This window comes from Sciurus vulgaris (genome assembly GCF_902686455.1).
Source record: "Sciurus vulgaris genome assembly, chromosome: 9".
NCBI lineage: Eukaryota > Metazoa > Chordata > Mammalia > Rodentia > Sciuridae > Sciurus > Sciurus vulgaris.
The window spans coordinates 25,636,591-26,790,023 of NC_136469.1; the positions used below are offsets into that span (position 1 = coordinate 25,636,591).

A 1,153,433-nucleotide genomic window follows, 5' to 3' on the forward strand; every position below is an offset into this window, starting at 1 on the left:
AAAAGACTGTCAGCTTGCCAAGCTATGTGCCCTTTTTTAATACAAACTAAGGCCCTTACAAAAGTTATCAGTTATTCTGGCTGGTTAACTCACCCTCCCAGAGAAGCTATAGATACACTAGATTAACACACAGGGTAATACCTAATCCAATAGAACCAGATGACTAGATGACCACTTTCAATGGTGGTATTCTGTGGGTCTCTTTGACAGTTTTACAAAATGATCCCTAAATTTTTCGACACTCCTTGAACTAGCAGGCGGGTTCTTTATGATCTCACTTGGAATCTGGGATCAATGACTGCTTGACTAATAAAATTGATCAGAGGTAACATTCTGACAGTTTCTGGGCCCAGCTCTCAAGAAATTGTCAGTTTCCACTTTCTGTCTCTTGGGACACTTATTCTTGGATCCTACCCACCACACTGTGAGAAAGCCCAAAACTACTTTTGTGAAGAGACACAAGGAGAAAAACCAACCCTCAACATCAAGCCAGTAAAGTGCATCCTCCAGTCCTGGTTATATAGAGCAAAACTGAAGTGTCCCAGACGAGCCCCACAGATTACAGACAGATGCGCCAAGTTGTTTTAAGCCGCTATGTTTAAGGGTGACATTCAATGGAAATAATCAGAGCAGTCTGTGATGTGTGTCCAGAATGCCCAACCTCACCATTCCTGGGTATGTGGAAACCAGCAGTCCACCGAGGGACCCCAAGGCAGACTTCCCTGCAGAGCCCCCAATGGCCTTTGCCCCTCATCTTGTCTTCCACCGACTCCCAACCGGAATTTAGGGTACAGGCCCTGCCTGTGATAAAGACACTGAAACCACTCTCTATGGGATCTGCATCCTCATCCTTTGGACTTGTTGAGGAATCCCCGATTGATTTCGCTGAGTCACAGACTCTCCTGGGCTTTCCTTCTTTGCCCGGGGCTAGAGGTATGCAGTCTTGGGGTGTGTGGCTTCAAGGGACAAAATACAGACAATCGCTATTGGATCTAGCAATCTGCCTTCTACTTGAGCTTCTAAACTTCCTCTGAGCTGAAGGAGTTTTGCCAAGCAAAGTTCAGTAGCTCCATCCCAGATCAAAGCGCCTGCACTAACTGACCAAGGGGATGAGTTTGTCGTCGCAAGGCCTTTCATTATTCCCGTCTTGTTTGTTAAACCCAACCCTCGCTCCTCCACCCACCCCCAGCTTCACTTCAGGAAGGAAATAGTTAAAAGACTCCTGCCCTTCGGGGCCTGGAAGGGGGCGGCAGCTTAGTGCTGTTTGGTGCGGGCTGGAAGGTTGGGACGCCCTTGCGGTCCCACAGCGGAGAAGGGCTGGGAGCTTTGGCAGAAGCGGAGGACAGGCTGGAGGCGTGTTCCTTCGGAGTTTTCTTTTTCTTGCGAGTCCTTGCGCGCGCGTACACTCATCCCTCTGGTCTGGCGATCGTGGAGAGGAGTCAGGGAGGCTTCATCCTTCCCACCGGGACATCGCAGGAGGCTGGAGGCTCGGCAAGACCTCCCCAGAAAAGCCGTGCCCCACCAGGGAAGTTTTCCGCAGCCAACACAGCCCTGCAGCTGGGGCCGCCGGCGCGCCGCAGCCCGGGACACCGGCCACCCTCCGCGCCACCCACCCTCGCCGGCTCCGGCTTCCTCTGGCCCAGGCGCTGAGCGAACTTGGCAGCTGCGCCCACCTAGCTCCACGGTCGGTGCAAGACTTTCCTTCTGGGGATCGGAGTTGGGGCGGGGACGTGGAGACGGCTGGGTCGCTCAGTTGGGAGGAGCAGGGAGCACACTGGCCCGGCCACCCGGCTGCTGGGTTGCTCGAGGCTGGCACCCACCTGCCTGAGATGCCTGGTGGGGCCGGCGCCTCCTGGGAGGGGTGTGATGAATGAACGTTTGGAGTTTGGAGAACTGATCTAAAGCGTTCTGCCTCTTCAGAAGGGATTCGAATTTTTGGTAAAGGGAAGCCTAATGGTTCTTCCTGGGTGACCCTTTTTCCGCAGGCATACCAAAACTTTGCACACATGTCCTTGTCGCTTGCTCCAAAGCGTACTTGTTGGCTCTGCAGCCTTCACTTACTTTCTTGTTCTCCCCATACAGCCCGGATATGCCAATAGTAGCCAAGGGCACCCGTGCAAGAAACTGTTGTCTTCTGAGAAAACCCCGAGTGTAGCTAGCTCTGGAAATCTGCCTGCCCAGGTCTGGAAGTTTTTTTCTGTGCTCTCCTTTAAAAGCCACTTGTTGCCTTTCACATGCAGAAAACGAGGACTGGTTTTAGATAACTGGCCTCTGTTTACACCATCCTAATGTCTTACCCCCCCCCCCCCCCATAGAACTGGGGTGGGGGCTTATTAAAGTCAAGCGATGTGGCTAATTTCTTACCCAGAGAGCAAAACCACAGAAAATTTCTAAAACGTTCCCAGTTAATTTTTTCCCTACTTGTGATTGTCTAGATTCCTCACCACCACCCCTTCTGTTTTAAGCAGTCAGCTAATTCAGAAACACCTTGGCAATCATTTCATGTAAATTGCCTGCTCTAAACTTGTGCCATTTTGGTAAGGTTGGAATTTCCAAATTACTAATTACAGGTGAACTTTGATCCTGAGAGTCCAATAGGTTAAATGGCTAGTGCAATCATGAGAATTCAGTCTTCTTCTTTAATATCCTGTGCACTCCAGAAAATTCTTCAACTCCAAGTAGGAAGAATGCTGAATCTATTGACCATGTCCTTTAGGTTTGAAGCTGAGATACTTAATAGAGCTGTGACTGGTTATGGCCCATGAGTCAAAGCCCAGCTTGTCTCAGAGGCATGAAAGTGAGCTACAGACCCATCCTTGGAATAGCATGCATTTGAAAGGGTTCTTTCATTTGGTTTGGCATGTTTCACTCAATGACAATATGGTATCCACATGCCTTTGACAAACGTTCCTTAACTTTGCAGCTTAATGTGTGTGGAGAGCTGACAGAAATGTCATCAGAAATTATTTCTATGGTAGTGTCATTGTTGGAAGGAAGGAAGATGGTTTTAATGATAGCTGGCTCACCCCATGATAAGAACCCCCAGCCTTGGCCTTGTTAACTCCTGCCATAATCAGCTGACCAATTAAACCGGTGCATTAACTTTCAAAGCACCAGAGGGATCTTTGATGAGTGGCAAGGTGCCCATGATAGCCAGGTCAGTTCCTAGCTGACTCTAATGGGCAAAGAGCCATTCCATTTCTGGAAAAGGCCTTTGTCTCTCATTTCTAAGAAAACTATTACTGAATATTCCATTCCAATTGGGAAACTGGGAGGCTAGTCACTAGGCAGCACAAGATGTTAAAGAATTTCTTTCCACTACTCTCCCTGATCCAAAGAGGAGGAGGGCTATGAGTTTTGTTCTTGATCCTGCTTTCCATTTTGGGATGGAAGAAGTGGCATTTTGTAGATTACTGATATTTGGTCAGGTACTCCAGACTATAAGAGGCAGGAAAAAACTGAAAACTAATTAAACAAACTAAGCCCTGGTAAAAACTGACAGTTACACAGCAAATCCCTAGGTTTGAAAAAAAAAAAATGATATTCTTATCATCTACTCAAAGCAAGTTAAGTCTATAAACAAATTAGGAGCTATTATAGCCATTTGCCACTTCTTGGTTGTGAAACCTTGACATAGTCACTTCACTTCTTCAAGACTCAGTGTCCCTCAAGTAAAATGAGACATTGCTTCTGCCTGTCTACAGTTGTAAAGCTCAAGTCAGATAATAGGTACACATAGTTAGTATCCGTATTATCTCAGGTTCCTGGAGAAAAGCAAAGTATGCAGTGCTTGTAATTTGGTGTTACCTTGCACCTTCTGTACAACTTGACTCTATCTTGTTTTATACCTACATTGACTAAACATAAACTTTGTAATTTCCTGTGATAACTGTCAAAATTCCCAAAAGTGGCCACTAGCAACCTTTAACAAACTCTCAAAAAGAACACAATTTTTAAAACTTAGATTAGGACCTGAGTATGTCATAGATGTATACACACGCCATGATATAAATGAGGTATGGCCTTCACTTAAATATTAATAAAAGCCCACAGGACAGGAAATGTACAAAATATTGAAAAGGGAGGGGACATTTTTATTACTTTTGATTGATTATTCTGACACCACCAGCTTCCCTCATTTTCCCAAGGAAGAAGAGCAAAAGTTCAACTAGTTGGGTGAAGAGGGATCACTTACTTGCTCTTTGCAAGTAACAATAAAAAAAAAAAAGATGTACAGGGTTGGAGGGGAGGCAAATGGTCTGTTGAAAATACCTAAGTACCCTTCCAGTCTGTTGCTCCATCTAAACTCTGGAGATTTCCTTAAAACACTATAGGTACAAATAAAGCATGGGAATGAGAGACAGCATGGTCTAGTGGTTAAGAAACCAAACTTGGAGTTAGACTGACCTACCTTAGGATCACAGCGTTGGCACCACCTGCTGTGACCAGAGGCTTGTCTTCCTAATGGAACTGTACATCTGCTTCACAGGACCACAATATGGGTTCAGTGGCGTTGCACATAGAATATATTCGGCACAGTGACTGACACATAATACATGTAACTATAGAAAATGTCTTAAAGAGCATTGGGGACAGATATCCCTTAAAGAGAAATGAAATTCTGACATTTGCTGGTAAATGGTTGGAGTTAGAGAATATAATGCTAAGTGAAATAAACCAAACCCAAAACACCAGAGGCCTAATGTTTTCTCTGATATGCGAATGCTAATTCACAATAAAGGGGGGCATGATGGGGAAGAATAGAGTTACTTTATATTAGGTAGACGGGAGTGAAGGGAGGGGAAGGAGTATGGAGTATGGAGTAGAAAGGATAGTAGAGTGAAACAGACATTATTACCTCATGTACATACATGACTGCATGAGCAGTGTGATCCTACAGTATGCATCACCAGAAAAATGAGAAATCACATTCCATTTGTGTATGATCTATCAAAATGCATAAATGCATTCTACTGTCACGTACGACTAATTAGAACAAATTTTTAAAAAATTAAAAAAAAGAAAATCCAACAGCCTGACCAGCCTGCAAAAGTCCATTACCCCTATTGCACTCACTGACAAACATTGCGATGATAATTTCTAAAGCATGAAACCACAAGAAATCTCCAGTTAGGAGATGTAGATTTTACACCTTAATCAAGGTTTTCAAAATGAATATTTTGTCATTCTCAATTACATCATGTTTTATTGAAACTAGGATTGTTAAATGTATTGATGGCATTAACTAGAGTTCTGGGTTTAAATTCAACCTTTTTTAACATTTTAGATGGCTATCTGAACCCCATTCTATTCCTGTGATCATTATTTACCATGTGTAACACATGACACATTTGGGAATACTGGATTTTTAATTACAGAATTTGATAATTTTATTTTATGCTATATCTCTAATAATATATACATAAGATGTTTTCTCTTTCAATTTTACACAAAATTGTGTATCTCAATTCTGGAAGGTTTTGTAATTCAAATTCTCATCAACCTGGGTGAGGAGAAAAAAAGTAACTATCACTTGAAGGGAAGCAGTCATACCTCACCCATATTATGAGTTTGATATAAGTATAGCTTGGCTATATCCAGAGATGAAATACAGTTGGGGCTGGGGAGAGGGCAGAATCTTACCCTCGGGTCTTTGGTCTTTTCTAGTTTTGTTCTGCTATGGAGTAACCTGACATAGATTTATCTAATTACCAAACATTCTGCATTTTAATTAAAGCAGTAAATAATCATTGACTATCATCACTGGATTTTGTCATGAAAATAATTTTTCTCCTTCCTTTTTCCAGGTGAAAAAAAAATAGAGACTTGTAAAAGCCACAATAAGACTTTTCTTCAAATTTGCATCAAGATGGAAATGTTGTGCCTCAGGGCATCCTTTTGGCTGGCACTGATTGGATGTGTAATCAGTGATAATCCTGAGAGATACAGCACAAATCTAAGCAATCTCGTGGACGACTTTACCACTTTTCGGGGGACAGAGCTCAACTTCCTAGTGACCACCCATCGACCCACGAATTTGGCCCTGCCCAGCAATGGTTCAATGCACAACTATTGCCCACAGCAGACTAAAATTACTTCAGCTTTCAAATACATTAACACTGTGATATCTTGTACTATTTTCATCGTGGGAATGGTGGGGAATGCAACCCTGCTCAGGATCATTTACCAGAACAAGTGTATGAGGAATGGCCCCAACGCACTGATAGCCAGCCTTGCCCTTGGAGACCTTATCTATGTGGTCATTGATCTCCCTATCAATGTGTTTAAGGTAGGAAGTAACGACAAACGTATTTGCAGGTTTGAACACATGCTCTGATTCCACAGTAAGAGTCTCTGACCTTTGAAATTTTTTGCTCTGTGATTTTATTGAAAAGTTATTTCTGCTATCTTAAAACTCCGTGACATTTTATGATTTTATTATTTGTTATGTATTATACTTATTTTCTAATTTAAGTGTTAACATAAAACAGTATCTCAGGGATGACTTCAAAATTATGGTGTTTCATGAACTGGATTCTCATGCCAGTACTGGACTTGATGATTAGTTGGACCATTTTGGGAAGATGACTGGATTTTTCTGAGATCCAATTTCCAGGGTGATACCTACTGTGCCCCTAAAGTACTTAAAATAAATATATTTTTAGTTTTGATCACCTTTTTTAATGTGATACTGTTCAAAATCCAGATATCCATAGTACAGCTTGAAATGAAAAGCACCTAGTTTATTTCTGATTATCTGGATTGATGATTGAAGCCAAAGGGTATGCTGGCTTTTCTCAGTTATCTGGGTGAACTGGTGATAATGGGGTCCCTGTGATAGCAGGCCAGGATTGACCTTGCTGAGCAGTTTTACTAACTAAAACCATTCAAAATAGGCCTTATTTTTTTCAGTTTGCATTTATTGAGTGCGTACTGTGTGCCCACCTCTGAGCTAGGCAATAGGAATTTAAAGATAAATAAGAAAAGTTAGTGCTTTGGTGGTAGAAGAAGATAACTATCTACCCATGGCCAGATCATTTTGCTTTAGAGACCATTTAGCACCAAAGCAAACTAATACCAAAAGGATTTTCCATATTTGGTATAGCTGTTGTGAGGCAAAATTGCTACAAGAATTCAAATATACCAAAATTCAAATGGAACTGCATGATGTGTGCCACCTTTGGTGAAATATCTTTGTTCTAGACACAGGGAAATCATTTTCCTCAGGCTTTTTTTTTCCTCCCTCATCTTTTCTTTCTCCTTTTCCTCTTTCTCCTTTGGGTTATCCATAGAAATGAATTACTCTAGGTCATAATATTCTGAAATATTACTTTAAACAACAAGAAGTTTTGTCAACTAAATTCCATGTAGAAAAGTAGTCTGCTGACTTCCAATAGATACGCTTAAATCCTTTTGAAATTATTATAGTTAATGAGAAAAAATCAATAAAAGTGAAAATGACTAAAATTTTGAGCATTATGAATAAACACCTTTCAAATATATACCATACACTTGCTTGCAAAATTGAAGAATTTAGACAATAGTGGAAAAAAAATCACATACCATCTTTTTCCACAGAATAGCATGAATACATGTGCTTTCCATTTGAACTTAAAACAGGATTTTGGAACTAAACTATGATGCAAACTTGAAAATGCATAATTAATTTAAAATGTTCAGCATATGCTACAGAAATTATTTTTTCTTTCTGAAAGTTTTTAATTTTTCATTTATGAGACACGATGGGTACTCAACCCTTGACTTTCTCATGACATCTCTCTTTAATGATAGATTTGAAAATGTTGATGAGATTATTAGTTGAAAATGAACACTTTAGCCACAGGATGGAATTTAAACATTGATGGTTGCTACGTATGCACTAATCAACTAATCTAACTTTTTTCAAAACAATAATTAACCATCTCTGAATTAATATGCTATTCTTGACTCTGAAATACACTGCATAGATGTGACCATATGCACAGCAGTTTCTTGGCAAATCAATATCTGCAAATGCGGGGAAAGAAACCTGCTTATCTTTGATGGGGCTATTGCCAATTACCAGGCTAAACTTCATTTCTATTCCCTGGCAACATTTGAAGCCAGATTTTCTGGAATATCTCAAATTTGGCAAAAAATCCAAATAAAGCTTTAATGTTCATATAGCAATGGGTAAAAATTCACACATCTTTATTTGAACATATGGTTCTTGGGAATTCAATACATAATGTGCCTTTAGACTAGTTCTAAATAATGTGAACAGTTTGACTACGGTATTTTTACATCACAGGAGTACACTTTTGTAATACCTGTTTTTCTAAAACTCATGGAATGTGAATCATTTAAACAACATTGATTTTAGAAAGTAAACCTTGTGGATTAAAAAAAATACTCTTCAGTCATCTTGGTCTTCTTCCAGAGGAAGAGAAAAGTATTATAATGCGCTAAAAGAGCACCAGTATTTAGAGAATATCTCTACCTCTTTCTATTGTCCTCTTCCCTTAGTTATGAGACCATAACATGTGGCTATTGCCCTGACTTCTGCCCAAGGGATTAAGAGATATCTTTCCAGGAAATGTGAGGTCAAGCCTCCATTTCTTTTCTCCACAGCTGCCCCCTGTCATTAAGATTCTGATGCTTTGGGGTCTGCCCGTATCTGGCCTTTGAATTCCTCCAACCATGTCAAGTTCACTACCTGTGTTGCAGGGAAAGTAGCAGCTCTCCATCCTGCTTTACCGCTGTATTTAGGTACCTATGAAAATAATGCACATACTTGGAGAAGATTCTTCTAAAAGAATAGATGCATGAGCCTTCTTTATCTTCCCCACTATTAAAAGAATTAAGTTAAAAGAGGAATAAGAAAGATGAGTTTTCAAATCACACATATTGTTGTGTTTAACATCATATCAGTTCTGTGCTCAGTCCTAAAGTGTCTCCAGGCAGAGAACGTTGCGTTGAGTCATATCAGAGTCAGCGAACGTGGAAGTAGACAACGTGAAGATTGTGTCTCAGGGCAAGCTAGAATAGCCAAGTCAGCTTTAGTCATGTTACAACACAAAGGACGTTGGGTGATAAACTTTTTTTTTTTTTTTTTTTTTACTATATAAAAAAAAGAGATTTATTTAGCTCAGAGTTTTGGAGGTTGGAAGTCCAAGATTGGGCGTCCCATATTTTCTGCCTCGGAGGAGCCCCCCAACCCGCTCTGTGTACCAACATGTGGGGAAATGTAAAGGGGACTGCACACATGCAGAAGGGGCCTAGCAAGTGGGGTAGCCCAGCTTTATGGACAATCCACTCTCTCAGGACTTCCCAAGAGCAAAAATGTTTCCCACAAGAAAAGCATTGATTCCTCATGAAAGCGTAAACTCTTCCACTAGACCCTTCCTCTTTTTTTTTTTAATTTGTTCTTTTTAGAATTACATGACAGTAGAGTATATTCTGACATATTATGCATACATGGAGAATAACTTATTCTAATTAGATCCCCTTCTTGTGGTTGAACGATATGGAGTTTCGCTGCTCGTGTATTCACACACGGACATAGGACAGTGATGTCCCATTCATTCCACTGTCTTTCCAGTTCCCATCCCCCTCCCTTCCCTTCATTCCCCTTTGACTAATCCAATGAACTTCTTCTTCCCTCTTCTCTCCTCTTTGTGTGTTAGCACCCACATAACAGAGAACATTTGGCCTTTGGGATAAACTGTTCTTTATATTAACATTGTATTCCCTTTCTCTCACTCAGAAAGAGATCGTACTGAAACCGCTTCATAGATCAGTGAGTGTGATGGAATACACAACTGAGAAGCAGTACAGCAAGTACCAGACAGCCGGGCTGTTTCTGATTTGTGATTAGCCCCTGCAGCTGGGCTAGGTTGCTCTGAATGGTCTGTAGGTCAGAAGGGGGCAGGCGGGATCACTCCACACCTGACTTTCCAGAAGTTTCTTCATTGGTTTCCTTATCTTCAGAGTTACCTCCCCTAACCTCTCCTGAGCTCTGCTCTACTTAGTCAGTTGACACTGCTTCCTAAAAAAGGCCCAGGAGCTCCTGGGCCCCACTGCCTCCCATGCTGAACAGTCAAGGCCTTCCACACGCCTGCCAGGCTCTCCCCACTTGGTGTCAATTCCCGACATGCATGCTGGGCTCTTGTTGGGACACCATCACTACCCCTTCAGAACATTCCTTCCTAGATAACTTTCTGAGAGGCTACATGTACTCACAGATTGCTGCTGCCAGGCATTTCAGACCTTCCACTGAAAAAGGAGTTAGGTCTGCAGCTGTATATGTGGCATCCAGAAGAAATAAAGAGAAACAAAGAGAATCCCTCTGGCCCCTGCTTACACACACCCACACACCCACTCACACACACAACCTGGTTACAAAAGAAAATCCAACATTCGAGAAAGAAAATTGTAAAGCAGAGGAACCAGAGAAAGCAAATGAATGCCAGTTATCTTCTTCATTTCCAAACAAAGGCCTTGCAAGTGGTAATGCTGATGGTCAGTTATTCAAAAGAACAGATAATCGCCCTAATTGCAAAAGAAAACTGATAGAAATGGGAGGGAGGGAGGAAAAGAGCTAGCAGACTTTCATATACTCACACTTACAGTCTGAACCGGAGATGGATTTGATTTGTCAGGAAATTGTCTTGTCTAATGTCCTAAAATCTCAAGAAATGCAAAACCTTGGCCAAGTGAATTCATCTATACAAGAAATATTTACATTTGTTAGAATGGCAAGATAAATTAAAACATTGTCTCTGTATTTGGAGATCCAAAGTAATACCCAATTAGGAAATGGCAGTATTGATTAGAAACACTGAATTTAGGGGCTGAGCTTGTCGCTCAGTGGTGGAGCGCTTGCCTAGCATGTGTGAGGCACTGGGCTCGATTCTCAGCACAGCCTATAAATATATAAAAATAAATATCCATCAACAACTTAAAAAAAAAAAAAAAAAGAACTACAGAATCCTTGTTCATAAGGAGATGAGTCATAATTTGTAAAAGAGGTTTGTGTGTGTCCAAGGCTTGGCCCATGCAGTTTCAGGATAACAGCTCACCTCCATATTCGTACAGAAATTCCCATTAACCACTCTACCTGTCTCTTAAGCAGAAATAAGAATAGGATAAAATATGAGATAAACAGGGTTAAAAGAATGAGCAGGATGGGCCTGGGAAGAAGCATGAGTTGAGACAATGGCTTGCCAGAGGAACTTCCAGAATGCTCTAGAAAATAGTGTAGGTAAGTCATGTCTCCACTTAACCTACTGCAAAGAGCCGTGAGACCCACCAGGGCAGGATCCAGGATCACTGACTGCTGATTACTAATTCTGTCCCACTCCAAGCAGCCACCTCTTCTTGAGGACAACGATAAAAAAACAATTTCAATTTGTGGATGAAGTTATTAGGAATGTTTTGTAATGAAAAGTCGAGACTCCCAATATGTTTCTCTGGCAGAGGATCTGAGCAGTGTGCAAACCAGAGACATTCATGCACAGCCAGTTTTCTCAATAGTGACACAGCCTTTGATATCTTGTGCCACAGGAATCTAACTTTAGGGGCATCCGTACGAAGTTGTTTCTTGACACACGGAACCCCCAAGGCAATTTGTATCTCAGAAATCAATTGCTGTGACGTATTGACTGGATGCCTCAAACACAGATGTTGAAGAATGCTCCTTGTTGTGATTTAATTTGATTAGAACCTTTATTATAAAATTTCTAATCAGCATTCTCTTCAAGTCTCAAATTAGCATGATGATGATGATGATGATGATTGACAGTGATGATGGGTCAAAGGGATTCACTTGCAGACAAGGCAGAAGATGCGCCCTGTGGTCTTCGTGTACTATTTTCCAAGTTAATCAAATTGCCCACTAAATTCCACATGTGATAAGCATATTATTTGCCTTTTACTGAATCATCAAGCAATGAAAAACACATCTTTCTCAGGCACTCCAGTTGTAGGGCTAGGATGATAAAATTAACCATAGAAACAGCATTCCCTGGATTCTAAGAGAGAAAATGTGTCCCTTGATTGAGATCCCTGCCCCTTGTGGGTGCACTGCATTCCTGATAGACGTTTCCCTTCAGGTAATTCTGACTCTGCCTCCCCCCCAGCACCTGTCTTCCCAAGGTGGACACCTCCAGCTAACCTGGCCATCCAAGGATGATACCAAGATGATCCTTCCACCTCAAATCACTTTCCTCTGCTACACACACACGCACACACACACACACACACACACACACACACACAGGCAGCTTATTGCTCTTTATTCTTATGATCTCCGTCACAGCATCTCTTTGCTTTGCCTGGCAAGTATCCACAATCCACCCTGGGTTACTTCCTCCCCGATGCTCCCAGGACGCCTCCCACAACCCTATGAGAGCCAGGAACGCATGCTCTGTTGCTCTTGCCCACTGCTCTGCTTGTCTGCAAGGTTCTTGAGGCAAGCAGCTATCATTCCTGTTTATCGTTGTTTCTCCTGTGCCCAACTTAAAAAATGGTTGATGACAAGGAAGAAAAGAGAAAACACACTGTAGTCGCCGCTACTAAAATGCTTTTCCCCCCATGCAGTTCCAGACCTAAAAGCAGGCTTGCTTATTAAATTTATTGAACTTTTACTTTTTTTTCCCCCTTGTAAATCAGAATGTCTTGGGGTTTATTAATCTGAGAAACTTACAAAAAGCAGAGCAGCACATAGCAGCAAGATGACTTTCCCCCTTCTCCTTGTCCCTGGAGGACAAGAGATCTTTTCCTAAGGTTTGGGCCTTGTGCTTTTAAATGATTTCCTCTCTCCTTGGGGATACATTACCCGTTTAAGAGTCTCTTCCCAAGATTTCTGGGCAATGTTCATTCTTTAAGCATAGTTGTAATTGTGGTTTCAATTGATACAGTAAACCTGCGAGTGATTTGAAATATAAGGAACAGTTGTAACACAAAAGATTTTATTTGCACTTTAGAGAATAGAAAGTAGGTTGATTTTTCTGGCATTGCCAAGACATAGGCCCATTGCAAAATCCATTATGCTAACTAGTTTATTTAAGAATAAATGTTCATATAAAATGACAGAGTGATAAATTTATTAGGCAATTTTCTGTTTGTTATGAGGAAGTTGCTGTCTGGAAAGACTTCAGAACCCTGTCCAGCTGTACCTCCCCTTCTGACTTTTCGTTTCCTGTGTCTGGGAACCTCGGTGCTTTCTCTCATGGTCATGTTAAGTAATTATTCTCATGTGAGGCTACTCTGCTACCCTCAGCATTTGGCTCTCAGCACAGTTATTCTCGTTTCATGTGATGGGGGATGGGAACCCTCCATAACTGCACGATTGTTCCCAGAGCACAGGAGAGAGAGATGGGGCCAGGTCCTGTTTGTATCAGTAAAGCATCCAGATGTGAACAGATTGATAGCCGGTGATTCCTCCATCAAAGAGTTCAACTCGCTGGAAGAGTTCACCATATTCCAAGTTGAACATGGACTAAAGATGCAGAAAAGTTTTGGGTTTGAGAAAAGAATTTTCACATGATCCACATTTTGTGTGTATGTGGTGTGTGTTTGCATGTGTATGTGTGTGTATGTATCTGCATGTGGAAATGTCATGATTCCAACATTCTGATCAATAAAAATAGATGTTCTGGCTATTTTATTCTCAAATATTTCTACAGTGTAATCTTATGAGTTGTTTAATTATTATATAAAGTGTACACGGTTGGAATAGAGTGTGCGAAATAAGACAAATGGAGAAATCAAGTGTAGTGTCTGAAGTTGATGTTAAGACTATAGTGGTTAAATAGGAATGTTCTAAGAAATTCCATCAAAATAAGTCTGATATAGTGCCAAAAATTCTACAACTGCCTTCTGGGGCTGCCACATTCTCTTGGGAATTAGAATTATTACTTTCTTTAGCTTCAATCAATTTTTTTTTAAGCTAGGTCTAGTTGTAAAAACTGCTTTAAGCTAAAAAGTTAATGGTTGAGGTTAAAGTCAATGGCAAAACTGAAAGCGTAATTCAGGGTTCATTTTTGATAGCCCTATGTTTACAGTTGAGCATCAAAAATAATATAAACCCACATGCTCTGAAGTGTTAATTTAAATTTGGAAGACTTGAGACCCCAAATGTTCTTAGACTCATGAACCCAAAATCACATGTGCCCTCAGAAAGCCTTGATATTATTTGCACAAATATTTGTGCAAGTTTAGATGTCATCTTTCAGAATGTAAACACCTTGAAGAGTTTCTTTGACATTCTAACGTTTCAAGCCACTTACTTGGAAACTAATACCAATACTGGAAGCAAGTCAGATCATTCTGCTCATGATACTGGCCCTAAGCCTGGAATTTCTATTATTTTAAATCAAATTTATATGACCAGGCAACAGAGATGGCAAATAATTAGTCATCTGGTTACTCAATTACATTAGGTTTTTCCTTACATTTTCTTCATTTATTCATCCAATAAAGACCTGGGGAAATAGCAGTGAATATAGCAGATAAACACCCTTCCTTCCCCCCACAGAGCTTACATTCGAGTAGAAGAGTAAGACAAAAGGAAGATAAATGAGTAAGCTAATATATAATGTGTGAGATAAGTGCTAAGGAGAAAAGTGGAGAGGGAAGGACAATAGACAGAAGGGAGATATTAATTTCCCTCTCACCTATCTAAGGTGAGAGCATTCCAGTTAAAGAAAACAGCAAGCGCAAAGGCCCTGAGGCAGGAGTGTGCCTAGAGTGTTGAAGGAACAGCAAGGACAAGGCCACAGGATGTGAGGGTTGGGCAAGAGTGGGTGTGAGGCACATCACATGGAGCCTCCTATCAGGGTTACTATTTATTATCCAAAACAGAACTCTTTTGAAATATAAAGAGATACTATAAATAATCACATCTTTGCAACAGGCATAAACTGAGACTATCCTGAATAAAGTAGGAAAAATGAACACCCTACCTATAAACCTATATATCTTTAAAACCTTGATTTTTTTTCTCTGAATGAGATAGAAATTTGGCTTGGGAAGGTTTTTTAAAAATGGGTGACATGATCTAATTTATTTTTTTAAAATCATTTCTTTTTTTAACCTTTATTTTATTTATTTATTTATTTATATGTGGTGCTGAGGATCGAACCCAGGGCCTCACCCATGCCAGGCAAGTGCTCTGCCACTGAGCCACAACCCCAGGCCCTAATTTACTTTTTAATAAGAACATTCTAGCTCTTATGTCAAGAAACATTTCCTAAATTAATGAAGGAAAAATATGCCACCTTAGAAGATGTTTTGTCTAGCAATATTTAGCATGAGAATAATATTACCTAAAACTTAGTGTTTGCTCTATCTCATGTGATCCTGTTGCATGCATTTTAAAATGAAGAAATGGAAACACAGAATTCTTTTTTTTTTTTTTTATTGTAAACAAATGGGATACATGTTGTTTCTCTGTTTGTACATGGCATAAAGGCATACCATTTGTGTAATCATAAATTTACATACAGTAATGTTGTTTGATTCATTCTGTTATTTTTTCCCTTCCCCCCACCCCTCCCTCCCACCCCTCTTTACCCTCTATACAGTACTTTCTTCCTCCATACTTGCCCCCCTCCCTAACCCTAACTCTAACCCTAACATTAACCCTTCCCTCCCCCCCTTTATGTGTCATCCTCCACTTATTAGCGATATCATTCGTCCTTTGGCTTTTTGAGATTGGCTTATCTCACTTAGCATGATATTCTCCAATTTCATCCATTTGCCTGCAAATGCCATAATTTGGTCATTCTTTATGGCTGAGTAATATTCCGTTGTGTATATATACCACAGTTTCTTTATCCACTCATCAATTGAAGGGCATCTAGGTTGGTTCCATAGTCTGGCTATTGTGAATTGAGCAGCTATGAACATTGATGTGGCTGTATCTCTGTAGTATGCTGATTTTAAGTCCTTTGGGTATAGGCCAAGGAGTGGGATAGCTGGGTCAAATGGAGGGTCCATTCCAAGTTTTCTAAGGAATCTCCACACTGCTTTCCAGAGTGGCTGCACTAATTTGCAGCCCCACCAGCAATGTATGAGTGTACCTTTCTCCCCACATCCTCGCCAACACCTGTTGGGAAGCACAGAATTCTTAAGTCACTTTCTCAAAATCACACAGTGCACAGAAACAGTATGTGGATTCAGTCTGATGGCAGAGGCTATGCTATTAACTCAGCTGCCACACCGCTTCTCTGCCATATACCTCAAAAGACAAAGTTTACCAAATGTCTCCTAGCACAGAAAGGTATTTTGAAGACTGTTCAAAGATGAAAAGCATTCCCCTTTCCCTTCTCCACTAAATCTAACAACTTCTTCCTTTTTTTCCTGCAGGGTTGGGGATCAAACCTGGGTCTTCACACATGCTAGGGAAGTGCCCACCAGGAATCTACACCCCAGCCACCCCCCCACCCCCAAATGCTTTTTTATAGATCCTTGTGTAGAAAAGAAGTAACATTCTAATGGATAAGGTGTATAATGCAGATATTTCACTCCAAAATAGCATCTATATTGTACATCTGCATTGTGCCTCAGAACATCTGGCAAACAGGATTTTTTTTTTACCCTATACTTGTCATTGTGACATTGAATGACAGAAGAACCCAAAATAAAATGCATATAAATAAACTGAGAAGAAAGATTGGGTTCTTGATGAACTGGTTGCCTAGACACGTGACCTTAGAGCAATACCTTTTGCCAAACTGATGTCTCATTCATTTATCACCTCAGGCTGGGCAGTGTGTCTTTGGGCATAATACAGAAAAACGAATGTCTGTGGCCAGATGAGCGAAGGAGAGAGTCAGGGATAAAATATATACTCCCCAAAGCACGCCCCCAGTGAGCCTCTTCCTCCAGCCGTGCCACACCTTGCCTGCATTTACCACCCAGTAACGCCCTTCAGTTATTAATCCATCAAATGGATCAGTCTATTGATTAGGCTGCAGCTGTCATAATCTAATCATTTCACCTCCTGCATTAACACAGGAGCTCTCTGGGTACATCCATGTTGTCCAGGCCATAATGCTATCCTAACTCCCAAGGCACCCACTTTCCTGACTTCCAACAGCATGAATTGGTTTGTCTACTTTGGCATTTCATGTTTGTGAAATCATACAATTCATATTATTTTTGTCTGGCTTCTTATGTTTGTGAGAGTGTTAAGTCAGCTTTCTTGCAGCTGTGACTAAATGATCTGACCAGAACAATTATAGAGGAGGAAAGGTTTAATTGAGGGCTCACGGTTTCAGAGGTCTTAGTCCATAGAAGGCTGGCCCCATTCCTCAGAGCTTGAAGTGAGGCAGAACATCATGGCAAGAGAGTGTGGCAGAGGAAAGCAGCTTGCATCACCAGGAAGCAGAGAGAGACTCCACTCTCCAGATACAAAATATATACCCCATGGTCACACCCCAATTCCCACCTTCTCCAGCCACACCACCACTTCAGTTCATCCTATCAGGGATTAATTCACTGATTGAGTTCAGACTCTTAAAACCCAATCATTTCTCCTCTGAACCTTCCTGCATTGTCTCACATGTGAGCTTTTGAGGGACACCTCCCATCCAAACAATAACAGAGAGTCATCCCTATTGTTGTTCTTGGTTGTAGTTCATCCACTCACATGATTGTGTAGCACATCAGAGTGTGAATCCATTCTTGTAGGTGAGCATTTAAATAGTTTCCAGTTTTGAACTATCTGTGGACCTTCTTGTATGCATTTCTTGTGCACCTATGTATGCATTTGTTTCATATAAAGCTATATTCTAAATATATACTTACCAAAATTACTTATCACAGGCCATTTATAATTTAATTAATAGTTTTAAAGAACTCTACCAGGGCATGGTACAGAATTAGGAACTAGGCAGAGATTCCTAGACAGAATTCTAATTCTAAATATTTAAAGACTTGTGATGTATGAACTTTGTCCATTATAATAATTCTTTTTCTTTCAAGAAAAATACAGTATCTGTCTCCATGTGGATAATTACTAAATCAACTCACATATTGACTAAGCATCTACAGAAAACATAGAGAAATATAGGATAGTCATGACTTCAAGTTACTCCTATTCTTTAAGGATACAAACACATATTCAACAAAGTGGCCTGAATCCAAGAGGCATTTTATACTGTTATTTTGTTGAAATTTTTGAGACTACAGAACACATAAAAATATTATTTTAATGTGAAACACCTATAAACATTTATTTAAAAATAGAAAAACTGTCATCTCTCCTTCTCCCAGAGTAATATACCCAGCTAAAACAAAATCAATCAAATTGATCTTAAGAGATACAGAAATAAAATTAGGTCTCCACATTTTCCATTACTGTTATAATAAATGGTTATTTTAAAACTTTAAGATTCACTATGAAACACAGTTAAGAAGTACCTGATTACAGATAATAAATGTTCTAAGAGTTAAAGATGGATTGATGAGGTTTTTCAAAGAATAATTCTATTATTTTTGTGAAAAGGCACATCCTGGTTTTGCTGGTTGGTGAATAAAACTTCCAGGTTTAGTTGAAATCTGGTTACTACATTATACTAATTCTAGACTGGTAGAGTGAGGAAGGTTGGTGATAGAAAATTACAATCTTGTAAATGTGAAGACAGATCTAAAAGAAATATTCTTCTTAACATCACCAGAAAAAAAAATTGCATTGCAGTATCCCAAAAAAGAAGTTTCATTTATCAAAACCACTGGTCACCTATTAAATGGAATTGTCACTGGCTTTTACAATATTATGAACAAAGTTCAAACTTTGGTGAGCATCAAAACTTTTCCTGCTTTTTATTCTGTGAAAATACATAAGCCACAAGGTAACATAACATTTATGGAGTGACGTCAGAGTTGCTTCCAGCTACCGCATGCGATTAGCAGGAGAAGGAAACCCAGGAGGAACAGCTCTACTCACCAGTGATCTTTCCAGGTCCCAATTTGCAATTGCAGTGGTTACCACTTCTGCTTTCTTGTCTGATTCTCCTACTCAAGGGCTGGCACACTATAGCCAAGGAGTCCATCTGCTCCCTTACCTGTTTTTTAAATAAAGTTTTATTGGAACACAGTCATACCCATGGCTTACATATTTTCTGTGGTGATTTTTGTGAGTAGTTTCAATAGATGCCAGTTAGCTGCAAATACTGTCTGACCATTTACAGAAAAAAATTGTCAACTCCTGTGACATCTCAGCAACCTCCCTGCCCTTGCCTTTCATCCTTGCTTCTCATATACCTCCATTTTGTCCCATAGACAGAGAGACAAAACTCAAGCTCTGAACTTCAAAAATTTGAATAAGGCCTCATAACCTTTGATATTTTTAAGTGGTTCATGCTCCAACCTCAAAACTAATTAGGCATAATTCTAAGACATCAAAATATATTTCCTTTATAAAAAATGGTTTATTGCTAATCTTGAATCAATCACTTGCTCTCTCAATTGTCTTCCTAAGAAAAGATAAATAGGGCCCATCTCATGGAGTTCCACTATGCCTGACACAAGGTAGGCCTATTCCTGAAGTGACGGTTCACATCAATCACAACAAACAAAGTCCGTGGTCTCTTTTTCTTTCCCATTTATTAGTGAACATCAGAACTTTGGTCTCAGTAGAGGGGTAAACAACCAGGTATTCTTGAAGCCCATGGACCATTTCCTGATCCAAAATTGGACAAGTTTTGAATATTTTGTCAGGTGCTGAGAAATGTTCATTACATCAACTTTCAAGTAATTAAGAACAGCATTAAACCAGGTGGCCAGATTTTGGTGTAGACACTCTAGTTTCCATTAAAAAAAAAAAAAAAAAGAAAGAAATAAAAAGGGAGAAGGTGAAGAAAACTTTTTCATTTATTTTAGGGAAATTTTATACCAAAAAATAATGACTCTCTAAAGATCTTGAAGGATTAAAAAAAAAAAAAAAAAAAAAAAAAAAAGAACTTCATACACTTGAAATTTTTCAATCAAAAAATTGCTATGCTTCATAGTTCTTTGCTTGGACCAATTAATTATATGTGACTGTCAGAATAAAAAAACAGCAAATTTTCTTCCCTCTATGCTACAAAGTCCAGGGACTATTTCTTTCAGAAGAGAAGGAAGGCCATGTGACAAAGGGAAAGGTGGAGGGTAATAAATACCCTACGTATTCCTTGTGGGGAGGGAAAAAGGGGGCTACATGGGATGAGGGAAGAAAGCAGAGTTGGGCATGGAGCTCCGCCTGGGGATTCGCTGCGTGACTCAGCCAGCACGCAGAAGACATCTCCCACGGATCTCAATGCTGTGGGGCACAACTTAAGTACAGACCAATCACCACTGAGAAGTCCAAGTTTGAAAATCTTTATCAGTCAGCAGGCTGACTGTCTCACACAGTGCCCCAAAAATGGCTATTGGGAGAACAGCCCTGACCATAGGGTTGCAGGGGGTTTTATACCATTCAGTCAGTACATCAATCATAAGTGACTGTTGCTATGATTCTAAACTACAAATTAACATCATGAGATCTAAAATCATAAGCAGAAGGGGAAGTGGGTCAAAATGACCTTAGTTGGGCACAAGTTAAAGAATGGTTACTAACATCTAGACAATCACTGTTGACATGGTACATTGTTTAGGAAAAATAGGAATAAAAAAGAGAACAATTTTTCATTATATAAGAATTGCCATTTTGTGTTGCCAAACATGTCATGCTAAGTAACTGTTGATGGGTTCAGAGGTGGGGTGTTCCCACGGGAGAAGTATTTCCTACATAACATGGAGTCTCAGGATAAAATGGAGTCTGTTTAGTTATTGCCCACAGAGCCTAGCCTGTAACATTTCCATGGAGTCAAATATGTCCACGTCATATTAAGGAGGGAGCACAGATTCTCAGGCTATAAGAAGTCAACGTCTACAGTTCCAGTCATGTGAGAAGAGACTGAAGAACCAGATCATTGGACTATTTATCATTTTATAATAGCCTTCATTCAAAACCAGCCTTGCAGGCTGGTGTAGCAGAGGCAGCCTCTCGGTTGCTACATCGGAGATCTCTTCTCCTGTGGTTTTGAAATTCTTCACTTGTTTGCAGTAACTCTAATGAATGCTCAGCAAGTGATAAACATTTAGTTTCTTCATGGAAATGGCCCAGAATGGTACCAGAACTAAAGATGTCTTAGAAAGTTATTTCCTAGCCAGAAATTTTGAATTCATGAATGAGTGGAGAAGTGCCTTCAGGCTCGATGCTTGTCATCTGTCACTTTTTAGGTTCTGTGATCCTTGGTACATCCTCACATCCTGTTCAGATTATCTATATGCCACTAAAGGCATTCCTTTGCAGAGACAGCTCCTAAACTAGCAATGGGTACACTCCCACACACTGATGCCTTTGGCATTGGACAAATAAGAAAAATCCTAATTTTTTTCTTTTTTGACTAAAGAATACATTCACATGGGACAACAACAAAAATAAATATAGGAAGAAGAAGGTATGTATTGAGAAGACATCCTCCTATACCAGTCCCTGACCACCCAATTTCTTAACCCCACCCACCACAGGCAATCACTTTTATGAGGTTGTTTTGTATCTTTCCAAAGTTTCTTCATGTTAATATAAGAAAATCCAAATATGTATTATTATTCTGTCTCCTACTTCTTATACAATATTCTGCATCTTGCTTTTTTAATTTGTCATTATGTTCCAGAGATCTTTATCAAAATATAATAATATTTTAGCATCTCAATATGGGAGATGCTATATAATATAATGCTATATAATTATATTATAATATAATTATAATAATATAATGCTATATAATCATTTGTCCCAATTTTATAGGCAAGGATACATTTATAAACATATACATGTCATATTTATATGTATGAATATAGCTATATGAGAAATTTCCACACACAGGATTCCGACATCAAAGGTTAAGTGTACTACTTTGATAAATATTGCCAGATTGCCCCCAAAATAATTGTTTGTATTACCACCAGCACTGTACAAAAATCTCAGTTTCCCCACCATCTAAACATATTTTGAGATTATGTATTTTTCTTTCCTTTGAAATATCTCTAAGTATAAAATATCTAGGAAAAAGTGGTTTTTTTCCCTATACACCAAGATTACTTATAAAAATGGTGGGAAAATGGAAACCAATTTTGGAAAATATATTGGGTCACGGAGTCAAATCCCCAATGATAAATTAATGTGTCATTTACTTTTGCAGAAGTATACATTTTTACTCAAAATGAAGAAAATAATAATTTGAGAAAATATAATAGAAAATTAAATAACGATTTTCTATTCTGAGGCAATTGCTGATATACATTCTAAGTCTGTGAATTCTATACACTCAATTGTTTCAGAATTCATTCACCTGAAAATTGACAAAAACGTGAATCCTAAATATTAGAATATTGATAATAATTAGAAAAATGGTTTCCAATGAATTTATGGAAACTTTTTCCTGTGTATTATATATATCACAAAAATACTCAAAATGGAATGAAATTATTTTCATCTTCAACCTGAAAGGATTTTTTGGTGTTTCAGGTTGAAATGAAGGTGAGCCTGTTCCTCGAAGCTAGAGAATTATGCTTCTTCCCAAAACTAAATTATGTATTGTAGCAGGTGAACTCCCATCCAGTTCATCAAGTTTCCCCCCTCCCATTTTTTTTTTTTTTTTTAATACATGATTTGTAATGAAAAACTCAACAGCTAATGTACAAACTCAGCCAGACCCTTTCCCCCGGTCTGTGGGAAGATGGAAGCCCTGGATGACAACTTGTGTTAACAACAGAGGGTTGATATCACAGAATCTGCCTCCTAACATTGTTAGAAATACCTGCGATGATAGAACAGCAGGTATCCCTGCAAAAACATGCATTTAGTCTCATAGCTGAACACTATATTTTTAAAAAATTGGCATGGTGCAATTTTTCACTTTTTAGTGTATAGTTTTATTTGTGAATATCACTTGAAGTTGACAGAAAAATTAAGTTTTATGGACTCCAGGAAGAGAGTGGGTCCTCTCAGAGAGGAGAGGGACAGCATATCTCTCCTGCACTCAAGTTTTATTGGGAATCCCAGAGAAGTTTCCAGAGAGTCCCACTCAGGTCCACCTCTTATCTTTAGACTGACAGCGGGATGACATCAGATTTTCAAGTCCCTACTGTCATGGTAACTCTAGGTCACTTTGGCCTATTCTGACTGGTCCTAATTGGATTCTTTTGTTTTTGTTGTCGTTGTTGTTCTAATTAGTTAAACATGACAGTAGAATGCATCTAGACACATTGTACACAAATGGAACACAACTTCTTCTTCTTCTTCTGGCTGAACATGGTGCTGAGTCACACTTGTAGTGTAATCATACATGTACATAGGGTAATAATGTCCCTCTCGTTCCTCCGTCTTTCTTATCCCCACACCCCTGCCCCTCACCTCACTCCCCTCTGCACAATCAAAAGTTCCTTCATTCTTCCCCACCCATCCACCCCTCAATATGAATTAGCATCTGCTTATCAGAGAAAAATTAACCCTTTGGTTTTGGGGGGTTGGCTTATTTCACTTAGCATGATATTCTCCAGCTCCTTCCATTTACCTGCAAATGCCATAATTTCATTCTTCTTTAATGCTGAGTAATATTCCATTTGTATATGTACCACATTTTCTTTATCCATTCATCTCTTCAAGGGCACCTAGGTTGGTTCCATAGTTTAGCTATTGTGAATTGAGCTGCTATAAACAGTGACTGCATCACTGTAGTATGCTAATTTTAAGTCCTTCGGGTATAAACCGAGAAGTGGGATAGTTGGGTCAAATGGTGCTTCCATTCCAAGTTTCCTGAGGAATCTCCATACTGCTTTCCAGATTGGTTGCACCAATTTGCAGTCTCACCAGCAATGTATGAATGTACATTTTACCCCACATCCTTGCCAACACCTATTGTTGCTTGTATTCTTGGTAATTACCATTCTGACTAGAGCAAGATGAAATCTTAGTTTTGATTTGCATTTCTCTAATCGCTAGAGATGACGAACATTTTTTCATGTTTGTTTTCATTCACTGTTTTTCATGTTTTTTCATGTGTTTGTTCATGTTTCATACATTTGTATTTCTTCTGTGAAGTGTCTCTTCAGTTCCTTCGCCCATTATTGATTGGGTTATTTGTTTTATTGGTGTTAATTTTTTTGAGTTCTTCATATATCCTAGAGATTGATGCTCTATCTGAGGTGCAGGTGGCAAAGATTTTCTCCAGTCTGTAGGCTCTCTCTTCACATTATCGTTTCCTTTGCTGAGCTTTTTAGTTTGAATCCATCCCATTTATTGATTCTTGATTTCACTTCTTTTACTTTAGGAGTCTTGTTAAGGAAGTCAGGTCCTGAGTTGACATGATGAAGATTTGAGCCTACTTTTTCTTCTATTAGGTACAGGGTCTCAATTCTAGTGCCTAAGTCTTTAATCCACTTTGAGTTGATTTTTGTGCAGAGTGAGAAACAGAAGTTTCATTTCATTTTGCTACATATGGATTTCCAGTTTTTCCAGCACCATTTGTTGAAGAGGCTATCTTTTCTCCAATGTATGTTTTTGGCTCCTTTGTCCAGTATGAGATAACCATATTTATGTGGGTTCGTCTCTGTGTCTTCTATTCTGCACCCTTGGTCTACATCTATAATTTGGTACCAATACCATGCCATTTTTGTTACTATTGCTCTATAGTATATTTTAAGGTCTGATATTGTGATACCTCCTGTTTCACTCTTCTTGCTAAAAGGATTGCTTTAGCTTTTCTGGGTCTCTTATTTTTCCAAATGAATTTCATGGTTGCTTTTTCTATTTGTATGAAGAATGTCATTGGGATTTTAATAGGAATTGCTTTAAATCTGTATAACAGTTTTGGTAGTATGGCCATTTTGACTATTAATTCTGCCTATCCATGAGTATGGGAGATCTTTCCATCTTCTAAGGTTGTCTTCAATTTCTTTTTTAGCATTCTGTAGTTTTCATTGTAGAGGTCTTTCACCTCTTTTGTTAGGTTGATTCCCAAGGGTTTTTGTTGTTGTTGTTGTTTTGGTTTTTTGAGGCTATTGTGAATGGTTTAGTTTTCCTCATTTCTCTTGCAGTGGATTCATGACTGTTGTACAGAAATGCATTTGATTTACCTAGTTCTACAAGACCTTCAAAGAAGAATTAACACCAGTACTCCTCAAATTCTTCCATGAAATAGAAAAGGAGGGAACCCTTCCAAACTCATTCTATGATGCTAGTATCACCCTGATACCAAAACCAGACAAAGACACATCAAGGAAAGAAAACTTAGACCAAAATTCCTGATGAACATAGATGCAAAAAATCTCAATAAAATTCTAGCAAATCACATATGAAACACTAAAAAGATAGTGCACCATGATCAAGTGGGGTTCACCCAGGGATGCAAGATTGGTTCGACATATGAAAATCAATAAACATAATTCATTCCATCAATAGACTTAAAGATAAGACTCATATGATCATCTCGATAGATGCCAAAAAAGCATTTGACAAAATATAGCGCCTCTTCTTGTTCAAAACAAAACTAGGGATAGTAGGAACATACCTCAACATTGTAAAATTTATCTATGCAAAACGCAAGACCAACATAATTCTAAATGGAGAAAAAATGAAAGACATGCCCCCTAAACACTGGAACAAGACAGGGATACCCCTTTTCCCTGCTCTGTTCAAGAGTCCTTGAAACTCTAGCCAGAGCAATCAGACAGATGAAAGAAATTAAAGGGATACAAATAGAAAAAGAAGAACTCAAACTATCACTATTTGCTACACTATGTCTCTATATTTAAAAGATCAAAAAAATTCCACCAGAAAACTTCTAGAATTAATAAATGAGTTCAGCAAAGTAGCAGGATATAAAGTCAATACCCATAAATCAACTGCATTTTTATATATTAGTGATGAATACTAATTGGATTCTTAACCATAAATTCTTACAGATTTTTATGGTTAGGAGGAATTATCCTTATCTCCCTAAGTTTTCGGATCTGGTCTATATGAAAAGGGTCACAAAATCTCCCTCTTCGGCATAACTTGGACTCCTCTTATTGACATTATTTTAGGCCTGCATTTCTCCTGCAGATAAGTGGTAGTTTGCTGAGTAATGTAACATAACCTGTCCATTTAAGCCAGGCAGGGCTGCAGGTAAATTGCTTCTTAGGAAAGAAAGCATATGAATGTCAGCACAATGGGCCCATGTTATACCTTAATATAAATGAGTATTGAACTAGATCAATATTTCTTATCTCAGGACCCCTCCTAACAATTATTAAGGACTCCAAAACTGTTGTTTATGTGTGTTACATCTATTGACATCATATTACAGGTTAAAATGATAATTGTATAGAATATGTATGTATTAATTCACATAGGAAAAGAAACCCATTAAATATCAGCATAAATATCTTAATAAAAACTTGTATTTTCTAAACAAAATTTTAATAAGAATAGCATGCTATCGGTGAAACTGCCTTGATTCATGCTAAGGCACTCTCCATTACTTTTTGTTTTGTTTGCTTTGTTTTGTTTTATGGAGTCAGATCAGAATGATTGACAACATCTTTTTCTGTAACAGATTAACTGAGGTACGATCTATAGACCATAATTATACACACTGTAAATCTGCAACTCAATGATTTATAGTAAATTTATAGTTATACAACCATCACCTGCAATTCAATTTTAGAACACTTTAATTACCTAAAAGAAAGATCCCTCATTCTTGATTACAGTTAATCCCCACTCCTATGTTCAGCCTCCAGCAATAATCTGTTTTTATACATTCAACTTTTCCATACATTTCATGGTAATAAAATCATCTTCTGTGTGGTCTTCTGCATCTGATTTTGCTTATCATAATATTCTTAAGGTTCATCCATGTTATAGCATGTATCCATGGCCCATTTTTTATTGCTGTATATTATTCTGTTATGTGAATATACTACATTTTGTTTACCCTTTTACTATTCAATAAATATTTGGGTAATTTCTAGGATTTTTTTTGCTATTATGAATGATGCTGCAATGAGCATTCATGTATGAGTCTTGTGTGGACATATGTTGTTACTTTTTGTTTGTTTGTTTGTTTGTTTGTTTGTTTGTTTTGGGGGGGTGCTGGGGATCAAACCCAGGGTCTTGTGCTTACAAGGCAAGCACTCTACCAACTGAGCTATCTCCCCAGCCCCTGTTGTTACGTTTTGCATGTGAGGTGTCCCCCAAAAGCTCATGTGTGACACAATGCAAGAAGTTTCAGAGGAGAAATGATTGGGTTGTAAAGTGTCTTAACCCAATCAGTGAATTAATTCTCTGATAGGGATTAACTGAGTGGTAACTGAAGTGGCGGGGTGTGGCTGTAGGAGCTGCGAATTGGGGTGTGGCTTTGGGGTATGTATTTGTATCTGGCTGGTGGCTCTCTGTCTGCTTCCTGATCACCATGTGAGCTGCTTCCCTCTGCCTCTCGCTCCCACCATGACATCCAGCCTCACCTCAAACCCCAAGGAATGGAGCTGGCCTTCTATAGACCAAGGCCTCCGAAACCTTGAGCCCTCAAATAAAATTTTTGTCCTCTATAGTTGTTCTGGTAGGATCCTTTAGTGACAGCAGTGGAAAAGTTGACTAGAACATATGTATTAAACATTAAGACTAGAAGTAAAACTAGATTAAAATCTATTACACTTGACTAGTACAACCTAGATTTATCTTATTTCCAAATGATCATAAATAAGACATAAAATAATATTAATTAATTCTCAAAACTTTTTAAAGAAGTTTTCCTGTTACATAACAGACCCTTGATCAGAAACTTAAAGCAGCCAGTTAACTGATATTTTTTCCTGTGTTTCATATAGAGTCCTTACCACATTTACAAGGCAATGCATTTTTTAACTGGGCAAATTTACCATACACTTCAGCTTTTTCTTTGAGAGTATTAAAATACTGGTTGTACATTCAAAGCAAATAGTACTTTGACTTCAATAGGTGAAACGCCACAATTTCTGACATGCATAATTCTTTTGAGATAGGAAAAAAGGCAAAAAAAAAAAGACTAAAGTGCTCATTGATGGAAAGAATAAAAAAGAAACTGAGGACTGGGCATGGAAGCACAGACCTGTAATCCCAGCGGCTCTGGAGGCTGAGGCAATTAGATTGCAAGTCGGAGGCCAGCCTCAGCAATTTAGCAAAGCCCTAAGTAACTTAGCAAGACCCTGTCTCCAAATAAAAAATAAAGGGCAGGGATGTGGCTCAGTGGTAAAAAGCCTTTGGGTTCATGCCCAGCACCAAAAATAAATTTTAAAAATCGAGAAAAGAAAATTAGTCATAAAGAATGGGGGAAAGCCTAGTGGTTAGATTGGGTTAAAGATAGATGGAGTTAATGGTTTCAGAGGAACTGGTTACATACTGGAATTCTGATAAGCAATCATACAGTTTAAGAGTTGTCAGAGTTTAGAGATGATCATGTTCTAGCCCCATCATTGCTCAGCTGACAGAGGAGGGAACCAAGGCTCTAGGATTTTTGACAGGTTAGGACTGGAAGCCAGATTTTCTAACTACCCTTCCAGAATGTTCCATCCTCCCATCTCAATACTAAATGGAACTTTTATTGTTTTAATATTCTCTACACCACATGTAACATTTCTGTAGAAGACAGCCAGGCGTCTAAAACTTTAATGGGGGACTTGTTAAAATGCACGTCATTCTTGCGTGCAATGTCATAACATCACCAGTAACTTAGATTACACATCTTGAGTTTGTCTATTTCAGCTGATGCCTCCTCTGCTGTTACAAATCATGAAATTTTATTCTCTGATTAATTTCTGTCATTGAATATTCAAAATCACCTCCATCTTCTTTATTGTCACATGTCAACTACAGCATCAATTGAATTGTTCCCCCAAAACACACATATGGTATCATTTTCTTCGCGCTGCATACCGTATCTTTAGGGGCTACTCTGTTTCCATTCACACACAGGATAATTGAGACCATATGACACACTTTACAATAAAGAACTAACTCAAATTCTTAAGGATTTATACATTAAATCAATAAATAAGCTGCATATTCTCAAACAAACCATCGTTTTTCCTTTTCCACTTTCATCAGTTATGTTTTGAAGGGTTACTTACTTAAATCTGCATGTGGGGAATCTCTGCTTACTTGTTTTGTTTTATTCTGCTTTCTTTTTTCCTGTTGTTTTTTGGTTTTTGGTTTTTGGTTTTTGGTTTGTTTTTCTTTTTTTTTTTTTTTTTTTTTTTTTTTTTTTTTGGTTTGGTTTCTTTTAAATAAGCCTAAGTAGACTGATGATTAAAATACACTATAACATTTTTCCATTAAGTTTTAGGCTTTATTATATGTCCTAGCAAGAGCACTCATTTTTTATAATTAACTTTGTTGGCTCTTTGTTATTACAAAATGTAAGGCTTATTTCAAGACATATGTATGAAATCTTTACCCCATTCAGGAAAAGCCGGGGTTCCTGTTTCCAACATAACTCTTCTTTCTGTTATGAACTTAACCTTTAAGTATTGACACATGCATTTGGCACTAATGTGTGTGATTTCATTATTAAGGATGTCTAATTTTTTTGCTTTAAAATTTAATTTTCTCCATCCAATGATCCTTTGGTTTTATGCTTGCAAAATATGTAGAAGTCATAAGTCTTTTGTTCCTAGATTTAGATCCTTACAGCGAACAGAGTTATTAAAAAGAGATATTTTGCCTGATTCCCAGTCTTCAGGTTACTGAAACTCCCAGGAAGAAAAGCCCATGTCTTGAGTGAACATTCTCTCCTTTAAGAAAAAAAAGTCATTCTGGAATTCTTGGCATTAAAAAATTTCTCAGGGCTGGGGATATAGCTCAGTTGGTAGAGTGCTTGCCTTGCATGCACAAGGCCCTGGGTTCAATCCCCAACAGCACCCAAAAAAAGAAAAAAAAAAATTCTCTTACCTGCTCGCGCTCTCTCTCTCTCTCTCTCTCTCTCTCTCTCTCTCTCCTCCCCCTCTTTTTCCCACCTATTTGTTATTAGCATCTATGTATTCCACATCTAGAAAGCTAAGACCTCAGCAAAGACTGAAACAACAAATATTCAATAGTGCAAGATGTGTTGCAAGTAATAGCAACAATTCTGTCTTCCAGTGTAACTGCAGAGGAGCAAGAAGCAGATCCTAAGAATGCATCTCTTATAAGAACTAACATTTATGATTCTTCCATGGGCCAGGCCCCATCCTGAGTACTTCGAATGCATTAATTCATTCAATACTCACATCAGCCATATGGCATGGGTACTCTTCTTATCTGCAGTTTTCATTGAGAAATAATTAGCATGTCTGAATGATTTCAGGGACAAACAGCCAAGTTCCTGAGCCTGTTCCTGTCATCATCATCCCACATCGCCTTCTCCTTCTGTTAAACAATCTCAAAATATTGCATAGAGCTTCCTTAGGAGCCTTTATTGCTGTTCTTCTCCTGCGGAGTGAACTCCTTGAGAATGGGGTCTTTTGTACTCGTGAGGCCCACCACTACCCTGCACCTGGTGACCTGGATGACCCTCCTTCATTATTTGCTACAGTTAGGATCTTATGTGTTCCCCAAAGGCCTGTGTGCTAAATAAAGGCTTGGTCCCCAGTCTGGGGCATTATTGGGAGATGGGAAAACATTTAAGAGGAGGGGCCTAGTGGAAGGAACTTAGGTAACTGGGGGCATGTCCATAAAAGGTATTGGTGGTACCTTGGCTCCTCCTCTTCCTTTCCCTCTGCTTCCTGACCACCATGAGGTGTGCAGCGTGCTCTACCACACATGATGTGCTGCTTCTCCACAGCCCCAGAGGCAATGGAGCAAAAAGACAGTGGACTGAAGCCATGAAACAAAATAAACTTCTTCCTCTTTATAGTCTGATTTTTCTCAAGTATTTTGTCACAGTGATGGAAAACTGACAAACACATCATCTCAGAGGAAAATGGAGACCAAAAGCAGAGATAGGCAACCATAGGCCATCAGTGGTTAGGGCTCACATTTCTGGAACCTTTCTGTGCTAAGCCCTTTAGAGAAATTGACTCTTCTGTTGCCCACAGTTATCCTCTGAGGCAACTACCATAACTCATGATTTAATAGAGAACACCAAGAGGCAGAGAAGTAAACCAGCATGCCATGCTCAGATGGCATAGCTCAGATTCAATCCAATCCAAGGAACATAGCTTCAGGCCCATGCTCTTAACTGCTATGCCAAGTCCCTGGTTTTAATTAAAAGGAGGGCTTCTCCATCCCCTAAGTCATGAAGGGCGCCCAGAGCCTGTCAGGAACACTTCTGGGGCTACTGCTGTGATCTGTATTTGTCATACACTCCAAATTCTTGGCCTATTTAGAATCCAAAAGTCTGACCACATAGAAAGCTATGGATAGTGTAGAAGTCACAGTTTTTATTACATTTGTATGAAAGTTTTGCCTCAATCCTGAAGTAATTAAAGCATAATGGAAGAGAAAGAAAACATTCTCAGTCATGCAAAGTGATTCATTTTCTAGTATCTGATTCGAAATTTGCAATAGCCAGAGAGCATGTACTCAGTAAATGCTTGCCCTGGGCATCATAGGAAGATGGTTTTGTTTACTGCTGATTCAATTTCTACATCCCAGCCCCTCTCCCAGAAAGAGAGAAAACACCAGAACCTCACTTCTTGAAGACCCTTACCTGGTCAGTCATGTCCAATTCAAGTTACTCTACAATAGTTCACTTTGGAAGAAAGATAACATTTTATTATTAACTTTGAGGTTTTCTGCTTTTACAGACTGTATTCATAAATCCCTCATGCCTGTCCAGGATGGGAGGGGTGAGATGAAGGGGAAGAGGAGACACCCACAGCCTCGCCAGTGGGCATAGAGGGAAAATCAGCTGGAAGGAAAGTGTGCTACTAGTTTTATTTGTACTATTCCAAGATGCCATGACAATAACAAAAATAATACCCAAGTAATGGGAGTAAGTAGCAGAGGATACTAACATCTGGAGTAGATAAAGAGGGGTAAATTTGTTTCTATTAACCTTTTCTTTCATTAAGTCATACATAAATGGTGTATTTTATGATTACACATTTTAGCAATTCCAAATAACTAACATTGGCGTGATATATGTACTGTTTTCAGAATTTTTTAATTTGCTTGGTCGTGTTTGAGACTGCCAAATGGGCACCATACCATGGTGACAGGTCTGAGAACCAACCCCTCTTAGCTAATACAGAAGCAGAGGCTTACAGTGGGTTAGTGGCTTACCCAAGGTCACAGAGCAACACGTAAACATTGCACCTAGGTCTCTGGAGTTTACAACCTATCCTGGATATGGGGAAAGAACAAGTAGTGTCACGACAGTGAGGCCTGGGACATTAAAGTGCCTGATATCAGACTGTAACTTTATCTACTGATGCCTTTAGAGATTACTGGAGTGTGAGGGAAATGAATGCAAGCTACCTGCCCCCAAACTATTAAAATTATTTCTTTCACCAGGCATGGTGGCACATGCCTGTAATCCTAGCAGCTTGGGAGGCTGAAGCAGGAGAATTGAGAATTCGAAGCCAGCCTTAGCAACTTAGCCAGGCCCTGAGCAACTCAGTGAGACCCTGTCTCTAACAAAAGATAAAAAAGGGCTGGGGATGTGACTCAGTGCTTAAGTGTCCCTGGGTTCAATCCCCAGGACCAAAAAATAAGCAAAATAAATTCTTTCTTTCTTATGACCATATTGTATACTTTTTTCCTATTTGTCCTGTACAATCTGGTTCTCAGCTACCATTTTTGCTGATCACGATGCCTCTGGAGAAGTGATTTCCACTGATGGTTGGTGGACCAAAAGCATCAGCACCACCTGGGAACTTGCTAGAAATGCACATCTGCAGGTCCTACCCCAGACCTACTGAATCAGAAATTCTGGGGATGCAGTTGAGCAATCTGTGCTTCCATGAGCCCTCCAGGTGACTCTGCTATTGCTCAGTCTGGAGGACCTCATTCCTCCAGAGCATGACTGTCGACCTTGGCTGCACATTGTCACCTGGGCAGATTTAGAAATTGCTGATGCTGGTGTCCCAAGTCTTTGGAACACAAATTTAGTTTAATTGATCAAGAATGGGGTTTTCCAAAATCTCAGAACCGATTAACAGTTGGGGTTGAATGGTTATTTGTTGGTACTGCAAGATGTTCAGTGGTACCCCTGGCCTCTGGCCCCCAGATGACATAGTACACTTCCTAATTGTAAGAAACAAAACTATATCAGACACTGTCACGTGTCTCTTGGGGCAAAATTACCCAGGGTTAATAAACACTGGTCTAGGGTCATGGCCCAGACACCATCCTAAGAGCTCCCTAAGTAATTCTTATATATATCCAAGACTGATAACTAGTACTCTGGAGGGTTTCCGCTGGGGAGCAGCCTTGAATGTGCAGTAGACTAAAGAACAATGGTAAGCTTTAATGCCTGGGGTAAAGTTAAAATAAATCAACCCGTGGCGAGGATTCAGGCAGTTTGCCTGTGTGAGGACGTGATCTTTAGGGCATGAATTTCATATCGACTCCTCAACTCCACGATTTTGGCTTCGTCTCTTGTTGTCAAGTATGTCCCAGAAAACTGGCACCATCAGGTGTGCCACACATTTCTGAAAGGCCCCAATCAAGTGAGCTAGTACTCAATATGGGGGTGGATGTAAATGCTGCCTCTGGACTAGCCAATTCTAAACACAGGGTGCTCCTCGGTGAGTCATGTATTATAAGTCCTGAAGTAAATCTGTTTCTCTGACAGGTTAAAAAAAGCAGCCTGTCAATTTTCTGATGTTGATTTTGACACAATCCAAATCAGCCATGTGAATATAGAATTTCTACCTTCATTTGTGCCATCTTAGGAGTGTTTTAGTCTTTACGTGGTGATCAGAGACTCCAAGTATATTTCAACTGCAGAGAAATCCCCGTGGCTGGAGCAGAGCCAAGTGTCCTCAGTATGCTCAGCAGGTTGCCGCCATTATCTCTGATGCCTTCTGGGATGCTTCCCCGTGATGCACCTAAGAAGGCGAGAGCATGGTGCTCAGTTAGACCACAGTATGTGTATCACCTCAATTTGTGAGTCAGAATCATCCATTTATTTAACACCTACTGTGTACAAAATATTACATGATGTTCTTGGAAAGATATGAGAGTTACAAAGCAAAGACCCTTTCATGGCAAAAATAAGCCATGACTACTCCAGAATAACCAGAATAACGGATTTGACTTCACAGTCAAGGTTTTTCTTTCATTAAATTGATAATAATGAAATTAACTAGTTGTTTTGCCATGGTCTAGACATTATCCCAAATAGTAGCTTATGAATTCATATCCTAATTGTTTCATCGATGCACTTTTAAAAATTGAAACTTTTTAATTTGGCAGTGCTGCTTCCCATAAAATTACTCTAAGAAAAAAAATCATGACTGTTAAAAAGTATTATTTCCATAAGTTCCCACTTGTTTTAAAAAATGCATATGCTTTTGTATACATAGGAAGTTTTCTGAAAGAAAACAATTGGCAATTAATACTGGTTACCATGGGGCAGTAAGTTAGAGGCCTTAATAGGGAGATATACTTTTCACTATATAAATTTTTATACAGCTTAATTTTTACCATTTTAAATATTTTCATTCTTAAGTGCTGGTAATAACAAAGTATGCATTCCAGTAATCTTCAGAAGCTCCAAATGCCTTTTCTAATCAAGAGAAAAACAGGTGAGCTACACCATTTGCCTCCATGATGCCCACCCTTCTTTGATATTTGTGTTATTACTGAAAGAGAGTGGGATGAAAAGAGACTTCAAATGTAAGATTGCTCCAACACTGGTTCCATGAAAGAGATTAACAAGCACATCTTACTTGAGATTGGTCTAGTTAAACAGGGTGTGTTAGCTCTCCATTACTGTAACAAAATGCCTGAGACAATCAACGTAACAAAAGGAGAAGTTGCCAGGTGTGATGGCACACACCTGGAAGTAGGATCCCAAAGGCAAAGTAAGCCTGGGCTGTCTCAAAATTTAAAGAAAGATCCTGTCTCAAAATTTAAAAGGGTTAATGCTCAGTGGTAGAGCATTCCTGGGTTTAATCCTCAGTACCCCACTCCCCCGCCCCCTACATACACACACAAAAGGAAAAGTTTATTTTGACTTACAGTTCTAGAGGTTGTCCACGGTCAGCTGGCCCTGTTGCTTTTGAGCCTGTGGCAAGGCAGCACATTGTGGTGGGAATACATGGCAGAAGAAACTTGCTGACAGTGGACGAGCAAATAGAAAGGAGAAGAGGAAGGCCCAGGGTCCTGTTACCCCCTCCAAGGGTACATCCCCAGTGATCTGACTTCTTCCACTAGGTCCTGCCTCCTAAAGTTTCTGCCACCTTCCACAATGCCATGGTCTGAGGACCAAGCTTCAGCACATGGGCTGTTAGAGGAACACTAACAATCCAAACTATGGCAGGGGGTCGTGTTCGGGAAACTGCATTTAACCAGAGAGGAGCTCCCTACGTAAGCAGGCAGAGAGAGGAAAAGTGTCGCCTAGAGGCCCGGGCCATCTTCTCCTGGCGAACTGTTATCCATTTAGAGTGGTATGGATTTAAGGTAGGGAAGTACAGTACGACTTCACCTAAAAAGTCCCTCCAGTGATTTATTTCATATGCTGTTTAATTCCCAAGGAGAGTCAATGCTCACTCCTAGATAAATAGAGATAACACTCCCCCCACGACCACACCCATTTCATCAAAGAAAGACAGTTCCTCCAGCTTTTTGCAGTCACCAGTTCCCTGATGTGCTTTTCTTAGTTCCATTTACACCAAACCCCAATCTAAATATAGTTAAAAGTTAAAAGAAACATGAAAAAGAACTTTAATTGAGGTTGGAAGAATCTGAAACAATCCATGTGCAGGTTTGGGTTTGTGGGATCATTTTCCTACCACCTGTCACTTAGACCTTCACAGGTTTCAGGGTCTCCCTATAAAGAAAGGCATGCAAATCAAAACTACCCTAAGATTCCATCTCACCCCAATTACAATGGCAATTATCAAGAATACTAGCAACAATAGGTGTTGGCGAGGATGTGGAGAAAAAGGTACACTCATACATTGCTGGTGGGGAATGCAAATTAGTGCAGCCACTCTGGAAAGCAGTGTGGAGATTCCTTAGAAAACTTGGAATGGAACCACCATATGACCCAGCTATCCCACTCCTTGGCCTATACCCAAAGGACTTACAATCAGCATACTATAGAGATACAGCCACATCAATGTTCATAGCTGCTCAATTCACAATAGCCTGATTGTGGAACCAATCTAGATGCCCTTCAATTGATGAATGGATAAAGAAACTGTGATATATATATACAATGGAATATTACTCAGCCATAAAAAAATAATAAAATTATGGCATTTGCAGGCAAATGGATGAAACTGGAGAATATCATGCTAAGTGAGATAAGCCAATCTCAAAAAACCAAAGGACGAATGATCTCGCTGATAAGCGGATGATGACACATAATGGGGGGTGGGAGCGGGGCAAGAATGGAGGAAGGAGGGACTATATAGAAGGATAGGAGGGGTAGGAGGGGTAGGGGGGAAGAAAAAAAATAACAGAATGAATCAAAAACTATTATCCTAGGTAAATGTATGATTACACAATGGTATGCCTCTATTTCATGTACAAACAGAGAAACAAGATGTATCCCATTTGTTTACAATAAAAATGAATTAAAAAAAAAAAAAAAGGCATGTCCTTGCCTTGGGCTGGGGTTGTGGCTCAGTGGTAAGCACTTGCCTTGCACGTGGGGGGCACTGGGTTCATCCTCAGCACCACATAAAAATAAATAAATAAAATAAAAGGTACTGTGTCCATGTACAACTAAAAAAACAATAAAAGAAAGACACAATGAATCAAAATGCAGTCTGTAAAAAATTAAAAGCTAAATTTAAAAAATTATCCAAAAAAATTCCCTTTTGCCCATACTGTTTGTGGAATTGATACCTGTTTAATACTGAGATCTGTTTCACAGTATCACAAAAGCCTTGAGTAAAAACTGTTTTTACTGCCTTAAAAAAAAAAGAAAAGACAAAGAAAAGAAAGACACATCCTTTTTCCTTTTCTCTCATTATTGGATGTGTGAATTGAGAAATCCATCCATGTGAATTTCAGGATCCTCTTAGCCTCTGGAAGTGAGCCAACAGTACCATTTCAATTATTCTAACACATTCCCCATAACAATTCCTACACATTCTAATTACATTTCTGTGGTCTTCAGTGAAGAATTATAATTCTGGGCCAAAACACTAAACTCTTATTCTGTTTAAAAAAAATGTCATTTTTTCAAGTTTTCTTGTCTTTATAGGGGTGATTCATCCCAGAAACTGTGTGTTGTTTCTTTACTTGCACCAGACGTTAGTAACCAGCAGTCACCAATGGTACAAATGTTCATTAACTTCATGAAAACCATCAGAAGTCAGGGTAGCGTTTCTGTAAAGAGTCTGGTAGTTGTCCTTGGACAAAAGCTTACGTGGAAATTCTGAGAATACACCAGTTGAGACCAGTTATAGTGACATGAGGAAGAGACCAGAAACCATTGAAAGAGAAGTTTTTTTTTAGAAAAATATTCAAAAGAAAGGGAAAACTTTTGGAAAACCAAAAAGGGAACATCTCTGAAACTAAGTCCTTAGCCATAATAACAGAATTATAGAAAGCCCTATGCTACTAAATTCTCAAAATGCCTCAGATTGTGATTTCAACATCTTTCAATGGGCTCATCTCAATGACCACACGGACCATGAAATTAAACCTCACATACTCTTTCAGAAATGGTAGAACAGAAATTCAAGCTCAACTTAGAGTTACTGTGGCAAAAGTACTTTGCAAGTAAAGGATTGTTTGTCAAGTTAGTAGAACACTCTACTCTTTCCTACTGTAGTTTAAATGCTGAGTCAGCAAAAAGCAGAAAGGAAATCAACACCATTTTTACCTTTGAAAAGTCATATGTTCAACAGGGATGTCCCGCCTTCTTTCAGGTAACAGAAATTATTTAAGCCCATGTTTCTAGTATAATATCTAATTAGATAAATAGCAGCAAGTCACAGAGGACAGTTGGTTAGCTACTATGTTCCTATTACCCCAGCTATTAGAGAGCGACACCCTTGCCTTGGGACTAAGATTTTAAATTGTCTACGTGAAAGAGTAGATTTTCCTGTAAACAAATCACAGTAACCACATATTCCTATATGAGGAGAAATTTAATCCTATATAGAGAGCCACTTGGGTCACATTTATGAAGCAGTCATCCCCTTACGTACAGTTGGGAAGTTAAAGTTTTGGTGCTTACCAGCTGGCAAAATCACCATGTCCAAAGTCACTTCATATTCCCAATATTTTTCCAGTATTCTTCCTAACCCGTCATTTTTGCTTTGGCTATTTGTCAGGAGATAATATCTTCCAGTGCCACTCATTGAAATAACTTGTTTTCTTTGTGGTTTAATAAGGTTCCATAAGAGACCCCTGCCAGCTTCTGTCAGTTAAGCTGTTATCCAAAACACCAATGTTTTGCTACTTTTTGAAAAGTAGACAGCATGATTCCTTCATCTGAGAGCAAAGGTTTTTCTCTTCTGTTATTACATTCTATTACCTATAAGGAACACAATGTATTTAATATATAATACATATTTTATATCATATATTACTCTTGCGTATATTATTTCTTAGGTATATTTTTATAAATTTATATTTAAGATACATTAATAATTATAATATATGTTAACATATTATAATCTCCCTATCTTTCCAGATCAGAAATTGCTGAGTCTTTAAAACACAGAAGAAAAAATAATGCTAGTGATACTCTCTATTTCTATCGTGTTAGCCGGAAAGTAAAATAAGGAATAAAATTTAGAAGTTGGTACATGTAATTAGAAATATAAGTGCCCACGTATTCTGTGCCAGCTCCGCCGCTTCTAATTCCCACGTCTCCTCTTTTCAGCTGTTGGCTGGGCGCTGGCCTTTCGACCACAATGACTTTGGCGTCTTTCTTTGCAAGCTGTTCCCCTTCTTGCAGAAGTCCTCGGTGGGGATCACCGTCCTCAATCTCTGCGCTCTCAGCGTGGACAGGTAACAGGGTCTTTCCTTCGGTTCTTCAGCTGGGTTTAGGAAGGCATGTTTCTCAAAAAAGAAAAGCCAAGGGAGTTGGTGTCCAGAAGAGCTGTTTACTCATTTCAAATAAATTAAAATGTTAACAATCTTTCCTCTGCTGTTTAGAATTGCTTCACACATTTGCTGGTTATTAGCCGTCTTTGGCTCAGGCAAAAAGTACTTAGAGCATTTTGCCAACAATATGCAGTTGACGTCCTTAAGGCAGCAACAACAACAAAAAAGTATATGTTATGGAATAAAGTTTGTGAAAAAGCGATTCCCTAGGATATGTAAATTCGTTTTAAACTAGTGATTTTATTATTATAAAAACAAAGATACTTTTGTTTTATTTGCAATGATTGATTGCTTGAACTAAGTGGTAAATATACAATACTGTTATATTATTCTCCATGCTCTTTTTGAATGCCTAAAATGTTTCATAATTTAAAAAAGAAAACACCAATAGCAGTATTCCTTTATCCAAACGAAAAATCCATCAAGCATCTCTGAGTCTTTTCAGAATCCTTATACATGGCCACTAAGAGTTTTTTAAAGAGACCCTTCTGAATTCTGAGAATTTCCAGAACCTTCAAATTTTCACAGGAGGAATTGTAAAACAGTGAAGTTAGAAATTCCATAACATATTCCATAGAACTCTTTTATACTTAATATAATGTTAATACAATATGTATAATGTCCTATTTAATTGATTTACACATACAACTAGCCATATATACAATTTAGAAGAGATTTCAATTTTTTCCAGCTGATATCCCTGACAAGCACTTTATCAGACAACCAGAGTCCCATCACAATAGAAATAAAAAGCCTGCTCTCTTAAAGAACATTCAGATGTTTACAGAGATATTCTGTCATTCATCATTTATAATTAATTTTAGAACCAAAATCATAGTTAAAATGTAAAATTATTCATTCCATTGGTAGTTAAAAATTATTATGGTGTTCTGTTTATTATTTTTATAATTATAATAACAAACAAAATAATAAGATGTTTAGTATTTTTCATTCATTTATTTGTTGTAATTAAAATGCACCAAAAAAATTCCACTAGTAGTTTAAAATGCGTTAGTACTATACAGAAAAACATTCCCACTGCAATAGTTAAACAAAGATCAGAAAGACTTTCATTACCAGTAAGAATTGCAGTGATTTGTGGGAAAACCTGAGGTGCATATCAGGTGTTAAGGCTACTGAAGACCAGAATATAGTTTCCACTGACTAAATAGTAGATTTGGCACTTGCGACCATTTCCCTAAAAAGTACTCATGTCCTGCCTTTGATTCACTAATAAATTTTCACTCTGATATTCCCATCCCAACGTCATTTCTTTTTTCAATTTAAGTATATTATTATCAAGTGTTGGTGTTACAGTTGTGTGGATAGATGCCTTCCAAAGTATTCTATTACCTAAAAATCAAAGGCTTTAAATTATATCCATTACATTGCTGGCACGAGTAAAATTTTCCTGTATTTATCAAGGTACAAATTTAGAGATGGATTTCCATTACAATATCCAATTTAAGTTTTTAATATAACTCTAAAAGCCATGTGGGAAAAAGAAGTGAGAAAATTATCATGACATTTGGCCAAAAGAACAATGTCTACACGTATGTTCTTCCTTTATAATACTGTTAAACATTATAGTGCTACAATATTTAAAACAATGCGGTACAGACATGCATATTATGAGAAAAATCATGCATATTATGAGAAAAATCAATGGGTGTTAGAGTACACAGGAATATAATACGGGCTGAAGTCACTTTGAACATAATGGGGACAGGAAGAATTCTTTTACAAGTAGTGGTATTTAGTTTATTTCTGGCAAAAAATAAATAAATGAAAAGAAGCATACTAGTTTTACCTGGTGCTATATATCAAGAATAATATTCACCACTTCTCAATATTCAATAATACTCAATAATTTCCATTTATTGAATATTAAATAGGAGGCCCTCCTAAAAATACTTAACAGAAATTATTTGATTAAACGGCGATACTTGCCATAGTTTTCCCCACTTTACAGATAGCAAAGCTGGGGTCAAAAGAGGTTAACCAAGTCCACATGGCTACTAAGCATTGACACCAGTCATCAAATGCAGGTAGTCTTTGTTCTCTCTGTTCGTTATTTCTAGCATCAAGGCATGTGTGGTTTTATTATTCATTTCATAAATGGTCTCAATTTGTTTTTTGGTTGCTTCTTATCCATGATGGGTGCAAATCATGTTCTCCATGCCTGCATTCTGCCAAGTGACCATTATACTCAAACATGCAAAAATTCAAACCATAAAGCAGTGGAAGAAAATAAATTAATGTCCTTTTGACCTCTGAACTTAAATGGCAGAAATTCTGAATAAAATTACAAATGTATTTCAAGAGATGAAAATTTTAAAATTCAGGACATTCAAAAAATTCTAAAAAGAATGAATAGAGCAATAAGCTGGGGGAAATATTCATCACACCCCACCCTACCCTGCCAGGCCCTGGGCTGGCTGGATCCTCAAACTTTTCTTCTGCTCCCTCTTTCTTCCTTGGGGAATCTCAGAGGATCTTCTTACTAAACTTCAACCAGCCTCAGTGGAAGTCCCACAGGTGTGGAAGGAGGACAAACTAGGTCACCACACTGCCTGCTCTCCCCACGCCAGGCATGAAGGAGAATGGACGGTGTGTTCCATCACATCCATCCATTGTGTACCAAATGAAATGTGAGTCGTTCTTCATTAGGAAAAGGAAAATAATAAAATACCAGAAATTAAGACTTGGCCTGACATTTAGATCAAGGAGGTGGATCATTTTAAAATTCCAGTCCCACAGAAATCAGCCTTAATCCAGGAGGGTTTTCCCTGGTAATAAACTCATCATTTTTTGTTCTCTAGATCCATTCTTGACCCTTTTATATGTTTCATCTGGCATTGACTCTAAGCTTTGGGACCGTATGTAAGGCAATCTACTTGACATTTCTATTTCAAAAGCTTTCACGCTACAGAATGAATCATTCACACTTAACTCCTGAAGATAAGATACCATTTATTTTGAGTCTTCGATAGTCTACTAAAAATAAGAAAATCACTTTCTTAAAAGAATAAAAAGAGGGAAATTGGAACCTGTTACAAAACAATTTGCCATTTGTGAAATCCCTGCTTTCGTTGTCTGAGCTGAATCAAATTATGGCCCAGGAAAAAGAGTTCCCATCATTTTATATGGTATTTTTAAAATATAATAACTATTTCTCATCTTCAGTTGTTGTGAGGGAAAATAGTGAAACTACATCTAAGTTCTAGAGAATTTCTTTCGTACTTCATTAATCACTCAATGATCACAGAATGCTGTAAGATCAAAGAAAAGTTCCAGCTTGCTCACTATCAGTTTTTAATCTGACTAAAATAAACGAGACAAAATGAGGAGAGGGGCAGGGGTGGGGGAAGGAAAGATGGTGGAGTGAGAGAGACATCATTACCCTATGTCCATGTATGATTACACGAATGGTGTGACTCTACATCGCATGATGAACAGCCAGAGAAATGAAGTTGCGCCCCATTTGTGTACAATGAATCAAAATGCAAAAATAAAAATAAAATAAAATAAATAAATAAGAGAAAGTACATGGTCTGTACCAGAATGGATGAGCTTTCATCGTTCAACTATAAGCTTGTCTCAGTTTAACTTTTTTACTAATTCCTCCTCAAATTTATCTTTTATTTATTTATTTATATTTTTCTCTTCATGACTTGTAGGTTTCTTTGTCAAACAACAGCACAGCACTTATCAGGCCATTCTCTGTGTAGTCTGTACAATACAGTGCACTGTAAAAGGGAAATTTAAATTTATCTTTTATTTATTTACCTTTAATTTTACATTGTTAGTCTTTTCTGAAAAAGATAAAGCAGAAATTTCAGAAAAGTGATGAAGAAATTTAGGAAGAAATTTTAACCCCTCTCCCGCTTTATCAGTAAAATAATTTTTTAATGCTAAGGCCGTATACTTCTAAGATGAATCAGTTTTCCCCTCCCAAAATATGAATAGTCAGCCATTACTAAAAATTAAAATTAAAATGGATTTTCTTGAATGCCGTAAGTCACAAGTGTCAGGTGACTTGGAGTCTGGGAGGAAAGCTGGAGAGGGGGAGCCGGCGTGGGGGAAGGGCGTCAATCCTGTTCCTTGTGAAGTTAACAGTCACGTTAAAGTAGATGATGACACAGTCAGATCATAAAAGGGCCTGAGCACAGATCCAACTTGTAGTTAAAAGATGTCTGGGGAAGGAGGCTGTAAAAAGATAAAACTCTTTTAACAATGATTCCCGAGCAGGGTGTACTTAGATACCTGGAAAAGTTGTGAAGATCACTAATAAGGCAGCTTTGGTTTCTATGCTTTAAATTCCAGCTTTGGAGTTTAAGACATAAACATCAGCCCATCATTTCAAATAATTATTCAGTGGTCTCTAGGATATTCTCAAAGGATTATCCTAATTCAAGAAGCACCAAGGTGATTTTCTGGAAAACCTCATTTCTATTTAGATCAGTGGTTTCTTATTCTCCTGGTGTTCTGCTTTCCTATTGCTGCATAACCAAAGTGAAGACATGAAAGAACTGGCAGAGCCCCAGAGAGAGGCCTTGGAACTGGACAGAGACAAAGTCAAACGCTGGCCAGGGTGACTTGGGATCTCATCTTAGGCCTATTCCCTGTTGCACATAGTTCTTCCTTTTTAAAATTTTATTCCATTGTCCAAATCAGGCAAATGGTTAATTTGCTACCCCATTTCTCTTTGATGACAAACTGCCCCCAAACTTAGCAGTTTAAAACAAACATTTTATCATATCTCACCATGTTATGGGTCAGGAATTTGAGCAAGTCTTCTGCTCTTTGTCACTTCAACTGGGGTTGCTGGTGGATTTCAGCTGGTGCTGAGCTTGGCTCCTGGGTCCAAGACTCACGTGTCTGGCACCTTGGCAAGGACAGCTGGAAGTCTGAGGTCGGCAGAGTTCATCTCCCTCTCTTATAGACTCAGGGCCTCTCAACATTTGGCTCCAGCAGGCTCAGGGTTCCAGTGTGAAACCTGCCACTCCTTTCAGAAGCCAGGCCTGGAACTGGTAAAGTATCCTTCTATCTGCTCAACTGAAGCAGTCGCAGGCCAGCCCAATTTGAGAACTCAACTGAAGGACACCTGTAATCCCAGCGGCTCCGGAGACTGAGGCAGGATTGAGAATTCAAAGCCAGCCTCAGCAACATAGCGAGGCCCTAAGCAATTCAGCGAGACCCTGTCTCTAAACTTAAAAAAAAAAAAAAAAGGTTGGGGATGTGGCTTAGTGGTTAAGTACCCCTGGGTTCAATCCCCAGTATCAGAAAAACCCAAAACTCAACAAAGAAGTGTTAAAGCATTTGCAACTTGTTTTCAATATAACACACCCGGTTTCTCTTGAAGATCCTGCCTGCTTATGAGATTCCTCAAAAGACAGGAATAGAACCACCATAACACCCATGTATCACACTCGTTGGTATTTATGCAAAAGAACTCAAATCAGCATTCTATAGGGATATAGGCACATCAATGCTTATAGCAGTGCAATTCGCAATAGCCAAGTTATGGAACCACTCCAGGTGCATATCAATAGACGGATGGACAAAGCAAATGTGGTATATATACACAAGGGTATTTTAATCAATCATTAAAAAAGAATAGAGTATGGCATTTGCTGGTAAATGGATGGAACTGGAGAACATGACGCTAAGTGAAATAAGCCAGACTGAGAAAGTCAAGGGTCAAATGTTTTCTCTCATATGCAGAAGCTAGACCAAAATACAGGGGGAAAGTGAGGTGGTATTCCATGAAAACAGAAGGGAGATCAGTGGAGTAGAGTAAGGGATGGATGGGGGAGGAGGAGGAATAGGTAAAGGGAAGAACGGTAGAATGAAATTGACCAAATTATGCTATGTACATATATAAATATACCATAGTGAATTTCACCTTTATGTATATCTATAAAGCACCAATTTAAAAACAATAAATAAATAGAAGGAATACCAGTAGAATAGAGGAAAGTGAACAGGGGCAAGGAGGAGGGGAGGGGAAGAGGAAGTACTGGGGACTGAAGTGGAGCAAATTATATTCCATGCATGTAGGATTAGGTCACAATGAATCCCACTATTATGTAGAACCGTAATGCCCTAATAAAAAGATTTTTTAAAACTCATCACAAAGTCCAAAGGAAAAAAAAAATTATTCTTTCTGCTAGTCTTTTGACTCTAAACCTGGTATGATGATCAAGTTTGTCAGTCACATAAGAGAAAGAAATCATAACCAACCATTACAAATGGTCACTTGATATTAATTAGAGATGGGCAGAAGTAAAGATAGAAATGCCACTTTTATAAGAAAAGTTGAAAACAAACAAAAAAATTGAAAACAAACTGATAAAATCCTTTACAAGCAAGCATTCATTCATAGGCACTTGTTAGAAACACTTTGAAAGTACCTGAGCTCATTTTTCATTCCCTTAACCCAGCAATTCCACTCAAAAAAATTCACCCAGGAAAAGCACTCAGAGAAAAAAATCTGTATGCCTGAATATGTTTATAGGCATGTTATTCACAATCAAGAAACACTAGGGGTGATACAAATGTAGGAGAAAGTAAATTGTAAAAATACCTTGTTCTGGATATACATTAATTTGATAATTTAATTATGCCTAGAAACATGGGAGGGTATTTTTTCATTAAATAAAGCTAAAAATAAAATTATAACTCATATTATTATAGTACATTTTCAAACTATGCCTTTGAGAATAGCAGTGGTCAAGAAATAAGAAAAAAAAGATTTTGTTGAAGTGGTATCATTTGAGTTTTAGTTTTATTTTATAATATTTTAAATTTTTTTTCAATCATAAAGTTTTTAAATTGTAATGACTGTCTTAGACCATACCTCAAAGATTCAATAAAGAAGCATTAAATGCCTCTGGCCTTGAAAACATGTTTTTAAAAATCTATTTATAGACACGCAGTAACAAACATCTTTACATAAATAAAACATATAATTTATCCTTTCATTTTGGCATAGCACGTGACAGGGAACAAGGTGATGTAATGGGAAAAGACTCCCCTGGGAGCCAGCAGACCAGAGCCCTGGCCCGGCTCCTCTTGCTCACTGGAGACCAGGCAGAGGATGTGGCAACACGCCAGCCCTGCCTTTCCCTGTGCTCAGGATCCCATCTCAACACATAGGGAAGAAAGATCAGCCCAAAGGTGCCCCCTCGTTTTCAGGTTATTTGATTCTGAGTTTCTAAAAGTGCTAACTTTTTATCTATTGCCTAATTCAGGTCTAACTTAGAAAATAATAGTGTTTAGAATGTACAGCACTGCTGTTTGGGGACAATAGAGTAATAAAAGTGCATGGTAAGAAGCAAACCATCACAACAAAAGACACTCCACTCAGCAGATATTTATTGGGTATCTATAGTTCTAGGCTTTGGGACCAATCTACAGGATGCCTGCCCTCACAGAGCTTAGATTCTAAAGGGGGCATTAGCATAGACAAAAAAACAAAATCGATTGATAAACCATTTGATTTTTCACGTGGTATTGAGTGCTATGGAGAAAAATAAATCAGGGTAAGCAGAAGAGGAGCTGGAAATTTTAAGTAGGGTGTCCAGAGAAGGTGTTCATAAAAAGATGTAATTGAGTTGAAGACCTAAAGGAAAAGAAGAAGCAGCTCCCATATTCCCAGGATAGGAAATCACTGGGAAGGTTTTGAGCAGACTGTGTCCTAATCCAACTTAACAGGCTCTTCCTTGCTGTGCCCCAGGTGGGCTGTGGCTGTGGCAAGTCAATGCAGATACAGGGACCCTAGGTAGGAAACCATTGCCATAATCCAGGCAGAAAGATAACAGGTGAGATGCTGAGAAGTGGGTTCATTTGGATAGATCTTGAAGAAAGATGTTGCAAAGTTTGCAAAAGAATTGAAAGGAGTGAAGACAAATGCCAAGGTTTGGGGCCTAAGATGGTAAACACTACAAAAAGGACAGGTTTGGGGGTAAAGTCTGGCTTGGGTATGTCTGAATGCCCATTAGGTGTCCCACTGGAACTCTCAATTTGTCAATTGGATATACAAGTCTAGGATTAGAGGTAAGTTCCAGGCTAGAGTTACAAATTTGGGAATTATCAGCATATAAATTGTTTAAATGATACTAAGGCCATGCGGCTGGATGAGACCACCGAGAAACAGAGTGTAAACAGGGAAAAGGTCCAAGGACTAAGCTCTGGGAGATATCCAATGCTAAGAATTTTGGGACAGGACAGAGTCCAGCCAAGGAAAGGGAAACGGGTGCCAGTACAGCAGGAGGAAAAGCAGGAGAGTATAGTGGGAGCCAAATGAAGAAAGCATTTCAAAGAGGAGGGATTCCTTCCAGAATGTTTTTTTTTTTTTTTTTTTTTTTTTTTTTTTTCTTTTTTCTTTTGGTACTTAGATCTATCCTTGCAGATTTTCGGTGAAAACTGAAGATGTCATATATATACATACATATATGTTTATATATGACATATGATGTGATATAGATATCAACTAAATTAAAGGCTGTTTGTAATCACACCTGGTAAGAACACAGCATATTTGTGTATGTATGTATTATGCCATTAGCTTCCAAATGGAAATCAGTTTTGGAACACATAGGATTTTATATTTTCCACACCATTCCCCACATCCATCATGGCAAATGATTGTTTCTACTTGTTCTTATGGTTGTCTTCTTCTTACCTCATGAAGACATTTTCAAAGTTAGTGTGATTACGAATGGAAAATATGCTAATTCTCCATGATACGAGTTAATAAATAACCAGACTGACTATGAAGCTTTTGGCAAACTAGACACTAAATATTACTTCTATATATATATAAATGTTGAATTTGCTTAGATTAAGCTGCATGGGTCAGCTCTCCTTCACTGTTACAAAATACCTGAGATAAACAAATGATAAAGAGAAAAGATTTATTTAGGCTCACAGTTTGAGAGGTTTCCATCCTCTATTGGTTGGCCCTTTGCTTTGGGGGCTCAGGGTGAGGCTGTGTACCATGGTGGGAGTTAGTGGCAGAGGAAAACCACTCACCTCGTGGAAGCTGGGAAGCAAAGAGAAAAAGAGAAAGGCACTGGCATTCCACGATTCTCTTTAATGACACACCCCCAGTGACCTCACTTCCTCCCCCAAGGCCCCACCTCTTAAAGATTCCACTACCTCTCAATAGCACCACCACAGGCTGGTGACCAAACGTTTAGCACATGGACCTTTGGGGGACACTTTTCCAAGCCACAGCAGTGTATATACTACTCTGGGAACTCACGACATGTTATAAAATGACAATGGTCTGTGGGCATATTCATCATAAGAACGTGTTGGCCACATTTACTTACTTAAACAACCTTCCATCCCAAACCCTGGCTCTCTTACTCTCTGAGGAGATAAGGTATTTTATTCTAATCACCTAACTGAGCTTAGGGAAGGGGAGAAAAAAATAGATGGAACTCAGTTGACAACCTTGCAGTACAGACATCCCGTCTCCACTCCCTTTAGTTTTTCCTGGACATCAGGCTGCCAGTTCAATAAGGCAATAAAGAAAAGTAACTAGAAGGCAAAACAAACAGCAAGAATTATCTCACTGGAAGTAACCATAAATTTTAAAGTGCAATCTTGGCTATATCGTAAAAGGATTTTCTTGGTCTGTTTGCATAGCTGTATTTTATTACATTCTGAACTACTCTGGACTTTTTCTGGAGATTTATTTTGTATATCAATCTTATTTACCCTAAAAATCTTGTGCAATACATTTCTCCAGCAAACTGAATTGTATCCAAATCTATAGGTTCTAATCTCTAAGCGGTTCTGGTGAAGAACTAGGTAGCAAAATTAATTCCTCCAATTGTGTTTTCACAGCCATACTGAGACGGTGAACTAAATACTAGAGATAGGGTCACTTCTGGGTGGATATCGGTAGCACATATTGCCGTGGCTTTATTGCTTAATCTTCTGCACTAAGTTGCATGTTTGGCAAACCCACATGCACCTGACTCCAGTGCCTTGATCTGTCTTACAGCCTCCTTCTGTCACTATCTAATGAAAACTGTAAAAGGAAAATGTTTCTTTTCCATTACAACAGCAACAAAAATTTCAAGAATGAAGCCACAAAAAGACCATACCACATCACAGGTCTTTTCTTAATAGCAAGTCTGAAAGTAGTTAGCATCTGACCATCATAGCAGGTCAAAGAGCAGAGTTTCAAAACCAGACTTTCTTTATACTTAACATTTAAATGAGATTACTATCAGAAAACCATGAAAATACAAAATAACTTCTTAATACCAGAGAATTTTTGATTAAAATAATTGTTTAATTACATTTATACCCTATACTCTGTATGAATATTTTATTTCTGTTAGACTGTAAACCCTAAAGATTAGAACAAAGATATTTTTAATTCAGTTTTATGTATTCTAGGACTATAATGAGAGAGGTATAGTCATTCTTTGACATTTACTAGAAATACTATTTACTAAGACTGCCCCCTGGTACAGTTATGATAACTGTGATCATATTTTGAGGGTAGAAGAGGGAAAACATGCAATATTTATGGTCACTATTCATTCAAGGATATTGAAACCCATGCCATGGATAATGTTTCAAGTTTTCTTTTTTAATATCTAAAGAGGAACAAGATCTTACTACAACAGGTACCATTGGCTTTCACTGCCCTTTGCTTCTGATCTCCGCCAGTTAGAACACACAGCGTGCCTGCCTGTTGCTGCCACATTCTGGCCTCTCTGGGGATCTCACTAGGATTCAGCTATAGATCTCAGACTCCGGCCTAGCCCGTAATTGGTTTCCAAATGGATCCACTGGAATTCTTAATGGCACCATATGTTCTTCATGTCAAGACTCACAGAAAATTCCTAAAAAGTCACTGGCCAAAAGGAGGAGCTTTCCAGCATTTAAGATTTGTGTTTAATTGAAAAAAGTTTAAATATCATAGCAAATTGATTTTAGCACCCCTTCTTTCTTTCTTCCTTCCCTCATCCCTTCACTCCTTTTTTTCCCCCTTCCAGGTACAGAGCAGTTGCCTCCTGGAGTCGTGTTCAAGGAATTGGGATTCCCTTGATTACTGCCATTGAAATTGTCTCCATCTGGATCCTTTCCTTTATCCTGGCCATCCCTGAAGCCATAGGCTTTGTCATGGTGCCCTTTGAATACCGGGGTGAACAGCACAAAACTTGTATGCTCAATGCCACATCAAAGTTCATGGAGGTACTGATAGTTTTTACAGTTTACTGAGTTTGCTGAATTTTAAAATTTATCAAACTTAAAAGGAATTGACTGGGGGGTGGGGGCTTTATACTTCATCATCTTAAAACTTGGCATCTCCAAAATGCCGGTTGCCTTACTCTGTCAGTTCAGTCACACACCCTTTAGTTGCAGGAAAAGAGATGCTACACCAATGTGTAGCTTCTTGAACAGAACAACTGTTTTGCTTCTCTCTCACACATTGTGGCACAGCTGGAGGTATATCTCATTCTGTACCAAGCAACTGAGAATTCCAAAGCCCATTTACTAAGAAAGGGGGACTAGATTATTTTTTAAGACTGGCTTACTAACTCAAAGTAGGTAGTAGTACTTACATATATTTATATTAATGTGGATTCTGTCTGATATACAAATATAATAAAGTTGCAGAACTTTTTTTTATTTTTTAAATACCTTTTTAGTTGTCAATGAACCTTTATTTTATTTATTTATATGAAGTGCTGAGAATCAAACCTGGTGCCTCACACATGCTAGGCAAGCACTCTACCACTGAAACCAAAACTTTTTTTTTTTTCTGAATAAGTAGTAACAACTTTATTTTAACTCTACATGCTGAAATGCAAAAAATATTTTCAGCAACAAGATACAAATAGTATCTTATCACTAACATCAACTGATTAAAAATGAGGCTGAAAGTCTAATAAGATTTTATATATTTGAATCTTGAAAGTCAACTTCCTTTTGAACTAATATTTAAATAATATCAGCAGAACTGTATTTTCAAAATGGGACTTTTGTATCTTCGTTTTTAAAAACTGAATGCAAAATTAACTGGGTTACAGTATATAATGATAAATTCTAATAACAGAAAACGATTTGTAATATAAGAATTCCTTTTCAAACATAAAGTTCACATGCTATAAAGAGAAGACCCTGTGTGATTTCATTCCCAGGGAGTCTTGCATATGACAGAAAATGCTTATTCAACTGGATCTAAAATTTACATCATTCCATGAACATTTAAATAAAGTAGAGCTCATAATCTTATAAAAAAGTGTTTGCAAAATACTTTTATGTGTGCTGAAAGTGCTGTCTTTATAACCTGAGAACACTAAGACAAATCCATTCACCCACCCACCTCCTTTTGCAAGAAATACATTGAATTAAAATTGCAGAACTTTTTTAAAAACCGTTTTAGTTTAACAAATTCAGTTTTTCTTCAGTACACCTGACCACATTAATATTTCTCTGAAAAGCTTAAGCACATGACTGAGTGTATTGTTTAAAATGCATTATTTCCTTTGCAAAACTAGTTACATGTGGACTAAGGAGAACCAAAAGGATAACTATTTCTCTTAAATCAGCATAATTTAGTGCTTTGATGTAAGCTTCATGCAGCTCAGATTCCACATTTAATCATTTACAGACATTGCAAGGTATGCTTTCCTAAGCTGGAAGATGCACAAAATCCGAAGTTTTTCAGTTGATCAGTTTTCCTGTTTGGAAATTCTTCTTTTAAAATTAAAACTGCTCAGGAAAACTGCCAAACGGGAGACCTTAAAATTGAAGTCTGCTGTTTATCTGCTTTTTCTTTTTTAATCAGGTCAGTTTTCACAATGAAAAACAAGACAGTAGGAGATTATCAGAATTTAGCAGTGTGGATAAGTCATCTAGATATTCCAGAGAAAAGAAGCTCAGAGTAAGAAGGTGATAACTAATCACTAGAGCTGGACAAAATGAGGTGTTACTTTGTAAAGACTGAGTCTTCTGTATAAGCCATCAAGCAAAGGGGAGCTGCCATACAGACAGGGGTGGCCTCAAGGTGGTTGCGGTAGGGGCTGAGCTGATGGCATCTTAAGTTCATTCCAAGTCTCTCGAGTCTTGTTCTTTTTTTTTTCCAACTTTATCCCCTGTTTTTTCTCCACTCTTTCCACCTCAGTTTTGCTCTATCCTAGACTGACCTGAGGCCTCTTCCAATCCCTTGCTGATGATGTCACTTCAAATGAAATGTGTGACCCCTTCTCAATAGGATTGTGCCATGTAGGGGGCAGGGGAGCATCCCACCCCCTCAGGGGTCAGCTTCCAGACCCTCTGCAGCTGCAGACCTGAGGTCATTCACACCCAGCCAACAATGCACCAGGAAGAAGGGGCTGGGGACTCAAAGGAGTGTTTGTGTTGCACTTCAAAACAGAAAAAGAGAGCCCTTCAGTTTAGGGATGAAGCCTTCTCTGATGTGGCAGATATAGGGAAAATCTTCATAGAAGCAGATTTGGGTAAACTAACCCCTTTGGGAGTTTGTACTTAACCAGGGGTCTTTGAACTTGGATGGAAAAGAAATTGTGCTTGTTTCCACTAACTTCTAACTGAAAGTTACCATTTGCTTCAATTATGAATGCGGGCAACAAACCACAATAGTATTTCAGAGCGCCATGACTTTCTCGCTGAAAGAAATAGCAGGCATTTTCACACCGTGCCACACCTGTATCCTCTCAAAATATTCTTTATGCTCAACACTGCTTCAACATTCTGGTAGTTATTAGAGTCACCTGTAGGTTTGTTATTTAACTAGTTGATAAAAGCATGTATGTTGTATCAGAATTTTATCTTTAATACATTTATATCCATCTTGCCATGTACATATTTTAGTTGATGCGTGTAAAGTATTGTTCTCAGCTGGGTACTGAGGCACACACCTGTAGTTCCAGTCACTTGGTTGGCTGAAACAGGAGGAATCCAAGTTTGGGGTCAGCCTGGGCAGTTTTGTTTTTGTTTCTTTTTGCAGTGCTGGGGATTGAACCCAGGGCCTTGTGCATGCGAGGCAAGCACTCTACCAACTGAGCTATATCCCCAGCCCAGCCTGGGCAGTTTTGAGACCCTGTCTCAAAATAAAATATAAAAAGGCTGGGGATATAGCTCAGTGGTAAAACACTCCCGGTTTCAATCCCTCCATACCAGAAAGGGACAGAGAGAGAGAGAGAGGAGAGAGAGAGGAGAGAGAGAGAATATTGTTCTCCAAAGGAACTAGTATTCACCAGAATTCCAAAGGACTCTGTGGTATAGAAATAGTTAAGAACTCCTGCCTGAACTTTTTGTCTTCAGGAACCATTTTTAGATTATTTTAATAGACATATCGTAAATGTAACCCACTGGGCTCATTTCTATATTCAGAAACTGTCCAGTGGTTCACATAGCAGCATGATTATTTTTTACTGTGGGAACTGAAATATTACAGGAGCTGCATTTATCCTTAGTAAATAAACAATCTGAAGCAACATGGTAAGGAGGGAAAAAGTGTTTCTTTCCAAGATGGTGATTAATTTAGAATAAAAATGTGGATATCAGTTTCCAATTTTCATTTTTATGAAGTATTAAGTTTGCTCCTTTAAAAAGACATAAAGTTGAATAATATCAGGGTTCACGGATCCTTGCCCTCAGGGAGGGCTTGCTAAGCAGGCCTTTGGATAAGCTATGCTGCCCCAATAGTTTCCAGGTGACCTGTATTAAAAGAGAGAGAAGATGGTTATTGATGGCTCAAACTGTCTGACTTTGCGGTCACATAGTTGGCATACCAAGCAAAGGGTTAACTCCCATTAACCAAAGCTCCACAGATAAGCCAAGCAGAACCTTCCCTGTTTCCAAACAAGATATACACATTAAGTGCACTTTAACCACAATAATTAAAAGTCAACCAGGCACTAACAAAATTTTGAGGCTTGTCAATAAATGAAGATAAACATGTCTTGAGTCCTGTTTTATAAACCTTGAAAGGGAGTTCTTTTTATTGATTAGGGCTCTTTCATTGTGTCACTGAAACCAGCTTCAGCTTACAACAAAGATCCCTGTCAGGATGGTTTTTTAATTTGTAGTTTCTACGTGTGCTAGCATCAAGCCAGGATAATTTGGGGAGTTTCGAAGTTAATTGCCCCCAAACCCTTTACTGCAGGCAGAGATCATGAATATACAAATATACCTGGAAGGGCACAGATTCTGAAGCTACAGAGGCACTGCCCTGTTAATTGATGTTACTCTATCCCTCCTTTTCTCTTCACTGTACAGTTCTACCAAGATGTGAAGGACTGGTGGCTGTTTGGGTTCTATTTCTGCATGCCCTTGGTGTGTACTGCAATCTTCTATACCCTCATGACCTGTGAGATGTTAAACAGAAGGAACGGCAGCTTGAGAATTGCCCTCAGTGAACATCTGAAGCAGGTAAACCCACTGAGATCACAGAAACCTGGCAAGACAGTGTTGTCCTTGAAATCAGCAGACCTACAAATACAGTCACTTCACAACAGTAATTCAGTTGATGTCAAACTGAATATACGAGTGGTTCCATAAGATTCTAGTGGAACTGAGAAATTCTTATTGCCCAGTATTTTCGCTATACCTTTTCTACACTTAGATATGTTTGGATGCACAAACCTTGTTGTGTTATAATTGTCTCCAGTACTCAGCACAGTGACATGCTGTGCAGGTGTGTGGCCTAGGAGCAACATGCTGTACCAGATAGCTCAGGTGTGCAGTAGTTCCCACCACCTAGGTTTGTCTAAGTACAATCTATGATGTTCTTTCAGTGACGAAATCTCCTAACTATTCTTTTCTTGGGATGCATCACCGGGCTGGGGAGATAGCTCAGCTGGTAGAGGGCTTGCCTCGCAAGCACAAGGCCCAGAGTTTGATTCCCCAGTACCGCAAAAAGAAAAAGACAAAGGATGCATCACTGGCCTTAAGTTATATATAGCCACACTGTATGTAGCAGATTTAGGCTGGTTTCCTAAAAATAAAAATACTGTCACGTAACTGTTTTCTTTATAGTTGTAGGGTTAGGGATTTCTCCAGTGACAGGGGAGCCAGCCTGTGAAACAGATGGTCCCAGAGGCTGAGCCTGAAGAGAAACTATTCATTTACTTTGCCAAGAGTGTCTTGAGCACGTGTGTATGAGTGTCGATACACTGAACTGGGCTCGGAACGGTGCCCGGAGAGCAAGAAGCCTGTGACTTTCTCCCCTTTCAGGCATTACAGTCTAGTTATAGAAATAAAACACAAGTATGAAACAGAAAATAAAATGATAAAGCATAGTCAACGTAGCCTGTATGCTAGCTGTGTTAATCGGCTTTTTGTCACTGTGAGCAAAATGCCCCCCAAGAATAAGTTATAGGAGGGAAAGTTTATTTGGGCTCATGGTTCCAAAAGTTGAGTCCGTGGTCTACTGAGTCCATTACTCTGGACCAAGATGAGGCAGAGCATCATGATGGGAGGGTGTGGAGGAAGAGTCCTGTTCCACTCATGATTTGTAGAAAGCAGAGAAGGGGTAGGAAGAGGTCACAGGGCACAAACCCAGAGACCTACCTCCTCTAGCCACACCCTTCCTGCCTACAGTTACCACTCAATTAGTCCATTCCAACTGCGGGAGATTGATTAGGTTATAGCTCTCACAATCCAATCATTTCACCTCTAAACATTCCTGCATTAACATAGGAGTTTCTGGGGGACACCTCATATCCAAACCACAACACCAGGAAATAAGGTGGCATTGAGATAGAATCATAGAAAAAGTGTTCACGAATGAACAGGAGTAAACCTGGCCTTGGAGAATAAATGGGTTTTGATAGGGAAGCAGAGGACAGAGGGCATTTCACTTGAAAGAACAAGAGTCTTTCTAGAACATGAATGGCCATCACACATTTGGAGAGTAGGGAAAAGGAAATGAATTTCATTAGAGCAACATCTAAAGTAAGACTCAGGAAAGGAAATAGCACTGAATTCAAAAAGAGGCTAAATTTTGGAGGTTCCAAAGTTCTAGAAGAAATTCAAACATGCCAATGGGGGTTAATGTTGGTATCTCCTGTGAAGCAAAAAGAACAGATAATGCTTTGGGTTTTAGAAGGCATAACATGGTTCTTACACTTGTTGGTTGTATAACCATCAAATTGCTTAACCACGCTAAGCTTCCAGTTTCTCATAAGATGTATATAATAATACATTATGGGGATTACCTAAGGCATATAAGTTGCCTAATAATATCCAGTTCCTAGTAGGTCCTCAGCACATGTTAATTTATATTAATTCAAAAAGTAAAACTAGGACTGCAGGTCAGTTTTCGGTCACAATAGAGACATATGTAAGAACACCCAACCACACCAAAACTTAATGTGAGTTATGGATGGAGTCTCCAAATCTCTCCCATATAATTATCATACACAAACATCTTTCTTCATCAGCAACTCTTTTCAACTACTGTGATTTTCCTGAGCTTCAACTCCTCGTCTGTAAATTGAGCATAATGATATATGAATCAATGTTATTATGAGAATCAAAGGACTTGATGTACATGCATGTACTTTGTAAAATCTAATGTGTCATACAAACGGTAGCTATTATCTTTTATTGACATTTGGCAGTTTGATCACATTAAGAAACTAGTAGGACCTTGTCCAAGCATAAATGTTTCAAATACTTCAGATGTGAATATATTCAGCAACTATTAACTCTCATCCCTGTGAGGGAGGTAATTAGAATGGATTTATGAAAAACAGTGTTTTTTAAATGATGGTTTTTGTGTTAGCATTACTGAGTCTATTTCAGCTTTGAGTAGTGCTTGCTTCAGAAATAATTAAACAATAATAATATGTCATTCACATTTACATAGCATTTTAAGTTTTTAGAGAACATTTACATCTTTTTCTTATGTAAGTCCTCTAAGCACACATAGGGAGGATACATATTACTCTTGTTAAATTGATGGTTAAGAGATTTGCTCAAGCAAACTGAGATTAGAATCCAAGATTTGGTGCTCCCTCAAAGCTGAAACAGGTTCTCATAGCAATAAAGCAAGGTTGGCCGGAGGTCCTTCAGTGGGACTATGGGGCCCTGAAAATTAAAACTGCAAAGTGGATTATTATTTTTTTAGCTGACATGGCCCATAACTGATCCCAAAATTTGTGCAAACCATGTCTGTAATCTTGCCACTCCCCTCCTGAGGCTGTGCGTAAGGGTTTGAACTAACCAAGCGGATGATGTATCTGCAAGCGTGGAGTAGAAAGCCTTGCCACTCTTTGACTAATATTCTATAGAGTCTTTCTTTTTCCTTGCTTGGTTATCTCTAATTTTCTCTTCATTATAAAGACACTATCGGTTAGGGATTGTGTTTGGATGCTGGTAAGAGAACACCCCAAATAAGAGTGAGCTGACCAAGTTCAGGTTTATCTTTCTCCCACTGCAAAAAGTGCAGATGCCATTGGTTCAGTGGTCAAGGGGCTCAGAGGCCAGGTGCCTGATCTCTCTTTCAGCCTTGGCAGACAGCATGGCTGCTCTATTTTTATATCTGATGTTGGGGCAGCAAGAAGGGGAAGGACACACAATGCACGAGCATGTGTATAGCAGAGGAGGGTCCCCCCACTTTTAAGTAGCTTTTCAGAGAACCCACAAAATTTCTACTTAGGCTAGTTGGTCATAATCATGTTAGGTGGTCAAGTAGATGAGTAGGCCAGACTCCCCAGCTGCCATAACAAAACCAAGTATCTGAGTCACAGGAAGGAAGACAGGAGCAGGGATGGTGGTTCAGTGAAGATCAGACTGCCATGGGATGTGTTAATATTGCCTTTTGATACTTCTGATAACATGTGCAGGAAAGGCAACATCTTCCCCAATACCTTCCCTGTCTATTTTTCTGGATGCATCATCATTCTGTGTACACAAAATTACCCTTTAAAAAGTCCCCTATTTCTGGAGATTGGGATGCTTTATTTGTTGATGCCCTCTGGTGCCATATCCCAGCTAACCAAATAACTATGAAAGACTAAAGAGCTCCCAGTCCTTTGGACTAGAGGGACGATTTGTGACAACTGCCACAGATCTTCACATGGCTCAACTGATGGTGTGGGTTCTGTAGCTTTCCCAGACTTAGTGTTATAAGCTTTGTGTTGAACCAGCATTAATTTGCAACTCCTGTTTTCAGTCAGTTTTATTTTGACAGTAATTGAAGCCAGTTACAGACAAGTTGCATTCTATGTTCCTGGTTAGGCTTCTAAATGCATGCATTATAATACTCAAGCATAATGTGCCCAAATGAATGGCTGCAGGTCATTTCTAACCTATGGTTTTTCTCAGCCTGAGCAGACAAAGGCATGTAAACTTCCAATAGAAGTCAGTCCAGGGTCAGCGTGTTCCAGTTTTATAATCGTCACTCCTGATAATCCTTTACCCTCATCCCTCTGTTTGCAAAACAATGTATCTTTGGAAACTACGGTGTTGTTAATAAAGAACTTAAAAAGAAAACAAATCAATGCTAGCTTTCTTCCAGATCAGGAAAAGAAGAAAACTTGTTGCTTTTGCTTTTGCTGCTGTTTCCCATTTGTCCTAGTGTCTTTGTAGATGTGTCCATTCATTCCCACGCCATCAGTAATGCTCCTTATGTACCTGATATTGAGCTCATAGCTCACCCTTTCCCCATGCACTCACCCCCACCCACCGCGCACCTTCGTACAAGCATGCTCACGCATGCGCACACCTGCTGAGACAGCCACAGTGTTGGCCTCACCTCCTGCAGGTAACCTCTGTCCAGGCTCAAATAACAAGGCATCCCTCTTCCTGGCAGCTGCCCCAAAACATTCTCCAAATCTTAAGAGACCAAGGTCCTGTGAGGATCTGTTCTCGGGCTTTTCTCTATGCCAGTTCCATTCCCAAAATCTCTTACTTCCTTGTTGTGTGGTTCTTCCATCTAGAATCAAAACGCAAATGTAATGTATTTTATTTTCTTAACCTTCCTTTAGCGTCGAGAAGTGGCGAAAACCGTTTTCTGCTTGGTTGTAATTTTCGCTCTTTGCTGGTTCCCTCTTCATTTAAGCCGTATTTTGAAGAAAACTGTGTATGATGAGATGGACAAGAATCGATGTGAATTACTCAGGTACGATTCCACGTACCCATTCGGAAATTGGAGTTTCTCTTGCTTTTCACATTCATAAAATTTTTACATCTACTTTACATTCTTATTAGCCCTGAAAATTAAATCTGCAAAGTGGATTATTATTTTTTTAGCTGACATGGCCCATAACTGATCCCAAAATTTGTGCAAACCATGTCTGTAATCTTGCCACTCCCCTCCTGAGGCTGTGCGTAAGGGTTTGAGCTAACCAAGGGGATGATGTATCTGCAGACGTCCTGCAGATCTGAAACTGCCACTTAAACTAAGCACTTTTTACAAAATTCTAATTGCCCAGAAGACATGGCTTCTGGGCAAGAAAAATGCTTATCCTAGGGATAAATGCTACTTAGCAGATTTTGAAACAATATGTTCTAATTATTCTACACTATTTTCTTTTGCTCTAGCTTCTTGCTGCTCATGGATTACATCGGTATTAACTTGGCAACCATGAACTCATGTATAAACCCAATAGCTCTATATTTTGTGAGCAAGAAATTTAAAAATTGTTTCCAGGTAAGACTGTTTTGCAAGCATTTCTTAAAGACAACCAAATATTAAGTAGCTAACAGACACAGCCAATTCCAATTTTCATACTACTTTGATCAGCTACTCTCCTTTTCAGTAGGGAAGTGAAAAACCAATTTTTATTACTAGAAAGAGGGTCAGATTGTGGGCATAACAGAAAAGCAATATCTATTCAGACAACAGCTTATTCAGTGGTTAAAACTAAAAGGACTAACATAATTACGTGTCAGTTTAATACCATCTTTTAAAAAGAAATGCTCAAGAAGGATACAGTGGCGCATGCTTATAATGCCAGTGACTCTGGAGGCTGAGACAAGAGGTTTGCAAGTTCAAAGCCAGCCTCAGCAAATTAGTGAGACTCTAAGCAACTTAGTGAGACTCAAAATAAAAAATAAAAAGGACTGGGGATGTGGCTCTGTGGTTAAGCACCCCTGGGTTCAATTCTAAGTACAAAAGAAGAGGAGGAGGAGGAAGAAGAGAGAAAGCAGAAAATGCTCAAATGTTCATTTTTTACATTGGTTTAGACTTTAACCAAACTGACAAAACATAAACTCACAATTAAGAAAGCTCTCACTAAATTCTATTTAATAGTGAATATAGTAATGACTTTTTCAAGTCCAGTAAATGCTTACTGCTCTGGAATTCTATACTATTGTAATTTCATTTAAAATAAGTTTCCTTCTGTTTTTCAAACTTCCTTCCAGCTAAGCCAGAAGCTCCAAGCATGTTTTATTCATGTGTGACTTTTCCAGATTCTGGAATGATTTTAGTGTAGTCCTATGCCTGATGGGATTTTCTTATCTTTGACCAGGTTATTTAATTGTAGCTATTGGTGCATATTAGGCAGAGTAGCATGAAGCTCAAGGTACAAGCAATTATCTAACCCAAGTTCAGTTGGTGCCCCTATTGCTTCCTCAATTTCCCTGTCTATAAAGTTGGATGATCACGGTATGCATCTCAAAAGTAAGGTTCAATGAGTTAATATATGTAAACCTCTTCAAACAAAAAAGGCTCACTAGGAGTTGATTATTAGAGTTACAGGGGAAGCACAGCAACTGCCCCCCCACACACACCAAGAACTTGCAGTCTAAAAGGTGACATATGTATTAACCAAAAAGTCATACAAATGGAGTGAAACTTGGTATGGAAGTTGTAGCTGCCATATTTTTGAGGTCTCCTCAAAAATGCTTACAAGATACAAAATGCTGTGCCTACAATGGATTGACTAACCCACAAGTCACAACTAACGCATTTTATAAGCTGAAGTTTATATCACTTGCTAATTAGTTTACATATTAATTAGAGGGAAAGGGAAAAATCAAGGTACAAATTCTCAGAAATTCAACACATTTTTTAATGGATCTTCCTAAAAAGACAGCATACCCAAGGGAAAGAATTCAATCTAGAGTCCTAAGTTCTAATTCAAGTTCTGCTTCTTATTATCCTCTCTGGCCTTACTCGCCTTATTTATAAAATGGGAGAAATAGCATCTACCACTTAGGGCTGTAGTGAATATCACATGGGTTACCCGATGCTGAGAGCCACTTGGAATGCACCCTTTAGCCCCTCTCTACCCTTCCCCACCCATACCTTACTTCCATGGCCTGTGCCGTGGAGACTCGCCTTTTGGCCAACACTGCCTTCCCTTCCTCTTGCACTTGGTGAGTAGAATTGAAACAAGTAGCAAGAGATCTCTTTCTCTCCGCTGGCAGGACAGTTTAACTTCTGCCTCTAGATGACAGGCTCCATATTCAGATCACTCTCCAGTCTCACTGTCCTTAATCATGCACACACATGGATTCCTTATCAGTAGGTGCAAAGCCTCTGTGTTAGGCTGGGAATGGGTATGTGGCTTCGTGTTATTTATAGTCTGTTCCTTCTCCCAGTCATGCCTCTGTTGCTGCTGTCACCAGTCCAAAAGCCTGATGACTTCAGTCCCCATGAACGGAACAAGCATCCAGTGGAAGAACCATGACCAGAACAACCACAACACAGAGAGGAGCAGCCATAAGGACAGCATTAACTAACCATCTTAAAGACATTAACTGATACTCCTTCGAATCCTATTGGAGAAAAAAGATCACAGTGTCTCCAGAAGTTTCTTCTCTGATCCTTCTTCCTTCACTCAGTCCCCCACTCTGGGATAAAAGTGTTCTCCATATGTTTTCCAAAGCCATGGAAGGTGGACTGATTTATATCCACAAAGCCCATCAATCTCACTTCTTTAATTTATCTAAGTTACATATTCCATATGTTACTCCAACATCAAAAGGTGGTGGGAGTTGGAAGAGAATGGAGACTTATTACATGAAACCTGAAGGATATTTGCTAGTTTGCATGAAATTAAGAATTTTCAAGTACATAACTAGATTTTCTATTTTTTTAAGTGATTTTTTTTTTTCCAAATAGCATGGATTTAAGTCATCTTTTTTGAAATGTCATTCAGTGCCAGTATTTCTTATCTGCATGGTAGCCTAGAAATGATTATTTGAGCCTATTGACATGTATTCTGTAAAAAAAAAAAAAAAGAAAGAAAGAAAAGGAAAGAAAAAAATAACAATATTCAGGTGAGCAATTATGTTAATGTTTCTCAGTTTTATTTTTGAAACATGAATTCTAAAGCTGCAAGAAATACAGGCACATAAAGCACATACTGATAACCACATATAGTAGTCTAACAGCTGCTTATTCAAAGGATATTTAAGAGCCTGTATTTTCTTTTTTAATGGTGTTTTATTACAGAAGACCTTGAACATATTTTTATGTTAAATTCAAAAATAATGTTGGGATCAAATACATCTATTTTTCACAAACCCAATGTTTTTTTAATGTTAAAAAACACGTTAAAGTTTTTTTTAATGTTAAAATCATGTTCCAAAATTTAAATGTGTCATTAAGCTATGTCTGAGACTTTCAGTGCAATGTTTAGATGTCTAAAGCACAGCTAGGAGAAAAAGATTGAATATTTTCAGAAGAATTGGAAATTTTCACTGAGATTTCGGTAATAGCAACATACACGTGTGTGTCTCTGTTCTGTATCCATGTATATAGACACACACATCATCTTGAATTCTCTTCATTTCTCCTGAAATGTCACCTGGCCATAAGTCTTTTTTGGTCATTCCTTTTTGCAGTTAGGAAACATAATTTCCAAGTGTCCAGGCAAGGGTACCATGTCAGTGAACTATAGTTACTGCTACCATGAACTGGGTTACCAGAAGGAAGCTAAATCTCCACCTCACCCCCCGACGCCCCAGTGGTCACCATTTCAAAGGGCCCACAGTGACTTTTGCTGGGCATTGTCCAAGATGTTTACAGACTGAGTAACAGCGGAAACACTTTCACTATGTGTTTATATGTACATATATGTATATGTATATAAACAACTGTACGTTTCTTTTAGTCAATTTTTCTATAATTGTCTCTATGGAATGTATTCATGTGTGTGCGTGTGTGTGTGTGTGTGTGTGTGTGTGTGTGTGTGTATGTGATATGCATGTGTGTGGTGGTACACATGGATTTAATCTGATCTCATCATCATACCAAAGCACATACTCTGATGGAATCTAGGTGATAGTTCATAATGACGACCCTCCTGCATCAGTTGTCACATATAAGTACCTCCTGTGTTCAGAAATCTTGTGACCATATTACCATTGCAAATGGAATATGGGAGGCAGCATGAGAGGGAATGAGCCATGGGTTAAAAATATAGGGTGTTATTTGTTTGGTTGGTTTGGCAGAGCAGTGTTTGGGGTCACATTGTTTCATGAACTAGAGCAAAAGTCATTACATGTTGAAGTTTTAGGTTGTGCTAATTCTCAACTCAATGTGGTCATGAGTTTGAAAAGTAGCCTGATGTCTCTATCAAACACCACCAGGTAGATGGCTGGTGATACATTAGCTAAGATAATTTTTGGATCATATTTTAACACAATTATAGGTAAACTATGTCAGGTTCCAGTTGCTGGAATTGCGGGCCTAACAAATACTCCTCCATTGTGTGTTAGTAGTCCAATTCCATTATTCCACTCTTGCATCATATGCAATGATGGAAGCCTGTAATATAAATCATAGGCTCACACCATATTGTTTAGACAATTGTCTTTTTGAAGATGCTTTGTTTCTTATATATAAAATGCATTTTATAAATTCAGAAAGTTATAGATTTCTGAATAATTACACAGGCTTCAATGTACATTTTGTTTATGGTTTGGTAAATAACTGTGGTTTACTAGTAGGAATATTTCCAACTTTTACCTTTACCACATCTTTCCAACAAGTAACTTTGTAGAAATGAGCCAGGAGCTGAGGCCCTAAGTTGGCAGTGACCCTTAAGTATAAAATAAAGGTTTACAGAAGTTTTTTCAGTGTCTCTTCATTTTACGTTGTTCTTCCTAGAAACTGTTTGATACATAATGCCTATTGCAAATCTCTCCTTACAAATAACCAGGCAAGCAATTTTACTTTCAAACATAACTTCCTGTTTTCTTAGTCCATCTACTTTATTATACTGAACATTTAACTCTCTCATTCATTCCTTTAGTCATCTTTCTAGTAAACTTTATTGAGCATCTGCTATGCACCCGACATTCTTCTAGATACTAGGGATAGAGTAGAGAACCAAACAGGTCAAGTCCCTGTGATCTCATAGAGCTTACATTCCAGAGGAAGGAATCGGGCAATAAACAATTACAGCCAATAAATAACGTTAGGTGGAGGATACCTGGAGGAAGACATTCATACAGCCAACTGCTTATTTGACATGTCCAATGAGATGGCTAATAGATCACATTTCCAAAATGAAGTTCTTGTTATGTTCCAACCTGTGCCAACAATAATATTCCTCTGTTCAGTTAAATACAGCTCCATCCTTTGAATTATTCAAGACAAAAACTTTGGGTGGTGCACACCAGTAATCCCAGCAACTGGGGAGGCTGAGGCAGGAGGATTGCAAGTTCAAACCCAGTCTCAGCAACTTAGCAAGGCCCTAAGCAACTCAGTGAGACCCCGTCTCTAATAAAATATAAAAAAGAACTGGGGATGTGGCTCAGTGGTTGAGTCCCTGGGTTCAATCAGGTACTACATCCCTTTCTCTTATACCTTACACCCAACATCTCAAAAAATCCTGCAAGCCCCAACTTAAGACTATTCCCAGGACTGTTCCACTTCTCCACTTCTCCATCTCTATGTCCATCTCCTGGATCTGCACATCAGCATCTCTTGCCAGATAAAAGCAGCAGGCTCCTATCATACCTACTCGTTTCCATCTTGTCAATGGCCAAACTCCAATCTCCCATTAGTGTCTCTCCCTCCCCCTTTTCTTGTCCCTCTCTCCCTCCAATTCTTCCCACCTAAGTGAATAGGATTAAACTAGCCTAACCAGCATCCCACCACAGCAGGGCTGGAAGTTTGAACCTGGGAGCTGCGGACCCCTGTGATTGAGGCATTTACAATATAGATTTTTAAAAAATAATAAAGAGCATTTAGTCTCCAGGTCCAGTTTTCCTTGTTGCATTCCCATGGCTTGAGTAAGCAAGCCAACACATTTACCTCTCTGGAAGTCTTTGCTGGTTAAATTTCATTGTCTGTTACTTTCAAGAGACACATTCTAATACCATCTCACCTAAATTATCTCAAATTCATCTTTTATTGTTGTGGTTTGGCGTGGAGCAGTTTTAAGTTTATGGAGAAACCCATCCCAACCTGCAGAGAGATTCCATGTGCTCTCCTTCCTCCTCTCTCCAGGCATACCTCCCCGTTATTTACATCTTCTATTAGTGTGGTGCGTTTATTACTGTGGATGAACCAATATTGAAGCAATACTGTTACAAAAGTCCATAGTTTACAGTCAGGCTCTGCATTCTGTGGGTTTTGATAGTGTATAATGACAGGTGTCTGCCATTACAATTTCGGGTGGGACAGTTCCACTGATCCAACCATTTCCTCCCTTCTCTCTTCTCCTCTTGATTGACCTTTTCACTTAACACAGATCTAGTGAATACCCATCATATTACACTCTGCTAATTTTGGGGGAACATGAAATAAGATCTACAAATAAATTCAGTTAAAGTGCTTAGCAGTGACTTAGGCAGTGGCAGATGGTAAAGGCACAGAGGAAAGAACAGCAAGAATTCTTTCATTTTTAGCTGGTGAACATCAGTGAACAAAGTGTGAGGCCTTATTATCTACAACTCTTATTTTGTATAAATATTATATCATTGCTAGGGGAATGGCATAATAATAAACAATATGGTGTTGTGTCTGCGTTGTGAGGTTTATTTAAGTCACTAAACATTATTTTCCATTCAAAAATAAATCTACCCAGGGGCTGTGGGTGTAGCTCTGTGGTCAAGCACTTGCCTAACTTGTGAGGCCCTGAATTCAATTCCCAGCACCATAAATAAATAAATAAATAAACAAACAAACAAATAACCAAACTTCCCAATAAATTTAAAATTATTAGTATAATGAAATAAACTGGATATTTAAATCCAGGAAATAGGTAAGAAAAACATGTAAATTAGACTAAGCTATTGCCCCTATTGATTTCAACAGGATTAGCAGTTCCTGACATAGCATGATAACTGTATGTGGAGTGACTGCACTGTCAGTCTTCCTAAACCCCTCTAGGCTTGTGACTGAGTCTGCCATTTCTTTTTTTGAGAAATAATCTAGTACTGTGCTGTCTTTATTGATTTTACCTCATACTTCAAACAAGCAAAGTTAAATCAGAGCACAAGTCTACCATAAGCAGTTGGTTGTTTCTGAAACTCAAGAGGCGCCTTCATATTGAAAACTCCCAGAGGTTTTAAAAATAATCCTCCATTTGTGAAGCTTCTGTCACGCTTTCCTCTAAGTAGAATCAAGACAGCCCAGGGTCTATATTTGGTCACCACTGGAACTCTCTGACTTTTTTTGTTTCTAAAACTGAAAGGAGAGAGGAATCAAGAACTGAAGATAACTGCAAAGCTGATCTCTCCAAGAAGCATGCTGGTCTTTTCACTTCTGATTTGGTGAAGCCAGAACTCCTAATACCTCCTGGTTTCCTCGGGTTTTAACCTCAATTATATTCAGTAGAATCTGTCAACTGTGTCTTCCTGGGAGATAATAAATTAGGAACAGCAATGCCAGCTCCAAATATAAACAGAGGAGTTGTGGAATCTTCCTAGGGGAATGTAGAGAATTCCACAAATTTTTCTTTTTTACTTCTAAACCACAGTCCTCTTATCTAATTGATCTACATGGAACTGATCACTGTTTATTTTAATTTGATTCTGAGGAGGGAGCTACGATTGTATATTTGGTGTTGTGTAATGAGATTTGTCCCAGATGGCAGTCATGGCTTCAACATACAGTATCACGTTGTCAGCCACGTCACAGGCACCTCGAGGGCACAGCCCCGACCCATTCCATTTACACACATATTTTCCAGAATACAGCGATTTCTCCATGAACTATTAACTATTTCTCTCAAAGTACAACTATTAGGATTAACTTCAGTAAAGTTCTTAGGCTTTTTAATATCCAAAAATGGCAAAACATTCTAAATGTGAGCAGGTGAAGGGAATGTGTTCTCTTGTAGGCTTCATTATGTATACTTGTTCATAATGAAAAACTGATCTTCCAGGTCCATTGTCCATTTTTTCCCTGTTACAAAAACTATTGGAGGTAGGTTCATGTTACTGCCCTTTTCTCAGCCGAGGCCCACTGAGAAGGATGGAACTCTGCTGACCGACTTAGGCCTAGCAGAGCCAACCCCTGGAACTGCTCAGGGTGGAGGTGGGGTCTCCCCAAAGAAAGGAGGGAAATGGGGAAATGCCTTGTCACTCCTTTCTTCATCTTGGAAGAAATTGTTCATATATCCTGCTACTTCTTATTTCTGTTCCATTTTGACATTTTTAATTCAGCTAATTCTTCAGTTTTTATTTTCTTTAAAAATAACCCTTGGGCTGGGGTTGTGGTTCAGAGGGATAGTGCTCACCCAGCATGTGTGAGGCACTGAGATCCATTCTCAGCACCATGTGTAAATAAATAAATAAATAACTCTGGATTACTTATAATACCTAATATGATGTAAATGCTGTATAAATACATAGTCACTGTGCCATATTATTTGGGAATGATAAGAAAAAAGGTCTATAGACGGATGGATGGATGGATGGATGGATGGATGGATGGATGGATGGATAGATAGGTAATCTTACATTTAACTTACCCAGTCCTTTGCAACCATAAATAAGACTATACTGTACCTCTCTGTATAAGCGTCTATGGCAACATCTGTGATTTCTCTAGGACATTTAAGGAGGAGTAGGGCAGCTGCTGGATCACAGGACTTGTGCATAATTAATATCACTAGAAACTGCCAAGCTGTCTCCAGAATGGCACATTAGGCCTGGGTTGGTCCATTAATAAAGATTTCAGGTGCTGGGTGCCTTGCAATCGCCTCACCTTACCTGAACTGTTGCCCTGGAGTGACACACAGTGTTGGATAATCCCCAGTTGCATCTACTTGCACCTGTAGCTTTCAGTGCCTGCCCCTGGACACTGGAGCCCCTATCCCGTAAGGAGGAGTGCCTGGGAATTCTGCATCCTCCTCCACTTCCACTGTGACCTGTAGTCAATGACTCGATAGGGTGGGAGTGCAGGTGCCCAGCTGTCGCACCTCAAGGTTGGATAATAGCAAGCCCCCAGGAGATTAGGCTGAGTCTGGCACATCGCCTTAGATCTCATTTCAGCTTCTTCTCTTTTCCCAGCCTGCTTCATCTACCCCCTTAGTGGTTCCTTCTGGGAACTGTGCCTTAACAAACCACTCACACTCCAATCCTTGGCTCAAGTTCAGCTTCTAATGACCTTGACCAAGGATAGCACACATCTAATTCACTGCTGAACATTAATGACGGAATTCCTTACACTGATCATGTTAGAGTCTTCTGATTACTAAATTGGGGTTTATATTTGAAATCACCCTTTTAATTTCTTTATCTGGGGCATCATAAAACGTAGGGGATCTCTCTCCTAATTGGCAATCCAAACTTCCTCCCCTCAGCCTCAGTCCCAGCTGCTGTGGAAGGGGTGGCTTTTCTGCCCAACAATCTGATCCCTCTTGGAACTTCATTTCAGACCCTTTGGAATATGGCTTTGGAGTTTCTTAATGTCTCCAAACAGTCCTCAGATCAGAAATCAACTGCAATCACTCGTAAGAGAACATGCCCCTCCTGAGTAACTGCCAAAGAAAGGTCTGGGTCATTTGCAAAGCTGGAAACCAATAAAAGAAGTAACGAGGTTACGGAGGTTACTGGGCAGGGTCCGGGAGTACAGGGAGCCAGCCCAGGCCACTCCCCCGGGGAAGTGTGATAGCCAGAGCTCCTGAGAAGTCCAGGGACAGCCTGAGGAAAGAGTGGGGCTCAAGGGGAAGATTTTCTTCAAGGGAATAACAACTTCAGTGTATTTAAAACAGAAGAATTGGAGCCAGTGAAAGGAAAAGATCATGTGTGCATGAAACAAAGACAAGTGCTGGATCAAGGTCCCAAAATAGGTAGGAGGAAAGGAAATGGCAGTCTTGGCAAGAGTCTTTTTCAGTCACTGCGCGACCTGTTCATTCAGGGTGGTGATTACATCTGAGTCCCATATGCTCTGTCTGTATTTTAGGTTTAAGGACAAGAACACAGTCTGTTTATCCCATAGGTAGAAGAGTGCCATTTAAAACTAGAACTTAGGGGCTGGGGTTGTGGCTCCGTGGGAGAGCGCTTGCCTAGCTTGTGTGAGGCATTGGGTTCCATTCTCAGCACCACATATAAATAAATGAATGGAAAATAAAGTTCTATCAACATCTAAAAGAAATTTTTAAAAAATAAATTAATTAAATAAAACTAGAACTTGGCAAGGGCATCCTGGAAAGATAATTAGCCAAGTGTACCTGAATGTTTTTACTTCAGCTCCTGTCTGGGGGATTCAGGGAAGACCAAACTACAGCTGGAGTCTGAAGGGATCTCGTTTATATTCCAGGTTATCTCTGGGTACCAGTGGGAACATATCTGTGCTCCTTTTTCTATAGTGAATATATGGTGCAGTGCTGATCAGACAATGTGTGTATGTATATAATTTTTATGACAGTGATATTCAACCTTCCTCAGTGTAACAGCTAGTTATACCAAAATACCCAAGCTAAATCAAAATCATTTCAATACATGTGTGCATTTTCCTATAGACCCAATCAGGGAAAATTGATATCCAATAAGCTGAAAATACACACCATCTGCATAACTATGCCTTAAAGTCTTTATTTTACAGACATTTCCCAATCCCACAGCAGTTACACATTAAGGACCCTTTCTCAATAGCCCAAATCCACCAGAGAGGTGGCTGGGTGAGATGAAGTCCTGATGTAGTCTGATGTGCTTACCTCACCTTCCTGTGTGTGTCCATGGAGAATCTATAAAACAGAAGACCGTGTTCTAACTGCCCTCTCCAAGGGCTAGATTTACAAATAGTCTTGGGCCCAATATTTATTAGGCAGAAAGGATCCTCAAAGTCACAATTTCTCTATATTGTAGCTCTATTTCTCAGATTTTAGATCATTTGCAGACCCAACAACTGCATTGTAAATTGCAAAATTCCTTGGGCTTGGCTCAGTGGCACACCCACCCACTTCTGTAATCAACCTGGCATCCCAGGATCTTTTTAATAAAGCCACAGAAGGGTCGTGGGAACTTACTAGTCTATTGAACCATGAACTGGTTGAGGCAAAATGATGGCGTAACTTCTGACCAAGCTTGGGATCACTCATCGTTCCACCAGGTTGTCTTAATACTCCAGGGAATAGTCTGTGGTTATGCTTACGTACTCTCATCCAGGAACTGTGCCCCATAATATGCAATTTTCAAACTCTAACCTCTGTTGATTACACAGTATATAACAAGCAAAATGTTGTCATTCTGATTGCAGCTCAAATGTCACCTCCTCAGAGGGACCTTATCCCACCACACAATCTAAATTAGTTATCCAGTCAGTCTATCAGATCTCTCTGTTTTAGTTCTCTGCATAACACATACTGCTAAATGATGTTCTTCTTCCTCGTTTAATATTTGATTTATCTGTTGCTTATCTCTTCCCACTAGACAAAAGACCTGGTCTCATTTATTGTACTATCTACAGTGTCTAAAAATTCCACGAGGCTACCCTTAATTCAGGTTGAACATCCCTAATCCAAAATGCATGGGACAAGAAGTGTTTTGGATTTGGGGGATTTGGGGATATATGCAGACTTTACCAGCTAAATCTCTCTAATCCAAAGATCTGAAATCCTAAATTCTTCAAAAATTGAAACTTTTTGGTGTCCAAAATTTTCAAATTTCAGAGTATTTCAGCTTTCCAATTTTCAGATTAAATACTCAACCTCTACAGAATAATTAGAGAGGATCTCTCCGGGATGGGATTTTTTAGTGACACCTATGTAATGACAATCAGATGAGAGGGTGACAGTTCAATTATTATACTGGCCTTCTTATTAATATGATACTGCTCTTGTGAACCAAGGGCTTTATAACCATGGAAGAGTAACCAGGAGAAGTATGATCCTGGCCTGGTCCCAAATTTCAACAAAACAAAATCAGAACTAGACTTATGGGTGGGTTAAAAGAAGTAGTGAGAGAAATAATTCTAAATGACTCCCAGAACATTTTCCTTTCCTGTGATCTAGATTTTTTTTTTTTTTAATCCCTGGGACAGCTTCTACCATTAGGAATTCATCACCAGAAAAGAGGGGGTGGCAGGTACCACCTAGAACAACTCAGCCCTCAGTGGAGTATGATGAGAAACGGATCAGCCACCTGGAAAGAGTACATACTCTTCTAGCGGAGGAAGGTGGGGCTCAGGAGGGACAAGTACACATTTCACCTGGGGTCTTCAGGGTTTCAGTGTCCCCATGACACCCCTAAGATTTAGCCAGTTGAGGGGCTGAGTATAGACAGAATCAGAAAAAGAAGATAAATAAGATGGAGCCTCAGGTTGGTGAGTTGTGCCCCCTTTAGAAAAAGGCCCTTAATCACTACAGTTCTTACTTGGGACACAGGAGCAGCCCACCACGCGTAGAGCCTGCCACCCTAACCCAACATGAGTGTATGAGCTGAGGAAAAAGCAGCATGAGGAGGGCCAGGGATGTAGCTCAGCAGTACAGTGTCCACCTGGCATGCACAAGGCCCTGGGTTTGGTCCCCAGCCCCACACACACAAAAGGCATGAGGTATTAGAGAGGGTGGTGTGAGCTATCCTCAAGCTTCCTACACTCGACTATCTTTACAGAAATGATATATGTATTAGCTAGGTTTTCGTCATTGTGACCAAAATACCTGACCAGAATAATTTTAAGGAGGAAAAGCTTATTTTGGCTCATGGTTTCAGATGTTTCAGTACATGGTTGGCTGACTCCATTGCTCTGGGCCTATGGTGAAACAAAACATCATGGTAAGGGCGTGGCAGAGGAAAATTGCTCACCTCATAGTAGTCAGGACCCAGGGAGAGAGGAGGAAAGTCCAGGAGCAAAATATATAATCCTCAAGGTATGCCCCCTCAGTGATCCACCTTCTCCAGCCATGGCCCACCTGCTAACAGTTGCTACCCAGGTATCCATTCAAATTGCTAATCCATTAAATGGATTAATCCAGTGATTATGTTATACTCTCATAACCTTTTCATTTCACCTCCTGCATTAACACAGAAGCTTTGGGGGGACACCTCACATCCAAACCACAGTAACACAGAAGTTCCTGCTTGCTTCCTGAGAATGTCATGAAAGCTAGCCAAGCCAAGAGTCGATGAGCTTGCCTTTGGTTCACTGGAGAGAGAGGTAAGATAACATTGAAGCCCAGAAGTTAAACATAGAAGGTCAACAGAGGACAAAATGGAACATTTCAGCAGTGGAGTAAAGTCAAATTAGGTGAGTATATATCTCAACTGGTGATCAATAGAAAAACAGAACACTATTTCTTGGGCAAGAAACTCGTCCCCAGAGCTTTGAAGATAAGCTTCCCTTTGCTCCCAGACACCATCTTGGGCAAAGGGGAAAAAGAGGCTCTTCAGAAGAGAAACTGCTCTGATGGGAAGATTGGGTTTTAAACTGCTTAAGTGGTTGTGTGAGTGTGTGTGTGTGTGTGTGTGTGTAACCATTTAAAAGTAAACTGTTAAACTAGGTGAGACTAATTTGCCTCCCAATCATTCACTTTAAGAAATAAATTTCTACTATCCTTAAGAATTTAGGTAGCTCCAGAAGAAGGTAAGCTCAATTATAGAAACACAGACACCAAACTTGTCACGCTCACTTTAGATGACTTTGCTGTTGGCCTTTCTCTTATATACAGCACAAGTGTCTACTTCTGATGTTCCAGTTTGAGATGCTCAAGGAATTGCAAACCTCCTCACTAGGATTCCTTGGACTTAGTTGTCCTGGAGACAGAGGTAGGTACAAATAAGAGAGTAGATTTTTCTATTTGCTATACAGGAGAGAAGATGCAACTAGGTATTATTCCCATATCCACATTGGCTGTATGATTTATTGTCAGGACACTTGAGACCAGCACTGAAATTCCTGGTACACACCAGGACCATCAAGGTATGACATGGAACTTCAGCAGTGGTGCCTGCCCTCTCTCAAGCCCTTTGTGTTCATCTTCATATACCCACACACACTTTCTTCCTCCCTCTGCATCTCTCTGTTCAGCCTATGCACTCCTTTCTTCTATCACCATTACAGCGAAGTGCTATTTTCTCTGTTTCTAACATAGTGATTGCTGATGGCTACTAGGTAGACCTGTAATCATCCACTAGACCTGGAACCCAGAGCATCAATTCCTATTCTGCAAGGACAGGAAGATCTTTCTCCAAAACCACTATTTCTAGATCTCAAAGGCAAAAGAGAACTTTGCTTTCCATGCTGGAGAAGGTTGCTCTTTTGCTGCTACCTTCTCCTTATCCCCAGTAGGACAAATGACTTCTACTAAAGAAAAGAAAAAACAGTCCAAGGTGAGTCCGGGGAATCAAAGGATATTGAGGTGGTTAATGGAAAAAGAGAAACCGTAGAATTCAGGGAAATAGGGTCTCCAACAGAGGAAAGAAGCCAACTGACTTCCCAGAATAATGGCAAAGCGAAATCATGGGATGACAACTTTTTCACTCCCTCCAGATCAGGCCTGACCCAGCTTGGGGCAGCAGTGGGGAAAAGAGAATGTTCTTTCTCTTTCACTTTTCTTCCCTTGTTGCTGCTGGCTCAACCAGTGGCAGGGAGAGGTATGGAAAGGAGGAAGGAGGTGTTAGAGGAAAATAGGGCAAAGAAATTCTTATTAAATCAGATTCTCCTTTGGCCATTACTAGTTGTCCATGCCCAATGTTGTGGCAGGGACTCTTTGGGGGCATAAACAAGAGCCACACAAAAACCTGCAGAGATCTCCAAAACTGCAGCCTTTCCTGACATCTCACCACTCCAACCTGGCTCTGTCCTCTGGCAGTATCCCCTTGCATCCTCTTTCTGCTGAGGCCTCCTTTTCTCTCAGACAGAGATCTCTTAAGATGGCCTGGGCCCGGTCACCTGCATGGCATCCACTGGGCCCATGGTAGCCCTTAGTTCTTCCAAATGATAGAGGAACTGTGGTTTGCCCTCAGTCTTGCCCTCAGCTGCCATGGGAAACCTGTCAGTCTTCTCTTGTCTTCAAAATGATCAAGACATGAGTCAGGCACCAGACTCTGGAGCCACGTATGCCCAAACTCCAGGAAACACAGAGACGTTCTTCCCAGAATTCTCATCACACTCTACTGCAGTGCACAGAGCAATGATTCCACAACCCGGAGAGTGAGTCAGGATGGCTCCAGTCTTGATGGTGGCAGGGGAAATTTCCGTGGAAGCGGTCATCCAGCAAACACCCTTCTTTTAGGTAGGCTGCTGGAGGCGGTGGTAGCTCCAACAGTCTGGCTGCCGTGTAGCAAATCCTTAGCAGATGGTGATGTCTCTAACTCCTCTCTTCAAAATGTGGAGACACTGAACCAAGAATCTCTGCACGGAGAGTTTAGCTAAAATTCAGAACCAATAGGTAAATTATCTTTCTACAACCTGTTTGAAGAGAAATAAATTGCTCACTTTGGAAAAAGTCACAAAGACTATATGACTCAAAGAGTAAACCTGGAGCCCCTGGACAAATGTCAGTCATAAAGATCCAGCTGTGGTTTGCAGTGTCCGCGTTTTTGACTCTGAGATACTGGATTGGACTGGGTTGGGGAAGAAGGTAAAAGAGGGACCAGAAAAACGTGAGGAAGAGGGCCAGGATTGTAGCTCTGTGGTAGAGCACTTGCCTAGCATGCATAAGGCCCTAGGGCAAACCAAACAAGAAAACTAAGGTAAAGAAAAACTGAACAAACCTTAGGGAAAGGGTAGAGGAAGACTTTTTCCATCTCAGTAAAAAGAACTGAGCGAAACCTGACTCAACCAAAGCTGTCACTTGAGTTACCACCCCAGAGCGTTCACTGTCCATCACCACTGAGCATCTGATTTGCAATAATGCTCATCAATCAATGGCAACTTGAATATTTGGTGGAATGACAGTAACATAACAGGAAACCTCAACCTCCAATCAAGATGGAACCAGGAAGAATGATAGTAATAGAAATAAAAATAGATAGTAACAAATATTTCCCTGCAAACCAGAAGAGTAGTGAACTTTGCTTCATTTTGTATTTTGGCCTAGGTAGAGCATAAAGCATTTTATCTTCTGGTTGTTTTCCTTTTATGATTTTGATGACTGAAGAGAAATATGCTTTTGCCATGTCTTTAATTACACAAGCTGTGGATAGAAAAAAAATTTTTCCAGAACCACTGTCCTGTTCTATTAGGAACTATTATTGTTTAAGCCTTTATACAATTGTCGTCCTGCAATTGCCTTTCATTCAACTTCTGCCTTCTACTATTTTGGGATTCTGTATCTTCCTCTTAGAGTCTTCATTTTTTAGGATTTTTTTCCTCCAATTGAATATCCTTGTGTAATTTTTTCAGATGGAAGAAAATGACTTTATTCTAAAAGTATTGGGAAATATTTTTTATTTCTTTCCACATACCAAATTGTTCATATGGTTGGGTGACAAATTCTCTGAGAAAATCATTTTCCCTGAAAAGTCTGAAAGTATTATTTGTGTCATCAGTACCCAAAGCTGCTGAAGAGACATCGAGTAACCATCAACTTCTTATTTATTTGAAATAATTTGTTCTTTTATTCTCTCCTGACATACGATTGTGACCTTGCTTCTTGTCCTTGAAATTTTGAAGCTTTGTGAGGATATTTATTTATTTATTTATTTATTTATTTATTTATTTATTTATTTATTGGTACTGGGAGTTAAACTCAGTGGTGCTTAACCACTGTGTTACATCCCCAGTCCTTTTTTAAAATTTATTTTTTTATTTTCAGACAGGGCTTCTCTAAGTAGCTTAGGGCCTTGCTAAGTTGCTGAGGCTGGCCTCAAACTTACAGTCCTCCTGCCTCAGCCTCCCAAGTTTCTGGGATTATAGGCATGCATCTCCATGCCTAGCTCATGAGGATATTTTCATTGGTTCATTTATTCATTCATTCTCCAACCAATTTTTGCTGAACAAGTGATTCAAAAGTACAAATTATTGAGCTGTGATAAAATACATTAAAACAGTGTCTTCTGTTTTGTCACTTTATCTTCTTGGACCTCTGAGCCCTTTCCATCTGAAGACTGGAGTCTTTAAATTCAGGGAAATGCATTTAATTATCATATATTATATATTTGCATTTTTATTCTACAGAAGGCAGCAAGGTGTAAGAGTTAAAGGTAAAGATCTCTCAATTCTTCCAGGGCTAAGGGTGTGCCTCAGTGGCAGAGTGACAGATGAGGTTGTTTAGTCAGAGGAACTGAGACAGTTTTTCTCTCTAGTTGGGCAGTTCTATTTCATTTGAAATGAACAGCAGATAAATGGATAGAGTTGTGTTTACAGGCAGTTAATGTGGGTCAGGAGCCAAGAACCCTTTTAAATGTCAAATTATGAAGGGCTCCTTAGTGTTTTTACCCCTAGAAAACTTTCTTCTTCTCCTTTTTCTTCTCCTCCTCTCCTTCATGTTTTGTTTGAGAAGTCCAGGGTTATCTTAAATTACATGCTACTTTTTTCTCAGGCATGAGTAGTGTCTCCAGAGGCCTCAGGCAAGCCAACTGTTGGTTAAAAGCTGTTATTAACTTGGGCGTAAGGCTACCAGCACCCCACTTTAGAGGAGAAAGAGTAGTACTAACATGACTGGGTATATAATTTGTGGGCCTCGGTATAAAGGGAAATGCTGGATCCATTTTGCAGAAATTATTAAGAATTTCAAGAGCATTAAACCAAGCAAGTCTCCTAACCTCAGGACCCTGTACAACCAGAGTTCATATCCATGAAGATGGTTCTACGCCCAGATTGGATATTTCTCCAGGTTTTTTAATGTAAGTTTTATTTTGTTTTAATTAGCACATAATAGTTGTACATATTTATAGAATACAGTATGATATTTTGATACATATATACAGTGTGGGATGATCCAATCACAGTATTTAGCATATCCATCACCTTGAACATTTATCATTTCATTATGGTGGGAATATTCTGAGTTCTTCCAGTTATTTTGAAGTATATACTACAATATTGTTCAGTATATTCTCCCCACCATGCTGTAGAACACCCTAACTTATCCTCTTAGCTAACTAGAATTCTCTACCCATTGACCAATCTTTCTACTGTTTCACTCCCTCTACCCTCTCTAGCCTCCAGTAACCACTATTCTTTTTGTACTTCCATAAGTTCAGCTTTTTTACATTTCACAAATGTGTGAGATCAGGCAGAATTTCTTTCTATGCCTGGCATATTTCACTTAACACAAAGTCCTTCAGCTTCATCCGTTTTTTACAAATGACAGAATTTCATTCTTTTTTTCAGGTGGAATAGTATTCCATTTTGTATACATACAACATCTCCCCTATCCATTCATTTGTCCATGGATATTTGGGTTGATTTCATGTCTTGGCTACAGTGGACAGTGCTACAATAACATGGACTGCAGATATTTTGTCAACATACTGATCCATATTCCTTTGGATCAATAACCAGTAGTGGGAGTGTTGGTTCATATGGTAGTTTTATTTTTTTATTTTTTGAGCAACCTCCATACTGTTTTCCGTAATGACTGGACCAATTTACATTCCCACTAACAGAGTTTTAATAGTTCCCATTTCTCTGCATCCATGCCATCATTTGATTTTCTGTTTTGTTTTGTTGTCCTTTTGATAGTAGCCATTTGAATTGGGGGAAGGTAATGACTGGTAATACATAATGTTGGCCATTTTTTTATATACCTGTTGGTCATTTTTAATGTCTCTTTTTGAGAAATATCTGTTTGGGTTCTTTGTTCAGTTTTTAATTGGACTAACTTTTTGCTATTGAGTTGCTTGCATTCCTTATATCTTCTGTATATCAGCAGCCCTTTCAGATGCATAGTTTGCAGATATTGTCCCCTGTTCTGTTGGTCATCTCTTCCCTCTGCTGTTGCCTTTGTTTTACCCTCCAAGTTCTACACCAATAAATATTCTTAAATCCCTTGCCATTATCATTCTTCAGTTTTTCTAATGCTCTGCTTTTTTCCCACCAATATAACATCTTCTGTTTTCTATCATTCAGGAATTTTCCAGATCTTCTAGTCTGCTGGTGGTATCTTTCTTCATTTTCCAGCAATTTATGGTTTTATTATTTTGTAAAGTACATTTTCCATTAATTTGAGAATTAGGGAAAAAGAGAAAATAGATGTGCCTTTGAAACAAAACCTGATTTTTAAAAAATGACAAATGTTTACATAATCAAAAATATGTGGCTGGTATACTGGCTTTTAAACTATCCAGTCCCCTATAATTTGCTAACCTTATAAGTAGTAGTTAAAGCTTAAGTTTAGAAACACTATTAAAATTAAGTTGATGGGGTACTTGTGTACTTTCCCTTACATTTTTTCACATAATTTCTTACATGAATTTATTTTTTAAATAACTTTGATATCAATTAAGTTGTCAAGCTTTAAAATTGGAGTATCTCATTACAAAAAGAAACATTGTTTTACCAGGAAAGCTAACTATTTTTGAGGTCCATTTTTCTTTAGCCAAAGGATGTGGTTTATATACAGAGAGATAAAGGAACAGCTTAAATCTGAAGGGGAAAAAAAAGAGAACATTCTGACCTTAGCTTATTATTTTTTTGCTTTTACATGCATATCTCACAAACTCCACCCTCATTATAAGACAAAAAATTTAACTAATATTTTATTATCTAGTAAAGCCCTTAAGTAAGGCAAGATTTTCATGTGACTCTCTAAAACCTACTGCAATTTTGAGAAAATTTATCAGAAAGTGTTCAGAGTCCTAAGACTTTCTTGTACATTAATATCTTTTTTGATCATTTTCTTTTTGAAGGACATCTGCATTTAACTGTTTCTGGCTATACTCCAAGTTAGAGAGTAGTAGACTTTACTAGTGTAATGGCTTAAGAAACATCATCTCATGTCAGTTCTACTTGATTATTTTTAAAATAAGCCACTGATATCACAAGCTTTCTTCTTCCAACCCCCATAAATGAAAATTAACAAAGAAAGTGAGACATAACAATATTTATTATATTTTTTTCTAAAAAGATACAAATTGGTACACTATTTTCAGTGGACAGTTTTGCAAGAGCCTTAAATGTAATCCAACGTTCCAAATTCTAGGAATCTACCCAAAAAGGGATCTGAAAACAAAGTTATATGCTAAAGATGTTAGTTTTTGTCTTAAGAGCAAAAAGCAATATACCCTAAAATGTGTCTGAGCATGGATTCTAAAATAGAGCTTGAGATACAGACGTAGGCAGGTAATTTATTATAGAAAAGAAACCTCTAGGAAACAGAGTTAAAAAGATGGAACATTAAGAGAAAGAAGAAAGAGAAGGCAGAAGGTTCATTTTGAACTGGTTATGTCTGGCAACTAGGGTCTGATGCTGCTAATGAAGTGGTGTCATGCATCTCAGAATTGGAAGTCAGTGCCCCAAGCCCACGTCATCTCTAAGCTCTCATCTAGACTGAGCCCTCAATAGGCCATTCCAACACTGGACTGGACCATTATTTCCAAGAAATGTGGTATACTGATGTAGTCATGGCTCTTGTAGTCGTAGCCTCTGGTCACACATCTTTTCCCACCAAAATAGGTACCTTGGTCCATGGCAATGTTATGGAGGATCCATGTCAGGTACAGTAAGTTGCAAGACACTAGTAGTAGTAGAAAAAAACATGGGTAGAGAATGTAAATCCATATTCTGCTGTGCAACAGGTTGAACTAAATAACTGAGTCATGAGACTGAGCCTCAACTAACAGAGAGATCACACAAAAGACCATGGAAGCACTGAGCTGTCAGACGTGGGTGAAGGCTTCCTGAACCTACAAGACCAGACAAGCCACTAGCTGAATGTCTGACATTACATGCATCTCAGCCTGTCCCACATTTCTGACCAAGAGGAGGACCATAAATAATAAATCATTTTTATTATTATTTTGAGTCAATAAGTTTTAGAATGATTTGTTAGCATGAAAAACAAAACAAAACAAAAAAAAACCCCTGTACCTTCTGTTACCATGGCTTAGAAGGTTTCATTTTAGAAGCCAGCCACCAGGTAAAGAGTCCACCCCAGACCTCCATGCTATGGGGTAACCCAAGTTAGTTAGTAGAGATTTGTGGAGGAGTTCCATGGCTCCCTGGCCAATAGCCCAGACTTGCTCAGAGTCCAGCAGTGCAAAAGAATCGCCCATTTACTATACAGAACAATGACAATTTTTTAAAAGAATATTTATTATTTTAAAGCCCTTACATTTTTTTATTATTTCTTAAACAGCAATAGGTACCTGAAACACACTCCATAATGAGCCTATAACACAGCACCTATAGAGGTTCACTGACACCCACACCAGGTGCATTGATCCCACTTCACTGTCAAGTGTCCCCTTTGTCATGGATGCCCCCTAGCAGACACTCTCCTGAGCACAGAGGTTTTTGTGCCCATGCTCATGAGTCCATCCACTTTTTCTTCTCCCGACTTCCTTTATTTCAGTCTCTCCATGTTGTTTTTTTCAGATCCCTGAGCAATGAGCCAAGTCAAACTACTCCAACATACCAAACTAACACAAGTATACAGCTGAGATCTCCCCCTGGGGGAGGGCTGCACCTCATGCTGTACTTTAGGATACTCTCCACGTGGTACCATGGTACAGCTGCAGTCCATTTTCAAATACCACCAACAAATTAAGACAACCCACCCATGAACCAGGCTGGATAGTTTTCTCCTCTCTCAGATGGTCATAAGGAACTCAAGAAGACATGGAGTGAGCTGAGGGAGAAATATAAGTGAAGACAGGCAACATGGAGGTCAGGGCTACTTATCTTATTGTATCCTCTGACCAGCTCTCAAATGTACTATTTCATCATACAATATTATAATTTCACCCTCTAAATATTATGACTTGGGGGGTCTAACTCATAACAAAGTCCAAGGTTATTTGATAGTCCCATTGTCAGGCACTCAATTTCTATTGTCATGACATTCTAGAAACTGATTTTGAAATGGTGAGTACTATGATGCAGAAATTATATTTGTGTTAATTCTAGAAGTTTTCATTGTAGAGCTCTTACTGGGGCTTCCCAGAAACTCAACATCTCATCCCTTCCCAGCATCGTCACTCCAATTCCAGAGGATGTTCCTGGTCTTGTGGCCTGAGCAGTAAGGTAGCCTGCTGACAGTCTGGGCCTGCTTTTAAGCTCTCTTCTCTGAGCCTCACTCAAAATATAGTCTTCCAACTTACCTAAAACAGGAGTTGAAGAAGTGCTCTCAGATATAATATACACTGTGGGGGTTTCTCAGCCACATCCTACATGGCTGAGAAAAGGGTTAACTGCTGGAGGATGATGTTGGTTATAAATCAATCAGCTACCCATAAACTTAGTTAATCAATAAACACACAAGAGCCAATACTCTTTCCAAATGAGAGGGGTGTGACAGACCTGGCCACACCAGCTCTGGCCTCTAACAACGTGGAGTAGCCCAACTCTCTTTTATTTAGAGCCACACAGGTAAAGGGGCCCGGAACGGGAGGGGCTTCTTCTGTGATGAACTGAATGTGGTGGAGTTAGGGGAGCCATTTTCTCAGGGAAACTATCATAGAACTAGACAGGGAACCACTCCCACACAGCATCACATACTTCCTGGCAATCTGGGCCAGTCTTCAGTGGCAGACAGTTCCTAGAAGCCAGGCCTCTGTGTCCCATGGCTCAACCTCATCTGATTCTGCTAGATAAGGGTGGCTCTCCACAATACACCACCTCCAAAATCCAAAGTGGTCTATTGGCTACTGTGCTCTTTTTTTGTAGGAGGAATATCAAATATAATAACCTTTATATTACCTTAACAAGACTATCCTTGTATATCCTAAATCACTGAGTGCTTAAAAGCTTTATAAATATGGCAGGTCAGTAAACCACTGTTAGCTCTAACTCCCAAGATATGGCACCCATGGATTTTGCCAGATTACTTCCTACTTCCTACGCACCAGACCAATTAACGTGTGATGTCATCAACCTAATGAAGACTGTGATGTTTCTGTGGAGCATCAATGTCCCTTCCTACTGCCCTATGACAGGAAGCAGAGGACTTAACATTCAACATGGAATACATTATAGCAGTGAATTAAATAAGTAAATGATGGAGGCAATCATGTCTGCATTCTTTATAAATCCAAAAATAGTGTTAATTTCTGCAGTGCCACCCAGGATGTAACATTGCTTACTGTCTTGGTTAGGAAAAAATAATTTCAGAGATGACAGAATTTCAGAAACTGAGTGGTTGCGCTTGATCCACTGAACCTTCCTACTATAATAATTCTTGTGTGTGTGTGTGTGTGTGTGTGTGTGTGTGTGTGTGTGTTACTGAGAATTGTGCCTGGGGTATGCTACCACTGAGCTACATCTCCAGCTCAGCCCTTTTCTATTTATTTATTTTTATTTATTTATTTTTTTATTTTTTTATTTTTTTTTTTGAGATAAGATCTCACTAAGTTTTCCAAGCTGGCCTCAAATTTGAGATCCTCCTGCTCAGGCTCCCAACTCTGGGATTACAGATGTGTGCCACTACCCCTGGCTATTATAATAGTTCTTACTCCAAAGGTCAGAGAAACAATGTGGGGATTTTTCCAGTTGCTGAAAACACCACTCTCATTTATACACAAGAGGACTGGGGATATGATTGCAGATTGAACCTGTGGACCCACTGTACATATTTAATATAGATCTGAGCCAGGACTCATTTATCACCTAGCTACTATATATCTCCACTCTCAAGAGTATTTTCAGGTTCCCTGATATCAGTTCAGATCTTATATCTGATAGTTCTCCAAAGGCTTCCTCTTTCTATGGTAACACAATTACTGTTAGTCACAATCTTACCTTTGGGGTAAGATTGGGGAAGTATTTATTGCAAATACTTGTAGTTGCATTTAAGTATCCTTCTTAAGACAGAGCCTCTTCTTCAATTGGTCTCTGAAAATTGACTAAGCTATGAAGACTGGTTATGAGATCATAGTTTTCCAACATCATAGCTGTCATCAGTTTCCTTCTGAGCAGTTCTTGATCTTTCCCCTCAGAGTCAAACAATGCTTTAGTCACTATCTCATCCACCCCAAGGAATCCATGGTCTATTAGACAATGCCTCAGAACTCCGCAGGTTTCAGTGCTCTGAATGCAACTCTGGTCTGCCTGCCCAGCATGTCAATTATGTCCAGCATGCCTCTGATTGTTAAGCACTAACATCTGACTATTCTGCTAATTCCTCTAGTATTCTGGAATTCCATCATCACCACGGACATTACAGAACATGGTTCCATGCAGAATGGTGCCCTATGAATCCAGCCATAGGAATGAGTCACTCAGATCTCCTTTGAGGAAAGAAATTGCTGAGGCATGTTGTTAACTGACAGGCTCCAGCTGCCTGAGCACTGAGATCTATCACAGAATTAATTCCAAAGCTGCTTCTAGTCAAAGACTAAACATGACAGAGGCCTTAGAGCTGACCCATTCCTATTATGTGACTCTTTTTATGCTCCTTTTTTACTCTTTTACTTTAGAGTAAAAAGAAGAACCTGAGATCTTCTTATTTATGTTTATGAATTATGAATATTATGATGCTACTACACCAGCCATGGAGTCCTTGTTGCCATCTGGCTGTTGAATAATCCAGATCCACTGACAACCTCAGCCTAATTGTCCACTTTCTCTAAAGCCAATTTTCTTAGTCCATTTCTGTTAACTGAATCACATACACTAAGTAGTTCATAAAAAATAAAGGGTTATTCAGCTCAAGTTCTAAAGGCTGGAAAGTTCAAGATCATGTGGCTAAACATGGTTAAGTTCTTTCTTGTTAGGAGAAGACTTTCTACAGGGTCCCAAGGCAGTGAAGGGCATCACAGGTGAGACAGAACTTCTTAATTCAGGTCTGCTCCACTTCTTATAAAGCCACTGTCACATGGGATTAGGGCCTCATCTTTACAGTCTCACTTAACCTTAATTACCTCCCAAAGGGCCCACCCCAAATGCCATAGTCAGATTAAGTTCCCACCCTCTAAGATCTCACAATAGGTACTAAATTTCAATATGAGTTTTGATGAGGACAATTAAACCATAGCACCCCGGTCTTAGATACAGATTTGAGAGCAAGTGCCAGTAGTTCATTTGGGAAATGATCTCATGAACACAGAAATGAAGCAGAAAGAGGAAAAGAAAAAAGGTCAATGATGAGTATATTTTTAATATGTGAGCAATCAAGGTCAATCCTATTGTGAATTTTTTGAAAAACATGTAATGTATCTGAGAATTGTTCCCCCAAAGAACAGGAAGCTGAAGTATTTATCTTCCTTTTCTAAGATCCGGATTAGCCTCAAAAGGATTAACTGCTTCACCCTTCTAGGCTACACATTTTGATCTTCTTACTCCTAATACTTCCAATGAATCTAAGAAGTGTCTAAAAGGCATGATTTTTACAGTCCCAATCGCATCTTTTTATTCATGACTTTTCACTACCAGAACCAGCTTAAAGAAGGAGTAGAACAGAGAGTACACACCTAGCAGACAATTTCAGAAAGACATCATAAAGCCTCTCTGACTAAGCAATGGATCTCTCTTCCAGCTCTAGGATATCAGAAACAACTTCCACTCAGTGGAAATGACACACCAAATCCAAGACCCCTCAAAGTGGAAACTGATAGGCACAGCCCAAGGCTTAAACAACTGAGAAGAGATTCCAAAAGAGAGCAGAAGAGGGACCAGATGGGATATCAGATTCACAAAGAGAGGGGAAGGACATAATGAAGAGAAACAAGGAACCAGGAAGGAATTGTTAAAGGCTGGTATTACTTTCTTAGGGCTGTCGTAACAAAATACTATAAGTCGAATGGCTTAAAACTACTGAAATTTACCTATATGCTAGAAGGCCAAAATCCAGGTACAGAGCCTCTTCTAGCTTCTCATGTTTTCAGGCAATCCTTGGTCATCTTTGGCTTATAGAGACATCACTTCAACTTCTGCCTCTGTCTGTACATGGTATTCCCCTAAGCATGCCTGTGTCACTGTCTAAATTTCCATCTTCTTATAAAGGCACTAATTATTGAATTAGGTACCACCCAAATTTAGTAAGGCCAAAACTGGTTATATCTGCAAGGACCCTATTTCCATTTAAGGTCACATTCTGAGGTTCCTGCTGAACACAGATTTGGGGATGGGGGGACACTTCAACCCAGTTACAGGCTCCAAAGACAAAATAACTAACTACACAGCTCTGCTATTTTGGTTACATACATATGTGGCTTCAAGGGTCAACAGAATAGTTATTACCACATATTTATCATGGTTTACATTATTGAACTGAACATTCAAAGTCTTCCCCTGACATGTGCCAGAGTCAAAATATAGTGGTCAACCATGCCAAGAACATTCTCAACTTCAGTGGTTTCCAAACACTTTAGCCACAGAAACCGTTGTTCAAATGAAATTTTACTAAAGGTTTTCAGATAGACATAATGGATAAAAGTTGTTCTGATAAAAATGGGGCTGGAATAACCAGGCCTCCCTCTCCAGTGTCAGATTATGAGGGAAGGAGTTTCACAGAATATTACCTGAAATCCCTGCACACACTTTTCCGTTTAGCTCAGGAAGCAATTGCTAAGTGCAACTAACATACAGCAAAGTAAGTAAATAGAAGGAAGAGAAGAGATCCAACAAAGTGAATTTAGGAAAAACTAGAAAGGAAAAACTGTTATGGCTACCTCAAGTATTTGAATGCAAAATGGAAAGGAAAGTTCTCAGAATGTCAATCTGTGGCCTCCTGGTATTCCCATGGGAGAAGGTAAAAAGGGGAAAGGGAAAGGGAAGAAAGAATTTGGAGTGGTAACTAATGTTTGTATGTCCCTATTATGGATTCATGGATGAAAATCTGGAGTTTCCTGGGTCAAGTTTGTGGCAATTAGCTACGTAGTACAGGCCAGTTTACACTGAATGGTTCAGAGATCTGCTGTTTCCCAAATAAGAAGATAAACAGAAGACTTTGGTCTCCAGACTCATTAATCTGATAGCTTCTGTGAGCACTCAGCATGTATACAAGGCCAAATGAAAGCATTCAATATAAATACATCAATAATAATTTATATCTTTTGATCTCTCCAAAGAGAAATGTTGACATGAGGAGGAAACTAAATAAAATGACATTTAAAGAAAGAAATCACCCCAACCCACAACACAGAGGACATTTGAAGAAGTGAGTCACTAAGCCATTTGATGAGCTGATGAGCTTTAGAGTCTTTACCAAAGGGGGGACATATTTGTCAAAATGCCAAGGCCAGTGAGTCAACGAATCAGTTGAAATTTTCTAGCCAGACTCTCAAGAAAGAACTTTAATTTGTTGTCTGAAATAGTTTGGTAGTTAAACCTATTAGTTCTCATATTTTGGAACAAACTGAGCTTCATATGGAACAAAGTGCAAGTGGGGAGCTATTCTGATATCAATGTTGCTAAGCAGTATTACAATTTCATAAAATGCCTGGATAAAGGATTCAGTGTTCAATGAACACCACATCACCAATCCCACCTCTGTGTAAGGCTCTGCTTGTACAGGAGAGCTCTGAATTTTCTTTTGGTCATGAACCCCTTTGGAAGTCTAGTGAATAACATCATTAAATGCATTTTTAAAATGCATAGAATTATGTGAATGCTGATTATATTAAAACACAGTTATCAAAACATATCTTTAAAATACCAAATTTGTGATAAGACAGTATGCACCCTCTCTACTAACACACAAGCTAGGCTGGCAAGTCAGATAATTTGCATAACTTCAAAAGAGTAATGAAGATAGGAAGTATTTAGAAAGATCTGCCAGCAACTGTAATATGATTTGAAAATATCTGAGATTTCTATTGATGACAAAGTCAGGGTACTGAAGTAGGAGAGAAGAAATAAGAAGTAGAAATGAGACAAAAAGGAAGGATGAGGAAATATAATTTTAACCCAGAAGTTCCACATACATTTCCAGACCTGCCACTCCCAAATTCCTGGGAAATATGTAAAACTTAAACTTAACCATAAATCCATTCACTTTTACCTTACACACTGCTAGTTAACCACCCCATAGATTAAAAGATGGTATTTTGAGGAACTTATAATTTAGTGGGACTTTCCAGTGTTACTATTGATCAGGTAATGAAGACCACATCTGTCTAAGAATCATGAGACGGACCAATCACCATTCCTACATAACTTCACACACCCAGCACTCACCAAATTTTCTTTAAAAGTTGGGCTGGAACCCCAAAAGATGTCTCTCGCTCTCAAGATGACCTGCATTCTCCTTTGAATGTGTATTATTTGCTTTATCCCTAAAGGCTTCTCTGAGATAACCCAAAATATATAGCTATTTTCTTAAATAAACCTCTGCACTGGCACATACTGAAATTCTTTTCTGTCTCATGAGCCAAGGGCCCCGCTGATCTTGAGTCAACTTCCCTCCTCTTACTGGGAACCCCTCAGGACACTTCTCTGGAACTACCCCATTACACCATTGTTATGTGCTGCCTGAATTCATAGGAAACATAAATGAGGAAATGCTCATTTTAGGTTGGAGGTAAGTGAAAATAAAGATGCATTTTTTACCTCATCTTCTCACTCACATGTGGAAGCTGAAAAACTGATCTCACAGAAGTAGAGAGTAAAACAATTGTTCTCAGAGCCCATGAAGGGTACAAGGGAGGCGGGCAGGGACAAGGATGGTTAGAGGGTTCAGGTGCAGCTGCATAGCTTGAGTCACTTGTAATGCTCCACAGCACAGTAGAATAATGGTGACAGACAACAATTATTTGAATATTTCAAAATAGATAGTTGGCTTAGTCAGCTATTCCTCTGCTGTGACTAAATGACCCAACCAGCTCAACTATAAAGGAGGAAAGGTTTATTTGAGGGCTCATGGTGTCAGAGGTCTTAGTCCATAGAAGGTCAGTTCCATTCCTTCAGGCTCAAGGTGAGGCTGACCACCATGGTGGGAAAGAGTGGTGGAGGGAAGCAGCTCACATCACGGTGATCAGGAAGCAGAGAGAGACTCCAACTGCCAGATACTAATATGTATCCCAAACCCACGCCCTAATTGCAACCTCCTCCAGCCACACCCTACCTGCCTCCAGTTACCACTCAGTTAATCCCATCAGGAATCAATTCACTGATTAGGTTAGGACTTATAACCCAATCATTTCTCCTCTGAACCTTCTTGCATTGTCTCACACATGAGCTCTTGGGGGACACCTCACATCCAAACCATAATTATAGTAGAGGGGATTTTGAATGTTCCCAATACAAATGATAAATGTCTAAGGTGATGGTTATGCCAATTACCTTGATCTGATCATCACACTTTGTAGACATGCATTGAAATATCACCCTGTATCACATATGTACAATTAAAATGTGTCACCTTAAAAAAAAAAACTTAATGAAATTTTATGCCATCCATATACTCACACTCCTAGTTAGGGACCTCCTCCACAGGCTCTCTTTCATTACAGAATTTCTCATTTCCTCAATGGCTACAAGGGGAAAGAGGGTCCAATGAAGAAATGTACCCTCAGACACTCCCAAGGAGCTTCACAGGCTACTGTGCAACTGACCAACCCAGAGCAAACTCCCAAGCAGGCCAGGCACTGTGAAGGACTGAATGTTTGTGTTGCACCAAAATTCACAGGTTGAGACCCTATCCCCACTGTGATGGTATAATAGGAGGAGGGGCCTTTGGGAGATAAGCAGGTCAGGACAGTGGAGCCCTCATGAATGGGATTAGTGCCCCTATAAAAGGGACCTCAGAGAGCTCGCTTGCTCTCTTCCTGCCATGGGAGGATACAAGAAGTTAGCAGCCTGCAACCAGAAGAGGGCCCTCACCAGAACCCTGAACTCAGACTTCAAGCCTTCAGAACTGTCGAAAATGAATTGCCATTGTTCAAAAACCATATGGTCAGTGTTGCTTTGTTATAGGCAGGAGGATTAAGATAAGCACCTTAAGTTGCACGTGTGGTGTTTAAGTGCTGAACATGTGCATTCATTAAGGATTTCAATAACTCACACAATGAGCACTTCTGAAGGCCCACTTTGTGCTAGGCACTGTGTAAGGTGCTGAGCCTGGGTGCCAAAGTTCTCATGAATCTGCAGCCTGGAACTTTCACTGCAATTCTAGTGAAGAATATGAAAATGTCCAGGATCCCCAGACCAGGTCATAGCCAAGAGGTTTTTTTCCCCAAATGGTGCTATGGACCCAAGATGCAGTTTGGCAAAGATGACCGGGAAGACAATTAACAATTATTGAAAATCTCCTATGTGCCTGGGACTTGAATCCAGGCACTTTACATTCATTGTCTCATGATGTCTGTAGGAAAGAGTAAGAAAATGGGTCTGTGAGGAAGTAAATGGTTTAATTGCCATTTTTAGGCATGACTGGTCTTCGTTTTTAATACCAACTCTATGTAATAATCTTAAAGTGCACAATCAGAACTCACACAATGCAGACTTGGGCGAGCCTCTTGACCATTCACATGCAGGTTCCTTGTCTAGATATCTTGATACTTTGGACCATTTGAGAATATAAACACAGGTGTTCTATAAACCACAAAGTCCTAAGCACATTATTGGTGTTAAAATATATGCTGCTGACATGATTATTATCATCAGAAACTGGCTATGTAATAAACTTCAGATACCATTAGAAATCCTGGACACCTAAACAATTCTATGACAAATGTGTCTAAGCCAGGAGGATGACTATGTCATAGTAATATGGGGAACAATACATTCTGATTTTTTCCCTGGGAATTGTTTTATTATTTAAGGAAAGTGGGTCATTCCTAATAAGGAATACAGTTTGCAAGTTAAGTTCCCCTTGATAATATAATTCTCAGAAAGTTATATAAAACAATCCCCCCAAATCTGATAGAATTAATAATTTCCTAAATGTGATAAGGAAATCTCTTTTTCAACACTGAGGAAGGTTATCAACCTTATTCAAGGGAGCAAAATTTCTCTTCATTCTTAGACAACAGCTCTGTATATATGGACATGAGGCATCTCCTCAAATGAAAACTCATTCTTATTTTTTTCTCAAAAGGTTTCATTCTGCCAGTGTCCTTTGAAGTAGATATCCTTAACATTTTTTTTAAATGGTTTGCTTTGAAATGTTTTAATACACAGAAGGGGGTTCTGTTTACAAAAATAGCACTTGCTTATTGGGAGGAGGGAGGGGGAAAGAAAATACAGATAGAAATTAAAATTCAAGCAACAACTATTATTAATACATGACATAAACTTTTTGGATTTTTGAACTTCTCAATAAATTTAATACTTTTATTTAATTCTGACTGCTTTTAGCAAGCAAGTTCCCTTTAGTGGATTTAGCAACACTGACTTTAAATATTTTGGGCAAAAATACCTCTCCTGGGTAAAACAATGTGTTCCAATAATCCAACAATGCACTGATGACTTAGAAACACAGGAGGTTATGGTTCTTTTAAAACGCCAGTTAACTTACTACCTTAAACTCAGACTGAAGGGATATTATTAAGTCAGAAAACGTGAAATGTATCTGAAGACCTTGGGACAGAAGGGGAGGTGTACGTGCACCCAGGGTGTCCTGCTTCCTGGGGCCTCCAGGTGCCGCCCCATCCCCCTACACCAGTGACCCTCCCACATCCCCACTGTGGGCCCAGAGAAGGAGTGAGAAAACTTTGCCCCATTCCTTCTTATATTCATTTTTTCTTACTCTGAGAAGCAAAATTGATATTTAAGTCTTTGTGATTTGTTGGATTAAACAAAATGTGATTTCTGGAGACTACAGAACCTCAAATGTTGTCCCCAATTCACTACTGTTGGCATTTCTTTGAACCAAGTCTAAGTCTTTCACTTCACAAATAGCATGATTAATTTCTCCCAGTCTGACTAAGGTCATACTGCAGGAAAAATAGGGTTTAATCAAAGTGCAATGAGCTGAGACGGGGCAGCCATGTTGGATTCTGCGTGAGGGCAAGGAGAGACTTGGGTTGAGGAAGTTCACAAGGAGCACACAATCTTCCCCAGAATAAACTGCTTATGTCCAGCAAACTAGGAACAAATGAAGGCCAAGCCAAACCATTTTTGTCATTTATTTCAAAAGCAGACAGCGCTGCCATCCGTAACCTCAAGAAGCACCTTTGTCCTCATGTGTCACTGTGCCCGCCAGCATAGGGGACTTTCCTTGCAGTTTATTCATTCATCAAAAACCAAAGATTCTTGGGCTAGAAATGATTTTTTAAAATCATATAATCCAAACTCTTCAGTGTCTGAAGAGGAAAACAAATTCAAAAAAAGATAAATAATTGTTAAAAACCAGAACTCTAATCAGGAACTTCAGTGCAATTCTCTAAATGCTTATTGCAGCCTTGATCTTATATTGTTAATGGGTTCTCTAAGCTGATTTCAGCATTGAGACCTTTTCACACAAGCACTGAGGTCTACCTAACATGATAGCTGTCACATACATTTTTACTCAAGATGCTATTGTCCCACTATTTTTTTAACTGATAGATAAAATCATGAAAATTGAAAATTGTACATCTTTAATGAGGTACTACATAATGTTCTTATGTATGTATGTATTGTATAATGGTATAAATTCCCCACTGTTCTTAATAAGAGTTACACCATGACTAAAGAATTAATAGTGGTCATGAAATACAGAATGACTATGATGGTTAATTTTAAGTGTCATTTTTACTGCTGGCCATATGGGGCAGCTAACAGTGCTGATGGCAAGAATCCTACAGAGGCAGTGACAGTAGTAGTACCCTGACCAGAGGTGCTTACAGCATACCCTGGATATATTTCTTAAATCCTCCTCTTTTCTTAGTCTGATTTCCATTATTGATGGCTGAGCCAAAACTGGTTAGAAAGAACTTCCTTCAGTTCCAGTTATGTATTCCTACTGGGAAAATAGTTCAAGACTTTGGTTTAAAAAATAAATAAATAATAAATAAATAAGCCTACAAATTATCCTAACTGTCCTTACTCTTCCTGATTATCTCTACCTTTCATTTTTTTTAGCTATTTTGAAATTCTAAAATTTATAGAAAGCTGAAAATGATACAAATGACTCTCATTCATACAAATGCAAATTAGTCATGTCAGAGAGCAGGCAACCAATTATAGTCTGTGGATAGACCCCGTGTGACATGTTTACAAATTTGTTTCAGCATTCTTTATCTTCCTGTGTATGGATGTCTGTACTCTGAATTCTCCTTCAAATCAGTTTTAAATCACCGATTCTCTCGATAGTTAATAACTTAAATAAAATCTGTGCCAAGTCACATTTTTTGGTGAATTAATTTCAGCATTCCTTATCTACCTTTATGTATGCTGTACTTTGGATTCTTTCAACCAGTAACAAATTATTGGTACCCTCAAAATTAATGCACTAACTAAAATCTATGATGCATAGATTTATATTTATTTCAGAGGCATGATTTTGCTTGTTAAAAATATTAACCTTCAACACTATGAGAAGGAAAAGTTACACCACAGTCCTGTCTTCAGCTCACAGCTCTCCCTTGCTGACCTCTCTATATATACTTCTTGGGACAAAAGTCGGGTTTCCCTCATAGCTCTGACCTTATCCAATTTGTGAATTCATAAGTCTCCCTGGGCTTTGGTTCTCTTTTCTTTGAAATGAAGAAGATGGATTCTATACTCAGCTCCAATCTCTTGTGAATGATGTTCCATACGCTTAGGTTCTTTTCTCTCCATGATGTCTCATGACTTTCTCTTCCCTTTTTCCCTATACCCTTGTACAGATGGTCTCAGCTTATCATGGTTTGACTTGCAACTTCCTGACTTCATGATGATACAAAAGCAATAAGCATTGGGTAGAAACCATACCTTTCAGTTTGAATTTTGATCTTTTCCTGGACAAGGCTCTCTCGTGATCCTGGGCAGAGGCAGGAACCACAGCTCCCAGTCAGCTACATGATCACGAGGGTCAGCAGCCTACTCTACAGCATACTGAGGTGTCAGCAATTTTTGGACACAGGTACTCAAGTTACATGATTTATTCAATCTTTTATCATGGAATAGGCTTTGAGTTAGAGAATTTTGCCCAGCTGTGGGCTACTGTAAGTGTCCTAAGCGTGTTTATGGTAGGCTAGGCTAAAGCTAGGGTGTTCAGTAGCTTAGGAGTATTAGATGCATTTGTGCCTTATATTTTCAACTTACCAAGGCTGTATCAGGACCTAACACCCTCATAACTAGAGGAGCATCTGTATTGATTTCTTATTTCACTTTCCATCACATCAAACCTGATTTTCCTTCTCATACTTTCTCAAGGTTTAGTTCCTCTGTAATCATCTTCTGTCTCCCCAACTCCCAAAACACACTCACACACACACACAAGCACTCACACAAATATGAACCTCTTTGTGGGAATGAAAAGACTATAACAAACTTGTAGTTATTATAGGATTACATAGAAGAAACAAGTGATTTCCACTCAGCCTTGCCCTTAATCCCTCCAGAGAAACTACCTCAAAACAAAACAAACAAGAGCTTCCCTAAAAAACAAACTAGTACAACAAACAACCCACTTTGATCTCACTGTTCAGCTTAACCAGAGGTGGATAACAGCACAAGCAATAGACTTTCTTTTTTCCTCTCCACCCTAACTGTCAGGCTTCCTTAGCATCCCAGGTCAGGAGGATGCGCACACATTCTGAAGGTCACTGAAGTTTAGGTGGATGCTATGGTTCAAAGGTGCCCCCTTCAAAACACATGATAAAACTCTGTCCCCATTAAGGTGCTATTAAGAGGTGGGACTTTGGGGAATGGATTAGCCCTTACAAGGGCTGATGAGGGATGGGGAAACTAGCTTGGGCCACTTTTTTCTTTCTGCTCTTGTGGCATGTGAGGACGCAGCACCCACCTTCTGCCATGTAAGGACACAGCAAGAAGCCCTCAGTAGATATTGAGTGCCAGCACCTTCATCTTGGACTTCCCAGACTACAGAACTATGAAAAATAAGTGTCTATTGTTTATTGATTACCCATCTGAGATATTCCGTTACAGTTTCACAAACAGACTAAGGTAACGGATGGCTGCTCCAGCCTGTGTGGTAGGACTTCAGAGTTACTGATTCTTTCTCTGTGCTTTTCATACAACAGAGCAAGAAGCTGCAAAGTCAGTTACCCTTTGGGAATCTGCTCTTTCAAAATGTTTTTGTGTATATTTTTCTACCCAGTTCAGAGTTCAGATGGTATCTTTACTAGCCAAAGAAAAGATCCAATAAGAAAGGCAAATTAGATTCTCCCAAGAATTGTTTCCCACATTGTTGGCCAGTGTGATGTGATTTCTAAGGTTTTTTTATAGCTTATTAAATGACCTGGGGCTTTTGAAGGTTGAAGGAATTGGGTCAAATAAAATCGACAAGAGGAACTTCCAGGCCAAGGAAATGCAAGTGCAAAGCATAGGCTCCTCAGTGTTCTGAGAACAGGGAATACATGGTCCAATATGGCTACAGGGAAGCAGCTGTGGAGGAGAGTGGAGAGAGGGAGGAAGGGACAGGACCAGAAGGAAGGAAGTCTGTAAAGATAAGTGAAAGCTAGACTTCAAGAGTCAAACTGCCCCTGCATTGCCAGGGAGCTCACAAAAGGAGGCTCCTGTCCAATCTGCTCAACAAAACATTGAGATGTGACTTCTAAAATTTCTCTTTGTAAATATCCATTTAAACAGAAGAAAAATGCTAAGAAGTCATTTGACCCTAATTGTTGAAAAGTATAATTGTGAAAAATGGATGTGAGGTTGGGAGTTTTTTATTTGCTTTTCTCCATAAAAACGTGTGGGGTGGAGGATTTTTACTTCCCCACCCTGCACCCCTCTAGCACCAAGAAGTCATTGAGCAATCATTCTTAGAAGTAAATATGCATAATTGCAATAATTCCAAATGCTTTATGGTTCATGACTTGGGAAATTAGGTTTGAGAACATGATCATTTCCTATCAAAGTATTTCCAATTCATATTCACTTTGGTTTTGGTCTTATGGACAAGTGATATGTTGGTCACCTTGTTTAATGGCTATTATCTGGCTCTTTTCAGGGGCATGACTCCCCATACCTGGTGAAGACCTTCCTTCAAGGAGGAGTTCTATTCTGATAAAATCAAATCTAAGATTTGCCCAAATCAAAGATTTCTTGCTCCAAACCCTAAACAGGCAGTGGACAAACACAAAGCAGCAGAGCTAGGAATACAGTTCAGTGTTAGTGTGTGCTTAGCATGCACAAGGCCTCAGCTTCCATCCCAGCACCACCACACATGCACATGCACACAAAATGTAAGACAGCACATTTGCCTTCAGACCTTCCCACCTCATGCCCTTCATTCTTGTTCTGTCCCTTCCCACTGAGACACACAAGACATCTTAGTCAGTTCAGGGTGCCATAACAAAATACCATAAATTAGATGACTAAAACAACAGAAATTGTTTCTCACAGTTCTGGAGGTCAGAAAGTCCAAGATTAAAGTGCCAGCAAAGTTGGTATCAGGTGAGGGCTCTCTGTCCTTGGGTTGCAGATGGCCACCTTGGGTTGCATATGGCCACCTTCTTACTATGTCTTCATATGGTCTTTTCTTTGAAATCAAGTTGAAAAAAATAAGAAGAAGAAAAGAAAAATCTCTTCCTATTCTTCCAAGATCACTAACCCCATCTTGAGGTCCCCACTCCATGACCTCACCTAGCTCTAATTAGACTTCCCAAAGTACCCATATCCAAATATCATCTCATTTGGGGTTAGGGCTTCAACATATGAATTTTGAAGCAACACAAACATTCAGTCAATATTATTCTGCCCTTGGCATTCAAAATTCATATTTTTCTTACATGCAAAATATATTCATTCCATCCTTATAGCATCAAAAGTCTTAACTTATTCCAGCTTTAACTAAAGCCCAAAGTTTCAACTATATCACCTGAGTCTGATATGCATGAGACTTAAGGTATCTGATACATCCTAAGACAAAATTCTGGAGAGCTGTGAGCCTGTGAAACCAGCTGAGTTATGTACTTCCTAATTAGAATGGTGAAATAGACTTAGTAATAACATACTCATTTCAAAAGGAGAAACAGGAAAAAGTGTTCGACAAAATACAACACCCCTTCATGCTCAAAACACTAGAAAAAATAGGGATAGTAGGAACATACCTGAACATTGTAAAGGCTATTTATGCTAAGCCAATGGCCAACATCATTCTTAATGGAAAAAATCTGAAACCATTCCCTTTAAAAACGGGAACAATACAGGGATGTCCTCTTTCACCACTTCTATTCAACATTGTCCTCGAAACTCTAGCCAAGCAAATAGACAGACTAAAGAAATTAAAGGGATACAAATAGGAAAAGAGGAACTCAAACTATCCCTATTTGCTGATGACATGATTCTATATTTAGAGGATCCAAAAAACTCCTCCAGAAAACTTCTAGACTTCCTCAATGATCTCAGCAAAATAGTAGGCTATAAAATCAACACGCATAAATCTAAAGCATTTTTATACACAAGTGATGAAACACCTGAAAGGGAGATGAGGAAAACAACTCCATTTGCAATAGCCTCAAAAAAAAATAAAATAAAATATTTGGGAATCGATATAACCAAAGAGGTAAAAGATCTCTACATTGAAAACTACAAAACATTGAAGAAAGAAATTGAGGAAGACCTTAGAAGATGGAAAGATCTCCCATGTTCTTGGATAGGCAGAATTAATATTGTCAAAATGGCCATACTACCTAAAGTGCTATACAGATTCAATGCAATTCCAATTAAAATCCCAATGATATACCTTACAGAAATACAGCAAGCAATCCTGAAATTCATCTGAAAGAATAAGAAACCCAGACTAGCTAAAGCAATCCTTAGCAGGAAGAATGAAACGGGGTATCGCAATACCAGAAATTCAACTATACTACAAAGCAATAGTAACAAAAACAGCATGGTATGGGCACCAAAATAGACAGGTAGATCAATGGTACAGAATAGAGGACATGGACACAAACCCAAATAAATACAATTTTCTCATACTAGGCTAAGGTGCCAAAAACATGCAATGGAGAAAAGATAGCCTCTTCAAAAAGTGGTGCTGGGAAAACTGGAAATCCATATGAAACAGAATGAAGCTAAACCCCTATCTCTCACCCTGCACAAAACTCAACTCAAAATGGATCAAGGACCTCAGAATCAGACCAGAGACCCTGCACCTTATAGAAGAAAACATAGGTCCAAATCTTCATCATATTGGCTTAGGACCAGACTTCCTTAACATGACTCCCAATGCACAAGAAATAAAAGCAGGAATCAATAAATGGGATAGATTCAAACTAAAAAGCTTTTTCTCAACAAAGGAAACTATCAGCAATGTGAAAAGAGAACTTACAGAGTGGGAGAAAATCTTTGCCACACATACTTCAGATAAAGCACTAATTTCCAGAATATATAAAGAACTCAAAAAACTCTACACCAAGAATACAAATAACCCAATCAACAAATGGGCTAAGGAAATGAACAGACACTTCACAGAAGAAGATCTACAAGCAATCAACAGATATATGAAAAAATGTTCAACGTCTTTAGTAATAAGAGAAATGCAAATCAAAACTACCCTAAGATTCCATCTCACCCCAATTAGAATGGCGATTATCAAGAATACAAGCAACAGTAGGTGTTGGTGAGGATGTGGGGAAAAATGTACACTCATACATTACTGGTGGGGTTGCAAATTAGTGCAGCCACTCTGGAAAGCAGTTTGGAGATTCCTCAGAAAGCTTGGAATGGAACCACCATTTGACCCAGCTATCCCAAAGGACTTAAAATCAGCATACTACAGAGATGCAGCCACATCAATGTTCATAGCTGCTCAATTCACAATAGCCAGATTGTGGAACCAACCTAGATGCCCCTCAATTGATGAATGGATAAAGAAACTGTGGTGTATATATATACAATGGAATATTACTCAGCTATAAAGAATAGTAAAATTATGGCATTTGCGGCAAATGGATGAAATTGGAGAATATCATGCTAAGTGAGATAAGCCAATCTCAAAAAACCAAAGGACAAATGATCTCGCTGATAAGCGGATGATGACACATAATGGGGGGTGTGAGGGGGGCAAGAATGGAGGAAGGAGGGACTGTATAGAGGGAAAAGAGGGGTGGGAGGGGTAGGGGGAAGGAAAAAATAACAGAATGAAACAAACACCATTACCCTATGTAAATGTATGATTACGCAAATGGTCTGCCTTTACTTCATGTACAAACAGAAACAACATGTATCCCATTTGTTTACAATAAAAATAAATTAAAAAGGAGAAACAGGAAAATAGGAAAGAGTCCCAAGAAAATCAAAAACCTAGCGAGTTGAATGTCATATTACCTTAAAGCTCAAGAATAATATCTTTGGTCCAATGCTTTGCCTTCTAGGCCCACTGGGGTGGCAGTCCTAGCTCCAGGACCCACTGAAGGGGTTGTATACCCAGAGCTTTGGGTTCTACTGTGTGGGCCCATTCCTGAGGCTTTGTTTAAGGTCTTTCTGGCCCCTGAAACCAGAACTGTGGCCATACCTTTTGAAACCAAGGAACAACAGTCTGCCCCTGGGGTCTGTGGTGGGAGTAAGAGCCCTGAGGATCTCTGAATTTCCATTTGAATAATTTTTCCTTTTACTTGACGAATAGTACACTTAGCCATATAGCCAAAAAGTTCGTGTAGACTCCGATAACTCCAAAAGCCTTTCATTTCGTTCCACCTCCATCCCCTTCCATTCAAGCTGGCAGTGTCTCTGCTCATATAGTCCCATAAACTCTTCATCAACTGATGATCCATCCATATCATTGGCATTGTCTTCAGAACATGCTTATCTTTAGCAATATGGATAGACTAATAATTTTTCAAACCTTAAAGTTTGAGTTCCATTGTGCCTAACAATTCCTTCTTCAATTCATTTCTTTTTTCTCCCATTTTTCTATAAGCAGTCAGGAGAAACCAAGATGCTCCTTCAACACTTTGCTTAGAAATTTCTTCTGCTGTCTGAATTTATTGCTCACAGTTTGACTTTCTATAAACCACCGGAACATAATTCAACCAAGTTCTGAGTCATTTCATAACAGGGATTGCCTTCTTTCCAGTCTCCAGTACCATGTTCCCCATTTCCATCTGAGGTCTCACCAGAATCTCTCTTAATGTCCTTATTTCTAGTATGCACCTCAAAACTCTTTCCAGCCTCTATCCATTATCCAGCTCCAAAGCTGTTTCCACATTTTTAGGTATTTTTTTTTCATTAGCACCCCAATTGGTAAATGGAGATAAAGATGACATGGATATAAAGAGATTTAGTACAAGGAATTGACTCAAGAAATCATGACGACTAAGAATCCCAAGAGCTGAGTTGGCAATCTAGAACAGGAGAGCCAACATTCCCCTAGTCAAAATTCAAAGTCACTTAGAATCAGCATGAAAAAGCAGGAGACCTATATCCCCATTCAAAGACTGGCAGGGAGAAATAAGGCTTTCTTACTCAATTTTTTGTTCTATTCAGACCTTCAACGGACTGAACGAGACTCACCCACATTGGAGAGGGCAATCTGCTTAATTCAGTCTATGAACTCATGCTAATTTCATCCAGAAACACCTTCACAAAAATATTTAACCAAATCTGAGCATCCAAGGCTCAATCAAGTTGATGCATAAGGTCAACCATCACTTCAAGTTCATCTACCTTGACAGACTTTTTTATCCTTTTCTCACATATTCAATCCTACCTTTACCTATTTACTATTTTTCTAGTTTTGTCCAGTAATCGGGGCCTTGCTAAGAGACCCCTTAAGTGCTCTAAAAATTATTAGTACTATATTGACAAATGTAACATTTACTCTCCCTATTTGCATTCTACCTGTGCCTTACCTAAGAAGAAAACTGTGTGCTAAAAAAATTACTAATAATCATTTTGAAGTATACATTTCAGTGGGATTAAGTACTTTCACAATGTTGTACAAACATCACCACCACTTAGTTCAAGAACTTTTTCATCACTCCAAAGGATATCCCATATCCAATAAGTAGTCACTAATTCCCCTCCCCCACCCTCTAGCAACCACTGATCTGCTTTCTTTATAGATTTGCCTATTCTGGATGTTTCAGATAAAGGGATCATACAATATTGTGACATTTCATATTTGGTTTCTTTCACTTAACTAAGGAAGAATTTTAGCCTCCTTAAATAGGGAAGGTAAAAAACAATGAGTATATTTTGTGATATAACGATTTGAGAGTTGTCTTTAAAACTTCATCAACCCTTATACTTCATTGTTTTACCAAGATTTGGTGACCCTGTTTCACCTGCCCCAGACATTCTCTTCTGTGCTATCAGCTCTTTCCATGGGTATTTAAGGCAGTCTGATTCCAAGCTGTCACCGGACCAGGTTGGAAAATGTGAGGACACTTCAGGGGACTCATTCTCCTCCAGCAAGGACTTCCTTCCCCGAAAGTGACCAAGCAGGACCTTGAGTCATAAGGTTATACAGTCCTGAGGGCCCAGCGTATGCTTCATCCCTGACTCTTGATAAAAATAAAAGCAAGTATATCTCTGGCAGCAATGTAAATTATTCATAGACTTTAAAGAGAGACAGTTATTTTAAAAGAAAGAAAAATGGACACCATATCAATTCCCCAAAATCATTTTCAGATAAAAATTTTCCACCCAATGTGAGTTAAAGGTAATTGCACTCACGGTTTGCATAGCACAACTACTACTTTTTAAAAGGGCCCACATTTACTCAGATACTGTTTGGTACAACGTGGGCACATTGACAAATTCATAACTTTATAGGGATGTACCACATAGATGGCCTGTCGGGACTACAAGTCTACTGGGGTTTTGTGGGAAAGGAACAGCTTGGCAGCCCCCCAGTAAAGGGTCTGAGAATGGCATGCCACAAAAGCACAGGGTCCTTAAGAGCAGCTTTAACTCTGAAGCACTTGGAGGCCCAGTTCAGGGGATTCAGTCTGTGTCACAGATTTTATTTGCTGTAGACTCCCACAGTTTTATTTGGAATAAAGGAGGTACTTAAGCAGAGGCATGCCTTTTTTTTTTTTTTTTTTTTTTTTTTTTTTTTTTAACTTTTAGCTCTTCCTCCATTTTTCCTTTTACCAACCTCTCTTTTTTATTAATAACCAAACACAAATCCATTATAAATGTTTGTAATATTCATTTCTATCCTGTTCTAATTTACGTATTTGCTAAGATCAAAGTCTGGATTCGTCCTCAAACAAGCTCATGTTGTTTTCTTGCTTCTATTTCAAAATATGGACCATGCAGCCTTTATAATTTTATTCCATGATGACTCGCTCAGATTTAATCATATGCACAGGAACTGCAGTAACTCACTAAACAAATCCATGTGAGGATAAAAGGAACATCGCAGGCTTGATCTGGGCTCAGAGGCTTTTCTATTGTTCTCCTTTTCTTTTCAGAAGTTTCTGGGGTTTGTAACTGAACACAGAAGACCCTGGTTAAAAATTCACGATTCCTTTTTAAATAATAGCATGTCTTTTTATGAGGTCTTGCAGCTGAAAAGGATCATTATTTCACTCCATAAATATTTACATTAAAAAGGCATAACTAGAAGGTAATGTCACTGGGTTTGAAAAGATATACCTGAATTTACCCACACAAATGAATGAGTCCTATACAAGTAAGTAGCAGAAGTCCAAGGATTTTCAAAATAGTTGTGGATCTCCAATTAGAAACTGCCTTCCTTCATACACCGAAGCAATTGCTTTGAATGTCCTATGGTTTAAAAAAAAAAAAAAAAAAGAAGAATCTTTTCCTCATGGGAATAAGTTTATATTTGGAAATGATCAAGTCATTTATAAAGCAGATAATTGACTTGAGAGCACTACTTTAGCCTAAATAGGAGGTGACCACAGTGTAAGGAGACTAGCTTTTTCTTTAATATGATTCCTTAATGAATCCTAAAGGCAATTTCAAAAGAAGTTCCTAAGAGGTTTAGAACAATAGCAGCACTGTTGAAAGAAGTATATAAACTTCCAAAGCAACTCCTCTGAAAAAGATGACATTGATTTGAATATATGACCTTTTTTTTTTAGAAGAAAAATAGGCCGACCTCGCCTTTTTTGATTTTCACACTCCATGTTATTGGAAGCTAACTAAGGGAGTTGGCTATTTTTCAGCTTGGAACAGTACCAAATTTCATTTAACAATTCCATTTTGGGAATGAACATAAGTACAAAACCTGAAATACCTTCATAGAGCTGTTTTAGTGACCTCTTCCAAAACACACTTAAAATGTTCCTGCAGATATACAATCTGGAAATCAATGTATATTCTCTGCATAAATGATAAGTCTACATATGGCATGAACATTACTCACAAATTATGATAAATAAATAAGTTAAAATATGCATACAAATATTAACATACTAACACTCACTACCCACCAGAATTTACAATTTTAGTTTCAGAGATTTGTTTCCAACACTGACTTTAGTCAGCATATCTATGACTGAGCTGCAAGAATGGCATAATGGGACTAGGTGTAGCTCAGTGGTAGAACACATGCTTAGCATATGTGAGACTCTGGGTTCAATCCCCAGCACAACCAAAAGTAAAACAAAACAGAAAATATGGCATACACTGGAAATGTCAGGTACCATAGAAATTCGTTTAAACAAGTTTTGTATGACACCCGCCTAGAGGTATTTAATGCAAATAAACTTAGAATTGTTTTTCACATCCTATCACACATTGAGCATTATTATAAGACAAGAACTGAACCTGTTGATAATTTAATGCTCTCAACATCTCTGAGCTAAATATTTCTGTCTTCATTGACAGATGAAGAAACCAAGGCTGTCAGATTTAAACAGCAGAAAATACTGGCACACCAATAGCAAGAAGGAGAAATGCATTTAGAATTAGCTGATCACAGGCAGAAAAAAAAAAATCAAAGGCCACACCCACGTTTTTGGGGAATGAAATGAAGGTATCTTCCCACAGAGGTTTTTTTGTTTTTGTTTTTTCCAAAAAAAAAAAATGAATGCTATCATTTCCTCGATTTCTTTTTTCATTAATTTCAATAATACTTTCTCCATACTTTCCCCAAAATGAATAAGAAAATTACCTCCCAATCTGGGGAAATAAAATGTTCTACGAATTCTTGTTACTTCTACAGTAAGCCTTTGGAAACCAGTTAAGTGCTTGAACCAGTTACGTGTCTGGGTGGGACATTTAAAAATAAAGCAAGCTAAATTAGGAACTGTTCAAGTGAATATAACCAAAAAAAACCCAGTCCTTAGTAAAAAGACATTAGGAAACATAACCATCTCTGAGGGTAAACGCTTTAAGATTTAAATTGGGCGGGGGGCAGGGTGGGGAGAGACCATGTCTTTCAAATAAAACACCAGAGGAAATTGAGACTCAACGTCAGGGTATTTCATTTGACCTTAGAGACATTTTTTACTGGTGACTTTTTTGTTTTTAAAAGTGGTTCTGATTTGGTTTTGTTCTTTTTTTTCCCTAACTTGCTAATGACCCCAATTTACCAGCATACTTCTAAATGTCCCTGTATTCTGCCTAGTAAAGTTTGTTCATTTTTAGGTTTATTTTTCTGTTTAGACCCTACTAATAACTGGAAAGGGAAAAGAAACTAAAATAAAAAACTTAAATTAAATAATGAATTCCATCATCTTGATAGTAACAATTCGTTTTCAAAGTAAACATAAGCTCAATCACTTATTAATTTTTCATGATACTACCTTATTTTTGTGAGAGTTTCATGTTCTTCTGTCTGTCATGTTGAAAACTAACACTACCCAAATCCTATAAGGGGTTTACATGACTAAAAAAATACTCTTATCCAGGAACTTAGACTCGTCAATGTTATCAGAGGAGTTCTCAAATGTCTAAATTGTTTGAATTGATTCTGGCATTTTTTGTTTTCCCTAAGTCTGCATCTTTTTTTATACCGAAAGGATATACAGAAATTTGTATACATTGCTCGTCTTGAGTTGACAGCTTACGAACCAGAGCTCAGTACAGAATTTTCTTTCACTTCAAAGGATATACCCCAGGGTGCAAAGAGAGAAGGGATTGGGTCTTTCCAGCCAAACACTGCCCTCTGGCACTCAGACACAACTCTCCAGAGACAGAAGAGGGCAAACTCTGGCCCTAGTAGCTCTAGGTAACATTTCCCATAACCCCTGGTTCATAAATATTGACATTTGGGGAAAATAAGAGTATAAAAGGAAACAGGAGCTTCACACACAAAAAAATTTGAGTTGTTTTTAAGTTGAAATGTTTTTGTGTTTTCTAAAGCCTAATTTATATCTAGGAAACCACTATGATTTTTTAAATAAAATATACCCTACCTCAGAATTTTAAAATAGTATTATCCACCAACAACTAGAAAATATAAAAAACATTGAAAAGAATTTTATTTTTTCTTTTCTTTATTTTTCTCTTTTTTTGGCATCAGAAAAATACTTTCAACTAACAGAATTAGGTTAAAGCAATTTCTAAAAAGGACTTCAGCAACATTCAACATTCTCAGATAAATTTATTTGACTGAATATAAATTTTAAATCAGTGAATTTGGAATCATATACTTTCAGCAAAATATTTTCTTTTTCCTTTTAAATATTAGTCTCCACTCATCTATGCTTAAAAAAAAAAAAAATGGAAATAATGTGGCAACTAAGGCCTTTGAGAATTCCTCTCACAGACCCCAGACTGTTTCCATTGTGGAACTACAGCGCAACCTGGTGGGCATTGCTGTTATTATCACAGGTTATTGGATTTGAATGGTCAACAGTTAGAAAACCAAAATAAAAGAAAGTGCCATGTTTAGGCTTTTAGAAAATAAAATATCAGGAAAACTACTTGTATGACTCTTTTAACATGATAATTACAAATAGAAGTTTAATTTTTTAGTAGTATGACTTTGGGTAATACTTTAGTACCATTTCTGATGAGTCATTACATCAATTTATAAAATTTTTAACATTCCTTTATTTTCATAATAATCCCTTTTATGACTTTTACAATTATCTAAGTGATGTTTACAAAGCGTTTATGAGGAAAAATATAAATCAGTGACACAAGGAAGTAAATCAAGTAGTCTTTCAGTCCTGAGAGAAGTATGCAGTAAGCAAAGTTAAAAGAGAAGATGTATTTATCATAAGCCTTCTCCCCAGCCTCCAAACTCTAGCTAACAAGAACTCAGTTAACTAAATTCATTTCTTTTCTTACAAAGGAGATGTATTCTTTAAGTAAGTTCCTCAACACACATAGTTATTGCTACTGAAAATTGAAATAGCACATCAAAATTTCCTTTTACTGCTATTCAGATTTTTGAAAGCCAGAAAATATAATTCTCTGCCATAATTATTGTGCGCCAGTCAAACTAACCAATGTTCTCTTTGTATTCCTTCCCCACAAGTTACTTCGCTTCAAATTCTTGATTTGGGGTTTCTTCTACTGACTTCAGGGTTCTAAAACACACAGGAACACTTGACTCCACTTGTCTAATTTTTGTCAGATCAAAAATTAGATCTAATTGAAGTCATTAGAATGCATTCAAACTACAACATTCTTTACAAATCCCTGGCATCTAGGTAGGAAGGATGAGATACAAGAAGGAAAAGACGATATCACAGAATTCGTGTCAAAGTTTATCAAAACGATTAGTATATATTCTGTCCAAGCACAGAAAAGTTTTCTCCATCTGCTACATAAAATTATCAGCAAGAAAGAACAGGGTGAGAATAAGGTTTATGCCTAAATCCACTCAGAATCATAATTATCCTCCATTCTGACATTATCAGCAGAAGCCTACCTATGACAGAGGCAATGACTGTAGCCACATTTGAAAGACTCGTTTCTTGACTCATTCTGAACTGCCTTAGCCCAGTGTTGCTTAGCTGTTCTCTTTCAGGCTATGAAAAATCTCTTGATTAAGAGATATCTCACTGTTACCATCATTTTTTTTCCTCTGAGCTGATGTCCTCCTAAAAGGTAAGCCATCTCTGATTTCCTGGGAGACCTTTGCTCTTCTGTCCTACTGCTGGGGTGGACCTTCTGGTAGAGGGGGAGAGAATTTAGGACCAGACTTGAGAGTCAAGTTCCTAAGCCCCTTCTCTAACATTCCTGAGCAGATGGGGTTAGATAATACTGCTGAATCATCCAGGAATTTTCTTCAGAGGAGATCCCAGAAGATTCTAGAGTCTAGGTTGGGTTAAATTTGTGTAATGGGTCTGGTTGGAGATCTGGTTACAGCTCTAGGCGCTTCCTGGATCTTTGGGTTCAGCAATGAAAGATAGTGGAATGAAACAGACATCACTACCCTACATACAAGTATGATTACACAAATGGTATGACTCTACATTGTGTACAACGAAAAGCTGTACCCCATTTGTGTACAGCAAATCAAAACGTAGTCTGTAAAAATAAAAATAAATAAATAAATTTTTTTTAAATGTAGGGATATACCATGACCTCAACTAACCAGGAGAAAACACCAGACAAATTCAAATCGAGGCACATTCTATAAAATACCAGTATCACTGTAATGATGACTTTAATTCTTCAGGATAAATACTGAGAAGTGGTATAACTTGGTCTTATGGTGGTTCCTTGCCTAGTCTTTTGAGAAACCTTCCTACTCATTTCCATAGTGGTTGTAGTAATTTACGATTCCACCAACAGTGTAAAAGTGTTCCTTTTTCTCCATATCCTCTCCAGAATTTATGATTTTTAAATTTTTTTTTAAATTTTGATTTATTGTACACAAATGGGGTACAACTGTTGTTTCTCTATACACGAACTAGAGTCACACCATTTGTGTAATCATACATGTACATAGGGTAAAGATGTTTCTTATTCTGTTATTTTTCCTTCCCTCCACCCCTTCACACCCCTCTTTTTCCTCTATACAATCCATCCTTCCTCCATTCTTGCCTCCCTCCCACCCCCTGTTATGTATCATCATCTGCTTATCAGAGATTATTTGGTCTTTGGTTTTCTGAGATTGGCTTATCTCACTTAGCATGATATTCTCCAACTCCATACAGTTACCACCAAATGCCATAATTTTATTCTTCTTTATGGCTAAGTAATATTCCATTGTGTATATATGCCACAGTTTCTTTATCCATTCATCAATTGAGGGGCAACTAGGTTGGTTCCACAATCTAGCTATTGTGAATTGAGCAGCTATGAACATTGATGTGGCTGCATCTCTGTAGTATGCTGATTTTAAGTCCTTTGGGATAGCTGGGTCAAATGGTGGTTCCATTCCAAGCTTTCTGAGGAATCTCCAAACTGCTTTCCAGAGTGGCTGCACTAATTTGCAACCCCACCAGTAATGTATGAGTGTACATTTTTCCCCACATCCTCACCAACACCTACTGTTGCTTGTATTCTTGATAATCGCCATTCTAATTGGGGTGAGATGGAATCTTAGGGTAGTTTTGATTTGCATTTCTCTTATTACTAAAGACGTTGAACATTTTTTCATATATCTGTTGATTGCTTGTAGATCTTCTTCTGTGAAGTGTCTGTTCATTTCCTTAGCCCATTTGTTGATTGGGTTATTTGTATTCTTGGTGTAGAGTTTTTTGAGTTCTTTATATATTCTGGAAATTAGTGCTCTATCTGAATTATGTGTGGCAAAGATTTTCTCCCACTCTGTAAGTTCTCTTTTCACATTGCTGATAGTTTCCTTTGCTGAGAAAAAGCTTTTTAGTTTGAATCTATCCCATTTATTGATTCCTGCTTTTATTTCTTGTGCATTGGGAGTCATGTTAAGGAAGTCTGGTCCTAAGCCAATATGATGAAGATTTGGACCTATGTTTTCTTCTATAAGGTGCAGGGTCTCTGGTCTGATTCTGAGGTCCTTGATCCATTTTGAGTTGAGTTTTGTGCAGGGTGAGAGATAGGGGTTTAACTTCATTTTGCTGCATATGGATTTCCAGTTTTCCTAGCACCATTTGTTGAAGAGGCTATCTTTTCTCCATTGTAAGTTTTTGGCACTTTTGTCTAGTGTGAGAAAACTGTATTTATGGGGATTTGTCTCTGTGTCCTCTACTCTGTACCATTGATCTACCTGTCTATTTTGGTGCCCATACCATGCTGTTTTTGTTACTATTGCTGTATAGTATAGTTGAAGGTCTGGTATTGTCATACCCCCTGCTTCACCCTTCCTGCTAACAATTGCTTTAGTTATTCTAAGTCTCTTATTCTTCCAAATGAATTTCATGATTGCTCTATTTCTATGAGGTACGTCATTGGGATTTTAATTGGAATTGCATTGAATTTGTATAGCATTTTTGGTAGTATAGCCATTTTGACAGTATTAATTCTGCCCATCCAAGAACATGGGAGATCTTTCCATCTTCTAAGGTTTTTTTTTAATTTCTTTGTCTAGTGTTCTGTAGTTCTCATTGTAGAGGTCTTTCACCTCTTTTGTGAGATTGATTCCCAAGTATTTTATTTTTTTCGAAGCTATTGTGAATGGGGTAGTTTTCCTAATTTCTCTTTCGGAGGATTCATCACTTATGAATAAAAATGTATTAGATTTATGAGCATTGATTTTATATCCTGCTACTTTACTGAATTCATTTATGAGTTCTAGAAGTTTTCTGGTGGAATTTTTTGGCTCCTCTAAATATAGAATCATGTCATCGGCAAATAGGGATAGTTTGAGTTCTTCTTTTCCTATTAATATCCCTTTAATTTCTTTGGTCTGTCTAATTGCTCTGGCTAGAATTTCAAGGACAATGTTGAATAGAAGTGGTGAAAGAGGGCATCCCTGCCTTGTTCCAGTTTTTAGGGGGAATGGTTTCAGTTTTTCTCCATTTAGAATGATGTTGACCATGGGCTTAGCATAGATGGCCTTTACAATGTTGAGGAATGTTCCTACTCTCCCCATTTTTTCTAGTGTTTTGAGCATGAAGGGGTGCTGCATTTCATCAAATGCTTTTTCTGCATCTATTTAAATAATCATGTGATTCTTTAAGTCTGTTGATGTGGTGCATTACATTTATTGATTTCTGGATGTTGAAACAACCTTGCATTCTGGGATAAAACCCACTTGATCATGGTGCACTATCTTTTTAATATGTTTTTGTACGTGATTTGCTAAAATTTTGTTAAGAATTTTTGCATCTATGTTCATTAAGGATATTGGTCTGAAATTTTCTTTCCTCAATGTGTCTCTGTCTGGTTTAGGTATCAGGGTGATACTGGCTTCATAGAATGAGTTTGGAAAGGTTCCCTCTTTTTCTATTTCATGGAATACTTTGAGAAGTATTGGAATGAGCTCTTCTTTGAAGGTCTTGTAAAACTCGGCTGAGAATCTATCTGATCCCAGACTTTGTTGATAGGCTTTTGAGGACTTCTTCTATTTCATTGCTTGAAATCATCTACTAAAACTGTGAATGTCCTCCTGATTCATTTTGGGTGAATTATATGTCTCTAGAAACCTATGGATGTCTTTGAGATTTTCTATTTTGTTGGAGTATCGATTTTCAAAATAGCATCTAATTATGTTTTGTATTTCAATACTGTCTCTCATGATATTTTCTTTTTCATTCCAAATTTTAGTAATCTGAGTTTTCTCTCTCCTTCTCTTTGTTAGTGTGGCTAAGGGTTTATCAATTTTGTTATTTTTTCAAAGAACCAACTTTTTATTTTGTCAATTTTTTTAATTGTTTCTTTTGTTTCAATTTCATTGATTTCAGCTCTGATTTTAACTATTTCCTGTCTTCTACTACTTTTGGCATTGGTCTGTTCTTCTTTTTCTAGGGCTTTGAGCTGTAATGTTAGCTAGTTTATTTGTAGACTTTTTCTTCTTTTATTGAATGTGCTCCATGCAATGAATTTTCCTCTTAGTACTGCTTTCATAGTGTCCCAGAGATTTTGATATGTTGCATCTTTGTTCTTATTTACCTCTAAGAATTTTTGTTATTTCCTCCTGATGTCTTCTGTTATCCATGCATCATTCAATAGGGTATTATTTAATCTCTAGGTGTTGGAGTAGTTTCTGTTTTTTATTTTGTCATTGATTTCTAATTTCATTCCATTATAATCTCATATAATACAAGGTAGTATCTCTATCTTTTTGTATTTACTAAGAGTAGCTTTGTGGCATAACATATGGTCTATTTTAGACAAGAATCCATGTGCTGCTGAGAAGAAAGAGTATTTGCTTTTTGTTGTATGGAATATTCTACATATGTCTGTTATGTCTAAATTATCAATTGTGTTATTGAGATCTATGGTTTCTTGTTCAATTTTTGTTTGAAAGATCTGTCCAGTGGTGAGAGAGGTGTGTTAAAGTCACCTAGTATTATTGTGTTGTGGTCTATTTGTTTCCTAGAACAGAGAGGAAACATTCATGAATAGAGGTTCCATTCATGATTTCTTACCATCTTCTCTGTTTGGTCAACATTGTTTTCAAGATTAAATATTTTGTCTTCAATATCTGAAGTTCTGTCTTCCAGGTGTTCTAGCCTATTGGTTATGCTTTCTATGGAGTTTTTAATTTGGTTCATTGTTTCCTTCATTTCAAGAATTTCTGGTTTTTTTGTTTGTTTGTTTGTTTGTTTGTTTTGTTTTGTTTTTGGTTTTGGTTTTTTAGAATCTCTAACTCTTTACTGAAATGGTCTTTTGTTTCCTGCATTTGCTTTTTTAAATGTTGATTGGTGCGATCATTCAATGCCTGTATTTGCTCTCTTATCATTTGCTTCTCTGATCATTTTAATTATATACATTCTGAACTCCCTTTCTGACATTTCTTCTGCCATGCTGCCATTGAATTTTATTGATGTAGCATCTAGGTTTGTTTGGGACACTTTCTTCCCTTGTTTTCTCATATTGTTCATGTCTCTTCCCCTCTAGGAGTGCAAATCTGAGGTATTACAGTTTCCCCCTTATAGACTTATAGTGTCCCTGCAGGCTTCCAATACCTCACCTTGAAGAGCTAAATATATATTATTTAGATATATAGCTAAATATAATATTTAGTGAGAGCTAAATATTAGCAGCACACCATACAAAAAATATGCATCCTTAACTCAAATAGTACCTTTTAAGATACTATATTGTCTTAATAAACAGAGGTTATGAGTTCAATTATTATCTACAGCTTAGTCAATAGGTTTGGAATAAGGACCACAACTTCTGATGGTGGACAAAGAGGATGGGAGGGGTGTAGGATAAAATGTTAATGAGATAAGAAGTGTGTCTATAGAGGTACTATGTCATAGGAGTGTGAAAGTGAAATTAAAAGAAATTGTTTGTTAGCATGTGAAAAGGGAGAGTTTCCAAAGAGACAGATAGATAAGAGGAAAATAGGATGAGAAAATATTAATAAAAGAAAAGTAGGAATAATAGTAGGTATAATAAGAATAATGGTAATATTTCTACTAATTAAAAACAATCTACCATAAAACTATACAATACTGTTCAAACCTACTGTTCAGTAGCCTAATGTCTGGGAGGAACTTGATAATGCAGTAACCCAAGAAGGGTGCTGCCCCTCTAGGGATGGTGGCCTCCAGGTGGGGTATAATCCCTGCAGTGGGCAGAGGTGCTCCACGTGTTGACAGATGGTCAACCGCAGTACAGGCACTAGACTGCAGGCTGGGGCTGGGCAGGGCTGAGCTGGCCTGGGCGGGGCCGGGCCTGGGTCTTTGAACTTATTCTTGAGAAATAAGACAATATGCTTTTTTTCTGTTGCAATTAGTGTCCATAATATGGATTAAGAGTTAGAAATTAATGATGAAAGACCAAAGGCTAGGATGAGGAGTAGGAAAAATACCTAGCTAAAATGAGAAAATGAATCCTAGAAAAAGAACTTGAACCCCTGGAACCAGCCATATCTGACATTTAGTTGAACTTCTAAACTTTCAAATAATAGTATATCATCAAAAAATTCCCCCTTTTTTTAAAGGAAATAAAATTAGATTTCAATCACTTCACTGCCCAAAGAATTTTTATATAGCTAATTTTACTAGATTTTTATTAAAATGTGTCCTGTTTGTGTCACAGTCCACATGATCTTAAAAGTCACTTTATTGAAGCTTATTCTTGGTCACCCTACATATGTGACTCTTCCCCTCTCTCTGCCTCCTCTGCCCATGTTATTTGCATTTACTTTTGTGTTAGTCAGCTTTTTGTCACTATGACCAAAAACCTGACACAACTTGGAAAAGGAAAATTTACTTTGTCTCATGGTTTTAAGTATATAGTCAGCCAGTTCCATTGCTCTGGGCCTGAGGGGAGGCAGAACATCATGGTGGAGAGGCATGGTAGAGGAAAGCTGCTCAATTCATGGCAGGCAGGAACCAAAGAGGGTGAGAGGGCAAGGGGCTTGGGACTAAGCATAGTTCCCAAGGGCATGCCCCCAGTAACCTGCTTCCTCCAACCACACCCTATCTGCCTACAGTTTCTACCACCTCCCTGTAGTCCACTCAGTGATCAATGGATTAATCCACTGCTGAGGTCATAGCCCTCATGATCTAATCACTCCCCAAAACCCCACCTCTGAATCTTGCTGCATTGGGGACCAATCCTTTATTCAACACATGAGTCTTCGGGGGACATTCCAGACCCACACCTTGAAGTACTTTTTAAAAGCTGCTATTGTCCCTACTGTGCATGGCCACTAGGAAAGGACAATCTCAAAAAAAAGTTTCCAAAAAGGAGAAAGTGGAAAATGGTCACGACCAGATGGCAAACCACAGTCCTAGCCAATACCTTGACTGCAGTCCAGAGAATACCGAAGCACAAATCTAGCCATGTCATGCCAGGACACTTGACCTACAGAAATTTTGAAATAAACAATTTGGGTTGTCCTAAGCTACTAAATTTCTAATAGGAATAGACAATAGGAAACAGACACAAGCCAGATGCAGCAACTTGTCCTTCACCTTGGAAGGAATATCTTGACATGCTCAAAACTACTAGACCCTTAAAAAAGTATAATTGAGACAGGAAAATTCCAATGAAGTTGAGGACCTGGTATCCCTAAATTTGGTTGAGCTTTCTTTGCCAGCAGAAGTGGTCCTTCCAACTGTGCATAAGGATCTTGGTCTCCTTTTGACAGAAGAACTTTCTTAGAATACTATACAGGAAGGAATCCAAAGACTTTGGGAGACTGAGCTTAAATATTCCAGCCTCTGACACAAACACAACAGAAAACAGCTTTACAGAGACTATTTAGCCTGTTCCCACAGTTACCTAAGGTCAAATTTCTTTAGCAAATCTGTGGTATGTGCATATGGGTATGTGGAGGTGTGTTTCCGTTTCTGTTTCCCTGAATGAACCCATAAAGTGATGAAGCTAAGGTCATTATCACTAATTTCATGTTCAAGGTACATCTTCTTTACCCCAGGACTTGATGTCCTCCTAAAACATAACTTCCCCTCCAAGTGTTATTACCTACCTGTCTAGAAAAGACAAAATCACATCTATCTTCCTCAATTTGGCTTGAGAAGTTCAGCACATATTAGGCAATTTTAATAAAATCACCATGAGCTATCACCAACCTGTTCTTCATATATATAAAAAAAGAATGATATGAGAAAATCTATAAATTCTCTTCTTCAAAAGCATTATTTTTTTTTCAAAAGTGTTGTCTTGCTATTTCCCTTTCCTTTGGCTCCTTTTATTTAAGGAATGCAAAATTTCTAGAAAAAAATGAGCTATCATTTTAGCTTGTTAAAGAAACACATGTAACAGGGTTCAATCAGAGAAACAGAGCCACTGGAATATGCAAGTCAAGATTAATTATAGGAATTAGATCCTCTGAAACTATGGGAGCAACTGAGGAAATGAAGGTCAGAAGATCTGAGAAACAGGCATACACTCTTCCTCTATAAGCAATGGTGTAAATGGGTAAGTTGGAGCTACCAGGAAAGTCTGAGAAGATAAATATACCCAGTCACTTCAGAGGTACTGTGAAAATGGAGCTCACAAAGAGGTCTATAGAAAGATGTTCCCACTAGATGGGTACTATTATGGTTTAGATGTGGTGTCCCCGCAAAGCTCAGGAATGAGACAATGAAGGTTTGGAGGAGAAATGATTGGGTTATATACAACCTTAACCTAATCAGTGAATTAATCTCTGTTGGGATTGACCGAGTATTAACTGGAGGCAGGTGGGGTGTGACTGGAGGCAGTGGTTCATTGGGGCGTGGCTATGGGGTATATTTTGTATCTGGAGAGTGGAGTCTTTCTCTGCTTCCTGATCACCATGTGAGCTCCTTCCCTCTGCCACACTCTTCCACCATGATGTTCTGTCTCCCTCAAGCCCCGAGGAATGGAGCCAGACTCCTGTGGACTTCTTAGTCCATGCTACTTAGTCCATACTTACTCTGAAACCATGAGCCCTCAAATAAACTTTTCCTCCCTTAAAATTGTTCTGGTAAGATCTTTTAGTAAAAAAGATCTTTTAGTAAAAAAAGATCTGGCAAAAAAAGATCAGCAAAAAAAGCTGACAAAAACAGGTCAAGCATCTGGTTAGCAGAAGGAGGGAGCTGGGTCCACTTTTTGGTGAGCAGAGCTGGCAGTCAAGAAGAAGAGCTAAACACAGTATGGAAGAGATCAAGAATAAGTGACAATCCACAGGCACCTCTGTGTCTGTCATTCAGACTATGGTGACCTTCTACTTCCTTCCACCTTGAAAATCTCATACAAGTTCCTCTATGACCAATCCAAGCACAGAACCATCAGTGGAACATAATTCCCAGCATAACCAAGCTGCCAGATCACAATTGAGCATACTAGCTAAGACGAAGAAGAATTTATGATAAGGATCCTGGGCTTACTGATAGAACTGAGGACAAGAATGAAACTGGATCTCAGATGCAGACAAAAAATGAGCTTGGACACCGTGAGGGCTCTCTAGGCATCCTTGCTGCTCTCTACTCGCTGTCTCCCTGTACACAGTCCTATTCCACTGCAGGAAACCTAACTGCTAACAACCCCCAGGCTTTACTTCATACAGTTTCTTCAGCTCTTTCTCTTTGTGCTCAGTCCAGGAAATTCTGAGAAGGGACTCACTGGCCAGAGGGTTGGATGTCATGGTAACATGATTGCCCCTACTGTACAATGTGAACCCAAAAGTGAGGACAGCTTTCCAGAGGAATGTAGAAAGTGTTGAGCAAACTTCATAGGTGTCCACTGCATGGAAAAGGCCTGATTATCGTATGCAATATAATAGTCTGTATGCCAAGAGTTTTGGATGTATTATCTCATTGAATGCTTATCACCCTGTTTTGAGGTTATTATTATTGTTCCCATTTTACAGATGAGGAAATTCAGGCTCAGATACATTAGCTCTTACCTAAAGTCCTAGAACTAGCAAGTGGCAAGATTTTCCTGGCCCCAAAAAGTGCTCTTTAAACAATACCAGTAGTTTCCATTGTGCCAAGGAGCTCCAGTAGCTAGATTGTCATTACCAAACAACTGCATTTTTTAAAATATATTTTTAATTGACACATGGTAATTGTACATACTTATGGAGTACAGTATGGCATTTCAAAACATATATACAATGTATAATGATTAAATTAGGGTATTTGGCATTTCCATCACTTCTAAATATTCCATAGCACCGTGGTATAAACTATGATTGACAACAACTGATTGAACATTTCAAAATTGTAAAGGGGATATTTAATATTCCTAAAAAATGAAATGATAAATGTTTGAGGATACAGATATGCCAATATTTCACTTCCACAAAAACTCACCATGCTATTCTATACTGTCTCCTTTCTCACTTCACAGGCAGCAGAGACACAAAATGACTACCCATTTACATATCTAGAAAAACTAACTCAGTGATCATTTCTCTATTTCACACTTTCTCTGCATCCTTAATCATCTGCTGCAATAAATATAAAAGCCACTTTTGGTTAATTTCTTATAAGAAAAACGTGTTCTCTCAAGTACATTTAGTTTAGCATAATGAAAGCAAAATTTTATATTTGACATAATCATGTAAATTGCTACTGACACTACTACTTTAGACTACCTTCTACAGAAAAGAAAGTCCAAAGGCAAAATGAAACAATAGTTTGAAAGTGTGTTGTTACTCTCCTCCCAGAATTTCATTATAAATTATAATTAATAAATATTGAACATGCCATTACAAGGCACTGTGCCAGCAATGATGAATAGAAGTGAATGTGTAAGACACAGTCCTAAAATTCATTTGAGTTCATAGAATACAGACAGAATATAACCATTTGTGGTAGCCTATTCTAACCATTACATGAATGACCCAGCTGAGCCCTGGAACAGCCAGAAAAGTCACTGTAGAGGAGGCAGGAATTGAAAGTCAGGATTTTATCTAATATTTATTTCTTTGCTCATTCATGCATTCATTTATTTATTCAACATTAAGTTGGGCGTCATGCTTAATGCATAGAAGAATGGTGGGCAACCTGGATAAGACGTATGAGAGAATCATGAGAAACTTTATTTCACTATCAGAATGGTAAAATTCAAATGTGTAGTGTACTCTACTCTAGCACCTTGTCACTTGTTGGGTGTCTCTTACCTGCTGGTCATTGTGCTAGATCCCTATAAGAAGTAAAAGATAATCACTGCCACTGTTTATGAAGATTCACAAAACTTTTATTTAATAAGTTTTTATAAGAATAAATGTTCAAGTAGTCAGTCAAGAATGAGAACTGTATATCACACATTGTAGATTCAGAGAAATTCTACAATGGGGACACGATGCATGCAGTGCTCTAAACCCTCACCTCCCAACTACTGGAAAGGACACAGCTGGACACATAATAGTTCTAGCTCCAGGAGAAAGACATGAACCCCATGCTCCCTCACATGTTTATGAGTGTTGAGCGAAACAAAGCTCACTCAACTAAATTGAGTCAACCTAACTAGTACAAGAAAAAAGCATCCTTCTGTCCACCACTAGTTTGCATGTTAGCACTGGTGGTAGAGGTCTTGAAACTATGGCCCTCCCTGCTCAGCTAACTTATTGCTGGGCCACCACACTCATTCAGGGTATAAAATAATTTAAGTCTATACAGAAATAGAGGAGTTTAGAGTAGGGTGAGATGGGGAGAGAAATTCAGAGGTAGGATTTGAATAGGTGGGAAGAAGAGGGTCGGACATTCTAAAAAAGGGGCTGGCATAGGCAAAGCTGCGGAGGCAAGAATAAGGATGTCTACTTCACCACTGTAGTAACTAAGGTGCTTAGAACGATGTCAATCAACTGTAGATGGTCAGGAAATATTTGTTGAATGGCTTGAAAGACATTTGCTTGCCTACTACTTCTCAAAATTGGTACATAAAACAAATGGCAAAGTCTTGGGAAATATTCAAAGTCACAAGAAAAAAAGTGACAATCTCACCAGATTTATTGGTAAGCAAATTAAAACTTTTTAAAAATCAAAATATTTAAATTCTACATATTATTATAAATAGATATATGTATGTGGTATATGTGTAAATTGCAAAATTCCAATAAGTCCTTCAAATAAAATGTGAGACATAAGAGAAATGTCTCCCTTGTAATATTTTCAGGCAATACTCAAAATCACCGGAAAACACTTGTTCACTCTCCTCTGTCATGAGTAGTGGGTTTCTATTGAGAAAAAGAAAAGGGAAAAAAGTGACCTAAATAGCAGCTAAGAGATAAGTTGTAAATTTTCTAATCTTTTCCTGAAGAGTTGCCCAGATCTTATTTAAATCAGCAGTAAAGTGGATTATATACCCTTACAATAAATATGATAATCTATATTATGTAATAGATCATAGATGTCTGAAATAATATAAACATTATAAATTAAAATGAGTTCATATCGATATAAAAGTTATAAATTAAAATGAGTTTATATCAATAGACTGGCACAACAAGGAAGTATCTAGCATTATAAACCACCTTTGAGGAAAAACAAAAACAAAACCCTACTAGATGTAAGAATTTGTTATTGCATGCACACATGCACATACACACATACTCTCTTCATACTTAAAAATACTTCAAACTTAAAAATATCCTGACTATGAAATTATAATCCAGGCTGGGGCATAGCTCAGTGGTAGAGCACTTGCTCGTCATGCATGAGGTCCTGGGTTCACTTCAGAGAACCACACAATAAAAGAAACTATAATCCCCTCTTTAAGTTGAAATGCTTAAAGACCCTGAGTAAAGATAATACAAGAGATAATACAATAACTATACAATAATATACAATGCAATCATTGCTCATTATTAGAAATATTGGGGATTAACTATAAATGGAAAGAAAAGTGGGCCACCAAGCTTTATTTTAATATTTTTGCACAAAAATTTTTGCACAAAATCTTATTAGTCTTTAATTTCAAAATTTGCTCTCACTCTGCTTTGCTTCACCTCTCCCAAAAATATATGTGGTACAGTTTGGGGCTCCCTGTGGATACAGTGTGGTCAGCTGAGTGTTGTTATAAACTTCAGATCTGGATATTCACCCATTTGCTCTTTTCAAAGACAAAGGGCACTTATTTCAGGACACCTGTCGTATTATATTACATTTTTTTAAAAAATACTGATGACAGTGTAGCTGAAAATTCAAATGGAATGAATTTGAATGGGTCAGCATCTTCCCTTCCACTGATTTTTTAAAACTGATTCTGGAGAAGAATGTTTTCAGGGCAGGATGACCAGGCTGCACAGTTGATCCTATCATTGCCAGCCCCTTTATAATCAGTGTCGATGGCCACACAGTTCATTCAACCCACAGTGATGAGAATCAAACATGAAGATGGCTGAAATAATTGGGTCAAATCTGCAGCAGGCCAGTTTAGTGGTCACACATAAATGAGGTGTATTCAAAAATCACAATGGATCATATTCTCTATGGATAAAATAGGAGTCATGATGGTATGGTATCAGTCAATTTCAGAAGGGCACTAGCAAGTAAAACATAAATCATTAATATTTATACAGGTGCAGAATAAAAATAAACAAGACTGTATAACATAAATGTAAGCAGATTTATGTCCCAACTACCTAATTTCCAGTAATGGAAGCATTGGTGAGTCAGAATATTTTAAGTTAAAGTATTATTTTTAATATTTTGGTTTCATTATGTTGGGTTAGATTTCTTCCATTTGTCACACTGAGTCCATCCTGTCTTCATCTCTGCCTCCTTCCATGTTCTGGGAGATTAATCTGCTTGAACTTAAATCAACTGGCTCCCTTGTCTTCTGGCTTTCTCCGAGTTTGACCAACAGGGGGCATAAATGGGAGATCAGAGGAAAGGAAGAGAGTGAGATTGAGCATTGTTTCTGCTCCCCTTGTTGGGTTCATCTTGCACAGAAGGTCACAGCTCCTTCTAGATGGTCCATGCACACAGCCTATATCCATGTTCTAGTGGCCATTGCCTCCTCTTTGTCCTGTTACTCTGCTATCCCAAATGGTTTCCATCCTCCTCACAACTCTGCAAATAGTCCCTCTATTAAATGTTCCTCAAATCACTAAATTTTCCATGAGTTTTCAACTGGATTCTTGAATGAATCATATGGTCAGTAATCATGTTTTACAATTATTTGGTAATTAGTGTTCATCCGAAACTATTGTTTGATGATAACAAAAGGCATGACAATCTCTTTTCCTCTGTGCATGGTTTCCTTGATAAACCTTAGGGGAGAATGTACCTTCAATATTATCTCTGAACCCTTCTTCAAGGGTATGTGGCCTCACTTTTATTAAAACGGTTTTGGGTTTATGAGTTGTTTTCGGAGGTTGGGGGAAATAAGCAACTTTGCCAGGTTGGCTCAAGTCTACCCTCTTATCAATCAAATGTGTGATTTTTTTTTTTTTTTTTTTTTTTTTTTTTTTTTTTTTGGTGATACAAATCAACAAAGTCTTATTGGGACATAATTCCCCATGACATTTTTGCATGTTTCCATCCAGCTTTAGATCTGGACGATCTTTTCATGGATATTTATGCAGCAAATGGCCTTGGAGGATACAATGTCTGCATCTCAGACGGAGTACATATTTTCCTTTACCAAGATCTAAAAGGAAGCGTCTCCTTCCAAGGCAAAGGTAGAGCCAGTTTGTTTGCAGTTCATTTTAAAAGACAGGAATTCTAAGTTTGGAGTTCCTTAACTATGACACAAACCACAGACTGCCCACCACACATGTGGGACTCTCCACATCAACCTTAGAACTTGGAAGGCAAAATGAACCAATGAAAACATGCCCTTGTTCATACTGCTTGCTGTGCTGTGCGTACAAAGGCCTGTGTCTCTGCAGGTATTTCATGTTTTCTGCCAGCATCTATGAACCATGGTAATCTAAACAGCTAGCTTGTGTTAGTCAGCTGTCACCACAACAAACTGTCTGAGAAATTACAAGGAGAAAGAGTTTATTTTGGCTCACAGGGTTGTCGTTGTTTTCAGTAAAAATTATACATTTTTATTATCCTAAAAACAATAAAACGCACATGAGAAAAAATGGTGATAAAAATATCATTGGGAGAAATATATCATTGAGAGGCAAGTCCTCTTATTTCACTTGATTTAGCTATGTGAATATGATGTTTGCCATGCATGCATGGATCTGCAAGCACGTGGTTTTTATCAGACAGTTTTATGTTTTTACTCATTGACGTTATATATTTTCTATTGCCTTAAATTTTGTCCGCTATCATATTAAGTTGACACTAATAATAATTTTAATATAGTATGTGCCCATACAGTGACTTTTTTGAAGTTCCAAGTTCTTCTTGAACTTACTTCAACCTTCCTCACTTGAGTGATCTGTCAACTTACTTTTGACTTTTGACTTCTGCTACTTGACTTTTTGATTCCTTAGGTTCAATTCCAGTTTTCAGACATCAGGGGTCAAGTGCTCACTCTCTGATGTTTAGCTTTTTTGATCTGAGCAGTTTCTTCAGTGTGACACTGTTGTCTCCTCAGTAAGATGGGAACAGATCTTTCGTAGGTTTTACATTGCTGAGTAAGATTCTTGCCGTTCCTGTCTCCTTTTATTTCCTCTGCTTCCTCTTTCAGGATTTTTCCTCAAGCAAGATCACACTGAAGAAAAGTTCCAATAGAGCTGGGCATGGTGATGCCGATCTATAATCCTAGTAATTCGGGAGGCCAAGACAGGAGAATTCCAAGTTTGAGGCCAGCCTCAGCAATTTAGTAAGACCTTCATGGGAGACAAAAAGCAGAGAGGACTCAGTTTTAGAGGTTCTAGTCCATGAACTTGTGGACCCGTTGCTTTTAGGTGTCTTGTGGGGATGCCAGACAGAAGGGCAGGGCAAGCTGGGGACTGGAACTCAGTGGTAGAGTGCTTGCCTAGAATGGCAGGAAGCGCAAGGCAGAGCAAATAGCTCACCTTGAGTCCAGGACACAAAAAAGAGCAAGGTGAAGAGGCTGGGATCCTACAGTCCCTCTTGATGTCACACCTACAATGACCTAAGATGTACCACTAGGCCCCATACCTCCTCCCAATAGCACCACCCTGGGGAGCAAGACTTAAACACATGGGTCTTTGGGGAATATTCAACATTCAAACTATAGCATCTATTATATAGTTAAAATCTCAGACTCTTCATAATTCTTAAGTTTAATGACTCCCATCCCAGTTAGCTGCCATCCTGAAATCATGCCATTTGCTATCAGGCCTGCTACCTTTTATAATAACTGTCATCACTGCTCCTCTGACTACTGGCCATTAAATACACTAGCTGGCTTTTTCCATGTCTTTACCCTTTCACTTTTGATGATCAGAGGACTCATATTAACTACACTGCTTCCTAGTAACAGTTACAATTACCATTAGAGCACTCCAAAGATGGTGGCATTTATACCAATGTTTTCCTCTGGGCCCCTTCATGAGGAGATGAAATTAAAGATTAGGTAACTGGGTAGGCTACATATGAAAAGTCCACTCTTGCATCCTTATTTCCAAAGTCTTTACATCCCTCCTTCTGCAGTTTGCAAAAGAAATTTTAGCACTTGTACTTCTTCAGTGTGGACCCACTGAGTCTAGGTTTGTTTTTTAGGATCATTCAAACTGCTCTAGGAAGCATGGTGTGCTGAAGCAGGAAGAGTGTGAGAGGATCTTACACCAGCAATTAAATAGTTCAGCCATGAAGTGACACATGACTTTATTTGAAACCTACTGGCCAGAACCACATGATCCCTCCTGCAAGAGGGACAGCAAAGTGCAAATCTCAGGGAACAAGAGAACTGGATATTTGTGAGCAGCACACCCACATAATTTAGGGTTGTCACAGTGATAAGGAGTCACAATATCCAAACTATTCATACACCCTAGTGGACAGCCCCCTGCCTACAGGACCTACCTTCATTCCATCTGAACAACCACCAGAACAGAGTTCCTGAAATTTTTAATTTGAAGATTATGGGAGCTATGTTTTATATTCTTTAGAGTTTTTTTTTCTTCTTTCTTTTCTCTCTGCCAAAGTGGCTAATATTTCAGGTTTTCAAAGTGGGTGCATGTCTGAATCATTATCAATTCACATTAAGACACAAGTCTGAGCCATTTGTGGAGTTATTGGTGCCTTCTGGATCTGCTAAGGCCAAATCTTGTAACTGCTGCTTATGTTTTACACTGGAATGCTCCCTGGATGTGCTCAGTTTTATGGTTCAGTGATCATATAACAACTAGTTTGTGATGGGTGATTTAGGTTGTCTAGTCAATTGAAGTCCCCAAATTAGGTGTTTAGTTTCTATCAGAACCTAGTAGCAAGATAAGAACAGCTTTTCAAATGAAGAATAATTACAGCATGGCCTTCCTCCAAAACTGAGTTTGCTCTGTGGCTTGGCAGTCTCCAAACAGCAGCTCTGCTGCCATACCCCCTCAATGCTGTTGAATCTGCTGCTCATAAGACCCAAGAGCCTTGTCAGCGTGCATCCTAGCCTCAGTCTGCTGCAGAGCTTGTTCTTGTTCCAGGGCTCACTTAAAACTGGAGGTCTATGGTTATCTCATAAGTTGGTTGGTGCAACACTGCATCTCTTTCCTTATGGTGGATGGTGCAAAGTACTGCTGCCTGCTTCTCTAAATAGAAGGGATCTCCCAAAATGACCCAGACCAGATCCCTTGAAACTTCACCAAAGTGGCAGGGCCCTGAACTTTCATAAGGTTTGTCTTCCATCCTCTGGTGTACATGTTTTTAACTTCCTGCACACCAGTTCAATTGACAATGTAATAATCAGTGTCAAGGGACAAAGTGATGTGCTATAGAATACAATAAAGACAGACTCTTATCTCTGCCTCATAAACACAGACTGTTCTGAGTTTGCCTACTAATGAGAGTCTTTCTTCCTGAAGACACTGTTTACAAAGTCAGGGTTCCTGAGAACAGGGAGAGTTGAAAAGCTTAGTTCCAAAATAATAGCCTGAATTTCACATAGTAAAGATGCTACATAAATAGAAGCACTGATTACATTGGCCCAAGCCAGCTCCACTCAGAGCTATGCATTCACAGAGCATGCATTTCATAATGTGGGATGACACACACACACGCCCTTACCCACATGAAACCACATAGGAGATATGAGCATAGGATATGTGCTCATGAGTTTCCACAAGGAAATTAACAGCCTAAAATATATGACAAAAGTAAAGGTAAATAAAATTCAAGCTCCACAGATCGCTTTCTTCACAATCAAAGGATAAAACTATTCCTCCACAGTAGAACAAACCCTCCCATGAATTTTCCTTTTCTGTGGATATCACCACAGACTAGCATCTAATATACAAATAAATGACATATCAATTTTTACTTAAATCCTAAAAGAATGTCTCAATATAAACACATTTTTCCTTTCTCACATTTTAAATAATACACAGAATCTTTTTCCTAACCAGAAATACCTTTTTTCCTCAAATATTGAGTGATAAAGTTTTGAATCTATTATTTAAAGTTACTAAGGTTTTCCTCATTCATTTTAGCACACAACTGAGAAGTATCAGTTAAACCTCTCTGACTGATGGAAAAAAAAAAAAAAAAAAAAAAAAAAAAAAAAAAACTTCCTCACCAGATAGATACTGGAAAGCCCATTGGTAAGCCTTAATTTATAGAAGTAATTTATTATTTATAAGTTGTTTACACCACGCATAGCATCTCCCTTACTTCAGTGACAAAGGTTACATATAGGACCAAAGACGATCAGATGGCATAAGATATTTTATTCACCTTTCTTGTGAGGAAATTAGAGAACTTTATAGTCATTAATCCAGTAATTCTACTAACACACCTTTGAAGAAAAGGGTAAATGCTCTATTCTTTTAACTAATTAAATAAACAGCCTTTAGAGAAAACCCAAAATAAAAGTGAACATACTGAGGGGATAAACGTGGGTCAAAAAATGTAAAAAACCTATAAAGCAAAGAAAGCAATCAGAAATTATTTATATATGCACTGAAAATGTAAGCAAATTTATCTGGGAAAAAAAAAACAAGTACCAAGGTCAAGGACAAACCCAAGTCCAGATGAGAAACACATTTAGAAGACATTAGGGTTATAATTCCCAAAGTGTGCACTAAGGAGCCATAGGCCACTAGAGTTCATTGCAGCACCCTGGGATATTTTAGATTTTTTATTTTAAATTTTTGAGAGAAACAAGGAAACACCTGTCACACAATACATGAATGTCTACAATAAGGCTGTTTGAATCTAGTTACTTAATAAATGAACTATTAGCTAGTTCTTTGTCTGAAGCACACTATAAAAAAAATCACTGAGATTCTAAGGATACTATGAAACAGTTTGGGGACTTCTGCCTTGGCAACATGCTACGGGTTCAAGGACACTATCTGTTCAGGGTTAAATGTGAAAAGCAGAATAAAAGTGAAAAGGACAGAGCCTCCACCTTCTGACATAACTGGCTATGCATGGGCAGGGCCTTTTCTTTCTCTTGATCCAGGCTCTAAAGAACTCATGTCAAGGGCTGGGGAGATGGCTCAGTCGGTAGAGTGCTTGACTTGCAAGCACAAGGCCCTGGGTTTGATCCCCAGCACTGCAAAAGAAAAAAGAAAAAAAAAAAAAAAAAGAATTCATGTCAGGATCTTTTTTCCTTATACCAAAGGACTTAAAATTAGCATACTACAATAACGCAGCCACATCAATGTTCACAGCAGCTCAATTCACAATAGCTAGATTGTGGAACCAACCTAGATGCCCTTCAACAGATGAATGGATAAAGAAACTGTGGTATATATACACAATGGAATATTATTCAGCCATAAAGAATAATATTAAGGCATTTGCAAATAAATGGATGGAATTGGAGAATATCATGCTAGGTGAAATAAGCCAATCCCAAAAAACCAAAGGCCAAATGTTTTCCCTGATAAGTGAATGATGATATATAATGGGGGTGGCAGGTGGGAAGTGAGAGAAGAATGGAGGAACTTTAGAAGGAAATGAGGAGTATGAAAAATGGTGGAATGAGACAGACATCATTACTCTATGTACATGTATGATTACATGAATAGTATGAATCTACATCATGTACAAGCATAGAAATGAAATGATATACTCCATTTGTGTACAATAAATCAAAATGCAGTCTGTAAAAAATAATTAATTAAAAAAAAAGAATGTGTCCTCTTATCTGAATTTACTGCAGGATCCTTTTCAAATTACTGAATTTTGCTTGTAAATCAGTGAATCTCACTCTTATTAATAATAAAAGCAAAACTGCAATTTTTCAATGTTGGTTTTAGGACCAAACAAATAGATTTACCCAAATGTTTTGTGTGAAAAATCCTACTACAACTTAAATATCCCTTTCCTAATGAAGAAATGAATAAACCTATTGAAAAGTTTCATCAAGAAAGTGCGTAACAGCCCAATGTAACAGTTTTAAATTTTAATTAAGAATTGACAAACTTTTTCTAGAAAAGTCCAGATCAAAAACAATTTTTAAAAGTTCTTTTTATATAACTCTTCAAGAACATAAAACCAAATTGGAAACAAGGACTCAAATAGATATTCATATACTAATGTTCATAGTATCATTATTAATAGCCAAAGAGTAGAAACAACCCAAAGGATAATCAATGGATGAAATGGATACAGAAAATGTGGCATACACATACAATGGAATATTTTTCAATCCTAAAAAGGAATAAAATTCTGATATATGCTACAACATGGATGAACCTTGATAATGTTATGCTAGTCAAATAAGCCAGACACAAAAGAACAAATATTGTATGATTCCACTTACATGAGTTAACTGAATAGTCAAATTCATACAGACAGAAAGTAAATAATGGTGACCAGGGTCATGGGAATTGAGATTAATGGAAAGTTGCTATTTCATGAATGCAGAGTTTTTGTTTGGGATGATGAAAAAGTTCTGAAGGTCATAGTGGTGACAGTTGCACAACAATGAGAATACCACTGAATCATACATTCAGAAATGATTAAAATAGTAAATATTATATTATGTATATTTTACCATAGTGGAAAAAGAAGGTAAAAAAATATTCTTCACTCATGAACCATAAAGAAACAAACTACAGACCACAACTGGCTGCAGAACATAGTTTGCCAGATATAGTTCTTAAGTGTAAGATCCACTAAATGAAATAAAGTGTTATGAAATACTAAAAAAAAAAAATCCAAATCAGCATACTACAGAGATGCAGCCACATCTATGTTCATAGCTGCTCAATTCACAATAGCCAGATGTGGAACCAACCTAGATGCCCTTCAATTGATGAATGGATAAAGAAACTGTGAGATATATATATATATATATATAATGGAATATTACTCAGCCATAAAGAATGATAAAATCATGGCATTTGCAGGCAAATGGATGAAACTGGAGAATATCATGCTAAGTGAGATAAGCCAATCTCAAAAAACCAAGAATGATCTCGCTGATAAGTGGATGACGACACATAATGGAGGGGGATGGGTTAGTGTTAGGGTTAGAGTTAGGGTTAGGGAGGGGGGCCAGAATGGAGGAAGGAAGGACTGTATAGAGGGAAAAGAGGGGTGGGAGGAGTGGGGGGAAGGGAAAAAATAACAGAATGAATCAAACAATATTACCCTATGTAAATTTATTATTACACAAATGGTACGCCTTTACTCCATGTACAGAGAAACAACATGTATTCCATTTATTTACAATAAAAAAAACCCATCATTAAAATTCATTTTTATTTTAACATGGCATGTTAAAACTTTTCATATTTAATGTTTATTAAATTTACCAAACTATATAAATGCATCTACAGTATTTACCGAAAATATCTGAGAAGCCTCAAGATAAGGTAGAATATACATAAAGTCATATAGCCAAAAAGAGATTTGATGATACTTACCAAGTACCTCTAACATTATTTGTTATAGACAGTAGAGATGAGTAAGACATGGCATCTTCAAGGAAATTTAAAACTTAGCCTAAAATGTGATAAATAAAGCTTAATCTTGGAAGTGGAAAAAATACTCAGCTTCAAGGTTCAGATATGAAGTTTGATATTACAGCTTGTACCACTTCCATTATTTTCTTCCCTACTCATTTGGTGCAGAATAGATCATTTTCCCTCTCATTTGACAGGGAAAGAGAAAAAAAGAAAATATTGCAAATTGAAGCATACTGTAAGGACCTTCTCAGCTCTCTTACAAGCTTTGTATCTAAAACTCACTTAACTCATTGATTGGTTGGCATCATCTCAGAGTCTGCAGCCAAAATGTGCCTAAAAAAGAAAACTCGGAGGCATGTTTTCCTAGGGTGAGTCAGCAATAGGCAGAAAATCATTATAAGGGAGAAACGTCTTTCAGATTAGGTAAATATAAATACATGCAGCACGCCTGTAATCCCAGGGGCTCAGGAGACTGAGGCAGGAGGATCCAGAGTCCAAAGCTAGCCTCAGCAAAAGGGAGGTGCTAAGCAATTCATTGAGACCCTGTCTCTAAATAAAATACAAAATAGGGTTGGGGATGTGGCTCAGAGGTTGAGTTCCCCTGAGTTCAATCCCAGTACCCAAATAAATAAATAAATAGATATACAGATAGATAAAAGATCACTGAAAAAGATGTGTAACAAGCAACCCTAAACTCGGTGTGCATGGATTTTTCAGGTGAGGATACAGGACAAGGCAGAAAGAAGGACGGTATGCCTGTCTCTGGTCCTCGTGACTATGGCCTCAGCCAGGAATACTCAAATGGCTGAGGAATGCCTGGAATGCCTGGGAGCTGGAATCAGCTTGTTCACTCATGACTGTCACCTGGGCTGGGTTGAGCTATGACTGTCTGAGTACCTTCAAGGAGCCTCTCTGCGTGTCCTAGGCTTTCTCACAGCACTCTAACCTCAGGCAGTGAGACTTTTTTACATGATGGTTGAGAGTTCCAAAAGAAAGTGTTCCAGTAGTCAAGGTGGAGCTGCATGGCCTTTTATGACCTAGCCTCAGTAGTCACATAGTCACATAAGGTGACTGGTCGCTTTAACCATATTCTAATGGTCAAATCAGTCACAAGCCCATACAGACTTAAGAAGAGGGAATACTAACTCTATCTTCTTATGAGAAGATTGTCCAAGAATTTGCAGCCAGGTTTTAAAAACCACTATGGTGGACATAAAAAGTGAGAGAGAGATGAGGATACATGCCAAAGTTTTAACAGTATCTGATTCCCAGGATCCTTCAAAAGAAATTTTGTTAATTATTTTTATGTCAGACTAATCCAAATGTACTCTCCAGGGATGGCAAAATTCCATCTACATGTGTTGCAGTAACAGATAAACAAAAACTTCAATTTACCTACATAATTTGCATCAAGGTTGATGAACAGCTTACTTTTGACTCTAGTACCATCTTCCAGTTATAATCACCTCTTTATTTTTTAAAAACATCATCAAGCTCAAATCTACTCTCAGGCTTAGGCTAAATCATATCTAGAGTACAAAGAATATCTACAGCAAACAAACCAAGTAGATTAGGATCACACCAGCATTATGGTTGCTGACTGTGGTCATTTATTATCATTGATAACTATACTTCAGGAATTCATAGGCCAAAAAAATTTTTAAAACAAGCCACATGTTGGGCACATAAAGTCACCAATTTTTTATTCTCCAAAGTGAGAAAGAACATTTGAAAAACAAGTGCTATTGACTATTATTATCATCACATTAAACAAAAGGGATAGACAATTTCAAAATAAAAAACAATCCTTAGAATGAATAAATTTAACTAAATGAAAAATTCACTATGTTTTCATTTCTCTGCTGCTCTACAGAGGTTTCGCCACAGATGAACCCAGCTCAAAAACTGGGCAAAAGCATACATGCACCTAACATTTTGGTCTCTTCGCTCCCTTGCTTTCTTTTCTAATGGTTCTAGAACTTTATCTAAACCTATAGTCTAGAACCCACAGTCTAAAAAAGACAAATAAATGATTATATGCTAAGAATACAAGTAATACTATTTACTGTAAATATCATAAGAATACTATAAGTATCATATGCTAAGAATACCATATAGGGAGAGAGGGCAATCAATAAAGATTTCACAAATTAGATGAAAATGTTTTGCCCATGAGAAAGAAATGGGAAAGATTATTTCAGGCAGCAATACACTGTGGTTGAAAGCAGGGACAATCTACATACACAGACTATCCAAAGAAGCCTACCTTGTGTGCCAAAAATGAGTAGTTACACGTGGTTGTAGAGAAAGGATTAATTTCTTCTTCTTTTTCTATTTTCCAAACTTTTAACAATAGTGCATGCATGATTTAATAATCAGGAAAAATTTCTAACTTACTTTTTTTTTTTTTTTTAAATTAAAAGACACCATGTTGCCTAGACAGGTCCTGAACATCTGGGCTCAAGTCATTCTCTTACCACCGTCATGCATCTCAGCCTCCCTAGTAGCTGTGACTACAACCATTGCAATTCTGAAAGTTAGCTTAGGAAGACCCAACAAAAGGCAAAAGGCCTATTTTCCCGATAAGAAAGCAGTTAAGGAGACCAGGTTATAAAATGGAGATGTTAAAGATTGGAAAGAGGGTGGCAGAAGTCAAGTTCCTGACTTTGGCTCAAACAGATGACACTAGGAAAGATCATAATATTCCTTCCTTGACTATGTGAGAATCCAGGCCTCGGTGTACTCAATATTGCCGGTCTTTTCACCCAGGCAGTCATTAGGCAGAAATTCCCAAGAAGGGCAAGAGCTGACAGATCAAATGCTTAAACTTCAAATTTAAAAAAAAAAAAAAAAAAAAAAAATTAAAAAAAAAAAACTTCAAATCAAAAAATGGCCAAGGCTAGAATCTCAGCTCTACTACTTATAGCTCAGTGAGCTTGGACAAATTGTTCAACCCCTTTAAACATTTTTCATCTGCAAAATGGAAAACTGCCTACCTCTCTGTATTTTTGTGCTGATAGGCTGATATAAAATGTAGCACTTAAAAGAACTTAGCACAACACCAGAAAATAACAATCATAATAAGGGTATACTCTTATATCTAATTGAGAAGTAGATACTTGTTTGCTCTATTGATTGATAAAAGCTTTAAGATCCCATTTGCCACTCTGCAAATCTAAGTTTTGAGTGCATAAAATACCTTTCTCAGCTAGAACGTCAACCTTTTAAATCTTAAATGAATGTGATTTTTTAACGTTAAGTTCCAAACACATCTGGTATTTGCGGTTGCTTCTAAAAGTAAGCTATTCTTAGGATGATTGTCCTGCAGGGTGCAGAAAGAACTAAATGGAGCCTGCCTTAGTCCCCTAGGTTTCTAAAATCTGACTGAAAACCAGGCAGAGGTTTCCTCATTCTCCTCTTATTCCAGCGGGCTTCCGAATTCACTTAAAGAGAGGCGGAGGTTTTTCTTTGGAAAATGCCTTCTGTCTTCCAGTTCAATCCTAAAGTAACCGTCCCTTACCCAGGCTTTCTTTTAGCGGGAGTAAAGCCAGTAGAAGAAAGTAATGTTCTCCAACAATTCCTGCAGCTTCCAGAATTCTTCTCAAGAGCCACAGAACATCACCTTCCTCCCGCCTCCTCGTCTTCCTTCCTACTAATCTCGTACGCAAACGATGCAGCCCCGCCCCCTGTAGATGACCAATCAGGGAGGGGAGAGCTGCCCGGATGGGGCGGTTCCAGCTTTACGATGACGACGAATCACCTGCCTCAGACAGCAGGGGCGGAAGCGGAAGAGAGCCCAAAGTCCTGCTTTGGCCTTGGGTTCCGCCGGGGGGGGGGCATGTCCCGTGCAAGTGAGTGAGGAAATCCTGGGCCCCTGTCTACCAACCGAGTGGGGCGAAGAGACGCTTGGGAGCGCAGGAGGGAGGAAGCTCGATCCCCAAAGGAAAGAACGAACCGGCAGAACCGGAGTGTGCAGGGGCCCTAGAGAGCAGACCTGGTCGGCGCCGCTCTGCTCCAGGCCATGGTGCAGGCGGAGCTCTGGGCGATCCCCAGGTGAGGGCAGCGGCTCCGCCCGGGGTTTCCACCGCGGCAGAACCGGGTAGATGAGGGGTGGGGAAGAAAGGATGCTGCCCGCACTGCTCCGTGGTAGCACCCTCAGCGGCCGCAGTTGCATCGGGAGCAGCAGAAAGCACAACGCCGGCCGAGGAGGCGGCTCGAGCTGTTGGTAAAGTCGCCTAAGCAGCTCTTTCTCCGTAGTATGCGAGTTGACAAAACAACCACAGAAAAGGGCTCCGTATTACAATCTCCTTTGAGCTTTTTTTCCTCGCTGCGCGGATCTGATTTATGCGAAAACATGCCTTGCACGTGTACCTGGAGGAACTGGAGACAGTGGATTCGACCTTTAGCTGTGGTCATCTATCTGGTGTCCATAGTCGTTGCGGTTCCCCTATGCGTGTGGGAATTACAGAAACTGGAGGTAAGAGGGTCCTGCACTTTCGGCCTCTACTCTTTAGTCTACCTAAGGTTGGGGAAAAGATACCCTTTCCTTTTCTACCCTAAACACCCAGGTTTGGTATCTGAAAACCATCCCATGTAAATGAGACCAGTGTTTGGACATGAACCAGCCCGGTTTGTTCACTGTTCTTCAAATCATGCTACAAGTGGAAGTGGGGCCGGGTGGAGAAAATAGGATATGTTAATGTAGCTGCTTAGAAGAACACCGTTTTGCAAGAATTCATCATTTCCCTGAAAGCAAGGTAATCTTATTCCTGAAGTCTGATCTGCTGTTCAGGTATTGGACTTAGTCATCAAATAAATTACCTTGAAAACCATGTATTGAATTTTACTAGCTTTTATAGCTTCCTGAATTAAAGGATTCTGGTTGGTTTGACTTTGTTGTTTTTACTTTTGAAATTAGCTTCTAACCAAAGCAAAGGTTTTGCAAAAAGTCTCTTGTATATTTTTTGATGTCATATTCTTATTGTGACATCAGTAAAGTACTACAAACTGAAAAACCTCCAGGTAAATACTTAGCTAAGATATGTGCTTTATTTTAAAAATATATAGTGAACTTTAAATTCTGATTTAATAAAAATCAGAAAATACTTCTACTAAGAAACACTTATTTTACAGAATCTATGGCTATTTTAGGCCCTCTTTTATTTTGGAAACTTTTTAAATGTTAAACAATGTATTTTATACATTTGTGTTCTGTGTGTTCACTATTATTTTTTTGTTGACTTTCTGAATATATTCTGCTACAATAAGTATTTCTCACTTGTTAGATGTTTAGGTTATTTGAACTTGTTTGACAAACAAGTATAAACATCTTAATACAAATAGTTTTCTTACTTTAAATAATTGTTTCCTTGGAATATGGTATAGGAACCATTTTTAAGGTTAATGAAAGATATAATATCACCCCAGTTTAAGATTTCTTTAGTTGTGAGTTTCAACTTTAGTTTTTAAGTACCACTAACAGTTAAGAAAAATTGTGACCCCAGAGAATACCCTGAGCCAAATTCTGAACATTTTCCCTAGACTTTTCTGAATACACTATTCAGAATATCAGCTAAAATGTGTCAGTGTAAGTGTGTCCTTTCAGTCACTTGTAGCTCCACAGCAAAAACCAATATTCCTAACTATGGCTATCAAGACCCATGATCTGATACTACTCCCTTGAACTTTCTCTGCTCATGTTCTGGGCTTCCACTGCACTAGCTTTGCTCAACTTGCTGGGCATGCTCCCTCCTTAGATCCTTTGCTCTCCTTCATAGAATGCCATTTGCCCAGAAGTTCTTACTCCTTTAGGTGTTTCAGGTCTTTACCAAATGTTATCTGGCTGCACTATTTAAAATTGCAAGGTTCTTCTCAACTCTTCATATTTCCTTCCCTGCTTTATTTTTCTTCATGAAATTTGCCATCTACCACAATATATATTAAACTTAGTTTTGTCTTCCTTCTCCAGCACAAATGACTGACACTTGAATTAAATGATTGAGTCTCAGTGATGAATCAAGTTTTTTGTGTACTATATGGTAAGAAATATAAAAACATGGCACCTACCTTCTTTGAACTTAGTGGTGAAGACAAATGCAGCCACCAAAAAAAAATAAATAAATAAAATAAAATAATATGGAAAAAAACTAAAAAAGGTCTGAGAAGTAAATAAGAATGGCAGGGTTAATGCACTACTTCCAAAGCTCAATCTGTCAGCTGTGGAAAATGAAGTGACATGAAGCTGGAAAGCTCTTGTGGTAGTTGAGAGGTAGTGGGTACCTGGGATGTAATGATTTATGACCCAAATCAGGATAACAGAAGTGAATGAAGAAAGCTGAATTTTAAGTGTCCTTGGAAGTGAACAAACAGGACCTGGATTAGGGAGAAGAGATTCAGAGAAAGGGAGGAACCAAAGATGAGTCTGAGGTTTTTCGCCTGAACAGCTGACTAAGTGATGGTACCAATTACTGAGATGGAAAAATTGAAGTTTAAGGATGGGTTTGAGAGAAATTGAGTTTTGTTATGTATGATTAGTTAAATGAGAGACATTCAAATGATCATGTCATGTATGCAGTTGGATATACCTATAATCCCAGGTTTGCAGGAGGCTGAGGCAGAATCACAAGTTCAAGGCCAGCTCTGGAAACTTAGCAAGACCCTGTCTAAAAATAATTAAACATAAAAAGAACTGGGGATATAGCTCAGTGGTAGAGTGCCCTGGGTTTAATCCCCAGTGTCGTGCAAAATGATTTTTTTAAAGGAAGAAAACACCGTAGATCAAGTGGCTTAAACAACAGCAGGATTAATGACTGGGTGAAGGCCCTCCACAAGGATTGCAGATAGTTGCTGTCTTGCTCTTTCCTCACATGGTACAGAAAAAGCTCTCTGGTGTCTCTTCATATTATAAGGCCACTAGCCCTATCAGATTGGGGTTCTACCCTTACCACCTCATTTAACCTAAATTATCTCCTAAAGGCCCCTTTTCCAAATAAATGTTGTCATTTGCATTAGGAGTTAGGGCTTTAACATACAAATTTTAGAGGGAACACAGTTTAGTCATTTAGAGTTATCAGAATGTAGATGGTATTCAAAACCATGGACAAGATTATAAAGAAATGGCAAAGGACCTAGCACCACCAAGCATGGTGGCACACATCTGTAATCCCAGTGACTGGGGAGGCTGAGGCAGGAGGACCACAAGTTTGAGGCCAGTCTCAGCAACTTAGTGAGGCCCTGTCTGAAAATTAAAGGGCTGGGGATGTGGTAAAGCATCTTTGGATTCAGTCCCCAGTACCAAAAAAGAAAAAGGACCTAGCAGCAATTTTAGAGGTCATATAGAAAGAATAGAAGATAAAGCATTGGGAAAGTGAATGCCACAAGACTGCTCCAAGAAAGACAAAGTGAACAGTGTCCAATGCTGCTGCAAGATCCATCACTCTTCTTGTTGGTGATCTTAGTAATGGTTTCAGTGGAATTTTAAGGGCTCAAACCAGAGTAGAGTTATTTGAGGAAAGAGTATGAGTTGAAAAAGTGGATTCAGGAGAGAAAAATGAGCTATGTGTTTTTTTGTTTTGCTTTGCTTTGAGAATTTCAACTCTCAAGGGACCTGAGAAATGAATGGTACAATACTTGGAGAGGAGTGTGATTAAGAAAAGGTTTTCTGTTCCCTTAAGGTTAGAGATGCTAACTAGACCATGTCCCCAAGATTTAACTCTAGCTATAATTTTATGCAATTCTCTTAAAAGCCCTGAAATAAGTATCCATATTTTATAGATATAAAAATTGAGAAATAAGTGACTGAATTGGCATTGTGCTAAGGGCTTTCTATATGGTATTCTTCTGTTCATCATTTCTCACTAAATGAGTTTATGTATATAAAATTCTTAATACTATGCTCAACAAATAGTAGGTGCTCAATAAGCCCTAGTTACCACTATGATTTTTTAAAATATCAGTATCATTATTGCATTGAAACATTTTTACTTGTGCAATAACAGCTTAGATGGAAGTAGGCTCTCAAATTGAGAACCTAAAGCAACATTACATGTATCTGTTTGAGCAACTAGATATACTTTGACTTATGTTTAAAGACATTTTGTATGAAAAATACATGTCTTTAAACACTAGAAGCACAAAGCTCAGGCTGTGAGAAGTCAGTGGGAGCCAAGACTGTAAAAAACAGGAGGTCCATCCCATGCTCATGGTAAGGCACACACTCATTATTGGAATAGCGGGAGGACCATGTGCACAATTTAAACCGTTTCCTGCACTCTTTTGGTCTAGTATGTGTCATCGAAGTCAAATAAATTAGATGCATGCACGATGACACAGTGCTCTGTAGACCTTTTTACTTGCCTCATTCGTCCTTATGCTCCAGGAAGCTACACTTTTTCGATTCTGCTCTCTTCCCTTCAGAAGGATTGGGCCCAAAAAGCACTTCCTTCTATTTGGCTTTATTCTGTTTTGAAGGATTTGACCAAGGGAGAATTCACTTACTCCTGGAGACTTACCTTTAATGTTTTTTTTTTTTTCTTCTTTCTTCTTTCCTCAAATTGCCTTAGGAAAAAAAAATCTACTCTACTTCTCTCCTTCTCCTTATTTTGTGAGCCAAAACAAAACAAAAAACAGCTCATGACTACAAAGTTTAAGGATATCGTTAATGGTATTTTCATATCAATGTGTCTCAAATTTGAATAAATTATTTAGATAAATATAATTTAAAGTAAATGTAGTGATTATATTTCTACAGATACTAACATTGACTTACTCTTTGGTAATGTTGCTTAAATATGTAAAATATATAAAATAGGTTAAATTATTTATGCATGACTCAAAAAACAAACCAACTGTAAACTAATAATTGAGATTAATGCCATTAATGCGGACAAATGTTTTTCTGAAGCTAAATTATCACTTGCACAGTAAAAACGATACTGTGATACAGAATTTTTAAAATTTGGCATGACCGTACTATGAGTCATTTCTCTAATCATTTGTTTTATGATTGTTTGAAAAAGAACTTTCATCTTACAGCACACCATGAGGATTCATGGCCTTCTTTAGCCACAAGCGCTTTCTTCTCTTTTAACTTTTTGGCACTAAGACAGTCATAAAAATAAACAAAACCACTAGGTGATACTGTTCTTAAAGATTACCTTGTAATAAAGAAGCTCTAAAATATGCTTGTTATTATTTTCTTAGATCATCATTAAAATGAACACTTGATTTTTAAAAAAATGAATACTCAATTTTAAATGAAATCGAGGAAAGCAAAAAAGCCCTAGAAAATGAGTACTCAGACATTGCTTTTGAAGTCTTCATCTCTACACATCTTTCAAATTCTCTACACATTTTAATGTAGAAACGCATTGTAAAAATATACTTGTTCTCCATATTTTTGTTTTCTACCACTTTAATCTTTGACTCCTGGTGGGGGGAAAGAATCCTGTTTCAAACAGTGAAACTGGAAGCTGTGTACTTCAGTTCTATTTTAACTGTTAACTACACAAACCCCTCAACTACCAAAAAATAACTGTACATCTTTTCCCTGAAGATTTAAAAAAAAAAAAAGATTCACTCTTTTTGAAACCAAATAACAAGTTAGTATAAAATTCTTGCCCTAGTGCTGCCCAAATAGAAATGGGGTTCAAATAAGGGTGTTTTCATCAGCAAGTAGATTTTACTTCAACTCTACAATGAGATGGCTCCAAGTATAATGTTAGAAATGAGCTTTCAGAAGATAGCATATTGATCAGATATTTACCTTAAAAAAGAAGTTAAAGATTTTTAAAATGATAATATCCTGAATAGACATCATTATATAAGAGGAGTGATAGATATATTAACATGATTTGTTTGGACAGTAATAATGGCAGAAATCAATTGAGAGGGTTCATAGGGATAATGTATGTAAAGAATTTAGCAAAATATCTGACAACACTTAATAAATGTGCATTGCAATTTTCATACATACAAGACTTTACTAAAATGTTTAACAAAAATTTGAAGAAAGTATTGGTAGATTTTTACCTATGCATGCATAAAAGGAAAGAAATAAGCCATAAAAATATTTTTAGATTTGACTTGTAGAAAAATTTTAAACTTCTGCATATCTCCAAACACAATAATTAGATATAAAAGGCAAATAGCAAGCACGAGGTGGAGAATGGCATGATGTTATACTTTTAATATATGAAAAGCTGCTGTAAAGGGCTACATGGTGAAAATGCTCAACCCCAGTAGGGGCTGGCTTCTCCCTCCAATTGTGGGAATAGGCTGTTTATTTTAAAGGTGGAATAAAAATATCTACTAAGCCAGGCATAGAAGCACATGCCTGTAATCCCAGCAGCTCAGGAGGATGGCGAATTCAAGGCCAGCCTTAGCAAAAGCAAAGCACTAAGCAACTCAGTGAGACCCTGTCTCTAAATAAAATAAAAAATAGGGCTGGGGGTGTGGCTCAGGAATTACATGCCCCTGAGTCCAATCCCTGGTACTCCCCCACAAATAATAATATCCACTGATCATTTAGCAAATACTGAGCCTCATTAGTAATCAAATGAAAATTTAAGAAATAAAAGTATTTTATTCTCTTTAGTTTTCATATCAGAATCTGTAGTAATGTGTTCTTTTGTTTCTTAAGGTTGGAATACACACCAAGGCTTGGTTTATTGCCGGAATCTTTTTGCTGTTGACTATACCTATATCGCTGTGGGTGATACTGCAACACCTAGTGCATTATACACAACCTGAACTACAAAAACCAATAATAAGGTCAATCCTAATATATTTTGATTCTACTTGTGTTGTGTTGACTTATTTCATAATATAACATAAAATGTTTTTAATTTATGTTTTGCTTTCCAAATAGGATTCTTTGGATGGTACCCATATACAGTTTAGATAGTGTAAGTATATTTCATTTTATTTCATTAAGAACTCTTTTGGTGATGCTAACTATGCTTACTACAGAATGCTTCAGGTTATGAAAGTACATTATTGACAAGGAGGAGTTAGATTAATAAGAAAAGTGAAAAATTTCTTGTTTTTAATGACAAAGAAGATAAAAAATGAAAATGTGGATTTTTAAATTTTTTAAAATTATTTTCTTAATCTTTAAAGTTTTTCAGATTAGTACCCTTAGTCCTTTAAGGAATGTAATACTTTAAATTTTAGTCATTTCTCAGTCTCCACATGGGATTGGTTCCAGAAACCCACACACACAGATTCCAAAATGCACTGATGCTCAAGTCCCTTGTATAAAATAGGTAGTATTAACATAATACTTTTGCAATCCTCCATATACTTTATTCATCTCTAGATTATTTATAATACATAATATAATTTAAAGGCAATGTAAGTAGTTATTACACTGTATAGTTTAAGGAATAATGATCCCAAAAGTCTGTGCTTATTTAATGAAGATGCAGGTATTTTATGTGTTAGTGGGTTTTTTTTGTTGTTGTTGTTGTTGTTTTGTTTTGCTAGGGTGGGAGGCATATTGGAGATTCAACCTGGGGCATTTTACCACTTAGCAACATCCCTATCCTTTTTTTAAAAATTTTGAGACAACATCTCAAAATAATTATTTTCTTTTCTAGGTAAATATCTGATCAATATTTTATGCTCTAAATAAGGATTTGCTAAGTTGCTGAGGCTGGCTACCAACTTGCATTCCTCCTACATGAGCCTCCCAAGTTGCTGAGATTATTGGCATGTGTCACTGTGCCCAGCTGTTTCAGATATTTTTGAGCTATTTTTGAGATATTTTGGTTGAACCTGCACATGCTGATTCTGCAGATACTGTACACTATTAGGCTTTTTTATTTATTGTCTTTTATTTGGACCAAAAAATAGATATACTTTCTCCAGTGGTAGAGAGGACTACTGCGCTAATTTGATTAGATATATTTTTTTAAAAAAGTCTCAAGCAGCATTTTCTGTGATCATGTTAAGAAAAATTTCAGATTACATTTGATAACTCAAGTAATTTTGTTTCTTGATGTTCATTATTTACTACAAACACTTATCTTTTTATATATCTATATCTAAGTTGCTTAATCCTTTTAAAAATGTGTTTCACAGGACTGGGGATGTGACTTAGTTATAGAGCATGCACAATGTCCCACATTCAAGTCCCATCACACAAAAATAATAATTCATTTCAGATTGTCTGGTAACCATCATAATGATAAATTTTAGAGAATGTAATTTAAGTATGTGAAATCTCAAGTTTCAAAACTAGCTTATTGAAGTGGTAATTCATTTTTTTCCAAGCTGCAACTGTTTTTAATATCTGTGCTTTTTCATAGTGGATAGCTTTAAAATATCCCAGCATTGCAATATATGTGGATACCTGCAGAGAATGCTATGAAGCTTATGTCATTTACAACTTTATGGGATTTCTTACTAATTATCTAACTAATCGATATCCAAATCTGGTATTAATCCTTGAAGCCAAAGATCAGCAGAAACATTTTCCACCTTTATGTTGCTGTCCACCATGGCCTATGGGAGAGTAAGTATGTTCAACTTTTAATTCTTTGCTATTTTGGTTTTTTTTTAAGCAGTGTTTAAGTACCATTCAGCTCTCCTATGAACAAAGGAAAATAAATTAATAAGACAGAGTCTGTGCCCTGATATAGTTCAGTCAAGTTTGAAGATTAACAAAACACATAATCTACATATTAGGTTTGTTTTACACTCTTCACCCAAATAGAAAAGCTCAACAGTGTATTACAAGAGGAAACCTTAGAAATCATTGAATCAACATTCTTTTATAATTGGGAACCAAGCTCTGCTGATCTTATGTAGGATCACACAGCTAATTAAAAGATGTGGTGACTAGATAGTCTAGATGGGAAAACAATGTATGATATGAAATAGAGGCAACAAATAGCAGTGTTTATTCTAGTGACACAGTAGTTTGTCTTGTTCCTGTAGGATGTGAAGGAAGAATAAAGCCTGTATCATTTATGGCTTGCATTTGAAAAATAAATTGAGGTTAAGATTACATTTATTAGTCAGGCGTAGTGGCGCATGCCTATAATCCCAATGGTTTGGGAGACTGAGGCAGGAGGATCCAGAGTTCAAAGCTGATCAGTAATTTAGCATAGTCCTAAGTAACTTTGCAAGACCCTGGGTCTCTAAATAAAATAAAGGACTGGGGATGTGGCTCAGTGGTTAAGCCGCCCTGGGTTCAATCTCTGTACCCAAAAAAAAAAAAAAATAGCAAAAAGATTTCATTTATTACATAAAAGAACGACCAGGTATTTTTTTGCAAGTCAACATTTGAAAGCAGCATTTTGGAAAGATTAATCTTGCAGTACTATTAAAGGTACATTGGAGAGAAAGAGATGGGGAAATGAATTAGGTTACAACAGTTAATTTGTGATATAAGCTGAAAAAGAGGGGTGAAATTGGAAAAGACAAGACAGTAAGACAATGCAACTGAAGAACCAGTATGATTTGACACTGGTAGGTGGGAAGCAAGGAAGATGTCACAAGCTGCCAAGGTTAATGAAATGATTCGGGGTATGGTGATCAGTATAGACATAACACAGGGATGGCGACCTTGCCTCCCATGTAGTAGAGAACCATTTGTACAACATTCTGACAAATTCTCTTTCTTCTTAATTTGGAATGAAAGGGAACTATCTGGCATTTTGAAATAATTAATGTTCATTTGATAAATATATGTCGAGCACCTTATATGTCTTAACATATAGATACACCATAGTGCATAAAACAGACATAGACCCCAGGAATTTAGCAGTTTGATTAGGATGGTTAGAAATTAAATGAAGATACAAACATTTAGTTGCCCATTTCAGGAAATGCAGTAAAAGAAAATTAACCGAGACCATGAGAGACAGTACTAAGAAAAAGGTTGGGGGTCAAGGGAGAGATACTGTGCTCAGCTCTGAATGCAAGAACAAAAGGAGATTTTTTTTTCCCTAAAGAACAGATTGAGGAGGTCACTGGACACAAAATTACTAAGAGGAGTCATGAAAAATACGGAGATTCTTGCTAAACTGACCTAATAGGATTCTTCCTGAAAGCAGACCGAGGGCTTAGATTTCAAGAGTAGAGGATGAGAAACTTAATTCAGATATCAGAGTGATCAAATGTCAAGGGGGTGGGGAAATGACTTAATGGAATTCTTTACTTAGACTGACTTAAAGCAAGCCAAGGACAGTGCCAAGGATGAGATCTAGTCAAAAAGAAGGTTCAAAGGAATTTGTCTCTACTGTGGTCAGTATAAGTTTATCAAGTGAGAGAAGCCATTATAGGATGGTATGCAAAAAAATACTGTGTGTATTTCATTTTCAAAAATTAAGTGGTTTGTAGAGACTGAATTGAAAGTGGGCAAGGGTTAAGCTGGGAGAGATAAGAGATTACACTTATCCCATCTATTTGATGATATCATATGGCCGCTTAGCTATCAGGACTCTTCTATTAATAGAGCACCTGAAAACAAATAAAAACAAAGAAACTGAGATGAAGCTATAGCTGCCTCTTCAAACTGGCTTATAATTGGGAGGTGTCTAAATTCACCCCAAAGCTTTTATAAATGATACTACTGATCAAAATTCTTATACTGCATGCCTGTGCACTTCATTTGTTCCTAACTATAACAGTACATTTATTCTTATTAAGTCTCTTTGTGTTGACTTCATTTCTACCTGAGGTTTTTTATTTTGACACTTGCTGGTTGAATAATATAACTAATGATCAGCTGATAAGTCACAATATAACTCGTTTCATTGCCTTTGAAAAAAAAGTGATTTTACCAAAATCAAACCATGGGAGGTTGGTTATGGTTTTAGTAGTAATAAAATTTTTCATTCTGTTGTATATGAATACAGTTTGGATTACTCATCTCCCTCTAATAGATAAATGGTATTAATATATCTGATAATCAGGGGATTGTTGTTTAGTATTAAACATTCAGTATAATGTTTTAGTTTTAAGATTCAAATGCCATGGAAAGTTTGCAGTGAGTAGATGATAACAGTCTGCTTTTTATACTCTGATTTCTGTAACAAATAAAGAGTGCCATCAGTTTTCTTTTAATGCATGTTCAGTTTTATATAGGTGGTTCCTGGAGAGTGGGGAAACAGTGACTCAGTGCATTTACAATTCTGTAACTGGGACAGATATTTTCATGAAATAATACTAACCCGTATTACTATTCCTCCCTCTCTCTTGTTTTTAAAATTGGGTTATAGTCTACTAAGTTGAATTTGACACAGTTTGAAAAATATTGCTCTAGGTTTGTACCTTGGCATGTATATATTAGGTTTTTTAGGTTTTGTTCGGCTTTGATAGTCAGTGGCAAATTATTTTCTGAAGTGTTTTGAGTTGGATGTGAGGTGTTCCCCAAAGCTGATGTGTGAGACAATGCAGGAATGTTCAGAGATGAATAATTGGATTATGAGAACTGTGATCTGGTCAGTGGATTAATCCATTTGATGGATTAATATTTTGAAAGGACTACTATACTGGGGGTAATTATAGGCAGGTAGGATATAGCTGGAGGAATTAGGTCACTGAGGGCATGCCTTTGGGGTTTTATATTCTAGCCCTGGGAACCTGTCTCCCCCCATCCCCACCTTCTCTCTGCTTCCTGGCTATGAGTTTTCCTTCATCATGCCCTTCCACCATGATGTTCTGCCTCACCTCAGGCCCAGAGCAATAGCAATGGAGTTAGTTGACCATGGACTGAACCTCTGCAACCATGAGCCCAAAATAAACTTTTTGTCCTCTAAGTTGTCCTTGTCAGGTATTTTAGTCATAGTGATGAAAAGCTAACTAACACATGAAGTGTGCTAAAATTACTGTCCTTCTAACATTATAGAACAGTTTTGATTAATGGCATCCGTACCTACTTTTGGAATTATCCAGACTTCATTATGTTTGCCTATCACAAGCATGTACAATGCTATACCACTGTAGTCTTAAACTGGATTTTCCTGATAGTAAACTGGTTGAGCATCTTTCCATAGCTTTGTTATTCACTTGTATTTCCCATTCTGAGGAATGCTTGCATTCTCATTTTTTTAATGGGTGTCTGTATTGTAGAGTTAAAGGGGTCTTTAAACATTTTTACTCTGCCTTTCTTGATATGTTAAAAGTATCTCCAATCTCTTATGTACTTTGTCACTTTCATTGTTATTTTTTGATAAATATTATGTCTTTTGGATTTTAATGTATTTGAATTTATCAGTGTTATTTTATATTTAGTATTGTCAGGGTCTTATTCTAAAAATCCATCCCTGTCTCAGGATTAAGCAAGTGTTCTTCTTTCAAGCACTTCAATTTTTGCTATTAAGACTTAACAGTTAATCTGCCTTTGATTTTGTGTTTTGTTGTTATTTTTTGTTTGTTTTTTTGTATGTATATGTTTGGAGGTAGGAATGCAATTTCATTTTGTTCTGTTGGAAAACTTCCCCATTGTTATCTTGCCTTCCTCATTCCATGAGTATGGGTCATGTTTTCCTTGATTTGTTAGTTAACTTTGTATCCCTGAGCCAATTCCACACATTAGTTATTAAACTTCATCAGTAAACCTTAAAACCCAAGCTCTATTGCCCTGGTTATTCTTGCATCTGTGCTCTTAGATATTTATTTTAGAATCAGCTCGTCAAATTCCCTGAAAATGCCTGTTTGGTTTTGGTTTTTTTGGAATTAAAGTCATTTCTGTAACTTTTTTTTTTTTTGCCGTATCGGGGATCGAACACAGGGCCTTGTGCTTGCGAGGCAAGCACTCTACCAGCTGAGCTATCTCCCCAGCCCTAAAGTCATTTCTAATACATTGACATCTATATGATTTTGGAGTCTTCTTATTCATGAATATAATGTGCTTATAATCTTTCTAAAGTATAATGTTCCCCAAATGATCTTGCACATCTTTTGTTGACTTTTAAATACATTTTATTACTGTTATAAAGGACATTTTTTTAAAAAACTAGTTTAACTGCTACCTGTGTATAGTGTAGAAAAGCAATTGATTTTTGCATATTTATCTTATGTCCAAAAATCTTTTTAAATTTTCTTAGTCTAGATTTTTTAAGTTCTCTGGAAGACAGTCATCTGCTTATGCTGTATCTGTCTCCTTTCAGTTCTATAAGTCATAAGCCTGCCTCTGCAAAAGCGAGGTGCTAGGCAACTCAGTGAGATCCTGTCTCTAACTAAAATACAAAATAGGACTGGTCAAGTGCCCCTGAGTTCACTCCCTAGTACCCAAAAAAAAAAAAACAAACAAACAAAAAATTTGTTTGCATTTCACAAATTGGTTATGATATATCATCTTTTTATACAAGATTTGGTTTGCTAATATTTTGTTTAGAAATTTTGTATTTTACTGATGAATAAAATTCTTTTTCTGTTCTTGTATACTTTTCATATCCAGGTTATACTGGATGAATAGAAATTATTGACTTTATATATCATAAGAAGAGACTGTATACTATGTTTTCAAAGTTTGGACCTGAATTTTCTTTGTGAGAAGTCACTTGTAGAACCTAAGGCTTCCTGTTGTTTCTGGAATCATTTTTTAGAAAATTGTAGTTTTGGAGAATTAGGCAAAACAAAAAGTTTTTCAATATCAGGATGTACATTAGTTTATATCTTCTTAATTTCTTGGATTTGTCATTGTGACCTTCCATTGCTAATAGGAAATATATATATATATCTTTTTTTTTTCTTACTCAGTCTTGCCAGCAGTTTGTCTATATTTTACTACTCTTACTACTCTTTTCAAGACTGATCTTTGGCTTTGTTCATTCTCACAGTAGTATGCTTGTTTCAATTTCATTGATACCTGCTTTATTTGTTTTCTGCCATTTCCTTTCGTTTATTATGTTCTTTTCCTAACATGTTAGATTCTTAGCTTATTAATTCGCACCCTTTAATACTGCAAATGACTGTAGTTTTCCCTGCAAATATTGTATTTACTAAATCCCATGTCTTTATTATTTAATATATTCATTTATTCCAGCTTAAAGTTTTCAAATTTTCATTGAGATTTCTTCCCCTTTTTTTCTTATTTTTTTGAGTTATTTTGGAGTTTTTAACTTTCTTTTTTTTTTTTTTTTTTTTTTTTTTTGTGGTGCTGGGGATTGAACCCAGGGCCTTGTGCTTGTGAGGCAAGCACTCTACCAACTGAGCTATGGAGTTTTTAACTTTCTAAACATGAGCATTTTGCTTTGGTTTCTTCTTTTATTTATTTGCACTGCAGTTGAAAATATACTTTGAGACAGTCTTTGGAATTCACTGAGATTTGTTTCATGGTTTCTAGTTCATGATCAGTTTTTATAAAAGTTAAATCTGTGCTTGAAGATGATGTATATGTGTTAGGGGGTTGCTGTGTTACATGTTTGTGAAGTCATTTTTGTTTTTCAGTGTTTCTAGGTCCGTTGATTTTTGGTACTTTTTCTATCAGGTACTAAAGTGATGCTTACATTATGCCACTGATAATGGATTTTTTAATATCTTCTTACACTTCTGTCAAGTTTTTTTACTTTCTGTATTTTGGTGACATTTTAGTAAGTGCATGCATGTTTGAGATTAATTTTCCCTATGAATTTATCTTCTAACTTTATGCCTTTTTCTATTCTAAATAGTCTTTCTGGTTCAGTTTTTTTGTTGTTGTTTTGTTGTTGTTTGTTTGTTTGTTTGGATCTTAAAGTCATTTTGTCTGTATTAGGTTTCCAACTTTCCATTGTTTAATATTTTCTGGATATACCTTTTCTACCTATCTTTCTGTTTTTGTTTTCCATTTTTCTCACTTTTATTTCTTTCCCTTTTCCATTTGTTATATTCTTTTTTAATAATTTTAGACTTAAGGAAAAGTTGCAAAGACAAGACAGAGATTTCACATATGTCCTTCACCCAGATTCCCCCAATAATATTATATATTCATGACTCATTTATTGTATTGGAGTTCTTCAAAGAGATAGAACCCATAGGATATATAGTACAGTAATCCCTCAGTATCTGTGAAGAATTGGTTCCAACACCCTTAGCCATACCAAAATCTGTGATGCTCAAGTCTCTTATATACAATGGCATAATATTTGCATATATCCTGGAAGCTACTGGTTAGGTCCTGGCATCCAAAGACCAGAAATTCTGTATGGATAGGAGAAGCAACTTCAGGGGAGAGATAAACACTGGTACAATACTCTGTACAGAATCTGTTTGGATTGCCCAAGTTTTTCCACTAATATTTATTTGCAGTTATAAAATATAAAAGCAAATAACCTTGAAAATCAAAAACTTTTTCAAAACTCATTAAGTGGCAAAACTATAATCTTTGTCTATTTATAATTTTAGTCTGATGATTGTACGCAACATGAAATGTTTGTTTTCATGGCAGTTGTAACTGTGTTTCATTACTAGTGCTACTCTAGATCCCACTAGTAGTGAATTAAAGCCTTGTTATTTTTCATATTGTTTTTGTTTGTTTTTTGTTTGTTTTTTTGTTTTGTTTTGTTTTGTTTCAAGGCTGTTTTAGAAATTACATTTTCTATTTCTAGTCTTCCTACCATGACTCAAAAGTCTCAATTTTACCATGGTACTTAAAATCTAACTTTAGTGCTAGGGCTGTAGCTCAGTGGTAGAGTGCTTGCCTAGCACGTGTGAGGTACTGGGTTTGATCCTCAGCACTACATAAAAATAAATAAGTAAAATAAAAGCATTTATAACCACAAAAAAAAATCTAACTTTGAATTAGGCATCATTTTTTGAGTAATTTTTTAAAGTTCTTTGGATTTAACTACCTCTTTAACAACTGTCTTACACAGGATGTTTGGTTTTATCCTTTCAGTATATCCAGGCAGTAACATTTACTCCTTGTAATGACATTTAAAAAAAAAAAAAAAAAATTGCTGAAAAGAAACCAAGTCCTAAGTATTCCCTAAGGATAAATAATACTTTCTAAATATGCATTCACATACACAGATGTGCTCATGCATGCACCCATAATTCATTAGTTTTTCTCCTAGAAAAGCAGGGACTGTTAGTCAGCTGTCATTGTGTCAAAATTCCTGAGAAAATTAACTTAATAAGAGAAAGGGTTTATTCTGGCTCATGGTTTCAGAGGTTTCAGTTCATGGTAACTTGGCCCTGTTCCCTTGGTCCTGGGAAAGCAGCACATTACATGACAGGAGCACAAGGTAGAGGCCTATTCACCCAGTGGCAACGAGAAAACAGGAAAAGGAAGAGACTGGGGTTCCAACATCCTCTTCAAGGATACATTACCAAAGACCTAACTTCCTTCCACCATCTCCCATTAGTGCCACGGTCTGGAGACCAGCCTTGAACACATGAACCTTTGGGGAACTTTCAGATCCAAACTGCAGCAGAGATCCACTCTGTTCCTTTTGTTCTGATCCATTATTCTGGAACTTGAGACTGTACATAAAAGGGGATCTTTCAGAGGACAATCTTTGTCTAATAATTTCAGAAATCATTAATAATTTCAGAGGTCATTTGTTGGCTGCCATCCATGTTCTTCCACTGCCATTTAGGATGACTAAAGTAGAGGAATTAAAAATAGATATGTTGTCATTTATCAAAGTGGGTTTAATTTGTAGGCTTTGAGGATATTCTGATGGTATTTAAGTAGTTGAAATACTGAATTTATCTTCTTTTTCAGAGTATTGCTATTTAGGTGCAAACTGGGTGTACTGCAGTACACAGTCGTCAGGCCCTTCACCACCATTGTTGCTTTGTGAGTATACAGATTTCACATTTACAAACGTGCTTTCTTTAATCCTTGTATTTTGATGTGGAAACAACTAAATAGAAAAACAAAAAGTAATAATTTACTTTTTAAAAAAAATTTAACCTTTATTTTTTATTTATTAGTTTTTATGTGGTACAGAGGATCAAAACCCAGTGTCTCACCCATACTAAGCAAGCACTACCACTGAGCTACAACCCCAGCCCTTAGTTTACTTTTTAATGATATAAATCTAGTCTGCTTTAAAAAGCACAAATTAGAAAAATGCTACTCTATTAAATAATGTGACCATTTATAGGCAATCACCACAGGATTTCCATCTTCTAGAGCATACTATAAAACTCTTTGAAAAACATGCTTCCTTTTCAAAGTTAGTGTTCACACAACTTTACAGAAACTATTGCATCAAGCTAAACCATGCTACTTTAGGACTTGCTTCCTACCTAGTTAATTTATAGTATATTGGGAGCACCGTCTTCCAAAAGTAAATCATATTTTTCTTGAGGTAAAAATGAGGTATTATTTGCTGCCTGGGAAAACTATCCCATAAATATTCAAGAATGTACAAATAATTTAAAGCAAGTAGATTGTATGTTTTATCTCCTAGTCCTTACATTCTGCATAATCATAAAGGAAAGATGGAAAAACAGGTGAAAGAAAAAGTCAATTCTTTATCCTGCCTTTGAGCTAGGATTTAGCCAATGAACACTAATTTATTTATTTTTATAAAGGTCAGCTTTAATTCTCTACAGTTTAGAAACTGAGTGAACATGTAACTTAATACTCATGGTAAAATTTACTGGAGGTGTTTTGGGTCTTAAAATATTTATCTCCAAGATAATTAGGGGGAAAATTGAACTACATTTCAACATTGTATGTTTAACAATTTTTCAAAATTAGGCAACACTTAAAAAAAAAAAAAAGTTAATGATTACTCTTTCTAGTGCAGTGTATGGGTCTTATTTTGTATTTCCTTCAAATTGGTGGAATTAATCATATGGTAACATCTCTAGAAAAATATTTTTCTTTTCATTTTTTCAACCAACTCTCTGACCAAAGTCAAGTATTTATTTATAGGATAATTCAAATAAGCTGAATTTTGGATTTAAGAATTTCTGTCATTGTACCTTATGATACATGTCGATGTAATTAATCATAAAGTTGTCTCATTTTTACCATTGTATTAGGATCTGTGAGCTGCTTGGTATATATGATGAAGGAAACTTCAGCTTTTCAAATGCTTGGACTTATTTGGTTATAATAAATAATATGTCACAATTGGTAAGTAAATACTCATTTTCTTCTAAATTAGTCTATATATAACTAAATTTTTTAGGCAGAATTTATTTTTGCAATAAAGCTTAATTGCTTCCTTTTAATCGTGAAAGTTAATTTATACAAAAAAAACTTTAAAAAATTTCATACCTTTATACAAAGATAAATTATCTTTGCTAATTATTTGGTGATTGTTCATTTATCTCTGATTCTCATTGCATAGCTATGTGGTTATGTCATAAACAAAAGCACAAAACTCTACTAAGTAAATAAAGTGCACAAACACATACTAGGCTTATTCAGTGAGAGAAAATATCTGATGGTTATAGTACAGTAGAAGGTTTAATTTAAAACAGGGCAGTAAAATTCTCTGACATCATATATTTGGAATTAAAGCAAATTAAGACTCCCAAGTTTTAAAAAATGGATGATGTTTCAGAAATACTGTTAAGACATATCTATCTTGTCCTGTGAGCTTAAAATGTGCATTTTATTTGAAATCTTTTGTTAATGCTATCAGCAAAATAATTTAGATGCAGTGGATGCACCTATGGTATTAGAGCTGTAGAATAAAAACTAAATGTCTGTGTATCTAAAGCTTTCCCCCATGTTCTTCTTTGTGACCAGTAATTGGAAATCTTTTTCTGGGACTGGTCAGAAGTATTTTGGCTTTGAGTATGAAAGCCTGTTAGAGCAAATGGCTGCAAACAATCCAAAGCCCAGTGATAGAAACAGATTAAATGTATTGTGGTCTTCCCATTGCACAAAATATTAGGCAGTTATGAAAAGTAATCCTTATTAAACAGAAAATTTGGTAGTAAAGTGAAAGATATGCTAGGCAGTACTATTTTATATTTAGTTTATGACAAGTGTTTAAAAACCAGCTTATAGCTAGGGGTGTAGCTCAGTGATAGAGCACTTGCCTAGTACTTGCTAGACCCTGCCCTGGGTTTGATCCCCAACACTGGATGTTAAAAAAATTTAAAATTATGTGTACAAAGAAATGGTTGGATGATAGGAGTCTGAGTAATTTTTATCCTTCCTTTACTACTTTCATGTTCTAAAATATTTTAAATCAGCATTTTATAATTTCAATGGGAAAAGTAAAATTTTTTAAAGTTCATTGCTATTCACATACTATACTAGGTTATTATATTGAGTTCTAAAATAAACCTTGAGCATTTATTACTTTAAAGAGTAAATTCAACTGGACTAGCATACTGCCTGCAAGAAAAATTGTTTCTAATTCTATATTTTCAGATTTTGGGTTCACAATTTTATTGAAATTGTATTTATTTAATGTGTGACTTATAAATAAAATGCATACTGTTATGTAAGTCACAGTTGGGGATGTAGCTCAATGGTAGAACTCTTGCCTAATGTGTAAGGCCCTGGGTTAAATCCCCAGCATCACAAAAATAAAAAAATTACAAATAGATGTTTTTTTTTATTTTGGCTGACCAAGAACCTTTTCTTCCATTCATATTAGGCATTTATTTATTGTTCTCTGTTAGAGACCCAGTGAGTACTTTAAAACATCAAAGAGATGTTATAGATCTCTCATGAGAAATTTCATGTAGTGTAGATTCAGCAACATCAATTGTTAAAGTCTGTTATTAATCTAAAAATTCTAGAAAACTTTGCCTGAAACATTACTCTGTTCCAGGTCTCTGGTTTATGATGTTAATGTTTCCATTACTATAGTTACTCTTACTGAGGAAGCTTAAATACTGATCTTATTTCTAGTTTGCCATGTATTGTCTCCTGCTGTTCTATAAAGTATTAAAGGAAGAACTGAGTCCAATCCAACCTGTTGGCAAATTTCTTTGTGTAAAGCTGGTGGTTTTTGTTTCTTTTTGGTAAGTGTTGCTTTCTCTTAAATGGTCTCATTTTTCTAAAGGGCAATAAAACTGTCAATTAGGGAGGATTTTTAAAATAGTGTTCATGCAAAGGAATTAAAAATGGCTCTACTCACCTTACAAAAATTCATCCCTTAGCCCTTCTAAGAGTTTCAAAAAGAAATAATCAGATGGTGATTATAACATGTGTAAGAAAATAATTTGTATTAGCCTAAATATTTCAAATATTAAAGGAATCATTCAAGTAAATTATGGCCCTATCATATAATAGAATAAATACTCCACAGTTTGGGAAAAACCTGACATAGAATATTTAGTGATATGAGGAAATGTTCATCAGTAAGTATTCTTCAAAATATGAGGCAAAAACTCCACATGGTTCGTTTAGTAAAATGGTGGGCAATAGGTCCTAGAAACAAATACACAAAATAGAATTTAACAAAAAAGAAATAATACAAAAAGGGAAAAAGGAAAAAATTAAAATCCCACTGCTGGAAAGATTTCCTTTTTGATGCATATGTCATATGTAAAACTCCACAGAAATAGTTTAAAACTAAAATCTTGTGGTACTCGGCAGTTTGTTCAGTGTTTTGTAGTTCTTTTGTCAGTAAATACAATTTTCTTGTTGCTTGGATTATTTATTTTTGCTTAGAATTCTATTATGTAGGTAAAACTTAACCTTTTAGTGATACTTAGATTGTCCCTAACATTTTTCACCATTATAAGCAATACTAAAGTGAATATCCTCGTGTATAGATACCTGAAAGCTTGTCTATCTCATTCGCTGTTGAAATTACCTAGAGCATTATCTCTAGATGTGCCTGAAATGCTCAGCATGACTCCCTACTTTAAAAAGTCAGACCCCTTCTGAGTTTGTCTCTAGCTCTAATACTTCATACAAGACTGGTTTCAAAGTTATTGCTTTAGCCAGGCATTGAGGCGCACACCTGTAATTCCAACAATTTGGGAGGCTGAGGCAGGAGGATCACAAGTTCAAGGCCAGGCTTAACAATTTAGCTTGACTCTAAGCAATGCAGTAAGACCCCGTCTCAAAATAAAATATAAAAAAGACTTGAGATGTAGCTTAGTACTAAAGCTCCCCTGGGTTCAATCCCCAGTACCAAAATAGAAAAAACAATTACTGCTTTCATGAATGACTTGAATAATTCACACATGTGCAAACATTTATGAACATTTGAGTGTCCTTTATTTCATCTTAAGTGCCTATTTTACAAGGTGTTAATCACCATCTATGTATAGAAAGAACTTAAAATCTAATTATTTGTACATACTTTCAAAGCAAAAAAAATATGTAAACCAAGTACTAAAGTTCTGAGAATACATCATCAAAATTCATCAGATGAAACTGTGTAATTGAAGAGTGAATCCGTAAAGGAAATAAGTATATTTAATATAGTTTATTGAGAAATATGCTGTGCAGGCAGGGGGTGGTGGTCCACAGGCTGCACTGGGATTTTAACTTTTTTAAATGGAATATTTTTAAAACAACTGCTCATTTTATGCTTGATATAGATTTGGCGTTTACCTTTTCCTAACATATAGGCAAGCAGTAGTTATTGCTTTGTTGGTAAAAGTTGGCGTTATTTCTGAAAAGCATACATGGGAATGGCAAACAGTAGAAGCCGTGGCCACAGGACTCCAGGTAAGTAATGCTTAGACTCTGAACTCAATAGAACTTCACCATTTGTTAAGTGTTTATATATATAATCTCACTAAACATGACAACATGCAGACTATGGGGCCATAACCATTATCTTCACTCAATAGGTGAGGAAACCCTAGAGAAATCTGCTGTAACTACTCATTTGTATCAACCAGAAATAAAACCTGGTTTTTGGTCTTCCTAGTTCACATCTTCCTGTAGTTTCCTTCTTAGTCCTTGGGTGACGTATTGAGAACACAGTGTTCTTTGCTGCTGAAGTACTTGATTGAGATAATGTTTTTTGAAAAGTGGAAAAATGGATATAATATGGGGAAAAAAACTGTTGAAACTTAACGTACTTTTGAAAAGTACTTGGAGAATAATAGCAGTGTAGAAAACTAGATTTAAGTACAATGATGCTAATTTTGTTGCTGTTGTTGTTATAGGACTTTATTATCTGTATTGAGATGTTCCTTGCTGCTATTGCTCATCACTACACATTCTCCTATAAACCATATGTCCAAGAAGCAGAAGAGGGCTCATGCTTTGATTCCTTTCTTGCCATGTGGGATGTTTCAGATATCAGAGATGATATTTCTGAACAAGTGAGGCATGTTGGTAAGTACCAGTGACTTAATTCTTCTGAAGAAGTAGATTACTCTATTTCTCCTACCTAGGCCATTTACTAGTTATTTAAGAAATGAAACAAACATATTTAAAGCAGTAATAAGGTACAAGCCCTTCAAATGGGGGGGGGGGGCGAGGTAAACGGTGGGTAGTGGGGAGCTTCTTTTTATAATGGCTAAAATACCTTTTGGCTAATGTGAAAACTTTTGTATTACTTCAAAGGACGGACAGTCAGGGGACATCCTAGGAAAAAATTTTTTCCTGAGGATCAAGATCAAAATGAACACACAAGCTTGTTATCATCATCATCACAAGATGCAATTTCTGTTGCCTCTTCTATGCCACCTTCACCCATGGGTCACTACCAAGGTTTTGGACACACTGTGACTCCACAGACTACACCTACTACAGCTAAGATATGTGAGGAAATACTTAATGATGCTACAGAAGAGAAAAAAAAAGAGCCTTTAGGTAAATCTGTGGACTCCTGAACAGTGTGCAGAAGCAAACTGCTACAACCATGTTATTCTAAGCCTGAGCCTGGTGTCCCTTGGCTCAGGATTTTGTGCTTGGGACAAGCCATGAATGATGGAAAATTTCAACATAAACACAGGTGAAAACCAAGTACAACTACAGGATTTATACATGTGAGTTTTGTATATCACAAATAATCAGTCTAAATTTCCTAGACTTAGACTTGATTTCTGAACACTAGAACATCAATACTCAAATGGTAGAAAATGACTACAGCTAAAATGCTCCTGATGTTACACTGCATTATCAAGAGGATGGACCTAAATGAGGAAAATTTAAAAATCAGTGCTTCCTACTACTGCTGCATGAATACAATGCTCTGGACAGAAAGCATAAATTCAGAAATTAGTGGAACTTAATCATAATCATGTGCCATATAAGCTTATCTAACAATTATTTCTCTACTTCCCAACTGAATGTCTTTCAATAAAGAAGTTTATCATTTATTTTCTGCAACTTTTTAATGTCTCTCATTCTTTAAAACCTAATGCTTTAACAAAAATTTTTTGATTAGAGGCACAGAGCAAAAAAGTGAAACAAGTTTTTCCTCAGTGCTATTAAAAGTGGCAGCAAATGTAAATCTTGGCTGAATTATCTTGATTATTCATTAAACCATACTTAAAAGACTTGTAGGTGTTATTTGGGAGAAATTTTTTATTTAGTATGCAGTTTCTCTAATTACTAGTCATGTTTATACTATAAAAAGAAAATGACATGGTAGTACCTTGCAAATATCAAAGATGAGTTGTTTCTCAAAACTTTTGCTTTAAAACCTTTGCTTTATATATACACATATACACACATTCATATGTGTGTATTTCATAAAAGTAATTCAGGTACAAAGTCTTCATTCTGTCCACTATTATAAATTAAACATTTCTATTGAAAGAAAGTTGGGTAATATATTAAAAACCTCAAAGATTCCACAAAATAGGATCAGAATAAATGAGCAAGATACAAAAACCAGCAACATTTTTATACACAAATAATGGCTTAACTGAAAAACAAGAAAACAATTCCACTTATGGTAGTATCAAAATACTTAAGAGGTAAATTAACCAGGGATCTGAAAAACTATAATACATTGATGAAAGAAATTGAAGATGCAAACAAATGGAAAGATACCCTATGTAATGTAATTCCTATCAAAATCCAGTAGCCTTCTTTAAAAAAAAGCCTAAGATTAACATGGAAACACAAAAGACCCCAAATAGAAAAAACAATTCTGAGTAAGAAAAATTGGAGGCATTACATTTCCTGATTTAAAATTGTATTACAAGCGAGGTGCAGAGGCTCATGACTATAGTCCCAGCTTACTCAGGCGGCTGAGGCAAGAGGATCACCTGAGCCCAGTAGTTCAAGATCAGCCTGGGCAACATTAGGAGAACCAATTTAAAAAGAAAAATGCAAAGCTGTAGTAATCAAAACAGTATGGGATGGGCATAAAAACAGATACTCAGACCAGTGGAACAGAACAGAGACCATAAATAATTGTTGACAAGAGCACCAAGACGACACAATGGGAAAAGGACAGTCTTCTCAATAAATTGTGCTGAGAAAACTGAATTTACACAAGCAAAAGAATGAAATTGGAATCTTTCTTATACCAGACACAAAAATTTAAAATGTGCAGGAAATGTAAATATAAAACCAGCAAGTATAAAACTCCTAAAAGAACAAAGACAGCTCAACGACTTTTTGAACGTTATACCAAAAGTTTAGGCCCCCAAAGCAAAAATAAGTAAATGGAACTGCAAGAGGCCCTTCAATTCACATGTTCCCCATCTACAGATTCTTATCAACTCTAGATCTGTATTGAACACATACATATATTGAATGCCATCATTCCCTGAACAAAATGGTATAACTACTACTGTGTACAATATTTATGCTGTGTAAGAACTAAATAATACTTACACTGTATTAGGTATTATAAATGAACTAGAGATGATTTAAAGTGTAAGGAAGGATGTATACAGGAAATATACAAATACTGCACTATTTGACATAATACTCTGGTTTGCATGGGTGGTCTTGGACCCTATCCTCTACTGAGGGACAACTGTACATCAAGCTAAAAAGCTGCACAGCAAAGGAATAATCAAAATATAATGGCAACGTACAGAAGGGGAAAGAATATCTGCAAAGAATATATCTAATAGGGGTTAACATCTAAAATGTCAAACAACTCAATGGTAGAAAAACAACCCTATTAAAAATGGGCAAAAGGTCTGAATAGACATAGCTACACAGAAGACATGAAAACAGCCAACAAGTACATGAAAAGGTTCTTCATATCATTAAGGAAATGCAATTCAAAACCACTGAGGTACCAACACTCACCTGTTACCCGTTAGGATGGCTATTTTCAAAAGGTCAAAAGATAACACGCTGACAAAGTTATGGAGAACAGGGAGTTGTACACTGTTGGGAATGCAGATTGGTACAGCCATTATGGAAAACATGGAGGTTTCTGAAGAAATTTAAAATGAAACTATGTGACCCAGCAATCCCTCTTCTCAGCATATACCCAAAGGAAATAAAATCACTGCCATAGAGACACCTGCAATTCTATGCTCATCAATCAGCAGTATCACAATAGCCAAGTGATGGAAACAACCTAATTACCTGTGCATGGATGAATAAAGAAACTGGTGGATTTATATAAGAGTTGTATTCCGCCCTTAAAAAGAATAAGACCTTGCCATTTGAAAATTCAAATATACAGATACAGAATGAAATGATAGTTGACAAAGGGCAGTGCAAGTGGGCAGCAAATAGGGGAAATGTAGGTCAGAGGACACAGCAGACAGAATGCCTAAGTCTAGAGAGCTAATGTTCAACATAGGACAGCAGGTAATAAAATGTGGGAATCATGCTATATGAGATCTAAGCTGCTCTTGCCACAAAAATAAAAACTAGGTAACTGAAATGATGTATGTTAATTTACTTTACTGTAACTCTTTACTATCTGTGTCCTAAAATCTGTTGTGTATCTTAAATACACACAATAAAATTTAACTAAAAAAAAGCTATGAGTATAATAATAGTTTTGTACAAAGAATCATCTTTGTGCCTTTCTTACAAAGCATGACAATAAGTTCCCTATTTCAAAAGTCTAAAAATGGAAGAATTATTATATTTCTTATTGAGTATCCAAATCAAAACTGAAAAGTACTAGTTTAGGATTAAACTAGTACTAGTTTAGGTTTAATCCTCAAACTTTGTTATCAGCTTTTTAATTTTTCTTTGCCAAAGTGGGGGAAAATTTATTCCTTAATTCATGTACATTTTAAATACATTTGAGTATTTAAAAGAAGCAAGGGGTTTACAGGTAACCATAACCCTAAGTCTTCAGTGGAAGCCTACTTTTAGATGTTTTCCAAAAATAAGATACCTAAAAAATTAAAAGTTTGCCTTACTTACAGACACATGACAAAACAGACAAAACTTAAAATCTATTAAATTGCTAGGTTCAGTGGAGCAAATATCTATTCCCAGCAATTCAGGGGTGTGTGACAAGATTTGAAGTTCAAAGCCAACCTCAGCAACTTAGAGAGACCCTGTCTCAAAATTTAAAAATAAAAAAGGGCTGGGGATACAAAAGTGCCTTTGGGTTCAACCCCAGTACCACACACACAAAAAGAAATCTATATAAGATCAAGTAAAACTAAAGTACCTAAATTTAAAAAAAACTAATGATGTCCTTTTCCTGAAAGCAAGTGTGCAACAACAGTTTTAAAATAAAGCTATTTTTTATGATCTTTTAAAATGTGCTTTATTAATGTTATATTTTAAAAATTACAAGGAGTTAAATTTTATGTACCCATTTTATGATTACAATCCCACTAATTCAGACAAGAACTTTGTGGTGATACTCTAAACAATTTTCACTACAAAAATTCTCCTCACTGCTTCACTGTGATGCTGACATTGCTTTTATGGTGCTCAACACTAAGAACAAGTTCCTCTCCCATTTCAACCTGGATGGGATTATCTAACACAACTGCAGCCTGTTTCCAGTGGGAGGCTTCACTTGAAGTGTCCAACCTAATCTCTTCATCAAGGTACATATGGTACCAAAATGGAATAGCAGTCACTTGTCCAGATTTACAAATGCGTACCTATAAGAATTAAGAAATCAAGAAAACTTCATCAGGATAAATGAATAGACTTCAGTGAGTCTTCTTTCTCATTATACTCAATTTTGAATATAAAAATTCAAAAATACATTTCTAGAAATACATTAATCACTCAATTCAAATTAATATTAACCTGTTTTATTCACTAATACTCAAATCCATTTCTGTATGTTGTTTAGAAAAGAAGCAAGATTTAAATCTTCAAAGTGGCTGAAGATATGTATATACAGTATTATTTAGGCAAAGGTAATTATTCTGACCATAACAAGAGTGATCATTTTGTGTGTTGTCCTTACCTTCACTTCTCTGTTGGAGGTGTTCAAATATGGAGTCATTAAATCTAGTCTTAAGAGTTCCACTGGCTTGCTTAAAGGTGTACAGGGCAATGAAGACAGGTCCAAAAATACACGGATAGGCACCTATACAAAGTGTAAAATTTTCACTTTTACTCCTTCTTTTTATGGTCTGGGCTCACCAAGTGTTCAATCTATACTTGGCTCAGTGTGACAGAATGCTTTTTACATCTATTACCTCATTCTATTCTTAGCATCCCAAGTGATAAGGGCCTTCACTATCCAGTTTTACAGGAAAAATTAACAAACCAAGACTTAGGTTAAATACTTTGGTATGGTTTCAGTTACCTGTACATGTGTCACTTTGATGAATGCAGATTCAACTAACTTAAGCCAAAAAGCTCCAACAAAATGTAAACCTGGGGTTTGTTTATGAACAAAATAAGCAAAATAGTACATCAAGTATTAAGCTGTTTCATAAAAATATGCCAAGTTCAACCAAATAGAACTCATTTGGAAAAATATGTTTATTTCTGAAGGCAATGGTTCCAACTTTGGCACAAACTGAAGTCACCTGGGAGCTTTTATAGATTTAATTGCTCAGGCCACACTCCATACCAATCTGGAGCAGGCATCCAGGTTTCAGTTCTGAAAGTATTCTGAAGTTTCAAATGTACAAAGTGAGAATCACTGCTATTAAGTTTTTTAGCCCTGCTACATTAATAATTTTTAGTGTCTTTCTCATTTGAAACATAAAGGAAACTGTTGCTTTCCTTTCTATAAAATAAAAGTCCTTCATGGTGAAATATGCCACAAATACATCAAACTCTCCTTGAAACCATCCAACCTTTATTCTCCCTATAAACTCACAGCGATCCCCATCCCATTCCCAGAATTCTTCATTATGCTCTTTATTCCTGTTTCCGTCCATCAGTGAAAAAGCCCTAGACTTGCACATCACCTCTCATCTCTTGGACACTAATCCCCTCACAGCTGTAGCTGTACCCATACCTCACAATATGTTCCCATTTTTGTTTCTCAATCTAACCTACTAGCCACTCCTATCATCTTTGTTAATTCCTTCTAGAAAAACCAATCAAGAGCTCATAACTTCATGAGTTCTGTAGAGTTCAGTTCTCAACCTCTTTTTCTACCCACCCCCAAGGAGATTTCATCTCTCTATACCGCCTATAGACGGATCACATACCATCTGTGCTATTGACTGCCAAATTTACATCTTCAGTCTACAGCTTTATTTGAACTCTTATCCAACTGCTCAAATGGCCCCTTCCACAAATGAGGAATCGTCCTCCGACTTCCCCCAGTAAATAGTATTATCATTACAAGTGCTTTGACCTGAAAAAACACTGCAACACCTCCATTGCTATCACTTCAGGCTAAGCCCTAACACCTCTCTCCTAAATTACTACAATAATCTGAAGTCTCTGCATAGCCTCCCAAGTGTTCTATTCCTAACACAGCAACCAAAGTGACCCTTTCAAAACAAGTCACATTGTGTCCTGCCTCTGTTCAATACCCACCAGTCGTTTCCTACCCCTTTCAGAGTAAAGGGCAAAGTTCTTAAAATGGCCAAGAGGCTCCACAGGATCTGGTCTTTTTTTTTTTTTTGTCTCTCAACTCTGAACATTCCAATCATGCCCCAGGCCATTTAATTTGTTGATCACACATCATTTGCTTCCTATTTCTTTCTGATCTGTTTAAACATCACTTACCCATGAGTCTTTCCCTTAGATATAATCTATATAAAACAGTATATATCCAACATCCCCATTTATCTCCCTTAACCTGCTAATGTCCATAGCATGTCTCACCATCTAGCATACATTTTTACTTCTTTATTGTCTTATCTCTTCTGATTTCAGTGCTATCTCCATAAGTGTAAGAACTTAGTTTCACAGCCATATTCTCAAAATCTAAAATAGTGCATGTAATAGACATTTTAGTAAATAGTTGCTAAATGAATATAGTTCTTTATTGTATTTTTTTAAACAACCTCTCATTATGTTTGACTGATTCATTTAGTTGCCTAACAGATAATCATATTAGAAGAGAGGCAATATTAACACCTAAGCAAATGAAACAATAAGCTATAGCATGTAAAACTACCAGGAAAGATTATGGAGCCTCTTTAGATGAATGGTCATCTACTGAAGTGAGATCACAGTATTAGGGGTCAGCCACAGGGATACTGGTACAAAGAACGAATGCAATGTTGGACTTAACCCACATAGGGTTCTCCAAGGCCAGCAGAAATAATGAAGAGAAATTTATACTTCCACGAAAAAGTATATGAAAAACAACAGTCCATGGAATATATCTATTAAAGGAGGAAGAAATGATATAAGATGGGAAATATAGTAAAAAAGATGGCATATGAACATGTATAATCCTAGCAATCCACAAAACTGAGGCAAGAAGATCACAAGTTCAAGGCTAGTCTCTGCTACTTGGTGAGACCCTGTCTCAAAATTTTAAAGATCTTTTTTAAAGATCTGGGGGTATGGCTTAGTGGTAGAACACCCCTGATGGTGGAATACACACACACACACACATACACACACACAGCAGAATCAATATATTGTAAATTCTGGTAGAATCAAAGAATTGCTGATATCAGGATCAAGAGGGAAAATAAGATAGGAAGATAAAAGATGGCATTTTTAGAGCATATAAGAAATTATCTTCTGCTAAGTATATTCTCTTTATTAAAACCTCCAAAAGGTGAGATTAAACTAACTGTAAAATTTTAATTATCCAGTCCTGAATAAAACAGTTCCTTAATTAATTTAAATTTACCAAGCAGATACTGCTCTTGGACAATCTAACTATGAACACGTAAGTACTTAACTATCTATGGCATTTAGATAAAATTTTAGATATCACTTCTTTAACTCTACTCAACATCCTACCTTCCAACATTCTGCTTTGGCCTACCATAACCCAACTATCCCCCTGTCTGCCCCCACCCCCATCTTCAGCCCAAAACCTCTTCTAGAAATGTTCCATCCACACCCACTATTTTAATTCACAAATCTGTAATTTTCTGCTAGTGACTATGTCAGTTTCACCCTCATTTCTAAATCCTGGCTCCTCGTCTCTTGGCTTGCCTTGCTCCAACTTCCTAGTCTCCTAAATTCCTGTCTCTGTGGCTGAACTTGACCCTAGTTGTTAAGTTGCTCACACCTATCTGCTGAAAACCTGAGGTCTTGATGTAAGGTTCAAGTTTAAAATACAGATCTTGTGGAGGCTTCTTTCTTAGACAAGGAGCACTATTTTGTTTTGCAAGACTAAAACCTAGCACCCTACTTTTTGATTCAGAGGAATACCTAGAAACTTTAGTCAATATTCATGGTGATATACCTTGGTTATTTTCTAACCCCTAAATTGATTTTTACCCATAATAAATTCCTGTGCTCTAGGAAACTGATTACATTCTAATCAAGCTAAACAGTGACTCAATAAAGCCTCAATGAGAGATAAGGGTAGACTACAGATAACAGTGACCTGATTAAATCTTCTTTTCTAGATATTTACCTGAAACTGGTTAATAAAAGGTGCTATATTTAACCCAAGGGTGCGTTCCAATCCTTGAACAGCATTCTCTTCCACTAATGTTTGTGATTCCACCAGCAGCCCAAACATCAGAACATACTGAGGAAAGATCTTGCCTCCAGACTGTAGTAAACATCTAAAAAAGAACAGATATTTTTTTAAAGGTTTTTGATTTCCTACATTTTATAAATTTCAAATAATTTAAGAATCATGAGTTAGAGAGCCACAGATTTATACAATCTATTGAACATTGTATTATCATCAGCTAGTGGTTCAGAATGGTACACCACTGGAAATATTTCCCAACAAGTCACACTTAAGGTGACCACTGACCTATGAAAAAAAAGTAACCAGTTAGTAAACGAACACAAGTTCTCAGATGCAGTCAAGAATCATCCATGGATGTGAAAATTACATGTTAAACATTCCTATCCTAAAATCCAAAATCTAAAATACTCCAAAATCAAAAACTTTAGGAGTGCTGATATAAGTGGAAATTTCAACACTTGATATCATGTAAAATTGCCTTTAGATTACATTATAAGGTGTGTATAAAACATAAATGAATTTCATGTGTAGACCTGGGCTATATCCCCAAGCTATCTCATTAGGTATATATGAATATTCCAAAATCCAAAAAAATCAGAATCATTTCTGTTTCTAAGCATTTCAAGAAGGAGGTACTCTAAACTATTTACATAGTTTCAAAATAAACACCCCCAAAGATGACTTGTTCATTACAAAATGGCAAATGGTGGACCAAAAGGTGATATAACTTAAACCAAGTGATCTGAATTAACCCTAACAATAATGGGATAAAGCAAGACTATGTGCCTCCAAATGTGACAAAACTTCTGTGGTAGTCATTCTTCTGTAAAATGGATAACCTGGATCTAATTATAGGAAAATATGAAGGATAACCTATAAAATAAAGGGTTTATATTCTTGAAAACTGCTAATGTCATGAGAGACAGGATTTTCAAAATAATGGAGACTAAGGAAACATAAAAATTATCAGAATAAAGGAGACATGAACACTCAACATAAAATGTGACTCTGGGTTGGATTCTGGACCAGGAACTAAAAAAGTTATGAAGGACACTGTGACAAACAGTGAATTGGAATAAGATTTTTAAGTTAGCTGGGCACATTAGTACATATCTATAATCCCAGCAATTTAGGATGCTGAGGCAAGAGGATCACAAATTCAAGGACAGTCTCAGCAATTTACTGAGACCCTCAGCAACTTAGTGAAACCCTGTCTCAAAATAAAAAGGGCTGGGGATGCAGCTCACTGGTAAAGTTCAGCTGAATTCAATCCCCAGTACCAGGAAAAAAAAAAAAAAAAAAAAAAAATTGTAGGTTTAATAACAATATACTACCCATGTAAATTTTCTGATTTTATTTATTGTACGCTGCATAGATGAATACCTTGTTCTTAGGAAATATACTCCTAAGAAGTAGGGGTTCAATGATATCCAGAACTTACTGTAAATGGTTCAGGAAGAGAATCATAAAGCAGATGTGGCAAAGTATTAATCATATCGGTGAATCCAGGTTTGTGAATCTGGGTATAAAGTAGATGTTAAGTTCTTTGTCTTTTCTTTTTTTGGTACTGGTATTGAACCAAGTCAGGGGCACTTAATATTCCCATGACTCACTATTTGGTTTCAATAATTTGCTAAAATGGCTCACAGAACTGAGAAAAAAACACTTCACTTACATTAATTGGTTTATTACAAAGGATATAATTCAGAAACAACCGAACAGAAAGCAAAGGTAATCCTGTGATCTAGAATTAGATATAATTCACCATCAGTCCCAATAACTACTTGCTTTCTCAAAATAAAAATTTTTTAAATTTTGTGTGTTAATGTAAGTTAAGTGATTTCCTGAATTTTGTGACCTGTTCTAGCAAATTAATCAAACCTGAAGAGGGGATTTATAAATTGCTAAATTTATAGCCAGCTGGTGAGAAATACAGGTAACAACCTACTATGTGGGACACACCTGAAGTTGGAGGCAGTCCTGTAGAACTGAGTCCTCAACCTGTGGGGATCTGATGACATCTCCAGGTAGGTTATATCAGAACTGAATCTGAGGACACCCAGCTGGTGTCCACTGGAGAAATGCTTAGGGTGTGATGAGAAATCCCTGCACATTTGATGTCAGAATTATTATACTGAGTGGTTTGTGAGTAAAAGGAAAATAAAATTGTAATTTTTAAACCAAGGTATGGGAGAAGAGGGTACAGAGCTCCCACGGCCTCTGCAGGCAAGCTATCCTCCAGCACCTCAATGTGTTCACCAACTTGGAAAGCCTGTGAACCTTTCTGTTCTGGGGGAGGGGAGGTTGTTTATTTGTTTGTTTTTAATGAAAATACCATTACACTGGCATAATTAACTCACTGGTCATTGATGATTCATTATTCAATTCCCAGTCCCTTTCCCCTCTCCAGGGCTGAATTTTCCAACCTTCTCATCACATGGTTCCTCTGGCAACCAGCCCCCACCCTGAAGCTGTTTAGGAGTCCATCTAGAGAAATCTTATTAGAATCAACTCAGATACGGCTGGATAAAAAAAGGAACTAGTCCTACCCTTATCACTCACAAAATTCTAAAGGTTTTAGAAGCTCTTCTATAGGAACTGAAGAAGACCAACATATATTTCTTATTATAATATCACAATATCCTAGGTAGTAACAAGAAATAATAGGCTGAAGAAAATGTCAACTTCACCTACTAAGCCCTTTAAAGTGAGAAAATTCTGAATCACATACTAAGAACCATGCCAAAGACACAGCAGCACATAAAAATTAAAAGGTGACATTCACACTATTTTAATCTAAAACATTCTAAAACTATATCTTAACCTCAATGTTACTGTCATAAACAGGAATGCTTCTTCAGTTATGTTCAGATAAAATAGCAATTGCCCTGAAACTCTGCTTATCTTTACCAACATCAAGTATTTTGCCCTTACAGCTCTACCGCTGCCAGATCCTTAATCCAATCCTTTAGTTAAATGATACTTCAGAACCATCTGTGCTTTCAGCAATGAAAAAATATGTTCCCCTTTACAAGTCTAACCACAAATAGCAAAAATACTGAAGTTTCAATGTTTCTTTGTAATCCAACCCCCAAAAATTGTAAAATATAAGAAAAAGGCTAACCAAGCCTTCAAGCTTTTTTCTGTATTGTAATCTACATGAATGAACAAGAGTCTAAGAATGAACATTTAAAAATAATGGCAAATATAGTCATAAACACTTAAGCTTCTAAGTGACTCATTTCTCCTGCCCCATTATTGCAGTCCAGTGAGAGAGATGCCCTTTATCATTCAGTCCACTTCTAACTTCATCCTTGATGCATCCTGAGTCCCCCTCACGTCACCACACATGGTTAGAGGCTCAAGACAATAAGAGCAAGGACTGGTGAGAGTATCTGCAAGCTTCTGGCCCCATGCTCAAAATAAGTCTACACATTTGGAAGTATCTATAAAGGAGACTGGGCTGCTGCTTGGGCTGAAGTATTATTCAAGAGGTATATGAGAAGGAGAGTGGGGAGAATCCTGGTTCAAACAAGAATCAACACTGTTACCAGCATTTAGGGCCTGGAGATGCCAGACATCCTGCAATGCTGAAGGCAATCCTACATAAGAACTGTCCCAACCAAAATGCCATTAATAGCAACACTCCTTCCCCATCACTGAGAAACACTGGGGAGTTGCAGGTAGCCTTCACATAAGTTGTTTGTTACTAGTATAACCAATCATTCTGACAAAAGAGAACCCCTGACAAATTGTCTCATTAAAAATTTACTGCTTTTTAAAAAATCACTTACAGGTTCCATTCAAATAAAACATGACTAACTAAGCTTTTCCACTAGGACTAGGTAAAAGATAAAGAGTACACACTTTGGTTAACTGCTATTCAACAAAGTACTGGAGTCCTAGCCAGAGCAATCAGGAAGAAAAAGACATCCAAATAGTAAAAGTGTCTGATTGTAGGCAACATGATCTTACATGTGGAAAACACTAACAATCCCAAACAAAAAAAAAAAAAAACAAAAAACTGAATAAACAAGTTTAGCAAAATTGCAGTATACAAAAAATGCACAAATCACTTATGTTTCTATAAACTATCAATGAACAGTCTGAAAAGGAAATTAAGAAAATAACTCTATCTACAATAGCATCTAAAATAATAAAATATTTAGGAAGAAACTGAACCAAGGAAATAAAAGATTTGTAGATTGAAGCCAGGCATAGTGGCACAAGCCTGTAATCCCAAAAACTCAGAGGGGCTGAGGCAGGAAAATCTCAAGTTCAAGGCCAGTTTCAGCAATTTAGAGAAGCATTCAGAAGTTTAGTGGAATCCTTTTTCAAAAAAAATTTTAAAGGGCTGGGAATGTAGTTCAGTGGTAAAGTGCCCCTGGGCTCAATACCCAGAACCAAAAAACTATAAAACTTTGCTGGAAAAAATTAAAGGCATAAAGAAATGTATAGACTTTCCATGTTCATGATGTTCATGGATTCAAACAAAATATCGTTAAAACGTCCTTACTCCCTAATGTGCACATTCGCTGCAGGCCCTATTAAATACCAATGATGTTTTCTGCAGAAACAGAAAAATTCACCCTTATATTTATATGGATTCTTAAGTGACCCTGGAAAGATCAATGGAGTAGAAGAGAAAGCCTGTAAATTAACCCAAAAATCATGGTGGGAAATTTGGGTGTCTGTACACAAGAAAATTAAGATGGAACTTTACCTGACACTTTATATAAAAATTAACTTGCAGGCTGGGGTTGTAGCTCAGTGATGGAGCGCTTGCCTCACACATGTTAGGCACTGGGTTTGATCCTCAGCACCACATAAATAAATAACTTAAATAAAAGTATTGTGTCGATCTATAATTAAAAATTTTAAATTAACTCACAATGTATTATTACCTTATATATATGTATGAAAAGAATTTTTTTTAAATTAATTAATTAACTCACCATGGATTAAACATCTAAGTAGAAGACCTAAAACTATCAAATTCCTAAAACAAAATATTGGGAAAAAGCCTGAGGATATTGAGTCTTGGAAGGTTAAAGCAGGAGGATCACAAGTTCAAGGTCAGCCTGGACAATTTAGTGAGACTCTGTCTCAAATTAAAAAATAAAAAGGGTTGGGAATGTAGCTCAGTAGTGTAGTGTCCCTGGGTTCAATCCCCAGTACCACTAGGAAAAAAAGAAAAAAAAACCAATAAACTAACACTGACCCCCAGTTAGTAGGCTAGCTTTCCACAGTGGTATAGTTTAACAAATCTGAAACAATTTTATACATACTCGAGGCATGAGCAAGTGAGTGAGTATACTGATGTTCGTGGGAGCCAGACTTTCACTGATAAGAGAATTACAAATATGAAAAGGGGGAAGACTACAATGAACACTGTAGTAATGGATTGAAAGTAAACGGATCAGGATGAACTCACAGGTTTTTTAACAAACAAAACAGATACAGAAATTAAAATACACGTGTACGTGAACACATGTATGATTATGGAAGTATGCATGGGTGTAACACACATTTCCTAGCTTTGAACATTTAAGAGGGCCTAAAAGCAATGACCCATCATCAGCAATGATCACACCTGTCATCAAAAATCTTGGTTTCAAAATATAGATCTCCACTAAAAGGAACCAGGGTTCCTTGGAAAAAGATTGATTGTAAGGCTAAGCAAAAAAAAAAACATAAATATAAAACATCTGGTTGTACAAAAGTTAGTATATGCTCAAGAATGATAAGAACACATCAAAAAGATATAGAAGCCAATATGAAGGAACTCCCACTGGCCAAATCTGGGACAATTTGAGCATCAAAATAAATACTTATAGATAGATAGCTCTGAATTAGTTGGGCACAGGTCGGACACCTAAGACCATCAGAATGTATTGATTAGATCAAAGAAAGTATCTAACACATGAGTACTGGAACTGTCACTCACTTCACAGGAGGAAGGAATCTAGAAAATGAACCAATGGTGTGTCAAACATTTCAGTCTACCTCTTCATTAACTTACTTCAGGCCTACAAGCAGACAAATATGTGGCTGTTTTTATTAAATCAACCTTCTGTCCTGCATAATCACCTACTTACATGCAGTTGTAAGAAATAATACAAGGAGATCCCATGTTCGCTTTACCCAGTTTCTCCCAATGGTAATATCTTGCAAAATAGAGTACAATATCATAACCAGGACGTAGAAAATTGTAAAATGAAGATCCAGAACATTTCTATCACTAACCACAAGATCAATGTTACCCTTTTTAAGAAGCCTATAAGTATACCCTTATACTCATTTACCTCATGTACTTTTATAGCTGCACCCACCTTCTTCTTAATCCCCAGCAACCATCAATCTGCCCTCCAAATCTGATTATATGTTCTTTGGGGACTATTTTCACTTGGCATAATTCTCTGTTTTTTTCAAGTATAAATAGTTCTTAGTTTTTACTAAGTGGGTATGTCATGATATGGGTGTACTATAGTAACCACAGATGCAAGCATATTAATATTCTGGTTTTCAAGTATTATAAATAAAGCTGCCATAAATATTTGTGTACAAATAAATATAAGAGTAATGGTATTTTATAACTCAGTAGAATTAGAATTCAAGAGTCCATATAAATATAAACAAACATATTGGACAGAAGGGAAAAGCTCTTTCTTAATAAATATTTTTAAGATGATGGAATTTAATCATCAATGGAGGTTAAAATCAGCAAATAATGGCTTGATGAGGAATGGCACATTTATATTGTCTCAAAATATACTTCCTAATGAAGCATTAACTACAAAGCGAAAAAATTTCAAAATTTCAGTGGAGAAAATCAGTTTACACCATTAATAACAAATCGAATAGATATGTGTCTTCTGATACAATGCACTGGGATCTCAAACATCATTTCTTTGATATCCCACCAAAAATACATAGCATAAATATAATCATGAAGAAAAAAATTTAAATGAAAGGTCATACTACAAAACTGGCCTAAATCCTTCAAAAATATCAATTCACAGAAGGCAATCAAAGCTTAAGGAACTGCTCCTGATTAAATCATTATGTCCCACCATCCTGTATAGAACACTCACAAAAACCCTATAGGACTAGAAGCACACCTATGAAATTGCTCAGTTTTCAGGTTTCTAGGTATCTAGGAAGCAAATTCATGACAACTGTAAAAGCTAGGGCTACTTTTGTTTTCTACAAGATGGAAGAGAATAAAGTAACTAAAACCCCTAATTTTATTTCATGTTACTGAACACACAATGCACACACGTGTAACACTGTGACATCAGTAGCTGTGGGTGTGGGGTTGCAGAGGTGGAGGAGCAGCATTCTGTATGCTACTGGTTACACTGCTGTAGAGTGACAGTGATATATAGTGTATCCCTTTCTCATATAAATGGAACACCTACCGGAACCACAAAGAAACCTACGGAACATACCCAAAATGAGAGGTAAGGAAATAAAAATGTTTCACTACAAACATAAACAAGAGAAAAGAAAATCATGTAAGGACAACAAATCACACTCAATTAAAGCTTGCCCTACTCTCCTTATAAGGATGCAAGCCCCAATGAACCATGAATGAGTCCACCCCAGTCCCTTAGGTAATTAAATCATAATAATGCCATTTCAGGAGGTGGCAGGAAGAAGGGGTGACTTATTCATAGATATGGAGTTGGAACCTAAATATATCTTCTGGGAGATATAATGTAATCCATAACACTCTTTATTCCTTTTTTTTTCCTGAGAGTTTTTAATCAATGGGTGTTGAATTTTATCACGATTATTTACATCAATCCATACAGTCACGGGTCTTTCTTGCTTGTCAGTAAAATGAATTATATACACATATTTGTGGGTCTAGACAGGATGGACTTTGGTCTATCAATTTTGGGTTTCTTTCATTGTTTTATTTTTGCACTGTCTTTTCTGAAACAAACTGGTAATACCAGCTTCATAAAGTATTCTGTGAATTGCTCCCTTGTTGTTCTAACTGGAAATGTTTGTATAGAATTAATTCTTCTTCAAATGAATTTTTCAATGACAATATCTATACCTGAGATCTTTTTAGAGACTTTCCTATTAGGAATTTATTACTTTAATGGTCACTGGACCATTCAAATGTTCATGTTCTTGTGGTAGTTCATGCTTTTCCAGAAACTCATCTAATACATCTAAATTATACACTTCATACAACATGTAAATGATTGCTAGTGTTTATTAAGTTTATTTTGATCATTTTTCAATTCTGAAGGAGAAAATTTAAATTATTGATTTGAGAACTTGTCTTTTTAGTTAACATAAGCATTTAATTCTACAAATCTCTAAGCAATGTCTTCATTGCATCCACAAATTTTTATACGCAGTATTTTCCCTTTTGTTCAGTTCTAGATATTTTCTTGGTTTTTCCTTTTAATAGTCAAAATCTACATTTAAAAAGATAAAAAGAGTATAACCTCTTATATTTATCCATATATTTGTTATTGTGTTGCTTTCTCTTTATCACTGATGCCCAATTGTCCTTCCTGTATCATTTTCTTTCTGAAGAACAATGATTATTTTTTAAACAAATCTGCTGGCTCTTAGCTTTTCATTATATGAAAATATATTTATTTTGCATTCCTTACCAAAGAATATGTTTCTAAATATAAAATTTCAGTTTTACTATGTTTTTCCTTCAGGCACTTCAAAATGTTTTGCTTTCTTCTATCTCATTTATTAAAATGTTCAATGTGCTAAAAGAAGATCTAAGGAATGAACTAAGAGAAAAAACAGGGCTGGGGTTGTAGCTCAGTGGCAGAGCACTTGCCTTGCAGGTGTGAGGTGCTGGGTTCCATCCTCAGCACCACAGAAAAATAAATAAATAAAATAAAGGTATTGTGTCCATCTACAACTAAAAATTTTTAAAATTTTAAGAAAAGAGCAAATACAGGTGATGACAGACCACTTCAATAAAAAACTACAAATATGGAAAAGAAACCAATCAGAATTCCTGGAAATCAAAACCACAATGAATCAAATATAAAATTCACTTGAAAGCATAACCAACATATTAGACTATATAGAAAATAGAACTTTAGCCCCTAAAGGTAAAACATCAGGGCTTAAAGACAGGGTACAAGAACTTGAGTACATAGTATTCAATAAAGGGGGGGAAAATGATAGAACACAATCAGAATACAAAAGAACTCTGGAACAACATCAACAGATCAAACTGGTACAGAAGAGAACATGAAGATACAGTCTAAAAGCATTAAGAACACTGTTCAAGGGCTGGGGATATAGCACAGTTGGTAGAGTGCTTGCCTTGCCTTGCAAGCACAAGGCCCTGGGTTCAATCCCCAGTACCGCAAAAAAAATAAAAAAGAACACTGTTCAAAATATATTAGCAGAAAATTTTCCCCTTATTAGAAATGAGACAGCTATCCACACACACGAGTCAAACAGGTCCCCAAACAGACTAGATCAGAAAAGAAGTTCTCCAGCCAGGCGCAGTGGCACACGCCTATAATCCCAACGACTTGGGAGGCTGACGCAGGAGGATCGTGAGTTCAAAGTCAGTCTCAGCAAAAGCAAGGAGTTAAGCAACTCAGTGAGACCCTGTCTCTAAATAAAATAGGGATAGGGATGTGGTTCAGTGGCTGAGTGCCCCTAAGTTCAATCCCCAGTATCCAAAATAAAAAAAAAGAAGAAAAGAAGTTCTCCAAGACACATCATAATAAAAATGGCTAACATAGAAAATAAGGAAAGAATATTGAAAGCTGAGAGAGAGAAACATCCAGTCACATTTAGAGTCAAACCAGTAAGGGTCACCTCTGACTTCTTGCCTCAGGCACTAAAATCAAAGAGGTCCTGAAATGAGAATATTACAAACTCTAATAGAAAAGTATTGTTGGCCAAGACTGCAAAGATCTCTTACAAATGGGGAAATAAAAACTTTCCATGACAATGATAAGCTAAGAGAATTCATGACCACCAATCCAATACTGCAAGATAAACTGCACACAGAGGAATCTGTTATGGTTTGGATGTGAGGTGTCCCCCAAAAGCATACATGTGAGATAATACAGGAAGGTTCACAGGAGAAATGATTGGGTTTTAAGTCTTAACCCAGTGAATTAATCCCTGTTGGATTAACTGAAAGGGTAGGGTGTGACTGGAGGAGACTGGAATTGGGGTACGGCTTTGGGGTATATATTTTGGAGAGTGGAGTCTCTCTCTCTCTCTCTCTCTCTCTCTCTCTCTCTGCTCCCTGATGATGTGAGCTGCTTCCCTCTGCCACACTATTCTGCCATAATGTGGAGCCTCCTGAGGAATGGAGTTGGCCTTCTATGGACTAAGACCTCTGAAACCATGAGCCCTCAAATAAACCTTTCCTCCTCTATAATTGTGCTCATCAGATCATTTAGTCACAGCAACAAAATAGTTGACTAAAGTGGAATCCGAAAACAAATCCCAAAGTGCCCAAAGAAATGCATATCAATAGAAGAGGAATCAACTAAGTAAGAATGAAGACAGAATTAAAAATAACAAAAAATCAAAATGGCAGGAAACCACAAATACATATCTATAAAAAGTCCGAATATTAATGGTCTCAACTCCTCAATTCAAAGACACAGACTAGCAGAATGGATAAAAAAAAAAAAAAAAAAAAAAATTAAAAAAAACAAGATGCAACTAGATGCTGTTTGCAAGACTCATGTCATTAGCAAAGACAATCAGGCTGAAAGAAAAAGGATGAAAAAAAAAATTCCATGTGCCAATGAAGTCAGAAAACAAGCAAGAGTAGCTATTCACATATGTGACAAAGCAGATTTCAAACAAAAATTAATCGAGACAAAAAAATGGCACTACATCCTGATAAATGGATCAATTCAACAAGGTATAAAGTAAATATATTTTCCACAAACATTAGCACACCCATTAAAAATGTTCCCTGACATTGTAACAGACTTCCCCCATAAAGTAATACTGATAATACTGTGATTTCAACATACCCTTATCACCAAGACAGGTCTTCAAAGCATAAAATAAAGATATTTCAAACCTAAATAATACTATAAATTAAATGGACCTAACAGACATCTACAAAATGTTTCACCCCAAACAGCTGAATTTCCCTTATTCTCAGCAGCTCATGCAACCTTTCCAAACTGACCATATTCTAGGTCACAGTGTAAGTCTTAGCAAAAAAGAAAAAAAAATTTTTTTATATAATCCCATATATCCTATCACATTATAATGGAATGAATCTAAAAACCAACAACAAAAAAATAATAGAATCCACATAAACACATAAACATTGAAGAATACTCTTAAATGAAGAAGGATCAAAGAATAGTGAAGAATTCAGGAAAAATTTTTGAAGCAAATGAGGACTACAACATATCAAAATCTCTGGGACAGTATAAAAGCAGTTCTAAGAGGAAAATTTATAGCATTGAGTACCTAAATTAAAAAAATAGATCCCAAATAAATAAGCTTATGCTCCAATTCAAGGCTTTGGTAAAGGAAGAACAAACTAATTCCAAACTCAATGGAAGATAGGAAATAAGTTAAGATCAGAGTCAAAATTAATGAAATAAAGACTAAAAAACAAAACTATTTTGAAAAGTTATACTCCATAAACTGGAAAATCTAGAAATATTGACAAATTTCTAGACATATGACCTGCCTAAATTGAACCAGGAAGATATAGAAATCCTAAACAGACCAATATCAAGTAATGAAATTGAAACAGCAATGAAAAGTATTAAAAAGTGAAATTAAAAAAGGCAAACCCAGGAAAAATGGATTCTCAGCTTAATTATACCTGATCTTTAAATCAGACCTTAATACCAGTCATACTAAGTGAAATAAAAAAAGAGCTAAATGTTTCTCTCAATGTGGAAGCTAGAGCAAAATAAGGAAAAGAAAGCAGTAAGGGAGGGAGGTTAGATTATGATAAAGACATAGGGAACATCAATGGAATAGGAGGAAGAGATTGAGAGGGAGGGAGGAAAGACAGGAAAGGGGAAGAAATATGGAATGAATTTAACAAAATCATATTATATGCATATATGATAGTAAATTTCACCCTTATGTACATGTAGAAAGAACCAATCAAAAATAAATAAATAAATGAGTGAAAGGAATATCAATAGCATAGAGGAAATATAGTGGGAGGGAGGAGAACAGGGAAAGGAAGAAAGGGCTTAAAATAAAATTCCTTACATGTATGATTTTTTTCAAAATATACCCAACTACTATGTGCAACTATAATGCTCTAATCAAAAAAGAAAATATACACATAAGTATGTAGTAGTAAAGGGGTACTATGCTTCTAACCTAATCTCAGAAAAGAAAGGTAAAGAAAAAGAATCAAAGAGAATGATAAAGCAAATAAAAGAAAATGTACACAACTGTAAATCTGTGTAAAAAGTACTTTGTACTGTTCTTTCAATTTTCCTGTAAGTTTAAAATTAAATCAAAACTAAAAATAAATTAGGGAAATATACAGCTTTCCAAGATGACTATATCAAGTAAGTTAAACTTCATTGTGCAAGAAATTCAGAGCTCAACTTCTTCAAAGGCATTTAATCCAGTATTCTCATTTGACAAAAATATTATACAGCTTAGAAAATTTGATGACAAATATGATACTGGATCTCAACTCTTTTAACACCTGTTTCAAGTCCATCTGTTTAAAATTTTATACACACATACACACACACATATATTTATATGTATATATACTTGAGCCTCATAACTCCATAATTTATATGTACAAGATTGTTTAAAAAGAAAACCACAGTGGTTGTTTATATTGGTTAACACACACAAGCAATAAATTTGAATAACAAAAGAAAATACATATAAAATCTGAATATAATTATGTAAGCTAAATACTTTTTACCCAGGTTTTATCAAATATCTTTCTTGAATAGATAATTTAACCTTATGGTATTTGAATCTTGGATCTGCACCACTGTTTCTTTTACTACAAAACAACCCTCTTCCAATAATGTAAAATTTTAATCTGTGCACATTTATTTTTCATATATTTGGGCTTCCAAATGTTATATATTGCCTTCTTTGCAGGTCTCAGCAACAGAACTAACCGCCTTTGAAACACAATAAAATTTACTTTCAATATTAAACAATAAGACCAAGTTTACCTCTAGGAACCTAAGTTAAAGGAGAACTACTTTAAGCTTTAGAGAGAGAACCATATTATAAAATAAGAATTTTAAGACCCAACAGTACTGGGACTCATTCTCAAGAAGCTCTGAGTTCTCCCAATATGTCATCAAACATGGCCATGTTTATTACATCGTAAAAGATAAAATTTTACTTTTTAAAATCTTTTGCACCCTGAATGTCTTATCTGTTTTAATAGATTTTGACCTAACTCCTTACATTAACATAGGCTATCCCAACACAAAGTAGGCTCTCTTCTTCACACCTACAGTTCAGAGATTTCTTCAGGGAAAAAAAAAAAAAAATCAGCAATAATATGCACAGAAATAGATATGAAATCACAAGTCCTCAAAAGCAATGCTTGAAAAACACAATGGTCTTGACTCATTTTTATGGTTGTGAAATTGAAGAACTAAAAGAATTTATATGAAGTTTGAAATCAAAAAACTAAAAATTTATATTTTGTGGTTTACCTTGATATTGCAGCTTTTTCCATTATTTCCTGCTGAATGAGCCCAGATGGCTCAATGACATCCAGTATGATTATGCTCCACAACTTGTCTGATTTGGGCCTTTGCAACACAGCAGATTCATCCTCCACATGTCTCAGCCAAAATTCAAGTGTTTCTTTAGGAAAGTGATTGGCTTCAGATATGAGGTCCAGAGCAATACGATGCTGGTCTTTCTCCACAGAACTGTAAGGCTTAACCTGCCCAAGTGTGCCAGCAATTATAGGCAGAATAGAGAAGCCTTCAGACACATCTAACACATAGAAAGGTTCAGGGGTGCTCTTCATGGTGTTATGCTTTCCAGTTCCACAGCTCATTTCATTGTTCTGACAGTGAGGATCCATTACCGGACACAGTTTTTCTGGAGTCAATGAAGAGAACACCTTCTTCATTGCCATTTTAAAGCCTTCATGATATGGGATGTTATTAAGCAAAGCAATTTCTGAGGATTCCAATACACATATTTGCTCTCCAGCATCTGGTTTGCTGGTCTGAAGATTAGCCAGGGCACTACAGAGTTCAGCCTCATTTCCTAACGACAGTAAGTCTGTAGTCTTAGTAAAACTTTTCGTAACTTCCATTTCTTGTTCCAAACCCAAAACACTGATACTCTGGATTCTTAGGTAACAGTCTTGACAAGACACTTCCATAGTCACATGATCCCCAGGCTTCATCCAGTAGTCTTCATTAGTAAGAGAGAAAAATAGTATAATTAATATTAATAGTATGATTAATATGGAATGCATGTGAGTCTGAGGATCACACAAACATCTCCAATCCCCCACCTAATCCCCAATTCTTTTAAATAACTACAGGAAGGATTACATATATTAACTTACTATTTTAAAAAACTAAGAAAAATCTCACCAGCTTTACTAGGCAAAAACCAAAATTTGGAGATCAAAATAATTTGTATCATAAGAGAGAGATTTAAGAACTCTATTATTGAACCCTAAGACTATCAGTATTATAGGTATGTTTTGTTTACAGCTATCAATAGGTATCATCATGTCCCCAAATTGGGGAAGTTGGGCAGGAGAGGTGAGGCAGATGGCTGCAGGGGACTCTCAATCATTTTTAGTAATAAAGCTAACAAAACCAAAGAGAGACAAAATTCAGGGATCTGATGAGATTGAACACGTTCAAGGTGATATGACCATAAACAAAATTCAGGGATCAAACCCAAAATTCACTTTAACTTGACATTCTTTTCTCTAAGAGAAATTTCCAAAAGAACAAGCCAGCATTTGTCAGAATCCTGTCTGAAATATTTTTTATCTGTGAGTTTTTATATTCTCTTACATCTTTAGGAATTTCAAAGTATGAGGAAGAACTAGGTTCTACAATAAAGGTTATATCATACTCTTTTCTGAGTTTCACATGTGGTAAAACTTTACAATGACAATGTACATTCTCATCAGCTCTCTAGAATAAGTTAAAAGTACAAGCTGTTTTTCTTTCATTTAAACATTTAAAATGTCCCTTCTCCAAAATTAATTATTTTAAAAAAGGACATTTAAGTTACTATAAGAGAAAATAGAGATAAAATACATGAGCATGTATATATTATATATAATTATATAATAATCTCTGTGATACACACTTTATACCCTTTAATAATTCCTATAACAGTACTGCTATAAGGTAGACAGTGCCATCTCATTTATATATATAACAAAACAAAAATGGAGAAATGAATAGCAAGGCCACTCTGCAGAGAGTCAGTAACTAGCAGATCTGAGCTATGAATCTAAATCTACCAATTAAAAACACTACACTAGGGCAGGGGCTGTAGCTCAGTGGTAGAGCGCTTGCCTCACATGTGTGAGACACTGGGTTTGATCCTCAGTAGCACGTATAAATAAATAAATAAAGATATTGTGTCCATCTACAACTAAAAAAAATAAAAAACAAACCAACAAACATCACACTAGCCACAACACTAATGACCTTGCCAAATTAGACTCTTAGGGAGACTAAAAGGAAATGTATTACCTTCCTACTTTAAAAGGGTAGAGTTTTGTATATAATTCAACTGCTGTGAACTCACTGCAACTCATCAAATTGCTGTAAAAAAAAACATTTCTATACAAAAATTAACTTTAATATAGAACTTCCTTAAGGAAGTTCATTAATCCATGAAATCCCTCGAAGTGCAGCTTTTGTGCTTAAAAGAGTATGCATATTTTTATGACTAGGACTCCACAGATGTCATCAGATACCCAAGAAGGTAAAAACCCCTGTAGCAAAAGCATTTTTCCAATACTTTCCATTAAAAACAAACAACAAAAAAAAACTATTTCTTTTACCTACTGATAACTAAAACTATAAGTGATGAATTAATGATAGGTATTTTTGAGTGGTTGTAGCAGAGTTGGTTTAATCTCTCTTCTTTACTTATATTAACTATGTATATACTTTTAAAAAAGAAAAAACTCAAAGATTTAACCAACTTCCCTTGCTGAAAACTTCATATTCCCAGTTTTTTGGGTTTTTTGTTTTTTTTTCCTTTTTGGTCATGATTTGAATATTCTGTGCATTAAAGTAACATTAAAAAAAAAAAATTAGACAAGACCTACCTGGAAGGTCCTGCACAGGATAAACAGCCTGTTCCCAACACGTTTCCTCACTAGGACTTGTGGATAAACTGTGTTCATCATCAAGTTGAAGCACAAACCAAACCACAATAGCATCTAGTGTGCCTTCTTTAACAACAGGAATACTAATTGGATCAGGTTTTTTAGTTGCAAGACTTTTTAATTCCTGAGGAAAAAAATGTAAAAGGAATAAGAGGATTTCATCCAGCAACATAGACGCATACAAACTAGGGTGATCAACTTGTCCTGCTTTTTTTAAGATCACCCTGGTTTTAAAACTGAACATCTGTGTCTCAGGAACTCTTCGGTCCTGGGCAATGGAATGGCTGATCACTCTAATGCAAGCATAACCCTGAAATTTGGATTAGTGTTCATTTCAAGAAATATTATTAATTTGAAAAGACAGTATGACACGGGGTGGGCGGGGGGGGGGGCGCGACTTGGTCTAGAACTCTTGCCCTTGCATTTCCATGCTGAATAATCTGAAGGAAGCTGTTTAATATGATCAATAGTTTCCTCATCTGGGGCTGGGGCTGTAGCTCAGTGGTGAAGCACCTGCCTCGCACATGTGAGGCACTAGGTTCGATCCTCAGCACCACATAAAAATAAAATAAAGGTATTGTGTCCATCTACAACTAAAAAAAAAAAGTTCCCTCATCTGCATAGCACAAGGATAATTATAATTCTCCTGAAACATATATTAGAGCTCTATAAGACACATATAAAAGTATCTGGCATACTACACATTCTCAATCAATCTTAGGGAAGTTTTCCTTGTGTTTGAAGTAAGTGAAAAATTTCAGGAGGGAATTCTAATTACCCTCTTATCAATTTCTTTATATACCAGAAGCAGAATCTTATGCAAACTCATAAAATAAGACTGTCCTATCTGTTAAACAATGCATGAAATTTAATGCTTGAAAAAACAGTAATTGAACTTTTGTTTCTACCTGAAGATTGTTGAAATCTACTTTCATAATTTCAAAACTTTCCGTTAAAGCCAAATATCCTCCAGGAACTCGACTCATCTTTTCAGTTGTATAAGGTTCAACTGTTTCTTCAGTATCTACAGAAGAATAAGCTGGACTCTGAAATTTCACATTTGTTGGCAAATGGATACCAACAATTTCCTTAAGGCCCACTCTGTTGAGAGAGGAAATAAGGAAGTAGGGGAGAAAGATTTTTTTTTTTTTTTAAATCAAGTAATACCATCTAATATTGAGTACAAAAAAAGCAAATGCAAAACTAAGATAGCATGGGCAAAGGTTTCTTAAATTATGTACATAATCACTAACTATAAAAGAAGACAAATGACAGGTATAAAGTTAAGAAGAACTTCTCAGAAAAGGATAGCCTATAAGTAAAAATGAAAACCACTAAAGAAAATATTTGTAATACACATATTCAATTAAGGGTTCATATCCAAAATGTTCCTTAAAACTCCAACAAATTAATAAAAGACACACACAAAAATGGGCAAAAATTTTAGATACTTCACAGAAGAGCATATCTAATCAGGTGGGGTGGCATACAACTATAATTCCAGTAAAAGATGCTGAGGCAGAAGGATGGCAAGATCACAGCAAATTAGCAAGACACTAAGCAACTTAGTGAGACTGTCTCAAAATAAATAATAGGGGTGGGGGGAAAGGAAAAAAAATAACAGAATGAATCAAACAACATTGCCCTATGTAAATTTATGATTACACAAATGGTATGCCTTGACTCCATGTACAAATAGAGAAACAACATGTATCCCACTTGTTTAAATAATAATAAAAATAAATAAATAAATAAAAAATAAAAAGAGCTGGGGATGTAGCTCAGTGGTAAAGTGTGCCTGGGTTAAATTCCCAGTACCAGAAAGAAATTAATAAAAAAAAAATTCAATAAGTATATGAACAGTGGCTTGGCTTCAGTAATTGCCAGGGTAATGAAGAAAAACCATAATGCATAATACACAACCTCCAGAAGGGGGAAAATAAAATAGTCAAGTTTCATTTGTTCAAGTGTTGGTGAGGACAGAGTCCCATACTACTTGTAGGAATATAAATTAGTAAGATGACTTTGAAAGATGATTTTGTAGTATCCACTCAAGCTAAACATACCTATTATAGATTCACCCTTAATATGGTGTTTGGCATTTCCACTTCTGGGAATATAGCCAACAGACATTAAAAGAATGTTCAGGGATGTTTGCAGCCAATAATATTTCACCAAGAGTCCACTGATACAACCTAAATGTCCACGAATAGTAAAACACACAAATATATTCATACAATGGAATATTATATTCAACAGTGAGCATGAACAAACTGAACCTAACAATGTGGATATGTTAGACACATACAAGGCAGGCATAACACGTACAATCACACTGCATGATTTCATCAATGTAAAATTCAGAAGCAACACCATTATATAGTATTGGACCTAAGGATAGTGGCTACTTTTGGGGGAGCAGACAATGGCAAAGAAAAGGGATTCTTCCTGGAGACTATCCAGGGTGGCAATGTTCTGGTCCCTGATCCGAGTACTGGTTACACAGATGTATATCGACTTCATGAAAATTCACCAAATCTTTATAGATTCTGGAGATTAGTGCTCTATCTGAAGTATGATTGGCAAAGATATTCTCCCACTCTGTAGGCTCTTTCTTCGCATTGCTGATAGTTTCCTTTGCTGAGAGAAAGCTTTTTAGTTTGAATCTATCCCAGTGGTTGATTCTAGCTTTTATTTCTTGTGCTATGGGAGTCCTGTTAAGGAAGTCTGGTCCTAGACCAACAAGGTGAAGATTTGGACCTACTTTTTCTTCTATAATCTGCAGGGTCTCTGGTCTGATTCCAAGGTCCTTAATCCATTTTGAGTTTAGTTTCGTGCATGGTGAGAGATATGGGTTTAGTTTCATTCTGTTGCATATGGATTTCCAATTCTCCCAGCACCATTTGTTGAAGAGGCTATCTTTTCTCCATTGCATATTTTTGGCACCTTTGTCTAGTATGAGAAAATTGTATTTATTTGGGTTTGTGTCCGTGTCCTCTATTCTGTACCATTGATCTACCTTTCTATTTTGGTACCAATACCATGCCGTTTTTGTTACTATTGCTTTGTAGTAGAGTTGAAGATCTGGTATTGCAATACCCCCTGTTTCACTCTTTCTGCTAAGGATTGCTTTAGCTATTCTGGGTTTCTTATTCTTCCAGATGAATTTCATAATTGCTTGCTCTATTTCTGTAAGGTACGTCATTGGGATTTTAATTGGAATTGCATTGAATTTGTATAGCACTTTAGGTAGTATGGCCATTTTGACAATATTAATTCTTCCTATCCAAGAACATGGAAGATCTTTCCATCTTCTAAGGTGTTCTTTAATTTCTTTCTTTAGTGTTGTATAGTTCTCATTGTAGAGGTCTTTCACCTCTTTTGTGAGATTGATTCCCAAGTATTTTATTTTTTAGAATTCAAATAATCCAGTCAACAAATGGGCTAAGGAAATGAATAGACACTTCACAGAAGAAGATCTACAAGCAATCAACAAACATATGGAAAAATGTTCAACATCTCTAGTAATAAGAGAAATGCAAATCAAAACCACCCTAAGATTCCATCTCACCCCAATTAGAATGGCGATTATCAAGAATACGAGCAACAACAGGTGTTGGCGAGGATGTGGGGAGAAAGGTACACTCATATACTGCTGGTGGGGCTGCAAATTAGTTCAGCCACTCTGGAAAGCAGTGTGGAAATTCCTTAGAAAACTTGGAATGGACCTTCCATTTGACCCAGCTATCCCACTCCTTGGCCTATACCCAAAGGACTTAAAATCTGCATACTACAGAGATACAGCCACATCAATGTTCATAGCTGCTCAATTCCCAATAGCCAGACTGTGGAACCAACCTAGATGCCCTTCAATTGATGAGTGGATAAAGAAACTGTGGTATATATATACAATGGAATATTACTCAGCCATAAAGAATGATAAAATTATGGCATTTGCAGGCAAATGGATGAAATTGGAGAATATCATGCTAAGTGAGATAAGCCAATCTCAAAAACCCAAAGGACGAATGATATCACTAATAAGTGGAGGATGACACATAATGGGGGGAAGGGAAGGGTTAGTGTTAGGGTTAGAGTTAGGGTTAGGGAGGGGGACAAGTATGGAGGAAGGAACTACTGTATAGAGGGTAAAGAGGGGTGGGAGGGGTGGGGGGAAGGGAAAAAATAACAGAATGAATCAAACAACATTACTCTATGTAAATTTATGATTACACAAATGGTATGCCTTTACGCCATGTACAAACAGAGAAACAACATGTATCCCATTTGTTTACAATAAAAAAAAAAAAAAATTCACCAAATCACAACTGTGTGGTTTATGCACTTATTAAAAAGAATGTTTGTGTCAATAAAAATTTACATTGAAAAAAAACACTTCATGACCATTTTGGCAAAACCATGTTGTAAAAAGAAAACATTTCAACCTCATCTCACCTCACCTCAGAAGCATTTTTTTTTAATTTATTTTTAAAATATTTTTAGCTGTAGATAGACACAATATATTTTTTTAATGTGGTACTGAGAATCAAACCCAGTGCCTCGCACATGCTAGGCAAGTGCTCTACCACTGAGCCACAACCCCAGACCAGAAGCATTTATTTTTTAGTCTGTTTGCCTTCATAAAGTTACAAAAGTTTAGTACGCTTCTAGAAATTATTATACTCTCAAAAAATGAGTCATCAAATGAAATTAACAATTTTAATAAAAAGTCACAAGTTATAAAAACAAACATGTGACAAATAAGTCCTTTTTATTACTAAATACATGAATATAAACTTATTGCTAAAACTTCATATAGTAAAGAGAATGTCAACCTTCACAGTACTCCTATCCTTATTTCTTCACTGTTGTCTGATGCATATCTTTCCACACGTTTTTCTTTATATTTGAGCAAAATATGTATACATATTTCAAATATATATATTACAAATATTTTCCTATGTTCTTAACTTTTTAATTTTGTAAATTATTTCAATTTTACAGACAAGTTTGCAGGACAAATATAAAGAACTCTCATACCCATTAACCAGAATTTCTCATATCATATTTTTTTATATTTTGCCATATTTGCTTTATGGCTCTATTTTTTTCTAACCATCTGAGAGCAGGTTGCATTCATCATGCCTATTCATTCCTCAACAGATACTTTCAGTGTCTATTTATTACAAGTAAAGATATTCTCTTAATCACTGTAGTTATCAAATGAGTAGTTTCCTATCTATAATTCATATTCAATATCTCTCAACTATCTCTTTATTCTTTAATGTGGAACAGTTCCTCATCTTTGTTTTGTCTCTGATGACACTGACATGTTATAAGAAAGTAGTAAATTTTTTAGAATGCTCCCACTTGGGTTTCTCTATGGTTTCCTCATAATTGGGTGCATACTTCTGGGAGGCAATACTATATAAGGAATGTTTCCTCACCAGGATTCTTACTGGTGCTGTTAGCTTTAATTTGGTTAAAATACTATACGGTTTCTTCACTATAGACTTAGAATTTTCCTTCTATAAAAAGTACATTTAAAAGATACTTTAAAACCACATGAACACCCGGATTGATTCTCACCAAATTCCTCCCCTTGACTTAGCTTCAATTCATGATTCTTGCCTGTATCATCTGTGCATGAGGATTGTATAATAGTCATTCTGCACCATTTATTTCTAGATTATTAGTTAGCACTCTACTGGAAGGAAAAGGTAACTTTTATCCCCATTTATGTATTTACAATCTGTGTATTATACGCAGGAATTCATGGACTCTCATTCAACAGCTTCAATCATTAAATAACAGTCCTTATTTATTTTGGTGCTTAAACTGTTCAGGATCTGGCCAGTGGTTGACTCTTCAAGCATGCTCCTGTGTCCTTTTAAAATTCCCAGAATTTTTTTTTTTTTTTTTTTTTTGAGCATTCCCTTACTTTTTGACACAAGATGTTTCAGAATCATCTTGAATCTAGCATGCCCTGGTCCTAGAATCAGCTATTTCTCCAAAGAGCTGTAGGCCATTTTGGTGATTTAGAATCTCAGATCTGGGTGCTAGGAATGCTCCTTGCTCCTAGGATTATGTTTATCAGATTCAAATATGAAATACCATAAACCTCTTTCCCTTGTCCGTTCACATACCTTACTATTCTTTTGGACACTTATACTATAGTAGATGACTGTTCTAATCTATTAAATATTTTCTTGTTGATAATCAAATTTTTGTTTTGTTTTTTTGCAATTACAGTATTATAGTGAACACCCCTGTACATTAATCATCATACACATGAATGAGTGTTTGTCAGGAGAGATTCCCAGGCGCAGGAATGCCATACCAAGGACTCATAAACATCGCTTTGTTAGAAAATACCAAATTGAGCTACTAAAATGTTATGCCCAAGGTGTGTAAATTTTCCTTACATCTTCAAGAAAGCAGTTAAAAATATTATCCCATTCATTTTAATTTCCATTTCTGATAGACAACCATATTCATGCTTTGTTGTAAAAGTTGCAAATTTTTATCTCAGTCTGCCACTTGTCTTTTAACTTTGAAGTACAGTATATTTTACCAGATTGATTTTTTTTCTTTTTAATATAGTCAAATCTGTCAATAGTCTATGGCTTCTGGACTCTATCCTGTTTGCTAGATGTTTAATCCTTCTGAATTAAAAGTAAGGATCTGTTTTCCCCAAATGAAGCTAATACCACATTTACCGAACAGTTTGCTCTTTCCCTATTGATTTTAAATAATATATCTGTATCATATACTAAATCCATACAATTGCAAAGGCTTCTCTAGATTTCTTATTGTGTATCACTCATGCATTTTTCTCTGCATCAATGCATTACTGATTTTATGCCTAGCTTTTTATAACAAAAAGATGAATTTCAGCTTTCTCAGTTATTTTTAAGTATTTGCTCACTCAGGTAAGCAACAAGCTGATTAGATTCCACCAGGTAATTTTTATAATAATGACTTATAAATGTTTCTGCCAGGAAAAGCAATTGCACTCACATGTATCCTTTTTAGCACCTTTCTTCACAGTCCTCAACCCACACTGCTGAACTTCAAAACCAGATTCTGGACCTGACTCACACAGAGCTACTCATCAATATGAATGACATTCTCGGTTTTAAAAAAGCTCCTCTGTGTTTCTGTTTGCAGTCACTTGCTCATTTGCTATATAAGTGAATCAACAATGAAATTACCCTTTTTTAAAATAGTAGATACCAGCTACTTAACTTCTATTTGGCTTAGGCAAACAATTTTACTGGTTTTCCTATAAAATATAAAAAGGAACTATTGAAGGCATATTATAGCAAGAAATCTCAGGGACACAGCCTAGCTTTTCTGGTGGGCAATACAGCAACAAATCTTCTAGTTAAAAAGTGCACATCCCTTTAACACAGTAATGAATTTATGTCTCTTCTGAAGGAATTTATTCCAAGGAAAAAAGAAGAAAAGCTTTCTATATTTCTATAAGGAATGTCATTGGAATTTTAATTGCAATTGCATTGAATCTGTATAGCACTTTCGGTAGTATGGCCATTTTGACAATATTAATTCTGCCTATCCAAGAACATGGGAGATCTTTCCGTCTTCTAAGGTTTTCTTTAATTTCTTTCTTTAGTGTTCTGTAGTTGTCATTGTAGAGGTCTTTCACCTCTTTTGTTAGATTGATTCCCAAGTACTTTATTTATTTATTTATTTTTTTTTTTTTTTGAGGCTAATGTGAATGGGGTAGTTTCCCTAATTTCTCTTTCAGAGGATTCATCACTTATGAATAGAAATGCATTAGATTCATGAGTACTGATTTTATATCCTACTACTTTCTTGAATTCATTTATTAGTTCTAGAAGTTTTCTGGTGGAATTTTTTAGAGACTCTAAGTACAGAATCATGTCATCGGCAAATAACGATAGTTTGAGTTATTCTTTTCCTATTTTTATCCCTTTAATTTCTTTGGTCTGTCTAATTGCTCTAGCTAGAGTTTCAAGGATGATGTTGAATAGAAGTGGTCAGAGGGAATCCCTGTATTGTTCTAGTTTTTAGAGGAAATGCTTTCAGTTTTTCTCCATTTAGAATGATATTGGCCTTGGGCTTAGTATAGATAGCCTTTACAATATTGAGGTATGTTCCTAGTATTCCTATTTTTTCTAGTGTTTTGAGCATAAAGGGGTGCTGTATTTTATCAAATGCTTTTTCTGCATCTATTGAAATAATCACATGGTTCTTAACTTTAAGTCTACTGACTAAGAGACCCAGAATAGCCAAAGCAATCCTAAGCAGGAAGAGTGAAGCAAGAGGTATCACAATATCAAATCTTCAACTATACTACAGAGCAATAGTAACAAAAAGGGCATGGTATTGGCATCAAAATAGGCAGGTAGACCAATGGTACAGAATAGAAGACACAGAGACAAACCCACATAATACAGTTATCTCATACTAGACAAAGGTGCCAAAAACATAAAATGGAGAAAAGATAGCCTGTTCAACAAATGGTGCTGGGAAAACTGGAAATCTATATGTGGCAAAATAAAATTAAACCCCTATCTCTTACCCTGCACAAAACTCAACTCAAAATGGATCAAGGACCTAGGAATTAGACAAGAGACCTTGCACCAAATAGAAGAAAAAGTAGGCCCAAATCTTCATCATGGCAGCTTCCTTAATAAGAATCCCAAAGCTCAAGAAATAAAAGCAAGAATTAATAAATGGGATGGATTCAAACTAAAAAGCTTTTTCTCAGCAAAGGAAACAATCAATAATGTGAAAAAGAGAGCCTACAGAGTGGGAGAAAATCTTTTCCATACACTCTTCAGTTCAGATAGAACACTAATCTCCAAAATTTATAAAGAACTTAAAAAACTTTACACCAAAAATACAAAGAACCCAATCAATATAAATGGGCCAAGAAGTTGGGCAGATACTTCACAGAAGATATAGTCAATCAACAAATATATGAAGAAGTGCTCATCATCTCTAGTATTAGAAAAAAGCAAATCAAAAGCACCCTAAGATTTCATCTAACTCCAATTATAATGGCTACTACCAAAACACAAGCAACAATAAGTGCTGGCATGGATGTGGGGGAAAAGGCACACTCATACATTGCTGGTGGAGTTGCAAACTGGTGCAGCCACTCTGGAAAGCAGTATGGAGATTCCTCAGAAAACTTGGAGGGGACCCACCATTTGACCCAGCTATCCCACTCCTCAGTGTATACCCAAAGGACTTAAAATCAGCATACTACAGTAACATGGCCACATCAATGTTTACGGCTGCTCAATTTACAATAGCTAGATTGCAGAACAAACCTGGATGCCCTTCAATTGATGAATGGATAAAGAAACTGTGGTATATATACACAATGGAATACTACTCATCCATAAAGAAGAATAAAATTATGGCATATGCAGGTAAACAGATGAAGATGGAGAATATCATGCTAAGTGAAATAAGCCAAGCCAAAAATACCAAAGGCCAAATGTTTCCTCTGATAAATGAATGATGATACATAATGGGAGGGGAAGGTGTGGTGGGCGGGTGGTAAAAGAAGAATGGAGAAACTTTGGATTATGTAGAGGATAATGAGGAGGGACGGAGTGGGGGAAGAAAAGACTGTGGACTGAGACAGACATTACCCTATGTACATGTATGATGACACGAATGGTATGATTCCACATTGTGTACAACCAGAGACATGAAAAGTTATACTCCATTTGTGTACAATGAATCAAAATGAAGTTACAAAGAAAAATAAGTCAACAATTATATACTGGTAATTTTTATTCCAACTTCATCTGAAATCAGTCTTAAAATCATTTTTGTACATGAATCTATTACACAACTAAAGGACACTATGTTGCATCAAAATTAATTTTTCATTTTTAAAAATAAGCTGGCTTTAACCGTAGAGGTCTATTTTAAAACAAAATTTTTAAGTAGGCAAAAATAAAGACCAAATATTATGAATTTAAAGGTCAAAAAACTTCAAATCCCCACCCAAATAAGTATCCACTAAATAACCACTGAACTACAGTATTCTCCTTAAAATTACTTTCATTTTATATTTACTCTTTAGTCACCTACCTATGATGTCTTCTTATCTCTGCACATTCTACTGCCATCCCATATATAATAGCACTTGCTGGTATAACTTTCCCATACTTATCACAATTACCATTTTCACCTTTGGTCTGAAAATATAATAAAAATCACTATCACATGTATGCAATAAACATGGATGAGAAGCTATGAAAATTAATAATGGGTTCCAACTCCAACAACGCAGGGGCTGGGGAGATAGCTCAGTTGGTAGAGTGCTTGCCTTGTAAACACAAGGCCCTGGGTTTGATCCCCAGTACCCCCCAAAAAAAAGAAAGTCAAAACCAACTCCAACAACGCAAGGAAAAAGAAAGAAAAAATTTTAAATTTAAGTAAAAAACACTTTAAGGAATTTTTCTATAAAAAGTTATTTTCATTGCTATTTATGTATGTACGTTTTACTACAATTACAAAGGAGGGAGGGAGGGAAAGAAATGTAAGTCTACATAACATAGGACTTTTGGGTACAACTTTAATTGAAAAACCAAAATTATCATTATCTACTTGAAAAATAAGTTGCTCTTCTTTTCATTCTTTAGCTATTTTAAATCCAGATTATTTTCTATTAACAACAAATTTTTATTTCATGTTAATAACAAATAATAAATGTTACATATCTATAGTTTGTGACCTATAGAAAAGAATTTCAATACAAAATGTAAGCGTTAATGCTGCCCAGTCAGTAGCCTGAGTTCAACAATCACCTTAAAACTCTATAAGTCAGCTTCACTACACTCCCTTCTGGTGATTTGTCAAAATTCCAAGCAGTGAGGGCAGAGGGACTGAAAATAAGTACCTCCTTTTTACAACCACATTCAAGCATTCCATAGGAAGTTCCTCCACAAGGTAACCTCAATTCCTATGAATTTCTTTCTGGAGTATTTTTATCTTTATACCGCTCATCTGGGCACAAAACTGTACACTGCATATTGTTGCTATTCAAAGTTTTTGGAATGGATTTCTTTCCAATTACACAGTATATACCTTGACAGTCGAAAATATACTTCATATTGCTTTGCAAATACTCGAGGAGCTCAATAAATCTCTGCTGAAATAATTAATAATGAATTCCTAATAAAATTTAAATGTTTTCACGTTGCTTACCTTTGGCTGCAAAAGTAAATGCTCCCAAGCATGAATCAAACTCTCCACAATTCCTTCTCCAAATAAACCTGCATCGACAGTTTCGGTTACAACTAGGGACACTCTATAGAATGATTTTTTAAAGATATGTGTAAGTAAAATAGCATGCTATTTATATAAAGATGTAAAGCTGAGAGAAGAGAAAAATGAAGATATATTATAGAAGCAGTCCACATGTAAATTTTTCTAATACATTTAATTTTGGTATCTAGCCTAAATTTTGAGTAACTTGACTCTACTGTTCTTCAGGTCCCTTTGTTCTCCACTGGCTCCTTCCCCTTGGGTTGAGGGCAGGAGGACTGACAACAACTTCACCTGACACTTTGCCTGCTCAAGCTGTTCTTTCACTGCCTAAATCCTCAAGAGCTATTCATTTCCATTGCCTTTCCTAGTCTTCTTCCTTAAAGTCAAGCAACTGGCGTTCTAACACTCTAAAAATATTCTCTATCAACAATGACGCCTTATCAAAACAAATCATCTTGCTTAACAGTTATCATTTTTCTTGACCTACAAATATTATTTATGCCATTAAGAGCCTTTCCTCTCAAAAAGCCAACCTCTGTTTTATGACACTGCACTGCCCAGGTTTGCCTCTTACAAGTTTGCGCCTCTCATCACTTATCATTTCTTGTGTCTTCACAAAAGTCTACTCCATGTCTTCTGTCCATTCTTGGAAAATTCTACACAAAGATACATCTAAATAATTCCTCCTTTCTCTGAACTCCTTTGGCTCTTATTTCCAGTACCATGCATTTTTGCAGTCTGAAAATAAATGAATAGTCCTTATCTTCCTGTCTAGATAATAACTGAGAGTGGGAATACCTTTGGTATCCCCAACAGTGCCTAAACCCAATATTATACATATATACAGAAAACATTCAGTATTTAGAATTGCATGCATTTAGAATATGTAAGGTATCTCAAAACATCTATCCAACATCTCAAAACTACCAATCTGCTTAAGGTCAAAATGAATTAAGAACAAAGTCTGAAATGGAACTTCTTATTGCCTGATTTAAAAAAAGCTAGTACATCTTTCTACAACTTAATCTGTGAAAAACATATAAATTGAATTAAAGTTTTGATTCATACTATGGACTTAACTAAATCCCCAAAAATTCTTATGTTGAACTAATTAAATCCCCAAAAATTCTTATGTTGAATTAATTATTAAGGTTCCCTAATATAACTATATTTGAAGACAGAGTCTTTAGGAATTAATTAAGATTAAATGATGTCATCAGCGGCCCTAATCCAATAGGTTTGGTGTCATTATCAAAGAAGGGCCATTGGAGATCATTCTCTCATACACATAGAAAAAGCCATGTGAAGATGCAATGAGAAGGTAGCTATCTGCAAGCTAGGAAGAGAATCCTCACCCGAAAAAAGATCTATGGATTAAGCCACCCAGTCAGTGGTATTTTGTTATGGCAACCCAAGCAGACTAAGATAATTCAGGACAGTGTCTTTTTTTCCATAAAATGGATACATACCAACATTAACAATCTAATAGACTTTTTCATGAAAAACAAATATAGAGCCCATTGAAAAGTATGTAAGTACTATGCAAACATCATTATATATGGAAGATGACTTTTTAAAAAAGCAATCTTTAAAATAACAGTATTGGACAAGATGATTTTTAAATCCCTTCAAGTTCTAAAATTCCATTGCCCTCATGATATGGTTCACACTGATAAAGACTTATCGGATTATATTCAAAGCATTTAAAGGGCACAGGCCAAAATACATTGACAACTGATGCTTATAAAGCTCTCACTATAAACAAAGATATTAACAGAAAATGTAATAAGTCCATTTAATCTCATCTGTTCACGTTTTAAGTACAATTTTCAGAAAGAGTTATTGATCATATAAGATATATTATCCATTTTTACAAATTAGAAAGCTTAAATTAATAAAAGGTCATTTATATATTTATAATTCCTTTCACAAATTTTTCTCAAGACTTTTAATATTTTTATGAAGGATATGATGATATATTATGAAAATCTTTTATTAAACTATCATATAACCATATCGTTATAAAGACAGAATTTTGGTCAGGTCTAGAAACTAGAAAGGTACCTTAGTTTAAAAAAAAAAAAAAAAAAAACACAAAAAGCAGTGAATTCAGTGAATTATAAACACTAAAATCAATTTACAAAATAATACCTTTCAGGAATGTGTTTTGGAATTTCTATGTCAAGTGACTTCATATGTAGGAGTTTTATTCCTGCTTCCATCTTGTTTGCAGCCACTACATCACAGGCAAGTTCATACATGGTTTTAGATAACTCACAGGCATACACAGAGTGTGCTCCAGCTTTTTTAGCAAACATGCTACAAAGAAAAAAGTGTTCCATCACCCACACACACACTCAAAAACAAATTTTTCAAATTTCAATGGAATGATGATGCTTTAAACATGGGGTTTTCCTTTTATTCTTTTTTGTGTGTGTGTGTGTGTGGTGCTAGGGGATTCGAACCCAGGAAGCTAATTTCTCTGGCAAGCTTTCTGTGGAACTGCAATCTTCATGTCTTTTTTGTTTCAAAGGCAAGCATTCTACCGACTGAGCTATCTCCCCAGCCCTCCTTTTATTCTTTAACACAACTATTACTCATTCTGCATTTAAAAAAACAAACATTCTTGTCTAGAAATAAACCATGATATCCACCCTATTAAGAAGCACTACTGGCATGAAGACTGCTAAGGACTTTATAAATTCCAACAGAATACAAAAAAATACAATTTCAATAATAATCCCAAACTTTTCTTAGTTTTCTCCCCTGAATAAAGTAGAAATTACAGAGAAAAATATAGTAATAATGGATGCATAAATAACCCTAGGAAAATTGAGACATAACTGCTATTTTAAAATTCTCATGTTAAAATTTTCTATATCTGGCACATCCTTAATGAACATTAAAATACATGTATATATAATTAAAACAATAATAACAAACCTCAGAATTCCAGTTCCTGCTCCAATGTCCAAAACATTTTTGAACCCTGAGCATACTGCCTTTTGGATTGCTGCATTATAAATCATATTCCTTCTGGTGTCATTAAGCATGATAAAGTGCCAGCGTTCCACCAGCCAGTTTGCAACACGATAAAAATTCTCCTTCGCATCATTGAAATCAGGGTTTAGTTTCACTGCTTTATGAAAATACCCAGCTGCTTCATCTCTAAAGCCCATTCTAGAATAAAACAGTGAAAAACATAAAATACATTCAACAATTATTGCTTTTCTTCATGCCGCTCACTCACCTGGCTCTTACCAGCACCTCAAATCCTGAAGAAGGTGGGAAGCTAATTCCTCTGGCAAGCTTTCTGTGGAACTGCAATCTTCATGTCTTTTTTGTTTCAAAATACCTACTGTCTTTATGTACCCCAAAACCCAAATAAGTACTTGAATATGAATAAATATTGAACTAAGGTATAGAAGCAGCTCTTACAGGCATCCTCCACTTAACCGACCAGCAGTTAACCGACTGAAACACCAGTTTGTTCTAAAATCAATCCCCCTGTAAAACATACTAATGACCATGATGAGTGGGCTCCTCTCCAGTATGCCTGCAGACCTTTTCTCCTAGCAATTGAGTCAAGTGGACATTAAAAGTCAGTTGTATTTGCTGCCAGACCAGTTTACACCAGCTGAACTATTAAAGTTACATTTTAAGCTGCCAAAACTGTGTAGACCTACAATACTTTTCTGTTACATTGAGTTTATTCTGCAACACTGTCTTAGGTTATGATCACCTATGTATGTATAATCTAGAAATATAATAGAAATCCAAGAATAATTCCCCTTATATAAACCTAAAACCCCAATTTCAAATTTTGTAGGCTTTTACTAATTTGAGAAATAACTGAAAAATCTTTTTAAACAAATTTCATTTATACAAAAGGTTGCTAAATTTATAGAATAGGATGCTTTATCAGGCTAGTTGTTAATGTGAACAAGCCTCAGGTGACAATCTGCCTTATTTTTCCTAAGTCTTTTTTTCCCCTAATTCTAATTATACTAAACAACTAGAAACTATCAAATATTTGTCTGTTAAAGGAGTGTTCATTGATTACCCAGTCCAAGTTAATTAACACTGCTATCTCACTGAAGCTAACAATATTTGATAAAAGTATTTCTTACATAAAACTCTTCACTGAATAAAACTTAATGCAACCCAAAAAGGAAAGGAATAATACTAAAAAACAATTACTAGAATATGTTAAAATGGTGTTTCTTTAGAAAATAAAGTATTAACGGTGTTTCCTAAATAAGAATTTTCCCATCATTTTATACAAAGCAATAAGCCAAGTTATTAAGGAAAAACCCAAAGAATAGATTTTGATTTCTTCCAGTTTTCCTAATAATAATAAAGTTTCCGTGGGGAGTACACAAGAATTCCAATGTGGAAAAAGTCTGTTCTATAGAAAATAAGTCATATTTCACTTATTAAAAACACTTAGGTTTACATAATAAAGTACACAGTATAATGAGTCAATCTTTGCTCACTTTTCATCAACTTATTAAGCAACCTCAACAGAGGCATTCTATTTTGGCAGCTAAAAATGTTTTCAATAAATAATTACTAACAAAAAATTCTATACATCGAAGCTGGGTGCAATGACACACACTCATAATCCCAGCAGGAGGCTAAAGCAGGAGGACCACAAGTTCAAGGGCAGCCTGGGCAACTTAGCAGGACCCTGTCTCAAAATAAAATATAAAAGTTATTCATAAAACATTATTTCTCCATACTGAAAAAGTATGTATAACAATGAGCTGACTGAAAATTAACTTCTGAGAACTGCACAGATATATATATTCCCTTTTCCAGAGCCTTGACCTTGTACTATTGTTCATTGAGTCAAGTGAGAGGCTCATAAGCATCAGAGACAAAAGTATCAGATTGATTATTGAGAATTAAAAGAATCAAGATGTACATAAGAGAAATTTTTGTCCCTTAACAGCTTTGTAGTTCTTTATGAATGACATCAAATTTTAGATGGCTATGACTTTAATGAAGAAAGAGGCTTTTAACAGGGAAATGCACAAAAATAACTAAAAGGAATATGCAAAATGAGACTCACTCACTAAATTGTTAAAAATTTAAGCAACTGCCATTTCCCAACTTGAAATACTCTATATAATTTTACCAGAACCATGATTTTACCATATTACTTTCAAACTTTCTAATTCAGAAGTAGTGTTAACCTTCATTATATTTTCTGTATTTTCTCAATTTTTATTCACTTGTTGGAGTGCAAAGAGTTAACATGGCAAGTCTGACTGAGACCCTCTGAAAGTCCTGCTTACAAGGTTGGCTTTTGGCTGGCTTCTGGGATTTTGGGACATTTCCACTGCCCTAACTAGTATAAGCAGCTCAGTTTGTACAGTGTGATTCATGCTGAATATCTGCTTTTCTTCTGGGAGTCTAGAATTTTGGTATATGACACACAGAAGGTAGGTACCTAAGTGTCCAGAACACTGAAGAAAACATTGAGCATGGAGTCTCTAATGAGCTTCCCTGATTGGCAATATTTCACCTGTGTTGCCATGACTCACTGCAAGGTGAAGGAAGTACATCCCATGTGACTTCACTGAGACAGTACCTCAGGAGGGTTGCATCTGGTTTCCTTCAGACTGCCTCATGCACCTTTTCCCTTTGCTAATTTTGCTTTATGTCCTGTCACAATAATAAACCAAAGTCATGACTATAGCTATATGCTGAGTCCTGAGAGCCCTCCTAGCAAATCAGCAAACCTGGGAGTGGTCTTAGGGATTCCTAAGATAGCCAGTTATTGACTTGTTACTAAATTTACCCTTTTTGCCTGCGGTATGCAAAAATGTATCTTGCCCTTCAATATTTTTCCGACCATCAGTAAAAAAAAAAAATGCTGGGGACTCTGCAGGAGGAAAGGGTTTTGCTTCCAGGTTCCAGTGTGGCACAAAGCTTCTCCAGCAACAAGCTCCTGAGGAAGGAAACTGCATCCAGTGGTTGGCAGCATCCCCCAGGACTCCCCCTACTAGGTGCTTTGGTAACAGAATGCCTCTGATTTGACACTTCTCAATGAGACTTCCTCCAACAACCCAGTCAGCAAAATTCTAGCAAGTTCCAGAGAACCAACTGACAAGTTTTCTGGCAAGACACCATAGTGACTTCTCTGCCACCCTGTGAACCACAGCTGTACCCTCTCAGTGCACTAGGGGGACTCTTTCTTGAATACACTATCCCAGCCATAGGTGCAGGGATAATTATGTAGTATTAAAACTGATATTCCACTATCCTATATCTGCTATTCCCATATTCTTTTGAGTTCTCTTTACTTGTTATTAGCTAATCCCTCTTTACTCCAACCTCCTATTATGGTTAATTCTTTGCATTACACTTCCCCTATTCAAATTACTGTATAATTGATCCCTGATTCAGACTGATACAGAATAATTTTTAACTAGTAATACAGAAATTCATTACAAACCTGAAGAGATGTTCCCCCATACTATTGCAAATTACTTCATCATCAGGAAAAAGTTCCAAGGCCTGCTCATAGCAACCAAGCAAGTCTTGTGTTCGATTGAGTGCATCCAGCTCTTCAGCCCATCTCAAGAGCGTATACTGGAAAGTTTCCTTTATAAACAAGAAATGAAAGAATACAGAACACTGAAAAGTCCAGAGAATGAAACTTATTATTAAATAATTGTTTTAAGTTTCATTTAACTGTAGTAAGCACTGCTTATAAACACATACACAAATAAAGGAATTTTACCACCTACATGGCAATTATATACAGAACTAGACAATTTGGCCATTCTGTATACCCCTTCCATTCTCAGCTGCCATATCACTCTGTTGTTTCTCGACTTCTTTTTTTTTTGTGGACACCTGTGTTAATTCTGTCCTTAGCCATCTTATTTTACCCATTCCCAATGCATTATCACCTATGTGTTAATGGTGCTACATTTCCATCTCCAATTTAAAACCCTCTCCTCTGATCATCAGACACATAAATATAGATTCCTGCTAGTCATTTCAACCAGACAGGCATTGCATTCCTAGCTTTCTCAAATTTAGTTCAATTCAAATATTTCTGCAGCAATCAGTGTCCAAAGAACTGGCACTAAAACACAATGGGAACAACATATATCTTGTTCCTACGCTGAGGTCCTATAGAGAAAATTCACAAATAATTTTGAAAAATTTCAAAATGTTCTAAACTGGATCCACCACAGTCCTCAGAGGATCTAAGGTTTAGGTACAATCAACATCAATCCACAAAGTCGCCACCTTTTAATGTTATCTCAATTCCACATGTAATGTTTCAAATTCAGCCAATGTTCAATCAATTTCTTTAAGTCTGTCTCCTCTTCTCAAACACCACTGTTACAACCTAATTTGATTCTTATAATCACCTTCAAGACTACAGCAAGTCTCCTCACTGTCTCCCTAGCTCCAGTCTCATCTCCCTCAAGCCATTTTCCACACTGCAACACTGTGAAAAGAGCTGGGTGGTGGCAGACACCTGTAATCCCAGCAACTTAGGATACTGAAGCAAGAGGATCGCAAGTTCAAGGCTTAATAAGACCCAGTCTCATAATAACAATTAAAAAGGGCTGGGGATACAGTTCAGTAGTAAAGCACCCCTGGGTTCAATCTCCAATATCAAATATGAATAAAGGCAACTCTGTAAAGAGGGTATATTTCTGACATTCCATGACATTTTAAATCAACTTCATATATTCTATACAGAAGAGTTGATACCTGAAATTGAATCTGGATGGAAATTACTACACAGACAAGGATAAGAAAGGAGACTCTAAGGTGTGAGGGAAAAACAAATTATATGAAATGATCAGAGGCTCTACATATAAGTAAACTGATGGGCCTGGAGTGTGGGGATAGGAAACAGGGAGAAGCAGAAAATGAAATTTCTGCAATGAAACTTTTGCTAGGAAATATGAACTTGACAGCCAGGTGTGGTGGCACAAGCCTATAATCTCAGCAGCTTGGGAAGCTTAGGTAGGAGAATCACAAGTTCGACTAAGCAACTTAGTGAGCCTTTGTCTCAAAATAAAAAATAGAAATATAAAAGAGTTGGGATGTGGCTCAGTGATTAAGCACCCCTGGGCTCAATCCCTAGTACCAAGTAAATAAATAAATAAAATTAAAAATATACACACACACACACACACACACACACATGAACTTGGTTCTGAAGGAAACAGAACCAGTTACTAAACCTCACTGAATGCCAGGTATTGCAATACAAATTTCATATATGATTTTAAGATAGTAATTGTCCCTGATTACAGAAGAAACTAAGAAATAAAGAGCTGAGGAAAGAGGACTTGGGTTGATTCAATAGACTAAAGATGCCTACAGAGAAGGGTAAACTATCATCTTCCTCCTGGAGAAGCCAGTTGCTCCTGAAATTTACACCAAGTTTATGTCAACTATAAAAGTCTAGATGCTACTGACATCTAGTGGGTAGAGAACAGGAAAGCTGCTAAAACATCCTACCATGCACAGGACAGCCCCTCACAACAAGAAGTTATCCCACAAAAAATGTCAACAGGGCTGAGGACGAGAAACCCTGGGTTAAACTAGGGCAATTTAGCTTGCAGCTGAAAAGTGACTATGAAATTTAAGTTAAATCATTTTTCAAAATGTGGATTCTATAACCATTTGGGAAAAAAAAGAACAGTATTTCAACAGAGTAACTGTTGCAAATAATAACTGAAGTTTAGAGATGTATCATCAGATTATAATTACTTCAGGTTAACTGTACACTTTATTCAACTACAGAGACCCACAGTATTCCTCCTATACAATAATGCAAAGGGAGCTGGGGATACAGCTAGTTGGTAGAGGGCTTGCCTCACCTGCACAAGGCCCTGGGTTCTAGTCCCCAGCATAATAATAATAATAATAATAATAATAATAATAATGCAAAGGCTTCACGACAGGGGCATGTTTAAATTAGATACAGGGTGAGGAAGCAAATCACCTGAGGCCTCATTTGCGATTCGAGGGCTGTTGGAATTTTAAGGGAAATGAACGTTTCGAAACCGACGTGACATCGTTTGACTTGTTACAAAAAGATAGCCGTGTTGAGACCCACTGCAGGAAGGAACTCAGTAGAGACTTCACTGCAACAGTCTGCAGATGGGTGCTTGAACCAGTGTAGTAAAGGAAAACAGTAAGAGGCGATAGGATTCTGAACATAATTTTGCAGGTGGAGCCGACAGGATTTTCTGCTGGCAGGTCATGCATGTGAATAAAATTAAGGTCCCAAGGGTGAACAATAAATAAACACAAATAGCAACCACCAGGCACCAAGAACCGTTCGCCTCGCCCGCCCTTTTTTTTTTTTTTTTTTTTTTTTTTTTTTTTTTTTTTTAACTTTTTTACCAGAACGGAGGACATGCCAGCAAGCGAACAGAAGAGACCTCACCTTCACGTCCTCTTTCAGCTCCGGCGCCAGGCTGAGCACCAGGAGGTAATGGGCATAAGCAGTGCCAAAGTCCTGGGCGCCCAGACAATGCTCTGCGCTCTGCAAGGACCGCGACACCAACTCGTCCCGGCCTGCAGTGCCAGCGCCATTCCCCGCGCCCCGGCGAGGCCTGGACCGCGAGTTCGGCATGACCCAGTCACTGCCTGTACGACCGCAGAGAAGATGCTTGTGTAAAGAGAATCAGAAAACTCTCGACGCTACGCTTTCGCGTGATTACGGCTGGACAGCAAATACCGAAAAGTTACTGGTGCGCGGCAGGTGAACGCTCCCTCCTCGGTCCAGGCGGAAGCCCCGCCCTTGAGCGAACCGGCAGGAAGCGCGCGCGAGACGCACAGGGCAACGGCGGACGCCGACCCGCGGCGCGCGCAGTGAGGGCCTCAGCGCGCACGACGTCGGTACGTCGTGGCTACTGCGCGTGCGCGAGCGCAGGTAATTGCACTTTTTCTAGCGCTAGGCTTTTCCTCCGCCCTCCCGCCCGCCCCGGGCTCCCCCCGGCGGCCGAAACCAAAGTTGCCGGTTGCCTTTTTTTTTTTTTTTTTTTTTTTTCCCCCTTGAGGTGTGTGTGGCGAGACCTGCTATGCAGATTCTCTTTGCCCCGAGCTGCGCCCGCCTGTGCGAGACTGGCCTTTGTGGTGATGCTTAATAATCTGTATTGGCTAGTGATGCATCAAATCTCACAGTCTCCAAGACTGGAAGGAACACGGAGATAAAAGCACCTTGCATGTGGTAGAGAAGGTACTTTTACAGACGTTATTTTAAATCACCCTCACAAAACCCTGAGAGGCGGGCCTTTGGATTGCACTCGTTTTAGAAAGGAAAAGGTGACATTCTGAGAAGGAGCTTACCCAAGAGCAAGCAACCTTAGTGGCATAGGTACAGCTCCAATCCAAGTTTCCTGACCACCTGTTATATTAATCTAGAGAAAAAGTTTACTTTGAGTATGACCGCTAAGTTAGAAATTCTAAACTTAAAAAAGGGAGGCGTAGGAATTACAACTGGAATAAGTCATTTTTGTCCCCACTTCCAAATGCGTTCACGGTGACTATCTTAACAAGAAACGAAAAACAGCACTTTGCATATCAAACAAACAAACTTTGGGGGTTCCTCCAATTCTCAAAAATTCACTTTGAATGCCTTTTAGCCATGTCTTTTGATCTGCTTATCAAATCCCCCTCTTCCTTCTAAACGCCTGCCCATGTAAATCCTAAGCAGTTCAGAATCCAGTTCAGGACACTGACCTACTCCCCTGTAAACAAAGATCCTCAAAGGCAGAAACTAGTGCTAACCGCTTCTGTAAACTTCTCACCCAGCAGAGTATGGCACAAAGTAAGGACTTTGAAGTTTCTTGAACGTAATGGAAAGTACACTGCCCCCACCCGCCCCCGTTTTGCGTGCAAATGTTCCCTACTATTCATGTTCTTATTTCTTTTCCATTCTTAATTACTGTTTTCTGCACTAAGCAATTTAGGACTTAACTCTATGGTATTTCCCTAACAAGACAGAAACACCTAAGGCTAAGACCTTTTTATATCTAATAGGATTCCATAGAACATGAAAAGGCAACTAGACATAATTTTTTAAAGTGTATGCTTATCCAAGCTTGGTCCTTTCAAGTTCATCCAGTAACACTTCTTTAATACTTATTATTTGCAGAAAGTACTAATAAAGCTACCTTTCTTTCTTCAGTCATAAGATGGCTAGGATCACCAAATGAGATAAATATATAAAAGTAGTTTAGGGGGGGTGGGGGTGAGGTAGAGCCCTTGCCTAGCATGCATGAGGTCCTGGGCTCAATCCCAGGCACTGCGGAAAAAAATAAAAAAATAAAAAAGGAAGGAAAGAAAGAAAGAGAGAAAGAGAGGAAAGAAAAAAAAGAAAGAAGAAAGAAAACAGTTTATATGTAAGATACACAAGTACAGTTAATACTATTCATGTTAATATTATCTGGAATCATTTAAAATTATCTGGATTGTTAAAATACTAGGTTACTAACCCCTGTAGGGAAGCATCTGAACAGAAGTGTATGCAATCCATGTCTTTAAAAGTCAAAAGTAATTGCTTTCTAGGAAGCAAAGGAAGGCTTTGTAAGTCTTCTTTCCAGAGATTTGGATTGGAGGGGAAATCACTTAGACTTTATCATTCTACTAACCTTCATGAGTCCCTACTTCAATTGAATTGCTTTAATTTACAAATTTACTTGTACTCAAGGGCATGCTTTCACCTTCTAGAAGGGCAGAGGTTTTTTTGTTTGGTTTCGTTTTGGAGTCTGTTTCATTCATTGAGATAACCCAACTATCTAAAATGCATAGACTACATAAAGCTTGAAGGGGACATATTTCTATTAAATCAATGTAGGGTAAGAGATGGAGGAAGGACTTGGCAGGAAGTTGAGAGAGTGCAGATAAGAAAAGAAAAAAGCCAGCTTCAGTTGTTTCATTGTTTGTACAGTCACTTACAGTAGCAACCTGTGGGCAGTGATTACTGCTGAAGAGGTATGGGAAAAACTTCCTGCCCCTTATGAAATACTTCAGATAACTTTATGAGCTGCCAGGTCTCACAAAGATAAGATATTATTAAGCTAAATAGAGAAAGCACAGTTGTTTGCATTTCTTTGTAAACTAGAGCTTAAAGACACTCTCTACATAGGATAAGCCCTTTATAAAAATGGAACTGACAAAACATAGAACATTGTGTCACCTTAATAAACTGGAATAGAAAATATATTTGACTACTCTTTTCTGATCCTGTATTACTATAGTCCTAATTGAGACTGAGAATTATTTGATTGTTCCATCTTTATTGCAAATTAATTGTGCTTATGATAGTTGCCTTTTAATCCTTTTAGAAGAACCCTCTGTTCCCTTACAAAGAACTCAAAAATATGATGCAAAACAAATACAAAGTGTACCTTCTCCTTCTTGATCCTTAAAGATATCTTTTTTTTTATTTTAAAAATTTAATAAGTTGTTATTGTAACACATTAATTATACAGGTTAATGGAATTCACTCTGATATTTACATACATACATACAGCATGCATTGATCATATCTATCTACCTTTCTTCTCTCCTCCCCTCCCCCACAGCCAGCACCCTTCCCAGTCCCTAGTAATCACTATTCTGTTTTCAGGTTGACTTTTTTCTCTTCATTGATCCTTAAAGATATCTTTAAAAATATTGAAGGCATTACTTTTTGGCTCACAATAGCTTTTTCTCCACCCCTCACACAAATTACAAAACTCTCTATTTGACCGAACATTTATATGTTCATTTTTACCCTTTCTTAGGATTCTAAGAAAAAAACTCATGATGTAGAAAACCACTGCTGACTTGGGGGCTGGTTTAATTGTGACTGCCTTTCACCTTATTCTGGACAGCTTGTCAACAAACCACACATGCCAACAAGGAAGGCAAATCAGCTTAAGGGTTCTCAGTCACCTTTCCAATGAACAAAAGTTGAAGGTTAGTGGAGTTTTTTAAAATGTTCATAGAAAGTTTATTGAGAAAGAATCAACTTATTAGACACAAAATATTCTGTATGTGTGATCTGGTTTGTTTTATTTTTATTTCATAGCCTTTTTCTCAACTCTCCATTTTAGGATATTTGAAGAGAGTTTAAAACAGTATCAGTGTCTGGGCTCCATCCCTAGATTTAATTGACCTGCAGTGAGGTCTGGGCATGAGCATTTTTGAAACTCTTCCTGAGTAAATTTAATGTCCATTCTGGGAGTGGGGACCATGCAAGCAGGTTTGGATTAGAGGTTTGGATTAGAAGTTGTTAGGATAGGGCTGAGGATGTAGCTCAGTTGATAAAGTGCTTGCTGAGGCCCTGGGTTCAATCCCCAGCACCACAAAAACAAAAAAAAAAAAAGTTGTTAGGATAGTGGAGATATGTAGGAATGACATATGACCAATGTAGAGAGTAGAAATGTAGTTTGTTTATAGCTTAAAAAGAATTATGAAATTTCTTTCCACTGAATTCTTTTGAATTGAAGCAATTGCTATGTGATAAGAAATTTAATATTCACCATATTAAATTACTTGTTGGGGAGAAAATTTTATAATTATGTAAACAAACACTGACCAATTGAGCGTTGGAAGTGCTCTGATGCAGTCTTACTGCTAAGTATTCCTAGCTTATTAAGTCTGTTTAATTAAAGTACAATTAGGATTTTTGTGGCTTTATCATAGACCTTTCCTAATTACTCTATGGTATCCCCTAAAGAACTTAATTCAAGGGAGTTTTTAAAAAGGAACTATTTACAGAGGTGATAAAGGTAAGGAAGGGATTTATCAAAGTTTGTGAGGTACACAAAAACGGACTACATGTCTCTTGACCTTATTAGAGATTAAATGAGTTACTCTACATATGTGCCTAGAACATACTAAGCTAATAGAAGCTATTAACATCCCTAGTCCTAAAGAAGCAAAAAAAGGGTACTGGGATGTTGGTATATCTAGTGGTAAAGCACTTGCCTAGCTGTCACAAGGCCTAGTTTGATCCCTACACTGCAAGAAAAGATGGGGGAAAAGGGCTGTATTACCAGAACACAGAAAGAAATGTAGCCATGGAAGAAGGCCACCTGAAGTATGGCCAGTACCAGGCAGAATTTACTGACCTTTTCTTCCCTCTGCTCTACAATCTCTTTCTTATTCCTTCTGTTAGCAGAACCCAATCCAAAGTCAGCCAGTAAGGAACTTGTCTGGCATAGTCTGTAGAAGTTGACCTTCCTTAAGGGCACAGAGCAAGCCAAAGAAGAATAGGCAGCCAGAGCGCCAACCCTCAGTGCTTGTGTCCTGACAAAGGAAAATTTAGAGTAAGACACAAAAAGACAAGGGAGTTTTAGTATAAGTGAGAATGAAGTAAGGCTTAAGTGAAGAACACTGTCAAGAGAATGGGGCATCTTCCATCAGAGAAAGACAGAGAAAAACAAAACATTGGCTACTTCCAAATCTATTACTGTGTCCTGTTTGCCAGAACTGGGGTCTACTTTCTGCAGTCTTCACCAATTACATGTTTAACTCCTCCCTCACGTCAGGTGGGGGAGTTTTTGACCCTGGTTGGTCCTGTCTGGACTGTCATGGCACCATCCCATTCAGGGGGTTTTATCTACAAGTCAATCATGTTAATACAGGTGCCAGCGTCAATGATTAGGCAAACTACCATAATGCACCTGTTCTATTAGTGAAATTTCCCTTCTGAAATACATTGAAAAACCTGTGACCATAAATTCTAACTTTACAATGCCCCAGTAGACTCTGTTAGAAGTTAGCCCCATTGATCTTTCTTTCTTGACATCTTTCATAATTGGCTCCCTTTGTTTCATTGTTATATTCTCAGGATTAGTACACCTATTGTTTTTCTATAAGTTACTCATTTATTCATCAGCCTTAAAAACAATTTAAAGAAAACCCGTGACCCTTCTACGTTATTGGTTTGCATTCCACTGCTCATTCCTAAGTACTACCTAACACTTCTTAGAACAATCCTGTCCAAAGCCAGCCAATAAGGGAGCTTGTCGGAGATAGTCTGTGGAGGTCCACTTCCCTTCAGGACACAGAGCAGGTCAAAGAAGAGTAGAAAATGCTTCTGTGGGGCAAATAGAAAATAACACACATAACTTCTAAGTTTTACCTTTCATACTTCCTAAGTATTTTAAATATGCCATTCTTATCCATGTTTATTACCATTGCATTTATTCAGATTCTGTTCATCTTTCACCTCATTTGTTACAGTGACCTTTTCAAGGTCCATCTTTAGTCTTTTACCCTTTAAATACATTTTCCATGCTGCAGATAGAATGATCTAAAATGCCAGTCTCACATTCAGTGGCTCTCCAACACCTATAACTGTGTATTATAACCTTTTTATTCTTAGTTATTTGTGTGGAGAATTTCCTAAACCCTAATTAAAGATTAATTAAAGATGCAGTTGTCTTTTTTTAGAAAAGGGGAAGGAAGATTCATGTTAAGTAATAGGTTAGACATGAAGTTGTTTAGACTAGAATACATTATTTTGTAAATTAAAATCATACAAGGTTCCTTAGTGACCAAAACATACAAGAATACTTAGGTATAGTGTCCTTCCTTGATGAAATAAAATAGTTGAGCCAAATAATTGATCCTTAGAAGGAAAGGAACTGATGAGGACATAGCCTCAACTTTTTTAGGAGTCTTGGAGGAACTACACAATTGAGGTACATACTTTCTTTTCTAACAGCATAGATAAGATACATTGATTTTTAAAAGTCTGAGACCTAATCACAGCCTAGGCTTATTGGGATTGATTGATCTTTTGCACATTTTGAACTAAAGGAATCTCCTAAAAATCTATTTTAGAAGACACTATATCTCATCAATTAGAAGATCAAATACTGAGGCTGAGGATGTAGCTCAGTGGTAGAGCACTTGCTTAGCATATATGAGGCCCTGGGTTTAATCTCCAGCACCAAAAAAATAACAAAAAAGAAGAAAATCAAATACTATATCAAGACTGTCTGAATTTGAATTCTAGCCCTGCTGTTTACCATGTAGGAACCTCTATAGCTAAATTTCCTCGTCCATAAATGAGAATCACATAGTACATGTCTCTTGGCCTTATTAAGAATTAAATGAATTTCTGTACATCCATTCCCAGAACACACTAAGCTTCCAGTGAGTGTTAATTGTCATTGTTTTCTTTCTCAGTTTGCTCAGTTTTTGTATCAGTTCATTATAATTATAATAGTGGGATTCATTGTTAAATTTTCATACATACATACAACAATTTGTTGCCATTGTTGTTATTGTCATTCATCTATCATGGTTCTCAAAGGAGCTGGACTTCCACCGAAGAGAAGCCACTATCAGCTGCCAGTCAAAAAATTTTTAAGACAAATAATTGATCCTTAGAAGGAAAGGAACTGATAAGGACATAGCCTCAACTTTTTTAGCAGTTTTTTTAAGCTTGGCTCTTGAGACCTACAACTGGTAGAAAAGAACACAGTACTTCCTTGTTACTAGAGTAGCAATGAGTGCTTAATTTGGTTTTCTCCCACAGTTAAGGAAAGGGAACAAATACAGAGATTTTCATAGTGGAATGGGCCTTAAAGGATTGATCCTGGACTGCATGACAAGCCCTTGTGACCTGCAGAAGATTATTTTTTGTGCATAATACAGATTGGATATGAATCAGACATTAAAAGGCCTGCAAGGGCTGGCTGGGGTTGTGGCTTGGTGGTAGAGCACTTGTCTGGCATGTGTGAGGCACTGGGTTCAATACTCTGCACCATATAAATAAATAAAATAAAGGCATTGTGTCCATCTACAGCTAAAAAAAAATTTTTTTTTAAAGGCCTGCAAAAGTACTAACTGAATGTCTCATCTCGCGATTTGTCTTTTGAGCAGGAGACACGTAAACCATTCAGTCCTCATGCTTTTTGTTTTGTTTTGTATTGGGGATTGGGGATTGATCCCAGGAGCACTTTACCCTGTCTTTTTTATTTTTATTTTGAAATAGGGTCTTGCTAAGTTGCTGAGTCTGGCCTTGAACTTGTGATCCTCCTGCCTCAGCCTCCCAAGCTGCTGGAATTTCAGATGTGTACCACCATGCCAGCTATTCCTCATGCTGTCAAAGGCAAAGATAACTTTTTCATTTGCATGACTTTCATAAGCATCAAACACCTTTAGGTAAGGAAATTATGCAGATGTCATGATTAAGGTAAACTGAGCTGCTTCAGCCAGGGGCAGTGGTGCATGCCTATAATCTCAGTGACTCAGGAAGGAGGAGTTCAAAGGCAGCCTCAACCTAAAGCCAGGAGCTAAGCAACTCAGTGAGACCCTGTCTCTAAATAAAATACAAAACAGGGCTGGGATGTGGCTCAGTGGCCGAATGTTCCCGAGTTCATCCCCAGTACCAAAAAAACAAAAAACAAAAACAAACAAACAAAAAAAAAAACTGAGTTGCTTCAGTTGAAGTAGGTGTCAAAACCAAAGCTTGCACATTTGACCTCTTCCCCCACCTCTGAAGGGTCACTTTTAATATTAAGTCTAAATTATTTAATTAAGTTCAGACTGCATGATTTGGCTCAGCTACATAGGTAGCCTTAATCATCAACATTTTCTAATTCACTGCCTCCATTCACACCTATCCTAAGGCAGAGCTCTCTCCACCTCATGTTTTCCATCTCAGTTTGCTCTGCTCATTCTGTCACATCCTCACTCAGTTCAAGATTCTCCACCCACAGAAAAGCTTCTCTAAATTCCTGATGTAGGGAAAGCATTCCTTGTCCAGTTTGTCATAGTCCTCTGGGCATAACTGCTGTTATGGTTTGGATATGAAATGTCCCCTGAAAGTTCATGGCTATGAGAGCTATAACCTAATCAGTGGATTAATCCATTTCATGGATAAATAATTTGAGAGGACTCCTACACTGGATGATAACTGTCAACAGAGTAGGCTGGAGAAAGAAGATCACTGCAGTTATGCTTTTGGGGTTTATATTCTGTTCCTGGCACCTCCCCTCTCTGATTCTTGGTAGCCATGAGCTGAACAGCTTTCCTTTGCCACATTTTTCCACTGTAATATTCTGCCTCATCTCAGGCCCAGAGCAGGCTGACTGTGGACTAAACCTCTGAAACCATAAACCCCCAAAGTTCTTTCTGTCAGGTATTTTGTCACATTGATGAAAAGCTAACACAAATGCCATCCTAGCATTTGTCTTTTAAATTGAAAAGATCCACTTTTTCTGTCTTCCTAGAAAGCAACCTCTTGAACCTCAAGGAAGTTTATCTTGCTCATCTTTTATCAAAGTAGCAACTAGAATGAAGGAAGTTATTAAATATCCAATGATGAACTGAGATGAAAGAGGATAAGAGAAAGACCAAAATTTGAAAGATATGGAGAAAAAAAAAAAAACAGTATTTACAGAGGTTGACTTACATGATAGAAAGGGCAGGAACATTTGGAAAAGGGAGAAATTGAAGGTAGTGCCAAAACTTCTGGCATGAGCCACGAGGTCCGTGAAGATTTCTTTAAACAGAATACGAAGTATGGCGGGGGGGAGGTAGGGGGGTGATTTGAAGATAGAGGTGATTGGTTAAGTAACTGTTTGAGACGTCAATGGACTTTTAAGTGAAGACTTCCAATGGGAAGGTGACACTATGTATATAGCAAGATTGAGTCTAAAAACAGACATCTGGAGGTTTTAATTATGTTGATAAGTTGAAGTTGTAGAAAAGAGTACTAAGGGAAGAAGCACACAAATCAAAATGCAGAATGAGAAGAGAGCCACAAAGCCTACTCTATAACTGGTAGTGGAGGAAAGTAAGATAGTAGATAAGATGGCTCCATTTACAGAAATGAGCAGTTCTAAGAAATGATTTGCAAATGAGTTGCCAGTAAGACCAGGTCTTTCATAAATCTAATCAGAACAACACCATGTAGAATAAGTAAATATAAGGAATGTGAATGAATTATATGTTTTTCTCAATATATGATAATTCACATTTACAGTAAGAATTATTTTGTGACTCAATAAAAGTGGTAGTTGGAAAGTTAGAATTTTTTTGGTCTTTCTCCAGGGCAGTCTGTGCCCTGGTTCTAATATATGGTGTTCTTATATAAGCTCTATATTTGCTGGTATTTAATTAATTATGTACTATAAAATATAACAATGTAGTTATAAGACAATATAATACATTAGAAATCTTATCTTGAATACATTTGATATACTTAAAAAACTGGAAGTTCTTTTGCTTCCATATGTTTAAGGAAGCTTATACCCAATCATTAGCTGACCACCAAGGTTATGTACAAGGATTTCAGGGACCACACACCATAAAGAACAGATGACAGAATTAGTTCAGAAAAGTCACTAAGCAAATGATAACTAGAATAGCAGCCATGACACATCTTAGGTAAGAGGGAGAAGCTGATTTCCAGAGTGGCCACATTATAATATTCAAAATGTCCCATTTTCAACAACAACAACAAAAAAAGATAAGGCATGCAAAAAGTTTAAAAATTATGGCTCATAAATAGGAAAAAGAAATTAATAGAAAATGTGCCTAAGAAATCAAAGACATTGGGCTTTCTACAAAGACTTCATCTGCTCTTTTAAATATTATCGATGAGCTAAAGGAAACAATGTCAAAAGAACTAAAGGTAGGTTTAAGAACAATGTCTTACCAAATTGAGAAAACCATATTAAAAATATAAAAAGGAACCACCGGGCATGGTGGTACATGCCTGTAATGGCTCCAGAGGCTGAGGCAGGAGGATCAAGAGTTCAAAGCCAGCCTCAGCCTCAGCAACTCAATGAGACCCTGCCTCTAAATAAAATGCAGACCAGGGCTAGGGTTGTGGCTCAGTTGCCGAGTGTCCCCGAGTTCAATCCCCAGTACCAAAAAAAAAAAAAAAAAAAAAAAAAAAAAAATATATATATATATATATGTATGAGCCAAATTTACATTTTGGAATTGAAGAGTACAATAAATGAAAAATTTTACTAGATTCAACTAAATTGAGCAGACAAAAGAATGAATTAGAAAATTCAAAGATAGGTCAATTAAGATTAGTCAGTCTGAGGAACAGGAAGAATGAAGAAACATAGCAGGGCCTCAGAGATCTGTGAGGGACCATCAAGCATATCAATACCAGTAATGGAAATCCCAGAAGAGGATAATAAATATTGGAATAAATAGTGCCTGAAAACTTCCTAAATTTAATTTTTTTAATAGTACTTAGGATTGAACCCAGAAGCACTCTACCTTTGAGCTCTATTCCCAGCCATTTTTATATTTCACTTTAAGATAGGCTCTCCCTAAGTTCCTGAGGCTGACCTTGAACTTGTAATCCTCCTGCCTCAGCTCCCAAGTCATTAGAACTACTAGTGCATGCATCTGCACCCCACTCAAATTAGATTAAAAAAATTAATTTGCACATCCAAATTCAACAAATTCCAAATAGTATGATTCAAAGAGACCAACAGGGGCTGGGGTTGTGGCTCAGTGGTAGGGTACTTGCCTAGCACATGTGCAGCACTGGGTTCAATCCTCAGCACCACATAAAAATAATAAATAAAATAAAAGTAATGTGTCCATCTACAACTAAAAATATTTAAGAAACCCAAAAAGACCAACACCTGCACACATCATAATCAAACTATCCAAAACTAAAGGAAAAAAAATATTCTTGAAAGCAGCAAAGGGATAGCAACTCATCATTTACTAAGAATACTTAATAAGACTAGCAAATGATTGCTCACTAGAAACCACAGAAGCCCGAGGGTAGGGGGTAACATACAAAATGCTGAAAGCACAGTACTATCAACGAAGAATCTCAGTACCACAAAAATAAATAAATGAATAAATAAATAAATTGAAAATAAATTTTTAAACTTCTATATCTGGCAAAGTATACTTAAAAATGGAAACATTCAAGAAAAGGAAAAATTAAGAGTTTCTCTCTATCAGATCTGCCCTACGACATTTTCTAAAGGGAATTCTTCATGCTAGACAATAAATGAACTCTACATGAAGAAATAAAAAACACTTTTAAGTACAAAATCATATGTAAATATAAGAGCCAGTATTATTATACTTCTGGTTTGTGGCTCTTCTTTTTCTTCTTCCTGATTTAAAAGACAACTGAGGGGACTGATTCAAGACAGTAGACAAGAGGAAGGCTGCATTCCTAGTTGCTCCATGGCTCAGGATTCAAGCAACAGGAATACAGCTGCTCTGCGGTGTGGATGAAAGAGGGATTTGACTAAAACAATATTGTATAGTCAGAGTGTCTTAGAGACTCAGAAATTTGAGTACACTAAAGAAAGAAGAAGGAGTATATCGGCACTGAGCTGGTTTTGGCAATGGCAATGGCGGCAGTACTGCTTCACCGTGAATGGGAGAGAGAATACAGAGAGAAACACTATGGACCGATTTGTAAGCCCAGAAGTGACTGAGACAAATGCAGACCTCAGGAATTCAGCAAAGCCTTTATTCAGAGGTGGGGTCAGGAGTTGGAGGGCTCACTTTCTGGATAGAAAATGACCCTGATTACAGGGGAGGTATGGATTATATAGGTTACATGGGGGTGTCTTAGTCCTTGAAAACTTAACAAGATGTGGGCAAAATGTTGCAAACATCTGAAACTTGTTTTCACTGGACACGGTTTTTAATTAAACAGTGTTTTTACAGGGCAGAGATGGAGGATTCAGGGTTCAGAGTCCAGTGCTTATCTGACCTCCAGGGGTCATTGTATTGCCACGGGGACAAGATCAATGTATGGTTTCATTGTCACTGAGAAATGATTTTTTGGAAAGACCAAAGCTTTGGCTTAGGACAGAGAGTTGGGGCCGAAGAGGGAGGCTGCATTCCTTGTCACTCCATAACTCGGGATTCAAGCAGAGGAAATACTGTTTCTCTGAGGCAGTCCTCCCCAGCCCACTGATCCCCTGCTGTTTTACCCCATTCGTCCACCAGGATCCTCTGATCATCCGCCATCTGCCAGCATATTGCCTCCTTTTTGAGTGTAGATTGCTCACAGACTGCCACCTATCATTCACCATTTGCCTGTTTGCCTGCCTCTTTCCTACCCATTGCCCACTGCCCAACATCCACCCGCCTGCTGCCAGTTGCCTGGAAGTACTTTGTCACAGTACCTATAGGTTTAGTTACACAGGGCTGCCAACACTTTAGGACAAAAACCAAGACCTACAGGTTTGCTGCTGCAGCTGCCACCATCTTAAGGCATGGCCACCTCGGTCTGGGGACTCAGGCCAGGGCCTGCAGATACATCGGGGTACCTACAGGTCTGGTTGCACCCGAGGTCTCTGTGATAGTGGCTGCCACCTGGCTGCCTCTTTGCAGGGTTGCTTCTTTGTGTGAGCGCATCCCTGGTGGTCTCTCTGCAAGTTGAAAAGGCATTGAGATCTTGGGAGTGCAGCAAGACAGGGTCTAGGGAAGCTGAAGCCCAGGTCCATCAAATTGCAGCTGAATTTGTGTGGGCCAGTCTGGGTCTGGCAAGCCTGTGGAAAGCCAGAGACTAGGGGCAGTTCCCTGAGGAGAGCACAGGTTGAGGAAACTGGAGAAAACTTGGCTCTCTCCAGCTCAGGGAGTCCTGAAGTGCGCTGGGATGGAAGGGGCCAGCTACAACAGGTGGTGAAAGCACCCAGAAACCACTCTGGGTGCAGAAACTCACACAAGAGATTTTATTAAGTAGGCAGGCAGAGTGCCCGCAGGGTGAGAGAGAGAGAAAATGAGAGGAGGGGAAAGGTGGTGGGGAGAGAGAAAGAAAATGGTGGGGGAGCTATCCAATGACTGACTAAGGAGTTCACGGGCTAACAATCTGGACCAATGACTGCTGAGAATGTCCGCAGGCTGATGAGCAGACCAATGGCTGGCTAGGATGTTCGCAGACTGATGATGTGGGTTGTAAAATGGTGTGTGGGGGGGCAGAATACTGGCGGCACCAAAATGGTGAATCTGATGCCAATAGGTGGGAAGACTGTAAGAGGGTGTGAGAGCATCTTGCTATAGGCTCACCCACTGGAGCAGATAACATCAAACTTCAAACAACCCCCCCTATCAGTGGAGAAGGGAAGCTGAGAAATTTTTTGAAAGCCAATGGAAGCAATTATTCTATTTTCCATTAAGATTTTCCTCCTTTTTTAAAAAATTTTTTCACCCTATGTCTTAGACCTCTACCATCTTTGAATCCAAATTTTTTTCATGCATCAATTTATTGAGAAATGGGATGTCTGAATAGTATATGACAGTTTTGTTGTATATTCCTGTATTTTTACTTTAAAAAAAAATCTGTATTTTTTTCTCTCACCTACTTTTCTTCCTAGACTCTCCTTCTCACTTCTCTCATACTAACAGCCACCCTTATTAATTCCTCCCTCATTCTTACTCTGAATTTTTATCTCTATCTTCTCTCCCTGTCCCTCACAAACATCACATCTTACACTATTTCTGTTCCCTCATTGATCATCATTTGAAATGGTAAATCCTTTTATCAAACTTACTGTTTTATATTGTAGACATTAATTGAACACGTCATTTCTGTCTATTGTGACAAAACTGTAAATGCCTTAATAGGAGCCGTTTGGTTTAAGGTGGCATATCGTTTGCATTGGGTGCTATTAATATTGGTCTTCCCCTTAAAGGTGAGGTACTAGAAGCCTTCAGGAACACTAAAAGACTGCAGGGTAGAATCTGACTGCCTCAACTCCATACCACTAGATTATAAGACACACAAGCAACATAAAAAAGAAAGGAACAAAGTGCCTCAAACAAACCAAGATGTTCCAACAATAGAATCCATAGACAACACAGCATAAGAAATATCAGAGATAGAGTTTAGAAAATACATAGTTAGATTGATCTTCAAAATAAAGGATTGTATTGGAGACAAAATACAGGAAGTGAAAGATCACTTCAATAAAGAGGCAGAGATTATAAAAAGGAATCAAGCACAAATCCTCAAAATAAAGGAAACAATAAACCAAATTAAAAATTTAATGGAAATTATTACCATCAGACTAGACCACTTGGAAGACAGAACCTCAGATAATGAAGACAAAATATATGCTCTTGGAAATAAAGTTGACCATACAGAGAAGATGGTAAGAAACCATGAACAGAACTTCCAAGAAATTCGGGATAACATGAAAAGACCAAATTTAAGATTTATCAGAATAGACAAGATGTGGAGATATAAACCAAAGGAATGCACAATATTTTCAATGACATAATATCAGAAAGCTTCCCAAATCTAAAGAATAAAATGGAAAATCAACTATAAGAGGACCCAAATGTGCAAAATTACAGCAGACCCACACCAAGGCACACTATAATGAGAATGACTAACATACAGAATAAGGACAGAATTTTAAAGGCTATGAGAGAAAAAAATCAAATTACATATAAGGGGGAAACTAATTCAGATCTCAACTGATTTATCAACCTAGAGCCTCAAAGCCAGGAGGTCCTGGAATAACATATACCAAGCTCTGAAACAAAGTGGATGCCAACCGAGAATTTTACATCCAGCAAAATTAAGCTTTAGATATGAAGATGAAATAAGAACCTTCCATGATAAACAAAAGTCGAAAGAATTCACAACTAGAAAGCCTGCACTACAGAACATTCTCAGCAAAACATTCCATGAGGAAGAAATGGGAAAAAAAAAAAACAACCAGAAAACCAGCAAAGGGAAGAACTACACTTAAGGAAAGGTTGGTCAAAGGAGGTACTAAGTTCAGTTAAAAACCAAAAATAAACCAAATGACTGGGAATACAAATCATACCTCAATAATAACCCTGAATGTTAATGGCCTAAATGCATTAATCAGAAAATGTAGACTTCCAGAGTGGATTAAAAAAAGAGAGAGAGAGATCCAACAGTATGCTGTCTTCAAGAGACTCACCTCCTAGGAAAAGACATCCACAGACTGAAGGTGAAAGATTGGGAAAAAAAAATATCACTCACATGGACTGCATAAACAAGCAGGGGTTTCCATCCTCATATCAGACAAAGTGGACTTCAAACCAAAGTTAGTCAGAAGAGATAAAGAAGGACATTTCATACTGTTTAAGGGAATCATACACCAACAAGAACAATTGGAAATATATATGCCCCAAACAATGGAGCATCTACATACATCAAACAAACCCTTCTCAATTTCAAGAATCAAATAGACCACAACACAATGATACTGTGTGACTTTAACACACTTCTCAACACTGGATTAATCTTCCAAACAAAAATTAAACAAACAAAAACCTATAGAATTAAATGATATAATCAATGATTTAGACTTAATGGACATAACACAGAGTATTTCACCAATCATTGGGTGAATACGCTTTCTTCTCAACAGCACATGGATCCTTTCTAAAATTGACCATATATTATGCCACAAAGCAACTCTTAGGAAATACAAAAAATGGAAATACTACCCTGCATCCTATCAGATCATAATGGAATGAAACTAAAAATCACTGATAAAATAAAAATTAGAAGCTACTCCAACACCTGGAGACAAAATAGCATGCTATTGAATGATGAATGGATAAAAGAAGAAATCAAGGAGGAAATAAAAAAATACTTAGAGGTAAATAAGAACACCGATACAACATATCAAAATCTCTGGGATACTATGAAGGAAGTGCTAAGAGGAAAGTACATTGCATTGAGATGATACATTAAAAGAATAAAGAGTCAACAAATAAATGACCTAACATTAAACCTCAAAGCCCTAAAAAAAGAAGAACAAAACAACACCAAAAGCATCAGAAGACAGGAAATAATTAAAATCAGAGCTGAAGTCAGTGAAATTGAAAGAAAAGAAACAATTCAAAAAGTTGGTTCTTTGAAAAAATAAATAAAATTGATAAACCCTTAGCCACGCGAACAAAGAGAGAGAAAACTCAAAATACTAAAATTTGTGATGAAAAAGGAAATATCACAACAGATACTACTGAAATACAGAAGATAATTAGAAACTATTTTGAAAATTTATACCAAAATAAAATAGAAAAACTTGAAGACATTGACAAATTTCTGCAGACATGTGATCTACCCAAACTGATGCAGGAGGACATACACAATTTTTTTCCCTTCCCCCCACCCCTCCCACCCCTCTTTTCCTTCTATACAGAGCTTCCTTCCTCCATACTTGCTCCCCTCCCTAACCCTAACTCTAACCCTAACACTAACCCTTCCCTCCCCCCATTATGTGTCATCATCCACTTATTAGCGATATCATTCTTCCTTTGGCTTTTTGAGATTGGCTTATCTCACTTAGCATGATATTCTCCAATTTCATCCATTTGCCTGCAAATGCCATAATTTTATCATTCTTTATGGCTGAGTAATATTCCATTGTATATATATATACCACAGTTTCCTTATCCACTCATCAATTGAAGGGCATCTAGGTTGGTTCCACAGTCTGGCTCTTGTGAATTGAGCAGCTATGAACATTGATGTGGCTGTATCTCTGTAGTATGCAGATTTTAAGTCCTTTGGGTATAGGCCAAGGAGTGGGATAGCTGGGTCAAATGGAGGGTCCATTCCAAGTTTTCTAAGGAATCTCCACACTGCTTTCCAGAGTGGCTGCACTAATTTGCAGCCCCACCAGCAATGTATGAGTGTACCTTTCTCCCCACATCCTCGCCAACACCTGTTGTTGCTCGTATTCTTGATAATCGCCATTCTAATTGGGGTGAGATGGAATCTTAGGGTGGTTTTGATTTGCATTTCTCTTATTACTAGAGATGTTGAACATTTTTCCATATGTTTGTTGATTGCTTGTAGATCTTCTTCTGTGAAGTGTCTATTCATTTCCTTAGCCCATTTGTCGACTGGATTATTTGAATTCTTGGAGTAGAGTTTTTTGAGTTCTTTATAGATTCTGGAGATAAGTGCTCTATCTGAAGTATGATTGGCAAAGATATTCTCCCACTCTGTAGGCTCTTTCTTCGCATTGCTGATAGTTTCCTTTGCTGAGAGAAAGCTTTTTAGTTTGAATCTATCCCAGTGGTTGATTCTAGCTTTTATTTCTTGTGCTATGGAAGTCCTGTTAAGGAAGTCTGATCCTAGACCAACAAGGTGAAGATTTGGACCTACTTTTTCTTCTATAATCTGCAGGGTCTCTGGTCTGATTCCGAGGTCCTTAATCCATTTTGAGTTTAGTTTCGTGCATGGTGAGAGATATGGGTTTAGTTTCATTCTGTTGCATATGGATTTCCAATTCTCCCAGCACCATTTGTCGAAGAGGCTATCTTTTCTCCATTGCATACTTTTGGCCCCTTTGTCTAGTATGAGAAAATTGTATTTATTTGGGTTTGTGTCCGTGTCCTCTATTCTGTACCATTGATCTACCTTTCTATTTTGGTACCAATACCATGCTGGTTTTGTTACTATTGCTTTGTAGTAGAGTTGAAGATCTGGTATTGCAATACCCCCTGTTTCACTCTTCCTGCTAAGGATTGCTTTAGCTATTCTGGGTTTCTTATTCTTCCAGATGAATTTCATAATTGCCTGCTCTATTTCTGTAAGGTACGTCATTGGGATTTTAATTGGAATTGCATTGAATTTGTATAGCACTTTAGGTAGTATGGCCATTTTGACAATATTAATTCTTCCTATCCAAGAACATGGATGGAAGATCTTTCCATCTTCTAAGGTGTTCTTTAATTTCTTTCTTTAGTGTTGTATAGTTCTCATTGTAGAGGTCTTTCACCTCTTTTGTGAGGTTGATTCCCAAGAATTTTATTTTTTTCGAAGCTATTGTGAATGGGGTAGTTTTCCTAATTTCTCTTTCTGAAGATTCATCACTTATGAATAAAAATGCATTGGATTTATGAGCATTGATCTTGTAACCTGCTACTTTACTGAATTCACTTATGAGTTCTAAGAGTTTTCTGGTGGAATTTCCAGGTTCCTCTAAATATATAATCATGTCATCAGCGAACAGGGATAGTTTGAGTTCTTCTTTTCCAATTCATATCCCTTTAATTTCTTTGGTTTGTCTAATTGCTCTGGCTAGAGTCTCAAGAACAATGTTGAATAGAAGTGGTGAAAGAGGGCATCCCTGCCTTGTTCCAGTTTTTAGGGGGAATGCTTTCAGTTTTTCACCATTTAGAATGATATTAGCCATGGGCTTAGCATAAATGGCCTTTACAATGTTAAGGAATGTTCCCACTATCCCTATTTTTTCTAGTGTTTTGAGCATGAAGGGGTGCTGTATTTTATCAAATGCTTTTTCTCCATCTATTGAAATAATCATGTGATTCTTGACTTTAAGTCTATTGATATGGTGAATGACATTTATTGATTTCCTGATGTTGAACCAACCTTGCATCCCTGGGATGAAACCCACTTGATCATGGTGCACTATCTTTTTAATATGTTTTTGTATGCGATTTGCTAAAATTTTGTTGAGAATTTTTGCGTCGATGTTCATTAAGGATATTGGTCTGAAATTTTCTTTCCTTGATGAGTCTCTGTCTGGTTTAGGTATCAGGGTGATATTGGCTTCATAGAATGAGTTTGGGAGGGTTCCCTCCTCTTCTATTTTATGGAATACTTTGAGAAGTATTGGAATGAGCTCTTCTTTAAAGGTTTTGTAGAACTCGGCTGAGAACCCATCTGGTCCCGGACTTTTCTTTGTTGGTAGGCTTTTGATGACTTCTTCTATTTCAGTACTTGAAATTGGTGTATTTAAATTGTTTGTGTCCTCCTCGTTCAGTTTAGGCAATTCATATGTCTCTAGAAACCTGTTGATGTCTTCGAGGTTTTCTGTTTTGTTGGAGTATAGATTTTCAAAATAGCTTCTAATTATGTTTTGTATTTCAATCCTGTCTGTTGTGATATTTCCTTGTTCATTCCGAATTTTAGTGATTTGGGTTTTCTCTCGTCTTCTCTTTGTTAGTGTGGCTAAAGGTTTATCAATTTTGTTTGTTTTTTCGAAGAACCAACTATTTATTTTGTCAATTTTTTGTATTGTTTCTTTTGTTTCAATTTCATTGATTTCAGCTCTGAGTTTAACTATTTCCTGTCTTCTACTACTTTTGGTGCTGTTCTGTTCTTCTTTTTCTAGGGCTTTGAGCTGTAGTGTTAGGTCATTTATTTTTTGAGTTTTACTTCTTTTATTAAATGTGCTCCATGAAATAAATTTCCCTCTAAGTACTGCTTTCATAGTGTCCCAGAGATTTTGATATGATGTTTCTTTGTTCTCATTTACCTCTAAGAATTTTTTGATTTCCTTCCTAATATCTTCTGTTATCCATTCATCATATAATAGCATATTGTTTAATCTCCAGATGTTGGAATAGTTTCTGTGTTTTACTCTTTCATTTATTTCTAACTTCAATCCATTATGATCTGATAGAATACATGGTAGTGTCTCTATCTTCTTGTATTTGCTAACATTAGCTTTGTGGCATAATATATGGTCTATTTTAGAGAAGGATCTATGTGCTGCTGAGAAGAAAGTGTATTCTTTCTTGGTTGGATGGTATATTCTATAAATGTCCATTAAGTCTAAATTATTGATTGTGTTATTGAGATCTATGGTTTCTTTGTTCAATTTTTGTCTGGAAGATCTGTCCAGTGGTGAGAGAGACGTATTAAAATCACCTAGTATTATTGTGTTATGGTCTATTTGGTTTCTGAAATTGAGAAGGATTTGTTTGACATACATGGATGAGCCACTGTTTGGAGCATAGATGTTTATGATTGTTATATCTTGCTGATTTATGCTTCCCTTAAGCAGTATGGAATGACCTTCTTTATCCCTTCTGACTAACTTTGGCTTGAAGTCCACATTATCGGAAATGAGGATGGATACTCCAGCTTTTTTGCTGAGTCCATGTGCATGGTATGTTTTTCCTCATCCTTTCACCTTTAGTCTATGAGTATCTTTTTCTATGAGGTGAGTCTCTTGCAGGCAACATATTGTTGGATCTTTCTTTTTAATCCAATCTGCCAGTCTATGTCTTTTGATTGATGAATTCAGGCCATTAACATTCAGGGTTATTATTGAGATATGATTTGGTTTCCTGGTCATTTGGTTCATTTTTTAAATTTTATTTATTTATTTGTTTGACACAACTTGGCTCCTCCTTTATTTGGCAATTCCTTTAGGATAATTCCTCCCTTTGCTGATTTGCTTCTTTGTTTTTCATCTCTTCCTCATGGAATATTTTGCTGAGAATGTTCTGTAATGCTGGCTTCCTTTTTGTAAATTCTTTTAGCTTTTGTTTATCATGGAAGGATTTTATTTCATCGTCAAATTTGAAGGTAAGTTTTGCTGGGTATAAGATTCTTGGTTGGCATCCATTTTCTTTCAGGGCTTGAAAAATGTTGTTCCAGGCCCTTCTAGCTTTTAGGGTCTGGATTGAAAAAATCTGCTGATATCCGTATTGGTTTCCCCCTGAATGTAATTTGGTTCTTTTCTCTCACAGCCTTTAAAATTCTGTCTTTATTTTGTATGTTAGGCATTTTCATTATAATGTGCCTTGGTGTGGGTCTGTTGTAATTTTGTGTATTTGGAGTCCTATAAGCCTCTTGAACTTGATTTTCCATTTCATTCTTCAGATTTGGGAAATTTTCTGATATTATTTCATTGAATAGATTGTTTATTCCTTTGGTTTCTTTCTCCAAGCCTTCCTTGATCCCAATAATTCTTAAATTTGGCCTTTTCATGATATCCCATAGTTCTTGTAGATTCTGTTCATGATTTCTTACCATCTTCTCTGTTTGTTCAACTTTGTTTTCAAGGTTAAATATTTTGTCTTCAATGTCTGAGGTTCTGTCTTCCAGGTGTTCTATCCTACTGGATATGCTTTCTATGGAGTTCTTAATTTGGTTTATTGTTTCATTCATGTCAAGGATTTCTGTTTGGTTTTTTTTTTCAATATCTCTAACTCTTTATTGAAATGATCTTTTGCTTCCTGTATTTGCTCTTTTAACTGTCGATTGGTGCGATCATTCAATGCCTGCATTTGCTCTTTCATCTCATCGTTTGCTTCTCTGATCATTTTAATTATGTACAATCTGAACTCCTTTTCTGTCATTTCTTCTGCCATGCTGTCATTGGGTTTTATTGATGTAGCATCTAGATTTGTTTGCAGCATTTTCTTTCCTTGTTTTCTCATATTGTTCATGTATCAGTGGACCGCTGAGATATTGCAGATTTCCTTTATTGACTTACAATGTCCCTGAAGATTTCTCTATATATCCCCTCTTAGCCTTCAGTAGGCTGAAGTCTTGGAGGAAGTCGATAGTGCGGTGCTCCACAAGGAATCTGCCTCTCTAGGAGTGGTGGCCTTCAGGTGGGGTATATTCCCTGCTAGTGGGCAGAGGTGCCTCCACTTGTTGACCAATGGTCATCCAAAGGGGAACTAGGCTGCGGGCTGAGGCAAGGCCTGTTTGGGCCTGTGTCTCTGGTTTTACCGTCCTTGTGGGGAAACCTCACCCGGCAGGGAAGACTCACCCGGTGGGGAGGTCTCGCTGGTCAGTTCCCTCCTAGAGGTTCCCCTCAATTTACAGCTACCGCCTTGGCTGGGCTGCCTTCCTCTGCAAAGTTCCCAGGGGCCCGGCCCTACCTCCTGGGCCTGGGAGCCTCACCCTTCGCAGATGAATCTCCTTAGGCTGCCCCTCCTCAGAGAATCTGCCCGCAGGCCTGGAACCTTCGCTCTGCCCCTAAGCCTGTCTCTGTGCGGCTCTTCCACCAAGAAGCCTCCTAGATCCTGGGACGCTGCTCTGCACCTAATCGCCTGGCTATGCAGCCCCTCCTCTGAGCAGCCACCTGGGGCCCCCTTACAATCGCTCTGAGTCCCAGAGACCCGCCACACACCTCTTCCTCCAGACAGCTGCCCAGTATTCCAGTGCGGTCACTAGGAGTCCAAGCAACTCACTGCGTGCCTCCTCCTCCCACCGACCACCCGTAGCCCGGGGCAATCAATCACTCCCAGTCGAAATGACCCTCCCTGTTCCTCCTCCTCCTCCAGGTAACCCCCCGGGTGTTCAGGAGCGGTCACTCTGAGTGGCTCTGAATCCACATGACCCGCTGCACGCGTCCTCTGGGCAGCTGCCTGGAGCTCTGGTGCGGCCACTGGAGACCAAGTGATCCTCCGTGCTCCTCCTCCAGGCAGCCCCCCTGTGTTCAGGAACAGTCGCTTTAAGTCCAAACAACTCACCACTCGCCTTCTCCTCTGAGCAGCCGCCTGGAGCGCTAATGCAGTCACTGCGAGTCCAAACGCCCTGCCGCGCTCCTCCTCCTTCTACTCCTACTCCTCCGGGCAGGCCCCGGTGTTCAGAAGTGGTCTGAGTCCAAACAGTTCGCCATGCAGCCCCTCCTCTGGCAACCGCCTGTAGCTCTGATGCAGTCACTCTGAATCCAAGAGGCCGCGCTCCTCCTCCTCCTCCTCATCCTCAGGGCAGGCCCTGGTGTTCAGAAGCGGTCGCTCTAAGTCCAAACAGCTCGCCACGCGGCTTCTCCTCTGGCAACCGCCTGTAACTCTGGTGCAGTCACTCCGAATCCAAGCGGCCACATTCCTCCTCCTCCTCCTCAGGGCAGGCCCCGGTGTTCTGAGTCCACACAGCTCTCCTCACCGCTCCTCCCCTGGGCAGCCTCCGGAGCCCCAGTGGTTGCTCTGAGTCCCAGCGCTGTGCTGTGCGGCCTCCTTTGTGACGCTCCCAGTTGTCCAAGTTCACTGCTCCAGCGGGGGGAGGGGCGTCTCGCCGGCAGCTCTACTTCACAAAGTTCCCTGTGTTCCGGGACGACCGCCCCATCCGGGATGCCTCCCCAATGGGAGAGAGTCACCCGGCTGCTTTGAGTTGGTCCCAAGTCTCTCAATTTCTCCTCTTTTGAATCCTGAGTCCTGGAGCAACATGAAATGCAGCCACCCTCTAATCCGCCATCTTGAAAAACCGGACATACACAATTTAACGCAGATTTTTTTTTTTTTTTTTTTTTTTTTTTTTTTTTTTGTTCTGGGGATTCAACCCAGGGCCATGTGCTTGCAAGGCAAACACTCTACAAACTGAGCTATATCCCCAGCCCCAACACAGATTAATTTCAAGCAATGAAATAGAAGATGCCATCAAAAGTTTACCACCAAGACAAACTCAGGACCATACAGATTCTAGACCAAGTTCTACAAGACCTTCAAAGAAGAATTAACACCAATGCTCCTCAAATTATTCCATGAAATAGAAGAGGAGTGAAGCCTTCCAAACTCATTCCATGAGGCTAGTATCCCCTTTATACCAAAACCAGACCAAGACACATCAAGGAAAGAAAACCAGATCAATATCCCTCATGAACATAGACACAAAAATTCTCAATAAAATTCTGCCAAATCACATTACAAAAATATATTTAAAAGATAGTGCACCACAATCAAGTGGGGTTTATCCCTGGAATGCAATGTTGGTTCAACATATGGGAATCAATAAATATAATGCATCACATCAGTAGACTTAAAGACAAAAGTCATATTATTATCTCAGTAGATGCAGAGAAAGCATTTGACAAAATACAGCACCTGTTCATGTTCAAAACACTAGAAAAACTATGGAAGGTAAGAACATACCTCAACATTGTAAAAACTATCTATGCTAAACCCACGGCCAACATCATTTTAAATGGAGAAAAACTGAAAGCATTTCCCCTAAAAACTGGAACAAGACAGGGATGCCACTTCTATTCAACATCATCCTTGAAACCCTAGCCAGAGCAATCAGACAATTGAAAGAAATTAAAGGATCTGAATAGGAAAAGAACTCAAACTATCACTATTTGCTGATGACATGATTCTATATTTAGAAGATCCCAAAAATTCCACCAGAAAACTTCTAGAACTAATCAATGAATACTGCAAAGTAGTGGAATATAAAATCAATACCCATAAATCAAATGCATTTCTATACATAAGTGATGAATTCGCTGCAAGAGAAATCAGGAAAACTACCCCATTCACAATAGCTTCAACAAAAATAAAATACTTGGGAATCAATCCAATAAGAGGTGAAAGATCTCTACAATGAAAACTACAAAACACTAAAGAAAGAAATTGAAGAAGACTTTAGAAGATGACAAAATCTCCCATGCTTTTGAACAGACAGATTTAATATTGTCAAAATGGCCATACTACCAAAAGTGTTATACAGATTCAATGCAATTCCTAATAAAATCCCAAAGACATTCTTCATACAAATAGAAAAATCAATCATAAAATTCATTTGTAAAAATGAGACCCAGAATAGCCAAGGCAATCCTTAGCAAGAAGAGTGAAGCAGGAGTCATCACACTACCAGACCTTAAACTATACTATAGAGCAATAGAAACAAAAATGACATGATATTAGCACCAAGATAGACAAGCAGATCAGTGGTACAAAATAGAAGACACAGAGACAAACACACAAAAATATGGTTATCTCATACTAGACAAAGATGCCAAAAATATACATTGGAGAAAAGATAGCCTCTTCAACAAATGGTGCTGGGAAAACTGGAAATCAATATACAGCAAAATGAAACTAAACCTCTGTCTCTCACCCCGCACAAAAATCAATTCAAAGCGAGTCAAAGACTTAGGCACTAAAACAGATACCCTGTGCCTAATAGAAGAAAAGTAGGCCCAAATCTTCATCATGTTGACTTAGGACCTGACTTCCTCAACAGGTCTCTCAAAGTGCAAGAAGTAAAATTAAGAATCAATAAATGGGATGGATTCAAACTAAAAAAGCTCCTTCTCAGTAAACAATAATTTGAGAGACAACCTACAGAATGTGGAAAAAATCTTTACCACATGCACCTCAGATAGGGTACTAATCTCCAAGATATATAAAGAACTCAAAAAACTTAACACCAAGAAAACAAATAACCCAATTGATAAATGGGCTAAGGAACTGAGCAGACACTTCACAGAAGAAGAAATACAGTCAATCAACAATCATGAAAAAATGTTCATCATCTCTTGCACTTAGAGAAATGCAAATCAAAACTGCTCTAAGATTTCATCTTACTCTAATCAGAATGGCAATTATCAAAAATATAAGCAACAATAAGTGTTGGCAAGGATGTGGGGGGAAATGTACACTCATATATTGTTGGTGGGATGGCAGATTGGTGCAACCACTTTGGAAAGCAATATGGGTATTCCTCAGAAAATGTGGAATGGAACCACCATTTGACCCAGTTATCCCACTCCTCGGTTTATGCCCAAAGGACTTAAAATCAGCATACTACAGTGATGCAACCACATCAGTGTTTATAGCAGCTCAATTCACCATAGCAAAAGTGTGGAAAAACAAGCTAGATGTCCTTCAACACATGAGTGGATAAAGAAAATGTGGTACATATACGCAATGGAATATTACTCAGCCTTAAGGAAGAATGAAATTATGGCATTTGCAGGTAAATGGATGGGACTAGAGACTATCATACTAAGTGAAATAAACCAATCCCAAGAAACCAAAAGCCAAATGTTTTATCTGATAAGCAGACGCTGATCCACAGTGGGGAGGTGGGTAGGGAAAAATGAAGAAACTTTGAGTTGTACAGTGGGGAATGAGGGGAGGGGTGGGACAGGTGGGGATGAGAAGGACAGTTGATTTAGACAGACATTATTACCCTATATACATATATGAAGAAAACATTTTAAACACTGTCAAAAACATGAAAAAAAATAAATAAAATTTTAAAAAAATCATTATTGAATATAGAGAGGAAAAAAAGCTTTGGCTTCTCTTTTCCTCCTTTCTCCCAGGTCACACACTGTCTTGGGGGTTTATTAATTCCATATCCTTCAAGATTTTTTTTTACAGAAAAACGTGAGATCAGAAAAGTAAACAGAATTTAACGGATTCAAGACTGCACTCTGCCCTGGTGTTTGAAAAGTGCTCTCTGTTTCTCAGCTGACCATGGAGAGCTGAGGCAGAGCCATCTTGAGTCAGTCACACCGCAGCTGCTCCTAAAAAAGCCAGGAAATCAAAGCAAACACTGTCATGTTGTCCTGGCTACCATATGGCATAGGGTGTACCTAGCAGAATGTGAGTGAAACAGGCATAGAGAACATTGTACCCAGGTAGATTCAAGTCAGAAAAGTGAAGGGGAGTCCAATTGACTTCTCCTTTGAGTCTAATTGCTCACATGACCAGCTAAAGCAGGTCAGGAATCTGAACAGGCGAGTTTAAATACACTCAGGGACTAAGCCTGAGAAGGTTGTGCTTGTGGGCAGCACAGCATATGGAGGATTGGTTCACCTGCCCCATGAGTAGAATTCTTTGGAGGCCCCTGAGATCCAGAACCCCCACAACCACAGACAGAGATTGGAAACTGCCAGGTCCAAAGGGTGTATTGATCTAATTTTTCCAAAGTAGGAACCATCCAACCCTTGAGGCCTGAATAGAACAAGCCTGACCCACTGGAACTCCATTCATAGAACTCTATAGTGACCCCACCATGGGAGTAATCAATCTGGTCTGTATGAACAAAATTCTGACTGACAGTACTTCCCACTCTATCCTACCTCATATTGGTGGGAAGGGAAGCTAAGAGCTATTTCAACCAGCTTTAGTCTTATACCATTCCAGCTGACAGCTCAGAGAGGTACATAGAAAGAGGAAGGGGTTAACAAGCCCCAGGCCTTGCTCCCGCTATCAGTACATACTCAGAAACAAAGGGAAAGAAGGACTTTTGGGCATAGACCCTAACCATCCATTCTCATTAACTATTTTGACCACCTCAATGGAAACAAATCCTTCACTTTTAAATAAGAACATGTGCATGTGTATGTGTGTGTGCGTGTGTGTGTGTGTGTGTGTGTGTGTGTGTGTTCTTGCTGTGCTGATTGGCTTATGAACATATATTCATATACATATTTCTTTCCTTTTTTCTCACTTTTAGCATTTTTAATGCAGTTATTTTTCTTAGCCATGTCTTTTGAGGATTATGGTTTTTGGTTTATATATTTTGGTTTTGTTTTGTATTGTTTTTATTTGTTTCTCTTTCTTTTCTCCTCCTTATAACTACATATCTTCTGTATTTTCTCTGTTCAGTTTTTGAAATTGTAAACTCTTTTGTACCTTTCTACCACATTTTCTTGTATCTTAATTAACTATATTTTATTACCATTTAGAACTAACTGGTTTATGTAACTTCTACCCCCACTATCAATATTTTTGCAATTATTGCTGCTATGGATGTTATAGCTGACACCTGATACTTGCTTTAATTCCAGATCTAGTTTATGGTTACATATTGTTTTTGTTGTTGGCAATTGCTGACCCCACGATTTCTGTTTTTGTGGCAATTAACATTGTAGATATCATACTAGGAACCAGGTATTTATTTTAATGGGATATATTGTTTTCATCAGTTTGCTATTGTTTGTTGCCCCCCATTCTGTGAGGTGCTGAGAACCTGCAGGGACACAAGTTGGTGGGGTGTATAGAGATTCTACTGATGAACTAAACTCAATAAAAAAACAAAGCACCTGCTCCACACACAAATTAATGACATCTACCCTTAAGCTATGCTTTAATGCAAAGAATAGAAGAGACAAAAATACAAACTAATGACCAAGCCCCAAGTAGAAACAGCTAGGGGTTGGCCCCAGGTTCCGCCTATTGATATCTGTTGCTACAGCAAAAAAACAGAGAATTAACACAAAGGCTTTGATACCAGATCTACAAGAGTATCTCAGTGTAGATCACACTAGGACACTTAGGAGAGTGGAGACTATGCCTTAAAAAGGCCCACACAGATGAATGAAAAGAATCCCTCCAAACAGATGCTTAAGACCCAACACAGTAATACAAGAAAAATGAAATAAAACAAGGTAACATGACACCTCCTAATGTTCATAAATCATCAGTAACTGACCTCAAAGGCATTGAAGTGAATGAAATATCAGTAAAGAATTCAAATGAATGATTATAAAAATGATCCATGAATTCCAAGAGAACACAGAAAAACAACTGAATGAATTAAGAAAGTCAGTACAGGATATGAATGAGAAATTCAGTAAGGATTTAGAAATATTGAAAAAGAACCAAACAGAAACCTTGGAAATGTAAGGCATAATAAATCAAATAAAATGTGCAGTTGAAAGTCTCTCTAGTAGATTGGATTCTGCTGAAGAGAGAATCTCAGCAACTGGAAGACAAAGTGACCAGCCTTGAACATCTCGACAGCATTAAAGAAAATAAAATAAGTAAAAGATCAGAATATACAAGAATTCAGGGACAACATTAAGAGACCAAATTTGAGAAGGGTCGTGAGGTGTAGCCTAATGGAATAGATAACCTCTTTAGGGATGAAATGGACATCCAGATACAGGAGGCATTCAGAACCCCAAATAGACAAGATCAAAAAAGAACCACTGTATAACACATTATAATTTAAATGCCTAACATACAGAACATGGGTAGAACTTCAAAAATCTTGAGAGAAAAAATGCCAGGTCACCTTTAGAGGAAAGCCAATCAAAATTACTAAAACTCTAAAAGTCAGGAGGACTTGGAATGGTGTGTTTCAAGTTCTGAAAGAAAATAACTATCAACCAAGATTGATATGCCCAGCAAAACTATTGTTCAAAATTGAAAGGGAAATAAAAACCTTCCAAGATAAGTAGAAATTAAAAGAATTCTGGCATGTGTGAGTCACTGGGTTTAACCACATATAAATAAAGTCTATTGACAACTAAAAAAAGATGTTAAAAAAATACTCCACACAGTGGAGAAATAAACCAACCCACAGAGATCACAAAGGAACAAATCTCATTTGGAGAGTAGCTAAGCACGTGAGAAACAGGACCAAATTAAACATAATAATAAATAAACATGGCAGGAATTAATAACCATCTCTCTATAATAATATTGAATGTAAATGGTCTCAACTCTCCAATGAAAAGGCATAGGCTAGCATAATGGATTAAAAAACAAGACCCAACTATATGATGTTTGTGAGAGACACACCTCACAGGTAAAGACAGACACAGGCTGAAAGTGAAAAGACAGAAATTGAGATACCATGTAATTGGAGCATGAAAACAAGCAGGAGTAGCTACTCTCATATCTGCCAAAGATATCAAACCAAAGTTAATCAGGAATAAATGTAATAATCCAGCAAGAAGATACAATAATAATAAAAATTTATGCCTCAAATGTGGGTACAACTAATTACATAAAAGAGATACTATTTAAATTGAGGCCTAAGATAGACCCCACCACAACAATACTGGTTGATTTCAACACACCTCTCTCACCATTAGATAAGTCATCCAGACACAAACTCCACAAAGATTCTTTGGACCTGAAAAATATTATAAATCAAATGGACTTAAAAGACATCTATAAAATATTTCATCTGAGAGCTGAATACTCTTTCTTCTCAGCATCTCATGGAACCTTTTCCAAAAGAGATCTTATTTTAGGCCACAAAACATCTCTTAGCAAACACAAAAAAATACTGATATAATTCCTAGCATCTTAGCAGATCATAATGTAATGAAATTAGAAATCAACAGAAAAAACCCTACAGAAACCATATAGACATATGGAGATTGAACAACACTTCTGAATGATGAATGGGTGATAGAAGAATTCAAGGGAGAAATAAAAAAAAATTCTTAGACTCAAATTAAATTAGAATAGTGACATCAAATCTCTGGGGAACTATGAAGGCAATTTTAAGAGGAAAGTTTATAGGTAGGGATGCCTAATAAGAAAATCAGAAAGATCCCAAACAAGCTAATGATACCTTTCAAGGTCCTTGAAAAAAGAACAAACCAATTCCAAAACCAATAGAAGGAAGGAAATAATGAAGATCAGAACCAAAATCAATGAACAGGCTGGCAACCAAACCTTCAATAGGAGCCTTTGTGAGGCTCTCCAGGTCCAAACTATGGCAGTCAGGATGTAGAAGGTACAGAAAGAAAATATGAGCAAGAGTCTTTGCTGGTTCCGAAGGAAATAATGGCCAAACAAGTATAAGCAGACTTAATTTCAGCAGTGTCTGGCTTCCTCCTCTGGTACCTGGAGAAGGGAAATATTGACCTGGAATATAAGCATCTGATGGGGATGGTAGGGTGGAGTGGGCACTGGATTGGTTACATGTGAAAGCCATCCTCCTGCACCAGGCCTTTACTATTTCTAGGTATTATCAAACCCTGAGAGGGGCAGTATCTCTCAGGTCAGTAGAGCCCCAGTTACCAGAGCATTAAGAATACAGAAAATAAAGAAAATAGAGTTAATACAATCATTGTCACCCAAAGTTCACAGTTTTCCTTACAGTTCATTCTTGGTATTCTGAATTCTATGTTTTGACAAATGTATAAGGACATGTGTACAATTTTAGTGTTACATAAAATGTGATACTAAGTTGAAGTTTATAACCTGTGTTCTATTTATTACCCTCTCCCCACAGACCCTGGCAACCACTGATTTTTTTTTTTTCACTACCTGAATAGTTTTGCCTTTTCCAGATTGTCATAGAGTTGGAATCACACATATAATCTTTTCAAATTGACTTCTGTCACTTACTAAAGTGATTAAATGTTCCTACATATCTTTTCATCGCTTCATTAGCTTATGTCTTTTTATCACAGTTTGCATATACCACAGCTTATTGATCCACTCACTTTCTGAAGGACATTTTGGTTGACATTTTGGTAATTATGGATAAAGCTCCTATACACAGCTAGTGTTTTAGTCAGCTTTTTCACTGTTATGACCAAATGATCTGACCAGCACAACTGTGGAGGAAGAAAGGTTTATTTGATGGCTCACGGTTTCAGAGATCTTAGTCCATAGAAGACTGGCTCCATTCCCCAGGGTTCAAGATGAGACAGAACATCATGGTGGAAGAGTGTGGCAGAGGGAAGCAGCTTGCATCATCAGGAAGCAGAGAGAGACTCCACTCTCCAGATACAAAATATATACCCCCAACCACGCCCCAATTCCAGTCTCCTCCAGCCATACCCTACCACTTCAATGAATCCCACTAGGGATTAATTCACAGTTTGGGTTAAGACTCTTACAACCAATCGTTTCTCCTCTGAATCTTCCTGCATTATCTCACATGTGAACTTTTGGGGGACACCTCAACTGTAACAGCTGGGAACAGATTTTTTTATGGATGTAAGTTTTCTACTCATTTGAGTAAATCCCATGTTAAGAGTTTGTTTAGTTTTGTAAGAAACTTCCAAACTGTCTTCCAAAGTGACTGTACCATCTTGCATTCCCATCTGCAACAAATCAGAGAGTTCCGGTTACTCTACATTCTTGCTAATACTTGGTGCCATGGTTTTGATTTTAGATTTGGGTTGTTCTAAGATGTGTGTATAGTGATGTCTAAATGTTGTTTTAATTTGAATTCCCTATTGACATAAAATGTCTTCATATCATTTGACATCTATATACCTTCTGGTGAGGCATCTGTTCAGATCTTTCACACATTTTTTAATAAGGTGATTCATTTTCTTATTATTAATTTGAAAGAGGTCTTTGTATATTTTGCAATATACTAAGTCCTTTATCAGATATGTCTTTTGCAGATATTTTCTTCCAGCCCATGACTTGTCTTCTCATTCTGACAGTGTCTTTTATATAGCCACAATTTTAAATTTTAATGAAGTCCAGTTTATCCATTATTTCTTTCATGGATCATGAATATGGGTATTGCATCTAAAAAGTCTATGCTCGAGTTCATGCATATTTTCTCCCATGTTATTTTCTAGGAGTTTAAGAGTTTTTACATTCGAATGATTTTCAGGTTTATTTTTGTGAAGGATGTAAAATCTTTTTTTTTTCCTTTTATTTTCATGATACTGATAATTGAACCCATAGGCACTCTACCACTGAACTACAATCCCAATTCTTCTTTTTTTAAAAAGTATTTTCTATTTATTCATTTATTTTATATTTGGGGAGAATGAGGGGTTAGGGAATTGAACCCAGGGCACTTTACTACTGAGCTATATCCCCACCTCTTTTTTATTTTTTATTTTGAGATAGAATCTCACTGAGTTGCTGAGAGTCTCACTAAATTACTCAGGCTGGCCTCAAACTTGCAATCCTCTTGCCGCAGCCTCCGAAGTCACTGGGATTACAGGCAAACACCACTAACCCTGGCTTTATTTATTTATTTTTTTAATTTTGAAATAGGGCCTTGATAATTGCCCAGACTGTCCTTGAACTTGCCTAATGAATCAGCCTCTTGACTAGCTGGACTTGTAGGCATGCACCAGCATGTCTGGCTAAGGTCATTTTTTGTGTGTGTGTGCATATGACCCATTTTTCCAGTACTGTTTGATGAAAAAACTGTCCTTGCTCCATTATATCACCTTTGATACTTTAGCAAAGATCAGTTGGCTTTATTTATGTGGATCTAATTCTGATTTCTCTCTTCTGTTCCATTGATTTATCTATCTATTCCTTTGACGATATCGCAGTGTCTTAGTTACTGTAGCTTTATAGGAATTCTTAAAGTTGGGAAGTGTAATCCTCCAATTTTGTTCTTCTCTTTCAATATTGCGTTGGCTCTACTAGGTCTTTTGTCTCTTTACATAAACTTTAAAATCAGTTTGTCAATATCTAAAAAAAGAACTTCCTGAAATTTCTTTTGGGATTGTATTGGATCTATAGCTCAAATTGAGATATCTTGACAATATTGTCTTCCTATTCATGAACAATGGAATATCTTTCCATTTATTTAGTTCTTTGATTTCTTTCATCAGAGTTCTATGTTTTTTCAAATAAATTTTGTTTGTATTTTGTTAAAATTATCCCAAAGTATTTCATTTAGGGGGATGTGTGCTTCAAATTTCAAATTCCAGTTGTTCATTACTAGTACCTAGGAAAGGAATTGACATTTGTACATTAACCTTGTAACCTGTAGCTTTGCTGTAATTATTTCTAAGTACAGGAGGAGGGTTTCATTCTTCCTTTTTTCTTCCTTCCTTATTTTCTCTTCTTTTTTTATCTGTACCCGAGGGTACTTAACCACTGAGCTACATCTCTAGCCCTTTTTTATGTTTTATTTAGAGACAAAATTTCACTGAGTTGCTTAGAGCCTCACTTAGTTGTTGAGACTAACCTCAAATCCTCCTACTTTAGCCTCCCAAGCCACCGGGATTACAGGTGTGCTTCCAGTATCATGTTAAACCGGAGCAGTGAGAGGAGACATCCTAGCATTGTTCCTGATCTTAGTGGGAAAACTTCTAGGTTTTTCATCATCAATTATGTTAGCTGTAGGGTTTTTGCACATGTTCTGTAAGAGATTCAGAACGTTTCCCTCTGTGATGGTTAATGCTTTCTAAAATACATTTTTAGTTGTAGATGGAAACAATACCTTTATTTTATTTATTTCTGTAGTGCTGAGGATCGAACCCAGTGCCTCACATGTGCAAGGCAAGAGCTCTACCATTGAGCTACAATCCCAGCCTGGTTAATCTTCATTGTCAAAATTACTAGATATGTGAGCTCTAGTTAAAGTTTTCTAGTCATTAGGGGCATATCCTTGCAACTGATATTGGGACCCCAGCCTCTTCTCTCCCCTCTCTCTCTGATTCATGACTACCATGAGTACTGCGAGGTGAGCAGCTTCTTCCTCATGTACTCCACCATGGTGTCCTACTTTGTCACCAACCCAAGAGCAACAGAGCAACAGAGCCAACCATCCACAGACTAAAACTTCTGAAACTAAAATCAAAGTAAGCCTTTCCTTTAAAAAACAATTTTTTTAGTTGTAGATGAACATGATAACTTAATCTTATTTATTTATTTTTTATGTGGTGCTGAATTGAACCCAGTGCTTCACATATGCTAGGAAAGTACTCTGCCACTGAGCTACAACCCCAGCCCAGCCTTTCCTTTTTATAAGTTGATTTTCTCAGGCCTTTTCTCACAGTAGTAGAAAGCCAGTACACATGCCCTGTTTATTTGTTGTTGTTGTTGTTGTTGTTTTCAATTACTTATTTATTTTTAAATTTTTCACAGACTGCCTTTTGATTCATTGTACACAAATGGGGTACACACATACCCTGTTTGTAATGTTCTGATAGGGTTTTGTTTTGTTTTGTTTTAGTTGTTGATGTACCTTTATTTTATTCATTTATTTATATGTAGTGCCGAGAATTGAACCCAGTGCCTCATGTGTGAGGCAAATGCACTACCACTGATCCACAACCCCAGCCCCTCATAGTTTTTATCAAGAATGGATATTGGATTTTGTTTCGAAGTCTTTTTCTACATCTAATGATATGATATGTGATTCTCCTCATTGAACTAGTTGATTTGAAATTTGCACTAATTGATATTCAAGGTTTGAACCAACCTTGCATATCTAGAATAAATCCCACTTGGTTATAGTTAAGCTGACACAGGTAATATGCCCTTGAACCTCTAGATCGCTTTTCCTTATAAAATTAATTACCCCAAGTATTTCATTAGGGTAAATGAAAACTAACATACAGACTCTTTGAATTCAACAATTCAAAAGTAAATAACTGGGCTGGGGCTGTAGCTCAATGGCAGAGCACTTGCCTATCATGTGTGAGGCACTGGGTTTGATTCTAAGCACCACATAAAAATAAACAAATATTCTGTCCATCTATAACTACAATTTTAAAAAAACTGAATTTAAAAGCACACAAGGGAGCCGGGCATGGTGTTACATGCCTATAATCCCAGTGGCTCAGGAGCCTAAGGCAAGAGGATCAGAATTTCAAGGCCAACCTTAGCAACTTAGAGAAAATTTGTCTCAAAATAAAATAATATAAAAAGGACTGAAGATGTAGTTCAATGGTAAAGTACCCTTGGGCTCATACCCAGTACCAAAAAAATTTTAAAAAAAAGTCAAGCTAGGTGGCACATACCTGTGGTCCCAGCTGCTTGGGAAGGTGAGGCAGGAGGATTGCAAATTTCAGACCAGTATGAGCAAATTAGAGACCCTTTCTCCTATTTAAAGGGGCAAAGAAGCAATCAACAAACATATGGAAAAATGCTCAACATCTCTAGTAATAAGAGAAATGCAAATCAAAACCACCCTAAGATTCCATCTCACCCCAATTAGAATGGCGATTATCAAGAATACGAGCAACAACAGGTGTTGGCGAGGATGTGGGGAGAAAGGTACACTCATACACTGCTGGTGGGGCTGCAAATTAGTGCAGCCACTCTGGAAAGCAGTGTGGAGATTCCTTAGAAAACTTGGAATGGACCCTCCATTTGACCCAGCTATCCCACTCCTTGGCCTATACCCAAAGGACTTAAAATCTGCATACTACAGAGATACAGCCACATCAATGTTCATAGCTGCTCAATTCCCAATAGCCAGACTGTGGAACCAACCTAGATGCCCTTCAATTGATGAGTGGATAAAGAAACTGTGGTATATATATACAATGGAATATTACTCAGCCATAAAGAATGATAAAATTATGGCATTTGCAGGCAAATGGATGAAATTGGAGAATATCATGCTAAGTGAGATAAGCCAAGCTCAAAAAGCGAAAGGACGAATGATATCACTAATAAGTGGAGGATGACACATAATGGGGGGGAGGGAAGGGTTAGTGTTAGGGTTAGAGTTAGGGTTAGGGAGGGGGGCAAGTATGGAGGAAGGAACTACTGTATAGATGGTAAAGAGGGGTGGGAGGGGTGGGGGGAAGGGAAAAAATAACAGAATGAATCAAACAACATTACTCTATGTAAATTTATGATTACACAAATGGTATGCCTTTACGCCATGTACAAACAGAGAAACAACATGTATCCCATTTGTTTACAATAAAAAAAAATAAAATAAAAAAAATAAAGGGGCAAAGAAAGTAGCTATACAAATAACCAATAAACACAGGAATGATGCCAACATTGCTGGTTATTAAGGAAGTATAAATTAAAACAACAATGAGATATTACTTCATACCCACTAGGATGGCTATAGGCAAAAAAAAAAAAAAACCAAAAAACAATGAAAAAAATCAATTGGCTAGAATGTGGAGAAATTGAAACCCTCATATATTGCTGGTAGGAATGTAAAATGATGTTGAAAACCCATTTATCAGTTTTTCAAAATCTTGAATACAGACTTACCTTGTAACCACTCAAATGTACATATCTGCCAGGTCAAAAATGTTCACACAAAAACTATACATGAATGCTCACAGTGACATTATTCCTATTAGACAAAATTAAAATGATCCACATTCCCATCATCTGATGAATGAATAAAAAATTATAGTATATTTATTATAAAAATAAATGAACTACTGAAATTACAGCACAGATGAACCTTGAGGTTATATGCTAAGGGAAAGAAGGCAGTTTCCAAAGACTACATATTATGTGATTCCATCTGTATGAAATATCCAGAATAGGGAAATTGATAGTGGCAGGAAGTGGATTAGTAGCTTCTTTGGTCTGGATTGGGTGGGTTGAGTAATAAGGAGGGACTGCTAGAGAGTATAGTTTCTTCTGGGGACAACAAAAATGTTCTGGAATTAGATCATGGTGATGCCTGTGCAACACAGTGAATATACTAAACGTAAAGTATGTGCTTTTAAATGCTGATTTTCATGTTATATAAATCATCTCAATTTTAGAAAGTGTTATAAAGGGGGGAAATGACCTGAAAGAAGTTACAATTAACATTGAAAAACTAGAGAAAATGTAACCCTTTATTCAACTCAGTTGTTCATTTTGCCTTCCTCTAAAAATTGTACTAGAAATTCATTCAAATGGCAGATCAAGTGGATAGATATATAGGAAGATGATAGAATTTGAGTTTGGTCTGGAAGAATGGCTAGTATTTGGATTAGGCTAAGATGAAGGAAACAGTGTTATTCTAGAAGGAGCCCAGCAGAAGCAAAAAGGTAGGAATGGATTCTGGAAAGAGTGGAGGAAGCTGCTTCCACAGTAAGCTATTTAATTGAGTAGCAGTGGCAAATGGAATTGAGAGTGTGAAATTGGATCACATCATAGAAAACTGTAGGACAATCCAGGGCAGGCTCTCTTGACTCTGAAGATAATAACAGGATATTATATGTATATATGTACATATGTATGCACTTTATTTGATTTTATTCTTGCAGTGCTAAGGATGGAACTAAGGGCCTCATGTGTGCTAAGCAAGCTCCTACCACTAAGATACACCCCTCAGTCCCCACTTTTTGGTTTGTTTCTTTGAATAAAAAGAATTCACACTTATGAAAAGCTGTAAGATTAGTTTGGCATCAGTTGCAAGATAAATTGTAGAAGAATTCAAGCACAGGGTAAATCAAAGCTGAACTAAGGAAACAGCCCTGGAAGTAGAAGTAAGATTTAACAGGTTTTCATTTCAAAGATAGAAAGAAAGATTATTCAGAAACAAATTGCTGGTGATGAAGTAAAGAACTCAACAAAAATGAAACATTAGGTAATTAGGAAATTCGAGGGAAAAAAATAGAAACTGGGGAAGGATGACAACTTCAGAGAAGTTACAGTATTGAGATAATCATAGGAAATCAAATCTCAGTTAAATATTAAGACCAAAGATGCAGAATGGAAGTCTTTAGTACAGAGTTGATGAGTGAAGAAATGAATGACTTTTTCCCCCAAATGAATTCATAATTCTTTCAAAGAAATTTTAATAACCTGTGGACATTCTCCAATGTACTAAATAAGGAAAGAAGGAATAGGAATAGATATGGAACTTAGGCATATCTATGAATTGCCCTGTGCTTCATGTTCCTCTTTGGTAAAAGGGGCATAATAAGAGGACCTGCCTTATAGGGTGGTTGGGAGGATTTCATAAGCTACTACGCGTAGACTCTTGGAGTCATTCCTGATGTATTAAGAGCTCAGTACCTGCTGATGATTATTATTATCACTTGAAGTAACATAAAGCATCCATGAGTCTTCCTGGTGTACTGGAATACGCACAGCATCAGGAGACTTGGTTTCAAGTCCCTATTCTCCTTTTTTTAGCTCTGACTATTTGATCAATAATAGCAAGGAAAAGAGTGCTTAGTTTGAATTCCAAGTCTACCACTTATTGACAACCAGACCTCAGGCAGAATTTTGAAGCTTAGTTTTTTCATCAGAAAAGTGGATATAATAAATCTGACTTTGTATCTTATTGTGACACTCGCAGTACTATATATAAAGCACCTGGCACATATTAAGTGATTATTATTTTAATGTTTTTGTTTCCTATTGGGTTCCTTAGTTCGATACTTCAGTAATTAGGACAGATTACTCTAGAGTGGTTTTTATCTCAGTAAATGATGTGGAAATCACTCAGTGCCATTTCAAGGGAGATATATATATATATACAAAGAATAGGGAATTGGGCCTATAATCCCAGCTACCCAGGAGACTGAATCAGAAATATCTCAAGTTCAAGGACAGTCTCAGCAACTTAGAGAGACCTTCAGCAACTTTGCAAAAACCTGTCTCAAAATAAAATTTAAAAGGCTGGGGATGTAGCTGGGGATGTAGGTAAAGAGCCCCTGGGCTCAGTCCCCAATACCAAAAAAAAAAAAAAAAAAAAAAAAAGAATTAGGATATAGCTTCAGAAAATACCTTATCATGCTCACTGGTAAAGAAGAAAAGAGACAGAAAAGAGGAATAAATTATGTTTAATTATAATTTCAGAAGTTTCTTTCTTAGTCCAAGATGTTCAGAATCAAGCCATATGTTTGATGACATTGGTAGCAGAGAGGAATAGAAATTCCAGATGGTTCTTTGTAGCAAATGGAAATGCAATTTGGAGAGTTGATAGCAAATATTTGTCTTTCTCTGTGGTATGTAATAAATTATATATATGAGGGCTGGGATTGTGGCTCAGTGGTAGAACACTTGCCTATTGCATGTGAGGCACTGGGTTCGATCCTTAGCACCACATTAAAAAAAAATTTAAAAAGTAAACTTACAAAATGAGAATCACTTTATAAAAAAATTATATATATATATGATATGTGAGATTTTTACTGGATATTTGAATGTGTAGTCAAATTATCTTCAAATGTAAGTATGTATACTCAGATATTAATTAAACACTAAAGTAATATAAACAAAAAAAATTTAATTGTTCCTCTAATAAAGACAACCAAAGACAAGTGAAAGCTGTTTGATACACATCATGTCCATTTTCCTCCTAAAAATAATAAATATTATCAAGTATGAACAGTAATGTATTCCATAACTTCTTTAATAAAAGAGGTTAAAGCCAAGGAAAGCAAAGTGTATGTATTTGGACTAGTTGGAAAATATTAAAAGCTATCAGCTTTAATACTATCAACAGAAAATGTCCTCAACAGCCATGTTAACTATTGCTATTTCATAAAGTACAGTATTATTATATGCTATTGTTATATTATTATAATAAGTTCCTCTTTAAGGAATTATTATGTAAAGCTTTCAGTCCATTTGAACTAGTCACAAAATATTTCACTGATTATTACTAATTTTTTTTAATTAAATTCCTTTATTTTTGTTGGACATGGTGGTACATGCCTATAATCCCAGGGACTCAGGAAGCTAAAGAAGGGTCACAGATTTGAGGTCAGCCTAGGAAATTTAGCAAGACCCTGTCTCACAATAAAAATTGAAAAGTAATGGGGATTTGGCTTCTGGTAGAGTGTTCCTAGATACAATCCTCAATACTACAAAAAATATTACATTTATTTTTAACTGATGGATAAAGAACATAAAAATTATACCTATTAATGGATTATTATGTGGTATTTTGATAAATGTTTAATGTTTAAGTCACATTAAAAATATCTTTTAAAACATGTATTGTTTCATTATGGTGAAAACATTCAAAATCCTCTCTTCTAGATTTTTTAAAATTTAGGTTAATAGTGACTCTTATCAGAGGTGTGATATTGATGATCCTATAAATGCACATTGAGTTTATTCTAGATCAGTGGTTCTCAAATTACTTGGTTCCTTTACACTCTTAAAAATTATTGAAGACACCAAGGAACTTGTGTTTATATGGGTCACAGCTATGTCTTTATCGTATTAGACCTTAAAAAGATTTATTTATTAATTTATTGAAAATAACAATGGGGCTGGGGTTGTGGCTCAGTGGGAGAGTGCTTGCCTAGCACACTTGAGGCATTGGGTTTGATCCCCAGTACCACATTTTTAAAAAACTAAATAAACAAAATAAAGGTATTTTTTTAAAAAGAAAATAACAATGATAAATCTGCTACATATTACCTTACATAACACATTTTTCTGAAAAACGATTACATTTTTTAAAACCAAAAAAAGTATTGGGGAGACTGGCATTGCTTTACATTTTCAAATCTCTTTGATATCTAAGTTAATAAAATATAAACAAATCATCATATCTGCTTCTCCTTCTAACTTTTGCAATGTTTTTTTTAGTTGAAGTACATGAGGAAAATATGACCTGACATAGATATGTAATCTTGTAAAAGGAATACTCTAATAGCATTTATAATAGCTAAGGATATTTTTCTTTAATACAGTACTCAACAAGCAATAGTTTCTTAAAGATTAGTTGCAATATGCAATCTTAAAATATATCAACGAACTTCTCATACTATTACATTAAAATGTAGTGGTCTATCTCGCACTTGTAAAGGATTTTTAATCAACACATGATTTTGTAACATCACATATTGGTCATTTGAAAAATATTACTTTACTAAGTTGTGTAGATTTTCTACATGTTGGCACATTTCATTTCACAATATCAAAAAAATCACATTTACTAATATTACCACAAAAATCATTAAAAGCCCCTATGGATGGGCATGGGCATGGTGCCATACACTTGCAATTCCAGCTACTAGGGAGGCTGAGGCAGGGAGATTGCAAGCTTGAGGCCAGCCTCAGCAACTTAGCAAGACTGTCTCAAAATAATTTTTTTTTTTAAATGGACTGGGGATTTTGCTCAAACACTTAAATTTATCATTAACAACTACTGTCAAGTTATTTTCCTAGAATTTACAGACTTACTTGGTTCATTTTCAGAAAAATATCTGCAAAATTCCTAGTCTAAATAACCATAAATTGTCTTCAACTTGTCCTTTCAAATAAAGATAGTGCATCCTGAGAAAGCAAGTAGCTCAGCGTACAATCCAAACAATCAACACATAGTTTTGCTCAAGACCAACACGGTACTTACATAAGCAGCAGAATTGTTTTGTGCGTATTTCCTGTTTTGTCATACAGAATATTAAAAAGATGTGCTATCAAGGTGTGAAATTTAATAAACAGTGAGTAATCTTTAGCATTGAATACATCTTGAATGACACAGGCTTTTCCCCCTGCACATGGGTTATGGGAAGAATACAGTACACAGTTGTCACCACACACTTGATTCATGCTAAGGCACCAGCAATTTAACCCACATTGTTTTCGTACCATCAGTGCAAATGTGGATACACTGGAAAAGTCAAATGACTTAGTATTATTACAAAAATGCTTTTGAGTCTTGGATTTCCTGAGATATTTTTTAGGTAACTTCAGAAATCCAGGAAACTGATATCCTGAGAACTGATAACCTAGAGTATAAGCTCTGTGAAAGCAGTGAGCTTAATTTTCTTTTTCATTGTTACCTCTTCAACACCATTGTCTGTATAAAAGAGCCTGGAACACTGTAGATAATCAGTAAATATTTCTAAAGTATATTTATAAAGCAAGGACAGATGGGAAATTAATCATTTGTGGCATACAGAATAGTAACCTGAAATGTATGTTTTTTAGTATGTCTAGCTCAATAATTAACCAACACAGAATGATATGAAAATCTAGTTTCATGATACCATTTCCTTTGCTAAAGACTCCACTGACTTCTAAATTTTGAGCAGTCATTAAAATACCTATGTCAAGGAAAAGATGTGAAATGTGCAAGATTAAAGAACAAGGTGGGCATGGTGGCATAAGCCTGTAATTCCAACTTCTCAGGAGGCTGAGGCAGGAGGATCACAAGTTTGAGGTCAGCTTGGACAATTTAGCAAGATGCTTTCTCAAAATACAAAATAAAAAAGACTGTGGATCTAGCTCAGTGGTAGAGCACCCCTGGGTTCCATTCCCAGTGCCCCTCAAAAAATAAAAGAAAAAAAAATGATATAGGGGCTGGGGTTGTGGCTCAGTGGTAGAGCACTTGCCTAGCATGCGTGAGGCCCTGGGTTCAATCCTCAGCACCATGTGAAAATAAAGGTATTGTGTCCACCTACAACTAAAACAAAATACTTTAAAAAATAAAAATAAATAAATAAATGATATATATTCATATATATACATATATATATATTTGTTGGTTTAGAAGAAGGACAGAACTAAAATGCCTTTAGAGATCATTTAATACTCCTCCTCCCCCTCCCTCTTCTCCTTTTTCTTGCAGTGCTAGAGATTGAATGCAGAACACATGCGTGCTAGGTGAGTGCTACATCTCTAACCCAATTCAATCATTTTTACAAATGAGAAAACTAAGCAGCTTGGGGGACTAAATGGCTGAAAATCATAAAGTTAGTGTCAAGACCAAAATATAGGACCTATCACGTTTTCTGTTGCACATAGCAATGATAGGAATGACAGTGGGAACCGAGAGGCGATTTTTGTAATTCTCCTGTAGTGACTGACCAAGCAAGTCCTTAAGTTATTCCATGGAGTCAGGACAGAAGAAGGACCTGAAGTTAAAGGCTAGACCATCTAAATATTCTCCTGCTAGGGCACCTTGCTCCTCTCCCAAATAACTCAGGCAGGCCTACAAAGAGATGGCAGGGAGATTCAGGGGCTAGTCTCGTGGAATTGTGGAGAAGAAAAGGGTCAGGCCCTTAAGAAGGAAGCATGTAGGGCCTGATACCAAAGAGGGTTCTGGGGCTGTACTATAGAGTACCCATGGACAAAGCCAGAGACTGGAAAAAGCCCCAACAGGAGAATGTTTTTGATACTTTTCACCAGGAAGCTATCAGCATTTTCTATGGAATTGTTCTACATATTGTGGGATATTTACCATACCCACCCTCTACCCACCAAATGCCACAAATCCTTGTCTGTCTCTAACAAAATGTCCTGCACATTTCCAAATGCCCACTAGGGGGCCTGTGTCACTCTGATTACCATTTATCCACGCCCACACATTTGCTAAATGTAGTAGGACAATTCAGAGATCATAACTACATTTCTCTTTTCAGGTTTTTTGTTCCCCTCCCCACCCCCAGGTATCCCTTGATTGATTCTATAGCATTCATTGCATCAGGATGAGGGTAACATCCAATAACAAGAAAGAAGACAGCTACATTTCTGAATGGAGTTTAAAAATCTATGATGAAACCAAGGAGTTTTAAGGTTTTTTGAGAGAGGAAACACATTTTTAAAAAAAATTTTAGTATGCCTCTACTTCATGTACAGAGAGACAAGATGTATCCCATTTGTTTACAATAAAAATAAATTTTAAAAAATTTTAACTTGTTCTTTTTAGATATGACAGTAGAGTGGATTTTGACATATTATACATACATGGAATATAACTTATTGTAATTAGGATCCCATTCTTGTGCTTGTACATGATGTGGAAGGAAGCACATTTTTTAAGATCAAAATGAGCAAGAGCTTGGAAGACTCAGGGCGGAAAGATTACAACATAAACCTAAGGTATGCAGTTAGAAGGTATGCAGTTGTCTACCTAAAGGAAATGAAAGTTCAATCTGCAGGAAGGAGGAAGAAAATCTGAACACACATGACTAGAATTTAGGTCTCCAAAAAAGGGTGGTTCCCCTCCCACCTGTGCTCTCCTGAGTTATCTTAGAGGACTGGCTATTTCCTGGGCACAGGGAGGACCTAGAGCAGAGCCTTCACCTTGCTGCCAGCAGGGCTCATGGACAGGAGCCCTGCTCATTGCACAGCTGAGGCAGGTGATTCCCCACCCTCCAGGATGCTCAGCACCTATCAGTTTCCTGAACCCTCAAAGCAACACGGAAGAGTCTTAAAGCAGGATGGCCAAATGGAAGGAGCTTGTGGTCAGGGAAGGACCAGCAGACATGGGTGACAGGGAAAGGGGAGGATCACCCAAGGCTAGAAGGAACTGCCCATCTCAGCAGAATATTGGGCCGGGTTCCTCAAGGTCAGTACAACACAAATCATCAGAGGGAAAAAGAAGGAACAGGAGGAAGAAGAGGGAACAGAGGGGCAGGAGGGAAGGGAAAGAGGAAGGAAAGAGAAGGGGGCAGGGCAAAAACCCAGGATGTGCCAAGCATAAATCTGCCAATTGCAGAGTTCACACAGAAGGTCCAAAGTTTTAGCTCTCAAGTAGAAAGGAGCCTTAGCAACCAGCTGTAGTGCAAGAAGGCCCACACACTTAATCCTCAATGCTGTGATAAGTATTTACCCCTTGCTAGAGTTTGGAGGTTGAATGCCCCCCACAGACCTGTTACAAAAGGTTGAGGTACACCCTCAACACCCCTGTGGGGTGGCATTATTGGGAGGTATTGTGGAAAGAAAGGAAAAGAAAAAGAAAAGGGGCCTTATGGGAGGTCTTCAGGTCACTGAGGATGTTCCAATGGGGACTATGGGGTCTTGTCTTACTCTTTTTTTTTTTTTTTTTTTTTTTTTTTTTTTAATATTTTCTTGTTGGTGGTGTGGATGGACCTTTATTTTATTTATTTATATGTGGGTGGTGAGAATCGAACCCAGTGCTCACACATGCTAGCTAGGCAAGTGCTCTGCCACTGAGCCACAGTCCCAGCCCTTCTCTTACTCCTTTGCCTCCTGAACACGAGGTGAGGAGTTTGCTCTGCCACATGCTTCCAACCATGTTATCTCATACTTTATCATCAGAGATCTAAAAGCAATGAGTCTGCCTGATCATGGACTGGAACCTCTAAATCTATGAGCCAAAATAAACCTTTTCTCCTTATAAGTTATTTATCTCAGGTATTTTGTTATAGCAATTGAAAGCTAACATACTTCATCTTTAGTTAAATCTTTTAAATATGCAGGAAATATCTAGCAGCCATAAATCAGATATTTACCTCGTTTGGACTAATTAATTATGTAGTTTTAGGACTATGAATTAATCAACAAATGGCCCTTTTACTTCTCTAAAATTGTAAATACCACTAACTACCTCCTAATTGTATGGGGCTAAATAGATGAGATAGATGAGATATTTTAAGTTGTAATCTATCCACTTTTAAACCAATGAAATATATCCTATTTTGTACTAAGTATAGTTTTAAAATTAACTGTCATGAGAAAAACAACTGAAGTTTAGACCTCAGTTTTCTTGAACTCTCCCCCAAAGCATCACAATTCCTAAACTAGTGTAAATTCATAGAAAGAAATGCCACCTTAGGTTGCCTAAATGAATAGGAACAAATGGTTTTTCTCTTTGTCCATATTCATAGAGGTTATTTTTGTTTTTGTTTTAATCTAGATGTTAACATTCAAATTTTAAATTGGATAAACATACCCTATGCATATGTCTTTGGAGATAATCCAAATGGGCATTCCTTTTATTTTACTCGCTCCAAGTAAGATTGGAGTTTATCCATGTTTGACATTGTGAGAAGCTCATTTTTATGTTAGTAATTTCTTCTTTTCTCCCTCTCCAGGAAACAACAGAACTTTACCTTGTTCTCAACAACAGCAAAATAGTCTGGAAAAACAAGAACAACAAGTACATTATGTTACTCAGTTTAGAAATATTTAGCAAAAAACAGCAAATATTTTATTGATTTAAAAAATGGGCTGATTACAGCTTAAACAGTCTCATCTGTTGATAATGGCAGTCTTCAGCACTGATAGGTAGGGGTGATCCATGGTATTTGCCATCAAGGAGTAAAGGGGCACTTGGTTGTGTCAAGAGCAGGAAAGTTTTAAGCTCTCTTAAGTAAGTGGTCAGGTCTTCCCATGTTCCAGGGGTCTGTTTTCAGTAAATTCTGTTTTATGTTACCAAAGAGCAGAGTGCATATGCTCTAACATGGCCTAGTTTTGCAACCAAAGTCCTGTGAAATTTCATGTTCTTATTATTAAACATGTGGGTTATTTAACCTCCTTGCCTCATGTCAAAACCAAGTGATAAAACAAAGGAATGTGCTGAAGTCAGTCTGTGTAATTGTGTACCTGAAACTTTTATGGTTGAATTTTATGACTATTCATGAAAAAAAAAAAAAAAAAATGTCCACAAGCTGGGTTTCCAGGTCATTTCTGACGGGCTAGGGTTCCTGCCATTGTTTAGGAGTTTTGTGTCCTGCTTTTTATTTGCTTGTTTGTTTTACTTCTTGGTGAGAATGAACTGGTATTTCAGAGGGTATATATACTTTAGTTATGTAAAGAATAGAGAAGACTTCTTAGCCATCTTGGAAATTTCCTTTTTCTTTTCCTTTTTTTCTTTTTTCTTTTCTTCTTGGCACAGAATCTTGCTATGTTGCTCAGGCTGGCCTTGAACTCCTGGACTCTAGTGATTCTTTTACCTTGACCTCCCTAGTAGGTAGGACTTTAGGTGTACACTACCATGACCAGCTATCTTTTGTTGTTGTTGTTGTTGTTGTAGATGGACACAATATCTTTATTTATGTATTTATTTATGTGGTGCTGAGGATCAAATCCAGTGACTCACATGTGCTAGGCAATTACTCTTACCACTAAGCCACAACCCCAGCCCTGTGACCAGCTACTTCTTAGACTTCTTAATCATATTAATGTGTTTTCTTGGTAAAGTCTGAAAAGAGTTGAAAGAACTGTGAATTTGAATTTTCTTTTCTTCTTTTGATCACCTCATTTGTTAACCAACAAGAAACACAAAATATAAAATTTGAAGAACTTTCAAGTTCAAATGTAAAGTCCATGAAATGTGAAATCTGACGAATTTTTAAGTTCAAATTTAAAGTTCAAGAAAACTGTGAGTTAAAAGCTGGCTCTGAGGAGGACAAGCAACTTATATCTTGCACTTGCCAACTACTCTTTCAAACAAGTTAGAACTGATAAGAAGCTCTTGAGAAACTCTTATCAGTACTTGCAAAAATAGCTCAACCCATTCTAATCTGGCAAAGACTTAAAGGGTCTAAATTCCTGAAAGCATTAGGGGAATTTTTTTTTTTTTCCTATTTGTTAAGTATGCTGTATAAGATTGATTTTTTTAGAATAAATGCAGAGTTAAAATGCCGTTTTATTCACGTGAAACACTGCCTTTGCAGCCTGCATAAAAGATGGTTGCTTAACTGACACTGCAGAATGTTGCAGGAAGTTTTGATTAGAATTGGCACGTTTGTTCTGAGTTAGTGAATTCCAGGCAGGTTTTCTAATGGGTTTAGTAGGCCTATTCCCTGACTGTTCCGCTCTGAATCATGGCCACCTCTATGTGATTCCTAAGTGACAACTTATGCTAATATTCTGGTGCATGTCCTAAAAGTCTTTTCCTCTCTCTCTTCACATACATTTTTTAATTGTAAAGTTGATCTTGTAATGTACTTGATATTCCATAAACTTTTTTTCCACTAACAATGTGTGATTAGTTTTTTGAAAACAATGTTCAACCTTGTAAGATTACCTATCATCTAACTGTAACACAGTTTCTTAGTTTTGCTGGACACTTAGGTTATTTCCAATTTTTACCTATTATGAATATTGCTGTGATTAACGTCCTTGAGCTTAAAATTTAGGGAATATTCTGATTATTTCCTATAGGTAAGTTCTTAGAAGTAACATTACGGGGGCTGTGCATGGTAGCGCATGCAGGTAATCCCAATGACTCAGGAAGATCTTCAGCAGGAGGATTGCAAGTTTGAGGCCAGCCTCAGCAACTTAGCAAGACCCTGCCTCAAAATAAAAAGTAAAAAGGAGTGAAGATAGAGCTCAGTGCCCCTGGCTTTAATCCACAGTCTCCTCCCCCCATGAAAAGTAATATTACTGGCTTAGAAGGCAAATACTGTTAAGCGATGACCCACAATACTACTGCCCTCAGATAATAAGTGGAAACAACTTGGTGCATGTTTTTAACAATTTTTTTTGAAAAATTAATATGTATGCTCATGAAAGTGTGTCTATATAGTTTTTTTTAAAAAGAATTTATGTTATGTATGGGGAAATTATTATTGAAGAATTTTAATCAGAGGAATAATATGATCTGATATCATTTTAGAAAGTCACTTGGGCAACTGGGCTGCAAATAGACTGGGGAGCAAACACAGAAAGAAGCACAGTCCAGGAGGGAGGTAACAGTGACTTGCAGCAGCGGGCAGCAGTGGGGGAGGAGGGAGTGTGTGGTGACAAGATTCTGGATCTATTTGTGTAGGAAGATGGATTGGACATGGAGTATGAGAAAAAGAGAGGAGTGAAGACTATCTCAAAGTTTTTTGTTTGTTTGTTTTTTGTTTTTCTTGTGGGGGAGATATCAAGGATTGAACTCAGGGGAACTCAGCAACTGAGCCACATCCTCAGCCCTATTTTGTATTTTAGTTAGTGACAGGGTCTCACTAGTTGCTTAGCTCCTCAATTTTGCTGAGCTGGCTTTGAACTTGTGATCCTCCTGTCTCAACCTCCTGAGCTGCTGGGATTATAGGTGTGCACCATCACACCTAACTCCAAGTTTTTGTTTTTGTTTTTTTTTTTTTAAGTTGTAGACGGACACAATACCTTTAATTTTTTTTTAATTTTTATATGTAGATGGATACAATACTTTTCATTTATTTTATTTTTATGTGGTACTGAGGACTGAACCCAGTGTGTCACACATGCTCAGCAAGTGCCCTGCCAGTGAGCTACAGCCCCAGCCCACTATACCTTTATTTATTTATTGTTGTGTGCTGCTGAGAATCAAACCCAGTGCCTCACATGTGCTAGGCAAGCACTCTACCACTGAGCCACAACTCCAGCCCCAACTCCAAGTCTTTTAGATCTTACCAGTTGGAAGGATGACACTGACATCAAGTAACAGGGGAAAGGCTGAAGGTGGGACAAGGATCTTTAGGATATAGATGGCATGTAAAGCCAAGAGCCTGGGCAAAGTTACAAAGGGAGTTGATACAGACAGAGAAGAGAACTGAAGGTTGGGGAAGAGATGTTCCTGACGTGAAGAGCACTTACCACACATCAGGCATTATTGTATGTGCTTTGTGTTGATTATAGGTTGACCCATTTAACCTCCAAAGCATTTCACCAAAAAGGTACAATTATTGTTCATATTTTGTAGTGGAAGAATCAAAGGCACAGAAAGATGGTCGGTAAACAATATCTATTTGATGAACTCAACTGATAAAATAAGTCTTATATCCCTTATTGAATAATGCAGTCTTACTCTGAAGTCATCCAAAATGTTTTCCAGGATGGGGGTAAGGGCATGGGTTTTATCCAGCATGTCTCAAAAATCTTAGAAGTTCTGGGGAACATGCCAGTTATACTTTGAAGAATCAGCATGACTAATCTGTTCAAAGATATTTTTCTTTCCAGCTGACAATACAGTCTAGGGAAGAATATTGAGAAGAGTGATAAAAAATGTGTATGTTCAAATGAGAGAAAAGAGAACCATTTTTTGGGGTTTGTTACTTTTTTTCTTTTTCTTTCTCCGCAGTGCTGGGTATTGAACCTGGGACCTGGGGCATGCTAAGTGCGTGCTGTGCCACTAAGCTATAGTTCCAGCCCTTGTGTTCAGTAGTTCTCCAAGGTATTGTCTTTATTTGCTTTTAAGTGTCTCTTCCTCAAGAACTATGCATTCTTTAATTATATTTAGGGGTGGGAGAGGCAAGTCAGTGAAGGGGAATTGTCACACTCCTCCTACCCCATTCTGTAACATATTCAGAACATCTCAATGGAACAGTTTCTAAGACTATGCCTTACCCTAACAGACATGTGCATCTGGCAGAGAAATACAAAAAAACACTAATCATAGGTTAAATTATTTCAGAAGGTTTCCAGAAAAAATATTTTCAATTGTCTCGTTGATACCATGGAGCTTTTTATATCACTGCACAGAGAGGTAAGATAGGTGAATTTGCCCTTTGATCTTCAAACTTCTCCTCTTCCTTGGGAAAGGGGCTATTATGAAAGGGGAGGTGGGAAAGGAGAATTTGTTTAAAAAAAATGAAATATTTCAGGCAGATCAATTTTTGGAGAAAGAGAAATGGATGTTGAGGATTTAGAAATAAAATTATCCTTGTCAACTATGCTTCTTGGAAAGTCTTCGCTTACCTTTGGGGATTCCTTTAACTCAGGTTAAGTAGTATTGTCTGAAATAATCCTACCAGGGGAGGAAGAACGGAGAGGTACCTAAATAAGCCAGAAGCCAGAAGTGACCGCAGAGGTATTTTTCTAAAGGACACAACATAGAGACAATGGACAGATGTGTACATTTACCTAAATCCTACAGACCAGCATGACCCTTGAATAACAATATCAGGAAAGAGAACTTCAGGATAAGTTCAAAGGTGTGAAAAACAGTAAAACAACAACAAAAAAATGAATCCTTTAAAGGTTATGTTCATAGGAAGAACAAAAACAAAGACTTTATTTGGGGAAAGACAACATAATACTAAAATAATAACAGAGAGTACAAAATTGACCTTCCCCTCCATTCTTCTCTCAATAACTACCTTCAAGTGGGAAGGGCAAAAGAAGATTGGTCAAAAGGAAATCTAAATTCAAGAAGGGTAAGAAGTAGGAGATTTTTAACAATTTTTGTTATTTTAATGAGTTTGGCTTTAGGACCAGACAAATTATATCCTAAGACATTTAGAGAACTTGGGTTATAATCATGAAACTAATGTTAACAATCTTAAAAAGTAATCTTATGAACAGAAAGTCAGCATAAATTCCTTGAGAATCAGTGCTGTCAACCTATGTTACTTAAGTGAAAGTTAGAAAACTCACTAAACTCAATACCTAGGAGCTCAGTACTTAAGACCCGGGCTTCATATTTTTTTTTTTTTTCCCACTTAACCTTACATTGGAGCATTTCTCCTATGTCATTAAATATTCTCACACACTATAATCTTATGTGCCTACATAGTGCTCAATTACATGACTGCATTCTAAATTACTTAACCAATCCACTGTGGTCAATTTTAGTCTGTTTAAAATTCTTGACTGGGAGCATTTGTGCTGGTAGTCCCAGTACTTGGGAAGCTGAGGCGGGAGGAGTATTTGAGTCCAGGAGTTTGCAGTCTCAGCAGCATAGTAACACTTCTGTCTAAAAAATGAAATAACTAAGTAAATAAAAGTTATGCTGAAATTATGATTATTTTACATAAAACTTTATAAATTAAAACAAAATGTCAAATTCTTATAAGATGAATATATGTAGCAAAGGGCACAACATTTCAAAGATCTTTTAATAAGTATCATGAAATTTGCTCCAGAAAGAAGTATCTATTTATGTTCTCAGCAAGAACATATGGGTTAGCTGGACACATGGTGCATGCCTGTAATCCCAGCAGTTCAGGAGGCTGAGGCAATAGAACTGTGAGTTCGAAACCAGCCTCAGCAATTTAGCAAGGCCCTAAGCAACTCAGTGAGACCCTATGTCTAAATAAAATACAAAATTCAAAAAAGGGCTGGGGATGAGGCCAAGTGGATGAATGCACCTGGGTCCAATCCCCAGTACCAAAAAAACAAAAACAAAAACAAAAACAAAAAACAAACCCCAAAACGTATGGGTGCCATTTTTTTCCCCCTAACTCTCATCAATACTGGGATACTTTGGCAGAAATTTCTAAATTTTTTTGGAGCTATTTTTATAATGGTAAAATATATGTAACACACTATCTATCTGTTTAACCATATTTGAATATACAAGTCTCAGTGATATCAAGTATATTCAAAATGTTAGACAACCATTACCATATCCATTTCCAGAAACTTTTCATTATCCCAAATAAAAACTCTATACCTAATAATCAAAGAAAAAGAAAAAAAATTTAATCATGCCATTCTCTTGCTGTTATTCAGCCCCAGCAGTAGTACTTTTTGCTCTTCCTGAGATCTTGGAATTCTTGTGTATTAGCTGGAATGTGGCAGACTGCTCTGTGGTAACAAACAACTCTAAAACCCCGTGGCTTTTGCAAAAGACGTTTATGTCTCACAGAAGTTACATATTCCATGCTAGTAGTTAGTGTCTCTGCTCATACTTTCAGAGGTCCACACTAAGAGGGCACAATCATTTCACAGCTTCCCAATTTGGAACATGAGGAGTTCATAGTTCCCAAGCAGGGACAAAAAGCGTTGCACAGCTTTGCACTAGAATGAAGTACTTCAGCCTGGAAGTCACACATGTCACTTCCATTTACAGCCAGAAGAACTTAGAACTGATAACATGGCAGAGGACAGAAAGTGTATTTCTACTGTGTCTTATAGCACAGAAAACTGGACAGGGGTGTGCACTGAAAGTTTACAGCTTTATTTATATCTGTGTTGATACAAAACTGGCTTCATTTCTCTTTACGTTTCTTTCTATTAGTGAAGTCCATGCATTACTTTTTCAGTTTTTGTAATGCAACAAGACATCTTGGACCACGAAGTGAAAAAAATTAATTTAGAGCAGTCATTTGATCTAAGGTGAAAAGTTATGCTTCATCAAGAAATATGTAAACATCCTCCTATAGCAAAATGTGTTAAATTGACATCTTTCTGACTAGTTTTATTTTCACTTTTACATTTTGAAGTAATGCTGATGCTTTTCCAGCAGCATTAAACCCTCTGGTTTTCATATGGTTAGTCCTGTCACTGTGGATCCCCTAAGGAGGGTGACACATGTTGAAAAACACTGTTCAAGTTTATTAGCAACTTTTTGAGAAAATGGAAATCAATACTTTTCATTAAACGTGCACTCTGTATTTTATCTCAGTTTTGCCAATTTTTTTTTCCAAAAGAAAAAGTAGTACTAAATGGTAAGATATTTAAATAATTACATATTGGTGTAATCCAATAAAGGCAGACGAATGTAGTTCAGACTACTCTCCATATGCTCTATGGCAGCTTTGTTCAGCCTCCATTTTCTGGTACATCTTACACTCACCTATACTTTGCTAGGCTTCTTATTAACCCTGCTGACTGGTGACCTGGCATTTTTCATTCATGTTGCAGGTTATTGCATGGCCACTGTGAACCTGTGATACACCAAATAACCAGAGGAGTGGCAGTATTGACTGTTTCTCCTATGGCCACTTATTATTGGAAGGAGTCCCTGTCTCTTCCTAATCAAGTTCCAGAGAGCTTCATTTTGTGAGTAAGTGCCCTTCCTGCTGTTCTTGAACATATGTGTTGGTTGCCTATAAACCCAGAGACTAGGAAGGCTGAGGCAGGAAGATCCACAGTTCTAGGCCAACCTGAGCGACTTGTGAGACTATGTATTAAAATAAAAAGTAAAAAAGACCTGAGGGTGTAAGTTGCTGCTAGAGTGCTTGCCTACTTTGCATGAGGCCCTGGGTTTAATCTCTAGCACCACACACACGCACACACACACAAATAAGAAAGAGCAAGGAAGGAAGGAAGAAGGAAGGAAGGAAGGAAGGAAGGAAGGAAGGAAGGAAGGAAGGAAGGAAGGAAGGAAGGAAGGAAGGAAGGATTGGTTATATTGCTTTTGGAAAGACTGACAAAATAGGGATGGATTATTATTAGTTATCTTTCAGTTTATCTACATGTCAAAGTAAGAACTCTGTTTACTACACTTGTGTGTTAGCTTTTTGTTGCTGTAACTAAAATACTTGACAAGAAAAACTTAGAGGAGGAAAACTTGTTTGGGCTCGTAGTTTCAGAGGATTCAGTCCATGGTCAGCTGGCTCCAAGAAAGAAACATGGCAGAAGGGCATGGAAGAGAAAAGCTGCTCAGCTCACAACAGCCAGAAAGCAGGATGAGGAACCGGAAAAGGCTAGAGAGAAGGTAAAATTTTTCATGGTAAGCCTCCAGGGACCTCCTTCATATAACTAGGTAGGTCCCACTTCCAGGTAGACTATTCAGCTATGATCCATCATATGTATTAATTCATTGATGAGGTCAGAACCCTCAGGATCCAATCATTGCCTAAGAGCCCCACCTCTGAACCTTGCTGTGTTGGGGGTTGTTATGGTTAATATATTAGGTGTCCCCCAAAGCTCCAGTATGAGACAGTGCAAGAAGATTTAGAGGTGAAATAATTGGGTTATGAAAGTCTTAATCAGTGCATTAATCCTCTGATAGGGATTAACTGGGTGGTAACCATAGGCAGGTAGTGTGTGGATGGAAAAGGTGGGTCATTTGGGTCATTGCCTTTGGGGTATATATTTTGTAAGTTGAGTTTAGACTCTTCTTCTTCTTGGTAGCCATGTCCTGACCTGCTTTCCTCCACTGTACCCTTCCGTCACGATGTTCTGCCTCATCTTGAACCCTGAGGAACGGAGTCAGCTATCTATGAAATGAAACCTCTGAAACTATGATCCCCAAAATAAACTTTTCCTCCTAAAATTGTTCTAGTCAGGTCTGTTGGTCACATCAGCAAAAGAGCTGATTAAAACAGGGACCATGCTTTCAATACATGAGCTGCTGGGGGGACATTCTAGATCCAAACCATAATAATGTGTCTCACATACTACTACTAGAGGAGATCATGGCAGGAGTTGGGAATTCAGAGAAGGAGTTCAGCAAACCCTTCAGTTTATTTTTTTTTTTAATTTTACAAGTATTTTTATAGTAAAATTCCATTTAAAAATGAAAAATTCATGGGAAAATGACAAGAGGGAAGAGATACCAGAATAATAAGTAGAAGTGGGCAAATCCAGGCAAAAGAAGACTTAAGGTCATACCATTTAGAGCAAAGTGAACCAAGATGATAATTTAATGACATGTTTCTGCAGAGCATGTCATAGGCTTACAGGTTCCCCTTTTGGAATATAAATGGGAGTGTAGCTATTTCTTGTCCTATCTCAGTCAGATAATCAATTCCAAATACCTCATAATTTTCCTGAAGGTCCTAGGTATCTAATCTTTGGTTGCAAAGAAAAAGCATGGATTCTGGCAATTTAAGCCAAAAGGCATTTTATTTGAAGTATGTGAATTATTGAAGGAAGCCTGAAGAACTAGCCTGGAAGAAGCAGTTGGACAGCCTGCCAGACAGCAGGTCTCTTTCAACACTCTTGGCTAGAGCAGGTGAAGTTTGTTTCTTCCGTCAGTGCTTCACTGTGTTCAGAAGTCAAAGTCCTGAGAAGGAGTGTGTGGTTGGCTGAAGTTAGGTCATATGCCAACCCTTGGAGTGACAGGCCTTAGAAGAAGGCTTTCAGAGGAGTCTCTGGGGATTTCTTAGGCATCTCTAGTGTGGGGCAGGAACAGGAATCTTACCCCGATGACATGATATGTAGGAAAATGATTAACCAGATGAAAATCAGGGTGCTGTTGGGGAGTGGAAATGAAGGCTGAACATACACAAAATGGCAGTATCCACTACTTACAGCAAAAATGACCATTTTAATGACATCCAAACTGGTGAACCGAGTCTGTTGATATGTGCTGATTTACTGTCTTCCAATTATTAGACTGTGACGGCTTTTTCTCCTCTTCTCCTCTTCCTCTTTCCCCAAGCACATACATTGAAAATATATTTTCTCACGACACATTGCCAGGTCTAAAATTACTGGGTTAAAGGATAAGAACATGTATTTTTATCTTTTTTATTGGATTCAGAAAATACAACTCTAGTCATGGAAGTTGGCTTTCCACTGTCTGGGTATTTGCCTGGTTGGAGGGCACCCTTTGGAAATCTCTCTCTGGGACATTTGGCATGCTGGGAAAAGCATGCTCTTCTGAGCTCTTCCCTTTCTTTTGACTAATATCTTTTTAAATCTCAATTGATATCTGGATAAAACAAGTTTCAAGGTTGTTACTTATGTCAGTTGATGCATATGTCATAGGAAAGAGGGAAGCATTTGCTTGAGGGATCTGTGGACAGTGGGGTATGCCTGCTGATGTTTGTAGCACATGACCACATATCATATGGCCAACCCTGATCTCCATGCCAAGTTACTGCAAATGCCAGGGGTGGGGAAGCAGTGATTACACTAATGACAGGGGACTCCACCTGGGGAGGGTACTGGTGTGTGCCCTGACCCACATCTCCTTGAGCCAGGTTCTTCTACCTCCAAACTTGAAAAGATGAGTTCTGGATTTCTTCAGAGGATGTGAATTTAAATGTGGGAGGCTTGGAAAATTGTCCTCCCCCACTCCACACCCACTTCCCCACCTCTCCATCACCAGCGTCACTAGTGACACCCACTCCTCAGCCAGGCTGCAAGGCTGGCTGGAGGCAGCAGCAGTGTGCTTTGCTCTATAATTATCCATGTGGCAGTTTACCACCCCTGGCTAGAGTGTACCAGGTTCTTAAACACCTTCAGATTAGGGACTTTTTGCAGCAGTATTTCTTGTAGCATTTATCACAGCGTCTTGCCTGCCTCAGGTCGTCAATCAACATTTGCAGGCTGAATATCCCTAGGTAAGTGCAGGGGCTCTAGAACATCCCTGGGGTACCACACTCTTCCAAGTGATGATGTCTAGGAGTGCTTGAAAAGGTGATCTCGCCCTGGAAATAACCAGGGAAGCTTGAAGCTTGGGGTTCTCATGGGAAGAAGCAAGGCGTGTGCTGAGCAGCTGGGATGGGCTGTCACCACTTCTCCAGCCTCATCTCACCCACAACTCTCCAGACTCATGGCTTTTCCAGCTTCTTACTCTGGTCCTTTCCTAAAGCCTATTTTAGAAATGGTTCTTCCTTTCCACATCACATCCACTCCACCTCTACCCATGAACCCCTCACCATACAGGTTAGCTCAATCCTCACTGACATCTTAGAACTTACTCCAAAGTCCCCTATAATAGTGCTATGTTCAGCTTCCTGGCACTTATGAGAGTTTTTCTCTAACATTTATTTAGTCCATGATTCTCTCCAGAGTAGGAGGTTACTGCAGGAAGGCAGGAACTATGGTCATTTCTTCCACTGTGCTCATCCCAGTACCTGGCATGTAATAGGTAGTCAGTAAGTAGTGGAGGCATGAGTAACAGTTTCTGCATACCACACTGGTGCAACGACTGCAATGCTGAAGTTGAGAGATTCTGGGTTGAGTCAAAGTAGCACTTACCCAGCAAAATGCTCTCAGCATAGTCTTTCTCTAATTGCACAACTCAGATTGCTATGTCATGAACTCTCATTAGGTGTTCTGTGAAGAATAAAGCTCTTTAAAAATAGAGTTGTAATGAATATATCAGTCACATTTGAGCAGTTATTATTTTTTCTGTGATAATTTGTCTTTTAAAAAAAGGCACACTACCAACTGCTATTGTGATTATGTGTGGGTAGGGGAGAGAGATGAGGGAGGAGGTGGAGTCTTACTCTTCCTTCATTATACTTTTCTTTATGGTGATAAAATATACATAGCATAAAATTTACCAGTTTGACCAATGTTAGGTATACAGTTCAGTTAGTGCATTGTTGTGCAGGCAGCTGCACAGTTTACTTGGCCTCACTCATGCTAGGGAAGCACTCCACCACTGTGCTACATTCCCAGATCTTTTTATTTTTATTTTGGGACAGGGTCTCTGTACATTTCCTGGGCTGGCCTCAAATTTGTAATCCTCCTGCCTCAGCCTCCTAAGTAGCTGATATTACAGGCCTGAGTTACCATTTTTTATTTTATTGATTACTAGTTCACAAACTCATTGTGTAGCTTCCTCCTATCTTGTTGGATTAACCTGTCTCCGTCTCTGGCCCCTGTGTGACCTGGACTGTTTGGCATTGCCACCTATTGACCATAAGTAGTTGTTGAACCATAGGCCCCCAGGTCTAAGTGAGTCAGGGCATGGCAGTCTCATAACTTGGTTTGATTCCAGATTAAAGTAACTGGGACAGGGCAGACTGGAGTTAAAATGCAGTTTAGCATGGGCCAAACTCAGAGGATCTCACGGGGATGAAACTGGAGTGCTGATAACTGCTTTGGAAACCCAGCCTGCCTCTCCTTGGAGGTGTTCTTTGTGGGTCTAGTAGTCTATTGATGAGGCCGTATTGGCAGTTTTGTTTCTTTCTTGGTTTTGTTTTGTTTTCCTTAGTACATGTGAGAGAAAGCAGACTCATAGTCTGGAAGACATCCAAAGATGGATCTTTTATTTCTTTCCATTATATCATTTGTGTTTTGCTGGAGTTGTAATTAATCTACTTTGCTCATAAAGGTGTCAGTCTGCACTGGGGATTGCTAGATTCCTGCTTAAAATCTGTCCCTTTCTCTTTTTGAGTAAATTCAGATTTCATTTAGAGTGGCAATGTACCTGATAAAAGACCACATTTTTCCATCTTTCTTTGTAATAAGGTGTGACCCTGTGGCTAAATTCTGGTTTAAGGAGATAAAAAGCAAAAATGCATAAGATGCCTGGGAAAGCTGAGAAACCAAACTGACTTGGCTGGGAGGGCACCCTTTCCCCGGTCTCCTTCCTAGAAGGAGTCCTCTTGTACTGTGAGGGGCCACTGAGCATGGAAACCCCAGGCCCTGCAGTATCACATTAGTCTCTTGACTTCTGGACTTCTTTTGAGAAAGAGAGCGAGAGAGTGAGAGTAAGAGAGAGAGAGAGAGAGAGAGAGAAAGAGAGGGGGAGAGAGAGAGAAACACTTTAAAATGGCATTAGCCACTGTTATTTTGGATTTTCTGTTACAATATGTCTGAAGCTAACTCTGACTCACTGAAACATACCAAATATTCAGTGGAACTCATGTTTGACTTTATAGGTAGCAACTTGGTGATTCATCTGGGAAATACACTACTGCATATAGGGGAACCTACACAAAGAAGCTTTCCTCTGAGTTAAACCCCCATTACATCTAAACTGAAACTTGATCAGCTGCATGTATTCACACCTTAACTAAATCCACACACAGAGCAAAGCATAAAAATGCCAGTTTGAATGTGAGAGCCTGCTGTGAATTCTTGAGTGTCTTCTAGGCACCTCTCATTTCACAAATCTGACCCTGAAATTGCCCATCTCAGTTTCCACAACCCTTTCCTCATCAGCTTCTTTCAGCAAATAACATATCCGTCCACCCATCTTACCATTCCAGGAGCATAGGGACCATCTTTGACACTTTCTTCCTAAGGTCCAATATCCTGGTGATTGTCAAGGCCCAGAAACTACCTCTAAAATGTATTTCCTTTCTGTCCATTTCTGTCTCCAGCATCACTATGGAGGGTTAAGCTATACTATGTCTTGCCCAGACAACTAATACTCTTCTGAGTGAATTCCCATTCTCCCCACACTGCTAGAGAGAAAACACAAACTAGATTACATTACCTTAATGTTTAAAGCTCTGTAAAGGCTTCCAACAGCATTAGGATATTGTCCAAAGTTCCATATATGGCCCACGAGGCTCTGCATGATCTGGACCCTGTCTACCCTCCTCCACCCAGTGATGTCATGAACCAGTTTCTTCACTTACTGCGCTTTAGCCACTTGACCTTCTCTTTTAGTTGTAGAATGCACCATCCCAGGGGTTTGCACAGGCTGGTTCTTTGTCTGGATTACTCTGCTCCCACTCCCTATTTAATGATTAACTCCTTCTGATTCTCCTGGTCATTGATTAAATGACACATTTTCCATGAGGCCTTCCTTGACCCCATCCCCAACCTATATCAGCTCCTGCAATTAACCTCTTACAGATTTCACTTTAATGGTATGGCACTTTAGTTAATTTCTGTTTGCATGCTGGGGACTGAACACAGGCCCTCAAGCATCCTAGGCCAGTGTTCCACTACTGAGCCACACCCTGAATCCTGGCAATTAAATTTTAAATTTAAACCCAATTTTAATTCTAAATTGGGTGTGTCTGTGATATATATATATATATATATATTTATTATTATTATATATGTATATATTAGTCTCCATCCTGAGACCAAAAGCACAGTGAGGACCACACTCTTTTGTGGGCATTATTGCATCACTAGCACTTAGCAGGGGGGCTCATACATATAGAAGGTTAACACATATTTGTGGGAGGAATAAGTTTCTGTCTTCATTTTCTTGTCCTGACTCCTTCTCCTTCTACTGGGGATGGAACCCAAGGGTGCTTTACACTGAACTGCATCCCTAACCCTCTTTTTTTTTTTTTTTTTTTGCAGTGTTGAGGATTGAACCCAGGGCCTTGTGCTTATGAGGCAAGCACTCTGCCATTTGAGCTATATCCCCAGCCCCCAGCCCTGACCCTTTTTCTTTTTCTTTTTCTTTTTAGACAAGGTCTAAGTTTCCTAGGCAGCTTCGAACTTTCCATCCTTCTGTCTCAGACTCCTGAGTTGCTGGGATTTCAGGGGTGTGCCCTGAGCCTCCGGTGAAACAAGTTTCTTGATGAATTAAAGATGAAACCTGAGACCCCAGTACCCCCTGACTTTGTGACTACTTTCCTTGAATTCTAAGGGCTTCCCTGCCCCCAAATCTTTCCTGTAAGGATGGGATGTGATTGTCTCCTCCTCTCCCTTGTCCCTCTCTTCAGTCCATCCTCCACACACACTTTCCTCTTGATCCTCATCAAAGAACCTTACAAACCCAGTTTCATGAAAACTTTTCAATCAGTTCACAGCTGTGAGGCCATCGTCTTCATTTCATGGATGGTAAGTCTGAGGTTTTTAAAAATATTGTTTACTTATTTATTTTGCACTACTGGATATTGAACCCAGGACCCCACACATACTAGGCAAGCGCTCTGTTACTGAACTACGTCCCATCTCCAAGAATATGTACCTTTGCCATGGTCACAACTATTAAGTAATGAAGTCAGAACTGGCACTCCCAAAGAGCTATTTTTCTACTGTGACAGTGATTTCTTTTCACCTGGTCCTAATGCTCACTTCTTCTGTATTTACTGATCATCTGTGTCAGGCAGTGTGTGAGGTATATAGTTGAATAAAACAAAACTCCATAGGCCCCTCCACTCTTGGTGCTTACAGAATTAAGAGTCATATCTGTTTGTGTGGAAAGTGACAAGTAATGTTTTTCTTGGGGTATGCTGAACTTGTTTTACTCCAAATCTCTAAAGAATTGACCACAATGAATAAATTAGAGTTTTTATGACTGAAAGTGGAAAGCAGTAAGGATGAAGAGGCAGTTGTCGGGAGCAGCTCATCTTTTAAAAATTAAAAAGAAAACTTTTCATTAAATATATTTCACATGCGCCCCTCCCCCGTCCACTCATTTAACGTGTACAATTCAGTGGTTTTCAGTGTGTTCACAGAGATGTGCAACCGTTACCAGTTCTAACATATTTTTATCACCCCCTAAAGAAACCCCTTGCTACACTCTTCATTCTATCCCCAGCCTTGGGGGCAATTCATGCTCTACTTCCTGTGTCCACAGAGTACCCAGTTTTGGACTTTTCATGTGAATGGCTAATATGGAATGGAGCCTTTTGTGGCTGGCTTCTCAGCACAGTCTGTTCACAGTTAATTGTGGTTTAGCACACATTGATACTGCTTTTTTTTCATTGTGGATTAATTTTCCATTGAATGGATACATGCATTTTGTTTATCCCTTCAACAACTCGTGGATATTTGTGTTGATTACACTTCTTGGCTATTAAGAATAGTGCTCTCGATCCCCAGCACCACACAAAAAAAGAGTAATGGTCGTCATTGGGGGTGGCGATTGTATGTAATCCCAGCGTTGGGGAGGCGGAAGCAGGAGGATCTCCAGTTCAAAGCCAGCCTCAACAACTCAGTGAGACCCTGTCTCTAGATAAAATACAAAATAGGGCTGGGGATGTGGCTCAGTGGTTGAGTGCCCCTGAGTGCAATCCCCAGTAAGGCACCCCCCACCCCCTGCAAAAAAAGAATAAGGCTACTATGAACATTCAAGTGCAAATATTGTGTGTGGATTTGTGCTTTCATTTCTCTTGGTGTATACCTAAGAGTGCAATTGCTGGTCGTACACTACTGTGTTTAAACTTTGATGATGTCAGCAGCCCCGCTTTATGAGGGAAGGTTTAAGTTTTTGTCCAGAGGACTGAGTGCTGACAGTACTTGGCTCTGAGGCCCTTACTGTTTACCCCCCTTCTGTTCTTAAGTATCTTTCCTTTCCTATGCCTCTTTCATTCTCTTCTCTTTAGACTCTCCCCCATCTCCCCCAACTGATTTCAGGTGGAACTGAAGCTTTTAATGCTTAAAAGTTATTTGTAAAACATTTGGAACTCTCTGGAGGACCGGCATTAAAGTAACAATGTTTACCTGTGGGTTGGGGCACTCCTGGTGTTATTTTGTAACGAAGAGTTTATTGAGTAGGAATTCTATTTAACTTGATCCTGAGGGGTTACACTCCTACACTAATTGTCTAGATTCTTAATTACCCAGCTCAGAGTCTGAACGTTTTGAAGAATCACTTTGAAGTTTCTTGGTAATATTACCATCATTAGTAAACCTATATACTAAACAGGTGGTGTGAGTTTTTGAAAAATGTATGCAGAGTGCCTGGTGTGTGCCTGGCACATAATACTTGTTTAATAAATTGTTAGTTGCTATTATGAAAAATTACTCTAATTAACCATTCGTGTTTTCTTTCAGGTATAATAATTTAAAGTGTCTTAACTTTCGGGGGACACAGTTGAGGTCAGTTTTAGAATACAAGAGATAGGGTTTTGGGGGGTGCATTGACATGAATTCAAGCCCCCCCCCCCCCCCCCATGAAAAGCACACAGATCCTGGCATTTGTTTTCTAGCGGCTATTTTTAGAATAATGAAGATAGTCTCTCTATCCCCAAGTAAATGTAACCTGCTGAACATAACAGAAACAACTTTTCTGCGGTCTAGCCACTCGCTGGCCTCCCCTAAGCCACCTAAGCCATTTAGTATGGATACGCAGAGAAGCGTCCTAGGAGCGGCAGGGCTACCAAGAAAACTCTCAGGTGGAGCTACACCAAGCTTCTTACTATAAATGGGTGAACGTGGTTACGGAAAACGAGAGCCCCGCGTGCAAGCCCGTGCGCAGCCTCGGATAAATGATATTAAGTGAATCAATCATTTCCTCCGGCCCGCCGCCTCGGAGTCACGTCCGGCTGCGCGGATTAAGCATTGCTTTTAAGACTCTCGCTCTTTCCTCGTCAGGTCGGGTTCCCTACTTCGGGGAGCCGACTGTGAGTCACCCCGAACTTGGGAGCCGAAGAAAAGGGGAGGGGCAGGCGCCCGGGGGCGGAGGAGAACCGCGGGGCCGAAATTCTAGACCCAGGACGCCTCGGAAGGAAGAGGAGGGGCAACTGCGCGTGAGGAAGAGAAGGAAGAGGCGTCTGGGGAAGGAAGGGAGGAGAAGGGAGGGAGAGGCAAGGCGGAGGGAAGAAAAGGGGGCGCGGGCGGGCGCGGGGCGGGCCCGGGGCGGGGCAGCGCGGCGGGCGCTGAAGCTCGCGGGGCTGCCGGGATTGGGGCGCCGCAGTTTTCGCTCGTCTAGCCGGCGGCTCCTCGGTGCCGCCAGGCTCAGCTTTTTGGGACATGTCCGTGCCGCGCTCCCTGCGCTCCGGGTACTGCTAGCTTCTCCCGGGCTTCTGGCCCGCGCGACCCCGCACCTGGCCACCGGCTCGGAGCCGGGCTCCGGCTGTAGCGCGCAGCGGGCGGGCCGGAGACTGTGCGCCCCAGGCGCGGACCTTTGCAGTCATGGGGCTGCAGCCCTTGGAGTTCAGCGACTGCTACCTCGACAGCCCGTGGTTCCGGGAGAGGATCCGTGCCCACGAAGCGGAGCTTGAGAGGACCAACAAGTTCATCAAAGAGCTGATCAAGGACGGGAAGAACCTCATCGCTGCCACCAAGAGTAAGCAGGGACCCGGGCGCGGAAGGGCTGCGGCGCGGCGGGGCCGGAGGAGCTTCCCGGGCTAGCGGCCGGAGGAATTAAGAGATTCGTCTGGATAGTCCCGGGAGCCATTCCTCCCCCAGGCAGCCGGCCGCGAGTCCCTGTTCCCGCTCCTGGCCCTTCGCGGAGGCGGGGGCCCGGAGCCCTGCGTGGGAGCGCGTTGCCTGCGGGCCCCGCCTGGCCCCAGGTTGATCGCTCTTTCGCGCTGCGCTCCCTTTGGGACCGACCCCAGGCTCTCAGTAACGCGGGTCAGGTTTATTGTACTCTAAAACTGTCCAGTCTCCTGAACATACAAGTCAGTTTTCTTAGTTTTATCTAGTGACCTCTCCAAAAAACTTTCTTTGGGGATTCTTTGAAACCCCGTGGGTGTTGAATTCGTCAGAAGTCCCCTAAACTGCACCTTTTGTGTGTCATTTTTGATCTTTCCCGACAGTCTCCTCCCAGGTCCCTCACTGTGGCAAAACAGAAAGTCCACCTGGCTTTATGCTGCTTTCTGCACATTCCTTCCTTCTCTCCTCCAGTGCTGAGGAGGGTTCAAAGATTGGGGCTTGAAAAGGTGAGGGACAGCGTGTCCCCTGGCCCGGGTGGGTGGGGGTTGTTGCTTGTAAAGAGAATTCTATCCTGGTCAGACTTAAGGCCTTCCTCCTTTGATCTCTTTCTTTTGGAAAAACTCAAAAGAAAACACAAATGTAGATCGTGTAGCTGAGAAAATTCTTGGAGAGAGGTGGACTGAAATTTGTGCGGAAACAGTTGGTGATGCGGCTGATAATCTGGACTTAGGAGCGGAGCAGTTTGACCACTCCTGAAACCCATAGTCCCTTCTGAGGATGGCCTTGAGTGCGCCTTTTCATTCTTATAAGACGTCTGAGGCATGCAGCAGACAAGGACCTGGGCAATATCCAGCCTCCAGGTCCTGTTAGGGCCTTTATCACTTAGTTTGTCCATTGTACACTTGTTTATGACAGCACTTCTGGGAAAAATAACCCGTGCTACCCCTCACCACCACCATTTGTACTAAAGGAAATTAAAACATACTGTCTTCTATACCCAGCACAGGCCTAGCCAAGTTAATACCCATTTTAATGAATGAGTTGAAATACATTTTAATGGGAAGAATTTAGTGAGCCATCCCTGTAATTTTGGAAGCAAGTCATTCAACTTCTCTGGATGATCTCCAAGGTTCCTTTTGGTTCTGTGACATCTTTGGTGTTGCAAAATCAGGATCGGGAATCGCTTTGGGACGTGGAATGAGTGGGCTCATTTGGTGGATGCTCTCCAGGTCCTTGGCATCCGTATGTGTGTTGGGTGGGAAATAGGATGGGCTTTAAATATAAAGGGGTGGGCATAGAAAGGAGGAGGTGAGAAAAAGGAAGAGCAGAGAGGGTGGTGGAGCAAACTGGAGTGTTAATCAGTGTCACTGGGAGTGGGGGTCAGGTACCTTTTACTTGCTATAGCAGCTCCCTCTGGATTTGGAGATGTGGAGAGAGGCAGATGGCAAAGCCAGTTTGGCCACTGGTAAAAAGCTATTTCTGTGACTGCATATTAGCTCCCCTGCCAGCAGGAAAGTTGCCTCCTGTTCCAACAGCAGCTAGTGCAGCTGGGGGGCCAGCTGTTACCTTTCTCCCCAGAATGTAGGTTTCTTGGATTTGTGAATTAGTGTCTTACTCCTTTTGATTCTTTCACCATAAGAAGCATGCTTGGTAATCATGTTTAAGAGAAATAATGGAAAGTATCTTTTTTCTTGTTCTCTTCCATTAATTTTTTTCCTGTGACAACAAGACAAAAAACTAGCTTTAGCTAGTTGGATAGGACTCTACTTTCCTGCTCACTTGCTCCATAAAGCTTTACTTCTAATTCCTATCAAAGATTAAGAGCATTGGACCTAAGTCAGGAGACTCGAGTTTAATTCTTCACTGTTGAGGCCTTGGTATATATATGTCAGTTGGGCAGGTCACATAATTGTGTTCGGCTTCATTTGGATCTCTTTCTTGGAGGTGTTGGTGCGGTTCTGCAGTATTTCAAGTGATTCGATGTATCATTTTAAATTTTAGTCTAGGTCAGTTGTTACCCAGTTGAGGGTGTGTGCGCACGGGTGTGGGGATTGAACTTGGGGCGGGTACTCTACTACAGAGCCACATCCCCAGCCCCATTTGAGTCTTCCTAAAACATTGTGGTCCAGAGTCCAGGAAGGACAGGAGGGGGAGGATCTGTAGAAAGAATAGCAATCAATTAGGTCAGATTGATTGTATTTCCAGATATTTTACACTTTTTGAAAAAAGTGGCATTTTGTGAAGTTTCAGAATGTGTGTTTTTTTTGGCACCAGGGATTGAACCCAGAGGGGCTTAACCACTGAGCCACATCCCCAACCCTTTTTATATTTTATTTTGAGTCAGAGTTTTCCTAAATTGCTGAGGTTGGCTTTGAACTTGTAATCCCCTTGCCTCAGCCTCCTGAGCCCCTGAGATTCCAGGTGTGCACCACACGCCCAACTAGTTAGTGGTTTGCTTTCAATTGCCATGTAATGTCTCCTAAGTGAACTCAATACTAGTTGAATTTATGTAATTTAAATGTCTTGAAATGTCTTTGAAATCTTTGATAAATATTCAAAGAAGCTGAAGGCATGAAGGGCCTGAAGGCTTACTGCTGAATTCAATTATTTAGTAGTCAGCAAATATTTGGCACCTATGATTTGCTAAATGTAATTGGGATAACAAAATAGTAGTGGGAGGGCCTTGCCCTTGAGTTTCTGTCCTTGAATTCAGTTCAATCTAAGGAACATTTTTTGAGCTCCTGTCTGCAGTATGCTAAATTCTTGAAGAAACGGAGAATTCACAGACATACATGTTCAAAGGTCAAGTGACAAAGTATTCTAACTTTGCTGGGAACAAGTTTGTTGTAGATTAGTGGGGAGAATGGTTTGGAACTTGTTGGTGCTTTTAAGTTAGGAATAGAACCCTGTCAGATTGGAAATGGCTAAGAAACTGGAACACCTGTAGTATTGGAGTTTGACTGGAGTGGGGATTGCATTCAGGGAGTAGAGTGGGATGAACGAAAAGGTCAGTTTCAGATTATGGAGGGCCATTAAAGTAAGGTTAGGAATGTGGACTTTATCCCTCGGAGAGCTATTGAAAGTTTTCTGGCCGAAGCCTGACATGATGCGAAAGGGTTGGTTTAGAGTCAGTGTTGGATGGTGGCAGGTAGGTTGAGTTCAGAGATGGCAGCAGGGGTGGGAGGAGCTTCAGCGGGGAGTGGGGGGGGGGGAGCCATTGACGTGTGTGTAGATTTGGAGAGCATTCTTGCAATTCAATGGACCCTTTGTTCAAATGACTTTTTAGTTCTTTTGTCACTCCTTCCCTAGAACAGCCAGTGTCCTCTTTCAGTGTAACTTATACTTCTGGTAGGCTTTTCATGCGACATCTATGTAGTTTCAGGTACTTACAATTTTTAAATATTTTTTTTAAGTTGTCAATGGACCTTTATTTGTATATGTGGTGCTGAGAATTGAGTCCAGTGCATCACACATGCTAGGCAAGCACTATGCCACTGAGCTACAACCCCAGCCCAGGTGCTTACAATTTTATACAAACATGTTTGCTAGAAACAGCCATAAACCATATATGCTTTTCTCAAACTTTAGGCGTTCTAGAGAAAATATTCGGTAGGAAAAAAATTGTTTTAACAAGTAGTCCTTACTGTTATTAAACACTTACATGGTTATATTGAATTATTCTTAAGTAAACTTGAATTTGTGTAAGTATTAAGCTGAAGGGACCCTCATAAGTGAACCTGTTCCCACAGATATGGAAGAGGATATGAAGGACCTTGTTAGTGGCAGAGCCAGGACTAGAATTTAGGTCTTCCTAGACTTGGTTTTGATATTTAAGACCTTGGTATTTTAATGACTGTTGCCTTGTTTCCCTTAAGAAAACACACACACACACACACACACACACACACACACACACACCCCACAAACCCCACAACATTGTGCTATCTTTGTTTACTGTTTTGGAGAAATGTTTTTTATTTATTATTTTTTTGGATATTTCTTGATTTGCCCTTACATTAGACATACTGAAATTTGAAAGATAGCAGAATTTTCTTTGTAAAGTTGAGCCTGTCCCCCCACCCTTTTAAAAATGGAACTGATGCAGAAAGTCCTGAGGATTGAATAAAATGATTTGGAAGTGTATGGAAAACATAATTGTGAAGTAGTTGTGTAGATGCTCCTGTTGGTCCAGATAGCATTCTTTTCCCATTCCATCAACTCAGTTTTTCAGGTGTCTATCCCCTTTTTCCAAGTGTCTTGGGGAGAGGCAAGTAAGGATAATTTTTGACATGACAGGAAGTCTGCTGGAAACTTCAGGAAAAGATTTCCTTTTCTCAGACAAGACTCAAATGAAGATGGCGCTCCATTCTTCTACTAGATTGTTAGGTTGTGATTTACTGGAATTGCTGCCTATCATCTTGGGCCCTTGAGTGGAACCATCCTGAAGGTAAGTGGATTAGTGAGTTAATTTTATCTGCATTTTTGATACAATTGTAGGAGCCTTGGATTGTTCTATGTCTGCAACCCACATCTGGACAGTTGTTAAATAACAAGCTAGTTCGAATTGGTTTTTCTGCTGCTTAACACCCTAATAACAATGGCGTGGTATGTATAATTTTAAATTTTTGTGCTGTTGGCACCAACAGGAACTTAGCTATAGAAAATCGAATATTTTAAAAGCAAGTAACTTACAAATAAAAATTTTCCCTGAATGGATAGGAATATTCATGTACTCTTTACCCCAAAGAAATCACAGTGAACCCTCTATGGTTGGGGTGAGTCTTCAACTCACTTGGGTTTTTACTGCAGCTGACTGCTGTGAATATGATAGCCAGGTCAGACTTGAGCTAGTGAGGGGACCAGAAAGCCTTTAAAAGCTGAAGAGGTGGTCAGGTGGTCCTTGACTTTGTTTAGAGTGGCTCCTATATACAGCCTTGCCTCCAACACCAGCCTGGCCCTGTTTGTTTAGAATGTTTCACTGGTCAGTGTTCACAGTGTCTTTCTGACATACTGACTTTCTTTGTCCTCCTGTCTCCTGAGGTTCCTTTGGTCATCTCCTTTTTCAGCTGAGTTTTTTTTTGGGGGTGGCCCAGGGAACAGCATAGATATCTAGAGGAGGAATAAGAGGAGGGGAATTTTCTATTTAACTTTAAAATAGCCGATGAGAGAATACAGTTTAAAAAGATTGAGTTTAACCTGTAGGGGTCCCTGTCCTAACCCAGCCATCTACTAGCTGTGGAACCTGGCCTTCCTGTATCTGGTCTTCTCTGTAAATTGGAGATTATAACAGTACTGGTTTAGATTACTAGTTGGTCTAAATGAGTTGATATGTATAAAACACTTATGTCAAAGGTTAGCAGTTATGACATATCGCCTAAATTGCAATTTTATATTCTAATGTCAAGGTCCTTTTCTTACCTGAAAATGGCTGCTCTGGCCCATTGACCAGTTATCTAACCTTTTTGTACTTATCTCTTCATAGTGTCTCTGTTCCAAGTTATTACCAGTGACCAAGAGGGCAGAATTGTCCAACCATGGAAATGTTTCCAAATTTTTAATGTAGTTCAGAATATGGAGGATCTTGAAAATAAGTTGGCAAATTAAAGCTTGATTGCACCTTGGAAAAATATTTTCTAGAACTTATTCCTGATTCACAGAATTTTAAGGTGAAGTGGAAGGTGTCCCTTGGGCTGCTGTGAATCTGGTGAGCCAGCTGAGGTTCAGGCAGTGGGCAGGAGGCTTCACATTCAGGGAACTGATAAGAGTTGAGGGAGCACAGCTGCTCCCATGTGCAAGGTACTGAGATAAGAGTAACATCAATGACTGACGACTTCAGACACTTAAAGTCACAGTGATACTTTTTGAGGACATCAAGTTCAGCATTTCACATCCCGGAAACTCTACAATTTAATGAATGGTGCATGTATTTGCTATGGTGAATTCACAATGAGAGCAAGAAGACAGAGACGACTTCTTGTAATTTCTTGGGCAAATTCCTAAGAGCTGTTAGGTAATCTTGTTGTGTACAAAGGAATCCTCAATGTCCCTGGACAAATTCCCAGAGAAGCTGTTTTGAATTGACCCCACTAGCTATTTATCACCTGCCACATGTAGATATTCCTGTTTTGTGTGTATATAGAGTATTGAAAGAGCCAATAATTAGGAAAAAAACATAGTCTGTCAGGTTAAATCATACTCTGAGTGACTCTGTGGCAGTGTTCAGGTAAACAGTTTACATTTGGCCACAGTTGACAAAAATAGTGGTGCCTTTTGTCACTTCTATAAAGTTCAATTTTAGAAATATAACTTAAGACCTTGTCATGGGGTTCAGTGTCAAGTACTGCTTTTGACTTTTTATGTTTTGTTTAAGGACTTGTCAAGTTGGCTTAATTTCAGCTTTTGTAGGAAAGTGTTTAGAAATTTGTAGATAATTCTGAGTAAGGGTATCTTGAATGTTTTACTAGGTTCCTTTAAGAATTGCATTTGAGTCAAATAGGCAATCACAAACTACAATCAATGTTTTTATTTAAAATATAATTTAAATTTTAATAGTAACTGACTTTTAGTATTTACCACTTGCTTTACTTTGTGCTAAATTTGGTATAGGCTTTATATGCTAAGAATTAGCTAGGCATGGGGATGCACACCTGTAATCCCAGTGACCTAAGAGGCTGAGGCAGGAGGATCTGGGGCCAGCCTGGGTAAGTCAGAAAGACCCTGTCTCAAAAATAAAGGACTGGAGGGTGTAGCTCAGTAGTAAAGTGTCTCTGGGTTCTATCCCTAGTATGGTGGGGGTGGGGCAAGAATCAATGAATGTGGTGTTTACCACATCTTATAAAATTACTCCATTTCCTAATCTGTAGAAACTGATTTTAAGTGGATTAATATCTTGTTGGAATTGAACAGTTTGTCACTAGTGGAACTGAAATGTGAAACCAGGTTTGTCTGACTCCCCAAACCCTTAACCACAATAATAAGCTGTGAAAGGGTGTAACTTTGGTCTTCTACGCATGTTAGGGTGATTTAAATTTCAGTTATCTGGATCTAACATTTGATTTAGTTATGAGAATATTCTTATGGGCTTAATACAGTAACTATGATTTAAAATTTGAACTTTGAGGCCCCTTGGGATCATTATTTTATTTAAAATTGATTGCCAATTTGTGTTATAAGTATAGACATTCAGAGATTGTGTTGATATAGGATCCATGATAAGACATAGGCCTTCACTCACAAAAATGCCATTTCTTTCCCCTCTTAATCTCTCTACCTTCCTCCCCTTTTCTCATCCTTACCCTTTATCAAATTTTTTTTTTTCTTTGCAGTACTGGGGGCTAAACCCATGGCATGGTGCTCTGCCACTGAGCTACATCCCCAGATCTTCCTTTTTATTTTGAGACTTCTAAGTTGCAGAGGCTGAACTTGAATTTGGTATCCTCCTGCCTCAGCCTCTTGAATCCCTGGGATTACCAGTGTGCACTTTTTTAGCATTAAAAAGTTTGATATACTTCAGAAATATAAAAAGATATGAAGACTTTTCATGGCAAACATCCATGTATTGGCTCTCTAGCTTAAGAAATAAAAGCTTGGGCTGGGGAGATAGCTCAGCTGGTTGAGTGCTTGCCTTGCAAGCACAAGGCCCTGAGTTTGATCCCCAGTACCACAAAAATAAATAAATAAATAAATAAATAAATAAATAAATAAAAGCTTGTGTACTTTCCTGTCTTCCCCCCAAAGGCAGAAACTCTCAAATCCTGTTTATTTCTAGGCATTTTAACATAACTATCCAGATTCCTAAATATGTAGTATGTTCTACATGTTTTTACGTTTTATATAATGGCTTCAGGATACCTGTTTTTTTTTTTTCCCCCTCAATATTTGTGAGATTCATCTTTAATGGAATGAATTAGCTTTTTCATTTAGTTCAGTTTTTTTGTAGAAGTGACATGTGAACAGATTTCAGTTGATGTTCTATGATGCACCTTATATTCATGCTGGTTTCCATCCCTTTTCCTCTGTGGTGATGGGGTTTAAATTCAGGGCCTCATGCATACTAGGCAAGCACTCTCACACTGAACTATACCTTGGGCCCTTACTTTAATTTTGGTGTTGAAACAATTAGTATGGAGAATATTCTTTATGAAAGACTTTACTAAAATTAATTTTATAGACTTTAAAGTACCAGCTTTGAACATAATCTGTTACTAATCCACAAATCTCTCAAACATTTAAAACATTTTCTTGAGATGCTAGGGATTGGACCCAGGTACTCCCACAAGCTGGACAGATGCTTTACCCCTGAACTATATTCCCAGCCCTAGATTTTCTTTTTCTTTGAAATATTTTTAGTTGTAAGTGGATGCAATACCTTTATTTGTATGTGGTGCTGAGGATCAAACCCAGGGCCTCACACACACTAGGCAAGTGCTCTACCACTGAGTCACAACCCCAGCCCTAAATTTTCTTTTTGATAGTTTATCAACTCGATGTGGGTAATTGGAGTAAGCTGGTGTACACTTCAGGACTATAAAATATGACTTATCTAAGTCAAAAACAATCCCTCAAGCCTTTTTGCTTCATTGGAATTAGACTTCCAATGTTAAAATGTAGAGAAGTTTATGAATATTATTCACATTGATAAACAATGCACATGAAGATTTCTGGCAATTATTGATCCGGTCAGGTCAGATGAATGTGAACTTTAGGCAGGATTGGTTGGCATCTTGAGGTAAGCCTCAAAGCTAACAGGAATTATCCCTATGTAGGAATGTAATTCATACACTTGCCAAGTGGATGCTTTCACACTGAGAAAGCCTTGACATCCTCTTTAAATAAACACACACACTGAAAAACCCCTGACACTTGACATTCTAAGGGCAGGCATCTCTTTAAGGCCTGAGATGAGCAGGTATCACACCCCTAGTCAGCTGCCACCGTCGGGCCAGACTCCCTGGTCCAACTAGAATTTCTTCCGTGTCCTGAGGAAGATGTTAATCTGGTACCACTTAATATTTGAGTGTAATTTCTCCCCACCTGTTGACTTGTTCACCCACAGGCATCTTCTGCCCTTGGGTGCTAAGGCCTTAGTCCCTTATAGTAAGTCAGGGTGAGGTGTGTGGCTGGAGGAACTCAGTTTGGCCAGAGCATTGACCTAGATCTGCATGGTCTGAATATATAGGATGTTTAATGGTTTCTAAACAACTTAGTGTTTGCCACCCACCTCCCCCCTCACCACTCCCCATCGCTTATGTGACCTGGGGCAGGTTACTTAAGTCCTCAGTGCCTAAATTTTTTTTATAGTAAGACACAATTTTTCCCTGGGTGATCTTTTTTGTTTCCTTTTGAGTCACAGTTTCACTCTTGCTCAGGCAGGCCTCTAACTCCTGGACTCTAGCAATCCACCTGCCTTAGCCTTCTGAGTAGCTGGGACTACAGGTGCTTACCACCATGCTGGACTGGTTGATGGTATTTAACTCTCACAATAGGTGTTAAAAGTCTTAGAAATCTGCCCAGGGGCTTATAGTTATTTTTTTGTGGTGCTGGATTTTGAATCCAGGGATGCTCTATTCCTGAACTATAGCCCCAGGCCTTTATTTTGAATCAGGGCCTGGATAAATTGCCCAGGCTTGCCTTGAACTTGCAATTCTCCTGCATCAGTTTCCCAAGCAGCTGGCGTTACAGGCATGTGCCACCACACCTGGCTTATTTTATTATTTTTTAAAGGACTCTATTCTGACTTCCTTTCGTTGAACACATTTGTAACTTTATCAATAGGGACAACAGAAATAATCTGTGAATGTTTTCTTTAAAGCTAACAATATTTTGAAGCACAGAGCTCCATAGGGGCCTCATTTATGAAAAGGAGAAACCACCTATAGTTGTGTTGAAATCCAGAATATGACTGAAGACCTTCACTTGAAAGTTTGGAGGGTAAAACTACACGTACCAGCTAGGATGTCACTGACATGTCAATACATTCACTTAAGAATCTAACAGATAGTACTTCTGTGGTTCTGTTTTGCTTTTAGTTTGTGAAATGCAAGTCAGAAGCAGCATAAGAAAGATATTAAAGATCATGGTTTTCAATGTTTAGTTTATTTAATGTGTGACCTTGGGTAAATTGATTACCTCTGTATTTTTTTCTTGTGTAGAACATGGATAGTAGTCAAATGTTTAAAATGTTTCTAAAGATTAAATTATTTTTAAAGTACTTAGAAAGTGTACTGGAACCACAGCGAATTGTTTGGTAGGTGTAGAAAAGAGGAAAGAAACTGTTCACAGTCATCACTGAAGTAACATTATTTATGATAGTGGGGGACAGGTGTCATGCCATGACCTGACCTCCTGCTCCTGTGAGCGGGTAGCTGCAGGCTTAACAGTGAAGAGACCCCGCATATCTTTGCAGAAGGTAGAGCTCTGGCGAGGGAGACATAAATGAAATTGCTTTATAGATTATGTCAAATGGGATTCTGTGACTATAGTTAATAGGATTGTTTTGGGGATTCAAAGAAGACACCAAGAAAGCAGTTGCCGAGCATCTCCAATCCGAAGCTGAAATTCTCCAAAACCTGGAAAATGGTGATGACATGACACCATGCGTGGGAAATTCCACACTAGGGGGAAAACGCCACATTTTGTGAACAAAATTATTAAATATATTTTGTACAATTACCTTCAGGCTATGTATATAAGATGTAAGTGAAGCGTAAATGAGTTTTATGTTTAGACTTGGGTCGTATCCCCAAGATACCTGATTATGTATATGCAAATATTCCAAAATATGGGAAAGAAAATCCCAGACACTTCTGGTCTGAGCATTTTGAATGATACTCAGCCTGAAGTAACCGGTGGGACCAAAAGGAGGGTTACAGGCTTTCTGTGCTTAGAATGGGAAAGAGTTCAAGGGACAGTGCATCCAGGAGGCCTGGAAGTGGGGCATAGCCTGTCCTGTGGCTGGGAATGTGGAGCTGCAGTGTGCTGGGGAGCTCTGCTGGGTGGGACATGAGACTGCACAGGGGACCCAGGGTCCAGGGCCTTCCCCAGCAGGCTAAAGACTTCATCCTGTGGAGAGTGGGATGTGATGGAAAGATTTTGAGCAGGGGGTTGGCATGAGCAGAATTGCTGCTTAGAGAAATTTCTCGGGCATTGTGACTGTGGGAATGAGGTACAGGAAAGAGGGACTGGAGGTTGGGAGGTCACTCATTTGGGCCAGAGCCTTGGGTGGCAGGAGAGCAGTGAGGTTCAGAGGCCGCAGGCTATGGGGGTGAGGTGGTGCCTCAGTTCCTGGCTGTGGCAGGTGGTGGCTGCTCACTGGGGTAGACCAGCCAGAGGAACGGGTTTTGGTTTTGGATGATGAGGCTGAGGTACCTTCTGAGCTATCTAGTGGACGTGTTCAGTAGTTGGGTTCTTTGATGGGTGTGTATTTAAGGGTGGGGAATAGAGCTGAGGATTCTGGAGACACAGCTTAGAGCTAGAAAATGATGCCTTGCAACTGAATACTGAACCTGCCCAAAGAGGGGATGTAGAGTGTAAAGTGAGATGGCAAGGTAGGTCAGGGCGATTCCTGAGGACCATCAGCTTGTCATGGGTGGGAGAAAAAAGGACTTGAGATAGGAGGGAGTGAGTGTGAATAAAGAAACTTGAGATTTTTAGTGTTACAATAGGATGATGCTAGTGGCATCTAGTGGGTAGAGGCCAGCAATGCTGCTGAACTCCCAACAATGCACAGAACAGCACCCCAACACAGAATCCTCCAACCCCAAATGTTAGTAGTGCTGAGACAGAGAAACTCTGCCTTAGAGCTTGGCAGACTGCATTGGTCAGCTTTCTGTTACTGTGACAAAATACTAGAGAAAAATAAAGGGAAGATTTATTTTTGCTCATGGTTTCAGTCCATGGTTGCTGGTCCTTGTTGCTTGAGACTTGTGGCAGCACAGTACATCATGGTGGGAACACCAGGTTGAGGAGACCTGTTTGTGTCATTGTGGCTAGCAGACAGAGGAAGGGGCTCAGACCTAGTGTCTCCTTCAAGACACTTCTCCCACCCCCACCAGTGATCTAACTTCCTCTTGGTAGGCTTCCTTCCTGAAGATACCACTATTTCCTAGTAGTGACACCATATGGCAACCAAGGTTTCAGCATGTGGACCTTTGGGGGACGCTCCAGATCCAAACTAGTAGACCATATAGGCTCAACCTGAATACTTTTGAGAGTAATATGCTAGGACAACAAGCATAAATGGGGATTGTTGCAGTTCTGGGTCACTCGCCCAGTATGGATTTATCACCAAGACATGGTGGGTGGTGTACTTGGCCAGCCTGCATTGTGCACCTCCCACTGGGGTGAAGAAGCAGGCAGCCAGGGACTGTGTACTTGCATAGAGCCAAAGCTCACCACAGAGATGTGTAGAGACTGGGGATGGGGCAAGGGAAGCTGATTGTTGGTTCAGTGTGTGATGCAGCTCCTGGGCTCTACTGTACAGTATAGGACCTATGATTAATATACTTAAATGCTATGTAGGGGGTTAGGGGTGTGGCTCCGTGTGGAGTACTTGTCCAGCATGCGCCAGGCCCTGGCTCCACCGGCAGCATCACCTGCAGTTTTTAAAATTTTTATTTTTTTAAAGGAGGATAGAGATAAGAACTCATATTAAATGCTCCCACCACAAAAGGAACCAAGGCAAAAAAACACAAAGGGAGTGGGAGGAAACTTTCAGAGGTGGTGGCATTGATAGCGATGTTGGTTTGATGGTCTCACAGGTGTTTATCTCTAGACACATCAAATTGTAGACATTAAGCACAAAAAGCTGTGCATATGGGTTTTGAAAACTGATGTCCAATACAGAGAACTTTCACTTTTCAAAGTCACTTTATTACACCTGTTTTTGATCTGGGCCTTAGCACTGCATGTGGCAAATGAATGAGGACTTTATGAAGACAGTAAGTCAAAATAAATGTGCTATTTACCCCACCACTTGGCTGATTAATTTTAATCAGAATAAGTGAGACATTGCAAATGAAGACCCTGGGGATGGGGGCAGGAAGTTGGGGATACAGTGTCAAGGTCGTTGATCAGCGAAATGTGCCTCATAGTGCTTCACATTGAAACATGGATCATAGTGGAGAAAGATTAAAAGTAAATGTTTACAGCATTTTAACTTGTTATAGTTGAAGAAAATATTTTAAGTTTTTTTTTTTTCCCTTAAGTTTCTGACACTGGTAGCATTCCTGTTTATTTTTGGAAAGACAAAATATTAAGAAAACCTCAATCTTTGTGAATGTAATCCAGCAGAGGGGATCAAGTAATTTTGCATTCTTTTCCCTTTGAAACAAGACCTTTCTTGATGTGGAAATTAGAGCAGATTTTTTCTTTACATATTTCTGGTCTAACTTAATTTTTTTTTTTCTTTTGTGCTGGGGATTGAACCTAAGAACTTGACAAGCCAAGCACATACTATCATTGAGCTTCACTCTTAACTTGAAGTTTAAATTTGAGATCAATTGAGCAATCCTATAAACATCTAGAAAAGATGTCTTTTAAATAGCTTCTTTATTTTCTCTTGAACTTGTATGATTGTTTCTGATAATTTCCTTCTTCCAGTTTATTGTTAGGTAATATCTAAAGTAAGAATTTGAAAGTAAGTAGGTGATCTGTTTGCTGTTTTCTGTTCATTGATAATCTAGGAGAATGGAGATGATGAATTTTGTAGTCTGGAATCTTTTGGAACTGCTGTGTCTTAATTGATATATCTAAATGCCTAGTATAGCTATGCAAATTAGCCTGTTGATGAGCAGTGCGACATCCAGAAACAGGATGTATCGTTTAACCACAGTTAACAGTTTTTTTGTTTGTTATATCATGATTGAGTGCCTCCTGGCAGGGTCTGAGTATGACTGTTCTATCATAGAACAACAAAATATTTTAGAGTGCTTCTTTGTCCAGAAAACAGATTGTAAAGACATTTGAATTTTGTGACTTTGAAGTTTATTTTCAAAAGTGCTCAGGCTGAAAGTATTGTTTGAGTCTACACATCTGCTTATTGTATGCAGTGAGAGCAGAATGGAAAAGGTCCTCTTGGTACCCTGGTGGAAGCAGGCCCATCAGTGAGCAGTTGACCTTTGGGAGGTTTTGGAGGCCACCTTAAAACAGAAGGGTTGATTCTCTTGTCTTCTGGATTGTGGTGTCAGTTTAATGACTGTATTCTGAAATCCAGCTTCTATTAGGAAGAAGAGGTAAAATTGAATGGCATTATTACATATTCTTCTTTGTGGGTGTACATAGATGTAACTAAATTGTATTTATGTAAAAGGAAGATGACTGTTTCCTTTAAAGGAATCAGTGATTCACCTTTTTTTGTGTGTGTATGGGCATATATATCCATTTCTATATGTTGGAATTGTTTAAATGAAGGTATCTTTTAAATATCCCCAATTTAAAAACCGAAATATTATTCTATTAGAAATGTTAGGTTTCAATTAGTTTGTACCTAAAGGTTTAAGTGTACTAAATATTATGTGAGATCGAGTTGTACTAGAAATAATTTCCAAGTTACTGGAATTGATGATAATGGTGATAGTTGTTGTAGTAAATAGTCCCCCAACCCCAACTCTTACTGTGTTTCAGATACTGTTAAGTATTTCATGTGATAACAGCTTTTATTCTCACATCAATTCTATGTGAGTTATTCTTATAAATACCATTTTACAACTTGGGAACCTGGTTTTAGAGAGGTTGTCACTTTCCCAAGGGTGCTCACCTCTAAGGCTGGGGCCCCTGCCAATTGTGTTGTGTATGTACTCTGAAGTTCTTAGTTTTCTAGGATAACTTGCATTATTGCAATTGATACTGTCTTTTTTTTTTTTTTTTTTGTGAGCTCCTGGGGATCGAACCTATGGGTTGGTCCACTTCCACTGAGCTACATCCCCAGCAAGTTGCTGAGGGTTTTGCTAAGTTGCTGCGGCTGGCCTTGAACTTGGATCCTCCTGCCTCAGTGTCCCAAATAGCTGGATTAACAGGCACGTACCACCATACCAGGCTGCTATAGTGTTTCACAAACGTAATTTGGGTTATTACCTTTGTGAAGCCATGGGGTTATTAATGCCTACAAAGATTATAGGGAATTTAAAAAATTTCCATGAAGTGATAAATTTCCTTTAAGCTATTAAGAGTCATAGGAAAGGAAGTCATTTTCAGATCATCTGAGTTAATGATTTGTAGCATGCAAAATAGACTGCCCTTGTTTGCTTTTTAAGAAAATCCAGCTTTAAAAGCAAAGTTATTAATATCTAAGGGGTACACGCAGGTTGGATCTGTACTGGCTGCCTGTATTATGTGCCTACAAGGTTTGTCACTGATCAAAGGCTTACAAGATTTTTCTTAAAGGAAAATGCTTTTCTTTATTTTGCAGAATGACTGCTTTACTATAAATGTTGGTTTGGACCTTCGATTAAATTTGCTGCTTACCTCCTATCCCCAAACTGTTTCTTTGAAAATAACAGCTACTCTTTTTCTGTTTAATGTATTTATATTCTCTTAGGTAATGATATTCTGAATGTATATATCCCAAAATATGTTTTCTCCTAGCTCACCTATGAGGAACCTGTTATCTGGGTTCAGAATTTTGTTCAGAGTCATATGAATTCATAGACAATATAATGAATATGTTGTAGTCACTTTAAAAGTATTTTGTAGTTTGCCTAATCCTGATTTCAGTAAATCTCAATTTGCACATGGAAAGCTGGAATTAAAACCCTGGTCACCTGGCTTCCACTCCAGAACTGACCTTCTTTCTCTTCATGTGAGAAAATGTGCCACCATTGGCCACCTAAACATCTGCCATGTTCCTTCTATTGCTTCATGAAACTCATGTGTAGTGTTAAGTTTACATTGAAGTCAATTTTCCTGATGTTTGCAATACTAATGAATAGATAAATGAGGAAATACCTTAAAGGATGATTTTTTTTTCTTTTGAAACTATTTTCATAATACTAACATTCATGTACATTGAAAATTTACATTGGTGTGAGAAAATATTGACAACTACTTAATAGTTGACAGGAGAATCTTTCCTCTTGATGCCTAATTAGAAGTTAAAGTCAAGACCATGTGCATTATTTCATAATTTGGGGATTTCATTCATCTACTATAAGTTCTAAGAAAGACCCAACTTTCCTAAAGACCTTGACTCCCCTCTCCTTGTTCACCTTTCAGATCCCAGTGAACTTGGCCCTTTGAGGTCAGTGTGTGTTTTTGTCTCCCAGCCAGGTCTAGCATAGTGCCTGGCTCATGGGTGTTTGATAAATATTTGCTGAGTAAGAATTTGGCTCCTGAAATGTTATAAATCCTTAAATTCTGGAGAGGTTAGGTCCAGTAAAGAATTGGATAGGGAGTGAGAATCCAGGGCCTTTAATTCCTGTCGTGTTTCTAGGAGTTAAATAACTTACTGTCCAGTTCCTCTTGCAAATTTCTGGTAAGAACTTTATATCTGATGAAAACTATTAAAGCCATAAAGTGTGGGTGATTGAAAGGGGCCAGAGCCAGATCAGATGGTTATTTTGGCCTCAGTCGAGTTGATGAATCTTCAGGACATGAAGATAGACTTGGGAGGCACCAGGTCAGTTGGGATAGTGTTCAGATACTTCTCATGGCCCCACTCTGGAATGGAAAGGAAAGCTCCGTGGGGCTCGGCAATGCTTTTCTCTTGTGGTTGAATTTCTGTTGTCATTTCTCAGCGATTTACATTTAACATGCTGAAATATGTATACATTTTTCTTTAGTCTGTCACCATGTAGATATTGTGGGTGAGTTTTCATTGTTACATGTTAGTAAAGGTAGGTATTTGTGTTCTGTTTGTTTCACGAAAGTGACGAAAAGTAATGATTTTTGCAACAGTTAAGTTGTACATTCTTTTGTTAGATTTATAATGGAACAAAGTCCCTGAAGAAATAAGAAAATCCTGTCAAAATGACAGCTTTAAAAAATTCCCAATGATAAAATAAAAGCAAACTTATTAGTTAGGCATAACCAAAGCTGTAACGTTGGAAGTACTTGGTATTTTAAGAACAAAATAACATTTTGTTCTCAAGACATGTCATTTTGTTCTTATTAAAATTTTTACTTATTAAGTTTATTTTTACTTTTTCTTACATAACCAGATCTGCGATAAGCTTGGTCTGGACATTCATGGCATTGCTTCCCATTTAACGTCTCCTCAAATCGCAAGGCATTTCATTCTGTCTCACTGTTTGTAAACAGGAAGGGACCCTGGCCAAAGAAATATCAGTACCATGTTATCAAGAAGAAAGAGGGCTCTTTTTGAAAACACTGACATCATTGGCCCTTTTTTTGGCAAATGGCTGAAAGTATTTGAGACTTGCTTTACTTTTGCTTTTCTAAACAGTAAATAGTTGCTGCCCTCTTGTTCTTATATAGATGATACTTTCCAGTTCTGATTTAGAACCCGACCCAATCTCTAAAGAAGGCAGAGGTGCGAGGGTGTGGATGTAGATCCAGCCTGTTTGCTAGGTGTTTTGTGTCTGGTTGGTATTGCATTATTTATCCAACTCATGTGTTGAAGCAGGACATCAGTAACTGGCTGCATTGTCGCAGAAGAGCCAGTTGCCAGGCTTGGACCCAGTAGTACTTTTTCTCAAAAGTCAGTAATAGGTGGTTGGTGGCTAGTTAAGGTTGAGGATTCCAAACATTTGTTGGCTTTTTTCTCATGCTTGTAAGATGGCCTAATCATTATACCTGCATTTTTAGGGGTTGGGGGAAGAAAGAAGGAAATGTCTGTCTTAGAGGCTCTCCCAGGAATCCATCTCTCATGGTCCGTGGTTTTTTACATGACTTCCCCTTAGCCACAAGTGAGTCTGGGGAAGAGACATTTGTGGTCTGGCTTTTTGTTATAGAGGAAAGCAAGCAGGGATTGGGGCGGGGGGAGATTGGAATGACTGGGGAATGAACTAATTTCTGGAACTTCAAAAAATGGTTAAAAATTCTAGGTGAGCATCTTAGTGTTTCTTCATGTAACATCAGTTCATAGACAGGTTTTCATTGAGCCCTGTGGGTGATGGATTTGTTGCTCTTGGTCTTGGGCCTTGGAGCTATGCCAAGAATTGGAATTTATAGTCTAGTGGGAATGTAGAACACATAAAGATTCTGTGTAGCTAAGGGATATGTTTTCTCAGTTTGAGTGACTTCCGTGACTACTTCAGGTAATGAAGACTCACCTTGAAGAGAGGGCCTTGGTTGGGCTTGGTAGTGTCATTATAGAGAGAGCTGGAGAAAGAAATGAATGATATCAGAGGGCAGGTTAGTAGGATGCAGTGGCTTCTTCAGATTTGCTGAAAAATCTGAATCAAATATATTAATTTTTTTATGGCGGCAGATGAGAAAATTGGAGGTCAGAGCTATAAAGTCACTGGGGAACACAGGACTTTTGAGTTTTGAGCAGAAAGCCTTGTGACCCAGCTGGTTCTTAAAATCTCTCCTGTTCCGTGTCCTTCATCTTTACCTGCTTTCCATCTGCCATAGCACCGGTACCTTCTGATTCTTCACTGCTTCTGCTTCCTCTAAGCTTTGGTATTCTCATGGGGTTCTCTGAGGGTTACCTTGACTTCACCTGCTACTACTATGTGTCCAAGTGTCTTGTTGCTCTTCAGTGAAATTTCTAAGAGAACCTGGTTGGCTTAGACAGTTGCCATTGTGCTTGTTTGGGAAGAGATTGTCAGGCCTGGCTCATGCTGGTCCTTGGCCAGCCTGTCTATTGGCTGCCCTTGGGTCTGTGGCCTACTCCTGTCCAGTCAGCTGTGATCTGTGATACTGAACAGGTTTCCCAGGACCGGAGATGAGGACTGGTCTGATTGAGATGCAGGCATAGGACAGTTATGTGCTTAATATGTGTGCAGTAGCTTACTTTGTGTGCCCTGTTGATTCTCTGAATGTCTATGAAAAGGAACCATTTTCTGCCTCCATAGAAAGAAAGAATCTGGTTCAATTATGTGTAAATAAACCTTTAGGTTTTTTTTTTTTTTTTTTTTGACAGCTTTGAAATGTAACTCACTGTTCACCCGATTGAAGTGTACAGTTTGATGGCATTTTGTACATCCACAGATATGTCCAGCCATCACTACAGTGAACATGAGCACATTTTTATTTCCCGGAAGAGAAACTCTGCACCCCTTTGGCTAATATTTTTTGATGCTGATAATGCGTAGCAGCAGATCCATGCTTTACAGCTTTGCTCAAGGAGGCCTTTCTGACCACATTAAATTTGCACCTTTTTCTGTTCTCTCTTGCCTTCTTATTAGGCACCTCAGCATTAGCCAGCTAAGATATGGTGTTTTTTTTTTTTTTTTTTTCTTTTGTGCTGGGGATTGAACCCAGGGCCTTGTGCTTGCAAGGCCGGCACTTTACCAACTGAGCTATATCCCCAGCCCGATATGGTATATTTTTATGCATCAATTTAATGTCTTTTTTCTAAGAATGTGAGCTTTATGGAGGCAGGGATTTGTGTCTTAGTGTCTGGCACATGGTAGGCATGAAGGTATTTGCTGAATGAATGAATGAATGATCAATTCATTAAGCTTTCAGCTGCTGGTGTTATGCAAAGAACTTTACATTATTTCATTTTAGAGATTATCTTCATTTTACTTACCTAGAGACTGAGGCTGAAATAACTTGACCAAAGTAGGTAACTGACAGAGTATGTTCAAGAATCAGTGTAGGGGCTGGGGAGATAGCTCAGTTGGCAGAGTGCTTGCCTTGCAAGCACAAGGCCCTGGGTTCGATCCCCAGCACCAAAAAAAAAAAAACAAAAAAAGAATCAGTGTAGCTCACTGTTGTCCATTACAAATATGAGATAAGCCGTGTATATAATTTAAAAATTCCTAGCAATCTAATTAAAAACTTAAAGGAGTTGGGCGCAATCATTCATGCCTGTAATCCCAGTGGCTCAGAAGGCTGAGATGGGGGGATTGCAAGTTCAGGGCCGGGAATGTAGCTTAATGGTAAAATATCCATGAGTTCAATCCCCAGTACAAAAACAAAATCTAGAAGGAAGGTGAACTTCACTCATATTTTCCTTACTCCAGTATATCTAAAAATATTACTTTTTCAACATCATGTAATCAATGTAAAAATTGGATATTTTGCATTAACTTTTTTCAAATGGAATCTTTGGGTCCTCCCACCACACCCCCCCAGTGGTAGAGTGCTTGCCTTGCACATGCGAGGCACTGGGTTTGATCCTCAGCACCACATAAAAATAAAGGTATTGTGTCCATATATGACTTTAAGAAAAAAAAGTTAAAATATTTGTGAAGACTGGGTCTTGCTGAATTACTGACGCTGGCCTCAAGCTTGCAATCCTTCTGCCTCAGCCTCCTGAGCTGCTGGGTTTACAGACGTGCACCACCTTGCCCAGCTTCCACTGTGTGTTTTGTGCTTATGATATGTCTCCATTCAGACCAGCCACATTTCAGGTGCGCTCTAGCCACTGTGGTAGTGGCTACACTGTTGGATGGCCCAGGTCCAACTGACTTTGAATCCCATGATCTTGAATCTGTACTTTGCTGCTTCCCTGTGTTTGAGCTGCCACCCTTCCAGTTTGGGAGCATAATAAGTGATATTGCTCCTGGCATTTGTAGAGGCTAATCATTTACAAAGGGCTTAGCTCATTTGATTTTTTTTTTTTTTTTTTTTTTTTTTCAGTTACTGGAGGAGGTATGTCAGATTACATAGTCCAGTTGGTATAGAGAATTTTGGAATGATGATGTCAAGATCTTAGAGAGCTTGATAACTTGCCCCACTTGGTGAGGTTTCTGCTTCGTGGGTCAGGAGTCGAATCCAGCTCACAAGAGTCCACGGCCCTCTGTTCTACTTCCAGACGGAGCAGCAAACCCAGGAGCGGCAGCACAGTGGGGAAGGAGCAGTTCTATCTCTTCCAAGGCTTGGGACAGCCTTACAATATAAAGGGTTTATTTCTGTCCCAGGTCTACGCCTGGCCTTCGTGGAGGATCACTGTTAGGGATAACCTGAGATTCTTTGTGGATTTTAGACTGGGATTATTTTGATCCTGCCTATTTCCCACTCTTGCTTTGTATATTGTGCCTGATTCATGTGTCTTATTTTTCCTTTAAGACTGGGTTCCTTTCAAATCCTTATTTCCTCCAAAGTCTCCCTTGGAAGGTCCCTGTTTCTTTCATGATCAATAGCTTAAAAAAAATTGACTTGCTGTTTTGATTATCTAAGGGCCAATTAATTAGGAATTAGGTGGCAGGACAGAATGAGGGAAAGGAAAGATTTTCGTAATTGTAGCTGGTTTCTCTGTCACAGTGGAAGCGCTCTATTGGTCTGGAAGTGGTGGGGGAGGCCTGCTGTCCTGTGGGTGGCAGCTGGGGCTTTTGGTGGCTGGGGGATGGGAGAGCCTGGCTGCTGGCCTGCAGGCCCTGGAAGCCATGTGTATTGGAACAGAAAGGCTGGGTGTGAAGGGAACCCTCCAGTGAGGGCTAGAAGAGCATCACTAACATCGTTTCTGAGAGGCTGTTTGTTTTGTGAGTTAGGGTTAATCTGTTGCTTAGATCTTGGAGTTCAGTTTGTTTAAAATGGCTGTTTTCTAGGGGTTTCCCCTTTTAATAGTGATTTCTTCACTGACCACAAGTGTTCATCTCAGGGCGATTGGTATTTGTGGCCTCTTCGGTACTTTTGCGGGGGTGTGAGGACAGCATTCACTTCAGATCACATATTTTTTTCAGTGGGTTCCTCTCTGATTTAAAGCTTGATTTTTGGATTTATTCCTCCCTCTTCTCCATAGAAGCAGCAGCAGTCTTTCATGAGTGGAGGAAATGCTTTTGGGGAATTGGCAGTTGGGTCCGATCTCTAAAGTTCATCCTCATTAAGTGTGATTGGGATCCTGAAACAACTGTGTGAATTGGGAAATGTGTCCATTCAGAATTCGTAGGCCACTTTACCTTTCATAGTGTTGGACTCTTGAGAGTTAGACTGGGCTCATGCCTCTAATCTGACCCTGGTTCAAAAACTTAGGGAGGCTGGAGATGTGGCTCAGTGGTTAAACATGCCTGGGTTCAGTCTCTGTTATTCTCCCTTCTCCCCCTAAAAAAGAGTTGTGCTGATTAGCGCTAACCAAGTCTAAAGGTGGTTTCTAAAAGAAGGCTTCACTAGAACAGGAAAAGTTAAACGAGTTGAATTACTGCAGTATCCTCTTGCTTGGGCCTCTTAGCCACAGAGCTGCAGGAACCATGTTTTCTTGTTCGTTCCTTTGACTGTTTCCCATGCTCATACCCAGATCAGAAACAGATTCTTCATCACTAGAAATTCATTCCTTTTGAAATCTAAATATGCCACCAATTAATGTTCTTTTTTTAATCCAATTTTTACTGCATTATAGTTGTACATAATGGTGACGCTTGTTACATATTCATATTAATATGTTTTAGCTTGTTACACTCTTCAGCATTGGTAGATCTTATGCAGACTACTTGAAATATACAGAATGGTAGCCTGGTAGGGGTGTAAGACAGGGGAAATGAGCTAAGATAAGGAAAAAAATGTATTTAAGTAGGTAGTGGGGTGGTGGATTATTACCAAAGAACAGGCATCTACTCACTGATTTTTATACCATTTACCAGAAGTTATGATGGATAACAGTTTTTACAATGAAGACAGAATGAACCCCCCACCCCCGTGGTGCAGGGAATTGAACCTCAGGACCTTGTGCATGCTAGGCAAGCACTCTACCTACTGAGCTATATCCCCAGCCCCTAGAATTAACTTTGATGGCAGATAAATACATGGAAAGAAAAGAATGAGTTAACTAGTGATATGACAGTGGAAGACCCATAATAAGTATGTATACGATTTATTTCAAAATATGGTGGTTCTTGAAACTGCATTAGAACCACTTTGGAAGCTTAAATTACTGATGCCTTAAAGAGAAGTAGCCAATTTCGAACTTGCTTTGGGATGAAGACTGGGCTTTGGTACTTTTGAGAACTCTTCCAGTGATTCACATGTGTAGCTAGGCTTGAGGGTAATTGGTGTGGGTCATGAATCAAGCCTTACATAGGTGGTGGTTCTTGAACTTCAGTGGGAATCAAAATCCCCTAGGTGCTCACTAAATAAGCCTTTTCCTTCTCTCCTCAAATTCTCTTTGGGTCTGCTGCTGTGTCTTGGACTACCTTTGAGAAACACTGTTTTCAGTGAAGAATATTGGGTGGTAAGATCTGTGGGAACTGGCTGGGTGAGGCAGATTTCATGCAGAGTGGGATGTGAATGAGTTTCTAATGGTAAGATTTATAAGAAAGTTGGATAAGAAAGAACCGTACAAGTTTATTCGGGGCATTGATACAGTTTTGTGGGGAAGTCATATGAGGTAAGGTTGGGAAAGTAGCCTTCAGAGACACTTCCAGGGGTTTAGGTTTTATGTTAGATTTGGAAAGATGTGTGGCTGGACACCCTGCTCTGAGCTTGCCTGTGGAATGTTAGATCAGGAAATGGCCCAAAGGACAGCCACATCTGACACTTCACAGAGGGATTAGTCTGGGGGAGGTGCCTTGAGAAGTACTGGCTATTCCACATCAGCTCCCATGCAGTCCCAGTGACTTGTTTTTGAAGAGACAGTCCTGTGTGTTACCCAGGCAGGCCCTGAACTGCTAGGCTCAAGCTATCCTCCTGCTCTAGCTTCCTGAATAGGTAGGACTAACGGGTCAAAGCCTGTTCCTTCCTGGCTTAGTAATAGTGACTTTTGAGCTAAACCCACTAAACTTGGAAAATAATTTTAGCAAACATTTACGAGATGACTTTATTATATGCTGAGGAACTATTGGTTATCTTTTGATGCACACTTGTACCTTGGGAGTGTTTTAAAATGTTTTGGGCCATGGGATCTTTGAGTATGTAATAAAAGTAGGAGCTGCTTTTCTGTAAGATACCTATCATCTTAGAATTTGAGGGTTTTCGGATACTAAGTCAATAACTCCTGTGGGTGTTTGTACTCCAGGTACATTTTTAGAATGAACTGCAGACTAACTGATATCATGTTGCATTTTAGGTGAGTGGAGAAATAACCAGAGTCTGACATTTTCGGTTCTTTCAATAACTATAATTCATCATGACATAGGAAGTAATATAATATCTATGTAGTAAATGTTTTTGAATGATGTTTGCATAATCTGTAGCTGTTTCCGGATCGAAGTATCATGAAGTAGACTTTATATTCTGAAGTAGACTTTAGAATGGCAAAGTGGGTGTATCTCAATGTGCCACACCCATTTTTCATTCCTGACAGAGTGTGTATGTGGTGGGTGTGTCCATAATGTAAGATCCTTTGAAATAAAATATGAGATAGGATTTGATCCTGTGATTATCTGTGATTTCTGGGGAATGCTGGTGTTAATAAGAAGAAATTCTGTGAAAACATGTTGGAGGTTAGTCCTGTAACTCACAACATTTTCTGTCCTGTCTTAGACACTATGCAGTGACCACATTAAAGCAAGTCCAGCAGTAGAATAATCTGTTCAGCTTTGTATAAACCTACCGATTGCTAAGTTTATTTAACTAGGACCTCTTTCCTAAAACATTTTTTTACTTCTCAAAGGACAAAGATTGCTTATAAGAAGTTGTTAATATTTCCCAAAGTTGGTTGAAATATAAGTGAAGCCTTAGTATGTGTGACTGCAGAATTGACCTTTTTTCTTTTTAAATCCACATGGAAAATATTATGTAGTCACTCTGGGTCAGAACTTAGTCCCCTTGCAAATCTAGTGTCAGGCTTTTGAAAAACACCGTTAGGACTAAAATCTACTTACAAAATAACTTTAAAAAATAGTTGTATTTGCTTCTATAAAAGAAATTGAATATAGCAACAGATTATCAAGAATCATGTTGAAAATAAAAGACACTTTGGAACTTTTTCCTAACCTGTGACTTTTGTCCAACTGGAGTTCTTTCTCTCGTAAAAGTGCCTGTTTGAAAATAATCCTGATGGGGATGGAGGACCAGGAGATAACATATTAAAATGATCAAGGGAATGGTCTTACTAGGAGTGATAATCTACAGCATGCTATGACTTGTCACCTGAGGTCATGTGTTTGTAGTTTCTGTTCTCAGTATAGTGGTGTGGAGGTGATTGACTTTTAAAAAGTGGAGTCTGTGGGAAGTGCTTAGGTCATTGAGATGCTACCCTTGGAAGGAAATGGGAACCCCTGCCCTTGGCCATATGATCTCTTTGCATGTGTTTGTGCTATGATGCTGTTTGCTGTTAGACTTTTACCAGAGATTGAACCAGTGGGGTTGCCCGATATTGGACTTGCAGCCTTCAAAACCTTGAACTGAATAAATCTCCTTTTTAAAAATATAAAGTATTGTGTCTCAGGTGTTTCATTACAGTAATGAAAAATGGTCTAATGCAGAACAGTGCTATGTAGGAAGGGAGCAAAGATACAAGATTATGAAATTGTGGAACATTACTTATGAATACACTAGGGAATATTCCCTCCTCCCCCACACTAAATGGTATAGGTCTTAAGGCATGAGAGATATTTATTAACTGTTTGAATGACAAACATTTGATTTACATCATATATCAAACATTGAATAAACACCTGTATTTGGCTGGCCCTTGTCATAGGTGATATTCAGGAAAGAATGTGTGGCTCTCGACCTTGAAGCTTGTTTTACTGGTGGAAGGGACTTTCTCAGTGTGGTTGTACTATTGGTGGCATCTTTTTCGATGTTTCCTGATTGGGAACCTGTGAGTGGTTCGAGTATCTGGAAATACTGTAAACCTACTGTCAAATAATCCTAAAGAATTCACTCTTCACATTAACTTGATATATTAGTATTTTATTTGCCAAGTCCCTTGTTCCTATCAGAGTAGTCTCCTTAACTTAAAAATAGTAATTAAAGGTTGGAATTTAATGAATTTTACCTAATATTCTTAGAAACAATAGTCTTCAACATACAGCACAATAAAATTCTTGGGATCTCTTTTGCTGTTTTCTTTTTTTCAAAGAAAATGGCCATTTTTAAGATATTGACAAATTGTGGAAACTGAGTTTGACAACTTTCCTATTGTACGTTTTTGTTTAAGTACTAACAAATAAGCTCTCCAGTGTGATGTCATTTGCTCTCAGGAACTAGACAATACTTTAGCACCAGTGTGTTTCTCGGGTGAAGTTTTTGCTCACCATTATTTAGTGGTTCTGGTAACCACTCTGGGAAAAAGAAATTACTCAGTAAATGTTCTTGACAAGGAAGAAGAAAAATGAAAATATCTACCACAGCTCCTAACTGCAAACTTAAGGTTCTTTAATTTCCTTGTTCTGTGTGGTTTTAATCATATAGAAATATTAAAAATAACGTACATATCAAGGACTTTCTTCCAAATATGTCACAGGGTTTCTTTTCCCAGTAATTCCACATTAGCTGCCATCATTTCTCCGGATTTTCCTTATTAACCGGTTCTTTCTGCAGCAATGATTCATACTTCTAATTATTACCCTGAGGATCCACAAAATCCTCTTGAATCATCAAAGACAAAATTATATTGAGCATAGCTTTCATGCTATATATTTATTGTCTTCTAATTGTTTGAAAATTGGACATCTGGGGTGGGGGTTGTGGCTCCATGGTAGAGCACTTGCCTGGCATGTGTGAGGCCCTGGGTTTGATTCTCAGCACCACATATGAATAAGAAAATAAAGGTCCATCAGTGACTAATAAAAACATTAAAGGTCCATTGACAACTAAATTATTAAAAAAAAAATTGGACACCTATTTGTGATGATTCCTTTTAGTTAAAATGCCTTATATCCTGATCATTTCAGGTAAAAGGATAGGCAGCTATCCCAGAACCCATTTTCCCTCCTGTGCACACTTCTAATCCAGTGACAAAATAAGAAACTTGTTGGGGAGAAGAGAGCTTCAAGTGACTGCCGCATGTCTCTAACCTTGGAGTAAGGAGTATAATTTTGAGCCAAGAATGATGGATGTGGAGTACTGATAAATCATTTTCATGCATGTTCCAGCTAACAATATAAGGACCCGAGAAAGCAGAGGAAAAAATGTATTCTGGAGTTGTCATCTTTTTACTCTTTTTGAGGCAGTCTTGATCTCCCTGCCTCAGCCTTCTGAGTAACTGGGACCACCTGCATATGCCACTGTGTCCCCTTTGGAGCTGCCTCTTTGATCGTACAGAGGAGTGGCATGTGTTCACAAGCCAGCCACTCAATCTCCATCCTTGCCACCATGGCCTAAGGCCATGTGTTGCTTGGTCTGTAGCACAAATGACACAACAGGGGAATCCACTTCTGTTCTGAGCATACTTCCAACCTGTAGTCGCTGGTACAGTAGTTTTGGTTTATCACAGCACTTAGGAATTAAAGCCCTTATTACATTGTTTTATGGCTTTATCTCTGTATCCTGTAACTAACAGTTTTGTGGTGTAATTTAAAAAAATGTAGCCAGCATTTATTTATTTTTTTGTGGTGCTGGGGATCAAACCCAGGGCCTTGTGCATGCAAGGCAAGCACTTTACCAGCTGAGCTGTCTTCCCAGCCCCTAGCCAGCATTTATTGAGCATATACTTTGTGTAAAGCTGAATGCTTAATTTGGAAATCGTAGTTTGTATTTTCATCTGCATTCAAATTTTAATGCTGCCACATAGTAGCTCTGACCTTGATCAGTACTTGGTTTCTGTGAGCTTCAAATGTCTTTGTAGAGTAGTCAAATTAGTCTACTGGGATAGCCATAGCAAAGTACTGTAGACTGGGTGGTTTACACAGCAGTATGTTATTTTTTTCACAATTTTGAAGGCTGAAAATCAAGTCGTCAGCAGGGTTAGTTTCTTTTGAAGCATCTCCTTTGATTATAGATGGTGGTCCTCCTTGGTCTCCATGTCAGGTTTCCATTACTGTCTTGTAATACCTGAGATAATCAACTTATGAAAAGGAAAGGTTTATTTTGACTCAATTTTGAACGTTTCAGTCTATGATGGGCCTTGTTGCTTTGAACCTGAGGTGGCACAGTGCATCATGATATGTGGTGGAGGAGACTGCTCACTTCATGGAAACCAGGAAGCAAAGAGGATTAAGAAGAGACTGGTGTCCTGTAATTCCTTCAAGGGCGTGTCCCCAGTCATCCAAAAACTTAACACTAGACCCTACCTGTTCGAGGTTCTACCACTTTCCAAGAGCACCAAACCATTAACACATGGACACTTGGGGGACATTCTTGATCCAAATTCTAAGAATGTTATGGTTTGAATATGTTCCCCCAAATTCATATATCAGAAGTGTAATCTGGAATACAAGATTATTGAGGGACAGAGAAACAACATGTATTCCATTTGTTTCCAATAAAAAAAAAAAAAGATTATTGAGGGAAAGCTTTAAGAGGTGACTGGTTCACGACAGAGCTCTCATGAATGGGATTAATAGAGGAGTCAGTTCCTAATGAAAGGATAAGTTTGGTCCCTCTTTCTCCCTTACCACCATGTAGGTTGCTTGACTTGAGCTTTCTTGACTCCAGAATGGCAAAAATAAAGGCCTGTTCTTTATCAATTGCACAGACTCGGGTACTTGGACAGCAGCACAAAAGGATTTAGACAGGGTCCAACCTCTGTGTTTGTATCTGGGTGCTCATCTTCCCTCCTTTTAAAGGCACCAGTTCTATGGGATTAGGGCCTACCCTAAAGAATCATTTAACTTTCATTATCAATTTAAAGACCTGGTGTCCAAATACAGTCATATTTGGGAATTAGGAATTCATGAATTTGAGGCCCACAGCTCCACTGCCCATGATAGCAGTGAAAATAATGCATGCTCAAGTATCCTGGTGGAGTAAATGAAATACATATAAAGTCCTGGCAGGTAAGCTCGGGGCACACTTACCGTTCTCCTTCTCCTTGCTAGACCTGGGTAGAATCTTGATTTCTTTATATTCCATTCAAGTATAAGCAGCAGACGAATTTGTGTTTTGATGATGCAGGTGCCTCTTCGTGATTTTCCTCTTCTTCACCTGCATTCATGTGCCCCAATGAGTAATTAATATTGCTTGAAGGGTAATTCAAGGAGGTATCTCTTGGAAAGTTCTTTCTGCTTCTGCTTTCAGCCCACCAGGACATGCCACCTCTACTTTGAGACTAAGCTGGGCTCTTCTTTCCTTCCAGTTGGCAGGAATTTCTGAGATTTCTCCAGGGAACAGCAGTGGACCTTGGCTCCTTCTCTCCTTGGGTTCTTTGAGTGTTTCTACTGTGATCTGCTAGTGGACACTTTGCAAGTTCTGTGGTTTGTTTCTTTTGTCCTTTTGTGGTACGAGGGATTGAACCCATGATTGTACATGGTAGGTAAGTGCTTTGCCACTGATATATATCCCCAGTCCTTTTGATTTGTGTTCTTAGATTTCTGCTTTTCTCTTATGAAGCAGTTTTTCTTTTCTTTTTGGTGGTACTGGGGATTGAACCCAGGGCCTTGTGCTAAGCTCATGTTGTACAACTGAGCTATAGCCCCAGTTTGTGTGTGATTTTTAAACTATGCTTCTCTGCACACAGCATGGTAGAATAAGTGAGAAAGCAATGTGAAAGAAAAATGAGCAGAGGCTTTATTGATGTGCTGTTTTAGCTCAGACTTGTACCACGTGGCCTGTGAGGGAGCTGTAGTTTGTCCCAGAGTATGTGTGTCTCGAATGTTTGACATGGCATTTGCAATCGTTTATCAGCCAGTGAATTCCAAATAAAAACGAGTTTAAACTCCTAGGGTATAAATGGTCACAAAACCATTTAACTTGCTCACTGGTAGGGGAAGATATGTATTTTATAAATATTATTATAAAGCTTTTGCAGCCATTTTCATTATTAACGAAAGGCAGCATCCCATAGCATTCTCTGGAGTTGAGCATGCTTTCTAAATGTAGTTTTTCCAACTGGAGCTTGGTTTCCTGCAGGCTATTCTTGGTGTGGTAGCTGAGTGCAGCTGTTCATATCTCTCAATATTTCAGTTTGAGTCATTGGGTGGACGGAACTGATTAGGATTCCAAAAGCAATACATGTAGGCAGCTAAGGGGAACTCTGCAGAATTTACCAGGAAAGATTTTGATAGAATTCCTGCACTCCGGAGTTAAGTAGTCAAAATGAAACGAAGTACTTAATGTACAAAATATCATGGTAAATGCCTTTTGCAGTTTGCTTTAGTTTTCTGCCAGCAAGAAAGGGACCGGTTTCTTTATACTAAGAAGCTGCTAAAACACGCTGTCAGACTCAGTGAAGGGTCATATATTTTATCTCATGTGAAAGCTAGAGCAAAACAAGAGGAAAAGGAGGAGGGATCTGTGGAGCAGAGGAAAGGGATAGAGGTGGAAGGAAGGACGAGAGAAGGGGAACTGCAGAGTAGAATTGACCAAATGATGCTGTGTACATATATGAACGTACCAGTGACTTTCATCTTTATATCTGTAAAGCACCAATTAAAAATAAATAAATGGAAGACCTGTAGAGCAGAGGAAAGAGAATGGGGAGGGATGAGGGAAGGAAAGAAGTATTGGGGATTGAAATGGAGCAAATGATACATCATGCATGTCAAGATTAGCCCCAATATTGTGTATAACTATAATGCACTAAGAAAAACATTAAAAGAGTTGTCAAGATACAGTTCTTTGAAAATATTTAAAATAACAGCTAGAGATATCTCAGTTGTAGAGAATGTGCTTTGCAGATGTGAGGCCTTGGGTTCCATCCCCAGCACCAGAAAAATTTCCTTCCAAAAATATGTTTATAGTGAGTTAGTATAACTTTGCTTTTGTGAATGTTCATAGATGTCACATTGTCATTTCTTTTACACACACTACAGAGCTTCACAGTAGTTCCACTTAGTTCATCCTGAGTTTGAATTTTTCTCTACCCATGCATTACTTGGGAGAAGTTATATTTATTTCATGGGAACAGTTTTCAGGCGAGCTAATGTAAACACCCCTTGGAATGCTACCCTCCATAGTAAAGAGGAGACTGGAAGGCTTAGTGTTTTAGGATTCCAGCTGCCCAGGAACAGCCTGGGAAGCAGTATCATGTTTTAAAGTTTGTATTAGCAATCAGCTGAGCTCTGTGGGCTTCAGTGTTGCATTCTGAGTTAGGAAGTAACTTACTGACATAATGTTTTCTAGTGTGTGGTTTCCAGGGTTGCTGTGATGTTACCAGTAAGGATTGAAAAACAGTGATCTGTTTTTCATGGTCAGAGTTTAAAATGACCTATTAAAAAGCTTGTGCTGAGTCATAAAAGCCTTGAAGTGGAATGGTGGGGCACCCCTCTGGGGTACAGGGAAGAGGGAGATTATTTGTTCCCCACCTTGGATTTTCATAATGTGACTCGACACTCTGGATTGATCTAAAACAGAGGCATGTTTTGGAGCTCCTAGAGCCCTTTATGGGACTGTTTCCTTTCTCCCTCACTTTATCCTCAATCAGTTGCAGAGAATAGCCTGAAATGTTTTGCTTACAGGCTTGAGAATCCAACTAGGTGATTCATGCCTTGTTCTGATGCTCCATCTCTGATATTGGGCAAGTTATCTGCCTTTCTGCCCCAGTTTCTTAAACATTAAAATGGGGATAATTGTGTTGTAAGAATGAGATGAGCTATTATATGCAATGCATTAAGATGGATCCGGGCATGTAGTTAACCTTGTAGGGTTTCAATTATGTGTTTAGGGCAAGTGTCGTGTTAGGGTGATTTGGGGATCCAAGTTTTCTTTCTGATTTTTCTCTGTTCTATTGCATACACAGTTGTTTTTTGGTACCTGGGATTGAACCTAGGGCTGCTTAACCACTGAGCCACATTCCCAACCCTTTTTATGTTTTGTGTCAGGGCCTTGCTAAGTTGAGTCTGGCCTTGAACTCTCTTCCTTAGCTTCCCGAGCTGCTGTGATTACAGGTGTGCACCATCGTGCCTGACACACACATTTTTATTTTTAAAAAAATATTTTTAGTTACAGATAAGCACAATACCTTTTATTTTTGTGTGGTGCTGAGGATCAAACCCAGTACCTCCCACATGCTAAGCAAGTGCTCTACCCCTGAGCCACAAACCCAGCCCCATTTGTTTATTTTTAACCTTCAAGGCTCAGCCTCTTTAACTCCTGTGATTCTGTTTATTTTCTGGGTTGGCGACCACCCATGAGTCACAAAGCTTGTTGAGAAAGATTGTGCAAGCTTCAAATAATGCTTTTAATCCAGACACTTGAGTGTGTTTTGTTTTCTTCCTTGCATGAAGAGTCAGATCAGATGGGCATTTTGTCATTTATAGCACCCCTGTGGGACTCGACTCTGCATGCTGGTCCTCCGCCACTTTCCTCCTCTGTGGTCTCTAATTGCCCTCAGCAGCCTCACCCCTGGAGGCCCTAAAGCTTGCACTGCCCCTCCTAGAGTTTCCAGCCCTGAAGAAACAGGACAATGGAGATGCCCCTCGGCATGGGGAGAGGATGTTGGGAGACAGCAGTACCTGTTGTCTTAGAGGCTGACCTCTTGGGTCATTAACATTTCGTTCTTCCTGAAAGCTGCAGAAAGGCCTCGACTAAACCTTGTTCCCGTATGTTGAATTGGCATATTGTAATGGCCTGGTAGAAGGGAAATTGTCAGTACCCCGGCCTTATGTCTCCTTTTGGTTTACCTGTACGGCTCAGTGGGAAGATGGAACCGTCACGGACACTGTGCCAACCAGGATTTGAATTCTGTCATTCACCATATTACAACAAATAAAACACTAAGCCTTTATTTCCTGTTCTGAAGCATGGTGCTTCTCGTTCCTTCCACACAGGAATGTGATATTATGATTTGTAAAGTGCAGCACACCTGGACAGTGGCCCCCTCCAATGACGATGGTGGCATCTAACACCGATAGCGCTACCTATGTATGTATATTGTCCTGAGATATAGCACACACATTTTAGCCATATCACCACTGCATCCCTTTCATATAACACAGAAAAGTAAGTTGAACATGACACCATGGGGTCCAAAACCCAGATTTGAATCCAGGCACTCAAAATTGGCTTCTGTGGTTTTCTAGATGTGGAAGGTTTTAGTAATTTCTGAGACTTTTGATCATGTTAAGTATAGCTTCTTCTAATCTTTTATGATCTCTGCACAACGACTGACCTATTGCTGGTGCGTTTACCTGCTGTGGACCTGCTGCTGGGTTGCAGCAGATGCAAGCTGGACATGAGATGTGATGAATGGAACTTTAATGGATATTCTGGTTCAGTCTGAGACCTGTTCTAACCCCCAGACATCCCCAGTGGTGTTCCCACAGACAGCCTAGGAATTGTAGGACTTTCTGGAAAGAGAATCTCCATCCCTCACTTGCTTGCGTGTTTGTTTAATCCACACTGACTTGGAGCTGTGCTATTGGTGTTCCGAGTTGATAGGAAGCACTCATCCCTCGTGATGTGGGTCCGTTGGGAGCTCAGGGCATGGGGACTTGGATTGCATTGGATCATGAACTTATCCTTACCTGTTGTGAGCTAAGACATGTAATGAGGTTCTTTCTGATCCTCAGGGAGGGTGACGCTGTGGTGAAAGATTTGGGGTGGGTTCTCTGTGGTGGGGGAGTATCTTTTTTTTCCCCCCCTACTGGACTGGAGTCACACTGAGGCTCTGGAGTTGTAGGTTTGGCTATGTCCATCACGGACCAGTCTGGAGAAACTGCCTGGGCTTGACTGGGCAGCACAAAGTACTGTGATGCTCTCTGCTAACTATCAAAACCAGATTCTTTTGGACTAAGTATATGATATTAATGTTAAGCTTTTAATCCAGGTATGCCAGATTTGAGTTTCAGCTATATATCTGCGTGTCCTTTTACCATTAGGAAATTTGATTTCCTTGTTTTGCTGGTCAGGGTGTGTGCGGCTGGGTGGAATTGCCTGGTGAGGGTATGTTTTTCCAGCTTGGCCTCATGTTGAACCTAAGGCTTGGAGAGGTAACCTCGTCACACAGGCAGCTCTCTAAGTGTGAATCACTGGCCTTCAAGGGTGATTCATGTGTGTCTGTTCCCAGGAGCATCTGTAATATACCTCTGGCAGTGCCAGGCTGCTTCCCTAAATAGTAACATGAATTGGAAGGAGTTGGGGGAGGGTACTTTGCTTCAGATTACTTTGAGGAACATTCTCAAAGTTAGACCTCATCCTATTATACCATGAATTTTGCGTTTCTAATAACTTAAATTTCTAAACACAAGTCTGTTTCCTCTGGGTGGGAAGCTGTCTTGAGAAATTGGAATCTTTAGAAAAGGACTGCAGGCCCAGGTGCAGCCAATGAGAGGTTACTTTTTATCATAATTAAAATGAGATGATATGGGGGTCACAACATACCTGCCTTCCTGCCTTTGAGTTGTTCACAGCTTAGATGGAAATATAGAAAAACTACATAGGTTTGAAAAGGGGAGTATCCTGTTAAAAATGTCTGTTCACATTGGCACCAAGAGGAGAAAAGGATTTGAAAGGTGTGGATTGAGCCTGACTCAGACAAGATTTTTGTTTTTCTTGGGAGGTGAGTTTGAGAGAACAAGAGAGAAAACAAGGGTGGGTGATGTCCACCATGTGACAACTGTTACTGTTTTTGTCTGGAAATAGTCTTCTTGTCCTTTACATCGCCTAGGATAGTACATTTAGATTCTGGAAAAAAAACAGGAGTGGGTTTCTGATACGCTCTAACTCTTAAATCTGGTCTGTAGTATACTGAGATCTTCCGTTACATGGGCTGCTCTCCGAGACGTGTTGGAGACAGACCTACCTGCCAAGTACACAGATGATTAGAATGCTGATCAAAAGCTTGTTTTGTCTCTGGGTCTTTGGTGCACTTTTTCCTGAGTTAAAACTCTAGAGCAGGAGTGAGAAGTCTGTAGAAGGTATGCAGGTGGGTTCTCCCTCTTCCTCCCCAAGAGACTCCGAGGGCCTTTATAATTGGTGGGTCCAGCCTCAGAATCTTCCTTAGCACATGGTTCTTGGATGCTGCAGCTTTTTGCCCCAGCAGGGCACACCTTATGAAGTCTGGTCGTGATCTCTGCCCTCGAGGTTTGCAGTGTTGTCATTTTGCTCCAGTGTCATTTTAGGGAGTGTTGAGTGATACAGGGAATAAGTTCAGATGGAGTTCAAAGGTGACAACATCTGGAGTGATCAGTAAGACTGCATAGTGGAAGAAGGACTTGATCTGTGCTTTGAAGGGCAGACAGGTCTTAGTAGATGGCAGGGAGGAAGCTGTCCTGTGAACTCAGGGCACCAAGGATGATAGAGAGGAGAAGGAAGGTACACACTGTTCTGGAGACAGTGAGTCAATTTGGGAATTTTAGAGGTTTCAGTGGGGACATTTGGTCTTACCTTTAGTGTGCCAGTCATCTGCAGGGCCCCATCCTGTGCAGTAGGCCCTAGAATCTGTGCTTCTAGCAAGTTCCCAGGCTGTGGATGCTGCAAGAGCTGTATTGAAGAACCTCTATTGAAGGACCGCATGAAAGTGGAGGCTGGAGGAGTCCTGCTGGAGCAGGGGACATGTGTGAGTCAGCCAGTTCATCCAAGTCCCAGGCCACCACAGCGTGTGTGCTGTGTTCTGCCCCTGTCTACAGCAGCAGCCCTGGAGGCTTAATGAGCTGGCACTCTATTACAGTAGGGGATGCCACGGATGCATTTTGAGCAGGAGGAATGATGGGCATTCCCTTTCCGTGAGTTTGGTAGCAGAGTGGGGAGCGGTCAGAGGTGGCAAGGGGAGCTGTGGGCTAGTGCTCTGCCAGTTGGGTGGATTATCTCGGGAGTGCTTCCTAGAGGAAGAATCAGAAGGCTGCTTTGTTCGGAGAGGAAGGTGAGAAATAGGAAGCATGCAGAGGTGAGCCAGTGTTTCCTTCAGTTTGGGAGACTGGAGAACTACTGTCACACCGACATAAAGGGGGAAACCAGGGCAGAAGTTGCTTTTGGGGGAAAATTGTTATTTTTAAAATGAGTTCACTTTGTCTTTTATTTTTCATTAAAAATTTTTTTTTTTTTTGTACTAGGGATTGGGCCCATGGACACTTAACCATTGAGCCGCATCCCCAGCCCTTTATTTTTTTGATGGCCTCACTAAGTTGCTTAGGGCCTCACAAAATTGCTGAAGCTGGCCTTGAACTAGGGATCCTCCTGCCTCAACCTCCTGAGTTGCTGGGATTATAAGTATGTGCCCTGGTACCCAGCCTCATTGTCTTTTATTTATTTTTGGTTCAAGGGAATGAATTAAGGGGTACTTTACCACTGAGGTACATCCCTAGTCTCCTTTTTTTTCTCTTTTAAATTTTGAAATAGGGCCTTACTAAGTTGTTTAGGGGCACCCTAAATTGCTGAGCCTGGTCTTGAACTTGCCATCCCTCCTGCCTCATCCTCCCAAGTCTCTTTTAGAATTATAGGTGTGTGCCACCCTGCCTGGCTCATATCATGTTTTAAACTGAGCTCAAATGTTTTCTTTCAAAGAGATTGTCTATTCTGTTCTTTTAAAAAATTTTTTTTAGTTGTTGATGGACCTTTATTTTACTCATTTATTGATATGTGGTGCTGAGGATCGAACCCAGTGCCTCACAGAGGCTAGGCAAGCGCTCTACCACTGAGCCACAACCCCAGCCCCTCTATCCTGTTTTTTAAAAGGGTCAGTTGTTTTTGTCTTTAATGTTTAAGCTTTTCATCATCCTAAATGTTGAAATCTCTCTTTTCCCAAATTTCCTCTTACACTGAGGTTTAAAAGGGAGAATATAATTTTAAAAAGCCACTTGGTTTTTCTCTGCAATCTTCTCTAGGCTTCTGCCCCCTTATGGTCTTAAGTATGAGTGAGACAATATTGTTCTTGTCACCTGTGATTTTAGCACTGTATCCCTGATTATGAGGCTGTAATATCTGTAATTTTTTTTGTTAATGGTTTCTAATCATCCATTTCTTTTGAACATGTTTGTACTTCAGTTTCTTCTGCATTTTCAAAGTAATAAATGCTCATCATAGAAAATTTGCAATGTTATGAAGTAAAAAAATTAACCAGGCTGGGGGGTGTAGCTCTGTGGTAGGACATGTGCTTAGTATTCGTAGGGCTGTTGGCTTGATCCTTGGAACCAAAACCCCAAAACAAACCAACACCAAAAAACAGCTGTGAACTCCCTGTAAGGGATGCCTTTAACATTTGCCTTCATTTCCCTCGGCCTTTCTCATGGCTCCCTGTGTGTGGGTCAGAGCGCAGCCCAGTGTGCCAGTGTGTGGAGTTGAGTGACACGTTCTTTCCTGTCCAAGTATCTGGCTGTACCCCCTATTTTGCATAGGCCAGATTACTGGGAGTGACAAGGTCTGGGAATGAAAGAAATGCAGACAATAATTGAGGGACAAGTCTGGCAAGCAGGGCCCAAGGCAGAGAGGGCTTGTTGGCAGGTTTGGTGACATGCGGTGCTCATCACCATCTCTCTTAGGTCTATCCTTTCAAGGCCTTATGGCCTTGGGAAGGAAGAAGGTAGAAAAAAATCCAGACTGAATTAACCATATCACTGCTGGGACCAGGCATTTCTGTCCTGGGCTTCCCCATCTCCATGGAGAGGGACTTGAGAAGGGGAAGTCACTTGCTTGTTCCTCAGAGGGAGGAGGAAGCACTGGAGGTCATGACAGGTCAAGCCTCACCTTGTGGGTGGCTCTGGCACAGCAGCAGCCACCTTGGGGAACAGCTCTGGGAAGGTGAGAAGTGACTGAACTTGAGTCCCAGTGGGCAGGCAGATGCCTAGGGGAGATCTGCCAGAGCTGTGTCCTCTGAACACATCCAGTGGTGGCAGCTGGGCTGGGCTGAGGAGGAAGAGCTAGCTGGCGCCTGAGAGGCACCAGCAGAGAATGGCATGAATTCTGTGTGGGTTCAGCACTTTGTCCTCCCACTTTGTGAACTCCAGAGAATGACGGGAAAGACGGGCTCAGGTCTTGGATTTTTGTAGTCAGAACTGTCATCCTGCAGATTCAGGGAATAACAGTTAGTGACCTTTCTTACTGGGACCTAACAACTACTCAGGGAGAGGTAACCATTTTTTCAAATTTAATTTTTTTCAGATGTTGATAGACCTTTATCTTATTAATTTATCTATATGTGGTGCTGAGAATTGAGCCCAGTACCTCACATGCTAGGCAAGTGCTCTACCACTGAGCCACAACTCCAGCCCCAAATTTAATTTATTTTTTGTTGTTGATGCTGCAGATTGATTCCAGGTCCTCATCTATGCTGAGTACTTGCTCTGTCGCTGAGTGACACACCCAGCCCCTTCACCTTAACTGTCTAGTTTTCATTTTGACTTACTTGCTTTTGAAACTTTTCACCAAGTTGCCCAAACTGTCCTCGAACTCAATCCTCTTGCCTCAGTCTTCTGAGTAGCTGGAATTAGGCATGCTCAGTGCCAGCTTAGGGAGTTTCATGTTTGGTAAAACTGGGACACTATTCAAATTTACAATGATCGGGACCTAACCAGGCAGGTGTAGGATCCCCCTACATACTGAGAAGTATACACATTAGAAAAAGTTGGGGAGCTGCCTTATATCTTGAGTATTTTCTTCCCAGGATACTTAATCTGTGTTCCAACTGACCTTTTTACTTTGTTCGTTTTCTTTCTTTTAAACAAACTATATAATAGGCCTTATCATATCAGGACTGTTTTTGCCATACTGGATAATATACTAAAAATCTTGTTAATAGCTCGTTGTGTCTCATCTCCTGAGTGTACTGCAGTTTTCTTTATTAATTGGCATTAAATTTCCAACCTCGATTTCTTTCCAGGTACTTGTTACTATAAACCATAACAGAATAAACAAATCATTGTGTATGCCTTGGATTTTCCATTGAAGTCAGGTTCTTGGAAACAGAATAAGTAGGTCAGATTTGTATAGTCCTTGATACATATATGCCAAGCTTCTAGGCATTCGTTTTAAATCTGAATTTTTAAATTGAAAATTACTTTTTGTGTTGTTTGTGAAGTACTATAAAATAAATCATTTTTAAAAAGTCACTGAATAGATAAGCCAATCTCAAAAATCCAAAAGACGAATGATCTCACTGATAAGCGGATGATGACACATAATAGGGGGTTGGAGGGGGGCAAGAATGAGGAAGGAGGGATTGTATAGAGGGAAAAGAGAGGTGGGAGGGGTGGGGGGAAGGAAAAAAAATGGAATCAAACTTCATTCCTCTATGTAAATGTATGAATATGCAAATGGTATGCTGTTACTCCATGTACAAACAGAAACAACATGTATCCCATATGTTTACAATAAAAATAAATTTAAAAAAGTCACTGAATAGGTTTTTAATCCCTTAGTAGTGCTCTTGTGACCTTGAACTACAAAGGGGTGATACAGTGAAGCGCTAACTTGAATGTAGAGACTACTTTCATTTGCAGTGCACCATTTTCCACAGTGGCTTACAGTGAATGTCCCATAGTGACTGGATTATACTGAAATTGATTGCAGGGGTATGCAGGGTGCAGTCATAGAAATACTTGCCTCAGAAAATCCTTACTGTTTTTATTGATGTTTGCACAACCTGGTCAAAAGATCAAGTGTCAGGCATATTTAGCTGTGTGTCGTTTTAACAGGAGAAACCTGATTCTTTGTTTGACACACATGTAGTATCATAAGGCACTGGTGGCGTTTTCACATGGCACGTGTTTTATCGTCCAGGTAAAACTAGCACTTTTTCAGAAGTGGGTTCTTCCGGTGTCAGCTTTATAGCAGACCAGTCAGCTAGTCAGAAGTACTACTTTGTGGCCATGATTGTCAGCAAAAAAGAGTCTTCCTTAGCTCAGCAAGAAGTAAAGCTGAGAAATCTGCTTTGCGAGAACTGTGTGCAGATCACTGGGTCAGATGACTGGAAGGTGCTTTGTAAAGCTGTGTGTGCTAATTGGCTCAGTCATTGCTAATATCTAATTGCAACATGCCGGCTCTGTCTGAGATGTCCAATATTGACTTTGTTAGAACTTGTTCAGGGGGAGTCAGACCAGTTTGCAAACAAGAAGGAAGAGATTTCTGGAAAATTCATGTGTAGAGACTTTTGGTTGTTTTGAGAGCATTCCTGAGTTATTCACAGCTCAGCTAGTCTGTAAAGACTCGGAGGATTTTCTTATATGTGACAGACTGTAGTTGATTCCAAAATGAAACATGAATGATTCTTTTCTAACAGTCTGGAAGACAGAATACACCCAGATATGAGATCTAAGCTAAATGGAAAAAGAAGTCGTGAAACTGACTTGTTCAGCTCTGTTAGAACCTCTGTTAAGATTTGATTGAAGCATCTCTGAATCTAACACTCACAAAGGTGGAGTTCCACTTTCTGGGCTTTCCAGTTTTCCAATGATGGTCTGTAATGTTTCATGTGTTCTGCTGGGATCTGTTTTGCCTTTTTTTTGTTGTTTGGTCCCAGATAAGACACGAATTGATGCAGTTGTTTTTGAAAGGTGATTTGAGAACACTATGCATGAGTGGAAGTTGTGTTATGCCCTTCAGGTCAGCAGGTGTGACTTCTAGAACAGGGATAATAAATGATTATGATTCAAGTGTCTTGAGCTCAGTGGACGTCGCCTGAAATGGGTGTATGTATGTGATATCCAGAGAGATATGTGGTGGGTACTTGATACTTTCAAGCAGAACTCATCCTGGCAAGTTTCTCACATCCCTAAGGTTGTCATATTTGAGGCCTTTTTCCTTAAAATGAAAATATTAATCTTCTTGAAGTTTACTACTTAGGAGGAATGAATTTGATTTTTCCTTCTATCATTTTTCAGCTATGATTTTGGCCAATCATAGTGGATTTTCAACAGTTATTTCATGTAAGGAAGACTGTGCTCCTGAGATTTTAGTGTTATAAAAAGTTTAAATATAACTGAAGATTTGCCTCACTGTTGAGTGACACTTTCTTAATCCTTTATGCAAGCTACTCCCTATTTCCATAACTTAACACTGAATATATTAAGTCTGGGTAGTAGTAAAAATCTGTATGAACTTCTTTTACCACTAACTTGATTCTGAGTTTTGAAAAACTGGGGTCATTGTGTATCTATTGATAGAATTTTTCTGAGGTGGATCACTTAAAATTGAGTTTCTTGGTTTTTCACGCTTTTTTTTTTTTTTTTTTTTTTGTAAAAGTAAGACACAGGGAGATCCTGGACTAAAGAACTGTGGAAGTTCCAAATAGGATCTGGAAGTAGGTTGTTCAGGGGATCAAGGCTTATTAGCAGGCAGCTGGAGAGCCAGCAAGCCTTTCTCAAGCAGCTGGACCATATCAAACAGCTGACTTGCATTGTGAAGACAGACCAAGTAATTTTTTTTTCTTTATTTTACTGGTACTGGGGTTGGAAATCAGGAGTGCTCTACTACTGAGCTACATTCCCAGCCTTTTTGATTTTTAATTTTGAGACAGGGTCTTGCTGAGTTGCTGAGGCTGACCTCAAGCTTGTGATTCACCTGCCTCATCCTCCCCAGTAGCTGGGATTATAGGTGGCACCCAGCTCGAAGTGATATTTTTAGTCGTATTTGTCCATCTGGGAATACTATAATTCAAGTTGTGTGACTACCCTGTGAGGATGGAGGAGCTCAGAACCAACCTGCAGTGCGACTCATGGAAAGCAGCTCAGTTGTAGCCAAAGCGAGTGGTAGTGTGCCTTAGAATTGGCAGGAGGGATTTTCTTCTTCCTCTTTCCCTCATCCCAGATACTTCCCATCTGTAGGAGCACAACTGGGGGAGGGCTGGCACTTTCAATCTTGTTTCAGTTTAATAGGAAAAATGTTACAGTGTTTGAAATTGTAGTCCCAGCTACTCCAGAGGCTGAGGCAGGCGGTTGGCTTGGGCCCAGGGGTTTGAGGCCAACCTGGGCAACATAGTGAGACCCTGTCTCAAAAAAAGACAAAAGAGGAAAGATTTGTTTTGGACTGGGAGTAGAAGTAGAGTGCTTTCCTAGCTTGCGCAAGGTCTTGGGTTTCATTACCAGCATTGTAACAAAGCAAGCAAAAAAAAAAAAAGTTGTCATATTTCATAGGCTGACTCAGGGTAAAATGGTCACATTAAACCCTACGTGGAGATTATGCTGGACATGTGGACTGGATGGCAAGATTGAGTTTTTGTGTTTGAACTTACTAAATATCCTTCTCTTGAACATGTAAGACCGCTTAAAGTTATTTGGGGCACAAAAATATTTGTATCCAGTCTCCATCTTCTGACCTCCTTCTCCGTTTAACACCCCCCCCCAACCCCGTTTGTTTCCTGCCATCCCTACTTTTGGCAATGAGTGTCCTCACCAAAGTCTCACTCCTAACCTTGAGCTCGTGCTGTGTATACCCTCTTTCTTATTTTCACTTCTTGAGCAGCATTTGGTGTATTGTGAGCGCTCCTTTGTTCATGAAGCACTTTTTTCTTGGTCCTGAAGTGAGGGCAATGAGGAGTCCTTCTGCTGGAGGTTAATCTCAAATTCACCAGTCTTGTCTCCCCAACAAATAACCAAGATAGAAGCTAGAAAGTCAGGGTTGTAACCCGTAAGGCTCTGAAAGCCTTAGAGGGGAGGTTTTCAGCCGGAGGATCAGATGTGCTGCCCTGATGGAAGTATTGAATTTTTTTCTGTCCTGTAGTGGCATCAGAGATATGCTTGGCACAATATTTGAATGAGTAAAGGCGGGGTGTAAATGAGCAGATGGGATTAGGAAAGAGTATTTTCAATATTGGAAACAGCAAAGAGTATGTGTAGTATTGGAAACGGCCTGGGCAGAACCTCAGCAGAATGGGGAGTGGAGCTTGGGAGGGTAAACAGGGTCATGGGCACAGTCTGGGCTGGGTGGAAGGGAGGAGCTGAGCAAGTGCTTGTTCTCGCCAGACTCCAGCAGGCTGTGAACATCAGCTGAGGAATTTGGGGTTATGCTTGCTGGGCAGTGAGTGGACAGGACCCTGGAGGGTTCTGAGCAGCAAAGCTTTGCAACTGGAAGATTAATCTGGCAGAGGTTGATTGGGATTAGAATGAGAAAAACCTTATTTTGGTCTCACCTCTGGGCTCCTCTCAAGCACTTTGTCCTAGGACAGGGGTCAAATCCCAGACTATTTCCTTCAAGCTTCTGTGGCCCAACTCCCATGACCAGGGAGTTCCTGTCCCCTGTGTGCTCAGCCATAGAGCAATGAGCACCTTCCCTCTGCTGTTCTGATAACAGGAATGTTGATACAGTCCCCTTGGAGGGGCCTGGGAGTTTACTGAGCAGCACAGCAGTGTGTTGGAGTTCACAGAGCTGTGAGGGCGAGGGGGTCTGCCCTTTAGAAAGTGGAGGAGGAGGAGGAGGAGGCTGCCTTTGAAGGGATTTGGAATAAGGGGCTGAGGCGAAATCAGGGTGAGGAGTTTAAAACTCAGATAGTTCCCTGGTGAAAAAACTTCATGAGAATTTGGACAAAGTTTATGCTGGTTTTCTCCGTGCCTCCTTTCCTAAACCCAGAACTCCCCTCCCCTGACCTAGCTTCCCATCCCATACTGACACCATTACAGTGCTTTGTTTAATTTTGTTTTAGAGCAGGTCAAGGTCAAGTGTCGGAGGTCAAGGGAAAGAATGAAGGAACATCCTGAGGGTACTTCTGTCTGCTCAAAGGTTGAGGAACCCAGTGGCAAGGACCACCGTGTGGGGATGGGCATTTAGGACTGGGTAGGGCAGCCCCATGCACTTCACTTCTCCCACCCACCCAGACTGTTCATGCATGTTTGGTGGGGTCTGTGTGTACAGTGTGAGCAGTGGCTACTCATCACTCTTGTTTCAGGAACTGATGTCCATGCTTGATCTCTTGTTGGTAAAAATGGGAAAACATATTGACAAATTTGTTGCTAGCTCTAATTATCAGTACTTTGCTCTGTTCCTGTGACATCAGGAAAGCCAGATGTTTTTATATGCTTGAAGGGGAAAAAAAATGATGTTTGGTTGTTCATTCTGTACAACCATAAAACAACCACTGGAAAGGCCCTTAAATAGAGTAAAACGAGGTCTTGGTTAGCACATCAGTTAAGGTGAAAGAATAACAGCCGTGTTGCTGATGAACCCATCTAGTTTTTCCATAGCTCCTCTCAGCTAATGACGGTTTCACTGAACTGAGGAGAAGTGGAGGGTGGTGCCTAGCTTCTGTAGGGTTACCTTCCCTCTTAGTAGTTCCAACCTTTTGGGAGTGAGTCCTGAATAAAGACGGGTTTTCTCCAAGCATTATGTTTTCCTTTTAGTCATGTGGAACTCAGTGTAACTATAATCTTTTTAAAAATTTTTTAAAATATTTTTTATTAGCTGATGAACCTTTGATTTATTATTTATATGTGGTGCTGAGAATTGAACTCAGTGCCTCACATGCTAGGCAAGTGCTCTACCACTGAGCTGCAACCCCAGCCCCTAACTATAATCTTAACTTCAGTGTAGTATAACTGTTATTATAATATGCCAATATATTGTCAATGTGTATTTTTATCTAAGAGGGCCAAGTGCCATTTGGTTGTATGGTCTCCATGTATGTGTGTGTATGACTTTTTTTCCTTCTTGGTTTTGGGAATTGAACCCAGGGCCAGGTACATGTAGGCACTCACACTACCCATCCCCAGCCCTTCTTAAAATTTTATTTTGAGACAGCATGTCGCTAAATTACCCAGGCTGACCTTGAACTTGCAGCCTTTCCTCCCTTAGATTCTTGAGTACCTGAGATTACAGGCAGGTACCACCCTGTCCGGCTTTGTTCTTCACATGTTTTAAGCGAGAAGTTTAGAATTTCCTAATTCAGTATCCTCATTTTGAAACTGAAGAGACCTTGGTTACCTGGACCAGGCTTATGTTTTTCAGGTAAGTAGATTAACTCATCTGCACAGGGCCATGTGGCTAGGTGCTGTCAGAACTTAGGCTCTTTGTATTTTCATTTCCTACTTGGGACTTTGCCAAGTACACTAAAGGTTTGATCTGTAAAATAGTATGGAGGCCCTTTAAAATCGGAGCTTTCCTGTTGGTCCAGGAGATAGGACCCAAGTGATATTCTGGAGTCTCGGTGCTTGCCAACAGGGATGGACAACTGCTCATTCAAGGAGCTTTTCTGTTAGTAATTAAGAAAGGTGTTTTCCTAACGAGCAGAAAGTGTTTTTTTAATTTTATTTTTAATTTTAATTTTAATTTTTTAAGTCTTAGTGTCTTAGCTCTGGGTGCTATAATAAAATACCACAGACTGGGTGGCTTAGGAACACACATTTATTTCTCACCATACTGGAAACTGATGCTGGGAAGTTGAAGATCAAGGTGCCGATTGGAAGGTGGGGCCCACTTCCTGACTTGCACTACATCCACACTTATAAGGGCACTAATTCTGTCATGGGGGCTCCACCCTCATGGCCTCATCTAAACCTAATTACCTCCCACAGGCCCCACCTCCAAGTACCATCACATTAGGGTTTAGGACTTCAACATAGGAATTTTGTGGACATGCCAACATGTAGTCCGTACTGCCTAATAATGTTTTAAAAAAATGAACTATCTGGGAGAAAGGATCTTCAATTGAAGATCTAATGTGCCAGTAATAATCATGCAGCCTCACAAATATTCAGAGGTATGAGTAAACACACTTAACTATTTAGAGATGACAAGGTTAGAAACTGAACATTTTGCTGCCGGCTTGTCCACTTGATTAAGCAGATATTTATTTGAGCACACCTTTATGAGTCAGGCCATTCGGTAGCTAGTATTAAAATCATGCACTAATGATTACTTTCCTGCCAGTCTTCTGTCAAATTTTATCCAGCGGCATTTTTTTCCCTTCATTTGAATGAAATGTTGTAAACACATAGTATCTGGAGAACAATATAATGAATACCTACCTAAGCACCCACATCTGACTTTATTTAAGGAAATATATAAAAAGATTTTTTTTTTTTTTTTTTGGTACCAGAGTTGAACCCAGGGACACTAAACCACTGAGCCACATTCCCAGCCCTTTTTGTATTTTATTTAGAGACAGGGTCCCACTGAGTTGCTTAGGGCCTTGCTTATTTGCTGAGGCTGACCTCAAACTTGTGATCCTCCTGCCTCAGCCTCCCCAGCCATTGGACTTATAGGTGTGCACCACCACCATGCCTGACTGGGCCTTGATTTTTATCCATCTTAATACCTTAGTTGTATTTTATCTTGGTTGTAGTTTTAAAACTCCTCAGTTTAAGAACAGTATTTTTGTGACATATATCCACAGAAATTTGAAATTAGTCATCCAAGTACACAGAAGTACCTACATCTGCCTATAAATTAAACACTGAAGAAGAATATTGTCAACATTTAGGTACACCAACATAATAGAGCCTTTTCTTTAAATTGACTTATGAGTGAAAAAATTATATTTGATATTTGTTAAAATAAACAATATTCCTCAATTGATCATAAGATAAACTAGTATACACATACCGTCTTTTCTGAATATAATTAAATTTTCAGACACAAAGTGATGTAAGTGGAAATGAATAAACTGACTTTTCCTGAAATAAACTAGACAAAATTCAAGAATTTTTAGAAGTGCTAAAGACTAATTTTGTAAATTTCTCTTCCCTATCTTTTAAATATGGAAGTGGGCCTTATGGGTGTGCACGAGTTAAACCACTTCTAATCTGGACTGTGAGCTCCCGTGTTTGGGCTCTTGTGACTCAATGAAAGACCCTGGGGCAAAAAGACACGAGATGGTCCCTGTAAGCACAGAGCACTTGTCTTTCATCAGGCTATCCACACGGCCTTGTGGAAGAGGTAGATTGGATTATCTAAGTCTCAGTGACCTCGGTCATCACTGAGCCTTTGAGTAATGTTTACTTGATGGTCTGTCTTGTTCTAAATGGTTCATTATTTTTGTAACTGGGGCAAGAGGGAGGTTCAACTAGTCTGATAATGCTTTATGTACTGCGTAGCTATCCGAATCAGTCTTTTTTTTTTAATGCTTCTGCCAAACACAACTGATTTCTATCTACCATTATTTTTTGAGACAGGTCACCTAAAGAAAGAGCTTGGGCTTTGGGCTATGGAATGTTACCGTATCTTGGCACATTGACCCGAGGACTGCAGAGCCTCACAGTGGAACTCGGTATCATTAGTCACACCAGACATGGGCCCAGCCTGACTGGGCCTTACTTACGGGTGCTCTGCAGCCCCTGACACATCCCCGATCCACCAGTTCAAGATGGAAGTCATTTCCATAATGGGGATCTTCAGTAATAAGTTGTTTTTGGGAATCTCAGCTTTCAAGTTTAGTTTGAGCTTTGTAGTTTTTAACTTCATTACTTCTATTTAAGTGTGATTGCTTTCATCATATGTAGTGTATAACCCAATGTAGTAGACTTCTTGGGCAGGCTTGCCAGGCAACAAGACTCTTGGGAACACCAGGTTGCTTCCTGTGTTTTGCCTTTGATGATCGTTTTCTATTTCATGTGTGCATGTCCCTGCACTGTTGGTCCTCCAGTTACCTGAAGCATTTTGATCAGTTATAAGTCTCAGCAGTGGGTGATGGACAGCTGTCACCCTGACACACAAACGGGACTAACTGGGCATCTGCTTGCCCATCTTCCCATGGTTTCCCCCCTCCGCCCCTTGTACCCGGGATTGAACCCAGGGGTGCTTAACCACTGAGTCACATCCCCAGCTCTTATTATTATTTTTTATTTTGAGATGGGGTCTGACTGAGTTTGCTTAAGGCCTTGCGAAGTTGCTGAGGCTGTCTTTGAATTTGTGGTCCTCCTGCTTCAGTCTTGTGAGCTGCTGGGATTGCAGGAATGAGCCAGCACACCTGGCCGTAGTCAGTTCTTACATTAACAGGGTCTTGCTTTTTCTTATTACCCCTTATTAGTATGATTTATCCCAGTTATATTGATTTCGGTTCTTTTTCTTTTCTCTTTCTTTTGCACTTGGGATTGAACTCAGGTGCTTAACTACTGAGCACATCCTAGCCCTTTTTATATTTCATTTAGAGGCAGTCTCACCACGTTGCTGAGGCTGACTTTTAACTTGGGATCCTCCTGCTTCAGACTCACCAGTTGCTGGGATTACAGTCATGTGCCACTGCACTGGGCTTGAATTTTGTTCTTTTTCATTGTTGCATAACATACTCCATTGTTAATATTTTTCTTTTATTTCATCTCTGAATAGATATTTTAGTGTTGTGCTCTTATGAGCAGTTCTTTTTTGAGCATTCTTGTGAATCTTGCTACGAACAAGATGATCTCTCAAATACCTGAACCTGGGAATGCTAGATTAGATATTCTGCTATTTAACTTTGTTATCTAACGGGAATTTTTCTACCCACTTCCCAAAGTGGTACCAATTTATATTTGTACAAGCAGTAGACGAGAGCAGGTTTCTCTAGATTTTCTGCCCAATTTGTATTCTTTTTGTGGTACTTCTTATTAGTAAATATTGGTTAGTTTTGTGGAATTGGGTAATGAGGCTTCCTTGTATGGAGTGGGTGGTGGAGGACACATGAACCTACCCTGCTAACCGTTGGAGGTTCTTGTTTATGAAAAGAACCTACTATTTATTGGATGGGCAAGTGGGCATTGGTTCACTTCCATTGTAACTCTGCATATTCCCCTCCCCCCTTTGTACTGGGGATTGAACCCAGGGGGTGCTTTACCACTGAACTATACCCCTAAACCCTTCTGGTTTTATTGATGGTCGGCTTTTTCCTTGTATAGTTTTTAGTTTCAGATTATTAGATAATTGAGCTTTATGAGACTGTGGGAGTCCTGGGAATACCTGGGTTGAAGGTATATTAAAAAGGCAAGTGTTCCAGTTTACATAGTACTTGGCAATAGCGGGTAAACTCTAACAAACATTCTATTAAATGCATAGCTATGATTATTATAAAGAAGGAATAGAAAATCCTTTGAATCTTAGAGTGAAGAACACAATTGCAGAGCAATATTTTAGGAGTTGAATTTATAGTGGGGTGAAAAACAGGATGCCTGGAGTCTTAGTACCCATATCTATAGCAAGACTGTGGCTTCCAGCAAAGAATTGAACCTGGAATCTCATCCCATAGCTGATCAGCCAGAAATTCAAAGAGGTTTGCCCATCTCAGCCTGGGCTTTCAGTAGGGGATCAAAGTATTCTCATCTCTTCCTCAAATCAGAAAGCATTGTCTTTTCTTACTTCTTAGGGCTCATATGTACACTAGTCAAATTGTCTAGAAATCACCCAGTTAAGGAATAGGCATAAAAACAACCCAGAGCCAATGATTGATAGCCTTCTCCTGAGGCACCTCTGTTGCTCCTGTGCCTTCTGCCTCAGCAGTCCACTTCTTGGAATGTGGGAACCTGGTCTTAGCATGCATATGTTTGTGGAATGTGTGAATAAATGAACATGTGGACATTTTTATAGAACATAAAATTCTCCCACAAAGTAAGTTTGCAGTGCCTTAAACAATAAAGCTGGGAAGTGATATGTTGCCCAGGTATAAAATGTTCTACCATCTTCAAATAATCATTTGGGAACATTCTGCAAATCAGAATTGGCATCCTGGATGTTTATTGAGCATCCTGCTGTTCTGTATTGGGGAAGATACAAAGACTGTGATATGCCTTTAGGAAACTGTAAGTGTAGGGGAGAGGTTGGTAGTTTTGAACACAATTATGGTGCAAAGTGCAAAATAAATGCTTTCATAAATGTGCACAGTGGTTCTGGAGTTGCAGAGGTTGTGAGTGATTCATTTCACCTGAGAAATGTGTTCATTCTGCAAACATTTAATAGAGCTTCTCATGTGGTCAGCGTAGGGCGCATTGTAAGAGGGCCTAACATTGTGCACTGGCCCATTTATGAGGCAGAACACGTTTTATGGACAGTTAATCTCTATACCGTGATTTAAATTCTTATAATATCCCCATGCAGAGGATCCAATAATTATCCCCATTTTAAAATCTTTCATTGAAATGTAGCACATACATAGAGAAGTTCACTTCTTAGTGTACACCTGGATGGATTTTCATGAATTACATGTACCTAATAACTGGCATCTGGACCAAAACCAACAGCATTACACACCAGAAGTCTCTTGTGTCTCCTTTCAGTCCTTCCCATGCCTAGGAGTTGCCACAGTCCTGACTCCTAGTAGCAAGGGTGATTGTTTTTTGCTTGCTTTAGCGTTTTCTGGAAATGGAATTGTATACATTATTTTGTCATGTTCTATGCTATTGCATGTAGTTGTGGATTATTCATTCCCATTGTTGTTTAGTGGTAATTATAAATTATAATTATAAATATTATAATTATAATGATCCCCATTTTATAGATGAAGAAACAGACTGGGATGTCAAAGTAGTCCACGGTCTTACAACTAGTAATGAACATATCACAATGCCACTGTTTTTGGAAATATGATTTTTTAATGTTCTTGTGTTGTGTGAGTATAGTGTAATTTAACCAGTCCCCTTCTGATGAATATCTAGTTTTCACCACATCATTTACACTTTCCCATAAAGGGGGGCGGTCACTCAGTATTTAAACATGTTTTCAGGTTTCCAGCCATTTGTGCCATTGACTATAAGCACTTCTATTTAAGTACAGCAGCTAATAAAATGTTAATTTCTCCCATGGTTTTCTTTGTAAGGTAGCAGCTGCTAATCAAGGGTGGCATCTGTAGTTTTTTATATGTCATTTACTTGCCTTTTTGAAAGTGCCTTGTAAAAGTGTGCTGGTATTCTTGCTTTTTTGCTTTTATCCTACTTGTGTTCTTATTTACCTACTCTGCTGTTTTACTAGAAATCTTCCTGTAAGAAAAATCTCAGTTCTGCTGTAGTCCAGTGACATTCCTTTGCCGCCAGAGTAGCTCTGCTTGTGACTGGCTGATGAGACCTGTGGGGAATTCTCCATGGGACTGTCAGGGGAGATCAGCCTCTGTGAAACATTCTGTAGTGCAGCAATTCCCAGTAGGAGCAGTGGAATTCACCATGGTGCCTGGCACATAGGTGCCCAGCAAATGTGAGGGGGCTGAGGACCTGCTGGAACCTCAGATTTATCTTTTTCATTGACTTTTATAATGTTAGCATTATGCCTCAGGGGAACATGATTAATTTTCTTATTCTCTTCAAATAGAAGTAGAATGCTTAGAGTTGTTGAGACTTTTTCCTATTTTGCTAGTCGAGGTAGAGTGACCTAGGACTGATAGAAAGTACATTTATAATGACTTTAAATATGAGGGTTTTTCTTGTTGAATACTTGAAGTTCTGAGCTCAAAGGAATAGATTTGTAGATATGATAATTCCTATCTTTGATCAACATATAATGTATTGGGAGAGCCAAACACATGGACCTGTAATATGGCAGGATAAAATATATTTAGATAGCTCCCCCCTTCCCCCGCCAAGCACAGCAGAAGAGAACAATTGAAACTGGTGAGCAGGGCAGCTGTCAAAGGGCCTCCTGCAAGGGGGAGGATCTTGCAACAAGTCTGACTTTTTAAAATATTTTTTTAGTTGTTGGGCATTTTTTTCTTTTTAATGTATATATTTTTGTTTTAGTTGTAGGTGGACATTATACCTTTTTTATGTGGTGCTGAGAATCGAACCCGGTAACACACACACAGCCCCAAGTCTGACTCCTAAAGGTACCTAGTGAGTTCCTACTGTCTTATACCCAAATACTGTTCTCCCTCTTTTCTTATTTCTACAAAAGGAGAACTGCCTGTAGTTACAACATTGTTTCTGATGTGGAAACCTCCTTTTTGTCTTTTCCTACCTAGCTGCTCCTTCACAGGATCTAGCCTCCAGCTCTGAAATGCCTTAAGAATGTAGTTTGATCTCTTCCTTTCTTTCCTTACACTGTTATCTCCTAAATTTGAAAGAATAGTGATGGAAATCATCTTTGTGTTTTAAGCTCAGCACGTTGTGGAGTTCAAACTGTTGATCCAAAATGAACTGAATGATCTCTAACTGATCTTCCTTCCTCTTGTCCCCTTTCCTTTTGATTCTATTTCATGACCACAAGGTGATTAAAATGTTTTCTTGTGTACTAATCCTCACTTTGAAATTCTCCCTGAGGCATTTTATTGCCCTAAAGATGCAAATGCAGCTTCTCAGCCTGGGTCTTTGCCCTTGACCCCAGACTGCCTTAAGTACTCCTACTCTTCCGTCTGTCCCATTACATTGTGAGCCAGAACACCTCTGGAATTCTTTGATATTCTCCTACTCTGATGTATTCTCTATAGTTCCTAATTTGTTACTTCTGGGTTATCTTTTGAGGCCCAACTTTGCTGTCATCCACCCAGTGAAACTTCCTCTGCTGTTCTTAGAAAGACTGTCTGCTGTGTTCTCTTGAAGTTTGTGTGCACAATCCTCTTTTGTAACACCCTTTCTTCTGTTTTCATTTTTTTTTTTTAATGCTTATTTTTATGTGGTGCTGAGAACCATCGAACCCAGTGCTTTACACACGAGGGGCAAGCGCTCTACCACCGAACCCCAGCCCCAGCCCCTTTGTTTTGGTGTTTGAAATAGGGTTTGCATTGCCCGGGCTGCTCTTCCTGGGCTCAAGCCATCCTCCTGCGTCAGCCTCCTTAGTAGCTGGGACTACAGGTATGTGCTACCACACCAGGCTTATTACAGCAGTCCTAGCCATCTCTTGTTTTCTCTGCATTTCTTAAATCTGAGAGCCAGGAGTTGTGACTCATCCTTTGTCCCCTGGTTGGGTGCTTTGTAAATGTCAGAGGAATTGTTCCTCCTTGTACTCTCCCATAAACGTACTTTCTGCTTTCATATCTGTTTTGCTTGTGTGGTTTTTCAAGAGGGTCATATCCTTTCACAGCTCTATTTAAATGTAATGCAGTACTCAAAAGCCTGTTGAAGTCATACTCTATCTTTGAAATATTCTGATTATGGCAGCCTAAAAGATTAGTACTTACCTCTGCAGCGTCTTTGTTTGTTATTCCTTGGCTGTGGTACTTATTTCAGACCTGCTATTATTCTATTTTTGTTTCATAGATGTCATCTCTTCTTAGGTTATAAGCTCTGAGATTAGAGATCATTTTGTAGACAATTTTGAATCTTCCGTATTGAAAAGTTGAATTTCCTGTTTAGTAGTCATTTTTTCTTTAGGGTCTGTTAGTGAAACATTATTTTTGTTTTCCCTTTTTTGAGAGTCTCTTTGCTCTTGGATAGTTTTGTTGGGTATAGAATTTACAGTTGACAGTTCTTTCAGCACTTGAAAAATGTGCTACTTTGAGTCTCCATGGTTTCAGATGGTAAATGAATCATCAAATTGGTGCTTTTCTGCAGATAAAGTGCCATTTTTCTCTAGATTTTTCTTTTTTCCAAAAGTTTAGTAATAATTCTATCATGAATTACCATTGTTCCAGTCTTTGGCAAAGGTTTCTTTGGGTTTTCTGGTTGAGAAGTTTGTTTTTTAAATCTGCCTTTCACCTGATTTGAAAAGTTTTCAGCCGTGATTTCTTTGAATTATCTTTTTAGACCACTTCTCTGTCCTCTTTGCTGAGATTCTTTTGCTGAAGCATGTGTTGCATCTTTGTTTCACAGATTTCTGAAGCCCTGCTTATTTCCTTAACCTCTTTTCGCTCTGTTAAGATTGAGTGAATTCTTTTCTTTCACCAGATTGTGTTCTGACATCTACACCCTAATATTAAACCCCAGTTGTGAGTTTTTATTTCTTACTGTATTTTTAGTTGTATAATTTCTGCGTAGTCTTTTTAAAAATAACCTCCTTCACTGATATTTTCTGTTTTTCCATTTGTTTCAGCAGCATTTATAATTGATAAAGTACCTTTATGACATCTGCTTTAAAATCTTGATCAGATAATTCAAACATCTGAGACAGTGAGGGGTTAACTTCAGTTGATGAGCTTTTAACATGTAGCCTATTAGTATGTGGTGGGTCCCATTTAAATAGTTTCTTTTTCTGCGTGCAGTCACCCAGTTTAGTTTTATCACACAGGTCTTGGCTTACATTTGTGGGCTGTGGTTTTAATGACAGTTCAGTTTCGGAGCCCTCGTGATAATACTCGAGTCTGCTTGGTTGATCAGGTGTCTTTAGAGCTCATATTTCTTTGCTCCCTGCTGGTGCTGGCTGTATACATAGAAGGGATTTCCCTAGACGAGGCTATGGGGTTTCTTCCACTGGGGGGACAAGTGTTAGGCCTCTAGGGATTCAGAGGATTCCCCAGTTGTGGCAGGATCTCTCTGCCTGGGGAGGCCAGGGGGAACAGAATTGTCTTGAGCCAGTGCTCGTCACTGAGGGATCTCCTAGTGGAACCCTGTGTTTTTTCCCTATGGCTCTGGGAAAGGGAAGGGAGTCTTTGGCACATGGGATTGAAGAGGCTGCTTGGGTCAGGCCACTTGTGACTGACCCTCTTGTTGGATCTGCCTACTCTATATTGCATGTTGCTCGACTCCCCTTACTATTTGTGGGCCTTCGGACAGATCCTCATTTTGAATGGTGCAGGACTTGGCTGATGTTGTCAGAACTCTTGTTTGACCCAGGATGGGAATGAGCCTGCAACCCAGGTTGCCATTTGCTGCAAGGGTGGGGGTTGGGAAATGGCAGCATTGGGTGGCTGTCCTCTTTGGATAGAGGAGATGCCAGATACCTTTTTGCAGAGCTGTTACTATAGTCCTGTAGTCACAAATTGGTTGCTTTCTTAGTACCTTTCAGAATTCTCCCTTTGGGTGTCTCTTAGTGTTGGGGGAGGGATAGGGAGAAACAAGTAGCTATCCTACTCATTCATTCTTAAATGTGGGGTGTTTTAAAGCAACTTAAAAGGTCAATAAACTTTAGCATTTACTTTTCTACTTTCAGCAAATCTTATCATTCAGCTGTAGGTAAGGAAACTTGAGAATCCGATTAATACCTGGATCAGGGTTCTATTGCTATTTAATTGCAGAATCCAGATTGGAGCTGGGCACTGGATAAGGAATCCAGTATTCCTTACCTTGTAATAAAAAGAAAGAACCAGTGCTATAATGGTGTGGACTTTTTAATATTAACACACCAAAGAATTTATGCTTAAAGTTAAAACTTGTGCAAATAAGAAACCAGTCTTATGTTGAGATTTAACGACATGCTGTATCTTATCTTTTGTTTTTGCTATAAAATATCTGAATGACCTTTAACATATTTCTTCTTGCAAAAGAAAGTCCTATCACTGGTTATCATCACCATTCCTATTCTACTTCAAAGAAAGTAAATACTGTAATTAGGATTGGTGGCACCACCCATACAGATGAATCTCATAACTTGGCATTAAGTGGGGCTTCTCATCAGGTACTCCTTGTGTACTTGAACACCAGCTGCTATTCTGTGCAATGACTTTTTTTATACCAGGGATTAAATCCAGGGATGCTTAACCACTGAGCAGCATCCTCAGTTCTTTTAGTTTTTTATTTTCAGACGGGGTCTTGCTAAATTGCTTAGGGCCTCACTAAGTTGCTGAGGCTGGCCTCAAAATGGTATCTTCCTGCCTCAGCTTCTCCACTCAGTGGGATTATAGGCGTGTGCCGCCATGCCTGACTCACCAGGCACTTCTCAAAGTGTTTTCCCATAAAGCTTATTCCATTGTCACACAGTTGGAGAAATAGAAAAATCCAGCCATTCATTGGCCAGTTTCTCATTCTTTTTTTTCCCCAGTGTACTAGGGATTAGACCCAGAGGTGCTTTTCCACTGAGCTACATTCCATTCCTTTTTTATTTTTAAGACAGGTTCTTGCTGAATTGCCTTGGCTGGTCTGCCTCAGCCTCCCTAGTAGCTGGGATCACAGGTGTTATACCACCACAACTGGTTGTATGACTTATTTTTTTTTTTTTTTTCCCTCTGAAGTTCTTCAGTTTTGCAGAAAACTGGGTCAGAGATGAAGTCATCCCAAAACCCTTTGAAGATCTGTGACGGGAGGCATTTACTTCCTTTCCCTAGGCTTAGCAAGAAGCAGACTCCGACTCTGGTTAACTTCCTTTGAGCTGTGGTGCCTGAGGGGGGTCCGAGGAGTAGGGCTGTGAGCGAGGTGTGGATCTGCTCCTGTCTGCCCTTGTGTACCTTTATGTTTTTGTTTTTATTTCTGTTCTGTTCAGATAGTCTTAATGAAAATTATATCTCCTAACCTGTGTAAAAAAGGCTTTTAAACATACTGGCCTTTGGAAAATTCCTGTTGCTGAGGGTAAAGCTCCAGTATAGGCTGTCCATTTGCTGAAGTCAGTTGTTCAGAATTCGGAGTAAAGTTTCTTAAAAAACCTGGTGGTGTGAGGTCAAGTAGGCAGGCCTGTCCTCTCTAATCCATAATGCGGTTGAGCTGTGATGTGAGAGGCAAGATAGTGTTAATATTTCACCAAGGGATTATTGGTGTAGAGTCAGAATGTTAACTTTGGACAGGGCCTCTTTGGACCACAGTCTGACCTCCTGCTCTGAGCAGGCATCTCTTGGGTACCCACAGTGGTGTTTATACCATGATGGCTTGCAGTGAGGCAGTGCCTGTATTACATTTGTCAAACTCACCTTTGTAGTAGAGCACGTGTGCCTCACTTTAACTTCTCCATGGACTTTGAATGGGTGTCTAGGGTGAGTCTAATAATTGCTCTAATGAATGTCCCTCAAAATTCAGAAACGGGTGTTCTGACTCCGCCTCCCAAGGTTACTTATGAATGAACGTGGTGTTTTGGACTCCTTGTCATCTGACTTTTTTTCTGAATGTTCTGTCTTACAGTATTCTCTCACAAATTGATCCTCCATACTGAACATAGTACCTCAAGACAGTCTTCATTATGCAAGGAATATTATTCATTCGAAAAATAAAAGCTGGCAAAGCCAAAAAGATTATAAAAACAAGCTTGTAATAATGAGCACTTCTGTGCTCTGTAGCATCATGCTAGAGAGGAAGACCATTTCTGAGCTTGAATCTTTACCCTTGCCGTGTCTGCTTCCTCACTTGTGGAGTGGGAACACCAGCAGCCGTGTGGAGTTGCTAGAGGCCACGCAAGTCAGAGATCTGAACTTGGATGCCTGCAGCAGCCTGGAAAGTCAGTCTATAGCCAGCTGGTTCTAAGGATTCGTGATAGTTTTCTTCTCTGGATACACTTTTCTTCTCTGACTAAAGTAGAAATACTAACGATTCCTACTTAGGCATCAGGCATTGTGCTGTATGTTCATGTCATAATTTAATTCTTCATATAATTCTTAAATAGTTGCTATTTATCTTTAATAAATATGGTGTTTAGAATATGGTATCATTCTACATGTTGGAAAATATCAGTTCATTTAATCCTCATAACAGCCCTTACGAGATAAATGCTTAATTTTCTTCAAGTGAGAGATTTTGAACTGTAGGAAAGCTTAAGGAACTTAACCAAGACAACACAGCTATAGGTGGGCAAACTGGGGTTTGGTTGGTCTGTCTCCTGAGTAGGAGCTTTTAAGTCACTGTACCCAGTTGGCAATTCTGTCTTATCCCTGAGCATGCTTCTTTTTACAGCTGGCTCCAGCTACCTGCTCTGTCTTGGGGGCCACTTGTTTGCATAGTGGAGGTATAAAAGTGAGTTGATAACTGTCACGACCCTCTCATCTCTCTTGGCTGTAGCTGTTAAGGAGATACCGGATGCCCAGGAACAATGGGAGATAAAGGAAAGACAGACACACATAGGGAGAAAGGGCAGGGGCTAGGTGGATGCCAAGCCCTGGTGTGACTTGACTGACGCGAGAGGTAGTGCAGCAAGTTTATTATATAGGTTTTGTCAAAAGGTATTTTGTGGGAAAGTTTCAGCAAAGTAGGCAATCTGAAGGACACAGGACTGGTGAGACATTAGGACCATCTTGTTTTGCTCAGAATTCACTATCCCTGGGGTTATCATAGCAACTGGGGCATCTTGAGCTGAACCTTTGCACAGGCAGCTCCCAGTGCCAACGCAGCCACGTGAGTCAGACGAGCCATGATTTAGATCGCCGCTCTCCACAAGTATCTGTAAATTCCATTCATCAGATCCTCTTCATTTTTTTTGTTTTTTAAAACTAGTTCTTAGAGAAAACCTAAGCCAAAGAATAATCTAGAAGTTAAAATTAATGATCTCACTCATCTAATACTACTTATAGGGAACATAACCAACCCTGGAAACTTTATACTAATACAGAGTGCTAACCATTCCAGAGGTGTTTCAAACCCAGCATTGTCTGCTCTCCAATTCCATACACTTAAGGGTTTTTGTTTTTTTTTTTTTTTTTTTAATTTTGCAAGTTTGCACATATACAGTATTTTCTACCCGATGAGTCCTTTAATATAATAAAACTTAGGCATTTTAAAAATAATATGGAGGTTTTCATCCTCTAAGCCCTTATATTTGCCTCCCAGGAACTATAGAGTACACATGCTGAATGATTGGCAAAGCCCACATTTTAAATGTAATTGGGAAGACAGACTGTCTTTGCTTTGTCAATCTTTGTGAAAAGGAATGCCAGTATTTCCTTTTGGAAACACTCAACACCACCTCAGATTTGATGTCCTTTGAGCAGGAGCCTGGAAGTTACTAATGATGCAGAAAAAGTTCATGAAGTCCACATTCTTTAGTTGTGTATGTGTCTAGGGAAATGGGGAATTGATAGAATTCAATCTAGAATAACAGTAATAAAAACTTACAACTAGAAATATATAACTTCGAAGGCATATGGACCTAACTTCCTTTCATGGTTCTGAGAGACCAAATCTAGGGCTTTGGTCATGTAGGACAGGTGCTGTACCACTTCTCTGTATCCCCAGCCCAGCGTGTGGATCCTTGGTCAATTGTGTACAAAATTATTTTATAGTATCCTTTTTAGTTGTGTACCAATTTGGAATAAAAGCCAGTTGAAGTTAGGAGCTGTAAGTTGCATACACCATATTGCGGTGACACGCATCTGCTATATATACATTTAACAATCATGGAGTCCCAGTTATTAGAGCAGGCCAGGGTGAGTCTACTGAGAGCTTGGATACTAGGGGTTTCTCATTTGAGTTGTCTGAGTTTCAGGAAAGATGGCAGAAGAGCATTGCAGGCAGGAAGCGAAGTATATACAAAGGCCCCAAGGAAGGAATAGAGCATGGCATTTTCTTCCTTCTAGGAAGAGACGGGAAGCTGGAGTTAGGTGAGCCTAGGAGGTAATGAGTCTGCACAGTTGAGCAGGGACCAGATCATACAGGTTCTTTCAGATTCTGGCAGGGAGATTGGATTTTGTCCTAAGCACAACAGAGTAATAAAGTTTTAAAGCAAGTGGAGTAAGAGGTTATAATTTATTTTTTAAGTTAGCTTCTGCTGCTTTGTGGAAATTGGATTGGAGCAGCGAGAGTGGAGGCAGTGACCAGTCAGACGATGGTAAGTTGGGTGCTGTCTTTACAGCCAAGATGCAGAAGTGAGCAGACGCAGAGGGTATTCTGGATAGAGTTGTTGGAGGGAGTTAAGGGAACGGGAAGGACCCGACATGATTCCTCAGAGAACTATTTCTTGCCTAGCTGGTGTTCTCAGCTTTGTGCCTTTTCATGATTCTGGACTCTTTTTGTGCCTCATTTTAGCTGTCATTTTTTTTTTCCTGCCTTCACTGCATCTGTGAGTTTCCTTTATGGTTCTCTATTTTTGGCTCTAGATATTCTGTACTTTATCCTTCTAAAAATCATTCTTTACTTTGACTTCCTTTTTACAGGTAATCCACAAAGTCTCTGGCCCAGACCTTTTATTTGCACTATGTATAAAATTTTTGTTTAGCTATTTCAGAGAACAGTAGATTAAAGTGCACTTATTTTTTTCCTCACCCTAAAGTGGCTCTCTCTTGACTTCGCTTTGTCCTTTTAATGGGTCTGCCATCCACTCTCCCCCAGACAGGATCACTCAGTAAACTTGGATTCTTTATTTTCCTTTCCTATATATTGTTACACAAAATCCAGTATTCCCAAGTTGTCCACAAAGAAACTGCAGCTTGAAAGGGTGGCTGCCTGTGCTGGTGACACTGCCCTGTGAGCCTGAGGCTGACTTTAGAAGCCACCAATCAATCAGTGCTCTGTGGTCTAGGCTGAGCTTCTCTGAGATACAGTCTTTCCAAAAGATAGCTAATATTTGTTTTAGAAATGTCAAAGTTTTAAAGGTTGGGATTGATACTATTAATAGCATACTGTAAGCTATCATGAATGTTTCTCTGTAAGTACTGTGTGTACATATTTTTTTAAAAATAGATGTGAAAGGAACATTAGTATGTAGAGGGAGCTGAGGGGGGAGGGGGGAGGGAAAGGAAAGACAGTGGAATGAGACAAATGTCATTACCTTATGTACTCCTATAATTACACGAATGGAGAGAATCTATAGCGTGTACAATCATAGAAATGAAAAGTTGTACCCCATTTGTGTACAATGACTCAAAATGCATTCTATTTAAAAAAAAAAAAAAAAAAAAAAAAAAAAAAAAAAAGTCAGTCTGCCTGAAAGGTCATGTGCGTTCTCCTCTCTCCCAGGAGGGAAAGGATGATTGTGTTGAGGGGTGCAGGCTCTTCATTTGTCTCCCTCACCAGTATGTGAAAGGGCTCATTTGCCCACAGTCTCGTGAATACTGAATTTCATTATTTAAAATATTGTTGGCCACCTGGTGAAAATGGTTATTTAAAATTTTTCTTTTCTGTCATGACTAGTGAATTTGAATACTTTTGTGTTTAGTGGTTTCTAGTCCATTAATGAATTGCATTGATATTATCTTCCTTATTGACTTTTAGAATATCTGACTTGGTAACCATGAACTAAAAGGTATAATATCCTAACTTCTGCATCAGTAATCGGGCTAAGATGTCTTAGATTTATGTATAACTTCTAAGTTTTTAAAGAATTTTATGTTAATTCTGTTTTATTTCAGAAATTGGACTGAAGATGTCTTAGATTTGTGTGTGACTTTAGCTTTTAAAGACTTTATGTTAATTTAGTTTTATTCTTACATCTCTGTACAAATTCTGGAAAGTGGTAAGGAAGAGCCTCTGATTTGTGTGAGATCAGTGCTCAGCCAGAGGAGGCATGGGGCCTGAGGTAGCAGTGCAACTCTGTGTAGTTGTACAAAACTTAAATCCAAATACAGCATTTTGCCACCATGTGTGTTATGGTTTGGATGTGAGGTGTCCCCCAAAAGCTCACATGTGAGACAATGCAAGAAGGTTCAGAGGAGGAACGATTGGGTTGTGAGAGTCTTAACCCAATCAGTGATGTAATCCCCTGACAGGGATTAACTGAGTGGTATGAAGTGGGAGGGTGTGACTGGAGGAGGTGGGCATGGCACCTGGCTTTGGGGTATATATTTGTATCTGAGGATTGGAGTCTCTTCCTGCTTCCTGATCAGTGTGATGTGAGTCACCTTCTCCTGACATGATGGTCAGCCTCGCCTCAGATCCCGAGGAATGGAACCAGCCTTCTATGAACCTAGACCTCTGAAACCGTGAGCCCTCAAGTAAACGTTTCCTCTACAATCGTTCTTGTCAGATCTTTAAGTCGCAGCAATGAAATAGCTGACTAAAACAGTGCCTCAGAACTTTCTGCCGTGCTTGCAGGGTGGTGGCATGAGGGCCACAGCCCAGACAGAAAGCCCTTGGTGACCTTGATCTTTGAGGGCAGAGCCCAGAGTCTTGGGTTCTTAGGAGGTATAGGGCAGCTTTCGGAGATCATCTTGACAGGCTCCATCACTTCATTAATGGAACACGTGTTAAAGCCACCTCCTCTGTGTCTGGTTTTGTTCTAGGCCCTGCGATTCCAGCAGTGAGCAAAACCAAGGTTCTTGACCTTCAGAGTTGACCATTAGCAGCAGCTGCAGCCACCCTGAGGGCTCTCCATTCTAGACTTTTTCAAGTCCAATGCCTTCCTCTGCTTCTTGCAGGCTCCTTTGCCTCCATCCACTACCCACCCCCGGGCTGGGCAGAATGTTGCAATGGTTTAGCCTGGGAGCTGATCCCAGGATTCCATTCTTGGCTTCGCCATTTAACACAGTGTGCCCTCCCTCTGTTGCCTGTGCTTATCTGGAAAATAGCGTGTGAAAATGCCTACCTAGTTGGGTATGGTGAGGATTAAATCAACTAATAGATTAAGTACCTCTTGGAGCAGTGGTCAACCCTTTGGGGAGTGCTAAATAAATACTAGGTGGTTACTGCACACACCAAAACCATTTGGAAGCCCGGCCTCTGAAACCATCTTCTGGTTAATGATGTGTTAAAATTTCTTCATGTTGGGCACATTTCCTCATGTTAAGTTGGCTCTCCTGGGGGCCTGCCTATGGCCGTGTTTTAGATGGACACATTTTTTTCTCAGGACTTGCTTATTTTTTGGGGGGAAGGGGGTTTAATGGATCAATGTAGTAAAGTCATCAGAAATAATTTTGGCTTTGAAGGGACGCTTTTCGAGCTCCTTGACCTTTTATACCCAAGTTGTCACTGGTGGCATCTGCCAGTCCCTCACAGCTCCTGTCAGGAACCTGCACTGCTCACAGCCCCTGCTGAGGAGGAAGGACTCTGAGGCCTGTGGCCCTCCCTCCCTCATCTCCTGAGGGTGCTGACTGGATTGGTATGGGACCCCAGGCAGCTCCTTCTGTGGCCTTTGGTGGGAAAGAAACCAGGCAAATCGGATTCTCTAGAGAAATTTAATTTGTGAAAAATTGGAAAAGCCATGGGAGCTGAAATGGAAGAATGTTGCACGGTGCCCCACCAGGTAGTAACGCGGCTGCAGGCCCTGAGTCACCAGCTGTTCCAACCGCCAGGATTCATATGGAGTAGAGAGATGTGATAGTTGTATGGGACAGAGGCACAGAGAAAAGTAAACACTCAGAAGCCAAGTTGTGTTATGGTGGAGGCCCAGAGAGAAGGCTCCAGGACACGGCTGTGTAGCAAGTTCTTTCTCACAGCAAGGTTTTCACTTTTTTATGGGCTTTGCAATTGAGTTCCCATCATTCGAGTCCTCATTCCTTGCATTCAGAAGGTCTGAACTTATTTCAGCTTTATGGTGTGTAAGTCCTTCTCATGCGGTCATATGATATGTACAGTCCTGATTCCCATCTAACGGGTTCCTCTCATGTTTTTCCTAATGCCTTCACTGTCTCCTCTGAAGTTGACAGTGATGAAAAATTGTACTTTTTAAGGACCCTGTTCAAGACCACTCCCTGCCCCCAGGTTCCATGCTGTGTTTTCTGGAAAGCTATTCAGTGTTTTCTGAGTTTGTCTTCCAGGGAACCCCTGTGGAATCTGTAATTTGGACCCCTCAGTTCATATGCAATGTGATGACAATTTCCCTCTGATCTTTGGCATGAGCTACTTTGGAATATGAGTCCTGTTCTACTTGTATTTATGACATTTTGGGTTGGGCTAAGTAAGTGGAATAAGTTCTTGTAGTCCTGCCTCAACTTGGAGCACAGAAGAGGGTTTTTGGCCCTTTGTTCAGTGAAGGGGAAGTTTTTTTTTTTTTTTCTCTTTAAGATTTTCTTTACAATTTTAAGGAGTTGGACAGATATGGGGCAGTTGCACTTTTGGCCTCATTTGTGCCATTGGTGATACTCAAGTGGCAGAAGGTTGACGAGGCTCACATTCTTTAAGTCAGATGAACAACTGATCTCTAAATTCCTGCTAATATTTACTTTGAGCCTAACAAATATACTATGGTTAACAAGATAATTTACCTTGACATTACCCCTCTCTGTGCATTTGTTTTTCTGTTTCCCCTTTCTTAGGGTATTTGGAAGCCAATTGCCAAGTTACTATATTTGGTACCAAAATGTCTGAGTAATAGTTTTGTCATTGAGCTTAACAACCCTGATTTTTAAAAACAATACCTGAAAATAATGTTCTTATATCTATGTCGCTTTTAAGACCCCCTACCCTAATTCCTACATTTCTGTTAACCAAGAGTCATGGTGTTAGTTTGCTATGATTGCTGAAACAAAGTACCACCAGCTGGGGGACTTAAACACCAGAAATTTATTTTTATTGCTTCCCAATTCTGCAAGTCCAAAATCAAGGTGTCAGTGGGGTTGTCCCCCTACCCCTAGGGTCGTGAGGAAAGAGCTGTTCCAGGCCCTTCTCCTTGGCTTGTGTAGGTGGCCATCTTTTCCCTGTATTTCTTCTCATTGTTTTCCCTCTGCGTGTCTCTTGTCCATATTCGCCCTTTGTGTAAGGACACCAGTCCTGTTGGATTAGTACTACCCTTATGACCTCACTTTAACCAACCTGTAATACAGGGGAACATGAACACCCAACTCGTCCCCACAGCACTTATTCCCCAGGCTTTCTTGGTGTTGAAACCAAGAGGCTTTGGAGGTGATGCTATCCTTAGGGAAATTTTTGCACATAAATCTAAATTCATTAGGTTGAGACCTCTAGGCCTCACCAGGTGTTGGTACAGTTTCCAGAAACTCTTGAAAGAATTGACATCACCTCCCAACAAAATTGGGGCAGTAGTCTCCTAACCCACCTTTTTGCCACATCTGGCCACTTTGTCTTTTCCCAGCACACCAACCCAAATGATGCTGCTAAGGTTACATCATGTCCTGCTCAGTGTGGTTGGTGCTCTCCAGCGACATGCCTTCTTGAATAGGCTTTCTGTTGTTTCTGCTCTCCTTACTTACTACACTGACCATCCGTCCCTCAGTCACCTCCAGCCACACTGGCCCTTTGCGCTCCTTCTGCTTTAGGCCCACAATGGCTGCTGCTTCCATGTTGAAGGTTTCCAGGGTACTCCCTGGCCTGCCCCTTGCCTCCCTCAAGCTCCTGCTCAGAAGTTGTCTGCTCTGACCTACCCACCTTCTCGGCATTCCTATCCCTCCAACCTTTCCTCCTCTTTCTCATGGTGCTTATCAGTTCCCAGCACACCATGTAATTTACTTACTTTCTTAGTTATCTTCTCTCAAGTCCCCTTCCCACTTGGCCTATCCCCTTCTTTCTCTTTAGGCGATAGGATTTCTTTACTGCTGTGTTACTTGAACACTGCCTGGTTGGATGGTCAGTGCTCAAATATTTGGATGCATAAAGAACACAAATGCAGTGTGGATGTATAGAGGAAGGAATGAGATGCCAAGAAAAGAATATTTTCATTGCTGTGACCAAAATACCAGAGACCACAATTGTTCCTGGAAGTATAGGTATGAGATGAGGAGAGAAGGGTTGAAGGAAAAGGGTTCATTGATTTGGGTGTCTGTGTGTATGTATTTAAGACATAAAATTGTGGTTTTATTTTTAATTTTACTTTTTAAAAATTCACTGTAAAGGTTGCCAGGATAGAATAATGAACATAGATAAACCCTTCCCCGGATCCACCAATTATTTAACTTTCACTGTATTTACTTCATCTCTTTGTGTTCCACTGTCTGTGTTTTGGCCACCTTTGGGGTCAGCTGCCCATTCATATTCTACACCTAATGAAGTTGGGCCACTGTCAGATGTGCTGCAACCTGCCAGCTTAAGACTCGGGGGCTCTGGGTCAAGGAGTTTGCTTGAGGTGGACAAGTGCGAGGCCGTGTGTTGTTTGATCTGACATTCTGGTTTTCCATTTATAAATGGAAAATCTGCTTACGTGTTTGGTCCAAAGCTGCTCAGATGATATGGAGCCAGTATTTGAATTTGGATTTGTGAGGGAACAGAGCCTTTTTCCTTTGAATAAACTACATTGTCTCTTAATTTACTGTGCCTTTGATTTCTCCTCTGTAATGAGGACCATTGGACTAAATTGTTTCTAAGACCAAGTTACCTGCCAGAATTCTTTAAGTCAAGACTTGAAATCTGAATGCCTCCACAGGCCTGGCAGATACCTTAAATATGTGGGGCCAGTGAGCAATGATAAGTAACTGGGCCACTGGTAACCAGGGAGTTTGAGAGATTCACAGTAAAACCTTAAGAGTGGTCAAATAAGGGTATAGGACTACCAGCTTTGGGGCACCTGTATTTAGGTACAGTCCCCATGCCATTCTAATTTTCAGCATGTCATCTTGCCGTTATAATGTGTGTGGGTCTGTCAGCCATCCTTGTTTTTTTCTATAAAATGTCATTTTATGCCAGGTTAACATTTTTTATACCTTTACTTATTTTTATGTGGTGCTGAGGATTGAACCCAGTGCCTGTCACATGCTAGGCAAAGGCTCTACCACTGAGTTACAACCCAGCCCCCATCCTTGTTTTCTATGAAGTGAAATTAGAGAAGTTGGGTTGAGAGTGAATTGGCCTGAATATTCTTTTTCATACCTGATTGCTTCTCCTTACCCTAAAACACATGTGGACACACACACAATTATCATACAGTTCATGGATAGTAAGGAAGCAGCGTGTGTGTTGGGGGTGGTGGAACTGTACACCCTCAGGAGAAATGCAACCCTGATGACATCTTGGTTGTATCCCCATGACACCCATTTCAACTTTCGGACCTCCATGAACTGTATGATGATAAATTTGTTCTAAATCACTGTATTTGTGGTCATTTATTATAAGAGCAGAAGGAAATAAATGCATAGGTGTTAACTGTTTTCTCTCTTTTTTAAAAATTCTGTTCTCGCTGTGAAGATTTTCTTTGAAAAGAATGTATGTGATTGCCAGCATCCTCTTCTCATGTAATGGCCTATTGTGCAGCGTCGTGTCTCCCCGCCGCTCCCGCAGTACCTAGGCCCATTTGACTCTGATGCTGCAAACCGTATGCAGTGCTGTAGAAGTGTATAGTGTGGTTAGGGAAAGTTGGATGATATCCAGTGAGGACTTGCCTGCTGAACTCCACTTCCTTCCCAAGGGTTCTTAATGATTGGCAGTTTCAGTAATCGGTTATTTGCCTGTTACATGCCGTAATGGGTTTTGAGCCCTGCACTCCAGCTTTGACTTATTTTGGGGTATGTCTACCTCTACAGGCTTGGGTTGTTCTTTTATTCCATAAATTTGACACTTGAATCATTCTAGTGACTTTCGATGTTGTTGAACACACTTATACAGACAACCCAGGTGGACTAGGTTTGGAGAGTTAGGGGCAGGAGTGTTTTACCTTAATAGCACCGGGGACGGTGGCCTGTGAGCTACTGCTGGAATACCTGTGATTTGGCCTTTGGGCCTATATCAACCTTGTGCTCACAAGATGTTTGTATGATTTTTAAAACCTACAAAAAGAATTTCTTTTTAGATTCTTTTTAGACTGATAGAGAAGCCACATGCCATTCTTGCATAGAGTGAGTGCCACTGCTGGTTTCATAAAACTGAAAATATGAAGCCAATCCACAATCCTAGAGGAATTTTGTTTTATGTCCAAGTTACTTGGATTAACATCAGCATTATTTCTTTGGAAAGACTCTGGCATGAAAGATATTAAATTCTTAGTCTGTGCCCTGTTCCTTTTTAAATAAAACATTGATGAATGTTAGTACAAGTTTTGATGTGCAAAGTGGAGGGCAGTTTCCTTGGCAGACCTTTGCATAGTTGATAATCCAGTTATTTGAGTCTCAACATGAAAAGAAATGTGAACCTCTAGGTGCCATTTCCCTATTTAAAAAAGGCTTTGGAGTCCAATGGTTTGTAAAGAATTCTGTACCTCAAGATTAGTGAGAAAACTATTTATTCACTGTTTAGTTTTCATTTCAAGCCCACCGTTATAGAACATGCCACATTTCAGGTGTCATCATTGGTACTTTTGTTTTTTGGTCGGAAGTTACAGAAGATAGTTAACAACTGCATGATTGGGGCCTTGTAACTTCAGGTGTTATAACAAACCCAAATAACACCCCCATAGTGCTCCTGGAAGTACAGTAAAGGTGAAGCAACCTAAATAGGCTTCCTGTCCACTCTGGCCAAGTGCCTACATTTGTCTCTCATTTCATAGATGTAACTAAAAGCTATTAATAGATGACTCTGGTATTAGAAATCATTTTCTAATTTACAGAATCAAGGGCAAGCAGTGACACTTTGAACCAGGGTCTGGAGACTCTCCAAATCTAATTCAAACTGGTTGGTACAAAGGATCATTAGAAATTATGAACGACTGTATGCCAACAAGTTTGATAACCTAGGAGAAATGGACAAATTTCTGGATATACAAACCTTATGAAGATTAAATCATAATGAAATAGAATGCCTGAAGAGACCCAGTAGACACATTCTTGAGTACATAGACCTTGCCAAGAATGAATTATTAAGAAACAGAAAACTGTAGAGACCAATACCAAGTTTGTGATTGTATCAGTAATAAATCTCCCATCAAGGTAAAGCCCAGAATTCTGAGTTCTATGAGACATTTAAAGAAGAATGAATTCTACTTCTTTAATTATTAAAAAAAAAAAAAATTCTTCAAAACTCATCCTGTAAGACCAGCAATACACAGATACAAAAACCAGACAAGGACACAGCAAAAGAAAACTACAGGTCAATATCCTTAATGAACATAGATGCAAAATGTTGAGCAAAATGCTACAAAGTGAATCCAGTAGCACATTAAAATGATGATGCACCACAATCAAGTGGAATTCATCCCACAGATGTGAAATTAGGAAATGTGATACACCATATTAGCAGAATGAGGAACACAAACTATATAATTGTCTCAATAGATCCAGAAAAAGCATCTGATAAAATTCATTCCTCCATGACAAAAACACTAAACATTAGGTATAGGAAGAACATACCTCAATACAATGAAGATCAATACTATACTAAATTGGTAAAAGCTGAAAGAGTTCTTATTAGGATCTAGAACAAGATAGACCCACTTTTAACATTTTTTTAAAATTTATTTTTATTGTAAACAAATGGGATACATGTTGTTTCTGTTTGTACATGGAGTAACAGCATACCATTTGCATATTCATACATTTACATAGAGTAATGATGTTTGATTCCATTATTTTTTTCCTCCCCCCCCACCCCTCCCACCTCTCTTTTCCCTCTACAGTCCCTCTTTCCTCCATTCTTGCCCCCCTCCCACTCCCCATTACGTGTCATCATTCGCTTATGAGTGAGATCATTGGTCTTTTGGATTTTTTTTAAATTTATTTTTTATTGTAAACAAATGGGATACATATTGTTTCTGTTTGTACATGGAGTAACAGCATACCATTTGCATATTCATAAATTTACATAGAGTAATGATGTTTGATTCATTCCATTATTTTTTCCTTCCCCCCCCACCCCTCCCACCTCTTTTCCCTCTACAGTCCCTCCTTCCTCCATTCTTGTCCCCCTCCCACCCCCCATTAAGTGTCATCATCCGCTTATCAGTGAACTCATTCCTCTTTTGGATTTTTAAGATTGGCTTATCTCACTTAACATGATATTCTCCAATTTCATCCATTTGCCTGCAAATGCCATAATTTTATTATTCTTTATAGCTGAGTAATATTCCATTGTGTGTGTATATATATATATATATATATATATATATATATATACACCACAGTTTCTTTATCCATTGATCAATTGAAGGACATCCAGGTTGGTTCCACAGTCTGGCTATTGTGAATTGAGCAGCTGTGAACATTGATGTGCCTGTATCTCTGTAGTATGCTGATTTTAAGTCCTTTGGGTATAGGCTGAGGAGTGGGATAGCTGAGTCAAATGGCAGGTCCATTCCAAGTTTTCTAAGGAATCTCCACACTGCTTTCCAGAGTGGCTGCACTAATTTGCAGCCCCACCAGCAATGTATGAGTGTACCTTTTCCCCCACATCCACTCCAACACCTATTGTTGCTTGTATTCTTGATAATCGCCATTCTAATTGGGGTGAGATGGAATCTTAGTGTAGTTTTGATTTGCATTTCTCTTATTACTAAAATGGTGAACATTTTTTCATATGTTTGTTGATTGCTTGTAGATCTTCTGTGAAGTGTCTGTTCATATCCTTAGCCCATTTGTTGATTGGATTATTTGTATTCTTGGTGTAGAGTTTGAGTTCTTTATGTATTCTGGAAATTAGTGCTCTATCTGAAGTATGAGTGGCAAAGATATTCTCCCACTCTGTAGGCTCTCTCTTCGCATTGCTGATAGTTTCCTTTGCTGAGAGAAAGCTTTTTAGTTTGAATCTATCCCAGTTTTTGCTTTTATTTCTTGTGCATTGGGAGTCCTGTTAAGGAAGTCTGATCCTAAGCCAACAAGGTGAAGGTTTGCACCTACTTTTTCTTCTATAAGATGCAGGGTCTCTGGTCTGATTTCAAGGTCCTTGATCCATTGTGAGTTGAGTTTTGTGCAGGGTGAGAGATAGGGGTTTAGTTTCATTCTGTTGCACATGGATTTCCAGTTTTCTCAGCACCATTTGTTGAAGAGGCTATCTTTTCTCCATTGCATATTTTTGGCCCCTTTGTCTAGTATGAGAAAATTGTATTTATTTGGGTTTGCGTCCGTGTCCTCTGTTCTGTACCATTGATATACCTATTTTGGTGCCAATACCAAGCTGTTTTTGTTACTATTGCTTTGTAGTATAGTTGAAGTTCTGGTATTGCGATACCCCATGTTTCATTCTTCCAGCTAAGGATTGCTTTAGCTATTCTGGGTTTCTTATTCTTCCAGATGAATTTCATGATTGCTTGCTCTATTTCTGTAAGGTACGTCATTGGGATTTTAATTGTAATTGCATTGAAACTTTTAAGATTTTTATTCAGTGTACTACTAGAATTCCTAGGCAGAGTAATCAGGCAAGAAAAAAGACATCCAAATTGCAAAAGAGGAAGTAAAATTGTCACTTTCACATGACATGATTTTATATATAGAAAACCCTGGAGACTCTGCTAGAAAAGCCTATTAGAGCCAATAAAATAAATTTAGCAGCAAAGTTGAAAGAGACAAAAGGAACATAAATCGTAGCATTGCTATACACCAAAAGCAAATTATCTGAAATAGAAGTTAAAAAAAAAAAATCCCATTTACAATAGATACAAAAAATATATATAGGGATAAATTTCACCACAGAACTGAAAGATCTCTGGAAAATTATAAAGCATCAGTGAAAGAAATTGAAGAGGACACCAAAAAATGGAAAGATATTCCATGTTCATGAATTAGATGAACCAATATTATAGATGTCCATACTACCCCAAAAGATCTTTAGATTCAATGTAATTGCTGTAAAAAATAAATTAAAAAAAGCATTCCTCATAGAACTAGAAAAAAAATCCTAAAATTCAAATGGAACCACAAAACCAAGTAGCCAAAGCAATGTTGACTTGAACAAGACAGGAAGCACTGTATTGACAACAAAATATACTACAAAGCTATTATCAGAATAGCACAGTTTTGGCACAAAAGCAGGTATGAAGACCAATGAACCAGACCAGCCTAAAACCCACCCATGTACAACTGACTGATTTATTTTTTTGTTTTTAAACAAAGATCTTAAGAACATGCATTAGGCAAAGGATAGTCTTTGCAGTAAATGGTGCTGGGAAGATATGACATCCACACAGAGGAGAACGAAACTGTACCCTTATCAGTATCAGCTACAAAAATCAACTCAAAATGGATTGAAGATTTAAATATAAGATCTGAACCTACTGGAAGAAGACATTAAAAGAAACCAATTGCCCGTTGGTACTGGTTGCCCAGGTTGCAATTAGGAGTGAGAAGGTGGCCATAGTAACCATAATGTAGTATACGTTTCAAAAAGAAAAGAATTTTTAATGTTCGCACTATAAATGGTGAATGTTCGAGGAGTTTCAGGGATAAATAGTGAGGCTCAGTTCTGTTGGTTACTGGTGTTTTTGAATGGGACGAGGATGACCATGAGGAAATGCTGCCGAAGAATTTCCAGTAACAAGTGCTACCAGAAAATTTCTATGCTGTAAAATATCAAATCTAGAAAATGCAATATAACTTAAAATGTGAGGAGTTACACTAATTTTTAGTCTCTGAAGTGTAAAAGCATTGGTCCCTTCATGTGGTCACACCAGCACTTGGAGTTACCAAAATTCCTGCTGATTGGATGAGTATATTGAGGCCTCTTGAGGTGTTAAGGTTCACTTTTGTGGTTGCTAATGACTCCAGCGCCTTTCCATGTGGCCTCAGGCCATTTGATTCTTTCACTTGCATTTGTGAAGGGCCTATTCAAGTTCTGCTTAATGTTTTTATTGGCGCTTCTGCTTCACGTCATCTTACAAGCAGTAATTTATACCTTAAGGATGTGTGCTCATTTACCTCTTTAGAATTTGAACCCAAATTTGATTAGTCTTTCTACATTAGCTCTCTATTTCCTTTGTAAGTCATCACTCTTAACCTGACGACTTAGAACAGCAGCCATTCACATATGTCAGTTTGGGCTGGTGTCTAGTTCGTTCTTTGGATAGCTTCACACATTGCAGGGAGACTGCTTTTGCAGTTTGCAGTCAACTGCTGGGCCAGCAAGCAGTGACCAAGCCACATGCCTTTCATCAGTCTCACAGGCAGGCGGGCCTGGGCATGTTCACATGGAGGACAGTTTTAAGTGAAGCAGAGGTGTGCCAAGTTTCTTGAGGTGATGGCTCTATTGGCACAGTGTCACTTTCCCCATATTCTGCTGGCCATGGGACCATCCCAGATTCAAGGCCTGGGAAAACAGCCTCTAGTTATCCTTGGGAGGAGCTGCAAAGTCACACAGCACAGATGTGTCTACCAGGTTTGCATTCCATCTGGTTGTCCTTTGCTTCCATTCTCCAAGGGCAAGAAATTGCAGCCCTGTTTATCTTCTAATGGTTTCACAGTTTTGCCTTTCCCATTTAGGTCTTTCAGTGGGGTTTTTATTTTAAAGAGAAAACGTGAAAACAGCAAGACAAATGTCAATTTCATATCATTTGCTTGATATGAAATTTTAACATAGTGTCCACATCGTGCTGAGATGAGCTGTGGGGAATATAGGAGTCATTGAGCAGATTCTTGGAAAGTGCTTTAGATCAGAGGAACACTGACATATATTGGTCAGGGCTTGGGCTTTGGGTAGAGGGCTCTTGAGTAAAATCAATCCTTAACTGTTGTGGTAGCTGTGCAATCTTGTGCAGATTATGTGACATCTCTGAGCCTTAGGTGTTTCCTTTGGAAACTGAGATATCCATTTATATATCTTGCGAATATTGAATGAGGGACAATATGCATACAACCTGGCGCGGGGAATGGCCATTGAAATAAATGTTCACTTGTTATATTTTCGTGGTGCTGGGGATCAAACATTGTTCATTCCAGGAAAGTGCTCTACCCCTGAGCTTTATCCTTCAGCTCAGTAATTGTGTCACACTGGGCACGTCACTAAAGCACAGTTTTTTTTGTGGGTTTTTGTTTTGTTTTTTGATGGTGCTGGAGATGGAATGGAGGGCCCCTACATGATAGGCAAGTGCTTTACCACTAAGTGACCTCCCAGCTGTTGACCAGTTTTAAGAGTAGAGTTTCTGCTTTTCTATTAATCTCTAATGGAAAGAGTTGACCTGCATATTTCTTTTGTATAATTCTACCACTTGATCTTCCCCTCCAGTTATCCACTACCCCATGCTGCTTTTGGTGAATGTTCTGAGTCTTCTGGGTTTTTCTGGATGGAGGGGTTATCTGGCAATTGGTTCAGAATACATGGGTGGCTGACCCTGGACTTGTGAGACCCTCAGGTTCCATACCATGGCTGGCAGCCAGATCTCCTTGGTCCCCAAGCGCTATCAGGTGTGTGCTGCCCTAAGCAGATCCTGAGCTTTTGAAACGGGCAAGCTCTGACTTAAGCCAGCAAGGACAGTGCTGTACGGAGCGGTGTGAAATAATCAGAAAGGAGAAGGTGGGGAGGGAAGAAACGATCCTTGAGAGGTGTCCAGAGAGTGACAGATTGAGGGCGATGGGAATTGGGTTGACCTTCGGATTGGGTGGAGAGTTCTACAGCTCTACCCATCTTCTAAGTCTTGACTTGAAATCAGCCCCCAAGTAGTCATTGTACTTCTCTTTTCTAGGTCTTTCAGCTGCCCAGCGAAAATTTGCTCATTCACTCAGAGACTTTAAATTCGAGTTTATTGGCGATGCTGAGACTGATGATGAGCGCTGCATAGGTATGAGCACAGGTGTTTGGTTTACTTTTCTCTACTATGGCCACCAAATACTCACTCCTTTCTCCTTGCAGATGCCTCCTTACGTGAATTTTCAAATTTTTTGAAGAATCTGGAAGAACAGAGAGAAATTATGGTAAGTAGAGAGGGATTTAAATTAACAAGTCAGATTTCAAAGGGAGAACAATCCGGGCTTAAGAGCTGGTTCTGGTAGAAGTTTGGGTGCAGTTTATCTGTGGGCGCAGTCGGGCATTTAGAGGAAAGAACCATGGATAGATAAGGTTTCGGGTCCCCACTTCTAGGGCCGCTCTGGTGCTGACTGTGGTCGGCTTCTGGACAAGTGTCTGGACCTTTTGACTAAAGCCCTGTGTCTCCATCAGTAAAATGTGGGGCCGGGTGCTTTTTAGCTGTCAGTAGCGGAGCACTTTGATTTACGTAGAATCCTGTGCTGAGCCTTAACATTTTACAAAGCTAAAAGCAGAAAAGCTGAGGGCATGGGAGTGATGTTACAGCCTGACTCACAGCTCTGTAGGTTGCTAGGCTGTGTGGGGAGGGACAGACTAATAGGAATGTGCCCCTCCATCGGGTGCCCCCAGGTGCCTGGTGCTCTGCTGAGTGGCTTGAGCAGATGACCTTGTTTAAGACATGCTCAACAATGAAGTTGGGGGATAGCGAATAATATTTGTCCGCTTGTCCTAAAACCTTGCATTTTCTTCCTATTGACATTGAAATCAATGTCAAGATTTGTAGTAGATCGCCACTGGAATATGACACACTGTTCATCATGGTTTTTCCAGGCTTTTTGTTTGTTTTTAAATAAGCATACAAACTTTTTACTAGGTTCTTGAGAAGTAGTACTATCTAGAATTATATGAAGTGTAAGTGTGAGGGTTTCAGATGCAGTAGTAATGCTAAGAAAGTTAAAATAGTTAACCTTGACTGTTTCTCTAATACTGTCATTTAATTTTCACATCAACTCTTTAAGGTAGGTACTGTTATTGTACCTTAGCTTACAAACGAAGAAGCAGAGTCACAATAATTTGACAACAATCACCTGGCAAAGTGGGAGGTAGCCCTGGGACCTGGAAAACATGGGGAACTTGCTCCCCCATCCCCACAATCAGCTTCAAAGAGTGTGTGTGTAGTGTTGGTGATCCCAGGGCCTTGCACACATAGATGTTGTTTTAATTTCTCAGGTGGTGAGTGGTGGGGATTTCTGTTGGGTAGAATTACAGCAGGGGCAGAAGTAGGAGGGTGACACTTTTTTTTGGGGGGGGGGGGGGGGGTGCACTTGGGATTAAACCCAGAGCCTTGCATGTGCTAGACTAGTGCTTTACTACTCAGTTACTTCCCCAGCTCTTTTTACTTTTTACTTTTTAATTTTTTTTATTTTTTAAATTTTAATTAAAAATCATAAATTTACATAGGGCAATGTTGTTTGATTCATTTTGTTATTTTTTTCCCTTCCCACCTCCCCTCCCACCCCTCTTTTCCCTCTATACATTCCTTTCTTCCTCATTCTTACCACCCTCCTTATCCCTAACCCTAAACCTAACACTAACCCCTCCTGGCCCCCCACCCCCCCCCATATGTCCTCATCCACTTATCAGCGAGATCATTCGTCCTTTAGTTTTTTGAGATTAGCTTATCTCACTTAGCATGATATCCTCCAATTGCATCCATTTGCCTGCGAATGCCATAATTTTATCATTCTTCATGGCGGAGTAATATTCCATTGTATATATATGCCACAGTTTCTTTATCCATTCATCAACTGAAGGGCATCTAGGTTGGTTCCACAATCTGGCTATAGTGAATTGAGCAGCTATGAACATTGATGTGGCTATATCTCTGTAGTATGCTGTTTTTAAGTCCTTTGGGTATAGGCCAAGGAGTGGGATAGCTGGGTCAAATGGTGGTTCCATTCCAAGCTTTCTGAGGAATCTCCATACTGCTTTCCAGAGTGGCTGCACTAATTTGCAACCCCACCAGCAATGTATGAGTGTACCTTTTTCCCCACATCCTCGCCAACACCTGTTGTTGCTTATGTTCTTGATAATCACCATTCTAATTGGGGTGAGATGAAATCTTAGGGTAGTTTTGATTTGCATTTCTCTTATTACTAAAATGGTGAACATTTTTTCATATATCTGTTGATTGCTTGTACATCTTCTGTGAAGTGTCTGTTCATTTCCTTAGCCCATTTGTTGATTGGATTATTTGTATTCTTAGTGTAGAGTTTTTTGAGTTCTTCATAGATTCGGGATATTGGCGCTCTATCTGAAGTATGATTGGCAAAGATATTCTCCCACTCTGTAGGCTCTCTCTTCACATTACTGATAGTTTCCTTTGCTGAGAGAAAGCTTTTTAGTTTGAATCTATCCCAGTTGTTGATTCTTGCTTTTATTTCTTGTGCTATGGGAGTCCTGTTAAGGAAGTCTGGTCCTAAGCCAACAAGTTGAAGGTTTGCACCTACTTTTTCTTCTGTAAGATGCAGGGTCTCTGGTCTGATTCCGAGGTCCTTGATCCATTGTGAGTTGAGTTTTGTGCAGGGTGAGAGATAGGGGTTTAATTTCATTCTGTTGCATATGGTTTTCCAGTTTTCCCAGCACCATTTGTTGAAGAGGCTATCTTTTCTCCATTGCATATTTTTGGCCCCTTTGTCTAGTATGAGAAAATTGTATTTCTTTGGATTTGTGTCTGTGTCCTCTATTCTGTACCATTGATCTACCTGTCTATTTTGGTACCAATACCATGCCGTTTTTGTTACTATTGCTTTGTAATAGAGTTGAAGATCTGGTATTGCGATACCACCTGCTTCGCTCTTTCTACTGAGGATTGCTTTAGCTATTCTGGGTTTCTTATTCTTCCAGATGAATTTCATAATTGCTTGCTCTATTTCTGTAAGGTACATCATTGGGATTTTAATTGGAATTGCATTGAATCTATATAGCACTTTTGGTAGTACGACCATTTTGACAATATTAATTCTTCCTATCCATGAACATGGGAGAGCTTCCCATCTTCTAAGGTTTTCTTTAATTTCTTTAGTGTTGTATAGTTCTCATTGTAGAGGTCTTTCACCTCTTTTGTGAGATTGATTCCCAAGTATTTTATTTTTTTTGATGCTATTGTGAATGGGGTAGTTTTCCTAATTTCTCTTTCTGAAGATTCATCACTTATGTATAAAAATGCATAGGGTTTATGAGCATTGATCTTGTAACCTGCTACTTTACTGAATTCACTTATGAGTTCTAACAGTTTTCTGGTGGAATTTCCAGGTTCCTCTAAATATATAATCATGTCGTCAGCGAACAGGGATAGTTTGAGTTCCTCTTTTCCAATTCGTATCCCTTTAATTTCTTTGGTTTGTCTAATTGCTCTGGCTAGAGTCTCAAGAACGATGTTGAATAGAAGTGGTGAAAGAGGGCATCCCTGCCTTGTTCCAGTTTTTAGGGGGAATGCTTTCAGTTTTTCACCATTTAGAATGATATTGGCCATGGGCTTAGCATAGATGGCCTTCACAATGTTAAGGAATGATCCCACTACCCCAGTTTTTTCTAGTGTTTTGAGCATGAAGGGATGCTGTATTTTATCGAATGCTTTTTCTGCATCTATTGAAATAATCATGTGATTCTTAACTTTTAGTCTGTTGATACGGTGAATGACATTTATTGATTTCCGGATGTTGAACCAACCTTGCATCCCTGGGATAAAACCCACTTGATCGTGGTGCACTATCTTTTTAATTTATTTTTGTATGCGATTTGCTAAAATTTTGTTGAGAATTTTTGCGTCAATGTTCATTAAGGATATTGGTCTGAAATTTCCTTTCCTCGATGTATCTGTCTGGTTTAGGTATCAGGGTGATATTGGCTTCATAGAATGAGTTTGGAAAGGTTCCCTCCTTTTCTATTTCATGGAATACTTTGAGAAGTATTGGAATGAGCTCTTCTTTAAAGATTTTGTAGAACTCGGCTGAGAACCCATCTGGCCCCGGACTTTTCTTTGTTGGTAGGCTTTTGATGACCTATTTCATTGCTTGAAATTGATTTAAGTTGTGTATGTCTTCCTGGTTCAGTTTAGGTAATTCATATGTCTCTAGAAACTTGTTGATGTCTTCGAGGTTTTCTGTTTTGTTGGAGTATAGATTTTCAAAATAGCTTCTAATTATGTTTTGCATTTCACTCGTGTCTGTTGTGATATTTCCTTGTTCATTCCGAATTTTAGTAATTTGAGTTTTCTCCCTCTTTCTCTTTGTTAGTGTGGCTAAGGGTTTATCAATTTTGTTTATTTTTTCAAAGAACCAACTCTTTATTTTGTTAATTTTTCCGACTGTTTCTTTTGTTTCAATTTCGTTGATTTTGGTTCTGATTTTAACTATTTCCTGTCTTCTACTACTTTTGGTGTTGGTCTGCTCTTCTTTTTCTAGGGCTTTGAGCTGTAGTGTTAAGTCGTTTATTTGTTGATTTCTACTTCTTTTGTTGAATGCACCCCATGAAATAAATCTTCCTCTCAGTACTGCTTTCATAGTGTCCCAGAGATTTTGATATGATGTGTCTTTGTTCTCATTTACTTCTAAGAATTTTTAAATTTCCCTCCTGATGTCTTCTGTTATTCATTCATCGTATAATAGTTTATTATTTAATCTGAGAAGTTTCTGTTTTTTATTCTGTCATTTATTTCTAATTTAAGTCCATTATGATCTGATAGAGTACAAGGTAGTATCTCTGTCTTCTTGTATTTGCTAACAGTAGCTTTGTGGCATCAAATATGGTCTATTTTAGAGAAGGATCCATGTGCTGCTGAGAAGAAAGTGTATTCGTTCTTTGTGGGATGGTATATTCTATAAATGTCCGTTAAGTCTAAATTGTTGATTGTGTTGTTGAGATCTATGGTTTCTTTATTCAATTTTTGTTTGGACGATCTATCCAGCGGTGAAAGAGGTGTGTTAAAATCACCTAGTATTATTGTGTTGTGGTCTATTTGATTTCTGGAATTGAGAAGGATTTGTTTGACGTACATGGATGAGCCAATGTTCGGGGCATAGATATTTATGATTGTTATGTCTTGCTGATTTATGCTTCCCTTAAGCAGTATGTAATGTCCTTCTTTATCCCTTCTGACTAGTTTTGGCTTAAAGTCCACATTATCTGAAATGAGGATGGATACTCCAGCTTTTTTGCTGTGTCCGTGTGCATGGTATGTTTTTTCCCATCCTTTCACCTTTAGTCTATGGGTATCTCTTTCTATGAGATGGGTCTCTTGCAGGCAGCATATTGTTGGATTTTTCTTTTTAATCCAATCTGCCAGTCTGCGTCTTTTGATTGATGAGTTCAGGCCATTAACATTCACAGTTATTGTGATATGATTTGTATTCCTAGTCATTGGACTCATTTTTGTTTTTGACATGATTTGGTTTCTCCTTTATTTGGCTATTCCTTTAGGCTAGTTCCTCCCGTTGCTGATTTACATCGTTGTTTTTCATCTCTTCCTCATGGAATATTTTGCTGAGAATGTTCTGTAATGCCGGCTTTCTTTTAGTAAATTTTTAGCTTTTGTTTATTGTGGAAGGATTTTATCTCATCGTCAAATCTGAAAGTAAGTTTTGCTGGGTATAAAATTCTTGGTTGGCATCCATTTTATTTCAGGGCTTGGTAAATGTTGATCTGGGCCCTTCTAGCTTTTAGGGTCTGGACTAAAAAATCTGCTGATATTCTTATTGGTTTCCCCCTGAATGTAATCTGATTCTTTTCTCTCGCGGCCTTTAAAATTCTGTCTTTATTTTGAATGTTAGGTATTTTCATAATAATGTGCCTTGGTGTAGGTCTGTTGTAATTTTGCATATTTGGAGTCCTGTAAGCCTCTTGTACTTGGTTTTCCATTTCATTCTTGAGATTTGGGAAATTTTCTGATATTATTTCATTGAATAGATTGTTCATTCCTTTGGTTTGTTTCTCTAAGCCTTCCTCAATCCCAATTATTCTTAAATTTGGCCTCTTCATGATATCCCATAATTCTTGTAGATTCTGTTCATGATTTCTTACCATCTTCTCTGTCTGGTCAGCCTTGTTTTCAAGATTAAATATTTTGTCTTCAATATCTGAGGTTCTGTCTTCCAGGTGATCTATCCTATTGTTTATGCTTTCTATGGCATTTTTAACTTGGTTTATTGTTTCCTTCATTTCAAGGATTTCCGTTTGTTTTTTTTTTTTTCAGTATCTCTAACTCTTTATTGAAATGCTCTTTTGCTTCCGTTATTTGCTCTTTTAACTGTTGAGTAGTTCGTTCATTTAATGCCTGCATCTGTTCTTTCATCTCCTCGTCTGCTTCCCTGATTGTTTTAATTATGTACGTTCTGAACTCCCTTTCGGACATTTCTTCTGCTGTGCTGTCATTGGGTTTTATTGATATAGTATCTAGGTTTGTTTGGGACATTTTCTTCCCTTGTTTTCTCATATTGGTCTGATGTCAATGGGACTCTGTGATATTGTAGACTTCCTCTATTGGCTTATAGTGACCCTCTAGATTTCCAGTGTATCACCTACCAGCCTTCAGTAGCCAGAAGTCTTGGATTAATTTGATAATGCAGTGCTTCCGAAGAACGCTGCACCTAGCCCGCTACTGGTTCCAGGGAGAGAGACCTGGAGAGGTCTCTTGTTGCACAGCCCTGGTTCCAGAGTCTGGTTGTAGGTCAGAGGTCTCCACTGGCTTGGGGACTTGTGGCTGGCTCTGCGCAGACAGGCTCTCACTGGGCGGTTTGCCCAGAGAAGCCAGCCTAGAGAGGCGCTTCCCGCCGGAGGGGGCTGGGCTGCTTGGGGAAGTCCCTGGCGCTCTGTGCTGGTCACTGAAGCAACCTGCCGGCCGGCCGGAGCTGGCCGGGGCGGGCCGGAGCTGGCCGCGCTGCTTCTGTGCAGAAGGGCTCTCACTGGGGGGCCTGTTCCGAGAGGCTGGAGGATCTGTCCCTGTGGGCGGAGCCCACCGCCAGACTGCACCGAGCTGCCTGGGGGAGACGCTATCTGCCCTGTCCCACTCTACTAAGCCACTCGAATCCGGGCCTGCCACCCAGCTGAGCTTCGCTGGGTGGGGGAGACTCACCCCGTGGTTCTATTTTAGTCGGAGACTCTCAATCCCTCCCCTTCTTGAATCCTGGGTTCTGGGCGACTGGAGATGCAGTCACCCTCTAGTCCGCCATCTTGGATCATCCCGTGGAAAAAGCCTGCAGCTGGAGGGGGACAATGCTGCCTGGAGAGGTCTCTGGCTGCCCAGCCCTGGTCCCAGAAGCCGCTTGTGTATCGGATGTCTCCGCTGGCTTGGGGACCGGTGGTTGGCTCTGCGTCAGGAGGCTCTCACTGGGCGGTCTGCCCCGGGAAGCTAGCCTAGAGAGGCGCTTCCCACCGGAGGGGGCTGGGCTGCTTGGGGGAGTCCCTAGCGCCCTGTGCTGGTCTCTCTACTTTTTATTTTGAGACAGGGTCTTGCCGAGCTTCCCTTGCTGGGGTTGAACATGTGATCCTTTGCCTCAGCCTCCAGAATAACTGGAATTAGTCATGCATCACAGTGCTTGGCTAAGAAGATACTGAGTTTGATTTAAAAAGTGATGGACAGATGTATTCTAGAAGTCTTAATATAATTTATACTGTTCCCTAAGTTCTGAGATAATGGTATGTGTTGGAAATTCCATGGAAGAGATGTGAAGATATTGTGGTCCTGTTAGTTTTTTCCCATTAGGCACACAGTGACAGATCTGCTATTTGTGTGATTCTATAGTCACTGATTGTTGAACTATTTAGGGAAGACTAAACATGATAGTGGAGAAAGCGATACCAAGACATCTTTCTGTTGCATGAACTGAGTGTGCAGGGTGATGAGGATTCTTTGTTCATAGTGTCAACTTTCTTTGCTCAAGCCTCTTGGGTGTTTAGTTCTTTGTTGGGACCCAAGCATCCAGCAAATATTTATTGAGCTCCATCTGCGTTCCAGTTACTGTTTAGAATCTGAGGACATGGAGACAACCAGTTCAGGGTCCTTGCCTTCATGGAGGTTATCCTCCAGGGAGAGGAGCCATAATGAATGAACACAATAACATCTTGAGGCAGTTATAAACAAAACAGAATGTCTTGGGGAGAGAGTTGTGCTACAAAACATGATAAAGAAGGGTGAGGATCAGAAGTAGACCAAGTAACTGGGCACTGTGGCGTGCAAGCCTGTAATCCCAGTGGCTCAGGAGGATGAGGGAAGAGGACCTTGAGTTCAAAGTCAACTTTAGCAACTTAGGCCCTAAGCAACTTAGTGAGACCCGTCTCAAAATAAAAGGGCTGGGGATGGGATTCAGTGGTTAAGTGCCTCTGGGTCCCTGGTGCACCCCCACCCCCTGAAAAAAAACAAAACAACAACAAAAAAAGGAGACCAAGTGTGTTAACTCTGAGTGGTGAAGTGCTGAAGGCTGTTTCTTCAGAGGACAGTATGAGGCATCCTCCTGGTCTCTGGAGGAAGAGAGTTTTGGGCGGAGTGGGCTGTTTCTGCTCTATGGAAATATCATATGACCACTGTCTATTTTGATATTCGATTTGGTTTATGTTCCTTGGAATTGTGTGGTCAAAGTGTCATGTGGCCTTAGACTGTATGATGCAGATGGCGTGGTTCTCGGAGCTGTTAGGTGACTGCTTGATTTAATTTCGACTGTGATGGTGGTTGGTAGGGTCTCTGTTTTAGGTAGGACTAGTGTGACAAGGTTGGGTTGGCAGTGCCGGGTAAAAGTGAGAGTAGAATTGGGTCTGTAGAAGGCCATTCCTGAGAGGAATGGCACAATGTGTTCCCCCCATTTATGGAATCAGACATCTGCTGGGAAGCAGGAGCTCAGTGGAGAGCAGCTACTGCCAAGGAGAGGATTAACAGAGTCTTAAAGCTGTCTTCCTTTTTAATTTAAAAATTGCAAGCATACATAGAAGTAGAGGGGAAAATTCAGTGAAACTACATGTACTCTGCACCCTGCTTCACAGCCAATCCTGTTTCTCCAGAATTCCTTCTTGCTTCCTCCATTGTTTTAACAGAAAGCCCAGGATCATTTCATCCACAAATAGCTCAGATCAAACAATAAGTCTTAATTTCACTAGTAATTAGGGCATATTCAAATTTTTCTCATATTATTCAAACTGTTTCTTCTCCTCTCCCCTTCACTAACAATTGGTTAGTGAACCCAAATGAATTACATTTGATGCTTAAACTTTCTAAGTCTCTTTAAATCTGTAGGTTCTTCTTATTTTTCCCCTTGACAGGAATCTCTGGTACTTTTCTGGTTTGTCTGAAAATTTTTTTAGTACTTTCAAGATAGCAATGAGTTATAATAATGAAATTAAGAACAAAGTGTGACATTTAACCCATATGATGTTATTTGTAATCTTGGTAGTGGGCAATCGCTTATTTTTGGTAGTCATGAGAATTGTGTGGAATCACGGCTGCATTTGCTTTTTCAAATACCTCTGAATGCTGATGCATTACTATACACCAGCCTTCAACTTATAATAACAGATATTAAAGAAATTTCTAGGATCATCCTAGAGAATACCAGGTAGAATGTCAATTAAAATGGACTAAGCAATCCCAAAGGTTGACTGTGGCCACCATGGAGAGGGCAGCAGCTAAGCCTGTGACTGAGGAATCCCGGAAGGCGGAGCGTTGCAGCTGGGAGTTTGTGGGGTGGAAACTCAGGGGCGTGCCTTTCTGCAGTTCTGCAAGCTCATGTCTCCTGAACATGGCAACAACCAAGGACTTGAAGTAGCTAAAATGGATGCCAGTACATTTTGAGAAATTTCTGAAAACTTGTTTTATTAAACTTAGTGCAAATCAACATATTAAAAGCCACAGGTAAAAAAAAAAATGCAAAATGACAGTGGTCAGATGGAAGCAGAAGCAGAAGTAGTCTACAAATTACTTCCAAGAATTGAAACAATTCTAGGGATGGCTTGATCTCTCAAAGTAATTGGGTTAGTGTTTCCTGAAGTCCTAATTAAATAATGATGGAGCATAATTGAGTATTCATAATTAAGGCCGAGTCATTAGAATAAGAAATTTTTAAAAATCCAATTAGAAGGCAAAGATTGATGCCAGATACCTAGTTTTCTACATCCTAAACAAACCTTAAATAGAACTTTGTGTTTTAAGAGGATAAAGTTATCTATCAGGAAGCTCAAGAATCAGGAACATGTTCCTGGGTGGGGTGTGTGTGTGTGTGTTTTAAATGCTTTAAAATATATTTTATTAAATGTGGAGATGATTTTCAAAACGTTCATAGCTTTTAAACATGAGAATTAGGTATACTGATGATTCATGGTTATTATCCCTAGTTTTTTGAACTCCTAAACATTTCCATGACAATAAATTAAATATTATGGGTACATATATTTTTTTCTATGAAGAGTTCATCCAGAATACTGAAGTCTTTAAAAAAGTAGCCTCTCTTTTATTAGAGCATTCTAATTATACATAATATTTGAGTTCATTTTGACAAAACCATACATAGTGAGGAGTTTGCTCTCAGTCCCCATTCTTCCCCTTTTCTTCCCCTTTTCTTTCCCTTTTCTTTCCCTCCTCCTACTCTACTTTTCCTTTTGCTGCTTGTTGGTTTTGAGCCAACAGCTATATATATTCACATGCCTCATCTGTATACCCAAGCAGGGTGTATCTAGTTCAAGTATCACTGTGTGCCAAGCACAGGCTATAAAGATAAAGACATGGTTCCTTCCCTTGAGTGGTTAGCCTCCCCTGGGGGAGGTGGCAATTTTTATAGTAATGGAGGATTGGGAATTCAGGATAGGCCTCCTAGAGAGGTGAATCCCAAGAGTGAATCAGTTAGCCAGGTAAGGAAAGATGAATGAAAGTGCGAATTTCCTCCTGGACTGGGAAGAGAGGAAAGGATCCTTTCCTTTGTATCCTTGCAAACCCCCTCCCCCAGTCATGTGATATTAAAATTGATTTGGGGACTGGGGTGTAGTTCAGTGCTGGAGCATGTGCTTAGCCTGCTTTAGGCCCTGAGCTTAATGCCTAGTGCCCCCCCACCCCAAAACAGCAACACAACAACAAAAAAAAAAAAAAAAAAAAAAAAAAAGAATTATTGGAGAGGGAAGTGGAAAGATCACCAGTCTAAGAAAAGAAGTCAGTGTTTCCGTCCACACCCAGAAGTCCAGTTCCCATGAATGGATGCGCCTTGCCCTTTAAAATGTCAATATTGCCTTCAAAACAGTGCTCCGAAGAGAGAGTAGTCTTTACTGCTGCTGCTGATGCCAGCTTTGACTGTGGAAGTAATGTGGAGTCAGTAGGGTACAGCTGGTGGCCAGAGTTAACTGTGCTCGCTCCTGTGCATGTTCTGAGGGAAGTGCTGTGTGCTCTTTTGCTGCCAGCTCCTGGCAGTGTTCTCTGGCATGGCAGGACGTATTGTACTTACCGAGGTGGGCAGCTGTCCAGGAATCTAAGGACATTTAAAGTAGTGCAGCAGTGTTTATGATGCTCTTCAGAAAGCCCTTCAGATTGTATGGATCTCTTTACATGTGTCCTTTGTGATTTGTCCTGCAAATGATGGCTCAGTTTCTGAGGATCCTGGCACCAAGCCAGCCCTGGTGTGAGTGTCAGAGGTTAGGGAAGCTGCAGGAAAGGGAGCAGGCCTGGAGAGGGAAGGCAGTGCCTGCCAGATGGGGCCCAAAGGCACCTGTCCACCTGCTGTGCTCATTTCCCATTTGGGCAAGAGGCGCTTTGCAGACACTCTGTAATCCATTGAGACCTTACTTATTTCATCTTGTTTTTCTCTCATCCTTCACCCTTGTGAAAACACCAGGCCAGAGGACACCTGCTGGGTAACATGCCCTGAGTTTTGGTTCCCCTAGAGAAGGTCCTGAGCCGAGTCTTGAGGCTTTCCTCCTGGTTCAGATGGTCACAGGAAAGGCTCACACTTGACTTCCCAGCCCCAGTTCACTCCTTTCTCGTCATTCCCTCACGGTCTGCTGTCTCTTTTGTAACATTTTGGATTTTTTTTACAATGGTTTATATTTTGTTCCCCAACCCCCTCCCCTTTTAATACGTGTGTTATAAGTGGCGCACACCCGTAATCCCAGCACCTCAGGAGGCCAAGGCAGGAGGATCACAAGTTTGAAGCCAGCTTCAGTGAACTGTTACGATTTGGATATGAGCTTGTGCGTGAGACAATGCAAGAAGGTCCAGAGGAGAAATGATTGGGTTAGAGTCTTAACCTAATCAGTGAATTAATCCCCTGACAGGGATTAACTGAGTTATAGTTGAAGTGGTGGGGTGTGGCTGGAGGAGGTGGGAATTGGGGTGTGACTTTGGGTATATATTTGTATCTGGGGAGTGGAGTCTGCTTTCTGATCATCATGTGAGCTGTTGCTCTCTGCCACACTCTTCTGCCATGATGCTCTGCCTTACCTCAAGCCCCTAGGAATGGAGCCTGCTGTCTATGGATTGAGACCTCTGAAACCATGAGCCTCTAAACATTTTTTCCTCAAATTGTTCTGGTCAGATCCTTTTTAGTCACAGCAGTGAAATAGCTGACTAAAATAGTAACTTAGTGAGACCCTGTCTCAGAAAGTAAGGGCTGTGAAAGTAGCCCTCCTGGGTTCAATCCCCAGTACCTACCCCCACCCAGGAAAATTTTTTAGTGGGTATACTCCTCTAATCCTAGTGACTTGGGAGCCCAAGGCAGGGGAATTGCAAGTTGGAGACCAGCTTCAGCAACTATGTGAGACTCTGTCTCAAAATAAGTAAAAAATAAAAAAGGCTGGGAATATATAGCTGTGCCCCTCAGTTCAATCCCCAGCACTGCAAATACAAAAAAACCCAAGTGTTTTATAATAAAATATTGGTTAAAGTAAGTTAAATCTATTTTGACTTTTGGAGGAAATTTCATAGTATTCTTTCTTTAATATGCTCTGGACAGTTGTTCAAGCATGACACATGATCCATCTGCATCAAAGGGAAACATGTCAGAATGGCTTATTCTCTTGCCCGCCCCAAGCCTACCGAATCAAATTCTGGGTGGGTTCTGCCAGCTGGTGCTTTATTAAGCCCTCCAAGGTGATTGAGGCATATAAAAAATCAAAGCCCCTGGCCTTGGGTACTCTGAAATCTTGGTTGGCAATCCTTGCCTCAGAGCTAGATCTGTCTGAAAGTTGAATATACTACAGATTGCTTTTTGATGATCTCATGTCTCCCAGGAGGTTAAAGTAATCTTTCAAAGCTTTTACCTGACATTTGCAAAGGATCGGAGACTTAATGGAGCAGGTTTCTGCTGTTAGGCAGGCATTTCAATGTTGCTTAATTTGTGTTTAATACTGCTTGGAGTTCCTTTATGGTCATAAGTACTTAAGATACTGGATGCCATTGGAAAGATGCTTTTAGTTTGATCTTAAACTAATTATAATGATAACAAAGAGCTCTATCAAACTTGTTTTAATCATTTCTGCAGGTGAAGTAACACATTTTTACATGGGTTTGTGTTAGCAGGCACATTGAGAATGGGAAAAATCCATCTTATGCCTATTCATGCAAAATAATTGTATTTGCTTTAAAAGTTATCCATGACCTAGGTTTAGGAAGACTTTTTTCCTTGGAACTGACCATTACCATTTGACAATATTGCTTTTTCATGTCATTCATCTTTTCTTATAAACCCGTTGTAATTCATTCAGATAAAAACCTGTTTGTCAGGGATATACCTGTTGAGAGTGTATTATTTACTTACCTAGAATCCTATAGCAATGACAGTGAAGACTAATGCAAATAAAAATTCTGGAATGAATGAAGATTGTCTTGGGCAGGAGGCCTGGACTCCTTTCTGGAGCCCTCTCTGGGTAAGGCCTTGCCCTGTGACTCAGTGTCCTCTTTGGTGACTCATCATCATCTGTGGCCTCTCAGCCTGTCGTTACCAGATTCTACTTCCCCATTGAAACCTACATTTCCTGTATTTGATTTCCTTGGGGCCTGTTCTTTGCTTCTGAGGAATCAGCTGGCTCCAGACTTGTCTTCCTTCCCCACCCCAACATATACCCCAAAGGACACCAGAAGGGAGCCAGCCCATTCATTTAACTGTCCAATTCAGAGGGGTGATTCTGTCAATGGAAATTAGTTTAGCTGAATCTGCTGTTTTATGGGGCAAATATTCTGGGATGGACTAGGACACTGAGGGTCATTCTTTAGATTCTGTCATGAAAGTACTCAATGGTAAGGTCTCTGAAAAGAACTGAGAGAGAACTTAGGGAAACTTGTATTTAACCACATTATTAAAGAGAAATGAGGAAATTGGTGCTCACTGTAAGCTGGGGACAAAGACAAAAATATTCTTTCATCTTCTGGTGTCCTAAAGACATTCCTTGTTTTCAGGTCTTTGTAAGACTTAATACTGTTCCTACACTTCGTGTGTGCCTGTGCTGGGGATTGAACCCAGGACCTTGTGCATGTTAAGCACATACTTTATACTGAACTATACCCGTGACCCTTTCTTGTGTAGTTGTCTACCAAGCAGCTGCCATAAAGAGACAGGAATTTGGTTGTTACCCCTCCTGGCCTGTTAGACAACTGTGGCTTCTTGGTCTTCTAGTTTGCAAACCTTTGGAAGACCACTTAAAGAAGAAATAGAAGCCTGGTGGTGGTTGTAAACCTTCCACTGAGACCTTCTGATGTAGGTCAAGGAAGTACCAGAATCGGTGACTTAAAGACTATTGTGGAAGAAAATCCTGGATGCCATAGCAAAGTCCCCCTTAAAGAAATAATGCACCTCCAATGTTTTCCGTGGTGCAGAAAAAAAATGGGAAAACCAGATTTTACTATACAACATAATGGATTGTTTTCCACTTCATGGTGGAATGTTACAATCAAAGAAAGAGCATGGAATTCATGGTGTGGTTAGAGGGCCAAGGGAATGCCAGTGGCCACGGTAGAGTGAAAGCCTGTGGACTCTGGGAGCTGTGCCAGTAAGGAGACGCCTCTCAGATGCGGGGAGATGGACCATTATTGACTGTCGGGCCCCGCTGCTTTGATCTCACATTGCATTAATGTGAGGGACATGCCTCCCACAGTCTGCCCACAGCCAGTGACTAAGCGTGACAGGGACATTCGAGGTGACTCTTCAGGAGACACTGAATCTTCTGACAGGCACTTAACCCAGCTTTCCTTAGAACTACTCTGGGTGAACCACATCCACCTAGCCTGCCTTCCCTGCCTTCTCCTTTCCTGGGATCAGACCTACATTGGTATCTGGTGGCTCTCTTCTAGGCTTTTCCTCTCACCTCCCATTTTCACTCATTAATGTTTTCCCTAAAACATTTCTTGCATTTATAAATTGTTCTTGGTGTCTGCTTCTTAGAGGACCCCAACTGACACAAAAGCTGACGGTTTTGAATCAATGTGTCAGGGGACTTAAAATATAATATTCATTGTATTCGTTGGTTATTGTTACCAGTAGGAAGGAAATGTTGCATTTATATAGATTCAGGGTTTTTTTTTTTTTGTACCAGGGATTGAAACCAGGGGCGCTTTACCACTGAAGCACGTCCCCAGACCCTTTTTATATTTTATTTAGAGTCTTACTGAGTTGCTCAGTACCTGGCTAAGTTTCTGAGGCTGAATTTGAACTTTTTATCCTCCTGCCTCAGCCTCCCAAGCCACTGGGATTACAGGCGTGTGCCATTGTACCTGGCAGACTCACTGTTCTCTAAGTCACCTAAATGTGTGGGAGAATCTCTTGATTCATGAGATTGAATACCTGCTGTGGGCTGGGTAGTGCTCTGTGGATGCAGCCAGGAATTAGTCTCTCATCCAAGATGGTGGCTATAGCTGGTAGCCTGATGGAGGTTGTTAGCAACAGTGTTTTGGCCTCACACACATCCTTTCTTTTTTTCTCTTGGCCACTCTAGTAGCTTATGTATTACAGAAGGGCTGGAGACCCAGTCATTCTGTCATTGGTCAAATATGCTCTTAATATTTTTTTCAGTTTATTTCCTTATTATGCATGAGGTTCCTATTTCTAGCTATGGAACTAATACTATTCATTTAAGAAACAGATCCTTATTTATTTAAAACTAAAAATCCCTAAATCTCAAATTGTCTCATGATAATTTTATAGTGTTCTGACAGGCTTATCTTTCACTTTTATGGTTTTTAAAATCACTCTCATAATGTTCTGGCCAAGTATTTATTTAAAAAAAGAAGCAAGGTCCTTATTGCCCTTAAAGCACACAAGCAAAGAAGATTGAGGTTACATATCTATGCATCCTTATTAGGTTAACTCATTCCTTAAATACTTAGGAGCTTTTGTTTTATGATTCTCATTTTTTTCCTAAGCGTAATGAAAAAAAACTTTTAATGATAGAGGGTATTTCTGAAAAAAATTGTCACTTTATTTTAATTAGTCTTTTAAAATTGATGCTAACTTTCTCTTTTCTGGGAGTGGGGAAGGGGAAGGTGTAAACAGGCCCTAAGATACTTGTCTGTAGAAGAGATTCGAAGAGCATTTTAATCTTTGGTGAAACATAGACTTAACTTTTGCTCCCATCCTTTTGTTAGGATTTGGTATTGAAAGTTGATTTAAAACTTATTACTGGGGACGTTTTATCCCCTGGATTATCTCTCTGAAAGCAGAAGTGTGGTAAATGAACTAGTAAATTTGAAACATATTATGCAAATAGGAGCCCTGCACTGTTAAGTGAGGCTGCTGTGGGCTGAAAGACTTGGGCATTCAAGGAACAATTTTGTATTAATTGGCTCCTAATTTTCAAGTTTAAACTCTGTAGAGTTAATTTATAGCACCTCTGTCCCTGTTAGTGCTTTGTATATGGGTTCATTAAAATTCTCACTTGTTCTTAGTTTGAACTATTACTATAAAATTTAATTTGGTTTTTACAGTATTTTTTTTTCACACAAGGAGGATTACATTAGCTTGAGCTGTGCTTAAAATAAAATACTGTACAAGGATTCATTTAGAAGGTAAAAAGGCTTCAGGTTTGACATCCCTTTTCTTTCTTGGGTTAACATAGGTAGGAAGAAACTATCAATCCTGTGTAGCTGAGAATAATCATATAACACAGGAAATCATTTCAAGATAGGATAGTCAGGTGGAGTCATAGTGAGAAAATAGTGGATTCCTGGTTTTCACTGTGGCAGGGGGTCTTAACAAAATTGATTGTGATGCTTTTTCATATTTTGTCAATGTCAGAATCTTTGACTTTTATTTCATCTGTTTTTAAAAAGTAAGAGGACTTCATTGGTCATTTTAATCCTATTAGAACTTCAGCATAGATTGATGGGGGAGGATATAGTTCAGGGTAGCAACTGGCTAGATGGAGAAAGATACCAAATATGAGCATCCATGGAGAGTAATGTAAGTACTAATGAATCTGTTCAATCAGGAAAATTTTGGGTAGGAATTTTGACAAAAATGGTCTGAAAGCATTTTGACAAGATCATTTGTACAGTTGTGAAGTTTTAAAAATATTAAGCCTATATTGGTTTGGTTTCTCAGTGGCTAGTGCTAGCTCTTCTGAACAGAAAGGGGATTTATCAAAGACTGCAGGATCTTTAAAAGGTTTTGGGAACCAGGAATGACACCCAGAGTTTCATCACAGAGCTGGGCTTGGAGAGGACGCTGCTATTGCGGGAGGGTGTGGGTACTGTTTGCACCAGCAGCCCACTGTGCCTGGGGCTCTAGGTAGACTTGCTGCCTCTGGACACTGGAGTAGTTGCCACCTCACTGCAATGTCTGGTCAGTGATTTTTTTTTTTTTTTTTTAATATAAAAACAGGTAGTCTTTTTTAAAAAAAATATTTATTTTTATGTGGTCCTTAAGATCAAACCCAGTGCCTGACACATGCTAGGCAAGCACTTTGCCACTGAGCTACAACCCCAGCCCCTGATCACTGACTTCTTTGAAAAACTAGCTAGTAGTCTTAGGTGTGAACATGTGATTAATATTAGGTGACATTATCTTTCTACAAGATGTTTGGTAAAGTTGGAGTTTGTCATTTTTTAGCTTTTATGATGGGAGGTGAGCTCTATTTCATTTAGTAGAATTCTTCATATATGGGAAGGGGTTTCAAGTGCAGGTTAAAATGAAAGGACAGGTATCCGCTACCAATATACCTGTGTAAGACAACCATCTTCCCATAGGAAATTGAACAAAATCATTTCTGAATAGCTTGGATATGCACGTTTTTAGGTATACATTCATTTTTACTCGATAAACAGGTATCTGCTTTCAATTCTACACTTGATAAGATGTGTCTGTATTTTACAGTTGATATACAAGTTCAGCTTGTACTTTGGAAATATTTTTTCTTGTTTTGTAAGTTTTCTGAACTCTAGACACCTTTGATGTGAGTATGTTCATCCCAGACACATTCCGAGGTTTTCAGCACAGCTTTCCAGAGCAGATGGCCACATCTGAGGTTTTTGAGATATGGCACCTTTTAAAATATTTCCGTTGCTTTTGTAGGGAATGTTTTCTCAAGCCCCAAGTACCTATTCGCAGCACAGTTGAGCCTTTTTAAAAAAATATCCCTGAGATGTTTTCATGATTGCCTTAATGTATCCACTATCCTTGCTCCTTTTAAAGGGGTCTGTATTCCCAAAACACTGAACACAGAAATTCGAGGTCAACTCCAGAGTAACTAAATCTCTTAAATATTTCAACTTCCTCTTGTTTTTGTTAAGTATCTGAAACTAGATGTGATAGGGGCCATTTCAGGCTAGAATTCCTCAATTTTTTTTTTTTTTAATCAAAATAACGGGAAATACATTCCTTGAAGATTCTGGAAGAATCCTCATATAAAGCAAGTCCCTTTTTTCCCCCCGAGGGATCATTTTGGGGGAAAAATCTTATGTTCAAGATATATGTGAGAGTTCCTTGGTGCCTGTTCTCAAGGTTCTGTTTCAAGGAAAAAAAAAGACTAGCTGTACTGAGTAGTTCCTTTGCTGCTATTCTTGATGTCGGAATTGGAAAGTAGAGTTTTCCCTTTAGCATAATGTAATGGGAAGTGTCTGGAAGGTCATGAGAGAAAATAGTGGAAATTCTCCTTTGCACTCAGATTATGCATTCCTCTGGAGGTCAGAAATACTTGGAATCCAGGCCTAAAAAAAGTGAGGGCCGGGGAAAGGGCCTTAAGTCCTTCTGCTTCGTTGTACTCGGTCTGTCTTTGTAAGTAATTAGAAAGTCACGATTTAGTATTTATACCGACTTAATTGTTTTGCCTAGACATTTAAAAAAAAAATTGAAGATGTTATGGACTGTAGTTATGTTTTATTGTCTTGTTACTGAGCAGGGGTTTAGGGCTTGAAGCCCTTTTCTCTTGAGGAACGACGTCAGTACCTTACTGTTGATCTTAGATGTGGGGGGACAGTTTAAATAAAGCCTCTGCCGTACTCCCCCGCCCCCCCCCCCCCCCCCCCAAAGGTAGAGCCCTGTCGTCTGCTGGTCAGTCCTTGCTGGCAACAAATTTCTTAGCTCTGAATTGAACAGTCGGGGCACTTAAGATCTTTCATTCTTTCCTTACCCAGTTAAGGTTCTTACATGGCCAATGGAAAGGGATTTCAGTCCTGGGCAGTTAGTTGATGGAAAGGTTTTAATCCCCCAGAACCCTTATAATCCTTTGGTTCTTTTACTGAGTTATGAAGTTCTGATGGAGTCTTGAGTTTGCCATCACAGCATTTTAAGGTAACATGGGAATAGAATTTGTGCTTCTGCTTCTCCTGACTCACTTGGAACCCCAGAATATGAGATGGGCAGGGCCTTTGAGGTCTCCTAGGCCATCTTTCTGCCAGGCTGGGAATCTGTGATAGCATGCCTGGACATTGGTCCTCAAGCCTCCTCTTGTTCATGTGGAAGGTGCTGGAGGGCACTACCTCCTCATGCGGCCCAGCCCATCACAGTTCTTACCAAGTCCTTCCTGAGACTGAAACCAGATCTGCTACTCTGTAGCTTCTACCCATGAGAAGCAAATCAAACTGATTTTTTTCTTCTCTTACTCAGGACCCATTTAAATATTTAAAGACAGTTTCCTGTTCCTTCTAAATGTTCTCTTCCTCCCAACTCACATTCAAAACCTGATTTATTAACCTCTTCTGCCTGAACCTTTTAAGCATTCTGGTCATGTTCCTGCTTGACTCACATTAGAAATGTCTGAGCCAGGCACAGTGGTACATGCCTGTAATCCCAGTGTTTTGGGAGGTTGAGGCAGGAAGATTGCAAGTTCAAAGCCAGCCTCAGCAACTTAGTGAGGCCCTGTCTCTAGTTTTTTTTTTTTTTTAAGTCTGAGAACCTAGTACCATACTATGGAGATGGGTTCTGATCTGATGGGACGCAGTTGAATGGATCTTTTTTGGGTTTGTGTAATTGGTGTGTGCGCACATTATCTTCTGGGGCAGCTGGTGGTTTCCCTTGGCTCACACTGAACTTAATTAAAAATTTTAGGGGCTTTAGACCCATTATTCACGTAAAATGTTAAGACATATACATTTGAGCAGTTCCCTTTCAGCATTGAACTCATCCCAGGGACATTCTGTGACACCACTTTGGAGTCCCTCTTTTAGTGAGAGAGATCCTTGAACTGATTATCTCACTCCAACATTCCACCTTCCTTGCAAATTCTATTAGGCTGCAGATATGGCAAATGTCTTCTGAAAAAATGGAAGAACATTTTCTTGTCACGATAACTCAAGGTGATTTTCTCAGGTGGTGTTTGGCAGGCATGGCACATGGGCTAAAGCCACCCTGTCTCCTGTTTTTGTTCTTAGGTTTATTGGAACAAGCTACACCCCTTCACTTACATACTGTCGATGGCTACTTTTGTGCTAAAGTGGCAGGATTGAGGTCTCATGACTTCAACGCCTAAATTATTTATTACCTGGTCTTTTGTAGAAAAAGTTGGCTGTCCCTTGCTTTAGGGGGAGAGCAGCTGACACGTTAACTTGTTTTATGTTCATGGAGCTCCAGGTATGACTATCCAAAATCTTTTTCAAGGCTCATTAGCAACATAGGAATCTTGTGATTTCTTATTGTAAGAATTTTATAGGAAAAAAATATGGTTATATAACCTGAAGTGTGGTTGTAAAGTCACTTTCTGTATTGCCTCTCTTTTATCTGACTGAATCCTTACAAGTTAGCATTTGAAAGATTCATTACTAGAACTGTCTCCATGAAATTTGAGAAGATATCATCACTATAAATTGCTTTTAGCTTCATAGGGGCAGTTCTAGATTTTGTATTCATTTGTCTCTGGGGAAGAAGAATAGTGTTTTGGCATTAGAAGATGCCAGTAACACTAAGTACTAACAAATATCATTCAGTATTTCTGTGAAATTATACAAGACCCTGAGAAATTGCATGGATTTGCGTGAGAAAAAGAAAACCAATCATTGTTGCCCAACAGTGCCTTACTAAAATGTTTAGTGGCTGCTTCATTATTTTGTTCTTAAGTAGAAATTTTTAGGCTCCATTCCAAAGTTGCCAAGTCAAATTTTTCTCAAGAAAAATGATTTTTTTTGGGGAGTGGATAACTCGGGATTGAACACAGAGGTGCTTTACCACTGAGCTATATCCTAAACCCTTTTTATTTATTTTGCCACAGGGTCTGAGTTCTTAGGGCTTCACTAAGTTGCTGAGACTGGCTTTGAACTTGTAATCTTGTCTCAGCCTCCCAAGTTACCGGGATTATGGGCTATATACCATAATTAAAATTTTCTTTTAATTAAAACATTGGATATACTGCTGTCACAACTGCTACTTTTCTTGTTTTGGATATTTGCTTTATTGATCTGCAGATGATCAGACACAAACCTTTTGTACTCTTCCTGTGCTAGTGTTAGCTCTAGTGTTAGCTGGGTGAATATTGCATCAAATTAATTCTCCAAATGAAGGACAGATCTTGTGATCTAAAATTGCTCTCAAGTAATCTTTTAGCCTGGTCCTTTTCTGCAAAGAAAAGTGTTTGCTCCACGGCATGGAATCTGGGAGTTCACATTTTAAAGCATGTTGATGTATCCATATTATTGATGCCTGCACCTAGCATTTTTTTCTACCATTTCCTAGGTCCTATTCTGCTGACTAATGGGATCTAACTGATGTCTCTAGCCACCTCTTGTGATCCTCAGACTTCTTCATTGGCTTTATTGACACTGAATTACCTGCAGTTCCACGCTCTGAAATTGCTCTTTTGCTCTTCTCTACATGGAGGGCTCCTTGCCCCCAACCATGTTCTGGTTTGGATCTCAAATGTCCCTCAAAGCTCATGTGTTAAAGCCTTGGTCTCCAGACTGCATTGCTCTTGGGAGGTGGTGAAACCTTGAGGAGGTGGGGGCTAGTGGAGGAAATTAGGTCATTGGGTATGCTCTTAAAGGAGATCTGGGAACCTGGCTCCTATTTTTCTTTGACTTCCTGACTACTTTGAGGTGAATGGTTTCTCCACCACATGCTGCCTGCCATGATGCTGTGCCTCACCTATAACCCAAAGGCAACAAGGCCAAGCAAGTGTGGATTGAAACCTGTAACGCCACAAGCCAAAATAAATCTTTCCTCCTTCTAAATTGTTTGTCTGAGGTGTTTTGTCACATACCCTTTTTCCTTCTCCAAAGTGAGTCCGATTCAGCCCTGTGTGATCCCCACCAGCATGTCTTCTCTTACTCAGGGGCAGCCGCCTTCTCCCTGTAGATCTGTGAGGTTCACCAGTACTTCATATACCAAGTCATGTGATGCTTATTGAAATCCTCTCACCCAGGATGAACCCAGCCACCCGACTTCTGCCTTCATTGCCGGAGAAAATCCTGGAACAAGGCAGATGGAAACTCCTGTTCACCTCTCACAGGGCCCTCAGCCCTGCCTAGGAATGTTCCTGTTTCTCTGTTTATAGTGCTTCTTTCATTCATTCTCCTTGCCCTCCAAATTTGTTCACATGATCAAACTCTCTGGAAGTGACCTTTAGCCTTGTACTTCATGGAAAAAACAACCATGAGGTAGCTCCTCCCTCAGCCTTTCTTAATGACGTCTACAAGCTCATTGTGACTGGCACCTGTTAGAAGGGAGGAAAGTATCTTTTATTCATGATTGGAAAACTCTGCTTGAAGGTCAGCATCACATCTCTTACCATGGTAGAGACTTAGAATAATCTTTTATGGACTCTTCACATGGGCATTTAGACTGTGTTCATCTCTTAAATACTTCTTTCTAAAAAGAAATAGTCTTTCCCTTTATCTCAACTTTCTCCTTCTAGTCCTCACCTCTGAAAGGTTCCATTACCTCATAGGAGTACCACAGCTTGGCAGCCAAACCTTTAGCATTGGGGGGTGGTTTAAATCCAAATCATAACAGTACTGTATTGTCAGTTGCTCATGTGTAAATCTGAGTCTCCACCTTTTCCACATTGTGTTCAAATCTCTCTCAAATCTACGTTATTTCTGTCCCTACCTTTGTTTGAGTCATTGTAATATCTTCCTTGTACCCTTCTGGAATCCTCCTAATGAGAATTTTTCTTCCAATTTTCTGCACCTCTCTTTCTTAGAACAGTTTGAGTAATCTTTAAAAGGTCTAATTATGATTGTGTCAATTCCATACTTAAAAATCCTTCAGAGGCTTTCCATTGTACTTCAAACATTAACCCTTGCAGGGCATGATGGCACATGCCTGTAATTCCAGCCACTTGGGAGGCTGAGGCAGGAGAGTCAAAGCCAGCCTCAGCAACTTAGTGAGGCCCTAAGCAATATAGTAAGGCCCTGACACAAAATAAAAAGTAAAAAGGGCTGGGGATGTGGCTCAGTGTTTAAGGATGCCTGGGTTCAATCTCTGGTACCAAAAAAAAACCAAAAAAACCCTTTACCCAGAGCCCTGCATTCTCTGGTTGTCCACAGTTGCTGATCTCTTTGCTTTCTCTTCATTGTTCTTTACTCTGCAGCATTCTGGCACTTGACATTGCTGAAATTCCTGGATGACTTCTCACCTTAATCCTTTGCCTCTGCTGCTTTTGGGCCGGAGACAGTTTCCCTTGTTTTTTGCACCACTAATTCCTTCCCATCTTTCAGCTCTTAGCTTAAATGTCCCACTTTGATGAAGTTCACACTGAGCACGTTTCTCCTATGTTGTCTCTAATGAAGTCCTCACAGTACCCTTGTTCTTCCCCACCAGAAGGCATTAGTAGAATTTGCAATTCTGTATCTATTCAAGTGTTCACGTGCCCATTATGTCTCCTTTACTGAAAGTTCCACGATGGCAAGGGACTGTATTCTTGTAGCCTCATAGCCTGGCCCTAGATGCTTAGCAGATATTTCTTTCCTGAAATAGTTTATTAAGATAGCTATTTTGAACCAGTCAGTATTCACCTGTTTGGTGTCTTATTTGCAGTATTGTGTGGTGGTTAAGCTTGGGTTCAGACTAACATGATTTTTGAATCGCTGCCCCTGTCTTCCTTGACCTTGGGCAGTTATTATCTGTATCATTGCAGCATGCACTGCTGGGCTAATTTACTTCCTGAGCATGCCAGCTTCCATGAAAGACGTGTCACGTGTAGGCTTATTCAGGAATAGAAGTATGTCCAGATGGAAGCTTTGGAAGTGAAGGTGCTTGTTACTGTGACTTCAGTTAATTTATGCAAAAGTGTGTGTAAATTGAATCACCTTGAAAATGTATGACAGAATGTTGGGTATCTGCTTTCCCACATGGAACTGGGAAATTCCTTGTTATTTGGATGCTCAGGATTCCTGGATTGTGTGGCTTTGTCCCTGTTCTTTTCTTTAGTATGTGGGACTCCTTGCCATTGTAGGCTCCCATGGTCTAAGATGTCCAGGTGATAAAAGGAATGGTTTTGAAGATGATGCCTTCCCCCGATTCTAAATTCTTTCTTTCAAATCTGTTGTTCATCATCTCTTTTTTTTTTTTTTTTGTGGTGCTGAAGATTGAACCCAGGGGTACTAACCACTGAGCCACATCCCCAGCCTTTTTTTTTTTTTTTTTAAACATTTTTATTTAGAGACATGGTTTTCCTAAGTTGCTGAGGCTGGCTTTGAATGCATGATCCTCCTGCCTCAGCCTCCTGAGCGCTGGGATTACAGGTGTGTGTCACCATGCCCAGCGTCCCATCTCTTTTGAGTGGAACCCAGAAGCAATCTGGGGCAGAAAGCTCAGACTATGGACCTCTTGACTGTGGTTCTAGTCACTGAGTGTTCCTTATGTTAGTGCGACTAGTCTCCTTGGGAAAACATTTCTATCATAAGACACTGCAGAGGAACCTTCTGTTAAAATAAAAATCCTTCCCTAAGGGCTGGGGGTATAGCCCAGTGATAGAGCTTGCTTGGCATACATGAGGCCCTGGGTTCTATCCCCAGTTCTGTGTTTTAAAAAAAAATTCCTTTCCTATTCTAAGTCATTTATTTTGTTTTTCCTGTATTTTTAATCTTGGGTTTTTGGGAGGCTCTTGGGAAAAGAGGGATGACTTATTCTTGTGTAGTATTTTGGAGGTGGTTCCTCCCCACCCCCATTCTGGATATTCCTGGTCTCAGAAATGAAGGCTGATGGAGCTCAGCATATTGTTTCTGTGTTCTGCTTAGGTGAATATTCCCTTTGGTTTGCATTTTCAGTGTTCTGTGGCTTAGAACAAAAAGACCCAGATCAGCCAATGTAAGGAATGCATGTGGTTGTGGCTGGAGTTGGTGGGTGGGCCTTCCCTGATGTGATGTTTGCCGGCGCTCCCAAGTGTTTGCCTCCGCTTTCCTGAGCCTCCAGCAGTTCCACTGTGCTAATAGGCCTTAAATCCTTATAAGGAATTCTTTAGTAATGAAGGAATTCTTCAGACTGGTTTTATTTAAAAGAGTAGCCACAATTCTAGTCCTTTCCTTAATATAGTCTGATTGCCAATAAAGGAATGTAATTGAATTTTAAATTTCTGAGGAGGAGGAATTAAAAAAAAAATCTCAAACAGAAGTGTTCTGTTAATGGACGTGACAGACTGCTTTGTGTAAAGATGGTCCTCTTGCCACTTCATGGAGGAGCGTGGGGCTGCCTTGCATGTCACTCTGGCCAGCTGCCCTGCCTCCTCTCCCCTGAAAATATTTGAGTTCTAGCAGTTTAGTAAGTTGGGAAGTGATTTAATTCTTGGATTGGCAGGGTGAGATAAAGCAGTTAAATGTGTTGTTCATTTTATTTCTGGGTGGAGTGGAAGAGGGAAATGCAATACTAATGTTTTCCTTTTTGGAAACCTAATGCTATGTTCTTTTGTTATCGTTCTTGTTCTCTAGGCATTAAGCGTAACTGAAACCCTGATTAAACCCTTGGAAAAATTCAGAAAAGAGCAACTTGGAGCTGTAAAGGTTTGTGTCTAACTTGAGTACACTTGTAAACAGAAAATGTAGATGCCTCTGCTACTTCAGCGTACACTTTGTTCACATTTGGCAGCTTCCAGGGAGATGTTGGAGTCAACCATCTGTTGTTTTATGTTTTAAGTATGCTTTTCCCCCTTTGGGGAGGTGAAATTGAAAACAAAACAAAAACACCTGTACAGGGTAATAAAACCTCTAGAATCCTCTTTGGCTACACCTTCGCATATGGAGTTTTAAAAATATTTTTAACCAAACAACACATTACTCTGAATAGAAGGATCTTATCACTGTAGGGAATATAGTTATTTCCATGTACACCTCTATTTTATGGAGGAATGTAGCTTTGTAATTGGGCTTAAGGTTATAGAGATCCTGCTAGATCATGGTGCCATTAAAGCTAGGAAGAGTATTAAATTATTTTATAAGTGACATTGTTATTTTATAGCAACATAGTTTCCTTCAATTGAACAAATTTATTGAGCTTCTCTTACATACCTGGATTGTTATAGTATCTCATTTTGGCTGTTGTGCTGGGGATTCAGACATGAGCAAACCATAGTCTCCCCACACAAGGATCTGGGATTTAGCCAGGATTTCCGGGAATAATACAGTGACTTTGCCACAGGGAGCCTGGGATATATTTAGCAACTTTTAAAGTTTGTGATCTGAGCTTTTCAGCTATCCCAGAGAAATAATTTTCACCAGTCTTTCCTGAACGTTTTGTATGTACTTGAGGGGAGAAAAGTGACATTAGTGTATTGTGGACTACTTTTGACTTGGTCCGAAGAGAGAACAACATTAATTTTAGGTAGGGAAGACAGTTTTTATATTTGTAATTTTTTTCCCACATGCCTGGGGATGTGAGTCTCCCCCCCCCCCCCCCCCTTTATCTTCTTAAAAGAAACTATTAAAATCCCTTGGTACAAATAAACAGATGCCTCAATAGCTGTAACTACACAAATGGGCCCAAAGCATTTCAGCTTTTTAGTTTCAATTTACAGAATTCATTTTCCTTTAACTGATAAACTATTTGGCAGAATATTTTACAGTTTTTAATGAAGGACTATAAATTAAGATTTGTAGACAGTGAATGGTGTGTATGGGCACCTTCAGATTTTTCTGATGTTTGCTAAACTGTGTACAACTGGATAGGGCCCCCTGGCTTTGCAGCAGGACATTGGGGGCCCCATTTCATCTCTGAAAATAATTGACTTTATCTGTAAAAGGAAGGACTTGGGGATCTATTTTGTAATTTCATGACTTTTTTCTCTTTAAGCTATTTTAAACTTGAACATATTGGTTATTTTAACTAGTTGACCCATACTGCATGTATATAATGTTCATTTCTTGTGGATTGGGCAAAAATCATATGTTGTAAATGAAAAATGAGTGCATGTTAACCAGGAATGGAACCCAGGGTTGCTCAACCACCGAGTCACATCCCCAGTCCTTTATTTTGAGACAGGGTCTAACTAAATTAGATCCTTGCTAAGTTGCTGAGGCTGGCTTTGAACTTGTGATCCTCCTGCTTCAGTCTACCAAGCCACTGGGATTATAGGTGTGCACCACCAGAATCAGCAAGAAGCCTTTTTTAACTGGTAGTGTTTCGTATAGCATAAAAACAGTGGGGAGCAGGGGGTGTGGTTGTCTGTGCTCTACAGCAATATATAAATACCTTGTCTTTTCCATAGATTGTTAAATCCCTTAGATTGTTAAATCTTCAAAAGACTATGCTAACTTTCTTCATTTTCTACCAGCCTCTGCCCTGCCTTACTGTAGTAGATACCTGATAAGTAACCTAGCTGTAAGGTTGTTCTTACATCTATTTCCTTTAAACGTTCAATTCAGTTTTTATGAGCACTCACTTTTATTTCTCTATCAGTCTTATGTGGGACACTTTAAAGAGCTTTTTTAAAACGGCAAACAGTTTTCATGTGGAGATTTAAAAGTAAAAAATTCCCTTAACTGTTGACCACATCAGAATTTTGAGATGTCAGTATCAACATTTTTATCTTTTTTCCTTTTCTTCTTATCTGGTAATGTCACACCCTGTGCCTTTCTATCGATGCTCTTTCAGTTCCATGTACTTTCTCCAGTTTCAAGAAGCCCGATTACATGTTTAACTGTGGTTTTAAACATAATCTAAGCTGCTGAGTGTTTTTTTGTAAATGGGGAAATTTTCCAGAAGCCCCAAGGTGGTACTCTCCACCATTTTGCTTCTATTTGTATATGCCCTCCTTGAGTCATGTCTGTTTGACTTCAGCTCATCCCTCTGTTTTGTAGGTTCAGATGTGTTCTTAGATTCTCACCCCTGGGCAAAAGTCCCATCATAGGACAGAGGCCAGTCTGTGCTGCTTCACGTCAGGTGGCTGTTTGGAGTTTGCCTTACCTCCTTTTCAGGCTCTTTCCCTCCGTGGAGGAGGGTGTGCTTACTCTCCATCATTCCATTGTGCTTTCGTATCCATTGCTCATAACATGCTGATTTTATCCACAGGAAACTGGTATAGATACCAAACAACATAAGAACCAAACATTGAGTAAAATCTCTGAGAAATACCAGACCCATTCAAGAGTTACAGTGGGAAGCAAAAGACAGACTCCTGACCCAAAGACAAAGAACCTTACTACCCTCAGCACAACAAGCAGCCCGAGATTCTTAACATCATTACTCTTGACCCTTGAGTCCCAAGGGGGTAACAGAGTCGCTGTAGTAAATACTACAGAAACAGGGGTTCCATCACAGTTGAAGATCTCCAGTGGATTGCAGGCAAACTTGCCCAACTGTGCCTCAACTGAAGGCATGGACTTTATTATACTCTGCAGTAAACAAACCTTTTCTATGTTCCAGAGGGAGATATTAACTGTTTGCATAATGAACAACCTTAAAAGACATTCTCGAAGAAATAGTCCTTAAACAAAGGCTGTCAATGCCTCTGCATGGAGAGATGGAGAAACATGAGAGACTCTGGGGGTTTTTCTACTCACAGTATACACACCAGTGTATGCACCTGACCCATCTGTAGCATGGTGAACCTCTGACCTGAGCAGACACTCCTGTACTTATATAGAGACCCTTCTGTTCCTCTCAGCCATGATGACTTTGGATTTGGCTCTGCCCTTTGAGGGGAGGGAGTAATACATCCTATTTGGAAGAGCTGTCTACGAAGTCAGGCTATACAGGTTCAAATCTTAGCTATAATACTTAGTAGGTGTGTATCTTTGAGAAATGTATGTAACTTCTCCATGCCTCAATTTCCTTTTCTACAAAATGGGAATAAAACACCTGCCTCAAGGTTATGAAAATGACATGACCGAGGGGAGTGAGGGGTTGGGAGGGAGCATGGAAGTAGGAAAGATGGTGGCATGAGACATTTTTACCCTGTGTACATGTATGATTGCACGAGTGGTGTGACTCTGCATTGTGTACAACCAGAGAAATGAACTTGTGCTCCATTGTGTACAGTGAGTCGAAATGCAGTCTGCTGTCGTGTATAACTAATTAGAACAAATAAAAATGACACGAGATTAAAACATAGAAAATACTGTCTTCAGCAAATTTATGAGCACAAAATAGTGCTGGAACTAAACACTAGCACATCTACCCAATCGAGTAATACACATGTGATTTAGATCAATAGCAGCAGCATACAAACATCAAATGGACCCAACTAAACGGTATTGACATTGTCAATGAAAATGTTATTGAAAAGAGGCAAATATAATTTTATCCAATAGCATAAAATGTTTAAACAGAACTGAAAAAAAGTTTCATGTATTTTGACTGACCCTCTTAACTCCTTCACCAGACTCTCACCCAAATTTCTGTTGTATTTTTCCCAAGACTATGTCTAGTGGATAAATTTTTAATTAAAAAAAGTTTACTAATGTTCTGTAAATGACTGCAAAATATCAGTAAATAGCAAACCTACTTGAATTTGTCATACTAAATTGTTTGATAAAGCAGAAATGTTGATGTAATTCCATTTCTTTTTAGTAATTAAACATTTTATTGTCTATCATACAGCACAGTGAGAGAGACCCTGGGACATAACATTGAGTTAAAAACACTGACCTCTGAGTAGGTAGTAGTTGTGTGGGAATCTGTGAAATTAAAAAAAAATGGACCCCCCACCCCCCCCACCTCCCGCCTTCCCCTCAGGGTAGAAATGCTGCTATTTTCCTGATTTGAATCCTTTTTCTATGCCTTAACAAGCTGTGTGATTTGGGGCTAGTTACTTAAGGCCTCCAAACCCAGTTTCGTGGTCTGTAAAATGAGACCAGTGACATCTGTCTCAGAAGATTATTTTGATGATGCAATGAATTTGGTAATATATTTCCCATGTGTAGGCATGGTGTACATCACAGATTATTTTGCTAGCTTGCTCTGTATCAGCTTGCCAAACAGATTAGGTTCTTGTCTACTCTGCATTCTGGGTTCAGGAGTGACATGTTCCTTTTGGCCAGCTGGAGCTGAAGTGCTAGATAGGTGACTTTGGAGCAAATGGTCAGAAATTGATGGTGGCACTGCTGCAATCCTTAGTGGCTTATTGATTTGTCTGTGACTGGCATCTCCTGGGCGCGTGCTAGATATTGAATCGAGTGCTCAATTCTGTGGGAGGAGTTGAATTCTCACTGCTGGGGAGAAGATAAGGCAGCATAAAGGAGAGGACTGGAGTAGGGTTGAACAAGGCAATGCAGTGTTCCCTGAGAGGAGAGGACACCTGGTGGAGGAGGTGAGGGAAGTTGCATCCCCACAGGAGTGTGCAGGGAGTGCTGCCTAGAAGTGGCTTTGACCTTGGCTGCAGGATGTTGGGAGACACTGGAGGGAAGAACAGAGTTCGCATGCAATACTGGCATTAGCTTGGATATACAGGATCCTGTTATAAAGAAGTCTTCTGATGATTGTAGTATGGCTCTTGTTTCCTATGTGTGGGTCATCACCCAACTTCTTCATAAATAAAAAGGGAGAAGGAATTAGAATCTAAGAAAGCATTTGGGTTCATCTCCAGACAAGTCAGACAGTAAACATTATTTAACATTTACAGCTTGAAAATAAGCAATTTTATTTCCTCATCCTTAAAAATGCAGAAAATTCAATCATCTGGTAACTTAAAGTTCCTCCTCAAAACAAACAAACAAACAAACAAACCAACACCATGTTAAAATAATGGGTAATTCATAGTTCTGTTCAGACTTTCATGACTTTTTGTGTTCTTTATCCATTTTTCCATGGAGATAGTACCATGCGCTTTTTGTTAAATGTTGGATGCTTTGTGTTAAGAATGTTGATTTCTTTGCAGACATTTTGGTTGCAGCCTCCCCACCCCCTCTTTGTTTGCCTTATACTTTGGTGATGATGACTTTGCGATATCTAGAAGTTCTTACAGCTTCTTCTATTTCTTTTTTTACTCAGAAGGTCCTGGTCTTATTTGGAGCTCTAATGAAAACAATTCTCTTTATTATGGCTTCATTTTTTACTTGTGACTCTCTCTAAATCCATCTGGAATTAATTTTGATATGAGGTGGGGTTCTCTTTCTTGGTAGTTAAGCAATTATTCCAGCACCACTGGTTAATAATCTTTATTTTAAACCCTGTGATTGCTGATGGCACCTTTATGTATTTTACTTCTAATGGGTTTTGAAAGATCTGATTATTTGAATTGTGCTTCTTAAGTTCATGTACCCCCTCTGCCATTCGTACAATATAGGTCTTATTTTACCAGTTACCCTAGTAGTATCTCTTCTAATTTTTTTCCACACATGCAGTATTACAACGGATTATAAACTAATTTCCTGTGAGTCATATTTAGTCTGTAAACATAAGCTTTGTTTGGCTTACTCATTAAATTTTTGCAAAAATTTGTTGACACCCTTATAAACACCATTATGGTTTCTCATGTATTCCAGGAAAATTTGGAGATGGCCTTTGTAGTGGGTTTGTATCCCCATATGGCCGCTGTTATGGCCACCTTCCCTCTAGAATAGATGGCCTATTTTGGCTTCCATTGCCCCACCTCTTCCTAGTGTGTTTCTTTCCTAGCTGACTTCATGCCTTATATGATTGTCTGACCCAGACTCACTTGAGTTTGTAATGTCTGTTTTATTAGAAATATTTTCACATTGTGATTAATTTTATCTTCTTTGGAACTTTGTGCATTAGACTTATCAACTTATATCTGTTTCTTATACTCCAGCATTGGAAAGAAAATGCTACATTCTTTATTGAATACTGCAGACTATAATTTTCTTTAAAATTTATATGATTTCAAAATAATTCTTTATAATCACATTCAAAACAAATGCAGGAAGAAACAATTCTCTTGAGATTTTTCAAGCAAAACACAGGAGCATTTGTATAAGACTGTAGCATGTATGAACACATTATTTCTATTATAATTGGTGGGTGTAATGTTTCTTGGCTAAATTCTTTATTCAGGAAGCCTGTTGTCACCATTTTCTTTTCATTCTGAACTTTACCCACAAGTTAATTTACATGCCCCACTATTGCTGAGTGTGCTTGGTGCTTGGTCTGCTAATTTCAATTTTACTCCCTCCTTTGTCCCTTTCTGTGACACAAAGGGAATCAAATAAGAGAGTAAAAATGTTTTCTGCATTTCTGGTAAATACTAATGTGTAAAGGGGGTGAACCTTTCTTCTTATGATGGCTGTTTTGCAGCAGCCTTGTAATAAAAGAGCAGAGGTGTGACTCCCATTTCTTTTTTTAAAACCCAAGAAACATGCTCAGAGAATGACCCTAGTGCAAGGTTACAGAGCAGATTTCAGCCCTTAATCTCCTCTCCATACTGTTTTTTAAAAATATTTTTGTAGTTGTACATGGACCTTTACTTATTTATATGTGGTGCTGAGAATCAAACCCAGAGCCTCACATGCAGGCAAGCGCTCTACCCCTGAACCACAACCCAGCCCCACACTCAGCTTTTTAAGCTAGTGGAGGTTCTGAGGTAGCAAGCATGTGTTTGAGTTTATTTTCTGTCAATGAAGAACTTAATGACAAGCAGAGAAGAGACTGACAGTAAGATGTTAATACTTGAGACTTGAAATAAAAAGTTGTAAAAAAATAAATAAATAAATAAATAAATAAAAACTTAGGGCATAAAGAAGAATACAGGGCTGTGCTTCAACAAGAGTGACATGTACAAGAAGTTATAACTGCCTATTTCTTGGGTTCTTTCTCTGATGTAGATGGGACGGGATCACCAGGAGTGATTTTGGTACAAAATACTCCCTGATCTTTTGCAAGAAAACTTAGGTTCTCTCTCAGATGAGTGGTGTGTGTGTGTTTCTGTAAATTGAGACTTGGAGTAGAAATGGAAAGAAATTCCCATTCCTGAATCTCTTTTTTTCCATTAATACTGGCATTAATTTAGGATCCTTAGATGACTTGGTGAGGGTATACTGTGGGAGGTTTGCAAAACAACTTTGTGGTTCCATGTAGTGTGGGGAGATAAATGCAAAGTAGAATTCACATTAATTTCTGCCTGAAAGGGAAATCTCATTCCAGATAGAGATAGAATATTTGTTTGCTTAAAAGAGAAGTTGGAAAATGGACAGGAACGTATCTTCCCAGGAAGTCGTGATGAGTTTGAAGCTGATGGACATATTTTTTTTTTTTTTTTTTTTTGTGGGGAGGCATGGAAACTTGGATTGAACCCAGAGGCACTCCACCACTAGCCCAAACTGCCAACCTTTTTTATTTTGAGACAGGATTTTGCTAAGTTGCTGTCCTGGCCTTGACCTTGGGATCCTTCTGCCTCAGCCTACTGAGTTACTGGGATTACAGGCCTGTGCTTCTGTGCCCAGCTTGATAGACACATTTTGACATCATGAGGACATATATATTCATTGATGCTCATAAGTGTTTATTAATCACCTCCCAAGTTGACCCCCAGCCTAAGGGGCATAGTTTGTCTTTTCTGCACTTAAATTTTGCTTGTTTTTTCAAAAAGCTTCTATAGCAAAAGAAAAGCAAATACAGGTTCTAGGCAGTGCCTGAAATTGTTTGCAATGTTAACCATATTAGCTTAGCACTAGTATGTCAATATTTTTAGGCTCTGTTGACCCATTGATACATATTCTAGGCAATGTTAAAGAAATCACTGATAAGGTTTGGGTATATGAACAACGTTTCTGGCCAGAGGATCATACTGTTCATTGAGGAAAGAAGATGTTTCGCTGAATGGATTTTTCCTAACAGTGATTATTGTGATTTTTAAAAAACCAAACCATTCCATTCTAAATGAATTCCTTTTCTAAGCCAAAATTGGGACCATGTGTGCTTTTTTAAACTTTGTTCTTATGTATTCTTGTGTTTCCTTTTTGTGAGGGATTAATGACTGCATTAATTAACACTGATAAATGAAGAGTTGAAAAATACCATGCATAGGCTGGAAAGAAAGCAAGTGCATCTCCCATCCTAATGCTGACTTGATAAACAAGCTGTGGCTTGGGTGCTACAGATGTTTTTTGGATTGCTCCATCGTGTTCAGTGGTACTTTGTTTTACTTTCAGATATTTTTCATATTTTGAGCTTCCCAGTGGATTCCTGATGTGTATGAATTTTTTTCTGTTTAATCAGTTGTCTTTTTTTTTCTGATTTGTAGGAAGAAAAAAAGAAGTTTGACAAAGAGACAGAAAAGAATTATAGCCTAATTGATAAACATTTGAATCTGTCAGCCAAAAAGAAAGACTCACATTTACAAGAGGTATTCTTTTTTTCCCTGTTACTTTGCAAAATTAAAAAAAATAATAATAGTGCATGTTTTTTAAATGTGCTTTACTTTTGAGAACTTTTCATATGGAATTAATAGTATGGAGATGAAAAAGAATAGGTTTGCAATGAATTAAGAAATGGTTCTTGTGAAACAAGACACAAAATAATGAATATATCATATCTTGTGATTGATTAGTTGTGGATTCATAATAGTAAAAATTTAACGTTCTGTTTTTTCATAGGAGCAATAATTTTAACCAGCCTTACTGCAGAACAGATATTATGTGCAGGGATGAATCTATTAATTGGCTTTCAAGATTTCTTGAAGAAATGAATTGAATTTAATAAGCTCATTTATAATTTTGCTTTTATGTGAAGGCAGTATTAATCTTATTTAATGCCAGGGATTCAGGAGGTTCAGATTGGTTGGAAAGAAATCATCCTTTTTACTTATGTTAATAGACTCTTTTTTTGGAAGTAGTAGCTGTATGCAAGGAGAAAGGAATTCACATCTTATTTCTCATCTTCTCTCATTGTTTCTAAATCCCTTGCTGTTTGATTTTCTCACTCACAGGCTTAAATAGACACATAAGTTGTTCATAATTCAGAATGTACACTTTTTTAGGAAAATGCTTACAATTTAATATCCTGTCTTGTTTTACACAGTGCAACTCCTCCTTTGGGTTTAAACATGCAAGGAACCTGAGTAGAATGTGCCACTGTAATATGTACGTAGTGAAGTTTTATCCGAATGACACTAACAGCATTGACTCCAGGGTATATTTGAATTTCAAATGGTTGCAAACAGTATGTATGTGTGCACACATGTGGTTGATTGGATATTATCCCCATGTGACATTTTCTTTTGTCTCTCTAATACCTTTGACATTTGGATGGCGCTTGACAGTTTATGAAAGAGAAAGGAACTTCCATACCACTTAATCCTCAGTACAATACCTGAGGTATGGCTCCATTCTCTCCTTGTTCCACTTTGTAGAAAACCACGCAAAGTTACACATGCTTTCTCATCTCTAGCCTTCCGTCAATTTTGCAGTGACAGCTGTTGCATTTATAGACATGCTGGTAACAGTTTTAACCTTTATTCTTTATTATCTGTTTCCAGATATCTGGAAGAGAATTTTTATGCCCCAAGTAAATTTCCATCTCCACTTTCTAATTAGGTATCCAGATCTAAATGTTGCCCGTGCAGAATCATGGGAATCTTTCTTGGCCCTTTGTCTCATGTCCCACATCCAGTTTGTCAGCATGCACCATCTTTAGCTCCAGAACATCCTCACTATGTGGCCACTTCTCAGGACCCCCTCTTCTGCAAACCCTCCTGACAGCTACCTGCAGACGCCCCAGGTCATTTCCCTAGGGCTAAGCAAATTCCTTGCTCAGGGACTTTGTATTTGGTCTTCCTTTTGCCTTAGGGTTTTACATTTTTTTGTCACTGGGGATTGAACTCACTGAGCTCCACCACTGGCCCCTGTTCAGGATATTTTCAACCCAGATCCACACACTTCACTTCTTGAAATAGTAGTCCAAATGCCCAAATGCTCAAATGCTGTCTATTCGTAGGTTACCTTATTAGAAAAACTTCTGGCCTATCCTATTCATAATGTTTTCCTTACAGCCTTTCCCCCTCCATATTCTTTTCTTCCTTCTTCCTCCTTTTATTCCCCCTCCTCCTTGTTCTCCCCCTCCCCCTCCTCCCCCCTCCCCCCTTTATTCCCCCCTCCCTCCTTTATTCCCCCCTCCCTCCTTTATTCCCCCCTCCCTTCCTCCCCTCCTTCCTCCTTCCTCCTTCCTCCCCTCCTCCTTCCTCCCTTCTTCATACTGGGATTGAACTCAGTGGCACTTAAACACTGAGCCACATCCCCAGCCCTTTTCTTTCTCTCTCTCTCTCTCTCTCTTTCTTTCTTTCTTTCTTCTTTTTTTTTGAGTTGTAGATAGGCACATACCTTATTTTATTTATTCATATGTTGTGCTGAGAATCAAACCCAGTGCCTCACATGTGCTAGGCAAGTGCTCTACCACTGAGTCACAGTCCCAGCCCACCCTTTTCTGATATTTTATTTAGAGATGGGATCTCACTAAATTGCTTAGAGCCTCATTAAGTTGCTGAGGCTGGCTCTGAACTCTTGATCCTCCTGCCTCAGCCTCCTGAGCTGCTGGGATTATAGACCTGCACCACTATGCCAGGCTCATTTCCATATTGACAGTTGTTTGACCTACTATGTGACCTTTATGTGACTTCTTCCACTGGAGTGTGAGCTCCTTGAGGTCAACAAGGTAGTTTTATGCAGCATACAAACATTTCTGTCTAGAATAGTACCTGTCAGGAGTAGGTACTTGGACATATTTATGGCGAGAACAAGTGTGAAGATACATGTCCAATGAGCTAGGGCTTTGGTAATTCATCAATCCTAAAGCGCACTAAGCTCCAGATCAGAAATTTGAAGAGACCCTGAAGGTGAAGAATTTCAGTTTCGTGTAAATTATGTGTTCTTTCCCATCTTGTTCTGTTATTTACAAACTTACAGGTTTGTGAACTCACAGCCTTGAGAGTGAGGAGATTGTTTAAAGGGGAGAAAGTTCAATTTGGATTTTTATTACTTTTGCCAGTGGCTGAGGTGTTGCTGATCTTCAGTGAACTGACTCCAGATGTTTGAGATTAACTGCTAGAAATTACATTGAACAAAGACATAGCAATATGGATAATTCACTGTCTCCTCTTGTTTCAAATGAGAGAACAACAAAAAATTGTGGCATACAGAATGCTGGCTATTTTGGTAATTCTCTGACCTGCTGTAGTCATGTGTTTATTGGGTAACATAGCTTCTACCTCCATCAGCATCTCTAAATTCTACTTATTATTTACTCTGTAATAAGTGTTAGTTACTTGAGAAAATGGCATTTCTTTTAATTTCAAAGTTTTTCTTTACCTATCAACAAATGGTAATATTTCAATATACATACCACTAGAGAAGTAGCTCCTTTGAACAAGTTCATATCTAACTGGTCTGCTTATGCATACTGACAGCAGAAATGTCCAAAAATCAGATGATAATCAAATTGAAATTGTTTGTTAATTAATAGCTAGTGACTTTTGCTTGGTGTAGTGTATTATTCATTTTGTGTTGCTATACACTTGAGACTGGGTACTTTATTTGCTTACGGTTCTGGAGGTCCAGGAACATGGTGTTGGCATCTGCTTGGCTTTGCACAGGGCCTCAAGTTCAATGGCATCACCTAGTGGGAGTGTGTGGAAGAGAGATTGAGGGGAGATGCCAGGCTCCCTTATAACCTAGTCTCCCAGGAACTAATTCAGTCCACGAGACCTGCATTAATTCCCTCCAAGAGTAGTGCTCCCATGACCTGATTTCCATTTACTGGGCCTCACCTCTTAAAGACTATGTCACCTCAGTACTGACACATGAAAGGCCAAGCTTCCAGCACACAAACCTTTAGGGGACACACTCAAATCATATCCAAATCATAGCATGTAGTTAAGTATGGTGATGGCCTTTAGACTTGATCAGGGGTTACAGGAAATCATTCTGTGCCCCTGGGTAGGACTTGGATATCTCTGGCTGTATTGTAAGTCATGGGCCATCTCTGATCCCAGGGATTCTGACAACATAATTGTGAAGCACACGCACAACAGTTTTGGATATTCAGAACATGAAAGAGGTGGTGACGGAAGTTGACCAGCAATGCAAGGGTAACTGTAGTAGCAACAACAGCTAGGAGAGGGAATCGGCTCAGACAGAGCCACCTTGGTCAGTTTGGCTCTGGTGTGATAATGAAGCAACCATCCTCCTCTTCCCATGTCTTCATTTTGATATATACTCAAGAATTGCAGCGTTTTTGCTGGGAATTATAGCTATTAATTGCTGATGGCTGACCAATCAAAATCTGGTTATCAGGGGCACACAAGTAGGATTTTGAGATAGAAACTCTTGTTTTAGTTTAATAACACTATATTTAAACATTATTTTGTTAAATCATTTGATGGAAAATTGATGAGACAAATACTTCTATTTTCAAAAACTTATTCAACTGTCATTGCAAAATATTCATAACAAAATACAATTCTCACCATTTTCAAGTGTGTAGTTGAGTGACATTAAATACCTTCACATTGTTTCATAACTTTTACCACCTCCATCTCCAGAACTTTTTTTTTTGTCTTCCACAGATGAAACTTGGTATCCATTAAACACTAACTCCCTACTCCTCCTGACTTGACAAATAATCATTATTCTTTATTTTTGTTTTTGTGGTACTGGGGATTGAACCAAGGGCTGCTCTACTGCTGAACTAGATCCCTAGCCCTTTTTATTTTGAACCAGGGTCTCTAAATCGCCCAGGTTGGCCTTGAGCTGGCAATCCTGTCTCAGCCTCTGGAGCTGCTGGGAATACGGGAATTCACCACTATGCTCAACAAATCATTCTAGTTTGTCTTTGCAAATTGGACTTTTTTTGGCATCTCATATTCTTAGAATCCTACATACTTGTCTTTTTATGTGTGAATCATTTTGCTTGCATAATGTCCTCAAGGCTTATCCATGATGTATCATGTGTCAGAATTTAAGGCCATTGAATATCTATTCATTCATCTGTCCATGGACACCTGGATGGCTTCTACCTTGTGGCTAGTGTAAAGATTGCTGCTGTGAACACAGGTGTACAAGTATGAGTTCTGCTTTTAGTTCTTTTAGATACACCTTAAAGGAGAATTGCTGAATCACATGGAATTATATTTTTAATTTTTGAGGAGCTTCCAGGCTATTTTCTGTAGTGGTTGCATCATTTTTATTGCTACCAGTAGGATACAAGAATTCCAGTTATTTCACATCTTCCCCACCTCACCTCCCTTCTTTTCTGTTTCACAGTCCTGACTGCGTGAGGAGGTCTCTCATTGTACTTCCCTGATGACTATTTGAGCCTCGTCTCCTATGCTGCTTAGCCATTTTTTGTATCTTTTCTGGAGAAATGTCTAAATCAATACTTTTGAAAGCAAAATTAGGAAGTTAGGAGAAATACTGCATGGTGCCCTGTGAGAGTGGTTTCTGGGCTGAGACTCCCTTTCCTGTTGTTCTCTGTGGAACTGAACTCTTCTCCCAGTTCAGTTAGGTAAGATAAGCTGGCACCATATTTTTCGGAATAGTCTCCTGACCAGCTGTTGTTCCCTGGACTCACAGGGGGATCTGGCATGGTGAGGGCTTAGGAGCATAAGCACCCCCAGATGGGCCTCCAGCCCTGATCTGCCTCCAGGGCCAGTTTCTCCGATGGGTCATGGCTGCCAGTTCTTCACCTGCTGCTCTCAATCACCTAGTACTGAAGTGACTGGAATTTCTCCAGCTCCCTCTCTCAGGCCAACTTCATTCTTGGAGGATTTGTTCATGGAAATGATGTTGATATGATTTTGACTTGGCAGTAGTCAGGGTGGGAGCTAGCGTTTGATGAAGGAAGCCTAACTGTTGGGCCCTCAGTCCTTGGGGGACAGCTGTAGAATACAAGGTGGGAGTAGGGGCACTTTTTCTGCAGACTCTGAGTGTTACTGTTTTAGTCTCTTGAGGACCTCGAGGTCTCTGCTGTAGCTGTTCAATTCTGCGGTTATGGCAGGAGAGTAGATCCAGACCTCGTGTTAAACGAATAGCCTTGACTATATTCAGATACTACTTTATTTACAAAAACAGGCAGCATGCCATATTTGGCCTGTGGACTGAAGTTTGCCAGCCTCTGGTGTAGAGTTTCCCTTCTCTGTCTCCCATTTGACTAACCTCAATTACTTTAACACAGGCAGATCTCCAAGTGGAGCAAAACCGGCAGCATTTCTATGAACTGTCTCTTGAATATGTGTGTAAACTTCAGGAAATCCAAGAAAGAAAGAAGTTTGAGTTTGTGGAACCTGTGAGTATTAGAGAAAGTTGTTTGCTAATATATTTTTGTGATAAAAATAGACATATTTTCCCTCTTGGATCTAACATATGGTCGCTAGAGGCTGTAGTGCATAAACACCAGGGTGGACATTGTACATGGTAAAGGGTGGACACAGTCACAAAGTCAGAGAATTGCCTCTAAATCAGTGGTCCTCAGCCCCTTTTGCCCAGCAACATGTAATGAGTATTATTTCTGTTGGGACATGATCTCAAGGACTGTAGTCACTGGCAATTTTGGCTATTTTCCTTATAGCTTCCCTCTTTAAAAAAATCCCTCTGCAAGAATTGTTAGCAAAATGTGAGTGACAGTGGCATTTTATAGGATCATCTTTACTCGAGGTTATTTTTAAAGTAACTTTACCCATTCAAACTCTGGCCATTTAACAATTGTTTAAACATTTATTTTTATCATGATTTCTAACACTACTTACCATGGTTAAAGCAACCTTAGTTTGGAACCTGTAGGTGGAACATTTGATGTGATTTTGTGAGCGAATCTAGCATTTCTTATCTTTCAAGAAACACTTGATTTTTGTTATCACAAAAATGTTTTTCTAATATCTTTATTTTTATGTTCATATGCATGTATATGAATATGTGTATTTTCTGAGTCAAAATGCCAAGGCTATTTCATACTGAGAGTTTTAGCAAAAATAACCTGAGAAACATTGGAAGTCATTCACAATATTTATTTTAATTGTAATATAGGCTTTTTGTGCTTCTTCTTACACAACTTTTAGTTCTAGTTCAATATTATATAGTTTACCCATTATGTGGTTTTGAGAAATAAAAGAACTAAAAAGTACTGATTAATTAAAAACTGGTTGGAGTGATAAAAATAACCTATATTGAACAACTAGAGAAAAATTAAACCTCATTAAAGCTTTCTTTTTATGTGAAATAATAATGACCTCCACTTATTGGGCACTTACAGTGCTTACTCTTAGTTCAAGTCATTGTTCTAACTATGGTACTGTGTTCACTTTTTCATTACATGCAATAACTCCAAGATACTTTTATTATCCCACTTAGCAAATAAGGAAATTGAAGCAGAGAAAGTTTCCATGATTTGCCCAAGGCCACATAGCAAGTGATTGCTCAGGTTACGGATTGACCATGGCTGGTCATTTGATGTCAAAGACCCAAATTTCTGTTCTACTCTGGCGGTTTGGAAGAAAATCTTAGGATTTCTTAACTCTCCCTGCAAATCACCTCTCCTCACTTTTGATGCACTTACACATGGGGCAGAAGCAGCTTCCCTCTAAGTAAGAGGGGCAGGTTGGGAGTTGGTAGAAAACGTAGGGCTTAATTACTGCCCTGCTTTTGCCCTGGGCAAGTCGCCAAACATCACTGTCAACAGGAGTTGCAGTGCCCTGGTTGCCAGTAGAGACTGGAGCTCTGCTCTTTGAGTCCATGATTTTCCTCTTATGGATGGAATTGACCAACAGTGTTGAGTTTCCAATTACAGATGAATATTGGGATTCTCTTGACCAATGAGGACAAGTGGATGACTTAGAATTCCAATTTTCTTATGAGGCATGCTATAAAAATGTCTTCTGGCACTGGTATTTGAGAAAATATTTCTTCTTTGTAGAAATAAAGACCAATTAATAACGTGGACTTAGATGTCTTTGAATTATCTCGACTTCCTTTGAATAACTTCAGTGGGATGGCAGTGAGATGAGAGGGATACCCTTGGCATTGTCTGTGATTCTTCGCCTCCCATGAGGGATTTTTCCCCCCTGCTAATGTCCTCTTTTCTCCTTTGTCTTAGATGCTGTCATTTTTTCAGGGAATGTTTACTTTCTATCATCAGGGTCATGAACTTGCCAAAGACTTCAATCACTACAAAATGGAACTGCAGATCAACATTCAGAATGTAAGGAAATGAAAGCTTTCTGGTGTAAGAAAGTGTATTTTTTCATGCATTTGGCATGGGGAAAGCCTTAAACTAGACTGGTCTGTTGATCCTGAGAAAGTGGGGGTCTGATGCCACCTAGTGGTCAACTTTTCAGGTAACTAACTGCTCTTCAGCTAATTGAGCCTCAAGAAATTCTGCCACCTGGCGGCTCTTCCTGAACTTTCTGGACCGGTTTTAAAGATGAGCTTTGTTATGTTAACTGAGTCACTGTGTGTGAAACTGCTAACAGAACATGCCCCTTTAGCTTAAGGCTTTTAAATGATATTGAATTAAATTTCTTCTGTTAACTAAACTTCATGATTTTATTCCTGGACAGGCTTAGGTGTCCAGTGGGAGTTCTCTACATTTTAGGCATGTTCACTAACGTGCTGTTGTTCATGATTGCTATTGGTCTGCGTTGTTTTCCTTTGGAAATCAGAAGCATTTTGGCAGATCTTGAAAAGGAGATTTAGAGAATGTATCTACTAAGCAGTATGTTGTATATGATTTTAAGTGGCAGAAGTTATTTTTTCCTGTCAACATTTTAGTTGATCCTAGAAGTGTCCTCATGCAAAAGTTAGTCAGGGTATATTTAGCATATATTGAAGCCTTGTTAGAGATCTTGTGTCGTAGCTTTGGGCCAAACTCATTGCATACGCTGAAAGAGGCACAGATAGAAGGATGGGCAGGTTTGAGGCATTAAACTGCCTGTGCTTTTATTTATTGCACAATTTGAGGGTAAAGCCTCCCCCCAATTTTTTAAATCTAGTTCTCTGTATTTGGCAATGTAGATGATAAAATGTCTTATTTTTGCAATATGTCAGTTTTATTACCAGGCAGACCAATACCAGCTCAGGGAATGGAGTAGGTTTTAATACTTGCTGCCCCAGAAATATTTGGAGTCCAATTGGTAGGACAATTGGTTTTATTTAAAACTGACTTTGAAGGAAGATAGAAGATACTGTTTCAAAGGTTCCATCTTAGAAATCTCTGCAGGCTAAATAAGCTTTTAAAGAAGAGACAACAAAGAGATAAAAGGCAGGAAATATGCATGTGTAGATTTAGTCAGCCTGTGCTAGACAGGCCTGGGAGGAGACCATCTCCATTTTTGGTTTCCTTAGGGCCTGTTGGGCCATGGCAGGGTGGCATGGGCAGCTCCTCAGCTTCTAGTCTCCGTATGAGGAACTTACTCTTTATTTCAGTGGAGGACCCCCAAATTAAGTCCATTTTAGTTCCTATTCATGGATTGTTTGGACATTCAGCTGGGTCAAAGTTAATAGAGTCCTCATATATATTTTCCTCCTGCTGTGGTTCCTAGATCAGTAAATGAGTTATCAAATATGGCATGAGTATAATGTAACAGTTAAAAAATATAATTCCAAATCTACATAGATTAATTGTACTCACCTCAAAATCGTTCTGTAGGTAGTGGCATATTTATTCTAAAGAATGGTAAACTGTAGGGCTGGGGTTGTGGCTCAGTGGTAGAATGCTTGCCTAGCATGTGTGAGACACTGGGTTAAATTCTCAGCACTACATATAAATAAGTGAATAAAATAAAGGTCCACCAACATCTAATATATATATATATACATATATATATATATATATATAAAACAGTTTTGTAAGCATGTTAGTTTAGAAGATTACATTATTATTTTTAAGGTCAATATAATGCATCTTTTTTTAAAATTTTTTAATTTGTTCTTTTTAGATATACATAACAGTAGCGTGTATTTTGACATATCAAACAAACAGGGAGTACAACTTCCCACTGTAAGATTAGATTATAATTTGGATATTTTAACTCTTTCACCCCAGCTACTAACTGGGTATATGACTTGTTGAAATTGACTTTTTCTATCTGGACTTCTTCTGTCAAATTCAGGGCTGACCTGGAGGAGAGAACTTTCAGACAGGACTATGCATATAATTTGTGGGGCATATGTAAAGTGAAAAAAAAAAAATTGAGCTCTTTATTTAAAAAAAAAAAAAGGATGTAGAGTTTCAAGCAAAACATTACACCCAGTATGAGAGTTACTGAGCGCTGCCCTGTGAGGCTGCACAGCCTACCTGCCTGGGAAGCCAGCTCTGTGCCAACCTCTGGGGTGAATGTGTGGGGATACATCATCCTCCCGAGGCCTTCAGTGGAACTAACCCTGCACAGCTTGCTTGTGCCTGAAAGTATGTTCATAACATACCTGTAGGGAATAGGGGATCTAGTTACTTTATATGCACCAAAATAAATTCAGAGAGATTGAATATGTTCATGGAATTGAACCATACTCATATGAGAACATGTGAACTAGACTCAGGCAGGCTAGCAACTGAAATATTTCAGAGAATGACCTGGTTAATAGCCTTAGATTTATTAAGACCATACATTTTTGGCAATGATGTTCATTTCCTGTAGAGAAATGGGCAAATAACAATTTACTGAAAAAATATGGGAGCGAAAACCTTGTTTTTTTTTTTTTTCTTTTTAAAACATCTGAAATGTATGACTTGTCAGCAGTGATTTCCCTGAATTTCTATTCTGTTGAATACTCCTCTCTTGATTTTATTCTGGATGTTTCTGAGGCCACTCATGTAGCTCTCTCATGTAGAAGCTACTCTTTCTAATTCACCTTCATTATTGAGAATGTCTGATCTGGGGGTCATTTTCCCTCCCCTCCCCTCCCCTCCCTCCCTCCCTCCCTCCTTGCCTCCCTCCTTCATGCTGGGGTTGAATCCAGGTCTTGTGCGTGCTAAGCACATGTTCTACCACTGAGCTACACCCAGTTCTAGGAGGTGGGCTTTAAAATTTTTCTTCTATTTGAGAGTCAGGGTTTTGCCGAATTTCCCAGGCTGACCTGAAACTCCTGGGCTCAAGGGATTCTCCTGCGTCAACCTCGCTAGTAGCTGGGATAGTAGGCACACACCACCATCATGTCTCGTTTTCCAAGTTTGTTCTTAGCTAATATTCTCTTCCCTTCAGAAATCCCCTCACCTTTGAAACATGTCACTCATTCTGTACCATCTGTTCCACCTCAATGGTACTATCATTTACTTATTTCTTGGCTCTTCATCTTTTTCCCTGATGATATCAGCTTTTAGTATAATAAAGAGAAAATGCTGGTTATATAAAACTACATATTGTTGGAAGAAAATCCTAGTTTTTTTTTATGTGACACATGAAATATACTGAAATATTAAAACTAACTCTTAAAATTAACTGTTTTAAATTAGATACTTTTAGTCAATGTTTTGGGATTTTATTCTAGCAAATTAAGTAGCAAAATTACTGTATGATCAGAGAAAAGCTAATTTTTTTTTAAAGTGAGAACAATGTATTTTTCCCTCATCTGGATACATCTTTTTCTATTGCCAGAATGAAGTCTTTTTTGAGGGACTCTGTCTTCATCCATTTTCTATAATCTTGAGTAATAAATGGAAGCAAGAAAGTAGCAAGATAGCTTTTAGAAAATAGATTATCCAGAAGAATGGAAATTGCAATCAAATTAGAGGATATTTTATAAAAGTAACTGAAGTTTTGTGATTCTTTTTTCCCAGAAGAATGTGGGATAAAGGAGACTAGAATAGAATTTTTTGAAAGAAATACAGCAAGAAATTTTAGGATTCATTAAGAATCTCTAAAAGTTTAATCTAAAGGATACTAAGAATGGTTAAGAAGTTTCTAAAAGTATGAGAAAATATTTTTCCTTTGTTAGGAAATCAATACTGTGATTTTTTTCAGTGACTTAATTATAATAAAACAATAGTAAAAGAATATAGCCTAAACTACTTTTGTTACTGTGTGCTGATTATTGCCCTTCATGACTTAATTTGAACTATGCACTTTTAATCTTCATAAAAGTCCAATGATGCAGATTTTTATTCCTATTTGAAGGCAAAGGAGCCAAAGGAAAAATCCTGTGCTCCAAGAACAGGGTGAGGACTTTACTTGGGCAGACTTGCACTGAGTCCATGGTTACAGGCTCAACTTTGTGGAAGAAGATGGGTCAGACGTGTATCTGAGATCAGTAAATACAGAATTTGAGAAATATTCTGATATGACTTTCTGGTTTCTCTGGATCTTAACAGCTTGTGTGTAACACGGGAGTCCTATTTACCATAGGAACTCAGATTTAGGTACTGCTAGTAGCCTCCCACTCACTTCCATTTCACACTTATCCTAACCGAAGTCTGTCTGGTTTTCTGTGTAGGGTGTGTTAATGGTATTAGACCTGACCAACTCTTTACCCAGGATTCGCCACTCCACTGCTGCCCCCTGCCATCTTCCTGTGCATCAAGCACTTGTTGGGGTTACGTGGAATTTGAGTGAGTGAGTGAGAGAGAGAGAGAGAGAGAGAGAGAGAGAGAGAGAGTGAGTGTGTGTGTCTGTGTGTGTGTGTGTCTGTGTGTGTGTGTGTCTGTGTGTGTTTGGGAGGTTACTTGTGTAGAACTTTGTAGGGCTGCTCCTGGTGTGGAACAGGGTTTCATGAAACCCTCTTCATGTTTTTAATTAAATTCTGCCATCTTTTGCCCCATGAATGAAGTCATGGGGGCAGGATGGGAAAGCTTCAGTGAAAAAGGGCAATCTGTATATGGAATCACCGCCTCCACCCTAACAGCTTTATTTCTGAGTACAACTTGGTGCGCACAGCTCTTCCTTCTCTTCTGTTTATCCTCAGCATGGCACCTCAGTGTGACCCATTGGTTTTTAAGGCATGGTCAAATGTGTCTGGATTCCAGTTTGGTCCCCACATGCAACCCCTCCTCCATGACCACATGGGCACTGTAATAACAGTTTCAACTTGTAATGCTTCATTTAAGGCTGGTTTGTTTCAAAATGCTTGCCTGCTGAATCACCGAAGGAAAGGAAACGGGCAGTGGTGTTTCTGGCCTTGGGTGGCACTAGACTGCCACCTGCCTCTCAGGTATTGTGAGGGTTGAAGCACCATGGCGTTTTCAGCAGTGCTAGTGACAATGTGAAGTGCTCGAGTGTGACCTATTGTGACATTCATAGCCTTATATTAGAAGGCATCTTCATAAGAACCTAGACTTAGGAATTGTTCTAGCTAATCAGTTGATTTTGTGTTCCAACAAAAAGTGATTTTCACCCCAATTCATAGTTTACCTAAATTAAATATAGTATATTAAGTAAAGAGCTAAAGCTAGCATTTTCTTCCTTGCGAGAGACACAGGCCCTGAGGAAGAGGGCAGTGAGGTGGAGGCCCAGCATGGCGCCATCTGCGGCAGGGAATTGTGGAGGACTTGGAGGTAGCACGTAGAAGGTGGCTGGAGTGTTTGGGAGCTGGGTTCCATTCTGCCGGTAGGTTAATTGAACAAACTAAGCAAATAGGTTGAGGATAATGAGAACCAGGTCTCTGAGAAGAAATTTATAAATGTATGGAAAGGGACTAGGAAAAAAATCCTGAAGTGTTGGAGTAGAATTAGATTTATTGGTAGGAAGTGATGGGTTTGGCTCACATAGATGTGAAAGTACCGATACGTGTTTAAGTGTATGTGTATGTACATAGGAGTATTGCCCGATTCTGTCTCCTGAGAAGATTTAGAAGCAATGTCAGCCCCATATCTGTGAGCACACTGTGCTCAGATCTTTTAAATACTACCCCTCACTGAATGAGCCAAGACTTTTTTGGAAAAATGACTGATTCTAGGAGAGGGAGAGGGAAAGTATATCAACCTATGTCAGAGGATATCATAGCCAGATTGAAGGAACTTCTGCTGGACAAAGTTAGGGCAATTTGAGAATTAACATAAGTAATGAGAATATTGGATACAAACTCAGTGGGTCAGAGAGAATGAGAAAACGTGTATTTGTGCATGTGTATATTTTTTATGTACACACATGAGAGAAGCGAGAGTTGGAAGGATCAGCAGAATGAGGAAGGAGGGGAATAGAACAGAGGGCTCAGAATAAAGATGGGGCAGGAATCCCTGGAGAGGAGAGATGGGAAGGAGAGAGGGAACTTATGTGACAGATGAGTCTTACCCTTACATAGCTTTGTACTTTGATGAAGTATAAAAAAGATTTTTTATTTTTGAAGCTTCGTTTGTGTTTAAAATCAACCTCTGCAGATAGGTTTTTCTTTTTACAATCTACATTTATCAGACTCCCCATCCCTCAAGGAAATAAGGGACAATTCTACCATTTTTCCACTCTTAGGACTTTTGGTAACCCTTTTCATTGCAGAGAGGAGAGAAGAGAAATTTCAATAATAATTTTCTATCTCGGCTCTTCCGCAGTTTCACATCAGCAGTTTTTCAGTATTAATACAATTATTCTTGAGTCTGGATGAAAGAAATGTCCAGAAACCCGGTGGTGCTGATGCATCACAATTTCCTTGGTAATTCTGTCACTTCACCTTGCATATAGGTTCTCAGCGTAGCTGCTTGACAGATATTGGCATACCAAGTCCCCTGGGTTTTGGAAATGTGATTTGTCCCTTCAGATATCAAAGACATTATTTGTAGGTGAGATTTTTCCCCCTCCCTTCAGGAAAGAAATTTCATTTTCAAGTACAATTATCACAACCTGGAAAAACGGACACTTGTGTTTATTAGTTTGCAAAAAAAGAATTAAGATGTTCAGATTCCTAGTGCTCAGATTGCTAGGATAATTGTAACAATTTGAATCATGTTGGTTATTGCAAAAATCTTACTTCCCAAGTAGAAATTCTATGGCCTGTTGTTTTTGAAATCTAAGATTTAATAATGTGAGACCCAAAGGCAGGAAATTTTATGTTGAACAGTGAAATTATTTATGGTGTTAGAAAGTTTTAGAAGTGAATTTTTTTTGTTACTGTGACTTCTGCTTCTCTATTAGCTGTTTTACCACTGTTTTTTCCCCTTTGAATAAAGAATTGGGATATTTTGACAAATGCAAAAAAAGTTGTACAAATTCAACTATAGTTATCCAGAGACTTTAAAATTCATATGGGGGCTGGTGAGATAGCTCAGTCAGTAGAGTAAGTCCCTGGGTTCAATCCCCAGCACCGCAAAAAAAAAAAAAAAAAAAAAAAAAAAAAATTCATATGGAAAAATCTCATGAGAAATTGAACTTTTTTTTTGTCCATTTCAGACACGGAATCGATTTGAAGGAACCAGGTCAGAAGTGGAAGAACTTATGAACAAAATCAGACAGAATCCCAAGGACCACAAACGAGCAAGTCAGTTTACAGAAGAAGGCTACCTGTATGTACAGGAAAAAAGTAAGAGGCCCTTAGACCCTGGCTGAATGGCTAAAAACCCAATTGCAGTTGATCCTCTGTCTCTGTGGGTTTCACCAACTGCAAATTGAACATACTTGAAAAAACAGACCCCTGCATCTGTTTTGAGCACGTACATACTTTTTCATATCATTCTTTCCTGAACTATACAATGTAAGAACCATTTATGTAGCATTTATGTTGTATAAGTATCATAAGTAATTTAGGGAGGACTTACTATATGGGAGAATGTACATAGATTATATACAAATGACATGCAATTTGATATAAGGGACTTGAGCATCCCAGGGTTTTGTATCCATGGGGGATATCAGAGGTTCTGGAACTAAGACCCCACAGACTGTATTTAAAACTACTTACTATAATTACTGTGACATTTTGGGGAAGTATTCCTAACTTTCTTTTCCCCCTCCCATCCTGAGAGACATATTTTGTTTGCTTGGGAAAAAACTTTCCTACTCTGGAGAGGGCACAGTAAAATTAGGAGCAGATGTGAACACCCTGCCCTTCAGTCAGCACTGTGTTCTCCATGCTGTGCCTCTGAGAACTTGCTTATAAGGCAGCCGAGGCTGAAGGTGCAGCAGGATTAGGCCAGCGTTACCGTTTTCCTCCTGTCCCATCCCCTCTCCCCATAGTTATCACCAACACACACACTCATATATACATACATTCCTACCCCCACCCCACAACCCTGCCTCTCCCTGTGTTAAGGTCCAGATGGGCATCTTTCTCTTCTTCCTTCAAACTATTTTCTACTCACACCAGTCTCAGATATTTTAGTCTTATCAAAGTTATCATGAAGACTGCACATGGTCATTATAACAAATTTTCCTATGTGGCACCCTCATTTATTTTACAGGGTTTTTAGACAATGTGTTTTCTAGTTCATTTTGTGTTGCTGTAACAAAATACCAGAGGCTAGAGAGTTTATAAAGAAGAGAGATGTATTTGATTCACAATTCTGGTGGTTGAATAGCTGCATCGTAAGGTGGTAAAGAAACAGAAAGGCAAATGGCCACATGCAGAAGGGGCGAAGAGCCCAGAGTGACCTCACTTTATAAACTACTCCCTTGAGAACTAACCCAGTCCTGTGAGGCCTATATCAATCTCACTCATGGGTGGAGCCTCATGACCTAATCATTCTTAGAGATCTTAGAAACCTGTCACCTCAGTATGGTTGCTTTGAGAACTACACTTCCTGCACAAGAATCTTTAGGGGACAAACCATAGCAATTACTGGTTTTAGTGAATATGCAGCACCTTTGGTGGTGTTTGGAAAATAAAATAAGCCAAATCTCTTTCAAGCTTTAAGAATTTGGTCTCACTTTAACAGTTAAGCTCTTCAAGTTTAATTCTTCTGTGATGGAACCCTGTTGCTAGTTAGTAGGAAGGATAAGAATTTGATATGTGTCTATGTTCACTATTTTCCTCCCTTCTCATCCTTACCTGTACTTAAAGGACTTTACAATTTTCATTTGTTAAATGTGGCTGATTCACAGGACTTTGACCAATTTAGTAGTGAATAGTACTTGGAGAATGGTTTATGTGCCCTCTATGCTTTGAATTGAAGCTAATGGTATAGGTCATCAGGAGATTGTGATACTATTTCCATTTGCCCGTGTTTAATCTGAAATGTTAGTCTTCACTTCTCATCTCAATTCCAGTTTGTAAAATTGAATTTGAAATAACTAAATTAAAATCCAGGATAGAGTCATGAGAATGTTAGAATTCTTGTATGTATGATATGCCCGAGTGAAAATCACAGGGAACTTGAGAGATTCATAACTTGCTGGCTTTGAGAGAAATCGAGCTCAAATTAGACTGGAAGAAAGCCAACAAAAATGATAGTGGTTAAATTCTTATTTACTGTAGCCCAGGCACTGTGTTTAACTCTGTATATTGCTATGTTTCATTTAATTCATAAAAGAATTCTGTAAAGTGTTTCTACCCCCTTTTTCAATGAGTAACCAAGGAAGAGGTCACAGTGTTCCCAGATCATAGGGCTACGAAGTGCTGGAGTTGAGCATGTGAAACACAAGTCCATGTGGGCACTCAGGTGGACAACAGCATCTTTAGCCACTGTGCTCACAGCCTGTTGAGTAGGATCTGGTGGGTGGTAGGAGAGCACGGCAGCTTAATTAGTGGGAATACCTTGAAATTGGGTCCAGAGACACTGATCTGAGATTTGGCTTTGTCATTTCTTAGGCGTATGCTTGAGGCTTAAGTATCTACATTAAAAAGACAATGACATATCTTTCCTTCTTCAAGATTTTTTTTTTAAATTAAATGAACTCTCTATGCAATATCTCCAAAAAATACAGTATGGGCACTAGTTATATATGACATAAACCGCAGTAGTTCTCAAATTGAACATTTGCACCAATAATGGTCTGAGGTAAAATTTATTGTGGTCTGGTAATCCCTTTCAGTTGCCCAACCACACCAAGATACCATAATTAGCTTTCTCTAGAGTTGAATGCATTCCTTTTATATGAGCTCTTATTTTTTTAAAGCTCCTCAGTTTCTTTTTTGATTTTCAAGTATAGGTTTATTTGATTGTGTAAGAAATTATAGTGTTTACATTTTTAAAATAAAAGTCCTTACTTGGTAAATCGTCAACTTCTGTTGGTCTAAACTTTGATTTATGATGACTGGACTTTTTTTTGTGGTTGTTGCTGGGGATTTAACCCAGGGCCTTGTACATAGTAAGCACATAGTCTAACCTGGGCCACACCCCCAATCCTGATGACTAGACTTTTATTGGCACGTGATACTCTAGACGCCGTGTTCCTCTGACATAGACCACAGTCCTTGAAGAGCTCTGTTGGTGGGAATACTAACAAGAGCTAAAGGGGGATTTTGAGAATGTTTTGGTGCATGTATGGTTTGCATCTTAAATTCCTTAATTTTTCTTTTTCCTTTTTTTTTTTTTTTTTTTTTAAAGCAAGCAGCAGATTTATTGCAAAAGTGACAGAGATATAGAGATAGACTTCTCAGAAGAGAAGGGGCCCCAGAGCTGGGAATCCCTTAAATTCCTTGGTCTTCATTTCTATATTTCTCTCTCCCTTTTTCTCCCTCCCTGCCCCCAACCCAAGGTGGTGTCAAATCTAGGACCTCAAACATACTAAGCAGGCGCTGTACCTCAGAGCTACCCCCTTGCCACGCATACTTCATTTCCAAAGCCTACTTTTCCCATCGCTAGGGCAGCAGCTTGCCAGGGTGCCATTAGTGGGTTTAGAGCACTAGATGGATTTCTAGACTAGATGCTTTTTCTCAGCACTGTGATTCTACAATCACAAGTGTGCAAGAATCACATCCTAAACCATCCCAGACATCACATGGAACTTTTGAAACCCTTAGTGAGCTCCTAATATCCAGAAATAAGCACCCCCAAAGTAGAGCTTAAAATTAAGAGATTTTCAGGTGTGAGATAACTGTCATTTTTCCTAGCACACTATTTGAAAAGTGTGTTTTTAAATCACTTCTGTTTTTGTAGAAAATGTCTTACAATCATGTCTCCAAGGATCTCTTTGAGCTCTTTTATTTTCCCTAGTTTTCTCCTTTCATTGGAAACCAGTTTTATTGCTGATTTGTTTTATTGACCTGCACTGGTTGCCATTTATTGGGATCTTCTTTAGTAATGGGCTTAGAGTTATACGTATCTGCTTATTTATGAAGAAAAATATAAAGTTCTGTTTTTGTTGAAGGGCCTGCTCCATTTGGTTCCAGTTGGGTCAAACACTACTGCATGTATCGAAAAGCAGCCAAGAAGTTCAACATGATCCCATTTGAGCACAGATCTGGGGGGAAACTTGTAAGTATTTGGTTTTACTTTGTTCTATGTGAGAGATTCTTTGGAGAGATGTCACTTTTCTGAATTTTTTTAATTTTTAATTTTTTAAAAATGTCGACCTTTATTTCATTCATTTATTTATATGTGGTGCTGGAGATCGAACCTTGTGCCTCACAATTGCCAGGCAAGCACTGTACCACTGAGTCACAACTCCAGCCCTGGGGGTGGTGTCACTTTAATGGTTTATGTTCACCAAAGATAAATGAATTTTATTTTGTTTTTAGGATTAAAATGTTTTGTTTCCAAACAGACCTGAAAACAGAACAGTTGTATTTTTGGAATTTGGTTTGGGTCTTTCAGTCAGAATTAAAAAAAACAGAACAGTAGATTCCTTTTATGTCACTAGTTTTATAAAGTAAAGATAACACTTACAGTGAGCTTTTGTGACTCATTGGTCCCCCGTGTTTTCACAGAAGGTCTGACTTGCACCCTTAAGGTTTATTCATAGCCAGAACCACTACAGAGGGTTCTGTAAGGAATTTTACTCTCATTCATTTAGGCGCACAAAGTTCTCATGTAGGTATTTCCCAATTAGTCAACTACTACTCCCAAAGAAGTGAACAGCAAAGTCCAACAGTAAGAACAGAGTAAGCAGACCTCAGGTGTTGGCTGTGTGGGAAAGGCGATCTGTGTGTTTTAAAAGAAGGTACAGCTCAAGACAATAACCCATGGTCTGGAGAGAAAGCTCTTCTCACTGATGGGGAACACAATTGGCCACACATTTTAAGCAAGCAGGATAATTCATTGCTTGTTGGGTGGATGGGTATAGTTAGGTGAATACAGAATTAACCCGAGCTGACTTCTATTTAAATATACTTTGCTTCTGCCTGAAAAAGGTTTAAGGCAGGTTGTAATAAAAACATATTGATGGAGTAATGAACTAGATATGGCAGTGCAGGGTCCTGGAGAGGAGGAGGAAACAAGGATGTCACTTTGGAAGGTGGATGGGCTTATGACTGAGTACTGGATTTGAGTCTGAGTTTTCTGTCAGACTGAATTCAAATCTTAAGGCACTTCAGCTGAGTGGTGTCTTTCTGTTTTAGCCTCATAGTAAGAATAATAAATATATTTTAGAATCTGATATTTTGAATATTATATATTTGAATGTTTAAAAAAATCCTGGATCCTTATACTGTGTTCTAGAAGCATGTACTTGGACTTCTTATGGTTGTTCTTAGCACTTACAAAGTTGCTTTTGTGTTCTGTTTTCCATCCTCTTACATTGTTAGAAAGGGTGGTTTAGTGAGATAATGCATTATAGTAAAAGAAAATAAAAAGATAAACTCGGAGTGATTTCCTTAAGAAACAGAACTTTGTAGATTGAGTGGTTCAGCTTTACATGGTCATTATACCTGATCTAGGGCCCTTAATGTACTTTTGAGTTGTTTCATGTGACGTTGCAATGTTTATAGGTCAAAAATGGTCACTGCTTGAGTCAGCTTGACTGCCGTGACCAAAAGACCTCACAAGACCAATTAGAGGAAAAGTGTATTTGGGGGCTCAGGGTTTCAGAGGTTTCAGTCCATAGAAGGCTAGCTCCATTCTGTGGGGGCCTGAGGTGAGGCCGAACATGATGGCAGGAGAGTGTGGTGTAGTGGATTCAAGCAACTCGGGACAGTGCAGCTGGGAGCAGAGCGCTCCTCCCAGCAAAGACAAAGTCTATACCCCAAAGACCACCTCATCCAGCCATCCCTTCCTGCCTGTAATTACCACCCAGATAATCCCACCCAGATAATCAATGCACTGGTTAGGTTAAGGCTCTCTCAACCCAATCATTTCACCTCCAAATTTTCTTGAATTGTATCACACATGAGGTTTTGGGGGACACCTCACATCTAGACCACAATGGTCACATATTGATTGACTTATGGTATGACATGATATGAGGTAAAACAAAGTTGCACTGTTTAGAAAAGAGGATGTTAGGAGAATAGCATCCTGGCATCTGGAAACTGCTGTTAATTTACCTTTTAAACTTGGCATCTGTCCAGTCTGGTTTAATGTTACTATAGTCAGCAAGAGCTAGAAAACCTTAAGAACTGGAGAAGGACAAGGATGATTAACTGTTTAGATTCTAAATCGTGTTTAAGCTAGTTTGAAAGGGAATAGGGTAAAGAGAAGGTACTTAAAATCTTGAACCTTGACTCCCCCAGGATTGGTGGCTTGGTGTGCAGATGCTCACTCTGTAGTTTTGAGACTGTCATGCTTACTTGCAGGGTGATGGAGAGGTGTTCTTTTTGAAGGACTGCACCAAAAGGCATACGGACTCCATTGACAGAAGGTTTTGTTTTGACATAGAAGCTGCTGACCGGTAAGTATGGGGAATGATTGGATGTGATGAAAGAATTAAAAAATATGATTGAAGAACAGAGGTTTATTGAAACTGATGTTCATGGCCTTGAGAGTGTTCTCGTTATGTTTCCAGACTATGTATTTGTGGTAAGCCCTCTAGTCTTGGTCGGGATGTTCGGCTGTGGAGTGACTTGGCTGAAGTTTAGAGTTATCCTAACCTGTGCTCACTTAATAACCTAGTGTTTCACTGTTGCTTCAAGTCTAAGTCATGGCAGGAAGAGGACAGTGAGTGAGAAGGTGAGAGGAGGATGTGGCAGTGAGAGCTCATGTTGCAGAACCGTGTTCATTATGGGTTGTGTGAATTCGTGTCCATACTGTGTGTGATGGAGGGTCTCATGCCCACCCTGCCTATCTGTTCACAAGCTGGTCGTTTTCTCCTTATTGTACGAATTTCAGTTATTTAGTTGTAACTGTCAGAAGGAAGTAAAACAAGAAAATTGTTCACCTGTCAATATCACTGCTTGTCTGTCCTTCATTTCTGTGTCTGCCCATAGCACTGAGGAAAATCGTGGTACTCGGAGGACATTTCTGTTTGAATCTCTGGTGGGACAGGGATTCCTTGCTAGCCCCAGGTTTGGCAGCAGTGGTTTTTAGATAAATTTTTTCGTGTTTGTATTATGAAAGTTTACAAAATGAGATTTAAAAACCTCAATAGTCAAAACCCAAAGATTATTTTTAAAAAAGAGTCTATGGTGTTAGTACAGGGAAAGGAGATCTGTGTTTTACTTTTTGTTTTGAAGGCAAGACACATAAAAATGTGGTCTTAAGCACCACATTTGAAACATTTGTCACAACCACAAAAAGGACAAGAAGGCAAATAAGCTTTTGCCAAGACACTGAAAGAATGCTGTGTAAAAGAGGTTAAAAAGAGGTTAAATTTTAAATCAGTAAGAACTTCTAGAAGAGGCAGGTGTGGTGGTGCATGCTCATAATCCCAGTGACTTGGGAGGCTGAGGCAGGAGTATTGCAAGCTTGAGGCTAGCCTCAGCAACTTAATGAATCTGTATTTAAAAAAAAAAAAAAAAACAAAGGAATGGGGATATGATTCAGTGGTTAAGCACCCCTGGGTTCAATCCCCAGTACCAAACAAAAAAAAACTTAAGGAAGAGATTCATTCCATACTATGCCTGCAGCACATACCCAGAGTTAACTTTTATGGAGCCCTTTCCGGGTGCCAGTGTTGTGAATCTTGTGTCTTATTCGAAACGCCTGTCGGGTGGCTATCATTGTTTTCATTTTTTGGTGAGAAACTGAGGCAAAGAGTGGTCAAATGGGTCTCCAAAGGTCATGTAGCTGTTGAGTAGGAGAGCTGAGTGTTGAGTCTCTGTATTCTACCTCTGAGGCTGAGCTCTTAGCCACTCTGCTATGGGCCTCGGCAGATCACCATGTGATTAGGATGCTTCCTAAATCCTTGGCCAAGGTGAGGTGGAAAAGCATGCTATTCGAGGTGACCCTGATTTGTTTTGAAAACTGATACTTCTAATACTTTCATATATTGTCTAAATGTGACATTGTGTTATTTTTGCCTGACCCTGTGCCTTCTGGGAGACCTTGATCATGCCAAGTGCTTTGTAGCAACCATGATCTTTACTCTGATTGTAGTAAAGATCTCTGCCCTCATGAAGGTTGATGAGGGGTTACTTTCTGGTTATTTTAAAAAATAAAGGATAATACCTTGCATGAAGATTTTCAGAACTTGGGAGGGAGGAACTTACAGGCCATCTGTTCTAGTGATTTTTGAAGTGCTGTATAGGGAGACTGTCTTTTCAAATGAAATTTTACATCTGTGAATATATTAAATAAGAAAGTTCCCTTATTAAAGAGAGGGAGAGGGCCTGGGCCCTACTCTTTAGTCTTTTTCTTTTTCTTTTTTTCCATGTGAATTTCTAATTTCTTTCTTTTGAGACCCAGGGCTCCTTACTGGAAACTCCTGGCCAGAGGGGCCTAATCTCGTCTCAGTGTTTGAAGAGAGGCACGCAGAAGATCTGGTGTCTCAGTTGATCACTCAGGGGTTATTGGAGTCACGGGTCTGAGACTCGGTTTAGACAGCGGGGGTAGTTATATGTGGAGTCCTGGAACAGGAGAGGATGTGACCCGTGTGAGGTTCCCAGGGACACTGGAGCAGAGACCCAAGGAGAGTGGGGTCCGAGGCGAACCTTGAGAAGGGGCACGGACCCGCGGTTGAGGTTTTCCAGCTTAACCAGTGAAGTCTGAAGCAGAGCAGCGAGTGGCATGTTTGTATTTTTCAAAGCTCCCTTTGGCAGAGCAGAGAAAAAGGTTTGGAGTTGTCACAAATGGAGAAGAGTGAGTATTTTAAGAGAAGAGGAGAGGACCATGATTGGTGTGGTGGCAGTGGGAGTGGAAGCTACCGGGTCCATTCAAGGGAGAGGTTTAGAGACAAACTGGATGCAGGAGTGGAGGGGAAGGAAGGGAAGGTTCCTGCCTTGAGCAACTCCACGGTGCCGTTTACTAACACGCGAGAGAGTTTGGACTGAGGAGGAGAAGGGTGATTCAGGTTTGGTCATGTCGAGTTAGCTTGCTGTAGGGACCTGGGTTCGGTTCTTACTGCTACCATGGCGTTTGACCTAGACTTCACCTTCAGCCTCCTAAAACTCCCCCATTCTTTGACTTCCAGGGCAGTGATCTTGGGCTTCTCTCTACATCTCTTGGTCCTCTGTTTCAGCCATAGATTCTTAAACATTATTTTTCTGTGGTTGTCTTTTCTTTCCCTATCCATCCATTCATCCATCCTCATGGTTTTACCCTCCAAATCTCTCTATGATGTGCACTTTTCTTTTTTTTTCTGTGTTTCGAACTGCTTATAGAATTTCTAGTTCTTGTATGGTCATCTCCAACTTCCCTTTAAAAAATTCTTCGTAATTTGAGTATCGCTGTAGAACACCCTTCCAGCACTCTTGATGCCTGGAAATTGTCTCCTTCAGCGACTTCAGCCATTCTTCCCTCTAACCAGTCCTTAGATCTTGTTACTACATGCAACAGTCCTTTGGCAATCTTGGCCTTCCTTTTTCTGACACTGTCTTCTATCCTTATTTCTCTTTTCTAGTAAGTACCCTTAAATTCCCCAGTAAAGTCCAATAAAAGTGAACTGATCTCCCTATATCTTAGCCTATATCATGTACCCAGACTTCCTTAACTAGTGTAAATTTTATAGCCAGTTATCTCTTGTTCCCTTTTGGGGGCCCTCAACTCCTTGTTGGGACAGCTCCAACTTGAGTCACTCTCTCAAACATTCTACCATGTTCACCGGGATTACTTCAAATTTAAGACCACCGACCTCCAAGAGGTCATCAGTGCTAACCAGTGCGTGTGTTCTAGCTGATGAATATTTCATCTTCCTTTGTCTTAGTGTCTGATGCTGCCTGCCTTTCCTGATGACTTTGTCCTATTTGTTATGAAAAGAGAAGTGCTAAGGCGCCCTTTGCTGCCATGTAGACCCCCCTCCACGCCTCCACCGTCCATTCGTGCAGATCCCCTGTCTGCCGTCCCCTGCTGTGTGAGCTGCCATGCTCCTGAGGCCTTCAGGTCCCTCTTCCTGTCCTCTTTACCCTGCTCTACAGTACTTCTCAAGCACTTCTTTCTTCTTAACGTTGATTTTTGCCGCCCATAACATACAAAATGCTGTTATTTCATCCATCTTAAAAAAAGCAAAACCTCCTATTACCATCACTAATGAACTACCCGCTCTTTTCATGTTACCCATGTCTTTCCTCCTGTATTGAGCAGGAAATATTGAAAAAGCAGTCTTATCTGTTTGATTCAAATAATCAACTTTTCTCCTGTTGTCTTTTGAGCTCTCTGTTAGGCCTTGGGCCCCCCTCTCTCAGGTTCAGTGGGCTCCATATTGCTGTGTCTAATGGTGAATTGTCTGAGTTCATGTTCTTTCCTGCCAGCAGCCTCTGGCACAGCCCAGTGCTCTCTCCTCCATGGAGGGAGCCTCCATGGCGTTACTTAGTTCAAGGCCATCACACTGATTTTTCTGCCATCTTATTGACTTTTTTATTTATTTTTTTTAATATTTCTTCACCAGGTCCTCATTTCCTAGACCTTTGATGATGGAGTTCTCTGGGGCTCAGTCCTTAGAACACTTCTCTCCTTACATTTCCTTATGATCTTATCCCTTATATTTTCAAGGCTATTTCAAATTTAATTTTGTAGATTTCCATGCAATTCTGAGAAATAAAGATGAATCCTGGGTACCCTTTATTGTTTCCCCCAAGGGTAACCTCTTGAAACACTAGAGTACAACACCATAGTTAGGATATTAATATTCTTAAAATCAAGATATAGAACATTTTCATTTACCCCAAGGATCCCTCAAGTCATTTCATTTTTTATGAGCTTATTTTTTAACTTTTTTAAAAATATTGTTTTTGTTAGTTTTTGGGTCACCGTGACCAAAATACCAGTTAAGAACAATTTGGAGAAAGAAAAGTTTTTCTTGGCTGTTTCAGAGTTTCAGTCCACACTTGGCCAACTTCATAGCTCTTGGCCTCAATTAAGGCAGAACATCATGGTGGAAGAGCATGGCAGAGGAAAACGGGACATGGCACCTAGGAAGCAGAGAGAATTCCATTCACCAAGGCAAAATATAATGCCCAAAGGCATACCCCAGTGGCCTACTTCCATTAACCACACCCTTCAGTTACTGCCCAGTTAGTCCATATTAATGGATTAATCCACTGACTAGATTATATGTCTCATAATCTAATCATTTCACCTCAAAATTTTTTTATTGTCTCACATTAGATTTTGAAGGATGTCTCATTCCTAAACCCTAACAACACATATTAGTTGTACAAATTAATGGGTTTGACTGTGGCATTTCTGTGCATGCATATATCATGTTTTGATGGTATCCTTTATCCCACCACCCTCTGACTTGTCCCACTTTTGCCCATCTTCCTGATCCTCTTCCCTGACCCTAGCAGTCTCTCTACTTTCTGTTTTTATTTATTTTTTAAATTCTAGATCCCACATAGGAGAGAAAACATGTGATACTTGTCTTTCTGTGCCTTAGTCTCATTCACAGTGATAACTCTTTCAAACTCATTATTCCCAGGTTAACTCCAGGTTCTTATATTCAGCTGCCTACTCAATCTTGCCCCTGGGATGTCTAATAGGCTTTTCAAACAGTGAAGGGAGTTGGGGCACTTTGGTTTTTGTAAATTTTCTAAAGGTCATATTTTATTTTTTTTGTGGTGCTAGAGAAGGAACCAGGACCTTGCATACTTGGCAAGTGCTCTACCACTGAGCTAAGCCCCCAGTTCCCCAGAATTTTTTTAGGGGAGGGGATTTAGACTCTGTGGGATCCAACATTTTTTATAGGTGTACCAATTCAATGTTACATAAACATATCTAAATGTTTTCAGAATATATGCTTTTTGTTAGTTTTTTCTAAAGCTCTTTAACTTGGAAAATTATAATGTTCATAATATACCATATGACTTGAGTCTTCAGAGTTAGGCTTTTAAAAATAATCGCAGGTTATTGTTTCTCGTTTTCATTTCTAAACAGGAACATATCTATTTGTGCTAACTGTTACTGGTGGATAGTATTCACTGGGTGGGAGGGAGTTCCCTTTGTTGGTGGGCAGGAGGCCCCACCCCCATCAATATGTTGCTTGCTTGCGAAGCAAAAACTAATGGGAATGGGGTGAGGGGTGAATGTACATTGAGGTCTCAAATTCTGGAGCTTTGAAGGCATTAATTAGAAGTGTAAATGTGATAGTCTCTTACCTGTTTTCTTGATTCCTGGTCATGTAGACTACTAGGAATTATAAGTAAGCCATTATTTGTCCATTAGTTTATGAATTCCATGGGAGTCAGAAGCCTGTCTCACTTCGTAGTACTAGGTGCTATATTATCAAATGTAATGCTTTATATATGGTGGGCATTCACCAAATCTGTTCTGGATGAAATGTAATTGAACTTTGCATAGGAGTCATAGAACTAGGATTAGATTCAATCAAGCAACTGTCAGTTGAAAAAAGCTATCCTTTTTTCTACCACACTGCTTCAGTGAGCTCCAGTGTTTTCCTTCTGCCTAACGAAATAGAAATTTAACCCATTTTTGGAGTGTGTGGATATTGTAAATGGATTTCTATGGAGTTTGCATGGAATTCCTATTGGGATCCTTTGCGTAGCAATTTCACAGTTGCTGACATAGATTTAATATAAATTAATTTTGTCCTCTTACCAAGTATTCATTTTCACTTTTTATTATAAGAGTAGTAGTCAGGTAGCATTGGGATGGTAGGTGATACTAAACTGCATCGTGAAACCTGGATTTGCATTTGATCTGTGTAGATGTAAACGAAGAGCAGTCACTTAATTGTGGCATTAGTTCAGATCAGGTTTGACTGCCTATAACAGAAAAAGTCAACATGGTTTAAAAAACTGCCAGAGTTTAATTTTTCACTTGTGTGGGAAGCTGGAGCTGGCTAGGTCACAGTTGATGTAAGCTTTTCAGTGTCAGATTTTGGCTTCTGTTCCACATGGTTCACCTTTCCAGGTACCTCAGGTTCAAGATGCCTGCTCCCATTTATTGTAGAGTGTCGTCTTCTGTAAGGTCACTTTCCAGAGGTTGCAGACACAACTTTTATTCACACACCACTGACTTGAATAGAGTTTCGCCTAGTTTCATGGGAGGCTTTTATTTCTTAAGTTAGAAAATCTGTCTTATTTCCAGCATCTGTGTGCTGTTTTAATCGTTAATACTGAGAATGACTAATAGGGAGCAGAGCGGAGACCAACTAGCCGTCACTGCTTCTTATCAATTCTTAGGTGGACAGGTGCTTCACTTTTTCCTCTCAGTTCACCAAAAGGTAACTGAATATTTGCTTAGCTGAAAGGCAGCATTTAAGAACATGCACTAAGGACATCATCAAAAACAAACAAACGACAATTTACCGAATGGGAGAAAGTATTTGAAAATCATGTTTGATAAGGACTCTTATTTCCAGAAGATATAAAGAACTCATGTTAATAAAATGACACATCAAATTTTTAAGTGGGCCAAAGATGTGAAGTGAACCTTTCTCCAAGTGGCAGATAAGTAGTTTGAAGACGTTTAATAAAGACGTTTAAATAAGACGTTTAATAAAAAAGTAAAAAGCCAGCTAGTAACAAGTGTTGGCAAGGGTGTGGGAAAATTATAACCCCCATAAACTGAAGGTGGAAATTTAAAATGGTATGTCTGCTTTGGAAAACGTTTTAGAAGTTCTTCAAAAAGTTAGGCCTAACTTCACCATTTGACTCAAAATTCTACTCCTTGGTATTTCTATGAAAAAGTGACAGCGTAAGTCCATGCAAAAATATGTACACGAGGCCCTGGGGGTATAGCTCAGTGTTAGAGTGCTTGGCTTGCAAGTGTGAGACCCTGGGTTCAATCCCCAGTACTAGAAAACAAAACGTGTACGTAAATAATCATTGATGCATTATTCTTATCAACCAAAACGTGGAAACAACCCAGATGTCTATATGCTAATGAATGGATAAATGTGAAATGTCAATATGATGCAAATTATTTAGCAATTAAAAGGAAGACTAGTGTATGCTATAATACGATCATCCCTGAGAACAAAGCATACATTGATTCCATTTAAGTGAAATGTTCAGAACAGGCATAACAGACATTAAATTGGTGGCTTCTTATGATGGGTTTGGAGGGAGATGGGGAGCAATGGCTAATGAATATGGTTTTCTTCGCCCTGGGGTGATACAAGTGTTATTGATTTTGGTGATGATTATGCAAGTCTGTGAATATATGAAAAGCTGTTGAATTGTACACTTGAAGTGAGTCAATTTTATGGTGTGAATTATAACTCAGTAAAGGTTTTTTTTTTTTTTTTTTTTTTTTTTTACCAAAAGGAATCCTGCTACAAATACTTGCCATCACTAAAATAAGGGTATTAAGTGACTATAAATATTCACTACTTAATGCCAACCATAGTTCAAATACAATGGGCTGCAAAGTGATCATGTCACTCATTTTAGGTTGGGGAAATGTTTTGTAGAGTATCTTGTATACATAGTACTTTTGCATATAGAAAAATAGTTATTTTGGCACAGCAAACCGTAGTCTGTAAAGAGATATACCTACCTTGGAGGGTGATATTTCACACCCCAACAGTGTTGTTATATAACGTGCCCTTAGCTTCATTGGCATTCTTGCCACATGCCACATTGTGATGTGACCCCCCCACACATTTGCTTGATAAATAATTACCATTCTGTGAAATTCTCCCACACTTCACATTTAGGTTCTACTTAAAGAAAATGCTTCCCATTTGCTCTCATTAATCTGGCATTTTAAATACTACATGTGGTATGATTTTGCACAGTTCTAATGTGTTTCCCTTGAAGGGCTGGCAAGATGCTTGCTTTGGTAATTTACCCATCTAGAGTTTCAGGATGATGATGAGGGGGAGATACCCAGGGGTCTGAAGCACTAGGGTTGTAGAGTGCTTTTGCACCAACCACTTGCTTGGTATCTGTGTGCTGCTGTACTGTTTCTCACATTAAAACAGTAAGTCAAGAGCCTGGTGCTTCCAGAAGCCCATGCAGTCACACTGAATAATAATACACGTGTTTATGTAACACATTAACTAGGGAAATATTTGTAAGTAGCTTATGGTGCATCTCTTTGAGGTTACTAAATAATTGATTTGTGTTTGGTCCTGAGCATGCAAGAATAAACCAGAAACTAAAAGATCTGACCTTAGGGGAACATGCAGAGCAGGAGGGTTTATACCGGGTACCCATTCAGAAGCCCAAGGTGCCATGGGAGCAGAGGAGCATCAGGGAATGGGTGGCAAAGTGTTCAAGGAAGTGATTTTTAAATGTACTCTGTTCAAGAACAAAATTATGTCTTCAGGAAAATGGATGGAACTGGGAGCATTTTGTTAAGCAAAATGAACCAGTCTCAGAAAGTCAAGGGTCATATGTTTTCTCTCCTTTATTGTAGCTAGGGAGGAAAAAAAAAAGTTGTGTGTGGAGGGAAGAACCTCATGAAAATAGAGAGGAGACCAGTAGAGTAGAGGAAGGGAACTGGCGAGGCAAAAGAGATCCTGGGGAAATTGATCAAGTTATGTTAAGTGCATAATGTCACATAAAATGTGCATATGTGCATATGTCACAGTAAATTCCAGTATTTTGTGTAATTGTAGTAGCACTACAATTGAAAAGAAGGATTAAAAAAGGAGAAAAATTAAATCGGTTCTTTTCATTTTGTTTTTGTGTGGTGCTAGGAATTGAACCCTGGGCCTCAGGCACGTTAAGCATGATCTGTACCACTGTGTTATATATCCTAAGTCCCTAAACTGACTCTTGAAAATAGGTAACAGTTTAGAAACTCAGAGGAAGGCAGGCTCAGGATGAAAAGAATCACAGAAAATCTTGGGGAAACCAGTTGAGATAATTTTTTGAATCAGAAGCTTTCAATCGTGAATGACTTTCTGATGACGGGGATGAGGGTGGGCATTTGGCAGTATCTGGAGATATTTGACTCTGATAGTTATGTAGGGATTGCAGGGGGCAGGCAGCTGTTCCTAACACCCAGTGGCCAGAGGGCCACTATGCTGCTAAAAACCTACAGTGCGCTGGACAGCCGTCCACAACAAAGTACCCTCTGGTCTGGCATTGAGTAGTGCCACTGTTGAGAAGTCCTACTAAGAAGCATCGCATGAGACAAAGATTCCCCAAAATGTTTGTGGAATTGAATGTTTCTTTCACGTAAATATATGTATGAGGTGTATATTTCAATTTAAAAAGTGTAACAGTAGCTTAACTTGGGTATGGTATAGGCACTGAAGTAAAGCCAAATGTGAAGGGCTCCTGGTAGCTTTATCCTTTCAGAAATGGCGAGTCATTGACGAATTCTAGGATTCCCCGGGGGAGGTGGTTCAGTGATAGAGCATGTGCCTATAGCATATGCAATGGCCCGGGTTCTGTCCTACACGGCCAGATAGATAGATAAATGAATAAAATAAAATTCTCAGATTCCAACTTGGAGAGAATAGATAAGGACATTATTTTTAAAGACTTTAAGAAGAATTGGTAAAATATAGAGTGGGTAGAGTTAGAAACATTTCCTGTGTTTAGGCTTTTACCTTTTCATAGTGTTGTGTTGAAAGCTTCACTTTTTTCTGATAATTACAAGGAAATAAATCTAAATTGCCATTGATATCGACTTATTTTTCAAGTGTGTGCTGAAAGCCCCACCCCATTATGAATTAGTTTTACTTTTGTGAATAAAACTGGAATATTGAACTTAGTGCAGGCTTTGGTGGACACACCTTCTCATGTGTCGTGGGTAAACACTTAGAATGGCATTTGCTGGGTTATGGTGTGTGTGTGTGTGTGTGTGTGTTTGACATTTTAGGAAATCAGTTTTCCAAAGTATTTGTACTTTGCCTCCAACTACTGCTGTTTGATTATTTTAATCTTTTATTCATGTTAGCCAAACATAAGTAATGAAGTTGAGCAGTTTTTCATGTGTGATTGGACATTTATGTTTCTTCTGTTGTGAATTGTCTAGTCAGATCTTTTACCTGTTTAAAAAATTGTGTTGGGCTGGGGTTGTGGCTCAGTTGTAGCGCACTCACAAGGCCCTGGGTTCGATCCTCAGCAGCACATAAAAATAAAGGTATTGTGTCCACCTACAACTAAAAAACTTTTAAAAAATTGCGTTGTCTTTTTGTTAATTCTAGGAATTCTTTTAAGTATTTTGTATACAAATCCTTCATCAGATACATTAAATTTCAAATATTCTGTGGCTTGCCTGTTTTTAAAATTAGTTTTACCTATTATCTTAATGTCTCTTCATTTTGATGAAATTGAATTTATCAGTTCAAAAAATTTGCTAGGGTTTTTTGCTCTAAGAAACTTTTGTGTACCTCAAGGTTTTGAAGAATCTTTCCCATGTTGTCTTATAAAAGAAATAGACTTACAAAGATTTTTTTTTTTTTTTTGAGGGGGTTATACTATATGAGGATTAAAGTTTGTTTTCTCATATAGATATCCAGTATTTCCAGCACCACTTATTAAGAAAGACTTTAATCTCCTTTGTTTTTTTTTGACACCTTTGTCAAAAATCATTTGACTATATATGTATACATCTATTTCTAAATAATCCAATTTTTTTCTTTTTGCCAATTGTACACTGTCATGATTATTGTGGCTTTTGGTATAAATCGTCTGTTTTTAAAATTGTTGTGTACATCTTGTTATTGTACATCTTTTATGTTCCCATGTAAAATTTAGAATAAATTCATTCCTATAGAAAACAAAATACAATAAAACCAAAAATTGACAATTCAGTATTATGGATATAAAGCTTTACAATACACGGGCATGGTGATGCATTGGTTCAGATCTTTAGTTTCTCATAGAACTGTCAGAGTTCTCAGCATAGGTATTATGGGCCTTGTTTGTAACTTTTCCTGTGTTTTATGTTTTTAGATATTAATTTAAAAGATACTTGAACATTTCATTTTTCAACTGATCACTGTTAATATATAAAATGTAGTTGGCTTAATGTTGCTAAGTTGACTCATTAGTTCTGGTAGTTTCTTTAGGATTTATAAAAATATGCACAGTGATATATGTGAATAGACAGCTTTCTTCATTTGCAATTGTATGCCTTTTATTTCTTTTACTTGCTTTCTTACACTACCTAATTCCTCCCATAAAATGTTAAATAGAAGTGTCGATCTGATGTATCTTGCCTTATCATTCATTATTGACTGTTGAACATGACATTAGTTCAAAATGGTTTGTAGATGCCTTTTTAATCTTGTGGAAGTTTGTTTATTCCCAATTTAAATTGTGAATGAATAGGTTTGAATTTTAATGTACAATTTTTCAGTGGTTGTAGAAATGATCATCTATTTTTCTTGAATTTGTCAATGTAATGAAGTACATTGATTTTTTTTTTTTTAATATTTAATTTTCTAAGTTAAACTAATTCCCCCACCTAAGAGAAATGCTACTTGGTCATGATGTATTAACATTTTATATATTGTTTCATTCATTTTTTATTATTAGATATTTAGTTAAGGAATTTTGTATTTATTTACATGAGAGATGTTGGGATAGGTATTTGTGGTATGGGTGATTGAACCCAGGGATTCTACCACTGAGCTACATCCTAGATGTTTGTATTGATTTTGAGACAGGATCTCATTAAGTTGTTGAGGGTATCATCAAGTTACGAAAGCTCTCCTTGAACTTGTGATCCTCTTGCCTCAGCCTCTATAGTAGCTGGGATTACATGCGTGTGCCACTGTGCCTTGCTGTGTTCGATTTTTTTTTTTTAATAAAAACCTTTGTCTGATTTTTGTATCAGTTACTATGTTGTCTTCAAAAAAGAATTGGTACATTTTCTCTCAATGCTTTTTTGAAATTGTGCAGGATAAGATTGGTATTATTTCTTAAATGTTAGAGGTAATTTAACTGTGAATTCATCTTGGTCTGGAGTTTCTTTGTTGGGAGTTTAAAAATTATAGATCAATTTAGTGGGTGTAAGGATATTCAGATTTCCTATTCTTGCATTAGTTTTGAAAAATTTCAAGGAAATTTTCTTTTAAATTGTTGACTTCTTTAGCATAAACTTCATAATATCTACTTGTTTCATATCTATAGGATCTGTAATGATACCTCTTGTTTTATGTTTGATGTTGGAGACTTGATTTTTTTCTTGATACCTCTTAAGAATAGGTTCATCGATTTTACTGTTTGCAGAGAATACAGTATAATTTATTTTTTTTCCATTGGTTTCTGTTTTTGTTTTTTTTTTTTTTTTTTCTTTTTTTACTTTGGAGTTTGTTTTTATTGCTTCTTGAGTTGGAAACATAGATCATTGGTTTTAAATTTTATTGTTTTGCTTTTTGCAGCACTAGGGATTGAAACCAGGGCCACTTAACCACTGACCTCTACCCACAGCCCTTTTTAATTTTTTATTTTGGCACAGGGCCTCACTAGCTTGTTGAGTCTGGCCTTGAAGTAGCAATCCCCCTACCTCAACCTCCTGAGTTGCTAGGATTATGGGTGCATGCAAACAGTTCCTGCATGCACTTTAATTTTGAATGTTGGCATTTAAAGCTATAAATTTCCTTCAAGGACTACTTCAGTTTGCATCCCATTAATTTTAATTATGATTTTGTTCCAAATAACTTTTAAAATTTTATATCTGAGTATAATACAGGTGTTAATGTGCTATTTGGAAGCATCTTTAAAAAGATTCTTAATAGTTGGGGCTATTCTACACATAAACTTATTTTTTCTACTTTAGTACATTTTTGGTCAGCATGGTCTGTTTTATCAATACTTTGAAATTTATTAGACTTGTTTTATAGCTTCAGATTTAACTTAGTAAATGCTTTGTGTACTTGAACAGTGAGTTTTCTGCTCATTGTAGAATACTTGAATGTCAAGTGGATCATATTGGTAGGTGTCGTTCAAGTGTTCTGTATTGATTTTGATTTTGCTATTATTCTATCAATGACTAAAATAGAGACATTAAAATCTCTGATTAGGACTTGTCTACTTCCCTTTAATTCTGTCAATTTTTGTTTTATGTATTGAATATTCAGAAGGTTTTAGTGTTTGTGTATCGATCTGTTATAATGAAATAGCTTTGATCATTATTAGGGGCCTTCTGCTAGTAATTGTCTTGAAATCTACTACCCTCTTTGGCGTTAACACAGCCACACTAGCTTTATTATACTCGGTGTCCTCAGGTGTGGTGTTTTTCATCCTTTTTACATGTCTGTTTTTATGTTTAAATTTGTTTTTAAATGAACAGCATATAATTCAGTCCTGTATAAAAGAAAAGTAAAAGAAGTCTAAGCCAGGTGTTGTGACACAGGTTTGTAATCCCACTTTACTTGGGAGGCTGAGGCAAGCCATCCTTAGTAATTTAGCAAGACTGCCTTAACATAAAAAAGGCTATGTGTGTATCTCAGTGGTAGTGAACATGCCCAGCACGTGGGAGGCTCTGGGCTTGATCCCCAGAACCACGAGCAACTATAAAGCACTGCCAGCTTTTGTTTCTCACTCAGGGTTTTAATTAACTGCATGTAATGTGACTTTCGAGATGTGGGTTGAAGCCCACCATCTTGATTTTGTCTTCTGTGTGACCTTTTTTGCTGTTCTCTTCCTTGCTGTGTTTTTCAGTGAATCGAGTATATTTTAGTATTTCATTTTATCTATTCTGCCTGTTTTTAGTTATGCCTCTGTATTTTTTTTTTTGGTGTTATCTCAGAGTATAGCATGCATTTAAAACCTATCACAGTATCTACCTTTTTGCAGGCAGTATAAGAACCTTGGAGCAGTGTGCTTCTAACTACTACCCTTCTGCCCTCTGCTCGTGTTATTTTGTATTTTAATTCTGCATACCTTGCCAGTCTCTGAACTTTGCAGCATATAAACTACATATGCCATGAAGGGATTCACTGCATTCTTAGTTCATGAAATAGAAACCAGTGGTTTTTAAAAGAAGTTAAAGATTAGTGTTCATGTGTATCTTTTTAAAAAAAAATTTTTTTTTTTTTTTTAAGAACCTAGGGCCTCTTAACCATTGAGCCACATTCCCAGCCCTTTTTATTTAATATAATTCTATTTTGAGACAGGATCTTGCTAAGTTGCTGAGGCTGGTCTCAAACTTGCAATTTTCTTGCCTCAGCCTCATGAGCCACTGGGATTACAGGCATGCCCTGCCACACCTGGCTTTAAAAGTAATTTTTTATACCAACATATTTAGTCTTTCTGTTTTTTTTTTGTAGTACTGGGTGTCTGTCTAGTACCATTTCTGTTAAACCTCTTGAGCTAAGATGAGCATTTCTTATAATGTAGGTTCTGCTGGAGAAGAATTCTTTCATCTTGTATTTGCTGATGGCTTTATTTTGCCTTTATTTTTGATGAGTATAGAATTCTGGGTTGTAGTTTTCTTGCCCCAGTTCTTCAAGAACTCGGTTCTTGGTCTTCAGGCCTCCATATCTGGTGACAACTCATCCATTTTTCTTGTCATTTTCTTGCATATCTTCTTTTTCTTTTGCTGCTTTCAAGGTTTCCTTTTCATGTTTTCTTTGTTTTGTCTTGCTCACAATTCACGGAGACCCTTGGATGTGTGAGTTGATATTTCTTACCAGTTTTCAGTAATCTTATTATTTCTTTGAAAATGTCTTCATTTTTCTCTTTCTTCATTTTCTGGGATTTGAGTCACCTTATGTTAGAGCATATGACACCACCCTGGAGATTTCAGATTCTATATTCTACTTTTCATATTCGATTTCCCTTTGTATTTCAGTTTGGATAATGTCTGTTGATCCATCTTTGAATTCACAGATTTTTTTTTTTTTTCCTTTGCCGGGCTTAACATTTTTCAAATAATTCTCCATTGTTATTTTCCTTTTTTTCTTTTTGCATATCCACTTGTCTCTTTTTAATAGTTTTTAATTTATGCTGAAAATCTGCATCAATTTATGCATGCTGATCACTTTTAAAAAAAAAAATTGGATCCTTCAACATGTTTGTAATTTTTGAGGGTATTGTTCATTTTTTAAAAAAAATTTTTCCTAGTGTCCTTGGCTATTTCTTTATTTGCTTTTCTGGATTATTTCCTCTCTGGATGCTATGCTACATTTTCTTCTTTCATGTTTTATAATTTTTTGAGTGGATGCCAGATATTGTGTGTTTGAGAAAGAGAATAAAATATCACCCTTGCTTAGGCAAGGGCATGCCTGTCCTGTAGACCAAGTGTGTGGTTGGGCTAACATTTGGTGCTATTGCTCCTTTATTTATACTGAGTGTCTCACATGCTTCGTGTGCTTGGAGGGCACTATTGGAAGCTTTGCTGGAAGGTTTGGCTCCATTCTTTCTGGGTGTCCTTGGGCCCTGAGCATGGCCTACTTCTCTGTGCTGTTTCAGCTTTCCTCCCCTTCCCCAGACATAGGAGGCCAGTGTGTCCTACTTTGGAATGACATGGAGTACCTGAAGGCCTGTTCAGTCCTCCTGCCTTGTCCCTGCTGCTTAGCACACCCCTCCAGGGTGTGTCTTAGTGCTGCTCTCGGACTTCCTCACAAGCACTGGGTGGAACCCCATGAGGAAGAGTTGGAGGGTGGTTCAGGTACGTGTGTATGTCTCCTGGGAATCACAAACCATCACATCACCCTGCCCTGTGCTTGAAAACTTGTGTTAAAATTCCCGTTTTATTTGTCTCTGTTAGCATCCTCTTTGTTCCACCGCTGTCCAAGACGAAAGCAGCCATTGCGTGTGTGTTTGTGTGTACACACATTCTCTACAAAATGTGGCTTGTTGCTTTCTGGATTTTGGTTCCTTAGGGTTTTTTATTTTTAATATTTTTGTTTTAGTTGTCAGTGGACCTTTATTTATTTATATGTAGTGCTGAGAATTGAACCCAGGGCCTCACACATGCCAGGCAGAACTCCAACCCTCTAGAATTTTGGAGGTGTTTCATCCTCACCCCCATTCTGGATATTCCTGGTCTCTCAGAAATGAAGACTGATGGCCTAAAAATACAGAAAAACAAAATAAGTGACTTGAAATAGGAAAGGAAATTTTGGGGGGGGGGCATTTTCAACTCCTTATATTTAAAAAGAAAATTGAGTTTTTGTAGATTCTTCATCTTGTTCTTATAGTTATGGTGAGAATGATTTTCTGTATTCTAAGCAGAAGCAGCAGTTCTCCAGTGATTAATTGTTTGAGTTCACTTTGATTGGAACATATATAATTTTACTTCTGGCTGTATTACAGCTCCCAATGATTAATTGTTTGAATTCACTTTGATTGGAACATGTAATTCTGCTTCTGTCTGTCTTATGGCCCACTTCCCCAATTTGAAACAAATTTTTGGTGGATAGAAAAAAAAAGTTATACAACTTCACTCTGAGTAAAATTAGGCAGATATTTTGATCACCTCTGGAAAATATGATTCATAGATTTTTTTTTTTTTAATCTTTTTTTCCCTAGAAGCCCTTATGAGAAACTGATTACAGCTAGCACATTTCTTTAACCTTTCAAAGTCTTGCATTTGGCTTCCCTGTTCTCATGGTAACCTTTAGTGCGGGACTTGTAACATGCTGGTTTGGTTTTTCCTTTTCAGCATTCCTTTTAGAAAACATAAGAATATTCCTGATGGTTACCGTCATCAGTTTTGGTAGCTGCATTTTAGTTTTTTTCTCTTACCTTCTCCATTTATGATAATGTCTTATCAGACTTGTGTTGTGAATGGCTCTCTCTACTTGTGTCTGTGTATTTTCTGTATTTGTAAGCTTATCAAGTGAAATACAAGGAAACATAACTTGCATGTGTGTTGACAGAACTGTAAAAATGCAGAAGAGAATTAATGGATATGGGATAAAATATAGAATACAGACAATAGCTGCTGAGACTGCTTCTCATACCAGGGCCTAAGATAGTGCCTGATACATATACTATATGTTGTCATTATTACTATTTGAATGACTGAAAAGAGGTTGAGATACTGATTTAAGAACAAGAAAATGAGCTGGGTGCAGAGGCACATGCCTGTAATCTCAGCTGCTTGGGAGGCTGAGGCAGGAGGCTTGTGAGTTCAAAGCCAATCTCAGCAACTTAATGAGGCCCTAAGTAACTCGGCAAGACCCTATCACTAAATAAAATATTAAAAAAGGGCTGGGGATGTTGCTCAGTGGTTAAGCACCCCTGGGTTCAATCCATAGTACTAAAACCACAATAACAACCAAAACAGAAGCCAGAAAATGTTTATCACAACTGTTCCTTTCTGCAGATTTCAATCCCAACCTTAAACTCCATAGATAATAAAGTCTTGCCTGGCAGTTTGCTCTTTTACCTGGTTCATTTTTTTCCTTCCTGAGGTTTATGCTATGAGATTGTTGCCTCTGTATTCAGCAGGAATCAGTGTGTGGTGACTTAGAGCCAATATCTGGCTCATAGTAGTAGGCATCTAGGTTCTAGTTTGTCTGGAATGAGGTGTTGGATGCATAAGACAAGGCCATGTTCTCGGGTAGACAGTGCAATGTAGCAGCAGCTCTGGCTCCAGGAACCCTGAATTAGACTTTTTCAGTTCCACTCTAGCTCTGCTCTGGTCACTGATTTTGTTACCTTGAAATGAAGATGTAATGGCTTTTTTTACTCTTGTTATTTTAATGTGATAATCTAACACATGCCATAAAATTTTCTGTTCTTTATTTATTACCCATGTATTTGCCTGTTGTCTTATATATCCATTAAATTTTATTAATAAGACACCTTGTTTCCAAAACTACAGCATTTTTATAGTGTAGTTTAACAGAGATGCTGTTCCAGGTTAGTCATCCTTTGATCTGAAAGCCTCTTGTTGATGTTCGGAGTTTCAAGTTTCATGACTTCTGTTTTTTGGTGGTGCTGGGGATGGAACCCAGGGCCTCCTGCATGTTAAATACATGCTCTACCCTGGCCCTCTTTCTGATTTCATACTTTCAGATTAAGGATGTTGAACTGGTAAAGTCCTTGCAAATATTCCAAACTCCAAAAAACTACAGATTCTGAAACAGTCATGGTTCCAACCTGTAATATTTCAGTTTAAAATGGATTCAGTGTTTCCTAATGTCTCATTTTGCTTAACAATGTCCTAGCAATGGATGGCTTTAAAAAAAGAAACTTGAGAAATTTAAAATGAGTAAAAAGTGTTTGAATGCATGGCGTTTTATTTTTCCCACACCAATGTTTTAAAGAGAGGGTTCTGTACACAGGATGAGTGTGAGCAGTGTTGTGGTTGGATGGAAACCCAGCCTTAGGTAATGCTAGTAGCTGACCCCTTGAACGTTCTGAATAATGTGTAGCATGTTAAATTAAAAAGTGGAAGTGTTATGATTTTGTTTGTTGAAACGTAAGCAAACAGGATTTTCTTCCCTTGTGAATGATGTATTTCTGTTTAACCTCTCATCCTTCAGCAGATTTGTTTTCTGCTATTGTCTGCAAAGTGCTCAGCAGCTCAAGTTTAAGTTGCTGTTTGGAGGCAAAGCTTATAGTGATATTTAACTTTGTATGCCATGGCGGATTTATCCAGATATGGTGTGGCTCTTTGACCTGAAACTTAACAGTTAATCCTCATCCCTTGTGTATATAATTCTAGTTCATAGCTCTTTAAACTCTGGCCTTCAAAACTCTTTTTATGTTCTGCGTTACTGGAACCACTTTCTCATCTGTCCAGCATTTCTGTTTGCTGCCCTGTGTGTAACTGGGTTAGGAATATCTGACTGTCTACCTGGAGTTGATATTTCCCCTCACACATAAGGAAAGCCTTAGGGGAGCTCATATTGGAGAGTACAAAGAATTACTTAGGCCTGTTGTCTGGGAGTATAAATTTATTAGGTCCTTATTTGCTACTTTTTTTGGCTTTCACTGAACACCTTTACTAGTGAATGCTATTTTGTAGTTGATCTGGCATTTATTGATTTAAGTAATTAATTAATTCATACATACATGCATACATACCAGGGATTGAACCCAGGGACTCCTCACCACTGAACCACATCCCCAGCTCTTTTTATATTTTCATTTTGAGGCAGGGTCTCACTTAGTTATTAGGGCCTCACTAAGTTGCTGAGGTTGGCCTCAAATTTGTGATCCTCGGGCCTCAGCCTTCCCAGTTGCCAGGTTTGCAGGCCTGTGCCCCAACGTCTGAAACTATATTCTTGGAGTGACATCTTTGTTATTGTTGCCTACAGCATGTAGAATCACTTCTGGAGGCTTTCTCAAGCTCATTAGGTTTTTGGTATTTTACGTCTTGTTAGTCTTCTAGTATCTGTGTGCAGTCACTCTTGACTCTCTTCCATCTATTATGTACCTGGTACCCAGTGTGTTTAATCTGGTCACACTTCCCTACTAACCAAATAGGATTTGGCAAACCAAATCCTTAGCTGTAGCCAAGGAGGCTGTGTGTGGCTGGACCTGGTTGCCTCTTGCCCTTTGCATTCTCCACCTGGTTTATAGGACCAGTGATGAGGCTGACTATAGAGATTTCCTATTTACCCCCTGTACCCACACATGCACAGCCTCCCCTATAATCACTGCCCCCAACCCCCCAGCATCAGTCCATTTGTTGTAATTGATGAACCTGCTTTGACACATCACAATTGCACCAAGTCCATGGTTTACGTTAGGGTTCACTCTTAGAGTTGTACATTCTATGGGTTTGGAAAAATGGGTGATGACATGGATCCATCGCTGTGATGTCAGAGTGTTTTCTCTGCCCCAAAAATCCTCTCTGCACTGCTTATTCTCCTTTCCACCCAGCTCTGGCCACCGCTGACCTTTTTACCATCTGCTGTTCCGTGTTTTCCAGCATTGTCGTACAGCTGGACTCACACGGCATGTGACCATTTCAGACCGCCTTTTCATGAGGTCCCTTCATGGCTTTTCATGGTGTGACACGAATTTCTTTTTAGCATCGACTAATATTCCATTGTCTGGACCCGTTGTTTATTGATCCATTTAACTACTAAGGGCCATTTTGGTTGCTTCCAAATTTAGCAATTTGGTATAAAGGTGCTAGAAGCATCCTTGTGCAAGTTTTTGTGGGAATATAGGTTCTAAATGACTTTGGGTAAATACCAAGGCATTCCTGGGTCCTAGGCAGGAGTATGTTTATTTTCTTAAACTTCCAGACTCTTTCAAAGCATCTGTATCATTTTGCATTCTTATCAACACAAGTAAGAGTTCCTATTGTTCCGCATTCTCATCGGCATTTAATGTTTTCACTGTTTTAAACTTTGTCCTTTCTAATTGGTGCTTCGTGGTATCTTCTTTTAATTTGCATTTTCCTGATGATACATGATGGGGAGCATTTTTTTCTTGTGCTTATGTATCATCTGTATATACACATGTATATACCATATCACCTAGCAATCTCACTTCAGGGTATATACTCAAAAGAATGTAAAGAAGGGACTTGGAAAGATAATTGAAAACCCATTTTAGCTCGCTGTGGTGATTCACGCCTATAATCCCAGTGGTCCGGGAGGCTGAGGCAGGATTGCAAGTTTAAAGCCAGCCTGAGCAATTTAGCAAGACCTAAGCAACTCAGGGAGACCCTGTCTTTAAATAAAAATAAAAAGGTTGGGGATGTGGCTCAGTGGTTAAGCACCCCTGGGTTCAATCCCTGGTACCAAATCAAATAAAAAGAAATCATACCCATTTTCATACCAGCATTATTCACAATAACCAAAACATGGAAGCAACCAAAGTGTTCATGGATGTGACACCGAAGAAATAAAATGTGGCAAATGCATACAATGGAATATTAGCCTTAAAAGGACAAAAATTCTAATGCTTGCTCCAGCACAATGAGCCTTGAAGACATGCTACGTGAAAGAAGCCAGTTACTAAAAGACAAACTCTTCAATTCCACTTACACGTGGTACCTGAAATAGTCTAAATCATGAAGGTTCAAAGTAGAGTGGTGGCTGCTAGGGGCCGAGGAGATGGGGAATGGGGCGTTGGTGTGTAGTGGCTATACAGAGCTTCAGTTCAGGATGGAACGTTCTGGAAACGGATGGCACGTTCTGGAAACGGATGGCAGCCACAGTTGTGCAAGTGTGAATGCATTTGATGCTACTGAGCTGTATGTGTAAAAATGGTTAAGACAGAACATTTTATATGCAAAAATAAAATTTTTTTAAATTTCCAAGAGAAATTTTCAAAATGAAAAACATTCCTGGAGTTGGATGGTTGGGATGGTCGCACAACAATGTGAATGTATTTACTGCTTCTGAACAGTTTAAAAAAAAAAAAAAAGCCACACCACATATTTAAAATCTCACAGTAAACCCTTAGGAAATTAGGAAGTTTTTTGTTTTTGGTACCGGGTATTGAAACCAGGGGCACTTAACCACTGAACCATATTTCCAGCCCTCCTTCCTATTTTATTTAGAGGTAGGGTCTCACTGAGTTGCTTAGGACCTCACTAAGTTACTGAGGCTGGCCTTGAACTTGCCATCCTCCTGCCTCAGCCTCCCCAGCTGCTGGGATTGCAGGCATGTGTCATTGTGCCCGGCTTTTTAAAAACAATTTATTTTTGCTTTTTTTTAGATATACATGACAGTAGGGTGTTTTCACATATTATACATAGAGTACAGCTTATTCTAAGTAGAATACCATTCTTGTGGTTGTACATTATATGGAGTGACATTGTTCATGTATTCATTCACAAGCATAGGAGAGTTATGTCTGATTCATTCTACTGTCTTTAGGACGTTTTGTCTTGTGCGGGGGGGTAACCTGATCTGTTCCTGGTGTCTTTCAGGCCTGGCGTTTCCTTGACCATGCAGGCGTTTTCAGAAGAAGAAAGGAAGCAGTGGTTGGAAGCTCTGGGTGGAAAAGAAGCTGTAAGAATAAACAGTGGTTTAGCCTCATTTCTAAACGTGTAGTTCTGTGTTCATTTTTATTTTATTTTATTTTTTTTTATAGTCTTTGAGGCAAGTTCCTTGCTGACACTGGTATATGAATTCACCTTGGGAATATTCAGAGAATCTTCTAGTAATCTGGCTTGGGGTGGCCACAGCAAACACAAGACTGGTGTATCATTTGGTTTTACTTGACTTTTATTGACTTGCCACTCTGATTGACTGTTTGAGAAGTCATCAAAAAGATTCCATTTCTCCTTTTAATATCTGACAGTCTTTTGGGTGATGTGCATGATACACGGTTGGAATGTATTTTGATCTCTGCTGTAAGAACAGTAAATATGAGGCAGTGTTGACTGTTGTCATTATTTGGCTTGATTTAGCCATTTATGCTTTATTCTATTAATTTATACAGTATTCATTATGATAGCCTTATTCATACTGCTTTGAGGAATAAAAGCAGTGATACAGATCTAGTCACCCAGGTTCGTCCTGTTGCCACTTTCGATCAAGCACTACTGCCATTCTGGCACATTGCTGACCTTTTGGAGTTGAGAATTTGGCACATCATGTACTACATTGAAGAATTGGTGAGGATAATTGTTCCACGGTAGGCTCATTGAAAAGCATTTACTATTTCCAAAAGGTTTAGAATAAAGGGAAAGAGCATGATTTGAAAAGTGGAAGTGAGTTAATACAGTACAAAGAGATTTCAGCATAGAGGTTATAAAATGGGTTGATGATAGTGTCATTTTGCTAACAATCTAGGAAATGGGGACAACAATGCACATGGCAGTCTTGATGTGGATGTCAGGTATTAACCATATTCATGGTTATTGAGATCCAAAGCAGGTTATCCTAATCCTGTTTAGTAAAGGCAGTATACCAGAGAGAGGCTGTATATCCCTAGAGATTCAAGAAGTGTTTTGGAAAAGTGAGCTTGTACAGCAAAAAGATAGTGTGACTAAGTTGGCGAGAAGTCGGTCTGTTTTTAATGTGGTGTAACCTTGAACCTGTGTACTGTGTCAGGCAGTTAACAAAGGCAAATCTGCAGAAAGACAACATCTGTTTTGTTTTGCAGCTGCAGTATGCCTTGCAAATAATGGGGCAGCAGCACTCTTAGAGGCTGCTTAGGGTTACCATCTTGATATTTCAGGTGTAATTTAAATTATGGGCAGAGGGATTATTTCTTAAGTAAATACCAGATTTTAGAAATCGTGAAAAAATGAACTTGATCTTATTGGTTAGAATGCAGAAGAAGGTTTCTGTCCACTTGTCACTCTAAGAATTATTAATTTACATACATTTTCAGTAAGTTCCTTAAGAACACTAGCCCCTTCATTTAAGTTTTGCTCTTTTGGCATACCTGTGTGAGAGAAGGCCCTTTTTGTTGCATATCTTTGCATCTGAGCACTCGATAATATATCATGAACTCATAAAGACCTCACTTTTTCTGTGTTCTCAGAAGGAATACCAGATGTGTGTTATTACCTGATAAAGCACCCCACTTCTATGTTCTCAGAAGGAATACCAGATGTGTGTGTTGTTTTTTTTCCTACATGTACTAATTCTGTGACACTAGCAGGGTATTTTAGAATTCCAAACTGAAGTTCCTGATAGATCCCACAAGTTAAGGGCTCAGTCCCACGTGACTTCCCCCACTTGAGATGACAGTCATGAGTCTGGGTCTCTTGTAATTCTGACCAGCGGACTGTAAATTGTGAATTCCTGGGACCCCTTCCTCGGGTTTAGTAATTGGAATGGCTGAATGTATGTTCAGGGTGAACCTGCATTTACTGTGCATTATAAAAGAACCCCACAACAGCCAGGTGGTAGGGATATGGAGGGGGAGGGGCGTGGTGGGTGGGTGTGCAGAGCTTTCTTGCCTCTGTAGAAACACTACCCTCCCAGCACCTTGAAGTGTTCATCAAACTGGAAGTTTACCAAATTTCCTTGTTTCCGGGTATTTACAGAGCTTAATCTTCACCTCATCCCTACCAATGAATGGGACTGAAATTCCCAACTCATTAGTCACTTGGGATGTCCTGCCTGGTCCCATCCTAAGGCCATATCCAGGTGCCCTCTCCTAACTCACCTCATTAGTATAAACTCAGGTCCCTTCAAAAAAATTTCTTCTGAGTGACAGGGCACTCCTATCAGAAATTCCAAGGGTTCAGGACCTTTGTGCCACAAAGGCTATATTCCCTTAACCAATATCAAATTTATGAGAATGTATTTTTTTCATGATCCTAAGCATGCCTACTTGAGTCACTTTTACTGATTTGTTAAAAGTATTGTTTTCCCTTTTCTCTTTTACTAGCTGTTCCCCAGTTTTAATAGAGCCATCCTCCCGAGACCTGAAGGAAGTAAGTGCTAATTTATAAAAATGACTGTTTTTTTCCTTTTGCACACGTGAGTTGGTATTCATTACTGATGCCATTGCTGTTGCTGGGGGGCTGTCTTTCTGCACCCTCTTTTAGCTTGTCCTCTGTGTAGCATATACTTTCTGTCTTATCCACTGAGACCCCCTTGAAGTGTTCTGGACTGCTGGAGCCCTCTTTGATCTTTTTCATCTGTAAGCTTTTCTGTGAGTTTTTCTCTACAATTCACTAGGCTATTTATTCTTATAGCCGTAAACAACTGCATAGGCATTTTAGGTGTGCAACCTCTAGCCTGCTTCTGAATTGCAAGATCCTGTGAGTAGGAGCTGCTTCTAAGGTCCGTGTTCCCAACCCTCATCCCTTTACCCTTTGTCAATGTAAAAAAAAAAAAAAAAAAAAAAAAAAATAGGGTAATGATTTTTAGTCTCCAAAGAGTAATGATATTTATTGGGAATAGCAGCGCACCACAATGAGAATATGCATACCACAGTAATCTGTGGCTGTATTTGAGGAAGTTGAGGCAAGGAGAAATTTTTAAATGCAAAACCAAGAAGGATTATAGCAGATATTTTGAAACAATAGTCTTTGACCACAAGGAGTGTGGTCCTTATGGCATTAGTTGAGGTTGGACAGATAGGTGTGCTTGTAGAAGTACTTGTTGAGTTGGGTTGCCATGGCCTCTGCAAGCATGTGGTTCTGACAGTCTTCGGTGACAGTTGCTACCAGGCAGTCATGCCTAAGAACCTCCCAGCTTTATTTACAATTTTGATTCTGGCAATTTTGTATTCCTCTCTCACTTTAATATCATTTATCTTAAGGCCTCTGAGTGTGGGCTACACAAATAATCTAGCATTATACCTAAAAAAATAGCAACGACAAAAGAAAATTCAGCTTATTTATTTCCTTTAGGACAAGGGTCTTCATGTACATAGACTGTGTTGGAACAAAATGAAGTACTGCTTTGCTCTGTTAAATATTGAGATAAAGCAAAACTATAATCGGATGTCCTGGGCTTTTTATGAATTTACTTTAGATGTATTTGGAGAAATTCATGTTACATTGATCAGATGTCCACAGTTTGGAGATGCTTATGTAACATGATTTCAAAATAATCGTGAGCAGTTGTGCCAATGGTTGAAGAAGATACCTGCTCTGGCCTGGCACAGGACTTTGACAGGGGACCCCAGGAAGCAGCACCCCCATCGACGCCCTCCCCTCTTCCCTTCTCTCCTCTGCTTTCCCTGTCTTGTTCCTTCCCCTTCTCTTAATTCTCATCTCTCCTTTTTCTTTCCTTGCCTTTTTCCTTTTTTTTTTTTTTTTTTTTAAACTTATTTATTATGGAGAGGTTGAAACATGTCTTGTTTTTGTGGTGGTAGAGGATGCTTTTGCTTAGAGCAGAGAGCAATACTAGGATTTTTGTTGAACTCTGTGAATGGAAAGTTCCTGAACAGTAAATGGTTGCTCAGTTTTCATTAACATTCTCCCCAAGCTTAGCCTCATGGGTTACACATGGAGTTTACATCCACAGATTGCTCTTGAATTCCCGCTGAGAGCTGGGGGTTAGTGTTATAGTTTCCTGGGTTCTACATGCAGCAGCTCAGGGTAGCCACTTCTCTCGATTTCATTTTTGAAACAAGAATTGGCTTTCATTAAGCTATACAAATATGCCATCTTAATCGCAGGTAAGCATCTATATTAGAAAAGAGATAAAATTGTGTTTTCAAAATAATCTGTTCTGCCACATGACCATCTGTTTTTAATCCATTATGAAAATAGTAAAATATTAAAGGCTTGGAGAGAGGTATAAAATATCAAAATTTTAATGCAAGCTCATTTTCCAAATAATATTTTTAAAAAGCTTTAAACCCCCCCCCTTTTTTTTAAAGTTTGCATTTTTCAATGCTCAAATAATTTAAGAGACCCCCTATTTGTTTAGGTAGTTTTCATCAACTGAACTATTGTTAGAATTTTTGGCAAAATACATCTTTTCTAGATAGCTTTCCTTATAGATTTGTATCATTTTGTTTTCAACTGTTTAAAATAAACCTAAAATTATATTATGAACTTTTTAAATAAATTGGTGATAGATGTCCTGTTGTTCCAGCAAGTGGAATTCTAAATATTTAAGATTTTTATATCTTTACACAAGAAATAAATGGTCTTTAGGTTTTTTAAAATAATGACAATTGGATTCAATTAAATATTTTCCTGTTTTTGTGAGGAATGGAAATATGATAATTACTTGTGCCCTCAATATCTTATCACTTTGTTTTAGGTGCACAGTTGGATAAGATGGGCTTCACAATTCTCAGAAAGTGCATCAGTGCAGTCGAAACACGAGGTAATGTGATTGATCATTTTACTCATGAAAGGCTATAGGTAGGTAAAATCTAAAAGTCCTTTAAAATATGCATCACATGGTTATTGCATGAAATGTGTTCATACAGAATGCTCATGCCCGGTAAACCAGTTATTTATATGACATATTTAATTCATTATTACATATTGTATGTTCCAGTCCTGTTTTGGATGACTTAGTGGGATGAAGCACTGCCTTAACGTTTTCTGTCTCAAAACAAGGTCTTTGTTATGAAGCAAGACTTCTCCCTGTAAAATTAGAGTGTTGGATAATAAATGAGTACGAGCTGTTTTATGTTTTGGGGGTTTGCTGTCAATGATAACTCAAGGCACAGAAAGCGCCTTGTGGTGCTTACAGTGGTGATTCAGACTGACAGATCAGATTTTCATTTATTTCAAACTGTACTGAAGTTGAACTGACAAATTTGGTCATTTTCCTGGTGTTTTAAAAATTACTGTAATTTTTAATATTTCAACATTCGTGTTTCTTTCCTGAGGTTAAGTTAGATCCTTAATTGTGTCATTTGCATGCTTATTAATTTTGATAAATTCTTTCCCCAAAGGGTATGTTTTATAGATACTTGCTTCTGCCCGAACAAATAAAGATCTATCCAGAAGACTCTGATTTTGGGGATGTGTAGATTTATGGAGTGTTATGTGCAGTGAATGGATTAAATTTATCAAGATCTTCATGTAAATGTATTATAAATACACTCTTGTTTTTCACAGAAGAATGGGCCTACACATTTTGTTAAATTTTCCCATTTAAAAATTAAAAAAAAAAAAAAAAGTTTTTCTTTCCAAATCTTTTGTTTCCAAAGGTCTTCCTATACTGAAATCTCTTGCTTGCGGTGTAGTGATAGAATAAAAATAGTTTAAAAGAATCAACAGTCAGATCATATTATTAAAAAAAAGATGAGGAACATCCTAAAACCTCTCAGCCTTTTATCATAAATTTTGAAATTTCTTCAGGGAATATTGCTTTTAGTGTTTTTCCCCAAACCAGTTCTCCTGGCTTTTATTTATCTATTTTTTTAATGCTACGGGCATTGTCTTACTGTTGTCTGTAAGGATGGAGCTAGTTTGGGTTCCTGTAACAAGAAACCTCTAAGTCACTGTGGCTTAAATCCATAAGACTTATTTTCACTCATCAAGCATTAGTCAAGGGCTTTGCTCATCACTCAGATCCCGGCCTTATGGAGCAGCCATCCAAGTTCAAGGGTCCTGGTTGTTGCCAGAGAGAGAGAGTTCTAGAGGGCTTTGCACCAGCAAGTGGATGTTGTGGCCTGGAAGTGCATTATAGTTGTTTACAACTGAAGGACCATAAGTAACCACATGACCCCACTTAACCCCAAAGGATCTGGGAAGCACAATGCTGCCATGGGCCTGGAAAATAGATTGAGAAGTGGGAATAGCTGGTGAACATTAATGTCTGCCATGTACTTCTTGGATCTACATACTCCACGACCAGAAGCATTTAATGAGATATGATTGATGATTTTTTTTCTGATAGTTTTTAGTTTTTAAAATATGACTATCTTTGGCTGAAAACTTGCATTTCCTATGGTTAGGTTGAGGCAGTTAACCTTTTGCTTAACATGCTTTTGAAAAAAATGACATTTGGCATTTGTGTTTTTGCCCTTACTTGTGATATTACTGAAATAGTTACAAAGCATCAGCCAACGTCTGAAATTTAGTACAGTCCTTAGAACCCTAAGAACATTTTCAGTATTATAACATATCGTAGACAATATATATATAAAACATATATGATATATAATTAATACAGTGTACACATACACACACATACATATCTTGTCCTGTTTGGGTCTATTTAGCAGTTATTCTACTTTGAGATGGCAACAAATCCCATTTTGTTACATATCAGAACCAATTAATAGCTCATATTTCATTCATATAGAGGTGTTTGCTCATAAAGTCATGGTATATGGGAGACAGTTCCATTGTTCTTTCATCCATTTACCTAATATTTGTTAATAATCTGTACTGTCCCTACAAAAAGGGAATCTTGGCATATGTATACCAAGTTGAAGGACTTCTAAACAATTGGTCCCACACTTTACTGCAGATTTGTTACTTGGGACTGTTAAAAATACTGGTGTCAGGCTTTCATCTCCAATTGGATTTGATTGCTAATGGTTGTGGACTGGGAAGTGAGGTTTTTGAAAGCTCCCCAGGTAATTCTAATACATAGTAGCAAAATTTGGGAACCATTGTCCTGATGGAAATGTGACTTGTATATTGGGGAAATAGAATACACAATTATCTTCCTGTTAATGGTGTCCAGTTACATGGAAAACTTTTCTCTTAACTTCTTTTTAAAAATAACCCAACCTCAACTCAAGACAAAATAGAAACATTCTAAAGAAAATAGCACAATGTTCATTTCTTTCCGTCAGTAACAGGTGACCTATTGTAGTTTAGTCCTGACTCCAGTCAGTTAACCAGTATTCACCGAGCAATCAGTCTTACTCTGTGCCTTTGGAATACATATTTAACGTTGGTTCCATATAATCCTTGATCTAGTAATGGTAGATAGAACAGATTTATAAACAACTGAAGCATACTAAGTGATAAGATAAAAGTTCCAAGTTTGCAGGATAAAGAGAATCTTGAGTGTGTGTCGATGGATTGAAAAAGACTTTGTTAATTGAGTAGTGTGTTAAGGAATGGGCTTCCTTAGATTTAAAGAATAGGCATATATTTTGGCAGTCAGAGAAACTCTGGCAAAGATGTGGATGCAGAATGTGCTCCTAAGACAAGAAAAGCCAAAACTGATAAGGAAGCTTCAAGGAATAGTAAAAGCAGGTACTCAGTTCTTTTATTTATATTTAATTGTAGTAAGGGTGCTGGGAAACTATGATTAGTACCCATGTGTGGGGCACCTAGAATTCTGCTAAGGGTGGAGTGCTCCGTAAGTGAGCCAGATGACAGATTGGGCAGTAGTGTAGGTAGCACGCAATATCTGAGTGATTTTGCTAAAGTTCTGCTAGTTACATTTAGCAATTGGTTTGACATGGAAGATCAGAGGTCTGTAATGAATTTCACATTCAAGTTTTAGCTTGGAAAACAGATTATCAAGAAAACAGTGAACATGGCAATTTTATGGCATATACCAAGATCACCATGGGATGCTTTTTAACAATGAACATTCCTGGCTCAATCCAGATTTGTTGAATGAAAATTGATAGTACTGTGTTCCAGTGGGATCCAATAAGAATAGGTAAGTCAAATGGGCAGAAAGATTTTCTAATTTTCTGCTTTTGGGGTCTAGAAGTAGCCATGGGAAATTTCCTGGGAGAGTAAGTTTTATGAAGGCCCTATCTAATGGATTCATGTAGTTTTGGGAATTACGGGGGCAGGGAGAACATGGATGTAGAGTAGAACCTTGATCCTCAATGTGAGGTTAGAAGAAGAAATAACATGGCTAAAAGTGATGAAGTTTTAGTGTGTTGAAAGCCAAGAGCAATTCAAATGTCAAACAAATGCTTTGTAGGCAAATTCCAGGCAAATTCAGAAGGGTTCATGGCAGCTCTTGTTCACTCCAGCTGCCTCACTTCCAGTCTCTTCTACTATCTCTGCCTGGCACCAGGGATCTGCTGCCCTGTGGTGGTTTGTCCCTTTGTGGGAAAATACCCTGTTATACTAAGGCATTTTATACACTGTTTCCTCCATTGCCTTGGCCTTGCTAAATATGAATGTTAATGGGCCACCACCATGGTCTGACTTGCTGTTGATGGAGTTATTGCTCTGCCCATGTCTCTGGAGAAAGAAGGCAGATGTGGTATTCTCCTTTGCTCTTTCTGAAACTCTGATACGTCTTGACTCACGGCTTCTTGGAGGATCACTCTTGAGCTTGAATTCTACAGGACAAGAGGGATCATCCTGGTTCACAAGTACGTGGGGTGTTAGAAGGAAGGATTTTAGGCAGAGGAAATAGAGCTGTTTCAAAGAATGTGATGCATCTGGATCTAAGAGTGATTATGTAAGACAAACGCAGGGGAGGACTGCGCGAAGAGGAGAGGCACCCCAGTCATTCTGCAGGGTCTGCCTCACCGTTGGGTGGTAAAAAGTTGTCATGTTTAGATCATGATGTAGTGCACACGCCTTTAATCCCAGTGACTTGGGAGGTTGAGGCAGGAAGTTGTAAGTTCAAGAACAGCCTCAGCAAAGTAGGGAGCCTCTCAGCAATTTTGTGAGGCCCTGTCTCAAAATAAAATAGGCCTGGTAATGTAGGCTAGTGGTAGAGTACCCCTGGGTTCAACCCCATACTGCTTTAAAAAAAAAAAAAAAAAAATTCTCATGTTTAAGCTCTAAAGTGGTGTAATAAGGTGATTTGGAAGAATTCTTAACCTCTCAGGTCCTTTGTTTCTAAAAAAGAAAGTAATTGGTTTGTTCATTCACACTTTCTGTCCCCCCCCACCCCACCCAGGTTTGCTAAGGTGGAAAGGGCTGGCTTGTGTACACAGGGGATAGTCTGTCTTCATTCCTTCACCCATCCTTCCCTTGTACTGTTTTTGTCCAGAAATATGCAAGTTCTTCCTCATCTGGTAGTTACACTGCCTGGTACTGATAATTACATATCCTTCATTTATGTTGTTTTTGGAATTTAACTGTTTGCTTAGAATGAAGAAAATGCCTTATTCACCCATGTATGCCTCTTCTTACTTCCAGACAGTGCTTCATACACATATTAAGCAACTTAGTAACTGCTTGCTTTTCCCTTAAATGTTCAGAGATTTGACTAAAATGCCACATTGGCAATTTGACAAATTTATATTTTGTACAATTACTGGGAAAACGTATTCCTCTGTGTGATTGGAATTAGTACTTTTACATAACACATGTAGGATTTGCTTTCAAAACATGAATTTATGAACTTATAAATTTGTCAGCATCTTTCTGAATTAACAGGAATATATTAGACAGAAAGATATATCACATTACCTATGAAAGGGACTCATGGTTTCAGAATTTGCAGTGTAATAATATAATTTCCTCAAGTAAATCCCCTTCCTAAAATAGTACATTGTCTTTTTCTGGACCTGCATAGCACCTAATTTTCAGGTGCCTGCAATGTAAAAATAAGCAAAAACAAAGTAAGATTCTTTCGTTTAAAAACATCTTTTAGTTGCTATTTTTTAAAGAGTCATTATGACTTAAAACTAAATTTGTATGCCACTTTTGTTTATAAAGTTTCTCTTAAAAAATGTTCCATATGTGCATAATTTGAATATTCACTTCAATTTTCTAGAGTATGGCATTAAAATGTCGGTCTAGGCAAGCTGTCAGTTATCAAATTCAGCATTGTAACAAGCTGTGAATTCATGGGGTAGAAGTAGGAAGCCACATATAAGATGTGACAGTCCTTATTTGTCACATGTAAAAGTGAATTTCTCTTCCTTTGAAAAGCAAAGTTTTAGATTTTGGAAAAATCTTAATGAAGTTGGCTTGAGGATTATTCTGCTTCCAGAGTGCTTTGGGGTGGTGTGGGGTCTCAAGATGGGCTCTGGCAGAAGAAGATAATGTGAGTTTCAGTATTAATCTTTGGGGGTGTGTGGGAGAAAAGACCCCCAAAGTGAAGTCGCAACATACTTCGCCATGATTGCACATTAATCTTGAATTGCCAAGGGCAAATTCCATGCAAAATGAAGAAAATAGAGAACAGCTGTCCTCAGAAAATTTCCAGCAAGCAAACTAGAGTTTCTCACTCACTGTCTCTTTTTTTAATCAGAATGGGTGTGAGGTGAGTGTGGGTGGAAACACAGGACCGTCTTATGTGGGAGGAAACTGAAAAGTCTTGTGGTGTCTGCAGAAATGCAAATACAAAATGGAAATACGAAGTCCAGGCAAATCGGGACTGAATATTCATTTTCTCAATTACTAATCTTACTCATTTTAGGAAAACTTCGAAAAGCTATTAGCTTCCTAATTAATGACTGAGTTAAATTAGTACGAGCAAGTACTTCCAGAGAGACAGTGTGCCCATCTTGATCTGCCACTTCCGTGTGGCTCTGGGTTTGCTTTATGACTTTGGACTTTCCTCTTGTCCTCATTCCATTTCCAGCTTCCCTTTTTCTGTTACCTATGGTTTTATTCATCTTCTCCTCTTTAACACATCCCTAGAAGTGGAGTGAAGAAAATTAGTAGAACTTTATACACTCGTTATGTAAATCATCTTGCTTCTGGGCATATTTGGGGTTGGAGGTTGGATGGGCTCTTGTCCACAGTGCTGGAGGTATTTTTAGACAGGGGAACATGAAAAGTTGTCTTCCTGTAGAGTAGGTGGGCTAGGTTTTGTGTGTCTGCATTTAAGTTCTGATGATGTCCATGATATTTTAATACTCAACACTCTGAGTGTACCGTTGAAGAACATGATCTCCGAAATTGGTCTTGATTGCAATCTCAGTTTCCCCACTTACTAACTCTGCAGTTCTGGAAAGCTACTTCTTTCTCCACTTTGTGTCTCCATTTTACTATCTATAAAATACGATGATGATACTGTCTCCTTCACAGGGTTTTCGTGGGAATGAAAAGAGGCCGCTTGGGGCTTGGTACATGTCGAGTCCCCAGGACTAAGTTGCTTATTCGGAGTTAAATCTAATCATTGGAGTCAGTCCTAATTAGTCCTATTATTGATTCAAGTTTCTGGTAAGACTAAGGAAGGAACTTTGAATTTTTTCCCCCTTAATAGCAGTTTACATAGGGAGATAAATCAGCTGAGTTCATTTTATCTAGCAATTGTGGGTTGCTTTTGTAACTGTAGCAAAATGAACTGTTTTGGCCTTTAACCTCCTATTCCTCAGTGTCTTGTGGACGTTTGAGCAATAAACTGTCCAGTGAGTAAAGAAAGGAAAGGGGTTCAGGAAGAAGGCCATGGCTCTCTCATTACCTCCAGCTTTCCTGCAGAAGTAAAACAGAGCAAAGAGAACAATACCAAAACCAGAAAAGGAAAATGAGATTATTCCCTGTTGCCTGGCATTGATTTGATACCTGAAGCTGCAGCTGATCTGAGGCAGAGAGGCAGATGGCAGCAGTGAGACACCATTTAGACCTTCTGATGTTCTCATCTCTTTAGTGAAAAGATGAAAAAGAATCTTGTAAAAAAGCAACGGTGAACTTTTTCCTTGAGTTCAAGACTCTTTTCTAATTTAGTAAGATTTTGCCACTAAGAGTGGAGCCACATCAGTGAATTTGTTATTCAGCTGCTCATCCATTCCAGCTTGCTTACCCTTTTCCAGCTAGGTGTGTGTTAAATGGATTTTTGTCAACACTTTTTCAGTGTTTCCTTCAGAAAAGGTGGTGGAGATAGGGTTCCTACTCTTAAAAATTAGCTTCTTTCAGTGAATGCACTGAGACTTTGGGCTGCTTTCTTGTTAATAAGTAATTCTGCACAGTGTTGTGGACACTGGTAGAAGACACGTGACTCCTGGATTCGGAGAAAAAAAAGACAAAATATTGCCCTGAGTAGTCAGAGTATTGCATTTTGTGCCAGTTCCCTTAGCCTCAGTTCCCAAGGCCATTGCAAAGAGTGGCAGATGTTACCTGCAGATGATATGCACTGGGTTTGTTATAGGAGAGAAACTCTGAACTTAGAAAATTAAAATCTTTGGTAATAGACAGCCAGGAGGCCCTCTTCTCTGGAGGGTAACACTGTCTGTTTTCCAGGGATATCAGTAAACCTGTTGTTTGCTCCAGAGGAGGGATTGGAAGAGAAGGTGTTCACACCACACTGGAGGTGTTGGTGGAAGTGAGCGGGTGGTATGTCAGAGGATTTGTGAGCAATTGAATCCAGAGCATGGCAGATCCCTGGTGCCGTGCTGTATTGTTTGTCTTGCTTTTGCAGACTGGGGTGAACTGTTGATAAATCTGAGCAGCAGTGAGTTGAGACTTTTTAACTAGAAGTAGAGTTGGTAAGCATTGGATGGGTGGAGAAGAAAGAAGGCAAGATGATGCTCAGATTTTGGAAATAATTTAGGTAAGACATAATGGAGGTTTAAACCAGCATATAGACAGTATGGAAGTTCATCAAAAAATTAAAGAACTGCCCTATGATCCAGCCATCCCATACAGGGTATGTATCCAAAGGAAGTGAAATCAGTATGTTGAAGAGGCTTTTACCTGTTTCATGGCAGCACTGTTCACAATAGCCACGAAATGGAAACACCCTAAGTGTCCGGCTGATGAGTAGATAAATAAAATGTGATATGTATACACACAGGGAATATTACTCAGCTGTGAAAAAGAATGAAAAACTGTCCCTTGTGACAATAGGAATGGAACTGTGGATTCTATTCCATTCCATTCCATTCCGGAATGGAACTGAGAGATTAACTGAAATAAGCCAAGCACATAAAGACACATATAGCATGATCTCAGTCATGTGGAATCTAAGAACATTGATCTTACAGAAGTCAAGGGTAGAATGGTGGTTAGTGGAGGCTAAGGAGAAAGATGGATAGGCACCTTTGGTCACTGGGTACCAAGGCACAGTTAGATAGCAGTAGGAGGTTCTGGTGTACTGTTGGACAGTAGGGTCACTACAGGTAAGAGTAATGTGCTGTATATTTCAGAAAGCTAGAAGAAAAGATTTTAAATGTTTTCATCATAAAGAAATGATAAGTGTTTGTGGAGACAGATGTTTAACCTGATTTAAACATTATGCAGTGTAGTGTATTGGAACATCACATGGTACCATATACTTACATACGTTTTCTATATTTTTGTGTATCAGTTAAAAATAAATTTAAGACAGTATGGCTGTGGGAAGGAGGGATGACTAGGAGGAGAGATGTGGCAGAACAGATCTGATGACCTGCTGGACTTGGGAGGTAATAAGGGGAAGGGAAGCGTGACAGCTGGGCGCCAGCCAACCACGATGGCACCTTCAGCCAATGGGGAGAATATAGGATGAGCAGCGGGATTGGGAGGAGCAGAGATTGCCTGTAGGTACTTCGAATTCATCCTTGTAAGAAATCTGCAGAAAGGAGAGGTGGTGGCCATTGTTGGCGCAGCAGTGATGTCTAAGTGTCAGAGAAACCGTCCAGGTAGACAATGAGGTAAGAAGATAAGGACACAAAGGACAGAATCTTTGTGAATCCTGGCATTCATGGCATGAGAGGAAAGAGAAAATGGAGGACACAACGGCCAAAGCGGTAGCAGGAGAGGCAGGAGAGTGGCCTGTGAAGGCATCCTTGAGGGAGAACTCCAAGGAGGAAGGTGTCAGCATGTCAGACCCTGGAGAAAGTTCAGGTCAGAGCAGGACCAGACGCAGCCTCCTCCTGCCTCAAGTCAAGAAGTGGTTGGGAAGTCCAGAAGCTACGTGATAGCTGGGTCATACTTGGTTTCTCTTAGGATATTCTTCTCCCAAGAGCTCTGAAGGACAGCTGATGTTCCCTTCGTTTACATCAGCCAGTAACTGCCTGTAAGGGTTGTGAATCGACTTGTTCGAGTTCCAGAGCTAGAAAGTTTCAGACTCTAACTCCAACTCTAGACTGAGTTTTTTAGGCCCGTGCATCTGAGTGACCACAATGAAGTGGAGACTCCTACCTCCTCTCTTCTAAGGGTGTTGAGATGAAGAAATGAGTGAAAGGGGGGACAGGTTTTTAAAGAGAAATGGTTGGGACCTGTAGACGATAGAAAAGGAAAGTAGAGGAGATTGAAGTACCATCCCTGGATTTGCTCATCTAGATGGAGTTTAAGCCATCTTAAAGTCCCACCTCACTTCTTTCCATACTAATTCCTTCAAGGCCTCTTAAGATGCACGAGCAACCCAGGAAAACTTTGACCCTTGACCTTGGGAGGTCAGTTGGGAGCAGATACAATGTCAGTGAGGAATCTGCATCTGTCAGTCTTTAAAACCCTAATATACAGCATCTTTTGTTTTCAGAGGGTTTGGTGTACTGTCTCTTCCAATCTCAAACTCAGGCTGTTAGGAAAGTATGTATGATTCATTGGACTTGGCTGCATAGGTGTCATCTGAGGCTTGGAAAAGTTGGGGTAAACTGCGACAGATCACATAGTTGGAGAGTGGCACAGCTGGGTCTGGGATCCTGATCGCTCAAGTCAGAATTGTCTTGTGGCAATGGAAACGGGGAGAAGAGTTGGTCAGCCATGAACCTGGTGGTGACAGGGATGCTGGGTTCAGAAAGACACTGCAGGGTCTCTGTGAGGTAGTCCTTTGACCAGGACTCACACTGTGAGCAGACACTTCAGGGAACATGGAATGAGCCACAGCTGGTGCCTCTGTGAGGCCCTGGGACAGGTGGATATGAGTTTGGGTTCCCAAGTCTTACCTAATGCAAGAGGGCTCCCTGTAATGCTGCAGCTTTAGGAACTTGGCCAGTGGCTTGCATGGTTGTGTAGGAGTAGCAACAAGTCTAGTGGCCGTCTGGTCTGGAACTAAAGTGGTTTCTCTTGTGTTGGCTGTAGACTGGAAGTGAGGTCAGTCACAGGTAGCATACAGTTCATTTTGACCCTAAGATGAAGGTGGCAGCTAATAAACCAGCCACCTGTTGGATTTGAGATTTGGATGTGAGAGGAAGAGACTTAGCCAAGCCTGCATGTGTCTTTAAGAGTCTGAAATTAACAGTACTTCCAAAAGCACTGGCTCAGACCTGGAACTGGATAGCTGCCTAGTACTTCTTCCATCTTTCTCACCTAGTTAGGATGGGGTGCTGGGGCAGACGTGATGGACAGCCACGGGAGGCACCCTCATGTGCCAAGCTGTCTCTTTCCTATCTTGAGACTCTGGTTTGTTTGGATGGGGAAGGACCATGTGAATGAAACCCTGAGACTTGCCCCGCAAGTGCCTGCTGTCCAGGAGGCTGTTCGTTAGGATACAGAAATGGGTTTGCACAAGAAGCATATGGGAAGCTAGCATGGGAAAGTGCGACTCCATAGGAAGGGACAAGTTAGATAAGTTGCTGGGCGACTATCTGATATTTTTCTATCTGCTATCCAAATGGTTATCATGCATGGGAAGAAACTGCAAATGTTACTGGTGAACAGGAATTTTGTATTTTCCATGAGTCATTCCTATTAAATAAACGTTGACTTCCTGGCATATGCTTGGTTTTCTGAAAGTGGAGTGTGGACAACATGCCTTCCTTAGGGGGACTTTTAGATGTATTACTTTTAGATGTATAACTATTTTGAGATGAGGTTTGAATGTTAGGCTGTGGTTAAAGTTTTGGTGAGTGCTTAATTAATAAGGAATTAATTGCATGTGAGACGTGTGCCCATGCTTTACAAAATAGACTCCTTTAAATTTTCACAATGTCCCCATTTCACTGTCCTCTTGCCTCCCCTTGTGGTGCTGGGAATTGAACCCAGGGCCTCCCATGTGCTAGGTAGGTGCTGTACCATTGAGCCACACCCCCACTTCCATCTTACCCTGTTTTTCAGATGAAGCAGCTGAGTCATAGATAAGTGTGAGCAACTTGCCAGATTACACGTAGAGGAAATTTCTAGAATGTCAATAACTTTAACTTGTAAACAAACTCGTGTATCTAGTGTATGCTTTAAAAAAAAAAAAAAAAAACCTGGACCAAGGTCCAGAAAGGTGAAAAAGTTATTGAGTGCTATTTTGATCTTCTCATCTTTATATAGCTCAGTTAATCTTCTGTCTCACTGCTTAGGAATTGCTTTTACCTTTTCTTTGCAGTATTTAATGCAATGTAAGTGTTAAAAATAATCCATTCTTCTAGAGTTTTCAAATTTGGTAGATACCATATCTTAAATTCATGGCAGTGAATATTCCCCATTGATGGAACAGAGGAAAGGATTCTTGGTTCTCTCTGTGTATATTTAAAATTAATACAAATATACATCTTTGGAAACTGAAGATGTTACAAATTGCTAACTATTTTAAGGATATCTTTGTGTATGGAACTGTTTATGTAATGCGGAACAGTTAATAGCCTGGAAAGTGTTCACTACACCTTCACAGGCACTTAAACAGTGTTATTGAAGTTTAGTTGTAAATATAGGTGGGAACACATTGCCTTTTTTTGTAACCCCTGATCTGAAACAACATCCATGAGTTTCTTCATTGCTTTTCCTTGAGTCACCTTTGTGATTTTCTTACAAGTTTTTCTAATCATTTCCTGAATAGTGTGTCTTTTCATTTTATTGTCAAGTGTCTTATGTTTATAAGTGTTAATGTTTATAATTCTATGTAAAATATGTAAATAATTAGGACATTAAAAAATGATGAGAATTTACATATGCATAAAATCACACTTTTTTTTTTTATTACATAACCCATCAGGGAATTTGTCTTTACAGTGCTGGAGAGTCGTGTAAACCTATATTTGTATTCCTGCATTCACATGCTTACATATTTGCACATATGCCTCATTAAAAGTGAAATGTTGCAGACTTTTGATGTAAATCCTGTGAATGTGAACATGAACATTAATGACCTTTTACCCTGTTGTCACCACACGCAAGTGCAAATAAACGATTCAGTCACTCTGCAAATATTAAGTACCTCATTCCATGCCAGGCACTCTGCGGGTAGCTAGATGTGAGCTGAATGAATGTTTATAGACCCATGGAATTTGATCATTTATTTCTGTAGAATCATGCAGCTGCAAAATCTTTTAAAATAATTTTGTGCCTGTTACCATCAAAAGTGTTTACATTCCACATGGAGCCCTTCTCTTTCATCTAGTTTTATCTACACACACAGGAACACATGGGAGACCTTTTCTATCTTTTCTTCCCATATTTCATTTACTTCTTAATCATCAGTGTATTAATCAATTATTCATTTCATTCACTAATATATTCCATTTATTTGTTAAATGCATAGAACATGCTGAGCGCTGTGTGAGGTAATAGAGAATACAGAATTACCAAAGTTTTTCCTGAAGCCAAAGGGGAAAAAACCAGATTTCCTGACCTAGGTGGTATCAAGCTGATTTCTTAGTTTTAATTCTCTTTTTAATATTACCTAGGTCTTCACTTTATTCTATCTCAGTGCCTAAAATATAGTAAGTACTTGATAATTGTGGGGAAATTCAATGTTATGTACTGTCTCACCTGCTAACTTCATTCCTTTCTATTTTTCCCTTTTGCTTTGCATTCTTTGCCCTGTTCATCATTTGCAGGTGTGTGTAGGAGTGCATGCGTGTCTAAAATCCCCTTTACCTCTTCTTCCTTTAATATAGAATGTGTTTTCTTATTCATCACATTTACTTACATCCTGATGTGGTTTAAATATGTCCCCAAAGTTTAGGTGTTAAAAACTTAACCCATAATGCAATGGGGTTCAGAGGTGATTAGGTATGGAAGATTCTGCCCTCATAAATAAATTAATACTGTCATGTGGAGAATGGGGTAGTGATTGCAGGATGGGCTCCTGATTAAATGATGTGCTCCATTCTCATTCCTCCTTTCACTTTCCTTCTCCCTTGCTGATTTATCCTTCTGCCTTCCCCCATGCGATGACAACAAGAAGGACCTCATCAGATGTGACCCCTTGATCTTTCCAGATTCTAGAACCATAAGCTCAATAAATTTCTGTTCTTTATCAGTTACCCAGTCTGAGGCATTCTGTTATAGCAGCAGAACATAGACTAAGACACAGCCTGTCCAGTCTTACCTCCACTTCTTCTGAGTTTATTGATCCTCTTAAATCATATTTTCCTTTTCCATCTTTAACTCTTATTATCTGAGAGCCTCTTCCTTTCTCTCTTGCATCTCCCGCTTACCTGCAAGGCCTGTGGGTGCCAAATAACCTCTAGCTCTGGTGACATCTTTTGGGTTCTGTAAAGGAAACACCTGGATAGATATGGTGGTGAAACTTGATTCATTCCCACCTTTTGACTCTCCTCACAGAAGATGTGGGTCACATCCTGTGATAGCATGGTGGCAAGTTAGAGGAGACAGGCAATAGGAAGTAAGACCCGTAGGATCTTACCTTATCCACTTTACCTGGGGATATCTGCCATCAGCTGCTCTTCTTTGTATTGGAATTTGTTTATTTGTATTGGAATTTGTATATTACTAACCATTGGAACCAATCTCATCTATTAAAAGAAAAAATCTTCGGGCCTGTAAACACTTGGACCACATTATAAAGTTTTGCTAAAAACCAGAAAGTATTGTGTTAATGACATCTACTGGTCAGCCTTTATACACTCAAAAAATTAAAATAATTTGAGTTAAAATAACTCAAATTTGAGTTAAAATAACTGAGTTATTTTAACTCAAATTATTTTAATTTTGTTAGAGTAGTATATACATTTTGGTCCAATCTGTATCTGTAGTTCTAAGTTTATTTGAAGTCACGTCAACATAGCCATAGCTATTTTTATTTTGTGTCCAACTACTTAGTACAAGGTGCCATTAAAAAAAACAAAAAGAAAAAAACAACAAAAAAAAAAACAAACCTGAAAACCAAGGTTGACCTACTGGGAGAGAAGGTGGAATAGAGTTCCACAGTTGTTTGTTTGAAAATTCTAAGGCTGGATATGTTTTAGAACGTAAATTTTTTATGTAGAAAGGTAATACCAGGCATATATTGTATGGTATGTGCATCTCTATGTGAGTTTGAGGAAATTAGTTTTAACATGGTTGAATACGAGCATTCATTGTCAATGGGGAGAATCAAGATTTAACCTGATGTTCAGGTCAAGTATTGAGACTTTTGGTTTTTGCAGTTGTAAGTAAGAGATTATGGACTTGTTTTAGGATGTGACCAAGTGTTGAATTAATTAAAAGGAATTAATTATGATTTACATTTAGGGAAAGGGACTATTACTATGGGGTAGAAGCAGAAAACTTAGGGTTTTGTCTGGTTTTGAAGGTTTGGATGGAAATTGATTTTACTCATTGCTGAATCTTGAGCAGCTAGAATTGCACTTGGCACATATTTGATGAATAGATGTATGACAGGTGAGTAAATTTGGGTAGGCAAGGGACAGATCATTCCTGTCTGGGGAGAGACTTCAGCCTGAACGTAGTCCTGTAGGATAGAGTGAACTTGTTTTTTTTGTGGGGGACAGTAGTCTGCTTTGATTAAAATGAATGCTGTGTGGCAAATGTAAGCAGATGCGGTAGGGCCCCTTATGGCTACTTATGGACTTGTCAAGGCTGGGGAGGGGCTTGATCTGTGGGCATCTCTTTTTTGTTTTTGTTCTTTTGTGGTGCTGGGGATCGAACCCAGGGCTTTGTGCCTGCAAGGCAAGCACTCTACCAACTGAGCTACATCCCCAGCCCTGCTGGCTTGCTCTTAAAATGAGGACGGTGAGGACCTTAGATAATAAAAGTGATACGAACCATAGGAATTTAGAGGGGAAAGAGATGGTGGGGTTTGGAATGTTTGGATTCCTTAATGTGCGTGCAAGAAATTAAAGACTGTGTTGAAGAGGCAGAGATTAGTCTTCAGCTAGAAGAGAGAGTTGGACATTGACTGTTGAATTTGCAAAGTGACAGGGAGGAAGTCAAAACAAACTTCAAAATTCTAATCCTTGGTGACTAGAAAGAGTGATCCCTTTGGGCAGAAGAGGGAAATTTGGGAAAGAAGCTGGAAGGGATGTGATTAGCCCTACTAGTATGAATTGGCATGTTGGTCTATATTCTTTCAACATAACTGATATTTTTGTGTGAACACAAGTGTGTTCTTAGATATAAGTTCTACTCATTTTGTTAGTCCAGGGCCTTTCAAAACAGTGTTACAAAGAGAAAATCCCACAAGACTTGATTATGTCATGTGCCATTTCTGATCTGCTTTTGTATGAGGTTTATTTAAATTTCATTAAGAAAAGGAAAAACTGTGTTGAGGAACTTTAATTCCCCCTCGAACCTTTCATTATGCATTAGCAATTAACGCTACTCTTCTCAGGTTGATGAATTTGAACTTGATCAATTATCTGATAGTAATTACCAGCAGAGCGATGATTATTGCCAAAGTAACATTCTTATTTCATCTCTCCATATCTTTCGAGCACTTTTCACAGAGGTGTGCATATGTTTGTAGAATATGACGTGCTCTTTTTACTTCTGGCCCTGGGGTCAAGCTGTTGTAAGCTTCTTTAATAGAGTAGTACTGAACACAATCCTCTGGTATTTTAAACTCTCTGGACAGGGCCCCTGGCTTCTAGGGGAAGGAAGGAATGAGTAGCAATCTTTCTCCCTGAAATAGGCTCAAAATTCCTGATTTTTGTTTCTTGGCATTTTCCTTCTCTTTTTTCCAATTTGAGGCAGGGCTGTGGTGCCCCATTCTCTTGTCCTAGTCAGTGGCTGTCTTACATCAGGAAGGAGCCTCTTTGCTGCTGGGACTCTTTAGCATTCTGAGTAGACTAGGGGCTAGCCTTGACCCTCCTGGTTCTTGTAGCTCTAAAGAGAGAATGGAGAGAGAATGTGTATCAGTTGGCTAAGGCTGCTGTAACAAAGTCATGTATGGGTGGCTTAACAGAAATTTACCTTTTCCTAATTTGAGGGACTAGAAGTCTAATAAAATCTATCAAAAGGGTTGGTTTCTTCTGAGGCCTCTGTCCTTGGCTTGTAGGCCACTGTCTTTTTCTATGTCCACATGTCCTCTCCTTCCAAGGACACCAGTCATATTGGACTAGGGCCTGTCCAGATGACCTCATTTTAAATGAATTACCTCTTTTAAAGACCTTCTATTTGTATATAATCACATTTTGAGATATTGGGAGTTAGGACTTCAGTATGCAAATTTGTGGAAGTCATAATGTGGCTCATAATAGAAAGCAAAATAGGACATTTGAGAAGTTTGAAAGTGAGTAAAGACAAAAGTCAAAAAGGAAAAGAAAATACTGATTTTTAGCAAGAAGAAAAAATGAAAGTGGACCTGGACGTAGACTGCATTATAATGTACAGAACATGTTTCTAGCATCTCTTTTCCCTCCCAATATAGCAGGGCATATGATGTTACCCTTGATCTCATATGTGACCTTGAGACTCAGAGGTTTTCCCAACTTGCTCATGAGTGTCTGAGCTAGACTTGAAGCCAGTGCTTTAGATCCTATTATTCTTTTCATCAGCAGTGCAGGGAGGTGAGAAGAAAGTAAACCCCCTTGTGCAGATTCCTTGTCCTTTTTGTTGTTGGATTATTTTGTTTTGTAAACTTGGGAAATTAGAGATGTCATTTTCTTATCAGCCAGTAGTGTTCTTGTGAGCTTTAACATTCGTAGTGTAGAAAATAGACACGTAGCCAGGAGCTGTAACTCTTTGGAAGTAAAGATAAGAAGTCACATTTGGGGGGAGTCATTGCTGTATTATAAAATTTTTCAAGTCCAGTGAATTGGAGAATTTGGTACAATGAATGCCCACCTTCTGAACCACCCAGGTTCAACAGTTCTGTATATTTGGCCACAGTTGTTTCTACCATCTCTTCTTCCTCTTCCAGCAAACCTAAGATAACTTCTACCCCTTTCAGTGGGCAACATTAAAGTGGGCATTTTCTTATATGACCTGAATGTCTCTCAGACTGTCCTGATTGTTTCTGAAGTGTCTTTTACTATTGGTTTGTGTAGAAGAGAATCCAAAAAGGGAAATTTTATTCAGCATATGAAATTATGTTTGATGCAACTTTTTTTGCCCATTTGTCTATTGTACTCTGGGATCCCTGGATTTCAGGTCCCTACAGAAGAGTTTGTAGTGTGTTGGTTTATTTTGCTGTAGAATTTGTGGTGAAACTCATTTGGGCAGGACATATAACAACTCTTTCTTTAAAAATACAGTTCTGCTTTAGTCTTGACTGAATTTGCACGGTCTTTAACAGTCATCCAAACAATGATTTCGTTTTATATACTAATCGCCATATTATTTTTAAAAGGCTAAAACTTTCCAAGAGAAACATGAACAAGTGAACACAAGAAACCTAGGTTTTAATGTATCTTTACAAGTTGCATTGGGGTACATTTCACCATATCCATGATGCTCAACTTTCCATTAACATTGACTCATTACATTTTTGTCCACATGGAAGATTGTTTCAGGTTATTTTCCAACCATAGCATACAAATCCAAAGCTGGTAAAAACAAGTTGGTATAAACACTTGATTTTTGTCAAATGTTATTTTTGTAGTCAACAGGAATGTTGCTAATGTGAGTTAGCAAAGATTCTGACTGCAACTGTTTGATGACAGCTTTTAAAATCTGATACTGTTGTATTTTGCTAACATTTCATTTCTTCCAATAGGTATAAATGACCAAGGATTGTACAGAGTTGTGGGGGTGAGTTCAAAGGTCCAGAGACTTCTGAGTATGTTGATGGGTATGCCTCTTTTCTAATCATTTTTCCATGCATTATTTGTTTATGTTCATTGACTTCACAATATTTCATAGTAACATATAGCATACTTGGGAGTCCATTTTCTTTTCTCCATAGATGAGTTGTCTCCTGAGCAGAGATGGTTGACTCAGATGTAGATTATTAGTATTTGGATTTGCTTAGGTTATCTACGTTGCCTCTACTTAATAAGAAAAGGATGCAGCTCATGGAAGAATGTCTTTCACTGCTTGTTCCTCACAGCAAAGCAGCAGTCAGGCCTCTATGATTTGCATGATTTCCAAGTTGCCTGTCCAGAACCTTGACAGTACATTTGGTTGGACAAGACCACTGGGACTCGCTCATTTTTATGGAGCTTCCAAAACTGTCATTTGACAGCGAGGGTCTGACTCTCAGGAATTCATTGGTATTCACAGTGGCTTGTTTGTAGTTTGCACCAGGCTCTTCTCCAGAACCACGCATGCTCCATCTGTGCTGATAACACAGTGTTCTTTGGCATTGCAGACTAGAGGAAGCCAGAAAGTGAATTCATTTCATTACCCCAGACATTATGTGAATGACAAAGCGCTTTTGCATTACACATTGCTGTCAGTTCAGTGCCACCTGTAAGGCGCTCTGCTTCTCCCTTCCTCAGAGCAGGCTGCCTCTTGAGGAGCAATAACTCATTTGGCTGCAGGGCCTTGGATATCAAACCAATCTGTCATTCCGACCTTGCTACATATTAATTTATTTGCTGTCTCACTTTAATTAATCAATATTAACAATGCCTCCAGGTAGGCTGTGAATGAATTTAAGCTTGTCTGTATCTTAAAGCATTGTAGTAAAGACTCATTTTTAGAAAGCATAAACTAAGATGAACAAAATCAACTGACACATTATGGATAGCACTGCTTGTTGGCTGTATTTGAATTAAGGATTTCATAAGCAACAACCTTTTTTTGGCTATTAACCATAGGAAAAATTGCCCGTCATCAGCTGGAGAGCCTTGTTAGAATACATTTGCTTTCATGAGCTGTTTTCATTTTCTGCCTCTCTGGTTTGACTTGGGTGTACAATTCTGGCAGACAGATTTTCCTTTTCACCATTAGCAGGCTCCAAATTAAATAGACTCAGGTTGCCAGTGGTTCAGTAGCAGCTGGAAGAGTTTAATAGCACTGCAGCATCTGCTTTTACTTAATTTTAAAATTAGAAACACTTCTCTCGTTTCCAACATGGTGTTTTAATGATTAGACCTAGAAGACTCTGGGTATCAGAATGGGAGATGTGGACTGAAAGGCCCATTTTGGTGCTAAACTGGCCATAAAGATCTTGGCATTATTTTTATCATATTCTTGTTCATGATCAAGGGAAGCTTGAAGAAGGGTGTTTCTGTGGTCACCCTAAAGTGTTAAGCTGTCTCAAAATTTGTTCTTAATCTCATAAATCTTACATGCTCAGCATAGCTGAACTCGGGTGATGGTCTCCTCTCATGGGAAATGTCCCAAGACAGTCCTTAACTTCCAAGGTATTTTTCACTCTCTAAACCCTCAAAAATTCATGACCTGGAAAACTGTCCATACTTTCCATGAGCATCAGAGAAGAGAAGTCCAGGACATGGGCATGTCATAACCTCATTTGAGTTGCTGGCAAGGAAAGAGCTGTGTTTTTAGCAATATTCTGTGAAAAGAGGAAATTAGAGAATTGGCCTGAGAGAAGGATACAGACTGGTTATTTCCTCATTTAATAACTCATTTGAGGACTGAACAATGTATGTTTGTTTTTATTATATATAAATATTCCTTAGAATGAATTTAAGATTGTCGGTCAGAAATTTTGAATTTGCATTAGCACCATTTTCTTGTTCTTTGTTACCAATGCAAACCTTAGCTCTTGATAAAATAGGTTTATTCACTATTTTCTAATGAATTGAGGATTTCCTTAAGATATGTCCTTCTCATCCTGATTAAATCTTCAAATCAAAATAATTTGCTACCACTGCCAAAAAAGGATTTGGGTTCTGGATAGTCATGTCCGCATTCCCACAGATGTTCTTCCTCTCCAGCTTGTCCCACTTCTTTGTTGTTTTAAGGTTGTATGTCCCAAAGAGAAGAAAAACGGAGTGGAAATGCATGGGGCCTGCCAAATTTTTAAATTTGCTTTTTAAATCAAGTCATTGTCTTTTATTATTATTCCTGAAAGTAATACTTTTATTTTAAAATTCGGATATTTTCAAAGAGCATTTTGTTGGTGATGCATTTTTTTCCTTGTAAAAATGAAATATAATCTAAAATCTAAGTATCTTAGAGAAAAAGTTCCAAGAGATTTTGTTTTTTTGAGGAGAGCTGCCTTTACTTGATTCGTTTAGTTCTTGAGAGCTATTTACTTTAGATTTTTTATTATTGCCATTTTTACATGAAATGTTTTGCCTTTTCCGTTTAAAGTATTCTTTAAATACTTACATGTAGAAGTTTGTGGCGATTCCTAAAGAAAGAATCTATGCTTAATCCCTTGCATTTTCTCCTCATCTCTTTCCTTTCTGTGTTTTTCTTTCCCCTTTACATTTAAGATTATATAGAAGATGTTTCTCTCCATTATCTTTTGCCTGTTTCATTCTTCCTCACCCCTTCCTCTTCATCCCTCATCCCTTCTCCTTTCCTCATCCCTCCCTCCCTCTCCCTCCCTCGCCCTCCCTCTCCCTCCCCTCCTTTATCCCTCCCTCTTCCTCCTTCAACCTTCCCTGCCCTGCCCTCACCCCTTCCCTCACCCCTCCCTCCCTCTTCCCTCAACCATCCTCCCTCCTTCCTTCCTCTACCTCCTTCATCACCTCCTCTTCTTCCCTCTCCTCCTTCCCCTTCCCTTCCTTCTCACCCTCCTCATCCTGTGTTCATTCAACATGAAGAGTGATAGAAAGTTTTATAAATAGAGGGGTAATTTAAGCTCTTCCAGGCCAGGTGAAGAAGGCAGCTGTCATCCTCCTCTGGTGATGAGACTTTGTCTTCCATCCTGGGGCAGAACGCAACATTCTGCTGAATTTCCAGCAGCCTCTTGAGCCTTTCCCTGCACCAAGCTTCTTAAATTTCCAAAAGAAAATGCCCAACTGAGGGCCTGACTTCCTTTTGTTTAAAGGCCATTTTCCTTTTCCTACCCCTTTGCTGTCTCTAAGTCAGAGCCTGTCATCTGGTGAACGTTTGTTTAGAGACAGAGCAGTTGAGGGAAGTAGAGTGAAATAACACATAGGGTGTCTTTGGGGTGAGTCATGATTTTTTAGTAAATCAGGTGAGAATTAAAAAGATGAATCACAGTAGTTATAGATTAGGACTGAAGTGTGTTAGAGTTGTCCTGCATTCTTCTTAACACTTTAGAAGGAAAGCAGAGCAGAGGAAGGGGAAATTGAGAAAATGAGGTAGTGACGTGGATTGGGTAATTATTTCTAAATGTAATTTGCAAAAAATCCTGGGTGGTGTATATATTTTTAGACATAGAAACATAGAAAACAAGAAATAAAAATAATTTGGAAGAGTTTTGCTTTAAAAATATTACCTCATTTACTTTGTATTCAGGATAACTTTGTCACACAGATTGAGAGGAAAAGTGAACTAATGTAGCTGACAAATATTTCAGTTTATTACAATAAAGTGTATTTTCAGAACTCATCCCATCATTATGCTCCTTCAAGTACTTTGAAATTGGACCCAAGTTATTGTCAAGTGCAATGTTAGCTCTGCTTAAAATGGTACTTTGCATTTTGGTTGGGCCATACATTTCCAATTTCAAAGAAATGGCCAGTGGTTATGCTAATATGAAACATTCACCCCAATAAAAAGTCTGTCCTTTGTACTCCTTATTTTGGATTTTTAACTATTCATGAGATGTTGTTCTTTGGTGAGAAAGAAAGCAATAATTTCCCCTTCTTTAATGTAGAACATATATTTTGAATGAACACTCCAAACATATTTTTATATTTGAATCCTAAGTAAGTTCTTCACAAATTCCACCTAGTCCCAGTGCACCCACTGATTGTAAAGGACCGCTAGGGATGATTGAGTTATTTGAAAACAGTGAAAAATTTAATAGAGGATTAATAACATAGACACTATGTAGTCATTAGCTTCTGATGTGACAGCTGCTTTTTATCCCATGAATTTAGAAGGGTGGCTTATTTTTCCATGGAAAGAATATGATTCTCAAAATATAGAATGATAATTTGGTAGAAAGTTGGAAATAAAAGATTTCCTTTAGAAGCCTCTTGGATTTTAAAATGGTGATTTGCTGGTAGCAAGTTGATTGAAAATGTTATCTGACTTGTATGTTAAAATGAGATTTAAATAATTGATTTAATGAGAGACAGAATATTCAGTTACAGAAGTAATTGGTTGGCAAAGCCTTTAGAACAGAATTATTTAGTCCTTGTTATAAAGGATTGCATCTTTAATCAGGGTTCTTAATTTGATTTCTTGAATGTATCTGTGGCTTGTCTGACAAGCTCAGTAACAAATGAGTTCTGAATTGTAGGAACTGATCAAAATGTAATCAGTGTCAATTGCCATTGTTGTAGTTTATTGCATAGGGCTGTCAGTTGCTGTAATCAAGAAATGTTGAAGTGCTTTAAAAAGTCTCCAGACCTTTGAGTAATTGACCTCGTATGTATGATGTTATGGCTGTGAAATAACCATCACTTCCCTGTTTTACCTTATTTTCAAAAAGTTTGAGTCCAATATTGGGTTGTCATTCATTCTTCGTCATGCCTGAGCTTAAGTTTTTAGGCAGCATGAGTGACTTCACCGAATGATCACATTTTTGACTGCCTTTTCTCTTTTTGTGCTTTGAGAAAGAAAATACTAACAAGATGTCTTTTTCTCTATGTAGATAAATAGAGTGTAAGGAAGAGAGAGAGAAAAAAAAAAAGAATAACCCTTAAACAACTAGTGGGTTTTTTTTTTTTTTTTTTTTCTTTGTATTAATCTTGGTTGGGGCATCATTCTGAAGTGAGGGAGAAAGTATCTCTTCCATGAATCTTTTTTATTTTTTTTCTTCACATGATAGGAGTGTAGAAAGCCAGACAAGTTTCTGTCGATGACGTGCTACCATTCTTGTCCATTTCCCCCCTTCGGGTGGGTTCCACCACTGAACTCTTAGGCGTTTTAGCCCCTTAGCTGTGAGGGTAACCTGCTGTGTGTAATAATTTATGAAAGTTGACATATGTTCCTGCCTTGCTTTGATGTGCTCACTAGTTCTGTGAGAGCCTTTACAAGACCTCCATTGTGCAGGTAAAGGCCTGAAGCCCAGATGGATTGGAACTCCCTTGTTCAGAGTGGCTTTCTGGCCTAGGTTGGGGTGGATACTGAGGGATGACTAGGGTTACCCACACTGCCCTCCTCTGCACTACCAGCCATGTGGAGTAGTGATGGTATCCAGGGTACAAATAGCAAAGATGCCACCATACTCAGAAGATTGGCTTTTCTAACTATGTTGTCATTTTACTTCAACCAGGACCAACTTTTCCTACTCATTTTTTTTTTTTTTTTTTTTTTTTTTTTTGGTACCACACACTAGCGCTTTAGAACTCAGTAGCTATTTAAAAGAGCATTGGAAGCAACACATGAATAACACTTTTAGGACAAAGAAAACTAGTTGAATTTGGAGTGAATGTCAGAGGTATTACAGAATCATCCAATAAATATTTCCAGGATAAGTGTATCATTGTAATGTCAGTGTGAAATAGTACCCCTAAATGACTCTTCCCTCTTAGGCAACTTTTATTTAAAAATCAAATTTAGTTTTTGACAGGTACCTAAAAATTATTAATATGATAGCGTGGTGTTGATATAGTTAGTATACATTGTGTAATGTTTAAATTGGATAAAACATCAGTAACTTTTCAAGTCTGTTATATCTGTTTTGGTTGATCATGTGTTAAATCTTTAGAACACTAATGTAATGAATATAAATCTTGAAACATGGACTCAAGCTTATTCTTTCTCCCAAGTTGTTGCCTAAGAGTTTGCTATTATGCCACCTTTTGCTCTGTAATAACATGTAATAACAGTCGTGCCACCTGCAGTGAGTTAAACCACTCCTTCAACTGAAAAAGCCACATGCCTTGAGCCTTGGCTGCCTTAACATGAAGATGGTGTCGGTGATTCTGTTAGCTGTACATGAACAATAGCAGTTGAAGATGCTGAAATGCCACACCATGTCTTCACTCTTCCATACTCTGGTCTCAAACTTACCCTTTTGCTTTGATCTCTACTATGGATTTTCTGAAGTGCTAGAAATGTTTAGTAGTAGAACATCACAGATAGTATCATAAAGAACTTGCATGTAATGCTTTTTGGAGGGAAACCACAGGACTAATTATTTGTGATTTGACTATTTAAAAATGGAAGCTCTGTGAGGTAGTTAGGATGACCTCTGAATGTTCCAGGTTTTAATGAACTGTTCTTTCTTGCTTGTTCACTAGATGTAAAAACATGCAGTGAGCTGGACCTGGAGAATTCCGTAGACTGGGAAGTGAAAACAATAACAAGTGCCCTAAAACAGTATCTGAGGTAAGCTCCTCTCAGTAACAGGAGGGAAGAATGGGCAACATGGACATAAAGCAGGCACCTACTCTGCACATAGATACTGATACATAAATTAAATGTTATTGAAAAGGAAATCACTGATCTATCTAATAATGTTCCAAAATGTGAGATACATAGTAGGTGAATATCAGTTGCCCAGTCAACTGTAACAGAATAGCCTTTGGTCTTACAGAAGATAGGTCTTGTTGAGGTGAGTTTTATGAATAAACAATGTGAAACAATGAGGATTCATTAAGGAAGACTACTCCTTGGATTCATTGACACTCTTAATTGTTTTAAACTAATATTCAGAATTCTAAAAATTCAAAGATTTGAATAGAAAGGTTTATGATAACAGTCAAATACAAAGCTATTTGAAAACTTTACTTGGGATCTTAAATTTAAAATTTTCATTTATTATAGGAAATATAGAGTGGGACTAGAGTTAGAAAATGTTCAGCATTTTAATAAGTAACAAACTTTCTCTAAAAGAATTCAGGAATAAAAGTTTGGTTTGATGAAGAATAAAAATAGGGATTACAAAATCAAAGTAGAAGGGGAAAACATCACAACTGTAATCCCTGTGCTGTGGTTCTGTTGGGGACTTGGGTTTTTTATACACACCCCCTGTCCCCACCCACAAAAGGCAGAGCTTTCCCCGTTGTTATTAACAATATATAGGTTGTTTTTTTAATGTACAAATTACTTGACTTCCAGTGATCACATTAGAATCTACTTAAGTTACTCATTTTGCATTTAACAAATTATGAAAAATTTCAAATATGTAAGGCAAGAGATTAGTATAATGAATCCTCATGGCTGTATTACAGTTCTTCAGCTCAAACCCCATTCTTCTTGATTCATCCATCTCCCTATCTGCTACTTTTTGGAGATAATACTTTGATTTTCTACAAACTTACAGCCATATCTATAAATACTTGAGTATATGTTTCAAAAACAACAGACTTTGTAATCAGAAGATAATTATGATATCCAATAAAATTAATATCATTCAATATTCAGTCCTTATTCAGTTTTCACTAAAGTGAAAAAAGTCTCTCCCCTACCAAAAAAAAATTTTTTTAAAAAGTCTTTTTGGGGGCTGGGGAGATAGCTCAGCTGGTAGAGTGCTTGCCTCACAAGCACAAGGCCCTGAGTTCGATCCCCGGTACCGCAAAAAAAAAAAAAAAAAAAAAAAAGTCTTTTTGGTAAATGGTGTTGGACATTTCATGTGCTTGATAAGTTTTAAGTCTCTCTGAACCTGTACAGTTCCTTCCCTTCCTACCACTGGCATTTATTTGTTGATGAACCTGGCTTGATTTTTAAAATACAGTTTTCTGCATTTTAGATATGGCTGATTATATCCTTATGGGGTCATTAGCATGATTGTCTAGCCATTGTATTTTCTGCAAATGGTTGTAGTCTTTATTGAGTTCAGATTGAGTTTTTATTTACATATATCAAGAGTGTATCAGAGTGCTGCTATAGTCTTCCTGTTGGATCACATCAGGCAGCTTGTGTTGTCTGGTTGTCCTACTCTTTACATCATGAACATTTTTCAGTGGACTCAGGTGTACATTACCTGTTTTCAGGTACCTTTTTTGAAGATGGTTTTAGCCACTCTTTCCATGTTTTCTTCAATGATTAAGTCCCAGTCAATAAAGGGGCAAAATGAAGGCTGAATCTAATGTACTAAGCATCTACATTGCCACTGATTGTGGTTTAGATGAGGATAAAAATGAATTTCGTCAGTCCTCCACTGGGATTAGCATGTAGGCTCTCTGCAGATTGGCACTGTATATGTCCTGTGCATTGCACTGTTCCCAACAACTGGAGTTATGCCTGTCACTAAGCATTTAGAGAAATGCTACTGAACACAGGGTGATTTTGCCCTGTGGTGATGTTTGGCAATATCTGCAGACATCTTTGGTTGTCCTGACTGCTGGAGATGGTGCTGCTGGAATCCAGCGGACAGAGGGCTGGGCTGGGCTGAGCTGTTAAACACCCTATAGAGCACAGGGAGCTGAGCCTTCTCTGAAGAATTACTTGGTCTAAATTAATGGAAGTTGAGAAAGCCTCTATTAGATGGATGGAGGAAAGAGTGGATGAGGATATAAAAATATTACAAATTGCATTTGTTAACTTGACTAGCAGAAGATTCTATCACTCTAACAGATGGTAAGGGAATGGATCAAGATGACTGAATTATGGGTGGAAAACTCAGGGTAAAATCAATTCTTCCAAAGTAAATTGTGTGCTTTTTGCCTCTGATCCACATTGTTCTTTTCCTTTGTGGGAAAATTAGCTTCAAAACCAGAGGATCTTCTTACTTTTCATGTGCAACTTTTTTTCTTTTCTTTTCTTTTTTTTTGGGGTGGGGGTGCTGGGAATTGAACCCAGAGCTTTGTGCATGTGAGGTAAGCACTCTACCACTAAGCCACATCTCTAATACCTCTTTCAGATCTTGGTGTTCTCTGAAGCTAGTTCCTTATTGCCCCTGGTCTTGTGTTGCTTTTTCTGCATTTTTCTCTCATTATGTTGCTCCATCGTATTGCATTCCACTTTGAAGCAAACATTGCCTACAGAACGAAATTATGAGATGCTATTATTATATAATTTCACTCCTAACAATATACACATTCTGCCTGAATGTGATGAAGTGATTATCATAAGATGGCAGATGCCTTGGGAGAGTGGAAAGTTAGGTTGCTGTTCTTTTCCCCTATGTTATTTTTAGCAACTGAAAATGCAGTAATTAGGATTTAATTGACACTTTTTCTGGTGATGGACCAAATGGAAGGAAACGGAGTTTTTACCTAATACCACGTTGGCTACACGGTTATGGCCAAAGCAAATGTATTTCCCTCAGCCCGAGAGAGAATGCAGTGTGATGGTCAAGGGCACGAAGTCTGGAGCCAGCCTCCCTGCCAGCGTTGAAATCTCAGCTCTGTCTCTCACAGCAAAAGCCCAAATGCATTTTTTTTTTCTCACCAAGAAACAAGAACAACAAAACGACCAAATTTTTGCCTTGCCTTAAGTTCTTCAGGCAAATAACCCAGACACTATTGGATGGGAGGCTGGAAGTGGAGGAAGAAAGTAGCCAACCTCCAAAGCACCAAACTAAAACAGGAAGCAAAGCCCCCAGGGTCTTGGAGAAAGAAAGATGGCAGTGGACTCGCACATGGCATCTCCTTTTTTCTTCCTACTTGAGGCGACATTTTTACTCCATGCTTTGGAGGGACTGAATGTGAGCCCTTGGAATGATTTCTTATCTATGCAGACCATAATTTTGATTTCCAGCAATGTGTTCATCACAACAGTTTCCCATTGTGAGGTGACAAATGAGCTGTTTTGTGATGTTTCTAGTAAAATGATTTTACCTGGAGGAAACTTCTTTTAAGTCTGGAAATTGGAATGGGATTTTTGGGGAAGGAAATGCCAGTTTAGGTAAATATTATGATTTGTATCTCCCGACAGATCCCAATGGGTGGCAAAGAGAGGTGGCTTAAAAACATGTTGGGTGGGAGGCTGAGAGATGCAGTGACTCAGTGTAATAAATTCTGTATGGGGAGCTTGTCATTTTTATTACTGCTTCCCTAACATTAACGATATTTATTTTTTATGCCACATTGCCTAGCTATAGACATATGGCAATGATGTAAGTAGCTTGTAGAGCATGTTTAGGCACAAATTCATTTTTATTGGAGAAGAAATGCTCTCTGGTTTTTCTTGGTGTTCTTTTCTCTGTTCAGTTTTGCACCCTGTTTTCCTTTTGTGCTGGTTAACAATTTTTCTCCATTGCTCTTTCTGCTTGCCCTTTCTTTGAAACCAAAACCCCAGAGGTTGACTTCTGGTTAGTCTTTCTCCTGGTTTATGCTGTGATGTGTTTGATTCCTTTTTCCTTTTGTAAATGGGAGTGTAGGGGAAGAAGAGGAAGGAGAGCAGAAATAAGGGAAGTTTTCATTTGTCTACATTGTCATTTTGTATATGTGTGTGTCCTGAAGCATCGTAAGCTATGGGTAAGGGACATACTTGTAATCGTTTTTTGCATTTGTTTTTGGTTTTTATCCTTTATTATAGTGCAACTGACATATAATCAGCTAAACAGCTTTATTGTGTATTTGAAATGCAATGAACTCTCCATATTTGTAGTATACATTTTAATAAGCTTGATGTATTTATTTATGGTGATGTGTGTGAAACCATCACCATTATCAAGATGAACAGTCCTCGGAAATGCCTCAATTCTTTGTACCTCTTCCTTCTCAGGCCTCACCTTTAGGTAACTGTTTTTCTGCTTTATGCCATTATGTTAATTTGGATTTATTATAATTCTGTATAAATAAACTATACAGCATGTGTTTTAGAAAAAGAAAATCTGGATTCTTTCACTTAGAATAAGTAGAGATTGGCCTGTGTTGTAGTGTTTTTTCCAAAGTTTATTCTTTTTTTTGTACCAGGAATTGAACCCAGGGGCACTTAACCACCGAACCACCCCAGCCCTTTTTAATATTTTGTTAAAGATGGGGTCTGGCTAAGGTGCTAAGTGCCTCACTAAATTGCTGAGGCTGGGTTTGAACTTTCTATCCTCCTGCCTCAACCTCCTGAGCCACTGGGATTACACATATGTGCCACTATGCTCTGTTACACTTTGGTTTCTTATGAATAAATCCTGGGAGTAGAATGACTAGATTGTGCTTAACTTTTGGGGAGACTGACAAACTTTTGTCCAAATTTGATGTATTTATTTATATTTCCACTGGCAGTGTACAAGAGTCTTGCTTCCTCTTTATTCTTATCAACTCTTGATGGTCATATTATTTTTAAATTTTAGCTGATTTAGTAGGTATGTGATAACTTGTTGTGCTTTTAATGTGAACTTCCTCAGTGATTAATGTTGAACGTTTTTGGGTACGTAGGTTGTCTTATTCTTTTAACAGTGTCATTCGTTAAGAAATTAATAACTTTAATGAAGTCCAGTTTATCGTTTTTTTCTTTTTTTGGACTGTGCTGTTGGTGATAACAATAAATCTTGGCTTAACCTAAAGTCATAAAGGTTTTCTTTTATTTTTTCCTTGCAGAAATTCTGTTTTAGGTTTCTAAAACTTATCTGTTTTAAGTTGGTTTTTGTATAAGATATGAGGAAGGGAGTCAAATTCACTTTTACATATGGATATTCAGTACTTGCATTATCATTTGTGGGAAAGATGGTCCATTTTTCCACTATGTTATCTATTGTGATGATCATACAGGACTTTTTTTTCTTTTTTCGTTTTGCTTGTTGGTATTGCATTGATTTTCAAAATATTAGGTCCATGTTACATCCCTGTGATAAAGCCAGGTTGGCTGTGATTTTTTTATCCTTTTATTTATCTTGTTGAATTTCATTTACTAACATTTTATTTAAAGTTGCGTTTGTTATTAGTGGTGGTGTTCGGTCATTTTCTTGAAATTTTTTTAGTTTTGATATTCTACCTCACAAAATGAGTAAGTATTCTATTTTCTGGAAGAACACACGCTGATATTTTTCTGGAAAAAATATAAATAGAACTGATATTGTTTCTTCCATGATTGTTTGATAGAATTCACTACCAAAATCATCTTGGTCCTGAGCTTTCTGACAAACTAGATTTTTAACACAAATTCAGTTTCTTTAACAGATATAGAACTAACAGATATAGGACTACTTAGGTTATCTTTTATCGTGAGTGAGCTTAGGTAGTTTGCATCTTTTAAGACATTTGTCCATCTTTTGTAAATTGCTGCATTTATGGATATGAAACCATTTGTAATGTTCCCTGTTTTCTCTTTAATGTTGTTAGAACCCACAGTGATTCTGCAGTAACGGTTCTCCTTCTTGGAGAATGGCTGTTGATGTTTTCTCTATTTTCTAGTCACTTGGGTTAGATTTATCAATTTTATTGATCATCTTAAATAACTCATTTGGAATTAATTGCTCTATTTTTGGTTTTCATTGATTTCCTTTTTGGTCAATAATATATCTATTCTTTTTTTTTTATTTTATTGTAAACAAATGGGATACATGTTGCCTCTCTGTTTGTACACGGCGCAAAGGCATACCATTTGTGTAATCATAAATCCACATACAGTAATGTTGTTTGATTCATTCTGTTATTTTTTCCCCTTCCCCCCACCCCTCCCACCCCTCTTTACCCTCTGTACAGTACTTTCTTCCTCCATACTTGCCCCCCTCCCTAACCCTAACTCTAACCCTAACACTAACCCTTCCCTCCCCCCCATTATGTGTCATCCTCCACTTATTAGCGATATCATTCGTCCCTTGTCTTTTTGAGATTGGCTTATCTCACTTAGCATGATATTCTCCAATTTCATCCATTTGCCTGCAAATGCCATAATTTTGTCATTCTTTATGGCTGAGTAATATTCCATTGTGTATATATACCACAGTTTCTTTATCCACTCGTCAATTGAAGGGCATCTAGGTTGGTTCCATAGTCTGGCTATTGTGAATTGAGCAGCTATGAACATTGATGTGGCTGTATCTCTGTAGTATGCTGATTTTAGATCCTTTGGGTATAGGCCAAGGAGTGGGATAACTGGGTCAAATGGAGGGTCCATTCCAAGTTTTCTATTCTTATTACTTCACATTTAATTTATTCTTTTTTCCTCCCTTGCCTTCAGGTAGAAAGTAAACTCATTGGTTTAAAGTCTTTCTTCTTTTCTAATGTAGATGTTTAGTAGTATAAATGTACTCCAGAATACAGCTTTATCAGCATTCCTAAGACCGATATATTTTCATTTCATTTATTCAGAATACTTTAGACTCTCTTTTGGTGTTTTCCAGCTCTTCCTGTTACTGATTTTTTATAATTCAATTTTTATTTCAATGAAAGAACATACTCTGCATGAATTGAATACTTTAAATTTATTGATTGGTTTCATGGACCAGAATCTGGTTTATCTCAGAGAATAAATGGTTGCATGCACCGGGAGAACGTGTCCCCTTTGTAGTGCAGTGCCATTTAGGTGAAGGGTGTGTGGATAAGTGAAGTTGGCTGATGGTTGTGTTCACATCGTATGTATGTTGATGGATTTTCTGTCTACTTGTTCTAGCACTTATTCAGATAGAGGGATATTGAGCCTCTGACTGTGGCTGTGGAGTCATGTTTCTTATAGCAATTCCGTCAGTTTTTGCATGATGTATGTTGAAACTGTTCGATCCGTGAACATTTAGTTTTGTAGTAGCATCTTGATGAGTTGACCTTTTTATCAATATGGCATGACCTTTATCCCTGGCAGTATTCTTGACTTTTGCAGAAGTTTAAATTTTTTCGTGTGTGCGTCTGTACATCTTTGGTTTTCTTTTTAAACATTTGAAGAGGAATTTCTGGGTTACAGGATTTCAATCTTTCAGAAGTTCTCAATGTCTTGCCAGATTGCCCTGAAGAAAAACTATGCATATTGATACTTGTTGAAGTATTCCTTGACTTGTCACAAAGTCAGTATTGTACAATTTAAGACATTTGCAAGGTTTAATGAACTGTAGCATTCTGTTGATCATGGGATAGAATATACTACCATTTAATTTTGTTAAAAATTAAAATGCTGTGTATATTTTAAAGTTGTCATCAATCTAATTTTATAGACATAGACTTCAAAGTCATCAACTTTATAATTATCTTTTATTATTACATAGGCATAATGATTTTTTAAATACGCTGATTTTTAAAATGAAGATACTGAGAGGGAAGAGGATTTGGTTTATGTAATCTTTTCTGCATAATTTTTTTTAAGTTTTGTGGTACTGGGGTTTGAACCCAGGAACTCAGGAATGCTAGCCAGGCAAGCGTTCTACCACAGAGCTACATCCCAGCCATTTTCTATGTACTCCATGTGTGTGTGTGTGTGTGTGTGTGTGTGTGTGTGTTATCATTGACTAATATCTTAAAGATGATTTTCCAAATTTTGTGCTTATATTTGGATAGTGTTTGACTTTTAATATGTTAGTGTGTGAAAAGAAGTCAAATATGACACAAGATATTCCTAAAGGTACTTTCCAAGATTAGAGATGAAATGCTACATGCTTAGACCTTACAGAGATTTGTGGTTGCTTCAGCTTTGATAGTGCATAGTGCAGGTAGCAGCAGTTCATGAAGTGATTCATTTGATTTATATATCTTTTTGATATGTAAAGATATTCCCTAAGGAGGTTTTGCATGATAGCTAAGAAATGCCCAACAAATTTAACAATGTTTTATAAAAAGTAAACTCTGAGGTGACTTGTTTGGATTCTTTTGGTAATTAAAAAACTCTTCTTTTCATACAGGAGTCTTCCCGAGCCTCTCATGACCTATGAGTTACATGGAGATTTCATTGTTCCAGCCAGTAAGTAAATCACAGAGGTAGAGAGACATAGTTTTGTGGTTCATAGTGTGTACAGACTAAAAATTGAACTTAATGAAATTAAATTGATATCAGTCATGAAAATTTAATCTTCTTGAGGCCTTTGTTAAAAACAGAAATCATTATAAATGATGGTTGTCCCTTTCCCCCTTTAGAAAGAAAGTAAAAATGAGGACAATGGATTCATTCATTCATTCATTCATGAGCATTATTGCTTATTGTGTATTAGTCACAGGTAGACAACACTAGTAGAGTCTGGGTATGTAGAACCATGACAGAATTCCTGACCCCAGGAACCACTTCTATAGCAAGTATTGGGGCCTCCACCTCTCTCTCATTATACCATGAAATATAGAATAATGATAAGAAATGTTGTGGGAACATGAAGCGTTTAACCTGTGGGAGATCGGAGAGATTAGTGGGTTGGAGATGGCATCACTTAGATATTTAGATGGAAATTACAGACAGAAGGAATATTATGAGAAGGAGTATTATGCCAAAAGCCCAAGCAGTATTTGTTAGTGAATTATACGTGATAAAGTGTTAAATGAGAAAGGCCTGTTGGTGGTGGAATTTTAATTCACGATCAGATTTTTTATTTTGTGAGTCAGACACTCGAGGCTTTCTGGTTTTATTATCACAGAGCCCACTTTTTGTATTCAGCACTGTTTGATCATCCTCCTCTTCTGAAGTATACTGGTGGGGTATTTAATAGTTAAGGAAATGAAGGTTGAGGCACGTGAAGTCACTTGCCAGAATATAGGAAACTGTATTTAAAATTGAAAACCCCAGTTCCACTGGCTAAACTTTGCAGTATTGGTTTTCACAGGTGCACTGACAGTAGCTGAAATTGTATTTTCATTTCCTTTTATTTTTTCCCCCCCTTGGATGTCGTCCACAGTTTAATCTGTTGAAAAACTTAAAGCAATCCCTTTGGGTCCCATGTTACTGCTGCCCGAACATGGCTTTAAATGTTATCTTCTTGTGAGGTCTCTGCTCCCGTCAGTGTAAAGGTTCCTCGGATGTTGCCGAAGGAAGCAACGTGTAGGCTCCATTAGACGCTTGTAAAATAGGCTTTGGGAAAAGGCAAAAATGTGGTTCTGTTCAGCTTTATTTTTACATGGAAGAGGAGTTTTTTTTTTCTCCCCCAAAATTTGTGTGATCAAGGAAGTGGGGGAAGGTTTTCTTGGCCATAACTCAAGCAAATGCTTAGTTGTTTTGATTCCTTCCCTGTGGCATTTTTGGCAAACTAGGAAAAGAGAAATTAAACTTGGTTGGAGGACAATCATTTCATGTTGTTCGCCTTAGAGACTGGAAAAAGCACAAGAGTGCCAGCTTTCATCTCGAATCCTTTGGGAATTGAAGAAAGATAAAGTGATTATGGAATAAAGGTCTAAATTGCCACAAGTGAGTGTCAGGAGTATTGTCATGTCCATAGCCTAATGCCATGTGTTTGAAATTCTGATATCAGATTTTGCCAGATAAGGAATTTCCTACCTCTGGGGACCTTTTTACAAGGTAGTGAGAGGACCATGGTGGTAGAGGATCATGAAGGCATATTTGAAACTATGTTGTGCAAAGAATTGTGTGGATGTGAAAAGTCTCATTATCTGCTGGATGTGTGCCCTACTTGGTTTCCTGACTTTCTGGTGATGCTGTAAGAGCCTTCGTGATGATTTGAATAACAGGACTGTCGCAAAGGCATACTGTAGCTACTGTGGTTATTGGCATGGATTTGCACCTAACTGCAGTCGTGGTTGGAACAGGACCTATAGTAACTCTATTAAATGAGAAAAAGCACATGTACCAAATGGGATTCTTTTAGGGTTCGATGTTTCCAGGGCACAGCTTTTATTTTCATCTCTTGTGAGTACCCTCCTCTGTAGTCAGTGCCTCTTAGGAGTGAAGGAGCAGATCTCTAATCTTTTTCATATGTACCTCTAAAGAGTAAAATGGTCACAGAAATCAGATGCCCAAAATTAGTCTCCCCCTTTGAATATTGCTGGAGAATTGTGGTTACGCTATCATTTTCCATTAAGGGTGGCATAGCTTACCTTGTCTTGCTAAAATGTCTGTTAACTGAGCTGATTGCTAAAATTACCAAGCTTTACCAGTCTTTGTTACCGCCTCTCACACCAGCATGGAAACTAATTTTTGATTCTTCTCAGTCATGTGTGCTGGTTTCCATCTGTTCTGTGGTGTTGAGATCCTCTCTTCTCCCTGCCTGCTGTGAGTTCTGAAGGTTTCTCCTGGGTCCCTTCCTTTTCTTGAATCCGTTTTGTTCCTTTGGTTTTCTGTTGAAAACCTCTGAGTTAATTCCTTCAGGTCATGATAGAAAACTATGATCTATGTCATCACAAAAAACCAAGTATTCTTTCCTTGCTTTATGAAAAATCAACCTATGATTCAATGTTAAATGCATTGGAAGTAGACTTTTTTCCTTTAAGAAAATTAAGAGTTGAATTGGTAGCTGAGATCATTAAGATGACTTAAAGGAAGTAGAGACCATCTATCTTTCAAGGTACTGTACTGAGCTTTTGATATAGAAATTCACAACACAAAAATGCAGTTTATTTGGTCTGTGCAGGAAATCAAAAAGTTGTGTCCAATTTGGAAGGCCTCAGGCATCTACCTGGATGTCCTATGCATGGTGCTTATTACTTTTGAGAATGTCATAACCCTTGGTCTGTAGGCAGAGTCCTTGACCTATTATCTTGATAAGCATGGATGGACCCATCGTATGAACGATTCCTCAACTGTCTCTTAAACCAGAGTGCTTGTGTTGCCGTGTTCAGTATGTTTTCTTCCTGTAGTCAAGTTACTTGGGAAGCATAATCTTAATCACAAAGTTCTTAGGGTCATTTCTGACAAGAAATGTAACTATTGTAGGATCCAGTGCATAGGTGTGTTTGCTCAACCAGAATGTCCTATCCTTACTGGTAAACCCACATGGGAAGCAAGACAGGATCTAGGTGGGGAAGAATTTAGAAACCTGGAAATTAAAGTAATTGGCCGTCTAGTGACATTGGCCTCCCTCAGCCTGGTGTATTTGTTTGTCATGTGGATGGGGAACCCACAGAGGAATTAGAGTTCTGGATATCTGCTGTCAGAAGCCCACTAGTTCCTTGGAAAGTGCTGGGGTAGTTACTGCTAATGCTTTCCTTAAATTACAGTATGATTGATGTATGGTGTTTAAATATTAATATAACGTTTATTTACCTGTGTGTCTTTAAGAAGCTCCAGTAAGTTGATCATTCTTTTTGGTCTCAGTTGCCACAGCATCATAAACAAGTAGACACTAAAATGTGATAGATGCTGAGGTGTAGTTTCACAATTAAAATGCTTTTTTTCTATTACAGTAAACTCCTAATTCCCTGGCATATTTCATGAATTTGGTGTATGATTAACCCAGTGTCCAGATTTTTTTTAAAAAGTTATGCCTATTATTCTTTGTCATTGAAATATATATGTATAAAATGCATGAAGCATAAGCAACTAATGATAACTGATTTTAGATGAAAAAAATTCTTGTAGAAACCTTGAAGTCATTCTACTATAGCCATATAGAAATGTCTGTTAATAGAAAGTTCTGAGTAATGCCAAAATAAGACAGTATTAGAACAGATAGTTTTATCTTAAAAGGATTTTTTTTTTTAAAGAAAAAACAGGGAGAAAGCTTGGAAAAAAATGTGATTTCAGATGAGGTGGGGTGGGCTAGTGGGAGAGGGACTCAGAGTGGAAGGTTTTGACTATTTTTCAAGAGAAATTCTATTTTTAGAAATGAAGAACATTATCCCTAGAGGGTGGGAAACTACTTCTCTAGCTTGTGTTTGGGTAAGTAATAAATGCTAACATATTAAAACTAGGTTTTCATTGGAAAAAATGATTTTTAATGTCAAGATACAGACTTCTGAGTTAAAAGTAACTTTTTAGTGCACACTTTTCAAAAACTTTTAAGTGTTAAAATATGAAATTCTTATCCTTTATTCCCTTGGAATTCTTGATTATTCTTGCAGAGTTGATGCTTGTATCTTACATTTTGAAGATTAAAACTGAATTGAAATCATTGTTTTTGTTTCTTTCAACACTGATGAGTATCTTGGTTTTAACTCCAGATTTAGAACATGGTTGTAATTTATTACCTAACTCTTGAGACAGTTGTGCTCTTGTTTTCAGTGATAATTTTAGTCTATATAAAAGCTTTTTTGTTAGGTAATATGATTTTGATGATTTGCGTTCTGCCTCATCATGTGCTTTGTAGCTTTAGCCTTTTTGTTCCTTTCCCTTTAGTGACTACTGTCTCAGTGTCCTCTTGTAAAATCCCATTCTTCACTCTCCGGCACTGTTATTTGGGGTGTAAACTGGGCAGAGTTAACTTTGCCAACATTGGAAACAATGTACATTTCATAAAATTGATGGTGTGGCACTGGTTTAATGAGATGGAAAGTCGTCCATGCTCTGTTAAATGAAATGGGCTGTTTAAACATTTCATTCCAAGTAAAGGGAAGAAAACTCTGAAAGGATTAGACCTAAAACCCACCAGCTCATTTTACAATGAGATTTATTATGGGGAATTTGAATTCTAGTGAACTTGACTTGTTGAAACCTATCAGTGTACACAAAGAAGTGTACAGTCAATGCATTTTCACCAGGTGAACAGCCTCCAGGTCAAGAAATCAAACGTGATCCAAGGTGAAGCCCTTCTCACACCCATGTGGCCACTGTCCACCTTTTGGGGTGTGACTATTATCTGACTTCAGACTCCTTGGGTCGCACCGTGCATAACTGCAATCCGATGAAAACCATTCTGATATGTCTGCCTTTCTTCACTCAGCGTGTGAGCTTTGTCCTCATAGTGAAAAGCGGTAGAGCATTCTCGTTACGGTCCATGGTGTGGACATAGCATAATATATTGGTCAGTCCTACTTTTGATGGACTTTTGGGTTGTTTTCACTTTGGGGCTATTACAAAGAGTGCTGCTGTGAACATTCTAGCGTCTGTCTTTTAATGAACACTTGTGTGCGTGTCTTCTGGTCGTGTACCTATGAGTGGAATTTTTGGAGCTTAGGGTATGTGTTTGTTCAGCTTTAGCAGATCTGCCAAACACGTCTCCAGAGTGACTGTAAGTTATTCCCACCTACGGCCAGGCCATAGCTCAGTGAAGGAGAGCCGGCTGAGCCCGTGCAAGCCCTGGGCTGCAGGCCCAGCACCAGGGGCCAAAGCCACAGCTAGTGAGTATATGAATGTTTGGGTCGCCTCAGGTCCAACTTGGTACTCACTTAAAGCTATTCTGGTGGGTGAGTGTTGGTCTCTTGTGGGTTTAATTCTGCTTCTCTCATAAAAGCCAAGTCCATTTTCATATGTAATCATAGCATAAAATTTTTTAAAACCCCTTCTCCAGTCTTTCGCTTGTTTTTATTTGGGGTTTTCCCCCTCCTCTCTGGTTGATTTGTACAAGTTTTTATAGTCTGATTTTGCATTATCTCTTATATATTGGAGTGTTAGTGATTTTTAGTTGTCTTTATTATCTGTCATATAAATTTTACAGAGAAGATATTTAATTTTTATCATCAGAAAAATTAAAAACACAAAGGTATCAGTGTTTGAAAACAAAATAAATGTTAAAATAAACAGAGCCCCAAATTCTTCTCAGTCTCTTCTTTGCCACTCCTGGAAACTCTAGCATATTCCTCAGTAATGAACCTTGTCTTGATTTCTTAATTTCCCAGGCAGAAACATGATAAAGTTAATCAGGCCCACTGTTCATGAGAGCCACAGGTAATTCTCAAGTTTAAGGGGTAAAGGGAATATGTTGGTATTCCAGGGCTGCAGTAGCAAAAGTACCACAAGCCGAGTGACTTAAAAGAACAGAAATATATTCTGTCACAATACTGGGACTGAACGTCCAAATCAAGGTTTGCTCCATTGGTGACTGGTGGGAAGGGTCCTTCCTGGCCACTCACTCCCGGCCATCTTCAACGTGCCTCTGCTTGCAGATGCCCACTTTGATTGCTGGTTCTGCTGTCGGGGATACCCTCCCCCCACCCATCTATCTCCAGTTGACCATCTTCCCTCTTTGTTTTCTGAGGACACTGGTCTTACTGGGTTAAGGGACTCTGCCCTCCCCCATTATGATGTCATCTTAACTGATATCGCTAAGGACTGTTTTCAGATAAGTAAACTGTATTAAGCATGGCTTATAACTGATATTTTAGAACTTGAGCATCATGACCCCAGAAGATGGCCTCTCTCAGGCTAGCCCATTCCTAGAGATGCTAACCCCCAGCACTCTTTTCGTGTGTGAACTTCCATCTCCCACCCCTCCTTCAGTGGACTCTCTCTCTGCAGGCCAGTATTCTCCATCCCTTGTTACCCTAGGGCCAGGTACCAGACAAGTGGGGACAGCTCCTTTGCCCCAGAATCCTCCAAAGTCAAACTGGCCAACACTAAACCTGCTTGCACTTCCTTCCTGCAAAAACCTCAGTAAAGGCTTTTCCCCACATTTCCCCTCGCCCTCGGCCTCCTGATGACCCTGGTGCTTCCCTCGGCAGCTCTATGTGGCTCCCATGCCTCGTGTGTCTTGGGCACTGTGAGCCTACACTTTGACCTTCTGTATGTACGCAGTTATTTCCATGCCTGTGGTAAACACCTGATTAAAGTAAGTCCCAGGTTGAGTTTTTCGAGCAGGCACGCTCTGAGGTGTCTTCAGCATCTTCTGGGGGATACAGTTTGACCCATAAGAGGGAGCAGCCTCGTTGCTGGTATTCAACTTGCATTCCATGGCTGGAAGTGTGGCAGGGCTGCCGGAGAGGCGAGAGCAGCCCTCTGATCTACTTAAACCCAGGGAAATTACCTTACAGGCCAGGGTGTGTGTGTGTGTGTGTGTGTGTGTGTGTGTGAGGATGTCAGAAGATTAATGATACCGGGAAAGAGATCTTTTTCCTTTTCAAGGTGGCAAAATATAGTTAAAATCTGTTTTTAGACCATGAACAGATGAGCTGTTAGAATTATTGGTTTAGGGGAATATATTTGATTCCAAGTACTTTATTAACTGTTCTTTTCTTTCTTTCTTTCTTTTTCTTTTTTTTTTTTTTTTTTTTTTTTTTTGGTAAAGAAAGTGGCAGCCCAGAATCTCGTGTTAACGCTATCCATTTCTTGGTGCACAAACTTCCAGAGAAAAATAAAGAGATGTTGGATATTTTGGTGAAGCATTTAACGAAGTAAGTCTCTCTTCCCTCCCCGGAACTTTCTCTGCTGTGGGTGCTCGGCTCTGTGCTTGGATTTGGCTCGGGTGGAGCTGAGGCTGTATACACAATACCAGGGACCACACCTGGAAAGGGCAGGCTGGGCGCTTGACTCATTATGTGTGTCTTGGACAAGAGTGGTGAAATCCGATGCCTTCGTGAAGTTGTATAATTATTTGCTTAGCATCATTGCCAGCAACTCAGGGTTTGATTTGAAGTAAAAGAGGAGAATGCTATATATTGCCCATATACAGATTCTGGAAATGGAATTATAAATCCGTTAGCAAATTTAGCATGGTTTCACACCTCCCTAACTGAGTTTGAACATGTTCTTTGTTTGTTTAATCCAGTAATGGGGTGTTATTTCATAGGGTCCACTCTTTAAATAGCTAGCAAAATCTAATAAGTCAGCGGAGGATTAGCCCTTTCGCCCAAATATAAATGACTCTCAGATCACTATAACTATAAAATTTCACAGAGGAAGGCAAGGAACACTGTTTCAGAAACTTTATTTTACATAAATAAAATTAAAGGCCAGAAGATATTATGGCTCACTTGAGGACTTTCTGGTATAGCCTTTCTTTTATTTGGTTAATGCATATTTATTGAATGCCTTTTTTAGGTATCAATAGGTACACAGTTAAGCAAGACAGACAAAGTTCCTACTTTCACAAAACTTTTTAAGGTGAATAGATAAGCAGATAACAATAAAAATACAAAATTATTTCAGATATCAGAGTAAAAAACATAGTTGATTAAGGAAAGAGAGAATATGTGTTGATTGCAGACTATACAGAGGGTTACTATAAAAGATCTCTCTGAGAATGAGGTCCTTGAGTTGAGGCCTGAATTAAGTGGCAGGGCTGCTGAGGACGGCTGTCCATGTTGTTTACAGCACTATGGCGCTGGGCTGCAGGAGTGAGTTCTGATCATGTTCTGATCATGCTCTGCCTGTTTGTGAAGGCGATTCTTATGAAGGTACCACACAGTCCAGTAGTCTCTAGAAACAAGGATGTAATGATCTGGGGAAAGGTGGGGTATCCTACGTTTTGGGAGGAAACGAATTTAACGTATATACAGAATTATTAAGAAAGCCATTGCCACTATGGGAGAACATCAGAGAGAGGTAGTAGAGCAAGTGGGAGCCTCACCAAGTAGTGCAGACAGATCCCTGTGTTCAGAGGCAGATCCCGAGGGCAATTTGAGTCCCAGGAGTCTTCGTTTTAAAGAAAACATAGAATTGCCGAGCACTGTATGTTCTACAGTTATTGCTGCAAAATTAAACACAGATCTTTTCCCCCTTCTTCAATATTAGTGTTTCAAATCACTCCAAGCAGAATTTAATGACCGTGGCAAATTTAGGAGTGGTGTTTGGACCAACTCTGATGAGGCCACAGGAAGAGACTGTTGCTGCCATCATGGATTTGAAGTTCCAGAATATTGTGGTGGAAATCTTAATTGAAAATCATGAAAAGGTAAAATTGTTTTTTTCCTTTAAGAGAATTCCTCTTTGGGGCCTGTTACCATGTCATATACAACTGGCCCCTTAGAGTTCTCCTCTCTCCTTGTCGGAGTCAATTTTATTAATACTACGAAATTCTCATTGAGCGTCTGTCTTCTGATGGAATTCTATAAATCTGGACCTTGTCTTCTCTTATCTTTCTGGTTTAATGGAGAAACATGTAATCCAGATGTAGATAAATATTTGCAGTGTGTTTGGGAATTGAGATTCTTTTGTTGCTTGCATTCTTGGGTTTCTTACTGAAATTTTGTGTTGTAGCACTCCTAAACTCTTGATCAAGTTAGGGCTTTGGGGCTTTGAAAAAAGACAATAAAGCAAATGAAGGAAGTTGAAAGGAAGTGAGACAGAGCAAGAGGAGATCGGAGACAGCCCACTTACAAGGAGGAAAGTTTTCCTTTGACTCACGGTTCCAGGGGTTTTGGTCCATGGTTGCTTGGCCCTGTGGCTGTTGCGCATGTTGCAGCACAGACATCATGGTGCCAGTATGTGGCCAGGGAGCTGCTCTCTCATGGTAGCCAGGAAACAGGAAGAGCATGTGGGTTTTGACTGTCTCCTCTAAGGACATGCCCCAATGTCATAGGGACTTCTTCCCACCATGTTCTGCCTCTAACACATGGGCCGTTGGGAAACATTCAGGATCCAAAATATCACATGTATTGTTAACATCACTGAGAGCGAGTGTGGAGGAGCAGCTCCTGCTAGCCACTGGCTATGGCTGGCATCTGTTTGCATTCTTAAAGGTCACCTTACCTTGCAAAGAGTCTTCCTGGTTGAATCAGCCGTAGTAAATGGCAAGTGAAGGAGGAGAAGCCAGGGAAGGGTGAACTCCTCCCTTAGACTCCTGCATTACATCTGCAGGGGCGGGGAGGGGATGGGCTCATATACCTATAGTTTGGGGATGGGGTTAATTGGTTTGGATTAGGAGATCCTTGTCAGGGTGCGCAGAAACTGCTAAAATGCACTCTTCCCTCCCACCATATCCTTGTGACATTTTAAAAAAATTGTGATATGATATTCATGCATTCTATGGGGTGCATTATGGTAATTCAGTACATGTATGCAATACGTAATAATCAAATCAGGGTAATTAGCATTCCCTTCTCTTCTAGTATTAGTTGTTTCTATGCCCTGGGAGTTTCGTACTCTCCTACCATTTTGAAATATATCATAGGTGGTTTAACCTGCAGTTGCCCTGCTGTACTAGAGAAGAACCAGAGTAACTCCTTTTTTCTGTTTTGGTGCCCCTTACCTTCCCATCTCCCCACCCCCATCTCTCTAGTGACCACTAACCTATTCTGTTCTTCTACAGAATCAACCAGTGGGTTCCACAAATGAGCGAGCAAATGCGCTTTTTGTCTTTCTGTGTGTGACTTATTGCATTTAACATAATGACTTCCAGTTCCATGCATGTTGCTGCAAAATGACAGAATTTCGTTCTTTCTAGGGTCAAATAGTACCCTTTTGTGCATATGTATGTGCGTGCGCACGCGCGCACACACATATGTAAGTATACATACCACATTTTCTTTTTGCATTGATCCACTGAAGGGCATCTGGGTTGATTCCATATTTTAGCTCTTGTGAATAGTGTGACATTTTAAATACTTAAGTACTATTTGTTATTGTTGCCTTGTGATCCTCTTCCCAGATTACTGTTATTTTCTCCTCAATTACATATTATCTGTGGCTACTCTGATGACATATCTGCAGAATTGAGCAGTTAAAACAGAGGTCAGATAGCCCACCAGGCAAAATACATACTGTCAGACCCTTTACAGAACACACTTGCTGCTCCCTACTCTACGCACATAATTTTCAACCCTGGAGTAGCATCAGAATCACCTGAAGGTCACTTTTAACAGCTATCTTAGCCATGCATGTTGTGCTGTTGAATTTTCACCTCCCTTATAACTATGGGAAATAGCCAGCAGGGGGAATGGCCGACCTGGGGAGGAAGCATCTCCTGTCTCTGATAAGATCTCGGGGGAGAGCTTCAGTTTGGAACATGGGAGAAGGTTCCACTCATGTTCATCAGGCTTTTGTTCACAGCAGTTTTCAAGCAAGACCTGAGTGTGATTTCTGCTGGTGTTATTCTGACCCCTGGGAGCTTGGTTTGGACTCAGAATCTGAAGGAGTGGCTTGCTGTCCTGACTCTGTCTGGCCTTTGTCAGGGTCAGTAAATGTAGGTGGGACGGTCTGTGAAGGACATGTGGAGCAGGGGCTTCCTGATGCTCCCGTGTTGCTTTGCTCACCAGGACTGCCAGTTGCCTGCCTCTAAGGAAAGCCTAGTAAGAAAAATGAAGATGCTGACTCAGGATTTACAGTTGTGTGCTTTCTCTGTGGACAAAGATGTATATGTTCTTTTCAAAATCATTTATTCTTTAGGGCAGTGCTGCTTAATCTTCATGGGATTGTAGACCTCTTAGAGGCTAATGAAAGTTACTAACCCTCTTCTCATATAAAAGCACATCACATTCCCCCATTCTGTCAATTGTGTTGAGAATTTCAGCAGTTTCACCTGCATTGCCAAATTGATGGGCTCTAGGTCGAGAGACTCTGGTTGAAAATGAATGATCTCTTATCTGAGCTGTCTCACTTCTCTTTTCTCTAATACAGGGAATGCATAATTTTTAAAAACAACTTAGAGTCTTTTAGGAACTTCTGAATTTTACTCATCTTTCCTTTCAGCACTTTACTAGTAACTGTTCTTACAGGGAATTTGAAATTCTGAAGACACTTGGTCATTCCTTTGTGTATTGAGAGGATTTTTTAAAATTGGGATTGTATTGTATGCCAAACATGTAACAGCTGCCAAGGTGGAGCGATGAAGCCACAGCCTACATTGGGGAGCCTGTCAAAGCTGGGGTGAGGACCATGTTTTGGGACTGGTATCCCTTAACTCTTACCCAGCCAATACATGATGTAACTTGCAGTCCAAAACCAGTCTCAGCAGTGGCGAGGCACTGAGCAACTCAATGAAACCCTGTCTCTAAATGAAATACAGAATAGGGCTGGGGATGTTGCTTAGTTGTTTAGTGCTCCTGAGTTCACTTTCCAGTACCTCCCCCCCCCCCAAAAAAAAAAAAAACCCTACATAACTTGCTTTCTTAATTGTATTCTGTTTCTCCCTACTGCATTATTGAGGGCAGAGATGGTTTTGTACACTTACAACAGCACCTGGTGCATGTCAGGGGCTCAGTGAATATTTATTGCATGAGTTCATGCATTCAGTACATTTTGAAGGAGTCGGAGGACATGTAGTTCCTTTGAGCAAAGCACTGTGGGAGCATCTCTTGGGTCTTTGTTGCATTTGCTGGAGCAGTTCCAGCTGTGAGAATACTGCTCTCCACTGAAAAGTTAAGCTGGAAACCCAGTTTAGTGATTCCCTTTACCAGTATAGTCAAAGCAACTTGATTTTTGTGTGTGTGTGTGTGTGTAGTAGTTTTTTCCCCTTGTTTTTGTAGCCAGTGGTGGTGAATTGATGCCTCCATTTATGGTATTGTCACACTGTCATTAAACCTCATTAGTGTGCACTACACCCTTCAGACAGCTCATGGGAAGATAGCTACAGTTTATTTTCCAAAGAAAGAAATGGAATACAAGCTTTGAAACCATGTTCCGTTAAATCCTAATTTTGTTAAATCCTAATTAGGGAACTTTGATGGACCATAGCTGTGAAATTCAGGTTCTGTGTCTTGCTCCTAGGAAGAAGGGACTCCATGTCATGCTACAGCTTCCTGTTACCTTTCCTTATCTGAAGCTAAGGAAAAAGCACATGGTTTTTCTGTTGGAAATTAGCTGGTCCCAATGTCACCTGGTTAACAGATCTGACTTCCAGGTAGCACCAGCGAGCCATTATCATAGTCGTAGCAGATGGAAGTGTCCCAGCTGTGAGATGGAACTTTATAGAACTGAGTGGAGGGCTTTGTTTTCCTTTTTGAGACTGGACAGTGCTGTGACCACACAGCCTACCTTCCAGTTGAGAAGGGAGGCAGGGAGGATTGAGTTTCAGGTTTTCCATGGTGTGCATGGGTTAAGGCCAGGAAACAGCAGTGCCTGGAGGTGGAGGTTGTGGGGAGGAGCATCGGCATGGCTCGGTGAATTCTAAGAACTGAACTTCCCCGTCGCCTCGCCTTTTCTCTCCCATTTTACCTTGTACAGTTCCACTCCCAGCTCTGCTCCTGCTCAGCTGGACATCTCAGAGTCCAGGCTCTGCTCGGAGGGAGAACATTTCTGCTGGCAAGGGAGTTGTCCATGTAAAGTCTACGGACACGTGTGTGTGCACATGAGCCACAGGTTTCCCCGACAGCTGATGTACAGATCACACCCGAGCATCTTACCTTTCACTCCAAAGCAGTGAGCGGAGGGATAGAGCTCCTCTGAGTAAATGTTTGCAAGCAAGGAGGGGGAAAGAAAGTAAAAGAGGAAGGATGGGTAAGGCTGAAAGAATAATCTTGTGAGGAAGGAAGATATAATGGCAGGGGTGCAGGATTAAAGCAGGAGAGCTCTAGCTGAATTCTAAAGTTAGTCAAAGACCCCTAGTTAATCTGTTCTGGAGATCATCATTTTTCTCGGCCTCTTTGCTTTTTTTTCTTTTATTTTTATAAAATCCATATGTATTTGATAGGAAACTTACACCATATGTTTTGGCTTCATTGACATGCGAAACATTAAGATGTTTTAAAAGAAGTGTTTATGAGCCAAAAAAATCAAGGTCTTTCTAACCTTGCAAACCAGAAAATTGTGTTTCCCAGGTGGAAAGGGTACTGTAAACTTTCCGAGGAGCCTCGACTTGGTGTTGTGCCGTGGAGTTGGTGAGTTTTGCACAAATTTTGCAAAATGAACTTGTTATGCATTAATTCAGAGCCTTTTTTCCTGCATGCCTGCTGTGAGTCAGATGTGAAGTGAGATTTGGGAGAAATGATACCATAAGTTCTAGTAAGGGAAAGAAGAAATGTCCCAAAGGAGTTACATTTATGGTGGAAACTAGGTGTTCTTAGAGACTTTAGGGAAAGGTTTATGTACGACGAAGGGGAATCTGGAAAATTGCCCTGAGTAGGTGGTTTGAATAAGTTTTAGAGTGGAGCCTGAACAGGTGGAGATGTGTTAAGAGGAGACATTTCAGGTATGGGAGATCATGTAGTCAGAAGCCCAGAGAGGAAGCGAATGTTCTGGGAACAGTTCTTGTTGGAACATGGGCAGTGGCACAGGATGAGGTTGGAAAGAGATTTGGGCCAGGTGTGGGGAGGTTGAGAACACCACTTGAGGACTTTAGCTTTTAATATTACAGGTTCCAGGACCAGTCAGTTTTGAAGTAAACTGCCTCAGACAGCTTAATCTGACAGCAGGGTTTGTAATAGCTGGAAGAGGAATGAAACCCGAGAAGGGAAGTCAGTCAGGGCCTGCCCTGATTGGGGGATAGGGAAATCTAGGGGCTCATTTGTGGGTGTTCTCTGAGGAAAGTGTTGTAAGAATTCAATCCTAGGGATTGACGTTGGCCAAATGGTATTATTACATTCCATGTATGTATGAAAGGGTAACAGTGAATCTTAGCAATATGTATAATTATAATACACCAAATTTAAAAAAACAGAAAAAAATTAATCATGGAAGAATATTGGGGCACCCTTAATAAAAGAAAGAAAAAAAGGTTTGGAGGCGGAAATGAATTTTAAATTGTACACAATGAATTTTAGTTATCTGTATGTCCAACATAAACCCAGTAGACAGTTGGAGATATGGCATGCAAATTTGTTAAGAAAATTTTAGGGACAGAAGGTATAATACATAGGGTGTAGCCCAAGACATGAGGTTGGCATGAGAAAGCATTTATTGGATTCTTGTGACATTACCTGCTTTTGGATCACTAAGGAGTGCTCATCTTGTACAACCACACAGGTTTTTGTTATGTATAAACACCCTTAAAATACATATTAAAACCATAAAATGCCCTTTGTATCAATATGTGATAGTATCCCTATATAACTGTAACATTCTTACATTGTCCCTTGGTACCAGTGAGAGGATAGCTCACCTGTGAGCATACAGTTAGAAAGTGGCAGTGCTTAGGTTTGAACCGAGAAGGTCTATCTCCAAAGGCTTTGCTCTTTAACACTTGGAGGAGAACAATATCCTGGGGCCCCAGCAGCAGTCGCTGTGTCTCTTTGACAGAGGACGGTCCACGGCTCCCTTCCTGTTGCTGCAAAAGCAACATACATCTTATCACTCTTGCATTGGTCTCCATCATCCTTGAACGTAAACGAGGCTGAGTGAATAGTTTCCAAACCATTTTCAATTGAGTGCAGGGGATCTTCCAGTCATAGAGTGTGCTTGTCATTTAATGGGAAAAAGAAATCTTTTAAAAGAAAAAACAAACAGAAACAAACCTCCACTCCGAAATGCTTCTTGATTTAGCTTTGCTGGCCCTGAGTTGCTAAGCAGCGAGTTTTCATATGAGAGAAAAATATGTCTTAAACAACAATAATCATAAAAGTCCAAAGTTTCTCAAAGTTTTATGTAGGCCAAGTATCAACTCTTTGGAGTCAAAATCTTACAGCATTATTTGACAGAATTTCAGAGCTCCCCCTGCCTCGAGTTTTCATGAAGTTGGCCTCTTGGCATTAAAATATGACCTCTGTATTTTTTTTTTCTTTCTTAATATGGCCTTTTACTTTTGGGAGTGTTAAAAAAAATGCTTTGAAAACCCCAAACTTTCTAACTTCCTTTCTCCCTCCTTTAAGGAGAGAAGGGAAAATGAGGACATTGTCTTGCCCATTCTGCTGTTTCTGTTGAGCCAGGACATAGGAAGCCTCTGCTTTGAGCTTGGAGTGCAGCTCTGGAGATGGTAGATGGGGTTTTCCCATGGGGCTAGAGTGGTTTGATACAGGAACATGTGGGAGATGAGAGTCATTCGGTGGCGTTTGAGTGCCCAGTGAAGAAAAAGCACTGGGGCATTCGCCAGAAAATGGGAGCCCTGCCATCCAGAGGGGAGCAGATGTATTCTTCATTGTCATTCTGAGCATACTCAGTAGAAGGGAGTGGAACATTGCCAAGAGGTGAGTTTTTGATCAGTAGAAGCAAGAACAGCATGATGCTTTCAGTAATGGGAATGCTTCATGGTAGAGATGAGTTGGGGAGTTGGAGTGAGGTTGCTGGCCTCTGAGGTCCTGCCCACTCTGAAATTCTCTGCCAGAGTGTCTGGAGATGCAGGGCTGCAGAGATGGGTCCTCTGCAGAAATGGGCGCTTACTACTTGACCTTCAAACAGCATTTTCAGAAACAAAAGTGGTCATGAAGATTGTGTTCCTTATCTTCATCTCATTTTAATATGTGGTTTTTTGTTGTTGTTTTGTTTTTTTTCTCCCTTCTCAGCACCATGAAGAATACTTGCAAGGGAAAATTAGAACCAGAGAGTGAGGGGTGGGCACATGGTGTGTGTGCAGGTGGACAGGAGAGATCACCTCAGCTGACTTTCCTCTAGGGGGAGGTCAGTGTGGGGTGTGTATCAACTCGATTTCTTGCATGGTCCTACTGCTCACTGTTCTGTTCTTTGTAAAATAAATCTTCCAGAGTCGTTTCTTTCATCTCTCTCCAGATAAAACTGGAAATAATAATAATAATGATAATAGCCAACATTGATAGATGATCATGTGCCAGGCCTAGGGTCAACTCCTTATATGTCATTTCATTGAAGTTTTTGCAGACAGTATGGCATAATGTGACATGGTGGGCTGTAAAGGAAAATTCCTTGACTTGGGATCTCAGCTCTACTACATGTGACTTGTGTGATCTACTTCTTCTCATTGCCATTTTCCTTGTCTATAAAATAAAAATAACTGAAGTCCTCACCTGATAGAGTGGTTGCAGGGACAAGCTGGGCCGATTGTGCACGTTACTGATGGTTTGCACATGAGGGAAGTTGATTGATTTACTCAAGGTCATAGAATTAGCAAGAGACCCAGCTGGGATTTGAACCTGTCTGTCCAGCTCTAAAGCCTTTCTCTTAACCCCTGCACTGCTGCTGTCTGGTAAATGTGTGAATAATCACATTTTACTTTAAATGATTGTATTAACTTGTTTGCATGTTGAGAAAACTGAAGGATGAACTGTTTTTGACATCTGGTGGCTATAGTAGGAAAGGAAGGCCTCTCATGTGGATTTTAGTTTGCTGTCTCAAATGCAACAGGAACCCCACATCATAGATGCTACCTCTTCTGGGGCATTGGGCAATGTCAGGCCTGTCAGCTTCACCTCTCCTAAAGCTTTTGCTAAACTCCGGTTACTATCCTCCTCCTCCTCCTCTTCACTAACACTATGATTCATATACAGTAGCAGTATGACTGGTAGTTACAAATGCTCACACACTGTTATGTGCATGATCTCATTTGATATCCTGCTTGACAACTCTGGGGAGTAGATATTATTGTCCTCAGTTTGCAAATGAGGAGACAGGTTTAGCTTGAGAATTTGCCTGGTAAATGGCATTGCTAAGATTCAAATCTAGAACTGTGTGGCTTTGGAGGTGGTATTCCTAAACTTTCTTCGATCTTAAATGGCTTTAGAAGGAAGGCTTTTTGTCTTTGTTGTCACCAATAGGTTGAACTACTATAAACTAATTGTCAGAAATAGCAGATACAGAATAGTTGTGGATTGCACCAAAGCACTGAAAATAGAATGCTTTGATGTTGCAAAAATATTTTCATAAGTTTAAAATCACACCAAATACTATAAGTGGGAAACATAAACACAAAATATCACTTCATTAATACATTAAGAACTGATTTTTTTTTTCTCTGAACCATGGAATTAAGAATAAAAGTTTATAAATGTAATAATGGTTAAGTAAACACACAAAATGCTTGGGACCAGAAGTATTCCACATTTAAGGTTGTTTTTTTTTTTTAATTTTGGCATGTTTGTATAGATTCCACCAGTTGACCATCCCTAATCCCTAAATCCAAAATGCTTCAAGTTGTGAAACTTATTGAGTGTTGCATTGGTGCATTGAAGAGCATTTTCAGAGTTGGGATTTCAACTGCTCCACTCAGTCTGTGGGATGTTGAGACCTCTATAATAATAATGTTGCCATTAATACTTGTAAAGTGCTCTCCCATGAAAGATTTCCTGCAGAGCTGGGAGAAGGATACTTTCTAGACTCTGAACTCAACCACTTTCCATTTTTGTCTCTGGGTCCCTCCTCAATCTGTCATTCTTCCTAATAGTTTGGTACAAATATTTACTTTGGGCAGCAGCCCAGCCCCTCTGAGATCTGCTGGATGTGGAGATGGGCTTGTCTCATCTTCATCAGATCTGCAGGTGGCACCAGGGTTAAACAGTATCAGTCAAACTAGAAACCAGGCTGAGTCAGATTCTCTCTCCTGGAAGTTTGGAATCAGGGTGTGGAGAAACTGAGCTAGTTATGGTGAGATTGCCCATGTCCTGGGGGCGCTGAAAAAATCCCTTGTCCGTGGGTTAGGTGCAACAGGAAGACAGTGGCCAGAGAAGATCTGTCAGCCCCTGAGAGGGGAATGCACAGGCAGGAAAGGGAGGGCTGCTGCCTTGACTCTTGATCGCCTCTAGTTGCTGATCAAAGCAGTCTTAAATTCCAACTCTTGCTACTTCTTGCTGATACCTTTTAGTAAATCCTCTTATCTTTTTTTAAAAAAATGTTTTATTTGATTTTTAATTCTTTTTGTAGTTGTAGATGGACAGAATACCTTTATTTTTATGTGGTGCTAAGGATTAAACCCAGCACCTCACACGTGCTAGGCAAGTGCTCTTCCACTGAGTTATAGAACCAGCCCGGCATATATTATCATGATAAGGTTTTTGTCACAGATCACACTTTATACAGTGTGAGAAGATCCAGGATACAAAGCACCTGCATCCTCAGGAACACAGGTTATTCAGTGACTTATACTTCTCTTACCTGAGGTATCTCCTGCATGACCTTGAGGCAACATGTAGGCCTGGTCCTTATGAAAACAGATCAGGGGTGTGTATCAGATCAAGATAGTGTGAGGCAGAAACTGGTCCTTTGAAGGCACTCAAGCATGAACCTGTTGCTCTCTTCCCATAATTTTATGACAAGCACTTCTTTAATGCACTTCAGTTTTTAATGTTCTCAGCCCACAGCTTTAGCCAGAAGTAGCTTTCCTCTTGACTTGTGTATAATTTCTTTTACTGGGGAATTGTTTTTCGAAACCTCAGTCTGTATTCTGATACACCCTGCATTCTTCCACATCTCCTGGCTGACTGGTCCTCTGGTCTGCCATTCATGTGGACAGATAGCATTTGAAAGTCCATCCCTGTGTCTGACAGCCTTTCCCTCCCTCAGTTTTGAAGCTTTATTACATCAGTAGCCACTTCAAAAATTTAATGAAAGCCTTGGGTTTTGTCTATTATGTAGGCACAAAAGGAATGTATATACGATTTCAGGAATTTTGGGGACTCTGAGGTTGAGAACCTAGACCCCTAGGAAACCACAAGTTTCAGTATTGTCCATAAGAAGTTGGGACTGGGGACATATCTCCAGACTCAGCTTCTCTTGGATTTGCCAGTTGACTTGTTTCCCATGCTTCTGCCCAGGAAACTAGGGGAGCAGGAGGGAAGGATACCACACATCTGATTCATGGTTTATTCCCTTGAGAATGCTGTGTGGTTTTTGTTTCCCACCTGGGGCCAGCCTCCAAGGAAACCTTTTGAAATCCCTCACTTTGACCATGGAAGATATGAGTCCATGCTGAAATAAATAATAATAATTTAAGCAGGAGCAGCTTAAATAATGAGAGGGCCACTTTTCCATCATTTCGAGACGTACTGGTGTGCAGCTTTCTGTTGAAGTGGGGAAGTGGGAGAGAAGACTGAACGATGTCTGTCTAGATCAGCTCCTCGCTGTGCAAGCTCATCTTCTCAGTTCAATTCTTCTGACTTTCCTGCAGATCAAAAGCATTCTGAGTCACAACCACATTTAGTCAGAGGTACCTGACAGCTGGCCATATGTTAGTATCTCTGTTTCTGCATCATTAGAATGTCAGACACTAATGTCCCACCTGACTAAATGTTTTGGTAAATAAATATCAGCTCGACAGTGGCTAACCTAAAGGTTGATGTCTTAGCCCATGCACACTGGGGTTTATCAGTTTTAACTGTGCTATACTCCATTCATCCTCTAATTCCCACTGTCACTGAAAGAGTGGAGAAAAAAATGACTCCTTGATGAAGGAGGCCTCTACAGAGTGACCTCCAGTAATTCTAGGTCCATCTCTGAATGTGTCAGGGGCTCCTTAAGATGGCACCCATGTTCAGAGACTTGCTGGGATGATGCAGTGTGCTTAGCTTATGTTTGCCTTCACAGGTAGATCGTGAAGGTACCTTCACAGGTAGGAAAAGGCCCCCGGAGGGCGGGACCCAGGAGAATCTACATGTAGCTTCCTTATGCTGTCCTCCCCACAGAGGGTTACAGGGAGCATATTCTTCCCCCAGCAGCGAAAGTGCAGCAAGACGTGTTGTGCTTCTGTCGAAGGAAGTTGCTAGAGATTCCCTTCCTAGGATATTTGTCTGGGAGTAGTCAAGTGGGCATCTCTTGCCTAGTGTGTCCCAAAATTCAAGACTTCCAGAAGGCAAGCAGGTATAACATCTGCAAATTTTTTTTGTACAAACAGACTTGACCATTTAGGGAATGTTTTATATCGGCTTAAAGAACACTTTGCCATCCACCTTCCCAGATGCCCCTAAGGGCTGGCCTAAGGATAGTAGGGTCAGGCCTGCTGTGTTCACTCTTCTCTGCACACTGGGTATGGTATCCTTTAATTGCCATGGCAAGAAACTTGAGGGGCAGGGGTGAGGACAAGGCCTGATGATTTGGCAGGGATATTCATCGCTGGGATTCACAGGCTTTCCTTTTTTGCTTTGGAAGTATCTCTTCCCTCAGTGGATGGAGTGCATGTTGTCAGTTCCCAAACACAAAGAAATGAGAAATATTTAAGGAGAAGAAATGGTAATTACCCAGATTTGATCATTACACTTTGAATAAATGTACCCAGTTACCACACTGTATCCCATATGTACATATTATATGTGATAATAATCTGTATTAAAAAGTACATGATTGACTTCGGAGGAGCCTGGGAATCTCGAAGAATGTGGTCAGCACAGGTTAAGTAAATTACATGCCACACAGTCTTAAGTCACTAGGTTAACTTGGCACAGGATGAAAGTCCTTCAAAAGTACCCTTGTTTTAAGTTTCCACTTGGTTGATTTCCTTTTGAGAGTGACCTTGGAGGGCAGGAATCAGTTTTGTTAGCTTTATTTCTTTTTTTAACCCTAAACTTGTTTGAGTGCTGCCTTTTTGGGACCCACATTTTCTCCAGAAGGTGCCTCCATGCCTGCTCTTCCTGTCTCCTCTGCCTTTCAACCGAACTCCCCCTCTTGGTAGTACCTGTGCCACAGCGATTCCCTAGATTTCCTCCCTCCTCCATTTGTTTCAGATATTTTTCTTAAAAAATCTTTTTGTAAAAACATTCTTGAAGTGATCTGCCTCTGCCAGTATTCAACAGGTGAACTCGGCATCCTGTGCAGGCACCGTCTTCCTCTCATGAGCTCTTTTCGGGTTTTTTTCTTCTTCTGCAGATTTTTTTGGTATAATCATCTATTTTTACTATCCTAACTAGTCATACTAAAAGTCTCCCCTCATGGGTAGTGATTTGGGGGAAGAACTTAACTTACACTTTTGGGGCTGAGACTGCAGTCAATTCTATTGATCATTTTGCACTAAGACCTCAAGCTGAGAACACCCCGTAACAAGTGTTTCTTGTTACTATAGAGATACAGTCATCTAGAATTCCAGAGCAGAGTCATACCAAGTCATTCAAAACTTCCTTAAGATCTTCACATAGCCTGGAATTTTCTTCACAGTACTTACAGTGTAGAAATATAGATGAACTGACACTGGTAATAACTTAGAAATTGGTGTGGATGTTACCAGTTGTGTGTTAATCAGCTTTTCATGACTATCACCTGAATACCTTACAGAAACAAAGAAGAGGAAAAATTAATTTTGGCTAATGGTTTTAGAGGTGCAGTCCTTGTTTGGCCGACTCCATTGCTCTGGGCCCAAGATGAGGTAGAACATCATGGTGGAAGGGTGTGTTAAAGGAAAGCTGCTCAACTCATGGTCACCAGAAAGCAGAGAGATGGGAAGGGGCCCCAGGGAAGAGGCACACTTTAGGGCTCACCCCAGTGGCCTACCTCCTCCAGCCACTCCCCACGTGCCTACAGTTACTGCAATAATCCTACCAAACTAGGATGGCCTGATTGAGTGCCAGCTGTCACAAATCCAGTCATTTTACCTCTGAATATTCCTGCCTTAGCACAGGAACTTTTGGGAGGCACCTCAGATCCAAATCATTACACAGTGTCTTCACAGGAATTCATTATGTTCTTTTTACTAGTAGATATATGTGAAATTATTCATGGTAATAGTTAAATGATATGATGTTTGTGGTTGGTATCCTTTTATACAGTTATTAATTCACCTTAAACTTTAAACTTTTATATGCCTTGTACTGTGTGGACAGAAAAGAATGAAAACAACAAACATGTCTTACTTTTTGGAAGTCCAGAATTCAGTGAAAGAGCTAGCAGTGGATTATAAGGTCTAACTGATGGGGAAGACCCAGGGACTTGGCCCCAAGATTGTTAGAGTTTGATCTACAAGATGGTTGCTGTTTTCTTTATTCAGAGCCAAGTTAAGATCCCATACACTTTGAAGGCTTTTTGTACTAGGTGTTCCTTTGTGGGTCAACTCTGTTGTTGCCTCTGAAGAGACTTAGCTGTTCCATTCACAGTGGTGGGCAAGGGCTGCAAGGGATAGAATGGGTATAATTATAAAATGCAAGATTGCCTTTCCTAAGCATTCTAGTCTATGTAGGGAAGAAGTTGGGCACAGAAGACTTGTGGAGCACCTGGTGTTCCAGACCTGGAAAGTTCTAGATCATATAAACCATGAATCAACTAGTCAACCCTGAAGGGGTAGATAGTATTGGTTTGTGAGTAGTTCATAGGTGATGCAAGAGGCAAAGCTCAGAGCTGAATGAAGGTAACTCGCCCAAGGTCTCACAGCTTGCTTCATTCATTTATAGCCTGACTTGTTCCAAAAGGGATTTTAGGCAGTTGAACCACACGGTTAGGAAGTTCCTTGTGGTCTTTCTACTGTCCCAAGAAAAACACAACTATTTTTTTTTTCTCTTTAAGCTTAAATGATGCATAGTGTTTTAGTCAATATTAACTGGATGGATGGCTCCAAGTTTAAATTGCACAAAAGTGCTTATGTATGCCTCTGTTGGAATGTGTGGGAGTCAGAAAGGAAGTCCCTGTGTTTGATTTCATAAAGTCATGAGCTTTATATAGTCACTTGAACCACACATGCCAGTACCTGGCGGTGTGCACAAAAATGTCTTATTAATCACTGTGCAGCTGGCGAGTTGCTTGTCATCATTATTACTGTTCTTAATTACTGGAAGTGTACCCGGGCTGCAGATTGCAGACTGTGCCAGACCGAATCTCCAAAGTGGTTGAACGAGTAGGTTTTGAGGAAGATTTATAATCCTTTGTAAATAAATGATTCTTTATATGTTCATGTAAAGAAACTAACACAAAATCTGGACTGTAATCTTGAGTACATCATTCTCGGCATTCACCTCCCGTTCTAATGTGTTGCTGAATCAGCTCTGCTTTATTTAAATATTGAAAATAGAATTTATAGGTAGACTGTTCCATTTTTAGGTAATTGTCTTTCCCTACTTTAGCAATAAGTAAAAGTTGAGATATTCTCCTAAGGGAGGCTCCATCACTGAATTTCTCTGAAATGTCATTTCTATTTAGGTAGAAGTGGGGGAAATGACCACTAAGAGGATTAGTCATCATTTTCAAAATTTAATGAAGGAATTAGGTCATACGTGCCTAATGTGCTAATAAGTACAAGTAAGCTGGACTTGTGATGGATTGATGTGGAAAGGTCCTCAAGTGAGAATTTTCTTGTGTGTAACTATTTTGTGGTTCCTACTAGACTGAGTTTGTAGGGCCCAGACATATCTGCAGTCTAATTTTTTTTGGAAGTCTGCTGTGCTTTTCTCTGAATTCCATGTACCTTAAAGAAAACTTTTTGCATTATTATTCAGACAAATCCAAACTATTGCAAGTTGATTCTGCTGCTCCCTGTCTCCCATTCTTGGCAGCCGTTCCTCTCATTATTTGAGGTCAGTGTTTCTTGACTAGTTTTTGCTTTGCACTCCTTTGAGAATCTGATGAAAGGTAACAGTTCTGCTTTCTGAAAAAATACCAGTGCATCTTCACCATTTACATGTGATTGAAGGGCACGTAGCAACTCCAAAGATAGGAATCCTTGCTGAAGGTGAATAAACTAGGGGGCTTGTAAAATGATTTAATAAAAATATGTAGTCCATTACACATTTGGATGAGGGGTAGTGAAGCTTTTTAAGTTACAGTTTCCACATTATAGGATATTACTTTTTAACCTATATATTTGCAAGTGTTATTGTGCACTTATTATCTAAAACAGTTTTCACAAATGCATGTTTTAAGATGGTGAAGACAAGTTCTCAAAATCTCATAGTAAATCAAAACTAGGGTAAAAGAAAAAAAAAAAAAAAAACAAAAAACCCTAGGATCAAATGGAAGAAAAGGTTACTGACCAGAGAATGAAGTTTGCAAAAGTTTGCATGGTCTGTCTCTGATTTACTCTCAACTTGGCCTTTCACAGAAGGGACATGGGACATGCATGTGTGAACGCCTTAAAAACCACTCCTTTGGAGAGAGGGGAAGGAGATGGTCTGGGCATCTTTAGGTAAAGACTCGCAACCTTTACAAAAGTGCAGGCTCCCCTGATCCTCCTTTTCCATCCTAGAAAGAACAGAGCAGGTGTGACGTACTTGGGGACACCTTATCATAAATACCCCAGTGTTGGTGATCTCCAGCAATATACAGAAAAGCAGTCAAAGAGAATATCAAAAGCAATGCTAAATCATAAAAGAGCTACTGAAAGAGAGGAAGGTAGGAACCCCGAGTGTAAAGGTGAAAGGTGGTGGTTTCATTTCCTATCTTGATAACTTGCAATGTGCATTTTTAGAAATGACCTTCTTATCTTGTGCCTCAAGAATGATAGGAAGAGGTTGGTAAACTGGTTGCCCTCATGAGGGGTGGCGGGTAGGATCTCTGCTGGAATCATGTACAGCCCAGCCAGAGGGAGTGAACTCAGATAGGGGCCTGTTGGCAAAACCACTGAGATATAGGCAGTGACTGGGCTGCATGGAGGCCTGGCTGAACCCCTTGTCCTGCACCTACCTGTTGTGTGCTGAACTGAGCTAGCTGATCCAAACAATGAGGTCCTAATCCCAATGTGTATTTGAAGATTGGGTTTTAAGGAGGTGATTAAAGTTCAATGAGGTCATAAGGGTGGGTCCCTAATCCAGTAGGGATGGTGCCTTATATGAAGAGCAAGAGACACTAGGGTGGCATATGCACAGAGAAAAGGCCACATGAGCCAGAAGCTGTTATCTGCAAGTCAGGCCTCAGGAGAAACCAGGCCTCCTGCCACCTTGATCTTGGCTCTTCAGCCCACAGAACTGTGAGAACAGAGATCTGTCATTCGAGCCCCTATTCTGTGGTATTGTGTTATAGAGGCCCTAGCTCACCATTTTCTGAGGCTGCAGAACCCTCAGAAAAAGGGCAGGCGAGATCGTAGTGTGCAGAACAGAAGAGACTCAAGGAGATGTCACTCACAGTGGAGTGGTGCGAACAGCAACTGTTGACAGAGCTTCCCGTTTATAACATGAGTATAATTGAAACCAACCAACCAAAAATACCACTGTGAAGTTTGTGTGAATGTATTGCAGCAGGAGGGGAAAAATGTAAACTGTGGATCAAGAATCTATTTTGGAAGGAATACTGCTCCAGAGAAGAAAAGATATGAACTTACTAAAATTTTCCTATAGAAGAACTAAATATTAAATGGGAATTCAAAAATAAAGTGATTAAACAGAATTTTTTTAAAGGCACTTGTTGAGTTAGAAAAAAGACTGATGCCCAAAACAACATTTCAAACACATGAATAAATTTAAAATGGAAATGAAAAGAATCAAAAGTTAAAAATCAAGTTACTGTCATTGATGAAACAGTCACATTCAGTGAAAGGAGAGATGAAAGAAGACAAAGCAGTAGTTGTGTTGTGGAGGTAATGGAACCAAATACATAGAATGAAATAATGATAAAAGAACCTTTTTTTTTTTTTTTTTTTGAATCAGGGACATCTCAATCTTTTCAGAGTCCACTGAATATCAGGAAATATAATTCTGCATTCTAAGTCATTCAGAACTATCCATTATAGAAGGCATAATGTGGTTCAATTATTGGGATTTGAGCAAAAAGAAAAATCTGGGATGCATCAGGCTGCTACGTATTTTTTTTTTTCATACTGGGGATTGAACCCAGGAGTGCTTAACTACTGAACCACATCCCCAGCCCTTTTTATATTTTATTTTGAGACAGATCTCACTAAGTTGTTTAGTGCCTTGATGAGTTGCTGAGGCTGTCTTTGAATCTGTGATCCTCCTGCCTCGGCCTCCCAAGCCACTGGGATTACAGGTATGTGCCACTATGTCTGACTTGCCACATATTTCTCTATAGCAATTCAGAAGATAGTGGAGCTGTGTCTTCAGTGTTTTTTGGTTACAAAAAAAATCCCAAGTATCAAAAGGCAAAAATACCACTTGTTCTGACTCATAATACTCAGAATCTAGCAATTAACAACAACAATAGAAGCAAAAATATCTCCACCCACCTGGAAATCTGATACCTTTAATGATACCTAGGATCAAAATAGAAATTTAAAAAATTGTGGAACATCAAGAAAAACTTATGAAAACAAGTATATCAGAATTTGAAGGACTGGGCAAAGGTGATATTCTGAGAGAAAATTATGTATCATTAAGCCAGAGTGAATGAAATGAACACCCAACTATCCACTCTCCAAATTAGAAGAAAATGACAAATATAAAAGCAGAAATTAAGGAGTGAGAAAAGCCATCTACATTTTGAGGGAGGGGATGAGGGAGCACGAAATAAACCAAAACAGATAAGACTGGGGTGAGGCTATTCAAGATAACAAATGCCTGACCGGGAAGGCTCACGTGTAGATGCAGAGGTGCACTGTGGGTGCAGAGGGGACAGAATTTTGAAAATCTGAATGAAACTGGTGAAATAATTACAAAAAAGTGAGAATGATTTTCCAGGAGCATCCATCCATTCCCCTAAAGGCACCAGGCTCACGTATTTTCGCAGGTGAATTCTTTTAAACTTCAAAGAAGCAGTTAAATTCTCTTAGTGTTTAAACTGGTCCACAACCCAGTGAAGGGCAGCTTCACATTCTGTTAGTGATGTCAGCAGGGTACTGAGACCAAAGCCTGTGAAAGACAAGGTCATAGATCACTTATGTTTATGAATGTTATGCAGAGATATTTAATAATACATCAGCAAATAGCACCTTAACAGTACAATATTCAATTTAAGTTGGGTTCTTCCCAACTCAGTATTAGGAAATATATTAATATATAAATAGCACCTTAACAGTACAATATTCAATTTAAGTTGGGTTCTTCCCAACTCAGTATTAGGATATATATTAATATATTATTAAGTAAAAGGAGAAAGCCTTTCAGCAGATCTCTAAAAGCAATCAATAAAATTTACATCAATCCCTAAAATAGTATTTTCATGAAGCAGAATTTGTGGCTACTTCCTAAAGATATTTTAAAATTATCTAACCCTTAACTTGGTATTATGTTTAATTGTCAAAACCCTTAAAATATTGGAAACATGACTCACTGTTGTCTGGAAGTACTACATAGAAAAAAAGAAAATATATATAAAAATGGAAGGTAAAGAGGTTGTATACATAGACAGCCCTACAGAACAGATTGAATTATTACATGAGAATGATTCATTAGGATAGAAGATTAAAAGTAATTACCAAAATTGATAGCTTCCTTATATACAAGAGTCAGAAAATACAGTGGAAAGATGGATTCTATTAAAAGTGTCTCCAAAAAGAAAGATTACCCAAGTTTGAGCCTAAATCGACAGATGCAGAACACCTGTATGTGGAGAGTGTCGAAGTTCCACTGAGATACACGAAAGGTGGAAACAGGTGCTTTTATTATTGCTGAAGAGAGTGGATTGAGCATCCTTTCTAAGACAGTTTGGCATCGTCCAGCAGAGTTTGATGTTCTTATCCTTGGATTCCACATTCTCTCACTCATTTGTAGAATCTAAAAACCTGATCTTAGAGTAGCAGAATGGTTAGCCATGGAGCGGTGGGAGGGGATTGGTCATGTGGACAAAATTATAGTCAGACCACAGGTGTAAGTTCTGTCATTCTTCTGCCCAGCTGGGTGCCTAATGTGTCATATACTTCCAGATACCTGAAGGGGATTTTGAATGTTCTCACCATAAAGGATGGAACATGTGAGAGGAGAGAGATGCTCAGTATCTTTATTTGGTCATTACATGATGTGTACATGTATTGAAACCTCACACTGTACCCCACAAATAATGAACAGTTATGTCACTTAAAAGCTAAATAAAACTTTAAAAGAAACTGTACTTAGGCTTTGAAGATGGTCTCCCTGCTACACTGTACAGATAATCTCACGTTTTTACAGAAACATAGAGCTTCTTCATTGCCACATTGTCTCCTAATGCAAAAGTCTGAAACAGTTAAACTGTGTCCCTGAGAACACTCTGTAGTTCATTAAAAATAAGAATTTATTTCTTTTCTGATTGCTTCTGCTATCCGTTCATCATTCCAAAATATATTATTTAATCCCTATGTGTTAGAGTGATTTCTGTTTATCTTTTTCTTTTCTAATTTTATTCCATTATGATTTGATAGGATGCAAGGAATTGTCTTTTTTTTTTTTTTTTGTATTTTCTAAGATTTTGCTTTGTGACCTAAAATATGGTCTGTTTTAGGAAATGTTCCATGTGTGTCTGTGAAAAAGTGAATTTAGTCGTTGAATGAAATGTTCTATAGATGTTTTAGTTCTTTAGTTCAAAAGAATCTAAATTTGTATCTGGATGATCTATTTAGTGGTGCGAGAGGTGTATTGAAATCATGCAATATTATTGTATTGTGGTCTATTTGATTCTTGATGTTGAGAAGGGTTTTTTTCTTAATGTAGGTAGAGGCTCCATTGTTTGGGGGCATAAATATCTACAGTTATTTCTTGTTGAGTGATTCCCTTAACTAGTATGGAGTGTCTTTCTTTGTCTCTTCTGAGTGAAACGAGAACAGTGATACAACATGTCAAAACCTCTGGGACTGTACACGGGCAGGTGTCAGTAGAAGGTTTATAGCACCGAGTTCACACATGAAGAAGAAAGATACCAAATAGATAATCTAACATCACACCTCAAGACTGTAGAGAAAGAAGAACAAACTAATGCCAAAATCAGCAGAAGATTGGAAATTATTGAAATCAATACAATTGAGAATAAAAACCACAAAGAATTAATGAAACAAAGTTTTTTTTTGAAAGAATAAACAAGATTGATAACCCCTTAGCTAAGCTAACCAAGAGAAATCTCAAGTTAATAAAATTATACATGAAAAAGAAAACATCACAAGAGACACCACAGAAATCCGGAGTCATTAGGAACTGTTTTTAAAGTCTAAATGCTAATAAACTAGAGAGTCTAGAGGACACTGACAAATTCCTAAAGACATTTGACCTACCCACATTGAACCACATGATAGAGAAAACTTAGACCGTTATCAAATAAGGAAATTGAAGAAGCTATCAAAAGCCTTCCAAGAAAGAAAAGCCCAACACCAGGTGGATTCTCAGCCAAGTTCTACCATACCTTCCAAAAAAACTAAAACTTACCCTCCTCATTATTCCATGAAATATGAAAGGGGGGAACCTTTCCAAACTCACCCTAGGAAGCTACTATCACCCTCATATCACAAACAAAGACACACTAAGGAAAGAAAACTTAAGGACAACGTCCTTGATAAACATAGATGCAAAAATTCTTAATAAAATACTGGCAAATCGCATACAAAAACACATTAAAAAGATGCGCCGTGATCAAGTGTTTCCTCCAGGGAGGTAAGGTTGGTTCAACATACAGAAATCAATAAATGTAATTCATAACATAAAGGGACTTAAAGACAAGCATCACATGATTATCTCCATAGTTAGAGAAAAAGCATTTGACAAAGTACAGCTCCTATTTGTTTATAACACTAGAGAAGCCAAGGAGCTAGGGTTAGAAGGAACTTGCCTCAATATTGTAAAGGCTACATATGACAGACCCAAAGCCAATGTTATACTGAACAGAGAAAAAGTATTTTCTCCAAAAACAGAACAAGACAAGGATGCCCATTCTTATCACTCCTATTCAACATAGTCCTTGAGAATCTAGCCAGAGAATTGGGCAAGAGAAAGAAATTAAAGGAATACAAATAGGACAAGAAGAACTCAAATTATTCCTGTTAACAAGCGGGGAGGGGGGAAGAATAGAAGTTTAGTGGATTGGACAAAGGGGAATGAAGGGAAGGGAGTGGGTGATAGGAATAGGAAAGACGGTGGAATGAATTGGACATCACTTTCCTGTGTTCGCATATGAGTGCTCCACCAGTGAAATGTCACATGCACAGGATGGGGTCCTTATTAGAGTAAGTTATCTGTGTACGTATGTCAAAATATACTCTACAGTCAAGTATATCTCAAAAGAGCAAATAAAAACATTCCTGTTTGTTGATGACATGATTCTATATTTGGAAGACCCAAAAAATTCTACCAGAAGACTTCTAGAGCTCATAAACAAATTTAGTAAAGTAGCAGAAGATCCACATAAATCAATCACTTTCCTATACTCCAATAATGAATCTGATGAAGAAATTAGGAAAGCTATCCCATTAACAATAACCTCAAAGACACCTGGGAATTAATCTAATGAAGTATGTGAAGGATCTATGTATGGAAACTATAGAATGCTAAGAGAAATTAAAGATCTTAGAAGATGGAAAGATCTCCCATGTTCTTGGGTAGGCAGAATTAATATTGTCAAAATGGCCATACTACCAAATGCATTATACAGATTCAATGCAGTTTCCATCAAAATACCAGTGACATTCTTCACAGAATTAGAAGAAGAGTACTAAAATTAATTTGGATAAATAAGAGACCCAGAATAGCCAAAGTAGTTCAGAGGCATCCCAATATCTGACTTCAAATTATACTACAGAACTACAGTAACAAAAACTGCATGTACTAGCATAAAAACAACGTGAAGACAGATAAACCCACGTAAATACAGTTATCCGATACTAGACAAAGGGGCCAAAAACAAGCTGGAGAGAGGACAGTCTTTTTTACAGATGGTGCTGAGAAACTATATCCACAATAGAAGAACAAAACTGGACCCCTATGTCTCACCCTGAGCAAAAGTCAACTGAAAATGGGCTAAAGACCTAGGAATTAGACCAAACTCTGCAGCTACTAGAAGAAATGTAGGCCCAGCACTCCCATCATATTGGCCCAGGAACCAATTTCCTTAAAACCTCTCATGTGCAAGAAATAGAAGTAAAAATCAGTAGGTGGGACACCATCACAAATGAAAGGCTTCTCTGCAGCAAAGGTAACAAGCATAGAGATGGGTCTATAGAGTGGGAGATCTTCACCACCTGGTCCTCAGCATCTGGAATACATAAAGAACTCAAAAAACTTACACCAAGAAAGGGGAAGTAATCCAGTTAATGAATGGGCAAAAGAATGAAATAGACACAAATGGCCAACAAATGTGTGAAATTATTTTCAGCATCTCTAGCAATTAGGGAATGCAAATCAAAACCATATTGAGATTTCATCTCCAGTCAGAATGTCACTTATCGAGAGAACAAATAATAAGTGTTGGCAAGGATATGAGGGAAAAGGTACACCCATCCAATGTTGGAGAGACTGCAAATTGGTGCAGACACCCTGGAAGGCTGTATGGAGATTCCTCAAAAAACTCGGAATGGAACCACCTATAACCCAGTTATCCTACTCCTTGATATATATTCAAAAGATCTAAAATCGGCATACTATAGAGTTGCAGGACTTCAGTGTTTATAGCAGCATAAAATTCACAATAGCCAGACTATGGAACCAACTTAGGTGCCCTTTATCCAGATGAATGGATAAAGAAAAGGTGGTATATGTACATAATAGGGTATTACTCAGCCATGAAAAAGAATGAAATTGTCATTTTTTGGTAAATGGATGGAACTGTCAACTACAATGCTAAGTAAAATAAGCAAGACTCGAAGTCAATGGTCGAATGTTTTATGAATATGTGTAAGCTAGTTTAAAATTAGGTGGGGGAAATGAGAGAAAAGAAATAGGGGATTCCATCAAAATAAAAGAAAGATCAGGTAGAGAAGGGGATTGAGAGGGAGGGAGGGAGGGAGGAGGGTTAAGATAAGGGGAAAATAATGGAATGAATCTGACCTAACTTTCCAATGTGTATATATATATGAATATACTTCAGTGAATTTCAGCATTGTATACATCCATAAGCCACCATTTTAAAAAATGGAAAGATCAGTAGAGTAGAGGAAAAGGAACAGGAGAGGGTGACGTTACTGGGGATCTGACTGGCGCAGATTATACTCCATACATTTATTTCAAAATGAATCCTAAAGTTACATATAACTATTTTGAACCAATAAAATAATTTTAAAAATGAGATAGACTTGTAAATACCATCTACGATGGTGGCAGATGTGCTTGGCGTGACCCCCAGTGATTCAAGCCATTGTCCAGGGTTGGGATAGTTCGTGAGTGAGATAGCAAGTGAGATCGTGTTCTGTTGTGTAATACTCCATCTTATCATACCGGAGAGAGGCGTTTTCCCCTGGCCTGGAGACAATAGCCGTGTTGTGAGCTGCCAAATGGACCCCTCGGAATAATTCCAACCCCCATCCTACATGGCAGAGAAAGGCCTGCTGGCAACCCGAGGAGCTCAGAGAGGCCGGGCTCCAGGGCAGCCTCCAGAATGCAGCCTGGTAGGTGCCTTAAGAGCTGAGGGCCCCATGAGCAGGGTGCCTAACTAAGCAGTACCTGGACTCCTCCCTGTGGAGACGTGAGGTGATTGATAGCTGCCTCAGATACAGCTTGAATCAAAAAAGTACCATCTTGATAAGCACATCATTTTTACCATGGAGTTTGTGTTGATTTGTTAGGCAGCAATCAAAAATGAATACACTGAAATTGGACCGTCTCCAAGACACTGGCATCGGGTCTCACTCTGAATTCAATTAAAAAATCTCAGGCCAGTTGCTGATCCAACTTTGCATTCATGCCTTCATTTATTATGTTCCAGTCACACTGGCCTCTTAGGTATTCCTGGGACATGCCAGACTTCTGCCTCGAGGTCTTTGTACTTCATTTATGCCTAGTGTCTAAACTCATCTTGTCCCATAGTAGGCATTCAGTTAACATTTGAATGGGTAGTGAAGGATTCATGTGTGTAACTCTATCTGTGTTATGGCCCTCTGTGTGGTAAAATGCCTTCATAGAATGATACACACGTTAGCATATGCATAGACAACTTTTAAAAATTTTTCTTAAAGCAGCCAAACCATTGACAGTTGTTAGCTGGTAGAAGGAGGATTCTTGGTGTTTGCGGGGAAGAGAGACTTCAGTAAATGGACTTTGTGACACTGTATCAAAATCAGGCTTATCAGGATGACCTATTTGTAGATCTCTTTGGCTATGAAAACAAGGGTAACCACTAAATACTTAAATTTATATCACATGATAAATATTGTAATTCTGTATCTCAGTATAAAGATATCTGCCATTGGGATTAGTCTGTTGGATAGAACTGGAAATCACCAAAGAGATCAGATTTCAATTGCAGGAACTTGTGACAGTCCATTCTTTGTCTGAGCTCCTTATATTCTTCCATGTCCTTCCTCTCAGATGAACAAGGCTTATGTGGCTGTCTTGTCCTTATGTGACCGACACTTGAAGTAATGATGAGAGAAGTATTGTATATATGGTCTATTTATGTTTAGCACATTATGTTTATTGAGAAACATTTCTATCTTGGAGTTATTTTCAGATATATCTGATATCTCTGAAAATTTTATTGCTTATATCCAAACTATTTTCTGGAGGTATCTATATCTACCTACCTGTCTATGTGTATGCATACACATGTATGCATATGTGTATATATGTACGCATACGTATATATACACATATGCATATTTCTCATATATAAGAAATTAAATGAATTAAATGAAATATGTGTGTCTCGTTGTGGTAGATTTAAGACGGTCACAGATTATCTTGCATTCCTCCTATACAGTTGTGAGTGTCTGTATTTCCTTCCCTTGAACATGGATGGATCCTGAAACTGCTTTGACCACTAAACCGTGACAGATCTTAGCTATGACCCCAAGAGGCTGGAAGCTTCTGCTTCATTCCTCTTGAAACAGTCTCTCTGTGGACAGCTAGCTGCCATGTAAGATGTCCAGCTCCCCTGAGCCTGCCCAGCCCTGAGGAGCCTGTGTAAGGAGAGGAGAGGGAGAGGTGCCCAGTCAACCCTCATGTTCTCACCTTTCCAACCAGCGCCTCAGACACAAGAAAACACATTGGACATAAGAAAGACCATGTTGGTCATCTCAGGCCTCAGGTAACCCAGGAAACCATCTCATCTGTGTCCCAACCATCTCTGGCCTTTTGAGTGACCTCAGCTGAAGCTGATCATTTTTGCTATGCCATGTCCAAATTCATAAGCTAGAAAATTATGAGCATAATTGGGAGTTTGACACCACTGAGCGTTCGAGAAATCTTTCATACAGCAATGAAAAGAAGATACATCTCAGTAAAATAGCATTTTGGTTTTGTTTCCCTATTGACTTTCAGAGGAGTGTTCTTCTAGGGGGACACATGAATAGTTTTAAAGGTTATGTATTTAGAGAAGAACAGCCTGGTTATCTGCATCTTTTCATGCAATAAAAATTCTGAACCTGAAAGCATAGCCCAGGATCTGACAGATCATTAATTATCCCCTTATATTGTTCTCACCATATTGACAGCAGTGTTAAAGCTTTAGCCACTGAGCTAAGATTTCCACCTACCCCCCCATTCTCCTTCCCCAGTGTACCTACTTCTCAGCAGAACTTTCTGGCTTTTTTTGAACTAGATAGAATTGTAGTACCTGTATAGTTTTTCTTGGTTTATGCATTTTTTTTTTCATAGTAATATGTAGAAAAATAAGATTAAAATGAGTGTAGGTGCTGTGGGACCAAGTAGACATCAAGGTGATTCGTCACGCTCTTGGACCAAACTCCGTGTGTGAGAGAAGTCAAAGGTTAGTGTTCAGGGGGTCAAAAAAGGATGTGTGTCAAAAAAGGTCAATAATGAATGTGTGTAAGTAATGGTCACAGCTTGTAAAACCTTTTCATGTACTTATCTATCTGACTGGCTCTTTTTTTTTTTGAAAGAGAAAACCAGAATAAAAAAAACACAAAGATGAAATTTGTCCCTCCCTAAAACAATGGGGGTTGTCCCCCTCCAGCACTGTTGACAGTGATGTTGTGGATATAATCAGAAGAAGGAATTCAGATTCCAGTGATACACAGGTGTTTATCAGAGGTCAGGGGAGGGTTACCCAATTACACTCATAATTTTCTAGCTTATGAATTTGGATGTGGCATAGCAGAAATGATCAGCTTGATGGGATTGCTCTGTAGTGAGAAGGCGAGTCACTTGGTTCAAACAGCTTGGTGAGAACATCTTTAGGGGAGGTATGTATTTTCTTGCTCTCAGATTTCGTGGCTCAATCTTTTCAAGTGCAGCACGTGTGTATGAACCTCTTTGAAAGCCCCAGCCTTGGTTGTGAAACTCTGGTGATCCCAAAGCTGCTTTTTCCCCAAACTAACCTGCGCAAGGGCTACGTAACTTCAACAATTCAGAAGTTATTTGTTTGTTGTTTTTTAACCCTTCTCTCATGTTCACTGGACACATGCCTTATTTTTTCAGCCCATTTTCTCTGGTTTTTAACCTGTGGGCCCAAGTAAAAGATTAATGCCTCGTCTATGTGATGGCATTTTTAGAATTTGAGCATCAGTTCTGTGGCTTGCTGGGTTTCCTTCTGGTTCTTGAGGTTTATAACTTAGTTTTGAACTTCCCACCTTAATAGTTACACTCTCTGAAGCCACTTCTGTTTTTCAGTTTCCCTCTTGTTGCAGAACTACCTGTAACCCAGAGTGTGATCCCGTGGAGGAACAACTGCGGTTACCATCTTCCTCCTTCTGCTTCGTGTCTGAAACCATATCAAACTGCCAGTCACAACTTACAGTTCTGGGCAACTTACAGGACTGGTTCTGGGCTTCCTGTCCATGTTGACTTTCTGCTTTCTGCCACTGAGGCACACATTTCCCATACTGTTCTTGTGACATGTTTTGGTTTTGTTTCTATTGGATCTTGTATTGCTGGTTTCTTTGTTTGCAACCTGTTGAAAGCTTTTTGGACACATTACATGCTCAGGAAATTATTCAGTGTGTCTCCTGGTTTCATGTCATCTGCCATGAAAACCAGACCAATGCTAACAATTACTGAATTAGAGCCCTGTGACGGACTTCTAGAAATACTTCTCTAGGTTTATGGTGGTAGATCTCAACCATGAGCTATTTGGTCCCTAAGGGAACATATGACAGATGTGGAGACATTTTTGGTTGTTAGGACTGGGTATAGGGCTGCTTTTGGTGTCTGGATGCCAGGGAGGGTACTGAACATCTCATAATGCACAGGACAGTTACTCCACAATGGAATATTATCAGGCCGCAAGCGTCAGTAGTGTCAGTAGTGCTGAGATTGCAAAGCCCTTGTTGCTCTATTGAAGAGTGTCCTTTGGGGATGATGCCTTTAATCTTGATAATCAGCTAATATCAGCATCTAAGTTCAGGATCCTACAGGCGTGAATGGGGCATCCCATGAGAAACTTCCGGGGGTCTGTGAGGTCAGTGCTATTTTTATAACTGCTTTAATTATAGTTATAGAGTGGCATTTTCCAAAAGCAGGGTGGCATGTTGAATGCAGAAGCAGGTGGGAGAATCCAGCTGTCTCCCATTAGGTCAAACAGGAAAGAGATCCACAAAGTATAAAACGATGCCATTCTTCCCCCTAAATTATTTCTGCTTTGGAAAATAGTTATCTTTCATAAAAACATTGGTAGTGTTTTTTATGAAATAGTGATAGCTTTTTTCCTTTTTAAAATTAAGATTTTTTTCATATATGTATATAGGGTAGTAATATCTGTCTCAATCTACCACCCTTCCCATTCCCACCTGCCCCATCCCTCCCCTCACTCCCCTGTGTAGAATCCAGTTTGTTCTTTCTTCCCTACCCTCCCACCCTCTCTATAGATCAGCATCAGCTTATCAGGGAAAACATTTGGCCTTTGGTTTTTTGGGATTGGCTTATTTCACTTAGCATGATATTCTCCAGTTCCATCCATTTACCTGCAAATACCATAATTTCATTCTTCTTTAAGGTGGAATAATATTCCATTCTGGATTTGTACCACATTTTCTTTATTCATCTGTTGAAGGGCATTTAGGTTGGTTCCATAGTTTTGCTATCATGAATTGAGCTGCTATAAACATTGATGTGGCTGTGTCACTGAAGTATGCTGATTTTAAGTCCTTTGGGTATAAACTGAGGAGTGGGATAGCTGGGTCAAAATGTTGGTTCCATGCCACGTTTTCTTAGGAATCCTCACCAACACTTATTATTGCTTGTATTTTTGATAATTGCCATTCTGACTGGAGTGAGATGAAATCTTAGAGCAATTTTGATTTGCATTTCTTTAATTGCAAGAGATGCTGAACATTTTTTCATGTTTGTTGGCCCTTTGTATTTCTTCTTCTGAGAAATGTCTGTATAGTTTTCCTATTTATTAATTGGATTTATTTATTTATTTATTTTGGTGCTAAGGTTTTTTAGTTCTTTATGTATTTGGGTATTATTCCTCTGTTGAAAGTGTAGCTAGCAAAGATTTTCTTCCACACCATAGGCTTTTTATTCACACTCTTAATTGTTTCTTTTTGTGGGCAGAAGCTTTTTAATTTGATGCCATCACATTTATTAATTCTTGGTTTTATTTCCTGAGCTCAGAATCTGCTTTTAGTAAGTTCTCTAGGTAATTTGTATGTTTATACATGTTTGAGTAACACTGCTTTAGTGGGGGAGTTCATAGTTATATTTCACCTGTTCTCAAATGATAACCTGTGTAGAAAATCTCCCCAGTCTGGAATCCAACCTAGGATGATGCATTTGGTTTAATAATTGTAATGTCTCTTTAGTTTCCTTCAGTTTCATGTAGTTTGAGTCTGTTTTTCATGACATTGGCACTTTTAAAGTGGAAAGGGAAACTGTTCTATAGAACGATTTTTCATTTGACTATTCATGATTAGATTCAGATATGTGTTTTAGGGAGATATATAAATGATTGATTCTTTGTGTACAGGAGGCACTTGATACTGCTTTGTTCAATTATGGGTGGAGGTACTTTGGTGAAGTTGGTTTTCAGGTTATCATAGTATAGCTAAACCTCCAAGTTTAGTGTTGTAAAACAGCCAGTTTTGTTCTTATTATGATTATACAGAGATTCAGACAGTGCTAGTTGAGGGGAGCTTATCTCTGCTCTGTGATGCCTGGGGAGTCTTGAATGACAATGGACTGGAACCATCTGAAGACTTCTGTACTCACATCTGGTGCTGGGCTGACTTGGAGACTAGAGTCCCTTAGGATGTTTGAGCATGGCACTTACTTGGCCTCTTCGTGTAGCGTGAGCTTCCTCACAAAACTGGCTGCTGTGGGGCTCCAAGTGAGTGTTCTAAAAAACAAGGGGTTGACTATAGGCTGTTTTATGACCAGAAGCCCTATAGTTCACTTTCTTACATGTCACTGATTGAAGCAGTCATGAGTCTTCTTAGATTTATAGGTGTGTGTTGCGGGAGTGCTTTGATGCCACCTCTTGATGAAAAAATTGTCAAAGAATTTGTGGTGATGTTTTAAAATTGCCACAGATGGTGACTGCTAGATTTCTTAACTGTAAATATACCTGTTTTTTTCTTTGTAATTAGTAGTGATTCATCAGCAGATTTCCTGAGAATATTTGAGAATCCTGCTTCTAAGCAAACTTTCACTCTTGAGCTTGAACATTCACTGTTGCCTCTTCTACATTTATTAACTGGGATTAAATTATTTGAACATATTAATGTGTTTATCCATCAGTAGATAAACACATACAGGAGATAAGCACATAATGATACCTGACAGTGTTGGCTTCTTGAACTGCTTTCCATGACAAAGGTAAGCATGTGCAACCCAGTTTGACAGGAACTTGACATATTGACATGAGTGTCGGATGCTGGATTATTAGGATGTCAACACCAGTTCAGATGAAGAACTTCTGTTCTCCTCTGTGGTTCTGTGGCTCTTTTATTCTGAGTATTCTCTTGCCTTGCAGCTGAAGGAGTGTACCTAACAATGCAACAGCACACCCCTCATCATGTTTGAAATCTTTGTGTCAAACCTGGTCCTAGACCTGGGTGAGGTGAAGTCAGTTGAGTAAAATATTCCTCTTTGCTCTTCAAACCCATCTACTGTGACTGAGAAGCAGAAAGCTCCAAAGTGATGAACAGGCCAAGAATCTAAGCGGTAGCTGTCATTTCTTTGGAGGTGTAGAAACTAGGTAAAGATTATACTTTGTCATCATGTGTGAGACTTTTAAAAGTGAGTTCTGCCATTTACTCGAAAGGAGAGGCTGTGCCTAGTTCCCGATTGTGTGAGTTCCCCACAGAGGTAGGCTGGCAGGAGAGAGGACTGGAATGGCGGGCTGTTTGGAATGTTTTAAAAATCTAACCTTGGATATTTTTAAAACTCCTAATTAGAAATATTTCAAGTGGACGATAAAGTCTAGCTGGGTCCAAAAATGTTTAGAAGTCAAATCTTGCCCCAAAGCTAAGTCTTTACAGATGTATATAGCAGAGCCACATCTCAGGTATAATTAGGGGTTGGGCACTGGTAATTCTAGGAGCCTGAGTTCCTCATATAGTTATACAGAATGGATTAGCCATTTTATTCTTTGAGACAAAATATCATAAAGGAGAAAAACCCTGAAGAATAGTCAACAAAATCTTAACACTTTCCTGTGTGGAATAGTGGGTGGTTTTCATCTTCTTTTAGGAGTTCTTTTGTGTTTGTGAACATTTCTACAAGACATATAGTGTATATTAGTTATCACCTTTGTGATATGAATAGATTATAATATGGAAAAAAGGTGTTCTTTTAAGAAAATTCTAATTATTTCCATAAATTGCAGAAGTAGAGATTAATTACAAGGACCTGTGATGTCCATTCCATTTCCACACCCAGTTTGTTCTCCTATAAAGTGCTACTGTTGACCGCCTTCAGGACGTGGTTTTTACCTCAAGGCATTTTATTAGTGGCAAAAATGAGAGTTGTATTGTATCTTAAATATGTGGGCCATGCCAGCGGGCTGATGTGCTTAGAGAAGCTTTCTGATGACTCCGACAAATTCTTATTATGTGCCTTCAGCAGATGCTTTCTTCACTGTGATTAAAATCCATACACTTCCCACCCTGGACCCAATGACCAAAGTGTCATGGCTTGTATAGCAAAAGGAAAATGTGAGTCACCTTGAGAGTTGTGTGAGGTGATGGGTCAGTCAATTTCAATGTGTTTGCTTCTATTCAGTTTAAAGTTTCCCAAGTGACACTTGAAGAGGATTCTTTTTATCAGAGCTCACACTAGCCTGGGGATGGTGGTTTGTTTCTCCTTCGGGCCCCCCAGGTCTTTGGGACTGCAAATGGTAGGCTTCCTGTGTCTCATCATCTGTGCTGCTGTGAGGACCCAGTGGCCCCCTAAGAGAGGCATAAGGTCTAGAAAGAGAATGAAAAAAGAACGAAACTCGAGAGGTTGTGACCAGTATGAAGGAAGGAGGACAGCAAAGGGAAACCATGTATGCAGCATGCCTGGTGGTTGACATAGAGCATATTTCATTAATGTTACCCTAGACCTTCACTGCTGAAATGTGAAGTTCTGGTTTGCATGTGAGCAAAGGACACATTGAGGAAGCACTTTAGGCATTCACTCTTTGTTCTGGGAAGGATATTTGTAGACACTTTTGGGTTATGAAAGCCAAAGGTGCAGCTGTGTTTAGGAAAGTGGCTTCTTCTGACTTTGGAAACTATATGCTGCGTTTTCCAAATGTTTGCAGGTGCAAATGGATAAAATTGTACCTGAAGTGTTCTTAAAAGGTTTGCAAATCAGAAAAGAACATTTTGTAATTGGGAATCTATGTTCTCACCAAGTGTAGAAGAGTGATGTGGCTTTGGCTTAATCTGGAGAGGTTTTGTTGCATAGATTGGGAGAAAAGTTTAGTATGTGAAAACTTCTTAGCATGTGAAAACTGCAGTTTGTTTTTCAACGTTATTGGCTATTTATTTCAGTTCCCTTCTCTGATCTTTGTTAAACACTGTCAGGCACCCTAGTTAATGCCACTGAAAGTTTGTGTTTTGAGCAGGTAGTTCTGGGGTTTATGCCCTTGTATAAAGTCTTAATTGATAAAGGTTGTTTACCAAATTTCTAAGGTAAAAATCTAGAGTCAAGTATCACTAGTGTGTGAATGGGACAGAAATCAGTTTCCACTGGGACTTGGGCATGGGTCTGAAAATGTCTCCTAAACCTTAAAAATTGGAAAGGAAAACAAGAACTCTGCCAACTTTATATATTCCAAAAAGTGCGCTCTGCTCTTCTTTCTTTTTTTTTTAAGTTGTAAATCAGATCTGAAGTTGTTTTCCAAAATCTCATAGTAAGTTGTGGGCCTGTGAGATGAATGACCATAGGAATAGGAATGTCCCATCTTTTTTCTCTTACTTCCTGGCTGTCTCTCTCCCATCTCCTATGACAGCAGAAAGGGCCCCTACTGACAGGTGTCAACAGAAATCCAAACACGACTGTTAACATACTCCAGTTTTAGCCTTGGGGACCTGAAATAAACATGAAAGCTCTTTGAAGCTTTGTACCAATTGAACAAAATCTCCCCAGAAGACAAAGCACATTCTCCCTTGGTGTCTGTGGGGAATTGGTTCCAGGGTCCCCAAAGGCCCAAAATCCATGTATATTCAAGTCTGTTTTATAAAATGGGATAATATTTATATATTACATGCACACATTCTCCTGTATAGTTTAAATACTCTTTTACTCATGAGACCTATTACAATGTAAATGATATGTAAATATTTATATTGCATAGCTTAAGGAATAACATCAAAAATGTCTGTACCTGTTCAGTACAGAGGTAATATTTTTTCCTGAATATGTTGTCTCCACAGCTGATTGGATCCATGGATATGGCACCCATGGGTTCAGAGGGCCAACTGTACATGCGTGAAGCATGCTTTGTTGGAGAGAAAGGGTCTGAGCCAGTAAGATGAGGAGTTGACATTGAGGCCGTGGTCTGGTAGGACCCGAGTCAAGCACCAACTAGTAGTGTATGAGCAAATCTTTAGCCTGAGCTTGCTCAACTGTGAAATAAAGGGATTGGCCTAAGTGATTCCCAGGATACTTTCCAGCTATGCGGTTCTGAGTTTTAATGAACCAGGACCAAGATGAATCTTTCTAGCCTCAACCCAACTGGTATTTCACTATCAGTCTCTATTATCAATTTTAGTGAAATATTCCAGAATAGACCCATATTTAGTGCGACTCAAGGACAGACAGTTGGAAACAGATTGAGTGCTCTCTGTAATGTTGACATAGTACCTCAACTGAAGTGAGGTCACCAATGGAAGTTCAGGTTACCTTGGAGCCAACTTAGTCATACAACCCCAAAGTGATGCATGTTTGTCTAAACAAAAGTAATCTGCAGCCATTTTGTAATTATGCCTTTTAAAGAAATAAGATTGAATGTTTGATTTTTCCGTCCCTCTTTGTTCACTTTTGTTTAAGGTTTGCTTAAGTGAGTTTGAATTGATTTCCATCTATTTTCTGGATCTACCTCTTTCTGCTTATGGTGGTCATGGTTCTGTGAGATAAGACATCACCAAAGAGGATGTAAGATGAATGGGCTTAATATGACTTGGGTGGTGGTGTAGGTAGTGTTTGCCACTGGTGACTGAGACATGCACGCTGGACATGCACTGAAAATCTGGTTGATATCTTTGGAAGTCAAGGACTTGGTATAGTGGGGACATATTGCACGTATCCAATAATTTCACCTGTCAGTTTTAGAGATGCCAGGAGTATGCAGACATCTTCCTATGACAGTTAAAACTGGTGAACTCTTTTGTAGAAATATTTTTGCAAGAAACAGTGTCCTTATCTGCCCTTAATTTCCTTTATCCACACTATTAATTCAGTCGAATCAAATTCTGCAGGTTTGAGTTGGGTACCGGTGCAGAATTTTTAGAAACCATCTTTATTTCCTATTATCCATCTACAAAGTATTTCTGGCAGAAGCGGTGTAGTCATATCCACGTGGGGCCCCTGGCGACAGAGCATGAAGGATCTGCAGAGGGATGTATACATATGGCTGAGTCCCGTGGGCGTAGACATCCATCGTGTTGTGTCTGAGGACCCTGAGGCTGTGCGCAGCAGTGCCAGACTTCTGTTTGTGCTGGCACTCTCAGGAGACCTGAATAAGCAGGCGCTTCCTTACCTGACACACCTGCGCAGGGAGTTCTATTTTTTTTTTTTTTTTTTTTGTCATTGGATTGTTTGGTTTGAGTTTTTCTTCTGTTGTAAATAGGTAGGTGTGTGAAGATTTTACCCTGAAAAGAAAAAAAAGTTTGGAACAGACTTGAAATCTTTCTTCTTGGTATTGCTGAAGAGGCTTTCGTCTACTCTGGAGCAAAGGGAATGGGAGAGGCAGGATGCTGGGAAAGTAAGGGGAGAGGAAAGCAACTCAGAGATCCGGGTAATGAGATAGATTCACATCTGGGCAGGGTTCTAGAACGGGGAACTCTGTGTTGGGTTTAGGGATGGCACTCATCTTGGCAGTGTAGACAAAATGAGCTAAACGTTGACTTTTAGAATCCGGTTGCCAGAAAACGGGTGATCATTTTAAAGTTAATAGTTTTAATGTTTCCTCCTGTCATAGATGTAAAAAGCGTATCTTTTAAAATCATGGCTGGAGAAAAATTCTAAAAGAGTACATAGCTTTATAGCTTATAAAAAGCAAAACAAACAGAAAAGCAAACTTTAGAATTGAGGACAGTGAGCCGGACGACAAGGCGAGCACACTGGAAGCTGGTGCTTTCTGGAGCACCTGGGAAGGCCTGGTGCAGCCTGGTGGGCTTGTGTCCTAATTCTCCAGTATAACTTTTTCTAAGCAGATGTGCAACAGTACTGGCTGGTGACTTTTTTCCCACTAACAAATTTTGTTTGTTTCATAAACTATAATATTTTTTATAGTTTGGCATCAAGGGCTTGGGAATCAGCCGAGAGCCTTGAACTGATGGGTTGAGTTTGAGCTTTTCTTTTGGAAGAGTGTGGGAAACAGTCCAAGTGCTTCTAAATAAGGCTGCCACTTAGTAGGTTTTTATTAAATGTTAAATGTATTAAATGCAAAAGAGGTATTTTAAACCTAAAGTTTTAGTGCTGAATGTTGAAATAGACTGCTTGAGGATCGTGAATTGTGCTCCATTTGTTACTTTCCTTTAGCCCATTGCTTCATGTTCTTTTCCAGAACACTTCAGAATAATTTGGCTCAGATCATTGTATTTGGAGAATATTCAAGACCTTAAAAAAATGACTAGTGAGCAGAATAATGAGGATCTGAATTCATTTTTATTGTTATTTACTATAAGTGATGATAATATTGATAGGTACCATTTATTCTGGTTGCTGTTTGTCAAGTGCTATAGTTTGTAAGCATTACCTTATTTAATCCCTATCATAGCTTGAGATATAGGTGTAAACCCTCATCATACACATGAGAAGTTGATATACTGTGTTAAGAATTATGCCTCAGCTTTCATAGCTGGTGACGCTTCAAAGCCAGGATAGTGTCATCTCCAGCGAGCATCCGTGATTTAGTTACCATACTCATCTGGTGGGCAGTGTGACTCTCTGCGATGCTAATAGTGTATAGACCATATTGAGGTGGTGGTTGGTGGTTAGAATCTTTGAACTATGCCTAACTGGGATGTGGGATGATCCAACAAATTATGTATGCTCAATGACAGTTTTTCTGAAATTATTTTTCTGGTATTCTGATTTTGCCTTTCATCAATCTAAGACAGCTGTGAGAAGGACTGTCCAAATCAGTGTTTCTTTGCCTTGGCTACACAAAAGAATGACCTGGGAGCTTTAAAATGTAAACCAAAGAAAACAAAGCAAAACAACCCGCAGCCTAGTTCCCATTCCCAGATAGTCTGGTATAAACTAAACAGCCCCTGGAGTCTTCTGGAGAGCAGCCGAGTTTGAACCCAGCCCTGGGATCTGGACTGAGGCGCCGGGAAGGACTCAAAGGAGTCTCCGGGGATGGTTAAGAGTCACAGTCGTGCACAGTCTGGCTCTGCAGACTGGAGCTACCTCCACACCTCACTCCCCACACCCCTTCCCTGGACATTTCCACTCCAAAGTGGAGGAGGAAGAAGAGGCCAACAGTTTTCTGCATGTGCCATCCCAGTCAGCGTGATCTTCCAGAAGGGCCTGTTGCTAACTCTTCCAGTGCTTATTGAGGCCTTAGATGTCCTGGATCTGTGTATTATTTGGCTTTATACTCCGGTTCTCTCCCAGAGGCATCTGCCATATTGGTAAAACCCAAGCATAGGTAAGTCCAGGAGCTTTCCAGTTGTTGGTCACAGGTGCCATTTTTTTTTCCAGTGGAATTATGTAGCCATATCTCTCCTTCACTGTATGTTCTTCTCAATGAACTATCCTCCCTGTCCCACCACTCAACTTTGTTTAACTTGAACAACGGTAGATGGCTATAAATTCAGCTATGGACAATTATCTAGGCAGCGGAGGATGTTTAAGGCAGATAAGCAGTTTGTTATTTGCCAGAGTGCCCTACTAGAACACGGCTGCTGTGGAAATATGGTGTTAGCAGGTTACCAGTTGAGCAATAAATTAGATTTTCACTAGCAAATATTTGTCCACAGTAATTTATAGCATTTTTTATTCCATTTATACATGAGGGGGCAGTATGGTACTATAAAGCAAATACTTTGTTGAAATTGCTTATTTTTATTGCTATATAATAGTTTTTAGGTGAGAACTTTCAGATTGTGCAATTAAAACTCTGTATTAGTTTTTTTAACATCCTGCCCATGTGTAAGTGATACTGTCACTCTTATCACAGGTCATGTGCCTGTTCTTATTAAATGAATACGTATTTCCTTACAACACTGGGATGTTTGTGAAGTGCCTTAATTATGAGTTTTATGTTTATGTTTTGTTCTAAGCTGGCCGAATGGCTTCCTGCCCCCATCTGAGGAGCGTTAGTGGTTCTCAGATGTTGTGTCTGTTGGGTTGATGTATGATATACTTTATTTCTTAACTGAAGACTGAAGGGTCTCCAGTGTTGTTGGAGGGATGTCATGAAAGGTCTATTATAAATCATCCCAGTATGATAGACTTTCCTATATGGCATTATTACTTTGCTCCAAAGGGACAAAATTGCTAAGCAAAGAAGCAGCACATTTTAATTAATGTTATTGTTGCTGATATATGAACCACATTGTAGGTAAATCAAGCTGCTGATGTTCTAAGTTTCATCAATGGAAGGGGAAATTATTAAGAGAAGTTGGAGGGGATTAAATGAATTGATAAAATCTATAAAACATTTACATGAAAAAATGTAAATAGGAATTCAGAAAGGTAATTTCATAAGCACAGGCTCTTTTTAAATGTGTAAAAAATATTTGCAGTCAGATGATTCTGTTTATGTAGTTTGAAAAAAAAAAATTGAGACCAGCCTTTTGGCATAAATATAACCCTCTGAAAGTTTAATGGGGTATTTGTTTTTAGTGTTTTATCCTGGGTACTTCCTTTAGGAATGGAGAGCTATGGTGTTGTCTGTACATGGTCAAAATAATTTTTCTTGCTTAGTTTTAGGGGAAAATTTGTAAATATAATGATTTGCTGTTTGTACTTAATGAGAATTTTTACTTTAAAATCTTCTGTTAAAAAAAGTAAAAGGTTTCTGACCTATTCCCCAAATTTTGAAGGAATGGATTTTGGCTTTCATGACTGAATTCCAAATCAAATGTTGTTTGATGCTGGTCTGCTGTAGCAATACACAGGTTTCTGTTCATGGACAACAACTGATGTCTTTTATGCTTTGATGGCAGATTTTTCGGACCTCGCCTGACACCACGTTTCCTGAGCCCATCTGCCTGTCAGCTTCACCCCCAAACGCTCCACCAAGGCAGTCCAAGAGGCAAGGCCAGAGGACGAAGAGACCCGTGGCTGTTTATAATCTGTGCCTCGAGCTGGAAGATGGTAAGACGTTAATTATATTTTTCTGCATGCCGGCATGTTGAGAGTATGGCATATCGGATGTCTCCAGGGCAGGCCACAACTTTCTCTCCTCTGTGTTTTCATTTCTTTTTCCCTTAAGATTATAATTTTTTAGATTAACAGGGAGGGTAAAGCTATTTTATCAGGGAGAAAAATGCAAGTTTCAGTTTTGTGTTTGTCTTTGTTATGCACTTTTTTTTTTATTTTTAAAAGACAGCTTAAATTTCTTTTTTGGGAGACTTGTGTGACCTCCTGTGAGGTTACATAACCCTGAGACAAATGGGAGGGGAACTAAAATTAAAGCAGATCTTTTATGTGAGGAACTGGTAAGAGTCTAATGTTAAATGCGTCTGGATTAAAGGCACAGGCCACCATCACCCTGGGATTTTATGGCTGTTCTTGCACCTCACTTGTCCCAATTGTCTGGCTGTCTCTTAAGGCAGAACACTTAGTTGTCATATGGCAGGAGGCAGATTGACCCGAGTGGACTGGGCTGCAATGGGACACTGCAAATAGTAGTTCTCAGGACCCATCCCAAGGTCCATGTTCCAACTAATCATTGCTTTGTCTCCACACGGTCTCAGTAATGCCAGATCAACCAGTTCTTAAAGAGGGCCTGGAAATGTGAATTTTCCATGTTCCATCCCAAACAAGACTGAGCCACGTAGAGGACACAGTTGGTGATTTGTAATCATGCAGTTCTTGCTGCAAGAACAAGAGGATCCTGTCTGAAAGCCTGAGTTTTCACCTGCATGCATGAAAACTGACTCTTGTCATGGGGCTTCTCCCACTTTGAGGTCACTTCCTGAATATGACACTTGCCAACGCCCCCCTTTTCTTTTAAAAACTATCTTTCATTTATTCTCCCTTTGAATTCCTGAGGTTATATTGGTTTGGAAGTATGGGATGATTTTCAAAGGGAAGAAGGGAATGAGAATGTGAACCACAAGTAGCTACAAATTCAAATATCTAAAGAGTTAATATACAAAGATTCATGCAAGGAAGTGACTCAGAAGTATCTGCAGAGAGACCCAGAATGTCCCCATGTTCCCTGTAGTAACACTGGGGGACTGAGACCTGATGTTCTTTTAAATGGCTTACAGCAGGCACGTATGAGACAAATATTAGTTTTATAGTCAGATACTTATTTTCCTGAGGAAGGGCATGAATCATTAAAATCGTTTTATTTCAGAACTTCTTTTTGGACATTAGTTTCTGTTTCTGATCCTAGCTATTTTTTTTTTTTTTTTGGTCTTCTTCTCTCATTCTTTCTCAACAGAGTTGCTAATAAGGAGTAAAACTGACTGGTTTGAATTTCACCTTCTTTTGCATCTCATCTATTCTCTGGTTGAAGTGTTAATAAATAGTGAAGTAAGCAAATGTCAGAAGGTGGGAGGGGAAAAAGAAATCCAGAAGAAATGGAATCAGATCTAAATTGGCTCATTCACCCCTGAGCAAACCAGAATTGACTATTTCATAAAGGAGATGAAAGGAGATACCCAAAAACATTTATCTTAAAATCATGTGTACTTTTTTTTTATTGGCATTCTAAGGAATATTCAATCATATTTAGGGAGGTGCTGGTATTTTGGTTGCTGGCTTATTAAATGATTATTAATGGCTAAAATAAATCTGTATTCAGCACATCTTTTGTGAAAAAATCAAGATGGCATACAGTCATAGCTTTCTTTTCTATTTTTTAGGTGATAATTTCCCCCCCTTCTTTGCGATGCTGAAGATCCAACCAGGGCCTTGCTTATGCTAAGCAAGTGCTCTACCACTGAGCTACGCCCCACTATAACAGTCCCTTTTTTCCCCCATATTTTATTTTTTTTAAATTCATTTTTGTTATACATAATATTAGGGTTCATTTTGACATAATTATGCAAGCATGGAATATAATTTCCTCTAATTCAGTCCCTAATACTTGCCTTTTCTCTCTCCTCCTCCCTCACCCTATTCCCTTTTCTGTATTTAATTTTTAAAAAATTTATAGTTTTTCTATTTATAGTTTTTTTGTTTTTAATTAGTGCCTTGTGGATGTACTTGAAGGTGAGATTCACTGTGGTGTATCCACATAAGGACATAGGAAAAGTGCGGTCGATCATTCCACTCTTCTTCCTTTCTCATTCCTCCTGCTACCTCTCTCCTCTCTCAATCCCCTTCCCGATTCCACTGATCTCTCCTCTGTTTTCATGGAACTACCCCCACCCCACCCCCTTTTCTTTTTCCCTCTGTAGCTTCCATACCTGATATAATGGTCTTTTAAAAACTGTTTGGTTTTAAAGGGAAAAAAAGATCATCATACACTGGATTCCTTTAATCTGTTTTTATTTTAATTATTTGGTGATGTTTGATCATGCATTTTGTATTTTATGAAAAATTTCCATCTTTATATTAATCCTTGATTGCAGTCTTGATTTTTATTTTTTGTGTGTATGTGTGTGTAATTGTCAGAATCAGGGAAACCCATGAGTTTGATCATGGAGGGATTTTATTTTCTTTTGGAATCATAAGATAATTTAAAACAACTAAAAACAAAAAATTATCACCCCACCTTTTAAGCTTTAGTGAAACTCAAGTTGTGTAAAAAGAGGTATTTCAGAGAGAGAGCAAGTCAGGGTCTATGTTTCTCCACAGGCTTTCCTATTTTGCCTCTTTAAAAAATCTTGGGAGATAAATGGAGAGAGATGGAGAATATACTTTCTGGAAAAAAGCATATAGGGAAGGGATACTAAAAAATGATTCGTGTTATTAAATATTACTTAGCATATTAAAATCTCTGCCTCCTCAAAAAAGAAATATATTCTTATTACCAAGACTTAATTTTTTTTTTAGTAGCCCTAATCACCTAATTTCAACACTACTTAAACATTTCAAAAAGTGTAATCTTTTGTAGTATTTTTTCTTATTTATCATGGTAGAGTCTCTTGCCATGTACATCTAGTTTGAGCTAAAATGTGCATTATGGCCAACTTTGATAATTTTTCCGAAATTGTCTACTTTATGTCAGTCTGATAGGAAATTTAAATGCAGCTATGTCCCTGTCCCCTATATGACTCAGTACAATCCAGGGCAAAGAGCTTTTACTTAAAAGTTTGACAGGTTATCTGCCAGGTTTTGAGGAATTGAATGCATGATGGGAGATTATCCTGAGCCCTGTGATTTGGTCACACATGTGACCTTCGAGTGAAGTGGTGTGTGTTATGCTATTTCTTTGGCATTAAGTATGTAACTATGTGATGTACCAAACAGCCAGTCTTGGAAAACACTCAGAATTAGTTTAACATTCAAGCAAATCAAAAAGTTATTTGTGAACAGTCAGCAAGCCTGTTAATGTGAGCTACAATGGGACAGGCCTGGAACCCCAAAACAAGCATCATTCTGAAACAGACAAAATCTTGGCTGTTAGGCATGATTTTATTCTGCTTCATTGAGTCCTATCCCCAGTTGAGAGATGACCAGTTTAACTCAAGATACTTAGTATCATTATAAGACCTTCAACTGGTTTGGGTGCACTTATCTATACTGTGCATGCTCATTAGGTATGTTGCGTAAGATTGATTTAAACTTCTTGGAAAAGAACTTAAAATTCTAGTTATTTAAGATCTTTATTGATGATTAACATGAACCACAATGAATATAGCATCTAGCTAGCTTCCTTAATAAAAGCAGCTATTAAAGCTATACTGAGATTTTTGTATTATTATGTGGATTCCATATTGCTCCTGTTCTTGAAGCATTTAGTAACCTCATGAATGTCAAAGCTGAGTAGATTTATCTAAATCAGTTGTGAAATTGCCAAACGGATGGTAGGCTGCTCAGTGATAAGAAGATGACTCAAAATCCAGGGTTTGCTTTTGTTCATTCTCCGATTCCCCTTCTGTGTTTTTATTTCCTTTGCCTACCCCTTACTACCTTCCTTACTTACCTTTTATGAAAAGAGACTGTTGTGTTTGTTGTAATTTCCTCAAATATGAGGAAAGTCCATGAGGGTCATATAAGAAGAACGTGATCTTTGCTATTTTTCATTCACAGCAGGAAAAAAAAAAAAAAAAGCAATGGTTTGGATAGGGGTGGAGAAGAGGATTACCATCTGAATTTTTGATTAAGTTTCCTCTCTTTTCCTTTATACTAGTTCTAATTTTAAACCGAACTAGGCATTTATAGGACTAGTTTTTATATGTATCTTCTTGTATATAATTAGGCATTCTGCGCCTATCTTCTTTTTTGTACATGATATAACAGTTTACTTATTTAGGCAACTTTAGTAAGTCTGATTTCACACGGGCTGAAAACAAAATTATCTTGCAAGCCAATTGGCAGGATTTAATATTATTCTAGTGTTGGTCTTTCTTGAGTACCGTTGGGTTGGCACTTTTAACATTTGGATCAGGAATGTGCTAACTGCGGCACATTTTGTTGAACATGTGTTATTGTAGTCCTACAGCGTGGCAGATACCATGAGGAGGGTACAGAGACATAAGCCAAAAGGAAAATGCTCACTAGGATTCAGGGAGAGATGGATGAATGACCAAGTGTGATCTTTTCCTTTTGTTCTAAGTAGAATTTTATCCTGATCTGGGTCAGTCTCCAAAAGCTGAGCAGGAGCCAGGCACAATGGCCCACACGTGTAGACCCAGCAACTCAGGAGGCTGGGGCAGGAGGATTGCAAATTCTAGGCCAGCCTTAGCAACTTAGTGAGGTCCTAAGCAACCCAGCAGGACCCTGTTTCAAAATATAAAAAATAAAAAGGGCTGGGGATGTAGCTCAGTAGTTAAGCACCCCTCAGTTCAATCCCCAGTAGCTAAATAAATACATAGGCAACAGGATATAGCTCAGAGGTAAAGCACTCCTGGGTTCAATCCCCAGTACAAGAGGGGAAGAAAGAAAAAGAAAAATCAGAGCAGGACAAAAAGTTGCCTATAGATATCCTTTTATTCTCAATAATATCAAATTGGAACTTTGAATAATCACCTGACTTTGAAATATCACATGTCAAGAATAATGCTGATGATATAAATTTACTACCTTAGGTGGATTGAATGAGTCTGGTTCAGTTTTGAGTCATGAGCAAGCAAATAGAAAAGTAGAAAGCATGCCACCTTAAGGTCTTGTGAATGTAGAATTTTAATCCTAAAATATGGAATACTGTTAGCTATTTGGAGTTTTTCTGCCTCCATCATTTATTAGCAGTTTTTATGGTACTGGGTACTAACATGGAATATCTACTGAAGGACTTTTATAAGCTCCCCATCATGCCACGCACACACTGTCTCCTTCAAGGAGTTCATTTTAAAAAATGCTTATTGCTTGTCACTGTACAGTAGAATATGAAGCAGCTTAAGCTCCTTGGCAGTTGGTGCTTGGCGGTAGGCTGCAGGAGAGGGCGGAGCTCTGCGGGGGGAGCTTAGGGCTGTGGTGCATAGGGTCAGGCTTACAGTTTCCTTGAGCCGAGCCATTGGGTGGTTGGCTGGGGAAGGGTTTCAAGTGAGGGGGGCTAGCCCAAAAGAAGACCTGGCACAGCAGAGGGCGAGAGGAGGTAGCCTGCTGAGAAGGGTGATACCTTCCTTAGTGACAGGGAGCAGGGAGTGAATGGGTGAGGAGATCCTGGGCTGATGAGTATGCGTTCTTCCTCCCTCTACTCAGGCATGTTGATGGTGCTCTCTAAAGCTAGTCTCTTAATGCAGGTCAGGTAACGTCAGTATCTGCTGCTGAGGATGGTTGAGGAGGTTATGGCAGCTAATGTGTTTAGCACCATAGTAAGCACTCAGATATTAGCTGTTGCTCTTCAGTGTTATTCTCAGAGCTAGAGCAGCTCAGAGTAAGGACCAGGGGACCACCCAGTGTTGGTCAGCAGAGAAGAATTACAGCATTTTGATAATATTTAAGAATACTTACTCTGACTTAACCTGCCTGTAGGAATCAGGAAGGCCATGGTAAAAGGCTGGTCAAGTTAATTTAGGCTTAGGTAGGTGTGGGCTGGAATTACTACTAGGAAGGGGAAACAAAATGGATGACTGGGAGAGATGCTAAAGTATCTCTTAACTGACTAGATGGGGAAATGAAGGCAGTATCAAAACGGACGTCATCAGCCACCATTTAACTCTTGGGGGAATCTGTCCTTGTGCTTAGGTCTTCGTTTTGGCCGTAAGCTCCCCCACCCTCAAGCTTGCAGACCATCTTTCCAATCAAAAGAAGAAAGTGTATTTTGTTAGTGTATTCAACACTTACTCTTTTATGTAACTGCCTTGGAAAACAGGGTTAGTGAAAATAGTGTAAAAGTATTGGTATAAAGAATGTAAATGGAAAGTCAGTGGAAAGAGAAATATTAAATATTTTAACACATTATTAAAATGTTATGTTGTCTTAAGAGAAAGAATCGTCTCATAACCATAAACAAGGAAGAGCTTATTCTTCACAACTCCGTCCACATTTATCCATAGGCTCATCTTAAAAGAGAGACCACCACAACCCTGGGAGACTCATTTCTTTGGAGTCAGGGAAGGACAGCTGACATTTAGAGCAACTATGTGCTTACTAACTTCAGTTTCCAAGGAAATACCTTTAGAAAGTCCCTTATGAAAACATGCTGTCCTATCCTCACCCACATGTTAGCAGGACACACAAGCAGCATGGGAAGCGTGAGGAAGACCTCATGGTGGCTTGGATTTTCGTGCTATCCTGAAGCTATCGATGTTTCTTCACAGACATATCTGATCAGCTTGACACAGAACTGTCATCATCCCATCTTTTTGTTAAGCTTGGAGATCTTTCTTCTCTCCATTCTTTTTTTACATGACATTTCATGGGTGGGCTGTGGATAATAGCTTCCTGAGCATGAAGGCCTCTTGACATCTCCTGGGAGCCTGTTTGGATTCCTTGACATGGAATTATTGTATTATGAAGTTAAATCCAAGACCACACTTGAATCGTGACAGTTCATGTAGACAAATTCTCTCTTAATTCTCTTTTACAATGATGAGATCAATGGGTTAGAAAAGGCAGCCAGAAATTTCAGGGCTGTAATGGAGTTGTGGCATGCCTTAAACCATGTACCCCGCCTCCCGCACAGCACCTCCCAGAGCCTCCCATGGAGCTCAGCCCCCCAATGCCGGTGACAAAGCAAAGGCAACTTCTTTTGTGACTTCCTGTATAATCTTAACTATGCTTCTGTGTGGGATGAACATTTTCCCTTTTCTCAGGAGGAGGGGGAAAAAAAGCTTATTTAACGCCTTAAAAAATACATAGCTGCGTCTGTGGTGAAAATAAGTTCATGGCAGGTAACTAGAATTTATAGAAGAGAGAAAAATTCTTTAAAGCCTGTCTCCCTGTGGAGTGGTTTTTTTTTTTTTTTTCCCTGCTTCTAATAGCTTTTATTTTAATTTGTAGTTCTGAATTCAAGCAGCTGTCACTCTCTTTATAGCCCTCTTTGAAACTCTTGCAGCGTAGGAGGTAGCTGGGCTGTCTAAGAAACATCTTTTCAAACCAACCAAAGTATTGTTTATCCTGAATGAAGATTTCTTTAAGGCTGTCAAGAGTGACTGATTTGAAGAATTTTCTTGGTAGCCAGGAAGATAAGCAGAAATCTTGATGGGGAAGGTATTTGTGTGGCCAATTCCAAGTGACTTGTATCACTCAGAAAACTTTTATGGACCATGATAAAAATGACCATTGTGTCAGAGTGTGGTCTACAATGAATACAACAACACAAACCCATGGCTGGTTCCTTTTCACTTACTGCATCCTTACCAGCTATTAAGGAAAAAGCAGTCACGCAAGATGAAGTGAGCGACAGAGGATGCTCCTCCTTGTGTTTATCATGAGTCGTCTCTGGTTGGCTTTCATTAGCTCCTGTTTGTAGCATGATTTTTTGAGTTTGAAATGTATTTGTGGTCATGATTTTTTTTTTTTTTTTTTTTTTTTGTCTCTTCGAGTCTCAGTGGAAACATTATTTGGGTTTCCATTTGTTGTCTTGATTCTTTTAGAGATGCACTCTTGATGTAAAAACACAATATAAACTTCAGAAAGTTAGAATAGTGTACAGTTATATATTACTCTACTATATGCCAAATACTGTTTGTTAGCAATGTTTACTAAGCTCGGGTAATCCTCAGAAAACTCCTGTAGGTAATGACTGAGGCACAGAGAGGTCCGTGACTCCTCCATGTCTCACAGCTGGTCAATGACAAAGCCAGGATGGAACGTAGGCCATCTGGAATCTGGATTCTTAACCTGCCTGCTGATGTGCTAGACCCAAGTAGGGTGGTGAACTGTCTTTTCCTCCATGATGTTAGCAACCATTTTCAGTTTTCTTCTGAAACCTTTGAGAGGGATTCTGTGCATTTTTTGAAATGAACAACTACAGGTGGAACCATGTAGTTTCACTTTTTTATTCTCATGTTGATTTCTTTTTCATAATTGTAGGAGTAATTTTAAGATTTTTTTTATTAAAAAAAAAAAAAAAAGAAAGAAAGAAATGGCCAGCTTTGCTGTAAGGAAATCAGTTAGGGCAGGAGAGGAAGGAGGAGGGATTGTTGGCAGTGAGCGTGGTTTTTAAAGATGGGCCCATGGCACTGTCACAAACGCGGGCCCTCCCTGAGGAAAGCAGGTGCCCGTTTCTGTGGGAGAGGTGGGAGGAAGTGAGTCATGTTAATTCAGTGATACTCAGTCCACACAAGTATTTTTACTGTGACTTATGCCACACCTACCTAAGTGAACCACATCTGGTCTTGGGCTAGTTGTAGTGAGGATGGCTCAGATAACTGCTTGCAATGCAGCTGAGAATTGAACACCGTTGGGGATTCGTGACCTCAATATCCTGCATTTTGCTATTAAACCTCCCCCACTTTTTTTTCCTTTGTCTTTTTTGAGGGGGTGAGGGTGGTCCTGGGGATTACACCCAGAGGTGCTCTGCCACTGAGCTATGTCCCCAAACCTTTTTATTTTAAGACAGGGTCTCACTAAGTTGTAAAGCTGGCCTTGAACTTGGCAATCCTCCTGCCTCAGCTGCCTGAGTAGCTGGGGTTACAGGCGTGTGCCACCAGTCCAGCACCTCTCTTTTCTTCATACGATTGTTTTTAAATAGATAATACTTTCCTAGATTTGACAAATCAAACAATATAAGAAGACATAAAATGGAAAGACTACATATCATCCTATGGGCTCAGTTCCTGCATCTGCAAACCAGATCTAAAACCACTGAAAATAATACGTTAGCCATAGAAAATTGCCATCTTTTAGGACCAAAAGTATCTAATGTCAATAATTTTAATTTTTTTTTCTTTTCAGTTTTTAGGTCAAAAATAGTAAAGCATTGAGAATTTTGTGTAGTTCAGGCTGTGGTTTCTGAAATCTGTTGAGATTCAAACAGGATTTAATAATTAGTAAGTCTGTACCATGTGAAACTGCTGTCTGTGTAAATCAGAAATGATTATCAGCAGTTTCACATGGTTCAACCTGTAGTTTCTTACCTACCCTTCTGGAATTCTTGGTATTTGTATGTATATATGAAAGAAAATATGACTATAAACCCTTATTTACCATCTTCTATACCCAAGAGCCAGTTTTCTTCCTTTTTTAAAAAATTATCTGATATATTTCACATTCTTTTTCTGACAGTATAGAGCTTTCCTCTTTTTTTCTGAGCTCTATAGTATTTTGTGCATTCTGTCATACATACGTACTCTTAAGAGGACCTTGAGTTCAATAGCCTAGCCAAACACAGATTCCTAACTAACTAAACACAGGCTTTTAGTCTCCTAATGACAAAAATGTTCCCATAGAAATAATGTACATGGTATGCTTTTGAATGAAAACAGCAAGTTACAAAATAGAATTGTCAAAATAATCTTACTTTAAAGAAAAAACTGTGTAAATCCATGTTTAAGCATAGAAATCTGGATAAATGATCAGTTGTGACAATATCTTCAGGGGATGAGAATCTGTTGATTTATAAAAATATGTCTGCATTTCTTGTTTTCTAGAGTGATTACTTGTTATGCATATGCACACATGTAAATATGCACTGACAACATACATACACTTGTGTGCATGTAAATTACAAGTTTCACTTTAGCTCTGTGCTTCATACTTGGTATGTTGGGTATAAGTTTAAGGTTTTCAGTTAGAAGATATAAGCAGAGCTGTAGAAAGAACAGGTATGGTTCCAGACATTTCTGGCACGAGTCAACCTGGAGGGTCACTGTTGGCACCACATTGAGAGTGGCCAGCCCTTAGTGCTTTCCTGTTAGACTTGATGTGTCCGTCACCTTTTACCCAGGCTGCTTTCTTGAGTAGCATTGTCCTGACATTTCCAGGATCAGTATTACAGGAAATACTTAGGCAGCAAAGAGTTTTATTGAATGGTAGACTTATTTGTGGTTAAGTTTGGATTTAAACTAACCTGGATTGAAATCCCTGGCCTCCTCTTGATGACTTTTACGATCTCAGCAAATCCCCCTCTAAGCCTCAGGGTTTGGGCAATAAAACTTTGACGTGTTTTTTGCCAAGAATAACTGAGTTCATGGATGCAAACCCCCCATATGTAGTAAATACTCAAGAATTTGAGCTTTCATGTTTGCTCAAGGGCCTGACATCAAGAAGGAGGACTTTAATAATACTTTCATTTTTGGTATGCTTTCAAAGAAAATGTAATTTGGCTTTTTGGGTTGTTGTCCAGCTTAACACCATGTTTGTTGTTTCCTAGCGCCTCAGTTTGGCAGTTGATGATAGTTTCACATTCTTTAGGTGAGAATGACAGCTAGGAGCAGAAGGCGGGTAAACAGCTAGAACTCAAGCCACCCTCACTGTTGGAATCGTCCCGGAATTTGTTCTGAGCATAGTGCTCTCAATTTCTGGAGCTGTCAAAGTGGAAAGTGTCCACAGAAGTTTATGGAGGACAGTTTGATTGAGGATCAGTTTCCTAAGGATAGCAGTATGTTGTTGTTAGATTGTTTTGCTTGTTGATGTAGGCAGAAATCTGTCTCTAAATAATGCCCCAGGACTGTGATTATGATATAAAACTGCTCTCTGCTTTACTGAGTAAAGCAATTTCCCTTGACTTCTATTGACATTGCAACTGAACTGGTCTTTCTTGCTTTGTAATTGAATTGCTCCTGCTTTCCATCGACCTTTGCAAGAAGTAGAGGTGGCTCCTTGAGTTGTAACCCAATGCCTATCAGCTGCTGCTGTGACTTTATAATGGGGTCTACGTTTCTTGTCATGTGATTGATAACACAGCCAATTCCCTCATCAGCTTTTCCTACCATACACTTTGGGCATGTTTTAGGTGTCCAGTGGCTTTTTTAAGGCAAGCTTTATACTTAATTGTTTTAAATCTTTGGGCAGTAGGAAATAAAATTTTCTCTATTAGCTTATGGCAATTTCATTGCATTATTTCAGAACTTAATGTGGCATTTTAATTTAGAGCTCAGGAGTTGCTTTTCCTCTTGGTCAGTGTTTTGGGGAGGATCCAGATCTGCATGTAGTTTTGGTTTGGTGATTTTGGCATTGGAGGTAGGAGAGGCTGTTGCCCCGAGTGTCACATTTCCACTTCCTACAGACAATTTCAGATAAAGAAATTCTATCACGCAAGTGAATTATCCTTATCTACCTACTGACTGCCTCTATTCTGTATGTTGCTTAATTTCATTATGGTTTCCATTTTGGCTTTTCTTATATCATGAGATCAAAATGGAGAAAGAGGAATGGGGACGCTTTGCCCCCTACCCAGGGTGGGAACTGGGATAAGAGGGACTTTGGGAACCTCCCTTCCACTTAGCAGCTCTAACCTGTGTTGCAGGTACCTCCTCCTGCTGAGAGACTGTCAGCTTCCTTCCTTAATCGGTGATTGGCAGGGTTAATTTCTTCACCCCTTCCCTTTTTCCATAATGTAAGAGGGAAGGAAGGTTTTCTAAACTGTTTTCTGCCATCATTTACCACCTGCTACTCCATGGACAGTAAAGCAGAACTTCCTTTGATTGGATTGGATTCTGGGTTGGATTCACTTACTAAAGAAAGATACCCAGCACATTTGCAAATTTAAAAGTTCAGTCTTAAGGCCAAACTTTGATCCCCGCCCCCCTTTAACTTATCTTTATTTAAAAACTTGTTAATTAAGGAACTGCATGTTTATATGAGAGCAGGTACATTTTGAGGAGAATTTAATGTATGAGATAACATGATATAATTCTCTAGCCTAGAGTTTGAGGAGGATGGAATAGTCTGGCCTGAAAAATCTGGAACATCTCTCAATTTTATTTTTCGTCTGGCTTTGGACTCTTCCTCTGTATAGATCTTACCTGTATAATGCCACCTGTTGATAGTGCTTCATAAAGGGAGTTCTCTCACTTGGTTCTTAGGTCATTTTAGTTCAAGTTGACGAGCACATGGAAGGATGAAAGAGGAATACCAGGTTTTCTTTGGCTGGTAAGGTGCTAATTGGCTTTTGGATCAGACATGGCCCTTCTGAGCCATGCTGCTCACACACTGCTCTGCTGGGCACCTGTCATTTCATTTGTAGGCTGTAACTTCTCGTTATAGAAGGTCATAGGACTCCGTGGCATTCTGGTCCAGCCAAGCGTGGTTGAAATGTGAAGAAACAAGCCTGAATTGTTCAGCAACCACGGAATAGGCTACTTGAAGGAAGTCAATCTTAGATCATCCAGCTAGGAGAGAGATTGTTCTTCGATGTGGTGTGGGTATGGCCTTGGCCTGTTTCCCTCATTCTCACCATAAGTGTGGGTATCTGGCTGCCCTGCTTTCTGCAAGTCAATAATTATGGTGGTGCTAGTGCTCAGAACGAGACACAAAATGAAAACATTGAGTGACGCTGCAGTCTTGCCTTTGGAGCAATAGCAAGTCATGGTAAGCTGTTCTGAAGGTCATGTTCCTTTACTTGGAATCACATGTCTTGTAGGTTTCACTGTTCAAACTTAGACGAAATAGTTTGAATATCAGAAGATGTTATGATGTGCCTCTGAAGCTTGGTGAAGGAAGAACAAGGCCGTGGACAAGTAAGACATCCTTGGATATCCTTGTTAGAAAGCAGAATTCCTTGCTAGATGTGTCACTGTTCTGATCCAGTGTGGTGTACTGGTACCTGGTTTAGCCACATTTTAGGAAGCACTGCTTAGTGACCCCTTTGCACCCACTTATCTTTGAAGAGTGGAAGGTATCTATGTCCTTTGATCTCTATCAATCTTGAAATTCAATTGTTGGTCCCTATGCCATCAATTAGGTTGGGTGATGATTCTTGCTAGCTCCATGACAAATTTAACTTTATATAAGTCACCTCCACAATGGCTGTTCAACATTAAGTTTTATTTACAATGTCAAATCCAATAGCATCTGAGTTTGGGGAGGGAAAAGCCTAATTTGACATGTTCTAGTTACACTGGTCAGAGTAGCATTAGGCACTAGTTTTTGACCTGATAAAATTCAGCTAGCTACCCAGGCTTTATGTTAGCAAAATAGAAATTCTCTCTGAATGTATATGAAATGAGTTGGTGGTTCTGTTCCTGACATTAGGTGCTGCTGTCCTTTCTCAATACCCTGTATGTCCTGGGTAACATTAGGAGATTTTGTAGATGTCATAATATTGGCCACATTGTCAAAATTGGGGCATGACTCTCTCCTGCCTAGATCAAAGGTTATGTTTCAAGCAGACTTGCATAAGTTAGCAAAACACACCAAACTCTCTGCCTTCTGCAGATTTCATGTACCCCTCCCAGTTTCAGCCCCTCCCGTAGACCTCATTCCCTGAGCTGTTGACTGCTGACCACTGAGACTTTGGTCCAGTCATGTTTGTCATTGAGGTTTAGTCACATTTTAGGAAGCAGTACTGCTTGGTGCACAGTATAGCCAGCTTTCCTCCCTACCTTCTGAGCCCTCTCCACAGGTAGAAATGAAGCCTAGATTTCTAGTGCTTTAGTCCTTGGCTACAGCATCATTAGAAAAAACTCGCCCCTTGGCAAGGCCGAGACATTCTATAAGCAAGGGATTATAGGTCATTACGGGGTGGCCCCATGCAAAGACAAGAAATGCAGGAGGACGGGCAGGTGAATCTAGGCTAAAGGGAACAGGCCAGGATGGGTGTTAACCAGAGCTGCCTTGCTCGCCCCCTGCTGGTGAAGGTCTGCTTAATTTTGGTTGAAGTCACTGTCAAAAATGAAATAGATGTTTCTTTGAGATTCGTTTCTCTGTATTGAGAGTGAGTTTTTATATGTCAGATCATATTTTTTCTTCCATTTCCACAGTGATCTCACAGATTTTTCTCTAAAAGTTTGATGTACTAAAAATAATAAAAGTAGTTAAGAATATTAGCTTTTCATTTTATGGAGTAACTTGTGTGTATTAATTAGAGTGTACAAGTAATCCCTGATGAGTGAGTACACTAAAATATAGACACCATAATTCAGTGAATTCTCGTTTCATTGAGAGTTCAAATTGACTGAATTTAATTTGAATATTTAAGCAGTCATAATGACTGTTCTTTGAGTATCAATATTTAGGAAGAGTGTCTATTTAAATATGGCATAAAAATGTTCTTAAACTTTCTTGTTTTAAAGCTGTAAAGTTCTCTGGTGGTTTTTTTCCACCTGTCTTACAAATCTGAAGAAATGTTTTTAAGATTTCTTAATTTGTTATGATTTTTTTCTAACCATATTTAGGTGCCCAATGTAAGAAAATTGTAAAATACATTATTTTGTTTATTAGCTGCTGATTTTTCTGCAAGTCTGGCCTGAGAAGAGAATTGGCATAGTATTCTTCTTTTCAAATTTAAGACTGTCTAGCTTTCCTGCAAAAATATTCCGTGCATTGTTAAAAAGTGTGTGCATGTTTATTGGGAGGTTGTGTGTATGTGTACAAAATAGATAAGCTTTGCTTTGCTGGTTAGAGGCTATTTTGCTTCTTGCTTGATATTAGTGTCTGAGAAAGTGTGTTAAAACGTCCAACTACAGTGGTTGATTTTTCCATTTTTCCTTGAAGGCCTGTCATTTACTGCTTGAGGCTGTATCATTAGCTGTTTATCTTCTTGTCTGATCATCTTGTCCCTTAACCTGCATAAATGACCCTCATGTAGTTTATTAGGGTCATTAACTTTCTTTTGGTTGAAATTCCATAGTATATCCATCTTCTATTGTTCAACCTTTCTTTGTCTTTTTTACTTCAAGCATGTTTCTTATCATCAGCATATTATTGAATTTAAGAAATACATTTGGGAGAGTCACTAAATTGGTAAGTTTAATCCATTTTATGTATTGTAATTACCATTGTGTTAGGATTTCTAGCATTTTGCATTTTTCATTTAATGCATTTTGATTTGTTTCTCCTTTTTGCCTTTTTTTAAAAAAGCAAATGTTCTTCTGCTGTTTCCCAGTGATATACATTCTGGTTATTTGTTTCTAAAGTGGTTGTTCTTTGAGTCTTACCGCCTTATTTCTCTGTTGAGCTCTGAAGCTTAACTCTAGCTCCCTCTGACCTTCCTTCATTTCCACATTGGCATTTTTGTAGAATTTTGGTTCTGAATTATACTGGTTATTTTCTTTCTTTCTTTTTTTTTTTTTTTCTTGTCCTTTATTTTCTTTTTAGAGACCACAATAGACATTATCATGTTAGTTGAACATTCTATGTTGCTTCTTTTATTTAAATCTTGAGGAATTTTCTCACTGTTACCAATATAGTTCTTTGGATGTCAGACCTTTGGGGATTTTTATGTCTGATAATATTTTTATTATGCCTTCACATTTGAATGGCAGTTTGACAGTTTGAATATACAGTTCTCTGCTCAAAATTCTTTTAATACTTTAAAAAATTACTTCAATTTTGTTCTGCACTTAGTGTTGCTGTTGAGTAGTCTGATGTCAGTCTGGTTCTTTTTCTTTCCTTTTTTATGATCTGCTCTTTATATCTGTATGCATTTTGTTTTTTTTCCTTTGTATTTGACATTCGTAAATTTCACAATAACGTCTTACGGGCAGAATTTTCTTTATTCTCCTGTTTGGCACTCTGCATCCTTTAGATTGAATTCTTTCAAAATTTCTTTGGAGATCTAGGTCACGATTTTTAAAATATTTCTCTGTTCCTTCTGGAAGAAACAAGTTGCATTCTCTATACACATAATGTCCAAGTTTTCTTATTCTTTGTTTGCTGGCTATCTTTGTTTCCTTTTATTTCTTAGAACTTTGGGTCTCCATATCCTTGGTGAAGGAGGGCTGCTTGTGTGTGTTCTGGATCCTCCTCCTCACTCCTGTCCCTCCCCTGCTTCCAGCTGTTACTGCTACCAGTTTACCAGGTGCTTGATTCAGAACCAGGTCGTCTTACTGCGTGTCACCTAACTCTCATTCCATGGTTTGGAGGCATAGAATTACCAAATCCTATTTCCCAGGCAAAGGGGACACCTGATCACAGATTTTTGGCCTCTGTTCAGTGTGGAGAGCTTCTCCCAGCCCGCGGTTCCCTGTGGAGAGCAGGATTCTAACTTTCCTGCCCCAGGCCTGGTGTAGCTCAGGATCTGACACCCCCAAAAGATATCAATGTCTGGCTAGTTTTGATGGGACTTGGAACCATTATCCTTTCTTCTTCTTCTTCTTTTTTTTTTAATTAAAAATCATAAATTTACATAGGGCAATGTTGTTTGATTCATTCTGTTATTTTTTTCCCCTTCCCCTCCACCCCTCCCACCCCTCTTTTCCCTCTACACAGTCCTTCCTTCCTCCATTCTTACCACCCTCGTTATCCCTAACCCTAAACCTAACCCTAACCCTAACGCTAACCCGTCCGTACCCCCCATTATATGTCCTCATCCGCTTATCAGCGAGATCATTCGTTCTTTAGTTTTTTGAGATTGGCTTATCTCACTTAGCATGATATTCTCCAGTTTCATCCATTTGCCTGCAAATGCCATAATTTTATCATTCTTCATGGTGGAGTAATATTCCATTGTATATATATGCCTCAGTTTCTTTATCCATTCATCAACTGAAGGGCAACTAGGTTGGTTCCACAATCTGGCTATGGTGAATTGAGCAGCTGTGAACATTGATGTGGCTGTATCTCTGTAATATGCTGATTTTAAGTCGTTTGGGTATAGGCCAAGGAGTGGGATAGCTGGGTCAAATGGTGGTTCCATTCCAAGCTTTCTGAGGAATCTCCATACTGCTTTCCAGAGTGGCTGCACTAATTTGCAGCCCCACCAGCAATGTATGAGTGTACCTTTTTCCCCACATCCTCGCCAACACCTATTGTTGCTTGTGTTCTTGATAATCACCATTCTGATTGGGGTGAAATGGAATCTTAGGGTAGTTTTGATTTGCATTTCTCTTATTACTAGAGATGTTGAACATTTTTTCGTATATGTTGATTGCTTGTACATGTTCTTCTATGAAGTGTCTGTTCATTTCCTTAGCCCATTTGTTGATTGGATTATTTGTATTCTTGGTGTAGTTTTTTGAGTTCTTTATAAATTCTGGAAATTAGTGCTCTATCTGAGGTATGAGGGGCAAAGATATTCTCCGACTCTGTAGGCTTTCTCTTCACATTACTGATAGTTTCCTTTGCTGAGAGAAAGGATTTTAGTTTGAATCTATTCCAGTTGTTGATTCTTGCTTTTATTTCTTGTGCTATGGGAGTACTGTTAAGAAAGTCTGATCCTAAGCCAACAAGTTGAAGGTTTGGACCTACTTTTTCTTCTATAAGATGCGGGGTCTCTGGTCTGATTCCGAGGTCCTTGATCCATTTTGAGTTGAGTTTTGTGCAGGGGGAGAGATAGGGGTTTAATTTCATTCTGTTGCATATGGTTTTACAGTTTTCCCAGCACCATTTGTTGAAGAGGCTATCTTTTCTCCATTGCATATTTTTGGCCCCTTTGTCTAGTATGAGAAAATTGTATTTATTTGGGTTTGTGTCCATGTCCTCTATTCTGTACCATTGATCTACCTGTCTATTTTGGTACCAATACCATGCCGTTTTTGTTACTGTTGCTTTGTAATAGAGTTAAAGATCTGGTATTGCAATACCCCCTGCTTCGCTCTTTCTACTGAGGATTGCTTTAGCTATTCTGGGTTTCTTATTCTTCCAGATGAATTTCATAATTGCTTGCTCTATTTCTGAAGGTACATCATTGGGATTTTAATTGGAATTGCATTGAATCTGTATAGCACTTTTGGTAGTATGGTCATTTTGACAATATTAATTCTTCCTATCCAAGAACATGGGAGATCTTTCCATCTTCTAAGGTTTTCTTTAATTTCTTTCTTTAGTGTTCTGTAGTTCTCATCGTAGAGGTCTTTTGTGAGATTGATTCCCAAGTATTTTATTTTTTTCGATGCTAGTGTGAAATGGGGTAGTTTTCCTAATTTCTCTTTCTGAAGATTCATCACTTATGTATAAAAATGCATTGGCTTTATGAGCATTGATCTTTTAACCTGCTACTTTACTGAATTCACTTATGAGTTCTAAGAGTTTTCTGGTGGAATTTCCAGTTTCCTCTAAATATATAATCATGTCATCAGCGAACAGGGATAGTTTGAGTTCTTCTTTTCCAATTTGTATCACTTTAATTTCTTTGGTTTGTCTAAAGGCTCTGGCTAGAGTCTCAAGAACAATGTTGAATAGAAGTGGTGAAAGAGGGCATCCCTGCCTTGTTCCAGTTTTTAGGGGGAATGCTTCCAGTTTTTCACCATTTAGAATGATATTAGCCATGGGCTTATCATAAATGACCTTTACAATGTTAAGGAATGTTCCCACTATCCCTATTTTTTCTAGTGTTTGAGCATGAAGGGATGCTGTATTTTATCAAATGCTTTTTCTGCATCTATTGAAATAATCATGATTCTTAACTTTTAGTCTATTGATATGGTGAATGACATTTATTGATTTCCTGATGTTGAACCAACCTTGCATCCCTGGGATGAAACCCACTTGATCGTGGTGCACTATCTTTTTAATATATTTTTTGTATGCGATTTGCTAAAATTTTGTTGAGAATTTTTGCATCGATGTTCATTAAGGATATTGGTCTGAAATTTTCTTTCCCTGATGTGTCTCTGTCTGGTTTAGGTAACAGGGTGATACTGGTTTCATAGAATGAATTTGGGAGGGTTCCCTCCTTTTCTATTTTATGGAACACTTTGAGAAGTATTGGAATGAGCTCTTCTTTAAAGGTTTTGTAGAACTTGGCTGAGAACCCATCTGGTCCCGGACTTTTCTTTGTTGGTAGGCTTTTGATGACCTCTTCTATTTCATTGCTTGAAAGTGATTTATTTAAGTTGTGTATGTCCTCCTCGTTCAGTTTAGGTAATTCATATGTCTCTAGAAACTTGTTGATGTCTTCGAGGTTTTCTGTCTTGTTGGAGTATAGATTTTCAAAATAGCTTCTAATTATGTTTTGCATTTCACTTGTGTCTGTTGTGACATTTCCTTGTTCATTCCGAATTTTAGTAATTTGAGTTTTCTCCCTCTTTCTCTTTGTTAGTGTGGCTAAGGGTTTATCAATTTTGTTTATTTTTTCAAAGAACCAACTCTTTATTTTGTTAATTTTTCCGACTGTTTCTTTTGTTTCAATTTCATTGATTTCGGCTCTGATTTTAACTATTTCCTGTCTTCTACTACTTTTGGTGTTGGTCTGCTCTTCTTTTTCTAGGGCTTTGAGCTGTAGTGTTAAGTCGTTTATTTGTTGATTTCTACTTCTTTTGTTGAATGCGCCCCATGAAAGAAATCTTCCTCTAAGTACTGCTTTCATAGTGTCCCAGACATTTTGATATGATGTGTCTTTGTTCTCATTTACTTCTAAGAATTTTTTAATTTCCCTCCTGATGTCTTCTGTTATCCATTCATCATGTAATAGGGTATTATTTAATCTCCAGGTATTGGAGAAGTTTCTGTTTTTTATTCTGTCATTTATTTCTAATTTCAATCCATTATGATCTGATAGAGTACAAGGTAGTATCTCTATCTTCTTGTATTTGCTAACAGTAGCTTTGTGGCATCAAATATGGTCTATTTTAGAGAAGGATCCATGTGCTGCTGAGAAGAAAGTGTATTCGTTCTTTGTTGGATGGTATATTCTATATATGTCAGTTAAGTCTAAATTGTTGATTGTGTTATTGAGATCTGTGGTTTCTTTATTCAATTTTTGTTTGGACGATCTATCCAGCGGTGAGAGAGGTATGTTAAAATCACCTGGTATTATTGTGTTGTGGTCTATTTGATTTCTGGAATTGAGAAGAATTTGTTTGACGTACATGGATGAGCCAATGTTCGGGGCATAGATATTTATGATTGTTATGTCTTGCTGATTTATGCTTCCCTTAAGCAGTATGTAATGTCCTTTTTTATCCCTTCTGACTAGTTTTGGCTTGAAGTCCACATTATCTGAAATGAGGATGGATACTCCTGCTTTTTTGCTGTGTCTGTGTGCATGGTATGTTTTTTCCCATCCTTTTACCTTTAGTCTATGGGTATCTCTTTCTATGAGATGAGTCTCTTGCTGGCAGCATATTGTTGTCTTTTTCTTTTTAATCCAATCTGCCAGTCTGTGTCTTTTCATTGATGAGTTCAGGCCATTAACATTCAGGGTTATTATTGTGATATGATTTGTATTCCCAGTCATTTGACTAATTTTTGTTTTTTGACATGATTTGGTTTCTCCTTTATTTGACTGTTCCTTTAGGCTAGTTCCTCCCGTTGCTGATTTGCATCGTTGGTTTTCATCTCTTCCTCATGGAATATTTTGCTGAGAATGTTCTGTAATGCCGGCTTTCCTTTTGTAAATTCCTTTAGCTTTTGTTTATCATGGAAGGATCTTATTTCATTGTCAAATCTGAAAGTAAGTTTTGCTGGGTATAAGATTCTTGGTTGGCATCCGTTTTCTTTCAGGGCTTGGTAAATGTTGTTCCAGGCCCTTCTAGCTTTTAGGGTCTGGACTGAAAAATCTGCTGATATTCTTATTGGTTTCCCCCTGAATGTAGTGTGATTCTTTTCTCTTGTGGCCTTTAAAATTCTGTCTTTTTTTTTGTATGTTAGGTATTTTCATAATAATGTGCCTTGTTGTGGTCTGTTATAATTTTGTATATTTGGAGTCCTATAAGCCTCTTGTACTTGGTTTTCTATTTCATTCTTCAGATTTGGGAAATTTTGTGATATTATTTCATTGAATAGATTGTTCATTCCTTTGGTTTGTTTCTCTAAGCCTTCCTCAATCCCAATAATTCTTAAATTTGGCCTTTTCATGATATCCCATAATTCTTGTATATTCTGTTCATGATTTCTTACCATCTTTTCTGTTTGGTCAACTTTGTTTTCAAGATTAAATATTTTGTATTCAATATCTGAGGTTCTGTCTTCTATGTGTTCTATCCTACTGGTTATGCTTTCTATGGAGTTTTTAACTTGGTTTATTGTTTCCTTCATTTCAAGGATTTCTGTTTGGGTTTTTTTCAGTATCTCTAACTCTTTATTGAAATGATCTCTTGCTTCCCGTATTTGCTCTTTTAACTGTTGATTGGTGCAATCATTTAATGCCTGCATTTGCTCTTTCATCTCCTCCTTCAATGCCTGCATTTGCTCTTTCATCTCCTCATTTGCTTCCCTGATTGTTTTAATTATGTACGTTCTGAACTCCCTTTCTGACATTTCTTCTGCTGTGCTGTCATTGGGTTTTATTGATATCGTATTTAGGTTTTTGGGGGACATTTTCTTCCCTTGTTTTCTCATATTGGTCAGGTGTCAGTGGAACTCTGTGATATGGCAGATTTCCTCTATTGGCTTATAGTGTCCCTGTAGATTTCCAGTGTATCACCTCCCAGCCTTCAGTAGCCTGAAGTCTTGGAGGAAGTTGATAATGCAGTGCTTCTGAAGAAAGCTGTCTCTAGCCCGCTACTGGTTCCAGGGCTTGGAGTAGGCTCACTGGGGGGCCTGCTCCGGGAAGCTGGCCGTGTGGGAGGAGCCCACCGCCGGAGTGCCCAGGACTGCCTGGAGAAGACTCTAGTTGCCCTGCCCTACTCTAATAAGCTGCCCAAATCTGGGCCTGCCGCCCGGGCCGAGCTTCACCGGTTGGGGGAGACTCACCCCGTGGTTCTATTTTAGTCCGAGTCTCTCAGTGCCTCCCCTTCTTGAATCCTGGGTTCTGGAGCGACTGGAGATGCAGTTACCCTCTATTCTGCCATCTTGGATTGCCACCATTAGCCTTTGATGTGTGCTTCCACTGAATATTCCTCAGAGCATTTCTTGTTGCTTCTTGCAGAGACTTGAAACAAATTTTAAGTGCACTTTTAACTTTGTATTTTTAAAATGCCATTTAAAATTTTTTAATTACAGATGGACACAATAACTATTTTTTTTTTTTTTTTTTTTTTTTGTGGTTCTGAGGCTCGAACCCAGTGCCTCACATGTGCTAAAGCAAGTGCTCTACCACTGAACTACAGCCCCAGCCCCTAAAATGCCATTTTATCTTTTGGGTTTGCTGGGCATATGTGGGAGGAGGAGTGGGCATCTTCTTTGATTGCCATCTTGGCTGGAACGTGCTTGATTGGGCTTTATCATAACACTGTTACTGTGTTGTTATAAGTGCAGCAACTTTGTTCTCAGTACATCTTTCTTTGATCCTTGTGATTAACTGTTTGATAATTAGAAGCATCATAAGATGATTCTGGTTTGACACGGAACCTGCAATGTCAGCTTGCAGCTGTCTTCCAGCCAGTTAGATGCCTGTGAGCCTTGCATAAACGGAATCCAACTGATACATGAGATCTCTTCTTCATGCATTTTTTTTTCTTTCCTCTTTTCTGGCCTTTTCTTCCTTACTTTTGCTAGTACGTGAGCCAGGTATTTAAGAATGAGGATCATGGACTAGAATGAAATCAAGTAGCTGTCATGGAGACAATGCATACCCGAAATTGTGCAGATAGGGGAAACCTGTGGATTCACATCATCCCCATATCTCAGGCTCAGTGAAAGAAGAGCAATGGGAGCAGCCTCTGACTTTTTAGCTATTAGAAAATATATTTGAGAAGACAAGAAATGAATGAAGTGGAAGGGAAATATAAAATTTTGTTCTTTCTAGCAATGCAAGAGCAGTTCTGAAGTGAAATAACAAGAAGACCAATAGAACAGTCTGTCGTCATTAGAGGAAAAGTTTTTTTTTGTTTGTTTCTTATATGTATTTTTAAAAATTTGCTTTTTAGATATATATGACAGTAGAGTGTATTTGACATATTGTAATACATAGAGTATAACTTATTCTAGTTAGGATCTCGTTCTTGAGGTTGTACATGATGTGGAGTTTCACTGGTGGTGTATTCATATATGAACATAGGAAAGTGATGTCTAATTCATTGTCTTTCCTATTCCTGTCTCTCTTCCCTTCATTACCCTTTGTCTAATCTACTGAACTTTGAACTTCTATCTGCTCACCCCTCCTTCTGTGTTAGCATCCACATATCAGAGAGAGCATCCCACCTTGGTTTTCTGGAATTGGCTTATTTCACTTAGCATGATTGTCTCCAGATTCATTCATCAGTAAAAAGAAAAGTTCAACTAAAAAGCTTATCAAAGTATTGAAATTAAGGACATAAGCATCCTTTCAATTATTTGATATGACAGAAGTTCTTGTTCCCTTCTCTGGATCTAATTTTCTGCCAGTTTCTGAAAATCGTTTGAGTCTATCATGGTAAGAAAGCACTTGTTCATGGGCTTAGGCTCGTAAACAGATCAAAGTGGGACAGGGGTGTAGCACAGTGGTAGGGTGCTTGCCCCAAACCTGGAAGGCCCTGGGTTCCATCCCCCAGCACCACGGTGGGGAGGGAGGAAATCTGACTGAAGAATGAAATCAAGTAGCTGTCATGGAAGCCACGGCCTCTCTTGTGCTTTTTCGTATGATTTTCATGAGAACCTGAGAGTCAGCTGAAATTTCTCTCACCTTTCCCCTGTGTTCATTGAGTTCTAATGACTCTAAAGCCCGAGTGTCTCTTGACCCCATTCTCTGGATCATATCGCTCCCTGCTTAATCCCTTCAGGAACTCTCCAGCACCTGTAGAATAAATTCATATGCTCTGCTGTTATAGATAGAGCTCTTTCCCCACTTTCATACATTCCCAGTACACACACTCTCTGCCTCTGACCCTATCCTCGTGCCAAATCCAACTGTTTGTGGCTCTGAAATCTGCCATGGTCTCTCCTGTTTCTCTTTCAACCTTGAAAATCTAGCAGTGATTTTTCCCTGTTTCTGTTGCTTGACTCCCACACGTCTTCCACCCCTTCCACTGTCAGATTTGAAACTCCTTTTTCTGAATCTCAAAGTTCCTCAAGATAATCACATGACAGCAAACACCAGATTGTGGCCTGTTTCTCTTTACCTGTCCTTTGTGCGATACTGTGTGCACCTCTGGGTAGGAACTGAAGGTTGGCCTGTCTCAGCATCTTTGGAGTGTCTGGAACATAAGCAGAAGCTCAGGAAACACTGAGTGACTAAAGACTGTGAGAGATGCTTGTGGCTTGGAAGAGGGAGGGTGGGGGCTGGAAGCTGCATGCAGAGTTTGTGAGAATATTTTGAGGTTCTTCAGTCTTTTTCCCTTCTCGGTTCCTAGAGGCAATGGCTTTCCATATTCATGATATTTCTTGTGGCAAAGTCCACAGTATTTCCTGAAGTCTCCTGATGTGCCTGGCACTGCAGTGTATTCTTAAGGGATTACCAGGGCAGGCATGGCTTCCTCAAAAATGTATGACGGAAACAGAGATTAAATGGAGTTACAAAACTGTTATGCCACAGTGAAATGCAAAATCAACGCTGCTTAAGTTGTGGCAGAGAAGAGAAGAAACCTGCAAGGTGGTTTGGCGGGTGGTTTGTGGAGAAGGTGAGAATGAAGCTGGATGTGGAGAGTCTTTTTTTTTTTTTGTCATTGTGGTGCTAGTTCATTTTCAAGTGAGTTTTGTTTCTTCTAGTTTCTTCATAATGGAAGTCTTTTAGTGCCATTTTTGTTCAAGGGCTTCAACTATGTTTTTACTTACAGGCGATGTCTGCAGATGCCCAGTAAAGGGTAGCACCTGAGGGGAGCAGTCCTGTGACCACCCAAAAGAAATGATAGGTGGGGGCTGGGGCTGGGGCTCAGTGGTAGAGTGCTTGTCTAGCATGTGTGAGGCACTGGGTTTGATTCTCAGCACCACATTAAAAAAAATAAGTAAAATGAAGGTATTGTGTCCATCTACAACTAAAAAAGGAAATGATAGGTGGAAAATGAGGCTATCTGACTTTAATTCCCAATTAGGAGTTAGTTTCATAGGCTTTAAAATGCATTCCTGAGATGGTGGAACATAGAAGCTTTTGAAAAAGTTTTATTGTTGGATTAATTAGAAAGCAGTAATCTGATTTTGGGTGACTAAATCTTCAGAAGTGGTTATAAGCATTTAAGGTTTATGTATATAATGCTTCTCCCCAGAATTCAGTGAGTGTCTCCAGTAGATAAGCTCATTCCTGAACTGTGAAGGAGAAAGGAGTTTCGTGCACTTGGGAAGTGCCGTATCTCTTCATTTGCTCAGTCCGTGTAAACATATTCTCTTCGACCAATATTATTTTCACTTGAAGGTTTCGTTTGCCACTGTTTGGCAGGAAGAGAGAATACACTTTAATAGAATGTGATTCAATATGTTGAATGACAATTTGTGCTGCGTCAGTCTGCTTGGGAAATGGATTGGAGGCGATGTAAATCAGCTGCTGTATCTGATTGTGGAAACAGCTTGGCATCTTTTTAAAGTAACATTAGACCCTTGGTCTCCAGTTCCCTGAACTTGTTTCTCGTTGAGAGCTTTCTTCTGGTAGGAATGAGTCAAGGAATAAACTGGTCCCAGACTCTCTCTGGCTGCTTTTGCCACATCATGCCCTGCCCTGCAGTCAGGGAACATGGCCCAGAGGAACTGGGGCCAGGAAGCAGACTCCAGAAGCTGGGGAAACACGTGTGTCCCACTTATTCTTGAGGGGATCCTGCTCTGCTTCAGGACTGATGATATTTCGCTGCTTCTAGGCAAGCGCTGAGTTGGCAGATATCCTACAGATTCATATTGAGGGTTACATTAGAGACCCTCTTAGTTTCATAGGGTACAGTTGCTCATGATGTCTGAGGGATGCAGGGAAGGCCCAGGAGGGCTGGAGCTCTAGTCCTTGCTGCCTGGGACTCATTTGCAGAAAAGAACTGGATGGAGTTGAGCTCTCCAAGCACAGGGAAGAAGCAGTGTTTGTTCTGAAGTGAACTCTATCCCCCAAACAAAATAAATCAAAAGGGATCATAGCAGTGGTCTATCAGTGGGTTTTGATTCATTTACCTCAAAATTGGCCTTTCTGTTGGGGCTGAATTTCTTCGATTACTAAACCTGTTTGTGGTGAAGGGCTGTGGAAAAAGCGACTTTGCAGATAGGGCAGTCACACAGTTTCTAGACTATATGTTTGTGAACGAGGACAGAGCAAGACTTTATGGGGGCTCAGGCCAGGGGGAAAGATCTGCCCGTAGAGAGAGTTCATTCGTCTTTTATTCCACCTTTCCCTCACCCTCCCTGTAGCATACTTATAACAGAAAGAGCTCAAAAAACTCCCTACCAGAATCTCCTGCATAAGGTCTCACCCACGTTTCTCCTCCACACTGCCTAGCCACCACACAAGCAGCCATCACCACCGTCTCTGACTCCTGCTTCCCTGCATCCAACTTCTAGATTTCCATTTCTAGGATTCCCTCTCAGCTTTAGTAGTAAGCTGGTTCAGGGGTCATTAGGATTTATTGTCTACACTTAGTTTTCAAGACTAGGCATCTTGGGATCTAGCTTTACCAGAGCCTGGAATTTCTCTTATGCCTCATTTTTAGGAGAATTGAAATCCATCTAAGAAAGTTCTTTGCCGCTCCTAGCATTCATGTACGCTTAGTTCCTAGGGCCCTGGAGTGAGGGAAGGTTGGGCTAGAGCTGGGGCGAGGGACCTCCATGGTGAGATCATGTGCTTCCACAGCAGTTTGTTGACCCATCACCTGTAAAAGAGAAGCTAAGTTACTGTCCTTGAAACTGCTACCTCTGTAAGGCACACAGAGTTAATATTGACTGGGGGCTGTGGCTTGGGCTGAAGAGCCAAGCTCTATCGGGTGCAGTGCTGGTGCATGCCATGGTATCAGGGAGCATTTGGAAAGCAAGATCATCTCTGGAGGAAAGCAGCTGTTCTTGGGCTCTCTCCTTTCTGTCTTTTGTATTTTCTACCCAAGGCCATAAGGTCTACAGATTATACTAAATGTCTGTCCTTTGTGAAAGCATAAACCACACAACTCATTTAGGAAATCTTCTAGTGTTGCTGTACTGATTCTTGATATACCATCCTTCCTGATGCTCACAGGGAAATGGGAGTTTCCCTGTGCCTGGGATTTTAATTAATTGGGTATTAGAGATCCTAGTCCAAGATACCAACTCAGAAGACAAGGTCCCTTTAGAGTTGTTTAATTTATTATGTGCTAAGTGGTGACTGAGACCGACTTAAAGAACCAATAGGTCACTAGCCAGTGAGAGATTGGACCGTGTGGGCCTGGCCTGCTGCCCTGGTGCTGACCTGGTCTCCTTATAGGTCAGGAGGTCGTCATGGAGGTTGTTAAGGCGTTCGTCTTCTGTTGGGTCTGATTTTAATGATTGCGATCTCTTCATTCCTTACTGGGTATTCTCTCTGTCACAAATACCTGAGGTAAATCCTCTTTTACAGAGAAGAGATTTGTTGTGGTTCACAGTTTCAGAGGTTGCAGTCCATGAACCATTGGCCCCTTTGCATTTGGGCCTGTGGTGAGGCAGGTCATGATGACAGGGAGCATGTGACAGAGGAAAGCTGTTAGCTGGGAATGAACCAGAGGAAGAGGTAGGGGCTGTGGTTCCACTGCCTCTTCCAAGGGCGCACACCACCAAAGATCAGAACACCTCCTACGAGGTCTTGCCTGCTAAAAGTTCTGCCAACCCCCAATAATACCACAGGCTAGGGCTAAGTCTTTCAGACACAGGACTTTGGGGGACACTTCAGATCCAAACTACAGTAACCTATGGTTTATTTTAAGCATTTTTGGTTAAACATATACACACCCCTTCAAAGACAGGACACCCAAATATTTTCAGGCTGAATTGTACATGTAATTTGGAATATAATTTGATTGACTAATCAAGTAAAGCCATGTAATTATTACTGGAGTTATTTTTTCTTAGTGTTTGTTTGAAACTTGTTCTTTTCCCCCTAGGTGACAGTCCTAATCTTCCTAAGGAGGACACCCCGACTGGCAGTCAGGACTCACTTTCCTCCCCATCGCCCACGACTGCAACTGCCTGTGGGCCTCCTGGACCAGAGAGAAACCACCTTCTGGCAGATGGAGGGAGCTGTGGGGACTGGATGTCTACCACGTAAGTTGCTGTGCTTGGGTTTGGTGCCGAGGGAAGGAGCGCTGTGACCGTCTTCTGGTGTTTACTTGGCCAGTGGGCACCGAGGCCGTTAGCTCCAAGGACCTTGCCCTCTACAGTGGCGCTCCTGAGGAGAAGGGTCGTAAATCAATACCTTTCCTGCATATTGTCTCTATGTTCCCGGTCTAGAAGAGGGAATGGGTGCCACCTCAAATCTGATCCGGGTTCAGTTTGTGGCAGTTTGGGAACATGCAAAGGAAATCGTTACTCTCATACTTGGGATGTTGTCTCCCTAGCTATGCAAACTTTGAGAGGTGAGAATGTATGCATGGTGATGGATAGTCTTTCAAAATTGTCTATGGAATATTTTAGGCATATGAATTTTTGACAGCTTCATGTTAGCATTCTGGTCAATTTTACTCCTTAGCTTCTTGCATAATGGAGACTTGAAGAATGACATCTGACTGTCTCCTCTGTTTGATTTAGTGCCAGATATGTGCAGATCAGCTCAGGTTTATTAGTACAGTCATACTAATACAAACAAAATACCTTGGACTTGTTTGATTACATGAGGTTTTTTCTTGCTGTGTTGACTCAGGCAGCAGAACGAGTACAAATTCAGGGTGGGTAGGACCTCTACAGGGCATTTAGTTTCAAATAAATGCTCAGAAGACAAAAACAACTTCAGTAACAATTATAAGACATTACTTGATTAGTCAATCAAGTCACATCCAAAAATAAATTTATAATTCACCCAGAGAGTATTAAAATTTTTTTAAACCGAAGTTGCTTAAAATAAATTATAGATAATGATGTCATCTGACCCCAGCTGGGCATTCTTGGGACTTTAAATGGATTGGAAAGTGTTCCTCACATTACTTGGCTTTTTATAGTTACAGCTGGATTCACATGAAATCATTATGAACTTATTAAGTATTAAGAGACCAGGAGAAGTCTGGCATCTTGAAATTTTGGGGTGACCTGAAGACTCTGAAAAGCTTACCTAAAATCACAGTGAAACTCCAAGTATGGAAACGAATTCTCTAGAGGAACATGTCTCTCCTCACCCCAAGAGAATCATATATGTTTATTTTTTACATGCCAAAGAATGTTTATGGTGAATTTAAATTATGTATTTCTCAAATGTTCTTGCCACCTTTACTACTCTTTACCCACAATTAAAAAATCTCTTTCGCTTTAGCACTACCAGCAACTGTAACAGAACTCAGAAGCTATGATCCTGGCTGACTGGAGGTGGAATTTAGCCTTGTGTGTGTTAGTGAAAACCAGATCCCTAATTATTTCTTTGAGTAAGTGTGTATCTCAGTCGGTGGAGAACAGTTTAGTCATCTTTCTTCCATAGTGGCTCTACAGGAAAGTGACATCATGAGCCATGGGTGGCCTTGAATTCACAACACGTCTGGGCCTGAAACAAGAAGAGCCTGATATTTTTGGTCATAAATCAAATGAGGAGTAAAGTCCCCAGCTTCCTGTTCATACACACTTGAAAATGTCATGACAAGCACTCCAGCTTTGAGAGGCCAAAAGGGGCCGGTGGGGGGTAGTGGAAGGGAGTCTGGAAGGGAGGTTCTGTTATCATGTGGAATTGCTCCTATTTCAAGAACTTGACTTTCCTTATGCAGTGGACGAAATGCATTTCTGTTGCTCTTAAGCATTTGATTGCTTCTGGTATATGTTTTAAAGGATTTATTTGTGAGAGTATCAGCCCAGATTTATCTTTGGTGTAGAGATGACTATTCCTCAAATTTGAGCACATCTCAGAATCACCTGTAGGGCTTATTAAAATCTGTATCCTGGTCTGGGGATGCAGCTCAGTGGTAGAGTGTGTGTTCAGTATGCATGAGGTCCTGGGTCTGCTTTTAAGAACACAAAAAAATAGATAAAAATAACTCTCTGGGCTCCACCTCAGAGCTGATGATTCAGTAGGTCTGAGAAAAGGTCTTAAAGCTTGTGCTTCTAGCAACTTCCCAGGTTAAGGTTATGGGTGAGCCTGGGGACTGTTGCATCTCCCTCCCTGCCTGATTCTAGCATGTGTTAATTAGGGGACAGCTTTTCCAATGACAGTAATTAGGATAAGTGATTTCTTTCTCTGTTTTTTTTTTTTTTTTAATTTTTAATAGACACAATTATATATATTTGTGGGATATGGTGTGACATTTTAATACATTTATATACTGTATAACAATTGGATCAGAGTAATGAGCATGTCCGTCATCTATCTTAAACATTTATCATTTCTTTGTTTTGGGAACATTCCAGATCGTCTGTACTAGCGATTTTGAAACATAAAACCAGTTGTTGACCAGTTACCCTACTGTGCAGTGACACATTAGAAGTTATTCCTCTTGTCTATCTGTACCCTTGCGCACACTGACCACCTCTCTCCACCCCTCCCACCCACCTCCCTCTGTGTGTGTGTGTGTGTATGTGTGTCTGTCTGTTTCTCTCTGTCTCTCTCTTTATCTTTTGGTACTGGTGATTAAACCCAGGGGTGCTTAACCATGGAGCAACATCCCCAGCCCTTTTATGTATTTTATTTACATACAGGGTCTCATTGAGTTGCTTAAGACCTCACTAGCTGGCTTCGAACTCACAATCCTCCTGCCTCAGCCTCCCTAGCCACTGAGATTATAGGTGTGTGCCACCATGCCCAGCTCCCCCAGTCTCTAGTAGTCACTATTCTCTACTTTGAGATCAATGGTTTTACCTTCCGTGTGAGAAGTTTCATTTTCTAAAAACACTCATTATTTGGCACTAAGAATACTGCCTTTGAGCATTAGTTAATATTTGCCTTTTAGTATTATTTAATATTTGTATGTATGCATTTGTATATTTAATCTTTCCCTTAGTTCAAGCTTGATCACAGAATTCTCATTGGTAGGAATTTGATCTTTGGATCTTATATGCTTTGAACTTTCTTCTGTGATATCGACATAGTTATTAATAACTAATTTCTCATGTATTTATAAAAATTGCTTCCCTTTTAGAAAGCACATTTCTTTCTGAATATCATTGAGTATCTCAGGCCACTATGGTTGGTTTCTAGTCCGTCGTCTTTCTTCTCTTACAAAGACATATTAAAACGTTTTCCTCCAGGAAAGCTGAAGAATGTCTTATATTCTCTTTACAGCATTTTCGTTTCCTTAGCATTTATAAGTTTACTTTTTGTCGTGCGTGTGCTCTTTTACTCATCCTTCATCTTGGTCTGCCAGCTATAGAGTATTGGCTACAATGGGTTCTTAATAAATGCTGATTGTTCTAAAGTTGCTATGGAGTCATTAAAACTTTTCCCAGGGCTTTGAAAAGGAAACTACCTGTGCCACCTGGTTTTCAATCAGGGTGGTTGTCTGTATGTTCCAAAACCAACACTTGCCTTATCTCAGGTCCTGAGGAATGGAGTCCAAATACATGTGGATCACAGGGGACCCCTGTCTCCCAGTTGTATAGAAATGCCACAGCCTCTGCCACTGGAAAGCACATTTGCAGAGTAAAACCTACAGTAGCTGAGATTCTGTTAGAAGCACTGTGCAAATAGAGCTCTGGCCTCTGGCAGGTGGAAAACAACAGGCAGAATTGGCTTTCTTGGGTTTCTGCTGATGTTTATGACTTGTGGGTGTTATTCATTGCAGTCAGTCAATCTGGAGCTATTACTTACCTGTGCACTCAGTAAGGTGAAGGGTGACTTCGTTGCCAGTGAAGAATTGCTAGCTCAGTTTCCTTGGAGGACATTACATCATAGGTCAAGGTATTTCAAATGTTCCAAAGTCATTTCCACCCCACACCCAATAAAGTAGTTTTCTCTAAACAGGTTTTCTTCAATTGTAATTGATGGAGCCAGGTCCTTGACAAGTAATCCTTTTAGGTTCCCTGCCACAAAAGAAAATCTCTTTTAAAATATATCAGGCATTGCTCTCTACTTCCTCTGCAGATTTCAAATGAAAAGGCATACTTCCCTTTCTACCATATTCAAGATGGCAGCACGTTAGAACAGCTCTTTCTAGCTGGGGATGTGGGTACCCTGAGGTGCATGTCATGCTGGGCCTAGTGGCTCAGGAGGGAGTGTTTTTCTCTTTATCCACTGAGAGTTTTGGCTGTGTTTATCCTGAACATTAAGATATTCCCAAAACATCTATTCCCAGCTATTACCCACAGCCAGTGTGTGCTGCAGAGATCATGTCTACCCAGAATGGACGTTAGGTGGTTATTTATTAGCTGCTGGACCTCGTGCATGCAAAGTATATTCTCTACCACTGAGCTGTGCCCCCAGCCCGATGTTTAAAATCACCAGATAATTCAACTCTTCTTCCCATAGACAACCTTGTGCATGTTATCCACATACTTTGTGTGCCCCTACTAGTCACCATTTTTATTCTTGTCAATGAAATCACTTGCATCCTTTAAATTGGGCATATTGAAAGGAAGTTTTGAGGTTTCCCAGAGGCACTTGCTTGGCATTTCAAATTACTTGATAATTGCTCCAAGACTTCTTTTTACTTGATGATGAATTTTGCAGGGAGATGCCAGAGTACCCCTTAAATATGATTCGTGGCTTGGTATACCACAATAAATCATGAATGATCTGTCTGAAATTCAGAGGGGTAATCATTTTAAACAGTTTCTTAACAGATTTCTGAGGAATCTGGCACGTTTCTAGAAATTACAGGTCAGTGGTCATGTAGTCTTCACTTTCTTCCTCTCCCCTTTCATTCCTCTGTCTCCTAGAGGCCTTCTCAGCTGCGTCTACTTTCATTTTCATGTTTTGCCGTTTGGTGTCGGGGCTACAAAGCAGGGCTCCCACCACTGAGCCACTCCCAGCCCCACCTGTGCACTCTGACTTCAGTGCTGTTGAACCAGGGCAATCAGATCATCTTAGAAATTGGTACTCGGTATTTTTACCATACTACTGTGATGATTATTTCCAAAAGAAAATAAGGAATTTATTTTTTGCATGTTAGTTTTCTTGCTCACAACTAAAACACATATTGTTTTTGTAATAGAGGGAAGGAAGCTATGTAAATTTAGAAAGAGATCAGGAGAGGGTCATACTTAAACCAAAGGAATGAATTGCCCATCATGGAATTTCCAGTATCTTTATTGGCTCACGGGGAGGTCATTTCCTAATAAGGCTAGCAACTTTGCTCTGTTTACCCCTAAGCCTGCCCTGGTTACAGGATGTAGCGGGTTCCATGGACTGAGACCTCTAGCAGGACCAGTGTTTCCTTGGGAAGGGTGTACTGCCTACTAGTAGGAACTGTAAAGAAGGAATTGGGACCAACACCTGCTCCCATACTGAAGTGAGCAACAGTCTCTGGGTGGATTTGAAGAGACTGGAGTCCAAGGTGAAGTCTGAGGAGGAACAGGAATCAAGTGTTCAGGGGTTGCATATCAACTTGCTCTGAACCCATAGCAGCCTTTTAACTTCTGTAGAGACATTCGCTCCTTTCTACACCTCCTGTGGGACTGGAGACGAGAGGCTGGTGGTTTGAGACTACAGACAAGGTTTGATTAGTTACCGTCTTGCCTTTCTTACGATCAGAGACCATGGAACACCAGGTACTGTGGGCCACTGGACTTCGTTAGCTGTGCTCACACCAACCTGGTGGGATAGATGTGTCTTCATTTTTAAAGATAGGAAACCAGGGCACAAAGGGCACAGGAAGCTTGTCCTAGCTACTCGGGGATGTAGATGGAATTTGACCCCTGCCCTTTTTGCCCCAGTGACTTATAGTTTTTTTAAAATCATTTTACTGTAGAGGTTGAAATTGTCTAGATGGATATGGGTGGTCATTCAAATTGTAGGTCTTCTCCCCACCCCGACTTCTTTGATTGTGACTAGCATGGCCTTCAGCTGGTTGCTGCCCTTGTTTTGAAGAGGGACTGACCCTTCATTGGCTATGTGGCTGTGGTGTATGGGTAGTAACCACTTGAAGCTGGTTTTTCATTAGCCAGTACCTTGACTGAGAATTGGGGAAGAGGGTGTCTTGCCTCCCAGTGGAGCCGAGAGACTTGGAAATTTGCTATTTGCAGTAGAGCTGCATCATAATCTTCTAATGAGGAATACAATGTTCAGTTGTCTCCCTTTGGCTTCAGTAAAGCTCTTGAAGCTAATCACAGTGCCTGTGTATGTGGTCATTGACCATAAATGTCTACTCACAGTCCTTTTAGGGGTACAACTTCCACCTGTACATTTCCTTGAATTCTTCTCTCCAGCTTTGCATAGAAACTATGACCTTCCAGCTGCCTGACATCCTTACCTCCTGTGATACACAAGCATTGTGGCTAGCTAGGGTGATTCTGGTATTTGTGTTACTTACTTGGCATTTAGATAATTCGTAGGTTTTATTTTTAAGCCAAATATTGATTATCTATATAACTTTCTGTAAAGTCTCATGATGAAAATTTGACCGTCTAAAATAAAGGTACAGATCTGAATTTCATAGTAGCTTACCTACTGCTTAATACTTCAAAGAGAATTAGCTCACTTTAGTCTTGTAGTTTTGTTTTTGTATATTTTTTTATTTCAGTCATTTTTGGTATTATAGTAAAGATTTTTTTTTTTTTTTACTTGATGCCATTATTGGAATTTATTTTCTTTTCAAGAATCATTTGGCTCTGTCTCCATATCTAAATAAAGCAGGGGCCTCATGAGCTTTCTCTATAAGTTGAGGAGGCAATTGAGACTGGTAAAGTGTTGATTTTGAGTCAAACAGGCCTGGCTTTGCATCCTCATTCTGCTTCTTAAATCCTTGGAGATGGTATATAAGTTATTTAAGCAAACCAAGACTTAGCAAGATTGTCTGTAAAGGGAATAATATGCCTGCCCCCCCTCCCCTGGATCGGGTGAAGTTTCAACATGCTGCATGTAATAAACCCAATCCCTGTTCCCCTGCGTGCTTACCTGTTGGGATTTTCCTTTCCCTGAGAGCCTAATTTGATCTTCTAGTTTAACTTGACCCCAAATTCCTGGTTCATCAGCTGCATAATCGCAGTAGCTCAGGGACATTGCCTCAGAAGTCTGAGAGAAGCCCTACCTGGTGATGTTTCTAGCAGTGATTGGAGGGGCTCAGTGTGACCTCCTCTCCTGGTCTCTCTGGGAGTCCCTGAGAAAGGACCCTTAGGTACCACCTGGCCAGGGCCCAGGGATCCCCCTGGGATCCAGCCAAGTCTGTGAATTATTTTGAGCAAGATGGGTGACTGTCCTGTCCCAACAGGCAACCCATCCATCAGCTGGGTAAATAACCCCAGAATCTCTCTAACCTGAGCAGTTTGGTGCTGCTCTCATCTGTGCGTGTCTCCATTTGTATCTTCAGCCCTCACTTTAGATGCTTTTCTTTCCCATATAAGAAAACAGTGCAGGTAGAAACACTCTAATCAGTGACCCCGAGGACTGTAGTCCTCAGATCTTTAAAGCTCCGTAATTTTCATGAAAGGAAGCTATAGTTCCTTTTCTGTTTAGCTTCAAGTTCAACCTTCTTACCTGATTCCATTACAATTCACCTGGAAGGAAGAAAAATGGGATTCAAGGAGTAGTAGCTGAGGGGGAGATGGGTCAGAGAGACAATTCTAAGACAGTTGTCTTCTGGCAAAACCAAAAACGCTCGCCCTGGGAATGAACTTTTTGAGACGTCAGTTGATGAGGCAGCCATGTCCTTCTGTGCTTGAGGAAAGCCACCTGGGAGCTGGGAGCTCAGCATCCCACAGGTGGAGGACTCGTCTGCAGCCATGCCCTTCTGCACAAGCCACAGGGATTTCTTTTTTCTTTTTTTTAAAATTTATCTTTTAATTTTTTACAGACTGCATTTTGATTCATTGTACACAAATGGGGTACGTCATTTCATTTCTATGGTTGTGCACGATGTAGATTCACACCATTTGTGCAACCATACACGTACATAGGGTAATGATGTCTCACCAGGGATTTCTTGCATGCTGCTCCTCCTCCACCTGACCACATACCTCCTGGAAAAGATTGTTTTTTTAACTCAAGGGTTAACAAATAATTATTTTCATGAGCTGGATGGCTGGGTTGGCCAGCTCCCTTCCGCCTGAGAGTTGATGGGGACCAAAGAATGCTTTTGCCCCAGTACAGCACTGAGTATTTGCAGATGAGCTGTTGATTCACACTGGGGGTCCCTGCCACTGGATGAGTGAGGATCCAGGAGAGTTTGGGGGAGTTAACTGCATTGTCTTCATCTCTTCCATCCCCACCAAACAGATTTTCATCTGGTCCTTCTAATCCATGAGTGCTGGGGCCCATGGCCGCCTGTCTTTGTAAATAAAGTTTTATTGAAGTACAGCCACACGCAGGCCTTTGTGCTCTGTCTGTGGCTGCTGTTGCCCTACCACGAAGACATAGTGGAGTAGTTGTGAGAGAGACCCCAGGGCCAGCAAAGCCTGAAGTGCTTCCTGTTTGGCCCTTTACAAAAGACATCTGTTCTCCTCTAATCTGAAACCCACACTAGTCTATCTGGAAAAGCCCTTGTATCCTAAAACTCGGTTTCGGGAGTAGCCGTGAACCACCACCTGTTGCTCAGTGGGTGCTGCAGGTGAATTTTTCCCCCTTGGAGCTGGGGATTGAACTCAGGTGCTTTCCCACTCAGCTACACCCCCAGCCCTTTCTATTTTTTTATTTTAATACAAGATCTCACGAAGGTGCCAACGCTGGCCTCAGACTTGCAGCCCTTCTGCCTCAACCTGCTGAGTGGCTGGGGTACAGGTGTGTGCCCCTGCACCTGGCTATACGGGATTTTTTTTAAAAATGGAACTTTCACACATCTTTTCTTGGCATCGAAAGCACCAAGGTTTTTCTTAATGGGTTTTGAATGCTTTCAGGTATATGATCATAATTTCAAAAGACCTTTAGTTTTGCAGTGATGAAAAAGTTTACTTGGATTTTTTCTTATCTATTACTTAAGATAAAATTTTTATTTTGGGATAGTTTAAAATTATGAAGATAGTACAAATTTCCATGGATCCTTTACCTGTTTTCTCCTCCTGTAAATACCTTGGAGAATCATTGTACTTTTTATTTAAAAAAAAAAAAAATGATGGTATAGTACTGATAGTGACACTACAGACTTCATATAGATTTCACCAGTTTTTCCACTGCTCTTTTTCTGTTCCAGAATTCAAACCAGGAAACCACATTGAATTTAATAACCTTTTTTCTTTCCTTTTACAAGTATGAGATCCACTTTATATCTTTGTAAATTTTCCTTTTTGACCTAAGTTAGTGGCTCTCTTTTGGTAAGAAAATGGCTCGTTAGTGGTGATCTAGCCCTAGAACCAGAGGTGGGTCTGACTCACAAAGACAGCCAGCAATGAGGGCTTCGTTTACCAGCTGCTTATGGTACTCCGTCATGGTCATGTGCTTTACACCTGTTAGCTCACTTAAATCTCACAGTGGCCCAGGCGATGGATAATGACTGTTTGATCTGAGGAGAGTTTAAGTTACTTGGCCAAGTTCCAGTTGCAGATGACCCAGCAAGGGCTCATTGCACCCACTGTGTAGCAGCCTCTGGGGGGCGCTCATTCTCTTCCTTTTCACCACAGTCTCTAACTAGGAAGTAGCATCCTTTCTTTTATTTTCCAAATAAACAGATAGATAAATAAAATAGATATATAGATAATTAATAACGACAGTACCAGCTTTGGAACCTAGGTCTGTCCATAGAGTGACAAAGTGTCCTGTGCTGGTCATTCACGTGATTGCTGTCCCTCTGCAAGCCTTCCTTGCCATTAGTCCCTGGCCCTGCCTCCCAAGTGTCTGCACACACATCCCTTACTGATCTTCTCATGTTCTGTTCCAGCCACTCAGGTCTTGAGTGCTGTTTGTCACAACAGAGTTTACCATTGAGATGACCTGGATCAAATCAATCTCACGATTCTGAGGTTCTTTCATCTCATGTCATGGAATGGTGGAGTCACTGGTAAATCGGTGTGTTGTGTCATGCATGGTGCCAGAGACTGTACAGTGGTGGCCCACACCAGCCTGAGCGTGGGGAGGTGGGGAAGATATCTGCAGAGGTGACATCAGCCCATGGCGGACACTGCCTCCTCCAGAAAGCCAAGTGACGGGGGATGCTCTCTCCTTGTGTCTGTGAGGGCCCCGGCCCAGATTTTCCCGTGGCACTCCTCACACTGTGTTATGGTTATTAACTGGTCTTTCCCTGCTTACTTGGCTGGATATTCCTGGAGAGCAGCTAGTGTCATAGTCCTTGGGTGTCCCCAGCCCAAACCATGAGTGCATGTCAGAATTTTCCCAGTGGTCAGCAAGGGCCTCCTTGTCCAGCCCTGCGAATTATTTTGATGGCCACAGGCATTTGCTTCTCTGCATTCCCCACCCCGCCCCAATGTGCTCATTTGGAACCAAACACTATGTTTCTGTGGAATCTTCCCTCTCTGGTGCTTAAGGAATAACTATGGCATTTATTTGAACAGAGATTTCCCTATAATATACAGATTACAATATTTCCTTCTGTCTTTATTAACATTTTCAAACACTTTTGCCCAGGACAGCTGTTCTAGACTTATGCTGTACTGTTGTTTCCCAGACTGCCATGAAAGATCATTTCACTAATGTGTGAGCTCCTGCTCAGAGACCTTGCAAATGAGGTACAAAAATTTTTTGATTCCAGTGCAAACTTCTGCTTTGATTCTGATATCATATAGTTCTAGTCTGATATCTTGGTATTTGGAAGATTTAGTTATTTCAGATAAGCCGTTGTTTCTCCATACCGTTTTCCTGGCTCTGTCCCTTGAAATTTTAAATTGCACTCGGTGCTCCAAGAACCTGGGATGGGGTGCATGTGTCACTGGCACTGCCCACGGCCTGACCCGTCTGTGCTGTGCAGGGAACGTGTGTTAGACACAGGAGTTCTCTGGAGACTGGTGCAGCTGGTGGCTGAGTTTGAACAGTTAAGGCCCTCGCCCCCTCCCGCCTTTCTGAGATGTTTGTGCTCTTCTGATGCCAGAAAGTTCTTAATACGCATGGAGCATAGAGTCTACTATTGGAGAAGATTGGATCACAGTTTGAATCAGAAGCGGCCTGGACTGCTGATTTGTTACATCTTATACAAAAACTCTGTGAAGTGCACACGTAGACAGCCAGTGCTGTAACGTCACGTTTGTTTTTCCCCACCACCGTGAACCCTGTAGGGTCTTCCCCTGAAATGTGACTGCACCTTCCCAAGCAGGAGTGTTGATGCTTTTTAGAGCTGCATTCCCTCTTCCTTAGGCAAATGCATCTTCTGTCCCCTGCCTGTCATTCTCCCCAGGTCTTCCACCGCCCCGGCCTTCCCGCTCTTGGAAACTCCCTTTGCCTTCTGAAGAACCCTGTGCAGATGTCACTGTCCGTGTTTTCAGGAATGTGTTTCTAAGTTAGCACTTTGAAACCTTCATGTTTTCCTAGTGAAATGCTCCTTTTCCTGTTGAGAAGGAAATGATCCCCTTAAAGGCAGGCAGCAATATGGGCATTGAAATGGAGGAGCCCCGCTGCAGGAGAAGACTCTTTCAGTATAAATTGAGAGGATGGCAAACATATTTCAGTAGTTCTCTTTAATCCATTTCTGTTTTGGTAACTGTGGTTTCTGAGCTTTTTAGGAAGAGTTGACTTCTTTCTCCATTTTCATAAACCACAACTTGGCTTTGGAGAAACTTGTGGCACTTAGGTATTCTTTGTAATCGGTCAGTAGCTCATCATTAAATACAATTGGTGGTTTGTGCCCACGCCAGTCTTACCAATTAAAAATCCTTAAAGGGGCAGTGGGAAGAAGGAAATACATAGAATTTTTAAAACCTTTACATTTGAGAAGTGGTAGAGGTGGATACTATTTCACTGTGTCTGTACTGAGATATTTATTCTCATTTTTGATTTTTAACACAAAGACTTTGTCAGCTGGGTTCTCTCCTGAATCAGAGAATACTAAAACATGATTGATTTTTTTTTTTCAGTTCTCTCAAGAATGATACTATCAAGAACAGTGAAGACTGAAGTGTTACTCTGCTTGCATGCTACCAAGTCAGCCCGCCAGGGTTTTATGGATGCTGGCAGAAGATATGAGGTTCCCAGCCAGAGCCAAGGGCTCTCCTAATCAGAGCAGTAACAGTAGTCAAAGCACCAGCATTTCTTGCATCAGTTCCCAGTTCCCCTTCCCCACAGGGGGTTGCAGCCTGATCCATAACGCATGCCTATGGAATATTCTAGGTCAGGAACCCAGTGCTTGGAAAACCCAAATCTTTGCTGAGGACTGTAGCATCCTCTTTTCACACAATCTCTGTCTTCCAGGCTGTTTGCCCTATAGATACCCTGAAAATATAGTGTGGACCAATGATCGTCAGTACTTCCTGCTCAGTGCATGTGAGAGACATAAGAGACCCCCGGAGAACTGTCTTGCCTGGCAGTGGGTAGACCCATTGTAGGTGGATGGGAGAATGGCTAATGCATTACAGACGTGGATGCTAGAGGGCTCTGTTCTCTCCAGGAGTCCAGGTTGGAAACAACTGCCAGAACTTCGCAATGGGCTGCTGTCCCCAAAAGCCTGGTATTCCTTCAAATTGTGATCAAAGAAGGGAAAGAGAATATAAGAAACCTCTTTTAAGGCTAATATTTTTCTGTACTGCTTTTTGAGAAAATAGATATGATGTTTTAAAGTATTCACTATTAAAATGTTTTGATCCCTTATTACAAAAAATATTACCCCAGAGTAGGAGGAGATAGCTGTGTAACAAAGCTCATATCTACACGTTTCTGCTTTCAGGAAAGTTGGACAGTTTGCCTTTGTGGGACACCTGTGCACCATGCTACCCCCACCTCTGCTGTCGGAGGCACGGACTCATGCCTCCTTTCTTACTTCCTTCCTACTCTTGCTGTTTTGTCTGTCAAGCAGTGATTGTTTCCCAACCTCGTCTGGCTGCGTGGTTTGCTCTTTCACAGGGACTTCCTCTTCCCCAGGAGGCTTCAGCCTCACCCATAGAGACCTTCAGCAGACTTGTGTCCTGCCACCTCTTATAAACACTGGAGCTCACACAATGTGTGCCCACGTGGGATTCTGAATTCCAGAGACACATCTAGCTGAGGCTTTCGAGATAACTAGGGGAAAACTCACAAGGGCAGATTTAGGCCTAAGTGACAAGTCTGAAAGCTTACCTTGATGAACTGGTCATTTCAGCATGGCATAGCACATATCACAGAAGATAAAGTAAAACAGGTGCATTTTGAGAACTGCTGATTCCGAGTTCCTGATTTGGGGCAAGATGGAGAAAACCAAGTTAAGGGGCACATCTTTATCCTCTGCAACTCTTTCTATAATTCTTTACAAAGATTAAGGGGAATTTTTTCCCCCTAAAAACAAAAAGGAAAAAAATTACCAGGGATTTTCTTTTTCAAGTAAGATAGAATTAAGTAGATGATAGCTATACAATTTACGATCTTTATTTGGGAAGAGCTCTTAAATATAGTCACATTGTTTATCTTCACCCTTTAGCTGTCCTCCCTCCAAGCAGATGAATGGCCATCATTTGGTCACTTGACTATTTATGACGAGGCAGGGCTGCTGGGGGTGTGGTATAACATCTCATCTTTCACCACCACCACCTCCAAACACCTCAAATAATTGCTGGGAGATTAAATGGTGATTGTTTGGCTAACTGTGGCCTTAAATTCCCTGTCAGAGCATCACTCATCCCTCCCTGTCCTTTCCCTTCCTGATTAGTAAGACAACATTAAAGGTTCATTTTCTGCTGAAGAATGGAGTGACTTTTGTAGCTGGTGATTCATATCATTTGAAGATTTATGGGTTTCTTGGCAAGGGATAAAATGGGTTTTACGACTCCCAAATGAATGGCCAGATAGTGGAATTGTAAATAAGTTCTTCAAAGAATAACATTTTTTGAATGCCCTTCCTTTTATTCGTACCCCACCCCCCACCCCCACCACAGGGTTAGGAAACCCGTGTGTTAAATATCTACCAAGTCAGTAGTGCAGTGCTTCAGGCACCTGATTTGCAGACCCCAGTTTTGGCTTTAGGACTTCTCACATGGTTGCAGAGATGTTGGGTGAAGGCTGCTTGTGCCTGGTACTCCACTTCTGAGGGCACCAAAGAGTCGTAGACCTGATTTTGACACAAAGGCAGGAGAAACATGGGGTGCGTTGGGATGGGTTGTTCTCTGATGGCATGGAGACAGAGGGATGTTCTGGAGAAGAGGTGGAAGTATGGGAAGGTGCAGCCTGGGAGCTATGGTGCAGTAAAAATGGATAGAATGTGGTATAGTTCTGTTAGAGAAGAAGTAGTCAAAACTGCTCCGGAAGGGGAAGGGCGAGGAATCTGCTTCCAGACACAGGTTCGAGCTGAAGAGGCCAAGTCTGTGGGAAAGAGCATCTACGCGTGGTGCGTGGTGAACACTGTGTTGAAGGTGACTGAAGGAGGGGCCGGGTGCGGCTCGGTGGTGGGTGCTTTCCTACCACGTGCAAAGCCTTGAGTGCAATTCCCGGCACTACCAAAAAGAGAAAAAGTGATAAATAACAAATAGAAATAGGCAGCTATGCTTTTAAAAGCCTCTTCATATCCCATACTCCCAAGGTTCCAGGTCTAAAATACTTGACAAATAATTCTGATCAATAATGTGTTCGCTATTTAGATTCCCTCCAGGAGTCTGCTCACTGACTCTAGCTTTTTGTAATTTGGAAATATTAAGGAATGCTCAAGTCTCCACAGATCTGTTCATTGATTCCTCCCATCCACTCTAGTCTTTTGCCCTTGCTAGGGGAATCCTGGTTGCTAGTGGTGATGTTTTTCTTCTGAGTTGCTTCCCTCAGGAAGAGCTCAGATGAAGCAACTTTCAACATTATAATGCTTGGGCAACTGTAGGCCATGGACTTGACTCTAGATTCTGGTGACTTGACTTACAAGCAGAAGAAACAATCCATAGTTTATGAAACATTTAACTTGGGATCTGGTGACTTTATGAGGGTATGAATGTGATCCTTATTCAGTGGAAACCATGCTTTGAATTTTGGTCTTCTCTTGGGCTAGTGTTTGGTCCTCTCTCTCACCATGCTGGAGAGTGGCAGTACACCATAGATCCCAGTTAGCTTTGAGATCCTGAGAGGAGATCAGCCCTCTATGGTGTGCAGCGTGGCTCAGCTGTGCTGTTTGGTAGGTTAGGCTCATTGAATGCATTTTTGGCTTATAATGTTTTAATTTATGATGAATTTCTCAGAATGTAGCCCCACTGGAAGAGAAGGAGCATCTGTACCTATAAGTTCAAATCACTGAAGCAATTTGACTTTGGTTTTCTAAGTAGTGAACTAATATGGTGCTGGGTTAGGCAAGATTGGATTCACCACAGACCTGGAGAAGCACAATAACCATATCTCTAGTGTGGAGTTGTGGCTGGTTTTGGGGTGGTTGGTATCTGTCGTTTGAACTGTAGTCTTGGAAGAGTGCAGAGTGGACTCTGTCCCCACTGGTCTGGAGCTGGCACCCTGGCTGTTGAGGACAGCATTTTTTGTTCTGTGTCTTCTGTCCTATTAATCCTGTCCTTTAAACTTCCATCCCTAGTCCAAGCCAGACCCGGCCATCTATGGTCCAGTGGCTTAACCCACAGTCTCCAACCACACCAAGCTCCAACCTGGCTGTCACACCTCCTTCACCCAGACGGTCACCCTTCCCCATCTCTCCTGCTGCCACCATAATGGACAAGCCACCAGAAAGGTATGTGGAATATGATGTGAAATAAGATGGCAGCACACAGATGGGCTTTGATGGGCCTGTGTGCTCTGATTATAAAATGGCTCGACATGTCCCCCCAGCATCCTGAACTGTAAGGACAGCACTTACAACTTTGTATCAGAGCTGTACCTCAGTCCAATACCAAGTATAGTCTTCCCTTGGTATCTTCAGGGAATCCTCTGCACATACCAAATTGAACCAATGACTCAAGTCCCTTGTGTGAATGGTGTCGTCTTTGCGTATAAACCACATGTAGTCTCCTGTATATTTGTCATTTCTGGGTAGCTTATACTATCTAATACAATAAAAATGTTATGTAAATAGTTGTACCATATTGATAAGGTTGTGTGTACATATGCAGTACAGGTGCAGTTTTTTTTTTCTTGCTTTTTAAATCTGATCCATGATTGGTTGAAGCTGCAGTTGGGAACCCTTGGATATGCAGGGCCAATGTTCTTCAGAGGAATTTGTCTTCTATGCAACTGCTTGAACCTACTGGCTTTTTGGTGTTGGTTGTGCATTTATGAAATCACATAATTTGGAAGAACTTCTTGTACATGAATATAAAATATATTATTTATTTTAAAAGAAGACAAACTGGACACTGGCAACATTAATTTACGTGCCTCTTGATGACCAGATTTTTAGAGGACAGAAGAGCAGCCTTTAGCAGGCCTGCCTGCCTGGGGATCATGGGGTGGTTCTTAGATTCAGTTGCTTCCCCTGCTCCAGCGAGGTGGGGCGTTTTCTTCTGCATGAGTTTGGAACTGGCTGTATGGTTTCCATCCTTTCCCATGAGGGCACAGAAGATATCTTGACAAGGGGTGAGAAGCTGGCCTGGAGTGCCTTTCTGGAGGAAGGGGGTCAAAATAAAGGTGACCCAAGTTGGAAGGACAAGCCTCTTCCAGTGTCTGCAATACACATACATTGGGTCAATGGCTCACTGTGACTCCCGTGTGTGTGTGTGTGTGTGTGTGTGTGTGTGCGTGCGCGCGCGCGCGCGCGCACGCACACATTCCATTTCCCTCTGTTGCTGGCCTCTGGCTCCATGTGCTGGTGCATTTCCTAACACACAGCTGTAATGCTCAGGAACAACCATGCCGTGTGGTCCCAGCAATGCTAACAATAGAAAACAGCATCCCACAGGGCAGGGAGGAGAATTAGGCAAAGTGGTTCAGCGACAGCTTCCCAGAGAGCATCCCTAAGGAAAGGTTTCCACTTGAAACCCATCATTTACTTGAAAATCAAGTGCTGTGACTTTGACTTTTTCTGGTGTTCAGAGCCCTGAGCCCTTGTTTTTTGGAAGGAGTTACCCCACTGGTGACATATAAATAAGATTTGGGAAATGGGGGGCGGGGGGCAGAGGCCTCTCTCTCATCCAGTTTTTCACATTTTTCATCTGAGTGTCTCGTGTTCCTTCTGCAGCATTGTCAATCGGAAGGCTCGCGCAGTGTACCCGTGTGAAGCAGAGCACAGCTCGGAATTGTCTTTTGAGATAGGAGCAATTTTTGAAGATGGTAAGTATTGGTAGCAGGTTCATGGTGGGACATGTTCTGTCACCCCAGATGCCTCCACACACAGTACGCAGTCGTGTGGTCTTTAGGTGCTCTGGACAGGAGATACTAACCCCTTTGGTTCTCAGGCCCTGAGTGCCAGGGGGCTGTGTCCAGGTCTTGGAGCCCACTTCTGCTCTTGCCTTGGTTATTCTGCAGCCCTTTTATCTCATGTGGATCTTCATTGAGGTCATTCCTCCTCACGGATAGAAGCTAATGCCACTTGGAGTCAATACTTCTGATTTGCTTCCTTTGATTTCTAGGTCTCCCCAAGCAAGCCTCCAGATACCTCAGGTTTACTAACTCTGTGCTTTCAGAGAAGATTCTCACGCACAGAGCATTTTCATTTATAATCCCCTCACCATCCTCATGCTTCACGTTTTGGCCAACTTGAATAGTATGTGAATCTCTAGATATGGGTATTGACTTTGCATATTGGAACAAGGGTGTAGATTTTTGAGGGTTTAATATTCTCACACAAGCATTTTGCAGCTATAGTTGATTTAATATTTTAGAAATTTCTCTTATGGTTCAGTGTATTTTCCCCCCCTGGCTCCGGATTTCTACCCTCCCTAGTCCTGCTTATTATGAAATTCATTGGTTGCTGTGGAAACAGCGCTGTTGTGTGTGGGTGGAGCTCCCCAGAAGAGTTGGGTGGAAGCAGGGTGAACCTTGGATGCTTGGAATGGAAGGGCTGATAAGCCAGAATGTTTGGAGTCTGCAGTGTATCAATAATGCCTGTGGTGGTATGTTGTCAGTAATGCAGCATTTGCTGGTGATTATTTTTTTAGAAAGCATGTTGCTTCATTTAGAATAGATTTCTATATGTGTTTGTATGTGCTCCTGAGAGCCAGGGACTCTGGTCACATCAGAAAACAACACCAATACCCGCTGAACAACAGGGTTATACTTTGTGGAAAAATTTCGTTCTTGGGTTAGAAACAAGATCATTTCTCATCGCCCTAACATGCATGCAAAAAATTTTACCAGGAGAGTATGGCCACACAGCTGCCCTGCTCAAGGCCTGTCACACATTGGCATAGCAGATGGCAGATGGGAAAGCTAAGATGATAGTATTGAAATTCACCCATTCAAGACATGGTGAAGTGTTTTTGCTTTACATGTTTCATGTTTGGATCCAATGAGGATTCTCTGAAATCCCTTGCACAGTATTGTTTGTGATATAGTTGCCTTGGTCGAAAGTGTGTCTTATATGCCTAAGGCTGCAAGTAAAAATATGGACACAACTGACTAAATCAGTCAAAAATGGATTAGCTTTCAGGATAGTAAGTCTGGAAGCAGCGTGCTTCAGGGTCGATTAAGTCATATTCTTAAAGAACTCATCAGAGACCAAAGTATTTGCAACTCTGCACTAAACTGTTGTCAACTTGTAGATGCGGGCCTCGGACCCGTTTACCTGGTGGAGGCAAAGTGGCTGTCATAGTTCCAGGCATCATGATCACTCTCAAATCCAGCAGAAGGGAGCATTTCATTTTATGTGTTATTCATTTTTTTTTTTTTTTTTTTGAAGAATGAGAAAAAATTTCCAGAATTTTCTTCCTACTTTACCTGCCCTCAGATCTCAATGGTTAGAACTGTGTCAAATGCTCACCCTAAACCCAACACTAGGAGTGACACGATCAGTGAGAATCACCCTGGGCATGTGACACGGTCCCTGGGCCCGAAGCCATGTAAATAGGGTCTGCTAGCATGGAGGAAAGGAGGAAAGGCTGGGTGACAGATTAGGAGACTTGGGTCCTCTAGCTCTGAAGGTCCTCAGTGACTTACAAGACTCTTCCTAAAAGAAGAGGGTGTGTGTCTGTAAAAATATACATGTAACACACATACTACCAGATTCTCTGCATGTTTTTGAAGAAGAAAGTGCCTTATAAACTCTGCTATTTTGTCTGAGATCAGCTCTTGGCTCTTATTAATTTGTGTGACCCTGGACTAGTTCCTTAAGTATTCTTCATCTGATCTCCACGGATGTCTGCCTGATGGCTGTTACATCAGGATAGCATTTAGGTTCCTGGAAGACGGGACTTTGAGTGATTCAGACATTTGAGGGACATGTTGCTAACCAGGATGCCACGCTGAGCACATAGTGAAGTGCCGTGGATATGGCCATGTTCTCAGCCAAGTCATGTCTTCCTCAAATGTGGTGCCTGGAGTGCTGGTGTCCAGCTCTGGCTAGATTTGCTGGCTGGGGCACCCAGGGTGGCTTGGTAGTTCCTCAGTCCCTCCCCCAGAGTTCTCTACTCCAAAAATGCCTTGATGATGTGTCGACGCCTTCTCCCTGCCCAAATATATAAGCGTCTCATTTTTTGTTAGCTGTGTGTCTTGCAGGTTCATAGTGGTGCAGAGAATCTTAGTGGGAGGCATTCGGAATTGGCACTGTGAGATCTGCAGTTCCCTGGGGATGGTTCTTAAAGGCAACAGGAAATTGTGTGTTTACAACTTCCTGTTCTGTGCCCAGTTGACCTCTCAGGCAGCTAAAAGCACATGCTTGCTCAGAAGAGCCTGGTGGAGTCCTTCCTCCTGTGGTGGGTGTGGGGGGGGGGCGTTTCCCTTCTGACCAACACAGCAAGACACAGGGGGCGGGCTATATGGCCACAACTTCTGTGGAGCCGCCAGTGCTCAAAGTATCCACTGTTTACAGCTTGGACCACAGGAATGTCACCAGGAATTGTCTCTTTCTACAGACCAGCAACACTTAGTGTACCCAAAATACTCAAGACTTCATTCTTGTGTCACTTATCCATTAGGAACTGTCCAATATTCATACCATACGTTACATACTCCAGGTAACAAAGAAATCCAGCTTATGACATTTAGTGGCTTTGGAGAAAACAAAACACAGGTCAGAGTGACCCCTGGGTCGCAGCGTCTGTAGTTATATGGTTTGGAATATCTATAGCAATGAGAAATCCTAAACCAGAGTGTAGAAAAAGGGATCTTTTAGTAATGTTCTTCCGCTTGGACCTGGACTTCAGTTCTGAGTTCAAATCTTGGCTGAAGATTTGTTTCTGCACTTTGGGGAAATGCCTCCCACAACCCACCAGGAGGGCAATGTTTATAATGTCTCAGGGTAGCCGATATGACTGCCCCAGGGACCTTTTCCTTTTCTCTGGGACTGGGGAACCCCAGAAATACATTTTTTTAAAAATTTTTATTTTTTCTAATTAGTCATACATGACAGTAGAATGCATGTATGCATTTTGATAGATCATACATAAACGAAGTATAATCTCATTTTTCTGCTTACACAAGTTGCAGGATCACATGGGTCATGCAGTCATATATGTACATGAGGTGATACTCTGTTCACTCTACTATCATTCATTTTGCTGGTGGCCCTGCAGCTGTCAGGCTCTCCCATCTGGTGGGAAGTGGTTGCTTCCCCAGGACTGCCCAGCAGGACCAGAGTCATTGCTGGGCACAGGGTCACCAGGAGCTGGCCTGGCTCAGTAGCGAGGCTGGCTTTCTGCGGATTCTGGGCTGCTTGGACTTTCACATGTACACAAGATGTCTCCATTGCTTGGGGAGCATCAGGTGTGGACCAGATTAATCATTAAAAGCCACTGGTGGTTACTCTCAAATAGAGTAATCCTTAAGAAGCCGTTTGGCATTATCTTGGAAAGTGGATCATGTACAGACCCCACATCCCAGCAATTTTTTTCTAGATATCTTCCTAACATGGGGAATCTTGAAAAATCTTAAGGTACCAGATGATGATACCATCTTTCACCACATAATCATTGCAGATTTTATGCTAATTGTTTTTTAACAAAAAAGTGCGAATACAACCATTATATGAAACTTTTATTGAAAAAATTGTGCTGATACTACTTAATCATTTATTATTAAACTGGTTTTCTTGCAAGATTAGGAATACTTGTGAATATATGTTAATGTGATCATTCAGTGAAATATGGTGTATAATGTGATTCTGGTTAAGCAAATAAATAAGCAAAATAAATAGTATGTTATTTGGAATGTGACATGTGATAAAATGTGGGTTTAACTACCACAAGCCTCCCTGTGGGCCATGATGCCAATTATAATGAATAATTTGGTATTCATTATACTAAGAGGAAGTTTCAATGATTTAAGTATTTGGCACGTATATAGGTTATTATGCAAAACAAGAGACCCTGAGTCTTTTCTAATGAGCTATCCTTTACCTGCTCTTTTAGAAAGGTAGAACACTGAGGCTCTGAGAGAATGGGTTAATTATACAGGGTCCTATAACCATTCAGGAGCCAGAAACATCTAGAAGGATGTTTGATCAACTATCTGGACACTGCCAAGTTGACAAAATTAACCACTGCATTGCCTCTTTCAGAAGCCATTTGGTAAACTAAGTTTAGAGAAGAGCTTGGGGTGGGTACTGGGATTCAGTGCTTCCAGAGGAGGAGGGAGACCTTCTCAGTCCTCACCTGCAGCCTCTGAACCACCTTGTGTCTGGGGATGCTCAGTTATTGGTGTTCCAGGCTTTTCCATCCCATTCCATCCCACCTACAGCCTATACTTGGCCACTTTCAGGCTCTTGGGTATTGCAGCATGTCCCCTTGGTCTCCTCCCTAAGTGACATTTCTTTTGATACTGGCTCTTACCTTCTAGGGAGGCGGAGGCCGGGAGGAAGTGAATGAGGGTGTGACCCTCAGTATCTGGCCTGTCCTGGGGGCAGGGTTCCCAGCCTGTCCCTGGATTCCTATTCAAGTGCCCCTTTCACCTTTCTCCTCTGTCCAGCTTATCTTTTATTAGTTCCTAGTTTCTGTGCAAGTGTGTGTGTGTGTGTGTGTGTGTGTGTGTGTGTGTGTGTGCGCATGCATGTGCGTGCAGCAAGCATGTGCAAGTTGGCTGTATATAAACTCCTAGGGGTCAAGTCATACCCCAGTGGTACTCGGCCATCACATGCCAGCCTGGATCTCTTTCAGGCCTCTGACTGAAGCCCTGAGCCCCCTTCCACTCAGGTGGCCTTGTGGTCACGTCCCTGACGATGCCTTTTGCACAGGTTCCAGTCCTTTTCCCTGATGGTGACTGCACACTGGTGGCTTGGCCAGCTTGAGCGTTTAGTCAAAGTGAGAAGCCTTTAAAAACCTTTCCCTGAGAAACAGCATTAGGGTGAAGGCAGCGACATGCTGCCTTATCACTTTGAGAGCACATCTCTGATGCAAGTATTGATTCATTTTTTATTCAAACGATTGTGCCTGATGCTGCGAGGTGCTGGGCACGTGAATTCTCACGCGTGTTACATGTATGGTGTGTGTGCCATGCTGTGGCCCAGAGTAGGAGGGGCTCGGAGTTCTCTCACGCGCTGAATGTGGAGGTGGGTGGCTGGGGTCCCTGATCCGTCCTGGAGCCCAGACGTTGTCCCAGCGGAAGGGGATGCTGAAGCTGACATCTGAGGTATTGTCCAGGCTTGGGTATGGGGAGAAGAGCACTTGGGAGGCCTGTATTTGAAGCCAGAGGTGTGGTGATGTAAGGAAGTGACAAGGCCAGTTTCATGCAGATGGCACAAGTACACGTCTCTTCAAGGGAGGGCGATCGAATGGCTACTTCACTGAAAAGGACAACTGGAATTGGATATTGCCTTCCAAACTAGAAGTTGCTGCATGTTAGTGAGCCATGAACTCAATTCGTTGAATTGCAATCGGCATTCAAAAACAACAACAAGGAAGGAGGACGTTGTCTGCAGTGAGGGTTGGTATTGTTTCAGCAGAGGTGCGTTGTGCCCACGGTGTTGTACTTGGTTTTGGATATAAAATGGTTCTCATATTGGGATCAGAAGTTGTATTTCAGAGCTGGCTCCTGAGTTAGTCTGTGGGGTGAGCGAATCCCCTCTTTAGGCATATGGTGCCTCTCCTGCTCCTCGCCATGGTTGGGGGCTACAGCTGGGGGCTAGCAAATGTCTCAGTATTTGATTTCCAAACTGCTGGTGAGGGCCTTGACCCTGTGTCTTTCTGTCCAGCGTGTGGTTATTCCCTTAAGCGTCCATTATGTATATTTATGGACACTTGCAGTGTGCCACACACTGTGTGGGTGTGTAAGGCTCAGACCTGCCCTCTGGACCTCCCTATCCAGCGTGGAAGTTAGACCGGTGCCTGGAAGTGTGTGTAAGGCGTGTAAGTGCTGAGAAGGTTGGAGGTAGACTCCACAGTGGAGGAGCCATCCCTCCAGGTCTCTAAAGAGAGAACACACGGGTGAAGAAGCGAGGGAAAGGCATGCTGGGAAGAAGGAACTGTGCATGCCAAGGCCTGTTGTCCAAGTTGGGATTTCTCTGGACAGGTGGTTGACATGCCTGATGGGTGGTAAATGTGAGGGGCTACTGGAGATGGGGGCAAGACCCTGTGCACCAGACCAATAAGAGCCTGGCTTTAACTTTAAGCAGGAAAATGATGTGCTGGAACTGTATTCTAGAAAGTTCCCTGAGCAGCTTTGTGCCCAGTTGATTGGAAGAACCAGACTGGAAGCTGGGGACCAGTTACAACTATTATCTGAAGAGAGATGGACTGGAGTGTGGTGGCCTACCAGGATGGCAGGCCCATCTGGAACCCTCGTAGAGACCTGTGACTAGACGTTCCAGAAGGGGGCCCAGTTGTCAATTGGCCCCTCCCCAGTTGAGTCTTTGACACACAGCAAATGTAAGCATGTTGGTAAAGTGATTTCTCTTCCTTTCCAGTACAAACCTCAAGGGAACCTGGCTGGCTCGAAGGGACCCTGAATGGCAAGAGGGGGCTGATTCCACAGAATTACGTCAAGCTGCTGTAGCTCCTGGCCCTGGAGGGCCTCCCCACTGCCCCTGCACCCAAGCACCTGCTGGGAGAGACACCCACATCCTCACTGGGACCTGCAGATCACCATTGGCACTCCAGGGCTGGGGAAGGTTCTAGAACTCACTGCATGGGACTATGTAGATTTGCGGATCAGAAGAAATCAGGATTAACAGAATGGACATTTCATTGGTCCAGCATCCTGATTGTGATTTTTAATTATCCAGCCTATGGAACGAGAGGGAGGGCTGCTGTCTGCCACCCAACTGCCCGCTCTAGGAACACACCACCAGACCCAGAAGGATCCCTCTCTTCCCGCACACATGCGGTTGAGATCTTAAAGGGAACTGTCCTTCCTCATTGTGCTGGGCTTTGGTGGCCGTGGTGTGGAGCGGGCTGTTGCTGGAGCTGGAGAATTGGTCTCAGCCTAGACAGGAGCAGGGAGAAGCTCTTTCCAAGCCAGCTCCTTCCCAGACTGCCACGCTGGGCCTCTGCGTTCACTCCACCTACCCCAGGCACATGGGCATATTTATAACCGGCTTTTCCTGGTGCTCCTCACCTGTGTGCTATTTGTATAATGTCACCTTTTGGCCCCAAAGTCTCTCTGTAAATGAAATAAAATGTAATTTACTATTTGATTGGTCTGGCCTAATGTGGGGAAGAGATCATGCAGTTCTCTTACAATATAGGATGAAAAATCGCCTCCCTCTGGTGCCAGCAGACTGACTCAGTAGAATCTGTGGGTGGATCCTTGACTGTTGATAGCAGGGCACATTCCTGGGGGTGGAGGGGGTGACGGGGTCTGCTCTGATGTGCGAAATCCTGAGGGGGCCGCCCCCAGCCTCTGCACAGGAGCTTTCCCAGAGGCTGGCAGCACCCCCACGCGGGGGGGGCGGGGGGGTTTCCATCAACTGCATTCACGCTGGGTAAGTCTCTCCCCCGCCACCTGATAGGCTGTCTGTCCTCCAGGCACCATTCTCACTATCAGAATTAAGCAGGGTTTCAGGAAGGTCCGAGGCTGGCAGACTCAGACCATTTCTGGACTAGCCTTGGCCCCGACCCTGCCATACTGCCTCATTGCCCTCAGCTTCCAGCTCTGGCACAGGCTCAGCCAACCTCTCAGGGAAGGTGGGGCTTACCTGGTGGAGCATGGAGCTCAGTTTTAGCGGTCTTAGAATTCTGAAGCCAGCCCTGTGCCAGAGGCTGCTGGTGGTTGCCGGGTGAGGGTAGGAGCAACATGTCTTCCCGATAGGAGGTTCTGGACCTGTCAAGACTTCTGAAGAATTTATCCAGAGAAGGATGTGTCTGTTGCCTCTTCCTCAGAAAAGTGACTCAAGAGCTTGCTGTTTCCCTGATTAACAACTTTGGAGTCTCCTCATATGGACCATGTAAAGGGCATCGAGTTTGGAATTGCTGTAGATTGGACCTGGAATGTTCTCCAAAGGCCTATTAGAGGTTTGGTCCCAGCCTGTGGTTCTGTTGGGAGGTAGAGCCTGTGGGGGGTGGCTGGGGGAGATTTTTGGTCATTGAGGGAGTGCCCTGAGGGAGATTATGTGACCCTATTTTGTGTCCCGGCCATAAGGTGAAGAGTTTGCTGCCTCATCACAGGCCCAAAGCAATGGGGCCAGTTGGTCCTGGATTGAAACCTCTAAAACTGTAAGCCTAAATAAGTCCTTTCTTTTTATACATTGATTATCTCAGGTATTTTGTTACAGTAACAGCAAGTCAACTAACATAGGAATTATATATATAGGGGAAATGTGCTTACTGAAAAGCACTTATTTTGTAAATAAAAGTAAGGACAATTTCAATGCAGTGTAGTTGAAAATACAAAATCACAGGTCTCTTGGAAAGTACTGAGACTGTGAGGATCCCAGGACCTTCTCCAGCAGCCAGCTCTGAGGCTTATGCATGGGTGAGCTTTGCCTGGAGGTGAGGTGGCAGAACCTTCAGGGCTGCCATTTCCTGCCCCTGCTGGTGGCTTAGGGGTATAGAAGGGGAGCTAGGCTCCTTTGAAGAGGTTCCTGGTGTGTTCCACTTTACCAAAGCCCACTGTAGGACGCGTACACCTACAGGCAGAGGTGATGGGCTCTGGGCTGGGAGCAGATCCTGGCAGCATCCCTATATGGCGCATCCCGGGGGCAGGGAACGAGGGGCGTGGCATGAGGACTTGTTTTATTTGCTCGTTCTGGGAAGATTTCCTTTGTTCACAGTGAGGTGCATCCATGAAATGCCCCACCACCACTGGTAAGGAAGCCACCACTGAGCTTGGATTTTCTTTGTGACCTTGAACAAAAACAAACAAACCAACCAACCCCATCCTGATGATTTTCTTATGTCCTTAAATCATACCAACTGTTTGGAGGTGAAATGTCCAGACAGAAGTAGTGTGTCCAAGATCAGTATGTGCCTGGTTGATGGGGACTTCAGGTCCCTTTTTTGTTACCGTGTGACTGTGATCTGCATCCTTGTGAGGACCCTCTGTTGCGTAGAATGCCTGCAGCGTGACAGCAGTGAAGCTTCAGGGCAGTGTGGCTATAACAGTCCCCACAGCCCTCGGAGCTGCAGACCTATCCTGTGCTGACCGGGGAGGAACAGGGTAGTGCCAGAGTGGGCCAAGGCTGTTTCCTATGAGGATGTGACCACGAGCACAGTGTGGCCCTTTTTGCCAAGGCCACTGGGCAGGGAGCTTTCCCCTGGGCATGACCCAAAATATACTTAGTAATGGGATCAGGGTGTTTGCTCACGCTGGAGGATCGTCTTCACTTCTCCAGGAGTGGAGCGTGTGTTTTGCTGTGTTTTGCTAGATGGGCGTGGCCAGCTCCCTGGCCCTCTGTGGTGGGAGCCCCACCCTGCTTGGGGCTCTGGCCCTTGGCTCTGTCCCCTGTCCAGCAACTCCAGTTGCCACTGCTTGGACCACGCCTGCAGCCTGTGTGCAGAGAGGCAGGAGGATGGTTTGGTCAAAAGAGGGCACTCGTATTTTGTGTTTTGGGGGCTGGCTGTGGGGCTGCAACTGCTGCTGTCACCCACAGGCCTCGTCTGGGTGTCCCTGCACATGGGAAGGGGGTGCCAAGGGAAAACAGCCTGTGGGAATGCAGCCCCCCTCCTTCCTTTGCAGCAGCAGCAGGGTCTGCAGAGTAAGCAGGGCTGGTGGGGCCTTCCAGTCATGAATGTTTAACTCATTCTCTCTCTACCATGACTGGGAGCCAGAAGGTCACCCTTTGTATAGATGAGAAAAGGAAGTGAAGTACTGGCTGGGGTCAGTAAGCTAATTGAACACCTGTTGTGTACCATATTGTCTTGGGACAGTAGAGGACAATGGCCATTACAGAGTGCACCTGCCCCTGTTCGTACAGAGTGCATCTAGCCCCACTACATCCCAGTGGAACGTCATTTGGGAATAGGACCATTCCAGAGGTAACCAGTGAAACTGAGCACAGTTGGGTTGGGCCTCAATCTGATAGAACTGGTTTTTTAATGACAAAGAGAAATTTGGACACTGAGACAGACAGACATAGAATAAAAACAACAAGAAGAAACAACAGAGAGAAGATGACCATCTCTAAGCCAAGGAGGAAAACCTGGTGCAGTTCCTTTCCCAAAATACAGAAGGAGGAAACTCTGCTGACACCTTGATCTCAGACTTCCGGCCTCTAGAGCTGCGAAAAGGTGCGTTTCTGTAGCATAAGCCCCCAGCGTGTGGGCCTTTGATACCACAGCTCCAGGAAGCTCTTACAGTGGCTGAAGGTAATGTCTTGAGTTAAGAACAACCTACTCTGAAATTCTTTTTTATCTGTTTTGTACCTGGGTGATCTTGGCCAAGTTACTCAACCTTTTTATGCTTCAGTTTCCTTCTGTGGAATGGAGAGAGGAGTACCAACGTCTTGGGATGCTGTGACAAACAGAAGGTGATGTGCTCCAAGAGTGCACAGCAGGGGAGATGACTTTGATAAGTGGAAGGGATGGCAGAGGTTGGGCCTCAAAGGTGTGATGGTGGGTTAGCCTGTGTTCCTTTCTCATATCTTAGCCACTGTTAGAGTTTGGACCTGGAATGTTCGCTAAAGGCCCATATGCTGAAGGCTGGGTCCCCAGTCTTTGGCACTACTAGCACTTGGTGGTGGAACCTTTAAGAAGGGGAGCCTAATGAAAGGAGGCTAGGTTATTGGGGGTGTGCCCTTGAAGGGGCCATTGGGATTCTGGCCCATTTTGCATGTCTCTGCTTCCTGGTCACTGTGTGGTGAGCACCTTTGCTCCAACACACGTTCCTGCCATGATGTTCTGCCTTGCAACAGGGCCAACTGACTCTGGAACGAAACCTCTGAAACCATGAGCCAAAACAACCTTTCATTTTTAAGTGTTGATTCTCAGGTATTTTGTTATGGCAGTGAAAACCTAACACAGCTACCTCTACTTCTTTCTAGTGTTGCTTCTCTAATGACTATTCCTTGCTTTTGTTCTTTGTCCCACATTATTGAACCTCTCTTCTTCCCAAGGGTATTGTCTCTATAATCTTGGGCTTGTCCTTATTCCCCATTCACTTCAGTGTTGGGCATTTCTTCATGTTTTGTTTTTTCTCCTCCAGCCTCTCAAAGCCAGTCTGGCTATTCCTTCTTTGGCTAGATGGTTTCAATGATGTCTCAAGTCTTCTTCAGTCACACAACTTCCTTCTCTCTCCTCTGAGGATGTTAATCCAGGAAAGCGTCCTCAAACAGCTTTCCTGCTCCTTGTCCTGCAAATGTCTTCTCAGATGCCTGTCATCTCTTTCTCCTTGGCTGGCCTGGGCAATAATTTATTGCTACTCTATTTGGGCAGCCCAGCACATTCTCCCAATGCTTTAACTTCTGGTTAAAAGTATCTCAGTCTACTGGTTAGAGGAACATGTTGGGGAAAACTTTCTGTTAGAAGATCTCCTTGATTAATTGACAACTGCTCAGAGAGAGACCTGAGCTTTGAAGCTGGGGCAGTGAATATGCATGGGATGCATCTAGACAGCGTGGTGCCCTATGTTGGTACCTGGATTTCTTCTGTGAAGGGTTTAGCAACAGTGAAGTGAGAAAAGCATGATCCAACCCAGCTGGGTCAGGCTGGCCTGGGGCATGGAGATCTCCAGATCCAAACCAGGGGACACTTGGAAACTACTGTCAGCAACACATGTCCTGCAAAAATATAGCTGAGTAACTGCTAGTGGTAGGTTGATTTAATGATCCCAATCTTTCATCCCTCCCTGGATCCTGGAGCTCAATAATCTGACAGTAAGTTTGACCTTGTAACTTGCTCCTTTGACCAATGGATCAGGAATACACTTGGTGCAGTTAGAACCTTGAAAACACCTTGGGCTTTTCACCTTCTATCTGCCTAGGCTGCCCTGCTGGAGGATGAGCGGCTATATGGAGCAGAGCCATCGGAGACCAGACACAGATACACCGACAAGCCCAAGGCAGCCGAGCCTGGCCCAGGTCTGAGACCCCGCCTCTCCTCCAGGCTGACTCAGACTCAAGAGAAATAAGTGGTGGTCGATTTGGGCGATTAAAGCGTGGAGTGGCTTATTAAGTGGCCGTAGCTAACTGCCTGCTCCTCTGCTCCGTGCTCCTTTGCCTCGTGCTGGTCCAGGCTCAATGTTGAGATCAGGTCTTCATCTTCTCCAACACTGTTTGAGAAGCAGCTTTATTTTCAAGAGAAGTGCTGCACTACCAACTGGATGGCTTAAAATTAAGGTGCCAGAGACTTGTTATCAAGTCATTTCAATTTGTGTTCATATGTATGGTTTATCAAAAAGTGTGTTAGCATAGACTTTTACATAAAGGGACAATGTTGTCTAGTTGAGGGGCATTCAATGTACAGAAGCAAACAAACCCCTCATATATGCAGATATGGTTTTTCTGCTCTGGCAAACAGTAGCTGGCTGTCTCCGTGGCAGAGGCAGTTCTGAGCTAATGATTCCTAAATTCTTTGGGCCTGAGAATGCTTTTAGAAATGCCTAGCATGAAATAAAGGCACCCTTGATCCAAGAATAAGGCAATGTAATTCAGAAAGCACATCCACCCTAACCAAGGGTGCACATGGGGCGAGGGGGTCTCTCAAAAGGCTCACAGCCAACATGGCTTTGGTTCAAGTTAGGGGCTCCTTAGGAAAGGCACTGCTCTGCGTAGGTCTGATTTCTTAAAAATTTAAATATAAAATTGCCTTCATTTATAGATGTTTTATAAACAATATTTCTATGCCTCTTTTCCTATGCTGTGGTCAGTGGCTGTACTGTTTGCCAGAATTACGTCCACTGCATTAAAGCAGAGTTGAATTTGGTTTTCAAATGGTGGCGTCTCTCTGAAAGCAATTCATTTTAACAGTCACCAGTAAAAGGACACATTAAAAATGTACTTGAGTTTATCTTGTAGGAAATAGATGTTTTCTGTTTAAAAATGAGCTGGTAATTGCCTACTGCTCTTTTGGTGATCTTTGATAAGGATCAAGGTTGAGAAGTCCATGAGTGTGGGAAGTATGGTGATGGGGGGGAAGCTGACCTCTTTGCAGCCCAGGGTACGGGGTGAAAAATGAGACCACGTGGAGGAGCAACTTCAAAGACGGGGCATCCACTCACGTGAGTCTCAAAATCTGCATATTGAACAGATTTTTCTGTGATTGTGAAGATAAATGAGATAATATATAGTGTTTGGACTTCAAGGTAGCAGATATTAAAGTGTTACAGGGTATTGTAGTGAACTGCACATTGGCATCCAGTCTCAGAAGAGAATTAATGTATGCACTAACGTAGGGCTCTAATGTTGGACAAAACCCCCCATTATTCCATATTGGCTCTAGGCAGAAGTGCATCTAGTCAAGATCTGGAGAGGCAGAGTCAGGTGTACCTACTGACATTCAAATGAACTGTTTCCAAAACGACAGGTGATTAAAGTAAAGGATTTATTGTAATCTGCTTACAGTCCTTTGCAAAGACAGACATATGTTTTTGCATAAAGATATAAATTGCTTCATTTTAAACTAATTTAGTGTTTTTTTTTTTAATTATATGAAGAAGTTTTGGTGAATTATGAATTGTACCAAACCAAGATTTTTTAAGAGCAATATGGTACAAAAATAAGAGCAGACAGACAATTTGGACTGGGACAGGCATTCAACAATGAATTTAGAATATGGCTTTGCTGTTTAATCAAGCAAAGTTACCCGGAGACACACAAAGAGCCAGTAACTTTGTTAATACAAAAAGCTGATGCAGACCATCTTCATCCCAAACCTGGCTGGTTAAGCTCAAATTCCTCAAGTCTGAACTTGAAGCTGCTTTTGTAAGCCATTTCTTTTCCAGGATCTCCCAGTCTGCATGCTATGTATTTATCACCTTCAAAGTGTGGCTTTCATATTGCTGTGCATGTAAGTTGGCTTTATTTAAAGATCTGCCTATAAATTAAATTCTTGAAATTGCAAATTAGGTAAGAAAAACATCCTCCCTCGAGTGCAGCCTTCACAGGTTTCCCCTTGCATAAGGCAGGTGTCTTTTGAAAGACACAAGGTAATGTTGCCTGCATGGTGAAGTGTTGATCCGATCGCTGCCTTCGCCTGGCCTTGGACTTGAGCTGCAGCTTTTAGGTTTTGGAAAATGATGATTTCACTGAGTACCTGATGATGATCATCACCACTTTTAAAAGGTTAATTTGGCCTCTATGAAAGTAGTTTATTTAGTGCAATCATATCGTTTCCCCAAAGATCTCTGTTTGTGATTTGGGGCAAGAGAAAAGCCATAAATTGCATCAGTGCCAAACAGATTAATGAATTAAAAATTTTAGTGCCACTGTCTTGCTTATATGATCTGTAGTGTTTTTCTCCAAAACTGTTTATGTATAAAATTTTTTAAAACCTACCCTTAAAAAATCTAAAAACCCTCTAATGATCTTCCGGTCTCCACGCCATTCTGAATGACCCTTGCCAAGACAGCTTGTCCCAGTACATCCTGCCGTGATCTACGTGTTCCCATGGCCAGTTCCAGGAGTGCAGAACCCTTTCCAAGATCAGAGGTGACTATCTGATCTTTGACAGACGTAGAGAGTGCATGGATTTTTTTCCCCCCAAAGGAGAAAATTGGATTTTCTGAAATGGGAGGATTGTGCTCTCTGAGCCAAGTTTCCAGTCTCCCCTCCGAGAGCTGGTTCTGCTGCTTGTGGAAAAGGGGAGAGAGGCAGCTTTTGCAAAGCTGAAGCACTCCCAGGACCTTCTGTCCCCTGGGTGCTGTCAAAGGACACCTGCAAGGAGCTGCAGACACCGCAGTGTGTTGTCCCCTGATGGAAGGAGGACGAAGCAGAAACCGGAAAAACGTGCTCAAGTCTCTCAAACACCACAAGCGGGAGACCGAGAACAGAACAAAAAGTACAGAAAAAGTAGAAAGGCTTAAAGACAACCAAAGAGGTTTAAGTGAGGTTATTTACAACAGAGACTGTAAAATGGTAAATTAGATATGAAGCTAAAAAGGCACAGCTTTCCCTTTCTTAAATACACTGTAAACGGTTCATTATGCATGCATAACATTTCACTTTACAAAAAAAAATTTTTACCTTGTTTAGACAAAGATAGTACTTAAATAGTCTCCAGCAAAATAGAATTCTTTCAAAAATACTTTCCCATTCATCCTATTCACCATTAAAGTTTTTTTTTGTTTGTTTTGTTTTTTCGTATGTGTCTCATTTACAAAAGATCCTTACACCTTATTTCAGGTCCTTCACAATTTATACATACAGTAATGTACAGCACAGCAAAAGACTGCAAAAAATTATCTGTAAAGCCAACACAATAGATACTAGAAATCGAAACCAAGGCATTTAACATCTTATCCATCCTAATTAAATAATAAATGGACGCTAAGAGTGTGTATCCGGTGACGGAGCAGAGTGCACCCAGAGAGGGCCTGTTCCACGCCGTGAGTTTTGTTATTACACAACAGGAATCTGTATATGTTTTTTCTTTTTGTGTTTTTTAAATAACAAAAGGAATATTAATGCCCCATATTGACTATACGTTTTATGTGCAAACCAAGGGTAAGCTTTAAAAAGTTCGTTAGTCCTTGAACCCTTTTAAAACAAGCGAACGATACCAGAAACTACATGGCATAGTTAAAACCTCCATCTGTTAAAATATCAAAATCAGAGTTATTGACTAGATATGGCTTTTCATCCAGAGGAACAGGAACGTGTTTCCAAGCAGCGGGATCGGAGAGGGAGGAACCCTTCAGCCTGCTCAGGTCTTGCCAAGTCCAGGTCCACGGCGCCCCCGGCTCCAGCCCCACGACGTGAGTCCAAGCTTGAGACTGCTGAACCAGTCAATCGACCACCGCGTGTTAAAAATGTGATTTCGTGGGTCCTTCGCGGGTGTGGAATAACACGGGGAAACTTAAGGCAAAGTTCTTCTGGTAAGACGGCGTCGTCACTTCCTGTGAAAGTAAAGGGGCTTGGCGTTGCCGGACTCCACCTTTGGCAGCTGGTCGCTGATGATCTCCACCAGCATGGCAGGGAACTCCACTTTCAGGGCCTGGGACTCACGGAAGGTGTAGAAGCAGAATTCCAGCAGGTCATTCACCAGCTGCAACACAGAGACAAGGGCGTGATGTGCAGCCTCCCTGGACCCCCACCAACGACTGCTGCTGTGAACACCAAGTCATCTGATTGGGGGTGTCGTGGCACCTGGGTCACTGAACCGCTCTTATCAGATCCTCGTTTCTAAATGTGAGTCTCTGGCTGTTGGTGATGGTGCTGGCTCAACACCCACAAATGGCAAGAGGGTGAGAAGCAGGACGGTGCCTCCTTGGTGGAGTGTCCCCACAGCCGGTGGCCCATGGAGCTGTGGCCAAGGGAGAAGCCAGTACTTCTCCCAGCTTCCTGCCCTGAGCAGGGGGCAGGGCTGAGGCTCCTTAGCCCCTAAGTTGAGCCTGATTTCTAGAGGGTGAAAGCATCCAGTTTGGGCTTGTCCCTCCACTTCATTTCTCTGCCCTGTGTCTCAAGAACCTGTCCAACTTCCCTGGACCTGAGCCATTCCCAATTCTGTAAGTTAAAAACCATAAATATATTCTATTTTTAAATCAGAAAAACTGCACTTTTTCTTTCGTGAATTCCATATATCGTGCTAAAGTTTGAATCTTAAGTGTCTTGAGTTGAAGTCTTGCCCCCCATGATGGTGCTACTGGGAAGTAGTTGGGGGCTATGCCTTTGAAGGAGAGAGTGGGACCAGACCCACCCTTTCCCTGGCACCCCCGTCATGGTGGGCTGCCTCGCCACAGGCCTAAAACCCATGGGACCAACTGATTGATCGTGGACTGAAATCTCCCAAACAAACCTTTTTTAGTTACAATGTATTTGTCACAGTAATGGAAAGCTGACTAACACACACCACTGTGAGATAAGTGACTTTTGGTCCTTTCCTGTTGTATCACAGTGGATGATATTAACATCACCTGTCATAAAATAACTCATCTTAAAACAGTGATTCTGGTGAAACCCCATCTATATTTTCCCTCAGTTCTTAACTCCGCTATCAAGGTTGAATAAGATAGTGAGACTTTCAGTATGAGCCAAGAGACAAGAAAATCTCATCTGGGGGAAAAAACAGTGCTCTGCTTGTGGCTCTCTTCTTCCTGCTGAGTGGTGTCCCTCAGATTCCGAAAACATTCACCAAGTGTCCTGCCCCAGTGGATGCTGGAGGCAAACACACTAGGACCCAGCATGACCACTGCCCTCTGGACCCACCATCCAGAGGATGTGTGAACATCCAGATGGATGTTCACACATTCATCCGTGCCTCCGTTTCCTTGTTGGTAATATAGGGATATGGACAGTACCTGATCCTCAGAGCTGTTCAGAGGACTGAATGACCCCGAGGAAGTGCTCTGAGCCTCATCCAGCATGGAACAAAATGGCGATTGTTAGGCAAGATGCTAAGACGTACTGCTGGGACAAAACCCCTTCAATGCCGTCCTGCCCAACCCTCCCACCATCAAATGTCATTTCTCTATGGGACACAATTTGCACTTCCCACACTGGGTCTTCACAGACTTTGTCCTCACTTCTCCCTTCTACAGAATAGGGGAAGAGAAAGCGTTTCTTATATTTGATCATTTCTTACAACGAAGACCAGTGGCTATCAAAGCTGACCTACCCTGCGTATGGCTCTCCCACCATGGTGCCACCAATGTCAGCTAGGCCAACTGTGGGGTGCGACACCCCCTTCAGCCAGCCGCAGAATCCTGCAAGCTTATTGCAGTTTTCAGGATCAGTTTCCCTGAGTCCCTTGGTGGCATGAAAGCCTTCCTTCCCCGTCAGCAAGGCAGCTGGTGTGCTTCCTCCACAGCAGGTCACGGCCCCACTCAGACAAGTAACCAGAAATCTGCATCGTGACCTCGGTTTGGGAAAGCACCTCCCAGCCAATCCCAGGGCCACAGCCAGCAGTCATCTTAAGAAGGGAGCCATCCTGTGAATTGGGGCTGATCTGGGTGAGAAACCCAGGCACTCCCGTCTCTGGGCCCCACAGACGTTCCGCTGCCCTGGCCCCGAGGGCGCTGCCTCTGGAAAACAACTTGGCCCAGCAGAGTGACTGTGACCCCAGCCCGCCAGGCACTGGTGCTGTGACGCAGAGGACGCTGCCCTCAAGAACCACAAGAGCGGATGCCTGTCCTCTGAGAGAAGAGAGTGTGGCCGGACACCTGTGGACTCGGGCAGAGCCAGGACTAACGGTAGGTACTCGGCTGGTTCCTGGCACTGACCAAGCAGGGGAGTCACACCGAGGTTCCTGCTGACGTGGGAGAACTGGAGTGGCCGTGAGCTACTCCCTGACCCTGTCACCCTGCCCTGAGTTCCACAACCAGGAAGGGGCATGAGGATGACTTTGCCCAGGTCTGCTCCAGGAGAAGCTCAACAGCCAAAAAGTCCGAGGGAACAAAGCTCTGGCTGTGGTCCTCTGGCTGCGCGGTCACAGACGCAGCAGAGGTCCACCACTGCGGCTGCCACCCTCGACTTACTACACGCTGCTGTCAGGTCTGGGTGTGAGTGAGGTGGCGTGTTGGGATTCCTGCCACTGCATCTCCCTGCGCCGTGTCTGGGCTGTACCACTGACGGGTTAGGAGACAACCCAACACCGGGCCCTGCCAGGCCCTTGGTAGCAGCAGCAGCAGCAGCACCTGAGGAAACCCCCATCACTGCTTTTGTAGGGACAGCTTCAGTGCACCCCATGCCTACCACTGACTGCACCCCCCCACCTGGACTGCTATGGTGTCCCTACTATTGTGTCACCTACAGAAGCGTGGGTCTCCAAAGGCACCGTGGAATGTACTGTATCCCCAAAACAACCAAGTGACTACATTATGGTGCCCAGCTGGACTCAAAGCCAACCTTCCATAACAAGCTGATACCCAAGGACATGGTTTCAGGAGAAAGCCATTTGCTAAGGCCCCCCCCCCCCCCCCCCACAAAAGTGACAAAGTGCAAATAACACAGGAGCACAAGAAATATATCAACAAAAGGAGGTGATGACACTTCCAGAATGCCCCACCCCCGCAACAGAGTCCCAGGAAAGACGGGCGCACTAACCAACAATGGGATTAGAAGAGCAGTCGGGCAAAAGAAAGTAAAGGCATACAGATAGTGATAGCTTGAGCTCTTCTTTTCCTATTTGTTGATGACACGATTCTATATTTAGAAGACCCCAAAAAACCCTACCAGAAAACTTCTAGAAGTCAAATTCAGCAAAGTAGCAGGATATAAAATTAACACCCATAAATCAATTGTGTTCTTTTATAGCCCAAGGATGAATCAGCTGAAAGAGAAATTAGGAAGATTACCCCATTCACAATAGTCTCGAAAAAAAAAAAAATGAGTAAAATGCCCAGGAATCAACCTAACAAAAAAGAGATGAAAGACCTCTACAATGAAAACTATAGAACACTAAAAGAAATTGAAGACAACCTTGGAAGATGAAAAGATCTTCCATTATAATTATGTCAAAATGGCCATACTACCAAAAGTGCTATACACATTTAATGCACGTCTTATTAAAATTAAAATGATGTTCTTCGTAGAAAAAGCAACTGTGAAATTCATTTGGAAAAATAAGAGGCCCAGAATAGCCAAAGCAATCCTTAGAAAAGTGAAGCAGGAGGCATCACAATACCAGACCTTAAATTTTACAACAGAGCCACAGTTACAAAAACAGCTAGGTATTTGCACCAAAACAGACATGAAGACCAATGGAAAGAATAGAAGACCCAGAGACAAATACAGTTATCTCATCCTTAACAAAGGTGCCAGAAACATTCAATGGAGAAAAGAGCCTCTTCCACAAATGGTACTGGGAAAACTGGAAATCCCTGTGTAGCAGAATGAAATTTAACACCTGTCTCTCACCCTGCACAAAACTCAACACAAAGTGGATCAAAGACCTAGGCATTAGACCAGAGACCCTGCACATGCTAGAAGAAAATGTAGGCCCAACACTCCATCATGTCAGCTTAGGAACTGAATTCCTCAATTAAGAGTCCTAAAGCACAGGAAGTGAAATCAAGAATAAATGGGGTGGTATCAAACTAAAAAGATGATTCACAGACAAAGAAACAATGAAGGGCATGAAGAGAAGGCCTACAGAATGGCGGAAAAATCTTTGCCACCTGTACCTCAGAGCATTAATCCCCAGAATATATAAAGAACTCAGCACCCCAAAATACCCCAAAACAAAACCCAATCAATACATGGGCAAAGGAACTAAACACACTTCACAGAAAAAATGTTCCTCTTTAGCAATTAGAGAAATGCAATTAAAATTACAGAGATTTCATCTCCAGTCAGAATGGCAAAAATCAAGAATATAAGAAACAATAAATGTTGGTGAGGATGTGGGGGAAAAGGTACACTCATTCATTGCTGGGGACTGCACATTGGTGCAACCACTGTGGAAAGCAGTATGGAGATTCCTCAGAAAACTTGGACTGGAACCACCACTCCTTGGTGTATACCCAAAGGACTTAAAAATCAGCACACTACAATGACACAATATTTATAACAGCTCAATTCACAATAGCTAAGCTCATAGAACCAATTGAGGTACCCTTCAACAGATAAATGGATAAAGAAAATATGGTGTATATATGCACAATGGACTAGTGCCCAGTCATAAAAAATGACTTTGACATTTGTCACTAAATGGATGGATCTGGAGACTCTAATGATTAGTGAAATAAGCCAATCCCCAAAAAACCAAAGGTCACAGTTCTCTCTGATGTGGATGCTAACATGCAATAAGCAGGGAGGGGGAAAAACAGAAGTTCTGTGGATTAGACAAAGGGGAATAAAGGGAAGGAGTGGGGATAGCAATAGGAAAGACAGGGAATCTGATGTAACTTTTCCTATGTGTACATAGAGGACTCTACCACAGTGAATCTTCACGTCATGTACAACCATAAGACTGGAATCCTAATTAGAATAAGACCCCTTCCATGTACTCTCCTGTCATGTATAACTAAAAAGAGGAAATAACAAGCAACAAAAATAAAGGAACCAAACAAAATCTTGTGAAATAAAAAAATATAGTTGAAAGCCTCAACAACAGACTATTAAGTGAAAGGAAGAATATCCAAGCTTGAAGGCAGGGAAAAAAATTCAAGACTCTTGGGACACCATCAAACAAATATGTGCATTGTCCAAATGTGCTTAGTGTCTGAGCGTACAATTTTATGAAATGTTATTAGACCCCAATACAATAGTAGTGGGGGATTTCAGCATGCCATTTTTATCAAGGGACTTACCATCCAGATCACGCCCCACCCCACAAAAAAATCAATAGAATCAGAGTTAAACTACATTGTAGACCAAATGAATTTAACAGACGTTTACAGAACATCCCAATAGCTACGGAATCCATATTCTTTTTATCAGCATATAGAACCTTCTGTAGAATACACCACATAGTAGACCACAAAAACTAGTCCTAACAAATTTTACTAACTTGAAATCATATATTTTTTATTATGGAAAAACTACATACTAACAAACTGGAAAACCTAGAAGAAATGTACCAACTTCTAGACAAATATGACCTACCAAAATTGAACCATGAAGACATAAAAATAGAACAATATCAAGTAAGGAGATGATTGAATTAGAAATACAACAAAGAAAAGTCCAGGTCCAGATGGCTTTGCTGCTGAATTCTACCAGACTTTTAAAGAAGAACTAAGTCCAGTTATTCTCAAACCATTCCATGGAATTGAAACTTGCAAACTCATCCTATGAGGCCAGCATTACCCTGATACCAAAACCAAACAAGGATACAGCCAAAAAGAAAATTACACACCCAAGCTCTGATAAGCACAGAAGTGAAAATTCTCAGCCTGAGGCTAGCAAATCATACTGAACAGCTCAGAGAAAAGATCATTGGCCAGGATCTACTTTGTTTCATCCCAGGGATGCAAGGATGATTCAACACATGTAAATCAATGAATGTAACACATATCGGTAGATGTGTCAGTCATATGATCATCTCAATAAAGGCAGAAAATGCATTTGATAAAATTCAACCTTGCTTCATGGTAAAAACCCTGAACAAGGCTCATACCTCAACACAATGAGAACTATATGACAATTCCATAGTCTACAATATATTGAGTGGGGAAAAGCTGGAAGAATTTCTTCTAAGGTCAGGAACAAGAAACAGGCGTCCATTCTCAACATTTCATTATAGTGCTGTAGGGAGGGAGGAAAGTCGTCAGATTATCACTGTTTGCAGATAAGATTCCCTATAAAGAAGATCCTAAAAACCCTACCAACTAGACTATTTGAACTGATAAACAAATTCAGTAAAGTAGCAGGATACAAAATCAACATACAAAAATGAGTCACTTTTCTACACACCAATAACAAATTTGCTAAGAAATCATGAAAACATTCCCATTCACAGTAGTGCACACAAACAAAAAAACACCTAGGAATAAATTTAACAAAGAAGTGAAAGACTATCATGAAAATTGCAAAACACTGAGGAAAGAATCTGAAGAAGAAATGGAATAACCAACCAGGTTCATGGGTTGGAAGAATTATTGTTAAAAGGTCCATATTACCCAAAGCAAGCTACAGATTCAGTGCCACTGGTGATTTGATAGTGCTGGCATTCTGCACAAAACTAGGAAAAAATGCTGAAATTCATATGTAAGCCAAAAGAGTTCAAATGGCCAATGCACTCTTTTTCTGTTGTTATTGATGGACTTTTCTTTTATTCATTTATTTATATGTGGTGCTGAGAATTGAACCCAGTGCCTCACGCATGCTAGGCAGTGCTCTACCACTGAGCCACGACCCCAGCCCGGCCAGTGCATTCTTAAGCAAGAGAACAGAGCTGGAGGCCTCATGACATCTAAAGACATACTAAAGAGTGATAGGACCCCAAATACCATGATATTAGCATGAAAACAGACCAGTAGAACTGAACAGATTCCAGAAATAAATACACATATAACTAATCAAATTAATGAAGTCAGCAAAAATACACTTTGGAGAAAGGATGGTCTCTTTAATGCATAGACCTGGGAAAAGTTTCCATGTACACACGTAAGTCTGAAGCTTGTCCCCTCTCACCTAGTACAAAAGTCAATGGGTGAAAGGCTTAAATGTAAGATCTAAAACTCTGAAAGCACTGGAAGAAAACAGAGGAACTTTACCACATTGGAACAGGATGAGTTTCTGGATAGGACTGTCAACGAAAAGCTGAAACAAAAAGCTGCTTTGTGTTCAGCAAAGAAAAGAGTGAAGAGACAACCTACAGAATGGGAAAAAATATTTTCCGACTTTTCACTTGGGGGCCAATATGGAATACACAAGGAATCCAAAAAATGTAACCACAGAAAAACAAGTCATCCTCTTTACAATAGGCAAATGATCTGAATAGACAGGACTGAAAAGAAGAAATTAAAATGGCCAACAGATAACATGGAAAAAACACTCAGTCAACAGCCATCAGGGAAATGCAAATCAAAACAATAAAAAGTGCCATCTCACATCAGTTAAAATGGCTATCATAAAAACAAAACCAACCCCAGCCCCCCCAAAAAAACAACAACACATGCTAATAAGGATGTGGAGAAAAAGGAACATACATTGTTGCTGGGAATGTGAATTACTACAGGCATTATGGAAACAGAATGCAGGTTCCTCAAAAACTAGAAATAAAATTGCCAAAGTTCCATCTATCCCACTACGAGGAATATAACCAAATGGAGGCAATGAGAATGTCAGAGGCGTCTCTACTCACGCATTTACTGCAGCCCAGTAGCCAAGATGTGGAATCAAGTAGGTGTTCACGGACAGATGAATGGATAAGGAAAATGATGTACATATCCACAATGAAATATTATCCAGGATCAGACTTCCTTAACAGGACTCCCATAGCACAAGAAATAAAAGCAAGAATCAACCACTGGGATAGATTCAAACTAAAAAGCTTTCTCTCAGCAAAGGAAACTATCAGTAATGTGAAGAGAGAGCCTACAGAGTGGGAGAATATCTTTGCCACTCATACTTCAGATAGAGCGCTAATTTCCAGAATCTATAAAGAACTCAAAAAACTCTACACCAAGAATACAAATAATCCAATCAACAAATGGGCTAAGGAAATGAACAGGCACTTCACAGAAGATCTACAAGTAATCAGCAGATATATGAAAAAATGTTCAACATCTCTAGTAATAAGAGAAATGCAAAGCAAAACTACCCTAAGATTTCATCTCACCCCAATTAGAATGGCGATTATCAAGAACACAAGCAACAATAGGTGTTGGCGAGGATGTGGGGAAAAAGGTACACTCATACATTGCTGGTGGGGTTGCAAATTAGTGCAGCCACTCTGGAAAGCAGTATGGAGATTCCTCAGAAAGCTTGGAATGGAACCACCATTTGACCCAGCTATCCCACTCCTTGGCCTATACCCAAAGGCCTTAAAATCAGCATACTACAGAGATGCAGCCATATCAATGTTCATAGCTGCTCAATTCACCATAGCCAGATTGTGGAACCAACCTAGTTGCCCTTCAGTTGATGAATGGATAAAGAAACTGGCATATATATATACAATAGAATATTACTCCGCCATGAAGAATGATAAAATTATGGCATTTGCAGGCAAATGGATGAAATTGGAGAATATCATGCTAAGTGAGATAAGCCAATCTCAAAAAACTAAAGGATGAATGATCTCGCTGATAAGCGGATGAGGACATATAATGGGGGCTAGGAGGCATTAGCATTAGGGTTAGGTTTAGGGTTAGGGATAAGGAGGGTGGTAAGAATGGAAGAAGGAAGGACTGTATAGAGGGAAAAGAGGGGTGAGGGGAAGGGAAAAAAATAACAATGAATCAAGCAACACTGCCCTATGTAAATTTATGATTTTTAATAAAAAATCAACAAAAATAAATAAATTATCCAGCCATTAAAAGAATGAATTTCTGTCAGTTGCAGCAATATGGATGGAACTAGAAGATATGTTAGGTGAAATAAGTCAGGCACAGCCAGTAATGCACATTATCACTTATAGGTGGAAGCCAAAAATTTGATCTCAAAGGAGGAGAGGATAGAATGGTGGTTACAGAGTCTGCGGAGGATGTGGGGACGGAGGGATAGACAGGATAGTTCATGGGTACAGGGGTGATGTGCTCATGTTCTATAGCACAGTCTAGAATAACTGTGGTGGAGAACAATTAATTGAATATTTCAGAATAGCTAGTGGAAAGAATTTTGAATGTTTCCAACATTCAACTGATACGTCCGAGATGATAAATACGCGTTACCCCGATCTGATCATTACATATTGTATACATATATTTAAAAAAAAATTTTAGATGTTGATAGACCTTTATTTTTTATTCACTTATTCATATGTGGTGCTGAGAATCAAACCCAGTGACTCACACATGCTAGGCAAGCTCTCTACACTGAGCCACAACCCAGCCCTGTGCACGTGTATTGAAATATCACTCTGTACCCCATAAATATGTACATTACAATGTTTCTATTAAAAATAAACATTTAAAAATGTAACCCCAAGTTAGACAGCAGCCACCACCTCTAGAACAACCTGCCTAGTAGCCTTGACATTCACATTTCTTAAATGGGGCCCTGCTGATATGCAGAAATGAAGACTTCCTGTCCTCAGGTCATAGGGACTCTGGGGAGGGCTGAGGTCTGAATCCACAATGCTGCCTCATCCGCCCACCCCCTGGGACCTGCTCTGGCCCAGTGCTGGGGGGCCTCAGTGAGAGCAGCACAGTCCTGGTCTCCGGCGTCTCCCCCTGTTCCCGAGTGGAAATAATCCCCACAGAAAGTCAGATATTGCCAGTGCTGGCAAGAGAGAGAACTGGGTGCAGGAATACTGGGAAAGCCTGTCACTGACCCGGTGGCATCCCAGCAAGCTGCCCGGCTGGGCCAGGGCCATACGGGGCTTGTATTTACACACAGGAGACAGCCATGCTGGTTCATGTGTGATCGGAGGCGGGGTGAGTCAGTTCTTGAACGTGAGGCAGGATGTGGCGGGGAGAAATAATGGGGACAGATCCTGAGCCCGTTCAGTGCGTCTGTCTCTACCTGTAACACCAGCATAAACGTGGCCTCAGTGCTGAGCTTTGCCTGGAGACATGCTGAGACGACAGGCCAGCATGGAGAGGACGAGGGCTCAGCTGTCTGCCAGGCAGGTTGGCTGGGGACAGGTGTCCCAGACACTACTCACTCACCATGCATATTAGCCCTGGCTGTCCTCTCCCACCCACCTCTGTTCTTGTTCCACAGACGCAGAACACAGCTCATTCCCAGTCATGAGCTGATACTCGGGGCCTGTGTATGCCTTGGTCAGCTACAGAAGTGCAGGGCCATCTTGGGCAACATGGGCCCTGCATCACAGCCAGCAGGGGGACTCGGCTGGCAGCCATGGGCTGAGCATCTGGCTCTGCAAGCATATCATGCGTGTGTGTGGGTGGCGAGGAGGAAACGTCACCACCACGCACTCCCAGAAACAGGCTAACCCCTAATTGTTGGGGCAGCCTAGGTGTCCAGGGCTGGCTGCTCAGTGGGCCTCAGCAACTTGGCTCACCCTGCCCTGGGTCAAGGCTGAAACCCTCTGCAAGGAGGACTTCCATCTGAGTCAAGACTGAACTTGGTGGGTCCGGGGTCATCTGCGGGATTGAAAGCCACATGCCCAGTCACTGGGTGAGGACAGCATGAGTCAATCCAGTCCAGGCTGCAGGTCCTGCCAAGTGCTCACTGAGACCCCCATGGCACTCCTCCAACTCTGGCCTGCTACAGCCAGGGGTCAGTGGTCCTCAAGGGTAAGACTGGACACCTGGTCCCTGGCAGACCGTCAGGGTGAGGTGGCACCACAGTGCTTCCCTTCCCACTGGAAAAAGCCAGGCCCACCAAGAGCAGCTGTAGTAGTCAGACCTCAAGAAGGTGGGGGAGGCCACCAGAGGTCACCCACCAAGGAGGGTCAGCACAGATCCTGACTGGCAGAGCAGACACCAGTGTGGAAGCCACGTGCTATGTTCTGGTAGAGCACCTGATGGTCACCTTAAACGTCTGCACGGTGGCTGCTGTGTGCCAGCTTTGCACAAATGCATGGGCATGCACGGGTGTGGGGGACAAGGATGTGGACGGGTACAAGGCCCACGTCCTCTCAGAAGTCATCCCTCACCCTCTCGGTGCAGGATTGGCTACTGCCCCTGCACAGGGGTGGCAGGGGCAAGACGGGCAGAAGTCACATCCTGGATGTGACGCTGGGCAGCACAGGAGCACAGGCAGTGTCTGTCTAGCTGGACCCAAGCCACCATCCCCACTGTGACACTGAACCACCAGGGAGAGTCCAGCTCATCGGCAGAGTTCAGGGTTGGGGAAAGCTGGCCCTAAGTCGCCACTCAGGATGGCTCCGTGGTCACTTCTCCAGGAGCTTATCCAGCAGGATCTTGGACACATACTGGGCATGGAATTTTTCTGTTTTTTAATGTCACTCTTCAAATGCTGGGAGCACAGCTGCTTCTGCACGTCCCAGGGCCTCTTCCTGTCACCCGTCCTTCCCTGAGGGTCCCTTCTTTCTCCGCAGGAGTCTTTCCTCTCCCTGGGCCTCACAGATGACAGCTTTTGTCTTTCTGCTGCCTTGACAGTGAGCCAGAGTCAGGTGAGCCACTTCCTCCTGCGTCCCTTCTCTCAGGGCTCAGTTTTCCCATCTATGGCAGCAGGACCCCGGGAGGCAGAGCCACTGCTGTTCCTCGCCAGGGACAATGCCTGTGTGGAGGCGCCCTTGTGTCGCCCTGAGGCCTGGCCAGTCTGGCAGATTCCAGGTCGCGCTGGGTTCCTCTGACTTCCTCCACAGCCCCAGTGCTTGGAGTCACTTATTTTAACAGTACTTTCTCAGGGCAGCATGCTGCCAGTTTTAGTCAATGTACAAAACAAAACATGTTGTTTATATTTTTCTTTTTTGAAGCGTTGGGGACTGAACCCAGGGGTGTTCCATAACTGAGTTACATGCCCATCCCTTTGTATTTTTTATTTTGAGATAGGATTTTGCCAAGTTGCTAAGGGTCTTGGTAAATTTTAGAAGCTAGCCTCAAACTTGCCAACCTCCTGCCTAAGCCTCCTGGTCACTGGGATTGGAGGCCTGCCTCACAGGCTTAAAACCTGTCATTTAAATAAGCATCATTTGGGGACGCTAGATACATAATGCAAAGCTCCACACATGAAGCTCACCTCTCTCCACCTTTCTCTGGCATTTGGATTCCCTGAACTTGTTTCTGCTGGGTTTTAAGACAACTTTACATGCATGCCATGCCAAGGGGGCTAGGAGCCCCAGAGGCTGCTCGGTGGGCCTAGAGGCACAAAGTGGGGGGTCACAGTGAGGAAATAAAAGCTCTACCCTGTCTGTCCTCAGCTCAAATGCCTTCCTTGCAGAACAAATGGCCTGGTGGTGCTGCCGCCTCAGATGGAGCCCTGCCAGCCTCTCCTGCTAAGCCCCAGGCTAGAGGGAGAAGTAAGAAGCCAGTTATAACCAGCGACAAGTGCTCGTAGCATCAGAAATCAAAACCCTGCGCACCGACTCCTCCTGTGCAGAGCACACCTGCCGGGATCACAGAAGCCTAGCAGGGGCCCACACGACTCTGCAGGTCAACGGGCCACAGCGGTCAGGGGCAGAGGAGCCCAGCAGTCACGGCCGGCCGGGCTCTGCCCTTCCCTTCCCCTGTCCACTGAGTCACCACCTGTGGCAGGCCAGCAGCCTCCGCCCTCCCTGCTCCCACCACACGTGACAGCTTCTCAGAACGCCCCGTGGGACGGTCTTTGTCCTGCCCCACGTGGGGCCCGGGCTGCTCTTCTGAGGTCACTCAGTTGCTTCAGTGGTCATGAAGCCCAACTGGTAACACCCTCTCTGAACTAGGCCCACGGGGATTTCAAGAGCGCCCTCGTTTCTGCCGGCTCCAGAACGTTCACCTGATTGGACAGGACTTTGGCCTGGAATGAGCACTTGGGGGACCCTCAAAAGTTTTAAAGCAACTACAACAACAAAAGGGGCCAAGGCCTTCAACAGCCATTTCTCCAAAGCAAGATATAAAAATGGTCAGTGAGAAAAGATGTCTATCAGCACTATCATGAGAGAAATGCAAATTAACACCGAAACCACAATTTGTATTTCACACCAGGTAGGATGGCTATTATTAAAGAAAAAAAATAACTTTTTGCAAGGATGTAGAGAAACTAGAACCCGTGTACACTCTGGGTGGGAATGTAAAGAGGTGCAGTTCTGTGGAACTCAGTGTAAGAGTTTTGGATTAAATTAGAATTATGATTTAAGTCAGCATTCCACTGCCAGGTCTATGCCCAAAATAACTGAAAGATTTGAACTGGTGTTTCATACAGATATTTCACACAGATGTTTGCACACCTGTGTTCCCAGCAGTGTTATTCACACTATCCAAAACTTGCCAACAACCCCAATGCCAATTTAAAATGAATGGAAAAGCAAAATGTGGTATACAAGCACAAAGGAATATTATTCAGCCTTAAAAAGGAATGAAACGCTGATGCTAAATGAAATGAGTCCAATATAAAAGGACAAATATTGTACGATTCCATTTCTAAGAGAAACACAGTAATCAAATTCATCAAGAGAAAAAGGAGAGGAGCGTTTGCTGGGACAGAGCAGAGGGGGAGTGGGGAGTTAATGTTTATGGGGCACAGACTTTCTGGGTGATGGCTAGTGGCTGTGATCACACAATAACGTGAATGCACTTAGTGCCGCTGAATTGTACACCGAAAAATGATTAGGATGGTAAATTGCAGGCTATGTGTGTTTTACCATAATAAAAATCGGCTTTAAAAAATAAAAACCCCAGCCTCCTCCCAGGGCAGGTGAGCGGACAAGGTGCCTGTGTATGCACAGGAGGGCGTGTGTGGCCATGTGGCGTTGATTTTTCCTGGTTAGTTACATCTCGGCAAAACAGGACATGGCAAAAGCCCCTCCCCTCCAGCTCCATAGCATTTGATTTGTTTCTATGCTCAAATACAACCTGTAACAAAGTTTTATAGCTCCAGTTACTTGTGGATTTCCTTCTAGAAACCCAGGCTCCGTGGTGCCCCTAGGCTGAAGGTTCCTGGTGGGTTCTTCCTACAGGCTGAGTCTGAGAGAGTCCTGAAGGCCTCCGGGCTGGGAACCAAGAAACGCCAAAAGCCATTTCCTGGCCGAAAGATTGGCAGTGAGCATGCTCAGTGTGCTCGATCTAGGCATGAGGAGTGTCTGGGGCCTTGGGCTACGTTGGGGGCTCTGATGTATCACTCACAGTGAAGCAGCACCTGGAAAGGGAGCTGTTTGTGGATTCTGTATTTTAAGAGAGTGTTCTCTTTACCAAGGGCCAGCTAACAGTGGACAGAGGGCATCTGTATTCAAGTCTGTCCCTGTGGCCACTGACAGGCCTCTCTGGGGCCATCTGCTTCCCATCTGATGACATGAGTTCCACTCACAAATTGCAGGTAAGGGGACCCTAGTGAAGGTGGCCGAGGCTGCAGCCCTAGGCCAGGAGCTCTGCCACAGTGCTCAGAGAGGCCGGGCTGCCCACGGAGCTGCCCTGTGTGGCCTCCTGGCTGGCTCCACTGTCCAGGAAGGTACAGGCCAGGAAGTCTGGTCAGACCAGTGGCTGCCCAGGACTGGCCTAGCTGCTGGGATGGGAACTGGGTGCTGCCCAGCAGCTCCTGAGAAACAAGGGGCATTGCCACACACTCTCTCCACTCTGGTCCCCATCCATTAGCATCTGACCATTATCTAAATTATGCTTTGATTTCTTCTTCTTTACCACTCGTATAAAAATACAACAGCGACCACTGCCCTCTGGTCAATGATGAGCATTCACAGCCTCACAAGAGGCTGTTTGAATGCCATGCTAAGCAAGATGGGCTCATTTGCCTTCTAATTTTTTTGGTGTGTGCTTAAATTTATTTAATTTCCACCCTGTTTAAGTTTCCTTGCTTTACAAGCCTCGTTCCAGGCCGCAGCTCCGCCTTCTTGTGAATAAGGTCTATTGTACATGTGAGAAACACAAAGAAAAATGACACAATGGAAAAGAAGAAAGTGGAGCTTAAAGATAAAGGGGTAATTAGAACATTGCCGAACAAAGGAGACCTAATGAGAGGGTTGTGTCTGAAATGCATTGGCATGTTACTGTATATAGAAGTCTGAACTTTTCCTAATTTTGTTTTCAATATTTCCTAGATCTTTCCTGCAAATGTACACTATACCAACAAACTAAAATTCTAAACCAACTTGTGTTTATATGCTACAATTTTAATATTAAGTCTAGGATTTAGCAGTTAAATCCTTCTTTCATACTGAAAAGTAAAAAGAAAAAAAGAGAAGGGGGGACATGAAGCAATAAGGTGCAGGCCCCATGGGTCAGGGTCAGCCTTAAGTGGGAACACCTGAGACCAAGGTGACCCGTTGTCTTATTCCCTTGACTCTATGATACCACTAAATCAAACAGAGGTTGGTTACCTGTGACCTGCAGGCCACATCTGGCCTTATGTTTTTGTGAGTTTTTTCATTTTTTTTTTTTAATTTTTGTACTTGTAAAATTTGGACAAAGACCCATAAAATAACAATATTCTATGACATGTTAAAATTATGACATAATTTTATGTCATAATTTATGGAACAAGGCCACACTTCACTTACATGACTGCTTTCACCTTACAGGGGGACAGCCAAAGAGCTATTAGAAAGAGCATGTGACCCACAAAACCTAAAATATGCACTGTCTGGCCCATTACAGAGAAAGCATGTCGATCCCTGGACTGTAAGGCACCTTGGAGATTTAATAAGAACTTTGAGAGAACAGGTTTTGTTTATTTGAAAACCTGTACATTAAGTCTAAGATGTCTCCTGATTTCAGAAACATTAAAATGTTGGGTGCTGAATTAAGCAATATGGTGGCAGCTGGATATGGTATTCCAATTATTCTGTACTCTTCTAGTCTTTAGGAAATATTTTAGAACAACTCCCCACAAAGGGTACTGAGCAAGACAAGACATCATCATCCACACTAAAGAGTCCAGAATCTGTCATTTGAATAGAGCGCCTCCCTCCGGTCTTCCATTTAGTTGTTCCTTCAGGAATTCTTTGAGTCTACGTTTCCTGTTGGTTACATGTAGTCACTACTGAGTCTCAATATTTGCTGAAGTGATAAAGTCACTTTCAACATTGAGTTAGTGAATACTGAGTGACTGTTCCTCAGGGGAAGATGGAGTTTGATTCCCACAAGCTGCTGTTCACAGTATTTTCACCAAATGATCATCATGTGGCCGTGTTCTATACATGTCTCTCTTTAGACACCTCATGGAACATGTACTGCTGCTTCGTTAAGACTAAACTCCTGGCCTACAGTGCTGAAACTCTGAACAAAGCTTCTCTGATACACATTTTCTTCATAAGCCTGACTTCTTCATAGTCTGGAGGCCAAGTTAACAGAAAAATCCCTAACAACAATCCCCAGCTGCACAATAGTATAGATCTCAAAAAGGACTCTTCTAAATAGCAAAATGGCAGAAACAAGATGGCGGAGGCTCCTTGTCAACCCAGACCAGGAGCAAGTACACTGGGGGAAACCAATTTTTTTGCTGCTCTACACAGGTCTGTGAATGACTGAAAAAGTGCCCGAGTGCTGATTTTAGGGTAACACATTTTATCATGTAGGAGGACTGGTAAATATAGACTGTAAGAACAATGAGGACTCTTGGGACATAACTACCTACACTTTCTTGCCCCTTTACCCATGACCTTGACAAACTTCATTTTCCAATTGGCCTTTAATATCTGTCATTTATGGTTATCTCCTGTAGCCTCAGATGGCACTGATGAGGACATTCCTCCTGACCCTCCGCTTCCTGCCTTACACAGCCCTGCGCTCTCCTCCCGGTCCTGCACAGTGCTCCTCACACTCCTCGCATCCTCCGATCAACATGATCTTAGGTAGATTTTATATCATGCCCAGGGCAAGCTGGTAGTTTGTGAGCTTGGTACAAAATGAAAACATGGGGTTCCCTTGTTCAATCTTTACTGAGAATTTCAAGATGGTGACAGCCAAACATTACACCAAGAGTTGGGCCTTTTGTGGGGGGTGGGCATGGGGCAGCGCAGGGTACCATAGTGCTACCCCTGATGGTGCTCGCTTTATGGAGAGATCCAGAGTGACGCCTGACCTTCCAGGGGGAACAGAGCTAATCAGGTGGAGGGCTGGTCCTGACACCCACAGGTGGCGTCCCCCTTGGTGCTGCCTTCTCCTGAACCCCTGCCTTCTGCTGCCTGGCGCCTCATGCATGATCCTGGGAAAACGCACCTCACCACTCTACCTTAATTCCTTTCTCTATAAATGGGTAATAAAAAAAAAAAAAAAAACCTAAGTAAATATTACCATTATTCTCTTTTTATAGAGAGAGGAATTAAGACAGGGGATGATTAAGTTTAAATAGCAATATTTACTCATCCTCACCTCGCGGAGACATTAGAAGGATTTAATGAGGAGACCGAGGAAGAAAGGCAAGAAGTAAAGCCCAGGTATTACACAGCGATTACTCTACTGCGAGGAGGAGGATTTAGGCTGCATAAGAACGGGGATTTATTGACACAGGTGTTAAACAATGAGATAGTTTCCCGAAATCTCCCCTAGGTATATTTCAGATGAGCAGGAGATTCCTCGGTGTCAGGTTTGATTTAGCTGCGATCCTCTAGAAGCACAGCCCTCTGTGGTTTGTCCCTACCTGAAATTTTGGCTTTCCCAGAAAGCTCACCCTGTGACACCACAAATCTCATATGGTCAGGTGGGAATGGAATGCAGGATTTCCCCCCAGAACAAGGGCTCCGTTTCCCCCCAGCGTTCCTACAGAGAGTTACTGTCTCGTGCGCTTTCCAAACAGTGGCACAGGTACTGTAGGGATGCAGCTTAGGTGATGCCAATCAATAATGAGGGAAAAGGAGCAGTTAACTTCCGGAAAAAAATTTTTTTTACTCCCTCTCTTTAAATAAATTGAATCAGACACAACTTTGAATTTTGCCAATTAAGGATCAAAAGAAGCAAATTACCAAATGTTATCATTGTAAGTATAGAAGAGAAGAAAGATTTTGGTGCCCAAACCAAACCAAATGAAAACCAAGGAATGCAAGAAAATAGGTGAAAACTGTATATTTGATAATGGGTTAATACCCAGGCATATAAAGAGCTCCAACAAGTCAATAGTAAAAGACAAAACAAAAAACTGATTAAAAAGTGGGTCACAGCCAGGTGCAGTGGTGCACACCTGTAATCCCAGAAGCCCAGGAGGCTGAGACAAGACGATCACAGGTTCAAAGTCGGCCTCAGCAATTCAGTGAAACCCTGTCTCATAATAAGAAATTTTAAAAAGCTGGCAATATGGCTCACTTATTAAGCAACCCTGGGTTCAATCCCCTGTATCCCCCCACCTTGCTGCAAAAAAAATCTATTCACAGATATGAACAGACATCCTCCCAAAGATACACAAATGGTCAATAAACACATGAAAAGATGGTCACTATCACTAATCATTGGGGAAATTCAAATTGAAAACTATGTGATTCTACCTTATCACATGACGGTAACCATCTGTTATGGTCTGGATGTGAGGTGTCCCCCAAAAGCTGACATGTGAGACAATGCAGGAAGGTTCAGATTCAAAATGATTTGGCTGTGAGAGTCTTAACCCAGTCAGAGAATTAATTTCCTGATGGGGATTAAGTAAGTGGTAATTTAAGTGGTAAGGTGTAGCTAGAGGAGGTGGGAATTAGGGTGTGGCTTTGTATATATTTGTATCTGGAAAGTGGAGTCTCTCTCTGTTTCCTGATCGCAATGTGAGCTGCTTCCCTGTGCCACACTCTTCCGCCATGATGTTCTGCCTCACCTCAAGCCCCAAGGAAAGGGGCCTGCTCTCTCTGGATTGAGACCTCTGAAACCGTGAGCCCTTGAATAAACCTTTCTTCCTCGACAGATGTGATGGGCGGGTCATTTAGTCACAGCAGTGAAAAAGCTGACTAAAACACCATCAAAAACCAAACAAGTGAAAAACAGAAAATAAGTATCTGTGAGGGTGTAAAGAATTAAAATTCATATACATGGTGGAAATATGAAATGGTGCAGTTATGGTGGAAACCGGTGTGGTGATTCCTCAAAAATCAAGCATCCCACTATCATATGATTGAGCAATCCCATTTCTGAAAATATACCCACAACAAATGAAAACCAGTTCTCAAGGACACATTTTATACCCCACATTCATAGCAGCATTATTCTAACAGCCAAGAGGAAGCAAAGCACGTGCCCCTTGCCAGATGAGTGCGTGGACAGACTGTGGCATACACATACAAAGGAGCAGTGTTCAGTTTTTTAAAAGACGGAATTCTTCCACATGGGCAAACCTGGAGGATATTATGCTAAATGAAATAAGCCAGACATAAAAAGTCAGACACTCTAAGATTCCATTTATATGAGGTACCTAGAGCAGCAGAGGTGGAAAACAGAAGAGTGGGTGCCAGGGGTGGGGTGGGTGGGTACAGAATAGCTTTTGTTTAATGGACACAGAGTTTTGGTTTTGCATGATGAAGAATTTTGGAGATTGGTTACTCAAGGTGGATAATAAAAAATTATAATAATAAAGATGGAAGGACAGACTTCCTGTATTGAAGGATCACATCCCCTGGTTTCTCTAAAATCTTGTACAACTGCACCTTAGGATGTTATTTGACTATGGACCAATATTTGGCAAGCACTGTCATTCAAAAAATTAGCCATTGAAAATATTTAAATGTTTTAAAATAACCTTTTCCAAAGAGGGAAGGGAAGGACCCATATTTCATCTTAAGTCAATCATAGAGAACCATCGCCAAGCATGAAAAGCCAAGAGAGATGAAGGTTCTATGACTGCAAGTGGAAATGGGCTGTCACTATCACTGAGGTGTGCTGAGAAGGTGACAGCTGAGGAAGGGCTCAGGCCTGGGCTCACTGAATGAAGTCATGACTTGGAATCCAGAGTCAGCTCTGCAGCCTCGTGATGCATGCTGGGTCCGATGCCATGTGTTTGATGCTCAATGCCTTGCTGTGCCTGGTGCACTCTGTGCTCACAGACACACATATATGAATGCACAAAGTACATAATAAAGCTTTCACCAATCCAGATCTACTCATTGGGGGTCAAGGTATGGAACAGAGTGTGGGGTCATTTAGCAAGTTTTGCTAAGCTACTGAAATGTTTTTAGCTTACTTAACATAGAAACTCAAAATCTTTCCACGTTCTCTCAACACCTTCGGAATGCTCTTTCTTCTACGTCCTGTCACGTATCAGAAAGAGCCATCGTTCTTTTTCTATTAATGCAGTTCTACTAAGAAGCTTTGCAGGGCAACATGTCTAACATTCTTTATAAAGTAACTACCGTCCCTCATTGTTCTGTGGCTTCTGATACAGTTACTGGAAACCTCATGAGCTTTCAACACAACTCCATCTGCTGTTCCTCACAACCTCTCCTTGTTGCTATGGCTACTGAACAGCTTTTCAGACTGAGAGAGCTGACCTTCCGTCCAGGCCCTCTCTGGTGCAGTGTGGACGCTCTTTCTGGATTGTCTCCAATGTCCCTCTGTTTGCCTCCTGACTTCAGCCACAGCTCTTCTCAGACTCTGGGCACCCCTTATTTGGGGGCCTTCTCACATGCTTTCTGGGGGTTCAGTTCCAGGCACCCCGGCAGTCCCGCCCACCCCCAGGTTTCAGAGACACTCTTGTGGGGCCACCTGTCAGGCTTGCACCAGCAGGTTGTCCCCCTCCTCTTCATCCCCAGAGCTCTGTGTTCACCTGTTTCCCTGAGATGTCCTGAGGGCATCTCAACTCCATCCCTCCAACACAAGCTCCTCCCCTCCCCTCACGTATTTCTTCACCCATGTCCCCTCCCGGGTGCAGGCGCCACCCTGCACAAGAGTATCAGTTAGCTTTTCGTCACCATCACAAACACCTGAGAAAAACAACTTACAAGAGGAGAGATTTATGTTGGCTCATGCTCTTGGGGTCTCAGGGTGTGTTCAGGGCTTTGTTGCTCTGGGCCTGAGCTGAGGCAGGTCATGGTGGAAGGTGTGGCAGAGGAAAGCTGCTCAGCTCATGGCGGCCAGAAAGCAGAGAGAGAGAAGGGGCCAGGAACAAGACACAGATTCCCAAGGCAGGGTCCCGAGGGCCCACCCCTTCGACTAGGTCCCACCCCCTGCAGCCTCTACCACCTATGAATCCACTAATGGATTAATCCACTGATGATACAGAGTCCTCATGATCCAGGCTCCTTCCTTGTCTATACTGCCCGTCAGGCAGGGACCAGGCCCCTTTTGTCACTGCATTCTGACCACCAGTACAGCTCCTGGGACGATGGAGGCTACTGTACGTGAATCTCCCTTGCCAGCAGCTCACTGTCCCTGTGGCATGACCTCACTCTCAGAAGCAGAGCCCTGGGGCAGCCCTTCCCCCGGGGCTGTTTAGAACAGGTAACTGAGACAGGAATAGCTCCTTTTACACAGCATGAACCAACTGGGTACTGAAAAACCATCTTCTCTTATGTAGTTTCCTGGTTATTACAAGACTCCAACAGTTAAGGAAGAACAGTCACTGGGCTATTCTGTTGTCTATCACAAAATAAGACGCCAGCAAACTCTAGGGGAACTTAGACACCACCAAGGTCACTGACTGACGGCTCCCTTAACTCACTAACGTGAAGGAACACATCCTGTCTCTATGGGGAGTGACATCTTCCAGTTAGGCTTCCAGATCCAGCTCCCAGCACATAACACACCTCAATCCTTGGGATGCCCAGAATTTCCTCATGGCAACCAAAGGCATCAACTCCATATTTATCTGTCACACTGAAAAGCAGAAAGTTCTTATCCTTTCCCGTTTTCCCCCAGTTTTTAATTTTAAATATATCTGAGGCATTTTAAAAGAATTATACAAACATAAATGTGCTTTAAATGAAAATAATCATCTGTTAGCACAATTGGTCCAGAGCGATGCATGCTGAACTACTACCCTGTCCCCTTAAAATCAGAAATTTATAAGTGAAAATACCAGCTCTTACTTTACTAGGGAAATAAAAAAAGAGAAATAATATACACTGCTAAAAAGTATTCCATTGGTTACACCAAATACACAAAGAGTTAGAGCTTGCCTGTCAATTTGGCATTGAATTTGAAATCTTTACCTGTGGAGCCTTCAAGAAGGATGGCTGCCTGGGGAAGTTTGTGTCCTCCCCTCTCCCTGGGGGAGGATAAGGCTGTGCTCACTTAGCTGACTCTGGAATAAACAACTCTTCCTTTATTTAGAATCTTTCTTAGTCATGGTCTCGTCAAAGAAGGCGGTGGTAGAATGCTGCTAATGATTATATTAAATAGTTGCTTAGCTCAGGGACAGAGAATGTGGCTTTGGATCTGGGTCTGTCTTACACACGGATGTGAGCGTGTGGTACTGACAGCGTGGGCACTTTGTTATAAACACAGAATCAATCCCATTAATGGTCACCTGAGGAACAGGAAGGGAGGGTGAACGCTTACTCAGGGGCTGCTATGTGACAGATATCTCGGATATTTCACTCACTTCTCAAAAGGCCCAATCTGATGGGTATTATTCCCCTTTTACAGTTGAAGAAACTATAGGCCCCAAAACACGTAAGTCAAGTATTTACTGAGAGAAATGCTAACATAGCTCTGCAGGCCATTCTCTCTGTCTACGGTGGTCACACTTCTGTGGTGGGTTCCTATTTTGGCCTCAAAAGATTTTCCTGAGGAGAAACTGACTAGAAAGATGAAGACAAATCCAATGTGGAAGTGAGCGACTGCCCGAATAAATGGCGGAAGGAGCCAGACTTGTGGTGAGACATGCTTACAACAGGGTCATGTGTCTCTCAAACCCACCTGTGGTGGAACCGGGTAGGAAATCGCCACACCACAGCCTGGACGCAAAGGCACCAGCTGATTCAAAGAGCACCGAGAATCTCAAAATAATGTGCTAATAGTCTGGTTGCCTGCAGCACGATCTCTTGGTTATTGTGTCACTGAAACTTAACACCCTTTCCACCTAAAGGATGAAGTCTCCCCAGCACGCACCTGTGGGGTTTACCGTATCTCCAGGTTTCTGATTTCTGCTCCTCACACCACCTGCCATGGAGGAGGGAGACCCTGGCTCCCCGGGCCTGGTTAGAGAAGTGCCACCTCAGTTATCCAGGGTCCCCCAAGGGGCCACAGACAGAATGATGCGGCCTGAGGATACTCAGTGTCCCCTCCTGTCATGCGGAGAACAGCACTGAGTGACGCACTGCGGCCTGCCCAGCCGAAAAGGTTCATGATCGTGTGTACAAACGAGAGCCTTCAAACCAAAGCCCGCTCGGCTTCCCTTGAGGCGGGCCTAAGATTTTGTTTGGGGAACTGCTGAACACGAACGACACTTTAATACAAAGCCAGGTGCACGGACTTCAAGACGTAACGCTGCAGCTCACAAAAATGGTGTGTGCCAAAAAATGCTGGGGAAGAAGAGTCTGGCCCGCCTCGGGGCAGTACAGCTGTGTCCAGCGTTTCCTGATGGCCAAGATGCAGCCTACGATGGAGCGGCTGCTGCCAGCCACAGCGCCCCTCGTCACCATGGTGGTCCTTGGGAGCGCTACACAGAGTCTAGGAGACTCCAGCTACCCAGGAACCCTGAGAAATCATTCTCCCGGTTGTGTGTTGTCTTCCGCAAATGAATTCTCTGACACCCGGGAACGTCTTCCATGCCCCTGCCTGGCACAGCTGGCTGCCACACCCTCTCTGCAAGGCTTGGCCAACCTAGAACGAGTGCCCATGAGCTCACTGCTCACGGTGTGCTGTTAGCTCTTCGAGTGCTCCCCCATGGCTTCCGGCCACGGTCTGGCTGCCCTTCTTAGGTCTCCCCCATTTGTACCCTTTAGACCCACATGCGTGTCGACAGGAGGCACGTCCTTCTCTACCGACAAGTGAGGTCCCTAAGGACAGGCCTTCCACTCACTCCTGCATCTCAGAATACAGAGGAAGGAGCACACAAGCACCCACGTGCTCTCAGGGGTCTCACGACGACCCAGGTGACCGATTTCAGCACCTGAACCTTCTGCTTTGCACTATGGGCCAACTGCCTTTCTAGAATCCAAACTAATCAAGGGCGGGGCAGCAGCATCTGCTTATGTTGTATTCTCTGCAGCACTGTCTGTATTGCCAGGCACAAGGTACTTTTTTGCCAAGTGTATATCCCAAAATAAAACTGCAATCATATGCTGTTTAATAGGAAAAGGGCAATGTTTGCCTCAAGAGATGTTATTAATATGTCATCTTCAGTGTTTACTCTTCTGTACACTGACCATACATAAACAGCTCTTGATCTCTAAGAACGAATAGCAGTTAGTAATAAATCCGTTAGACACGTGCTTCTTACACCCGTAGGAAATTAACTGCTACTCCTAGTAATAGCTAAAAGTGACTATTATCAGTTCTCTCTAGCAGCGTAAGGGTCTGAATATTTTACACATGACACCCAAACATTGACAAAGCAAAAATACATCTACCTACTCCTCGGAGTGTTTAGCACAGCTGCTTTCTTTGGGGAAAGACTGATGTTCACAGGGCTCATGAAGCTGCTGGCCAATTCAAACACTGAACTGTCAAACTGTGCTTTCAGAGAATGTTCCTTTGGCCCACCTTGGCACTGTTCTGCCAACACATGTGTGCATCATGTGGAAGAAATCTGCAGGTGTCCTGACAGCGTGCACCTGTGTCCTGGGGGCCAGCATACCATGAACTCTTTTTTGTTATTGTTGTTTGTTTTGTTTATTTTGATACCAAGGATTGAACCCAGGGATGCTTAACCACTGAGTAACATCCTCAGCCCTTTTTGAAAGATTTTATATTGGGACAGGGTCTCACTAAGTTGCTCAGGGCCTTGCTAAGTTACTGAGGCTGGCTCTGAACTCACGATCTTCCTTCCTCAGCCTCCTGAGCTGCTGGGATTGCAGGCATGCGCCACCATGCCCGTGCACGCATGCTTTTTAAGCAAAACTGTGATCTACATTCCAATGGCTCTTATTTATGTGACCCTTAGAAATGAAGACTCTCTTTCCCATGAGGCAGCCCAAACTAGGCTCTAAGAATACAGCCAGGGCATGGCGTAGCCCTTGGCTCCTTTGAAGACTGCACAAATGTGGGTTCACTAATTTACTCTAATGAGAAAGCCATAGGTAGTCTCAAGACTGAGTAAGTGTGAATATTAGAAAGGTCCCTCCAGGCTTACCCTGCATTTTTCAATTTTCTCTCTGGAATAGAAATATAAATGGAGTATGCAAGACGCTTCCGTTAGGCTACCTTTAGGATCAAAATTTTTTTTTTTTTTTTTTTTTACAAATACTTTAAAATAAAGGTGTAGAATTAAAATAATTCCAAAATGTGTGATCTCCTCCCATTCAAGGTGGAATGAGATGAACCAAATTTATCTGTTTGCAACAGCCCCCAATGCTCAGGTGAAACAGAGAAAAAAACATGACAGAATGGTTTCTAAGACACTCAGTGTCAATGACAAAGATGCTGGAGGAACACGTGGGAGAAAAGCTGTGTGACAATGGCCTATACCAGGACTCCTTAGATCCAGCACTAAAAACACAGCCCATAAAAGTAAGCGACGGCCAACTGGACTTCACTGCTATAGTCTGGGTCTTAAGTGTCCCCACAGGCCCACGTGGTAGAGGCCTGGTTCCCCGCCTGTGGCACCAGCAGGAGGTGGTGGAAATTTTGAGAGATGGAGCCTAGTGGGGGGGTCTTTAGGTCACTTCAAGTCACTTTTTTTTTTTTTTTAAATGAGCCAAAAAGTATGACAGACATATCACCAAAGAAGACATAAAGATGGCAGATAAGAACATGAAAAGACAGCATCATTGATCACTAGGGAAAAGCAAAGTAAAAAGCACAGGGACTCGGCACTACATGGCGGCTAGGATGGCGAGAGCTAAAAAGACTCACCAGGCCAAGTGTGGCCAGGATGCGAGCCATTGTCCACTGCTCTTGGGAGTGTGAACCCGCACAACCACTTTGGAAAACATGTTGGCCTTTCCTTTAAAAATGGATATATACCCACGATACTAACCAGGCTTTCCACTACTCGACGTTACCCCAAGAAAAGGGAAAGTCTACACCTGAGCAGAGACTTGTACATAAATGTTCAGCACACATGCATCTGTGAGGCCTCAGAAACAACCGAAATGTCCATCCACAGGTGACTGAACAAATGAATTGTGGGATAAACACACAATTGGATATGACTGAGCAAAAACACCACTAACAACAAAAACCCAAACCAGAAACCACCACCTGCCCTGAATTCTTGATATTTGCAACAGCATGGACGGATTACACCCAGTGAAAGAAGACCAAAAAATAAGTAAAAGATAGAAAGAAAGAAAAAGAAACAACAAAACCCCAAATCTCCTCTGTGATACCATTTATATGAAACACTTTGAAATGTAAACTAGTCTATGTTGATAGAAAGCAAAAGGGGAGCAGGATGCAGGAGGAGGGTCTGAACCAAGGAAGAAGGAGACTTCTGGGTGACGGATACGCTCACTATCTTGATAGTGGTGACCGTTTCATGGTTGCATATGTCTGTCCAAACCTGCCAAGTGGTGCCCTTTAACTTTGTTCAGGTTATTGTATATCAGTTATACCTCTGTTTTTAAAAACCATAAAGATGCTAATTTGTTGTGAGAAATTTTGCAGTAAATCAGCACTTCTGATACAGTCATTTGACAACGCTTCACTGGGTTCCTGGCTTGGGACAAACACTGTGCTGGTGCTGAAAACCAACCAGCAGAAGAAGTTTTGCATGGATCATTCACAGAGGGGGGCACGGAGAAAGGGGTGGCTTCTCACTGCCTACACTGTGCTGTCCTGCTCAAGGCTCACCGATTCAGAAAGGGTGTAGAAGAAACAAGTTTTAACTTTTGTTGTGGGTCTCATCCACGCAAACTGCTTTACCATCATGCATTGTGAGGATGGTTATATACTAATTTTGATATTGTACTTGTGCCTGCCAAATAAGAGAATGCATTAAGACAGACCCACAGAGCCCCATCTGATTCTCTCCTAAGGAAAGCCTTTCAAAAAACCACCATGTAAGACAATGTATCTGCTGTGATGTGGAGCTCTGCTCAACACAGATGAGTGGGAAGACGTGGTCCTGCCTGGTTCCCTGTACTGCCTTGGGTGTGAGTCATGGAGAATGTCGTTGGCTGTGTTCCCTAAAGCCTTGCCTACCATCATCTCTGATTTCCAAGATTTTCCACTAAACTACACTCTGTAAAGCTCTTATTATTAGCAAAAGTACTGATGACTGAATTCACCTTGGACATGACTCACCATATGAGAAATTCAGAGAAAGCAAAGGCCCATGATACCCAAGGGTCTCAGGGTAAAACACCTGGAAGTGACACTCCTTTCCAACCAACTCTGTCATTAGCATCAGAGAGGTGACATTCTACTGGCATGAACTAACTTCTGAAGGACAAACCATTATTTCTACAGAAGTGCTATTACAGTATCGGTCACCAAATCTGTCAACATTTTCCTTCATAGAAAATATCTGAAAAAATTGTTATTTAAATCATACAGGCCAAATGTGGACAATAATTTCTCTAAAAGAAAGTATGGAAATTTTACAGCTATGTGGAACTATCTTGGCTTGACTGCATATCAATGTTCTTTAAGCCAGAGTTAGAAAAGTTGCTTTTAAAGTGAAACAAGAAGCGTACATTCGTGACACACAAAGCAAGTTATCCAGACCAATATTTTATAGAAACTGCTAACAAGCACCCCAACTACATCTTTACTTGATTAAATCAGAAACGAGCTCATAATCTATTTTCTGTATTTATATAGGGCAAGGAAGAATAATGAATATAGGATTCAAAATTTGGCAAAGACTGAGATGATCCACGCTGGCCCTCTACCACTAATAATGTTTTTGAAAGATTGGGTTATTAGATTAACAGTTATAGAAGATGGTCACTATTTATGCAATGTGAAGGCAAACATTTTTGTTAACCAAACATTTCCTAAATTGCAAGCAAAAAATGTGAAACTCAATCGGACACCTGTAGCAGATCTGAGGCCCTTCCCTGGTCCAGGGCACAGAGCCATACCCTTTGTTATAAATGAGGCTTCTTCCAAAGACTATCTGAAGAAAAATTTCCTTAACTGGATTTTAACTCTTGCTGCCTCCCTCTGAACACTTTACGCTCATTCTTCTCAAAGCCCTGAAGACTCAGCTCTCTGAGTTTGTTTTGCCCACTGTGTGTGTGTGTGTGTGTGTGTGTGTGTGTGTGTGTGTGTATGTTGCTCCTTCACTGAACAGAAACCAAGGGCTGTACTTACGTCATGCATGGAGTCTAGAAGTTTGGTCAGTTGGTAGAACCTCTGCCAGCTCTGCCCAGAATTGTTGGGACACTTAGTTACCATCTTCCTCAGTTCTTTGATGTAATTTGCCCTCATTTCTTCAAATGCAGCCTGGCTTTTGAGGCCATCCTTTGGAACTGTGTTAAGGAATACAGACATATAAATTGCCAGGATGAAAACAGCTTCAGCATCTTAGCAGTTAAATGGCCTTGAATACTTTAAGCTCATATACTGACTACAAGGTTGGATGCAAAAATCTCAATTATTGGAATTAACAAATAAATAAGGTAGTTATCTACCGGTAAACACTTGCACATATACCTACACAAAAGAATAATTTTCACATACCAGATACGTATTATTACTCTGCTCACTTAATCCTGATGCCAACAGTGGGATATAACCATTAAATTATTCTCATTCTGCAGATGAGAAAACTGGACTGGAGGTTGATTCATGTGCCCAAGTGCACAATAAAAAAATGGCAGAGTAGGGGTAGTGTAAACTGAGGTTTGTCTGTTTTCAATGCCTGTTTCTTAACCACAACACTACATGGTCTGTAATTAAGTGTTCTAAGAACCTTAACTTGCCAATACCTCAGAGGTAGGAAAACATATTTTTAATTTTCAGGACAACTGGAAGAGCCAGAACCATCTAATCTGGCTGGCATTAGAAAGCAGCAGCTTATACATTCAAGTTCGAATGTCAGACATTCTCAGAAGCTGGCCTACCAAGGGAAGGATGCTGCATACAAAGAAGCACTTTCTACATTCTTTGCTCCAGGACCACCTGACCATGCAGGCTCTGTCATGTGACCTGTGCACTTGGTCTCTATGCTGGTTTGTGAGGGAACACCCACAGTGGCTCTACACTGGAGACAGGTTTGAAACTTTCAGAGAAAAACTCCATGATCACTTTTGCATTTGGTGAGGTAAAATATTAAGGATTATGTTTTCGTCTCTTCTTTTACATAGTGGATAGGTTTTATATTGAAACAAAGTGAAGTTCATTTAGAAGGATTATTTGGGTGCGGCAGGAATATGACTCAGTGGTAGTATCCCCTACTTGCAAGGTCCTGGGTTCGATTTCCAACACCCTCTTTCTCTTTTCCCAGAACAATATTTAGGGATATAGGACTTCGAGAATGTCAAATGCCCCTGTCCTGCTCCTTCCAGGGCCCAGATGAAGACACTTTATCAAGAAAGGGGGTCAAGGGAGGAGGAGGAGGAGGAGCCAGGCAGAGTTTTCGTTTAAGGTGTCTCTTTTGACAATCTGCTTACATGTTTGTTTTTCACTATGGTCAACGGATGGTCATGTTTATGCTTTAACTCCCCAAAATAAGATCACCTACAGCTTTATTTTTAGGAGATGAAGACCTAATGAAAATTCATCTTCTGATATTCATCTCCTGTGTTTTGAAACTGCTTTTACTTCCACTTCTTAATTATATAATCATATTTGCTAATTCTTCGTAACTGGTGTAAATAATTTCCTTTGGTCATCAGCACTTTAGAATGGCTAAGGACAGTTTCTGAATATTATGTGTGACCCTGGAAGGCAGGTGTACCACTGTTTCCAAATAAACCCTGCTGTCCTAAATAAAGATATGAATTATCTTGCAAATTAACTTCTGCTATTATGTTAATAATCTCCTTGAGTTTAATTGTTGAGGCTTTTGATTTGAAGTTTATTTATATCTATTTTTGTAGGGGGAAAAATCACCCCCTAACATCAACTACTCAAATTACTGAGGCTGCTGAAGTATTAGTTGTGGTTTTAAATATCAGCCTTTCACATAAATAGTTAATGCCATCCATTATATAAGAAATAGGTTTTGCTTCCTTAAAATTAAAATCTTGTTTTAGAAGTATTAAAAAAAAAAACACACATAAGGAAGGATGGTAACAACCAGGAAGTTAATAGTAAAGCTATAGATCCACTTTCTGCCAAAATTTTAACATAAAACTTTCTAAAAGAAATGGAAACTTTGCAAATAAGAGATTTTGTTTCCCATGCAGATTAACATTTCAAAGTTATAAAACCATATAAGCAAGCCTTTAATTTTTTAATATGGATATTTATATGGATGAAACTCTATACATTAAAAATTATCTACCATTAAAATAAATAAATTTCCCTACTCTATTTCAACATTCTTTGATATGTCAGCTAAGATTAACTATATTTCTGATAGTTGTGTTATCAGAAAGTCTCAAATTTATATCTTGTCAAATATTATTACTTACATTTTACTGCTATAACTGAAATATACTGTACCAATTTCCCAGCCAGATTTTTTAGAAGTTGAAACAAACCAACAAATAAAGGGAACTAAAGCAAAACCTCAAATTTTGGAGGTCTGCCCAGAGTTTCTGAATTTGCTTATTAAATGCAGCAGGGCTGCTGGAAAGACTCCAGAATCTACGGACTGGAGAAGAGCAGAGACAACTGAAGTAGAAGTTGGTCGGCTTTCCTTTGCAAGCATAAAGAGCCTGAGAGTCTTTTGATGTCATTTCTAAAAGAAAAAAAAAACACCAAACCCACCAAACCTTCCTTGATATACTGGACATCAGGTGTGCATTTTAACATTCCTCAATTAGAACAATTTTCGTGCATTCTATCACAGACTGGCAAATCAAGCTTACTAAAGCCTGCCGTTCTGTGATTCATGAACTTCTTATGTTTCCTGCCTTTTAATTTTGCTTTTTCTGAATCTAAAAGAAGTCAAGATTTCAAAGTACTGAGCTACTTGGGAGCTATTAAATTAATTCAGGTAGTCTCAAAATGATATCAGAATCTATTAGAGGCTAAAAGACTAAATGGATGTAAAAGGATAAGACACCAATTAAGACTGAATAGTCAAAATTTATAAAGAATTAGTAGCAAAGGCATTTTTAGAAAATAGAATTTCACTTCAATGCTATCCATCGATCATACATCTTGGTGTGGATGTGTGTGCATGTGTGTATATATGTGTGCAATACATACATACCTATGCACATATATATTTTCTCCTTAACCAGGAGTGATTAAGAAAGATAGCTTGGAAAATGTAGTAAAATCACTTTCACTGAATTTAAAGGTCATGTTTCCAAAGTACATTCCAGAAAGGATAAATTTGGAATGGGAGAAACCTTGATGGAGTGGGACAGGGACAGAAAGCTTGATTCTGCTCTGTTGACCCTGCAGACAAGGGGTTGCAAACACCCAGGCTGCAGGAGATGGGGCTGGGTGCAATAGTGAGGAATGGTGGGGTCTGCGGCTAACTGGAGGAAACACGCCCTGCCCAGGGCAAATCACATTCAACGAAAACAAGACAAAAGGCCAAAAGCAACTCCAAACCTGTGTTGGCCAAACAAAACACAGCTGTGAACTGCTGGCTCCCTCCCTGCCAGGGCCACGGGTTTGCCCCCTCTGCTATGGCACTGCGATTTTGCCTGATCCATTCTCTTCCCTCCCCACTGCTGTCTTGCACCTCAGCCACCAATCAGCCTGTGCTCATGGCTGTGGGGAGGGCAGGGACAACACCCGAGGTGAAGCCCAAAGTCCAGGGTCTGATTCCTAACTCAAATAGGATACTGGACAAATGACACTGAGCTACTTCTGGTTTGTCAGTTTTAGAATGGGGCTGTCATGGGAGACGAGCTATCCCTGGAAGAGGGTCCCAAAGAGCTCCCAGGGAGAGCGGGAAGCTCAATGCAGGACATTTGGGGTCCATGACACATGTGATGGAAAAATGTCAGCACATGTCAGCAGAGGCACAGAGATTTACTTAGGAAAGCAAGAAATAACCATTCAAGGGAGAATGTGGGTCATCTTGAAAGGGAGATATGTTTTCGGGGCCCCTTTTGAAAGAAACTTGGTGAGGGATGGGCATGGGAAGGTATGTGGGGGTGACATCAACCTGGTAATCAGGAAATGGCTTATGGTGGTCTGGTTGCTCTCAGGATCCTGCTACGGGGGTGGTCTCCATGATCTGATCAGTAGATGACTTAGAAGGTCCCCTAAATGATTGGTTTCTCAAAATGTCATCGACTCTCTTTGCTTTATCTGTTTATTAGTAGGCTAATTAACAGTGAACAGGTAGATTTACAGATTTCCCAAGAAATGTGGAAGTGACAGGCTTGGGAGAGAGACTGGTTTAGGGAATGACAGGCCTGGAAAAGTATGCAGAACTTCTGCATGAAAATTTTATTTCCTTGTCCTCCCTTTATGTCTCCTTTCTACCTTTTCCTGTCTATCTAACCCCAGGGCTACCAATGTCCCAGAGTTACTGTAAGCATCGCATCCAGACTACGCAGAAACACACAGCCAGGTGCTCAAGGCAGAGAGGCCCGCTTGTTACCCACTGTTGCCCCTGTGTCCCTTACCACTACCTCACGGGGATCCCTCGCCCCCAGACTCGGTCTCTCTCTGCTCAAAATAACACATCTTCTGACCCATTCCACCTGGCTGCCTGGGCTCATGAAGCCATTTCCTCCAGAGGACTCTGCAGAAGACTGTCCCTTCTCCAGGTCCCTGGTGCCCAGGCCCCAGCAAGGGCTGGGTATGCACTGGATGCTCTCTTCTGCTTCACACACAATGACCTGTCCTCTGAAGGCCATGGTGCTCACGGTGGCAGCCTTGCTGGCTCCTGACATCCAGGACATTTCTCAGTTTCCTCAGAGGCAACGGCACTTGGCTCAGAGTTTTCCTCTCCCTACTGTCCCCTGGGCCTCCCCCTCATCGCGCGTGAACTTCCTCAAATTCTTTCCCTTCTGTTTGAAAAGGCCTGTGTCGTTGTCTGAGGAAAAAAGTGCCCAATGTCCTCGCCAAGGCTAATCCTGTTGTCCCGTCTGCCCTGCCACCTTATGCTATTGACTTTCTCTTCTCATACTTGGTTCCAGAAGCCCAAAAAAGCTTCTGTCAATCTGCAAGTTGCTGGCCACCTGGCACCTGTCCGATGCCTAATGGTCAACTCCAGTAGCTTCTCAGCTTCTCTGACAAGCCACACATTAGTCATACCCCTTCTGGGAACCCGCCACACCTGGCTTCCTTCCAGTTGCCGACCTCTCTGACAGTCTGTCTCTGTCCCTTTGGCCTCTGCCATCACCTTTACCAAAGTTTAAGAGGTTCTTTTCTTCTCTTTACGCCATGGCAACTCTGTGAAACTTCTGAGTGTAAACGACTATTTTTTTTTAATCTGCATAATTTATATTTCAAACGTGTCTTCTCTGTCCCCATCCCAAATCTTCCCCATTTGCTGGCCATCTCTATTAGGACACAGAGCTGACATCAAAACATTAACCCATCCAAAAATAGAACTCGTTTTACACTGTACAAGATCCTCTCCAAGTCCCAACATGTATTTCTACGACTGGCATTACCGTCACGGTAGTCATTTTGCTGTCACCAAACCTGTGTGTCACTTGTGACCGACACCACGCTTCCTCCCCCTTCTCGTTGGCTGCCAAGGCCAACTCTGCCCGGTTTCCCCAACACACTTGCTCTTGTCCATCACACAACCCATCAGCATAAGCCAGGCCTGCATGGCCATAGCCAGTCGGGCTGAGTTCTCTGCCCGTCTTTGCTTCTCTCCTTCCCCTTTAACCCACTGCCAGCTGCATCTTCACGAAGCCACAAACACAGCTTTGATCCTGCCAGTCCCCTGCTCAACTGCCTTCAGCCTTGCGTTCCTTTGCCTAATAAAAGTGTGGATTTCCTCAAAGGGCGCTGGTTGATCTGGTCCAATCTACTTCCCACCCTTATTGCAGTATCCCCTGCAATCCAACATAATCTGATGCACCTTCAAAAATTAAATGAACACATATTTATGTAAAATAAAAATTAAAAAATTAAGAGACGAGAAAACCCTCCTCCCCTAAAATTAATGCTACTGCTTAATTAAATTAATGCTACAGCACACGTCTGCACGTGTCCACACTCCCACTATCCCCTGACGGCATCGTGTGGTTCATACCCAATCTATAAACCTTGGAAAAACCCTCCAAGATCCAGCTGTGCCACATCTCCCTGCAACCCAGAACTTTCTGGCCCCTTTCCTCTATCACTGTAAATCATCACTTGTTACAATATATGAGATTATCTTTAGATGTGTCTTACAGGATAAGCTCGCTGAAGGTAGAGACAGGTGTGTTGTTCATTATTGTGTTTCCTGAGTTGCCCAACCCGACCACACACACACGACAGACACTTAATACATATTTAGTGGCTGAATGAAATAACGGTTATGGTCTTTCATGCGAACAAAGTTTCATATCCAGCAGTAACTTAGTTCATCAAAGGTCAAAGCCCTCCACCCATCTCCTCAACATTATCATCATTATCACTACCAACTCTGAATACTATTAATGGGCTACTCTTCTACAGGGAAGATGACCTGACAATGTAGAAAAAGTGCCAGGGCGGACATCACTATACCTGTGCTTAGGAGCAGCAAAACTTTCATTATGGTGTATTCTTCAAAGGTAAGCTGCAGTCGAACGAACTGAAGGCTGATCTGGTGCATCCCCTGGCACAGTTCATACATGGCAGACTGATGCATCTTCTCTCTGCAAAGAAAAAGCAGCAAACGTCTGAGGACACAAGGTTCGTTAGCAGACCCAGACTGGTGGCCCAAAGCAGCTTAATGAGAGACCCGAGTCAGGTTCGGTATGGAGCTGACGTCTACAAGACACACAGATGCCTTTCAGAGGAACTGGTCAACTGCTCCTGGACCAATGCTGCTGTTTCGCTTCCTACTACCCAGAACAAATGTGAGAAGCACTGAAGGCAACCCTACTCAAAGTGGGCCGGGATTTCATTTTATGCTCAGAGCAACACTAACTGATGACAGTTATAGTGACGTGGATCATCCAGAAAGCAGAGAAGCTGCTGCAATGTGAGCCAGGACCTGAGACTCTTGTTCCTTTCTGAGCACAGGCACAGAGCACTTCTGTACAGGACCAGGCTAGATGCCCCGAGTGGAGGACAGTGAGGGCGATCGTATTCCCACCAGGCCCTTCCTTCCTTCCTTTCTACAGCATAATGGAGTATGCTCATTAACTCTTTGCAGCAGCATGTCTAAAAAGAGAAGTTAAACAGAATTTTAAAAGGTGAGAACCCCAGGCAGAATCGCTCTGATCAAGAGAGGGCCACAGGGAGTTTGGCACCGTGTATACAAACATTTTCACACATGCAGTCCACCCGTCCCCGCCCTCCACCATCCAAGCACGTCTATGAAACACATCACAGGGCATCAGAACATCTTCTCTCTTTCCTTGAGAAGTAAGCAAAGCGTCACTTTTTAAGATGTTTTCCTTCAAAGTAGAAACCTATTGGAAGGCCCTGGGCTAACTGCTGGTTTATGATGAAAAGACTGCAAAGGTGAAGAGACTATCTGTGAAAAACGGGAAAGGACTTGACAGGTGGAAGACACGGGGAAAGAGGCCATGGTGGCTGGTGCGCTCATCGAGATGCCTGGAAGCAGGCGGTGTCTGCAGGAAAGCAACAGGCCAGCCCTCTTTCAGGCTGCATTGTGCTGCCCTGGAATGGCAGAAATCTCTTGCAGCCCAACTCTGAAGAAATTCATAATGCAGCACAACATGGCTTGCTCTGGATGATTGTTTCCTCTCTTTCCTGTCCCATGATAAGCTAGAAACTGTTTTTAAATTAAGAAAATATTTTTCACACACACATACACACACACACACACACACACACACACACACACACACAAATGGCACAAGCCCAAGCATCTACCACCCAGAATTAACAATGTGAACAAATGCTAATACTGTTGCCATATTTGTTTCAGAGTTTTAAAAAATTCAACATGGCCGCATGGAGCTCCACTTGGTCTTCCTCCCTGATCTGACCATCCTTTCATCACTCAGGAAGGAAACGATCCAGCTGGGGGTATTATTATTTCCTCTCAGAAGTGCACACTTCACTTACACATGCCTGCGTCTATAAAATCAGCTCATAAATACAGTGTTTTATGGAAATGTGAAATTAGATACACACATCCTTCTGCAACTTATTTTTACTGATGTGTCATTGTGAGGGGTATCTATTCCATTCAGGTAACTCTTCATTTGTTTTAGCTGCTTCAAGCTTTGTCTGAATGTAGCACAGCTTATACATCCACTCCCCATAAAGGGACACTAGGGTTCCTTCCTCCTTATTGCTGTTACCAGTGACACCCAAGGAATAGCCTTGTGTGCTTCCACGTGACTGAGCCAGAAAACAAAGGCTGGGTGGTGGCTCTGTGCACATCTGCTGCTCTCCCTCCCACCAGCAGGGCCTCGGGGACCTTCTACTCCACTTCCCACCAGAGCCCCCCATTATCCCATGCATCTGATGGGAGAGGGGGTTGAAAAGGTGACCCCTTGTTGCTTTTATTTCCATTTCCATTATCACCAGTAGGTTTGACATTTTTGCAAATGTTGACTGACCATTTAGGTTTCTTCTTGGGTGATGTTTCTTCATAACTGTATACATTTAAGGTTTTTTTTTTCTTTTCTCCTTCTATCATTGGGTAACACAATTTTTATTCTTTTAAGTCCAGGCTGGTCCAGAACCTCTGGTCTCAATCCATACTCCTGCCCTAACCTCCCAAATAGCCAGGGCCACAGGTGTGTGCCACCATGCCTGTCTCCTGTTTCCATTCTTAATATTTTTTTTTCCTTAAAAAATTTGATCTGCTTTTAATGTCTTTCTCCCTTTCCCCATTTCTTCCTCTAGAACTTGCCTAATATCTCCCACATCATCTATTAATCCCTTAGTTTCAAACTTCCCATGTGCGTCTTCTAAACAGCAAAAGGCTGAATTAAAAAAAAAAAATCTGAGTCTCTCACTTTTAATAGCCCAGTTTAATGTGCTTCCACTTACCACCATTACTGTTACGATGGTTCCTGCCATCTTAACTTCCTCCCCATCCCTCTTTCTCTTCTTTGCTTCTCTTTTTCTACTTTGATTGGGGTTGATCCAACTTTTGAACCCACCCTCCTCTACTGGATTTGGAAGGTTTTGTATTCTAATTTCACACCTACAATACTCATTCCTGAATTGAGAACTTGCTTACTTAAAGAATCTAAAGTTAGTCAACAGCTTTCCCATTGGCAACTGAGAAGGGCTCATTCCTTCTCTGCTTCCCTTCTTGCACAGAACTGTTCTCCAAGTATCCACAGCCCAGCTGCTTTCCAAACCACCACTGAAACTGGTCTGTCCCTCTCACACCTGGACATATGCCCTGTTTACTTACACTTACCAAAGTGGTTCTTTGATCCCTGTCACTTCTTATGCTTTATCCTCACCTCTGGGTTCAATTTCTGACTTATTAAGGAGTACATTTTAGTCATTCTTTCAGCAGTAGCTTGTAGCTGAGTGAAGTTCAAGTTTTTTAGTCTTAAGGTGTCTGAAGATGTCTTTGTTTCCCCTTAATTCTTACAGGATAATTTTAAAAGCTTGGCAGGTAATTTCCCTCAGTACTTTGAAGAGCGTATTCTGCTACACCTGGGCCTTAATTGTGGTTTTGGAAATTTCCAGTCACTCAGTCTCCCATAGGTAACCTGCATCTTCTCCGTGGTAGCTCCCCACCCCCACACTGCGTTTATCTGATGCCTACGGTTTTGTTATGATGTACTTAGATGCAGACTAATTTTTCTATTTTTCCTGTTTGAAACACAATGTCCTTATTTAATTTAAAGGGGTAGATATATATATTTTTTTCTGTCCTGAAATATCCTCGCCATTGCTTCTTCAAATGTCGCCCTAGCCCATTCTGGTCTCTCTCCGTTTTCGACCTCCTCTTAGCTAGCATTGTGCTGGATCTTCTCACCGTGACTTCCAGATGAAGTTCCCTTTCATCTTTCCTGTCTTCTTAGTTCTCTGTGCTGTGTTCTAGGTGGTTTTCTCAGATTTTCCAATCAAACTTTTTTCTTTATGTCTAATTCATTGTTTAATGTCTACAGTGTTTTAATGAGTGGCAGTATTTTTCATGTCAAAGAGCTTAGAAGTGCTCTAAGTTCTTTCTCAAGCCCCACCCCCAGGATGCTTCCTATGGTTCTTATAAGCCCTTCATATCTCTAGATATTTTAAACATGTTTTATTTTAGTTTCCTTTATATTTTCATTTTTTTGGGGATGCAAATATGACATGTCAAGGATGCATTTTGGGGGCCTATATTGTCTCCTGGGTGAGCCCCATGGGTTTGGGCTTGTGGAAGAGATTAAACCTGTCATGACTACAAGCATTTCACTTGTTCTGGACCAGTCTTTATGCTAAGTTATCAGCTGAAATGCTTCTGTAAGACTCGAGTAGTTTAAATTTAGACTTCACATTTGATGTGGTACCAGCTTGTTTCTTGTTTCTTTCGGCTTCCTCAACATGTCCCTGGCTGGCTGGTTGGTTGAGTTTTCCTGTCCTTGTAGTAGACAGTGAAATCTGTGCAGAGCTCCGAGTTCATGAGTCCTGTTTCAGGCCCCAGCTTTGCTGGAGTGGAAGTTCTTGCTCTGATTTCCTGTTTGTGTTCCAATGCCTGCCCAGAAAGCATATACCTGCAAACAATATTGTGCGGGCCAACTGCAGCTTCAGTTCTATGTCAAACCAAGCTGGCTATGAATTCCTTGTTCTTGCATATTTTTTTTTTTTAAAGTTTGCCTATGTACCTAAGACTTTCTTTCTTAAAGCAAAATTTCTATGTGTTTTGAGAAAAAAAATGGCTCAGGTTTGTTCCATCATTCTGACTGCTAACGACCAGCTTCTTAAAGGCAGGATCTATGTCCAACTGCGTTAAGTGTCCAAAAGTATACGATAGACAAGCACTAAGTGTCAATTTTTGCTCTAAAAGTATTTCACGAATGGATGAGAAAGGGGAAAAAGCAAAGATGACAATGTAACGAACCGAAGACATGCAAATTTGCATTTGATGGCAATGATTAAGCAAGATAATACTGCTGTTTACAGAGGCTGAGATACCAAGTGACCCTGAAATTAGATACGGCATTTGTGAAGTTCCCAAAAAGTTTCTGAGAGAGAGGGAGACAGACAGACAGTAAGTAAAATGGAGATAAAGCAGATGCCATGGACATAACACACTATGCATCTGACCCTGCACTCATGCATTTGATTTCTTAATCTACCTCATGTCACAGGCAGAAAAGATACCCTTGGCTCTGCCACGTAGGACCTACTGATGTACAGACCATCTGCCCTCCATGTACTGGCTTGCTGGTCCTTAATGGCATAACTTCTGAGACTTAGGCTTATCCTATGTAAAATAGGAATACTACATACATCTAATTCTAATCTTGCAGGGATAAAGGAACCAACTATCAGGAAGTTCTTATAAAGTATTATCTGAATGTTATTGCTTTCTTTTTAGAAAAAACATACTGGAGAAAATAAAATACTTCCTAAGGGACCAATGATAATTTGGCAGAAATAAGCCAAGAAAGCATCAAATTCTTAAAATGACTTTCATGAAAATAATATTTTATTATTATTTTTTCATTCCCATATATACGAAGGTGAACCAAGGCAAACACCAGAGATAAGGCAGATGTTGAGAAGGTGGAAGTGACTTGCCTAATGCCAAACACGAGAACTAAACACCTCCTTACCCAAGTGTTTGTTATTGCAGTGTGTTAACAAAACATCCACACACCACACAGGAGACAGGTTAGAGTTTACCTGAAAACAGATTAGATCGTTCACGTGTGAAAACACACCTAAAGAAAGCACTCTGTGCTACTTCACTGTGAATAGCATCTCTTTTAACTCTCTGTTGACCTAAGGCCTGAGTCACCTCCCTATCATACAGACACCCAAGCTGAATGTCCCCTTGCCGATTCTCATAATGTCTGTGAGGAGGGGTCTTCATGCTCATGATGGGGAACGTTACACCTAAGAAAGTCAGTATGCAAACCCAGGTATTTTACTTCAAGACCTCTCTTTCTGCTGCCAGCCCAAGTAAGAGTCTTCTTGCTCTTTGCTCCAGTCATCCACCTACAAAGGAATATTCAGTAACACATAGGTTTTGTTATTATAGTTACTCATTTATCCTGAGCTCGCCATTATATGGTAAGATCTCATGTTTCCAAATTCCACTGCTGTTCCCAACTGCATGAAATTGAGTTCTTTAAATGAGGAGTACTGGGTAGGCAAGATAGCTCGAAATTTCATGAAAACAGACCATCTTGAAAACACATTTTATATCACATCATTTTTGCACAATTAGATTAAATGTACAGAAATGTGCATCCAAAGAAGCAGAAGTGAGGACGATCTTTTTGGCCTGGTACTTGTATTAATGTCGCAATGCTACTTTGCAGAAATACTCTTCTGTGTGCTTTTATTTGTTTCATAATTTTACCTCATTTGGAACAGAATAATGTGAAAATACACTTGGCTAGTTTGGAAATGAGGAAGAAATCTGTACAAGGCTTCTAAATGACAAAAGCAAATGCATGACCAAAAGTCACCCTTGAACGGTGGACTTAAAGGTGGCAAGAGTGTTAAGGTGGATCTCAGAGCTGAGTAGCTGATGGTTCCTCCTCTCTACTGCTGGACTGTGGCTGCTAATATTCTTGTACATGTCATCCTCCCGTTTGTGGGAACAGAATAAACTCCACTTTGTAAATAAATACAAACATCAGAGTGAGCACAGAGACCCAGCTCCAATTCTAAGGAGCTTGGGTTAAAAATCCATGAAAAACAACAGCTCTAACATATTTTTAAAGAAATATTTCAACAGTTTGGTAAACGAAATTTTCTCCAACTAGAAAACCAAATATATTTGTAGCTACAACTTCATCTGGTCCTCTCTCAGAACGTCCATTTCACTAAATGAAAGTCATATGGTCATTTGGAAATAGTTTTAAACTATTAAATTAAAATAAACTAACTTCTCCAAATTTGATTCCTCTTGGAATGAAAGTGTATACTCGAGAGTTGACAAAAAAACACTTCTTCCCTTGCTTCTGAGAGAATTTGGAGTTATAAAATGTTAGAAGTGGAGCTTATTCACATAAGAGTAGCAGGAATTGGAAAAAGCCCCATTATATTCAGAGTGGTAGAACATTCATGATTTGTGTGCTAGTTGTCTGCTTTTAACTTAGTATCTAAACCATCTGAACACCTTTTGTATCGACGGGACTCATGCCATCTTGCCTTCTTTAATGTCAACAGTGTTGCCCTATTTTACATTGTGAGAGCAATCCCTGGACTCACTGGCCAATGGAACACCCTTGTTTTGGTATTCGGGTACTGGCTTACATTACCAAAATAAAAACCATTCAAAAAGCTTAGTCATTCTGTTATCTGGAGGTCCATCTGGAAACAGCTGATGGGGAAATCACGGCCTCAGAAATGCAACCCTAGACTCACGTTCACGTGCTACTCTGATATAAGCAGACAGATGAACTGATAAGCCCAAACAACAAAACACGGAACCTGTGGAACTCGAGAGCTGTTTTAGCCTGAACTCACACAGATACCTCCTGATGTGGCCACCTACTGTGAGAACACATGCTAGGTGCTTCCATCTGCCAAGAGAAATAGACGGGATGGTCTGATGGTCTGGACCTCCCACCTGCCTTCCCCAGGTTCTCACAGACAAACTCCATCTAACTGCTCCAGCACCCACCCTGCTGGGGGCTCAGCCGAGTTCACCTCTGTGTGGACGGTTTCCGGGGTATGCCTACCACCTATTCCTTCGTGGGCTTCTGTGTGTGACCCCGACACCCAGCCAGCTCCCAGAGAGTGGCCGTGGCAGGCTGCCAAGGCAGTGTATTTCGCCGAGACAGTTCTGAACACTGTGATGCTCCTCCGCCTCCAGAAACCGCCCTTTGTGGAAGATCTCTGCATCTTTGCCAAACAGCTGCGAGATGACTTCCCCTTTTACTCACGCATCATCCTTGTGAAAGGACTTACGTGATACACTGTTCTTGAACTCTGCTCCTAAAAAACCAACCAATTTACTTACTTTCTCCCCCGGAACCTCTTTCTTCCTACGGGGATGCTCTACCACTGAGTATATCTTTAGCCCCTTTTATTTTTGAGACAGGGTCTCACCAAGTCGACCAGACTAGCCTGTAGTTTTTCTTGTGCCAGGCTAGCTCACACGCGGGGTAAGGGCTGGAGTCAAGACCCAGACTCCGGGAGTTGGGTGGAAGCAGGCTTATGGCGAGCAGCCTGCAAACTCGTTTATTGCGGGAACAGCTATACATTTTATAGGTTTCTTGCCCAATCACAATGTGCCACGGGGGTCAGACCACCAGGTTCCTATATGGGCTCCCTTGGTAACACTGAGTCAATCTGGGGCAGTTGTTTACTTTCCTAGGTAGCCAAAGCGGAATGCTCCTCCCTGTAAGTTTCCCTTATACACTTGAGACGTTCACTGCTGCCAGCCAAGAACTAGGATTTCTCCCAACACTAGCCTTGAATTTGTGATCCTCCTGCCCCAGCCTTCTGAGTTGCTGGGATTCCAGGTGTGTGCACAATGCCCAGCAAAAATCAAACAAAACAACCCTTCTTTCTTATGCTAACTTCTATTTAACGAATCTCTGCTAGAATTAAGAACACATCAGTTGAAGAAGTTTGGTATACTCATGTTCCTGGCAGCAGGATCACAGCAGTCATAGGTGGAAGTAACCCATGTTTCCACTAATTGGGGAATGGAGAAACAAAATGTGGTGCATACACCCAACAGAATATTATTCAGCCTTGAAAAGGAGGGAAATTCTGACATACCCTCACATGAATGAACCTTCACGATACACGCCAAGCAAGATAGGCCAGTCACCAAAAGTCAAATACGTGCATGTTTCCAATTGCACATGCATCTAGAGAAGCCAAATTCACAGAAAGCAGAAGCTTCTACAGCTGGGGAGGCAGGAGGTGGAAATGGGGAATTGTTGATTATTGTGCAGAGAATTTCAATTTTCACTATTTGAATAAGTTCTGGAGATTGGTAGCAGGACCACGTGTTATACTTGATACTACTGAACCATGCACTTCAAAAGGGTTACGATAGTCAATTTTATTATGCAGTTTTTCACTACTAAAAAACTTAAAAATATGTTAAAAAAAATTCTCTGCAACTCACGATCTTACTTGCTACTCTTTGAAGAGACTGGGAAGCTCAATTTGTGTTTAATTATGTAACTGAGGGTTCAGGCGCTTCATTCTTCTTTCTCTTATAATATGGAAATTATGTCTTCTCTCCTATCTTTACAACTTCCTTTTTGTGTCTTGACAGACTTTTAGTCTTACTGTATCAGTGCCTGTATTCACAAGCTGCACTCAATGCCATTTGAAAGCAGGAAAGGGAAAAATTCTTTAATAAACCATGATTTCAAAAGGTCGCCGAGAAACAGTTCTCAAAGACCCATCTGTTGCAGGCTGGTACCCTTCAGGGGAATGGAAAACGGAACTACCTTTCTCGCTCCTTTCTTCTTCCCCAAATGCACGTTTAATGGACGTGATCCTTTAACATTGGCTGAGTTTGTAAATGCCAAAGCACAGGAAGTTCCCAACTCTTTCAGCCACGGAGTCTACGGAAAGTACAGTGAAGATCCTTTGCAATACTGCACTGAACTGTACCTCATCAACCGACCACCTTTCAGTTGTATGAGATGTCACTTCATGAGGAAGGCAATACAAAAAGAAGACTTTGAAATGCTTCACCTTAGCCCTTGGATTAAACACTGAGAAACTCTCATCCCTGTGGTCTGCGTCTTTTTCTTTCTTTAAAGGTATTGGGGATTGAAATTGGGGTGTTCTTCCGCTGGGTACATCCCTAGTCCTTTTTATTTTCTGAGAGAGGATCGAAGTTGCTGAGGCTGGCCTTGAGCTTGAGACCCTCCTGACTCAGCCTCCCAATTTGCTGGGATTATAGGCATGCGCCACTGCACCTGGTGCTGTGTCCTGTCTATGAACATTTTTATGAGGTATACAGGTGCACAATTACCTGAGTAATTAAATAAGTGTCTAGAGCAATGGGAAATGAATTAATTCAAAGGATTTCACAGACTTTGAGCTGTTATTTTTCTTGGCAGATATTAACGAAATGAAGCAATACTCAATGAGGGCTGAACTTCCTCAAGTCTCTGAACTCCTGGAGAGGAGGCCTGTCAATAAGCCTGTTTGCCAACATGCATTTACTTCAGTAAATCGCCTCTAGGAACGTGTGCGTTACATTGTCATAATGCAAGCAGCCATCCTGTCAGTCTTATAAGAGAGTTAATAACCTGAGATCAGAGCAGATCTGAAAGCCCAGACCTTCCATCTGATACGGCACACCACATCATTATGTCTGAATAAATCTAACATCTTGTTACATGGTCAGCGGAACAGATGGTCCCTGTCTCAGGCTTGTTATCTTCCTAAAAAACAGCATGCAGAAACAGGTTTTTCCCCCTTTCAGACCTTAATTAGAATAAAAATGACCTCAATTTGGGCATTCAAATCATTCCAGTTTACTGTTCTCAAATTTTTTTTTTAATGTTCTTCCTAGACTTGTCTTTAACTGATTAAAAAAAAAAGATAAGAGCTATTGGAGAGCCACTCTGGGTGGCTGTTGTGATGGCGGCTCATTTTTATAGTATTTATATCATGTATTTACAGACAGGGTAGAGTTCGGCCAGCAGGTCCAGGAATCCCCTGGGAATATGCTCTGTGGGTTGTGCTCCTGGACTAATGTCTCAGAGGGACTAGTGTCCCCCAGTCTCTGTGGCATTCAACTCTTCTCTACTAATTTCACATGGTCTGATTCTAGTAACATATAAAAGCCTATTCAGTGTTTTATCTGTCACCTTAACCGATGTCCCAAAAGGAAGAACTGCCCTCAGATGCCAGCATCACAATTTCCACAAACTTGAATGGATCTCACACGTAACAAAACAACCTGTGACAATCTGAAGGGGGGGCAGCTGGTTATGAGGAAGCCACAATTTACCACTGAGCGTCCTAGACGTCCAGGAAAAAAAAAATGTTATTATCATAAATATCATGTAGAGTATTTTCTAAGACATTTCTTTGTAACATAGAGCTTTAAATACTCAGAATGGTCAGCAATGTCTTTTTGGGTACAAGGATGTGTGCTTTTGGTAAAGAAAAGGAAGCGTGTAGCCAGAGCCCCCCCCGGTAAAAATTCAGATTTTTACAGAAAGTTAAATTGGGGTTATCTGTGAGAAATGGCATTACAAAAATATTTCTAATTGACCAGAGGTTAATGAATAGACTTTGGATTATGAATTTTCTCAGGCTAGTAACAATATAATACATTTGAAAAGGTGATTTCTAAGCAACTTTTCAGGACAGAATTTATTGTCTTGTGAAGCACCCTGTCCCTGAAATATGGGACCAGAGAATCCACGCTGCAGTAAAGAACATAGCAAACTGCAGAGGATTCCAAAGGAGTACCAGTTCACCCTCTATTATCCGTAAAGGCAGGGGGGCCTTTGGTACCAGACTACAGTGATTTACTTACTCCTAGAAATTGTTTGGAAGCAAGTGAAACCTCACTGAAAACTGTATTCAAGAACTTCAACTGAGGCTGTCTGGTCTTGGAGTCTGAGCTCTGAACTGCTATATGAAAGTTAAACCCCTAAGCACTATGCTTAGAACCTCATGGATACTTAATAAATGCCACGTTGATACTTACTGCTGAAGTATTGCTATGAGGTTGGCCCTCCATCTCTGTGGGTTACACACTCACAGACTCCACCAAGCACTGATCAGAAATTTTCAGAAAAAATATTACTTCTGAAGTGACTTTTTTCTTGTCATTATTCCCTAAATGATACGGTAAAACAGTTATTTACATGCCATTTACATTGATTTTAGGTACTGTAAGTAATCTAGAGATGATTTAAAGTACAAGGTAGGACACTCACACATATGTGCAAATCCCATAGCATTTTATACAAAAAACTTAAAAACATCTGCAGATTGTGGTGCTGATGGGGGTCCGAGACCCAATCCCCTCTGGATAACAAGGGATGACAGTACACATAGAAAGAATACAAAAGAACAATACACTCAAGTGAAAGACTTCTTTTTCATTATTAAGTCTCATACTTGTAGACTATAGTCTTCAACACTAAAGGTCTGGGAATGTAATGATTTGCAGACCTCAGATGGTTAAAGAGAAGACCATTTTCAGTGCGCTATTATTGTTTCATACATTTGGCATATAAACTTAAAGACACTGTCTAGTGTCAGTAAATGACCACAGTTTCTTTACTTGTAAAAAGAGGCCATAAAAAAGGGCAGATTTCTACTTGATGATAACTATTGAATTTCCAGAATGTGAACAAAGTTAACTGTTGATTTAGAAACATTGCTAGAGGGAGACAGCAAATCACTTTTCCTATTGCAAAATTAAAATCTTTATTAACCAGAATCTTGTGGAGTCAAGTTCTTTCTGGAAGAGATGTCACATTATTCTAGAACCCAAACCTGGCAGAGTACAGGGAAGGATAATTACTCTGATAAGGCCCAGGTGTGCAGCTGTGTCTCTGAGGTGTTGGCAGAGTAGCCTACACTGCAGAGGAGACCTGAGTGTGTGGGCAAGCCAGGGCTGGGGTATGGAAGGTAGAAAGCTATCACGCCCTCTCCACAGGAACACAGATCTCTTCCATCCCGGAAGTCTGACTTTGCAAGAGGAAAACAAAGCTCCAGAGATAAATGCTATATAAGGTCAGTAATCAAACTAGACTTTCAAAAAACATTTTTGGGGTATCACAAATCTGGATGAAAGGGAGTTGTGTTTGTTTGTTTGATCATTCTAAAAGCTCGTCTGCCTGAAGAAGAAAAAAAAAGATGATGTTCAACTCAATTAATTTATTAGAGGTTAGCCACGTGTCCTTTCTTATTATTGATTCCAAACATCTGTCACAAAGCAGATTTTGTTCAGGACATTATGAACAACTGCATCATTCATTACTGGGTGAAACAAGTCGAACGCCATGAGACCACTGCTCCCGTAGTAACATCCACTTCCATAGAATGTGCGCAGGGAATGGCAAGAACACAATGCTTATTCAACATGGAGCCTGAATATTTGTTTTATTTACTTGTATAAAATCACTAGTTGAGACAGCTGAGAAACACAGAACTGAGGTGTTCTGATCTTACCCTTTATTATGAAAACTGTGACCCTCCACCAATCAGAACTCAGTGGCCAAGCAGCTTCTCTTTAATGACAGATGATTTGTTGGGGTTTTGTGTTCAAGACCTCAGGAACCTTAATACCCTTTGATCCTTGAACAGGCAGAACCCCCTCCCCCGGCCCCACCTCCACAAAGCACCTGCTCTGTAAGCAACCTCACAGGAGAGGAGAGGGGAGGGCAGGAGAGGAGATGGGAAGAGAAGAGAATGTGTCCTCTGCAAATTCACATGTTGAAACTGACCTGCGAATGTGATGGTATTAACAGGTGGGGCTTCCAGGAGGTGATTAAGTCATGGGATTAGACCCTCATACAAGGGTTTGAGTGGGCAAGTTTGGCCTTCCCATGTATGTGAGGACAGTGTTCTTCCCCCTGGATGATGTGACCACAGGCTACATCTTAGAAGCAGGGAGCATCCCTCACCAGACACTGAACCTGCTGGCACCCTGACACTGGAGCCAAAATAATACATCTGTATTGTGGATGATTTATTCAGTCTTGGGTATTTTGCTGTAGAAGAATATATGCACTAAGACAAACACACAGGGGAAAAAAGAAAGCATGGTCATTCTATCAAGAAATGTGGGGAACATAAATTCCAATGATTTTAAGACCATGACCAAGACCAAGAGTGCTGGAGCTTTGAGAAAAAGTTTTCCAGTTGGGGTGACCACCTGAAAGAGCAGAAAAGTTCGTACTGGAGTTTAAAAAAAAAAAAGAGCATCCATATTGGAATTCTCTTCCCTCTGGAAAATTCTATAAAGCACACTTAATTTGAAAGTTAAGACAATGGAATGTAACATTTTAATTTAGTACCTGTAAGATGTGGCGGCATCATCCTTGTCTATGACAGCTATAGGGAATGGCTGCAGAGCCATGGGGGAGAGGGAGAGGGGGAAGCAGAAAGGGGAAGATGAGAAGGGGAAGAGGGAGAAAGGTCAGGGGTGGAGGACAGGGGGAAGGACAGGGAACACAGGAAGGCAGGAAGGAACAGCCCTCTCCATTCTGGACTGCAGACCCACAGCTCTCCACACATTATGGTTTGACAGCCTCCACTCTGGATTTCAGAGGCTCCATCCTCCTGCCTGGGTGCGCCTTCCCGTGCCCCCACTGGACATCCCTTCCCTCCATCTGTCCCGGCTAGACAATTCTGCCAGGCAGTCCTCCCTGACCACGTTAGTTGGACAACCGCTTTGTCTTTCCAATCTTCGAGCGGCCATCTATGACACTTGTTGTTTGACATTCAGCTTCATCTTGTCACTCTGCTAGTCGTGCGTCTGTGTCTTATTTGTCCAATAATTCACACCCACGCTACAGAGTTCTGGTGACTGGGAAGGGCGTCATTCCCTCTGGATTCCTTATGACAGCCACCATGGTATTTTGCATACTGTAGATATTCTCCATATTTATTACTGACAGGGAAAATGCTAGTCACTGCTCATAATTTTTTAGCTAAGTGATAACCATAAAGAGATTTAATCTCATATAATCTCCCTTCTTTAAACCTCATTCTTATCACAAATTCTTATAGCTGCATGAATAAGGAGTCTTGTTGGTAAAGAAGAACTATATATAAAATGAACCACGGGGCGTTGGAAGGGACTTTTGAGACCCTTCCATCTCCATTATTTTGCAGATATGTCCTAAGATATAACAGAAACAGAATACACTTTGAGAGAAATCTTTAGGAGATCCCCCTCTCAATGAACATGTGATCCTAGGTAAGTTACTGAATCTCTCTAGGATCAAGGAAGCTGCATCACTTATAAAATAGTGATAATCATATCTACCTTAAAATATGATTGTCTATAAATGTAATGAACCACACCAAAGTGTCAAGCACAATAAATGTAACATAGTAGGGACTATGTTCTATTTAGCATTGAATCTAAATGTGCCTAAAATGTGGATTATTGATTCTTTCCTGAATGAGGAAACAGAGACCCAGATCTTGCGTGAGGCTTCCCCAAGGGGAAGCAGAATTAGAGTGTGCATTGGGTTTTAAAGATCATCTATGTAAGCAGTTCTCCGAAGTGGGTTCTGACGGCTATAGGCTACCCCTAAGCCCTTCCCTCTTTTTCAAGTTCTTACCTGTGAGAGGCTGAATTTTCTTCATATGTTTTGCCCAAAACAACCTCTCACAACAGACTGATGAATGTAGGAAGCAGATAAGAGAATGCAATTGACTTCATTTAAGACAGACTAAAAAGATTTCCTAAAAAGCAAAACAGCTCCACTCTTCTAATTTTTTGGTTTTGAGAAAAAAATTTTCATAAAAACATTTATGTTATATAATGTTACTTATGAAATATGTAACAGGTTTATTAATTTTAAATGAATTTAAACAATTTATCTTTCAAATATTTGTTTTACTTTTCTGAGTTAAAAAAAAATCAAGCGATATAATGTGTGGAAGAGAAATTCTTCAGAACAATGATTTTAAGAGTATAAATCAGGTCAATGATTTTAAGAGTATAAAAGGAATGACAAGTTTACAAACTGATGTGGTCCAATTCCCTCATTTTGTGGAAGGGAAATGAAGACTTAGCAATTAACTCAGTCATTTGACATCATCAAGCAAAATCATGACAAAGTCAAGGACTAGGCTTTCAGATACCAGAACAGAAATAAAACAGATTTGGAGAAATAATTTAAACTTTGAACCTAAGTTCCAGTCTTTCTAAGAATATTTCATTTCTCACTGTAGGGTATATACAACTGGCATATTCTCACCTATTTTAAAGGACAACTTTTATGAGATGATATGATCTGTCACTAAGAGTTCCAAATATATATAGTATCTAAAACCATTATGAGGCTCCAAAAGTCTACTTATTAACTGCCTAAGAAAAAACCTAATCTCACAGTCAATGTAGAAGTCTGGATGGAGCTGAAAAACCCCCGAGTTTGAACTATGAGAGTCACTTGGGTTCAAAACTTTGAACCCCGTCCTCCTTATCCTTCAAAGTGGGGAAAGAATAAATTCCCACTTCAGAGTTGGGAGGATTAAATAAAATAACACACTGGAGACGGCGTTCAGCCCAGCACTGCTCTCGAGCGTCCAGCATGAGTTGGGTCCTCCAAATCCTTGTCAAGCACTTGATGTTGCTTTTGCCCCGCGGTTTCCATGTTAGTGGAGAGTGAGCTCATATCTGTAGCAAAAAGGAGGTGAGGAGTCTATAACCCACCAGTTCCACTGACTCCCCAGGAGAGGCGACTACTTCCAGGATGGTCAGACGCCATCGTAAGGAGGCTGTTAGGCTGGGCTGCCATAGTCAGTAGGCGCACTGGCTTGGCCACTGCTGATGATCCAAGTGCCCAGGTGTGCTTCCCAAAGGGGCACGGGGGTCCACCTGGGACCTTTGTGTGTGTTTGTTTTCTCCCTTCCATTATTCATTTGTTTCTTTAGGAAGAGACCAAGTGCCAGAACCTCAGGAAAAGTAAACAGCCTCTTCAGAGCCCTCCCACTGATAAGCCTACCGAACGAGCTCGGGGTTCATGGGTGAAGGCTGGGGAGAATATAAAAACAACATCATCTCCCTTGTGGGACGCAATAAAAAGGGATGACAATGTGAATCAGTTTTGGTTCTAGAAGTGTCTAATGATGCAAGTTTAGAAAACACTTTATTTATCAAGCCACATTCCAGTCTGACTCCCTGTTTCAATCTGGTTGGGTTCATTACAGCCACCATCTTTCTGTCCTGTGACAAATGTCAAGGGAGGAAGCCTGGAGATCTCCTTTGTTTTGACTGACATATTCCTTGTCACTTGCTCCAATCTTGCAACAGAATCAATGCAAAAAAAGTAATCTTTATCAGATCTTCAATAAAGAAATTTACTCTAGTGATTTTTATTTTACCTTGGAGATTTCATTTGCTTGAAGAGACCAAAGTCCTTGAGCCCATTAGCTGAAGTAAAAAGCAATATACTAATATATCAGCTAACCAAGCCCTTTTACAAATCACAGACAGTCTTAGCCTGTTTTTGACTGTTATTCAAAATGAAAAATAGCTCCCTCTAGTAGCCGGAGTACAGCCTGGCTATATTTCTTGCATCATTACTTCTCTATGGGACCCCAACATAGCTGTAGAGAGCTAGACAGTTTGTTCCATTTGCAGTCTCCTATTTGTTTTGCCTTAATTTCATACAATACTGGCAATTACCCAGCTTCATTAACTCCTTACAAAATTTGTCAAATACACTACAAGAAACATCACATAAGAAATATTAAGAGACACCAGTATTTTGGAAGGAAAATCTGAAAATGAATCCTAAAAACATGATAAGGAAAAGCCACATCAGGAATCTAGCTTCTGACCTTCGTACCAGAAGAAATGCTTATCTACAAACGAAAAAATATTTGCCGAGTGCCAACCATGCAAAAAGCATCCTGTGAGACTGTAGAAATAATTTTTAGAAGTATACTTTATGTAGTTTAGGAGTTTATACTATATCTGAAGTGATACCATAGACACAAAAAAGCATCAAAAGATGGATAAAGAAAAATATGGGTGCAAAGAGTTTGGCTGGGAGGCTGGGGCTGTGGCTCAGTGGTAGGCACTTGCCTGGCATGTGAGAGGCACTGGGTTCGAGGATCAGCACCATATACAAATAAATAAAATAAAGGACCATTAACAACTAAAAAAAAAATAAAAATAAATAAAAAGAGTTTGCCTGGGGGTGTAGCTCAGTTGTAGAGTACTTACCTAGTATGTGTGAGGCCTGGGTTTGATCCCTAGCACCCCCAGAAAGAGTCACTTTTTTGATGTCACTCTTCAACAGTAAGTCATTAGAGAGGACGTGTCCTTTGGATGGGACTAAGGGAAGAGGAAGGTAATTTGGTGGGAGTAGAGTTTATTTGGAAAGGCAGCAGGAAGTGGTATAAAAAGAGCATTTTAAAATTACTGCGTTCACTGTGCACTAAGGCCAGATGGTATTCTAGGTGCTGGCGATGCCAAGGTAGGCCAGAGGGCCACTCTCCTGCTTTCCCAGCGAGGCACCATGCTGGCAGCAGACCCACTAGGAAGAAAACTTACTTGTGATAAGATGGGAGGGCCTGGGAACACAGGACTACCCTGGCTCTGGTGGTCAGGCACAGCCTGTCTGAATAGAGGACATTCAGAGTGGACAGAGAGGTGAGAAAGAGCCCTCCTCCTGCACCAGAGAGCATCAAGGGTAAAGGACCCGGACAAAGTTCCCAAAGGAGGTCACTGCAGCCAAGTGCACCAGTGAACCCTCCCTGGGAATGCCAACTCCACCTTAGCAGTTTAAGTCCCACCTTTCTGGTGGACACCGGGATGGTGCAATGTCACCGCGCCACACTCTCTGGCAACACTGCAGGCAGCGTCTCTTCCCGTTGCTGCCTCATTTCTCCTACCCACCACCATGGAGCATGTGACCCAGCAAGGAAGGGACTTCCTTTCTCTTACAGCCGTATTCCCAGGGCCTAGGATTGCTTGGTATGTTGACACTGCTCAGTCAGCGTGTGCTGAATGAAGGGACTGAATGATCACTGAGCCCCTCTCCCGACAGTGGGTCACGAGGAGAGGCAAGGCTTGGTGCGAGCGAGGACAGGTCAGGTGGCGAGCTGGGAAGCCCACCCACGGTGCTGCCTCACAGCAACGCTGCATCAGCCTTTCCCGGCTCTGGGGAGGCCGTTCAGCACACTCAGTTTAGGAGCTTTCCTTAGTGTGAGCACTAACATGGAGGCAGCAAGCGACCCATTTCTTTAAAATCCCCCTGTCCCCACTCCTCCTCCTATGAAATGCCCAGAAGTAACTTTTTATACTGATTCTTATCACGATCAGGAAGGGGAAGCAATACTGGGGAAAGGAAGGAAGGCCGTGTCTCACGTAGAGGACAGTCCCTGCCTCTCTTCTGTCTCCACATATGCCGGAATGACTACCGATTGCGGATTGTAAAACCTCCCGCCGGCCTGTACTTCCCCCTAGACTTGGGTCAGCCTTCGTTCAGGTGGCGAGAAGGTCTCCACGCCCTAGCTTTGTGCAAGAGGAACACGATTCCATTCTGGGTGCTTCGGGCCTCTGCAGACAAAGGAGGACCTTTTTCTGCTTTTGACACTGTTTTTCTTTATTCAGGAGTCTCAAACCAAGGCCAGGGAGGAGTGAAGAGGCCCAGGGTGAGAACGAAGGCAGGCAGCGGCTGGAGGATGGTGTGCCACCTGCCGGGAGTCACCGTGCCACTGCTCCCAACCAACCAAACGATCGGACCACCCACTGTGGACTCTGGCCCTCCAGCTGCTGGTACTGGCTGGGTGTTCATAGGGCCCAATAAAAAGATAAGGCACCCAAACGGAATTTTTTTCTTTTTAATTTTAAAGTTTATTCCCTAATACTTACTCAGAAGCTAAAAGACAAACAATGGAAATTTCAGAAAGTGGCCAGCTTTTTAGTAACGGGAAAAAAAGAGGTGTGTGTGAGGGGGGGGGAAGGAGGAGGGGGGAGAGAGAGGGGGGAGAGAGAGAAAGGGAGAGAAAAAGAGAGAGAGAGAGGGAGAGAGAGACAGAAAGCAAAGGAGCAAAAAGAGAAGGGGAAGAAGAGGAGGAGAGTAGACGAGAAGGAGGGGAAGAAAGGTCAGATACTGCAGGTGACAGAAACTTGGCAAAACTGTTCCCCAACCAAGGGGAAGTATTTTTATTTGGTCTTAATTTGGAAGAAGGGAAAGGGTAGTGGGCCAGGGAAAGGGGCAGGGTGGGGTGCGCAGGACAGGAGCCTTGGAAGGGGAGGCTGACCGGGTGCCTCCATCTCCCCAGAACGCCTGCTGCTCATCCCCACTGGCCTGGCCCTGACAGCAAGGAGCCACGCACAGCCTCTGGGGTGTATCAGCCACTTCGTTAGAGGAGGGGAGGCGCGCTTGCTACTTTATAACTCAGGCTACCCTGGGCTCTGGGAAGACTCCCTTACTCCAACCTAAACAACTGGGGGGTAGTTGTGGGGGATACGCTGCAGCTCGCAGTTGGCCTCTTAGCCCAGGACTTCAGACCATTGGGTGTGAGGGACCTCAGGGGCACTGAGTTGTTGGCAGGGAGGCCCAGGGAGATCCCCAAGGACGTGGACCATACCAGCACACTGGTCCAGCAACTGGGAGCGCCCGAAGGAACTGACGGCTGGGCTGTCAAGGGTTCTAATGGTGCTTCTGGCATTGAACAGGGCTAAAGACCCGGAGAGCGGGGGCTGACTTCACCTCCCTCACTGATCAGCTGGGGGAACACCTTCCCGCTGGGAGATGACTCAGGACTGGGGAGAGGGTACCAAGGCTTCACCACCCTCTGGCTTCTACCAACAATCTTGGGACCCAAATAACACAAGGTTCAGACTCTAAAGACAGTGGAAGATCACCCCAAACACGTTTTTATTGGGCTACTACTTCAGAGGGCATACCCAGGCCTTTAACAGACTTTTAATTTTTAAAAATTGGCCAAGGCTTAAAAGAGTATAACACTGAAACTTCCTTGGCTTCAGGAAAAAAAAAATTTTTTTTAAACTTTCATTACAGGCTTAAGTGGGAGTTTTAATATTTGTACTGAGTTGATAGGAAATGTGAATAATTGCAGTCATCTGTAGCAATATATGATAAGTTGTTTCAAGGTAAAATTGAATGATTAATCATTTAATACATATTTGAAAAGTTTTGAGTTTATAATAAGAAAAGTTCTATGCTCAAGTATTAACTCATATTTTCACCCCACTGTTTAATTTAAAAAGTTGGAAGAAATGTTTCCTTTATTATTCCCTATTTCCTGCCTTTCCTCCAGCTCCAGTATTGCTAGTACACAGCTGAGGGTTAAGTTCATCAGGAATATTCAAATTCCTTTCTAAGCTGGAGGCTAACACAGATCCTCCACGAGTCAGTTCCGTTCTTCTGTTCTAAAGATGGCGATGCTTCGGCTCATGAAGACCTTACATTCCACACCACCCTCCTTCATCATGAACTTCATTCTCACAACTAGAAACACAAAAGCCTCTTTTCATAATGACTCATAGGTTGCTTGGTTCATCGGTTCAATAAGTCACTTATTCAATAGCAAATATTTATGGAGTACCTACTAACCTTTGGGCACAATATGAGGTGCTAGAAATTTAAAAGCAACTAAGAAAAACTGACTTTGCTGAGAAAGTACCAGTGAAACCTTCAACTCTATGGCACCTTCCCTAAGCTTCATTTGTTAAAAAAATTAATTCTTACGGTTATGTATTTTGGGCCCCTTGCACTGAGCAGTGTGCACTCAATTAAGAATTGGCAGATGACACACACACACACACACAAAGGCAACAGAAGGAAAAACAGAAAAGTCTGTCTTTGTTAAAATGAAGAACTTTGGGGCATCAAAGGACACTTTCAAGAGAGCGAAAAGACAAGTCACAGAGGAGAGAAGCTACTCGTAGATCCTACACCTGATAAGGATTTGATTCTAGAACATATAAAGAACTCCTACCACCCAATAGCAGAAAGATAAACACCCCAACTGAAAATGAGCAGAGGTCTTGACTGGACCCCTCTCTACAGAAAATAGAGAAAGATGCCCAACCTCATCGATCTTCAGAGAAATGCAAATCAAAACCAGAACGAGAGACCCCTTTCTACCTACTCAATGACAATTAAAAAGAAGTGCTGGAAGGAGGAGAAGAGGTTGTAACCCTGTACTCTGCTGCTGGAAGGTAAGATGCTGTAAGTGCCGTGGAAACAGTTTGGTGGATCCTTAGTTCAGCACGGAAGGAGCGTGTGTGCAGCGATTCTACTCCTAGGAGTATATCCAAAAGAATCCAAAGAAGGAATGGATATTTTGAGGGCTATTTGTACACCCATGTTCGCAGCAGCGTTATTCACGTTACCTGAAGGTAAATACGACCTTCGTGTCTACCAGCAGACACGTGGAGAAACACAATATGGTTGGTTTCCTCCAGTTTTGGCAGTATGTTCTATAAAGTCAAAGCCAACACCAAATCAGTGAATAACAAACCATTCCTCCTAGGGAGAATAAAGGATTAGGGTCCAGAACATTCTTGTCAACTGATCTATTCCTAACCTTGCCATGTGTCTGTTCAAAGACATCTTAATAAGTATTGTTGACTCATTAACACTGAGCTCCTGGCCAGCAGCAGAACAACCCATGCCTGAATGAAACTCCTCTAACGCACGTAATTCCCCCATCGGGCACAACTTACAGCCCTCTTGACCCCCAGAACATCACTTCCATACCACACTCAGGGCCATTTTAATCAGGGAAATCAGCCAGACATTTTGTTCTACACCTATCATCCCAACTCCTCAGGAGGCTGAGGCAGGAAGATGGTAAATTCAAGGTCAGTCTTTGCAACTTAGTGAGATCCTGTCTCAAAATAAGAGATAGGGCTGGGGATGAAGTACTGTGGTACAGAACCCCAGCACTTAAAAAAAAAAAAAAAAATCAAAGAAACCTGGGAAATCATCAAGAAAAAGCCCAAAAGTCCAAAGTCATGGCACTAAATAGAAGGTCAAAGTGTATGTGTGTTTGTGTGTGTGTGTGTGTGTGTGTGTGTGTGTACAGTGTGGTAATGCAGACACTGCCTTATCTGAGCTCTGATGGAAGGTGCACTCTTGGTGACTTGAACTTCTAGCCACACTGAATGTGTCAAAGACTGGTGGCTAAAACACAAGGGAGTATTGATTTGAAGTTGCGAATAAAGGTACCTAGGAGGCAAATTCACACATATGAAATACATGAACCATGAGGATCCACATACAAATAATGGGCTATCATTCAGTCATAAAATGGAATGCCATCTGGATGTGTGTAGCAACGCAGATGACCACTGAAGACATCATGCCAAGTGACAGAAGCAAAACAGAAGAGGACAAAGGTCACCTGAGTTCCCTCAATGAGACATCAGCAATGCAGGCAGAATCACTGACCAGAGGGTACCAGGTGTTTAGGGGAGGGGGACTGGAGAGTTATGTGAATGGGTTCAGAGTTCCAGTCTGGGATGAGGGAAGGGTACGGAGCTGGATAGTGGAGATGGTTGTTCGGTGAAGAATGTGATTGGTGTCACTGAACAACACAATTCAAATGGCAAATTTCATGTTACATTTTATGGAAAACATCATGAAGAAGATTAAATGGATCATATTCATCTCCTGTGCAAACAAAATCAAATGCAGATGCCCCGAGAAAACTAGGGGAGACAGTCTCACTCATCTGCACCTCCCATGAAAGCAAGAAGCTTCCGTAACAGGTTTTCTCCCTTGGTTTATAAAACCTCCTTTACATTGGCCTATTTAAAAATATCAGCTCATTACTGAGGAAAACAAGTACATTAAAATGTGTGTGTCCATTGTTCGGCTTTATTTCATGCTTTTGGTGAAGATTGAAGCAGAACGGGAACGATTCTTCTGGCTCTTTGACAAGAGGGGCCACTTTGAGAATTGACGGATATTCCTAATTTTTCTTTGGAATAGAACTGGAGTGGAGGGGTGGTCTCAGGTCAGTACTGAGGTACACTGGCACCATGTGCTCCCTTTTTGTCAGCACTGTCTTTCTTCTCTGCCCCCTTCCTTCCTGAAAGCCCTCTTCTCCCGTCTCTAGAGAGAGCCACGTGTTAAAATATAGCTGTGGTTGCCACCCCAAGTCCAGCGTTCCCTTATTCTTGACCCAGCATTGACAAAGAAGCGTGGCTGAATATAAACATGAGTGAAATGTGCTACTGTGGAGTGCAAACAGTATGAAAATGTAAACTTAAAATAGGAAGGAATCCATTGCCAAGGGGGGGAAAATCTATTCAAATTCTTTCAATCTCTTAAAATACATCATAAAATGAAAAACGTTTCACGACAGAATAAGAGTTTGGCTTCTCTTATGATCGAAAGAAGGGTAATCACGATGGTCAGGAAAACACACTGAGCAGCTGTATTCGGTTAACAAAAGATCCCTTACACGATGTGCGAGGAAACTGGCACTCCTCATGTTCACGTTTCCTAGAAATTAGACAGTCTTCCCAACTGGAGGAGGTACCAAAAGAGACTGTTTTCTATTAATTGTGGCTTTGTACCAGTTGAGTTTTCAGAGCCAATTGAATCATCTTTCTTTTGGGACAATTCCCACCTACTATTATATGGGATTTGCATATACTGATTTATATGTACGCTGAAGTATGTACTCTGTAATGTGGTACAACGTGGTTTTTAGGTTCTTCAAAATCATCTATTTTTAATGCTTACAAATGCCCATTTCAGTAGATTCTTTCACACATATACATCTGTTTAGAAATTATGGGGGAAAAAAAGCATAACGAATAACTCTGCAGTTTGTTTTATGAAGGCTAATTAATAGGTACTTACTCATTAAAGACTAGGTCTGGTGCAAAATAGAGAAATTGGCTGTTCGTATGTTTGTACGATCTCCAGCTCAAGGCAAATGATGATAGACACATCCAAGAATACTGGATTAGGGTAATTTGGTCCTCAAGAGGCAAGTTTTTAAATCCTGAAGAACAGAACAATTAATCACAGAAATACACTTAGCATTTAAGTACATTCCAGGAAGAAGCTCCTTAAGTCAGCCCCTAACAGCTACCTTTACTCTAATAGACTGGAATCAATTCAACAGACATTTACAGAGCACCCACCCCAGGCCTGGCCCCATTCAACACTCCGTGGTAAATTCACCCTAAATGCTCCATAAGGGTGAGCTGCCAGGGCCAACTAAACCTGCAGAGTCTGGGGTTAAGAGCGGATGGTGACAACACTTAGCAGAGGAACAGCTGTCCTTGGCACCTGGTCCCTTGGGGGCCTCCTTTTGTTCTTTCCTCCCTGCCTCTGTGCCCTGCCTCTTGTTATTCATCTGCAGAGTTTCCCCCAGGCAAGCTCCACTTGAAAAAATTGGTCATCAGAGTCTTCCTCAATGTCAGGTGTCCTAGCTGCTGACCCACCACAGGTAACCTAAGAAATTGCTCTGGATTCACCAACCAGGACAACTCGATGACAATTCCAAGTCATGCTTCTGTAGATTGCTAGGGGCCTTACTAATAAAATCCTGCAGCACAGAAGTGACCCAGAGGTAGGAATTTCACACACAGTGTTAAGGGGGCTGGGGTAAGTGAGAGTTTTTGGACAGGAGGGCTGCTCAGGGTCTCTTAGGACTGGCTTACTAGGCCTTGGCTTACATGGCCTAGGCATAGCTGAGCCCTGGTTATGAGCTGGTAATACAGGGCTCCATTGTATCTTGACCAAAATAATATATTTTTACCTGATTAATACTTTGGGGATAAAATTTCCCATTTTAATTGCCAGCATCAGAAATGTCGCTGCTCTATAAACAATACTGAAAGAAGAAAAGAGCCCCTTAACTAGCCTCTACCTTCACACTCCATCAACTGGCCATCCATGCCAAACTCTGGAATGGGGCTGTAAGGGGCTCCAATTCCGAGGCACCAGGCACCAGGACAGTCTGTGGCCCTAGGCGATCCGCTCAGGATGAGGACTGCGCAGGGGACACAATCCTACCTGGAAGTACCTTTGCCCACTTCACGACTTGAATCATCTGTTTGCCTGCCAGGCGGTTGAGCGTGGACAGCAGGTTCTCGGCCGTGTCTGGCTTCGAGCTGTCATAGCCCGCGTACACAACCTCAGGCTCGATGTTTTCCAGGACCATAGCGGGGGACGGTGTGAGCGCGCGGGAAATGGTGGAGAGCTGGGGAACCAGCGCCGTGTTGACGGAGGGCTCTTTGGCAGGAGCAATGTAGGTCGTTCCTTCCTCGGGGCTCTGGGGGGGCGGGGGCGGGGGCTGCTGCTGCGCTGGCTGATCCTCATGGATGCCTTTTAACTTTCCCAACTTCTTTGACTTTCGGGCTGTGCAGGCAAATCACAAACGATACGGGCATATTAAAACTGCACGAAGTAAATTACAATGAACGTTGACTTGATGTCAGTCAAAGCTTACTGGCAGCCTGTCTTTGCTTCTGAAGAGTTCTTGTTGCACCAACAGGAACACAGCCTTTTAGATGTTTCTAACTGAACGGTACAAAGCCCAGCTGTGATCACTTTGGACATGGGGATAAGGACTGCCTGCCTGCCTTCATTCATTCTAGAGATGTGCACCGTTTATCTCTTTTAGCAAGATGCTACTTGCTCTGCACAGGAGCCCAGCTCATCACTGCAACATGATCAAGCCTCATCCAGGTCCTCCAAGGTGTTCATCCCAGTGGGGGAGGAGCCAAGAAGTGTGTCACAAAACTGTACTGCAATGCAGATAGAGACGAATCCCATGATAAAGTAGCTAAAATTTAATGAATGCTTACTAACACCACTGTTAGGCACTGTTCTAAATGTCCTATAAAAATTAACCAATTTAACAATTTTTATGAGGACTATTATGATTCTCATTTTGAATAAGCAAACTGAGACCAGAGAAGCTAAGGAACTGATCTAAGATCACACAGCTCACAGTTATGAAGCAGAGTTCAGAGGAAGGACAAATTACTTCATATGCTAACATGTTAAGAGCTGGAGAGGTGGGCTGGGGCTGTGGCTCAGGGGTAGAGCGCTTGCCTAGCATGTGTGAGGCACTGAGTTTGACTCTTAGCACTGCATAAAAATAAATAAATAATTCTTTAAAAAAAGAGTTGGAGAGGTAGATGGATAGGTTATTGGGAAGATGAATGAATGGATGCGTACAAAGAGAAGAAAGCTCAAAAGTTCCTAGAGTTGTGATAGTAACTTGAATTGTAATGTTTCTGACTTATTTAAAAATTCTCAAAGAACCAGACACTTCTACTTAATCCAAATAGACAGAACAAACTTACAGGATCCAAAGTGAACACAGAACAGGGCTATGCTACACCAATTAACTTGATTTTTAAAATCCCCTTCATAGGCTGGAGATGTGGCTCGGTGGTAGAGCACATGCCTAGCACGTATGAGGCCCTGGGTTCGATTCCAGTACTGCAATCAAGCAATCAATCAATAAAACTTTAAAAAATAAAAATAACCATTTGTATTTACGATTACAGGCATTAATATTTATCACATTCATCCCAGAAAAACCTGCAATGCAGATCAAAGACAAGCCATCACCCCACAGCAGATATATTTGCTACACAGTCATTAAATATCTGAATTCTAAGGCATTTAAAATTAACAAAGCAATTTTGAAGTTTCGCTCATTAGTTTGTACACTGTATCTTTCAATAAAAGACTTGACAGACAAATCTGGTTTTTAGAAATCTGGTTTCAATGAAAAACAGATGTATCCCATTCATATATGCTAATAGGAAGCTGCAGAGAAAGTTCGGGCCAGCAGTGCTGAGCAAATCAGTAAGTTCAACCAGGATGCCTCTGATGAATGAAAGACTAAACATAAACAACAACAAAATCAGCAGAGAGCCTCAAACACCAAGAATAGAGAAGGAAAGAATCAAGATCCAACCTAATCCAAAATGCCAGTCAACTGGGAATTCTATGAGAGTTCAAGAAAATCCTCAAGAGCATTGGTAGGTCATTGGGAGCAATTAGACACTGTTCCTGGGTCACATAAACTTCTTAAGACTCGGTTGATTTGTCTGGAAAATGGGAATGCTAAGGTCCCTCTCCCCTCTCTCACAGCTGGCTGTGACAAACAACAACGTATTAGAAATGATCACTGATATCGGAAATGATATTTCAACGTCACTTTCATTCTCGCTCAGAATCTTGTAAATATTAAAAATATTCTAGTTCATCAAAATGGTCTCATCCTTTATAAGACTTGATAAGATTTGATGATAATCATAATTTGATTGACTAGAAACAGCCAGGGGTGATATTTTCAAATTTATTAAAAGTGATATTTGCTTGCAAATTAATTATAAAATTCCTATTTGTTTTAGGCCTTAGGTCTATAATGCTGTGTTTATTCTCAGGGCTGACTTAAGGTCAATGCTATGAAATTCCATGAAGAATACTTAATATTTTCTCTAGCACTTACCCAGGCATAACCTATCTATGGCATAACTTATTGAGCAGATTGTCAACATCACATTGAACATTTTGGTTTTACTGAACTTTATACTTTAATTTTGTGAATATGTGTGGGACACCTGGAATTCAGGAATAATCTATATTTACTTAAACAGTTCAAGGTAATCAATATCTTCAACATGCAGCTTCTTCAGTCAAGCCTATTTACCCAACATCTTTTCTAAAAGCCCAGGGAGTACAGTTTAAATAATTAATTACATTAGTCAAAGTAACCTTTTTAAAAATGTGTGAAAATTTTATACTAATACATGCAATCTCATTAAATTTAAACTTTTCAAAGTTGGCAATTATGTCTACATACTCCTAATAACACCATACACTCCCTGTGATGCTTACGGGTACTAAACAAATGGATAAGTTTGTTTCATCTCCAAATGTTAATCAATTTAACAAACTATTACATATAAAAAGAATTCATTTACTTCCCTGTGGGAAACACAGGCCAACTTCTGAGATTGTGAGATAAAACCTTGGAGTTGCCGTTATTCCTTTTCGAAATTTCTACTGTCTAATGATCCATTTGTGGAGTTATACTCTTAAATGTCTTCTCCAAAATACAAGCTAAAATTTATTGAACACTTAGTTTCTGAGCACAGTTCCACATGCTACTTATATGCTTTGAGCATGCCGATGCTCACCATGACCCTATGACCAGGCACTATCATTTATTTCCATTTTTTTCAGGTGAAGCACAGAGAGAGATGAAGTACTTTTTCACAGCTATAGAGCTGGTTAATATAGCACTGGGATTTGAATCCAGTCTTGGCTCAGAGCAGTAACTTCTATACTATGTAGTTCTTCTTCTAATCCTTTCCTCTAATTTGTATTATTTTTATACTTTAAGATTAGCACAAGTTTCAAATCTAAGTATATAACTAAGATGCTTGCTAATTACCCAGGAATATTTTTGGCTGAAGATAATAAGCATTGTTTCTATTATCCAAAGTATCAGTCAACATAAATTTTGGGTCTTATCACTGTTTAGCACCTTACTACCTTAAGGTGGAATTAATGGCCCCTGGGCTTGGGGACCTCATGAGCCTAGGAGGTCAGAGCTATGTTCTTTCTCAACAGCAGCTCTATACCCTACTTACATGTGTGCCTGAGCGTGCGTGTGACTCTCTCTCCCAATCTCACTTCAACTCACTGAAACGAGGAGTCTTGCTGTTCAACCTGGATGTTACCATAACTAGTCTGTGCTCAGTGACTGCCCTCAGGTGCCAAGTCGTTAATTACTAATGGCAGTGTCTTGGCAGCCAGGTTCCCCTGGCACTGTGAGGAGACAGATCTCCATAGATTCTCCACGGAGTTCTTGCCCCAGGAGCTGGCAATGGTGAGGCCCTGCTTCCTATCCTGACCAACATGTGCAACGCCTAGCAGGGAGCCTCTTGGTGGGGCTCTAAAATAATTGTGAAAAACTTCCAGTGGCACCTCAAGATTCACTAAGGCCTTGAAACACACTTGGCAAGATTTCCTGCTTGATCAGTACTACCTCCCGGGGCTGATGTGACCCTCGACACATCCTCTAGCCAAAGCACCCAGGGAACAGAAAGATGGCTACCCACAGCGGCCCCATGAAGACGATGAGATCCGCAGTGTTTCCTAATACTTGCATCACTTACAGACGCGTTTGTCCTGGAAATGGTGAGCAGGACAACTACCCACAACCCTCCACTAGTAGAACACAGGACGGACATCTAGAAGAATAGAGATTATTTTCCCCCCATCATATCCCTTCACGGGAAAAAATTAAAGTGAGAATTCTGTCATTTCACAAATGTTTTCCTGTCTTGAAATTTAAGGTCTTGGCAATAAACATCAGAAAATTATGCTAAAACGTGTATTTTCCTGTTCATGGGTCACGTGTAATTACAGCCCACAGGACACTGCCCCGCATCCTCCACCCACTGTAGCAGGTGATTTCTCTCACCACCCTCATACCTGGGGCATCGATTTCATCCAAATGACCCCGACTGTGTTTCTGTAGACTTCACTTCACCTTCCTACTGCCAGAGGAGACACAGGGGGCAACTAAAGATTCCTATGTCCTTTTTCTACAGGTTTAATTGGTTGTACAGAAAAACCCTCCTAATCTGTACTAATAAGAAAATGAACATCTAAATAGTCCTCAAGGCAGTGCCACTAATACAACAGGGAGAGGGTCCAGGGCAAGCTGCTCTCATGAATAAATAAATAGCTTCTCTACTGACTACAGCACAACGGCATTTCAACTGGTTAGATATTCCTAGAGTGGTTAACAAAGTTGAAAATGGGCTGTTTCCCACAGTATTCCCAAATATTCTCAGATCAATCTACACAGCTTAACAAATTAACATGTATTATTAATTTTGTTAGCCCTGAGAGCCTACTAAGGCAAACACAAACCCAACCTTTGGCCACTTTAAAAGACTTTCCAAATGAATGGATTTCCTCCACATATTAAATTTTAATGTGTATATAAAGCTATCCATATATATATCTTTATCTTTAGCCATAATAAGTACAAGTTTGTTGCTGTTGTTGTAGAATATGTTTACCAATTACTTAGCAAAAAACTAACATCCATTGTGTGGGGAGTTCCCAGATTTGCCAGCAATGCCATGTTAACAAAAATCTGAGCCCTGACAAGATTAGAATCTCAAGAGAAGCTGAATCAATAAAATAATTAAATTTATAAAGCTGATGATGATAATTTTTAGGTGAGGATGCTGACAATATATGTGGAGAGAAATGGCAGGGAGAAGTTTTCTCATCGCCTTTGGGGCTGCCACTTTCCTGCCTCTCTAGGGTAATTCCCACCGTGCTTTGGGCATGAGTTCTTGAGAACCAGATCACCTTCATATATGGAGATCTATCAACAGTCAAGTGCCACTAACCCACCCAAGGGAGCCTTCCTCAGCCAGACACCAGAACTGAGCAGAGGCTTGTGGGAATCAGAGGGAGTAGGAACAGGGTTCTCTGATTAAAAGGTTCTGGACGATGCCTTTCCTGTGACAGAAATCCACCTTTCCTGCTGGACACAGGGAGGCAGAAAGGGCCTAGCCAGGCACTTCTGGGTTAGACAGATAATCAATCTGATTATTTTATGGCACTTTTGTTTTCTGTATTCATATTCTCCCCAGGGAGAATTCTCACTTTTTGTCTTATACAGGAGTCAGATTCAGGAGTGTGCGTACACACGGGAACAGATGTGTGAAAACTCCATCCTGGCCCAGGGTTTTAAAGGTGAGACAGCTTCTCTTCAAGGTGTGGCCAGGCTGGGGGTTGTGTGAAGTCAAGCAAGAGCCTCAGAGGAAGAGGAAACAGTCAGGGAAGTAGCCTCTTGGTGATCAGCCCAGGGCATTGGAGAACACTTCCAGAACTTTCTTTGGCTGAAACAGTGGTTGGTTTTGGATCAGGACAAGCCAGAGCATCACTGGGCTGAAGCTCTCTGTGCACCTCTTAGGAGGGACAAGGGCAGGGGCGGGGCAGTGACATGACTGGAGCCTTAACACCAGGGTCCGGTGGACATTGGATTATTCTGAGTGACGATTCCTACATCCCCACCATAGCTGTGCTGAAGTATCAGAGGGAGCAACAAAGTGATAAAAGGTCCCCCTTTGCAAATCCCTGGATAAAACAGGAAAGCAACAAGGAGGGAAAAGACTGGAATTGACTTAGTCCGGAGTAGAGGCTAAAGGCGATGAGAAACCCGATAGCAGTTCTGAAAACTTGAAGGGACATTTGCTGAATCATGTTGAGTGGACACAATGCATTTTTTATGATCACTGAGGCCAAGATAAGATACGGAGAGTTTAGAAGTCAGAAGAAGGGGTTTAGATCAGTCCTCAGGAGAATTTCCTCCAAGCATTCTGGAATGTGTTATGGAGAGAGTCTGGAATGTACTACTCGCAGGAACATGCAACACTCTATAAACTCCGAATCGTAGGCAGACAGGCACCTGCTCCCAAGCACAGGTCTGCCCTCAGGATGAAGAGGGATTGAGCTCTGGAGACCCAGGGGCCCACCATGGAAGCCAGGGAGACCCACCAATGTACATTCCAGCTTCACATTCATCTGAAAGGAACATCTCTGATTTCTATTTGTCTGAGAAACAGGAATAAATCCCTTTCACTTACAAGTAAGGTAAGACACGATTTTAGAAATATTTCTCCACGATATGCACAGAGAGCAAATACTGTGATCTCAGAATACACACTTGAAGGAATATTCAGCATTGCAGAAAAAACAACAAACAAATCCACCTAAAGTTCTCTATGTTCCCTCTTTCACCTCACTCCTTTTTAGAAAGGAGTTTCATCACTGTAATGCACAGAACTGTTTGCTCAGTCCCATATTTAAAATATACTCTTTGGCTTCTCTGAATTCTACAAGTACACAATTTGCCTTGTGGGGAAAAGAGCTATCATTAATTGAGTATCTTTATGCCAGGCACCAAAATAGCATCTTTTAAAAAATACCCCATTCAATTTTCCTATGCACTGTGTGAGGTAGTGATTTGCTGAGTAAAAGCATAGTGCTTGGTTGTGGTAGTTAGGGTGAGAAGCACATGAAAATCTACAACAGAGAAACCCCATCATACCAGTAGTTCACATCTAAGCAGGTGGTCAAAGGGGCCAGAAGGGGATCTAGAGGCAAAACAACTTTCTCAGTTATCTGCAAGGTTATCACTGGTCACCTCTAGTGACAGTAGCTTGTCTTTTAAATAAGTGGCATATATCACCCTGAACCAATATGGCGGCTTTCTTTTCTAATTCCCTCGACAGTGCAGTCAACCTCTGCAGTCTTGGGGACAACCTGGGCTTTTTGCATCTGCTCTTGGTTAGGATACCTTAATTCTAACTGAGGAGAAATCTAAAAGGCAGAAATCAAACCAGTCTGTCTTATAAGATCTAAAATAAATTGGAGGAAGAACTTTATTATCTCTTCTTGAAAACAAAGTTTCTCCAAATTCCATCGCAACACATAATTGAGCTTTTTGGATATACATATCTTTTAAATCAATTAGCATTCTTTAGAAAATACAGATTATCTCCTTTGTAAATTATTCTCTGGGAATAACTGTTGGATTGATAAATGTGGGTATGCTAAGCCTCTAAGAAGTTTTATAACATACTTAAAATAAAATTTAAAAAGCTGGCTCTGTAATAGTTGTGGCCACCCAGCCAAGGGCCCCTCCCTCAGTTAAAAAGTGAATTCTTTTACAGCTGCAAGGGCTGCCTTCTTGGCATGTGTCTGAGCAGAGAATTTATTACACCAAGCACAATCTCATTGGGTATGCAAGGAAGACAGTCTCATTAGAAATGGTTAGAAACATTACTGTTGTAACAAGGTCACGGAGGTGAACACAGTACAAGTATGAAGCAGAAGGCGGTGACCTGGAAACAGGCCACGGCACCCCGCTTAATTGACTGAACTCTCCCAAGTTCTAGCCTGATCCTCACTAAACGTAGGCTGAGCAGGATGAGTCAGATGCAAGAACCCATGCTGGGTAGAAAACCCAAAGGGTGGGCCGGGCCGGGTACAGACCTTCTCAAACTGGAAGTCAACTTGAGAGGGATTCACTTTAAGCAAATACGATCTAGAAATATCAGAGTTGAGGGTTGGGGGCGTACAGCTCAGTGGTGGAGTGTGGGCTTGGTATGCACGAGACCTGGGTTCAATCCCTGGCACTACAAAAAAAAAAAGTTTACCAAAGAGATGTCTGAGGGGGATATTATGCTAGAAAATGGTATTTTTTCCTTACAAAAAATTCAACAGAATGTTCCTGAAAGAGGTGCCCAAAGAATATTTAAAATATAATACATGGACTTTGCTTTGCCCCTGGCTTTTCCAGCCTGTGTGGGTGATCGTGCTTGTTCTCCCAGCGTCTGCTGTCATTTTACTGCACTGGAGTCCACATCTTGGTCCCTTTGGTCCCCAGGTCCCTTGCAACTTGGGACTGGCCTGAGAACTGTGAGGTGACTAAGAATGTTGCCTGAACTCAATTTCAGATTTTTTCCTTTAAAGGATCAGCATCATTTATGTCCCTAAGAAATAAAAACTATTTATGAGGGATGGAAAAATATACAGATGAGGATACTAATCTAGTTTCATCTCAAATACTGATTTTCTTGAAAAATACTTTGACTTATTTTCTCCAAAAAATGTTTCTCCTCGTCAAACATATTCCTCATAGTTCAAAACTTTCTTTAAAATGATTACTCAAAGCTATATCATTATAATTTTAATTATTTTTTCAAGGATTATTCCTTAACAGCATATCTTATAAAAATCACATTAATTTGAAATAGGTCATAAATAATCCTTGCTGTTATTTATAAGAAAAGCAAACTGGGCAAATTTTACTCAAGACCATCAATGTTGCGACTACAACTGAATGATCAAAAAAATCATCAAAATTGTTTGCTAAGAAAAGGTGCTGAGAAGTCAGATAATCAAACAGAAAATAACACTCCTCTGAATGGATAGAGAAGTCATGTATTTCACAATTGGTATAACACAGAAGATAGGACATATTTCTGAGTATTATTACTCTAATATTAAGGACATTTTACAAATGCTAGAGAGGCCAAACAATTTTTAAAGTCTTCCAGTTAGAGGCTAACACCAACATAAAACAGGATGAACTTAAGTACAAATTAACAAGTTCACAGGATGCCACTCAAGTTGGGGGTGGATTAAATAGGCCCCGGGAAAGAGAAAACCAATGTTAATGTTTATATCTTTAAATAAATATTATTCCACATTTTATTCCACTGACATTATCAGGGTGAGTCTAAATTAAGAATTAATAGTAGCCAATGATGCATGTACTTGAAAAAAAATAGTTATTTTTCTAGGCTGGGTTCTCTTCAGGATACAGGCTGACTTGGTCTGGGAACTCCCAGATCAAGCAGAGCCAAAGCGAATGGCCTTTCTTGAATAGGTGACCCTCTTGTAGTTGCTCCTCAGTTTTCCATTCCAGCTTTCCTTTGCCCCCAGGTTTGGTCCTGCAGCATCCTGAGGCGCTTTGATGATGTCTTGGGCTGGCCAGTCTCAGGGACCCAGGCCAGGGAGGGGGCGATGCAGGCCTGCCCTGCCCAGCTCTGTTGACAAGGCTCACTTCTATTTTTTCATTTGGTATTCTGCCACAGTGTAAATTCCAGAGCTTTGATGACTCTCTCAAAACCTAATTCAGCACAGCCGGGTGAACAAAAGCTTCTTTAAAAGAATATGCTTTCCATTTTGGTTTCCAAAGTATTCTTCACATTTACATCATTTAGCAACACCAAAAAAAAAAAAAAAAAAGAATTTTCACTACAGAAAGATAGTTCTTAATAAACAAGATGCAAACTCATTGAAAACAAACTTGTAGGAGAATTTAACAGTAAAGGGCTTGCTATTTTGGGCAATTCCTTATAATGGTTATTTTCTCTTTCACATCTGACAATAAACCATGGACTTAGATGGAAATGAGCCAGCCCTTCTCCATCAAAGCTGAGAAGGTGCACTGCCCTGAGGACTTCTGGGAGGTTTATGTAAGTACTTCAGGAAGGATAACTGGACCTCTTGGGCAAGTGTTTTTTGGAGGGGTGCAATTCACTTTTAAAGCCAGTAATTCTTAAAGTAACATCACATTTATAATAAAAAAATTAAAAACAGTTTTTGTTTCTTCTTCTTGTTGGCTCTGTCCTTCAAGTATTCAGCTTGTGTTCCAAAGATGGCTTCCCTTTATCTGAAGCAAGACTGCAGGCACCTGGTGATTTTAACACTCCTATATGGAGCTCAGAGGAACGAGTGGGATCTTGGATGGGCAGATTCCACTGGTGGCTTTGCTAGTGTTAGAGCAACCCCTCCAGGTATGACAGGTGGTCCTGGGCTGTCACTCTGAGCAGGCTCTGGTCTAGAATCTTCACTGCTGATTTGGATTAAAGGTCAATTTTATGTTATAATTTTCAATTGAACAATGCTGTTTTAAGTCACATATCATGTAAAACACAATTTTTAATTCCCAGCATAATTTTTAATCCTCATATGAATAAGAATGATACAAGTCTATAATGTCTCTTCAGAGAATGGTACTTTTTTGGATCCACAGTTAAAGTTAGAAATTCTCTTTTAGATTTTGATAGTCTTCCTTCACAGATTTGGCCATGAAGAACAAGTCATGAGACCATGTGCAACATAATGACACTCCAGATTCATTTATTTGATTTCTGGATTATTATGCTTAGAACTTGTCTAAGTGCTCTTTTGCATGACCCACAGTATGCATTAAATAAGTGCTTTCTGAACACAGTGAAGGAAAGAGCATATGAATTGAATGGATATTTTGCTTATGCTCTACAACCACTTAACTTTCCTTCTCTACGAGGCTTTTAAGAGAAACAGAAAGAGAGGCTGTTAGGTTTCACTCCAAACACCAGGGTTGGCTGGTCTACCTAAAAAACATCTCTAGCCAAGGCTCAACCCAGCCTCGGTGTGATAACAAAAAAAAAGGAGCCAACTATTGCCCAAGAAGAAGTGCGTTGTGTACAGAAGCAGAGAGGGCTGGCAACCTGTGGCCAAGGGGCCTGCTGCTGGCTTCTCTGGCTGGGCAGCAACCAAGCAGACAGTTTTGCCACTTCTGACCTTGGGAGAGTCTGAAGGAGATGGAAAAAGGCAGAAGCCAAAAAAAAGGGGAAAAAAAAAAAAGAGGCTTTTACTCTTTAGCTTCATAGACTCACAGTCCAGAGACAGAATAGAGAAGCAGCAGCCTGTATTCCTAATCAGAGGGCCCAGTATGCATTGGTGAGACACAGCAGCCTCTCTGTGGGTAGAAGCAAGGTCCCTGCCCTTGACCCTTCCTATTCTTGTGGAAGGGCTGGGGGGAGGGGAATGTAAAGAAAGGCTGAAAGACCGTGATGAGTTGAGGTTCGAGTACCCATATTGTGAGCACCTTAACAGAATTATAGCTTTCTAAGACCAAAAGGGACCTCACAAAACAGCCAGTTTAATCTCATTTTAACTTAGAGGGTATAAGACACCAGGAAGATGAATGGCTGGCCTGAGATTCCAATTAGTAGAGGTGGTGTATACGCTGAGTGTCATCATTTCAAGTTCAGTGGCCTGTTAGCAGGGTCAAGCACAGAATTTGTTTTAGGTGGGCGGGGTTTGGAGGAATCTGTGGAACCACGTTTGCTCAGGAGATAGTTACCATTCATATTTCTTTATGGCAGGTTAGAAGGCATTGATAAAATTATGAGGGGGAGGCTAAAGACCTCTCCCAAGCCCACCTACAACTACTCTACTGTCTGCTCAATTTGGTGTAAACATAAAACCAAACAATTCCAGACTGCTAAGCAAAATTGCTTCTCCAAGATTACCGTACGAAACTGTTACAGGTGGAGATGACAAAGCTCCCCCTGCTTCTTGGTGGCTATCAGTCCACCAGTGTTTGTATGATTGCCAGCTGCCTTTTCTGTATAGAAGGACACTTGTGTTCTGGTAACGGTATACCAGAAGACGAGGCTGGCAAATCACCTGCTAACTGGCATGTACTGTTCCAACTGCAAATTTTAAGATGATCTTGAGAAACTGCTGCAGACTTCCCAGAGTCGAAATCAATACATGAAAGACAACTGGAATGTTAGCCACGAGTGGAATCCCAGGAGGGCAGCTATCCACACTGGCATAAACACGCCATTTTCCTAAGTGCCAAGGAGCATCAGGATAATGGACCTAAAGTACCCACAAACACCCTTGCCATTCTATCTTCATGCTACAGGGCATAAACTAATCTCTACGGGAGTCCATCTTTTGTGACACTGAATTTAAATCAGTCTGGTCAAGAAATCCTTTACCTGGATTATTCTCAATATTAACAGCTGTTACAGAGTTCACATTCCTCAATTTTCACATGCTTAAAAAACAAAGCAAAACAATTCTCAACATGTTTTCTGGGAAACTACTGTCAACCAGCTTCTTCAAAAAGATGGAAGAAATAAATTAAAAGTTTTGGGAAGAAACTATAAAATATACTATCCAGCTACCTGGGACAATTTATAAGGACCGAAAGTGATTATAAATAATTTCAGTTCTTTGTCCACAATTACGCTTTAATTTCTTTAATTACTGAAGTATAAATACTGATTAAAAGCTATGTGAATTTTTGTTATTGCTGTTGTTTTTTGGTATCAGGAATTGAACTCAGGGGCACTTAACCACTGAGCCACATCCCCAGGCCCCTTTTTATTTTTATTTTTTATTTATTTATTTATATTTTTCCGCTTTAACGAATTTTAATTTTTGAAAAGTTCACTGCATTTAAAAAATAGTGAATCTGCTTCTGTCAAAGCTAGGACATTAGTGTACAATCAGGCAGTTGCTGACAATGTTTCCTTTCTGTGGTCTCAGGAAATGGACAGTTCTCTCATACAGTTCTATCATTCGGCATCTCCACATAAAATGCAGCCAGCTAGTGTCCTGGGTGGTGTAATTCTTTCTGTGAGTCAGGGGGAGGAGGAAGGGAACAGAAGATGCCACTTGTTTTAAACTCAGTATGCTTCTTCCCTCTGTCCTAGTGAGCTCACAAGATTCTCAAAGGGAGTGTGGGCTTTGGCTCAGCACCCTCTGGACCTTCCACACTGTCCACCTCCTGCGGCCCTGGCAAGCACAACACAGCAATCTGCTGATCTACTGACTTCAGTGTAAACATCTATGCACAAGATTGCTCTCTAATCATGCGAAGGCAGCAGCCACATCTGCGTGTGAACGGGCACCAATGTCCTCAAAACCGGCCGCTGGTTTGCCCTGGCTGGTGGCCCCATTGCTCAGCTGCAGTTATGATGAGGAGGGTGTGCTTGCTACAGGCGATGCTGCCACAGGCTTAGAAAGGTGCAGGTCCCAGCTGCGGCTGGTCACCACCCCCTGTTGGGGAAGGGAGGCTGGCACTGCCATTCTCTCTGCCACCCACAACCTTCGACTTTATGGTCCCCACTCGGTCTTCAAACGACTTGAAGGTGGCAGAGTTCCTCATATCTCCAAGCTTCCTGCTGATGGCAGAGCCCATGGTAGACAGGGCAGCAGATGTCTTCTGTCCTGCCTGTGAGAGGGTTTCCTGGGTCTTCTTGTAGAGATCAGACTGGGTCACTTTCTCATTCCACTCTCTAAGTTTCTCAGAAGTTCTCATATAGGCATTAGAGACCTGCACATCGTGCCAGCTCCTGGACAGGTTCTGCTTCAGCCCCACCAAGGTGGAGAGGCCCAGCCTCCTCTTCAGCTCTCCACAGTGCCTCTCCTTGGCTGCCAGGACCTGGAGTAAAGTGACAATTTCTTCTTCCACCTTAGCAAGCTCAGCCCTCAGCTCCTCCTTCTCAGCCTCCATCAGACCCTCAACAGCAGGAGTCCGGGCAGTCACACCTGGGTCGACAGGGACATCAGTCATGAAGTCAGACAGCAGACCTTTGTTAGGAGAATTCAGGTTGATATCTTGGCCGGCGGAGTCCATGTTCATACGGCAGCCGGGCAGCAGCTAAAGGAACCAAGGGGCGGCACCAGGAGCTGCCCGCCGAGCACTAGCGAGCCACCGGACCCCTTTTTATTTTTATTTTGAGACAAAGTCTTGCTAAATTGCTTAGGGCCTCACTATGTTGCTGAGGCTATCCTCAAACTTGTGATTCTCCTTTCTCAGCATCCCAAGTTGCTGGGATTACAGGCATGTACCACCACACTTGGCTAGTTATGTGTATTTTAAAGACTTAATGAAACAGGGGGTATTGCAATACCAGATCTTCAACTCTACTACAAAGCAATAGTAACAAAAACGGCATGGTATTGGTACCAAAATAGAAAGGTAGATCAATGGTACAGAATAGAGGACACGGACACAAACCCAAATAAATACAATTTTCTCATACTAGACAAAGGGGCCAAAAATATGCAATGGAGAAAAGATAGCCTCTTCAACAAATGGTGCTGGGAGAATTGGAAATCCATATGCAACAGAATGAAACTAAACCCATATCTCTCACCATGCATGAAACTAAACTCAAAATGGATTAAGGACCTCAGAATCAGACCAGAGACCCTGCAGATTATAGAAGAAAAAGTAGGTCCAGATCTTCAACATGTCGGCTTAGGACCAGACTTCCTTAACAGGACTCCCATAGCACAAGAAATAAAAGCAAGAATCAATAACTGGGACAGATTCAAACTAAAAAGCTTTCTCTCAGCAAAGGAAACTATCAGCAATGCGAAGAGAGAGCCTACAGAGTGGGAGAAAATCTTTGCCAATCCAATCATACTTCAGATAGAGCACTAATCTCCAGAATCTATAAAGAACTCAAAAAACTCTACACCAAGAATGCAAATAATCCAGTCGACAAATGGGCTAAGGAAATGAACAGACACTTCACCGAAGAAGATCTACAAGCAATCAACAAACATATGGAAAAATGTTCAACATCTCTAGTAATAAGAGAAATGCAAATCAAAACCACCCTAAGATTCCATCTCACCCCAATTAGAATGGTGATTATCAAGAAAACGAGCAACAACAGGTGTTGGCGAAGATGTGGGGAGAAAGGTACACTCATACATTGCTGGTGGGGCTGCAAATTAGTGCAGCCACTCTGGAAAGCAGTGTGGAGATTCCTTAGAAAACTTGGAATGGACCCTCCATTTGACCCAGCTATCCCACTCCTTGGCCTATACCCAAAGGACTTAAAATCAGCATACTACAGAGATACAGCCACATCAATGTTCATAGCTGCTCAATTCACAATAGCCAGACTATGGAACGAACCTAGATGCCCTTCAATTGATGAGTGGATAAAGAAACTGTGGTATATATATACTATGGAATATTACTCAGCCATAAAGAATGATAAAATTATGGCATTTGCAGGCAAATAGATGAAATTGGAGAATATCATGCTAAGTGAGATAAGCCAATCTCAAAAAGCCAAAGGATGAATGATATTGCTAATAAGTGGATGATGACACATAATGGGGGGAGGGAAGGGTTAGTGTTAGGGTTAGAGTTAGGGTTAGGGAGGGGGCAAGTATGGAGGAAGGAAGCACTGTATAGAGGGAAAAGAGGGGTGGGAGGGGCGGGGGGAAGGGAAAAAAATAACAGAATGAATCAGACAACATTGCTCTATGTAAATTTATGATTACACAAATGGTATGCCTTTACGCCATGTACAAACAGAGAAACAACATGTATCCCATTTGTTTACAATAAAAAAAAAGACTTAATAACAGTAACAGCACATAATTGAGGCGTTCACATGATAAAGGCTCTAATAAAATGAGGATGCCAAGACCAGAGATCACAAAAACAAAGGTTATCATACTGTTTCTCCAACTGCGGTCCCTGGGCTGATCTTCCAGAGTCCCCCAGGGGCTTACTCAAGAGGCAGAATTTAGGTTGGCCCAAGGTCCACATGTCAGAATACAAGTGGAGGCTGGGAGACTTAATTTTTAATGAATTCTCCATGTAATTTTTCCTGCTCTTTAATATTGAGAACTGCTGGGGCTGGGGTTGTGGCTCAGTGGCAGAGCACTTGCCGGGCAAGTGTGAGGCACTGGGTTCTATCCTTGGCACCACATAAAAATAAATAAATAAATAAAATAAAGGTCCTGTGTCCATCGACAACTAAAAAAAAACATTTTTTTTTAAACTGACAATTACTAACCCTATAAAAGACTTTGAATGAGATCAGAAAAAGAGGGAAAACAGATGGGCGGAAGAGAATTAAAACACTGTTCTATCCTAGAGTTTCTCATTTTCTCTCTATTGGCATTTTGGGCTGGATGATTCTTTATTGAATGGACTGTCCTATGCATTGCAGAATGACTGGCAGTGTCCTTGGCCCTCTATCCACCAGATGCCAGTATCAGCCCCCTAGCCTCTAGGTGTGACGACCAAAATGCTTCCCGACTGCAGAATGTCCCTCCGAGAGGTTCCACCACCCCTGGTGGCAAACCACCAGTCTACACTGAAGAAGATGTTAAAAACAAGAAGAGCGAGCTAGGAGGATAACAAAATCCCTAGATGATATGAAAAAACAATGGAATGAGACTGGGGAAGAGAAGGGGGCTCATTCATTGCGCTCCTGTGGCTTCCTTAATAGCAGGTGTCATAAACTGGAAAGTGAGCTACGAATAATAAAAAATTCACTTTCATCTTCAAAATCTGACATATTTCACATGAAAATTTGCATTTCTGACATTTCTAAAAAAAAAAAAAAAGTTCATAAAATCTGACAAATACCTATTTCCTCCATGGCAACAAACAGCTGGAGCTGAGACGTGGCCCCTCCTACTGATGGAGCCGTGATTCCCACCCCACCCCCCACCCCCATGCTTATAGTTAGGTGAATTCTATACCAAATTCCTTAAATAGGTCATTAGGGTTGTAAGACATCAGACCCTACTTATTCATACAGTTAAACTTAAGTTTCGTTTCCTAGATGACCCAGACTTATTTGCAGTGCCACTCTTAAGTGACAGACGTAATTTGCAAGCAACACAGAGAGACCTGTGACGCCCCTAGAGAAATTTCCCAAGTTTTAGAGTAATCACAGCATCAGGCTTGTAATTCCCAAGGGGAGGACAAGTGCTCTGCCCCACCCCAGGGTGTATGTGTTGACTGACAAGAGCATATCCTGTACGCTCCTACACTCACAAAAAATGAGCAATGACTGAATGATTTCAACATTCCCCTCACATTAAAATCCAAGCTGGGCTTTATACAATAGGCCTCCTTACTAGTTATCCACTAAAAAGAGTATTTGTTCCTGTGATGAAATAGGATCTCTCTGCCACAGCTTCCTCTCAGCTGTGGGGCTGGTCTTCTCCCCAGGATCAACTTCCTGCTGACACCACCTGAAGGTAAGAGGGTCCATGCCCCTAGGTTTATAGCTGACTTCTCATCTTGGAAAGTGGCACCTCTTCCCCTGTCCCACGAGTGGCAGCCCTGCACCCGGCCCATTTCAGAGTACAATTAAACAATGACTACAAGGTAAAGGAATGGCCAGGTGACACCTTGAGCAGAGTTCACTCCATGCACAGTGCAGTTTCACAGTTCTAGTTATCTAGGCACACAGATGACTGGCCCCCAGGATCAATGCCTGACAGGTCCTCCATCACAATGTTCCCCTTTTCAGCTTGCAGACTTCTCTGCTTCCCAGAGTTGCAGCTGAAAGACAATCATTGCTGTCATGATATTGAACATGGTGCTCCTGATTTTCACTCAGTTAAACTAGTGCCCAGACATGGGCTGAGCATCTGTCAATCTTGAAGATCCTGGAAGACAGGTTTTCCTCCCACCTTAAATTAGTGTATTTCCCCCGACTTCGACCTTGTGAATGACAACTGTTCTGGAAACCAGGGGTTCTACGATTGGGCTGATAATCCCTGAGGTTTACTCCACTTAAGCTTCTCAACTAAATCTTCCTTAACCTGATCATCTTGGGCTCATTTCACTCCTCTGGCTTTCTTAGCTTCCATTACCCCTTTTCCTTGCTTCTTTACATTCATCTTGGTGGATCATTTCTCTACTCTTTTATTCTAGATCAACTCATCCTAACTTCCTTTCACCTTGGACTTAATGCTTCACCACAAACCACCAGGCCAAGGCTAGAATTCCCACCTGCACAGCAGCAATGGCTGATCCAATATCCCAATTCCTCCAGGCTGGTAACAGAAACTACTTAAATAAGTGCATCAGGAAGTTCAAACCTTACTTTAAAATTCTTTATCAGGAATGGTAAATAGTGATGCTAAACCTTTTCTTCAACTGATTATTGAAGAAGTTGTCCAGATTATACTACGGAAGTCAAATGGCAGGTCAAGACCTACACTTGCCTGGTACAGAGATGGAAAACATATTACGCCAGAACTTTGTTAAAACAGCATCTTTCGAATCTTTGTTACGGAACTAGTTTTAAAATAAGGCCCCTTTTTTTCTTTAATAGCTGCATAACCAAACTTAGGCTTTTTAGTTTTATTTTTTTAAGGATACAGCTCTGTAGTATGCTGGCAAGGTTTAACCACATTCTCTCATTCACTCATTCATTTATTCAGTAGTATTTATTAAGCAGTGACTGTACTACCAAGGGCTCTGGATGTAAACACAAAAGGACAATCCTGTTCTGGGGAAGTTCAGAATATTTGGTAAGAAATAATTATAATACAAATAATTATAATACAGTGTGATAAACTGGCTATAATAATTACAATACAGTGTGATGAATTGACTACAATAGAAACTTTTGAAGCACAGGGGAGGTACTAACTGACTCCATCAAAAGAAGGCATAAGAAGCTTTATAGCACAAGTGTGAATAAACTATACGTATGTGTCATACTTTAAAACAATCTGGGAGGGAAAGAAGGTCCTCCCCACTGGGAGGACTAACCTCTGAGGCAATGATACTTTTTGAGTGGCCTGAGTGAATTAGGCCAGGGAGGAAGGTGTAGGCTGCTTAAGAACTGCGTGGACACAGGCACAACTGGGAAGCCATGGGGAAGTGACTTGGTGGAGAGCAGGGTTAGTGTTGAGGGGAAGAACAGAGAGGGGGATTGAGAGGGGCGAGGATGCAGAGAACCAGGATCAGGGACACATCCAGAAGTCCCAGGGTGGCAGCGTGTTCCTCTCAGACATGAGTCATTACATATTATGTTAGGCAGAATAATGGTCCCCCAAAAATGTTCACCTCCTAACCTCTGGAAGCTGAGCATGTATGACCTTATATGGCACAGAGACTCTGAAGACTTACTTAGGGATTTCACAACAGGGAAATGATCCTGGATTATCTAGGCCTGTCCAACATGATCACGAAAGTCTTTATAAGTGAAAGGTGGAGGTGGGTTGCGGGAGGAGGAGCAGAGACCATGGCAGCAGAGGTAGCAGTGTGCATTTGATCTGTCTTTGAAGAACACGGTCGAACCCCTCGAACCTGGAACAGGCAAGCAGATGAATTTCTTCTAGAGCTCCTCACAGGAACCCAGCTTGATGACACACTGATTTTAGCCCAGCAAGATCCATTTTGGACTTCTAACCTATAGAAAGATGGGATCCTGCATTTATGTTTATTTTTAAACCAATAAGCATGTGATCATTTGTTGCAGCAGCTGCAGGAAACTAATACGCATAGGAATCCTGTTGGCTCCCTCCTGGCCTTCCTATGGGGCTGGTGTAAATGAAAGGCCACTGGTAAGACTGACAAAGCTGGACTTGTCAAACCAGCCACACAGACTTAGTAGAACCTGCCCCAGCCCTGAAGTTGTTGCCTGTGGAGAGGGCCTGGGGAGCAGGTGGCAGGACTAGTCACTCAGGACAAATCCTGGGAAAAGATTTGAAAGGGGGCAGGGAAGAGACTGAAAGGGGTGTGTGTCTGAGTTGACCACAAACCAGTGCTGTGCTCACGGCTTTATGTTCAGTCAAAAGATCCTTTTAGTTTGGATTTCAAATAACTCAAGGAGAGGCTTCGGATTTTATTTATTTCTTTGTAGTACTGGGGATTGAACCCAAGGCACTTAACCACCAAAACACATCCCCAGGCATTTTTGATATATTATTTAGAGACAAGGTCTTACTCAGTTGCTTATGGCCTCACTAAGTTGTTGAGGCTGGCTTTGAATTTGTAATCCTCCTGCCTCAGCCTCCCAAGCCACAGGATTACAGGCATGCACCACCGTGTCCCGTCAGATTTTGTTTATTAAAGAAAAAAAAAATAACATTAAATTGAGAAAAATTGATCCACAGAATATGAAAGTCTGTTAGGGAATAAAGTCCGGTTGCAGAGTAAATAAATCAAAAAGTCACCTCATTTAAGGTTTCCCCTTTGTTTTCAATCTGTTTTTCAACTCCAGAGTATCTTAATCAAATGTTTTAGCCACATAAGGATTTTTCTTTACCTATAAATCAATGGGAAAACAGTAGTATCACCAGTAACACTATCTGGAAAAGTTTAATGATGTGACCTGAATCTTCTAAACTGAGGATGGAGAAGAGGGTCCAGCTTCACGGTGCCCAACTTTCCTTTCTAGACGGCGCATTGTGTGAGCATCAGCAGGTGCCATGAAGCCTTTGGATGGAGTGTGTGTGCAAATCAAGTGTGGGATGAACTCACTCAGGCACCCAGGGGTGGGGCCCCACGAAGGCGCCCTGAGATCCTGCCCCCTTGTTTCAACAGGTAAAAGTCGTCAAGAAGTTGCTGATTCTGCTTCTAAAGCAGCAACTCCAGAGCTCTGAGCCGCCATCGGTACTAGAGGTGCTCTGTAAGTATGTTTTTCCTGAAGCTCCTCTGCTTATCTGGCCCACGACAACTCTTTGTTCTTAAAGATGAAAACCAGGCCAGCGACTACCTTCTCATAGCCATGCTGAAATTCTCACGAGCAGCACCTGGCCCCGCTGAGGCATGTGATCCTGGACGCTTGCCAAAGGACTGGATGGATTCATCAGTGATACATTATTAAATATCGTGATCCCTTCCTATAAAGTCTGACTGATCTTACCGTAAAAAACATTTGAAAACAATGTTTATTTTTTATCACTATTTAAAAGTACTTCATATCATGACATTCTCAAACACTGTACAGAACACTGAAGGAGGAACACAGGGCAACTACCTTTTGGAGTATTTTAATGACCTAAATCAGCAATTGCCTTTTACATTGTTGGTGACAGATCTTTTCAAAATAATGAAGCAGCCCATTCTGATGAGACCATTTCTATTAGCCGTGCTAGTTCAGCTTTTAAGAAATTCTCTATGAAATAGTAAATCATTATTTTTTAATTAGCAACTAAAGTGCTCAGAAAACATCTTGACTATTATTCTATCTTTATCCTCCCATGTATTACAGAAAACTTTTACTCCCCTTTATTAATCACTGTAGTGAGTATTTTATAAGTATTATTAACACATATTAATTGTACAAATTAGCTGGGTTCAGTGTGGTACTTCCATAAATACATACAGTAGGCACTGTCACATCTAATCACTTTTTCCCCACCCTCCCCAATCTCTAGTGACCACTGTTCTGCTTTCAGGTTGACCTTTTTAGCTTCTACCATAAGTGGTACTTGTCTTTCTATGTCCAGCTTATTGCACTAAACATGATGTCCTCCAGTTCCATTCATTTTGCTGCAAATGACAGAATTTCATTCTTCCTCATGACTGAATAATACTCTACTATCTATACTAACCACACTATCCTTACCCACTCATCTGTTGATAGGTACCTAGGCTGATTTCTTATCCTAGCTATTCTGAACACTGCTGCAATAGACATGGACATGCAGGCATCTCTTTGCTAGGCTTAACTTCACTTCTAAAATTATATGCCCCAAAGTGGGACTGCAGAATCATATGATAGATCTGTTTTTAAACTTAATTATTTAGCTAAATTAATTTTTTTGGTGCTGGTGATCAAACCTAGAGCCTTGTGCAATCTGGGTAAGGACTTTGCCACTGATTTACACCATGCCAGGTGGATTTACTTTTAGTTTTTTTGAGGACCCTGCACACTGTTCTCCCTATAGCTTTACTAATTTACATTCCCATCAACAGTTTCTGAGAGTTCCCTTTACTGGGCATGTTTACAGGATTTTGTGTCTGTGTGATTGTACACTATGTCAGGGCCTTGCACGTGCTAGACAAGTGCTCGACCACTGAGCTATATTTCCAGTCCCATTTTTTGTTTTTGGTAAGAGCTACTCTAGCTGGGTGAGGGGGTGAGGTAGTACCTCATTGTAGTCTGGGTTTGCATTTCCCCAATGGCTAATGATATTGCACGTTTTTCCTTTTTTTTTTGGGGGGGGGGCATTCGTATTTCTTCTTTTCAGAAGGTCGACTCAGATCATTTGCTCATCTTTTTAAGTGGCTTACTTGGTTTTTGTTGTTAAGCTTTTTGAGTTCTTTATATATCCTGGATATATAGAGAGGGTCATCGACCCTCTGTCAGACAAATAGTTGGCAGATATTTTCTCCTATTCTCTGGATTGTCTCTTCATATTTCTGATTGTTTCCTCGGCTGTGCAGAAGCTTTTCAATCTGATGCCATCCTATTCATCGATGTCTGCTTTTGTTGGCTGTGCTTTTGGGGTCCTATCCAGAAAATCCCTACTTGTATCCATGTCTTGAAGTGTGTTCCCTTTTTTTTCTTTTTTCTTCTGGTAGATTCAGGTCTTACTTTAAGTTCTGGATCCACTTTGTGAGTTAATTTTTGTACAGCCTGAGAAATAGGTCAAGTTTCAAACTTCTGCACATGAATATGTAGTTTTCCCCAGAACCATTTATCAAGGAGACATCCCTTGCTCTGAGGTATGTTTTTGGTGTCTTTGTTGAGAATCAGTTGGCTGCAGATGCACGGGTTTACGTCTGGGCTCTCTGATCTGTCCCATGGTCTTTGGGTCTGTTTTTATGCCAACACCATGCTGTTTTGTCACTGTGGCTCTGAAGTACTTCCGGAAGCTAGATACTGTGATGCCTCCCACTTTGCTCCTTTTGCTCAAGATTGTTTAGATTATTCAGAGACTTCTGTGTTCCTAAATTTCAGGGTTGTTTTTTCTAGTTCAGTGAAGAATATCTCTGGCTTTTTTTTTTTTTTTAGTTGTAAATGGACATAATAATTTTATTTATTTACTTATGTAGTGCAGAGGATCGAACGAACCCAGTGGAGCAGGTTAGTGCTCCACCTCTGAGTCACACCCCAGTCCATGTCACTGGCCTTTAGATAGGGACTGCATCAATCTGCAGTTCAGTTTGTGTAGAATGGACACACGTGGGGCAGCTATTGTGAATAGGACTTTCTTGATATCTTTCTCAGCAAATATGTTACTGAGTTTGCATTGAATAAAGAAAAGCTATTGGAGTTTGTTGATTTTGTATCCATGCTACTGTTGTGTTTTTTACAATTTGACAAATCAATCAAAATAATTTTAGTGTTAAAATTGGGTTAACCTTTAAAGGTATGTCATTGGTCCAGAAAAACCATCACTCTAAACTAATGATATTAAATGTTAAATAAACTTACTACTTCAGATTGACATAGAAGGACATTTACGGGAATGGTTTTCTGTGCCTTCTGGAGGTGAGACAAGAGGACTGCACAGTAACATGAATAGCTTTCCCTCCCTACCACAATCACACATTTCATTGTGAAGAGGGGGAAAGACTGCTTGTCCAGAGAGCCTACAAGCAGCAGATCAGTAGGCATTAGAATTTCAAATGAAGACAAAGTTATATTCCCTAGTTGTTGTAACTATCAACTTATAATAAAAAATTCAATGGTTGCAACTTTGAGATATCAGTCTGATACATGACAGACAGGCACATCGCCTCCCTCAGAGACAGGCAAGCACATCGCCTGGAGTGACCGAGGACCCCTTTCTAAAATGGCTGGGGCAGCACTCCCAGGATGCTTGGCTCCAAGTGGCTGGTTCTCCTCCCCCACCCATTCTACACCTGAGAACTCATCCCCCAGCTTAGAGTCTGGGGTCAGTGCTGGCATTCAGGGACAGAGGACAGTTCAGCTATAGACAAATGGTCCATAGGAGAATGTCCATCTTACACATTAATGGATTTCTTTGTAAAAGTTTAAGATTTGCTTTATTGATGATTTTTTTGTGTGTGTTTTGTTTTGGTTCCTGCATTTTCAAAGTAACCATATCAAAAAGTTTTCAACTCTAAAATAAGGCTTTTATTCTGTTCCAAGATGCATGAAAAGCTGCTATTTGTCAATTTGCTATTAAAAACTGATACGTTTTCATTCTTAAATGCATGGAAAGCTTTAAATAAAAATTAGGGTGTCAGAAAACTTGCTATGATTACGTTAATGTGGAATTTCCACAACTAACACTTGACTGTAGTTTTCCCATCTATTATCCTCTGCTATACTCATAGTCCTTTTCTAAAAACTGGATCACAGTGGCCTTGGGTTGTGGCTCAGTGGTAGAGCATTTGCCTAGTACATGTGAGGATCTGGGTTTGATCCTCAGCACCATGTGAAGACAAATAAATAAATAAAGGTATTTTGTCCATCAACAACTAAGATATATATATATATATATATATATATTTTTTTTTTAAATTGGATATTTTAAAAATATACTTTTAAAAACTTGGACATTTTTGAAGGTCATGGTGCTATCAACCACACCAGCCCAAGTAAAGTCAGGGAGGCAAAGCAACCATTTCTCTGATACTCTGGAGGATGCAACCCAACCAGAAGATCTGTTCCCACAGTGACCAACTGATTGAGCTGGACCCTCTCTTGGCACTTTTGAATGTAGGATCTCAAGTGACAATTTGGCCGAGACAGTCAAAGAGAGGCATTTAGTAGAAACGCACAGTGAAAACCAGGTGTCAGCAGAAGCCACAGTGTGGTGGGGAGAGGGGGCTGGTGAAACAGCAGGAGAGGGTAAAAAAAAAAAAAGTAGGGCTGGCTGGGGCTCAGTGGTAGAGCATTTGCCTAGCATGTGTGAGGCACTGGGTTCAGTACTCAGCACCACACAAAAATAAATAAAACAAAGGTATTGTGTCCATCTACAACTAAAAAACATTTTTTTTTAAATAGAAAAATTAAAGAGAAATGTCCTAGAAGTTAAAAGCCTGAATCTCAGTACTTCACGAAGACTAATTGTGCAATTATTAATATTCTCAGAATAGAACTCCGTCATCTGAGGTAGCATGACAGGATGTGACAATAATGTGAGGTGCCAAAACAACAAAACAAAAACACCCCCCACCATTATTTAAATAGAGTTAGAAAATAGGTGCGTGTTGCCAAAGCTCTCAGTTAGTGGGTAGACGGGAGGGGCACTGGGAGACTGGACCAGAGAGAGCTGTGCATCTGAGCAGGCCACTCAGAAAGGGGACAGCTGTGGTTCTGGGTCTCTTGAGACCACCAAGGACAAATGACAAGATTTCCTAGATATGAAAGGTTTGCGCTACTAGGCCCCAGGATCCTTATAGCAGATTGGGATGACAAGCACAGGAAAGACTGTAGGTGAAAGAGTTAAAGGAAACATGGAAGTCCTACCATATCCAAGCAGAAATTTCTAACATCCCTGGGTTTCATATTTTAAAAAATTCACAGAAAAGCAGTCTCCTTGGATTATCTCACCAAGGCGTGTACACATACAAATGTACACATTTCTGGAGACGGATGACTTCTCCGTGTATCGCCTGTAAGGCTGCTGTCCTAAGATGTTACCACTCATAAGATGATGATGATAAAATATAAGAACTCTGAAGAGAATAAATAAAACTATACAGTGTTTGCAAATTATAATCAAAGTAGCTAAAATTTGAAAGAAAAAATCTTAGCGTTGAAGAGAGAGAGAAAGATCTTTTGTTTTGTTGGAGAACAATCCCACACTTTCCTCCAGAAACTTCTGCAGGGTAAAAATATCAGTTAATTCACCAGTTACATTACTATGACAATTTACACAGTTTCACTTATACCTAAAGACTACCAAAACTTACTTTTCTTTTTTTTTTTTCCCCCCGGTGCTGGGGATCGAACCCAGGACCTTGTGCTTGCAAGGCAAGCACTCTACCGACTGAGCTATCTCCCCAGCCCCAAAACTTTTCACACTGATTGACAAAAATGTATTATTTCCTCCTTGACTTGACGGTTCAGAAATCCCATTGAAATTTTTATCGTCTATAAGCAAGAGGAATTAAAAGAAACAAAGCAATCTGAGGACTGACATCTCTTCACAAAACTCAGCATCCCTAAGTTTTCTAACTTCTATAACAGCAGAATATCCTGACGCAGGAGACCCTTAAAGATATAAACTGTGTTTTCCTTATTGAATTTCAAATATTAAAGCTACTCTCTCACTGGCATGGCTCCTGCGATTTCTCTCATCACACTGACACTGTGCGACTCTTATAGGTGACCAAGTCAACTAGTTACAGCAAAATGTTGCCAAGGAAAGCCAATTTTTCTCAAATAAAAAGCTCTCTCCTTCCTGCTTTCGCTCTGGGTTTGGTGGTCAGTCATAATTCTGTCATTCTTTGGTCTCTGGGTCTTTTGTTTACCAGCTCACTTCTCCATTTTAGTTTTTAAAGGATTTCACGGTAGGTGATGTACCAGTCTCTAAGTCTTTGTTTCCCCTCTTTCCTGTTCAGAAAGAACTCCTGTGGCAATCTGCGTGTAGAATTCTTTGCCTCTTCTGTTCAGAAATACTGCTAGTGGGTCTTTTGATGACTTTCTTCTTGAGACAAAACTGTGAACTCCATTTAAGTTTTATTATAAAACACGTTCATATTACTAATAAACTAGGAAAGAAAGAAGAAAAGCGCATTCGTAATCTTACCACACTAACAGACCATTTTGGTATTCAATTTCCTCCTAGTCTCTTGACTTATGCAAATCTTTTCATCAATAGTTGTAAGCAGAGAATAAGTAACCCAGATCATTTTACATAATAATTTTTCATTATAAGTTTTTTTTTTTTGAGAAAATGTTCTATGTGGTTATAAATTTCATAATCACAATTTTATTGGCTGATTAACACTGCATTGTGTAGATGAATTTTAATTTAAATATTTTACTGGCTGTGGTTCCATCTTTTTGGTAATGTATATGTATATCTTCCTCTGAACTTTCCCAGCCTTAGTGTTATGTTTTCCTTCCTCCACAGGCAACCATGATGCCCGCTGTTCTACTGCTTCCTGTGTTTGAGATGTCTCTCTTCACGTGACAGGTACCATTCCCCCAGGGGAAGGTAGACTCCATATGGCCACCTGTAACAGTTCCTACTAAATTGAGTAAAAATGATTTCTGAGACCAAGGAAAGCTACAGGTATGTGTTGGAAGTAATCTGGAACCAGAATTAGGAGCTGGTTTTAGGAACACCCTGTGGCTCTGAAGTCCATTTTTAAGATTTATTTTATTTATTTATTTTTAAAAATTTTATGGTTAGCTCTCCAAGGTTGGCTTCCTCTCAAGTTTACAGTTTTAAAGCTACAGGAAACAAGATTTTAATATTTTAGAGTCTTCATTAAAGGAAAGTGCAAGTAGACTTCTCAGCATGTTTACTGGAAGATACAATAACGTGAGGAGTAATTAAGAGAAGAGGAAAGAAGATGGAGTTAGGATCCTTCTGCGGCATTTTTCAGGTCTCTAACGATACCACGTTGGGTTCCAAGTTCCTCATCTGCGAAATGGGAGGGATGGAAGAGGAAGTCCTCTAAGATCCCCTCTTAAGTGGCCAGGGTGCAATCGAAGCTACAAACTCCATGGAGGGCTCATTCTTGGTCCAAAGGCCAGCGAGCTCTGGTCCTGGGTTCCACCCATCTTAGGAGAAACTAACAGACACGTACAGATCACTCTTTTCAGAACCCTGGTCTGTAAAAGTGAAGTGACTAATTCCTTGGGGGCAGGCTATAGAAAGCAGCCAATTCTCCCGTATGGAGCATCGTGACTCTCTCCAATCTACTAACCGGGGCGATAGCCAGAATGGCAGGCTCAGCTTGGGGCCAAAAGAACTGTTATTTTCCTTTCAATTTCTCGGTTGACATTCCTACATCTTCTGCTGTATTTTCCTTTGCATGCAGCCTAAAGCCCAGCAGGTTTTTTAAGAAAAATAAAAGTACTTGCAGGCAGAAGGGAGGGAGTGGATTTAGAGGAAAGGAGGAGAGGCACATTTTACAGCTTTAATTTTTGAGAAATACAACTCGACACACTTGCCTGCCTGCCTGTGTTTCTTCCTTCCTTCCACTTTGTAAGGTAGAGGAGAGTTTGGGGACATGGCTAGAATTGCGTGCAAATCAACTGCAGGAAAAAAACTACTCCAAAGTGCTCTGGATTTTGTTCCCAAAGTCATGACCATTCACTAGAGAATGATCTTCCAGGTAGCAGGATGCTAGGTAGCCATCTGTCTTATCTCCTAAGAGTGAAGATGTTGGTTAAAAAGACTGGACAAGCCCTGCTTTGCTGGGAAAACGGGTGAGATCAGAACACATCTAAAAAGGTTTTAAATCTAATTCACATTTTTAACTTTGGAAATCACTTTACATTAAAGGTCAAACATCACATTATCTTTTTTTTTTAAAAAATATATAATAAAATTACTTGTGTTTCTTTTCCCCAAATTGAAACTAAAACTTAAAATTTCTTTCAAGGTCTTGAAATGGGGGGGATGGAAGGCCTTGAAAGAAATTATAAAAGAAAAAAGAAATTACAGCATGTTACCACGACGGCACAATTAAAGTTAATTATTTAATTCGTGAACCAGAAGCTATAACTTAAACTATAACTTGAACCTAAGAAAAATATAACCCTCATAAATATCAATTTCCACTCTGCCCAGTATTGACTCACTACTTTCAATGACCTCAGGATCTGAGTGAGCTCTCTCTAGTAAAACCTTTTGCCGAAAACCACAAAACCCACCATAGGAACCAACGACAAATTGCATGAGTTTTCTATCACATATGGTGCCAAACCTCATTCGCAGGTAATTGTAGGCACAAGGAGAGCATCTGCACACCACAGCGCCAATCCCAGATCATCTGGCTATGTACAGTGGACTCTGAAAGTCAGTAATGGTAGGCCTGGCCTTCAGTGCCAGGAACAGAGATCTGAGTGCAACTGCTGCTCCCTAGCTGTGTGGTCTAGGAGCCAGTTCATTAGCCTCTCTGTGCCTCCATCTCCTCACCTATAAAATGGACATATTAATAGTGGTGCTGTGAGGCTTAAATGGGAGGACACAAAGTGCAAAGTGCTCTTGGGGCTCAGAAGATATACCCCAAAGTTCAACAGCTTGACGAGCCAAGTGCCTTGAACCAAAAGGCCAGGTGTCTCTGACCTTCTCTTACCTGCCTGTTTCCTCACCCCTTCTTCTCTCCCAAAGTGCAGGGAGGGCTTTTTCAGAAATTCCCCATCTACCTGAAGACCAGATCCACCAAAGGGGAGCATGTCTACCTCCCGTCCTGTGACATTTCATCAACCAAGGAGGAGTGAACTCATATCACAGAAGAGACTGAAAGTCAAAATCACACCCAGAATCCGACACACTTGGTCCCAGGCTATTGTCTGCCCTTCAGATCCCTTCGTCTCCCCGAGAATTAGTTCCACTTCCTATGGAATTGTGTAAACCTCCCTCTTCCCTCTCCCTGTGAGGAGGGTGGTTAATTCCCGCCATCTGGTTATGTGTCTGCATGTTGATGCACTTGCATGCCCTTTCTCCTACTAATCTCTGGTCAGATTGTTTTATAGATGGAAAAGACCAGGGGACTGAAAGGTAGTTCCCTTCACCCTCTAGTGCTTACAACATAGCAAGTCCTCAAAAATACCAGCCATTTGCTAATTTATTTGACAAACAGCTATTGAATGCCAATGGATCAGGCGCTGTCGCAGTCACTGGGGATAGAGCAATGAGAAAACAGACACAAATCTTTCCCTTGATGGAATTTACATCCCAGCAGAAACATAGTATCTAACACTTCAATTGTGATTACCATTGTTGCTTAACCAATGGGTCACAGTGCCTCCTCGGGATATTTGGCAATTTTAGATACATTTTTAGTTGTCATTACTAGGGGAAAGTGGATTGCCACCGGCATCGAGAAGACAGACACCAGGGATGCTAACGTGACAGAGGCCACCATGTGGAGGGGAGTCCTCTACAAAAACCATCCTGGACAAAATGTCCACAATTGAAGAGGCTGAGAAACCCTGTTCTAAAGGTTACTGAATCAATTAAACAACCCCGAGGGAAGATTTATAAATAGAGTTCTTTTCTTACTATTTTATAATAAGTAACTAAATATTATGAAGTGTAAAATACAATGCATATATGAATATTTATGGTAATAAAATTGATGCAGTCTTTAAAACCTATCTTCCTAGTGTGTGCCTTAAAAAAAAAATCAGGCCAAGCACTGTGGCACACATCTGTAATTCCAGAGGCACAGGAGGCTGAGGCAGGAAGATCTCAAGTTCAAAGTCAGTCTCAGCAATTTAGTGAGGCCCTGAGCAACTTGGCAAGACTCTGTCACAAATTAAAATTAAAATTAATTAATTAATTAAAACTAGGTTGGGAATCTGGCTTAGTGGTTGAGTGCCCCTAGGTTCAATTCCCTAGTATCTGCCTCTGTACCCCCTGCCCTTCCCAAAATAATCAGAGGATGGATTTCATGAAATGGTTTGGGTCCACTCTACAACCAATGGCAGTACCCTTGTACCATCTAGATTTTCAAATTTACTAATCTTCCTTGATCCTCACACACATGCTTATGGAAGGTGATCTTTTGTGTCACATCTGTGACAATTCTGGTATCAGAACCAGGGAGCTGTGTGGCACATCTGAAACACCAGACCAAGGGCCTGCAATATTCAGGAACAAGTCTCATTATCTTACTGCTGTGCCATCTCTGGCAAGTCACTTGATTTCTCTGCACTGAAGGCTCACCTTCACCAAAACAAGGGCCACTGGGAGTAAACTGGGACAATGTGTGAGAGTATTCGGAAGTTGCAGTGAACGCTTGCCTCAGTCTAAACCAGCATTCAAAATGATGCTGTTTTAAGTACTACTCATATTAGGTAGATGCATTCTATATAGAACATGGCAGAAAGATGAAAAATAACAATGATTAATTGGGTATTCAGAATTCATACCAATCCGTGTTGAAACTTAGTGCAAAAGCAGGAGGCAACATCCAGTGATTAACAATTTCATAGCTTTTGTATATCAGAGAAGTGAATGCTCAGATGAATTTTATCTTTGCAAGCATGTCTTTGTAAGAATTGTGGGTGTGCCTATCTTAACATTTGCTTTCTGTATTTTGAAATCAAGTATGCTCCACATTTTCTATGTTTTATATTAGAGATTTCTTTAATGCACACTTGTCATGTACCAATGTTACCTTTGTTGTTTTTAGATGTTAAGCGCATGCTCATGTTAGGTACTTACAAAAATTGTTACATTTTTTTCTTATGTAATTCTTTTTTTGTTTGTTTATGTCCTTCAAATATAATCTTTTCTTAATCTCAAAAAAAAAAAAAAAAATGTACTACCACTGCCTTCAATGCCACCACAACTGCTGTGGTTTTGGTAAGTGTCCCCAAAGGCCCATGTACTAAAGGCTTGGTACCAGCCCATGGCACTACTGGGAATTGGTGGAACCTTTAAGAGAAAGGGCCTAATGGGAGGTTTCTAGTCACAGGGGCTGTGCTCTTGAGGGGATCCTGGCACCCCAACCCCTTTCTGTGCCTCTCTGGTGTCTTGCTCATGAGAGGAAGAGTTTTGCCATACGAAACCACCATAATGTACCACCTTGCCACAGGCCCAATACCAACAGTTGATTAACAGTGAACTGAAACATCTAAAACTGTGAGCCTGACATATAGGAGGTAAACCTTTTCACTTTATAAGCTGATCATCTCAGGTTTTTGTTACAGTAGTAGAAAGTTGACTAATACAGCCATTGCAAGGTAATATACACTTAGTGATCACTTTATTTTCATTGTACATTTACTTATTTAATCCTTTCCACAGACCAAGAGATGGTATGTTGGTCCATCCAGGATAAAGATAAGAGAACTGGGGAACTAGCAAGGGGCAACCTGCCTGAGGTTTCAGGTCAGTGAATTGGCAGAACGAAGGACCCACCTATATAGTCTGGTTCCAGAACTTGTCCTCTTAACCTGTGTGGGTCTTTCTCTGAGATTGCAAGACTCTTGAGACATGCCCTTATACCAGCTGTCTTGCCTGGCCAAGGTCACTTCCTCTTGACCTCAAAGAGTTGCCCTGTTCCATAGGAAGTCACGTTTATCCCTACACCTGACCAGCCATCCAGATGACTCACTCATCAAAGGAAATAAGAATAAAGTCTCACTTTATTACTGTTTTGAATTACTTTATTTCTTTCCAATAGTTAATACGTGTACACAATATAGAATTTTAACACATTTGGAGATACGAAAGGATATATGGTGACAATCAGTTCTCCTTCCCATTTTTGCAATCCAGCTACCTAAGTTCTTTCCACTGAGACAAGTACTATAACTAGTTTCTTGCATAAGATTCCAGAAATGTTCTACACAGTTTTTTTTTTTTTTTTCTAAAATAGACCTATGGCTTGTAGCATACAAAATAACTTTTGCAACCTGACTTTTATTTGCTAGACAACAGTTCAGCTTAGTCCATATAAATGTATATAGACTCCCCTTTCTTTTCATTAATGTTATATGAGTACTATGAATTTATTTAATCAGTCCTGCATAGATGAATATTTTTATTTCTCATCAACAATGCTACAACGTGTATTTTATGCACATAACATTTCTTACATTGCAAGAATATATTTGGATAAATTCCCAAAAGTAGAACTGTTGAGTCAAAGGGTATGTAGCTTTTAACATTTTATTGAAATAGCTAAATTGCTCTCCATTGGGATTATACCAATTTATACTCCTACCTAAAATGCATGAGATCACCACTGAGTTTGACTTTATTTCTATATTCTCATAAAATAATGTCATAAAAAAGTTTTGCCTCTGCCAATTGGTAAAAAACTCTCATTACATTTTAAATTTCTCTTAGTGTGATTAGATTTAGGATTTCTTCATGTGTTTCAAGGACGAGTTGGACATCTTTAATCTGTGAATGTTCTGTTCTTAACATTTACCCATTTTTCTAATGAGATGGGTTTTTTCCTTAGGGAATTGTAGGAGTATCTACGAGAGACATAAACTCTTTGTATGTAAGTTACAAGTATTTTTGTCCATTTTTTTATTGTTTATCATTGCAGCAATACTAGAGCTATAAATAGTACTAATTTTTCCATTTTTTGCTTTTGTATCTTCAGATTTTATTTTATACTTGGTAGGACTCCTATACTTAGCATTTAAAAATACATGTTTTCTTTTAGTACTTCTGTGGTTGTTTTTCAAAGTTTATTTTAAAGTGCCAGAATTTATTTTTGTGTACAGTAAGAGTTCGGATTAAACATTCTCATTCCCAGATGATTATGCTGGTGTTACAATATTTTTTATTGAATACTCCATTCCTGCCCCACTGATTTGAAATGCCGACTTTCTTACGTACAAAATTCCCATATTACCTGGATCTATTTCTTTCTGTTAATCTTAAACATATACCACAGACCATTTTAATTACTGCAACTGTGTACTGTTTTATTGTCTGGTAGGGCTAGTTCCCTGTATTTTCTGTCTTTCCAGAATTTTCCTGGCTGTTTTTTAGGAATTTAGAATCCTCAAGTGGTATTTTTCTTAGGAAATTAGTTATTAAACTAACTTTAGGATGTTGATTCTTCCTATCGATAAACACTGTGCTCTTTTTTTAGTCTTTTACCCTCTCCCCCTGTTTTGGTGAGCTGCTGTAACATTTCAAAGTTTTTCCTTCATATAGGTTACCCTTGGAGTTAGGAATGTGTTACTATCTATTTAATGTTATCATGTACAGGTCTTATTTCTAAATAGATATGACAATAAAAACCATTAGTTGTGGGTTTTTTTTTAATTTAAAAAGTCATTCATTTTTATGATTTTGTTTTGGTTAAACACCTACTTCTTGAAACAATTTCAGGCTTGAAAAATTCAGTAGACTATGACACACAACATATCTTCTTTTAATTCCAGCTAAGACATACTTTCTTCCTAAAATGTTTTGGCATGAAAATAGAACTTACTAGATATTTAGAGAACCTTGGCTCCATGTTAGCTTCACCTTCGACTGTGGGAGTAGATAGAGTCTAGTGGTGTTATATTACATATTAACAATTTTTATGAAACTAAAACCACAAGACTTACCTCCTAGATTCATTCCAGCTTGAAGACATTTCTGAAGCCTGCAGGCAGGACAATTCTTTCGTCGAATCTTATCAATGATGCAGTCATTCCTTCCAGCACATAAATAGTTGTGTTGCCCTGATTTAATAATAAAAAACAATTGTTAGAATAAAGCACTATTACAGTAGTATGAAATACTAATGGCTATAATCAGAATATAAAATTTCCCTTTTCCTACCTGGAAATCTCTTCTTCAAAACACAAGGCAAATATGATTCATGGATAACACAGACAGCTTGATGCAGCTGAGACTTTGGTGTATGTGTGATAACACTGCCTGTACTTCTAAGCAGGCATCGTGCAAGAGCAACCTCGTCGATGGAGTCAGGAAATGGTGAATTTCCTTAGGACATCACAACAGCACCAATCCAAAAGCCCTACCACAGCTCTCTAAGCTGAGATGCCTGCCCACCATTGACAGATGCGATTTCACTGGGAAGACTTCCAAATTATACCACTGGAGATATTTAACTCTTTCATTCCATAAACCAATGGAAAACTGAACGTGAATCAGACTTAGGTGTGGCGCAGGCTTGGAGGGTGGCATCTACTGGCAAAATATGAAACTGTAACCTAGCTCTATTATTCACTTATTTATTTCAAAATATTCACTGAATATCCACTGGTACTAGACACTAGCAGAAGCACTGGAGATGCAACAATGAATCAGACAGACAAAAGTCTCTGCTATGGTTAACTTCCATCAATTTGGGGGAGACAGAAAATAGATAAGGTAATAAGGTAAAATGTCTATCAAAAGGTAGACAGTAGCCAGGTGTGGTGGCCCATGCCTGTAATTCTAGAGGCTTGGGAGGCTGAGGTAGGAGGATCTCCAGTTCAAAGCCAGCCTCAGAAACTTAGTGAGGCCCTAAGCAACGCAGTGAAACTCTATCTCTAAATAAAATATGAAAAAAGGGCTGGGGATCTGGCTCAGTAGTTAAGAGCCCCTGGGTTCAACCCCTGGTACTGAAAAAAAAAAAATTAGTTCTAATTATACAAAACATTAGGGTTCATTTCGACAAGATTATAAAGGTATGAAATGTAATTTTCTCTAATTCAGTCCCTAACACTTCTCCTTTCCATCCTTCCCTCCCTTCCCCTGTTCCTTTCCCTTTACTGATCTTTCTGTTATTTACTTATAGGTTTTTTAAAAAAATTATTGCCGTGTGGATATATATAATAATGAGATTCATGGTGGTATACTCATATATGTACACAGAAAAAGGAAATCAGGTCAGGTCACTGCACTGTTCTTCACCTATCCTGTCCCTTCTCCCCCCAATCCCCGTTCTCTGCTCCACTGATCTTTCTTCTATTTTGGTGGAATTCCTCCCCTCGCACTCCCTCCTTTTCTTTTCTTTTTTTTCCTTTCCTATTTTGGACTAGCTTTTGCACATCAGAGAAAACGTCTGACCTCTGACTCTCTGGCTCTGGCTTTATTACAGTTACCATTCTGGTCTCCAGTTCCATCCATTTACCAGCCAATGCCACAATTGCACAGTTCTTCATGGCTGAGTAATACTCCACTGTATAGATAGACACATTTTCTTTATCCATTCATCAGTCGAAGGACACTTAGACTGATTCCACATCATGGCTACCATGAAATGAAGTTCTAAAGAGCCTGCAGTCTAACTGTGTGAACAGCAACCCATTAACGGAACATTTCATGTTGCATGATATCACAGAGCAGAGGCTCCAACTTGAAAAAAAAAAAATTTAAACTCCTACTAGAGTGTCGCCTTACTTAAGCCATAGAATGAGCATCAGCATAGGAGAATTGTAAGAAACCATCAGAAATGTGGCATAATAAATTTCATACAATTCTGTCATTTATATTTTTAGTTGTACAAACCTTAAGTACTTAAGTGGTACTGACACAAATGTATAATGTGTGTCCTGCCCCTTAATTCACATTCAAATAATATCAACAGACAACAAAAAGAGAGTGCATCTAGAAGACTCGAGAGTTTCAATCATGTCCTTTTTAAACACTGTGCTTGCCTGGTGTCGAGATGGCTAATCCAGAGTAAGTCACATCTGAGGTTCTGTGGGGTAAATGGTTTTCTACTAACCTAGGACAGATGATCAGAATGCTGGGCACTAGACAGTGGTGGCCTTGAGTGACAAGTTAAGACACTGAGATTTCTATCAGCAGGCATTGGGGTGTCACTGTGGATTACAGAGCAGTGTTTTAGAGACACTCATCTTAGGGTTACGTAGCAGGTATGCCGCATGGAAGGGACACTACCAAACATCCACACAAAAGTTCTTGGAGATGGGCTCTGTGCACACTAGAGCTCTGTGTTTGTTAGTTGGAATACGCAGACCCAGGAATCATCCTGGGTTAAAAAGAAATCTCAGTGGTCAAGAAGAAAGACTTATTTCTCATTTAAGTTACGTCCAGTGAGAGGGGAATTCTATTTATGTCCAATAAACCTCCCACGGATACTTATAAACTGCCCAGCAAAGAAGCGGGGTGAAAGGCTTGAGGGCTTTCAGGAGTGACCAAGAGCAGACAGAAGCTGGAGGAAAACTGACTCCTGAAAAGAGAATCACTCTAGGTGAGATGCCTCCATGGAACAGCTTCTACCTTGAGTGCATGGTTCTTCCTGTTGTCAGTGATGAGTGGCTAGAAGCCAAGCAAAAGGTTTCAGCTTATTGGCCTAAGAAGGTAGAGAACAGACTTTGGGACTGCTATAAAGGACAGAAATTGGAGAAAATTCTGGAAAGGAAGATAGGGGGGTGGCTGGAAGATAAAATATACACATTAACTCCCCGGAAACTGTTGGGAGACTTCAGAAATGATCACAAGACTCCAAAGGTTTCAGGGGTAAAATAACAATTTAAGGTTGAGTAAGAGAAGCAGACATTTAAGGGGTTGCCCACCATGGTTAGACACTTTAAATCCCAGTAGATTAAGAATGTTCAATAAATACTTGAGACGTTCCATTGAAATTCCAGAAGGTTCATGCCTAGGAAGAAACGCTATAACCCATGAATAAGCCAAAACAGACTTATTAAAAAAATTTTTTTAAAAGTCAAGCGTAAACTCTGGATTTAATTGAGCTCAGGATTTAATTGAATACTAGATCAAAATGCAATATCTCTCAGAGAAATAGAATATAATTCAGAGTCTCCAGAATGTCCAAATTTCAATACCTCTTGAAAATATACAAAAACAGCAGAGTGCAGAGCCATAAGCCTATAATCCTAGCAGCTAAGGAGGCTGAGGCAAGAGGATCACAAGTTCAAAGTCACCCTTAGCAATACAGCAAGACCCTAAGTAACTTAGTGAGCCTCTGTCTAAAAACAAAAAAAGTGAAGAGGTTGGGATGTAGCTCAGTGGTTAAATGCTTCAACTGCTGGTACCAAAGTCACACACACACACACACACACACACACACACACACACACACACAAATACATGTATATATGTATATATATGTAAATACATATATACACACACATGCATATATAAACAGAATACTGTAAACCCAGTGAATAGAAAAATAAGTTAGAAAACATTAATAGAAACAGATTCACTAATAACCTAGAGGTTGAAATGAACAAATAAGGATTTTAAAATTGATGTTAAAATGTATTAGAAAAGATGACTAAAAGGGGTAAACAGGTGAGTTAGTGATTTATAACCTGTAGAAAATAAAATATACATAGACAAATGGAAAAGCATAGTGTCTAAAATAAAATATGTATTGGCCGGAATCAACAATATACAGGACACAGAACATGAATTGATCAATGAAGCTACATAAATGTGAATAGAAATCAACCAAATTGAAACACAAAGAGGAAAAATATAAAAAATAAATGACTGGGCAGCAGTGGTCTGTGGGAAAAATTAGCAATTTAATATACATGCCATTAGAATTCCACAAGGAGAGAAGAGAGAGAGCAGGTCAGGATTAATATATGAAAACCCCCACATTTAAATTTAAAAATTGTCAAAAGACAAATACAAAGAAAATTAGAGGCACAACATAGTTATATTTCTGAAATAAAGTATGAAGAGAAAGTCTTAAAAGCAGCCAGGGATGGAGGGGAGAATAATCTTATACAAAGAGAAAAAAGGTAAGAGTAATAATCAATTTTTTGTCAAAACAACTGAGGGCAGAAGACAATGCAAATATCTTTATACACTGCCAATTTAGAATTCTACAACTACTCAAAATATTTCTCAAAATGAAGGTAAAATCTTATAAAATCTTTATTTTACCTTCTTATTTATTCTACCTTTTTTATTTATCTTTTTTTTTGCTAAGTAAGAGTTAAAAATAACTTGTCACAAGTAGACTACAAGAAATGACAAGTTCTTCATGCTTAAGTAAAATGATAATAGAAATTTGGATAAACAGAAAAGAAAGCAGAGAATTTAAAATGGTACCTATATGGGAAGTTTTTTAGAAATTTTCTCTAAATTCCTTGAAAAGTCAAATGTCTGTTTCATATAAAAACAACAAATACACATTATGGGGATACACACACACACACACACACACAGACACTGAGTTCAGGATTTAATTGACAACTAGATACACACACACACACAAAAACAAACAAACAAACAAACAAACAAAATCTGTCAACACAGCACTAAGAACAGGATGGGATATAAATGAAATTCCATTGCTGCAAATTTCTTACATTAAATTTGAAATGGTATGAACTAACTCAAGGTAGAACATGAAAAGTAAAGAATGTATTCTGTGATCTCTAAAGCAATTTCTCAAACTATGCTTCCAAAACTAGTTGTATCACAGTCACCTAAAAACCTATCAGAAATTTAAATTCATAATCCCAGGTTGGGGTTGTAGCTCAGTGGTAGAGTGCTTGCCTGGCATGTGTGAGGAACTGGGTTCAATCCTCAGTACTGCATATAAATAAATAAAAGTAGTGTGTCCATCTGCAACTAAAAATTACTTTAAAAAAATAAATTCACAGTACCCCCTCCAAACCTATTAACTCACAACACTGTTTTATATAACCAAAATCTAATGCACACTAATGTTTGAGAAACACTGCCATGAAGCAACCCATAGGAAAGGTAACAGGAAATGTAGCACAAGAGAAAATAGAGGTATAATATGAAATACTGAAAAAGTATTCAACCTGAAAAGACATAAAAGAAAAAGCAAACGAACAAATAACAGAGGGAACGAAAAGAAAACAAATAACAAATTAAAAGATAAAAGCCCAAGTATAGCAACAATTCCATTAAATATAAACGGTCTAAACCCTTAAAAGTCAAAGATAGTAGACTAGATTTAAAAAGCAAGACCTAAGGATGTGTTAAGATATATTTTGAGTAAAACAAACAAACAGACAAAACACGGACAGGTTATAGGTTAAAGGCTAAAAATATACATACGATGCAAACAGTAAACATGAGAGCTGATGTGATTATATTAAAAATCAGACAAGGAAGACTTTAAGATGAAGAATAATGGCAAAGATAAAGAGTGCCATTTTATACTGATCAGAATGAGATATAATGATCCCAAATATCTAGGCATCTAATAGCAGAGTTTCCAAATCCATAAGGCACACACTTGAGAAAAAAATGACAGGAAAAAGATAAACCCAAAATCAAAGTTGGAAAATTTAAAACCTTTCTCTCAGCAAAGAATAAAAATTTTTTAAAAATAAATCAGAAAAGAAACAGTAGATTTGAACAATATTATCAAATACTTTGACCTTATCAGCATTTAGGTCATATAATTGCATAATATACATTTTTTTTTTTCAAGTGCATATGGATCACTGAGACAGGACATACCCTGAACTATGAAGCAATCTCAAATATGACAAGGACTGAAACACATAATGGTGTTTGGACCATAAGGGTATTCAGTTAGAAATCAGCAACAAAGAGGTACCTAAATGAGTCTCTCTGATTGGAAAATTAAGCAGTACACTTATATATAATCCATGGGCCAAAGAGGAAACCACAAGGGAAATGACTTTCAAATGAAATGATGATGACAATTCAACACATTAAATTTATGGGATAGAGCTTAAAGAGTACTTAGGGAATTTTTTTAGCCTTATATACTTATATTAGAAAAGAAGAAAAATTCAAAATTATTGCTCTAAGATTCTACATTAAGGAGTAGGGGGAGGGAGAGAGAAAGCAAATAATCCCAAAGTAAGTAATTCATGAAATAATAATGAGGAGAAATAAATGACAAAGTAGAAACAAGCAATAGATGAAAATCAGAATCAGTTGGTTCTTTGGAAAGATGAGAAGTTATGCAGACAGGCTGGGAATTCTGCTCCATATCTTCCCATCTCATGCTCCAGGATGATGCAGCAGCCACCACAGAGAATATTTCAGTGTCATGGCAAGTCTCTTGAATGACTCGGGGAATCTAATGCTCCAGCAGAAAACAGCTCAATCATCACCAAGATCCAGTGCAATGATCCCACCCAACCACAAGGGGGTCAGGAAAGGGCCTCAACCTAGGAAGGAGCAGCAAAGACCAGAAAATACATAGGGAACCTCACTGAATCCTACCACAGTGATGTGGAATGAAGAACATAAAATTCATCTCCCTATTAAGAGTTCTTCTCTAAAGTAAAAACTTTTACATTATTGTTGGAGTTTTTTGACAAATTAATTTTAACAGGTGAAGCTGAGGGCTATTGGTATAAATAGCTGGCACTTTTGAAATGTGAAAGAAGCTACCAGTATCTGAAATGATTTCTTTTTGAAAAACAATGAAATATTTCAATGTTCTATAGATACTGATATGCTAATATGCATACACACTCAAGAATCTCTACAAAAACTGAAAAATGAATTAAAAGCTTATAGGGAAAATGCAAATGTCCCACAATTTCCAAATAAATCCTAGTTACTTCTCCTCATCAAAATGTGAAGAAAGTTCTAGCTAGCTGGTAGCAGGCACTGTAATAGATGCTCCAAAGGGGGTGGGGGATGCACCCTTCTATAACATACAGAGAAAAAATTAGCCAGAAAAATAAATGGGATGTGATTCGAACTTTCCAAAATATTCCCTTAAAATAAACTTTCCTATACAATCTGAATACCTATCTACAGGCATTGTGGGATTCTTATTAAGCACTACTGAGGATTAGTCTGTAAGATAAAGGAGAAAGTAGAGATGGCAGAAGTAGCACACCACCCAACAATGCTGAAAGAATGAGTGCATGCATGCATGAGCGCTGCACTGATAAACTAAGATGCACCACGACATGCATGATTCCCATGTGCACATGGTAGGTCGTACAAACCCCGGTAACGCACGTTCACTCCGGGCCAGCCGGCTAAGTAGTTGGCTAACTAAAGATCCACATGACAAATCGCTTTGCCCCACCTCCAGCATTCTAAGCTCTGAAATCTCTCTTCACACGTATCACATTAATAAAAAGAGCTCTAAGGATCTGCAAGGAAGCAGCTAATAGATCTGTGAAAGGCAGAAAGAGCTAAACTCTCCTTAAGATGAGATTCTGTGCCTCTTTGGTGTCTTGGGTCCTAAATCCTTTACCCACTTCAGTCCACATCATTCCCAACAGAAGATGGTGAGGCGCCTTAACGCGGTAGCCATTACCAAGACATTCGGATTTAAGAGCATCTTGTTTTAAGAATGCGAATGGCCCAGTAGGGTTGGGGAACTCATTCACCTGTGTCATATCTCATTGTAGTTCCGCCTCAGGATGTGGCAGGTTCTGGGCGAGAAGTCATCCTAGAAAACAGGAAGCTTCCAGAACTAGAATAAATATGAATGGAGTACCAAGGCTAATAGTACATGGGCAACACAAACGCACAGACTCATAGGAAACCCAGAAGCACTCGTAAGCACTCAAAGGGAAAATGCCTTATAGACCCAAAGACAAAAATGATTTTGAGTGCCAAACTAAAAGCCAAATCTTGATTTTGTTCTATGGTACTGTTTTTAATTATAAAATAATTAATAGTAAGTGTTTAAAAGTGAACTCCGTTATTTAAAAAGTTCCTAAAGGCAACAAAAATTATCCTTAAAAATGTTTTTGATTACTTTGAAATCAAGAACCAACTTTCCGTAATACTTGAGCAGGCCCCACAGGAGGAAATGCAGACTGGGTGACATGTGGAACTTCAAGCACCAATAACACAAGAACACACAAGGGGAACACGGAAGGCAGTGGGGAGAAGACAGCGGGATGGGCCTTGGCTTTGTAACCAGAACCATGTGGGCTTGCATCCCCAACTCGGTTCCTGGGAGCTGTGACTCCATCAGGTTGCTAATGTTTCTGAGTCTTGGTTTCCCAGCCTATAAAACAGGGGCAGTACTGTCTACTTCATCAGATGTCACATGAAATCAAATGAATTCAAACATAAAACAGGAAGCACTGTTAGAACTCGAAAACACAAAATGGTAGTAGTGACATTTTCACCCGACTTCTATTAAAATAAGTAAGGTGAGAAAATTCAAAAAGTAAATATAGTCGACTCTTAATCGAATATAAGTGAGGAGAGAACTTTCCACAGGAGAGAACATGGCACTCAGTGAGGAAGACCTCCAGAGGAAAGGGGCCCACTTGAGACAAGGCAAATACAATTCACTTCTGATCCCATCTTTAAGTCTTAACTTTCTCTAAAAGCTGGCAAGGATGTGAGAGTGCTGAATGTAGATCCCTCGAGTAAACAGGACAAAAAGCTGAGACTCTCCCATCTGTCGTGGCTCTGCTAAGGTCCAAGACTGTAAGAGTGGTGTAAGATTCTGAAAAGTTATGCATTCCTTGTATTGTTGCTCTCAAGATTCCATTTTCTACTATTACTAAAATTAAACCTAAAAAGTCAGGAGGTGCACATGTTCAGGAGACTGGCTTCTTTGAGGGAACCCCAACCTCATGAGAAGGTATAGTAGCAGGTATTCACAGACAAGCAGGTTGAGGACCAAGGCTGTTGGAAAGAAGAAAAAGAGGTTCTGGGATTTAAAGTTTGGTTCCAGTCAATAATTTAACTCCATTCAACAAAGTTATTAATTTTTTAAAAATTTCATTTATTTATTTATTTATTTATTTTTTTTTTGCAGAGCTGAGGATTATACCCAGCAGGGCCTGATACTCTACCCCCAGCCCAAACAAAGATGTGTAAGCAGGGCCTAAGGAGGGAAAATGCAGGCCATTGCATCCAAGACCTTATGTTCTAAGGGGTGGAGTGAGATTGGAGAAATCGAGAGAATTAAAATAAACCCTGTGGTATTGATGTGGTGTGACTTTAAAGAAGGAAGTGATTCATCTGAGTTGGGGGATGAAGAAGCCTTTATGGAGAAAGAAAACATCGGAGGCAAGCCTTGAAGAGTGTTTTGAATTTGAATCATGGAGAGGACAGGTGTATGGCGTCCCAAAGGATTGGCCCAGGGAGAGACGGAACTCCAGTTAAACATGCAGGGAACAACTGGTCCAGCTGGTTGAAGCTCGGGCGGGCAGGAGTAGAGAGGAGCGAGCAGTTACCTCAAGGATGCGGTACCTGCAGTGTGTCCAGGGGCTTCCAAAGCTTCACAGAAGAAGCTCGTTCCTCTGTGCTACAGTTTTGATCTGGAGTGTCCCCAAAGGCCCACATGGTGGGCTCCTGGGGGGTAGTGGGACCTTTAAGAGGTGGGGCCTGGGGGGGAGTTAGGTCACTGGGGGTGTGCCCTTGAAGGGGATACTGGGACACTGGCATGTCCCTCCCTCTCTGCTTCCTGGTCATCATGAGGTAAACAGCCCTGTGACATGAACTTCCACCGTGAAGCACTGTACTGCCACAGGCCCAAAGCAATAGAGTGAAGTGACCATGGACCGAAACCTCTGTACCCATGAGTCAAAATTAACTTTTCCTTAAGTTGATTTATCTCAAGTATTTTGTCACAAGAATAGAAAGCTGAGTTATACACTCCCAAGGGTTTCAGACCTACATGTACACTTATGTTCACAGTCCACATTTAAAAACCCCGCCCCCTCCCAGCTTCCTATATTCCCAATTTTAAAGCTAAAGTCAGTTATTTGGGAAATCTTAGGATCATCCTTGATTTACACCTCCTACCCTCACAATCCTCTATGTTCATTTGGTCACAAAGTCCCAATGATTCTCACTCCTGAGTTTTTCCTGGATCCTATGTATGTCATCTAGTACACGCTCTTATTTCAGACTCTCCTGCGTAAAAATCTGAACTGTGGAGGTTGAAGCCTTGCCTTATCTACATGACTTCAGGCAAGTTACTTACCTTCTCTGTGCCTCAGTTTCCTAATTTATTATATGGGGATTATAAAAGCACCTTCCCTCATGAGTTATCTAAAGGCTAGTATACCAGACAAGCACTTGAAAGAGTTGCTGGCAAAGAGTAAGGATTTGACAAACGGTAGTACCTGTCATCACTGCATTATTGCTGTCATGCATTACTGTATGTTACCATCATGTATTACTGTATATTATCATTATTATCACAATGGATTTGTAACTAACCTATAGGCCTTTACTATGTTACTCCTTCTAAGTCTTAGACTTTTTTTAAAATTAACTTTTACATAGACCTCAATATGATTAAGAAAAAAGAGCTCCTCTAGGTGAAATGAACTCAAGGAATGTCCCTGGTGCTGCCTTCTGTGGGTACTCACCTGTGGCTCAGAAGGCGCCCCACTGGAGACCTGGGGCTCCTCCAAGAAGGCACCTGGGCTCCACAGAGGTTTGTCCATCAACCTTACAGTCTAAGCAGCAATGTTCTGAACCACAAATCTGATTCTGTCATTGTTCTTTTTACAGGACTTCTCAGACCTTAGTTAGCATCGTCTTCATCATATTCAAGATTGCAGGGAGCCACTGAGTCACATGGTGGGAAGACAGACAGGGCAGGGTTCAAGGTCATGCTTACCCAGACTTATGCCATTTCAGAAGTAGCCACAGCTTAAATCTGAGGCATATAATCCAATAACTTTGGATTACATTTACTGCTGCTTTCAGTTTTGGTGTTTTGTTCTTACTATTATTGGTATGAAAGGACAATATGTTTGTGGCCTTATTCTGAAGAAACTCAATTCACAGGTCCTTTGTGTACTTATATCTCTACGGACATGTGCAGACATAAGTTGGTCCTGAATGAATACAAACACCTCTCTCAACTCCATCAATGGTCCTCTCCCTGCATCTGGAAAAATATTCTATTCTTCATAAGCATGGCTGATAACCAGGGTAGTGTGCTTCTATCAAGGAAGTCACTGAAGTCCTTGGGAAAGCTAAATGTGAAAAGTGTCAGGTTCTAGAAGCTTTAAAACCCTGGTGAACACCTACAAACACTCTCAAGAATCTTTAAGGAAGAATTCACAAAGGAGGTACTTGGAACTTGATCTTAGGAATAGTCATTTAATCAGGTTGGGGATTAAAGGGATTCTAGACTGAACTGAATGCTCCAAATTGTTTTTAAAAAAACATGTTTCCTTTTACACATGGGGGCCTGACTTCAGAAAGTAAGAACATGCTGGACCCTGACACTGATCCCTGCTCCACTGTCTGCTTCTTGCCCAGCTTCCTAGAGAAGCAGTGCTGGGACCTCAGTGAGTCTTCAGATGGGAACATTTGTGCTCCAGTCTTGATGTTTCCTTCCAGGGAGGAAGCTTCAAGATGTCACACCTCTCTCCCTCCTCTTTACTTGCTTTGCTTGGATTAGTAGGTTTGAGAAGAAGAAATCTGGTTTGCTTATCTCAGCACTGTCTTCTCCTTGGGGGAGAACTCCCTGGGGGAGCAGAGAGATGCTCAACCTCTGAGGCACTGGGGGTGGCCCAACCTGATCCAGCTGTGCCACAGTCTATGCCTGGGACTCAGGTTGCAGGTCTTTTTTTGCTCTTACTACTAAGTTACAGTCTTTGACTTATTTACCTCCCCAAAAAGGCTGATATTTTCTCTTCCTCCAGCCACTCCTTTGTTTTTCAATCTATTAGGAATCGGGGTGGAGAAATACAGCAATAGTTAACAGGTCCCTTGAGGATTAAGAGCCAGACCAACACCAAAGCCTCTGAGACGCAGACCTCAAAAGCAGGGACACATGCAAACAAAGTTTCTGAGCTGGAATTCTGCAGCAAGGACCCTAAGGTTCCTCCTCAGCCCACTTCCCCCTTACCTTGCTTCTTAATTCCCTAGATATCCACATTAAAAGGCAGGGACCCCAAAGAAAATGATCACTGTGGAAATCCAAATGTTAGGGTACAAACCTAGCAGTTGAGACATAGTTTAAGCCCTTTTGTTGTTGTTAGGTTTTCCTTTTAGAAATCAATCTTTATCAGAAATTCCACTACTGACTTTCCTTTTTACAACAACATTTTTATGCTAACCATGTTATGTGAAATAGAATTCTTTTTCACACCTTGAAGCTACAGGAGAGTTTAATTAAAAGGGACAGTAATTTATAAAATAGTTTAATATTTATGACATTCATCTGAATGCTATATTGCTTAATAATTTGTTATGTGCCCAAAGTCAGCAAATCTGAGGGTTTGGTTGATGGTGCTGTTCATTAAAACATGAGAACTAAGTACTGTAGCAAGGTACCAAACTTGCTCAGAATACCTCTTCACTTAACTACAGTTGGCTACTCTGCAATAACCAGATCTCATATGCAATGTAAGTTTCCCTTTAAAAAAAAAAAAAAAAAGTCATTTTCAACATCATAAAGGCAATTTCACCAATTCAAAATCCCTTTTAAGATTAACTTTTTGCTTAAATCTCGTTTTCATTTCTAAAAGTCCATTTGTTGTCCTGCTGGAGGATTTTCTTTCTTTTTCTTTTCTTTTCTTTTTTTTTTTTTTTTTTTAAAGCAGTTGACAACTGCCCAGCAACAGCAGCCTGTGTTTGCAGTCACTATTTTGGGCTACATCACATGTCACTTACATAACCTTGTTTAACTGCTCTTGAACTGGTTCAAACAACCTGGGAAACAGACCAGGGCAGTCCAGCAAATTCCCGCATTGCAGATTCTGATGGGTAAGTTCCCATCCCCCACCCCATCTTATGATGTTGCTCGGTGAGTACCAGGGTGTCCAACAAGAACTGGTTATTCATTGTTAGAGCCAACTAAAACATTTGATAATTAACTTCCTCTGCTCAGTTAAAACCAGTCCAGTCTGCCCATAATAAACCAATGAACAATGATCTCCTGCTGCTGAGGTTTATGAGTGAGCCTGGATTAACATGCTTTCACATGCCAGCAGGGGAAAAGAATCAAGTTTAGCTTGCCTTTGCCACCTTGAAACACAAATCTTTTGAAGTTATGTTTTTAGGATTCTAGGATTTTAATTTAGAAATCAGATTGGACAATTTTTCCCCCCTGCGGTGTTTCAGGAGAGGTAAGCACAGAATTCCTAGATAAACATCTTTCTTGGTGTGAGAGTTATTTGTTGGTCACTACTTAAAAAATCATGTAACTTTATGTACATGTGCATATCTGCTAATATTCATGACAAATTTTAAGCATATTTTAGTAAAAGATAATCAAAGGAAATATATATAAAAATCCCAGTGCTATAAGATGAGAACATGGAGAAACACTTCTTATGGTATGCAATAAGGCAAGTAAGTTAGCAGCAAGGAACAAGGAACCCTTTTCTTCAGGGAGTGTGACTTACGTGTTACGCACGTTTAATACTAGGAATTTAACATAGCTGTACTTCACTATGCAAAAACATCTGTTACCTAGATAAACTAATAAGTTATTCAGGGCAGTGGGCAGGGAACTAACATTTGTTGAATTCCTATTATGTGACAGGTGCTTTACCAATCATACAATTGAATCCCTATTTGAAAAATCCTAAGGGGGGAACCTAATGAGATTGGTCATTTTATCCCCTTTTTGCCAATTAAGATCCACTGAGATGTTAAATCATGTGAGACGAGCTTCACTGGGATTCATACTCAGAGCTCTGTCCCAGCAGTTAATCTGTTGGTTCATATGTATTAGAAATGTCCTTAAGACACTTATACCTGGAGGGGGAAAAAATGGTACAGGAAAATCTGTGAACCACATGTTAGGCTACCTTAAAAGGATCAACATGGACTAAACATCACTACCTGCTCTGATGCAGGGAAAAGGAAGTCATGAATTTAGGTGTCCCTCCAATTCCAAAGTCATCATACATAGGATGCCAAACTTGCATCCTGCTGAATGTATCACTTTTTACCTGATATGAAGGTACCACTAAACCCTGGATTTCGAAGCAGATGTGTGCACAGTACTGCAAGAGTGGAAAAATCCTGTGTGCTAGGTTCCCAGGAATCAAATTTCATTCATTTTGCCCAACCAGCAAATCCCCCAAGATCTCAAAAGTAGAATCGAGGCCAGCACAGAGAGAAGGGACTCTTGTTCAGCCACTCTGGACTCAAACTATTTGTTAAATTTTGAAGGTTTTAATGGAGTTTGGTGGGTCCTTATTTGCCCTCGAAGACACAGCCTAGTTTCTGAATACCAATATAGCTCCAGACTTAAATGAACCCCAGATGAGAGCGGATATTGGTAACAAGGGACAACTATGTCACAAACTTCTACCAACAAACTAAATTTTTGCTAGGAAAGAAATCATGAAACCAGTTGATATGAGTTTGTCTGTACATACATACTGAATTGGACTAGTGTGGGGTATGTAATATAAAGCATGCCCACAGTACAAAATTCAAGAAGCACTGTGGGCCACATGGTAAAAAAGCTTCCTCTCCCCTAACTACCTAGTTCCTTTCCCGCAAGGCAACCACTGCAATCAATTTCTCTGTATCCTTCCAAAGGTTTTTCTAGGATACATTTTTCAACCACAGTAAATATGTTCTGTTTGTGGAGTTAGCATTATTAATTCAATACGCTGGCTTGTCCTTTTACTAAGTCAGCGGATAATTATTGGGTGCCTATTACATGCCAGTTACTGTGATCAGCACTGGGTGGAGAGGTGAACAGGGTGAGACCCTCTGTCCTAGAGGGACTCGTGATCCAGTGGGAGACAGGCTCCTAAACAAATTAAACCCTGGGGCAGGGAAGAACCACACTGGCATATGTGCCCTGAGAACACAGAAGAGAAGACACTATCTTTGCCACAGAAATCAGAAAAGGCTACAGAGAAGAAAGAACACCAGATTGGTGTTTTAAAGAATGTCCGTTGAGTGGAAAGGGATCAGAGGAGTTTTCTAACCAGAGAAATAACCTATTTTTTTAAGATGAGCATCATCAGAAGACATTGTATATTTGGGGATAGGTGAGTTCGGTGTGACTGGGACATGGCGGGTGGACGTGGGGAGGGAGTAGCCACTGAGACTGAGGCCTTGCTCTCCAGGGCTACGTGGTCTGCGGAGGCCAGTCCAGGTCTAATTTGTGTTGTAGGAAGTTCATTCTGGCAGCTCAGTGGCAGATTTCTTTACAACAGCTAAGGGATGGTGAAGCTCAGAAGCCAGACCATTCTTTCCAAAGGTGGTTAGGAGGTAATTTCCAATTAATCAGCATCATCTTTGTTATTCTCTAGCCCCAGACTTGTCTTCCCATGTCTTAACCACCTCTGAACCCATTCATTATCCAAGCAAGAAAAGCTGAACCCATCCTAAACTACTTATTTCTGGTCCTCCATGCGAATGGTCCACACTTCTCTAATTTTATAGCTCAAAGTTGTTGACCTAGGCCTCACTGGTCTCTTTTTGGTCTCCAAAAAGCAGATAATGTGGACGCTGGAGAGAAGAATGGCAGCCGCTGAACTAGCTCCTAATTGGCTTTAACATCCAAACTTGCCAGTTTCCCTTTAATCTGATTACTCTCAACAGAACTGACTTATAATTTCAGTATGTTTAAACCAAAGTTCCTGTGCGTATGAGGGAAAAAAATGATGCACAAGGCGAGCCAGCATAAGCTAGAACTTTGAATAAAGTTATTTTACCACTTGAAGTTGATAATTAGAAATTGATAAGCATGTGTGTTACTTTTCCATTACTTTAACAAAACACCTGAGATAATTAACCTACAAGGAGAAAAGGTTTGTTTTGGGTCAGTTTCAGAGGTGATGGTCCACGGTTGCTTGGCTCTGTTGTTTGGGCCTGTGGTGACACAGTACATGGCAGGGGGCACACGGTAGAGCAGGTGCCATCTCATGGTAGCCAGGAGGCAAATAAAGAGATACAAAGGGTCACAGTTCCACTATCTCCTTCAAGAGCACGTCCCTACTGACCTAATTTCCTCTCTCCAGCCCACCTCTTAAAATCCCACCACCTCTCCACGGCACCACAGACTAGGGACCAAGCCTTCCAAGGGGACATTCCAGGTCCCAACGACAGGAGAAAGGCTGGAAGGAAGAAGAATGTGGGAAATGAAGCACGCCCATCTCTGCAGGTTTTTGGCTGAGAATCAGAAAGGAACAGGGGGGCCAGGGATCAGCTCGTGTGTGGAGGGGGCAGCCAAAGATATAGGATAGACTACAGGAGACGGAAGCAGAGAGGGCACATCTGTGCTAAGCATGAACTATCTATCCTCCAGGCCATGAGGCTGGGGAAGTGACATCCTTACCATAGTTAATATTTATGATAGCCTTTTGGGGAGGCAATGTTATCCTTTGTCCTAACCCAAGAAATGAGTAGCGGTCTGCAGTACTTCACCTGGTCAGTGATGATGGTAGGATGTAAACCCCGTCTGACAAAAAACTAGGCTCACAAAAGGCACGTGGCAAGCCACTCTGAGGTCACAGTGAAGTCTTAACATGACACGAAACACCTAGTGCTTGCTTTCTAAAGAGACTGTATATATGTACACTTTAACCTTCCACATTTGATCATGTACTGCTTAAAATAGAGAATTTTCCTTCGTCTAGAAAATAACTTATTTCTTATTTACAGCTAAAACTCAGGACAAGAGAGGCTCCTGATGCAGTTTGTAATGCAGTGATGGACTCTGGGGGTCAGACAATGTGGGTGACATCCAGATTGTCACTATTGGTTATGTAGTTGAATAAACCACTTAGCCTTAGGTTTTTCTCATCTATCAAGTTAGAGTCACAAAACTTATCTCATGTGGGGCAAGTTTATAAAGATCAAATGCAACCATCTATTTAAAATGCCAAGCTCCATATCTGGAACACACCAAGTGCTCAACAAACCACCTGCCCTTCCCTAGGGTCCCAGCCCTGGCCATGGGCAAGCACCTTAGTGCTTGAGCACAGCGCTGTTCTGGAGCAGAATGTTTGGACCTTGGTTCCACCTCTCACTGACTGCCAGAGCTGGCTAGTCAGCCTTGCCAAGCTTTAGTATCTCCATCTGCAAAATGGGCACAGGACTGGCACCTTTCCTTTACAGCTGCATTTAGTCCTGTCCTGGCCATTCCCAACTGTGGACATGAGGATCTACTCCATCCACGCCAGATGTGGGACCTCAGCATTAAGTTCCTTTTCCATTAATTATGCTTGCATGTTGGGCTCAGTTTCTTTTAACTAGGCTCGAGACTCCTCCTCCCCCATCCTGTCCCCGCCTTGCCGTCTGCAGAGCACACTAACTCTTGCAGGAAAATTCTTAACACCCTGACTCCCTCCAAACCCCAGCCTCACGCCTGGGGTTCTGACATCTGCCTTTCTTAAAAGCCCACCTGCCTCTGGAGACTTCTAAATGTGGTCCTCCTCCTACATTCAAAGATTCTATGTCCTGCAGACCCCTGAGGGTTTCTTGTGCTATCTCCTGGGCTATATTTTCACATAGCAACTGTGTCCACCCTCCATTTATTGTTCCATTTCGTGACTGGGTCTGGTTCACACCTCAGGCCTTTTCAATGTGCACCATCATTAAAGCATTTCCAAAGAAATATTTCCTTTCTTTAAATCATTATCACCAATTCTCTTAAACAGAAGAAAATGCAAGAGAAAAATAATAACAATCTAGTTTATTTGCAATTATATATTTTTTCCTTTTGTCAGAGTTTGTCATGAAGAACTTGTAAAACTTACTTTCTTCCACCATTAATAAAGTATATAGATCCACAACTGATTGCCTTACTATCATTCGGATTGTCTGTAAAAGAGGAAGACCCCTTCATTTTAGTGGTCTGTAAGGTCCGGGGATGGTTGCTTCTAGTCCTTATCTGTCTGTGCCTTCCTCTGCTCTTCAGGTCTCCAATTACCAGGTCCTCTCTACCTTAGGTCTTGGGTTGGTCTTGCCCGGGGTTAGAAATTTCTAGAAGGGTTTAGCCCCATCTTATCCCTTCTCCCCCGTCCATGATGCTGGCCTGAAGAGTTTGATTAGGGCCGTTCTTTGCATCTCTCCCAACTCTATCTGCCCTTGTTAGAGAGCAATGCTGTCTGGCCATGAGTCTCCCAGTCCCAAGAGTCCCTGTTGAGCCCTAGGTTATGCGTCAAGGAGATTCTTCCATTCTGCACTCTCCTGTCCTTGGAGGAGGAACTGGCTGGGTCAGATTCTACAGGTCAAACCCTTTCTGCTAATAAAGAATGAGATGGGCAGAAAGAGGCCTGCCTTGGTGTCTACACTTTGTTAACTCCAAATTTCTAATACTCTCTCTAGGTGGAATTAGATGGATTTTGATGAGATAATTCAATTTCCCACTGGTCGATCAGTGGTCCCTTTGCATATTTCTAAAGGGAGAAAAAAGTTGTGGTTTGAGGCACGATTGGGCTTTTGCCCTTCATCTCGGGTTTCCTTCTTGGGTACTTGTCCCAAGTACTTTCTTTCTTGGGTACTTGTTTCTTTCTTGGGTACTTGTTCTTTCTTGGGTACTTGGGTACTTGTCCTGGTTTGACCTCACTAGCCCCTGCCCCCTTATCCCTGCAACCTGACAATATTTATTTAAGCTTCCCAAACCATGAGTAAAACTCCAACAGGCCACCTGTCCACCTGGATCTTCATCTGCTACATCATCTTGGAGGGTCCAGGTCAACCACTTATCTAAACTGCAGCTGGAGATCGCTATGCCTCTTTGACTCTAGACCTCATTCCTGTCTGTCCTGAAATTAGTTATAAGTACAGTACCATGCCACAGAATGCTGAATGAAGAAATTCTGAGATCTAACCATTGTAAAGCAATTAGAATGTTTTTAAAGTCTTTTCTAAACCCGAATACCAATATATTATTATTCTTAGTATGTCAGCCATTTTCACATATAAATTCCTCTGCAATCTGTAGATCATTAACTTGCTGGGTCATCCTGATCAAGTTACTACAGCCAAAGGCTCTTCTCTCATCTGTAAAATGTAGAGATGAGATTAGATGACCTCTGTTGTCCCTGTCCCTCTTTGCCTTTGCTCCTTTGGTCCTGGGAAGAGGAAATGGTGAAGAAAAGTCATCATTAGGATGACAAGGCCATCATCAGGTGATACAGTCTGGTCCTGTGGCCTGTGTAAATACACCCTGCACCTGGTAAAGCTCAACCAAGAGAAAACTGCTAACGGCCAGGGAGAGGGAGCTGTAATCACTGCCCTTATCCCATATCAGAGTCTTAGAATTACACACTGGTTAAAGGCATTCAAAGGCAGTCACTGCGGCCTTTGAGGAGAAAGGCAGTCAAAGATAAGGGCAATTACCTTTTAAAAACAGTTCCAAGGAAAGTAGTCCTGGAGATAAAATGAAAGAAACATAAGATTGTGTATATGTGTGTACGGATATCTATTCATATGCTTCTTTTAAATAGCTGCAACAGTGTTGAAAGCTAAACAGTAATTACACTAGAAACTTAAAAAAAGATCTAGAATTTTTCATTACATGAAAAATTAAGATGATAAAACACAGAAATGAGAGGTTCCCTTTACTCTTTGCTCTGTTCAATGCAGTCCTAGAAGTTTTTCTTTTATTACAGGAGGCTACTTATATATTGATTTTGATATTACAATTATGAAAAAAAAAGGTATTGGGAAAAAGTCTATTAGTAATATTTTTAAGTTAAAAAAAATATGGGAGACCATTATACTTGATCAGCTGTGATTTCCCTGGAAAAATATTGAAGAAAGAAGTACTTGGTTAACACCTCAGATCAAGTTACATGAAATAATGTGCCTTATGAAGCAGGATAGAGATAAACAAAATACAGCTTGAAGGCCAAAAATAGCCTCGTTTTTCCCAGCTCTGCATTCCATCTGTCAAAACAAGGTAGATGGCATTCATCAGATACCAGCAGTGCATATATAGTTGGACTTATCCAATCATTTTCTGATGAACTTAGTTTTATCATCCACAATAATAATCAACCATCAGTTAATGGAATTTGCATCAATATTTACATAAGGGAGCCTCTGGCCATTATCACCAGCTCACTCTTCCTTCTGGAAACTGAGGTCAGAAACGTTTACATCCTCTCTACACAAGTCTAAGAGCTTAACTCTCCTTAAAACCTTCCCTGATCTTTGATAGAAGTATGTCCTCTCTGAGAATCATCCCCACCCTTTAATAAACCCCAGGGACCCAGCTAACATTGGCTGAACACTATCATGAGTTGGGCACAGCATTATCTTAATTAAGTTTTGCCAGATACCAGAAGCTATTAAATCATTTTCATTTCCTGGTGGTGTTACTGTCCTCATGAGTTCTTCTTAGCAATCAGAGTTTTTGTCCCTATGTGAAGGTTGGGTGGTTGTTGTCATTTCTTATCAGAACATCTTCAAAATAGGAATCACGGCTTATGCATCAACAGAGCCCCCTGGTGCCTGGGATGTGGCTCAGACAGTTACGCCCTTATTCCAAGAAGTCAGGGCAGCCCTAGGCCCAAGAGCACAGTCTTCTTGTGTAGCAATGGCTAGTGTCTGGGGCAGAGGTGCCAACCCTAGGCTGTGATCCTGGACTATTCCTAAACCTCTTGAGACCCAGTCTGGCAGAGCACTATACATTCCTGTTTAGAATCTTGTCCCCCTATGAAATTGTCAGACATTGTAACACCATATCTAAAAGTGATGAAGATTCATGTGAATGAAAAGAAAGTTAAATAAAATACATTTTGATTGGTTGTAGTCTGCAGTTAAGAGGAAAAAATAGATTATAATTTAATCAAAGTTAATTTCATGATATATTTGTGATAAGAACAAAAGTATAATCTAGTTGCATGGTTTTGGCCTCTGTCCCTTTATAAGTTCCTGCTAAGTGACACACTTCATATTTACTGAGCATATAAAGGTTGGTAGCAAAAAATTTGCTTGCAAGGAGTTCACAGAACTACACAGAATCACCTACGATGAAATGTGTTCAGTACATTTTAAGGCATACAAAGTGTTAAGAGGCCACAGAGAAGAAATGAGAGAGGATAAAGTGGAGATTAGTGGTTTATGAGGAGGTCGTCTTTCATCTGAACCTTAAAGGAGAAATGCAATTTCTGCAAGGAGAGAAGGTAGAAGTATAACCATGCTTCTCCTTTGACAAAACCAAAGCCCTTGGGCCGGGTCATGGCTGCTGCCATTCAATTCCACAGTATACACACAGTCTCCCTCCTAGGACTCTGAACAAATCGTACATACAAGTGCACAGCGAAATTCAACGGACTCATGAAATTTTAAAATCACTGTCACAACAACAACAACTATGAGTGCCATGGTGTTTGCCTGTAATTCTTCATACTTCGGGGGGGGGGGGGGGGGCGGGGCGCTGAGGCAGGAGAATCACAAATGTGAAGCTAGACTGGGCAATTTAATGACCTGTCTCAGAATAAAAAAATAAAAAGGGCTGTAGCTCAGTGGTAGAATGCCCCTGGGTTCAATCCCCAGTGTTGCACATAAATAAATGAACAAATAAGTAAAAATATGAAAAAATCTAAGTAAAGGCAATCTTTATTGCCAAACACCAGGAAAAGCAGAAATCATTAGAGATGATGCTAAAGTCTAAGGACTGTCAAGCAAACGGTGAGAAACTGATCCCCAGTAATGACGGAATTCTTCCGTACATTTGAAGTACCATGATAACTTGATCGAGAATTGGCTTCCCACTTTACTATTTATAGTATTCTGAACTGAATATATTTATTCCCCGTGAAATTAAGGCTTAGCATTATTATGTGGCGGTCCCAAAGGATAAAGTCTTCACATGCACTCAACCTCTGAGTCGATACAATCTAATAGTTTAAGAAGACGTTACGTTTGAGACAGCCATTCTGCCTAAACATACTCTAAATTATTTAAATTGAATCTTGATGAAAGTTAAAATAAAATTTTCTTCAATAGGGCGTGCAAGGTTCTAAGAACTTTTGCAAATGAGAGCTCTGTAATCTGATTGTTTCATCCAGAATGAATACACCACGATACTGCAGCCCCTGTGGCTGTCTGCTGAACCCTTTCCAAGTACACCGCCTCCTTGATTTTGAATTCTAAAAAGGCATAGGGAAATGGTGCGAATGTTTCCCCTTGAAGTCTGAATATCGGCACTGCCTTGAATTACTCAAGTTTTCAGTCCACCATATTATCTAGGTGGTTGCTATTTTGCTTTGTTTTCAAGAAGTTCAAAAACAAACACTACAGAAAAGTAAAAGTACTATAACCACCATCTACCTGCTCTCCAAAATTTTGTTTTTCATTTTTGTTTTCTGTGATGCTGGGGAATTATGCCCAGTGCCTGCGCATGCTCGGCAAACACTCTGCCACTGAGCTGCACCCCCAGCCCTGTGTGGTTTTATTCTTATAAACAAAATCAGAAGATTTACAGATCACAATGACAGCATTTGGCTCAGTGACCTCATCTAGCCTTTCTGATGGACAAGTGAGAATTATCCATGACTAAGGAACCAATTAGAGAAGACAGGAGTCTAGCTGTCAACCACCTGAGCTGCGTGTGGGAAATGTGGGACCCACCCAACTGCAGGCAGCTGGGGCCATGAACTAAGGAGAGGCATGAAGCAGAGGGAGGCTGTGCACCCTGGCTCAAGGCAAGAGCAGCTGCTACAGCTGCCACCCCGGACTTGCCAATCCCTGGCATGCTGAGCGCAGACTCCATGTTGCCAGACCTTCTACTGCTTCAGGAGGCTGGATGTCCAGATTTCATATGAAGTCTGTTTTTTAAATATTGCCGAGTAACTTAAAAGTTAAGAAAAGAAAATTGCACAGGCCAAACAAAACACCTTAGCAGGCTGGATTTCCACCTAAAGAAATCAGATTAATGACCTTGAAAGGATAAGAGCACCCCAAGGGACAGATGGAGTTTGGGGATGAGGAGCACATTAGCCACTGAAGTCCTATGGGGCAGAAATCTGCCCTTCTATTTTCTTATGTATGTGGATTCTTAGTTTTATGTCTAAAAACTCAAAACAAAACAAAACAAAACAAAAAAACCCAGCAACTAGCATTCAGAGAGGCAAAAGCATGCACCGGGAACACGAAGAATCTAGAAACAGGCATGTCCCTGACCAGTGCTACCCTTATGTCCTTGGGATTCACTGCCCTGTGCCTCTGGTGATTCATAGAGTATTGGGTAAAACATTCAAATCGACCTCAGTTCTCTGGAAAACCATTCCAGTCCACTAAGCTGCAAATGTTATTAAATGCCCATGAGGCATTTATCCACCAACTGCTGTATGCCGGGCAAACTCAGAGGCAACCCAGACCTTCCCTGTGAGGAAGCAAATGATGTGGACAAGCATTATGGAGAAGGTGGAGGTGATTTATTAACCTGCATCACAGCAATGCTGTCTGAGACCAGAGACAAACATTTGTAGCATCAGGATCGAGACAGCCATTGAATCTGTGCTTCCTTTAATACAACCTGGAAAACAACACTGCGTAGCAAAAATGTGAGAACACAGAACACAGAAGCCTTCCTCATTCTTTGGCTCATTTGAGAAGGGGGTGATTAACCACAAGGATCTAGAGCCAGAGTTGAGAAGTTTCTAGAAAGAGACATGGAAATTCTGTACAACTCTTCAACCATGTCACTGCAATGTGAAAGAAAAGATAGATGATATGTCAATAAATAAGCACGGCTCTAGTCCTATAAAGCTTTAGGTACAGACAATGAAATGTGAATTTCGTGTATTTTTAATGTATCACAAAATAGTTTCCTTTTGATTTTCCCCCCCCCGGTTACTTAGTTCTGAGACTATGCATAAATTGGCAGTGGGCGAGAACTGGCCCCTGAGTTACAGTAATGGCCAAAACCAAGGAAACGGCCTTTCCTGGTCAATAACCATAAATCAAGGCTACGTTAAGCACTCCACTGATCGTTCCATTTAACCATGACACAATTCTTGAATATTCTCCTTATTTCTATTTTACCTATGAGAACTCTGAAGCTTGGAGTAGTCATGGTTAACTGAATGTGGACAGTATGGGAAGGAAGCAGAACTTGAACGCAAGCAGACTGGTTCTGGGCGCCGTGCTGCATTCTGACAGCCACAGAAGCACACGGTAGCTCTCAATCCTGGCTGGGTATCAGGAACTTCCTGGAGACTTCAAAATACCTGGTTCCCCAAACTTACCAAATTGGAGCTGCTAGACATAGGGGTCACAGGTACCTGTTTTTGTTTAAAAAAAAAAAATTGTTTTCACAAGTGTTTCTGAGGAATAATTGGGAGCTCTAATGGGCCCAGACCTTGGATTTGAGGAATGAAGTACTATTAGACATGGTCCTCCTGATAAAGAACTGATTTATCTTGTTATTTTGACCAGTTACTCAGTTCTTTAAAGGCATCAAATTATAGATCAGGCCCATAAGAAGCTAAGTCCCAGAGGGTGGCCAGAGTCATTTTACCAAAGTCATTATTTGTTGGAAAACACTGTTATGGAGCTGGGGAAGAGCCAAAGTTGAACTGAAACTGGATGCCGAGATTATGGCAAGAGCAGAAAGTGACAAGACACCTGGAAATGGCAACGAAATCATGCAAAAACTTAAACCTATTAAGCAGAGATAAACCACCCTGATTTGTGACACAGCATTTCCTTACATGACTTCAATGGGCTCCCAGGGGTCAGAATTCCCTACAGCTCTGGGGAGTAGTTAAGTCTTTGGGGGAAAAATGTCAGTCACCACATGAAACTCTTGTGAATTCCCTTACTAGATCTAACCCAGTGGACACCACAGGGGAAGGCAATGTCTGCCCAGAGAACCTGCTTCTATCTCAGAATGCAAATACAGATAGCTCTTAGGACTGGCACAGGAAAAACATCTCATGCCCTGCACATCCCCACCTGAGAGGTTTCCAACCTGGGCACAGGACAGTGGCATCTTCCTGAATTTCTCCCAAGGACAAGGCCATTTGTACAACGGATTATTGGAACTCAAATGAATGATGTGACTGTCCCTGTTTAAGTCTCCTAGAAACAGATCCACTCTGGTACCGTGATTTTTACCCTGCCAATGGAATGTCTGCCCCCTTCCATCTTTTCCTTCTGAATACTCTTGCTGATCTGTCTCTGTTGACATTAGTTGCTCTTTCCCTCCTTTTGTGTCCCTGCTATGTTTCTGATATCAATGTGGTTCCAGGTCCCGAGACCTCAAATAGTCTAACACCTTCCACTCTGACTGGACTTTAGTGCTTGCCGCAAATCAAGTCCTCAAGAAGCCTAGAGCTATAAAGAGAAAAGCAAGGCATGGAGAAGAACTGTGTATCTAAATGGCAGACAGAACCTATGTGTAATGGACTGCAGCCCTTGTAATGAACATCTGTAGCCACCAGCAAGAATTTTTAGCTTGGTACATTTGAACATAAGGACAATACATAGTTGTTAAAGCCAAGCAAATCTATCGCAGCTACACGTCTTCATTTGCAAGGAGGTTTACTCAATCAGATAAACGGTTGTATTGCCTTGTTTAATTTTCTATGTAACTCTGATAGAGTGATAGAAAAGAAAAAGTGACCAATATTGGAAATTAACTTCTTAAGACACCAGGAATCCAGTGTCTGGATCATATTAAGACTGGATTTGCTTAAGTTTAAGAGGAAAAACAAGTGAAAACATCACAGTTACAATTCATATATATATTTTTTTGCCTCAATGAGAAAAAGATGGAAATGAGATTTTAGTGACAAGAACACATCATTATAATACCCTGGCGGGGGAAATGGCAAAAACAAAACAACAGTCATTTCAGACCGTGGTCCAAAGTGAATCCTTACATCAACAAGTGAACAGCTGAAGAGTTCATCAGATACACAGTCCTGCAAAATCAGAAAGTGTCACTATTCTAGGAGACCTAAAAGGCTATAGGACATAACCATGAATTCTTTCATCAGCAATGAGAATTCAATATTTGCATGGCAGTTTTATTCCATTGTCTTCATTTGGTTACGATTTTGGTGTATTTCCTCTGTCTTATTTTTCAAGTATACATTTTTTGTTTGTTTTTTTGCAGTGCTGAGGAGATAAGCCAGGGTCTCATGCATGCCAGGTGAGCGCTGTACCACTGAGTCACATCCCCATCCCATCAAGTACATGTTTTCTAAAAACACAAAGATTTCAATTTTCTCTATCCATGAAAAAAAATTTTTTTGGATGTTGATGGATCTTTATTTTATCCATTTATTTATATGCAGTGCTAAGAATCGAACCCAGTGCCTCACACATGCTAGGCAAGTGCTCTACCACTGAGCCACAACCCTAGCCCCTCACAATCCATTTTAAACATACAATTTGATGATTATAGTCAGTTTACAGAGTTGTGCAATATCACAATTAAACTTTTGAATATTTCCATTTTTCCAAAAAAATTCCATGTGTTCATTTATATCTATTCCTCTTCCCATTTCCCCAACCACTAATCTGCTTTCCATCTCTTTACATTGTTTTTTCCTGGAAATTGCCTACAAATGGAACCAAATAATAAGTGGTATTTTGTTTTTAGTGTCTTCCCCTTAGCACAGTGCTTTTGAGATTCCATGTCACACCATGTACTAGCAGTTGACTCTTTATTGCTGAGTAATATTTCATTATGTGGATAACAGAATATTGTGTTTTCATTTACAAATTGATTGACATTGAACTGTTTCCATGTTTTTCTTAGACTGGATAATGCTCAAATAAACATCTGCACATAAATCTTTGTATGGCCATATACTTTCATCTTTCTTGATATCTAAGAGTTGAATTGCTGGGTCTTCAGGCTATTTTATGTTTAATTTGTTAAGAAACTGGCGAACAGTTTTGCAAATCTGCTACACCATTTTATATTTCACCAGTATTGTATGAGAGCTTTTTCCACATCCTCATGAACACTTAGTATTGGCCAGTTTTTAAAAATATTATAGTGATCTTATTGGGTGTGTAGTTATCTCACTAATCTCACTATGTAATTTTTATTTGCATTTCCTTAATGATTGATAATGTTGAACATCTTTTCACATGATTATTTAGTCATTCATGTATCTTCTTTGGTGTATGTATATTCAAACCTTTTATCCGTTTTTTAAAAGATTGTTTGCTTTCCTACTACTAACTTATTCTTTGTATATTCTGGATACATATCCCTAATTAGTGCTTTTGACTTTGCATGGAATTCTAAAATTTAAACTAAAATTTTCATTTGATGAGCTGGAACAGGATCCTCACATTATGCTCCAGGGTCTCCAGGCTGTTAGAGGGTACATGAAGTCAAAAGCACTTACAAAATTATATGAAGGCATTATGGGCCCTTTTCATTGGCATGCTTTTAATGGAGTTTTTGGGGGGGTAACAGAAGTATCCATAATAATCTGAAAAGGCTGTTAAAATAGTCCTCATCTTTTTAGCTGCGTCTGTGTGAAGCTGATTTTCTTCATATACCTTCACCAAAACAATGCCAAGAATCCAGCTGTCTTCTAGTAAAGTTGCAAAAATATAAAACAAAGCCATTCTTCTCATGGCTTTTTTCAGAAAAGTTATTTTTTTTCATAAAATATTTAATTTATGCTACCATGTAATGGATTTTTCTTGTTTTTTTTTTCAAGTAAAGGAATTATTATTCTATAGTTGTCTTTATAAAACGTGATTTATATTAACACAATTGATTCTTATTAGTATTTTTAGAGGAATTAACTGCTTTTGTACATCTGTTTTAATTTTTTAATGTGAAAAATATCAATTGCTGTACTTCACATAAACAAAAGCTCTGCAATACTTTTTAAGAGTGTGAAGGAATTGGGGACTGAAAGGCTTAGAAACCACAGAAGTAAAAAAGCCATATGCTAAGGAAACAGTGGAGAGACTTGTGACTCCCACACAGAGGCCACAGGAAGCATCTCCATATGCCAGAATTGGGGTACCTATGGCCACCGAAAACTTCCTCATGGAATCCAACCAGAGGTGTACTGAGTGGGAAAATGGCGCACCCCTGCAAGGAGAGGGTGAGTGAGCCAGTGGCAGGGGCTTGTGCCCCTCATGGGGAGCCATGCCTGGAGACTGGGCGTGCCTGCAGAAAGGGTACTCACTGGGTTGATGTAGAAGGATTCCAGAAACAGACCCCTATTAAATCCCGGGTTTTATCAGCATCTCGTTTGAAAGCTCTGAGGTCCTGGTGATCACATGTTAAGGAGTAAAATAAAGAAGCCAGCGACTAAGGAAGTATTACAAGGAATATCTGGAGGTGAGACCAAACTTCTGATGGGGTGATGTTGGAGATCTGTTGAACTCTGCTTCCTGTGGGCTGGAAACTGACAGCTCTGAGATGGTGCTCCCAGTGTAGGGCAGGGCTGCTCCTGTCTCCTAGAATGGTGCTGTCAGCAGGTAAGGGCTGAAGGGCTTGAGAGGTAAACCATATGCCTCTGTTTTCATATGAGCCTACAAAAGAGACTGTGGACCAGACCTGCTCAGTCTCCAGTGAGATCTCCAGATGGCAGCACAGGATGCCACAAGAGGTACACGTGCTACTCACAGGATGCTTCTTCCTCATCCCCATACTGATTCCAAGACAAGAGGGATGGTCTGTTTCATTACTGGTCACAATACATCATGAAATACCACCAATGAAAAATCAAACTGCTGATTCAAAGAGGAAATGACAGAGCAAATTAGACTAGCTTGTTCAAGATGAATCAGTAAAAGTTTATGTCTTTTTGATTTAATGACACTAGAAATGAATAAACCTTTAATAATTCTGAGTTAATCAGAAGGTAAAACATATGTATTACACCATGAAGTCGGTCTTAGAAGAAGGGCTACAGTTCTAGTACTCTAATGTGGAATACTTGTAGCAACCTGACGTATGGCTGTGGTGTGTGTGTGTGTGTGTGTGTATTAAACTAATGAATATAATGTAAAAAGCTAATGTCTGAAACACAGTAAGCAATTAAGTGTGAACTATTATTATTATTGCTATTGATACAGAAGGGGGAAAAAAGCCATTGATATCAAGAAGAGCTTTGGTTGGTTTATTGTATAGAACATCATCTTATATTGTCTTGCAACTACCTGAAACCTCTTTGAAATTAGAATGCATCTTATGAAGAGGCATAAAGCACCATATAAAATACAAATTTTCTATTATTTTCAACCATTGGGGAATAGGGAGAGTTTGAACAATTAAAATCCCTTATAAATTCCTTACTTAGAAGGAGATGGTATGAGTTGGGCATGGTGGTGCATGCCTGTAATCCCAGCTGCTCTGGAGGCTGAGGCAGGAGGTTCTGGAGTTTGGAGTCAGCAATGGCCAGGCACTAAGCAACTCAGTGAGAGCCTGTCTCTAAATAAAACACAAAAAAGGGCTGGGGATGTGGCTCAGTAGTTGAGTGCCCCCAAGTTCAATCCCTGGAACCCACCACCTCCAGCCAAAAAAGGCGATGGTGTGGTACATACTCCAAAGCCTGTTGATTTCATAAATGAGCCGAAAGTCTACCTTAGCCTCTAGTGACTATGTGAACTTAATTCACTTTGGTTATCCAAAGCTACTAAAAAGAAGAGGAAAGAAATTCTTATTTTCTTCAAAAGGAACTCTGCTCCCTTTCAAAAGTGGCAATAATTCCTGAAATTGCCAAAAGACGATAGTTAAAGAAGTAATGTACCTAGAAATGTGTACACTGATTTATTAACAACTGAATGATTGGAAACTCCCAGGATACTTTGTTTTTTCATTATAAATGATAGCATTTAGGAAATTAACAAAACATAAAAGCAACACAATTTAAAATGCAGGTTATACATTCTGTTTTATTGAGATTCCTATTTAATTCACAAGACTTTATAGCTTACCACTTGAAATGTTTACAGGGAAGGAGCAGAGAACGTAGAAATTTGCTATTTATTTTACTGCAATTCAATTCAACAACTGTTTATTGATCATGTACTGTGTGCCTACCAGCTTCTTAGATGCTACAGGATTACAAAAACATTTCAGATAACATTTTATGTCTTTGTGACCTTGGAATAGATTAGCTAAGACCTGTATATCTAAATGTGTGGGAGTGGGTGGAAGAGAGAGCTACTAGGAAAAGATGCTTCGGGCAATCAAGTACTGAAACCATGTGAACTAGGGTTTTTTGTTGTTTGTTTGTTTTTTAAAGGAACACTTTATAACAAATATTAAAACAGAGATAGAAATTCAATAGGCAGAGAAAAAGTTTTCGGTTCTGAGCCCCACGTATCTACCTTACCACTGACTCTGCCCTACCTTGATACACTTTTCAGCAATAGAGATCTATGCATCAAGTGGCAAATACTCCTTATGTCCCCTGCGAATCTCTGCTCACTCTCTCTCCAGTCTCCAAGGCATCTCTTTTTTCTGCTCACACACTCATTACTCTTATTACCCAAGATGCAGCCCAAGACTGTGCCCCGCCCTCATCAGGTACTGCCATGGCCTGTTCCCCCGCCCCGTTAGTGGTGTCTGCAAAGGTGTTTCAATGCTCCAAATGGACTACAAACAGGCTCAGCACACACACTGGGAATTACACAAACCTATGTATTCCCCACAGTGTTTGGCAGGCTGTCAGTGAACATTTGGTAGTTGATTAAGGTGGAAGCCTACTTAAGAGCAGACAAAATCAGACTTCATTGAACTATGATAAGCTCTTATTAAAGAAAGGCACAAAGGATCATTCACTGGTGAAACACTGAAGGGTAGACAGGGAAGAGTCTGCCAGCCATAAATGCCTGGATAGAAATTGGAAAGGAGGAGGAGGCAGAGCAAAAATTTATTTTAACAGAGGTTAATTTATGTCATTCATCCTTATTTAGTTTTCCTGAACAAATCTGCTGACACCTAATGCTATTTTTAATCTTGGTGCATTATGGGTACACATAATAGTGGGATTTGTTGTTACATATCCATACATGCTTGTAACATAATTGGCCAACTTCATTCCCTAGTATCCTCTCCTTTCCCTCCTCCACCTGCTGACTCCCTTCCTATACTGTACTGGTCTCCTTTCTATTTTCATGAGATCTACCCATTTCTTTCCCTTTTTCCTTTCTTTCTTTCTTTCTTTTCCTTTTTTTTTTTTTTTTCTTCTCTCTAGCTTCTGTTCATGAGAGAAAACTTCACTTTGATTCTGGCTTATTTCACCTACCATAATGCAGAGCAGATATTTTGAATGAAGAGTTAATAAGACTTGGAGACTTCTTTTACATAAAGAACAAAGGCAAGAGATGAATCACAAGTGACTTAAGGTTATAAACCTCAGTGCCTGAGATATGGTGTTATCATTAACAGTAATGTGGAAGCTGGAAAGAGCTGCCAAGTTTGCAGGAAGGCTCAGAAGCGACATTTTCATCTAATTATATTTGAGGCTTCTGCAAAATATAGGCACAGGAAGAGACTCTAGGCAAATGAACATACAGAACCTAAGAATTAAGCTAGAGAGGAAGACCATGATTAGGGAGATGGTCACAAACATGTGTTGACTGAAGAGACTAATTGCAAAAAGGGAGAAGACCAGAGTCATGAACCTAATGTTAGCTGGTTGCAGTGGCGCATGCCTGTAATCCCAGAGACTCGGGAGACTGAGGAAGGAGGATCCCAAGTTCAATGCCAGCTTCAGCAACTCAGTGAAACTCTGTTTCTAAACAAAATATAAAAAGGGGCTGGGGATGTGGCATAGTGGTTAAGCATCCCCGTGTTCAATCCCCTGGTACCAAAAAAACCCAGCCAAACAAAAAAAAACCCTAACGTTAAGTGGGAAGAATATGAATCAGAGAAAGATTGCATCCCCCAAAAAAGGAACTAGTATAGAAAACATGGAAGTTCCTAACCTTGGGAAGAGGTAGGCTATTCTATAGTAAATTAAATGAGTGAGATGGTCAAGAGTTTTATGGTTAAAGGAAAAATAGAATTTTAAAGATTTTACAAAAGAATATTTATATACATATAAATATTCATATACATATACATATTAGTCAAAATAGAATATATTGTACCATTTAATGACATTCAGAGCACATAATTTTTGTCTACATCATCTCCTCAGCCCTAACACAAAGTAGAGCTCAAAGTAAGCACTAAATAAATGCTTGTCACATAAATGTGACAGAGAAAGAGTCAAATCAGAAAGAGTGAGGGGGCATGGTGGAGAAGGAGACCTTCCCTCAGCTCTTCGGTGAATCCAACATTTATGTTTCAGAGCTGGAGATCATTTTAAATTTTTTCACTTTTTATGTACTTCCACAGAGAAAAAAAATATTGGAGCATTAAGAATAACAGTTAAAATCCCAGTTCTGACATTTCTTTGAAAATGATGAAGCTTCTGGAAGACACTTGAACGTCCTCATTTTAAAAATGACAATGAAAACAATGTCCGACTGACAGGATCGCTATGTGGAACCCAAGAGATGGGTGATAAGGCCTGCTACACAATGGAAATTAAGGAATGTTAATTCTCATTTCAGGGACGTTCCATTCAGATAAACTCCTCAAGACTTCAGCATCTTATTTCCACTGCATTCAAATACTTGCTCTTTCTGCTGAAGCAAGACCAAACCGAGGAACTTACCACTAGGAATTATAGCTTGGACAAGGATGTCATGAATAAAACTGGAGCCTTCAACCTCTGGATGGACCAGAAGTCATGACACTACTGACGAACCATTTCTTGCTTCCCCCTTTCTACTCTAGGCACCCTGTCCTCTCTGGGGTCCAGTCTCTGTAGCCCCCAGCCCAAGCTGAAAGAGTACTCCAGAGTGTTCGAAAATCTGTATGGTTCTGGGTGGACTGCAGCAAGCATCTTGAGGTTTAGCCATCTGACAGGGACTTCATGCTGCATGACAGATAAAACAATAGTCTATAAAATGCCCTGTGAGTCTACAGAAAAGCAGATCCACCTACACATCAGGAGGCAGCAGGCAGTGTTTGCCAATATAACTCATTATGAAACAACATAAAAACACGCCTCAAAAGACAGATAGAAAAAATTCCCTCATCTCCAGAATTTGGTTTACAAAAGTATATACATAACAACGTTATGAATTCTGTAGGAGTTTAATTTCTCTGCTGAAACTGACACAAATACTCATTTAGAAAATATTCATTCCCTTCGTCTCCTAATGAATTACATACAATTTGTGAAAATTAAATTTTGACTAATTTTGAAATGATTAGAGCTCTTTTGAAGAGAAAATTTCAATATCGTTTGTATATTGGTAACAAATTTCCTCAGTTCCAGAAAAATGTCACTGAAACAGCACAGGAAAAAATATATCTATTAGCAAACGCGCTCTCCAAAAAAAGGAAAAAAATAAATAAATAAAATTAAATGAATGGCAAAGTCCTTAACAGCAGATGCACCTAAAAGATTATAACCCTATGTCCTTACTTAAGCTGAACTCAAACACCTGGCATTCAACTGCATTACTAATTGGGGTAATTTTTTCCTCTTCTGACAAGTACTTTCTAATAAATATCCTAGTTTAATACAGAAATTAGCTTAAGAGCAGATATTTTTAGATCTCTATAACCCATAATATAAAATATTAATAGATAGAAAATAATACACAGTAACATTTCTTTAGATATCAATACCAGAACAGCTTTGCAAACATGAACATTGACACTTTAAAATGTTAGTAAGAGCTTATTCAATACCAGTCATTATGCTCTATTCTGGGTCTCTGATTTAACTAAAATAAATGGCATAATTCCATATGTTTGGATAAATATTTATGCCCAATAAGTCGGGAAGAACACAAAAAAGTCTCCAACACAAGTACACTCCATTGGACAAACACTGCTTTCTTTTCTTTTTTGGTACCAGGAATTGAAACCAGGGGTACCTAACCGGTGAGTCACACCTCCAGTCCCTTTTAAAACTTTTATTTTGAGACAGGGTCTCACTAAGTTGCTTAGGGGCTAAGTTGCTGAGGCTGGCTTTGAACTTGTGATCCTCCTGCCTCAGCCTCCTGAGTTGCTGGGATTACAGGTGCGTATCACTACACTCGGCAACAAGCACTATTCTAGTCTCAGTCACCAGAGTCTGGGGTTGGCCTTTCTATAAATGGAACTGCTCAGTATACACTCTTCTATGTCTGACTTTTTTCACTCAACATAAAGTTCTTAAAGTTCACCCATGCTGTTGTTATCTATAGTTCATTAATTTTCATGACTGAGGAGTACTGCATTGCAGGTGCTCTATGACGCAATAAGGTTATGTCCCAGCAAACCCACCATAAATTAAAAACATCACAAGTTTGAAAATGCATTGACATACCTAACCTACCAAACATCCAACTTAGCCCAACCTACCTTACACATAGGCAGGTCACTGATATTAGCCTCAGCTGGGCAAAACCATCTACCATCGAGTATGTTTTACAATCAAGCACCAAACATCCTGTGTCATTTACTGAATGGCAACACAGCACGCTGAGGAGTACCAATTGCTTCCCTGTGACTGAGTGGATAACTAGGAGCCGTGGCTCATCACCGTCACCCAGCATCATAACAGAGGGTGGAATCCATGCCCATGTTGCCTGTCCAGGAAAAGGGCAATATTCGAAATTTGAAGTACCACCTCTGCTGGATGCATATCACATTTGTACCACCATAAAGTGAAACAAAATCAGTAGTTGAATCATCCTAAGTCAGGAACTGCCTGCATATTAATATACATAGATGACCTGTACTGTGAATAACGATGCTATGAACATTCACAGCTTGGATTTGTGTGATCGTGTGTATCATCTTTGATAAACACCTGGGAGTAGAATTCCTGGGTCATGGGCATCAACGAGGTATACTCCTAGGTAGGCCTAGAAGTGTGTGTGTGTGTGTGTGTGTGTGTGTGTGTGTGTGTCAACGGCATAGGATAATGACAAACCGTCTCTGTCATCTGAAAGAATACTCAAGAGTATTGGAGAACCTGTATGGTTCTGGGTAGGTGCGTCATCTTGTACTCCCACCAGGAAAGAATGAGAGTTCTGAATAATAACCTGTATCTTCGCTGACATCTGATGCTGTCTACCTTTATCATTAATTTTGTGGGTGTTAAGCAGTATCTTACTGAGGTTTTTATTTGTGGTTTGTATTTCTCTCACTACTGATGATGACACCATGTTTCCATGGGTATGTCAACCAGTTATCTTCAGTTAAGTGTTTAAGTCTTCTGCTAATATTTTTAATTTTACATTTTGAAATAATTTCAGACTAACAGAAAAGTTTTAAAAAGTATCAAGAGTTCCTGTACATCCTTCTCTGCTTCTCCAAATATTAATGTCTTACATAACCATAATACAATTACCCAATTATGATCAAATATCATTAAATACCACAGGCCTTATTGATAGGCTGGTCAGATGTATACTGTCAATATTTTCTTTAGTCTGTGACTTTCCTTCGTGTTTTCTTAATGGCATCTTGATGAAGACTTTAAAAATTTGATGAAGTCCAATTATTCATGCATCCAAATTTTGAAAAAATAGTAAAGTAGAAGGTAACTTGAAAAATTCAGAAGAACTACTAAAATTCAAATATCTACTTTTTCAAGTGGACTGTATATGTAAAGCAAGAGAATACTGCTCAGGTAACCTTATACTCATGCCTGTATAACAGCAGTGTTCAAAGAATCAGAAAGTATATTTCTTCTGCCATCAGACAGTTGGCAGGAGACAAAGACCAGGGCATCATCCAAACTTCTGCAGGATGCCAATGAAAGAGTTGTGAGGCATAAAGGAGATTAACAATTATGGTAAAGAGCCAAGATTCAAGAGAGATACCCTGCCCAGGCTCCATGAAGGTCACTGAGCAAAGAAACAAGGTAATAGGCTAAGAAGCCATCTTCTAGTTTTCTGATGAAAGTAAATCAAAGAAAGTGAGATTACAAACCGGCACATGCGGTCAATTCTAACACTGGAAATTTCCAGATGCAGATTCTAAAGAAACAAAATGATATATGGGCTGTGGTCTTCCTGGAAGAAAGGTTGAGGCATGCCTCAGTCCACAGATACATGCCATGTCAGGCCACACATGGTCCTAGGACATCCAGATCACCCTGTTCTAACCTATCACAGCAAAGCAGAAGGACACCAACATGAAATCACCAGGGTGATCTTCAAAGATGCCGATTCAGAGGGTCAGAAGAAAATGTACTTTTTCATATGTTGCTTGCAATTAAAGAGACTTTGTAGTGGTATTATTGTAGCTCATCTGCCAACTGTTTCCTCCTCTTTCTTCCCCAAAGAACTCACATTCCTCTTTCTCCACCGCTTCCCATTCAGCTTATGTACTTGGAGGATGCTTCACACAATCTCAACAATAGGGAAGTGCTTAATTCTCCAGGATATTAAAATCCCCTCATCAGTGACTGTTTATATATGGCCATGTAAGTCTAAGGTTTGCTACAAACTCTGGGAGAACAAACTTCCATTATTATTATTATTAATAAATTTATTTATTTTTAATGACAGAAGTGTTTCTCTCTTCCAGTCCATAACAAGAAAGCACATGGGTCTAATCCTGGAAGCCTGCCTTGGGGTAAAATGGCCCTTTAGAGGGGAGAACAAAGATGGAAAAAACCTGTATCTTCACATGGCTTTTGTCCTGTATTAGACAATTTGGATCCTTGCCTCCCTCTGGATTTGCAATGATGTGAGCCAGTAATATTTTGTATCAGTGAAGTCAGTTTGTGTTGGATTTTTAAAAAATTAATTAACTATACAGCCAAAGCATCCTAAATTATAGAATATCCTGCTTAATTCAATGTCTCTGCCTTGGCTCTAACTGAATTCTTCCTGTGTTTAAGCTTGTGTGCTCAGTTATAATCATGCAGGGAGAAGAAATGGAGAGTAAGTGTAAGTTCCACATGAAAAATGGGAGAATATAATTATGCTTTAAGTCTTAGTTCTCAATCCAGCAGACCATGTGGTTTCCTAGTATTGCATTACAGTTTCGCATCAGCTAAAGAATGAAAAAGGAATGCTCAGCGAATTTTCAAAATTTAACTATTGATTATGAAAATAAGCTCCTGTAACATGAACTCGAAATTAAGTCTCAGATGTGCATGATGGTCACAAGGGCCCTGGAGAAGACAAGACTGTCATTTATTCTTAGTACCATCTAAAGAATGTTTTAGTCCTTTTTGCTAAGGTAATTCTCACCCAGTGGTGAGTATTTCAATTCTGCAAAAAATTAATCATCTCAAATAGTATTCTGATAGAAGCACACTGCTCTAAATTGATGAGTGGAAGAACCACTTTCTAAGACAGACTTAACTGTCAAATGCAAATAAAGACCTAGATTCTAGGTCCAGTAAAAAACCAAAAAACAAAAACCAAAAAATCTAACAATGATTTTGCACAATTAAAACTTTTTAAATTTAGCTCTTTTGCCCTAGAAAAAAAATTTTCCACAACTTCTGACAAATTCTGTTATGTTTGTGTGAGGATAAAATAATATCCTTATTTGGAAATACATCACTAATTTGAAATAAATGGCCCATATTCCCAAATAGTGATAGAGTTGACTATCATTCACAAGCAATCTCCTTAAAGCAATTTTCAGGTGTACATTTGGCTTCTGCCCTATACAGTTGAGAGTTCCAGCATGAAGCTTTCTGCCTCCTGAATACTTTGCATCAATATATTCAGTTTCTCTAGGCTAGACTTTAGGAAGATGGCATGTGTTCAGAGGCTTTTAAAACTTAAACAAGGAAGATCTCCTAAGTAAGAATATTTTCCCAGGGTATCTGCACTAAACTATATCTGCTGTTTTTTGCTACTATATCATGAAAATATTTTTATAAGAGCTTTGGTATGACTGATAAATCACATAATTACCCACTAAGCTCTTAGTTATGTGCTATTTAGACATTAAGATTCATGGAATGTACCTGGTTACAGATTTGAAAGTCATACAAAGACATTTATAAGATGATATTAAGGGAATTTTCAATGATTTCAATGATTAGTGTTTCAGTGAAAATGGTATTTTTAAAGTGACAATTATACTTTACAAAGAGTCCCACCTCTTAAAGGCACATATTGAAGATTTATGGCTATCTGGGACAGGTTTTCAAATAATCCAATAAGGCACAAAAGAAAATATGCTGGAGAAGCTGAGATGGGGACATGACAGTTCATTATATTATTTTACCCAGTTTTGTGCATTTTTAAAATTTTCCACTAGGGTTAAAATACATCTTGCTAATATAAGAATTAAAAAGAGAATGGTTTGGTGATCTTTTAGAATGTCCTTATAATACAACTGCTCTGAAATCTGATTTTACTTTTTTTTTTAATTCATAACTACTTTATTGCAGTATAATTTACTACATCTGTGCAATGCTTCCACTATCCATGTTCACAGACTGAATTTTTATTAAGTGTATACAGTTGTACAACCATTAGAACAATAATTTAATTTTGAACAGGGAGAACGTTTTTGCTCTTGGTTGGGGTGGCGATATTTTAAATTTTTTGTTGTGAAACAAGGTCACATTTAAACAATGGTCAGCAGAATAGCTTAGGCAGGCTTAAAAACCATGACTATTTTCCTCCCCTAGAATACCAGTCATCCTAAAACACCAGTCAGCAAACCAGATTTTGTGACTAAAGCCATCTTTTTCCCCCACTGTCCATCTCTGCTGACATACTTCTTCCTTGCCAAGTTATGAGAAGAAGTGTACAACTTCTCCCTTTTCCATATAACTTCTCTGCTGGCAGATGGCCACCAACAGCAGCAGAGGGTGAATGGGAGGGAGCTATGAATCAACTCCTCTGTTTCCAGGGGTGAACTAGGGCAGCCCCAGGGAGGATTCCAACCCCCACCACAGCTCCCCTGGGGGCTAGCAGAATTATAATATAATATTCCCATTGCTAAGGGAATGGAAAAAAATTGAGTGCACTACACTAGGCCTGAAAAAGACTACTTGCAGGTAAGGGATTGTGTTGTAGCCCCAATAGATGATCTAACCAAGCTTTGCAGAGTTGGCATAAAGTTAGCATCCCTTTGGCAATGACTTCTGGTATCTGTCTCTACAGAAATTGTTCTGTTACTTCAGTGCTCAAGAAAATGACGTTTGTTCATTCATTTTCAGGTTTCTGAATTTTGAACTTTCTTTCTTGACAATCCATTACTCTAAGAAATCCCATAGCCTTTCCATATGAGTGAAGAGATAACATCAGACTAGTTCATTTGGACACATACCATTTAAATATAACTAGCAGTTGATATATATATATATATATACACATATATATATATACACACACGCTCAGGAAATGATGGTTTGAAGATTTAGGAATGCATAATATATATGAATTTATAATCAGGAGTGATGTGTCTATTTCACTTTTTTGAACATTTAGGAAAGTAAAAGATTTTAGGAAAGTGTATGTAGATGGACATTGTGGTCATGCTTGATAATTTGCCATAGAGTAACTGCAGAATCTAGTTTTTGAGTGTGAAAGGAGGTGCTCTTTTTTTTTTAAGTTGTAGATGGATGAAATACCTTTATTTTATTTGCTTATTTTTTATGTGGTGCTGAGGATTGAACCCAGTGCCTCACACATGTGAAGCAAGTGTTCTACCACTGAGCTACAACCCCAGCCAGGAGGTGCTCTTAAAAAAAAAAAAAAAAAAAAAAAATGCACCAAAGGGCTGGAGATATAGTTCAGTGGTGGTGTGTTTGTTTAGTATATGTGAGGTTCTGGGTTCAATACCCAGCACTGCAAAAAACAAAGCAACGAACAAACCTACCAAAAACCATACTAGCACAACAGGTGTAAACTAAAACTACCCCAGGCAAAGTGCGACACAAGTCCCTCTAGTTACAAGCAAGCCAATGCAAAAACATCTAAAATTAATGGGACATTGCCAGAAATTTCAACTCTTCAAGAACTAGAATTAATTCTTCAATAGTTACTCTCAAATTCCTACTTTTGGAAAGCTTTAGCCACCAGTAAGACAGAAGCTAAAAGTAATCTCCTTTATAATCACATCCCTTGAGCGGTGACAATATTTTTACCTTAGTATCACTAGTCTCCTTATCTTCACATTTATAATAAGTATCACTGAACTATGAATGTTAGTGACAAATACTGAATATAGTAAAACAGGCACTAATATATTAAATGAGAATTAAAACAATCACCAAACACAAATTTGAGGGAAAAAATTCAACTCCAGGGATGATACCTTTCCAACTAGAAAATTTAAGACTCATTTTTCCAAGTCATCAAACATCAACAAAACAGAGTATACACTTCTGAAGAGGAAAAACGTAAACCTGGGGGTACCCCTCCCAAACTATTTATATCATTTAGACACTCTTAACAGTTGGAATAACATTTCAATTTCCCTTAAGGTCTCTTCATGCTAAAAATGTCATAATTAAAATTCTCAGCAGCACTTAGGTCCATGAACTTTAAAACCCAAATCAAACTAAAAAATTAAAAACAGCTGGAATTTATAAACCAGAAGGATTTTCTACTCTGGGAAAGAGATTATAATGAAGTATGGCACAATTTTATGAACTTATTAGTCCAACTAAATGGATTTACGTTCTGCAGCACTTCAATAATTTTATAAATTGGAGCACTGCCCAAAAATGAAATGGGAATTTTTTAGTTGTTTTATACAGAAGCCAAAATGATTTACATTTAAAAATTAAATTGCAGATTAAAATATGTCATGAAGCTGAAATGGTTTGTGATAGGTGAACAGTAACACAGTGAATTTCTTTCTTAAGAAATAAGCAATAGACATGCTAAAATTATTTCTGAATGAACTTCCAAAATGATTGGTACCATTCATTTAAATACTCCAATACTAAGATGGCACCAGCTTAAATACTGGTTCTGACAATTTATTCCATTTGCGCAAAATACCATGAGGAGAAATTTAGAAACATTCAGAGGATCTCAGACGAGAAACTATAGTATAACTTTCTGCTAACATTTAGAGCAAAATGAATCCCCTTTTTCCTAACTCATCACTTCTACTACTATTAATATTATTTTATATTTCTATTTAAAATTAGAAACTATTAGTCAAAGTATCTATTTTCAGACATCCTCACTAAAGAAGCCCTCAGCAGGAACTTCTCTGCAACCCCAGGTGGAAATGACAGTCAAATACATCTTTGCTGTTTGTTTCCCAAAGCCAAATCGGTGTTTCCCCTTAGCAAAATTCTACCATTGGATGGATCCTGTAAGCAAAAAATGACTTTTGTTTCTTAATGTCATCCCTAAGAATGTGAGAAATTTGAGTGAATTGCTATGACTACCTAATACCAGTGGCAACAACAAAAAAAAAGTTATTTTTCCAGACAAAGGAAGGGTCAGAGAAACCAACACAGAAATGGAACTGAAGCAAGATGGCAGAAGAGGGAGAATGATTCAAAAATAGTGATAGATATAAATTGCATCCAAAGACTATCATTTAACGTTGAATTACAGTGCACTACAGGGACTCAATTCAAAAGATAAGAAGCTGCTGTTTTTTCCCATTGTTAAATTTAAATTTTTAAGTATTATTTTCTCTAAGATCTGATACAAGACACACATTGAACAACTGTCCAGCATCCACATAGGGCTTTGAGGAGATCTGATATTTCAATCCACGGCTCTTTCATTCATTTGCCTAGAGTGCACTAGGTACTGTGTTATTTGTCAGGATGAAAGACTAAAGAAGACACACACAGAAATACACAGGCGATTTTAATAGATGTGTTAAAATCTGCAGTGGGTTGACTTTGGGTGCCTGGTACTACACACAGGAGTCACGAGAGCTTCCCAGAGGCAGCCACCTCCACACCCACTACTGAATTTTAGGATGGATTCACTGGAGTGAAGGAGGATAAAAGAGGAATGAAATAGAAAGGACTCTGAGAGCCAATGCCAGAGGGTGGGACAGGCAGCCAGATGGACAAATGAGAGGACTGGCACTTTCAGAAACTAAGTATAGCAGACGGAGAGGTTCTGAGGCATGAGTGGTGGAGCTAGAGAGGTAAGCAGGTTCCAAAGGTCAAATATGATGGTGAAGGGGTCTAGGATTCCCGAAAGGCAAAGCCAAATGGTTGGGAGGATGCTGGGGAAGCCCTTGTTCTCCTGATGCCTGCACCCCACTGCCACCCTCACGGCAAGGGGTTCCAAGTCGCAGTGTCTGCAACATTATGTAGTGGAATGGGTCTTTCAGTTCAGCCTGGGGTCTCAGAATGGCAAGCTGAGTTTGGTTTATGTGGCTTATAACATGAGCGTCTGCAGGCCCCACGCAAGGCATGACCCCTGCAGCTCAGCACTGGTCTGCCTTGCCCCAGAAGGCCATCAGAACTCCCAGATGCTTTCCTCACTGAGCGCGGGGGTGACTCCCACTGCCAGGGGATTCCTGCTTCATCTGGAAGAAGCATACACAACATGATTATCATCACACTGTGTGTGTATCTCCACTGAGAAGCACTACTTTCCACTAGACTGTGAGTTCCTCATGGGAAAGGTCTATAGCCCATATTTCTTTTCATTTCTATGGGCTCTGACTTTCTTAGACAAATAAAGCAAACATCAGAACACAAACTGGGGCTGGGGTTGTGGCTCAGTGGTACAGAGCTCACCTAGCATGCGTGGGGCCCTGAGTTTGATCCTCAGCACCACTTAAAAAATAAAATAAAGCTATTGTGTCCACCTGCAACTAAAAACAAAAAAATACACTAGAAAAAAAAACACACAAACTGTCACATCATATCTGCTGTTCTTTAAAGATAGACATTTCTCTTTCTTTTTTCCTAAAAAAAAGCATTTAATTTGTATGAAAATGCTTTCTTACACAAGCAGGGGAGAAGACTGCTGATTAAAAACAACTGTTTATAACTACTGCAGGTTTTCGGTCAATTCAGCTTCCTGTAGGATGAGAAGCTTACAGCCTGTTACAAAGGGAAGAGAAATAGTTCCACAAACAAGAGGATGAGGTGAGTGAGTAGCTATCACATTAGCCTTCAACTTTTAATTTTCTAAAATGTTCTGCTAGTCAAAAATTTTACGTGTCCTCAGTAAGAGTAACCTAAGACACAAAATCAATAGTATTATAATAATAATAAATCTAATAAAGTAGGGACACTAATTGGTCATAAGAAGGTTACTGTTTCCAATGGCAGGTTTTCTTCAGACTTCTGGATTTTGTTTCAGTGAAATAGCTGGCTATGAAGGCATTCTTTAAGTTTGGGAAAGATAGTCCCATGGTAAGTAGGATCTCCTTAAGTACCACTAATATGCTAATTATTATTGCAAAAAGTAACTCAAAGCAAAGTTAATTTTACTTTATTTAACCACTTCAATTATTAGTTTTTAAAAGGATTCCCAGAATCCACTTAATATACTGAGTTCTATTTGAGGCCAGACTTTCTTTCCTGAATTTCAAAGAACTCCGCTGCACTTCCAAATACACTAATAAACGATATATACCACTTGTAGTCTCATTTATATCATTTTAACTTTTAACAAATATGGATTTTCATGTAACAGACTTTTTTAAATGGGATATGCCTGAATAGCTCAGAACAGCACTCATGACTACCTTCCTGCTACCTGCTGTCAAAGAAAATATACAATGACACATTCATAGACTGAAAATATGAAGCTGTTCCAATGCATTCCAATAGACGACAGCATTTTGGAATCACAGAAAGCAAATCATCTGTTGATTTCAACATCATGCCAAGTGTGACTCTGGTACCACTCTATTGAAGAAAAATGCTGTATGATTACTGCCATCATCTCTGCCTCTGAAAAGTTTCCTGGGGTTGGATCATTTAAGAGTGGCACTCTGTACAAAGTTACTACGACAGGTTGTTTGAGGGACAGACCATCATTTACATAAGAGAATGAGTTCATATCACAGTAAATTCTGGCTAATATGTACCAAGAGGGTCAGTCTGGTATGGGTGGAGCTGGCAGTTACCTCCTGACAAGTCTATCACTTTGACAGATGGTGCCTACAGTCCTAGGCTGGCACATGTATTGACCCCCTTGGTATAAAAAGCCAGTAACATCAAAGCCATGAGCAAACAGTGCCCTCTTAATCTTAGTTTGCAGACTGGCTTCTGAAGAGTCAGCTACAGGTTTTGGGATGAGAGATGGGTATGCTTCCCAGGTATTTGCAGGGAAAACTACCAAAAGTGTTTTGTTTTGTTTTAAATGTGTTTGGACAATGTGAATCAATGGCCCATTTAACATCTGTAACCAAGGAGTGCTGCCTCCCTTCACTTTTCTCCAACGTACTATAAAGTTTCAGCTACTTTTTCAGGTTACAGAAATGGCTTTGAAGTCAGATGCAGATTTGAGTCTGTTTTGTCACTTATTAGTTGTAGGGTCTTGCCTAAGTCACTTAACTGCAGTGTTTACTGGCAGGGACACATGAACAAATATAAGCTATTATCATGACTGTACCTAAAGAAACGAAGGTGAGACACCTCGTGTTCCTTCCAGGAACCAGTCCACGGGGCCTACTGGATCTGCTTCCTGAGCCCTGGTCTCGAAGGAAAAGGAACTGCCTAATGTTTTCATGGAGTCTTGCATTTCCTTATTTTTCTCTGAAAGTTTTTCTTTCTTTCTTTTTTTTTTTTTTTTTTTTTCCCCTGAAACTGCCATCTTAGGCCTGTGTGGGCAGAATTTTGGTAAAATTTTGTTTCAAGTTAGAATTTAAATTACTCCTTTTAGAGAAATTACAGTTTAAGACTTTTGAACTGTGCCCACACCTAATATCATGCAGTGAATCTCATCTACAAAATAGTATTATAGCTTTTAATGTCATCCATCACCCTATTTGATAATAAAACAGTGCAATTTGAACAATTGGGAAAGCTGCTTGCTCTAGGTTTACATCCAATTTTAGTTTTTTTCCCCCCTCACCAGGGTTCAAAGCTGCCCCTATGGGTTTCAAATACACATTTTATATTTAGTGTGAGGGGGGTGGGGTTGGGTGGTATTGGAATCTGACATACAAAATTACTGTTCCCTTGACATTTTATATACTATTCCATCAAATAACCACTTAGGGAGCTTTGCATATTATGTGGTATATGTCCAGTTTGACAAGTAATAAGAGAACTGTGAACAGCTATCATTTATTTAATGTCTATAATGTGCCAAGTACTTGGCATACATCATCTCCAATCACTGAAACACCACGATAAGCCAGGTATTGCCTGAGCTTAATTTTATAGCTAGGAATCAAGGAGAGGTTGGGTACCCTGGCCAGGAGTATGTCACACTGTGAAATAAAGTAAGCCAGAGAATTTGGAATCAGAAAGACCTGCATACAATTCCTAGCTCTGGCCTTCACTACATGCCTCAGGGCAAATTTTATTATTTTTTTTCCTCATCAAAAAATTAGGATACTACTTAACTCCAACAGAAATGATAAAGAAATAAAGCCACATAATCTCCATTTTAGTGCTTGGCTCATAGTAGTAGTGTTTAATAAAAGTTAACTCTGATGAATACTACAAATGATGACATTAGAATTTGAACATGGCCTCCTAAGGTTATAATTCTTATTATGTAACTGGATACATCTAAACTGAATGAGGAAAATGGGATACTAATATCTAGTCTCACTTATAATTAAAATCAAGAAAAAGTACATATCAAACAAAACTTTTAAACATTTAGCTGTATTAGACCAAGTCTGGAAACAATGTCTTCTATGGAAATTTCTCAAAAGAAAACAAAATTGCCATCTACTTCACATACAATGTAATTATTTTATTATATGATCTTAAAAGAATTGTTAAGTGGATAAGAGATATTTATCCTATGATTTACCTGTGTAATATAGAATAAATGATTTCCTGGGACTAATTTCCCTCAACTTCTTAATTAGTCCTTCAGTTCGAATGAGTAGGTACATGTATAGTATGTTCTAGAAACCTAACTGAGGAAAATGGTTAATGTCTCCAAGTCAGATGTTAGGAAAGAAAATGGAAGGCACTTTTTTTGAGCCTACATGAGCCAATTTCTACTTTTAAAAAAAGACAGGCAGGGCATGTGTTGCCTTTTAGCTACACATCTCTCTGCTTAATGACTTGTGCTTAGTAATGATTCTTCCCAAGTCACAGAATATCCAAATCACCCAAGTGTGTGCTAGAAAAATGTCATAAGGCAATTGCTAAAGGAAAACCAATTTACAAAGTGAAAAATGAAAAAAAAATGTTTACCAATGTTTGAATTTCAATATATTTCAGTAACTAAAAAATATTTAAGACAGAGTTAAGGATTTAAAAACAAAGTTTTGTGAAGGTACCATATCAACAAATATCTGACATCACATTCCTCTTGCAGTCCAGTTAGCAACTGAGGATCTTCAGTGAGATCCTGATCAGATATATTAACATATTTAATTTAATAATATATTTAATTGCAAAATTTTAAAAGAAACTTTCTCAGAATTACTTAAAACAATTTATAATGGTATTTCTATAAGTATTTCTTAAAGTATGTTCCTTGAAGAACAATCTTTCTATTAATATCTATTAACTTTTTTATTACTACTATTCAAGGTGTAATTTCAGGTCCTACTGGATAGTTAAATAAAAGAAAAAGCACAATTAGTACTTATTTCTATGGTAAAGGCAAAACGGAAAGCACACTGTTTTTCTACATAAATGAAGAAACATACATTTTTTATGTGATCTCTCACTATAGGAAATGCAATTTGCTGACTTTTCACATAATTTTTAAAATGCAAGAATGTCCTGATTTCTTTTACAGAGAATGTGCTTTTAAAGAAAGAAAGAGAAAGCTCAAGAATGTATTAATGGCTGAACGGGGGTTAATTTTTCCTATTAAAATAATTTCTTTTTTTCTTCTCACATGTCTTCCTGGTGTGTTAGTGCTATAAATTACAACTTGGTCTGATAAAGAAAACAGGTACCAGTATCTGAATACTCCAATATCCTGCCTAGTGAACTGAGTTTCATACTGAGAAATTTTGCAAAAAAGGAAATCCTTCCTGGTTTCATTCGATTTTTGAACGCTTGATACTGCTTCACTGAAAAGAGACAAAGTTGATTCTTAAAGCTCGGTGTGATCATTCTGTGTTACAGGTAATTCTCGAAATACAGTAGGATGATTAGAAAATTACACACACTGCTGAGAATAAAGTCAATGTGGTATCTGAGACCCACATCTTTTTAATAGGAATGAAGTACAGTGCCTGGTACCCTGAGCACTCAGCATATGTGGCTAAAGGGACAGGAGGTGCTGGTGTGTGTGCCTGGCTCTGTGCTGTGGGCAGTCAGATGGGTTTCCCTTTCCATTTCCAATGGCTACTCTATCTCAAACTGGCTCCAGCCCTGTTGGTAACCTGCCTCTTCATTTGTCTTCTCAGCCACCGGTTCCTGGCTTGATTCTCGACGTTCTGAATCTGGGTTTTTATGTTTCAGTGAGATTTGACCTTAGTCGCTATTACAGTTCTGATCTCTGAGATGCTGGTTAAATTAGGAAAAGGTCAGCTATTTTGATATTTCTGAGATGCAACATAAACATACTGAATTTTAAGTATCACCAATTACAACAACTGAAGCTCTTCAAATGAATCCTAATTAGATGTGTCAGAAGTACACTTAATTTTAAAAAAGTGAAAGGGAAGGTTGGTTGAAGGATTTTTTGGGGATCTAATATCATTTAGCAAGGGCATTTCTATAAAAATTTCAAGTATTCTCTTTTAAACAGTGAGTTTTATTTAAGATTTCTATGTAATGGCTATTAATAGTCTTTTCATTCCTCTTTGTTTTTGAATGTGATTTCAGTTCATCCTGGATATCAACAAAAATAAAATGGAACCCAAACAAAAACCATTAGTACTTATGCAATCCTAGCAAAACCAAATTGTGCAGCCTGGTTACTAGGAAAATTCTATGGTACAAGTCAGATTAAAAAAGCAATCAACCTAGACTAATTCTGCACTGGTTTTCCAATTAAGTTGTTCAACAGAAGTGGGAGTGTAGGAGAATGCAAAGTGTTTTAGAAATCTTGGGACAGTTAATTAAAGATATAAAAGGAAGAAGTGGTTGTGATCTTTCCAATTGTTTAAGATCTACAGAGAGCATGCAAACTGGCTCTGGTTTTTCTACCATTTTTACCTTTTTCCTCTTTCAGATATGTATCATGTACAAAAAGGAGCTACCATTTAAATATCCTGCCTTTTATTGAGAACCACGGTATGCTAATTCAATTCTGAAGAAGGGGACATATTTTTAAATGGAAGGTATAAAGCAGTCCTTTGTTGTTTCCTAAGTGGTTTAAACATACCTGTACTAATTTTTATCTTTCTAACTCTGACATGGGCAGGACAGATACTTTTAAAGTTTTCTGTAGTTTATAGAGGAGGAAACAGAGTGGGCAGTGCCCTTCTTTCATAAAAATGACTCTGGAATCTATGTTGATGCCTTTGTTAAACAGCTTCCTTCTAGAGAAATTCATAATAAGGATTCAAATTGTTGAATAATATACAAGTGGCCTGTCACTTACTGAAAGTCTTTCTGAAAGGTTTCTACGATGGGGTATGAATTTCCAAACTCAAGTGCTGGTTCTTCCTTCTGAATTGGAGAAAGTAACATATACAAAGGGATCAGAAAGAAGGAGGAAGTATTTGTTGCCCTTATTTTCCCCCATATTATGTTTTCATTCCACTGAAATACATAAAAATAACTTACTGAGCCTACACTTTATCTACAGTGTGGTACAGAAGCACGAATTTATATCGCACTTCCTAAAAACCTTACACCATCAATTGCTCTGCTACTTGAGTATAAGTGACTTTCCAATTTTTGTTCCTAGGTTATGTCCTTCTAGATTCGTATTCTTCCATCTTTTGCATTATTTCCAGTTCTTACTATTGGAAAAGTAAATAAAACATTTTTATAAAGATGTATTACACTGTCAAATGGGAGTGATTTAAAGGTTCCACTAAAAACACCACAGACATCTTAGAGGTAGAAGGCTTCCTGCCTGAATGAGGGAAACACATTCCTCACTCTTTCTCAGGGGTCGTTCTTTGTGGTGTGGGATGTAAGTTTGCTGTTAATGAGCAACACAGCACATACAGGAAGCTGATGCTTTTATCAATATAGAGTCCACACATTCCAAGAGTTTGTGTTTATTAAAGAGCTTCAAATAAGGTCTCCTTAAGGGAAAAATGGAAAGGATCCACATCGCTCTGCCATAACTGTGAGCTTCACTCCTTGGGGTCAATCTGTTCTTCTCACCATGTGCATTTTGTCTATGGTATTAAAGATGCGAGTGTGAGAGAGAGAACCAAGGTAAACGCATACCAAATATCTTTATGATAATTGTGGGTGGTTCTGAGTTCTTGCTGAAATACAAGGATTTCTGCCTTCTCTTCAGCCTCAGAAAGCAATCCCTGAGCCACTGACTGAAGTGGGGCAGTTTTTTTTTTGGAAAAAGCATGTGTGTGTTTTCCATGTGTCTGCTTATCTCAAGAGTAACCATTACCAGGCCTCCCTCTCTCTCTCTCTGGCTAAGGAATCAGCATGGGCAGTGAGTGGAGATAGCAGGAGTGAGGTTAAAAGAAAACGACAGTAATAAAACTTACTGCACTCGGTGCACTCTTTAAGAGCAAAATATTATGTGAAAAATTTGGGAGCCTGGAAACACTGGCATCTTTTCTTGGGTTCCTAGAGAATTTTTCTGCCTTCCCAATCATGAGTAGCTCCATATTGTGGCTCCCTTTGGTGCCTCAAGTTTCTAAACTCGTCACTCAGTACCTCTACCATCAGGAACAACAACAGCACACAATTCCCCCACAATCCCTAAGTAAGCAGACCTGTCCCACAGGTTGCCAAGGGCCCAATACTTCTGCCAGCCTTTCAATTTCACAGCTTCCCATTAGCTGCACCAAACAGTCATGGCAGCCGCTGACATCAGGTGATCTACTGCCAAACTGCCATTTCTTTATTTTAAAGCTGTCAAGAAAACATCACCAGGAAAAGAGCAAATTTTTTCAATATTCTTCTCTCTGACTTTCCTATTCCTACTCACCTGAGCAGTTTCATCCCTTGCGAGAACTGGTCCCTACAGCCTCTATGATTCTCAACTCCTCTCCTGCCCTGTACTTAGTGTTTCTCCCCCAAATCTGTCAATGACTGCCATCCATCTCCAGCACTCATTTACCATCCAGTCCTGCCAGTTCTTCCCTCGGACCTCTTGAATCAGTTCTCCCCCTTCATTGGACCAGCTCCCTTTGCAGGCACACCCTTTTTACTCTCCTTCATTCACAATCCCACCCCAGGTGTCTCCTCTTCTAGGCAGTATCCTGCAGGGACCCCACAGGGCACCAAGGGACAACACTGCAAAGCCACTGGGTTGCTGTTCTACTGGAAAGAACTATATAAATTTAAGAGAAGGGCTGAGATTTCTCATTCCAGGATCACAGCCTGGACCTGGACCCCAGGGTCTGTGCTCAGTAGGTATAGACCCACTCTACCGGGCCAGGCCTCTGTGTGGCTGGCTCTGCTCGCAGGGATGTCTCTGGTCCCTAGTCTCCAGGTTTCCACTTCACCCCTGCCTCCTCTCAAGTCAACATAAACATCTACCCATCCGTCCAGGGCTCTATTTTGGTAGTCGATTGCAGTCAATTTAGCAATTTTAATTTCGGTGTCCGATAATCCCCAAGAATATCAAATCATGTAAGTTACATGATTTGATATTTCACCAAGAGAGCAAGTTCTAAGAGCAGCTTTGTGTCCTCAACTCCTGGGATGTTTCTGAGCCACAAGGCTTGAAACAGACATCAAAGAGCTGAAGCGTTAGTAGCACTTAGCTTCGTACAAGGAAGACCATTCTCCCCATGGTTCTCTGGGCCTGATAGGCTGCATGTAATTTTTATCACACACAGGAAATGAAACACAGGAAGATAAAAGTTTTAAATACAGCTTTAGATTAATATCAAGATGTTAAAGAGGTACTTCAGGATGGTAATGGTAATTTTTTTAAAATATGAAGTTCATTCCTTAAGAAAAAATAGAGACTACCCAATTTCTTTCCCATTAGGGCAACAGAAATTCAAATTAGAGTTTCAACTTGGAATGGCGAGGAGTTAATTATTTAGAGTATAGCAAGATAACTATTAAATTATAATGTGCTCTTCCTAAGTATTCTAAAGCCAGAGCTGTTGCTCTACTTTTTGATGGGTAAAAATAGTTGGGATCTGATGAACTCTGAGAGACAGGATGGCCTATGTGTTAAGTACACAGACTGGGGGAGCACGGGCCGTCTGGGTTCAAATCCCAGCTCTGTCACTTCCTTCTAAGTGCGTGACCTCAGTCAAGTTACTTACCTCTTACGTGCCTCAGTGGACTGACCTTTAACAGGAGGACATGCAAGGGTCCTACCTATGTCCTAGGATTATTATGAGGATTAAAATGAGAATACAAAGTTCTTGGCATAATGAGCATTAAAATAAGTGCTTAATAATAAATATTGACTATTTTTAAGAGTTGAAAGATCAGACCATATTTAAAAATCAGGGTTTTCTCTGTCATAACAATTGCTTAGAGAGTTCAAAGGTAGTGCCCTTCCAAATTCAAAAAACATTGATCTAAGAAGGTTGTTGTGGAGGCTGGGGATGTAGCTCAGTGACAGAGCACTTGCCTAGCATGAGCAAGGTCCTGTGTTAAAACTGTAGCATGCCCCGGGCCAAAATAAACACGCCCCAAAACAAAAAGCTTGCTTGTTATGGTTTGGATATGAGGTGTCATCCACATCTCCTGTTAATACAGAAATATTTAGAGGCAAAACTATTTGATTATGAGAGATGTGACCTAATCAGTCCATCCTAGTTTGAATGACTGGTTGGTAACTGTAGGTAGTGCAGGGGAAGGCTGGAGAAGGTGGGTCACTGGGGTGTGACCTACAAGAATGCATCTTTCCTGCAGTCCCCACCCGGCCCCTGCCTTCTGACCGCCAGGAGCTAAGCAGCTTTCCTTGGCTGGGCACTTCTACTTTACCTCACCTGGGGCCCAGAGCAATGGTATCTCCCATCTATGGGCTGAGATCTCTGAAACCATAAGCCTCAAATAAATGTTTCCTCAGAGTTGTTTTTGGTAGGCATGTTGGTCGTAACAACAAAAAGCTAACTAAAACAGCTGTTATAAGAAATAAATGAGAAAATATGGAGTACTTGCACAGTGTCTGGCAGTTACTAAGTGCACAATAAGTAGTAGCTATTATAGGAGCAACTGATTGACAGAATAAAGCCTCTTTTCAGCACTGCTCCTTGAATATAAACCAAAATACTCAATTAGCAGCTGTTATGGTCTGGAACTGGAATGTCCCCAAAAACTCATGTGTTGAAAGCCTGGTTCCCAGTGTGGCAAGGTTCAGAGGTGGGGCTTTTAGACAATGCTTGGATCATAAGGGCTCTGACCTCATCAAATGGATTAATCCACTGATGGCTGATGGCCTATCAGGAGGTGGGACGTAGCTGGAGGAACTGGGCACGCTATGGAAGGGCTTATCTTCTTTCCAGTCCCTTTTCTCATTCTCTCCTTCCTGGTTACCAGGGGCTGAGCAGCTTTCCTCTACCACACCCTTCGGTCATGATGCTTCTGCCTTGGACCGAGCTACCATGGACAGGATCCCCTGAAATGAGAGCGAAAAAGAATCTTTCCTCCTCCTCTTGTCAGGTGTTCCGGTCAGTATGGAAAGGCTGGCTGACAGGACAGCAACAGGAGAGCTACTTTTTTAATCTCAGGTTATGCTTCACAAATAGAAAGAACCAGTACCTTAAAACCAAAGAGCTCAATAAACCATCCATTCCCTTAATTAGCTTTTAAAGGATGGAAGGCCAGGTGACTCATTGACTTTGGATTGGCTGCTAGAAAACTGAGCCAAATGCATGGCCAACCTCCACCAAGACCTTGGGGCATACATTCTCAGTATGCTTCCCTGCCTGGCTCCATTCTTCTCTTCTCTGCTCTCCTCTTCCCTTTCTCCCACTTTTTTAATTTTAATTTCACTTTTTAAAAAATTTCACATTAACTCATGGAAATCGGTGAGCTGCTTGGATTTTTTTTTTCTGGGTCAAGTCGCATTGTAAACAAACACATACACATAGGGAATAACTTCGAAAATTACTTCCTGCACCTCTGTTACTTTTCAAATTTGCCCCATGAAGTGCACCTTGATTTAAAAAGGTAAGCTACAAGAAGCTCTCTGTAGACAATACTACTTACTTTTGGCTTCCATGTTCCTGTGTCAAATCATCTTCTAATAAATTGCTTCAACCTATTTTCTACTTCAGTGAAACAAATGTCATGGAGACAGAAATAAGGGTGGATTCCTTATATTTCTCAGTTATCAAAAATGAACAAAATTTTTAAAATTTTATTTATTTATTTTGGGGGTATGAGGGTAAGAGTTCACTTCTAGTTAGATTCATCGTCTTACACAAAACCTCTCTATATCAGGAATGTGGTCTGGTTCCTTATGTTAAATTCTACAGATGAAAGGGCAGACTGGAAACACCCGATCCTTTCCACTGGAACAAGCCTCTCAATTAATTTGATCAATTTTGACTGCCCTATTATTTAGATATGTCCTTTATGTTCTGGAAAAATTGGCAACTGACCCACCATCACCCTCTCACAAGTAGTACTGAGAAATCTCTTGGCAACAGTCTTGACCAGTAAAATATTTTCCAAATGAGCCTTTCAATCCCCACGGAAGACTTCTCATTTTTCAGTTCTCCATCCTTGGTGCTCAAATGAATAGATCCTGGAAGCTCAAGTGCTAACAAGGTGGTGAAGGACACACACCCACACTGGAAGTCTTGCTGAGATATTATGTCCTTTTGCTAGTAGTCTGTGTATTCTTCAAAGAATAATTTCTCATAGAAGCTACTGTGTGCCTTGAAGCTTTTTTCCAGTTTCATTAGATTACAGTTGATGAATTTTTCTTGCATGAAAAGCCCAAAACTTGTGATCAGTCAATGCCTGGAAATCTCCACAGAACAAGCGTTTCTTCAGTACCACCAATGCATTGGGCAGTGCTTCTATACTGGTTACCAAAGCACATCCCAGCAATGTTGTTTTCAGGGCTCTGGACTGGCTAAGTTTCCATAGTAATCAAAGGATAACGATGAATATAGAAACAAAACTGGCACTGAAAATTGTACAGATTCAATAATGTCTAAAATTCAGTAAGAATCATTAGATGCCAAGCAACTAAGTCTCTTCGGCATACGACTCGGAGAAGTACACATGCCATGTGTACAGTCGCTGTCCTAGATGTATGTTCTCGAAGGTTCTAACCTCAGCTTACTGTCTCTCTAAAAGCCTATTTCTTGGGCAACTGCATCTACTTTCATGAATGATGATTCCATAATCTTTACTTTCTATCCTGCCTTGTTCCCCAAAGCTGCAGTATCACACATTCACCTTCCTTCTAAGCACACCTGAAGGTTCCAGAGACATCTCAAACTCATTCCAAACCTCACTTCACCCTTTATCTGCTTTACCCTAATGAGCCTTTGTTGCATAGCACCTATCAACTTTTCCAATATTATATGAACAACTGATTTATTATGTATAACCTCTTAAACACTACCCTCTAGACTGTAAGTTCTATCAAGACTGGGACTACTGTTTATTTCATTCACTTGATCCTTGTCCAAGGTGTCCTAAGACATACCTACTATGATGTGTGGCATGCAGCCGGGAATGAAGAAATGTTTGCTGAATGAAAGGACATTTCCTAGATCTTCCATGTCCTTGGACAGGTAGAAGTAATATTGTCCAATGTCCATACTACCAAAAGTGCTAGATAGATTCAACATAATCCCCATAGAAATTTCAATGACATTCTTTACAGAACTAGAAAAAGCCATTCTGCAATTCATTTGAAAAACTAAGAGACCCAGAATAGCCAAAGCAATCCTTAACGAGAAAAGTGAAGCAGAAGGCATCTCAATACCAGACCTCAAATTACACTATAGAGCTACAGTAACAAAAACAGCATGGTACCAATACCAAAACAGGCATACAGACCAATGGAAGAGGACAGAAGACACAGAGAAAAATCCACATGAATACAGTTATCTGATAATAGACAAAGATGCCAAAAATATAAGGTGGAGAAAGGACAGACTTTTTAACAAATGGTGCAGAGAAAACTAGGTATCCACATGTAGAAAAATGAAGCTGAACCTCACTCTGAGCAAGAATCAATTCAAAGTGGTTAGAGTCCTAAGAATTAGACCAGAAACTGCAGCTACTAGGAGAAAATGTTGGTCCAGCACTTAATACATCAGCACAGGAACCAACTTCCTCAAAAAGACTCCTAAAGCCAAAGAAATAAAATAAAAAAATCAGTAAGTGGGATAACATCAAATAAAGCTTTATCACAGTAAAGGAAGCAAGAACATGAAGAGAGAGCATATGAAATGTGAGAAAATCTATCTGCCCCTCAGGGCATTAATATCTAGAATATACAAAAAAACACCAAAAACCCCCACAAATAATCCAATCAATAAATGGACAGACACTTCTTGAAAGAAGAAATACAAATGCTAAACATATATATGAAAAAATGTTCAACATCTCTAGCACTTATGGAAATACAAATCAAAACTACCTTGAGAATTCATCTCTATGAGAATGGCAATTATCGCGAATACGGGTAATAAATGTTGGTGAGGATGTGGGGAAACAGGGACACTCATAGATTGTTGGTGGGACTGTACATTAATTCAATCACTCCAGAAAGAAGTATGGAGATTACTCAAAAATCTAGTAATGGAACTGCTATCCCACTCCTTGGTACATATCCAAAAGATTTAAAATCAGCATACTACAGTGATACAGTCACATTAATGTTTATAGCAGCACAATTCATAATAGCCAAGGTATGGAACCAAACCTAGTTTCCATAACAAATGAATAAAGAAAATGTGACACACACACACACACACACACACACACACACACACACACACGGAGTATCACTCAGCCATAAAGAAAAATGACTTTACGGCATTTGGTAAATGGATGGAGACTATCGTGCTAAGTGATATAAGCCACTTTCAAAAAGTCAAAAGTCGAATGTTTTCTCTGATATGCAGAAGTCATTCCAAAATGGAGGTGGGGAGGTGGTGTAAAAATGAAAGAAAGAGAGAAAGAAAGGAAAAAAGAAGGGGAGAGTGAAATCCATCAAAATAGAAGAAAGATCAGTAGAGAAGACAAAGGAGAGGGCTGGGGCCTAAACTGGAGCAGGAGCAGGTGGTGTTCCATGCTTTTGTGATTATGTCAGGGGATATCCTGGTGTTGTATATAAATAAAAAATAAATTTTAAAAAAAATTTTAAAATTTTTAAATAAAAAAAAAAAAAAAAAAAAAAAAAAAAGACCTTTCCTCCCATGCCCCCAAAGCTATGCCACTCCAATATCCCTAATCTCAGCAAATGGCTTCAGGAGCCAGGTCTGGGAAATCATCCTAGAGTTTTGCTTTTCCCCTTCTAACATAGAGCTGCCAGTGTTTAGAGTCTTAGCTCTTCCCATTCTCAATCCCTAACACCTTGGCCTGGGTCTGCCCTAGCTCCTACCTTAATGATGAAACTAGAACTGTCCCCATTTGAATCTATAAAACAAAGCTGAACTTACCACTCTGCTGTGTGAAAACTCTGAGGTTCTGTGGTGCCCAAGGATGAATCCAGGAGTCCAGGACCTGGTCCCCATCTGCTCATTTACCCTCACTTTTAATGCTCAAACCTCAAATTTTACACAGTGGAAACAAGAAAGTGTTTCTGATGCCCTGTGCAGATCACCTGTCCTTATCTCCTCTAAGCACTGCCAGTTTTAATCTTTCTAGATTCAGTTTGGGGGTCAATTCTTTGAGAAGTCTTCCCTGACCTTCCAGGGTGACCTAAATGTCATGGCTCTGTGTGTTTCCACAGCAACCAACTGCAGGGATAGCAAACATCTGGGCAAACACTTGCCATTAACACTAAAGCCTCATGCTTATGTAAGGAAGGAAAGAGTTCCTAAAAATCAGAGAGATGACACACGGGGCAGATATTTATTTAATTTCTTACAGAAAATAATTAGAAAAACTGGGTTACTGATTCCTAATTTCTGGTAAAGGAAAAAAAATCAAAAAGAAACCTTCAACTCAATCTGTAGAATGTAAGAACACTGTAAGCCAAGTCCTCAATTTCCCTCCCTTGAAATAGCAGGTTCCACAGGTGTGACAATGTATTTGGATGCCCGTTAGCTTCCTCCTCCCGGTTCCTGGGAACATGAGGGGCTGTATCTTACATTATTAACTGAAGACATCTGACAAGTAGATATTAAATTATTTCCTAGCTTTATCATTGCCTTAATTTTGTACTGTCGATTCTACAGGGATAGTTATATTTGAGTTATTATTTTATATTCTGATTTAGCTTGTGTCCACTCAATTGAAGTTCTCTATGTTGTGACACAGCTGTCCATTGTGCCACCCAATGCACACACCTCCTGCTCACTCACACTCTTGCTTCCTCTTCCCTCTTGCTCAGGAGCATGTGCATACACAGTACTGGTAGAGATAAACTTGGGTTTAGACACAGTGAGACGCGCTTGACTCTGGGCCTGTTCATATCACCCGTTAACAGAAGCAAAGAAAATCAACTATTAATCAGCCATAACATTTCCTTAAAAACATTTTCCCCACAGACTAATCAATCAATCAATTTAAAGCTTCTTGACCTGTATGCTATGAACCACATGTGAAAGGAATGAGCTATCTGTTCACAGGGTTGGTTGTCTTAATACATTGCGTATTTTAGGAGTCCTAAGATTAACCTGCAATTATATCTCTAAAGCAATTTCATTTCAAGAAAGAGACTTACAGGTCTCCTCTTGCAAGGGAAAGGTCTGAGTGCAGAAATTGACATCAAATGATTTGGCTGACCTTACCAAGATAGCGACTCTTCAGCCTTACAGGTCTGCTTACAAAAGTATAAATCCAGTTGATTTTACATAATAATGAACACTCTTCCTCTTTTACAGTCTTAAAACTATTCAATGATTTGTGATAGCTGTGTCTTCTAGACACTGCTCATATACTGTGTATCTGAGAAGGAAATTAGGTTGTAAAATAGCATGCTGAATCTAGGCAGCTCTGTTCATTGAGGGATCACTGGTAAAACACACAGATAAGACGAAATAACAACATTTTACAGTTGGAAAGAGACCCAGTAAAAACTCTTGACTAGAATTAAAAAAATTACAGATTAGAAGTCAAAAGGCCTACATGAATTCTTGGATCAGTTCCACTGGCAATTTATAAATTTGGGGGAAGTCATTTAACTTTGATTGCTCATATGCCACAAAGGTACATTCATGAAGGCATTCAGATATTTATTTCCTGGGGTACTTAATATCTACAACTTTGCTAGGTTCTAAAGATAAGATCCTGACTTGACCCTAAAGACTTCTGTAACAAAGCTAAAAGACTAGCTGGTAGCTCTCAGTATTATCGCCACAGTGTGACTCCCAAAGGTGGGAACGCTGCCAATCAGCAAGGAAGCCCCTCGAGGGAGGAACACTCAACAGTCCAGCCGAGATGAGAAAAGCTAGTCCAGGAAATTTCCATACACTCTCAATCTCCCCGCTTACACCATTGAAAACTGCTAATCTAGAAGGATCTTTCCATCTCAAAGGGCAGCTCTAGACACAAAATAACATATTTAAGGAAGAAAATGACAATCTAATGAAGAAAAATGTACAGTTGAAAAATGAAGACCTAACAGTCCAATCTATCACTGACACCATCTCTCTGTACAGACATTAGCAGAGAACTTTACATTTGTTCTTAGAGAGTAATAATGACCTAATATTTTGATTCTACTTTGAAATTTATAAAATTTGCACTGTAACTGTATTTTCATAGCAATGTTAAGACAGGGCAATATTGCTTTTCCCATTTATAGAAAAAGAAACTGAGACCCAGATAAGTTAAATAACTTGCCTTAATCTCACATCCAGTGAGTGCTGTAAGAAATTGAAACCAGGTCTTCTGACTAAAGCCAGTCCATTTACCAACATGAGGAAGAAATAAAGTTTTAAAAATATATATGCTTACTCTTTTTCAAGTCAGAAAGGTCCTAAAAATCTTCAAGGCAAATAAAAGATTCAAATTTAAAGATAAAATTATAAACATCTGAGCTGGGGAGATAGCTCAGCTGGTAGAGTGCTTGCCTTGCAAGCACAAGGCCGTGAGTTCAATCCCCAGTACCGCAAAAAAAAAAAAAAAAAAAAAAAAAAAAAAAAAATTATAAACATCCATTTGCAAGGTACAATAATATGTTTATTAACTGGTAATATTGGCAAATAAGGTACTCTGGAGGAAAGTTCTAAGTATCTTACATATATTACATGTATAAGCAGAAATTAAGCACACATATACGTCGCATTAAGCAGAACACAAAGAACATAACTTACACTTTAAAAATAGTTTATAGTCACCTCTATGCAATTACAGCAAGCTTTAGTGTGACTTCTCAGGAGCATAAAATCTTCAGTCAGTAGCTCAGAGCTCAGGCTGCTGCATTTGTCTTCCTGTCTGCTCTGCAGTGATCATCTCTATATCTTTCCTTAGTGCTCTTAGTTTCTTTTAGTTTTAACCAAGTGCCCTCATCTCAGCAACCTCTATCCACTTCTGTTGTGAATTCTCAAGAAGGAAGGGAAATCAGAAAACCAAATATTCAAATACGCAAACATGCATACACGGGTATGCCATGTTACATAGTCACACATGTGCACACATACTAAGGGTACCAAACAACAATGCTTAAATTGCTTCCTTTATTACGCCCCAACAGGCATGAACAGATTAACACAGTGTGGAAGTTCCCTGGACTTGAGAATGAGATGGCAAAACACACTGTGAGACCTAGAATTCTAAGGCTTCAGGGTTGTGTCTACCTTTGGAGTCACAGGAGTCAGAATGGGTCTAAGTTTGGCCTTAAGATTCAGAATAGATTACTTGTCTGGGCTTGAGCCTACATGTCTTCATCTGGAAAATGGGAATAAAAATAACATGGATATATAATAATTTTGTGAAATGAATGCTGCAAACTATATAATGTATTATAAAAAGTCTCACATTTCTAATTCCAAAAGCTCTGATAGAAAGAACCTTTTTGCTCCCCTGTCTGTATTCTCTCTCACACACTCATGGGATAATATATACCAATATAAAATATGCCAATATAAAAACAAAGTGGTCTTTACTCACATCAAGTTTGTGTTTTAAATCTATAGCCTGTTTCACACAGATAAATGCTGAAGTTCAAATTCCCAAATAAATGGGGAATAAACTATATTAACAAAAATCCCAAAAGGCACTCAGCAAGTTCTATCTCCCAGTGACTGATCAGCTTTCCAAAGAAAGAAAATGATGCATCTACCTATAGGCTTGTCCACATTTGATTCTATCTGAGTTAAAAAAGCAACTCCTGCTGCTTTGGGTACTTAAACAAAAAAACACCAAACACAACAAAAACTAAGCAAGGAAATCTAGAAAACCTTTTGCTTCAGCAGAGAAGGGCAGATTCTTTAGAGTCACAATGTGGGTTTTGACATGAGGTTGACCCACAAGTGGAGGCAGCTGGCCTGCATGGAGGCTTTCCCTGACCACTTCAGAATGCCTTCCCACAGTGCTGTGTTTATTTTTTGAGTTCACTTTAGGTGCACATAATACTGGGGTTCATAATGACATAATCAAAATAACACTGCTCCACTTCAGTCCCCATTTTCACATATCACTTACTTTGTTCACTAATGAGTGAGCCTAGGAAGGGGAGCTCTTGTATTGGAAGGTATAAGATGGCATTAGGAAGGTGCCAGAAATATATTTCATCTATTTATCTTCTACGGAGTCAATCGTGTAATTGAGGCAAGAGAGGAGGAGGGACTAGCCTTAGAAAACAGACTGACTTCAGTACTTCACAAACTTACTTTTTCTGGTCTTTGAAAATCAGCCTTCTGATAATACAACTCATTGTTTCACTAGGGGAAACACCCTTCCCTTCTGGGTCTAGGTGGTTCAGGTTGTCTGACTCCAGTCAGATCTACCCATTCCATCACTGTGTCCCTCACCACAGGGGTTGGAGTGAATCCTGTGGGCCAAGTTCAATCTGAGGTGGTTTTATTGGGAACTTTTAAAGGAACTGTGGGAAGCAGAAAAACCTCCTTTTTACAGAGACCTGGTAGCTGTCTCAGCATCATGAATGAACCTACAAGAGAACAGGGCCCTGCAAGAGAATGGGACAGAGTTCTAGTGACCTGGCTTAAGACCACTGCTTTCCCGAAGCCAAGCCCGCTCTAGACCTTTCCAGTACAGGAGCCAACAGATTTCCACTGGCACCTAAGCCAGTTTATGTTGAACTAGCTGCCACCTGAAACCAAGAGCCCATATCTGGGAAAGAATTATTAAAGTCCTAACTACCGATTCAATGCTGTGTATGAGGACTATCAAATAATCAGTAGTATAAATAATGAAAAAAAAGTAATATCAATTAAATAATGAAAAGTCAATCCCAAAAGGAAAGAAATAATTACGTGGTTGGCTTTTTCATCCCAGAACTAAGGACACGACTTTGTGGTCTCTGGAAAAACAAAGGTGAAACACTCACATTGCTTTTGTTTGAGTCTCTGAAAATTTGATATCTCAAAAAACTTCCTTGAGAAATAAACCTTAGGGGGTCTTCATGTAGAGCTCTTTAGTGAACTTAAGTGTCAAAGATACAGTAATACTTCCACCGAGAGCAAAAGTACTACACATCCATAGTGTTCAACATCAATAAAATCATGCAGCCTAAGTGATATTAATTACTTATAAGTGAGGGTAGGGGAAGGCAAAAACATCTGTCTCTACTTAAGAAGTACAATTATTTGGACAGAAGCAAAAGAAAGCCTGAATATACTGGGTGAACTTCGAATCAACTTTTTTACTTAATGTACTGTTTGGAAATCTTCAGTAGGAAGGGTGGTAGGACTCAAATGGGGCCAGGAGTCTGAATTGCTGGTCTGTAAAATCACAAACTGGATCCCAATATTGAATGTTTTAAATACCACTGACACACATATTTATAAGGAAAAGGCAGAGATGCTGTATTCTGTGCGTGTCTAGTAAAAATGCTATTCTGGATCATGCAAATTAAGTTTACAGTGACACAGAATTATTTTTCTAAGTCTCACTGAAAAACAAACTGACAAACAACAAAAACAACACAGCCTTTTTGTCTGGTTGATCTGCTTGCAATTTTGCATTGGGCCCATTAAATACTGCTCAGTGGAAAATCTCCAGGTAGTTTTTAGATAAGACATTATTACTATTCATTTTGGATTAGATTACATCAAAAATATTTTTTAAGACTTTCCCAATAACACTGTAATATTAACCGTTCAGGTCAACGACACACGAGAAAGAATGCATAAAAGGAACACCCACATGAACATTTACCTTCCACTGCTCTTTTGAAGAAGACTTTGCAGCTGCCACAGGTCACTACCCCATAGTGACATCCTGAAGCCTCATCGCCACACACCAAACATATTTTGGAAGGTCTTGAGGATCCAGTAGAAACACTTCGTAAAGTAGAGCTGGGGAAAGAAATCGAGATTTAATAATTAAATGGTCATGGTACATTTCACATGCTGCTCAGCTTACTTCCAAATGTGTCAATAATCCCAGCTCCATCCATGGATTCTAGGGGGTCATATGCTATGTGACTCAACAGAATGAAGGCAAAACCCATCACAGGGTGACCCATCAAAAATGGCGCATGGCAAAGCCTCATCCCAACACCCAGAGAGAAGCAACGATTAGATGTGAACACTTTCCTTCCCTTTCTTAATGTTGAACATATTTACAATCTCCACCCCTCCCACACATATACGCAAAAAACGCACTCCCTGGGACTCTCTGAGGGCAATGAGAAAACTCCTGCACCAAATCATCATGGCAGTATTTGCTGTCCTTCTGTTTGGATACCAAAGAGCAGAACTTCTCAACACTCTTTACTCAGACTCTCATTATAGTTCTCTATAAACCAGATTTTTAAAAAACTCCCTCTTCCAAAATGATCCATTAATTGAATTGTTTCTCCTTGCTGTAACTGCCAACAATCTTACCTGTCCAAGCTCTGGAACATTTCCATGTTACCTTACATAGGTATGTTCAATTTACTTCATTTTGCTTATTAATTTGAAGGGACACAATACAAAACAAAAACCCATAGATCTCAGGTAACTTTCAACGTTAGACAGTGAAGGGCGCTGGGCAATAGCTTTTTAGGGACAAAAGTAACCCTGTAAGAAATCATCTGCTTGCATCTTCTTTAAGGGGATCATCTCAAGATATTTTACATATTACTATGTTAGTTAACAGTACGTTCCAAACAAACTCTTTTTAAAATTCTAATAAGGAGTCATAGTTTAGTGATGCTTTAGGTGTGTACTGAGCAGGAAATGTTCACATTTATAGTTCACATGCATTTATTAAATAGTTCACAGGCATTTATTGAATATTTACCCATTGAATCAATGTGAGGTATGGAAGAAAGAAATGCTTAAAAAAATCCAACCTCTGCCACCAAGATGGTAGGGGACATAAACTCCCATGGTAAGTGCTGAGGGTTCAGCTCTCCTTACTGGGAAGGGTGGGAATACAGGAGTCAGAAAACACTTGCCCAAATGTGACAGCTGAACAGAGCACTCAAGTCTGCCTAGGTGGTCACCAGACAGAGAAAGGAGGCAGAGGAAGCAGCACGTGCCATGGATCAGCAAAAAAGCGAGCTGCAAATGTTCAGAAGACTTTGGGCAGAGTGGTGTGTCTGTGCTGTCACCTGGCTGTCGGTGCTTCTGCCTGCGTGGACAACAGCAGGCACATGGAAAAAAAGAAAAGGGACCAAGAGGCCCTGCTGGCTGTGTAATGGTGCTGACTTCTGTTCTCCAAATTAGTTACAACACGGCAAAATCACGTTAATGTTTACATTTTTAAAAAACCATTTAAAATGTCTGAACAACCCTCTCACCAGAAATAGCTGAAGGAACAAACCATGCAGCGGCTCAGAGCGCTGTACCATGACGGCCTTGCTAGAAAATGACTTCTTAAATCAAGGACCGAAACAATGTTCTCCAAAGTTGTTTCTCCTTCTGAGAAAAGTACTCTTTATTATTTTTATTAGCGTCCTTTGACTTTTTTATGGCATTCAAAACATTCCATTTCAGCACCAGTAACTTCTTCAACATATTAGCCGGTAAAACTCAATTCACACTCCGGCTGACTCAGAGGGCACCGCACAGAGAAGCACCCAGACTTCGTAAATGTTTAGAATGTAATGTAAAATCATCATTGAAGTGTAATTGCTTTCTCACAATGACAAGCATATGTGGGATTTTTATTTAACATTTTTGTGGGCTTTGGTCTTGGTCCCAATACTTATTGGCCTCTTAGCATCACTCTCTGGAACTCTTCTCTTCTACTATTCAAACAGCTTTCTTGGGGAGCACACCTAAGTCTCTTGGTTTTAAATATTGTCAATATGCTGGGGACTTCCAAATGTTTATCTCCTGCCCAGAACTTCAGGCCTGTTCATCCAATGGCCCGCCTGGCCTCTTCACTTGAGTGTCTGATATATACCCCAAACTCAGTATGTTCAAAACTTTGCTGATCTTCTCTCTGCCTCCTACCCCGCCCCTCTCAAAGACCTCATCATCTCTGTGAGTAGCAACTATTTATGGGTAGAACTGTGCCCCCTCCAAATTTATAGGTCAAAGTCTTAGCTCCTAGTGCCTCAGAACGGGACTTTATTGCATCAGAATGTGACCTAGTTACTTCAGTAACTAGAGTAGGGTTGGTGAAGGTGTAGTAAGTTGAGATGAGGTTATACTGGAGTGAACCCTACAAAAGGAAGAAATTGGGACACAGATCCCAACACAAGGAGAATGCCAAGTTCAGATGAAGGCAGAGATCTGGAGAGGCATCCAGAAGCCAAGAAAGGTCTAAAACTGCTGGCAAACCTGCAGAAGGGAGGAGAGAGGTATGGAACAGATTCTCCATCACAGCCCTCAGAAGCAACCGATCCTGCCAAGGCCTTGCCTTTGGACTTCTGGCTTCCAGAACTGCAAGACAATAAATTCACTGCAGTCTGAGCCATCGAGCTTGTGACCCTTTGTTACAGAAGCCCCAGCAAACTAAGACGATGCTTCTTTTATTCCAGTTGATCAGGCTGAAAAACGTGAACTCCCCCGGAATCCTCCCTTGTCTCACACAACACACCCGGTCTGCTAAACCCTGTCCACCTCACTTCAGAACACACTCACACTCCGCTCACTCCCATGACTCCTCAGTACCATGCTAGTCCAAGCTGCCTACGCCACACCTCTTACCTTGGACTCTGCCAAGGCTGCCTGGCTGGTCTTTCTGTTTCTCTCTGCTCCCTTGTCCCCACTGCAGATAGAACGATCCCTATCCACCTTCATTCCTTTGCTCAAAACCATTCAAGGGTTTTCCTTACACTTGGAGTCCAAGTGCACCACGATCACGTAGTCACAAGCAGGCCTCTGCACCTTCCCTCATCTCTCTCTTGCCTTATCCACCTGAGCTCCTTGCCGGCCCTCGAACACAGCAGGCAGGAGCCCATTTCAGGGTCTCTGCACTTGCTGACTCCTCTTCACCCAGACATCTTCATGGACCCTGCCCTTACCCCCTTCTTAGGCCTCCACTGACCATCTGATTAGAAACACCTCTCCCCTAGAACTCCTGTCCCCCCACCAACTTTTTATAGCACATGTTATCTATTTGCTACAGTTTATTTATTGTTTGTCTCAACTACACAAGAAAGAAAATTCAGTATGGGTTTGAATTTTCAAGCATTATCCACTTATCTATTCTCCATGCATGGAACAGCACCTGTTATACAGCAGGCTTCCCTACGGCCCAAAGGCCCAGGTGTTAAAGGTTTGTCCCTAGTCTGTGGTGTTTTAGAGAGTTGGTGGAACCCTTAGGAGGTAGGGTCTCATAGGAAGAAGTTAGGTCATTGCAGGTGTGCCCATTATGGGGGCCCCGGCCCCTCTGCTTTTCTATTTTCCAAATACCATGAGGAAAACAGGCTTTCTCCACCCTGCAGCCTGCCATGATGTTCTTCACCACTTGACCCTGCTGGTCACTTGGACAGAGAATTCTGAAGTTGTGAGCCAAAAATTAACCTTTTCTTCCTTTTACATTGATTATCTCAGGTATTTTGCCACAGTGACAGAAAGTGAACACTATACCCAATCAACACTTGAGTCAGTGATCAAATAACTGGCACCTCCACAGTCTCTGCAAGACCCACCATGATATTGATTCTGATGTCTACTGCAGTTCTCATGCAAAGAAACATAATTTGCTTGTAACCAGCTGGAGGGTTACAAATACATAGCTGAACCAAATTGAGATATCAAGGAGGAGGTCTATGAAAAAACAGATGCATTATGAAATCCAAAGGAAAGCAATATAAATTCCAAAATCAAAGCAAACGTTAATTCTGGCTCCCCTTGTATTCACTAATATCTTTCAATGACAAAATGGCAGTTTCACCTAATTGTGCCTTTCGGTTTGTTTCTCCAACGCTATTCTGAGCTCCTTTCTTGTCCATCTCTAACGATGCCTCCTCTATTTTTCAGGCTCTTCTTCATCTTGCCGATCACTAAATTTGCAGTTCTATCTCTGGCCATCATTTTTCTCACTATCCCATAATGATCTCTTGCACTATCTCAGACTCAAATGGCTCTCTGGGTGAAAGATGTTCCAAATCTCTATAACCATTCCACCCTCTCCTTCTCCTTCCAATCTCATGTTTTCTCCTCCTGTACTTAACCTCCCGGCCTCTATGTTCTGTTAGCTTCTTAAACACAATGTGTTCCAAACCATATTTACCTTCTTTTTTCCAGATCTTGATGTTCTGAAAGGTACTGTCATCTGTTACTTACCCAGTCTCAAACCCTGTACGATTGAAACCCCTTGTCCAGGAAGGATATGTTCCAGACCCCCAATGGAGGCCTGAAACCATGTACCATGTACTGAACCCTCTATATTCTCCATGTACTATGTTCTCCCCCATATGCCCTACGATAGTGCCACAGAGCATCCAAGTTAACCTGTCTTCAAATATTTTGCCCTAGTGTCTCCTTTGCACCACTACTCTAGAACCTTGGGTTTATTATTAAGCAAAATAGGGATTACTTGAACACAAGCACTGTGACTCTGTGGTGATCAATCTGATAACTGAGTTGACTAAGTGATGAATAGATGGGTATCATATACCTCCTGGATACACTGGACAAAGGAATGATTCACCTCCCAGGCATGATGGAGCAAGACTGCCCGAGAGGCCATTATACTACATTTTAGATTTCCTGAGGCCCTCATACTGCATTTTAAAACTTATGAATTGTTTATTTTGGGGAGTTTTCCATTTGATATTTTCACGCCACAGGTAACTGAAACTACGGAAAGCAAAGCCACAGAGGAGTGGGGATTGCTGTCCTCTTCCACAACTATTCAACACAATCAGCTGCCAAGTCCTGCTCATCTCAGCTCTGCAGACCCCCATCCCCTCTCCACACCCCACTGTTGGGAATCCTGGTTCTGGCCTTTGCTACTTCCTAAGGGTTTTCCCGTCTCTAGCCTCCTGTGTCTCCAACTCATCTACAGCGACTGACCAATGAAATGGATGCTGCAGAGCTCTGACTGTGTTGTGCCCATGCTCAGAGACTTTCAATTGTCCTCACAGAATGTCACCATGGAGGAAAGCCTCAGCAGGACATTTACGTTGCTCTTCCTTTGATGGACCTTCTCCTACAGGGTCTCTCCATAATGCGTAGCTTTATGCTCAGCACATGCCAACATCCGTTCTGAGGGGTCTTAATCAACCACTGTTAACACAACTGAACATTCTCCCCTATTCTGACTAGCGGAAGCCCTTCCCACCCTTAAAAGTCTGAGGTCCCTAGAGCAGTCCACTCTCCCTCCTCCTAACTCTTCAGCTCTTTCAGCAGACCTCACTCTTGCCCTTGCGTTAGTGACCTGGGTGCTTATCCTAATCCCTTGAGGGCAAAATCCTTATCAGGAGGATCTCTGTGCTCGGCTGCCACCAGCCCTGGGTTGGTACTATTTATTGAATGAATGAAATCACACTCATAATCTCATTACAGTAGAACATAAATTTTCAGAGGGCAATTTTACAGAAGGTAAATTAATGAGGTCAAGGTTATAGGTTCTATTCCCACACTTAGTTTTGCACCGAGGAGGGAAAACCCACACAGACTATTCTCAAAAGCTCTGCCAGTTGTCTCACGAACACATACCTTCTTAACACAAGAGACAGGCCACAAAGTGTGGGTGGGTTTGGAAACTCTAGTCTCTACTGATAGTGCATGTACCTTTGAAACTGAAAGATGGCCTGTGGTTGGAAGGTTATATGCACCCAGTTTTGAGAAATGTATTTATACATTTAACAGGAGAGAAGAAAGCAAGGAGAGAGGGAGGAGGAGAGGGAGGGAGAAGTAGAGGGGCAGATCTTGAACTCACTTCTTAGACACTGTTCAAAACACAGAGGATATCTACCGAGTTGCTTGCCTTAATTCACCTTTAGAGTACAATGAACTTCCTAAGTTTCTGTGGGATGTGAGGCTCACACCCAGACATGCAGGGGTCAGAAATGGGGAAGAGGCTCAGTAAAGAGGCCTGGCTCTCATTTAAGGTCAGCGATTATTGGTAAGACGTTAACAAAATTATCTCCCTTCTTTAAGTCAAAATTCTCACCATAAAATAAGGAGGTTGAATTGATCTCTTAAGATCCTTTGCAAGAAAGCCTTTTATGAACCGAAAGTACCAAACAAAAATGGGATGGTTTCTTGTGATCAAGTTCAACCCAAACTGAGTTTTGAGCTCAAATTAAAGATAGTGTAACAGGACACATAGTCAGGAACCATTGTTTGATCTGGACCAAGCATAAAAATGTAAAAAAATTATTCTCTTTTGATTGGCTACTTATTTGGCCTTTAAAATCTTTTTCTACACCTATAATATCACAGTTATGCCCATTTTGACTAAGACTTCTGTACAAATGTATGCATTAGATGTTATTCTACCCCCTAAAAAACATTTTAATATTGATGAGCTGGAAAACCTACTCAAACTGGTCATTTTGGGTCTTGGTAATCAAAGAAACATTGTTCACAGAAAGAAGTTTCTCATTAGCAGACAAAGGTAGTTCTTAGTAGTGCATTCAAATGTTAAAATATTATGAAGTAGAAATGGGTGAACACTATAGTTCCACTTAGGAAGACAGTGTCTCTTAGGAAAGCACAAGTAAGCTGCCACCATTTTCAGTGCCAAATATAATAGTTCTAATGACCCTGTAAAGAGATTGAAAAGATTAGTCAAAGGTTCATACTGACTTGGGCAATGCCTGGAAGGTGGCATGAGATGACCATCAAAAACACAGGGCTTTTTCCCTGAAAGGGCTGGGTACTTAGAAGCAGTTAAGAAACTGCAGGGGGAAAAAAAATTACTGATTCCAAAACACAAAACAAAACAACAACAGAAACCTGAGAAAATGGCTCACTGAGAATCTATAATGCACCATGTCATTCTAGCAGTGACCAAATGTAAAACTCTTTCCCATCTTTACTATAAGTACATGATGAAGCAGCAGGGACCAATCCACTGTGGATAATCAGAAATCCTTCCTATCATGCTGCCTCATTGATTCAATTTACTCATTATGAATTCAACAAATCTATCTTCTGAACTACCACATAATCAGATATAGGCTCGACCACCCCCTGCCCACCGCCTGCTGATGTTTTCATTTTTCCAGAAATTCATGCATCCATTCAGCCATCATGAGCAGAGTGAGGATTTGGAGGAATACAAAAAGAACAGATCGGTAACCATCCTTGCATACTAGGGTGTGGACATAGGTTGTGAATTATTTATGGAAAGCCTACCCTGGGCCCCAAGATTCCAGGCACTTAGGTACACAAGGAAGAGAAAGTCTGTATCCTTATGGAATTTCTATCACTGTGGAGAGAGAGAGATGAAAAGAATTCCACATAACCATAAGTACTGGGACAAAACTGACAGGGACTGGGAGAAGGTAGGAAGTTAGAAGCACAGGATTCTTTAGATAAGGCAGCCTGAAAAGGCTCCCTTTTGGGGAGACTGAAATAACCAAGTAGTCAGCCATGTGAAGATGGCAAACAAAAGGGAAGCAGAGACAGAAGCAAGGGCAATGTGATTGAAACGCAGTCAGACAAGGAAGAAGGGAGATTAGAAGCAGGAGGACATGAGATCCAAGGACAGGGTAGGGCTGCATGGGTTCTGAAGGCTGAGAGAAGTGACACCTTTCTCTAAGGACCATCAGGAGTGACATGAACACTGGAGTGTCTGAAGGGAGGGGCAGCATGAACTAGTTAGTGTTTGAAACACGTACTCTGTCTGTTGTGGGGAGACTGGAATTTAGGAGTGAGTGACCTTGAGACTAGTTAAAGAGACTTCTGCAGTTACCCAAGCAAGAGAGGATGTGGCTTAGATTCCTAAAGACAGTGAGAAGAGGCTGCTTCAGAGAATTTTTTTTTTTTAAGTAGATAATAGGAGCAGGAATGGAAGAATGGTGAACAGTGGTACTGCTGATAGGTGCAGCTGGAGGAGGACCACACTGGAAACTGGGTCTTATTTTTTTTTTTTTTTTTTGCACCTGATAATTGTTCAACAGTATACATAGGATGGTATGTTACTATTCGTAAGTAATGTAATGGCAGTCATATTAAATGACAGTCTACCCCCAGGAAAAAAGGGGGAGTGACTTGTATCAGGTTCGCTTAACTATTCTGTGCCACAGTTTCCTCACCAGTCTTACAATCTGGTTGATGCAGATCAAATTACACAATATATTTAAGAACACCTAGAATACTGCCTGACATGTATTTAGTGTTATTTAAATTCTAGCTATTATTAATCAGTATTACTCTTAAGTCTATAATTCTTAGTGGTATCTGGTATAGCAGTAGAATCACAGGTAATTTTAACCTTTTTACAAAATTTTTTGTACTGCTTTTAATATGCATAAGCATGTGCAACATTGGGACGCAGCAGCAGAATAAGGTTTTTTGAAATACATTTTTAAAGAGTACGACAACAGTCATTTTGCTTATTCACTATACAGGCAGTGTTTGGGGTCCATATAGATTTGATTATTTCTTTTAAGAATCCTGGCCCCCTCTGGTATCTGTAGTGTATACACTGAGAACAGCCAAATTCGATCATTAGAATAAATCATTGCTGAAATTCAAATGCATACGCCTTTCTATAAAGTAACGGAAGCAAAAGCTACAAAACATAGATTTTGGAGAATACTCAATTTTAAAAAATACATTTCACAAACATAATCAACCTTTCAAAAATGGTAATGAAATCCTTATTTTTGCCCACACATAAGACATGCTAAAGAAAAGAAAGGAAGCCTCTTTGCTATTTTCTTTTGTTTTGAAAAGCTTATATTTTGAGTCACAATATTTAACCTGAAGTAGCTCATTCTAATTTTCCTGTTATTTAGGGGGAATATTTAGGAGTGATTTTATGGTGCATTTTCTTTGTGATGTTCTTCAGTGATAAATGAGTCATTAATGTTCTGGGGGATAATTCACTGCTAAATAAGAGTCATCTTTCTAAGTCACAGTTCATAATACACTGAAGATAAGTATTCAAGAATGGGGCTGGGGCTGTGGCTCAGTGGTAGAGAACTTGCCTAGCATGTGTGAGGCACTGGGTTAGATTCTTAGCACCGCATATAAATAAAGGTCCATCAATAACTAAAAAAGAAATTCAAAAAAATTTTTTAAAAAGAATTAAAGAATGAAGGCATCTTACGACCTGAACCAAGTGAATTATTACAGCTACAGTCACCTGGCCCTGAGAAAATGCAAGAGCATAAACACCTTGGAAAATAAAAATTCAAGTACTGTGATGGTTCATTAACCAACCTTAATTTTTATTTTTAAAAATTTTTTGGAGGGTACAGCAAGGTAAAAATGGAGCTGTGTCAAGAAAAATGAGAAGTCCAGACAATGGCAGAACACACTGGGGTCCAGAACTCCATGACCTTCACTCCAGAGTGGCCCAAATCATGGAGGTTCTCTGACATCAGAATAAGCACTTAGAATTCTGAGAGGCACCAGGTAGGAGACCGAGAACATGGTACAGAAAATGAAGAGAAAAAGGGACAAAAATCCACCATGCTAAAAGGACACAAAGTGACTGATCACAATTTTTGGTATGCAGAATATAGACAATAAAAACAGAAAGGTCTCATGAACTAGATAAATACCTCGGGACCACTGGATCAGGCAAGCGTGACAAAAACATTCAGTAAGAGAATGGTTGGAATGGAATGTAAAAGGTTATCCCCAGAGAGGCAGCAAGAGCCGCAGGATTTCTTCATGGAACAATGGATGAGCCTGCCCATGGAAGAGCGGAAGTAAGGCAGAAGGACAGACCTGGTTGGAAAACCAACATTTATGATTAGGTAGGGAAGGAAATCGAGGAACAAACTTAAGGAAGAAAAATCAAAGAAGTGAGAAGGCAAGATAACTGCAAGGAGACACAGTGGTGCGTGCCTGCAATCCCAGGTCCACGGGAGGCTGAGGCAGGTTGTTTCCAGGATTGAGGTCAACCTGGGCAACTGAGTGAGACCCCTACTTAAAGGACTGTGGACGTAGCTCAGTGGTAGAGCACTTTCCTACCAAAAACAAGGCCCTGGTTTCAATCCCTAGTGATGCAAAAGTAGTGATGATGATGATGATGATGATAAAATGATAATATTAATAAAATGATGATAACAATAAAATAAAAAGATAACTGCAGAGTCTTAAAACAGGAGCACATCAATGACTTGTTGCATATTAAACACACCACAAGGACAAGACTTCAGGTTGACCACTGGGACATGGGTAATTGTTGACCTCAGCAATGGCAGTATTTGATGCAGTCACATGGATGTATAAAATGCATACATAAGTCCTGTTGATGAGAAAAGCATTCCACATCTTTTAATGAAGGTGTTTCCACATTCAGGGGTATTACTTTTGACATAAAACCATACTTAAAAGAATTCTTCACTTGAGCATACACACAGTTTCTAAAAAGATCTAACACCAAATCCTTTCCAGAAACATGTACCAAGTGCATATACGCCAATCGCCAGTTGCTAATGTAACTGAATATATGTACTAAAAAATTGCCACATTCTACTTGCCAATCATTGACGTGTGTGACTGCAGTTACACATGTATATATTATATGTTTTCAGAATCCCTGGAAGGAATCGTGAATTTATCACTTCATCTACGGGTCAGTACTTTACAAACTATGCTACAAGGAGATTACTACCGAAACCCTGCTTGACTGTTTTTGAATGACTTCGCTTTTGAAAATATTAGTGTGTCTCTATAAAACATAATTTAACTCTTTTCCCAGACTATGAATTATCTTTATGCTACGATGCAGTCTTAGACAATGATACAGATGGTGCGAGACACTGGGGAGTGATGGGTTGGGACGTCCCCATGGATTTTGAACCTAAGTTATTACTGATTTCCACATGTTTTTTTATTTACCACATTTTCTAAAAGTTGATGTAAAATACACTTCATCACGGCTGTTCCGAGCAATACAATAAGGCTTCTTTCTATAAGTTTAATTAATGAATCAAAACTTCAAACAGCTGTTTCCCTCAGTGGCTCTTTCTGCATTCCAGAAATGATTTCCATTGCCACTGGTATTGCCCTGCTATTTACCAGTTCAGTTCTACTGGAACCACTGCTGTGCATGACTTGACAGCAGAGATCTCAGGGATTTTTCTGTGCCCTTTCACCCTCTCCTCTACTTCCATTATATTAAGTTTTTATCAGATAGGATAAAGTAATTTTTTTTTTTTAGAAATTTAGATGTGAATCTAGGCAAGATCATTCCAACACCTGTGAGGTAATAGCATGTCCTAATACTTCTGCTGACATGACACCATATTCTATGTATTTAAAATCTAAGTCTGAACAGAACTTCCATCTTTTAAAATATGAAAAATAGAATTTTAATATGACATTGGAAGTCCTACAGAATGCTTGTATTCACAGGATCATGCCCCAAGACTACAGCTGCTGAATAATCAATGCAGGTAGTACTTCAGAGGAAGAAAATGGAAAAAAAACAATTTCTGAGGCAGGAAACATTTTAAAAGGCTAATTCTATAATTGAGAAATAACTGCTTTCAGGTTTAATACTCTGAAGTGATCTTTCAGGAAAAGTATAAGGAATCAAAAAAAAAAAAAAAAAAAAAAAGCCCAAATCTTTCCCTCTCACTGATCAGCTTGCAACAGGTAAAAGAAAAATAAAAAGTCATTTTCAAAACACTATCATGAATTTTTCCAGGCACCAAGGGTTTTTTGTTTGTTTTGCTTTGTTCTTGATGGGAGCCTACACTGAAAGCACAGCAAGGAAAGCTCACTGCTGCCCTGTTCTGCTCAAAGGCGAGATGACTTCCCCCTGGCTCATTCTGCACAATGCCGCTCAGGGGACAGACCGGCTCCCTGGGACTCTCTGCACTCACACTACACACAGGATGAAGCACACACACATCAAACACGAGTGTGTCCTGTGCAGCGCTGGGATCTGCTGCCTTCAGGGATTTTTCTTTAAGACTTCCCCCCAGAAGAAAATGGCAGAGGCTTTAAGTAGCAGCCACCACAGGGCCTGGGTGGCAGCTTTAGATGACCGAGTCTGCAAACAAGTTCAGAGACGCCTTTCCAATGCTGCCCCCGCCGCCTGTTTCCGAGGCTGACCTTGAGTTTGCTACAGAACTGTCCTTGAAAATTCTTCCCCCTCAGGCACTATTTGTAGGATTACACCATATGAAATAACCACTCTCCACCTGGGTTCCACCTGCAAGATCAGAAATGTCTTATGGTTCCATTTAACACAGTTCTGGTCTCTGGTTTTTAAAACCAGGGTCTGCTGGGACAGCATTTCCAATTCAATAAAAGGACTAGTCGCTACCATGTAGCCAATAGGTATGGCCGGCACAGATCCAGGGTCCCACACTGAAGTATGGCTTCTCCCACTCCCAGAAAGTCAAGTTCCTTTCTGAATCACGTTCTCCATCAAGCTGGTTTTTATAAAATTTGTACGGTGTTCTTATTTTTACATGCGGCAGATTTTCTTTCTGATGAATTTCACTGTAAAGTGAAAAATGTTAGTTTTTTAAAAATGATTTTAATAAACCAAACTGCTCATTTCCTGACTTGGCATGAAGAGAACAATAAAGGAATTCCAAGTACTTTCTTTGGGTCTTTGTTTTTCTTAGCGTTTGAAGTTTGGGGCTATTTCTTTGATTTTTGTTCTTCCAAAAGCATTTGAAGACTAAGGTTTTGGAAGGACCGTTCTTTGCCTGCTAGGATTTTGCGCACATGCACCCCACACCTACCACCTAGTCAGTGCTGCTCCTTGGGGCCAACATTCTGTTGCGTAGAACCTCCTGTTCGTGTCCTTAGCCCCCATCTTTCCTAGACATCTTACACAATACCTACTTTTAAGGAAAATAAAGAAAAAAAATCTTCCAAATACTCTGCCTCTTCTCAACCCCTCCATGCGCCATCCATCCCTCATACATACTAAGGCATTGAGGGAAAAAAAATAAACCCTATCACCATTATCAGAGATCTGGGTATATTTGGCTGTTATTAGAGCAAATATTAAACACATTTAAACATTTAATTTGAATTAAAAGGACCATTCAGGTGTATCCCTGTAATTGGCACGTAAGGAGGAAGAACTAACCAGGGCCCACATCTTTTCTACCTACTTTGCTGAAACCTCTCACCTTCTCTCAGTTGCTTTCCTAGTGCTGAGAAATAAGGATAGTTACCTCCATCCTGAAGTCTGTGATTGTGTGTTGTGACAATAATCAGGTGCTGAAACAATGGTCTCCTCCCTCTTTTCAATTAATGAAGATATAATTTCTAAGCACTGAGCATACACCAGGCTCTGTTCTAGGTCTGTGATACAAACCAGCTAGCAAAACACACTAAAATTCTGACATCTGAAACTCTTTATCTAGTGCTAGGGAATAGCAGGGAAGGAAGGGATGTAGACAGTTCCCTCCTGGAAAATAAAGAAATTAACACACACTGAATATCTCTTATCGGAAATGCTTGGGACCAGTAGAGTTCTAAATTTAGGGTTTCAGATTTGGGAATATCTGCATATATGTAATAAGATAGCTTGGGGACAGAACCCAAGTCTAAACAAGAAATTAATTTATGTTTCACACATTACATTATATACACAGCTTGATGGCAATTAATAAATAATTTTGGTCATAAAACAAAGTTTCATGGTGTGGAATTGTCCACCTAGAACATTAAAGTGGCACTCAATGTTTCAGATTTTGTAGCATTTCTGATTTAGAATTTTTTAATTAAGGATGCTCAATCTGTATAGACATTAACTTTTACAACAATTTTATATTACAAAAATTTATCAGGCCTGCTTAAAATAGCCTTTCCTCAAAGCAAGAAAGTCAAAATAAAAGTTCTAAATTCAGTTCTGAAAGTTCTAACTTTAATGCAATTTTTATCTCTTATAAATGAGATAGGCTCATGGAGAATAAAAGAACATGCTCCCAAGAACACTGAGTCAGGATTTAAATATCTATATTTATTGCTTAGGCAATTTGTATACGTGTGTGTGTGTGTGTGTGTGTGTGTGTGTAAAGACCCTCAGAATTAATTTAAGTATATACTCTAGTCTTTTCTTGATTTCAGTGAGATTCAGTAATCTTTCAAATAAGAAGACATTCATAGTTTGCCTGCTGACATTTTTAATGCTCAATTTAATTATTTTCCAAGGTTATGAAAATGCATACTTTAAAAAGACAATTGTTCACTTACACTAAAATAACTTTTATCTTTTCCCTAACATTCTTAAAAGCAATTACAGATGGTTTTTTGTCAAAAGATTTTAAAATTAAAGTTAGGCTTTTGTTTTTGGAACTGATCTAAGAAAAGATGAAAAAGGTTTTTGAAAACAAGGCAAATGGCATAGAAATCAAAGCCAACATGACATTGTTTAGTGGTCAGAAGAAAGCAGTTCCACTGGGGTTTGTGAAAAAAGGAAAAGATTTCAGTGTACCCATAAATAGTGATGAAAGATAGTAAAGAAGGAAGGCCATTTCTTTGGTTTTAACAGCAACAAGGCAAGAAGCAGTGAAGAGCCTTAGATCTCTCTTGCTTCAAAATGTCTTGCGGCCACGTACTGCTGCCCAGTGAGAAACAGGACAGCCATCTGATACCATGCGGACAACCCATCACCAAAGACACAAGTGGATCTGGCCTTTCTCCTTCCATTTTATGAAATGGAAGTACACCTCAATGAGATCTATGAAACTTCCCATGTTTAATTTCATTGCCATAAAATTAGGACTGCTAGATGTTCTGGCTTCATTTCAAGGACATTGTCTATCACCTCTGGTAAAACTGTGCTACCAACTCCTGTTTGCAAAGACAATTTTGAAACATAGAGCAACATTCTATTTCTAGTATTTGAAACAATGCATATAGTGTATTTACTCTTTAGTTGAGGGAGAGTAATAGAAACTGTTTTGAATAACAAAGAATACCAACATGTGCCCATACAGGTACCATACTTTAAAGAATATGGTCACCAATTTACTTTTTTTTAATACAGTAAAATAACATTCAGATCAGATGACGAATTGGCCTTTTTTCCTTTTCCTTAATTTAGTCAAGTTTACTCAAACTGATGATATAATTTTCAAAGAGCCACAGAAGGAGAGGGAGTCAGCGCCAGGGGTGTTGGGCTATGTTCCCAGCTCCATAAGATGCAGGGACAGGCAACAACTTTGAAGAGCCAACACAGACACTTGAGAAGGAGCCCAGGGCTGGGACGCCAACCTGAGCAGGAAGCAGACAGAGAAGAATGATAGGTGGAAATAGCTCACCAGGTGAAGGTGAGGTCACCAGCTAGAGCCAGGGAGCAGAGAGATATCCAAGGTCATGACCAAGGAAAGGTTTCCAGCCAGAAAGGCCTTCTGGGCAACAGAATCCCAACAGTGGGAAGGGGTCAAGCTCCTGAGCAAAGACAAGGCAGTTGGATAGGCTGGGGTGAAGCTGGGGGGCAGGTACCCATAACAGATAAACTTTGAGGCCTACTAAAGCTGGCTTCACACTGGGAGTCCTGGAGTTCAGGCCATGTCACACTCAGCAAAGAAGACAATGTGTTCAACAGGAAAAGAGAGGTGAATCAAGGACAAAGATGACAGTTAGTACAGGTGAGAAAGAAAAATAAATCTTCTAGAAAAAACAGGTAGCCGGAAGTTGTGTCAACTCTGAATGCGGTTAAATGTTTCATGTGCACTCATGTTAAGAACAGATGGTGCTGAAAGTTACAAATGACAAATGATTTATTGACATCTTAAAAAGGTGAATATATACAGGTTTAGTCAGAAAATGTAGAGTGGCATGTATTTCCAAGAAAATAATGGTGACAGATTTGAGGTGGGGGGCAAATAATTCTAAAGTATACACCTAAGTTCACTGTGTATCTTCTAGTCATACAAAATTATTAATTAATTACAGCTACACTAAATGGAAAGGTCAGCAGAAATTTGTTTATGATAGGGTTGCCAAGGACTTAACAACCTTACAAGACACAGGTAGGCTGATAAATTTTTCTAACAAGTATTTAAGGAAGAAATTAAAGGTAGGAAAAAGAATTTGTTACAGTAGAAAAAAATCTCCACTATACTCTTGAAGTGTAAGAAAACAATCTGATGAGATGTAAAATCAAGCTAAAAGAGTTTTGTTTTGCTTTTATTTCCAAAATATAAATTACAGAAGCAAAGGGAAGTTTAAAAATTCAATTCACAATAAAGTAGATAATGGTAGCTTTATATTACAAATCATATAAAAACATAAAACAAAATCACTTTCCTATTTTCATATATGAATACATGACCAGTGAAACTCCACACCATGTACAACCACAAGAATGGGATATGAATTAGAATATTTATACTCCATGTATGTATAATGTGTCAAAATATATTCCACTGCCATGTATATCTAAAAAGAACAAATTTTAAAAATGAAAATATAATCAACACATGTTATTCATATAAGTATTGAGAGAAAAAATTCTGGAGTTTCCAAGAGTCAACAGACACCAGGTAATTCTGAACAAACCCCTAATTTGGTTTATAATCTCTGAAATATGGAATAACATTTCAACATCGGCTTATTTAAATTAGCACATTTTGTATGACTCATGAAATTCCATTGTAATAAAGATGCAATGATGTGGCTCAAGAAATTGCATATTTGGGTATTATTCATAAGCCCCATTTTCTTAAAACTATTAAAATAATTCCAAAATATGCGTGTAGTAAAGCCAATGTACATTTCTTTTTAACCTTACTTCTTAGAAGACTTGTGACTATGTGTGATAGTCTTAATATTTTAGACCCTAGAATGTTCCTGGAATGGAGAAGCGGAAGCATATTGGGGGAGGGGGATACTATGCAAGTGAGGTACTATTTGGACAATAATTTTCACTACTGGAATTCTGCAAATAAATTAGTAACTGCAGGTTCTGATGAATTGGGAGATAGCTGTGTTTTTAATTTTTTTTTTTTTTTTTTTAGTGTTTAAACACCCACATGTCTAACATAGTGAATTTTAGGATTTGTGTTTTATAGAGCTTGTAAGCTGACTCAGAAAACACCAATGAAAGGCCAAAGATAGGAGAGTTTACTTTTATTAGTTAAAAAGAAATATGAAGTGAAGATACTTAGTATCAGAATTAACTGATGATATTACATAAAATAGCATCAGGGATTTCCCCTTCTAATGATAGGTACAAGCAAGCTTTACTCAAAAGCTAGATAAAGGTTGTCCAGTAACAACAGCCACAGGAAGGTGTTTGTTCAGCAAGTGGAACTGGAGGAGGACAGATGGACAACTCCCCGCCCCACCTTTATTGGTAGACTGTCCTCAAGAAGTCAGAAGTATTCCATAATTTCCTACTTGTTCAAGAGAAAAGTGGGATTAGCACTTCACCTCTGTGAAGTCTATAAGGGAAGACAATAGTTTTACTATTTTTCTCTTATAGTATGAAATCATTCACTGTTAATTTATAACCTTAATAGCAAACACCATAAGATAAATTTCTTTTAGGGACAATTTCAAGAATATTGACAACTATCTTTTACTCAACTTTAAAATAGCTGATTACATTTGTTTGCTTCTTATTGTGGGCAAAATTAAGAACAAAAGCAATTTACTATATCTTGAGAGGCTTTATAGCATCTTTAGGGCAAACTTTTAACCAACAAAAGGAATAATATTAATAATATCTTCTGTACCAATCTGAAGAAATCAAATATTTTAGGGGAACCAGACAGAATAGCAACTTGAAAATGAATATCATCTTATTATTTTTTGTAAATGTCAGCAAAAAACTCCTACAGATTAGAATATTCTCCTAATCAATAGTTTAAATCTCAGCTTTAAAAGTGTGTTCCTTGATGAGAAAGACCCAGAAAAGCCATTTAAAGGCCTAAAACAATTTGAATTATTGCTGAAAAAAAAATAATCCACCCTCCAGTGTTTGTGGCCATGAGTCATCCTTCTAGGCATATAAAGTACAATATAATTTTAAATAGTATATAAAACTACCAAATATCCAACAAAGTAGCCTATGTCAAGTTTATATGTGCTTTTCATTTGCACTGTAAAGTTTAAATGAATAACAGGAAATAAAATTATACAAATGGTACCCAAATTTAAAATAACCCACACCTCAGGAAGGCTACTCCCATCGCTCTCCCCAACCTCAGCACTCATGCCAGAAATCTTGGTGGCTTCAAACTCAGGCTGTACTGGTCATCAGAACTGGTCAACAGCAAACCCTGAGAGCCAAGATCTAGCAAGAGAGGAGAAATGGTTCTTCCCTGCAGGAGGACCTGGTGAAAGAAATGTCCCCAACTTCAGACACAGAATGAACTATGCACCAGGCAGCCAATGTGTATTCTCCAAGAAGAAATGAGAATGTATTCCTGGTATCCCAAGATGGAGCTGTATGCTACTGACACCACTATGCCATTAGGGAAATATTTTTAAGGAATCTTTTCAAAGGACTTTCAGAATCAAGTTTTGAAATACAACCTCTTCCATTCAGTTTTTCTAAATAATGTGTAAAACTTTCAGAGGACCCCGGTCTGATTCCAAATGATAACTTGGGAAAATTAAATATAAATGTATGATCCTAAATATAGTGCTACATGCCTTAAAGACTGATATAATGCCTGGTTTTTCTCATCTACTACATGCCAAACCTTACCCCTCAAGAAAGTTCAATTTTTGTTACAACTTTGTCAGGAAATGCTCCCCTAATAAATTTTGGTGAGAAACATACTGACCTTTTAATTTAAAACACACACATATCTGCATATATAACTTAGGTAGACTACTATACTTCTAGTATTAAGAGACAATATGACAAATATGATCAAGTGGTTTTCATTCCAGGGATGCAAGGTTGGTTCAAGATGCACAACTCAATAAATGCAATTTGTCACTTAAGCGGAATCATGTGATGAAAGTCACATGATTACCTCAACAGATTCAGAAAAGGTCTTTGATAAAACCCAGCACCCATTCATGTTAAAAATGCTGAAGAAATGAGGTACTGAAGGAACTTACCTCAACATCATGAAGGCCATTTTAAACAAACCCAAAGCCAACATCATAATAAATGGAGACAAACTAAAAACATTTCTTCTGAAATCAGGAACAATACAAGGCTGTCTACTCTCACCACTTCTTTTCAATAGAGACCTCGAAACATTAGCCAGAACAATCAGGCAAAAGAAAGAAATCAAAGGGATACAAATAGGAAAAGAAGTCAAACTACCTGTTCACCAACTCTATGATCCTATATCTAGAAGACCCAAAAAACTCCACCAGAAGACTTCTAGTGCACATAAATGAGTTTAGCAAAGTAGCATAACGTAAGATCAACAACTTGAAATTAACAGCTTTTCTATAGTCCAACAGTGATTCAGTTGAGGAAAAAATATTAGGAAAATAGTCTTTTGCATAATAACCTAAAAAAATTAAATATGGGAATTAATCTAACCAAGGAGGTAAAGAGCCTTACAATGAAAATTATAGAACACTGAAGAAAGAAATTGAATAAGACCTTAGATGACAGAAAGACCTCCCATATTCTTGGATAGGTAGAATCAATATTGCCAATATGGCCATACTATCAAAAAGCAATATACGGATTCAATGCAATCCCCATCAATATAAAAAATAATTCTTAAATTCATTTGGAAGAATAAGAGACCCAAAATAGCCAGAGCAATACTAAGCAAGAAAAGCAAAGTGGGAGGCATCACAATATTTGATTTGAAATTATACTACAGAGCAGTAGTGACAAAAACAGCATGATATTGGCATAGGGTAAAAGGAACACTTGTACACTCTTGGTGTAACCACAGACTAGTACAACCATTCTGGAAAGCAGTATGCAGGTTCCTCAAAAATCTAGGGATGAAACTACCATATGACCCAATTACCCAACTCCTTGGTATTTTCCCAAAAGCTCTAAAATCGGCACACTACAGTGACACAGCTACTTCAATGATTATAGCAGCACAATTCACAACAGTCAAATTATGGAAACCATATATAAACATACACACACACACACACACACACACACACACACAATGGAGTTCTACTCACTCAAAAAAAAAAAAAAAGAGAATGAAATTATGGTATGTGCTGGTAAAGGATGGAAATGGAAAATATCATGCTAAATGAAATTAGCCAAACTTGGAAACTCAAAGGTTGAATGCTTTCTGTCATATTCAGAAGTCAGAGTAAAATAAAGGAAAGGGGGAAGGAAGGATATGATAACATAAATAACCAATAAAATATAAATTAATAGAGGAGAAAAAAGAAGTTTAGTAGAGTAGAGGAAGAAGAATAGGAGAGGGGAGGGAGAATGGGAGGCAAAAGGGGGAATAATGAACTGAAGTCAGTTATGTTTGTTGGGATGAACCCAACTACTATGTATAACTGCAAAGCTCTAATAAAAATAAAGAGGGGGGATGCATTCTTTTTTAACTGGCTCATCCCCTTTTTAATTTTTTTTTAAATATTCTGGTATTGAAATCAATCTTGAATTTTGAACTCAAACATTGTTCAAAGAAAAACTAAAAATGAAGACTGGTTCCTTGGCTTATAAAATAACCTCTTGGTGGGAAATTTTCAGAAATTGTTACTTTAAGGCAAAGTAAGAAGTCATTCAATTAGACCCAATCTTGAGAACAGCAGGATGTGAAGTGAGCTCAGTCTTTGCTGTTGGAAGAGAGGTAACTATCAAGAATTATGTTCTTTCTGCCAGGCTTATAGGAAGAGAAAAGATATTGTAAAAATTAATAACTAACATCTGAAAAATTCCATATGAGAAAAGCCAAGCCCCAGGTTCACAGGATCAAGTAGAAGGGCTCAGAGTCTTGACGTAAAAGTAACGCATATGTTGACAAATTTGCATATAAAACAAAATATACCTAATATCTCTGATGCAGGATGCAGATATAAGAATTTAATGACATCAAATCGAGCATTGCATGCATCTCCTATCACACTTCTGCTTTAAAGTGTGGCTACATTAAATCTGACAAAAATAAATTTTTACCCTAAAATAACCGTTTACCCCAGGAAAATGTAAACTTCATAACACTAGATAAACAGCCTTTAAAAGAATTCCATTGAGCTCCTATGGGAGAATAAATCTAGTTTTCAACGACTGTTCCAAGAGATCTTAAGGCAAAAAGTATTCTCCCGTTTTTTTTCTGACGCACAGTTTTTGCTAACTACCATCAGGGTTAATGTAATCCTGTTTCCCTGGAGAAGTAAAAATGTCTTGCTCTGCAGTTTCTCAGTTTATAAATACAGTTACCTGCTCACCTAGAGGAATTAACCTGGAAAGAAAGTTATGAGCAATACGAAAAAGAATGTCAATTATGGCAAAGAAAAATCCAGGGTTCTTAGAAATAACAAGAATAGCATAGGTAAAAACCCTGTGTATGTATATCAAGCAATAGAACCAATTCTGTTTTAGAATGTGAACATACACATACACGCCCAACCTGTGCACAAGATATTCTCTCTGTTAAACTCCTGCAAAGATAAACAGAGTAATGTGCGTACTAATTCCCCTTCATGCCAATTGTTGATTTTTAAATTTGTTTGAGAGGGGGTTGGGGATGGTTGGGGAAAACAACGAACAGAAAGAGAAACTGAGTCTCATGCTATTTCTGGGCACTGGAACGAAGGGGAGGCACCTATTGGAGCACTGGATCCACTCAGCATCTGTCCCTCCCTTTATTTTTTCTTGTACCCAGGTCTCAAACTTCAAGCTCTCATGGATTTGATCCCCTCTTTGCTTTTCTTATATCCACTTGTTCCATTTATAACCCCAAGGAAAGGACAGAGGACAGTTATAGCCAATTAGTGCCAGGGGGAAAAGAGGTGAAAGATAAAAGTATCTTTTTATCCCCATCTCAAAACTAGCACTTATAGTAACATGCAAATGCAGAGATAACAGTTAAACTGTAGCTGACTGCATTTAACTGAAATGAAGGTTTCAATTCACTTAAACATCACTGAGAACACTCTGTGTCTATGTAACTATAATAATGTTGTGTCTTGTATGAGTAACAAAACAATCACTTTATATGGTCACATACTTTTGGTCATTAGCAAATACTTTTATTTACATTTTCTCCATGAATTAATAAAATTAAATTGCAAAACATTCAAATTTTCATTGGGTATTTTAAAGCTTAAAAAAATCAGTGTTTTCTGAGGTATGTACTATACTTTGTGCTTTCTCAATTTAAGGTCCAATGTTCACCTAGGGTTCAACTACTTCCTTTTGTCTTATGAGATCTGGTTCAATTATCAACATTCTTTGAATTTCCATTTTCTACATTCATTAGACTTTTCAATTCAGCCTAACAAATATTCAGCAAGTATCTATACTATTCAGGGCGTGCTCCTAAATACTTTGGGAAATGAAAAGATGACTCCTGTTATTTCAAGGAATAAGGAAACACAAATACACATGAAGATAACCACATCTAACATTTGTGGGTGCTATAAAATATCTAGAAATTATGTCCTGAAAGTAAAATAGGAAGAGACGAATTTATTTTAGAGGCACTGATTCTTTGAGTGGGCCTTGAAGTATAGGTCAGATTTTAACAGCTAAAGGTTTTCAATAATTTTTCTGAATATCTGTTAGATTGCTTGTTTAATACATGATAGGTTTAAACAACAATTGAAAATAAAAAATTTTATGGAATAGGAAAATTCGAAGGAAATTTGTCTACGATAAATACTCAGGTAAAGCCAAGCACACCTTAGGATGTGTGAGTACGTGCCATAGGGATAAAAGTACAAAAGTCAAATAGATTATTCCTTGGACAAACATGCATTGAGCAAGTCATGTTAGCAAAATACAGAGAGGACGGTGACAAAGTCCCTGATGAGAAGAAGCATGGAAACAAACAGGAAAGTCCCAAATGAGACACAGGGCATGTTATGTGTGGGCAGGTAGGGTGGGAATGACAGCCATCCACAGGGACACAAATACCAGGATGTTGCCTAAGACTCATTTTACAAGAGCCATCCAAAGGATGACAAGAAGGCTGAGGAGGAAAGGAAAGGAAAATACAGGAGCAGATAAAAAGACAGAGCATCCAGGAAGTGATCAGAGAAGGTCACCAGCAAAATAGGATGTTTAGCAAGAATAGGGCTGAGGGGTCTGAGAAGAGAGAGCCAAGGCCAGGTCCAGGAAGACAAGAGCTGAAGTACTGTGCTGGAAGAACGAGGAATGAAAGAAAGCAGCAACGAAGTGGGGGATGAGGTTAGAGGAAAAGGAAGGGAACAGGGTTGAGTGGGAAAATTACACATGGAAAACCACCGGAGAAGTGATTTACAATAGAGATTATAATAGTGATTTACAACAGTGATTTACAATTTATCAAGTAGAGAACGTCAAGAAAAGTCAACGAAAATTCAAATGACCTTGCTTAAGAGGATGGTCATGTAAGCCAATTTCATCCACTGCGTGGAACTGAAAGGATAAGAAACACCTAAGCGTCAGGTAAATTACAACTTCTCTACAAATTACAACACTGGGAAACCAATGCGGTCTTCCAAAGGAGTACTGCACTTTCCAACAAATGATTCCCAGCTATAATTCCTAGGATTTAAAAAGTGTTGCCCTCTGCCAAGGGCTATCCCCATAAAGAACCCACTGATACCCCAACAGCTCTCAGTGGTGTTCCTATTGTGAGTGCTGCTGACAAGTGCTTCAAGAATCCTGAAAGACTGTCAAATTGACAGTTCACATGATGGTTGCTTTTCAGAGGAACTACATTTAACAGTCACACATTCGGCGCCTTATTATTTTTTCGTAATTCCATTGGCAGAAGGCACTTCTAATTTCTCTCTCCACTTTCAGAATACAGAAGGAAAAGGGCTAAAATGTATGCAATCTAATAAAAACTGGCACACTATAATTCAATGCAATTCTGAGTTAATGCATAAGTACAGCTTAGACAATAAATAACTTAGTTCATTCATTTATATTTGATTCCATTGGTTTCTGACAAACCATTAATCAACGTTTAAGAGTTATGACAAACTTAAAAGGATACGGACTCCTTCAAGTCAAAGAGGAGATAACTGAGGCTGGGGCTATTCCCTGCTCCTCTCTACCTGTGTGCTCATTACTGTACTGTATTCCCATACCAATTAAATTCACTTCAGGAATTACCTTCCTGGTTCTCGCCACATACCTCGACCCATGTGAGAAATAAGACTGTAAAGAAGGTGGGCAGTGTGGCAGCGTGGCTTCACCAGGTCCTAGTGAAGCACTTGGGAGTACAGTAGAGCTACACCTCGCTGGTATTTATTGCTCTTGGTTACTTTCCATACACACATATCCCCCATAGCCTATCACCTCCTTGAGAGTACAGCTGCCTTTCTAGTCTCTGGGTCTGCAGTAAAACATCTGACATATTACTACTCGATACATAGTTTGCTGAGATGAATACAGGAGTGAATGAACCAGAGAAGGAAAGAATATGCCCAAGTGTTCATTTAGAGCTCAGGCAGAGTCAAGTCTAAGTACCAGTTCCATGTTCAATAACATGAACAATCTTCACTTTTACCTAGAGGAATAGTGGATTTCTTCCTTTCTTCCTTAAAACAAATCAGTAAGGGAATAAAATACATTCAGGTTGTTTATTATAAGGATTCCTGGTAGTCCACCTTACTGTCAAGAATATCATGGTTACCAATGGCCTTCTTACTAGCAAGGAAGTGGGAAAGACTGGTAGCTTTCTTTCTTGTGAGTCAAGCTTTATTTCATACTGACAGGCAGACCTCCAGTGGCTTCTGCCATCTGATGGCATAGTGGCCCACAGTACTGTATCTCCAGGCCATCGTCAAACCCTCTGACCTTCAGGGAGAGAGGAAGGACAGTAGCATGTGCTGACCTTAAAAGCATGGAGGGTCTGGGGTCTTCAGTTATCATTTTATGTAATCCTTGAGTAAGTCTTCCCAGGAGAGATCACAGTTCCCATTTGGTAGATGAGGAACTCAAGAGAAAAGTAAAACACAGTGGCCTTCCAGTTACAGAGCAGGGGCTGGTAGGGGTGAACTTGAACTCAAGTTTGGAGAACTCAGAAGGCAGTTCTCTCCATCTCCCTGGACTCCAGCAGCATAGGGTTCATTTCCGGAGCCTGCATCTCATAATGTGAGTGCAACAGCTTTGAGAGTCCTATTCTGGAACTGTCATGGATTACATCATACTGAAAGAGAGAACCAAGGGTCTCAGAAGAAACCAGGATCCAGAATGTTTTCTGCCACAAGAAGGAAGTTATTTTCTCCTTGTTGCAAGCTTTACTGCAGACTTGGATACACTAAGAAAAATACTCAAGGCTTTCTAATCAGTAACTTGCATTGTGGAAGATGAAGAAAACCTGGTTCTTGCCCAAACCATGAAGCTGGAGTTGCTAAGTGGCATCAACACACCTGGCTTACAGATAGGGCCAGGGAGCATATTGCATCTTCTAAAATTAAAAAGCTCCCTCCTTAGGCATACACTGCAGTCACTTCAGCGCCCTTCATGTGGCTATGTGACAAAACAACTTCATCACACTCAAGACTATGTTACTTCAAAACATTTGTGCTTTCTTGTATAACTTCTGTCAACGTTCTATTTAATGCATGTAGTATGTCATAAAATATCTTTCTTTCAGAGACTGAATTCCACAAGAGAAATACTTACATGTTAGTTTTATCCAAAGAATGCTTTTAATAATATGTGTTTTTAAAAAGATAATTAAGTGAAATTTTATGGATCACTTGTTTTGCAATTGATGTATGACTAGGATTCAGAAAGCAATGTGTTAAACAGAAATAACTGGAATTTTTTTTTTTCTTTTATGTATAGTGACACTGCAGGATAGCCTGGGTGTGTGGCACAAATAAGTCTGCTATTTAAATTTCTCCTGTAGTTCAAACTCTCACATAGGACTACAAGGAAAAGGAATGCAGTTTCTTTAGTTCATACTAAACCACTAAAATATTGCCAAGATATAAAGCCAGGTGGTAACAGTATTACCGTATCTTCATATTGTCCAGGTTATTGACTTTTAAGTCCCTATCTGCTGTCTTCTGTAGTACTTTATTTGGCTGTTCATGAATATATAGGTCAATAAAAATCAGGTTGTGCAGACCTAAGAACAGATAATCTGATTATATGAATCAACTGTTTAGATTCTACAGTCATAAAAATTACTTGTGATTCACTTCTACAAATAACTGCATGCATCTTCACAATGACCATATGGTCCCTGAAAAAAAAAAAAGAAAATTCAGTAAAATCTGTTATTTCATTAAGTAAAATGGCCAGAGCAGTCATTCTTAGCTCATCGCACGGAATCCAGTGAAGGAAATATGTACCTCTTTTCTGAATAAATCCAGGAGAGGACCACGGATCAGATCAACCATAGGAAGTTATGTGACTGACAAGTGTAGACTCTTTCTAAACAGTCACAAGTGACCAATTTTAGATGTGAGACGGAATATGGGATAAAGGAATCTGAATCCAGTCAATGGAGCCTTAGAATGAATTCAACCTCTTATTTTACAGACATCAACATAAATAAAATAAATAATATCAATAATAAAATCAATAATAGCAGAAAGCTCCTAACATAGTTCTGCCCTTAGGACTTCTCCATCGTGGACAAAAGGAGGCAGGACTCTCTTCTGAATGGGAGAGTCTAGAGTCAGAGCTCCAGACGTTCCTGCTGCACCACATTCTTATTCTGCATCTGCATTTCCTGTTTGCTAGTGGCAGAATACTAATTTCAACTATTTCCAGTGAAAGCCCCACATAATGTAGCACTCCCATGTTCTTTAAACAAAAACTAGAGATAAGGGGCAAGTAAGGGATTGCCCAGGGGGGTCTGTTCAACCCAGCTTTCCATAATTGAACATAGAATTATCAGCCCAGCCTGGTAACCATTTTTTTAAATTTTCTTCCAACATTTTTGAATTCTGATCAGGCCTGCTGCTACTGTTTCTAACTTTGTACCCTCTTTTGCAAGCTTTCACAAGCCCCTCATTAAAGCCCTGGGAAGCCTTCCTATCTGATGCGCTGCCAGGCACTGTCCTTTTGGACACAATGCATTCAGGTTATTAGCTCGATGCGCATCATTCAGCAGGCTGTCTTACAATTTCACTGATCATCATCCAGTAAGAGGGAATTGCTGCCTTGCCCATGGCTTTTAGATTTATGTAATTAACCAAAATTAGCTAGATGTTTAAAACACAATGCCGGCCCACTCATTTATTTTTGGAAGAACACTTTAGTGAACACAATGAGTGGGCTGATTTGGAATTGCCAACTTAAACTGTCAAAGTTTCCTATAAAATTACTATACTTAAAAAATTCAAATTCTATTAAGGGAAATAGCATTAAAAGAAAAGTATGTGATAAAATAATCAGGTATAATATTATTTACATTTTAGTTTACTATTAGATTTAACTAAGTCTGAGTATGAACTATTTCACACAGGTGTGCATTATAAATATTATTCATTTACAGTAACTCTGGGGAAAGTATATACTGGTGTTTGGCTACATACCTCTACAAAAACATCACATGAACAAAATAACCCATAGAAACTGTATCATTCAGAAGTTCTTAACATAAGACAAAAAAATTAGAAAGTGCCAACTCATGCTAAACATTAAAATACATTAGATAATCCCTTAAGTAGGAGCTTCAAGTTTTTTTTTTCCCTGAAATACTTTTGCTTACATTTTATCAAGTTTACCTTTATTTAAAAAAAAAAAAATCAATGAAAACATATTAACTATATTTTTCACAAAGGGACTGAAAAACAGAACATCAGTATGATTTCCATATAATCATTTCCATAAAAAACAGTCTGTAAACAGCACAGAAAAAAGCTGAAATTAAAACCGGCTTTCATTACTCCTGGTTATTGCAAGTTCCATTAACACCACTGTACAAATAATATGAGCTTTATTTAAAGTTTGCCAAATCTTGTTTTGAATAAGTTGAGAGAAATCCAAACTATTCTATCGCTTATTTTCTTTCTGTATAAGATGGTGGCAGTAATACCCACCCTCGTAAGAATCTAGTAATACATAAATATCTTCTAATTAGTTATGTGAGTAGCAAAAAACAGCTGGTATAAAACAGGTGCTCATAACTCATTCATTTTTAATCAAACAGTCAATATTAATTCAGCATGGCTAAGTGTTGGGCATTGTTCTGGGCACCTGGAAGGACAAATCAGACCGTCCATGCCCTGGTAGAATGGCCAGAAGTTTGGCTCATGGCAGAAATGCCAACAAGTGGCCCCTCGGTCAACCTGTCCTCGTCCCTGTATTGAGCCCATGGTTACTGGGCCCTAGCCAATTCTTTGGAGCACATGGAAGGTTTTCAGATTTGACTCCTGTTCAGCAGCTTTACTTCTTCCCTCTGATACCCGATCTGTTCCTTTCTTTCTGTGGCTACCTACCCTGTCTTCCCACCTCCACCCAGTACGATGCAAAACAGTTGCTTCAGATTATGCCAAACACGGGAGTTCTAGCCAGGAAGGTGGCTGGGAGTAGGGACAGGGGTGGCCTGGGAAAACAATCACTCGGCCACACCTGAATCAGAGCAGCTGACTCTGTTTTATGTCTTTACATAATACAGTGGGCTTGCAGTGCAAGGTTCTGATGTGAATAAGTATGTTCAGCTCTGAAGGAACGTTTGGAGTGGAAAAGTGTCACTGGCTGGGGTGCAGCTCAGTGGAGAGCATGTGCTTGGCATGTGCAAGGCCCTGGGTTCAATCCCCAGCACCAAACACAAGTAAAAGATGATCCATTCTTCAACAGTGTAGGACTAAGAAATGAGGGTCAGGTAGGAGGAAATTAAAGAGATACGAGGCCGGAGGACTACAAGTGTGAGGACAGCCTGGGCAACTCAGGGAGACCCTGTCAGAAAGAAAGGGTGTGGGGCAGAGGCTGGGGGTGATCGATCGATAGAGCTAGGGATGCTGCTCCATGGAAGAGCACCCCTAGATTTAATTCCTAGTACTGTATTTTGAAAAGAGAGAAAGAGGGGAAAAAAACTAGCTCTTGACTGAATCCTGCTTTGAACTAGTCACTTACAAAAAGGCATGCTTGGGACAACCAAGGGAAATTTAAATTTAAAACTGGCATGTGACTGTTAATGGAATGGGACTGTTAATTTTATCAGGTATCAGTATGTCATGTGGGTGGCGAAATAGACATTTTAAAAGATGACTCCTGTAATATTTGGAAATAAAAAATCCATGACCATGATGTCTGTAACTTTGGTATTTACAGACCTCTCCAAATCTAAGATGACATAAATGTGACAAATAGTTAATAATTACTAAATCCTAGCCACGAGTATGCACTATATACCTCTCTTACTGTTCTGTATATTTAATGTTTTCTAATAATAGTCTTTTAAAATATAGCATGCTGCTTAAAAATAATATAATCCAATTACATCACTTAAAAAATATTAAAATGACTCACTGAAAACCACAAAGAAAATGAATGTTGTAGTGCTGATTCAAGCTGCTATAACAAAAAACTTCCATGGGTAGCTCACAGACATTGATCCCTTCCCCTTGAGGGATGGGTTGGCTGTAGAGACTCACTTCTAACAAACAGAACAGCATAAGTGATACTGGAGGAAATGAAAGAATGTCATTTCCAGACTCCATCCCTTCTCCCCCTTTCTTTGCTTTCTGGCTTGCTTGCTTGCTCTGATAAAATGTGTGGCCATGTCACATGCACACTGCCCTGAGGAGCAGCTCAAGTGGCAAAGAACAGCAGTTTCTAGGAACTGAGGTGCATAGCTCAACCACCTCTAAAGACCTGAATCCTGCCAACCAGCCACATGAGCACACCTGGAAGTGGATCCAAGGTAGCCTTGAGAGGACTGTGGCCTGGGAGACCCCATGTTCATCTACTAACCTTGCCAAAACAAAGTACAACAGACCTCAAGCAACAGAAACTTCTCATACTGCTGGAGGCGGGAATGCCAAGGTCAAGGTGTTGGCAGGTTTTGTTTCTTCTGAGGCCTCCTTCCCTCTCTTGCAGATGACCATCTCTTTTTTGTGACCCTACATGAGCTGTTCTCTACACCCTGAGGATACATGTGTGTACCCAAGTTTCCCCTTCTTATAGGATCACTGTCATAGGATTAGGGTCCTAACTGCTTCATTTTAGCTACTTAGCTCTTTGAGGACCTTATCTCCATAAACAGCCACATTCCAAGGTACAGGGGGTCAGAACTTCAATATACGGATTTGGGAGAGGGAGATGGGACATAATTCAACTTGCAATGGACACTAAGGCAAAGGCCCCAGCTAAGAGTTGCTTTGGGTTCCAGACCTAGAGAAAATAAACCTTGTTCTAAGACTCTAAGATTTGGGGTAAGTTATTATGCAGGTAACTAATGTATTAGACAAAATAATTTTCACCAGTGGAAAAAACCACTTTACTGAAATTTTCATACGAATTTAAACATTACAAGCCTAAGTTTTTATACCATACCTTTCTAGTTTTGAAGTTGTTATGCATGAAATGGCCAATGTCCTTTGAATGCAAATTTTTACTCAACAACATATCCATCTTATGAATATGCATTTCAGATATGAAATACTTCTTTACTAGGTTCCAGTTTACCATGACTTCTGGCACTATTCTTATATTTTTACCATTGAAATGAAGAATTTTGAAGACTTCAAGGTTCGTCAGTTCGAGAAGGGTATAATCACTGTATATTCTTTATTTGCAAAATACTTTCGTTTTTACATTTATAACCATCCATGTGAATGCACAATCCATTGACTTTTTTCTTCTCCATATTATGTTTCCCCATTCACCTTTGTATATAGTCCTGCCCTTGCCCACTTACAAATCATATCAATAAATTAACATTTTTTTTGAAGATGACACACATACCAGCTTTCTGGACCAACATCTATTCTTTATTCCAAGCATTACTTAAAATGAATGATTCATATCATTTAAAGGCCAATAAACATGTTCCCTTTTCATTTCATTTCCACTGCCTCCTTGTTAATTAGCAACCTGTAACTAGATTATGACTTAAAATTGGTTTTTTTAAATTATTTTTTGATAATTTTTTTTAGTTGTTGATGGACCTTTTATTTTCATTCACTTATTTATATGTGGTGCTGAGGATCAAACCCAGGGCCTCACACATGCTAGGCAAGCACTCCACCACTGAGCCACAACTGTAGCCCCTAAAATGGTTTTTTTCTAGTCATTCCAAGAAACTGTTTACCACTAAAGCCTTTGTGTCCAGGATTTATAGTTTGTTATAGAAGGAAAAAAATATGGACAATATCCCAAATTTACCCCTTTGATACACTTTGATATACATCCAAATATGACTCTGTGCCTCCATTCTAGGAGATGAAATTTATCTTAAGAGGACTGCTTTGTACTCTATTTTGCAAATGTACTGTTTTCATTGATCTTACTTTGGGGTTGATACCTTCTCATTACTATCGTCATTTCAGTCTTACGAGACAATAGTCCCTGAAGACCAGTCTGTGTCTGAAAGCATCACCTTTTCTTTAGTTCTCAACACTATTCACAAACAGCAAAGAGATTCGGCTTTCCATCTTCTATTCTCAGACTTTTATTCTCACTATACCGTAAATAATCTTCAGCTACTTTAATTTCTTAACATTTTTAAGCACTGGCTTTCCTATTGAGCAAATGCTACAGAAGCATCATCATTCTCTACTTTTGTTTACTTATAGTAATATACTTCTTTTTTTTTTTTTTTTTTGGAGACATCTTAATTTTCTTCACTATACTTTCTATTGTATTGTACACTTACGTTTTTATTTTTCCAATTTTTTTCTTTTAGTTTTTACTACACTTGATTACCACTATCTCTAGATGTTATTTATAGCACAGAGAAGATTAACCACTTTATACACACAGAATCACCTGTCATCCTGATTTTTCTGTAAGAAATTGTCATTCTCATTCTAGATTTATCTCTCAGGTTTTCTTAGCTGAAATGCTGTCTAACGCCTACTAAATATATGTTGCTTTATATAATCATATATTAAGAAGAAAAATGTAAAATGTCATGTTATTATTGCTAAATTCCTTATTATGATAAACAACACACATCACAGAAGGGATCTAAATGACAGAATTCTAATAGTCTATATAACATTTTGCTGTAATGATTTATACAGTCAGAAAGTGATGACCTAGGTATAAAAAAACTAGTTTCCCTGGGTCCCCATGTGATCAAAGTTACAGTCCATAGCAATCCCTTCCAGGTTGGTGGCCAGGATGTGAGTTTTCTCTAAGATTGTGGTTTGAAGGAAAATGAGGGTTGAGGATATAGGAAATTATAATAAAGTCTTTTAAGAAGTTCAAATGTCTGAGATCTTAACTGTCTCTCTACTATAGCTGTCAAAGGTCTCTGGACACTCAGGGCTATTACCAGGAACTAGGCAACCAGACATAAATCTGATATGACAGGTTAAAGTCTACAGAAAAACTGGATTTGATCAATAATCTCTTAGAATGCACCTGTTTTGTATATTCTGCTAAATAAGCAAAGCACACTCACTGCCTTCAAAATACCAGGACTACAATAGGTAAAGGGGATTGCAGAGGTGACACCAAGAAAGAGCTGGAAAGAACTCCAAAACATATATTGATTTAGAGCTTCTGAAAGAATGTATGATATGAAACCAGGTTAATAATTAACTTCATGGCTAGAAGACCTTGAAAAATCTCAAAATAACTATATCTGAATTCATAGCAAGCATTCTTCTGAGTTTTTAAATTTACACTGAGAATTATAATGAGCAAAGTTTTATACCTCTTTCCAACAACCACAAGGCCATGCACATCCATATGTAATACTATTAGAATACTGTCCACAGGGAAGAACAAACTAGATATAAGCATTCTCCAACAAAGCCAACCCAGTCACAACCATTCATTCAGAACATGAAACTCCTCATTTGCGTGTGAGAAAGGAGAGGATTCTCCTTTCTGGTTGGTTGTTCTCAGACAGGACTGAGCATCTGAATCCACTGGATAAAAGGGCATCTACTGGATTGTTCATCTAGAGACTCCAGGCAGTGACTGCTGTCCCCCAGACAGGGCCTACTGATGCCAAGATTGGTTCAGCATGGTGGGAGAGTCATTCCTTTCTCTAATCCATCACCAGCTAGAGATTGCCTTAACAATAACAGGTACGGCTAAAATACTGACATTTTAGGTTACACTCTACAACTCCCCAGGTCTTTCTCTTCACTGTGAAATGGCTTTCTTGTGAGAATTTCTGTGTTTAGAGTCCACCCCAAAGGTTGACTATGTTTCAGAGGTAGGAAAAGGGAACAAGTTAAGGGCTTGCCCCAGGACTTACTCATAGCCTCTAATGGGGTAAGAGGTCAGTTTGGTGATCTACATGTTGGATGTCATCACTCTGGATCTTCCAGAGATAATGGTTGCAAAAGTCCTGCCAGAAATGAAATTTGCCACCTACCAGTGACCCTGGCTTGCTGGAAGCCTCTGACCTGCTCTCTGTGTCAGAGCAAAATCTCTTTATGGGAACTGGTGCCTCTTGCCTTCGAAGACCTAAAGGTTGTCTTTGGTCTTGAAAGACCTTCCTCTCAACACACCCTGACCCTAGATGAGGTCATTGGCCCTAATGAGTGTCCTCTTGGGTATCTGCTTACTCTTTCAAAAACTGGTGGCTACAAGCACCAACTCTGTGCAAACGGAGCTAAGTTCAAATCACAGTGTGTCACTTAGCAACGTGGAATACTGCGTTAAACACAGATTGCCTTGGGGCCACAGTTTCCTCATCTGTACAGTGGGACTACTTCTTGTTCACTGTGGTCTTGAACATCAGCTGAGACAAGTGCCTGGCATAGTACAAGGAGCATGGTCAGCAGTCTATCTAGTTCCCAACCAAATACACGTCACAAATATGTACAAGTACTATAGAGAAGTCCCATCCTTCATTTTAAATAAATCTCAGTTGATTTCATCGATATTAGCAGTTATTTTTACATTTACATTTTACATTGTTATGTTTTCCCTGTATATAGACAATTTGTACTTCACTATTTTTGATAGTACAGAATATCAACCAGGATTATTTTAACTACATCATTATCTACTTGCTCACAAAACAATTCTTTATCCTGTTTTGTAATTTAGCAAGTATCTCAAATATGATCAAAGTCCCAATCTAATATTGCAGTGCCTGTACTTTCATTCTAGCTCAAAAATTCCTCTTAGAGTTCCTCATTGATATTAGAAAATATGTTATTTTCTAACACCATTAATCAAATGAAAATAAAATAAGCATTCTCATATTATTTAAGTATTGACAAAGATATGAAAACCACTTTAAAATTATCCACAAAAATGAAAACTATAAAAAATAAAAGAGGGGGAAGATTATTAAATCTTGCCTGAGTTTAGACATTTCACACAATGGAAGTTTTTCTTTAAGATATATTGTAAAGGGCTGGGGATGTAGCTCAGTTGGTAGAGTGCTTGCCTCGCAAGCACAAGGCCATGGGTTCAATCCCCAGTACCAAAAAAAAAAAAAAAAGATATATTGTAAGATGACCTTTCTGGAAACTCAGGATATATTGATAAAACAAAATAAGAAAAAGCTGTAAGAAAAATTAATAGAATTAAATGAGAAGTACTTCTAAGAATGAAAATGAGCATTGCCCTGAATAGAGTCCAAAATCCACAGCCAGCCAGCCCAGGCTGAGAAGCCTCACCATCAGACTTCAGCAGCAGTACCCACGTCCCTCCTCACCCATCCTAATTCACTATAGGAGCCTGAACTCCACAAAGTAAATGCAGAGACATTTTTTATATTTACGGTTTTCTGGGCCAGTATCTGTGTCATCCCTTCCATATCAAATGCCCGCTTCCACCAGCTCAGCCTGCCATAACGCCCATTCAACCTGAAGGTCATGCCCAAGGCTGGCTCCAATGTACGCCTGCCACTGCTCTTCCAAGATGGAGGAGTGTCTCCTTTCCCACATTCTCACCACTGCATTACTGGGAAACTGTCTAACATATGTCAACTCTCCTCTATTAGAACCCAAGCTCAACCAGGGCAGGAATTAGACCACAGTGACCATTCAGCTTCCCTCCACCACAAGCTTATCAGAGGCTCCTGCACAAAACTGCTGCAACAGACGCATCCCCAAAGGATTTTTCCAGCTGCAGCTGGTAGGATCCTCCCTGCCCATGGCAGCCTCTCAGCTCCATAGTACTTGGAGCACTCAGAGACCGCAGCTCAATAGTCTCTACAAAAGTTGTATTTCTTATTATAGAATCAACCCATTTCGCCCAGAAATACAGCAAGCACAGAACATATAGGACAATTTTACTCAAGTTAATACTTTGTTTGAAGCAAAGACATCCCTAAAATAAGTTAAGGCAAAAATAAAATTAAATTAAAAGGAGAGAGTAGAAATGAGTTGCTTTTGAGGCCTGGTCTTAAATGGCCCCCAAAGGCCATAATGCTAAAGGCTTGGGAACCAAGCCTGTGGCATTCCTTGGAGATAGTAGAGTCTTTAGGAGGTGAGAAATAGTAGGAGGAAGTTAGGTCAGTGGGGGAATGCCACTAAAGTGGATACTGGGACCCTACTCCTGTCTCTTTCTTTTTGGCTTTCAGCATGCCATGAGTTGAACGGCATTTTTCTGCCACATCCTCTACCATGATGTTCTGCCTGGCTACAGACTCGGACAACAGGGTCAAGCAACCATAGGCTAAAACTGTAAGTCAAAATAAATCTTTCCTCCTTTGATTTATTTCAGGTATTTTGTCACAGCAATGGAGATCTAACCAATATAGCCCCAACACAGGACCAGGGAGATCTAGAATGAACTTAGATAGATCACAAAATGTCTTACTGGATTTTCATTCTCCTTAAATCAATAAACAAAACGTGCTTATTTAGCAACACATTTTTAAAAATTATTTTGAAGGATGAAAGGAGTATTTTTTTTTTTTTCCCTTATACTGTCAACTTACTTATCTGCGCTCCAGCATCATTTAAGATAGTATCACACTTCTGGGAATTGTCCCCCCCCCCCCAAAAAAAAAAAAGCAGTATTCAGAGTTATTCCTTAAGATATATAAAAGATTCTAGAATGGAAAAGGCAGAAACAAGTAATATCTTATTTTGTCCCATTATATTCAGCAATAAAAGAGAACACTGTCTAATTAGAATCTTTTTTTTTCTTTCTTCACTTTGCAACATTACACCTTTTATAATCACATAATCATTGAAAACAAACGACTTCATTCTTAAGAATACTGGATTGTTTTTAATGATTCATTGTCTTTATGATTTCAATCTGCTCGGTAATGATCTGACCAATTAAAAGAACACATGTACCCGTAACATAAGTGAAACACATGAGAAAACTTTCTATTGCCGTACATGAGAGGGGGTCTAAATCAGCTGGCCATTTTGTTTTATGCACGGAAACAGACTAGTAGAACAAATGTTTGAAATAATAGCCACCCATAAAATCAATCTAAGTCTCAGACCAAGTATACACAAAACATAACTTCATAACTGGAAATTCTGTGTTTAAAATTCTAAATATTAAATATATAAGTAACATTAAAGACAGTGATTACCATTAGGCTTGAGATTTCTAGCATATAAATAAGAAACATATTTGCTTTGTTTTGTTTTACAATATAACAAAAGACTAAAAAGTACCTGAATATATTTATTTAGACATATATTATCCAACTGAATAGCTACTAGCCCTAATTATAAAACAAAATTTAAAAATCAGCTGCTCAGTTGTACTGGCCACATTTCAGCTGTTCCAAAGCTACATGCTAGTAGCTACTATCATGCTGAATAATTCAGAATAAACATGTCCATCAACAGAGAAAGTTCTACTGCACACTGCTGTGAGATAATCACAATAAAAATTGTTTACAGATGAATCAATGGACAAATAACTTAGCTAATGAACAAATAAACCTATTAAAATATAGATGTCCAAATTAAATATGAGGAAGGCTTCAAACTGCTCAGAAATCCATCATTATTTCTTATCCTTAAACATTGCAGCCTTTCATCATTAAATAGCCTCACCTAAAAAAAAGAACAAAAATGCGCAAGTTGGGAAAAAACCCATGTGTTCTAACTTTAAGAAATACCAAAATACACAGGAATAACACAATAACTCATAGACTTAATGATAGAGCTCTTTTAAAATACACCTAGATATTAGAAGTCACGCTACATACCTACCAGAATGGCTAAATAAGATGTAAAACACAAAACGTGGGTGAGAACATGGAGAGCTGTGGTCGGAGTTTAAAATGCTATAGCCTCACCGCTTCCTTCTAAGACTCAACACTAATGTGTCCTATGGCCCAATGAGTACCTTGTAAGTATTTCCTGGGAAAGGACACCATATGCGCAGAAAGACTTGCAGTAGAACGTTCAATGCATCAGCCTAACAACCAGAAAAGATGAGCCGTGACCCATGCAATGGATTCTTAGGCAGCAAGAAAACTGAACTATGCACAACATGAGAAAACCTCAAATAGGTCCTATTAAGTGGGAGCACATACTCTGTGATTCCCTCATGTGAAGTTACAGAACTCCCACTCACCTATGGTAAGAACAAATCAAAAGAACCCAGAACAGAGCTGGCCCATGGAAGTGGGCTGGGGCAGGGGACGACTGGGTGATGGCAAGATACTGCACTTGGTTCCCATTATTAGAACTTATAGGTTTGGGGTTTTAGCCCAAAATAAGGAAATGGCATAAAATAGGAACAAATTAACTGCTAGTTTAGTTTCCTCTTCTTACCAGCAAAGGCATGGGTAATTTAAAAATCAATAATGGAAAACTGCAATGAAATCTGACAAAATGATCAAATGATCTATGTGATTGTCTTAGAACAGAAAGCAGAACAATCAGCAAAGAGTGCTTTCTGCAGGCGACTACTCCCTATCAGTGTCTCCTCCTCCACTATTATTCAGCACTTAGGATGGCCACAGTTCAACAAGGAAAAAAGGTCACTTATCCTGTTGCAAAGTAATTACAAATGCTACTGCAAATATGTTTCATACTGAAAATTTACCTTTAATGAATAAGCAATCTACACACAGCATTCTACGTAATTTACCATCTCTTGCAGTCTTGAATGGCCCAATGAGATGATAAACTAAAAATATACTTATGTGCAAAATAATGGGAGGGAAAAACCTGCAAAGCATTTATGGGATAACTGGAATAATGAAAAATTCAGATACATATCCACTGAATAGGGAAGAATGAAATCATTCATTTTCTATCTTGCCAATTCAGATACTTTACTTTTTCTTAACTTTTGTTTTAGGCCACATTTCATTTGGATCCAAGAAAAAAATTTTAAAAAACACACTTCCTCCTCCTCTCTTCTAAGTATTAAAATACAGTCTTCTTTCCAGAAGGAAGCAGCAATAGTCAAAAGAGACTTTCAGAGGCTGCGGGAGGGCTTTCCTTTGCAGAGTTCTGTCAGAGGGGGTTCAGGGTCCCACCTCCTAGATTCCCACTTTCTAGGGCTGTACACACAACCAGATGCAGTGGTGCATGCCTGTAATCCCCATGGTTTGGGAGGCTGAGGCAAGAGAATCATGAGTTCAAAGTCAACCTCAGCAACTTAGCACGACCCTAAGCAACTCAGTGGGAACCTGTCTCCCAATAAAACAATAGTGCTGTGCAGACAGTCCACTAAGTCAGTTCCCAAGCATCCCTTTGTTTATTTTTTAAAATATTATAACTTGAGATACTTCTCTGAAAAATCCCCCAAATTCAGAAAAAGGTATATTCTGGGACAAAGTTCTACAGTTGTTTACATGTTCCTTTCTTGCCAGGTGAAGGGTACACCTGCAGCTACTCGGGAGGCTGAGACAAGAAGACTGCTTGAGCCCAGGTCTTTGAGGCCAGCCTGGGTAACATATGGAGCCCCTGTTTCTGGTTGAACAAAACAGCACATTATGCATGCATGGAAACAGGTCAGAGCTAAGAAGAGGCAGGACTGGCAGGCATCAACTCGGCATCAACTCAGTGTGCCAATATGGAATTGAAAAAATGTTACTGCGATCAAAACAGGTGAACATCCTCTCAGGAACATGAATGTTTTATAAAACCTCATGGAAGTTACAGATTCAATATGTGTCCTGGCTGCTCCAGCTGCTTTTATTGTATATGCCAAATAAACAGCTGCTCTCAGAGTTCTTAGAAAAGAGGCTTGCAGGAGCAAGAGTGCCATGGAAAGGATTCTGAGGACTTTGAGAAGAACAAAAGTTGATTCTATTTTAAAATGAAACAGTGAATGACAGCCATCTGGCCAACACTGCCTGCCCCTGCCCTGTATTTGTCTGCATAGCCCTTTATAGCTCCAGACTTGTTTTTGCAAGCTGAATTATTTTTCTGATGCATATCAGTCACTGTTCTATGCTCTCTTACCTACGTGTTCAAAAAGCAATGGAGGCCGGATGCAGTGGTGCATGCCTGTAATTCCCATGGCTTAAGACGCTGAGGCAAGAGGATCATGAGTTCAAAGCCAGCCTCAGCAACTTAGCAAGGCCCTAAGCAACTCAGTGAGAACCTGTCTCCAAATAAAATACAAAAAAGGGCTGGGGATGTGGCTCAGTGATTGAGTTCAACCACTGATGGATGGATGGATGGATGGATGGATGGATAGATGGAAGGAAGGAAGGAAGGAAGGAAGGAAGGAAGGAAGGAAGGAAGGAAGGAAGGAAGGAAGGAAGGAAGGAAGGAAGGAAGGAAGGAAGGAAGGAAGGAAGGAAGGAAGGAAGGAAGGAAGGAAGGAAGGAAGGAAGGAAGGAAGGAAGGAAGGAAGGAAGGAAGGAAGGAAGGAAGGAAGGAAGGAAGGAAGGAAGGAAGGAAGGAAGGAAGGAAGGAAGGAAGGAAGGAAGGAAGGAAGGAAGGAAGGAAGGAAGGAAGGAAGGAAGGAAGGAAGGAAGGAAGGAAGGAAGGAAGGAAGGAAGGAAGGAAGGAAGGAAGGAAGGAAGGAAGGAAGGAAGGAAGGAAGGAAGGAAGGAAGGAAGGAAGGAAGGAAGGAAGGAAGGAAGGAAGGAAGGAAGGAAGGAAGGAAATGGAAATTAATCAATAGTACCCAAAGAAGCAGAATTAGGGACAGATGTATCCCTCTTTGAGGCTTATCATACTATTCAATTATAAATTATAATACATGTTTTGCAGTTCCATTAAGCTGCCTGAAAATCAGGGACCCTGTTGTATTTGATTTTGAATCCACTCTCTATCTTGCCTTCTACAACTGAGTTTCTCAAATATGTCAATCAATTTATCACTCCTATATCTGAGGATAGGTTTTCCAAATCTATCCTTTCAACATAGCCTGAAGCTTAAAATTCTAAAAAATATAAACTGGATAATTTTTTTTCTGTCTTAGTAAATCATGAAGTTTGCTTTTATAGTACAATAATTCTGAAATAGGACAAATTACAAAACAGGTAGGGGTTGAATTCCCCTTTGGGAACACAAGAGAATTTATTTTCAACAATGTTTTTCATTTTCTCAGTTGTAGACTAGAAAGGATAATATTAAATGCTTAAATTAGGGAAGCACATATTAATGAGGAAAGTTTCTATTTTCCAGTAAGTTCTAACAGATGGTTTCCAAATGCATCCTATAGAATTAAAGGCATAATTTCACCCTATAAATAGGCGACAATGTTAAAAATAGATCATAGAATATACACCTTATGGGGAAAATGAAATGATAAAATTTCGTAGTGGATAAATTCCTAGTTAAGAGATTAGAGTTGTTTACAACTATGTATCCCCTTTAATAGATTAAATGATAACTTCATAACTAACAATTGGAACTATTCCCTTAATTTATACCTTAATATTTTAACATAGTATAATAGGAATACTATCATGAATTTTTTAGTGACAGCTTAGTGTTTCTTAAATTATTTTTTTCTATTTCTATCCCATTAATACGATACTGAGTTATAGTTAAGCACAAGGAGGTAACAATTCTACTACATTAGGAAAAATGCAGAAAGATAAAATCTGGCAAAGAGAAATGACAATTATCTTTTAAGAAATTTTTTCCAAATTAAGATTGTTTTTTGTTAAATTCTTTCTTGCCTCGGTCATTTGTGACAACTTCAGACCTAACTTACTGTAATAGTTAAAATGTGTTGTATACTACAAGGTAATAATGAGATGGTGAGCTCAGGAGTCAATCAATCATTCTATATTGTGTTTCTATTATACTTTATAATTTTATTTCAATGCAATTACCCAACTTCTTAACTCACAGGCTCACGTGAGGATCCAATGAGGTTTCTATGGGCAGTGATTGGCAGATGAACACTCAGAGAACATGAGAGACGTAAGCAGCACCCAGAGCAACTACTCACACATCTTTACGATGTAAATCACAAGAAGCTGTACTCCACGGGCATCTTCATGCATGTCTGGCACACAGGGTCTTCACTTCAAGATCTCATATTCATCTGTCTAACGTACAAAATGTCAGAGATGGTGCCAGCACTTCTGTGCAGGGGTCGGGGTGGGGAGCAATGCAGTTGGGAAATGCTGGAACAAGCTTCTTCCCCACAGGGAAGAGCAAATTCACAAAAGACGACAATAAATGTGCTAAGGCCGGAGGGTCCTACCTTGTGGCAACTTAGATCAGTGAAGGAAGCTGTTTTGTTTTAAGCCATCTGTATATTGGGGAAGAACCAGCGCAAACATAAGCTCCTGTACCATAGAGGATGGGACATCTGCAGAGCCTCTCAAAGAAAACCAATTATGACTGAGACACAAAGGACTCAGACAGTGGCATGGCAAAGGTGCAGGGCCAGAGAAGAGCACCAAGGCAACTGGCCCAACTCTGGAGACGGCTGAGAAGTTTACAGAGACATGCTGGTAAGTTCCACATGAGGCTTGAGGCTGGCACGTGCTGATGTATGGAAACAAGAGCCCAGTCTATAATGCTGCAAATACAAACATATTAGCGACACCCACATTAAAATCTGTGCATATATACACTGATGTAAAATTTCTAAAAAATAACCCTAAACGTGTGGATGCTAGAAATGTGCTAGGAAAGTTTGTTGAAGGTATGAATCCCCAAAGGTCCTCAGCAGTTTGCTTTCCACCTGAAGTCCACCAGCATAAAGTTGATATGTCCACTCAAAACAACTGGGGCATGAGCCCCGAAGAATCCCACATTAGCCATCAGAAAAGGGGGCAGTAAACAGCATATGTTATTGCATTGTGCTGGGAAAGCAATGCCTAAAATAGAGAGTAGACACGACACTGCCTCCTGAAGCTCTATGCTTAACATCACTGAACAATCACCTACTGACACTTCATTCTGTAGTTATGAACAAAGCACAGCTTAGTCCTTAAGGAATCCATGACCTTGACACATATACTCAGTGACAAGATGTAGTGTTTCCATGAACAGGAATAGACTTTGGAAAGCATCCTCATTTTACAGACCTCGGATTAGGAACAGAAATAGAAATTGTCCAAGTCCACATGGCTAAAAGTTGCTTTGTGGCATGTGAACCTCAATCCTTGACTTCTTTATCTCTTTATCTCTTAAAAACCCCTTGAAAGTGTTAAATGAACAATTAGATGATAATACCTGCTACAGTTTGCAAGTGGTCTGCCTCCCTGATTTTGCATATCAGCAGTTTGGCCCCCAATGTGGCAGTTTTAAGAGATGGTAAAACTTTTGAGAGGTTAAGCTATTCAGAGGTATTTGGGGGTGCTCCCTCAAAAGGGATTAAGTAGTTCTCCCATGACCCTGGTTAGTTCTTGAGAAAGGACTGTCGCCATGAGCAAGTCTGACACCTGGATTACTCTCCGTCTTCCTGTCTTGCCATCTGACCTCTTTCCCCTGCCATGATGCCATCCACGGTGGACTGTCTCCAAGACTGAACCAAAGGGACAACCTGACCTTGGACTTTCAGCCTTCAAAACCATGAATGAAATACTATTTTATAAAGTATTAACCCTCAAGTATTTTGCTGTAGCAATAGAAAACACAACAACACAATACCTCACATATCATAGGCCTTGATAAGTATATGGAGAAGTGATCAATGAGCCACAAATGTAAAAACTTAAGATTTTCCAGGAGAGAATGACAAAAAGAATCACAGGGCTTTAAAAACACTATTTTTGAGGGCTGGGGAGATAGCTCAGTTGGTAGAGTGCTTGCCTTGCAAGCATAAGGCCCTGGGTTCAATCCCCAGCACCGCAAAAAAAAAAAAAAAAAAAACACTATTTTTGTACATTAATATGTACCATTAATACATGTTAAACAAAAAAGTCAAAATCAAAATACAAATAATTTTAAATAACTTATTTAAAAGTCCAGATTTTTTTTTTAATGCTTAAAACTTTAGGGTTCTGTGACTTCCAAAAACTTTGCATAAAACATCTTAATATTTTAAGTCCAACATTTAGCCTGGATCTCAAAGTGATAATATATGAATGTGTCATCCTGTTGTCCCTTCTGGAAACATCTTTTTTGCTTGGTTTTCAGAACTGCACTTTGGGTTCCTCCATTAACACCTAGCCCATGCTTCTCAGCTCTTTTGCCAGCTCGTCTTCCCACTGTGTTGGATTCCTCTCAGACTTTTCTGCATTCTCTGGGTCAGTGAATCCATCTCTATTCTCATAGCTCTCAAATTTTTATCTCTAAATCAAATCTCTCCTCAAGATTCTGAAATCCAAATGCCCACTCAACAGGCATCTCAAACTTAACGGATCTAAAAAGACCACACACTTCTCCACTAACAAGCAGCAACCCTCCTCATCTCAGTCAATGGCGACTCCAACTTTCCAGCTTCCCAAGCACAACCTGTGGAGTCATATGCTCTTTCTCACATCCCACATCAGCAAATCCGGTCAACTCTGACCATCCAAATATATCCAAGAGTCCATCAAGCTGCACCATGTCCATCACTACCACCATGGCCCACATGCTCACCAAATGAATCACAGCAATGGTATCCCAATAGTCTTCATGATTCTGCCCTTGTCCCCCAGAATCACAGGGCAGCCAAGAGTAAACCTGTGACACCTGAGTCACCTATATTTTGGTTTGGACCCTAGAAACTTTTGAACAAATCACCAAAGGTGGCCTACAAGGTAAAGTCCTAAAGCCCTATTACCACCCCAATGCTTACTAGACTACCAGCTCATTTGGTCTGTGCCTGCCGTGCTGACTTCCTGGATGGCTCTGGAATGTGCCAAAGTACTCCTGTCTACAACATTTGCACCTACTCTTTACTCTGCTGGAATGCTCTTCCCATGGATGCTTCATACTATGGTTTGGATAAGTATGCTCCAAAGGCCCATGTGGCTTGGTCATCAGCCTGTGCTGCTACTTTGAAGAAGTGGAACCTTTAAGAAGTGAAGTTTAATTGGAAGTCTTCTGGTCCTATGGGAATGTGATCTTGAAGGAGATATAGGGACCCTGGCCCTCCTTTCTCTCTCCATTTACTAGTCATCATGAGCTGAGCAGCTTCCTCCACCATGTGCTACTTCCTCACAAGCCCAAAAGCAATGGGGCCAATTGACTGTGGAATGAAACCTTTTCCTCTTTATAAGTCAATTATCTCAGGTATTTTGTTACAGTAGCAAAAGTCTGACTTACATTATGTAACTATTTTCTTTATCTCCTTTAGAAAGTAGCTCAAACATCAATTTCTCAGGGAGGCCTCCACTGATCACCCTTTCTAAAAGTATATATATATATATATATATATATATATATATATATATATATATACACACACACACATGTGTGCACACACACACACACACACAAAACAATACTTATTTCCTATTTATGCTTTATTTTTTGGTAACACTCATTACCATTTAACCTATTTTTTGCTTTTTAAATCTATCTTTCATTTCATAGTTGTGCACTGGAAATAGCATGTACTGGCTTATGGAAGCCAAATCTTAAATTTTGGGTAACTTTGCAAACTAGTCCTTAAACCAGTTATCATCAAAAAACTGTAGTCTATAAACTTATAATTAATTATATTGGAAATGTAATAAATAACCCATTTTGTTCTTTATGCTGTTTATATTTACTTTATCAGCATGGGGGAAATGCACCCTGGGAATCACCAAACACTAAAACTCAGGGCCTTTTTTCCTTACCCAGAGCCAGCTGTTAATGTTACCATTACCAGCACTGATTCAGTATATCCCAGGACCTAGTCTAGAGCCTGGTATAGAGTTGCTAGGCCTAAAATATTAAAGGAATGAAAGAATTAATTTCTCTTAAAGTCACTTGCAAACATATAAGAAGAAACTGCAAAACAATAATGAATTTCCATTTGGAAGAAGTATGTACATTTTATTTGACACTCCCCATATTAAATAAAGGCAAATTAATTCAAATAAATGTTTCATAAAATGATGACTCAACTTAGCAACAGCTGGCATTTATCCAAATAAATAATCAGACTAAGTTGATACATTCTTGTTTCAGAGTTCTGTTTCATTTTACATTTCAGTAAATTTATAAAAAGCCTTTTCCTTTGAAAAGTGTATGTCTTTAGTTAAAGATCAGTAGCATAATTATTATGGGAGAAGAAAACTTTTTTTTTACTTTGAGAATAATTCACCTTTGAACTACTAGCTGCTATAAGCCTAGACAATAAGTGCATCATTAACCTACAACAAATAAAACCAACACTTTTCAAAGGCAAGAGGTAAATGGTCTTTTTAACTACTTTTTAGATGACCCAGGGATTTTTTTTTTACCAACTGCAGGAAATAAGCCATACATACCAAAATGAGGTAAAGCACGATGGATGATTTACCAGAGAAAAGAAACATTTCGGTATTTTCAAAGTCCTTGGGCTTACAATCCAAAAAAAAATACCTTGTGAATATTAAGCAGATTTATTTAAGTCTTCTAAAACATACACACATAAAATATGGCCACTGTGAGCATTCTTACAAGTCCAACGTAGTGCAAATTCCGATATATAAAACCATTTTCAAACCATCCAATGGATTCTACTTATGAGAAATTTACCTGGGGGATGGCAGGGACACACTTTGGCATGGTCCCTCAGATCTTATACTGAGGGGAAAAGATCTTGATTAATATTATGTAAACTAAAACGACTAACAAAACATTGTAAATTTAGCAATAAAAATGGTAAATTTAGCTAAATGCCTAAATCTGAGGGCAAACCCACCAGGTAAATATTATTGGCCCTATTTTAAAAATGGAAAACAACAAAAAAACAGAATTTGAGTGACTTACCCAGGAGTCTGCAGGTAAGTGGGGAAAATGGGTCCCAGGGTGTCTATTCTCTCCACTACACCATGATAAGCTGCCAAGAATTCTTCAAACACTAGAGTTTAAACTTTGTTTAGAAGTCTGCTTTGACCTTACCTACTACAGCCTGGATTCCCCCGTCCTCCATGGATTCATCTTACAAAGATGGCAAACACAACCTTCTTCTTCTAAGTTGAAGGGTGTAAACTCAGACCCCTTAATCTTTTGGTGAGCCTCTCCGGCTAGCACACACTTGAGAGTTTGATGAAGACGGCTTAAGAGAGCCTGTGTGTTCCATCTACCCTGGGAGGAAGGCAGCTGAAGGAAGGTCCCCTCTGCTGGAACTGCAAGTGTCCCAAGTTCTATTTGAAAGAGGTGTATTTTATTATCCCAGAAAACTTCAAAAGTAATATGATCCTGTAGTCTGAGGTGGAAATGAAAGAGAAGCAAGTGTGACGTGAGGGAGATGAGTGTGTCCGCCTTTCCACACTTCAGCAGAAATCAATGGCTTTGGAGGCAGGGACACCATCTTTAGCACAGTATTAAACCTGGCCATTTTCCAGTTCTGTGAAAAGCATAATCATTCTTTCAGATACAAAACCGTGCTTAAAACATGAGAACCCTTTCTTTTGCATTTAAGAGTTTTATTCAGTATTAGTCATGCGAAAGGTTTTGTGTACTTACTATGCACATTGTTTTATAGGTGTTTTACCATTAAATGGTCTATGTGGAATAAAATTTCATTTTATATTTATACTTTACAATTCACACAGTAATGAAAATGAAGTACCTAGAGCCTGCATTTAACAGCAGTTTAATCAAATACCATGAAGCTGCATGTACGTCCAATTTCAATCGTGATACTAATATTAACAATAATCAATTGCAAAGTTTGGTAATTTGCTAGAAAGGATAACTCTATTTGGAAGTATCTAATGTCTACATTGACTCTGAAGTGGGTCAATATATCTGACTTCCTAACAATTAAGAAGATATTAAAAGGAGAATGAAAATCTAGTCTTCCATTATAACTCACTTATCACAATAACTGCAAATCTTATATGTATCTCTGATACCAAAATAAATTACCATAATAGTCTCATAACTAAGAAAATACACTTGATAATTGCAAGTATCTTTACCATGATAAACACTTGGAAAGTTTCATTCTATAAAACAAAATGATGTAAACATCTCTAACATGTAAAATCCTAATGCAGAAAACATGTACCACAAACGTTACATGGTAAGTGATAATCATGTGCTTTAATGTGCATCCTTGATTATCTGTAATCCAGGCAAATAGAAGTTTTAAATAACTAGTGTTTTGACAGTATCAAAGTTGCCATGAGAATTTATTTTTAAGAAACAGCTTTTGCAGTATGTCACGGACCAGAATAGTTTGGGCCAGCTATCCATCTCCTCCTACGTGGAGGGCTCGCTATTCAGTTGGCTGGATTTGCCACTTATTTACCCAGTCCAACAGGTCTCCCCAGGGTTGACTGTATCCAGCACATGGTTATTCAGACATTCATTTCACAGCACACCACAACACTCGTGGTGGTTGGAAGCTGTCACTGTACCCCTGCCCACCTGCCTTGCAAAATGATCCCTGGTGTCACCTCCAAGCTACCACATGAAGTTGTCTTAAAATCCCAACTACCCAGCTTCTAAATAAAACTTGAGGAAGATGAAAGTAAACTCTGCTGGAAAACTCTGAGTCCCCTGTAAGTCTCTAGCTGACCAATAAGTAATTTCTTCAGACGATGCCCTCAGATAGCAAGATCCTATAACACCTTCTGAACATCATAAGGATGTTTTGCATTTATAAAATTCTGAAAATTAGATTTTTTTAGACTGATTAACTAAAACACTTCACTGGACAAATATTCTAGAAATATTTATGAACAACAGAATAAATTGTTTTGCTTAATGGGAATTATATCTCCTTCTCTTAAGGACTTCAGTATTAGAATAATAGCTTACAAGAAAACCTCTAATCAAAGAATTTCAGAGCCCATCTTTAAGAGCCTTAAGATTCAATTACGACAGGAAACCGTACAGTTGCATAGTGCATAGCAAGTAAACTTCCATCTGCGTTCTCTGACAAAAATGCCTAAAGTGCACAAATAATGAGAAAATGCAGCTTCAGCGATGCTAACAGTAGTGTCGGTAATGTCAATTGCACATGTTTATGGAAACAGATTTGTGATACATACTTTTAAAAATTCTTACTCTTTGCCTTGCAACCCACCATTTTGGAATTCATCTTAAAGAGAAGAATTCAGGCAAATATTAATAAAGAAATATTATAAAAGTCATATGAGGGAAAAAAAGTCCACTTGAAGATCAAATAGAGAAAACCGAAACACATTACAATACATGATAGAGGTTATAAGTCTTGTCAAGCACTAAAACTATTTTTCATATTGAATATATGATATACTAAATTAAAAAAGCAGAATACAATTACAATACAAAATGTGATCTCACTTACATTCAATATGCAGGTGCTAGGATACACAACTGGAAGGAAATATGTGGACTATTAATGATGGTCACCTGTAGTGTGACTGAATAATTGTGGTTTATGCTTCTTATGCATATATATTTATTATGCATGATAAAAATAGATTCATCCTTTATACATTACTCAAGGGAGAAGTTAGACAAAATCCATATAAAAGTAGTTTTCATTTATTGTACACAAATTTCTAAAAGGCACATTTAATACAAGTGCCATATCTTATAGAATTTGGGAAAAATACTGTCTTACACATTTCTATGAAAGGAAAGGGGCAGACAAATTGATATAATTTAACATACTATGTGATGCTTTCAGAACTCTGAGAAATAAGAATCAACAGGTATTTATGAAACTTTCAATCTTTTTAAGGAAATTTTTTATAATTAGCTCAGGATATGCTTATAGTTTGAAATTTTTTTAAAAAAAACTATATATTTGTTCTAATTAGTTACTTTCTGACAGCAGAATGTGCTTCAATTCACTGTACACAAATGAACCAAAATTTTTAATTTCTCTGGTGGTACACAGAGCAGTCACACCATCTGTGCAATCATTCACGTGCCTAGGGTAATGATGTCCATCTCATCCCACCTTCTTTCCCATCTATTCTACCTTCTTCCCCCTCCCTTCCCTAATCCAAAGTTCCTCCATTCTTCCCTTGCTCCCCACAACTCCCCATTATGAATCAGCATCCACGCATCAGAGAAAACATTTGGCCTTTGGTTTTTTGGGTTTGGTTTATTTCACTTAGCATGACATTCTGCAACTCCATCCATTCACCAGCAAATGCCATAATTTTGTTCTCCCCATTAAAGCTGAGTAATATTCCATTGTGTAGATATACCACAGTTTCTCTATCCAGTCATCTACTGAGGGGCATCTAGGTTGGATCCATAGCTTAGCTATTGTGAATTGAGTGGCTATGAACATTGATGTGGCTGTATCACTGTAGTATTCTGATTTTAAGTCCTTTGGGTATAAACCAAGGAGTGGGATAGCTGGGTCAAATGGCAGTTCCATTCCAAGTTTTCTAAGGAATCTCCATACTGCTTTCCAGAGTGGTTATAACAATTTTCAGTTGTACTGGTTTTTGATCTGTTTATGATGTGATTTCAATTTGATACTATATATTTATATTTTATTATTTTAGAGTAAAAACATGAACTTTGGGGTTCTGACATGCCATTTAAAAATCAAGTGCCCTTTGCTGAAAGTTTTTAAAAGAAAATCACAGTCCAGTTGATGCTCAGGAATTTAATGACCTAGGACACAAGAAATTCAATCCATTTTAGGAAGAGTCTCATAAAAGAAAGTTGAATGGAATAAAACACTGCTTTTAAGTTTTGCAGTTGTAAAAATCAAGACAATGTCATCTGATTAGCTTTCTTCAGCACTGCAGCATCTCAACTAAATTCATAACTAAACCCCATTGTTTTGTTCCTATTTTGAGCAACTCATAAAAAGATTACAAACTGCTGGGCAGGGTGGTGCACATCTGTAATCCCAGAGGCTCAGGAGGCTGAAGTTGGAGGATAGTGAGTTCCAAGTCAGTCTCAGCAAAAAGTGAGGCGCTAAGCAACTCAGTGAGACCCTGTTTCTAAACAAAATACAAATAGGGCTGGGGATGTGGCTCAGTGGTTGAGTGCCCTTAGGTCATTCCCCGTTACCTTGCTGCCAAATAAAGGTTATAAGTCATAAGAGAAAATACAACTGGCACAGTTATAATGAAGATGTATAGAGGGAACCTGAGCATTTGAAGCAATAAAAACTGAAATGAGCCAAAAAAGTATCTCAAGGAGAAAGGTATTTAGTTTTAATTTTCCTTGAAAAAAATATATCATAAATCATTTAGGCACTTTTTAAATTATATATACAAATGAAGACGTATTATAGTAAAAAATGAAAACCTCATAGATATGTAAAAATGTTAAAAGAATGAAATTAAATCTACTTCAATATTTTTTTAAAAACTCTTCAATCCCAAGTTTCTTCTAATTATTACATACTCTAAAAAGGCCTGCACGTGTTTACATTTCACATATTTCTCACCATTGTTCTCTCTGTGGTTCTACCTGGAACAAATCTAAATCCAAGAGTGAATGACAGCCAGCTGGCATAGACTGTCATCTACACCCTCATGTTATCTTCCTGTATACCCCATTATTAACCAGAGAAAAAGAGTGTGCTGCTGAGATTAGCCATCTTTCATTGAATAAAGAACCACCTACTTTCTCAGATTCCACATATAATTGGGACCATGCTGTAGCTCTCTCTCTGTTCTGGCTTTCTTCACTTAGCATGACGTCCTGCATGTTCTTCCGAGTTGTCACAAGTGGCAGAATTTCCTTCTTTTTAAAGGATGAATAATATTCCCGTGTATGTTGCATGCCACATTTTCTTTTTTTATTTGTTCCTTTTAGTTATACATGACAGTAGAGTGTATTTTGACCTATTATCCATACATGGAGTATGACTTCCCATTCTTTTGTGGTTGTACATGATGTAGAGTTTCGCTGGTTATGTATTCATACATGAACATAGGAAAGTCACGTCTGATTCATTGGCCTTTCCTATTCCCAACCCACCTCTGCTTCATTTCCCTTTGTCCAACCCAATGACCTTCGATTCCCCCTGCTCCTTATTGTGTGTTGCTTACTTCACTTGGCATGACAGTCTCCAGTTCCAGCCATTTACCGGCAAATGACATAATTTCATTCTTCTATATGACTAATAATACATCGTGTGTATGGGTGTATGTGTGTGTGTATCGCATCACTTTTTTTAATCCATTCATCTGCTGAAGGGCACGTAGGTTGGCTCCATAGCTTAGCTATTGTGACTTCAGCTGCCATAAACGTTGACGTGGCCCTGTTACTTCAGTATGCTGACTTTAAGTCCTTTGGGTATATGCTGAGGAGTGGGACAACTGGGTCAAATGGTGGTTCCATTCCAAGTTGTCTGAGGAATCTCCACACTGCTTTCCAGAGTGGTTGTACCAATTTGCAGCCCCACCAGCAATGTATGAGTGGACCTTTTTCCCCACATCCTCGCCAACATTTATCGTTGCTTACATTCTTGATAACTGCCATTCTGACTGGGGTGAGATGGAATCTCAGTGTAGTTTTCATTTGCATTTCTCTAATTGCTAGAGATGTTGAACATTTTTTCATATGTTTGTTGACTGATTATATTTCTTCTTCTGTGAAGTGTCTGTTCAGTTCCTTTGCCTGTTTATTGATTGGGTGATTTGTTTTTCTGGTGTTGAGTTAAATTTTGAGTTCTTTATATATCCTGGAGATTAATGTTCTATCTGAGATGCGGGTGGCAAAGATTTTCTCCCATTCTGTATGCACTCTCTTCATGTTCTTGAGGTTTCCTTTGCTGTGAAGATACCAACCTGTTTATTGACTTTACCTCTTACATTAAAGGAGTCTTGTTGAGGAATTTGGTTCCTAAGCTGACATGATGGAGAGTTGGGCCCTCTATTTCTTCTAGCAGGTACAGGGTCTCTGGTCTAATGCCTAGGTCCTTGATCCATTTTGAGTTGAGTTTGCATACCATATTATCTTTACCCATTCATTTGTTGAAAAACAACTAAGTTGTCCTAGGACCTTGGCTATTGTGAATAACGTTGCAAATTTCACAGAGGCCTCACAAAGTAAAATAGTGGCAGCCACAAGCTAGGGGATAGAGGAAATGGTGAGATGCTGTCCAAGGGTACAAAGTTTCAATTATGTGGGATAAAGAAGTTCTGGAAAGCTAATGTACAGCAAGGTGATTAGTTAATAATAATGTATTGCACACTTGAAATTTGTGAAGATCTTAAATGTTCTCACCATAAGCACAAAAATGGCTATGTGAGGTGACAGATATGCTAATTAGCTTGATCACAGATATGCTAATTAGCTTGATCACTCATTTCACAATGTAGACATGCAGCAAAGCATCATGTTGTACACCTTTAAATATATCCTAGCCTTACCAACTACACCTCAGTGAAGCAGAGGCATCCTACCTGTTTTAACAACCATTGCACAAGTTGTTGTTAATTGCCACAGGCCAACAATCAAAGGAAAGGCAGAATACCTGTGACAAAACCCCATGATGCTTTACAAATTACATGGCCCTGAGACAGAAAACCACTGTCACATTGCAGAAGATCTAGAAATTCAATGATCATCTGTACAAGTAGAAATTATCAAGATAATTCTTTAACACAAGCATCATAAGATCTGCTACTGAGGCAAAACAAGGAATATAAGAGTCTGTGAGAATGTGTGTGTGTGTGTGTGTGTTGGAGGGATAGGGGTACAGTAATGAATTCAGATTTGCAGCAAGTACACCGAGATCTCTTGGCTCTGCTATCAAATAGCTTTGTAACCTTCAGCAAGACACCCTAGTGTCCTCATCCCTGAAGTGATGTCCTTCCTGTGTCACGCATTGTCATTCACCAAAAGTACAAGGGTGGGAGAAAGACGCAGCAGACTGAGTAACTAACACAGAGGAGCTTCTGTGTGTGTGTGTGTGAGTGAGCTCTAACTTCCTTTCATCTCCAGTACTGTGCCCTGGGGTTTGCCTCAACCCACGGGGAAGTTGTAGGTCAGTGAGGAGACGGTGGACTTGGGGCAAGCGTGAGCTCTGCAGGAACCCAGCAGATTCGCTCATGAGAGGGAGTGCTTCACACAGAACTGTCATACATCACATGCATGACTTCATCATAGGGAAAATCAAACAGTTAAGCGATATATATGTATTCACCAAGGAGAAAATAAAGTTTTTACTACTGTTAAGTACAAAAATGGTAGAGGTTTTTCCCAATGACTTAACAAAACCACATATATATATATATATATCAATATTAATTATATTATATAGGTATTAGTATAAGACAATATATTACTATTAATACTAGTCATATTAATACCTATGATATTAAATAGGTATTATCAATATTAATTTTAATATTATTTAGGTATTAATAAAACACCTATTAATAAATTAACAAAATACCTATTAATGATTACCTTTTAATATATTCAGAGGTCAATCCTTACAGTAGTAGATGTTATCTAAGATCTTGTTCTATTTTATGTTTTTATTTTGCTAAGTTATACCATCGTTACCAACTTTGTGGTCAAATATAAGAATCTCTAACTTATAATTCAACTTCAATATGAACTTTAACCAGCAAGATCACTGGACCCAGAATGGAATAAGAACTGTAGAAGTTTCATTTTTTAAAGTACAGACTTTTCAAAGTATCTTGATGTGATGCTTCAAGACATCCCTGAATTCCAAGATGAGAGTTCTCTAGAGAAAAGGAGCTTGCCCATGGCTAGAGACAGTCTGGGCAAGTGCTTTCTTATTATCATTTACTGTTTTAGAATGCAAGTTATCAATCTTTCAAAGACCTGAGCCATGTGAGGTTTTTTTTTTTTTTTTTTTTTTTTTCTTTTCTTCTCTTTAGATCTTGACACCAACTGTTTAAGCAATACACAGACATAAACTATACAGCAAGGACAAGGACAGCCTAAATCAACCTTGTGATACTGTGGCTCCATTGCTAAGGCTATCTACCAAGCTTGTCCCAACGCTGAGAAATTCTGCTCTCTAATGCTTACAATTAATATAAACGTTGTAACTTTTTCTTTAAAAAACAAAAAAACAAAAACTGCTTTGTAAATGAAAAGCAAGAATAATGGGAAGCAAAGTTCATACTATGAATACCACTAAAAATACATTTAAGAAATGTAGCTTAAATGAATCTAAACTAACACTTTAAATACTTCTTCATGTGCACACCACCTAAGTTCAACACACTGAAAAAGAATTATTTTTTATAATTGTCCTAAACTTTTTAGTTTAGTTCTACACATGCAGAAGTTATATAATGATTAAAAATTGAAATTAAATTGGAAAAAGATGTGAATGAGTTTTGGACATTCATCTTCAACAGTTGAATAGGAATATGAAGAAAAATATCTTATTTACTCAATTCTCAGTCATGATTAATGGTATGATACAGCATTGATTTATCAGGGAAAAGAAACCTGTATTATATGCTCCTACAGATTTCCAATTTCTGAAATTTCCACAAATGCAGGAGAGAAAAAGTAATTTTAAAAATTAATGCTATGGAGGCAACTTAGCTGAGATACGTGGATGTTGAAATGCAAGTTCAACTTTATGCAGCTCCAACTTTAAGAAGAAACCGGCCCTGATGGTGGACATGTCTCCATCCTCTTCAAATTCACAAGGGTCCCTTGGAGTACTACGGGATCCTAGGACAATTATTGTGGCAACAATGTGTCCACAGCCTGCAGCACCCAGGAAGGTACTAGAGTGGAGTGTTCTGGAAAGCTCCTTCTTCCCCACAGTCAACAACAGGTGATGTGACGGGGCGCTGGAGCCCAGCCTTTAGATGAGTCCACCCAGGGCGGTAGGAAGGACGCTGGGAGCTGATGCGTGACCCGGGGCTGACAGGCAGATTCCCCTGGGGGTCCTCGCTGGCACGAGGTTTCTCAGCGTTACCAGCTGGGATAAGACTGTCTCTTCACCTTCTCGGTTTCCTCCGCCTCTGTCCTCTTGTACACACGTACTCACCTGCATGCACAGCCCCGCAGCTCAGCCAGATGGCAGCACAAGAACCCACACACTTAAGGCAGTGTTTCCCCATCCCTAGTCCCCAAAATCTCTTCTTGTGGGAGATTTTGGTCTTTGCAGTTGCCCTTTCTTGCCTCAATACCATGCCCCAGCTTGTCCATTTCCAGAGGCAACAGTGGGGCAGTGGATCCCAGTAACATGGGGTATTTATTTCAACACTGGCTTCCTGCCAGGGCTCTGCCACTTGGAGCCAAGGCTGCATTGGCTGTAGAAATGACTGGAGTGAGGAGCAAAGAGGTGGAAGCAGCTGCAGGAGAGAGGGATCCTTCTGTTTCCCCTCTTTGCCTCTTGCAACTAAAACCCACGTGGGGCAGTGGCATTAAGGGGCTGTGGAAGGGAGATTCTCTTTCTCACTGAAGGAGGAGGAGGAGGAACCAGTAGGGGAAAGAAGGTGTGCCTAAGGGGAGGAGGAGCATTTCCATGGCACAAAACAGACCTGCGTCCCACCTGAACACCTGACAACCTCTTTCTTGCAAAGTGAACACGTACTATGCACTAATGGAAGGAGGGATATGGAGCCAAAGCCCTGACGCTGAAGCAGATTCCAGCATATTCCTCTATCTTTGTCCAAAGAAACAGAAATGGTGACCAACTTTGGACAGCATATAGGGAATGAGAGACCAAAAATAAAATTAAATAAACAACCAAATAAATGAATAAAGACTTCTCCTTGTCACAAGCAACCAAGTTACTCGTCCTCCAGAGTCAAGAGTAGCCAGACAGATTCTTAAATTGGTATTCGTTAGTCTGTGTAATGAAAAGCACATTAATACATATCTTCAGTTCTCAATTAACGAAGGGAAGAAGCTAACAATAGGTTGACCACCACCTGGGAGCCAGTCACTGTGCTGGTGCACACAATTGATCCCATTAATCTCCAAGATGCAGAAAGAATTCAAAAAACTTAACACCAAAATACCAAATAACCCAATCAATAAATGGGCTAAGGAACTGAACAGACACTTCACAGAAGAAGAAATACAATCGATCAACAAATATATGAAAAAATGTTCAACATCTCTAGCAATTAGAGAAATGCAAATCAAAACTACACTGAGATTCCATCTCACTCCAGTCAGAATGGCAGTTATCAAGAATACAGGCAACAATGAATGTTGGCAAAGGTGTGGGGGGAAAGGCACACTCATACATTGCTGGAGAGACTGCAAGTTGATGCAACCACTATGAAAGCAGTATGGAGATTCCTCAGAAAACTTGGAATGGAACCACCATTTGATCCCATTGCCCCACTCCTCAGTTTATACCCAAAAGACTTAAAATCAGTATACTACAGTGACACAGCCACATCAATATTTAGAGCAGTTAAATCCATAATAGGTAAACTATGGAACCAACTTTATACCCTTCAATAGATGAAGGTAATGAAAATGTGGTACGTATACATAATGGAATATTACTCAGCCCAAAAGAAAAATGAAATTATGGCATTTGCTGGTAAATGGATGGAGCTGGAGAATATTATGCTTAGTGAAATAAGCCAATTCCAAAAAACCAAAAGTCAAATATTTTCTGATATGCGGATGCTAATTCATAATAAGTTTGTGGGGGCTAGGGAAGAATAGAGGTACTTTGGATTAGATGGAGGGGAGGAGGTATGGGGGTAGGAATGACAGTAGACTGAATTGGACATTATGACCCAATGTGCATGTATGATTACATGACTGGTGTAACTCTACATCATGTATAATCAGAATGAGAAGTTATACTCCAGTCATGTATGATGTGTCAAAATGCCTTCTACTGTCATGTAGAACTTATTAGAACAACAATAAAAAAGAAAAACAACAACAAAAAAAACAACTGATCCAAGGCCACAAAGCCACTAAATGGTGGCAAATAGACTCTAACCTCAGATTCTTTGATTCCAAGTGGAATCTCAATTATAGTCACCTATCACATAATGACATCTCAGTCAACAGCAGACACAATATATGCCAGTGGTTCCAAAAGAATAAATTGCTAAGGGACATCACAGTCATCTCAGTTTATCTAAGTGTGTTCTACAATGTTCACACCACAAAATCACCTCACAATGCATTTCTGGGAGCGTATGACATCCTTAATCAATGCATGAATACTTCCAAATCTTCCTAAAGCATGCAGGATTCACCCAGGCTCCATACTTCTGCTAGATTTTAATTTTTCATTTGTTCTTTTTAGATATACATGACAATAGAGTACATCTTTATGTAGAGCACATTTCTATATGCAGAGTATATCTTCCCATTCTTGTGGTTGTACATGCTGTGGAGTTTCACTGGTCATGTATTCACATGTGAACATAGGAAAGATATGTTCTATTGTCTCGCCCAATCCCATCCCCCATCCCTTCCCTTCATTCCCCTTTGTCTAATCCAATGGACTTCCATTCTCCTCCTCCTCCTTATTTTGAGTCAGCATTCACATATCAAACATTCGACCTTTGGTTTTTTGGGACTTATTTCACTTAGCATGATAGTCTCCAGTTCCATCCATCTACCTGAAAATGCTATAAATTTCATTCTTCTTTATGGCTGAATAAAATTCCATTTTGAATATATATATCCATTCATCTGTTGAAGGGCACCTAGGTTGGTTCCATAGCTTTGCTGTTGTAAATTTAACTGCTATAAACATTGATGTGGCTGTGTCACTGTTTTATGCTGATTTTAAGTCCTTTGGGTATATGCTGAGGAGTGGGATAATGGGGTCAAAAGGTGGTTCCATTCCAAGTTTTCTGAAGAATACTAGATTTCTTGATGACAAAATTTGTTTTTATTTTCTCCCTTTTTATTAACTACATCTGTAGAAATCTAAAACAGCTATATTTATGAAAAATGAGAAAATAATCTTGGGTGTGAAAAGGTTAATCAGAAGTCAACAATGCAAGCAGCTTCAGGGGCTTAGTAACCAGTCACCTGGAGGAAGTGGGCCTGGGTGGGAGAATCCAGGGGTATGGGGCCTTGGTGAACTGAGCAGCACCAGCCCTGTTCCCTCGGCATCCAAGGCATGCAGTCTACATAATCCTTCTGCTTTAGGAGCCAGTTAGTATGTATACTCATCCTTCTTTCTCTCATTCTTTCTTTTCTACCTCCCCTATGGGATATAACGTGAGTCAATCTTAGCACTGTAGTACAGAAAATGAAAATATACAAGAACGCTCACACATACCTGTCTCCCTATATCTACACGCCTGTGTTATGCATCAGCACTTTTATCTTTTCAATGCACATAAGTCTGGACTCATAATTTTATATGCATGAAATTGAACATCTTCATTCTGAAATGGGACATCTTCATTTTCTAGTCGTTCAAAGAACAATTGGGTTTTCTTTCATTTACAATGCTTACAGATACTACACTTTTTGGTTCCTCCTTCTAAAACTTCTCAACACTTTCCTCCCTGCACCATTGTGTTTTTTCATTAGAAGAGAGTTCTCTGTTACACTGACATTCTTAAAAGTAATTTAAAAAAAAAAAAAGAGAGAGAGACACAGCCAGGTGCTCAACACTGGCCACACATCACACTAGATTTACACAGACCAGGTTCACACACGTCCTGGAAAAAAACTGCATAACTTCCACATTTAAAGAAATCTGTGTGGGAAACTGAGGCTGAGAAAAGTTTTAAGCAACTTGCCCGAGGTGGTGGAAGCTAGAAATTGAATTCTGACCAATTCTAAATGGATAATTTGTCCAATTAAAAATAGTGATTTTCTTATGAGTTTTTAATGTTACCCAGAAAAGTTTTATTTAACACTTTAGACTGAGACCTTTGTCACAGATGCTTTACAGCTCTTCATTCTGATCACTTGCTACCTTTGCCAATGGCCAATGATCTCATCTTACCTATTTCTAACTAACCAGGAAGGCTGTATTCCCTACAATGTAAACATTTCTGCAATACCAATTTGAGAGTAAGTTTAAAAATGGAGGATTGAGTTGCAAATTCGACTATAAGTTTCTAAGGTTAATCTCCCATCATCTAGAAAATATTTTGGTGTTCATGCTAGTGGAAAAAAAATCGATATACCTCTTTAGCTCCTATACGTGCTTTTTGTCTTCATAAAACTCAACAAATATTAGCTAATTAATCCTAATGAAAGTCTCACAATACACATAAGGTCAGATTCATTCTCAATAAGCATTTATAAACTAGACAAGATGTGGTCTCATAATTTATGAGGCCTCTGGCTCACATGCTTTATGAATTACAGCCTTAGATGCACAAATGGCCCTTGTAAAGTCCTGATGAAGTCACAAGCTCTATTTTATCAATTTATAACCTAGTGTTTCACAGAGGTCCCACCAGGCTACCCCTTTGCCCCCCAGTTCTGTGCCATTCTCTAAAACAGGGTCCTTTGTGTGATAAGCAGGGACAATCCAACTTAGAAAAATATAATTTTTATCTGTGTTAATACATTTATTCTTTTCTTGGACATTAGCAAATAAAGTCTGAAGCATAGGTCACTTGTTTTTAAACCTTAACCTTTAGGTCATATCATGTACTCACATGAAATACCCACTCTTTCTCATATTTGACTTTATATTCAAAAGTTAACTCATATGTAAATGAGACACAGATATTCTCCCAAACTGACCAATAGAAATAAATATAGACCTAATCTTAATCTTTGGTGTTTATATGGTTGAATCTTCTTCTTACAGGAAAAAAGGAGCAGATGGGATTAAAAAAAAAAAAAGAAAAGAAAAGCAAACCTAAAATGAACATGAAAATAAATTGTCCCAAATATGAAAAGGACCAGCAGAACAAGGGTTTAGGAAATACAGGACTACACCCATCCACATAATAAGCCAGGATAAAGAGGTGACAGTGTCTTTCAAAGGTAAATGCTACCTTTAAGGACCAAGGTAATTCTCCCCATTCAAAAACCAGACATGGTAATTATCATACTTATGCATCAGAGATATTTCCAGGAATGAAAGTTACATAAATGACAGCTATAGACTTCAAAGTACCAGTAAGTTTTTCTTCCATTCTTAGGCAAAAGTTCTACAAATCCTAGGAAAAACTGTCCTTTCCATAAATACATATGCATAGATCTTTATGTCAGAAATGGAAAGAAGATAAGTAGCTTCCCAGTAAGAGGGAGGTAACAACACTGTGGCAGGAGATGATGGCCTCTGTATGTTCTAATGTCCAGACTGAGGTGAACGAAGGGAGTGGAAGATGAAACAGATGAAATGCTACCTCTTACAGGGACATCTGACCTTGTCACCAACAAGGGACCATTTCTGGTGACTGAATAATAGGAGCGACTGTCAACTCCCCCCAGGGGATTCCTCCTTTCTTCCTCATAGCTCCGCCTCAGGAGACTGGAGAGACCACAGGAAGACTCTGCATATTCTTTGCTTTTCTAAAATTCACGAAGTTTGATGGTTTATGAGTATTTCAGAAGAAAATTTAGAAATGCTTTATATAGAGACTTCAGGTTGGAAGCAATGTGCTAAGTCTGTCAGTGAAACATGAAATCATAAAGGAAGTTCACTGCTTGGGTATGAAAGCAATTTGAAAATATTAGGAAAATATACAACCTTGAAAAGAGTACAAATGCAACCTACCTTCACAAGAATATACAAAGAAATAAATGTTAAAGATAATGAACATCCTAAAAATCACTGAGTTACACACTTTAATTGTATGCAAGGGAACTGTATCTAAATAAAACTCAGAAAATGAAAGATGTTTTCAATAAAATCAATGCAAGTAGATAATCATGACAACAAAAAACTGAAAATGAAGATAACAATCTCACTTTTTTGCTCAAGATTATATTTATAAAGATCACTATCACTGGTAAATGGATTCAATCATCAAGGAGCCACATTTTTAAATGTTTTAAAATTTAAACTGTTAAAACTTTTGATAGAGAATTTCATTGGGAATCCCTTTGTGTCCTAAAATCGGGGTGGCATTCATATGAACACACATACATTCCCACTTATCAAGGTTAGAAGAATATACACAAACATTTGTTAGAAATATTTTTCTCTAAGAGGTTGGCTGGCTTGTTTTTGATCAGTGCCAAAGTTCCAGGTACCAAAGTTTCAGTGGTCCTTACTTTGCTAATGTCTACAGCAAAACACATATAAAAAAGACTACGGCCATCCAAAATCAAAGGTCTGCTCCTCACGCTGGGACACTGGAGTCCTAAAGGCATGAGTGAGGCAGGATGTTAGAGACAGCCTCAGATAACAGGTGGTACGTCCTTACAGAACCCCCATTTTAGTCCGTTTTAGAGAAGGTCTTAATTTTTGTTCCAAAGGGATGTGTGTGTTGAGAATAACTAAAATCAAGTGAAAGTTACTTTATACTATACTAACTTAGTGTAGTTCTCATTAAAACAAACAAAATGAGCCTAGAATAATTGATTTCCTCATACGGACCGGGAATGGTTGATTTTTTTTGTGCTCTCCATTCTTGGTCAAAGAACTCTGATTTTTAAACTGGGCACACTGCTGCCTGCCAAAGGACTACACTTCCCAGACTCCTTTGCAGCTAGGAAGGACCATGTGACTAAGTTCCAACCAATGAGATATAAACAGAACTCTCATGAAACTTCCAAAAGGCCTCCTTAAAACCTGCCCAGTGACCGGAAAACAAAAAGTTGAAGACTTTTCAAGGGCTTCATAGAGCCACATGGTTGCCCCAGGCAGCTATTTTCTATGTTCTCTTTTACATGAGAGAGATATCTATTTTAAACCCTATTTTTTCTGCATGTAGAGCTAAACCTGATCCAAGCTGATATACAATCAGGGAAAGCAAAGCAGTATTAGTGTGAGAGTTGCTTCAGAGCGAACCAGATACATTTTTGCTATAAGAAGAGACTGCCGAGAACCTGTCCCACTCGACCAGCCTTTGTTTTCAGGAACCAAAAAGTTGGAATGAGTCATTGCCACACTGGTCCTAGCTGACACTAGCTTTGTATAACTGGATTAAAAAAAAAAAAAAAAAAAAAAATCACTTTCTTTCTACTTTAATACTTTAAAAAGCAAAATAATTTTAAATGTATTTTCAACTGAGAATATGGCATGATAACCAGAAACAGAAATCGTGAGGTTCAAACAGCAGAAAATATGCAAAGCATAAAAGATGGATCTGCAACAAACAGAAGCTATGAAATACCATAATTGATATGAGCACAAAAAAATCATACAGGCCTTCAGGAAAATTATGAAGAGCACTAGAAACTTTTATTGATAAAATGGAAGAAGCTCTGATTCTTCAGATGGTGTATTCATATTCTAGGATTATAAAAACAGTCTCATAATCCAGGTGGCTTAAGTTAGACTGCCCACCAGTCCTAAAGGCTGGGAGTTTGAGATCAAGATACTGCAGAGCTGGTTCCCGCTGAGGCTATGAGGGCAGATCTGTTCCTTGCCCGGCTCCAAGCTTCTGCTGCTGGCCAGCAATCTGTGGCATTCCTTGGCTTCTGCATTCCTTGATCTTCCCTTATGTACCTGTCCATCTCCTTGTGTGGGTGTCTCTTTTTATAAGCACATCAGACACTGGATTTGGGGCCCTCTTGATTTCATTAGTGCCTTGGCATCTGCAGGGAACCCCATTTCCAAAAAAGTTCACATTCTGAGGTACTAGAGGTTAGGACACACACATGAATGGGGTGTGAGATGCTCAACCCGTGATGACTGATGACAGGCCAAGCAATTCTGATTCAGTGGCTGGATGAAAGCAAATGGACCCTAATAACTGTAGCATCCAATACAGGTTTAAGAGAAATGTCAACTTACAAAGCATTTGATCAAAAACAACTGAAACACCTTATAAAATGATGTTTAAAAGAATAAAAGCTTTCTGAGGCAACGACCAGAGAAAAAGGTATGGACATTCGCACAGTCGGGGCTGTGATAGCAAAACCAGACCTGGTTGTGAAACGAAATTGCAAAAACATTAGGGTAGGAGACCAAAGCCGGGAAGGGGCCGGTTTCACTCCTCCCTGCCTTTCTCCAGGCCTCATTCACCACGGGTCCCTATCTTCTGGATTGTCAATAACCGCCCTGAGAGTCTGACTACTCTCTCCTGAAATGTAACAGATGCTGTGAAAAGAGCCCTTTCTTCTTCTGTGCTTCCATAAGCATGCTTTATGTTAGAGACCCTGCACGAGGCCTTCAGCCACACGGACGAGGAAGTATTTTAAAAAGAGGAAAAAGCCCCAATGATAGGATGGGTCTAAGATGACGGCAAATAACCCATAAATATTGTGAGAAACTGTGCATCTGGGCCCAGAATTTGGAGTTTTTGTTTTCCTCTGGACCCGCTGGCAGGAAATAGAGTGTGGAGTTCTCCCCTCCCAGTGTGCTCGCTGCTTCTCCAGCAGTCTGTCCCCAGCGAAGGACTACGCCCCGAACAGGCGAGGCCCGCAGGAGTGGCCGCCCACAGAAGTGCCACTGTTCAGTGTGAGGACAAGAGCAGCCACTTCATCCTCCAATGGGAACACTGTCTCCTCTCAAGTAGCTCAGTGTGCGCAGCAAGGTTGGGAAAATCGGGAAGATTTTTTAAAGGAGGCATTAGAACTGCTTGAATACTCCTTGTTTAAAAAGAAAAACTGGAGAAGAGGACTGACTCTGAAAGCCTCCCTTACTCCCTACACAGCTACACTCTGTAGAATGTTCTAGTCCATTTTCAGATTCTGTATTAGAAAACATTTTTGATGTGTCTAAAATGTCATTAAATGATTTCATAACCTGCGATGATGCTTCTGAGAATCTACCCTAAGGAAACTTCAAGTACAGAAAAAGGTTTATGTAGGGAAGTGTTTGCTGCAGTGTTATTCATAACACTGGAAAGACAGCGAACATCCGTGGTCTGAGGAAGGGGAACGGCGGGCATGCTCTCCTCTGCTCAAGGCAATATTATACAATGGAACGACACATGGGGTCACTGGCGTGTGTGTGTGTGTGTGTGTGTGTGTGTGTGTGTGTGTGAGAGAGAGAGAGAGAGAGAAGCACTGGCTCTTCCTCAGGTGATGCTGTCTCAGAGAGCCACAGGGAAATGTCACTTATGGACAACCTGACTTGCTGACAACTTCTGGAAGCCTGTGCTCCTGAGGGGTTTAGACCAAGTGTTCCTGAGGTGCGAGCGGAAGAGAGGCGTGCATCTGAGAGCTGCGGGAAGATGGCAGCATTAAAGGCATCTATCCAAGCCAAGAACAGGACAGGCCCATGAGAGCATCTGGAAGCCCAGAGGAGCCGCCACATGATAGGTCTACACAGGCAGAGCCCCCACTGCGGAGGGCCTGATGGGATTCTCCAGTCTAACAGGACACTCAAGTCACAGAGCCATCCACCTCTGAAGGACCACGGAGGCTTGGACAATGGCATGCCAGTGTCGAGGGCATGAGGACACATCACTGGCAGACATCCAGGGTGCCCTCCTCCCTCTCCACAGATACCCTGGGATTTCCGCAAGGCCTTGGGAGGCGGAAGCTACAGTGGAGAAGTGCAGCGTCTTCTCCTTAATCTGACAGAGCAGGGCCTCTGAGATTCAGAAGAAAAAAGGTACAAATATCTCTAATTTGCCAATGAAGAATCATGTTGTTATCCAATCATTAAAATGGTATGAAAATGTAATTATACTAAGAAGTTTTTAAAATACAACATCATGGGGGAAATACCCATGGTGGAAATACAAAAATATATGAAAAGTCTGATGACCTGCTTATTGTTGTTTTAAAGCACAGGGAAAAAGTCCTTGAGGAGATAACATCAGAAGGCCAATAGCTGAAGCTTCTCCTTTCTCCATAGCCTGGGAGGAGAGAACATTGGTCCCTTCTTTTCTCTACACTATGGTTACATTACTTTTAAAATAGAAAAACAATTCCAAATGGAGACGTGATTAGAATATTCTTTCCTTTCCAACCAGTCAAATGGATTTTTGGATCATCTGACCTTCTGAGTTTTTTTTAAATCATTTTCCTGAAATTTATCTGATAACAGAAGTTATGACTTAGTGACTGTTTACCAGATTTTAAGCAGGTGTGCAAAGCAGAAACATATAGGAAGAAAAGGTCTTTTTATTATGGTCTTAAAATTTAAGTCAGGATTTGCGGCTGGTAAATTTGAACATAATTTGTCTATTTTGTCTGAAAAGCTGTGGTTTCACTATTGGTTAAATATTTAGATTTGACTTTTTTCTTTTAGCAACTAAAAGGAAAATTCATGTTTAAAATGTTCCTTTGGATAAGCCGAAATATATATTTCCATAATTAAACTAACATTTCAGCAACAACAAAAAAAATCAGTATTCTTGCTAACATTTACGATGAAATGATTCTAGTACACAAACAAAATGAGAGCTCACTTTGTTTTCGTTTGCTGGGCGCGGGGTTCTCCTTGTCATTTTGGAAAAGTGGCATTGCATGGTGGCTAAGTGCTTACAAAGACAGAAAACCCAGGTTTGCATCTTGGATTTCTCTTCAGCTTTGCCTTCAGTATAAGTTTCCTGAAATGTCCCTGTCTCCTTTCCCCCCATCAATAGCTCTGGGATTATATCAAAACTGACTCACTGAGGGACTGTGAGGATCAAATGCTCAATGCAAAGTACCTAGGCACAGAATGAGAGAAACACATGGCGCTTATATGACTGTTATAATCAGGAACAGGATCTGTTCTCCAAATGGAAGGTTTCCCTTCATTATGGGGAACAGCAAAACTCTAACATAACCCACACAAGTCACTTTTCCTTCAGAAACTGTCCCTGGGGTTTTAATAACTACTTAGAGGAAAATACAATTCGCTATGAACTTGTTCCTCTTTACTGGACTACAGTATTTAATATACAACTAACGAAGAAGGATTAAATGACAAATTCAGCCTCTCTAATGCTCTGTAAATGAAAGCATCTGGTGAGGAGTCAAACTCAAATGGTTATGAGCAAGTAGCCAAGATGTAGGAACCGAGCATCAGAACGAATCAGGGAAAGCCTGTTGTCCAAAAGCAACAGACCCTGGTCTCCTCGAGAAGCAGCCAGGGTATGGTGGCAATGTGGTGGTCTAGAGACAGGTCCACACTGAAATGGGCATCTCTCCAGCAAGCAGGAATTGGAATCCAGTGATGTTGGACGTCCACCTCCCCAAACAACCAGAAACAACTCTATTTTAAGTGTCAGGCACTAATTAAATTAAAAACAAAAACACCGGAGCCAAAGAAAACATCTCTGGGCCAACTGTGGCACAGGTGCCAGTTTGTAAGCTATAATGTAAATGTTTCCTATCACCTCAAACATTCAGAAACAACATCCCTTTTGGAGTGTATGAAACAGTAAAAAAGAAAAAAAAAAGCTTTAATTAAAAATCTTATATTACATATATGTACACATCTGAGTTAACATGGCCACTTATTTATTAAGTCAGGAAAAAGTATCTGGAAACTAGAATAGTAACCCTCATCGGTCATTGAGATATTCTCAAGCCTTGTCTCTCTGCAACGTGGTTGAAGCCAGCAGATGAGCAAGACAACATCTGAGTGTAGAACGCTGTGGTCACAGGGTCACACCCTGGATTGACAGGGCTGCCTCTGCTGCCTCTTCCAACTTGTCTTACTCTGGTTTTACATGTTTTGCAATCAGCCTGGGGGGAGAGTGGGTCTGAAGATAGTCCCTCTGACAGTAGACTTAGTAGTACAAGAGAAGAGAAGAGGAAGGCTGAGTGACAGGTAGAAGGAGTCAAATGTCAGAGCCTGAGCTCTGTGGTGAAGGGTCACAATCCCCAGAGCTCAGTGTGTTGAGAGGTACTTAAGGGCTCTGGTGGCTTTTCTATACAGCTCCTTAGTGAAATAAGGACCATAAGAAACATACAATACACACCAAAGAATCGTGGCCCTAGGTTCTTGGGACAAAGGCAAATGTCATTCTTACATTTCTGAAAGATATCTGTTTAATCCAACAAATGTTTATAGGGAACCGATCATTTGCTAGGGCCGAGGCCATTGCAAATACCTGGTAAGAATGACTTCGAGAGCCGCTGCGTTCTTGTAGGTGAGCCTATGGCAGGAAGTGCCTTGCAACATGGAAATCAGTCTGTGCTTTTCCCCTAAGGAGTAACACACTCCAGCTAAGGGGTTAAATCCAGAAAATTGGATTTAAACACCTAAATAAGAGGTCTTATGGGTAAGGTTAGGAGGGTTTGAACTCAGAATTGGAAGTATGGAAAACAGACACAGCTGCTTTTGTTGAAAATTTTTAAGTCTAAACGAATTGATCAAAACAAATTTGCTCCAATAATCAGTCACTCGGTTTGCTCAGTGATTATGATTGGAACATTTCTGTGGATGGGCTACATTTTAATACCAACTCTGCTATCCCTGATGGCACATTCTGATGAAAGCAGCAGAAGCTATCCCCTCTCTGGTAGCATTTAGGAAGTAGGAAGCAGCAGTTAACCTTCTGCTCAGTGCACAGAAAGGCCTGCAGCACATACGTGCTCAGCTTCCAGCCAATGAACTGGTAGTGAGTTAGCGTGAACCAGCGCTCTACTGTGTGGAGCACTTGCCTAGCATGGGTAGATCCCAGTATTGTACAAAGGAAAAACTGACGCTGTACATTTGATTAGCTATTAGGTCATGTTTATTTGTTTTTGTAAGATAGATCATTTCCAATAAACATTTTGTGCATACCTTTTAAAATTATTTCTAAGCATTTACTACATAGACAATTTTGAAGACTACAGACAATGAGCTATTAAAAATTTCTAGTTAAAACATTTTATCGTGTAAATTTTTAAGTTAATTATTTCTAAGCATTCACTTACATAATATCATGTAAATTCTGTTGCACTTTATTTTTTTTTTTATTGTAAACAAATGGGATACATGTTGTTTCTCTGTACCTGGAGTAAAGGCATACCATTTGTGTAATCATAAATTTACATAGGGTAATATTGTTTGATTCATTCTGTTATTTTTTCCCTTCCTCCCCCACCCCTCCCGCCCCTCTTTTCCCTCTATACAGTCCTTCCTTCCTCCATTCTTGCCACCCTCCTTAACCCTAACCCTAACCCTAACACTAACCCCTCCCACCCCCTATTATGTGTCATCATCCGCTTATCAGCGAGATCATTCGTCCTTTGGTTTTTTGAGATTGCTTATCTCACTTAGCATGATATTCTCCAATTTCATCCATTTGCCTGCAAATGCCATAATTTTATCATTCTTTATGCCTGAGTAATATTCCATTGTGTGTGTGTGTGTGTGTGTGTGTATATATATATATATATATATATGCCACAGTTTCTTTATCCATTCATCAATTGAAGGACATCTAGGTTGGTTCCACAATCTGGCTATGGTGAATTGAGCAGCAATGAACACTGATGTGGCTGTATCTCTGTAGTATGCTGATTTTAAGTCCTTTGGGTATAGGCCAAGGAGTGGGATAGCTGGGTCAAATGGTGGTTCCATTCCAAGCTTTCTGAGGAATCTCCATACTGCTTTCCAGAGTGGCTGCACTAATTTGCAACCCCACCAGCAATGTATGAGTGTACCTTTTCCCCCACATCCTCGCCAACACCTATTGTTGCTTGTGTTCTTGATAATCGCCATTCTAATAGGGGTGAGATGAAATCTTAGGGTAGTTTTGATTTGCATTTCTCTTATTACTAGAGATGATTGGATTATTTGTCTTCTTGGTGTAGAGTTTTTTGAGTTCTTTATAGATTCTAGAAATTAGTGCTCTATCTGAAGTATGATTGGCAAAGATATTCTCCCACTCTGTAGGCTCTCTCTTCACATTACTGATAGTTTCCTTTGCTGAGAGAAAGCTTTTTAGTTTGAATCTATCTCTGTTGCGCTTTAAAACACTTGTTCTTTTCCTCACTTTTAACTCCAAAGATTGAAATTCTAAATGAATTAAATATTAAGGTGAGGAAAACCTGCGAAAATCCTTTGTCATTTTGAAACAACTCCAAGTTCAGCTCTTAGAAGCCCAAGAGCGAAGATTACAGCGTACACCAAATAAAACTTTTCCTTAAGAGTTGGCATTGTAACCAATGGGAGGAGCCATCAAGAGTTCCAGTGAGGAATCCAGGCAATTCATAGGAAACCAAGAAACCCGCTGAGCAAGAGGGAGGCAGGGGTGTTGGGGGGTTTACAAGAAAATGCATATCATTTCTTTAGAGTCACCACTCCCTAAAAGCATCATCTAGCAGGAGAATGAACACTTTTGAAAGCAGAGTAGAAATTTCTCTCTTAGGGCTCTCTAGGTACTGTGATAGGGATCAGGGGGCCCAGAGTAAAACAACTCTGAGAATACACCTGTATTTTGTATCTGATGAGGCCCAGGTTTGCTGATCCATAATAAGCCCCTTAGGAGCTGAGCTGAGCTTTCACAGTAATCCTTCCCCACATATCTGAACCTGCTGTGGGGATTTTTTTAAACTGCTATTAGCAGTGACTAAAACTTCTAATCCCCTGCTATGCCTTTATTATTAACACATACAATTATCATGCTGTACATTAAAGCACTGTGAAAAACTCGATCTTATTTCTAAATCTCACCAACTTTTTAGAACAACAGTAAAATTTTATCAGAAATACCCTTTTGTCATTTTGTCTGCATTTTTGCTGTAAACTCCTTCCCCTCTAAGGTTAATTGGCATCTCTTACAGTGTGAGAAACTTCAAAGTTCCTGGAAAGGATCTATTCCTAATGCAACTATTTCAGATATAAAGTAATCTTTCTTTAGTTCATTACAGACAAGGGCAGATTTTTAGCTCATTCCTTGAAAGAAAAATAAAACCCATTCTGGAGATAAATATGGTAGCTGAACACAGAATGGAATTCACCTGACTTGTAATTATTATATCAAATATCTTGGCATCTTTTCCCTAATGAAGCTTAGGGAAGATAACTTAGCCACCCCAAGTCTGAAAGCTAGGAAGGCACATGCTCACTACTCTGGTGCACAGGCAAAAACTGATGGCCCTGCTGTCCTGTGTACCTTCCTTGCCTCCATCACCTTTGGTCCTCGTTATTCTAATCCTTGACCTCCCTCAGTTTTTATGCCATTGAAAGAGACCCACAGAGGAAGAAAGGGCTTAACCTTTTCTTCCACCTGAGCTCAGCTCTCTGCCAGGTCACTGGTTCAAGCACCAAGCGAGGAGAGGCAAGAGGTATCTCCATTTTCTTTTCTAACCTTCCTGGGCTTCCAGAGGAAAGAGGTGAGACTCTGTTCACTCTGCTCCCTAGGACACCCACCTTCACAGGTGGGCTTTTAGTCTGGTCCCCAAGATTTTATTAGGTTTGTTGTTCTTAATCCTCGATGTCTGAGGGGGGACTGATTAATATGAAGCCTGAATTTCTCATTGTGTTGTAGACAATTTCAAACTGCTCTTTTAGAAATTAGGACTAAATCTTCCTATAAATGAGAAATAAAATCCCCCCAGCAAATCACTTTAAAGAAAGATGAGAAAAATTAAAGTCAAATTAGGGAGCAAAAACTACTCTGTGACATACACATACTTTAAAAATCCCACATAAAAATATGAAAGAAAAAACCCACACACAAATATGAAGTACTCTTTTGAGTTCTAGATATTTAAAATAGGGCAGTTAAATTGTGGTAGAGGGGCACCCGGTTCAGAAAAAAAAAAAAAAAAAAAAATCTGAGTCTAGTTGCATTACGTTTGTTCTGAGTCTCAAGGATTATAAGTAGTACTAAAATTGTTGGCAATTCCTGATACAGCTTTAAATGAACTGCAAAATGCCAACTTAGGCACCAGCTATATCTAGGGAAAGGACAAGAGACCATGTTTTATTCAAAACTTCACAAAGAATAGTTCTAGAGTCCCTATTCTTTTTTTTTTTTTTTTTTTCTAGGATTGACTTTACAACCAGGAAAATCTTTTGAGGTAACACAAACGGGGCTTGGGAGTGCAGGTGCGCATGCACTAGCCCCTGGGTTCTATCCCTAGCAATGCAAAAGAATTTTTAAAAAATTAACACAATTGGCTATTTACAGGTTCACATTTTTAGAAATATTCATGGCTATAGTTTTTTAACTTCGTGAAAATATTCGAATCATTCTTTATATTTAACTTAGTTAAAACATTATTAGAATTGCATCTAACATTGTGAAATCCTGAAATTTTAAGTAATAACAAAGCTACTGACTCAAGAAATTCAAACACCATAGAGTGCGGATGGCAGGAAAAACCTGTACTGCAAAGCCAGACAGACACCAGGATCACAACTCAAACTCCACTGGGCGCTACGCAAACGTGGCAAGTCACGCAAGCTCTGTAATTTATAAAGTGGAGATACTACCATTTTCCTCAAAGCTAAATGAGATCACACACCTAAATCACCTAGTGCAGGGCTTGGCACCTCGTCAGCACTCAATACGCGTTAGCTGCCATTAGGAGTTGTGGAGTACTGCCCACAGCCACCTGGGACTGGCGGCCACATCTGTCCACCTCCAAAGCCCATGATTTCCCCACTGCTTCTCTGTTATTAGTGTGAGGCCAACATTACTGCTATTGCTCAACATGCTTAACATTATTAAGAGGTTTTACAAGTTCTAAGATCTAGATGATTAAATATGAATTCTCTCGAGAAAGAACTCGAACAGTACACATGATCAAGACTGGCTTCTCTGAGGGATTTGAGTCTGACCCTCAGGAGGTAAAGAAGAGTGATTAACCCATGGAACTACCCTGTTCCTTTTAACATTATTCCAAGGCCATATAGGATTAGCAATTCTGCTGTTCACTTTTCACTGACTGGCAAAGGATTAAAGACAAATAAATTCAAGGCAGTTTTCAGATGCACAAAATTAAAGGTTGAGAAGGCTGAGTATTTTCAAAGTATGCTCCAATGAAGGATTTTTTTTTTTTTCATTTTGATTGTTCTTTCCAAAACTTTTAAACATCCAATAAAATAATCTCAATTTTCTTTGGTTGTTCTTTGCTTTCAAATACTGTAAATGGCTGGATTCCAGATAGAATAGTTATCCTCAAATGCCTTCCAATGTGGCCTGCCAGATTCTGTGGTTCATAAGTAATTTAAAAGTAGAAATGTGTAAGAAATGAGACCTAATGGAGATCACTTTTATTTTACAGTTAGATCACTTCTTTCTTCAGGGAGAAATGGACAATACATAAACACATGTATATATGCTGATGAACATATATATATATATATATACAGACCCTTGTAAGAAAGAAAGAAAATGAAAAATGAATTAGCACATGTTTTATTCATATTGTAGACAATAATTTGAAAGAACAAAGCACACACATACACACATATATGTAATTATTTTTAACAGAAAATAAAAGTCATGATGCAACAAATAGCCAAATTCAACAATAAGTTAAAACAGTAGTAGGAATAATACAAACTTTATCTCTTGGGAACTTTTTTTTTTTGAGGGGTAATGTTTTAAAGTGTAGAAACTACTTCCTTACCAAAAACATAATTTTTATATATAATAAAATAAATTTAAAACAATGCTGTGTTCAAAAGAAGAAACACCTATCTAATTAGTAAGGTTTTTATCACTTGGTACTCAAGCAGAGGCTGGGATGTTCTAAAGGTAATTCAGGTACTAAGTAAAGGTTAATTAAACCTGGAGACCTCAAGTGGAGACCATTTGTACACAAAATGCTGACCGATGGCCAGGTACCCCACACATATAGCAAGGACAGACTCAGGTCCTGTCTTCCTAGAACTGATAGCCCAGTAGAGAAGACCCAATACAAAGATTTACAAACATGGTAGTAGCTACAGGTATATGCGTGAAGAGAAAGAACTGAGGGACTTTCTACCAAATCCATCTAAGGGAAAATATGGATTTAGCTACACAAAGGAGAGGGGAGGCAAGGCAAAGTGTGGATGATAGGCAAAGGAAAGCCAGGATGGCTGAAATTGAGAGAGAAGGGGGATGCCTAGAAAGAAGGGCAGAGAAGTGACCTCCATGGACACAATAAGGCATGGGTGGAGCTTATCCTAAGGGCAATGGAAACTAATGAAAGATGGGAACCACCACAGGGGGTACCATTAGAATCCTGCAGGAATATAGGTAATTTGTATCATGGCAAGAATAAAGGCAGAAATACCAGGTAAGAGGTGATTGCCATAGCTCAGACAGGAAGTGATGCTGACATGGCCCAAGGAAATGGCAATGAAGGTAGACAGTGAACAAAGATCCAAAGACACTGGGTTGCTACACATGGTGTGCGGGTGAGGAAGAGATCAGTGTCAAAGCAAATGCACAGGATCCTGGAGTAGAAAACTTGGTGGATGACTGTATTTTCATGGGATGTGACACTGGAGGCAGAGCAAGCTGGAGGAGGGAAGGGAAGATGACAGGCCTAGTTTTGGACAGGCTAAGTATGAAGTGCCTCCTAGGTAAGTGGATACTGAGTCTAGAGCCCTGAGAAAGTTATGCGCTGAAGACACAGATTGGGTCTTTGCGAGCTCACTCAGTTCCAGGATCCAATATGGTATACATTAGCTACCATATTGCAGCAACTGAGATATGGTAGTGAAAATTGATAGCTATATATGAAAATTGGTAGCTATATATGAGAAAGCCAGATTTCAAAGATGATATGAAAAAGGAATGTAGGATCAGTCACTTTTATATTATAATAAATGGTAATGTTTTTGATAGATCAGGTTAAACAAAATATAATAAAAATTCATTTGTTCTTTCTTTTTACTTTTTTTTTTTTGGGGGGGGGGTTGCTGGGGATCAAACCCAAGGCCTTGTGCTTGCAAGGCAAGCACTCTACCGACTGAGCTATCTCCCCAGCCCCCTCTTTTTACTTTTGTAATATGGCTGCCAGAAAATTAAAAATTATACATAAGGTTCACACTGACTCACATTGTATTTTTACAGACCAGCATGATACAGGCTAACAGAAGCATGAAGAACAAACAGCAATAATGAGGGTCTGGTCTCCAATGGAGGTGCAGGAATCAGCACATGTCTGTAGTGGGTGTGATAAAGAGAAACTGACCAAGCCAGAGGACACAGAACAAGAGAAAGATGGCCTCCAACAGCCAGGAAAGGAACAATGGGGCCAGAGTCTGCTGGGAGATGATGTAAGAAAAGGACAGCAAAGCATTTGAAAAGTAGACCACAGGTAGAAGAATGAATGACTTATAAAATAGTAATGCCATAATTATATTACTGCAATTTAATTTTTCTTGCATTTTACTACAAATTTCCAAATTGTTATTGCATTGCCTTCCACTTATACCGAGTTTTTTCACCTTCTACTAATGCACGCTTCTTCCCACCACCCCTGGAGTGCTCCTCCAGAATCGCTGGAGTTCCCTGAGAGGTCATGACTGAAAGCAAGCCAAAGAAGGGGAATAGACAATGCCATTTTCAAATGACATCTCCTTTCATTCCTACTTCACATACCACCTCTATTGGGTCCAGCTTACTTTCCATTATACAATTGCTGATTTAGATAATCTCCAAAATGCTTCAAGTTTTTAAACATATGCATTCATTTTTAATTTTTCTATAATTCTCTATTCCACCTTCAATAAAACCAGTGTTTTTCCAAGATGTGGTGGCTACCACAACGCACCCACTATGAACCAAGCATTTGCACATTGTTTTCCTAACTTCCCTATTTATTCAACAAATGCTTACTGAGAGCCTACTGTGTGCCCCAGTTGGAATTAGCAGTGAATGAACCAAAGTCCCCACCCCTCAATGAACTTACAATCCATGGCACAGAGTAAATACCATAGTTTCATACTGACACCTCCACAGCAGCAGTGGTTTCTATGGCTCACCACTGTCAATCACTGTATCCTTAAGTCCTTTACACTGATGACTGCATTTGATTCTCACAACATACTGATGAGATAGATCACGCATTAAGCCTTTTTATAAAAAAAAAAAAAAAAAAAAAACGCAAGACAAAGAAAAAGTAATGTCTCCCAAGAGGCTACAAAATTTCCAAGTGCCTTGATCAGGATTCTAAATTCTCCCAGCACCTTGCATCTCTCCTTTACATTATTTCCCATTCTTGATGTTTCTAAAGAGAAGAATGGAACACTCTGAGTTGGCATCTCTCTCTCTTCTTCCTTCTGAAGAATTTCAGAGAGAATGGGGCACGCAGAGCTCATCTCAGGGGAGTTAGTCCTTCAGTCACTGTTCAGTACATTCGCCAACCAGCATTATCAGCCATAAACCTGGCCTTATGATGTGCTTTGTCCTTTTCAGAGCAGCGACTACCAGGGAAGGGATTTACGCTCCACCTTATGTCTGATCCACCTGCACACCCCATGGAGGCAGGGATTCTACCTGGTTTCGTATCTCTGGACCCTAGAAAAAAATATCTGAGGCACAAGAGATGCTCAGGAAATATGAGTTAAACGCCTAAGAGTAAACCTTCCAAATTTAGGAAATTATACCTGTATATGCCCAAACTTCTATTTTTACTATTCAAATACAAATCTCTTATTCTTTTCTGCCATTCTGTGTAGCATGGAACAAATGTAATTAGACTGTCCCAAGGTCAGCATTATGAACTCTAATTTTTGTGCTGGGTTGTAAATGTAGAGATGCCATCAGGAGCTAATGAGGTTTGGTTTATAGGGTCCTTTGTCTGGATAATGGATAGCTCCCTAATTGCTGTGCTCATGTTTGTGCCTAGTTGTAAGGGGTTTAATGCCCCCTCCTGCTACTTTCAATATGTCTGTTCTCATCCCCTAATTTGCTGCATCTAATATACAACAATCCAAGGAACCCGATACTTGTTTATTGGCCTTATCAAAAGGGCACGGGTTTGCAGACATTGTTAAGTCTATTTTAGCTGCTTGAAAAAGTCTTTCCTCCTTTCTTCCTTCTGATTTTTCAACCATTTACAAGTCTTAAGGTTAACTTAAATGTTACTCTATTTTTGCTGCAAAGTAGATTACTAAGCACAAGGAAAATAACCCTAGGAAGAAGGCAGAATCGCTAAACATGCACTAAATTAATTCACCCATTTGTTCACAGAAGTTCTAACAACCTCTAAAGGCCTGGAGGGGATCTGTCCTCACCATTAACCCACAACCTGACATGAATAAAACAGCAGCTTCAGCCTGCGTGTTCTTCTAGTGTCAAAAACTCCTCCACTACTATGCCAAATAAGTCTTCTTGTCCAATATTTAAAGAATTCTGTCTCACAAGGGTCCCTCCTAGTCAATGATCTTATTGTTTGGCTGTCTCTATCTTTTCTGGATTTCATTATGTCTCTCCTGTTATTAGAACTTGTGTCTGGGATCATGCACCTATCCAGGGACAGCTCCAGATTTAACCATGAGGTCAAGGTTAGCTAGAAAACAGGCTTTGAAGAATAGAAGTCGTACTCAGAGAAGAACGGACATACGTGGAATGGCAGTCATCTTCAGGGTGACTCTAAGGGTTCCTATGAAGAGTCGTCATCTGACAGCCAAAGAAACCTTTTTAATGAAAAGCATCTCCCTTCTACAAAGGCTCTGTTGGTTGCTTCTGGAAAAACAAAAATCTTCATAATGACCACTTTCTTCAGTGTTTATAACACATTGATTTTTTTTTTGTTGATGTTAATGTATGATAAGCAATATCTTAGTTAATTTCATGACTTCCATTTCCCATTAGACAATATTTCATTATTTGCTAAATTTCTTCGAGTCCCCAGAAAAGTGTAAAAGAAAGGTTTATGGTCTATATTGTTGGCATCAAATAACGCTACAGTATACTGCTCCCAAGATAAGGTTGTGGAGCTGAGGGAGAACATTTGGAAGAAGAAGACAGATAAATATAAAATTAAGGAAATATGCAAACAAGGGTCCTATTATACAAATGGCAAAATAAGCCAAGCAGCCCCAAATTACAATAGTTTTCCTTCCTGAAATATGTGCCTTAATATAAATAACACAAAATATTTACTTATTGCTTAGAATGTGAATTAGTTTCATGCTGGAAGCTTTATGTGATCTCATTTATCCTCACTCTGCAGCCAGGGAATCAAACATTATCCCCATTCTAAAAAATATTGAGGTTGAAAAAGATTCCATCGCCCAAACCAAGCTATGAAATCAAAGTACAGAAGAAAGTCTGATACTTTAGTTAGTTCCCTTGCATACTGACCCTTTTGAAATTACCTGTATATTTGAACTATTGCTGAAAGATGTAATTTCTAAGAAATTTCAGGTGCTGGAATTGGAACTAATGAATAAGATTTTTAATTAGTAATATATCTGGATAGAAAAGATCAACTATATATTCTTCACATAATTTTTCAAAGAACTGGTACTCATACATTGATGGAAAAAAGCTCAAAGGTCTAAAGACATCTCCAAAAGGCCGTTTTGTTTTTAATTTCTTAACTCAATGTCTAAATTATACTCTGGTTCAGACCATATTGCATTGCTCTCCTAACCAGTCTCCTAGAATCCTTTTTTACAAATTCACCAAGTAAAATACCTAAAATTCAAATGTAAATGTGCTCTTCCTCTGCTTTGAGAAGGTTACAATTGTCCCCATCCCTCCAGAACACACTCCAGCCTCCACAGGGAGGGAGAGACAACCTGAGCAGTTAGCACCTGTCACAGGACTCCTACGGAGTATGAGCTCAAGGGCAAGAAACAAGTTTTATTAGTTCAATAAATGTTGATTGAGATGAATTAAATCAATAGCCTTAAAGTTGGCATGAAATATCCTTCTATTGTTTTGCCTTGCATTGTATTCATTTTTTTTCTTGGGAAAAAGAAATGAATGCCAAAGTATCTAATGTGCTATGGTGGTATTCAATAAAATATGATTGATTTCCAAAATATTTATGTTTTTATGTTTCCCAAGTATTTATTTTTTATTTTGTTGTTGTTAACCCTTAAAAGGTGTTACCTATGCAATCCAATCTTCTGTTCTGACATCAGTCTCGCACTCCAGGTTGAGTTCTCTTTTCCTATATGCAACTTCTGCCTCTTATTCTTGGGGAGGAACATCTTTATTACTTCACATTTTGGTGGAGGCCCTACCAGCTACTTCTAGCAGCACTGACCTCTACCCAGGTCGCTAGCCCTACAGCTTAACAGCATCCTTGGCAAGGCTGTGAGCCACCTGAGAACAGGGCAAGGGTGGCTGTTGTTCCCTTTGTATACTCAACATCTTCCCAGGATAACTGGCAGGTGATCAGCAAATGCTGACTCAGCAAATGAGTGAATAAGAGTAAACTGACTAAAGGTGCTAGCCTGTGGATCTATGTTTCCTCAATGAAAAGAGGGTGAGAAAAACCTACCTAAAAAGTGGCATCAGGTAATTGCAAATGATAGTAAAACCTCACAAGGGGCATTCTCAATGTTCAGACTCCATTCTGTTCTCCAATCTTGGCTAATCAACTACCATGAGATGTGTTTCCTTGGCATCCTAAACTCAAGATACTTAGGGAGAAAGAATGGATGGGCACAGTGGCACACGCCTATCATCTCAGCAGCCTGGGAGGCTGAAGCAGGAGGATAACAAGTTTAAAGCCAGCCTCAGCAATTCAGTGAGGACCTAAGCAACTGAGCGAGACCCTAACTCTAATAAAAATATATAAAAGGGTTGGGGATGTGGCTCAGTGGTAAAGCACCCCTAGGTTCAATCCCTGGTATGAAAAAAAAAAAAAAAAAAAGAGAGTGAATGAATGAAATGTGTGGTTAATAAAACAAAGAAATTTTAAGGTATTTAAAATTCTTAAAAACAACAACTTCAGAAGACTTTAAAATAACCAATGGAAAGACAGGTTTTCTGATTTGCTAGAGGGAGCAGGACTGACTGAGGAACCAGAAATCCTCTGTAGACTTCCTTAAACAATGAGGATGTATTTTCCCAACTTGAGTCCTGCAGGAGCAGAGTCCTACCCACTTTCCAGCTGTGAAACTTGTGCCGATATTTTTCTGGATCTCTCCCCTAGTTTTTGGAAGTTATCTTGAGAAAAAGTGATTTGTAGCGTGAAAGTAGGGGTGTTTTATTTTCATTTTTTAAGGTCAGAATATTTTTTTTTCTGTATTAATTAAAATAATAAATCTTTATATGGAACTATGACAATCTATACTCTGTCCTTTTAGCCAGGTTGGTGCTTGGAGTCTTGGAGAGTCTGTTGGTCAGGAGATGGGAAGAACACGGTGAATCACTGTGGGCTGCCGGTCAGAGGGAACTGCAGGACCCAACCCCAAGTTCACACTATTTTCACGGACTGGGAACAGCTTGCTGAAGAATGATGAGAAACTGTATATACTGTCACTTACTGCTATTTCTTTTATTCCAAAAATCAATCATGTTCAAGATTAAACACCAAAAAGTTCCCTCCACAAAGATAGCCATCAGAGACAGAATTACAGATTTCTTATAACATCGTATTTTAATATGTTTTAGAAATGCTGAACAACCATGTTCATCTGACTTGTTAAGTATAGAGATGTAAATAATCTCAATACTAAACTCACAAAGAAAATCCCTAAACAATAAAGATTCTTATATAATGTGATTTAAAAAGGTAAAGTAGTTAACAAGTTACTTAAAACATTTAAAATAATATAAAATATAAAGTCAAACCATTAATGAATAAACAATAAGAACACCCAGAGGTAACAAAGCAGATCTTAATATTTTAATAAACTCTTCTAATACTCTTAGTATAGATTACAGATAATAAAAAGGTATACTATACTTTAGGGTAATGTATCCAATCTTACAAAACTAGAAGAATCTTACTTTTTCACCCTTATTTTTTGACACAATCTCAAGCAGTCCAAAGTTATGATTAATCAAATATGTATTAATATTTATGCCTTTTATTCCAAAACAATGTAAGGAAACTTAGAATAAAAACCTTCTTATAGTAATCCTAAAACCCTGATATAATATACAACTGAAACTCTAATATATTTTCATTAACAAATTCATTTTAATTTTTAATTTCAGAAATCCAAAAGTCTATGCACCAAACTCAGATAACCACATGTACAAGTTCCACATGTGTATGTATACATATATTTTCTAAAATATGTAATGGAAAATGTTCAAAAATACAATGACTATAGATTGTTATAGAAAGACAATTTGTACAAAATCAATCCATTTTCCCTTTTAAAAAATATTATAGATATACAGAGAAGAATGGAAAGAAAATTTGGAATTTCAAGTTTTCTACAACTCTGCTTACTTTCATAAAGTTGGAAACTCCTTTCAAGACACATGCGTATTGTCCTTATAATTATGTCCTTGTATGAAAAGATCACCATTGCTACTTAAAAGAATAAACTCCCTGTAGATGAGTCAGAGAATTTAATATCATTCTCTTACTGACCTCACATGTTTTATCAAGATTTTATTGTTTTACAGGACAGTGTTTCACCCTAGGTCAACCCATGTACTGTAAATAAAGAACCACATCCTACTGATATTTCTTTGCATATCAATTGATTCTACCTAATAGCATCTTTCATTTAGGTTAATGAATAAATCTATTACTGTCCCTTAAAAATAGTATTTACAGAGCTTGAAAAATTACTATACGAATCACAAAGTCTAAGATATCATACATCTAAAACTGTAAAATGTATTTGAAAACTTTAAAAACTTGTAAATGGTCACTCATCAAATAAGAAGAAACAATGGGGGGAAAAAGAAATACATTTTCTAAAGGATGATATTACAAAATGAAGTATATAATTCTGTAAGATAAATCAATTTTTTTCAAGGCTTTTTTTTTTTTTTTTTTTCTCAGACCTGTGCAAGGTTTTCTAAAAAACAAGTCAGGGACTAGAGTTGTAGCTCAGTGGTAGAGCGCTTGTTTAGCATGTGAATAAAATAAAGGCCTATCAACATCTAAAAAAACATAAAAACAAATAAAACAAGTCAGGCGTGGTGGCACAGGCCTGTAATCTCAGTGGCTGAGGCAGGAGAATCACAAGTTCAAAGCCAGTGTCAGCAAACTTAGCAAGACTGTAAGCAACGTAGCAAGACCCTGTCTCAAAAAAACAAAAAAACAAAAACAAAAAAAACTCAAACACATAAAAAGGTCTAGAGATGTGGTTAAGTGGCTAAGTACCTCTGGGTTTAATCCCTAGTACTAAAAACAAAACATACACAGATCCTGACACAAGAAAATGACAGAAAGCTAATAATTACAATAAAAACAGATTGTTTCCAAAGGCATCAGTGCACAAGGTATCTCCAAAAGCAACAAATCTCATGTAATGATTTTTATGAACAGTATCATGCAACTGCTCTGCAGTTGTGAGTGATCAAAACTCATCTTAATAAAAAATGTAATTTTTTTTTCTTTTAGAGTTATAAAATTAAACATCTTGCAGCTAGGACAGACATGAATGAGAACAAAAACATCACCCTCTGAATTAGCAATGGAAATTATGAAGTAATTTGATGGTTTTAGGCCAAGTTTATTTTATCGTTTTCAAAATAAATACTTCTACCACATCACTAGTATCATGGAATCATTTGAATGGGGGAAGGGCACAAAATAAGAGTTTTTAATGGAACTGAGCAAAATTAAATTACCACTTACTTCTATAACATTCCAAAGTTTAAAAGGAGTTGTGCTCTTTAATGGAAACTGGTCTCTAGTAAAGATTCTCCCCTTGCTCCCAGCCCTTCCCCATCCACAGACAGGCTACCTCTACAAGGATTCTCAAGGTGAAGGCTACACGGCTACTGGGGAGAAAATGATGTGCCAGGGGTAACCTCTCAGGGAAAGCACCATGGCACATGCCTTGTTTATGTTAGAGAAGTAAATGTTTCAGAGAAAAAGCATCTGATATAAAGCACCAACATACACGTACGCCTGGCATTTATCCTAAAATGCATCTTTATATATCACATCTCTGGATCTTTGCATATTCTGTATCTTTTCCCCAGAAGACCCTAGCCTGCTCCCAGTCTGATCCTTTTCCAGATCCGTGATTGTTTCATTTAATCCAAGTATAAGATCAAAAAGAAAGATGTCCTGAACTTCCTAAGCTGGGCTACCTGCTCTCTGGGGTACCTGAGGACGAGGCCCAGATGCCTGCCACACTGGACACACAGGACAGCCTGCACCTGGGAGGAAGGGCAGCGTTCCTGGTCAGATGTCCCCTCATTAGCACAGCAGCAGCAGCAAAGGACAAATGCCCTCCAAACTGGTCTCCACGGGAAAGGTCCACCCTGATCACTGGGTGAATACTGGCAAGCTCTCCGCTAGCAAAGCTCAAAAACAACATCAAGAATAACACTTCGAATAGAGAGGTTTCTTTTTCGAAATCTAAAGAGGAAAAGCAAAGTTTCTGTTTTGGAGATCACATTCCGGGCTTGGGACCTGACCCCAGCCAAGTGATTTAACTTTTCTTAGCCTGTTATTTCCTTGTTTTCAAAATGGGAACAGAGCAAGGAACCACTAACTTGGGCTAGTGAGCATTAAATGAGCCATGAGCATAAAGTTCTCTGCTGCTTGCTGAGCACCACTATCAATCAAGATCTAGATTTTTCACAGGTGAACTTCAGACACAAACTAAAACTCATTAGGCAAGTTGAGAGCATGAAAAGAGACAAATTGGAAAACATTTTCTGCATTATGCTTCTGAAACAAAGGAAACCATCATCACTGTACTAATCAAGTATGAGCTCCATATTATTTGCCAAAATGTCACTCAAAGTAATGTAAAGTAATATGATGGACTTACACTACTGATGAGAAAATCTGTTGTAAATGTACAAATGGTTTTGCTAATTCTGTTAGATTATGTGTGTGCCTCTCTACGTAATATGCATATTATATAATTTGGAAGACAACTTTGTACAAAAACGGCAGCTTCTCATTTGAAGCTAGACATTTGTGAAACAGACATCCGAGGGAGGGAAAAGGAGTATATTTCAGTAGTTTCATTCATAAAGGTGGAATACCTGTGCTGAAACTTATTAAGCGATAATTTTCTACATGTAAATACATTAGCAACTTAGCTAATATAAAGTTATCCTGTATAAATTTAAACTTGCTGAAGAGACACATACATAACTGACATATTTAATGGTCAGGGAAATGGCTTCTTCAAATAGTCTTATGTATATGGCACATATCCCAAGGACAGTCTGATTTACAAAAACACTGCCCCACAGTTTACGTGTGTGTATGTAAAAACAGTCTTGTCACCAGAATAAAAACTTCACATTCTGACAATTCTCTAATGCAAGAAACCCTTGGTTATTAGCATGTTCACAGAGAAAATAATGCAGTATATCAGTCTGTAGTTAAGGACTCCTTCTCACATATGCAGATATTTTCAAGGAACAAAAGCATACAATAAGCAAGGTTGTGTGCTTGGATAGGGGAGGAGTTTTTTGTTTGTGACCCGGAAGGTGCATTAGTACAGGTTCCTCAAAGGAACAATTATCCTGGGGAAAAGACTGAAACACTAAATGACAATTTAATGCAGTTTTAAGACTCTTGAGTCAAAATATTATGCACGCAAAAATACTCTAAAATCTATAATCCTATAGTAGATAATGGAGGGTGTGTGTGTGTGTACATCGTGTCTGTGTGTGTGTGTGTGTGTGTGTGTGTGTGTGTGTTTTCCAAGGCTGATCTGGCACATGAGGAAATAAATCCTTAGCAAACACTTCTACATCAAAAAACACTTACTTTAAAATGAGCTTACAAAAATGATTGTTAAATCTTCATTTGCAAACCTTTAAAATTTGGCTCCATTCATTTCTGTATTGAAAATGTGAGTATAATCCAAGACCAGCCCATTTATTCTATTGAAAAACCACCCATGCTTTTTAATGTCATAATCATCTACCTCCTCTGTAGAGGATCAAATTCCTTTACATAACTATAGTTCCCCATATATATTTAGCATCCTATTAAATGACTAGACTATATGTATCTTTTTATCTGGCAGATAACAACATCCAAGTCTCCTCTAAGTCAGAGTGAAGTAACTAAAACACGCACACACATTTCCTCTAAATACAGAATATTTTTGTGATAGCAAAGAAGAATCTAGGAAAATACCAACAGAACAGGGTTTTTTATGTTAAATATAAGAATACTACCATGAGAGGCTCTTCATTATTTCTGCTAAATTATAGCATCTTTATTACATCTGATTTTTCTCTGTTCATCAATTCCCATTATAACGTTTCCCTTTTAATTATCATTTGTAAGGAAAATGCTACAAAGGTGTAAGCTGCTTCAGCTCCTGGTGTGTTAAAATGGAAAAGGACAAAAACTATACAGAGGATGGTCAAAAATGGGATAAACATGCTGAGAACAGTTTTACTTCTCAACTTACAGAGTACAGTCCACAAAGAAAACAACAAACAAATATCTTTAAATAATAAAAATGCACTGAAAGCGTCCTCTTTCAAAGGACCATATTTATTCAACTATGTGTTCCCAATATAAGACAAACCCCTTATTAAAATGCCATGCCTCAGTTCTTTGTTTGCTAAATTTAAATTATATGAAACTGTTTAATCACTGAGGTTCTCTAAAAGCAGTAGGTCCTAGAATCACAAGAAAAAAGAAAAAATGCCTCCTTCTGCAAGACACTTATCGCCGTGCTTATGACTAATCCACGAGAGTACCTGGCTAATAAGTTAATATTTAATTTGCAGTTTCCTTAAAGCACCATACTAGCATGCTAATAGTACTTCTATAAGCCAACTTGGTCTTGTGGAAGCAAAGTATCTACAAAATCACCAGGTAGATATCTTATGAAAATAAACTAAACCAGAATTCACTCACAAAAAATGAGAAAGACTGAAAAAATACTTCTGCAGTGCTACATGTATATTTCACTTGCTATGTCACAGGAGACAGGCACTTTTCAAGCTTCACTCTCTTGAATCATTTTACCACAAGAGAGCTGTAAAAAGAAAGAACTTATGCTAGAACGCACTGATAAATGAATTGCTTCTGCTAATCTATAATTTTGGTCCAACTTCTTTATGCAGTTCTCTATCAATTTTATTTTCTGGACCATTTAAACTGGATATCATCTGTAACGATCATAAGCCAGTTCTGTTAGAGCAACTACACACAACATTTGATCTAATGTGTTTAGTTTGTCCACTTTGCAGAGGTATTTAGATTAAAAAAAAACACACACAATTTGGGTTCTTTGAAACTGGGATAACATTTTTAGAATGCACTGGACCACGTATTTCTTACATGTTCTTGACAGAGGTTAGGATTTAAACATCCACTTGGGTTTCTCACAGGATTTGTACACTTCCACAACAAAAGGACTCTAGCGACCGTTGGTTTTCCCATTTGAAATTGGCAGATATATCTAGCAAAACCATAGGCTAAACAAATGAACACCAATACATTTTATATGTGCCCATATAAATGAGGCATCTCCATATCTTCCATTGCTGTTCATGGATCACAGTTAAGGAGTTGTTTTTAAATTGGAAGATATGGCAGTATTGGTGGAAATCTAAGAGTCGGCTCCAACTTTTTCTTTATTCATGGTATCCTATACCCCTTTGAGAAACACATGAAAGGATGTGTACCCATCCCCTCCCATTCACACATCCATACGAAATGTCACACATGATCTTAAGAAGCTCACAGAAACCCACAAGTTAAGAATGCATAAACTTTAAGACTGGCAATGTACACAGGGAGTTTTGTGTGATACACACGATCAGATGGTTCTGTGTTAATGACAGAGGCTGGGGGCAGGTGAGTGTTCACGAAGAGAAATTGTGGCAGGCAGGTGTGAATGGGAACTGGGGCACAGTGGCACAGGAGGCTCCTGGCGTTGGCTCTGTTCACTTAAAACTGGGAAGAAATGATAGCAGAATAAAGTGAATGGAATTCCTTAGCAATAGTGGCTGGGAAGAAATGGAGTCTCTCTAACGCAGCCTGTTCAAATGCAAAGATATACAAATGATACCCTGAGCCACTTAGTAACACCTTGGCAATGCGAAGGCATTTTTCATCTGCCCCCTCCTTGCACCTCACTATTATTTTCTTTATTTAGCACCCATCATTATAAAAAAGAACCTCAGAAAAATAAAACTAATTATCTAACTGCCACTATTAATTTATGTAAACATATATACATGCACATAAGAAAACTGCATATATACACTTTATCCTCCATATTAGTCTGTTCTTTCTTCTTTAATCAAAAGCAAAAATAAGCTTCAACTGAAACTGGATCAAGTGACATGGTCCAAGATTCATGCACTGTAAGATTCACTGCTTGTGAAACTCCTACTCTATTGGGTGTATTAAAGGCTCTTACATAAGTCAATAGCATTGTGGCAACTGTATTATAATTAGAATGATACAGTCTTCACAAATGAACCCATTTCCCTGCTAAAGAATCTTTTTAAAAATTTTATAAGTTTCAGACTTATAAAAAATTTTAAATCATTCCTGTCTGAATGTAGGGTAGGTTTGAGTTATAAACAGAATCATACTTCTGAATCTTTGTTTGAAACAATTTCTTCAATTCTGGAACATGCCATTTCCCAGAGTACTTAACAGGGTTTATAAAAGAATTTTTAAAAATCTCTAAGTGCTATGTGCTAGGAATTTTAATAGGAGCTCTCACAAAAGTTTTCTCCTTTAAATAATTATATAATGCTAATATCACCTATAACCTGATATTAAATATAGACAAGGCAAGAAATAACCATGGTGAATTTTATTTGAGGCCCATGAAGTCTGGGGCTCCAAAACAGACTGAGCCTGACCCTGGCCCCAGATGTCACCCTCACAGACAGTGTCCTCAGAAAGCCACAAGAGCACTCTGTAGCATGAGCACTCTGAGCTATAATGATATCTTTATATCTTTCTCCCTCACTAGACTACAAGTTCCTCCAAGACAGAAATCACGGTCAAGTTTCACATATTGATGTTTTGGTTAATAAGACAGATCACATATGTGACAGTGGCCCCATAGGTTTACATCAGCATGTTGCAGCCACCTTAGCTTGTGTAGATACGCTCTGTGATGCACGGTGACCAAACTGCCTAATGATGCAATTCTCAGGATGCACCCTTGTGGTTAGGCAACGCAGGACTGCACATCATCTCCTCGCCGTTTCACTGGATTAGTGGCTAATACAAAAATCTCATTTCTTCATGAAATAATCAAATTACTCATATGTTCTGAGAGCTACATTCTTCAATCTCACATCATCGTGAGAGAGAAGAAGCCTACAGTCACATAACTTTAAGTATATTATCACACAGTCATGTTTAACAGTTAAGGATGGCGATCTGTTCTGTGAGATGTGTCACTGGATGATTTCCACGTGATATGAGCATCACAGAGTGCACTGACACAGCCTAAGATGACTACCACAATGTCACAAAGAAATCTAGTCTCACGGGACCACAACTGTGTATGTGATTGGTCTTGTTAACCAAAATGTTGTTGCTTGGTGCATAATTGTATTAATCATGGTGCATTCCAACACCCGATAATAAATCGGTTGAATAAAAATAATGAAAGTACTTATTTACAAATGACTTCCCAGCAGAAGCTGGAGATTTTTAAAAATGCAAAGATAATATAAATCAAGAAAAACTTTAAAATAAAGATCTCTAAATTGATAAGCCATATGAGTTACCCAAGATCAATTTAGATATGAGAATCCACAACAACAGAATTGAAGTGTTAAACCTTTAATCTCTTTGAATAAAAATATCCTGTGATATTCTTTTCTCTTTAAAATGAAATATAATTCCACAATCTGTCAATGACCCGGTAATCATGTGAACATCATTATTATACAGGACTCTGGGGGTAGCTATAACTATAGATGGCATAAGCCAGAGAATGTGAACCCAGATTGACCTCTGTCCCAGCAGTGGCTCCACAAGCTGACGCCCTGAGAGGCGTCCAGATTGTCCTTTTCCATTTTCCTCAAACACAGCATAATTAATGGAAAATCATGGGCTCCAATTTTAATCTCAGCTCTGATACCTTATCATGTGAATCGTGGACAAGTTAAACCTTAGCCTGGATTTCACACACCTATTTGAGGACTACTGTAGAAGGCACACTTAACCACCTTCAGGGTCCTTCCTTCTATTCTCACAAGGTGTACCTTACCTTTCACGGTTAGTGAGGTACAGGTACCTGAATTTTCTGAACCAAAAACTGAAGGACAAAAACAAACAATTAGCTTAAAATTAACACATGGATTCCCTAGAAAACTCAGGACATGTGCCATATCCCGAGAGTAAGTAGAACAAAGGGCCAGAGGAGGTTCTTGGGAATGAAATTGACCAAATTATGTGTTGTATGATTATGAATATGTAACAACGAATCCCACTAATGATGTATAATTATGATGCACTGGTAAAAATTTTTTTAAAAAGACTGCAGGCTGTTTGTACTAATTTCCTTTTATAAAAATTCTGAGGCTTTACCTCCACATTGGTTGTTCCATAATTTCACTCATTTACAGAATTGTATATGTTCATTCCCGTTTTCATCTGCGTAAAATATCAGAGTGGCAGGTACCATGTACTGAGACCACAGCAGTAAGAAAATGGACATAGGCCCCACTACAATGGAAGGACCATCTAGGGAAGGATGAAGTGCCATTTAACAAAATTCACCCAAATAATTATTAGTAAGTTAGGAATAAATAAATAAATCCTAAGTTGTGAGGAAGTATCATATATACAGGAGCCTGGCCAGGCAGAGGAGTGAAGGAAGATGGAGAAGTGTCTCTGAGGAGTGGAGGAAAAGCATCCAGGGACCTGCTCCAAGGCCAGCCCAGCACCCCTTTCATGATAGCTTTCTAATTCTCCATGACCTTTTTTTTTTTTTTTCTCTCTCTCTCCACATGCAAACAATGGGGCATGGTCAAAAGGACGCCACATTTTAGATCAGAACACCATCGCTGAGTCTCACCTGTAAAGGTGATCAAATTGCTGGCCTTCCATGCTCAATGCATTCAACAGGGAAGACGCTGCCTAACCCCTGGCCCCACAGCGCCTATCAATGAAGACAATCCTGAAATGATGCCAAGGCTCCTGGTGACAAGAGGCTGGTTGAAAGTGTGAACTTATTTTCCCCATGACATTTTCTTTTTGTCTTTTTCTGCTTTCTGTGGTCTCTTCACCGCTATTAAGTATTCTCTGAAAAGAAGAGACATTTATCCCAAGTCAAGTCCTGCCTTCCGCTGTCAGGAATTTGACCCGTCACCACACACTTTCCTTCCATTTTTGAGTCCCTCGTTTCACTTAAGAGACTCAAAATATGTATTAAAGTCACTGGCATTAGCCAAGACAATTTTTAAAATGAAAATGAAAATATGGCACTACCCATAATAACTAAAGTCTAGGCTTTTCATAGATTTCCCTACATCAAGACTCACCCCTTATCAAATGGGAAAACCATACTCTTCTGCCCAAACTGCATACAGTCTCAAATACCAGTGAAAAAAGGATTGTGCATGAGACAGAAAATTCTAAACAAGGCCTCACATTTCAAAATTTAGTTTACTGTCATTATAATCTAATTCAATCACATGGCCTTATAATTCATCTTGAATTTGAATCTGTTTTGTTAACTTCTGAGAAATGGGACCACTCAGCAAATTGCCTATCGATTTCACTTTACCATCCATCCAATGGCACCATATTTGTGAGCTACATAAGACTGTCATAAAAACACCAAATACGATGCTCGGTATGGTCTTCCTCTCCCCTTTCTTATTGCAAATATTTAATGAATGGAGGCATTTCGCCACATTACTACACTAGATTTGTTGAAGATGAAACACACACTTTTCTCTCTCGCTTTGTATGACTGACACACCGTTCTGGGAAGCACTGAAGCCCATCCGTTTGAATTAGAGGATTGGCAAATACAGAAATCAATTTTACAAGAAATATTTAGGGAAAAGTAATCCTCTTTGCTTCCATGAATGGTAATGTTTCTGAAGCTATATTGGAACTGGCATGTTCCATAGCAGTGCCCTGTAAAGAGTAATGATACTGAGCCACACTCTGAAGCTGGAGAGTGAAAGCAGAATTTATATTAGATGCCTCATTTGTAGTCTTAACGGTCCTTCATAGTACCTGCCAGGTCCTTACAGAGGGAAAAAAATTTCCATTTAATAACATCTTCTGTATGTCACGACTAAAAATTCTCCAAGCTACTTCCCTCATTTTATCTTTACAACCATCTCATAAATTGATGAGCGTCATCATCATCTGCCGCAGCGTGCCATATGGTCTAACTGCCCAAGTTCACGCAGTGAGGTTCTGGCAGAACCAGCTCTGGAATACCCATGTCTCTATTCCTGAACCCAGGATTTTTAACCTTTTAATTTGGGTCATGCATCTTTCTGACAGCCTACCAGAGTCTACAGTCCCAATTGCAGAATGTTTTTAAAAATATGTCATAACTAGAAATTATGTAGAAATTGCTAACAATGATGGTTATTTATCTAATCATTTTAAGTGTGACAGAGCAATGTACTGCTTTCTTAATGTATTAAATAACAACCGTAATTAATAAATGCCATAGTTTCAAAGTAGTGATTAAGTTTTAATATTTAATATTAAAATATTAAGTTTTAATATTTTTCTTATAACATGATAGGAAAACGTATGTGATTTCCCTCAATGGAAAAGTTACAGGTTCTCTCAGTACTACTGTGGCTTACTGCCCATGTTCGTAATCAAGGGAAATGATAAATTGCAGTCAGATGTTGGTGAAAATAAAAGTGTAATTGTTTTTCCCACCTAAGTTCTTCACCTCCTGGAAATTCTAGGCACTGACCACACTGGGAGTCCTGCCAATTCTCCCAACAAAGTTCACCAATTATAAGGTGGCTACAGGAAGTTGTAAGTATTTCAGCATGTGACAATAGATGTCCTTAATATCAAAAATAAACTCTAAAAGTCAATCAAACAAAAGAAACCACAAAAATATCTGTTGAATAAATTCAAAGCTTTTATTTCCCAATCTCCAATCTTAATATCCCCAGTCTTTATTTAAAATGACTAAAAAGGTTTGAGGAAGTACGGAATTTTAAAAACTTAGTCCACTGAAAATATATCAATTTTGGATAAATCTACTTTGGTTTCCAAATCCAAGAAAACAACAACATACTGGTACACCCACACACAGGGAGAGCATAACGCCATGAAGAAGGATGTGCCTGCGCATGGTTTTCCCCAGATTCCCTCCCTGTGCCCTTCCTGAACAGATTTCACGAACTCAGAGCTCACGGTTGGCTCCCCAGCTTCAGCATGATCCTGCTCAACTCCACAGAGCACAGCACCATGCTCCAAGAGGGAGACCTCAACACAACCTCAAGTCATTCCTGGACACACAGACCGGTTTCTGAACCCAAGTTACAGAGACACGGTTCTGTTCACTGCTAGGCAGTAACTCTGAGGCAAAAACCTGTGCTTGCAAGACGAGACGCTGCGGCCTCTCGACGTGACTAATACTCCCTCCAGTTGTGTTTTTATTTTTGATAAGGCCCTCCAGAGAAAGCCACAAGGAATCGCTCTGAACTATCCAGAGTCTCTGAGCCACTCTTCTGCGTAAACTTTGTTCATTTTAATCTCATTGTAATGCTAAATTCTCCGCCCCAGAGGTAGTCCTATGGCATCTCTGAACATGCCATGGATGAAGAGGCTGGACCTCCAACTGAGCAGGCTTAGGAATGAGCCTGCTTCTACATGCGACGACAAGTCTTTCTGATAGGCGTATGCATGAGTGCTCCGGATGAAATCCTTTGTTCCCTGTGTCCCAGCACACCCTACTTTGGGATGGAGCCTCAGTGTTCTTCTGGCCTGCTGCAAGTCATATTTTCTGGTCATGGTCACCAAGGGAGGAACCCATTGTGGTCGGATACTGGTGATAAATATCGGAGCACTTGTGATGAAAACCAGAAAAAAATGCATGCCAGCCAAAAGCTCCTGGAATACCCATTAGGGACCATAAAGGACATGTGGGTGAGTTCGTGATCTTACCACAAAGCTGGCTTTACCACCACTGGTATATACACACACACCACTTCTACATGCAGCACACTGAGGGAAGGCAGGACTTCTCTGCCAATTATGTGATGGAGATGACTGGGAATCTGAGGCAATTTCAGCTGCTTAATTTCTCATATACTATTCTTTGGGGAATATTAAGATATTCCAGAAGGTATACCAGAAGGAAAAAAAGTCATTGGCTCTATAATCTATCTATAAATTTCAAAATAAGTACTAGACTCAATGAAATCAAAGTTGGGATTTTTGTATGAAACTAAGATCTTTATTCTTTCTCATCAGTTCACAAGCCTTCTCACACAAAAGGCAAAGTCCCATCAGATCAAAAAATTCTGCTTTAATCAAAAAATTCTGCTTTATTTCCTTTCTCTTAAATTCATAGTCAATGCATTCTACACTGAATATCAAAAGTTAAAATTACCAACAATGAAAAGCCTCTGCACAACCATAAAAGAAATGAATTTTCTAGAATATCATTTCATCAAACAGTCAAATGACCTTCTATAAGTTATATTTAGATTTTGTTAGTAAAACAACACCTAAATTATACTGGCAATGTGACCTCAATAATACCCATTTATAAAAAAACTACTTCACTCTGACGATTTATATAATTACTTGTTTTTTCAATGGGGTATACAAATACTGTGAATATTTTAATAAGTAAAAAATACTTTATAAAGACAATGATTCATGTTACACACTATGAACCCTGAATCATGTTTTGTCATTTCTATGGTTACTCAATTAAACAAGTATTCATGTCACCCAAAAAACACAAAAAGATTCCCGTACCCTTACACTGGAGTCACTGTCAAAAAATAATTTAAAAAATGAACTTTTCATAGCTTGTGTTTTGATGCATTTCCAATGCTGCATAAAAATTAAGAGGTGGTTTCAATTAACATAATCAAGTTGATATACTTTTACCATATTATAACTGTTCTACTGGTCTATGTCATATCACATAGATCCCATGTTAAGTCAACACTGACAACAATTATGTGAAAAACCATAAAATATTTGAACATTTAAAGTTATTCTGAAACTTAAAAATAAGTATTAAAATTCAGCTTGGGTTTAATATGAAAAATGTTAACGTACCAAAAGAATCCTAGCTAAGCAATCATGTATAAACATAGACAGTAGCCTGAAATTTAAGACAGGCTGCTGAATTGAATGATGAGACCATCAGCTTGAGTTCTCAGTTCATTAGCTTAACCACAATCCCAACCTAATATCCATAAAGTCACAAAGGCAAATGTAATATACCTCCTAAGTGTAGGGAACTACACAAATCTTTCATTCTTCACCTCATGAAGGATTTATGTTCAGCATTACTTTGGTGTCAGTGAAGAGAGAACTAGAACAGAATTTGAGGACAAAGTTAACTTCTTAAACTTAACTTCTTAAAGAACATTTAAAAACCTGTGTGTTTTAGGTTCCTTATAAACATCTTGAAAAAGAAAATGTCTCCCTTCTAAAAAACAGAAATTCTACAAATCACCCAGGGTCCTTCACCAGAGAGGCTTCAAAGCAGTCTTCCTCCACAAACCCCTCTGCTACCTACCCAGATGCCCCGATCTGAAGCCAGGGTACCCTCTTCAACTCTCCCACTGTCCCTCCACCCATCAGTCACCAAGTCTCCTTGATTCTATCCAAGCATCTCCCAAAGTGGTCACTTTTCTGGATGTCCTTGTCTGGGGAGGTGAACCAACTTTCCCGGTTCCCTCTACTGCACAGCCAAACACCACTTCCCTTGCTGAACCTCTCACTGGTCTCTAACCTTGGAGCCTTTGCTTACCTTCAGCCTCAGCTGACAGCTGCTTACAGTGCTGGGACACAGCCCAATAACACTCAGCTCTCAGAGTGGGGAAGTACGTGCAGCTGAATCCATAGCTCTTCTAAGAAGAGAGCCAAGGGAGGGGAGCAGCACACCAAGCTGTGAGCAGCACTCTTCTCCCTCATCTGCTATTGTTAACACATCATCATGGTTATTATCAGCAATAACAACGGTGGTATATATATTTATTGGTTCTTTTAGTTACATATGACAGCAGAATCCATTCTGATATAATAATACAAGCAGGGAACATATCTTCTAGTTAGAGTCCCATTCTTATGGACATACATGGTGGTGGGATTCACTGTGTTGTTCTCATATATGTACGTGGGAAATTATGTCAGATTCATTCCACCATCTTTCCTTTACGCATTCCCCCCTTCCCTCCATTCCCCATTGTCTATTCTTCCCCTCACCACCCCCTTGATTGTGGGTTAGCATCCACCTATCAGAGGAAACATTCAACCTTTAGTTTTTGGGGACTGGCTTACTTTACTTAGCATGATACTCTCCAGAGCCATTCATTTGCTGGCAAATGTCATAAAGCCATTCTTCTTTTTGGCTGAGTAATACTCCATTGTGTGTACATACATACATATATATATATATATATATATATATATATATATTCACACAAACACATACACACACACACATCACATTTTCTTTATCCATTCAACTAATGGTATATTTTTATTATTAACAAAAATAACACAGTACTTTCACAAAGGGAATCACATACCCAATCCTTCCCTGGCCTTGGCTACACCAAGTGCATTAGGAGTCCTATATAGTCTATCAGTACAGAAATGACTTATTGAATTCTAAATGTAGGTGAGAAAGGGAGCAACAGGAAGATACCTGAAGACTGACCTGATGTGTGAACTGGCAATGGAAAGGAGAGAGGGAGTAAAAGAGAAGATGGGAAGATAGGAGAGGCAGAAATGAATGAGACTCACATGGTGATGAACTCAATTCGTAAGTTTCCTGTCCTGCTTTTTACAGTTTTAGTTAACAAAAGCAGCCACTTGGAGACCTATCTTCTTTACACCCTCATGGGGTACCTTCCCTGAATCCCACTAACTTCCCTATTTGACCTCTGATGCATGCCTTAGATTCAGCTCCTCCTTAACTCCCCAACACTCAGTTTGTTGCCATTAACTACTTTCTGTAAAAATAGAGTCTGCACATTAGAATTCTTAGAAAGAAGTGAGATTGGCCACACCTGGCAGTTACCTGTCAGCAGAGAAAAAAAATCATTCCCCTTAATAGTTTATGCAAAAATAACCCACAATGGATTACAAGGGCAAGGATCTAAATTGTGATTCCACCTGGCACTGTATTTGTGACTTTTTTGTAGATTTTGGATGTTTGCCATAAATGGATAAAGTGAAGAGTGCCTTAGAAAATCTGATTCTTAAAGTAGCCAGAATACAAATTTTAAAGAAATCAGAATACAATGAACTATATAGGCCACGTTCCAATCTGCTTCCTTTGCACTCCCTTGCCCCCACATTTTATGACATTTGCCTATGAAAACGAATATGGCCCCAATTGTAGCATTATCAGAAACACAGACTGTACTTTTTATTTTACTTTCTTTACTTATTTACTTTTTGTACCAAGGTTTGAACCCAGGGGCACTTAACCACTGAGATATACCCCCAGTTCTTTTTATTTTGAGACTAAGTCTCACCAAGATGCTCAGAGCCTCACAAAGTTGCGGAGGCTGGCCTGGAACTTGCAACCCTCCTGCCTCAGCCTCCTGAGTCACTGGGAATACAGGTAATGTATCACCATGCCTGGCTAGACTTCACATTGAAGCATGAAAAATTACAGCTGGACTTAAAAAAAAAATGCTGACAAAACTTACCTGAGAGATCTGAAAACTGGCATTTAAATACTTCAACACTGCAAGTATAATAAATTTTCTCATTGTTTCTCTTAAATCCTTCACTCTTTCTCTTCATTTTAAACCCTAATCTCCTATTTCTCTCTATAGCAGATGGATTGTGCCCACTTGGTATCACTAAATAAATCTGTATCCAGAGACACTTATCTGCCCCCTTGGCAGGATTTTAATGAGAACAAGACAAAACAAGCCCAACAGCTTTCTAGAAGGAAAGGCAGCAGAGATGACCACAGAGCAACAGGACATGCCGCTGAGCTCACGGGCAGCCATGCGAGCTGTCACTGTTTCTGCATAAACCACAAAGAATCTGGCACAACTGATGGCACTGAGGGTCTGGAACCAAGCACCAGTGTTTTAGAAGCAGTAACTTTCCAAACCAGTACAACACGCTTCTGACATCCCGAGATGCAGGATGCTGCAGCCAGCCCATCCGTGGGAACGCCCATGCTTTGATGTGTATTCCTAGTAGTGGTGATGAATGGTAAGATTTGTCCCAAGGGAATAGATGACCAGTAACAGGTGCAAGACAACTGGCCGGAGTCAGCCGTGCAATCTGACCACAGAACAAAGCAGAGCTCCAGCTTCTCAGGGGAAGAAGCTGGTCCTTGGGGCCCCATGAGCCCCTGACTGACCAGGTCAAACAGGCCAAGGAGGGCATAGAAACCAATGCAAGGGTCCAGAAGGCAGCTTTTCTGTCCACTGACTACGTATCTTCCTACAGATCAGCATTTGAACAACTTCGGTGCAAACCAACTAAACTAAATCAATGGTTAAAATTTTAGAAAAAGCTTTGAAGTAATGAAAAGGTTGCTATTTTTTTTCCCTGAAGTTTTTCCTGTGAATGTAATCTTGAAAGTGGTATGGTTAAAAGAAACATGTAATCAACTTTCCTACATAACTATTTTTTCAAATACTGGATGTGTGTGTGTGTCAGTATGTCTACATGTGAAACAAACCGATGTGTATTGTTTGGGGTAAAGTTAGTACATGGAATGCTCTCAAAATCAAGGGGTTCTGGCAGGAGTTTGCCCAACGATGAAGTATAGGAATCACAGTAAATGACTAGCAGGAGAGCTCAAACTTAGATATTGAGAAAAAAACAGTAGACATTCCCATAGTCTGGTTAACTTCAAGACCAAATGAATCAATCTTCCCAGTCAGTATTCACTTAGAGAATTATGAATGTAAAGTTCCTTTCATTACTTTAAATTTTCAGAAGTATTTGATAAAGTTTTTTCTAGACCTTTCTGAAGAAAGAACCAAAAAAATGCTCAAGTCCCTTTAGTTTGATGATGTTATAAAAATTTCATTCTGTCAACATACAAATAGAGGAGGTGCCCCCAAACAGTTTTGCCTCAGAGATTTAAAAGCATATCTGGTGTTTTTTTTGTTGTTGTTGTTGTTGTTGTTTGTTGTTGTTTTTTTGTTTTTTAATTTAAGGTGGACACAATACTTTTATTTTATTTTTATGTGGTGCTGAGGATCAAGCCCAGGGCCTCACATGTGTTAGGCAGGCACTCTACCCCTGGGTACAGTGTGTCACAACCCCAGGCCCATATCCTGCCTTAGAAAAGAGAAAAATGTAATACTGTATATAAGCAGTTCCTTTAAAAGTCATACCTAATTCATCAGAGAAAACACACACACACACACACACAACTGGAGGAAAAGATATTTTCTGTGCTTTGTGTCTAGAATGTCTCCCAAAGGCCTATGTGTTAAAGGTTTGGTCTCCTATATGGCACTATTGGGAGCCGCTGGAAACTTGAAGAGGTGGGACCTAGTAGGTGGTCAAGTCACCAGGGATGTGCCCTAGAAGCGGACTATGACACCCTGCTCCTTCTTCCTTCTCTTTTGTTCCCAGTTATAACATGAACTTTCTCTGCCACGTGCTCCCACCTCGATGTGTTACTTTGCCACAGGCCCAAAAGCAATGGGGCCAACCAATCACGAACTGAAATCTCCTAAACTGCTAACCAAAATAAACTTTTTTGATTACCCATGAATTCTGTTACAGTAACTGAAAGGTAACACAATATTCAAAAGCACCAGTAATTTTGAAGAGATAAATAAATTTAAATGGCATGTTTTCTTTAAACTTAAGTTAAAATGAAAACATATCTAACTTAATCCTCACTAACCTGAAAGATGTGCATTATGATAGAGATTTTACAGCTAGAGAAACTAAAGATCAGATAAATTAAAAGGGGCATTGTTTAAGGTTATAAGTTAATATATAACGGCACAAAATTAAAAGGAGGGAAAGAAACACAACTTTTCACCAGTTTCCCATGAAAATGGTTATATTAGCTTTCCATTGCTGACTCCTGGAGAAAATCAACTTAGAGGAAAAAAGATTTATTTTGCTACATGGTTTCAGAAGTTCTAGTCAATGGTTGACTGGCTCCATTGGGCCTGTGATGAGGTACCACGGCAAGGAGGGTGTGGCAGAACAAAGCTGCTCACCTACTGGCAGCCAAGGAGAGAGAGAATAAGCACAGGGCTAGGGACAAGATAGGGTCTCTAAGGGCACACGCCAAGATCCACCCCCTTCAATTAGGTCCCACCTCCTACTGTTTCCACCACCTTCTAATAGTCCATTCTGCTATGAATTTATCAATGGACTGATCCATTGATGAGGTCAGAGTTCTCATAATCCAATCACTTCCCCAAGGCCCCACCTCTGAATATTTCTGCATGGTAGACTGAGCCTCCAACATAAGAACAATTTGGGGCACGTTACAGTTCTAAAACACAATAATGATTATCCCTACACTCTTGATTTTTCTCCCTTGATTTATTACACAAACATTTATACCAATTACAGTCAACCACCTTGACATAAAAGAAATAATGATTAATACTGGTCAATCAAAAAATCTTGGTCACAATTTTAGCAGAATATGCCTAAAAGCAGAAGTAAAATATACCACCATAATGTTTTACCAAATGTGATCTTTCGACCATAAGTCTGAACTGAGATCTATTCTTTGATCAGACACAATGTTAAATATCACCTTGTCTTTTCTTATATATAAAAAAAAAAGTTCCATCAACAAACCAGATAAGAAAGATGTCTTACTTTGTGCAAATGTCCTCATGACTTAATAACAATGGCAGAAATGGAATTCTAGACTCTCTGATCTCCTTCTGTTTTAAAAATATTTTATACCTCCTCTCATTTACAAGCCTTGTTCAGCCTTTCTTCAAACAAAACCCCTGGTACTGACTACTAATTATCAATGATTCCATTCAAATCCTTGAATGTGATGTGACCCATAATTTCAGCATTTCCTAAAATGAACAGATGATGCCAAACACTAAAAAAGCTTTCAAAACCTGTAAATAATAATAATAATAAAATGATGAGTCATTCAAATCATGACTTGAGTCACAAGAAAAATATTTCTTACTGGTAGCAGAAATACAATGTGGCTATAAACAAACTAATTCATAGCAACTTATTTTAAATAACACATTATGAAATACTCTCAAAAATGGCTTCTTACCAAATACAAACATTCGGAAAGGAAAATGCTGATCACTTCTTTATTCTTCAAAGTCATTAACAAACTCAGATATTCACTGGATCAATTCCAAAGAAAAGTTATTAAGTTATGGTATGAATTTAAGGAGCTAATTAAATATGTCAATCTTCCACTCATTTCTGTCTATTCTTTCAACAGTTGAGTCCTTGAAAGAACTTTTTCATCTTAATTAGTTAAAAAATCAGTAGTGCAACACTTTCCTACCACTAGAGGGATTTATGTACTACTTGAAATGGAAAGACTTTTTTTTTTAAATTAATATCTGATTATATATATGCTTGTCTTATGATCTGGCAAAGTATTCCAAGAAAGTAGCCATCTTTGATTAGACACTAGAATAAACCAGCACTTTATGCAAGTAGAACCAATTTCTAATAGGATTAAACATTACTCCTATGGGTGTGAAGCAAAGTTCTACTTTGATTTCCTTCTGAAAAAAATTTTATTTGCCAGTCTTTCTTTCCAAGGGATGCCAAGTTCCATCAGTATATTAAACCATTCAGGGCTGGTGGCATCCTCCTCCTGCTTGGAAGCCTCTGGGCTCTCTCTGGGCTCCTTCTAACACTGGTAAAATCCTACCCATTTTACAAGCCCAGATCAAATCCACCTTCTTAAGTCAGTCTTGCACAATCTCACCAGGTGCAATTCCTTTGTTACACACGCATTATATTCTCATTCCCGTGGTTTACAGCTAACTGTTACACAGCATGCCTTAAATTCTTGTTGTCCAGGCAAGGATATTCTTCTGAGTACAGCACCTTACACACTCAACAAAGGTTTGCCAACTTGAACTGAAAGATGACATTTTTTAAACGTTAAAGCTGAAGTTACATGGAATCACACAATCTAAGTTCAGATAATGCTTACAATACACCTATGATACAGAAAGTCTCTTCATTTCAGATAATTCAGGATTACAACATTTGCACTAGTTATTCTAGGATCAAAATTCTGGGGCAAAAGAACTAGGATTCAAAAGGAGGGTCTGGGCACCAACCCTGCAGTCCAGAGTCCTCCAGCTGCCTCTCAGGATATGTAATGATATCCCCCACCTAGGGTTTATCTATACCATGACATCTTTAAAATGACCAAGGAATCTAATCTGTAAGTCATTTTCATGCACTCCGTAAGTACATTCTATGAGTGACATCAAATGATGACAGACTTTCATGAAAAGGATTCTAAAATCTGTGGGAACAAAAGATACAGGTTGAACATCGCTAACTGAAAAATTCAAAATCAGAAATGCTCCAAAACTTCAGATTTTGTAGTATTTTGGGTTTTTGAATTAGCAATATTTCACTGGTGAAGTCTATTCCAGAATATTCCAGAATCCAGAATCTTAGAAACACTTCTGGTCCCAAGGATTTTGGATAAGAAATACTGAACCTGTGCAAGAATAACTTGTTTCTTTCTTAAGTTATACAACATTACAAAATTCTCCACCTGCATTCTTTATTTAGTGACACATAATACCTGTACATATTCATGGAATACATGGGATACTAGTCTTTTATAACCTCAATTTTTACCAAGACATAAATACCCAATGTATTTTACCCAAGTTTTAAAATTATTTTCAATTGACGTAATGAAAATCTCCCTCAAATTGAAAATATATTAGGCTATAAAGTAAGCAGTAGAAATGTTTAAGAAGGCTTCTTATTTTCTGTTAATTATTTATGCTTTCTTAAATCTCCCCACATAGCCTGAAAGACTGACATCAAATCTATCCCAGGATAAAAATAGTACTCTCCACTTTTAATTGCATCTGTGAAATAAGATAAATATCCTTTATTTACAGCAGTGACATTTCCTTTTGTAAGAAAACAAATTAATGAGTGAAATGAAAAAGTAAATATGTTGACAGGTGTCTATCGCATATAAAATAATTTTAATGTCAGTGAAGCAGGAAAAGACAATACACATAATCTTAGCTGGATTTTTAAAAAAAATAATTACAATATACATTTAATTTCTACTTAGGGCTTGGAATCTGTTTCTCTACAAAATTAATCAAATGGCAAAACTTTTAAATTCTGACAACAGTTTAAAGGCAAAATAATCATAGAATTTAATCTTAAATATCAAGAAAGTAGCAGCTGCTTTCTGGCATCTCTATTTTCGTAACACAGCAAGTAATCCTTTGAAAAATACCAAAATTCCCAAACTTTTTCTTAAATTTAAAAAAAAATTATTCGGAAGAGACACACCCTGTAGTTGAAAGGCAGAACCCTGGGCCCTTCCCTTGTCATCTTTAATTCAGTTGCAGCCACACACATTCTGACACAAGGGAGGCAACTCAGGAAAGTCAGAAATAAGGCAGGCGCACTAAAAATGGAATCTAAAAGCAAAAGTGCTTCAGGACAACCAGAAGTAGGACCGTGAGAGTGTCTCCGAAATGAGAAGTAGGAAAATGCCTGAAAAGAATCCGCTTTTAAAGTGGCATGGAATTAGCAAGTATTGTGTTTCGACTTAAGTCCTCTTCGTTTGTCGGGAGAGGGATTACGACTTTTAAAACTGGAGAGGAAAGGAAGTTTGCAGGCTCATTTCATGAGAAATGGACCCAAGGTTAGGAGGATGGGCCCCAAAGACAGGGCAGTTTGGGCATTTGCCCCCAGGTCACAACAACTGTTTTTCTCTCTTCGGAGAGAAGAAACTCTTCAGTGTAGAGGAGAAAGTAAATAAAAGGAAGAACTGTAATTCTTGAGCCTGTGCCAGTTTACAGTATTTAAAAAAAAGAAGCTGCGCCACAGCTTGGCAGGCGGCCATATTTACAGTAAGCTATCTAGTGTTTTGCCCAACAGCAAGAACAAAGGGCTCAGTGTAGTGCTGCCGGTTTTGTGTGTTTCAAATATTGTACAAGGAAGGAATGTGGCCCCACATGCAATGGACCCTTTCCCTCTTACAGCTCTCTCTCCTCAATGGCTCTCAAAATATGGGCAAATGGGTCTGTGAAAGGGCCACAGAGCTTCTTGCTCTGAGCTGAAGCATGCACTTTAAATAACCATTTATTTCACCTCGGAAAATGCAACCTATCCATCGATTTAGTTTAACTCTGGAATTTCAAATGCTTCCATAGGATGTTTGGCAACCTAGGTTGCCTTCTGAAAACAGCTAAACCTGACACTGAGAGCCTTAGCTACAAGTTTCTGGGTGAGGTTTCAAACATCCCCTGCCATCACATTATTAGGATTCTTAATAAATAAACAGACTTAATAACATCAGGAAAATTAGAGAATTGCTATTTTAATATAGTACAATCCTACTTTATTCCCAGAAATAAATAAAAAGGCAGTGTTATAGTTTTATGACCAACATATTAAAATCAACAAGTCTTTTCCCTCAGAAGTATAATTCTTTTGAAACTATGCACAATAAAATTAAAATTAAGTATACTGACGTGTCTATTTCTTTATACGTATATACTCAAGATTATATATTAACTTGGGTTGATTTTTTTTTTTCTTAATTTTAACTACCAATGTGAAAGACAACACATTCTGACTTAACCTTTAGTGTTCTCATTGACTTTTCCTTCTAGTGGGGCAGGAAGACCAAGAAAGGCAGTTACCATATAGACTATGAGATAGTGATTGCTGCTAAAGAGAAAATAAATGAAGGACTGAGAAGATGCGTCCTGGAAGAGAAGGACAGCATTTTGGATAGGGAATTCGGGGAAGGTCTCTTTGGAAGGTGAATTTGGGGTTCCCACTTGCAAACTGGGAGGGCACTGACTAGCCTGGGACGGGGGACAGGGCAATGAGAACATTAGCTGTTCCAACCAGCAAGTGATGGGGTTTCCTGTGGAATAAGCAAGTATGCTCAACCGCTGTGAAGTTCTTTCCAAAAGTGCGTGTCAGCAAAGAGCAAGTTTTATTTAAACCCAGATGCTGTGTACAAACAGGAACTGGCTCATTGGTAGAAGGGGTACCAGCAGCTGGCCAAACCGTCAAAGAGAAAAGGTAAGCAAAGGGCAGGAGGCAATGGAGGACAGAGGAGGTTTGAGGGGGGTACCTACAGAGTACTCATCATGCTTATCATTACAGGGTAGAGGACATCTGGAGAGAGCTTACATTCTTGCTGCTGTGGAGAAGGCATCTCAGGAGAGTCTGAGCAGCTAAGGAAAGGAAGTAGCTAACAATGCCAGACACTTCAACAGTGTGGTGGCTTATTGAGACTTTTTGTTGTTTCACTGTTGTTTTTTCTCTCTCTTTCTCTTGCTTTTGAATGGCAAATGGGGTAGGGCTTACTGGGATGCAGGCAGTGGGGCCTCCCAGTGCCCAGGTGAGAGCAGGACCTGAGAAAGAAATGGAAATGTAGGACAAATAAAGACCACCACTCCAGCACTACCCAGAGGTCAGCACTGTTTCAAGAGGTTACTAGGACTTGGGCGACAGCCCAGCCAGAGGGACATCCTCAAACGTTCCAGTCTGTGTAAGCCCCTGATCCTTCATGTGAACTGCAGAGGTGGTTAGAGGAATAATAATGAATGAATATGAACCATGAAGGTTCAATTTCCCTACAATCTGTTTGCCACAGGGGTTTTAAGAAAAAAAAAAAATTAACAGCAATAAGAAAACATTCATACCCATCAGATGAGTAAAAAATTTAAAGTCATTAACAGCAGTCTTAGCAAAAACGTGAAACGAGGAAGACTCGTGCACAATGGGTAGAAGAACTTGGCAATAACTACAAAGCAATGAAGATAAACACACCCCTGTCCTGTCAATGTCAATCTCATTTACAGGAATAGACCCTAGAGGAATTGTATCTTTGTACAAGGGAACACTGGTTATGAACGACAAAATATCAACCTTATTTAAAAAAAGAAAAAAAAAAAAAAAAAAGGCAAACATCTCAAAAGCAAAAAAGAAAAGATGAGCAAACAAAACCAGTAACAAAATATGACCTGTGAAATTCGAAAGCTGGAAGACAGTACTGGAGATTAAGCACCTAATTTAAAAAGCATTGAGAATTAAAATTTATCTCATTTAACTGGGCACCTAAATGTACATCTTTAGAAAATCTAGCTATCTCAGAGTATGCATACTATTATTGTAAAATAATTGTTCTTAAATGATTCCATTTAGGAATGTAAATGAAGAATTTGTTTCTGTACCAGCAATCTTCAAATTGAGATGGTTAGGAAATCATCAATGAATCCATGCAGGAAGAAAGGGAAGGATTCAAACCCCAAGTCTGCAAACAGGCAGAATGGAACTGTACAGCGTAAGGGCAATGTGAACAGCAAGCTCATCCTTTCTCCCCTGAGTCCCACATTGGTGAGCCAGAGGTCATGGAGTACCCCCCACCAAGGGCTCGGGAGATCTGCCTAACCGAATTTCCAAAGGAGTCTAAAAACCATCATTCTGTTAACAATTAAGCATCTATTCAGAAACAAGAGCTGGTAAGAGATAACAGGCCTATTTTGAAAGAAAAGAAAAAAATTGTAGAGTTCTCCCACATTAGCTACTAAATAAGCAATTTCCAATTTCTAATGATGTCAGAGGTAAAGACAAAGATGAGATGCACAGGGTTCAAGCCATGGTTAGAAAATATCTTTTCAAGCAACAGGAAGAAGTAGGTCCAGCCCCTGGCCTGGCTCCACACACGTGCATAAGTCAAGCCCATACTTCATCTGATCGCTCTTTAACGATGACAAAATCTCTCTAATCACCTAATCTTGAAAGCTAGAATTATGGATTATTTGAAATAGATTTACACAATTCTTATGTTATTCATAAAGACATAAAGGAACGTTAGGCATCTTCTTAAAATGTAGTAATTCAGTGTAAATATAGTGGCAATGGTACTATGTATACACACAGACCTTTTTCCTTTTACTTTTTATTGAGATATATTTTAGATACTATGCAACTCACACTTAGCGCCATGCACTTCAGTGGTTTGTGGTCATGCCGACCACAAGGTCATGCAAACATTTTATATAAAGATGTGGGAAACTTTGTGATAAAGGAAATCAGACAATCTGTGGCCTTCTGTGTGTGGCTTCCTTCACTTGGCACCCTGTTTTCAAGGCTGATGCATGCTGCAGTATGTATCAGTTCTTTACCTTTTATGGGTCAATAGTATTCTGCTGTATGGATACACCAGCTCTTGTGTATCCACTCACCAATGATAGACTTTGGATTGTTGCCATATTTTAGCCTATTTTGTATAAAGCTGCTGTGAACATTCACATACAAGCTTTTGTGTGAGCATATATTTTTAGTTCTCTTGGAATTGCTGAGTCATACAGTAAGGTTATGTTCAGCAATTCAAGGAACTGTCGGCCTGTTATCCAAAGCAGTTGCTCATTTTACATTCCCACCAGCAAGGCCTGAGAGGTCCAACTGCACCACATCCAAACAATAATTTGTTTGATTACAGGCATCACTGCAGGCACAAAGTGGTACCTCACTCTGTTTTTGATGTGCATTTCCCTAGTGACTAATGACGTTATGCATCTTCTCAGAGCAAGAACTTTCAGAATGACAGCTTTCCATACAGTTTAGTTGATCTAATCAGTGCCATAATATTAATTTTTTAAAATCTTGTGTAACTTTTCTTACATATTTAGACCTTACTAGAGATTTACATGCAGTCAATGAGTGTTTTTTCTGTGATTAATAATACTATCAGAAGATAATCAAAAAGTAAATTTTAAAAAATTACATATGCTGGTATAAAATTGTATACATTAACATACTAAGTACACAAAACTTTAAACATTTATGTACTTATACTACACACTCACCTGCTTTACCAAAAAAAGTGGTCCAAGAAACTTAGGATAAGAATAAAAACTGGAAAAAGCAGTTCAATATCTTATAACAAAGTGCACAAGGGGGTAAGTGAGCTGGCCCAGTTATTCAAATGCCATTTATTAATTATTTCTTTAGAAAAATGACTGGTCCTAAATAATCACTAAGGTTCATTATTTGTTATAGTTTCTAAGTTTTAACTAACTTCTCTAACCTTTCAATTTTCCAAATTCAAACAAAACATTAACTAAATTATATTCAGGAACACTTCATTATTAACTGTTAGAAAGCATACCTTCCCATATGACCAATGGTATACCACAGTCACAACACAAAAGGCCCGTGAATAAGGAAAGTTAGCGTGAAGAGTGGCATTTAAAGTTTGAAAAATGCAACCGAAATGTTCCTGTTTTTTAAAGACACAAGATAAATAAAAAATCTGAAGTACTGGGGCTGGGGATATAGCTCAGTTGGTAGAGTGCTTGCCTTGCAAGCACACAGTCCTGGGTTCAATCCCCAGCACTGCAAAAAAAAAAAAAAAATCTGAAGTACTGTTTATGGCAACATTGAACACATTCAGACTATGACACTAACTCACTCAGGGTATGCTCACTTTATCCATTAGTAAATGAAACCAGAATTTTTCCACTGGAAGTACCAAGCCTGTTTAGTGAGCTCTATTAACATTGGCATGAGCTTTTTAGGTGTTATGTTGTAAAGACTAACCCTCCAAATCACACTGTGTACTTCCAGCCTCTACACATTTGGACACACAAGGCCCTATCTAGATTTTTTTTTATCCAGTCTGCCCTCACCACTGCCATTTACCTAGATTCAATACAATTTCTTTTTACATAAACCTGTTTCTGACCATTCTGTCCACTGAACCCCATACATCAATCCGTACAGGCAATTAAATTCACAGGTAGGTAAAAGCAACTTGATCATGAAGACTAAAGGATGACATCCAGGTTTCTCGTTTGGTTGTACAGAAGGCCACATCCCTTGCAAATAAGCCTTTAGGAAGGTACCAGTCAAGTCACAGAGCACAATCTCCAAATTAGAAGGCACAACAGTGGTTGCAGTCCATTCTAGGATCTCTAAATGAGTTAGTTATTATTTATTCATTCATTCATCATTCAACATTTATTATATTTCCTAAGTGCCAGATCCTGAACTAGGTGCTAAGGATAAAAATAAGATGATGTCCATGCACTTAATAAATATCTAATATTAATCAAGCACTTACTGTGGAACAACTGTTCCACATCCACATTATCACTTTTAATCCTCACAGTAACGTCCTACCACTGCACTTGTTGCCTAGAGAATACAGTCTCAGAAGTTAAGTAGCTTGTCCAAGCTCACTAAATGAACCCCTAGGCAAAATGAACCCCTAGGGAAGCCCAAATCAAAAGGTCAATCTGTCCAACTCTAAAGTCATCCATCCACAGTGCCTCAAATAGCACAGGAGGCGTATGAGAGGTAAACGCTACATATTACATACATGCAATAATTATGTACATGGAGCACATAGAACAAATGTCTAATTTCCATGATATCACATATTAAATGGGCTAGTCTGGGCAATTTCAATTTATAACATTATTTTTTTAAATGCCATACAAATACCGGTGATCAATTTAAGAATGAGTTTTAAAACACAATTCATTTGTACATTACTAACTTCCTATTGTCTATTCATGCAAAAGTTGCCAAGTAATATTCAAAAAAGGAAATAACTGGGATCTTAGAAATAAAGTCGGACTGCATGTGAAGCAAAAATACAGGTAAAATACTTCTTTCCAAAAACGAAAAAAACAAAAAACAAAAAAACTAAAATCTGCCCCACCAATATCCTTAAGAAATATAAATATATAATGGCTAAAGTCTCATTTTAATCTGAGAAAATATTTTCAAATCCAGTTTGCAACCACAAATATAATTTACCTAAAGTACCAAGAAAATGACTGATACACGAGACAATAAGTAAAAACACTCAGAATAATCTCAAAATTAACCTGATGAAAGATAAATTATTCACAACTTGATATTTTAATGTCTGATAAAATGTAGGATAGCATGAAACATCACACCACATGTTTCATTTACTGTACAAAAAAAATGGCTGGAACAGGAATTAAAGCAGCAATTTTGAATGATTTTCTAGCATTCTCCTTTCTGAGCTAAGAAAATCAATCATGCTTTGGGAATTAAGGAGGAGATAAACCAACTGTATTAAGAGCTATTTTACCTTCATGTATTTTTTCCTTATGTCCCAGTCTGTAGCATCCTAGAAATCCAGCAGACCTTTGCTTCTTTTGAAATGAGGTCATCCTGTTGCCCTTGGTTAACAATTATGGGTTTTCTATATTTTGAATGTATCTGAGATGGAACATGACACCTTTGCTACAATTTTATGAAGTTTCATAAATGTTAAACAACAGCTGTTTGACTAGGGATTTACCATGCCAGAGTGTAAACTAACATTACCAGTGCAAAGGGTCTAAGTTTACAACTTTAACAGTATAACCCAAGGACACAGTATGACTTCATATGGTCTATAAATAAACACCTTTTAAAACTGAATGACAGCAATAAGGAACTACACATTTAGGAAAATAATCCAGTGGAGGGGAGAGTTGATGGTTCTTAAAAACTAAGATTCACTGGCAATTTCTCAGAGGGGAAGACAATACATTTTATGTAAACTCTGCTGGGTATCAATTTTTCTACACAGTCAACACAATTCAAACTATTACCTATAAATAATTCATATTTTCTATTAGAAAAAATATTTAAAATTTACAAATAATATCTTAAATTTTCATATGCATATGTGAATACTTGGTAACAATTTTATTTCTTATTCTTATATATGTCTCACACACAGTATTAATCTTCATATTTATTTCAAAGCACACTGGATTTTCTTTGCAAGGAAGAAAGTATCATGAGAATTGTATTACTATGTTTTTTTCTTGATGTTGCTGAGAGAAATAAAGACATACCATATGGCATAATCAACAAAATAAGATTTATTTTTCAAATTGTATATATAAAACCCACTATCATTATGCATTTCAACACCACCTGGTCTTGAACTTAATACTCAAGTCAAGATTCAGTACACATTCTAAGCAAACAAGAAACTATATTTGCTAAATTGGATTCCCCAATTGAATACAACAGGGTTTTTTTTTCTTGCTCTTTTAGTGAAAACTAGATTTTTCCTATACTTGCTTTCTAGCCTTCTGTAACCACAATGTTCTATTATCTGTCCTTCGCAAGATGCAATGTAAGTGGAGAAATGTGATTTAATAAAATATTTCATTGCATTTTCCTGCTTCTCTTCAACATCAACTGCAAATGTACCAGTAAGCAGGCATACAGGTAACAATTCTGCAAGGACAGGTTCTGTTTTAACTCCAAAAGACGAGTAAATAGTAATAAAAGCTATATAACTAGGCCCTCGGTAAAACTATACTCACAGAAAAATCATCTTCCACAATGTCACTTTCCTGAAAGGAGAAAGAAGGTCCTAGATCCTTCCATGTCCATTTTACCCAAAAGACCATCACTTCTCTACTGTCCTTGGGCCATGAGGAGAATCAGTCACTTGAGCAAGACTTGGGCTCAGAAATCAGCATCGCGACCAGAGAGATGAGATGTTCCCGCAGGACAACCACCATGAGTCTGAGAGAGAAGCCACCACCCAAACTAAGGAGCAAATTCCCAGGAAAACAGGCTCATGACATTGCCATCACAGAACAGGAAGAAACTCTACGCCTCACGAGGCTTGTGCTAAAATGCACAGCGATCTCATTCTTACCATAACAAATTATCTGGCAGAAAAGATCTTCAAGGTCAACCCTGGCAACAATTAAAAAATAATGAAAAGCACTCATCCCTAAGGCAGAATTAGAATGCTTCGGTTTGAAGCAATGTGCTGTATATTTTATTAGCTATAACTTGTTTAATTATTCATTGCAACTCTTCTTATATTCCATAAAGAAACCTCAGGTTGCTCAGATTCCTATCTGAAATCCCCCCCCCCACACTTAACTTATTCAAGGGCAAAAGCCGTAGACCAATTTTCTATCCACCATTTTCTACTAAACACAAAGATAGATTTTCTCAGTGCAAAATGTTAAAACCAGAAAGAGTCAGAGAGGGAATGAAGAGAGGAGGAGAGGGAGAGACAGACATGTTATTTCATCAGCCTCAATAAAGGAAATCCCTGATGGGACATTCCACAGGACTCCTCCTCCTGCACCTGGCTGTATGCACCCCTCCCATGCCACCTGCAGTGTAGACACCCTGAGCTGTCCAGCCACCTCAAAGGCTGCATGAAGCACGGCTGGGCACTTTCCAAAAACCCTACTGCCCACCATCACTTAGAATCTGAGACAATTCATCAGTCTCTTTGAGTGCTCGCTGGTACAGGTCGCCCCTAGACAGTCACTGCCACCGGTTTAATCATCTGTCTGTGGCTGATACACAGGTGTGCAGAGTGCTCTCAGCTGAAGATGCACACAGGAGGGTGGGGGTGGGGGCAGTTCTGTACCGGAATGCCAAGGCACACTGAGGAATGCTACTGGTGTTCACGAGCCTCCATCCACTCTGCATCCCTCCCTCCCCAGGCTCCAGGACACCAATGCTGAGAATAAGCTCCTTTCATTTCAATGAACTTCAAGGTTTCCCTCCCACCTCCCCACAGCTAAGAGTCCAAAAAAAGAAAATCTGAGTTAAAAACCAAAATTAACACGGCTACTCCCTTGTGTGGCCACATGTCCAAGCCACAGGCAAGTCCCACAGGGGTGACATTCCTGAAAAAGAGCGTGCCTTGGCTCTCCACACAAACAGCTAAGCAAATAAGTAACCTGATGGTCATTTTTCATAAAAATGACCGCAAATACTAAGCTTAGCCAAGTGTGCATGTGGCGCTATCAGAAAAGAGCTGGACTTGGAGTCAAACTGAGTAAATCATTAGGCAACAAACTCAGATAATCAAAGCGCCTTCTACTTGGGGGATCACGGTGACTAGTTCAACTCCCTGGTTTTAGAGATTAAGGGAGGACCAAGGATGCCAAGAAAAAGGAAGCGATTTGTTGAGCATAACAAGGTCAGATACTGGCAGATCCAGGGCCAGGTCCTGTGGTCCTCTAAGCCAGGGGCTGGAGAATTTCTATTATGCTACAAATTGCTGCGATTCATGGACTCCCTGTGGTCAAGTTAAACAGAAAGGACTACAGAATGTTGGCTTCCTTTGAACTCTATTGTTCCTAATAGTAGAATTTGGTCTTGCTCCTAAATCAACCATAAAATATGTAGTTCTCCCATACAAGCCCTTTTCCTGGGCCACCATCAGCTCCTCACCATGGCAACCTCTGGGGCACAAGCACCGAGTGGAGGATCCTTCTGCTACCTAGTCCAGACCGCCTTCCATCCCCCAGCCACAGCTCCTATTTTGGCAGAGCAGCGGTTATCCGCTAAGAAACCGCATATCCCAACCTCTGTGGCAACTATGAACTGGGGGAGGGGAGCCAAGTTCTGGTTAATGAGATATAAACAGAAGTTACCAGTTGGAACTTCCAAAAGGGTTCTTCCAGTAGATTTTACTTTTCTTTCCTATACAGAGATTAAAGCAGATTTGAACAGCTTTGTGTCTTCTGCTCTTCATTAAGAGGACTTTTGCCTTTTTCAAGGACCCCGCTGGTGCAGCAGCCATGTTGTCACCAGGAGGCAACAAGCATGAAGATGGACAGTAGCTACACAACCAAAAGGAGGGCTGTGCAGAAAGTTAGAAATATTTCAGACCCAACCATGCTGTGAAGTGACCTGCCTGTCCTGGGCTGCTCAACTGGACTAGAGAAAAAAGAGCCCTATTTTAATAAGCTGCACGAACTTGAGATTTTCTATGATACACAGCTGAAACTGTTCCTCAATGACAATACCAGGGTATTGTCACGAACAAGAAAATCACAATTGCAAACTTCAAATTTTTATGACAGCTTGTTCAGACCAACTGCTGGCTGAATGTTTATCTGAAGTTACAGGAGATATTGCTGGAAGTGGGCTGGGAAACCACCCTTGGAGACAATAACGACATGTCCCACTATAAAACTACAGTCATATCAATGCACAAAGTGCTAAAAATGACTGTATGCTGAGAAAAAGATGAGGTGAATTTTGTCAGTAACTGTCCCTAAGAGTGATAGCCACACTCCCCACAGGAACTGGGTATGTTATTTTCTCAGAAGGATGCGTTTTTATTCTAAACAGTTGATTCTGAAACTTAGCGCAAGCAGTACTTTATGGATGGCACATCTTGGCAAACTGAGACCCATTTACTATCAAACACTTTGTGGTCAGAAGTACAGTTGGAATATGACCATGTCACTGGAGATCCAGCCATCTACACTGCACCCCCCAAACATCATTTTCTAAGTCCAGCGTCATTCCTGAGATTACTCAGAATTCTGAATTTTTTCTTCTGCTTGACACAGTCCTTTTTATCCTTGTTTCATCTGGAAATTCTAATGAGTTAAAATAAGAAAAATACCTTCAGAAAATGACTTACATGCTACGGTAGTTTTCCTTACTTTCTCTCTGAGTATTAGGCCAAGAAACAAAATTCACCATGTTGGGAAAATAATAAAGTATTGAAAGAATGAATTGGATTTGGAATAGCCACTCTCTCGAATTTTAAATTGCACAAATTTTCCTCTTCCGAAACTATATTTACATCACATCACTACATCATATAAACTATCAACCATCACCACCAATTCCAACAAATAAAACCAGAAAGAAAATGGAAAAAAAAAATGCTTAGATAGAAGTCAGGGAGAACAGACAGTCATTTTGGGGGAACTAAAGCACCTAATTTCTTAAAATTGGTTATCATATATCCAGTGTATTGCCCAAATTCTCATAAAGGGGTAACATTTGAGAAGAACCAGTAGGGATGGCAGACAAATCAGTCACAGGACTTGCAGAAATCCCAGAAGAGAAAGCAGAGTTCTCCTGGCTGCTTAACAAATAGCCAACCTCACTTACTCGAACTGGGGGACACATCCCAGCAGTGAGCAGGCTGGGAAGGGACACAACTCTCATACACATGGCCTGAGTGGGACACCCCCAGCATGCTGGCTTTTTTAGCCAGGCAGGAAGCTTTGCAACTTGTGCAAATAGGCATGGGTGCAACAGGTCTATTTTTTTTAAGGCATATGTTATGCCTCAGTTGACACAATGTTAAATTTAGAGGACCATCTTCTATCTCAGGTTTCCACTTTCATCTACCAAAGCAATTCAGATGGCTCTTCCTAAGAGGAAAGGAAAGCAACTCCCAGTCCTTCTGGCTTCTGAAGCAATCCAAGTCGCAATTAACAGCAGTGAGCAGCCAAGGCAGACTGTGAAGAAAAAGCAGAGCTCCAGGTTAAAATAAAGGGGTAGGGGACTCACGGCAGAGAGTAGTTACCTGTACATCAACAGAAGGATGGCGGGTGCCCAGCTCTGATTCTACAGAGTAGAGAGAGAAGGTGTTCAGCGGCAGGATTCGCCAGGTACGAGCTTCCAACGTAAACACACTATTTCCAGGATAGTAATTTGGTAAATTTACCCATCCCTGTTCTTTTTAATCTACTTTAAAGATAGACTGAATTCTAGGGCTGGGGCTGTAGCTCAGTGGTAGAGCGCTTGCTTAGCGTGTGTAAGGCACTGGTATGTGTCTCAGGACCTCAGATAGACAGATAGACAGATAGATAGATAGATAGATAGATAGATAGATAGATAGATAGATAGATAGATAGATAGATAAAATGAAGGTCCAGCAACAACTAAAAAAATTAAATAAAAAAGATATACTGATTTCTGTAGTTTTAGAAGTCTTCTGACCTTTGCTCCTATATTTCCCCATTTAGATCCTAGGATTACTTTCATAAAGTGATAATGGGGCTTTTGTCTTGTTATAATTATAGAAAAAAGTCCTCATTTAGATATGTCTCAGTTTAACTCTCAATAATAGAATGCGTACAGAAGAGAATTAAAAACTAAACGGTACCCCAAAAGTATTTCCTTTGCACTAACAGAAATACACCTTGCATACTCTATCACTTCAGAGGTGATTAAACTGAGATCAAGTCTTATATACATTACTTCTTGCAAATGCACACATGCACTCTTCTGGTGACTATAACAGGGCATTAAGTACAAAAACACTAAAGCAACAAGAGGAAAAATGAATTACAAAATATAACCTAAAGGACATCAGATTATTGACAAAAATGTCACCTGTGACACTCTGCCTCAGTTTTTAAAATCATTACCTTTTACATACACAGATTTAAAAACTTCACTATACCACAGAGCTCATATCTTTTGTGGGTACACAGGAATGCACTAGAAAGAAAAAGCAAGGGCTGGAAAGGGGACTCCAGAAAAGCAGCGACCCTTCAAGTATATATTCCTTTTGAAAATCTGCAATGATATGCAAAATGTTGGCAGTGACAGGTCAGAGCTAAAAATGAAGCATGGGTGTTTGTTTTATCTTTCTCTAGTATTTTCTATACAGAAAATAAAAAAGTATTGGGGTGGAATTATAACATTCTCAGGTAAAACCCAAGTGGGATCTAAGGTTAGGCAGGAAGTATCGACTGCAGGTAAGAACTGGTGAGTTTCAGGAGCGAGCAGGCAAGGTGAGCATTCACAAGGGCCAATGAGTAGAGTCAGGATCACCTGAAAGGAGGACAAGGTAGGAGTGCCCGGGGAGACAGGACACTACCCGCACTGTGTGGATGGAAAACACAACAAGGTCCTATTCAAACAGCTGCCGTTTACTGGGTGATGTGTGACCCCAAAATTCAGTGTTCTATATATCAGCTTACTATGAACCAAGCCTAACATGGTTGATTGGGTGCATAAAACAATCGCTTCATCTTAAATACAGAGGAAGTCACTAAAATAATGTTAGGAACAATCCTGAACTAAGATTTTGAGAGTGAGTATGCGTGCATGTGCACACACACACGCGTGTCCACACACACACAAATATACATATATATATATATACATATATATGTATATGTAATACATGCTTACCAATAAGAGTGAAAATTATGCTGCTCATAATATGATTTTTAAGACTGAAGTCAGGAATTTATTTTATCTGGTACACCACAGTAATTTGCTATAAAGCTTTATGAAACAGCTAAAATAATGTTACAGCCAGAAACCAATTGTTGCTAAAATGCAGTCAGTTAAAATGGAAAATATAGGGAAATAAAACACTGTAATTGTCTCTCAACCCACATTGTATATTATGTTGCTAAATTATATACTATTACATTTTCTACATTTTAATATGCTTTCCCATAGAGGAATTGATAACATAAGGAAATGATTCTCCTCTTTTATTTCTGAAGACCTAAATAATATCCCACACTTATTTATAAACCACACAGGGTCTCAGCCTCTTATTAGATCCCAAGGATTATAAAATCTATTTCAGAAAACCATGACATGTAACAATGCATGAAATAACTAACACAAATAGTTTTCTATTTCTTATTTGGCTCACAACTGAGAGGTCTATAAAGCAAGCTATTCTAATGCATAAGAGGAAAAAAATCAAGGTTTTCTTAATTTTAGAAAATCTTTTAATAGCAGATTGTAAAATTCCTACAAGTATTGTCTTTGGCCATAGTATTTTGTTTAACCTTGTCCACCCATTGAATAGTCAATGCAAGCAAAGCAAGAGAATACTGCTTGCCAGAGATGAGAAAAGTCTATGGCCCTGATCCAAATTTAGCAGGATGTTGACAAAATACATAATAATAAATAATATTAAAGTACTTAAATAAAAGGTCAAATGTTACTGGAGACCTTGAGAATTTTTATATGACAAGGCCTTATAATGAAAAGTAGAAAATGATTTGGGAAAAGAATAATTTGCACATGACATGATAATTAATTTCCTAAATACAAAACTAACATCAGATGCACCATAGTTTAAGTTTAAAAAGGAGCACTAAACTGGAAATGTGGGGTAATCGTTTCAAAGATATGGAAAGAATCTGCTCAGCCAAATATATTAAGTGTATTTCCAAAATATACTTAAGATCTGACAGGACAAACAAGATGCATCTACCGAACACTGACAGACACTCGATTCAGAAGAGGTAGGCCTTGAGTAGAAATTTTAAAAAACCATTTCAGGACTCTCTTCAGGTTATATTATCAGCTGGGATTCTCTAGGACTACCTTCAACTATGAACTGGGAAAGATGCTAATGTGCATACTCCACCCCCACGCACAGCTTTTTAAGGTTCAGACTTCCAAATTCACTACACTACCGGGAACTAGTGTGTTTCTGAAATGTTTGCTTTTCCCAATTTCCCATTTTCTGGAGCAGCTAAGGGGAATTCTCCCATGGGGCATTTACAAAGCTGCATTTAGTCAGTTTCCATCACAGTAACAAATGCTGGAGATAATCCAGGAGAGAGTAAAGGCCCACCTGGGCTACTGCTCTGGGGGTTCCAGCTGCAGGCAGCTGTCCCCATGGTGAGCTGGCACATCCTGCTGTCCACGTGGAACACATGGCAGGGCGGCACTGCTCACCTCAAGGCTGAGACCAGGGTTCTGCAAGCCCTTCCGGGGGATGTCCCCAGTGGCCTACACACATCCCACGAAGCCCCACCTCTCTGCAGCGCCACCAACCCCAAAGCCCCCTCCCCTGGGGACCAAGCCTTTATCGCAGACCTGTGAGGGACACATACCCCACCACAGCAGATGCACCATAACTCTCCCCTCTGCCGTGTGCTCACCCTGTACTCGTGTGCACCCGAGGTGGGCATGTTCTCCTGGTATCCCCAGGCCCCAGCCCAGCATGTGCTTACAGCTCCAGGAACACGGATGACCGCAGATAGAGGTGAGTGGGCTATCCGAACTTGAAAGGCGGGTCAGGGAAAGCAAACTGGCCTTCAAACAAGGTCCGTGGAACAGATCTCCAATAAGAGTTGACCCTATCTAAACTATGGAACTTTGATCACTGTAAAAATACAAGTATTTCAGCAAAACAAAATGCTAAAACTGTACTGCGCTAGGTTACTAAATAATGAAAGACACCCAGAGGGAAGGACCTACCCAGTGAGTACCCAGCACCAAGCCCCCCATGACATAGGAGTGAGGTCATCTTAAACCCTCCAACCCCAGTGAGGCTATCAGAGGACTGTAGCTGCCTCAGTGGCCCAGCTAAGACCAGAAAATTGCCCGGTCCAGGCAACCAAAACTGCAGAATTCTCAGCAAATGAAGAGCTGTTGCTTGAGTCATTGAGTTTGGAAAGGTTTATTAAGAAGAAATAAAAAAAGAAATACAGAAACTGATAGCAGGCAGAGCCCTGCCATAATTAAAACTCAAAACCCCCAGCATCTGTTTGGCAGTTGGTGGACACAAGCTGGGGAACTAATAAAGGGATGATTAAGGACTGGAGCAACAGTGGCTTGGTGTAGAGAAATAATTGATGTTTTTTATCTGGCAAGACCAATAAGGCAGAAAATATATGTAAAGAACTCAAAAATCTAGCTAAGAAGATGTCTAGGTAGAGCCAGGCATAGTGGCCCATACCCATAATCCCAGCGGCTCCGGAGGCTGAGGCAGGAGAATTGCAAGTTCAAAGCCAGCCTCAGCCATTTAGCGAGGCCCTAAACAACTCAGGGAGACCCTGTCTCTAAATAAAATACAAAAGGGTTGGGGATGGCAGCTCAGTGGTTAAGCGCCCCTGGGTTCAATTCCCGGGACAAAAAAAAAAAAAAAAAAAAAATTTCTAGATAGAATGATGAAAATAAAATTTGGTTTGGTTTCTGCCTATGATAAAGGATGGGGAGGAGCTCAATTAGGAATTGTTCAGGTTACAAGCAAAATGTACCAAAAAGCCCAAGATCTGGTGGTTTAGAAATAAGCCTGTCTTTCATGGCCACATCAATGTTTACAGCAGTTCAACTCACAATAACTGAGCTATCTGTTGAGGTGCTCCTCAAATGAATGGATAAAGAAAATGTGGTGTATATACACAATGGAATACTATTCAGCCATAAAGAGGAATGAAATTACAGCATTTTCCAGTAAATGGATGGAACTGGAGGCTATCGTGCTAAGTCAAATAAGCCAATCCCCAAAAACCAAAAGCTTAATGTTCTCTCTGATATGAAGATGCTAATTCACAATAGGCTGGGGGAAGACAGAAGTTTACTGGATTAGACAAAGGGAAAGGGAGGGGAGGGAGGGAGATGGATATAGGAAAGACAGTTGAAAGAATCAGACATAACTTTCCTGTGTTCACATATGAATATACAACCAGTGAAATCCACATCACGTACAACTACAAGAATGGGAAGTTATGCTCCATGTATGTATGATAGGTAAAAATACACTCTATTGTCATTTATAACTAAAAAATTAAAAATTAAAAAAAGAAAAATAAATAAGCCTGTCTTTCATCCTCAAAGTTTTGAAAGTGACAGGTAACCAATCGATGTGTGTGTTTAGCGGGTAGGGTAATTCTTGGAAAAACCCCAGTGTGTGTGTGTGTGTGTGTGTGTGTGTGTGTGTGTAAAGAGACACAATGATAACTAGATATTATTATTAAAATAAATATGATGGCTGGGGATATAGCTCAGTTGGTAGAGTGCTTGCCTTGCAAGCACAAGGCCCTGGCTTCAATCCCCAGCACAGCAAAGTAAGTAAGTAAGTAAATAAATAAATAAATAAGAACTTACTGTGTATAAATTCTAAATTAGCATTAATTTTAAGAGGAAAATATGATTCAAAAAACTCTATTCTCAAGTCTGATGCTTTGGGCTCTGCTCCTGAATCCTCTGGGACAGGCATTTATTCTCTATCACTACAAAGGTGCTACAAGGATGACACCCAACCTTCATGGATCTGTTTTTCAAAGGAAAAGGGCAGAAGCAAATGGCAGAAAAATGAAGTAAAATCAGATCCCTGGGATACAAGAGATGATATGGAACTGACATGGGAAATGTGGTCATGCACGGACCGCTGGGCTCTCCAGCATGTGTGTGCTCACTGCACATAATTCTGGACCGTACTCTGTTAAACATTCCAAACTCATGACAGAGGAAGAAGGTATTCAGGTTGAGCTACACGCACCAGGCAAGAGTAAAACTCCCAGATGGTAAGCAGCAGCAGCAGCCTGAGGTTATCAGGATCACTAAACAGCAGCTGATCCTAAGGGCATCCTGTGGTAGAAGAGCTTCATCCATTCCAGTAAACTGATTGCTCACGTGTCAATGGTAGGTGTGCCAGGAATTAAAACTGTCAATCCTTCCCTCTGCACACTGACAAGTGGAGAGAGGCAGTAGTGACACTTGGACAAGCCATTCTACTACACTTGCAAAACGTCGAAGCTCCCAGAGAGCTTAAAATAGACCACAGTTCACTCATTCATCAAGGGAAGGTTTTGGTCAGTGTGATTTAAAAAAAAAAAAAAAAAAAACTGGAATATGGGCAATTTATTTTAGACAGATTTCTATTCCAAATGTCCAAAACAAATCAGTCTTGAATTTTAAGCAACTTCTCAATCCCAATGCCAAAGTTGTACCAATCATATGCAATATTTCACGACACATCACATAAATATAAAGCAGCACATAAAATATATTACATATATAAACGGAGGCTAAAAATTCATATGTTAGTACTTACAAGTAATAAAACTTGAAATGGTTTATGTTTTCCCCAGAGCAAAGTGTCTGCATTTTACCCATTAAAAGTTCAAGGCAATTTGAGAAAAATTTATATCCAACCATTCTGTGTACATCTAAATGACCCTCAACATTATATAACTGAGCACTGCTCACTAGCAAAGACTTTAGAAAAGTAATTGAAGTCTAATTTGAATTTTTTTAATTGCAAAAAATTTTTCTTCCTTCCATAGTGACTAAATAAGTTGAGGGAAACAATTTCATTAAACTATGAAAAGCATGCACAACTTTTATAGTATGATTTGATATTTTTCAGTCAAAATGATAATAGAGGGACAAAAAAGTATGAGTCCCTAGGAACAAGTTCCCATAAAACTATCTCCTTAGAAAATACTGTAGGCACTAAAACATATTTTAAATTCACAGAGAAATCACACAACAGCCTATTTTAGTGTATTCCTTAAAGTAAAATTTATTCTTGATTAGCTAAAAACTTAATATACTCTAATAAGTGTTGAATAATTCTAAAGCAATCTTGAACCTTTTTATTAATTTTCTAAACTTTCCTTTACAAGGTAAGTACATGACAAAAGGAACATGATTCCCTCTAATCCCTGCTTCTCTGATAGACAATCTGAGTTGTAGAAGTTTAAGTTTTCCTCATTTCTTCCTTTTGAAAAATCAAAGAACCCTTTTTTTGATATTTTTTAGTTGTTAATGGACCTGTATTTTATTTATCTATAGGTGGTGATGAGGATAGAACCCAGTGCCTCACAGGTGCTAGGCAAGCGCTCTACCACTGAGCTACGACCCCAGCCTGAACCCACATTTTTGAGGGAGGCTAAAACTTGAAGCATTAAGCATAAAATAACTTTTTACAATGTTCTCTGTGGGTTCCAATATCAAAATCTGCCACACGAACCTGACTGAGATTTAAAGTTTGAACAGCTACCTTGGCATTATACCACATGATTATATCAACCATGTCACAAAACAGGTACTTCCACTTGTCACCCCTCCAGGGGTCCACTGGGGACTGGAGCCAGTTAGGATCAGCCTTCGGCCCTCCCCTTTCTGTGTGACCTCTGTCTGGACATCCCTGAGGGTTGGGATGACCTTCCTCAGGACACCAACCTCACTGTCCCACAGACCTTGGTGAGCCTCAGTCTTTTATCATGGTTTTATTTCAGGAAGTTCTGCACAAGAATAATAAAACAGCTTTGGAGCCAGAGAGTCCTGAGTTCTAAGTCTGGGATCCGACCAAAATGCATTATCACATCTCAAACAGAAAAAGAAAAGAATTCCTTTCCTTATCGATGTCATTCTTCATTTTACTTTACAGCGCCGTCATACTTCACTGAGAATTCTCACACAAAAATTCCCTTCCCTTTTCTAACCCCCTTAAGCACCTTATTTTAAGTTTCTTACTAATATGAGTATATCCTTCTACTCTAAATTAAGAATAAATAGGTCATGATAGGGACAGCTAGAGCTTGCAAAAACAATGAAAATGATCACCTAAACTTTTCTCTGGTTTTCACTAAATCTAATATATCTGGAATTCTGCATCAGTTTCCTAGAGCTGACATAAATAAATTAGCACCAACTTTTGTAGTGGCTTAACACAACAGAAATGTTTTCTCTCATAGTTCTGGAGGCCAGAGTACAATAAAAGTATCAGCAAGAGCCACACTCCCTCCAAGAGTCTGAGGGAGGATCCCTCCTTGCCTCTTTCAGGACCCACTGACTACTGGCTTCCCTGGGCTCAGGGCAGATAGCTCTGACCTCTACCTATTTGTCACATAGCTTCTCAAATTTTCCTCTCCTTTCTTTTATAAGGACACCAGTCACTGGAATCAGAGCTCACCCCAAATCCAGGATGATCTCATCCTAAATCCCTTAACTTAACTTCATGTTTCAAAGACCCAATTTCCATATATGGTCAGTCACAGAATCCAGGGATCAGGACTTGGTTATATCTTTTTAGGAAACCTTATAAGTGTTGATCACAAAAGCTGCAAAATTGATTCTCTAACAAATACAAGTCAAACTAGAATGTTTTTACTCTAGATCAACTTTTGCAAATCAAATAAGTGTTGAAAACTAAAAGATATTCTTTCCATCTGTACCTTTAACCAAGTAGGTATATAAAAATACCACTTCTGTAAAACCATTGAGGTATCACTTCATTTGTAGTGTTTTCTCCTATAGGATGATCCCAAATGCATAAAATATCACCTTAATTTACATTATAATAAGCCAAGACAAAATTTTAAGGTATAAGTACTTCAAATTCATAAATGAAAAAAAGAAAGTTCAAAAGTTAAATAATTTGCCCAAGTCCACACAATTAACAAGGAGAGATGCTGGGGAGAGAATTTAAGTTCATGATTCATTCATTTAAAAATGTTTGCTGACTGTTCTGTACAAGAGAAACAAAAACCTACAAATATACCAAGCCTCATGGAGCTTATATTCTGATGGGAATATAACAAGTTAAGAAATCTGCAACTACTACTGATCATGATATGACAAGAAAGAAATGTACAGGGTGATGGAAAAGAAGGGAAGAGGGAGGGAAAGATAGAGTGAGTGTGTGTGTGCGTGCGTGTGTGTGTGTGTGTGTGTGTGTGTAACTCAGACAGTGAGCATGTCTGGGGTAGGGGTACCTTTTGAGTCATAGCCTAAGAAAGAACTACACAATCATAAGAGACAAAAAGAACATTCTAGAAAATGTTCTAGATAATACACGCACAGATAAGGACAAGACTATATGAACCAACTCCTGGTTATTCCTCCAGGGTCATTTCTTGCCACTCTGCCCAGTTCAGATTCAACTGTACACCCCACTCATCTGTTACACACCACATACACTGCTGACAACTCTCTGGCCCCTCTTGCTTCTGTGTAACCACCTTTGAATACCTGCTTGTACTCAGAGTACTTACAAGATTATCTTTTTATATTATATATTAAATATTCCCCATACTTGTATGAGCTTCATGATTGCATTAAAACGACAACATCATAATCCACTGAACACTTATGTCATGGTTTACTACATTAACACTCATTTACTTTTTAATACTAACATTGTTTTCTCAAAATTATATATTATATGTAATAATATGACACATTTTATAATTATATGCAATATATTGTGTATTACATATAATTAGTAACACCATAATTTTTCAGAACTATAGATAATAATGAAACAAACATCTTCATTATGGCAAGCTTTTAATTCTTGGAAGGGCTATCCATGTCATATTTTCAAGATGGAATTTTGAGAAAAAAATTTAATGTAAGTTTTGAAAATCATAATTATCAGGGTTAACATAAAATTTCACAATTGTTTGTTTACATGCCTTTTGGAAATAATGTTTCACATCTCTGAGTTTCAAAACACACATATACACAAACTCACCAGGTGCAGATCATCATATTAGATATATTAATATTTTCAGAAATTCCTTTATACATTTTATTCCTGACTGATAATCCTGCTTGGTTTACTTTATTCAAACCAGTAGACAATCAACCCAGGTGTGAAAGCCAACACAGAGCAGGTAGGAACTAAATGTGGTATAGCTCAGTGTAGCTATAAAAATATAAACCATAAACTCTTCTATTCTCCTGTCTTCCAAAAACATCCATTAGAGATTTAACAATGATGGAAGATTTAACTACTCTCAATTTATCTGAATTTAAGAAGCTATTTGTATTTTAAGCCATATTACTTAAAAAGTTCTATAAAAAAGAGAATCACACTGGCATTTATCAGAAATTGACCCTTTTAAGTATCACATGTAATTATCTGTATACTAACAGTCTGGAATTTGATTAAAAGATCAAGTCTACTTTTTTCACATTCTTAAGACAAATATCCAAAACCCAATTGCCTTCAAGAGCTGGACTACTGTGTACATATGCAAAGTGCGAAGTTGAGTCAGAAATGCAATTAGACTATTTTCTAGGCAGTCTTCAGCTTTTGGTAACATATGCTAAGACCTTCTGCAGCCTGGGAAGTAGACTCTCGTTCCATCTGAAACCTAACCAAAAAAATTAAGAGCTTCTGAGAATTTCCTAATCCATGAGAGAATAAAAAAGATTCAATCCTATATTTATTTATGATGTAACTTTAATATATTACCATTATTATTTATTTTTATTTTAAAGAGAGTTTTGGTATAGAAATATAAGATAACATTGTTTCTGCAACTGTACAGAATAATTTCTGGTTCCTTTACTCTGTGATTTGAAGTCTCTCGGTATTTTAATAACATGTTGTGTGACTTAAACATATGTAACTGTATTTTACATATTTAATGTGAATTTATTGTTCACCAAGCATTGTTCACCAAGTATTAGCCTAATCTCAAAATGTTGTTACAACAAAATACCTGGAGCTTGGGTACCTGTAATGAAAAGAGGTTTATTTAGCTCATATTTTAGAGACTGAAATTCTAAGATTGTGTGGGCCCATCTGGCCACTGAGGAGGGATCCCTCAGCTGCATCACAATGTGAAGAAGAAACAGGAAGCAGAGGAATATGAAAGAAGTCACATAGTGACTTGGGACACCAGAGAAATTCTGGGGCCAGTCTTATTCTTTCTAAACTCCTTGCTTCAATGAGAACTTAAATCATTCTTGGGGACCAGCATTAGTCCCTTCTAAGGCCAGTGACCCCAAGATCCTAATTATTATGCAATGGGTCCCACCTTTTAAAGGTTCCATCACTTCTCAACATCACCACACCGAGGACCAAGCTTCTAACACACGAACCTTTGGGGGCGCACTCATTCCATAGCCAAATCCCAACACTGAACTACTAACAACATTTAACACCACGAGTGCTTGCTATGTGCCAGGTACTAGCCAGGTGTTTTATATATTGCTTCATTTAATTCTCACAATAACCTCACAAAGTAGGCACCACAACTGTCATGGTGGCCATGTGCTGGCGGGACTACTGGCATACAGACTAAGTGAACCAGCAAGGTGGAGAGAGAGAGAGATTTTTTTCCTTCATAGCCTCTACTGAACTCACTCCCACATGGAGTTCACTCTCTGATGGCAAAGAATAGCAAAAACTGTTGAAATATCCATTCTCCTGCCTTCCTAACTAGTAGAAGCTCAATTCTGTTCAGCTGCCAGTGTGCTAAAAAACTACATTTCCCAGCTTCCCTTGGTGCCAGAAGTGGTCATGTGACACAGTTTATGCTGCAAGTAGAAGCCTACTAAGGACTTCTGGTAAGTTCTATTTCTTCTTTACACTTCTTCCTCATTTCTAACTCCAGAACCAAGAGGATCACAAAGATGCAGTCCTGATACTATTGAGCTTCTAAACTAATGCCAGCAACCAGATTTCTGTGAGTTTTTTTATTAGGCAAAAGCCAGGGGGGAAAAAAATCAATTTTAAGTCACTCTTTTAGGTCTTTATTATAGTTTAAGGTAGGTCCAAAATGGTACTGGGCAATTGCAAACACTTGAAAGAACTAAATTAAGCTGAATAAATGTAATGCATGATCCTAAGTATGAAATTACACAGACTGTAGGTTCCAAAATAAGGCACTGGTGTTAGCCTCTGTTCCAGTTTTAATCTTAGACCAGTGGAATGATCAATTACATGTACTGCAATGAGCCTTAGGAACAGTAGACAGCCATAGCAATTACCTATGGGCTTTCAGTTATTAACAATGAATTTCCAGGCTCAACTGAATTTCAGTGATTGTTCTAAAATAGAACAATCTATCGAACTGGAGGTGGGGGAAGGAGGAGGAGCTAATCAAGGTGAAACACTTAACAACCTCCACCCAACAGTTAATAAAGGAAACATCTGTGACATTATCTATAGTGCAGCAGAGAATGTATGAACATTAACTATCTGGCCAGAATATTTCTTGTTATGTTCAAGTCCATAAACTGGTATTTATGAACTTTCAGGTTTTGTTACAAGACATAAATTCACACAAAGAATCTTGATGTAAAGTACCTCAGAGAGGTATGTAGAGACCCTGTGGACACTGAGCTCCTCTCCAGTAAGAATTTCTAACTTTGTTGCTACAGCATGTTTTCAATAGACATATGAGGCACAAAATCACAATATAAGTCCTGAAGGTCAACCAGTTATATTTCATGTCATTGTCTCTACTATGTAGCAAATGATAGGCATTCAATAAATATTTCTTATGTGGGAGAAGAAATGCCACAAATGTGTTTCTTTAAACATTTTAAGATTAAAATATACACATACAATGGAAAACAAAACAGATTTAAAAGGCATTCCTGACATGGAAATAAGCCCAAAATGTATTATTAATTTAAAAATGGCAAATTGCCAACAATGGGTAAATACAGAAAAATTTTCAAAAAGATATATACTATATAGTAGCTTCCTTGGTTTTGAATGTGTCTTTTTTGTTTTGTTTTAGTTTTTGTTTTGGGGGATTTTGGGGGGTCAGGGGTGGGGGTGGGGAACTTTTGACTCAACACAAAATTCTGTATTATTTCATAAACAGTACTTTACAAAATTCATATATAATGTATATATATATGTATGCACATAATATAAACATAAACATAATATAAACACAAATGAGTGTATATCAACATATTTTAAGTACATTCTGTACTAATAAACATAATTATTTTTTAATTACCTGATAAAAGAATACCACTTAAATAGTTTAGTTTAAAAAAACTGAAATCAGAAAAAGTCTGCAGTATAAAATCCTTACATTTCCTCTCTCCTTCCTGCAAAGCTTCAATTGCATGTTTCAATAAATTACTATTTGAGATTCAAATCACATATCAGATGCTAAAAAGGGAAAAGAAAAATTTTTCTCTCTTGTACCAGACCCTAATTTTTATACTTTGTTATGGTCTACTTTCCATTTACTAAGTAATAATATGTTTATTACAGACTAAATCCCTGCTGGCTTCAAAAGGAAATCTTCCATTAAAAAGTAGTCAAGTGTTAAAAGGAAGGTGATCAAGCCCATAGAAAAAAAGAAGTTTAAGGAGATTTCCTATTTTCTAATGACAAGGAGAAAAATATCTACTTCTAGCAGATTTCAAAGCCTAACCTCTCTACACAATATTACTCAACTTTATTTCTGAATATTCTTTACAAATTACTCTTATGGTTTAGAAATACATTTTTAAACAGTCAGATACTGATTGAAAAATGAGGCCATAAAATTATAAAGACAAACTTTTTGCTGTATTAGATGTGATCACAGTAATTTGCAAATTTAAATGTCTAAAATACTGTGGAAAGGAAAATAAGCATATGTGTAAGAAGTTCAAGATTCTAAAAATTATGAGCAGTTTTTGATAGTCTGATAATTACATTGTTTTAAGATCACTGAAAGCTTCAGCTTGTAAAGAATCATATTTCAAAACAAATTATTCACTGATTATTACATTAGATAACAGTTTCTTTAGAACAGCATTTACTTAAAAGAGAAGTTCTTCTGTATAAGCTTTAATTATGAAATGGACTTAGGTGATGAAGAAGGAATAAGAACACATTTATTAATTGAGGCATACTAATATTCAATAGGCAAAACTTTTGTTATTGGCCTATCACCATTCCAAGACTCCAGGAGCCTCTATTATTGTGCTATTTTGGGGGGCACATGGAAAGAGGAAGACTATCTATGCAAAAAAATACAAACAGAACATGTCAGGTCTCCTGCCCATAAATCTAAGCCATCATTTTCTAACACTTATGATATACCATCCCATCTAGAAATTAAAATTCATACTAATATACATGAACCTTGATGAATTTTTATAGAATGAAAATGATAAAATGATTTTAAGACATAATATCAAAGCATAAGAAAACAATTTAAAAAAAGAGGAAATGCACTTAGGGGCATACTTTCAGCAATGATGAAAGTCTATGTAATGTTTTTCATTTACATTCACAATTTATTTGTAATATTTGCTTTTGAGAATGTTACCTGAAGGAAAAAATTATAATAAAATTTAACTGACTTAAAATAACCAGAAATAAAAGCATATATTTAGCAGACTCTTCTAAGCTTATGAACTTAAAACATTGAACTTGGACTCTTCTAAGCTTAGGAATGTTGGTTCCAAACTCATGTACTGGATTTTTTTTTTTTTTTTTTTTTTTTTTTTGCAAATTATATCAGCATACAAAGTCCCTAAACTGTTACACTGCAAATATTTTATATTCTTGAGTTTCTAATAATGAGTTTCTAATAAGATAGTCGTGCTTTTAAAATTGTCTTCTGTTTATACTAACACCCCAAATTCCAAAATAGATTTTTTTTTTTTTTTTTTTTTTTTTTTTTTGCTTAAAGGAAACCCAGGAGATGGAAATAACAAATCGATCAATATGATGGCATGACAATCGGACATGCCTTTTTACAGGAAGGTACACTCTTCTCACCATGAGGCTATACAAAGAGCATCAGAAATACCATTATCCTTCTCTCTTCAACTCCCCAGGGTGAACGTATCCTACAGAGCTCTCACCACTTCCATCTGTGTGCAGCACATGTGCACACACACACACACGTGCAAACCCACATGCCTTTCTTGCATCCTGTCTAAATGGATTAGGAAAGGGAGAAGTAGGTTCAAGGTACACCTGTCCACTTCTGGGGCCACCTCATCTCTTGTTCCATCACACTCATGGGAAAGGCACTAAGACTCCACTTCTCCCTGGGTGATGGATTTTCCTTTTGGAAGTCACCAAATTCACAAAAATTCTAAAGCAACAAAATACTGACAAGCTCTTGAACTTGTTATACTGAGGAGATGGCCTACTGGCAGCCAAGTCTGAATGCTTTGTACTGATAAAAATAAATAAATAAATAAATAAATAAATCATTGAGAGAACCTTGAAATTTCAAAGCACTTTACACAGGCAAGGTCTCTAGGGGAAGTAGGGGAAGATCTCTGAAGGGAAGTCCCTGTTTCAGACACCAAGGGCAGGCAGTGTAGCACCTGTGGGTCAGACAGGCTCTGTGCCTCCCAGAGCAGCTCCTGCTGGCATTTCCCTATTCTCCAACCTGGAGATGTCTCAAGTCTTGAACGCTAACTCCATAAGAAGGGAAGAGTGAATCAGTCACAGCACTGTCCTCCTGGGGGCATGCATTCTATAAGGGAGAAGGGGTCAACAATTAATACAAAATACTAAAATGGCATTAACAATTTAATAATATACAAGCTTTGATAAGAATTATGAAGAGTGGTAAGAACAAAGAGAAGGAAATTTTGAGGTGATAGAGTTTGGAATGCCTTCTTGAAGGAGAAAGTTTAGGAAGAGGCCGGGAGTCACAGGGCCATCAGGTAGGACACAGACATGGTGCTTGAGGGGATGGAAAGAGAACTGCACGTGCTCTTGGAAAACCTAGAAGAAATTCAGCACAGATAGTGGGCCAAGTGGTGAGAAGGTAAGAGATGAAACAGAGCTCATTAGGACCAGACCAAGACCATATTAAAGAGTTTGGAGTTCTTTCTTTCTTTTTTCAAGGTTCATATAGATTTTTTCTTTGAATTGTCAACATTTATTTATTTGTTTGTTTATATGCAGTGCTGAGGATTGAACCCAGTGCCTCACACATGCCAGGCAAGAGCTCTACCACAGAGCTACAACCCCAGCTAGAGTTTTTATCCTAAGGGCATGGGAAACTATCTACAGGTTTAACTGTTATCCTGACTGACAGGATCCTAAATTTTTTACATTGGGATTTTTCAAATATTAAATTCTAAGAAGATTAAAACAATTCTTTGTTATACAAAATAATTAAGGACAGAATGTGTAGTCTAGAAACTATGAGATAGGCATAGATGTCAGGGAGGTTCAGGGAGACATGAAATCAAATTGTAGGTTTATTAGGCTAATGTTTTAGTCTAAGAATATGTAATAAAAGTTAAAAAGTATGTCCGAATTAAATATCAACTATTTACATAGAATTTGTGTGTGTGTGTGTGTGTGTGTGTGTGTGTGTGTGTGTTGCTGGGGACTGAACCCCAGGCCTTGTGCTTATGAGGCAAGCACTCTACCAACTGAGCTATATCCCCAGCCCTATTTGCATAGAATTAACATGTACCTAAGTGCCAGCTGTTATGCTGAGGGCTCTGTGGATATTATCCATTTAATCTTTTTTCTTTTTAACCTTTATTTTATTCATGTACTTATTTTTATGTGGTGCTGAGGATCAAACCCAGTGTCTCACACATGCCAGGCAAGTGCTCTACCACTGAGCTACAATCCTGGCAGCTATCATTTAATCTTGACAACTACCCAATAAAATAAGTAGGTTCTTATGAATGGAGAAACTGAGGCACAGAGCAATAATAACATTCCCAAGGTCACAATACTAACAGCTGTCAAAAGCCAGAATTCAAATGCAAGTGTTATAATTTCGAGTCCAGTTGCTGCACAGGACTCAGAGCCAGAGGTCTGTTTAGAAGATGGCATCCATAATACAGGAGAAATACGGTCCAGTAACAGCAACGAAAAGCCCTGTTACATACAGAGTTCACTTGACTGTATTTCATTCAACTAAATCAGAATTCTGTGGCCATAAGCGGCTTACCAGGTCGTAAAATTGTATCCCTTTTCACATAGTTTCCCACATTAAAATGATTTTATCATGCCTCCCAAACATATAATTAGTTTTGATTGAATGGTTTACTTTTGTAAGATTTTATTGATCCATTCATTAAACAGCTTATTCTTCAAATAAAACAGTATTAAAGTCTGCATAAATTACCACTGACAGACAGGATTTCACTAGACTTCCAAGTATGCCAAATAGCTTTCCTCATAGTTCTAGAATATGATTTGCAAGCATATGCACATAATGAATCTAAATGAATGGAAATCACTCAAATCTATCAGAGGTCCCACTTCATTAGGAATACATCCTTCTAAAGAAATTATTTCACCATTCCATTTTTATATCAGTTAGAAACTCCTAACTATTTTAGTCATACTGCAGCACTATGACATGTCACACATTCCTAGAAAAGATCAATACCCATGTCTCATTATTTACTACTGGAGTGGTGTCCAATCTTGAATTTTAATCTGAATGCTGGAGTACTCTCCTAACTATAACAGCAAGTTAATATAAAGAGAACCCTGATGACCTACTAAGGGGTCCGCAGCAAAACCTTTCTCAAAGTAAAAAGGCGCCAATTTTGAGATTAAATTTACAAGGCACACCAAAAACTATAGTATGGTTGGCACCCCTGAAAGAGTCCTCTGCACCTACCTCCTCCGGTCCCTATGCGAAAGCTGGAGGCAGCCCAACATGTGCCCAAATTAATATCCTCGCATAAAAAGTGAAAAGGTTATCAGCTGTCACGTTTGAACTTGCAAGGACCCAATACCTTAAAGTAAATATGGTTCAAAGAAGAGGGCACAAATGGGCCAAACCAAATGATCAAAATTATTAATTCCATTAATCACTGCCAGTTGCCAGTTATCAGCTAGTTGATAAACAACACATAGGATGAGAACATAATATTTCCATCCTCTTTTTTTTTTTTTTTTTTGGTACCAGGGATTGAATCCAGGGGTGCTTAACCACTGAGTCACATCCCCAACACTTTTTATTTTTTATTCCAGACAGGGTTTCATAAGTTGCTGGGCTGGCTCTGAACTCGAGGTCCTACTGCCTTAGTCTCCCAAGCAGCAGGGATTACAGGCGTGCGCCACCATGCCCGGCTCCATCCTCCATTACAATGTACCTATAAAAGTAGGTTCTGAAACTCAAGAAATCATTTTTGCCAGGGTTTTTAGTAGTTTTATCTTGCCTTTCCCACCGAGTTTTATAGTCCTGGAAGACAGAGGTCATGCTGTACCAAACTCAGTGATTTAAACTCACTGAAATAATCAAGTCATCCATAAAAATCTTTATAATTCAAAGGATATTTTCTTCTATACAAAAAGATGCCACACAACATTTTTTTAAATTAATAGTTGCTATCCACAGGCAACTGCTTTAACTATTTAATTATGTTTATAAAAAGAGACATTAGAACATAGAAAATAATTTAAGAATTAAGAAAAATGAAGTCATCCATACTATCATCACCTGGGGAAATTAATATTTACTATATTTCATCTATAAATCTATTTCATTTATTTCACCCATGCAAACAACTAAGAATGCTATTTTTTGCACATATGGGTGTGAAGTGTGGAGGTGGTGCTGTAGATATTGTTTCAAGCCCACTTTTTTCACTCCATATTGTAAGATGTAGCATTTTATTGGAAATTTGTCTTGAAATTTATTGGAAAATAGCTAAAGTAGCTGTAGAGTCCAAAAGAATAGTCACATACCAAGTTTCACTGAATAATTTCCCTATCAGTTGTTGTTTACACTGTCTTTCTAATACTGCAATGAATTTTTGTGAATGTTTGTCCACATTTCTCATTTTTCCCTTAAGGATAGTTTCCTAGAAGTGGGGATACTAGGTCAAAGGGTAAAAAAACAAGGCTGTGAACATATTGCCAAACTGCTTTCCAGAAAGGATATCCCAGTTTCCGCTGTCATTAAAAGCGTATGTGCTTCTAAATACCCATATACTCATTTAAAAAGACATAACCTATTTCTAAAATTTCATCAATGCAGAAAGTAATAGATTTTCACTCTTATTTTTCTTTGATATTAAATTAGATAAAACATTTCATCATGTTTATCAGCCATTTGCATTTTCTCTGCAAAAATTCAATGGAGCCCTGAACTAGGTAGAACCTAATTTCAATAGCCCATGACTTGCCATTTGAAGGACTGGCACACAGACCCATCTTCCTCCCTAGACTTAGGCTTAATGGTCTGACCACAATTTTATCTTTGTCAAGCTTTTAAACCTAGGTTTCACATTTCTGATGGTGCTTTTCATAGGTTATAATAAGTATATTTTAAATGTACTTTTATTTTCCAAAGAATTAGTTGCACCCAGAATTGTCCCTAACTATTAAGAAGTCCATTTCTAGATTAGAATTTTGAAAACTGGTTATATAATGTTAAAAATGTTTAATTATTAAAATTAAAATATTCATATATATTTAAATTTCACATGAAATAGTTTTTGTCTGGGTGTTCTTTTAAGTACCATATCTTAAGTTCATGATCCCAAGGAAGATCATTTACTGACTTAGTCCTAAATTATTTTTAATCTGTAGTTTTCCTCAGGACTTTAACTATGCTTTATTTCTCTTTATTAAAAATTCCACTATACATCACAGTGTTTGAAAATTTCCCCACAGACATGAGAGGGATGTTACAAGTGTAAATAATGTCTATAAAGTTCTTTAAGCTCCTTTTTTTAAAAAACTACATAAATTCCAATAACTATGAATAAACATGATTTTTTTAATAAAAACCATTAAGTACACATCACATTAAAACATCGGACACACCTAAGGACTACTTCATTTTTTAATATAAAACTTTTTAAGGATCAATGTTTATTTTTTACTGTCTGAATCAAATTCAAAAATGATGCCAAAAGTTTTAGAAAACGCTAGTCCTTTAGATGTGAATGTCCCACTGTTATGAAACTTAAGTTGTAATCGAATGCACTCTAAACCTGGCTCTTCTCACACCAGCTGGCTGTGTCTCCCCCACACCACTCCGGTCAGGTCACCTGTATTTCCAATAAGGAAACAGTACTAAGTCACTAAGAACATTTGAGTATAAATCTATTCTTATAGTGAGGCAATGGACAGAAAGGCTCCAAGAAACGACATCATCTTCCAAAGATAACAAATCCAGATTCTCTCAAATCTTCAGTCCACAGCATATTCCCTTTTAATTGAGCAATAACCATAGTTTATAGGCTCCAAATTTATAGAGACTTAATTCAGGGAACAGTTAACACTACATCCTAGTTTAATTGCTGAAGCTTAAATCAAAGTGTAAAATACAGAAATAAAGTTAAAATACAAGTCAGTCTCTTGTGACCTACCTACCTGGCTAGAGGCCTTTGACTATAAAGCACCAGGGTCTCTCAAAGAATTTATTTCTCTTACCTGTGAGCAAGTTAACTCGGCATGATAACCATGAGGTCGGGGGAAGATCGCACCAAGCCATGAGTACTTGTAGTTGGCCGTTGGGATTCTTTCTCACCTAAAATAATTGCAGTTGTACTGCTATAATTCATGTGTCCCCCCAGAGCACAATAGAGTCACACACCATTTGGCCCAGAGAAGTGACAGAGGTATGCTTTATAGTTCACTGCAGAATTCATGGATACTCAGAACACATGAAGCCACCAGAGACATAAACCAAGCCAACCCACACCAGGAAACCTCAGATAATCTTCAGGATGCCAACTCTCAACTCAATGTCACCCTACACAGCCTGGGAGGCCTAAATCACAGTTTCTTGCTAAGTCTCCTCCACATAGTTCTACTGGTGGCAAGAAGAGCTCAGGGCCTCTCGTTTGGCTGGTTGCACAGAGCTGACTATTTCTCATGGCCCAAAGAATCCAAAATACTATTTGGTTTTAGATTCCAAAGTATTTGTGTCTGGGGGCCCAGTGATTAGTAGCGAATCCTCCCAGCAAGGACCACTTTTTGATGTGGCTGTTAGTTGGGGAAATTTTTTGAATACAGAAAAGGAGAGGCAAGAACATGACATGTAACAAAATACCCATATACTTTCTACCTGGATATAAAGATGTTAACATTTTATAAAACTCAATCCATTTCAGATCTTTTTCAAATGTTAAATTAAAATAAGACAGACAAGCTGATGTCTCCTTTGTCCCCCCTGCTGCTTCTTTCCCAGAGGCAAACACTAATTAAATTCTGCTTGACATCTTTGTTTCAGAGTTGCATACTTCCATTATGTGCAGAGATATAAATAAAGGGACATATTTCACGTGCTTTTTAGATTTTATAAAAATGACAGCACATGGTATATACTGTTCTCTAAACTGCTCTTTCCTTTTCTCCTTCCTTGTTATCAACTCAACACGATGCTACCAAGTCCATTCTCAAGCCTTCTGGATAGTGTGGGCCTCACTGCTGCACCACAAGACACTAATGTAGACCACCATCTGCATCCACATCCAGAACAAGTTCTAAGGTTAACTACTGAGCTTGTGAACTTTAGTCTACAGTGCTGCCTGGAAAAATATTCCCTTTGCTTTGCTTTGCTTTTGTTGCAGGCACATACCAAGAGCAATGGACCCAGGACTCTTCTTCCTCTTGCCTGGCCTCTTTGCATTTAAAGAATAAGAAAATCCACTCACGTCAAAGCACAACATCACACCACAAAATGTATGCTGTGCCTTTTAATTAGGAAGACAGTATCAATAAGAGGTCTTAGAGTTGGTCAAAACTGGGCTGTAATCCTAGTCATGGTGTTTACTGGCTGTGTGATCTTGGACAAGCTGCGCAGCCTCTTAAAAGCATCAGTTTCTCATGAGCAAAGCTGAATTGTCACACCTATACCCTAGAGTCACCAAAGACACTAATGCATGGAAAGCATATCCTAAGACTGGAACAAGGTTAACACTCAAGGCCAGGCTGGGGGCTTGCAGGGTTCACATCCCCTGCAGACACCAAAGGGAGAACTTCCTTCCTCCTTGCCAGGACAGTGGGTGGAGTAGTGCCTTTCAAGGTCAAGAGCGTAAAGAATCCCTTCTCTGCCATCTCTTATTTCCTTGGGACTGACTTATTCCTAAATGTGTAGTTCAAACTGGTTAAATTTCAGAAGACTGAAATTGTGTTAGGATATGTAAGTGAAGTAAAAAAAGATCAAGCTACAACTGGTTCACTAGTTTTTTTCTGCCAAGTGTTTCACAGTTTGGGGACTTGGGTTTAGCCCTTCAGTGAGAAATGCAGGGAGTGTCTACTGGCAATTTAAACTGAAGAGACAGGGCAGCAAGACAAGTGGGGAAAGATGCCCCCAAATGTTCTATCCTTGTTTAGGAACAACAACAAAGAAAATGGGTTCATCTGAGCACTTTATAATGGCAGCATCGTGTCCTGAAAAACTCAACTGCCAGCACCTTCTAGAATTACTCAACTTCTTTCCCTTCCATTTTCTAAATGTGTATCATGTTTGCCCTTCTCTGACCCCAGACCACACCATTGTGTCTTACTTAGGGATCATCCCCAAAGAACTACCAAGCCTCCCTATCACACTTCAAGAACAAAATGTGTTGAGTATGGACCTAAATGTATCTCATTTCAGCTTTCCCAGCCTGTGTGGATGTCTATTTATTTGCCAAAGAAAGAGATAATATCTTCACTGAGTAACTGTGATCATCAAAACTACAAGTTCCTTCTATTTCAGCTTCCCACACCAGCAAAATATCTTTACAAATATTTGAACCTCAAAACCGAACAAGAAATAAACACAACCTCAACTTCTGTATTTTAGCTTGTGTTTATTCAATGCTTCTACAGAGCTAGGTAGCAGCTCACTCTTGGTAAGACAGTGTGTGACTGTTTTCTGTTCTCAGTCCCTTAAATATCACAGGAAATTATACCCATTGCTGCAGAGATTATTTTTGAGAACGGTGGTAGCAATGCATCATTTCCTAAAGTAATCACATTTCTGAGAAATAAATTATTTTATCAACTCCTCCATGGCAAGCTTTGAGACTTACAGAAAGACAGGAATACCACTGGAGGAATATATTGAAAAAATATCTATGAACTTGGTAGGGGCAGATTTCTTGGACCAGGCACATACAGCACTAAGAAAGAAAAAGTGTAATTTTTCTCATCTGTATGAAAAAGAGCATGTAAGATTCAACAACAGGCCATTACCTGGGAGGTCCTTTTTAACTCACAAAACCAAAAGTTAAAAGCACAGATTACAGGTTGAGAATCCCTAATCCAAAAATCCAAAACCCCAAAATGCTCCGAAATCTAGAACTTTTTGAGCGCTGACACACCAGGAGTGGAAAATTCCACACTGTGAAACTTACTTTCATGCATAAAATTATTTAAAATATTGTATAAAACTACTTCCAGACTATGTTATGAAGCATATTTGAGACATAAGTAAATCTGGTATATAGACTTGGGTCCCATTCTCAAAATATCTCATTATGTATATGAAAATATTCCAAAATCTGACAAAATCAGAAATCTGAAACACTTCTGATCCCAAGCATTTCAGATAAGGGAGACTCAACCTGTAATAACATCTTCAGATCAATAAACAGAAGACAAGAAATGTGAATAAACAGGTATGAGTAGCAGTTTTCAGAAGAGGAAGCCCAGTCTGATAGGCCTATGAAAATAAACCCAACCTTACAAACAACAAGGAGATTCATTTTTAAACTACGAATGATATACTATTTCCTTCCGACAATGCACAGTGTCAGCAAGGCTATGAGAAATCATATGTGCTATTGAGAGTATAAACTGGTACACAAATACTCAAGACACTACACAGAACCTTCAAAATTCCAGATATGAACATTTCTTCATTACCCTCAAATTCTACTTCTAACTACATATCCTAGAGGAATCTTTGCTCATGTGTATGAGGACAAATTTACAAAATTGGTCTTCATAGCCCTATGTTTATCAGCAATAAAACTGGAAACAACCCACATGTCCATTAACAGGGAACTAGATAAGCAATAAAATGCCATCATGCAATTAAATTAGGACGAACTAGATCTAAATGGATCATTATGCACAGGGCTCAAAAATTGTTAAGGTGTTTTTTCAAGAGTAAGAATCCATTTCTACAAAATTGTTAAACATATACATATATCTATGTGTATAGGATAAAAATACGTACAAAGAATACACATGACTTTCTTGACTTGCACTGTCTCAGTAAAGACAGGAAGTGAAAGGGCAAGGGATTCCAAGAGACTGAGACTTCATCTGTAATATTCTCTGATTTTAAGAAAGAGCTGAACTAAATGAAAATATTTGTTAACTCCAGGTGGCAAAATATGGATATATTATTTGCACTGGTAATTTAATTTAAAAATATTTAGTAAAGAGACAAATAAGGCATCCTTTAAAAGCTTTTAACCCCTGACTCGTACAACTTGGTGTTCCTTTAGTTTAAGTGATCTGGTGTCCAGTTAGAGCACTGTAATCTACCATGATCTTTATTTTAAACAATTCAATTCTGAATTTCATACTACTTTTGGAAATATACTGGCCAAACAAATTCATTAAGATCTTCTAGAAAATAATTTGTCACATATACTGATTACTAAACATGAGAACTTTTGAAAGGAAATTTATGGGTAAATTATTTTCCATTCAATCTTCCTTATGAAAACTTTATTTTTTACTATTCAAAGTGCTAGTTAGCCCATAACAGCTGAACAATTTATAAATCTAGTCAAGTCACTGTCCCTGGTCATCAGAATCTCAATGCATATACTATTCAGCCAGCAGAATAATAGCAAACCATGAAGTTATTAACAACATTAGGGTTATTAACGAAATTGGTTTAAAAACAAGTACTTCATCATATGCATAAAAGCAAATCATTAAAATACTGTGCAGCTGATTAGCCCATGGGGGTAAAAAAATCTCTTAGGTTCACAAAATTCCCAATGACTCACCTAATACCAATTAATCAATAAAAGCCTTCCTACCTATTTACTCAGTTAACTTTTCTTCACATCATTAAGCTAACAGATGAGCTTGTGAGAGAATGTAACTTTTAAAAAAATGGAAAGAAAAAAAAAAAAAAAAAAAGCACAGACTGTCCATATACTGTAAGTACCCGAAAGAACTATTCTTACAGGAAATGAAGAGGTTAAATTTCAGGGTTGATAAAATGATGAAAAATGGTAAAACAGGATGAAAAATCATCAGGCAAGGGAGGAATAAATGAGAACATTTTTTTTTTTAAAGCAATCTTTTTATTCTTCCTAATACCTCAAAGTTACTTTATTGGCTTAGGAAATAAACTGTAGTATAAAAAACCTGCTTAATCATCAGGCTTGCTTATTCAGATAATTATAAACAAAACAATTTAATCTACTCCCGAGCAGTTTTAATAGATGCTCCAATAATTGGTGCAACAACCTTAAGGAACCTAGAAACGGGGAAAACCTGCAAGAAACAGAGCTGCGTTGTGAGGTGGGCATGCCTGGGTCTTCTGGGGGGTCTGGAAAGCCAGAAAAACATGTCCGTCAAGTCAAATTCATACCTGGGCACAGCACTCATCATTATCACTCTGTGATAATGGTGGTACCATCTGAGGCAGAGGGACCCTGGTCTCCTAAGGGAGACGTTTATCATGCCCTCAAATGAAATCATACTGGTCCTCCTAAAAACGTTCTGCTGTAGAAATAATGCATTCTCATTACAGAGAATTTGATAAGTGCAAGAAAAAAAATTAACAAAGCAGCAATCCTATTACTCAGAGAGAAATAGGAGATAGTTCCTTCTTAAGAATGGAAATGTACACACTTCTCCACTAAGAATGAAATATACACATACATAAGTGTGCACAAATTCTGAATACAGAGTTGTACATCATAACATTAAATAGAAGAAAACTTAGGCTTTAATGAATACCCATAAATTTTTTCCACAGAAATAGCTGCATTTATATGATAATAAAAACAAAAATCACCAGGTTTGACTAATCTCCAATTCATTGGGGGAGAAAATTTACTTAAATTTTAATAAGCCATAAATGAACACCATTATACATGAGTCTTTGTCCACATGTAAAATAATTCCCTAATAATATAGTTCTAGAAACTGAACCTTCCAAGGTACATAAAGACAATGATAATTATAATATATAAACATACTTGTGTAGGGTATAGATAAGTACTTTTCTAAGCACTTTACAGTCATTAACTCAATAAACTCATCACAATTGTTTGTACAGAGTATCATTATTCCCTTTTTACAGATGAGAAAATCAAGGGACAGAAAGGTTAAATAACTTGCCCGAGGTCACACAGCTTTGTAAGCAGTAAAGATGGGATTCAAATAAGCCAGCTGCCAAATTATTTGTGTTTCTATACTCCCCACATATCCAAGAATGATGATTTTAATGCTCCCTACCCACCATTTGCTCTTTCTGAAAACCGGATGGATTAAAAATGGTATCTAATTGTCAATTTCATTTCTATTTCTGTATTTACTAGCATGACTAAACAGTTTAGAATTTCATAAGCTTTCACTTTTCCATCAACTGCCCTTTGCTTGCCTCTTGTCTTCTTACTGATTTGTATTAGCTCTTAGTACAAAGATATTAACCTATTCACCACTTCCCACCCTCTGTCTTAATTGTGTCTGGCATGTAGGCATTCTAGATCTTTCTATCAAAATGTTTGGAGTGAGTCTGCTTTCTTCCACCACTTCACTCTTGCAAAGTACTTCTTCCGGTTAGCAGCAAGGTATGTGTTCAAACCAGAGTCTCTCTCCACTGAGGTTCTCTTTAAACCATCTGGAAATGATCCGGGGTATGAAGCTGGCATCCCATCTTAAGCATAGTAGAATTGTAAAGACTTGATACTATAGATGGTTTTACATAACATGTTTTTATCTTGGTGTCGCTTTTAGACTAGACACCAACATATGCTGACTTATTACAACAAAATTACTCAATTTCAGAAAAAGTCATAATCTAAGACACTTCTATTCTGGTTACAGCCACATCGAGAGCATCTCCAATGTGAAAATTATTCTTCCCTTTAAAAACCCACGTGGTAAAAGCTCTCACAGGCATTCCCAACAGGAATTCCAGCCCAGTGTTGAACAATAATACTTTAGTCAGCAGATTTTTCATAGCTGATCCAAATCCCTATTTCTTTTCCCTTTTTCAGAGAACATTTCATAGAATGTGTTTTGCTATCATCTGCTTACCAGTTCTAACACTGGGGCAGCGTCACACCTTCAGTGATTTTAACTGAGGAGGAGAGGGAGGGATGTTGATTTTTATTGACTTCTCAGACTCTCCTCTAAGCCAGAGGTCCTTACAATCAGAGTTACAGAGCAGTTATAAGTTGTGTGCCACATAATTTGTTAACAAGAAGACTGATGTTTATGGATGATTGACTTTTAATACAGGAACACGGAACAGGCTAATGGTCCCTCCTATGATAAGGCCACTCATGTTTGCAGTTGGAAGCCCTTCTCCAGTGGAAGAGGTGGATGTTAAAATGAACATGGGACATTACTGTGCTGCCTGTCTTATCTATGCAATAGCCTATAATAAGCAATTTTTACTGAGTCATGTTTATGCCGAGTATTGATTTTTGCGAATATTACACAAACAGAAAACTTATGGTTCTATCTGCTCGCCTGCCTACACATCCATGCCCACACCACACTGCAAAATCAGACCCGCTGCCGAGTAGGCACCATACGTGAATATTAATCTTCCTCTGTGTTGCTCTAAAAAAGAATTGAGAAATCACTAATCTAAGCCATCTTCACGAAAATCTCTATTTTTTGGAATTCAAAGAATAGACTCTAGATTACCTAGCAAGGGTGGATGGATTTATTACAACTACACTGCTGATTCTTTTCACCATGAATCTTTTAGGTCATATTCTTGTATGAGTAAGTTTTTGGGTATTTTGCTTTTTGGGGGGGGTACCAGGATTGAACCTAGGGTGCTTTACCACTGAATCACATCCCCAGCCCTTTTTTCAAATTTTGAGGCAGGATCTCACTAAACTGCTCAGGGCCTCGCTAAGTTGCTGAGGCTGGCTTTGAACTCACGATCCTCCTGCCTCGGCCTCCTGAGCTGTTGGGATTATAGGCATGCATCACTACATCAGGCTCCACTGTAATTCTTATCTGTTCTTTCTGTATTTCAATTCTAACTGAAATTAATAATAACAATCAGTAATAAGAACTCTGATTTTTATTGAGCACTCTCCAGCTCTTTACATCAATTATCTCAGAAAATTTTCCCGTATCTCAGTAGCTAAGAACTACTGCTGTCACTATTTTGCTGACATGGAAATTAGTTTTTAGGTTAAGTAATATGCTCAAGGTCATGCCGCAAGCCACTGGAAGTGTGAAGGCAACGGTGGCCTTTCCGCCTCCCTCCAGCTTCCCGGGTGTTCACTTCTCACGCATGTCCACCGTGCCACACCCTTCCTCCTGACAACACATGTCCTCATCCATCCCCGGGAGCCCACCTCACCACCTGCCAACATCGACCAGCTTCTGGGAACTCATCTCTTTCAAACAATGTGTTCACACAGGCCTCTCAACCTTCACTAGTTCATGAGATTCTTTTGCCCAGAGAGTCATCCTGCATAAATATCGACCACACACGTGAAGCTGTGAACAGATGTATAACCTGGCCCTGCTGCTGGACAAACAATGCAAAGTGCATTCTCAAGGATAAAGGCTCTGTTGGCAGCTGATCACTGGGGTCCTCTTCCTGCTGTGCAGTTACATTTTAACAATGACTGGGAGTAGATCTGAGCTTGGAGTTCATGGAGTAATGAGGTACTTGGTGGAGGAAGTGGCCCATGCATCTTCTGAAGCCATATTCAAAATTGTAAATGTAAGTATGGTTGGGCGGGTATCAGCTCATCTAGTTAATAATGCACCCATACTCGGATAAGATCACTGGTAGCAAGAATGACACAGGTGCTCCATGAACAGGCCAAGGAGAATGTGATGCAAGAGACTTGACAGGCACTCCTGGGCAGAGCAGGACAATGAGAGCTGGATGGCTGGTGTGTTCACAGGACCCATTCAAGGGCCTTGCAGAGTTACGTTAATGCCGACATCCTCTGTGTGTCAGGAGAACGAGGATAAATCTACAGCGGACTCTTCCTGGAGCACGTTCTGGTCAGTACCAAATTTTCTCATCATTAAAGCGCCTGTACATCTATTCCATGGAAGATTATCAAATGACCGCTCCCTGTAAAAACAGATGTTGCAGGTAGGTGCAGTGGTGCACCTCCCAGCGGCTCAGGAGGCTGAGGCAGGAGGATCGCAAGTTCAAAGCCAGCCTCAGCAACTCAGTGAGACCCTGTCTCTAAATAAAATTTAAATAGGGATGGGGATGTGGCTCAGTGGTCAAGTGCCCCTGAGTTCAATCCCTGGTACCAAAAAAAAAAAAAAAGTGTTTCAATGGCCTTTTCTAATCATTGATTTTTTGGTTCTCCATAAGACTGCAATATTACTAGTTATTTCACTTCAATAACAGTAAAGTTTTATTCATAGTAATACGTAGAGAGTCAAGCAACGTGGTTAACTTTTCTATTTAAATAAGCCGTTAGGGTTTCTGTTTAAATAAGTTGTTAGAGAGTGTATTCTTCAGAGGGTCATGTATTAGAAGTTAATGACCCTTTGAGCTCTTATGGGGGGGGACGACAATGTGACAAGGGTTTGCAGAGGTGGGGCCTTTGGAGGTGACTGGGCCTGTATAAGGTCATTAGGGTGGAGCCCCCAGGACTGAACGCTGGTGGCTTTATAAGAGGAGGTGGAGGGATCAGAAGAGACACAGACACGAGCGCACCTGTCTCTTGCCGTGTGTTGTCCTGTGCTTCCTCAGGACTCTGCCAGCAAGGTCACCACCAGGTGTGGCAATATGACCGTGCACCTCCAGTACCAGGAGCCAAAATAAACCTTTTTTCTTTATAATTTTGTCTGTGGTATTAGCAACAGAAAAGCGATGACTAGACAAGGAACAACAAGTAGCCGACTGCAGGATCGGTTGTTAAATTACGGATGCGGAGGGCACTGTGGGTTTCCCCAGACTCTCTGGAGAACCATCTGACTGTGCTCTCAGTCACGGGGCTGAGTGAGAACAAGCACCCCCACGCATGTGTGTACACACAGGTGCATGCACACACGCACCATCTCTGCTCAAAGGCAGACACGTGAGAGAGCCCAAGGAATCGGAATCTAGCAGGAGAGAGGTGTTCCTTTCACCAGGACCAGAAATGAAGGGAAATGTAAGCAAAGAGTACTAGTGACCATAGTCCTCCACAGTCAAGCTGAATGAAAAGGGAAAAGTTCCAACAGAGAGACAAACAAATCTACAAGAAGTCCTTTTGAAACCTGGGATCTAGCCAAGCCTGAGGTTTACCCCTTGAACTCCTCCCATATCGTGCGCCTACAGACTGTCCTGTGTAAGCTAGTAAGAGATGGCTCCTCTGCTATTTGCACACCAAGGGGTCTGACTAATCACGTTAATTTTGCTTGTGACCTTATAATTTTACTAATGAAATTAATACTTCATTTCCAAGCGTGCCCCCTCCATGTGCTCAAGACACTATTTGCTACCTCCTGAATAATACATACCATGATCTACTCTGTTGTGGGATCTTGAAGGTACCTAGAGTGAGAGTTCCTAAGAGATGAGGAAACTGGTTCTTTGCTCTAAACACCCACCCAGGACTAAGCTTGAACAGAACCAAGTGTTTAACAAGCAGAGCACATGTGTAACAGTGCACTTAGAGGTAAGTCCCATCCTCGTCTCTGTGTAGATGTGCTCACACACTGACTTGCAGGGCACCTTGCTGTCTTTTACTGTGCAAATTTCATCCCATTTTTTTTAAATTAAGTGCAAGTTTTTATTATGATAAAAACGCATTAAAAATACCATTTTAACTCTTTTGAAATGGCAGCAAGTACACTTATGTTGCTGTATGAGCATCACCACCACCTATCTCCAGAGCTGTCTGGAGTGCTTTTAAATGCTCTTTATTGTTCTCTATCACAGATTTTGGAAATTTAGTAAACAGAATTGGTATTTCAGCCAGGTTTGGTGGCATATGCTTATAATCCCAGCAGCTCAGGAGGCCAAGGCAGGAGGATTACAAATCCGAGGCCAGCCTTAGTCATTTAGGCCCTAAGCAGCTTAGCAAGACCCTGTCTCCAAACAAAAAATTAAAAGTGCTGGGGGTGTGGCTCAGTGGTTAGGCACCCCTGGGTTCAATCTCCAATACAAAAAAAAAAAGTATATATTATGCATGTATGTATGTGTGTGTGTGTATGTATGTATATGTATATATAATTGGTATTTCATATAGTTAGTCACATGTAGCTATGCATTCTTCTTTTTTAAAATCTCCAGGTTTCAGTCTGAAAATAGTCTGTCTTCTCTTGGGCAAAGCCCAGGTAAGGGCACCCCCTATTTAAAGTCAAGCAACTGAAATATTAAAAGCATCACAACACACTAAGAATAGAATGACAAGAAAACTTTTATCATTCTTCATTAATTCGTAGTCTTGAAATAACTCTGGGTTGGCATGCGCAGGATCAGTTTTATCTCTGGAAGATTGTGTAGTGACTCTGACAGTCATAGAAATCTAGTCATTGTTCCCTATTAATTTTTTTACACTTGTTTTATGTCTACCTCCCTTAAGACCCTCAGAAAACTAGAATTTACTTATTCTGGCGTGAATAAATTTGGCAAGAATTAAATTTTTAAGAAGGCATATTTCAGTGTTATGAAATCATGGACGCTAGGCCTTGTTCACAGTCAGATTTCTCTTCTTTATTTCTACTCTCAGGAATCTGCAACAAATCCATCCTTCAAAAACTCTTATACATATCCTCTTGCTATTTAAATGAACATTAGCTCAAAAGCAGGGGGGACTCATGGGTCTGAATGCTTCAGATGTCAGAAAATGAAGGAGCTATCAGCCTGAGGATTTCACGATGAAAGGCTGCTGTGTTTACAACTCCCCCATTCCCCACCCTGGCATCTGTCAATCTCTTCACTTACCCAGGAAACAGTATGTAGGAGGGGGAAAAATGCTATTTCACCTGAATACCAAAATGTAGGGTTGGTGTCAACAAAATTATATTTTTACCCTACAGAGAAAACTCAAAATACTTCTTTAAGTCTCAAAGGGAAAAAAAAAAAAACTCATATGTACACTTATCTCCACTGGGTATGAAAAGACAGTAATTAAGGAGGAAAAATATTCTGTATCACATGAGCATAAATTCTTCAGTCCTACCTCAGTTTCCTCTCTAAATAGAAACTTCCATTCAGACTCAGTGAGCATCCAGAAAACCTGCTCCAGTTCCGCCCTCCCAGACTCTGCACCTGGCATCTCTCTTCAAACGTATCAGAAAAGTTGTTGTTGTTTTTTAAGGTAAATACAACCTCCACCACCTGACGGAGGAAAGTAAGCAGGACTTCCCTTTTGGACAGAGCACTGTGGGTCCAAACCCAGTGCTGTGAGGACACCAAGAGACTTCCAGAGGCCGAGCCTTTGTTACTTCCTATCCCGGTGCGCACACCAGACCTCCACAGGCCACCATTCCCAATTCACTGACATAAACTTCCACAACTTTGTTTTCCAGCTTGGCTGAACCAGTAACTGTCTCTTCCTGTTTCCATTTCCTGGGGTATTATTTTTTCTGTTGTCTAATTTTTAAAAAGTCTTCTGTTTTGATATTGAAATGATCAAATTTTCCCTTCATCTGAACAACAGACCTATTTAGCTCTTTATATGTTGGTGTCATAATACTCCCTGTCCCTGTACACCTCTGGTTTCTCTTCCTGTGATCCTTGGTCACCTACTCTTTGCAGTGCAGTGGGAAAAAAGTAGGTTCTGCATCAGATAACCGGGCATTCAGGGATTCCTTCCTCTACACTAACCACATCCCCTATCGATCCTTGCCCACCATGCCACACGGGTCCTTACTCTGCCTGAATCATCAATACTGACGGCCTCTCGACTGTGTTTCCCATCTCCCTTACCAGGTAACCCACTCTACCCTTTTATGCCCTCCTCGGTTTTGAAAAGGTCTACATAATGGGCTGGGGTTGTGGCTCAGTGGTAGAGCGCTTGCCTGGCATGTGTGACGCACTGGATTTGATCCTCGGCATCACAATAAATAAATAAATAAATAAATAAATAAATAAATATCCAATAACAACTAAAAATATTTTCTAAAAAGTGCTACACATAGCCATGTTGGAAGTGCCCAACACCTGGTTTCAGCATGCACAGATTCTAATAATCTAACTTTCCCAGCTACCACAGAACCCCTCCAAGCAGGCCTCCTGTGACCCATCTACACCTTGCCTTGTGCTGTCATGAACCCCCAAACTCCCTCCCCACTGCACATCAAATTCCACCAGTCCTCAGATGTTGGCTGAATTCCTGGCAACTTCTATTCGAAGCTCTCTAGCATATTCCAGCCCATGGAGAACCCTTCCTACTCTCGCCTCTAGTAACAGTTCTTACCTAACACACAGGAGAGTGCTGGGCGAGCTCATGGGAGTCACCTTCCTCAACGGGAGGGGGACAAGGGGTCTGCATAGAGCACTGGGTTTGTTCACCCCCACGGAGCACACAACGGTGAGCGAAGAATTTGAAAACTCCGTTTTTCCCTGTATATACAGAATTTTAAATAGCTATCTTTCTCTTAGTTCTAATTTTTCTATCTAAAAGTTCACAATAAAATATACTAATAAGTCAGGGGCAGTGGTGCACACCTATAATCCCAGGAGGTTGAGGCAGGAGGCCAGCAAGTTCAAAGTCAGCCTCAGGAACTTAGTGAGGTACTTAGCAACTCAGCAAGACCCTCTCTCTAAATAAAATGTAAAAGAGAGTTGGGGGTGTTGCTAAGCAGTTAGCAACCCTGGGTTCAACCCCTGGTACCAAAAAATAAATAATTAAATAAACAAACAAACAAACATGAAAAGGAGAAAGCAACCTAATAAAAAGGTCCAAAAGAGTTAACAAGCATATAAAGAAGGCATAGGATAGCAAACGAGCATGTGGAAAAGATGTTCAGTACCATTTAGGCATCAGGAAAATGCCAGCTTACCCCACAATGATATTCACTATACAACTACAATATCATCTGGTATAAAAAGACTGACAGGCTGGGGTTGTGGTTCAGTAGTAGAGCACTTGCCTAGAATGTGTGAGGCACTGGGTTCACTTCTCAGCACCACATATAAATAAATGAATAAAATAAAGGTCTATCAACATCTAAAAAATTTTTTTAAAAAGACTGATTCTATGAAGTGCTGGGGGAGGATTTAACAGTCGAACTCTCACACATGCCCTGTTGAAATGTAAAATGTTACCATTACTTTGGAAAACAATTTGGTAGTTCACCTAACAAAAGATCCCATTCTACTTCCTGTATCTACTGCAGAAGAAATTAAAGCACATGTTCATGCAGAGCGAACCTGGACAGAGGATTTGTGATTGCCAAAACTGGAAACAACCTAAATGTCCATCAACCACAGGTAAACAGAAGAACACAGGTAGCAGAGCCACAAACAGAATGCTACTCAGCGATACAAGGAAACGATCCTCTGACACAGCAACGCAGATGGATCTCAAGTGCATTATGTGAAATGAAAGAGGTTGGAATCAAAAAGCTACATAAAATATTGTTTGGTTTACAAAACAATCTAGAAACTACAAAATCATAGAGATGATGGGGCACATATAGTCGTCACTAAGGCTTGGGGTGAGGGAGGGCTGGAGAAGAAGCTGCCACACAGGGAATCTTGGTTGGGTGATGCTGACAAGATCACGCATTTGACAAAACACGCAGAACCGTATAATAAAGTGTAAATTTCACTGCTTATGAATTAAAATCAAATAACCCCAAAACAAAGATTAAGAATAGAGGTTCCTAATTAGCTTAGAATCCACATTACCAATTTACTTTATCATGCTGAGATGCAAAAAAGAACAGTACTTTTGATTATTTTATGAAAATCTCAAAACTGCTGTTAGAGATCGCAGCAAATTTTTGCTGAGCTCAGCAGAACCTGCTGTTATTTCATGATCGTTTTGGTAATATTATGTAATCACCAGTACTCATCTGGTCTTGCTAGACACAAACCCAGACCAAGTCCCTCTGCTATCTGACTCATTCCTTCATTCATCAGTGCTTATGAACGTCCACAACGTACCAGACGCACTTTCAGGTCCAGCAACTGTTCTGGAAAATCAGCTAGACAGGGTCCTGCTCCCATAAGGGTTACATGCTACCTGGAGGAAATGAAGTAAGCCCATGAACATAAAAAGAGGACTGTGCACTAGAAGTCAGCACTTCACCTAAGACAGCCAGGGAAGGCCTCGCTGCGTGGATGACACCTGAGCCAATCCTGCAGGACGGAGAGGGGCAGAAACCAAACCTGGAGGAAGAAATTCCTCTGCAGAGGGACCAGTCAGTACAGAGGCCAACAGAAACCAGGGAGCATGGCTCCTCAGAGCCACAGGAAGGTCAGTGAGGAGAAAGAGCAACGGAAACATACTAAATACAGTCATCAGGGGCCTGAAAGTTTAGAGTCTTATAGACCCTAAATTACTTTATGCTGCTCGCAATGAGAATCCACCAGAGGGCTTTATATCAGCCACATAATCTGATTTATGTTTTTAAAAGATTTATCAGGCTATTTTTTCAGGACATTCGGCTTTCTTCTCCGCCTCAAGGATCTGTTCTTAATTCACCTTAGTTGTGTGGCCTTAGGTTAATCACGAATAGGATCTCCGTCTCAGTTGCTATATCTCTAAGAGGGTGATATCAGCTGCCAGCAACGGCCAAATCCACAGGCTCAATCGAGTTTACACACCTGACTGAGGCCAAATGCAATCTCCTTCCTATTCCCACTTTCCCAGGACACTGTCCCCATCAGTTCTCTCTTCCTTCCCACGTTTACGACCTCAATGTCAGCACAAGTCCATTGCCCTCTTCATGTGTCACCTGTTGAACCAAATCCTGACTCTGATCCTGCTGTGTCTATGTGCTAGCGTTTCTTCCCTCCACCCCTTTCTCTTTATTGTCAAAACAAGCATTCAGAGTTTTTCCCCGCACCCACACACCCCATTTTTCCTTTCCACTTCTCACTTGCCCCTGGGACAATCACAATCTGATGGCCACTCCCAGGGCTCCACAGAAGTCCCCGTGAAAATCACCAGCACCCCTGTGTCACCAGCTATTACATCTTATTCCTGGTAATCCCAACCCTGTCATCAGGTTGTGTACCGCCACATGCTACTGCAAGGATAATGTAACAGAAAGACAAAATGGAAAGATACTACTCTGTCGTTACTACTTTGTATGATACTTGGAAAAGCATGTAATTTCTCTGGGCTTTGATTTAGGATCAGTGCCCATAGTGAGGTGAATTTGTAAATGGCCTCAGAGCCCTTCTTTGGAAATCCTAAGATTACATGATTCTTCACTTAGGCCTCCATGACTCAGTGCTATCTTGATTCGCTAAACAATTCTCCATCTCCTTTATTGGGATGTGTAGCTTGTCTTCTGAATGGGGTTCCTTCCATTCCTCCAAGTTCCTAGCTAAATGTGTCCATACCAATCCCCTGAATTGCTGCTGCCAAGAGGAGGCGTCCCACACCTCCAGACCAACACTGCCTCCCATACAGATAACGCTTCCCATCAATCAGAAGTAGCTCTGGCACTTCAAACTCTCGCAACCAAGACACCATCACTTCTTCCGCAGAACTATTCTTGAGGTCTCTAGAAACAGAGACCTAACTGCTCACCATTATCTATGACGAGAAGTTGATGCTGAGTTTCCACATGCTTTCCCCTTCCCCTTCCTTAAGGAGTTGGTCCTAAAGTTATTTCTTAAGATGGAGCAGGGAGCTGTGGTGGCCTACAGTCAAGTATCAAGCCCCAGAGTGGCTCTGACATCCCATGGGGAGAGACAGGCAGGCGTTGACGCGGTCTCATGCAGGGTGTCAGAACCCAAGCAGGGCAAGCACAGTCCGGCACAGGGAGAGAAAACAGGTGGGGGCAGTTGGACATCTGGTGTGTGTGGCTCCATGAATCAGAGTGTGGCGCAGGACTGTGACCAGAGGACAGCATCTGCAGAGGAGAGGCGCTCCCTGAATAAACGCTGGACTCCAGGACTAGGTCAGGAAAAGTGCAAGACAAGCCCAAAGCAAGATAACAAGGAAGTGGCCAAAGAACAACGAAATCAAGGCAAAAGGACACAGAAACCAGCTTGAATGTGCTCCCCTTGGCTTAATCAGGAACAGCCTGAACATGGAAAATAAAGGGCAGGAACAGGCTATAACCCCATGCATAAAACAAGAAACAATGATGCAGGTGGAAATCCACAGAAGAGCCAAGTCTGATGAAGCATGGGGTGTTTATACAGTTTCACAGTGTTTCTCCGTCCAGTGTCTTCTAATTGGAAAAGGAGAAGAGTAACTTTCGCCTGGAGAACTGTGACAAACGGCACCTCAACAGGGTGGTCGGAGTGGACAGAAAAGGCACTAATGGAAATCTCAGGTACCTGAGGATACAAGAAGAATGGAGCACTGCTCTTGTGATAGGCCACAGGGGCACCACTGAGTCAAACCACGGGGAAGCAGACCATAAGCCCAACGGAGGGACCTTCTACAAAATAACTGGCTTTTAATCTTCAAAAGGGTAGGGTGGGAGAACGAAACTAGACCCAACCTCCTCCCAGAGACACAAATCAAGTCAAAATGGACTAAAGACTTAAGTGTAAGACCTGATGTAAAGAAACTATGAGAAGAAGACACGAGAGAAATGCTTCATTCAGGACACTGGAATGGGAAAGAAATTTTTTTTTTTTTTCAAAAGCACAAGAACAAAAGCAAACAAATAAGGGCTTTATGTCCAGCAAAGGAAACAATCCTCAGAGTGAAGAGACAATCTACTATGGGAGAAAATATTGCAGGCTACACATCTAATAATGGGTTAATATCCACAACACAGAAGGCACTCCAAAAGCTCAAGAGTTGAAAACAAAACAAAAAAAAAAAAAACCACCTGATTAAAAAATCGGCAATAGATCTGAATAGACACTTGTTGAAACAAGAAATACAAATGACCAAGAAGTATATGAAAGAATATTCAACATCACCAGAGAGATGCAAATCAAAACCACAAAGAGGTATCACTTCATAGTAAGAATGGCTATTACGGAAAAGACGAATATGAACAAGTGCTGGTGAGGATGTGGAGAAGAGGGAACTCTTGCATACTGCTGCTGAGACAGTAAATTACTACATCTACTACATAAAGTCGTACAGAGCTCTCTCAAAAAATTAAAAATGGAGCTGGGAGCAGTGGCACACATCTGTAATCCCAGCGGTTCAGGAGGCTAAGGCAGGAGGATCATGAGTTCAAAGCCAGCCTCAGTAACTTAGAGAGGCCCTAAGCAACTCAGTGAGACCCTGTCTCTAAATAAAATACGAAAAAAAGTGGGGGGTGGGGAGGGTTGGGATGTGGTTCCGTGGTTGAGCGCCCCTGAGTTCAATCTCTGGTACCAAAAAAAAAATAAAGAACTGCCATATTATCCAGCAATTCCACTCCCAGGTATATATTCAAAGGAAATGAAATCAGTTGTCAAGAGACAACTATACTCTGGGTTTACTATAGTACTGTTCACAAAAGCCAAGTGTCTTTAGAGACAGCCTAAGTGTCTTTGAACTGTTGAATGGATAAAGAAAATGTGCACAATGGAAACAGGCACAATGGAATACTATTCAACTGTAAAAAGCATGAAATTCTGTCATCTGAGACACCATGGAGGGAACCAGAGATCACTGTGTTAAGTGAAATAAGCCAGGCACAGAAAAGCAACTATCACATGATCTCACTCATATGTGGAATCTAAAAAAATGAATCTCACAGAAGCTGAGATTAGAGTGGAGGTTACCAGAAGCTAAGGATAGTGATGGGTACTACATTGCAGACAGATTATCTGAGTAAGAAGTTCGAGTGTGCTACTGCATAGTCAGATGACTATAAACAGCAACTAATACCTCAAAAAGCTAACTGAAAGAATTTTGAATAATTTTGCTATAAACAAGTGATACATGTTAGTAATGTCTGAACTGATAATTAATGTGTCAAAATATTACATGGCATGCCATTAATATGCAGATTTTGATGAAAAAAAAAAAAAAAACTGGTCATGAAAACTAGAAAACACTGAGGAACTGTCCCAGAGTGAAACAGACTAAAGAGACAGGACAACCAGGCACAACACGCAATTCTGAACTGGATTCTGATTCTGTAAAAAATATTAGGACACGCAGCAAAACCACGTTGGGATGTAAAGAATAGACGTCAGTAACTTATAAGAAACAATTTCTTGGTTTTGATGGTTGTTTTGTGGTTACATAAGAGTGTCCTTATTTTAGGAGTTCTTTGTAATGGACTTCCAGTTGCTTTTTGTGAGAACTTGTGATCATTTCATAATAAAATTTTTATACAAAAATAACTTCCACAAAAGTTTCTTCTGTAATTCCTCAAATCTGTCCCATTCTTTCCATTACCCCTGGCATTCTTGTTCCCAAGAGCCTAGTTCCCACCCTCCTGCACAGCTGGGATCATTTCTTAGCAAGGCTCCGTGTGCTCCAAACCATGATAGCCTGTGCCCGGTTAAGGGCTCCAGGGCACCGCAGCTCATGCCACTTTCCCACCCCAACATTCAAAGAGTGCCTCACCACCTATCAAATTAAGTACAAATCCCTTGGTGTAACGTTCAAGTTCAACTCCTTTCTAGTTCCAGCTTCCTTCTCCCCAACCACCATCTCATAGCCAGTCACACGACTGGGTCACAATCCACACTTTGTGCACATCTCCAGGATTTTGCTCACCTAGCTCCCTCCACCAGGGAGTGCCCACTCCCTGGCACATTTAAACATCAACTCTGACCACTCCCCACTCCATCTTCCAAGACTTGCCTGTCTAATCTCTCCTTGTCAGAACAAGTGAACTTGTCTTCCAAGTCCACTTCACCCTTTGCAAACTACATTTCATTCTGTCCAACACTGTGATTTTTTGTCTATTTGTCTTAACAACCCCTAATACATACAGTGATGTTACATACCAATGATGTATTAAAATTAAGTCATAGCCAAAGTTATGAATCCAGATGACCAGTTACTATCTTACATTCTCTCCCTAGGGAGCTTTGTATTTAAGTTACTTTCTCTTTATCCTGTTTCCTTCCTTAAAGTTTTCTATTTCTAGTATAAAATACGAGCAATGAATGTCTACCTCTTTTCAACATAGAAATCTGGTGTTGCCCATAACATACACAATCATAAATCGCAAGGTTTCTAGAGCATCAGTTAAGTAACAAGTACATATGTAATTATATTTTAACTTCACCACTACTTTACTAAAGAACAAAATAAACTGCTTAAAACCATAAACAAAGCCTATACCCTCACAAGTTTGAAACCAGAAACCCTAAAGCTTAAAATGAAGACATTTATCCATTAACATGTTTTGTTCTCAGCTATCACTAATAAATTGTGAAATGCCATCCATAGAGATCCAAGTTAACAGCTATATTTAAATGTTATCAAGAAGCCAATTATTTTTCTCTTTGAATTTAGCAAAGGAAAGAAAAGGCTAATTCACTTAAAAGCAGCCTGAAATTTTATCAGCAAATGAGTAGCATGAAACTAAAGCCAGGAGTCTTCAGCCAGGAAAAAAGTAGTTTGGAGGGGGGAAAAAATAACATCAAACACCAAGTTGAGTGTTGCTGTGAAATTACAGTGATCAATACCGCATCTACTATCACTGTGACACTTAGGACAGGAAAGGTTAACACCTAGAATTTCAATATTGCAAAAGACGTCAAATATATATAAATGTTAAATCTCCAGGTCCTGGTTTCAACATGTCCTTCATATGAAAACTGCCTCCGGGTGAATAATTCGACTTTACCTAAATGAAACTATGGCTTTTATCTCAACTCTTCCTTCTTAAGAATGAAGTAAATAGCTCTAAATAAACTGAGATTTTTAAAGATAAAAGGTGGACATACTGACATTTAAGCCTAAGATATCCGTGATATTAAAAGTGAAACTCAGAATCATGAGCAAAATGATTTGTCTATTATAACACTCCAAGGGTTTTTTCTTTTTGAATAAAATTATCACCATTCTTCCCAGAAAAACCACCAGTGAATGAAAGTACCTGAATTATCAGGAGAAGCATGTCTCATTTGAAAACCATTTCAAAAATATTATTTAAAGTGCTAACTGGGAGAAATTTTAGACACATTAGCAATTTCAAAAATCAAAATATTCTGAGACAAATAATAAGAACAAGAAAGTTATGTGTCTTCATTCCCAAATGATCTAGCAATGCTGTAATGGTTTTATATAATCCTAGTAAGCACCAATACTCAAACACACATGCACACTCCCACAAAACGTACCATTTTACCACAGTTCACGTTACATAAAGATATTTATATCTCAATGGTTTATTCAGAAAGTTTATTAAAAGGGCAAAGTTTGTCACAAACTACTTGAGTTTTAAAACTTTTGGTTTATCATAAAAAGTGATTTAAAAAAATTGTCAGGGACAACTGAAAAAAATAACTATTCACTGAACTGTACACTGTTTAATAAAAACTATAAAAAAAATTTTTCAGCACAAATTAAGATACAAACGTAGTTGTCTTGAAGCCTGTCAGAAGATGCCCTTTGAAATAGTGAACTTTATATTCAAAAGTCTAAGTCAATGTTAGCACTGTGTTATGATGCTATCAAAGTGACTCTGATTATCGCCATAAACAGCCAGCATTATGTCAACAGAAATAGCCCGTTTCCATGAGGGACTGTGTAAATAAAAAGAATGAGAATTCATAGTAAGTGTCAGGTTTTATAAAAGGAAAGTTCTGATATTAAAAAAGAAAAGAAAAAAACTGACAATTATTCAGTATTTCAAAGAAAATAACAAGTCAACTCTTCCTCACTCTTCCTTTAAAATGGCACATGGCAATGACATTTTTCTATCCAGGGTAACCTGAAAACAACCAGGTGAGATGTGGGAGTCTCACCTGAAACCAGATTAGCCAACATGTTAAGGGATACTCTCTTTTGATTTTTCAAAGGAAACTCCTTGGCCACACTCTACTTTTACTGGAAGACCGTACAGGGCATCAAGTTCAACTAAGTTTACAATGAAGAAACTGAGGCTGTGGGAGAAGCTGTGACTCACGGGAGGTCACGGGGTCACAGTTTCGTTTGTGCCTGAGCTGACAAAGGAACTCCCATCAGCATGACACAGCCCGGACCAGTATCCACCCTCCAGGCTTTACATTTAGTCTTGTCATAATTTACTTTACAATTTGGCACTCAGAAGATCCCTTTGCTGGGAATTATTAATAGACAGATGACTTTTGTCACTGCTCTCACAGAATGCCCCAAGACTGAAATACAGACAACACACCCTCACGGCCATTACTCATCTGTCAGCCTGAAAAGTTAATCTAGGTGACAGTCATTTCTCTCATTTGAAGAGGACACTCCTTCCTCAGAAGAATATTCAGTAAGGCTAATACAAATAATGTCACAACCTCTTTCTCAATTAACCTCCAAAAGGCCCCCCGGCATTGAACAGAGGAGTAGGTCTCAACTTCTGATCTCAGAAGCCTTTCTACTCTTAAGAACTGAGGATTCCAAAGAGCTTTTGCTGATAGTTACAGTTACTGACACTCATCCACATTAGAAATTAAAACTAACATTTAATTAGTTCCAATTAAATGAGAAATTAAAACTAGTATTTTAACTCATTTAAAAATAAGTCATTCAACATAAACAGATGTTTATGAAAAATTACGCTATTTCCCCAAATGACAAACTTCAGTGACAAAGTCTTCCTTTTGTATTTTATACTTTTTTGCAAGTCTATTGCCTCACTTAATAGAAGATGGCTGAATCCCAATCTACTTCTGAATTCACTGTGTGGTGATATGTTTTGCTTTAAGTACAAGGAGAAAATCTGGCCTTATGCACATATGTTGTTGGAAAAGGACAGAAATGTTTTAATGGTCTTTTCGGATCATTGTAGACAGGAGTCTTTGATGCTACGTTGAAAACTGATTGTGAGTTAAAGGTTAGTTGCAATGCAGAATCTGAAACAAAAATCAACAAGTTTTTCATATGTTATTAGATGAAAATCCACTGGTTTACTTCTGTTTTGAGTGGGTCTTTACGTGTGCCTGATTTCTGACCTCATGAACTTCCTTGAAAAGTTTTCTGGAAGCCACCAAAACACACCTTGAGATCTATTATAAAACTGTTTAGAGTTCAACCTAAAGATAGAAAATACCATTAAACCTAGAAGCATTCACACACTACCTTGATCTTTATGACCTTTAACACTAATGTATTTAACATTACCTGAAATGGAATGGCATCACTGTAAATCAAGTAGAGGCAAAAGGCTGGATTTTATTTTAAAAGATACAAAATAAAAGAACAAATGATGAAGTTTGAATGAGGTTAAACTGATGATTCTATCATAGACAGAAATCTTGAAAAAGATCTATGTACCCTCTGACCCTTGATACTATATTCTGGAAATGATCAAAACAAATAGGTTTGGATAGTATTTACCCAGAAGGGTTGCAAAGAATTTATAAGAGATTTCAAATAACATTTAAAGCTTGGTCATTAAAGGTTCTGGAAAATTCATCTTAACTGGCACAAAACCAGTATGTATGCAAGCAGCATGAAGCCCTTGGACCATATTAGCAAATAAATAAAGAATTCTGGAACATCTAGAGGAGACAGACCACACCTCCAGGCACCGATTCTCATCTTCCTGTCTAGAGCTAGGGTCCCTGGACCTGGAAGGGGCTTCATGAGTGAAGTGTGAAAACTACAATTAAAACAGGAAAAAAAGGATAAACAACAATCGTAAGAAATAACAATTTTAGCTACCGTATCTCTCTTCTAAAAATTTATTAGAGAAATAATATTAAGCAAATCAGCGATCTTTGAAGCTAAAAAAGCACAAGCAGAAGTGCATTAATAAATGTGTGGTGCCGGACCATTAAAGAAAAATAGCAGAGCTAATTTATAAATTATCAAACATTTCTTTTAACCAGTACTTGAATATTTTAAATATTTCTTAAAAGATTTTTGTGATTTCCTTTTTCTTCATTTTATGAAAACTAAAAGAAATGGAAAGATAATGAAACTATTTAAAATAACAGCTAAAATGTATATAATGTATACTAACATACCAGATGTCAAAGAACTTCCCATAAATTAACTCATTTAAATTGTCTTACTTCTGTGAGACAGTCCTGTTTAATTCCAAATAAGAAAACTAAATCACTGAGAAGTGAAGAGATATACACAGGGACACAAGCAACTGAGCGGCAGAACTGGAAATTTCAACCAGGGAAATGATGCCCTCAGCCACCAGGATATCCTACCCCACGCTAACTCAATGAAACCATCACTTAAACAAAAATATCCACACTGTGTGCAAAAAATGTCCTTCTCTGAATATTAAACAAAACATGAGTAGCAAAACAGATGCTGAGTTTGATTCTGATATCAAACTATCTTAGGTCTTATGGTAAAGTTTGGAATACGAGAGACAGATTTGGACCCTGATTAAAGATCTCATGCTATGGAGAGCTAAAAAAATGTACCCTTTATGGAATGGTTGCTTCCTTAGAAGTAAGAGGAGCAAAGTTTGAGTCAATGATGAGAAAAGAATGCACAAATTAAAGATTTTGGATTGGAAAAAAGAAATACAATAAAGGAGAAAGATAGAAGAATACAGGGTAACTCTATCTTATTAATGGGATGGACGTACTTTTCACAAAATAGATTTGTAAAGGAAAATATTCACACAGTCCACACTGCCAAAGGAATGAACTATATCTAGAAAACCGATTTTTTATATATTCCACAAAGGGATCATTTATCACAATCATATAATAAAAACAGTACTGAAGCAAAGTCCAACACGAGTATTCATTGCCTAACTCAGAACCACCCTTTACAGTCATATCTAAAACTTCTTCCTTGTTTTTTCTAAATATATGTAACATGCTATCTGCAACAAAGAGAGCCAAGAGATCTTTTACAGTAAACGATGTCGTCCTGCAGCTCTGAAGACTTATAAATACATCAATTCAAAACTACAGTGACATATTTCACTTCCAATATGAGTGAGAGAGCAAGATTGTCCACCTAGTAATTTTAGATGTGTTGAACCTTTAAAAAGCCCTCAAGAGTTAAGGAAATTATTTATTTGCATTGAAAACCACAAATTTCATACGATTAACCTACCTAGAAAAGGGTGGGACATAGAGAAGTCTGTGGGTAACAAATGGAGTTTCATTTTAATTTTTCACAACCAATGAAGTGATACAGAAAATTTTTAAAAAGACTAAGACCATGAAGAAAGTAATTTAAAGCAGTTTCAGCGAACCAGAAAACAGCTAAAGGGGGAAAAAAATATATCTAACACTCATCTTCTAAAGCGAATATAGTAACTAGCAGTAGAAAAATAAACGTTTTTCCAAACACCTAAAACAGACAATGGCAGGACACCTACACATGCTCCTACAAAGTCAACACACATTTTCTAGGAGATTTTAAGAATGTTCCATTCCTCTACATCAAAAACGTTATACCATTATATCAAAAAGCAAAGGGGAGTACTGTAACCAATACAGAGTACTAGATGACCCTTCTAAAAACAAAAATAAATTCAAATGTGATAAAGCTAACCTTCAACATTTTATATAGAGGCATGAATTTTAAAAAATGAAAACAACAACAACTTACCTTGACACATTTTCTGGAATGTATTCTAGGACCGGATATCCATCACTTCTTCTAGATGACAGGTCACCGTGTGATTTCCATGACTCCACTAAAGTACTGACCGGAGGAAAGGAACTCAGGTGTTGGAAAGATTGGTCTCTAGCCGATCGTGATAAAGATATTGTACCTTGAGCACCAATCCTGTAGTGGAAGGACTGTCCGCTGGAATTCACACCAACGATGGCAGATGAAGGGATGCTGGCCTCTGGGTAATAACTCCCATCATCTGGTTCCTGTTTAATCCCCATTGGGAATCCACTGCCTTCACAGTTACCATCAAAGCCGGGCACAGGTGGTCCTAAAATTCCTGATAGAGAGTAATAGTCTTTATCATCCATAAAGGAAAAATATGAGCCATCCATAAATGGAAATGGGTTGACTGTTGGATTTCCTTTAAAAGAGGTGCCTGAACATGAGTGCTTGGTTGACTCTTGCTTTATTGGAACTGAGAATGGAGACTCAGAATTTATTTTGCTATTTCCTCCTAGACATGAGCTGCTAAAAGCTCCATCTGGTTCTGGCTTTATGTACTGGACAATGTTGAGCTGGCCAGTCACACCATTTGAGATGGCGTTCTCGACTTCCTCAGTCTTAGGAAAAGGGACCTCGTGAGCACCTTTCTCGTGTGTGTCTGGACTGGGAACCACATCCTGGGTTGCAGCGGCTCCAGCAGAGGTGCCAGAAGCAGGGTAGCTGAAGGCATTGTTTATAGGGCTGCAGATGGATCCCACAGTACTGGCTGTCGGGCTAGAGAGCGTGGATCTGTTATTGGTGTTGGAAGGGCTGGAAACGGAGCACCTTGAGTTATTGAGATTTGCAGGGCTGGACATAGAGGAGCGCAGAGTGGCGTTATTAGGACTGGAGACTGGAGATTTTACACTGCAGTGACTGGGAGGGCTGGAAATTGGGGATTTCATGCTACTCAATGGACTTGAGAGAGGAGAGCCCACGTTGCTAGCATGTGCGGGGCTGTGTGACCGGGAGCCCCGGTTTTCAACATTAGGGGAGCATGTCAGAGGAGTTCCTTGGGTGATGGGGCTGTGCACTGGGAAACTGCCAAAGCTGGTTGTGGTGGAGGACACGGAGTTGATTCCAGCAGGGCTGCAAACTGAAGATGTCATGTTCAGAGGGCTGCAAACAGAGGGGCTCTTGTCATGACACATGATAGGGCTTTTAACAATGGCACGCATGACCCCACCATTCACGGAGCTCCCCGAGTCAGACATAAATGACCTCAAGGGCCTGCTCACACTACTCAGAGTGGAAGGACGATGGCCATTCTCTTTGTAAAATTTCACCAGCTGTTCCACATTTTGATAAATCTTCGCTGGACTCACGCTGCCTTGTTGGTTCTGCTGATCAAAGGCATAGTCAGCATCTCTTACGGAATCCATGTATAAACCCATGGACTCGGCTACCGTGGCTGAAAGCTCCTTAGATTCCAGCTCCGTTTTAATATCAGATGTTAAAATCCCAGATCGATTATTGTCTTGCTGAAGGCAAGGGAGTAGTTCGTGTTTTTCTTTGCTGCTTCCTTGAGTACTGCTGTTTGGAATAGCACCGGAAACACAGCTTACGTTGACAATCTCCATGTAGTTATTCTCATCGGTCCTCTCTGCGGGTCCCAGGGAAGAACGCTCCACAGCCTGGGAAACTTGACTCCACCGTCTTTCCATATCTAGACCTTCAGGGAGACTGTGGTAGCCTTTGGTCTCCATAGCTAACAAACAAATTTATAGCAAAAAGTCAGAGTCAGTTATAATATTATTATGCTAAAAAATCATTCTAAAATTGCATTACTTATACCACAAATGCATGTTCTACTTATTATAGGCAATAGTTTTCATTATATTAAAACTTACCTTCTTGGGTGCTGACATAACAGAATATTGACTATAACTTCTCCAGAAGCCAAAATAAGAAACTAATCATATAAAACTACTTTGCATCTAAATTTAATATTTGCCTTTAGAGTTTGCAATGAATATTTAACTTACTTGAATATTAAATAATATTAAAATAACCCTGGGAATTGATGAGGCGTCAAAGGAGAAACAGAATTTACCAAGGTAGGGTGACCTGCCTGAACTCAGAGACATAGTGAACAAAGTTGCGCTTGAAACTCAATCTTCTGACTCCAGTGCTTTTGGAGTCTTTTGATCATATGAAGTTGCCTCCCCTATCTAATACACGGCCTTGTTAAAAACAATCCGGAAATGCAAATAAACGTACAACAAAGGAAACAGAGTGAAGGTGGCAATAAACAAGAATGAAGGACAGCTAGCATCTGCCTGGCTTGCACTGCAGACAGGGTTGGATTTTTCTAAAAATGGGATTATTGACATATTTTATCCTGAATTCTATTATTTCAGTCTTACTGTAAACAAACTTTAACAAGTATAAACTTACCAAGTTAATTATCAAAGGAAAATACTTTTTATTTTTTAAGACTTTCTTAAGATAATTAGTGGTGAGGATGATTTAATGTCAATTCTGAAACAAAGGCTTATATATTTCGATTGAGTTTGTCCACAGATCAGAGAGGCTGTATTACAGCTCAGGAATGCCAGGGTTCTTCGTTATATTTCAGTATTGGCCAGGACTCTGGCGTGCACCTTCGCCTAGTAGTATCTCTGCTAAAAAGTCTCCCCAAGGCCAGAGGCTTCTATTACTCAACAGTGAATGGAGGGAGATCTAAAGGGGTCCTAAAAATTTTAAGGCATTCATTCATTCAGCAACATTTACCAACTGCTTGCTACATCCAAGCCTAAGACCAGCCACTGAATCTGAGGTGATAAACAGACAGGCATAGTCCCTGTGCCAAGGAGACCAAGGATTGTTTTAGATGTCATCATCTTCATTGGCTCTAATAGATATCAGTTCCTGAGTGGATGATGGGCTGTGTTAATGTAATTCTTGTGTACTATATAATTCAATGTGATATTACAAGTTTTTTATATTAAGTAACTTTTTTGTCCTTACAAACAACCCTACATGACTGGTGAAAATACTATCTAAATAATACAAGTAGAGAAACTGAGGCACTGACCACACAGTTAAGTGGCAGAGCTGGTTTCCCAGCCTTAGCACTGTGGACATTTTGGACCAGCTGATTCGTGTGGAGGTCTGTTCTATGAATTGTGAGACCCTTAGCAGTATCCCTGACCGCTACCCACTAGATGCCAAGAGCACTAACCCTCCCCATTCCCGACAACCAAAAACTCTCCAGACAATACCAAATATCCCTAGGGGGCAAAATCGCCCCTGGTTGAGACTCACCACCCAAAAGAAACATTTTACAGAAAATTAACTCATGAACCATAAAATTTTGTTTGTATATTTTAGAATTATAAAAAACTTCTGGAGACATTTTTCAAATCCTTTAAGTCTTTAAATAATCTATGACCCAAAGATCATGCCATTTCTGCAGTTTTGTACAAGAGCATTCCTTTAGTTCCACCTCTTTTACCTTCCATCCTTCCTACTAAAAAAATAAGGAAGTCCTTCTATAGAACTCATGATATTGAAAAATGACCCTACTAAATAAGTTAACATTAGATATCACAAGTCTCCATAATGAAATTTAATGCTCAAACTGAGTATTATAATTACCTCTTACTTTTCTGTATTCACTGCTAGATGTTAAGTTCTGAGACGACAAACTATCAATTTCACTACTGTGTCCCAGATGGATAGTAAAGCACAAATAAAAAATGTTGAACTATTATACTATAATCAATACTTAATTTGAGAACATTAAAATCTGCCAATTATGTAACATGCTTTCACTTAAAGAACATTATTCTATGAATTCCTAATCAAAAATCAATTACAAAACAGTGAGAAAATAAATCAAATTACAAAGGTTGAGATAGTTATCAGATAATTTCAGCTAAAAAAGTCTTGTGTGGATAAAAGTCCACTAAAAGTTGAAAATTAAAAATAGTGTATAGGAACCCAAATAGGTAATACTGGACTTTTCTACTTCCTGGAAAAACTATTTAGCGATAGCTACAGGTTGAAAAACAGTAAATATTATGTGATTTTTCTACCTAAGAATATTCTGTCTTCCCCACACCAAAGGTGAATGAAGGTAAAGACGTTTCAGGTCCAAATTCATTACATGCCTATTTGTGTTTAAAACAAAACACCTTGTGTATATCTCATTCCCTACACCCCCAAAGTCACACTCCCTTGCCTGGTTCACTGCTCCACCATCTAGCCAAAGACCTGGAAGTTACCCTTGCCTCTGCACCCTTACCAAAGGGCTTCCACTGGTGCACTCTCCTATGAGGGCCTCAGTCTTAGTCTCTCTCTTGGTCCTACCCTGAGTTTGAAGGAGGATCCCCACTCACATGATGCTCCAAAAAGTCCATTCTCCCAACTTGTCTTTTGGGAAAGTCGATCACTCATTGTTTTCTGAGGTCTCATAGCATAAATAAGTTTTGCTAGAACCTCTGGGACATTCTATGATACAGAAGTCGCTTAACTTTTTAATCCAGCATTCCCTAAATAATTTGGCTACTGACACCCTTTTTTCACAGAACACCTACTAAATACTCTGAAGGACACTTTTCATCACTGCTCTAAAGCATGAGCCATATGCCAGCTCTATAAGGCTATTATGAAGATTCGAAGAGAATCTCTACTCTGAGCCAAGGACTATCTTAAAGCAGACTCGACAAGGAAGCAGCTTATCAGCTAACATCAGACAGCTGATCACAACTTTCCTAGTCCTGCTTCACTAGCCCTGAACTCTCTGAATAATATCATAAAGCAGTCTGTACTTCACCATGTTATTGACAGGACTATCATTTAAGAATTTGCCAAAGGCTTTGCTGAAATCTAAATTAGATTTGTTTAAGGTATTCTCATCTACCAACCCCACATACCTCTCAATAAAGGAAATAGAGTAAAGGTTGACAATAAACACACCAGAATGGACGACATCTAGCATCTGTGTGGCTTCTACTGCAAACAGTTAAGGTCAGATTTTTAAAAAATGGAATTATTGAAATATTTCATGCTGAATTCTATTATTTTAACTAGTTCTTTCTACAAACACATGGATCAAGTTAGAAATTTAGTTCCTATGTTGTCTGGGAAACCTAGGTTGTCTTTTTGGAATTAGCATAATAACCACGGCTTGTACATAATTTGAGTCAACCTGAACATACTAGTGAATACTGAAAAAAGTTGTTGATGACTAAGATCCTCACAGAACTTAATATCCAGAAAGTCAAAAGAAAGTTTTTGATACTAAAGCATAACATCAAGCAGATATGTACACATACACATACATATATACATACATACATATGTATTTATATAAATATGAGTTAAAATCAGCCTTGTATGACTTCTATGCATATTATACCAAAGACTCTTGGGACACAGGCAAAAATCCTTTTGCTCTTTCAATTTTCATGTAAATGCCCCCCCCAGAACATAAAGAAAATTTACATTGTAAGGAAAAGACTGATGGATGTTCTATTTTAAGGCATATAAAAGCTCTCAAATACTATTTTTATACAGGAAAATCTGACTTCGAATTTTCATGTTTTATAAACCAGGTGAAACTGCCGTTTTCCATAAGGAAGTAGGTTAACTGCCCCCCGGAATATTATTAAAGATCCTTGAAAATTTGTATTTTATCTCAAAAGTTTCACTTTTCATATCCCCCATAGTCCCATCTTAATAACATCATTTTCTATTGTTACTTCACTATCAGATGCCACTTAATAACAATAACTAAGCCTTAAGAAATTCATAATCACCACTAAGTTATACAGTTGTAGAAATTCAATGTATATTAACCATCTTTTGTCATTCACTCTTTAGAACTATTACTTTCCCCTCTTTTACACATAAGGTAAAAGAAAGACATCTGTCCAAGGTCACCCAAGAGAGCAGAAGCAGTTAGAATTGAGCACAACTGATTTCTATTCACTCACCTAATTCATTGGGCCACCTGATCTTTCCAAAATCCCCAAACAAAACTATGCTCCCTTAAAAATAAAAAGCTCCACGTTTAGATTTTTTTCCCAGAACTTCTCAAGCCTTTCCACGATAGTGCCATGTTAAACATGAAATTAAACTTCACAGTAGAACTTCACAGATGGGGAATGCTGTTATCATTACTTTGTAAATATCAATAACAGCACCTAGAGAAATGGCATTACAAAATGTTAAGAAGCAATTTGTTGCCTTTAAAAGTCGACGGTTTCAAAAACTCGTCTGCTAGTAAAAGTTTTCCTAACTCCTATGTAATAATAAATAATTAAAACCGATGGTGCCACAACCACTACGATTTAAACCTGGTCTTTTAAAAATCAATAAAAAAAAAAAAACACGCACCTAAAATTCAGCGCGTCAAGGATGCCACCAAAAGAAGATTCATACCTTCTCCCCTGCCCTTAGAATTCCTAAGGATGACAGAAAGCATAGCCAATCTCAAGAGTTTTGAGAATACTAGGGAACGGGAAATGCACAAATTTCCAGAGTCCCTTTCAAACAGGATCTATATCTCCTTCAATTGCCCTTTTTCCGCTACACCTCCGGCTGAGATTTGGAAGCTTCCGCAATTGCAAGAGGAAAGAAATATTATTTCAACGTCCTTTAGGATTCGTACAAGGAAAACGATCTGAAATTCACCTTTGGGGAAACAGAAGGGTGGTAGACCTCCCACAGCCAAAGGCAGTTAAAAGCTGCTCGTTAGAGGGCATTTATCCAAAGTGGCCAAACTTTCCCAAAATAGTCCTCTGGCGGCCAAAGGGGGGAAAAAGTGGAAAACCAAAACAAAACAACAAGCACACAGCACCATACTGACTGTGCCTCCGGATTACGCAGCCACTTCTCCCTGCAAAGTGCACGCTCCCGCGCCGCGGCCGCACGCCGAGCAAGGCAAGAGGCGGCCCGCTGCGCACCCCTACACACCTGCCTCGGCCAGGGTCCGTCTCTCGCCGTCTACCTGTTGCAGCGCTTGCCACCGCCACGACACCCCTGCTGCGGAGCCCCCCTAAATCCAACCACATCCAGGCCAGCGAGTGTCGCCCTCCCTACAGCGGGAGAGCCCGAGGCAGTAAGGCTCTTGCACCCAGGTGACTGCACGGGTTTCCTCGGAGCAGCCTGAAGTTGGCTTGCGTCTCCCAGCCCAATGACACCCCGGGCGGAGAAGCTGAGAGGAGGGGGGCAGGGGCAGGGGCAGGGCCAGAGCGGGCAAAAGGGGGAGGGAAGGAGGGAGGGCGCGCGGGCAAAAGCCCGGAGGTGGAGTTGGCCAGCTGGAGGGCCGGCCCTTTTAAAAAGCGGGTCACATGTCCAGATAAAGTTCAGGTTGCTATCCCGCCCCCCTGAGTCCTTCCCATTGGCCCGAAGGGAAGCAAGGCTCCTCGCGGCACGGGTCAGGCGGGCTTCCCATTGGACAATCTTAGCTGTCAGTCACCGGGCGGGCGACATGACTGATACAAAGTTGCTGCGACACAGCCTGGACTCCGCAGCTTCCTTAAAGCCGCAGCGGCGGCGGGAGCTTGGGGGGCCGGGCGGTGATTATGACACCAGGCACCTATCCCCGCTCCGCCCTCTGCCCCCTCGCTCGACCGCTCCAAACCTACTCTCGACTAACCAGCTCTCCTCCTGGCCGATCCCAGGATACCTGGAGAGATGTGAAAAGTGTAGTGACGCGGAAGAAGTCGGTTTTTTCCGCGAGCAGTCAAAGTGTTATCCCCTCACGCTTCTCCACCTGCAGCGCCAGGTGAGCGGCAGCCGTGACCCCAGTGCCGCCCACAGCGTCTGCGCACAGGAGAAAACTCCGCGTGGGCTTCACTAGACCCCCGAGGTTCCTCTCCCCGCCCCCTTCCTCGGTCTCCGGAGTTACCTCTCAGCAGAGCAGCCGCAGTCTCCACTGCTAGCGAGCAAGAGGATCACGTTCCCACTCGATTTGAATTTCCTTGTTTTAACCGTGCAGGAAAGCGGGTGATTTCAGTGCAGCCAAAGCCCTTTAAACACAGCTTTCCTCCCACCCTACCCCACCCCCACCCCCCCCCCAAAAAAAAAAAGTGCCAGGGTCAAGAGCTGCCGCTCTCCTTCCTTATAATTTTGTTGCTGCACTTACTACTTTAGTATTGGATTTTTCCACTAGTGCAATACGAAAGAGAGCTTACTGTGAGGATATTCACTTTATATTGGGTGGAAGAGGTGCACATAATTGGGACAAACATACAGGAGGGGGTAAAGGTATCAAACTGTTTTCTAAGGATCGAGAGTCTGCACGAAGAATTTTCGGTTTCCCTCCAACCGCCCCCACCTGGATTCTCCTCCCGCCCACCCAAACGCTGCTGTTACTAAGCAGAAGGATGGGCTTCTTAACTTTAATTTCTAAGGACTTTTAGGCTCCTCGTATGAGGCTCCCTTTTAGGCTCCCGGTTGGCCCAGAGTCAGCATCAGTGACGTACACACCTAAATCTGGTCCCCGGGCCCTTGGCGACCCGAAGGCCGGCGGCGGCGGCGGCAGCTGTACAGCTCCCGCCTCACCCTTGCTCCGCACTGGCCAAAGCAGAGAGGGGAGGAGGACACCCTGTGTCCAAAGGCCCCTCCTCTCCTTACAGTTAGTTAAGGTTCGGGATTCCAGACCCCGAACCCAGAGAGACTCGAACTCTCAGCCGCGCCAATCGGGAACTCCAGGCGACAGCAGCGGCGCCGGCGAGCTGGTCCCAACCCCTGACTCCGGTATTCCACAGTCCCCGGCGCGCAGTGCCCCCGGCGCCCCTGCAACCAGGAGTCTCCGCCGAGTGTTCCAACTTTCCCGCGGGGCCCGCCGTCACGCGCGCTCTCCCGGCCCGGCGGGCAGTAGGGCATCGATCGTGTCCTGGCCGCGCGCGGGCGGCGGGCAGGAGCAAGGGGAGTCCCGGACCTAGCGCCAGGGCACACGAAGCGGCGGCGGCGGCTCAGCCAGCGTTGCCGAATTATTCATTATTAAAGGAATGGACGTGTTTCTTTTACTAAGTTTTCACCACCTTTGGGGAGGGCTGATCTTGCCCTGGATCTCAGCTTCTTGCAAAATCTAGGTTAGAACCGTGCAGGGGCAGCCGCGGCTCACGCTCGCCAGCCTCCCAGCACCCTTGCCCCGAGGCGGCCCAGCAAGCACCTCGCCTCCAGCCCGCAGCCCACCTCGGTTCGCCAACCCGTGCCCTCTGCCCTCTGCGCGGACCCTGCCTTCCCCGGGGCCGCTTCCCTACTCTGTGGGCCCCCTTCTGCCGCCGTCAGCGCAAAGTGACTGTCGCTGCACTCACCTTTTCTAGGACATGGTGGGGAGGCTGGGGCGGAGGGAGAGGGGCAGCGAGACTCCCGCCGCCGCCGCTGCTGCTGCCGCCACCAGCAAGTCCAATATTAGCTGCTCGGCCGTGAGGATGGAGAGGATGATAATCCCGGCAGTCACCCTATTGACGGTGGGTAGAGCAATAGAGCGATAGTGTTGTTACCCTGCAGGAGGTGGCGAGTCAGCGGCGCCAAGTCGCGTTAGAGGGGGCCGCGGGCACTCGCCCGCCCCCAGCAGTGGCGGCCGGGCCTCAGGCGGTCCCCTCTCCTGGGGCTGCTCGTCCGCCCGGCGTTGACGGTGGCGGCCCTGGGAGTCAGCCAGTCCGGCGGGATGATCCCGCGCCGGCCGCCCCGCAGCGCGGCTCTCCGCGCCCCCTCCCAGGGCCTGGGGTGGCCGGTGACAGCTCGGGCGGCCAAGCGTGAGCGTGTGTGTGAGAGAGCGAACGAGCGAGGGAGAGGGAGAGAGAGAGAGAGAGAGGGGTGGCCGCAGGGGGAGCCCGCGGCGCCACGGCCCCCTCCCGGGTCACACCCTCACTAGCGGGAGGAGGTAGCAGTGTCCGGCCACCAGCTGGTGGGAAAGAGGGCTGGGGGCACCAGTGGCCGCCCTCCCAACCCCAGTCACTGACAGCCAGGAGGCCGAGGGAAAAGGGAACCCAAATGCACGTACCCCTTCCGCCCCTCTCCGCGGTCCCCCAAAGTCCGGCCCTGACCTCTAGCCCGGCCTCAGGTGCAGTTCCCACCCGAGGGGCTAAGCCGGGGCTGAGGACCACGAGCCGGGGGCAGGAGGGAAAAGTTTCTTTTCCTGCTCCCCCGCTGCCCACCCGGGGAGGCTGCTCCTCTCCCCGCCTCTCCCGGGCTCGCCGTGCCTCTGCCCCACCCCCACCGTGGGGGGGCGCCGAGGAACAACCGGGTGTCTGCGCGCGGGGGCGTGTAGGGAGAGTGGGGAGCAGCGGCGGCCGCCGCCGGTCCCCTGGCTCTGACGGCGGCACAGACGCCGGCGGCGGCAGCCGGGCTGAGAGAGCCCAGGAAGGGGCCGAGCGCCAGGACCCCTCCCGCGCCGCGCGCCGCGCGCCCCCGCGTCGCCCCGCGCGCCCCCGCGCCCTCGCGCCCGCCCAGGCAGACACCTACGCAGATGCGAAAGTGAAAGGGGGGCGATGGAGCCTGGCGGGGTGGCGGCCGGCGGCGCGCGGACACGCGGCGGGGGGCGGAGGATGGACCCGGGAGCTGCGATCCCGGGATTCTCCCGCGCCGGCCGCGCTGCGGGGCTCTCTACAGCCTCCTCACACTTGAGCCTCTCCAAAGTCCCACACCCCCAATCCCCAAGCACACCAGTCCCCCTCAACAGAAGAGACGTGTGTGTGTGTGTGTGTGTGTGTGTGTGTGTGTGTGTGTGTGTGTACGCGCGTATTCACGGGCCCTCGCGGGCGTGCGAGATACGCTTCTGCCCCAGACTTTTACCGCGCCGTTGCACATACCCTTGGGTGGGAAATTGCAGGGCACGGGGAAGACTAGAGAGCGTCGTTTAAAACCAGGTCCACCTGCTCCTCCTCTATCACTCAGTTAAATCCCAGGAACCGACCTCACACACATCCCTTTTCTAGCTTAAACACTCCTTTTCCTACAGTTTTATATAGCCTCTATTGGCCCCTCTTCTCTAGGTTCTTTAGCGTTTTATTTCTAAATAGCTGTGAAAGTTGCTAATCCCTTTCCAAATAGTACGTGTTAAACGCGGAGCTGCCCAGTTAAAACAGTCACTCTCCTCCTTCAACCACAGTCGGAACTTCCCATTGCTTCTATCACCCACATACTGTTACACTACTTGGTTCTTAGAGGGCTCAAGGTGGCATTTTGGCTTCCAGCAAAATAACCTCTTGTTTGCTTCTTATTCGTGAGAATGGCTTCCACTTTAATATTTGTGAAGCTATATCTAGGGGGATGGAGAAAATATTTAAACAATATATTTTTCAATATTAACATCTACTATTTTAATCAATAGTCTGAGTTACAGTTGTCTCAGTTACAGACAACTTGATCAAACTATGGCACAAAGTGGGGTTATTAGAACAGCAAAATTTTAGAAATTTAGAAGATAGAGTCATATGATTTTTCTTGGTCATTGCACACATTTTTATTTTCTCTACCTTTAAAATAGTTTGGTCTTAATAGGCTAAGATCGATTAAGTGTGGGGAGGGAGACTCCAAATGCCAGATATGTCAGCTTCTCTTATCCTATGGGAGAAATATTAGAGGATCTTGCAATTATTAATAAGCAAAGTTTTGTTTTTTTAATATCTGAGTATTTAGATGTAAACATATGCCCATACATTTGAATGATTAAGTTTCCTTCAGGTATACCACATTCCTCTGTGTGTTCCCTGCCGGCCCCCTGAGGACAGCTTGAGAGGAAGATCCCAGGTGCCTTCTTTTAAAGAGAAGGTGTTGCTGGTTTTGCCTAGAATCACCCCACAAGTAATGCCACTGAGAGACCCCCACAAAGAAGAGAACCAGGGTGTTAGGTTGTTAGGCATCCTCTTAATTTCCATGCCCATTAATGAAGAGTTCCATCAACTTAAAAAGTGTGTTCCTAGCAATGTCATTACTTGCATGTTTTTAATCCCCTCTTAACTGTGTTTGTTCTTTTTGACCTTTTAGATAAGCATATTTGTTCTTTGCAAAAGGATGGAAATTTTTTTTGAAAAAAAAATTAAAAAGTAAGAAAGAACAAGCACAGAAAAGGACCTTAACTCCATCTCCTGTGTAGCTGCCAAATAGCTTCGAGCTTAGAGAAGCATCAGACATCTTCCTTTTGACAATTGTTCACCCTCCGTTCACAGTCACTGAACCTGGGGACACCTCCCTCCCCCATCCCATTAGTGTCAAACTCCCTGAGGTTTGCCACAGCAAAGTGCACGACTCAGCGTTTGCAATTTACATGTGTGACATCACATCCTCTATTATGTAACTTCAGATACAAAGCCTAATATCTAAGTTTGTGTTGGAAAAAATCCTCCCTAGATCTCTTTTTTCAGATTTAGCAGAGCCACCCCTTTCCAGTTCCTCATCCCATTTCTTCAACAGCTGACATTGGGGGAGGGGAGAGAGGCACAGATTTTAGGCTGTAAAATCATAAGCCCAAAAAATTGTTAAACATATTCTGAAATGCATCATGTACCTCTCCTTTATGTGTTTGCTGACAAGAAAGTAAAGACCATTAGGTATCACATAATTTAACCATATTAAATATTTTTTAAAAGTTAAAGGCTAAAGCATTTAGTCATAGTTAACTTCATTAATAAGCCTAGCCATGCTGGCATTTTCTTTTTCTTTCTAAAAAGCTTAGATTTTTCCCCTCTCTTACCAGCTGTTGGAAAGAGTTGAGAAAGACAGGGAGAGTCAGAGAAAGAAAGGGGGGGGGGGTGTCAGAGAAGATGAATAGGAGAATAATGTAAGATAGAACTTCTTTGTTTATTGCAAAACACACATGTTACAGTTTATAAACACTGCAAGCAAATAAGAAATTGTGGACCAGAAGATAAACACAAAACATCAGGGTTTTTGTTAATATTCAAAATGGCCCAAACTCAATTTTCTAGACTATTAGGAATATTTTTATTAATTTTTATTGTACATTAATTTCTGTATTTGTTCACCTATGTATTCATCTGTCTACCTTAATTCCATTTATACTCAATTTAAATAGAAAATGCACAAACTTAATACATTTCTATGGCCAGATTTTGAGATGACAAAGCACCAAACAGTACATGCATCTCAATTAGTATGCCATATTATTAGAAGCAAATCAGATTTCAGTGTGCCTACACTGATGTTCTAAATTTAGAAATAACGTACAGTAGTTGAAAAGGCGGGAGGATCTTACAGCAGTATGTTTTAATAAAAATAAAGACATTTTCAATTTCCCCTCCTTTTTCCATGTATTCTTGGTTTAGTGGAGGAAATTCATCACCTTTAAATAAACATGCTAATCTTAAGTAACTGCTTGGTTTGTGTACTCATTAGGATTATGCATCAAGGCTGTCTCTCTGATATTATGTGCAGTAACAACTACTAAAAAAAAAAAAAAAAAGTGAAACAATCCATTGGGTCAAGTGTGGGAAACAATCGTAAGTTTTGTTGAACTTGATGAAAAACTCATTTAGAATTCCTCATTAGGACTTCACAGGAGCAGTTAGTTTCAGTAGTTGGTGCTATATTTTTAGCAGCATTTTAACAGCTGTCAGTAACAAGTAAGACAACATTTTGATCAACACTATTTTTTTTTATTCTAGCAAAGATGATTGCAAAAAACCAAAATGCTTCAGGATTTAAATGTTTAGCCATTAAAAAAAGAAAAAGAAATAATCTATTGTGATATGAAACATTACTAATGCATTGGAGACAGGCAATAAGGTTACCAGGTAAAATGAAGTCCCATGGATTTTTTTTTTTAATTTTTGTTTTGTAGTTGTAGATGGACACAATACCTTTATTTATTTATTTATTTATTTATTTATTTAATCTGGTACTGAGGATTGAACCCAGTGCCTCGCACTTGCTAGGCAAGTACTCTACCACTGAGCCACAACTCCAGCCTCCCATGGATTTTTTGATTTTAGTCTTCTGATGCCTTTGTACACATACTCAAGATGATTTTGTTCTTAAAAGATATGGTCAGTATCAGACACAGAAAAGTCAGAATAAAAGGGTGCACGGTGTGCCTTGTCATATATTTGCAAATAGGTCAAGAATAGTCATGTGGGCAGCCAAAATGAACAAAATCTTTTCTCCAACATTAGAATTTATAAAGGGAGGTTATCACATGTCAGATATATGACACTGGAAACAGCAGACAGAAAAATGTAAGAAGCTTCATGACAGATGTCTTATTATTCCTAAAGATAGAGGTAAATTTGCTATGGGTAATGTGTTACAAAGCAAACTAAAACTAACTCTCTACAAGTGTCAAATTTCTCTTTCACCTGCAGTCTACCCAAATTGAGTGATTTTTTTTTGTTTGTTTGTTCCAAAAGAAGTAGAGGTAATGGTATATTATTAAAGAAGCTTACTGAGTCATCTTATTCAGAGGTCATCTGCTCATTTCGAGGACCTAATCCAAGTTTTGAGTCTGTCCCAAAGAAGGCAGCTGAGTATTTCCAACTTCATCTAGCTGGCACAGTAGAGAATTTATGCATTCTTATCAAATGATATTTTTATTATATTGTATTTGTGTTTGCTAATCCTTTTGGGGTTGCCAACCCATTAGCTCTTTCAATTTGAAACACTCTGAGTTGCATGGTAGAACTTTCTTTTCAAAGGGCATATAGTTTTAATAAGAATTGAAGTTAGTTATCCTTTCCATTTTTCCAACACAAACCTCCTGCCAGGTGCAAATCTCTAGGTGTTGATAGTTTTTCAGACAGTATTATATGACTTTATTAATGTGAACATCTCTGATGTTAAATATCTATGTTTTAAAATGAAATATGTCTAAACACTTTCTATATGAAAAGCATATATATACACATACATATGCTATGTTAATTATTGATATTAAACCACAATCTATTTTGAAGTACTTAGTGCTAACTATAGCTGGATCTTACTATTTTTTCAAATCAAGTAGACATGTTTCCTTTTAACCTGGTCGATTACTTGAAAACAACAACAACAACAACAACAACAACAAAACTCTGCTTAATATCAAGTTCAGATCACTATTCTCTGCCTTGACTGTGTCATAAAGATGGGCTCATTGCTTTTGAGGTAGTCTTTAATTGATGCTTCTTTTTCAATTGTCATCCAATCAAAAGGGAACATTAGATCAATTAAATGTGATAAGCTTTTGACAAAACACTAGTGGCTATACCTAGTATTTTTAAAAATTTAATAACATTTTTATTGTGGTAAAATACATGTAACATAAAATTATTTACAATCTGAACTTTTTTTTAAGTGTGCAGAAGTTGAACATTCCTAATTTATGACCAATTATTTAAGAGAGGTTTTCCATTATTTTTCTCATGGGCCCAGACTTCCTGTTTAGACCATGATTTTAGCCCCTCCTTAAGAAATGATATTGGCATTGGAGGGTTCTACTTCTGTAATAAGTTGAATAATGAAATTCAATCAAGATAGACAAAATTCTTGTATTTTTAGAGACAGAACTTATAAATAATCAAGTGAATTTAATAGAAATTAAATAATGCTACATTCCCAGTATTACTTAAAAATCCATGTGACCTGGAGTAAGCAAAATACTTAGAGGAGTGGGAGGAGACTAGATGTGATTTCTAGCAGACTTTGGAACATTTCTCCTCCACAGATTGTGGAACTCATTCAGAAAGAAAAATAAATGTCATCGATAGTCTTTGAAAGGAGTCTTCTATAAAGAAGTTAAGTTTCCCTAACTTAGTAAATGGTGACATCACATAAAAACTAATCATAACAGATCAATGAGTTTATTTTTATTTTTTGCATTTGTGAAACTCATTTAGGATTTTTGACTGCATCTTTTAAAATATTGTTATATTAAATTTAATTATAAATACTATTAAGCATAAAATATTTTATACATTATAAAATGTTTTTAAAAATACTTCGAACATTAAAAAAAAATAAAATCCCACAGGCTCCAGGGTAGTCATCACCCTCATATTACCTGGTTGAATATTTTGTCATATTTGCTATAGAAGCATATTTGCATGGGAGGGATATATTCCTGTGTCATGGCAGAGATTACTGTTGGAGAGGAAGGCAGCCTATAAACTATAGGGGAGAGAGCTTTCTTCACTTGTGGAGTTTGCTCAGTTTTAGAAGTCCTGCATATTACCATCACCTAGACATTGAATAAAGTAAATCAGTTCTTAAGGTAGTTGTCCCCTGGTATCCAATTGGGGCATTGGTTCCAGGAACCCCCTTTGATACCAAAATTCTTGACTGCTCAAGTCCCTTTGATAAAATGACATAGTATTTACATATAATCTAACACACAGCCTCTTATTTTACATAACTTTTAAATTACTTATAATACCTAATACAATGTAAATGCTTTATAAACAATGCTATACTGTATCATTTAAGGAATAATAACAAGAAAAAAACCCTGTATATGTTCGATATGGATGGAAGATCTTGGCCCCAAATATTTTTGAGCTGTAGTTAATAGAATCTGTAGATACAGAACCCATGGGTACAGAGAGGGACAGTTCCATATCTAAAACTTGGGATGGTCTCCAGGCATCCAGTTTCAAAAACAAAACCATGACTAGAGCTGGTGGATAATCCAGCTCATAGTTGCAGTTTAGGACAGGGATTTTTAAATCACCTGTACTCTGTGAGATTCTCAGGAATGAAGATAACCACAGAGCAATGAGAACTGTCCAATAGGAGACTACAGATTCTTGGGACAGAGCCATTCAAATTCAATTCATTCCAAAGGTACTTCTTATTGGGTCCTTTTCTAAACTTATTTCTTCTTAGCCTAATTAATTCTAATCATCTTTTGTTCAACCAAATGCAGAGATGAGAGATGATATAATTCATTATATGCTAATCTTAAGTCATTACTAGAACTATTGTGATTGGTCAGCATAAGTTGTATGAATTGCAAATTATTTTGATTCTCATCCTAAAAAAATAAAAAAAAGTGTTCAGTCCAAATTGGACAGAGCTTGGTAATTTAACAAGTTTAACCACTCACTTTATTTGGCAATATATTGACTTTTAACAAAATCTTCAAGTATTTCATATATACCAATGTATTAGTCAGATATTACATTTCTCAGATTTCTGTTGCTATGACAAAATGCCTAAGAAAATCAACTTAAAAAGGAGGAAAGGTTTATTTTGACTCATGGTTTCAGAGGTTTCAGTCCATGGTTGCTTGGCCCCATTGCTTTGGGCCTGTGGTGAGTCAGAACATCATGGTGGTGAGTACATGATAGAACCTCATGGTGGTAAGGAAGCCAATGCAGAGAGGAAGGGCTGGGATCCCAATACTGCCTTCAAGGACATAACCCGGTGACCTCAATTCCTTAAACTAGGCTTTACCTCCTAAAGGTTGCACCACCTCCCAGGCATGCTAGAAGTTGGAGACCAAGCCTTTAGTGCATCGCCTTTGGTGGATATTTTAGACCCATAATAGGTATAGATGTAACTCCCAGACAAAGAGACTCCCCTCCCAATACAGAGGCTCAAATAGAAAAAGAAATTTAATTCTATTTCACATATAGGTGAGAAAAATGAATGGTCCAGGGTGGCTCAGTGGTTCTGCTGCATGAGGTCTTCAGGAACCCAGGATCCTGCTGTTCTGCCATTCCATGGAATATTATCCTTATCAGTATGGTGGTGGCTCAGGCACCAGAATCACGGTGAAGACTTTCCAGTAACAAACAAAAACCTTGACCAGGAAATGTGCACACATCGCATTATCCAGAGCAATCTTGAGGTAAAGTTGAATGACTGTGTGCCCTGGTAAAACTGGAATTCTATTACTGAAAGGAAGAAGAGAATTAATACAGGACAATCAGTGGTCTTTGCCTTAAGTATTGACCAGCTCCACTGAACAGATAGGCTTGAACTATGGCTCGAAGGTCTACGTTATAACTAAGGACAGGTGTAAGAAATGACAGGTGGAAGGCAGGATGTGTTCAGGGACTAGACTGCAGAAGCCTGGATCATAATTTACATTCTCAACATCAAGGAGTCCATCTTTTGTAATAAATATAGATAGTAGAATCAGATAGTTAAATATGCTACTGAGAATGAGGTAATCTTTCACTGAGCCACATGGTAAGTTTGCAGAACAGGTTAGATTCAATTAATGATTTTTTTTTTTTTCAGTGAGAAGAAATATACCAGATACAAACCAATCTCAAAAAATAATCATTGAAATATAACAAGAATTTCAGCTATGTGAGATAAATCAGCATTCTCATTACTTGAAATGCAAGTAATAGCATTCCATAGAAAGCCAAGAAGTGCAGATCTTAATCTTTGCCTGTCATGGAGAGCTAGTATGTCAGCCTCTGCGTGTATGTTAGAACCTGGGGGAATGTGCAGGAAGTCACAAGCCCCTTTATGTTCCTGTCACTTTTGCTGTAACACAGAGTTAGGGGTGTGTGGACTGACGGTCACTTGGTCATGCGAGAATAACTGGACTCCTTGCTTCCAGCCAGTGTGCATCCTGATTGGCTGATACCCATATTTGATTGGTGGCTGATATCTGATTGGTCAATGCTGCCATACTTGTCGTGAAACATTATCAACTCTACCTCTGCTTTGAGGCTATTCCGAATGTTTTTGAGAGATGTTCAAATGACACAAAGACCAAGGAAAAAGGATTCCTAAGAAAAACTGTATCTTCCTTTCCTCTAGTCTGCAAAATCTCTACCTATGGATAAAGAGGAGAAAGAGCCACATCCAGGTTCATGAGTCACTCCACGCTTTGAGATAAGTGCAGAGGGTGTGCAGAAAATGTCCAGTTCTGCCATTTTGGGTTTACATGCCCTCCAGGACTTAGCTCTCTTGGAGTTCTGAAAAAGAATTCCAGATGCCCCATATATTCCAGATGCAGATATCTACTTGACTTACTGATTGTTAAACATTGAGATAGATTACAAAGGAAGTTATGAACTTCCTATTCTGGAGGAAATTAGAAGCAGGATTTCTTCTGACCTGGGGTGACAAAGGCAGGGGGCTCTGTATGTGGGGGTAATAGAGGAAGGTATCTATCAATTTAGTTTATTCTTTTAAATAATTACTTTGCACAGAGGATATAAAATCAGGAAAAAGAAACAAAGGCCCAATATAACCTGCTAAATCAGTCAGTGGTGAAGAATATTGGAACTTTGACATCTGGCAATTCATATTTATTTTTGGAAAGCTGTCTCCATGCCATATACCAGGAATCAAATAAAAAAGGAAATCCAGCAGTGATTGACTTTTTGAGTGGAAGTTAGGTGTGAAGCTTAAATGCATGGAATCTAGAGCTAGACTTAGCCTAGGTTTGGGTCCCAGCCCAGCCACACTGAGTACCTGTGTGACTATGGGAAAGTTATTAAACCCTCGGCCTCAGTGTCATCATCTGTAAAATGAGGCAATACAACTCTCCTCAAAGGGTTGTTTAGGAGATTAACAACCTATATAATAGCTGGCTTCTAGTAAATAATAAATGTTAGCTATGATATTTTTGTACCCTTAAACTTAAACCATCTATGCCTGCACATTTCCCTACCCATATTCCTTCCTGTTCTCCGTGTGCTTGGTATCTGACCTTGTGGATAATTTCTCCTCTTTCTGTATTTTCCACAATGGGCTATTCCACCTTCAGGAGTGTCTACCTGGATTCCATCCACTAACATTGAGACATGTTCTCTTCTGATGTTTCAAGACACCCATTATAAAATGGGTTTCCCTTGTAGCACAGTGTTCCACTTGACGTCGACTTTGAGATAATCTCTATAGGACTCTTTGCTATTTGAAGAAGTAAATTTCTTCTTCTTCTTTTTTTTTTTTTTTTTTTTTTTGCGGTACTGGGGATCAAACTCAGGGGTTTGTGCTTGCGAGGCAAGCACTCTACCAGCTGAGCTATCTCCCCAGCCCTGAAGAAGTAAATTTTCTCACATGGTGTGGAACACACAATGTGATGGGTTTACCATATTTGATCTCATTTTCCTCTTTTGGGGCACAAAGAATGGCTACATATCTAGCCCCCTTGGATTTATGTTCTATCCAGATAAGATACTGGTCACAAACCCCCCTAAGGGAATATCCAAACTCTTCTCCCTTATCTCGTATGTCTGGAAGTCCTAGAGTTTAGGATGATAGCCTTACAATATGGAAAGAGATTGCATTCCTGAGTCACTTCCAGAAGAAAGCCACCAAGGATAGTGGCTTGAATTGCATTGGACTGTGATAGAGTAAGAAATCTGTACTGTGTGCAGCTCATGAGGTTTGGGTGGGGATTTATGTTGCTGCATTGACTTGATCGATTTGGATAGCATAGAACAGGAATATTCGAAGCCAATAGTATAAAGTTTGAGTGTATTTAGATGAGGAAATAAGATTACAAAACTCACTGTGGAGTTTTAAGTAGCTGAGCAGCATGCTGTACAGAAAAAGATATGGACTGTAGAATCTCACAGCAGCAGATTCAAACTCTGTCCTAAATATTTATAAACTTTGACTTTAATATTGTCTGTCTCTGGTTTCCAAATAATACCTTCTTCTTAATTGTGTCAGAGGATATGTCAACTAAAACCTATTAGGTAAGACTCTTCCATTCCTATGTCCTTTCTAATATTCCAATAGTTCTAATCCAGTATTAAATTTCTACATTCTTAACTGCTTTTCAAAAATTGACTTTATAAAAGCTTTGGACTAAACAACAAAAGTTAGCAATTTAGCCCAGAGAAAGTATTCATCTTCTTAATATGTGCCCAAATGAAAAAAAAATTATAAAATTTTATGTGTTGGAAATGGTACTGAGTAGAGAACAATTTCCCCTTTATTTAGTGCATTATTCAGAAAGTTCCCAAGTTAGCAAACCTATGCTATGCACCATAGCACAATTTTGAAAATATTGTATTTAATTAAAGTGGGAATTTCTGGAATGATTGCTATATAGCATTTATCTTTCAAAACCTCACATAAAACTTTTGACCCATGCAATATTTATGAGTTAATTTTCCTTTTCCCATCTCATCTTAGCAATCAGAAGGACAGTCTCAATTTCAAATTATTGAAGGTGGGCCACTGGCTGAATGTGCACCAGCAATTTTAGAGATACCCAGCGACCACTCATTTTTCAATCACTCTGCTCACACGCACACAGAGCACTCGCACATACAATATAAACACAGACTTCAAAGGCACACCTGCAAGATCTACCATTGTCACTTGCTGTTTAATATTTAAACAAATCATTTAGAATTATGGCATATACTCGCTGGTTTTTTAATTGAAAAAAAAAAAAAAAGCTAGCCTATTACTAGCCTGCAGCAATCAAATATGGTTAGCTGCAAAAATTCTATAGTAGGCACATGAGGAAAGAAAATTAACAAGTCAACAGGTATTATTACATTGTAAGTTTACCATCCTTGATCCTACATCAATAGTAGTATCTTTGAAAAGTCGATATTGCAACCTACTAAGCTCTCTGTGGAACAGCTTCCCTTTAAAAGATTAGTAAACCTTTTCTTTCAATTATCCAATAGATGTTTCTGAAAATTGAGAGACGAGCAACATGCTCATTGGGTCCTCTTTGTTTTCTTTCACCCACCACTTCTTTTTGTCCTCAGAATCCCAACCTGTCATACCCTCAAGGTTCTATTCCACGACTTGTTCCTCTCTCCCACCCTCTAACCACTATCACATGGAATTGCATTTAACATAGAGTTTGGCTCTAAAATTATTGAGCGATGTAAAAAATCACACGAAGTCAGAAATATGTTAGAAGAAATATCCCTTTATTCACCCTTAATGTACAATATGCATGGCCATTTTTATGCATCATGTTTAAGGCTGCTAAACCCTCCAACTCAGCCAGTTTTTCCTCCAGCGTTGGAACAGATTGCTGTTTTCTCAGCTAAACACCTGATGAAGTAGTTGGCTTGCATTTAGGGGCCATGTTGTACAAAAAAAAAAAAATGTATCTTTAAACACTTGAATCACACTCAGCATGGTGAGATGCTCATACTATGAGAGCAATTCAGGAACTGAGACCAACTGAAGGAACATTGGATTCACATCTCCCTTCTCACGCTCCTCTGGGGCATATGCTCTAGTGGAACGTGGGACAGAATCACCCACATTATTTACATTCTTCTCTTTCTTTCTCTTCCTGGCAGAGTAAGTATAATTGAGTATGGATGAGAACTTTATTCTGCATGTGTTGAGGAAATATGCTATTTAAAACTACAACTTTCCCTAAGAAGGGCAGCTCTTGTTAAAGGAAATGCTGGGGTCTTAGCTGCTCTTGTGTGCCACAACATGGTTTCTCTTTGATTAAGGGAGCGAACACCTCATGGTTGAGAACATACAAAGATGGAGGAGCTGGAACACTGGTTTCCCCACGTCATGGCTTCTCAACCTTTGCTCTCTCTCCACCATTTTGAATCTGATAGTTCTTTGTGTGGAGTTGCCTTGTGTATGTATTGTGGGGTGTTTAACTTCATCTCTGGATTCGACTCCCTAGATATCTGTAGAAATCATTCCCAAGGGGATGAAAACCAAAAATGTTCCCAGACATTGCCAAATTACCTCCTGCCTGGGGAGAGGGAGGAAAAGCCAACCTTTAATGAGAAACACTACTCTTTATGATAGAGTGTAAAGATTTTGAAAGTTTGTGGGGAACATGCTTAATGGAAGAATTGAAAAGGAGATATGGAGAAGGGATTGCAACAAGGCTGGGAACCATATCAGATAAAATAGCCTCTGAAAAATCTTTAGTCCTGGGATTGTACAACTCTTGAAAAACAAGTATGTCTAAAACCCAATTTAAGCTATTTTCTGTTATGGAAGCCCCCTTCCATTTCCTAAGCCTTCATAATTCTACCATAAACACCAACACCATGTGTAAGCAGCTGACCTGTGGCCCTCAAGAAAGGGAAGGAGTTGCCTGTCTGGGTTGGGACCATGTGCAACCCCGGCCCATGAGGGCAGTTTGCTTAATTCAGAGGAAATGGCATCTTGGAACCAGCAGCAACCAACATGTATTGGGAAAATCTTTAGATTTCCACAGTGAGTGGTTATGGGTTTGAACAATTCTTATCTGGATCTTTGAGGGCTGGGAGCATCTCAGTGGCACCATTAAGGTTTTGTGACTTATGGTTCTAGGAATCACAGAGTCACCACCAACCTGAGGAGATAAAGAAATTTCCTCCTCCCCACACATCTCTCATGGGATTAGATTTGGGAATGGAGTGAACTACCCTTGGGTTCACTACCTCTCAGTGTGAAGGTGGCACCTGCTATGTAGTGTACATCTGCCACCGGACCCTGCTAATTCCCCATTTCCCTCAACCTCTAAATATTGGAGTCTCTTTTATGTCTCCATCTCTGCTGTTCCTCCCTTACCCTGTGACAATATCCCATTTTTCCTATAATCATTTAGAGGTCTCTTTAAGGCCACCTCAATTCCTGGGCCTTGATTGGAAAAGGTTCCATTTCTCTGTGTTTAATTGCAGATTTATAATGTCGGATGTCAATGGTTTCCTGAACACATTCTACAGTGTAACTTCTATGTTACTGTGTCAACTTGCTTCTTCTTTTAGACAGTCTTTCATTATCATACCTTCAGGTCTAAACTTAAACTATTCCCCCTCCACTTTCAAATATCACTTCAATAATACTATTTCTCATAGTAAAATAAACTATTTTACTATTTTATTTATTTATTTATGCTATGATAAATAAATAGGATTTTATCTCTTATCTTTTTAATGGCATTAGCATTTTCTCCCTGTTTTAAGAGCTATTTGCCTACATAATATCTTTACTTCTAAACTCAGAGCATCTTGAAAATGGGAACCAGGTCTTAAATTAAGTGACCCATAATAGCTATTAAGTAGTTGATTTAAATTTTTCCTAAAAAGAATTTAAGTCACCACTTAAAAGCACACACAAAAAATGGTTAATGACTTAAATAAAAGAAAGTCAGAAAAGTAAGAAGATATAATAGATAAATAGACACTGAAGAATAAGGCTATCAATCAATGCTTGCTGAAAAAATGAGATGCACTTTCCTCACAAGAGAATTATAGTGGGGTGGGGCATGGTGGTGCACACCTATAATCCCAGCTGCTTGGGAGGTTGAGGCAGGAAAATTCCAGGTTTGAGGCTAGCCTCAGCAACTTAGCAAGACCCTGTCTCAAAATAAAAATAAAAAGGGCTGGTGATGTGACTCCGTGGTAGAGCACCCCGGGTTCAATTGCCAGTACCAAAAAAAAAAAAAAAAAAAAAAGAATGACTAGTGGGTCTGATCTTAGACACAAACTCTGGTTCCTTCCTCACAATCCTTCCCCAGTGGTCCTGTCTATGCCTCACTGCCTGCCACCCTCCTTCTTAATGTCATGTTCTCTCCCTTACCCTAATATGGCCATGATTTATTGTGAGGTCCATTAGGAGTTGTCTTCTTCTCTCATGACCTTACCTTCTTTACCACAGTGACGATTCTAGGCATGGGACTTGGATTCAAGTCAAGCTATATTATCTCTTAGATCTTTGGAGTTAAAACAAGAGAGAAGAGCTTTTACCCAATGGATCATGAGCCGGGAATCTGCTAAATCACCCCAGCTCCTTGGTGGAGAAAGCAGATTTCCACGAGAAGAAATTGAAGCCAACCTACACAGACAAGCAGAGATCAGAAAAAGAGAGAACATTCTGATGGTATTTGGTCTTCGGTTCTTGTTTCTGAGAGCCCCCTACGCTCACCCCCAAAGATACTCTTGTTCCCTGCTTTTGATTCTTATTGGACTGAGTCCAAACGCTTGAGTCTGACAGTCTGGCATTTCCAGCACCCAGTCAGCCTTATCTTGCTTTCTAAATTCTCCGTTGCCAGACTCATTTTTTTCCTCTGTGGTTTGATTAAAGTTATTTCCTTACCTTGAATGGCCCTTTGCTTCCTCTCCCTGTAATACTAATTCTAGCCTTTCTTCGGGGTCTAGTTCAAAATTTCTCTCTTCCATTAAAATCCTTCTTGATTGATCTTTTCCTTCTCTTAACTATTGTCTACTTATATCCCCAGCTTTTACCACACGTCTGAAATAGATTCTTGCTGCTGTCGTTTGATCCTCTTATATGTTTTCCAACTGAGAGAATTGTTCACCTATAAACTTAACTGCCATTAAGAATCTGAAGCTTCCCTTTTATTTAATTGCAACTTAATGTGGGTATGATGGTTTGGGGCAAGAAGTGGGGGAGAATTGAAGGGATCCGCATACAAAATAAAGCAGAATATGAAACTCTTGCAAGCAATTCAGAAATGAGAAGAGAGTTGGGCAGGAGGGAGGAGAATGGATGAGGTTTCCATTATTCTCCATGTTCCCAGTGCCTCAGGAAATTAAAACAAACTCTTAAAATGCTTGGAGGCCATGCATATTTTATGGAAACTGATGAAAGGATTGAGTTTTGGGTGTAGATTGTCAAGGGGAAAGACTGAGGCAACACGCAGAAATACAGGTGCCAAACACAGAGCTACCATGAAAGATACAAGGCCCTGGGGATTTGCAGAAAGCAAGAGAAAGATGCTGAGATTTAACCAGGTCTGCATTCGGGGGTTCAAGCCAAGGAGCAGGACGTTTCAGTAAACATCTGGGTCACAAGTGTTTATTAGTTTAGTCTTAAACAGATTAGACTTGCCTTCCCAGATTGATCATGTGTTCTGTGAAGCAGGACCATGTTGTCTATACCTGGATGCTTTGACACTATGTCAGGTTTAAGGTACATGTTTCTATCGCTCGTATCTTCACTTTCCAGTGCCTTCTCCTATCACTGTAGGGTAGTAACTCTTACAATTTTGCTTTAATCAGGCCAGTTCACAGCTTTGTGGAAGAAGAAGGATAAAAAGGAGAAGGGAAGAAGAGAGCCCTACAATGGCTCTCTGCAGCCATTTAAATTCTTCTGCTGGTGATCAGACTACTGCATTACAGAGCTTCATTTGATTTATCCAATCTCAGTCCCTTTTACCCAACATGACTCTCTTCCAGGAATGGTGAGTCCCTCTCTGTCTATGTAAGTAGACAGCCTCATCTCAGTGTCTTTTTTGATATTGTTGTTCTCACCCCAAATACTCTACTCTGTTCTCTACCTACAAATCTTGCCTGTCCTTAAACTCCATCATATAGTAAATTCCCTCCAGGAACCTATTCTGAGTCTCAATCAATCGCCAATTATTTTTTTTTCTCAGAACTTTAGTTGCATTTATAGTTTGTACTATACCACATGACATTGATTATTGTCCTCTTGGTGATTTTATGATGGGTAATCTCAGAAGCAGCTTGAGACCAAAGGCGTGATTGGTAGTTTTCATATAGTAGATGTTCAGTACTTATTTTTTAATAAGTTCCTTCCCTACCTGGATTCACGAAGGTCAGGAGCTTTATTTTGTTTCCTACTCTTCCCCCAGTGCCAGAAAATTGCCAGGAAAATAATGGGTACTCAATGAATATTTATTGAATGAATGAATAAATATCAGTCTGCCAGCCTTCATTACTCCCAATAGTGAAGGATGATCTCTTTTTTCCCTTTGTTTTTAACCGTGTAATGTTTAAGACCTTTTCATAACTCTCTTGAATCTAATAACTGAACCTACTTTGTTCAGTTTTTCAGCCTTTCTGTTCAGTTCAAATGCTACTATTTTGCTCTTTCAGTGTGGAATCAGTCATTCTTAAAGCACTGCACCTATTTCAAATCAAATTTGTGCCAAATTTAATCTATTTATGCTGAAAGTGAAAACAGGGGAGCAATACATATGCATAGCCTGCTCCTTTACCTCCATGCTCCCTTGGGTAAATCATGACACTGCAAAGTGAGACGTGGGCGTGTGTATGGTCAAAAAGAATCTCCCGAGAGACATACCATTTTCATAAATGGAAATGTTTGAAATCATAAAGATATCAATTACCTTGAAGTTAATCTGTAAAAATGGGATGCAGTTCTAATCAAAATTCAAAGAGAGTATTTTATTTGATGGAAGCTCACAGGTTGATTCTAATATTTACTTGGAATCAAAGTTTGAGGACAGGCAAAGTCATTTTAAAGGAGAATAAAGGAAAGAGACTTGGTTTTCCAGATGTCAAGACTTATTGTAGAACCATATTTATTAATTCAGAGTGATGGTAGTGCAGGAATAGACAAATAGACTAACTGAACATAACAGAATGCCTGATATAAATGTTTATATCTATGAATGTGACAGTATAAATTAGTGTGGAATATCAGGTTGGAAAAAACAGTGCTGAATCAATTGACTGCCATATGATAAAAATGTATATCGACTATGTCATATACAAAAAATGAAATAAATTCCAGGTGGACTAGCAACTCCAATGTAAAAAACAAAAACTGTGATTCCTCCAAGAAAAATACAGAATATTTTCAAAGCTTGGAGTAGGGAATTTTTTCCTAAACAACACAGACAATGCATAAGCCACAAAGGAAAAAGATGGATGAATTTGCATTAAAATGTAAAGCTTATTTATAAAAAGAAATCATAAAGAAAGTTAAAAGGCAAGTCACAGACTGGGAGAAGATATTTCTGATATGTATCTTACAAAAAGTGGTAGCAGAGGCATACATTTTAAACCCAACAAGAAAAAGATCAAGAATTCAATAGAAAAAGTGGGCAAAGATATGAATAGGCAATTCACAGGAGAAGAAAAAATAAATGAACATTCATTATGACTCTACAAGTATTCAGAAAATTATAACATCTAACAAAATTGAGGGGTTGGGATTATGGCTCAAAGGTAAAGCGCTCGCCTAGCATGTGTGAAGCACTGGGTTCCATTCTCAGCACCACATATAAATAAATAAATAAATAAAGGTTCATCAACAACTAATAAAGTTTTTTTAAAAAATTGAGCATGCAATACTCTATTTTGTCACATATATATACATTTATTTTATGTGTGTATATATATATATACATATACATATATATATCACAGAAGCTCTTGCATGTATAAACAAGTACTATATAGAAAGAATCTCAAAAAATTATAATTGTAAAAATTTGGGACAAATCCAAATTCTCATTAACAGAAGAATAGATAAGTAACTAAGTCGCTTGTGGTATTTTCCAAAAATCAGCTAACATAAACTAATTAGAGCTACATGAATCAATATAAATAAACCTCAAACATCATCTGAAGGGGAAAAAAAAGCAAACTGTAGATATATATAGCACATTGCTTTTATATTATTCAAAGACATATGCTATATAGCATAGCAGGCTGGGGTCCCCCAGAGCAGGTTCTGAGACAGAGATTACCCAGTGGGAAGTTCCTTGGTGAGTGCTTTTAGGAACCTATCCTAGAAGGGAAGTAAAAGTAGGAAGAATGGGTGGGGACAGACTTTGGAACATGACACGGTCTTAATAAAAGCCTCAGTCAGTCCTTCTGAAGGCCTCTAATGCTGGGATTGCCCATTGGAGTTGTCCTGAGTTGGGCTGAGGGTCCTGGTCTTTCTGGCCCTGCAATGATGAGTGATGGCCAGTGGGAAGATGCCTGAGTTTGTGGAGGCAGCTCTCCTCAGCCCTTGTGTATCAATAAGGAATATTCATGCAAATATTTACTCTTCTTCCCCTGGAAATATGGTAGCATCATACTTTCCGACATCCTTTAAATTAGCATGGGTCACTTCTGGGCAGAAGCTTTTTTTTTTTTTTTTTTTTTTTGCGGTGCTGGGGATTGAACCCAGGGCCTTGTGCTTGTGAGGTGAGCACTCTACCAACTGAGCTATCTCCCCAACCCAGAAGCTTTTAATAGTCCGAAAGTATTTCTCTAAATTCTCTTCCAACTCCCATGGTAATCTGTGACATTCTAGATGGTGGGTGGTGGCTCTTCCAGCTGCATCTTTGAATGAAAATAATGTGGACCAGTGTACTCAGACATCCTGTGATCACCATGAAGCATGAACAAAAAGGAAATGATTTCAGTTGCAAATACTAATATGTTGGAATAGTCACTGCAGGATAATCTCGGTATTTTGATGAATACCATCCAAACATCACTTTTACCATCTTTCCTCTCCTATGTCTTACCCAATGTTTGTACTTAATATTCCTTCCTGTCTTGTTCAAGATCAGGATTTCACATAGATTGTTCTACAGAACGCTAGTCATGTGAGTCACTCTCTGAAATCATTGTTTTTATGGTCAGCTAGGTAGGAAACCACATACATTAACACTCTCTCAGGGATTTATAATTGCTCATTAGCATATTAAATTTCCTAAGAAGACTTTCCATAAAAAAAACCCTGTTTTAATTAATGTTAATCTTCCATTTCACAAACTTGGTGGACTCTGGAATCCTAAAAATAACATTCATTAACATCTGACAAAGGAACACCTTTTTGGAAACTATGCCCTGAGCAGTTTTCATCTTTCCATTGCAATTAAACACATCCAAGAGGTCTGCTTGGGAGTGAAGAGAATGGAACTGGAGCTTATTTACAGTGGGTTTAAGAACCCAGAGCCTTTCTATAAGCATACAACTTCAATAGAATTGACTTGAAAAAAATATACTCTATTGACTTTAAAAGCTATAGATACTCATGCAGAATAAAAAGAATAGCAAACACTAATGTGTATTGGATGTGGAGTCCTAAGGCTGGCAATATGTTTGCAAAGATAACTGTAAAATGAAATAAAAAACAATTAAAGTTAGTATATCATCACTGCCAAATGGGTGGTTGAGGTTGTCTACCATCACACAGTGAGTTTAGGCTTAAGCTGGTGACTACATTCCATGTATTGGCTCCCAGAATCAAGGATTCACTGAGCCTCCAAACAATTTTTGATATTATTTTGAAATTCTTCCTTGAAGTGGGATGGATAAGAACTTAAATCTTCAGTGCAAATAATTAGGGTGATCAGCATCTCTGTAAATTTCCATCATGGCAACGGGAAACAAGGAAATTTGCCAGATTTCCAATCAAGCAAACTCAAAAATGAAAAAAGAGAAAGAAAAAAGAAAAAAAGCAAGCCTGCCTGCCTGCCTTATCATTGTAGCAAATTATAGCTCAGCTTGCTGGCTGAGAAAACGCCCCACTCAGAATGAGGAGGCAGGGCAGACAGTTGCATAAATCTTTATAATTTTTTTCTTACAAAATTTAGATAAGAGTTAAGGGATTAGTTGTTTTGAATGAAACTCCATATTTTAATAAATCAGAAGGTGGTTGGCAACCAGGAATGGATGGAGCAGAATGTTGCATAATCTCTAAAGCCGTCTTCTTTTTCTGTGTTCTGAATGGAGAGAACTATTTTAGTTGACAGGAAGAAAAGACAAACACTTTAAGGGAAACACAAACTACAGAGGTTTGCCTTTGCCCACACACAGGAGTTAGAGTTAGGACTACGATTCGTAGTGTAATGTATTAGAGACTCAGAATCCAGATATTTTGGGAGTAGATGGCTCAGCAAAAACACAAATTACTTTTAGACCCAATCTATTATTTATTATTTCAACTTATAAAAAATGCACCCTATGCATCTTGGAGATGAAGAGTTCAAAGTCATTGTGATTGTTTAGTTGGCTTATCTCTTGCATATAGAAATCTGCTTATTTTATGTGTACTTGAAGTCGTGTTTTTTAAGAGATTGTCATGTCATAAAAATAAGTTTCTTTTAAAGAATACAATTCATAGTACCATCATTAATGTATTAATTACTTTTAAGTTACATATCAAAGAATGATATCCTGAAAATAAGAAATTTCAATTAAATTATGAGGAATGGATGCAGAGATTTGGAGTGGGGCATTATTTTATCAGTATACTTAATTAGGTCTATTGCCCTGTCAGTATAAAAAGCTCTCCAGAGTTCAAAGTGCAAACCCCATTATTTTTAAATTGAAGTAATTACTTTCTTTGTTGGAACATCTATTTAATTAATTACCATTTCTAAGACCTCTATTCTTCCTTCCTTCATTATTTCTACAACCCCCACCCCAGCCTCAGACTTTTAAAAGTTTTTGGGCTGCTGTGTAGACCCATTTGTCTAGTCTGAAAAAAGAAAAAGTGGTTTATGCTGACCTCAAAAGTTTTCTATATCATTTTATTTTGAGATAACAACTTAGGATGTTCTCATTTTGATTGAGATGCTTCATCTAAAATAATTTGTAATGAGGAAAAATAGCTTCTTATATTAAACTAATTTTAAGTGCAATATTTAATTGAAAAATATTTCTTTGAAATAAATTTCTTTTCACTTAAAATATACTGTATATAAGCAGATAAAGAAAATTAAACTTTCTAAAGCTGAATTATAGGTATCTATATATATATAAGTATTTAAATCTTGAGTCCAGATTTTGTTTTACACTTGATTTTTTAGTTGTTTCTTTCTTATGTGATATATCTGATGGGGATCCAATTATTTTCAGTAAAGGAAGAATAATCAACATCTATTTATGTAATAAATACAGTTTGTTGCTGTCTTTGTTAAAGGTGAAAGAGTTTAATATATTCATAAATTCACAAGTCAGCAGCCAGTCTGGCAAACTTATTATATTAAATTAAATGGCATTTAATTATTAAGACAACTAGATAAATGAGTGAGATCTTAATTAAAACCCTACTAAACAGCTATTCTCCATTCCTATATAATTCAGTGTCCATCAAAAAATCCAACAAATGTCACTGTATCTCCTCACATCTGAACACTGAGTAAAGAAATCTGTCTGTTGAATTCAGCATCATTAGAGCTAAATCTCAATGTTAAAACAAAAACAAAAACAAAACAAGCGTATAAAAAAACCAGAGACATGAAGAATTCCATAGAGTGAGATTTCAAAAATGACAAGCATATAAGACAAGCTACTTAGAAAGTACATTTCACATTTTTTTGTGTGTGCAAAAGTGATAGCTATGCACTCTTCAAAAAGTAGGTAAATAGACATTTGTGGTGTTGCATTACCAGTTCAACACTGCGATCAGGCACAAATAGGATGAATAAAACTGTGTGGTATAGAAATGGATTTTTAAAATTTGATTTCAAGTTTTATCTTGCTGATCATAGGAATGAGAATGAAAACAATTTCAAAACTTAATATGAACAAATTACTTATCATGGGGCACTTCATGAAACACTGTTTTCAAACAGTTTTTAAGATAAATTATAGACTGAAGAACCAGAGATCCCATTATCTGTTACAAGGAAGTGTTTTAAGGTGTACTGTATTTTTTAAAACCTGTTTGATAAAAGTGCATAGACCTCCTTCCAGGAAGCTGAATAAGTTGCTTTGAGATTGTTCACTTAGAGATTTCTAGAGCCAGTTCGTACCATATCCAGCACTGCTGATACTTTCTCCTCATTGCCTTCAGGAAAGCATAAGGAAACCCACAGCCTACAGTGAAATGCCCACCTGTTCAGAGTATAAGGACAGGAAGGACTGGGTACATTTTTTCTAAGATTTCAACTCTGTGTTGTTTTTGTAAAATAGAATTTAATAGGAGTGAAGAATTTACTTAGTTTGCTCTCCCTTATTAATTAGATAATCCTAGGGTGGAAGGTCATTTGCACTTATTGAATTCATTAGCTAGTCAAACACTTTTTCAGTGAAGCCAAGCACTGACTAGACAAATATAATAGCTACACATCACATCTTCCTGTATACATGCTCTTAGCAATGTGATTTTACAGATCTGCTCATCCAGAGGTGGACGGGGTCTTACTCCTTACCCCTTTAATTGGAGCTCACTTTGTGATACATTTACACCAACAGAATATGGCCAAAGTGATGGCGTGCTACCCAGCCTGGCACTTTAGAAACTTTGCAGACTTTTCTCTTTGAATTTATTATTCCTTAGTCACATAAGTGACCATCTATGTGACCACGATGACCAGGTAAGCCCAGTTATTCCTTACATGTATGCAAGCCCAGCTAAGATCAAGGGAGCTGACCTGAAGCAGATTTGCATCTGACCACAGATGCATGAAGAGGCCCAACTGAGATGTGAAAAAAATATCCAGTTGAGCTTAGACTACATTGCCATGAGCTAAATCAGTAACTAACAGATACAAATATATTGTAACTTGATAGTAGTCTGTTATCCTCAATTAGCTCTGTGACACCTAATGTATAAATCAAGAAACTTAGGACTTGAAGACATAAACTCATTACACCACACCTCTGTAGTTACTATCTTTTTTTTTTTTTTTTTGGTGCTGGGGATCGAACCCAGGGCCTTGTGCTTGCAAGACAAGCACTCTACTGACTGAGCTATCTCCCCAGCCCAGTACTATCATTTTTAAACTATATGTTGAACACTTTTCAAGGCCCTGTATAAATCAAATTGATAGTCACTACTTTTTGGTAACTCTTTAGAATTATTTATAGTGTAAAAAACATTCACATTTCTGGGTAGAACCATATAAAAGTGGCTTTATGCTTGATTGTCATGTTTCATATATTAAATAATTGAAAGTTGAAAACCAAAGAGATATGAGCCTCACCAGTTCCACATACTCACTAAAGCCAAACAATAAGCAGGTGTTTGCACAATTGGCCATGTATGTGTCCATGATACTATAAATAGTCATCAAGTCTCTCTGATATCTGGGCACTTCAGATCAGTCAAGTTTCACTCCATCAAGATAGAGATATGACTAATAAAGAACAAGGATATTTAATCAGGAAAAAAAAAAAATCTCATTTAAGAAAAACCCAGAACCTGATGGCTTCACTGCTGAATTCTGTCAAACATTTAAAGAACTAATAAAAATCTTTTTCAAACTCTTCAAAAAATTGAAGAGGTAGGAATACTTCCAAGCTCATTTTATGAGATTAGCATCACCCCCAAACCAAAGCCCAACACCAAAGGGGGAGATTATTCCTGGGTTACAAAGATGGTCCAACATACGCGAATCAATAAACATGATGCAGTACTTTGCAGAACAGACACAACACATATGATCATCTCAAGGGATGCAGAAAAAGCATATGATAAAATCCAAGGCCCTTTCATGATAAAGACTGTCCAAAAGTTACAGGTAGAAGGAATGTACCTGTATTCAAGAAAGGCCATATAGGACAAGCCCAAGCTATCATTATACTCAAAGGTGAGAAGCTGAAAGCTTTTCTAAGATCATCAACAAGGGAAGGATATCCACTCACCATTTCCACTCGAAATAGTATTGGAAGTCCTAAACTTAGGCAAATCATTAGGCAAGAGAAAAAAGTTAAAGCATTTAATCTGAAAGGGAGAAGTTCAAATGTAATCTGTCCATAGATTACATGATCATTTACATGATACATGTATCATGTTCCATATATATATATATGTTTATATATATATTCTTTATATATGTATAAAGAATCTTTTATATATATATATATAAAGAATCCATCCAAAAGCTGTTAGAACTAGTAGATGAATTTAGTAAAGTTGTCAGATACAAAATTGACATAGAAAAATCAGTAACTTTTCTATATGCTAACAAAAATCTATTCAAAAAATCAAGAAAATAATCTTATTCACAATAGCTACAGAAATACTTAGAAATAAATTTAACTATAGAGGTAAAATATAAGCATGCTACAAACTATAAAACACTGATGAATTGAAGAAAACACAATTAAATAGAAAGATAACTTGTGCTCATGAATTGGAAGAATTAATTTTATTAATGTGCTCATTCTACCCAAAGCGATAAACAGATTCATTGCAATCCCAATCCAATCCTAATGAAAATTTTCACAGAAATAGGAAAACAATTCTTATATCTGTAGGGAACCACAAAAGGCCCTGAATAGCCAAAGCAATCTTGAACAAAGGGAGCAAAGCTGGAGGCATTATACCACATGATTTCAAAACATATTACAAAGCTACAGTAAAACAGTATGGAATTGGCATAAAACAGATATGTATCCAGTGACACAGAGTTGAGATCAGAAACAAATCCATGCACTTGTTGAACAATATTTGACAATTACCCAACAAGGAAAAGACAGTCTATTCAATAAATGGTGTTGGGGAGACTTGTTATTCATATATAGAATGAAATTAGACCCTTATCTCACACCATATGAAAAATTGACTCACTCAGTACTAAAGACTTAAATGCAAGAATTGAAACTGTAAAATTACTAGAAGAAAACACAGGGGGAAATATTCATGACATTGGTCTGGGAAAATATTATTTTTGGATATGATCCCAAAAACAAAGTCATCAAAATAAAAAAAAAAACAACAAAACAAACAAAAACAAAAGAGGAAAACCACAAATGGCCTACAGCAAAATACAAAGCTTCTGCACAGGAAGGGAAACAACAAAGAGAAAAAGCTACAAAGGGGTATAAAATATTTGAATATTGGTTTACAAATATCATCTATAATAATAATAAATATTACATTATGCAATATATATGGAACTCAAAACAACTCAATATCATGAAAACAAATAACCTAATTAAAAATAAACAAAAGACTAGAACAGTCCTTTCTCAAAAGAAGACATACAAATGGAGAACAAATATATGGAAAAATACTCAACATCACTCATCATTAGGTAGACACAAATTAAATGTATCTTACACCTATAAAAATGGTTATTATCAAGAAGTAAAAAGATAACAGGTGTTGGTAAGGATGTGGAGAAAAAGGAACTATTCTGCACTGTTGATAGAAATAGATATTGGTATAGCCTCAAAGGTTAAAAGTATAATTACAGCATGATCCATAAACCCTACTTCTGAGTATATGTCCAAAGGAAATATAGTCAGTATATCTCAAAGAGATATCTGCATGCCCATATTTAATGCAGCATTAGATTAGTCATGATATCTAAGATATGGAATCCATCTAAATATCAACAGAGAGATGAATTAAGTAAATGTGGTATACATATGCTCAATAGAATATTACTCAGCCTTTAAAACGAAGGAAGTCCTGTTATTTTTGACAGCATGCATGGATCTGGGGGACATTATGTTAAGTGAAATAAGTCAGGCACAAAGAGACAAATACCATGTGCTCTCATATCTGGAATCTGGAAAAGTTGAACTCATGGTAGCAGAATAGAAAGTCATTGTGAAGAGCTGGCAGTTGGAGGGAGGATTTGGAAGGTGTTGGTCAAAAGATTCAAAATTTCTGCAAGATAGAGGAAGAAAGTCACAAGATCTATTGTACAATATGGCAACTATAATAACAATGTATGGTATACTTGAAAATTGCTAAGAGTAGATTTAAATGATCTTACCACACACAAAAAGTGATATGTCTATGATGTAACAAATATGTTAATTAGCTCCATTTAGCCATTCTATAACATATGCATATGTCAAAACATCATGCTGCATATCATACATAATTTGTTAATTAAAACTAAACAAAAACAAAAGTAGAGATATGATATGCCCCCACCCCAAACCATTCTCATTATTATAACTTTATTTAGGTCATTCTATATCAATGCCCAAATTCATCATGAGCCACAGAGTAGCTAAATTATTGAAACTTAGAGCTGGAAGGAACTTCAGAAGTAACATTATAGAAAACAGTATGGCGGGTATGTGGTAAGGAAAAGAGCAGTAGTATGTGGTAAGGAAAAGAGCAGAAGTTGTTCTCTTCCTAGCTGTACCTTTTTAGTCCACAGGTTTTTGTCAATAAAATGAGAGTTTGGTATAAGTGACTTCTTTGTGTTATAGGGCAATTCTAAAAAATTAATTCCCCCCTGCATTCTAAAGGATGGTGAGAAGTGCTGGATTACAGAGGACAATAGACAGGGTTTCTGAGCGTCCAAGTGAGGAAAGAAAGGGCTGAGGGAGTGTTATAGCAAAAGAAGTCTAGTGGGAAGATTGGAGGATTTTTCTTTGGTAGGCTGCATGTTTTCCCACCAACCGCCCTTTAGTGAGAAGCAAAACTGCCCCTCATATGCAGGTTACAGAAAAGTCCTTGCAAGTCTCTAAATCTCTGGCTGTGAAAGCTGCCCCTGCTTCACAGCATTTATCCTAAGTAATAACTTGCTTTATTCTAAATTCTCTAACTCAGAATTTTTGATGAGTCATTTCGAACCTGACCGATACATATCAGTGCTATATATAAAGAAAGGATTTGTAAAAAAAAAAAAAAAAAAAAAAGGCACAAATAGAACCTTAAAAACAACCTTGGAAATGCTTGGAAGAGCAGTTTTCAAACACCCTGGATACTTTAGCAACATGATTTAATCAATCGTCTTCCATAAAATACATTAAAGTCTTGACCAGTCATTTAAAGAAATGTGTCTACATGTTTTCTCTAATATTGCAGAAAGATAATTCAAAGACATTTCCTTTTTAATGTGTGAATTATAACAAGAGTTAGGGAAATTGGCTAATAATATGGCAGGCTGATTAGATGAATTAGTAAATTAACACAAGCTGTTACAATACATATGTAAGTCCTCTGAGATGGGAATTTTTAATTGATTCCTCAAGGGTGTTTGTTAAAATGGAAGACTGCTGTTTGACTGTTCATGTAAATTAAAAAAAAAAAAAAAAGTAAAAATATAGCAGTCAGTTAACCTCCACACTAGTGAGCTGTGGTTTAGGCTCAAAGCTGGTTAGTTGCAATGGCTCTCTTCTTGTTCACCTCCAATCCCATCCCTCATCATGGCTGATCCCTCCTGTCAGCTCCTGAGGACTTACATATGCAGATCTCCTCCAGCTGACTTTTCTTCACCTTTTGTCTCTGTCCTTGGCCAGTTGTTTGCATATCACTATAATGTTTATCCCTTCATTTCCCCTATAAAGCCCTAAACACACCAAGGTTTAATGTATCATCATACAGCACAAGGGAATGCAAGTCGAAAAGCCAGAGCTGGGTTCAAGTCCTGCCTGTTCTGTTTAATAACTCTGCAACTTAAAGGAAGTTACTTACCCAGCGTCCCTGTTTCCTCATTTGGAATCTAGAGGTAATAAGATCTACCTCACAAGGTTGCTGTGGGAATTCAAGATGAAGCAGATAAAGTTTTCTGGATTTAGCATAACATGAGTAGCTACAATGATTTTCCCTGCTGTCCCCTTTTACTGAAACCCAGTTTTACTCCAGGGGGCACTATTTTCCCCAGGATACTCTGGGTGTTTGTTCCTAGATTTTGGCTTCTTAAAGAGGACCCGCACTATTCTAGTTCCCTACAACTTCTCCCTGACAATTTTAGATAGTTGTCACTTCACGATCTCTCTTCGTTTGAAGGGCACTGACACCCCTTTCTTCCAAACAAAAATGATGAGCCTTTACCTTGATCCTCATGAGAATTCGAGACGGGGCAGGATGAGTCTCCCAGTGATATCTTCAGGTTCTTGTTATTGTTACCTCTGGGCGTTTCTTCTTAATCCTTAAGGACGTTGGATCTTGGCTTATGATTTCGGTCTTTACTCCAGCATCTGCTGGCATCTTAAGTGAGGTCATGATATATGCTAATGAGCCATCTAATGGCCTGTCCTCACACTGACATTGGCCTCTATTCCACTTAACTAATCCCATTTGCAGGAGCACATTTTGGACCTTTGAATCACTTGGAACTGTCCCTCCAAAAACCTGAATTTTCAAATGACTCTCTGCTAACAACTTTGTATTCCTTTTCTTCTTAAACTCTTTCATTTCCATAAAACTCATTGCCTGATCACATACTCCTGCTTCTCTAATCCTTCCTACTCTTCCAGTCTATTAATAACCTCCCATTTCATTTCCCCTATAACAAACCCAAATGTCAAGCATGTATTTGTTCATCCATTCCACATTTATTGAGCACCTTTCATGTTACAGGCACTGTGACTGGAGCAATGACCTCACCCCTGAGGCAGCTCAGGGTAGATTGGTCAGTTCATCCTTTCAACATGCTCTCTTGACACTTTTGGATTTCTTGCCCATTTTCTTTTCTTTGTTCTCAACAGGTGAAATACTTACTTTTTTTATTTGTTTCCCTGTTATTAACCTTGTGGCTCTAATCACCTCTGGAAAACACCTGTCTCCTTGGGACACCCTGCCTGCCCTGGGTCTTCAGTGTACATCTAATTACTCATACACCCAGGACAGTCCTCCTTCTCTGCAACCACCATTTCAAAACTTCCCTATCTCTTTAAACCCGTGCATTTTCCACATTCTACTCATTCAATGGATGACCCAATCTTCACTAAGAAAATAAGTCATCACATCTGAGCTCTTTCAATTTCTCTCCTATTTCAAAAATAAATGAGGTGAGACAAATGCTCTGGTCTGAATACAATCTCCAGAATTCATATGTTGAAACTTAATAAGCAATATGAGAGCATTAAAAGGTGGGGCCTTTATTAGGTGATTAAACCATGAGGGCAGAGTCCTTTTGAATGGGATTAGTGACCTTAGAAAAGGGCTGAAGGGCTTTTGCCCTTCTGCCTTTCACCATGTGAGGGCGCAGAAACGAGGTACCATGTTGGAAGCAGAGAACAGCCCTCACCAGGCACTCAATCTTCTGGTGCCTTAATCTTGAACGTCTCAGCTTCCAAAACTGTGAGAAATAAATTCCTATTATTTATAAATTATCCATCTCAGGTATTTTGAGTCAGCAGCACCAACTAAGATAATAAAGCAGGTTAAGGAATTGTTTCCACCACTAGCTTCTTAAGGTACCGTATCATCTGACTTCCACCTTGATTTCTTAAGTCATGTGTTCTTTCAATCTTTTCTTTTCTCTTTCTTCAATAGGCTTATTACCCTTAACCTACAAACGTGCAAAGAAAAGTTTTCTTTTTACTCTACTGCCCCAGCTTCCACAGGACATTTCATTAACATTCAGTAGTCTTGGAGAAGATATTTTTATTCACTGTCTTCATGAACTAACCTCTTCTTCAGCCATTGCAAGATGGCATCTTCTCCTAAAATAATCAAGATTGCTTGAACATCTAATTGTCACCCCCCAGTGGCCCTTTAGGCTTCCTCTTACTGGAAACAATTGACGACCTCTTGTGTTTATTCTGACTCAGTCTACCATTGGCCAGAATTTGGTAAGTAGGAGCTTTGCCAAAAATTCTGGACCTTTTTTTTTTTTCCTGCCTTTTTCCAGTCTTAATCCTCTGACTTCTTGGTTCTGCAGTTACTTGATGTTTGACTTCTTGCTCCCTCTCCACGTGCCAACCAGAACTTACCACTTCCATCTGGTGACAGATTTGCATTCTCTGGCAAATCTTTGGAACATGCCCACAGTGTGTGACGTAGTTCCAGGCTCTGTAACCCTACTCTGTGACTGGTCAGCATATTTGGTTTTCCAGCTGGGTCTGGTCTGACCTCAGTATAGGCAGGAGTCTTAAAGTCCCTCCTTTCTTGGTTGTTATGATACTTTCTTCTCCTGATGCTTTTTATACAGCTCTAACCACTCTCTCAAATATCCTGTGAAATCTCCTCTTTCTCCTCTTTTCACTCCATACCCTTTTCTTGGCAGATCTCATCCACTCCATTGGCTTAAACATCAACTTTATGTTGCCAACTCCCAAATTTATAACTCCAATTTTGAATTTTTTTCTACATTCTACATATGTAATGCAAACTGCCCACTGGATAGCTTCTCTAGTTTGGACCTCACATTCAACATATTTAAAATCAAATTTATCATCCTTTACTTCCAACTTGTATCTTGACTTAAGTTTCTCTTCCCCATTAGTGTTACCTATAATTTCTCACACCTAACAGCTACTTGAACATTTTATGGTCTCTGGATGATTTCTTATACCTGTTTTTCATCAGTTTTTTTCTGATATATCCTAGATCAACTTGCATTGTTACTTGCCTAGCTTTCTTAATAGTCTAGTCTCTGGTCTCCTCTGATATTTGCTTCCCTTTTCAAATTATTTTCCACATGATACCAGAGTTCACCTTCTAATAGATAGTATTGTTTATGTCACTATCCAGCTATGGAAACTTCCCTGGACTTTATAGCCCATAGATTAAAGTCTAAAGTCTTTAGCTTGGGACATGAGGAGCTTCATAATTTCACATCTCAATTTTTGTCTTAAGACTCAAAACTTTGCCCGTGTTTACTGTGTACTCCAGCTACATTTGACATCTTGTTTCTGGAACTTCATCTAAGCATTACACATCTGAAGCTCTGTGTGGGCTTCCTCCTCTGTTTCAGGCAAATTTACTTTCTTTTCTTCCAAGGTAAACCTTAGTTCAGTGTCTGTCTCTGATACCACGACTTGTGAAAAGTCTTTCCTCAGTGTTTTGGGTGGATTCCCATAGCACTTCTCTCTCTCTCCTCCAGATGTGACTCAGGGACCCAGGCTCTTTCTGTCTTGTGGCTCTGCCATCTCCTGAAGCTCAGAACTTTTCCTTAGATCTTCTGCATTTAGTTGGAAAGTGAAGGAGGTCAAAGGAGGATCGCACAGGAGAGGACTTCCTGGCTCATGTCACTGATGCTGGCCACCCACTGCTGGGAACTCAGTCACATGGTTGCAGCTAGTGGCAATGGAGTCTTGAAAACAGTAGTTGGGCTGTGCCCCCAAGAAAAAGGGAAATGGTTGGGGAATGACTAGTGAAAGTTTCTCACACCAACACAGGGGAAATTGTTAGTCTCTTGCAAAGGGAATGAATGAATCACTATGGAAAGGGCACTAGCTGACATAGTTCTGTATCCATGTTCCAGTCTTTCAGATTTTTTACTGGCTTCCAACATCGTAAGTTAAAAAAAATGAACTTGTACCTGTAGACTTGGTCAGGAAATTGATTGTACTGCTTAACAAAATATTTCCATTAATAATGTTTTTTATTTATAACCCTTACTGACATTATATATTTTCAGAAATCAACCACTATCCAAAGAACAGGAATAAGCATCATTCAAAGTATGTTCCTCACAGTGATCTCTCAAATCATTCAATATTTCTTCATCATGTGGCCAGACCTTAAGGCCATTAATTTCAAAATCCATCCAGTTAATGGCTTATTGGGAAAATGCAGAACCTATGAAAAATTCAACCCTACTGTGTGTAGTAGAAAGCATTTGGGGTGCTAGGCCTGACTGCCCTATTTCCTGGCTAGGTATAACAGATAAGACATTTTCATTGAAAAAATTTCACCTTTAAAACGATGGTCTTTCAATGAATCATCTGTTAGTCTTAAAATTTTAGCATTCACTTCTAGGATCTGTTTGAAAGCATTGGTTAATAGGGGATACATTTTGGTTAATAGGCTAATAGCAGTCAATGCTATTTCTGAGTGCATTAAATTAAATTGTATTTAGTGTCAGACGTATGTTAATCATCTTTTAAAGTCAAAGGAGAGGACTATCTAAAGTTACGTGAGATCCTCTTTATTGCTGTACTTATAATCAGACTGAAGCACAGCAATTATGGGCCCATTTGCTAAGACTATTCCCCTCTCTAGTGCTCATGTGATATCACATACCTGTCATGTTGCTAAATGGTCCACCACTGAGAGTAGCCAATGGGTTTTGTTATCTTAATAGCATCATCTCTCAAGATGCTATTATTGTAGCAGAAATAACCTTTTGCTCATTGGCAAAGAGTATGTGGGAATGGTTTGCAAAGAGCTTGTTTAGAGGCTATGGAAATCAGTTACACCCAAGGAAATGCACATCAGTTCTCAATTGGTGTAGATTGCTAATTTCTCTGCCTAGGCTAGAGTATAGATGTTTTCCTACTGTCCCATCCAGTATCAATAAATGTAACCTGCTTGAATTTTTATCCTGTTTTGCTTCAGGTAACACTCATGAAATGGTAACAGAGGGTCCCAGATCTCACGTTGCTCCAGAAATTAATTCCAGTGAAGTCAGTAGTGTACATCAAATTAGCACAATTTCTTCGTGATGGTCCTGAAAGTACAGGGGAACTTGGAACAAACACCTGTGATCCAGACCCTAATCTGCCATTCATTAGATGTGCTACGTGAGTCAAATCTCTTAAGTCTGTTGTTCCTGGCTTGTTTTTTTTTTTTTTCTTTTTTTTTTTTTAATCAAATAGGAACAATGCATTAATTTATTTATTGAATACCTACTGTATGCTAAGTACTGTTTAGATTGGGGAAATGGTAACAAAATGAATAAATTCCCACCTGTGTGGACCTTACCTTCAAGTAGAGAAAGCAAAGAAAAAGTATACTTTTTTCAGTTGACAGAACTATGGAGAAAACTAAAGTTGGGGGATGCAGGTGAGGTCCTATTTTAATGGGTAGTTAAGGAAGGATTCTGAACCAGTGACACATAAGTCAGCATTTGAAAGAAGTAAGAGAAAGGTACAAGATACCAGAGGAAAGTATATTGCCGGAAAAAGGGAGGGCACATGTAAAAAGCCTGGAAAAATTATAATTATTTCATTTTTCACCTATATTGTAGGATTGCTGTGAGGATCGAATGAAGTAATTTAGAATGATTTATTGTTAGGTATTGAATTCATTTCTGCTGCTTTTGTAGTTACTATTTTTATAGCTCACGGTTGCAAAGTGAACTATTTCATGTCTCATTAAAAGAGAGAAATTCTCTGACAAAGAACTTGACTTGGAGGAACCATAATCTCAGGGTTCCCTGGTGAAAACATACTTTATCTGCACCTTCAAAGAATTTTTACATTGCTGGAAGTTGTCTGCATAAAGAGGGAGTGTGCAAGAGAAAATAACACTGGGCAAACTTCAAAGTGACACATCAGTCCAGTGAATCTTCCCTGAGGTTTAAGAATTCCGTGACTCTTGTGACATGAGACAGATTTCTCTACTTAGGCAATGGTTCTCTTGCCATGGTTTTCCTTCTCCCTCGCTCCTTCCCTTCACTTTTTTGTTTTTCTGTCTTTTGCATGCAGATTATGTGATGGCTTAGAAGAATTCAAACAATAAATAGTGGTTGAGAAAGAGGAACTTTAATATTCACGAGACCATAGCTACGCATTTTTTTGTTGTTGTTTTTTTGTACCAGGGATTGAACTCAGGGGCACTTAACCATTGAGCCACATTCCCAGCCCCCTACTCCTTTTGTATTTTATTTAGAGACAGGGTCTCACTGATTTGCTGAGGGTCTTGCTAAGTTACTGAGGCTGGCTTTGAACTCACAATCCTCCTGCCTCAGCCTCCTGAGCTATTGGGATTACAGGCGTGCGACACCATACTGGGCCTAAAATGAGTTTCTTAAGGTGAAATTCAAACATTAGTATATAGTTTCATTGACAAGTCAAGGCGTAGTCAAATTTTATACTTTTCTCAGATAAACAGGGGTGGCGAGAACATGACTCTTTGCTTCTGTACCCCTAATATTGGGGAACAGTTGCCTTGAGTATATTAACACTTTGTTTTGTTTCTATTCATACATGGGGAAGAGATATTCAAAATCTTTTGTGAAGTGAGGCAGGGTCAGTACAAACATATAACAACTAACTTTGGAAATGGAAAAACAGAATTGAAAGAATGATCACAAAAGTACACAAAGAGAGCAGTATCACACAGGTGTTCGTTAGCACTAGTGAAATTCCTATTCCTGTAGGCAAGTTCCAGAATATTCAGTCATGTCCATTTGTATGTGTAGCCACGATGTAGTTCAGATATCCTTAAAAGTTATAAATATATTCCCCAGCCTAGACACTAACCCATACCATGGTCTAAAAAACAAAATTTCTTTTGTATTGATCTCTGGAACGGTAAGTTCTAATTCTTACATTTATTCATTTATTTAGCATTTTAAGTTAAAATTTTGCTATGTTTTCTGAGCATCTGCTGTATAACTTTGGAGTCAAGGTTTTATGGTGCCTGGGAAAGAAAGCAGGCCTAGACACATAGAACACTGGGGCTTTAATTGTTTTAGTTGGCAAAAAGGAAAGGATTTCTGTCTAAGTTCTCCCAGGTCTCTTTTCTCAAGTTTACACCAAGTGCTACATCCTCCCTGCCACCTGTCTTCCTCCTCATTCCCAGGAAACTTATAATTGTTGAACTCCAGAATGCTTAGCATACACCTAGGGTGCTTGCTTCAGTTGTGGAGACCTAATTCAGTATGTCTGGGTGATGCCCAGAATCTGTATTTTAAATAAAGACCCAGATGCTTCTGAGGCAGGCGGTCTATGGACCACACTGTGAGAAACACTGTTTGGACAGATTTACTCTAGTCTTTGGAGAAGCTGAATGTTGTAATGAGTAACAAATGGTTAACAGGTGGTTCTGCTAGAGCAGAGGCCTGAAGTTCTATGATGGTGGGGACAGAGAAAGGGTTTTAATAAAGAATTTTTATAACATTTTATAAAGAATTATGAGTTGATTTGGTTAGAAGGAGCTATGGTGGGTATCAGAAAAAAGGACATTGTTTGATTGAGTTAGAAGAACATTGAAGGCAAAGCCCTTCCCAGGTAGATATGGGGCCCAGAGGAAGTATAATTGCTGAAGATTGTTCTGGTTACTATAGCCGTACCCCAAAACTTAGTTGTTTAAAACAATACCAGTTTTATTGCACCATGGATTAGGAACTTGGATTGGGCATATGGGGGCTAGCTAGTCTGTGCTCTAAAATGTCTGGGACCTCAACTAGGGAGAGTCAAAGGCTGGGAGTGACTCAATGGATAGGGTCTGCAATCATCAGCAGGATACCTCACTCACGTGCCTGACATCTAAGCTGCACTGATTTGAAGACTAGGTTGCCAACTGGAGTACCCATGGGTGGTCTTTCCACGTAGCTGCGGCCTTAGGGTAATCGTTCTTTTTACATGGAGGCTCAGAGCTCCGACCATGAGTGTTCCAGTGAACAACATGGAAATCACACCATCGACACATTTACAGCCCAGCTCAGAAGCCATTACAGAGTCACTTCTGCCATGCTCTGTTGGTTGAAGCAGTCACAGACTCATCCAGATTGAAGAAGAGGGCAATTAAATTCCACTTCCTGGTGAGATAGTGTCATTGTCAAATAGGGGGAAAGCCTGTGGCATGAGGAAAATTGTACCATTTTTGGAAAATAACATTTGTCATAGAGATTATGGAAGGAGTCTAGGGAGCAGGGTGACTAAAGGATGAGGGTGGGATGGATAAATCAATTGTTGTAAGTTTCTTCAACATACCCTACGGCAATGAAAATGAGTGAACCACCCCAACACACATCAACATGGATGAAGCTTCAAAATGCTCTGTGGTATTGAAAGCTGGAGTCACAGTATACTTACAGCATGCTGCCATCTGTATAAACTTCAAAATAAGCAACACGTTTTTATTGTTTAGGGATACTTGCATGTATGCTATGACTTAAAAAAAAGCAAACCAATGAGAATGAAAACTCTGGAATAGTGGTCACCTTTGGGGGTTATGGGTGACTGGATGAAGGAATAGAACAGGACAGAGTTTCTAGGTTCCAACAGTGCTCGCTAGTAAGATGGTCCTGAGTCCATGAGTGTTCACATCATTATTCATTTTCTGCTATTTTGTGCATGTTGACCTAGTGATTATTTCACTTATTCATTCAACAAATATGTATTGAGAGTCTAGACAGTGCCTGATGTGTTAGGCAGAGAGCACTGAAAAATAAATAAGATGGTCACTGATCCTTCTTTCTCTTTCCTCCCATTTTTATTTGTGTATGATAGCTGTCCATAATGATGGGATGTGCTGTTACATGTTCCTATGTGCACAAGATATAACAATATAATATCACTGGCCAATATCACTCCCCAGCACTTCCTCCCCACCTTCCACCACTTGGTCCCTCTCTTCCACTGGTCTCCCTTTCATTTTTAGAAAATCCACCCCCAGGTTTCTTTTTCTTTTTCTTCTCTAGCTTCTGCAAATGAGAGAACATGTACGACTCTTGACCTTCTGAGTTTGACTTATTTCGCTTGCCATGATGGTCTCTAGTCATTGATCCTTCTTGGCAGAAGGGGTTGTGGTAAAGAAATGCACAGTGGAGGAGACAAACAAGGAGTGACACCAGTGAGATAAACCCACTCGGAGGAGGACCAGAGCTGAGAGAAGCACATGGCCCAGATATGGAAGTCACAAAACACACCTTAACAGAGACCCAGAGGATGAACAGAGAGAGAAGCACAGAGGGTTTGACGGTGAGAGGGGCCTACCCTGTTTGTGGTATTGCATGAACATGAAAGTTGAGGTGGAAAGTAGCCAAAGGTGAGTCTGGGTGGTGTAAGAGGGTCTGAATCATAAAAGGAGTTGCAAACTGTCCGCATTCATGGGGACTCTTAGTAGCAAGAGCCAGATGCCCATCTCAGCCAGCTCAAGTGAGAAGGTGATTTTTATGATTTGTGGCACCTCTACAGAGGTCAAAGATGGGGGTGGGACTGGATCACAGAGGCATCTGAACTGTAATACCATAGGCATAGTCTTGTCTGGGTTCAAACTTGTGCATCTGTCTTCTTTCTCTTTTCAGACATCTCTGCTTCTAAGAGTTATATAGCCAGCCACTGGCTCCCTCAGTCCCAAGTTTTAAAATCCAGGGAGAGAGAAAACAGTTGAGACCATAGGAATAATGCAGCTCCCATGGAAGCTATATAGATTAACGGGAACAACAGTGTGAAAAGGGACACTTTAATGTCCATATCTCTATGTTAAGGTTGGGTACTTTTCCTCCAAGTGATGAAGTCTTAATAAGATGATAATGGAGTCGGATTTGCTTATTAGAGAGATGACTTTGTCCAGAGTTTGGGGAATGGCTTGGGGTAAAGTGATGTAGTGATAAGGTCAAAGAGAAGAAGTGAAGTTGGGACCTTATTGCAGGTAAGGAAGAAAGTGCTGGTGGTAGAAACAGGACACTGAGGTCCCAGGCTATTAATTTCTGTTTTTCCACTGGAATTTAGTGCTCCAAATCTGTTACTAGAACACTTTTCCAAAAGACTTATACCCAAAGAGGAGTGAAAAGTGCATTTGTGGTCAACAAAGTTCTCTTTCTCTGGGAGATTAATAATTCAAAATGGCATATCAAAGCATCTGAGAAATTTTGTTAAGAAAACAAGTCCAATTTTCTTTGACCCTGAATTTCCCACATATAGATGGTAGGGAAGATTTTCCTGATAATAGTTTTGAACAGTCCACAGAATTATGGCTTTGTGGTTTGAAAATACCACACTGTATTAGACAATTTCATGTTATTACAATGAATACCTGAGGTAATTAGCTTTACAAAGAGGAAAGGTTTGTTTAGTTCAGTTTTGGAGGTTCAAGTTCAAAGAGCATAGCACAAACTTGGCAAGAGACCTGTTGAAAGCATCACCTCATTGTACAGCTGGCAATGTCAGGGAGCCCTTCGCCAAGTAAAACGCTCATAGTTTGAACTAGAGGAGAAGAGAGAGAGAGAGAGACAGAGAGAGAGACAGACAGACAGAAAGAAGCTGGGCCAGTTGTCCACAATCCCTTTCTGGGAGCAACCTGCACCAATGAACTAAGGACATCTCATAAGGCCCCATCTCCTAAAGGTCCACAGCATGTCTCAATAATGCCCCTTGAAGGACCAAGCCCTTCACATAGGCACATCTGGTGGACACTACTCATTTTCAAATCTTAGCACATGCAGAGATCTGGAGGGGAAAGGAAATCCTATCAGGGCTATGTTAATTTTTCCAACCCCGATTTAATATCATCTCAGGGAGGATGCCGTCTTCAACTTGAACTCCTCCTCCAGCTCCAGCACCATACTGGACATTTCTGTTGAACTCCATCAAGTCAACGGACGTGTCTGAAAACTGCTTCGTTCCTCAGTTTCCCCTGACAGGCCTCTTCCTTCTTCACAGCTCCTGTATAACCACTCTGATTCCGTAAAGTGGGTTAAAAAGGAATCATAGCAGACAAAGACCACCACAAATACTGAAAAATCCCTAAAAGTACCACATTTTCATTAATTCACTACCCAATCTGCCTGAACACATTTTTCCTGACATTTTTGACTATATCATTGTTGATTATCTCTTTATAAACCTGTGTAATATTTTTCTGTAAAAAGAATAGGAAGACAACTCAGTCTTTTCTCTCACTTGGTGAAATGACATTTAAAAAATATTAATAGTTTAGAAAAGTTTCTTTCAGCATTGCATTTTATTACTGGTAATGTCATGTAAATTGTTCTTAAATCTGTGAAAAAAATCTCTCCTTTTACAAATAAGCTCCTTTAGACATGGGACAAAAGGTTTGTGTTCTGTAAACCTAGGAATTCTGATAAATTTTATTTTTTACAATTCTAACCTAAAAAGAAACAAAGTATGATGTGTTTATTATTACAATGCAGGTATACAGTTTTATTGTATCTGATGCATTGTGAAATATATTCTTGATGGGAGAGAACATCTATTTTGGTTAACTATCAATGAGAATCAAATCATCTATTGCCAATTTTATACATCTAATGATAGGAAAATTTTTCTCTGGCTTTGCTTTTGACTCCATTCATTTCACTGTCTCTCCTGTACTGCCCACCCCCTTTGGGGCCGGGGGCCTTGGGCATCTTACCTTGTAGCACAACTGGTGGGCTTGCATTTACATGTGAGCTGGTCCAGGGGCAAAGGAGTCCTTCTAAAGCCATTTCTGCATAAAGATAGCAATAGCTTACCTATCCAGGAAAGTGACTGGAAACCACATAAGTATACCTCACTAACCATAAACCAGATCTCTCTCCAACTCAAATTCCCCTAGGTCTGATTCACACAGTGTGCACTGCCATTATGGAACACAAGAAAGCAATATGGAAGGAAAGTAGGGGCAGGAAGATGCACAGCTTTTAACCAATTGATATCTTATTTTTACAAATTTGATGAAATTACATGACTGTGTTAAGGTTTTGGGGGAGTCTTTATGAGACCTTGGAAGAGGCCATGAAACTTTCATTAGCTCATGATAAACTTATCTTCAGCCACAATTCTAGATTTAGCCTTTAATTCCATATTCTCGGACTATTGTATTAGCCTCCTAATGAATTTCTCTTTATCAATCTACCCTCTCAATCAGGTTGCATAATTGCTGCAATAATTTCCCTAAATACTGCTTTTGCAATGACTATCTCTGTTCAAAGCATTGGACATCCATAGAATTAAGTCTAAATCCCTTAGTCTGTTACTCAAAGTCTCTATAATCTGGCTGTAATTTTTGTTTACTAATTTTTATCTTGTGGCCTATTTAGTCACAGGCATTTCCCCCAGGGTTAATATGTGTTTTAAATAGTTATTACAGCCTTGCATGTTTTATACATTGGGGGATGGGGCTCAGAGATAAGAGCTGGACTTGGAAGGCAGATGTGTCTAACTCAGTTCTCCTGCTCTTTCTACTGCAGTGTGTGCCTGTGGCTTAGTCCTTGAATTTGGAGAAGGTTAAAGCTTCCATTAAAACATCTTCTCAGTGAAGCTTTTCAAATGACTCCCTCAACCATGGGCCCTTCCCTCCCTACTCTGAATTTTTACAATATTGGATATCTGTAGTAATCAGTGGACACATATCCCACACTGCCTTGCCTTTTAAACTTATTTCACTTTTTTGTATCTAATTCTAACTTGATTGTGGCTCTTTAGAAGAAGAGGGAATGCTGATGCTTCTGTGTATCCCTGGGAACACCTGGCAGAGTTCCCTACACCATTTGATAGATAATTCTAGAATGAATATATTCATTCAGCAGCCCTGAAAGATTAAAGTTAAAAGAGGCAAGTGGCCAGCCTCAGACCCAGAACATTAAGGTCAATAGAAGGGGAGCAGCCTGCCTCTTTGCTTCTTGCTATTTCTCTACCCCATTATTAGATTATCAGGGCAAGGAGAGTTGCCACTGGGGTTTGGTTTTAAATTCTTCTCAGAAGTACAGCTGCTGATTGACAAGACCTTGGAGAATACTAAAACAGCATGAGCACCAGTTGGCACCGGCTGACACAGTGATGTTATTCCCCAAAGTGCCACTCTCAGGGGTGACTGACACACCCATCAGCCTTCACAATCATGACAGGAGAGGACAAAAGAGCTGGATTCCCTGGGGCTTCAGAACACTTTAGCTGGAGGAATAGCTGGAAATTTCCGAATCACTCTGACACTTGCCCAGTGTTCTTTAGTAAAGTGATAAGTCTACCTTTCTATCATATTTACTGTTGGTCTCTGCTTTTTGTAAGGAGTCTTAAATACAATTTTGAAGTTTTACTTCTTATTTTCAACTTTTTCATGGAAGAATAACTGAGACATATACAAACATAGGGAGGATAATATAATGAGCCCTCATAAAGGTGAAGTTTTTTCCAATTAACATCCCATGGACAATCAGCATCCCTTCCCCAAATGAGTCCTGGATGATCCTGAAGCAAATCCTCCAAATTGTGTTATTTCACCCTTTATTTCTTTTAAAAATATGACAAAAGTCTCTGACAAAAGATTAATGTGAGGGAAATTTTGTGATAATCATTTTAACATGACAATTTTAAAAAATTATGACATTTGATTTATATTTTATTTAATTTTACAAAAAGCAGTTATGCAAAGTATCTCTTTGATATAAAAAATCCTGAATGTAGAAATCCTGAGTAATACCAGAGAAGACAGAAAGTAATCTCATCCATCTTATTCAAAACAGTAATTAAAATGTTAACTGGTATGAATGTTGACCAGGTTTCTTAGTTAGAAAAACTTTTCAACTCTGCTTACCTAATTTATATTCTGACAATCTAGTTGCTTTTTTTTTTTTTTTTTTTTTGGTGGTGGTGCTGAGGATCAAACCCAGGGCCTTGTACATGGTAGGCAAGTGCTCACCATTGAACAAAACTAGCAGCCTGGACAAGCCAATTTCCTGTGACATGCTTATAATGTTTCTTGACACTAGAGTGGTCACTGGATTGTTGAGATTCCCAAGAGTAACTTTGAACAACTTTGGATAAAATTAGGACCAAAGAGTCATTGAAATGGGGAAGATCATGTTGGTGACAAAGGTCCTATTTCTCCCCACTACATTTCTCTTGATGTCAGTCTTTTTTTCTGCCAGGAAAGAGCCTGGGGTTCATTGTGACACTTCTAAGGAACCTGGAATGTGAGGCAGATGAGAAATGTACTACACAGACATCTTAAAAGACACTTAAAGAGCCTGTCATGAAACGCACCCAATTTCTTAATCCCTTTAGTTTATGACGTTTCTCATCGTTTCTTAGAAGGAATTCATGCTCTCCTCCTGGTTGCTATGACGAGACAGATGTGAAACTTTTCATTTTCACAGATTGTGTAGACCTCAGCTGTCATGTGTATCGGGTAAGTCAGCCTACAAGACAGCTCAGTGCTGGCCTTTAATTATTTTTATTTTTGTAATAAAAGTAATAAAAGGAAGACATATTAGAAGAGGGAGCATTTTATTTTATTTTATTTTTTTGGTGCTGGGGATTGAACCCATGGCTTTGGGTCTGCTAGGCAAGTGCTCTATCACTGAGCTACATCACTGGGAGGGTAGCATTTCCAGAGCCCACCGAGGGGAAATTTTCTGCAGATGTTAATGCAGCAGAAATAGAAGCGCAAAAGCATGCAGGGGCTGGGTGTAGCTCAGCAGACCACTTGCCCAGCATGAATGAGGCCTGGGGTTCTGTCCCTACCACCAAATAACAACAACAACAAGTAGGAAGGCTGGGGAAGATGGAGAGCTCTTCTGAGTCAGAAAAGGGGGCAGGTGGGTGGTTTGGGGGCCTCATTCTGCTCTGTGTCCTCCTTCTCATGCCCTGAGGAGGGGGAACCCAAGATGCAGGGCTCTCAGCCCCAGCCGAACTCCAGCTTTCCCTCTAGTTGGAGCCATTCTGCAGTTTGGATTGGAAGAACTTGCCAGAAACCACCATGAGCAAAGTGGGCCATGAAAGACTTTGAGGATCCATACTCCACCTAGATGCAGTGAATTAATGGACTCCCAGTGATAAACCAAATTGATTTTCCCATAGCCCATTGACCAGATTAAATAAAATTTAGAAAACTGACAAATGTGGCCATTCTTACACCTCAGGTGTGGAGTAAAAATCACAATTGCTATTGTGTCTTATACTTTGCCTAATTTATTTTCTCACAGGTTTTGAAAGAATCCTCATAAGTATTAAGGAAAATGTATCAGTTTTAATATTATGACAAAAACTGATGTTAGGGGTTAGAAAAGAAACTAATGCTTTGAGGCCTTACATTGATTTTTTCCCCCCATATTTTATATTGGTGTGTTATAGTTGTACTTAATGGTGGGATTTATTGTTACATATTTGTACATGCACACAATGCAACAATACAGTTTGGCCAATTTCATTCCCCAGTATTTTTCCTTACTCTTGTCTCCTCCCTCCCCCTGGCCCTCTTCTACTCTGCTGCTCTCCCTTCAATTTTCATGAAATCCCCTCCACCTTTCTTTTCCTTTTTCCTCTCTAGCTTCTACTTGAGAAAAAAAACCTATGACCCTTGACCTTCTGAGTTTGACTTATTTTGTTTAACTTAATGTTCTCCAGTTCCATCCATTTTTTTCTGCAAGAGATATGATTTCATTCTTCTTTATGGCTAAATAAAACTCTAGTGTATATCCATATCACATTTTCTTTATCCATTCGTCCATTTATGAACCCAGGGTGGTTCCACAGTTTGGCTGTTGAGTTGTGCTGCTATAATCATGGGTGTGCATGTGTCACTGTGTCAGATGACTTTAATGCCTTAGGATGAATACCAAAAAGTGGTATAACTTTGTCATATGGTGGTTCCATTGCAAGTCTTTTGAGGAAGCTCCATGCTGATTTCTATAATGGTTGTATTAATTTATAATCCTACAATAATGTAAAAGTAAAAGTGTTCCTTTTTCTCTACATCCTTTCCAGTATTTATTATTGTCTCCTTGATGACTGACATTCTAACTGGACTAAGATAAAAATCTTAGTGTAGTTTTGATTTGTATTTCCCCAATTGCTAATGATGTTGAACATTTTTCATCTATTTGTTGGTCATTTGTATTTCTTCTTTTGAGAACTGTCTATTTAGTTCACTTACTAATTTATTAATTGGAGGTATTTGTTTTTTTGTATTAAGTTTTTTGAGTATATTCTGGATATTATTAATCCTCTGTCAGAAGAGTAGCTAGCCAAGATTTTCTCTCATTCTGTAGTTTCTCTTTTCACATTTTAAATTGTTTCCTTTGCTATGCAGAAACTTCTTAATTTGATGCTATCCAATTTACTAGCTCTTGGCATTATTTCTAGAACTTTAGAGGTCCTATTGAGAAATTCATTGCCTGTGCCTATATGTTGGAGTGTTGATCCTATGTTTTCTTCCAGGAGTTGTATAGTTTCTGGTCTAATTCCTAGGTCTTTGATCCATATTGAGTTGACTTTTGTGTAGGATAAGGGTTTAGTTGTATTCTTCTATATGTGGATAATCAGTTTTTCCAGCACCATTTTTAAAAAAGGCTGTCTTTTCTCCAGTGAATGTTTTTGGTACATTTGTCAAGAATTAGTTGACTCTATCTGTGTAGGTTTGTGAAATCTTTCATTGTTAAATCATGCTTTCATGTTATCAAAGTTTTAAAATCAATGAATAAACATTAGCAAGTTTCTTTCATTGGGATTACTGGCATTCTTTTTGATTGTTGCTGGGGATTGAACCCAGAAGCATTCTACCTCTGAGTTACATCCCCAGCCCTTTTAAAAGTTTATTTTAAGACAGGGTCTCACTAAATTGCTGAGGCTGACCTGGAACTTGTGCTTGGTCTGCTGTCTTCCCCAGTCACTGGGATTATGAGCCTGTGGCACTGTGTGTGGCTGGATTAATTGTATTCTTGATTTGAAGATCTTTTTTCTCCTGTACATTATGGACTCAATTTTGTTCCCCCTCCTCACCCAGATTCATGTGACTGTAATTGGAGATGGAATCTTGAAAGAGGTAATCAAGGTTATAGATAGTTACACAGGTGGGGGCCCTAATACCGTATGGCTGGTGTCATTATAAGAAGAGGAAGAGATACCAGAGATAACAGGCACAGAGAAAAGGCCACTTGAGGACACAAAGAGAAGGCAGCAGTTGGTCAGGAGAGAGGCCTCAGAGGAAACAACCCTAACCTTGGACTTCCAGCTTCCAGAACTGTGAGAGAGAAGTTTCCTCTGATTAAGCCCCGCTGTCTGTGGCATTTTGTTAAGGCAGTCCTAACACACTAATAAGAGGCATTTAATACTTTCATGTACAGATCTTCATTCTCAGAAAATCTACGATACTATATGCAGTCTAGTGAAATCTGTCCTGCCCTGTGGAATGTATTTATACTTTACTGTAGTTGATTTACTTTCTGGAGAGGGTGTTGCAGGGCGACAGAACATCCTGGAACAGCATTGGCCAAACAGGCAGAAAACCAATGCTGCTCAAAAAAAGGGAGGAGGGTCTGGGTGGGGTGGGGGTCTCTGAGGGAAGCAAGTACTTCCCTCAGACACAGTGGTAAATGCAGGCATCATGTCCACCTCTGTTAACATGGAAGTGCTGAGTACATGTTCACCAGGGAGCTGACGTTTAACTATAAAAATTACTTTCTTCCTCTCATATTTTTCTGGATGCTGACATTATTATTCTGCTTGAAATCCTTAAAGATGGAGAGTCAATCTGCTTTAGATTATATAGGCCTCTAAAATGCCAGTTAAATTTCATATGCTGTGCTGTGAAAGGGAGGGGGGGGAGGGAGAGAAAGACACAGGAAAAATGCAAAAGACAGGAATTTATACATATATTATATATATATGTAATTATTAAACTATAAATTCCTAGGATTCAGGGATCTATCATTGTATCTTGAGGTCATCAATCACACTGTCTGCACATTGACTAGTATTTATTATTGGTTTACTGCACTGCAACTCTGAGACACAGAAAACCACACAATGTGACCATAGACTAAATTTTGCCTATAACAAGAGAAACCAGTTCTACCACCTTACAGTTATACACTAAATATGAATAAAATATGCAAGTTGATTTTAATTTATAACTGTACTGACATGCCAAAAAATATCTAGATTTCCAAATATCTAGACATTTCCAAATATTTATGGAGCCGCATATTGTGAATAATGAACAAGTCAATTGTTGCAACCGATGATTTATTACTTGGTTCAATTTTTGTAGAAATTTTTGATACCAAAAGCTTTCTCCTTGTTTCAGAACAAATAATAGAACCATTAACAGTGTCTAGGTTTCCTAAATGTATCAACCTGGTAACAAATTGATTGATTGATAATTTATTATATATTAGTAGTTAAAAAAAAGGAAACATCAGTTCTATATTCCAGATAAACATGGGATTCTACCACATGTCAGTGAGAATTAGATAAAAGTCTGTGGTGCTTTGCAGGACAGTGCATGGAAAAGTTCCCGGCATTGGTCTGCAACCTGGGCTCTCTGACACCCACCACAGGCAGGGAGCGAAGGACTTGGGTAACCACCCACAGGAGTGCCTGGCCGGTGATCCCCACAAGCCCAGTGTGACTGTGCTGGCTCAATTTCAGCCTTGCTCCCTACGGGCTTTGTGACTCAATCACAGCAACAAACAACAACAACGTCAGAAAGCATTTATTTTTCATGGACAATATATGTGATCTTATGCTAAATGGTTGGATCCGTTATGTTTAATGCTAATAGAAACTCAGGCTAAGTCTAACCTGGTTTCTGCTCAGAAGGAAAAGCCTAGCAACAGGGACTTTCTTAAATCAAACAACTAGAGAAGGGCTAGACTAGACCTGTCTATGGATCAATGTCATGGATCAAATTAACTAGTACCTAATGTCATGGACCAATTTAGCCTTCTCTTGTGGTGGATTGGATCATTGCCAATGTCATGGGTGAATTTAACCAGTGCTTAAGATGATTTCCTTGAGGTGGTCACATTAGACTTTCTCATTAGGAGAAAGTGCTGAGCCCTCAGGCTTCCAAAAGAAGGGAGGCACGAGACAGCATGAAGTATGCAGGGGATAATTCCAACAAGCTTCAGAGTTCACCATAGCTCCAGAACATCTCTCTGCAAAAAAGAAGACATATCACAAAACAAATCAATCAAACAAACAAACAAAACCCCCAAATGTGCTATGGATTAAGGGCTTTTAAATTAATTAAATAATTTTTTGATTGACATAATGTGTACAAATTTATGAGGCACATTGTGATGATTTGATTCATGTGTATGTTTGATAGTGATCAATGTAGGGTAATTTTTCTTTTTCTTCTGAAACAGGGGATTGAACCCAGGGGCACTCTACCACTGAGCTATATTTCTAGTCTTTTGTATTTTTATTTTGAGACAGAGTCTCACTAAGTTACCAGTGCTGACCTCAAACTTGTGATCCTCCTGCCTCAGACTCCTGAGTAGCTGAGTAGCTGTGACTACATTTGTGTGCCACTAGTTTGTGGCAACTAAGGGTAATTAATAAGTCCATCATCTTAAACTTTTATCATTATTTTATTGTGAGTGGATTCAAATTCATCTCTCTTTTTCTTTTGGTACTGGGGATTGAACTCAGGGGCACTTGACCACTGAGTCACATCCCCAGCCCTATTTTGTATTTTATTTAGGGACAAGGTCTCACTAAGTTGCTTAGTGCCTCACCATTGCTGAAGTTGGCTTTGAAATCATGATCCTCCTGTCTCAGCCTCCTGAGCTGCTGGGATTACAATCATCTCTTCTATTTTGAGATATATAATGCATTATTGTTAATTATATTCATACTATTCCATAGAACTCCAGAACTTGTTCGTTCTATCAAATGATTGTACTCATTGTATTCATTGACAGGCCTTTCCCCTTGGGCCCCTCCCCTATTTTATCTAATGTCTCCTATTATTCTGCTCTCAACTTCTGAGGGATCAACTTTTTAGATCCTACTTATGAATGAGATCATGAGATGTTTTTCTTTTTGCGCTTGGCTTACTTCATTTATGAAAACATCCTCCCAGGTTCATCTACATTGTCAGCAATGATGGGAATTAATGCTTTTATATGGTTGAATAATATTCCATTGTGTATATAGACTCCATTTTCTTTATCCATTGGTCATTTATGAACATTTAAGTTGATTCCATATCCTGGCTATTGTGAGTATTGCTGCAATGAACATGGGGGTGCAGATGTCTCTTTGACAGACTGATTTCATTTCCTTTGGGTGTATACACAGAAATGAGTCTGCTGGATCAGATGGTTGTTCTATTTTCAGTAGTTTGAGGAACCTCTACACTATTCTCTATAATGATGTACTAAATTACATTTCCACCAATACTACACAAGTGTTCTTCTTTCTCCACATCCTGGCCAGTATGTCTTACATCTTATCTTTTTTTGATTTTTAAATTTATTCTAATTAGTTGTACATGACAGTAGAATGCATTTGTACCTTTTGGTAAATCATACATAAAAGAAGTGTAATTTCTCATTTTTCTGATTGTACATATTGTAGGATCACATTGGTCATGCAGTCATATATATGTGCACGAGGTTAAATGTCTATTTTACTCTACTGTCCTTCCTACCCCCATACCCCTTCTCCTCCTTTCACTCCCCTCTACCTAATATAAAGTAATTATTTTTCCTGAGTGCTCCGCTCCCCTTATTGGGAATGAGCATCTGCAAATCAGAGAAAACATTTTGCCTTTGGTTTTTTGGGTCTGGCTCATTTTGTTTAGCATGATATTCTCCAACTCCATCCATTTACCAGCAAATGCCATAGTTTTATTTTTCTTTAAAGTTGGATAGTATTCCATTGTATATATATACCACATTTTCTGAGTGAGATGGTATCTCATTATGGCTTTGATTTGCATTTCCCTAATGATTAATGAAATTGAGCATTATTCCATATGTTTGCTGATCAATTGCATTTTTCAGATCTTTAGCCCATTTAGAAATTGGGTTGTTTGACTTTCTGCTATTTACTTGAGTGCCTTTATCTTCTGGCTAATAACCCCATGTCAGATACATAGTTTGCAGTTTTTTCCCTCCCCTTCTATAGGTTTCTCTTTGCTCTGTTAGTTGTTTCCTTTCCTATACAGAAGCTTTGAAGTTTGACAAATAGTCCTATTTGTCAATTTTTGTCACCTGTGCCTATTGGGTCATATCCACATAAGCATTGCCCAATCCAATGTTCTGAAGTGTTTCTCTTACATTTTTTCCCTTTTTTTTAGTATTTCCATAGCGTTGGGCCTTACATTTAAATCTTTAATCCATTCTGAGTTGATATTCATACCTGGTGAGAGATGAGCATCTCGTTTTACCTTCTGCATGTGGTTATCTGGTTTTCCCAGCACTTTTTATTGAAGAGACTGTCCTTTCCCCATTTTGACTCCTTGGCTGTAATATGTGTGGGTGTTTCTGGGCTCTCTATTCTGTTCCACTTGCCTGTGTGTCTATTTTTATACTCATACAATGCTTTTTATTATAGCTTTGTAGTATATTTTGAGGTCTGATGGTATGATGCCACCAGGATTGTTTGGCTGTATGCATTTTTTTGTGGGTCAATACAAATTTAAAAATTGTGTTTTTTTTCTAAGTCTGTGAAGAACTACATTGATTTTTTTTGATAGGGCTTGCATTAAATCTGTGGATTACTTTGGATCATATGGGCATTTTAGCAATACTAATTTTTTTAACTCACAAACACGTATCCTCTTCAATTTTTTTTCATTGAGGTTTGATGGTTTTTATTATTTGCTTTATGGCATTCATATTATTTTACTTTACCTCTTTGGTAAAATTTATTTCTAGGTATTTTATTTTTGTAGTAATTACAAATGATATTCTCTTGATATTTTTTCAGATCACTATTAGTATATAGAAATAATAGTAATTTTTGTGTGTTGATCTTATATCCCGAAATGTCATTGACTTTTTTTTATATTGGCTCCAGTGGTTTATTAGTGGAGTCTTTAAGATTTTCTATATACAAGGTCATGTCATCTGCAAACAAGGATTCTTTGACTTGCTCCTTTCCAAATGGATGAGCTTTATTTATTTCTCTTGTCTTATTACTGTGGCCAGGACTCCTGTACTGTGTTAAATAAAAGTCAGAATCCTTGTCTCCTTCCAGACCTTGGGTGGGAAACTTTCAAATTTTTCATATTCAGTATGTATGTGGGTTTGTGGTATACAGCCTTTATTGTGTTAAGGTATCATCCTTATATTCCTAATTTGTTGAGCATTTTTATCATAAAGGGATGTTGAATTTTATCAAAGGATTTTTCTATTGAAATGATAATGTGATTTCTGCCCTTGATTGTGTTAATGGCATAACCATTTATTGATACATGTATGTTGAACAAATCTTGCAACTGGGGTGACCCAATTGATCATAGTGAATGATTTGCAATGTGCTGTTGAATTTGATTTACGGATATTTTTTCAGGATTTTGTTTATCAGGAATTCTGGCCTGTAGTTTTCTTTTTGTTGTTGTGTCCTTAGGAAAAAGAGAAGTCTCAAGGATATAAAATCAGCAATGAAAATAGTGGGCATTTTAACTGATACTAAAGAAATACAAAGGATCATTAGAAATTATTATGAACAATTATATGCAACAAATTGGAAAAGCTAGAAGAAATGAATTAAATTACTGGGCATAGGGAGTACTCTACTCAGTGGTAGAATACTTTCCTCAAATGTGTAAGGTACTGTGTTCCATTCACAGCATTGTAAAATAATAATAATAATAATTATTATTATTATTATTATTATTATTATTGGGCATATGGAAACTACCAAAACTGAATCATTGAGAAATAGAGGAAGTTTAAGCTGGCTGAATGGAGCTGCCAGTGTTTAACTCCTGCACAGAGGACCAAAGTAATAGGTGCATAACTGCATTTTGAAGTGATTGACTATGAAGAACCCTGGAAATCATCAAGAGAGAGAGAGACTAGAATCTTATAAGATTCAGACACTTGAGATAAGAGCATAGAAAGAGAAACAAAATATCCCAGCATCTGCTACTCTGTCTCCATAGTGGTAGTAGGGTGAGCCTCTGCCTTGGAGGAGTAAGGGTAAAAGAGAGTCTCAGCAAACTATCAGCAATCCTAGTTGTCAGAAAGTCTCACAATCCTCATGGGCTTGTAGCCCACTTCACAAGTAACCTGAAATCTGCCGGGCGGGCATGGTGTGCCTCTCTATAATTCCAGTGGCTCAGGAGGCTGAGGCAGGAGGATTGAAGGTTTCAGGTTAGCCTCAGGAACTTAGCAATGTCCTAAGCAACTTAGGGAGACCCTGTTCCCCCGAACCCTACCAACAATAAAAAAAAAGACTGGGGATGTGACTCAGTGCTTAAATGCCTCTGGGTTCAATCCCTGGTACCAAAAATAAACAAAACAAAACAGAACAAAACCAGACAAAAAACAAAATAAAACAAAACAAAACCCTGATATCTTCACAGTAGCCCTATTTGGAAAAGGATCTCCTCATCTCCCAGCCAACCCTCCATGTGCTGTATGGAGGAGCCATCTTGAGAACTGAGCCAACTTGAGTCTGAGGTAGGTCTGCTCTAGGGATCAGAAACCACTGCACATTCCCATCTCTGGCACCTTGCAGACATTCCATTGCACTGGCTTAGAAAAGAATAGCTGCTTTGGGAGTACAACTTGGCCCGCAGGGTGACTGTCACCTAAGCCTGCCAGGTGTTCTGCACTGTGGGGGATGGTTGTTGTGACACAGATGAAAGTGAAGGACACTACCTTTAAGAGTCTGGAGGTTGTGGAACTGGCCTTCTGAGGTCAAAGGTCTGGACAGCCATGTGTAGATTGGCATCAGTGCCAGGATTGGAGCAGGTGTGCACATGGCTCCTGCTACCCTTCCTCCCCGTGCCATGCGTGGGGGCCTGCTGCTGACAGGGGGTGGAAGGAATACTGCAGTTACGATGCTGCCCTGTCTGTGGGCGTGTCATGAGCAACATCTCAGCACAGGTGTCTCTCCCCTGCTGGGATGATAGGGCAAAAGAACCCTGGAGAGAGGCTTTGCCCAGCTCTGGCCCTGTTCCACTCCCAATCACTTCCAGGCCAGCACTTTAACTGAAAGAGTTTGTAGAAGGAAAGCCCTGGCTGTTGGCCCACTCACTGGGGGGCCAAGGTTCTGCTCCTGGGTGGGCACACCTCAGAGAGATAAATCACAGTTTCTGTGGATACCACACCTGCCCAACTCCCTGTCTGACTAGTCATTGCTGTTAGGTGAGTACCACAACCACTCTCCCTGTGAAGCATCTGGGATGGTTACCACTGTTTAGTCAGAGAAAAAGTGTTTCAAACCCTGAAGCACCACTGGTACATCCTGTGCCAGAGACTCTTCCATGTAACAGAGCCAACATCAAGAGTACCCAAGGAAAGACCCATCAACCAATAGAGACCACTATTCCCATTGTATGTGCATCCATGTACACATAGGTACACCCCACATGTTTCCCTAATCTTGGGAAAACATGGATATATCTATGTACAGGAGTCATGTGGAACTCCAAGTAGACATGACTAGAAAAGATCTTTACCACAACATATTATAGTCAAACTGTTAAAAGTAAAAGACAAAACAAGAATTTTAAAATAGGCATGATAAAAGTGCCAAGTTATATTTAGGAGCAGTACCTTTTGACTAATAACAGATTTCTCAGCAGAAAACCTATAGGCCAAGAGGAATGGAAATGATGTATTCCAAGTCCTGAAACAAAAATAACTTCCCCAAAATCATACTAATGGAGAGAGGGAATCCCATGAAACTAAAAAAGAACTCAGTAGAGTAAGGGAATTGAGGGGGAGAACAGGGGGACAGAAAAACAGAGAAAGTGTGTAATAAACCTGGTCAAGCTATCCTAGGTATTATATGAATATGCTACGGTGAATTTCACCTTTATGTATACCTATAATACACTTATTTTAAAAAGCTATATAAATAGAAGAAAGATCAATAGGATAGAGGAATGGGGACATGGGGAGAGAGGAGAATGGAAGGGAAGTTCTGGGGTCCAAATTGGAACAAATTATATTTCATGCTTGTATAATTATGTGAAACTGAATCCCTAAAGTATGTATAAATACAATAAAATAATAAAAAAATTTTAAAAGAAAAATGCTATACCAGCAAGGCTGTCCATCAGAAAGGAAGTAGAAATAAAATATTTTCAAGCTAGGCAAAAACTAAGGGGATTTGTAACCACCAGACTAACCTTAAAAAAGATGTTTAAAGGAATCCTATATCCAGAAGTAAAAGAAAGATATGTACCATCATAAAAACAAGCAGAAGTATAAATGCCACTAAAAGAGTGGGCACATAAAAGAGAATTAGAAAATGTCGCAAGCAGTGAGTAAGAGAGGAATCAAGTTTGGTTCCAACAAGTGGATTTTATTCATGCAGTGCACACTCAACTTAACATTCCTAATAATAGCAAGTCACAAATACATTGAAGATTCACTCCCTTGTTCACCTAGAGACTCAATGCAATGTCTCTTAGCCAAGAAGTCAGTCAGCAAGACTGAAAGGATTCTTCCATAGCCTCTCTCAGATCCTTGGATGTCTTTGGATGTCCTCGGGTGTCCGATAAACCAGAGGCTGGGTGGCAGTCATCGCTGTGGGAGAGGTGGTCAGTTGTCTAGACTCAGTGACAACAGTTGATCAGCAATCAGTGATAGAGTGGACAGCAGCCAGGGCAGTCAAGAGACAGAGTGACATGGAGTCCTCTGGTCATGGTGCTGCTGACAGTTTGCTCCAAAAGTCCAGGGGTTTAAGTAGTGATCTTCAGCCCAGTCAGGTTCTGGTCTTCATTGATAAAGGCCAGAATACGACTATTCTAGGAGCCACCACTCAAATCATAGATAAAGGTTCATATTGGCATTGTTCGGGTATGTCATTCTCCCACACAGCAAGTTTGTCACCAGGCGCCTTTTATGATTTTAGTTTAACAAGTCCAGGCAAATACCAAATACAGCTTATTATTACTACATAACATACAACTATAGCAATTCCTATTATTTCCTTGTCTCATTACAGAAAAGAATGAAACATTGTCAATATAGTAGACCATTAAATCATGAACATGAACAAGAGAGAAAGAAAAGAATAAAGAATATTTGAAACAATTAGGAAAAAAAAATGAGCAAAATGTTCTCACCTATCAACAATAACCTTGAATGTAAACAGACTACATTTTCCAAATAAAGGATACAGACTAGTTGACTGGATGAAAAAAGAAACAGGGAAGAAGACCCAACAATATGCTGACTACAAGAAATTTACTTCATTAGTAAAGACACACACACATACAGACACAGACTGAAAGGGAAAGGGTAAAAAATTATATAACAAGCAAATGGAAACCTAGTGTAAGCAGGAGTAGCTATTCTTATTTCTAACAAAATAAACTTTAATACAAAAACTTTAAGAAGAGACAAGATGATCACTATATATTTACCAAGGTATCAATTCAACAAAGAAGATAATATATCTATTTGTGTCTAATATTGGAACACCCAATTTTACAAAACAAACACTAATAGACAAATAGGGAGAAATAGGCTCCAAAACAATAATAGTGGGGGATTTAAAAAACAGTTCATCCTACAAATAATAAACAAATAAACCTCAGAGGTAAACAATACTATAGATCAAGTTGACTTAACAAACATTTACAAAATATTCCACCCAAAAGTTGCAGGATATGCATTCTTTTCATCAGTGTATGGGACATTCCCTAGTATACAGCCTATATTATACCACAATCCAAAGATTAACAAATTAAAAAAATTGAGATCTTATCCTCTTTTTTTATCACAAAAGAATAAAACTAGAATTTAATAAGAAAAAATGTTATTATTTTAAATATTAGGTTAGTATTTTAAAATCTCATATCAAAATTTCTGAGCACCTAGAAGCTAACGGTGACATCTTTAGCATACATGGTCCTTCAAATAATTCCATGGAAAGGTAGAATTTGGAAACAAGTAGACTATTAGATTGAAAATAACATCATTTTATAAAAATGTCTATGGAACACAATTTTATATTAGTAGAATATGCTTATGTTATGCATTTGTTCAATCAATATCAATTGAGGACCCACTATGTGTTAGGCAGACTATAAATGTGTATTGTAATAGTTGAAAGATTTTGTGGTACAGACTGTGATCTGAAGATAAAATGCTGAGGGATGTAGCAATTACCACAATTAGGAAAAGAAAGTTTGGAAAGTATAAAAATACATGGAGAATGAACAACATACTTTTGAATGAATAGTGGGTCCTTAAGGAAGACAGAGAAAAATTAAAAAGCTTTAAAACAAATGAAAATAGAAATACAACATACCAAAACCTCAAAAGGAATACTAAGGAATTTTATAGCAATGTATGTCTTCACAAAAAATATAAAATACATTTTAAAATATTTATTTATATATAGAAAGATTTTAAACAATCTAATGATGGATCTCAAGGATTGAGGGAAGCAAAAACAAGCCAAACCCACAAATAATTGAAGGAAATAAATAATAAAAATCAGAGAATAAATAAAAGAAGTAGCGTGTAGGTCAGGGAGAGTGGAGTATGCCTGTAATCCCAGTGATTTAGGAGATTAAGGCAAGAAGATTGCAGATTTGAGGCCAGTCAGCAATTTAGCGAGAACCTGTCTTAAAATAAAAAATAAACAAAGGGCCAGGGATGTAGCTCAGTGGTAAAGCAGCCCCAGGCTCAATCTCTAGTACAACAAATCAAACAAATGAACAAACAAAAGGCCAATTAAACGAAGAGCTGGGCCTTTGAAAAGGTAAATAAAATTAATAAACCATAATCTAGACTAATCAAGGAAAAAAGAGGGAAGAGCCAAATAAATGAAATTAGAGATGAAAAGGAAGACATTATATTAAAACCAAAGAAATGCAAAGATTTCCAAAATAATTGCAGATTATTTTGAAAAATTATACTTTAACAAATAGGAAAATCCAAAAGAAATGGAACAATTTCTGGCCACATATTACCTGCTAAAATTGAACTAAGAATACATAAAAAACTTGACTAGATCAATAGCAAGCAATGAAATCAAACCATAAGTCTTCTACCAAAGAAAAGCCCAGGACCAGATGACTTCACTACTGAATTTTGCCAAACTGTTAAAGAACTAATGCCAATTCTCTCAAACTATTCCTTAGAATTGAGAAGGAGGGAACCCTTCTAAACTCATCTTATGCGACCTGTATTGCTCTGTAACTAAAACTTGACGAGGACACAACAAAAAAAGGAAACTATAAACCAATATCCCTGATGAACACAAATGCAAAATGTTTCAACAAAATACTGGCAAATCAATTCAAAGTAGATCAAAAAGATCATACACCATGATTGTTTCCAGCACATCAATGCAAGGATGGTTCAACTTGTGCAAATTAATAAACAAAATACATCACACTGATAGAATGAAGGATGGAAAAATTACATGATTATGTCAAAAATGTGTAGAAAAAAACATGTAGAAAAATATTTAATAATGTTCAACCCTCTTCAGTAGAAAAGTCCTGAACAATTAGGGTTAGAAGGATCCTACCTGAACTTTTAAAAGGCTATGTATAGGGCTGGGGTTGTGATTCAGTGACAGAATGCTCACCTAGCATGCATGAGGCCCTAGGTTTGATCCTCAACACCACAGAAAAATAAATACATAAATAAATAAATAAATAAATAAAAAGGTATTGTGACCATCTACAACTGAAAAAAAAAAAAAAAAAGGCTAAATATAACAAATCCACAGCCCTCATAGTGATCAGGGAAAATCTGAAAACACTTCCTCTAAGATCATGGACAAGATACAGGTGTCCACCCTCAGCACTGTTATTCCTTATAGTATTAGAAGTTTTAGCAGAGCAGTTAGGGCAAGAGACATAGATAAAAGACATAAAAATAGAAAGTGAGAAAGTAAAATTATCTCCATTTACATATTATATGGTTCTATACATACAAAACCCAATGGCACCATCAAAGTCCTATTAGAACTGATAAATGAATGTAGTAAAATACGGTTACTGAATCAACATATAAAAATCAGTAGATTTTCTATATATGAACAACAAATTTGTTGAGAAAGAAATTGTGAAAGAAATTCCATTCACAAAAGTTACTGAAAAAAAGAAAGAAAAAGAATGAACACACACACACAAACACAGAAACCCTAGAAATAAATGTAACTAAGGAAACTAAACATTTCTACATTGAAAGTTAGAAAACACTGGTGAAGGAAATTGAAGAACACATGAAGTAATGGAAGATCCCTAGTGTTCATGGATTGGAAGAATGTTGTAAAAATGTTCATACTATCCCCATCAGAAAACCAATGACCGGGGGGATTCAAGATGGCGGACTAGAGGGTGGCTGCGTTTCGTGTTGCTCCAGGACTCAGGACTCAAGAAGAGGAGATATAGAGAGACTTGGGACCAACTCAAAGCAGCCGGGTGAGTGCCTCCCACTGGGCAGGCGTCCCGGACAGGGCAGGAGTCCCGGACGGGGCGGTAGCCCCGAAAGCAGGGATCTTTGCAAAGTAGAACTGCCAGTGAGGCGCCCCTCCCCCCGCCGGAGCAGTGATCGCAGACAGCTGGGAGCTTTGGAGAGGTGGCTGTTCACCACAGCGTTTGGACTCGGCGCAACCCACCCAGGCTCTGGGAGGCTGCCCAAAGGAATAGGTGCTTGGTGAGCTGTTTGGACTGAAAGCGACCACCCCTGAACACGGGGCTGCCCAGAGGAGAAGGAGAAATACGGGCTCGGCACCTCGCTTGGAATTGGAGCAGCTGCGCCAGGGCTCCGGGCGGCTATCCAGTGGAACAGCGTGGTGAGTGGTTTGGTCCCAGAGCATCCGCTCCTGAACACAAGGGGGTTGTCTGGAGAAGGAGGAGGAGCGCGGCGGGGTGCTTGGGCTCGAAGTGACTGCACCAGGGCTACGGGTGGCAGTCGGGACAAGAAGGTGCACAGTGAGTTCTTGGGACTCGTGACGCACCAGATCTCTGGGTGACTGCCTGGTGGAGAAAGAGGTGCGTGGTGGGTCACTTGGACTTAGAGCGACCGCACGGAACAACAGGTGGCTGCCGGAGGAAAAGGCGTGTGGCGGGTCACTGGGACTCGGAGCGATTGTAAGGGGCTCCAGGTGGCTGCTCAGAGGAGGGGCCGCATAGCCAGGCAAAAAGTGCAGAGAAGGGTCCTAGACGGCTTCTTGGTGGAAGAACCCCACAGACAAACTGAGGGGCGGAGCGAAGGCTCCAGGACTGCAGGCAGCTTCTCTGAGGAGAGGCAGCCTAAGGAGATTCGTTTGCGAAGGGTGAGGCTTCCAGGCCCAGGAGGTAGGTCCGGGTCCCTGGGAACATTGCAGAAGAAGGCTGCCCAGCCCAGGCGGTAGTTGTGAATTGAACGGAACCTCTGGGAGGAAAACTGACCAGCGAGACCTCCCCACCGGGTGACTCCTCCCTGTCGGGTGAGGTTCTCCCAAAAGGACTGTAAAATCAGAGACACAGGCCCAAACTGGTCTTGCATCAGCCCACATCCTACTTCCCTTTTGGATGACCATTCATCAGCAAGTGAAGGTACCTCGCCCACTAGCAGGGAATATACCCCACCGGAAGGCCACCACCCCTACGGAGTCAGCTCCCTTGTGGAACACTGCATTATCAACTTCCTCCAAGACTTCAGGCTACTGAAGACTAAGAGGGGATATAATAGAAATCTTCAGGGATATTATAAGACAATAGAGGAAATCTGCAATATCACAGCGGTCAACTGATACCTGAACAATATGAGAAAACAAGGAAAGAAAATGCTGCAAACAAATCTAGATGTTACATCAATGAAACCCAACGACAGCATGGCAGAAGAAATGACAGAACGGGAGTTCAGAATGTACATAATTAAAATGCTCAGGGAAGCAAATGACGAGATGCAAGAGCAAATGCAGGCACTGAATGATCGCACCAATCGACAGTTAAAAGAGCAAATACAGGAAGCAAAAGATCATTTCAATAAAGAGTTAGAGATATTGAAAAAAAACCAAACAGAAATCCTTGAAATGAAGGAAACAATAAACCAAATTAAGAACTCCATAGAAAGCATAACCAATAGAATAGAACACCTGGAAGACAGAACATCAGACATTGAAGATAAAATATTTAACCTTGAAAACAAAGTTGAACAAACAGAGAAGATGGTAAGAAATCATGAACAGAATCTCCAAGAACTATGGGATATCATGAAGAGGCCAAATTTAAGAATTATTGGAATTGAGGAAGGCTTAGAGAAACAGACCAAAGGAATGAACAATCTATTCAATGAAATACTATCAGAAAATTTCCCAAATCTGAAGAATGAAATGGAAGATCAAGTACAAGAGGCTTATAGGACTCCAAATATACAAAATTACAACAGACCCACACCAAGGCACATTATAATGAAAATGCCCAACATACAAAATAAAGACAGAATTTTAAAGGCCGCAAGAGAGAGGAATCAAATTACATTCAGGGGGAAACCAATACGGATATCAGCAGATTTTTCAATCCAGACCCTAAAAGCTAGAAGGGCCTGGAACAACATTTTTCAAGCCCTGAAAGAAAATGGATGCCAACCAAGAATCTTATACCCAGCAAAACTTACCTTCAAATTTGATGATGAAATAAAATCCTTCCATGATAAACAAAAGCTAAAAGAATTTACAAAAAGAAAGCCAGCATTACAGAACATTCTCAGCAAAATATTCCACGAGGAAGAGATAAAAAACAAAGAAACAAATCAGCAATGGGAGGAATTATCCTAAAGGAATTGTCAAATAAAGGAAGAACCAAGTCGTCTCAAAATAAATAAATAAATAAATAAATAAATAAATAAAATGAACCAAATGACCGGGAATACTAATCATATCTCAATAATAACCCTGAATATTAATGGCCTGAACTCATCAATCAAAAGACATAGACTGGCAGATTGGATCAAAAAGAAAGATCCAACAATATGTTGCCTGCAAGAGACTCACCTCGTAGAAAGAGATACCCATAGACTAAAGGTGAAAGGATGGGGGAAAACATACCATGCACATGGACTCAGCAAAAAAGCTGGGGTATCCATCCTCATTTCAGATAATGTGGACTTCAAGTCAAAACTAGTCAGAAGGGATAAAGAAGGACATTACATACTGCTTAAGGGAACCATAAATCAGCAAGACATAACAATCATAAACATCTATGCCCCAAACAGTGGCTCATCCATGTATGTCAAACAAATCCTTCTCAATTTCAGAAACCAAATAGACCATAACACAATAATACTAGGTGATTTTAACATGCCTCTCTCACCACTGGACAGATCTTCCAGACAAAAATTGAACAAAGAAACCATAGATCTCAATAACACAATCAATAATTTAGACTTAATGGACATTTATAGAATATACCATCCAACCAAGAGCGAATACACTTTCTTCTCAGTAGCACATGGATCCTTCTCTAAAATAGACCATATATTATGCCACAAAGCTAATGTAAGCAAATACAAGAAGATAGAGACACTACCTTGTATTCTATCAGATCATAATGGATTGAAGTTAGAAATAAATGAAAGAGTAAAAAACAGAAGCTACTCCAACACCTGGAGATTAAACAATATGCTATTACATGATGAATGGATAACAGAAGATATTAGGAAGGAAATTAAAAAATTCTTAGAGGTAAATGAGAACAAAGAAACATCATATCAAAATCTTTGGGACACTATGAAAGCAGTACTTAGAGGAAAATTTATTTCATGGAGCGCATTCAATAAAAGAAGTAAAACTCAACAAATAAACGACCTAACGCTACAGCTCAAAGCCCTAGAAAAAGAACAGACCAACACCAAAAGTAGTAGAAGACAGGAAATAGTTAAACTCAGAGCTGAAATCAACAAAATTGAAACAAAAGAAACTATACAAAAAATTGACAAAATAAATAGTTGGTTCTTTGAAAAAATAAACAAAATTGATAAACCCTTAGCCACTCTAACAAAGAGAAGACGAGAGAAAACCCAAATCACCAAAATTCGGAATGAACAAGGAAATATCACAACAGACACGATTGAAATACAAAACATAATTAGAAGCTATTTTGAAAATCTATATTCTAACCAAATAGAAAATTTCGAAGACATCAACAGGTTTCTAGAGACATATGAATTGCCTAAATTGAACGAGGAGGACATACACAATTTAAATAGAACAATTTCAAGTAATGAAGTAGAAGAGGTCATCAAAAGCTTACCAACAAAGAAAAGTCTAGGACCAGATGGGTTCTCAGCCGAGTTCTACAAAATCCTTAAAGAAGAGCTCATTCCAATACTTCTCAAAGTATTCCATGAAATAGAAGAGGAGGGTACCCTCCCAAACTCATTCTATGAAACCAATATTACCCTGATACCCAAGCCAGACAGAGACAAATCGAGGAAAGAAAATTTCAGACCGATATCATTAATGAACATTGACACAAAAATTCTCAATAAAATTTTAGCGAATCGCATACAAAAATATATTAAAAAGATAGTGCACCACGATCAAGTGGGTTTTATCCCAGGGATGCAAGGTTGGTTCAACATCCGGAAATCAATAAATGTAATTCACCATATCAATAGACTTAAAGTCAAGAATCACATGATTATTTCAATAGATGCAGAAAAAGCATTTGATAAAATACAACACCCCTTCATGCTCAAAACACTAGAAAAAATAGGGATAGTGGGAACATTCCTTAACATTGTAAAGGCCATCTATGCTAAGCCCATGGCTAATATCATTCTAAACGGTGAAAAACTGAAAGCATTCCCCCTAAAAACTGGAACAAGACAGGGATGCCCTCTTTCACCACTCCTATTCAATATCGTTCTTGAGACTCTAGCCAGAGCAATTAGACAGACCAAGGAAATTAAAGGAATACGAATAGGAAAAGAAGAACTCAAACTATCCCTATTTGCGGATGATATGATTATATACTTAGAGGAACCAGGAAATTCCACCAGAAAACTGTTAGAACTCATAAGTGAATTCAGTAAAGTGGCAGGTTACAAGATCAATGCTCATAAATCCAATGCATTTTTATACATAAGTGATGAATCCTCAGAAAGAGAAATTATGAAAACTACCCCATTCACCATAGCATCGAAAAAAATAAAATACTTGGGAATCAATCTCACAAAAGAGGTGAAAGACCTCTACAATGAGAACTACAGAACACTAAAGAAAGATATTAAAGAAAACCTTAGAAGATGGAAAGATCTCCCATGTTCTTGGATAGGCCGAATTAATATTGTCAAAATGGCCATACTACCAAAAGTGCTATACAGATTCAATGCAATTCCAATTAAAATTCCAATGACGTACCTTACATAAATAGAGCAAGCAATCATGAAATTCATCTGGAAGAATAAGAAACCCAGAATAGCTAAAGCAATCCTTCGCAGGAAAAATGAAGCAGGGGGTATCGCAATACCCGAATTTCAACTTTATTACAAAGCAATAGTAACAAAGACGGCATGGTACTGGTACCAAAATAGACAGGTAGATCAATGGTACAGAATAGAGGACACGGACACAAACCCAAATAAATACAACTTTCTAATACTAGACAAAGGTGCCAAAAATATGCAATGGAGAAAAGATAGCCTCTTCAACAAATGGTGCTGGGAGAATTGGAAATCCATATGCAACAGAATGAAACTAAACCCATATCTCTCACCCTGCACAAAACTCAACTCAAAATGGATTAAGGACCTTGGAATCAGACCAGAGACTCTGCAGATTATAGAAGAAAAAGTAGGTCCGATCTTCAACATGTCGGGTTAGGACCAGAGTTCCTTAACAGGACTCCCATAGCACAAGAAATAAAAGCAAGAATCAATAACTGGGATAGATTCAAACTAAAAAGCTTTCTCTCAGCAAAGGAAACTATCAGTAATGTGAAGAAAGAGCCTACAGAGTGGGAGAATATCTTTGCCAATCATACTTCAGATAGAGCACTAATCTCCAGAATCTATAAAGAACTCAAAAAACTCTACTCCAAGAATTCAAATAATCCAGTCGACAAATGGGCTAAGGAAATGAACAGACACTTCACAGAAGATGTACAAGCAATCAATAAACATATGAAAAAATGTTCAACATCTCTAGTAATAAGAGAAATGCAAATCAAAACCACCCTAAGATTCCATCTCACCCCAATTAGAATGGCGATTATCAAAAATACAAGCAACAGGTGTTGGCGAGGATGTGGGGAGAAAGGTACACTCATACATTGCTGGTGGGGCTGCAAATTAGTGCAGCCACTCTGGAAAGCAGTGTGGAGATTCCTTAGAAAACTTGGAATGGACCCTTCATTTGACCCAGCTTATCCACTCCTTGGCCTATACCCAAAGGACTTAAAATCAGCATACTACAGAGATACAGCCACATCAATGTTCATAACTGCTCAATTCACAATAGCCAGACTATGGAACCAACCTAGATGCCCTTCAATTGATGAGAGGATAAAGAAACTGTGGTATATATACACAATGGAATATTACTCAGCCATAAAGAATGACAAAATTATGGCATTTGCAGGCAAATGGACGAAATTGGAGAATATCATGCTAAGTGAGATAAGCCAATCTCAGAAAGCCAAAGGACGAATGATATCGCTAATAAGTGGAGGATGACACATAAAGCAGGGGAGGGAAGGGTTAATGTTAGGGTTAGAGTTAGGGTTAGGGAGGGGGGCAAGTATGGAGGAAGGAAGTACTGTATAGAGGGTAAAGAGGGGTGGGAGGGGTGGGGGGAAGGGAAAAAATAACAGAATGAATCAAACAACATTACTGTATGTAAATTTATGATTACACAAATGGTATGCCTTTACACCATGTACAAACAGAGAAACAACATGTATCCCATTTGTTTACAATAAAAAAAAAAGAAAACCAATGACCATCTGCACAGAACTAGAAAAAAAATCCTAAAATTCATATAGAAATACAAAAACCCTGAATAGCCAATGTAATCTGAAGCAGAAAGAAAAAACTGGAGGCATTCAATACCTTATTTCAAGACATACTACAGAGCCTTAGTAACTAAAAAGGCAGGGTTATTGACATACAAACAGATAGATCATGAATCAGAGAAGTAAACCCATGCACCACAGTCAACTGTTTCTCAACAAAGTTGTCAAAAACAACTTTGTGGAACAAATGGTGCTAGAGAAGACTGGATAGCCACACACAGAAGACTGAATGGGCAAAAATCAATTCGTGGTGGATCAAATGTAAGTTCCTATACGTAAGATCTGAAACCACAGGACCATCAGAAGGAAACAGGGGAAACATTTCAAGACATTGGTGCAGGCAATTGTTTTTCTGGATAGGACCCTAAAAGCACAGGAAACAAAAGCAAAAATTGACAGATGGATTTACATTCAATAAAAAAGCTATACACAAAAGGAAATAATCGACAGAGTAAAAAGACTACCCACAGGATGGGAAAAGTATTTGCCAACTATTCATTTGACAGAAGGATAACATCCAGAATATCTAAAGTATTCAAGAAACTTTAAAAAACAATTCATCCAATTAAAAGTGGGGAGATTATCTGAATAGACAAGAATAAATAGAAATGGTCAATAAACATAGGAAAAATAATGTCATTAGCCACCAGGAAAACATAAAAGAAAATTATAATGAGGTACCACTTCACCCAGTTAGAATGGTTAATATTTTAAAAAGGACAAAAAATAACAAATGTTGGTGATGATGTTATATAATGTGGATAGGAATGTAAAGTAGTATAGTCAACATGGAAAACAGGATGGAGATTCCTCAAAACACAAAAAATAGATCTACCATATGACCCAGCAATCCCACCTATGGAGATATATATATATATATATATATATATATATATATATATGAAATGATGTCAACACACTAAATAAAAAACTGTATGCCCATGAATATTTTAGTAGTACACATAAGAGCTGACATAGGGAATCAGCCTAGGTGCCCATTGACAGATGAATGGATAATGAAAATGTGGTATGTATGCTCAATGGAGAATTATACAATCATAACGAAGAACTGGAGGACATCGGATTAAGTGAAATAATCCAGAACCATGCTGTTTCTCATGTCAAAGCTAAATAAAATTGACCTGTGAGTAAAATGTTGATTACTAGGGATGAGGAAAGGTATGCAGAACCTTAGGGTGTGCAGAACAAGGGTTGGATTTTACCAATGGATACTGTTTATATGTATGGAAATTTCACACTGCATTATATTCAACCTGCAATTAATATGTGTTAATAAAAAGAAATAGAAAACATGAGTAGGTCAATAATGAACAGTGAGATTAACCAGTAATAAAAATCCTTCCATCAAAGAAAAAAATATCAAGAGAATATCATTTATAATTCCTACAAAAATAAAATACCTAGAAATAAATTTTACCAAAGAGGTAAAGTAAAATAATATGAATGCCATAAAGCAAATAATAAAAACCACCAAACCTCGATGAAAAAAATTGAAGAGGATACATGTTTGTGAGTTAAAAAAAATTAGTATTGTTAAAATGCCCACATGATCCAAAGTAATCCACAGATTTAATGCAAGCCCTATCAAAAAAAAGCAATGTAATTCTTCACAGAATTAGAAAAAAAAAACCAATTTTTAAATTTGTATTGACCCTTCAAAAAATTGTAGAGGAGGGAGTCCTTCAAAACTCATTCTTTGAGGCTAGCATCACCCTGCTAAGGCTTGTTGTATGGAACTGTATTTGTCATTTGAATTGGTATAATCTTTGCAAGAGTCCTTATCAAGTATTCTAGTTTTGGGACTGTTTGTGGAAATAGCTTTTCTGAACTGTCCTGGAAAATCCCAGTTAAGTTTTTTTTGTAAATCTTGTTTTAAAGTTAATTATAGTTTTTTTTTTTTTTTTTTTCTTCTCATTTGAGCGGCCAGGGATAAATTAAAGTTAATTATATTTTACATTTAAAAAAATCAGGGGATTCTGGGGGTGTGTCTCAGTGCTAGAGTATTTGCTTAGAATGCTCAAGGCCCTGGGCTGGATCCTGAGCACTGGAAAAAAAGTCAATATTGATTCTTAAAAATAAACTGAATTAGAGATATCTTTTATATTTGTACATAACTAATTTATTTCCATTCTGTAATTTTGCACACACTCTAAGGGAGAGTAAACTTTGGTCTTCCATCGACTTTCTTACTTTTTAAGACAGCTTGAAAATTAGATGACAGCTTGACTTAAGAAGAGAGGAAATATTGTTTATCTAAAAGTTACTGGTTTCCTTTTCTAAATCCAACAGAGATAGTAGCATCCAGCCACAAACTCTTTAATCATATTGGTACAGCAAAAATAATGATGTGCATTTAAGGAAGAATATATTCTATGAATCATAGTTGAAACCAATAATTTTATTATTCTCTGTAGGAGAAAAGTCCACCTTTCTTTGTGAACAAATGTGGATCTAAATTTTTATGTGAAGTCTTACTAGGCACTGATTGGTTGGCAAAAGGCTGAAGAGGGAAGCAGTGGAGACTTGTTTCTTATGCAAGCAGTGTGAGACTATCTACTTGTCCTAGACAGAAGCAAAGGGGTGCAGACACTTTGCAGTGTCTGGCTTCTTGGAGGAATGGGTTTTTAGGGCACATGTCCCTTTAAGGGGCTGCAGGTTCATTTAATTTCACTGGCAGGGTTTTTCCCAGAGGATACTGTGTTTGTGCATCATTGTCCCTTAGCATCTTGCTCATTCCTGGAAGATTCTACCTGGAAAGAATGGTGTTGTAGTACCATAGCAGTCTGTATTTCCACAGTCCTATTTTAAGGCCGGTTTGTAGCTATAACGTGTAGAAATTGACCTCCAAACCAAAGGGAGTGCCAGCTTTATAATTTGTCTAGGCAACTTAATATTTCAAAGATGTGCAGGCTTGATAATCTTTTAAGTATCAACTGGGTCAATGATGTGTGTTTTGTGGTAACTACTTTGCATGTTTGTACAGTGTATTATTGTACTTAAAAATTTTTTGAATAGTTGAAAGAAAAGCTCAGTGATTTTTAATTTTTTTTAAAGATTTTTTAGTTGTAGATGAACACAATAAATTCATTTATTTATTTATTTATTTATTTATTTATTTATTTATTTATTTATTTATTTATTTATTTATTTATTTATATGTGGTGCTGAAGATTGAACCCAGTGCCTCACATGTGCTAGGCAAGCGCTCTACCACTGAGCCCCAACCCTAACTCCAAGCTTAGTGTTTTTTTAGGTGGAATTTATACTGTACTTCAGAATTTAAGAGTCATTTTGGTCAGCAATAGAAGGGTGACCTGGAACATATGTCTTGGTTTACTGAATAAAACCTTAGCATGTAGCAAGACTATGAACTGAAATAAACTTTCACATAGATACAGATATCAAGACTGTTCCAAAACTGGTGTTTAGTTTTCTTGGCTCAATCAGTCTGTCTGCTTCTAGAATTTATTTGCTGTTCCAATTGTACAAGCTGCAAGATGTATAAGTTATGCTATTTTTTTCTTCTGGGGAAACCAAGTCATTTCTAGATTTAGAACATAGCTAAATGATATAGATTTCTAGTTAGAAGCTACAAAGCACATTTTTTTTTCTATTTTGTACTTCACCATGTGGTTCATTTATTACCAAGTTTCCCCAACACTTTTGGTCATGACACCCTGCAAATTGTCTCACTTGCATAACCAGCTGGAATAAACAGAAGGGTACTCACAGTGATAGGACCCGGAGCTTCAGCTTCCCTCATCTTCTCCCCATTATCCTGAGGGAGGATAAAAGCATTGACATTTAGTTTTCTTATGATCTATTCACAGGCACATAGGTTGACTTATTTCAAGCCACTTTAATCAGTCATCTGAGTTATTCATTAACTGACTAAGTACTCATGGCCTACAGTCAATTGGCACATTTCTGAGCTGAAGGGGACCTAAGATAAACTACTGGATGACCATTCAGTTCACAAATGAGATAATGACAGGAGAAGCAGTACCATGATAGATTAGGGATAGAAAGGACTTTGGGAAAATAACTAGGTCCAAATCTTGGAGCTACTATTAAGCACATCTGTAACTTTTGGCCTGCTACTAAGCCATCCAGAGGGTCGATGTCCTCCCCAGTAAAACAAGGATAATCATAGCTACCTTGTAATATTTTAAGATGAAAGATAATGTGCATGAATTGTATACCTAGCATAGTACATGACACATAATTAACTGCTAATTTGCTAACTTTTCCTGTTTGTAGGGCAACATGTAGAACTTGGAAAAAAAAACTATATGCAACTCTCAGTTCAGTGCATTATTCATCTATTGGGATCTTTCTGATAATTGAAAATATTTTGACCCCTTACTTCTAAGTACTTGAGCCCACTAATGTAGCTCAACTCTTAAGTAGTTATCAATTCCCTGGCAACTTTATTATTCCAAGTAAGAAAAGAGAGGCTTCTGTGACACTGCTAACAGCAACTGATGGATCTAGAGCACTTATAGTTTTAGGGCACTTTTGCAGAGTTGGACCACTGAATACAGAGGAATTGCAGGGACCACTGTTTTCATCACCATGTTGATGAAGCAACTTCTAGCTGTCAGGCCAAGGTCACTGCCTCTGTGTGACATGACTCAGAACTCTGCTGTCCCCAATCCCTTTGTTTCAGAGCTCTAGATGTCTCACTGCTGGGTGCTGCAGCTGATGGCAGGTGAATATGCTGTTGGTTCAGACCTCCAGCCACACAGATTGGCTCCGGATGTAGGTGATCAGAGAGGCAGGAACGAGGCATGAAATGATGGTGGAGAAGGTAGTGAAGAGGTGTGGTGGAAGCAGAATCAGGAAGACACCGTAGGGCTGGGAGTGAAGAAAGCTTTCCAGATGTTTTCTACCCACCCAGGATAATTTTAATTTGCTAAAAAAGAACAGTGTGATCTGAGGCCTCTGCAAAGTGGCAGGATGCCATCTAACAATATCACACCTCGCCTCAGGCACCAACTGAATTTTTTGTGAGTGTGTTGATAAGGTGAGGAAGTAGTGTACCAAGCATTGTTTAGCTCTTAATTAAAGTCTAAATGTTGAAGTGATAACATAAAAAACATTGAAATGATCCAGTTCAACCAATGTGCATGACAATCTAAATTAATATATGCTACAATCATTTGGAGAATAGATTTACCATGTGGTTTCCAAGTTTCTTTATCTTGTTTTGAAAACAGAGGAGCTAAAAAAAGAATAACAAGCTAAGATTAATATTAACAAGAGATTCTGCTAGCTTTGTGGGGCCTAAGAAAGCTATGCTGAATTGTACCATAAATGATGTGCATGAAGACAGAGGATTGACCCAGTAAAACCTTCCCTCAAATCTTTCAGAAGGAGTTGGTACAGACCTTACTGTCCTGGAGAGCACTAGTTTTTGATCCTTCAACAAATAATTTATTGTTTGTAGGCTTTTTTTTCCCACTTATGAGAGCTTGCCTTAACCTTTGGCTTAACATTCTCTATTAAACTTACTTTGGTAGAATGATATAGATAATAAAAGATAAATAATAATTTATTGGACACACAATATATATCAAATATTCTACTACACATTGTGTCTATATGTCTACACATGTGCACACACTATCTCCAGTCTATTATAGTCAGGCAAAGTGAGTGTTACAAGTCTTATTTTATATAAGAGGGATCTGAGGCTCAGTTCACCTTGGTTGGCCTAGATTAGAACTCAGCCTGGCTTGCACCTACACTGGGAATCATCTTTCAGCACAAATATTCTGAAGGAGTGTAGAGATGTCATTCAGAGGAGGTGAGTTTAAATACACGGCACAATTCTCTCATGAATTCCATAAATATTTGCTGAGATTTCATTATGTTCCATTTTGAATCTATGTTGATGAACAAAACCAAAAAGGACCTCTGCTTTCATGGAATCTTACTGTCTTGTGGGGGAGTTTGGTAGTTAACTATTGTAGGAAGGAGAAAAATAAATGCCTGTTATTGATATGTGCTAAGTCCTTGGATGCTTTTTTTAAGAAAAGAAAAATCAGAAGAGAAAGCAGATATTTTCATTCTCCTATTGGGTATCTCAGGGTTGCAGACATATTTCTTATGGAGACATTCTTTCAACTTGCTACAGTTTGCATAGTCAGTGTCCCCAGAGGCCCATGTGATAAAGGCTTGACCCCCAGGGTGGTGCTGATGGGAGGTGGTGCAGTCTTTAGGAGGTGGAGCCTGATGAGAGATCCTTAGGTCATTGGAAGTATATCCCTCAGGGCATCGTGGGATCCTGGCCTCGTTTTCTTCTCTTTGCTCCCTGGCTCATGATGTAAGCACTTTTGCTGCCTCATGCCTTTCTTGCCCTTGTCATCTGACATCCCCACCAGAACCCCAAAACTATGGGGCCACTTGATCATGGACTGGAATTTCTCAAGCTTTGAGCTGAGTAAATCTTTTCTCTTATAAGTTAATTATCTTAGGTATTTGGTCATAGTAACACTACACTGATTGATACACGACATATTCTGGAAACAGTGCTGTAAGGTCATTCCTCTCCAGGTGAACTAATTTAATGAAGACTCCTTATGATGACCGCCCCCATAGTTAGGCTCCTTCATCCCAGAGAGTTAGGATTTCTGATTACATAAAGGAACTAATTAAACTGAGAGTGAAAAATAATTAAGAATATTTCCATCTTTGCAATGAAGATGTGTAAAATATTGACGGCATGAGAGGCACAGTTATACTATTTCCAGGAATTGACTTTTTATGATTAATATTTCTCATACGGTTATTAGTCAACAGAAATTTAAACATTACCTCTGAGAGTTTATTTACTTTGGGAAATGTGAACTGAATGAGAGTAATATTTATGCATCTAATTAACAATGACAATTTATGGTCCCTCCCCAATATGTGCTCTTTCTTTTTTTATTGAAAATGTGATTCAACAGACTTTACTATTTATTGTCCTTGCTATCACCTAATGACATTTATGGTATTTAATCTAATCTTGAGCTCATCTCTCTGTCAACCTCTGTGCCTTACTCATGTTAAATTCGGTCACATCTTGAACCCAGTATTCATAATTTCTTCTCTTTCATTATTAACCCCAACCTGGCTTTGATGCTCCTGTTCCTATTATAAATGAATCTAAATGAATCTCAAAATGAAAGATAATAGTAATTAATTTCCATTCTTATGGAGAGTAAAAACTTTTTTCAGGTGAGCGGGGAACATCACTATGCAATTTTCAGTGTCTTTTAAACTGGGCCTGGTTTAACTAGACTTGTTCAGAAGTGCCTGAAGGAGTGTCAAAAGGAAGCAATCAAAACAAAGGTACTAATGAAGCCAAGAGTAGTTGCCTATTGTACTTGACTCTCAGATCCTTCTCTCAAATGAAATGACTGACAAAGGATTCAAATACTTGCCCTTCTTGACAAAGGTTAACTCTGTGTTGACATAATTGTGCAAAAGTGCCTTCTTGAAGAGCCAAGTAAAACAAAATGGAAGCCCCAGTTGATGTTGCATCGATAAACACAATTCAATATTTTGTAAGATTTAGCAGCTTATAAAAATTATTGCTAAAGGATGTGGAAATTCGAATCACCAATCTTGCCTTCATTTCACTTGATGTTTTCATGGTGTGTGTGTTATCCGTCTTGGAAGCATCAGCTGCGGTATTATCAGCTTTCCCATACTTCACTCAGCTCTCCCTGACGTTTTTCTTCCTCTTTTACCCAGTTTTACTTACAGCCTCACATCTGCAGGCCTGGAGGGAAGTCTCACATTCAGACTTTCCTGAAGTGAAAGGTCATTTAAATAAAACATTGAATAGCCCAAGTTCCTGACTAGTAGGTTGCAAGTTGCTCTGCGGGCTTTCTCCAAGTACAGGTAATTTCAGATGGCAGAGACCATTGCCGTTGCATTACAATGGATGACTCATGCTTGTGTTTCCTGGAGAGAGAATTACTTCCTTCTGTGTTGCTTCCCACAAAGGCAGGGCAGAGGGGTCCTCATTCAGCTCCTCCCTGATTTCAAAGGAAATGTTATATTCCTGTTTCCTCCTAGGATCAGGACTGGGGTGGAGATAGGGAGGTTAGGCAGACGGTTCTCTCCTTTCCAGAAATATGTGTGTGTATAAATACTTACAAAACAAATAAATAATTATATACATATATATCTTAGATTAGATATACAGTTATATACATATAGATATCTTAGATATAAATATCTAGATTTCTATATAAATCTTATCTAGATTCCTCTATATAGAAACTTACATAAGAAATATATCGAGACATCTGTCTATCCATCTGTGTATCTATCTATTGATATTTCTATTGAAATAAAAAATGTGAGTAATCCAGTTTTTATTCTAGAGGAAAGAACACAGAACTGCAGGTTAGATAACCTGAGTACAAATTTTTTTTTTTTTGGTGCTGGGCATTGAACCTAAGATGTGCTTAACCACTGAGTCACATCCCCAACCCTTTTTATTTTTACTTTTGTATTTTGAGACTGGGTCTCACCAACTTGCTTAGGGCCTCATTAAGTTGCTAAGGCTGACCTTGAACTTGGGATCCTCCTGTTTCAGCCTCATGAGTCCCTGGATTGCAGGTGTGCACTACTGAGCCCATAGTCGTGGGTTCTTGAACAACACAAGAAACATCTTGAAACCTAGATCAGCTTACTAATTGCTGCAATAATGATAATAACTTCTGTCCTGCTTACTAGGTTATTATGATCATGGAATAATATATATATGAAGATGTTTTAAAACCTACAGTAAGTATAGTTATTAAATATGATGCCTTCTTTTACTTGCCTTTCGTGGTCACCAACATAGCTCATGTGCTTTCACAGAATCTCTTCTAGAAAATCATATTGAAAGCCAAAGGAAAATGTGGTTTGAAACATAGGAATATTTGGTTTATCTATAACATTTATGATGGTAAGGGCAAAAATGCATTTGGGTGCATAATGATGCACAGAAAAAAATGTTTATAAGTGAAGTTAAAAAAAATGTTAGTAGTATGCTACCTTCAGGGTGGAAAGTGTGTTGCAGGAGATCCCTGTTCACCGGTGCAGGGCAGCTGTGACTGATGTCCACCGCCCTGCTAACTGTCTGTGCATCTGCTCTTAGTGATCATGGCTCCTGCCCCTGTGGGAGCCAGAGAACCTCACCACGTTTACCATAGCAAACTGTAGTTCGGATCTTCTTCAACCAGAACATTGGCCATTTGAAATGACACCAGTGAAATCCAACGTTGAGACAGAGTCACTTATCAGAACTGATTTGGGCTCATCTCTTAGACATCAGGATCAGTGCTGGCTTTCACGCCTGTGTTCATACAGGCCACACTTGATGCACTAAGGCGACATCTCCTGAAACAATCAGCACACCAAGTATGCTCAGCTTTGTTCTAGAGTCATTCACCTCAACTTGCTTTCTTTCCCAAAGAGCCCAGGTGTCTTTGCTGTGCACAGCCTATGGGCTGTACTCTTACACCTGATGTTTCCCAGGTACACCCAAATGCCACCCACAAAGGCTTGACATGCATGCTTCCTTAGGACACAGTTTAGCCTCTACGCCTCTTCGTTTCTCTGTGACAGCTTGTGGGTGCTATTCCATACCAGGGTGAGTCTGCTGAATTTCTGCCCAACCTCTGGAGGTTGTGTTTCCTCAACCGTGATTTCACATTACTACATGTGTGTTTCAGATTGGAGCAGAATAGGATTATTGGTATTTTTATAGCCCTCAACCACCTTCTCCAAAATTCAGTTGCATATTAATATAGTTCAGATACTGTGTGTCCTAGCTGTGGAATTCTTTCTTCTAAATATTTTGATATCTCTCTTTTTCTTTTTCTTTGAAAGGTGGTAGTTAAAATGTTACTGCCATAGGTAAGTATGTGGAGACCATTGGAATAAATTTGTGACACTCTCCTGCCAAGATGTGGCATATTAAAAGTTCAGTTGAGATTGAATGAAGTCATTTTAAAATTAACAGAACAGCAGCAAGTAATAAAATCATGGAGGTGTTTTGGCACATATTCTGGTATTCATTTATTCACAAGTCTACCTTTCACTTGCTGAGAAGACAAATAGTGACTATACCTGTGATCTATTAATCATGTTTGTGTTTCCTAGAACCACAAATTCAGGTTCAATTACACTTGCTTAAGTCTTAACACCTTTGGCATAAATAATTTATATTTTCAAAAATTTCCAGGTCAGAATTTTTCATAACATTTGAAAAATGAATCTCTATTTCATTGGTGAATAAAATGCAGTGGAAAATTTCAGAAAGGTTACATTCCACCTTAATGTTCATAAGTAACATTTCTGGAAAGCTGCTAAATATCTTAGTATTTCTTTGCAAACATATTTAACAGGTATACATTTAGAGGAATTTAGCTTAATGGCAGTTTTAAACATTAATAGGAAAAATATTCATGGCTGCAAAAAAATCCTGCTTTTATATAATACTTGCATTCTTGAAATTTTGCCTGTTTGTTTCTAGAAGTGCAATATTTTTTATGAACTTCATAACATTTCAGAAACATGCTTTTGTACAGAATTATCTTTCAAACATCATAGAAATCAGAATATGGTAAATCTCTTTCAAATCTTTTGTACATTTCTCTTCCAAAAGTCTACAGTGAATATGAATGGCTTTTGTGATAAGAAAACATATTTAACTCTTTTATAAGTTTTATAGTATTTATAATAAAACTTATAAAATATTTTATAATATATTTTATTTTATAAATTTCGAGCAATCTAAATATCTAACACAAGATTAGTTAATTAACGATTGTATCTTCATACAATGAATTAATATCTAGCATTAAAACTTATATTATGAAACACTTTTTTGTCACAGAGAAAATGCAAATTATATATTGCATAATAAAAGCTTATTGCAAAATAGAAAAAACAGATTTTAGAAAGAATATTGTGTATGTAAATATGAATAGAGAGCAATGCACAATGAAATATTCACTGTTTTTCTCTGAATGGTAGGGATATAAAAATTTTGTTCTCTTTAGAACTTTTCTACATTTTGCAAATTTATATATTATATACTATTTATCTGTCTCTCTATATATGTTAAATAAAATTTCAAGTAGTGCTTATATAGGTCTTTTAGAATTCTATATTTTTAGCAGGCATGACAAGGAGGATGCAGGTGCTCCCAGCATAGGGATTGGAACAAGAAATTCACACAGAAGTGAAACACGTCACTTTGGTGATTGGCAACTAAATTCACAACATTGAAGACGTAGTCAGGGCTGGATCGGCTGAGAGCTTATAAAGTGTACTCAGGATTTTAGATTCCAAACAAGATGACTGCATATACTGGTTTCCCTGTGAGAGTTCCAATTTAGTCCTATTATAGCAGTATAATTATTAATAACACCAAATTATCAAAATTGCTTAGGTTCAGATGATAAATTATGTGGTCACCTTGTTTAACCACTGGGAAACCACTGGAGGGTTCCTTTAGCAGGAAATTAACCAACCAGACTGACATTTTGCAAAGAGATTTTTGGCTGCAGTGTGAAAACTGAATTGGGCGAACAGGGATATTGTCAGGAGGATCAGTTAGGATACTGTTGCAAAGTGTGTGGAAGCTAGGGCAGTAGCAAGAGAGGTAGAGACAGGAGACAAAATTCATATGGGAAAATTTAGATGCTCATGTAAGAGGAGTTATAGACATTTTTAAGGTATTGATGAGTTATTTTGATACCATCTGTCGAAGGCTCTAGAGCAGCACTGTCAAATGGAACTTCCTTTCATTGACGAAAATGTTCTATTTGTGATGTCTAACATGGTAACTAGTAGACACATTTGGCAATGAGAACTTAAAATTGAGTTTTAAATTATGTTAAAATTTTGTTAACTAAAGTTTTAAATCTGAATAGCCACATGTTACGGTGGATTGGTATAGGACAGTGCGGTGCTGTGTAGCATGTGAGAGATCTGGGCTGGTCATCTGGTTCTGTGAGGGATCACTTAGATGCTGGTTTCCTAGAACTCTGGCCAGCAGAACTTGTGCCTAAAGAAGAGAAGAGTGTCCCCTGTTTAAGGGGTGGTCAGAGGAAGAGAAGTTTGCAAAAGAAGATGAAGGACTAGTCAAAGGACAGTGGGGTACTCAGGAGACAGAGTTGATTTAGTAACTAAATAGACTGAGACTGTCAAGAAGGGAGTGATTAACAGTGATTAAAGAGTTTATTCTGTAAGAACTTCATCAAATAAGATGAAGACATTTGGGGAAGATTGAAATGAGATTATAGAAGAAAGGGAATACTTGGGTGGTATTCAGTGCTGAGAGGATATGTTGTAAATAAAAAGGCAAAGTTATATCTTGTTCCCCACTACTGTGCCCAAATCCTTAAGGAATTGGCACAGCCAGCCTCTTGATGTAGCTACTTTTACAAAAATCAATGCTTGTGCCAGTCAGGAAGGAAACCTATTTCACAAGTCCAAGGAAATGCTTTTTTTTTTCCCCCTCCGATGATGATATCAGACAGGAACCTGGGGTCTGTCTACCAGTTCAGTGGGGCGACTGCAGTACAGGGCCAAGATGAAAGAAAGATGGAACCCAAGACAGGAAGACAGAAGCCAAACATCCTCTGCCCTTCTCATTCCCAAACGAGAAGAATAATTACTGAAGCAAAACTCACAGATGAAAGTTGAGCACATTTAGGGCTGAAGGATGCAAATGCTGGGTTCGTCTGTAAACTTTGCTTCTGGAGTGTCAACACCGCAGGGTGGGAAAAACTTGACTAGGTATTCCATCCAGTGAGCTTGGGTTCTAGTGTCAGTTAGCCGCGTGACCTCAGCGTGCATGCCACTTAACTCCTCTGCCACAGCTGCTTGGAACCCTAGATGAGTGTTCAAGTTTCTGTTTTTCAACTTTAAAATTCTATTAGTGTCAAGGCCTAGTTAAAATCATACTTAACAGGCTAATTGAAATCTGGATGCATGAAACCCATACATAATTTGGGTAACCTGCCTAATGGAATTTTACTCACTTTTCAATGGGTGCGCTTTAAATGATTTTCAGTGGCTGTGTTAGCCATCGCCATATAGGAAGCCTACATTCAAATAGCACAAAGATAAACTGAGTTATGAAAAAATGTAAAATACATGAGTTGTTATTTTCAAATTACAAAGAAACCCCCTGTCCCCAAGTAATGAGTTTGTGTCTACAGGCTGAGGACCTGTGTGACAAGCTTCATGTCCAAGAAATGGTAAAGGATCTGAATGGTACCTGGAGGGTTGGATGTCGTGACAGGTAAGCATGCAGTAATCCCAATCTTTGGTTTCAATTGCTATTTAAGGGAGGAAAGAAAAAAGAAAGGAAGCGGGGAAGAAAGGAGGGGAGGAAGGAAGGAAAGAGGGAAGGAAGAAAGGAATGAAGAGTGTTAGGGTTCTCCAGAGAATCAGAACCAGTGGGAGGTTTACACACACACACACACACACACACTCACACACACACACAAGTGGGGATTTATTATAGAAATTGGCATGTGATTATGGAGGCCAGAAGTCCCAGGATGTGCTGTTAGCAAACTGGAGAAGCAGAGGCCCCTGGTGGTTTGATTTTCAATCTGTGTCTGAAGGTGGGTGAACCAGGGGAACCAACTATTGTGTCCGACCTATTGTCTAAAGGCCACAAAACCAGCAGTTCTGATGTTCGGCAGCAGGAAAGACAGATGCCCTACTGCAGAATAAATAACAAATTTGTACTTTCTCTACCTTGCTGTTCTGTCTGGACCCTTGAAAGATTAGAAGATGCCCTCCCACAGGGGTGAAGGCGGTTCTTGACTCAGTCTACTGATTTCAATGCTAGTCTTTTCCGGAAATCCTCTCACAGAAATATCTGGAAGGAAGCAAGGAAGACAGACTGAAAGAAGAGAGAAATTCAAGAAGAAAAAAAAAAAAAAAAAAAAAAGGAAAGAAAAATAATGAAAGAAAGAAGAAAAAAAGAGAACTTTTTTTATGGCAAGAAAATGTTGTGGAACATAACTAGAATTTTAGTGTTTAATCTTCCAATAACTGTGTGACCTTGGGCAAGTAATTACACATCTCTGGGCCTACATTTCCTCACCGGTAAAATGAAGGGCTTGGACGAAAACCTTTAAAAGTACTCTTCCAGCTCTCCAGTGTTACCACATTGATGATGTAACTCAAGTGGCCCAAGGCTGTTGGTTTGTGTTGTTACAGGGAACAATTCTGTAGATTATTATTTCATTTTAATGCATATATTCAGTTGTAGGAAACTGTTTTCAGCGAGACTGAGGTATCATTGGAGAAAAAGGTCCTACTATTTAGATCTTTCTACTATTTCAGTTAAGAAGGGGAGGGGTCACCTGGAATCACCACCTGTGCCCAGGGGGAGTCCTGAGGATTCCCCACGTCTATTCCTTCTGGCTCCTCATCCCCAACAGCTTCAGTCCTGAGAAGAAGAGTTGCCCATTTCTGCTGCAGAAGAGAAGGCATTCAGGCAGCTTGATGAGTCTTTCAAAGCACTGAGGTTCCTCTTTAATAACCTGAGGAAACCTTTAGGGAAGAGATAGCTTGCTCTGGTCTCCATGTGCCAGACCATTTATTCCAGAACAAAAGAAGACGTTTTTGAAGATACTGCACATTTTTTTTTTTTTAAATGATGTAAGACTTTTCCTGGAAGGTAAGGAATCTTCTTTTGGAAAACTCTTTTTTGAAACAGGAAGGGCAATAATTTCCTTGCCCAAAGTGCTTTAGGCTTACCCAAGTGCTACCTGAGAGCTAATTAGGATGGTCCTACACCTTTGATACATCCAGAAATCCTTAAGTTTGCGCTGTCCTTAAAGACAGAGCGAGGGTACCAGGAGTTCACTCTGCTTGACTTCCCAGGGCACACATTCCTTCTTTGTTTCATGTAAACACAGCTAAAATGACAGTGTGATGACTCCGCTTACAGTTGTCTTTTTTTTTTTTTCTTTCATAATAAAGACTGGTGAAACACTTCCAGTAATACATGGGGCCAGAAGTAAAGTGGTATTTTAATAAAATATTTTGTGGACTTTAAAATATCAGCTTTACAGTAGAAGAGATTGTGGTTTGGATGTATAATTGGATGTCCTTGACCTTGAGGTCTCAGGCCTGGGTCACCAGCACCTACTTATATTGATAACTCCTCTCTTGGTTGGTGAGGCTGCAGTATAAAATATTCTCTTTTTACACAAATATTTCAAAATCTTGTAACTACTTGGTACTAAAGCTATTTACCATGGGCATTTCTTTGACATGAGAAGACAATTACCCACATATTCAGTCACCTTTCTAGCATCTACTGTTTTCCTAGAACTATTCTCTTAAATGTTAGTCTAAAGTCAACAGCCTTAGTCTATTCTTGTCTTCTTCTTTTTTTTTTTTTTTTAAACCTTTATTTTTTATTTATATGCAGTGCTGAGGATCGAACCCAGTGCCTCACACTTGCTGGCAAGCGCCTGACTGCTGAGCCCCAGCCCCAGCCCCAGTCCCCAGTTCTTGATTTCTAAAACCAATATTCAAATGCCAACTTTTTCCTCTAAAAGTTTCCTTTTTTGACATGCCTGACACCATTTCTATTGTCCTTTCCTCTAATTTACTTTAATTATTTTACTTGTTTTTTTGCAGTGCTGGGGGTTGAGTCCAGGGCCTTGCACACATGTACAAGGCAAGCACTCAACCACTCAGCTACAATTCTGGTGCTCCTACTTTATCTTTGTTGCAAGTTTCTTTAAACTCAACACTTTCTTACTCCATCTTTTTCTGGAGTGTAAGCTCTTTCTATTAACTTCATCTACTATTTCAAGTCTCTCTTTCTTATTCCATTTTTGATACAAAAACATTTGTGATTCTACAACTCAGCCTAAGAAGAATATTAGAGTTGCACTCTTGAGTTTCTAGTTGCTTTTTGTGTATTCATAGCATGTATAATTAGTACTAAGTGAGGTGGAAATGAGTGAAGTTCACTGAAAAGTGATTAGTGACTCTTAGCTATGGAAGCAGACATCCCCTTTGGGATAGATCTTTTCTTTCTTAGGTTATACGAGTAGAAGACTGATATTGAATCTCAGGTGGTTTTGAATGATAGTGTAATCGTTAAATTTTCATCACCATCATGAAATACCTGAAGCAGCTAACTTTATAAAAAGAAAAGGTTATTTAGCTAACAGTTCTGAAGGTTCAAGGATATGGGGCTTGCCTTGGTGTAGTTTCAGTGAGGACCTCATGGTGAATGAGGAAAGGCAGATGCCAATGGCAGGAACATGTGTTGAATGGGGCAGTCACATCTCAAGTGAGGCAGCAGAGAGAGGAAGGAAGGGGTCAGCTTGTTCCTTTTATAACAACTCTCTCTTAAGAACTCATAAGAACTACCAGCAGATTACATACAAGCTACCTTGTGCTCTCAATGACCTAAGGATCCCCCTATGTGGTCCCAACTCCAAAATGATGCCACACTGGGACCAAGACTTCAATCACAATAATGTTTGGGGGACATGAATCATATTCACACGACAGCAGATAGCAGGTTATCTACCACAGAGATGTCAAAGTGTTCATGTAAGAAGATGAAAAGATTCTCTTCCATCTGTATGAATGCTACAAGTAAAATTTAATAACAATAAATTTGAAAATTCAGCTATGATAAGTATTGTTAAAACCACCACTTATAAAAACTGATGCAAGAAAACAAGGTCTGTATAGTTTTATTTAAGAAATAGAGCCCCTCAGTTAAAACACTCTTGGAAAGAAATAATACTCCAGATGCTTAAGAAATAGTACCAACAATCAGTTATAAAAAGGCTCCACAGGATCTCACTCTTGAACAAGAGGCCAAAGTCCTAAACTTGAAACTTTGAGTTAATTTATTTTTTATGTATATGAATGTGCCACACTGAAACCAATCATTCTGTAGAAATAATATGCATCAATAAAAATGGTAATACTAAAAAAAGAAATTAACATGGAGAATATTTAAAAAACTGCGATATTCTTACATGGGCAAATGTTTCTTAAATCGGACATTAAAAACTTATCACAAAAGATCAATAAATAAAATTAAGACTTTTATTCACTAAAGGATATCCTTAGGAGAGTGAAAAATTGTTATGGAATATAACATAAAAGTCATAAAGAATGATAAAGGAAATATTTATGTTTCCATGACCCATCCTAAGTATAAATATATATATATTTATATATATACACATAAGTATATATGTATGTATGTGTATATATATTCATGACCTAATCACCTTCCACTAGGCCCTGCCTCTTAAAGGTTCCACCATCCTAACACCCCATACTGAGGACCAAGCTTCCAACATGTGAACCTTCAGAAAGACAAACCATGCCTAAACACAGCACTACTCAGCCCTACAGGTTGTACTTTTCACATTAGTTTCTGTCTTGGTGACTCATATTGTTGCACCCAACCACAGGGCTTCAAGCCTGGGTCCAACCATGTGAATTTGGCTTCTTTTCCAAAAGGGCTCACCTTTTAGGCAAAGCACCCAGACTACTCAGGGTACTTGTCTTTGCATTCTTTGCTAATTAGAGGTACCATTCACTTAGCCATTGATTTTGGCTTTTTAAAACGATATTTTTGATTTTGTTGAAATACAATGAAATACCATTTTATTCTTGACCATTTCATATTTTTATTTTATTAATTAAATGTTTAGGAATCCTTGGGGGAGGGAATGATAATCTTTTTCTTTTCATAGGAACTAGCAGTTTGCTATGATCATAAGGGGTACAGAATAAACACTTCTTTTCGATTATTCCATGGTTTCAGCTTTGAGCAATAGAGAGCATACGCAAATAATTTTTAACAAATACTTGCACATACAATCTGCTGTCCAGACCGTCATACAAAGCGATACACACAGCCTCCAGTTCCTGGTTCTCCAGGAACAAATTTATTATGCATTAATGAGTTTCAGAGTTTTCTTCTCTTTCCTTTCCAACTTTGTCTTATATTATACAGAAGGTAATAGCTGGAAATTACATGGTATTTATAAAATTCAAAGGGAAATTAAACTTGGGTAATGAAATATTTAACCTTTTTGAATCTCAATTTAGGAAATTTAACTAATAAGATCTTATTTGGGAGAATTTATACAAAGTAAGAAACATGAAGTTGGGTACGTAGGATCTGTCAAAGAACAATTGTAGTAAGGATGTATAAATGACTCTTTTGGGGATTCCTAAAAATACAGTTTTGGGAATAACCAACTGACCAAGAAACCTCTAAGATGCTTGAGCCCAGAGAGCACAGAAAGTAGGAAATGAATGGCCATCCTGTGTCTACGTTGACCATTTATCTTCTTTTGTGTCTTGCCTCCGGTTGATGTGGGTGTGCGGATGAATACTGATGTTTGAAAAAAAATACATGGGGACAGGGTGAGGCAGCGTATCAAGCCACTGAGACCCTCTGGAAATCCATGCCATGATCTCATAACTACTCTCAGAACACCGGGTGGGGGATACTCAGGATAAATGTGAATAAAGCAAACGAAAAGCTTGGCAGAGTAAATACAGGACCACGGGCCTGTTAGAAGACTAGGAAGAACAAAGTCCTATCCCAGCTTGCAGAAAGGAAGGGAGGTAACCAGATAATTATTTTGATTTAGCTCTCAACAGAGAACCAAGAGCCATGATGATTTTTGTTCTCCGTGGCAATATGGAGATCCAGGAGGTGGACCTGGAAAACAGGAGCAGAGATGAAATCAGCAAGAAGTCCAGCATAAAATGAGGTTTTTCAGAACTCTGACCTGAATATCAGCACTTATTAAGTACTTATTTGGTGTAAACTGTGGTGTAAGTGGTGTAAAAGCAGAGATGCTCTCTGTGCTCTGCAGTGGAAAGATAACCGTGCATCACTACAACAGAAGCTCAGTTGTGGCAGTGACTGTAGACGGCTGTATTCCAAAATCTAGAATGGTGCCTAGTGCTTCAATAAATATGCAGGAAGTAAATGAACAAATGATTTTTAAAATAGCTTATCAGTTCCCCTCATGAGTGATATTTAAACAGGACAGGCAACAAGAGGCTGAACTAGCTGGTGTGTGCATACTACCAAAGCATGAAGCTTTGAGATGGGGCAGGTGGGAAGAATGTGTGATAATAGGAGACCCGCATAGATGCTGTTTGCTGAGCTGAAAGAGGGCAGGCAAAAAGAGAGTGAGCAGAAGAACCATAAAGATCCCACAAAGGAAAACTTCCTATGATTCAGTATAATTGTGGAATTCCGAGTGATCATAGACAGAACAGTTTAACTTGCATGGGTTAGAAGAAGTATAGCTGTCTGTGAATAATGGTAATGGACAGAGCCTGAGCTTAAATGGTGCAGTCACAAATAGCTACAGGCTCTGCAAATAGGGCTACAGCTGCCAACCATAGAATAGTCTTTATGTGTGTACAATGTGGAAAGAACAGTTGGCCAGGCAAAGGTTTTTTCAGCCACACCTGTTCACCCAGATAACAATCGCCACCAGTATTATCTCTAAATATAAAGATAAGTTTTTTTTCTTTAATATAGCTACGTCTACAACTACACACCCAATTTTAAAATTAGGTGGAAATTAGGTGGGCTGATTTCATTCTTTTGGAAGATTATAAATTGGGCAAGAAACTGGGAACTCATACTTGCCTAGATGGATGTCCTAGTTGAGATGAGTCTGAGTCATTTGCATGGTTTCATTTATGAGCGAGATACCAGAACCTTGTTGTGGAATGACTCATTAATTATATCAAGTCAGTTATATCATGGGTCAAATCACATCCCCTGAAGTACAACCACCACATACAGGAAAGCCTGAAACAGTGCGATTGGCCTATTAATCATTCACTCACTCAGTCACTCATTCATTCACCCATTCGACAAATACCAAGTGCTTCCTAAACTAGAGGGATTATGGGCGATACAAGGATGAATAATTCAAAACCTTTGTCCACAATCATTCTAAGAAAATTGGATTTATCTTTGATGTTATATTCAGAAAGAAACCCATTGGATTTTTGTGCCAATTGTTAACATCTCTTATGAAAGAATTTTAGTCTAGGGGTTTTTTTTGTGGAAAATTCTGGGGTATCCTTCTCTATATCATTTTTAGAACATCTTTTGAATTTTAAACAAATAAAAAAAGTTCAGTAAAAAGTATTGGTATGTTGTTTGGATTGAAAAAAACCTGTTATATGCCTTCATTATAATTATGAAGTTTAAAAATATGTAGCTACAGGGTGAAAACTTGTTAGAACTGCTTTTCTCTCGACTCAGATTTAATCCGGGCTATTAACTATGATTAAAATTCAAGATACTTAATTGTCATGACTTTAGGTCTGTCTGTGTATTCTAATACATGCTTACACGAAGTATGTATTTTCTGGTTCAAGTCACAGAGGAGGTAAAGTTTGCCTGTTTTGAGGTTTTCTTCAAATAGCAGAGATTATAATTTGGAAACGATTTAAAACAAATCAAGTGATTTCTTAATACAATTCTAGGAGGTGGTAATGTTAGTTGTTCCTTGCTGTATACCAAATCATCCCACAACTTTGTGACAAACAATAATTGTTTAAAGTGATTCCAGTTTCTGGGGTCTTCTATTCTGAGTCAGTTTTATTCATCTCTCTAGTCAGTTGGCAGCTCAGGTGAGGTGGGAGGGTCAGGTATTTGTCTGTCAGATGGGAAGTCTGGTTCAGTCTAGCACACTTCAGCTGGGATGGCCTGATTTTGATTTTGTCTCACATGGTCTCTTGTTCTCCAATGGGCTAAATTGGGTTTCTGCAAATGGTAATGGAATGTTTCCCGGAAGCAAGAGAGGGCAAGCCCCAGAGTACAAGCCCTGGTAAGACCGCCTGCCTACAGTTGGCTAATGGCTCTTTGAAGGAAGCAAATTATAAACAAACAAACAAAAAAATTTCAGAAAGGAAATAGTCCCTCTCTCTACTAGGGCGGAACAGAAAAGACACATTTCACAGGGATGTGCTAACAGAAACAGGATGGATTTGTAGTCATTTACTTGCAATCTAATGTAAAGTGTTCTACAATGTTCATTCACCTCTATTAAAGAGTATCAAGAAACATAATGTCATGCACATAATGATTAAGGCTAATGTCATGTTAAAGAGTGTCAAGAAATATAATGATTAAGGTTCTTAATGTAAAAAAGAGCATGTATCACCAACCTAGTTGCCTTAAACAAGAAACTTAGAAAAGTAATATTTACTTACAATTAAAGATTAAGATACATATTTCATCAAAAATAATTTAAAAATTCAAAAAAATATTTTGAGTGGAATAACCAGGGTAAGTGGATGGAGACAAATAAAGGCTGAATTCTAGCTCAACCTTAACACTTTCTGACCCACTGAATAAGGATACCCACTATATTTAGGTTGGTATAAAGTGCACAGGCCTTTATGGGTGCCCCCCATTCATTGATTAGTCCCCTTTGTTCTATTCTTGGGGGGGGGGGCTATGCCTTCATCCATACTTACATGTTTTATTCCCAATGTATATTCCAGCTTCGATTTATCTTCTGAGTGGCAGACCTATTTGATTAATTCATTTCTTGATTATCCAGACAAGGGTATCCCCATAGATATCCCAAACTCAACCTGTGCAAATCTGAATCCATTGCCTTCTGTTCAAACCTATTTTTCTTGCTATAATCTTTAACTCAGTGAGAGATTATGCCAACATTCATTCCATGTCTAAGCTACAGACTTTAGAATTAGCTTGGACTCGCTCTTCTCTTTCATCATTTGCTGTTCTCATCCATCATTGAGGCATGGTTTTTGCTTAATATTTCTGGATTTCAACTCTTCTTGTTCTACTGCATCTGTCTCAGTCAGACTTCTTAGCTCCTCTCCCTGCTTCAAGCTTTTCCTAACCCCCTTCTTCCTATTTAGAATGGGTGTTCAAAAACATGAGTCTCATCATGTCATTCCAAAGTTTCCATCAGTAAATCCCCAAACATCCAGGATATGACCTAAGGGTGTGCTTTTAACTTAGCTACACGTCTCTCCAAGAGCCAACCCCTGTCCTCTAGCCAGAGGAAACTACTTTCTTGACATATCTTACCTCTGTCTAAATTGATCCTGGGTCCTTATTTCCTTCCTGATGCACCTCCCTCTCCATCTGGTAGACTCTTACTCATTCTTAAGGAATTAACTTAAAGGGCATCTTCTTGGGAATTATTCATAAGTTAACACTGGACTTGGGTGTGTAGGACAGGATGATCAGGACTCACTCCACAGTTTTCCCTTGGTGATTTATACAGTTCATCTGTCATTGATCTGTATGATGTTAGCAGTTAGCTTAGCCCCTGATCACAGTAAGCTCTCAGTACTTGAATGATTACGAAGATTGAATGAATTGATTAAATGAATGAGAGGGTGGATGATGAATGTGAAGGGGTGTAATTGCACTGCAGCTGGACACAGGTCCTGGCTGCATCTACATCCAGCACACATGGTGGAACTATTTATCACTGAGAAGCATTTTAGGTAAGCTTTAGAGCTGGAAGGAATTCACTTGGAGTTTAAGTCAAGACTTGGCTCAGGTTAAGAGTGGGATCATAATTTAAAACAAAACAAAAAAAAAAGAGTGGGATCAGGTTGAGAATGGGAAAGTTCTGGTTCTGAAAAGTTAGGAATCATTTATTTATCAATTATTTCAGAATTGAAAAAAAAAGCTTGGTTAGAAGTTTGCCTCAATGCAATTGAGGGGATTCGTTTTCTTTGTCATTTGTTGTTAATTGTTAATCTCTGGATTTGCTGTAAAGTCTTCTGATCTTCTAATCCCTGTGCAGTTAGTTATTCTCTCAGGAAAAACCAGTTTTAATATTTGCCCAAGTGAGGCAAATTAGGAATGTAAATTTAATGTAAATAATTCTGTTTTAAAATTCCAATATAAATCATTTTGGAATATCTGCTGTTTTAGATTATTCAGACTAATGCTTCTGGTATCTAACCATAGACAATGGGATCATAGATGTTTAGTAAATTGAATTTGATTCTCTGTATTTATAAGTGGTTGGGTGATACCAATTGATTTTTCTTTTCAGAAGGATTCTGTTTTGAAGGACAGATTATTCTTCTATAGGTGGAGTTCTTTATATTTGCAACTTTATAATACAACAAACATGTTGTTAAGATATTTCTGTCATTGGTATATGTATATGTCATATATATGTGTATATATATATACATATATATGAAAGTGATCTTGTATAACTTTAAGAATATCTACTCAGTGAACAGTTATGTTCTACTGTCTTTTTTTTTTTTCCCAGCCACAGTGAGCTCCCAGTTAACTTTTCAATTCTTTCCAGCAGCCCTTTTCTTACTGTTCACCTTGGACTTCTACCTGCTCCATTTTCCTTTCTATGTTCAATTTTTTTTTCTTCAGCTTCACAAGAAAGAGGTGATTAGACTACTTTTGACTTCTTGCCATGGAATGGACAGTCTTGTCAGAAATTACACCCCTTCCTGTCTTCTTTACTCATCCTAAAAAGTAAGAGGAGCCCAATATCCCTCAGAGCTGCCTTTCTCTGGACCATTCTGACTCTCTACAGATCTCAGTACCTCCTCATCCTCATTTAGACACACTAAACTGTTCCATTAAAAACTATCTTAAGAATTAAAACACATCAACAACAGAAATACCCAGAGAACCTGATTTTAAAAAGGGGAAAGGGTCTGAGTAGACATTGCTCAAAAGAAGACAAACAGTACAAATGGCCAACCATTACATGAAAAAGATGCTCAACATCACTATTCATCAGGAAAATGCAAATCAAAACTACAGTGACATACCACCTCATACCTCTTAGAATGAGTGTTATCAAAAAGAAAAAAAATTGTTGGTAAGGATGGGGGGAAAAAAGAACCCTTGCACACTGTTGGTGGAAATGTAAATTAGCATGGCATTATGGAAAACAGTATGGATGCTTCTCAAAATATTAAAAATAGAACTACCATATGATCCAGTAATCCCACTTCTGGGTATATATCCAAAGAAAATGAAACTGATATCTTGGAGCGATATCTGTACTCCCTTCTTCTCTGTCTCATTATTCACAAGAGTCAAAATATGGAATCTACCTGAACATCTCAACAGATGAATGAATAAAGAAAATGTGGTACACACACACACATGCTAAATGGAATATTATTCAGCCTTAAAAAGAAGGAAATCCTGTCATTTGTGATAGCATAGAAAAACATGGAGGACATCATGCTAAATGAAGTATGCCAGGCACAGAAAGACACGTATCACACACGATCGCACTTATGTCTGCTCTAAAAAAGTTGAACACATGGGAGCAGAGAGAAAAATGGCGGCTGCCAGCATCTGGGAATGGGGTACAAAGGGTACAAGTTATCAGTTATGCAGGATGAATAAGTTATGGAGATCTAGTGTGCAGAATGGTGACTATAGTTAATAATACTGTTTATGTACTTGAGATTTGATAAGACAGTAGCTCTGCAATGTTCTCATAATAAAAACCACATGAGGTGATATGTTAATTAGATGGTGGCAATTGTTTCACAAAGTGTATGTATATCAAAAGGTGTTGTACACCTTAAATATATGCAATTTTTATGTCATTTATACTTCAGTAAATCTGTAAAATAAGAACTAAAAAGAGGAAGAGCTAAATAAGAATAAAAGCATAAAAAAGACAAAAGTAAAAACTCTTATAAATTCACATTACAGTCCAAACTTTACACTGCCCCTGTCCTTCATTTTGGAGGCAAATTTTTCAAATGAGTTTTGTATATTCACTGTTTCCATTCTTCCATTCCTGGCCCATTTCCCATTTAGTCTGCATTCAGACCCATCTCTCTACTTAAACTTGTCAAATTTATAATTATCTTTGTCTCTCAATTCAGAGTACATGCTAATTTTTTATTTGATTGTCTTCTTGAACACTCAGCAGTGCTAACCACTCTGTCAGTAGATCAAGATTATCCAACAGGTAGATCAAACAACGAGTTGAGGCTCTTATGAAATCAAGAAAAAGCTTTTCTTGACTACATCCAGACAATAAGAAAAGACATATTAAGCATGAAAGCATGAAGGAACCTTAAAGTTTTCACATATTATGATGTGAAAGAGACAACCTGAAAAAGCTACAGAGTGTATAACTCCAGTTATAGGATCATTCCAGAAAAAGCAAAACTTCGGAGACAATTTCGATCAGTGGTTGCCAGAGTTTGGTGGAGGCAGGAATGAATAGGTGGAGTATGGAGGAATTGGGGGCAGTGAATATACTCTGCAAACTACTTTAATAATGGGTACATGACATTTGTCCAAACCCATAGAATGTACAATACCAAGCAGAAAGTCTAATGTGTCCTATGGATTTTGGTGCTTATGATGTGTCAATGTAGGTTCATGAATTGTAGCAAGGGTGTCCCCCTGGTGTGGGATGTTGATAGTAGGGGAGGCTGTGCATGCAGGGGATACATGGAAACCCTGCATTTCTGTTCAATTTTGCTGCAAATCTACAAATGTTCTAAAATGTGAAGTATATTTATAAAAAAAATCTTTCATTTTCTATATTCTCTATTCTTGAAAATACTTCTTCATTCTGCACTTACTTTATATTTTTTTTTGTAGGAAACTTTGTTGTTCCTTTGAACTTGCCATGTTCTTGATTGTCCCTTGGTCTTTGTCCACCGCCCCCACTCCAGTCCTCGAACTTTTCCTTGTCCCTCATTATCTTCTCATCCTCCGTTGTTTATCACACCTCCTTGCTATTGCAGTTTCACTTGTCCATCTTTTCCAGACTCTAGCTGGGAGTCCACCTTCCCTCCTATAGAGTCTCTAGCGCCTAATACTATGCTGAGCCCAGAAAGCACTGAATCAGTGAAGGGGTGATTTAGGGCTGGTGGCATTTCCTCCCATTCCCATCTAGAACTGCCCGGGTTTTGTTTTTAACTACTCTAAACTCCCTGTGAGTAAGAACTATATATTTCTAATAAATAATCACAGGTCTAGGATATTTGGGTTGTTTGCATTGCTTTTTACAATATGAACATTCTAAAATTGATTTCAATCAATTTTATGTTTGTCGTATATGTATAAGGAAAAATGAAGGAAAGAAAATACTCTTAGGGTTTTGTTTTGGGTTTGTTTTTAGGGTGGGGACAGAGCTGGGTCTTAGTATGGTGCCAGGCTGATACTAACCTGGACTCAAGCAATCCTCTTGCCTCAAAATTAAATCACTGGAACTGCAGGCATGTGCTACTGCACCCAGCTTCTCCTAGTTTTAATAGTTGTAGGATTTTATTTTGCATTTGACATGTACATTGAGTGCGTGATAAGCATCTGAATATCTGATTTGGCTGTACCATTGTGAGGTGCCTCAGAAACATCAAATTTAAGAATAGATGGTACAACAGAGTATCAGTGTGACGGTCCTTATGAAGACAGAGCATATGATGGAATTGAGCATCTGGAATTGATTACACTGTTTGGCACAGATGTGTGAAATTGTGGTGGAAAGCTGGGGTTTTGATGCTCTATAATGTTTTTTATGTATATTCTGATCTGGTCTGCAATGACCAGATTCGTCCAGAGTGGCAAATCAAAAATACAAAACCAACACATATCTAAGCAATAAGGATGTTTGAGTTTTCACAGACACTGAAATATCATTTAGAAAACAAATAATCTGTTAGAGAAGGTGAGCACACAAAAATCAGTACTGATCATGGTGCTGTGGCAAGCCATGTGGCTGTGCTTATATTAACCCCCAAGAATAGACTACTTGTGAAATTAAGTATAAATGTACTGTACCTCTATTGTCAATGATGAATTTTTCTTTCTTTTTTTTTCTAAATAATTTTTCCAAAGTATCTTGGATAGAATGAACAGTGTAGATATTGCTTAAAGGAGCCATAATACTTCAGGAATTTTGCATAAATATTGTGAGTACTGGATAGTGGTTTTCAAATTTAGGTGGTTTTTTTTTTTGTTTTTTTTTTTTGTTTTTTTTTTTTTTGATGACCTAGGGAATATATACCAACTTCAGGGAGTGTACATAAATTTTGAAATAAGATAAACTTATATATTAAAAATTATATGCATTAATAGTCACTTAAAAATACCAAAGGGAAAATCACCTGTAAAGAATATTAACTCTTTCTGAAGCTTGAATGTTGCATTCATCTACTGGCATAGATTTAAATATTGTGCTTTGAGTAGCTTGAAGCAAACCCTTTTTAACATATGTACCTTGTTCATGTGTCTTTTAAGATATTTTTAAAGTCAATGCCCAGGGCCTAAACATCTAAGAAGCAAAGTAAATCACTCTGGGCCATTAAATTGTATACTTGCTGTCTGACTTTTTGTCAGGAATTACTGAATATTCACGGTTTGGAATTCTGTATATTTTAGTGAATCTAAGATTGCATCGATCATGTTACCATGAAGAAAGGAGAAAGAAGTTAATTGATTGCAATGTATTGTAGGATGCATCCTGATTTTGGAGTGGAAAATGTGCATTTTAGCATAAGTGAAGAGTAGTGGCACTATTGGAAGTATCCAAAGGTACTCACAAGGCCACTGCATGCTAAAATAGTAAATTTGTGGTCAATTTCATTTAGTCAAAAATTAAAGCACTTAATACATGCCTAAATCTTGACTAAATCCTGTTCCTATTATTTATTTGAAACTATTTGATTATCTAGCAGTTTCTATTTGTTAATTACCTTCTGTATGCACCAACATATACCAAGTGAAGTAGGTAGCTGTCCATAAAATGTGGATTAAAGTTGTTCTCTGGAAAAGTTGTTAGCCTTAGTATTCTTTTATCAATGGCAGGAAATCTGTGTTTTCTTCCTTTGGACTCAGGTCCTTTGAAAGTGTGGATATTTTTAGAAAGATTTTTTTTGGGGGGGTATTTTAATCACTAACTCTCCAACTTGGATTTGTTGATTACATTTCCCAGTGTGACACAGCTGAGGTCTTTTCTTTTTTTATTCTCTTTTTTCTTTCCTAAAAAAAGCACAGTTATAACAGATGAGGATCAGAGAGCTTATGTAAGCTGCCCAGGACTACCCAGCACATAATTGGTTGAACTGGGTTTTCAATTCTATATTTACTGGGTCAGATTGCCTATCAGGCTTATATCAAATACATAGAAATGAAGTCTTCAATTTAGCGAAGCTTTTGGAAGATAGGAAGATAAGAAGACAGGGAGGGCCCAAGGTATTGCCTGAGGGGATATAACATAAGTGGGGATCTTTTGGAGAGTGGTGGTTGTCTGGGCAGAGAGAGAAGGTTTCTGAAAAGGGGAAATTTTAAAAAATGACAGAAATAAATTCATTTGTTCAAATTTTCCCCTGAGCTTGTATCATTCAGACAAAATTTCTATCTTAAACATAAAGCTGAAATTGCTGCATTATTTAACCCAATACTAAGTGCAATTTTTTTTTTTTTTGATCAGTATTCAGGAGTGTAGGGGACCCTTTAATTACTTTTTCTATGAGTAGGTGGGATGGCAGTTGAGACAGGGCCCTGAATACTAGTGTCCAAGCATTTAGTTACACCTACTTCCCCACCCACATCTGCACCTGGAGCTGAATCTTAGTGGGGTACATAAAGCTCATAAAGAGACAAGAAACATGAATATCTTTTTTTTCTTAACATAGATAATATTCACTGTCTCTTTGCCCCTTAATGACACTGCAGAGCAAGCCATAACTTTTGAGATAAATGCAAGGATGACATGTACTATTATTTCTGCTGTAGATCCTTGACATGCATAACTGACACCACAACAAATCTTCAAGTTTAATTGCCAGATTAATCCAACCAGAGATCCTGGTTGGAAGCTGTATATGGAAAATAACAGAGCTGCTGAAATTTATCCATTCATTGTACAAATATTTATAGAGTTCCTGTGATATAACACTGTATACTCACTATACTAGAGCATGGATATATATAGTGCACTGAACAGATAAATCTGCTCTGAGGGATTGATGAGTACCATGAAAACAATGAAATTCCTGTTGTCACTGGGCCTGGTGGTGCATTGCTTGTAATCCCAGCAGCTCAGGAGGCTGAGGTAGGAAGGTAGGATCACAAGTTCAAAGCCAGGCTCAGCAATTTAGTGAGATCCTGTCTCAAAAAAAAAAAAAAAAAAAAAAAAAAGAAAAAGAAAAAGAAAAAGAAAAGTAAAGTAAAAGGGTGTGGGGGACTGTGGATGTGGGATGTGGCTCAGCGATCAAGCATCCCTGGGTTCAATCCCTGGTACAAAAAAAAAAAAAAAAAAAAATCCCTGTGGTTTATTATAGACACAGTAGCCTTCATGTAGTTATTCACATTGCTTAGAAACCTTCTCACCTAGCATGTGTTAATTCCTATCAACCTCTTAACTGTCCAGTTGAGACAGTCGTTCTTCCTGCGGGTACCTTCTTTGATACTCTGGTTCAATACAGACATCCTTGAAGAATGAATCGGACATAACTTTTCTATGTTCATATATGAATTCATGACTAGTGAAACTCCACGTCATGTTCAACCACAAGAATGGGATCAAATTAGAAGAAGTTATACTCCATGTATGTGTAATATGTCAAAACACTGTCTACTGTCATGTATATCTAATAAGAACAAATAAAAAATATTTTAAAAATTGTAGTATTTATTTATTTATTTATTTATTTGGTACCAGGGTTTGAACCCAGGAGCGCTTTGCCACTGAGCCACCTCTCCAGCTCTTTTTATCCTTTTTGTTCTAAGATAGAGTCTTGCTAAGTTGCTGAGGGGCTCCTTAAACTGCCAACGCTGGCCTCAAACTTGTGATCCTCCCGCCTCAGCCTCCTGAGTTGCTGGGATTTCAGGTGGGCACCAAACACGCTCCAGCTTGAGTATTATTTATTTTTTAGCTCTTATGCTACATTGTTTTCTTTGTATGTTTCCTCTGTTTAAAAACTCTGAGAGGGTCAGAATCATGACTTTTTTATTGTCTTTGTGCCCTTGGCTCTTTGCACCATGAATGGAAAAGAAGCATTTATTTATTTTCTCAGTGGTTTAATGACTTAAGGAATGTCTTCTTTTCACACATCAGTCACAGTATATCAAATTCACACTGCCTCATATTACAGACAATTACATAGTTGTTCTGGAAGAGTAAGCCAACAGGGTGTGATCCCAGGGTCCTGGGTCTACTGCATTGAGTTCTGAGTCAATATTTCAGTGTGCTAGAGTGGCTGGAAGAATTTTAAAACAGTCTTACTTGATTCATGTGCATCTGTGTGTGTGCACATGTGTGTACTTGTGTGTGTGCACAAGTTGAACATGTCTGCTTGGATTTGCTGTGTCCTGGGGTGTGAAACTCCAAGGTGCACGGCATTTATGTCTCAATACCCACAAATAGTGTCAAATGTAATAATGTCAAGGAACGGATGGTCATAAAAAAGAGAGCTATGAGATGATAATGTGACAGCATTGCACAATGATATATTCTTCTGTGCTAATGATGCAATGAGCACTTCGTATATATTTACTTATTTAAACATACCTATTATGTTATGAGGAAACAGGTCCAGGAAGGTTAAACAACCTGATGAATCTGGGAACTCCAAAGCTTAGCTTTAGAGTTCCAGTCTTACCTTTACACACTCTACACCTCGGATGTGGAAAAAAAGGATCTGCTCTGAACAAAACGAAACAAATTAAATAAAAAGAACAAAACAGCTATAGGAAGATCTTTTGAGTTGGACCCTGGAACTCTCTTGATGCATTAAAAACTACTACTGATGCCTAATTTTTTGCGTGTGAGTAAAGAAAATTAATTGCATATTAGACAGATGGATGAGGTCGGTCGAGGAGGGAAAGTGGTGAAGTATACAGCCTCTGTGAAAAGAAGGGCAAGCTTGGTGTACAGTGATATGCCAGAAATACTTGCAAAAATATGTCACCAAGTAGCAGGCAGGCAGGTGACAAGTATTCCAAAGTCCACATGATGGAGACCAACATGGGAAACCAAGAGCAGGCACTGAAAGGAGAGATGACAGGTGAACAAAACCTTTTTTACGAGAAGTCTTGTGCAACGACATAGAAGAGATGAGTCACAGTGCTGTAATTAGATGGGTAGAATGCTGTCAATCACAGATTATTGGTAGAATAAAAAGTTTCAGTGACTTCATCAATTAAAAAGCAAATAATGTTGGATATTAGTGACTTTGGCCGAGTGCCTTGTTGATGAACATTCTGCAGCACCTGAGTAGATTTATGAATAACCTAGCTGTATATATTGAAGATTGTTTTCATAGTTCAGGGCCAGATCAGTCTGTGGGGAAGAGGGAAGATTTGTAAATGCATGGTGAAGAATCTAGGAAAAAATATGTATGATGCTTTAACAAAATTTGAACATAAGTAATTTGTTTTTTAGGGTAAGGATGAAGTACTTTAATGAGAAACTCTAGATTATAATACAAATATTTCTTCTGCTAACTTGTATCTGAAATATGACTTAATGGAAAAACAGAATTGAGGAAGGCCATTTGAACCCATACAACATTATAATCACTGCCTAACAGAAAATAATAGTGCAAATTATTAATCCTAATTCAGACATGAATGCAATCCTCTTAGAAAAACAAGGCTACAACAACTTTTGGACTCTACTTGTGGGGAAAAAGAGAATGTAGTATAGCTATATGGGAGGGAGTGTTAGTGAGGGTTGAAGCAAGGGAAGAGAGTTCAACAGCAGGTGGAGGAGCAGCGTTAAACTTTGTACAAGGTGCACTGAAGGAGGAAAACTTCCCATTAAGCACCTTATAGTCAGTGCTGGGGGACTGAGCAGAGACCTGTGATATTGTCATGTTCAGCTGCTTCTACCTGATGCATGAAATGCTAAAGGAGCTGGGAAAAATGAAAGTATGAACCAACATGACTTGTATATGAGCTGTCACACTGTAGGGTCTCATATTTTTAAAAAATATTTTTTAGTTGTAAATGGACACAATAACTCTATTTTATTTGTTTTTATGTGGTGCCGAGGATCAAACCCAGTGCCTCACATGTACTAGGCATGCGCTCTAACACTGAGCCACAGACCCAGCCCCCAGGGACTCATATTCATCATGTTTGTTTTTATCTCCATTTCTGTCCATCAGTCTGCCTGTCAATCAACTATCAATCAATCTATAAATGGAGGACTGAGGATGTTCTTGGTTTTTCCTCCCAGTGCCCAGAAAACTGAATCTCTCCTCTCACTGCAGCACTTTTAAAAATTCCCATTTGGGTTTTTTTCCCAGTTGAATTTGTTCCTCATAACTGATTCCCTGCCTCTAATTTTCACTTTAGTTTAAAGGGCGGAGATTGTGACATACTTTTTTGCATTTAAAAATATTAAAAATTGGTCAGGCACGTTAGCACACACCTGTAATCCCTGTTACTCAGGGGGCTGAAGCAGGAGGATTGCCAATTCCAGGGCAACCTGAGCAATTTAGCAAGACTGTATCAATATAAAATCAGCAAAAGGGTTGGGGGTGTAGCTCAGTGGTAGAGCACTTTACTTAGCATGATGAAGGTCCTGGGTTCAATTCCCAGTACCAAATAAAAAAATATATATGTATATATATACATACATATTTAAAAATCAATGGTCTCAATTCAAAAATTGGAAAATATCTGAATGTTCCAGATAACAATAAATTAGTCTCTAGAATTAAAAAAATCTTTAAAAAATCTGTGAAACCTAAAAAATATATTTATTCTATGAAATTAAACACAAGTCATTTTCGCTTTTGTATTGAGCTAAATTGCTGTTAGAGCTTGTTCATTTCTATTTTTATACCGAATGCCAGGTTATAGGAATTTTTAATGCATGCTGCTTCCTCTGCATTGGTAAAAATCATTTTGAGTGAAGAATTACTTCTCTCAATATAGGTTAATTATTTCTGAGGAGTTGGCAGATAAAAAAAGATGACAGGAATATTATTGCTTGTGTTTAGCTTTTAGCATATTTAGCATGGGTAGCTGAGATGATTAGAATGGAAAGAATGCTCTTTTTTATTTAATGAATTAATGGAATGGGCAAGCAGAAGCGGCACTACAAAAGTTCACCCGGAGCTGCTTAGATCTTCTTCTATAAATCAACTGAGTTGATCAGTAATTTCATAGCCAATAAGATAATAATGACTCCTTGTGCCTAGCTTTTATCTTCTGCATTCAAGTTACATGCATATACTCATTTGATATACAACTTTACTTTTAAGATTTTTTTTGTGAAAGATGCAACATAATTTTATTTTAAATATGCACTTGACAATATGGACTCAAATTTAATTCACTGATGTGCAACCTTGCGTATGATATCTGAAACCAGAAATTGTCAAATGGTATATCAAAAAGGTAAATTAGCATGTGCTCAGTGCAACCTGACATGACAGATGGGTAGGAGGAGGGCTGTTATCCCTGGGAAGAGACTAAATATATTATAATTTGGATATATACACAAACTGGATAAAGATTTTCATAAGAGAACTTTCAATGCAAAAATCTATTTTTCAAACATAATAGTTAAGCCCACAATAACTCACTTCATTCTATGGCTTTATGAATTGCCTTGCAAAGCATCCATGCATAAAAATTATTTTGCAGGGTTTGTATTTATTGAGAATGTGTTAATTTCAAGAAATGATGCTAGGATATTAGTATAGTACTAACAGTAACAATAATAAGAATACTAATAGCTAACAGTGATTGATCTCTTACCCTGGGTGAGGCATCCTTCAAGTATTTTCTGTGTATTCTGACCCTGTCTCACTCACAGCTACACACACAAGAGTCATCTAACAGTAAGTGACAAGTCTGTGATGAGGCAATGTTTGCTCTTGATGATGAAAAGAGGATTAGCAGCTGCAGGGCCACATGGTAAAGGCTGAAGAGAGAGGACTTGAAATAGGCAAGAGATGGACAGACAGCATGGGGAGGGGAGGGCATTCTTTGGCAGGGAGTTGGAGAGAAGGTCTGGTGATGTTAGAATAAGGCCCTCGAGAGAAAAACTGTGGAATCTGGATACAATACTACGTAAGTCACAGAGATCCATGGAAGATTTTGGAAAAGGGGAGTTATTTAAAAGTAATAATTTTGGCTGGGTGCAGTGGTACATGCCTATAATCCCAGCAACTTGGGAGTCTGAGGCAATAGAACTACAAGTTTGAGGGCAGCTTGGGCAACTTGGCGAGTCGCTGTCTCCAAATTAAAAAACAAAGGCTGGATGTAGCTCAGTGGTACAGCATCTACCTTACAAGCTTAAGGCCCTCCCTGTTTTTTTTTTTTTTTTTTTTTTGCCAGTTTTTAAAAATATTTGTTCATTTTAGATCTATCTGACAGTAGAGTATATTTTGACATATTATAAACACATAGATTATAACTTTAATCAGGATCCTATTCCTGTGGTTGTACATGACGTGGCGTAACACTGGTTGTATATTCATATATGAACATAGGAAAGTCATGTCCGACTTTGCATTCTACTGTCTTTCCTATTCCCCTTCCCTCTCCTTTCCCTTGATTCCCCTTTGTCTAATTCAATGAACTTCTATTCTTTCCTCCCCCACTGCATTGTGTGTTAGCATATACTTATCGGAGAGAATATTTGGCCTTTCTTTTGGGGGAATAGGCTTATTTCACTTACCACGATAGTCTCCAGTTCCATCCATTTACTGGCAAATTCATAAACTCATTCTTTATGGCTCCATTGTGTATATATATCACATTTTCTTTATCCAATCATTGGTTGAAGAGCACATAGGTTGGATCCATACCTTAGCTATTGTGAATTGTGCTGCTCTAAAAGGTTGCGTCACTGTGTCATGTTGATTTTAAATATTTTGGATATATACCAAGGAGTGGTATAGCTCAGTCATATGGTATTTCCATTCCTACTGTTTTGAGGAACCGCCATAGTGCTTTCCAGAGTGGTTGTACCAATTTGCAGTCCCACCAGCAATGTATGAGTGTAACTTTTCCCTCATATCCTTGAAGACCCTGGTTTTAATCCCCAGTCCTGGAATAAAACAAAACAAAACCAAAAAGAAATAACTTTGGAAGAAATTTATGGTAACAGTACATGGAAGAAAAGTGGAGTTAGAGAGACTAACCAAGAAGCTTTGCATTTGTTTGGGATTTGAGATGAAGTGGTGATGGTAGGAAGAGAAAGATTTGCTTACTTTATTTGCTCTAAAGATTTGGTTACTCCATTCACCATCTGAGGAGGAATCAAAGATGACCCTGATTTTCTTTGTCCAGAGGATGGTGGGATAGGACCTGTTTATGGGAGGCAGATGGTAACTTAGGACCCAGAGATGTTACATGGAGATGGATGTAGACTATTTCTTCTAGAACCTGATCAGAAATGTACGAAAGGGGCTCGGTTTTCGGAGTCACCATCCTTTAGCTGAGGGTTAAAACAAAGAAGTGGACTGATTCTGTTTTTAAAAGATGTAGAGGGAGGGAAGGCTAAGGAGAAAACCTGAGGAACAGGAGGCACAGGAAGAACTGAAGTGGAAGGGTCAGGGAGGGAAGAAGAAGCAAAGATAACCAAGAACGTGGGACAGCAGGAGGGAGAGAGGTTCAAGAAGGAACAAGTCCTCCATTACATCTGATGTCACCGAAAGTGCAGAGAAAGGGGGCTGAGCAAAGATGACTCAATGATAGCTACAAAGACACTTGACATCTGAGATTACAGTTTCCAGTTATTAAACTCCAGTTATTAAACATGGAATTTAATGATTAATTTTTTAGGTTTATTTACCTATTTTTATTAAAAATATTGTTCTAATTGACAAATAAAAGTTTTATATATTTATTGTGTACAACGTTTTGAAACATATACATAGTGGAATTTGAACTAATTAACATGCATTTACTGTATGCTCATCATTTTTGAGAACATTTAAAATCTACAGCTAAGCAATTTTTAAGAATATAATATGTCTTTATTAACTATGGTCACCTTGTTGTACAATAGATGCCCAGAGTTTTTTCCTCCTCACTGAAATTTTGTATACTTTGATCAATATAAAAATTGAAGGAAGTCAAGAAGGGGCTTGTAGATTGGAAGAGGGATTTCTTCTGGCTAAAGCTACTGTCTCAAAGTGAGCCTTGTCTACATTAGGTCAAGGTGAGCAAGTATTCATCTACCCTAGTTCTATGAGAGTCCCTGTCTGCACTAGCTCAAGGTGACCAAGTCTTACCTACACTGAGTAGGAAAGGGAGGCACAGTGGACCAGTCCCCTGGAGATGGTGGCTTCTGGGCTCTTGCCATTACCCTGAGGCCTCTCGCTCTCTCTTTTAATTTTTTGGAGCATCAATTTTATTATGAGATTTGTGAGAAACAAATTTATTAAGAACCACCACTACTCTCTCAGAAGCACTGGAAAAAGGGCAGAGAAGAACAGGGAAGGGGAAAGTGTTCCAGGAAAAATAGTCTCTGATGCCTCCCCCAGGAGGGGGTGGAGAGGCCCTCTTGTCTCCAGGTGGCTCCAGGTGCCCTCCTGACTGCACTCAGTGGGGAGAAACAACGGGTGGTCCACACCTGGCTGACACCCATGCCAGGTGTCAGGATCCATGGAATCCAGGTCCTCTGGCTGCCCGTTGACTTTGTGTGTCTTGGCTATCCACTTCCATGGAGCCATTGGGTTTCTGAATCCAGGGCCCTTCAGCCCTCCTCTCACCATTGCCACTGTGTTACTGAACGAAGGGTTTGTGTTTTGGGCTGGGCAGAACATATTCCTAGCACACTGGTTGTCCTCCATCCATTCCTCAAAGCTCTTGCTCTTGTCACAGGGACAGGCTGCAACCCCATGTGGGTTGCCCAGGGGAGAGGGAGTTTTCTTCTTCTGATGTGCCCTGGGAGGGCTTGCTGCTCTCTGTGTCCCACCCATTGATGATTGTCCAAGAACTGGGTGTGAAGACACAGGAACATGCTGGGGGGCTGTGCTGAGAGTGGGGTTCTTCGATTCAGGCTGCAGAAAGAAATGGCAGGCAGGCTGACTCTTCTGTCTCCTTTCTTCCCTGACTTCTTGGCCTTTCAGCTGATGCTCAGGGGCCAAGAAGGGGACGGTACAAAGGACTCCCTGGCAATCCTCTGTGGGTATGGAAGGAGAGTGGGAACATCTGCAGGGCATGGCAAGGCCCAACCTCTGGATACACAGGCCTCACTTGGAACCTGCAGCCCGCCCGGTGAGTTGTCTGATGCTGGAGTATTAGATGTGTCACCATTGCCTCATCGGAGTTTCTGGCTACCAAAGATACCCAAGTATCATGTGGGTTTTAACCCATGTCAAATAAGATTGTTGTTATCCTGGGGTCTGGGTGTAGGGAGGAGCTCACTAGAGGACTCAGTGAACATTCCTTACTCCAGCTCAGTCATGGGTGCCCGTGATTTGGTCTACCATGGGCTTCTGCATGGGGCCCACGGTCAGTGTCTGAGGAGGCTTTGTGCTGTGGTGCAAACATGAATGGGAATGGTGTCCCTTGCATGAAGGACCTGCTTCTTTGGCTGCAAAATGATGCTCCCATCCAATGGCAGGTACCCAGTGACCATGAAGTACAAAATGACAACCAGGTTCCAGACATCCACTGCAAGGCCATTATATTCTTCCCACCAGGAGATTTCTGGGCACAGAATGGGAGAGTGATGCAGATTGTGTTCAGCTTCTCACAGTCATGAATCTACCAAAGGCCAAAGTTGCAGAACGTGATGTTTCCTCTGGCATCTGCGAGGATGTTCACCATTTAGAGCTCTGTGCATGATACCCTTCTCATGAAAGACAGGCACAGAGGACCTGCCTCAACCCTCTCCAGGCCTCCTCCTGCATGCCCCTGACCTTCAGGATGTGTTGCTGTAGCTGTCCCCCACCTGCATGCTCCATCACGAGGTAGATATTTTCAACAGTTTCAATCATTTGAAATAGCTCAATCTCATTGGGTATTCCATAGGCTCCATTATATCCAGTTTGGATATAATTATATTCAGTTTAGATACAATGCAGGAGAAATTCTGCTCCACTTTTGTCAGACCTTCATAGTGACTTCTGTGCTGGTGAGGTATGGCCGGCTAGTTATCCCTCAGGACCCTATAATGGGTCATGAGGGTCTCTTCCTAGGAGAAGCTGGCCAGGAGGCCCTATTACACTGTCATAACCCCAATATTCTGATAACTCTCATGATACATCCTAAGCAGCTACACCAACTAAGATGCTAAGAAACCACAAAACAAACAAAAACAAAAAGAAAACAGCAACGAAACAAAAAAAATCAAAGACCAATAAATAAGTAAGTAAATAAATAAATAAATAAATAAAATGAAATGAAGGAAACCCCAAATCCAAATTCAAAATCAAAAGAATAAAACCACCAATCTACTAAATGATCTAACCATCTGTAAATTCAATAGGTCACCATCAAGACTCCCTGTGCTTATCAAGCACAGTCTGGACCATGTATAGCTGGTGTTTGAAATTCCCTCACAATGACTTCTTGTAAGGTCTGAGCAAGAAATGGCCCAGTCATTGTTGGGCAGAATCCATATAGGTGGTCTTGCTTTTTGGCCTCAGGCCTTATCTCCACTTAATACTAAGAATAAGAAGGAACTTCTGAAACGTTTTGCATCAGTGGGTTATGGAGACTGAAATTTACTTTTTTAGAAATTAAAATTTGTTGGGGAAAAAAATAATTGAAGGAGGGCTGGGAAAACTTTATTTTAGGTTACATGTTTTGCTCATCTTAAGTTACTTGACATTGTCCATTGCCTACATGCAGATAGTTTCCGAGTAGGTTAGATTATCTAGCGGAAATATCATTTATGTCTTCAGGCTTTCAACAATGACATGGGCAGTAGATAAAGGAGTGGACCATGGGACACCTTGGGGATGCTTTATGGTCCCAAATGAGAGCAGAGAAATAATATCAGAGGCCTAGATTTATTTAATAACCTGCTTAAAACTGTTCTTCCTAGAGGATCCAGAGAGTGTATGAAGGCTGATATGGAATTACATATTCAGTTTTTAAGGGAAACCTTTCTGTTTAAGAAGTCTTAGCTTTTATGCTCTTACAAAATTTGAAAAGTAAATATGTCTTGTTTATTACTCTTCGGGTATTGATAAACTTTAAGGCATGAAACTATTTTTATATACTAATAATTACACTCAAAGGGATTTTAATAGTATGATTCCTTGTGTTTCTCAGGAAAATCCTACTCTGTCAGTCCCAATAAAATAACAAAACAGAAAGCAATAAAAAAGAATGTTCTCAGGAGAGGCAGGTTTAATTTCTGTGATAATTGGTGATGAGACTCCAGACCTGTTCAATACAATTACAGAGAGCAGCCAAGTGTAGTTATTTAAATGAATTAAAAATGAAAGGAAGTTGAAAGTTCAGTTCCTCAGTTGAACTGGCTACATTTCTTGTGTTCAGTAGCCATCACAGATATAGAACCTTTCCATCACCACAAAAAGTTCTATTAGACAGCACAGGTATAAGCTATAAAACCATCAGAAGCACAGTCTGGTATCATAACCAGATGTGGAGTGCCATATATAGATAATAATTTCATTTTAAAGGATACAACAATATTTCAAGACTGCCTTTGTGTTTGTTAAATCTTGTTACATTGGAGCTTATTTGCTACACAGTCTAGGGTTAAGTTTTCTTTGATAGTATAAGTAGTTTTTGCAAATAGTTGCAAGCTATTTTCCAAACAATTATGAATGGGTGTCAGGGCAAAAGGAAACGGCAATAGGAGATATTTAGAGGACCTCAAAGCATTCATCTCTTGGGATGAGGCAGCCCTTACAGCTCTTTCTACCTGCGTGTTCCCCAAGCTCCCTCTGAACAGGAAGGAAGCTAAAGAGGACTAGGAAGTGTGATACTAGGAAGAGGAGATAATATGAGGTGCATTCTCACGGTTGCTGCTATGACCAATGGGCCTCTATTTGGTTAAAACCCCTGTGGATCTTCACCTGAAGCTGGTTGCTATCTACTATTTGTTGAGAACTGTCTCGATCTTTTACCTTCCCAACATTTCAGTTGTGCTTCCAGCTGGTCCAGCAGTGTTCTGAGGACCTGGGACAGAGTGCAGAAAAGGAGGCACATGCTTGAGATGGCAGGCTGTCATTGCATCCTGAGTCAGAGACACACAAATCTGGTACATCCCATCTGTGATTGAAATCAGAGGTGAGCCAAGGGGTGTGACACAGGGTACCAGAGGCATCTACTACAGTTACGATTTACTGAGGACACTCATTATGTGTCAGTCTCCGAGCAGAGATAAAGCACATGCTTTTCCTCATTTAGCCACACAGCCACCGGGGCAGTAGATGTGGTGCATCCAGATTTCATAGAAGACATAGAAGCTTGGAGAAGTTAAATAACTTGCTCAAGAACCCAAATATATCAAATGCCAAAGATCATAAGGGGCTGACATTGGATTCTCACCTCAGCCTGGGCCACCCACATCCCTTGCTCAACTCCACTTTGCTCTTTCTTCCTCAGTGGCTCTAAACTTTGTCCTCTGTCTTCTCTTTCTTTTTGTAATATTGCCCGTTTTAGTCAACTATTTCGCTACTGTGACTAAATGATCTGACCAGCATGATTATAGAGGAGGAAAGGTTTATTTGAGGGCTCACGGTTTCAGAGGTCTTATTCTGTAGAAGGCCAGCTCCATTCCTCAGGGCTCGAGGGGAGGCAGAACATCTTGTCGGAAGAGTGTGGCAGAGGGAAGCAGCTTGTATCATCAGGAAGCAAAGAGAGAGACTCCACTCCCCAATACAAAATATATACCCCAAAGCCAGGCGCCAATTCCCACCTCCTCCAGCCACACCCTAACTTTAATTAATCCCATCTGGGATTAATTCACTGTTTGGGTTAAGACTCTCACACCCCAATCATTTCTCCTCTGAACCCTCCTGCATTGTCTCATGTGAGCTTTTGGGGGACGCCTCACATCCAAACCATAACATTTTTTCCCCATTTACTTTTTGGAATGGAGCATTCTACCGGTTTTGGCAAACACATAGGGCCATCTAATTACTGCCACCTCCCCAATCTTTAGAACAGTTCTAGTAGTCCCCCAAGGTACCACAATCCTTTGCAGTAAACCCCTTTTCCCATTCCCAGCCTCTCACAACCACTAGATTTGTTTTGCTTCTCTGTTATTTTGCATTTGCAAGGAAGTCATGTAAATAAAATCATACCATATATAGCCATTTGAGTCCAGCTTCCTTTTGTCACAGAATGTATTTGAAAATCATCTAAGTTGCTATGTGTATAAATTGTTTGTTCCTTTCATTTAATGAGTAATATTTCATGGTGTGGCTACCCCATACTTTGACTATTCCCTCAACTAGGGACATTTGGGTTGTTTCCAGTTCTTGGCTATTATAAGGAAAGCTGCTGTAAGCATTTGCACAAAGGTTTTATCTAAATATAAGTTGTCATGTTACCTGGGTAAATGCCTGGGAGTCAGATTACTGATGTATTATGAGTGTAGATTTACCTTTCTAAGAAATTGCCCAACTTTTGTGAAATTTACTGTTTTGCATCCTCACCATTAATGAAAGAGTTCAACTGCTGCACAGTCTTACCAGCACTGTTTTTTTTTTTTAAATTTTAGTCATTCTAATAGGTGTTTAGTGGTAATTCATCGTAGCTTAAATGTGTTTCCATAATGATAAACTGTTTTGAACATCTCTTTGTGCATGTGCTTGCAATGTGTATATCACCCATGATAAAGTGTCTGCCCTCTTGTTTCACTGGATTGTTTCATTTCTTATTAATACATTTTTGAGAGATATTTTGATATTACGTATGGATTTCATAAAAATCCTACATGCGCACTGCAAATACTTTCTCATAACATGCAGTTAGTCTTTTTGTTCTCTTAATAGTATCTTTTTAAAGCAGTTCTTAATTTTTATAAAATCAATCTATCTATCTATCTATCTATCTATCTATCTATCTATCTATCTATCTATCTATCTATCTATCATCTATCTATCTACTTTTTGATACCAGGGATTGAACCCAGGGGTGCTTAACCAGTGAGCCACATCCTCAGTCCTTTTTTATATTTTATGTTGTGACAGGGTCTCCCTGAGTTGCTGAGAGTCTCACTGAGTTACTGAGGCTGGCTTTGAATTTGTGATCCTCCTGCCTCAGCCTCCTGAGTCACTGGGATTATAGGTGTCAGCCACTGCACCTGACATTTATTTATTTATTTTTGCAGTACTGGGGATTGATCCCAGGGGCACTCCACCACTGAGCTACATCCTCAGCCCTTTAAAAAAATTGTGTATTTTGTTGAGACAGGGAGTCACCAAGTTGTCCAGGCTGGCCCTGAACCTGCCATTCCCCTGTCTCAGCGTTTTTGTTTTTTTTTTCCCCCCTTTGGTTTGGTTTTTTTTTACTTTCACGGTTTATGATTTTGGTGTCATGCCTTAGAAATCTTTGGCTAATTCAAAGTCACAAAATTTTTCTCCTAAAAGTTTTATGGTTTTACAGTAGGCAAAGGATCCATTTTGAGTTACTTTTATGTGGGATACAAAGTAAAGATCAAGATTCTCTTTTTATTATCATCTGGATAGATAATTGTTGCAGCATTATCTTTTGAACAGTCTATACTTTTGCCATTGAATTGTTTTCACACTTTTATTCAAAATCAGTTGCCCATATGTATGTGGGTCTATTATGGATTCTCTTCTGTTCTGTTGATCTGTATGTCTATTGTTTCTCAAATACCACACTGTCTTGGCTACTGTAGCTTTGCAGAAAATCTGGAAATTAGGTAGTATCAGTTCTCCAAATTTGTGCTTCTTTTTTCAAAATTATTTTTTTCTACTTTAAGGCCTTTTGCCTGTTTAGAGTCCACCTGATGATTTCCAAAATACAGTGCTGCTGGATTTAGATTGGATTTTGTTGAATCTCTGTATTGTTTTTGGGAAAATTGACATCTTAATGTTATTCCCCTTATCTTATCATTAAGTAGCGTCAGAGAGACTAAACCAAAGCAATATAATGAAAGCAAGACATGTTTATTGAAATGTGACCCCTAAATAGTTTGCAAATTGTGGTTACTGCTATTTTTCATATAATATAAATTTTAACAGAACAATGCTACTTTGTGCAGTTGGTTAGGAGAAGGGAATCGTGTGTTGATCTGTTGTAGCCCCTCTATCTTCCCTAGTTTCCCCTCCTGTGTGACTGACATATGTATGTCTGCCAAGTATAATTTACATTTCATTTATGGGTCTTCCGGGAATCAGAGCGAGTCATTAAACAATCATCACTTCTTAAAATATGTTTTAAAAGTGAAATATTCCCTACTCTTAAACCCCCATATTGGGGCTTTCATACTAAACAAGTCTAGTGTATTATTTTTATTTTAAGATGTAGAATAGGCAAACAGAGAACAGATTTATTATAGGTCTCTGACATTGAGAATTTCAGTATTTCTTGCATCTGCATGTTTTTAAATGCCAAGTCAAGCTAATTGCTGAAACTTTTCTGAATGTCTATGCATAGTTCTTAATTGATAACTGAGAAAAAGCATAAAACATCTTTCTGATGCAGAGTGGGTGGCTTTCTTCATTAGAAATTTAGAAGTTTTCTATCTTTACCTGTGGTCTTTGGTCCCCTTTCTGTTGTTCATGTCCCAAATTCAACTTTTAAAACTCTGCTATTTGCCAGCTCAGAATTTAACCTTCCACGGCCTATTGCTAGCTTCTTGGCAGAATGTCAAACCTGTCCAAGCAGGACGTCAGACCAGTCCAGATTAAACTAGCTTGATCTAAGAAACAAGCCAGTGCAAAACAGCAAGATCCTCATTAATTTTAATTAACCGTTCCAAACAGAGTTGCACAACAAGGTCATTTTCCCTAAATGAATTATTAGAGATAATATAAGGAATAGTCTTCTCCAGGCAGTATTTTTAAGCCCCAGGAGTTGGCAACAACTATCCCAGAGAATATCTGTCTCTCCAAGTTAGTCCACTCACCTAAGGTTGAGGGAAATATTCCCTGAAAACATTGAAGTCATTGCATACACCTGTTGTTTCCCAAGATTTCAAGTACAAAGTTCAAAGTGCTTCAGAGAATGATAAGGAGTGATGGTTCCTCACGTGGAAATAAATGATTAGAAAAATCAAAATGAAATAAATGATTAGAAAAATCAAAATAGATTCGGAAGTCATATTTCCTTCTAAATTGGGAACACCAAGGGACTTTTAGGGAACTCTAAATGGTGGACCTTCTAGATGTTCACTTGTTCATTCATTTTTATAGACTGTTTTGTTTACTAAGAATGAACTGGCCACAGATGTTATAATTGGGGCCTTCAGTTTTTTCACTTTTTTTCTTTCACGTCCTTCTGTATGATATCTCAATTTTCCCCAAAAGTAAAAAATAACATTTCTGTGAAAAGCCTTCAATTTATCATAAAATATACAGAGAACACTAGTTTTATAAGCATTTAATATCTCCCTTTTATTGAACTATGATCCAAACATCCAAATAATATTGTCGGTTAAAAAAAATTTTAAAACTTAAATTTGACACATAATTATAAATATCCTAGATTGACAATTATTCAAACTTCTCTATTAACTGTCAGAATATTTACATATCCTAATCACACATCTTAATAAATATGCATGAACATTATTGGCTTCCCTGGCAGTCTGATATTCCAGTGAAGATATAAAAGCCCTTAGCTTAAAAGTTTATCTAAGAAACCCAGTTAGATTTGGAATTACTGTAACAATTCTTGTGAAAAGTCAAAACACTGCCGAAAGCAGCTGAAGCCGCTGACCTAGCAGCCTGAGTCTGAAAGAGACTCACTGCACTAAAAGCTGTAAGGGGTTGAACTAAACATATGGTATCGGATTACGATTAATCTGGAGAACAGACCATCAGCAAATTGAGAAAAGAATCTCTTGTTTCAGTGATTTGTCAAGCTTTTGAGTTTTCATCCTCTCTCTTCCTTTCTGATTTGTTTTCTGCTGTTTGCCTATTTGTCATAGAGGGATAATGGCTTCCATAATGAAAGGATTTCAAATGCAAATGCTTAAAATACACATTCCTGGCAGTACACTGTCAAATTTCAAACTGACACCGATAGCTATATCTACATCTAATCTATATCTATATCTGTAGTTGCATACAATATTTTATATTTAAATATGTATATTTAATATATATTATACATTGAATCTATCATATTTAATAACATCTGGTGTGGAGTGTGTGCATGTGTGTGTGTGTTTATAAAATCAGAGAATTCTTTTCCTTTCTTAGCTCATGTTTGATTTATCAAATAATTTGCTCAAGGTGAATTATAATAGTCCATCCAAAACTGTAAGGAGATGGTGTGTGGGCTTAGACTTAATGGTCACGATTGTTTCACTGTGCAAACTGATTTACTGACGTGTGAGATGGAACAAGTTGATTGCTCTGTGTCTGGACTTTCTACCTTCAGTGGATGCAATGTTTTGGATGTGCTTTTGAGACACAGGGCTATATAAAGATGGGAGGTAACAGGATGAAAAGTTGACTAAAATAATGAGGGTCTTTGAAATGAGAAAGCTTTAAACAAGAACCAATATAATTTCTATCATTCTGGTTGTGTCTAAACCTCTACTAAGTGAGCACTCATTCTTTTCCATAGGATGGGTAACAGAAAAAAGTCATTGAAAGAGCAAGAAAGAGGTTATATTATGCAAAAGGAGAATAAGATAATCTATGTTGTGAAAGTGTTGCATCCAGACGGAAAACCTAATTGTGTAATCAGTAAAGGTAAGAGTTAAACATTAGCAGGAAATAAGATGAAAACCGAAATGATGAAGTAAAAAGTGAATTAAATAGATTCATCCAGAATTCAGAAATGAAGAGGAGAAAAACATAAAAGACCTGAATGACCTATCCAAGAGATTAGTCTATTTAAAATAGTACTGATATAAACAGAAAACAGAAAGGATGACTCCAAAGTGATGGTCGAAGTAAAAAAGAAAACACCTTTTAGATGATTTTAGCCTTGAAGCAAGAGTGCATGGAAGTAACATCCGGTGAACCTCATGAAAACAGAGCCACACCAGGACAGGTTCCCCAGGTATGCAAAAAAATCAAGCATCACATAAACATCAAGAAAATTACAAAGAACCTCCCAAAATTGAACACAGGTTCTTCGAGTTCCTGACAAAGGACATCAATTGTCTTCATTTTCTCACTATTAAATGCTAAAATGTAAAGGAAGAGGTTAAGAGTCAAGGCCATGGAGAGACTGGAGTTAGACTGCCTGGTTTCAAACCTTAGCCCTGCTAAGGATCAGTTGTTTAAACATGGCCAAACTCCTTATCTGGTTTGTGTTTCATTCTCATCAATAGTTTAATGCAGATAATAAATGCACCTTCATATAGTTATCATTAGGATTAAATCAATGAATATATTTAAAGTGCTTAGAAGAGTATCTAAAGCACAGTAAGCAAAATGTGAGTTATTTTCCCTCTGCTTTGTCTCCTTCTTCTCTTTGTTTTCTTCTCTTACTCCTCTTTCTTATCCCCTTTTCCTCCTCCTCTTCTCCTTCTTCCTGTTGTTGTTATTTTACTACAGAACTTTGAAAGAATTCTATATCCAGCTAAGGTATCAACATGTGAAGGCAACGGAAGAGTGTGCTTTGATAGCTGTGTATTCCAAATGTGCTCTCCGGCAACTTAAATAAAATATTCCAAATGTGCTCTCCAGGAACCTTACATAAAATATTTGGAAACTCGAGTTTCCAAACAGAAGTTGCTTCAAAGACTGAAATTATTGACAAAGGAAATAGTGGTTGCAAAAGGCCATTAACCTGAATTATTAGTAGCACATGAATAATAAAATTTGATTTCCCTTTATTTTAATGTATGAAATATTCAGCAAGGAAAAACAAAGGGTTAAGACTCCCAAATTAAATTACAATACAATAATTACCGAGTTTGAAAGCAAAGGCACAAACATTTTATTTTTCATCAAGGTCAGTTAACAAATTACTAATTTGCCTTTAACTCTTCTGGTTTGTTTAAAGAGTTTCAAGATCATCTTTGGAAAACTTTACAGCAGTTACTTAAGGAATAAATATAGAATTTTTTTCTTTCCAACTAAAGTTAGTAAACAAATCAAAAACCCTCCCAGACCCTCTGAACAAAAACAGGTAAATAAACAAACAAACAGAAAACAAACTTCCATCAGGAAAAAGAGAGAAGTCAAGCCAGTAAGCAAATATTTAAAAAGAACAAAAAGAAAATGCATAGAGAAACATGACCAAATATTTGCTGGATTGAAAAATGTATATGAGTTACATACTCCAATGAATGGGCATTTGTACTGTGTTACTTGTAATTTCTCCACCTAAAATAAAAATATTTGGAAATATTGGCAAATAAATGCAAGGCAAATAAAAAATCGAGAGAGTAATTTTAGCATTAGATAGAGCAGAATTTAAGGCAAAAACATTAAATGCTACAAAGTGGGTCATTTTGATCAAAAGATGGTAAAATCAGCAGTGAAGAGAAAAATATTTTAAACCTCTCATTTACAGAATAATATAGTATCACTGTTAGAGGTGAAAGTGTTTGCAATCCAAAGACATTTTAGAAAAATTTAATGTGAGAGATTTTAATTACTATGACAGATCCATTAGGTATGGATTATAAGAATATGATTACTGAATTTCAACATCATTAGAAATAAAAGAAAATAAAATTAAAATGAGCCACCTTTTTCTGTCAAGTAAGCAAAAGATTTTTGAAACCATAATAACCAATATTAACAAGTATGTGTTGGGATAGACCCTCTCATGGCTGTTAGATGTGTGAATAGATAAAATTCATGATAAAATTAGGCTGGTCAGATTTTTAAGAGCCTTAATATTAGCCTTAGTATTTTCATCTCTTGGAGACAGATTGGAAAAAAAAAAAAGGATTTGTGCTTATTGATTGCAGAATTATTTAAATTTTTAAGAAGTAAATAAAATATTCATTAATAATGGTTACATAAATTATTTTGTCACATATTAAAATGGCATGTTTGAGAATATATAATTTTTTGAAAAATACTGAAAGACAGGAAAAAGAAAAATAATATTTATTATTATTAAATAAAAATGATTAAACATAATTCAATAAATAGCACAGTCCAAATTTGTGGTCAAAAATAGAATTCATAATTATGTCAAAATGGATTTTACTTTCATATATAGCTAAAAAGAATGAATAAAAGTAAATCAATGTGGTTAACTGTTTATGTCTGAGTGGTATTATAATTTTTCATGTCCTTTTTCTAATTTTCTAACTTTTCATTAATGGTGTATTATCCATAAAAGAAAAAATATTTAGAAAAGAGCAAGGAGGTAACTGCATTCAAATGTGTAGAACAGAATGCTATGAAAACTATGTGTTTTTTTGCTATGAAATAATTAATAATTATAAGCAAACGCATTATTGTATTTTATTCCTTTTCCCCCAAACTGAGTATGACTGAAAGATTGAAACACCAGTCAAGTAATTTCAAGTTCCTGTATCACACTGAGAAATATTAGTATTTTTATAGAACTTTATAAATTAGGAAATATTTTCACAATCGTACCTCATTTTACTTTCACAAAAATGCTCTGGAAAAGATTATCTCCAATCTTCCCTCCCTCCCTCCCTCCCTCCCTCCCTCCCTCCCTCCCTCCCTCCTTCCTTCCTTCCTTCCTTCCTTCCTTCCTTCCTTCCTTCCTTCCTTCCTTCCTTCCTTCCTTCCTTCCTTCCTTCCTTCCTTCCTCTCTCTCTTTCTCTCCCTCCCTTCCCTCCTTCCTTCTTCTTTCTTGTACTGGGAATTGAACCTAGGGGCCTTAAACACTGAGCCACATCACCAGCCCTTTTTTTATATTTTATTTAGAGACAGGGTTTTGCTGAGTTGCTTAGGGCCTAAGTTGCTGAGGCTGGCTTTGAACTTGTGATCCTCCTTCCTCAGATCTCCTGAACTGCTGGGATTACAGGTCTGCGAAACTCTAATCTTCATATGAAGTAATTGAGATTCAGAGAGACAATAGTTTCTTGCTTAAGGATGCTCAGAAAAAAATCTCCAGCTCTTAAAAAAAAAAAAAAAAAATCCCTAGCACTTTCCAGACTCTATCTTCACTATTTATATATGATGATATTTGAAAGTACAACCTGCTGCTCTTACTTAGTACCTCCTCCCTTTGAGTTTTTATTAGGATCCTGTTATCACATGGTATTGCTTTCTGTCAACCCAACCTAAGATACATGGGTAAACATTTTATTCCTAGCAGTCATAAAATGCTAAATTAATGAAACCAATTGTGGTCACCAAAAAAAAAAAAAAAAAAAAAAAAAAAAAAATTCATTATCATTTTGTTATTATTGGCTACCTATTTTGAGACCCATAGAATCTTACAAATTAGTACCTATTACCTCGATTTCTATTCAGATGCCATAAGTCACATAGAATGGTCTCTACCTTTGTGACTGAATCAAACTTTACATTTATTAGCGACTTTGGTCTATTATAAAACTCATCTGGTCATTAATGGAAGAACCACTGGGTATTGAGACTGAGTATATTCAGCACTTTGGGCTAGAAGTCAATCAGAATGCAATCATTCATGAAGACTCCTGCAAGCAATAGCCACTGTGCTGTGCCAACATTCATCAAGCTAAGGGCCAGGAAAGTGAGTGCCAGGGGCAGATCTCACAGAGGCAGCACAAAAGTCAGCTCATCTCAATTACAACTCGGCAGTGGCCTTCTTCCTCTGAACTACAGTCAGGGAAGGGAATCTGAGAGGCAGTTTAGAGGTTTTTCATTGGGATCCTGTTCAACAAGAATACCCTGTAGGAAACAAACTAGGCTACTTATTTTTCTTCTCTTCACTTCCATCAGAATATTTGAAATATAGTGCTCAAATTGTGCTAACTCAAGAAATCAAGGAAGCAAGAAATAAGGACAGTGGGGCTGGGGTTGTGACTCAGTGGTAGAGTGCTAGCCTAGCATGCGTGAGGCCCTGGGTTCAATCCTCCACATAAAAATAAAATCAAAGTATTGTGTCCACCTACAACTAAAATATATCCATATTTTAAAAAAAAGATACAAGAGTAGTGAATATTTGGTGTCACATTCTTAACTCTATGCCTTGCTAAGCATTCCTAGGCAAGGTTTTTATTTTTTTCTGTTTTAATATCCTATCTCTAAACTATCCCATAGGGTTTTTGTTAAAATACATAAAATCAAGTAAATCAAGTATGTCATTCAGCTTTCCATCACTGTAAGGAAATACCCGAGATAAACAACTTAAAGGAGGAAAGGTCTACTTTGGCTCATGATTTTGGATGTTTTAGACCATGGTCAGTTGATTCAAATGCCTTTCAGCCTGTGGCAAGGTAGTGTGTCATGACAGGGAGTACATGTTTTAGCAAAGCTGCTCACCTGTCATGTCCAGGAAGCAAAAGGAGAGAGAGGGGAACAGGTGGTCTCCTGTATACCCTTCAAGGGCATACCCTCAATAATGCAACTTCCTTCCACTAGTCTCCCTTCTCCTAATGTTTCCACTATTTCCCAATAATGCCAGAGGTGAGTGACCAAGCCTTTCACACATGGGCCTTTGTGGGACACTCCAGAACCAAAGTATAAAGTAAATGAAAGTAAATAGTGCATAAGGACTAGCTATTATGATGAAGTCAAGTTAGCACCATGATTAGTCAAGTGTCGTGGCACATGCCTATAATCCCACCAACTCTTGGGACTGAGACAGGAGGATCTCAAGTTTGGGGCCAGCCTCTGCAACTTAGTGAGACCCTATCTGAAAGTAAAAATTAAAAAGTGCTGAGGATATAGCTCAGTGGTAAAGTACTGGGGTCAATCCCCAGTACTGGAAAAAATATGTGTACATATATCTCACCAAGATTATATATGTATATGTGTACATATATATGTATATATATATTATATCTATATAATATTATATAATGTATTTATATGTATACCATACATTATTATATTTATATAATATTATATAATATATTCATATGTTTATATATCTATAAAATATATATGTATATATATATGTATGTGTATGTATATGTATATATAGCTCACCAAGATTAGAATAGTCCCTTTTATTTGAAATTTTGGTGTGAATAACTTTGAGGTCAAAGTATTGATTTTAGGAATCAGTCCAAATGTGTTTTTTACAAGAAACCTCCCTGAACCATATAATGGGGTACATTTTTCTTCGAAGGGTCTCTATAATCATTTTCCAGAAAGTCTTGGTATACTTGTGGGGTTTTTATTTTTCTATTTATTATTATTATTATTATTATTATTATTATTATTATTTTTTTTTGTACCAGGGATTGAACTCAGGGGCACTTGACCACGAAGCCACATCCCCAGCCCTATTTTGTATTTTATTTAGAGACAGGGTCTCACTGAGTTGCTTAGGGCCTTGTTTTTTGCTGAGGCTGACTTTGAACTTGAGAAATCCTCCTGCCTCAGCCTCCTGAGCTACTGTGATTACAGGCGTGCACCTCTGCGCCCGGTTTACCAGTGTTTTTATATGAAGAAAATAGTGTCTTCGTGATTTTATTTCACAGTTGAAATAAAATTGTTTCACCTTCAAAAAATAATAATAATAATAAAAAAAAGAGTTAAACGTTGGAAGCTGCCATAGTATACGTCCTTAGAGCTCCTTAGAGAATCTTCCACTCCCAAGGGTCTCGTTAGGAGACAAGAACTGATGTATGCTTCTCATGTAGGTCTCTAAAGATGTTTGAAGCCCACCTGTCAGCATGGAGACATCCAGAATCATTTCCAGAAACAAAGGTGGGTGCTTTTACAAGTGGGAGATGTTTTGACGGGAGGAGACATGACTGGGCAGCCCGCAGCTCTCCCTCATCTTGGTCACACGCGCGCGCTGGGAGATTGAATTACAACGACTCAACTGCTTATTTAATGTCCCCCCGAATTAAATGTGACTGTGCTATCATTTCTTATAAATTAATATTGTGTCAGTACGACTCTGCGAATGCTGTGTGATCGAGGTGTTGGAACGCCTGGTACCTCGTTTCGCTGTGATGTACCCCGGGTTCCTCAGTGGCCTGGCCCTGGCCAGCCCCGGGGCGGCCACACTGCGGTGGCAATTCTACTGAGCTCGCGGCGTTTCTACCCCTGCGTGTGAGGAAAGCCCACAGCACGAATCACAGTCGGAGTTTCCTCTTTCGCTCCACGCCTATGGCATGCCAGCCTGCGATCTGGTATGCATGACTCCATGAATGAGGAATTGGAGTCTTGCTTTAAGGCTGGCCTCAGTGTTACTGTAGGGCGCAGGGCCATGGCGTTACTGAGCAACAGGGTTTGTTTTCCTGTTGCTGAGATTCCCGCTCTGCTTTCCCAGACGCATGTTGCATAGTTGATCTGTGTGGTGTGTTCTAATTCGGTTGAAGGTAGGCTGCCAGGCCTGGCAAGGTGGGACTTGGGTTATATAACACCTGTCTCTTATAAGGTTAGGGGCTAATACAAATTTTCCTTGTTAAGGTTGAGTTTTGTGCTATGGTCTCACTCTTGCTGTCTGCCACCTGTTCAAAAATCTCTAACCACTGGCCCTTGTCCCACTATTCTGCTGCGGTACCAAGTTTTAATCTCCGAGGAGTCTGTACAAGTAGCTGAGAGGATAAAGGGATGACGTAGGTGTCAGCAGGGATGGCGTTTACTGGAAGCACATTTCCAACTAGCCTGACAGAGGAAGTTGCTTGCTGGTTCAACGTGGATGTGGCAACATTCTTTAGGACACTGGTCATCTCAGCCAAAAATACACAAAACTTGAACTCTTTTCATAGACTAGCCTCTGGGGAATTGAGCTACTTTGACATGTGGGATCAGGGGAAGTTGTCGCTAGAGAAAAAAAAAAAACATTAGAACTTTATAGTACCTAAGAAAACTAGTATCACAAAAATGATACACATTCAGTGTACTTTCTGCTTTGAAAGTACCCTGAATGTTCTCAGCTCTCAGATTTCTATGTGTGTACAGCAATATTAGTAGGAGGTACCTTGAACTTCTTTTATTCTCTCCACTTCCACTCTTCCCTAACCTTCATTTAAGTGTTTTTCAAAAAAAATCTTTGTGAATACATTTTAATATGGTGGGAGTAATAAAATTTCTTTTGCTGATGCATTCCAAATTAGAAATATAACAAATTTAAAGTTAGTAAGGACTACCAGATTCCTGTTAAAGAAGTAATATAAAGCAAAATTTCCCAGTGTCCTAGGTAAATGTTGAGTATGTTAAGCTGTGGTGTGCTGGAAAACATTTAATCACTGGCTTAGGTGTAGGTGGAGGCCTGATTGGTAATGATTGCAGATTTCCATGGTGTACTATTCCCACCATGGTCGATTTTAAACTACCAACCTGATGTGGCTGAATGCAAAGTTGGGAAGAAACATGCACGGTTGGAGCTCACAAGCTGTACAAACTGCCTCCAACACACCATAGCTGCTAGATGTTACTAGGAATTTTGTGAAGAAAGCATTCATAGTTTAAAAAAAGTTGGGTGAAGAAAAAAAAGTTGAGTGAGTTAAACCTGAGAATTCTTATAACCTTTAAAATACTAATTTGCATTTTGAAATTCCAAAATGTTCCTTATTCATTTATTTGACTACTGAACATTTTAGCTGGAATACCTATTAACATCTTGTGGGATACTAGTGTTCCAGGAAACAATTTAGAAAATGCTATGTCAAAGTGTTCGTTTTGATGTTCTTCATTTTTTTTAACTTTGTGATTGTTTTAAGTTGTAGGAATGATAGTCAACCAAAAGTAATATTGGTGATACAAAGGAATTGAAAGAAGTTAAATTCTCCCTTTTAATTCCACCTTTCTGAGTTAATCAATGCTAATGTTCTGATACATGTCATGTCACACTTTTATCGTATAAACAAATATATGTGTATATTATATATATTGCATTTTAAAGGCAATGTGGAAACTATATTATGTACACATAATATACAATACATATAAGAGCTACATATTACATATATAGTGTATATTATGTATATATAATACGGTTTTTTCATTGCCTTTTTAATCACTTCTTGCATTCTTTTGTGTTTTTACCACTCAAGTAGAAATCCATAGACATCATGGAGGAAGCTTTCCTATTTTTATTTTCCCATTTTTTAAGTTTGTGTTGCACAATTCTGGACTTTTGACTTCCAGAGTTTCTATAATCTGGGAATTTTGTCCATTCATACCCCTGTGCAATGTAATAGTCATTTGTCCTCCATTTTCCTTTCAAACTGGCCACTGGATCCAAGGCTTGATTAGACTCATATCCAATAACTTTGGCAAAAGCACAGGTGATTTTTCATTTCTTCAGCAAGAGGCATCCAATCTGGATTCTGCTGTTTAAAATTAGTCTTATTGAAGTATAATTTATGCACAATGAAATTCACCCATTTAAATGTGGTATTGTATGAATTTTGATAAATACATGCAGTGAAGAAACTGTCACAATGATGTAGAGCATTTCCACTAGTGCAAAAAGTTCTCACAGGCCTCTTTGCATTCTGATTTCTCTGTGTATCTACTGCCTCATGAAAATGACCAATTTCTTTCTTATCATTAGTCTTGCCCTTTCTAGAATTTCCAGTAAGCGACATCTTGTAGTGTATAGTCTTTTGTGTTTAGCTTTTTCACATTGCACAATGCTTTTGAGATCCACCTCTGTTTCTGTGTGAACCAGTAGTTTGTTCCTTTTTTGTTACTAGTATTCATTGTGTGGATTCAACACAATTTATTAATTCCTTATGCATATTTGGGTTGTTTCCAGGTTTTTGCCATTCTGAATAAGGCTATGCAGATATGTCTGGTTCCCAGGTCAATTTATGAAAAAAGGCACCTAGTTGATCTGTTTGGCTCCTTCTGCCATGGATTTCCCATAAGACACTGCCAGCTTTCATTTACTCAGTAGACCTTTCAAGTAGCTATTTCTTTTTCTTTCTCTCTCTCCCTTCACTCTTTTTGAGGGATAAGATCTTACTGTGTTTTCTAGCTGTTCTTAAATTCCTGGATTCAAGTGATCCTCTTGCCACAGCTTCCCAAATGCTAATTATAAGGTATGTGCCATATGCTTGACCAGCTACTTGTTATTATATCCAGAGTTTGTATTGGTTTTCTGGTCTGTTGAGATGTTTGTCATGCCTAAAGCATTTGGCTTCACAGTAGTGATATTTTATTTAGGTTTTAATTTTTAAATTATTTTTATATAATTTTACATTATTTGATAAGAGGACAGCTCCCATGTTTATTATTTAATTGCCCAGAGGTACAGTTATTGGAAAGGCAAGGTAATGTTTCATTATTTATATTTACCTAATTTTCAATATAATAAATTGGTTTCTAGATGTCCTCAGAGGGTGACAAAATAGTTTTTCAAAAGTTGTAATTCTGACCAATAATGAACAACCTTCCCGTGTTACTTCATTTTCCATTGCTACCACAAAATATGTGAGACTGGAAAGTGTTTGAAAAAAAAGAAGTTTACGTAGCTCACAGTTTTGGAGTGAGAGTCTGTGTGTTCAGACTCTGGTCTCTTGGTTGCATCACATCATGGTGGATGGTAAAATGGCAGGGACACTTAAAAGGAGAGATCACATAGTGAGACAGGAAGTCAGAGACTAGTGGGGCTGAGGGGACAAGTCTTGCTCTTTTGTAACAACTTAGTGTCACAGGAATTACCTCGGTTCCCATGAGAACTTCATCAATTCCTTCCTAGACAGCACACTTAAGGACCCCAGAACTTCTCACTAGGCCCTATTTCTTTAAGGTCCCACAACCTCTTAACATTATCATGCTGAAGACCAAGCTTCCAACACATGAACTCTTCAGGAACTTTCTTAGACCAAATCCAAATCCAGCACTACCCAATTAAAAAGCTCTAGGACTAGTGCTTTAATATGTTGGTAACTGCTAATGTTCTTTATTCTTAAAGAGCTGGTTCATTGGGTAGAAAATACTTAATTCACACTTTCTATCCTTGAGTGTACTATATAAACTGCTTTATTTTCTTCTGACATAAAAGACTGATTATAATGTACTTTTATACTGCTTTATAAACCATGTGTTATCTTCCTTAAACAGTAAATTTTTTATAGCTATCAATTTTATTAGAATGTGTTGGTGATGGTTATTCTGAATCTGTAGTTTCAAGTAAACATTCTTTCAATAGGTAGTTCTAAAAAGTTTTTAAAAATCATTTTGGGGAAAGTTTTCATAAAATTTTAGTTTTATTTTCTCCCTTTTCAGGGCTCCTATTATCTGTTATTAGAGCTTCTTCCTTATCTTTAATTATGTCCCTCAAATCATTTGATTTTTTCATTTTTTTTATTTAATTAAGTGAATTTTCTATCTTTCCGTTAATTATCTTTTATTTGGTGTGTTTATTTACTCCTGTGTGTCTTTTGTTAGTCTTAATTCCTAATACTATTTTATTTCTAAGTTTTGAGTTCTGTCACCTGAGTTTTAGATTTTTATAATTTTTAATTTCATTGTTTTTCAACTTTTGAACATTTTCTTAATGCCTTTAAGCTTATTTTGAAATAGTACTTTACACTTGTTATCTGTATTTTGCATATATCTTTCTGGTATGTTTTTATTGTCTATAGAGGTATCGTTCTTGTTCTTATTCTTTTTCCTGTAGCAATTTGGTATGGGATTTGACCTTCATACTTTCATGTTGCTGATTTGAATGTTATTTTTGTTCTTAATTATTGTAAGGAGCTTGGTTCAGATAGCTTCCGGTCTTAACAAATTTCCCTTTCCTTTTCTTGCTGCTCATTTTTTTCTCCTCCCTCCCTCCCTCCCTCCCTCCCTCCCTCCCTCCCTCCCTCCCTCCCTCCCTCCCTCCTTCCTTCCTTCCTTCCTTCCTTCCTTCCTTCCTTCCTTCCTTCCTTCCTTCCTTCCTTTCTCTCTCTCTCTCTCTCTCTCTCTCTCTCTCTCTCTCTCTCTCTCTCTCTCTCGTTAAAAACATGGCATATAGCTTTCTAAGATTTCTGGGTTTTATTCACTTTGCTCAGTTTTTTCCTTGGGGGATGGTCCTCTCTTTCCTTTGTCCCTCTTACACGAACCTTGCTCAGTTTTCACTTTACTTCCAGGAGGTTTGTCTGCATGTGATCCCATCGCGCAGGGAGTCCTGGGATTCATTTCAAGAGCTCACAGGGCTGGACTGCTCCAGACTCTTGGCCTCACCTTGGCGCTTTGCTCTTACACACCACTGTAGGGTGCAAGCCCTGCCCAGATGCAGCTGCTCTTCTCCAATTGGCTGCCGAGGTTTAAGGTGACTTTCTGTGTTACCCGGTCTTAGGTCAGCCAGGTTTACTTGCGTTTACCTTTACTTCTTTCATACAAATGTCAATAGCATGACTGTGGGTAGTTTGTCTCTATCAGCCTGCATTTTGGAATTCATGAGGTTACCTTGTTAGGAATTTTTGTTGCAAATATGTTGTTGACTCTTTTGCTGACTATTTTTGTGTGCGGCCTGAGGAACATTAAAAAACTGTTTTTTATTTTGCTCTTATCTTCCCAGAATGCACATGTTTTCTTTCTTAAAAAATATGGACATTTTCCAGGTTAGTGAAAATAGGTCTCATTCTTTTTACAAACTGAGTAACATTTAAGTTTAAAATACAACTGAGTAATTTCATTTCAGTTAGTCACTTTCTTTAAAGATAATCTTTGTCATAGATCTTGCAAATACTTTCTCCCAGTCTGTCTTGGACTTTTGAAATGAAGTTTTATTTTTTATGTAGTCAAGTATGGTGATGATTTTGTCTATGGTTTCTGAGTTCTAAAATGTTCTTAATCATTCTCTGTTCTCCAAAGTTACACAAATATTCTTTTATATACTTTATCAATAAACTTTTTGTGACAGTTTTTAAATTAATGTTATTTGTGTAGTATCAAATAAAATATTTTTTACTTTATTTTCTGGATAGTCATTGAATCAAATCCATTTTACCCAATATATATTATCAAACCATACCTACATGTAAAATTCTTACATACTTAGATTGGTTTGTAGAGTTTATATTCTTCTGTTTGAGTATTCCTGTAACAACACATCCCATAATATTTAAGTAACTTGATGATAATTCATTATATGTAAAATAAACATTCATTTCCTATTTTATTTTCAATTTTCAGTTGCTATCACATTTTTGAGATTGTCTTTTTGTCTAAATTTTGTAACATGATTTTTACCTTACAAAAATATTGCAATTTCATTGGAAATGCATTATACTTGTATTTAGTTTGAAGAAGACTGACATTTGTATCATATTGACTTTGCATTCAGAAATGTGCTACCACTCTAAAATTATTCTAGTCTCAATGTGGTAATTGTACGTATGTATAAACAAACAGACGTTTTCTCTTCTTTCCATGAAATATTTATAAATGTTGTTCATATTCTTTGTCACAATTAAAATTTTACCTTCAAAAAAGTAGAGGTTTTGCAGAGTATGTTCTCTGAGTATAAAGAAATAAAAGTAGAAAACAATAATAAAATTAATCTAGAATAATTTTCATATACTATTAATGAAGGTTTAAATGGATATAACATCTCTAATAACTCTTTGACAGATTAACAGTGAACACTGAACATACACATAGATACTTAATAACTCAAAATATGGTTTGGGTAAGTGTTCCCCAAAGGTCCATGCTTTGATGTCTTGGTCACCATTCTCTGGAGGTTTTGGGAGTGGGGGACCTTTTAGGAGGTCAGAGTAACAGGAGGAAGTTAGGTCAGGGGGAACTCCAGACCCAACCCTTTTCTCTTTGCCTCTTGGTTGTCTTAAGATGAGCAATTTTCTTTGCCATGCACTCCCACCGGGATGTGGTGACTCACCACAGGCCCAAAAGCAACAGAGGCAGCTGGCCCTGAACTGAAATCTCTGAAACCATGAGCTAAAATAAACCTTTACTCCTTATAAGTTGTTTATATCAGGTATTTTGTTGCGGCGACAAAAATCTAATTAACACAACCAGTGATCTCACAACTAGGCATAAACCTTGTGTACAGCTACGTACCAGAATGAGAAGTGTTCATAGTAGTACTATTTGTAATAGCTTGCAATGGGAAGCAACCCAAATACTCTTCGATAGTCAAATGAATAAATACATTTTAGCATATTCAAATTAGGGAATACCATACTGAAATGAGAAAGAACAAAATGTTATTGTGGGAAAAAACATAGGTGACTTTCATGAAGATAATATCAAATAAAAAAATCAGATAAGAAAGTACAAACTGTATAATATCATATACTAAAATTAGGTAAAATTTATCTGAAAGTTAGGAGGAAATGGAGGAATAGGGACTGGGAGAAAGTAAAGACTACTGCAGAACTCCTGATGTGCTCTTTTTTGGTAACTTTGTGAAAATATAGCAAAGTTTTGTGATTTATACACATATGCATGTAACAACCTAATAACAAAGTTATTAGACACATAATAAAATGTGTCTGGGATATATTGTTAAATGTACTTATTTCTTCAACAAGCAAGCCAAAACAGACTCCTGAACTCACACACTCAAAGAAATACATATATCAATTTCAGTAGACAAACATTTTTTTCCACAGATGAAACGTAAGGTTTTTATTGTTACTCGTCGTTTTTTTTCTTTAAACCACATTCTTTGTATAATGGAAAGGAGTTTTGGCAAATGGCTCTGGAAGAATACCAACGTTGAGAGAAGATGAACATTAATGCAGAGGAGGAAGTATCTGGTTCTGCCCACTTCTTTGAAAGTTACCAGGTGATCCAGTGCCACATAAACAGTGTCCATAGGACAGTTTGCAGTCACCTCCCGTTTCACACTTTAGTGTTATTCAAACTCATATCACAACTTGCTTCTGAGAGGCTTCTGACGATAGTTCTTCCCCGCCTGGGGCTCTTCACACTTGGCACCTGGTGCTTCTCTTTTGGACCATGACTGTAGCCTCGTCACACTGCCCATGGCTGCCCAGAGTAAATAGGTGTCTGCCCTGAGCATTCCACACCCAGAGCCCTTCGCGTCTTCTGCCCTAATCCAGTGCTGCTAGATTGTTCTCAGCCATGAAACAAGGTTCTGAACCAAGGATGCTGTCTTTTGTTTTGTTTTATCTTCAAATTTTATTTTAAAATATAGACTTAGAGAAAATCCTCCATGATAGTATAAAGAACTCCTGCATACTTTATTTCAGTCTCTCCAAATTTACATTTTACTACATTTCTTTAGCTATTCCTTTTACTCTCTCTCCTTTCTCATTCTGCATTATTATTATTTGTGATAGGTAGTTTTTGATCCACAAAGTCACCCTGAACAATGAAAGTAAATATGGAGTCATTGTGCCTAACAGAACTAATGGGTTGGGTTCCAATGAGCCTCTGGTTATAAACTTTCCCTCACTTGAACCATACATAATTTTGTTGATTGTGTTTCTCTGTTCAAAGGCACTTATTCAAAATAGATTTCTTTCTTTTTTTTTTTTTTTTTTGGTACCCACGATTGAACCTGGGGCACTCAACCACTGAGTCACATCCTCAGTCCTTTTATTTATTATAATTTTTTAGATGTTGATGGACATTTGTGTTATTCATTTATTCATTTACGTGCTTCACACACGCTAGGCAAGAGGTCTACCACTGAGCTACAACCCTAGCCCTGCCCTAGCCCTTCTTTATGTTTTATTTAGAGACAAGTTCTCACTGAGTTGCTAGGCACCTTACTAAGTTGCTGAAGCTGGCTTTGAACTCGAGATCCTTCTGCCTCAGCCTCCTGCACCACTGGGACTACTGGTGTGTGCCACCACGCCTGGCTAAAATAGATTCTTGATGCATTAAGTTAGAACTCATGGCCAACAGCACTTGTAGCTCATGCCTGGACAAAGACTCTCTAATTCATATATTTTCTCCCTAAGTCACATTACTGTCCTATACTTAGTAATGCTAGGGCAGCACATTAGCACTGTGTTTGAGGAAACTTTTAAATAGAAAAATCATCATTAAAAAGCACAAAATATGAAAATGTGGCACTAAATAACATGATAAGGACACTTATTTGCATCAGGAGAATTACAAGAAGGCAGAGGAGTGGCTTGTAAGCCCTCAGTGGGGAATGTGCATATGCAGAACATTTTTGCCAACCTGTGCATTTCTACAAATGACAGCAAAAGCTCCACAAAGTATTGGTTTTGTGTTGCAAATTAATTTTAGTGAGAAAGTGAATTTGAATATATGGACTCCATGAATAAGGACTGGCCACGCATATGCATTTATAAGACGTTTGTTCTTCGACTTGCAATGGATTCTAGCTTAGTCTAGCCTACCTTAAATATGCTCAGAATGCACATATTAGGCTGTAGTTGGGCAAACTCACCTAACATAAAGCCTATTTTACAATAAAATGTTGAGTGTCTCATCTAAATTATGGAATACCTGTATCCAAAATCCGCCAGCAGCGTGGTGCACTGTGGTGTGTGGTCGTCCCCGCTGGTGGCGTGATGGGCTGGGAGCTGCTACTGCCCAGTTTCGTGACAGAGGATTGGACCACATATTGCTAGACTGAGGAAAGATCAAAATTAGAAATTTGAAGTGCGTTTTATTACTGAATGTGTATAGCTTTTGCACCATCATTAAACAGGAAAGTTTTAAGTTGAACCTTTGTAAGTTGGGCTTTCTTTCTGTGAGTGTGCATATACACAAACGCACAAACACACATAGAGGTGAGCATCCATACACACGCATTCTTGGAGCTATTTGAGAGGAAGCTGCACGTATGATGCTTTAGTTCTAGATATTTTTATGTGCATTTGCTAGAAACAAATACATTATCTTATATAACCATATTACAACCACAACCAAGAAATTAACCTTGATACCGTTATTGCAGCTACAGCTTTTATTTACATTTCACCAATTATTTCACTAACGGTTATTAAATTTCAGGATGCAATTCAGAATTTAGTTCTCGCGTCTCTTCAACAGTTCTCGTGATCTGCAACAGCAGTTGGTAGTCTTCATTAACCTTTCACTGATACTGCTTTTTGCTTGTACCAAGGATGGAAGTAATGAGGAGAAAATTATAGAACTATAAATGAAGGGGACAAGAGAATATTATTTAATAAGTATTGTTAGAGTTTCATGATGAAGTAATATAGAGGGAAAATAGCATTGGGAAGCAAGAAGTAACAAGAAGTAACACTTTGCAGCCTCATTTCATTCTTTTGAATGAATTTCATGTGACAAATTCTCAAGGGACATTGAGAGTTAGACAAGTTAAGTATTTTTTTTTTTTTTTTTTAATTTTGGTACTGGGAATTGGACCCAGGGATGCTGTACCAATGAACTATGTCCCCAGTCTTTTTTATTTTTTTATTTTGAAACAGGGTTTTGCTAAGTGGATGAGGTTGGATCCTTCTGCCTCAGCCTCCCACGTTGCTAGGATGATTTCACCATTGCACCTGGCCAAGGTAAGCATTTGTGAGGGTCAAAAAGTTGGTACTGTTGGGATTAGAATTAAACCAACTTAATTAGGTACTAAAAGCAATGATCTTATAAATATATATCCTAGTATCACTAAGAGGTTACACAATAAAACATCAGGTAATCTCATGAAGTACATAATGGTTATAACTGACCTTATTTTTTAATACCCTATCTTCAAACACATAGACACACAATATAAGGAAAACAGAATAGGCTTTAACAAAATATTTATAATTTCAAAGAGAAACATTAAAATCTTCCCATGAGAAGAAAGCCTACATATGATCTCATTATCATCTTTACCATCAGCATCTCCCATGGATGTGCATTTATTTAATTTAATTAATTATTTTCTATTTTGAGACAGGTCTGTTTTCTAAGCTGAACTCAAATATGTGATTCTCCTGCCTCAGCCTCCTGAGTAGCTAGAATTACCAGCATGGACCACTGAGTCTGGATGAATTTTATTGTTAATCTTGACTTTGAAGATTTATTAAAAGTGGGACTTCAAAGTTGTTAGCAGAGTCTTCCCTAGGGTAGGAGATACATGGACTTGATGAGTCTGTGTTCTTAGGCATGCTAGAAAAGGCGCTGTAATTCCACCCCAGGAAAATCTGTCTTCTTCACTTAAAACTTATTCTTGTCCCAGGGACACAGTGAGTCCTCTCTGTGGGATACGGCTTTGTGAAGTTGAAGCTGACAGCATGTGAAGGCACCACGCTACAGATGGGATGTCTGGTGTCCCTGGAACTTCTGCACGAGAGCCCCCTGGGAATTATTTCTTCAACTCTTCTGCCCTCATTTGGAATTGGACAATCAGAAACAAGACTGGAGGGAATTTGAGAAATCATCTTGTCTAGCATTCAAATTTGGGGGATTATTTTCACCTATTAAACTGTCTTGCCAGGTGTGGTGGTGCCTGCCTGCAATCCTAGTGACTCCAGAGCCTGAATAGGAGGATCCCAAGTTTGAGGCCAGCCTCAGTTACTTAGCTAGGCCCTGTCTCAAAATAAAAAATAAAAAGGTTGGAGATGTAGCTCTGTGGTAGCATGCCCCTGGGTTCAATCCCCTGTACCAAAGGCAAACAAATCAACAAACAAAAACAAAACCTTTTCCCCAAAACTAACATTCAGTAAACTCTTATGATGTACTAGATACTGTGCTAGATATATTTCATTACTTTATTTTCAGAACAAGTTTCTGAGTCATGTATAAACTATCCACAGTTTACACACAATTACCCTCAGGCTCAATGACTTGCTCTCGGTCACAGCTAGCAAGTGAGCAGTTGAAGTCTGAAGTCAAAAATAATAAAAAAGTGTGTGCTCATTTTAACATATTACTCTGAGTTCCCAGGGGATGATGTTTCTATTCTTTCTTTGGGACATTATTTTGCTACACTAATAACTATTAATAAACATGACTAGTCTAAGAAAACTTGTAAAGTAGGTGGAATCCACTCTTGGTTTCTTAGCTATCCTCTCAAACAACCTGTACATAACTAGCTAATAGTGCTTAGCCTATAAGGATGTATTTTCATTATGGACCACTTGAATTTTCTCAAACCCAAAGGTGTCACCTAGATCGGAAGATAAATTAATCCTTATAAATGTGAAAATGGAAAATAACTAGATGAATACATTGTGGAAAACATGAGCATATTTTTTCCAAGATAATGTTTGTATTGGTGACCAATTTACTGAGGGGAAGCTTTTCAGGCCAGTTCATAAGATGTTATATGGGACCAGATCTGCTTATGGGTTAGAGAGAAGAATACTTGCAAAAGTGTATTATTAATGCTCAAATGTTCCATGGTATCTGTTTCATCACTCCTGACAGGTTAATGAAATTGCTGCTGAAAGTGAAATGGTAGATCAGGGGATGTACAGGAAGCCTGAGTTTTGTAGAATTGAACAAGCAGGTTATTGTTATGAAATTAGGCACAGACAAGTTTAAGAATATTTTGCTAAAAGGTTTTCATTATCTTTCAGCACCGAGATTTGAAAAGATTGTAAAATGCAGTAGCAGAAATATCAAAGTCTGAATAAAGTAGTCATGATAGCTTCAATTGCATGTTGAAATCAACTAGCAATCTCTAAACCTACAGCATTTCATTGTGCAGAAGATCCTCAAAGAGCTGAAGAGTTTATAAATGCCCTCATGCTAAGAAATGAAAACATAAAAACATTTTTGTTCTGATCAAAATGTTTAAAGATGATTGTATGTGGAAGGAAGGAAAATTCACATCTGAGCTCCATGTGCTTAACATCCACAAAAATGAGAGGAAAAAAGAAAACATTTGAACAATTTATTACAAGGTTCTAGATACAAGTTGTCTAATCATGTATAAAAAAATGGACTCCTAGGAAATGGAATGGAAAATTATTATTAAATACATTTTATGGTTCAGTCCAGCTAATGCAAACTAATACTTATATCTGTATCACTTATATTTAGAATCTGAGGAAATAATCATGCGGAGTTCAAGATCTAGAAGACCACCCTCCTGCCTTTTGTAATCAGATGATCTTGGGCCATGGCTCTATTGATTACCTGGCTTCCCTAAGCCCTCCACTCAGACTGGAGTATGAGATAGGAGTTCTTTTGTGTCACTTTGGAAAGTCTGGGTATTACTTGTTCCCCAGAGGCCCTTTATCCTGGGAATGACTTCAGGTGTCTTTGGAGCAAGAAAGAATGTTTACTATGTATTCCTGTGGAGGCATTGTGGGGTCATTCTCCAAAGGGATCTGACCAACAATGTTGATAGATGTCGATCTGGAAGCTGGATCAAAGTGCTGATTTTCCTTACACTACCTGACATCTACCTTCTGCTCACCCTTCCCTCCCTCCCTCCCTCCCTCCCTCCCTTCTTCCCTTCCTTCCTTCCTTCCTTCCTTCCTTCCTTCCTTCCTTCCTTCCTTCCTTCCTTCCTTCCTTCCATCCATCAACAATGCCTTAGTCAGCTGTTCTTACATCTTTACTCTACAGACATCATGATCTATTCACCATCCTGGAGACGCCTGTGTCAAGCATACTAAATCCTTCTGTGGTCTTGTTGCATGATGTCAATTATATCCACCTTGACTCTGATGTTTAGGCATTTCCAACATGCTTTTGCCATTAGATATGAGATGTCCCTCAAAATCTCATGTGTGAGACAATGCTAGAAAGTTTAGAGGTGAAATCCTTGGATTATGAGAGGGATTAACTTGGTGTTAACTGTAGCCAGGTAGGGTATGGCTGGAGGAGGTAGGGTACTGGAAGCATGCCTTTGGGTTTTACGGTTTGTCCTTGGTGAGTGGAGCTCTCTCTGTTTCCTTCTTGCTCTGTCCTGAGCTGTTTTCCTCCTCCACACCCTTCCACCATGATGTTCTGCCCTCACCTTGGGCCCAGAGCAAGAGACTCAGCCATCTATGGACAAGGCCTCTGAAACTGTGAGCCAAAACAAACCTTTCCTTCTGTAATTGTTCTTGTCAGGTCTTTTGGTCACAGCTACAAAAAAGCTGACCAAAACATGGAGTGTTGTTCCATAGTAAAGAACAGTCATCAGTGAGCTTCTCAAACAATACGTTCTCCCCTTACAACAATACGTTGATCTCTGGGGTTGCTTCCTGGATGAACAGATAGACCAAAGAACCCAGAATAGAGCCATATTGGGGAATTTGGTATAAAACAGTGGTGACATTATTGGTTAGCGGAAAATCAGTGAGGAAAATATTTAATAAATGGAACTGTAAAAATTGGCTTGCCTCAGGGAAAATAATAATTTCCCTAGGTTATATTTCTGTCTCTCATCATACAAAAACAAATTCCAGATGGAAAGATCTTAAATGTGAAGGACAAAACTAAAAACGTTTTCTAAGGAAACATAGGACAATTACATCATGATTTCAGACTAGGAAAAGACTTTTAAAGAGGGAAAATAGAACAAAAGGCACCACTTTAAGGGAAAGAGTGACAAACCTGACAATTCTGACTTTAAAAAACTATAATCTAAAAGTCAAGTGGCAGGCCTGGAAGAAGGTATTTCCATTCTTTTAGAAGAAGTTCCATATCCAGACTATTCAAAGGACATTTTATCAGTAGGTAAGAAAAAAAAATCTAGTATGATATAAAAATATAAGTAATCAATTTACAGAAGTTGTTATCGAGAAGGTAAATAATAATGAATATTAAAAAGGTAGATCTCATGGAAATAGGAGGGAGAATGGAAGAGTAGAGGAGTTGGCAAAGGGTGAGGGAAGAGGGGAGACCAAAGGGAAGGTCTGTTAAAGCAAGTTGACCAGATTACACATGAGCATGTTTGAATACATAACCATGCATTCCAATTTTATGTATGACTATAATGCAGTGAATAAAAATAAGTAAACAAATAGAATGGAGACTAATAGAGTAGGGAAAAAGGATTGGGGAGGGAGGAAGGGAGAGAAGGGAGTAGTACTGGGGATGGAAATGGAGAAAACTATGTTATAAGCATTTATGAACATGTCAAAATGAACCCCACTACGATGTGTAACTACCATGAACCCAAAATAATAATGATAAACTAGAGTCAAAATGAATTAATGCTTTATGCTTATCAGACTTTCATAATTTAAAATGCCTTATACAGCCAAGAGTTAGACAGGGTGAGAAGTAATGATTGTTTTGGACATTGCTATTGGTGAAATTACTGGTGATACCTGTTAAGGCTGAGTGTGTTCATATTCTTTGATGCGGTCATTCCCTACTAGGAGGATTATAATTAGATTCATAAAGAAAATGTCGTATTCCCTAGCTTGTCATGATATTTACACATATATAAATGGATTTAAATTAAGTCCCTGTTATAAAGGTTGTGGTTGAAATGCAAAAATCTTTCAGTGAGTAATAGATGATTAACCTAGGACGTGGATTACTTTATCGACTTAGCTTTTCTCTCTTAGACAAGAATTCTGAGTGGGAGATACATGGGAAGCACCAAAGGAAAGGTCTAAAAAGCTAAAGTTTATGTTGCCTAGCTGCTATCACAGTATTACTTTTTCTTCCTTATCCAAGTTTGAGGTAGCTGCATCTTCTCAGTTGTACCTCTATTGAGAGGTTTCCAGTTCAGTGAGGCCTTTGGTTTTGTTGGAGCACTAGCAGAGAACACCACTCTGGGATCTTTTCCCCACGGAGTTCATTGAGGGCTTGAGGATCTGTCTGGGAACACTGGGGTAAGGATTGTGAGTTGTGCTATAAGGGTTATGGGAGGTAGGTAACATTTATTGGCTCCATATCGTGAATATGACGGGTCTCCCTGGGCTCCAAAGGAGAAGTGGTGAGTCATCCCAACCCTAAGTTTGGGTGAGTATGACAAGAAGGAGGCTTCTTAGGTTTCTCAGCAGAGGTCTAAAGGCCACATCAAGGGATGCTCCTTCACTTGCATCCTTTTTGGGGAATGCTTTCTCTTAGTGTAATTCAATAGTTATGAGCCTCAGAGAGCAGTCAAAAACAAAACCAAACCCCAAAGCACACAAAATCACCACCACTATCACCACCATCTTAGTGGGTCTCGAAGCCTGTGGAAAACTATGTAAAAAGTAGACCACATGCCCAGTGTACTAGAACTATTGAAATCAACAGCTGGCAACGTGAACAGAAAACAATAATCGTACTTGAAGAAATTAGAATTGAGCTGCATACCCCCAAAGAGGTCTAGACATAGCACATAAACCCCAAACATAAATTTCTAACTAAATCAATCAGTAAATAAAAAGTTTGCTGCCAGGAATGATTTAGTAATTTTGACAGTGGACAACAGGCAGTGGAAGACAATGACCCCAGGAGAGAGAAGCAAACGAATGAGATGAGCCCTATGGTCATGTTTTTTTCTTTCTTTTTTTTAAAATTAAAATCTCTTTTGTTTTTAAGACTGCATTTTGATTCATTGTACACAAGTGGGGTACAATTTTTCATTTCTATGGTTGTACACAATGTAGAGTCACACCATTCATGTAATCATACATACACATAGGGTAATACTGTCTGTTTCATTCTACTATCTTTCTGTCTTTCACCCCCTTTCACCCCATTTTCCTCTACACCTTCCAAAGTTCCTTCATTCTTCTCTTCCCCCCGCCATCCCCTGTTGTTATATATTGTCACGCACTTATCAGAGAAAACATTGGCCTTTGGTTTTATAGGTTTGGCCTATCTCACTTAGCATGATATTTTCCAACTTCATCCATTTACCAGCAAATGCCATAATTTTATTCTTCTTATGCCTGAGTAATATTCCATCGTGTATATATACCACAGTTTCTTTATCCATTAGTCAACTGAAGGGCATCTAGGTTGGTTCCACAATCTAGCTATTGTGAATTGAGCTGCTATGAACAATGATGTGGCTACATCACTGTAGTATGCTGATTTTAAGTCCTTTGGATATAAACCAAGGAGTGGGATAGCTGGGTCAAACAGTGGGTCCATTCCAAGCTTTCTGAGGAATCTCCATACTGCTTTCCAGAATGGCTGCACCAATTTGCAACTCCACAAGCAATGTATGAGTGTGCCTTTTTCCCCATATTCACATCAACACTTATTATTGCTTGTGTTCTTGGTAATTCTGATTGGAGTTAGATGACATCTTAGGATGGTCTTAATTTGCATTTCTCTAATTACCAGGGATGATGAGCACTTTTTCATATATTTGTTGATCACCTGTATATCTTCTGTGAAGTGTCTGCCCATTCCCTTAGCCCATTTATTGATTGGGTTCTTTGTATTTTTAGAGCAAAGTTTTTTAAGTTCTTTATAAACTTTGTAGATGAGTGCTCTGTCTGAAGTGTGTGTGGAAAAGATTTTCTCCCACTCTGTAGGCTCTCTTTTCACATTATTGATTGTTTCCTGTGCTGAGAAAAAAAACTTTTTAGTTTGAATCTGTTCCATTTGTTGATTCTTGCTTTTATTTCTTGTGCTATGGGGGTCTTGTTAAGGAAGTCTGGTCCTAAGCCAATGTGATGGAGATTCGGGCCTACTTTTTCTTTTATTTGGTGAAGGGGCTCAGGTCTAATCCTAGATCCTTGATCCATTTTGAGTTGAGTGTTGTACAGGTTGAGAGATAGGGGTTTAATTTCATTTTACTGCATATGGATTTCCAATTTTCCCAGCACTGTTTGTTGAAGAGGCTATCTTTTCTCCATTGTAAGTTTTTGGCACCTTTGTCTAGTATGAGATAACTGTACTTATGTGGGTATATCTCTGTGTCTTCTATTCTGTATCATTGATCTACCTGTCTATTTTGGTGCCAGTACCACGCCGTTTTTGTTACTTTTGCTCTATAGTAGAATTTAAGGTCTGGTATTGTGGTACCTCCTGTATCACTCTTCTTGCCCAGGATTGCTTTGGCTATTCTGGGTCTTTTGTTCTTCCAGATGAATTTCATGATTGTTTTTTCTGTTTCTACGAGAAATGTCATAGGGATTTTAATTGAAATTGCGTTAAATCTGTATAGCACCTTTGGAAGTATGGCCATTTTGATGATATTAATTCTGCCTATCCAAGAACATGGGAGATTGGAGTTGTTTCCCTCATTTCCCTTTCAGATGTTTCTGAAAGATGCATAAAAATGCTTTAGATTTATGCATGTTGATTTTATATCCTGCTATTTTGCTGAGTTCATTTATGAGGTCTAGAAGGTTTCTGGAGGAGTTTTTTGGATCCTCTAAATAGAGAATCATGTCATTAGCAGATAGTGACAGCTTGAGTTCCTCTTTTCCTATTCGTATCCCTTTAATTTCTTCAGTCTGTCTAATTGCTCTGGGTCTTGTTGGTTTATTGCCTACAGGCATTCCAGATCACAGTGCAAGAAGGACCTTCCAAGCACTACTCAGTCATTTCATTGTATAGAGAAAATAGAAATCACTATTCGAAGTAATCAAGGTTGCTAAATATTTTTCCAGAATACCATGGAAGAGAGACATATGTAGAAAAGAGCTCCAGACATTCACAAGAAATCTCTGTGAAATCGCTGCATTACTAAAATGAAACTCCATGGTTATTCTGAGCGCTCACATAGATTGGGAAGATATTTGAATAGCTAGACAAGAGTGTCCTTGCTGAAAACTCAGGGCACTCTGTGGAAGTCCCAGAGTAGTCATGTCTTAGTATTCATGCAACCTAGCTCCAATACACGGACTCCTCTAAATCCATCCTAAAAAAGTTTAAAAACAACCTTTCGTAGACTCACATATGTCAATGGTGTAGTAATTTAAGTGTATGTCAGAACAAAGTCCACTACTCTTTCGGACGAGGTGGTATAGCCGTAGTCCACCACTATTTCAAGGAAGAAAATACAATTCAGCATTTGACTATGTTATTTTTACATAGTCAGCATCAAATAAAATTATTGGTTATGGAAAGGCAGAAAAATGCACTTGCAACAAGCAGAAAAGTCAATACGAACAGACTTGCCAATGATGAGGATGGAAATATCAGTTGCAGATATTAAAACATGTATATAATTTAAAGGAAACTTCTGTAGAAGAAAAGTTCAGTGAAATGGAACGTATGGAAATAGAAACAAGATAGCAGAGACAGAAAAGAGACTGGGAGACAATGAAAGAATGGACAAACCATAAAGAAAAGAATGACATCAGCTCTAGATATGTGCAATCAACAGAATTGAAAACCCGTAGCTAAACAGATCAAGTAAAAGAGGCAGAAGACACAGTATAACTAACATTTTGAATGAAAGAGGAAAAAGCATCACAGATTCTGCAGACATTAAAAGGATAATGTGAGATTATTATGATAAAATTTAGGCTAATTTTAGTCAACAAAATGGAAAATCTGAGTATTTTTATATCTCTTAAAAATTGAATTCATTTGATAATTGACTTAATTACTAGTCCACTCCTCCAATCTACATATATGTGGTTTCACTGATTAATTTGATGAAACACTTCAGGAAGAAATAATAACAATGCTAAAAAAACTCTTTCATAAGTTAGAGAGTAGGGAATAATTCCCAATTTGTTTTAATGGGACAGTATTATCCTGATACCAAAAGTAGATGAGATATTATAAAGAGAGAAAAGTATAGACAAATATCCCTCTTGAAAAGAGATGCAAAAGTCTTTAAAAATATTAAGATATACAGCCAGTAATATAAAACTAGATAATGTATCATTATTAAATGTTTATTCTCAGTAATGTAAAGTTGATCTAACATTTGAAAGTCAATGTATTTTCTAATATTAAAAGAGTAAAAAAGGAAAGGTCATATGATCATATCAACAGGTGAAAAAATTGACAAAAGTCTGACAGTCATTCATGAAAAAAAAATAAGGTAACTTACTCACCTGAATAAAGAGCCTCTATGAATGAAGGTCACTGTTAGGATACAAATTAATGGTGTAGAAGACTAATTGTATGAAATACCTTAAAAATATGGGAATTGAAAATTATGAAACCTCAGAAGAATTCTAAAATAACTTCAAAAGACTTAATTAAAAATAAGCATTTCAGAGTGGTATGGAACATATATGAACAAACAATAATTAAGTAAATAATACAAGATTTTTTTCTTAAGTTGAAGAAAAATTTAATGTGGTATTCATGCAGTTGTAAGGAAAAAAGACACACATGTAGGCATATTTGTTATAAACTTCCTGAAACCTAATTGTAAACACGTGGTATTGTTTTAGTAAAAATTTTTTTTTCTTCTGTGAATAAAAGTCCTGACAAGAACAATTAGAGGAGGAAAAGTTTATTTTGGGGCTTACAGTTTCATAGGTCTCAGACCATAGATGAGCAACTCCATTGCTTTGGGCTGAAGGTGAGGCAGAACATCATGGTGGGCAGGTACAGTGGATTAAAGCAGCTCAGGACGTGGCACCAGGAAACAGAGAGAGAGCGTATTCATCATGGACAAAGCATAAACCCCAAAGGCACACCCACAGTGACCCACCTCCTCCAATCACACCCCACCTGCCATTACCGGCCAGTGAATACCTGTCAGGGGAATAAGGCAGAGATGGGGTCAAGTTCTCATAACCCAATCATTTCACCTCTAAACCTTCTTGCATTCTCACACATGAACTGTTGGGAGACACCTCGTACCTAAATCATAATAGCTATGGTTTGACTATGGATCATCTTCCCCAAAGGATTATGTGTTAGAGGAGTTGTGCCTTGGGTGGCAGTATTGCAAACTGCTATCGGTCTTTAAAAGATAGGTCTCTGGTGTGTGCCCTGGAAGGGACTTAGGACTCCAACCTGTCCCCTCTCTTTGCTTCCTGGTTCACAACGTGAGTGGATTTTCCAACCATGCACCCCTGTCATTGTCTTCTGGTACCCTTACCAGAGGACCAAATCAATGGTAGTACCTGATTTTGGACTGGAACCTCCAGAACCATGAACTAAATAAGTAATTTTTCTTTATAAGTAAACTGCCTGAGGTACTTCATTATAGTAATGCAAGGCTAACTAACACAATGTCACAAATTCTCAAACAAAAGCATGAATTTTCTACAAGAGAAAATAAATTGGAATATTATTAGTGATTTGTCTGAGACACTAGAAGGCAGAAGAGAGTGAAATAAAATATATGAATTACACAAAGAAAAAGTTGTAACCCCAAGTCCTCTATCCAACTTAGGTATCGTTCACCTGTTAGAGAAGAATAAAAATACTTGAAGCTCTCCAATCAAGAAGTTTCCCACATATATACCCTATATAAGGAATCTAAACAGGTAAGAAAAATCTTTTTAAAAGACTCAAATGCGGAATAACGATGACAAAAAGAAATAGTGGTGAGCATTGAACAATGTTATGTAAACATATAGTGCTATGGTCTGGTTCTAAAGTATTCCTCCAAAGCTCATCTATTGAAGGTTTTGTCCCCAGTGCAGCAATTTTCAGAGATAGGGTCTTTGGGAGGTGATTGTATCAGGAGGGCTGTAACCTTCTAAATGGATTATTCCATTCATGAACTTAATGGATTATTGGGAGGTGGTGGCAACTTTAGGAGTCAGGGCCTCATTGGAAGAAGCAGGCTTTGGGGGCATGTCTTGGAATGTACATTTTGTCCCTGTTCCCTTCCTCTCTCCACCCAGGCCTGCTTCCTAGCCAGCAGGAAGTAAACATCTTTACTCCAGCACATGCCTTCCTCCATGATGTTCTTCTTTGCCACAAACCCAGATACAATAAAGCCAAGGGACTGTTGGCTGAAATCTCTGCAACTGAGAGACAAAAAAACTCCCCCATTTCCTCTTTTCTCAGGTATTTCGCTATAGTGAAAGAAAGTGGACAAATACCTCTGTATAGTTAAACAGATAATGATCCATTCATTGGCACTCTGAAAGGAAATTTAAATAATAATGTGAAACCCCAAATATGCAATTATTTTTGCAAGACTGGAAATTGAGGAAGGAGTCTCAGCTTAAGAAGAAGTAGAGGGGGAATTAATTTAACAAGAAACAGTATCTTATTTTCTAATAATATTGGAGAATATAGATCTGATAATGAGCACAAGGAAAGGAAATTTCATAATTGATAGAATATACAAGTCTGAAAAAAACTGAGGTTAGTAAGGGGGAAATGAAAAGAACAGAAAGTAGATAAAAATGAAAAAAAATAAACAAAGCATAAAATAAATGTAAAATGAATAGAATACACAATAATAATATACTGGGTGTATACTGAGTTCATTTAGTTTATGCTATTTTCATGAAACATTATAAACAATGTGACCCTGAAAGATTGATAAATAGATTAAAAATATAATTTTATGGAAAAATAAATACCTAGCATTTTTCAGGAAACATACAAATAAGAACAGTACTGATACATATTGACTTTATGAGATGACAAGAACATATCATTAAGTCATTTTAATCAAAGCAATATGCACTGGTATATGAATAGATATGTGCATAAGAAGAATGGATGATAGAATCTAGATAAGTTTTATATGTGTGTTTAATATATGACAAAAATGTTAGTGAAAGTTGGTGAGAAACAGGTGATTCAGACACTGAACTTATCAGGCAAAGAAAAAAATCCTATTTTGAGTACTTTAAAAAAGTAGATATACAGAAAAGAATGAGAGGTAGAAATTTCACAAGTAAAATGGAGATGATAAAAAGAATGAAGTTGACATTCAAGAACTGAAAAATACAATATGTAAAATTAAGGAGTCATTTGATTGTGTTAACCACAGGTTGGATACATAAGACTTAGAGACAGGTCAAAATGAAATAAAGAAAAATAAATGGAATGAAACAGAACCAAGAATAAGAAATGTGGAGTTCATTCAGATGGTCTAATATTCATGTAATTATTGCCAGAGAGAGAGAGAGAGAGAGAGAGAGAGAGAGAGAGAGAGAGAGAGAGAGAAGAGAATGATTCAGGATTCAGACCCAATATATATTTGGGACTGAACAGTGAAGAACTTTTCAGACTTGATGAAAGATATCAACCCACAGATTAAAGGAGCTAATCAACCCAAAGCAGAATTAAAAAAAAAAAAAATCACAAGTACACTACATTTATTTACACTGCTAAATATCTAAAGATAAGGGGGCAAAATAGTCTTATAATCAGCTAGAGAGGGAAAAACTGTGTGTTGCTGGGATTGCAATTAAGGCCTTGTTCATGCTAGGCAAGTGCTCTGAGCTACACCTCCAACCCTGAAAATTTTCTTATAAAAGAAGAAAATATAGCTTATATCTGGGGTTTAAGCAGAAAGTAGAAGGCACATAACAATAAAATTAAATTCTATTAAAATGGTAAAGGAAAAAAATCTGCCCACTGAGAATTCTATATGTAATGAAAATACCTTTCAAAAATTAAGGAAAATTAAAACATTGTCATACAAAGAACTGAGGAATTTTTTTTACAGTGCAGATTTAAAAACAGTAAATGGGATCATTCATGTTAAATAAAAGTAAATCCTGAAGGAAGCAAAGAAGCATATGGCAGAATTAAGAGAATTAGGAAGGTAAATGTGAGCTCACATAATTATTAATGATGAGGAGTACTAAGATCTGTAGTTGGCAAACTTTATATATATATATATGTGTGTGTGTATATATATATACACACACATACACACACACATATGTATATATCTCCTATAAAAGTTCTGTTTCTTTGGAAAATCCTGATTAATACAAGTTACATCTTTGAATATTTCAACAAAACTTCATCAATGTCAAGAAAGATGAATTAAAAAAAAAAAGAGAAAGAAAAAGATTTACCATTGGGGTGAAACATTTCTAGTACCACCATATACCCTAAAATAATTAAAAATAAATTTTACATCTAAATTTTACATCTAAAATCTTTATATCTAAAATCTTCTTTACAAAAAGAAAACCTTGAAAAGCAGACCTTATCAAAACTGACAGAGGAAATAATCAAAGAATAAAAAAAGAACTGAACATATTTTTATCTGTTAAGGATATTGAATCCTCAAATAAATCCCACAAACTACAGAGATGGCCTTACTGACGATTTCTTCCAAACTTCAAAAAAGAAAAATATAACAATATTACACAAATTCTTTCTGAGATTAGAGAAAAAGGGAATACCTCTTGTTTTATGAAATCAACTTAATCTTAACACCAAAGCCTGAAAGGAGTATTAAAAGCAGGGGAGAATCCCCGGGTGCCTCCACTATTCAGTGAGTGGGCACCTGTGTCACTGCCTGATGGCAGGTACTTCAGTCGCTCTGCCACGGCTGAGGCTTACAGTGGTTGTGTTAGTTAACTCTTTATCATTAAAAAAATAAAATACCTAAGATAAACAATCAGAGAAGGAAAGATTTATTTTGGCTCATAGTTTCAGAAGTTTCAGTCCATGACCTTCTGGCTTCATTGTTTCTGACCTGCAGTGAGGCAGCACATCATGGTAGAAAGCCTGGCCTAGCAAAGCTGCTCACCTCCTAACAGCTGGGAGAGGAGACAGCACATGAGGGGCCAGGGGAGAACCTGAGGATGCTGGGAACAAGATGGCCCCTTCCAAGGTATGTTCCCAGGGCTACTTCTTCCAGCCAGGCCCCACCTCCCAATCACGTCATCAAATTATGAAGCCATCAATGGATTCATCCACTGACGAGGTTAGAACTCTCATCATCCAATCATTTCTGAGAATTCCACCTCTGAATATTGCTGCCCTGGGGACCAAAAATTCAGTAGATGAGCTTTTGGAGAATATTTGGGATTCAAATCACAGCAGTAGGAGAGGCCCTCGCCAGCAGAGAGCTCACTTAAGCAGTGTCTGAGCAAATCTCCCTTGCTCAGCTGATGTCACTCACCCCTTTTTCAGAGCAGCCACACCATAGTCACACTTCACTGCTGTGTGCACCATCCCTGCCAGAACTGTAAGGGCGTCCCCACTCCTGTGCCACCCCTAGAGACAGTGGGTCTCTCTGACTCTGCCATGAGGCACACTGTGCCCACAGTCATCAACGACAGCTTTAGAGCTATAGGGACACTACATTATGGTGCCCATCTGAAACCAGATTGAGCGCTGCATGCCAAATAAATACCCAGGACACAAAGAGAAAACTTTCTACCAGGTAAGTCATAACTGATTCACCAGATACCCAAATATCAATGAAAGATCATTAAAAAGAACACCTCCAGAAGGATACAATAATCCTCTGGCAACAAATCCCAAAGAAAATGATATTGATAAAATGCCTGATAAAGAATCACAAGAATACTTTTTAATGAAGGTCAGCGTGATTCAAGAGAATTATACAGTTGAATAAAATTAGGAAAATAATGATCAATACAAATTAAAAGTCCAACAAAGAAATCTTGGAAATGAAATGACGAGCATAAAAGTCAAACAAGAAATAACACTGGAAATCCCAACAAAGGACTTCAAGAATAATCTGAAGAAAGAATATCTGAACTTGGAGATTGGTGTTTTGAAATATTCCAAATAAAAATTTAAAAATCAAAGAAGGTAAGAAAAAGAAAGTAAAAGAAAGAAAGAATGAAGAACAACTTCAAGACTTTTTGAACCCACATGTGGAAGTATTTGAAGGAGAAATTAAAACAAAAGGCATTTAAAAAGAACTATTTAATGACATTATGGTTGCAACCCTCCCTAATCTTGGGAAAGATAAAGACATCCCAGTACAAGAGGCCCATAGGACAAACAGACATCGCCAGTAAATATCCTTACACCAACATATTACAGTCAAAGTATCAAAATTTGAAGACAAAGAGAGAATTTTAAAAACTCTAAGTGTGGTCATATTTAAGGTAATCCCCTTAGACTAACAGCAGATTTCTGAGAAGAAACCATAGAGGAGAGGAGGGAAAAAATGACATATTACAAGTTCTGAAAGAAAATAGCTATCAAATGACATTACTATACCCAGCAAATCTGCCCTTCTGAAAGGAGAAATAATTTTCAAGACAGGAAAACATGGAGGAAATTCATTACCAGTAAACCAACTTTACAAAAGATTCTTAAGGAAACTCTTCATCCAAAAACAAAGGAAAGATAAGAACCATCATGACACAAAAATACAAAACCTGGGCTCGGGTTGTGGCTCAGTGGTAGAGCATTTGCCTTGCATGTGTGAGGCACTGGGTTTGATGCTCAGCATCACATATAAAAATGATTTATTTTATTCTTCTTTATGACTGAATAATATCCCACTGTGTATGTATACTGGTTTCTTTATCCATTCATCTATTGAAGGGCATCTGCAAATGGTGTGACTCTACTTCGTGTACAACCAGGGAAACGATAGTTGTACCCTACTTGTGTACAATGAATCAAAAAAAAAAAAAAAAAAAGAACAAAAATGATTAAAATAAAGGTCCATCAACAACCAAACATTTTTTTAAAAAACACAAAACACACTGGCAAAGTATGTACATAAAAGAAATCAAATCTTTTTGACACAATAGGCCACCTATAATGGATACAGTCCAGTTATGATAGGCAGTGTGATGGCTTGTCAAGAGACCGGGAGGACACCAGGAGATGGGATATGAGGTATAAAGTTTACTAAGAAATCTTGTGGGGAGGTCTAGATGTGAAAGCCTGGACAGGTGTACCTTTGCTCCATGTAGTGACCCCAGTGCCTTGTCAGAAAGTAGCACCCCCTGTTCCTCATGAAGCTTTGTCCTGGTCTGGTTGTTGGATGAGCACTTACCTCTTGATAGTGCTCTCACTTGCACTGTATGGCCAGCATCCCGGAGAGCAGCTGTCTTACTATGCACACAAGAAATTCACTTTCTACAGATAATACTAACTTGTTCTAATTCTCAGCATACATGAGAGAAAATCAGTGTTTTTCAAGATCATGTTTATCTGGGCCTTCTGTCCCAGACTCACTCTCACTGTCCCCATAACTTGAGTAGGTTTTATGAACAGAAAGGGACATTCAGGGACATGGTGCTTTATTCTCCCCTTCTTTACAAATGATACACTCCCAAACCAGAAAGAGGAACAAGAAGGGAAGAATAGAACAAATGATATTAAACGAAATAGAAGAAATTGAACAAAATGACAAAATTCCTTACATATCTAAAATTGTCTCGAATATAAATGAACTAAATCCCAAAATTAAAAGATCCAAACTAACTGAATGGATACAAAACAAAACCCAATGATATGCTGTGGGAAACTCATCTCACTAGTAAAGACAAACACACACTGAAAGTGAAAAGTTGGAAAAACTATATTCCATGCAAGTGCAAAACGAAAGTGAGCAGGAGAAGTTATTTTTATAAGACAAAATAGCCTTAAAGCCAAAACTGTAAAAAGAGAGACAGAAGGTCAAAGTATAATGATGAAGTCATCAATTCTACAAGAAAAGAAAAAAAAAATTCTACAAGAAGATGTAACAATGGATTTAACAGACATTTACTGAACATTTATCCTACAATTATAGAATATATATAATTATATAATGTTTTCTTCATCACATGGAACGTTCTCTAGAATGGATGACTTGTTAGGCCACAAAAGAAGTCCCAGCACGTTCTAAAACAAGGAAATCTTACCATGTATCTTCTCTGACCACAGTGAAATAAAACCAGACATTAACAACAAAAGAAGCGTCAGAAACTGTATGTATTCATGGAGATTTGATGCCACGTTCAGAATGAACATTGAGTGACTGAAGAAATCAAAAAGGAAACTAAAAATAAATTTCTTGCAAGAAATGTAAAAATAGGAGCTGGAGGTACAGCTCAGTGGTGGAGTGCTTGCCTAGCATGCACAGGGCCCTGAGTAGCACCAAAAAAAAAAAAAAAAAAAAAAAAGAAAGAAAGAAATGTAAAAGGAAAAAAGGAAACATCACACACCAAACTTATAGGCTGCAATAAAAGCAGTACTAGGAAACTTATAACAATAAATGCCTACACAAAAGAATAAATGGAATATTATTCAGCCATAAAGAAGAATAATATTATGGCATTTGCAAATAAATGAATGGAATTGGAGAATTTCATGCTAAATGAAACAAGTCAATCCCAAAGAACCAAAGCCCAAATGTTTTTGCTGATAAGCGGAGAATGATATATAATGGGGGAGGGGGGTGTGGGGAGTGAGAGAAGAATGGAGGAACTTTGGATTATGTAAAAGGAAATGGGGGAGTATGAAAAATGGTGGAATGAGACAGACATTACCTTGTGTACATGTATGATTGCATGAAAGTGTAAGGCCCCCCAAAAAGGAAACCCCAACTCTGTCCCATGGATGGACGGCAACCCCAATCAACCGCAGGAGGCGTCACTTGATGCAAACCGCAAGAGGTGTTTATTCCAGCGCGCTGGGACCCAACTCCAGGAGTCGAGTCCCTAGCAGAAAATCTTGTAGGTTTATAAAGGCAGAAACCACACATCGGGAGGGGTCGCACATGAAAGGGGGAAAAGGGGGAACAAGGCTGCCAGGAAATTTCAAAGGGGGTCTGGGTTTGCTGACAACATGTTTCACAATGTTTTACAACAGGCTGTAGATTCTGGTCAATAGTTTCTGGTAATCCTACTGTTTGAGCACTATCTGGCTATCAGGCTCAATTTACTCTTTTACTCTCTGTTTGGGAACAGAGAACAGCTTTAAGGGCTTTGTTCCCATTACTGGGAGGGAAACCTTAGGGAGTTGAGATAAAACAGACAGCTTAAAAAAATGTCCATTCTTTCAAAAGGTGTGAATCTTCATTGTGTACAACCATAGAAACGAAATGATATACCACGTTTGTGTACAATGAATCAAAATGCAGTCTGTAAAAAATTAAAAAATAAATAAATAATTAAAAAAATAGATCAAAAGATTTCATTTAAATGCTTTATTTAACTCCACTTTAAGATGATTTGAGCTTCTCTAACTATCAACTACAAAATTCTAGTTTCAAGAATCTCACTGCAACTATATCATATCTGTCATTAACTGTGTTTGAGTCCAGTAATTCCAGTAATTCTAGTGAATTGAGGCTTTGAATTATTTTTGCTTTCATTCATGGCCTCTCACCAAATCTTCCACTCCTTGGAAGGAGGTGCCTGAACTTTTATCCTTACTTTAATTTACCTTTTTATCTGTCTGTTTTCAGTTTTCCATACAGTTGGCTTTACAACTGAATGGGCTTTACAACTGAATTCCAAGTTTTTAAAATAATAACTAATGCCAATTCTCTCAAAGTATTCCAAAAATTTGGAAGGTAAAGAGTCAAACTCATTCTATGAGATTTCAAACTCATTCTATATCTATTCTATGACTCAGCACTTTTGAAATAGGTATATCTGCAAGATGACTGTATATACCTGCTAAAAGATGTACTAAATCATAATTTTAATTTTGTTCACAGTAGGTACAAATAAAAAATGAAATTTTATAATAAGTTGTACAACATTCTTATACGTAAGCAATGAAAAGATTGTATTACTTCCCTCTACGTAGGAGAAATTGACTCATACCTACACGGTTGGGTGAAAAAAGTAGATAATAATGACCTCACTATGTAAAATAGTCTCATGAAGTAAGAAAATAATCCAAGTTAATTTGAGGTGATAGAAGTCAAAGTAGTGAATCCTTCAAGTGTGGTGGGGTGGCAATGTGTCTTGTTGGCAAAGGGGCACAAAGGAGCATTTGGGATGTTTTTGGTATTCTAAATTTTGATTTGTGAAGTGTATCCTTATGCAAAAATTCATCCAATTGTACACAATAATTTGTGATATATAAGTCAATGTAATATATATTTGTGTATATATATCAACATAAATGTTAAAAAACTAAACAAGGAAATTTATAGAGAAGGCAATTCTTAATAAATGATCAATAAACATAGGAAAATATGCTCCAATTTGCATTTAAATAGTTATATATTAAGATAAGAATGAAATCACTTTATGTATATGAGACTGCCAAAATTTATTTAAAAAAAAAAAACAAACAACACACTGTAGGAATATGAGTTATTAGGACAACTTGGAAGGCAACATAGCAAGATCTTTTAAAGCTAAAAACATATAGTTTTGGCCAAAGATATTACATCTGAGAATCTCACTTATATACATATAAGCTCTACTGCTTGATGATATACCTAGAAGTTGTTTATAGCAGCATTAGTTGGACAGGCTAAAATGGACAACAGTGTTAAGGCACAAATAGGGTTGTTGTTGTAAAAAATTAGATGCATTTCCGCCATGCATAGTAAATGACCACGAGGGTGAACTGGAGTTATAGAAATTAATTGGAGCGATTTGAGAAATGGAAGATATAGAGATATGGAGATTTTTAAAATCATATTTTGGTAAAAGAATAAAACATTCTAAATACATGGGTTTGTATGAGTGAATGTGTGTGTGTGTGTGTGTGTGTGTGTGTGTGTGCATGATTACATGTCTCTGTGAGTATGTAAGAACATGGAGGAAAATAAGGAAAAATATACTAGGGTTTTAAATATGGACAACACTGTGAGTGGTAAGGGGAGTGCTAAGTAGAACAGAGGAAAGACCACAAAGGAAATTGCCACAGTATGTGATACTACTAAATTTAGGCATTCGTATCAAATGACACATGACATTGAAAACTGTCGTTTGTTTACAAAAAGTGCCAAAAATTCAATGTGTTATTATTTCACTGTCCACACCAAATATTCTTATTTATAAATTCTGTTATTTTATGTCAGATAATTTTATATTTTTCTATTATTCTATTTATAGGCACTTTATTTTATCTCATTTAAATGACGATATTTCATTCTAGATAATACCATGATTTACTCATTTTTTAAATGCTGAATCATATTGTAAAGTCAGAATTATATTAGTATTATTGCCATAACTGTTTGCCCAGATAACATTCTTCAGTTTGTTGTTTAAAAAAAAAATCATTTCATTAGTTTAAATTCCTGGAAATGCAGTTATTGTGTCAAAGGTTTTGATTATTTTTATGACTGCTAGAACTTATTGCCAGATTTAATCCCCAAAGAAGGAAATGACATGTATTAATGTTAGAAATAGATATTTCTGATTTATCAAATTCTATCTTTTTACTTTTGTTAATTCAACTGATGTGAAAGACTTCCTTTGTTACTTTAGAAATAGAGATTGTTTTTTTCTTCCAATATTGAGATAATATTTTCATTCCATTTCTGTTGATGCCCTTAACTTCATATCCCAGTTTGCTTTGGCCTTGTGTGTGTTTTTTTTTTTTTTTTAAATAAACTGATATTTAAAATGTATTGTAATTATTTATGTTTTGAGGGTGTGTGGGAATTTTTTTGTGGAATAAAGGAGTTTGTATTTGTTTAGATGAAGTCCTTCCTGGACACTCACAGTTTCAGACAGAATTAGGACACCAGGCAGCTAGAAGGAGAAGGAAAACCTGCAAGAGAAGTGGATTTAAATGGCTATCTTGTGTTTACTCATCCTTTAGGTCTCAGTTTAGATGTTATTTCCCCAGGACAGTCATTCTGATAACTTTCACACTTACTCTTCTGGTTTACGTGGCTCTCAGGAACTTCTCCCAGTAACGAGGGATGTAGTTCAGAGTCTTAGCATACAAAGGCCCTGGGTTCAATCCCCAGCTCTGGGGTGGGGGCAGGGAAGGATTGTTCTTATCCTTTAATATCCTATTTCACAATGTTTGGTTACTTATTTTTCTTCTCATTGTAAGTAAGTGCTACAGAGACTAACACCATCACATGATAGAGAGGTTAGCACATAGTAGGTAGTCAATAATTAATGCCTGAAGCAATTAATCTCAAGTAAGAAGTAACTGTCTTACTTAGTCTTATTGGTAACTAAGGTAATAATAATCATGATGGCAATTATTAGAAGCAATGAACATTCTTGTTCATTTATCATTGAGAAAATTAGAAATTTGGGAGGGATCTTAAGCAAACATTCATGTACACAGATAATAATGTATTATTCTTCAATGAAGAAATTTCTGTGACTTTCTATAATAATATACTCCAATATATAGCCAGCAAGAAATTATGAGTGTTTTGTAAAAAAAAAGTCTGTCACAATTGACCTATGGAAAAATTATAAAAATTAAGAAATTTATTATTTCATAAAGTGGTATGTGGCACCAACTAGTTTTTGCTTTCCATATTTTAGTAGTTTTCAGTTGTTTTTTATCTACCTGGCTATCTATATGACATCTTAGGCCATGGAAAAAAATCATGAATGAAATATCATCATCAGGAGATAGGCCCTAGAACATATTGATTTATAATCAAAGAAGGGATATAAGTCACTCAAATATATAATCTGTAGCAAAAACAACAGTATGAGCTGATACATTGTGTATATTTGGTATACACTGGTCATTGCTCTTCATGCTTTATCTTTAATTTTCACAAAACCCCCATGAGATGTTATAATTACTACATGCTGGCAACCCAAGAGACTTATGGAAACCTAGTTCAATGAATAAATTCAGTCACATGGAATCTGAATGATTACAGTCACATAGGCAGCATAACAGGAGGGCCAATGCTTTGTCACAGATTTCCTGAGCATCCTCCAGGTCTATTTTCTTTCCGTTAGTCATTTCCAGATATTTAGATTTTACAGACCTGTGGAAATGAAACAGAAAGAAAGAGCTAATGTAACATGGCAAACCTTTTTTTTTCAATGCTAAGCAAGGATATTAAAAAGCAATATCTTTACATGGGAAATAGTAATAGCAATAAGAAAAAATAAAGCAAGACCACCAAAAATTAACAATAACAGCAAAAATAATAATTCCTATCATTGATTATTCATTTGCTATGAACCAGGCACAGTGTTAACTCTTACAAAGATTTTCCTGATTAATGTTTTCACACAATTTCATGAATTAAGTACCTTCCATTTTCCATTAATGTTTTTCAAAAGCATATCTTAAGTAAAAAATGGAAAGGATATAACTTCAGAATAAAGTTCAGTTTTTTAGGATGATGTTAGCAAGTTGGCAGAATAGGAATCCCTGGACTCTCATTTCTACTACAAACACATTGATTTGACCACAGTATATGAATAATAAATCCCTCTTATGGAAAATTCAGAACTAATTGAAAGATCTCTCTGCTCTAGGTGAGCTCAAAACCAGACACATTGAAGCTGGTGGGAAATTCTGAGAGACCCTCTCATCATAACCCTACTCCTGTTATGATGTCATATTAATTCAAAAGCTCCTAGGTGTTTCCTGGGGAGGAAAAGGGTTGGATTGTGTGTCCAACTATTCTGGGGCTTCTGCTTCACCTCTCTGGAGTGCCGACAGGATCTGGCATACTCTAGATGCTTGTCCAGTTTTGAGAGAGACGCTTGAAGGACTGGTGTCCTTTGCCTAAGTGTATTGACAGGACTTGATGCTTTCTAGATGCCACTGGGAACACAGATAGTGGGGTTTGGGCAAGCCTGAATTTTTGAATGACTTGCAGAATCTTTGGTCAGGTTGATGGGTGAGGGTTTTTCCTCTACAAGTTCTTTCCACAAGGACTGATGGAGATGGCTCCAGACACTGACCCTAATTCAAAGAAGATAAATGATTTATCTGACGAAGAATTCTTGAACTGTAGTCATAGAGACACTCAACAAGGCCGGAAGAACAATGCACAAGCAAAGTGAGAACTTCCATAAAGAGATAGGAAATACAACAAACTGGAAGTACAATACACAATAACTAAAGAGAAAAATTCACTAGAGAGTTCAAGTTCAACCAGGAGACTAGTTCAACTAGTTCAAGATGAAGAAAGAATCGCAGAACACAAAAACAGAGCATTGGAAATCGACAGGAAAGGAAAAAAGTAGTGAAGAATTTTTAACGAATGTAGACTTGACCATCAAGTAGTAATGAAGACCCAGAAGAAGGAGAGAGATAAAGGGCAGGAAACTTATTCAAAGAAATACTGACTCCAAATTCCCAAATCTGGGGAAAGACAGGGTCATGAAGATTCAGATTTTAAATTAGATAAAGCCAAAGAAATCAAATGGAGACCGAGTATAAGCACATTGTCAAGCACCAAAGACAAAATTTGGAGGCAGCAAAAGAGATTTTTATGTTAAGAGCATCCCATTAATATAATTAGTGGTTTTTACAGTGGGAAATTTGAGTTCTAGAAGGAAGGATGATCATGTATTCAACTATTGAAAGAAAATAAATGCTGACCTCAAACTTCAAAAGTGAAGGAGATGTGACTTTTCTAGAGAACAAAAGCTGTGGTCATCTTCACTAGCTAATCTAAAGGGAGTTCTTCAAGTTTGAATGAAAAGATGCTAAATGGTGATATTAAACTTATGAAAGCATCAAACTTATTGGTAAAATTGAAAATATAGAAATACAAATATATAATACTGCAACAATGGTGGATGTCATATTCTTGTATAAAAGGAGACAAAGGTATTAAAATAATCATAATTATAAATGGGTTAATTGATGCACTTATAAATGATATAAATTTTTTATGTAATACCATAATGTACCTCTTTGTGAGTGTGCAGTAAAATCTACAGTTTTTGTATGCTATTGAAGTGAAATTGTTGAAGATGGAGCAGTAGGGGAGGTGGCTTTCCAGGCTGCTATGTGGCGGGAAACCCAGAGAGCCGGTAGGCAGCTTCTCGGTAAGGTGCGCTAAAAGTGAAAAAGGGACTTTACTGGGAATTAATATTGGACATTCAAAGCAGATCGGGAACTCGAGAAGTCGGATATAATAGAATAAGGAAGGAATACTCCATCCTGCTGCCTGAGGAGCAGTCCCTTTGTGGGCAAAGTGGAGGGAGAGTTGAATAAAGGGACCGGCATTTTGAGGAGGCCTGAGGTGTGTCTTGGCAGGGAGAGGTCAGAGATCAGACGCTGCCAGATGACCTGGAAGGTGGGCTGCACAAAACTCTCACGTGGGTAAGATGCCACAGCTCTCCTGGCTGCCCATGGAGAACAGAGGAAGGAGCCCTTTTGCAGTCACAGGGCAGGGGCCCAGTGGCTTTGGGTGCCAAGTCCTGGCAAACCCAAGCTGGGCTCAAAAAACAGTTCTGACAAATGCACGCTGCACGTCATAGAGCGTGCCAAGAGGCCGGGGGAAAATCAGATGCGGAGAATATTCCCATGGTTTTACACGGGGAGGTAGGGGTCCAGGAAATCCACCAGCTCCCCACCCCTCTTGAGTTCCGGGCCTTTCAGGACCAGGGGGAAGGCAGCACCACGTCCAGAATTCAAAAGGGCAGGGGCGGGAGTGACCGAGTTTGGGGACTGAACCTGAGAGTCCAGGAAAGGTGGGGCCCACGTGTGACGGAGGGGGTGAAGGATTGGCTCCACCATCGCCCCGAGGAGATTCCTGGAGTGCACTTCCAGCAAGGACTGGGAACTGCTGGGCACGGAGGGGGCCGATTTAAAATCTTCAGACCCATCACCATTCAATGACGAACCTGGCGCCTACCCAGGCCTGAACCTCGCCTCCAGGAGCTCCACCTACAGGATCTCCTGTCGTACTTCAGTGCCCCGCACCCTGGGCGGAGCAGACGTCAGGCTCCAACCCCCTCCACCTAACAGGCCCAGGAGGGAAGCTGAGAATTTCTGAGTGTCCACTGGCAACGTGATGAGCGACTCAAAAAGAGGAAGGATTTGACAGCCTGTGGCCAATACTTTTGTACATATTACAGACCACAAGAAGAAACGGGAAAGAGATTGGGGAATAGACAATGACAATTTTTGACCACTGCAATGGAAATAATTCCTTAACTTTTCACTGAGAACTTTTTTTTTCTTCCTGTTTAATTGTGAGCTAAATAGTTCATGAACACTTATACATATTTCTTTTTTCTCCTTGCTAGTATTTAAAATTAATTTTAAAATTTGTTCTAATGGTTATGATAGTAGAATGCATTTTGACACATTGTACACAAATGGAGCATATCTTCTTATTCCTCTGATTTTTTATGGTGCTGAGTCACACCAGTAGTGTAATCATACATGTATATAGGGTAATAGTGTCTATCTCATTCTACTTGTCCTTCCCATCCCCACTGCCCCACCCCTCCTTTGGATTTTTGAGATCAATTTACTTCACTTAGTGTGATTGTCTCCAATTCCATATATTTACCAGCAAATACCATAATCTCATTCTTCTTTATGGCTGAGTAATATTCCATTGTGTATATGTACCACGTTGTCTTAATCCATTCATCTGTTGAAGGGCACCTAGGTTGGTTCCATAGCTGAGCACTTGTGAATTGAACTGCTACAAACATTGATATAGTTGCATCACTGAAATATGCCAATTTTAAGTCTTTGGGTATATACTAAGGAGTGGGATAACTGGGTCAAACAGTGGCTTCATTCCAAGTTTTCTGAGGAATCTCCATACTGTTTTCCATAGTGGTTGCACTACATTGCAGTCCCACCAGCAATGTATGAGTGTGCCTTTTTCCCCACATCCTTGCTGACATTTATTGTTGCTTGTATTCTTGATAATTGCCATTCTGACTGGAGTGAGATAGAATTTTTGCTGTTCTCCAGTTGCTAGAGGTGTTGAACATTTTTTCATTTATTTGTTGACCATTCATATTTCTTTTTCTGTGAAGTGTCTGTCCAGTTCCTTAGCCCATTTATTGATTGGGTTATTTGGTTTTATGGTTCTTTATATATCCTGGAGATTAGTTGCTCTATCTGAGGTGTGTGTGGTAAAGATGTCTATCATTTTTTTTTTTTTTTTTGGAAGGCAATTATTTTTCATGGCTCAGTCTTTTTAGGGCTAAGATGTTTGATTAGAATATTTTGGTTTTGTTTTGTATTTTTTCTTTTTTTCTCTCTCTCACTCAGTTATTTCCCCTTGATTCTCCTTCTCTCTTTTCTTGTGCTATCAGTCAAACCCTATTGTTCTTTCTTTTACTCTTCTTTTAGTTTTTTTACTTCCTTTCTCTCTTCTTCATAATCATCACATACTATATCTCTTCTGTTCTTTAACTGTTCACCTTTTGAAATTGCAAAACTCTTTGCAAACTTACTGTTTTTACTGTGGGCAATAGCTAATCACTTCATTTCTGTTTATTGTGACAATTGACATTGTAAATGTCATCGTAGGAACTGTTTGGTTTAATGCTGTATATCATCTGCATTGGTTGTTGTTATTATTTGCCTCCACTTAACTGTGAGGCCCTGGAGACCTCAGGGACACTCTGAGTCCACAGGATAGAAACTCTCCTGCCTCAGATCCATAGTGTTAGATGGGCAGACACATAAACAACATGAAAGAGCAAGGGAAAAAAACATCCCAAACAAACCAAAATACCTCAGTCACGGAAACCACCAACTCTGCAAGGAAGAAATGTTAGAGAAGGAATATAGAAGGTCTATAGCTTAACTAATCAGTGAGGTAAAGGATAATGTAAGGAGTGAAATCAGGGAGAAAATACAAAAAGTGAAAGATCAATAAAGAGATGGATTCTGAAAAAAAAAAAAAAAACTCATCAAATGGAAATCCTCAAAATGAAGGAATCACTAAACCAAATTAAAAATTCAATGGAAAGCACACCAGCACAGTATACACTTGGAAGACAGAGTTTTGGGCAATGAAGACAAAATATGTAATCTGGAAGATAAGTTGACCATGAAGTTAAATTGTTATCAGTTTAAAATAGACTTTTATTACTGTAAGATGTTCCATATAAATCCTATCATAACCATAAATAAAATACATATAGAACATGCCAAAAGAAAAAGAGAAAGAAATCAAACTATACCGAATAATAAAATAGCAAAATACAAAGGAAGAAAACCAGAGAGGAAAGGAATAAAAGTTACTAGAGAGGCAAAAAGATTAACCTAATAGCAATAGTAGGTCTTTCCTATCAATAATTACTTTAAGTGAAAATGCGACATGGAGTGGCTGAATGGATAAAAACAAACATCAATATCAACAACAAAAAAACAAGGTCCAAGTGTATGCTATCAAGGCATTCACTTTAGCTTTGAAGACATACCTAAGCTGAAACTGAAAAGATGGAAAAAGATGATAACCAAAAGAAAGCAGGATATTAGTGATTATGTTTATATCAGAAAAAATTTAAGTCAAAAATATAGCAGGAGACAGACAGACATTATATAATGATAGTACCAATTCTATAAGGAAGATCTAACAAGTACAGATAAAGACGTTCATGAGATCATGGTACCTAAATATATAAAGCCAACAGTGACAAAATAGGAGGGAAAAGTTGATAGAAATATGATAATAGTAAAAGACTTCAAAATGGTACTTTCAATAGTGTCTAGAATATCCAGACACAAAATCATCAAGGAAATAGCAAACAAGGCTAGGTAAAAAATGGACCGTGGGTGGAACTGGAGAATTTCAGGCTAAGCGAAATAAGCCAATCCCCAAAACCAAAGGCCAAAAGTTCTCTCTCACATGCAGATGTTAATTCATAATAGAGGGGTAACAAGGGAAAAATAAAGGTATTGGGATTAAAGCAGAGGGATGTGAAGGGAGGGGAGGAAGTTTGGGGGAGGAATGATATTAGAATGAATTGGACATTGTTACCCTATGTGCATATATGATAACATGACCTGTGTAACTCTACATCATGTACAACCAGAAGAATGAGATGTTTACTCCATTTACGTATGATGTGTCAAAATGCATCCTACTGTCATGTATAACTAACTAGAACAAATAAAAAAAATGTGGACCAAGAAATATACACAGACCATGTCACCCAACAGCAGCAGAGTGTACACTCTCCAGGAACACTCTCCAGGATATATGGAATATTAGGTCACAAAACAAGTTTTAGCAAATTCAATAAGATTGATATAGCCAAATATCTTTTGTGACCATGACAGAATTAAATGAGAAATTAATGACAGAAGGATAATTGGAAAATTCATAAATATGTGGAAATGAACAAGCACAATCCTGAGCAACCAATGCAACAAGAAGAAATCAAAAGAAAAATTAGAAAATATCCTGAGACAAATAAAAATGAGAACATAGCATCATACAAAAAGTCTTTTGAGTGTAGCAAAAGCAATTACTAAAAAGGAAATTTATAGTGATAAACATTAAAAAAATGAAGAGATCTCAAATCAACAACCTAACTTCATTCCTCAAGAACTAGAAATAGAAGTGCAAACCAAGTCCAAAGGGAGAAGAAGAAAAGAGTAAAGACTGTAGCCTGGGGCTGGGGTTGTGGCTCAGTAGTAGAATGCTTGCCTAGCATGTGTGAGGCACTTGGTTCGATTCTTAGCACCACATATAAATAGATGAGTAAAATAAAGGTCTATCAATATTTAAAAAACACATTTTAAAAAGGACTATAGCATAAGTGAGTGAACAGAGACTATGAAAACAATAGAAAAAAAATCAATGAAATTAAGAGTTGGTTTTTGAAAAGATGATAAAAAAATGACAAACGTTTAGCTAGACTAATAAAATGTGAAAGAATATTCAAATAAATAAAATCAGAAATGAAAAAGGAGATATTGCAAGAGATACCACAGAAATGAAAAGAAACAACAGACTACCATGAAAAATTACATTGCCAAGAAATGTATAATTTATAAATAAATAAATTCCTAGCTGGGTGCAGTGGCATATGCCTGTAATTCCAGGGCTCAGGAGGTTGAGGCAGGAGGATCCAAAGTTCAAAGCCAGCCTCAGCAACTTGGTGAGGCCCTAAGCAACTCAGAAAAACCCTGTCTCAAAATAAAAAAAACATTAAAAAAGGGCTGGGGATGTGGCTTAGTGGGTAAGCACCCCTGGGTTCAATCCTGGATACCAAAAGTAAACAAATAAACAAAAGAAATAAGTAAATAAATATATAAATTTATTTACTTATTTCTAATTTGTATAAATAAGTAAATAAATATATAAATTCCTAGGAACATGCAACTTACTAAGACTGAATAAGGGAGGAATAAACATCTGAACACACATGTAACTAGTAAGGAATTTGAATCAGCAACCAAAAACCTCTCAATCAGAAAATAAGGTCAGGACCTGATGGTTTTACTTGTGAATTATATTAAACATTTAAAGAAGAATATATACCAATCTTTCTCAAGTTCTTCCAAAAAGTTGAAGAAGAATAACTAGTTATAAACACATGAAATAAGTTCAGCATTATCCTTATATCAAAGTCAAAGACATTAAGAGAAGAAACTTATGGACCAATATGCCTTATGAACATAGATGCAAAAATTCTCAGTAAAGTACTAGCAAAATGAATTCAACATAAAATTGAAAGGATCATAAACCATGACTAAGTGGGATATATCCCTGGGATGTAAGAATAGTTCAATACGCAAAAATCAAAAAGAATAAAAATCACGATCACCTTAATACATGCAGAAAAAAACATTGGACAAAAATTCAATGATCTTTTATGATAAAAACTCAACCAGGAAAATTATCTCCATATTATTTATGCCCATATGAAAAACCCACAACTTATGTAATACTCAATGTGTAAAACCACAAAGCTTTTCCTCTAAAATCAGAAGCAAGACAAGATGTCCACTTTTCTGAGATATAATTTTGGAATTTCTGGCCATAGTAATTAGGCAAGTTAAAGGAGTAGAAACCCAAATAGAACAGGAACTAGTAAAATTATTTTTGTTTTGAGATTACATGCTCTTATGTGTAGAAATACTTAGACTTCACAAAAACCAACCAATTTATTTAAAAAAAAAGACAAAATAAGTTAGAACTAATAAAATTCAGTAAAGTTATAGGATACAAAACCAGTATACAAAAATCTATTGCATTTCTATACATTATTAACAGATTCCCTGAAAAGGAAATTAAGAACCTATACCACTTGTAATAGCATCAAAATGAAAAAAAATTACAATATTAGCAAACGTAACTAAAGGAGTAACCTACCTAAGGAGGTGAGAGGAAGATGTGTACACTGAGAATAGATTGATGAAAGAAATTGAAAAAGATACAGATAATTGGAAAGATATTCCATGCTTACGGATTGGAAAGTCATATTGTTAAAGTGTCTATAATATCCAAAGCAACCTATAAATTCAATGTGGTTCCTACCTGAATCCCAGTGGCATTTTTTCCCCCACAGAAGTAGAAAAATAATCAAAATTCATAGAGAACCAGAAAGACTCAAAATAGGTAAAACAATCTTGATGAAAAAAGAACAAGGCTGTAGGTATTACATTTTCTAATTTCAGGATAATTGATGAAGCTATAGTAATTAATACCATATAGCATTAGCAAAAAGACAAATATATTGACTAATAGAACAGGACAAAGAACCTAGAAATAAATCAGTCCATTGATCTTTGACAAAGATGCCAAGAATATACAATTTCCTAAGTCTCTTCAATATTAGAAAAACTGGATATTCACCTCACAAGAATAAAGGATGACCCTTATTTTATACCATTTACAAAAATCAGCTAAAAATGAATTAAAGACTTGAACATAAGACCCGAAACTATGAATCTGCTGAAAGAAAATGGGAAAATTTCATGATAATGGTCTTGGAAAACATTTCTTGGATGTAACACCCAAATCCCAGGCAACAAAAGCAAAACAGACAATGTGACTACATCAAACTAGAGAGCTTCTGCATAGCAAAGGAAAATATCAAGAAAGTGAAAAGACAACCTACAGAACTGGAGAAAAATAGGTAAAATCTATATCTGATAACAGGTAATACCCATAATAAATAAGAAATTCCCATGCTTAATAGCAAAAGAACAAGTAACCTGGTTAAAAATGGGCAAAAGAATTGAATAGATATTTCTCCAAAAAAGACATACAAGTGATTATCCCATTTATGAAAAGATGTTCAAAATCATTATCAGGGAAATGCAAATTAAATCCACATGGAAATGTCACCTCACCCATTACAGAATGGCTATTTCAAAAAGTCAAAGATAACAAATGTTGGCAAGGATGTAGACCGATTGGAACTCTCATACATTGTTGGAAGGAATATAAAGTGTTGCAACTGCAAGGCATGGAGATTCTTCAAAAAAATTAAAAATAGAAATACCATATGTTCCAGCAATCCAACTTCTGGATATTTCTCCAAAAGAAGTGAAATCAAGATCTTGAGGAGATAATAACACCCCCCATGTTCATTGCAATATTATCCACAATAGGGCAGCCCTGGAAACAGCCTGTTTTTGTAGATGTTTATGATCATGCATGAGTGAATAAATGTGGTACAATGGAATATTATTCAAACTTAAGAAAGAAGGACATCCTATGTATGTGAACCTTGAAGACATGATGCTTAGTGAGATAAGACCACCTTGGAAGGACAGATGCTGCATAATTCTACTTACATAAAATATCTAAGGTGGTTTAACTCATGGAAGCAAAGAGTATAATGATCTTTGCCTAGAGATGGGAGAAATGTTGCTACTCAACATATATAAAGTGCCAGTAATGGAAAGGAGCCCAACATTGTGCCTGTGGTTAACGATACTGTATTGTATGTTTAAAAAATTTTAAAGGGTGAATCTCATGATCTTACCGCAATCAAAAGTAGTTCAGTAGCATTTTGGAAAACTTAAAATACTGTGTGTATGCATTTTTTATTTATTCGTTGTCTTTTCTGTAAATAGTTAAACTTGACCATGGACCAGTATTTGCTAACCTTGCCTGGAACTGTTTGCTCCCTAGCAAGAGATAGAAAAAATTTCAGCAGCTGTGTGGAGAGCTGAAACAGGAGATGACTGCAGGTTCCAGAAGAAGAAATGTTAATTTGACATCCTGAAGTACAATTTAAAGTCTTGCTATATTGTTGAGATATTCTGGGTCTAGCAGCAGCCAAAAGACCCACTTGGCAGTGACTAAATCCATGTAGCTCTTTTAGAGCAAAGACATCAGTAACCCATTGAGCAAAGAGACAGTCATAAGAAATGATTTGTTCTAAAATAGTTTCTACAGCTACAAAAATAGGGTAGTCCTCTTGTGCATCTGCCCATGTAAAAAGACAGTTAGTCTCCCTCTGAGGTTTTTAACCTTACCACGTACATGGCGAACAACTCCATTAGTAGTGCTATCTGTGCCTGCAAACTACAATGCATTATATATATGCTGTAACATATTTGTTGAATTTTAAAGTATGCGGCAAAGTGAGAGCTGGAGTGGGACCGTTTGTTTATAACGTATATCACGAAATGAAGAACAGATGATCTAAGAATGAACATTTGTTGGAATGATCTCTCTGGGCTTAAATATTTATTTTACTTCCTCCAGCCCCCTCCCTTTTGGACAAAGTATTATGTTTGCCAAAATCTACAATATGAAACCATGGAAAGTTTATGACAAAATCACCTCGAATTGCTACCATAAATTATTACCTCCTCCATAGTCTTTTTCTTTTTTTTCCGGCAGAGTGCAATTAATCAGGGAAACAACTTATTCTTTCTAATTAAAGAGCTGCTTCTAAGAGTTTTATTTTAGGTGTGAGAAGGGATGTTGATTTCTGGGGGGAAAAATATGTGGTTAATATTCTGTACTTTCACGTCTGTCTCTCAAGGTTTCATATTTGATTCCAAGGAAGGGGAGTCCCTTGTCTTTTTCCTCAGGGTAAATGGGAATCCACAAATGTAAAAATTCAGATTTTGAAGATAGCCTTGAAGCAAACAATGTCTCAATGGAGAGTTCATGTGGCAGATTTTTGGGAGACACACATAAAACAGTTACTGAGCGCCAAGATACAGAGCTCTAGAGAGGATAAGGGATTTTTCCCTCCCATTTTCTGTTAACTCCTGCCATGATACCAAGAGTCCCATTGCCTATATTATAGACTTCCTAGGTATTACTTGTTCAGATAAATAATTTCACCAAAGCTCATTTATCTTCCATATGCAATGATTCCTCTGTTTATTCATTATTTTATTCACTCACCCTTCCAACTACCTGTCCATCCAATCATCTTCTATCTAAACAATTAATATTTATTAGGTACCTACCAAACGTATGCAGCGTAAAGTCCTGAAAATTTAAATATCAGAGATGATCTCTGCCATTGAAAATCTCATGGCTCCATCTAGACATGCATAATAACATTTTTTTCATTCTTTCTAAATCTTGATTATGTCAAGACCCTTCAAGGAGTTTGCATTGCTATCAGAAAAAATTAATCTGCATGCAACGTGAAATATCTGATTTCATCTCAATTGTTCTTCTGGCCTTGCTGTGCACCAAATTTCTTGTCAAGGCCCACACTTTAACCCAGTCATTTATAGTGTTTTGTGCTCCTTATACATTTGGTCTTAGAAATTTTCTGTTTCCTCAGCCTTATTCATGTTGTCCAGTAGTCCTGAGCAGCCTTTCTTTAATTCCACGGTTCACCTCAAATTCTACTTCCTTCAGGGACTTATTATATTTTTTATAAACCAACAATAACCTGGGTTTCTTTTATATATATATATATATATGTGTGTGTGTGTGTGTGTGTGTGTGTGCGCGCGTTTGTGCGTGTGTGTGTGTGTGTGTGTGTGTGTGTGTGTGTGTGTATGGGTAAGGGACACCATTACCACTCTGGAATGTGGAGATGTGGGTCATTGTACATTGTATTTTAGTGAAAATGCAACCAAATTTTGTCATCACAGTTTGAGAAGGATCGGGGACTTCCGGGGTGCAAATCAGCAATTATTCCAAATCTTCTTTGTTTTTGTATCTTCACTTTAACTCTGTGCGGGGCTCCAGTGTCAGTTCTACAACCAATTTTCAGGATTATGTTTTTAAAGCACGAAAGGGATCTTAACACCCCTCTATTTAAAAGCGGTTAGTGACAATTCTTTGGCAAGGCATTCAAAGTCCTGTAAAAGTTGGCTCCTGCTTGCTTGCCTAGTGGTATCTTGGTACCCTTCTTTCCCAGTTATCGCGAATTATGTGAAATTCCTTGAGCATGACACGTTCTCCCACGGGAGCAATTCTTTGCAAAGGCTGTTTTCTTTTCTAGAAATAGACCCATTTCACTATTCTACCTGCTAACCTCCTGATCTTACAGGTTTCAATTCTGATGTTAATTTCCCTAGGAAATCTTTCCCATTCCCTGAGATTGAATCTGGTATCTTCTTTCTGTGTCCCTAGTGTATCGCATTTCCCCTAGCCAGACACAGCAGGTACCTTCCTATGTTCTCATGTGATGGGTACCAGCCATGGATATTCAAGAAATGTTTGTTTAGTTAGGAATATTGAGCTGAGGCACCCCAATTTCCCTCAGGAAATGTAAAGCTGACTATTCACAGTAATGGTTTCCCATGTGGTCAAATAGCATGTGGGAACTCGAGAGAAGCAGGTGAGTACTGAAGTTCAATATTCCTACCCCAAATATGCATAGCCTCAATTTTCTCATGCAGTTTGATTTGAAGCATGGTTTTCCTGGGGTAAGAATTACAATTCTCTGTCTATAACCACAAGTATGCATTCAAAGAGACAAATCATTAAGGGCTACATCACTAATTAATGCTTAGGACCCAAGCGGTGCTTTTTTGATTTAGTTTGTGCTTGAGAGTGGATACCTTTCTTTATAGTTCAAGAAACCACTAAACTCAAGGTTAATTCACAGAACACTTTTCATGGCTGTGCAAACAGTGATCATGGCCTTGGGGATTAGGTCATTTCTGCAGGATATTCAGGTTTTAGTAGTTTCTGTTAAAGGAACTCAATGGAGCCAAGCCTTTCTGGAAGTGACCAGTTGTGGTGTTTTGCATAGAATGTGTCTGATTCACAAACCAGAACAAACAAACCTGTGTTTCTTTCATAACATGTGCATGTGTATGGAGAAGGGGCACCTTCTAGGAATGTGGAGATCAGGGTCATTGTATATTGGATTTTAAGAGAAACAACCAAATTCTTCTATCATGGTTTGCAGAGGACTGGGGACTTCTGGGGTTGAATATTGTTCATTAAGCTATAACACATGTCTCCTTGTTTTTCCAAATAATCTACAGTTCTCACATTTAAATGGTAAGCTAATATAAAACTATAGCGCATAGGACCTTAAGAAATTACAGGTAAATTTCTCTGTGTCTAAGTGAGTCCTCACTGAATGAGATGTTCACTTGATTCTTAAACATTTTCAGAGGAGAAGAGTCTGCATCTGCTTTTGGTAACTAGTGCTTTCCATCTTCCTTGAAGTCATTTAGTTTGCTTCTGTACTTTTCCTGCTGCAGCAATTCAAAATCCTGCTTTCTTTTTGTGGTCTTGACTTAACACGGCAGCATTAGTTTAGTGTGCTATGACAAATGAAGTAAACTTTCAATTATCTGTGCTAATGGAGTGGGCAAGCATGGAAGAACATGAATAAATAAAATCTAACATATTCTCCAAACCTCATGTTAACCATTAATTTTTACTTTTTCTCCAACAAATCTTTCGAAGGGTCTATTGAAAAGCAACAAGCTGATTTGAATTTCATGCCTTTTCTTTTTCACTTGCCTATTCTTTGGTTGAGGTGATAATGATCACTGAGCTTCCCAGAGGAAAGGGAGACAGTGAGAGTTGAAGTAGCCACGGATGTGGATAAATTGGAGGCTATATTCATGCATTTATAAAAGTTTTAGGTTTTTGGCTTACCAGTCTGCTTTCTCCAATTGCTCTATGACTTCATTTAGCATTGTAAGTTTGTAAAATCATTGTGCATGCATGTCATTTTGGATGTGCAGAATGCATAGTCTTTTAAACAACATTCTGCATTGAACAATGGCAACGTAGCCAGTTGGAGCTTAAAGTTGATGAATGGCATGACAATTAGATGCTACAAAGGAAACTTCACTTGCTATTTTGTAAAAATGGGACAATAAAATAATAGTTGCTCCTGGGTAATTAAAAATGCTTCCAATTAAAGGCATGCAAATTTACATAAATGGAAGAACCTTGAATTTTGCATTTCCTGACTGGTAGGATTAAACTTCCAAAGAAAGTGTGAATTAATGCAAATGTTAACATGGCATCTCCTAAATCCTTTTCTACTTTTACCACCAAGAACAAAATATAGAAAGTAAAAATACATAATGATAGGCCAGTCTCTGCTTATTTTGTCACTTGCCCAGAGAATACCAAGCATGCTTAGAAACCTTGGAAAACTTTGCAAGATTTCAGGTAGAAAATATAAAAGCTCCAAGGCAGAGTCCTTAACTCTTAACCAGATTGCTCTTTGCTGAGACCATGATTGGAGGCAATTGTTGATAAGACCATGACCTGAAGGCATACTTCTCAAAGAGCTCCCCTGTGAACTTGAATTCTGAGCAGTTCAATGTACAGATGGTCTCTGACTTATACTGGTTAAACTTGCAATTTTGGATTTTACAGTGGTGCAAAAATGATACACATTCAGTACAAACTGAACTTCAAGTTTCGAATTTTGATCTTTTCCCGGGCTAGCAACATGCAGTACAGAACTGTCTCGCGAGGCTGGGTGGCAACAGTGAGCTGCAGCTTGGAGTCAGAACAGTGTGCTGATACTGTACAGTGGATGTTGGCTGAGCCGTGATGTTCAGGAGGTTAAGTGTATTCAATAAATTTTAACATGATATTTTCAACTATGATGGGTTTATCAGAAAGTAATAACCCTTTTATAAGTCAAGGAGTATCTGTATGTGTTATGTATGAATCTATGTTTGGGTGTATATGTACGTGCATGCATGTGTGTATGTGTAGATATAGGTTTATGTAAGTACAACTGTTATGTACGTACACATATATTCATATACGCACGTACATACAGATGGAGGTAGAGATATACAGATCTATATATAGCAGAGATCTTACTGTGCCATATTCATAAACTTCTGACTTCCTGATAAGTTTCTGATTAACTCTCCTTTGCAGAGGCTCTCCTATTTATATTTGGTGGTCTCACTCTTCAGTGAGACCTGCCTCTTTATTTATTAGCTACAAGAGTCATTCTAGGATGTTGGCTGGTTCCCCTTTGGCCCCAGCAAAGGGTTTCTTGGTTTCCTTCTTTGTCCTTCTTCTTCCCTTTTCTTCTGGGCTCTAGGTACAATGGCCAGGAAGCCCATCTTCTTCAAGTATCACTTCTAACAAGGGTTTCACGTTCATGGCCTCAGGCTGGAGAAGCACAGGTCTTTACAGGCTTCCTTTGAGTACTTGTGAAATTGTAAAACATAAAACTTGTGAAACGTGTGCCAATTCTTCTGGATCGGACCTTGAACCCCATGATGTTAGGTTTATGGCCATAGCTAGGATGTTGTTGGTTTAAACAACTTAGGACATTTGGATTCTAGACTGATACTTATTTGTTAGATTGTCTTTGGAGCTGAATACAAGGAACAACACTTTGAAGGGTTCTACGCTTTCTTTTTTTTTTTTTTTTTTCCTGCTTTGCTTGTTTGACACCACTTAATAAACATTCACGTGTATTTCTTCTCATCTTTACCTGCTCATTTACTGAATTTCTCACTGACATTAAATATTTTCTAACCAACAAATGCAAAAGCTTATGTTTCGTTTTTATGAAGATTCATTTAAGATACAATTTTCAGAAATGTTTTGCATTATAAAAGCTGGAATCATCTGTCAAAAAAAATGCTATTTGCTAAGCCAAAGATATAGAAAAATACAGTGTTTGAAAAACGAATTTACATAAGAATACAAGTTACAATGACCCATAAAACACAGCTCTTTGCAAACCATCCTATGCAAACTCTTGATTCAGTTTCAGATAACTTTTAAATGGATCCTGTGGCCCACTCTCTCCTGATGATAAATTCATCCATTTCTTTTTTAAATTTCTGCCAGATGAAAATCACTTATGAAATTCAAAGTTTTATGGTTTGGTCATATTGGGATGACTCAGTGCTAAAAATAGCTGTAGTTCATGACTTGCAGGTGCATGGGATCACCCTCCTGTAAGGTGCCCAAGGGTGTGTTCCCAGGTCATCACTCTGGTTGACTTGAGTCACTGCCAGAGTTTCTGAGCCTACAACCAATCAAAGCAGGAACTTATGGTTATACTCTCCTCTTAGAAGATGTGCACATACATCTATGTGGTGGGTTATGACTCAGTCTCACTCCAGGCCTGAGGGTGGGGGGCTGTGATCTTAGCAACTGAATACCTCCTCTCCTGTCTGTTCTTTTTCATTATCACAATATTGCACTTTTGGGGGTTTTGCTTTTCAATCTTACAATTTACTTGAGAGGAAATCTTTTGCCTGTATTCAGAAAGTTCTTTGAGTTTTTAAAATTGATACAATCTTTAATTTCAGTAAGCTGTTTTCAATATCTCAGGGGCATTTTTAACTTGCTCCTATGGCAAAATTGCTCAGGTTTTCAGATGGAGACCATGTCCCCTGGATTTCTTCTTGTTCAGCATCTTTCCTAAGTGGTTCTGGGGGCTCCATAAAACCTTTGTGCTTATTTCTTATGTGGAGTGTAATGTTACATCAGATGTTTCTTCTCAGAGGCTTCCCATCCTCAGGAGTCTTGTCCCAGGCTAGATTCTTCAAAAGCAGATGCTGAATCAGAGATTGGTTATGAGGATCTACATTATGGGTTAGTATGCAAGGAAGGAAGCATGAAACTGAATTGCAGTGCTGGCCAAATGTCCTGCAGGAGCTCTGAGGTGTGCAGAGTCCATCAGAGTTGTTCCATGGTGGGATGAAGTGGCCAGGCCATTATGTCCTTGCTGCAATCAGTCATCAGTTGTGGTCCACCCCTGGAAATAGGTGGCCTTGGCTCCAAAGGCTTTCTGAAGCCGAACAGAGTTTTCTGAAGGAAGCATCATGATATCAGATGCTTAAATTATACTACTGAGCTACAGTAACAAAAACAGCATGGTATTGGCACCAAAACAGACATGAAAACCCATGGAATAGAAGACACAGAGATAAACCCACAGAAATACAGTTATCTGATCCTAGACAAAAGGTACCATAAACATACATTGGAGAAAAGATAGCCTCTTCAACAAATGGTGCTGGGAAAACTGGAAATTCATGGGTAGCAGAATGAAATTTAACCCCTATCTCTTGCTCTACACCAAACTCAACTCGAAGTGGATCAGAGACATAATAATTAGACCAGAAACCCTGCACCTGCTAGAAGAAAATGTAGGCCCAACATTTCAAGATGTTGGCTTAGGAACTGATTTCCTTAACAAGATTCTTAAAGCACAAGAAGTAAAATAAAAAATCAACAAATGGTATTGTAATGGTTAATTTCAATTGTCAACTCGATTGAATTAAGAGATGCTGATGATTAAGAGGCTTCTGGGTGTGTCAATGAGGGTGTGTCTAGGAATGATTGGAATGTGGGATAGTGAACTGAAGTGGAGACTCTCCCTAAGCGTGGGTGGCCCTGCCTAATAGGATGGGGGCTTGGATGGAATAAAAGCTGGAAGAACAAGGAAGCAGATGCCAATGCAGGCTTGACTCTTCTTGAACTGGTTCTTGATAGCTGCTTCGATCTTCTGAGGATATTGAAGTCTCTCTTCTTCACTTTTCCAAAGCAGACTCTGCCAGTGATTCTCCAGGTAGTTTCCAGAAGACTTGGTCTCAGACAAGGGTAGCACTGTTGATCCCTCTTGTTCTGGGGCTTCAGCCTCTTGGACTACACAGTTACTGGTTCCTCCAGCTCTCCAGCTTGCAAATGGCCATTGTGAACTATCCAGCTTCTGGTCATATAAGCCAATCTAATAAATTCCCTTTTTATAATCATACTTCCTGTTGATTCTGTTCCTCTAGAGAACCCTGACTAATATAGGTGTCAAACTAAAACACTCCTTCACAGTAAAGGAAACAATCAAGAGTGTGAAGAGAGAACCTACGGAATGGGTGAAAATCTTTGCCACCTGCACCTCAGAAAGGACATCAATTTCCAGGATGCAAAGAACTCAAAAAGCTTAACACCAAAACAAACAAACAAACAAACAAACAAAATCAAAACAAACTCCAATCAATAAATGGGTAAAAGAACTAAACAGACACTTCAACAAATATATAAAAAATGTTCAATATCTCTAGCAGTTAGAGAAATGCAAATTAAAACTATACTGAGATTTCATCTCAGTATAGAAACTATCAATAATACAAGTAACAATGAATATTGGCAAGGATGTGGGGAAAAAGTTTCACTCATTCATTTCAGGTAGGAATGCAAATTGGTGCAACCACTCTGGAAAGCAGTATGGAGATTCCTCAGAAAACTTGGAATGGAACCACCATTTGACCCAGTTATCCCACTCCTTGGTATATATCCAAACAATTTAAAACCGACATGCTACAGTGACACAGCCACACATCAATATTTATAGCAACTCATTCATAGCTAAGCTATGGAGCCAACCGAGTGCTCTTCAACAGATGAATGGATAAAGAAAATGTGATATGTATACACAATGGAATATTACTCAGTCATAAAGAAGAATGAAATTATGGCATTTGCCAGTAAATAGATGGACCTGGAGAATATCACACTAAGTGAAATAAGCCAATCCCCGACTAAAAACCCAAAAGTTGATTGTTCTCTCTGATATGCATATGCTAACCCACAATAAGGGAGTGGAAAGGGGAAGAATAGAAGTTCAGTGGATTAGACAAAGGAGATTGAGGGGGATGGAGGGGATATAGGAAAAGAAAAGATAGTGGAATGAATGGGACATAACATCCTAATGTACATGTATGAATATACTGCAGTGAATCTCACCATTGTGTACACCCACAAGAAATTAATTTAAAAAATAAAAATAACTATGGCTAAAAGGTAGAAAGATCAATAAAGGGAAGGAAACAGTGGCTGGAGAAAGGAAAGGGATAGGAGAGGTCCTAGAGTCCTATTTAGAATAAGATATAGTCCATGCTTATATAATCATATCAAAATGAATTCTACTTTCAGGTATACCTAAAAAGAACCAATTTAAAAGAAGTTTGATGAAGTTACCAACCTTGAAGGAGTTGGTGACTAAAGGTCATTTTATGATAGTTTCTAGCACCTGGAACAGCAGTTTGTCCTTTGAAGGAGGGTCTAGCCATCATATCTCTGTCCTGAGCATGTGAATCTGGATCTCAGGGACTGCTATAAGCATCCCATGCTTTCTCTACATAAACAAATAAACTCGAACAATGATGACCCAACACTTTATTTGGAAAGTAGGTTTAGGGAGAAGGTGGCAGCTGTTTTGTGCATTATAGGACATTTAGTAGAATCTCTGACCTCTATCCAGTAGCAGCACTGCTCTACCCCAAGCTGTGACCACCAAAATGTCTTCTGGAAAAGAGTTGTCTCTGGTTGAGGACCATCGTGCTTTTGTTTTTGTGATTTAAATTAGCAGATACTATCTAGCAGAACATCTCTGGCTATTTTAAAGAGTCATTCACAATTGCAGTACGGTGCCGGAAGAATGAAAGCTGAAGGAGTTGGGGGAGAAGACGTCGGGCCATAGATCACTAGGCGCTAAGTAACTGCACGTGGAGAGGGTGCGCCATATGCTTCTCCCCTAAGTGCTGCATAAGTTTTTTTTTTTTAATTTAATTTTATTTTTTTTATTGTAAACAAATGGGATACATTTGTTTCTCTGTTTGTACATGGCCAAGTGCTGCATAAGTTTGTCCATCTTCTTTTCTTCTCTTTCTCTCTCCCTTTTTCTTATGGATGTGATGTTGCTGATTGTGTATTTTCCTCTGCTTCTCTGGCTTGGCTTTGGTGTATCATGTGGCCTAAATAAGTAATATTTGGTTGGAGGTCATTTCTGACTACTTTAGTAACTAAAGTAAAAAGACCAAGAAAGAAAAAAAAAAAAAAAAAAAAAAAAAAAAAAAAAAAAAAACAACCCAAATCTCCAGATGTGAATGACTCTAACTTATGCCAAGGCATGATTTTAGCAATTGATCTAACATGGACGTGGATATCTCACATGTTTTTCCAAGCTTGTCCTGGGAGAGTAGTTGATGGTTTTCTTCTTGTCAGGCATAGAATGAAGTACAAGAAAATAGAAACTTAGGTATCTAAACACCGAACACTAAATTTCCACAGATGTTTTCCTCACGATTGCTAAGGAACTGATGATAACAATGCCCAACACTTAAGGTGCATTTCCATTTCAAATAATGGCATGAACTAGACGCCTAAATATGCTCTCAAAATGGAAGGGACAGGATTTTCTCTGAATGAAAAATTCATGTTTCAGATGCCTGCATGAAATATAAAAGTTACAATATTTCCATTTGGGAGCAGATGAAGGAAAGAAAAAAAAGTTAAATAATATAACTCAAAAATAATTTTATTTGGTAGAAAATAGCAGATTTTAATTTTAGAAAATGCATAAACCCTGAATACTGGTGTGAAAACTTATATATGTACAAATACTTAAAATTATCATGCAATCCTTGCCCCTCTACAGTTGTTGACAGGTACTTCTATCCTTTGGTAATTTGTGATTCTTTGTGAGTGAGATGGGCAAAAGTGAAAATAAATAAATAAATTGTTCTTGACAGCTTTTTTTGCTGCTGCAACTAAAAACCTGACCAGAACAATTGTAAAGGAGGAAGAGTTTATTTGAGGGCTCAGTTTCAGAGGTCTCAATGCATAGACTCTGGTTCTACTCCTTGGGGTTCGAGGTGAGGCAGACCATCATGGCGGACGAGCATGCTGGAGGGAAACCCCTCACATGATGATCAGGCTTCAGAGACTCCACTAGCCAGATACAAAATATGTACCCCAAAGGCAGGCCTCCAGTGACCCACCTCCTCCAGCCACACCCTGCCCGCCTTCAGTTACCACCCAGTTAATCCCATCAGGGGATCAATTCACTGATTGAGTTAAGACTCTCATAACCCAATCATTTCTCCTCCAAACTTTCTTGCATTGTCTCACCCGTGAGCTTTTGGGGGACACCTTACCTCCAAACCATAACAACATCCCAGTCTTCGCACCTTTGCTTAGGATAAGTCTGGAAACAGATTTCTCATTTCATTTTGCAATTTCCCACCTGAGACCTCTGTGTGGTTCTATTGTTGACTTTGTGCAAATGGCAGAGCCAACACGTATTATAAAAATGACATCACAAAGTTTGTTCCATGTCATGGATGTAAGACTAATAGGAGCATCTAACTCATGACAAACATTTTGCTAAATTAAAAACCCTGCAGTTACTGGCATGCAATAGTTAGATCAATCTTTCTTTTTTTGATGAGATAGGGTTCTCTTGGAAGAAAAAGTTGAAACTCCACAGACTTATATAAAATTAGAACATTATTAATTTAGACCAATAAACATAATTTCAGTTACCTCTCTATGGATGGCTTGCTGAGTACGGGATACTGAGCAGGAGGACAACCCAATCAATGAGAGGCCTCCAATGTTGATGTCTGCATTTGGTAATGCTTGCCCTCTTCGCAACCCTGTGCTAAAGGTAGTCTCTTTTTCTACAGACACCTTGCAGACCTTGAACACTGAAAGATCACTTGGGGCCGATGAACACCTCTTAAAGAAGCTTACCAGCATGAATGGACTGAGTTAAAATATTGTCAAGGCATTTAACACAAATACAGTACTGTCAAATGGTATTCCCTTAAGATATCCACATAATGTTGATCAAATTTTAAGTTATGTTGAATCTTTTTAATCTCTTTGTGCCCTTGGTAAGGCCATTGTATTTTAGCATTTTATTGAAGTATTATAAATGCGCCAAAGTGTGCATTTAAGCATATAACCTAGTGAGTTTTCACAAACAAAACATACCCATGGAACCAACACTGGATCCAGAAACAGAAAATTACTAATACCCCATTTGCCAAGCTCCCTTCCAATCGCCAATCAGCCACTAACAGGTGAACGTTATTCCATTTCCATCCCGTGGTTACACAGAGGCCATGGTGGTGTGATTAACGGAAGTTCGTTTCTAGACAATCATGTTGATTTTAGCTTTGCTCTTGTCCTGTCCTGCCTATAGGTAGGACACTGCTTGAGAAAGGTCTCAAACTGAACTGTTCCAACAGTGTGAATGTGTTCTGGGCCACCAAGAGGCAGAATGAGGTTTGAGAGGATGAGGAATCACAGGAGAGGGCTGAGGAAGGACCCGGAAAAAGTGAGATGGGCAAAACCCAAAGTAAAACATCCCAGTCTCCACACCTTCACTTAGGAAAACAGGAAACAAAGTTCTCATTTCTTTTTGCAACTTTCCTCTTGAGTCTTCTGTGTGGTTCTTATTGTTGGCTTTGCCATTTGTGCCTGCTGCGGAAGATCAAATGTTGCTTTTAGTACAAGGTATCTTGGTAAGTATTAAAGACATAAATACTGAGATGTGTTAAGAACATTGTGCACACATGAGTATTTTATTTTAGAGCATTTCCAGAGAATGTCTTTTTCGGGGTAAGACAGGGCTCATATTTTCAAATCACCAACAGGTCATTAGTCACTCACAAAAGGTACAAAGATCAGTCAAAGCAGATGATTGTTAATGAGAGGGTAGGTGAGTAGAAACTATTGACTCTAGGTGTGAATTCCTATTGACCTCTAAGAAATATGGAAAACAGCCCCATTAAATTTCAGGAACATCCATCAGCTTTGACTTGCTAACTGCTAAAGTAATTCCTTAAAAGTTTTTTTTTTTTTCCCCTTACCTATAGTAGTCTAGAACACCCCTTACTAAGATAGGAGTAGTCATAAACTGTGATTTATTTAATTGAAGCAGAGGTTGAGGGCAGCACAGTCTTTTCTTATTCCTCTTTCATAAAAGAACCTCACTCAAAGTCAATAGCCCTGGATATTCTCTTTCTGTTATTTGAGACTGGCCCTACCATTCAAGTATAACCAAGGTCCCAGGCTCAAGGTAAATTGTTAAGGTAACTGAAGTGAGGTATTGTATCTTCTGTCTGTTGTACATTTACATGGTTCCCTGCTCTTCTTAGCAGAGCTTGGGCTTGGAGTCAGCTCCACAGCACACAGAAAAACACCAGTACCATTCAAGATGGCAGAAGGATTGAATGGGATGGCAGGTGATGGGAAACTGAAGACTCACTGCTTTTTCCTCCATACAGGGAAGAAAACACCCATACCACCAGCCAGCTGGAAGTGAGTTTCCATATCCTGTGATGTTTGGTAGATCCTAGGTTGGGAATAAAAGACCTCCAATGGAGTGACTTAGACCTCGATGTTTCTTTTTAGGTCCATTCTGAGTTTGGGAGTCACATTGGAACTCACATGAAAAGAACAATCTGAAGTACATCCATATTGATAGTTTGCTTTATATATCATGCTTTCTTTTCTAGAGCATCAATTCTCTTTGTTTTTTCAAATTTGATATCTTTATAGTTTTTCTATGTTTTTTCTCTATTCAAATTCTTCTAAACTGTGCCCTATAAATTTCTTTTGACTTCTAATCTTATTTGTTCATCTGGTATTCCACTTAACTCACACTTTGTGAAGTTGGGTCTATGAAATATACTCTGTTTGTATGCCCTAGTAATTCCCAAGAGGAATAGATAGTCAGCTCTGGCAGAGAACTTAGTTCTTCACCTTCCTCTCTCACTCTCCTTTGGCCTTTTTTCTCCATCTGTTTCAATTTATTAATTTTGATTGTGAAGTATGAATATTTGACTTTACTACAGTACTTATTTTGTTAGATTGGTTAATTTTTCTCCTTGGAGGTGAAAGAAAATTTGCTTAGTAAATGTGAAATTAGATACAGGGAAGTCAATTGTTGGTTGAGTGATGATAGGGGACTAAGGTGAATAAGCCTGCGTCTCTAAAAGAGGACAGTGCTTTCCACATGGATCATTTGCTTGTGCTTGGGACTCCTTCTGCCATCTTGGATGGAACTGGTGTTACCTGTGTTCAGTAGATCTTGGGGATACTCTGTTCAACAGGTTCAATGTGGGCTGTTTGTACGGCTAAAATTTTGGTTTTGAAAATTCTTCCACCTTTCCTATGTATCCTTGTTTTTATTATTTTTTTTCTGTTGTTTTAATGATGCATTTCTGCACTCATTTCCTCTTCCCTCATCTTCTGAGCTCTTACTCCCCCACCAAACTCTCACTTGCTACACTTTGTTTTGTTGTAAGTTCCTGGCACTGCACCTCCATCTCTGATGGTCCTCTACTTCTGTTTTCCTGTGGTGAAGATATATTATTGGTTTGCCATAGGAAACCAGGTCATCACGGATGAATAAAGACATATCCTTCAGAATCTATTTCTTTTTTTAGCATTTCCTGGATATAGGAGAGTGCTGTCTCCATTACTTCTTAATATTCTTTGCTTCAGCAATATGCAGGGACCAAGTAACATCAACATCAGGTGCTTTTGGATAACCTCAGCTAACACCATCCTTGGTAGTGACCCATTGAAATACCACTTTAGAGATTTTAATGCATTATTATTTATGGTGAATATTATACAATAACATTTACCTTACAAAAACCTTATATGTTTATTTTATCAGGGATAAGGTGAAGTTGTGGAGGGGCATTTTGTGATTTGCTCTGTATTAGTCTCCTTAGGACTGTCTCTCATTACTATTTTTCTGGTTTTATGAGTAAGTGAATGAGTAAGTAAGGGGGGATCTCAAAACTGATGGGAAAGTGAACCCCAGAAGAATTACAGATGGATAATGATGTCATTCTCTTTTGTTTTCCGTTGTCTGTATCCTACACATTCATTAACTACAATGAAGGTGATACAACTGAATGAAACTAGAATAAAAAATTGACAAGGTAGAGTATTTTCAAAGAGGAATCTTCTTTTTTCAATATTAACAATGTGAATTAGCTCCAATTAGCTGTTTACAACATATTGCCAAGGGGAACTCCTACCACAATACAGAGTCATTTGTAAGTAGTCATCCTCTCCCACCAAAGTTAATGCAAAAGTTATGTTTCGTTTGGTTTATCTTTCCTCTTGTAATGTAGCAAATGTGATTTATTTATATTTTCACTATTGATTAATAATAAAAGTATGTTTGTGAGCCAGTAGCATAAGTATCACCAGGAATCTTGGTAGATACGTGGAATCTTGGGGCCAATCACAGGGCCATGAAACCCAAATCTATATTTTAACGGGATCCCCAGGTGGTCCCTATGTACTATAAGGTTTGAGATACATTGATGTAGAAGATTTCTTAACTCAGATTACCACAAAGGTGGACTTTGGTTTATGCTTCATAAATATCCCTCAAATTCTGAATTAGCGGAGTCAAAATGAATCACCTTTTATTAAATTTCATTTTAACATATATATTTCATTGTTTGAGTTTTTATTGAATTTTTATTATCTACTGCTTTTTTTTTTTCAAAGACCTGAGTTACCCATTTTAGAGATAAACATTTATTAGAAGTTGAAGTAAAAAAAAAAAAAAAGAAGTTGGTTGAAGTCATATCCAAATCCACTTCTCATGTGTTTATCAGGGCTGGGGTTGATCCACAGGATTCCTTAGGAGGCAGGTTTTCACATCTTGACATTTCCCTTACTCTGGAGTTTTGTATTCTTATTTTTCTAATTAATTGTTGGATAATTTCCCAAAGCCCTCAGTAGAAATTTATGCATCATGTTTTTATTTCTTGAATAAGAACCCCCAACAGACTTGAAGAAATTTTTTGATATATGTTCAATGGACAATATTTGGAATCTCTTTGATGGGTGGAAATTCCTTACATATTGTAAAAGATAGTCAAAGACTAGCTTCCACTTTCTGTTCTAACAGGTGTGTATTTATACAGTAGCAGGAAGAACCCTGCTTTTCATGGTATATTCTTTTCATTTCTGGCATCTACTGAATCTTTTCTCTTTGTGTTCCACGCAACAGCTTTAAGTAGTTCAAACATGTGTAAGTCAACAACTATAATGCAAAATAAAAGTTCTAGGAGTTACATTGGACTGACATCCCTATAAAAGGACAATTTATTGCTAAATCTGTTAATTTACATTTTATTTTTAAAGTTATATAATATCGCAGTTATCTATATAACATGCTTAATCCTACTTATAAATACTCGAGATTGTCACTTTACAAAAACAGGCATTTTTGATATTAATTAATTTGCAGATGAATGTAAATTCTTTGAAGGGAGATGTTTCTGTCTTGTTCATTGCTGCCAGCACCTAGGACAGTGCCTCACATACGGTATATGATAAATATCTGTTGCCTGAATGAATAAATGAATGAGCCTAAAAATGTAAAGTCTCTTCAAAATTAAACAGTTGCAATTCATTCCTTTTTGGTAGCCTTTTGCTAAAAACGTCTATGAGCAAAACGATTCTCCCTGGAAACAGAATCTATTTAAAATCTTACCTAAACAACAAACTAATAGGAGCCAGGGATAACTGAGATTCTTGAAAGCACTGTGTAGGAATGGCTCCTCTAATACATTTACCTATGGTTTATTTATTTTATGGTTTTTATCTTTCATAGAATCACTGCCAAGCTGCTTTTTTCTTAAAATGTCCTCTTTTTCTCATTCCTTGATTTGGGTCCATCATATTGACTTCTGGTAAGAAAGCTGTCACTCAGAGAGATTTTCTTTCTACCTCCCATCTGTCACCTTCCTGGCTCTTGGAAGGAGAGCCTATTTTTCCTCTAACCCTGATTCTGAGGACCCTTCCCTCTACATTGTTTGTTGCTGGCATGGCTGTTGGCTAAATTTGTCTGTTGGGATCATGACTCCCAACCTCTCTCTCGTTTTCCTATGGGAGAACTTGCTTTGTATGTAGACAAGCAGACAGAAAATGATGGAGTGATACTTTCCCATTGGGGGAGCTTTGGAGTCAGTGTAACTTTTGTTCTCTATTTCCTTTCTATATCTCAAAAAAGACCCCCTCTAAAACAAAACAACAACAACAAAGAACCTGGCCATCCCACACTCCCCTGAGATCAATAGTTATAAAAATACTAACTAAATATTTTACAAATTTATGTTATAATATTAAAAGGAAGTTGAGCATGGTGGCACATGCCTATAATCCCAGCAACTCAGGAGGCTAAGGCAGGAGGATTGCAAATTCAAAGCCAGCCTCAGAAGCTCAGCCAGGTCCTGAACAATTTAGCTGGGACATAATTTTACTACTTACAGTTTTTTGGGGTATATGGTAAGCAACTCCAAAATTGTTGCGGATGGGTCTAGAATCCTTACCACCATGTCCAACTTTATTCCTACATGGAAATATATTTTATCTAGAAACCATGATTTGCTAATAAACTTTTGTAAGTTCGTAAATTGGGATCTTTAATATATAGATAGAAAGGCATATTTAAATCTAAATTTATATTACTTTGAATGAATTAGAGCAAAAGATAATCATTCCTTAAGTTATTATAAAACTAACCAATTATTTATCCAACTGTGGAAAACACTGTATGTAATGTTTAAGGTAAGAGGCACATTCATAAGCAAATAGATAAGCAATCAACACAGTAGATTAGCAAATAGATGTGAACTCTGCAGGTGAAATCCTGATCTAACACTTCCAAGTTGTATGATATCAACAGATTACTTCTTGGGCTCTCATTTTTCTCATCTGCAACAAAAAACATCAATGTACCTATTTTACAGAATTATTAGTCGAAATAATGCACATAAACATAAGCACAGATTGTCATGCAGTAAGCCCTAAATCTCCATTCTGATAGTCTTATATGTATCAATACCTTATAAGTTCATCTGTTAAAAAAATCAACTGCCTTTGAATAAAACTAAGAATAAACGTCATGTTAAGGTACATTGGAGGAAGTTTTCTATCTTGGACCCTATGAAACCATGCTATGAAAATGATTGTTTTAACTAGTCCACCCTAGTATTCACTGCTTACTTTTTATTCTTTTACATTTTTTGTCATATGCCATTGATAGTCATGGAAAGGAAGCCAGGTGTTTATGTAGGTGATATGCTTGGTTAATCCAAAATGTGCTCACATCCCTTATAAGCACCAATGGTCTCCTGGCTATATTTGTTACACTTAAATGAATAGACTGCTAATATCATCCTTATTTTTCAAATAATAAAATTCATGTTAAATAATCCATACAATATTTACTGGCTATACAATATCAGTGGTAGATTAAATATTATACTCAGACACTTTTGTTTGTGGTTTCAGAGACTGATTCCAATGAGGACAGTGAAGAGTTTTAAGGCACAGAAGTAGGTGCAACTTAATTCAAGTAAACATTGCTGTGAGAGTCAGGCCTAGAATAATAGTGTGATGTGGAGAGAAGGAATAATGTCAGTTGTTTCAACAGTGAGAATTTAATATAAAGAATTATTAAATTATTTAGTCAAGAGTTGATAAGACAAAAAAGAGAATACAGGGGCTGGGGTTGTGGCTCAGTGGTAGAGCGCTTGCCTAGCATGTATGAGGCACTGGGTTCGATTCTCAGCACCACCTACAAAGAAATGAATAAAATAAAGGTCCATCAACAACTAAACAAATATTTTTTAAAAAGAGAGAAGACAAAGGTGCCTTCAAGTGAACAACTATGGAAGTGGTTATCACCTCCCAGGGCTGGGAGAACAGAGGAAAAAGTTGGAGTTATTAGAACTTAAATAGGTGCAGGTGGGACCAACAGGACTGAGCCTCAGATCCCTGAGATGCAGTGGGGTTGGCTGGTGATGGTTTTTGCTTATTATAGGAGGGGACCTGTGGTCTGGGATCCAGATTTACAAAGAGTGGACTCTGGCTGCAGGTGGTATCTCTGAAAAGAGTGATGAAATTGAAAAAAAAAAAAAATTCTGCTGAAATCTGGATTTTATGATTGACAGTGGGATTACCTGGCAGGACCAGGGTGAAGAAGAAACATTGCTGGGTGATGCTATCAGGAATGGAAAGCCCACAGGAATGAGCAGCTCTTTTCCTCCTCCAGCCCCGCACTCCCCTCTTACACTTTTATTAAAAGTATCGAACAGAACCAGTCAGAAGAACAGAAATGTGGAGTGCAGAGTTCTAGTCTTAACATTGCCAAGCAGAGGCCAGAAGGATGGGTTTGAAGCTGGTAGACCACAGGATAACATCCGGCACAGATAGGGCTTATATGTGGTGGACAGGGTGGAGGAATGGTGCAGAATCAGTAGTTCCAGTAGTTCCGTGAGGTCTGTCTGACTTTCTTAGGCACATGGGGCACTGCCAGGTAGAATAGCAGGATGACCAGTGGAAGCAGGAGCCATAAGCAGAGCTGGAATTCAGATGCAGGCTTGGGGTTTTGTGAATACTGAGCCTACTGAATGTTGGGCTGAAGCTCTTGCACTTTTTGCTGACCTTGTCAAAATTACCCCAGGGGCTGGAGATGCAGCTCAGTGGTGGGGCACTTGCCTAGCACATGTGAGGCACTAGTTTGATCATCAGCACCACATAATAATAAAACATAAACAAACCAGGGTATTATGTCCTACACAAAAACAAAACAAATAAACAAAAAGAGTGTATTGCTTAAAAAATTTACCCCAAAGCTGAAGATGGACTGAGTGTAAGGGAGACTTATCTGTCACTGCTATGGCAGCAGAGGAATCAAGATGCAGAAAGGGACTGAGAAGCCATGTTGGTGCTTACGTTGTTTCACTGGGACTAAAGCCAGTTCTACATGAGGCAGATGAGGGGACTTGTTTTAGTTTGAAGCTGCTGAGACTTCAAGAGGGTAAACAGCCCTTAGGTTACTCTATAATTTCATTATGGAAAATTTCCACTCATTAAAAGCATCCCAAGACCCTTGGTCAACCAAAGAACCCATGGTAAGGAATATGGCCCCAGATCCAGTTAGCACCTTAATTGCCTTGGGCTGGCATTCAAGTTCTTGAGTCTGACCCTTATTCATCCCTCCAGTGCTGCCCACCACTATTCACTGCCCACCTCATCACCCCAGGAACGTTGCAGACAGTGCTGGTGCTGGACTCTCCCTGGGCCAATTAAACGAGGCTTTATGGAGATAGGGCAGGGTCATTCATATTGTTTAAAAATTCCCCATAATATTTTAATGCCAGCCATTGATCATGAACCTCGTGCTATGAAATCCTCTACCTTAATCCATCTGTTTTATTTTTCAGTTCAATTCAGTTAAAAATTTTAGGCACTTACTGGATCCCTGACAGGAGGTCGGAGATAGACAGAATCAGTATCTTGTGATTCAGTAGGAGAGGCCAGGGCATGAACATATATGAGCCAATCTGGTTTTATATTATGGTTATTAGGTATTAAGAAGGAGGGATGATCAGTTCCACCTGGGTGTGGCAGAGGAGAAGGGATGGACAACCTTCGTGGAGTGAATGGGAATATGCAACTCAAGGGTAGATTTTTGGATAAAGTTGACTCTGAAAGGACGAAGAGGATTCAACAAAGAGGACAAAGTACGAAGGAGCATGATATGTCCAGTCATGATGAATAATTTGAATAATCAAAAAATGGGTTGAATTGGGTGAAAAGCTGGAGATGAGACGGAAAAGGAAAGTGACAGTCACATTAGAAAGGATTTTAAATTCAATTTTAATTGAATATCCACAAGAATCCAAGCACAGGGCTCTATTCTGAAGGTACAAAAAAGAGTAAAATGACCTACCTGTTTCCAAGATGCTCCTGATTATGCGGATGAGTCAGCAGTCAGGTAGTGTAGAGCTGCATTTCAGACAGAGAGAACCATACAAACAAAACCACAGGAAATGCTTGTGATTTTAAGGAACAATGATAACCCGGAACTATTGGGTGTGATAGGGATGGACAGAGATTAAATCTTAAAAGGCAGGCAGATTAGATGGGAAGAGCATTACATAGCTTATTTAGAAATTTGGATTTTATACTATAATTAGCAAATACTATAAGGATTTAAGTGAGGATTAATGTGGTTCGTATCTGATTTATAATAGATAACTTTGGTGGTGTCACATGAATTGTGATTTGGCAGAAAGCTGGGAAGGGAGATCAGCGATCAGAAGATCAGTAGACTATTAAGTGGTCCAGACAATGGGTTACAGATCCAAGGAAGTTAAGTTTTGTCATTAGTGGGTATCATATTTTATGGGGTTTGTGTTTCGGTGAGAGGAAGGAAGCCACCTTGAGTTTGGGGTGTGTGAGTTATCCAGGTAGATCAGCCAAGTTGAGAGTTGAAATACGCTTCAAGCACATAGAAGATTAGTCTAGACTGAAATGCTTATCTGGTATCAGCAGCTTGTAGGTGACAGATGAAGTCATGCAATTGGCCAGATATGAATCGACTCTTGTCATATCTTCAAATCTTGGAAAATCAAGATTTGAAGTTGAGGAAAAGATAGCAGAAAACCAGAGGAGACCAGGTGGGATCAATATTTCAGGGATCCAGATGCTCTCTATACTCTAGAAACAAGAAAATTTTGAAAAGAATGGATGGGTCAATAGTGTCAAATACTGCAAGGAAGTCAAGAAGTTTAAAAAATCTGAGAAGACTTCCAGACCAAGTTCCATGAAGGAAGGGACCATGTATGTGTTTGGCATATATTAGGTGCTCTATGACTGTGGAATGAATGGATAGGTTTGGCTTGAGGGATACAATTGCTGTGAGGGATACAATTGCTTCTGTTTTACAGTTTACTTTGCTTGTGTCTAAGTTTACTTATTATTCAAAGTATAACCCACATTATATATGGATATTTCTCTGGTTTCCAGAGAATAGAAACAAGATTAATCTAGAAGGAACACGATTGCATTTTTCCAATTAAAAATGAGCATTTTTTCTGCATGAAAAGGTTTTTTTCCGTCATCATTTTCAAATAAATGATGTATTATGCATTAAACAATGGAAGATGAAATAGCACATACTTAATTTCCTATGTCATCAGAAGTATGCTCCTGTTGACCTTTACAAGTTAAATTCAAAAGTTAATTCAATTTTCCCAGTAAAAGCTATTAAAGCTTTGAGGCAAGGATTTAGGTTGTATTTAGAAAAACTTTAGTGAATTGGAAGTGGGTCAAAAACCATTTACTACTAATTTTAAAAAATGCTCCTGATATATCATGAATTTCTCTCTAATGTTTTCATAGCATGTCCTTTCTCAAAATTAAATTCCATTAGTTGAACAACTGCTATGTTAATTTGCAAGTAGCCAAATCTCTTTCAAGGGACAAAACGAAATAATTTATGGATCATTAAAAAAATGTCACTTGCAAGGAATTTGAATTTTTTTCTTTAAAGAACCTCCAAAACTGCTACAAAACTAAATATGGTTTTTAAATCTCCACTAATTTTATCATCTAATTTTCTATTTGATATTCACTTATAATGATGGTTGGTTTTATATTCTCTTTGAAGCAGAGGTAATTAATAAGAGGAAGGTACTTACTGCACTGTGTAGAATTACAGTTGGTTAATATAAGCTAATTCAGAGAAAATTCTGGTTTTGAACAGTACATATATTCATATACTAATAATTATGGATTAATAGGCAATGCAGGTGGCATGGTTTTTTTAGTGATTTTGAGTGCATTTTAGTTTCTTGGGTTCATTTTCCCAGGCTGAGAGGAGCGTTTCTGGTGAAGTGATTTATTAAGGAACTATTTCCAGAAGAGGGGAGGGGGGTTGGGACACTGGGCAGGGAAGGGGCTGGGCCAAGCAAAGGTGGGATTTCAGATCATTTTTCTGGGTCATTCTGATCTCAAAGGGAGGGTCTGGAGTATCAGTCACATCTGAGCATTTTGATTCAGATACCTGGTAGCCCAGGACCAGCTGGTCATTGGTGAGAATGGGGGTGAGTTAAAGGGAGGAGGGTGGACTGGGGACTGGCTTCCCAGGAACTTCTTATAGGGACAAAGCAGTGCTTCTGGTACCTGCAGCCATGCCTCTGTGGATAGCCTGAGGTCACTGGAAGCAAAGGGAGTGGGATGATGGGTGTCAAGGAATCCAAAGTGATTACAGTGAAGCACCAATAATATGCTTCAGGTTCTGTATGTAGTCGAAATAGAATTTCCATGAAAATATTGCAAGTTCCAAATTTCTTTAATTTCAGTTCAGTTTTTGATCCACTAGTCCACAAAAATGAGTCTCTACATCATAACTAGTCAGAGCACATTTATTGCTTAGTTGCAGACTTAAAAAACGTCCTCCTTTCTCTATAGACAAAACCAGGTAGAAATATATTTGGAGACACATTGTCCAGAAGGAAATGTTCTTCATTGCTCCATCTTTATTTAGAAAGGCTCCTTTCCTGTCCTAGCACAAACTATTCCATGTGACGTGTTTCTGTAGTAGAAATAGGCATGTGATTCACCAAGATAGCTTCCATATAGCACTTGACAAGTGACCATTTTTTCTCATTCAAAATGGTTTTTCCAGATCCACACAAAGCTTGTTTTGTTTTTCATGGAAAGCCATTTTTCCTATCCTTTCCTTGCTGAGATATTTGTTGGTACAAAGACAAAGACACCATATAAATGCATATGGTGATATTTCAGCTCAAAATTACATCACTGGAACACCTAAATCACTAATTTCTCTTTATTAAGACCGAGAGAAGTGAGTTGATACAAAAGCTACTTTGTCATCTGCTAAAGAAGATTAAGTAGTTGACATGTGTGAGCATTACTTTTGTGGCAAGAGTGATATACGAAGCTCTGGTGTCCTCTGAAAAAATTCAAATTTTAATGGAATAAAACATCATGCTAGGGATTTTAAGGTCAAATTTGTAATTTCAAATGTTTTACAAAGTGGTTCCTCCTTTTCTGTGGGGGTAAGTTCCAAGACTCCCAGTGGAAATTCTAATAGTACCAGTAATAAGTACACTTTGTTTTTCCTCTACATATATGCCTAAGATAAAGTTAAATTTATAAATGACATGCAGTTAGAGATGAATGGCAATAGCTAATTAAAGTAGAGCAATTATGATATATTATAATAAATGTTATGTAAATATAGCCTTCCAGTCTTTCTTTCAAGATATCTTATTGTCATATAGTCACCCTTCTGCAGGAAATGATGCAAGATGATACATTGCCTAAGTGATGAGATGAAGGAAATGATGTAGGCATTGTAACACAAGTACTGTGATGCCTCTGTAATTGATCTGATAACCAAGACAGTTACTAAGTAGCTAATGGGTGGGTAGTGTATACCTTGTGGATACGTGCAACAAATGGATGAATACTGTCCCAGATGGGACAGAGTGCGATGGCCTGAGATTCATCATGCTACTCTCAGTGGTATATAATTTAAAATTTATGAATAATTTATTTCTGAAATTTCCCATTAATATTTTTGATTGTGGTTGACTTCAGGGACCTAAAACTAAGGAAAGTGAAATTCTGGATAAGGCAAGAGAACTGTAGCGTATTGTCAAGTTTGGTCGATCAGTGCGTGGTCATTTCTAAGCTAAGGTTAATGCTCACTGAAGACTGAACATCATTTCCATCGGAGAAAAGCATGGTGAACTTCGCCTGCTTTTAATTGCACAAAGTAAACCTAAAATCAGTACCGATTCAGCTTTCAAGGCAATTGCATTTTGCATCTGACATTCTTCTCTGTTTCCACCTTCCTTCCTTCCTGTGCTTATCCATCACAGGATAAGAGAAGAGAAGGAGCCAAATGGACCCACTTCTCTTGGAACCATGACCTTCTCTTAGCTACCAGAAGTTTTCTAGTTTGTTTTGTGAAGGCAGTTTAATAACTGGAGGCAATAAAATGCACACTTTAAAAATCTATAACTGTTTTTCTTCATTTTAAATTGTGGTAAAATGACTTTTTTAAAATGCCCAAATTCATCCCTTTGTATTGCTAAAAGACATAGGTGCAGTGTAAGATATTTGGGGTAGGGAAGAGTGGAGACTATTGTCAAGAAGTGAAAATATTACCAGATATCAGATGAGTGGAGTACCGGAAGTGGATGCAGACAATCTCCTCCTCACTCCACAACTGACAACCATATTTCAATATTTGACTTTCATAGTGGAGTGAAAATGGTGGTAAAAAGGACAGTGGCCACCCTGTCCTCTGAAGCTGTGACGGGTGGGCCGTTAAAGAGCATGAGGTGACCATTGCTTTTCCTCCTTTTTTTGTCTCACTCATCATTCCTCTTGGTCTACATGCCTTATCTCATTTCCTTAAGTGACTTTATGAGAGATACTTTGGGTATCACCATATCTACTTCTGTGACCAAATTACAGTTTGACAGCAGACACATCAGGGTCCCTCTTGAACCCACTTCCATTAGTGAAAAGCAAGGAGCTTAGTTCTTATCTACTTTCTGCTTCTTTAGAATTTAAGGAGAAGAAGGTGAGCACTGAATGCTGTAGACTCCACGGGGAAGGTGCTGAGTACCGAGGGTTTGTCTACCAATCCCATGGGGATGTTATGAACTAAGCAAGATCATACGTGAAACACTCTGAGTTTCATGAAACAAATTGGATATGTATTTGTGCTATTATAATTTATGTTTTCTGTGACTGTAGCAGCATTTTATATATGTATACACATATACATACATATAACATATACACATATACGTATATGTATGCACATTATATATCATGTACGTACATATTTATTATGTTTATTATAGATCATATATGTATATATGTCATATATGTGTATACATGTATGATATTTCCCACTTTATTAATTTCAATAGTGGATCCACATGGGCAGTGATTCAGTAGTGGAAAAAAGAGAAAGCATTTAAAAATTTTCCCTGAGAAAATACAGTCATTCAATAAATTCTGCACCATTGTCTCCCTAACACCACTACACTGTCTGCTGTGATTTATTTCTCCTTTCATGGGGGAGGGAGTTGGGAGAGGTGATAGTGAAGGGAGAAAGCAGAGAAAGAAAGATGTTAGAGATTTTCATGTTCAAGTAATTCCAGACCTCCTCACACTCAGCATGCTGGATGTGCCTCCAAGCTTTAATATACTGAAGTGTCCCTTTTGGAATGACTGGTCGTGGAATGGATTTGAATTTCTGTTGACTACAGAATAAAAAGACTTTTTTAAACAATCGTAGTTTCATGGAAACATCTATTTTTAAAAACATGGGCCATGCAGATCTGCTTCATCATGGCCCAGTCACATTCCAAAGCACTGCTAAAAAATGGCTACTCATTAAATGTTTAAACTTTACTCTTATTAGCATATTATTTCAGATAGACTAATATAAAGCAGTGCCGATTGAGCAACAAAAATATTTGGGTTAGGGGAGACTGGGCATCCCACACAAAAGAACTGACCTGGCAGACTTAGAGAGACTAGGGACTTCTGTTCTGGCATCCAAAAGAAGAATCTCAGGGCTGTCTCTCTGGGTTGAGGGCCATTATTCATATCAGTTTTTGCTCAAGATTCATTTCCTTGGGAGAGGACAAAATGGATTAGCTTGGGTCAGGTGCCAATCTGGGTGGTGATGATGATTGTCAAGGGTTTCCTAGGACTAACACCCTCCTACCACAGAAGCAAAAGGAAGTTGGAGACAGGAGTGTCCAAAAGTAAAGAGATTGAGCAGAGAAAACCCAAGACACCTACCACCTCAAATCCATGCTGCAGTTAAATCGATTTAAAATGTGTGGTAGGTATATTTTATAATATACTAGACTCCTCGACAACTTTATGGTTGCTTAAGGTTAATGTAAATGGGGTAGTCTGTATATTTGCATTTTGTCTTGGTGTGGTCACTGATTAGCTATATGACTTTGGCAGGGAGCTAATCTCTCAGGGTCTCCATTTTCAGAGTTGGAAACTGAGGGTATTTATAGATCTGTATTTCTTTTTAAAAGTTTTAAAAATTTAGATCTGTATCTCCTATTTTATTTTATTTATTTATTTATTTATTTTTTATCTCAGTTGCAGAAATGAATTGCTACCTATTAGTGTGGAGTGTACCATGACATTGTTTCAAGCAAAGTCACTCTTGTTTTATTTCATTTCCCATTAATCTCTCTTTCCATTCATTTCATGTCATAGGCAGCCCATTGCTATGTTCAGTACATGTTCTTATATTTGTAACAACATATATGATCTTATGTGTGTGCATACACATACTCACATACATAAATGTGTACCTATTTACAAATAGAAACAGTTTGCAAGGATGTTCTGATCACAAAATTTTTTATAAAAGAAATTATTTTCATGCAACTTATTTTGAAGGACTATCCACATTGACTAATGTATGTATAATGTTGTTTCTAAATGCTTTGTGACATCCATAATAGGCTCCCACGATTGTTGCATTTATCAATTCCCCTGGTGATAAGTACATAAAGGAGCTCCCCATCCCACAACCACTAGCAAATTGCCTGCTTGTACATGTTTCTTGTAAGTAATTTTAAGAGTTTTTCTGGGATATATTCCCACAGTAGGATTAAGATATAAAAATGCATAATTTCAATAAGTAGACTCAGATTGCTTTCCAGAAAGAACTTACCATTTTCTACTCCTGTTAGTTCTACATTGAAAGCTCTTGTCAGTATTCTCTTTAAAACTTGGTATCATCTAACTTTTTATACACACACACACACACACACACACACACACACACACACACACAGAGTTATATGTAGATATGGACATATGCATATACATATATGGAAATACATACATAAATATAGAGAAATACATGTGATATATACATATATATGATACTTGTTTATATGTATGTATTTTTTTTGTCTTATGATCACCAAGATATTCTCCTGCATTGTCTTCCATTTCCTTTACTGTTTTAATTTCATACTTGTTATGATTTAGATATGAGGTGTCCTCCAAAACCTCTTGTGTGACACAATGCAGGAAAGTTTAGGGGTGAAATGATTGGGTTATGAGAGTCTTAACCTAATCAGTCAATGCATTAGTGCACTTGTATGGATTAACTGGGTGGTAACTGGCAGGTCGGGTGTAGCTGGAGGAGAGAGACCGTTGGGGGTGTGTCTTTGGGGTTTGTGTTTTGTCCTCGATGAGCAGAGCTCCCTCTCTGCTTCCTGTTTGCCATGTCTTGAGCTGCTTTCCTCCCCCATACCCTTCTGCCATGCTGTTCTGCCTCATCTTGGGCACAGAGCAATGGAGTTGGCTGTCTATGGATTAAGACCTGAAATCATGAGTGACAAATAAGCTTTCCCTTCTCTAAAATTGTTCTTGTTGGGTCTTTGGCAATACTCTAGCCTTTTACTTAATTGAAATACACCTTTTGTGTTAGTCAACTTTCTGTCACTGAGACAAACTACCTGAGATAACCAACTTATAAGGAGAAGAGGTTTATTTTGGCTGATGGTTTTAGAGGTTTCAGCCAGGGCTGGTTGGTCAAGTTGCCTTTGGACCTGGGATGAAGCAATAAATCAAGTTGTAGAGTACATGCTGGAAAAAACTGCTCACTTCAAGACAGCCAGGAAACAGAGAGAGAAAGAAGGGGCAATGGTCCCCAACGTTGCCTGCAAAGGCACACCCTAATGACTTAACCCCTCCTACTGGGTTACACCTCTTAAATCTTCTAGCTGTTTTCAATAGCATCACAGGCAGACAAACCTTTAACACAAGGACCTTTGGGGGTACTTGCAAACCGGGGTACCTTTGTTCTTCACTTTCCTTCTCCATGCACACTAATCTCTCCAAGACCATCTACTACCTAAGCCTCCTTTCTTGGTTTTTCACTATTGCTGGTGTGACTTTATACTATAGTAAGTCACATATACGTGCTGGCCTCTTCTGAGCCTCTTCTGTTCTATCCCATTGATTTGTTTGTTTTTGTACCAATTTAAAGCCACACTGCTTTAATTGCTACCTCTTTGTGGCATACCTTACTATCTGAGAAGGGAAGTCCCGGGCTCTTTTTATTTATTTATTTTTTCAAAAATTGACCTAATAGCAAACTTGCAATATATCCTATTATACATAAATAAATTCCAGATGGATTAATGGTTTAGAAATTATAAAGGATAAAATTTTGCTAAAAATCTAAGAATAAATATACAATCTATTAATTTTTGAGATCTTCCTAATAAAACTAGAAATCCAGATGTTTTACTAGGATACAGAAATAACTGGCTATATAAAGAGTAAAAACCAATATGAAATAACATTCCATCAAAAAATCAATAGGCCTGATGGAATAAGAAAATACATTTGTAACTTAGATGACAAAGCATTAAATTCTGTATTATTCCAAGATCAAAAACCCAATTTAAAATGAGTTGAATATGAATAGCTAAGAAAAAAGCAAATTTAAAGAGACAACAAATGTAAAAAATGAACAAATTCAACAGATAGAAAAATTCAGATTACAGTGACAATCAGCTATAACTTCATGCTCACCAGAGTAAAAAGATATGGAAATAAATACTTAAATGGAAATAAATTTTTAAAAATTCTTAACAATTAAAAAAATCAAACAAATATCAAAGAAAAATTGACAACTATTTGTAAACCTTTATTCTTCCATAGAAATATTATATGAAGTTTGGCAAGTTACCAAAACATCCTTTGGAAATTTTAATTAACATCACACTGAATTTAAGTAAAATTCTTTACAGATTTCATATATTACATTTTGTGAAATATTTATTTCAACTTAATTTTTATACATAAAATTTTTTTCTTTGTAGAAATCTCTTTAATCTTTTATTAGGTACTTTACTACTTGTGTTGCTATTATATCTATCTTATTTTCTGATTTATTTCCTAGTTAGTTTTGAGACTGAAGAACCATTTTCATTTTTGTAAGTTTATTTTGTAACCTTGCTGTATTTTTTATTGGTTTATGTGATTTCAAACATTTTCATCTTGGCAAAACACATGTAACCACATATAATTTTTCACCTTAGCCATTTTTAATCAGATAATTCAGGGAGAGTAAGTCGATTAATTTTGTTGTAACCATAACTACCATTCATCTCCAGAATTCTTTTCATCTTGCAAAACCAAACAATAGCATGCCATTTCTTCTTTCCCCAGATCCATGGCAATCACCATTCCACTTTCTATGAATTTGACTCCTCTATGTTCCTCATATAAATGGAAACATACACCATTTGTCTTTCTGTACACTTTGGGTACAATTGACTCCGTTCACTTGGTATAGTGCCCTCAAGTTTCATCCACATTGTAGCTTCTGTCAGAATTCCTATTCAAGACTGAATAATATTCCATATTATATGTATATATGTCTCTCTCTCTCTCTATATATGTATATATATAACCATATTTTTAAAATTTATTCATCTGTAGATAGATACTTGTGATGCTTTCATACTGTACTTATTGTTAATGATATTACAATGAATATGGATGTACAAATTCTGTTCAGGACTCTGTTTTCAATTCTGGGGTATATACCCAGAAGTAGAATTACTGGATCGTAAGGTAAATCTATTTTAATTTTTGAGGACTGCCATACTACATCACACCTCCAGGGTATAAGGGTTTGGATTTTTGTACGTACTCCCCAATACTTGTTTTCTGTATTTTTTAAATAGTAGTCATCCTAACGGGTGTGAGTTAGTATCTCATTGCAGTTTTACTTAAATTTCACTTGTGATTAGTGATGTCAAGCATCTTTTACTTGCTCTCAATAAGACTTATCATTTTTTTAAATTTATTGTTTTTAGTTTATATACAACACGAAGATATGCCCTGTCATTGTCACAAAGGTATGGAACTCAAGAGGCTCCAATTCAGTCAATCCCCAGTACTCCCTCCACCTCCCTCTCCCCCCTCTCTCTCCCTCTACTCCACTGATTTCTCTTTAATCTACTTACAGTTTGTTTTTATTTTCTTTTTTTTAAATGAGTGTCCTGTGGATATACCCTGATGCCAGTATCATTGTTAACCTGATGTTAACCTTGATCACCTGGCTTGTCTGTCAAATCTCCCTACTGTCAGGTCGCTCTTTTTCCTCTCCCTTTGCACACAATATTCTTTGGAAAAAAGTCCTTATGTCCAAATCCACTCTTAAAGAGTGGAAATATGTTTCACTCCCTTAAGGGTGAAGCATCAACGTAAATGATGCAAAATTCTGCATGGGAGACTTGTTTATTCACCTCACTTATATATTAAATTATGTTTATATCAAGATGGATGAAGAGATATTTATATTTTGGATTATAATCCAATGCCACTTATTTTGTTACTAAAATTGTTCTAATTTGGTTATTGGGAATCTTTTTAATTGGCTTTCCCTTTGATGTATTCCATCATTGTAAAGTTTTTTTTTTTTTTTCTTTTTTTGAGCACATTCTAATTTTCTAGTGTTACAAGATATCCGGGCTTATCCTGTTTATTTCCTAAAACTCTTTCTCTAAGGAGCTCTGGTTCCTTTAATTGAAGAATGGAGTTAGAAATCAAGACTTAGAAGCTAGGATACCTTGCCTTATAAACTTTAGAATCAGTTTGTTTATTATCTGAAAAACAGCTTGCTGAGATTTTAATTGGAATTGTATTAAATCTATTTCTATTTGCATTGTGTACATTAAATTGAATTAAATATTCTATTTAGGTTTTTATTTTTAAAATTAGTGCTTTGTAGTTTTCAACATATAGGTCCTGTACATATTTAAGTGGATTTAGATCTAAGTATTTCAATTTGTCAGGTACTATTATGACTGGGGTATACATATATATACATGTATGTATACATACTTATATATTTATGTACGTGTATATATATATACACACACACACATTTATAATTTCAAGTTCCAATTGTTCATTGCTTTTATAGAAAACCAATTGACATTTGTATTAACTTTGTGTCCTATGATTTTGTTAGACTGCTATTAGCTCAGGAGGGATTTTTGCATTAATTTTGGGGACTATTGGTATAGATAATCATGTTATCTGTGAGAGTTTTATTTTTTCTTTCCAATCTACATAATTTTTTTTATCCTTTTCTTGTCTTACTGCACTAGCTAGGACTTCCTTTACAATGCTGAATAGGAGTGGTAAGAGAGGACATCTTTGCTAGTGTCCTGATTTTAGGTTGAAAGTATCCATTTTTTCAGCAGTGAGAGGAATGTTAGCTGTAGGTTTTTATAGATGTTCTTTTTTAATTGCTAGTCTATGCAAGTCATCAAAATTGTTTGCATAGTTATTCATAATATTCATGGAATCAGTAGTGAAGACCCCTCTTTCACTTCTGTTGTTGGCGATTTGTGTCCTCTCTCTTTTTCTTAATTGTCCTGTATGGGGTTTGTTCATTTCATTGATTTTTTTCAAAGAACCAGCTCTTGGTTTCATTTATTTTCTTCATTGTTTTCTTACTTTGAATTTCACAGACTTCTGCTTCAATTTTAATAATCATTTTTCTTCTGCTACTTTTAGGCTTAAATACTCTTTTTACAGTTGCCTGTCATGGAAACTTAGGTTACTAGTCTATCCTTATATTTAGTTTGCTGAGACTTTTATGAATAGGTAGGGATTCTGTTAAAGGATTTTTCTGCATTCAATTGATATGATCTTATGAGTTTTCTTTAATGTGTTGATGTAGTAGATTACAGAGATTGATGTATAAAATGTTGAACCAGCCTTGCATAATTGGAATAAATCTCACTTGGTTGTGGTAGAATTCTTGTACAAATTGCTGAATTTCATTTGGTAGTATTTTTAAAGGTATTTGTGTTTATGAAAACTTCTGGTCTGATCTGATTTTTACTTTCTTATCATGCCTATATCTAGATTTGGTAGTTGGACAATGCTTTCCACAATGAGTTAGAGAGCACTCCTTGGGATTCTATTTTTCTGGGAAGTGACTGTGAGGAATTGATATGATTTATTCTATAAATACTTGGTAAAATTCAATGAAATCATCTAAGCCAAGTATTTTCTCTTTTGAGAAGGTATTAATTATTAATCACTTACTAAATGTATTTGTTGTTTAAAGAGCTATTTAGGTTATTTCCCCTTGTGTGTGGTTTGGTCATTTGTGTCTTTGTAAGAATTAGTTCATTTCATATGTCATCAAAATTATTTGCATAGTTATTCATAGTATTCATGGAATCAGTAGTGACGATCCTTCTTTCAATTCTGATGTTGGCAATTTGTGTCCTCTCTCTTTTTCTTAATTCTCCTGTCTGGGGTTTGTTCATTTCATTGATTTTTTTCAGAGAATCAGCTCTTGGTTTCATTTATTTTCTTCATTGTTTTCTTACTTCGAATTTCACAGACTTCTGCTTCAATTTTAATAGTCATTTTTCTTCTGCTAGTTTTTGGCTTAAATACTCTTTTTACAGTTGCCTGTCATGGAAACTTAGGTTACTTATTTTAAACCTCTCTTCATTTTAATAATATGTGCATTGAATGCTCTAAATTTCTTACTAAGCACTGCTTTCACTGCATCCCACAAATTTTGGTAAGTTGTATTTTACTCATTATTTAATTAAAATAGTTAAATTTTATTTTGTTTTATTCATGTGCTTTTTTAAAGGACTGTTTTGCCTAATTTCCAAATATTATGGGATTTACCAAGTTCTTTATTTGATTTAGTCCACTGTTGTCTGAGAACATACCTTGAATGATTTCTAGTCTTTCAATTTGGGTGAAGCATGTTTTATGACCCAGAGGTTTATCTTGGTAAATGTTCTGTGTGAGATTGAGAAGAATGTGTATTTGGATGTTGTTGGATAGAATGATCTGCAAATGTCAGTTAAATCTACTTATAGATAGGGCTGCTCGGGTCAACTTTGTCATCATTGATTTTCCGCCTGCTTGATCTATCAATTACTGAGCAGAGGGTGTTGAACTCTCTAACCATGTTTGTGTTTGTCTACTTCTCCTTTCAGTTTTTCTGTTTTTGTCTTGTGAATTTTGACATTTGTAATTTTAGGTAGTACACATTTACGATTAGATCTTTGGAAAAATCTTTCACATTATTCAATCCTGCTCTTCAACTTGAAATTTGTCTAGAAGTCTCCTTTGTCTGAATTTGATGTAGCTCCCTCAGCTTTCTTTGGATTAATTTTTTCATCCTTTGTTTTTCATCTACTGGTGTTGTTATTATTTCAAGTGGGTTTATTTTCAACAATGTATAGTTAGGTATTGTTTTTTAAAAATTCATATTGACCTGTAATCCCAGGAGGCTGAGACAGGAGGATCGTGAGTTCAAAGCCAGCCTCAACAATTTAGTGAGGTCCTAAGCAACTCAGAGAGACCCTGTCTCTAATAAAATACAAAAAGGGGCTGGGGATGTGGTTCAGTGGTTAAGTGGCCCTGGGTTCAATTCCTGGTACCAAAAAAAAAGCCATGTTGATGATCTGTGTTTTTATATATATATATATATATATATAAATACACACACATATGTGTATATATATATTTTTTCTCATTAGTCATTTTTTTAAATATTTTTTTTGGTTGTCAATGGACCTTTATTTTTATTTATTTATTTATTTATATGTGGTGCTGACAATCTAACCCAGTGCCTCACACATGCTAGGCAAGCACTTTACCATTGAGCTATGACCCCAGCCCAAGGTGTGTTTTTCAACTGATGTGTTTAGGCCATACACATTTAAAGTGATTACTGCTATATTTAGGTTAATATCAACCCCTATTAGCAACTGCTTTATGCTGTTATAATGTTTTATGCTTTTATCTGGTTTTAATTGAACATTTCATATTATTCCATTTATCTACTCTCTTAGTGTATAAAGATGGTTCTTTAAAAATATTTAGTAGTGATTGCCCTAGATTTTACAATGCATATTTAAAACTAATCTAAATCAATCCTGAAGTAACATTATTTTGCTTCTCATGCCATGTAAGTACTTTATCATTATAAAGTATTTCCATTATTTCTGTCACTTTATTTATACATATACTGTAAAAATTCACATTGTTATCATTATTATTTTAAACAGCTATTCTCAGATCAAATGAGAAACATAAAGATATTTTACATTCATTTCTTCTCTGATACTCTTTATATAAGTATTTATTTATGTCTGAGTTTTCTTCTAGTTGAAAACAATCTTTTCACCCTTATATATATTTTTTTTCTTTTGGTATTTATTCTTTGTGCTTTTTGAGAATCCTATAACTGTGGGGCTTGGTGTCTGCTGTTTATTTTGGAAAGTTCTCAGTCATTATTACTTTAAATAATTCTGTTTTCTCTTTGATCCCTGTCTGTAATCTAATTCAGTTGTATAGTTTTTTTTGGTCATGGATATTTACAATGTAATTTTCAAAGTATTCTTCCATATCCTGGCTGATGGCCCATTGCCTAAAAGTCTGATCCATGACCAGGTATCTTTCTCACAGGAAACTCGTTTATAATGAAAGATGCCCTTGTAGCTCCCGTTTGACCTGTGTCCAGTTTTTCCTACCAAGATCACCACTGTCCAGGAGAGCACTTACCTTAGAAAGGAAGTTAGGTTTAGGTGCATTGGTCAGGTCAGAAGAGAAAAGCAACTCCAGAAAACACATGAAAAACAAAAGGAGTTTATGACTCATGGATCCTTGAGAGAAGAGGGTAACATGCCTTGCAGGGCCAATGTGAAGGTGGGCACCCTGGATACACACGTCCAACCAGTTGGTAGGCAATTAGATAGAGAGACCTGTGGGCTAAAGTGTTTACTTAAGGAATTTACTGGGATCAAGGGAATTGCCTAAACAAGATTTCCAAAGGGAAGTCTAATTCATGGGCTTAACCCAAGTACATATGAGTTCTAGGAAGTCACGCTGTGACTGGAAGTGGTCACTGTGGTATATCTGCACAGTCCACACAGGGCTTGGGTGTTAATGGGGTGAGTCAGGTAGGCAGTATGTTGCTTTCCTGTAGGGCACCCTGAGGCAACTGCATCAGGCTCAGGTCTTCTGGATTGACCACATTGCAGAACTGGGAGGATGTAGAGAAACCGGTGACTAAAAGCCCTTCTTCAGGCTTTTAATTGAGAAAACTCAATTTATATTCAAAATGGATGTGCAGGCAATGTCCAATTTTAGGAATTCACTCAATTTCCTTTTGAAAGTGTTCACTTGTCATTGGATGTTTTCTGTTTTGTTTTTCATCTGTTTTTGCATTTCAGTTTGTAAAGTTTTCTATGGACATGTCTTCAGGCTCACTGATTCTTTGAGTCTTTCCTTGGCTTTACCCAGTCTATTGGTGGGTCCCCCAAAGGCATTCTTCGTTTTTGTTACAGGGCATTTGATTTCTAGCATTTATACCATCTCTTTGCTTATACTACCCATCTGCCATTGCATTCTACTTTTTTTCATTAGATCTCTTAACATATTAATCATACATAAATTAAATTCTATTTCTGCTATTAAATTCAATTCCAAAATCTATGACATGTCTTGGGGTTCCTGGAGGTAAAACTGTATGATCCCAGGAGTTTCTCAGTCTTGAGCTAGTCCACCCTCAGACTTCAGGCACTTCATCAAAATTGGCATTTAAGTGTTCATGCCAGTTTGTGGCACCAGTGGCTTTTGCTCCAGGTAAGTAGATCTTGGCTGCCAGGCTCTGGCTTTGTCTGTCTTTCTAGTTTTGGAATGGCAGTTTGGCTTGTCAGCTCAGTTCTCTGATGGGTTGAAGAAAAGTCATTGATTTTCCATTTGTTCAGCTTTTTCTTCTTGCAAGAACAGAACTGATTTATTTTCAAGTTCTTTATGTGTTGGAGCTGAAACCTAGAGTCCAGCTTTCCCTTCACATCTTTTGATGTATCTTTCTCTCAATTCTATTGTTTTCTGCCATTCTATATCTGCTTTTCCTTAATGTGCTTCTAATTTTCAATGTATTGCTGATCTTGTCCTTTTTAGTCCAACCTAAAAGTTTTATTTTTGATTCATTGATCTAAATACTTCATATTTGTGGTAGTTACCATTGAAATATGAAAAGTTGTTTCATCTTTCTTGTAATTTTTTAATGTTTGCCTTTCTTTTGCTTACTTTCTTGCCTTCTATTTATTATGTTTAATTCTTACTTTAAACTTACACTGTTATTTTTATTCTTCTGGAGGTTATACCAAACCTATTAGAACTCATACCTAAACTCGTTTTCCCTTATTCATGTTTAGGTTTCTGTATCCTGTCTTATTCCTGAAGTAAAAGACTAACTTTTCACACCTTTAATGGCTTATGGTTTATCATTACTATCCTTCTACCACCAACCTTTCCATGTTATATGCTGCTATTGCTGGAGGGTTAAGTTCAAACTTGAAAGATACCAACTACGCTAGTTGCCATTTTCAGGTTCAGAAAATCTTTGTTCTCACATTTGTGCACTGAAACTACAACTTCTATCCCATGGATCACCTGATAGTGACAATGATGATATATTTTATATATTTGGAATTATAATCATGAAACTTTTATTCAGAAAGTGACCTTAGGAGATGATGTAGCATGATAATCCCTATTCAGAAAACAAACTGTGGTTCAATAGGCAGGTTGCTTTCTCCATTCCTATGATATGGGAAAGGAATATAGTTCATTGCACAACTTAGTTTTTCTATACAATATGCTTAACATACCCCTATAGTCAAGTGAGGCTCCAGAAAATTTCAGATAAAAGTTAAATATCATTTCAATGTAAATAGAAAGATTGATTTACATTGAGTTGGTCAAATTCAGTGTTTTTATGAGAAATAAACTTAGAACTGGATATAACATTGGTCCAGGTCATACAGGGTATTAGAAGCAGGCCCTGGGCTTCATCCCAGATGCTAACTTGGGTTCCATAATAGCTCCTACTTAGATTCTGTTTTGTGTGGGAGCAGATGAAAAAATAGTTACATTTAAGTGTGTGAGATTTCCATATTACAATACAATGTTGTGTTAGAATGAAAAAGTAATTTTCATTATAAGCTTTTTCTTGCAGTTGCTCAAGGTCTTATTAAATAATCTCTTTTATATTTAAATTATCCATGCTTGAAAGATGCATGGTTGAAGCCCAAAGGTAATTTTAGTTTGAGAAAATTTGGGTAGACTCTTTTCAGATACATCAGATTAGTGAGAAGTTAGAGAAAAGAAGAATTAGTGGAAAATAGATTTTTTTTGTTTTATTTAACCCAATTAAGTTGCTGAATTGGAAACTTAATTTTGTTTAAATTAAATGTCTTGTTTTATTGTTAAAAAATTATAAAATAGTTGAATAATTTAAAAGCTTTCGGGAGTGGATCCAAGATGGCTGAATAGAAGTGACAGGTTCACAGCTACATTTGGAGGTAAGTGACTGTGGGAGAACATTAGAAACCAGCAAGAGAGATACAGGAGGCTGGTGAGATTCAGAACAAAAGCATAAAAACAGAAACAAAATATCACCGTGTCTGCCACATTGCTTCACAGACAGGGGATGGAGAGGAGTCTTCCCTTTGGAAGGGCAGTTTGAATAAGTCCCAGCAAACTCTGTAACAGGACAATGGAAACACTAGTCACAGGAGAGTTTCACAATCCTCACAGGCTTCAATCCACTTAGATAAGCAACCTGAAATCTGCATAGTAGCCTTGATTCGGAACATAACTACATATCTCCCAGGGAACTCCCAGGGCGCTATAGCCAGGAGCCACCTTGAGAACCGAGCTATTGTCTGAATTTGCGCTGCTCTAGGGTCAGAAAGTGCGGCATATTCCTATCTCTGGAACCCCACAGGCATTCTACTGCACTGGATTAGGGGATAGTTGCCTTGTGAAATCAACTTGGCTCAGCAGGGTAACCGTGACCTAAACCTACTGACTGTTCTGCTCTTAGGGATGGGTGTGTTGACACACAGAGGTTAGCAGAGGGTAAATTTCCCTCAAGAACTGGGAGATAAGGGATTTGACCATTGAGACTGAGGATGTGACCCGCTGTGTGTGGACTCACTTGTGCCAGGACTAAAGGCAGATATCTAGGCAGTTTTTGCTGACTCTGTCTCCTGCACTGGCACCTGTTACTGATGGAGCAAGGGGAGGACTTTGGCTGTTTCCACTGTGGTTCCACCCACAGGGATGTGCTGATGGGGCCTTAAGAATTCCAAGGCTCTGGCTGTTGCCCTGCTCTTGGGTGCATGCTACAGTTGAAGGGGTTGGGAAGAGAAAATCCTGTGCTCCAGATATCACCCTGCCCCTAGATACACATGACCAAAGAGGGACTATAACTGTTCCACAGTCCCACTCCTGGGCATGTACTGTCACCCTTTGAGAGGACCACCAGAGTTCCAAAGCCACCTCATCTTTGGGGTTCCCACCACAGCCCTATCCCCACACCTTGTCTTACCACATATTGTGGTCTGTGTGTGAGTTCATGGGGGGGTTCTACCACTTGTCCCTTGTACCATTGACTGGTCAGAGGTGAAGTGCTTTAGGCCCTTCACCACTGCTGGGGTTGCCAGGGCCAGAGGCCCTTGCTAACAGCAGAATTGGTATCAATAGTGCCAATCACCTGACAAGGGCCACCACTTTACGGGTAGCTAGAGTGAGCACCCCACACTCACTGTTGTCTGCAGCACAACTGCCTGAGCTGTTAGAGTTTCCCCACTCTTGTATGACCCACAGAAATGGCAGGTCTCTCTGAATGCACTATGGCAGGCACTGTGCTCTAAATCATCAATCACAGTCGAAAACACTATAGGGAGACTACGTTAAGGTGACCAGTGAGAAATGAATTCAAAGTGGCATAACAAACTGATACCCCATGACACATCTTCAGGTCAAAATCACTTATTAAGAAGATTACTGGGCTGGGGAGATAGCTCAGCTGGTAGAGTGCTTGCCTCACAAGCACAAGGCCCTGAGTTCGATCCCCAGTACCGCAAAAAAAAAAAAAAAAAAAAAAAAAAAAAAAAAAAAAAAAAGAGGTTACTGCACAAAAGTGGTAGAGATATCTGATCAACCAGATGAGAAAACCTCAACATTGGAGCATAAAAAATATGAAATAACAAGGTAATATGACCTCTCCAAAAGAACTTAACTGTCATGACAGATCCAAAGAAATCAATATGGGTAAAGAATGTAAAAGAATGATTATTAAAAAGTTCAATGAAATCAAAGAGAATACAAAAAACAATTGAATAAAATTAGGAAGGCAAGGAAAAATATGAATGAGAAATTCAGCAAAGAGGTAGAGATTTTTAAAAAGTGCCAAACAGAAATCTTGGAAAAAGGAGCTCAATAAATCAAATACCAAAATATCATTAAAAGTTACAACAACAGACAAGATGAAGACAAAGAAAAAAAATCTGAACTTGAAGATAAGTCTCATGAAATATCCCAGTCAGACAAAAAGTAAAAACCAAAGAAACATAAGAATAAAGAGAGCAGTCAAGACCTTTGGGATAGCACTAAACAAACAAACATTTGCATTTTCCAAATACTCAAAAGGCAAAGAGAAAATAGGTAATGGCATAGAAAACCTATTCAATAATAATCTTGGAATATTAATAATAATAATAATTTTGGGAAAGATATGGATGTCCATGTACAGTACATTTAAATAGACATGACCAGAAAAGATACAAGAAAAAACTCTAAAATCTGAAAGAGGAAAGTGCCAAGTCATATTTAAGAATATTCCCATTAGGTTAACAGAAGATTTTTCAGCAGAAACACTTCAGTCCAGGAAGGAATGAAATGATGTATTCCAATCATGAAACATAGTAGTTGCCAAAATGAGAGTACTATACTCATCAAGTCTATCTTTCAGAAATGATGTAGAAATAAGTCCTTCCAAGACATATAAAGATTGAGGAAATTGATGGCCACCAGCTCAGTTCTATAAAAGGTGCTTATGGGAATCCTACACCCAGAAGCAAAAGAAATATACCTGCTATCAGAAAAGCACTGGAGGACTGGACACCCAAAAGAGAAATGGAAAAGAATCTAGCATTATCAATATAGTAACTATTAAACCCCAAGGATGAACTGGAGAGGAAAAAAGAGCAAAGATATTCAGAGCAAAAAGGAATAAAAGATGAGTAAGTTCTTACCTCTCAGTGATAACCATGAATATAAACTGATTATATTCTACAGTTAAAAGATGCAGACCAGCTGAAGGGCTTAAAAAAGAAAACAGGCCCAACAATATGTTGTCTACAAGAAACTTATTGCACCAGCAAAGACACACCTAGTTTGAAAGTGAAAGGATGGAAAATGATATTAAAAGCAAAGGAAAGCTAAAGCAAGCAGGCATAGCTATCCATATGTCTGATGAAATAGATTTTAAGACAAAAGAGTGAGAAGTGACAGAAATGTCACTATATAATGTTCTAGGATAAATTTAAAAAAAAGATATAACAATTGTAATCTATATATACCTAAGGCCCAGGCATGCAATATTTTGAAATAAACAGACCTAACGGAAGAGGTTAGACTCCAACACAATATTGATGAGAGACTTTAACACCCCACTTTCAACAAGGGACAGATCACCCAGACAAAAAGTCAACGAAGAAACATCAGAGTTAAACCTCAGAGTTAGATCAAATGGTCTTGAGGGATATTTACAGAATATTACATGCCAAAAAGCTGCAGAATTACATTCTTTTTATTGGTCCATGCAATGCTCTTTAAAATAGTCCACATTTTAGGTTACAAAATAAGTCTTAACAAATTAAAAACAATTGAAATCATATACTATATCTTATTCTGATAACCATGGAATGAGACCAGAAGTCAACAACAAAAGACATTTAGAAATGATACAAATACATGAAGACTGAACACCACATTTTTTGAGCCAGCAAGCAGTCACTGAAGAAATCAAAAGGGGAATTTAAAAATGTCTCAAAACAAATGAAAATAAGATCATAATATGTCAAAATTTATGAGATATAGCAAAAGCAGCACTGAGAGAAATTTATAGTGTAAGTGCCTACATCAAAAAAATAGAAATTTTTCAAATAAACAACCTCTTGGTCATCTCAAGGACTTAGAAATGCAAGAATAAACAGAATCCAAAATGAGCAGAAGGAAGGAAATTACCAATATACATAAATGGAAAAGCGATTTAAAAAATAGAAAACATTAATGAAAGAGGATAAAGGAAGTTGACAACCTTTTAACTAGACAAACCAAGAAAAAAACAAAAAGATGACTCAAATAAATAAAATTAGAAATGAAAAAAGAGACATTACAACTGATACCACAAAAACAGAAAGGGTCTTTAGGGATTATTATGAAAAACAATATGTGTCGTGGTTTAAATGTGGGGTCCCCCAAAAGCTCACATGTGAGACCGTGCAAGAAGGTTCAGAGGAGAAATGATTGGGTTGCAAGAGTCTTAACCCAATCAGTGATTTAATATTCTGATAGGATTAACTGAGTGGTAACTGAAGTGGTGAGGTGTGGCTGGAGGAGGTAGGAACTTATATTTGTCTCTGGTCAGTGGACTTTCTCCTTCTCTGCTTCCTGATCACTATGTAAGTTGCTTCTTTCTGCCACATTCTCCCATAGCGATGTTCTGTCTCACCTTGAGCTCCGAGGAATGGAGCTGGCCTTCTATGAACTAAGACTTATGAAACCTCAAATAAATTTTTCCTCCTCTACAATTATGCTGTTTGGGTCCTTTAATCACAGCAGCAAAAATAGCTGACAAAAACAATATACTAACAAGTTGGAAAACCAAGAAGAAATGGATACATTTCTGGAACCTTACAACCTACTGAAATTGAACCATGGAGATATAGAAAACCTGAAAAGACCAATAAAAAACAGTGAGACTGAATCAATAATAAAAGTTTATAAACAAAGAAGAACCCAGATCTGCATGAATTTACTTCTGAATTTTATGAAACTTTTATGTGAGGATTAAAACCATTTTTTTTCTTAAGCTATTCTAAAGTATTGTAAGAGAGAGAACCCTTTCCAGTTCAGTCCATGAAGTGGGATTACCTTGATAACCCAACTAGAAATGAACATTACAAAAACAAAAAAAAAAAGGAGAGAGAGAGAGAGAGAGAGAGAGAGAAGAAATATAGATCAATATCTCTGATGAACATAGATGTGAAAATTTTTTTAAAAAAACTAGCAAACTGAATTCAAAAGCACTCTAGAAAGAAATTTCACCATGAATAAGTTGATTTCATCCCAAGGATCCAAGGATGTCAATGTACACAAATCAATAAATTTAATAACTCACATCAAGAGAATGAAGTATAAAATTCACGTGATCATCTCACTACAAACGGACAAAGCATTTGATCTAATTTAATGTCCCTTCATGATAAAATTCTTAAACAGCTTGTTTATGAAAAACCATACCATAATATCATAAAGGCTATATATGACAACATCATACTGAATGGGAAGAACTGAAGGTTATTTCCTCCATGATCAGGAACATGACAAGGGTGTCTACTTTCACTGCTCTTACTCAAGGTAACACTAGAAGTTTTAGCTTGAGCAATTTGAAGGAGAAAGTAATAATATATGTCTAAATAGAAAGGGAGGAAATCAAACTATAATTGTTTGCAGAATAATATGATTTTTTCATAAAATAAAGTTTCCACTAAAATACTATTAGAACTGATAAAAAAATTTCATAAAGTACAAAATCAGTAGCTTTTCTGTACACCAATAATGGATTTTCTGAGAAAGAAATCATAAGAGCAAATCTATTCACAATAGCTGCAAATAATAATGCCAAGGAACAAAATTAACTGAGAAAGTAAAAGACTACTATACTACATCACTGATGGAAGAAGTCAAAGAAGACTTAAAAAAGATGGAAAGACTTCCCATATTCATGGATTTAAAGAATTAATATTGTTAACATGTCCTTATTACCCAAAGTGATCTACAGATACAATGTTGTCTCCATCAAAATGCTAATGACATTTTTCACAGAACAAGAAATACAATTCTAAAATTCATATGGAAGCCCAAAAGATTCCAAATAGCCAAAACAATCATGAAAAAACAACAAAGATGTAGGCATCACAATACCTGATTTTACAACATACTATAGAGGTTTAGTAGCCCAAGCAGTATGATATTGGCATAAAAGTAGATGCACGCACGCAGGCGTGCGTACACACACACACACACACACACACACACACACACACACACACACTCCCTCCAGTAGAACAGAACAAAGATCCCATAAATAGATCCATGCATCTCTGCCAACTGCCATCAAGCACAAATATTGGAGAAGGAACAACCTGTTCATAAAATGGTGCTGGGAAAACTGGACATCCACATGCAAAAGACTGAAACTTGACCCCTATTTCTAACTTTGTATAAAATAAACTGAAGTTGGATGAAAGACCTAAATATGAGATTGCCAGAAAAAAAATAGGGGAACTCTTGAAGACCTTGGTGCAGGCAATACTTGAAGTATAGGAAAATAAAGAATTGACAAATTAAAATTGGGGCCGGGGTTGTGGCTCAGTGGTAGAGCATTCACCTAGCATGAGTGAGGCACTGGGTTTGATCCTCAGCACCACATGAAAATAAAATAAGGTATTGTGTCCACCTGCAACTCAATATATATATAAATATAAATATATCAACCTAAAAATTCCACACAGCAGAATACAGTAGTTAGTATTTTCCAATTGTTCATCTGACAAGGGATAAAATTCAGAATATAATAAATATCTCAAAACACTTAATAACAAAAAGATAATCCAATTAAAATAAGGGAAATGAGCTGAATAGACACTTCTCAAAAGAAAAAATACAAATGATCCACAAATATGTGAAAAATGTCCAATATTATCAGCCATCAGGGAAATATAAACCTAAACTAGTAGATACTATCTAACTCCAGTTAGAATGGCCCTCAACAAACAACAAAAGCAAAACAACAAATCAAAACAAAACAACAAAAAATGAATGTCTGGAGAGGATGTGGAGGAAAAGGAACTCTGTTGGTGGGAATGTACATTAGCTCATCTGTTAAGGAGAACAGTGTGGAGGTCCCTAAACTACTAAAATAGAGCTGCCATATGATCCAGCTGTCCCACTTCTGAGTGTATCTCCAAAGGAAATGGAATAAAAATGTTGACGAGATACCTGCTTGCCTCTGTTTATTGCAGCATTATTTACAACAACTGCTAAGATACAGAATCAGCCTAGGTGCCTGTCAACAGATGGAAGAATAAAAAAACAGTGTGGTACACATACACAATGAAGTATTATTCAGCCAAAAAGAAGAATGAAAGTCTGTTATTGGCAGCAAACTGGAAGTCATTATGGTAAGTGAAATAAGTCAAACACAGAAAGATAAGAACCTCATATACTTTCTCATATGTGAAAGCTAAAATGTGTTGACCCAAAATTAAGTGATTACTGGAGTTTGGAAAGGGTGTTTATGTGGGGGAAAAGGAAGGTGGATTTGATCAGAACACACTGTATGCATGTATGGAAATATCACGCTGAACCCGATTAATACGTACAATTAATAACATGTTAATTGCTGGATACAAGTGATCAGGGACTGGAAGAGGAAACCCATTGGGGAGAAGAATTTTGAATTGCTCTTCTCTTTTCTAATGTCACACAGAGAGTCTTAGTTTTTCTCTGGGACTCTGTTTTGGCTGTTATTCCTTGTAGAAGATTCAGTGTGTTAATTGAAACTACTTCTCCCTCCTGACTTCAGTGTGTACAGTCATTATGGTTCCTCCCACCTCTCCATATGCCATAACTATTCATCTTCAGCTCATCCTATGTAACAGAAAACACCCTCCCACTGGTTGCAAGGATGCCTGCCTTGATGCGCCTGTGTTCAGGTAGGTGCAGGTGAGGTCGTGTGGTACAAGCTATGTGGTGTAGTCTTCAAGGGCTGATGGAGGGAATGCAGAGCTCTATGTCCCTAGTACAAATATGTACTAAACTTCTTATGTACTTAACTAGGGATGACAAGTGGATATATATGCATTACTACCTTCTGAAGGTATTTGTTATGAATTTCTTAACTGGGAATTATTACAAGTTTAATGTAATTCGAATTCATCGTAGAGATCTCAACATACGCAATTGCTACACACTACCAAACCTAAGGAGTTTTCATTTATAGTTTTATTGGAAATGTCAGGGAGAATTCATGGTACAAACATTTACAAAATAAAAAGGTGAAACAAGGAAGGGACTCCAATGGTCAAATGCTTGTTCTATTAGGTCAAGGCATGTATACAAAGGTAGAAATAAGTGGCAAGTCTTAGAGATAATCCTTGAAGTCAGGGGTTCTTCCATTGATTATTACTCTTAGAAGATGTTTCTTGGGATTTTCTTCTCCTGACCATTTTCAGGTGACTAGATTTGAATCCCTAGATCCCTAGGCAGAGGTGACATGAACACTGAGCTTATCCCTGGTGCACTTCTGGCTTTTGCTGGAACTCATGGACCCTGTTGTCCAAAACAGTCTGTAGGAAATGAATGAAGGGAAGTCAGGAAGGAAAGTTCTCTCCCTGAAATTCTGTGCCTTGAAGGCAGGGAAAGTAAGGGAGGAACTGGTAGGAGAGGGAGACGGGGGAGCTAGTGACAGCAGGGACGCAACCCACCAAGTCCTAGTGTTTCTGCCATTGCCTGATACCAGCACAGTGAAATGCTAATTTTGTATTCTTAAAAACAGGACTAGTATGTGTAAATTGCTGCCATAGCAGAAGCTCTGAGCTGGGCACATTTCTAGAGCAGGAAGACTTACTGTGGTATCAAGCAAAACAATCTGCAGCAGGTTTCAGAGTATCAGACCCTGATGTGTTCTGATGAGCTCTTTGAATTTTGGCCTTTATGACACTAACTTTGGCATCTAAAAAAATGCAGATGACTTTAAAAAAATTTTTTTAAAAAAGTGTAACACCTACTTTACTTTTCCTTCAAATGAAATCATAAAAAGAAACCTAAGAAACAGGAGATTTAAAGCTGAAGAGAAAGCCATTAAGCTTTCTCTTCTCTCCTACAGCAGTCCTTGAAGTGCAGAGCCCTGCAGCTGAGAAAAGGGTCTGGAAATGATAGGACTCTCTCACTGGTTCCTGGGTTTTCCTCCCAGAGGTCTCATTCTGAAGAGCTGGGCAGTGTCTAGGAATCTGAATTTTAAAGACTCCATCCTCCACCACATTCTGATGTAGGCCTTGATATTTTAATCATTTCCAAGTGTCTCTCAGTAGAAGCTACTTTAGCTTTCTGAAATCCATTGTGCTCATCTGCAAACATGAAGATTAAAATATCATCCCACTTCAGCAGTTTTATTGTAAGGATCAAATGAAATAATGTATACAAAATTATGACTGTTAAAATGACATCTGTAAGTGGATGATCTAAATACCTGACAGACTACAGAAAGCTGTAGTATTCTAAAAATAGCTTCATGTTAAAATGCAGCCTAGAGAGTGTAAAATATGTCTTCAATTCCAAAACTTGCATGTTAAGGTGTTCTAGAAATACAACTCAAATTTCTGTATGCTGCTTCTGTTCATAAGCGGAAAGAGATAAATGCGCAATCTAACTGTTTAAAATAATATAGTTCTTAAAGATAGCAATTATTTTAACAATTGTTCTTTTAGGAATTTTATGCATCATGGAAATAAAAGGGCAATTTTCCTTATTAAACATATACTCATTAATGACAGATCTTCAATGTGACAAAAGGTGGTAATTTTCATTGGATATAAAGAGAAGTCCTTCTTTTGGATGAGAGACAGACTTAGGCAGATTTGGAGAAGTTCACTTCTGGAGTAGATTATGTTCAGTTTGATACTTGACACACTTGCAAGTTTCACAATTCTCTGTACCTTTTTTTCCTTAGCTATAAAATGAACAGTCAGATGATTTTCGTCTCTCATCCTAAACACAAACTTGTGTAGTTTGTGAACAACTGTACAGAGGGCTTATGTCACCTCAAAACATCCATGTAGTCAGGAAAATGGTGGCGCTATTACTAAGTCACGTTCACATTAGGTTTTAGTTTTGCAGCACCGACATTTTCTAATAATTCGTAGAATTTCTGTATTCAACAAGGCTACTCTTAATTAGCTGATAACTGAAAGATATATACTGAGCAACTCACCCCAAACCAGGCTTGTCTCAGACCTACCAAAAACACAATTGCCACAATTAGCTAGGTTTGTAAACCATTGCATAAAACAACCACTTTTTGAAAAACTAAAAATTACTGATGTGACTAATCAGTTTACCTTTCCCAAACATAGCTTTGAATGAGTTTTCCTTTCCATATGTGACATCCACCATGTCTATGTGTGTGTGTGGTTTGTCAAAGGCACATGCGTTGTCTTGAACATTAATAATGGTGGTTCATATGTGGGATTGTCAAAAGTAAAATACAACACCTTTCTGCAATATATACAATGTATCACTTGGCTGCTACAGAAATCTGAACTTTCATCAAATATCATGACAAGTTTCTCTTTCCAAGAATTGTTTCAATAATGTGAAAGGAGAGCCTACAGAGTGGGAGAAAAATCTTTTCCACCCGCACTTCAGATAGAGCACTTATCTCCAGAATTTATAAAGAACTTACAAAACTTTACACCAAAAAATACAAAGATCTCAGTCAATAAATGGGCCAAGGAACTGGACAAACACTTTACAGAAGAAGACATACAGGTGATTAATAAATATATGAAAAAGTGTTCAACATCTCTAGTAATTAGAGAAATGCAAATTAAAACAACTCTAAGATTTCATCTTACTCCAATTAGAATGGCTATTATCAAGAACACAAACAATAATAGATGTTGGCGTGGAGGTGGGGAAAAAGGCACACTTTCACATTGCTGGTGGAGTTGCACATTGGTGCAGCCACTCTGGAAAGCAGTGTGGAGAATCCTCAGAAAATTTGGAATGGACCCACCTTTTTACCCAGCTATCCCACTCCTCAGTTTATATCCAAAGGACTTAAAATCAGCATTCTACACTGAAGCAGCCACATCAATGTTTATAGCAGCTCGATTAAAAATTTTTAACAAAATAAATGCTTTTGGATATTTGATGTTTCTAACTGACCCCAGATGGTCTGTCTTATAGATACCCCCAATATTTCTTATGGGGCAACAGGAGTGAGGCTCCTGCAAAGGGAAGTTAAAGGCCTACTCCAACTCATGCTGGTCTGAGACAGTGTGGTCAGTGGGATGGGCTGACAGATCTGACTCCATGAGAATGTTCTAGGCCAGACTCTAAGGGAAATGACTAAACAGACTCCATTTCGCTCTGAGACTCCATGTTATGTAGGAAATAAGCTTCTCCCATGGGAACACCCTGCCTCTGTGCCCATCATCAGTTACTTGGTGTGACATGTTTAATAATATACAATGGCAACTCCTATGTAGTAAAGAATTGCTCTCTTTTGATTCCTATTGCTCCTAAACAACGTACCATGTGAACAGTGATTATGTGGATGTTAGTAGCCATTCTTTAGTTTGTGCCTAGGTAAGGGTCATTTTGATCCACTTCCCCCTCTGTTGATGATCTCATGATGTTAATGTGTAATTTCGAATCATAGCAACAGACACTTATGATTAATGTGATTTTTGGTATAAGAACCCCTACAACCTTGTGGTCGGGGCTGTTCTCCCAATAGCCATTTTTTGGGGCATTGTGTGAGACAGTCAGTCGGCTGGCTTAATAAAGATTCTCAAATTTGGACTTCTTAATGGTGATCGGTCTGTTCTTAAGTTGCACCCCGTAACAGTCAGAGAGACTCATTCATCATAATATTCAATCATTTTTTTTTTTCCTTTGTTCTGTGATCGAAGTAGGTGTCTCAGTCTCCCTCATGAATTCTGGGATGTTCAGGCCAGTGGATGGTTGCTACTTGAATTTCTGCACGGAGAAGTGAAGTCAGAGAGCTTCCACTCTGCAATCTTTCTCTGCACCTCTGTTTTTGAATGTCTTTAACAAATGTCTTTAAAATGTTGGTGTTATTCGTGGGACAGCTGGTAGCCTTAACTTTTACCTCATTATGTTTTTCTGAGCTTCGTTTTGATTGCAATCAATGTCCAAACTTCATTATTCTAAACCCAGTACAAATGTATACTATGAACACTCTGATAATTTCTTTGGGTATAATCAATGTCAAATGATAATAAAATTTAAATGATAATAAACAGTCTGTTATCCCCGGAATTATAAGGAAAGGCTTCAGCCTGGAATTTTTCAAACTGTAATTTTGAAATAGTACTTTACCTAGCTGACTATCTTAGGGATAATGTTAGCAAAAACAAACTTAAAGGATAAAGGAGGTGCATCACAAGATCTCTCACTGGAAGCTCTAGAAAGTCTGATTTTTTTCTATTTTCCCTCTTCTTGTCATTATAGAGGAATATTCTTAGCTAGTCTCTCTAGCTGCCAATTCCCAGAAGAAAGCCACTGGTTAGCTCAGGTGTCATGCAATCAACTGACCCTTCCCAGGGCTGCAGGTTTGTGGGGATTAGGTAGCATAAAAAATGAAATAACATGGAATCTGGAAAGAAGTGAATGTTTTTTTTTTTTTTTTTTTTTTTTTTTTTTTTTTTTTTTCAGCAAATGAGCACTACTGTTTTTGTTTGTTTGTTTGTTTTTGGATGTAGGTCTTAATCACTGTTCTTTCTTCTCGACTTTTCCTAAAAGACTTTCCAGGTTAAAGCACCTATAAAATCAGATTAGTTCACCTTACTAGCAAGTATTTTACTATTATTATAATTATTATTTTTATTTGTGTGATGGTATGCTTGTCTTGGGCAAGATTGCCCTAGATCTTGTCCTAATCTCTTGCTCTGATCTGTAGCACAGGAGCAGTTGACTTCTGCTGAGGTATTGCCAGCTTCCCAGGAGAGCATAGTTAGCTAAAAAGGATGCCTACAAGAGGCAGAGGGTGGGTAGTTGGGATAAGCAGGGGGCTTCCTTTCTTCCTCACTCCTCAGGTATCATCCAGGTTAGGGCCAGCACCTTGTCTGCTGTGTTATCTCCCACCAGTCATTATAGTTCTGTCCTTTCCGTGTCCCCGGCCCTGGATATTAAAAGGATTTCCTCCCTTGTCTTTTCAGCTTAGGGATAGTAGCTGCTTCCTGCTATTCCAGGTCACCAAATTGATCCCACTGTCTGTATCCCCTTTGATTTCTTATCTCCCACCTCAGTTATGTAATCAATTCTTGCTATTAAATTCCCTCTGGTTTAAAGGCTTATAGTGGTTGGATCAAGATTGGTACAGAGATCAGATTGATATTAGTTCAAGACAATACTTACACAGAGGATGACATGATAGCATAGTATTAATTATTACCTGTTTCTTGTATTCAAAAATTAATGGAATTTACTTTTTAGGGAAGTTTTAGATTCACAGAAAACTCCAGTAAAAGGTACTGGGAGTTCCCATGTATCATTTTCCACCCCTACCTCAGACACACATACAGTTTCCCCTACTACTAAAAATTGGCATTAGTGTGGAACTAATTTGATGAAGTTGAAGAGCTAATGTTGATCATTATTAACAACTAAAGTCCATAGTTTATATTAGGGTTCCTCTTTGTACTGTAAATTCTATGTGAATCGAGGGTCATATAATGACACGAGTCCATTGTTGCAGTGTCAGAGGGAAGAGTTTCACTGTCAACCCCCCCTCCCCCCCACCCCCGTGCTGTACCTATTTTTTTCCCCTCTTTCCTTCTCTCCTCTCTGAACTCTTGGAAAATTCTAATCTGTTTACCACCCCTGTAATTTTACTTTTCACATGTTATATAGATGTGATCCTATAGTAGGTAGTCTTTTCAAATTGGCTTCTTCCACTTGGTAATATGCATTCAAGTTTCCTCCATATCTTTTTGTGGTTTGATAGCTCATTTCTTTTTATTGCTGAATAGTATTTTGTCATATTGCTCTGGCACAATCACCCATTGGAGGACATCTAGGTTACTTCTGAGTTTTGGCAATTGTGAATAAAGCCGCTATAAACATTTATGTGCAGGTTTTTGTATGGACATACATTCTTATTTGAATAAATTCCAAGGATACATTTACTGGATCATATGGCAAGAGTGTGTATGATTTCTAAGGAACTGTCAGACAGTCTTCCCAAGTGGCTGTACCATTTGGTGTTCTCCCTAGCCATGAACAAGAGTTCCTGTTGCTCTATATCCTTGCCAGCATTTCTTATTCGTTTTGTATTTTAGCTGTCCTAAAGACATTTTATTTCATCTGCCAATGATAATTCAAACTTTTCTTTTCCAATGATGGAAAGATTAGATCAGTGGCTATATCGTGACTATTCAAGTGATGTTTCGTTAATCATGACTATTTCTTAAGGCCTTATCTATTTTGACCAAACTTGTTCTTCCTTTGCTTCTTTTGGTTCCATTGCTTTTTCCTTGTCCTTGTTATTCTTTTATTTTGTTTCTTAATTCGTGGTGAAACCCGAAATTCAGGATAGTGTGTGTGTTTGTGTGTGTGTGTGTGTGTGTGTGTACACATACTTGGGTGTCCAGTGTGAACCTAAACGTGCACATACAGGCAGCTGAATACAGCATGTTTCCTCTATTTTCTACAAGTTATTATTTAGTATGGTGGTCTATAACTCATGAAAGACAAACAAAATTGTGTCTTTTCCACTATCAGTTTGGAGTGTGTTCCAGGACTTAACAATTTGTGCAATATCTCTCTTGTGCAGTAGTAGCTCATGGGTTTGCTTCACCAGTCTTCCTGCATGAATCATTTCATCCATTCATTCTCTGAATAAAAAATATCATGAAGAACATATAACATGTCAACATTGTGCTAAAAGGCAGGGGTACATAGACCAGTGAAATATGGCTTCTGCCATGAAAGCACTTATGATACAATAGGAAGAAAAAAATTGGTAAGGACATAATCATGGCACAGTTCGGTTGGTTAAACAATAGAGTCACACAATAAAGTATATGATATATACTTATTCAATACCTCCTTGGTAATTAGTTTTGGATGAGAGACTGGTTACCATGCCCAATATCTAGCACTAAAGTGTGAAGTCCTTCACTAACTCACAGGTAAGTTTTGAAGATCATCTGGAAATTAGTTTCATAAGCACAGTACATATCCTGTCTATTCAAATTCCTTCACTGGATTTGCACTTACTACTCAATTAAAACTAATTGCCTTTAGCTTAGAAATTAAGGCTATTCGTGTCCTTACTCTCACCTCTGTCTTAAGTTTGTCTTATTTTATTCCTGCCAACATATTGTATATCCTGTTATCTAGGCTGTTGCTGCCCCCTATGTAGAAATGCAAGTTCCTTTTCTGCTTCTGCTATCCTCAGACTATAAAACTCTCTCCTGATCTCTACCTAACAAAAATCTTACCTACCCTTGTGTTCAAATAACAGCATATCTATAAAGATATGGGGCTCTCTCTGAACACATACAATATCCTGCTTTCGGAGACCCATAATGCTGTATACTTTTCTGTTTTACCAGAACTGATTATGTGCATAATTCACACCCTTGTTTAGTCTTCCTTAACAAATTAGACATTTTGAAGACTTCACCTAATAAAGGATCTGGCACAGGGCCGTCATCATAACTTGATCTCAATAAATATTTGTTGAACAATTGAAAGAATGAGCTCCCCCTCTCTAGAAATGCCAGCTAGGTCTTGAGATTTGTAGTTGAGGAGATGTAATTTCTTGGGAAGCATAAATCTCACCATCCTTCCAATCAAAAGAGCCAGATGTAGCTGTGCAACACAAAACACACCCTCTGTTCTACAGAAAGGAGCAAGTCCCTATTTAGAATATTGCTTGTTCTTCTTACTGGTTTCCCATAAAGTTGTATATAACATGCTATGAATTTCCTGCATCCTGACCTCTAGTTGAGCAATAGTTGTTTTCCTATTTGGCTGTAAGGATTCTAGAGATTTTCAGGATTGTATAGGAGCAAGTCAAAAGTATTTCTTTTCTAAGGAAAAGAAGAGTAAGCTCCAGGTCGGGGAGCTTCTGTGGGAGGGAAGCAGGGGATATGTGGAATCGCCACTTGGAAATGGCAAAAACAGACATCCACCCACATGCCTGTGCATGATCATACACTGGCAAAACATTCCCCTGGTCTCTAAAAATTAAGGTGGAATTGATGTAGGGGCTCTTATTGAACACTTTTATTTCCCTGGCAAAAATGCTAGGCACTTTTACATATATTATTACCTTGAAAAAAAACAAAATAAAAAACCAGGATATCCACCTTGCCAGCAAGGAGATCCTCCCTGGGAGTAGGTTTGGGTACAGGTATTTAATACATGACTGAAAACAGAAGGAGTCCCGGCAGGGAAGCTTATGTTTGAGACCATAGGTAATGGAGAGACCCAGAAGTGGGAAAGAAAACTAACAAAGGCAATGCTTTCAGAAGATTGCCATGGCCGTGTTCCCCAGTGCAGGGAAGTTTCCATGAGAGGTCACTTAGCAAAGAGGGCCTGTGCTTGAGACAGACTCAAAGCTTCTCTCCTTTGATCCCCATACCTCCTAATCTAGACTGTATCACAACCCTTACTGAGCTGGATTTTTGTGTGCTTTGCCTTGCCAGTTTGGAGGTCCAATCAGCTCTGGAGGTAGAAATGAAAGAGTCAGAAACACTGATGTGGCAGTTGACTCACAAGAAGGAATGTAATCAAGACAGGAAATTCTAGACTCGAGGACTAGAACTCTGGGAGAGTCTCGAGGAGACAAAGGAGAAATGGGTCAGCAAAGAACCAGAAGGCTGTGTGACAAAATCAGGAGACAAACACTGAAGCAGGCCACTATAATAGCAGCTCAATAAAGTGCCTTTCAAGAGGAAAGGAGTGCTCTTCGATGACAAGGCAGTGGAGCCTAGTAAAAATCTAGGATGCTTTATCCCCATGCAGGTTAGGCTGGATTACCCTTCATCTCTGTTCACTTGCATGACTACCGTTGTTGGGATGATCAAATAGATCGTTGATACCATAACCTTCTGTGCACATATTATCTGTGAAATCATTATACCAGGTTTATGAAGTAGATATCATCAGTCTATTTACTGCAGATGAGGAAACTAAACTCAGGTTCAGTGCCTTGCCCAAGTTCACACGGCCGGGATGAGAACCCTGGTGGGTTTGTTTCCAAAGTCTGAGTTTTTAGTATCGTTTATTTTGATGCTTGCCTATGTGTCTCTTCTTCACTTTCCCCCACAAAAAGTTTAGTCCCTTTTCCTATTTATTTAGCTGTTTATTTTGACCACCTTGTGCATTTAGCAGCTGTGTGATGCAGGTAAATTGAAAGAGTAGGAGGGAAAAAGAACAAGAAAGAACAGGTCACTGGATGAATGCCAGAGAAGCAATTTCTACCTGCAGTCAGACTGTGAGGGAGTTACCTCTGACCTCAGCTTGGTTCATTTTCCCTCCCCTAGAGGGTCAGGGGACATCTCCAGAATCCAATTTCTATTTATTTGACTCTTCTGAGAATTGTTGCATAGCTACTCTGTGACCATAATTGTTAAGTTTAACCAACAAAATCTGTAATAATTTTGACTCTGGCCCTTCCCATTTCCTAAACATGTTATCTTACAAAGCTTTTATTTGCATAGTTTTCTAAATGCTCTGTGGGCAGATTTTGGTAAAGAGAGAACTCAAAGACTACTGAGTGAAATGGAAGTATTTTGCTTATTCTGAATATTTGATTTGCCCCTCCCTTCATCTGAAAAAGAGATTACCTACAGACTAAAGATAAATACAGTGGAGAAGGACTGTAGATCCTTGGATAAACACAATATGTAAAGAGTCTGAACAGTCAACTCTGTTTACAGGCACTCTCCTGCCAATTAGACAGATTTTCCTCTAGGTGAGGGAATGTTTGGGGATATTTAAAATGGAGATGTGGATTGCCTTTTTATTAAAATATGAAAGAAATGCATACAATAGAAGTTTAGTGTTTGCATGACTCTTGGGATCACTGGATTCACATCATCTCCCAGTAGAGGATATTAGCCTTAGGTAACTGGCAGGCAAGTCACAGAACTAAGGAGATGGGGGATTCATCTAGACTCTTGCTCCATCTGTAGCAAGCTGCTACCCGACAACTCATTGTACCTACCCCCTCCACTCTCCAGAAACAAAATTCGGAACCTTTCAAAAATTTCTAATCTTGACTCTATGAATTCATTTTGGGATATTAACACCAATGTCCATTTCTTTTTCTTTTTCTTTTTTTTATTTGCTCTTTTTAAATATACAGGACAGTAGAGTGAATGTCCATTTCTTGATCTAAATATAAGAGAAGAATTGGATGGATGAAGAACATGATTTTGGAGCTGTGTCGATTCAATGACTTAAATGGACGGAGCTCCTGTTGTGTGTTAGACTGAGGTACTGCCCTGGAGAGCAAGGCACTGGCTTCAAGGGTAGTGGAAGTGCCCTGGAGAGCAAGGCACTGGCTTCAAGGGTAGTGGAAGTGCCCTGGTGAGCAAGGCACTGGCTTCAAGGGTAGTGGAAGTGCCCTGGAGAGCAAGGCACTGGCTTCAAGGGTAGTGGAAGTGCCCTGGAGAGCAAGGCACTGGCTTCAAGGGTAGTGGAAGTGTCTTCGTGTTCTGCCACTTAGGAGCTTCACCTTTCGTCAGTTACTGAACCTTGGGATAGTAATATCTAACGGAGCTATTGTAAAAAAAGTCATGAACAAAAGTTCAGGTACACAGGAGCTCAGTAAATGGTAGCTCTCTTTAGTGGCTTCAGTTTTCAAGGAAACTTTGGTCAAGAAAGGATGAGCAAAATGCTGAGATTCAGACGGGTGTCAGCAAGGTGATACCTGTCACCCACCCCGCTGCCTTGTTAAGATGTCTGGGACTCCCTGACTGTGCTTAAGTTTGCACCCTTCACTTAAATATGATTGCATAATATCTTCTGCAATTGTTGCTTTCTGTAGTATTTTTTTTATACTACAGAAATGTGCTATACTTGGAATGTGGAAGTGAATAACTGATGATCTAACAGGTGTTAAGGGGAAAAAGAACTGAAAGTCTCAAGTTGAATTCTTCATCTCTTATAATACGAAGAACTTCAGAAGTCATTTATTATATCCTCCCATTTGGCCATTGAAATAAAACTTTGCACTGACTTTCTTAAAAGCAATCTTCTGTTAATTTTAAAAGATGCTTATTAAGTAGTAGATAACCATCCCACCAAATCACACTCATGGTTACAGAGCTTGCCATTTTAGAAAATTTCACTTCATAGAACATAATCCATACTGTGTCCTCTTCAGACGGCATGACTGGTTTGCTATGTGTAAGGAAAGGTGAGGAGGTCATTGGCCCATTCGCATGGTTTTTAGAAAGATTTAAATTTAAGGGCAAATGAAATTTTAATAAACACCCATTGTTTCTGTTATTGTGTATGAAATTTCATTTTAAGAAAAAGAATCAATAAAATCTGTTACCTCTTTCAGCCCTGAATTTTAGTGTGCTCGCTCTGGACCAGGGCTAGGAAGAGTTATCTTCATGGTTCAAGTTCCATCTCTTTTTTCCTTCTTCGTCTTATTAGCCATCCTTTCCCTAAGACTTCTCTTCGCTCACGATCACTGGGGAGATTGTGGTCAAGGTAGAGTCCTAAAGCTCAAGCAGACTAACTGAATCTGCCCTCCTGGGGGTGGTATGGGGTGGGTTTTCAGAGAATCCACAATTTAAACAAGTTCTCCAGGTGACTTTTCCCTATCATAAAGTTTGGGAACAACTTCAGGTGTGTCTGTTTATTGTCTCTCCCTGGTTTTTGTTTTAAACCAGTGGCCCTTATACCAGGTGGCATGTAAAAATAATCTGGAGAGGTTGAAATAAATGGTTTGGGATGGAACCCCGGCCACCAGTATGCTTTCCAAATGATTTTCACTCGAAGCCAGAGTTGAGCACCACCAAATGCTGGGATCACCATCTGATGCCCTCAATGCATCGTCCCTCTGTTCTTGTATTCTGTACTTTTTTTTTTTAATCACTTCCTAATTTGCTACTTCCTTTACTTGTATTATACATCCCTAATTCCTGACAGATGGGATTCATAGACTGTTTGGCCTATGAAAAGGGATACTGTAAAGCACAAAAAGCAGGAAGTAACTCAGCATTTAACGTCTGGATTGCTTGCTTGTGTTCCAGTCATGGTCCTATAACTCAAATGATGCCCTTTGCACCTGGCTCTGTGATTCTGATTATGGAGAGGACACGCCTTAAAAGTAAAACAACAGAAAAGGTGTGATCCTATTGCCGCTGAGGTTCCAATTTACTATTCTGACATGGATGAGGGTCATGGAGCATATATTGTTAAAACCATTTCTTACATCTCCTGAAACTTGAGGGGATCCAGGCTGAAGATCAGAATTGGTCCATTTCCTCCATTTCATGACACGTAGACACTTTCCTCCTTTGGAGTTTAGTGGTCTTTGTTTTATTCATTACCTTCACCTGATAAATATTTATTGGGTACTAACACAATGAAATGAGTAATCTAGAGCCACCTACAACAATAGGAATGAATCTTACTAACATCATGTTGACAGGAACCCAAACAGAAACACAAATGTGCTATATGATTGATGAAAAGTAAAAGCATTAATCTTGGCTGTTATAAATTAGCATTGTGATTACTCATGAGGGTGAATTGAAGGGAAGGGAAAGAATGGGGGATTTCTTGGGTATATGCAAAGTCCTGTTTCTTAATCTGGAGTTCTGGGTACAGAGTATATTCAGTTTGTGAAAGTGGGTAACCTGTTTACTTATGATTTGTTCATGCTTTCTAACTATTTAATGTTTCATTAAAAGTTTTAAATATATATATATAAAGAAGAAATATTTACTGGGTACTACAAGACACAAGGGATTTAGTGGTAGATAAGTCAGTCACTTCCCTTCCGTTACAATACATGCAGTCAGGTAGAGAATACTAACAAGGTAGAACAAACACAACATTACAAGATTTCCTGCAGCAAATGACAGCTCAGATGAGCTTTGATGTGTGAATAGGAGTTGGCTAGTATAAGGGATGGAGAAAGCATGTCAGCAGGAACAGATTAGACCTGGCTCCGGAGAATGGAATAGCATGGTGGAACAGAGGCCCTGAAATGATTTGGCATGTTGGAAACAAGGTGAGTAAAGGCAAGAGACAGAAGATGAGAATGGAGAGATGAACTGAGCCTTCTTTATAAGCCATTTCAGAAGTTGGCCATTATGCTAAAGTCATCAAAAATCTTTGGTCCTGTCTTGTGGGGACTCTATGGAAGAGGGCAAGTCTGACAGCCAGGATGCCTACAATTCAGCCAAGAGATCATGGATGTCTAAGTATGATGGTGCACCAGGGTGAAGTATGGGAAGCATTGAGGAGGTAGTTGCCAAACTTTTGTGCTAGATTAGAAGTGAGAGAGAAGGAGAGGTGGAAGTTCAGCAGTTAGCTAACTAGCTAGACTCCTGGCAGAAAGATTGCAAATTTGGTGCTGTGCACAGAGAAAACAAGACTATCCTAATTCCAACTGAAAGCCCTTCTTCTTATAAAGGTAACATTTCCTATTCTGACTCCAGACCTCCCTAAGAGCAGGGGTTATTTTGAAATAACCCCATTAATGGTCAATTTAAAAGAAGCTATTGGGTCTATTCATTGGGCAACGTGAGGCAAGTCCCTTAACCACTACGTTTCTCAGATTCATTGCCTGTTAAATGGCAACATTAAACAAGGTCATCTACCCCAGGGAAGCACAGATGATAAAATGAGTCTCAATTCTCATCATGTTACCTAAATGCAAGATAAAAACTAAAAGGAGTTACTCCTGTCACTATTTCATTGTATTTCGTCCTGGAGAGCATTCCTAAGTAGTTTCTTTTACAGCTGAAATTAGATATATAAAATATCTGTGATCCTTCCAACTTCTCATTCATATGAAAGGCGTTTTGGATATCCAGCAGGAAAAGGTCTAGAATCAGATCCTCTTATTTTCCCTTAGAGATGGAATCTTTCTGCTCATATCTTTGCCATGTTAGCATTTTGGTTCACCCTGTATTCTCAACCAGTTGCTATTGAAGTTTATGTTCTTCCTGAAGCTGCTCCAATAGGCTTCATTGTATCTGACAGCACCACCCCACAGGTGGTACAGGTGGTCTGCACAGCCCTGGTTTTCAATCAGAAAATCACTTGGGGAACCTCCACCTCTTAAATCAAAAGACCAATAACCTCCAACAGGTCATCTCTCTTTCTCTGTGTAATGAAAAGAATTATGGATATCACTTAATGATGATACAATTTTATTAGTTGCATGTTGTGTTGGCCAACTGTGCATTTGACATACCCAAGGTGTTGAACTATAATTATAAGGATAAAATTTTATTTTGGCTTATGGTTCTGAAGGTTCCAGTCGAAGATGGGACAGCTGCATTTGCTTTCGGCCACTGGTGAGCACAGAACATCATGGTGGGAACACGTGGAAGAGCAAACTGTTTATATCATTAGCCAGAAAATAGAAAAAGAGGGAACTGGCCTTTGGCGGTATTTATCCAGGGACCTAAAGACTTCCCACTAGGTCCCATCTTTTAAAGGTCCACCACCTCTCAGTAGAGCTATACTGGAGATCAAGCCTTTACCTTGGCCTCTGTGGGAAATTAAACATCCAAACAAGAGAGTCTTTCTTGTCTGATATATGAAAAGTTATCCAGCATGAAGAATTCATTTTATGATTACTCATGCCTTATTCATAATTTAAACTGTAAATCACAAAGTCAGGAATTATTGGTACAGTTGCCTGAAGTTTCTAAGTTATGTTCAGTGTGTGTATGCATGTGTGTGTAATTTTTTTTTTTTTTTTTGAGATTCTAACTCAATCATGTAGCCTCCCTAGATTCTGAAATAGTTTTATAATACTCATATACCATTTTGGAAATTTATAATTTTTAATATCAGGCAAAGTATAGATTACTGTTTTATAGAAATATTAGTCACTAGAAACAATTTATACAATTCTAACCAAGATATAGTAAATAACTTGGTTGGCATTAGATATATAATATTATATGATATCAGAAAAAAGTTAATCTGTTTAAAGAATTTATTATATACTTAATGTATTTTCAGCATCTGTGTGTAGCTGAGTACCTTCCTAAGTACTGAAGTTGTGCAATGATCTCTATACCCAGGGATTACAGATATTCTAAAGGTCATTTTCTTTCTTATATCTATCCCACAGTTCATAAACACTTCACTTATCTGTGCTCCGGCTATTCTTTAATCCATTCACTAAGATGTTTTATTTCACTGTTTTTAGTTTTCATGTGCATATTTCTGTTTAATTCCTTTTAAGATCTGTCTTGTTATTTATTTACAACTTGTATAATTTCTATTATTTCATTCAACACTTAAAACAATCTTGGTTGCATTCTAACTATAACTCTTAAGGCTGTGAATGATGCTGTTTGTTGCATCAGTTGATTCTTTTCTATGGTGGTTTGTTCTTTGCTGTTTGTCCTTTTTGTTTGTGACCTAATCTGACCTGTGAACTCTACCACATGCCCTGGTTGGGGGATCAACATTTGCTGGGACCCAGTTTTCTTAAGACAGATCTTTTGGATCTTCCTATTTTCAGACCCATTTCCCTCTGTATTTCCAGAAGTGCTTGATAACGCTGGTTTTTGAACCACTCTAGTATGGAGCCTCACTTTTCTATTTCCATTTTGTTCAGATGGTCATGGATAGGAGACAGCCATATTTGAAAACTTCAACTGAGAATATTTCAAAACACCAATATAAAGAGCATTGAATATGTCCAGATGATTTATTTCCTTACTATTCTGTACATTAATGATGCACTCATGTATGATCACATTCTAGACACTGCAGATACAAAATCAAGCAGAGCTTATGTAGCTGAGGAAAATGAAAACGGGCGCTTATTCTACAATCTGATAAACATTGTCCTAGAATTATGGCAAAGTGTTCTAGGAGAACAGGTGATAACAATTGTAGTAGTAGTTTATGGATATTTACCTTGTGCCAGGAACTGTGCTGAGGAAACAGAGTTTATCTGGCAAAAATCATACCTGTAGTATGTGATATAATTGGATTTTTCATGTACATCTTTTACTATGACCAATTCTTTAGGAGGAGAAATGGGGACAACATAGAGAAGATGGCAACTGGGTTGGTCAAGGATGAGTAGACATGAAAGAGATATCACACATGCATGTGGAAGAGAGATTGCTGTGTAGGGACATAGTGATAGTGGAGGCAGGTGGGAAAGAAGGTTAAGAAAGTCCAATGGCGATCAGGTCCTCAACTCCCTACAGCCTGTTTTCTCTGATACTGACTAGCAACTGCATATCCCTGGGATTGAAGAGAAAGGAGTTGGAAATGGGACTGAGGCTGGAGTAAACTATTGACATTTCTTTTATAAAGAAGTATAAAATTAAGATATTAACTTTGTATATGAATTCTTTGCTACCCTTTGCCTCATGCGAATTTTTCATGTACCATTCGTTGATCTACTGTCAAATGTACAGTCTGTGTTTACCATCCTGGTGAGGTATTTATCCTGCAAACACATATTGCCTTACTGCACTGTCCTTGCCTCACTGCAAAGCATCTGTTTCAGTTTATTACTGAACTCCACCTTAAAAGTTCTAACCAGCCACTTTTTATTAATGATTTGCTGTGGTTGAACTTTATAAGAAAAAAAGAAACCCCCCAAAACCTGTGTTCTGCATGTACATGTTCTATACTCTATTTAATAATTTTAGACAACCGAGCGAAAAACATAATAATAGTAATAATAATAATATTCGCGATAATATTTATAGTAATGCCAGCGATCTATGGTATTTTATCACTTTGTTGACATATGAATGTTTGATTATCCAGTAGGTAGAAATATCTATCCATATTGCATTATCATTTAGATAACATGCTGCATGTTGGAACTCTCTATCATTTTTGTTTTGCAATGCTGGAATCGAACCCAAGGCCTTATGCATGCTAGTTAAGCAAACACCCTCCCACTGATCTATACTACCAGTCCATTGAAGCTTTTCATATAAATGCAACAGTGACTGTTTTTCCAATTTGTAGGACATACAATGTTTTGAGGCATTTTTATACAGTCCCAAATAGATTCCTCTATTTTGGTAGTGTATATAATTTTTTAAAAGTGAAAATATGAAAATGTTACTTATTGAGGCCCTGTGTTGACACAGATATCTCCCTCTTAAATACACATCGATTAAACAGGAGCTATCTGAGCATTTTATTTCATAGGAAATCTCAATTAAAGTGTCTCATAATTTGCACAGGTTTAGTTGAATCTGCTTTCTTGATTGTGCTTACTGTCAGCCTTTCCTTTGATTTCATTGTGGGGTAATCATTAGATTCTTGTATATTTCCATTTTGCCAATTAGCTTAAGTTGTTAGTGCAAATTTATATGTCCTGGTTCTTCTAAGTCCTTGCCAATTACTTTGGAACATTGAACACTTAACTGTGCTTGCTCTGGGGTACTAGCAATGAAACTGTAATTAACTAAGATAGTTGCCTCTTTCCCTTAAAAGCTAGAAAATGGGATTATGCTCCAATAAACAGGTTTAAGGCAACATAATGGTAAGTCTTTTGATAACAAGTTTTTACTCATAGTTAACATGATAATTTTTTTAATAAAAACATTAAATACTACGGAAATGAAAACACACCAAATTATGGTTTGTCCGATATAATAAGATACTAACATAAAATCTGGCTTGACTCAGTGATGCTCTGGAATTTATATGATATTTTAAATGAATCATAAAATATTAATCAAGGAGAAATCTTGACCAAATTCAAGTAATTTGATTCAGTCCTGCTATAGCTATGAAGCAAATGGAATTTTCTTTTATAATTACTTTTTTTTTATCTTTTAAAAATCCATTTATGGTTATTGAAGAACAGATTTAGAAATATCTTTTGAAAAATGCTTTAAAATTAATCTCTTTCATCACTTCCAACATTTTGGTAATTTTCTTATGGAGAAAAGTGAAATAGAGGATGAGTTATCCCAAATATAGTCTCAGTAGTTAAATTGAATTTCAGAAACACTTAGGATCAATCAATAGATTAGCAACATTTGCTGAATCTCTACTAATTCGTCAGGTCAGGATGCTAAGGAACTGAACAGATATTAAAGAGCAGAAATTTATGTGTGCATAAATATATTTTGTACCTATACATATAGGTACACGTATATGGTGTGTACACAGGCACAGAGTGTGTATGCATTGTATGCATGCATGTACTTGTACATATATGTTTTCTATGTTTTTTCAACCCACTGTGACTTTATCATATGGCTTAATATGGTTCTAGTATTTCAGAAGCATGAAATTCAGGGATGATAGAGAATTTTGTGTGTGTGTGTGTGTGTGTGACTGTCAGATGCTTCATTTGGGGAACAGACTGAAATGGAGGTAAGGGAGCTCTGAGTTTGAAACTTCTGAAAGCGATACAGAGGGAGAGATGTTTTAGCTCTGAGGAGGCATCATGTATTTGATGAGAGCAGTGATTCCTTACTTCTTGACTTCTTAGAAGTTTTCAACTCAGTTCACTGGGAGATCTTTTTGTTTTTTGCCCTAAATGTCAATGTCCTGTCAATTTTATTATTGAACTTCCAATATTTATTTTTAAAAATATTATGTAGTCATTTTCTCTACAGATATTATCTGAGCTTTTTAAAACCAGACAGACATGAGTTTTTTTTTTCTTTCAATAACATTTATTGGAAATTATAAAATTTTATAACATTTTAAGGTACTTTACACGTATTGACTAGCTAATCCTCTCTATAAGCCTAGGAGGTAAATGCTATTATTATCCCCTTTTTTCTTCTTTTTTAAAAAACCATTATTAGCAGTAATTCATATTAACTGTACAAATCAATGGGCTGGATGACATTTCCATATATACATGTATTTTACTTTGTTGGAACCCCCACTGCCTGTTATCCTCACTTGTTCTCCCTTTAATTCCCTTTCCCTTCCTTATGAGTTATTTCAATCACAGCTTTAGGTTTGGTACCATTTTGGTGTGGATTTCCACACCCCCATTGACTTTTGCACCCCCAGGGAAGATCTCCTTGTGAATTCTCTTTGTGATTTATAGTTCACTTTTCTCTCCTTAAGGATTTAAGTATCTGTTTCCCATGAAGACTATTACAATTTTGAAAGTAAAACCTGGTGCAATTATTCTTAGTGTGGACGTGTCCATCTGAGATGGAAAGATTTTAACTTAGTTCACATCAAAACCCAAGACATTTATGAATGTTTTTCATTAGAAGGCTAAGGTTCATTTGGACATCTGTGTTTTTGTTTTTCTTCAGGCATATCCAAATTTCCCCTAACTTCTGAATGTGTGTGACAAAAATCGTTCTTCTTTTCCATCTCAATATAATGTAGAATGAAATGTATCATCAGACACTTGTTTCTAGAAAACCCATCAATCCCAATGTATCTGAAGTTCAGCTCTTGATCCTCAGGCCCCAGGCCATATGCCCCACCAACTTTTTCTCTGGAAATCTGCTCTTTGTTCCACTTTTCCAGGATCAGTTGATGGCACTACCATCATTTCACGCACTCTATAAAAACCCTGGAGCAAACCCCACATCACTTGGGTCCTCCATTCTGGTCTTCCCTAACCATCTTATTCTGCTTTCTTTTTTTTCCCATAGCACTTACCATCTTCTAACACGCTGCATGATTTACATATTGCCTACTGAGTATCATTCCGAATTAGAATGAAAGATTCTCAAAGGTACAAGGGCAAGGATCTTGGACCCAAAGGCCTAAAAATAATTCCACTGTGGAGAGCACACAATAAATATTTGTGAATAAATGATGAAGTGATCTCTGAAGAGATTCTATGAGAGATCCTTGGACTCACTATTTTTATTGCCTAAGAGGCAGAAGAGTTCCATATTAAAGAACCCTCACTCGATTTAAAATAGTCCCAGATTTGCTATGATTTGGCTTTCAAAATAAGAAAGGGCTCAGTTCATTTGATTTCTAGAGATAGCCTGCAAGCAAAATAAGTTATAAGAACCTGGAAGAATGCTTTACAATATCTAATCTATCATGGATCTTTTATATGAAACAGTTTAAGAACTGGTGCATGTGGGGAAATCATTGTCTATGGCTAAGAAAAATCTAGTTGACATGTTTAATTTTTTCTAGTTTTAATTCAGTGGTTCTGCCTTATACAAAGAGTTCAGCGCTGATCCTGATAATAAGCTCAGGGAATTTGGATGGCTAAATTCTCTACTGAAACTCTCTCAATCTTACTGTAGAAATTAGCATTAAATAGTTTTGTATTTATATCTGCTGCCACACCAAAAAAAAAAAAATTGAATTTGTTTTCTTTAGAAATTTTATTAGAATATGGGGGAAAATTAATAATAGGAAAAGTCATAAGACATTTCATTTTTTCTTCAGAAAATTAAGATGAAAGTCTATAGTTTGTAAGATAAACTTTAAATCAGGAGAGGTAAAGTTGTATTTTTATAGTGAAAAAATGTTATTTATTTTTTTCTAGGACACTGGATTTTTATATAATGTGCTTGATTAAAATAATCTGAATCTGAGTCATAATTTTGCATATTATCAGTTCATTGTTTTGTGCTTCACGTTGCAGTACCAGTGTTTCAATTTACATGATGATCCGCTTCAAATTGAGATAATGGAAATGATTCGAATTTTAGAACCAAAGGGACATGGGTAGAAAAACAATTTGTAAGCCACGTTTCTATAATTTGATATAAACCATCTGGAGATGCATACAACAGAACAGGAAGGAACTTAGCTATCTTCTATTCCAAGAATCTGATTTTATATTTGACAGAATTTTAGGAGACATTAAAATGATTTGCCCAGGATTACCCACCACACAGCTAATTAATGGTAGAGTTAGAACCAAGTGGTGATGACCAGCTAGGCAGAATTTTTCTCTTAAATATTATGTGATTTCCCTTATATATTTCTTTCTTCTTAATTTTAATTTCATTTTCTTACCAATATTATCATTGGACTGTAAAATCTGTTATGGTTAAAATGTCATTTATTACCTTTGATGTTTAGGGGAAAAAAACACACTTTTTTGTGAATATTTATCTTTTCTTTTTCTGATTCTATTTGAAGAAGGCCTCTTTAATTAAACATATTTTCTTGCTCTTCATGTATTCAGAATCAAACCTTTCAAGAATTAGAGACATGTAACAGTTTATTGTATTTTTTTCCCACTTGTGGGATTTTCTCCCCCAACCCACTGGTTAAATTTCACCTTTTATCCAGAGTTACACTGGACTGCAGAATTGAAGGATAGTAGAGGCTTAAACTATATTTAGGTGCTCTGACTGTATACGTTTTAACTTCCCAGAAGTTGAATTTTGAGCTAAAGGAGCCAGCTACCTTGAACCTGACCTTCTGCTTTTGCTTGGCTGAGGAAAGTATTCTTGATTATGGGGAAATAATTCCTACAAGGAAGCAATTTGTATCCAAGAGCTATCATGTTTCAAATACCATTAGTAGAAGCATTTAGCAATGCTGATCAATCTGGATAAATTTGGAAGAGAAGACAGAGATTTGTAAATTATTATGGGAAGTAGAATCTGCAGATTGGTTAGAAGAAAGAGAGAGAGAGAGAGAAAAAAAAAAAAAAAAAAGACCAAAGGAGGAAGGAAGCAACATTCTATGTTAAGACCATAAGACAGTCAGATATATCTGGAGGTGGAGGAGAGAGAACAAATTCACTAAGCTACTAACATACCAGCGGCTCTTTTTCAAATGGAGGTTACTTGCAGGTATAAAGAGCCTCAGGTGGAGAGCAATTGAGTAAGTGGAACCAAAACCTATCAACGCAGGAGCTCTGGTTGACCAGTCCTGTATAATGGAGAGGAGAGACAGCAGTTTATCTGCAACCTGGTTCTAGACATGGCGGGTGCTACCTACCCAGATGCATCTTAAGAAGGAGTTTCTCACATCCAGAATGAGTCTTGAAAAGGGAGTAGGATATGATAAAGGGTATGAGAAAATGTGGGGAGTTGTTCTACTTGAACAGAAAAGCAAACATACTTTAAGACCTAGTAGGTCTGCCACAGGGGTTGTGGGGAATGTCACCGGGATCTGTTAGGTCAGGTCTGCCTGCACTTTTTTTTTTGGGGGGGTGTGGGGGGACATGAAAATTTATTTATTTTTTGCAGATTACTCCCCAAATATGTTTACAAATTAACAGTTAAACTTCTATTTCTTCCACATGGATCTCAATCAAACTAAATTTCAACAATTTTTGGAATTGCATTCCACTGTATTGCCTTCTTCAGTTACATACATGATTCAATTAGTATTTCTTTGACATCCCATATAGAATAAAGAACAGAATATGTAAAACGATATTTTACTTCTTTGTAAGAAGCAACAGAAATTCAACATTTTAAAGCATTGGAGGGCATCTGTAATATTTTCCCTATACAGAATATGTTCTAGTGCAAACCAATAAACCTTATTGTCTACCATAGCTTGACCTTCAAAAGTTGGGTATACAGAATGCCTGTAGAATAAATTATATATTTAAAATAGAAGATTAGCACTGATACAAAATCTGAGGAAAAATTGCCCTTGTTGATAGCTCCTGTACTTTTTAGTGTCTATGGAGAGTGTGTCCAGTTAGTCTCAGATATGTTCATTCTGGCATGTGATCTGCTCATAACCTCTCTGTAGCCTCTTCGGTTCTGTCCCCCTTTCCTTCATGAGATTCTGCTGGATAGTGGAGGGACTGTGCCCTGTGGGTTGTTCCGCCTACGTGATCCCTCCACTTACAGTCGTGCCTCCACCCCTTCCCCCACACACGTGCCAGCATTCCTGAGCTCCTGACCACACCCTATTTTATCCCCTTGGCATTTATCATGATCTACTATTTTACATAACTCACCTCCATGTTATATGTGTAGTTGATTTTCTACCTCCTCCTCCTAGAACAAGGGCCCCACGCCTGCAGAGAGATGGTCTCTTCATTTAGTTTTGGTTTCCCTGATGCTGAGAACAGTGGCTAAGGTTAAGATGTAAAGATTAAGCGTTGCCAAGATCATCAGGTCCCTTGTGAAATATCTGCATCAGTGGCATAATGTTTCTGATGGCTGTTGTTCTAGTTTGAATCTTAAGTGTCCCCCAAATGCCTATGAAGTAAAGGCTAAGTCCCCAGCTTGGCACTATCAGGAGGTGGTGAAAATGGAGATGGAGTCTACTGGGAAGTCTTCAGATTGTAAGGAACACGCCCTTGAGAGGGACTGTGAGACCCCAGCCCCCACCCTTGCTCTCTTTATTACTTCCTGTCATGAGGTGAGCAACTTTGTTCCTGTCATGATGCTATGTTGCTACAGACCAAAAGCCAGGGGACCAATCAATCATGAACTGAAACCTCTGAAACTGTAGCCAAAATAAACCTTTTGTCTTTATAAAGTTGATTTTCTCAGGCATATGTTACAGTGAGGGAAAGCTGTCCCACCCAGATATGTCATTCTCCAATTTCTTGCAAGTAGGACTGCAAAGTCAGATATTTAAATGAGCATAGCCTCTCTTGTTCCCATCTGTGGTAGGAGCTAAAAAACAGGCATTGCTCTGAAAGGAGATCAAGAACATAACCTTAGATGAGACTGGTAGGGACCTGGAAAGACTGAGGCATGATTAAGATAATTTTATACCTTATTCTACTCTAATTAAAAAGGCCCAGAATTTCCCTCTGTGTCTAGCTCATGTTAGGAGACTTTTGTTCTAGTTCTGTGTCTGTCACTAATTTAGGATATGATATTGAACAGATCACTGTCTTAATTTCATTGTCAATGACATGAGGATAATTGTTTGCCTTTCTTGGCATACAAAGTTTTTCAAGATAATCCTACATAAGACACATTAAAATAATTTTAGAAGGTTAGGAGGCTGCACATTTGTGAACACGTTATTTTTAGAGATTTCACTTTTACTTATTTTTTCATTTAAATTTATTTTTAATTGATATAGGAATAGTACATATTTTACTCCATAAAATTTTACATATTTTACCCCATAATGTATCAGTTAAAAATAAATTCAAATAAAAAATAAGCTACAAATATGTGCATTTTAATGTATCAGTTAAAAAATAAATTTAAGAAGCAAATAAAATGTCCTAAATATATATAAAATTCTTCAATAAATCAGTTAAAAATAAATTTAAACTAAAAGAGTTTTTACTTTTAAATATTTTACCTAGGATTCCATGCTCCTATGTGTAGACCAATATTTTAAGGGTACAGTATATTATTACTTTAGTTCGTATTATCTGCTTAGTTTCCATAGCAAATGTTTCCTGGTTTAGAATCAATCATTTTTGTAAAGTGTCATTTTTTTTTTCTACCTTCATTTGGATGTGAATTTAAGTTACTCTGTTGGCAAACTGAAAAAGAAGTCTGGCAATTTCTGATAGTGTGTTTGGGATGAGAAAATTCTGGGTTTGAAGAGAGGAACTGGATGGAGGTTCTCTGGAAGCCTGTGGGGAAAGCAGCAGGTACTGAGCAGGTAGTGAGGAATGAGTTTGTCAGGAACTAGCCCATCAGGTGCATGGGCCATAAAATGTGGCCATGAAGGACACAGTGTTCCTGATGACAGTAATAAATCTGTTTCAAATAAAGTGAACTGTTTGCTTAAACTTTCCTGTGTTCTGTCAGACCTTTGGCGCTAAGAACCAACTCAATATAGAAATTAGCTTGCCCAGAAGTGGCAGGGCAGAAACACTAAAAGTACAGATTGTTGTATCTAAATTGTGTTTAGTAACACAAATCTCTCATGAAATATTTGGTATGTTGCTTTTTAGAATTTTCTAGATGGAACAGAATTGCTCTTTCTTCTATTTACTGCTCCATTATAGTGTATCAATTATGTTCTTTTAGGAGAGCATTTGGAATGCAATACTTACCGATGAAATACCTATCTGTTCTGCTCTCTGACAAATCTGTGCTTTTAATTTTAATTTTTTATTAAGATGATACCAGGAAAAATTGCTTAGCATCCCAAGGAAGCATTGATTATATCTATTCTTATGGATATTTCACTTTTATTTTTATGTGAGCTCTTTTTCTATTACCTGTTCTCCACTGAAGCTTGTTTCAAATAAAGCTGTCTGATAGTCATGGTTGCTAGGGTGCAAGAATCATGATGGCCGATGTTGCCAAGGAGGAAACAGAGGTGAGTCCCTGATTACAGAAGAGAACCATTTTTTATTCTCCTTGAAAGCAAATCTTCTTTATATACAGATGGCAAGTTCACTAACTCAGTAGGAATATGATTTCAAAAAGAAATATGAAATTTTAATATGTTTTCTGAGAGTGATATCAACCAAAAGACACTTCTTTGGGATGAACAAGTGGGATTTATACTCCCCTATATCTTATTCTGGGGTGGAAATTCCTTTTGAAAAAAACACAGTGCAAATATTTTCGTTTATAAAATGAAGGCAAGCTTTCTAAGGGTTTGAAAATCCTCAACAGGGTCAGGTGAGGAATCTCTTGCTAATATTTCTTTCAGCTTTGAATTTGGTTACATACTGATCAATAAACATTTATTGAGGCTTTCTACATGTTAAGCATTTTAACTAGGGATTTTTCATCTATTTTCCCACTTAATCTCATAATTCTGTTGCAAAGTACTCTTGTTTCAATAAGTACTAGGAAATATTCCTACCAGTGGAGAAGGTGGGATTTTTAAAAAATATTTTTAGTTGTTGATGGACACAGTACCTTTATTTTATTCATTTATATGTGGTGCCGAGAATTGGACTCACTGCCTCATACATACTACACAAGTGCTCTACCACTGAGCTGCAACCCCAGCCTGAGAAGGTGGGATTTCAATCTTGTCTAATATCACTAAATTCTTTCCATTTAAACATATCTTGTATATCTATATCTAATGAAGAACAGGATATAAATACATAGATGTTCTGATTTCATACAAACAATAGCACAAGAATTTTTCTCTTAGTCTAACAAATATGTTTAGAAAAAATCCATAGTCGGTAAAGTTTAATGATATAATTTTGGAGATTATTCTGGTTTTGAAAAGCAAATTGTCTAAATATTGGTTAGGTTTGTCATCAGAAAGATTGATTGGTACCTTATTGTTTGGGCTATCTTTGGGATATTTTTAAAGTAGCCATACAATTCAGTTCATTGAAAAGAACTTACTGAGTAGCCAATCTTGCAGAATTGGATTAGAGTGTATGAAAGCATCATTATGAAGTTTCCTATATGATGTGATGGGGGGATATTAAAAGACTGTGAAAGGACAGCATTTTCAGTAGGAATACCCCTTGAGTGACTGAAATGGCAAATAGTCAATCCCATCAACCTTATATTTCCCTCCAATTTGAGATACCCTCAGTCTTCAAGAAAGGGTCATTAACAATTTGCTTCATATGTGAAGAAGGCCTGGCCACACTGAAGAATAAATTGGCACCCTAGTAACCTGAGAAGCCATATCTTGTAGCCCAGAATATCATTTAGAACGCAAAAGTGCACTAAGAGAGAGAAAGAAAAGTTCTTGGAGAGCAAGGTTCTTATTTATCTCAGTGAGACCTAGTGAGACAGTTACTATAACTGGGTTTGCATAATGCTGTGATCACCACTAGCTACTAGCTTGGTCAGTGGAGATATGGAACAAAGGTTATTTAATGCACCTGAATGTGTACTTATTGCCCATGTGAATTAGGATTGAGAATTGTTTTTTCCTAAACTAAACTACGTTTGTTTTTTTTAAGAAGAAGAGGAAAAAAAGTCATATTCCATCCTCTGGAAAGTCTTTTGGTTGATCCTTACAAGGGGCAGGACATTTGATTAGGGGGACTGCTTGAATATACCAAATGCCACCGTACTGGTTGCCTGGAAACATAGTGTTTGGGGATTATTACCTTAATGGTTACCCACAAAATTAACACTGCCAACCTCTTATCTCACAGAGGGTGTGGGCAAACGTTTAAATGACTCCAATTTTAGAGATCGTGACACTATGACATCAGCCTTTGCAGTAGACCTGAGCCATGAACAGGGACTGAGATAAGAGATTTATTTGAAAGACAAGACTAGTTTCTTAAACCACTGGGAACTCATAAAACATGCCCATCAGATAGTGCTTATGTGTTTTAAACATAGGAAGAGGGTGGAGGATATTCTTCCACACACTTTGTGATTTTTATCTATATGCCCAACTTTCCAGGAAAAACCTTATCAGCAGTTGCAGTAAAAATGTCACTTATATGCAAGTTGTTAAGGGAAATAGCAACATTAAAATCATCTTGAAGATTGTGCTGTTCATAAATGAACCAGTTTGAGTGATTTGAAGGATTTGATTGATTCAGTGAGTCATAATAATGAAATTGTGTAAATTATCCATATTGATATAGTCTAGGAACTACATGGGTATACACAATATGTAAAGCATCTAGAAATTAGCAGGAGGCCCTGTACATAGTTTAACATGGGACTCTAATGTAGACCAGGAAAGGACATATTCAATCCATTCCCTAGATATCCATTGAGTTCTCATTTATATCAGGCATTGCAAATGTGACTAGGATTAGTTATGGGTAAAAACAATTGTACTACAAAAAGAATTTTAAAAATTTACTAAACATAGCCATGCTATTGAGATAGATTGCATAAAATATAACAGGATTATTTGACCCTGGTTGTCATGTCAGCCTTCATCACCTATTCTAGATGATACAGAATATTGGTCCTTTGCAGCAAAGACTGAAGAGACCTGCATGATTTTGGGTTATTAATCACAAAAAAATTTTCAAACTACTTCATGAGCCATTTAATATTGTCTTTGTTCTCTGGACAAATACAAGGATTGTTACTACATTTTTCTTTTCTCTTTTAATAGGAAGAAGCTACAATTGATTCAACACTACTTTACCAGAATAAGTAAAGGTCTATTTGCCTTGCATGATATTAAATTAAATCTGTCTGAGAGATAAACAACTTAAATTTTAATGCTTCACATTCAAGAGCGCATCTGTGCTAATGTTTAAATAATATATCTATCTTTCAGATTCTGACTTGGAATTTTGGTAGTCTTTGGTTTTAGACTTTTATTGAGAGTTCTAAATTTAATTAATTCTTCTTTTTACCAGAAAGGTGATAATATTCCTTTAAATTTGCTCAGCTGAAATACTTGTACGAATTTTACTTCAGATTCTTCTGCTCAGTTGTTTAAATAATTAAATGACCAGCTTAGATCAAGCCTTAGTCATAAAGGCAAATAATGTAATGCAATACTGTGTGTGTGTGTGTGTGTGTGTGTGTGTGTGTGTGTTTATAAACTCACATGCATACATACACTCATTTTGTCTCATGAGTCATGATAGGATAAGGAAAAAACAATCAGTATCCTGCTACTACTATTGCCTACATTAACTTGGGTAAGTTTCTAAACCTTTAAGAACTTTGGTTTCATTTGCAAAGTGAAGCCAATAATATGTACAATTTTGGGGTTTTACAAAGATTAAGTTGATGTGTAAAACAAACATCTTGACAAATTGTAGGCAATGCAAAAGCGTCAGGCTCTTTGTCTTCATTGTCAAATGTTGAATACTTTAGCAGGACAAGGTAAACCTTTCTTTACTTTTTTTCCAGGAAGATACAAGAAAAATGGATCTTTGAATTTTCATTTTCATATTTTAATTTTTATAATGTATAAGATTCTCAATCAAAAGAAGTAGTATTTAGTCCTAGGAAATAATGATAATATTGTTTCCCAGTTTTCCTCAGAAGTAAGCTAAGTATACTCATTTGAAATTTTATTAACCATTGAACTACCTTATAATTTGACAAATTATTACAATGAACAGAGTTTGAATTTGTTGTTGTTTAAAGATTGTGTACCACCCAAATACTCTTTATATCATGAAAATATTCGGTTCACAATTATGCCAGAAAGATTTCATGATGAGTTTTAATGCAACACAGGTTTCAGATGTGGCAGTTCACATCTAATCTATTAAAAATCCTATAAAGTATTCAATCCCCAGCACCGCAAAAAAAAAAAAAAAAAAAAAAATCCTATAAGTAGTAGGCATTTTTAGTTTGTCTCCAGGGATGGTGACCATCAATTCCTTCCTTCTCCTTATAGACACACATACTGCTCCTTGCACCAAGAGATGGAGTATCATTTTTATGTCCTGAGTCTGGGTTGACCTTAACAATTAGTATTACTTATAAAATGGGTCAGAAGTGGTGTTCTAAAAATTGCAAGGCTAAGTTATAAGATGTTTTGTAGCTTCCTTGCTGGTATTTGAAATGTTTCCTCTCAGAATCTATGTACTGTTCTGTGAGAAATTCAAGACACATTGAGAAGCCATGTTTTTGACACCCCTAGGTGAGTCCTAACTGATAGCCATTATCAACCACCAGCTATGAAAATGAGCTATCTTGAATGACCAGCCCAGTCCAAAGGCTTCGTATGACTTCAGACTCAGTGGTTATTGGACTGAATCCACATAAGAAACCCCACGTTCTGAGTCACTCTACAGAATGATAGGAAATAACAATAAATTATTCAAAGTCACAAGACTTTGAGATAGTTTTGTATATATAATAGAACAGCATTATAAAAAAAATTGTGAAGACTTAATCATATTCACAGATACTTATTTTATTTTAAACCTCAAAATATCAAGCAATTTGTTTCCTTAATAGTCCTGAATCCTGTTTATATTTCAAAGTGATCATGTTTCAAAAAAATATAATGAGTGTCTGGTGTTAGATTTCAGGAGGAGGAGAATTGAAATATAGCATTTTGGAACTCTAAGCTTCATATGCATTCATCCATTCATTTAAATATTGATTATGTACATATGCAAAGCAATATGCCAGGTGCTGTGGGGGATAAAGGGATGAATCAGAAAGCTGTACCAATATTAGCATTTTGGAAGTCCCTCCCTTCCCCCTCAAGACAATAAGACACAATGTTCAGGTTTTCTGCAAGGTTTTCATTTGGAGTTCTCTTTAGTTTCCTTTCTTTCTTTTTTTAAAAAATTCCCATTCCTTTGATCAGTTTTTCAGGTTGTTAGTTTCTTTGAATGTTTGAAAACAGAAAAAAAATAGAAAAATAGTTATGCACATAATGACCTAGTAATCTTAAAACAAGAAAAGAAAATCTAGTAAGCAATCTAGAACTTTGATAAAGATTTTTTTTTTTTAAACTCCAAGTGTTTTTGTTTTGCCCTACAATATTGCTGTTCTTTCAGTGAGATTTATGTTCATAATCTGGTATAAATGACAGACTGGATAATAGAATTTTTACATAGCCCAGATGCTTTATATGTAAGAAACTAACAACTAATTACTTTTAAGAGAGTTGTGACTTTGTTAAGAAGGAGTATGAACTTCCAAGGCAGAGGAACTGGATTCTACTGCTGTCCTGACATCACTATTTTTGACTTTGGATAATTTGGAAAACTCTCTAAGCCTGAATTTCATTATCTATAAGGGGACTGTAAAAATGGTACTGATAGGCAAAGTCTTCTGTATTTGTTGCAAGTGTGCATGTAAACCACTTGCAATGGTTGAAAGCACATAGTGAGAGACCCAGCATTTTGCTGAGGTCATGGTCACAGGAGAGTACATTTTAGGCAATGAAAAGGAATTTATGCTAAGTGTTCAGTACGATTTGCTTAGGTTCCACATCTAGTGCAGAAATTAAACAATTATTAGACTTCTTTACTCTTCATAAGTAGCTTTAAAATTTAGAACACTACTTTAAAAAGCAGTGCTTCTTTCATATGTTTTAACCACTTGAAGCTGGGTGTTGTTCTAAATGTCCCATGTCATTGCTTGCCCCCCACAACCAGGGTGCTTACGACTTTCTCCGCCTGAATAGTCCTAACCTTCTGCTTTTGGTTTCTACAGATAAACCTCGTTGCTATAGTTTGGAGTTGAAAGAATGTAAGGGTAATATGTTTGAAAAAAAAAGAAAACTTCAAGTGTTTACTACTGCAAACCTTTTATCCCAACTATAAAGTGAAATCAAACATGTTTCACCTTAATTGCTTAAGCAGCCTGAGCTACATGCTCATTCCATAGTTTTAAGTTTTATAATTTGGGATTTCTCCAAACACATTCTAGGGAAGTTGGTAAAGGCACTACCAGCTGGTGAACACAGATGCTTCATTAACATAGTTAGCCAAATCTTGACAAATCCTAGTTTATATTTGCTTAAACCAGGAAGTTTAATCATTCTGAATTCCTTTTCCCCAAAATTTCCAGAAATCCCCAGTGATGTTGCACATATTTATGAAATTTGCCTGGTGTAAGTCTTACTCCATTAAGTTCAGTCTAAACTCCACAAACCTCAGAGTTGTTCCCCAATTTTTGCACTCCCTTGGCTTTGATGAGATCAGGCATCTGCGTTAGTCAGCTTTTTGTCACCGTGACCAAAATATTCGACACAAACCACTTGGAAGAGAAAAGGTTTATTTAGAATCACAATTTTCCGAGGTTTTAGTCCATGGTTGGCTGGTTCCTTTGCTTTGGGCCTGAAATGAGACAGAACATCATGGTGGAAGGGTGTGGCAGTGGAAAGCTTCAAGGCAGCTGGGGGAGAGATGCCGCTGGGGAGAGCAGGCAGGGACAAGATACAGTCCCCAAGGGTATATCTCCAGTAACCTAAATCCTCCAGTCATACCCTACCAACCTCTTGTTTCCACCATCTCCTGCTAGCCCTTTTAGATAAGAATGGATGAATCCACTGATGAAGTCAGAGCCGTCATGATCCAATTACTTCTTGAAAGTTTCTCTTCTGAAAACAGCTGAATCTGAGCCAAATCTTTAATAAATGAGACTTTGGGGGACTTCAAATATAGCATCCTTTGTATTTGACATGAGGAGTCTTGGGTCCTCCTCCTGCACCTGTAAAGAGTGAATCAGATCGAATTTTCTGTGCTTAGAGAAGAAGCTGAACATTTACTTGAACAAATAAGTACTAGAATAGAGGTGATTACTCTTTTAATAAAAATAATCTAGTTCAAGAATAAAATATGCTTATTTTAAAGTTTGAGACAATATAGAAATAAATGGATTAAAAGGAGAAATTCCAAAATTTAAAATATATTTTGTTCGTCAAATCTTTTATATATTTCTGTTTTGTTTATTTTGTTTTATTTGTTTATTTGTTTTTCCACATACATATATGGATAAACATAAATATACTTGTATATTTGTATTCACTTATTTATCATATATATCATGCTATATAATGTATATTTATGATATATATTTATGATATATATGATAAATAAGTGATATTATATATATATATATTTATCAAAGCCAGAAGAGAAGAGGAGAGGGACTATGAGACAGGGAAATATTGGGGAAGATAATGACATATACCATCATTGTTTTGGTTAGTGTTTTATAAAAATTTTTATGCTTTTATTTTCAACTGATTTTTCTCTTGTTATAACATAGAAACTAATATGTAGGTGGAAATTTAAAACTTAAGTTTTTCTGTCTTTTGCAACACTTACCACGCTTGGATTTAATGAAATTTCTGACATTTCAAATTGACTAGTCTTTTCTCTCCTTTCCTTGCATTTTAGGATTTTATTTTTGTTTTTCTTATTATTACCTTCTGATATCTCCAAAAACATATATTGTATTTTCTTTCTTTCAGTGTTTGTTTTTCCTAGAAATTATGTAACTAACCCTGGAAATCTAATACAAACAGCCTGTCTCTTAGACAACACAATTCTTAAAATTGTGTGGTTCTGTTACTCTTCTCTTGAGTTGAGTTATTAAAATTTAATACTATCTTATATTCCACAATATGTTATGTTACTAGTTTTATATTGTAAAAATTCATTGAGAGTTCCAAAAACATTTACTAATTTCTTTACTATTTATCCTTTCTTACATTTCAGATGTTCTTTGAAATCACCTTCACTATACATGCAGATATTCTCTAGAATTTTATTAGGAAAGATCTCCTAGTGGCAAATTTTCCTAGTTTTTATTTGTAAGAAAAATGCCATTAATTTCCCCTTTTAAAATAGATTTTCTCAGCCTATGGAATTCTGGATTGAGACTTTTGTTCTTCAGGCTACTGAAAACTATCATTATATTATCATTTAGTTTCATGAATGGGCTTGAGAAATCAGCTATCAATCTAACTGTTGCTCCTTTAAAGGTAATCTTTCTTCTCTGACTTTCTTTAATACCTTCTATCTTTGGTGATGTACTTTTTTTTTTAAACAATAATGCACATTTCTCCTCATGGAAATATGTCAGGCTTTTTATAACTGAGGATTAATGTCTCTTGTATTGTTAGAATATTTTTATCTATTATTTTCCTTAATAATGTTCTGGCCCATTCTCCCTTGCCTTTCCTTCCGGGCTCTAAGGAAAAATGTGTCATGCGTGCCAACTCTGTCCTCAATTTCTGTTAACTTTCCTTTGACTCCCCCTCCAATTTCTTTATTTATTTATATTGCTTCTAATTTGTCTTCCAGTTCCTGATTTTTCCTTCAGAGCATTTATTTTATTCTTTTTCAGAGTTGCTTGGTAATTTTTTAGCTCCCCACAGATAGATTGATTTCCCTTTTTAATAAGCATTTTATATAACCAGTGATTCTACTATCTGAAGTCTCAATGTATTTTAGGTATTTGTTGATATTGTTGCTGTTCTCCTCGTGTCTTGATTTGGTGTGTGCATAGATTTAATTCTGAGTTGCTCATTACCTTGGGAAATTATTTGTGGGAATATTTTGAGTCCTAGAATAAAAATGAAGATGAAGATTAATTTTTCCAAAAATCTAGAGATGATTTTTCTTTGTATCTTGAGAATACCTGAGGAAGCTGTTTGGGACCATTTTAAACTAAATTTATGGTCCAAGGTCTTTTTGACCACACAAGTGATGTGAATTTGAGCTATAAATCTGTACAAAGTCTGTTTTTGATTCCCACTTCTCAGGGAAGATTTATTCCTTTTGTTCCACTTAATATTAAGGCATGTTTCCTTGTGGCCCCTGCACATGCGGTTGTTGTGAGATAACTTCTGATTCATTTCCACTAAGTGTGTAGCCACCCAGAGTTCCAAATTATTGGTTCAAAAGAGTCTCATGGATATCCTAACTTGAGTTAACGCTGTGCTTTGTTTTCAGTCCATATGATTGCAGGAGAATGTGAAAATGAAATTCAAGTTTATTGGTTCAAAAAAATGTGTCTATGACAAAAGCAGCTTTAGTCTTCGGCTTGCTATTTATAGTCTCTTTTCCACTTAATTTTTGATTGACAATACTATTTTGTCATGTCATAAATGCTTTTAACATGACAGTTTTATATTTAATTCAGTATTTTTAGTTGTTTTCAGAAGGATAATCAGTCACTCCAAATTCCTAGCCACCATAATATCTGAAACAGAAATCCCGGTTTTTGTCTATGCTAGCAGTGTGTCACTTGATCCTATGGAGACTTGTCACATCTCTCATTTTATGAATAATTATTGGGTTGCATAACATTTTATTTGTCTGCACTGTCATCCCAACTGTATTGTAAACTGCCTTACACAAGTTGGCTGGGACCTGCATGGAACCTGAACAGTGAACAAAGTTCACATTATGATCGCCCAGAATATGTTGTCTGACTGAATATATAAGGTACAATCTCTTCATTCAAGGAGTATTCTGCTTTTTATCTATCAATCCACCCACACCAGCCCACTGTCTGGAAGCCTCTCTCTTGAAGTAGTTTTTTCCAACCTTGTTGATCTATCTCTATCCCTGGATGGCATTTGTCACCAGGGACTTGTTAAAGAGACAGAGATTAGGAAATGCATATGCAGGCTAATGGGAAGACCATGTGAAATGGTCATGGCAGAGATGACTTGCCATGCTTTCTCCTAATATCCGTTCTACTTTTCTTCCTTTACTATAGAGAGTTTAGCTGAATACACAGTTTCCTAGAATAATAAACATATACTGGTCAGTCTCCTTTGAGGTGAAGTGTGACATATAACTGTACTCTGGTCAAAGGGATGTAACTGGAAATATCGTGGGACAACTTACAGGGTCCTACAATGTGTCAACTGGCATGTGTCCACTGATCCTTCTTGTGCTTTTCCTCCACGTTCTGGAGGCTGCAATTCCATCTCAGATTATCGGGGAAGACCAGGCCCACAGAAGGCCAGAGTGGAAAACTGGAAGGAGTCTGGGTCCCTGAAGGCTTTGGGGAACAGGGCTCGTTGGTCTACTGCACCTCCAACAATTTGCCTGCAAAACACACTTCTAGCTTGTTGAAGGCACTGTTATTTTAGATTTCTGTAATTTGCATGTGAACGTTATCCTTAATAATATAGTGAGTTAACAATAAATTACAGAAATCATGCAGCCAGGGAGTCTGTATGTAAATGTCTAATCAGGTCTGATTATGGCATTGATCCTAGACACTTATCAACAACATAACACTTAGTTGTCACACCTGATTAAGGATTTTTGTCAATCTTTAGTGAGGTGGGATTAGATGGGAAATGAGATTAATTAACTGTACAGTGTGTTTTTGTATGCTTAAATTAAATGCAGGGTAAACTTTATAATTTTCAGTATATGTTTTCACTGCCATTAGTCTATAATTTCTTTGGTTACCATTTTAATGTGTTCCCTGTATTATTATTAATAATTACATGAAGTAGGTGAAACCCCAAAGCAAATGCTATCAATCTTGGTTGTGCTTCATGTCACATGCAATAGGTGATTATGGAACCATGCAACATTTGTGTAGGCACAACATAATCAGGTGTGACTCAGTGTTTGTGCATATACAAATTTCCCATTGAAAGCAAAACACAACATTACCATATGTAAATTTATGATTATACAAATGGTATGCCTTTAACCCATGTACAGACAAACAACATGTATCCCATTTGTTTACAATAAAAAAAAAAGAAAGCAAAACAAACCGATCAGAGCTCCTTCTATGATGTTGATGTTTTGTTACATCATTAAAGTAAATCTGATTCTCAATTCCATAACTTTGATTAATTTTATGAAAGTAAGAAGGAAAATGTAAAGGTTTTACCAAATATTTCATGAATGGATACTTATCATGTAATGTAGCTATTTCAGAGTTTAGAACTGGTTAGCTTTCCAACTCATTCTACAGATCAGCAAAATTCTGCTACTGATTCAAAAAAAGATAACCCAAACTTAATAACTAAAGACACGTACATAGACATACATGCAATTTTCAGATACTGACACACATGCAAAAGTTCTAAATAATGACAAGTTGAAACAGCAGTGTATAAATCACCATACAATAGGACTAAGTCTTTTTGTTCCCTAGGTTTGCAAATAGGGTTGAACATCAGGAAAGCTATTAGTGCAATACATTTTAAAAATAAATTAAAGGGCCAGGGGACAATAGTTCAATAGATATTTAAAAATTCCAATTTCTGATAAAATCTCTTAGAAAGATAGAAATAAAGGGAAAAATCTCTTAAGTAAATACAGTGTATTTTTGAAGACTGTAAACCTGGATTATATCTTTTTTCTTTGTCTTTCTTTCTTTTTTAAACTGGGGATTGAACCCAAGATGTATTTTACACTGAGCTACATTCCCAGTCCTTTTTGTCTTTTATTTTGAGACAGAACCTCACTAAGTTGCTGAGGTTCTCACTAAATGGCTGAGGCTGACCTGGAACTTATGATTCTCCTGCCTACCGTGCTGAGTCACTGTGATTACGGGTGTGCACCACCAGACCTGACTTGGAACAGAATTAATGAAAAAATATTTTAATATTCACATCACGACCAAACACTAAATAAAATTTGCTACAACTGGTAGTACCCTACATTGGATGATAAATTCTGCTCAAGTCAATTTATTTCTTAAATTATGTAAATGACATATGAATGTTAAAAAGTATATGTATTTTTTTAAATATTGTTTTAGTTGTAGATGGATACTTTTATTTATTTATTTTTATGTGGTGCTGAGGATCGAACTGATTGCCTCACATGTTCTAGGTAAGTACTCTACCACAGAGCTACAACGAATTATATTATTGATATGCAATCCATAATATTTTCATATTTGTATTATAATTTTTATATTTCCTTTATGCATATAAATATAAGTAATATAAATATAAAATTTATTTATATTAAATATACATAATAAAATATATAATTTGTTTTCTATTACTTAGTCATATATTATGCAAGTGGCATAGATATAAATATGCATATATAATAATACTTATGTGAAAAGACTTGAATAGAGCAGTAGAACTCTAATGGAATCCAGAAATAGATTCATGCATGTATAAGAAGGTAATATATGAAAAATGTGACATTTCAGTTTATTTGGGGAATGTCTTCATAAACAAGGTATAAAAGCTAGAATCTAAAAGGAAAACCAAAGAATTTGACTTTCAAAAACAAAGAAGCAAAAAAAACAAAACCTTGGGTATAATTAAAGATCAATTTAAAAAATGAAACAGACATCATTACCCTACATACATGTATGATTGCATGAATGGTATGAATCTACATCGTGCACAAACATAGAAATGAAATGATGTACCCCATTTGTGTACAATAAATCAAAATGCAGTCTGTAAAAATATAAATAAATAAATATATAAAAAAAGTTAAGCAGCAGACTAGAATAAAAATTTGTAAGTATATATGTATGTATAACAAGGGATTATTTTTAACATATAAAAACCATCAATAGGTCAATACAAATATTAAACCATTAAAGAGAAAGGCCAAGAACATGAAATGCAAATAAAGGCATAAATTTTTGAAACAATAATAACTGCACTATGAAGATTGAGGAAGTAAAATTAATGAAAACATTTTTCTTCCCACAATTTAGGAAAAAGTAGAATAAGTTGATAATATACAAGTTTGATGAATTTGTGAGGAAATAGTAACTCTGAATGTACTGTTCATGGAAATAGAAATTAATTAAGACTCCTTGGAGGAAATATTCATTGAATTTTTAAAAATGAGCTTAATTTTTGAACCAATTTCCACTTCTGTTCACATGAATCTAGAGTTAGGTACTGGGATATTTATTGAAGTCAAATTTATTATCAAGAATAACTGAGATTAACCTTAATTTGAATCAATAATGAAATGGTTAAATGTCGGCTTCATGTAATAGATATTTTGCCACAGTTAAAAAAATAGGAAATATCTATAAGTCATCATTAAGTGAGGAAAAATAATGTTTCAGAACAATGCATATGGTCTAATTTTCTCTATGAAATTCTATTTATTTACAAACATGCATATGTTTGTGTATAAACGAATACCCTAGAGCATGGACAAAGTCTACATTTATTCCCTTTTCAGGAAGATCTATGAAAGGGAGTGAGAGGAGGGAAGTGGTAAAAGTGAAAGGTGGTATTTATTTGGTGACCTCTATTTTTTGGTATCATTTAAATAAAACTAATTATACCTTATGCAATTTTAAAAACAATATGAAGATCTAAAACTGATCTTTCTAATTTGGGGATATTCCTGCACAAAATGTTCTATCTGTTCATGAGTAATTAGCACCCAATGTAGCCATTTTCAGGAAAGCATGATTGATCATTAAGAATTAAGTACCTATGTTAAATAGTTTTTTGGGAATAAAAGCAATATAAAACATTAGCTATTTTTATTAAAAGAGATGTCTGATAGGCAGACAGTGTTTTCAAATCTCGTGATAGGTTCTAACAATGCTATTTGTATAGGTACAAATACAATTTTCTCTGATGTTAGATCTTAGTGCATTTTGATTTACTTTCAGGGGATCTTAAATAACATTAGAGGAGAAAAAAAGGTTCAAGAAATTAGTAGAGAAATTAGAGGAGGGAAAAGAGGTTCAAAACTGTTCTGAGGATGTTTCCTGAACTCTAAAACTACTCCTTAAGGAACATGGGCCCTTTGCTTTTAGATGTCATGTTTTCATTGGGTTTGGGATAAGAGGCTTCAATAGGCCCTGTCCAAGGAATCCTGTGACTTAGCTTGCTGCCATTGGAATTCCCACATGTTGTTACTACTTGGTGGAAGCAGATGTTTGTCACATGAATCGGAATGATGTCTCCTGTTTTTTTGACACCACTAATTAATGTCCCAGAAAGTTAAGACTTTTCACTGGAGAGAAAACACAAGCTTAAATTGGAGAATAAAAATACCCAGAGAAGCTGTTGGAACCTTTTCAATTTACATTCAAAGAGAGGTAAAGGACTTTTTAAAAGGTACTGTGATAACCCCTGAAGGGAATGGTTCTAGGTCATTTGATGTTAGAGGAAAGCAAAACATTTCTTTTCTTCTTCTTCTTTTTTTTATGGTTGGAGAAAACAAACTGAAGAAACAAATGCACCCGTTACATTTTCACTAGTTACTGCTGATGGATTCGACTTCCTGTTGACTCTGTTTATGAAACCTGAGCCAATTTCCCCTTTTGTGACTCAATTAAAAGCCTTGTCAGGGTGCAGTGAATCTGACAATACTCTGGGGGGTAGATTACGGGGTGGTTTGTAGACAGGGACCATGTGGAAGAGGCTGTTGACTCAAGAAGTCCTAAATTTTCAACCTCTTGTTGGAATTTGAGCATCTTCCCAAACTGCACCAACAGAGGCAGCGTCGATTTTTACTGTATGATTCTAAGGCAGTTGGAGGCTCACCAAGGAAGGGCCTCACTCAATAAAATGGAGGAAATAAAAAAATTTGCAAGCCCAATGCACATCTGGGTAATTTGGTTCAATGTGGGATTTCAAGGAATAGAGTATGTGTAGTCTACCGACCACATTGGGCCCATGCCAGGAGCCTACTCCACACTCAGTCTGGCAAGAAAATGCCAGCATAGACTGAGCATCAGTGGGTGAGCAAGGTTCATCTTTAGCACCAATAGAAGCAGGCTGGGGGAGATGTCATCCTGGGGAAGCTGGGTCATGAGAACCACCCAAAGCCCTCAAACCTGAGAGTGTGAAAGGATGGAGTAAAGTCTCGGATGAGGAAACATGAAGGACAAGGTAGGCCAAATACTGATCTCTTGTCTCATTGCCAGAACTTCCAAGGGCAGCGTCTGGGCCCTCAGAGGAGGTCTATTCCACTGCACCAGTCCTACCCTTAGCATAAGCAGGGCACCTTATCAGGAGCAGTGCTGAGAAGGTCAAGGGAATCCTCTTGGACTTTCCCTGGGGATGGAAACACAATGGTGACAAGGAATGTGGAGAGTCAATCATTTGATCAGTGCAAGAGCAGTGTTGGTATATTTGGGGACAGAAGGTGCTTAAGAAAGCTTCTCTCCTGGGACTGGGTGAAATACAATTTTAAAGGCCATATCAGGATAAAACCAGAGTATTAAATTGAGATGCAAATATTTGTGACACAGATTGAGTGCTTTGCAAAAAAAGTTTCTTCCTATAGAGAACAAGGGCTTTTTAAAGAATTATCGGTGCTTCTGTATAGATAGTTTGATTGTCAGGAAGCATTAAAAATATCACTGACCTACATCAAATGTACTTTTGGGTTCTGATTGTGTTGGGTGTCCCTTTCAGACAATCTTTGCTTTTAAAGTGGCACAGACAGGTGGTTATTAAGTAGTATGGAAAAAACCTATTGCACTTTAATTTTTTTCAATTTGTTATTTGTAGATATGCATGACAGTAGAGAATATTTTGACATATTACACATACATGGAGTATAACTTACTCTAATTAGGATCCCATTCTTGTGGATGTACATGATGTGAAGTTTCACTGGTAGTGTGTTCATATGTGAACACAGAAAAGTTATGTGCAATTCATTCCACTTTTTCCTATTCTCATCTCCCTCCCTTCCCTTCATTTCCCTTTGTCTAATCCGCTGAATTTCTATTCTGAACATCTATTCTTCTCCACCCCTTTGTTATGTGTTAGAATCTGCATATCAGAGAGAACATTCATTCAACCTTTGGTTTTTTGGGATTGGCTTATTTCACTTAGCTTAATAGCCTCTACTTCCATCCATTTACTAGCAAAAAAGTTATAAAGTCATTCTTTTTTATGGCTGAGTAATAATCCATTGTGAATACATATCACATTTTCTTTATCCATACATCTGTTGAAGGGCACCTAGGTTGATTCCATAGTTTGGCTATTGTGAATTGAGCTTCTATAAACATTTGATGTGGCTGTGTCCCTGTAGTATGCTGATTAAATTCTTTGGGTATATACCCAGGAGTGGGATGACTGTGTTAAATGGTGGTTCCAGTCCAAGTTTTCTGAGGAATCTCCATACTGCCTTCCAGAGTGGTTGCACCAATTTGTAGTCACACCAGAAACATGAATGAATCTTTTCCCCCTCATCCTGACCAGTATTTATTGTTATTTGTATTTTTTAAATGTTTTAGTTGTAGGTGGACACGCTACCTTTATTTATTTATTTTTATGTGGTACTGAAGATTGAACCCAGTGCCCCCCATGTGCTAGGTGAGTGCTCCACCCCTGAGTCACAACCGCAGTCCTTGTTACCTGTATTCTTGATAATTGCCATTCTGACTAGACTGAGATGGAATCTCAGTGTAGTTGTTTGTTTTTTAATTTATTTTTATTGTAAACAAATGGGATACACGTCGTTTCTGTTTGTACCTGGAGTAACGGCGTACCATTTGCGTAATCATACATTTACATAGGGTAAGGATGTTTGATTCATTCTGTTATTTTTTTTCTCCCCCCCCTCCCACCCCCCACTATGTGTCATCTTTCGCTGATCAGCAAGATAATTCGTCCTTTGGTGTTTTTGAGATTGGCTTATCTCACTTAGCATGATATTCTCCAATTTCATCCCTTTGCCTGCAAATGCCATAATTTTATTACTCTTTATAGCTGAGTAATATTCCATTGTATATATATATACCACTGTTTCTTTATCCATTCATCAATTGAAGGACATCTAGGTTGGTTCCACAATCTGGCTATTGTGAATTGAGCAACTATGAATATTGATGTGGCTGTATCTCTGTGGTATGTTGATTTTTTTTTATTGTAAACAAATGGGATACATGCTGTTTCTCTGTTTGTACATGGCGTAAAGGCATACCATTTGTGTAATCATAAATTTACATAGGGTAATGTTGTTTGATTCATTCTGTTATTTTTTCCTTTCCCCCCACCCCTCCCACCCCTTTTCCCTCTATATAGTCCTTCCTTCCTCCATTCTTGCCCCCCTCCCTAACCCTAACTCTATCCCTAACACTAACCCCTCCCTCCCCCATTATGTGTCCTCATCCACTTATTACTGATATCATTCGACCTTTGGTTTTTTGAGATTGGCTTATCTCACTTAGCATGATATTCTCCAATTTCATCCATTTGCCTGCAAATGCCATAATTTTATCATTCTTTATGGCTGAGTAATATTCCATTGTATATATATACCACAGTTTCTTTATCCATTCATCAATTGAAGGACATCTAGGTTGGTTTCACAATCTGGCTATTGTGAATTGAGCAGCTGTGAACATTGATGTAACTGTATCTCTGTAGTATGCTGATTTTAAGGCCTTTGGGTATAGGCTGAGGAGTGGGATAGCTGGGTCAAATGGTGGGTCCATTCCAAGTTTTCTAAGGAATCTCCACAATGCTTTCCAGAGTGGCTGCACTAATTTGCAACCCCACCAGCAATGTATGAGTGTACCTTTTTCCCCACATCCTCTCTAGCACCTATTGTTGCTTGTATTCTTCATAATCACCATTCTAATTGGGGTGAGATGCAATCTTAGTGTAGTTTTGATTTGCATTTCTCTTATTACTAAAGATGTTGAACATTTTTTTCATATGTTTGTCGATTGCTTGCAGATCTTCTTCTGTGAAGTGTCTGTTCATATCCTTACCACATTTGTTGATTGGGTTATTTGTATTCTTGGTGTAGAGTTTTCTGAGTTCTTTATATATTCTGGAAATTAGTGCTCTATCTGAAGTATGAGTAGCAAAGATATTCTCCCACTCTGTAGGCTCTCTCTCCACATTGCTGATGGTTTCCTTTGCTGAGAGAAAGCTATTTAGTTTGAATCTATCCCAGTTATTGATTCTTGCTTTTATTTCTTGTGCTATGGGAGTCCTGTTAAGGAAGTCTGATCCTAAGCCAACAAGTTGAAGATTTGGACCTACTTTTTCTTCTATAAGATGCAGGGTCTCTGGTCTGATTTCAAGGTCCTTGATTCATTTTGAGTTGAGTTTTGTGCAGGGTGAGAGACAGGGGTTTAGTTTCATTCTGTTGCATATGGATTTCCAGTTTTCCCAGCACCATTTATTGAAGAGGCTATCTTTTCTCCATTGCATATTTTTGGCCCCTTTGTCTAGTATGAGAAAATTGTATTTATTTGGGCTTGTGTCCATGTCCTCTATTCTGTACCATTGATCTACCTGTCTATTTTGGTACCACTACCATGCCGTTTTTGTTACTATTGCTTTGTAGTATAGTTGAAGTTCTGGTATTGTGATATCCCCTATTTCATTCTTCCTGTTAAGGATTGCTTTAGCTATTCTGGGTTTCTTATTCTTCCAGATGAATCTCATGATTGCTTGCTCTATTTCTGTAAGGTACATCACTGGAATTTTAGTTGGAATTGCTTTGAATCTGTATAGCACTTTTGGTAGTATGGCCATTTTGACAATATTAATTCTGCCTATCTAAGAACATGGGAGATTTTTCCATCTTCTAAGGTCTTCCTCAATTTCTTTCATCAATGTTTTGTAGTTTTCATTGTATAGATCTTTTACCTCTTTGGTTAGATCGATTCCCAAGTATTTTATTTTTTTGAGGTTATTGCAAATGGAGTTGTTTTCCTCATTTCCCTATCAGATGTTTCATCTCTTGCGTATAAAAATGGTTTAGATTTATGCATGTTGATTTTATAGCTTGCTCTTTTGCTGAATTCATTGAAGAGGTCTAGAAGTTTTCTGGAGAAGTTTTTTGGATCCTCTAAATATTGAATCATGTCATCAGTAAATAGTGACAGCTTAAGTTCCTCTTTTCCTATTCATATCCCTTTAATTTCTTTAGTCTGTCTAATTGCTCTGGCTAGAGTTTCAAGGACAATGTTGAATAGAAGTGGTGAAAGAGGACATCCCTGTCTTGTTCCCATTTTTAAAGGGAATGGTTTCAGTTTTTCTCCATTAAGAATGATGTTGGCCATGGGATTAGCATAAATAGCCTTTACGATGTTCAGGTATGTTCCTACCATCCCTATTTTTTCTAGTGTTTTGAGCATGAAGGGGTGTTGTATTTTGTCAAACGCTTTTTCTGCGTCAGTTGAAATAACCATATGATTCTTATCCTTAAGTCTATTGACATGATGGATTACATTTATTGATTTATGGATGTTAAACCATCCTTGCATTCCAGGGATGAACCCCACTTGATCGTGGTGCACAATTTTCTTAATATGTTTTTGGATACGGTTTGCCAATATTTTGTTAAGGATCTTTGCATCTATATTCATCAAGGATATCGGTCTAAAATTTTCTTTCCTTGATGTTTCTTTGCCTGGTTTGGGTATGAGAGTGATATTAGCTTCATAGAATGAGTTCGGTAGGGTACCCTCCTTTTCTACTTCCTGGAATACTTTGAGAAGTATTGGAATGAGTTCTTCTCTGAAGGTCTTGTAGAACTCGGCTGAGTATCCGTCTGGTCCTGGGCTTTTCTTGGATGGTAGGTTTTTAATGGCTTCTTCTATTTCATTGCTTGATATTGATCTGTTTAAATTGTGTATGTCCTCCTGGTTCAGCTTGGGAGGAGCATATGTCTCTAGAAATTTGTCAATGTCTTTGGTAGTTTCTATTTTGTTGGAATTCAGATTTTCAAAGTAGCTTCTCATTATGTTCTATATCTCAGTGGTGTCTGTCGTGATATTTCCTTTTGCGTCATGTATTTTAGTAATTTGAGTCTTCTCTCTCCTTCTCTTTGTTGGTGTGGCTAAGGGTCTGTTCATTTTGTTTACTTCCTCAAAGAACCAACTTTTTGTTTTGTCAATTTCTTGAATTGTTTCTTTTGTTTCAATTTCATTGATTTCAGCTCTGATTTTAATTATTTCCTGTCTTCTACTACTTTTGCTGTTTTTCTGTTCTTCTTTTTCTAGGGCTTTGAGCTGTAATGTTAGGTCATTTAGTTGTTGACTTTTTACTCTTTTCTGGAATGCGCTCCATGCAATGAATTTTCCTCTTAGTACCACTTTTATAGTGTCTCAGAGATTTTGATATGTTGTATCATCATTCTCATTGACCTCTAAGAATTTTTTTTATCTCCTCCCTGATGTTTTCTGTTATCCATGTTTCATTCAATAGCATATTATTTAGTCTCCAGGTGTTGGAGTAATTTTTGTTTTTTATTTTGTCATTGATTTCTACTCTCAGTCCATTATGATCTGATAGAACACAAGGCAGTATCTTTTTTTTTTTTTTGCATTTCCTAAGGGTTACTTTGTGGCATAACATAAGGTCTATTTTTGAGAAGGTTCCATGTGCTGCTGAGAAGAAAATGAATTCACTCACTGATGGATGGAATATTCTATATATGTCTATTAGGTCTGGGTTATTAATTGTGTTATTGAGTTCTATGCTTTCTTTGGTTGGTTTTTGTTTGGAAGATCTAGTGGTGACAGCGGTGTGTTAAAGTCACCCAGAATTACTGTGTTGTGGTCTATTTGATTCCTGAAATTGAGAAGAATTTGTTTGATGTACAGGATGCACCATTGTTTGGGGCATAAATATTTACTATTGTTATGTCTTCCTGATTTATGATTCCCTTAAGCAGTATGAAATGTCCTTCTTTATCCCTTCTGACTAACTTTGGCTTGAAGTCCACTTTATCTAATATAAGGATGGAAACCCCCACTTTTTAACTGAGTCCATGTGCATGGTAGTTTTTTCCCATCCTTTGACCTTTAGTCTGTGGATGTCTTTTTCTATGAGATGAGTCTCTTGCAGGCAGCATATTGTTGGGTCTTTCTTTTTAATCCATTCTGCCAGTCTATGTCTTTTGATTGAGGAGTTTAGGCCATTAATGTTCAGGGTTATTATTGAGATATGATTTGTATTTCCAGTCATTTGGGCTTATTTTTGGTTTTTAACTTGGCTCAGTTTCTCCTTTGAGTGCTTTTTCTCTAAGGTAGTTCCTCCCTTTGCTGACCTACATTGTTGTTTTTCATTTCCTTCTCATGGAATATTTTGTTGAGAACTTTCTGTAGCACAGGCTTTCTATTTGTAAATTCTTTTAACTTTTGTTTATCATGGGAGGATTTTATTTCATCGTCAAATCTGAAGGTTAGTTTTGCTGGGTATAGGATTCTTGGTTGGCAACTATCTTCTTTCAGAGCTTGAAATATGTTGTTCCAGGCCCTTCTAGCTTTTAGAGCCTGGGTTGAGAAGTCTGCTTCTATCCGTATTGGTTTTTCCCTATATGTAATCTGATGCTTTTCTCTCGCGGCCTTCAAAATCCTATCTTTATTTTGAATGCTAGGCATTTTTATTATAATGTGCCTAGGTGTGGATCTGTTGTGATTTTGTGCATTTGGTATTCTGTAAGCCTCTTGTATTTGATTTTCCATTTCATTCTTCAGGTTTGTGAAATTTTCTGACATTATTTCTTTGAATAGGTTGTTCATTCCTTTGGTTTGTATCTCGGTGCCTTCCTCAATCCCAATAATTCTTAAATTTGGTCTTTTCATGATGTCCCATAGTTCTTGGAGATTCTGTTCATGATTTCTTACCATCTTCTCTGTTTGGGCAACTTTATTTTCAAGATTAAATATTTTGTCTTCATTGTCTGAGGTTCTGTCTTCCAAGTGGTCTAGTCTTTTGGTGATGCTTTCCATTGAGTTTTTTATTTGGTTTATTGTTTCCTTCATTTCAAGGATTTCCATTTGGTGTTTTTTGAGAATCTCTATCTCTTTGTTGAAATGATCTTTTGCTTCCTGCAGTTGCTCTTTCAACTACTTATTGGTATTATCATTCATTGCCTGCATTTGCTCTCTTATCTCATCCTTTGCTTCGCAAATCATCTTAATCATGTATAATCTGAAGTCCTTTTCTGACATTTCTTCTACCATACTGTCATTGGATTCTATTAATATAGAATCTAGATTTGTTTGGATCATTTTCTTCCCTTGTTTTTTCATGTTGTTCATGTATCTTTCCCTCTAGCATTGAGGATCAGGGGTATTGCAGATTTCCCCCTATAGGCTTATAGTGGCCCTATAGGTTTCCAAAACCTTGTCTTTAAGGGGAAATCAATATTAGCAGTGCCCAATTCAGACACTATGCAATCCTAGACCAAAGAGCCCCTATGAGAACAATAACAAAATTGTCATAATAAACAGAATGAGTTCAAATATTATCTTCAATAAAACAAACAGATTTGCAATAAGGTCTGCAGTTTCTAGTGGAGGACAAAGAGGATGCAGAGGGATGTAGGATGTGGCTGTTAATGGGATAAGAAAAGAATATACAGAAGTTCTAGATAATAGAAAGGGTGAGAGTGTAATCAAAAGAAATTGGATGTTAGCATGCAAAAAGGGAGAAAGAGACTCTGAGGGAACATTTAAACAAAAGGAAAAGAGATCCAAAAAAAGTAAAGAAATAAAAACTTAAAATTGTTCAATAAGGAGAATACTAACAGTCATATAGTATTCAAACCTCCCAGAGTTCAGTAGCCTGATGCATGAGAGGTACCTGACAATAAGCTTCAAGCCTCCAGCAGGCATCTCAGGATGGGATTTGCCCCATCTAAATATCGGAGGTAGGGCTTCCAGGATTATCCAAGATGGCCGCTCTGGCTTCGAAATGTGTTGGCAAATGGGGGGCTGCAGCTCAGGGTGTGGACGTGGTCAGCAGGAGGTCCTGGAGGTCGGGTGTGTTTGGTGTGGTTGCGGGATCCTAGAGGTTGGGTGCAGTTGGTCTGGGGTCCTGGTGATAGGGCACAGTTTGTCTGGGGGTCCTGGTGGCAGGGAGCAGTCAGTTGATGTGAGGGCCCCAGAGGCAGGGAGTGATTGGTTAGGCTGAGGGATCCTGGAGATGGGGCTCAGTCAGTCCAGCCAGGGGTCCTACGGGGCCTGGCTGTTGTCTCAAAATGACGGCAGCCACGTGTAATCAAACCTGTAGGTACTGTCACAGTGAACTTCCAGGCAATAGCAGGCAGCTGGTGCTCCACTGGCATGATTGAAAGGTGAACCTCGGGTGGTGGGTGATGGGTAGGTGAAAGGCAGGTGATGGACAGGCAAGAGGCAGGCAAATGGCAGATGACAGGCCCTCAGTGTAGTTTTAATTTGCATTTCTCTCATTGCTAGAGATGTTGAACATTTTTTTAATATATTTATTGACCATTATATTTCTTCTTTTGAAAAGTGCCTGTTGAGTTCCTTTGCCCATTTGTGTTACTCATTTTTGTGTGTATGGTTGTTTCTTGAGGTTTTTATGTATCCTGGGGATGAATGCGCTTTTGAGGTGCAGGTGACATAGATATCCTCCCATTCTGTAGGCTCTCTCTTTATGCCCTTCCTTGTTTCTTTTGCTGTGTTCCACTTTAATTTTAATGATAGGCATTTGAAACTTATTATTTTGTTAACCCACTAAAGAATTCAGTAGTATTTATTTGGTGCCTGTTCTGTACTAGATACTTTGCTGGGGACAGTGTGGTGAATAAAATAATAAAATAATAAAACTCCTTGTCATTATGGAGTCTTCAGTGTAGTGGAATTTAGTAAAGCAGTACAATCCTCCTCATCAGAGTTTTTTTTTTTTTTTGGAGAGTACTGGGGATTGAACTCAAGTGTACTCAACCACTGAGCCACGTCCACAGTATTTTATTTTGTATTTTATTTAAAGATAGTGTCTAACTGAGTTGTGTAGTGCTTCTTTTTCTGAGGCTGACTTTGAACTCGAATCCTCCTGCCTCCGCTTCTTGAGCCTCTAGGATTATAGGCATGCACCACCAAGCCAGCTCTCATCACAATTTTTTAGCTAACTTCTTTTACTATGCATAAAGTGATATATAATGTTAGTATTAGCAAAATACAGAAAGAGATAAAGATATTCCAGATAGATAAAAAATATTTTCTTCATCTCTTGGAGATAACCTTGCTAATTCAAGTGACTAGATTGCCTGTTTGCTCCTCTCAGATTCTGATTAAGAAGCAGGCTCCAGTCTCTCCAAGTTCCCAGAGACATACAATTAAGCTCTGTATAGAACTTCAGGGTATTTCAGTTCCATGGTGGCTGTGGACCTACCCTTCCACAGGGTTAGGCTCATAAGTGATGTTGGTATCTCTGTCTTCTGTGCCTCTAGGGATGTTTCTTTTTAGGAATATTTAAGGGAAAGGTGGAAGGAGAGGGGAAATGGTTTGGACTCCTTTCAAGGTTAACTATTCTTTTAAATGTATTCTACAATCAACTTTCGAACTTTAGACTTCACCGAAGTAGGTCAGAGGTGGGTGGTGGGGGTGTGGATAGTTAGTTATTGGACAATTCTGCTTTCTTCCGTGAGTCCTGTATAGGTAGGTCTAATATCACTGTTTAGAATGTGGAGTTATTTATAACCCATTGTTCTTAGTTTTGGGGCTTCAGCCAAAATCAAAGACAACAGGAAGACTCCTATTCAAATTCCTATTTCAGATACATATATATATATATATGTGTGTGTGTGTGTGTGTGTGTGTACACACACAAAGTTCATTTCACATATTATCAACTTTTTAACCCTTTTTTACTTATAGTTGTCATACACATTTAATCATTTAATTATGTAGTTTTGAAAATGTAATATTAATACTTACATATATTTCACATGAAATGGTCATAATTTATTTTCCCTTTCACTTGTTATGGTTCGAATCTTAAATGTCCCCCAAAAGCTCATGTGAGGAAGGCCTGTCTCAGCTTTGGTGCTTAGGCAGGTGGCGAAACTTCAGGAGGCGTGGCCTTGTGGGAAGAAGTTAAGTCACTGGGCATGCCCTTAAAGGGGATGTTGTGACCCTGTCCTCTCTCTCTCCCTCCTTCTTTTGGTTGCCATGAGGTGAGTATCATCCTCAACGGGTCATGCCATTCCCATTACGATGTTCTACCTCACCACAGGCCCAAAGTGATGGGGCCAGGTTACCATGAACTGAAACCGCTAAAACCATGAGTCAAAATGAAGCTGTCATCCCTAAGTTGATTCTCTCAGATATTTTTTCACAGCGATGGAAAGCTGACAAAAACCTTAATTTAAAATATGATTTTTTTTCTATTTGATTGTAATAATAGTACATACTTGTTATAGAAATTTGGAAAACACAGGATATAAATACAAAGATGACGATGATGATCGTTTGCAATTCCATGAAAAAGAACCACCTGTATTTCTTGGTGTATTTTCTTTTAGGTTTTCCAATCCAGAATACAGAAATGGATATAGATATATAGTTATTTCTATCTGTGTATAGAAATAGCTAGGTACATATGTGCATATAAAAACTGTTTAGCTGGGTGTAGTGGCACATGCCTGCAATCCTAGTGACTTGGGAGACTGTGGCAGAATTATTCCAAGTTCAAGGCTGTCTTGGGTAACTTAGGAAGACCTTGTCTCAAAATAAGAAATAAAAAGGGCTGGTCATCTTACTTTTCCAAATGAATTTCATGACTGCTTTTTCTATTTCTATGAAGAACATCATTGGAATTTTAATAGGAATTGCATTAAATCTGTATAGTGCTTTTGGAAGTATGACCCTTTTGACAATGTTAATTCTGCCAACCCAAGAACATGGGAGACCCTTCCATCTTCTAAGGTCTTCTTCAATTTCTTTCTTTAGTGTTCTGTAGCTTTCATTGTAGAAGTCTTTCACCTCTTTTGTTAGATTGATTCTGAAATATTTTTTGTGGCTTATGAGTGTTAATTTTATATCCTGCTATTTTGCTGAATTCATTTGTGAGTTCTAGAAGTTTTCTGGTGGAGTTTCTTGGGTCTTCTAAATATAGAATCATGTCATTGGTAAATAGGGATAGTTTGAGTTCTTCTTCTCCTATTGGTATCTCTTTAATTTCTTTCTTCTGTCTAATTGCTGTGGCTAGAATTTCAAGGATGATGTTGAATAGAAGTGGTCTAAGAGAGAATCCTTGTCTTGTTCCAGAGAGGGGAATGTTTTCAATATTTCTCTGTTTAGTTGGCCTTGGGTCTAGCATAGATAGCTTTAACAATGTTGAGGTATGTTCCTACCATCCCTAGTTTTTCTAGTGTGTTGAACATGAATGGATGATGAATTTCGTCAAATGCTTTTTCTGCATCTATTGAGATAATCATATGATTCTTGTCTTAAGTCTATTGATGTGATGAATTACATTTATTTATTTTGCTATGTTAACCAAACTTGTATCCCTTGGACAAACCCCACTTGATTGTGGTGGACTATCTTTTTAGTATAAAAAATGTTCAACATCAATAGCAATTAGAGAAATGCAAATTAAAGCTATACTGAGAGGCCATCTCACTGTAGTCGGAATGGCAATTATCAAGAATACAAGTAATACTGTTGGCGAGGATGTGGGGAAAAAGGCACACTCATACATTGCTGGTGGGACTGCAAATTGGTGCAACCTCTCTGGAAAGCAGTGTGGAGATTCCCCAGAACACTTGGAATGGAACCACCATTTGACCCAGCTCTCCCACTGCTCAGTTTATACTCCCACGACTTAAAATCAGCATACTACTGTCACACAGCCACATGGATGTTTATGCCAGCTCAATTCACAATAGATGAACTATGGAATAAGCCTGGGTGCCCTCAACAGATGAATGGATAAAGAAATTGTGGGACTTTCACACAGTGAAATACTACTCAGTCACAAAGAGAAATGAAATTCTGGCATTTGCTGGTAAAGGTGTGGAGCTGGAGAATATCATGCTAAGTGAAATAAGCCAGTCCCAAAGAACCAAAGGCTGAATGTTTTCTCTGATATGTGGATGCTAAATCACAGTAAGGAGGCAAGGTAGGGGAGTTTAGAAGTACTTTGGATTAGACAAAGGGGAACATAGGGAAGGGAGAGGGATGGGAATAGGAGAGATAGCAGAATGAATCAGACCTTACTTTCCTATGTGCATATAGGAATACACAACCAATGTGACTCCATGTCATGTACAATCAGAAGAATGACAAGTCATTCTCCTTATATGTATCATATGTGAAAATACATTCTACTGTCATGTGTAGCTAATAAGAACAAATAAAAATAAAAAGGGCTGGGGATGTTGATTAATTGTAGAACAACTTTGAGTTCAGTCCCCAGCAACACAAAACAAAAAGCAAAAACATGTTTAACTTGATTAAGACTTTATATTGTCACACGCCATATTCACATAATCTCCATGTATTTGAACAAATGTTTTAAAAGACTCACTTGCCATTAATATAAAATGCTACTTAGTAATTATGGAAAATTTGTGAGATATATGTTAGCAAAAACAAAATTAACCTTTTGGAATCTATCCATTCTGAGTCTCTTAGACAGTCTTGGGGTAGCAATGAGGTTACAATAGAGGCAGGTATGATGGCATGTGCCTGTTGTCCCAGTTACCCTGAAGACCGAGGCAGGAGAATGGCGTGCACCCAGGAATGCAGGGCCAGCCTGGGGAACAGAGTAAGGCCTGTCTCTTTAAAAAAACAAAAGAGTAAGAAATGAGGTCACAATAATATCAATACGCAAATCTCACTAGCTGAAGGACTCCCGCCTTCTGTTCAGTTCTCTCCTATTCCTGCCCTCTCCAGCTATTTATGGACATGCCGCATATTGGAATGGTAACGGTTTTCACTGTGGCCACCCACTCATCTCTTGGTAGCAGTTTTCTGGAGCATTGTCTTGAAATGAGACTACCTGACAGGTGGTATCCCTCATCATCCTCTAGCACCCAGAGCCACTTCCGTCCTCCCATCTAGGAGCACAGCTCCTTCTGACCTTAGGGTATGTTCAGCAATCCCTTTGATCCCATTGGTCCTCCCTGAAATCCAGACTTTGCCCTGTCATCCCTCCCAGAGTCTAAACGTTTTCTCTATGTGTGCACCACACAGTCACAGGCCTCCACCTTCCCAGGAGGCGGGTAGCAGGGTGTCTCAGCTCTGTGATCATTCATAGGCCATCAAGGGAATTGACACAGGTGCACCCAGGCCACATTTATAACCATGGGCTCATTTTTATAACATACACAGTGTTTTATGCCATTTGTTTTTCTGGATGTTTTTATTATGAAGTATTTCACGTATTTAAATATTTTACAGGGATGCGTATGTGCAGATGATGGATTTTAAGATGTGCTCACAGTCCTTTGAGACCCCTCCACTCTAGAGGTGGAGCTTAATTATCCTCTCCTAGGTGAGCTGGACTTAGTGATTTGCTTCTAGGGGTGAAACATCGCTTCTAATGTTAGATTGTAAAAGGTTGCATTTCCATCGAGTGCTCTCTCGCCTCTCTCTGGGGAGAGGGAGACTGTGAGCAGCCCTGTGGAGAGGCCCGCGTCGTGAAGAAATGAAGCCTTATGCAATCCCCCTGAGCTTGGAAGAGGATCCTTCGACTCGAATCATTTCTCTAGAGACTGCATCCCTGGCCAACAGCTTGACTGTAACTTCTGGTTCTAGGAACCAGAAACACCCAGCAAGGCTAATCCCAGATCCCTGACTTAAAGGAAGTGGGAGAGAAGAAATATTTGTCAGTTGAAGCCATGAATTTTGTAGCAATTTGTTATATAGTAAGAGGTAACTGGTACAGGATAGATAGATGATAGATACGTAAGATATAAACATGGAATAAATTTCAAACCTGTGTCCCGCCACTCAACATTATTCAAGTGACTTGCTTTGCCTCTCTGTATATCACGAATACTACATTTCATTAAATATTATCCCATGCCATCACTTAAACATGATTACTAAGTAGTCTGTGGAATAAAATAAATTTCACAGGTCCCTGATATCATCCTTTGGATACTTCATCAATTTTTAATTGTTCTTCATAATGAATGATCCCGTGTTAAACATCAATCATTGTATTGTCGATTCTTAGTTATAAGCAACACAAACTTTTTCTTACTAAATGAAACAAAGAAGAGATTTGTTGAAAGGGTATGAGGTTTAACACTGTCTCAAAAAAAGTGATCAATCCTGAAATATAAAACAAAATAAAAGATATTGAGAAATGGAAAAACGATATACTGCAGAGCACTATAAAGTCTCAATAACTATGGAAGACATCGAAATGGTGCCATAGAGTCTGTCTGATTAGGAAAAGGATCCCACCTCAAACTCTTAAACATGGGCCAAAACACCAGCCCTTGGTGGTCTGGGTGGCAGTTCTGCTGTAATTGTCCCAGAACCCTTCTTGTTTCAGTCACTGTGATGGGCAGAGAGGACCCTCTTGGTCTCTGTTTCTCTCACATTGTCTCCTAAATCTGAGATTGGCAAGTGTGACTAGTAGAATCTTGGCCCTCCAAGGGGAATGGAAAAAAGAGAACTTGGTAGCCTCCATTTCTTTATTGGGTGATAGATCATGTCTCTCACTGAGAAGGGGGTTTAGATATTGACAAGTGAAGAACAGTGCTGAATGCCAAGGACATCCACATTGGCACATGCTATAGCAAATAAAACCCTTCTTCCCGTAATTAACCCCGACCCCCAACTTCATGCAACTAACCTGCCTCTATCCAAAATGCCTTCACTTCCTCCCTATTAGGGAGCAACACAAAGTCTCATTCATTATTGGATCCCTAACAGCCCTGTTTCTATTCTAGTTCACTACCATGCATTTTAATCCTTCCTATGGGCCAAACTGAAGAGTTGCTCAGCAGCAACATGCCCTATACATAACTATAGGAGGAAAGGATAAGGACAAGTGAACTAAAGATACATACACAGAAAAGGACAGAAAATATTGGATTTATCCTGTTGCCTGTAACGGGTTGTGAGGCTGAAGTTGGTAATTATGGCTTTTCTCTTTCACTCATTTCATTTATCTTTATTTTAATTTATCCAACCCTTTAGTTGTTTAATGTGATTGACTTAATGGAGTGGCCCACGCTTCCTTCCTGAGGAATCTGAGCCTGTGGCTGAATTGTCTACATCAATGCTTGTAGTCTCCCAATTAATTTTATCAATGAAGAAGTCAGTACCAGGAAACATCCCAGGACATTTTTTGAGTTCCATCAATATTTTTTTTTTTACTTTCCTAATTGTATAGCTGTAATTATAATTCCTTTTGAGAGTCAGAATCAAACACCATAATCCATTTTATCCCTTGTTTTCTTAGTGACATGAAGAGTCTGAATTGGCCACGTGTCATTGTCAGCTTACCAATGAATGGTTCCATTATTGAATCTTCATATTAGCATTCCTGCTTTGGACAACCAAACCACAGCACCCAGAGTGTGATGGATAGAAGGCTAAATTTTGTGAGTGCTTGAGTTTTGCATAGGACCTTCTGAAATTCTAGATTTCTACCTCCCCCTCTGTCCTTTGATCATAGGCAGCTTGTTCATGACACCCTAGGCAAGAACAGAGGAAGTGATAGATGTGGTGTGTCTTTAGAACCTAATCACATCCAGTTCTATATGTCCATTTCCATTTGATAATGGAACACTTTGGGGGTGTATCTGACTTCACAGGCAGGTGAATTAATAGATCAAATGTCTGATGTAAAGTTCTGTTGGTCACATTATTAATTATGAACAGGTACCAGAGACAAACCAGGATCTGTTAATTTAAAATAAGTCTGAACACTTGAGAAAATAGTAACAACTTTGTTCACAAGGTTGGTACCATGATTCTCTTGTTGGGCTGACTGCTAACTTAGTCTTAGGAATAGCATTGGATTTGGTGTGTTTCAGGTCTAAGCAATGCTGCTGCTTTCCGTACGGCATGGTCACCTGACGCCCTTACCTGGGAGACCTTACTCAACACTGACACCCTTCAGTAGATCTCACAAATGCTCAGACAGCATCCTCAAAAGTGGTTAGATTCAATAACGTGAAGACAGAACCTATAGAATGGGAGAAAATCTTTACCACACACACCTCGGATAGGGCATATAAAGAACTCAAAAAACACACAAACAAAAACAAATAACACAATCAATAAATGGGCTAAGGAACTGAACAGACATTTCACAGAAGAAATACAACTGCTCAACAAATATATGAAAAAATGTTCAACATCTCTAGCAACTAGAGAAATGTAAGTCAAAACTACACTGAGATTCCATCTCACTCCAGTTGAAATGGCAATTATCCAAAATACAGGTAACAAAAAATGTTGGCAAAGATGTGGGGGGAAAAGACACACTCATACATTGCTGGTGGGACTGCAAATTGGTGCAACCACTCTGGAAAGCAGTATGGAGATTCCTCAGAACACTTGGAATAGAACCATCATTTGACCCAGCTATCCCATTCCTTGGTTTATACCCAAAGGACTTAAAATCAGCATACTACAGTTATGTAGCCACATCAATGTTTGTACCTGATCAGTTCACAATAGCTAAACTATGGAATAAGCCTAGGTGCCCTTCAACAGAGGAATGGATAAAGAAAGTGTGATATATATACACAATGGAATATAATTCAACCTTAAAGAAGAATGAAATTATGGCATTTGCAGGTAAATGGATGGAGCCAGAAAATATTACGTTAAGTGAAATAAGCCAAGCCCAAAGAATAAAAGTCCAAATGTTTTCTCTGATATGTGGATGGTAATTCACAATAACGGGGGTGTGGTGGGAATAGAGGTACATTGGATGAGGGGAGTGAAAGGAGGAGTGGGAGTATGGGGGTAGGAATGAGAGTAGAAT

At 38.9% G+C, this 1,153,433-nt stretch overlaps 7 protein-coding genes and 1 long non-coding RNA gene across 17 annotated transcripts; 3 read left to right on the forward strand and 5 right to left on the reverse strand.

Annotated features, from left to right (window-relative positions):
- The first annotated feature begins 216 nt into the window (after positions 1-216).
- Positions 217-64,289, forward strand: EDNRA (endothelin receptor type A). The gene is made up of 8 exons (XM_079154180.1): positions 217-1,684; positions 5,808-6,289; positions 39,030-39,157; positions 50,281-50,479; positions 54,533-54,685; positions 59,248-59,381; positions 59,804-59,912; positions 61,811-64,289. Exons 2-8 carry the CDS (start codon positions 5,870-5,872, stop codon positions 61,949-61,951), a joined length of 1,284 nt encoding a protein of 427 aa, XP_079010306.1. The 5' UTR covers positions 217-1,684; positions 5,808-5,869; the 3' UTR covers positions 61,952-64,289.
- A 56,990-nt stretch (positions 64,290-121,279) lies between these two features.
- On the reverse strand, positions 121,280-132,315 carry LOC306669773 (uncharacterized protein). Its single transcript, XM_079153942.1, has 2 exons — positions 131,576-132,315; positions 121,280-121,848 (listed from the first exon to the last, which is right to left on the reverse strand). Exon 1 carries the CDS (start codon positions 132,227-132,229, stop codon positions 131,756-131,758), a length of 474 nt encoding a protein of 157 aa, XP_079010068.1. The 5' UTR covers positions 132,230-132,315; the 3' UTR covers positions 121,280-121,848; positions 131,576-131,755.
- On the forward strand, positions 131,876-154,757 carry TMEM184C (transmembrane protein 184C). 2 transcript variants are annotated; one of them, XM_079153940.1, is made up of 10 exons: positions 131,877-132,532; positions 138,695-138,825; positions 138,923-138,959; positions 140,364-140,569; positions 148,715-148,789; positions 149,989-150,082; positions 151,823-151,935; positions 153,499-153,598; positions 154,045-154,216; positions 154,448-154,757. In XM_079153940.1, exons 1-10 carry the CDS (start codon positions 132,314-132,316, stop codon positions 154,714-154,716), a joined length of 1,416 nt encoding a protein of 471 aa, XP_079010066.1. In that variant the 5' UTR covers positions 131,877-132,313; the 3' UTR covers positions 154,717-154,757. The 2 variants fall into 2 exon arrangements, with proteins under 2 accessions (XP_079010067.1, XP_079010066.1); XM_079153941.1 differs by lacking the exons at positions 138,923-138,959; positions 140,364-140,569 and having other exon boundaries at positions 131,876-132,532.
- Positions 154,758-156,464: 1,707 nt separating this feature from the next.
- On the reverse strand, positions 156,465-200,277 carry PRMT9 (protein arginine methyltransferase 9). Of its 3 annotated transcripts, XM_079153938.1 has the most exons (13): positions 199,874-200,004; positions 199,302-199,452; positions 196,901-197,049; positions 193,381-193,617; positions 192,589-192,756; positions 190,375-190,477; positions 189,256-189,362; positions 180,063-180,255; positions 179,095-179,278; positions 176,480-177,197; positions 162,750-162,903; positions 159,198-159,320; positions 156,465-158,883 (listed from the first exon to the last, which is right to left on the reverse strand). In XM_079153938.1, the coding sequence occupies exons 2-13, from the start codon at positions 199,332-199,334 to the stop codon at positions 158,668-158,670; spliced, it is 2,385 nt and encodes a 794-aa protein (XP_079010064.1). In that variant the 5' UTR covers positions 199,335-199,452; positions 199,874-200,004; the 3' UTR covers positions 156,465-158,667. The 3 variants fall into 3 exon arrangements, with proteins under 3 accessions (XP_079010064.1, XP_079010063.1, XP_079010065.1); XM_079153937.1 differs by lacking the exon at positions 199,302-199,452 and having other exon boundaries at positions 199,874-200,277; XM_079153939.1 differs by lacking the exons at positions 189,256-189,362; positions 190,375-190,477; positions 199,302-199,452 and having other exon boundaries at positions 199,874-200,277.
- A 63,471-nt stretch (positions 200,278-263,748) lies between these two features.
- ARHGAP10 (Rho GTPase activating protein 10) lies at positions 263,749-560,398 on the forward strand. 4 transcript variants are annotated; one of them, XM_079154582.1, is made up of 23 exons: positions 263,751-264,178; positions 338,140-338,235; positions 338,307-338,368; positions 364,504-364,575; positions 373,206-373,307; positions 379,127-379,237; positions 381,041-381,145; positions 388,254-388,383; positions 392,109-392,215; positions 394,471-394,565; positions 416,933-417,014; positions 419,353-419,398; positions 421,689-421,754; positions 439,971-440,045; positions 446,500-446,587; positions 454,911-454,969; positions 462,102-462,207; positions 463,547-463,706; positions 502,218-502,368; positions 530,628-530,787; positions 546,366-546,518; positions 547,962-548,053; positions 560,225-560,398. In XM_079154582.1, exons 1-23 carry the CDS (start codon positions 264,025-264,027, stop codon positions 560,242-560,244), a joined length of 2,292 nt encoding a protein of 763 aa, XP_079010708.1. In that variant the 5' UTR covers positions 263,751-264,024; the 3' UTR covers positions 560,245-560,398. The 4 variants fall into 4 exon arrangements, with proteins under 4 accessions (XP_079010709.1, XP_079010708.1, XP_079010707.1 ...); XM_079154581.1 differs by lacking the exon at positions 560,225-560,398 and adding an exon at positions 554,775-555,503; XM_079154584.1 differs by lacking the exons at positions 263,751-264,178; positions 560,225-560,398 and adding exons at positions 268,273-268,714; positions 554,775-555,503.
- On the reverse strand, positions 418,101-419,333 carry LOC306670117. The gene is made up of 2 exons (XR_013766327.1): positions 418,536-419,333; positions 418,101-418,479 (listed from the first exon to the last, which is right to left on the reverse strand). It is a non-coding gene; the product is annotated as an uncharacterized lncRNA (long non-coding RNA).
- A 1,428-nt stretch (positions 560,399-561,826) lies between the features above and the next one.
- NR3C2 (nuclear receptor subfamily 3 group C member 2) lies at positions 561,827-892,095 on the reverse strand. Of its 4 annotated transcripts, none has more exons than XM_079154578.1 (9): positions 891,142-892,095; positions 881,816-883,574; positions 721,602-721,741; positions 658,803-658,919; positions 624,529-624,873; positions 623,365-623,509; positions 599,297-599,427; positions 592,856-593,013; positions 561,827-564,444 (listed from the first exon to the last, which is right to left on the reverse strand). In XM_079154578.1, the coding sequence occupies exons 2-9, from the start codon at positions 883,570-883,572 to the stop codon at positions 564,289-564,291; spliced, it is 2,949 nt and encodes a 982-aa protein (XP_079010704.1). In that variant the 5' UTR covers positions 883,573-883,574; positions 891,142-892,095; the 3' UTR covers positions 561,827-564,288. The 4 variants fall into 4 exon arrangements, with proteins under 4 accessions (XP_079010704.1, XP_079010706.1, XP_079010703.1 ...); XM_079154580.1 differs by lacking the exon at positions 891,142-892,095 and adding an exon at positions 889,728-889,840; XM_079154577.1 differs by lacking the exon at positions 891,142-892,095 and adding an exon at positions 888,791-889,155.
- Positions 637,291-638,529, reverse strand: LOC306670116 (tumor protein D54-like). Its single transcript, XM_079154585.1, has one exon. The coding sequence runs from the start codon at positions 638,513-638,515 to the stop codon at positions 637,889-637,891; it is 627 nt and encodes a 208-aa protein (XP_079010711.1). The 5' UTR covers positions 638,516-638,529; the 3' UTR covers positions 637,291-637,888.
- Positions 892,096-1,153,433: the final 261,338 nt, after the last annotated feature.

Excerpts from the sequence above, each read along its gene's own strand:
- PRMT9 (XM_079153937.1), bottom strand. The coding sequence starts at position 200,062 with ATGCCGAACTCGCGGTCCAGGCCTCGCCGGGGCGCGGGGAATGGCGCT. Across the intron at positions 192,757-193,380 it reads GCAGGAACTGGAATTCTGAG|CATGTTTGCTAAAAAAGCTG; the intron begins GTTTGTTATTAT and ends TTTTCTTTGTAG. Across the intron at positions 177,198-179,094 it reads TCCTGTGCAGGACCTTCCAG|ACTACTGGATGAAGCCTGGG; the intron begins GTAGGTCTTGTC and ends TTACTAATGAAG.
- TMEM184C (XM_079153940.1), top strand. The coding sequence starts at position 132,314 with ATGCGAGTTGACAAAACAACCACAGAAAAGGGCTCCGTATTACAATCT. Across the intron at positions 138,960-140,363 it reads CCATATACAGTTTAGATAGT|TGGATAGCTTTAAAATATCC; the intron begins GTAAGTATATTT and ends GCTTTTTCATAG. Across the intron at positions 154,217-154,447 it reads TGAACAAGTGAGGCATGTTG|GACGGACAGTCAGGGGACAT; the intron begins GTAAGTACCAGT and ends ATTACTTCAAAG.
- EDNRA (XM_079154180.1), top strand. The coding sequence starts at position 5,870 with ATGGAAATGTTGTGCCTCAGGGCATCCTTTTGGCTGGCACTGATTGGA. Across the intron at positions 6,290-39,029 it reads TCCCTATCAATGTGTTTAAG|CTGTTGGCTGGGCGCTGGCC; the intron begins GTAGGAAGTAAC and ends TCCTCTTTTCAG. Across the intron at positions 59,382-59,803 it reads AATCGATGTGAATTACTCAG|CTTCTTGCTGCTCATGGATT; the intron begins GTACGATTCCAC and ends CTTTTGCTCTAG.
- ARHGAP10 (XM_079154581.1), top strand. The coding sequence starts at position 264,025 with ATGGGGCTGCAGCCCTTGGAGTTCAGCGACTGCTACCTCGACAGCCCG. Across the intron at positions 364,576-373,205 it reads AGCAACTTGGAGCTGTAAAG|GAAGAAAAAAAGAAGTTTGA; the intron begins GTTTGTGTCTAA and ends TCTGATTTGTAG. Across the intron at positions 546,519-547,961 it reads ATGGACAAGCCACCAGAAAG|CATTGTCAATCGGAAGGCTC; the intron begins GTATGTGGAATA and ends TTCCTTCTGCAG.
- LOC306669773 (XM_079153942.1), bottom strand. The coding sequence starts at position 132,229 with ATGCAACTGCGGCCGCTGAGGGTGCTACCACGGAGCAGTGCGGGCAGC.
- LOC306670116 (XM_079154585.1), bottom strand. The coding sequence starts at position 638,515 with ATGAACATGGACTCCGCCGGCCAAGATATCAACCTGAATTCTCCTAAC.
- NR3C2 (XM_079154578.1), bottom strand. The coding sequence starts at position 883,572 with ATGGAGACCAAAGGCTACCACAGTCTCCCTGAAGGTCTAGATATGGAA. Across the intron at positions 658,920-721,601 it reads CTTCAAAAGAGCAGTGGAAG|GGCAACACAACTATTTATGT; the intron begins GTAAATGTTCAT and ends TTATTAAATCAG. Across the intron at positions 593,014-599,296 it reads TTTGCTGCTCCTAAGCACAG|TTCCAAAGGATGGCCTCAAA; the intron begins GTATAGTGATGT and ends TCCTTAACACAG.